The sequence below is a fragment of the Giraffa tippelskirchi genome, chromosome 2 (assembly GCF_054371585.1).
Source record: "Giraffa tippelskirchi isolate mGirTip1 chromosome 2, T2T-mGirTip1v1.2.pri, whole genome shotgun sequence".
Lineage (NCBI taxonomy): Eukaryota > Metazoa > Chordata > Mammalia > Artiodactyla > Giraffidae > Giraffa > Giraffa tippelskirchi.
This window is the reverse complement of record NC_137276.1, coordinates 211,490,931-212,644,363: the sequence shown is the minus strand read 5'-3', so window position 1 is coordinate 212,644,363 and position 1,153,433 is coordinate 211,490,931. Positions and strand designations below refer to the sequence as shown.

The following is a 1,153,433-nucleotide window of genomic DNA, read 5'->3' as shown; positions in this document are numbered from 1 at the left end:
GGGTCTCCCATTGACCTCCTGGGTTGAAGCCTTCTGTCTGACACAAGCACGCCAACCTGGTATTATTACCATAGTTTTCATGGAGAAAAACTCAGCATATCACAGACTTACAATATATTCATTCTCTTCCATGTATTAACAATAACTTGTTTTATACTTTAAAGAAAAAAAAAAAGGCTTTTGAAGGAACTACATTTGGAGTACTATGATTTATCTTTCTTCCTTCTCAATGGTTTGTTAGGATTGAAAGGAACTGTAGTTATCTAGTATACAACATATCTTACCCCTTTTTTCTTTGCTTGGGTTCCTTTAAATCTTGTCTAAATCAATTGGAATTTACTAAAATCCTATGCTCTAAATACAGTGGCTGGGATAAATAAATGCCTGACCATGAAGAAACAATTTTCCTAGTTTCCTAGGGCCATAACAAATTGCCACCAACTTGGTGTCTTAAACCACAGAAGTTTATTCTCTCATAGCTCAAGAGCACAGAAGTCTGAAATCACATTATGGCAGGTTGCTTCCTTCCAAGTCTCCAAGACAAACTGTCCCATCCTCTGTTAAAAGATAAACTGAAGCTTATTAAATTTTAATAAGTTTATTTGAGCAAAAAATCTATTTCAATCAGGCAATGCCAAACTAGAAATAAATAGGAGCTCTCCACCAACAGGAACTAGGGGCAAGACTTTTATAGTGAAGTCACAAAAGCAACACAGGGAAATTATTTGATTGACTACAGCTTAAGTGGCTGCCTTATTTGGGAAAGCACAGTTACCCTTTGCAACAGGCTGTCTTTAGGTTTTGATTTCTTAGCTTCAAGCCATTTACAGGCTTGTTTTGTTGCTTATCTGGATTACTAAGACAGAACTATCTCAGCCTAATGAAGGTAGGTAAAAAAAGCCTCCTTGTTTAATGTAATACCTCTCTTCTAAGATTTGTTGATTGCAAGCAATCTTCAGCATTCTACCCCAGTATTCTTGGTGTTTCCCTGGTATCTCAGATGGTAAAGAGTCTGCCTGCAATGCTGGAGACCAGAGTTCGATCCCTGGGTTGGGAAGATCCCCTGAAGAAGGGAATGGCTACTCATTCCAGTATTCTTGCCTGGAGAATAGTCCATGTTGTAAAGAGACAAACACAACTTTCACTTTGAGCTTCCCAGGTGGCACCAGTGGAAAAGAACCATCTGCTGGTGCAGGAAATATAAAAGATGGAGGTTCTATCCCTGAGTCAGGAAGATCCCCTGGAGGAGGGCATGTCAACCCACTCCAATATTCTTGCCTGAAGAATCCCATGGACAGAGAGGCCTGGCAGGCTACAGTCCATAGGGTCCCAAAGAGTCAGACATGACTGAAGCAACTTAGCACATGCACAGCTTGTAGATGCACCAGTCTAACCTCTATCTCCATCTTTGTATGGCTTTCTTCTCTATATATGTGTCTCCACATGGCCTTCTTATAAGAATACCAGTCATTGGATTTAAGGTCCATTTTAATCCCATATGATCTCTTCATAACTTATTATATCAGCAAATACCCTATTTCCAAAGATGGTCACATTCTGAAGCTCCAGGTGGACCTGCATTTTGGGGGCGCACCACACAACTAATATGTAATGTAAGTATGCATTAATATAGATGATGTGGTTTATTGTACACCTAAGATCAGAAATTAATGAAATTACATTCTTCTTCTTCACTGTCCCCTTGTTTAATCTATAAAGTGACATTTTATAAGTCTCAGTTCAGTTCAGTTGCTCAGTCGACTTTTCATCCAAGGAGTAAACATCTTTTAATTTCATGGCTGCAGTCACCATCTGCAGTGATTTTGGAGCCCCAAAAAATAAAGTCTCTCACTGTTTCCACTGTTTCCCCATCTATTTGCCATGAAGTGATGAGACCAGATGCCATGATCTTAGTTTTCTGAATGTTGAGTCTAGGAAATGTTTACTGCATACTTTGTTTATAAGAAGCACTCAGTGGATCTAATCACATGCAGTTTATTGTTGGGAGTTTTTAATTGTTCAAAAGCCAATATTTCTGTTAATCAATTCAGAAAATGCTGACTCTTTATCATCTGACAGGATGCTATGTGATCTAATACATTTGTTTTTCATGAATAGCTACTCTGTTTTCCTTTATAATCCATATTGGAAACTGAGAAGTTACCAAGATTATAAAACAGAGGTAGATAAATATGATTTGTCTTATTTTTTAAATGTACTTATTTACTTTGAAAGAAATCCCAGTTTCAATAAACAGGTGCTTTTGGGGGTGGATTCTTATTGTCTTATTTTTATAACCCATATTTCTTTCAAAGTCTTATTCATAGGGACAGATAATATCATTTTAAACACTCATTTAAACAGGATAAATCTAAGATAACTGCTGAGGTAAGTAGCTTTGTTTTATGCTAATCTTCAGTCGATTTCTGGACATCAACAAAGTAATGAAGCATTGCAACAGATTGACTTGTAATTTTTCTAGTCTCCATAGTAATTCAGTTCAATTTAATTATTCTGTCACATTTCCCTCATGTATGTATAATATGTCATATTAACAGAGCTTTAACTCTAAAACTACAATGTTTTAGGAGTTTTAATCCTTTAAAATAATTTCTGTTTTCAAAGTGCTATTTATACAATAATCTGAAAGATCTGTTATTAAGTCATTTTAGAATACTCTAATTAAGTATTTCCAATAGAGCTGATTATCACTTAAATTCTAGACCCATTGTGAGTTGAAAATCAACCTATTCACTTACCATTCTGAATGAATAGGAAATTATTATAATAGCATTTCTAATGAACTTGAGATTGAGGAAAAATTGATTATCTAGGCCAAGACTTTTCCATGTTCAAATATATTTTCATAATTGTTCAGCACAATCGTTTAGCAATTAGACATGATAGCAATATTTGCTAGCTAAAGGGTCATATGTCCCTATTTGCTTTTGCCAGTACTGGTAGATAACTGATATTCCTAAGTAATCAGTAGTCATGCTTCTAGTTTCATTCTAAAAAAAAAAAAAAAAAATTCCTAATTTGGACAATAAATTAAATACCCATCTAGTGAAATTTAAGTTTTCTTTACCCATAAATATGAAGCTTAATTATATGTCAAGAATGATTCTCTTCACATCTGGAGACGTGAATCCAGAATGAATTCTGTTTACCAATAAGAAGCTTAAGGATCAGTTTGTGGTAAATTTCATATTCATCCGTTTCTGAACGGATGACTGCGCAGATTCCAAACTAGTCACATGTGTAAAACTGAAGACACATGCATTTTATCCAACTAAAATTTCAATTTAATTCGGTAGGTATGTTAACTCTTCATAGTATTTTTGTAAGAATAACTATTGTCTATTGATATTATGAACAAGAAAAGCTACATTATAAATAACGTGTATTTTTTAAAATGTTCTAAGCATCTCTCAAATTCATGCACTACTACCAGTTCAGTCTGAGTCACCATAATTTTATCTGGACTATTGGACATGTTACTAGTTTCTGGACATCCACGGTGAACCTCCTCAGTTGTGTCCTTTCTGTTTCCATCAGTTTGATAATTTCACAATGAAATCCAATGGCATTGTACTTCTCTACTGCTCACACCATGACTCTTATATCATTACTCTTCATAATGAGCAGTTAATTTTTTGTCGTCCCCAAATCCCACCAGATTTCATTCTTACTGACTTTCCATCTTTGTGTGCCACACTATTCCTGCTACCTGCTGTCCACCCTCCAGGCTTCCTGCAGATCCTTGAGATGTCATCCAGTGTTTTGCCTTCCTTCTTGTACATGCTTTTCTCTTTGCCTAAATGTACATCCACCCAACACCTGTTTAATCACTTTCAACTTATTGCTTATGTTATTGCTTTTATCCGGATACAATTCAATCCCTAAGAGAAGAACTTTCAAACTAGGTCAGCGCTGAAACAGTACTGTATGATCTAGAGACTCATTTACCTTCCTCTTTTTGGTAACTGTGCCAAGCAAAGCTTACTCAGTGGACCTGAATCTATAGGAAGACACCAAGACATTGGCTGATGTTGATGTATCTTGTAACAATGATGTGCCATGGCATAAGGACCTGGTATTCCCATCTCTTGGGCCTTGGGATGCTATGTCTTAGCCTGGGGATTCCTTGACCTGTGTCTGGTGTCTAGGTGTTCCCGTTCCTCTTGGGCTATAGTATGCAACCAGCAGGTGGGATTTGTTCTCATATCTCAGCAGTGCACCCAGACTGGTTTCCTCTCTACTAAAGCCTCAGTCAGGATACATACAGAAAATCCTCTTTTGGCACAGGCTATGGAATAATGGAATAATTGGTTTCCCCAGTGGTGCAATGGTAAAGAATCTGCCTGCCTATACAGGAAACTAGGAGCCGTGGGTTCCATCCCTGTGTCAGGAAGATCCTCTGAAGTAGGAAATGGCAACCCCCTCCAGTATTCTTGCCTGAAAACCTCCATGGACTGGGGAGCCTGACATGGATATAGTCCAAGGGGTCGCAAACATCAGACATGACTGAGCACACAATGAGCTGAGATTAACTCAATGAGTTAGGTGATGTAATAGTTATTTGTGGATGAGATGACATTTCAGTGTCTCTCAAGTTATCCTACAATGACAGTGATAAATTATATGCTTCTTGCAGGACAAAGGACAGGCTTAAGGGTTTGCTGATATGAACCCTTTCTAATAAACTGATGCTACATAGATCATTTAAATTATGTAATTTATCAATTAGAGCTATAAAGGACGAGAGATGATGCAATATTTGTCTTCATTTCAGAGAGTGACAAAGAAATGAATGAGAAGGTTAACGAATTAACGGAAGACAGTTAAAAGAAAGGAGATGAGGGCAGCTTCTATTTAAATACCATCACATCCTAACCTCCATAGAAACATTTTGCATGAATTCTCCAATTTAATTAAGTATATTCTATAGTAAGCCCTCAACGGATATTTTTGGATGTATGCATCAATAAATAATACAGCATTTTAGGGATAAAGTATTATTCAGTTCAGTTCAGTTCATTAGAGCCGCTCAGTTGTGTCTGACTCTTTCCGACCCCATGAGCTGCAGCGTGCCAGGCCTCTCTGTCGATCACCAGCTCCTGGAGTTTACCCAAACTCATGTCCATTGAGTCAGTGATGCCATCCAACCATCTCATCCTCTGTCGTCCCCTTTTCCTGCCCTGAATCTTTACCAGCATCAGGGTCTTTTCAAATGAGTCAGCTCTTCGTATCAGGTGGCCAAAGTATTGGAGCTTCAGCTTCAACATCAGTCCTTCCAATGAACACCCAGGACTGATCTCCTTTAGGATGGACTGGTTGGATCTCCTTGAAGTCGAAGGGACTCTCAAGAGTCTTCTCTTACAACACAGTTCAAAAGCATGAATTCTTCGGTGCATAGCTTTCTTTACAGTCCAACTCTCATATTCATACATGACTACTAGAAAAACCATAGCCTTGACTAGATGGACCTTTGTGGACAAAGTAATGTCTCTGCTTTTTAATATGCTCTCTAGGTTGGTCAAAACTTTCCTTCCAAGGAGTAACTGTTTTTTAATTTCATGGCTTCAGTCACCTTTAGTAGTGATTATGGACCCCCAAAAAATAGTCAACCACTGTTTCCACTATTTCCCCAACTATTTGCCATGAAGTGATGAGACAAGATGCCATGATCTTTGTTTTCTGAATGTTGAGCTTTAAGCCAACTTTTTCACTCTCCTCTTTCATTTTCAACAAACGGCTTTTTAGTTCTTCTTCACTTTCTGCCATAAGGGTGGTGTCATCTGCATATCTGAGGTTATTGATATTTCTCCCGGCAATCTTGATTCCAGCTTGTGCTTCATCCAGCCTAGCGTTTCTCATGATGTACTCTGCATATAAGTTCAATAAGCAGGGTGACAATATACAGCCTTGACGTACTCCTTTTCCTATTTGGAACCAGTCTGTTGTTCCATGTCCAGTTCTAACTGTTGCTTCCTGACCTGCATACAGATTTCTCAGGAGGCAGGTCAGGTGGTCTGGTATTCCCATCTCTTTCAGAATTTTCCACAGTTTATTGTGATCCACACAGTCAAAGGCTTTGGCATAGTCAATAAAGCAGAAATAGATGTTTTCCTGGAATTCTCTTGCTTTTCCTATGATCCAACAGATGTTAGAAATTTGATCTCTGGTTTCTCTGCCTTCCTAAAACTAGCTTGAACGTATGGAAGTTCTCAGTTCATGTACTGCTGAAGTGGTAGTTTGAGCATTCTTTGACATTGCCTTTCTTTGGGGTTGGAATGAAAACTAACCTTTTCCAGTCTTGTGGCCACTGCTGAGTTTTCCAAATTTGCTGGCATATTGAGAGCAGCACTTTAACAGCATCATATTTTAGGTTTTGGAATAGCTCAGCTAGAATTCCATCACCTCCATTAGCTTTGTTCATAGTGATGCTTCCCAAGGCCCAGTTGACTTTTCACTCCAAGATGTCTGGCTCTAGATGAGTGATCACACCTTTGTGATTATCGAGGTCATTAACATCTTTTTTGTACAGTTTCTGAGTATTCTTTCCACCTCTTACTATCTTCTGTTTCTGTTAGGTCCATACCGTTTCTGTCCTTTATTGTGTCCATCTTTGCATAAAATGTTCCTTTGTTATCTCTAATTTTCTTGAAGATATCTCTAGTCTTTCCCATTCTCTTGTTTTCCTCTATTTCTTTGCACTGTTCACTTAAGAAGGGTTCCTCATCTCTCCTTGCTATTCTTTGGAACTCTGCATTCAGATGAGTATAGCTTTCTTTTTTCTCCTTTGCTTTTGCTTCTCTTCTTTTCTCAGCTATTTATAAGGCCTCCTATCACAACCATTCTGCCTTTATGCATTTATTTTTCTTGGAAACACTTGGAGACACTTTGTACAAGTGTCAATACAAACACCCCAAACATATAAAAAGAAGTTAAAATTCCTTAATAACCGGAGAATTAAAACCACAGAAAAAATGCTGTAACCTATTTACAGCATATTTAAATATAATAATTAAAATTCTATAAATTGTTGATAAAGGAGAGCCCTACAAATTTGCATATAACTGGAGAGTAACATATGCTTGTTCCTCCACAGTTATAAACCATTTGCCAATATTATTATAAACTTGATTTATCATGTTTAAAGCAATATTTATTTTGGACAAATTTATTCTTGGTTAACAAGTGGCTTAGCATTATATTTAGGAATTAGGGCTGATTTCAGCCTGAGTAATTTTTCCTGGTTAAAGCCACTGAAGGAATTTTTATAGATGATGAAGTGGATTCAAGAAAGTGGAAAAATGATGAACTAAGCTAGCATAGTGTAATGCAGTTAAATATAATCAAGAAATTGAAATTGTCTTTCAACAAATCCACTTGGCCATCTCTCAGTCTGTCTCATACATAGAATATTTTTGGTTTCCAATAACATTCTTTCCCCCTCCATTTGGTCAATTTTTCACTTAATTGTGTATTCATCTTTAGGTCCTATGTGCTAGTTTAGTTAAATGAAAACACACACATATCACCATAATGTGGTGCTGGAGAATACTCATGAGAGTCCCTTGGACTGCAAGGAGATCAAATCAGTCAATCCTAAAGGAAATCAATCCTGACTATTCATTGGAAGGACTGATGCTAAAGCTGAAGCTCCAATACTTTGACCATGTGATGCGAAGAGCCAACTCATTGGAAATGACTCTGATGCTGGGAAAGATTGAAGGCAAAAGCAGAATGGGGTGGCAGAGGATGCGATAGTTAGATAACATCACCAACCCAATGAATATGAATTTGAGCAAACTCTGGGAGGTAGTGAAGGACAGGGGAGCCTAGCATGCTGCAGTCCATGGGGTCTCAAAGAGTCAGACACACGACTTGGCCACTGAACAACAATCACCATCTAGACTCTTACCAGTGTCTTTGAATTCTCGATTCCCAAGAAGAGGCTATGTAGAAGATGCTGTTGTGTCACAACCATACTTCTCAAGAACTAACATTTCAGAGCATCCCAGCTCTGCTAGAATTTTTTTTTTTTTTTTTTGCATGAGGTGCAAGAGTTGGTTATCCATGCCTGTGTGTACTGCAAGCTGACTATGTTGAGCAATTAACATACCCCATGGGGCAGCCCTCAGAAAACACCAAAGAGAGTTTGTGCATAAAGATCGAACTCATTTGTCCCTCATGCTAGGGAATGATACTTTTGTTCTATACTATCCCCTAAGTTTCTATAGTAGGATCAATCTCTAGTTGCCCCAGATGGTAACTTGCCTAATAATATATCACTGTTGTCATCCTGCCCTGCCCTTCCTCCCTTATCCATTCTTACTAGTGTTTCCTACGATTATCTTCCAAATAAAATGAAGTAGTTACTCTTGAATTCTTGTCTCAGGGCCTGTTTGTGTAAAACAAAACTAAGATCAATACAGTCTCTATTTAAACAAGTTGATCTCTGTGTGGATTTTTTTTTTTTTGCTGAGGTATTATACCTTTTTTGATGATAAAAAGAATATAATTTACGTTCTTGATTCATGGCCAGTGAAGGGATGTGCTACCAAGTAGAATGTGTATATATAAGTTTCTGGGCCCTACCATGTATAATGGCACGAAATTGACAGATATTTCATCTGAACTGATTTACCAGTATCATATTTGGATATTTGTAATACGTTTGCTTACCAGATCCCTGAAATGATGTTAAAGTTGAAGACAATTTTGTATACACTGTCTACTAAGAAATAACTAGACAGCACAATTTGTGGTTATATCATTTTTTATTGCTTATAATGTTGCTTTGTCTATGGTAACAGTGGTAATAAGGCAAGTAACTTCCCAAATATGACTGTTACTTTCTTTTTTTTTTCTTAATGAACAAGCTCCAAGTTGTTTGCTTGTTTCTTTTGGCTTGGCTCTCATACTCAGTAAGGTAAAAAATAAAGATTCAAGCCCATTTGAATATGTTTGTGACATTTTTAATCCCATTATCAGAATCATCTTAGGTTGCCCCATTGTGAAGTTGATATCATCTCAAACCACAATCTTGAGCCATCTGGAGAGCCTCGAGGAAACTATGTTTCTTAGTATGATTTATCATTTCTGCTTTTCCTCAGGTAAGGGCATAGAACAAACAAGTAAGATGACAAAGAAGACTCAGAGAGGTAAACAGATGAACATCTGGTGTTTGGTACAGATTTATCTGCACTTAAAATAGAATTTGGGCTATGAATTTGATGCATCTTCAAAGGAGATAACAATTTTTGTTTTATATAGTTTTTAAATAAACTTGTGAACTCAGTCAGAAGACAAGTAAAAAGAATGTAAGTTGTTTCCTAGACTACAGAACCAGTTGATCTATGTTTCTTTTGAGATCTTATAGTCATTTCCTTTTATTTATACTCAGTCTACATATCTTATAATTCTCACAACACTGGTACAGAAATTGCTTCTTTTAGCATGAGACCACAGTATCACTTCAGAAGAAACTTTGAATTGATCTCTGCAAAGCCCTTAGAAGGATATCCTTGGTTAGAAATATGTTTAGTAAGCAGAATCCAGGATCTATGAGCCATGGTCCTCTGGAAAATGTCTCATTAGCTGTATAAGTCCTTGGGCTTATAAATGAAGACTTTCCATAATTTAAACACACTCAGCTGGAAGAAAACTGCAGGAAAAGGGCTAGGTCGAAGGATTTCATGAATAACTCAATGGAACAGCATTTTGAGTTGATTTGGGGAAAACTTAAAAGAAAAAAAAACATGTAATAAAGCCTGCCATGATACTTTCATATTTTTTTAATCCCCTATCTTCGGTAGCCAGTTTTGTGCCAGGAGGGAGCAGGAGGGTGGGGGGAAACAGTGTCACATTGTATATGCACTCTCTTCTCCATCATAAAGGAGCTGCCAATAATAAATTTTCAAAATTAGCCAAAAATGATAAAGGGAAAAGTGTTAGTGCATTGAAATTTACTACTGTTTAGAGATAATGATAAACACCACAGTAGAAAATTGGACAGGGATTTCTATGCTTCCACTATAAGTGAGTGAAAGGTTTAAAATAATCTCTTTACATAATAGTATGTAGTTATTAGAAAGAATAAAACAGCTTTATGTACTGATACAGAATATATTTAAATATTTCAGAATAAATTTAATTCGAGTCTATAAAGCAAATACACTTAATCATGATATAGAGCAGCCCCACCGACCATGTATTTTCACTTTTCTAGGAATGTCTATCCTGATACCAAAAATCTTTCAAATTCATAAAATACATTTCTTCATTAAGTTACAACATTGAGCACTGTCACTGAACTCATCAAACTGCAATAAAAAGGGAAAAGAAAAACCTCTTATCTGTTTAAGCTATGACAAATTTAAAGGATGTAAATATCTGAAACTTTTAGTAATTAAATTTGATTCTTTATTATGTCACTTTTCTCCCCTGCATTGAAACACAGACATGAATGCACAGAGAAGTACTACATAGATTTTGACTTGCATTACTCTGATATCCTTTATTGTTCTGGTTTACTTAACAGGAGACTGCCCTGAATATTTATTCCCCAGATTGCACTGATAAGCATTGATATTTAGTTAAGAAGGGCGTTTTAAAGTAAGTTGTTAAGGGAAAAACAAATTATGTATATTAATGTATATATGTGGAATCTAGAAAAATGGTACAGGCGAGTCTATTTGCAGGGCAGGAATAGAGAATGGACATATAGACACAGAGGGGGATGGGAGGGTGGGATGTATTGGGACAGTAGTATTGATATATATACACTACCATGTGTAAAATATATAGCTAGTGGGAAGCTGCTGTATAGTACAGGGAGCTCAGTTCTGTGCTCCGTGTTGCCCTAGATGGGAGGCATGGAAGGGAGTTGGAGAGAGGTTCAAGAGCAAGTGGATATGTGTATATATGGCTTATTTGCTTTCTTGTACAGCAAGAACTAACAGAATATTGTAAGGCAACTCTACCTCAAGTTTTTAAAAAAGTAACATCGTTATGTGCAATATTCAGTGATATGTAACTTTTGTATAAAAAGTCAACAATTTTCAGTTCAGTGAACAAGAGATATCAGAATACTACATGGCATAATCAGAAAATAAACAGCAGCATGGGCCAAACCACTGCCATTCATTGCATTTTCATGTATTTAGAGGTATAATACATAATCTCACTTTCCTAACTTTGCAACTGAAATCACGTCTTTCTATTCTTACACTGTTAGAGAGAAAAGATTGTTTTACAAATCTACAGCTAACGCAACTCCTATAGTTTTTATTTTCCCTTAAAAACAAAAGGAACTAATTGTTCAAAATCCTTCAAATATCAAAATACTGAGATTTATTTCTAAAGTCCAGACTGGATTCTGAATGCTGCTTAACATATAGAAACACATTTCTCTGAATCCAGCTGCTTGCTTGAAAGGAAGAAAGCATCCTATGACTTTTTAACTGGTTCTTACAAGAATTCATTCTCTTTTAAAGGTCAAATGCCTGTGAGCACCTTGGTTTCAGGTCAATATGTTTTTCTCTGGACAGTATAAAGGGCAAAGGGCTAGCTGAAATGAGTAGCTGTCTTTTATTCCCAGCTGTGATGTGGATATGTGCTGATTGGAAAACAAAGACTGCAGAAGCTGAGCTAATTTTTCTCATTCAAGACCTGCTGTTGAGATGGCATCTGGCCCTTATCATTCCAATACTGGATAGCCATAATCTGGTTAGGAAATTCACAGTAGCTATTGAATTATAACTCTCTGGTGAAGCAAAATTGAGTAAGATCATATCTGAGATTCGGATACTTTGAGATGTGTATTGTAGGTATCTTTTTTTATTTAAAATATCAAACTGTTTAAAAAGTGTCAAAGATTGTGGCCAATTCTGAATACAAAACACAAAATGAATGGAAATTATTTTCCCTTATCCAAGTACTACCAGGCCTGACCCTGCTTAGCTTCCGAGATCAGACAAGATCTGGAGCATTCAGGGTGATATGGATGTAGACTGGGAATTATTTTCTATTTCATTTTAAAAGAAAGATGACATAAAACAAATCTAGAATAGTACATTTGTACCTCAACTCAAGAAAGATCAAGAATATACACAAATATTCAGATAATTTTCTAGAAATGCATATTCATTAAGCATTAGTTGCCCGACTGTGGAAAAATGTGATAAAAGGGCATATTTCCTTTAGAAAATTCATATCCTTTTTTAATAATTTTTGTTCTAAGTAATCATGAGTTCATGGTTCCTTAACTAGCTCTATTTCAGGATATGTAAGATTAGTATAAATATAATTTCAACCAAGAAAACTTTATTAAACTTTCATGTTATATCTATTTAGGAGTACTCAAAATAAAGAATCCTTAAAAGAAAATTTAATAAACAAAATCAAAGAAAATAGGATTTTCTGACTTTTATATTTCATTTTGTGATGTGACTGAGAGGCACAAAAATGGGTAATCAAGAGCTGTTGTTGTTTTATAATTGCTAAGTCATGTCTGACTCTTTGAGCTTCATGGTTATAACCTGCCAGGCTCCTCTATCCATGGGATACCCCAGGCAAGATTTCTGGAGTGAGTTACCATCTCCTTCTCTAAGGGATCTTCCCAACCCAGGGATGGAACCCTAGTCTCCTACATTGTAGATGGATTCTTTACCAGTGAGCCACCATGGAAGCCCCAATCAAGGTATACCAGTGTACATTTTCAGAAAAAAAAAAAAAAAGAATGAATTTACCATACTTGGCTAATGCATTAAAACTAAAACACACCTAAATCAATGTTCATCTCATCTGCTGTCATCTTATATTTGAAAATCAGGCTTGAAATTAAATATTTATAGATCTTTTTTAAAGTTTTGAGAACATTTTTTTAAAAAACAGTCATTAGTTTTCAATTTTAGTGAAGGCTTAGTATGTCTCCCACTTGTGAAATTATATGTCTTAAATGTAATATATATTTTATGTATTTAAAGAAAGTCGCTCAAATAACTTTGCTTGAATAAGAGAAATAGTTAGAGCGTGTAGTTTATTTATCTTTTGAAGTTAGAGAACAAAGTGCAGTTCAAAGATGGAACTTTCCAAGAAGTCAAAATACTTTTCTTTTTTTAAAGAATATGTATTTATTTGGCTGCACAGGGTCTTAATTATGGCACCTGTAATATTTGTGTGACACATGGGACCTTTTTTTAGTTGGGTCATGCAACTCTTAGTTGAGGCATGTGGGACCTAGTTCCCTAAGATCTAGTTTCAAGGAAGGAACCCTGGCCCCCTGCACTGGGAGTATGGAATCTTAGCCACTAGACCACCAAGGAAGCCCCTAAAATACATTTCTTAACATAGAATGTTGCAGAAATGCAATTCAAATAATTTGTTATTTTATTTATTTGACTGTATATATGGATAAGCTTTTCACATCAAGATGAATCTCTTGACACTAAGCATTTTTAATTGTTTTGGTCAAAAATGAAATTTCACTGGATCAATATAAACTTATGCCAGAGGCAAATCCTATTATCTCAGGAAATCATGGAAATTTCTGGAGAGCAGATTCTCTTGGTGCCTATGTGTGTGTGCGTGCTCAGTCTGACTTTTCACTACCCTAAGAACAGCAGTCCTCCAGGCTCCTTAGAACTTTTATTTTAAAAAGTGCTTTGAAAACCCATAAGATAAGCAAGGAATAAGTAGTTTCTTATTTCTATGAGCATAAAACACTTTTCTCCCCATGAGGACATCTTATTAACACTATATGGTTTTGACATTTAATGAAGCACTTTAGTTACTGAAGCTTACAGTATGTGAGAAAATATCTCTTCTTTGTCTCCTTATCATACTACATACATTCCAGACTCTAATACCCTGTTTAGACTCCTCTCCCCTTGATTTATCTCTATTTGAACTACATTCCAACTTGACTGTAACTTGCATATACCCTTAAATTTAAGCTACATAATAAAAATGTTCCTTATAGACTCATAAGCTAGAAAGAGCAATTTAGTCAGTTCAATGTACAAAGAGTAAGATGAAATTCTTTCTTTTTTAAATGTATGTGTTGTGTTCTGATGATGATTGTTTTTTAATAGAAGTTCTTTTCTACAGTGAGAACTTCTGAAATTTCTTAGAATTTTTACTGACTTGTTCAGTATGTGCTCAGTCACTTAGTTGTTCAACTAAGTTTGACTAAGTTGTTCGACTTAGTTGATTGTTCAATTCTTTGCGTCTCATGAACTGTAGCCCACCAGGCTTCTCTATCATGGAATTTTCCAGGCAAGAATACTGGAGTGGGTTGCCATTTCCTTTTCCAAACCTGTTCAGTATAGCATTTGTCAAATCTTAAAGCAGAATAAAAATAAAATGATACTCTATTATTGAACATACTTTGTAGTAGCTAAATAATCATTTATGAAATGAAATCAAGCCTAAAAAATAGTCATATAATGTAAGTGCTGAAATATAGCTTTGAGATTATCTAAATGCATGTGCTTATTTTACAAATGAGTTGTGTATGTGAGGCCCAGAAAACTTAGTAGGCTTAACCTTATACAGTAACAGATGTATTTTATTCTACATAAAATATATGTCAGGTATTTTTGAAATGTTCATTAGTGATGTTTAGTTACTACTGTTACTATAAACTGTTTGAATTTAAGATTAATATTTATATCATAATATCATTATTTAGTGAAATGGGTAGATAAGGGCAATAAGGATGAAGATACACTTTTACCATGCCTTATTGTCTTTTCCCTCTTATGAAATGATATTTTTATAGTACTATAATAATCTACCTTTCACAAAGCTTCATGGCCATATGAGAAACCTAAAAGGCTTTCTGTGTTCCTGACAAGGTAGCAATTTAGTATCACAGTAGATCTGTAAAGGGAGAGGACTGAATAGGGAAAGAAATGAGGAGGTGGAAGAGTCACAAAGTGGGAGAATCTGGCTCCCTGGGAAGCAGATTCACTGTGCTGAAAGGATGACGGCCTGAGCAAATCTTTCCCCACATATGCTGACATGATGACGCGCCTTATTTCATGCTCCATTGAGAGAGAATGCGGGAGTTCAGCATTAATGTTCATTGTCACTTTCCTCTCTCCTGCTGATATGAGAGCCTTCATTACTGGATGTAAATGCACTGCAGCATGCAAAGTAATATTCTGTGGGTCGTATTTTCCTCTGTCGTTATCTAGCCTCTAAAATGGGTGCACTGTTTTGCTACACAAGTTCATTTCTGTATTCCATGCTTCAAACCACGGCTGTCAATTGGCAGTAAAAATGTGCAAAATGACTTCCTTTAGATTCAAATGCTATAGATCAGCCAAGGTTTGCTGATATTAATGCATAAAGTTTTTGCATTGAGAAGCATAGTATAGTACAAAGAACAAGGTCAAAATATAGGTCCGGGTGCAAGCCCTGTGGCTCACTAATTATTGTACCTTTGGAAAGCAATGTTCCTTGTCCCAAGTTTTTCATCTCTAAATTATGACAATAGTGTCTCTTCTGAAGAATTATTGTAAGGAATAGAAATAAGGATTGTTAAAGGCTTTTACAGTACCATATGGTAGTTATAACTAGAGAAGTTCTTACAGATTTATCAGTTAGGGTTTATTCAGAGAGACGGAACTGATATGAATGGTATAGAATCATGGACTCATTACAAGGATTAAACCTTAATAGTTGTAAGAACAGATACAGACGTCTATGAAATTGCAGTGATAACCCTAAGATTAGGAACCTTTATTGTTTATTGCCAGACTATTAATTTGTTTTTTGATAAAAAGCTGAGGTTTTTTTTTTGCCTTGTTACTCAAATTTTATCTCAGTCTTATATTTTAATATTTATAATTGATAGAAAGTTACCCTGAAGTTCCTGAATTTCTGGTCCTACTTTTATTGGAGGACATTTTTCCATCAGTCTATTCCTTTTTGCACATCTCATGGGTGAGACACTGACTCCTTACTTTCTCAAAGACATCTAAATAACTAACAACCTTTGAAGAAGATATAGTGTCCTCCCTCGAAAGCAAAGTGTAGATATGCTTATTGTCCAAACTGAAGCTGAAGTTTCTTGTAGAGCAGGGACAATTACATTTATTTTCTATCATAAAATATTTGTGTTTCCTAAGCTCAGAATTCCTCTACTGTAATGCAACCCATTGAATGTGCAGATGCCATCTGGCCCTCTTCCCAGAAGTGTATGAACTTTGAGCTTAAGAAACTAGCACAAAATCTAACTACTATTACTTCCGTAATTTTGACCCATAAGTCTCATGTCTTCTACCAAGAGTCACCCATGAAATCATGGCAGGCTAACTATAATAGCTTGCAAGTAGTATATAACTTCAGACTCCTGAGAGTTCTTAATATGTCTGTGTTATTTCTGCATGCAAGCGGGACTTTTTTTTTTTTAGTGAGCTCATCTCTTATGCATTCAATTGCCAGATTTAGCCAATGAAAACAAAGCACTTTACTAATACTTCACTTCTCAATTTCTTGGCATGAAGTATGCTCAGTAAATTATTGCCTTTTAAATTGTCACCAGTATCAAACGATTCACAGTGGATTATGCACTTTCTATCACCTAATAAGTTCCTCACTATACTCTATCTAGCTCCTAAATCCATGTTGCATATTGGCTTTATTTTTGTTTTGATTTTATGTTTGTTGTTACATCAGAAATCTATCTCCCTGAGCCACAGAATTAGTTCTCATCTCACCATCCATTTTCCATCTACCGGAAAGGCTTAAAATATAAATTACTAATGAAGATCTTTATTATTGTGTTTTTACCCTATTTTAAATGTCACTTTAGTGGGATTATAAAAAGGGAGAGATGATGAACACCTACATTTTTCATAAAGCCTTGTCATGATTTTTTAATTCCATTAAAACTTCTCTCTTCTCTTTCTCTTACAAAAATATTCTGATATAGGATTCTTGGCTAAACTAGCACTGCTGAAAAGAAAGAAGGAAGATTTCTAATGTACACAGATTTTATAGTTTAAAGCAATTTTTCAACAGAAACTTTAGATTAAACTCTATAGATAATTCTGAACTCTTTCAACTTCATAACAAACAACTCAGTATCAAATAAACTTTGGTATTTGCATGGTTTACTGATGTCTTTGGTTACTTGAAATTGTTTATTTTCAACTAGGGATTCACATTATTTCATTTTTCATTTAGTTCTACATATTTCATTCATTAAAAGTTAATTGTCATTCCATAATTTATTTTAATTGCAAATTCAAATTCTGTACTGAATGAAACAATTAATGGAATGACTTCAAATAGTCCAAGCTCTCCCCAATATAAATACCGTTGTAAAATGAAAATAGACAAAGCAAAACTTTTTAGTATTGACTGTAAGACTATAAGTATTAAATAAGAAATAAAAATATAAACTTAGGCCCCAATCACTGTTTTGTTTAGGGCCAGCAACCTGTAAGGGCTTCCCTTGTGGCTCAGTGGTAAAAGAATCTTCCTGCAATGCAGGAGACTCGGGTTCGATCCCTGGGTCAGGAAGATCCCCTGGAGAAGAAAATGGCAACCCTCTCCAGTATTCTTGCCTGGAAACCCCATTGACAGAGGAGTTTGGTGGGCGGCAGTCCATGGGGTTGCAAAAGAGTCAGACACAACTAAGTGACTAAACAGCAACAACAATAACCTATACTCTTCATTTCCTATCTGTCATGATGAGTCTTCTCTGATCCACACCACAAATGCATAATCCCTCTTTCTGCTTCTTTCAAATTTTGTACTGTGGAGGGGTGCAAATTTTCAGTCTGGCAAACTTTACTATTATCAAACACCTGCGCACTTGGTTTTGGCTCTCTCATTTCTAGACTTCCTCCTAGAGAGTCATCCTATGCCCTTTGCTTTAGGATTTTTCTGCCTGTGTAATAAATATTTTGATCATACCAAACTAAGGCTAGACTAGGGTCAGGGGCGTTGACATCTGGAAAGAGAGTTTCCCCACACTCCAGTGAGGTTTCTATGACACTGATAAATATAAAACTTATAATGAATCATGTTTATACTGTCATATATGGATGGATGTATATATACACATATATGTGTATTTTAACATTTTCAAGAAATTTTGTTCATTTCATAAACAGCTAAGTTGTGATAATCTATTTATTTTGTGAAGCAAAACTGCTTTATTTCCTCAAGTGGATTCTTTAAAGTGGAGAAATAAGTACTAGTTAGTTTCACTCAATTAAAGTAGAGGAATATAGACTTATTAGCTGCATTATATTTGTAACTTTAAAATAGATAAAAGGGCAGAATAGTCACTTATACTTTAAAAATTGTTTAAGTATAAATCTTATATTTTAAGATATCTGTCAATAATATTTGATTTTCTAAAACTGGAGTACTGACTTGCTAAATTTTTCATTATGAGCTTGATTAAGAAATACTCTTGTTCTTTGTATATAAATTATCTCACAAGGCTAGTTATCATTACCAATCAATTATTCTACTTGCATTAAACTTCTAGGTCATGTATCAATCTTCTTTACCCACAAAGAAAAGCAACTCTCTGAATAGTGGTTGAATTTATGGCACGTCCACCGTTGTACAGCTACAGGATTTCTTTCTTCCCACTGTCAAAATCTTAGACCCTTACAGCTAAAATTAAACACTTAATATTCTCTGGCCAACTTTCCCTTTATAATTCTTCCTAGTGAAGGCAAAACTAAGAAACTAATTCCCCATTAAAGTGAGAGTATGTATCTTCCACACTTTTACACATTCTTCATCACCTGCCAGACTCACTCTAGGATTTTTTACTTTTTATTGTTCATTATTTAAGAGTGAGGCATATCATCACAGAAACAACTTACAGTGTGTTAGAACATCTTATCTCACACTTTTACTCTGGAAATTGTTTCAAATAAATAAAGCTAGCAGTATCCTCTGACGTTTCGGTGGACCTCCTGTTATAGGCCCTTTCCAAGGGCCACGTCGCAGAGAAGGACCAGAGCAGAGGTTTCCTTATCCTCCAGTTTTCTTTCTAGTTCCCACCTCCAAGAACTGGATATGTGGAAGTATATTCTTTCTTAAGGGTCCACGCAAAGGCCCACATCCCAGGACACACCTCATAGCTGAGAAGTTTATGGGTACAGCATTAAGTGTGCCTGTCTTTTACAGTTGCAGAGCTCTCACTGGTTCCAAGACTTCAAACAACTGCACGTCTCTTGACAGCTTTTCTTCCTTGCTTTTCTCCCTATAAGGTCTGGCTGACCTGCACATTTTCTCCTGAATGTACTGGCTCCTTAGATTTCTATAAGCTAAACTCGACCCCTCCCCTTGCTACTGAGGCATTAGAGAATGATTCAAGGAGATATTTTTAGAGCCAGAAAAGGTAAAGGTATATCTTAATTCCATTCTTGCAAAATATGGGCTGTGTAAACTTTGCTCTGTTATCTTATCCATAAAAATGGGAAAAAAATTGTAAACTTAAGCCTAAGGATTGGTGTGAGAACTGGATGAACTTAATATCTTTAAAGTACTTGTTCGGTTGCTAAGTCATCTCTAAGTCTTTGCGACCCCATGGACTGTAGCACACCAGTCTTCGCTGTCATTCACTATATCCCAGAGTTTGCTCAAATTCATGTTCATTGAGTCGGTAATGCTATCTAACCACCTCACCCTCTGCTGCCCACTTCTCTTTTTCCTTCAATCTTTCCCAGCACCAGGGTCTTTTCCAATGGGTTGGCTCTTTACATCAGGTGGCCAAAGTATTAGAGCTTCAGCTTCAGCAACAGTCCTTAAAGAAATGCTGAGGCTCGAACGTAACTTTGTATAAGTTTGAGTATATGTTAAAATTCCTAGAAAATAAATAATTCTTACAGTTTCTCCTTATAACTAATAATTCCAACTTGACACCAATATTACCTCTTTTCTGTAATTTGTATATTATGAAAATGTTTCTTCTTTACCCTGTAGTATAACCTAGTTAGTTGTCCGTCTTCAGAATTATAAATTCAGTAGAGCATAGTTTATTTAGGCTGAAATTATTCTGACTAAAATTGCAGAGAATGTTTGTTATTAGTTGGTAAAAATTAAAACATAAGGGAAAGAAGAGTATAACAAAGAATTAATTAAGGAAATATAGTTTTTCTAACTTACATTGCAAAAAGTCATTAAGAAACAAATGGCTTTGTGTCATCAGTTCAAATAAAGAAATCCCCTCATGGATTATTTTATTTACTGAGCTTTTAAATGTATTCAGAAGTCTCATCTGTATTGTATACCTCATGAACTTCTCACTCTCTTGACATTATGATAGGTCTTTTGACAGTTTCAGGCACATTTTTTAAAAAGACAACTGCCACTTCTATATTTAGTCCTGAACTGTCTTCTTAAGACTACTTCAACACTGTTTTTACTTGGAATTATGTTATGTCTCCCACAGTAAGGAAAACGTGTAATTTTTATGTGATTTTAAAATCAATTAAGTTAATATTCACAGTATCAATATATGTATTTTAGAATAGTTTTATTTATTTCTTATTCATTCAGCAAACATTATTGTGCATATTATGTACCAGATTTTGTGCTACGTCACGGGGATATGAAGAAGATTGAATGTGTCTCTGATTTCAGAGAGTGAATGACCTCATAAGCAAGAGAAATAAAAAACATAAAACTAATTGAATATGAATTAGTGTGACTCAGATTGTAATAAAGATCTATGCAAATACCTTGAAGGAGTATGTTTATATAGGGACATTGAGTATGCCATTACTCAAAAAGTGGCACTTGAGCAGAAATTTGTCTAATTTTCATTTTCTGATAATTTATTTTTTACATATATTCCACAATTTTAAAAAACCAATGGCAAACCATTCTAAAATAGTCTATTTAAAAAATAAGATCAATGGCTTTCTTTATAAGCTTATACTCTTAAGTGAAGAAATCATTGTAATCAATAAGATCTTCATCTTAGGCTTGTGTAACTGGAAGTGCTAAAATCCTGGGCTCTCACCTTCTTAACCACTTTCCAAGAAAAGAAAGCACATTTATTGGATTTTTTTCCCTCCCTGTCAGCAAATGCATAATGAGTCTTCATTATGCTTCCTCTGGCCTTCAAACCTCTGATTCAGCTCTTGCTGCTTCTGTCTTCTCTGCTTCATGCTCTCACCCACTGTCTAGCATAGAATGAAAGTCATCAGCACCTCTTCCTAGAGTTTAGACCCTATGTGCACATCATCATATAGGGAATGCTAACTTTCTGTCTTCATCTGTAGGTCTTTTTTCCCGCCACCTGAAGTTAAATTAGGTTTCCCAGATGAAGGATATTGGATTGGACCTATACACAAACTCACAGCTACACTGTGCAGAAGTGGTGTATAGGTTAGCCATACTATACTCTGAAGTGTCTATGAAATGAATTTCTCTCCCTTGCCTACAGTGGTATAAGAGGCTCAAACTCAGAAACCATGTCTTTTCTATGTTCATTTTCCTTGCTGCATTTCTACATATTCCATACCTAGAGAGTAGCAAACAACAATTAACACTAACTCATATTCAGGGATGACCATGACAGTGCTCCATATATCCTTAGGAAGTAGTTGAACTTTCTAAAGTTATTTTCTTAGTGAATCCAGTTATCTATATATAAATTGATTTTAAATAGTCTTTAAAAAGCTGGTGTAAAACTCCACATTCTAAAAATGAAGATCATGGCATCCAGTTCCATCACTTCATGGCAAATAGATGGCGAAAACAATGGAAACACTGACAGACTTTGTTTCCTTGGGCTCCAAAATCACTGCAGATGATGACCACAGCCATGAAATTAAAAGATGTTTGCTCCTTGAAGGAAGAGCTATGAAAAACCTAAACAGCATATTAAAAAGCAGAGACATTATTTTTCCAACAAAGGTCCATATAGTCAAAGCTATGGTTTTTCTGATAGTCATGTATGGATGTGAGAGTTGGACCATAAAGAAAGCTGAACACCGAAGAATTGCTGCTTTTGAACTGCGGTGTTGAAAACTCTTGAGAGTCCCTTGGACTGCAAGGAAATCAGAGCAGTCCATCCTAAAGCAAATCAACCCTGAACACTCATTGGAAGCACTGATGCTGAAGCTGAAGCTCCAGTCTTTGGCCACCTTATGCAAAGAACCGACTCATTGTAAGACACCCTGATGCTGGGAAAGATTGAAAGTGGGAAGAGATGGGACGACAGAGGATGAGATGGTTGGATGGCATCACCGATGCAATGGACATGAGTTTGAGTAGGCTCTAGGAGTTGGTGATGGATAGGGAAGCCTTGCGTGCTGCAGTTCATGGGATTGCAAAGAGTTGGACACGGCTGAGCAACTGAACTGACTGAACTGATGGAATCAAATTCCTCAATATACTTTATATACTTTCAAACATATTCAAAGCTATATTGCTAAATTTTGGTTAATATAAGTTTGAATTCCTTCAAAACAGATTAAGCATTGTCATCACTCATTACCTAAACACAATGGCAATCCTATGCTAGGAGGAGGAGTTCTTTTTTTTAAGAATATACCATAGTTCTGGCTAAATTGAATAATATTAAGAGTTGTGCTCTATTTTGAATGTGTATTTATAGTTTTAATGACATGCTTACTAAGGTTTCACAAGTATTTCTTTATCCACATATTATTTTGTGTTTATTAAATCTCAGAAGTTGGCAACCGTAATCTTGGAAAGGCTATCAGAGTGTTGTAGTGATAAAATTGTGGAACTTTATAATACCCAGAGATAAGTCTATGGTTATTATTTTAATAGCAAACTAGAGGTATTTTAAAAAGTTGATTTCACTCAGCACTTTAAGTTCCCTTACACATTATTTCTGGAGAAATATTCAGTGATTAATTCTTGCTCAGTCCTTTAGAAAGAAAATTGTTAACTTTATTTCCTGACAAGCAATACAAGTGAAATATAAGTATTCTCGATAAAAATTAGGATGGGATCTAAAGTCTAACAAATATACACACAGCAGACAGAATTGTTCAGTAATTGCACATTTCGAACTGTAATTTGCTCAGCATCTCTTTTTTAAACTCATAAATCATATGCAAAAGTTCAAACTCAATATTTTATTTGTATATCTGGAATCCATAAGGCAACAAGGTACAGTATTTGTCTGTATTTCTAATATAGCTTAGTTTTTTAAATAATTTCACTTCATTTTTACATGAGACAAAATTTTTTTGGAAGAGTCACAATTATGGCACCCACATGCATAGCGTCTCTGCTGTTGTGGGTGTAGAGCTGACAAACACTCAGCAAACAGATGGCTAACCCTCTGAATGACATTATTCATGTTAAACAAAACGGCTTTTTGATGATCATAATGTAGCACCTGCTCTGGTGTTCTTCTTCTAGGGGCAGAGGAAATATGGGATTTGGTGAGACTGTCAAATGCAATATCAGGCTTATGTTTGCTGATGGCCTTATAAGAAAGGAAATTGCCAATCAATTAGGAACAACTTCTCATCTCATGATACTCATCACAAAGCTGGAATAAAATTTAATTTGTCAAATGATGCATATATATTTGTTGATATCAGTAAACAAAAGGATATTCTCTACATGTTACTAAACCTTCAGGAAACTTTTCCCAAAATGTACTAAAAAGTTAAGCTAAATCCATTACTACTATAATTTTAAATGAAAACAAATACATATCACAATATTCAATTTTACCATTATCCACTTGGTAGTACTAATTTTCCAATCTTATTTCAAATATCTCTTATCATAATATTTCACCGTTTGTACTACATGGTTATTTTATGAATCTAAATTACTCATCACGAATACACCCTTTCAATTGGATTATTTTACCCTCTGCATTTCTGATAAGTCCTTTCAATTTACAACAACTGTCTCCAATGAAATGTAGAACCATTTACTCAGAATTCATTACCAGTGATGAGTGAAATAAAGTGGGTTCCCCCCAAGGTTTTACTTCTCTCCATTAATTGATGCTTATTCTGTTAGCATGTTCTGTTAGCATATTTATTTCTGCTAGCTGTGCTGTGCTTAGTCGCTCAGTCGTGTCAGACTCTTTGTGACCCCATGGACTGTAGCCCGCCAGGCTCCTCTGTCCATGGGGATTCTCCAGGCAAGAATACTGGAGTGGGCTGCCATGCCCTCCTCCAGGAGATCTTCCCAACCCAGAGATCGAACCCAGGTCTCCTGCACTGCAGGTGGATTCTTTACCATCTGAGCCACCAGGGAAATCCCATTTTCACGGTTAACTTTCCCAAATTCTTTAATCACTGTAGGTCTGTTCCCTGGCTATTGCTGCCAGTCCTTACTATTACTCAGATATATTGGTGAACATACTTGCTGCTCCATCACGACCAATAATACATTTGAAGGAAGAAATGTCCCCAAAGATTTTGTCCCATATCACCAAAAGCTAAGTATACAGACATTGTATTTGATGCACTTGTCTACTTCAATAAACCAAAGTATTTATGAACAATTAGCGTAAAATATATGTTTGCTATATTTTGTTAGTAATGCAAAATTTATTTCATAGTATCTTTTCCAGATGAGAAGTATCCATTGAGTTTAGAAAGGTATTTGATTATGTATATGTTTCTACTTTTACACCTAGACTTCATAGAAACATTTTAAGGCATATTTTGATCTGTTATATATATAAATCAATGTCAGAATGAAAAACAAACTTTTAGTACTGAAAGTTACAGAAGTTATTCACTTTAATACCAACTGTACATATCTTTAAACTTAATGCCTAAAACACAGACAAATTCTTAAATATATGTTTGCCTGCCTTGCAAAAAACAAATAAATATATGTTACTCTCACAGTCCAAATGCCTGAGAAAATGGAGGGTGAGACATTCACAGACCAGCTAAGAGGGTTAACCTATTTGTGATTGTGTGGCAAGTTGAGAAAATGTTGGCTATCGCTGAAGTTATACTGACATTCTTTATCTCCTTCCTTGTCAATTTCCTTTGGAAATTGATTTTTCAGTGCCATTTCTATGCAGAACATAAAATAATTGCCAACCTACCTTAAAGGTAATTTCCTAAAAGTTTATCTTTTAATTTAGAATATTATACAAACCGTAATAGTAGTAATGTGGTAGAAATATTAATAATATCTTAAAACACAAGATTTGAGATGGCAGTATTGATAGCATCTACTGTAGGTAAAAAGATAAAAGTTAACATGAGTGTGTTGTCTTTATAAGTAAAAGACTGATGGCTATATAGTATTATAAGAAATAAAGAAGAAATAAGTACTATATTGACAGATGCAAAAATTTCATAAAAATTTTAAGTCAGATAAGTTAGAAATTATTTTGACATTTTATATCTATATCTCAGCTACATTTATAATCAAATTTATTTAGTTATATTTTGATTATGTTTCTTGATAAGTCAGATTCACTGCCATTGACCCCAGCTCCCTATCTAGAGAATAAACGTATTTCTCTATTCAGGTAACAAAGTTTTACTCTTAATAATATGGAAACAACCTCAAATGAAAATCGCTATAGTTTGTGATTAACTGCATCTGCCTTAAGTCCAATTTGGCTAATACATGTGAAAGCTATGCTCAAAGCAATAACATAATATTTTTGAAACTTTCAAGCCACATTTTTCCGTGTTGGCCAGTATTTTCTGAAAATAATTTTGACCTACCTTAGAGTTCTTTTTAAGGCACATCTTTGACTTGCACCATTTTATTTGCATTTTATTTAGCTCTGTTCTGGTTTGAGACGCTAGATTCCATTAAGAGTTGCCAGTCCTATCTCTTTTTAGATTGATTATCAAAGCACAAAGATCTGCCTTTAATTTCCAATGCTGAAGAGAACATAATTTAAATTTTTGTAAGAATGTCAAACGTTGCCTAAAGGAAAGGAGAGAAAAAAGCATTATCTTGAAAATATGGGCATGAGATTCTTTAAAATAGGATATTTCAAAAAAAGTGAGTCATTTTTATTTAGAAAGTACTCTTTGCTAATATCAGTCTAATACCATGGTAACCAGACACATATGTGACTGTAGTTCTCAGAGATCCGACTTCTAATATTTTTGTGCTCTGGAAATATCTCAATCCATTTTCATACTCAGAGGGGTCATGTTGCTCAGTAAGATCTATGTAGCAAGTATTCACTGTTTTTGTTTCTGGAGAGTAGCAGCTTTCCTAAATTAATTTCATCCTTCACCTTCCATTAGCCTTATTGTTGTTTAGTCGCTAAGTCATATCCAATTCTTTTGTGACCCCATGGACTTTAGCCCACCAGGCTCCTCTGTCCATGGGGTTTCCCAGGCAAGAATACTGGAGTGGGTTGCCATTTCCTTCTCAAGGGTCCTGCGTCAGGGGTTGAACCTGCTTTGGCAGATAGATTCTTTACTACTGAATCATCAGGGAAGCCCATAGCCTACTCATAAGCAAAACATTTACCTCTTAAAATATATTGGGATTTTCACTCTTCAAGTCTTGAAGTTCAGTGCCTAAAATATTTCAAGTTGTGTTTGTTTATTCCTCTTCTTTTATCTTATTTGTTTAGTTTAGATGTCACATAATATCAAGCCAAGATTATTAAAAATAAACACACTCTATTAGATTACTTGGACATTTATGTTTATTTACAGTATTTCAGACTACATTTTAAACTTTTTATTGTGTAAACAAATGTATTAGAAGCAGTATAAACTACTTTCTCAAAGTCCAAATACATGACATCTGCTCTAGCTCTTTCCTCCACTAATTGTGCAATTGTATTTAAATCTGTCAAGTGAATCTGGAGTGATTGACTATTTGAATCTCCTGCTATTAATTATACCTCTATATCATTAATATTTATAACATTTATTTTAATGTAAGCATATCTTATTAACAAGAGAGAAAACTTACAAAAATATATTTTATATCTTTGCCTCTAATCTTTCTATTTATAATTCTTCACTTTTCTATTATTTTATTGATTTGTCACTTTTCAGTAAAGGATCCAAAAGTTTCATCTATTAATCTTTGTGTTAGCCACATATTACACTTACCTAGTTAGTAAAAGTATTCACCCATTTATTTAAAATCCAGAATATTTAATGTTACTAAATGTCTTAAATTGAAATTTTGATATTTCAATGAATTTTAGAATAAGACCTTTACCATCCCAGGTGGCCCTAGTGGTAAAGAATCCACCTGCCAGTGCAGGAGATGCAAGAGATGTGGATTTGATCCCTGGGTCAGTGAGATCCCCTGGAAGAGGAAATGGCACCCTACTCTAGTACTCTTGCCTGGAAAATTCCATGGACAGAGATGCCTGGTGGGCTACACTCCATGGGACCTCAAAGAGTTGGACACGATTGAGAACATGCCAGAAAATCTAGCATTTGCCTTCATTACTTGTCTTCATTACTTGTAAGATATTATTACATATCTTGTGTATCTAGTCTCTCTTTCAAATGTCTCTCTATTCTGTTCAACATTCTATATTTTTACAGCTACAATTATAGTTCAATAATAACCATCTTCCTCTTGAGCTGCAAAAATAGTTCCTGAATTGTCATCCTCACTTCCTTTCTTGCTGCTTCATTCCAATTAATTCCCTATATAACATTCAGAGGAGCTTCCCCGGTGGCTCAGCCATAAAGAATCTGCCTGTAACGTGGGAGACTTGCAGATAACACAGGTTCGATTCCTGGGTTGGGAAGATCCCCTGGAGGAGGAAATGGCAAGCCATTTCAATATTCAGAATGATTGAATAAAGCAAAACAAAGCAAAACGAAATAAAAAAGAAATGCATGAGCTGGGTCAGATCAATGGCCTGTTAGGAGTTAATGGTTTAATGGTTTCTCTTTTCTTCAGAACCCTACATTATATATCCCTAACAATGTCTTAACTCTCTTCTTGAGCTACTCAGCCCAAATCCATAATCACTACACTACAACTCTGCTCTAATTGATAATCAGTCCATGTGATTTTACTTCTTTTTGCAGTACACTGGCTTGATTTTTATTATGTTTTAGTTTCTCAACTTGGGTAAGATTTCAAGTCTCAGCACCTTGGTGGATGGTATAACATTGTAGTTGTGGAACCAGACCACCTACAACCTAATATCAATTCAACCTTTCATCATCAGAATGGCAACTCTGTATCGCATTTTCTTCATTATAAAATGTAGCTAGTAATATCCCCAACCTCAAAGATTTGTCACAAGGAATAAATAAGTTCATACATGTAAAGCACTATAAAGGCTGTTTAGCATGTTTTAAGCAGTTAAGTCAGTTATTAGAGCTTTATCTTAAAATGTCCTTGATGAAACCATTCAGTTCAGTTCAGTTCAGTCGCTCAGTCGTGTCCGACTCTTTGCGACCCCATGAATTGCAGCACGCCAGCCCTCTCTGTTCATCACCAACTCCCGGAGTCTATCCAAACTCATGTCCATCGAGTCGGTGATGCCATCCAACCATCTCATCCTCTGTTGTCCCCTTCTCCTCCTGCCCCCAGTCCTACCCAGCATTAGGGTCTTTTCCAATGAGTCAACTCTTCTCATGAGGTGGCCAAAGTATTGGAGTTTCAGCTTCAACATCAGACCTTCCAATGAACACCCAGGATTGATCTCCTTTAGGAGGGATTGATTGGATCTCCTTGCAGTCCAAGGGACTCTCAAGAGTCTTCTCCAACATCACAGTTCAAAAGCATCAATTCTGCGGCGCTCAGCTTTCTTCACCATCCAACTCTCACATCCGTACATGACCACTGGAAAAACCATAGCCTTGACTATACGGACTTTTATTGGCAAAGTAATGTCTCTGCTTTTAAATATGCTCTCTAGGTTGGCCATAACCTTCCTTCCAAGGAGTAAGCATCTTTTAATTTCATGGTGCAGTCACCATCAGCAGGGATTTTGGAGCCAAAAAAATAAAGTCTGACACTGTTTCCACTGTTTCCCTATCTATTTCCCATGAAGTGATGGGACCAGATGCCATGATCTTAGTTTTCTGAACGTTGAGCTTTAAGCCAACTTTTTCACTCTCCTCTTTCACCTTCATCAAGAGGCTCTTTAGTTCTTCTTCACTTTCTGCCATAAGGGTGGTTTCATCTGCATATCTGAGGTTATTGATATTTCTCCTGGCAATATTGATTCCTGCTTGTGCTTCTTCCAGCCCGGGGTTTCTCATGATGTACTCTGTATATAAGTTAAATAAGCAGGGTGACAATATACAGCCTTGACGGACTCCTTTTCCTATTTGGAACCAGTCTGTTGTTCCATGTCCAGTTCTAACTGTTGCTTCCTGACCTGCATACAGGTTTCACAAGAGACAGGTCAAATGGTCTGGTATTCCCATCTCTTTCAGAATTTTCCACAATTTACTGTGATCCACACCGTCAAAGGCCTTGGCATAGTCAATAAAGCAGAAATAGATGTTTTTCTGGAACTCTCTTGCTTTTCCGATGATCCAGTGGATGTTGGCAATTTGATCTCTGGTTCCTCTGCCTTTTCTAAAACCAGCTTGAACATCTGGAAGTTCACAGTTCATGTATTGCTGAAGCCTGGCTTGGAGAATTTTGAGCATTACTTTACTAGCATGTGAGATGAGTGCAATTGTGTGGTAGTTTGAGCATTCTTTGGCATTGTCTTTCTTTGGGATTGGAAAGAAAACTGACCTTTTCCAGTCCTGTGGCCACTGCAGAGTTTTCCAAATTTGCTGGTATATCAAGTGCAGCACTTTCACAGGATCATCTTTCAGGATTTGAAATAGCTCAGCTGGAATTCCATCACCTCCACTAGCTTTGTTCGTAGTGATCGTTTCTAAGGCCCACTTGACTTCACATTCCAGGATGTCTGGCTCTAGGTGAGTGATCACACCATCATGATTATCTGGGTCGTGAAGATCTTTTTTGTACAGTTCTTCTGTGTATTCTTGCCACCTCTTCTTAATATCTTCTGCTTCTGTTGGGTCCATACCATTTCTGTCCTTTATCAAGCCTATCTTTGCATGAAATGTTCCTTTGGTATCTCTAATTTTCTTGAAGAGATCTCTAGTCTTTCCCATTCTGTTTTTTTCCTCTATTTCTTTGCATTGATCACTGAGGAAGGCTTTCTTATAGCTCCTTGTTCTTCTTTGGAACTCTGCATTCAGATGGGAATATCTTTCCTTTCCTCCTTTGCTTTTCACTTCTCTTCTCTTCCTAGCTATCTGTAAGGCCTCCTCAGACAGCCATTTTGCTTTTTTGCATTTCTTTTCCATGGGGATGGTCTTTATCCCTGTCTCCTGTACAATGTCACAAACCTCTGTCCATAGTTTATCAGGCACTCTGTCTATCAGATCTAGTCCCTTAAATCTATTTGTCACTTTTACTGTATACTCATAAGGGATTTGATCCAGGTCATACCTGAATGGACTAGTGGTTTTCCCTACTTTCTTCAGTTTGAGTCTGAATTTGACAATAAGCAGTTCATGATCTGAGCCACAGTCAGCTCCTGGTCTTGTTTTTCCTGACTGTATAGAGCTTCTCCATCTTTGGCTGCAAAGAATATAATCAATCTGATTTCGGTGTTGACCATCTGGTGATGTCCATGTGTAGCGTCTTCTCTTGTGTTGTTGGAAGAGGGTGTTTGCTATTACCAGTGCGTTCTCTTGGCAAAACTCTATTAGCCTTTGCCCTGCTTCATTCTGTACTCCAAGGCCAAATTTGCCTGTTACTCCAGCTGTTTCTTGACTTCCTACTTTTGCATTCCAGTCCCCTATAATGAAAAGGACATCTTTTTGGGGTGTTAGTTCTAAAAGGTCTTGTAGGTCTTCATAGAAATGTTCAACTTCACCTTCTTCGGCGTTACTGGTCGGGGCATAGACTTGGATTACCGTGATATTGAATGGTTTGCCTTGGGAACGAACAGAGATCATTCTATCGTTTTTGAGATTGCATCCAAGTACTGCATTTTGGACTCTTTTGTTGACCACGATGGCTACTACATTTCTTCTAAGGTATTCTTGCCCACAATAGTAGAAATAATGGTCATCTGAGTTAAATTCACCCATTCCAGTCCATCTTAGTTTGCTGATTCCTAGAATTTCGACGTTCACTCTTGCCATCTCCTCTTTGACCACTTCCAATTTGCCTTGATTCATGGACCTAACATTCCAGGTTCCTATGCAATATTGCTCTTTACAGCATCGGACTTTGCGTCTATCACCAGTCACATCCACAGTTGGGTATCGTTTTTGCTTTGGCTCCATCCCATCATTCTTTCTGCAGTTATTTCTCCACTGATCTCCAGTAGCATATTGGGCACTTACGGACCTGGGGAGTTCATCTTTCAGTGTCCTATCTTTTTGCCTTTTCATACTGTTCATGGGGTTCTCAAGGCAAGAATACTGAAGTGGTTTGCCATGCCCTTCTCCAGTGGACCACAATCTGTCAGACCTCTCCACCATGACCCACCCGTCTTGGGTGGCCCCACACGTCATGGCTTAGTTTCATTGAGATAGACAAGGCTGTGGCCTGTGTGATCAGATTAGCTAGTTTTCTGTAATTTTAGTTTCAGTGTGTCTGCCCTCTGATGCCCTCTTGCAATACTTACCCTCTTACCTGGGTTTCTCTTACCTTGGACCTGGGGTATTTCTTCACGGCTGCTCCAGCAAAATGCAGCTGTTGCTCCTTACATTACAGAGAGGCGGCTGCGACGGCTCTGCGCAGAAGCATGGCCGAGAGGAGCTAGGCCGGCCGGGGGCCGGAAGCCGGGGGCGGTGGCCCACAGGGGCTAGGCCTGGCCGGGGCCCGGGGGCCGGGCGGCCGAGAGGAGTTACCCCAGGCCCAAGGAGCAGGGGCTGCGTGAGCACAGGAGGGCCGAGAGAAGTTACTCCACATTCAAGGTCAGGAGGGGCCGTCGTGGGTAGATACCCCTTGTCCAAGACGAAACCATTAGTAATTAATAAAATAATAGCAATAATGTAAGTATAGCTAATTCTTCAGTAATTCTTGATAAGATTCAGTCCTCTCTAATTTAGATTCTTTATGGTAGTCTCTATTACAAAATCGTGATTTAAAAAAATCACATTAATATCTTAAATATATATTTATTGACTTATGTGTGTATAATCTACACAGTCCAGTAAACTCTAATATCCAGGAAAGTAAGTACTACATCTGTTTTATCACTGTAAACTAGCTCCTACAAGCAAAATGGAGACCAATAAATATTTTTGGATGAATGAACATTACTGATAGAATTGCATTTCTTTAAGCAACCAAGTAATCAAGCTTCTGAGACTCAAGGGAGAATTCCAAACATGATAAGAAAGGATACTCACAAACCTAATAGGAGTAGCTGAAGAAGACAGTTTGGCAGATGACTTTAGTAACAATTGGGCTTTCAGACAAGATAGCAATAAGCAGATTCAATGACAGGTTCCAATTGGAATGCTGTTGGATGAGTCGAGGTAGTATGTAGCCTCCAGGTAGAGGCATCTGCCAGTCATCTGTGTGGATATCTGATCATTTGAGCTCTTTGGTTCTAGGTCAGGTAAAGCACTCACAACAAGGAATGAGATATAGGCAACCAGATAGGAATTAGTATACCAAGTGGAAATTTTGTCATAAAAAGTGCAATAAAAGCTTATAGCCAGCAACATAATGTGATGATAGCACAATGCTGACGAAGGTGATTAAAGGACTCTGTTTCTTCAAATAGTCATTGGATTTTTTTTAACCTTTGATTTCCCTTATGTCCTCATTAAGGGATATTTATTTAGGGAAACTTTGGAGGGTTATAAACTATACTAGGCACACTGGAAAGCAAATTAGACAAACCTTCCTTCTAAAATGAATGAAGCTACATTTAATGTGTATTCTGTACAATGATTTCATTGCGTTCTGCTTTGTCTTTTTCTCACTCCACTTAAACCCTTGTAGCATTTTTTTCTTTTCTCTGCCTCCTCTGCCAAGCAGCTGATATTTGAATTTAAAAACAGCTGTCTACATCAGTCTTTCATGGTATATATTGATTAAAAAAATAAATTTCTAAGTACAAAAATTCATGACATTATTCAGTTTATGAGCTAATTCAAGATTTGTTTGTCATGATGTAGCTGTTTCCATTCCTATGCAAATTCTGCTTTGTTCTTAGTATTGACATTTTCCCCCATTTCACAGTAGGCAGAATTAAAACACAGACTATAACATTATAAATAAACTCCCATTGTATCAATGCAAAAGCTCAAGCTATCCTAATTATGACTATTAACATAATTAAACTACAAACAAATGCCAAGGCTGTTGTTAGTTTATGTGGTATGTCAATCATTTCAAATTATTTTTCTTTCTTTGGATTCTCTGTTTTCACATCTCTAAAGTGAGAAAAGTTATACAGAAATATTTGAAAGCTTCTGTGAGTTACCCACATTGCCTATGATACATTAAAGATGAAATTTTAAGTAATTAAGCTAACATTTGACATTCATTTTCTTCACACATTTGAAAATAATTTTGGAAGCTAGAATAACTATTTTATGCATCTGACCAAAATTGAATGTTTATTCCTTTTATATTGGAGTCACCTATGTAGTTAAGGAGGAATGGAAATATTTTAGAGTCAGTTCATTGTATTTGATGTGAATGAGAAGTTGCTGTCAAAATAATTCATATCTAAATGAAAAAAATTATTGCACATTTGCAACTAGCCAACAGCACTGGATTTATGAAGAAATACTGTACATTCTTTGGGCATATTCTTATTTTCAAACTTTTAAACAAATCAGAATATGCCATTTTGATAAGATTATAGCTCCCTCATCTCTGAATGCATTCAGTCATATCATTAATGCATATTAAATTAGTATTAACCTTGTCTCCACTACACACAACTTTATAAAGAATGATATTCCTATCTGTCAACTAACTACACCAATAAACTTCACCACAGTGACATAATTAATAGACCATAATATTTAAGAAGGTGACATTTCTTATTTTTTTAGAACTCTCAACTTAGAATTTGAAAAGAAGAATAAGTTATGGATATCAAGGTTTTAATCTAGAGTAGTATCTAGTTGGCAGTTAACTGAAATAGCTTTCTTTCCCTTAACAGCAATGAAATAGAAAGGACTAATTACCCCTTTTATAGGTGCAGTTGGAAACTAAAACTCTAGAGACAGTATGAACCATAAACCACTGATATAGGCTATTTCACCATCTGCACCTCAAAACTATAACTACCAACTCAACAAACAAACAAAAACTAAATCATGCTAAATATATTATTCCAAGTTTTAAAATTGTTTATTAACATTCTGTGGTGACACTGAGCGGTTAAAACAGATATTCATTTAAAAAAAATCAGATTTTCAATTCATTTGTATTTTTACATAAGAGGAACCTTCATAACTAGACACTTAATAAGTCAAAAATATGTTTTAGATCTTTTTAAAAATTATTTTAAGATTCTTTATTTTTATTACTTTTTCTAAGAACATTTACTTTAGCTGAAAAAAAAATTGTCTCCTCCAAAATCTGACCATTTAGAATGCTTTAAAAATTATGATTCAGTACCATCTTCAAAGCAGAAACCGAACATGATAGTCAAAAGTGCATTGTGCTGAGAGACTTACTATCTTCAATCAAGACAGTTTGAAATATATCCATGGACACAGGAATAAATATGATGAAATAGTTCTAGAATGTAATATTAATGTGCTTAGAATGATTTCAGATATGATATGTAAAATCACTTCCATTATGGACCTAAGTTTTCAAAACTAACCTTTAAAAAACCTGAGTCAAGTTAAAAATACATTTTCTTCTATTTAGCTTCAGTTAGAAGAGTTTAAAATAAGATTAGGATTAAGGATATGGTCTGTGAGATTCTAAAATATCTTAAATAATTCATTTTAAATTTCATATTGGTGTGATACGCTTCTGAAAAAAATTTAATAAGAAGGGTTCCTTTATAATCTGAAGCTACTTTTTTTCAGAATCTGCTCATAATTTTGAAAATTACCCAAAAGTTAATTTTTTAAACTAGCCATTCTACAAAATTCCTAGAAAATCCCTCCTCCATACTCTTTCAAACATAGAAATATATTCATTCATCATTCAGCAGTAATAGCCTGGCTTATAGTCAACTGAAATGAAATTATTTGTGGTTTAACTCCTTAGACTCTGAAAATTATCTTCTATCTTCTGAATATATATATCAATATATATGATGAAAAAATTTGCTATAAACCTTAAACATTGTGCATAACATTGTGTATGTGCTCAGTCATTTAGTCATGTCTGACTCTTTGTGACCCCATAGACTGTAGCCTACCAGACTCCTCTGTCCATGTGATTTTCCAGGCAAGAATGCAAGAGTAGGTTGTCATTTCCTACTCCAGGGAATCTTCATGACACAGGGATCGAACCATAGTCTCTTGCATCTCCTGCGTTGGCAGGCAGATTCTTTACCATTGAGCAACCCGAGGAATCAACTGTACTTTAATAAAAAATACCAAGCACCATTTCTTATAGAAACAAATCTGGCTATTAAAAACCATATATATTCGGTACAGTAATATGGATGGATCACAGTGTTTGGAACTGAAAAAATAAGTTAGAAATCACCCATGAAATTTACACACAACTAAGAAGTTCCCTTTATAACTTCCTTTTAGTATTTTTACTGTTTCTGTTTCAACAGCAAAATAGAGAATTCACAACATTTTGCCACATCATATTTCATTTTCAGACACCTCCAATCCTCATATATGTATTTGTCATAAGGATTGAATTTTTCTCCTTCTGTCTCTTTCTATTTGCCACTCAATAGTATCACTGTATTTAAAAACATTTATAATTCATGAAATATAATTTTTCCACACTGTAGGTTTTTTTTGTATTGGAATATGACCATTAAATTTTTACTTTCCATCCCACTTCCCACCTGAATTCTTCACAATAACCAGTCAATATTTCACCTGTTGGGCTTAAACACTCAATCAGTTCAGTTCAGTTCAGTCACTCACTAGTGTCCGACCCTTTGTGACCCCATGGACTGCAGCATGTTAGGCTTCCCTGTCCATCACCAACTCCCAGAGCTTGCTCAACCTCATGTCCATTGAGTCGGTGATGCCATCCAACCATCTCATCCTCTGTTGTTCCCTTCTCCTCCTGCCTTCAATCTTTCCCAGCATCAGGGGCTTTTCAAATGAGTCAGTTCTTTGCATCAGGTGGCCAGAGTATTAGAATTTCAGCTTCAGCATCAGCCCTTGCAATGAATATTCAAGGTTGACTTGCTTTAGGATGGACTGCTTTGATTTCCTTGCAGTCCAAGGGACTCTCAAGAATCTTCTCAAACACAACAGTCAAAAGCATCAATTCTTTGGTGTTCAGCTTTCTTTATAGTCCAACTCTCACACCCATACACAACTACTGGAAAAACCATAGCATTTACTAGATGGACTTTGTTGGCAAAGTGATGTCTCTGCTTTTTAATATGCTCTCTGGGTTGGTCATAGCTTTTCTTCCAAGGTGGCTGCAGTCACCATCTGCGGTGATAAACACTCAATATTTTCTACAAATTCATCAGTCAGAGTACTTATCTTTAAATGTGTTTTATTTGGTTAATCTGCTGTTAAAACTATTCCATTTATATAAACTATTCTAACTATGGCAGAGTTCTGGTTGCAGTACTTTTATTAGTACTGCTGAATACTGCTTTAAGTATTATCGTATTGCTGACCTAAGTGGCTTGCTGCTGCTGCTGCTGCTAAGTCGCTTCAGTCGTGTCCGACTCTGTGCGACCCCATAGACGGCAGCCCACCAGGCTCCGCCGTCCCTGGGATTCTCCAGGCAAGAAAACTGGAGTGGGTTGCCATTTCCTTCTCCAGTGCATGAAAGGGAAAAGTGACCAAGTGAAATCGCTCAGTCATGTCCGACTCTTAGCGACCCCATGGACTATAGTCTACGAGGCTCCTCTGTCCATGGGATTTTCCAGGCAAGAGTACTGGAGTGGGGTGCCATTGCCTTCTCCGTAAGTGAGCTTAGTTTTATGCAAAATAAGTAATACTTTTAAAAATAATATTTTCTGTTTAGCTATATCTATGTCTCACTTTTACTTTTCTCTTGGTATTATTTGAAGTGCCATATTTTCTACTTTTACAATTATTCATGTTAAATTTTATAATGTAGTTTTTAGCACTATTTTTTTCTAAAACACTGATTATGCCAACTTATACTTTTCTATCCCTCCCACATTGATGTTATGTTTGAATTTGACAAGCATGCCAACAATATCCCTCTTCTATCATTAATTTAAACACTGTTTACAAGAACAAAGTTGAGGACAGAGACCGGTAACTTAAGGCTTAAAGCTACCAAAAAGAATCATTAATAGGCACTGTTTTCTCATTGCCACAGTAAAGAAACACTTCTCTGATTTAAATTATCCATAGTTCTCCTTTTGAACATGCACAGTTTATGAAAAATTTGAACAAATGCCTTTCTTTTTGTAAAAAAATGTGCTTAATATATATCTTTTATTTTTCTTTATCACTATGTTTTAAAGCAATGACAGTAGTTGGATTTTCTTTTTTACTTCATTCTCATAATTTTTTTCTATAAATGGAGCATTTTAACCATTTACATTTATTGTTGACACTTTTATTTGGATTTATTTTTCTTCTGTCTTATACTTTCTATTCGTTCTTTTATGTTTTCCTTGCTTTTCTATTTTTCTGTTTTTAATTTAATCTTGGTTTGTGTTTTCTCTTTACCTTTTTTTTTTTAATTGCAGAACAATTGTATTACAATGCTCTATTGGTTTCTGCCATACAACAATGTGAACTAGCCATAAGTATACATATGTTCCCTTTTTCTTGAACCTCCCTCCAACTCCCTACCCCTCCCCATCCCTCTAGATTGTCACAGAGCACAGGGTTGAGCTCTATGTGTTATACTGAAACTTCCCACTAGCTACCTATTTTACATATGGTAGCATATATATGTCAGGGCTACTCGCAATTTGTCCCACCTTCTCCTGTCTGAAATGTTCATACACAGTTTTTTATACCTCTCTCTGTACCAATCAACTTCTTAAATCATAGGCTTATTGACACATAGAAAATGGCCCCACAGTTCAGTGTACTTTTGGTTGAAGTCACACAAATCTGAATACCCGTTGGAAGGACTGATGCTGAAGCTGAAGCTCCAGTATTTTGGTCATCTAATGCGAACAGCCGACTCATTGGAAAAGTCCCTAATGCTGAGAAAGATTGAGGGCAGGAGGAGAAGAGAGCATCAAAGGATGAGATAACTGGATGGCATCACTGATGCAATGGATGTGAACTTGGGCAAACTCTGGGAGACGGTGAGAGACAGGGAGGCCTGGCATGCTGCAGTCAGAGACAACTTGGCGACTGAACAACAACAACATAAATCTGACCAAAAATTAAGCAAAAATAAATAAAACTATTTAAAGGATAGCGAAATGTTTTATGGACTTTTATTCAAGACCTCAAGATAAAATGAGAACTAGGTCTTATGGGAAGAGAGGGGGTCATTATACTTTTTGTTTGGCTCATCTCTGCGTATTTCCTTCTTTCTTCTCAATCCGCCTCCTACACGACAACACAAAATATAAAATGTATATATTTCAGTGTAGTTTCTAAAAAATAATTTTCTTTCACTAATTCCAAGTTTCAAATTCCCAGAAAACAATCTACAACTCACTTTGAGAGCCAATAATTAAATTGAACTGTACTGAACTGAATTAAACTGTTAACATTGAATTAAAGGAAACAGTTTCCAGAAAAAATAATTATTAGCTCAGACTTATTCAATCTCTCTCCCCTAAATCAATAATAAATAACCTATACAAGTACTAGCACTTAATAACCACATTTTAATTAAGTGAATGGTGGATACTCTGAAAGTTAAAAAAGGGGAGAATCTCTTAAAATGTTTGAAAATGAAATTGAAAAAATAGATGGTTAAATGGTTTAGTAAAGTCTGCTGTTTAGTGTGTATACATATATTTTTCGTCTATTAAAATGCCCAAATATTGATATCAGAATCCAACTATCTGTTGTACAACCAAAAACCATTTCAGTTCAGTTCAGTTCAGTTGCTCAACTGTGTCCAACTCTTTGCAACTCCATGAACTGCAGCATGCCAGGCCACCCTGTCTATCACCAACTCCCAGAGCCCACCCAAACCCATGTCCATTGAGTCAGTGATGCCATCCAACCATCTCATCCTCTGTCGCCCCCTTCTCCTCTTGCCCTCAATCTTTCCCAGCATCAGGGTCTTTTCCAATGAGTCAGCTCTTCACATTAGGTGGTCAAAGCATTGGAGTTTCAGCTTCAACATCAGTCATACCAATGAACACCCAGGACTGATCTCCTGTAGGATGGACTGGTTGGATCTCCTCGCAGTCCAAGGGACTCTCAAGAGTCTTCTCCAACACCTCAGTTCAAAAGCATCAATTCTTCTGCACTCAGCTTTCTTCATCGTTCAACTCTCACATCCATACATGACTACTGGAAAAACCATAGCCTTTACTAGATGGACCTTTGTTGGTAAAGGTATGCCAACAAATAATATGCTGTCTAGGTTGATCATAACTTTCCTTCCAAGGAGTAAGCATCTTAATTTCATGAAGCTCACCAATTCCTGACCAGCTATTTCTAAATATAGAAACTTCGCCATTGATTCACTCTTCTATCACTTCAGACTGCTTAGGTGGTGTCCAATACTATTCTATCATCCAGTTCAGTTCAGTCACTCAGTCATGGCTGACTCTTTGTGACCCCATGGACTGCAGCATACCAGGCTTCCCTGTCCATCACCAACTTGCAGAGTCCTCCCAAACCCATGTCCTTTGAGTCGGTGATGCCATCCCACCATCTTGTCATCTGTCATCCACTTCTCCTCTTGCCTTCTATCTTTCCCAGCATCAGGTCTTTTCTAATGAGTCAGCTCTTCTCATCAGGTGGCCAAACTAATGGAGTTTCAGCTTCAGCATCAGTCCTTCCAGCGAATATTGAGGACTGATTTCCTTTAGGATTGACTGGATGGATCTCCTGGCAGTCCAAGGGATTCTCAAGAGTCTTCCCCAACACCACAGTTTGAAAGCACCAATTCTTCAGCTCTCAGCTTTATGATCCAACTCTCACATCTATACATGACTACTAGAAAAACCATAGCTTTGACTAGATGGACCTTGGTTGGCAAAGTAATGTCTCTGCTTTATAATATGCCATCTAGGTTAGTCATAGATTTTCTTCTAAGGAACAAGCATCTTTTAATTTCATGGCTGCAGTCACTACCTGCAGTGATTTTGGAGCCCAAGAAAATAGTCTCTCACTGTTTCCCTTGTTTCCCTAATATGTCTGTATTAATTAGGATATCAAGACTTTTTCTTCTGTAAGTGACAGAACCTAACTCAAACTTGAAATCCATTGGCATAGTCAGATAGAAACTGAAAGAAGAATGGCTTAGAAAAAGTGAGACACAGATGCTCAAAGAATATCCTCAGCAAAATATCTTTCATTACATTTTAGATTTATTGATTTCACGAGCAGATATCTCTTCTCATCCAGGAGCAAAAATAACCATAAAAGCACCCCACACTTGTATTCTACCAGTTTGCTATCTTTGATGTACAGATGTCTCTCTTTTCTGATTTCATTAGCTAAAATTATGTAACTGAATTTGTTTGGCTTTGTGAAAATCATGCCTTCCTGAAGTTACCTTTGCAGTTAGCACAGTTTAAAAATGCCTAGCTGACTGTACATAACTCTGTGGGGGTCACCAAAAAGAACAGTTATGTTCTGTACACCAGAAAAAGGATACTGGTGGGGGTATTACAGATATAATTTTCCATAAAAAACTGGTATGCTTCTGTGGAAAAGGCAAAGGATAGCTTTACCTTTTGATACCTTGGTCTGTGAAACAGTCTTTTTGGTTAATATTCAAATCTATTCTAACTTTGCTTTAATGCTTCATACTGTACACCATCTGATCAATTTAAACATGCCCAAGTCAAGTGGGTCTTAGGAAGCATCACTATGAACAAGCTAGTGGAGGTGATGGAATTCCAGTTGCACTATTTCAAATCCTAAAAGATGATGCTGTCAAAGTGCTGCACTCAATATGCCAGCAAATTTGGAAAACTCAGCAGTGGCCACAGGACTGGAAAACATCAGTTTTCATTCCAATCCCAAAGAAAGGCAATGCCAAAGGATATTCAAACTACTGCCCAATTGCACTCATTTCACATACTAGCAAAGTAATGCTCCAAATTCTCCAAGCCATGCTTCAACATATGTGAACCATGAACTTCCAGCTGTTCAAGCTGGATTTAGAAGAGGCAGAGGAACCAGGGATCAAATTGCCAATATCTGCTGATCATCGAAAAAGCAAGAGCATTCCAAAAAAACAACTACTTCTGCTTTCTTGACTATGCCAAAGCCTTTGACTATGTGGATCACAACAGACTGTGGAAAATTCTTCAAGAGATGGGAATACCAGACCACCTGACCTGTCTCCTGAGAAATCTGTGTGCAGGTCAAGAAGCAACAATGAGAACCGGACATGGAACAACAGACTGGTTGCAAATTGGGAAAGGAGTACATCAAGGCTGTATATTGTCACCCCACTTATTTAACTTCTATGCTGAGTACATCATGTGAAATATGGGGTTGAATGAAGCACAAGCTGGAATCAAGATTGCCAGGAGAAGAATCAATAACTTCAGATACACAGATGACAACATCCTTATGGCAGAAAGCGAAAAAGAACTAAAAAGTCTGTTGATGAAAGTGAAAGAGTAGAGTGAAAAGGTTTGCTTGAAACTCAACACTTAAAACATGAAGATCATGGCATCTGGTCCCATCTCTTCCATCTCTTCATGGCAAATAGATTGAGAAACAATGGAAACAGTGACAGACTTTACTTTCTTAGGCTCCAAAATCACTGCAAGTGGTGACTGAAGCCATGAAATTAAAAAATGATTGCTCCTTGGAAGAAAAGCTATGACCCACCTAGGCAGCATATTATAAAGCAGAGATGTTACTTTGCCAACAAAGGTCCACCTAGTCAAAGCTATGGTTTTTCCAGTAGTCATATATGGATGTGAGAGTTGGACTATAAAGAAAGCTGAGCACCAAAGGACTGATGCTTTTGACTGGGTGTTTTAGAGTATGTTTTGGAAAGATAGGAGGTGGTGTTTAGAGAGTGAATGCATCTGTTGGTTGTTGGTTTGAGAAAGAGTTGTATTCAATGCCTAGGCCAGTGTAAGAACTGGGTACAGACTCTTGGGGAATAGAAATCAAGATCATTGGAGTAAAAGTCAAGACACTGAGAGTCCAAGTGACTTGAAATATCACTGACAACTGATGTGAATATATAAGATAGGAACTGTAACAGTAGTAGTTAGGAGATGGCAGTGACTCAGGTAAAAAAATCTTCAAGAAAATTATGGGATATGTTTGTGGATGGAGAAGAGGAGTAACTAGAAATTGGGGCCTTAACTACAAGAGGAGTTTTGGCTTGTACAGTCTGGTGACCTGAAATCCAAAACAAAAGGAAAGTGGAAAGGCCTATATGCACAGCAAAGAGACAAGGACTTGTCTTCCTCTTCAAGGCCTAAGGTATTGAGAACACAGGAGAAAAATGCCCCATTTAAAAGGCCTTGAAGGGAAGTAGTGTTCTCAGCAGAGACAAGATTCTCATAGTGCAAAATGTGAAGTAGTCATATACCACAATATGCATGTAATTATTATTTGCATTTTTGAAATACCTAGCTTTTGGAATAATCTGTTCATTTTGGATAGTTTTGATACACTTCAGAAGAGTGAAAAACCTATTTTTACAGAGTAATGCCAAGTCAAACAGAACAAAGGAGTAACGTAGGCATTAGTATCTAAGCTTATGAAAATATCTTTTTGTAATATGTTTTGACATTTTTGAAAAATAAATTGCCCATGAGTCATTAATCAACTGTTCTCCTCTAATTAAGAAATTCAAAAAAAAAGTAACTGAACAAACAGCAGGGAATAGAAATGAAATCTCACATACACCCATCCTTAGTCATTTGTGGGGTGGTGGGGTGGGAATAAATTAGAACGTTTATGAAATTTTAGATTTGGATATGAACTTGCAACACATGAACTTATATCACCATGCTTTCATATTGGGGTAGTCAAAACTCAGTTACGTATTTCCCCCTTTTGATTTCACCAATGAATATAGTTTGTTGAAAATTCAGAATAATCTCTATCACTTTCTTTTTATGTCTAGTCAACATATTTACAGTAATTTTTCAGAAATAATTAACTCTCTTTGGTCACATTGACAAGTGGAATTAAATAAAAATATAATGCATGTAGTAAATACCAATGTGTAGGGAAATAGAGGTCTTTATAAATTAATGTCAGGGCTTCCCAGGTGGCTCTAGTGGTAAAGAATCCTCCTGCCAATGCAGGAGATACAAGAGATGCAGGTTTGATCCCTGGGCTGGGAAGATCCCCTGGAGTAGGAAGTGACAACCCACTCCAGTATTCTTAGGAAGTGGCAACCAACTCCAGTATTCTCACCTGGAAAATTCCATGGACAGAGGAGCCTTACCAGCTACAAGTCCATGTGGCCGCAAAGAGGCAGATGCAACTGAGCACATATAATGTTAGGAGAATCACTTTGGCTGTCATGTTTATCTAATAAAACTAAAAAATAGCTATTTAGCAATATATTCAGCAAATAAGTTTGATTCTTCATTTTCCTACCCAGATATCCGCTTCTTCTAAATAAGACTTTTTTTAGGTTAAATAAGATAATTCTGCAGGACATTGACATACAACTCTTTCCTTTAGAGTAAGCACTTAGTGACCCATATAACCATCTCAAAATTTCTTAAATAAGCTTGCTGTAAAACAATAGATAAATAATGGTCTTGTGCATTAGTCTTGCAGAAAGGTTATGTTGTAGATGAACCAAATTAGAATTTAAAAAATATAAAATATAATAGCTTCTGTATGATCATAAAAGGAGGGTAGTATCTACCTATACAGAAAACTGAACCAACCAATCTGAGAGTCTTTGAAATTATAAATGTTGTTCCCATCTATGCACTTTTGTTCCCTCAGCACTTTTGTCAGGTTTTAGCATTGACATTTCTGACTCAGAGTTATTTAGTTATAATTCTTGCTTTCCGTAATAAGTAAACACAAGAATACAACAACTCCCTAAACACTCAAATTAATTCATAGTTATTCAAAGTCATTGTGTAAGGATGCCTCTGTTGAATGTTTCTTGTAGATTTTAATTTTTTTTTTCAGAACAATCCAATATGAGATCAATTCAACAATTACATACTGAGTATAAATTTTATTCAAGTCACTGAATACAGCAGAGTAGCAAAAGTTCTATGAAAACATACTCCTGCCATAAAAAAGCTGATAACCCCTGCCAGGAGATAAGAAATTTTGAAGTGTGATTCCTACATCAGAATCCCATATTATTTATCTGTGTTTTAATTACTTGGTAACTTTCATATACGTTTCACTCATTTTTCATCCTAGAATTTTGAGGGAAGGAGCATTGTTTGTTTCTTCTGCCACATTTAGAACTTATATCTTGCATACAAAGTGGTGAATATTTGCCTTAGGAATAGTTCTATATATGTTTCAATGAATGAATCATAATACAGTTTGATTTCCCCCAAGGAGCACATTGAGACTTTTCAGGTAACTCCGTGGGTAAAGAATCTGCCTGCAATGCAGGAGATCTGGGTTCATTCCTTGGGTCAGGAAGATTCCCTGGAGGAGGGCACAACAACCCACTCTAGCATTCTTGCCTGGAGAATCAGATGGACAGAGGAGCCTGGTGGCCTACAGTCCATGGGGTCGCAAAGAGTCAGACACACTGAAGCCACTGAACATGCACAGCATGCAGCAAGGAGCCTATTATGAGATAAAGGTAACACACAGGATTTATTGACATTTTTAGGATTAACACTTATGGAAGGAAATGGGCAGAAAGCAGGAGTAAGCAGGGGTAGGAGTTGCTCTGTGATACAATCTCAATGAAGAGCTCCAGTTGATTTACAAGGAACTCTTTTAAAATGGCTTGCATTTGGAGAAATGGTGCTGGCATTCATATCCACTTGTTAATCAGTCATTGATTCAGGATGCAGGGAATGGAGTGTGCCCTTGGGTGAGTCCCTGCTCCTCAGATAAAGCAATCCTTAAAGCTGGATGACATTTGAGGGCTGTCTGCAGTCCCATCCCCAGAAGTTGAAACAAAGAAAACCCTAAACGGGGCTCCAGGTGGTACAGATCAGCACCTACCAGAGATGAATAAAATATAGGTTCATCATGTCTTTAGCTTGCTAACAGATACACAAAGTGTTAAGGAGAGACAAAGGAAAGAAAGATAATATATGGATAGAAATATTAAGAAAGGGTTCATGGAGCCTTTTTTCACTTGAGCTATCTGTATACTTTACACTTGAGATGCCTGTCGAATGACAAATACGAATACAATGGGTACACGTGTGCATGCTCAGTCGTTCAGTAATGTCCAGCGTCCAACTCTTTGCAACTCTGTGGACTGTAGTCCACCAGGCTCCTCTGGCCATGGGATTTTCTAAGCAAGAATAATGGAGTAGGTTGACATTTCTTCCTCCAAGGAATCTTCCTGACCCAGGAACTGAACCCATGTCTCCTGCATCTCTTCATCTCCTGCATTGTCAAGCAGATTCTTTACCACTGAGCCACGTGGGAAGCACAGAGAAAAGTTTTTGATTAAGTAATTATCATGAGCAAAGGTGCAAAAGTGGGAATGACAAGGAAAAATTTAAAAAACAGTTTAATTTGGTTGAAGTATTAAAAGATAGAGGAAATTAATTGGAATTTCAAATCCATTCATCCCTTTTTTTTTAAAGTGGTTCCATTATTTTAATGGAATAGCAGTTTTATTGTACTTGTTTCCTTACAGTAGTTTGAAGTCAATAGATCATAAATAGTAAATAAATTCCACATAATTGGGAATCAGAATAAATTAGGTGTTAGAGAATATTTGTGCCATTAGTAGAATAGCAACATCAGAACCAAGGTGCTGGTTCACATTTTTCAAAGATCACACTTTCACCTGAGGTTACAACTCCTTCCAACTCTAATCAGAGTTCTGGGAACTGTTGGATCCACTGGGAGCAGAACTGAGCCAAGACTTCATTAATAATACAGTCAGTCCATACTAAGCCAGATTCTGCTAAGAGTTTGACTCCTAGACCTAACTGTTCTAAAAACTGCTATGCCTCCCTTGCTACAATGGGCTCCTTCTCACTCACAATTTTAATTTTTTCTTCAATCTCCATTTTTATCTGAAATTCTTTACCCCTTTCAAGCTTTCGATAGCTTCCTGATTTCTTATATCATTATTCCTTGTTTCCTGAGGTCCATATAATTTGGTAACATCTTTGGCAGTATCTTCTCAGCTGAAATGGATGTTGGTCAAAAAATATCTTCTAGGCTAAAAGAAGCAGGTAGGTGGGAGAGATTAAAATGACATCTCTCTTTCAGCATAGGCAGCCTCATTTAAAGAATTTCCTGATAGTTTTATTAATGGGACTTCTTCACCATTTTCTAAATGTACCTTTCTTTCTCTCCACTGTGCCTTCTAAGCTACTTTGAAACCACAGAACAAACCCAAATTAGCCCTATCCTGTTTCTTACAAGACATTGAGTTATTTTTTGCAGACAACAGAACAAAACTGTAAATCATACAGCTGAAGTACATACAGAGAGGAGAAAAATGACTCTAAATAACACCCAGAACCAAAGCCACCCGATCCCCCAAAAGAACCAAAGGACTGGGGCAAAATCTAAACCTGAATGCAAGAAATATTTCAGAAAAAAGGGTTCACTATCCAAGAAGATCTGGTGCTAAAGCCCCTTTATCCTACCTAACCATAAATGGCTAAATTCAAAAGCCCTTTAGTCAAAACCTGCCCCATCAGTGCTTCACCACACCAACTCCCCCTCCGTAACTCAACTCTCCTTCCCTAACTCAGATATATTTGGCCGAACCCCACATGGTGAGTTAGACTGAGCGCCTTGCCTTCTGTCTCTTGCTTGTTGACCTTGGGATAAAGCTCTTTCCTTTCTCCAAAGTCAGGGCCATGGTATTGGCTTCTGTGCACCTTGGGCTGCAAGTCCTTGCCTTAAAACATTTCCTCTCCTGAAAGCTTTTCACCTGTTGGCTTCTTCTCCCTCTTCATTTAATTATTATTACTATTATTTTTTATTTTTTAGCCCCACCTCATGGTATGTGGGATCTAGTTTCCCAACCAGGAATCGAACCCGTGCCCCTTGCATTGGAAGGCAGAGTCTTAACCCCTGGACCTCCAGGGAAGTCCCCTCTCCCTCTTAATTTACCTAATTTTTCATTCCATTCAAACTTCAACCTTGATGGAGCTTCATTTGAGTACTTTACCTTTTATTTTAGCATTGTATTTCCTTTTTATATAGTTGAGAACACTACACAGAAACTAATTGCACTTATCTTTATTTAATGAGTTTTTACTTATTATATTTAAAAGAATTGTGACCAAAGGAGTGCAGCATCATATAAACACACTTTTACAGCAATATCTAAAATAACATCTTATTGTCTAATGTTATTATACAAACCTGTGAATTACAATTTTGCTCTGAGCTGAATTCATACTTTAATTATGGTCTGAGCTAGAGAAAATCAGCCACTCGCACACCCAGGCCCACACCCTTCTGCTGAAAGGAACTTAAGGCCTCCATGGTCAAGGCTATACCATAAGAGACAGCGCACGATTGTGTGTACTTGCTAATCTCTAAGATGTTACAAAGAATTTAACTTCTACATTTGGATCAAGGATCGTCTATGTGATGGTGGCTGTATCACAGAATACATCATCACGGACATTCATGTGTGATAAGATGGTTGCAAAGTATAAATCTGAAGGATTCAGATCTACCAGGTGATATAAGGCTCTGATGCCTGAAAGTGTTGGCTGCTAAGTCATATCTGACCTTTGTGATCCCACGCACTGTGGCCCACCAGGCTACTTTGTCCATACAGATTCTCTAGGCAAGAATACTAGAGCGAGTTGCCATTCCCTTCTCCAGGAGATCTTCCTGATCCAGGGATCAAATCTGGTAAATTCTTTACCATCTGAGCCAACAGGGAAGCCCCCTGATGACTGAAACATGGAAGTAAAGGAGGAAAAGAAATCTCCCCAGTAGAAAAACATGAAAATGACATCAACATTAACAGAAATTGAGCTGAATTTGTTGTTGACTTGTTTGAGTAAGCTCTGGCAGTTGGTGATGGACAGGGAAGCCAAGCGTGCTGCAGTCCATGGGGTCACAAAGAGTTCAGGGAAGCCAAGCGTGCTGCAGTCCATGGGGTCACAAAGAGTTGGACACGACTGAGAGACTGAATTGAACTGAACTGAGCTGTGTGCACTAGACTATCACCTTTAATTTTTGCTGTACAGAAAATGCACCTTCTGTTCATGCTTAAGTTCCCTACACATGCTATCATTGCCCAGATTGCACATATTCTTTTTCACTGGCTAAGTTCCCAAGAAAGTCATGGGCAGGCCCTGTTCCACTCTGTCCCTATTTACTAATCTTGGCTTGGACCTACTCTTTTGGTCTGGTTATGATGTCCTAGTGTTCACTTTTTAGGTGATTGATTGACTGTCTTCTTTAACAGACTATCAGACATGCTGAAGATGTGGAGGTCATCCCAGTGCATCCCAGATGGGAGGTCATCCCAGTGCAGGTCTTTGAAGGCAACAAGTTTAGGACCCTGATGACTCTGGTGAGCACTCTCATGAGACAGCTTGCTGCAATGAATACCAAACTCATTGAGGATAATAAAATTATGTTTGCTATTGTATCACCAGAGGCTACAACAATGCCTTGGTGATCATAGATGTCAAAGGAGGCAGTAATGGAATGATAAAATTTGAGGCTGAATAAAAACAAAAAGATACGTTCATTGTGGAATAAGCTGAGCTTGAAAATGAAGCAAATCATCATTTTGGAATTGTTTAGCAAGCCTTGTGGAAATACAGGTCTGTAGCTAAGTGAAAGGTTCTTAACAGATATCCACATCTGTAGGACATATGCATAGTCACTCGGTGAGACAGGGAACATGTGTGAACTGCAGAAGCAGAAAATAGGGTGAAGGATAAACTGCTAAGATCCATATTATGGGTTTGTTCACAATAAGTATCCTGGTCTTTGATTTTCTTATACTATGGTTTTGCCTGTTTATGTTTCTTTTCTTTTATCTATATTTTAAAAATTATATATTATGTATAATGGGCTTCCCTGGTTGTTCAGTGGTAAAGAATCTACCTGAAATGCAGGAGACATGAGTTTAATCCCTGGGTTGGAAAGATCCCCCAGAGAAGGAAATGCCAACCCACTCCAGTTTTTGCCTGGAGAATCCCATGGACAGAAGAGCCTGGCAGGCTACAGTCCACAGGGTCGCAAAAGGCTCAGAGACAATTTAGCAACTAATCGATGACAACAATTATATATAACAGGTCATATGATTTGCTGTATTTCTGGGATAAGGCAAGATAAACAAAACACAAGTGTAGAAAACAGGACTGACTAGTCACTGGGTAACAGAAGGACTAAGATTGGATCAAGACAGGAGGAAGCAAGTTTCAAAAAGCAGGAACCACAGGGACACCTGAGAAAAAGCAGTGGAGAGAAAAAGCAAAGGATTTTATCTTTGGTGTCAGTATGACTGTGGAGAGCAGCCTTAGTGCACTGGTCAGGGTTGGGTCAAGGCAATGAGACAGAATGGAGCTATTCTGAGACAAAAGACTGGCAGCAATTGTGCGTTTGTACTGACCACACTGTGGAACTGAATTCAAGTTTTCTAAATTTGTCCAGACTAGAAGCATGTTTGATCCTGAACTGTGGGCAAAGCTGAGCCGGTGGGCAAGGGTCAAGTGATTAAAGAAAGCATACCAGGAGCTAAAGCTAAAGAATTTAATTTGTGGTCCTGGTCTCCCCAGGAAACAGTTCTGTTTTCTATCTGTAGCAAACTGACTATTACCTTCACTCCTGGTAGCTACTTTGATACACAGCGTAAATCTAACAAATCTATTGAAAATATAACTCAAAGAACATGTACTCTTGATGTAGAGTTGGCTCTGTGACCTCAAAGTCCTGTCAGTGCCCTGAAAGGGAGCCCTTTTCTGGCAAGTTGCCTTTTCTGGTTCGTTTAAAATGTTCATTTTCTTTATCAAGATTTGTGTGCTTGTCTGGTCATGAATTTAATGACTTGACCTCTTTCATGAATCTGGCTCTGATAATCACTTCAGTCATACATAAGTGTTTTTCTTTCTTCATTAAATGCCTTTGTCTGTAAATTATGTATATTTTCTTTTCATTGTGGGGAATGCAGGCATAATGTATATTCAACCAAGTATCTCTATATAACTTAGACTTTTGGTAGTCAAAGAAGCCCATAGTAAGTTGTGTGATGACAGTGTCTTAATTTTTGTTCTTTGAAAAGTAATTCTTAAAAGAAGTGATTTTATGCTAAGGGTTTATTTGAAAGGGAATCCAGGCTGAAGCTGAAACTCCAAAACTTTGGCCATCTGATGTGAACAGCCGACTCATTGAAAAAGACTCTTGATACTGGAAAAGATTGAAGGCAGAAGGAGAAGGGGATGACAGAGGATGAGATGTTTGGATGGCATCACCGACTCAATGGACATGAGTTTGAGCAAGCTCCAGGAGACGGTGAAGCCTGAGGAAGCCTGACGTGCTGCTGTCTAAGGGATCACAAAGAGTCAGACACAATTTACCAACTGAATAGCAACAGCCAGAAGCACGGTGAGAGAGTAGGAATGTGAGACGGATAAGGGGGGATAACTGATAACAACAACAACAAAAAGATAGACTAGTGACCATTATATACACATTAAAAGCTACTGTAGGAACTAGACTTCAATGCCAATGAGCAACTGTTGAAAATATTTCAGAAGTGTGCCCATGACTAAGTTCGGTTGGTTATTTACCAACATTCCTCCTTGTAGTTTGAAGGTTGTTTCTGCAATCATTAGCCCACCGGCACTTCTGAACTGTCCTACAGACAGGTTGATCTTGCTCATGTAGCCATTGAAAACTATCAAACAGATAAAGGCACATAATATAGAAAGGCATTATATACAGTGTGACTCCATCCAAGTGGCAATTATCATCTAGGGGGAACTAACTAAGGGAATTGGAGTGAAGCACCAAGCACATCTTAGGGTCATCCTGCAGTCTATGCCTCGTACAATTTAAACGTTAAATACCCTTCACCCCTCACTAATTCTTCAGGGTAATCAATGCTCATGATTCCTAAGAAAATAAGATCTACCACATAAGAGTTACTAAAACTAGAGTTTAAACTGACAGAATAAATTCTAAGAAAATAACTAGTATTCATTATCTTCCTTCTACCACTTCTTTTATAGTTTCTTCATATTTACCTAGCACTTTTGTTCATCTAGATCGTTTGACTAGTGAGATTATATAGATCTTGGACTTAAGATGTAATAGAAAGGACTGTGTTTATGTTAATATATCCTTGTCAGATCCTGGCTGCTATACCTTCCTGTTCACCATTATTCCTGGGCATAGAGACATCATGAGATACACAAATAAATACCTTATAGGTATTACATACAAACTTCTGTAATTCCATTATGTAACAGTACTGCCAGTTCCCTGTGATAGTCAAGGTCAAAAATCACAGGTATGATAGTAATATTTATCTAAACTTTTAAACTACAACTCCAGCTGGCCAACAGGGAAAGAACACAGTGATCAGGGGCTGTCAGTTAAACTCTATGTTAAATGGAAGTATTACTACATTATCTGATGGAAATTTTCATGCATGCATGCATGCACGCTAATTTGCTTCAGTCATGTCCTAGGCTTTGCGACCCTTTGGACTATAGCCCACCAGGCTCCTCTGTCCATGGGATTCTCCAGGCAAGAATATTGGAGTGGGTTGCCATGCCTTCCTCCAGGGGATCCTCCATCCAGCCATCTCATCCTCTGTCATCCCCTTCTCCTCCTGCCCCTAATCCTTCCCAGCATCAGGGTCTTTTCCAAAGAAAATAGCGTATAATCTACTAAATCCATACTTTGGTGCATTACCTTCTCAGCACTTCTTCTCTGCCCTTGGCATAAGCTCTGCAGCCAGAGAAAGCTCTCAAGTAGAGACACATTTTCATAAAGTAGGAAGCCATGGGTGTATATAGTAGCTGTCCTGCAAAGCTAACAGGGCTAAAGAATTCAAGGCAGATGCTGGCTGCTATATATTGATAGTTAAATATTAAGACTACAACTGGTGTGTATGTTTATGTTTCTTCTCTTGGGACATGAAGTATCTGACAGTATTGTAAATGATGTCTACATAATTTATAATACGATGGTAGTGAGGTATATTGAGGAGAATGGTAAGTGGTACATCCAATGACCAGAACTCTCTGGTTCTGAGGGCAGGGAGAGGAGCCCTGGAGGAGGGGATAGAAGTAAGTGAGGTTGGAGAGACCTCTGAAGTCCTGATATTGAGTCCACATATACTGCAACTGGTTATGGGTTTCCTTGTGAGATAAGGAGTCTCTTGTCAGGAATTCAGTGAATATAGTTTTTGTTTACTCTTGGAGTTAATGGTTAGGAAGAAATCATTCTTTGGAATTTGATTCTGGGTCACTGACTTGGTGCCCAAATGAGTTTCAACTGTTCAATGCAAGGGTCTATGATCATTGAATAACAATATAATATTTACAATATTTTTAAAGAAAATTTGAAGTTGTTATGTACAAAGAACTAGGTTATATATACAGAAAGAAAGAGAAGGTCAAAATTGACCCTTGAGTAACCCATTAGAACATTGTTTTACAGTGGTAATTACCTAACATTCCCTAATACAACTTGAGTCTACTGAAGATTATTTCTCTTTATTAACAACGTGATCATAATCTCCATTATAAGCTTGATACATAAATAAAACTAAATTCTAATTATTCAATCCCAGTAGCTATTGGAAACTCTTAACAAGAAGAGGTAGAAACGTAATTTGTATTTAACATGTATAAATCAGACTAAAAAAGAACTAAATTTTCACGATTATCTCTTTCTAAATTGATTTTGCTCTATCTTTCTCTTACCCCAATCTCTCTCTCTACTTTGGCAGGTTTGCCTGTGCCTTCAATTTTGGACCTATAATCTCCTGACCACTTCTAATCCTTAATACTGAAAAGTAGTCCAGTTGATGTTTATGGTATCCTCATGACAGATAAACAAGAATTGAGGATTATTTTATATTTATAAATCCTACTATAAATTGCCTATCATAAAACATTATTTCAATCATATCTAATATTTACGCTTTTGTATTTTAGGTGATTTTAGCTACTTGCAGAGTAAACTAGTTCTAATACATATATTTTCTGAAGCTTTCAAATGCAATTTATAAAGTAACAGTTTTTTTCATCTCTGGTAATTGCATTAGGTTGTTGTAGTTTTACTTTTATAATTCTGAATGTATGTTATCTCTTATCAGGGAATATAATAGTTGATATTAGTTGTCCCAATCTAGATAATAATAATATGAGCTTTTCAAATTGGTATCAACACACAGGTTAGTGAACAACTCAACATTCTAAGAAAGCTACATTGAATATTTTTTAATTGCCAAGTACAGTTAATTAATTTTTAAAGTATATTCTAGAATATAAATTATATTTCATATTGCCTCTTAAAAAACTCTCAGCATTTATGTGATAAGCAAGTTGAAAGAAACATTTTCCCAAAAAAATTCATTAATGTTGAAACTCTTTTATAATTTTTAAATTTATCAGCATTATTGCATAGTATTTATGGAACACTTCTTATATGATACCAGGTCTTTACCCTTCCTGATAGCCTTGCCCTTTTCCAAGAATTTAACAATTTCTCCCTCAAACATATGTGCTTGCCTATGTCTTGACTTTGGACTCTGTGATTTGGTTTAGCCAGTGGGATATTAGTACATATGACACAACCAGGGGCTTAATGTATTAGACTTGTTCTCTTTTTTTCCCTGCCAGACACCTGAAGAAGAACCACTTTGGTGAGCTCTGGCTAAATGCTTGAATCAGCCCAGCTGAGATCTGAAGGACTGCTCTAGTCAATTCAGAGAGGCTTAAGGGGAAAAAGTTATTTTTTATTGCCACTGAGGTTTTGTAGCTCTTTGTATTATAGCAACAGCTATCTGATACAGATGCATACAGTTTGTGGCCTGCAATGATTCATACTGAAGTGGTTACAATTATATGAACAAATACAATACTATTTGATTATGACACTAAGTCAGTATATAAAGAGTACTAGAAAGCAAATATATGGAAAAACAAACACAGATTGTCTTCAGCATTGTGATCAGATACTTGATATTATGAATACATTTATATACATAAGACCAAGTATGAGTTCTTCCAGATGTTCAAGGTGGATTTAGACGGGGCAGAGGAACCAGAGATCAAATTGCCAACATCCGTTGGATCATAGAAAAAGAGAGTTCCAGAAAAACATCTACTTCTGTTTCATTGACTACTGTAAAGCTTTTGACTCTGTGAATCACAACAAATTGTGTAAGATTCTTAAAGAGATGGGAATTCCAGACCACCTTACGTGCCTCCTGAGAAATCTGTACACAGGTCAAGAAACAACAGTTAGAACCAGACATGAAACAATGGACTGGTTCCAAATTGGGAAAAGAGTACATCAAGGCTGTATATTGTCACCCTGCTTATTTAACTTATATGCAGAGTACATCATGTGAAATGCCAGGCTGGATGAAGCACAAGCTGGAATCAAGATTGTTGGGAGAAATATCAATAACCTCAGATATACAGATGATACCATCCTTACAGCAGAAAGCCAAGAGCAACTAAAGGGCTTCTTGATGAAAGTGAAAAAGTTGGCTTAAAACTCAACATTCAAAAAACAAAGATCATGACATCCAGTCTCATCACCTCATGGCAAATAGATGGGGAAACAATGGAAACAGAGACAGACTTTATTTTCTTGGGCTCCAAAATTACTGTAGATGGTGACTACAGCCATGAAATTAAAAGACATTTGCTCCCTGGAAGAAAAGATATGACAAACCTAGACAGCCTGTTAGAAAGCAGAGACATTACTTTGCCAACAAAGGTCCGTCTAGTCAATGCTATGGTTTTTCCAGTAGTCATGTAAGGATGCGAGAGTTGGACTGTCAAGAAAGCTGAGTACCAAAGAATTATGCTTTGGAACTGTGGTGTTGGAGAAGACTCTTGAGAGTCCCTTGGACTGCAAGGAGATCCAACCAGTCCATCATAAAGGAAATCAGTCCTGAATATTCATTGGAAGGACTGATGCTGAAGCTGAAACACCAATACTTTGGCCACCTGATGCAAAGAACTGACTCAATGGAAAAGACCCTGATGTTGGGCAAGATTAAAGGCAGGAGAAGGGGATGACAGAGGATGAGATGGTTGGATGGCATCACCAACTCGATGGACATGAGTTTGAGCAAGCTCCAGGAGTTGGTGATGGACAGGGAAGCCTGGTGTGCTTCATGGGGTCACAAAGGGTCAAACATGACTGAGTTACTGAACTGAACTGGCACATTTATAAATCCAAGAATGGTTGTTCTTAACTAGTTATTTGGCGTTTTAGTACATTTAGAGAAGTAATACGAAAATTTAGTGTGGTAAAATAATCATAGGGATTTCTGCAGAGTCTGCCGGTTGCCCTCCCAATCTTCATTCTCCTCTCTTTCTCATACAAAGTGAAAGTGTTAGTTGCTCAGTGGCGTCTAACTCTTGGTGACCCCATGGACTATAGCTCACCTGGTTTCACTGTCCATGGAATTCTCCAGGTAAGGGTAGCCATTCCCTCCTCCAGGGGATCTTCCAACCCAGGTGTCAAGCCCAGTTCTCCTGCATTGCAAACAGATTCTTCACTGTCTGAGCCACTGGGGAAGTAAAGCAAAGATCGAATCACCCAGCCACACTTGCAGCTTGTTGTGGCCATATAACCTAGAACCTGATTAATGAAATGTAACATAAACAAATGTAATGTAAACAAAAAGCCAATGTTCCTTGACTTTCAGGAAGCTCTTTAAAGAAAGCCTACTCAGTTGAAAATGGAACATTTCTGTCGTTTCCGCCACCCACTTGTATTAAGGTGTGGACCTGATATCCTGGTAGCCTGCTTGGAGCATGAGTTGACCTGATGGTGGATATTATGGTGATAGCATAGAAAAATACAAGAATCCTGACTCCTTTCAAAGGCAGACAGCCCTTTAACTTCTACCTCTGGTATTTTTGTTTTAAGAGTGTTTCAATCATTATTTTGAACTTTTTAGTATTTTGAGTATTCATAGAGGCTATCCCTAAAATGTCATGAAATGCAGGTGAACATATTCCTGAAAATAAATATAAGATGCTAAACAGTGTTTAATTCATATTTTAACTCCCAAGGCATCTAAAAGAGGGTTTGTTTTTTTTTCCCTAGTGTCAGTAGTTAGGACATAATGCCTCTAGCTTCCCTACCTGCACCTTCTGTAGCACTTCTGAATCTGCTAATGGTATGCTTCATCTGCATTCTTCCTATTAATTCTGTCAGTCAGGAGGGATCTGAAATATTCATTCATTCACACAGGGAATATTCATTATTTATAAAATTTCACTATGTCACATACTCCAGGTCTGTATCCTTTGGGCAATGTTGAAAACTTAAAGTTAAAAAAAAAAAAATGAATATCAAATATTGGAGTTCTTGATGTTCAGAACATATCATGTAAAAATTTGACATCTTCAACAAAAATGTTTCAACATTATTACTACTCTTCTGTATCTCTTAGATAAGTATTCTTTTATTAAAAATGAAAGTTCAGATCACTGAATTGATACATGAATTTTGTTTCATAAATGTCAAGACTGAACCAAACCACCAACTTTATAATTCTTAAAGGCATTTATAAATATTCATGTGAAAATAAAAACAAAAGGAATAAAAATTCATCCTTTTTAAGACCAAATAGGGCAATTCCCATTATTGACTAGGACTTAAACTGTTTATCTCATCAGCATCCCTCCTCACCCTTACATCCTCCCTCAGTGATTGTGGCTATTTGCCAGCCTCAGTTAAAAATACATATGTATATTCTTCATAATTCCTGCCTTATTATTGTTGAGGAAGTAAGCATCTCTTTCTATTCCACTCCACGTGCAAAACCTTCTCTTTGTACCTTAATACTTATTTTTAGATGATTTTGTATTGTTTACGATTTGACATTTGTGTTTCATTTTTAGTTCATTTTCATATATTGTTTGAAGTATAGAGGATTTTTTTTCCCCCTATGGATATCTGGTTGCTCTACCATGATTGTTAAAGTGACTATCCTAACTCCACTGAATTACTTATATACCTCTTTTTTAAAATCAATTCATGTTAATTCACATTTTCACCTTTAAGCTTGATACTAGATAACAGCATTTGATATTAGCTATAGACAGAGGGAGTTACCTTCTCTTCCTGGTTGGCTGAAAATTTTTAGAAAGAATGGATGTTAGATTTTGTCAATTAAAAAAAAAAGAGAGACAAAGTATTCAAATAGACATTTCACCAGAGAATGTATAATGGATGATGCAAAAGTCTATGAAAAGGTGCTGAACATCACTGACCATTAAAAATTTTTCTTGAATCTGTAGAGAAAGTCAGGATGAATTTACACTTTAAAATTATTGAATCTCCAGACCCATGAACATGGTATATCTCTCTGTTTAAGTCTTCTTTAGTTTCTCTAAACTATATCATGTGATCTATATCGGTTCTCAGGGAACAGGTGTTTCACTTAATTTTTTCTGTTTCATCCCTAAATATTTTATACTTTATCCTATTAAAAATGCAAGGTAAAACTTCTTTCAGTTACTGCTATACACCTATTAGAACGGCTTAAAATAAAAAGGCCAATCATACCAAATATCTTTGTGAGAATGAGGAACTGGGACTCTCATACACTGCTGTTGAAAATGTAAAGGGATAAAGCCACTTTGTAAAACAGTATGGTAGCTTCTTAAGTGGTTAAATATACATCTCAACTTATGAGTCATCCCTTTTTTAAAATATTTTTTTGATGCGGACCATTTTTTTAAAAGTATTTATTGAATTTGTTAACTATATTGCTTTTGTTTCATATTTTGCTTTTTTTGGCCTCGAGGCATGTTGGATCTTAGCTCTCCAGCTAGGGACTGAACCCACACCCCCTGCATTAGAAGGTGAAGTCTTAACCACTGGGCCTGCAGGCAAGTCCCAGGAGCAATCTCTTCTATTCCTAGGCATTTACTCAAGGGAAATAAAAGCACATGCTTATAAAATGACTTATAAACAGATGTTGTGAGAAGCCTTATTTGTAGTCATCAAAACTGTAAACCACACTAATGTCCATCAATAGATCAATGGATAATCATCCACATATTACAAGTAGAAACAAGGGAACTTTAAATCATTCATCTCAGCCTTCAGGTTTTGGGAGAAATAAGATGGACTCTCCAAGTAAAGCTGAAGCATCACCATCTAGTTGAATTGTTTTTCTTCCTAAGTGAAGGCAAAAAGGTATTGGCTAGCTTCATCAACTAGAGAATGTACAACATATATCAATTAGAGTAAAAAAATTACTTCCAGTGGGAATGTGTGTGTGTTAGTCGCTCAGTCGTGTCTTCCTCTTAGCGACCCCATGGACTGTAGCTCTCCAGGTTCTTTCCTTCATGGGATTTTTCAAGCAAGAATACTGGAGTGGGTTGCTGTTTCCTTCTCCAGGAGATCTTCCCAGCCCAGGGATCGAACCTGGGTCACCCACATTGCAGGCACACTCTGAGCCACCAGGGAAGCTCTAGTGGAAATAGATATAATTAATTTATGAGAATTAGGAATAACACTGTTAAGGGATAACAATGCTGTTCATTGCTCAGAGGTCCTGGCAAAACTTTACCCTCAGTACTTAGGTTTTCAAATCACCTATAAAATGCAAGTGTTAATGTGGCTAGTACAAGGGACAAGGAGGCCTTCAGTCTTGTAATCTTCCATTATATCCTTTATGCCTTGTAGTGTTTCTTTCCTTACAGGGTATTGATTAGTAAATGGACAGAGGTTTTGAGGAGTATGCTTTAATCTTGATTGGAGGTGCATTGTGAATTTTGCCAACAACAGTTGGAGATTCTGCCCATAAGAAAGGTGGTAGCTGATTCAATAAGGACAAATGATCAGTGTTTCCAGAATTGGCTCTAGCAGCTACTGTCAGAGTTGGAACAAACAAAAGATGTCAAAGTGTCATTTAATACACCTGGCTGTTTACTTTGATGATTACTGTCAATTTCTAGGTTATTTTCCTCTTTTGGGAGAAAAAATATTCTAGCACAATACTTCTCTTACAACTTTCAACCTAGTAAGTGGACAAGAACACAGGAAATAAGGAGAAAAAGGTGTCTCTCTCAAAGTGTCTAAACAAAATGAAAAGTTCTGAGACAGAATCCTCTAGAGGTTCATTAAAGAGTCTCTACTATCTGAACGGTTTTAGTACTAGGAAGCAGGGTCTGTTTTCAGTAGTGGGGTTGAGCACCAACAATGTAGCTCTGTTGCCAATTAGGACTGAAAGAGATTTGTCTCCAATCCAGAGAGATGTTTTTGCAAACCAGTTAAGAAGGAGGACTGGGAAGAGCCCTGTAATTCCTCAAATCCTGTCATTGAGAATTAGGAGTTTGCTGGACAGGCTGGTTTGGGGTCTGAAGGCACTTAAAGTGCTTATGTGTAACAGTCTCTTTGCCAATGACCTGGCTCCTTGTAATAACAGCAGAAACTAGGCGGACTTGGTTTCATTTAGGAGGCTTCATTTGCTGAAGCTGAAGATTAAGAATTTTGATGATCTCTCTTGGAGATGACTCAGGTAGAGCATGAGAGAGTTGATTTGCCAGAGTAACCACATCTGGAGTGGACATAGTTTCTCATTCCTTCCTGGTCCTTTTTTACTAGAAAGGAAAAGTCTAACTTCAACATACAGTTGAAAGCTAGTTGGGTGGAACCAACATCTGATGGAAGACCAGAATTGGAAAAAAAAAAAACAATCAACTGTTCATAGTAGTAGTTAATGGTAGGTTCAGCAGATTTTCTTGTTCAAGTCTAAATTTTCTTCCAATCAACAGGCATTAAAAAAGCCCTAGGGGAAAAAAAAAAAAAGCCCTAGGAATTGCTTGCTGAAGCTGCCTAATGATTGTTGATTGATCATTTGATAAACTAGTAGGCTGGTTTCCAAGTTGTAATTCTAGATACCTTTCAGGATTTTCCCAAGTAATAGTTTTCATTCAATGCTGGTGCTTATTTTCACTGAGAAGCAAGTGAATAAGCTGATATAAGTCAGAGAAACAATGTCTGAATGACTATATTAAATTACTCAGCAAACGTGAGGAATTTCTTAGTTATTTTGGAAAAATCTTTGACTATGGCTCACAGTTCAGCTTTAGTCCAGGGGGTCTAAGAAATGAAGGGTTTAGCCTCTGGGTCCTCAGAACTTTAATTTTGAAGGAACAGGTTCTGATAAGTTTAGAGGAAAAGGGAATGAGGAAAGTTTCAGAGAAAGTAGGAAGCTCTCTGGGAGCATTAGTGTGGTGAGCTTGAGGGTACTGGGGTGGTATAGAAAGAATAGAGGAAGATGACACCTGAGATCAAGAAACACAGGAAGAAGAGCTCAAGGTCTCAGGGGCCATTTTGTTTTGCTTAAATGTGTTTTGTTGGGTTTTTTTTTTTGTCCCAATCTTAAAATCTTATTTTGAAGAAAGGCAATTTCTGGTTCCTGATAATGTTGGGGAATTTCAAAATGGAAATAAGCATTACACTCACTTCTGGAAAGTTTTGAGCTGTTTTAGTGCAATTTGGTTTTAAGGAAATTAAGTTTGGAGATTTCACAAGTTCCTCATAGTGGCCACTAATATTCTAAATTGCCTTTAGTCAGGCATGTTTGTTTTAGTTAGAAATATTCATGAGGAAGGACCTCAGTTTTTAAACATAAAATAAACCATAGTCATTGTGAAGGGAGCACCCTCAAAATACTTAGATAACTGAGATCCCAGTTTCTAGAGGTCTTTTCTTCTAGACAAAGAACAATTTTCAAACAGCCTACAGGACAAATGGCTTAATTCAAAGAGCTTGCAAGCTGAACCCAGCCTATCTAATTGAGACAGTTTGGTCTCGGAAGAGCCCAGCCAAAGATCTTTTTTTTTTGTTTTCCAATCAGTGTCTAAAAGACAGCTTTCCAAAGGAGTAGCTAAAGGCTAAAAACCGGGCAGGATTTCAGAGAAACAATACTTGTTCAAAAAGGAATGGGTCAAGACTAGACAGCTTCAGGAGAAGCAACCCTTGTTCTGAATGGAATAGGCTAGAGGCAAACCAGTTTCAGAGAAACAGTGTGATTTTGAAATCAGACTGAACAGCCAAATGAGTACTCGCAGACAGAATAAGGCCTTAACCAGAAAGGTAAAATCTTAAATGGATCCCCAGTAAAATTTGGAGAGGTTTAAATGTAAGGAATGCAAGAATTTGGATCCAAGAGGAGGATGTACCTTCAAACAGCAAGCTCAGTGAGAAAAAAGCAGTGAGTGACAATGGTCTCAATCGTGAATACTGGACTTTTCTGCTCACCAGCCCCCAAGTTGTGAGAGGTCCCTGTACGGGCCTCCAAAACATCGAGCCAGAACAATATATAACCAGATATTTACCCAGCAATGATGGATTTATCTGGAATCAGTAGAGAATTGCACAGGTCTTCCCTCGGTGGCTTAGTAGTTAAGAATCTGCCTGCTAACAAAGAACTCGTGGGTTCCATCCCTGGGTCAGGAAGGTGCCGTGGAGAAAGAAATGAGTTGGACATAACTTACTAAATTTAAAAATATAAATGACTTTATTTCTAGTAGTAAAAGAGATCATCGGTAGTCTACAGAATGATCTAGCAATGTAAGTAGACAAAATGTCATCATTGGCTAATCCTAGTCAAGTTTTTGTGAAGCAAGGGGCTGGATAACTGTGCATTTATTACTTTGGGTTTTTTTTTTTTTTTCAAACTAACTGTCAATGAGACTGACTGGTTGCTGCTCCGACGGTCACTGGACAAAGTAGGGAAAAAAATAAATGAAGTCAGCGATTTTAATTCCAAGGTCAAGGGCTACATGAAGACCTGAAAACTTATGTGTGTGCCCTGGAAAGAGACTCTTACCTTTGATTGACACGGGACTGAGAATATTGAAAACCTAGGCCAGAATTCCTTCCTGCCAATGGATGAATTTCAATGTGAATTAAATTCCCAGCCTCATAGTGCCTACTGTGAATGTGATGGCATTAATTTGTAAAGAATGGGATCTTATAAGCTGGAGAGGGGATCTGTGGGAAGATCCCAATAAATATGGAGATATCAAGCCCCTAAATTCTGATGAATCTTATTTGCCATGGAATAGGCCTGCCCATTCCCAGCGGAAGGAGACTCCACACATCCTGAGTGGAGTGCCTCTCCACCTTGACTGAAAAGATGAGCTCTGCATTCCCTGAGGAAATTGTAGTGACCTCCCAGAAGTAGTTGTTATGCAAGATGATGCAGATTGTCCTCAGGATTCAGCTCCCCTCCCCCAGCTTTCTTTGCTTCTAGGCCTATAATTATACTCAAGACTCAGCAGGCCCCTAAAAGTGCAGAACAAATTGTACCCCATAAGGAAGTACACTAGCACTTCAATAAAACTTCTCCAGTTTTCTAATTTACACCAACAGAAGTTTGACAAACACATCTGAGAATGGAAGAGTGTAGGATAATGGAAAAATATAGTTGGACCAGGCTGGATTTTTGATATAGGCTCTCTAAGAATCAGTTCAGTCACTCAGTCATGTCCGACTCTCTGTGACCCCATGGACTGCAGCCCAGAGCTTGCTCAAACTCATGTCCATTGAGTCGGTGATGCCATCCAAATATCTCATTCTCTGTTGTCCCCTTCTCCTCCTGCCTTCAATCTTTCCCAGGATCAGGGTCTTTTGCAACGAGTCAGTTCTTCGCATCAGGTGGCCAAAATGTTAGAGCTTCAGCTTCAGCTTCAGTGCCAGTCCTTCCAATGAATATTCAGGACTGATTTCCTTTAGGATTGACTGGTTTGATCTCTTTGCAGTCCAAGGGGCTCTCAAGAGTCTTCTACAATGCCACAGTTCAAAATTGTCAATTCTTCAGCACTCAGCTTTATTTATGGCATATTCTACATTTAACACTGCAACTTGGAGAGTTACAAATAACTAACAGGTTGCTTGCCTAAAACGTATATCATTGACAGGTGGTCCATTATGAGTGAGTTAGAAATGGTTCAGAGACAGTGATCACCTCATGGGCATTATTCTGATTGGTTGGTGTTGAGGAGAGTGGCAGTCAGCATCATCAACCTTCTGGTTTCAACCAGTCTGGGTCCACTTGCTTGTGGTCAGCATATCATTATTTTTTTCCACCTAGTAGGGCTTCCCAGCTGGTGCTAGTGGTAAAAAAAAAAACCAACCTGCCAATGCAGGCGATGGAAAAGTTGTGGGTTCAATCCCTGAGTTTGGAAGATCCCTGGAGAAGGAAATGGCAATCCACTCCAGTATTCTTCCCTGGAAAATCCCATGGACAGGGGAGCCTGGTGGGCTACAGTCCATAGGGAGGCAGAGTCAGACATGACTGAGCAACTGAGTACAGTGAGGGTTTCAATAGCCTCAAAACAGCTCAAAGATATTGTTATGTATATCCTTTGAGGGGAACCAGGACCTAGACCCAAGGCTGCATTGTTGCTTCTTGACTGTTCTTTCCTTGTCTTTGCATCTCTTCCCTTCCCTAATTAGCAGCTGTTTCTCAGGAAAGGTCTTGATTAAATTTCCTGTAATCAAGAAATGGGGAACACATAAAGGTTTTGTGTCTCAGAGCCTCACAAGGACCTGCTCAGTTTCAGGACCTGTCTTGATTTAATATAGGAGAAGTGATTCAAAGGCTTAGCAGAATTGGGATTTTAGAATAGATCTGTCATTTAAAAACTACTCACCCACGCTGGGAAGGTCCAGAGACACAACTTTCATCACAAGAATGAGGAATACATTTGTAAGCCCTGTGACACTCTTTGCTATAGAATAGACCTTATAGTGATTGGGCACAGTGGTCACTGAATTGGAAAAGCTAAATTCAAAGTGATGATCAAGCCTAAATGATCCTAGAGTGGTAGGGACCAAATGTCAGCATCAACCATCAAATGTAAGGTGAGTGTGATTCCTATCAATGGACCACAGGATGAAAGCAGTAATTAGCATTGTCTGATTCATAGAGACATATAAAACTGGCTAGTTGATCTGGAGTTCTAGAAGCAAAACAGAAAATCTATTAAAATATTACTTGATCTGTAAAAGCAGAAAAGCTCTAGAACAAAGTGAACAGAAATCTGAGAGCTAAGTTGCTTCAGTCATATTCGACTCTTTGTGGCCTTATAGATTATAGCCTGCTGACCTCCTCTGTCCATGGAATTCTCCAGGCAAGAATCTGGAGTGGGTTGCCATGATTTCCTCCAGGGAATATTCCTGACCCAGGGATCAAACCCACATTTCTTATATCTCCTTCATTGGCAGGCGTGTTCTTTACCACTAGTGCCACCTCTAAGCTGAATTAAAAACAGATTTCTGAGCCAGTTTACAGACCCAGAATATCTGAGTGAAGAGAAGGTTGAGTACCCTTGAGGAGTGTCCCTGGTACCTTACTAAAAATGTATCATTCATCTTTCTCCAAGTCTTACTCAGGGATCTATGAGCTTTGCCAGGATAATTGTGCTCTGGGGAGAAGGAAATCATCAGACTTTGGAGGAAAGTGGCTCTGAACTAGCCCCAATACCAGAAAACCCAAAACATCACTTGTCTTTCAGTCAGAGAAGGGATTTATGGAAGTCTGATGGCCAATGGAGTTTTAGTTTAAGTCTATCTCATAGTGGGCCAAGTGTATCTCTCAACCTATCTTGTGGTTATTTCCTCAGTTCTGAAATGCATAACTGGATTAGATATACTCATAAAATAGCTTTGTTCCCTGACCCATGAACTGAGGGCTCTTATGGTTGAAAAGGCCAAGTGAAAGCTGCTGTAACTGTCTCTATCTAGGAAACTAATAAGCCAAAAGTAATTCTGAAGGGCTTGCAAAGAATATTGCCACCATCAAGAGCTTAAAGTATGCAAGGGTGGTGATTCCTACCTTATCCCCACTAGATTTGCTTATGCAGCCTCTGCAAAAGACAGAGATGGATCTTGGAAAATAACCATAGATCATCACAACCTTAACCGGGTTGTGACTCCAAATGCAGCTGCTGTACCAGATGGTGCTAGAAGTAAAGAATCCACATGCTAATGCAGGAGACATAAGAGATTCAGGTTCGATCCCTGGATTGGGAAGATCCCCTGGAGAAGGAAATGGCACCCCACTCCACTACTTTTGCTAGAAGAATCCCATGGACAGAGGGGACTGGTGTGCTACAGTCCATGGGGTTGCAAATTGTAGGACATGACTAAGCATCTAAGCAAAAATTGTACCAGAAATGGTTTCACTGCTTGAGGAAATTAATGCATTCCCCTGTTCCTGAACTGCAGCTATGGACCTGGAAAGTTTTTTCTCCATACATGTCAGTAGGATCATCGGAAGCAGTTTGTTTGTAGCTGGCAAGGCCAGCAATACACTTTCCCTGTCCTAACTCAAGAATCTATCAGCTCTCCAACTCCATGCCATAATTTAGTTTCTAGAGATCATGCTCGTTTCCCTTCCACAAGGTATCATGTTAGCTTATTAGATTGATGACGTTATGCTGATTAGACCTGGTGAAAAGGAAGTAGCAACTACTCTAGGCTTACTGGTAAGAGTGAGAGAGTCAATTCCTAGGCAGGTTGATAAGGAGTTCAGGGTAGTGGAAGAGGAGAAAGGGGTCTGGGGCTCTCAAGGAGGAGATAAGGGTCTGGAATTCTCAAGGAGGAGGAAAGGACAAACATCTTTTTTTTTTTCTTTTTCTTTACATTCCTTAGTCTTAGTCACATAAAATGTTTTTTTTGGAACTGCTGATTACACAACAAACAACTCAGTTTAAACTCTGTACTAAGGATTATATAACAACAATGTATCCTGCCTGAGGACAGTTTCTCCTTCCTGACAACCTTCTGGCTAATCCTGTTATCTTAAAATGTAAATTATGGGTGTGGGTCTAGTAAGATCTTGACAACCTTGAGATGTTCTTTTGATTTATTATAGCAACTAATTAAAAAATTATATAACTTCCTTGATTACGCTAGCAAGGCGGGCGCTCTCCATTCCCCTTCTGATGTCTATGTCAGAAGATTTCTGTGTCCCTTTTCATACTTTAACAAAACTCTGCTACACAAAAGCTCTTGAGTAATCAAGCCTGGTCCCTGGTCTCGAAGCTAAATCTTCTTCGAGGTCACAAATCCAACACTGTTCACCGCGAGCTATCAAGAGACTTGCCTGACAGAGTATGGGCAAAAATATGACAAAAAGTCAGGATAAGTTGTTGTATCTGGCCCCTCCTATAACCAGAAAAAAGCAACAACACCTAGGGACCTCTCTTGAATTTGGAGGCAGCATATTCCTCACTTGGGTGTGTTACTTTGGTCTACTCACTGAGTAATCCCCAAAGCTACCAGTTTTGAGTGAGGCCCAGAATAAGGGAAGAGTTCTCAACAGACTTAGGCTACCATGCAAGCTGCATAACTGCTTGGTCCATATGATCTAGCAGATCCAATTGTATTTGAAGTGGCAGTGGCAGAGAAGGATGCTGTTTAGAGAGTTTTGCAGGTCTATAGGGATATACCCTGGAGAAGGAAGTGGCAACCCACCCCAGTATTCTTGCCTGGAGGACTTCATAGACAGAGCAGCCTGGTGGGCTTCAGTCCATGGGGTCACAAAGAGTCAGACACGACTGATCAACTAACACAGACATAAACATAGGGATATAGGGGGATCTCATTGCAGGTCCTCAAGATTTTGGAGCAAAGCCCTGCTATCCTCTGTGAATTATTCTCCTTTCGACAAAGAGCTGTTGGCCTGTCATGAGCTATTGAGCAATAGTAGAGACTAGACGTTCAACCATGGACTGCCATGTTGCCTGATAGCTGCCTATCATGAAATGGTTATAATCTGACCCACCAAACTATAAAGTTAGACATGAACAGCAACACTGCATCTTTGAATGGAAATAAACATGATCAGATTTGAGCCAGCTTTGAAGGCACAAGTAAGTCACATGAAAAAGTGGCCCAAATGCTCATGGTTCCCACTTCCACTACAGTTTTCTCTCTCCCAGCCCACACTTTTGACTCTGGAAAAATTTCCTAAGATTGGTTAAAAATCTTTGGGGCCTGATTTATAGATGTTTCTCCATGATAGACAGGCACCACCTTAAAGTAGACAACTTCAGCATTACAATCCTTTTCTGAGACAATCATGAATGACAGTGGTGAAGGGAAATCCTCCCAGTGGACAGAACTTTGAATGGTTCACCAGATTTTTCACTCTTCATGGAAGGGGAAATGGCCAATCATGAGGTTATATACTGATTCACGAGCTGTGGCCAATGTTTGGCTGGATGGTCAAGGATTTGGAAGGAACATGATTGGCTAATTGGTGACAAGGAAATGTAAAGAAGGAGTATGTTGTTGGTAGACATCTCTGAATGCACCAACATATTCCATTTGAATGATCATCAAAGAGAGCATTTCAATCATCAAGTGGATAGAATGATCCATTCTGTGGATATCAGTCAACACTTTTCTTCAGCCATCCCTATCATTGGCCAATGGACTCAGGAACAAAATGGCCATGATGTCAGGGATGGAGATTATGCATGCATTTAGCATCATGGACTTCTATTCACTAAAGACAACCTGTATTCAGTCACCATTGAGTGTCCAGTCTGCCAGCAGAAAAAGCCAAAACTGAGTCCTCGATATTGGCACCATTCCTTGGGGTGGTCATCTAGCAGGTTGATCATGGTCATGGCAGATTGATCACATTTGTCAGCTTCTATCTAGGAACAGGCAGTGTCTGATTCTGATTGAAACAGACACTTACTCTGGATACAAATTTGCTTTCCTTGCAGGCAATGCCTCTGCCAAAACTCTCATCTGTGGACTTTCAAAATGCCTTATCCACCATCCTGATATTTTACACAGTGTTGCTTCTGAGTAAGGAATTCACTTCACAGCAGAAAAAATATATCAATGGGATCATAATCATGAAATTCACTGTTTTCCATGATAGAATGGTAGAATGGCTTTTTGAAAACTTGGTTACAATACCAGCTAGGTGGAAATACTTTGCAAAACTGAGGTGAGGTTCTCCAGAGTCTACATATGCTCTGAATCACCATCCAGTATATGGTATTCTTTTATCCACATCCAGAATTAATGGATCCAGAAATCAAGAAATGAGAGTGACACCGTTTACTTTCACCCCTAGAGGCATACACTCACAAAATTTTTGCTCCCTGTTACCATGACCTTATGCTCTGCTGTCCTAGAGGTTTTAGTTCTAAAAGAAGAAATACCTTCATTAGGAGATACATCAATGTTTCCCTTAAACTGAAAGTTAAGATTTGCTTGACCAGTTTGGGTTCCTCAGGCCTCAAGTCAACAGGAAAAAAAGGGAGATAATGTATTGTCTCGGGCAATTGGTCCTGACAATCAAGGGGAAACTGGACTACTACTCTACAGTGGAGGTAAGGAAGAATACATCTGGAATATAAATTTCTTAGAGCATCAAATAGTAATACCATGTTTTGTGAGTATGGCCAGTGGAAAACTACAGTCCAGTCCAAGCAGGACTACTAATGGCTCTGACTCACCATGAATTCAGAAATAATGGTGTGGGTCACCCTACCAGGTAAAGAACCATCACCAGCTGAGGTGCTTGCTGAAAGCAGAGGGAATACAGCATGGGTAATAGAAGAAGACAGTATAAATACCAGCTTTGACGACACAACCAGTTACAGAAATAAGGACCTCTTCATTATGCTATGACTATGTTGGATGGTGTATATGTGTGTTTGTGTGTGTAGAAAATAACTTTTTTTTCATACTTCTCTTATTCCCTTACTATGTGATATGAGAGGTGCTGATTTTATATTATAGTATTTAAGTATTGTCAAATCTACATCATAGTATTTAAGTTATGGGATATCAAGAGAAGTAAACATCATTCAAGAAATTTACCTTTTCCTCTGGGGAAAGAGTTAGTGCATTTTTAAATTATGTGCAGCATAGCTATATCATATTAGGTAAAATTATGACTTAGTCATTATCTTTCTTTGGAGATTAAGTATGGCTTAAGGAGATGTTTATGGGTGCTGTATTGACAAGAGGTGGACTTATGGTAACTAAATTGGGTCACCTTGACTGGGCCCCCAGGGTGCCCAGACATTTGGTCAAATATTATTCTCGGTGTGTCTGTGAAGCTGTTTTTAGGTGAGATTAACATTTGAATTAGTTGATGGAGTAAAGTGATTGTCCTCCTTAATATAGATGAACATTATCCAATCTTAAGAAGACCTGAATAGAACAAAAAGATTGATCTTCCAGAGAGTAAAAGAATCTCTCCATGCCTTACTGCCCTCAAGCTGGGACATTGCTTTTTTCCTATCTTTTGACTCAAGCTGAAATATCAGTTCTTCCTAGATCTTGAGTTTACCAACCTTTGGACTTTAAATACACTGCCCGCCCTCCTGTTTTTCACCTTGCATACAGCAGACCTTGAGACTTGCAGGCCTCCATAATCACATGAGCAAATTTCTTATATTCTCTTTCTCTCTCTTCTATTTGCTCTGTTTTTCTGGAGAACTCTGACCAATACAGAGGAGGCTATAGTTATTGTTTTCCTTCTAATCATTCCAGTTTTTTCATCGAAGTTTGTAGACTTTTCTTCTCTCCTTCTAGTGAGAACTGCATAAGACATTATATCAATTAAGCTCTATATGCTAAAATATTTACAGGGATTTCATGGCTATCCCTTAACTATAAGTTAAAGGGTTTAGCTGAATCATATGAATATGCCAAAATACAATCATTTATAAAACTAGAAATCTCAGATCTTCTTTGTAAAGAGTCCTAGTTACTTTTCCAAATGTGGTGAATCATTCTGACTATAAATGTGGACTTGGCAAATGATTACCAGAATTAATATCTTCACTTCTCTTTGGCCTCAGAGATCTTTAAATTTTACTAGAATTGACTGAATGGGAACTGAAGCTGTACTGAAACTTGTAAAGGCAAATATGATGTCAAGGGAACTTCATAGAAAGGAGCCTATGGCTCCCAAGTGGCTCAAAGGGGAAAGAATTTGCCTACCATATAGGAGACACAGGAGACACAGGTTCGATTCCAGGGTAGGGAAGATCCCCTGGAGGAGGGCATGGGAACCCACTCCAATATTCTTACCTGGAGAATCCCATGGACAGAGAAGCCTGCCAGGCTACAGTCCTTAGAATATCAAAGAGTTGGACACGACTGGGCGACTAAGCAGGAGCATTCCTTGCTTTCCCCAACTCCTGCTGCCCTCTATCCTTGACTGTGAACAATACACACTAACTTTCAGTCTCTTTATTGTCCTGGTCCATATTTTAAGTAACTCTCAGAAAGAATTCATTTGGTCTTTTGTCAAAAACTAAGTGCTCCTGTGATTTGGTATTATACAGCTGCTGTGAGAATGAAGCATTATCTCCCATTTGTGAAGCTATCCCATCCTTCACTCTATCAGCTGTTGCAAATGTCTGATGAAATCCTGAGCTTATTGTCAAATGTAAAAACGTTTCTAAGCTCTCAAATTTCTTTCTATACATTTCCTGGGCCATGTGTAGGTTTAAATGACTCAATTTCCTATTCATCATATTTTTAAGCACTAAAAATATAACCCAGTTGACTGGAGTTGGAAACAAGAATGAACCATTTTAAGAGGATGTTTTTCCCTTCTACATCAAAGTATATGGTTATACTTCATGCTTTAAAAAAGAAAGTAAGACCTAGAAGTTGACCATTGACTAACAGAAGTTTGGGTAAAAAATTAACTGTCAACAAAATATCTCTAAATATTGATAATGATAGGATTAAAAAAAATTTTAAAAAACCTAGTGCTCTTTTTTCTACATCATTCCATGACTAGTTCCACCCAGAACTTCAAAAAAGTGAAATTTCATATGTATATAAATTTGTATGTATATGTATATATACACACACACATAATATATACACTGGATTGAAACTTTAGTTGGCAAGATGATCACTAAAAATTCATGTTTCTGTTGTCATTTTATAGATTTACTTGCACTTAAGGTGCTATAATGTGCTTCCCAGGTGGCTTAGCTGGTAAAGAACCTGCTTGCAATGCTGGAGACCTGAGTTCGTTCCCTGGGTTGGGAAGATCCCCTGGAGAAGGGAAAGCCTACCCACTCAGTATTCTTGCCTGGAGAATTCCACGGACTGTATAGTCCGTGGGGTTGCAGAGTAGGACATGACTGAGCAACTTTCACTTTCTAACTTCTTTCTTTCTAAAGTGCCATAATAAACCATATCTTTTGACAGAATTTATAATAATCCCTTGACAAAGTGGATTGTCAAGCACTATTTATCTGTTTTATATATTCCAGTTGACCCAACATTTTTAATTAATGTGATAAAATTTGCCAATAACCTTGAACTAAGATAAATATGTCACTGTGTTTATTTTCACCAGATATTTCTCAAGCAGCCACAGTGTATTTAGAAGGCAGGAAAATGCCATTCTGTTTGAGATATAACATTAAACCTGACACTATATAGTGCTGGATTCTCAGCAATGTTATTCAATGGTGGCAATTCAAATTATCACAGCAATGAAAATTGTCATACAAAACTAGTAGGTGTTCTAAGAGCGGCTGATAAAGTACTGCCTGTCAGCATGTACTCAAGTCATATATTGTTAACTTTATTAATAGAACTTATAGAAGCCTTCTCAGTATTGACCTCTGCAGGTGACAGTCACTGTTTTATTTTCTGTCTTTTTATTAGACAGGATATACTCCATTTGGACAAACAGTGGTAGAAATACTTGTAGAACAAAATGACAAAAGGGAAATAACCTCATGTTTTAAATTAGTGTGACCTTTAAAAAATATTTTAAATGCCCAGCTCACTGAAGAGTTGTCCTTTGTCATTACCCAAGGTCCTAGTGTGATGTGACAATTAAGCTTATTAACAAAATTAATAGTAGGTTATACACTAGGGGAAAAGAATAATTTTATGTAGTTTACATTGGGTAGATTAAGACTAACTATAAATTCTTTTTATATCACATGTACACAGATGTTTTATAAAGTTAATTGAAATGGCATACATAATTTCCAGGCAATAAACCTTCACATCTTTGTAGTAAAGCAATATTAATGTATCAGCCTCTTGTGCCAGGGATAAGAAGCCAAAAAGAAAATAAGAAAGCAATGATTTCTAGAAAGGCAATCAATATGTGTCCACATTTACTCAATTGTTATCTAAAACAGGATAGGTTCAAAATCTATTAGTGGCTGGAGTTATTGCATCGCAGTCCTCCTTTTTTCTTAAGTATCAAGTATTCACAAAATATCTGTCTTTCATGGTAGCCTCCACCCTCCCCCCCGACACACAGGCAAAACCTAAAATGTGCTAGAATGGACACAGTTAAGAAATCCAGTCAGTTCTGAAGGGCCTATTAGAGATGACAGAACTCTGATTTTGATTTCTCTCAGACTCTAGTTCTCTTTAAAAAGAATCACACATGTTGTTTTTTAATACCGCAGGGAACAAAAAAAAAGTCAGAATTTAATGAACACATCAACCAAGCAGCATTTTGTTTTTGAATCAGATGGAAGAGCTGTGCCACTAATGAAAATTACAAAAGTGTTGACTGATTCGTTTTTGTCATAAACACATTGTGGCATTAGCAGAAAGGTTAACAGGAAAGAAACTGCTATAAGATGATGTTCACTATCCTATCATAAGATTACAAATGATTGTTCTCTGGGAGCAGACAGCAATCAGTCAGTGGAAAATTATGTGACTATTATGAATGATTCTCAATGGTACTTTTAAGCTTAAGGCCTAAGATAATGAAAATGTTTCCTAGGATTAACAAGCCTCGCTAAGGTGAACTTTACAAAATGAAAAGTGGAAGAAAAGCAGATGAATTATCTCCCTGAAGAAAGATACATCCTCACTAAGATTAAAGAGGTTAGGAATTTAAAACACTTACAGTGATATTTACTATTTTGCTTTCAGGCAGTTCAGTCTCTCAGTCGTGTCTGACTCTTTGAGACCCAATGAATTGCAGCACGCCAGGCCTCTCTGTCCATCACCAACTCCCAGAGTCTACCCAAACTCATGTCCATCGAGTCGGTGATGCCATCCAACCATCTCATCCTCTGTCGTCCCCTTCTCCTCCCGCCCCCAATCCTACCCAGCATTAGGGTCTTTTCCAATGAGTCAACCCTTCGCATGAGGTGCACAAAGTATAGGAGTTTCAGCTTCAACATCAGACCTTCCAATGAACACCCAGGATTGATTTCTTTTAGGATGGATTGATTAGATCTCCTTGCAGTCCAAGGGACTCTCAAGAGTCTTCTCCAACACCACAGTTCAAAAGCATCAATTCTGCGGCACTCAGCTTTCTTCACTGTCCAAATCTCACATCCATACATGACCACTGGAAAAACCATAACCTTGACTAGACGGACTTTTGTTGGCAAAGTAAGGTCTCTGCTTTTAAATATGCTGTCTAGGTTGGTCATAAACTTCCTTCCAAGGAGTAAGCGTCTTTTAATTTCATGGCTGCAGTCACCATCAGCAGTGATTCTGGAGCCCAAAAAAATAAAGTCTGACACTGTTTCCACTGTTTCCCCATCTATTTCCCATGAAGTGATGGGACCGGATGCCATGACCTTAGTTTTCTGAACGTTGAGCTTTAAGCCAACTTTTTCACTCTCCTCCTTCACCTTCATCAAGAGGCTCTTTAGTTCTTCTTCACTTTCTGCCATAAGGGTGGTGTCATCCGCATATCTGAGGTTATTGATATTTCTCCCGGCAATCTTGATTCCAGCTTGTGTTTCTTCCAGCCCAGCATTTCTCATGATGTACTCTGCATATAAGTTAAATAAGCAGGGTGACAATATACAGCCTTGACGGACTCCTTTTCCTATTTGGAACCAGTCTGCTGTTCCATGTCCAGTTCTAACTGTTGCTTCCTGACCTGCAAACAGGTTTCTCAAGAGACAGGTCAGATGGTCTGGTATTCCCATCTCTTGAAGAATTTTCCACAGTTTATTGTGATCCACACAGTCAAAGGCTTTGGCATAGTCAATAAAGAAGAAATAGATGTTTTTCTGGAACTCTCTTGCTTTTTCGATGATCCAGCGGATATTGGCAATTTGATCTCTGGTTCCTCTGCCTTTTCTAAAACCAGCTTGAACATCTGGAAGTTCATGGTTCACGTATTGCTGAAGCCTGGCTTGGAGAATTTTGAGCATTACTTTACTAGCATGTGAGATGAGTGCAATTGTGTGGTAGTTTGAGCATTCTTTGGGATCGGAATGAAAACTGACCTTTTCCAGTCCTGTGGCCACTGCTGAGGTTTCCAGATTTGCTGGCATATCGAGTGCAGCACTTTCACAGCATCACCTTTGAGGATTTGAAATAGCTCAACTGGAATTCCATCACCTCCACTAGCTTTGTTCGTAGTGATGCTTTCTAAGGCCCACTTGACTTCACATTCCAGGATGTCTGGCTCTAGGTGAGTGATCACACCATCGTGATTATCTGGGTCATGAAGATCTTTTTTGTACAGTTCTTCTGTGTATTCTTGCCACCTCTTCTTAATATCTTCTGCTTCTGTTAGGTCCATAACATTTCTGTCCTTTGTTCCTTTGGTATCTGTAATTTTCTTGAAGAGATCTCTAGTCTTTCCCAATCTGTTGTTTTTCTCTATTTCTTTGCACTGATCACTGAGGAAGGCTTTCTTATCTCTCCTTGCTATTCTTTGGAACTCTGCATTCAGATGGGAATATCTTTCCTTTTCTCCTTTGCTTTTCACTTCTCTTCTCTTCCCAGCTATCTGTAAGGCCTCCTCGGACAGCCATTTTGCTTTTTTGCATTTCTTTTCCATGGGGATTGTCTTGATCCCTGTCTCCTGTACAATGTCACAAACCTCTGTCCATAGTTCATCAGGCACTCTGTCTATCAGATCTAGTTTCTTAAATCTATTTGTCACTTCTACTGTATACTCATAAGGGATTTGACCTCGGTCATACCTGAACGGTCTAGTGGTTTTCCCTACTTTCTTCAATTTAAGTCTGAATTTGGCAATAAGCAGTTCATGACTCAAAAACAATAGAATGATCTCTGTTTGTTTCCAAGGCAAACCATTCAATATCACAGTAATCCAAATCTATGCCCTGACCAGTAATGCCAAAGAAGCTGAAGTTGAATGGTTCTATGAAGACCTACAAGACCTCCTAGAATTAACACCCAAAAAAGTTGTCCTTTTCATTATAGGGGACTGGAATGCAAAAGTAGGAAGTCAAGAAACACCTGGTCTAACAGGCAAATTTGGCCTTGGAGTACAGAATGAAGCAGGGCAAAGGCTAATAGAGTTTTGCCAAGAGAACACACTGATAATAGCAAACACCCTATTCCAACAACACAAGGGAAGACTCTACAAGTGGACGTCACCAGATGGTCAACATTGAAATCAGATTGATTATATTCTTTGCAGCCAAAGATGGAGAAGCTCTATACAGTCAGCAAAAACAAGACTGGGAGCAGACTGTGGCTCAGATAATGAACTGCTTATTGCCAAATTCAGACCCATAAAAGAAAGACAAGATAGGTAGATAGATAGATAAATAATAGACAAATAGATGTCTACACATACATACATACATATATTTGAGTTTTTCTTTAACTTTTGTAGTTTTCCTAAAATTTTAGATATTGTGCATATAAATGCATTGAATACACATAAGTACAAGAGCTTTATAAATGAAAATATTTAATCCTAATTGTTACCAATTGTTACCAATGAGACCTAAGCCATCTCATATTGGAAATATAATTAGCCTACTCCTGAGTACACTGTATTTTTTGCTAATTCTGATAGAGTTCTCTTAGCACTGACAGTCCTAAAAGAATTTCTGTTTTAGCTTGTTCTTCTAATCTCTTTATAATATACTGGAGATTTAAGGAGATTTTAATACCTTAGTTTTCTTGATTATCTGGACCCCAGATTGCATAAAGTACTCACTTCCTTCATGAAAAGCCAGTTTCTTATTTATCTTTATTTTTTTATTGGGTCCTTTTTGGATCCTCATATTTTATATTCCCATGATACTTTGTTCTCTAGGCTTATGTTAAAAACTCTGTAAATAAAACATCAAAATGTAATGGCGCCACTATAAATTGCTTCCATGGTGGCTCAGTAGTGAAGAATCCGCCTGCAGTGCAGGAGCCACAGGAGACATGTGTTCCATCCCTGGGTCAAGAAGACCCCATGGGAGAGGGCATGGCAACCCACTCCAGCATTCTTGTCTGGAGAATCCCAAGGACAGAGGAGCCTAGTGGGCTACAGTCCATAGGGGCACAAAGAGATGGACATGACTGAAGTGTCTTAGCATGCTTGCAGCACCATTAAAAATTATTTGTGCTATGTACTAAATGTGAAAAAGTGAAAGTGTTAGCTGCTCAGTCCTGTCTGACTCTTTGCGACCCCATGGAATGTAGCCTGCCAGGCTCCTCTGTCCATGGGATTCTCTAGGCAAGACTAAAAGAGTGGGTAGCCATTTTCTTCTCCAGGGGATCTTCCCAACCTAGTCACATGTAACACCACTAAAATTTATTTCTCTTGTGTGCTAAATGTGCTATCAGTCAAAAAACTCAACTTTGAAACTGATGAATAGTGATTTAAATATGCAAATATTCAATAGTTTCAAATGAGAAGACAGAAAAATATCATATAGTGCAAGCATCATCTACCAATAACTGGATATTAAAATGTCATCATTGAGAAATGCCAATTTAAGTATTAAAAAAGTATAAATTTTCAACCCGGTAAAATAGAGAACATAATCTACATTTAGATTCAAAGAATGAAGAGAAGAAATTGTACACCATTCTCATTTGTAATAAGTTCTTTGGCTGAATTGTTTAACTTTCTCAAGTAAAATCAAGGAAAAACCTATTTTTATTATAAATTTGTCAGCAAAGTTGAATCAATTTTAATACCATGACTGATTCATTAAACTGAAGATTTTAACATAACTTAGACATGAGTTTTAAGAAATCTACATAGCTGTCTTGCTTATTTGGGGGGAAAAAAGATCTGAAATTTAGTGTTTGCTCAGTATTATTTTTGATGAAAAATATCTGTTAGACAGTTATTTCAAAGATAAACAGAATTTTTATCAAATTATTTTTCTTGAAATAGTTTCTGTTAATAGATGTTGAGCTTAACTCTTCCTTTATGTCTGATACTCCCCTAAAATATGTTTATCTACACTGCCTCCTGAGAAATTGGTATGCAGGTTAAGAAGCAACAGTTAGAACCAGACAGGTTCCAAATTGGGAAAGGAGTACATTAAGGCTGTATATTGTCACCTTGCTTATTTAACTTATAGCAGAGTACATCATGCAAAATGCCAGGATGAATGAAGCACAAGCTGGAATCAAGATTGCCAGGAGAAATATCAATAACCTCAGATACGCAGATGACACCATCCTTATGGCAGAAAGCCAGGAGAAACTAACGGACCTCTTGATGAAAGTAAAAGAAGGGAGTAAAAAAGTTGGCTTAAAACTCAACATTCAGAAAACTAAGATCATGGCATCCGGTCCCATCAATTCATGGAAACAGTGACAGACCTTTATTTTCTTGGGCTCCAAAATCACTGCAGATAGTGATTGCAGCCATGAAATTAAAAGACGCTTGCTCCTTGGAAGAAAAGCGATGACCAACCTAGACAGCATATTAAAAAGTGGAGGCATTACTTTGCCAACAAAGGTCCATCTAGTCAAAGCTATGGTTTTTCCTGTTTGTGTCTTTTATGGGCTTCTCTGATGGCTCCGATGATAAAGAATCTGCCTTTAGGAGGTTCTTCATAATTTATGATTCTCCTGAATCTGAAATACAAGAGACCTGGGTTTGATTCCTGGATTGGGAAGATCCCCTGGAGAAGTGAATGGCAACCCATTTCAGAATTCTTGCCTGGACAATTCCATGGACGGAGAATACTGATAGGCCTTGGGGTCTCAAAGAGTTGGACACAACTGAGCAACCAACACTTTCACTTTTTGTCCTTTATATAGAGTCATCACAGACACAGCTGTGTAAAATATTAAAGAAGATGAACTCTTTCCAATTGTACTTGGGTAAATTTCTTATCATAAGCATAGTCATATTATTAATAATGCTTATCCTTACATGCATCAAAGACTAAAAGAAACGTAATGGTTAAGAAAATGTGATAGTATCCTCTAGTGATAATCCCTATGTTCTGATACATACACATACATCTCTCAGGAACAAGGGTATACAGTTCAAAATAATGTTGACTCTGAATACAAGAAAGTCTTTTGTTGCTTTTACATCTGTAATCCACTGAACACACTCAGACTTGAATAAGCTGGCTTAGAAGAAGGTTTTTTGTTCAACACAGAGATCAGATTCTGAACATGGCTTTAGAATATTCTTAAAACTAATACAACTGTAGTCAATGGCTGAAAGAACCATTGCTGTAATAAAGTAATAACAAGAACACCAGTATAGTACACATGCTAATGAGTGCAGTTGTTTTTAATTCCGTAATTTTTTTTTCTTTTTTAGAAACTCCATCCAGATTGGTGTATCTACTGTGAATCAATGAGGCATAGCTAAATTTCTGGAATTCTCAGGGAGAGAGATGGTTTGGGTAATGAACTATAAAAGTATATATAATTGAGCTATTGGCAGTATGTAATGTTTTAGCATAATGTAGAAGTCCTTGTTGTGCTACAGGTAAATGGGAAGATTCTTTTCCGTGTATAGGCAGTGAAAATTTGACTATCCAAATTGTAGACAATAAAACAGCTTTTCTTTCTTTTACTTTTTTTTTGTTTGTTTTTGAGCCAAATGTCAGGAGCTGAAAGAACTGAAAATAAATGTATTAAAGACAAAAAGAGTAGCAGTGGAAATTATATATGGCCACTACAGCAAAGATACTGGTAATAGGAAGAAGTCAGTAATTAAAAACCAAAAACAGAAAGAGAAAATTTGCTGTCCACTTAATCCAGGAAAACCTAAGACATTTGATAACTTGGATTTTATTGACGGTACAAGATGGCTCAACCAATCGACCTGGAAGGTAGGAACTCTAGAAATACTTGTGAGCAAAATTCTATATACCCTAACTAAAGTTTGATTAAGCACTAAAGAGTGGATACTTTGTTTTTCATATATAACATTTATCTGCTATTGACATCTGAATATGAAGCAATTTTTTCATTGCTTTCAAAAAATACTGTAATTTGTTAAACTATATTGTTTGCTAGTAGATTAGTGTAGCTACTAGTAAGGAAAATATATATTTATATTAAACATATATTCAGTGCATTGTGACACTATCCTCCTGTAACCAAGTCTTTCTAGGGAAAAGGAGCCTGAGTATCATTGTGGGTGGAAAATGTTAGAAAATACATGGAATTTTTTTCTACTCTAAACGGAAACATGGATTCTCCCAGACCTTATCAGTCTGGGTTTTGATGGAATAATGACATGGAAACAAAAATTTTCACTTGGACTCACACTATTCCTGAAACCACTGTGCCCTTGGTCGCTATGGATCACCACACCAGCCTCCTACCTGTCTCTGAACAATTTATGTCAGTATAGTTGTTTTCCTTCCTGCATAGTTGATTCTATTAGAACTTCTCTAGTCGATCAGACACATTTGTAGAAATCTCGACCTTAACATGCAGTCCCTCTCACAAAGTTCCTGGATTCCCTTAAAAAGAGGACATTGACCTTGCATGATGTCAAATATCCCTTAATGGTAACCATGGCTGCTAAGAATCTTTAAAAATGTCAAAGAATATGGGTCCAGGGTAGGTAGGTAAGAGTTAAAGTGCTACAACCTCTGATTCAACAAAAATACACTTCTGTGTGTTTATATTGGGCTTCCCCAGTAGCTCGGACAGTAAAGAATGTATCTGCAATGCAAGAGACCCAGGTTTGATCCCTGGGTCTGGGAGATCCCCTGGAGAAGGGAACGGCTACCCATTCCAGTAATCTTGCCTGGAGAATTCCATGGACAGAGGAGACTGCTGGGCTACAGTCCGTAAGGTCACAAAGAATCAGACACCACTGAGCGACTAACACACACACACACACACACACATGTTTATATTGATTCTTTCATTATTTTTGTAGCTTTAGTGAGTCTTGACTGAGAAGAATAATGTTAGTTTCTTACAAAACCCTTTAAAAAATTCCCCTAAATAGAGGTAAAATTATACCTGAAAAAACACTTTGTTTCTTGCAGTAATTGTAATTTCACCAATTCAATTCTGGATGCTAATATAGAAACAAAAGATAATTGATAATTTTGTAGAATATTTTTGTTTTGATTGGAGATATATGGGACTGGATAAAAATCCTGGAATTCTTTAGCTCTGTGTTAAAGGTTCTTTTTTGGCTTAGATGAGTCAGACAGGCAGAATCCAAGTAAAATTGAACTTTAGAGCTGACTTTCCATCTTAATCTTTCTATGGCACTAACATTGACTATCTTCAATTACCTGAAGCACTCTCCTTTGGTTTCTATGTCATAGCTGACTCTATTTTTTTTTCTTCTAAGTTTTAAATTCTTTCATTCTCTTTCCTTTGCTCATTTTCCTTTGACTGTTTATGAAGTGTTGTGTTATTCAAGGTTTTATACTTGCTTTCTTCATTATTCTTTACACAAATAATCTCAGTAGGCTCAAACACATAGTCTTTACCTGCCCCTTACATATTTAAGAACAAATATCTATGTAGGATAATTTCAAGAGCTTCATTTAAAAATATTCAATAGCTTCTTTACCACACATGGGTGTCTCAACCCCTTCTCAAAATCAAATGTTCAAAAGTCAACCCATTATCTTTTTTTCTATATTTCATAACATACACTCCCACTTCAGAAGGACAAAGTTTGAATTCTAACTTTGCTTCTTAAGGAGCTCTCTATGCTTTCAAATCTTTCTCTGTAACATCAGGAAAATGATACCTGTATCAGAGCACTGTTTGAAATGAAACCATATTTTGCGTGAATCAGAATTGAGATTCAATAGTCACTACTATTACTATTAGTAGTAATACTGTTAGTAATGTTAATAAGGCCTCAAATCCACCCAGATATAGTAGCAGAATTATGTTCTTATGGATTCTTTCAGTGTCCCAACATAAGTCTCTCATAAGATATTGACATACAGCTTGTTGTTGTTGTTTGGGGTGCTAAGTCATGTCTGACTTTTTGCAACCCTGTGGACTGTAGCCCACCAGACCTCTATTTCCATGGGATTTCCCAGGCAAGAATACTGCATTGGGTTGCCATTTCCTTCTCCAGGGGATCTTCCCAACACAGGGACTGAATTTGCATCTCTGGCATTGGCAGGCACCACTGAGCCACCTGGAAAGCTGGGACATACCACTTACTGGAGATCAATAGAAATAAAGGATTAAAGTATGTCTGGTTGTTATAAACATATAAATGATATTTAAACTACTAATTAGAGAGAGGATATAAATATAAAAGAAAATATTGCCTTGTGTATCATGTGAGATATTTTATTATCTGATCTCATCCAATTCACCCCTCTAAGTTTCATGTCTTCCTATAAATGCCAGGAGCTTTCTCTGATTAACAGAACCAAAATTCAATATTTTGGTGTAAACACTCCATATGATTTATGATGCTTTCTTTGTCATGAAATGCCTTCTAAAATCCTCTTTCACGGCACTTTATAGCACTATATTATATATTTATTTACCTATGCTTACAGCTGCTAGATGGTGAGCTCCTTGAGTATGAGAAATGTATGTTTTTCACCAGTGTAATTTCAGACTCTTAGTACAATACCTGGCACAAAAATTATAATCAATTAATGCCTGTTGAGAATTTTTTCCCTTTATTTTCTGCGTCAGTAATTTATGGCCAGAGACTTCTTACATGGTATAAATAGATCTTGTTCTCAAAACAATTTACTAGATGTATAATGATTTAGATGCTACACTAAAGGTGATATATAAAGAGGGACTAGGGAACAGAAATCTTAAAATTAAAAAAAAAAAAAAGCAGGCCTCCTTTCATTATTTGTATATTTCTTGAGGTGAAAAAGAATATCTTTCGGGACTGCATTCTAAAAGTATAAAAAGACATGGAGGAGACAATTGTATAATTATCCAGTAACCTCTATGGCAAAGTAGACAAATTAAATAGAAAAAAGAAAGTTTTAAAATGATTTATGTATGGAATCTTAGTGCTTAAAATATATAATTAATGTTAAGCATAGGCATAAAAAATATTTAATATTACTTTGTATCAGCAAATTGTTTACTGAATGCTCCTTGAAAACTATTTATGTAAAATCAGTATTTAACACATGAATAAAATAAAATTTATGTGAGTAGCAATAAAAATCAATAGTAACTTATTGTGCAAAGGTCAGTAACCTTTACTAGCACAAGTAAAATACATCTTAATCATAATCAAGCTAATAGAATATATTCCTGATCTATTCATTTATTTTTCTTTGTAAGAACTGTGATATTTTGCCTTTTGCTTCAAGTGGTTTCATATTTATTTAGTACTGCACAAATAATTATGTAGAGAAGGTATTCTTCTGTTTCAAAAACCACACTGTGAGAACTACAAATGCTGGGCAAAAGTTACATGTTTTAAGAATCTGCTTAAAAGCATTGGAAGAATTTCTAAGACTACCAGGGTTTGAGGGGGAGAAAAAACAAACTCTCAGGGAGAAGACAGTCCCCTGGATATCAGACCAATATTCTTCTTAGTTCTCCATTTTACGTTGTTTGCCACTCTCAACACTATGGATAACAGGGTAAGAAGCTGAAGAGAAATATTGGAAGACTAATAGAACCGGACAGATGAAAATTGCAGCTTAGGATCTACCAAGGATGAAGGACTCTGTAAGTAATACAGACTTTCAACTGTGCATAAACCCTAGGAGTAAGTTGAACAGAGTATAGATTAATAACCACAAGAAGTAAAGTTCAGATAAATATTTGATATATAACCTCAATCTAACTGGCAGACTAAACCAAAACAATCCTCTATGAAGGAAAATATTATATTAGGTATATTAAGTATTAAAATATATATCTGCAATTTTTTAATCAAAAAGGTCTCTTATTCAGCTGAAAAATAATAAAGTAAGTATAAGAACTGGCCTGAAGCAATAAAAAAGAAAACTTGGAATATGAACTGTTCTATGAGGCTCATATGTTGAAGTCATTTTTATAGACACATTAAAATAACTTAAGTGTATGCGCAAGGAAATAACATAAACCTGGTGAATTTTGACAGGCAAATGGAAACTTTAAAAAAATCAAATGAAAGTAGTTCTCTGCTGAAAAATAAAATAAGTAAACTTTAAAAATTCATGGATAATTTTAACAGACAACAAAGTTTAAAAGAAATATGAAGTTTAAAATGGAACGGATAAAAATCTCTAGAAGAAGGATAAAAATAAAGAAAAAGCATACAAGGTACACGGAAAATAGTGAAAGCTTCTAACATTAGTCATTGAACTCCCAAAAGGAGAAAAAAGAGAGAATGGGGCAAAAGCAATGTAGAAAAGGAAATGAGAAAAACTGTCTCAAAACTGATAAAAGACACCAAGCCAAAGTTTTAACAGGCAACTAAATTTCAAAGCAAACAAATATGAATGAGCATAACATATACATATATTACTGCTGAAAATCAGAGAAAATACATTAAAATGCAGAGCAAAAATGCTCATTACCCAAAATGAGAAAAGTCAGTCACAATTAGATTGAAAACTAAGACCTCACAAAGAAAAGGAGAAAGAAAGAAAGAAAAGAAGAGAGGGAGGAGATGAAGTGAAAGAAATAAAGAAGAAGCCATGTAAGTGTTGAAAAATATCTTCCAGCACTGAGATTTAAAAAAAATTGAGACCCTAGGGTTATATGTCTAGTGAAAATAAACTTTCAAAATAAAGATGAAACCTAGTTATATTTTACAAGGAAAAACTGAAATAAGTGCTCAGCAGAGGCTCACAATAAAGAAAATAGTACAGTGAATCCTCCCAGCAGAAGAATAGTATCCCAGTGAGAAGTCCGTGCGGTACAGGCATCCATGCATTGCCTAAGGTCTTTATGTGAACATGCGAAGTACCCAACTTCATTAGTGATCAAAGTCATGTGAATTAAAATCACAAAAACACAACTGGATACTATTATATGCACAAGAGCTAAATTTATATACAAAAAGTTACATACAAAAGCCATGTATATAACTGTTTATATAGAGAAGCATACACAGATAGATAGCTAGCTAGCTAAATAGATGATAATACAGACATACAGTGCATTAGCAGTGATATGGAACAAAATATTAACTTTCAAAAGCTGCTTGTAAAAGAAAACATTCTTACAAACTATTGTGGCAGTATCTAACAAACCCAAACATACTGTAAGACATATAATTGTGCCCAGTACTAATACTTGCATATAATTACAAAAACCACATGTAAAACATGTTCAGTACATTTTATTCATAATGGCTTCAAACTAGAAACAAGTTAAATGTTTATCCAAAAGTAAGTTATATTGATGAACCATTTAGTGCTGCATGAAAAATATAGGCAAATCACACACAGAAAACATAACACTAAACAAATCAGAGATGAATAAAGAATATTATTCTATCTCATATATATATATATAAGGTTCAAAGGAAGCAATAGTAATCTGTGGTGACAAAATTTAGGAGTGTGGTTACTTCTAGGAGGAAGGTTAGGAGTAGCTGGTACAGGTATTAGGTATTGGTAGGAAACTTAGTGATCTGAATAATGATTATAAGACTTTTCACATTTTGAAAATTTATAAGGAAGTACATTGTTATTGTTTTAGCCTTTCTTTATGTGTTTTACTCTTTAGTGAAAAGAATAATAAAATAATTATAGGTTTTATAGAAGAAGCCTCTGGTTTGTAACTGCCCTAAATATGTTACTTCTAAATTAAAATGAATATTCATTTCTTTTTAAAAAAACATGTAATAAGTTTAATGTTTCCTTCATCAGTCAGGCATGCTTTCCAAAGTTAAGATAACACTTTACCTGTATAATGAGGCTAAATTTTTTTCCCTACTCTAAACCTGAGTAGGAATGGGATATATTCTATGCTGATAGTCTACCAAAATGAATTACAGCTCATAGAATTTTGAGAACACTAGTTAAATTAAAACAATAGTATGTTTTAAAAAATATATAATCACATACATTACCAAAACTTATTAGACTGGGGTCTCAAGAAAGGATGAGAAACATTTCATCTCTAAAAAAAGGAAAAAATCAATTCAGACTCTTTCAGTTCTGGTTAAGTGAAATCAAAAGGGTAAATTCATTTGGAAACTATCACTCTCTCTTCAGCAAATGGTGCAGCAAAAAACAAAACAAACATAAAAAATTAAAAGAAACGAAAAGAAACCCTAACCTTTGGTTAAGGAGTTAAAAAGAGTCAATTCATAACATCAATGTAACAACTATTAATAAAATATATATCATGTGCAGCAGGACATAATGGCTTGGCTTGTGTCATGTGAGGCCGTGTGAATTCCAGGCTGCTTTGGAAGCCCCCAAAAGACATTGGGAGCACAGGGCAGAATAAGATTTCTTTAGATACAAAGAATAAAGCTATTTTAAGAGTGTTCGCATTTTAGTTGTACTTTAAGAAGAGAGTAGGTTTTATACAGGAAAAATACAAAGGCATTCACTCTGAACAAAATGGCTCAACACATCCTTTTAAATGAACAAAAATCATTAATTTTCTAAACTTTGCATTATGATACTTGCTTATTACTATTTAGAAAGGAATTTGTATGCTAAAATGATGCCATTATTTTTGTTATTTATAACAGCAAATAGTTCCATATATGAGTTGTACATATACTAAATATTAGTCATAAATCTTGGTGAATAGATAAAAAGAAAGAATCAGGTAAAATCTAAGTAAATATTCAAACTTGGAAGTACCTCCTTTTTGTTAAAATTCTTCATTCAATGGTAAATCTTAGATTATTTATAAACACTGGTAGCCACAACTTATACCAAATTAGCAACGTAATGTATTAGTTAAGATGATGTTACCTGTTGCAACAAATCAAATGCAGTTGACCCTTGAACAACAAGGGTTTTAACTAGGTGGGTCCACACACATGCAGAATTTTTTCAATAAATATGTACTACAATCAACTGTAGTTTACTATAGTTACTACATGATCCACAGTTTGTTGAACCTGAGGATGTGGAACACAGAGAGGTCTAACTATAAAGTTATACACTAATTTTCAACTACCCAGGAGTTGGTGTTCTTCACCACCATGTTATTCAAAGAGAGAGAAAGAGTCTTCAAACATGTTGACCTCTTTTTTCTTCCCCTCAGAGAAAATTCAAAATGCTGGTTCTTTTTTAATTGGTGGGTTCTCGTTAAATTGTGTGTGGGGGTGTTTCTTTTGCATTGTTTTCAGGGGGTAAGGAGGGACATAGACTGCTTTTGTATTTATCTCCATCTTCAGGGTGTGACTTCCAAAACTTCTCCATTATCACTGCTACCAAGCTTACTAAGAAAAATAACCTTAGAAGGTCATGCATAGAAGGTTTTGATGGGCCTTCGTTTGAAGTGGCATTGTTTAAGCTCCAATACTGATGTGAAGATCTGACACTTTTGAAAAGACCCTGATGTTGGGAAAGACTGAAGGCAAAAGAAGAGAGCCACAGAGGATAAGATGGTTAGACAGCATTACTGACTCGATACATGTGAATTTGAGCAAATTCCAGGAAATAGTAGAGAACAGGGGAGCCTGGCATACTGAAATACATGGGGTAACAAAGAGTCAGACATGATTCAGCAAACAACAGCAAAAAATGGTACTATAACTCTCTCTCCATTGATGCCAGTTCAGTTACATGGCCACATCTCACTGAAAAGATAGTTGGGAAATGTAGTATAACTGTGTGCCCTTAGCAAGGATAAGGAAGATTAGTAATTACTTAGCCCATTTACATGATAATGAATTAGATTTATGCACTCTCTTGAGCAGATATGTCAAGTGTCTAGAGTTGTCATAAGCAATGTGCTAGGTACATAAAATACGCAAAACAAGTATCAGTCATAATGCTGTCTATCTAATAGCTTATAACTTGAAGAAGAAACTATATGAAAAATGAAAAGAAAAAATATTGTAAAATATAATTTAGAATTTTCAATTAAATTTAAAATGATTAGGATTTTACATGTTCAAAGAAAGAAAACCAGTTTGTTGAGACTGTTTTATAGTAATACTCAACAAGATGTGCTCAAGATCAATAGGGGTAGACATATTAAAAAAACACTGCTGTTTAGTTTAAGATAAAAGACCAATTAGATGAAGAGACTTTGAATGCTATTCTGAGGTATATAAAATTGTCCCTTAAAGCAAGGAAAACATAAATGTTATCAAGCTGTGTGTGCTTGGGCTAAGTGCATTTGACTCTTCAAGAGCCCCATAGACTGGTTAGGCCCCTCTATCCATGGGATTTCCCAGGCAAGAATACTGGAGTGGGTTGTCATTTCCTTCTCCAGGTAATCTTCCTGCCCCAGGGATCAAACTCATGTCTCTTGCATCTCCTACATTGACATTCGTATTCTTTACCACTGTATCACCTGGGAAGCAGTAAACAGGTTCAACAAAGTTTACAATTTAGAACATATTAAGAAATAGAAGTTCCTATAGCCTTAATGTTTCAGTTCAGTTCAGTTGCTCATTCATGTCTGACTCTTTGTAACCCTGTGGAGTGCAGCACACCTGGCCTCCTTGTCCATCATCGACTCCTGGAGTTTACTCAAGCTCATGTCCATTGAGTCGGTGATGCCATCCAACCATCTCATCCTCTGTCATCCCCTTCTCCTTCCAGCTTCAATCTTTCCCAGCATCAGGGTCTTTTCCAATGAGTCAGTTCTTCGCATCAGGTGACCAAGTATTGGAATTTCAGCTTCAGCATCAGTCATTCCAGTGAATATTCAGGACTGATTTCCTTTAGGATGGACTGGTTTGCTCTCCTTACAGTCTAAGGGACTCTCAAGAGTCTTCTCCAACACCACAGTTCAAAAGCATCAATTCTTTGGTGCTCGGCTTTCTTTATAGTCCAACTCTCACATCCATATGTGAGTACTGGAAAAACAATAGCTTTGACTAGATGGACCTTTCTTGGCAAAGTAATGTCTCTGCTTTTTAATATGCTGTCTAGGTTGGTCATAACTTTTTTCCCAAGGAGCAAGCGTCTTTTAATTTCATGGCTGTAGTCACCAGATGCAGTGATTTTGGAGCCCCCAAAATAAAGTCTGTCACTGTTTCCCCATCTATTTGGCATGATGTATATGTATTAATATACAAAATAAAGATGATTTGGCAGTCCATTTTTAAATACATCATCAATATTGACCTGTGTCCAGCTTGAAAAGTACTAACTGCTTTTCAAGGATAAATGATCACAGAGCCAGAAAAATAAGAAAAGTGGTAGTGGTAGGTTAAATACAACCCAGTAGAAAGCACTGTCAAACAGAACTTAAGTTTGTATTACCATAAGCTTCAAAAAGCAATCAAGAGATTGATTATTTCATTGAATTTCAAAACACAAGGCTTAAATGAATGCAAATCTACAGTGAAGTATCATCTCATACCTGTCAGAATGGCTGTTATCGAAATGACAAATAATTAGTATAAGTGAGGATATGGTGGAATAAGAACCTCCATACACTGTTGGTGGGGTTGTAAATTGGTACAGTATTGCTGTATTAAACGGTATGGAAGTTCCTGAAAACAAAATAAACTACCATATGATCCAACAATTCCACTTCTAGGTGGTCACCTAAGAAAATGAAACAAGAAATCAAAAACGTATATGCACCCTTATGCACATTCGAGCATTAGTTAGGATAGCCAAGACGTGGAAGCAACCTATGTGTCTATGAATAGATGAATGGGTGAGGAGGAGTATGTCTAGTCACAATTTAATATTAGCCATAAAAAAGAATGATATCTTGCCATTTAGGATAATATGGGTGGACCTAGAGTGAAATAAGCCATGGTAAATAATCATTTATCATGTTATTTCACTTGTATGTGAAATATAAAGACAAAACAAGTGAAAGTGTTAGTCCATCAGTCGTGTCCAACTCTTTGTGACCCCATAGACCGTAGACCACCAAGCTCCTCTGTCCATGGAATTCTCCAGGTAAGAATACTTGAGTGGGTGGCCATTTCCTTCTCCAGGTTAGCTTCCCAAAACAAAAACCAAATGAACAAACAAAACAAAAACATAAATGGACACACAGATTCAGTGAACAAACAGGTGGTTCCAAAGGATTTAGGGGTGGTGGAATTAGGGAAACAGATAAGGGAGATTAAGAGGTATATATTTCCAGTTACAAAGTCAAAGAGTCATGGGGCTGAAATGTACAGCATGGGAAATGGAGCCAACAATATTATAAAAATAAATAAATAAGCAAAAAATATATAAATAAAGTAACAGCTGTCTCAAAATGTAAACAGTTGTGAATATGCTTTGGCATATTTTTGGAGGCAGAATATGTGATTTGAATCAAATTATTCCTGTCCTTGCTTAATTAGTACCCAGCAAATTGTTGTTGTTTTTTTTTTGAGACCCAACTCATTCCTTAAATTGAACACCACTAATTGATACACCAATCCATACTTTGTATTTAGTCATAACACATTAAATCTACAAAACACATTGAAAATGCTTCTGTTCAGCTTGACAACACATAATTTTTATATCATTCACCACAGATAAGTGAATTTTTAAGGCATCAGTCTGTAACAACCCGAGGTGTTTTTATTATATATGAAATATATTTCAAGGTGTGAAAGACATAGTAATATATTCCACCTGTGTTTTCTCCTATCATTTGCTGTTCCTTCAAAGATCATTCTGTTGCATCTATCATTTAAAATGCAACATCTAAAACTCTATAAACACAGTGATTCTAATCCTATCGTGTCAGAATAGGACATTGAATTTACAGTTAAGTCAGTTCAGACAAAAACCTGGAAAGTAAGAAAAATATAAGAAATAATAGTGAAGGATCATGTAAATGTGAGGGAGACATCTTAAGAGTTCCTCACAATGTACATACTGAAAGCTGCTATGATGGTAGAAAACAATCTGCAGAATCTGTGATTCTGCAGAATGTCTCACCATACCTTCTGTACACTGAATTTCAACCTAAGAATATTTTAATGAATATTATATTTTATTTTGGTTATCACTCAAAAAGACCAAGATGATTATGCCACCTATGAGGAATTCTAAATATGGATTTATGATCTGACAGCTATTGACTGTTGATTCTCACTCTCACAGGAGAACATAAATATTCTTTAAATACTGAACATAATAAAAGTTAACAAAAACAATTTGTAAACTGATATTAGGGGAAACATCACATGAGACCATCACCTGAGATGTGTCAGGTGATTAAAACTTTGGAAATGGCATATTCTCAGTCAGTTCAGTTGCTCAGTCGTGTCAGACGCTTTGTGACCCCATGGACTACAACACATCAGGTTCCCTATCCATCACCAACTCCCAGAGTTTACTCAAACTCATGCCTATCGAGTTGGTGATGCCATCCAACCATCTCATCTTCTGTCATCCCCTTCTCCTCCTGCCTTCAATCTTTCCCAGCAGCAGGGTCTTTTCCAATGAGTCAGCTCTTCGCATCAGGTGGCCAAAGTATTGGAGTTTCAGTTTCAGCATCAGTCCTTCCAAAGAATATTCAAGAGTGGTTTCCTTTAGGATGGACTGACTGGATCTCCTTGCAGTCCAAGGGACTCTCAAGAGTCTTCTCCAACACCACAGTTCAAAAGCATCAATTCTTCAGCACTCAGATTTCTTCATGGTCCAGCTCTCATATCCATACATCACTACTGGAAAAACCATAGCTTTGACTTGATGGAGTTTGTTGGCAAAGTAATGTCTCTGCTTTTTAATATGCTATCCAGGTTGGTCATAGCTTTTCTTCCAAGGAGCAGGTATCTTTTAATTTCATGACTGCAGTCACCATCTGCAGTGATTTGGGGGCCCCCAAAAATAAAGTCTCTCACTGTTTCCATTGTTTCCCCGTCTGTTTGCCATGAAGTGATGGGACAAGATGCTATGATCTTAGTTTTCTGAATGTTGAGCTTTAAGCCGACTTTTTCACTCTCCTCTTTCACTTTCATCAAGAGGCTCATTAGTTCTTCTTCACTTTCTGCCTTAAGGGTGGTATCATCTGCATATCTGAGGTTATTGATATTTCTCCTGGCAATTTTGATTCCAGCTTGTGCTTCATCCAGCCCACATTTTGCTTGATGTATTCTGCATATAAGTTAAATAAGCAGGGTGACAATATACAGCCCTGACGTACTCCTTTCCCAATTTGGAGCCAGTCTGTTGTTCCACATCCAGTTCTAGCTGTTGCTTCTTGACCTGTGTATAGATCTCTCATGAGGCAGGTCAGGTGGTTGGTTTCCCATCTCTTTAAAAATCTTCCACTTGAGGCATATTCTAGGCCCCAAGATTTACACACTACCTCTAAATAAGGCAATCAGATCGGGCTGATCATACCAAGGGATATTCCTTAGAGCTAAAATAAAATCTGGGAAGATAATAAGTAAGTTTGTGTCACAACAAGAGTAAATTCATCCACTTCACTTCATTTCTTGAAATATTACCCTTTAGATCATGCAGTTATTTCTAAGAAAGAAATGGCATTACTTAGTTCATATTATCAATAATGGACGTTAATATTTCCTTAATAATTTGAACTCATTATTGACTATCATGTCAATTTATACCAGCTGAATTGAACCATTATATGTCCTTTGATGAATAATTAATACTCTAAAATCTTTCTTTCTCATTTTACACTAAAAATTACTTCAAACTATTAGAGAGATCATTTAAACATTACATATCTTTAAAATGATACAGTATTTGAAACTTGGCACATAATATATCTATTATATTCAGTATAAAGTCATACATTTTTATGATTTACAACTAATTATAAAATAACTACCATTGTGCCCTTAAAAATGAGTCACACCATAAAGAAACTAAAGACAAAGAGCAGATCCAATATATTTTTTCTTTGAAATAGCATGAAGTTACACACCAGGCTCATGATTATAAAATTTTGCTGAATCGAAAAGAAAGATTCCCTCTGGACTAAAAATTTTAATCTTTTAAATCTTCTGATTTCTGAGCATCAGACTTATCATACACATGAAAGTTTATTTTCATTTATTTTAATATTTTCTTAATTAAAACTATGAATAGTCAAATCAGTGTATTTTGAATCACAAATAGACACCAAAAATATCAAAATATGAGAACTCCATAATGAGATTTATAATTTGGCAATAATTTTAAGTTTTTAAGGACAAATCATAAGAAAGTCATTAGAATAAAGTATACCCTCTAGTTATAGTTTAAAGCTGGCCAGAATAATGCACAGTTGTGAGAAAAGTTGACAATGTTCCTATCATTCAGAGCTTTTGGTTAGAATAAAAATAGGAATGCATTAATGCTTAAGGCTTTCCAGAGAAACGCTGTTGTTAGCACCATGTATATTCCTGCCAAGACTCGGGTGGTGTGAGTCATCATTTGTAATGACTGATGCATCACTTTAGCAGTAACATATCATCCAGCCTCAAGTGGAAGCACTGAAGTCCTTGGCAGTGATAAACCATGTTTCTGTATAGAATACTGTGAAGTTGGGAGGTGTGAGTCAGACAATAAGAACAGACCTCCTCACTGTTAGAATACTATTCTTTATGACATAGGACTTTTAGATTTTATAGACTAACACTCAATTCAAAGAAACACTTTTTAAGGATTTATTATTATCCTACTTATGTAAATACACACAGACACACACACAAACTAGTCAAAGAGCAGTCTGGTAACAGAAAAGAAATTAATCGAATACCACTAATCGTTTCTGTTCTGTTGTTGTTGTTCAATTACTCAGTCATGTCCAACTCTTTGAGACCCCACGGACTGCAGCACTCCAGGCTTCCCTGTCCTTCACCATCTCCCAGAACTTGCTCAAATTCGTGTCCATTAAGTCGGTGATGCCATCCAATCACCTTGTCCTCTGTTGTCCCCTTCTCCTCCTGCCTTCAATCTTTCCCAGCATCAGGGTCTTTTCCAGTGAGTCAGCTCTTCGCATCAGGTGGCCAAAGTATTGGAGCTTCAGCTTCAGCATCAGTCTTTTCAATGAATATTCAGGGGTGATTTCCTTTACAATTGACTGGTTTGATCTCCTTGCAGTCCAAGGGACTTTCAAGAGTCTTCTCCAAAATCACCATTCAAAAGCATCAATTCTTCAACACTCAGCCTTCTTTATGGTCCAAATCTTATATCCATACATGACTACTGGAAAAACCATAGCTTTGACTATATGGACCTTTGCCAACAAAGTAATGTCTCTGCTTTTTAATATGTTTTCTACATTTGTCATAGCTTTTCTTCCAAGGAACAAGTGTCTTTTAATTTTGTGGTTGCAGTCACCATCCACATTGATTTTGGAGCCCAAAATCCCTTCTAGAAGTTCAAAAGCTTTATAAATCCATTTTGTTTTTCTTTACAACTTGTAATTATGAGAAAAATAGCATGAAAAATGACATATAAAAGGATAAATGCACTGTTTTAGTATATCACAGTTTGTCATAAGCATTTTAATTTTGCTTGAGGTTTTGTGGCAAATTAACAATAGCCTCTGCAGATAAGGCAGATGATAGCTACTTGAAGTTCTTCTCAGAGATGATGAATAATACTTTTTTCAGTTTAATGTAAATATTATTAAAAATTATTTGTTTTATGCATGTGTTAATATTTTAAAATCTGAGAGGAGTTTATAAAGATATCAATAACAAAATCTTTTAAACTGTAAATAATTTTGGATTCCAAATAAAGCATTATACAAAATTAAGACAAATACCAGGAAAAAAGTAGTCTAAGAATATATTGTCTGTGGGTTTCAGCTGAGTCAGAATGGGAAGATTTTATTAAATACTGGCATTCTTCAACACTTATTCCAAAAGCAAATACAACTTGATATTTGTCTTATGGTATTAGTTGTCTTTGGTGAGAAACAAGCTACACACACACACACACACACACACACACACAAAACCAATAAGAAGTTTGGGGTTAGTAAAAACTATAGTTTAATATTCAGTTCTAGAGGATATGTATGCTTAATTTCTTCATAGGGATTTTAGATACATTTACTGACTTTATCCTCATAAATAACTGTATGAAAGAGAAATTAAATCCCTTGATAAATTTTTGAATTATATGAAGCTGGGAGAATTTAGAGTAGACAGGAATGGATTCTAAACTCTTCATAAAGTTACTAAATAATTGACTTAAAACAGAGACAGTCATTTCAAGAGAAGATCCCAAATTATTATTCAAAAATGGCTTCAGACTAGAAATTAGCACATTTCATACAGGATGTAAGATATTTGGTAAGTGCCCATGAGTGAATCCCTTCACCTATTTTATTCTTCAGTTGTCTGCTGTGGATGCTGTACATACTACTCTCCTCCTTTCTTCTCATGTGGCTTGAGGTCACCAGTTCTTCAATTTTCCTGTGGATCAGCATCACCTACAAGACTTAAAAGACTGATTGCCATTTTCACATTCAGAGATTCTGATTCAGTATGACCAGGGTGGGCCCATATTTCAGCAAGTTCTCAGATGTAAATGATGCCCTTAGATAAGCAACCACCTTTGAGAGCCATGTCCTTAGAATAATGATTCAAACTCCATGTAGGATAGAAATTAAAAAGGAAATCAGTGGGGGAGGGAGTATTTAAAAGTGAAATGTTTGATACAGTTCCTATTGGCCAAAGATAGAATAATTTGAACAACAAAATAAATTAGTAGTTTTTTTTATAACCCATTGTATAAAATAAATATGAAGGTATCTGCAACAATATGGATGATTGTATAAGTAAATAATTGAAAGAAAAGAGACAAATCTGTAGAATTTCAAATATTTTATGTAGATACTCCCTCCTTGAGGACATGGAGCATAATTCCCCATCCTAAAATGTGCGTTGTACAAAGTGACTTCCTTCCAAAGAGGATAGTGTGAAGAGAGAAGTTCTATGGTGGAAAAGCCTCCCAAAACTATCTCGGTCAAGCAATCAATGATAACATCATGTCAACACAATGTTGACAGTATGTATCCTTGATATAAAATGTGATGAAAAATCACTTTACCTCTGTGATCTTCCTCTCAAAATTCCATAAACCAATTCTAATCATAAGAAAAAATAGGAAAAATTCCAGTTGAGGATATTCTAAACACTAACTGAGTCCTCAAAGTTGTCCAGGTCAACGTGTCATTCAAACAAGAAAAGTCTAAGAAATTGTTAATAGTCAAGTTGGACTTCAGGAGAAATGAAGGATAAAGGTACATGTGGAATCTTCAATAAAATTTTGGAGTTCCAAAAAGACAACAGGTAAAAACTAAGGCAATCTGAGTAAAATATAGATTTTAATTAATAATAGTGTAATGCTCATGATCAGTCATGTCCAACTCCTTGGGACCCCTGACAGGTCCCTAGGAGCCTGTCAGGACTGTAGCCTGATAGATTCCTCTCTCCATGGAATTGTCCAAGCAAGAATACTGGAGAGGGTTGCCATTTCCTACTCCAGGGGATCTTCCCTAACCGGGGATTGAACCTGAATCTCTTGAGTCTCCTGCATTGGCAGGCAGATTCTTTACCATTGCACCACCTGGGAAGCCCTACAACATGACCAAGATTAATTAATTAATTACTTATGTTAATTAATTGTGACAAATGAAGCAAGGCAAAAGCTAATAGTTTTGCCAAAAGAACGCACTGTTAATAGCAAACACCCTCTTCCAACAACACAAGAGCAACTCTACACATGGACAACACCAGATGATCAATTCTGAAATCAGACTGATTATATTCGTTGCAGCCAAAGATGGGGAAGCTCTATACAGTCAGCAAAAACAAGAATGGGAGCCGACTGTGGCTCTGAACTCATTGTAAAATGCAGATTTAAATTGAAGAAAGTAAGGAAAACCACTAAGCCATTCAGAATGACCTAAATCAAATCCCTTACAATTACACAGTGGAAGTGACAAACAGATTCAAGGGGTTAGGTCAGATAGAGTGCCTGAAGGATTATGGTACAGGGTGCAGTGATGAAAACCATCCCCAAGAAAAGGAAAGGCAAAATGGTTGTCTGAGGAGGTCTTACAAATTGCTGAGAAAACAAAAGAAGTGAAAGGCAAAGGAGAAAAGGAAATATATACCCTTCTGAATGCCAAGTTCCAAAGAATAGCAAGGAGAAATAAGAAAGACTTTTTGAGTGAACAGTGCAAAGAAATAAAGGAAAGCAACATAATGGGAATCTCTAGAGATTGCTTTAAGAAAATTAGAGATACCAAGGGAACATTTCATGCAAAGATAGGCACAATAAAGGACAGAAATGGTGTGGCCCTAACAGAAGCAGAAGATATTAAGAAGAGGTGGCAAGAATACACAGAAGAACTATACAAAAAAGATCTTCATGACCCAGATAACCACAATGGTATGATCACTCACTTAGAGCCAGACATCCTGGAATGCATAGTCAAGTGGGCCTTAGGAAGCATCACTACAAACAAAGCTAGTGGAGGTGATGGAATTCCAGCTACCTCAAATCCTAAAAGATGATACTGTGAAAGTGCTGCACTCAATATGCCAGCAAATTTGGAAAACTCAGCAGTGGCCATAGGACTGGAAAAGGTCAGTTTTCATCCCAATCTCAAAGAAGGGCACTGCCAAGGAATGTTCAAACTACCACACAATTTCACTCATTTCACATGCTAGCAAAGTAAATCTCAAAATCTGTCAAGCTAGCTTTAACAGGATGTGAACCGAGAAGTTCCATATGTACTGACTGCATTTAGAGAAGGCAGAGGAACCAGAGATCAAATTGCCAACTACAATTGGATCATAGAAAAAGCAAGAGAATTCCAGAAAAACATCTGCTTCATTGCAAACAGTAAAGTTTTTGACTCTGTGGATCACAACAAACTGTGGAAAATTCTTAAAGTGATGGAAATACCAGGCCACCTGACCTGTCTCCTGAGAAAGCTGTATGCAGGTCAAGAAGCAACAGTTAGAACCGGACAATGAACAACAGACTGGTTCCAAACTGGGAAAGGAGTGTGTAAAGGCTGTATATTGTCACCCTGCTTTTTTAACTTATATCAGGAAACATTATGTGAAAACAAGTCTGGATGAAGCACAAGATGGAATCAAGATTGCTGGGAGAAGTATCAATAAACTCAGATATGTAGATGATACCACTTTTATGGCAGAAAACAAAGAGGAACTAAAGAGCTTCTTGATGAAGGAGAAAGATAAGATTTACAAAGCTGGCTTCAAATTCAACATTCAAAAAACAAAGATCATTTCATCTGGTCCCATCATTTCACAGCATATAGATGAAGAAACAATGGAAACAGTGACAGACTTTATTTTCCTGGGCTACAAAATCACTGCAAACAGTGACTGCAGTCATGAAATTAAAAGATGCTTGATCCTTGAAAGAAAAGCTATGACAAACCTAGACAGCATATTCAAAAGTAGAGGCATTACTTTGCCGACAAAGTTTCGTATGGTCAAAGCTATGGTTTTTCTAGTAGTCACGTATGGATGTGAGATTTGGACCATAAAGAAGGCTGAACATCAAAGAATTGATGCTTTTGAACTGTGGTGTGGGAGAAGACTCTTGAGAGTGCCTCGGACTGTCAATCCTTTTTTTTTTTTTTAATTAGTTTATTTATCTATTTTTTACTTTACAATTTGTATTGTTTTTGCCATACATTGACATGAATCCACCATGGGTGTACATGTGTTCCCCTTCCAGATCCCCCTCCCATCTCCCTCCCCATCCCATAACTCTGGGTCATCCCGGTGCACCAGCCCCGAGCACCCTGTATCATGCATCGAACCTGGACTGGCGATTTGTTTCACATATGATAATTTACATGCTTCAGTGGCATTCTCCCATATCATCCCGCCTTCACTCTCTCCCATAGAGTCCATAATGCTGTTCTATACATTTGTGTCTCTTTTGCTGTCTCACATACAGGGTTATCTTTACCGATTTACTAAATTCCATATATATGTGTTAGTATACTGTATTGGTGTTTTTATTTCTGGCTTACTTCACTCTGTATAATAGGCTCCAGTTTCATCCACCTCATTAGAACTGATTCGAATCTATTCTTTTTAATGGCTGAATAATATTTCATTGTGTATATGGACCACAGCTTCCTTATCCATTCATCTGCTAATGGGCATCTAAGCTGCTTCCATGTCCTGGCTATTGTAAACAGTGCTGCGATGAACATTGGGGTACATGTGTCTCTTTCAATTCTGGTTTCCTCAGTGTGTATGCCCAGCAGTGGGATTGCTGGGTCATATGGCAGTTCTATTTCCAGTTTTTTGAGGAATCTCCACACTGTTCTCCATAGTGGCTGTACTAGTTTGCATTCCCACCAACAGTGTAAGAGAGTTCCCTTTTCTCCACACCCTCTCCAGCATTTATTGCTTGTAGACTTTTGGATAGCAGCTATTCTGACGGGCGTGAAATGGTACCTCATTGTGGTTTTGATTTGCATTTCTCTGATAATGAGTGATGTTGAGCATCTTTTCATGTGTTTGTTAGCCATCTGTATGTCTTCTTTGGAGAAATGTCTGTTTAGTTCTTTGGCCCACTTTTTGATTGGGTCGTTTATTTTTCTGAAATTGAACTACAGGAGTTGCTTGTATATTTTTGAGATTAATTCTTTGTCTGTTGCTTCGTTTGCTATTATTTTCTTCCATTCTGAAGGCTGTCTTTTCACCTTGCTTATATTTTCCTTTGTTGTGCAAAAGCTTTTAATTTCAATTAGGTCCCATTTGTTTATTTTTGCTTTTATTTCTAATATTCTGGGAGGTGGGTCATAGAGGATCCTGCTGTGGTTTATGTCGGAGAGTGTTTTGCCTATGTTTTCCTCTAGGAGTTTTATAGTTTCTGGTCTTACGTTTAGATCATTAATCCATTTTGATTTTATTTTTGTGTATGGTGTTAGAAAGTGTTCTAGTTTCATTCTTTTACAAGTGGTTGACCAGTTTTCCCAGCACCACTTGTTAAAGTGATTGTCTTTTCTCCATTGTATATTCTTGCCTCCTTTGTCGAAGATAAAGTGTCTGTAGGTGTGTGGATTTATCTCTGGGCTTTGAACATAGATGCAAAAATCCTTAACAAAATCCTAGCAAACAGAATCCAACAACATATTAACAAGTTTATACATCATGACTAAGTGGGCTTTATCCTAGGGATGCAAGGATTCTTCAATATCCTCAAATCAATCAATGTAATACACCACATTAACAAATTGAAAAATAAAAACCATATGATTATTTCAATAGATGCAGAGAAAGCCATTGACAAAATTCAACATCGATTTATGATAAAAACCCTCCAAAAAGCAGGAATAGAAGGAACATACTCAACATAATAAAAGCTATATATGACTAACCCACAGTAAACATTATCCTAAATGGCGAAAAACTGAAAGCATTTCCCCTAAAGTCAGGAACAAGACAAGGGTGCCCACTCTCACCACTACTATTCAACATAGTTTTGGAAGTTTTGGCCACAGCAATCAGAGCAGAAAAAGAAATAAAAGGAATCCAGATTGGAAAAGAAGAAGTAAAACAGACTGTCAATCCTAAAGGAAATGAATTCTGTCAGTCAAACCAGTCAATTCTAAACGAAATCAACCCTAATATACATTGGAAAGACTGATACTGAATCCGAAGCTCCAATACTTTGGCCACCTGATGTAAGGAACTGACTTACTGGAAAAGACCCTGATGCTGGGAAAGATAGAAGGCAGGAGGAGAAGGGGATGACAGAGGATGAGATCGTTGGATGGTTTCACTGACTCAATGAACATGAGTTTGAGCAAGGTCTGGGAGATGGTAAAGGACAGGGAAGCCTGGCATGCTGGAGTCCATGGGGTCACAAAGAGTCAGACATGACTGAGCAACTGAGCAACAACAACAAATTGGACCACAGTAATGTTAACATACAAACAATAGGGGAAACTGGATGTGGGGGTATATGTAAATCTGTACTATCTTCATAACTTCATAAATCTAAAAATATTTTTCAATAAAAAATGCATTACAAAAAACAAGTAGTGAGGATGGAAATGGTTTAGAAATGGGGAGACTGGGGAAAATGGCCTATTTTGTCTGTAGCCATTCTGGTTTTTATAGAAACAAAGTTTCCAGCCAGACACACAAGCATATACACATACACACACAGAAGAGAGAAAGAGGAAGTCTGGAGAGACGAGGAGAGAGAGAGGTGAAGTGAGTCTCACTGTACTATTTTAGTGGGTTTTTAACAGTTTTTTTTCCCAGTAACTATTTTCCTTTCAGTTAGGCATTCAGACTTTCCCTATTGAGTTCATACATTTTAAAGAAACTGATGCCCCCGTGGCACAAGGAGTGAGGCGTGTGGCTGGAATCTAAGATAATTAGCTGAATTTCATCATTGGAGCCACAGATATTGACAGGCATAGGTTCTAATTCAGAAAAATATCTGAACAAGATTAGTACTGAAAGCTTCTGGGGGAAAAAGTCTACTGAACATATGACAGATAGACATGAAATCTGGAAGGACTATTGCAAATTTCCCAACATTAAAGAATTCAACTTTTGGATAAAGCTACTGAAAAAGGGAAGGAAGAAAGAAAGAAAATGGGAGTGAAAAGAGGGAGAGAGGGAGAGATTGGAGGAGGATGGAAGATGAAAAGAAAGATGAGAGAGAGAGAGGAAGGGAAGAAACAAGGGAGAGAGTGAGAAGGGAAGGGCAAGCAATGGGAATAATAGTAATAATAGGTCATTGATAATATTATTGAATGGCTTAAATGAAACCAACCCAGAAACCTTTCTAACTTCAGACTTTACAGATACCTAGACTAATAAATTTACTTTATAGTTGAAATAAATTCGAGTTAGAATTTCTATTTCTTGTGACTGGAAACATTAAAATTGATTTAAAAAGTGAAAATATATTCTATAAACATAGATCAGTTTAATATACTTTAATATACATACAATAATTTGAAATATATTTTTAAGGAACAAATGATGCAGCATTTAGCTCATCTCGGTGACATACACATTAAATTTCACCTGTACTAAAGTATGGAAATATGCTTGTTATGAAAATTTTGTGACTAGTAATAGATTTTATTTTCTTTACTGCAAATATAAGTATGTATATGCATATATATATGTAGTATTTCTTATTATTATTATCCTTAATTTTTAGGAAACAAAATTTATGCTTTTTCATTGACCTGCTAGCCACTTAACTATATTATTTTGGTAAAATTCAGGTTCATTTTAAATACTGTGATAATATTCTTAAAATTAATTACATAATTTATAAAATAATGACCAAATCATTCACCAAATTATTTTGTAAAAATAACCAACCTATATTTAAAAAGAGGACATATTTTATAAGCAGCATCAGAATACAGAAACCAAGGAAAAACTCATTATTAAAAAAAAAAATGGCAAGATCATCATAGCAGAAGATTCAGCTGTGTGCCTAAAATGATATACTGAATGATTTTAAATTTTCCTTTGTGAGAAAACATCCCCTTAAAAGGTATTATTAACTTAGGATATTTCAAGAAGGCCTGATATGAGTTGGGGACCTGGGAGAAAGGAGCACTGATGCAAATCAGTCCCTGAAGACAATGGATTTAATTAAACTTCAGGTAAAAATGTCCCTTAACTAAAGTGCAAGCAGAGTTAAGTGAAATCAAAGTAAAAGCTGCTGAAATAAACACTCATGTTCATGCAGGATACTGCTAAGGATGTTTCTCTGAAAATAATTGGAAGTATAAAATGACTATGAGTCCCTAGGATTGTGTGAAAATGTATACCTTGCACACACTTTTGGTGGAGAGCAGGAAACAGTGGCAATCCTGAATGCACCTCCCTCTTCAGTATAAGGTTTCGAATCCAGAGTTGAGGCTCTCCCATCTGCTTTTGTTGTTCTTGGTGCTCTGGGAGCCATATCTGTTTCTTTCATCAGAAGAGCTAGGCACAGTTTATCAGTGGCTGGCACAGAGATCTATGTCATGATTTAGAAGGTTCTGATGTTCTAGAGAATTCTGTCTCTCCTCATTGAGTTCACCTTTGGACTGCAGAAAACCAAAATGATAAAGCCATTCATTTTTCACTTCATTTTCTTGCTTCAGTTCAGATTCCAGCATCCCATAAGTAGAGTCTGACACCTCTGGCAAGCACTTCAGGCATTTTGTAATGTGGACAAAGGTGCGACAATGTGTTTCTTAGAAAAACACTGGCTTTGCCTGTCACCTTCTTACGTTTTCTGAACAGACACCAATACCAGAATACAAAGGCTTAACACAGTATCCCACTCAACAATCTCAAAGAGTGTAAAAAATTATAATGAAAACTTATTTTGGCTATTTTGATCATGACAATTTATGCAGTCAAGAAATTTAGGGCACTTAAATTTAATCCTCTCACCAAAAATGTTATGAATAGCAAGGCTTGATCAATTACTTACCACTTGACCTTGAAGTCTTAATTATCAAATTCTTTAGTGTCAGTTCTGAGAATGATGAAGTTTTACCATTCATTTATCAATTCCACGATTTTTTACAAAACAAATCATAACTTTGTTTACTATTTTATTGATTTACATGTTCTTTGTTACATATATAGATTATATACTATCTATTTTGGGGATATTAAATATATCACTTAGATATAACAAATGGCTACAAAGGAATGGTCATGTATTTCAGTTGAAGTAGTTCCATTTGTCATGATAGTAAGCTTTAGACTCCATTGGCTTGATGGAATCCTTAAAAATTCTTTTTTTAGTAAATTTTTTAAAATACTAAAATTGATGGTTAATTTTTAGAAGTAGGCAAATGCAAAAAGAAATGACAAAAGCCACTTCGTTAATATGTTGTAACAACCCTCAGCAAATTACAATGGCAACTGTGAGTCAAACTAAAGGGAATCTGTTAACTACTGAAATGTTCAAGCCTTGTACAGAATATTCTAGTTTTGTTAATACTATGCATAAAATAGATGACTAATGAGAACCTACTGAATAGCAGAGGGAACTCTACCCTATGCTCTGTGGGGGCCTAAATGGGAAGGAAATCCAAAAGAGAGGGAATATATGTATACATAGAGTTGATTCACTTTGCTGTACAGCAGAAACTAACACAATGTCATAAAGGAACTAGTCTCCAATAAAAATTAAACAAATAAATAAATATATGTGGGCAATCTATTCAGAATGGGGTCAAGCTTAGAAGGACTCAATTGGTTGAGGGTCTTCAAGTTGTTGTAACTAGTATGCACTTGGATTTTTTTTCATTTAGATTGTGCATTTATTTGAATAGCTTAAGACAACATTCAGGCAATGAACAGAGTGTGTGCCTTTAAGGCTAATGGATTCATTTTTCTTTAGAAGGAAAATCTAAAACCTCCCTAGAAGCTACCCTTGGCATCTCCATTATTTAGATCATAAAACAGTGCAGACTCTGAGCTGGCCATGATCACACTGACCTGTGAGCCCCATTTACTCTTCTTTCATGACCAGGAGTTGCTCCTTCTGCCCTGGCCTCAGATGGAGAGACCTGGCAGTTTTCTGACCTTGCTTCCTTGAAGGACAGCCTGTCTTTGTCTGCTGTGAAATATAACTGCATTACTTTAACTCTTTCTGCTCTCTGTCATATGCAATATGACCCATGCTAATAAGTGGCAGTTTTAGTATTGATTTCCCCTCCTTGTGGATTTCATTCTGCCTATGTCAGATATAGATTAAAAATTGCTATATATGTTGAACTTACCTAGTAACTAACACCACAAATAGATTTCAGTATATAAAAGTAACTTACATGACTTTAAGAAAGAATAGATGCTTCCAATTTAGGCTTAGCTCTATCATCCAACTCTTGACTCATGAGTACATTGTGAATACACAGCAAACACATCTGAATTTTCCTTGAAAATGGTATTGAGAAAATTGTCCAAGAAATGCCATGTGTTTCATGGTCCATGAGTGCCCTCCACAGGGTGCAATGCAGACAGTTTATTTTAGTGTTGTGTCTGTTTAATTTTCTTGAGTGTTCTGTCTCGGATCATTTCTGTATTAGAGAAAATTCATAAAGGCTTGAAAAGAAATTAAATTCCTTGATCTAATTTAGTGAAGGTTTAATCATTTAAGTTAGGAAGCAAAATGTCAATGCCAGCCTAACCCTCACTCTCACTGTACATCATTCTGCTGCATCCAATTGCTTGATAAGGAGCTTCTGAAAAACGCTATTTTGCTTCTTAAACAACAGGTAATGGATTTTTAATAGTTTTTTTTTTTTTTCAGCTGTTCCTTCTGTAGGAAATTGAGTTACGAGTGTCGATGTTGGCAATTACTCTTGTACTCCACAGCATTTGTTTGGAACTACTACTTAATAAATTTACTACAGCATTTATATTCTTTTAGACTATTCCTTCCAAGCCCCTTGCATAAATTCCTCAACAAATAGAGAGACCTCCTGACTCTTTCAAGGGAATATTGTGAAAGAATTTAAACAAGGGAGAGCAAAGATTCAGCTACATTCACATTCACTCATTTTGCACAGTAATAATTTGATATGGATAGAAACAAATCATTGTATATTGCTTGAATAAATAGAAGGAATATGCAAAGCCCACATTAAAGAGTAATTCCTTTTGAAATTATCCTCCTTCAAGTAAGTTCTGGAGAAAGTAAACGAAGATAAACTTCAGGTGAACCAAACAATGAGAACTCAACATCAATGTTTTGATCAAAATGGCTCTCTCAAAATAACACTGAAAACGCATTGTCATTTTAGGAATAGATGCAGAACAATGACACCCGTGTGTTGTGCTTGGTTGCTGAGTTGTGTCTGACTCTTTGCCACCCCATGGACTGCAGCCCTCCAGGCACCTCTGTCCATGGAGATTCTCCAGGCAAGAATACTAGAGTGGATTGTCATGCCCTTCTCTAGGAATGATACCCATATTCCCCTAAATATTAAAGGAAAGGAAGGCTTGTTAATAAAACAAGGGCTGGGTTTACATGACATGTTAAACATTAGACAGCCCAGGACAGCTCTTCTCTTTGCAGCATAGTCCCTGGTCTGACCAGTCATGAGTACTGACAATGCTGAGGTTCTTGCAGGCCCAGGTTTATCCCTGAGGCCTTAACTAGAGATGTTCCTTTCACAGCTAAAGCCACAAATGTCACACAAAGTCTTGGAGTGAGATGAGCAATATACCCCCTTCTTTGGTAAAACATAGCAAACATACACCCGCACAAATGGGTTTAATGTTGAAGATTATTTCTTAGCCATAAATTTAATTTTCTCATTATAAGGACAAAGACAAAAATAAGAAGGCTGACTGATGAACTGAACTCTGCTATGACAAGTATACCATTTAGAACGCCTTCAAATTACCTTTAGAATTATGTGCTTTAGTTGATTCCATGACTGCCAGAATCGATATGTAAATTAATTTTAAGAAATTTGAGGAGGTTAGTTGATTTCCATAAGTATTTTTAAAAGAAGACAGCACATTTATAAGCTATATGGGCCCAGGTTTCTCCCGTCTCACAGCTACATCATCTATAAGAGATGGCTTTCAAGGTTACAACAACGGGAAAGACAAGCCTGAGGGCACATTGCAAATTGATTTTTAAGAACAAGAACTGGAGGTGGCTTACCTCACCTCTGCCCATAAACTACCAACCAAAACTCAGCCAGTTACCTCTCACTCTGACTGCAGACAGGTGTAGGAAGGATGATGATCTAGTAAGTGTTTTTCTGTGTCTGCAAAAGAAACAAACAGTATGATGACTATGTAATCTTGTCCCTGTCCCACTTTCCTGTACAGGATAAATAACTAAGAACAATCTAAGCACATTGCTTTCATGTTGGGCCAGTTTATCTATTAATAGTATTATATAAATCATTGCTGTTTTCCTTAACACATTCATATTTGTTAAATTGCTCAATATTTCATAATGCAAGATCTTAAGTTTAACAAATGATTACATTTCCTTTGTCTTCCTATTCCAAAATGCTTTATCTAATAGGCCAATGTGTTTTGAGGTATTTCTAAAGATGCATGCTTTCAAATTGTGGTGGTGGAGAAGACTCTTGAGAGCCCCTTGAGCTGCAAGGAGATCAAACCAGTCAATCGTAAAGGGAATCAATCCTGAATGTTCATTGAAAAGAATAATGCTGAAGCTGATGCTCCAATATTTGGCCATCTGATGGGAAGAGCCAACTCATTGGAAAAGACACAGATGCTGGGAAAGATTGAAGGCCAAAGAAGAAGGGGCCGGCAGAGGATGAAATGGTTAGATAGCATCGCTGATTCAATGGATGTGAATTTAAGCAGACTCTGGGAGATAGTGGAGGACAAAGGACCCCAGTGTGCTACAGTCCATGGGGTCTCAGAATCAGACACAACCTAATGACTGAACAAGAACAACTAAAGAAGCAAAGCTTTGGGATAATATTGGGTTGAACAAAAAGTTTGTTTGGGTTTTTCCATAAGATCTTTTAAAATATTAATGTTCCATTTGGGATACTTCACTTATTTAGGTCAAAGAGTTACGAAGAAGGCCTTATTGCACTTACTGGAATATTAAACCCAATTTGACAATAATGTGATAAAGTGAAAGAAATCCTAGTCAATTTAATAGAAAAATCATCATCAGAGAGAATTCTATTAGCTTTGAGCTTTGCAGCAAAGCATGTTTATTGCTTGATTAAGTATTAATATGATTAGAGGTCATGCTCTTTGTTAAAATCCCATTAGAAACACACAGTGGAGTAAAAAACATTCAACATCAGCATTATTTGTAATACATTTAGGACGATGGGACTAACAGCTGAAAAATGAAAACTTGAGTTTAGTTGCATATAGAAGCCATAGATCAGACACTATTATAGTGCAGTACTGTCAAAATGCGATTTCATATACAAGAGATAAGGAAGGAGGAGTTTCATTCTTCTGACAGTCTAGACAGGGCAAAACCATATATCAAGCCTAAGTAGATCAAATGGCAGTTAAAGTAAGTACATGTGTCTATATTAACTAATCAGCAGGTTATGATTATACAGGCTAATTAGGTAGGCTGAATTGTAGCCTATCACAAACTGGTGATTAAATGGTAATAAGGAAAATCTGGCTCTGGATCTGAACCCGGCTCTGTTAATGTGAATGCAGATTAATGACTGAGGTCCTTGTTACCCCATTTCTCCATGTATAACAGCTTGGCATGCTGTAGTCCATGGGGTCTCAAAGAGTCAGACGTGACTTAGGGACTGAACAATACAACACCAATATAATCCCTGCCTGGGCCTGATAGCTTTAGGATATTTTTAATAAAGAGTTCCACTGAATATGAATGAAGGTTCAAATGAAGAATATGGAAAAAATCAATAATAAATGTACAAAAAACATAAAGACTGCTTGTCTCTGGTGTCACTAACATTTCTGATAAAGACCAAAATATAAATATATCAACATTGAATTGTTAGTTAAAAATATGTCATGCAATTAAGAGCTATGCTGACAAATAAGGCCAGTTTCTTGCTTAGTATTTATGCTGTAGAGGTACTTAGAGATCCTTTTCAATTGCTATTGATAAAAATGTCTCTAAACTATATTGTGAGTAGGTAATTTATTTTCATAAACTTTTCTACTTGAACAATCATCATTTGAATTCCTTTCTGAGGAATTTTTCTCCTGGTATCTTAATTTGATGGCATGCATTTTCTGACAAGATAGCAGGAATCAGGATTATAGACTATTAACTCTCTAAACTTCTTTATTTATTTTTGCCCATTGTGACTTAATGTTAAGACATTCAGAAGGCTAAATCACACACAATTTAAAGTCAGACACCTCTTAAAACATGGTAGGTCTTTTTCTCTTTTTTTAATCTTTAGAGGCAAAAATAATGCCTTCTTTTTTAGTTGTATTATGGATCTAATGAATATGAATGGAATTGGAATGATATTGTTACTTGAGAAATAAGATAAAACATCACTACAGGTGTTTCCACAAGTAAGAATCTGGGAATAAATGAACAAGATAGACTTCTATGTTAAAACAAGATCTAATTCAATTAAAATTGATACCTCCTTCTGAATAGCACAAGGGAACACACGGGAATTGGGTATCACACATACATCATACAGGAGTCGTTTATCTTATACCTTTAACATGCTACTCTTTCAAAGATGGTCTATGACTTCATAAAGGATCTGACTGACCGTGCTAAAGATCACTTGCTTATGTGTATCCGTAACATAGGCATCCACTGTGAAAATTTCTCCACAAACCCAGCATTTATGTGTGAACTATACACACCATGAACTGATGACAACAGGGTATTTGTTGCTCTTGGTTTCCAGGGAAACAGCACTTTATAGGATCCCCACTTATGCTGCTCCATACGAAGCTGCCTTAGAATTGCCTTCAAAGAGCCCTTGTCTCCATCTGTGAGCTCGAGGTAAAGTGCTGTGATGGCAGCTGCTAATGAGCTGACTCGCCTCCATCAGGGCAGCCTTGAATTTATTTCTGCTGTCCCCCAGGGAACTGTCAACCAGGAATATGAGTGAGACGAGAAGAAATGATTGCCCCTTCCCAGGAGCATGGCAGTCTCTCAAACACACAGGCTAATTTGATAGTTACAACAAAAAATGGGGAAAAGAAATCCATGTACATTTGCTGGTACTGCAATATCAGCTAAGTGTTTGCTTCCTAACTTTTCCAGGGGCAGCTTCACCCTGCCAAGCTCACTGCATGTGCCCGTGACTCTTCATTTTGTCAACTGATCTTGCTCTTAATTGCAGATTTCACATAGTGTCCCCTTTCTGCAGGCCTGTGTCCCCATGCTCCTAACCTGCAACAGATGACAAAGAATTTTAACAGAAGCTACTGGTAACATAAAAACATATGTTTGAGATGACTACTTAAAAAATGGTTTTGATCTAGTAGAATCTATTAACTGGACACGCAACAGAGTGTTAATGGTGGGGGTCCTCTGTTCACATGGTTCCACTCCAGGGCCATGACTGTGAACCAGAGACACAGGATGTTAGGCTACAAAGGCTTGATTCTGAGAGATAATTAGATAAATTCTGCTGAGATTGGAGCAAATTTGTGTGAGTGATAGCATGTTTCTGGCTGAATTTTTTTCAGGACTGTTATATTCCATTTGGAGTTACTTAAAAATAATGTAAGTGGAGGAAAATAAGATTCTTACTAAAGACATCCTATTAGAGGAAGCATTGTGTGAGGAAAAAAATTGATAAAAGTAAGACTGCCGACTAAATTTACAGAAGGTGAAACAATTGGTATCTGTTGAATTGGACCCTCATTTACACATCAGCTATCCCTCCTTTAGCTGAACTTACTGTCTCTTATAGAACAATACATAATCTAGGTGGCTAGGCCTTACACGACTCAATTAGGAGAAAATGATGGCAAGATTTAGATTATTTAGGCTTGTAGAACAATTCATTTCTTCGGGAAACCTTGAAGAAGGCAGCAGAGACTATTAATAGGATATAAGATTATCTTTAGGTTCAGAAAGCTATTATAATAAAATTATGCTAAGAAGAGAATATTTATTTCCTATATAACTAAATGTAATCCTTATGACAGCATACCTAGGGATTGTAGCTGATAGAAATAGAAGCAGCCAGGGGAATGTATCTGAAAGTCGGGTTGGGTTTAAAGGTGAATGAAAAAATATCCCTAACAAAAGTGATCGTATAGATGTAAAACAAGAAAGCCACCTGTGAAGAGAGAAAAAAATGCTCCAACTCATGCCATTTTTTACTTTTCTCCCTTCCAAAATTTTTTTTTTTTCAAATACCAGTGTATCATTGAAAGAATAAATTACAGATTTTCCTTAAAAGAAGATATAAAGAAATGCAATGATACCACGACTGAGGATCTGACAAAGATGGCAGAATCAAGGATGGCTTCCAAAAGACCTAGAGGGGTGGGATGGCGGAGAGGCTCAAGAGGGAGGGGATATATGTATACGTACGGCTGATTCATGTTGTATGGCAGATACCAACACAGCATTGTAAAACAATTATCCTGCAATTAAAGATTTTAAAAAAATAAATTTAAAAAAGAAAGAAAAGAATTAAGGCTAATGCCCTAATGAGAGGTTCTTTCCAGAGAAACAGAATAGGATATTTATATATATACATTTACAGAGAAAGAGAGAAATTTGGCCTCCCTGGTAGCTCAGTGGTAAAGAACTTGCATGCCAATTCAGGAGACATGGACTTAATCCCTGGGTCAGGAAAATCCCCTGGAGAAGGAAATGACAACCCACTCCAGTGTTCTTGCCTGTGAAATACCATGGACAGAGGAGATTGGCAGGCTACAGGCTCAGTTCAGTTCAGTCGCTCAGTCGTGTCCGACTCTCTGCGACCCCATGAATTGCAGCACGCCAGGCCTCTCTGTCCATCACCAACTCCTGGAGTCTACCCAAACCCATGTTCATCGAGTCGGTGATGCCATCCAACCATCTCATCCTCTGTCGTCCCCTTCTCCTCCCGCCCCCAATCCTACCCAGCATTAGGGTCTTTTCCAATGAGTCAACCCTTCGCATGAGGTGGCCAAAGTATTGGAGCTTCAGCTTCAACATCAGACCTTCCAATGAACACCCAGGATTGATCTCTTTTAGGATGGATTGATTGGATCTCCTTGCAGTCCAAGGGACTCTCAAGAGTCTTCTCCAACACCACAGTTCAAAAGCATCAATTCTGCGGCGCTCAGCTTTCTTCACCGTCCAACTCTCACATCCATACATGACCACTGGAAAAACCATAGCCTTGACTAGACGGACTTTTGTTGGCAAAGTAATGTCTCTGCTTTTAAATATGCTATCTAGGTTGGCCATAACCTTCCTTCCAAGGAGTAAGCGTCTTTTAATTTCATGGCTGCAGTCACCATCAGCAGTGATTCTGGAGCCCAAAAAAGTAAAGTCTGACACTATGGGGTCGCAAAAGAGTGGAACACAACTTAATGACTAAATAACAACAATGGAGAGGTTTACTACTCAGAATTGGCTTGTGGAGGCTAAGAAGTCCAGAAAGCTTGCTGTCTACAAGCTGGAGACCCAGGAAAACCTGTGGTGTCATTTCGGTCCTATTCCAAAGATTTGAGAACCAGGGAGGTTGATGGTGCAAATCTCAGTTCAAGGTCAGGAAAAGACACACATCCCAGTTTGTGCAGGCAGGCAGGAAGCAAAAGGGACTAATTACTCCCTCCTTTGACTTTTTGTTCTATTCATGCCCTCAAAGGCCTGGTTGATGCCCATCCACACTGAGGAGAACACCAAATCAAATAACAATCTCATCTGAGAATACCTTCACTCATATACTGAGAAATAATGTTTTATGCTGGCATCCAGTGGCAGTATAACATTAACACATAAAACTAACCATCACCCGGAGGAAGATATAAGAAGTTGCTCTGTCTTTCTAAAATAAAAGATACAGGTAAAATAAACTGTGGAGAAATTTAAATAAATTGTGGAGGCATTTTGACCTCCATGAAGACTATTATATAATTACTTGTCATAATATTCAATATACTTAATCAACAACTACTATCTTTACTTTTTTCCATTTCTTTATCAAAGATGCTTATTTTTCTAGACACATAATTACTTCTGCCTCAATATGGCACGCCTTTTTCCTCCTTCTTATCTGAATCTTTTTCTTCTATATAGTTGTACTTTCCTTCAACCATGTATATAGTCTTGGAGGAAATCAGTCAAGTGTCTATTGACCCAACTTCTCTAAAAGAAAGTAAGTAAACAATGTGTTTCTAATGTGTTTGTAAATGAATCAGAAATCACGCTCCTTAGTGAAGTCTTTCCGGAGAAGATCACTCAGGAGTCTTCTCTGATTGCTCTGCAAAGAGGAAGATAACGTTGCCAACGTTGCACAGAAGTGTAACTTGGCACCATGAGAAATTTTAGCCACCATATTAGCTACTGATTGAATGTTTCCCATTTAGCAACTTTCTACTAAGATAATTCTATCTAGGGATATCTGTTCCATGCAGCTATTATTCTCAGAAGTGCTAGAAGAGTTGAACTGGTCAACTATATCATACTCCAAAAAAGATGTGACTAGGGAATTTGTTTAAGAGTAAACTACCCCTACTGTTATTTATATAAATATATAAATAAACATATATATATATATATATATGTTTGTATCTACACTGAAATGTCAATAAAGATAAATATGTCAAAGATAACTTTTGAACCATTGTTAGTATCCAAAGAAATTAGAGCTAAAGGAAAGCAAATGAGATAAAGTTAATGAGATCTAAAAAAAAAAAGAAAATTAAGAGCAATATGACATTAAGAATAACACACAGTAAATAGCTCTATCTATAGAAATTACCCTTTGTGCTTGTTTGCTTGTTCAGTTGTTTTCTGAAAATGCCTATATTCAAAGGCAGCTAAGTTTCTAAAAACTAGGAGTGAGTCTAGATTTTTAACTGTGTGGATCACAACAAACCATCAGCAGAAAGGGGAATGGTGGAAGCAATGACAGATTTTATTTTCCTGGACTCCAAAATCACCGCAGACAGTGACTGCAGCCGTGAAATTCAAAGATGCTTGTTCCTTGGAAGGAAAGCTATGAAAAACCTAGGCAGCATATTAAAAAGCAGAGATATCACTTTGCCCACAAAGACCTCACAAAGGTCCATGTAGTCAAAGCTATGGTTTTTCCAGTAGTCATATACAGATATGAGAGTTGGAGCATAAACAAAGTTGAGCACCAAAGAATTGATGCTTTCAAATTGCAGTGCTGGAGAAGACTCTTAAGGGTCCCTTGGACTACAAGGAGATCAAACCAGTCAATCCTAAAGGAAATCAGTCCTGAATATTCATTAGAAGGATTGTTGTTCAAATGGAAGCTCCAATATTTTGGCCACCAGATGCAAAGAGCCAACTCATTGGAAAATTCTCTGATGCTGGGAAAGATTGAAGGCAAAAGGAGAAGGGGATGGCAGAGGATGAGATGATTAGATAGCATCACTGAATCAGTGGGCATGAATCTGAGCAAACTTCGGGAGATAGTGGAGAACAGAGGAGTGTGGCATGCTGTAATCCATGGGGTTGCTAAGAGTAGGCCATGACTTAGCAACTGAACAACAACAACAACTAGCTTTTTAATATTCTTTTATTTTCCTGAGGAGTGAAACAATCAATTTTACGATACTATGGCAAAAAAATATCCTCAGTGATCAAATATTGCTAGTAGTTATGAAAGTCTTATCTGTAACCTCTCAAGCTGGTTAGCATAGTCATGGGTATGACAGGATGACGTCCTTTTCCTCTGGAGATTACTGGGATCCCAGTGGTCTGACTCTTTTCTGTCTGTTCTCCAGATCAAGGTCTTCATTTTGCCATTGTCTCAACTGTTTCTAGGCGGAGGCCCTGAGATCTAAATCTAACCTGAAGACTCTTTCCTATGCTCTTTGATCCAGCAGACAAAAATTTAAAAAATTGAGAACTTTTCTATGAAAGCTCAGTAGTTTCCAGCTAATTTTAAAATAATCCAAGAAGGTATAGCAAAAGTGAATCTCTCTGGAGATGAGGACCTCTTTATGCCAAAGCTCTACTTATTAATTCAACAAAACACCATCAGTACCTGTTATCTAGTACCTGACCCAGTTCAGCAATTGGAGAACCCTGAATGGCTTCTTTAGGCGTTTCAACTTTGGACTCTTAAATATCTTGATCCTTTTTCTTGAGCTTGTAGATAAACAATTTTCACTTTTTAAAAATTGTGTATATCTGGACTGTTGTACAGAAGGGCATGGCAACCCACTCCAGTATTCTTGCCTGGAGAATCCCCATGGACAGAGGAGCCTGCAGGTTACAGTCCATGGGGTCGCACAGAGTCAAATACAATTGAGCGACTAACACACACACGGGTGATTGTACATTTTATTTTATCCCCTAAATTGTGCTTAGTTCTCTAAAGATTTAAGGTAAGCTTGGTACGTATTCAGGAAAGCACCTAAAAGTGTTACTAGGCAAGCAACTGTAATACATTAGTGATATGACAGAATATTGTTTGGATTTGTACTTTGAGAAAACTGATTTCTAATACACAAAATAGCTGAAATGAAAACTTGGGGATTAAAGTGCAAGTGTTAGTGTCTCTGTTGTGCTCGACTCTTTGCGGCACCATGGAGCCTGCCAGGCTCCTCTGTCCATGGAAGTCTCCAGGCCAGAATATTGGAGTGGGTTATTATTTCCTTCTCCAGGGGATCTATTTGAACCAAGGATCAAACCCGGGTCTCCTACCTTGCAGGCAGATTATTTGCCATCTGAACCACCAGGGAAGTCTATGGGGATTAAAGGAAAATAGTAAAATCGGAGCTGGAGAAAATAAAGAAATCAATCACCAAAAACCGAAAAAAAGTTTTTAGTTTGCTTTAAATCTGTGTTAAAAGTGACTTTTTAAAATTTTTCATTTTTCAGAGAATAAAAAAATGAATGCATCTATCTAAATTACTGAAAAATATATATCTTTAAATGTTAAAAAGATCAAATGTTTCCACAAATGCACATGTTTCTATAATGTTTAGTCCTTTCAGAGCAAAAGACTTGTAGAAAGTCAAAATAGCAATAGAAAATTAGTGCTTATGGGGGGTTGCCCTCCTGTCTCTCTCCTGGCTCTCTGGTTTCTCTCTGTCCTCACACAGTTTTCCTGAGAGAAAAAAGAAGCAAATTGTCTCAGGTCTCTTCCTAGAGCACTAATCCTATCATGAGGGCCCACTCTCATAATCTGATTACTTCCCAAAGGCCCCATTTCCAAATACCATTACAATGGTATTTGGTATTAAGGGATTCCGTATATGAATTTTGGGGGAGATACAAGCATGCAGTCCAAAACACTGGGTCAAAGGGTATTTACATTTTACATTTTAATAGTTACTGTGAAATTACCTTCTTAAAGTATTATGTTGATTTCTACATCCATCAACAGTAGAATAAGGGATATGTTTTACTAATATTTTTTTTATGACACGATCTCAACTCTTTTAAATATTTATCTCAAGATCTCAACTCAACGCTTATACTGACCACCAAAACTAATACTTCTCATTAGTTGTACCATCAGGGCACAACATGCTTGTCTTTCTCAGGACTTACTATGGTTGCAATATACATTTATTTCTGAGATCCATTTGATTATGTTTCTTCATCCGACTCCTGTGCTGTGTTATACTCAATCATGTCTGACTCTTTGCAATCCCATGGACTGAAGCCGGTAAGGCTTCTATGTCCCTGGGATTTCCCAGGCAAGAATACTTGAGTAAGTCGCCATTTCATTCCTCCAGGGGATCTTCCTGACCCAGGGATCAAACCCACGTCTCCTGTAGCTCCTGCATTGTCAGGTGGATTCTTTATCTCTGAACCACCTGGGAAGCCCCATCTGACTCCTAAGCTTCATAAACATGTAGGAGGATTTTTCCTTGCTTTTTTCCACCTTCACTGTTGAATCCCAGGACTTAACAGATAACTGGGGACACAGTAGGTATTCAACAAACATTTGCTTAATGAATTCTCTTTGGTGAATAATAAATATCTTGCTCATTCCTTAATTATTGCTAATGCTGCACTGCTTTGCCTCCAGTTATCATTCTGGATCTTTTCTACTTTTTCTGTACTTAACTTTATATGGACTCTTTACATAAAAAACAGCCAAAATAGTTGTCTCAATTTATTTTAGAAATTAGGTAAGATATAAATTCGGCAAATAATAATCAATAAATTGTCAATGCATTTGGCAAATTCCAACATGCACAGAAAAGCAAATATTTATCTTATTGTAGATACTGTGCTATCAATGAAGTCTGATATTTATTACATTTTAGGAACTAATTCACTGTTGATATGTATTGGACTCAGAGTTGTTTTCTTTCCTTATTTTTAAATCTAAGGCTTTTTTTACCCATTCTTTGATTTTGTACTTGGTTGAACAAGGTTTTCCATTTATCACTATCAAATATTACCTTATTTGATTCACTTTATAGATCCCAACAAGTCAAAATATTTTTGGAACTTCATGATGAATTCAAACTCTAGGATCCAGAGTGCCATAGCCTCCTGAAAGAAACCATTCTACATGAATTTTAGGGCTTTTCCTGTCAGTTTGAATAGGAGGTCTAAATAAAGTTGAACATATGGCCATGGTACTACTTAGGTATCTTTTTCATGATTTTATCATCTCTTTTCTTTGTATAACAAACATCCTAAAGAAAAGTGAAAGTGAAAGTATTAATCGCTCAGTCATGTCGGACTCTTTGCAACCCTATGGACTATAGCCCGCCAGGCCCATCTGTCCACGGAATTCTCCAGCAAGAATACTGGAGTAGGTAGCCATTCCCTTCTCCAGGGAATCTTCCCAACCCAAGATTGAACCCTGGTCTCCTGCATTGCAGGCAGATTCTATTCTCCCATTTTTCATCCCCCTCTTTATTTGACTGAGTAAAGGAAATGTATCTTAAGCATGCATGCATGTCTGGCAATATATATTTTAACAATAATTTGTACATTGTTGATCAAAAATGTATTCATTCAACCATTTAAAAAGTATACATTGGATTCCTACTCTGACTTATAAACTGTGCTTCCTTTTTTGATGTTTGAACATAAATAAGACACAGGATTGGAGAATGGGAGTTCACAGTTCTAGCAAGGTGGCAGGCATGTGAAGCATCATGAAACAATGAAAAATGCAATTGTAGCGATGAGCAAAGAATATGTGTCAAATGTTAAATTGAGTTGAAATAATCCTGTCTTCCCACCTCCTCAATTATTTTTAGGCCTGAATTCCTAGAATAGCAAATGATAATATGAGATCCATAAGCAATCAGTCAGCTTCTACTGCACCCTCCCCTGAGCTCTTCATAGATCTCTCCTTGCCCAAAGAGAGGTTTTCAATGTTATTAATCATATTACATTATGTATATCATACCATATCACATCATCAGTATTTGGGAAGACAGTGAATGTTCTACATGTTCTCATTGTAATCTTACTTCAGCTAAAATGAACTCTTCTTGTCCAGACCTTGGAAATGTGTAGAATTCTCCAAGGCATTTATAAGAACATTTTATTAAACTCTTTTTTATAAACCACAGTTTTACAGCAAAATCTAGGAATTTATCACAAAAATCAAGTTATTGCATTCTCAGTTGCTCAGTCATGTCCTACTCTTGTGACCTCGTGGATTGCAGCCTGCCAGGCTCCTCTGTCCATACCATTTCCCAGACATTTCCTTCTCCAGGGGAATCTTCCTGATCCAGACAGAGATCAAACCTGTGTTTATTGTGTCTCCTGCATTGGCAGGCAGATTCTTTACCTCTGAGCCACCGGGGAAGAACAATCAAGTTATTGAAAAATAGATACATGCTGTGAGCTCTTCTTGCATAAGATGTTGAAGGAGGAAATGATGGTGGTATATCAAGATAGTTTTTGAATAAATATTTTTTAAGCATCTCCCATGTATTTGTAACAGTGCCATATAACACAAAAATAAGAGCTCTTGCCCACGGAAAATAAAGTATAAACATAGATCTATATATTCATTCATTTATTTAGCAAGCATTTATGGAATGTCTAATATACATTAGGCATTAAACTGAGTTCTGGATAAACAATAACACATGTTCTTTTTTTTTAAACTTCAATCAAATATAAGTGGAACAGAGGAAATAGACCCCAAAGCCCAATAACACTATGCTTTACATGTTGAAGCAGAAATATGTACAGGGTTTTATAGAAATGGAAGAAGCACGCAGCCTGTCTGCAGCACCAAGTTAAGGTGGAGGTCTGAGATTTCAGAAAAGTTATCTCAAGGTGACTTTGAGCTGAGTTTTAAAAATTGGAATCTTTAGTCCTGCTAACAGTTGTTGAAAGGGCATTCCGTGAAGAGGGGCAACGAGATCGATGTCAAACAAGGGAGAAAATCCTAGAATCAAGAGGATCAATTTAGGGAAGTAAAACAAGAATTCTAGAAAAATATCATGTTGCCTGAACTAGGACAAGAGATAGAGGAATAGAAAGGAAGGAAGAGATTCAAAATGTTTCTAGATGTTTTGGTGAAGGATGAATGTGAGAAACTGTTAGTCACTCAGTCGTGTTCAACTCTTTGTGACTCCATAAGCAATAGCTCTCCAGGTTCCTCTGTCCGTGGGATTCTCCAGGCAAGAAAAGTGGGATGGGTTGCCATTCCCTTCTCCAGGAGATCTTCCTGACCCACGGATTGAACTCAGGTCTCCTGCACTGTAGGCAGATTCTTCACTGGCTGAGCCACCAGGGTGTGAGAGAGGAAGAAGTTTGAAGGATAACGCCCACATTTTCAGGTTGACTGTTTGGGTGGATGGTGATGCCCAAACAGAATTTCCAGCCCAGTATGGTAACTGGTTGAAATTCAGCAAACATTATGGTCCCCTTAGCTCTGAGAATGACTAGTGAGACTAGACGTAGATGAACACCCTCAACATGTGACCACAAAACTTAGAGAATGCAAGAAGCGAGAAGCCTGCTACATTTCTTCAAATGCATGTTACATATTTTCACTTCCTAAGAATCATGTGGTGTAGGAAAATTTAGAAAAAAACCCCATGGAGAATTTAGACACAAAAAATAATTCTGACTTAGTAAATATCATGCCATAATAAATCTTTCAGAGAAGAAACATTGTTGGTACTTTCTCTCTTATTGAATTCATATGGGTAAGATAGACATGTGTGTAGTAGAATCAGTTAAGATTTTTTTCAACCATAATTAAGTCTAAAGTTGTTCTGTCTTAAGAGAGTTACATAGTTTTAAATCTTAGAAAAATTCATTATAATAGTCTGCAATTATGACCTTAAAATATTAAATAGAATATTTTATTATAATAAAATACATCCTAATAGGTGCTTCACTATAATGAGATTAGTTGGTAATTTTTTCCCTGATGGAGAAATTAAGAAATACACCTTATATCTTGTAAGCATCCAATATAAAATATTATAACCCTAAAGAAGTCCACAATCAAGCTCATAATCTCCTGCACTGTTCCCCACACATTTAATCCCCATTAACCAAGATTAAAAACCCTGGCACCATCCTTAATTACTGTTCAGTTAGGATTTAGGAGAAAATGTTTCTCTGAAAGAGGATGAGTTAGGATTAGGAAAGGCTGACCAAGGCTTGATGAAGATAGGGTACAGGAGTTCTGGCAGGAAGTCTACACATGTTGACACATTCTACACCAAGTTGGAGGAGGCAAATTAGCACTAAAGTAAGCAACATTTGATCAACAACAATCTAGATACAGGAGGTCAGAGCATGGTAGTCAATCAGCTAGACAGGCCGTTGGAAGATCAAAAGTACATAGGTAGGGAGTTCCTAGAAAAAAGATGCTGGGTGAGTGAAAGGCTGAGCGTGTAGTCAGGTATCAGAAAAGTCAAAGGAAGCAAAGAGCAGAGTGAGGTCAGAGGGTCTGCAACCAGATCAGCAGGAGAATGAGGGAATTTGACAAGCGGGACGTCTGCACCAGTCGGGATCAAATGCAACCAGCAATCTTGCTGCTCTGCTATTTGTAAATTACAGAATATTTCAGACTTTTAACGTCTGGTTTTTCAAGATGGAAAAAAATGAAAGCCCATAAAGCTAAATGATGAAAGCAAGTAGGTTTAGAACATTAGTCAACAGGCTCTACTATTTAGACTCCTCTCAGGATTATGCTGCTGCTGCTGCTAAGTCGCTTCAGTCGTGTCCGACTCTGTGCGACCCCATAGACAGCAGCCCACCAGGCTCCGCCGTCCCTGGGATTCTCCAGGCAAGAATACTGGAGTGGGTTGCCATTTCCTTCTCCAGTGCATGAAAGGGAAACGTGAAAGTGAAGTCGCTCAGTCGTGTCCGACTCTTAGCGACCCCATGGACTGTAGCCTACCAGGCTCCTCCGTCTATGGGATTTTCTAGGCAGAAGTACTGGAGTGGGGTGACATTGCCTTCTCCCGCAAAGAGAAGAGCATAAAGAAAAAATTGCTATAATGCATCCTGAAATAAAGTGAGAAAAACTTTATAATCTGAATATACATGAGCATATACATTATAATTTGAATTCAGATTTTAGTTACATGGCAATAGCTATAGACCATAAACGTTGTATGAAGACTGGAGAAATAAGACTACAGGCTAAACTTACATCTCCTCACACCTTGACATATTTGCGTATACCATTCACTGGAGCAGAAAACGCAAATATGTGCATGACATTCCTCACTGTTTCTAACAATGAGGATCCAAAAGGAGACCTCACTGCACAAAGCACAGAGGGAAAAACAGTCTGGTCACATAAACAAAGCTGCCTATTGCTTTCTGTCCAATGAACCAAAGTTTAAGAGAACTTTACCCCAGAATACACACAGAAAAGAGCAGGTCTCACATAAACTTGGTATTTGCTATAGAGTATCTGAATATAAGAAGGCTCAATTTGCTTTTCATTTGTTGTTTGACTTAAATAGGCACTTTGACAGAACAGGTTTCCAAGTGGTTCAGTGGTAAAGGATCCACCTGACAATGCAGGAGATGCAGGTGACTTGGGTTCAATCCCTGGGTCGGGAAGATCTCTTGGAGATAGAAATGGCAACTCGCTCCAGTATTCTTGCCTAGAGAATTCCATGAACAGAGGAGCCTGGCAGGCTACAGTCCATGAGTTCTCATAGAGTTGGACGCACTGAGTGACTAACACTTTTACTTCAACCTTCTCCTTTGCCTTTTTGGCAGCAAACAAGCAATCTATTTGACTAAATATTATAACATAATACTTCCTAAATATTACAACACAATATACCCTAAATACTATGACACAATATTTCCTAAATAATAAAGAGCAATATTTCCTAATCTTATAACACAGTGGTTAAACCTGATAGTAATTCCTTGATCCTAATTCCTATTTATTTCACTATCTGTATTCTCAACCAATAATTTACTCCAGCATTTATTTCCCCTTCTCTCTTATTCTATTCTATCAACATATCTCCATTACTCTGATGAAAAAACACTTTTTAATAAAGCATTGACCTGTTCTTAATTACTTAGCTCCACGATATTTTCCCCAGCTCTCTTGACCTATTTTGAGAGTTTGACTTCAGAGAATCCCTCAATCTGTGCTTCTGGTTAATTGATCTCTTCTCTCCTATGCATATCTAAGATGATCATTTTTCATATTTCATTACGGCTACTCTTTCTCTAACTATTAAGTCCAGATTAACCCATATTTTAGCTTTTAGTTCCTTATTTCCTTTTTTCCCTTTCACTCAAAAAATGTATCCTCTCCTGATTAAGTTAGCAATTCTAAATATAACTATTAAATCTATACTGACAGTCTAACACTTCTCTGCAGCTCTGCCCTGCATTCTGAAAAGAATCATTATACTTAATCAATGAAACACATTTTAACATATCTAAAACTGAACAGATTTTTCTGCCTTTTATTCTCAGTACAAATCTACTTCCTCTTCCTTTTGTTTCATGTCCTCTGGACTTAAATTCTCTTAACTGGTTCTCATCTCCTACCCCTTCTGTTGTTGTTATTTAGTTGCTAAGTTTTATCTGACTCTTTTGGGACCTCCTCTGTCCATGGGATTTCCCAGGCAAGAATACTGGAGTGGGTTGCCATTTCTTTCTCTAGAGAATCTTCCTAACCCAGGGACAGACCCTGCATCTCTTGCGGCTCCTGCATTGCCAGGCGGATTCTTTACCACTGATTCTTTCCCACCTGTGAAGCCCATCCCTTCTGAGACCACGTTTAATCAACCCAAATCCATATTGTTTCCTATTTCTAAGTCACTTCTCTTTTTTTTGTGGTTCAGTTCCTCAATCGTGTCTGACTCTTTGCGACCCCATGAACTGCAGCATTCCAGGCTTCCCTGTCCTTCATCATCTCCTGGAGCTTGCTCAAACTCATGTGCATCAATTTGGTGATGCCATCCAACCATCTCATCCTCTGTCATCCCCTTCACCTGCTGCCTTCAATCTTCCCCAGCATCAGGGTCATTTTTGATGAGTCAGCTCTTTGCATCAGGTGGCCAAAATATTGGAGTTTCAGCTTCAGCATCAGTCCTTCCAATGAATATTCAGGACTGATTTCCTTTAGGATGGACTGGTTGGACCTCCTTGCAGTCCAAGGGGCTCTCAAGAGTCTTCTCCAACACCGAAGTTAAAAGCATCAATTCTTTGGTGCCCAGCCTTCTTTATGGTCCAACTCTCACTTCTCCTTTAGTCTTTTATTTTTTATATCCATAGCCACTGTCCTGATTAAGGCTCATAGCATCTCAAGTTTGTTCTATGAAACAGATTCCTCAAATATCTTCTCTTACTCAAGTTTCTCCTCCTATGAATCCATCTTGTAAGCAGATAATTGTCCTAAACACTGCTTTGATCATGCCACACATCTGATTCCAACATTTTGGATCAAATGAAAGCATCTCAACCTAGAATTCAAAATCACATACAGTATATCCCTAATGTATCTTTCTAGATTCCTCCAACTGCTCCTCTCTTGCCCTACTCACCAAAACAGACAGCCTTGAACATTGACTGGCATCTGTCTAAATCTGGACCATCTGGATCTCTGAGTCATCCCATGTTTTAACATTCTCACAGCTTATTTGATGTTTTCTAAAATTTCAAGACCAAGTTCAAACTCTAACCCCTGTTTATGGACTATCTTGGTTTACACCAACTCATGATGATCTCCTAAATTCTGTATATACAACAAACATCCAGACTATTATTCACATAAAGTTATGCAATATATTCTACTTTGACATGTATATTGTGACTCAACAACTCCATTTCAATTCTTTGCTTCAGAGGACATGTCTCGTATTTCTATGCCAGTCATTCACTGTTAATTCATATTAAAGACAGTAAGATATTTATTGCTTTTTAAATTTTTAAATAAGATCACAATATTAATGAAACATAATAATTAACTTCATTTTCTCTCTTCAATATGTTTATGTTACATGTATGCATATAACACATTATTTAATTGTGGGTATTTCTTTCTTTCAATTTTATTGGAAAAATATTTCTTTATCTCCATTTTTGCCCCTGTATATGCACATTCTTAAAGAGATGGGAAAACCAGACCACATGACTTGTATCCTGAGAAACCTGTATGTAGGTCAAGAAACAACAGTTAGAATGGTACATGGAACAACAGACTGGTTCAAAATTGGGAAAGGAGTACGTCAAGGCTGTATATTGTCACCCTGCTTATTTAACTTATATGCAGAGTATATGATGCAAAATGCATGGCTGGATGAATCACAAGCTGAAATCAACATTGCCTGGGAAAATATTAACAACCTCAGATGTGCAGATAATACCACTCTAATGGCACAAAACCAAGAGAAGCCAATGAGCCTCTTGATGAAGATAGAAGAGTGAAAAAACTGACTTGAAACTCAACATTCAAAAAACTAAGACCATGACATCTGGTCCCATCTCTTCATTACAAATAGATGGGGAAAAGTGGAAATAGTGACAGATTTTCTTTACTTGGGTTCCAAAATCACTGTGGAGAGTGACTGTGGTCATGATGTTAAAATACACGTGCTCCCTTTAAGGAAAGCTATGACAAACCTAGTTAAGAGTATTAAAAGGCAGAGATATCACTTTGCCAACAAAGGTCTGTATAGTCAGATATGATTTTTCCACTAGTCATGTGTGGATTTGAGAGCTGGACAACAAAGAAAGCTGAGCACCGAAGTATCGATATCTTCAAATAGTGGTGCTGGAGAAGACTCTTCATAGTCCCTTGGACAGCAAGATCAAACCAGTCCATCCTAAAGGAAATCACTCCTGAATATTCATTGGAAGAACTGATGCTGAAGCTCCAAAACTTTGGCCACCTGATGAAAACCGTCAACTCATTGGAAAAGACCCTAATGCTGGGAAGGATTGAGGGCCGGAGAAGAAGGGAGTGACAGAGGATGAGATTGTTTTATGGCACCATCGACAAAATCAGCCTGAGTTTAAGCAAACTTTGGGAGACAGTGAAGTACAGGAAAGCCTGGCATGCTGCAGTCTTTGGGATCACAAGAATCAGACACAACTTAGAGACTGAACAAGAACAACAAATGTGCACATTGACACATACATATTTACCCTCTAACCTCTCCGAAATTTAGATAAACACTGACATTTTGTACCTTAATTTCTTTCCTATTAAGCTGGTGATTATATTATTACCTGCCTTTACTGTCTCATTTTTGGGTATAAACATGAATATGTACTGTGTTATTAATGTATACTATGTGTTTATAAATATTAATACATCACAGCTCTTCTAAGGAAAGTTAGTCTACGCAATTAAATTGTTATCACCATTATTATTTGACATTATGAGGAGTAAAAACCTTTAAAACTGTAGATAACAGGACCTATCTAAGCAAAACTACTGTTTAATTCCATAAATATTTTCTTCTTTATGTGCATTTTCTCCCTGAATGTACATCTCAAAGACTAGTACAATTAGCTTGATGGAAGTGCCAGCTTAAGTGCTCACAGTTTTCAAATTTGTCTGATAAATGATATTAACTGTAACAAATTTATTTTTCTTCCTTTAGAACATTTCACATCACAATCCAAACTTGCCAAGTTGAACCCGTTTTACATCGTCAGTATTTATTACAAGTACACGCAGGATTGATATAGAGCAGTAGTGCCCTCTAGTGGCCACTTTCATATCTTACGCTGCATATATTTGTGTTTCCTTAAATAATGCTAACCGCTTTTGGACTGTTTTTCATAAGTTTTCTAGTGAAGCGTGTCACAAATTATACTGGATACACATTTTTTCAAATTGTCTCTCGGAGACTATATCAAAGCATATGCAAACATTAATTTAATGATTTTTCAAGGATTTAATTTTTTTTAATGTTGAAATTAAATCTATAGAACATTTCTGACAACTTTTCACCTAAATCAGCTTCAATTTATTGCCAAATATGACTATAAATTCAATATATGTGTGAAACATTGAGGCAGTTGGTACAAAGCATTTTTTTATGTATTTTTTCTGTAATAAATTTTAGCGTAAAATGGCTAAGAGAACCATTTGGAAAAGAAACATCCTGATAATAAATCCAAATAGATAACATCCCATTACTAAGCTGCCCAGAATACATAAGGTTGTTCAAATAATAATTCTCTTCCACTGACTTCCATACCTAGGAAAATTAGCAAACGTCTATTTTCAGTTTGGAGAAGGCAATGGCACCCCACTCCAGTACTCTTGCCTGGAAAATCCCATGGATGGAGGAGCCTGGTAGGCTGCAGTCCATGGGGTCGCTACGAGTCGGACACGACTGAGTGACTTCACATTCACTTTTCACTTCCATGCATTGGAGAAGGAAATGGCAACCCACTCCAGTGTTCTTGCCTGGAGAATCCCAGGGACGGCGGAGCCTGGTGGGCTGCCGTCTTATGGGGTCGCACAGAGTCGGACACGACTGAAGCGACATAGCAGCAGCAGCAGCATTTTCAGTTTAATTCAATTAAATAAATAATTATCAATTCCAAGCACTGTTTGTTGCTGATACACTACTAGTGAAGACACGCTAATAAATGTGCTGCAGTCACAAACAGCATTTCCCCAGCACTCGTTTTATTGATATAATATTCCATAGGCCTTCCCTGGTGCCCAGTGGTTGGACTTCACGCTTCCACTGCAGGGGGTGCGGGTTCAATCCCTAGTCCAGGAAATAAGATCCCACATTTGGCACAGGACATGGTCAATAAATAAGTAAGTAAGTATTCCATAGTTATTTCATTAGGTTCTTGGATATCAACAATCTTCCCACTGAACCAATAAAACAATTAGATGAAGAAAGGTCAAAATGTGTCCAGGTGCATTTTGATTACAAGGAGCAGCACCCAGGTAGGCATTCAGCATTTAAATCTTTGAATACCTGTCAACTTGTGGGATGTTTTAAAATGCATAATTTATAAACACATGTGCACATCCACTTTAATCAAAAATGTGAAAAATAATTCCATAAGAAGTAAGATGTTTAAAGCTTCCATGGCAGGTCTATAATTTTGAGAATATATTATACAAAACTATGCTGCTCTCATTAACTCCTCAATTATTTTTCAAAAATGGAGTTGTTAAACACTTTATTACCGTGGACTTCGTTTGCTAATGCCTTCAAACTGCAGAAGTGGCTACAAGTGATTTTCATGAAATAATTGAGATTTCATTTGTGCTCGATATCTCTCATTTGACTCCAGATCATCTCGACCCTTCTCAGCCTTGCTCTGAGTGCTGGCCGACTGACATATATGCACTACAGAAGTAGTCATCTGGGACTTCTCTGGTGCTCCAGTGGTTAAGACTATGTGTTCCCAATGCAGCAGGCCAGGGTTCAATCCCTGGTCAGGAAACTAGAGCTCGCATGCTGCAACTAAGACCCAGCTCAGACAAATTAAGAAAGAGGAAGAAGAAAGAAAGAAAAAAAGAAGTGGGTCTTCTGGTTTTCTTGTGCCTCCCAGGAGATGAACAAAGGGAAGGAAGAATTCACTGCCCAGCCTCCCTTCCTCTGAGGCTTTGCTTTTTCTCTTTTCTGTCTTTCTCTTGTTCCCTCCACCGACATTCACAACTCCTGTCCAGTTATCTCTCTGCAAGGCCTTCTCTGCCTAATGCTGCTGCTTCTCATTGCTGCATACTCGCTTTGCCAAGAGCATTGGTATAGACTGAACTGTGCCCCCAAATTCATATGTTGAAGCCCTAACCCCCAGCACCTTATAAAGTGACTGTATTTGGAGCAATAGTCATTAAGAGGTGGTTAAATTAAAATAAGGCCCTAATCCAGTCTGCCTGAAGGCCTTCAAAGAAGAGGACATTAGCCCGGACAAGAAGTCATGGTCAACTAGGAGAAGCCTTCCTCAGGCAATGAGAAAGCAGGCATCTGCAAGTCAAGGGGAAACCCTCAGGGAAAACCACGCCAACCAGCACCTTGAGCTTGGACTTCCATCCTCCAGAGCTGGGAGAAGATAAATTTCTGTTGTTTAAGCCTCCAAGTCTGCGGCATTTTGTTATGGCAACCCTGGCAAACTAATACCTGAAAACTTCCTTACAGCCTGATCACAGCTTTACAAAGAATCTGCTTGTTACATTGTCTTGAATACCCGGTAGTCCTGGGTCTTTCTGTTTTTGTATTTTTAAGTTAATGGACGTGATAGTTTCCTAGAATAGTTTGGGTGACTAGCTGAATTGAGATATCAACAGGACTTTACTCCTTCTGAGAGTACTAGGAGAAAATTCATCCTCACCTCTTCCTGTTTCTATTGCTCCAGAGGTTCTTTAGGGTACATGACTCCAATCTCTGTGTCCGTTTTCACATAACAATCTCTTCTATGTCTTCCCTCCCCTTCTTGTCCAAGCATATTTGTTATTGTATTGAGGACCTATTCGTAATCATCCAAGGTATTCTTATTTCAAGGTTCTTAAATTAATCACATCTGCAAAGACCTTTTTTCCTAAGAAAGGTCACACTTAGAGGCTCCATACAAAATTTCTTCTGGAGGAATACCACTCAACTTACTACAGATAGGAAAATAAATCTAAAAACGAACTTAATATCGTCTCATCTGATTTATTATATTCAGTGAAGAATCTCTCTTGAGAAGAATAATAAAGAAGTATCATTATTAGAAAACATAAGATCCCATCGAATTAATATAGAAGTATAAGTTACTACAACATCCATACATGATTTTAACTCAAAATAATGCAAGAGTACTTAAGCATAGAAAAATGTTAACTAAGAGAATGTTAATGATTGAAATATATATTTAACACATTTTAGCAATTAAATAAGGAACCATAATTATTTAAAAACAGCATCCTGTTGACTCATTCACAGAGTGTTTTTATACCTACTATTTCCAAGACCATACCTTTTCAAAAAAAAAAGAGTAATGGTTCTTAAGACTCTGTGTTATGAATCATAAAATAACAAGAATTAATTTTAGAAGATGATTTAATATAAGCATTTATTTTACACATGAGAAAATCAAATCTTTATTCATAAAGCTTTTTCATCTAGGCATGGGTTTCGTACTCAAATTCCTCACCACACATCAACAATTTCACATTAGCTATATTATGGTTTTTTGTTTGTTTTCTCGTTTTAGTTTTTTTGGGGTTTTTTTGTTTGTTTGTTTTTTCTTGATCGGCTGGCAAATAGAGAACACTCTAATTGAACTATTTCTTCTCTCTGAAAATTGATAAAGTTTAAAGAGATGTCACAAAGGATCGGACACAACTGAGTGACTGAACTGAACTGAACTGAAAGAGACATATATAAACACACAGGTCAAAATTGAACTATTAAAGCTGTAGTTGGTCAATTATGGTCAGAGAAATGTATGCTTAGGTAGTTTTCATACTTTTATTATTTTGCAAGAAATCATTTCTCTCTACGGACTTGTGGTCTTGAGGAGTCTTATCAAGTTTTCAAATATCATGTGGTTAAGAAAGATTGTTTCAAATCCTGATCGTAGTGTTTAATGAACCCATTGTGCACCAATTAGAAGTTCATAAAAATCTGTTCCTACAGTGTTCATGACAAAAATATAACTATAAAGCATTTTTGTTTACCTCCATTTCCTCTTTCTCTATAGTATTGAGTAGACAAAAAAAAAAAATTCATTCAAATGTTAAGGAAAATCCTAAATGTATTTTTGGCCAACCAATATTATGCCCAACTTATTTCCCTCTGTTTTTCCAAAAGGGGTATAAAAAGAATGTTGCTCTCTAAACTCTGAGATATTAATTTCACGTGAGATTTGATGATGCTTTAACATTTCAATCAGACAAAATCTTTCACATCACAATTGTCTTAAATAGATTCGGCAGTTCGTGAAGAAAAATACTATTACTCCATGGTTATACAATTATAGTACAAGTTCTTCAAATAAAACTGTTTTGTCGATTTAAAAGCTTCTTTTGAAGAAAATAAACTTCAGGGAGTCATTCTAAAATGTTACAGAATTAAGATATTTTTATTTTACTTGTATATGTTCCCTAAACATTTCCCTCCTCCCCAGGAAAAGGAGACTCCAGCACTAAGTCAGATTTATTCCTGGTGCCTCAAGAAAAGACCAGGCAAAAAGAAAAAAGTCAAAAGAAATCAAAGCATTTGCTCTTGGGAGGCAGGCATTCCCTCTTTGGTTTATATTTGATTTATACACAGATTCAGACATTTCTATTACATTCATATTCATCAAAATGCCTGCTGAAAACTGACACAAACATTGAATATGGCTTGTGTATTTCCACAGGCGACTGCAATCCACATCAGGCACTTGCTTGGTGCAGTTATTTTTCATCTTGGTGTAACTCAAGGCTAGGTAGGAAGATGCCATATGGTGATGGAGTCATTAAACTCTTCCCCCATGGACATGTGAGTTAACTTCATTCCAGATTCTTTATTTACAAAGAAATATGTACGCTTAAGGAATTATTACTAAAGATTCAAAAATATAAGTATCTCTGTGTGCAATCATCTCTGTAGTAACAGTGCTAGCTGCCATATTTAGTATCAAAAGTAAGATGGTGCGGACAACCATGAAGTCACTGATGTCTTGAAAAGTCAAGGGTGTGGAAAGCATGAATCAAACAGGATGTCTTTCTTTTTCTCATTATTTAGTATAGTGAACTTTGCAATGCAAAGGTACAGAAGATATTTAAGAAGGAATTATAAAATGAGATGTACTGGATATGTACAGATTTCACATCAAAGCTAAGTGTATCTGGCTTTTCCTCATCATAAAAAAGGAAATTCCAGGCAGAAAAATTGCAGTTTTACCTTAATTGTGAAACTCAGAGGATAAACACAATTCACAAAAGTTGTAAGAGAATGGGTACACCAGGTCAGTGACTTCTGCATTGCTCCATCTTGCCCTGCTGAGACTCTGCAACAAGTTTCCTGTTTTTCTTCCCAATAATGTCTGCTACTAGTTGTAGATACATCATTGTTTTCCAACTTTCTAATCAAAGTTTATGATTTCCTTCTTTTTGCTCCCACTATCTGTAAGTCACTAGTAAATAAAGATATGCCCTGAAATAATTTGTGCTTGTGTATTTCTAAGTGCGTCTTTGTTTTCCTACCCCTTAGCATGATGCCTAACACTCATTAGTGCTCAATATATTTTGAATTGCTAGTAAATCTAGCATGAAAAACCATAGAATTTTGCTTTTATCCAAAAGCTATGTGTGCATCCTCAGTCGCTTCAGTCATGTCCAACTCTTTGCAACCAAATGGATTGTAACCTGCCAGGCTCCTCCATCCATGGGGTTCTCCAGGCAAGAATACTGGAGTGAGTTGCCATGCCCTCCTGCAGGGCAATCTTCCCGACCTAGGGATCAAACCCGTGTCTCTTATATCTCCTGCATTGGCTGGCCCATAAGCAATTTTTGCACCTTGGGCAAGTAACTCATTCTCTCTAGAGAGAGCTCTTAATCAACACAGTTCATTATTTTAATCAGAACTAAAATTTTATGGGTCTAATAGAATCAGAAGAGCCCCACAATTAAAAATGTAAAGCAGTAGTCTTAGAATTTTAAATGAAATAGAATCTTGGTCTTTGGAAAATGTATTGAAGATTGAGAAAATAAGATTTGTCTTTGAAACCCCAGAGAAAATCTATATCCTTAACATGGGTGCTTAAAATCAAAAGCCTAGTGATCATCATAACTAGCAGCTAGACATGCATTAGTTAGCAGCACAGCGAAGGCTAATTGGTTTGGGAAAATAATATTTGATTATAACTGCCAAGTGCATATGATGCATCATGATGAGTGAAATAAGCCTAGTGCACGCTCTCTTCCCACTGTTCAGCTGTAGTTATTAGTGACTGCCTACCTCCCTGCCTCCAGCAACATCAGTGTCTCTAGAGCTCCTGAACCCATTTGCTTTCTGTTCACTGCCTGCCACTCTGCCTGCAGCTGTATTAATACATCCCAGAAGAATTTGTTCCCATCAATTACGGTAGATGTTGTAGCCACTGTTCTGTGACACATCTACACTACTGGTAGCAGACAAAAAAATAATAAAACAAATAAAATAAAAACAGACTCAACTCATGAGTAAGTGCAATTAAGATGCTGAGGTATGAGAATAAGAGAAAAATAAAAGGTGTTTCTACTTTGCAAGATGAATTGATACCTAAGATGTTGCTAGACACAGTATAAGAATGATTTCTGAAATGATCAATGCACTTGGGATTAAATTTTTAGAGCAAGACTAAACCATAAGAAAGAAAGGTGTATCACCCTGGAGAGCCAGACTAATTATTTCGAGTCCTTAATTATGAGTCTCCTGAGTTTTATACTTAGAAGGTTAATTTTTCTCTTAGGAATTTCTTGTTAAACTTGTATTTCTACTACCAGAAATTATTTGTTAAATAAGAAATGCCATGACTGATCAGCACTGTGTTGATCAACATTATGGTGTTGCTAAGATTTGAATAATAGTCCTAGAAATAAAAAAAGAACACTTTAATACATTTTTATTATTGTAATTACTTATGACTTTTATGGACTCATAGAATTTTAAGGGCAGAAGAAAATCTGGATGTCATGCAACTACATCAATTCATTAATGAAGAAACATAAATACTTTACCAGGGTTCTAGGGGAAATTAGACCTAATGATAATAGTCTATTAATACTATAACCAGCTCATTGCTCCCTGAATACCCGCAGTCTCCTTGACTTTTATCTACTTTTTTTGACTTACAAGTTTCCAATATCTCATCAGCTCTACTTATTCATTTTTTATTATTTGTCCCGTTCTTCCCATTACAATGGATTCACTAAGAGAACAGGTTCCTTTGTCTATTTTGTTCGTTAACGTGTCTAAAATAGCTAGCGTAGCATTAATGCACAGTAAGGACTGAAATAATGCATGCTGAATAAATAATAAAGGGATGGGATAATTTATGGGGAAAAAGTCCTCTATGGAAGTAAGGGAGGAAATAGGAGAAAATACTCTCAGGCACGTAAGTGGAAAGACACTTTCTATAAATAACAATCAAAGAATGAGTTTATACATGGGTAAAGTGGCTACAGATGAGGGTCTTCACATTTAATATAAAAACCATTAATTTTTTTTCCTAGCCCCATATTGTTTTATTCCAAATGAAGTAACCGGACAAGAATATCAGTTAAAAGTGAGAGTTGAAACATCATGGAATACAACTCTTGAAGAGACTGTGAAGAATTAAAATAGCCAGTGAAAAAAATAAGGAAAGAAACTCCCCAGGGAGTGGATCCCTTTAAGAAGCACTGGGAAGATGGACAGTGAATATAGTGTCTACACTTTGAATGACTCTTCAATATTCTTGTATATGAAAACAACCCTTCCTGGGTAGTTGTAGGGAAGACAGACAGTCAGTGGTGACAAAGATTCAGGGCTCTCCTGGCCTCATGTTGCAGAGATGAAAGAATGCAGATGCTCTAATGAAAACGATTGATGTGATCTTGACACCAAGGGTCAAAGGAAATCTGCAGTAGATGGAAGAGAGCAATGATAGCTGCAAAGGTGGAAGGTTGTGTTCAGGGGGCAGGATGTTGAAATGTGAAATAAGAAGTGCAAGAGTCAAGATTAAAATGACATAGCTCAAACAAGGTGACCATAGGCCCCAGCCAACACGATTTTTTGTATTTGTTTCTTCCTGGTCCTTTATTCTTCATCCCACAAAAGCTTCTTGCCTTCTAGCCCATTTTGCAATTCTCTGAATGGAGACTGGGTGCTTCATGAAGAGTTAAAAAGTGTTTGTATTACCTAAGCTGTCTTTAATACTTTTGAAACAATTTATGCAAAATTTACAGAATGGTCCTATTTATAACATTAAATATATTCCTTTTTATCTTGACTAATGCCCTTTTGTCTCTGTCAATATTTCTCTTTGTCATTTCTTCACTTTTTTATCAAGATATAATTGAATATAACATTATATTAGCTTCAGTAGTACAATATAATGATGTGATATATGTACACAGTATGAAACACTCATTGCAGTAAATCTAGTTAACATTAACTGCTGCCACACATAATTATAATTTTTCTTCTTTTGATGAGAACATTTACAATCCACTCAACTTTTTCATTTGACAGATACAGAGTTTTTAAAAATGTGCTCTTTTACACAGGTAACATTGGGCAAGTCTTTTGTTCTTAAACTTCAATTTCCCAGTTTTTAAAATATTGGTAATTCCTCATAGAGTTTCTGTATAAATGAAATGAAATAATCTATTTTAGTAGTGCTCCTGGAACAAAATAAGACTTCACTGTTACTCTGTAACATTTACTACTACTCAAGCAGCAGTTTAAAAATTATGTTCCAACTCTAGAATAAAACGGCTTCTCTGGGGACTTCTTTCAGATATTTAAAGAGGAAAAAATATAAATATACAAACTTCCCAAGTACTTTTGCAAGAACTTCCGGAGTTCTGAAAAGTTATGAGACTGACATGATTTTAAGATCAATATCTGAATATATGTGACAGGAAAGGAAAACTACAGATTTATCTCATAAAAATATCATCAACTATGGTACAACAATATACAAAAAGGATGATAAATTATGACAAAGTCTGGTTTATTTCAGGAATTCAGGAGAAGTTAATATTTATAAATAAATTAATATTATTCAGTGTTAATAGAATAAAGTAGAGAATCTATTTTGTTGTTGTTCAGTCACTCAGTCTTGTGTGACTTTGCAACCCCACGGACTGCAGCATGCCAGGCTTCCCTGTCCTTCACTTCATCCCAGTCCATGGGATCGCCAAAAGTCGGACATGACCGAGTGAGTGAACTGAACTGAACTGAACTGAACTGATAGGACCAGAGGCCATGATCTTAATTTTTTGATTGTTGAGTTTTAAGAAAATTTATGTAATTATTTTAATAGATGCTGAAAACCATTTGACAAAATTCTGTACTCAATCATGATTAAAAACAAACAAAATAGCTTAGCAAAGTAAGAATAATGTGGAGTTTCTTTAACCCGAGAAATTGTATCTACAAAAGACATGTAGCTAAGATTGTACTTGATGAATTTTTCCCATTGACTTTAAGAATGAAAAATAGAATGTCCACTATAATCCCTTTTTATTCTACGTTATATTGAAGGTTTTAGAGTTAAAATATGAAAAGAAAAAATAAAGATTCAAATAAGGAGAAAGTAAAGCTGTCACTATTTGGAGATTAACAGATTCTGTGCACAGAAAATCGAGTAATTTACCAAATGTACTGGATACAAGTCAATATGAAAATATCAATTCTATTGATCTTGTTCACCAGCCACAAATACATGGAAACTGAAATTTTGAAAGATACAAATTATAATAGGAACAACATACAATGCAAATTATACACAATTTTAATGAAATATATATAAGAACTCTATATTAAAACATAAATAAATAAGATAAAATAGATTTAAGTCAGTTTATTGAAACACTCAATATCATAAAGGTGTCAATTCCTCCTCATCTGATATGCAACTAAAAATCTTTTATGTAATAAGAGGAAAATGGCAATCTGATTCGAAAATGTATCAAGTGATGCAAAGGACTGAAAATAAGCAAGGTAATCTTGAAGGATAAGAACGAAAACAGAAACATGCACACTCATAGATATTTTATAAACTTAAGCCAGTTAATTAAGACTGCATGATGAAGCCGTTGTTGACTGCGTGATGATTGTGTGCTAAGTCACTTCTGTCATGTCCAACTTTTGAGACTCCATGGACTATAGCCTGCTAAGCTCCTCTGTCCATGGGATTCTCCTGGCAAGTGTACTTAAGTGGGTTGCCATGCCCTCCTCCAGGGGATCTTCCAGATCCAAGGATCGAAACAGCATGTCTTATGTCTCCTACATTAGCCGGGGGATTCTTTACCACTAGGGCCACCTGGATAGATAATTATGGTAGAAAATAGATAATGGAAACAAAAATATAGAATACAGAAAAAGAATAACACATACAGGATCACCTTATTTATGTCAAGTGGCCTGCAATATAATGAGGAAAGGTAATTCTTTTCAGTAAATAGCGTTCAGTCAATTGGAAATACAATTGGAAATACAATTGGAAAAAATTATATCTTAATTCATGTATATACATCACATTAGACATAAAAGTATACCTGATGATTTGCATATCTAAATATATAAAGTGTATGAATCAATCAATCAATTAATATAAATGTTTTTCTTCATGATAAAGATAGGCTTAAAGTTGGAAGCAGGTTTGTAACCTGTTTTCTCTGTTTATTGGTAACTCTTGAGAAATGAGATAGTCTGATCAAACCCCTTGCAATTATGTCAGTAAACAGATATACTAGTAAAGACATTGCAAAACCTCTCAAGTTAAATCCAAAACAGAGCATGTCTGAATGCAAGAGATGAAGAGCATTTGAAGAGTAAACCTGACAATCTTGGGCCCCCTCCTGACAAAGCCTACTGATGTTTTATCTACTGCTTGTACTCTCTGAATCATTAGACATTTGATACTGGGTAGATTTTTTTTTTTAATTATAGTCTATCTGGTATGACAACTTAACCTTTATTGTAGACAATGATTTCTTAGCTCACCAAGTAGCTAAGAAGAGATAAGTGCACTGTGTATAGAGCAATAATCTGCAACCTTATGCAATGATATGGGTAAATATTACAAAGATAACTTTTTGAGAAAAAAGAAAGGGTGAGGAGAGATATAAAGTCATACATACTGTAATTCCAACTATATAAAGTTCTAAATCAAGGATTAGTTGAAAAGCCTAGTTAATCTTTGGGCTTAGAAGTCAGAATATTGTTCATCTCTGATGATTAGTTACTGGATGTGAACACAAGAGAAGCTTCTAGGATGCTGGTAACATTTCTTCTGTTGGATTCTGGTTACATAGGTGTGGTCACCTCCAGAAAATTTATTGATGTATATATAATGATTTGTGCATTTTTACGGTGAGGTATATATGTTCTGGTTCAATTTTTTAAAAAGATTAAAAAATAAGATCTAGAGAAATGAAATGGATTGTTAAGAAACACACATTTGCTTTAAGAAAACAGGCTGAAATAATATTCAGGTCTTATCCTACCTTTTTAATAATGAATAAATATGAAGAACACAAATATGCAAAATTCACAAGTCTTTAAAGAAAGTTTGTATTTCAACTTTCTAATAATGTTGATGGGCTTGCCAACAATAACCAAAAAAAAAAAAATGTATGCTATATAAATACCGCTACAAGAGAAAAAATTATGTAGCACACCTTAAAAGACTTGCCCAGGGTCACAAAAATACCATGAGGTAGCAAATGTTAAAACAAAACCTCTGATGTTAGAACCAAAGGGCTGAATCATAAGCAGTTGCTAAACATCATAGTACAATCGACTTTAGTTGAGAAATAGCCCAAGGTACAGAGAACCTAACTGCTAACTGTTCCAAAAAGTAATAAATAGCAGTGACAAGTAAAGACTGCCTATGCTTTGCTCGGCTTGAAAATCACATCTTGTTTGAAATCTAGGATACTTTCGGCAAAATAAAAGAAGCAAAGAAAAAGTATAGAGAATAAATATTCTTTTTAAAAATTATAAAATGTTTAAAATAAAATATCAATATATTTGGTAGGGAATGTAGAAATTTTATGTAACAACTCAATGAGGAAAAATTAGGAATTTCAATGAGTAAAACCTACCTGGGAACTAGAGTCACTAATGGTACCACCCATAGCTACTTGGAAAGAATGAACTTTTGCTATTCAAGGCCCAAGACTTACAAAAAGATATAGAAGCACTTTAGGATAAGTAAATTAGAAATGAGAAACAAGGCCTTTAAGTTGCATTTAGAAAAGAATGACTCCCTATAGAAAAAAATACTGCATCTTGAGATGTCAAATTGGAAAAGAGTTAAGTGCTCACTCTTGAATGAAAACAAATGTAATTCATAAAATTCCATGTCAGATTTTAAGTATTTCTGATGTTAAAATGGTGGATTTGAGAATGCTTGCTCTATGTATTCATTCAGAATTTGGACTTCATGAAGATAGTAAGAGAAATGAGAAATAAGTATATTGAAGCACAAAAAATTTAAAGAATCTTCATTCTGGAGTGTTAAAAAACATCTCCAAATAAGATACTTTCCTCAGAGTTTGAAATTATACTATTTGCCCTAGGCACACTCCAACCAAAATTACAATTACCAAAAAAAGAAGAAATATTAAATTGAATAAAATTAGGAAATCTGATTTGCAAATGTCCTCTTTCTTTAGGTAGGTTGTCTATTTGTTTTGCTAATATTGTTTTGTTTTGTTTCTGTGAAGAACTATTTTGTTTGATGCAGTCCCATTTGTTCATCTTTTACTTTTATTTCCCTTATCTGAAGAGACATATCCAGAAAGACGTTGCTAAAATCCATGCCAAAGAGCATTCTGGTTATATTTTCTTCTAGAGGCTTTATGCTTTCAGGTCTTAAGATTCAAGTCTTTAATCCATTTTGAGTGTGTGTGTGAGGGGCTTGAGGGGAATGGTGTGAGAAATGGGTCTAGTTTCATTCTTTTGCCTGTGGCCTTCCAGTTTTCCCAACACCACTTACCTTTCTTAATGATGTTCTTTGTTATTTACAAATTATATCTGATAAGGGTTTAATGTCCAGTATATAAAAAGAACTCATAAAGTTCAACCACAAAAAACCAAACAACTTAATTGAAAAATGGAGAGAGGAGACTAGTAGACATTTTCCCAAAGAATATGTACAGTTAGAATAACTATTAGCTGGCTACTATCAATAGCCATTGTTGGAGAGAAAAGGAAACACTTTTGGTGGGAATGTAAATTGGTGAAGCTACTATGAAAAACAATATAGAGATTCTTTAAAAACCTAGGGATAGAACTATCATATGATTCAGCTGAACTTCCCTGGTAGCTCAGCTGGTAGAGAAGCTGCCTGCAATACAGAAGACCTGGTTCAATTCCTGGGTTGGGAAGATCCCCTGGAGAAGGGATAGGCTACCCACTCTAGTATTCATGGGATTCCCTGGGGGCTCAGATGATAAAAGAATATACCTGCAATATGGAAGACCTGGGTTCAATCCCTGGGTTGGGAAGATCCCCTGGGGGAGGGCATAACAACACACTCCAGTATTCTTGCCTGGAGAATTCCCATGAACAGAGGTGCCTGGCAGGCTACAGACAATGAGGTCACAAAGAGTCGGACACGACTGAGCAACTAAGCACAGCACAGTACATGATTCAGCTATTCCACTTCTGGATATTTATCCTAAGAATAAAAAAAAAAAAAAACTGATTTAAAAAGATGTATGCACCCTTATGCTGATCACAGCATTATTTACAATAGCCAAGATATGGAAAAAACTTAAGTGTCCATGGACAGATGAATGAATAAAAAAGACATCTTCATGAATTTCACATCTTTGACTTTTCAATGCATCAGTGACTTCCATGGTTGTCCACACAGTCTTGGCTTTGATACTAAAGATAGCATCTATCACTGTTACTACACAGATGATTGCAAGCAAAGTTCTTTGTATTTTCGAAGTTTTAGTAGTAAATCCTTGAATGAAATACTTTTTACTTAGACATTTAAAAAAAGGTGAAATCTTGCCATTTGGGACAATACTGACAGAATTTGAAAATATTATGCTAAATGAAATGCCACATGGAAAAAGACAAATACCATACGATTTCACTCATTCGTGGAATAGAAAAAATAAAGATATAAATGAACAAATTAAACCAAAACAAAACAAACACATGAGGAATAGAGTAGGGATTATCAGAGTAAAATAATTGTGGAGGGGTGAAACGGGTAAACGGGGTCAACTGTTTGGTGATGGATGGAAACTGAACTTCCGGTGATGAGCATGCTGTAGTGTATACAGAAGTCAAAATATAACATTGTACATGTGAAACATAGAATGTTATAAACCAGTGTTGCCTTAATAGAAAAATTATGAGAAAAATAATGCTTTCTAAGAATATATGCTTATTTGAAAAGACATTCAAGATACACTATTCTTAGTAGTGTAAGAATACTGATTTAAATTCATAGTTTCTGCAATCAATTTCATAAGGGTGTAATCAAAATCACTGATCAAATTGGATAACTGTTAGTTAAATTCAGTTTATCAGTTATTTATATTACATAAATAATAAAAGTGAATAAAACAAATAGAAGTAACATAATTTCAGTTTTCACAACAATAAATGTTTATACATGAAATTATTGAAATCATAGCTGTCACAGATAAAATTATAATACTAATATAATTTCCAAAACAAGGAGAACTAAAAAAACAATTAGTTGTATAAGACAGAAGGTTTTCATATTCAAATATATCTGAAGAAAAACGTGTTTAATTTATGAAACAAATAATTTCTCAGCACTTGCTTTCATGTTTTACTTTTTTCTCCCCACTGCATCTGATTAAATATATTAAGATTAATTGCTACTGAAACCAAATCTGCCTTGTAGCTATAAAGCCTTGAAATAGGCACTTGATTAAATGATATACGTATTGCTTTGTCTGCCTGTATTGCTATACAAAGTTTGAGAAAGGTTGTTTTAAGTTAAAATAAGAGAAAAGGGGGTTTCCCAGGTGATGCTAGTGGTAGAGAATCCATCTGCCAATTCAGGAGATGCAAGAGATGTGGGTTCAATTCCTGGGTCGGGAAGATCCCCTAGAGTAGGAAGTGGCAACTCACTCCAGTATTCTAGCCTGGAAAAATTCCATGGACAGAGGCGCTTGTGGGTTACAGTCCATGGGGTCGCAAAGAGTCAAACACATTTAAGCACTTGTCACCAGCAGCATCAGGAGAAAAAAAGTAAAAAATAATTAAGGGATAATAAGACTAAACCATACATAGGGCTGGAAAAAAAATGCCAATGATTATGACTTGAGTTTTTATCTCAAGATAAAAGTATTTATTTTCTGATCTATCTTTCTTAGTTCTGCTTTTGACAACCTGATAATTTGAGTACAAAGTTTATTTGACAACACTCCCTACCTCTGACATCAAGCATGAATCAGCAAAATGTCACAGCAAAATGTCACATCAAGGAGCAACATAGATTATTCTACAAATGAGCATTATGTGTAACTTAATAAACCATATATTTCTTCTTTGATTTATTAGAATAAAACAGATTATACATAACATCTGGGTAACCTAGTGAATTTGATTAGGGACTTTATATACTTTATTTTACCTCATAAGTTTAAATTTATGCTATCAAACCAAGTATTGTGTAAATGAGCAAAAAGAAGCTCAGAACAGTCAAGAAAACAGACTAAAGTCATCTGACTGATGATCAAACAAGAGAAGAACTATAAACAGTACGACTTTATACTTAAGAAAGCAAAGTCTCAGAAAGTTTCAGTAACCTTCTAGTGGCCATAATTATCAAATGGCAGAGCCCAGATTCAAATCCTGGTGTGTCATCTGATCCTAGAATTCACTACAGTTGGCCCTCAGTATCCACAGATTCTACAAACTTGGATTCAGTCAACTGCAAATGGTGTACCATGTTTAGGTTTTGTGGCTGGTTAAATCCAAAGATACAAAGGGCCAACTATGAGACTTGAATATCAGCTGATTTTGGTATCTGAGGAGGTTCCTGGAACCAGTCCCCAGTGAATTACCCAGGAACAATTGTATAACAATCGTTACCCTGTGCTTCCCCCCATTACAGGTCTCTTGGGATTGTGTTATATGAATACAGGCAGGTTCATTGCAGCATATTTACAATAGTCAGGGCATGGAAGAAACTTAAATGTACATCAACAGAGGAACAGATAAAGAAAATGTAGTACATATGTGCAATGAAATATCCGTTGTTGTTGTTTTAATTTCTAAGTCATGTCTGACTCTTTGCAACCCCAAAGACTTCAGCCCACCAGGCTTCTCTGTCCATGGGATTTCCAGGCAATAATACTGGAATGGGTTGCCATTTCCTTCTTCAGGGGAACTTCCCAACCCAGGGACCCAACCTGCATCTCCTGTGTCTCCTGCACTGGCAGGCAGATTCTTTACCACTACGCCACCAGAGAAGCCAATAGAATATTACTCAGCCATTAAAAAGAGAAATATAATGGTATTTGCAGCAAAATGGATAGACCTAGAGATTGTCATACTGAGTGAAGTCCATCAGACAGGGAAAGAAAAATATCATATGATATAACTTATATATAGAATCTTCAAAAAAAGGGTACAAATAAACTTATCTAGAAAATAGAAATAGAGTTACAGATTTAAAAATAAACATATGGTTACCAATGGTTAAGGGGAGAAGATCGACAAATTGGAATATTGGGATTGACATATACACATTGCTATACATAAAATAGATAACTAATAAGGACCCACTGTATAGCACAGGGAACTCTACTCAATATTCTCAAGTAAGTTCAGTCACTCAGTTGTGTCCAACTCTTTGCAACCCCATGCACTGCAGCACACCAGGCTTCTCTGTCCATCATCAACTCCTGGAACTTGCTCAAACTCATGTCCATTGAGTCCAGTGATGCCATCCAACCATCTCATCCTCTGTCGCCTCTTCTCCTGACTTCAATCTGTCCCAGTATCAGGGCCTTTTCCAATGAGTCAGTCAGTTCTTCTCATCAGGTGGCCAAAGTATTGGAACTTCAGCTTCAGCATCAGTTTTTCCAATCAATATTCAGGACTGATTTCATTTAGGATTGACTGGTTTGATCTCCTTGCAGACCAAGGGACAATCAAGAGTCTTCTCCAACTGCTGCTGCTAAGTTGCTTCAGTAGTGTCCGACTCTGTGCGACCCCGTAGACGGCAGCCCACCAGGCTCCACCGTCCCTGGGATTCTCCAGGCAAGAATACTGGAGCGGGTTGCCATTTCCTTCTCCAGTGCATGAAAGGGAAAAGTGAAAGTGAAGTCGCTCAGTCGTGTCCAACTCTTAGCGACACCATGGACTGTAGCCTACCAGGCTCCTCCGTCCATAGGATTTTCCAGGCAAGAGTACTGGAGTGGGGTGCCATTGCCTTCTCCGTTCTTCTCCAACACTACAGTTCAAAAGCATCAGTTCTTTGGCACTCAACATTCTTTATGGTCCAACTCTCAAATCCATACAGGATTACTGGAAAAACTATAGCTTTGACAATTCGAGCATTTGTTGGCAAAGTAATGTCTCTTCTTTATAATATGCTGTCGTTAACTTGTCATAGTTTTTCTTCCAAGGAGCAAGTATCTTTTAATTTCATAGCTACAGTCACCATCTGTAGTGATTTTGGAGCCAAAGAAAACAAAGTCTGTTTCCATTGTTTCCCCATCTATTTGCCATGAAGTGATGGGATCGGATGCCGTGTGGGAAAGAATTTTAAAAAATAATAGATATATGTATATGTATAACTGAATCATTTTGTTGTACACCTGAAACTAACACAATATTATTAATCATCTATGAAAGTGAAAGTGAAAGTGAAGTCGCTCAGTCGTGTCCAACTCTTTGCGACCCCGTGGACTGTAGCCTACCAGGCTCCTCTCTCCATGGGATTCTCCAGGTAAGAATACTGGAGTGGGTTGCCATTTCCTTCTCCAGGGGATCTTCCCGACCCAGGGATCGAACCCGGGTCTCCCGCATTGCAGGCAGATTCTTTACCCACTGAGCTATCTACACTTCAATATAAAATATTTTTTTAAAAAAAATTTGATATTAAGACTATTATATATTCCCATTTGAATGCAGAGTTCCAAAGAACAGCAAGGAGAGATAAGAAAGCCTTCCTCAGTGATCAATGCAAAGAAATAGAGGAAAACAACAGAAAGAGAAAGACTAGAGGTTTCTTCAAGAAAATTAGAGATACCAAGGGAATATTTCATGCAAATATGGGCTTGACAAGGACAGAAATGGTAGGGACCTAACAGAAGCAGAAGATATTAAGAAGAGGTGGCAAGAATACACAGAACTGTACAAAAAAGATCTTCATGACCCAGATAATCATGATGGTGTGATCACTCACCTAGAGCCAGACATCCTGGAATGTGAAGACAAGTGGGCCTTAGAAAGCATCACTACGAACAAAGCTTGTGGAGGTGATGGAATTCCAGTTGAGCTACTTCAAATCCTGAAAGATGATCCTGTGAAAGTGCTGCACTAAATACGCCAGCAAATCTGGAAAACTCAGCAGTGGTCACAGGACTGGAAAAGGTCAGTTTTCATTCCAATCCCAAAGAAAGGCAATGCCAAAGAATGCTCAAACTACCGCACAATTGTACTCATCTCACACGCTACTAAAGTAATGCTCAAAATTCTCCAAGCCAGCCTTCAGCTATACGTGAACCGTGAACTTCCAGATGTTCAAACTGGTTTTAGAAAAGGCAGAGGAACCAGAGATCAAATTGCCAACATCCAATGGAACATCAAAAAAACAAGAGAGTTCCAGAAAAACATCTATTTCTGCTTTATTGACCATGCCAAACCCTTTGACTGTGTGGATCACGATAAACTGTGGAAAATTCTGAAAGAGATGGGAATACCAGACCACCTGACCCCCCTCTTGAGAAACCTGTATGCAGGTCAGGAAGCAACAGTTAGAACAGGACATGGAACAACAGACTGGTTCCAAATAGGAAAAGGAGTATGTCAAAGCCCTATATTGTCACCCCGCTTATTTAACTTATATGCAGAGTACATCATGAGAAATGCTGGGCTGGAAGAAGCAGAAGCTGGAATCAAGATTGCCAGGAGAAATATCAATAACCTCAGATATGCAGATGACACCACCCTTATGGCAGAATCTGAAGAGGAACTAAAGAACCTCTTGATGAAAGGGAAAGAGGAGAGTGAAAAAGTTGCCTTAAAAGCTCAACATTCAGAAAACTAAGATCATGGCATCCAGTCCCATCACTTCATGGGAAATAGACAGGGAAACAGTGGAAACAGTGTCAGACTTTATTTTGGGGGGCTCCAAAATCACTGCAGATGGTGATTGCAGCCATGAAATTAAAAGACGCTTACTCCTTGGAAGGAAGGTTATGACCAACCTAAACAGCATATTAAAAGGCAGAGACATTACTTTGCCAACAAAGGTCCGTCTAGTCAAGGCTATGGTTTTTCCAGTGGTCATGTATGGATGTGAGAGTTGGACGGTGAAGAAAGCTGAGCGCCGAAGAATTGAAGCTTTTGAACTGTGGTGTTGGAGAAGGAGATCTAACCAGTCCATCCTAAAGGAGATCAATCCTGGGTGTTCATTGGAAGGACTGATGTTGAAGCTGAAACTCCAATACTTTGGTCACCTCATGTGAAAAGTTGACTCACTGGGAAAGACCCTGATCCTGGGAAGTATTGGGGGCAGGATGAGAAGGGGTCGACAGAGGATGAGATGGCTGGATGGCATCACCGACTCGATGGACATGGGTTTGGGTGGACTCCGGGAGTTGGTGATGGACAGGGAGGCCTGGCATGCTGCAGTCCATAGGGTGGCAAAGAGTCGGACACGACTGAGCGACTGAACTGAACTGATTTAGACAATTAGATTCTATTAATGGGACTACTCATGACACATATGTTTAATCTGAATAAGTCATGTTTCCTTTTGTTCCTTCATTATGCTCTCTTGTTGATGAGTCAGTCATTTTAGGAATAATGACTGAATAAGTAACCTCCACCAACACTTAGTAATATAGCAAGAGCACATGAAAATGAAGCAAGAGTTAGTAGTCTTTATCTTGCGCGCTTGCTTTGAATTTCAGTGTTAATGAAGCAGAGTCATGAATTTAAATCCCATTTGAGTCCCATAAATTTTCTAGACTTGATACCTACATATTGCCCTCTCAAATCCAAGCTAGTCATTTCTTTCTATCAAATAAAGAAGGCTGATCACAAGGGAGGCAAGATAAGAACTTACAGTTGAACCTTCATCATCACATTGGCAAAACAACTAAAGTCCATCCAGTGATGTCCAGTCAATTCATATTTACTTAAAAACTATACTTGTAGATGTTGGTAAAATTCAATCCCACTCTAAGAACATATCACATATTCCTTTGAACTTTTGTGTGTGAATAGTTGATATGACATAACCTGAGCTAATTAGTCTATAGAAAGCTTACTAAAATCTTCCAGAGGGTCTACTGTAAAAAGCCATGATCAACTTAAAGCATCACTCAAAAGAGAGTCAGAAAGACATGTAAACACCCGTAGATGAACTGGACTGAGAAGTTCCTCGGGATGTGAGAATGCCAGTGTTAAAAGCTGCAATGTCCGGCACTGACTGGGAGAGCTGGCCACCATATTATTATGATAAGCATTAGAAAAAATTGGAGAATTTTTTAAATTAATCAATTTATTTTAATTGGAGGATAAGGAGAGATTTAATGTGAAATAATTCAGAGAGAAAGTTGATGCTGTATTAGTTTTTTCTGGCTGCCACAACAAAATACCACAGACTGAGCGACTTAACAGAAATGTATTTTCTCACAGGTCTGGAGACTGGAGGCCTGTGATGAAGGAGTTGGAAAGTTTATTTCTGTCTTGGACCTTTTTTTGCTTGCAGATGAGTCTCCTCTCCCTGTGTCTTCCCCTGGTCATATATGCACCCCTGTGCATTGCTGTCTACCTTGTGTTCAAATTTCTTCTCATAAGGACACCAGTCATACTGGATTAGGCCCCAACCTAAAACCAGTCAATCCCAAAGGAAATAAGTCCTTCATTGGAAGGACTGATGCCGAAGCTGAAACTCCAGTACTTTAGCCACATGATGCAAAGAACTGACTCCTTGGAAAAGACCCTAGTGCTGGGAAAGATTGAAGGCAGGAGGAGAAGGGGACGACAGAGGATGAGACGTTTGGATGGCATCACCGACTCGACGGACATGAGTATGAGCAAGTTCTGGGAGTGCTACTTATAGGGAAGCCTGGTGTGCTACAGGCCATGGGGTCACAAAGAGTCAGACATGACTGAGCAATGGAACTAAAGGCCTCATCCTAACTTAATCATCTGTTTAAAAACTCTATCTCCAAATACAGTCACATTCTGAGGCAATCAGGTAAGAATTTCAATACATAAATTTAGAGGGAACACAAGTCAACTTTCATGCAAAGATGGGCACAATAAAGGACAGAAATAGCAAGGATCTAGAAGAAGCATAAGAGATTAAGAAGAGGTGGCAAGAATATAGGGAAGAACTATACAAAAAAGGTCTTAATGGCCTGGATAACCATGATGGTATGGTCACTCAACTAGAGCCAGACACTTAGGAGTGTGAAGTCAAGAGGGCCTTAGCAAGCATAACTACAAACAAAGATAGGGGAGGTGATAGAATTCCTAAGAGATGATGCTGTTGAAGTGCTGCACTCATTATGCCAGAAAATTTGGAAAACTCAGCTGTGATCACAGGACTGGAAAATGTCAGTTTTCTTTCCAATCCCAAAGAAAGGCAATGATAGAGAATGTTCAGACAACCATACAATAGAGCTCATTTCACATGCTAGCAAGGGAATGCTCAAAATCCGTCAAGCCAGGCTTTAGCAGTACATAAACTGAGAACTTCCAGATGTTCAAGAGGATTTTAAAAAGACACAGGAACCAGAGATCAAATTGCCAACATCTGTTGTATCATAGCTAAAGCAAGAGAATTCCAGAAAAACATCTATTTCTGCTTCTTTAAATGTGCTAAAGCCTTTGACTGTGTAGATCACAACAAACTGTGGAAAATTCTTAAAGAAATGGGAATGTCAGATCACCTTACCGCTCTCCTGAGAAACCTGTATGCAAGTCAAGAAGCAACAGTTAAAAATGGACATGGAAAAATGGACTGTTTCCAAATTGTGAAAGGAGTATGTCAAGGCTGTATATTGTCACTCTGCTTATTTAATGTACATGCAGAGTATATCATGCGAAATATCAGGCTGGATGAATCACAAGTCTATGGTATCACAAGAGTTGGACATGACTGAGAGACTAAACAAAGCAATGCCCTGACCAGCCCTTGGACTGAGGTCTTTCAGAGTTCTTGTTAAGATAGGCAAATCAATATTATTATTATCTATCCATTAGCCAAGCACTCTGTTACTTTTAGCTCAATGTCCTGCTTGACATGTTTATAAATGGCCTACTGTAAATGACGAAGAAAGCATTCTTCTGGTTGTGATTTTAGTGCCGCGATGCTTACTGTAGACCTTACAAACTCACAACACAGCGAAATTCCTTGAACACAATAAATGCTCAATAAATACTTGTTGATTTAATGACAAATGACAGTAATAGTTTTGCTTTGGTCTAAAATAAGTTGGGTTTTTAAGCTTGAAAAGTTTTCCTGTAATTTTTTCTGTCCCTCCCATTACTGAAACAAGCACTGCAAAAATCACTTATCTGTTTATTTTGATGTTATAGTTTTTTATCCCTTTCAAGAATATTTCTCTCCCACAAAGATTTGAAATATATGTTTCTACCACATATCCAAAAATAGTTTTATATGGAGAAAAATCTGGGATTTCAGTTTGATGTCATAAAATAATGCATGTTAAAAATGTGGGCTGTATGTATCTTCTCTTGTCAAGAAGTATTTATAAACGCCACCTAGAAGGACATCATTTCTCAGGATGTTCTAAAGCCCTAACTCAGCTATTTAATGGCAAAGAATACTAAGAAATACGATTCAGATAAAATAGTTTTATGGCATATAATTCTTTTTTCATGTATAATTTCTTAATGCTGTGTGAATGTTCCTATAATTCAGACTTACATATAATACATCAAACACTTTTTTGGCTTCTTTGCAACACAGTAAAATACAATTCTCATTAATACTTAACTTACTATAACCTGCATCACCAAGCCTTTTGTAATTAATGTAGCATTTCTACAGTTCTGTCAATAAAATTAAATCTTATATTTAATAGATGTAGATAAGGATCATAATTTTATTGAGGAAATAAAATCTGTACAAAGTCCAAAAGTGGTATTAAAAAAAAACCCAAAAGTTCAAGCTATTACAAACTGTAAGTCAAAGCAATTGCTCCCTTGATTTTAGTATATCCACTTAATCTTAAAAATTATAGCACTTGCTGATAGTGATTGATAAAGATAGCAGTTTTCAGCCTAATAACACTGCTATTATTATTCAAAATAATTTATGATTTATTTATTATCCATTTATTCAAAACCAATGGAAGAAAAATCAGCATTTTTTTTAAATCAACCTCCCTTTTCCCCTTCATTTTGAAGTTATTGGGAGAAAAATTATATTTTAAGTGTAAAAATATTGATTTTAATTCACTATTTTTACTTTTGGTTCACAACAGCTGGACTATTACATGAGTCTGTACAGAAAGATTAGTCATTTTTAATTTGATTTGAATCATTTATAAATGCCAGTTCCAAGTTTTTATTTCTATTTACACAAACATTAAAAATTTCCAAACCTGGAACTTCCCTCATCCTTGACCTTTCTAGAGTTTGGCTAATTAGCTCTTCTTAGCTTCTCTGCAAAATTCTTTTTGTTGATCATGATAGCCAGTTCACATATCATATTCTTAAAAAAAATATATTGTTATTGTTGTTCAGTCACTCAGTCATGTCTGACTGTTTGCAACTCCATGGACTGCAGAATGCCAGGCTTCCCTGTCCTTCACTATCTCCTGGAGTTTGCTCAAACTCATGATAAAGAAAAAACTATATTTTTCTTTATATTGTTGCCTACTTACTTATCCATGTAACTCTGTTGATATATGGATAGATGGATAGATGATAGATAGATGGTTTATGTATTGCTTATAGATATATGAATATCATATTTCTCTCTATATATGATGTATACTGAAGCATATGACATTTTATATATTTCATAATACACACAGGGTTATAGTGGACTTAAGAACTGCCCATTTGAAGATAAAAAGTCTGAGCACACTGAATAACTCAGTGATCATAGGCGTATAACCTCTGTTTAATGCCATTTAACTGTACCAGTATACTCAACCACATACCAATGAGACTTGGACCAAGAAAGAGCAAATTCTTAACAGCAACCTAGTTGGAATAGTCAAGAAAAAGTAGGTAGTAAATCATATCAATAAAATCAACTTTCTTGTTCATTAATAAAAAATACATTAACAAGAAGTTTGCCATAATTTACAAAAAAAAAAAAAAATGCTTACTCAGTAATTTGTTATAATATGTAGTCACCTGGGCTTCCCAGGTAGTGTTAGTGGTAAAGAACCCATCTGCCAATGCAAGAGACATAAAGGACAGGGGTTTGATCCCTGGGTCACGAAGATCCCCTGGAGAAGAAAATGACAACCACTGCAATATTCTTGCCTGGAGAATCCCATGGACAGAGGAGCCTGGTGGGCTCTAGTCCATGGGGCCACAAAGAGTCAGACACATCTGAAGTGACTTAGCACTCAGGAAAGCACACACTTACAGTCACTAAGATGGAAGAGAAAAATTAGAAATGGATAGTTTCACGATATGTAATCGGTGTTATAATCATTTGCATAATCAATTTTATTTTCTTTATTAAAAACAGTAGTTGTCTTACCCAATTCCCTGGAGCTACTATAGGACTCTTCTCTAAAGATAGATTAATTCAAAATATTTATGTGAAGAAAAGATAGCCTAAAGAAGAATTAAAATACACACACACATATCCATTTATAAGAAATACCAAAAAATGTGGTGAAATGAATAAAAGATTATTGTAAAAAACAAAAAAAGGCATAGTTGTGTCTGTATCGATACAGCCTACAGACTCTATCAAAAAATGTAAGGACAAATCTAAGGCTCATAATCACAAAATGCACATCTTATAAAATAACATTCTGCTAACCATCCTGAGCTGAATTTTCAAATAAGCCATCCTTTGCTCTCAAATAAGCTTGCCCTTTTCTCTCACCCCACCAGGCCGACCACAGTGATTGTGTTTTCCTGTTGACTCCCATCATGTTACTGGATGTAATTCTCCTGTCTGGTTTCTTTTTATTTTTCCCACATGTGGCTACATTGGAAAACCCTCCTTGGCTTCTGCCTTGCAGAGAGAGACCTCAAAAATCTGGAGCTGACAACTTGCATCAATATCTCTGGCATGTGAGCAAGCAGACTTTTCACATTCAAAGTGATTTTGCTTTTTAAATAACTAACTTTGGTTGCAAAAGTCCCAATGAAGATTACCCTTGTTTTCAAATATATGCATATGCATTATTTGTAGGACATTTGTTTGAGATGCTGTATCTATACCATATGCATATTCATGAGTGTATGCTTATCTCTACACTGTATGTTTGCTAACTTGGGCAAATATTACTTGGTTCTTAAGAACCATGAAAAATATGACCTTATGTTGCTTTGCTTTTGAAACCTACAGTCTGAGAAAACTGCAGTCACCACAGGAATTACAAAGACAGCGATTTAGAGCAGTCACTTTTATCTGGTGGTACAAATTGTTAACAACAACAACAAAAAAACCTGAAATAGTCAAGAGAGTGGTGACTAAGTAGGAGAATGGTTTATCTAGCACAATAGCAGCATAGATATTATAGATAGAAAAAAAAAGTATAATAAATTCATAAACATGATATAAAATCACAAGTAGAATACTAAATGCTTCCTTTTTTTTAGTATGAAAAACAGTCTGGTTTTGTTTGTTTGTTTGTTTGTTTTTTAGGAGATACTGTGTGATCTTGATCCCAGGTAGCTCAGTGGTAAAGAATCTGCCTGCCAAGGCAGGAGACACAGGAGATGCGATCCCTGGGTTCAATCCCTGGGTTGGGGATGACTACCTGCTCCAGTATTCTTGCTTAGAGAATCCCATGGACAGAGGAACCTGGCAAGCTAGAGTCCATGGGGTTTCAAAGAGTCAGATACAACTGAGAACTGAGCACAGATGCACGTGTATACTTGATACAGTTCTACCAAACTTCAGACTATTGAAACCAACATTTCTGCCCTTGACATTGAAGAAAGCTGAGTTCCATCTGTTAGTTCATTCTGTCATGTGTTCCATGGTGTCTGGATAACTTCTTTTGTAAATATATCAATCATTCCTGGGTAAGAGAGATTTAAGAAGTCAAAAACAACGATGCTAACATTTACAAACTTTGTGACTTCTCTACTTCCAGACTGATCTTTTTAAGATCCAAAGAAAATCATTCTGTGGGTACTTAGCACTAAAATAGCTATGGTGAAAAAGCCTTTTCTTACATATTTCAAGTTTTTGACACTGCATTTTGAGCCTCTGGCTTTGTTTTTAACAATGTTGTGTATTCAGTATATGATTATTTACCCTTTGTATCTCCCATTCATTTAGACTTCTTTTCCTCTCTTCCTAATGCCTACATACAATATAGTTTATCACTATCAGTAACTGCATCCAAAATAAATAAATAAATAAATAAAAAATAAAGAATTAAGTGAAATGTATGTGAAATCACAGAGTAGGTCTTGTCAATATTAATTTGTCTACAAATGAATTTTTAGAGTTTAAGCTATTCTTATTTTGCTTGTTTTATACATATTGATCATCTTCTAGAGTATCACAGACAGAAAACAGGTCAGTGCAGTTTTAGCATAGAAGCACTATATAATAATATGGAAATTTGTAGTTCTTAGCCACTGTCTTCAATATTATTAAAATTTTATAAGAAAAAGGAAACTTTTAAAATAGCATTGCAATTTTTGTTTTGCATATGAGAAGGAACTATATGGCATCAAGTACTTGGATCTGCAATTGTAAAAAAAAATAGCTAAAGATGACCTGAAGTCCCAAAGAAAAGTTGGAGGAGAATGAAAGAAATAGAAAGTGAGTAATATGGGTGCTTTAGTATCACTTTTCTTTGGGAAGATATCCCCTACTAATCCTCATTTGTCCCACAAAGTAGGTGTGTTCACTTGAAAATTTAATAAAACACTCAACTACCCTTCTACTTCTGCTTTAGTGACTACGCCAAAGCCTTTGACTGTGTGTATCACAAAAAACTGTGGAAAATTCTTCAAGAGATGGGAATACCAGACCAACCAGTCCTGCCTCCTGAGAAATCTGTATGCAGGTCAATAAGCAATAGTTAGAACTGGACATGGAACAACAGACTGGTTCCAAATCAGGAAAGGAGTACATCAAGGCTATATATTGTCACCCTGCTTATTTAACTTCTATGCAGAGTACATCGTCTGAAATGCTGGGCTGGATGAAACACAAGCAGGAATCAAGAATCAATAACCTCAGATACGCAGATGACACCATCCTTACAGCAGAAAGCGAAGAGGAACTAAAGAGCCTCTTGATGAAAGTGAAAGAGGAGAATGAAAAAGCTGGCTTAAAACTCAACATTCAAAAAACTAAGATCATGGCATCTAGTCCTATCACTTCATGCCAAATAGACAGGGAAACAATGGAAACAGAGATTTTATATTTTCGGGCCCCCAAATCACTGCAGATGGTGACTGCAGCCATGACATTAAAAGACACTAGCTCCTTGGAAGAAAAGCTATGCCCAAGCTAGACAGCATGTTAAAAAGCAGAGACATTACTTTGCCAACAAAGTCCATCTAGTCAAAGCTATGGTTTTTCCAGTAGTCATGTATGGATGTGAGAGTTGGACTATAAAGAAAGCTGAGAGCCGAAGAATTGATGCTTTTGAACTGTGGTGTTGGAGAAGACTCTTGAGAGTCCCTTGAACTGCATGCAGGGAGACTGCAAGAAACCAGTCAATCCTAAAGGAAATCAGTCCTAAATACTCATTGAAAGGACTGATGCTGAAGCTGAAACTCCAATACTTTTGCCACCTGATGCAAAGGACTGACTCATTGAAAAAGACCCTGATGCTGGGAAAGATTGAAGGCAGGGGGAGAAGGGGACAACAGAGGATGAGATGGTTGGATGGCATCACTGACTCAATGGACATGAGCTTGAGCAAGCTCCAGGTGTTGGTGCTGGACAGGGAAGCCTGACATGCTGTAGTCCATAGGGTCGCAAAGAGTTGGACACGACTGAGAGACTGAACTGAACTGAATCCTTCCTTTGTCTCAGACCCAAGTAAATAACAAAAGATGATACATTTCAGACAACTTTCCAAATTATCAAAAGCTAATAATGATTCTAGTTCTATTTTAGTTCAGTTCAGTATCAGTTCAGTCACTCAGTCGTATCCGACTTTTTGCGACCCCATGAATTGCAGCACGCCAGGCCTCTCTGTCCATCACCAACTCCCAGAGTCTACCCAAACCCATGTGCATCGAGTCAGTGATGCCATCCAACCATCTCATCCTCTGTCATCCCCTTCTCCTCCTGCCCCCAATCCTACCCAGCATTAGGGTCTTTTCCAATGAGTCAACTCTTCGCATGAGGTGGCCAAAGTATTGGAGTTTCAGCTTCAACATCAGTCCTTCTATTTTAGCTTTAATGGTAATTGAGAAAATTCAGAATCATTTTACTTACTATAATATGAAAAATAAAGTTATCTTTAATAAAGATAGAGAGCTATATTGTGTTTGCAGAGATAGTATACAGTACTGAGTCTGAGGCCTATGGCTGAGATAAGACTACTTAAAATTTCACTGCATACTTTGTTGCCATTCCCACGGGATTACAGAACAGTTTATAGGAGACTCTAAATTAATTTTGCCAGTTAATAGCATTAAATTCCCACCAAAATATATTATAACCTGTGGCTTTTGCACTGTATACATTCTCCCTTCCTTGCATCATAGTTTTAATTATTACAAAGAAGATTATAATCATAATTTAGGGGCTTTCCTGGTGGCTTAGTTGGTAAAAAATCGCCAGCAATGCAGGAGACCTGGGTCCAATCCCTGGGTTGGGAACATTCCCTGGAAGAGGAAATGGCAGTCCACTCGAGTATTCTTGCCTGGAAAATCCCATGGACAGAGGAGCCTAGTGGGCTCCAGTCAAAAAAATACCCAGATGGATTTACATGATGATTTACTTCAAGAATCTAAGATATTGACAAACTTTTAACAAGCTAAGCATAGAATTTAATATATGTATCCCTGACTAATAACAAGTATTAATAATTTATCCAAGTGATTCTTTTTTATGCTTAAAATGCTGTTTCAAGGCCAAGGCAGGCAAACTGAATTCCAGGGAAATTCCAGAAGTTAAGGTATCAAATTATACAGGAAATCATTTATCGTAATCTCTCAATATCTGAGGTTAAATTTAGGCATTCAAACACTGAAGAAGGAATTAGCCTCCATCTTTCATTACAAACATTTATTTGCACCCAAAGGAAGTCTATAATCATCTCTACCCTCTTCCCACCTCTAAACAGTATTCCAGGTAGTCGACAAATAAAAGAAAACTGATGGAAATGCAGCTGTAGTGAAGGCTACTTTCATTCGTTTCAGGGGGACCCAGGAACCACAGATTTCAACAACCAACTGCTGTTGCTTTTTCCTCTGGCATTTCTGTTAAAGCATGTGATTTTCTATTTTATATACATGCAAATGTTATTAGCACCAGAATGATTTCTTTTCCATTCAGAGGAAGTCATAACTTAAGACCATGACTGAATACTCTATATTTTGTTTTGCTTTTCCAAACTGAAAGCTACTACCAGAACACATTTATTGAACCTAACAGGGTGCAGCTTTTTCAGTGAAAGGTAGAATTACATATGGTACCACACGGAGGTCTTGAGAGGCTAAATTAAAAGCCAGGGAACTAAGTACACATACAAAGTATACACAGTACAGTTACTCATTTATTGTAAATGAAATAGAATGAAACACTGAGTGTGGGTAAAGGAAACAATTACCTGCTTATGAAGTAGTCCTTATATTTTTCAAGCTTTGCCTCGTTTCTCAATTTGCAACTTAAATATGCCTTACAAACATATATAATGAAAAGTTCTTAGAAATAATTGACGAAGCAGATAAAAAATACACAAAACTCTCAATGGTTACTTTTTTGTTAGCAGGGCTATGTGTTTCCTGGCTTGTTCTGCTTTGTATTTGCACCAAAACTTAAAGGTTCCAGAGATCTTTTGGAAAAAAGCCAGTAAGTGATGTTGCAGCCAGTGAGCAAGAGAAATATCTCCTTCATTAACCAGCAATTACGTAGCAATTATATATCAATCTGAAGTGGCTGTTGTATTTCCATAATGAAAATAGAGCAGTGCTCTAGAAAATAGAGCAGTGGTTTATTTTTTCCAGCTCTATTAAGGTATGATTGATAAATAAAAATCGTATCTATTTAGGCCGTATAGTGTGATGTTTCAGAATTTTGTTACAGTGTATAATGTGATGGTTAAATATACTTTTCCATTGTGAAATGATTACCACAATCAAGCTAACACATCCTTTAACTCAAGGGTTCGCATCCTCCAGGATCTAATGCCTAATGATCTGAGGTGCAACTGATGTTATAACAGCAGAAATACGCCATGCAATAAGTGCAATGCACTTGAATCATCTTGAAATTATCCACCCCACCCCCAGTCCGCAGAAAAATTGTCTTCCACGAAACCAGTTTCTTTTGCCAAAAACCTTGGGAGCTGCTGCATTAACTCTCATAATTTACGTGTGTGTGTGTATGTATGTGTGTAGTGAAAATAATTGAGATTTACACTTCTAACAAACTTCAAGCATATGCAATACTGTATGTGTAACTATAATCACCATGCTGACTATTGTATCCCTAGAATTTATTCATCTTATAACTGAAAATTTGACCAACCTCTCTTAATCTCTCCCACCACCCAGCCCTTCACACCCACCATTCTAATCTATGATTCTAGGTTTCACTTTTTTACATGCTATACATAAATGAGATACTAGAGAGTCTTTCTTTCTCTGATTTATTTCACTTAGCATAAAGTCCTCCAGCTTCATCCATGTTGTCGCAAACAGCAAGATTTCCTTTTTTGATGTTTGAATACTATTCCATTGTGTGTATATAACACCACAAAATTGCTAACAGTGCTCAACATCACTAATCATCAAGGAAATACAAAACAAAACCACAATGAACTATCACTTCACACCTCTTTTGATGGCTAGCATCAGGAAGACAAGGTGCAACAAATGTTAGCAAGGGGGTGGAGAAGAGGGAATATAGATTGGTACCGCCATCATGAGAAACGATACAGAAACCACAGAAATATTGTCTAATCCAGCATTCCACTTCTAGGTGTATATCTGAAGAAAATGGGATCTGTATGTTGAAGGGTTATCTACACTCCCATGTTCATTGTAGCGTTATTCACAGTAGTCAAGATATGGAAACAACCTAAGTGTTGCTTCCATGAATGGATAAAGCAATTGTGTATTTTGCCTGTGAGTGTGATGCCCTGGAAAGAACACAGAGGAAAAAGCAATTGCACTAAGTCTACACCATCCACTGAAAGGAGTCTCTTTTTTTCCCTTATTTGTAAATGAGTGGGTTGGAACAGAGAACATCAGTTATCCACATAAGCTTTCTAACTCTCTAAAGAGCTAAGAATGAAAATAAAATCTCTATGGTGTAACCATTCTGAAAGTAGAAATCTGTAGAATTCATTTGAATTACTCAAGTGTATATTATATAATTTTGTTATTTTATGTAAATATGGTCTCATTGTAACTTGAGCAATTGACTGGAACTTTCCAGTGAAATTCTCAACAGTTCTTTTTTTTTTTTAATGTCTAGATCAGCTTTATTCATAATCACTAAACACTGGAACCAACATAATGTCCTTCAATCAAATGTGATATCCATAAAACGGGATACTACTAAAAAATATTCCACTGATAGTAAAGTTAATAATATTGATGGATATTAATTACATCACAGTAATTTAAAGAAGCAAGACTCAAAGATCAAATAGGCTAAAATTCTAGCAGAGGAAATTCTTGCAAGGCAAAGTTTTGTACACAAAACATTTACATGATCTCCAGGGGCAGCAAAAGGGGAAGTCTCACCAGTTCTTTTTCTTTTTTCCTCCTTCCCCATCATCTCTCTCTCTCCTGTATCTTTCTCTTCTGTTTCAACAAAATTAAAATTAGAGAAACTCTGGATTCTGAAATACTTGCCTTTTTTCTGGGATTATGCAAACATAATATTCCTTTTCTTTTTATTCCCTTCTGTTCTTAATTTCACTTATTAGTAGGATTCACAAGGCAAAACTGTGAGATAATATCCTTATCATATTCTTATTAATCAAGGTTTATTACTTGGCAGATTCATATTTGTTCTCACACATTTTAGCTCCATGATAGGTAAGTGTGTGTGTGTGTGTGTATGTGTGTGTGCTAAGTCACTTCAGTTGTGTCCAACTCTTTGCGACCCCATGGACTGTAGCCCGCCAGGCTCCTCTGTCCATGGGATTCTCCAGACAAGAATACTGAAGTGGGTTGCCATGCCCTTCACCAGTGGATCTTCCTGACCCTGGGATCTAACTTGTGTCTCTTGCATCTCCTGCATTGGTAGGCAAGTTCTTAACCACTGACACCATCTGGGAAACTCGACAGGTAAGTAGGGATTTGTTTTTCCTTAATCTGAGATTTCAAGCTTTGATGTTCAGGCAAGAGTTTCTCTAAGTGAAAGGTGTTTCTATAATCTTTTTTTTTTTCTTGCTTGCACTTCTTACGTTAATTTTCCTTAGACCAAGTTCAAGTTCTCAACATCTTAAAAGAGAATTTTTAAGTATGTTTTATCAAAATGTTTCAAAAGTTTTTTTTTTCTTTAATAATATGTGAGACGACATTCAAAGACTATGGCATTCTTTCCTCTTATTTGGCCATTTACGAACACAATAATTACTTGATTGTGTCCAGTACTAATTTTCCTCACAAAATTGATTCCCTTCTGGGTATAACATACCCACTCAAGTAGGAGACCTGCATTAGATATGTCATGGTTAAAACAGCAATTCTAACTAGAGATTGTGAGACTATATCACACTCTCTTTCATAGAGCAAAGGTTTGTAGAAACACACTATTAGAATTTATTGTATTAATAATTTACCACATTGTGTTTTATATTGCTATTGTACATAATCATGAATAAAATTTTAATGCAATTTTTAATTTTCTTTCAAGACTTCATTTCTCAAAAGCCCAATAAACTGCAGCATTCTATGACCTTGAGTGCTGGTTAATTTTGTCTCTTTTTACGATGGAAATGTATTTTGTTTGTACTATCAAAGCTGTAATAACATCTAAATTATGATTCTTTCACTATCATTGAATGTGTACAGCTGCATTAGAAGGAATACATTTGAGTCATATCAGAATTATGAACAAAATAGAGTAAGATATAATGACTCAAAAAGACAACATTTAGAAATTTAATATATTTGATCAAGGCAATTTTGCATGAGGTTAATAACATTTTGTTTTTGTAAATAATTAAAACAAAGATATAGAAAGAAATTTCTTTTCCAAGAGCAGAAGGTTATACCTCTTCTATAATACACAGAAGTGAATTACAGTCAACTGCAATTGTTGTTGTTATTGTTATTCACTCACTAAGTTGTCTGACTCTTTGCAACCCCAGGGACTGCAGCATGCCAGGCTCCCCTGTCCTTCACCATCTCCCAGAACTTGCTCAAACCCATGTCCATTGAGTTGGTGATGCCATCCAACCGTCTCATCCTCTATTGTCCCCTTCTCCTACCTTCAATCTTTCCCAGCATCAGGATCTTTCCAATGAGTTGGTTCTTTGCATCAGGTGATCAAAAGATTACAGCTTCAGCATCAGTCCTTCCAGTGAATATTCAGGACTGATTTCCTTTAGGATTGACTGATTTGATACCCTTAACTGTTCAAGGGATTCTCAAGAGTCTTCTCCAGCACCACAGTTCAAAAGCACTGATATGCATACATGACAACTGGAAAAACCATAGCTTTAACAATATGAACCTCTGTTGGCAAAGAAATGTCTGTTTTTTAATATGCTGTCTGGACTTGTCATAGCTTTTCTTCCAAGGGCATGCATCTTTCACCTTTGGCTGAAGTCACCATCCACAGTGATTCTGGAGCCTAAGGAAATAAAGTCTGTCCCAGATTCTTTATTACATTATTGATAGCATAAAGAAATATAATTGATTTTTAAAATTTGGCATTCTGTCAAAGAAGAAAATTTTAAAAATCAATTATATTTCTTTATGTTATCAATAATGTAATTTTTTAAATCCACATATAAAAGACATCAAACAGAATTCTCAAAAATCAATTTAGCCTATTGAGAGAGTCAATTTCTAGGCAGGTCGATAAGAAGTCCTAGGGTCCCCAAGGAGAGAGGGGTCTGGAGTTCTCGAGGAGGAGATAGGGGTTTGGAATTCTCAAGGAGGAGGAAAGGACAAACGTTTTTTTCTCCCTCTACATTCCTTAGTCACATAGAAGGTTTTTTTCTTTAAGCCTTGAACTGAGGTTTACACAACAAACAACTCAGTTTAAACTCTGTATTAGGGATTATATAGCAACAATGTATCCTACTTGAGGACAGTTTCTCCTTCCTGAAAACCTTCTGACTAATCTTGATATTTTAACATGTATATTATGGGAGTGGGTCTGGTAGGATCTTTCTATTGTTAAATTCTAATCCTGTTATCCTAAAATGTAAATTGTGGGAGTGGGTGGGTCTGATACAATTTTCACAGACTTGAGATGTTCTTTTGATTTATTGTAATGACTAATTAAAAAAATATATAACTCCCTTGCTAATACTAGCAAGGGGGGCACTCTCCATCCCCCTTCTGATGTCTGTGTCAGAAGCTTTCTGTCCCTTTTCTTACTTTAATAAAACTCTACTACACAAAAGCTCTTGAGTAGTCAAGCCTGGTCCCCAGTCCGAAGCTAAATCTTCTTTGGAGATCATGAACCGGACATCATTCACCATAAGCTAATCACTATTGTATGTAATATCCCCAAACTTAAATTTAGAAAACATCTCTAAGATAATTTTTGAAAACCTAAATAGCTGGAGATCTTTACAGATTAGAAAAATCAATATGTTTAGTCGTTAATTCTCCCCTGATTGATTGATATATTCAAAAACAATTCTCAACGGAATTCCAGCAATTTTTAAATAGAAATTGGTGAGCTGATTATAAAGCTTACATACAAGTTTAAAAGACCAAAAACATTCAAAACAGAACAATGTATTGGCAGGATTTACACTATTTGACATATATATTTTCTTTAAAACTATATTAATTAAGAGATGAGATATTAGCTTAAGATAGACATATAGATGGACTTCTCTGGTAGCTCAGCTGGTAAAGAATCCACCTGCAATGCAGGAGACCCTGGTTTGATTCCTGGCTCAGGAAGATAGCCTGGAGATGGGATAGAATAACCATTCCAGTATTCTTAGTCTTCCTTGGTGACCCAGATGGTAAAGAATCTACCTGCAGTGTGGGAGACCTGGGTTCACTCCCTGGGTTGGGAAGATCCCCTGGAAAAGGAAATGGCAACCCACTCCAATATTCTTGCCTGGAGAATCTCACGGACAGAGGAGCCTGGTGGGCTACAGTCCATGGGGTCGAAAAGACTCAGACACGACTGAGTGACTTCACTCACTCATAGATATTATAGAGATGGCATTCAGAAATCATCCTTAATCCTTTCTTTGGCTATGAAATGCATATCTTTTGTAGTACGATGTCAATTGTGAGGCTTCCTATTCTCAGAGACAAGCCCACTTCTCACTTGTTTAGCTGCTGTCACACATCAGAAATTTCCTTAATGGAAATATTTTGTCCAAGCACTTTGCAAAAACAGTCCCACCTTTTCTGAGTTCTTCTCTGACATTTATTAAAAGATATCTGGCTACCAGTATTCAACTTCATCTCTTCAAGGACTGGTTGAGATTTTTATTTTGAAACCTCAAAGTTCTAACACAGCTCTGGCCCAGTGTGCATTCTTGAATCAAATGTCTAAAATTTTCTCAACCTGAACAGGGATGCCAAAAGTAGACTTTAATAGGCCTTCTCAGTGGTGCCACTTTCACTTTTTTTGGAGAATGCTCAAGCACTCGAATCCTCCTATTCTTTTTTCCTCCCACATGCGCAGATTCCAATGTGTTGTGCTCATTCAGCTGTGTCTGACTCTGCAACCCCATGAACTGTAAACTACCAGGTTCCTCTGTCCACGGGATTTTTCAGGTAAGAGTACTGGAGTGAGTTGCCATTTCCTCCTCCAGGGAAACTTCCTGACCCAGGGATCAAACCCACATCTCCTGGGTCTCCTGCATTGGCAAGCAGATTCTTTACCACTCAGCCACCTTGGAAGTCCACAAGATTCCAATAGCCATTTCCAAATGGTGTCTGAATTAGTGCTAAGTGCTAAGTCGCTTCAGTCGTGTCTGACTCTGTGCGACCCCATAGACGGCAGCCCACCAGGCTCCCCCGTCCCTGGGATTCTCCAGGCAAGAACACTGGAGTGGGTTGCCATTTCCTTCTCCAATGCATGAAAGTGAAAAATGAAAGTGAAGTCGCTCAGTCGTGTCCGACTCTTAACGACCCCATGGACTGTAGCCCGCTAGGCTCCTCCGTCCATGGGATTTTCCAGGCAAGAGTACTGGAGTGGGGTGCCGTTGTCTGAATTAGACAAATGACAAAAAAACGAGTGGAGGAATGACTTTATCTCAATCCTCCTTATCCTGTCATCCTAATCCAATTACTTTAATAATAGTCTTAAAGCTATTGAAAAAGTGATGTGTTAATCACTCAATCCTCTCTGGCTCTTTGTGACCCTCTGGACTGTGGCCTGCAGGCTCCTCTGTCCATGGGATTCTCCAGGCAAGAATCCTGGAGTGATCTGCCATTCCCTTCTCCAGAAGGCTATTGAAAAATAGGCTTATTTGCTTCTGTTCAGTGAATTAAAAAAGATGTAGCAGCACTGACTATACATCAATTAAACTTCTGGCCTTGGTCTCAAAGCAGTATTCTCTCCCAGCCTGGGCTAAATCATTTCTAATATAGGATATTACTGACAATGTAAGGCCATACTAACAATAGAAGTGGCCCCTTCCCTAGAATTAAACATTATAATTTCTGGCCTATCAAACTGATTTGGTTGTTCAAAGTTTGTCCAAGTGTTCAGCCTACAAAATGTTAAACCAAAAAAAAAAAAAAAAAAGGTTATATCAATTATTACCCATCCATTGATAAGGATTCTGTCATCTTTCATTGGTTTTAACCCTCTGGCATTAAAGTTTTCCCCTGCTTCTTTAATGACCTATCATTGCTAGAAACAGAAGGCATAATCTTGTTGCCTGTTTAGGATCAAGTCCTTCTTATCAGAATTGAAAGCCTGCTTCTTTTCAGCCCAAACATTTTACCTTTTTCACTGAAGATGTTTTGTTACTTCAGGATTTTAAACTCTTGCATTATTAATGACTAATGTAAGATTGTTACTTTCAAAAAATAAAACGATGCTAAGCATTGTTTTGTAGTCTGAAACCTTCAGGCCAAGATAATCACACAGAGAAAGTGAAGCCGTTTCCTGTACCTAGGAAATCCTATGCCACCTAAGGTTCTTAATCAGCACCCATTCCAAATTAAGTGGAGGCAGAGAAAGCTGCTTATGTGTGCCTGTTCTGAGGCAGAACTTTATTTCTCCCAGGTGAACTGGGGTAAGTGAGAAATATGTGTCTCCAAGAGTGGCCTAGTTGAGCAGAAAACTCTCAAACAGTCTAAGGTTGACAATCATTCACATCCTAACTTTCATTCTTCATGTGTAAGTCTGTATGGAAAATCATTGTGATAGTAGATCCCATGGTTTGAGGCCCTTGGTATAAACACTGTACTCAGCAAGTTCCATGTAGGTTTTCCAATGCCTTCAGCAATCCTGTGATACAGTTATATTTCTCTGTACATTTCACAGTGAGGAAACTGAGGCTTAAATGAGTTAGGTGCTTTCTGAGAAGGTCACACAGTAAGGAATTCAGAACAAATTCATATGCAAATCTGCCTGATTTCAGAGCCCACTTTCTTAATCACAATCTTATATATTTTCTAAATGTGATGGACTATAATACGGAAATTTTTATTTTGAATCTTGATTGCCAAATTCAGGCTACTTAAACATCTTACTGTGTGGAGCAATATATCTTACATGGAAGAATGTTATTATTATTATTTTTTAATTAACCGCTCACAACTTAAAAAGCAAAAAAAAATCTCTGAAAAATTTTCGTTAATTTGCAAATGTGTGTATCAAAGATAGTATGTTTATTCCAGGAATAAACTTTGCTGACTCTTATAAGCATCAGTAGCATTACTTAATTAAATGATGCATTTATGATTTAAATTCATGAACAATGTTCAACTCTAATTAACAATTTTAATCAGCACTGTAGTAAGAATCTTGCTAAATATTTGTACTGTTTCCCCCATGAATTTTTTTTTAAATGAGTTATCTTAATTTTCTGATTTTGTATATATTAGAATGTAGGCAACTAGATAGCTGCCTTCAGTTCCATTACTAAATTCCTTCTAAAACAAAACTGTCCAGTTTAAATGTCTTAAACACTGAGATGTATAACTGGCAACAATAAATGGACTTTATGTGCTGTATATGTTTTATTAAAGTGAATTCTAAATGACATAATTTTAATTGTTACATTTAAAGCCCTATTTGACTAATGATTTCTAAGATAAAAATAAATTTGCCTAAGTAGTTGTTCAATGAAACTGTGAGGCTGCACAATCATTCTATTTTTAGGTTTGGAAATAAATGCTGAAGTTCTAAGAAATCTTCTAGAGGAGAAAGTTAATCCCTGAATGCCCTGTAAATATTTTACTGACTAGTTAAATTTCCTTCTTGTGAGCTCTTTAAAGTTATCTATCAAATAATTCTGTATTATCTGTTCAAAAAGTAATTTCAGTCATTTCATCTCTTTGAAGAAAAATAATTATTTAACTTTTCTAATTAAAGGATTGCTTCCCATGTTAATTATACTCATTCAGTTTTATTCAAGAAATTCATTTTACTTTAAATAATTTGCAAAGGGATTGGTTTACTCATTTTAGTAATCTATAAGTAGTTAGAACTTAATGCTTCTGAGAAATCAAATCAAATCGTGTCTAAATTGTTATTGAAAACTACACAAGGAGAGATATTGTATTTTTACTACCCTTTGGTCCTGATTTCACCCTCTCAATTGTTAAAATTAGTAACTATTATTTGTTATCCCTTTTCTCCTAAAATATTTTATACAGTTAAACAACTATACTTCTTTCTGCAAAACTCACTGATTTTCATTATTAATACTGGACATAAAGCCAGAGTCTCTTGCTGAGGAATTTAAGCACAAGACTAAAAGATGAGCAGCTATTCCTTTGCAACCAGAAAATGTTCAAAAGTTAATTTTTTATAAATGAATCATTTCAAGGTCTGGGATGCTTAATAAGGATTTAGAAACCAAAGTTCTGATTTATCTGGTGAGTAGAGGTCATGACTTCACCAGATCAATTATTTCCTAACAGCAGATCAGATACATTTTTCATGTAACTCAAATGTTGATGAGGAAGTATCTAGAACTTATCTAATAGCTTTGCATGAAGTGCTACAATTACATGACTCTATTGACAATAACGGAGCTTTAATTAAACCATTAAAATGTATTGCACATGCTCCTAAGAATAATTCCAATTGGAGGATAAAAATCTTATCAGGATAAAGTATTAATACATAAACAAGGAGAAAAATGGTACATTCAATATCTAACCAGTTTTTCTGGAAAATGGTTTTCAAAATGCCCAGATTTCAAATTAGAATCTACTTAACAAGTATGAGCATCCTCTTTGGAACTTTGTCAGGAAAATTTGAGTTCTTTATATGACATTGTCTCCATTATAGAATAAATGGAGACAATATTTATTCAAATATTCCAATATTAAATTTCCAATACTCACATCTCTACCTTTGATAATTAAGTCCAAGGAACTAAGGATAAGTATGAGAATGTTTACTGTTGATTTACAGCATCAATTTTGTATTGAAATTGTTATTAATTAGTTCACATTTATTTTTATTCTTATTCAATAATACAGCCTTCAAAATCAAGACATCCTATTGAATCTTTTCTTAATTTTATAAAAATTTTTTAATTGGAGAAAAATTATTTTACAATGTTGTGCTGGTTTCTGCCAGAAAAAAATGTGACTCAGTCATAATTATATACATATATATATCCTCCCTCTTGAGTCTCCCTTCCCTCCCCCCACCATCCCACCCCTCCAAGTCATCAGTTAGCACACATAAGTTTGAAAAGTAGAAATAAGTTGCTTAAGCTATTCTCTACTTACAACTCAAAGACACACACACACACACACACACACACACACACACGGAAGGTGCATATTATGCAACATTAAGATTCAATGGGATGGAGAGGAACCTACTGAATCTTAATGTTACATAATACATGCCTTCCGTGTGTGTGTGTATATGTATGTGCATGTCTTTGAGTTGTAAGTAGAGAATAACCTAAACAAGTTATTTCTACTCCTCAAACCTATGTTTGCTAATTTCAACAAACCACGCTGAGGAAATTGCAAACCTGAAGAATACTGTTGTATGGGGTTTGTGTGTGTGTGTGTGCGTTCAGTCTCTCGGTCATGTCCAACTCTTTGCAACCCTATGAATTGTAGCTTGCCAGGCTTCTACGAATGTATGGGGTAAGGCTCAACTAAGTCTCTAACACTTGCAGCATCTATACATTTGTATTAATGCTGTTACATTAATATTAGCTCAGTTATTGCCAGCTGATCTCTCTCCGAGAGCCCAAAGTAGGAGGTAGTTTTTCCATCCTGCAGCGGCTTCCAGGAAGTCTAGAGGGAACTTTTTTCCTCAAGTAAAATTGTAACAAGTGTTTTTTAATTCAATTGCATCCATTGGAAGCAAAAAAATCACAATGAGAGGATAAAATCACAAGTAGGAAAGTAATTGCTTTGTGCATGCCTCGTGTGTGAACCTTGACACTGGATTGACAGTAATGATTTCCTCTAAATTCACCGGAGTCAAAGCTTATATCCAGTAATTCTGTTTTCATCTTGAAGTGCTATATGAAAACTGAAACTTTTCCTCCAGGGGAGTATTCAAAACAGAGTCAAAGAAAAAAGCAAAAGTAAGTTTAATAACAAGTAATGTATGCTTGTGTCTAGAAAAGCGCAAGCTCTGCTATTAAGACTTTTTGTAATTGCAGAAAAGAACCGTTGTAAGAAAGGCAAACCAGATCCTAGGTAAGCATAGAGGACTCTTCTATACTGGAAATGCAAGTTAGTTTGAAGACTTAAGTGCTGCACATGGGGAAACCAAGATTTATCCCTCCTACTAAGAATATTGGGCTTCCCTGGTGGATCAGATGGTAAAGAATCTACCTGAAGTGCAGGGGACCTGGGTTCCATCCCTGGGTTGGGAAGATCCCCTGGAGAAGAAAATGGCTACCCACTCCAGCATTCTTGCCTGGATAATCCCATGGACAGAGGAACCTGGTGGGTTACAGTCCATGGGGTTGAAAAGAGTCGGACACAACTAAGCAACTAACAATTTCAATAAGAACTTTGAATTTCATTTTGGGTAGTTTACATTTAAAGATATATACATGTGCAGTTTTTACAATATCATAACTTATTATCTTATAAAAGAGATGTGGAAGATAAATCTATGACCAATCCCCTAAAATTCCTGAGAAGGAAATGACAACCCACTCTAGTATTCTTGCCTGGAATATGCAAAGGACAGAGGAGCCTGGCGGGCTGTAGTTTAGGGGGTCAAAAAGAATCAGACACGACTGAGCGACTGAGCACAATCCCCTAAGATATTGATAAAAATGGACATCTAATTCAGTAGGGTTTTTTGTGAACTGCTTGAAGTTAAAATAATTCATAACAATTGGTAACCTGACAGTAGTTTTTGGCACATTAGTTCATCTTACCGGTTTCATGTTCTTTATGGAATTTTATTAAGAAATGCCCCTTTATGTAGGTAGGTCCAAACTCCCAGGGAACTAAAAAACTGTATTATAATAAAGTTCTTAACAAAATCACTGCATCAGAAGTGAAAAAGATGCACTCAGTGCTTTTGTTTTTGTTTTTTTAAAGTAGGTCAATCTGTATAAACTTGATGGAACATTGCATTGTAATGTGGTGCCAGTGATGAATCGTAGATTAGCTTGAAATGAATAGAATAAAAATTTATAATTTATAATGAATATCACATATAACTATAGAACTGATTATCCAGGTTCAAATTTTAGAATGTCTCCCTGGCTTTGTTACTGTTTACCACATACACATGGACTAAATATTTATATTCCAGGCCCATATTTAACTGAGTTTCACCTGACAGATGTAATAACTTCCAGTATTTTATATGAAAAGGCTGGAATTTATATATACACATGACAATCGAACCCCTGAGGCTCATGCCAGAGGATGCCAGGAGAATACTGACATTTAAGGCTGCCGTGGATTTTTTTCCCAGCAGAAGGAGCATTTAAGTGGGTCATGGCCCAAAGGTATTGAACGTCTTCCCTTGCTGACAGCTATTTACCAGAGCACAGTCAAGTAAAGGAAGAGGATTAAGGAGCTCCAATTGATCAGAAAATAGCATTCAAAGTTGAAACCTGTCTCTACTCCCAGAACTCAGCTTTTGAAAATCTTTCAGTGAAACTATTGTCAAGCGATGGCATAATCACAGAATGAAGTAAGAAGATTTAAAATTCTTAAGCAGACAAAAATGCATTGAGAGTCTCAGTTTTAAGGACTCACAGGAAATAGCCAAGTGAAACTGAATCCTTTCAAACTATAACAAAAGTTTTCAGAAGAAAATATATCCTCCCACTCCACAATCCCAGATGGAGGAGAATGCTAGAAAAATATAGGAAATAATGGAATATGCATTTTATTTAATTTGAAGTAATTCACATAAGCAGTAAAATAATGAAGTTAAGATTATATTTATTAATTTGAAATGAATATGCATTGTACATAAAAGAATGTAAAAAGTGTATTGAATGCACTATGTTCTGGGCTGTTTATTTCTTTGGAGCTTCCATTCAACCAATTTCTACCACAAGTTGAAAATGAAAGAGGTAAGCAAAATGCAAGTGATGTAAACCTGAAAAGTATCAGTTTTAGGAAAAAACTGGGCTGAATCATAAAAATGATATATATATTTTAGTTGTATTTTCTAAGGATTATTATTTCATTTTACGTGGATTTGTCTTTGTTTTGGAAGAGAAGATTGGTGAGTTTCCTGGGTCATCTCAGAGTGAAGACATTTCTAACTGAAGCCTATAAAATGAGCCGAGAGTCATTCAAGGATGACTCTTATGAAGGACTGGACATTCATCATTGCTCAGATATTCACAACTTCAAAAGTCTGGTTTAAAAAATGAAATGACAATAATAAGTGAGAGTCACTGCATGCTGTCACGTACCATAGCTGTGTGTTAGTCACTCCATCATGTCCGCCTCTTTGTGACCCCATGGACTGTAGCCCACCAGGCTTCTCTGTCCACAGAATTCTCCAGGCAAGCATACAGGAGTGGGTTGCCATTTCTTACTCCAGAGGATCTTCTTGACCCAAGAATTGAACCCGGGTCCCCTACATTGTAGGCAGATTCTTTACCATCTAAGCCACCAGAGAAGCCCTAAACACTTTATGTGAATTACCTCAATTACAGTCACGAAGTCTTAGGGAAGGGAATTCAGTGAGCATTTCCATCTTATGAAGGAGGAAACTGAAGTAAATAAAAGTTCAATAATTTGACCAAAGTCCCACAGTTAGTAAGTGGTAATATTAAGAACTGAACTCAAGAATGTTAATTCTTGTTTACACATTAAAGTACTGGTAGAAGTTGCAGTGATCTTGCAGTCAGAAGACATACATACATGTAGCTCTTTGACAATTCACCCCAACTCAGAGCCATTTTTCTTCAGTGAAATTGTAACAGAGCAGGACGCTGTGGAGTCTTCCTGAGACAGACCCCTCCCCCACATCCTCTGTTTTAACTTCTCTCTGAAGTACCTAGCTAAGAGTATCTGATGCACATTTCCTGAGTTGTTTTACAGATGCTGAAACCACCACCAAATGGAAGACATTAACTGCCTGATGACCAAGAGCACTTACCCTCTTCCCCGAGGCCTGCTGAAGTCTAAGGATTGATAAAGATTAACCCTTAGACTTCACCCTGTTATCTCACTATCAACCAATCAGAGAATTGTGCATGAGTGGATCACATACCCTGGGACTCCCTTTCCTCACCTAATCTCTAAGAATGCTTTGCTGAAACCCATTGAAGAATTTGAGTTTTGGAGAATTCGAGTTTTTAGGTTGGACTCCTTGCTTGGTGCCTTACAATAATAAGTGTTGCACTTTCCTTCACAACAACCTGGTGTCAGTAGATTGGTTTTACTTCATCTGGGAGAGAGGACCTAGGTTTTGGCTTATTAAAAAAATGGATTAGCAGTCCCCATCTCACAGCATTACTGTGTGCATGGAATAGAATTCAAAATATGAAAGGTTGGTTTTTTGTGTGAACTGTTAAATTTTGTATTGTATATAGAAATTCTATTTTTCATATAAAACTACATCTTCAAAAACTCCTGGAATAATGTCATAATTCATTGGATAAATAGTAGCCTCTTCCCTTCCTTTCATCAAATAAAAGAACAAAAAGACCAGCAAATTTTCTCAGTGTGGCCTTAGGTCAGAAAAGCAAATTATGTTCATATATTTTAATTTCTCAAAAATCTATTCTTCATTTACCAACTAGTCTCATATAACTCATGTATACCAAAAGCATAATTATCAGACATATTTTGAGAGTCATTCTTGTTTCAAAAAAAGAATAAGACATGCTAATATATTGTAAAATATCAGGCCACTTTCAAATCATTGATAGAAATGTTTTATGTTAATATGTAGTAGTTAATTTTTTTGGTTACTAAACCTAACAGCAGAAACAGTAAAGAATAGCTTATCTAAGCAATAGTTTTGACATTACAAATAAAAGTTGTAAAACAACTGCAAATATAATGGATTCTGGGCCTCTGAATATCAGAATGAGGCTACCTTGCAACATGACTTAAAATTATATAAGTACCTCATGTTGTTATTATAAGGCATATACTAACAAAAATTTTTGATCATATTCTATGCTTCCATTTTTTATATCTTTTCAAAAACCAGCTGTTAGGTAGTTAGAATAGGAGACAGGAGTCCAGAATGGTGGTGGTTAAAAGACAAAGAAGGGAAAAGACTGTGAAAAATAGAACAAAGGAAGGTCCAAGGACCTGAGTGAGAACCTCAGGTGAAACTAACAGCCCTCCTGGCTAGCCCAATTTACATAGGGTAGGCTCAGGGGGAGGAGAAAAAACATAAAAAGAGGAGCCAAAATTTGGCCTCTGGCCTCTCTTCTCTTTGCATCTTTTGGGCCGGCCCGCCCTCCTGCCTCAAGGATGTATTTTCCTTTCCTTGCCAAATAAAACTGAGCTGTAACACTGGTCTGTCTGTCGCTTCAAATTTTTGCTGTGGTGAGACAAAACCGATGAAATTACGAACTCCCTCAACATATCTGGTGCCATGACTCGGATTTAACCTGGCTGAAACAACCTCAGCTCGGCCCTGGTGAGGCAGAGGCCAAGCACAGCAGAAGCCCAACTCCCCCAAAGCTCCCCTAGTAGAAGCCGAACATGAAGAAAACCCAGAGCAGTGGAAGTGAGAAGAAGCTGAGCGTGCTGGAAACCGGGACAGCAAAAACAAACTCGGTAGAAAGCTCATACGGCTCAGGCTCAGATTCCAGGAGACCTCTGGTTAAGGTAGGAGGTCCTAACGCCTATGGCAGGAAGGACATACAATTAGCAAAATTTTAATTCCTTTACAATCTCTTGTTTCTTTGAACCGTCTGCAAACAGGCAAGCAGCAGTGGGTACAACTGAGGGACTCTGTCAGGGGCTACTCTTCAGTGTCTCACAAAGGCTCCACTATCTCCCGTGCCCTAGTAGCTGTTGCCCAAGTGGGTGAAGGTTCTTCTGTCTTTAATCTTCTTTGTGCCAAGGATCAGGCCAATGAAAACTGTGAGCACAGGTCAGGCATTTAGCAGTTTTTCCGGCAAGTTATGAAAGGGGCTCCTTGGCACATTTTTCCCACTGCTTTTTCCTCCCGTCCTTCAGCTCTTCTCTCCGTCTTGCCACTGCTTACAAAGTACTGGGCAGGTCATCATCTTTTCATTTCTGAAAGTTGTGGTTGAAACCGTTTACCTAAGATTGGGACTCAAACCCACATGGCAGGGACTCTGTGCTATGCTTAGTCACTCAGTCATATCTGACTAGGACTTGAACCCAGCCAAAACCCATGGTGCCTGGTTTCAGGACCTAATGAAGCTCAGGTTCTTGCTGTTTCATTGCAAAAAGAATTCAGTGAGAGACACAGCAATAGGAAAGAGGTGGATTTGTTTGGATTTAGAGAGAAGCACAGTCCACAGGGTATGGGCCATCTCAGAGGGTAAGTGCAGCAGCCATGGAATGTGGTGCGGTTAGTTTTTGCAAGCTGAGTGATTTCAATTGCTAATGAGTGGGAGGATCATTCCAACAATTGAGGAACCACTCACTCCTTGATCTTTTGACAGTGTCTTGGAAATGTCATGGCACCTCTGGGTGTGTTATTTAGCTTGCAGATTGAGGATAAAGGTTTAGTTGAATTTCACTTGTCTGCCATCTTGGATCCATATGATTTTAACTGGTTTATGTTATGTTCTCAGGCTATATCATTCTTTTAAAAGATGTGCCCTGCACCCTTTGTTCCTGTTCCACGATCTTTTCCTGAGCCCCGTCTGGGCCCACAATGTTGCCTCTACAATATTCTGGAAGGACAACCAGAAAATAGTTGCCCTTGGCAGGGAAATACTGTAAAATATCCAATCTCTCTAGATATTCAGGCCTTCATCTTCCATGTTTTCTACAACATGTGCAACAACAGCATCTCTCAATGAACCCTCTAGGGTGGGTGACAGGCACACAATGCCTGCTAGAAGTCCATCTGTGGGTGGCATCCCTTCAAGGGCAATTGGCTTCCAGAGATAATGTTTGCCACTTTGGTAGTTATACCTGCAGGCCGTTTGGGTCCAAACCCTTACCAACCTTCTCCTAAAGTTATAAACATACCCCAAGATCAAATCTCCACCCCACTTTTATGGAACATCTGGTTTGTTGCCTCTTATCAATTTGTTCTTAAGCCACTTACTAACTCCTACAACCAAGACCCTGCCCCTTTGTAGGCAACATTACTCCATCTCGCTTATTATTAAAATACTCTTAATTCCCCTAACAGGACCAGATAGTCAACTTCTTTGTCATTACTTGTGTTATTACCTAAAGTGGGTCTATGACAATGAGATGTTTACCATTGGAGACACCCTAACCTGCTTTTATGGAGGACTAGGGGAGGAAATCAGTGACATACATTCCCTCAGTGTAATAAGAGGATAAGGCTTATGGCTATTTCACCAGGTTTCCAGTCTCAGGGCATAGGCTTGGATTGCTTTACATCATGGTATCTATTCCTATCTGCAGTGGACAAACCAGCAATGAGTTAAGATTACAACCCCTTAATCCTACCCAGCACTGGTCATGCTGGAGACCTTGGGGATGCCCAACTCCAGCCCGGGGGGTCCCAGGAGGTCAACCTGCTTCGACCTGCCTAGGGATCTGGTCCTCAGAATGTTGTCATGCCTCAATTGGCTTGAGGATCTGCCAGTGCAGGGGTTCCAAGGGGTCGATATGCCTCAAGCTGCCCAGGGATCCAATTCTCGGGAGGCTGACCTGCCTCGACCTGCCTGGGGATTCGATCTCCAGGAGACTGTTATGCCTTAGGTTGCCTGGGGATCTGCATCCTGACCTGGGGATGCCTGGCTCTCAGGTTTCAACAGTACTGGGTAAGATAAACTTCAAAAAGTCTCACCCCCTAAGGAAGTCTACCCATGGAAATAGAAGGAAGCCTATTAGTTGTGGGATTATGCCCTGTCCCAGCAATAACTCACGAGTCCAATGAGAAACACATTGCCTTTCTGGAAAGTCTAAAAGAGGCGCTCCAAAGTTTCCAAATCTGGACTTATACTCTTATGAGGGACAGGTGATTTTAAAGGACAAATTCATGTCCCAATGTGCATTAGACATCAGGATAAAGTTAACAACAACTATAGCAACAGGACCCTGCTGCCTCTTTAAATGAGATGGTCCAGACAGCCATCAATACCTTTCATAACAGAGAACAGGAGAAGGAAGACAAGGCCCAGGAAAGGGAGAAAAGGAAAGAGATAAGGCATGCCCAGATGCTGGCCACCCTCCAGGGAAGCCCTATGGCAAACCCCGAGTCCTTAAAAGAAAAGGCATGAGGCAAATGCCTAATGTGTAGACAGGTGGGACATTAGGCCAAAGAGTGTCCAAACCGTGACGTATCTCCTAAAATGGCTTGTTACAAATACCATCAGTTGGGACATTGGGCGGCACTCTGCCCTGGGGGCTCAAGAGCCTCAAGATCAAGCACCAAGACTTCCCTCATGATGGTTCAGCAGGACAGACGCAGCACACTCCAGCCAGCCCACCTGTCACAGATAACCATCATGGGGCTGGAGCCAAGGGTATACAACTGGATATGGCAGGTAGGCTGAGAATTTCTCGGTTGACACAGGGAATACCTACTCTGTCCTGACTCCAGAGACTTCTTCTCCCAAACCTGTTCCATTTTGGGTGCTACAGGTAAAACAATTACAGAAAGATTCACCCAAGCACTTCTTTGTTGCTGAGATGGACAAATATTTCCCCACCAGTTTCTGGTGATCCCTGAGTATCCTACTCCCTTATTGGGAAAGGATATACTCACTTAACTGGGGACCACCCTTGTGATGGGAAGCTTTTCAGCCCCTAGAACCCTACAGCTTCTGGTTACTACTGAGGAACCCATTACACCCTCTCCAATAGGGAAAGACCAAAAACTGTGGGAGGACAAAATTAACCCCCCAGGTGTGGCACCAGAGGAATCCTGGATAAGCCCACCAAGCTGAACTGGTCGTCCTTGTTCTCCAAGATCCCACTCGGTTTCCAAACCAGAAAAAATATCCCCCAGAAGAGAAGCTCAGGAAGGACTACAGCCTCTAATAAATAAATTCCTTGCCTGTGGGCTATTGATCCCCACCAATTTGCCATGCAACACCCTGATCCTCCCTGTAAAGAAAAAGGACAGGACCTGGTGAATGGTTCAATATCTCTGGATCATAAATGAAACTGCAGTCCCCCTCCATCCCACAGCACATTACAATCCCTATGTAATGTTGGGAGAAATCCTGCCCAGTGCCAAGTAGTTTACGGTCCTGGATCTCAAAGATTCATTTTTTAGCATACCACTGGCTAAAGAATCCAAATATCTTTTTGCCTTGGAGTGGGAGTCTCTAGGAGAAAAACACCAACAGATGACTTGGACAGTATTACCTCAGGGGTTCAGAAAGAGCCCCTACCTGTTTGGGCAGGCTCTTAGCCGGGATCTCCTAAATCAGGACCTGGGACCTAATGGGAAAATATTACAATATGTAGATGACCTACTCTACTAATCTACTTTCTAGATGAGAAAAATGCCCAACAATGTGCAACTCAGGTTCTAAACTTTTTGGCAGAAAAGTGAAAGTCGTTTCCGACTCTTTGTGACTCCTCTTTTTGGCAGAGAGGAGATATAAAGTCTCCTGTGCTAAGGCACAGATGATCGAGACAAAAGTCACTTACCTGGGAGTTCAGATTACACATGGGTCCAGGAGGCTGTCCTCTGATCGAATACAAGGAATCCTCCAGTTACCCTCCCGCACGACTCGAAAACAATTGTGAGATTTCCTAGGGCTAACTGGGTATTGTAGAATCAGGATACCCAACTATGGTCTAATTGCCCAGCCGTTATATGAAAGCTTGAAGGGACGGGATGATTCAATCCCACTGATGTGGGGAACTTCTCAAAAGAAGGCAGAGGCTACACTAAAACAAGCCTTAACTCAAGCACCTGCCTTGAGGTTGCCAGACCCAGAAAAAGCATTCCAACTTTATGTCCATGAAAAGGAAGGAATAGCCTTGGGAGTGTTAACTCAAAGGTTGGGACCTGAGCCCCAGACTGTAGCTTACTTATCCAGGAGGCTTGACCTAATTACCTGAGTCTGTCCTCCCTGCCTTCGAAATCTTGCATCTATTGCAATCCTGATAGAAGATCCTTTAAAACTCTCTCTTGGGGGCAGACTAACTATTTTTACCAGCTACCAAATGAAACAACTCCTGAATGGGAGAAGCCATTTATCGATGTCTGATCAAAGGATCCTCAGATATCAAGTAGTGCTGTTGGAAAATCCAGGCCTGACTATATCTCCTCATGAGATTCTTAACACAGCTACCCTCCTGTCTACCCCCGAAGGCTCTCTCCCCTTTCACTCTTGCCTGGAAACTTTGGACCACCAGACAAAACCCCTAGAGGGATTGTCAGAAGATCCTCTGAATGATCTTGAAGAAATTTGGTACACTGATGGAAGCAGCTTTGTCTTGGGTGGAAAAGAAGAGCCAGATATGCAGTAGTCTCCAATTTTGAGACCATAGAGGCTAAACCTTTGCCACCAGGTACTTCAGCCCAATTAGCTGGAGTCATAGTCCTGACTTGAGCTTTAGAGATGGGAAAAGGAAAAAGAGTAGCCATTTACACTGACACCAGGTGCCTTTTTCTAGTGTTACATGCACACGCTGCTATTTGGAAAGAAAGAGGCCACTTGACCACCCAAGGATCCCCAATCAAATATGATGATCAAATCCTTAGGATCTTGGAGGCAGTCCATCTGCCTGCTGAGGTTTCAGTTTCCCATTTTAAAAGACACTGAAAAGGGAGCACGGAAGTGGCATGAGGAAACCAATCAGTCAATCAGGCAGCTAAGAGAGCAGCATTACAGAACAAAGTCCTAATAGGGATTGCCACTTTGGTTCCACAGACTAATTTGCCAGAAACTCCTTCATATACTGAAGGTGAGACTCTTAAATCTAAGAGTGAGGGCTTTCAAGAAGATCATATGCGGTGGTTCCAAATGGAGGGACTCCTTTTTCTGCCTGGGAACCTCCAATGGAAGTTGGTTAACTCCTTACATGCTGCCACTCATTTAGGGGAGAAGGCCCTCCAAAGATTGCTAGAAAGGTCCTTCAGAGGAACAGGCTTCCAAATGACTATGAGGCAAGTGGTCTCCTCTTGTCCCACTAACCAATTAAACAACCCCCATGGAGCTCGAAGACCCCAGCTGGCCCAGCCCATCCAATGGCATGAGACCTACCCAGAAGAGGACTGGCAGATGGACTTTACCCAGATGCCAGTTTCTCAAGGGTATAAATACCATGATAGATACATTCACAGAATGGATTGAAGGCTTTCCCACCCAGACTGAGAAGGCTGAGGAGATGGTAAGAAAACTGCTCCATGAAATCATTCTGAGATTTGATCTGCCCAGGTCATTACAAAATGACAATGGGACAACATTTACTTCTAAGGTCACCCAAGGAGTCTCTAAAGCATTGGGTATTGCTTATTATCGCCATTGTGCCTGAAGGCCTCAGTCTTCAGGAAAAGTAGAAAGAACCAACCAATTCTTAAAATCAGCAATAAAAAAGATAACCCAGGAGACCTCCCTGGGATGGAAGGAGGCTTTACCAATAGCTTTCCTCTGTATGTGTTTTTGCCCGTAGGGAACAAGTTGGTCTTAGTCCTTATGAGATACTATATGGGAGACTTTTTGTTTATGTCAATGACCTCTTCCTAGATCCAGAGGTTCAGACCCTCCAGTCTTATACCATGGCCATTGGGCAATTCCAATAAGATATACACTTGTGGGATGTCAACCAGGACCCAAAAGATTCTAAAGAGCCACCACTATATGCTCCAGGGACTCAAGTTCTAATTAAAGTCTGGAAAGTTGGGTCCCCAAAGGGACTCCAGCCCACATGGAAGGGCCCCTACCCTGTAATACTTTCTACCCCCATAGCAGTCAAGGTACTAGGACATGACTCCTGGATTCACTACTCACGAGTCAAGCCATGGAAGAAAACAGAAGAGGACATTCAGTACACCTGTGAGCCCCTGGGAGCTCTCAGATACCCATTCAGAACTACAAATGAGTGTCATTATAATGAACACCCTCAAAATTAAGTTTCTGGGGATAAGATTTCTCAGGATAGCTCTAAAGAGGCAACACAGCTTGGCAGGGTTTGTACTCCAAAATAGACAGGAGATAGATCTCCTGATCCCTGAACAAGGAGGGACTTGAGCCATCTTGAATGAGATGTGTTGTTCTGGGTAAATATTTCCAGCTAAGTTAAAGACAGTCTCACAGTTCTCAAGAAAATCTTCAGATCCTACAGGATCTCAAAGAAAGAGCTGGAGAGTTTTCAGGTGGCCACGATCTCTCTTTGGGGTATTCTTCTCCTGGCAAGGGGGAGTTTGGAGTTGGCTAATACCCCCAACTAATCCTTGATATCACCATATTGATGCTGATTATGATTGCTCCATGTATTGTCAATTGTCTAACCCATTTTGCCTCTGCCCAAGGTCAACAAGCTACAACATGCAGTGCCAGTTCAACAAGGATATATAAAACTACAGCTGAACATAGAAAATATCCCTCACCCTTCGATGGACACTGCTATAAGGACTCTGAGGCTTAAGATTAGCAAGAGGGGGAGGCCCAATGCCCCTTGCTGTCCCAGTTCAGCAGGAAGTAGCCAGAGAGACCTCAATGCCCCTATTCCCAAAGAATTGGGTCTCCCATCTCTTGAGGGAGGAATGTTAGGTAGTTAGAATAGGAAAAATGAGTACAGAATGGCAGTGGCCAGAAGACAAAGAAGGGAAAAGACTGTGAAAATAGAATAAAGGAAGGTCCAAGGACCAGAGTGAGAACCTCAGGGGAAACTAACAGCCCTCCTGGCTAGCCCAATTTACATAGGGTAGGCTCAGTGGGAGGAGAAAAAACATATGAAAAGATGAGCCAAAATTGGGCCTCTGGCCTCTCTCCTCTTCGCATCCTTTGGGCCGGCCTGCCCTCATGCTTCGAGGATGTATTTTCCTTTGCTTGCCAAATAAAACTGAGCTGTACCACTGGTCTGCCCATTGCTTCAAATTTTTGCTGTGGCAAGACAGAACTGGGGAAATTACACACTTCCCCAACATAGCCAAACAAAAAGAAACAGACTTTACTGATTCCTCAAAATGCATTGTGTATCTTCTCAATGGGTTGCCTCTATCACTTTATTTAATCAGCAAACAGCCCTATGCAGCAGGTGTTATTATTACATTCATGTTGAAGGTGGTAGAAATGTGGCAGGAAGATTTCCTGATCCCCCAAGCTCCCAAAGCTTGTATTAAATAAACATGGCTGTGCAATGAGGAAATCTAGACTCAGAATTCTTAATGACGCTTCTGTAGTAAAATGTATTGCAGTCTAACACCAATCTATGACATCACAATGTCAAAATCCATTTTTCAGACACATAGGCCAGTATTCTCAAAGCATACTAAGAGAACCAAAAGTATGTGGGCCATCTAGGGAGACTATATTAAAAAGCATTTTCTTGAGGACTTTCCTGATGGTCCAATGGCTAAGACTCCATCTCCCAATTCAGGGGGCCAGATTCAGTCCCTGGTCAAGGAACTAAATCCCACATGCCTCAACTAAAAGATCCTACAGGTTACAATGAAGCTCAAAGAGCCTAGTTTTAGTGCTGCAACTAAAACCTGGCACAACTCAATAAATAAACAAATCTTTTTTAAAAAGCACCTTTTTGGATTCGCTAGGGCAAATGAAATCAGAATGCTTGGTGATGGGTCTGAAAATAAATTTTTTTTAGTCTAACTTTAACAAAATCCCCAAATGATTCTCAAACCCATGATATTTGAACAACTCTATGTGCTTTTAAAATAGGATACAATCTGTGTTCTCAGCCCCTAAAACATACACAGTAGGTAAACTCAATAAATATGTTAAACCAAATAAACAATGTGTGTCAACAAATCCTTTCCTTTACAAACCAATAATAAATAAAAGCAAACATATTTGCCATAATAGATGCCCTCATGCATATATGTTAAATCAAACCCGCCTTCTTGGCTTCTTTCTTCTCTCATTTTGCTTCACCTATTCCACCACCAGGTCAATCACTCCTGCACACTGCTCTAGGATTGATGAAATACAAAGGTGAAAGACTTTGGAATTATTTAAATATAAATAACTGCTTTGAAAAACAAAATAGAAATCTGCTGTGGGGAGATGTCCAAAGCACCAAATTTAGTATTGTTAGAATTAAACACAGACAAGGAAAATATAAATATTCTCATTTTTAAAGATAGAAATATTACAATTTTCACTGTCAACTTTCTGAAACAGCTGCGTCTTTTATGTCATTTTCTTTTAATTTTTGCAATAATTTCCAAAGTTGCCTTTACGTGGACAAGTAAGGGGTATCCCAGATGGCACTAGTGGTAAAAAACACGCCTGCCAATGCAGGAAGCCCAAGAGACACACGTTCAATCCCTGGGTTGAGAAGATCCCCTGGAGGAGGGCATGGCAACCCACTCCAGTATTCTTGCCTAGAGAATCCCATGAACAAAGGAGCCTGGCAGGCTATAGTCCATAGGGTCCCGAAAAGTTGGACAGGATTGAAGTGACTTAGCATACACATACAACTAAGAGTCCCAATACAAAACATCATGTGACCCTGGGTGGTATCTTCAGGCATCTGTGACAAAAGAATAGTGTTCTTTCCCACAACATTAGATATTTATGTGTTTTTTTAATATATGAATGTTTATTAGTTTATACTGAAATGATCATTAGAGAAGGCCACACATCTATGGTTATCTGTAACTTTCCCTAAAAGTGTTTGGGTTAATCACATGTTAGTAGTTGTGTGAAGACAAGATATATAAATTTGAAACACAAACCTTGGAGAAGCTGTTTCCCTAGATTGAGTTTGAACACCAAAGATGATTCTGCTTGTGCCTAGATGGTATTGATTACTGATGGTCTCTGCCCTACCATCAGTAATGGGCATGAAGATTTTCCTTTTTGGACTGTAGGTATAAAATAGTTGTCTTAGACTATTCAGGCTGCTGTAAATAACAAAAGACCATAGTCTGAGGTGTTGGGGATGGTGCTTAAAAATAACAGAAATTTATCATTTATTTCTCACAGTTCTGAAGACTAGAAAGTTCAAGATCAAGGCCCCTGCAGATTGTGTCTGGGGAGAGTCCCTTCCAGTTCAGCAGTGGCTGTCTTCTCTCTGTCTTTACATGGCAGAAGGGGGTGGAGGAAATTTCTGATGTCATTTTACAAGGGCAACTCATCCTATTCCTAAGGGCTCTACACTTATGACCTAATCACTTTCCAAAGGCCCCACCTCCAAATACTATCATGATAAGAAATAAGCTTCAACATATGAATTTTGAGTGGGCACAAACATTCAGTCTACAGCTCTAAGTTGTTTAAACCAGATTATTCTCTTGCAATTTCCTATTAAACTGCTGTTAGTGGCTATCAGCTGCTATTTATAAGTTCTTGACTTAAGCTGTGAAATATAATGTTAAAGAGCTGCTCCCCTTGAGGCCAGATTTGATGGTAAGAGCAGCAAATAATGTTCAGAAGGAATTTGGCAAGGGAGAAGGGACCCATGGCTAAATTGAGTCTCCCCATTTCCAACAGAAACTTCTGAATTTTACTTTAGAAAGACAGTAGTCTTGCAATTTTTCTCCCTCTAGATTTAGTATCTCCCTTCGTCTCTTCTCTTATTCTGTTTCCTCATGTCTTGTTTTTCTACACTTATTTAATTAAAGTTAGCTTGATGGTTTTTTCTTCATTGTATATAAATGAAGGCTTCTACATTGGCTCAGTGGTAAAGTATCTGCCTGCAATGCGGGAGACTTGGAAGATGAAGTTTCAATCTCTGGATTGGGAAGATCCCCTGGAGGAAGAAATGGCAATCCACACAAACAAAATGTCCCTGGATAGTCTTCGGGGGTGAGGAATACACAAGGCCAACATATTTGAACTTAATTGTTACCATCCTACAGAGTTACCTGCTTTCTCTAACCTGTTCAATAACTTTTATCATAATATCTTATGATGACTATATTTATCATATCCAGAGCTGATTTGTTTAGGCTACATAGAATTTATAAATTAGAAACATGCTAAATGGATTCTACTTTTGCACTTATTTTATTCTGTGCACTATCTGTGCACAGAACACTATCTGTGTGAACCCCACAATGAAACAGTCCTAAAAAAAATTGTTTTTGGCAAGGTCACATGGCTTGTGGGAACTTAACTCCTCAACTAGGGATTGAACCCAGTCCCCTTGCAGTGGAAGTGCATTGTCCTAACCACTGGACCATTGCTGATGGACAGGAAAGCCTGGAGTGCTTCAGTCCATGGGATTGAAAAAAGTCAGACACAACTGAGCCACTGAACTGAACTGAACCACTGGACCACCAGGGAATTCCCACAATAAACTTTTTGATAAATAATTTGATTTTAACTGAGAAAGAATTACCATTGACTACCTGCATAGGAAAATAGACCATAATATTTAAACTTTTTGCCCAACTAGCTAAAAAACTGAGAGAGCCTCATCAGCTGTCCCAAACTCGCTTTAATAAGAAACATGATTTTCAAGGTTGTGGGGCTTTGACCTTGTATGATGGAGGTTAATTTTCTCTCCTAAGGATGCCTACAGAAATTATGTGTCATTAAAGAAAATCTGGGCTTCCCTGGTGGCTCAGCAGTAAAGAATCTGCTTGCAATGCAGAAGACCTGGGTTTGATCCCCAGGTCGGGAAGATCCCCTGGAGGAGGACAAGGCAACCCACTCAGTGCTCTTGTCTAGAGAATTCCATGGACAGAGGAGGCTGGCAGGCTGCAGTCCATAGGGTCACACGGAGTTGGACATGACTGGAGTGACTAAGCAGCAGCAATAGCTAAGGAAGCCTAGCACTGATGATCACGAATAATTTCTCTAAAAGCACAAATAATTAATAGCTTAATTTCCATTTTAGAATATAAGTTTGAAAAAGTGAATGAAAAATACATATGAGGAGAAAAATACAAAAAAAAAGCATTTGTTTGGTTCACATAAATAGTCATTTGGAGCCAGAATATTTTACTGCTTAGAGTAGATAATCTGCTCAGATAACTATAATGGTGTCATCACTCACCTAGAGCCAGACATCCTGGAATGCAAAGTCAAGTGGGCCTTAGAAAGCATCATTACAAACAAAGCTAGTGGAAGTGATAAAATTCCAATTGAGCTATTTCAAATCCTAAAAGATGATGCTGTGAAAGTGCTGCACTCAAAATGCCAGCAAATTTGGAAAACTCAGCAATGGCCACAGTCCTGGAAAAGTCAGTTTTCATTCCAATCCCAAAGAAAGATAATACCAAAGAATGTTTAAACTACCTCACAATTGCACTCATCTCACATGCTAGCAAAGTAATGCTCAAAATTCTCCAAGCCGGGCTCCAACAGTGAACCGAGAACTTCCAGATGTTCAAACTGGAGTTAGAAAAGGCAGAGGAGCCAGAGATCAAATTGCCAACATCCACTGGATCACAGAAAAAGCAAGAGAGTTCCAGAAAAACAGCTGCTTTTTCTTTATTGACTACACCAAAGCTTTTGACTATGTGGATCACAACAAAATGGAAAATTTTTCAAGAGATGGGAATACCAGACCACCTTACCTGCCTCATAAGAAATCTGTTTGCAGCTCAAGAAGCAACAGTTAGAACTGGACAGGGAACAACAGAGCTAGTTCCAAATTGGAAAAGGAATATATCAAGGCTGTGTATTGTCACCATGCTTATTTAACTTATATGTGGAGTACATCATGTGAAATGCTGGGTTGGATGAATCAAGATTCCCGGGAGAAATATCAGTAACCTCAGATATGCAGATGACACCACCCTTATGGCAGAAAGTGAAGAGGAACTGAGGAGCCTCTTGATGAAAGTGAAAGAGGAGAGTGAAAAAGTTGGCTTAAAGCTCAACATTCAGAAAACTAAGATCATGGCATCCAGTCTCATCCCTTCACGGCAAATAGATGAGGAAACAATGGAAACAGTGACAAGATTTATTTTCTTGGGCTCCAAAATCACTGTGGATGGTGACTGCAGCCATGAAATCAAAAGGTGCTTGCTCCTTTGAAGAAAAGCTATAACTAACATAGACAGCATATTAAAAAGCAGAGACATTACTTTGTTGACAAAGGCCTATCTAGTCAAAGCTATGGTTTTTCCAGTAGTGATGTATGGATATGAGAGTTGGACCATAAAGAAAGCTGAATGCCAAGGAATTGATGCTTTTGAACTGTGAGGTTGGAGAAGAAGATTCTTGAGAACACCTTGGACTGCAAGGAGATCAAAACAGTCAATCCTAAAGGAAATTAGTCCTTAATATTTATTGGAAGGACTGATGCTGAAGCTGAAACTCCAATGTTGTAGTTGGCCACCTGATGTGAAGAACTGACTCATTGGAAAAGACCCTGATGCTGGGAAAGACTGAAGGCAGAAGGAGTAGGGGATGACAGAGGATGAAATGGTTGGATGACATCACCGACTCGATGGACATGAGTTTGAGCAAGCTCCAGGAGTTGGTGATGGACAGGAAAGCCTGGCATGCTGCAGTATATGGGGTCACAAAGAGATAGACACAACTGAATGACTGAACTGAACTGAGATAATCTGCTAGCAAATGCATTAAGTGTGTCCACACGAGCAGCTAATGAGTAGCAAATTAGGAAAAATATCAGTCTTTGGAAACAGCTGTATTTGATGGAGAGATCAAAGAAGTGGAAATATTTTTTTTAATGAAATTAATGATAATAACACTCAGGATAGTTATGAAAGAACATTCAATCATGTTAAAATTTAAACTGTATCATTTGGAAAGATAGGAATTTAATAACAGAAAAGATGATCATAGTGAAATAAGGATACAAGAAGAGGGAAAAAATGAATAAGAGATTGGGTTAAACTAAGGAAGAACTGACTCATCAGAGAAGGGAATTTAATAAAATCGAGGTATCCTAAAGCAGGCAAGTTTTATCATCTTAATTTTCTTCCAGAATCTCCTACATGTCCAATTGTTCACAGAGTTCATCTTAACTCTTGCTTTTGGGCAGTGCTTTGATCATTTTGCAACATTAAAATAATTATCTTTTATGCAGAGAAAAAAATGTATTATTATCAATCACTATGTTATACTGATTTCTTTTCTAATGAGATCTTTAAAGAATGGAAGGAAAGCTATCATAATAAACATTCATATGAACTAACTAACTAACATTCATATGAATAGGTCATGACAAAAATTTAATGAAGCACTATTTGAAGTTTTAAAATATACAACTATTCAAAATACATGAATACTGTCTAATTGTTTAAAAGGTTGAGGTGTTTTTTTTAATTATTTAATTTCAAATTTTGAAAATTATCACATTTGAAAATATGTCCAGGATTCTTGTATACAACAGATCCATGAATTTGACAAGGAAATAGAGGTTTCAGTACTTATAATCTCAATGCTTTCTCCTTTCAGGTTACACAGATCCTTTGTATTGATCCTCATAGAAAGATACATTGTTGGGCTGCACCCCACAGGCCTACAAGATCTGCAGTTGCCCAGCTTTAAGACTGAAGAAAGAACCCAGAGACAACAGATATCAGTGGTTTAATGGAGAGAGGATCTTACATGTCTGAATCAAGGACCAGGAGTCGGACAGGGCAGGACATCAAGGTGGCAGTCTTAGCTGGGGTGGAGGCATAGGGTGAGGAGGGGATGAATTAACAGTTAATGGGGAACTGATTGGTATCAGGTGGACTCATTAGTTACCACAGAAACCAGTAGAGGGTCGTAGCCCTCAGCACTACTTTGATTAAAAACAATCACTATTTCTGCCTTGCAAATCAAATCATCTATACCATTTTTCTAGATATTTGTTTTTCTCTTCCTGATTTACTTCACTCTGTATGATAGTCTCCAGGTCCATCCAGTTCAGTTCAGTTCAGTTCAGTCGCTCAGTCGTGTCCGACTCTTTGCGACCCCATGAATTGCAGCACGCCAGGCCTCTCTGTCCATTACCAACTCCCGGAGTCCACCCAAACCCATGTCCATCAAGTCGGTGATGCCATCCAACCATCTCACCCTCTGTCGTCCCCTTCTCCTCCTGCCCCCAATCCTACCCAGCATTAGGGTCTTTTCCAATGAGTCAACCCTTAGCATGAGGTGGCCAAAGTATTGGAGTTTCAGCTTCAACATCAGACCTTTCAATGAACACCCAGGATTGATCTCTTTTAGGGTGGATTGATTGGATCTCCTTGCAGTCCAAGGGACTCTCAAGAGTCTTCTACAACACCACAGTTCAAAAGCATCAATTCTTCGGCGCTCAGCTTTCTTCACCGTCCAACTCTGACATCCATACATGACCACTGGAAAAACCATAGCCTTGACTAGATGGACTTTTGTTGGCAAAGTAATGTCTCTGCTTTTGAATATGCTATCTAGGTTGGCCATAACCTTCCTTCCAAGGAGTAAGCGTCTTTTCTTTTAATTTCATGGCTGCAATCACCATCAGCAGTGATTTTGGAGCCCAAAAAAATAAAGTCTGACACTGTTTCCACTGTTTCCCCATCTATTTCCCATGAAGTGATGGGACCAGATGCCATGATCTTAGTTTTCTGAACGTTGAGCTTTAAGCCAACTTTTTCACTCTCCTCTTTCACCTTCATCAAGAGGCTCTTTAGTTCTTCACTTTCTGCCATAAGGGTGGTGTCATCGGCGTATCTGAGGTTATTGATATTTCTCCCGGCAATCTTGATTCCATCCATATCTCTACAAATGACCCGACTTTTTAATGGCTGAATAATATTCTATTGTATATATGTACCACAGCTTCTTTATTCATTCCTCTGTTGACAGACATTTAGGATGCCCTGACTGCTGTAAACAGTACAGTGGAAAGTAACACAACATTATACTCCAATAGAAATTAATAATAAAAAAGAACCATCAGTAGCTGGGGCTTGGAGCAAGTATGTACCAAGGTCAGTCATCTGTGTAACAAATAGGTGAGGCGGGCCCTGGTCAAATGGGGATGTACAGAGAGCAACAGAACAGCCATCTTGGTGGCCTGACCATACATATGTCACTGCAGTTTTTCCAAATAAATTCACATAGGTAAGATTTGTCTATAGGGATTCCCTGATGGCTCAGTGATAAAGAATCTTCCTGCCAATACTGGAGATGTAGGTTCGACCCCTAGGTCAGGAAGATCCCCTGGAGAAGGAAATGGCAACCCACTTCAGTATTCTTGTCTGGGAAATCCCATGGACAGAGGAGCCTGGTGGGCTACAGACCATGGGGTCACAAAGGGTCAGACACGACTGAGCACACGCCTATAAGATTTGAACATAACTTTCCCTGAGCACTTTGTCTCCGAATCCAGCAACGCCATGCTCTTTAACTATAGGACATCATGGTAACTCCCCACCTGCTTCACAACAATCACACATGAAAATATTCTATGCTCTTTAGGTCATTATCTCAGACCTCTACTCTCTGTTCTCCAGTGATTTCTAGCTTTGCATAAACTTCTCTGAACTGGGTTGTACTGCTACCTGCTCAGAAAACTTTGCACTTAAAGGAGATTTGAAGATGATAGCCAGTCTCTCTCCATGCTATAACAGGCTATAATTTTCTGCTTCTAAATCTAACCAGTCTGTTCTTGTCCACCTATAAATACAGTGTAATATATACCTCTCCTTCACCTGTCTTCCGGTTACTGACTTTGATCATGATACTTTTATAACTCATCTTTCAAAATCTTATTTCTCTAAGAAAAGGTGATGAATGCTATTTGCAATGGAAAACCCAGTAAGTGTGAAATTTCTCAACTATATATTTTATAGTTTGATGACTCCAGAACTTAAATGTTTTTTAATAAAATTAAAAACTTATTCACTCTTCTTACCTGAAATTCTTCCAAAACTTTATTATACATATTGAAAAAAGACTCCTTCAAAGAAAGCAAGCAAGCAAGGACGCTCAATCGTATCCAACTCTTAGCGACCCCATGGACTGCAGCCTACTAGGCTCCTCCGTCCATGGGATTTTCCAGGCAAGAGTACTGGAGTGGGTTGCCATTGCCTTCTCCATATCAAAGAAAGAAGACCGCTGAAAAATAGATATCCCTGCCTTATATGATTAGCCAACTGTTCCTTTGTTGACTATTTGTGGGTACATTTTTTAAACCCTTAGAACTAAAGTTCTCCATCAACAATATGATCACAGAAATCATTCTTTCCTTTCAGAGACATTAGCAGAATTACATTAATTTCTAAATGTAATGAACTATCTAAATGCAAAGCATTATAACAAACAAACAAAACAAAAGGCCATTTGCCATGGGTAAATTTGTCAAAGCAAATACAGAGATGAATATGTGTAAATCTCAAATGGCCAGCAGTAATTCCTGAGGAGCACAGAGAGATTTTATCTGAAAGTGGATATAAAGGGAGAATTGACTTTTTAGAGCAGATTATTTTCAACATTGTTTAACCCTAAGAAAAAAGATTTATAAGAAAGAATGCAGAGCACAGATTAATTAAAAGATTTCAAAGAAAACCATATGGATTAAAGGGCTTCATGACTTTAAAAAAGAACAAATGAATGATCTATAACATTCTGCAATAAAACATTCTTTTGTGATGACTTGAAGTTGTTAATTAAATCTAGTTCAGTGTTCTCATAGTGAAATTTCAACTTCCTTTAAATGGTGGCTGCAAAAAGAAACCTAAGTTGATGTGTATCCACAACTGACACACAAATTTTCTGCTTTAGATTTATTTTCTAGGCCAACACTTACAGTGCATTAGTTTTCAAAACCACACCACTCAAATTTACACATGCATGCACACACAAAAATGCATTCATGCATACACATATATTTTGGATATAATTAGAGTAGTTTTTTCTGTTAATCTCCCTACTGTGACTCAGAACCAGTTTTACAATGTTAGTAGTAATTTATAGTATGCAGTGCCAAGGTGGTTCAGTGGTAAAGAATCCACCTGCTCTGCAGGCATCTCAGGAGATGCAGGTTCGATCCCTGAGTCAGAAAGATTCACTGGAAGAGGAATCCACACCAGTATTCTTGCCTGGAGAATCTCATGGACAGAGGAGCTTGGCAGACTACAGTCTATAGGTCACAAAGAGTCAGACACGACTGAAGCAACTTCACATTCACGCAGTGAAACAAAAGCCCTTGAAAAAGACCACATAAAGCACTACATAAATGTAAAGCAATATTTATAGTTGTTACTTAACCACTTTTATACCTTTTGGCTTACCACATGCTGATATAAAGGATGATCCGAACAGTCATTGGTAATTATATTCATCTTCCCTTGAATAATTATCATTTTACCAAAGAAAGTGGAATGAAATGATGGACAGATATTTTGAAGTATTCAGGATGAGAGAAAAGTTAATTATGAAACTCCTACAAAACTGCAGAACAAATAATTAAAGTTTTCATGAAAATGTACAGAGATAATGCCAGTGCCTGAAAGGTATATCTGAATATACTTGGCTTTTACCAAAATCAGAGGTGACTACCTTTGGGGAGATAGGCTAAATCTTTGTTATTTTTAAGAGAAATGATGTGACAGAAATTCCAAGACATTAATCAAAGAGTTTCTCCTACTTCTTTATTTCCAACACTAGCGTGTAGAACATGTTAATAACGTCAAACCAGCTTCATTCCACTATTCCTGAAACCTGTTCTTTTTTCAGAGGATTAGGCCACTCCTCCCCATCATCTGGGCCACTGGACAGTTCTGAGATTAAAAGGACAGATGCTCTTGGCAGTGGTAAGATCAGGCAATGTCTCCATTGCCCCAGGGAAAGCAAGTCTCATTAACAGCACACTTGCTGTTTAATATTAACATTAAAAGAGTAAATTTGTATGCTTTCTGAACTGAGATTTTTTTACCAGTTTATTTAGCTCAGTTCGTAAAGAATACACCTGTAATGCAGAAGACCCCAGTTCAATTCCTGGGTTAGGAAGATCTGCTGGAGAAGGGATAGGCTACCCACTCCAGTATTCTTGGGTTTCCCGTGTAGCTCAACTGGTAAAGAATCCAGTTGAGACCTGGGTTTGATCCTTGGGTTGGGAAGATCCCCTGGAGAAGGGAACAGCTACTCACTCCAGTATTCTGGACTGGAGAATTCCATGGACTATAGAGTCCATGGGGTAGCAAAGAGTACAATACAACTGAACAACTTTCACTTTCACTTATTTTAAGTTTTACGTGTTCCATTTTTTTGCAAATAAGAACTTCATCTAAGACGGAAATCTTTGTGTAACTTAATAAAAATAGTTGCCATAAATAATTACTCCCAATTTTTCAAAGGAAAAAATTATATATTGATTGATGAGTATAAAAGAGAATTTGACTATTTCCCATATTTAAGATATCCTTATGCATCAATTTCCTAGACTGCCATAACAAAGTACCACAAAATAGGGGGCTTAAATGAATAGAAATGTAATCTCTTCCTATTCTGAAGGCTAGAAGTCCAAAATCAAAGTATCAGCCAGGCTGTTTGTTGTTTAGTCACTCAAGCGTGTCCGTCTCTTCTGTGACCCCGTGGACTATAGCCCACCAGTCTCCTCCATCCGTGTACTCTTTGCAACTCCATGGTTATAGCTCACCAGACTCCTCTATCCGTGGGATTTCCGGCAAGAAGCCTGGAGTGGGTTGTCATTTCCTTTTCCAAGGGATCTTCCCAACACAGGGATCGAACCCACTCACCTGCATTGACAGGCTGGTTCTTTATTACTGAGCCACCAGGGAAGCCCCCAGCCAGGCTGTACTCTCTCCAAAACCTCTCAGGGAGGATCTCTTCTTGCTTCTTCCAGTTTCTGAGTGCCTCTGACATTCCTTGGTTTGCAGCAGCATAACTCCTATCTTTTTCTTTTTCTGCACATCACACTTTTCCTGTGTCTTAGAGTCTTCGTATCTCCATCTTTACTATAAAGACACCAGTCATATTGGATTAGGGGTCTACCCCACTCCAGTGTGATCTCATTATAACTTTATTGTTTACATTTGAGATGAGCCTATTTCTAAATAAGGTCATAGTCCGAGGAAACAGGGGTTATGACTCCATATAATTTAAGAGATGGCCCGATTCAAGCCATAGCATGACACAAAACTAAGCTTATGTAATTTTTATAAGGTTACTAAATATTAGATAATTAGACCAGAACATTGCTGAAGGAATAGTTTTTCCAACTAATAAGAGAATTCAGAGAAGTCTTAGCAGAGGAGAAAAGTCTTGGAATATGCCTTAAAGAATAAGTAGGAGGGCTCTAGGAAGAAAGAAGAGTAGAGGAGAGGATAATTCTAGAGTAAGAGAATACTTTATAATATGGAACAAGGTAATGGAAAAACAAAATATATTCAGGAAATTACAAATTTTTCAGAATTAAAATTTCAGATAAGTGTCAGGAGCTGAAGATTGAGATAAGTATAAGAACACTTTATTAGAATTCTTTGAATATATTCCAAATTTTTAAAATTTTATTTCCTAAAAGAAAGGGGAAGTTGTTAAACACACTTCGAATAATGGAAATATAGGTTCCCTTTGTGTTGTAAGAACCCAGTTTTGTGGAAGTGCCAAGGGATAACTGGAAAGCATGTTTATCAAATGTTCAGAAAATATATTCTGACAATATTGTAGGCATCCAGTAGATATTGTTAATCATGTAGATAAAGCCTGTACTTTCTAAAGAGGAAGAACTTAATTTATATAGAAATTACAATGGCTAATATATATATATATATGTGTGTGTGTGTGTATATATATATATATGTCAGTTCAGTTTCAGTTCAGTAATTCAGTTGTGTCCGTCTTTTTGCGAGGCCATGGGCTATAGTACGCCAGGCCTCCCTGTCCATCACCAACTCCTGGAGCTTGCTCAAACTCATGTCCATCGAGTCAGTAATGCCATCCAGCCATCTCACTCTCTGTTGTCCCCTTCTTCTCCTGCCATCTATCTTTCCCAGCATCAGGGTCTTTTCCAGTGAGTCAGTTCTTCGCATTAGGCAGCCAAAGTATTGGAGTTTCAGTTTCAGCATTAGTCCTTCCAATGAATATTCAGGACTGATTTCCTTTATTTTTTATTTTTATTTTTTTATTAATTTATTTATTTTAGTTGGGGGCTAATTACTTTACAATATTGCAGTGGTTTTTGCCATACATTGACATGAATCAGCCATGGGTTTACATGTGCTCCCCATCCTGAACCCCTCTCCCACCTCCCTCCCCATCCCATCCCTCTGGGTCATCCCATTGCCCCAGCCCTGAGCATTTGTCTCATACATCGAACCTGGAATGGCGTTCTGTTTCACATATGATAATATATGTGTTTCAATGCTATTCTCTCAGATCGTCCCACCCTCACCTTCTCCCACAGAGTCCATAAGACTGTTCTATGCATCTGTGTCTCTTTTTCTGATTTCCTTTAGGATGGTCTGATTTGATCTCCTTGCAGTTCAAGGGACTCTCAAGAGTCTTCTCCAACACCACAGTTCAAAAACACCAATTCATCAGCACTCAGCTTTCTTTATAGTCCAACTTTGAGATCCATACATGACTATTGGAAAAACCATAGCTTTGACTAGACAGACCTTTGTCAGCAAAGTAATGTCTCTGCTTTCATATATACACAAAAGGCTAATCTTTAAATAAATTAATTATTCAAGTTACCCAACAATGCCTTATAGAATGAACATTTAAGTATATTTTGGAAATTTTTCTTATTAAAAAAAGCAGGAAAGACGTGCACAATAATTAAAAACAAAATTTTAACTGCTATTCAGGATAGTGGTTTGAATTGAGCTGTTTACTCTCCTTAAATATTGTCTTTGGAAGGAAAAAACATAAAGAAATGAGGGGAAAATGCTGAATCCTTTATTTGAAAGGCATGTAATCATAAGAGAGAACTATAAAAAATGTTTACATGATATTGCAAATATGAGATTATATTGAGGAACATGTCAACCGGACTGAAATTTAGCCTGTCCAGAGGAAGTCTGTCTGGAGGGGAAGCACACTGAATCTCTATCATAATCTGAGTCAGGCCCGGATAAAGCAGTTAAGATCCTAAGCTAGGCCAGCTCTTGGGGGCATTTTCAGCCCGGATATAACACATACTTCTGTTCTATAAATTGATGCAGCAGGGTATACAACCCTTTGTCTCTCTTTACTGGGCATCTCCTCAGCAAAGAAAGGAAACCACCCGGACAATTTTCTTCTAAACACATTAATAACAAATCAAAGAATGGCGTGGCTGCTTTGAGTCTTATAGACTGCTTTGAGATGGATTGACCTGCAGTAAGACTGCGTATGATAAACAAACCTGTCTCTAAGGACACATGGAACTCAGTTTCCTGAAAAGTGTCACATATGTTACATAACTTATAAGAATCAAATGGGGATGTTTCAAGACCAAAAGAACTCTTTTTTGTGTAAGCAATGTACTTGCCTGCATTATTAGAGACTTCATATACTAATGTGGATCATTTCTTCTGATGCAGCAGGAAAGAATGGCAGAAGCTGCACTGGTGACACTGACCCCACCCTGCTTTACCTGTGCCTTGGACCTTGAAATGATTAGGAAACCACAAAACTAGGTTAGAACACCACTGTGTGTGTGCGAGGCTGATGTTGAAAGTCCAATAATGTGCTATGTCACCAGCATACAGAGCAGCAGATTGTGACAATTGTGATCACCCTTCATTTGAACTGTATGGCATAAGTGAAATGTGGATACTGTCAGAGATGGCTCTTATTAAGGCACACCAGTTGAACAAGCCAAAAAGTGCCCAGGTGTGTTTGACCTATTACAGCAGAGATGAATGGATCAATCCACTTAGAATTCAGTCTTCCTTTCAGGTTATCATCAGTATATTTCCTATTCACCAAATTATAACTAGACCTATGATCAAGTAACAGAAAGTTGACCAAAGGAGAAAATAATTTCCTTTTCTGTTTTTACTAGAACTAAATGTTTTTAACAGAGACTCATAACTCCTCTATAAGAGAAAATATCTAAACTAAAAATATCAAAATAATATGGAACTTCCTTCAAGGAAAAGAAGTCACTAATTATTGTATATGATACTACTCACTAGCATGGATACACATCTAATAGGTAGCTTACCTCATAGCCACAAATTTTACTGCCTTCTTAAAAAAAATTGCCAAGAACTGCAGCTTTGATAACTATGGCTGACACTAATACTGTGTAAAGTTGATTGGGGCTAAGGCTCATCAGTCAGTGATGATAAATACAACAGGATGATTCATGAGATGAAAACACATCCATACACACATGCATATTTTTAATTACTTGGAGCCATGCTCAGTGAACTAAAACTATATCTAAAATCAAGAAATGATTTGAGCAGAAAAATCATATCTGTCTTTAAAATTCTTAATGAATGTGAGTGAGAGACATCAAGAGATTCAATGATAGTAGAGTATGCTGGATGATTTTAGAAAGAAAACTAGATGAAGCTACTAATACAAGGCAAGTGATCCCTACTTAACAAAACTAGATTTGAAACTTGGTTCATCTAAGCAGGACCTCAGAAAGGTCACGCAAGTCATTCAAAAGCAAAACAGAAGATTGTTAGAGCTGAAGACTCGATACAAACTTCCTACTACAAGATATTAAAGAAAATATTTTAAGTAAAAAATAAGATTGAAAGCTCACTCTCCTTGACCGGTAACAGTGGTCTTGAAAAGACACATGAGACATATTAAAGGTCAGTATCAAGCTGACTAGCTTATTTTTTCTCTTTTTTTATGAAAGGCCAGACACATTTTTTAAATTTATTTCTGCTGTCCTGGGTCTTAGTTGCAGCATGTGGCCTGTTCATTGCTGCCGCAGGCTTTCTCTACTTGGTGACGAGCAGGAACTACTCTCTAGTTGCCGTGTGCAGGCTTCTCATTGGAGTGGCTTCTCTTGTTGCAGAGTACAGACTTTAGGGCACACAGACGCAGTAGTTGAGGCCACAGGATTAGTTTCCCCAAGACATGTCGGATCTTAGTTCCTGGCAAAACCATCTTGCTTGCATTGGCAGGTGGATTCTTAACCACTGGATGACCAGGGACATCCCAAGTTGACTTACCTTTAAGAAAGGATCCAAGACAGGTCACACAACATGTATAATGACAGCTAGTGGAGGTCTTAAATCACTCTGCATTTGGGGCACATGTATGCTGATTAGCGAAAAGGCTGAATGAGTGGGCACCCCCTCAGCTCAGGGAGGTTGTCAGCCCAGGAATCCCTTCCAGCCTTATATCTTTCTAATCATATAGTTTCTTTGGGCTGTCCAGTGTGGTTGCATCTCATCCATTACTAGTTATTCAGTGCTTACAGATTCTCAGGAAGAATCTTGCTAACACACAAGACAGGCCCTGAATTGGCACAGAGTATATTCTGCAAAGTTTTCCACTGTTTATTTGATCCTGTGAATGTTCCTTAAGTTGGTGTTGCAAGAGGCATTTTACCAGAGGAAATATCACAGATCCAATAGTAATTCTTTCTTTCTGGAGATATATTTCACCGTCATTTTCGATTGGATTAAATGAAGGAGAAAATTTTGAGACAATTAAAAACTGTTTTCAGATGAGCAACATTTGTACCAAATTGAAAAGTTCAAAGAAGTATGCTGAATACTGAAGATATATAAATTAAGGACATAAAAGACCAACTGAAGATACTGGGCATCAGAGGAAAAGTCTATGTTTGCGTGTATGTTTACACATGAATATTTATTAAGTAGTAAATATTATGCATGTGAAAATTTAAAATTTTAAGAAGCATGGTTACTAAATATAGAAGCTTTCTTATATGTGAATTGGAATTTCTCAAAAAAATTACATAGGGGCTTCCCTGGCAGTCCAGTGGTTAAGACTTCATCTTCCAATGCAAGGGGGTACAGATTAGGGTGTTAAGATGCCACATGCCTCCTGGTCAGAAAACCAAGACATAAAACAGAAGCAATATTGTAACAAATCCAATACAGGCTCTAAAAAAAAAAAAAAAAAGAGTTACAAATAGGAAGAAAAGGGAATAATTAAATAAATATTAATAATAGAAGAACACTTTCCTGATTTAAAGAACGATTTGAGCAAATGCATTTATTAGGCCAACTTCATAATAAAATGTAAATCCCCAGACACATTTTAGTGAAACTTTTTTAATTTTAAAGATCTGGCAGGAGAGGACATAACAAAGTTATCATGGAAGAAGCACATTTGCAGCAAATAGCGCTTTGGTCTTGAACATTACCAAAATCTGCTCCTGGATAAGACAAAGGAGTTAAACCAAGAGCGATAGAACCCTACATCTATGACATTTTCTTGAGAGAAAATAAGCCAGTGAATGGAAATGCGATGGGACAGCCTTTGGTGAAATAGAGCAGCAGCTCTATTCTGCTCTGCTCTGGAAGTAAACTTGTAATAAATGGCTGTGACTAAAGTCTTCCACCAGCTGTGACTACAACAAAACAGTTTTTGTTCACATGGAGTCAACAAAAAGGAGGGTCTGCTTGCATCAAAGCAGCTGCTTAATGATATAAAAAGGTAAGAATTTTCTTTTGAATCTTTAGCATACTGACTTCATTTTCTTAAATATAACAGCAAGTGAGTTGAGGAATGTGGAAAATAGGTAGGTCAAAGGTTAGACTAACCGTGATGCTTTGTTGAGGGCTGCATACTTCAACACCCTCCTCAAAATTGGGGTTCTGTTAGCAAAGAAGAAGGGAGGCAGAATTTTGGTTGTGCATCTAACACTGTATGCCATAGACAGAGGCAGATGAGCAAATGGTAGCCAGGGTGTTGAATCCATTCTCAGAGGACCACTGCCATGCATACCTTACCTGTTAACTTGACTCTTAAAGCCAATCACTTTCTCTGTAAGAACCTACTAACCAACAAGCAAAACTGTTACAATGAAAGGGATTCCAATGACAGATTTTATCACAAATAGGATAAATAAACTCTAAATAGGAGGAATTTACCCTAAACCAGGCATGGTGGAGGATGGGAATGGGAAGGGAGACTTTTCTTTCTTTACTCTTCTATTTCATTACAGTTAATTAAAAAACAAAAATTGTTCATTTAATGCCTGTGGTAAAAAGAATTCATATTATGACAATGTGAGTAAGCTAGGAAGAATTGAAATATATTATAATTATACTATTAGCATAACTGGTGAACCAGTTGGCAACACATTTTCCCACCTCTTTAGTTTTCAATTTTTTTTTTTTTTTTTAGCTGTGCTCTTATATCCCCAACCAGGGATCATAACTGGGCACACAGCAGTGAAAATGTGAAGCCCTAACCACTGGACCTCCAAGGAATTCCCTATTTTTCAAATTTTATCATTGAAAATATGCAATTTTATAATGATGGGAATCTTTGGAAAGCAGGAAAGAATATAAGCTGAGTTCAACAGAATTAAATAATGGAATGCATTTTATTGAGATGGCCAATCTATCAGAAAGGATACTTTAGTAAAACCGTGAAGTGGGAAGTTTTCTAATCATTGAGCAGATGTCACTGAATTCAATTCCTCATTGAGCCTCTCACTACACATCACAACATTGCACAGAAGAGCATGTAAATGTGACCAGATTATCTTACTCCAGAATCTGCCATTTACTAGCTAAGTGACAATACAAGAGTGAGTTAACTTGTCTAGTCTTTGGTATCCTCCTCCATTTAAAGGGAATATTATTATTTCCTACCTTATAGAATACATATGCACATTAAATGAAGTTATATCTGTAAAGTGTAAGTATTTAGGGTATCTGTCACATATTTATATGTGTGTATATTTATACAGACATAGATTTAAATATATACTTAGTGGCTAAATAAGAGTTTATGAAATAAAGTAAATGTATGTCCTTGGAGATGGAAAGGAAAACAAAGACATCATTATAGAAAAAGGTATGCAGAGTTAAAAAAGGTTTCTTGAAAATATTTAGGGAGGGAATAATTATATGAATACAAAGAGATACTTTGTTAACATTTATCACATTCATAGCATTGAGCTTGTGCAGAGCCAAAAATCAGTGTTAATGTCTTTCTCTTTCCCACAAAATAATGTATTTTTGTTTCATTCAGGTTTTTGACACCAAGCCTGCTTGAAGGTCAGAATACCAGTATATCTGATCAAAATTTCGAAGAGAAAGATGTACAAGTATATTTGGAAGATATTTTTAAACATTTTTTCTTTCCTGAATGTGATGTAAGGTATAATATTATTAAGGTCTTGGTGGTTCAGATGGTAAAGAATCTGCCTACAATGCAGGAAACACAGGATCGATCTCTTGATCAGGAAGATCCCCTGGAGAAGGGAATGGTTACCCACTCCAGTATTCTTTCCTGGAGAATACCATGGACAGAGGAGGCTGGTAGGTAACAGTCCATAGGGTTGCACAGAGTCAGACACAACTGAGCGACTGACACTTTCATTTTTTTCAATATTATCACAGCATTTGAAACTTTGAGAAGTTCTTATCTGCATATATATATTGGGTGGTGGTTTATTCGCTAAGTAGTGTCTGACTCTTGCAAGCCCATGGACTGTAGCTCACCAGGTTCCTCTGTCCACAGGATTTTCCAGGCAAGAATACTGGAGCAGGTTGCCATTTCCTTCTCCAGGGGATCTTCCTGACCCAGGGATTGAACCTTGGTCTTCTGCACTGAAGGCAGATTCTTTACCAACTGAGCTACCAGGGAATTTGTGTATAGATACATATATTTATATTTAAACTTCTTAAATAGTTTATATATGTAACTACATAAGTAGTCACTAAATATTGAGATATTACTTATGATTTGCATGCCATGGAAGACAATGACAGAAACAGACACACTGCAGGAGAAACCAAAAGAGCCATAGTTTCTCCAACAATAGAGATATTTTAGGTTACTGGTGGAAACTGTTTGCTCAATGAAGATTTACATTATGGGACTTCTTTTCTTTCTATCTCTTGATTTTTAAGTTATTCTTAAAAAGTATAAGAAATATTGCAACCTAGGCAGACTTTCTTTAAGTTTCATTCAAAGGCAAGACAGCAGAGAAGTTTTGAAAACCTACTATCCATAATTTTAAATTCAAATTTGACTGTGGGTTCCTACAAGGCAGATTTGCTGATTGCAGAAAAACATGGATGGCCAATCAATATGGAGGCAAATTTCAATAAGAATACTTTTCTGCTAGCAGGCAGTTACTTTACTAGTTTCCTTGAAGAGATCATAGTGTCAGCATTCCAATGATGTCTTCCTTTATTTTGGCTTCTTTGTGAACAGATACTATTCTGTATTGTATTAGTCATACATTGCTAGGGAACTCTTTGCACTGAAAATCTCTGGCATCTTACTTTTTCAACATTCTATTCAGTCTCCTTTGTTTAGTTTTTTCATCCTTTCTACTGCTGTATTTACATCAAGAAAACATAAACACCACACAACTTAGTAAACTGCCCTTGCTTTTCAGCCTCTTTTCTAGCTGTTGTATTCCCAGCCCTTTTTGAACCATCAGCTTATAGCTTGTAACTTTTCACAAAGCATAATTCATTCATGTGTATGGTCTTTTTTGCCCTACTGCTCCTTTTGTCTGTTCTGTTTTGAATCTGTGGAGTTGGCATTGCTTAGCTCTGATTCTGAATTAAACCTATCAGGGACTTGCTTACTTTGTGCTTCTTATTTTAAGCAAAACAGCAGCATAGATTTTATGAATCAAAGGATTAATGAGCCCTCTGTCATTTTTCAAGAATGCCTCTGTGAATCACTTTTCTAACTTTAACCGGCACTGGGAAATTACTACATGTAAATAAACTCTCAGAAATGTCAGAGCAAGAGTGTAGTATAAAGGAATGTCTGTATGGTGTCTCCACAATATTTGGCTGGGCTGAGAGCTTTGTTAGACCACTGGGAGACGTCTGGGCACAGGAGGTTAAGCAAGATGTTCAGGATGTGAAAAGGAGTATGAAGGAGCTGGAGAATAGAATTTTCTTTCAAGTGAGCAGAGGTTATAAGCTTTGGAAATTATTGTTGAGCTAAATGGAAGCCTAAAGGATAAATACAAGGTCTCAGATAACATTTTGAGTCTATTGGTGAACATTTAAATTATTTTCTTTGGAAGTAGAAAATAAAATGGCTTTTCATTTGAGAACTTACGGAGGAACTCTCTATAAAAATATTTAGGCAAACTCTTGACACCTAGTTGAAATGATTTTTTCTTTAACTAAAGCAACTTTCCATTTTGGTTCGTGCTGTGATAAGTCTTCTGTTAAGGAGGATGAAGATGAAGATGAGGTTGACATGAAACATCACTAAGTGGTCTTAATGTCCCTGGCATTGTGCTAAACACACTGAGCTATAAACTGTTAATATAAGGGAAGACTTACTTTTATAGATAATCAGTATTTTTATTTTAAAGAGATATGTATTAGTGAGGATTCTACTAAGGAAGAAAAATCACTGAAAAAATAAGAAATTCATTTGGGGGATTAGATTCTTCACAATTATGAAAAAACCCACCAAAGGAAAGATCAGGAAATGTATGGCTGGAGGATGAGAGAAAAGTCACTAACAAAGAATCACAGACAAGAGTTGGTGAAATCTACAGAAGACTGTTTGGAGAAGGAAATGGCAACCCACACCAGTATTCTTGCCTGGAGAATTCCATGGACGGAGGGGCCTGGTGGTCTATGGTCCACAGGGTCGCAAAGAGTCAGACATGACTGAGCAACTAACATACACATAGAAGACTGTTGCCTCTGCATTTGGAAGTGGACAGACTATAGATCCACTGGGTTGCACCTAAAATGAGAAAAACTGAATAAGAACCCATGAGGACAAACCAAAATCCACGAGGATTAAACTAAAATCTGTACTTTCATTCATTGCTTTCCTTATTGTCTCTAATGCAACAAGTAGCTTTGAATGACCTGCAGAAGAAGCTGGGGCCCTTCACCTTGGCACTGCATAGGAGCCTGGCCAACAACTTAAAGAACCAGAGGGAGCTCTGTTCTGGCTGCCCATGCTGAGATGAGCAAGCCAATCAGCAGCAATGTGAGACCCACAGTAATTCCTGGATCCTTTGCACCAATCTCCTATTAATAGCTTACTAGCTGCTTTTTCATACCCACCTTCCAAATCTCACTCATTTCTTTGGTGGCCACCCTAACCTATGTCAACTTCAAAAATGTAAAATGTGAGAGTTTTGAGTTAAGTTTTATTTGGAACAAAATGAAAACAATAGACTGAGAGGCAGCATTTCAGATAGCTCTGAGAAACTGCTCCAAAGAGGTCAGGGAAAGGTCAGTATTTACGTGACTTTGGTGAAGGGAGAGTACACACAATCAAGCACGTATTCTTTGCAGAAGGTTTCTGCTAATCTCATGAGGTTACTGCTAATCATGAGGCTCAGATGTCACCTTAAAGGAATTTAGTGCTTTTCTAGATATGAGGAGATGCAAGAGTTGGTCTCATAAAATCAGCTCCTAAAAATATCTAACTACTTGAAGACTTGTCCTACCAGTTTTTCCCAGATCACAGAGTGCCTTATTTCTGCTCTCCACTCTGAACTCTCATGGAGTGTTGAAGGTTGGGGGGTGTTGAAGGCCAACAGGGGCAGCAACACATGATTTAATCCTTGGAAAAATAGACAGCAAGTGCCAATTTGTAGCTGACACCCAGAACAATACAAAGAAAGACACTTGAAACATCATGCTAATTTACATAAATGGACATGTAAAACCATTGAATTTGTTGTTTAAACCTAGATTAGTTGAATCTATTTCCTGTATTTGGTGTTTACTGGTTCTAATACCTCAGGCTACTCAAATATTCAGTGTCTCAGTTTCCACATCCCTCAAGTGGGAATAACAGTAGCACTTTACCCACAGTGTTATTATAAGAAGCAAATAAGTAAATACATGTAAAGTTCCTAGAATGACACACAGCCTAGTAAATGACCATTAAATATAAGTAATTACATGTTGATGAACTATGGACAGAGGTTCGTGACATTGTACAGGAGACAGGGATCAAGAAAATCCCCATGGAAAAGAAATGCAAAAAAGCAAAACGGCTGTCTGAGGAGGCCTTACAGATAGCTGGGAAGAGAAGAGAAGAGAAAAGCAAAGGAGAAAAGGAAAGATATTCCCATCTGAATGCAGAGTTCCAAAGAATAGCAAGGAGAGATAAGAAAGCCTTCCTCAGTGATCAGTGCAAAGAAATAGAGGAAAACAACAGATTGGGAAAGACTAGAGATTTCTTGAAGAAAATTAGAGATACCAAAGGAACATTTCATGCAAAGATAGGCTCGATAAAGGACAGAAATGGTATGGACCTAACAGAAGCAGGAAATATTAAGAAGAGGTGGCAAGAATACACAGAAGAACTGTACAAAAAGATCTTCACCACCCAGATAATCACTATGGTGTGATCACTCACCTAGAGCCAGACACCCTGGAATGTGAAGTCAAGTGGGCCTTAGAAAGCATCACTACGAACAAAGCTAGTGGAGGTGATGGAATTCCAGTTGAGCTATTTCAAATCCTCAAAGGTGATGCTGTGAAAGTGCTGCACTCGATATGCCATCAAATTTGGAAAACTCAGCAGTGGCCACAGGACTGGAAGAGGTCAGTTTTCATTCCAATCCCAAAGAAAGGCAATGCGAAAGAATGCTCAAACTACCGCACAATTGCACTCATCTCACATGCTAGTAAAGTAATGCTCAAAATTCCCCAAGCCAGGCTTCAGCAATATGTGAACCGTGAACTTCCAGATGTTCAAGCTGGTTTTAGAAAAGGCAGAGGAACCAGAGATCAAATTGCCAATATCCGCTGGATCATCGAAAAAGCAAGAGAGTTCCAGAAAAACATCTATTTCTGCTTTATTGACTATGCCAATGCCTTTGACTGTGTGGATCACAATGAACTGTGGAAAATTCTGAAAGAGATGGGAATACCAGACCATCTGACCTGTCTTTTGAGAAACCTGTATGCAGGTCAGGAAGCAACAGTTAGAACTGGACATGGAACAACAGACTGGTTCCAAATAGGAAAAGGAGTACGTCAAGGCTGCATATTGTCATCCTGCTTATTTAACTTCTATGCAGAGTACATCATGAGAAACGCTGGGTTGGAAGAAACAGAAGCTGGAATCAATTTTGCCGGGAGAAGTATCAATAACCTCAGATATGTGGATGACACCAGCCTTATGGCAGAAAGTGAAGAAGAACTAAAGAGCCTCTTGATGAAGGTGAAAGAGGAGAGTGAAAAAGTTGGCTTAAAGCTCAACGTTCAGAAAACTAAGATCATGACATCTGGTCCCATCACTTCATGGGAAATAGACAGGGAAACAGTGGAAACAGTGTCAGACTTTATTTTTTTGGGCTCCAAAATCACTGCTGATGGTGATTGCAGCCATGAAATTAAAAGACGTTTACTCCTTGGAAGGAAGGTTATGGCCAACCTAGATAGCATATTTAAAAGCAGAGACATTACTTTGCCAACAAAAGTCTGTCTAGTCAAGGCTATGGTTTTTCCAGTGGTCATGTATGGATGTGAGAGTTGGACGGTGAAGAAAGCTGAGCGCCGAAGAATTGATGCTTTTGAAGTGTGGTGTTGGAGAAGACTCTTTTTTTGTTTGTTTGTTTGTTTTGTTTGTTTGTTTGTTTGTTTTTTGAGAAGACTCTTGAGAGTCCCTTGGACTGCAAGGAGATCCAATCAATCCATCCTAAAAGAGATCAACCCTGGGTGTTCATTGGAAGGTCTGATGTTGAAGCTGAAACTCCAATACTTTGGGCACCTCATGCGAAGGGTTGACTCATTGGAAAAGACCCTAATGCTGGGTAGGATTGGTAGCGGGAAAAGAAGGGAATGACAGAGGATGAGATGGTTGGATGGCATAACCAACTCAATGGACATGGGTTTGGGTAGACTCTGGGAGTTGGTGATGGACAGAGAGGCCTGGCGTGCTGCAGTTCATGGGGTCGCAAAGAGTCGGACACGACTGAGCGACTGAACTGAACTGAACTGAACTGAATTACATGTTATTTTGTTTAATCTCTTTTTACTCTATTTTCAAAATAGTCTCCTGAAATGGTGTCTTGGGATCTATTCTGAAATAACATCCTTCTTCTCTAGTTAGAGCATACTGTGATTTTTAAAAACCAAAATATGATAAAATATCAAGACTCCAAGAGTTTTATTTTCTATTTATTGTCTGTTAGGGTTAATACATTGCTTTCAGCCCTCTGCTTGAAGGCAGAAACACCAAAAGTGTAAGAAGACTTTTGCTCTAAGCTGGCATTGTAATTTGCAGTGGACATAGCCAAGGGGATGTGTCAATGACAGTTTTTCTTAGGGCATTGAATGTTGAACTTAAAACAGATGATGAAATCTACTTACAATCTCCCTGAGACTTAATCCGTTATCATTTCAGGCAAAATTTGATATCAGAAAAATGCTACTCAGACCTTAAACAAAGGAGCAAACTATTCCATAATAGATTAAGGATAAATACATTCATTGGCATGAGAGAACTATCCCCAAAAAAAAGGATGGAAATTGCACATTATCTTTTTTCTTTATTGAAACTGTGTAACTATCTTCCAAAAATATGCTGACCTCTAGCATGCCTAAATTAAAACACTGGGTAGAATCTTATTAAAACTGTAAGAAAGGAAACATTGTTATCTGACCAGGCATAACAATATCTGGTATCAAAGGAGAAATTTTTTGAAGTTTTCCTTTAACAGACAATTATTATATCCATTGTATTGATGAGGAAACCAATGGTCAGGGAAATTAGGTAAAATCTACTTACATCTTTACAATTAGTAACAAGAGGCCAAGATCTGAACTCAAAGTCAGTGTTTTTTAATAAAGCAATGCCTTTGGTTCACAATCAGCAGGGAACATTGAAAACTGTGGCCAAGGTCTTAGAATATAAAATTACAGATTCTTCTATGCTAGACCAAGAGCTGATTTGAAATGTTTATTATATTGCACATTTTTATATCATTGCAGGTCACATTAATTCTTTATTAATGCTGTTTCTCAAGATTAGTATTTATTAGTATGTATTTTCTCAATGTTTGCAATTATTAGTAGGTAGTGTTCCCCAGTAATACTCAATACTCTATTAGTCCCAAGTCAGATATTTAAAATAACAGTTAAAAAGAGAATTTCTGAGTTTCTCCCTAAGCTTATTCTTTGAAAAGTCTGTACTTTCAGAACTTTTATGTGCATATAAGTCATCTGGGAATCTTGTTAAAATAGAGATTCTCGGTAAATTATTCAGGTAAGATTCTGCATTTCTAACAAGCTTCCAGTTGATGTTCAGAGACTTAAATTTGAATGGTAAAGGTATAACCTCTTCACGTCCTCTCTAGATAACTCATGGGGGAGAAAGAAAGCCCACACACCAGGAAACTCTTTGATTATATATTGCTGGGACTGACTGCAGTGATGTCTCTAATGACACTAAGCCCCAGGATCACATTTACATGGTGAATCCCACTGGGAGTATCTTCCCACTGCCCAAGCCTGGCCATGCTATTTGTACTTAACAGAAAATCAGAGATCAAAAGCCTGTTTTACACAGCAGCAAGATCAAGTGTGCTTGCTATATGTTACACATCTTAATCCAGTATGGTGTCATAAAGAATAACAGTATCACTAAATCAAATTGCTAATTGTTTGAGGTAGTATATGAGTTTTACTATGTGTAAGGTAGTGACAGTGATTGATCTGATTCTTACCACAACCCATGAATTTTTATTATGCCTCTTAAATGTTGAAGAGCAAATTCACTTGAGTCTGTATTCTCTCCAACTACAAAGAAACTTCTGGTTACCTAATAAAGAAATAATGAAAGGAAAGATTATGGCAAAGCTTGATCATAGAGTTAAGGGTTAAATGTTTGTGTTTCTCCCAAATTCCTCTAAATTCATATGTGTACCTCCAAAATTCATAGGTTGAAACCTCAGCTCCAAAAGGTGGGGGTCTTTGAGAGATGATTAGGTCATAAGGTGAAGCCCTCATCAATGAGTTAAATGATCTTAATAAAGAGACCCAAGATTGCTCTCTTGTCTTTTCTTCCATGTGAGGATACAATGAGAAAATGCCCATCTGCAACCAGAAGGGAACCTTCACCATAATTTGATCATGCTGACACCCTGATCTCAAACTTCATCCTCAGTTCAGTTCAGTCACATCTGACTCTTTGCAACCCCATGGACTGCAGCACGCCAGGTTTCCCTGACCATCACCATCTCTTGGAGCTTTCTCAAATTCATGTCCATCGAGTTGGTGATGCCATCCAACCATCTTATCCTCTGTCATCCCCTTCTCCTCCTGCCTTCAATCTTTCCCAGCCTCAGGGTCTTTTCCAATGAGTCAGTTCTTTGCATCAGGTGGCCAAAGTATTGGAGCTTCAGCTTCAGCCTCAGTCCCTCCAATGAATATTCAGGACTGATTTCCTTTAGGATTGACTGGTCTGATCTCCTTGCTGTCCAGGAACCATCAAAAATAAATTTCTATTGTTTATAAGTCACCCAGTCTATGGTATTCTGTTGTTAGCATACTGAAATAAACAAATGGTGACTTTAGCAATGCTGCTTAAGGTTACTCTTACCACAGACTCAATGATGTTAGAGCTGGTTAACTTCATCTCATCCAAAATATTTGTTGTATAAATGCAGAACCTGAAACTTGAATAGTTCAGTTAAGTTGTTTAAGATAATGTTATTAGCAAAATCAAGAAAGGGATTTTAGAGTTTTAGCTCCTAGTCTGGTGTTTAGGGAAGAATGAATTTTTATTTGGATATACCCACCTCCACTATGGGCTCCAAAGAATTGATGCTTTTGAACTGTGGTGTTGGAGAAGACTCTTGAGAGTCCCTTGGACTGCAAGGAGATCCAACTAGTCCATCCTAAAGGAAATCAGTCCTGAATATTCATTGGAAGGACTGATGCTGAAGCTGAAACTCCAACACTTTGGCCACCTGATGCAAAGAACTGACTCAATGGAAAAGACCCTGATGCTGGGAAAGATTGAAGGTGGGAGGAGAAGGGGACGACAGAGGATGAGATAGTTGGATGGCATCACCGAATCAATGGACATGAGTTTGAGTAAACTCTGGGAGTTTGTGATGGACAGGGAGGCCTGGTGTGCAGCAGTCCATAGGGTCGAAAAAAGTTGGACACGACTGAGCGAATGAACTGACTGACTGACTGACCCCCACTGTTACTATTAGATTAGTCAGGATAAGCCAAGCTATGCTGCATTAGAAAATGACTCAGGTCTCAGTGGCACACAACAACATCCCTTTCTTGCCCATATTGCATGCCCACAGTTGGTCAGCTGTGACTCTGATTCATGTTATTTTCATTTTGTGGCCCATGTTGATAGAGCAGTCCTATCTGAGAGGTTGCTTTTCTCATTGCACAGAGGAAAATAATGATTTTTTCCACTCACATATCATTAGTCCAAAACAATCATAACATGACTGCATGTATTTTCTATTTGCAGAGAGGAACATAGCAAGGGTCATGGTCACTCTTGATGTCAATGGAGTAGAGAAGGGTATTTTCCTTTTAAGTTAGTGTAAGGGCTTCCCTGGTAGCTCAGACAATAAAGAATCCACCTGCAATGTGGGAGGCCTGGGTTCGATCCATGGGTCAGGAAGATTCCCTGGAGGAGGAAATGGCAATCCATTCCAGTATTCTTGCCAAGGAAATCCCATAGACAGAGAAACCTGGTGGGCCATACTCCATGGGGTCAGAAAGAGTCAGAAATGACTGAGCGACTGCTTTCAATACTTTCAGAGTAGTATAAATAGTATTTTTTAAATTACACAGTTTTCTACAATTACAAATGTTGTGAATTCTGTTGCTTTAGCATAGATCTAGTGTTTATAGCATATATTCAATAAACAGCCCATAATTGGTCCATTTTCTTCCCGTGGTGGTTCCAATTTCAATGATGTTTTCTAGCAGAGATTGGTCCAGTTTATTCTGAAGAACTGAAATGAGAGTATCCTCTTTTGTGAACTAAATATATATGTATTGTAATTATCAAGGCAGTTTTGTTTGCTTGGTATCAGCAAAAGGCAACATCTATGGGAACTTCCAAGCGCAAGAAGGTTGACTCAAGCTTAAGTTTTTAGCCAAACATCTGATGTATACAGGTGGATAATTCACTCTCACAAAGATGTGACCACTGTTATTTCTACTTATGTGCCTATAACATCATCAGGAGTCTAACTCACTGGCTACAAAATAACACCCTCATTCCAGCTGGCCACTGCAGACAAAAATGAGAAGATGCAAAAAGGACCACAGGACACTTTTCAGAAGAGGGACAACTCCATCATGCCTAATCCACAGAAGCAGGGTACCCCTTAGACTCTTTTGGATATTGTCTGCCAGTTAGTACCAAATATTAAAGAAGTCGATGGATGAAATGAAGCCAGAGGGGAGAGTGTGTTTGGGAAAGATGGAGAGAAGGTATCATTTCTTTTGTGTTAATTGGTTATGACTGAGGGGGAAAATAAATAACACCTTTAGTTATCATTTGTCTGAAGAAAGAGACCAGGATGCAAAGTGACTGTTTTTCTTAAATCACTAGGCAAGTTCAGTTTCTTCCAACAGCTCTGCAAAGGGAAGATCATCTCTTCAATTTCTTTTAATGGATTACTTGTGAAATAAATAAAGCACTTTTAGCAATTATATTTCAATATGCTTATGTGTGTGTGAATATATGCGTCTGTTCTTGCAGGAATATGTATGGATTCTGAGTAGGTGTGTGTATGTGTGCACGTTTATGTTTAGGTGCATGTGTGTATTGCTTATGAGTGTGGCTGTCCATGTGAGTCTGTGTACATGTTCATGCTTACATATGTGTAGGCTACCAGTCTGACTGATCCTCTAAAGCTGTTTATGATGACAACTTCTCATTATTTTTATAACATGATCCATTCACACTAAGCAACAATAGTTTCTGACAATCTCTTTGAATCATTGCACTGAATAGTGTATTTTCTAGATCAGAAACATCTAGATACAGACATATGAGAAGGTTGAGTCTGTTTTTATCATAGGGTTGCTGAGTTCAAATTACATTGTGAACATAGCAAAACTTGTTTGACACAGATGCTACTTAAGTAATCATTGAAGTAAAATGCTTCCAAAAATAGTTTGTGTTTTTTTTTTTTAAAGTAGTCCTGCTATTGAAAGGAAATGTAGCTATTTCAACTGCATTGTGTGCTTTAATTGAACATTTTAATTATGTAGCCATGTTTGGGAATCTCTTCCCAGGTGGCACTAGTTGTAAAGAACCCACACGCCAATGCAGGAGACATAAGAGATACGAGTTCGATCCCTGAGTCAGGAAGATCCCCTGGAGAAGGGAATGGCAACCCACTCCAGTCTTCTTACCTGGAGAATCCCATGAACAGAGGAGCATGGCAGGCTACAGTCCATAGGGTTGCAAAGAGTTGAACACAACTGAGGCAATTTAGCATTTAGCACTGAAACATCTCTTCTTTTATTTCTTTTTTCTAAATGAAATAGAGTTGATTTAAAATGTTGTGCCAGTCTCTGCTGTAAAGCAAAGTGACTAGGTTATACACATATGTACATTCTTTTTTATATGTTTTTCTATTATGGTTTATCATGGGATACTGAGTATAGTTCCCTGTGCTATACGTTGCTGCTGCTGCTGCTAAGTCGCTTCAGTCATGTCCAACTCTGTGAGACCCCAGAGATGGCAACCCACCAGGCTCCCCCGTTCCTGGAATTCTCCAGGCAAGAACACTGAAATGGGTTGCCATTTCGGATCTTGTTATTTATCCATTCTATATGTAACAGTTTGTATCTACCAATCCCAAACTTCCAGTCCATCTCTCTTTATCTCCTCTCCTCATTGGCAACCACAAGTCTGTTCTGTATGTCTATGAGTCTGTTTTTGCTTTGTAGATAGATTAATTTGTGCCATATTTTAGATTCCACATGTAAATGATCTTGTATGGTGTTTGTCTTTCCTTTCCTGACTTACTTCACTTCGTATGATAATTTGTAGTTGCATCCATGTTGGTGCAATTGGTGTTATTTCATTCTTTTTATGACTGAGTAGTATTCCATTGTATATATGTATTAATACCACATCTTTTTTATCCATTCATCTGTCAATGTCAATGGACATTTAGGTTACTTCCATACTTTGGCTATTGTGAACAGTACTGCTATGAACATAGAGGTGCATGTATTTTTTTGAATTATAGTTTTGTCCAGGTATATTTCCAGGAATGTGATTGCTGGATTATATAGTAATTCTATTTATAGTTTTCTAAAGAACCTCCACTGTTCCCCGTAATGGCTGTATCAATTTACATTCCTACCAACAGTGTAGGAGGATTCCCTTTTCTCCACACCCTCTCCAGCATTTATTTGTAGACATTTTGAGGATGGCCATTCTGACTAGTGTGAGGTGATAATTCATTGTCATCTTAATTTGTATTTCTCTAATAATTAGTGAGGTTGAGCATCTTTCCATGTGTCTACTAACTATCCGAAGCAATGTCTCTATTTATTTTTTATCTTTAGAGACCTCAGTTGGGCCTGTCATTGCACCTGCTTACTTGCTCTGGCAGAACTTTCTATACAAGGGAGACAATAGTAGGATTATGTAAAGTGTTGGAATGGTTCATTTTTGCCTTCTTATCTTCACAAAGTAGAGACTTTCTGATTGAATTTTTAATAACATATTTTTGGTGAAAAGGGGTAAAAAAAATTTAAAGTAGAATGGCCAAATAAATGGTGATTAAAACTTACATGTCCAAAATCTTGAAACAATTTTTTGAGGCATTTTATGTAAATTTGGCATAAATATTACAAACATTGTGACTTTTTGATTACAATTTATTCTATATCCGCTCACTTCAAGCTGCTACATCACACAAAAACATTAATTTTACAATTATCAAAATTTAAATTGATATGATCATTTTATCATTATCATCAAAGAGATAGAAAGTTGACTGGCCTGACTTATTTCAAATTAATCTAGTGTGAGCAGACTTTGCCTTCAGAATTAATGTCTTAAAACTTCATTAAGGCAACATAAAGATCATTGAAAATGTGTCCACAATAGATAAGTACATTCAAGGTATCAGCAGGATACAAATGTGTATATTCTTGAATGAATAAGCTTATTATATCCAATAGCAAGAGATAAAGTCAAAAGCTCTGGGTATTTTAAAGTAAAAAATAAGAACACATTTTTAAAATGCTTTAGAGTATGCTGCAAATAGCTTGTGACTTTATCAAAGAATTTCACATTGTGGCTAAATATTAGAACTTCACAAACTAAAATATCATTCCCACTTTGTTAATAGTATAGATAAATCTATACTGTTAGGAATCAAACCAGGGTCTCCTGCAATGCAAGTGGATTCTTTCCCAATTGAGCTATCAAGGAAGCCCATAGATAAATGAGAGAGACTCAATCATACATGTCCACTGTTTAAAAGATATTTAGGATGATCTGAGTTTCAATTTAGGATATCCTGGAAAATTAACAGTTAAAATGGAGTATAAATACTGCAAAATCATAAGAATTAGAAAAACTTTTAAAGAAACTAAGGAAAAATAGATAAGATATTTTAATTAATATTCTAATGGCAGTGTATTAAGTTGAGAACAAATACATTCCTACACTGGAATAATTACTCATGGAAAAGAAAAATGTTATCAAAATATCATAATTACAGAATTTCTACTTTTACATAAACAAAGAAGCACTTTCTAAAGATGTTTTTAAAATCTTTTAAAAGTATATCATGAATTAAATTGAAATTCCTCATAAAACTCACAGTAACAGTTTACTGCATAGTGAGATAAAGAAGTAATAAGTTGATTAAATAACACACATGTTTGTTTTCCTCTCTATATTAGCGCAGACACAAAGGACCAGGGCATGTGACTGGCTCTGCCATTCACAAGTATTAAGAGCTTCGAAGACCACTACTTTTCCTCATTTTTCTAGCCTTCGGAAAAAAGGAGAAAATTCTAGCAAGTATCTATAAAGAGATGATCCAGAAATTGCACATGTAACCTTCTCTCATACCCCACTCTCCTGAAATTAATCACATGGCCACATCTAAACTGAAAGGGCTGTTGCTCGTGGCTCACAGGGAAAACTCAGGGAGTTCTGTGACTAAAGGGATGAAGAAAAATGAAAACAGGGAAAGAGTGATCTCCACTACAGTTTAGTTTGCATAACCTTTTTCTTATTTTAATGCAATCTCTCCAATGACCTAATGTAAGAAATCTTAGTTAATATATATGTATCCTGCTTAATTCCTGATGCCTAGCTAACTTTGCCAAACCAATGCCTCTATCATTGATTTCGTATCTTAAAATTGTGGCTTAAGATCAAAGCTACATTCCTGGTTACTGCAAGTTATTTTATTTTTAATGTATATAATCCCCTCTTAGCAGTAGCGGCAAGAAATATTCATTAAACACACAATTCTGGATACAATACATTATTTAAGCAAAAACTGCATACCTGGCCGCTTTTATCTAGAAACTGACAGTCGATAAAAAAGAAGTAAACAAAATTCATATAAAGAAGCTATGCATTGATATTTACTGGGATTCCCTGGTGGCTCAGAGATAAAGAATCTGCCTGCAATGCACGTGTTTACTAGTCACGTGTTCGAGTAGATCCCCTGGAGGAGGATATGGCAACTCACTCCAGAATTCTTGCCTGGAGAATCCCACGGACAGAGGAGCTTGGTGGGCTACAGTCCATGGAGTTGCAAAGAGTCTGACACGCATGCATTACACTTACTTAGTAATCCCTATATGCGAGACAGAATAAGAGACACAGATGCATAGAACAATTTTATGGACTCTGAGGGAGAAGGTGAGGGTGGGACGTTCTGGGAGAATAGCATTGAAACATGTATATTATCATATGTGAAACAGAACACCATTCCATGTTCGATGCATGAGACAAGGGCTCAGGGCCGGGGCAATGGGATGACCCAGAGGGATGGGATGGGGAGGGAGGTGGGTGGGGGGTCCAGGAAGGGGAACACATGTAAACCCATGGCTGATTCATGTCAATGTATGGCAAAAACTATTACAATATTGTAAAGTAATTAGCCCCCAACTAAAATAAATAAATTTATAAAAAAAAAATTGCCAAAAGAATTTCTTTGGGTGTCATCTAAAAAGGCATAGTCATAAAAATGAAGTGCAGAATTTTACATGGGAGGTTGAGGTCTGGATCAAGGTGGAAAACTTTAGTTTTCTTAAGTAGATGATTTCTTAGTTGGATCTTCATTCTTTTAGTTAGGAAAGAAAAGAATATGAGCTTTCTGGAACTGTTTTAATGACAAGACAGTGAAAACTGCTTTAGCAAGTTGATGTGGAAAACTTGTTCTATAGAAAAAGTAATGCTTGATAGAAAACTTTAGTGATGATAGCAGGGCAATTAGATGAAAAGGAACCGAGAAAATTTGACAAGTAGGCTGACTCCGTTTCAATATCAAAAAATATTTTGACCTCCAGGAACTAACGTGATTAAAGTTAAAAAGTAACATGGTGAGATGATAAAACCAGCCCGAGCTACAGATGTGACCATCACAACAATAAAAAATCATGGGTTGTGAATTGGTTAGGATTCTGAGTACATAGGGGGTTTCTTTGAAAATGACCTAAACTAGCTGTTTATAGGGAGGAACATGCTGATATTTTTTCAAAGCTCCCTACTAACCAACTAAAATGCTATAAAAAGTGTGGCAACCCCTACTAGGAAAAACCAATCTCTCCCAGCCTAGTATATTTTTCTTTCCTGAAACACAGGTCTATTTTTGAATGCTGTCATGAATAGAGTTCTCTTTCGAAACAGTTAAGTGCTATGCAGTTCAGTATGTCCTGGTATAATACCTTTGATTTAAAAGTTTCATAATCCACTTTACAGACAAAAGTAGATTAGGGAGATAAGCTTGGTGTGAGTGACTTTCATATAGCAAGGTAAGAAGCTACATGCAGAGCAGGAACAAAGGATGAAGAACTTCAACGCACAATTTGCATTAGCAAAGGAAAAGTAAATAGGGTTTCACTGTCCTCAGACAAGAGAAGGATAAAAGAGAATCAGCAGTGAGAATGAAAGGTCACTGGGAGAGATGAAGGAAAAGAGCTTAAGAAAATGTTTGAAAAGACATTGTCTCACATGGATAATTTTTTGGTGAATCTCTGAAAGAAATTTGGGAAACAGACTTTTAACGTGAAGGGACATAAATCATACACTATCCTTTGGAAGGCATCATAAAAGTCATAAACTCAGGAAATTTTAGAAATAAGACTGATTTTAAAGTCAATAACTGTTCTCCAGATAGGAAAACTAAAGCTCAAAAAGAGGTTTAGTGAAAGGCCCCAGGTTGCATGGTAAGGGTCTATGTCTATACATAAAGGTGAGCCTACTGTCTACAACACTAGTGCATTTTCCACAACCTCACACCCCCTTCTTTGAATGGAAAATACATTTTTTAGCAATTTAAAGAATGCAGTTTTACAATTCGTCCACTGTATGGGAAAACTATTGGAAAAAGTCTAAGAGAACTAAGCAAACCAAATAGATACTTGCAGCCATGCAAATATACCTCAGAAGGAAAGAAGGGAGAAGGGAAGAGACTAATTTATAAAACGTTGTCCAAAAATCTGACTCTAGCAGTTTCAACCAAAGGAAAGTCTTCTACAGTTTTGTTGTTGTTATTCAGTTGCTGAATCACGTCCAACTCTTTACAACCCCACAGACTGCAGCATGCCAGGTTTCTCTGTCTTTCACTATCTCCTGGAGTTTGCTCAAGTTCATGTCCATTGATATGGTGATGCTATCTAACCATCTCACCCTCTGCTGCCCTCTTCCTTTTTGCCTTCAATCTTTCCCAGCATCAGGGTCTTTTTCCAATGAGTCAGCTCTTCACATCACATGGACAAAGTATTGGAGCTTCAGCTTTAGCAACAGGCTTTCCAATAAGTATTCAGGACTGATTTCCTTCAGGATTGACTGGTTTGATCTCCTTACAGTCCAAGGAACTCTCAAGAGTCTTCTTGAGCACCACAATTTGAAAGCATCAATTCTTCAGTGCTCAGGCTTCTTCTACAGTACTACTTATTAAAAAATGTTAATAAGAAAATAAGTTCAAGATAGTAATAAATCAACAATAAGATAATAAAACATAGAGGTGGTTAAAAGAGAAAGATTATTTAAAAAAAACTTTAATCTGAATCAACAGCATTATACAAACTATCAATAAATTAGAAACAGCAGAACAGAAAGCATAGAATTGAACATCATATATAATTAAAATATATGAGAGACTTACAGATAAGGTAATAATTAGGAGAAATGCATAAATATAAAGAAATTACTAAGATAATACAACCAAAATAATTGGGCTCTAACCCCCAGTAAGATATCCAATAAATTGAACAACACAAACATTTTCAAAATTTCAGTAGAAGAAGATTAATTTTTAGATGAAGTGGAAACTGGAAAAGGTACACAATATTCCAAGAAAATTCAATTCATAATAATCACTGCCAACTTATTTCCTATTGAGATTCAAGCATGAAAAAAGAATTCTCTAGGCAATTAAGCAGATGTAAAGCATGTCACATACAAAAGTAAGATATAGAATTAGTTTTAGACATGTTCCAGCTTTGTTCTGTGTCAAAAAGACAATATTAGAAAAATATTTTCAGAATTCCCAGAAAAAAATAAACTTGTTATTTACCCATGCATATGACCCCTAGAAAAGTATCACTCAGGTATGAAAGAAAGAGGAAGTTTTCTCACATATAAATAAACTCAGGGAATATAGAATCCATCAGCCCTAAAAATAACACACACACAATAAAACCTGGCAAATGATGATGGACATCCAATCAAAGATGAATGGAATGGTAATAAAAGAGAACTAGTTCAATAATTGTTTCCAGAGACTAGTGGACGAATATCTACAAGCTTCTGAGGGAAGGATGGTATGGTTCCACACTTTCACATTCAGTCAAATTTTTCTTCAAGTGTCAAAACTATAAAAAACATTGCCTAGTGAACAAATGTCTGTGATTACAGTATCTAAAGATGTTCATTGACAAAAATATTTAAGGACCTAAATCCCATCTTTTTTCACCCCAGAGATAGTTATCAAAGTCCTCAGATAGTGCACAAAGAAAGATTACTCTACCCTTACAACATCTAAAATAAAAAGAGGCTCATTAATTAAGTTTTAGAATAATGTGTCAAAATTGTATGAAAAGTCAAAAAAATAAAAAGTAAGGAAGACAAATACACCAGCTAGAAGACAAGCAAATGTGTATTTCATACAGCTCTGTTGCCTTTGAACCATGAATCATAAAAGTCATCGAAGTGTTAATTTACTGACAACATTGGATTATTTTAACACATTTTCAGAGAAAAAAAATCATCTGTAGAATCTCCAAAAGTATTACTGGTGAGCAATATTGCTCTTCTTATTTTATATTAGCTTTTTTTTTAATTTAATATTCATTGAAGAAATTTTTCCAGTAACAGACCAGTCACAGGAATTTTGCATATTTAAAGGTGAAAGTTATTGAGACTTTCTCACATCTTGTTGAATAGTGGAAAAAGTGTTTTATAAATGATCAGGGCCTTAATCTTCAAAAACTCGTTGTAATTACTACAGCTACTTACACAGTCGGAGTATAAAATCACATTTAGCAAAAGAATGGACTATATTATGTAACATGATTCTTAACCCTCTGGTCGTTTTGCTTCAGTAATATTAACAGGAGTTTATAGATTCAATTTTCTTGGTTTTTTGTTTTGTTTTGTTTTTTCTTAACCTTTCATTCATTATAGGCTTAAACGATTGCAATTTCACTCAGGAGTTCAATATTGAACTCTTCAAAAGTTCAATATTGGCTCTACTTACTACATTTTTCACTATCTTCAAGTCTCTTCCCACTTCATTTTTCACTTAACTGAAATGTGTCATTCCCATCACTGAAGTGGTCACAATTTTGTTTTCCTCATTGAAAACTTCATTAAGAATATTAATGATGCTTATTTTCCCAGACCTATATATTCTCTTCATTAACCATGCCAGATATTTGTTCCTACTTATTTGTTTCTACTTTATCCAGATCATTTTAGCATATATGGTTACATTTTAACATATGTTTAAAATATATGTTTTACCTATAAATATTCAATGATTTGAGTTAAATGGGGTCAGTTGTTTCTATGACTTCTACATTTCTCAAAGTAAAAAGTCTTAGGCATAAAGATTTTTAAAATTTAGTTGTTATTAAATAAGATGAAACTAATATAACAGAGACTTCAATCATATGCTTCCCCTTTCATTATACATATATATATGCTCTGATTAGTTGCTCAGTAGTATCCAGCTCTTTGCAACCCCATGGACTGTAGCCAGTCAGGTTTCTCTGACCATGGGTATTCTCCAAGCAGGAATATTGTAATGGATTGCCATGCCCTCCTCCAGGAGATCTTCCCAACCCAGGGATTGACTCTGCAAGCAGATTCTTTACCACCGGAGCCACCAGGGAAGCCCAAGAGTACAGGATTGGGTAGCCTATCCCTTTTCCAGGGGAACTTCCTGACCCAGGAATCAAACTAGCGTCTCCTCCTTTGTAGGCAGGTTCTTTACCAGCTGAATTACCTTGGAAGCCCATATGTGTGTGTGTGTGTGTGTGTGTGTGTGTGTGTGTGTGTGTGTGTGTGTGTGTGTGTGTGTGTATGTATATATAAACATATATATAAACTCCCTCCAGTATTATGCCTAAAAAATTCCATGGCCAGAGGTGCCTGGTGAGCTGTAGTTCTTGGGGTCACAAAGAGTCAAACATGACTGAGTGTGCACACACACACACACACACACACACATATATTGTGTGCATACTCAGTTGTGTTTGACTCTTTATGGACTGCAGCCCAACAGGTTCTTCTGTCCATGGGATTTTCTCCAGGCAAGAATACTGAAGTGGGTTGTCATTTCCTCCTCCATGGGATCTTCCCAACCTAGGAATGGAACCCACATCTCCTGCATTGACAGGCAGATTCTTTACCACTGAGCCACCTGGGAAGACCATACTTATATTAGAATAATGCAAAAAACTATTAATTCATGTGTTCCAATCATCTAATTTTGTCAAGTTAACACAGTTCATTAATTTATTTCAAAAATTTTAAGGGAATCAACACAATTAAAATACAGCTGAAGTCCCCTTGGTTGGTATTCCATTCCCACACTATCCAATCCCGTTCTTAGCTAGAAATAATCATTATATTGAATTTTTAATTTATCATTCATATGCAAACTTTCATTACATGTGACTACATTCCTAAACAAATTATTTTCTTTTTTAACTTTAGAAAAGTTTGGCACTGCATATATTCTTCTGCAACTTCTTTCTTGTTTTTATTGAAATATAATTTGACATACAATGATATATTAGTTTCAGGTATGCCACATAGTAGCTGACTTCTAGTTCACAGTCTCTAGTCTCATGTCATAAGATGATTAATATGAGTTCAATCTTCTTAAATTTGATAAGGCTTGTTTTGTGGTCTAGAATTTGATCTATCCTGGAGAATGTTCCACATCACTTGAAAAGAATGTGTATTCAGCAACGTTTGAAAGGATGTTCTATCTGTCTGTCTATCTGCTGGTGGACATGTCTAGATCTTGGGGTTTAACTGGTTTATTTATGTAAAAAGTCTGTTGATTATTTCCAAACTGTTACATAAAGCTCCAGTTTGTATACTTATACCTTGTGTATAATATTTTATCATGTAAAAAGTACAATTCATTTCCCTATTGATGGAAAAGTTTTCTCTCTACTCTGTGAGGCTCAAGGTAGTTTCATGACGAATATTGTCGTATTTTCTCATTATCTGCATGTGTTAGAGTTTATCTAAGGGGTATAATTATAAGATGAACTTGGGAGTCAAATTCTATGTGTATATTTAGTTTTGACAGATACTACCAAATTGCTCTTCAATATGATTATTTTAATTTTCTTTCTCACAATTAATGGTTGCCACTGCTTAGCAATACTAAGGATGTTAAATGTTGCTAGTATATTTGAGGTCAATTTTTTATTTTAATTGGAATTCTATAATTATTACTGAAGTTGACCATCTACTAAAATTGACTGCCTGTAGACATTTGTGTTTTTGTGTTTTATTTCTTTATAATTTGTTAAGATTTGTGCTTTTGTTAATTGCCTGGTGTTTGTCTTTTAAATGTTATTTAGCAGAAATTCTCCATGAGTTCTTGAAAATATTTTCTCAGTTGGAAACTATAAGGATCCTTCCCACATGTACTCTCATTCATCTCTGCAAACTGAAAGCAATTTTTCATGAATGTTCTATACACACACAGGGTGAGCTGAAAGTAGGAGAGTTAAAGCCCCAGAAACTACTTTCTGCCAGTGAGCAAGGCTATTTGGTTAATAAACATCCCTGCTTCCTTGCCCACTAATTGGGGTAATCCTGAGGACTTTTCTCTCTGTTTCACACAGCCCACGGCAGAATTATGTTCCTGAGCCTACGATGGTTTCTGGCTTGATTATATAGTTTTATTGCCATTATTGTTCCCCACTTTTCACTTCCCAGCTCCTCTCATGGACTTTGTTTGGATTACCTTCCAAATAAATTTGAGAAACTCATACAAAAATCTTAGCCTCAGTTCTGTTCTGTTGTAGCCAAATAAAAACATACACAGTAAAAAATGAAGAAAAAAAAAAAGGAAAAATCTACTTTGTGTTTTGTTTTTAGTTTCGTTGTTTGTCTTCTGTTTAAAATCCAGTTTGTGTTATTATTGGCTAAATTTATCAATATTCTTCCTAGTTCTCATTTTTAATAAAATGACAGTTTTATTTTTTTTTTAATCTCCCTTAGTATCCTACTTCAGGAAAACATCTTTCTACATTTACTTCAAAGATTTTTTTCTGTAGTTTTTTGTTTATTTATCCACCTGGAATTTATTTTCTTATGATGTGAGATAAAGATCTAATTTTATATCCCTGGAAGAATAACCTGATGATCCAGCATTATTTATGAAATAGCATTCTTCTTCACATATTAGTAAGACTATCCTTTTGACATATGAAATTTCCATATATGAATCAAGTTGCTTATGAATTCCTTATTCTGTTCCACTGAGATATTTTTTCACTCTTGGGCCAATATCACTCACTCTTTATTATAACTGTGTAATGAGTTTTGTTATCTGATATAGCAAGTTCTGGGCTTCTCTGGTAGCTTGGGGGACTTCCGTGTGGCTCAGATGGTAAAGAGTTTATCTGCAATGCAGGAGACCTGAGTTTGATCCCTGGGTAGGGAAGATTCCTTGGAGAAGCAAATGACAACCCACTCCAGTATTCTTGCCAGGAAAATCCCATGGATGGAGGAGCCTAGCAGGTTACAGTCTATAGGATCACAAGGAGTGGGACATGACTGAGCAACTTCACTTTCTTTCTTTCTTGTAGCTCAGCTGGTAAAGAATTCACATGCAATGCAGGAGACTCCGGTTCGATTCCTGAGTTGGGAAGTTCCCCTGGAGAAAGGATTGGCTACCTACCCCAGTATTCTTGGATTTCCCTGGTGGCTCAGATAGTAAAGAATACTGACCTGCATTCAGTCCCTGGGTTTGGAAGACCCCCTGGAGGAGGGCATGGCTACCCACTTCAGTATTCTTTCCTGGAGAAGTCTATGGATAGAGGAGCCTGGCAGGCTGCAGTCCATGGGGTCGCAAAGAGTCAGACGTGCCCGAGCAACTAAGCTCAGCACAGCATGACAAATTCCATTTTATTTTAGTAACTTTTTCAGTTTCAAGACATATAATTTGTCCTTTTTCACATTAACCTGTTCATCTTCTTTCAGTCTGTCCTTCATAAATCAACGTCTTTTTAAAGAAAAGCTATTCTTCCACTCATTTATTTGAACATAATAAGCATAGTCACTTAAAGCATATAATTTGAGGGAAAATTATAATATAAATGCTGATTTCATTTCTGAACATAAGTATATAATTGTTGATCTTATGTTTAATATATTATTGTGCCATGTGGAAGATGGTGCATGAACTAATTTTGCTATCTTTCTCTTCCCTTATATAAATTCAAAAGAAAATTCTACTCGATTTTCTGAAAGCAATTGCCTATGCAACAGCTACAATGAAGAAAAGTCATTTATCTCCATCTCCTTGACTCCCCAAATTCAAGGGGACCCACTCAAGTCTCCCATTGTATAGGAGGGTCTCACCTGTCATTAGAATCATGTCCTAGAACATGATGAAGATGAAGCTCTCCCAACTCCATCCATGGTTTCTCTCATTTCATGTGTATTTTAAAGTGATTAAGAATACTTAGTATGAACTCAGTTAAATAAAAAACTATAAATATATTCCATGAGGTACCTTTATTTATTTATATTCCACTTTTTACTAGCAAGGCTTTCAGAGAGCAACATGTGGTTCTTTTTGTTCAAGAGTAAAGAAGAAGAAACAAATAAGTTATTGCTTATTTGAGCCAATATAATATGCCACACTTTCAGCACATTAACCCTGGACCTAGTACTTCGTTGCGTCTGACCAATTTTACTTGCCAGAACAAGAGACAAATTGGCTTACTTCAGAACAAGTTTGGTTTTATTTATTAATTTTAATTCTAAATTAATTGTTATTAAAAGTGTGGAAGGCCTTATGATGAAGTGTACTTTTATTATCAGAGAACAGTCTTGGTTTTCACGTAACCATCGTCATGAGTGTGGTTATCTCAACCTGTCCTGTCATTACTGTTGGGATATTTAAAATAATAAAGTTCAAGGCAAGTGAGTAATGTCTTCCCCACCCAGAATACTTCCCTAAGAAAGAAACAAATGCTTATTTCCTCCCACAGCAGTTACTCTCGTTCACTGATAAACTACATGAGGACATTAAAATGTTGGCATGTGACGCCTTGTTTATGTGGACTTTCCTTTACGTTAGATCAATACTCCCTTACATTGCATAACTTTAGATGGGTGACATAATGAAGATTGCAAAATTTGTGATTGTTTCATCTCTAACTCTTTGTGACCCCCATGGACTGTAGCCCACCAGGCTCCTCTGTCTTTGGAATTCTCCAGGCAAGAATACTAGAGTGGGTTGCCGTTCCCTTCTCCAGGGAATTTTCTCCACCCAGGGATTGAATCCGGGCCTCCTGCATTGCAGGAGGATTCTTTACCATCTGAGCCAACAGCTGCTGCTGCTGCTGCTGCTAAGTCGCTTCCGTCGTGTATGACTCTGTGCGACCCCATAGACGGCAGCCCACCAGGCTCCCCTGTCCATGGGATTTTCCAGGCAAGAGTACTGGAGTGGAGTATCATCACCTTCTCCACTGAGCCAACAGGGAAGCTCCCAATAAGATATATCTATATATATCTTTATATATAGCTATATATATATATATATATATATATATTCTCTCAATATATATTCTCAATATATATATTGAGAGAGAGAGAGAAAGAGAAAGAAAGTGGGATAGAGAGAGGGTAGGATGAGAGATGTAAGTGTTAATATATATGTCAGGCTATATATATATATATATATATATATATATATAAATAAAAAAATATATAAATATATATATATATATCTGTAGTTAAAAGTTATCTTTAGAATGTCTAAACCTACATAAAACAGGAAAAATACCTTAATAATGACCTGAGTCAGAGGGTAGAAGGTTGATCTGTTAGGGACTTACTACAAATATCATGTGTGTGCCAAATGACTAATTTGACTATCATGAATTTCACATTTCTTCTACCAGCTCTCAAAATGATAAAGTTTCATTTTTGTTTACAACATGCAGTTAATTTCACTCACATTGACACTGACCTGCTCGGGTGATTAACATTTACGACTCTAAACATCTCTGTACTCACTAATATCTTCTTAAAGATTAACTTCTTAAAGATTAAAGCTAGTTAATGTATAGAGACGTAATACTGCTAAAGGGACATACACACTCATTTACACTGACTAGTAAGACTAACGTAGATTTGTTGTTTGACAAAACTTCTTTGAAAACTGGAGAGCTTCCGCTCTTCAATTGCTCTTCAAAGCTTCTGTGCTCTTCCAGGGTCCTTAGAGAAGCAAACCTTCAAAAACCAAAAATGGTGTCAAACCGAAGTGTACCGTCAAGGTGCCATTCTCTCAGCACCTGTGAAGTCATGTTGGCAGTTCTCTTTGTCATATTGGTGGCGCTCTGTGCTGGATTAATTGCAGTATCCTGGCTGTCAATCCAGGGATCAGAAAAAGGTAAGTTACATAGGTTGGCTACAGAAAGTGCTCACAGGTAAATATATACACTTCAGTCTCCAGAATCCTGCCAGCATATTGTATCCATTGCTGTGATTGATTTCCCGGCAAGGTATTTATATTGCATTCAGATGCTTCACCTTAGTTCACATCATAGAAATTTTTTAAGTTGGTGTATAATTTTGAATTTAATTCAGAATTTGAATATGAGGCAAAGTATTTAAAATTAAAAAGTGATTAGATTCTCAGTTTCAACATGTAACACAGTAGGTTCATAGTCTGTTCTAATAGAATTTAAATCATAAACACATTCAAACCTTGTTGACTATAGAAGTGGCTAAATAGGCCAATTTAAAGAAAAATATTGCTTATTTCTAGAGAATTGTATCTTCATTCTTATTAGTACATCAATTTTAATTAGAACAATATAAGGGAATCTTGGTATAATTGTGGATTTATAAACATCTCAAGATGCCTGGGAGAAGGCAATGGCAACCCACTCCAGTGTTCTTGCCTAGAGAATCCCAGGGACAGGGGAGCCTGGTGGGCTGCCATCTATGGGGTCCCACAGAGTCGGACACAACTGAAGCTACTTAGCAGCAGCAGCAGCAAGATGCCTGAGTAGCAATTTGTGATTAACAGAAAAAAACAAATAAATAAATAAGAAAAAGAAACTTTTCTTTAGAGCTAAATGACTTGTGTTGTGAAAGTCACCCAGTCATGTCCAACACTTTGTGACCCCATGGACTCCCATCAGTCTCCTCTGCCCATGGAGTTCTCCAGGGAAGAATACTGGAGTGGGTAGCCATTCCCTTCTCCAGGGGATCTTCCTCACCCAGGGATCAAATCCAGATCTCCTGCATTTCAGGCAGATTCTTTACCATCTGAGCCACCCAGGAAGTCCAAATTACCTGTACCAACTGCTTTTAAAAGCTCTACAATGTATTCTCTTGTTACAACAAACCCATGAGTTAGTTGCTATTGTTAGGCTCATTTTACAAGTGAAAAACCAGAGGCAGAATTTAGGTAAATTGTTTCAATTTGCAGCATTGCCAGGTAGTCCAAACTAGATAATTTAACTAGAGAATGTGCACTCTACCATTCATTCATTTATATGATTTCTTTTTTTTAATGTTAGCATAGCAAAAAACCTGAATATTGGATTTATCTTGTCTGAGAAAATTTTCACATTTTTATAAAATGATGAATTATATGGTATAATAATTCCTTCAGAACCGTTTAATGGTAGTGATTTTGGTTTTACTGAGAAAATTCTCAAACTTTGAGTTAGTTCTTTTCCCTTAGCAAATAAGTTGAAATTAGAAATAATAAATATGATTTATAGTTTTAAAAAAGAATTCCAATATAATCCCTGGTTTATATTACTACTATAGCTATACACAAAGAGAAGGAAGGCTTGTGCATTTAAAATTAAATAAATTTTAGAAGTTCACTGAGACTTTTAGAAAAGTGACCACTTTGGTCTTAAATGCCCTGTGAATACCTTCAAGGACATGTAATCATTTGGAAGTCCATTGGAATGTTTGATACTCAATAAAAACACGAAAGTTAGTTTTTTACCAGGAAAATAAAAAAATAAATACTTTTAAAAGTTAGTGTGATTTAATCGTGAACAACTGAATATAAGAAGAGATTTGAAATAAAGCTATAACACTACACCACAGGACATAAGACACACTTTCAATACATACTTTAATATTTGTTTTTGTTCTTCAGTCGCTAAGCCTGTTGAACTCTTTGAGACCCCATGGACTGCAGCATGCCAGGCTTCCCTGTCCTCCACTGTCTCCAGAATTTGCTCAAGTTCATGTCCATTGATTCGGTGATGCTATCTAACCATCTCATCCTCTGCTGCCCTCTTCTCATTTTGCCTTCAATCTTTACTTTATTTTACACTTACTTTAATGTATTTCATACTATACACTTTAATATACTTAACACTTTTATTGGAAATCGTTTAGATTCCAAAAAGTTGTAAAAATTGGAGAATTATTTTATAACATTCATACAAGTTCCCCTAATGTCAGTATCTAGTATATACATAGTACCACTATCACAACCAATAAATTAATAAAATTGTTACAATAATATTAAATAAACTAAACACTGTATTCAAATTTCACCAGTTTTTTCATTAATGTCTTTTCTTGTTCAGGATTCAGTACAGATTCCTACACTGTATTTAGTTTCCATGTTTCCTCAGTCTCTGGCAATCCATGACAGTTCCTCAGTCTTTCCTTGTCTTTTAAATACATAAATCTAAATATTATTTTGAGTGTTGTTTAAAATATTAATTCTGAAGTTTCTTCTGAACTAGGAGATTTGTGTCAATATATACAATATGGGAGACCTGGGTTCGATCCCTGGGTCGGGAAGATCCCCTGGAGAAGGGAATGGCATTCTTGCCTGGAGAATCCCCATGGACAGAGGAGACTTCTAGGCTACAGTTGACATGAGGTCGCAACGAGTCAGACATGACTGAGCAACTAAGCACAGCACAGCATAACAGATCTTGAGGTTTGAAGTCAGTCAACCCTTTGTCCAAATTCCATATCTGTCACTTTTATAACACTGACAATTTTTCTTAGTGAGTCTAAGTCCCAATTTATCCAGCTGGAAAAAAAAAAAAAAGAAATAGCATCTTCTCATATCAGGTCAATGCATCATTATTAGCACATTTATTAATGGTCTCATCATTGTACGAGCTTCATCTGAAGCAATTCGTTTTGAACATACATTCAAGGGAAATAATCACAGAATAGTATTGTATTGGACTTAATGGCATATTTTATTTCCCATGTCCCTACCCAATTTGTCAGCTTTTTTCTTACATGTTTTTCATATTGAGATAATTATATTTCCTGCAGCATTCTCAATAACTTCCCCAATAATGACAGTCCCCATCTAATGGCAAAAGGTTATACATGTCAAATTTATAATTATTAGAATGAAAGAAGTAGTTTCAAAGCTATGCTTCAAAGTAATGCACACACAGAAATCCTCACAGCAATCCACATGTAGAAAACCAGCTGTGTCCCTTGATGCTAGGTGTTCAAGAAGTATCTGAAAGCAACTACAAAACTTTTAATGGTGCCTTTCTCACCATGTTTCCCTGAATCAGTTCTCATAATTGGTGGAAGTTGATCATTCCTGTATCTTCCAACAGGAATCTCAATAACAAACAAAAACAAAACAAAACTTGGAAGCTTGCAGAGTTGGTTAGATTTCAAAGAAAAGAAAAAAATATATATAACGGGACAGAGACAAAGTTTTAATTTTCAATCTTTTAAAACAACTAGATGGCTAAGAAAAAAATGAAAAGATAAAAGCAGCTGATGATGAAACAGGAAGACTGAAAAGAAAAAGCAAGAACTCCAGAGTCAACACATTAACCAAGAACTTTACTTCTGTGTCTTAACCAGAATGTGCATGTTTTCTTACTCATCATCACATTTTCAGTGTTTTGTTTCTTATAAATTCATCTAGATGCAGCATTTGGAAAAAGTCATGAAGCCAGAGGGACATTAAAAATAACATCTGGAGCTACTTATAATTCTCATTTGCAAGACAAACTCTCAATGGACTTCAAAGTTCTTGCTTTTGACATTCAGCAAATGGTAGGAGATTTTTTTCTCTTTCTCTCTTTAACTATGTTAAAATTTCATAACATAATTTCACTAACTACTTGCTAAAGATACGTATATCTTGAAAGTGAAAGTGAAAATCACTCAGTCGTGTCCGACTGTTTGCGACCTCATGGACTGTAGCCTGCCAGGCTCCTCTGTCCATGGAATTCTCCAGGCGAGAATACTGGAGTGGGTAGCTGTTCCCTTCTCCAGGAATCTTCCCAACCCAGGGATCGAACCCAGGTCTCCCGCGTTGCAAGCAGATTCTTTACCGTCTGAGCCATCAGGGAAGCCCACATAAATTTTATTCTCTTTGAAAAAAATCAGCCAATAAATATAATTGCTCAGGATACTTAAATATACGAAATGTATCATCACACAGAAAGAAAGTACCCCAAAATAGTTCTAAGAAGAATATAAAAATTATTTTGTTTAAATTTGTTCAATATTTTACTTAATATAATATTAAATTTAATATGCCTTTTAACTTTCTTTCAGATAGATGATATCTTTCAATCAAGTAATCTGAAAAATGAATATAAAAACTCAAGAGTTTTACGATTTGAGTGAGTATAGCTCAAAATTTTTATATAGATAGAAAGCACAGAATCACAACATAATAATCTCTTTGCTAGTATTTGTAAAAAGAGCATCACAATTTTTAGGAGGAAATGAAATATTTTAAAGTTTCAACATTTTCTGGGAAGGTTGAGAAAAGTGGCACAGTATAGACTTTTATATTTGTAGAAAATAACAATGCTAGATAATTGATACCATATTAACATATTTCCTTCACAGTGAGTTCAAAATCAGGAGATGCGAGTTTGATCCCTGAGTGGGAAAGATTCCATGGAGGAGGAAATGGCAACCCACTCCAGTATTCTTTCTGGGATAATTCCATGCACAGGGGAGCCTGACAGGCTACAGTCCACAAGGCTGCAAACAGTCAGACATGACTGAGCACGCACACAATCTATCTCAGATCAGAAACAGTTAAACCGGAGAGTCTACCACCAGGGATACTTGTTACATGGTTTTCACAAGAGTCCTGACATTTGTAAAACAGTCCTTTGGTTCACAGGGACCAAACAGAGAGGTCAAGTCAAAGAAAAAGAGATTATATTTAGAAGAACAACGACAGAAGGTCAAATTAGTTAATGGGCAGAGGAAAATATTAGTCCTTGCCATTTCTTGTTGGAACAAAATGAACAAAAGCACAAAGCTTTATTTTACCAAATGAACAAACAAACAAAAAAGGCTATTTCTCACCTACTTATCTATTTATCTTTATCATTCTTTATCCCAGATAGCATATTCATGATATCTTGGTCTCAGTAGCCAGTCAACTCCACCCCATCTACTGTCTTCATTCCTGTCCACAACACAGAGGCTTTGACTCCTGTTTTCCAGGGTTTATGATCTCTGATAACCTCCTTCCTAACCTAATTTCAGGGCTAGAAGGAGACATGTGGACTCTCAGGAAAGATTTATTAGTGTTTTTGTTTGTGTATTTTACTCAAAATGTTGTTTTAAAATATTTATTCAGTATTTATTCTGTGTAGGTAAAGCCATGAATTCAAGACTTTATTTCACTTTAAGTTAATTATCTATTTTAGAGTGAAGTGAAGTCGCTCAGTCGTGTCCGACTCTTTGCAACCCCATGGACTGTAGCCTACTAGGCTTCTCCGTCCATGGGATTTTCCAGGCAAGAATACTGGAGTGGGTTGCCATTTCCTTCTCCAGGAGATCTTCCCGACCCAGGGATTGAACCCGGGTATCCCGCACTGCTTTACCATCTGAGCCACCAGGGAAGTCCCATTTTAGAGTAAGTGGAACCAATTTCTCTTTTCCAGTTTTAGAGAGGACTGAGTGTGGAGATCTGCATTAAAGGTTCAATTAAAATTTAATTCTTAAAGGTTTAGCCCAGATTCCCCTGGAGAAGAGACTGGCTACCCACTCCAGTGTTCTTGCCTGGAGAATTCCATGGACAAAGGAGCCTAGAAGGCTAAGTCCATGGGGTCACAAAAAGTTAGACAGGACTGGGCGACTATCACTTTCAAGGAGTGGGATCCCATGTTCTTCCTCACCTTCATAAGGCTCTGCCCAGTGAAATCCATGCTAAGCACAGTGTGTAGTGCAGAGTTTATTAGGATAGTTTCCCTGATGGAACTATTTGTTTTCTCTTGCTTACAACTTGCTGGATAACTTTGTTTTTACTCAACTGGGAAAATTTGCTGAATACAGACTTTTATATAAGGTCTGGTAGTTTATCAAAACCCTAGCATTTTCTCTGATATTTATTAAGTAACCTTACATTTCTCTAGATAGCAAAATCACTATATTTGAAACTGTAAATTATTTGGGCTAAGGAATTATTTCTTTCCCTTCCTTTAAACTACCTAGGAGACCAATATATTGCCTAAAGCTTGATACATATTTTATAACAATTCTCAAATAATATACTTCATCAGTATAGAGAAACTTTCACCTACTTGTAGCTGAACTACTTTTAAATCAGAAGTGAGTTTTTAAAAGATGCAGCGCAAGGAATTTCATGAAAATGTCTGTAAGATAAATTACAGGTAGGTGCTTTGGGAGACTGAGAAGGAAAGGATAAGGAAAGAAATTTAGAAGCAGGAAAGAAAGTAACAAGCAAACATTTAGGTTTAATTTCACTAATATGGTATAAAATGACATATTCCACTTACAGAAAAAAGTGGAAGTGTTAGTCGCTCAGTCATGTCCGACTCTTTGCTACCCCATGGAGTGTAGCCCACCAGGCTCCTCTGTCCATGGGATTCTCCAGGCAAGAATACTGCAGTGAGTTGCCATGCCCTTCACCAGAGGACCTTCCCAACCCAGAGATTGAACCTGTGTCTTCTTCATCACGGGCAGATTCTTTACCACCTGAGCCATCAGAGAAGCCTATAGAAATAGGTAGCAGACTCTTAATTGCTTTTATAAATTATTTTTACTTTAAACTGATTAATAAAATCAAGAAACAAATAACTGACTTCTCAACAGTAGCCATATCAACTCTGAAAAATGCATCTAAAAATCCTTTAAAGTGCCTATTTCAATTTTTGCTACTGATTTTAATGAAACACACACTCTGCGCATGTGTATATGGTCAAATTATAGCACTCAGAATACTACACTTAGTCATTAACCTATCTCTTCTTTCTTTTAAAAATATTATTTAATGTCAACTCCTTCCTCCTCCATTGTTTTATGTACATATGTGTGTATGTGTGTGTGTGTTGAGCTACTCTGCAGGACAAGCAAATGGTCTGCCCATGTCTGGGAAGCCTTTTATTACTCTGCTTTGTGGAAAATGCTTTGACTCAAAGAGCATTTAAGAGTTGATTCTTTTAATAAAGTGCTATTTACCCTTTGTAGCAATAGGAAGCTTATTTTGCCCTTTGAGCACAGGTAAGTCATCAAGTTAGGAAAGGAAAGACTTTCGTTTACTCAGCAACCCTAGAGGTTATCAATATCATTAAGGAAAATAAGAGATAAGAAACATTTGATTTATTGCACACAGGCTTTCTGTATAATGATAGGATTTATCTTTTTTTTAAAAAAAAAGGATGAACTCAGATATTCCACTGAAAAAGGGCTTTGAAATGAAAATGGTCATTGTTTCCTTTTTTTGTCTCCTAAAGAAAGAATTCTCATTTTCTTAATAAATAAATTCAATCTCACAGCTGTGATAGAGATGATTACTAAACCACATAACAGCTTTAACTTTCTTATTAGGTAAAGCATACATGTTTATTATGGTTTCCCTGATTTCTACTGTATATCGCTCTTATCTCAACATTTATACTGAATAAGAAACAAATTTTAAAGAATGCAACAGTATGTAGATATAGAATATGTAACTCCTGTCCTTGCAAATGAATTATTAAATGCAATGTATAATTAACAACCAAAAAAACACATCTTTCATACAAAGATGTTTTATGCCTGAGGATAAACTAATCCAGTTACTTTCAACTCAGTGAAAGAAAATTCCAGATTTGTATGCTCTCTGCCAAAATTACCTTACCTCTTCTACTCCCTAATTCAAATAAAATAAAAGAAAGTGGTAAGTGAAATTAAATCTGTGAAAGTTACATAAAGAGAAAAAATTTGTTTTAAACAGAATTAAAACTATATGCTGGGCAACCAAGGATGAGTTAGCAATGATAATTGAAGACAGAGAAACCAATGGACATTGTTCACTCTCACTTTATTTTAACCATATTTAACTCTATTCATTTAAGAAGTTTGGGGGTAAAGATTGGTAAGGAAACAAGGAAAAGGAGAAGGAAGAAGAGGAGGAAAAGACGGAGAAAGAGTGAGAAGGAAAAGAAAAAGATGAGCTATTGGAGGAGGAGGAGAGGAGGGAGAGAAGGAGAGAAAGAGAGGAAGGAAGATTCTATTTCTCAAAAGTGTGGAGGCAATAAACTATCCACTCGCCATCCCAATTCTAACCAACCATTTCCCCCATCTCTTTGGATATAAAGTTCTGGTAACAATGCAAGATAATAAAAACCTGGACCTGCATCTAGGCAAATGTATTATACTGTCTTCCCTATTGAGAAATAGTTCATAACGGTGTTAATAGTAGTGCAGGGGGGTGAGGAATAAGAACTGTATTAAAACACATCTGGGACACAGAGTAGCTGGCTTTTATTCCTCTATCTGGTACTAGCAAGCTGTATAACTCTAGGCACAATTACCTATATGACTCTAAGTTTCAATCTCCTTATTGCTAAAATTACAGTGTTGGCCAACATCAGGTGAAAAATACTAGAGTCATTTTCCTTTACTCAAGCTTCTGTTTAAATAAATATAGCATGAAATCTGATAGTTATATGCCTGTTAGGATTTTTAAAATAGCAATTAACAGAACACATGACTAAAAGTACCCTAAACAAAAGTGATTATCATCCGACATCACAAGAAATCTGTAGGTTTCAGAAGAGGTTAATTCAGTGATTCAGTAATACAATGATTGTGACATGATAAAAAATGTACATGTTTTCAATCTTTTATTATGCTATCTGTAGCTTGACAATCATAACTTGCCTCATGGTTCCAAATAGATGCAACAATTCCAGCAATCACATGTAGATATAATAATAATCAACAACAGAGTAGCAGTCCACTCTGAGCCTTTATTACATTAAATATGGAAACGTTTCCTAGAAGTTTCCGATCAACTGATAGGAACTCATATTCCATTGGCCAGGGCCTAATCACATGCTCATGAATAAAACTATTATTGACATGAGCAATGGTTGCAGAAGTAATGTGAAAATGGAGCATTATTCTCAAATAAAAAGAGAGACTGACCAGCATGGAAAAATTCACAAGTGTGGAGGGGTATGTAAAAACAGTGTCTGTGATGAAATCTACTTTTATCACAGATAGCAAGAGATTACATATGTGGGTGAATTTGGGACATTGTTACTTAGTAAATAGTTACTAAGGAGCTTTACCATTTAGAAGATTTGGATAATTCGATTTAATCAAATGATCGGAAAGTTAAACATTCTAACATATTAAAATTCTATACTTAATAGAGGTGAAATGTGCAATTATTGATCAGCCTGTTCACATCAATCATGAAAACCTAGCTACATACAAAGGAATTACTTCTAAACTGTGAACTTGAATAGTAACACAGAAACTAAAAAGGAATATCCTACTGAGGGGAAATAGTGATCTACTGTGATCTTTCAGGGACATTTTGATCCTGTATTTAGTCTTGGAGAGGAAAAAAAAAAATTACATATATATATATATATTGTAGGCTCTACCAAGACATATATACATACAGATACATAAAGAACCTTCAGGAGTTGATGAAGCCCTTCAAGAAACTAATTAACTGACATATATGAATGTAAATGCCTAAATTTCAGAAATAGCAAACATATCATGCAAAATTTGGTTCTCTTTAGTTTTTCTTTTTTTTTTCAAAAAAACTTCATTTTCTTTAATGTATATTTATTTATTTTTGGTTGCACTTTGGTTTTACTTATTTTATTTATTATTTTTGTTATTTGATTACCATTTATTTTACTATTTGTTATATTAATATTATTATTTGTCATTTTTAATTAGCTATATTTAATCTTTTTATTTATTTTATTAATTTATTATTTTTGTTGCATTTTGATTTTATTTATTTTTGGTTATGGCATGCAGGCTTCTCGTTTTGGTGGCTTCTTGTTGTGGCGCTCACTCTATGCTTGCCGGCTTCCGTAGGTGAAGTGCATGGGTCTTAGTTGCCCTGCAACAGGTAGACTCTTCCCAGACCAGAAATCGAACCTGAGCCACATGCCTGCGTTAGCAGGCATTTTCTTATTCATTGTGCCACCAGAGAAGTCTGTTAGTCTGCCTCTTAAGGGTCCAAGTAAACCCTGAGCAGCCCTAGCTTACTGAAGGGTACAGAATGAAGACCAGAGCTAGAGTGCGTTTTCCAAACAGTTGTATTCTAAAAGCACATTGCTCCTGCTCATTCACTTCAGTCGTGACCAACTCTTTTGCGACCCTATGGACTGTTTTCCATCAGGCTCCTCTGTCCAGGGGATTCTCCAGGCAAGAATACTGAGTGGGCTGCCATGCCCTCCTCCAGGGTATCTTCCTGACCCAGCGATAGAACCCGAGGCTCCTGCATTGCAAGCGGATTCTGGACCACTGAGCGACCAGGGAAGCCCTTAAAAGCATAGTAGCCAAGTAGAAACATAGATCAAAGAGCAAAAATCTCTGTGTATTTCCACTGGACCAAATATGTATTCATTTTTTGATTCTTTAAACTGTAAACAAATTACCAGTGAGGAAAACTTTAAAAATGCAGGTTTCAGAGAAGGAGATATAAAAGAGATGATGACTTGGGTCATGTAATTGAACTCTAACATCATGGTCAGAGATGAATAGACAATATAATCCCAACTCTTGACAGTGAGACAATATAGCCCACAACTTCCCAGTAACCCACTTACGCTTGTTTTCTTTCTGCTCTTTGAAGTCAGGACATATTTCAATATTTTATATTAAGAATGAAGAAGAAAAAGTAGATATAATTTATTAACAGTTGCTATAAGCTTGCCATCAGGCCCTCGTGAACTACATAGAAAAAATTTTTTTTTCTGAAATAAGTGTAACTACTTTAGACTTCTTCCTACTTAGAAGTCATCTGTGAAAATAAAAAATCCAATTACAAATCCTCATTTTTTCAAACAGTACAATAGGAATAAATGTCATGATATCATGTGATTTTGTTTGACACAAGTGATTGTGGCTTGGCCTAGGAATTAGTGTGCTAATGTGGAACTGAGAAAAATTGGGTTCTGATTCTGGATGTATCTTGTGCTCTTGTAGAAACAGTCACTCGTTTAAGTTCTCTTTCTTCCACCTGTGAAATAAAGATAACACTTGACATGACCTTCCTTGTACAAGTGTGATAGGATTAACAAGGTGATGACTGTGGAGAACCAAACACAAATCATTCGAAGAGGGCTGAGTTTTTTTTCCCTTATGTCACTTTTTGCTTTGCAGAAATGGCAGCATTATAGTCATATTTGACCTTCTTTTTGCCCAGTGGGTGTCAGATAAAAATGTAAAAGAAGAACTGATTCAAGGCATTGAAGCAAATAAATCCAGCCAACTGGTCACTTTCCACATTGACTTGAACAGCATTGATATCACAGGTATCTGTGAACCTTATTTGATACTTTGAATCCATAAGCCATGAAATTAAAATTCTATGTACCAAAGGAGCAGTGGGATCACCCTGGACTTTTAGGAACCTGTCTTATTGCATGAGTAGCACATTTACATAAAGATAGTGAAATATGGAGAAAACATATTAGAAAAACAAATGCCAGTGAGAAAATCTTTGTAAAATATCAAATACGAAAGAAGTTCTGAAAATATTGGCATGCATAAATGTTTGTGGGTCTAATCACATTTTTGACATTGGCCAAGCACAACACTGATTTTCCAGGAACCTTCCATCTGAAAGTGACACATTACTTTCTGATAGTCATATTGTTGTTGTTTAGTCACCAAGTCATGTCTGACTCTTGCATCTGCATGGATTGACTGTAGCCCACCTGGTTGCTCTGTCTATGGAATTTTCCAGGCAAGAGTATTGGCCTCTAAATAGCTGTGTTATTTAAGGCAATTTACCAAATTTTTCTGTATGTTCGTTATCTCATCTGTAAAATGGGAATAGTAAAGATACTATGTAGTAGGATTGGTTTCAGGGGTAAATGTGTTGATAGAAAAAACACTTGTTCTAGCTAATAATAGTTAATACTATTTTTCAGCTCATTTGAATTAGACAAAAAAGCACACTCTGCTCCAGCAGGTGTGCCAGAGGGGACCAAACAATCAGTAGAGGAAGCACTTAAGAACTTGAGTTGTCTTCTCACTGAACAGGCACAGCAGGATAAAGCAGGAAACTGAATAAAAGTAAACTGTGCTTGATGAGCCCTTGCTGTAAAGAAAAGTAGCTAGAGGTCTGCAATTTTGTATCTACTATTACAAAATCAATGAAACAAAGCACTCATGTCTTTATATATTTGCTTAAGAGCAAATCGACACTGACTTATGCTGAAATAAAACTATTTGAACTGGCAATAGATTACTTAGAGTGTGCATTTATTCCAGTTGAAGTGGATATTTATATATTGATGAGCTTTCTAACATCCAAAAATTTCTGAATTCAAAAATATATTTAGCTGAAGGTTTACAGAGAAGAGATTGTGGATACAGATGGGCCTGGTATTTCATTTTAATATTTATTTGCATCATGTCACTTTTCAAATTTGTTACATTTTAAAATTGGTTAATAATCTCACAAACATCTTAGATTTTTAAACAATAAACTGTCAAGCCAAACACAATGAAAAATTAAGATATTATCTTCTTTAAGAAAAAATCTTATAAAACTGATTTTATCTTCTTCATTAATAATCTACTACATCTTTATGAAACTGTTGCAGGTCTTTTACAAAGAAGACAATGCTGTAATGAAGAAATAATGCAATAAATCATCTAGTTAGTAGAAGAAGACCTACCTCTTAGCCCACTTACTATAAATATTATTTTGAATAAAAACAAATTCATTAGATCAGGGCTTTTCAGAAGATATTCTTTGGTTTCCTCTATTTTTAACATAGCTGTGATTGTGTCTTTAAAAATATTAAACATGTTAAAAGGTGAAGAAAATAGCTATTTTTATCTTTTAAGTGAAAATCACTTTATGCTTAAACAGTTCTTAGTTCTCAATAGATATTATCATGTGCCAGATTATTTTGGCATCCATTTGTTTCATGCAAAACTATTGATTCTAGGTTCCACAAGATTAGGGGTGTTAGATTATCTCTCTTAAATATAAATTATTCTATGTAACTATGATGAATAAGTAGATATCCTTCTTAAATGGGTAAAATAAGTGAAATGTTCTGCATATGTAAATTTTATAGAGAGACTATATAAAGATTCTGAAAATTCATTGAATGTATCATAATCAAATAGTAATTAAATAAATAGGAACTTTCAGGGTAAGAAAAGCTGAAATGGAAACTCTAGATCAGATGCCCTTTGAATAACTATTTGAACTGCACTCAGTGGTTTGTAATACTCTAAGCACTATATTCAAACCAACTTTATTCCAGCGTCTTTGGAGAATTTCTCTACTATAAGTCCTGCAACAACGTCAGGTTAGTACTTAATGACATTTTAAAATATATAACTTGGTGACCATAAAACTTTAAGACGTTAAGCAAGGATTCTATTTTTTTCTGGTGACTCTTTCTAAACGAGGTGTTTGGTCTTCATTTAAAAATGTAAAAAGTATACATTTGGCCTGGAATAATGTAGTTCATAATATCCAGGATTCATAATGCTTAGGTATATATGCAAGGAGATGCATTTCAAATTGCAATCATCCTTTCATATTTGAAACTCTATATACATATGTATGCATATATGATGTGTGTGAATATATGTGTGTGTGATCTCAAAATATGACTCTGATTATGCAGCCTTGGAAATGAAGCCCTAACATTGCTAAGATCACTATGAATGAGGGAAAGGAATTTTAAAGATAATGAAATGATAACTTTCAAAATGTATTGTACTGTTTGGAAAGGGCAATCTAATGTTTAATATTAACTTTGCTCTATTCCAGCATTTTCTTCACTCTCTCTTTTTAACTACAATTGGTCACTACTGCTCATAAAATTGAAGATTTCACTTTGTCTTATCAAGATCATACTGATTATCAAAAGAGAGCTTTGAGAAATTATCATTTTAAAATTAATCTGAGTTATTTTAAAATGTAAAATCATTCTGTTGTAGAAATCTTATTCAAATTGAAATCAAAAGATCTGAACACTAATCCTGTCTCTGCCAACTATCAGAATTACTGAGCATTTCACCTTCTGAAAATCTGTTTCCCATAAATTGTGAATAATAAAAGTTTTCTAAAAATGTTAGAAGTCATACCAAACATCAAATTCATAACCAAGTGATTTTTAAAGTATAAATTGTTATAAAACTATAACCATGTTACTTTTGATATCACTTGAACACTTCTGTAATATTTAAAAAATCTATTTGAAGAATCTACTACTAGGTACTATATTTTACAAACATTATCTCATTTAATTCTCAGAATGATTCTGTAGAAAGATAATACTTTTTCTACTTAAAAATAAGTAATAAAGTGCTCAGAGTCACACAGTTTAAATTTATCAAAGTTGGGAATTAAAAGTAATTCTCTGGACTCCAAGGCCAGTAGTTTAAGCATATCTCAAGCTCCTATTTCAAATAGCATCAGATTAATCTAGAAAATTTATGTCTACAGCCATTATGAAATAAGTGAATTCTTACATTAGTTAATTATTATTGAAAAAATCTTTTTTCCTTAAAAAAGTGAACACATCTAAAACCCTCTGCTATACAACTCTAAAAATCAATAAAAAACATAAAAGATTTGTTTTTTAGATCCAGATACAAATGATATATTAAGTTAATGAACATTAGTAATTCATAGTAATTTAAAAAACTCTCACATAAAATATTAAGCAGGAGGAATTCCCAATAATCTGTTTAAAAATGTAATTTTTATTTATGTTATTTATTTTTACAGAAAAGCTAACAACCAGCATTCCTCTGGCAACCCCAGGTCAGTTTTAATAATACAATTTCTCTTGTTTTTTAAAAAGTTTTTGTTATGTTTCATTTTGGACTTCTGAGAATTATCTGATAAACAGCAGTTAACAATACCGTTATTATAGATAAGAAGAATAAAGCATGAAAGTTTATAGTTAGCCTAAATTTTTACCAAAAGCCAACAACATATTTGAGGTTAATTAATGCCTGTATTATCTAATCTCACTCCAGTCCTCCATCTATTAGAATCATGGTTATTATCTATTGCTAAGCGTGCCAAGAGTAGGATCAAAATGTTTTCCAGAAAGGATATAGGTTTCATCAGGTGTGAGGGGCTTTTTGTCTCTAATTATTCTCTCTGAATACAAGTGACTCATACTTGCTCTCTCCTTTTAACATGGTATAGTTGCCAAATTAGTACCAAAGTTGCCTTGGATTCATTCATTCAGCAATTTTTCATTAAGTGACTGCTTTATACCAACACATGTCATGTATCTGTTTTTAAATTTTTATTAGAGTACAGTTGCTTTAAATGTTGTGTTAGTTTCTACTGTACTACAAAATGAATCACTTAAACATATACAAGTATACCCTTTTTTCAGATTTCCTTCCTATTTAGGTCACCACAGAACAATGAGTAGGTGACTAGAGCATTGAGTAGAACGGTAGTTCCCTGTGTTATTTGGCAGGTTCTCATTTGTTATCTTTTTTATACATAATCGTGTATCTATTTCAATCCCAATCTCCCAATTCATCCTACCCACCTTCTGCTCTCAGTTTGTTAAGTTTGTTAACAAACTTAAGCCTGTTCTCTACATCTGTGTCTCTATTTCCGCTTTGCCAATACATCCATCTGTACCATTTTTCTAGATTTCACAAGTAAGCAATATTGTATAATATTTGTTTTTCTCTTCCTGATTTACTTCATTCTGTATGACAGTCTCTAGGTCTGTCCAAGTTATTGCAAATGGCCCTATTTCATTCCTATTTATGGTTGAGCAATATTCCATCATATATAGGTACCACATCCTCTTTATCCATTCCTCTGTTGATGGACATTTAGGTTGCTTCCATGTCCCGGCTATTGTAAACAGTGCTGCAATGAGTACTGGGTGCATGCACCTTTTTGAATTATAGTTCTCTCTGGTCGTACCCAGGAGTGGGACTGCTGGGTCATGTGGTAGCTCTGTTTTCAGTTTTTTGCAGAACCTCTATTCTGTTCTCTAGAGAGGCTGTACCAGTTTACAATCCCACCAACAGTGTGAGAGGGTTTCCTTTTCTCCATACCCTCTCCAACATTTGTTGTTTGTAGAGTTTTTGATGATGGCCATTCTGAGCAGTATGAGGAGATGCTTCATTATAGTTTTGCTTTGCATTTCTCTAGTAATTAGTGATGTTGAGCATTTTTGCATGTGCTTTTTAGCCATCTGTATGTCTTCTTTGCAAAAATGTCTATTTAGGTCTCCCACCCATTTTTTAATTGGGTTGTTCTTTTGATATTGAGCTACGGGAGCTGTTTGCATATTGTGGAGATTAATCCCTTGTCAGTTCCTTTGTTTGCAAATATTTTCTCCTATTCTGAGCGTTGTCTTTTCTTTTTGTTTATGGTTCCCTTTGCTGTGCAAAGCCTTTTAAGTTTAATTAGGTCCCATCATTTATTTTTATTTTCCTTACTCTTAAGAGGTGGGTCAAAAAATATCTTGTTGGGATTCATGCCAAAGAGTATTCTGCCTATGTTTTCCTCTAAGAGTTCTACAGTGTCTGGTCTTACATTTAGGTCTTTGCTCCACTTTGAGCTTATTTTTAAGTTTTGTGTATGGTTGGTATGTGTCTTTAATGTCATAATTTTTCCAGATTCTTAATAATTGTCTACTTTGCTTTTGTCTATCTGCTGGTTAACCAAAATGTCTTCTCTAGTCCTAACTTAATCTTCATGTTGAACAGTCTGTGTACCTAATCTCTTTAGGTAAACTCCATACAGGCAATATTGTATAACTCTTCAGCTCCTAAAATAATACTGCTATTTTCATGTTATTAAAATATATATCAAATATTATATAATACAAGGAGAGAACATTTGTGAAATTGTAAGTGGTCTCTAGGTAAGACTCAGCAATTCCTAGATAAAACAGTGGGTGTGAAGTATGAAAAGCAGAGTGATATGTGAATGATGTATCAAAATACTTTATGAAACAAATCATCCTACCTCTAAACCCATAGAGGGGTCTTATGGTAGGACAAGCCTGCCTGGGGTTGTATTTTGGTGTTGTCCAGAGTGCAGCACAACACCATGAAAAACAGAACTGTTCTTCAGCCCACTGTCCCTTATGCAATGCAGAAAACTATTTACAGCATCTAAAATCACCTTTCAACACACTCTCAAAAAGTGATTTTAGGATGGATAATGACCAATTCATTTAATCTAAAATTAAACTAAATAGCTTTAATATATTTTAAGAAACATTTTTATAACTTTAAAATTCAGCAACAAATACCAAACTTAGTGCTGTGTTTTCTGTTTATCTGTTCATTGATTCACTGAGTGATTCATACAACCCACAGTTATTGAGGACCTCTTAGGTGTATAAAACGCCCTAAGAGAAATATGTGGAAAGACATAGAAGGAAAAAAAGTGTTAGAGCAAAAAATCTTTGGACTTAAAACAAATTTTCCTTCTTACTCTGTTGAAGACAAGCCCACCAAAAATATGAAAAGTGACTGAACAATATGCCCAGTTTCTTGCAGCACTTTTGGTCCTATCCAAAATGCCCATAAGACATTTGCCCACACCAAAATGGTCCCTGATAATTTGGTCCTGTCCAAAATTATTTGGAGGGCTTCCCTGGTGGTCCAGAGGTTAAGAATCTGCCTACCAATGCAGGGGGCATGGGTTCAATCCCTGGTCCAGGAAGATTCCACATGCTGCAAGGCAATTAAGCCAATGCACCACAACTACTGAGCCCTTGTGCCCTAGAGCCCACTTGCTCTGCAACAAGAGAAGCCACCACACTGCAAGTGTAGAGACGCTCATGCTCACTGCAACTAGAGAAGGCCCACACGCAGCGACAGAAACCCAGCTCAGCCAAAATAAATTAAAAACAAAAAAGCAAAACAACAACAAAACCCAAATCGTTTGAATGGAACAGATATGCTCTTGGACACTTTTTGTGGTTGTTATTTAGTGGCTCATTTGTGTTTGACTCTTTTGTGACCCCTTTTATTGTAGTCCTCCAAGGATCCTCTGTCCATGAATTCTTGAGAGAGGAGCAAATTTTAAGTACCTTTTGGAATAGATCAAGTGTTTTAAGAACCAAATGTCTTATGGACCAAAATATCCCACAGACCAAATGTATTATGACATTTTACGTGCTATGTACACACACACTTAGTTGCTCAGTCGTGTCGACTATTTATGACCCCACGGACTGTAACCAGCCAGGCTCCTCTGTCCATGGGATTTTCCAGGCAAGAATACTGAAGGGGTACCCATTCCCTTCTCCAGAGATCCTCCTGACCCAGGGGTCAAACTCAGGTCTCATGATTGTAGGTGGATTCTTTACCTTCTGAACGACCAGGGAAGCTGGGCAAGATCAAACGTTGGCTAACAGCCCAGCTTCTGGCAAAAGGATATTGTGAGAGGGGAACACAGAGCGTGAGGGTAATATTTGACGAGCACTTGTCTTTCCTAGAGAGTGGAGCAGAAATCTTTCTAACCTGTAAACTGTAAGAATGGAATCAGTACATATTTATTTCTATCTTTCACATTTTACATGAGCATTTGATAAGCATAATGAAGACCAAAAAGTAACATACAATTTTCAAACATTGAAAGCGTGTAGGTGAATCCACCTTAACTATTTCTACCAATTACTGTCACATAATGTTTGGTAAGCCACCTAGTCTTCTTGAACTTTGTATTTATTATCTGAAAGACAAAGATTTAAATATATGTCTTAAAGAGCAGTCATGAAGACAGGAAATAATACAGATATCAATTCATGACTGGCATAAAGGAGGGACACAACCAGAAAAAAAAGCAAGTTGTATACTTTTTAAAAAAGATCTTTCAAAAACTAGAGTAAGGTTTAAACAAGATTGTTGTATTCAGTAGTGCCCGTTTTAATCTGACCATTTCTTTGGCACCCAAAACTCCATTTCCAAAGCTTTCCTGTTATTGGAGACTATTGAATTATTTTACTCAATCCTGAAAGAATTCTCATATTGTAAGTAGGTGGTAAAATATCACATTCCCTCTTTTACTGGATCCATGAGTCCCCAGTCACTATTCATTCCCATTCATTCCTCTCATACAGCAAGATACTATAGATTTATAGAGGGAAACGAGGCAATTAAACTTGAAAACCACAGTTTCCAAGCAGTAATTTATTATGAATATGACTTTCAGGGATGTTAAGTTTATTCTTATTTTTATATGCCTGGAAGATAGAGTTTGAGAAAAATCAACAAATGCATGCACCATATACCTGGCATTAGTACTATTATAAATTCTGCCAAAGAGAATTTTTATTTGATAGGGGGTACAAAGTCCATGAGGATTATGTTCTATTGTTCAACTGCCTTTGTTGCCAATTACCGTAAAGTTTTACTAACCCATTTGGAACAGTAAAGGGAGAGATGGGAACTAAGGTTGTATTACACCGATTGATTTCTAGCTGTTACAGTGTGCCCAAGAGGGGCTCTTTCAGGCAATTGTTCATATGCTTGAAGGGTTTCTAGAATACAGCTTGTTCTAGTCTTTTGTTGCTTACTGGGCAGGCAATGATTGCAGAAAAACAAGATTCACGATCTTGGGCTTTCTCAGTCTCAACAAAATGCAATTTTCTGTAGTTCCACCACATGGAGGGGTTTGAGGATGGAGAGAAAAGAACTGGCTGAATTTAGGGAAGAATGTGAAATTGGTTCAAGAGAATTTAAGGCAGAATGATAATCTTCAATTGAATTGATTGTCCTAGGACTCAGACACAGGCACTGCAACCAACACAAAATGTCTTTTGACTTCAGGTATTTGTTTTCTCTGCATCTGAGAAAATAACATACGTATACTGCTAAGCACTCTCCTCTAGTTTAGGACACTCCTACACACATAATAACAGAACTATTAAAGTATTTTCCCACTTTGATTTCATTTGAATTGAACAGCCACAGTCTTGCTAAAATGATTAAATTTGTTCTTTCAAAGTAGAGGAGAATTTCTGTAAAGTGATATCTCCCAAACACAGTACAGTGAAATGAACTTGGTCTCTTAAAGCAGGCATCATGCATTCAGATTCTGATTTCATTACTAAGTAAGCTATTAAATCTTGTGTTTAATTTGTCTCATATTTGGTCACCAAGGGTTATTACACCTATTTTTAGGGAAAATAAAAATCTAAGATTTCCCAAATCTGATTTTCAAATTACTGTCTTGTATGTAACACTTCTTATAACTGGTTTGGAAGAAAACAAATAATGGATTTCAGTCTTTTTCTGCTCCACAATGCTTAGTCCAGAGTCTGCACAAAATAGACACGAAAGATTCCTCACCTCAAGTCACTGGACAGTGTTATGACTGTGGATCATCCTGAAGTAATCACATTTGAGTGTATACTGAATCCTTCATGATACAAATATAAATAGACGATAAAGCCTTCCATTTGCAGAATTACAAATAATACTAATTTATGGTGGGTTTTCACATTATGCTAAAAATTAATATCCTGAAGATAAGATGTCATGTAAATATAAAAAATATGCTAATCTTTTTTCCAGTCAAGAAAACAGCAACTAATATTTAGACAATTTGAACAGATTTTAATAAACAGAATCAATTATTATTTTTGTGCACATTTCCTTAAATAGAAATCCTTAACTGTTTTGTTAAATATTCCTCATGAGAATCACAGTAGAGATTCCCTAGAAAAGGAGAAGTACTAAAGTAAAAACTAACGGATGAAATGGCAAACTAAATAGTCCAGTCAAAGAACTCTAGTTTTAGGAACGGAAGGTTACTTTAAAAACTGGCATCTGGCTGATTTCTGTAACAGTTAATGTTTTAATCAATGGTTTTGTTGGAAATGGACATCATACCTGTGTATGTAAGGAGATGAGAGGGAGACAGAACACTAGGTAAAAATAAAATCTGATAAAATCCTAAAACATACTTCCTTTAGAAAGTAAAGAATATATATATTCATAAATAATAAATAAAGAATATATTCATATTTTCTATATTGGCTTTAAATTAGAGGAATTTCTCTTTATTCATGGACCAAGACAGATGAAGAGTGTTTGTACAACAGAATATGGAGATATCGAAAGTACCATCTAAACAAGAGTATAATATTTCCACCTTCAAATCAAAATATTTCAAATATTTCAAAATATTTCAAATCAAAATATTTCAGAGTCATTTTCTAATTCCACCAGCTGTTTCTCTGATAATCCCTGTTGTGACTAATGACCACTGGTATTTCATGGCCACTCCAAAGTGTATCTACCATTCTGAGCATCCTTTTATCCACCTCCCTCTGGCCAGGAGCATATCTGGCCACTAAAGCTCATCAATTCGACTTGTAAAATAGCAATTGGAATATGTCCCCATCTCCCCTGCTAGTGCAAGAGTTCCAACTCTCATCAACTTTTACCTTGAATGTTGAAATGGTTTCTCAGTTGGTCTGCTCTCTTCACATGATTCTCCACTTGGTAGCAGAATTGTCTTTATGAAACATGAACTGATCATATCACATATATATGCTAAAATTTTCAATACAATTATTTTAAAAAATATTTTAATATGTTAAAATTATTTTTAAAATGTCCCCCAGAATTTGTCACTAAACTCCCTTCCTGCCATAGTTTCAATAAATATCCCAACATCTAGATAAGTTAGACGCCTCTGTTTTCCCTATAATAATGTGTTCTTATCATATCACCATCTATACATTTCACATACCTCTCTTCCTTGTGCATTTCTAAGCATATTTCAAATTTTAGTTTGTATGAAGATGTTTTCAATCCCAGACTCAGAAGGAAGATAATCCATGGCATAGCCCAGTCTTTGATATTCCCATATCACCTTTTTCTACCTCATAAACAAAATTTGTTACCCAATGAATCAGTTGCCCACTAAACTCCAAACTCCATAAGAATAGTCTCTGCCTTACTCATCCTATTATTTCTATCCCTTAAAAAGCCGTGATGCAAATAAATAGCAAATAAATATTTGTAAAGTGAATGAATAATCATTAAAGAGATCAGAAGTTTCAAGTGGTGTCTCTTGGCAGTGTGGTTTTGAAGTTCAATCTATAAATTTCAATAAGCAATAGACATATGAAACATCAGTAAGTGAAGTTTCCATACAAAGCAATAGATCAGACAAAATTATAATGAACCTAGTTAAATGCCCAAATCTATTCTTATAAATGCTGAATACCTAGAACTCCTTCAACCACTGTTAAAAAGAGACAGAGTTACTACAATGATGTCCTTTTTCTCATTTATTTTTTATCAAGCATTGTTTGAATACTACCAACATGACACCTCTTATGGATTAGGGGCTCAATAATTAAGAACTTTCTTGATGAATATCTCATATATGCCATAATATTCATACAAGTTTATTTAATATCTTTTTAATTTATTTCTTCTCTTAAATGTGAGTATTTTGGAACTTGGAAATGATTCAGCTTTATCCTGTCCTATTTTAGATGTTAGGTGGTCCATGAATTACCCAATGGCTTATATCTATTTTAATTACAATTATAAAAGACCAATTTAGTTGCATATATACCCAGCAACTCTGTCTATAATGTTCTTAATTAAGCATTACCTTAGCAGATTTATTAATAGAAGCACTTTTCCCGATTTATTTCTTGGAGCCTAAGAGAAATTTCAGAATCAAATATATTTTTAAAACCCAGCAGATGGCAGTACAATGCTGGCTTTAAGATTAAGAACAATAACGGAAAAAAAATGCTATTGAGCTTAAAGATTTTCCAAAAACTGTCATTGTTATCCTACTCATAAACAAACATATTCAAATTCTCACATTGCTCAGAAAATTAAAGACACATGTGGTTATCCAGTGGGCATATATTTTTAGGATTGCACCTAAAATTTCCAAGTCAATTTCTAGAAGCAAAATGCATTTCCCAGTCCATCTCTATATTTAGCAATGTGGAAAGAAGCAGGTGAAGGACAGGACAGGCTGAGAGGTGCAAATTGATCAGATTCTGGTCAGAGTATGACATGGAATCCTTCAGGGGCATGTTTGCACCTTTCCCCCTAAGAAACTCTGACCCAAGAAGCAAGGAGATATTGAACAGAAGATAACCATTGGGTTTTCGTGTTCAATGTACTGTGGATTTTAAGTTTCATTTTACTATAAAATAGCTTTTATTGACAAATTTTGTTCTGCAGGATGCAAACCTTAACTTCAACCACTATATTTTCAAGTGATAAGTTTATAAGAAAATGAAGTGGCTACTAGATACTGTAGATGATGAGATACACGTTTTAGCAAATTGCCCTCCATTGCACGTAACAATCCTAGGAGATGTAAATATTTGGGACTAAAGTCCAAACTGTAGTACTCATTTATCAAGATTAAAAATCAACAAAGTAGGGGCTTCCCTGATGGCTCAGTGGTAAAGAATCTGCCTGCCAATCCAGGAGATGTGGGTTTAAGTCGCTGATCCAGGAAGATCCAACATGCCTCAGAGCAACTAGGCCCATTCCCCACAGATACTGAGCCTGTGCTCTAGAGCCTGGGAGCCGGAACTACTGAAGTCCACGTGCCCTAAAGCCCATTCTCCCTCCACAACAAGAAAAGCCACCACAATGAGAAGCCTGCACACTGCAACTAGAGAGTAGCCACACTTGCCGCAACTAGAGAAAGCCCATGCAGCAAAAAAGACCCAGCACACACAACTAAAAGCAAATGAATAAATAGACAATCTTTTTAAAAAATCAACAAAGTAAGCATCATATTTAATATCTATGAAGAAATATGTATCAATCATATTTAATATCTATGAAGAAATACGTATCATTTCTTCAAAATTTAAAGCTCAAAGATCAATTCATTAAATGAAATATTTTTTTTTTGAAATTGCAATAATCATAAGTAAGCATATACTTACTTGGGCTTCCCTTGTGGATCAGCTGGTAAAGAATCCGCCTGTAATGCGAGAGTCCTGGGTTCGATCCCTGGGTTGGGAAGATTCCCTGAAGAAGGGAAAGGCTACCCACTCTGGTATGCTGGTCTGGAGAATTCCATGGACTGTATAGTCCATGGGTCTGCAGAGTCAGACACGACTGAGCGACTTTCACTTTCAAGTATATACTTACCTAAATGACAAAGAATACATAATAAATTTCTAAACACTATACATATCTCATTGGTTGGAAACTAAATTTATTATGTGGGAAACCTTTAAATTCAATCTTTTTTTTTTTTAAAGGAAATATCTCAGTAGAGTGCCCACCTGATTCAAGGCTGTGTGCTGATTCTCTAAAGTGCATAGCAATTGATTTATTTTGTGATGGAGAATTAAACTGTCCAGATGGCTCCGATGAAGACAATAAAACTTGTGGTAAGTGATTAACTTCCATCCTCCCTTCTTTTCCACCCTCCCTCACTGTGTCCACACACACACACACTCCCCTCAGGTACCAGAAATTAATGGAGATTGAGATATATCCTTAGTCATGTTTATGATGTAAGACAAAAATCTAAAACTAATCATATTAATATTCTTAAACTTTATCTTGTTACGTTAAACCTATTAGTTAAACAGAATTCCATTTGACAAGTATAGAAAGAATGCTGTGGTTAACAGTATCTGAGAGAAGAAAGTGACCTTATATTTCATCCGTTATTAAACTGCTACGAACTGTTATGAATTTGAATGCTTTTCACCATCATATCATAATATTGATTACTTTATTTTTGCCATTTTAACAGTCTTTAACTCAGGAACATCACTCCTGAATTCAAATTGTTGCCTTTATTCAACTTTTGGCAAAGAAACAAAAGATAGGTAAAAAGTGTACTTGAGTTGTAGTTCTGTGAGTAAAGGAAATCAGTTGAGAATAAGATCTTCATGTCTGTTAAACTAAATATCTGTTTTGTTTTGTTTTTTGTAAATACTGGCATTTGTTTAGAGTGCTAATAGTTTTTTTAAATCACCATTATTATTGTTAGTTAACACTTAAGTAGCACTTACTAAATGCTGAACATAGCTGTAATTTAAACATGAAATTTAAATATGTAATTTAAACATATTTCTTCTTTGGCTTATTTCTTCATTTTATTGCCTGGGTAATGTACACATGAAAGATTGGCACATAAATGTATATACGATTGATAAGTAATGTGAAGAACTATTTGAACAATTCTAACCTATAATTTGTTCTTGAAAAATTAAACAGCAGGAATTGAGCAATTTTTTGGTATAGTTTATAATCAGTTTAAAAATTGACCGTGAGTGCAATTAGTTCCTGAAATGTGTAAAGGCTTTAGTTAAAATTTACTTCACTTTACATATTATACTTTGCTCTTCTTTTTGATGTTAATTGAAGACAAATGCCCCAGAACCAACTGAAGTTTTAAAAATTACCTATCCACTCAGGATATACTTGAAAAGACAGGCAGTTGGTCTGTTTCCCAGAACCAACTCAAAAACCAGCAACTTGACTAAAGTGTCTTCAACTAAGCACTCCTAGTTCAAATGTTCTTGGATAAAATTCAAACTTCAAAGTTTAACTGCATACTTTGAAGTACACTCAAAGCATACGGGAAGAAAGTACAGGCTACAGAATATTTTTTAATCTATTTTATATAACTAAATTACTCAAAGAAGAAGAAAGCAATGTCTTTGTTTGCTATGGTTTTCAGGCAGTTTTCAAAGCCTTTTCAGTGGGAATGTGATACAAGTGTGCCATCATGAGGTAACAGAGGTTATGTTCCCCCGATTTATATTTCAAAAATTATGTGTATCAAAGTGAGCCACATACCTTTAAGTCTATATGACAATGATCACTAGCTTTAAATGGGGAGAAATATCTAAGATATATAATCACAAAATGAACCGCACCTATTATGTGCTCTCCACTGTTACAGTTTATAATTTTCATAACAAATTAGTATCCATGCATATCAAATAATAACTATAGAAATACACTGTATGTGGCAATTTGTCCTGAAGTCAGTTATAAGGCCATAAATTATGTTTCTGAGTCACTCTAAACTCATGACATGAACTTCAGTATTAGAACTGAATTCTCTAATTATGATTATGTGTTTGCATTAAATACATAATCAAACTGCATTATTATTTTTCAATATCACGAAGGTTTTGTGTCAGTTGAAACTGACTATCAATTCACCATCCAAGTCACTAACTTTCTGAAGCCTATAGATCCTTGTTTGTCATTTTTCTTGATTTTCTTTATTATTTGCACTTTTAAGTTAGCATTGTATCTATTTTTTTTTTTTGCAAAAACAATTTAAAGTCTTTGTGGAATAAAGAAGAGAAAAAAATCAATCAACTACTCTATAGTTATCCAGGATTTATAGTCATATAGGTTGTTTTATTCATTATTTGGCTTCCCTGGTGGCTCAAATGGTAAAGAATCCACCCACAATGTGGAAGACCCCAGGTTTGTATACTTGGTCAGATGCCTGGGCTGGGAAGATCCCTTGGAAGAGGAAATGGCAACCCACTCCTATATTCTTGCCTGGAGAGTTCCATTGCCAGAGGAGCCTAGCAGGGCACAGTCCATGGGGTCACAAAGCGTCAGCCATGACTTAGCGACTAACATTTTCACTCTCACGCTTTCATTCATTACTTAATCATAAATGATTGTGAGTACTTCACCTCAGCACCACCTCAAACTTGAGCTCGAATTGTTGCACAATTTCTAGAAGAAAACCCTGTCCATCAATTTACACTCACTGAAAGATGATTTTAAGAGAACTATCTGTGTGAAACTGACCTATGCTCTCTCTTCTCTCCCTTATTCCTCCAGCTGTGAGCTCTAATTTTAGTCGGTGTTATTAATAGAGTAGTATTAATGTTAACTTCCTAAACAGCTTCCTTTTTAGGCTTTAGTTATTTAGGTTTCACAACTTATAGCTGACGATAGCAGAACCAAGATTTCTTTAAATTGTTTTTTGTTCTGATGAGGATTACATCAGCAAGAAAGTTCACTTTTTAGCTGACCTATGAGAAGTGCTGATCCACACCCTTTAGGCCAATGTTTAAGCCTATTTGGAAGCTGGCAAGTGTCTCCACAGGTTGTCTGTCTCATACGTACATGCAAAATAGACTTGGGCAGATGGGCAGAGATCATGTTTGATTTATGTGTGTGTGTGTGTGTGTGTGTGTGTGTGTATGTGTATGATAGTCACTCAGTCATGTCCAACCCTTTACTACCCTATGGACTGTAGCCCACCAGGCTTCTCTGTCCCTGGAATTCTCCTGGAAAGAATAATACTGGAGTGGGTTGCCGTGCCCTTTTCCAGTTTGATGTATACTCCTGGAGAATTCAGTGTACTGAGCAAACACACTACTAAAAAATAATGAGCCAGCAGAGGGAGCTCTCAGCAGGTCCTAAGAACACACCTATATGAATCCCATTCCATTATAGTCAATTCTGGATAGTTCAATAGAATGGCTGATAGTATAATATTGGACAGGTTCATTTATCTCCCACTGAGAGTTTTTCTCCTAGCACCACACTAAAAAGCACTTTGTAGCCTAAAAAATTATAATCCTGAATACTTAGTAATCGTAGTCAGCTATGGCTGGGTTATATCTGTTTTTCCAGAAGTATGCCCTGCTTCATGTCTTATGTAACGTTCAGCTCAATTCAGTCACTCTGTTATGTCCGACTCTGCGACTCCATGGACTGCAGTATACCAGGCTTCTCTGTCCATCACCAACTCCCGGAGCTTGCTCAAACTCACGTCCTTCAAATCAGTGGTGCCATCCAACCATCTCATCCTCTGTCGTCCCCTTCTCCTGCCTTCAATCTTTCCCAGCATCAGGGTTCTTTCTAAGGAGTCAGTTCTTCGCATCAGGTGGCCAAAGTATTGGGGCTTCAGCTTCCGCATCAGTCCTTCCAATGAGTATTCCTGACTGATTTCCTTTAGGATTGACTGGTTTGATCTACTTGCAGTCCAAGTGACTCTCGAGAGTCTTCTCCAACACCACAGTTCGAAAGCATCAATTCTTTGGCGCTCAGCTTTCTTTATAGTCCAACTTTCTCATCCATACATGACTACTGGAAAAACCATAGCTTTGACTAGACGGACCTTTGTTGGCAAAATAATATCTCTGTTTTTTTAAGATGCTGTCTATGTTTGTCATAGCTGTTATAAGTAGTTCAGTACTATTGTAACTTTACTTTAAATGCCTTCAGGAATGTTCTTCTTAATCTTTTCTCAAATGCGTGAATTCCCAAAGTCCCTTTACAGCATAAATTGGTCTGTAGATTATCCATTTCCACTAAAACTCAGCAACTTCATAGAAAACTGAACACACAAACTGATCATGTTCTTAAGGGCAAACTAAATATTATGAAAGAGGAGAGTAAAAGAGCTGGCTTAAAACTCAGCATTCAAAAAATGAAGATCGTGGCATTTGGTCCCATCACTTCATGGCAAATAGATGGGGAAACAATGAAAACAGTGACAGACTTTATTTTCTTGGGCTCCAAAATCGCTATGGGCAGTGACTACAGACATGAACTTCAAAGGTGCTTGCTCCTTGGAAGAAAGCTGTGACAAATCTAAACAACATATTAAAAAAACATCACTTTGCTGACAAAGGTCCATCTAGTCAAAGCTATAGTTTTTCCAATAGTCATGTATGGATGTGAGAGTTGGACCCTAAAGAAGGCTGAGCACTGAAGAATTAATACTTTTGAACTGTGATGTTAGAGAAGACTCTTGAGAGCCCCTTGGACTGAAAGGAGATCAAACCAGTCAATTCTAAAGGAAATCAGTCCTGAATATTCATTGGAAGGACTGATGCTGAAGCTGAAACTCTAATACTTTGGCCACCTGATGCGAAGAACTGACTCATTGGAAAAGACCCTGATGCTGGGAAAGGTTGAAAGTGGGAGGAGAAGGGGATGACAGAGGATGAGATGGTTGGATGGCATCACCAACTCAATGGACATGAGTTTGAGCAAGCTCTAGGAGATAGTAAAGGACAGGGAAGGCCGTTGTGCTGCAGTCCCTGGGGTTGCAAAGAGTCAGATACGACTTAGTGACTGAACAACAACAAAAAATATTATGATAAATAATCTTAACAATATAAGGCAATTACAATTTATCACTGACACTATAATTCAAGAAAGATGGCAAGAGGCTGTGCTCTGAAGCATTCTGGGTTCCAGTGCCTCCACCATACCTTCTGAGCCAAGTTCTCCCCTGGATTCTTTGCAACCCGCTGACAGAAAATGGAAGAATGTTACAGAAGATCTTTTTAGAAATCATATCTGGAAATAAATACGATCACTTCCACCATAGTTTATTAACCAGACTATGTCATGTGACCCATTTGGAGATATGCAATCTAGTTATGCACCTAGAAAGGAACTGAGTAAAGGTATGGCAAACATGCAACCATCTTTGCCAACAGGGACATAATTCAGTTTTTTTTTTGAAATTTATTAATCCTGTTGTGGAGCACAAAGCTGTTGATACCTTTCCCCACAACTATGTAGTGAGTGGACGAGGATTACTAAAATGTTATCATCTTTGCAAATAGGATTTATGCATTCTAAAACTGGTCTTGTTTTGTTCCCTATTTTACTCCATATTTTTTTTTCTTTTTATTTCTCCTGTTTGTTGTGAAGTGCTATTGCAAATGTGATCTATATTCTAATTTTAAAAATACTGGATTGATGAAATTCTTTTAATTTCATTTCATCTTTCATTTATAATTTCTCTCTCTCTCTCACACACACACACACACACATCTGCTTTTCAACTCAAAGAGATATTTGAGTGATATCATTGTGATAGCTTTATATATTGTGGTATTAGATAATATTAGGTATTAGGTAAGACTGCCTGGCTTTGAATCGTTGCTTATAAGCTGGGAGAACTTATGCTAGTTACTTAACCCTCTGTACCTCAGTTTTCCCACCTAAAACATCATAAGGTTGTGGTGAAGAGAACACTATTAATACTTATATAGTGACCTTAGGGCAAGGCCAGTAAATAAGAAATATTGCACCAATGCTAGCAGCTGTGTTTTATTGCTGGTAGGATTGATTGCTCTTCCTCACTGAGTGCCTAAGTATTATAGTTTAAATATAAACTATTTACAATAGCAGTGGATTTTCATGCTTTGCCAATAATCTTGGAGTCCACATGTTTCTTTACAAACTGTGATTAAAAGGCTCCATATATCATTTAAAATACAAGCAGATATTATTCTTACTTTTATGATCAATGAAGCTAAGGGATTAATGGTCTCATTTCTTTGGTGTGTTTATAATAGACAGCTTTGAATGAACAAGGGAGTTATTCTACAACTAGAAAATTGTTTACTTCTGCCTTAAAAAGTCATATTTTCACCATTTACTTTCAAATCATATAAATTAGCCTTAATTGTCCTTTTTGTTCCAGTAAGTATAACATACCAATTGAGTCAGTTCTGTCAACAAATCACGGATTTTTCCCTTTTATTTCCTGAAATCTATGATATTAGATTATTATCTTTTCTGTTCTTAATTTGTTCTTTTTTTATTTCTTTTGTCACCTGCTGGGAACTAGGCTACAACAATCCCATGCATAATCCAGTACAATTAACTCCTAGGCCATGGTTCTTAACAGACTTTGAATCTTAAAATGTATCTACCTTTTTTTATGCCTTTACCTTATATGCCTTTAAAACATATATGCCCAAAGTAGTAAAAAGTCAACCAAAATGCAAGATTTTTACCTAGATTTCCATGTGCTGTTCAATTTATTTTGTTCATGTAAAATATTTCATGTCACATAATATTTATTGTAGTTTATAACTTGATGGCATTTTTGTATAATGTTAGGATGGGCCTTTTCATCTATCAATTTAGGATTAGCTTATGCTAGCACTCAGATTGTAAGAGCAGCAAGCTGATTTTGATAAATTTCCTTGATTTCCCTGCCCTCCGTCAACACGTCTGGCATATGAGGAGTTAACAACATGCCAAGAGATAAAGGACACATTTCAGAAGTCTTTATTTTAGAATATAATATCAGTAGAACTAAGTATACAGAAAATAACCTAAGAAAAACATTAATTTTATTTTCAATACATATGATACATAGCAAGTATAAAATGAAAAGCTGTTAATTCATAACTCCTGGTTCATGCTTTCAAAAAGGCTTACTCTAATTGGAAATGATTCATATGAAAACTAAGATCAGTAGTAATGCATGACATTAAAGAGAATGGCTTCCAAGGTGGTACAATGGTAAAGAGTCCGCCTGCCAATGCAGGAGACGCAAATGACATGGGTTTTATTCCTGGGTTGGGAAGATCCCCTGAAATAGGAAACAGCAACACACTCCAATATTCTTGCCTGGAGAATTCCACGGACAGCAGAGCCTGCTGGGCTAGGTCCATAGGGTTGCAAAGTGTAGGACACAACTGAGCACTGAACACTCTGACACTCATACTTAAACTCTTTGACTTGACATAAATATATTCATGCTGCAAGAATTAAAAGAGGAAAGTGAGTTGTCATAGGAAGGAAAAACACATTCAGAGATGCTGAATGAAAATACTGAACTAGATCATGAGTCCATATAAAAGGAGCAAAAATGAAGTCTAGAAGTTGTGTGCAGTAGATTGAATGGAAAGTTTTCTTCAAGCCAATTGCACCACATGTTTCATTTGCCTGGTCATATTCTGACCATATTCAGGAAGATAAATCACTTAGTACACACAGTTGAAACTCACTCTAGCTCCAACTTAGTGGGGAAAAAAAACCAAAGAACACAGTAGTTATTTGTTTAAATTGAAAGTTTATAATTCAAATATATTTGTTTCTTTTACAAATATGAAAGACTATACTAAAATGCAACTTAGTTACTGGTATTTAGAAATAAAATGCTTTCCTCCTAGTCAAGGCTATGGTTTTTCCAGTGGTCATGTATGGATGTGAGAGTTGGACTGTAAAGAAAGCTGAGCGCAGAAGAATTGATGCTTTCGAACTGTGGTGTTGGAGAAGACTCTTGAGAGTCCCTTGGACTGCAAGGAGATCCAACCAGTCCATCCTAAAGGAGATCAGTCCTGGGTGTTCATTGGAAGGTCTGATGTTGAAGCTGAAACTCCAATACTTTGGCCACCTGATGCAAAGAGCTGACTCATTGGAAATTCACGTTGAGAAATGACCCTAATGCTGGGAAGGATTGGGGGCAGGAGGAGAAGGGGACGACAGAGGATGAGATGGTTGAATGGCATCACTGACTCGATGGACATGGGTTTAGGTGGACTCCGGGTGTGGGTGATGGACAGGAGGCCTGGAGTGCTGCAGTTCATGGGGTCGCAAAGAGTCGGACACGACTAAGCAATTGAACTGAACTGAACTGTTTTTATGGACTCTATGATGGGTTCTGTAAAAGTATTTGAAAATAAGTAACAGATTTAAAACATGGAATTTGATCTACTTCCACTCGATCATTTTGGTTTTGTGAAATAGACTGCTGTAGATTTAGTCATGAGTGTTCTATGAAGATTCACTAGCCGATTTGAATCCCATTTCATTTGAGAAATGCTTCCAAGATGGTTTTTGTCTGACATTAATTTCCTCTTTTTCACAGCCACAGCTTGTGATGGAAGATTTTTGTTGACTGGATCTTCTGGATCCTTTGAGGCTCCCCATTATCCCAAGCCTTCTAATAATACAAGCACTGTTTGTCGGTGGATTATACGGTAATAAACCACCTTTTATTCCATGTACTTAAGTCAAAAAGTCTTTCTCTAATGCAGGGTGTCTTAGCATCTTTAGTAATGCATTCATTTTCTGGACAATTGTTTCCATTAGCTACAAAGCAAAGCCTTCCCATCTGATATACTGTCCAAGAAGTTTCTCTCTCATTCTTAACCTTTTAAAAAGGAATTTTGCTCTATGAATGGGGCCATCTTATTGGGCTCTGTAGCAAGTTTTTTTCTTTTCTCCCCCATATGGTTGTCACAAATCAAGTGCTACCAAAATGAACAGCACACCTGTGTATCTGTATATCACACGAAACCATATTTCCTTCAGCTGCATCCTGACTGCAGAATAGTTCCTTTCTCATTACACTTGTATCTGTATGAAATCGCCTATGCTGTGATTTGGTCATGCAGATCAAGATCTGGGACACACTCTATACTCATCCTCTTTGTTGTATCTTGAATAACACTTAGTTCACTTACTATATATTTGACCTCCAAGTCTTTATTCAGTTGATGAATGCAATCATTATGATAATCAAAATAATCAAACTGCTGTTAGCTGGACTACCGTAATATATGCCTAAGCATTTTTCACAGAGGAGTAATGTTTCTCCCAGATATTCCAAGAGAAGTATCATTTGTACTCAAATAAATGTAAGCAATACTGAAATAAGCTCATTGCAATCTTTTAAAGTGCAAGACTTCTCATAGTCTTAGATAAGTTAAGAGGCAAGCAAATCTCCCCCCAAATACACAGTTGACCTTGAACAACAGAAGGCTTAGAGGTGCCAAAATCCTGTGCAGTCAAAATCTGTGTATAACATTATAGTTGGCCCTCTGTTCTGTAGTTCCCTATAGTTTGTGTAGTGTTGTAGTATGCACTTTTTGAAAAAAAAAAAATCCGCAGATAAGTGGACCCACACTCTTCAAGCCAGTATTGTTCAAGAGTCAACTGTATATTTCCTATTAAGCCACTGAAATTTCCCCCGCACAGAATATTCAACACACATGCTCTGTGGAATTCACATTGAGAAATGAATTCTAGTTAGATCATTTCTCTTAACAGCTGGAAGGGATTTTGGTTTCCCAATCTGACCTACCATATATTTATTTTAATCATTGTGATGACTCAATAGAAAACGGGGAATCGATATAACAACTGATCAAACAAGGTTGAAAGACAGAGCCTCGGGTTCTTGCCAAACAAGTGATAGGAAATGGCCCCATAAATACTCACAAGAGTTGTTTTCCTGTGTAGACATATTCCAGAGAGGACATGAGGTATGAAGGGAATATTGTTCTAAACATATTTACTTGGCATTATTCAGGGAACAAAGAACATGCTGTTCTGTTTAAATTTCTGTTTTGGAGCTCAGCCCCATGTAAGTTATGTGATATTACTGGAAGCACACTTTCTTCTTTTTAGTGCTCTAAACAACATGTTGTTGCTGTTGTTTAGTCGCTAAGTTGTGTCCAATTCTTGCTACCCCATGGACCATAGCCCACTAGGCTCCTTTGTCTATGGTATTTCCTAGGCAAGACTACTTGAATAGGTTGTCATTTCCTTCTCCAGAGAATCTTTCTGACCCAGGGAGCAAACTTGTGTCTCCTGCATGGGCAGGCGGATTCTTTACCACTGAGCCACCTGGGAAGTATCTAAACAACACACTGCTTGGGTGCAAAAGATAAGATTTTGCATATTAAAAATGACACTTCTAAGTAATTCTCAAGTGAAAAAATTTTTTAATTTAATATTTATTTAAAAAATATTAGGACATCATTTCTGATAATCACATTTAAAAAGAAGATTTATAAATGGCTATTAGTACTGTTTTTAATACAATGAAAAAATATCCCATTATTTACCTAAAATGTCAGCAGAGAATCTTAGAAAAATCTTTAATTACTTCCTTTAAAAAGGGAAATAAAATGAATTCTAACTGATCTATGATGCACTCCTAACTGCACAATGATTTCTTCATGAAATCTTTGTAACTTTATTAATACTAAATAATAATAATTTAATTTTTATGTAATTAATATTTAATCATCTTCCACTTCTTAGTAAAGCTATGTCAAGTCTTCAGGGAAGACTTATAAGGAGACCACAATAAAAAATATTATTTTTGCTGTAATAGTAATATTATGTATGCATAATCACATTATGTTAATTAAAGATTTGTATGGTCTGTTCTTTTTACTTCCTTTCAATCACTTAATTTTTAAAACTATTTTAAGAAATCAACCATTAATTAGGGATGATTTTTAAAACTCACAAAATCTAAAATATTACTCTAAGTAAATACTGTACTGCATCATAAAATTATTATTTAAAAGTATGTAAATTTTCTAAGTGTATTTTCATCTCAAAACTGATTATTACATTAGATGGTGGTTTGTTTTTCCTAATGGCGATCAAGTGAAGTGAAGTGAAGTCGCTCAGTCGTGTCCAACTCTTTGTGATCCCGTGGGCTGTAGCCCACCAGGCTCTTCCATCCATGGAATTTTCTAGGCAAGAGTACTGGAGCAGGTTGCCATTTCCTTCTCCAGGGGATCTTCCAGGCCCAGGGATCAAACCCAGGTCTCCCACATTGCGGGCAGATACTTTACCGTCTGAGCCATGGTGATCAAAGTAGGGTATAAAAGCAATAATGTTTCTTACAAGCTTGGAGACGCAGTAGCCAGTAGAGAAATGGTTACGACACAGTTAAACAATATTTTGGAATTATATTAAGGCCACGTGTAGCAGAGTGTCAGTGATGAAGGATGTGAGTGCTGAAGACAGTCTATATGGCTTGAAACCTGGCCTTCTCACATTCAACATCTACGATCTCGGGCAAATGACTAAATCTCTTAGATTCAAAATTTCTACGTCTATAGAGGTCAGGGCCTCTAACTACAGGGGTCGAAGCCATCATGAAATGTAAAACACTTAGTGCTCTATTAGGTGCTCAGTAAAAGTGGGCTCTAAAAAGAGTAGCTATTGATACAAAAATGTAAAATATAAAAATGACATTTAGAAAAGTACCCTTTCCCTTAAAAAATCGTAAGGTAGCCATGGCTAAAATTACCAATTAATCTCACCTTTATAAATGCTTGTGTTTTATTGCAAGTAAGTTGGCTTTTCTGAATCAGAAATAGAACACAGCATGCACTCATTTCTCTCCTCCACCTTCTTATCTATTTTGAAAAAGTAAAGGGCTTCTGAGCACAAAGTTTCTTAGGGAGCTTTTCTTGATCCCTTAGTTTCAAGGCTTAAAAACAACATCAATTGTTTAAAAAAAGAATCACTATTTTCTTGCCTGGAGACACCAAAACGTTCATTAAAAGAACAGAAATCACTCCTGAGGGGGCTGCTTATTTCTTCTTCCTCTGTCTTCTTTGATGTTGGATTCCCTAAAGGTCTCATTTGTAGGCTCACTTCCCCCAATCCCTGAAGAGGCCTTTAGGAGGTGGAATTCTTCTAAACAGCTGCCACCACCTGATTTGTTCTTCTCTCAGTCTGGGCTGGGAAGATCTCATGCTCCCTCATATTGATCTCCTCCCACCTCTGTCAACCTCCTGTGGTCACTAAATACATCTGAGGCTAGCCCAAGAGTGCAGCATCCTCTCTATCTGCCTATCTTCCTCCAGTGGTCCTCACACCTGGAGCATATATAAATACACATCCCCTAATCCACTCCAGAACCACTGAATCTATAGCCACAGTTGAAGTCCACATGTCAGTATTTAAAAAAATAAACAAGCTGCCAGTGCTCTACCCTCACTTTCCAGGCGGTAAACACTGGTCAGATCCAAAAAGCTAGATTTCTGTTTAGATGTCTTTTAATCCTGCACTGCTGGTCATGGCCATTTCAGTGCTGTCAAGCCCACTCTTTGAAGACAAAACTCTAGTCCTGCCTCCAGCGCATCATCAGGAATCTTATACAATGAGGTAGTGCCCCAACTTGACGTTTTCCTACCATGAAATTCAGAGTTTCAAAATTAAATATATTTGTGATGAATGTCCCCAATTTCTCAACTGACCGATTTATTACTGATAACTTACCAAAAATCTGAACTTGCCATGCCCCTGGCCAGGAATGCTGGTTCAGTCAGGAGCCTCCACAGTCAGCCTCTAAGTCAAATGTCTTTTCAGTTTCCTTATCCTTGGAGATTAGCCATCTCCCTATTATCAGCCCTTTCAGTAGTTAGCCAGCTTTAACATTATCACCCATGCTTTGCTCTACTGTTCAGCTTCCTCCTTTGTGAAGAGTTCAGGGAAACATTGTTCCGCCAAAACACTAAAGAATTATTCACATTTCTGATCCCACACTTCAGTGAAACAATGTAATTATACATAGACGTTGCCCTAGACACATTTCCTCAATCTGAAAATTAAAATTTGAACACTTTCCCCACAGAGCATTCAGCATAATGTAGATCAGCCGTTGGCAGTTTGATTATTGTGATCATCATAACAACTGAACCATTCAGACAAATCAAGAGTTTAGAGATAAATATATAGGAACTGATTCAAATTTTATTCAAGACTTAACAAAAAGGATGTATATAAAGGCTGTTCCCAACTTTTAACGTGACATGAATAAATCACACTATAGGAGATTTTCATACAGATGAGAAAGGAAATGTTCTATAGTCAAGAACGACTCACCTTTGTTCAGGCACAGATGTATCAATTTAACAATGAAGTGTGAACCAAAAGATATTTATGAAAATTCCAGAACTCAGTTTAGAAGTTGCATACCCTGGGTGAGTGCAAAGCCAAGAACAGCTGCAAGAAATGAACAAGAAGATTAAGTTCATTTTACCCTCCATCAGCATTTCCCCCAACACAACACAGCTCAACACAGGTCTTAACTCACTACTTCTTCCCTGGAAGGAAAGAGAAGGGTGGAACATGCATCCAGTGTTGCAGCTTTTCCAAGAGTTTCCAAAGGAACTAGTTTCTGTTCTCATTTGTAAAACTAATGGGCTTGGTATTGTTAGAATGCCTAAGAGATACTGAGAACAAATAGGAGTGAGTGCAGCTTGCTATGACCAGCAGGACTTGATACAATTGGGAAAAGATGAACAAATCAAGGCTTCTCCCTAAAGGTAGAAAGAAAGAAGTGTAGGAAGTTCCCAACATTCTAGCTGTTTCAACAACTTCCCCTGCAACTGGTATGTACCTTGCATGAATGGGAAGCTGATGAACCAGCACAATTTGGATGACCTGGTGGCTGCAGAGAATAAGAGATAGTGGGGTGACTTGCTGTGGTAGGAAGAGAAAACTTGCAGCCCACATTACAGACACCAGAGAGAACAAAAAACAGAAACCACCGAAGGAGAAACCTGCCAGCCTCTTGTTATTGTTCTTCAGTAACTCAGCTGTATCTGACTCTTTGCGTCCCCAGGGACTGCAGCACCCCAGGCTTCCCTGTCCTTCACCATCTCCTGAAGCTTGCTCAGACTCATGTCCATTGAGTCAGTGATGCCATCCAACCATCTCATCCTCTGTCATCCCCTTCTCTTCCTGCTTTCCATCTTCCCCACATCAGGGCCTTTTCCAATGAGTCAGCTTTCCGCATGAGGTGGCCAAAATATTGGAGCTTCAGCTTCATCATCAGTCCTTCCAATGAATACTAAGGGTTGATTTCCTTTAGGATTGACTGGCTTGATCTCCTTGCAATGCAAGGGACTTTCAAGAGTCTTCTCCAACACAACGGTTTAAAAGTATCAATTCTTCAGCACTCAGCTTTCTTTAGGGTCCAACTCTCATATCCATACAAGACCACAGGTAAAACCATAGCTTTGACTATACGGACCTCTGTTGGCAGAGTCATGTCTTTGCTTTCTAATACCCTGTATAGGCTTGTCATAGCTTTTCTTCCAAGGAGCAAGCGTCTTTTAATTTCATGGCTGCAGTCACTGTCTGCAGTTATTTTAGAGCCCAAGAAAATAAAATCTGTCACTGTTTCCATTGTTTCCCCATCTATTTGCCATGAATTGATGGGATTGGATGCCATGATCTTAACTTTTTGAATGTTGAGTTTCAAGAGTTTTAAGCCAGCTTTTTCACTCTCCTCTTTCACATTCATCAAGAGGTTCTTTAGTTCCTCTTTGTTTTCTGCCATAAGGGTGGTGTCATCTGTATATCTGAGATTATTGATTCTCCCAGCAATCTTGATTCCAGCATGTGCTTCATCCAGCCCTGCTTTTCACTTGATGTACTCTGCATATAAGTTAAATAAACAGGGTGACAATATACAGACTTGATATTCCTTTCCCAGTTTGGAACCAGTTTGTTGTTTCATGTTCAGTTCTAACTGTTGCTTCTTGACCTACAAACTGGTTTCTCAGGAGGCAGATAAGGTGCTCTGGTATTCCTATCTCTTTAAGAATTTTCCACAGTTTATTGTGAGCCACACAGACAAAGGCTTAGCATAGTCAATGAAGCAGAAGTAGATGTTTTTCTGGAATTCTCTTGCATTTTCTGTGATCCAACAGATGTTGACAATTTGATCTCTGGTTCCTCTGCCTTTTCTAAATCCACTTTGTATATCTGGAAGTTCTAAGTTCACTCACTGTTGAAGCTTGCCTTGGTGGATTTTGAGCATGACCTAGCTAGCATGTGAAATGAGTACAATTATGCAGTAGTTTGAGCATTCTATGGCATTGCCCTTCTCTGGTACTGTGAGCCTCTAATTGCTTTGGAATAGTCAATGGATCTCAGAAAATCAAAAAGGAAATTAGAAAATATCTTGAGGCAAATGAAAACAAGCAAAAAAAAAAAAAAAAACCAAACCTTATTGGAACAGAGAAAAAGCAGTGCAAAGTGGGTTAACCTAGAAGAAAGGGATAAATGCCTTGAACCATATGATCTACTAAGATTGCATCATCAAGAAATACAAAGATCTCAGCAGACCAACTACTATTAAGAAGACTGAATCAGTAACAAAAGACCACCCAACAAAATACTGTAACCCAATGGTTTTACTGGTAAATTCTACCAAATATTTAAAGATGAGTTAATACTAATCTTTCTCAAATTATTCCATAACTTAGAAAAGAAGGAGTGTTTACTTTCATACCAAAGCCATATAAAGTCACCCGAAGAAAAGAAAACTCCAGTCCAAGACCTCTGACAAATATTAACATAAATTCACAAACCCTTGAGCAAAATACTAGCAAACCAAACGCAGTGGCAAATTAAAAGAATCATACACCATCACTAAGTGAGGTTCATCTCTGGAATGCAAGGATGTTTCAATATATAAAAATCAGTCAATTTGATACACCATTATTAACAGATTGAAAGATAAAAATCACAGGATACTCTCAATAGATGCAGATAAAGTTCTTGACAAAATTCAATAGTCTTTCATGATAAAAAAATAAACACTCAACAAACTGGGAAAAGAAGAAAATTACCTAAATAGAATAAAGGCCATACAAGAAAAAGTCCAGATTGATATCATACTAACTGATGAAAAAGTAAAGACTTTTCCTCTAAGATCAGGAATAAAACAAGGATGCCCCCCTCACCACTTTTATTCAAGATAGTACTGGAAGTTCTAGGCAAAACAATTAAGCAAGAAAAAAATGCAGTGTATCCAAATAAGAAAGGAAGAAGTAAAAATATCTGTTCACAGATGACAGGATCTTATATATAGAAAACTATAAATTTCACCAAAAAAAAGAGAAAAAATGTTAAGAGTAATAAAATAATTAAGAAAAGTTACAGGATACAAAAATTCATATAAGAAAGATCACTTGTGTTTCTATACACTAATCATGCAAAAAGAAAATCAAGAAAACAATCCCATTTACAATAGCAGTGAAAAGAATAAAGTAGAATACTTACAAATAAACTTAATCAAGGTGATAAATGATTTATACAGTGAAAATAATTAAACATTGCTGATGTAATTTAAAGAAAAATAAATGGAAAGGCATCTCACATGTATGAATTGGAAGATAATGTTGTTAAAATATAATAATGTAATATAATAATGTCCATACTACTGAAATTGATCTACAAGTTTATCACAATCCCTATCAACATCCCAATGACAAAAAAAAAAAAAAAAAGAATCCTAAAATTCACATTGAATCACAAAGGACCCAAAATAGCTAAAACAATTTTGAGAAAGAGAACAAAGCCTCACATGTCTTGATTTCAAACTATATTACAAAGCTACAGTAATCAGTAAATATAGTTCTAGCATAAAAATAGACATATAGACCAATGAAGCAGAACAGAGAAGAGAAATAACCCACACATCTGTGATCAAATTATCTTTAACAAAGATGGCAAAACTACACAATGGGGAAACAGTTGTCTCTTCAACAAATGGTGTTGATAAAACTAAATATTCTGATGCAGAACAAAATTTGCCTTTATCTTACACCATACACAAAACCAACTCAAAATTAATTAAAGGTTTAAACATAAGACCTGAAATTATAAATCTCATAGGAGAAAATATGGAAGGAAAACTTCATAGCTTTGGTCTTCACAATGATTTCCTGAATTTGTAAACAAAAGCACAGGCAACAAAAGCAAAAATTAACAAGTGGCAGTACATCTCATTAAAAACCTTCCATACAGTAAAGGAAACAGTAGTATGAAAAGGCAACCTAAGGAATGGAAGAAAATGTTTGCACACCATTTTCTAATAAGGAGTTAATATCCAAAATATATGAGGAACTCCTTCAAAGCTCAATAGCAAAATAAACTAAATAAACATTGGGCAAAGGTCTCAATAGATATTTCTTTTTTGAAAAAGACATACTAATGGCCAACAGGCATTGCTCAACATCGATAATCATCATGGAAATGCAAATCAAAATAATAATGATCATTATCAAAAAAAAATCAGAACATTATAAATATTGGTGAGGATGTGGAAAAACTGGAACACTTGTATGCTGTTAATCGGAATGTAAAATGGTATAGTCATTATAGAAAGCAGTATATGAAATTTCCCTAAAGACATAAAAATACAACTACTATATGATCTAGCAATCTGATTTCTCTGAGTATTTATTCAAAAGAATTGAAATCAAGATCTTTAAAAGATACACACTGCCATGTTCATTATAGCATTATTCACAATAGCCAAAAGGTAGAAACAGCCTAAATGTTTATTGACAGATAAACGGATAAAGAAACTATGGTTTCACTATATATACAATGGAATATTATTCAGTCATTAAAAGAGGGAAATCCTATCTTTACAGCAGAAGAAAAACCTGTGATAACATGGTTGCACCTTAAGGACATTATACTAAGTGAAATAAACCAGTCACAGAAGGACAAATCTTGCATGATTTCACATACATGAAGTATCTAAAGCACTCAAAATCATAGACACAAAAAGTAGAACAGTGGAAACAGTGGGGAGTTACTGATCAATGGATATAGAGTTTCAGTCATGCAAATTAAAAGAGTTCCAGAGAGCTGAAGTACAATATTGTGTTACAAATACCATTCTTTACATTTAAATATTTGTTGAGTGTCCATTTCAAGTTATATATTTTTATCACAATTGGGATAATACATTCACATTTGAGAATGCATTGAGTTGTGCCAACTGTTAAATGTGTAATAATCTATTTTTTTTTGCTTTTAATTTAGTGTAAACCAAGGACTTTCCATTCAACTGAACTTTGATAATTTTAATATATATTATGCAGATGTATTAAATATTTATGAAGGAATGGGTTCAAGCAAGATTTTAAGAGGTAAGTTAAAACAAATACACAGTCCACTATCAAAATGAAAATATGTGCAAAATTTATGGAGTAGTGTTGTGCTTTCACTTTGATTTTGAGCTGAATATGAATTTGTACTTTGTTTCTAAAAGGAAAAACTGAACTTCATTACAAAAATGAATAATTTAGTGCTCTGTTTAATCAATCTTCTTAGTAATAAAAGAGATACTATTTCACATGATCCTCTTCACGTGGAATTTTGCTCTACCCTGTGTTACTCTTCATTAAGCAAAATTCAAACAAACCCTAAAATGACTATTTTTCTTCAACATTTGATATTTTTTTTCTCTTTTTAATATGCACTCTGCTTCTCAGGCTGTTGCAGGACTATTACTACTAAACTGGATAACACAATGACTAGATCAGGATGTAAGCTCTTTAAATGGATGGTGTGGATGGTATTGTTATTGTGCAACCATTTGTCATTGTGGACATAGATATCAGTGGGAGCTGAGAAAAAGCAGGGAAAGCACTAATAATATATGTGTGGCTAGGACCCCACTTCATACCATCTGGTCCCCAAATGCGTAGACCTATTCATGGTAGCCAAAAAATAGGAGTGAAAATAAAATAGGAATGAAGGAGGAAATAAAATAAGGATGAATGTGGCGTGAAATAACTAGTTTTCCTCACACTTTTGAGAAATAATCAAGAGCAGAGCTAAAGTGAGGTTACAAGTGGTATCTTTTATTAAAGTTTAAATAATAGTTGCATATATTCGTAGTGCAAAGTCATTTCAGTCTTGTCTGACTCTACGATCCTATGGACTGTAGCCCGCCAGCTACAAATTCCATGGAATTCTCCAGGCAAGAATGCTGGAGTGGGTTGCCATGCCCTCCTCCAAGGTATCTTCCTGACTCAGGGATTGAATCTGTGTTTCCTGCAGCTCCTGCACTGCAGGTGGATTCTTTACAGCTGAGCCACCAGGGAAGCCAAGCTGTGTATATATATATATGTAATTTGGGATTTCAAATTGCAATTATGAGTAATGAAAAGTAGATCCTATCTAATACATGCTTTGATTGACTTATTGATCTGAGAAATATTTGAGCATATAATAATAACACATACTTTTTATGGGGTGCTTTCAATATGGCACTCAACATACTGAGTGATCTGTGTGGATATCTTATCTAACATTTTTAATAAATCTGCAAAATATGCATTACAGGAGAAGAAAGTGAGGTCCAAAAAGTTAAATGACCACAAGTTCACAAAGGTAGTTAGTGTTGGAGATAGAAATCAGACCAAAACACTCTTGACTTCAAACACAGTGCATTAATTCATTGTGCTTTAAAAGTTCCAAGTACAAATATAATAATGAGTATACATAAAACAGATGAACTCATGGTAAGTCACATTTGGCTTAAATAAATGGGCCAGTCATTTCATAATCTACTTATTTCTGTAGTTGATAAATCAAGTTCATTCAAATTATGTCAACCTAAATATTTACATAGCTGAACAAATAAGCCAGCTCATATAAATTTCTCCAAGGGCTAATGTGATGTTAATAATAAAATTTAGCATACTTTGATCCCTGGAAATACTCAAAGTAGTGTTATCATTAACGTAACTCAAAAAAATGCTCCTGTAAACCATATTATGTAGATGTTGTTACAATCTTTATTTTATGTGTGGTAAAAACTAAATTCATAGAGGTTAACTGGCCAAAAGTGGTAGGTGAAATTACCCTCATGCTCTCTTCTCTTCAGCTACAATTTGCCTGAATGCTATTTTTACTTATTTTCACATGCTTAGATCATCAGAAATATGTAACAAAATCTTAGAGTCATTAGATATAGCGATATGAATAAAGCATAAATAATTATCACAAATATCCAATAAGAAAACTAAATATCCAAATAGAAAATAGAAAAAAAAAAGAAAATTAATTTAAATTATAATAAATAGGTAGTTGTTTAGTTTTTAGGGTGTTTTTGAAATATGAAAATATTATAAGTTTTTTAAATTAAATATATTAATTTAACTTGAAAAATACGAGAAATGGCATTGTTATTAAAATTACATTTTAAATTTTAAAATAATACCTTTTTTAAAGATAGGTAAAACTATCTTATCTCTAGATTCTAGCACATGCCTGATATATTGCAAAAATTTAGTATTTATTAATCTAAATTCAAATCAACAGGTTTATATATTATGGTATTATAGTAGTTAATAAATGGAGCTCAATAACATTTCTTACAGTTTCAAAGATATTTTGTTTTTTAAATATGCTGCTGCTGCTGCTAAGTCACTTCAGTCATGACCAACTCTGTGCGACCCCATAGACAGCAGCCCACCAGGCTCCCCCGTCCCTGGGATTCTCCAGGCAAGAACACTGGAGTGGGTTGCCATTTCCTTCTCCAACGCATGAAAGTGAAAAGTGAAAGTGAAGTCGCTCAGTCGTGTCCAACCCCTAGCGACCCCATGGACTGCAGCCTACTAGGCTCATCCATCCATGGAATTTCCCAGGCAAGAGTACTGGACTGGGCTGCCATTGCCTTCTCCGAAATATGCTGATACTTTCGTCTATTTTCTAAATATTTCAGTAAGTTTCTTTCTGTGAGAGATATATACAAATTTACTTTTATTAAATTACAATTCAAAATAAAGATAATTACCTTTATCACATGGAAATAAACAGATATTTTAATTAAATCAATGAAAATCAGATTATATAAAGAAATTATAAGAAAATACAAGTTTCCAGTACCATAAAATAGCTGTTGCATACTTGATTAGGAATATGTCAGTATAAACAAATTTTAAAGGCATTTTCAGTCATTTTTATATAAAGTCATGATGTATAAGTTCTCTTATGAAAAGTTTCAGAGGAAGATGGGCATTTCATAAAGACAGACGATATAGAGAGCAGTAGGAAGTATTTGGAAATACTTATTTCCAAGTAAGTATGGGAATGAGAGTAAATTAGAGTAAGTTAACAGAATAGTTCAAAAATTTTTTCTGTAAGTTGTAGTTATAAAGGTACAATATTCAATTCAGTAGTGTTAATTGTTATCAGTGCTGGGTATTGAAATGGTTCAGTTCAGTTCAGTTGCTCAGTCATGTCTGACTCTTTGCAACCCCATGGACTGCAGCATGTCAGGCCTCCCTGTCCATCACCAACTCCCAGAGTTTACTCAAACTCAGGTCCATTGAGTTGGTGATGCCATCTAACCATCTCATCCTCTGTCGTCCCCTTCTCCTCCTGCCTTCAACCTTTCCCAGCATCAGAGTCCTTTCAAATGAGTCAGTTCTTTGCATCAGGTGGCCAAAGTATTGGAATTTCAGCTTCAACATCAGTCCTTCCAATGAACACTCAGGACTGATCTCCTTTAAGATGAACTGTTTGGATCTCATTGCAGTCCAAGGGACTCTCAAGAGTCTTCTCCAATACCAAAGTTCAAAAGCATCAATTCTTCAGTGCTCAGCTTTCTTTATAGTCCAACTCTGACATCCATACATGACTACTGGAAAAACCATAGCCTTGACTAGATGGACCTGGTTGGCAAAGTAATGCCTCTGCTTTTTAATTAGCTGTCTCAGTTCAGTTCAGTTCTGTCGCTGAGTCGTGTCGACTCTCTGCGACCCCATGAATCACAGCACGCCAGGCCTCCCTGTCCATCACCAACTCTCGGAGTCCACCCAAACCCATGTCCATCGAGTCGGTGATGCCATCCAACCATCTCATCCTCTATTGTCCCCTTCTCCTCCTGCCCTCAGTCCTTCCCAGCATTAGGGTCTTTTCCAATGAGTCAACTCTTCACATGAAGTGGCCAAAGTATTGGAGTTTCAGCTTCAACATCAGTCCTTCCAATGAACAACCAGGACTGATCTCCTTTAGGATGGGTTGGTCATAACTTTCCTTCCAAGGAGAAAGTATCTTTTAATTTCATGCCTGCACTCACCATCTACAGTGATTTTGCAACACCCCAAAATAAAGTATGTCACTGTTTCCACTGTTTCCCCATTTTTGCCATGAAGTGATGCGAACAGATGCTATGATTTTAGTTTTCTGAATGCTGAGCTTTAAGCCAACTTTTTCAGTCTCCTCTTCCAATTTCTTCAAGAGGCTCTTTATTTCCTCTTCACTTTCTGTCATAAGGGTGGTGTCATCTGCATATCTGAGGTTATTCATATTTCTGCTGGCAATCTTGATTCCAGCTTGTGTTTCCTCCAGCCCAGAGTTTCTCATGAGGTACTCTGCATATAAGTTAAATAAGCAGGGAGACAGTATACAGCCTTGACATACTCCTTTTCCTATTTGGAATCAGACTGTTGTTTCATGTCCAGTTGCTTCCTGATCCACATACAGATTTCTCAAGAGGCAGATGTGGTGGTCTGGTTTTCGCATCTCTTTCAGAATTTTCCACAGTTTGCTGTGATCCACACAAAGACATTGGCATAGTCAATAAAGCGGAAATAAATGTTTTTCTGCAAATCTCCTGCTTTTTCAACGCTCCAGCAGATGTTGGCAATTTGATCTCTGGTTCTTCTTCCTTTTCTAAAACCAGCTTGAATATCTGGAAACTCACAGTTCACATATTTTTGAAGCCTGGGATGGAGAATTTTGAGCATTACTTTACTAGCGTGTGAGATGAGTGTAATTGTGAGGTAGTTTGAGCATTCTTTGGCATTGTCTTTCTTTGGGATTGGGATGAAAACTGACCGTTTCCAGTCCTGTGGCCACTGCTGAGTTTTCCAAATTTGCTGGCATATTGAGTGCAACACTTTCACAGCATCATCTTTGAGGATTTGAAATGGCTCAACTGGAATTCCATCACCTCCACTAGCTTTGTTCATAGTGTTACTTCCTAAGGGCCACTTGACGTCACTTTCCAGGATGTCTGGCTCTAGGTGAGGAATCACACCATCATGATCATCTGGGTCATGAAGATCTTTTTTGTATAGTTCTTCTGTGTATTCTTGCCACCTCTTAATATATTCTGCTTCTGTTAGGTCCATACTATTTCTGTCCTTTATCGAGCCCATCTTTGCATGAAATGTTCCCTTGGTATCTCTAATTTTCTTGAAGAGATCTCTAGTCTTTCCCATTCTATTGTTTTCCTCTATTTCTTTGCACTCATCATTGAGGAAGGCTTTCTTATCTCTCCTTGCTGTTCTTTGGAACTCTGCATTGAGATGGGAATATCTTTCCTTTTCTGCTTTGCTTTTCACTTCCCATCTTTTCACAGCTATCTGTAAGGCCTCCTCAGACAGCCATTTTGCTTTTTTGCATTTCTTTTTCTTGGGGGTGCTCTTGATCCCTGTCTCCTGTACAATGTCACGAACCTCTGTCCATAGTTCATCAGGCACTCTGTCTATCATATCTAGTCCCTTAAATCTATTTCTCACTTCCACTGTATAATTATAAGGGATTTGATTTAGGTCATACGTGAATGGTCTAGTGGTTTTCTCTACTTTCTTCAAATTAAGTCTGAATTTGGCAATAAGGAGTTCATGATCTGAGCCACAGTCAGCTCCCAGTCTTGATTCTGCTGAGTGTATAGAGCTTCTCCGTCTTTGGCTGCAAAGAATGTAATCAATCTGGTTTTGGTGTTGACCATGTGGTGATGTCCATGTGTAGAGTCTTCTCTTGTGTTGTTGGAAGAGGGTGTTTGCTATGATCAGTGCATTCTCTTAGCAAAACTCTATTAGCCTTTGCCCTGCTTCATTCTGTACTCCAAGGCCAAATGTGCCTGTTACTCTAGGTGTTTGTTGACTTCCAACTTTTACTTTGCTGTCCCCTATAATGAAAATTATAGAAGATAATAAATAATCTGTTAATATTTTATTCAAAAATACATATATATATATTTATGAATCTGCCAAGAAAGACAACAAAAACAGCCTGTATGAGAATGCTGAAAGTAATTTCAAGTTGCCACCCTCAGAAATTCATTTTTTCTGTGTGTGTACTTATTACTCTTTTCTTTATATCCTAAATGCGTAGCTGCTATTCCATTCCCAAAGGACTGTTAGACCAAAGGACTGTTATTATCATATCCTTAGTATTGGAGGTTATAGTTTAAGACCATGTTTTTAAAACTAAATCAAACAAAAGTGGACACAGGTATAGCTGAAGATATGTGATAAACATAATGGATGTTCTTGAGGTTCGTCTTGAATTGTCAACTTGTCCTATGACAAAAACAATCACATTGTGGTGTGTGTGTATTAGTCACTCAGTCATGTCCAACTCTTTGAAATCCCATGGACATTAGCCTGCCAGGCTACTCTGTCCATGGGATTTCCCAGGCAAGAATATTGGAGTGCGCTGCCATTTCCTTCTCAGGATATCTTCCTGACTCAGGGATCAAACCCACGTCTATTACATTTACAGGCAGATTCTTTACTACTGAGCCACGAGCGAAGTCCCTACTGAACCAATACGCACAGTCAGATCCTACCAGAAGTCATTTTCCCCAAAAACTCTATTGCCATAGAAAAGAAAGCAACAAAGATAGGTGGATACGTTTGAAGCAAAATTTCTTAAATATTCACATCCTTTAAGCAACTAGACATTTATGAACTACAAAAAGTTGCAATATGAGAACCGTTGGATTGTGTATGTGTTAGCTGCTCAACCATTTCCAGTTCTTTGCAACCCCATGGACTCTAGACCATCAGGCTCCTCTGCCCATGGAATTCTCCAGGCGAGAATAATGGAGTGGTTTGCCATTCCCTTCTCCAGGGGATCTTCCCTACCAAGGGATTGAACCTAGTCTCCCACATTGCAGGCAGATTCATTACCATCTGAGCTACCAGAGAAGCCCAACCATTTAGACTACACAGTTACATATGCTAGTAGAAGGAATCCAAATAACCAATGTAATTCTTCATGAGAAAATACTGAAAGAATGACATACGACTTTATTGGGAAAAAGAGTAAGATATTAGTGAAAGCTTATCCGTGGCTTTCTTTCCATTAGATTTTACTGAAATTGTCATGCATGTATCACATTTTTCCCTAATTTCTACACAATAAGCACAGAATTTTTCAGTAGTTTTGAAAGTATTTTTCTTTGAAACTCATAAGTAACAGCGATGCTTTGTCTTCAACTTGCAAGTATAATAACTTTCATAAACTTGAATCTGATACCCAGTTCAAACTGTCACAATAAAATTTAAGCTACTGTTTCCTACCCTATTTTATTACTCCCACTAAGAAACTTTTTAGATGTTTTTTACCCCTAGCTGCTCACCCATGAAATTTTAATATTTCAGATATTGTCTAAACTTGTTACTGGTTGGGGCATAGGCTTGGATTATCATGATATTGAATGGTTTGCCTCGGAAACAAACAGAGATCATTCTGTCGTTTTTGAGATTGCATCCAAGTACTGCATTTCAGACTCTTTTGTTGACCATGATGGCTACTCTATTTCTTCTAAGGGATTCCTGCCCACAGTAGTAGATATAATGGTCATCTGAGTTAAATTCACCCATTCCAGTCCATCTTAGTTTGCTGATTTCTGGAATGTCAATGTTCACTCTTGCCATCTCCTGTTTGACCACTTCCAATTTGCCTTGATTCATGGACCTAACATTCCAGGTTCCTATGCAATATTGCTCTTTACAGCATCCGACCTTGCTTCTATCACCAGTCACATCCACAGCTGGGTATCGTTTTTGCTTTGGCTCCATCCCTTCATTCTTTCTGGAGTTATTTCTCCACTGATCTCCAGTAGAATATTGGGTGCCTACCGACCTGGGGAGTTCCTCTTTCAGTATCCTATCATTTTGCCTTTTCATACTGTTCATGGGGTTCTCAAGGCAAGAATACTGAAGTGGTTTGCCATTCCCATCTCCAGTGGACCACATTCTGTCAGACCTCTCCACCATGACCTGTCCGTCTTGGGTGGCCCCACAATGCATGGCTTAGTTTCATTGAGTTAGACAAGGCTGTGGTCTGTGTGATCAGATTGGCTAGTTTTCTGTGATTATGGTTTCAGTGTGTCTGCCCTCTGATGCCCTCTTGCAACACCTACCATCTTACTTGGGTTTCTCTTACCTTAGACGTGGGTTATCTCTTCATGGCTGCTCCAGCAAAACGCAGACCCTGCTCCTTATCTTGGATGAGGGGAATCTCCTCACAGTCGCCCCTCCTGACGTTGAATGTGAAGTAGCTCCTCTCGGCCCTCCTGTGCCCACGCAGCCGCCGCTCCTTGGACGTAGGGTTGCTCCTCTCGGCCACCATCCCTGACCTCGTACGTGGGTTAGCTCATCTCGGCCACCGCCCCTGACCTTGGAGGTGGGGTAGCTTTCATTCCAATCCCAAAGAAAGGCAATGCCAAAGAATGCTCAAACTACCGCACAATTGCACTCATCTCACACGCTAGTAAAGAAATGCTCAAAATTCTCCAAGTTAAGCTTCAGCAATATGTGAACTGTGAACTTCCAGATGTTCAAGCTGGTTGTAGAAAAGGCAGAGGAACCCGAGATCAAATTGCTAACATCCGATGAATCATTGAAAAAGCAAGAGAGTTCCATAAAAACATCTATTTCTGCTTTATTGACTATGCCAAAGCATTGACTATGTGGATCACAATAAACTGTGGAAAATTCTTCAAGAGATGGGAATACCAGACCACCTGACCTGACTCTTGAGAAACCTGTATGCAGGTCAGGAAGCAACAGTTAGAACTGGACATGGAACAACAGACTGGTTCCAAATAGGAAAAGGAGTACATCAAGGCTGTATATTGTCACCCTGCTTATTTAACTTATATGCAGAGTACATCATGAGAAATGCTGGGCTGGAAGAAGCACAAGCAGGAATCAAGATTGCCAGAAGAAATATCAATAACCTCAGATATGCAGATGACACCACCCTTATGGCAGAAAGTAAAGAGGAACTAAAGAACCTCTTGATGAAAGTGAAAGAGGAGAGTGAAAAAGTTGCCTTAAAGCTCAACATTCAGAACACTAAGATCATGACATCTGGTACCATCACTTCACGGGAAACAGATGGGGAAACAGTGGAAACAGTGTCAGACTTTATTTTGGGGGGCTCCAAAATCACTGCATATGGTGATTGCAGCTATGAAATTAAAAGACATTTACTCCTTGGAGGGAAAGTTATGACCAATCTAGATAACATATTAAAAAGCAGAGACATTATTTTGCCAACAAAGTCCGTCTAGTCAAGGCTATGGTTTCTCCAGTAGTCATATATGGATGTGAGAGTTGGACAGTGAAGAAAGCTGAATGCCGAAGAATTGATGCTTTTAAACTGTGGTGTTGGAGAAGACTCTTGAGAGTCCCTTGGACTGCAAGGAGATCAAACAGTCCATCCTAAAGGAGATCATTCCTGGGTGTTTATTGGAAGGATTGATGTTGAAGCTGAAACTTCAATACTTCAGCCACCTCATGCGAAGAGTTGACTCACTGGAAAAGACCCTGATGCTGGGAAGGATTGGGGGCAGGAGGAGAAGGGGACGACAGAGGATGAGATGGCTGGATGGCATCACCGACTCAATGGACATGAGTTTGGGTAAACTCTGGGAGTTGGTGATGGACAGGAGGCCTGGCATGCTGCGGTTCATAGAGTCGCAAAGAGGTGGACATGACTGAGCGACTGAACTGTACTGTATGTTATCTGAGAATTTTTCTTCTGCCCCTGAGAAAAATTTTACTATTTATAATTTTTTACTATCTAAGAGGCAATATCACCCCCTTTGAGAATGTATGTGCTAAAAACAAATTTTTATAAAAAGAAAATATTATATAACAATGCTTTTTAAAAAATCATAATGTGAGTACTTATTTCTCAAGCACTATATAAATTCATGAGAATCAAAGATTTAGAAAGGTAATATCTTTTGTAGCTAGAGTTAAGATAGAAAAGTGACTAGATCAATATGGGCTTTCCTGGTGGCTCAGACAGTAAAGAATCTGCCTGCAATGCGGCAGACCTGGATTCGATCCCTGAGTTGGGAATATCCCCTGGAGGAGGGCATGGCAACCCACTCCAGTATTCTTGCCTGGAGAATCCCATGGACAGAGGAGCTGGCGGGCTATAGTCCATGGGGTTGCAAAGAGTTGGACACGACTGAGTGGCTAAGCACAGCACACAAGATCAATATAGAATTCCATAGAAACAATACTTAATTTGCCTAGGGTTTTTTGAGGTCCTACAGTTATGTAAGTAAAGAGACAAACAGATAGCTTTATTTCTATTATTTTGATGAAGTTTAGCCCCTGTTAGTATAGCATGGGAAATACTGATAGTATTAAAGTCATTTTTTGTTTCATAACTTTTTAGCTTATGTACTTCTAATTTGAAACATTATTATAATAGAACAAGGGACACTTTATTTCAAATAAATTAATTTTAGGACTAATGCTTTCAGTTAACCTTAGGATTAGATAAAAAGACTGATAGATCAATAGAATGATGATTGAATAGATGAATGATGACCACATCAATAGATAAGTGAATTTGTACATATGTACAAATAAAATTCTTTTTTTTTTTTTTTTAGATTCTATCTGGTCAAATAATCCTGGCATAATTAGGATTTTTTCCAATCAAGTTACTGCCACTTTTCTTATAGAATCTGATGAAAGTGATTATATCGGCTTCAAAGTAACATACACTACATTTAACAGCAAAGAGCTTAATAGTAAGTACTGTTTATCCCTTAGCCTTTGAATCTTCAGGTGCTTTAATGCTATAATGGAATTTTAAAAGCAACAGAACCTAATATTTTAGAAAAGGATCATTATCTGTTTCATTATTCCAGTTCTTCAATGAATATCTCTTACATATACCTTTCTCCACTTGATACTTGGAAAGAAATGAGAAATTAGAAACTCACTCACATCCTTCAAAACAATTAAATAACCAATTTGAAAAAATATATAAATCAATAGAAAAATTATGTTAAACTTTTATATACTGCAAGTATTCAAAGATTAAAAATTAGCATAAAACTAATTCTGGGAATGTTCCACATCAATTCAATTTTGACCAGAGTATTAAATTTAGTAAATAAATAGGGGGAGAAAAAATGGGGACAAAGTGTATGCAGGTAAGTCAACAGAGGTAAGTTATAAAATTTAAAGTACAATAAGAACAAAAGGCTTGTCTTGGCTAAAGCCCTAATGTGGCATAAGAAACATATTAACACTGTTGGCAACAAAAGCTGTTTTTTTTTTTTTTTAACTAGATCAAATTAAACAGCCAGCATTAATTTTAAAAAATGATTCTGTGCATGCCAATTGATTATAAACTGTATGAGTATATATTATTTTCAATTCAATCTATTTTAATTAGTCATATTGTTGACTCAATTTGAAGCACATTTTGAATTTACAGATTATGAGAAAATCAACTGTAATTTTGAAGATGGCTTCTGTTTCTGGATCCAGGATCTAAATGACGACAATGAGTGGCAAAGGACTCAGGGAAGCACCTTTCCTCCATCTACTGGACCAACTTTTGACCACACTTTTGGCAATGAGTCAGGTATAATTCATATTTAATTCAGAAACCAAGAAAAAATTGTGGCATCTTATTCCACAGTTCAAATTGAGCAGTATTAAATGCAAGACCTCTTTTCTTCAGATTTTCTTTTTTTATTTTTTGATCATGGACTAATAAAATAAATTTAACTGAAAATAGTATCAAATAGGCAAGTAAAGTTATTTCAAGAATATATTTTTTACCTTATATATTCACAAAATGCTGAAAAGAACACAGAGGCCACTAGAGACAAAGAGACTTGGGTTGTTGCCTTAGATTTGCCACTTATTATTAACTAAGTGGACTCGTGGGAGGTAATTAACTTTTCTGAACTTTGGTCTGCTATGCCTTAATTTCATTTTCTCACTGTTCACTGCTAGTGTATAGAAATCCAGTTGATTGTGTATATTGACCTTGTGCATTGCAGCTTTGCTGAAATTAGTTTTTTAAGACTTTTCAATAGATCCATATCATACCATCAGATAATGAGGCAGGTTTACTTCTGATAAGCCTTCTTAGACTGTTCAGACTGCTATAACTGAATTCTACAGATTGGTTTTCTTAAACAATCAGTATTTATTTTTCCCAATTCTGAAGACAGGAAGTCCGAGTCAGGGTGGGGTGCCAGGATGGTGTGGTTCTGATGAGAGCCCTCCTTTTGGTTGACAGACACCAGCCTTCTTACTATATCCTCACGTAGCAGAGAGACAAGATCACTTATACCATCATGAGGGCTCCACCTTCATGAAGTGATTACCCTCCAAATGACCCATCTCTACTCTCGTCACATTGGAGTTTAGGGTTTCAGCATATTGAGGGCAGGAGGGAGACCACCATTCAGACCATAAGAGAAAAACTATGGAAGATCTGATTCTAAAGCATGGTCCTAGAGGATGAGATGGTTGGATGGCATCACTGACTCAATGGACATGAGTTTGGGTAAACTCCGGGAGTTGGTGATGGACAGGGAGGCCTGGCGTGCTGCAGTCCATGAGGTTGCAAAGAATTGGACATGACTGAGCAATTGAACTGAACTGAACTGAAGGAAAAGGTGGTGTTTTGTAAGTATATTTGTCACATAAGTGAGATGTTAGAACTGGATTTCAGGTGGAAACATTAACATTAAGATAATAAATTGACTGAGAAGATCAGAAATTATTGGGGATTATTAGGGGATAAGGAACTTGTAGTGAAAAGACCAACCACATAAACCTTGGATGCATGTATTCATAATATTTGTTATTGTTTTTCAGTTGCTAAGTTGTGTCTGACTCCTTTCAACCTTATGGTCTGCGGCACACCAGCCTTCCCTGTCCTTCACTGTCTCCCAGAGTTTGCTGAGCTTCATGTCCATTGAGTGGCTATCTAACCATCTCATTCTCTGTCACCCCCTTCTCCTTTTGCCTTTATTTTTCCCCAGCGTCAGGGTCTTTTTCCAATGAGTCAGCTCTTCACATCAGGTGGCCAAAGTATTGGAACTTCAACTTCAGCATCAGTCTTTCCAATGAATATTCAGGGTTGATTTCATTTAGGATCGACTGGTTTGATCTCCTTTCTGTCCAAGAGACTCTAAAGAGTCCTCCATCACCACAATCTAAAAGCCTCAATTTTTCGGCGCTCAGCTTTCTTTATCGTCCAACTCTCACATCCATACATGATGCAAAAAACCATAGCTTTGACTAGATGGACTTTGTAGGCAAAGTTATGTCTCTACTTTTTAATATGCTGTCACAGTTTGTCATAGCTTTCCTTCCAAGGAGCAAGTGTCTTTTAATTTCATGACTGTAGTCACTGTCCTCAGTGATTTTCAAGCCCAGGACAACAAAATATGCCACTGCTTCCACTTTTATTCCTGCTATTTGCCATGAAGTGATGGAACTGGATGCCATGATCTTAATAATTTTTTGACTGTTGAGCTTTAAGCCAGTTTTTCACTTTCTTTAGCCCTCTTTAACCCTTTAACCCTCATCAAGAAGTTTGGTAGTTCCTCTTCACTTTCTGCCATTAGTGTGATATTGTCTGACTATCTGAGGTTATTGATATTTCTCCCAGGAGTTTGATTTCAGCTTGTGATTCATTCAGTCCAGCATTTCAGTGACTTACTCTGCATATAAGTTAAATAAGCAAGGTGACAATATACAGCTTTGTCATACTCCTTTCCCAATTTTGAACCAATCTGTTGTTCCATCTCCTAACTGTTGCTTCTTGACCTGCATACAGGTTTCTCTGGAGATAGGTAAGGTGGTCTGGTATTCCCGTCACTTTAAGAATTTGCCACATTTTGTTGTGATCCGTGCAGTCAAAGGCTTTAGCATTGTCAATGAAGCAGAAGTAGTTCAGTTCAGTTCAGTCGCTCAGTCGTGTCCGACTCTTTGCGACCCCATTAATCGCAGCACGCCAGACCTCCCTGTACATCACCAACTCCCGGAATCCACAAAAACCCATGTCAATCGAGTCGGTGATGCCATCCAACCATCTCATCCTCTGTCATCCCCTTCTCCTCCTGCCCCCAATCCTTCCCAGGATTAGGGTCTTTCCCAATGAGTCAACTCTTCGCATGAGGTGGCCAAAGTATTGGAGTTTCAGCTTCAACATCAGTTCTTCCAATGAACACCCAGGACTGATCTCCTTTAGGATGGACTGGTTGAATCTCCTTGCGATCCAAGGGACTCTCAAGAGTCTTCTCCAACACCACAGTTCAAAAGCATCAATTCTTCGGTGCTCAGCTTTCTTCACCGTCCAACTCTCACATCCATAGTAGTAGTAGATCTAACTACAAATCTAGATGTAATATGGATCTTACAAAGTAAAGTGAAAGTTAAAGTTGCTCAGTCATGTCCAACTCTTTTCCACCCCATCAACTCCATGGAATTCTCCAGGCCAGAATACTGGTGTGGGTAGCCTTTCCCTTCTCCAGGGAATCTTTCCCAACCCAGGGATAGAACCCAGGTCTCCACATTGCAAGTGGATTCTTTACCAGCTGAGCCAACAGGGAAGCTCAAGAATACTGGAGTGGGTAGCCTATCCCTTCTCCAGCAGAGCTTCCAGACCCAGGAATCGAATTGGGGTCTCCTGCATTGTAGGTAGATTCAGTTTAAAAAAGCAATGCAGGTGCATTGCTTTTGATCTTACCAGCTGAGCGCCCAGGGAAGCTGTTTAAAAAATAAAGAAAATTACAAAGAGGACAGAATAGAAGTTCATGCTTTTAGATGATTTTCTTAGACAAAATCAATCCTATAATACATTTTATTGTTGAGAATTCAATGCAATTCAAAAAACACATATTAAACGTTTCTTTTAACTAAACATGGTTCTAGATATTGAGGGCATGGATCACACATCATAATTTCTACAAAGCCTTTCTGGAACTCCCAAGTTAAAATCTTCCTTTCCATTAGCTTTAAAGCACCTCTTTTATTTTTCCTATCACATGACCTTATATCTGCTTACTTGTTTGTTTCTTTTCATCACAATGTTCTCTTCAGGAACAAGAACCTTGTCTTTTTCATTTTTGAAATGCTAGTGCATTTTCAGCGCCAGACTATAACTAAAATGTGAAATTATTTTTAATTAATGAGTGAATGTCTACAGTTTTGACTCAATAAGTCATTTTATAATAAGTGATTGACTACATGAAATTGTTTATAACATAAAAATAGCCTGAGCACATGTGCATTGTAATTTAATGTTCCCTGGTGACTCAGACAGTAAATAATCGACCTGCAATGCAGGAGACCTGGGTTTGATCCCTGGGTTGGGAAGATGCCCTGGAGGAGGGCATGGCAACCCATTCCAGTATTCTTGCCTGGAGAATCCCCATGACAGAGGAGCCTGGCAGGCTACAATCCATGGGGTCGCAAAGAGTCGGACATGACTGAGCAACTAAGTATAGCAGCACATATTACCTAGATCAATATCCATGCTTTTATAACCTGAAAATTAACTAGCTAGTGATCTAATGTCAATTGCAAATTACACCTAGTAAGAGTACACCTTTTTTTATAGTAGAAATGTATCTGAATAATCCTAGTTCCTTAGAAAATGCAGCCCAGGATAACAAAATACAGTTCACACAAGTTACAGTTCATGAAGTATTTCTTAACAAGGATGTGACGACTGTCGATCTATTTCTCTAAGAAATAATTGAAACTCCCACTCGATATATTCATTCCCTCCTTTATTTAAGAAATATTTTTTGAGTCCAGGCCCTATTCAAGACCTCTGGATGTATCTGTGAATAAAAGAAACCAGATTTTCTTCTTTTATGAAACACATTTTATAGCAAGAAAAACAAAATAAGCACTATGCATCACAAATCATTACATTTTGGGCATCTGTTTAATGTTAATGAGTACTTAGGGGAAAATACAGAGCTTGGTAAGGCCAGTGGGGAGGGCAGATGTTGAGGTGCTTGTGCAAATTAAAATACAGTCATCAGGTTGGGTCTCATTGAAACAATAAGTGACAGTTGAATCAAAACTTTAAGGGACATACAGATTACTCCAGGCATAGGAAACATACAGAGTAAAGGCTCTAAAGGACGCATGCCTGACCTGCATGAAAGAAAGCCAAGAAACCAGCATTGCTGAAACAGAATCAATAGGGCCAGTGGGGTTCAGATAATAATGAGTCTTCCATGGGTCTGCCCTTTTCCCTGGTGAAGTGAGGAGCCATTGACGTTTAAATGCGGGAATGAGAAGATTCACTTTGATTGGTAGAATGGTTTATGGAAGGGCAAGGGGGTTGTCAAGGAGACCAGTGAAAAGTTATCTCTTAATCCAGAAAAGAGGCCATGGGACTCACATGTGGTGATATGAGGTCAGATTCTGGATATAATCTAAAAGTAAAGTTAACAGGATCCTGCTAAATTAGTTACCAATGTGACCCTATGGATAAAAAAAAAAAAAAAAAAGTGCCCTGCATATATGGCCAATCTCATTAGATTTACATGCTTAAATCTAAAAGTTATGACATGCATCATCTTATGCATAATTATTCTCCTTTGAGTCAGTGATTTCCCACAGCTTGGTCCTCTAGGGGTAAATTAGTAATCTGCACAGCTGAAGACTAACCCCCAAGTGATAATCACCCCCAACTCTCTAGAGAATCCTGACCTAAAACAGTCAAATAATTTGACCATTTTTTTTTCCCTTAACTATAATAAAAAAAAAAAACTCTCTCACACTTGGACAAGAGTAGTTAGAGAGAAGTACAGAAAGCACCTATATCTATTGACTCTGACAGATCGATTTTATGTAGTTGAAATCTTTGATGTTCAAATTATCATTTTCTCCTTTTATGTCATCATAATAAGAGAGAAAAATCATTCCACTGATATTTGAAGGCTCTAAGTACATTAGAGGAGAAAAATGATTTCAGCTTGCCAACAGATTAAATCACAAAAGAAATAAGATGAAACTGACCAAAGTGAGACAGGTTGAATGTCAGGTGGAGGTTTTAAATAGTCGGGTTGGAAATGCAGTCTCAGGAGAAGATTGTGAAGCAGGAGTTATTTAAAATGAGATGAGTCAGAGCAGTTCAGAGCCCACCAGAGGCAGCAGTGTAATGAGAACGGATGAGAGGCCTTAATAGGTCCTTCCCAAGTCTCATACCGGTGATTTCATAATCTAGCAGTCTTTCCCCTCCAAGGGGTATTTTTCTTCCAGCTTGCTTTTTTATGTGTCAGACATCCTGCCTCTGAGATGGAAGGGAATTAAATCTCCCCTGCTGTTCCTCTTATCCATGCAGGATTTTTTTGTTCTTTACTTTCACTTTAAATGACAGGTAGGCCTAAATGAAGCAGATAAACTTTGAATTAGCATTGCTTTAGGAAAGAACATCTAAGCCCCTTAACTCTCTGAGTCTTTCTGAAGAAGTTTCTCCTGGTGGAGCACCTACTTTGAAATCTCTGTATTGTCAATGCTCCGTTTCTCTGTTCTTCTTAGAAACAAAGGGAACTGGTAGAGACATTGTGCTGATACAAGGAAGCACCTTGGGGTGCTCAGCAGAGACCCATTTGTCCAGAACATTCAAGGATATGAGATGAGTAACATAAAAATTTCAGAAATGGAAGAGTCACAAAAGAGCTAGAAGAGATGAATAAAGTATTTTTTTGTTGGCCTTTCTCAATGAAATCACTATCATTCCAACACTTGGGGGCTAGCTAACACTGTATAGTAGTAAGGATCATTAAAACAGAGACCCTGAAGTCATAGCTAGGTTTAATTTGAGCTCTGCCATTTGAATCTACTCTGTTAGATGACTCGTCAGCATCAATAATCTCATCATCTATCTCCGTTTCCTCATCTGGAAAGTGAGTTGATGATAATAGAAACTGACTTTGGAGGAATACTATGAGTGTTAAATTAATATGTTTTTTAAAATCTTAGGAAAATGCCTGACATATGAAAAATGCTTTATACATATTAGATATCATAACTATTCTCTTTTCATGCCACAGAAATATTCAACAGGAACAAATTAGCTGTGGTACTCTTCTAAATATTATGCCAGAGAGGAAAATAGTTATGGATTCAAAAGTATTTTAAGTCTTTGGGATATCTGCATTTTATTTAGCTTATAAACCTATTCTAAATTAAGAGTAATTTTAATATTTCAAAGTAATGTCCTTATTTCCTTATCTTTCCTGTGATGTTGAATTTCAGAAAATAATGTTGCTCTTTAATATTGAGAGAATCTGGCTGAATTTGCACCATTCTCAATCTAAAACTTTTGATATTTATCTACCAGATTCAGTTAATTTTATAGGCACCCACAAAGTCACAAAGTGATTTTCAGAATAGTATTTCCTTCTTGAGAGGGACCTCCAGGTTTCCAGAAAGTTCTACTCTCTCTGAAATCTCTGCTGTCTCTACGTCAACATCCAACACTACTTCTCTTTAGTTGGACAGTTTGGGGTGAGAGATTAGATTCAGTTCATGAAGAAATAAGCGGAAAAAAGGGATAGATGGAAGTTGTAAGAGAAACCTAATGGCTCACAAAAACTCACAGAATGCTTACATTGCAAATTTTGAAACTGACTCTTGAGGGTAATTCCAAGAACTCTCAAAGATATTTTAAAAGAATTATCGTTTAACCTATAATTCCCCATAGGGTTGTGGAAAATATCTATTTGATCATTTCAGTTGTGTAGTACTTTAATAAATTTTAAAATAAAAAGCCTGTCAAATTAATGTAGCATGAATATATTAAACAATATTTAGCTAATCCTCACAGAGAATTAAGAAAATGTACCAAGTGTCTTTCTTTTATCCAAACTTCTCACAAGTTTTTAACATCACACATGAATATAAATATAATCAGTTCAGTTCAGTTCAGTTCAGTCGCTCAGTCATGTCCGACTCTGCGACCCCATGAACGACAGCGCGCCAGGCCTCCCTGTCCATCACCAACTCCCGGAGTCCACCCAAACCCATGTCCATCGAGTCGGTGATGCCATCCAGCCATATCATCCTCTGTCGTCCCCTTCTCCTCCTGCCCCCAATCCTTTCCAGCATCAGGGTCTTTTCCAATGAGTCAGCTCTTTGCATGAGTTGGCCAAAGTATTGGAGTTTCAGCTTCAACATCAGTCCTTCCAATGAACACTCAGGACTGATCTCCTTTAGGATGGACTGGTTGGATCTCCTTGCAGTCCAAGGGACTCTCAAGAGTCTTCTCCAACACCACAGTTCAAAAGCATCAATTTTTCGGCACTCAGCTTTCTTTATAGTCTAACTCTCACATCCATACATAACTACTGGAAAAACCATAGCCTTGACTAGACGGACCTTTGTTGATCAAGTAATGTCTCTGCTTTTTAATATGCTATCTAGGTTGGTCATAACTTCCCTTCCAAGGAGTAAGTATCTTTTAATATCATGGCTGCAGTCACCATCTGCAGTGATTTGGAGCCCAGAAAAATAAAATCAGCCACTGTTTCCACTGTTTCCCCATCTACCTGCCATGAAGTGATGGGACCAGATGCCATGATCTTACTGTTCTGAATGTTGAGCTTTAAGCTAACTTTTTTACTCTCCACTTTCACTTTCATCAAGAGGCTCTTTAGTTCTTCACTTTCTGCCATAAGGGTGGTGTCATCTGCATATCTAAGGTTATTCATATTTCTCCCGGCAATCTTGATTCCAGCTTGTGCTTCTTCCAGCCCAGCGTTTCTCATGATGTGCTCTGCATATAAGTTAAATAAGCAGGGTGACAATATACAGCCTTGACGTACTCCTTTTCCTATTTGGAACCAGTTTGTTGTTCCATGTCCAGTTCTAACTGTTGCTTCCTGACCTGCATACAGGTTTCTCAAGAGGCAGGTCAGGTTGTCTGGTATTCCCATTTCTTTCAGAATTTTCCACAGTTTATTGTGATCCAAACAGTCAAAGGCTTTGGCATAGTCAATAAAGCAGAAATAGATGTTTTTCTGGTACTCTCTTGCTTTTTCAATGATCCAGCAGATGTTAGCAATTTGATCTCTGGTTCCTCTGCTTTTTCTAAAACCAGCTTGAATATCTGGAAGTTCACGGTTCACGTATTGCTAAAGCCTGGCTTGGAGAATTTTAAGCATTACTTTACTAGCGTGTGACATGAGTGCAATTGTGCGGTAGTTTGAGCATTCTTTGGCACTGCCTTTCTTTGGGATTGGAATGAAAACTGACTGTTTCCAGTCCTGTGGCCACTGCTGAGTTTTCCAGATTTGCTGGCATATCGAGTGCAGCACTTTCACAGCGTCATCTTTCAGGATTTGAAATAGCTCAACTGGAATTCCATCACCTTCACTAGCTTCGTTCATAGTGATGCTTTCTGAGGCCCACTTGACTTCACATTCCAGGATGTCTGGCTCTAGGTGAGTGATAACACCATCGTCATTATCTGGGTCATGAAGAACATTTTTGTACAGTTCTTCTGTGTATTCTTGCCACCTCTTCTTAATATCTTCTGCTTCTGTTAGGTCCATACCATTTCTGTCCTTTATTGAGCCCTTCTTTGCATGAAATGTTCCCTTGGTATCTCTAATTTGCTTGAAAAGATCTCTAGTCTTTCCCATTTTATTGTTTTCCTCTTTTTCTTTGCATTGATCACTGAAGAAAGCTTTCTTGTCTCTCCTTGCTTTTCTTTGGAACTCTGCATTCAAATTGGTATATCTTTCCTTTTCTCCTTTGCTTTTCACTTCCCGTCTTTTCACATCTATTTGTAAGGCCTCCTCAGACAGCCATTTTGCTTTTTTGCATTTCTTTTTCTTGGGGATGGTCTTGATTTCTGTCTCCTGTACAGTGTCACGAACCTCCATCCATAGTTCATCAGGTATTCTGTCTATCAGATCTAGTCCCTTAAATCTATTTCTTACTTCCACTGTATAGTCATAAGGGATTTGATTTAGGTCATACCTGAATGGTCTAGTGGTTTTCTCCACTTTCTTCAGTTTCAGTCTGAATACATGATGGAATACTCTAAGTGACATCAGAGAAGTACAAGTGTAACTAAGACTTCAAGAGTCACATCTAGTTTGGAAGACCAAGAAGGATTTTCTGAAGATGTTAATTTGACTTAAATGACTCCCAAAATTAGTGACAGGTACAATTGTAAGGGAAACTCCAGTAGAAGAAAGTGAACTTTCCCTTCGAATTTGTATTTAAGTACTTGTCTTAAGTGAGTTAGTCCATCAGCGTATCTAAATATCTTCATGGTCCAATTGTCTATAAAGGAGTGAATATTCAAAACACCTAATAAATTGGAACTAAAGTGGTATTTGCTCAAAATAATAAGATGAAACAGTCACATGAACTCTTAGTAACTTGGATTTTGTTATATCTTTAGTGATGTTCCAGTTCAAGGCTATTGGGAAATCCAAAGTTGAGAAGTGACTTTCTAAAATACCAATTGATTATGGAAGTTGCCTTCTGGCTTCTAGTATAGCTCCTTTCCATTCTACCTAAACATGTTTCTTTATATTTTCATTTTAAAGTTGTGCTTTCCTGTTTATGAATTATATAGAAGGAAAGCACAACTGTCATTTCACACCAAAAAAAGTTGCTAATATTTAAGTGAAGCAAAATATTTTTGTTGTTTTTTTTACAGGATTTTACATTTCCACCCCAACTGGACCAGGAGGGAGACGAGAAAGAGTAGGACTTTTAACTCTCCCTTTAGATCCCACTCCCGAACAAGCCTGCCTTAGTTTCTGGTATGTTATAGATACATGTTAAGTAACATCTTATTTAATGAGTGATGTTGCTTTTCTTGCATTACCAGGCTCAAATTTTACTAAGATGTTGCAGCAGGTTTTAATGCATTAGTCATTACTTTTCCAATTCATAAAGTAACAAATACTGAAAACTTTCTTTTCTCTAGCAGCTTCCTCACCCAAGAGAAAAGAGGTATTTGAGTGAAGGATTTAGAAGAACTCTAATATATCAACATATATGTGAATATATACATATATATGTATTTTCTAATGTTGTAGGAATTGATTAATTTTTGCTTGTTTCTAAATTAGGTATTATATGTATGGTGAAAATGTTTACAAATTAAGTATTAATATCAGTAGTGACCAAAACATGGAGAAGACAATTTTCCAAAAAGAAGGAAATTATGGACAAAATTGGAACTATGGACAAGTAACATTAAATGAAACAGTGGAATTTAAGGTGAGCAAAACACTTTATAACCATGTATTTGTATTATAAAATGGTGATACAATTATAGTTTATGGTGATATGTGAAAAACAGTTTACTTTCTGGGTATAGCTAAGTCGTTTTCTCTACTTTTCTGATCTTCCTCTTTTTTTTTTTTAATATTTGAGTGCCTCTATTTTCAATTATTCACTGACATTAAAAACCACTTACTGAGGAACAATTTACTACATGGAAGTACTACTTATAATGAGCCATAAAATTCATAGAAAACTCAAAGGATATTTCAGCTTTCTTCAGCAACTTTCTTTCACAAGCCAACCATGTATTCCTATTCCACTGCCTGACTAGGTTTTCCAACTTTTCAAGAACTCCACCTGAATGACCCCTACACTTTTCTAGGGAATCATCTTTTCCTGTTAGAACATCTACACCCACCCGTATCCACACATGCTGCCCCATTCTGACTTAATTGCCATATATTTCCTCTAGAGACAAGTTCTATGAGCTGTATCACTGAGAAGTCTCTGATCATTTATTTCACTTTAGGGTGAATTAATTTTTCACATAACAGCTTAATGTGTTCTCTCCCAAGGGTGTTTGCAATTAAAATACAGGATCATATAAGCTAATAGCTTGACCAAATTAACAATGTTTTAATTAGGTAATTTCAGATACAAGAGTATAAATTTCAGAAGATGTATGATTGGACAGACATTGTCATCAGTGAAGATTCAGTGCTTTTCTGTGACTTGATAAAAAGCAGACAATAATCAATGACCCTCATTTGTATTCCTCCCAGCTTTCTTTTTTTTTTTTTCTATCTTTTACTTATCCTCTTTCTTCTGATTCTATAATTCTGTAAAGTTTTCTTTTCCACCTTCATTTTCTGACAATTCAAGGAAGGGTAAAGGAAAATGGAACATGAAGGAACAAAAAGACGGCAGAAGCAGGAAGATAGGCATTGCAGTAACCAAATCTTGGGCAACTCATGGAGGGTCTTAAAAGTCACAAAACTGCATCCACTTTTTCATCGGGCGGAGTGAGAGGACTGAGTTCTATAAATGTTTACACCTTGGCTTTGCCACTTCAGTTACAAAATTTTGAAGAAGTTACTTTAGTCTCTTTGACATTCAGCTTCTGTGTATCTGAAAGGAAAAGATAATTCTTACATGGAGTACTGTCCACCATGAAGTAGGTAGAATGAATGAACAAATGAGTGAATAGATGACTGTAAATTCAATTTAATTAGTGTTGGAAAAATTGAATAAGATAATGTATACAATGCACCTTGCATAGCATTTAACACATCAGGTATTCAGTTTATTTCTTTCCTTTCCCAGACAGGAGAGGATCCAACAAAGTCCAGTCAAAAATACCCACTGTTCTTAAGAACCTAATATGTTTCATCTGAACAGTGGACCTTTCTCCCAGGTCTGTGTCTGTGTCCTCTGGTCATCACCTTTGTAATACATCTCACACAAACTTCCCAGGTCAATTATGACCAGTACCAGCAGGCATTCCCCACTCCAGGGGATCATCCCAGCCCAGGAATCTAACTCTCTTGTGTCTCCTGCGTTGGCAGATTCTTTACCACTAGAGCCACTATCTGGCTCTGAATAACTGTATCATATTCATATTTTCTCTTGTTTTCTTCTTCTCTCTTTTAAATTACCTAATCAATGTGTCTTTTCAGGGTTTTTTGCTCTAGGGGTTTCCCTGATAGCTTAGTTGGTAAAGAATCCACCTGCAGTGCAGGAGACCCTGGTTCGATTCCTGGGTTGGAAAGATCCCCTGGAGAAGAGAAAGGCTACCCACTCCAGTTTCTGGCCTGGAAAATTCCATGGAGTGTATAGTCCAAGAGGTTGCAAAGAGTTGGACATGACAGAGCAGCTTTCACTCTCTTCAGGGTTGTATGCTCTAAGAAGGCAGACAGCCATCTGGATTTTTAATAATGTTGTGGAAAGAACCTAGAATAAGGTTGCTGTCCCTGCAAGATGATGTGTATATGTGACAGAGTACAATGGAGCATGACAATATCATGAAAGAAAGAGCTAGAGACATAGAGAAACTGTGACGATGTTGCCTAACACAGAAAGAAGACGGTAGCAAAAATTTAGACCACTGTGAACGCATAGTTACAGAGCTCGGCTCAGCTGAAGGACCTTGAAAAGCAATATTTCACTGTGTGATAACTTGTCCACATTTACTTGGACATGACAGTATTGATTTTCCAGAGAATACTGGGACACAAGAAGAATCAATCAGAAGAGATTAAAGTGGAATCATTTTATGTACCTCTCTGAATTACAGGTTGCTTTCTATGGGTTTAAAAACCAGTACCTGAGTGATATAGCATTGGATGACATTAGCCTAACATATGGGATTTGCAATGTGAGTGTCTATCCAGAACCAACTTTAGTCCCAACTCTTCCGCCAGAACTTCCCAGTAAGTAACCTTAACATGTGTTTTCCCTAATTAGGTTATTAGTATTTCCAGGTAGATCTCTCTCTGACTTATTTTTTTATTATCTTGCCATAGTGCTGTCTTTTCACTGAAAATCAGAAACTTTAAGATATAGGTAAAATGGAAACTAGTAAAATATCACACATTAAATATAGATCACCAATGAAATCATGCTGTGCATCATGTTATACTTCATGTTTATGCTAATTTTAGTACATTTTCATTTTTTAAAATAATTTAAGTGTTGATTGCCATTTTGTTTTCAATTTAATACAAACTAATGCTAGGTGTGGGGCTTCCCAAGTGGCCTTAGTGGTAAAAAAGAAATCTGCCAATGCAGGAGAAATAAGAGATTCAGATTCGATCCCTAGTCAGAAAGATCCCCTGGAGGAGGGCATGGCAACTCACTCCAGTATTCTTGCCTAGAGAATCCCATAGAGAGAGGACCCTGGTGGGCTATAGTCCATAGGGTCACACAGAGTCAGGCATGACTGAAGCGACTTAGCATGCACACAATGCTAGGTGCATGTATGGATTATACATAAATTCTTCAATATCGGAAACAGTCATTCAAATTTTATAACGATTGCATGCAAAGCACTTCATAAAAAAATGTAAGTTATATCAATAACCACTATTACATGAAAGAATAATCCATATAATATTAATTTATAAATTAATAAATACAAAAAGCAACATATAACTATGTGCCCCTAAAATTAATAAATGAGAGACTTAAGTGGTAGAAGACTTTGGAGAAGAGAGTGTGAGCTGGAAAAGGCTTCAAGGAAGCATTAACATCAAGCAACAGCATGACACAAAAAAATTGAAACAAAAGAAGGAAAATACCAAGTGTGCCTGTATGCGTGCATGCTCAGTCATTTCCATATAATAATATTGCCCCCAAAATTGTTTTCTTGACACCAAACTCTGAATCTAAATCACCTTTGCTTCACTGTTATCTGGTTCTTAATATTGCATATATAGATCATCAATAAATACTGTTAGGTATAAACTAAAGCCTCTCTCTATCTTTCTCTTTCTCAGCTGTTTGTTCCTTTTGGTAACAAAAACATTTCTGCCTAACAAAACTTCAATACCAAAAATGAAGCTTGCAAATGATGGTGGGGCTAGTGATAGAGAAAATATCAATCTGAAATCAATAATTTGGGCTTCACAACATTGTTTAAAAATAATTGTCTCACTTGATTTTGTAAAGGCATCTCACACCCTCCTGGTCTATTATATAGTTTTTTTTATGCAAAAATATTACAATCATTAAAATCATTGCTGATTTAATATATATTTGCTATGGATACCAAATATTACCAACATCTTGCTATTTTGATACTGCAATCATGTAAAAAACAGACTGTCTTCACAATCTTTTCTGTTAGCTTGTTTCTCTATTCCTCAATAAGTTGTCAAGAAAAAAACTTTTGTAGGTGAAAGTAACATAGTTTCATAGAATTGATATTTTAAAAGTAGCCAAATTTCATCACCATACAAAATAGAAAATTTGAGATAACTTTGAGATAACTTTCATCTATAAAATCATATGTATATAACTAAAACTTGAAATTTTTTCATATTAAAACTTTATCTGTTTAATGAACAGTCCACTTAATCTATTTCAACGTGAAAGAGAAAAATATAGTACCTCAATGTCAAGGAAGCATGATATACCTGCATATTTTCACCATACTGAAATTATAACAGTAGAATAACTCATCTGATTTCAAAATATAGACTTTAAATTTTCCCAGAGTGTCTTTGTTCCAGTTTCCAAATGGTTCACTTCAGGGCAATATTTAGCACAGCAAAAAATGTTAATTACCATCAAATGCACTCTGAGCAATTTCATTCTAATGCCATTTGCAACTGGTTCAGTGAAATTCTTACTTGAGCAGAGCTTTTCTGGTTCCAGATCAGTGATTTGTTTAAGCAGAAACAAAAGGAAACCATGGCTGACTGCCTAATAGTCTTTTCTTTGGCTCTTAGAGAGCATTTAAATAAGAAAATATTGCCAGTCGAGTAACTGACTAGCTAGGCCATTTTTCTCTGTTGTTTCTAAGGATTCAGGTTGTGCCTTGTTTAGGGAAATATAAGTTCAGTTTTCCAAACTGCAAGGATTCTTCCTTTTTTTTCTTTTTATTTTAATCACTTGCTGCTACATCAGCTCTATCATTAGTGCCCTGTGACATTGGCATAAGTAATTTAAATAGGGGGACTATATTGAGAACACTTTAAAAAAGGAAACATTCCATTACGCAAATATAATGCCAACTTGCAACACAATCAGAATGATTCATCACAAGTCCTTACTAAATAGTATGCGTGCATGCGTGCTATGTCACTTCAGTCCGGTCCCAATCTTTGTGCTCCTATGACTGTAGCCTGCCAGGCTCCTCTGTCTAAAGGATGCTCCTCTGTCTATGGGTTCTCCTTGCAAGAATACTAGAGTAGACTGCCATTTCTTTCTCCAGGGGATTTTCCTCAACCCAGGGATGGAACCCGCAGCTCTTGTGTCCCCTGCCTTAGCAGACGGGTTCTTTACCACCAGTGCCACCTGGGAAGCCCACTAAATAGTATAGATACATACAAAAAGAAATTTACATTTTAGCCCCTGGCTTATTTCTAGACTCTTAAAACTAATTAAAAAAAAAGAAGCAGCAGCAGCAGCTAGTTTTAACTATTGTAAAACAGTTACACAGTTTTTGCTGCAGTTTTGCTCTATTTGGACATTATTAAGCCATTTTCCATTTCCAAAGACAAAATAAAAGTTAATTTGGAAAGTTTCATGGGCTTGATATTATACTTAGAGCTAAATAATCTTTGACTCTTGTTATTAATGTAGAATGAACTAGTACCTATTCAATTATTTTATAATTGATGGTCATGTAGAGCTGCTTGCCTTTTATATCATTAGTATGATTCAATATTCAAACTCGGCAAATTCCAAATTAATTGCACTCATATGCTCCTATATCAGTGTGTTTTTGACGATTCTATTGTTTTATTCTTTTACCTTCCAAACAGCCTATTTATTAAATCTATTATTGGCTAGATTGCTATTAACTATAAATAAAATGAAAGTCATTGGGAATAAAAATTGACCTTTATTGCCCCAAATATAATAAAAATATTTATATCATGACTGGTCACTATAACTTGTGAATGGAAATAAAAATTTTGACAAACTGAACCTCAAATTTTCTTTTTATATAGCAACCTAATCTTTTAAAATGTTGTCTGTAATATTGTAGGACTTATGCATTACTATGATTATAAGAAAATTCCTAATTTTGAAAATTAGCCCCTTTGAACATATTCAAATATCAACGTGAGTAGTATTTCTTAAATTGCACCTTATTTCCCTCACAAAGAAGTAGCAATCAGAAACCTACTTTTATCACCCGTATTTCTTGCTTGAAATATCTTGTCAGAAATAACTTTAATTCGAGCCCTTTTATTGTAAGTGAAGGCCTGACTCTCCTTCTTACCACCATACAGTAAATGCCTCCACATTGACACATATCTCATTTATGTCAGAGGTTTAAGTATGGATTAAAAATGACGTGCCTCAAGGAAAATATCCATCCCTGACAACCACTTTGCGAAATACTATACATTGTTTACATATTGCGTGCAGTGAGGATCCCTACTGGCATAAGAAGAACTTAATCAGAAAACAAATCTTTGAGAGAACAGCTCCAAGAAAAAGAAAAATGGGAGAGTTTAACAACCGTAACTGAATAGTGTTCCCCATATCAAGAAGCTATTTGACTCTCATTCTCTGGGTGGAGATGGCTTATTAAATGACACAGCAGGACCGTGATCTCCAGAATTACATTTCATGAGTCTTTGGCTCCTCCATTAAGAAGCACATGCTACATCTCTGCTACAGCAACATTACTATTAAAATCAACTGTGTCATCATGTTTAGAATGGCTGAAAGTGCTTTTACCAATTTCTTACAGTCATTTGTAAACCAGGAGTAACTGATATCCATCTTATAAAGCCAATGAACAGAGATACTTACTAATCAGTTATATGATATAAAATTATATTTGAAATGTATTTCAAAAAGTAGTTCTTAAGTATTTTATTATTTTAAAAGTACTTTAAAGTGTTGAGTTTTCCAAGATTACTATTCAGAAAAGTGCTAAGTCAACTGCCTGCCCTGACAGACTTAACGATACACTTAACAACACTTTAGTTCTGATCGTGTGTTTAAGTCCTATGTACTCATCTACATATAATGTACTCTCAAGTGTTTAGAGAGGTGAACAAATAATGCATTCTCCAAAATTTTGACTATTTACTGTATGAGGAGTATACAATTTAGAAATTTTCCTGTTCCTTGAAGAGAAAATGAGAATGATGTTTAAACAACAGCATCCCTAGTCGCCACACTGTGTGTGGCTAAACTTATAAAGTAGGAAGAGCTGGCTTCTCCACCCCCTCTGCCTCCCCCACCAATCTTTCTTCAATCTGCAGTGTTACTTTTGTCCTTGTAGTTACATTCTCCTTTCCCATCAGTTTCCTAGATGATTGAAGGAAGAATTTCAAGGCACTTAAAATTACAGAAAATTAGAGGCATTGTATGTGGGGAAGAGTTGAAGGGTTGTAGTGGATCCCTTTTCAGGAATCTTTGCAAGACAAAGAGTCACACAATCAAGGAGAAGATTTGCTTCCAAGGGACAGCTGCCTGGGAGCTCGATGTTTCTTCAGCCTTTCCCAGTGGAGAAACTGCCCTAGTTCTGAATTACCACTTTCTTTGGTTCCAATGTCTTCTTCAGTACCTTGTATACTCTGCTTTCTTCCTTTTAGACCTGTCCATCACTGACTTTACTTTTTAGAGATCTCATCCACCTTCCCCTCTGTCACCTACCCATCCTTGTCACCTACCCATCAAGTATGTATCACCTACCCACCAAGTGCCATTTACTGAGATGCAGTCTAAACCCTGCCTAGGGCTTGGACCAGGTGGTTAAAATGATTCCATTGAATCAACCCAATAGGAGACGGTGACATACTGTGAGGTGAGCTTGAGGTTAACTGAGTTGAAGCCTTGACACTAACTGAATGTGCAAAGCATTAGCAAGTAATGGAATACCTCCAAAGTCTGGATTGCCCATTTAAAACCGAAATAGTCATAGTAATCACCTATTTCACAGAGGTGCATTGAAAATCAGTACTGAATGTGCCAAGCATTTTTTCACAAATTATTTCTGATTTTTACAACAACCTTGAAAATCTCTAATATATGTCTAGTTTATATATGAGAAGACCCAGTCTCAAAAAGATGAAAAACTGACTCAGACTCAGAGAAACAGTTTTACTCCATCAGCTACAACACATCTTCCTTTTTCACACCATGTTCTCTCTCCAGATGAGACAATGTGCATGGACATTTTGCAAACAATGAGCTTTTAGAAAGATTTTATTATTCCTGCTGAATTCATTTGTTTCTGAATAAGCCAGTCCCAGGAGTTCATATAAGTTAGACCAAGTCCTATCACCTTACAGAACAGGATATATTGGCAATGATACTAGTTTGAGCCACAGTAACTATCTCTGTCCCATTGTGCATATCACAAAACCCAAATCAAAGAACATTATTACCTACAAGCTTGAAAAATGCACATAAATTGGAAGGATTCACATAAACAAGGCAGATGACATGTGAAAGAGGGATTAAACAAGAGAGTCTGATAGAAGGCACTGCTGTAGATGTAGAGACATTTAATTTTCTCTTCTCTAATCTGATTTCTATGTTATTGGGAGTAAGTATACCATTATCAGGCTCCCCTGGTTGCTCAGCTGGTAAAGAATCTGCCTGCAACGCAGGAGACTCCGATTGGATTCCTGGGTCAGGAAGATCCACTGGAGAAGGGATGGGCTACCCACTCCGGTATTCTTCCTCTTCCCTGGTGGCTCAGACAGTAAAGAATCTGCCTGCAATGTTGGGAGACCTAGGTTCAATCCCTGGGTTGGGAATATCCCCTGGAGGTGGTCACAGCAACCCACACCAGTATTCTTGCCTGAAGAATCCCCATGAACAGAGGAGCCTGGCAAGCTACTGTTCATGGGGTTGCAAAGAGTCGGACATGACTGAGTGACTAAGGACACACAGCCATATCATTATCATCTGCTTTAATAATAGGAAAATATATACTTATCTTGATTCTCTATATCCTTCTATTTACATTACTTTTATCCTTTTGATCTTAAATATAATATGATATTAAAAAGTAAGAACTGGAATACTTAAAGTAGCTGAGGAATTTTTACATTAGTTTAGAATGTTCTTCTAATAAGCAAGATAAATAAATATGAAGTAGGTTACGAATTTCAAAAAGTTAGTTTACCTACTTGAAGCATCATACTCTTAACTGGAAGACTGGTGCTATGTTATTTCTTATAAATTTGTGTTTAGTTCAGTGCCAACTTCACTCCTAGACCATCTAGGGTAACTATTTAGAAAGCAGCATTTTGTTTGTCTCCCTTTCTTGACCATCAAATACCTCAATACAGTATACAGAATGGTGAAGCTTCTTCTCTACTAAAGAAAAGTAGGGAAAAAAGAAGAAAAAACAAGAAATGATAGGATTAGTTATTTACTAGTCCTTCTCATAAGAGAGAGGCATATACTGTATCTGTTCCATTACAAAGATTCATCTATTTTTTCTAAAGCAAGGAGCTGATACTTTATTTCATGAAGACTACCCGTAAAAGATGCTTGTCAAAATTGTTTTCTTGTCCAGATAATTTTGGAAAATGCAGAACACTATTATGCCTTCTTGGGGAATCACAAAGAGCATAAAAATATATAAGGGTTTGAGAAATTCTTCAGTAAAGAGACCTGTTAGCCTATATTTTTCTCTTACACAAGCTCTAAAATGTATCTGCCAAAACCAGTATTCCAAGAAATAAAATTGGAAATTTGCTGGCATATAGTATTACAACTCTGAAATAAATATTATGTTACTAATGATTTTTCATTGCTTTCCTTTTCAGCGGACTGTGGAGGACCTCATGAACTGTGGGAGCCAAATACAACATTCACATCTATAAACTTCCCAAACAACTACCCTAATCAGGCTTTCTGTGAGTCATTTCTTTTCCAGATCATGGAAAACAAATGTATATATCAAAGTTAGATTCTCCCCTTGACACAGCAAACTAGATTATAAATTTGCTATATCTGGATACAACTACTACATCTATGAGATCACTTAATATAATGAGAACAGTAACAAGGATTAATTGCTAACTTTTTTAGCATTTATTTTATGCCAGTCACTTCACTAGTGCTTAATATAACTTATTTAAGTCAGTTCTTACAATAATTCTTTAAAACAGGTGATATTATGATAATTCTTCTATTTAAAAGTTTAAAAAAATAAGTAAAAGAGGTAGTTGCCTTATTCCAGATAGCAGTCTCCTTGATTATGCATATATTGTTTATCTTGTGTATAACAAGTTTGAATTCCATAGTATAAGATCAGTGGAAAGTACATAAAGCAAAGAGCCAGTTGTGACACCCACATCTTTTTTTTTTTCCAATGTTAGATACTATTTATTTATACATACTTTAACAAATGTAAAAGGTGAACAAAATTATTCTGTTTACTCAGATATTACCATTTGTGTTACTTTTCCTTCTTTCTTGGCATTCCAGGGTCCCCTCTGCTATCATTTTTTTTCCTTGTGAACTTCCTTTAACATTTCTTTTAAAGCAGGTCTACTGGCAATGAATTCTCTTAGTTTTCTTTATTCTGAAAATGGTTTTATTTCCTTTTCATTGTTGAAGGATACATTTGCTGATTAAAGGATTCTGGGTTGATAGTTTTCTGTTTTGTTTTCAAAGCACTTTATAAATAGTGGTTCACTATTTCTGGCCTCCACAATTTCTTTTTTTTTCTCTTAATTTATTATCCTTTTGATTTTGTATTGGAATATAGCCAATTAGCAATGTTGTGATAGTTTCAGGTAGACAGCAAAGGGACTCATCCATATATATACATATCTTTTATAACTACAGATTAAAGAGAACAAAACAGGCAGTGGTTAGAATCCCAATATAAAGTGGAAGTATTGGTCGCTCAGTCATGTCTGACTCTTTGAAACCCCATGGACTATACAGCCCCACCAGACTCCTCTCCCGATGGAATTCTCCGAGAATACTGGAGTGGGTTGCCATTCCCTTCTCCAGGAGATCTTCCCCACCCAGGGATCAAGCCCAGGCCTCCTGCATTTAAGGCAGATTCTTTACCACCTGAGCCACCAGGGAAGCAGTCCCAATACATCCCAATATAAAGGACGAACTAATATGAAGGATATTGAAAAATTCTAAGTCTAGAGAGAAGAGGCTTGTATGATAAAACCAGACAAAGCTTAAGGCTTATATCTAGGTCATTAGTCCTAAATAAAGAAGCTCATTAGACCTGCACAGAGATTGTTTGTGTTAAAGATGAAGATTCCATGGCCCATCCTCCAAAGATTCCACACTAGTATTTTGAGAAACAGACGTGTTCTTCTCCTGCCTTCCATGGCCTCTGATAGCACCACCAACCTAAATGGAAAATTCTACCAGTGAAAAAAATACCCCAATGACAGTGAAAAATGCGTTATTAGAAAATGTCAATGTTTCTTCCTTCAAGTGATCCAGAGATCATATCATTTTGATAGGATAATAGAGTCACTATTATAGGGAGATATCTGATTAAAAAAATAAACAACCATTAATCTAATTTGACTTGTATGGGGAACCAGAGATTATCATCTCTACTTAGCATAGAAAATATCTTTTAAACATTTGTACAAAGTAATAATGTAAAAATATGATTTGTACATTATCATGTGTACAAAGTAATGATATAAAAGTATCCAAAGATAAGTGGAACATTGAAAGAACAATTTGGAGACATTTATTAAATTTATTAACTTATTCAAGAAATCTTTTTTGAGTGCTTTAGTTGTTAGGTACTGAAGTAAGTAAAGAAGAAACAAACAATTCAGTCTAGATAAGGATTCAGATAAGTTGTCAGGCATCACACAATGTCTAAGGTCCTGTTTGCAATAAGGGCAAAGACAGGAGGCTGTGCAGGAACATAAGAAGTATTTAACATCCAAAAGTTCAGAAGTAGAAGACCTTGATTTTTTTCTTGAATCTTCAAGCAAAATTAAGTAATGATAACAAATGAAAATGAAATGTGAAGTTATTTCACACCATGTTAAGCAGTTTGAATTTTATTCTGAGAGCACTGAGGAGACTTTCAATGGCTTACAGGAAAATAGTGATAAAATTAAGTTTGCATTTTGTATTGCAATCCATGGGGTTGCATACAGTTGGACACAACATAATGACCGAACAACAACAAATTCTATTGCAGGATCAGAGATAGGTTGTAAGGGAGTAATTAGCCTCACAAATTAGGAGATGAAAAATAACATTGACTTGAACTCGGATAGTGGCATTGGAGACTGCGAAGGCAATGGGATTCCAGGGATATAGGAGCTGGTATTGGCAGCCTTGGTAATTGGTTGGATATGGGAGGAGAGACGTCAAGGAAGATGAGGAGGCTTCTGGTGTAGAAAACTGTGAGTGGATGATTAGTGGTACTATTAACTGAAATAGGAAGAATGAAAAAAGGAATTGTTTGGGGAAAGAGATCACTGTGTGTTCCCTTTATTACTTGTTGAGTTTGAGATACTTACATTTATACACAGTAAATATTTGGATAAATGGATCTACTTCTCAAAAAAATGTAGAAGATAAGAACTTAGAGGTCATTACTATGTCAGTGAAATGACTTCCTTAAGAGTGAATGAGAAATTTGTGTAGAATGAAGAAAAATTCTGGAGCAAAATCTAAAGACTAAATTACTTAAGGAATCAATAAAAAACAAGGGGTGTTTATTGACACTAAGGCTGGTGATGGTGGTTTAGTCACTAAGTCATGTCCAATTCTTTTGGGACCCCATGGACTATAGCTCCCTAGGCTCCTCTGTCCATGGGATTTCCCAGGCAAGAATATTGGAGTGAGTTGCAATTCCCTTCTCCAGGGGGTCTTCCCAACTCTGGGATTGAACCCACGTCTCCTGCTTTGGCAGGCAGTTTCTTTACCGCTGTGCCACCAGGGATTCCTGATACTAAGACTATAAATATTTTTTTGTTTTGTTTCAAAAGGAGCTGCCATCATATGACATATATAAGTAATGGCAACAATTATTTAAAGAAATATTAAAGTTTAGTTGCCCTACAAATTACATTTTAATTACCTCATTTCCTCTACATTTAATCTTGGAAATAAAATAAATGGAAGTAGAATATTCATATCTTTTGATGTTCATATATTTTAGATTGTAGGAGTAAAAGGTTATTTGCAAGCTTTGATGAAAGTATTTCATTTATATGAATAAAATAAATTCAATTAGAGTAAATGATCTCAAATTTACTTGAAATTTTACTATAAGTATTCTAGAAGAGATGAAATATTTCTTCACACAGACAAATAGTTTGGAATATTAGGTTTTATAAAATGAAGAAGAGATTTTTGAAAGTGATTTGAAATTCTCAGAAGATTGAAGAGAAATCAAAAGAAGTATGTTTAAAATAACTTTATTATTTATTACTTTTAAGGTGTTTGGAATTTAAATGCACAAAAGGGAAAAAATATTCAGCTTCACTTTCAAGAATTTGACCTGGAAAATATTGCAGATGTAGTTGAAATCAGAGATGGTGAAGGAGATGATTCCTTGTTCTTAGGTAAGTCTCCAGTTTATTGTGAAAGTTGTATGGCTCAAGACAGACTGATGGAGAGAGAAAATGAAAGTGAAAGTTGTTCAGCTGTGTCCGACTCTTTGCCACCCCATGGACTGTAGCCTGCTAGGCTCCTCTGTTCATGGAATTCTCCAGGCAAGAATACTGGAGTGGATAGCTGCTCCCTTCTCCAGGGGATCTTCCCAACACAGAGATCGAACCCAGGTCTCCCGTATTGCAGGCGGCTTCTTTACCAGCTGAGCTACCAAGGAAGCCCATGGAAAGAGAATTTCCCAATAAATGTAGTCACTTTTTTACAAAGAGCAAAGTGAAAACACCACAGTAGAATAACACATCAAATTGTATGTGGCATTTCCAATATAGGGAGTGTTCACAACGATGACAGAAAAATATTCTTGAGAATTCTTGGAAAACCAGGATTCACAGTTTTGAGTCAGCAGGTCCTAGTGATACTATAATAAGCATTATACTTTAGAGTCTAAATGCCAAGAATATCCATTATGCAGTTTTCTATTCTATGCATTATGTATACATTGTATGCACAAAGATAACTATTATAATACATTTTACTTCATTTCAAACTGAAAGATCAATTATGTTTATTATGCAAAATGTTAAAATGATATTTACTTTGTGTTTCACTATTACTTTGATTGTGTCTCTAGTACTAGCTGCTTCTATATAAATATCTGAGAATGAGTCAAAAATTGATCAAATTGATTCTTCCCAATCATTTATTGATCATTAATTTTTAATAGACATGGAGGGAAAGTGTACTATTCGAGAAGAAGTTATTATACCTAGATCATAAATACCTTTTAACATAATAAAGTTCTACAAAATAGAATGACTAATATTAAGCAACTACCAACTTTTAAGAAAGTAGTGTCTCTTGATAAGGCATGCATTAAACTATGAAAATACATGAAATGTCAACTGGAATGCAAAAACAGCACACTTTTCAGAAGTGTTTTATCTAACTGTGCTTTGTGCGTTGTGCTCAGTCATGTCTGACTCTTAAAAGCCTTGTGGGAGAAGAGAGCCACACACAAAAGAAATAACAATGAAAGTCTCGGTAGACTACGGTGCCTTGTACCAGCAAGAACTGAGGAACTTCAAGTTTGATTTTCAATACAGTTATCAATGCATTTTGAGTAGTTTTTCCATTTTCACTTTATGTTGTCTTTCTAATAAAAATTTCTGTTCTCATGATCTAAGAATAATCAGTTTTTATCATTTCACCTCTTAGTATTTCCATCAATCATTGAAAAGTAAATAAGAATTCCAAAAGGATCTCATAATCATTGTTTTCAAATTTATCAGCACGAAACTCTTTTGATACAGAATCACTTTCAAGTATTCCAATATATAAAATATTTAACACAATGAATGTATTTTTAAATTAACTGAAGCCAGTACTTTTAAATAGGGCTTCCTTTGTGGCTCAGCTAGCTGGTAAAGAATCTGCCTGCAATGCGGGAGACCTGGGTTCGACCCCTGTGTTTGGAATATCCCCTGGAGAAGGGAAAGGTTACCAAGAGGATTTTATTGTTTATGAAGCCCTGTAGCCCTAGGGATTAGAGGGGGAAAAATTGAATACCACCATTTAGGTCTACATTATCTGTCTCTAATATATCTTTCAGATAAGGTTAGTGATTCAATTTATAAAAAAATATCAAATGAATTTAAACAAAAATTTATTAAAAAGGCAATTGATTTATTAAGATAAAAATTTAGACTAAATTTATTGAGACGAAAATTGTAAAAATTTATTTATAATCTCCATTGTTTTATAAAGGTCTTTAAAAGGAGGCAAATAATATTCTGGGGTAGCATGAGCTTTGAATAATACTGGTGCTAAGTCAGACAATATTATGAGTAATTTCATCATTAAATTCTAGAGCTGCAGAAACCTTAAGTAATACTGGAAAAGATCAACAGAGAAGTTGGCTTTCTTAGAAGCAGTGTCTAGCATATAAGAGAATGTACATGTTTACCTATGTGTGGGTGCTTCTTGAGCAAGCCACGCTGAATGTTGCATATGTCTGGGAGACAGAATTAAGAAAAAGGATACATTTCCTTCTAGAGTCAAATGATTGTCTCACTGATTATCCCATTTTCTTTGGGAGCAGCTGTGTACACAGGCCCTGGTCCAGTAAAGGATGTGTTCTCAACCACCAACCGAATGACTGTACTTTTTATCACTGATAATGTGTTGGTAAAACGGGGATTTAAAGCAAATTTCACTACTGGCTATGGCTTGGGGATTCCAGGTAAGCAGGTGTGGGATTACATGCTGCCTTATAAGTTTTGGAGCCAAACAATAGAAACAGCCAGAATTTAATTTCAATGTTTGCATTCTAGCACATTCGTTCATTTTTTCTCATCTTAAAGGAGAATTTCTTCCTTCCTTTACACCTGATCAACCACTAGGTGATTATGCTTAAAGCAGGGACTCCACACAGGTTTTTCAGCAGACCTATTCGCGCTTCTCTGCTATGTAAGGAGTTGTGCATCTTGTACACTGAAGAGGGCCATTTTAAACTGTAAAGGGAGGCTTCTTGGCACTGTGAGGAAGGAGCATTGTCCATCACGTTCCTTTTGCCAAGAACATTTTCAGAGAACAGCAGGAAAACAAGCAAATGAGCTGTTTGAATGCCAACAACATCCAATTAAAAAATTAACATCAACTTCTTGGAGACAGACAGTGTGAAAAGGCACAGCCATGAAGGCAGAAGGAATTTGATGCTAATATTTGCTGGAATGCACAATCTTTTTGGTGGCTCAGATGGTAGAGTCTGCCTTCAACACAGGAAACCTGGGTTCGATCCCTGTGTGGGGAAGATCCCCGGGAGAAGGGAATGGCAACCCACTCCGGTATTCTTGCCTGGAGAATCCCATGGACAGAGGAGCCTGGCAGGCTACAGTCCATGGGGTCTCCTAGAGTCGGACACAACTGAGCAGCAAACACTTTCACTTCACACTTTTTACAACCTTGTTACCCTATATTTTTTTATTACATCCATAACATAATCAGCAGGAAAAACAAAATTGTGACCTGCCTGCTCATCATGGAGAGATGTAGATATAGTTATTGATGTAGATACAGATACAGATATTTCATTCATATATGTGAGATTTAACTCTGCATTCAGTGGTCTAAAGAGAATTTTTATGGCTTGCTGCTCCCCCTGAACTATGATTTTTTAAAATACCTCTGCCCCACCACTTAGTGGTTCTCTAGGTGGAAGTATGTCAGGAAGACAGAATACACATGGCTTCCTACATCTGTATTTCCCTTCCACAGGAAATTGTGGTCAGTAGGTATTTAATTAGAATGTCTAGAAACGATGTAGGATTGTAGTATTGATCATCATCTGGCCTATTCTCTAATACTAGAATCATCTGTACAAATATCTGTTCCTCTACTCACAACTTAGACCTCATCCTAGAAAGTTGTGTGCTTTGAACATTACTGCAAATGTGAAAAATGACCTATAGCTTATCTATCCTCTGGCCCTGAATATGTCATAACAATTGTTACTGTCCAAGCTACTCAGATGGGAGTAAATGATAGCTTAGAAAATGATGCTATTCTTCTGGAATTTGTGATTGGTATTAGATATACCTACTTAGGATTTATAAGCAACACTGACATGAATCAACCAAAAAATCCGCTAGTGAAGTAAATAAACAAAACATCAATTAGGGAAGTAAACAAACAAAAACATTAAGGCCTATGAAAGAATATGCAGCACCAAAGAAAAGGAATAAAGACTTTAGAGCAACTGAAAATTAGAATGTATCTTAAAAAAGAGTACATGAAAAAAGAGAAACATATAGCAAGTAATATGATTTACAATGATTTTAATTTATAAAGAAAATTATTTATTTTAAATTATATTTATAATTATCTTTCAAAATAGCAAAACAGAAAATATATTGATGTGAAAATCTAAATAGATGTTTGTGTAAATATAATGTGTAAGACATATAGAGAGAGTGATATCGATAGATATGATATATACAAAATCAGAAACTAACTTAGGAGATAATTAAATCACTGCTTTGGAAAGTAGTAATCAAGGCAATTTTGAGACCACCTGTTTTGAATTAAGTCACTTTTCTATCCCTATGACCTATTCTCTTCTTTGAGAAGAGGAATTTCTTGTTGAAACTCTACCACAGCCAAATTATTATTTCTGACTCCATCAGAGGTTTTTGGTAATGATGTGAACTGCACAGATTTTTGGTCAATCATACACCTATTCAAACACTCTGACACCAAAATACCACATTCTCACAAAAACACTGCACAAAAGCATGATCAAGAGTCAAAAATGATAGGTAAAATGATGGAAATATGTGGAAGTCTCTGATGTGCATACAGGAAAAACATCAACCCACAAATTGAAAGTAATAGTCATTCCCAAAGGAAGAGAGCCAATTAAAATTAACACTGAAAGTTATAATAGGAAAATACAATATAATTTCTAGATCTGATTTAAGTGTCTGAAAAATCATGAAATATGATTGCTTACTGTAAAAATTTATAAGTAGGAATCAGTGTTAGAACATTTCATATTAAAATTTTAAATTTTTAAAGGAAAGTTTTCATAAAATTTTAAAGGAGAATAAGCAGAATCAGTTTTTAAAGATGTTATAAACCAGTTCAGCTTTATATTTTAGTCATTTCATGATGAATATTTTAAAACAGTGGAGTGATATTTCTAAGTTTTCAAGGAGAAACTTCTGCAATAAAGAAAATGTATGACATCAGTATCATTTGTATTTGAATGAAATACAATTATGTGCTTGGTTCTCTATTTTAAAATAAAGCAAGAAAATACCTAATAGTTACTCTCTTGGAGAGGTGGGCTTCCCAACTTTTTTCCAAAGATGTCATGGAAGGAACTTTTGAGAAGTACTATATGCTTTTTAAATTTATTCTAGTTATATTTATTTGTTATTACAATAAAAATCATTTTTCAATGCTTATTTCCAGTGAGTATAAAACACAAAATAAACTAAAAACTTGTAGCATATTATATTAAGTGCAAATTGAGTTATTATCTGTTTAATATTGTCCCATGTCTATTCACCAAATTAAAATGAACCAGTTTTTTCTACTTTCTTTTTTTTATTGAAGTATAGTTGATTTACAATATTGTGTTATTTTCACATATACAGTGGAGTGATTCATTTATATGTTACATATATTATATATATTCCTTTTCAGATTCTTTTCTCTTATAGGTTATTACAAAATATTGAGCACAGTCTCCTGTTCTGTACAGTAGGTCCTTGTTGATTTTCTATTTCATGCATAGTAGTGTTCATGTTAATCTTAACCTCCTAATTTATCCCTCTCTCTATCCCACTTTCCCCTTTGATAACAGTAAGTTTAATTTCTATGTCTGTGAGTCTCTTTCTGTTTTGTAAATAAGTTCATTTGTATTCTTTTTATTTTTTTTAATTTTTATTAAGTTTTTTTTTAGAGTATAGTTGATTTACAGTGTTGGATCAGTTACATAGAAAATAATAAAGACACTATCAGAAAATAATAGAGCTCATCAATGAATTTGATTAAGTTCCAAGATACACAATTAATACACAGAAATCTTTTGCATTCTTATAAACTAACAACAAAAGATCAGAAAGAGAAATTAAGGAACCAATCCCATTTACCATCTTACCATTGCACCAGAAAGGATAAAATATGTATCATTATTTTAGAGTCCACGTAGAAGTAATGTCATATGATACTGGTCTTTCTCTGACTGAAAATTACTACATTTTTAAAGAAATGAAGATGAATTGTAAAACCAATTGAACTAATGAGATTGAGAAAAACTAATAGCTGTAACCAATAAGGGAGTGAATTTATCCAAAAAAGTAATTATTGACCATCTCCCATCTGCAAAAATGAAAACATCTTGAAACAAAATTTTGAAGAAATAGTAGGTCTTTAAGCCATATTCTAAACTGTAAAGGAAAAGAGAGGAAAGAATTATAAAGAGAATAGGTTGGGGAAAGGAAGGCAGCAACATCTCTTTCATCAAAAATATTACAGTTGCTGGCTTTATTTGAGTCTTCTAATAAAGTAAATACATTAGGACTTTGAAAAATATTACAAGCAATTTCTAGTCAAGATAAAAGCCAAAAGAACCTCTATGGCTTACAACACAAAATAGATAGGAGATTTATGGCCTAGGTATAGTTTTTATTTGTTTGCCCTTTCAAAAGATTTCAGTTACTATGATAATGTTATTTAGGCAATAAATCATTTAGAGAAAATTGCCTGGATTGAAGCTAAAATGGAGTCTTCCATGACCATCACTCTGTGTTGACTATGTTGAGAATGTGGTCTCACATTCTTCTTGGCCAGGGACGTATGCTGCTAGGGACTAGAAAATGGAGTGACTGAGTTATTATCAACATACTGTTCTCCCAGAGGGATTGTTTTTTTTTTTTTATATTGATCTCATATTCCTTTATTTGAAGCACTTATTTTCAGTTTCAGTATGTTCAGTATTTTATACACGAATAATTAATTTTCATTTCTAAAACTACGCTCTCAGAAAAACACTATGCTTATTGTACAGTGGGGAACACATGTAAACCCATGGCTGATTCATGTCAATGTATGGCAAAAACCACTACTTAATTACTTAATTTACTAATTACTGTAAAGTAATTAGCCCCCAACTAAAATAAATAAATTTATTTTAAAAAAATTAAAAAAAAAAAAGATTCTACTCAGAGGGATTGTTTTACACCAAAAGGTTGAAAAGCAATTACAGACACAGTGAATTGGCAGGGGCAGATAATCACACTGGTAGTGCAAGGAGAGATTAGGCACACACATCTTTATACTGATGTCTTGCTTTGCTGGTCATTTTAGGAAAAAAGGAGCAAAGGAATATCATAAATATGCAGCATGAATGTGTTTCATTTATCTTCTAAGATATTTTAGGTACACCTTCCAAAGCACTTAATTGACATGTAAAACTATTGTACAACATACAACATATTTTTTTGTATCTCCTTTCTTTATCTTAGTTTTCACATTTTATTTACATTAAACTAGAATATAAGAAATAGGATTTATTAAGATCACTCTCCTCTGAATGTCCCCTCATTGCTCTTTTCTGAATCTCAGAGTCTTAATCTGGAACTCAATAGTGCTTATCTGGCAACTGTGGAAGTGGCAACTGATTACACTTAGGGGTTCAGCGCCCTCCCCAGATTGAGTGGCATGTGCCTTAGAGATCAGTTCAGTTCCATTTAAAACCAGGCATATGTTGACAAATGAGGCAGGGCTATTGGAGACTTCACAGAAAGGAGAAGGAAAAATTGAGTTCTTAACAATATTTCTTTTTGTCTCTCTCACTATGGGCATAAAATGATCAGAAATAGACTCCAGAGGCCACAGAGAGTTAAACTTTTGGATTAAATTCTTGAAGTCGACTTGTTGCATGCTGCAAAGAATCAGAATCCAGTTTATGTACATAAAGGGAAATTTTGAAACAATTTATTTGAATTTCTCAGAATTTGTCATTTATTTTCAGTTCAGCAGCAATAGATTATTTTTTCCCATTCAGCATTTTTTTTTATTCCAACAAACTCATCTTATGAAGATAAGATAATTTTTCTATGTTCATTTGGTATAACACTAACAGCCTTGGCTAGAGCAGAAAAATGAACTACAATTTTCAGATATTTGCACATGCTTTCATTCATATTTTTATTTAGTTATTTAAATTTTAGTTCAATGGACACATGCTTTTTGAATTAAATATAGCCTGGCTATACCAGTAAAAGAGTAAAATTATTAATAAATTATCAATGATTAAATTATTGGCATTTCAAACTCATTTTTACCTAATGACTTTAAAAATCTATGAAAACAAAATAATGGGATAGTTTAAAAATAACTAGTGGTGACTAACATTCTGTAAGTATATTAAGATATTTGATTATGGATACAAAATTAGGCTGTCAGCTTTTAAAATAAATATTATATATATTAAAATATAGTTTTAAAATAGAAGATATAAATTCTACACATGTATACCTAGCTTTAAGTATTCCTGCTTTCTAAACTCGATACTGGAAAGATTAAAATATAAAGTCAGTTAAAACATTGAGGCTTGCCTGTAGAATAAGTAGCTGTCTTTGCCCATTTGTTGTCTCACTAATCTGGTTTAGAAATATGTGTTTGTGAAATAAATTGATAATTGCATTTACAAGAACCTTCCTAATAGTATTATACTTGATATATGTAACCTACGCTCAGTGGATAAACATTTGTAGAAGCAACTATCCCAATCACGCCTTTATTTAAAGTATTTTTTATTAAAGTAACTTAAATTTGGGCAGAAAAAATATAGGCTTTATCAAAGTTTAAAATAACAGATACAAATACCTCCAATTATTGCTGTGAGATACCTGGAGGAAAGCATTAGGTAGGATTTCTTGCATTATCTGGAGAAGAAAATAGCACAACCAGCACATAGAAGTTATCAATGAAAAGGATGACCTCTAAGTGTTACTACTTTTACTATTAAGGATAAAATTTATTCTGCATTCGGTGTATTCATATTGGCACAGTAAATACATTCAATTTTTTTAAAAATGATTCTCATAATATACCTAAGACATAAGCAGTATTTATCCCACTTATATCAAAGAAACTGAGTTTCTAAAAGATGAATTTATTTATCAAAGGTCAAAAATAAGTAAAAAGAAAATGTTTAAATTGAAGGTCAAATCAGTCACATGATTCCAGAGCTTATGTTTTAACCTGCACCCAAAATCAAACAAGTAGATTTTATCTTCATAATTCATAGAATTGATTTTTATTTTTCAAGTCAGTAGTTATCATCAGCCAATCAACTGTCTATTTTTTAAATGTATTTTTTGAAATCATACTTTTAGTGATTTCTTCATATTGTGTTTATTACTAATGTTCATGCTGATTTTTGAGGCATATCCACTTATCTAATACAAATTAATTCACTTAACATTTAATGAATATCTACTAATTTCCTACTTTGTTCCAGTCATTTTGTCAAGTCCTAGGCATATAAAAATGAAGAAGCAAGGCATATAGATATTACAGCTAGTAAGTTACAGATTCAATTTAATGAATGGACCCAATGAGAGCATTAATAGAAAAAGCTTTACTTTTACCCATCTTTGTTGTTGCTCAGTTACTCAGTCACGTCCAATCCTTTGTGATCCCTTGAAGCAGCACACCAGTCTTTCTTGTCCTTTTCTATCTCCCAGAGTTTGCTCAAACTCATGTCCACTGAGTCAGTGATATCTTCCAACCATCTCATCCTTTGCCGTCCCCTTCTCCTCCTGCCTTCAATCTTTCCAAGCATCAGGGTCTTTTCCAATGACTTAGCTTTTTGCATCAGGTGGCCAAAGTATTGGAGCTTCAGGATCAGTCCTTCTGATGACTATTCAGGGTTGATTTCCTTTAGGATTGACTGGTTTGATCTCCTTGCTGTGTCCAAGGGACTCTCAAGAGTCTTCTCCAGTACCTCAGTTTGAAAGCATCAGTTCTTCTGCACTCAGCCTTCTTTACGGTCCAGCCTTTCATCTGTACATGACTACTGGAAAAACCATAGCTTTGACTATACAGACATTTGCCAGCAAAATAATGCCTCAGCTTTTTAATACACTGTCTAGGTTTGTCATAGCTTTTCTTCCAAGGAACAAACATCTTTTAATTTCATGGCTGCAGTCACTATCTGCAGTGATTTTGGAGCCCAAGAAAAGCCTCTTCATACCCAACTGCTATTTCCTTTCTCAGAAAATCCAGATTCCATGTGGCCCAATGGAGATTCTAATATCAGGATGTAGCTACTCCTTCCAAGCCACAATCAGAAAACAACTCAAGGGTAGCAAACCCCTCTTTTCCAGTGAGATGAGGGCTCCCCCAGAGCAAAACTCTATAAGAATAAACAAACATTTCCAGGAAACATAGTTATCACTCCCTTTAAACAATGAATATTTCAAGTAGACATCTTTTGCACAACTCAAATTCTGGAAGCAACCACCATATGTACTCTGATCCTCTCTTGCCCAGCCTCTTCATTGTCCTTCTGTTTTTTCATGTCCAAGCACATTCCCAATAACTCCAGCCCTGCTTTCCCCGTTTCCTTTCAAATTACTGCTATTGCAGTTTCCATTTCTTTAGATGACTTTTTCCCACCTGACCATGCTTTCATTAAACTATTTCCAGCTTGGTCCAACTTTGATTCCACCAAAAGACAGCTTCCACATTTCTGTGTAAGAAAGGTTTGGAGGTATCATTTAGATGGTAAAACCAAGAGATCGCTCTATACTTGTGAACATTCCGGTGGTTGTTACTTGTACATTCACATTCATTGGGTTGGAAGAATTTATAAGATTCACAGAGACAGTGTGGGATGGTATGTCCAAAATCTCTCACACGTCACTTGGAACTGCCTTGCCCTCTGCTGCAAAGGAGATGCTTAAGGTTTTGTTCTTATTCTAACTAAACCACGTCTCTAGCTTTGACAGGACTATTGCAAAAGCATTTGGAACATTTGTTTTGTCATGTTCAATATCAAAGTCAGCTTAACCAAGGACTGTGGCAAAGAATGGATGTTTAAAGGGACAGAAACGGGATGGGTACTCCAGAATGGTCTATTTGTCATTTCATTATCCTATACAATACATATTTTTTCCCTCCATAGAACCCTGCAAGGAAGACAATTTTCAGTGTAAGAATGGGGAGTGTATTACGCTGGTGAATCTCTGTGATGGTTTTCCACACTGTAAGGATGGCTCAGATGAAGCACATTGTGGTACGTTTTATTTTTAGGAAAAAACTTGGATCGTCTTAATTTCTACATTTGGATTCTACAAATACAAAAGGAAGAGTATGACTATATTTATTAGGACATATCTTGGCACTTATGGGTTATGATTTCCTGGTGATTTTAGTGCCTCTGCCACCATTCTGGTTACAAGAAATGCTAACACGCGAACTTGTTTCTGTTTAAAGTTGACTACACTTAATACCTTTAAGTCCGCGTGCATTAAGTTGCTTCAGTCATGTATGACTCTGTGTGACCCTATGGACTTCCAAGCTCCTGTGTCCATGTGATTTCCGAGGCGAGAATCCTGGAGTGGGTTGCCATTTGCTTCTCCAGGTGATCTTCCTGACCCACAGATCTAACTCGCACCTCTTAGGTCTCCTGCATTGGCAGGCAGGCTCTTTACCACTAGCGCCACCTGGGAAGCCCAGCTTTAGGTCTAGGACAATGCATTTTCAGGTAAAAAGCATAAAATACCTCAGAAGGACAGCAGCCCATGCCAGCCACTCTAGCCACTGCTTTACTCTTATACTTTGTACCTTGCCTACACACAGAGGCCCCTTCATGCTCATTTATAACTGACTTTCTTAGACTTGTGCTTGCATTCTTGATTCTTCAGTATCTAATTCTCCTCCTGCCTTGAGTCTCCTGTCCAGCCCCTCTCCAGCTCTCTGTTACATTAGGAATAATGACTACTTTTACTCTGTCCTACTTTTATTTCAAAAAAAGAAAAAAAAATATTAAAAGCTATTTATGATGTGCATGTGCTGTAACAGAGTGCTGTAAAATGATCTTAACATAATTGGAATTAACTCTGTTTCACTGAAAACTGAGGCTTGGAGGAGTTAAGTAGTTGCAAAAGATCACACATCTAGTAAGGCTTAGGGCTATGTTTTCAACCCAAATCTGTCTAATTCTATAGGCAATACCTTTATTTTTTTTATCATCAGAAAAAATGATAAACTAACAATCACTTACAGAATTATTGTATGGTATTTGCGGGTAAAACGAGGAGGGGTGATATTTTATCTGTTTGATAAACTAACTCTCTTAGCCCAGTCTCCCATCTAGCCGCTAATGGCCTTAACGCTCTGTCCTAAATGGTTGTAAATTGAAGGGAGGATGACAGAAACCAAACAGCAGAAAAATAAGGTCAAAGAAAATACCTTCTGGAGAGAAAAGTAAGAAAAAAAAATTGTTTAAAGTTGTTCTTGAATTTGTTTTCCTTTTTTTAGTAACTATGCTTACAAGGTAAGCTCTTCAAAATAGCTTTATTTTCTGTTTATGTGCTGTACTGATATGCAATGAACTTACATATCTCTGCTAGTTCCATCTTTATAATCACATGAAAAAGCAAAATTCATACTACCAAACTTACCATTTTCAGCTTAAGACTTCCAGCATGTTCTTAAGAAAAATCATACACTATCAATCTCTAAATGTTAAGAACATCACATGTTTAGCTGAAGAGTCCAACATTTGCTTATTGGCTTGGGTCACAGTGACCCTGTGTATGATCTCATCTTTTTAGTGCGTCTCTTCAATGGCACGACAGACAGCAGTGGTTTGGTGCAGTTCAGGATTCAAAGCATATGGCATGTAGTCTGTGCCGAGAACTGGACAACCCAGATCGCAGATGATGTATGTCAGCTGCTGGGACTCGGGTAAGTAATTCCACTCAGCTCTCAAATTATTCTCAAGCTTTTTTATGGGTTTCAAATTGGGTTTATTAAGAAATTTAAAATTTGCTGAAAGTCATGAATTTAGAAAATACATATGCTCAAAAGGAAGAAAACATAAATCTTGTTTAACCCCATTCTCAAAAAGACAAACACAGTTAACAATCTTTCAAGAAATATTACATATATATGAGTAAACAGAAATAGTATATCATCAGTTCGGTTCAGTTCAGTCACTGAGTTGTGTCCTACTCTGCGACCCCATGAATTGCAGCACGCCAGACCTCCCTGTACATCACCAAGTCCCAGAGTTTACCCAAACCATGTCCATCGAGTCAGGGATGCCATCCAGCCATCTCATCCTCTGTCGTCCCCTTCTCCTCCTGCCCCCAATCCTTCCCAGCATCAGGGTCTCTCCCAATGAGTCAACTCTTCGCATGAGGTGGCCAAAATATTGGAGTTTCAGCTTCAATATCAGTCCTTCCAGTGAACACCCAGGACTGATCTCCTTTAGGATGGACTGGTTGGATCTCCTTGCAGTCCAAGGGACTCTCAAGAGTCTTATCCAACACCAGAGTTCAAAAGGATCAATTCTTCAGCTCTCAGCTTACTTCACACTCCAACTCTCACATTCATACATGACTACTGGAAAAATCATAGCCTTGACTAGATGGACCTTTGTTGGCAAAGTAATGCCTCTGCTTTTTAATATGCTGTCTAGGTTGGTCATAACTTTCCTTCCAAGGAGTAAGTGTCTTTTATTTTCATGGCTGCAATCCCCATCTGCAGTGATTTTGGAGCCCCCCAAAATAAAGTCTGACACTGTTTCCACTGTTTACCCATCTATTTGTCATGAAGTGATGGGACCAGATGCCATGATCTTAGTTTTCTGAATGTTGAGCTTTAAGCCAACTTTTTCACTCTCCTCCTTCACTTGCATCAAGAGGCTTTTTAGTTCTTCTTCACTTTCTGCCATAAGGATGGTGTCATCTGCATATCTGAGGTTACTGATATTTCTCCCGGCAATCTTGATTCCAGCTTGTGCTTCCTCCAGCCCAGAGTTTCTCATGATGTACTCTGCATATAAGTTAAATAAGTAGGGTGACAATATACAGCCTTGACATGCTCCTTTTCCTATTTGGAACCAGTCTGTTGTTCCATGTCCAGTTCTAACTGTTATTTCCTGACCTACATACAGGTTTCTCAAGAGGCAGGTGAGTGGGTCTGGTATTCCCATCTCTCAGAATTTTCCAGAGTTTGCTGTGATCCACACAAAGACATTGGCATAGTCAATAAAGCTGAAATAAATGTTTTTCTGCAACTCTCTTGCTTTTTCAGTGCTCCAGCAGATGTTGGCAATTTGATCTCTGATTCTTCTGCCTTTTCTAAAACCAGCTTGAATATCTGGAAACTCACAGTTCACATATTGTTGAAGCCTGGGATGGAGAATTTTGAGCATTACTTTACTAGCATGTGAGATGAGTGCAATTGTGTGGTAGTTTGAACATTCTTTGGCATTGTCTTTCTTTGGGATTGGGATGAAAACTGACCGTTTCCAGTCCTGTGGCCACTGCTGAGTTTTCCAAATCTGTTGGCATATTGAGTGCAGCACTTTCACAGCATCATCTTTCAGGATTTGAAATAGCTCAACTGGAATTCCATCACCTCCACTAGTTTTGTTCGTAGTGATGCTTTCTAAGGCCCACTTGACTTCACATTCCAGGATGTCTGGCTCTAGGTGAGTGATCACATCATCGTGATTATCTGTGTCATGAAGATCTTTTTTGTACAGTTCTTCTGTTTATTCTTGCCACCTCTTCTCAATACCTCCTGATTCTGTTAGGTCCATACCATTTCTGTCCTTTATCGAGCCCATCTTTGCATGAAATGTTCCCTTGGTATCTCTAATTTTCTTGAAGAGATCTCTAGTCTTTCCCATTTTGTTGTTTTCCTCTATTTCTTTGCATTGATCACTGAGGAAGGCTTTCTTATCTCTTGTTGCTATTCTTTGGAACTCTGCATTCAGATGGGAATATCTTTCCTTTTCTTTTCTCCTTCGCTTTTCACTTCTCTTCTTTTCACATAGTATATCATAATATCATGCAAAATACCATATTATAAGCTGTTTTGTAACCAATTTACACATGAACATTTCTCATGTCATTAAACATTTTCTATATATTGTCTTCTTTAAGAAAAGGAAATATTCCATTTTATGCTCTATTATAATGTATATAACTAATTACATGGGTAATGGAGAGAAGATGCTTTTGCTGTGTCTTCCTGACCCATTCATGACAGTTCTTTTGGAAAATCTGAAGAAGTATTATTGTCATGAGAAAGAAAATGTGCAGAATTGCAAGACTTAATTAAAGTAATAATTCCATATTAATGACTCAAAAAATTACTATCAATTCAGTTCAGTCACTCAGACGTGTCCGACTCTTTGCAACCCCATGGACTGCAGCACACCTGGCTTCCCTGTCCTTCACCATCTCCTCGAGTTTGCTCAAACTCATGTCCACTGAGTCGGTGGGGTGTTGGTCATGGGGAATAATGTTTTTTGATGAAAAATCAACAAAACACTGAAATGGATAGTTGTATATCCTCACTTCAAGTAAAGCACTGGATAAGTGGCACTGACTCCAGATTCCTACTTCAACATTGCTTTTAGTTCAATAGTGAGTCCATGCAGGTGAGGCCCTAGGAAGTTATTTGCTTCCACACAGTTCACTTCAGTCGTTCAGTCATGTCTGACTCTTTGGGACCCTGTGGACTGCAGCACACCAGGTCTCCCTGTCCATCACCAAGTCCCAGAGTTATTCAAACCCGTGTCCACTGAGTCAGTGATGCCATCCAACCATCTCATCCTCTGTTATCCCCTTCTCCTCCTGCCCTCAATCTTTCCCAGCATCAGGGTCTTTTCCAATGAGTCAGATCTTCGCATCAGGTGGCCAGTGTATTGGAGTTTCAGCTTCAATATCAGTCCTTCCAAATAACACCCAGGACTGAACCTCCTTTAGGATGGACTGGTTGGATCTCCTTGCAGTCCAAGGGACTCTCAAAAGTCTTCTCCAACACCACAGTTCAAAAGCATCAATTCTTTGGCGCTCAGCTTTCTTTATAGTCCAACTCTCACATCCATACATGACCACTGGAAAAACCATAGCTTTGACTAGATGGACCTTTGTTGGCAAAGTAATGTCTCTGCTTTTTAACACACTGTCTAGATTGGTCATAACTTTTCTTCCAAGGAGCAAGCGTCTTTTAGTTTCATGGCTGCAATCACCATCTGCAGTGATTTTGGAGCCCCCAAAATAGAGTCTCTCACTGTTTCCATTGTTTCCCCATCTATTTGGCATGAAGTGATGGGAATGGATGCCATAATCTTAGTTTTCTGAACGTTGAGCTTTAAGCCAACTTTTTCACTCTCTTCTTTCACTTTCTTCAAGAGGCTCTTTAGTTCTTTTTGACTTTCTGCCATAAGGGTGATGTCATCTGCATATCTGAGGTTATTGATATTTCTCCCGGCAATCTTGATTCCAGCTTGTGCTTCCTCCAGCCCAGAGTTTCTCACGATGTACTCTGCATATAAGTTAAATAAGCAGGGTGACAATATACAGCCTTGACGTACTTCTTTTCCTATTTGGAACCAGTCTGTTGTTCCATGTCCAGTTCTAACTGTTGCTTCTTGACCTGCATACAGATTTCTCAGGAGGCAGGTGATGTGGTCTGGTATTCCCATCTCTTTAAGAATTTTCCACAGTTGCTTCCACTACTCAATTTGATAGTCATGCTGAGGAGCTGTTTTATAGACTCAGGAACTTAGTACAGTTTAGGCTAAGGAGATTGGCTCCTTGACCTTGTGACCACAATTGATGAATCTAAATGCTCTGGATGATTGGGCTTTTACTGTACAGGAACTTGTGTTCCAGTTTACTGTCTTAGTAAAACTATATGAGTATCAACACAGGTGTTCTTTCCCCTGTGGTGTGTGAACCTTTGCTAAACTGTCTCCTTAAAGAGACAATGTTGAGGTTAAGGTGAAGCCTTTACAAAGATCAAAGTAATCAAGATCTTCTTTGGAAAAAATATTTTTAATGATTTGAGTAAAATATATTGAGTGATAGCATAAAGCTGACTCAAGTGGCATGCAAGTGCATACTGGAAAGGAAACATTTATCTTCATTATTTTTTCAAACAGTTGCTAATATAAATACATTAATTTGATTACTCACAGATTAGAAGTTTATGCATTGGCAATGATAATGTGTCTGATATTTGGATGAATAAGACATAGTTTTTGCTTTAAATGCTTATGTGGTGGAGACAGACACAAAAATAGAGAATTACAATATAATGTGATAAATACAATGTCCTGTAGGAGAACCTCTACTCAATTTGAGCATGTCAGGGAAAACTTTCTAGAAAGTGGCCTGAGCTCTGTAGATGACGGCCAATTCCACATAACTGTATACTATCTATTTACAAGTTTTTCCCTCCAGCCAGATTTTACTCTCTAGTTCACTGACCTCATTTCTAATGAATCACAGTCACAATCACAGACAGGAACATAGAACTAGATATTTTTTAGTGTGTGTAAAGCAAGTAGTACACCCCACTGCCTTCAACACAATGTTTTTCATGAAGGTCAGACACTTGGCTCTCTTCAGAAATGAGTCAGGTAATCTCTGCAAAGACTTTAATCTTTGGACCAGCACTTAACTAGTCTCCCTAGTGCTCTAGTAATTGAAAGAAAGTTACAGCCTTAATGAGAATTTGTCTAGATTGGTGCATGCTAACGAAAGAAAACTTAGTGAGTTTAAAATGATGTGTTTGGTACAGAGGAAAGTAATGTAAGAGTCAATTTATTGAAAAGGCACTGTAGCCTCTCAAGATTATTTACACAGTTAGGGTACAAAATGCAATTCCCCACAGATTCTAGTAAATTATATAAGGCAGATTTCATCAGCTTTCCTATTTTTAATGAAATATTTTCATTCCCCACCATTGATAGCTGCACGAGTAAAAAGAACTTTGAATAACATTTTCATGTCTCTGATCAAAGTATGAAAGAAAACATTTTAGACTGATGTAAGAATAAATGTTAAAGAAATATTGAGTAGTGATTTTTAAAATATTTCCTAGGAAACCACACTACTCTGTTATTAACCCAATAAATGAACGATGCAGTTGATGTGCTCTGTTAAGGCATTAAAATCAAGAAGTCATCAGGTCTGTAAAGCTCTATAAAATTTAGGAAATGCTAACATTTTAAAAATAGAATTAGCTATATGTATCCCCCTGAGGAACTGATATTAATTTTTAAATCCCATCGTAGTCTTGTGCTAGATAACTTCAGTTCAAATATCAAAAACATCAAATTGACCCTCTCATTCTGAAACTCAAAATAAGAAATAGAATTACTTCAATGTTCTTCCATTTCAGAGATGTTTTGAAAATGTTGGGAGGTGAGTGGTAAATATTTTTTTAAATTAACATTTCACATACATAGAGCATAATAATTTCCTGTGTAAGCACTAGAGCAAATTCATATTCACAATTTAGCACTAAAAATAGGTTCATAGAAAATGGAAAATAGAATCTGTGTCTCCCATTAGTTTAAGTAATTGGTAGACAAATAATACTCCTGTTCTTGTACATATTTTCTGTCACTATCCCCAAATTTTCAACTATGAAGGCAAAACCTTAACACAAAAAAGATTAGATATAGGAATTAGTAGAAAAAGGGTAACTGCTACCTCAAATTTAAATGATTTTTTTATTTGCTAAGTTTATACAAAAATAATAAATAATATTTTCTGTTATTTTAAAATTTTAATTTATGAGTTCAACATGAAAGAAAATTTTAATTTTATTCTTAGCTATGTTCCTTGGGTAGAATGGTTGAGGCAGTGGGCTAGTTGGGTAGGAGGAGCTGTGAGCAAGACGGTGAAAAAAAATTTTATTTTAGTTGGTTTAACTGACCAAGCTAAAAAGCTCATCATTTGCCTGAATTGCAATTTGTAGCTCTGATTTTTTTTCCTGTTTTAGAATGAGAAATACATTAATTAAAAATAAGCAAAGAGAAAATAATAGCAAACTATAATAATTTATAACTTCCTAAGATTAATTTGTAATAGGTATGTCATCTCACTAAGATGTAGAAAACACAGTGGTAGGTAATTATATCTGCTATGGGCAGGGGCATGAAAACAAGTATACCATCGAATTGTAATCCAAGAGCTGGATCAGCAGTTCCCAAACCTGGTGATACAATAAAATCACCCAGTCATGCTCCCAGACATTCAGATTCAAGGTGGTCTAGGTCAGCGGTTCCCAGTGTTTCATTTTAAAATCAAATTAGTAACTGAATCACTTTTCTCTACAGCAGAAATTATCCACTATAATTCAATAAAGTAAATTTTAAGAAAGACAAATATTATATGGTATCACTTATATGTGAAAACTAAAAAGATGATACACATGATCATATTTACAAAACAGAAACAGATTCACAAACTCTGAAAACAAACTTACGGTTACCAAAGGGGAAAGGTTGAAGGGAGGGATAAAGTAGGAGTTTGGGATTAACATATACACACTACTATATGTAAAATAAATAATCAACAAGGATGTACAATATATCACAGGGATCTCTACTCAATATTCTGTAATAACCTACATGGCAGGAGAATCTGAAAAAGAATGAGTATACGTGTAAAACTGAATCACTTTGCTGTATATCTGAAACTAACACAGCATTGCGAATCAACTAATCAACTATACCTCAATATAAAATAAAAATTAAACTAAAAAATAAAGTTAAAAAAGAATTAGCAGCATCTGTAACAACCGCCTGGGATGCATGTATACAAATTTATATTCTGGAGCCCCACCTCAGACCCACTCATCTGAAAGTATAGAGCAGAGCCCAACAATCTGTATTTGAATAAGCCCTTAAGGTGATTCTGAGGCTCGCTATAGTTTGAGAATCACTATCAAAGTGTAGTTGTCTTTAACCTTCTTCTATGTGTCATGGACATTTTTGGCAGTCTGGTGGAACTTACCAACCTCTTCTTCAGTTCAGTTCAGTTCAGTCGCTCAGTCATATCCGACTCTGCGATCCCATGAACCGCAGCACGCCAGGCCTCCCTGTCCATTACCAACTCCCTGAGTCCACCCAAACCCATGTCCATTGAGTCGGTGATACCATCCAACCATCTCATCCTCTGTCGTCCCCTTCTTCTCCTGCCCTCAATCTTTCCCAGCATCAGGGTCTTTTCCAATGAGTCAACACTTCGCATGAGATGGCCAAAGTATTGGACTTTCAGCTTCAACATCAGTCCTTCCAATGAACAACCAGGACTGATCTCCTTTAGGAAACCTCTTCTTAGGTGCATATTTTTAAGTTGCAAAAGAGTAAAATGCACATAATTTTGAAGGAAATTCATTTCATTGCAAAAGTTATCAAAGTGTTAAAACTATGATATTATATATTTCTTTTTTAAGAGAGTAAATAAGATATGTTGATGATTCTAATGACTGCTGTGCTATCAAAGATGAGCATAAGTGATACTTTTAGAAGTATGCAGTAAAATATGAAGATATGTGTAATTTGTCTTGATTACAAAATTATAGGTGCTACTAATAATATTGTGGTTAGTCACCTACATTTGTAGCAGAACTAAAGACTGTGTTTCAATTACAAGTTAGTAAAAATAAAGATGTCATTATTTCTCCTCCAACTATAAACTGGCTACATGTTACCATGAATTGCTAGGGGCTCCATAGAACTCAGGCAGGAATTTTGGCTAGAGTAAGAGCCAGAGGTCTTGGTTCTTTCAAGAACACTGGATGATTCTCCTACTACAGGAAAGTAGTCCTGTCATATCAAAAGAAGCCGTGAAATGTTGTATATTTGTTTCAGTAGAAAACATAGAAATTATACAAAACATCTCTGAAGTTTGGCAGTTTTATTTCATCTGGTATTAAAAACAAAGTTAAAAATAATTAAACATTTTTTCTCCTACTAAGAGCATGTGTGCTAACCCTTGTGGACTGTAGCCTGCCAGGCTCCTCTGTCCATGGAATTCTCCAGGCAAGTATTCTGTTGTGGGTTGCCGTGTCCTGCTCCAGGGGATCTTCCCGACACAGGGATCAAACCCTCTTCTCTTACTTCTTACGCATTGACAGGTGTGTTCTTTACTACTAGCCCCACCTCGGAAGCCCAACAGGCAGGTTTAGCTTCCCTATGTGCAGGTCAGCTCTGGCTTAATCCAGGGGATTCCTCACCTTTTCATTCTGACACTAGCCTATTTTAACTTCTCTGGAAAACTTTTTTGCCCTGTAGATCAAAACAAAATTAGAGAGTTTTAAAAGACCACCAAAAGCAGGACATCATTAAAATGTTTTTTTTTTTTAAAGAAAAAAATTCACGGCTAAGATTTCAACAAACACAGGTTGGTATTATTGCTTGTTTGGGAAAAATTCATTCCTGATGTATGCTAATAAGTATTTGAAAACATATTATTGGAAAATAAAGGATTCTTTTATAAGAAATCACTTATTTTTATAAATTCAATTTAGGGATCAAACTCTTTGCTGTCTTTAACTTTTATTCTGACTTAAACTTGAATGGGTATTTTGCAACCCAGAAATTTATGTGGCAAGGAAATTACTGAGAATATAATTATATATATAAAGAGATAAAATTTCTCCTGGTCAATTGTGAATCATTTACCAATAAATTTTCTGTGACTTAGCTGTCTAGTCTGTGAAAGCCTGTTACAGAGTTGGGATTTTTCATTTGGTTTTTGTTGCTGTTTCTGCTTTTTTAATGGAAGGCTTTTTTTCTTCACTTAAAGATTGTTACATAAAAATAACAAATATTATAGTTTTCCCCAAACCAAAATATCTTTCACCATTCCCTTAAATCTTGTTGTTGGGGAGAGGGAGGGCGGCATCTATATTCTAAAATAGAAACAGATAAAGGCCGGAGAAAACTATCATTCCCTTAATGAATAACGAAAGTTTTCTTGTTCATTCTGTTGTTGTTGTTTAGTCAGTCATAAGTCATGTCCAACTCTTTTGTGACGCCACAGACTAGCCCACCAAGGCTCGTCTGACCGTGGGATTTCTCAGGCAAAAATACTGGAGCGGGCTGCCATTTCCTTCTCCAGGGATCTTCTCTTCCCAGGGATGGAACTTGCATTTCCTTCATTGGCAGGCGGGTTCTTTACCACTTAGCCACCAGAGAAACTCCTTGTTCATTCAGCCTCCCTCCTAAAAATTATTTCCGAATGATCAACCTGTAAACAATGTGGTATATTTTTTGAGGTCAAGGACAATTTTGGATTAAATTGATGAAATCAAATGGAATAATATACTCTCTTCCTCCTTTCCTTTAATTACACCTTCCTTTTTCTCTTATTTTCTTTCTTCCTTATTTTTTTGCTTTCATCCTCACTTCCTTATTCCACTCCGGTTTTCATCTCTATTTCCTTCCATTCTCTCTTCTTTTCTTTACACTCTTATCTTTTCAAAAGAAACTGCATTGATTTTTAACAGAGTATAAATGGTAAAGTTAATAGACTAGTAGAGTAAATAAAGTCTAAAGAAAGAAGGAACCAAATCTATACAATATACAGGGTCAGTAAAATTACTAATATATGTGTTTTAGATTTCCTGGAAACCCATGCCAAAAAGAAAACATTAAAAGTTGCATAATTTTAATTACGAGATAAGTTAAATAATACCAGTTCCATAGGAAGACATTTCTTCTGAACCCTCAATTCTAAAGGAAATTTTGCACGTATGACCTTAAAATGTAGTAAGGCATTAAAAAGCATGCACTAAGAAAATCTTATAGTAAACATGGAGGTGTATATTGTATACCTCTTATTCAAAGATAAATAAACTGCAATGACTGAGAAAACAATGTTACAATTGAATCAAGAATATAATACAAAGGATTAAGATCATTTTATCCAAGATGCTGTCCACAGAGGTCCCATCTCCCATGATCGAAGTATCACTTCTCTCAGCCATGTTTTTAGTTTTTGGTAGGAGAGACCAGGAGTTTGTTTCTTTGTAAATACCATTAATATGTAGAGAGTGGCTACCAGACTAACCTTATCAATTTCTCTCTGGCTCTTAATACAGTAGCTTGTACAAAGGGGTAAATGGATCAGGGGAAGGAAATTTTTTCTATTGGTATTTTTTTTTCCTTTTGTGTGTCATGAAATTTTGAGTTGAGATCAGAAAATCTAAAATTAATTAAGCTTACCTGTTTTCTAAGAGCTAACATATGGCTGGGTAACCCTAGGTGAGTTGCTATATATGTGTTAAATGAATAAGCCATTTTAGTTACAATGTGTCCAGTTCAGTCATGGTGTTTATGGACTTGCCCACTTGTCCCCACTCTCCTAGTGGGATGCTTTGCCATCCATTGCCTCAAATTCCTTTCATTCACCATTTCCCTGCCTATTAAAATGCTCTCTCCTACCTTCTGTCCTGCCAAATCAATCCCCCTCTTTCCCTCCAATCGAAAGGGAAGGCCCATTCTTCTCCTAAACCATTTTCAGACTAATCCCATCTGGTTCCATTCATTACTTAAACCTTTTGGGTTGTGAAATGAGCTACAGTGCCTGACTGCAGCATTTGCAACATTTGTTATTATTCTTTGCAGCTTTAGTGAGTGGAAAGCTTAAACATCTCTACCTAAGCTCCAGCTTCAGGGAGGAATTCTTATCACAGCACACACAGTCTAAGGAGGGAGACAAAAGAGAGGAAACCTACAAGGGGCCTGAGAAGAGAGGCAAAAGATTTAATACTGTGCAAGAGGCTTTGGGATAGGCTTCTTTTTCTCTCTAGAATTCCTCTCTGGGTGTATTTTTATACTCCATATATGACTTCAAAAATAATAATAGTGCACTTATATGCTTCTTTTCTTGCAGAGAATAAGGTTCCCCTGAAGCCAGGGGAGCCCTTTGAGGGTGCACAAACGTATAAAAATGGTAATAAAAACTTAGAAATAGGCAGTCAGGAGGCATTACCATGTCATCAAGGTAATGCTATATGGATGCATTTTTATGTGACACCAAACTGCAGATTTCAAACAGTTATGCAAATATGCACAGAGTTATCTAAATCTGCAGAGCTGGGACCTTTTCAGAATTAAAAAGAAATGCAAACTCCAGTTGTAATCTTGACAGAATGCCTCTCTAACAGTGAACAACTAGTTTTCTTGCAAAGAGGAAACTGAGTCAAGGATTACCACAGTTACATGCTTTAATTAAAGAACTGAATACAATATATTCTCAACAGTTCAATTTCTCAGTTCTGAGATTTTGTTTCTATAAACTAAATAGTGACTTAACATATGATTTCCAACCTTTTATTTTGCCTAGAATATTTTAAATGTATCCTTATCATCTCCATCATTTTCTAAAATAAGAAATAGTTTATCATAAACTTCCTCTGCTGCTTATATTTTGTTTACTGTGAATACCAATTGGAAGAGATTGTGTTTGGTTTGAAAAGGTGAGTTCAGCTTGGCAGGGTTTGAAATGCAGATACTCTCTCTCAAATTAAATTCTAACTTTTAATATACAGCACTGATGCCTGGAAATGTTTGTATGAACCACTGGGCTCTAAACACCACCCTTAGGTTGCTGATATCAGTATATACAGTAAATATTTATTATGTGAGTACTTTAGAAGTTTTTTCCAAAATAATGTTTTACCCAGTTGTTTTGAGTAACCCAAAACAATGTACATGCACCATTAACTGCAGTTTTTTTTTTCTCATATAAAGTTTGAGGTTGCAAATTTAGAATACAAGCTTTATGTGTGTCATTTTGTCCACATACATACATAATCTATTTTTCTCAGCCAGCTAGTGAAAACATAACTACGGAACAGTACTTGAGAATCCCAGGTAGAACATTCAGCATTTACTAAATATTCTTTATCCTTAAAGCTTTGCCTCTAGTCTCCCTTTCTTCTAGAAAAGGCTTGTGTTAAAAATGTAACTGAAAATCCCACCACAGTGCAGTGCCAGTAGTAGGTGTGTGATAAACAGATATTAAATTAAAAACTGATTCATAAATAATTTTCAATATTTTTTTCAATTTCACTTTGCTTAGATTTTGCTTTGAATTTCCACAGAAATTAATACATCTCCTCAGGATCTATCTTTAAAAAACAACTAAGCAATAGACTAAAAACAGCCAGAGACAAAGGAAGCCTTAAATCCACAACCTCAATGTATATTTTTAATGAATAACTCTTCTAAATGTTCCCCCATGTAGTCACAAGTGTTGTCAAATGAAAAAACTAAACCAATTTAATAACAAGTTGATGTCCTTTATTCAAGGGGAAGGATTTCCCCCAGTGGCTCAGTGATAACCAATCCGCCTGCAATGCAAGAGACACAAGATACGTGGGTTCAATCCGTGGGTCAGGAAGATCCTCTGGAGAAGGAAATGGCAACCCACCCCAGTATTCTTGCCTGGAGAATCCCATGAACAGAGGAGCCCGGCAGGCTACAGGCCATGGGGTTTCAAAGAGTCAGACATGACTGAGCACACACATACACTTGCATTCAAGAAAAAATAGCCCATGGATTGGAGGGGACAATGTCTCACAATCAGTGGAGCGCTATTACTGAGGGATATGGGGCAAGAATGAGTTTTATAGAATGTTAGAAGAGGCAAGGGAGAAACAGGGTACCACTGGCTAAAAGGCCAAGGCTTTCCTTATAGGCTTACAGGCTACCAGGTCCTATTTTCTAGGGTAAGGTGAGCCAGCTAAGGCAGAAGGTGAAGAAGATCTAAAGAGCCTCTTGGTGAAAGTGAAAGAAAAGAATGAAAAAGTTGGCTTAAAGCTCAACATTCAGAAAACTAAGATCATGGCATCTGGTCCCATCACTTCAAAACAGATAGATGGGGAAACAGTGGAAACAGTGGCTGACTTTATTTTTTGGGCTCCAAAATCACTGCAGATGGTGACTGCAGCCATGGAATTAAAAGATGCTTACTCCTTAGTAGGAAAGTTATGACTAACCTAGATAGCATATTAAAAAGCAGAGACATTACTTTAACAACAAAGGTCCATCTAGTCAAGGCTATGGTTTTTCCAGTGGTCATGTATAGATGTGAGAGTTAGACTATAAAGAAAACTGAGCACAGAAGAATTGATGCTTTTGAACTGTAGTGTTGGAGAAGACTCTTGAGAGTCCCTTGGACTACAAGGAGATCCAACCAGTCCATCCTAAAGGAGATCAGTCCTGGGTGTTCATTGGAAGGACTGATGTTGAAGCTGAAACTCCAATATTTTGGCCACCTGCTGTGAAGAGCTGACTCATTGGAAAAGACCCTGATGCTGGGAAAGATTGAGGGCAGGAGGAGAAGGGGATGACAGAGGATGAGATGGTTGGATGGCATCACCGACTCAATGAACATGGGTTTGGGTGGACTCCAGAAGTTGGGGCTGGACTCCAGAAGTTGGTGATGGACAGGGAGGCCTGGCGTGCTGCAGGCCACGGGGTCGCAAAGAGTCGGACACGACTGAGCCACTGAACTGAACTGAGCCAGCTAAACCTGAGTTGGAGGATTATGACTGGTGTTACATTTTCTTGAGAGTGAAGCACTTCCTGTAAGCTAGGCTGACTTAGATTTAGATTTGTGACATGGACCAGGCCCCTGGGTGAAGTTCATTTTGTGGATCTTGATTTATGAATTAATTTATCAGTGCCTTAAACAGATTGCTTAGGTCCACCCATTTTGTCACAAATGGCAACATTTTATTCTTTTGTATCCATTCCTCTGTTGATGGGCACATAGGTTGCTTCCATAGTTTGGTTATTATAAATAATACTGCTGTGAACACTGAGGTCCATGTATCTTCTTAAGTGAGTGTTTTCCTTTTCTTTGGATGTCTTTATTCCTGTTTTCTTCTCTGAGTTATAACAACTATATTTTATATGTCTTTAAAAAAGATAATTATTTTTCCCACATGAAAGGAATATATTTAACTTTAGCAATAATAGTAATAAGACTCATTTTCCCTTCAGTAAATCCATTTTAGATTTTATTAAAGGACTGGTCATTGATTCGTGTGCTTCAGTTACTTTCATCTGTTTATAAAATGAAAGTGCAAGTGCTAAGTTCTGGGACATTACATAAGAGTTTCATTGTTCCAGCTTTCTGTTCAGTGGATGAAAGCTGCTAGACACTTTCAGTGTCTTTAAGGTATTGTCTGACCTGAAAGAGAGAGGAAGCACCCTCTCCTTAGTTCTTTTCATCTCACTGATCGTAACAGCCGTGAGTCTTCCTTGGAAACTCCTCTGCGTACAGAGGTAGGAAATGTTCAGCATTGACAATCGTCTGGGGAAGACACTGGACCGTCCTTTGAAGAGGCAGTGGGCGGGTAACGATATTCCAAGAGAAGAACTGCATCATCTCCGTGCCAGACAGGAGAGGAGAGCAGGCACCAGGATGTCTCTAGCCTAAAGGCATGGTTTACATGAAGATTGAAATCTAGAATAAATAAGAGGCAGGAAAAAGATTAAAAACAGAAGCTAAAAGTTTCCAGCCTAAGCCTAGGAAAAAGTGGATAATTAAAAGAAATCTTCCATGAAGGCTCACAGTTGACAGAATGACTGTAACCGGCTTTCAAGGATAAGAAAGGCCAGTAACTTAATGTCTTTTGTCACATAGAGGTGTGTAGCCCATTCTGGTTCACTGGTTGACACTCAGAGGTCCAGGCTACATATTCCCTCTTTTAGAACAATCACATAGCTTCTGACTTTAAATTAAGATAGTTATTAACAGGCTTTGCATTGAATAAAATATCAAGAACAAAGCGACAAAAGTAAACACGGAAGATCTCCTTTTTCTACGTTGTTCTTAGACAATGTACATTTCTTAAAAGGTGAATTACACTCAACAGGAAACAAAGTTTAATGAATTATGGTGCAGCAATTCTGTGACGTTGTCATTATAATTGACCATTATGGAAATTGCTGGACAGCATAGAAAAAGTCAAATGACAAACTCAGACACTCAAGTGATGTATGCACTGATCTTAACTCTGTTAAATAATATATATGAGCAGGCAAACAAGAACTAGAAGTATTATGCAAACATTAAAATGACATTTTATGTCATTGTGAGTAATTCTTCTACTGATCTGTACCATCTTTTATACATTGAAACACTTGAAGTTTAATATTAAAATGTTAATCTCTTTGTCAGAAATTTTACAGTTTATTTCAATGTCTACTGCGTTAAATAACTACTAGTTTAATTGATGGTTTTTTGTTTGTGTTTTTATTTTGTTTGTGGGTTTTTTCCTAGGACTGGAAACTCGTCCACGCCAACCTTTTCTACTGGAGGTGGACCGTTTGTAAAATTAAACACAGCACCTAATGGCAGCTTAATACTAACACCAAGGTAGGTTACAAAATGTGTTCTTTGACTAGATGTACATGGACCAAATAATAGATTTCAAAGCCAGTCAGATTTTGAAGCCATCACATACTGGCCATATAATTTTGAAAGGTATTTAACTTTTTGTTAGTCAGGTAATCTCAAACAGTATCTAATTCATCCTATTGGATAACATTACCTAATCCATACATATGGTAAGATGGTCAAATGAAGTATTGTAGTATAACTAAATAGCACACAGAGATTCAAAAAAATCCTTTTATCCCTATTCTTGGATTTAAAAAAAGTAAATCCCATAGAAATAAATTGTGAGAGTTGAGATAAATAGGTATATGTTGATCAGACTAAAAAGAGTGATGCCATTATTTGTCATCAAAAGAGAAGAAAGAAAAAAAACAGTCATGGTATCCTTTTTCCTAGCAAGTGTGTACATGCTAAGTTGCTTCAGTTGTGTCCAACTCTTTGTGATCCTATGGACTGTAGCCTACCAGGTTCCTCTGCCCATGGGATTTTCCAAGCAAGCATACTGGAGTGGATTTCCATGCCCTCCTCCAGGGGATCTTCCCCACCCAGGGATTGAAACCTTGTCTCTGGCATCTCCTGCATCGGCAGGAGAATTCCTTACCAGAGCAACATTGGAAGCCCCTTGCTAGCAAATAGAACATGGATATTAAATGAAGGAATCCACACTCTAAGTTGTGCCTGCATTTCTCTTTTACTCTTTAAAATTAGATTTGCTTTTACTCATGTTTTAAAAAGCAGCATCTTTCCTGTATTCAAATATCTGTTTTAGCTTAGATTATGTCATTTCTTCTGTTCGGGCATTAATGATAACTTCAGTTGAAATTAGCTTCAAATTTTACAGCTCCATTAAAGGTCAGCTTGGGGGTGGGTGGAGAAAGTAACTTTAAGAAAAGACTATAACTACAAGAATTTAAGATATTATTGCTGGTGTATTAGGTTGTAGTTTTTGGTTTAACGTATTAGATGGTGAAAAGTGAAATTATATAATTATTCAGCTATTCATGAAAAGTTGCCATTTCTGTAAGTTCAACCAGTAAAACAAATTGTTAAAGGAGTATTTTTAGTACCAAAGTACTTTGCAATTGAATATTTTATGTGAATGCTTGCAGAGCCTTAGCTGATATTATTAGTCTCATCGGGGGTGAAGCAAAGAATCTGTAAGATCTCCTTTCATAGATTTCCTTTTTATAAGGCATGTCTAAATTTACATTACCATTACAGATGTTGAGCAGCTTGTATGTTGAGAATGTCTCTCATTTATATTTTACAGACATTTAAGGATGAGTTAGGAAAAAAGGGAAAAGTATTAAATATTTTCATATTAATTATATGCATGCTTAAAATAAGAACTAGGTTATTCCATGCTTATCAACAAAACGCCAATATCATTGTACTTTGATGTCTCTGTTGTATGTAGGTTTGTGTTATTTGAAAGAGATAACGTTTATAGACACAGATACTTGAAACTTTCAGCACATCAATAAGTCAGGACATTCTTAATCTCTTTCTTGATTAGCCACATATACTGGGTTGACAAGAAATCAGATATATTTGCACTTAATTTATTTATGTATTTATTTATTTTTTGAAGAGACAAGTTTATTGCCTCATGTAATGTGGTATTTCAAAAATAATCTTTCACTAGTGATCATAATGAAAAAATAAGAAAAGCAAGAAGATATCAAGGAGGATGATTCTTCTAACTATGGAGAACCATAGTACCAGCAACTTGACCTGATATAACTGGAAATGTATAATTATGCTACTTCCAATACTGGGCTTCCTTTTTCTTTGTCTGGTAGTCCTAGACATAAGCAAATTTTGATTTTATACATGTTGGTTGAGAATGTGTTCTAGATACAGGATGTAGAGTGCTTACCAACACTTTGCCACTCAGTCACTCAATCATGTCCAACTCTTTGCGACCCATGGACGATAGCCTGCCAGGCTCCCCTGTCCAGGCAAGAATAGAATTTTCCAGCCAAGAGTACTGGAGTGGTTGCTATTTTCTACTCCAGGGAATCTTCCTGACCCAGGGATCAAACCTGCATCTTCTGCGTCTCATGCATTGAATGCCTATCATGTGACCAACTCTATGGTATAAACATTTCAATGCTACAGAGGGTATTTCCAGTTCATATAAAAGCTCTGTGACTTAGGTAGTACTGCTCCACTCTAAGGTTGAGGAAACAAGCCTGGTATTGATAAATGATTTGGACACATTCACAAAGCTGGAGGCAACATGAGATTTTAAGCCTTCCACTTTCCACTCCACCCTACTATATTGTGAATGCTCCAAGGCAGCATATTACTTTAAATAGCAGTTCTGGAAAGGAAAAAGAAAGAAAAAGGGCTAGTGTTGTTGGGTGAATATAGGGAGAGAATTTAGTTCACTTTGTCAACACAGTAGATACAGACGTCCATTTGTATCCCAATGTGGCCCCACTGGGCTAGGAGTAAGACACAGCATCATGGCATTGCCTAGTTCTGACTCCAGGACTGAAGACCAGAACAGTTGTTCTATTTTTCTCTAATCTCTCTAAATGTACCTGAACAAATGGACTCACTGCTCACTCTGCCTGGAAGTGAAGCCTCTTACCGCTCTATTCTGAGACTATATGTGTGCTTGTATATGAAAAGTTTGATTAAGCAAAACACATGAAGAATGAGGTGCTAAGCTCACTTTAATTTTCTGGTTATCTGTTAAGTTAGCCAAAAACTTTTCTGTGCTTGCTGAGAAGAAATCCATCCATTTTACACAGACAACATAACATTAAGCATTGCTTAACACATAAGAATGAGGAAACCATTTTGAATATCAGTTTTCATTGATGAGTGTGGTAGATGTGGTAAGTTTGGATGAAACGGGACATTGTCTTGGAAAATATCCTAAAAACTGCTTATCTCCTAACCCTAGGTGGATAACAGAAGGAGAGTTAACTGAGGCTTCTTCTTTGGGGAATGATAACTGCATACTGATACATCTATAGAAAGTGAAATTCGCCCAGTTGTGTCCGACTCTTTGCGACCCCATGGACTATACCGTCCATGGAATTCTCTAGGCCAGAATACTAGAGTGGGTAGCATTTTCCTTCTCCAGGGGATCTCCCAACCCAGGGATAGAACCCAGGTCTCCCTCACTGCAGGCGGATTCTTTACCAATTGAGCTATCAGGAAAGCCATATAGATACATCTGTCTCTAGATGATATACCTACATGCATGTTGCGTATTAATAAAATGCACATTTCCTTATATTTCAATTGAATATGTCTACTCTAAAGAATTTGTCCATTAGACAACATAAATGTCTGTGATCAAATACTTATCATGTATGTTCCAGAAACACTGAATTGCTTTGATTGTGCTTATTATCTCACGTGGATCTTGGGTCATGTTTTGTGGTTTTTGGTTTGTTCTTTCCTAAAATTTCAAGCATCTAAACAACGTGCACAAGAGATGTTGTTAAATATTTAAATATAAACTGTTAAAATTGTATGTATATGTGTGTTTTAATATAAGCGATAGCTACATAGCTGCATCAGGAAAAAGTGTTGGCAGGCTCTTTAATTCCTTGTATTATACTGATCTCTAGTGGTTGGAAAGTATAACATTTTAAAACAATTTTAATTTTTCTTTAAAAGAGAATTCTTGGCTTTGAAAAACGTCGGTGTCCAAATATTTAAACAGGTAGTGAGTTTTTAATTATTTATGCCTGCACTTTATGTGACTGTTTACATGTCTGTCTCCTTTGAAAGTAGCACCTATGATTTATTCATCATTGGATTCCCTGAACAAGTACATAGCCTCACACACAGTGTTGGGCACCGAGGCATATTCTGTATTATGGAATGATGCAATCCAACATTGAGTCACAGAAACGAACAGTAGGCATGGTTTATGGAATACTCATTCTGTATAATGTACAATAATAATTCCATTGCAAATATTTCTTTATTTCTCACAAAACTCCAATAAGGTACTATGCCCCAATTAATGTATGTTAAAACTGAGCCTCAGGGATATTGAGCAACTTACCTAAAATCACATACATTGCAGAGTTAAAGGTTCAAACTCAGCTTTATTTGACTTTCAATTAAAGATTCTCTGCTGTGCATTTCAGCCTCCCTACATTTTGAGTATGACATATTTAAAAGCCCATTTGACTAAAGAGAAAAAATAATAATACATAATACTATGTTTTGTTTGAAATGTTATGTGCACCAATTTTTAAATATAGTTGCTCTTCTATTACAGCCAACAGTGCTTAGAGGATTCACTGATTCTGCTACACTGTAACCACAAATGTAAGTAAATATTTCCTCTTGCTCTCCTTCAAGCCTTCAGTTTAACATCCTGGAGTCGCTGTCACCTTAAATTATTTTGTAGTGGCCCATTCAATTTTCAGGATCAGAAGAAATTCACCAAAATTAACTAGAGGCTCTTTCTTCAATTATCTTAATAGCATGTGGGAAAAAACTGGTGACTGGAGAAGTTAGCCCGAAGATTGTCGGAGGAAATGAGTCCAGAGAAGGAGCCTGGCCTTGGGTCGTTGCTCTGTATTTCGACGATCAACAGGTCTGCGGAGCTTCTCTGGTGAGCAGGGATTGGCTGGTGTCCGCCGCCCACTGCGTGTACGGGTGAGTGTGACGTCACTTCCCCAACGAGGTGACCCTGGCAGACCCTGTGCATCCCATTTCAGACAGCCTCCCCAGATCCTCCCAGCAGGGAGATGGTCCCACTGTTTATAACACTGTAAACTGTCCAGTAATTTTCCCATGAAAGTCATGTATAAAAATAAATACAATTAAAATTCATTTTCATTAGATTCTTACATCAAGTATTATGTTTCCCACATACATAAAAATGGAAATTTTCACCTATTCGTGAGGTAAGCATTTTTAAAAGTATAAAATGAGCTTTTACTATATAACTTGTGCTGGTTATCAGTCATTTAGGACATACTTATTGTCAGTAAGTCATCAGTGTCAAAAGAAAGCATGTATAAATAGACCTCAAATTACAAATTAAAAAGTGTGCTCTTTGAAATTCATATCTAAGCACCTCGCTGCGAATTAGCATAAAAAGGTTTCTTTAGTTCTCAAGTCAGATCTGTATTGATGCTAGTGCTGCTGTTTAATCACTTCAGTCATCTCCCACTCTGTGCGACTCTATGGACTGCAGCCCACCAGGCTCCTCTGTCCATGGGATTTTCCAGACAAGAATTCTGGAGCAGGTTGCCATGCCCTCCTCCAGGGAATCTTCCCAACCCAGGGACCGAACCCAGGTCTCCAGCACTGCAGGCAGATTCTTGACCACTAAGCCACCAGGGAAGCCTGTTTTGATGCCAACTGTAACTAAAACTTCTTGCCTGGAGAATCCCAGGGATGGGGGAGCCTGGTGGGCTGCCATCTATGAGGTTGCACACAGTCAGACACGACTGAAATGACTTAGTAGCAGCAGCAGCAGTAACTAAACTTAGAACTAAGATCAACCATGTCTAATGCTCTTCTTATAGTATGATTTGACAAAGTACATGGGAAATTTTAGGATTTATCTTCTCCCTCTACAGCAGCCGTCCTTAGAGCAGTGCCACAGGAGAAATGAGAGTGGATGGAGGAGGTAGAAAATAAACATCAATATTCCTGGGTCCAAGAACTTGTTAATTTCTTCAGCTGCCTGAAAGATGTCACCTCTTTATGTAATTCTACTCCAACATTGCTGAATTAGGTCAGAAAAAGGTAGCTTCCTCATAGGTTCATGAGCCCTGACAAGGGTGATTTCCTGCCCCTGATTGAGAAAAAGAGGCCTCCAGGAAATGACCTTAGCTGTGAGGGTTAGAATGAGCCTCAAACATCCAGAATCTCGGAGTGAAAAAGTGCCGTGTGCAGAATGGGAGAGGCAACTGTCGTTAATCAGGTTAAAAGAGTAACTTTGTACAAACACAGACACTGAAAGTTCTTGGATGAATGGAGATAAACTAACCAAAAAGGCTGTCAAAATTGTTTGGGAGACAGGGAGGGCCAGGGAGAATGAGTATTAATGAATTGAGCCTATGCTGAAATACCCATCATACCAGAATGAGAGCAAACTCACACTGAGAATGCTGGGAGCCTGGAAGTGAGGACCCTGGTTTGTAGTTTGGCCAATTACCTGGGCTTCACAAGGACCCTCCAAGGGGGTCTGTCTGCTTCTAAAGTTCTCAGAGTCTGTGCATTCCCACTCCCTGCTAAACATGACTTCAACCTTTACCTACACATACTCTATGTGTTGGGCATGTCACCAACGGGTAACCTATATCCTAACTATGTTACAGGTAAAAGGTATCTTTAGCTAGAAATTCAATGTTTTCTGCTGCACCATAGGTAGGTCTTAGTAAGAGACCAACCGCCTGTATTAACGTCAGATTTGGTAAATTCGTCCATTCGATGTTCTTGCAGAACATATATTTTCTAAATGTCAACCAGGCTTGCAGTGACATTAATGACATCTTTCAATTATCCACTTTACAGATGTACTTATTATGGGTTAAGGGTACCAATAGCATCCTTTCAAACCATGAATACATGAAGGAAATGGAAAAACATTTTCATCTAATATAAACACATGTTCAGTCATACAGGACATAAAATGGCTTTTCACACAGTTTTAAATCTGAACAAAGGCAAGCAAATGTAGGCTGTAATAGAATTGTGATGGTTCAGACTTTTCCTCAGCAACCTTGCATTGTATTCACTCTCCTTACCCCTCAGTGGTATTATATCTCATTCTTTTTCAGTTGCCAGGAGTTTTCTTGCTTTCTTATTTAAAGACAAGGAAGATTGACTTCAAATCACAGAATAGGATTTTGATCCTACTTATAGTACTGACTGAAGGGTACTTATGGTACTTATGGGTACTGACTAAAGGGGAAGCCCCCTTGTGGCTCAGATGGTAAAGAGTCTGCCTGCAATGCTAGGAAACCCAGGTTCAATCCCTGGGTTGGGAAGATCCCCTGGAAAAGGAAATGGCAACCCACCCCAGTAATCTTGCCTGGAAAATCCCATGGATGTAGGAGCCTGGCAGGTACAGTTCATGGACTTGCAAAGAGTTAGACAGAACTGAGCGACTTCACTTTCCCTTTCACTTTTTCATGGCACTATCTTTGTGTGACTTCGAATCTGTGGGTTTCAGGATCTCATCTGTAGAGTGTCCACAGAATATCTACCTCGTAGGGTGATTGCCAGGGCAAAATTAAGATGCTGCAATGCTTTTGTGAATTAGAGAAATGTGCAATAAAATTTTTGTTGTTCCTGTTCAGGAAATGTCCATGGAAGAAGACTCTAAGTCTTACCCATGAGATATTCAGCATATATATTTTCTAATTTTTTTATATTGATATAATTTCAGACATGCCCCCAAATTGCAAATAATAGTATAGAGAACTCCTGTGTACCTTCACTGACATTTACCATTTGTTTACATTTTGTGCTATGAGAACTTTCTCATCATTCTTTCATTCCCTCCAATTTGGAGAAATATTTGTTTTCTAAATAATTTGACAATGGGTTAGACATGTGCCTCTTTACACTGTGTTCTTTGTTATTTTTTTTTTAAACTAAGAACAAAGATATTTTCCTACGTAATCACAGAAAATCATGGAAATTAACATGCATGCAATACAATTATCTAATTAATTAATACAGTATATATTTACTTTTGTCAATTGTCCCAAATATGTTTTTTGCAACATTTGTAGCTTGTATGTTTTCCACCCAAGAACCAATTAAGGATAATGCATTCAATTTGGTTGCTATGCCTCTTTCATCTTTAATCTAAAATAGTCTTTCTGTCAGCCTTACTATCTTTGTCTTTCTCAGACTTTTTTTTTCTTGTCTTTGATATCTTTTTAATACAAGCAAGTTATATTATAGAAAGTCCTTATATCTGGGGAAACCCTTCAAGCTTGCTCCCTGTTGGTCTTTATACATCACCATTCTTTGAGAACTTCCTTACTTTCTGGCAAAATAAAATGTTCCAGGTTCATCTTGTACTTTCCCTGCCCTTGCCCTCAAATTAAGCTTTCTATAAGAAACCCCAAATTCATTCAGCAATTTTAGGTCCTTCTACATTTAAAGAAATAATATCGTCCACAGCCCTACAGCTGCTGGTATGCCCTGATGCTAGGCCTTCTCAGTGGGCATAGCTCTGTACTCTCACAGCTCTATAAATATGAACTCAAAACGGAACAATTCAAATAAAACACAATAGAATGCATCTTAGTCTTTTCTCCTTTCATATTTGTAACTCATCTCCAATTATGAGAAAGCTTATTTATGCTGTCCACAAAATATGTATGGATTTGCTCAAGCTTAGAATGGAAAAGTAGTTTGGAAACTGTAAACCATAGCACCATCTAAAGCAACCGGAGTTTAATATTGCTTTCATTTTTTCCCACTGACATATAGCAAAATGCCTAATCTTAAGTGTCCAATTTGATGAGTTTTGAAAATGCATATGCCTGTGTGAACCACACTCTAATCAAGACATAAAACATTTCCACCACCTGGAAATTCCTCCCTTACACCTTTGCACTCATCACCATCCTTGAAGTAGGCCCCAGAAGGGACCACTGTTCAGTCTGGGTGGGTCACTCATTTATAAATTTACAGTATGGATCACATCTATTGAAAAGACATCTATCCATGATGAAATTCCTGGAGGAGGAAATGCAACCCACTCCAATAGTTTTGCTGGGAAAATCCCATGAACAGAGGAGCCTGGTAGGCTATAGTCAGTGGGGTTGCAAAGAGTCGGACACGATTGAGTGATTGAGCACAATGATGAAATTATCATTGACAAGCCTCTTGTCGGTCTTCCATTCTTTAATTTGCTCTTCAGGGAAGATCACATGGGCCATATGGATTACCTCATTTCTTATTAAAACAATTTCTTGAAACAGGTGTTAACATTTCTGAAATAGATGATTTCATAACCAGGTGTTTTGGGGTATGACAAGAAATACACACTACTATTTATACTTTATTTAGTGCTAAATTAATTTAACTTATACTGCTAATAAAACTCTGAAAACCAACTTTTTAAACAGTATTGACTACAGTGAGCAATAGTCATTCAGTCGTGTCCGACTTTTTGTGACCCCATGGACTGGAGCCTGCCAGGCTCCTCTATCCATGGAAACCTCCTGGCAAGAATACTGCAGTGGGTTGCCATTTCCTTCTTCAGAGGAACTTCCCAACCCAGGGATTGAACTCAGGTCTCCTGGATTGCAGGTAGATTGTTTACCATCTGAGCCACCAACATTAATTAATTAATTGCTACTGCAATTAAAGTTTAAAATTTGGATTCTTTGTAATGTCTCAAACATATCAGATAGATCTGGGACACAGAATCTATCCAAATATAATATTTTAAAAATTATTTCATTTCTACTTAAACTCAATCTAAAAAAATATTGTGGGTTTAGTTTCTCTATCTACCTATTCTTATGGTTTTAGGAGCTCAGCTAATAATAAATTATCTCCTTCATGTTGCAGAAATCCCGTAACACTTTTTCAAGATTTTAGTAATTTTTACAGATCAAAAAAAGGAAGAGCATTTTCCTAGGCCAGTAGACATTTCAAGATTAGTGAATTATTAGGTTTTGGTTATGGCATGGATCTTGATTCCTTTTCTAAGTGATACCAATTTCCAATCTGGTGTCATCTACTTAAAATTAAAGTCACCTTTGGCCCATATTATATAACTCATTTCCTTAATATTATTCTATCAGCACTACTTTTAATAACATACTTTTATAAACAGGTAACATTATTAGTCCACTCAAATTTTTATTTCCTAAATGTTTCAGCATCTGATCTCTGAAGCTACTTCTACTTTGAGAACCAATACTTCATCTTGGATGGCATTGCTGTGTGCTCTCTTCCCTTATTTATTTTGTGTAATCACGTGTGCTGATATGGCTTGATCTGCAACTCCTCTGTCTACGTGGCTGATATGTGTAACCACTGGTTGTGCTCAGTCTTTCTGACTCCCAGACTGTATCTTGTTTTTCATATATTCCTTCAGTCAGTGAGCACTTACCTTATTTTTTGTTCTGCTTTTGGCTTCACTGAGTCTTCACTGAGGTGTGCGGGTTCTCTATTGTGGCCCACAGGCTTAGTTTTGGGCTCCTAGTTCCCTGACCAGGGGTGTAACTTGCATCCCCTGCATTGGAAGGAAGATTCTTAACCACTGGAAGAAGTTCACTTCACTAGGGAAGTCCCAGTGAATACTTGCCTTGTGCCAAGCACTGTTCTAAGTTTTAGGGATAACAATGCTCTATAGACCAACAAAGTTTTTGCCCAAACGATGCTTATATTACAGACTAGGGCAGAAAACAGAAACACTGAGAAGCCTTGCTACCACTGTTAATCAGGAAGTGATTGACAGTGAGGTAGGAACAAGATATGAGATGTAAGCAAGACCGGATCCTAGGCCCTGGTGAGAACTCAGTTAGCTGTGATAAGTGGGATATGAGACCATTTGGAAGGCGGAAGAGTGACCTTGTCTTAGTCAGGTATCTGTGTAGAGATTCCACTGCTGAGGGGAGCAAGGGTAAAGTTGGGGGAATCAGAAAGAAACAATGGTGGCTCTAAGATTATGTTGGAGGAAGCTGGACAAATGTCTGGATCTTAGTATGTTCAGATGCTGAGAGTCATCTAAAGTTGCCAGTGATCTCAGAAAGTGAAGAGGGACTGAAGAACTTCTTGATAAGGGTGAAAGAGGAGAGTGAAAAAGCTGGCTTGAAACTCAACATTAAAAAAAGCTAAGATCATGGCATCCAGTCCCATCACTTCATGGTAAATGAAAAGGGTAAAAGTAGAAGCAGTGACAGATTTTATTTTCTTGGGCTTCAAAATCACTGCGGATGGTGACTGCCGCCACAAAATTAAAAGATGCTTGCTCCTTGGAGAGAAAGCCAAGACAAACCTAGACAGCATTTTAAAATGCAGAGACATCACTCTTGAGAGTCCCTTGGGCTGCAAAGAGATCAAACCAGTCAGTCCTAAAGGAAGTCAACTGTGAATATTCATTGGAAGGACTGATGCTGAAACTGAAACTCCAGTAGTTTGGCCACCTGATGGGAAGAGTCGACTCATTAGAAAAGACCCTGATGCCGAGAAAGAATGAAGGCAAAAGGAAATGTGGGCAGCAGAGGATGAGATGGTTGGATAGCATCACCGACTTAATGAATATGAATTTGAGCAGACTCTGGAAGTAGTGAAGTTCAGGGGAACCTAGCGTGCTGCAGTTAAAGGGGTCAAAAAGAGAGTCAGACACGACTTAGTGGCCAAACTACAACAACAGGTAGGTAAGGAGAAGAATAAAGGGTTTGTCTTTAAGCAATGAGTGTTGATATCATTTATTGAGATGATGAAAATGAGAAGAAACAGGATTGGAAAGAGAATAAAAGTTCCGATGTTTTGTGTATTAAATTTGAAACTTCCTTCCAGAATCCAGGCTTCCCAGGTGGCACTAGTGGTAAAGAGCCTGCCTGCCAATGCAAGAGACTCAAGAGACATGGGTATTTCTGGTATTTAAAGTCATAGCATTGGATAAGGTCATCATTGAAACTAATGTTAATGAAGAAAAGAAGCAGAAAGCAGAAAGCAAATTCTAGAGTATTCGAATATCTACATTTTTGAGAAGAAAAGAGCTGGGGAAGAGAAACTGAGGAAGAGCAGAGAGTGAAATGAGAGGAAAATCACAAATCTGTGGATAGTACTGGGAATCAAGTGAGGAAAGGCGCTCAAAGATGATTTCTTAAGTTTCCAGAGATAGTCCTTGTTGTTGTTCAGTTGCTAAGTCATGTCTGACTCTTTGCGATATAGCCTACCAGGCTCCTCTGTGCATGGGATTCTCCAGGCAAGAATACTGGAAGGGGTTGCTATTTCCTTCTCCAGGGGATCTTGCTGACCCAGGGACTGAACCCACGTCTTCTGCATTGCAGGCATCTTCTTTAACACAGAGCCACCTGGGAAGCCCAGAAGTAATCCACCAGGTCAAATAGTGCTGAGGATTGTTTGGCTTAGTCTTGGTTCCCTGTACTTATTTCTCTTTCACGCTTAAACACATAGTTGCCTAACTGTATTTTAAAAACATACTTCTACTTAACAGATGAAATAAAAATTCCCATATGTATGAAATGCTTTCCTGTTCATGAGAAAGGATAATAATGGAACACATCCTTCCTGTTAACCCTCCTTTACAATATATCTGCCTTTTTACACACTTGGGCTTTTTTTCTTTGAGTTTCTTTATGGACTCATGGCCCTTTATTAACAATGTATTTTGTTAACTAGAATAATTGTTGTGATTACTATATGATGCTCAAATTGTTAAAGCTAGCCAGTGTTATCTCATTTAATCTGGCTCCTTTGTTCTTTTAAAATTACCTCTGATACTCTTGAAAACTTTCTTGCTCTCTGACAACAATAGCACATTTCAGTGGCATTCTAAGTCTTTCTTGCCTTTGAAAATTGAAGTTGGCTATTGCATTAGGAATTCTTTTCCATTCATGGAGAATGATAATAGAGACTAAAAGTTCTGTAAACATATGGGTTGGCAGTGGGCAAACTTGCTGAGGTTGCTTTATGCCACCATTAGTAATGGGAGAATATATAAAAAAAATTCAGTTTATAGTAAGGGTTCCCATTGATCTTTTTTTTCCTTTTAGCATATTGTGTTGCTCTGTGATAATTATCTTATCATATTTACTTCCTACCACAATGAAAATCCCATTTACAGATGGCTATTCTTTTTTTTTTTAAGGATCTTTACAGGTCAGATGACTATTTATATTTGCTTTTGAACATGTTGAGTGGCATATTGGATGTTAGTTCCCCAACCAGGGATGGAACCCATGCTCCCTTCGGGGAAATGCAGATCCCTAACCACTGGATCACGAGGGATGTCCCCTGGACATTCTTATGCTTACATTAGTGAAGTTATTTACATCCCAGGACAGAGCAACACAGAGTGGGCAGCATCTATGGAGCACCTACTCTATGCCGTGAGGTGCACAGTCTTGGAAGTTGCAGAAGTCAGGAACACACATCTTTCTACTTCATCGCAACCTGTGCTTTTCTTTCCCTCGCTACTGAGAAAAACACTTTGCTTGAACAGAGCAGGCAAAGGTGAAATGTAGCAGAAGTTCAGCCCACTTTCCCTAACTAAAAATACTCTGTTTCTGCCATCCTTAGCCTCTGCTGGATTGGGTCTGCCTATCCAGTGTGGTTATATACTGTTCCCATCCCAACCTGTCTCCTGTTCTATAGCTTTTCCTTGCTCTATGAGATTACAGATGCTTTGAAACAAAAATATTTTTGAAACATAACAAGTCCCCTTTCTTCATCTGTAGTGATTTCTCTGAAGACTTTCTTCCCCCATCTCTTGGCTCTGGATGAATGGAAAAGCTAGGAAGGATTTGTATTGCTCAATATACCAATAGTTAATTACGAAGTACGGATTCTTGAGTCCTGTGCCAACCTTATAAATTAGAATTTCTAGAGATAGAATCTAGGAATCTGAATTTTTAGCAAATTTCTCCGTTGATTCATAAGATTTAATTACCCTTGGCTATGACTTCCGTATTCTCAAGTCTTTGTGCTCAGAGAAAAGGATGTAGTCATTTTAGTGTGCCTGTGCCAGTGTGGGGCTCATGCTGGGGGAAGTTAATTACATAGACATGGAAAGTTATGCAGAAAGGACATGAGAGAGAAGTGCAAATGACACATGTTGGAGGGATATTTCTTATTCACAGCGTTGCTTACAGATGATGGAAAAATAAAAACATGGAAGAGAGGCTCTATTCATTGTAGCACAATAATAATTTCAGAAATCATTTAAGAATTATGTCAGAATAACATTGCTGTAAGCCACATTAGACCAGAATATTAAAACATGCATGTTTAATCTTAATAGTTTGTTGTTTGTGTTGATTTTCTATTTGAAATACCAAAATAATGAGAGAAAATGATGATTACTAAACTTTGCATCACCTACCAGTTCTCTCATATCAGTGTTATTTCAATAGCTCTGAGTACAGTACATACAAAAGAGAAAATTTGGGAATGTAGCTACTAAACTGCATTTTATCCAGGCTGCATTGTTTTATCGATTTAAATTGATAGCAAGTAAATTGAATATACCACTGAGAACTTTTAAGTATTTTTTCTGAATATAAAATATGTAGAAACACTTAAGGAGACAATCATTTTTTTAAGTAAATGTACTCAACTTCAAAATGAAATCTATAAAATGGGGTCATACTTCCTTTGAGCAAATGTTAATAATTATTATTGAAATGTTATACCATTAATATAGTGTTATTAGTATAATTAGTATACCAATTAAACCAATTAATAAACAATTTATTATTCATAATAAAATCAATAATTTATTAATTAATAATTTATTAAATAAATAACTTACTTGTTTCAGTATTTGTAAGTGATTTTATTATGATTTATTTAATTATAAATAATAAATTTAATAATTTATTAATAATAGATGAACAAAAGTAATAATGATTTATCATTATTAAATAATACTAACTATAAGTGATTAGTATTATTTATAATTTAATATATAAGTAGTAATATAAATACTAATATAACACATTGGTTATATAAACTATAGTGCAAGATATAACATATACAAATAAATACAATTAAATGCAAAGTAGGAAAATAGTGTGGCAATTTTAAGATGCATTTTTTGTAAATATCAAGTAAATATATAAATTGAATGCTGAGTAAAAATACATACAACTTTTTCAGAGGAGTAATTGCCCATTACTTAAGAGGCATATGCAAAGTAATGAATAAATAGTAAAAACATAACAGATGGACTTGAAATAACTTCATGCCCTTTACATATTTACATATATTTGTAGGTGACTTGGATTCTAATATTTGAAATACCATGTTAAACTAGGCATTTGTTTTTTTTTTTGTTTTTATTTATTTATTTATTTATTTTTTTAATAAATTTATTTATTTTAGTTGGGGGCTAATTACTTTACAATATTGTAATAGTTTTTGCCATACATTGACATGAATCAGCCATGGGTTTACATGTGTTCCCCTTCCTGGACCCCCCACCCACCTCCCTCCCCATCCCATCCCTCTGGGTCATCCCATTGCCCCGGCCCTGAGCCCTTGTCTCATGCTAGGCATTTGTGACCACAGAGAACTGAATGACTAGTTCTGCTATATTGCAGTTATTGGAATTTTCACTTCATTGTGAATATGGCTCAGTTGGCTTAATACCAGTTTTCCAATGGTAATTTATTGGCACAAAGATGTTGCTGGCCAACAGCACATTGAAGAATTTCTGTACACTTTCAAATTATAACACAATCTCCAATTTAATCTGCCTATAATACAAATGTTATCCTTTACCAGTTCATTATCAGTAGTCAATGTTGTGTATGAAAAGTTATGAGTTCATTATGTGTGGAAATTGCTCAAGTTCATGTATTACCTTTTAAATATAATAGGTTTTCGGAGAAGGCAATGGCACCCCACTCCAGTACTCTTGCCTGGAGAATCCCATGGATGGAGGAGCCTGGTAGGCTACAGTCCATGGGGTCGCTAACAGTTGGACACGACTGAGCGACTTCACTTTCACTTTTCCCTTTCATGCACTGGAGAAGGAAATGGCAACCCACTCCAGTATTCTTGCCTGGAGAATCCCAGGGACGGCAGAGCCCAGTGGGCTGCCGTCTATGGGGTCGCACAGAGTCGGACACGACTGAAGCGACTTAGCAGCAGCAGCAGCAGCAGCATAATAGGTTTTATTGCTTATGTGACCTCTGTGAATTCGGTGATCCCCTAAACAGGAGGAGCTGCTGAACCTCCTTTCTCTGTTACCGTAGCTACTGTGGTTACTGGAAGAAGCCCTGTACCAAGAGGCGGTCTCCACACTAGAAGGTGATCTATAGCAGTGGTTCTCAAACCTTACCATCAACAAGGAGATTTAATTTAAAAATGAATATTTAAAAATGCCTCTCTCCATCCCAGACTCATTAAATCAGAGATAGGGAAAGGAAAGCAGTGTTATTTAAAAGTGCAACAGGTGATTCTAATGGGAAACATAAGTTGAAAACCACAGTCTAGTTCAGTTTAGCCACTCAGTCGTGTCCAACTCTTTGTGACCCCATGGACTGCAGCACGCCAGGCTTCCCTGTCCATCACCAACTTCCAGATCTTGCTCAAACTCATGTCCATCGAATCGGTGATGCCATCCAATCATCTCATCCTCTGTCGTCCCTTCTCCCTCTGCCTTCAATCTTTCCCAGCATCAGGATCTTTTCCAAGGAGCCAGTTCTTCGCATCAGGTGGCCAAAGTATTGGAGCTTCAGCCTCAGTCCTTCCAATGAATATTCAGGGTTGATTTCCTTTAGGATTGAGGGGTTTTATCTACTTGCTCTCCATGGGATTCTTAAGAGTCTTCTCCAACACCACAGTTCAAAAGCATCAATTCTTCAGCGGTCAGCTTTCTTTATGGTCCAAATCTCACATCCACACATGATTACTAGAAAAACTATAGCTTTGATTACAGGGATGTTTTTCGGTAAAGTAATGTCTCTGCTTTTTAATATGCTGTCTATGTTGGTCATAACTTTTCTTGCAAGGAACAAGCTTCTCTTAATTTCATGGCTGCAGTCACCATCTGCAGTGATTTTGAAGCCCCCCCAAAAATAAAGTCTCTCACTGTTTCCATTGTTTCTCCATCTATTTGCTGTGAAGTGATGGGACTTGATGACATAATCTTAGCTTTTTGAATGTTGAGTTTTAAGCCAGCTTTTTCACTCTCCTCTTTCACTTTCATCAAGAGCCTCTTCAGTTCCTCTTCACCTTCTGCCATAAGGGTGGTGTCATCTGAATATCTGAGGTTATTATTTCTCCCAGCAACCTGGATTCCAGCTTGTGCTTCATCTAGTCCAGCATTTCACATGATGTACTCTATATATAAGTTAAATAAGCAGGGTGATAATATACAGCCTTGATGTACTCCTTCCCCAATTTGGAAATTAGAAGGAAATATTTTTAAAGAAGAATTCCTCAGAAGTGCAAGATTACTTGAGAATAGGAACAAGTGGTTCTGAAATATCTACTGTGAAGTTCTCTAGAAAGTAACTGTGGTGGATGAGAAATTTCTTATTCTTCCTTCTTCATAATCTTTAGGAGAAATTTAGAGCCGTCTAAGTGGAAAGCGGTGCTAGGCCTGCATATGGCATCAAATCTGACTTCTCCTCAAATAGAAACTAGGTTGATTGACCAAATTGTCATAAATCCACACTACAATAAACGGAGAAAGGACAGTGACATCGCCATGATGCATCTTGAATTGAAAGTGAATTATACAGGTAAGAGAAATCACCTTTAGTCTTCTTATTTGACTGGATTAATTGAAAATTAGATTTGAAATATTATCAGTACCAGTGCATTAATAGTCCATAAAAGTTGGATAATTTGTTATAGAAATCATAATTTAAATGGAATTGGGGAATGGAGAGAAACATATTAAATTACCTTCATCAAGGGGCTTAAATCCAGCTTTCTAGAAAATTGACCAGTAAAATAAAACTCTCAGATCCCTGTATAACAGTCAACTCCATGGAGCAACCCAGAGAAAATAGGTCATACTCTACTCCACGCCACCTCTCTTTCTCATCGAAAAGAAAGGTAGGTTCACCTGCTATAAATTCTGGAATAGGAGAAAGTGAGATGACCATGTGTTCAAAGAGCAAAGTGAGTGAGAATGGCTATCCATGTGTGTGTGTGTCTGTGCTCAGTCATGTCCAACTCTTTGTGACCCCATGGACTGTAGCCCATCAGACTCCTGTGTCCATGGAATTTTCCAGGCAAGAATACTAGATTAGGTTGCCATTTCCTCCTCCAGGGGATCTTCCCAACTCAGGGGTCAAACCCATGTCTCTTGTGTCTCTTGCACTGGCAGGTACATTCTTTACCACTGTGCCACCATTCATAAAGAGAGTCAGTAATATTAATGAAATGGCAGTTGGAGGATGTCCTCCAAATATGTAAATAAGGTGCAAGAAATCACCTGAGAGTGTAAACCTTATCCTGAAGGGCTCTGCTCAGCTCCAACCTTTACTCTGAAGACTTCCCAGTCCCCAGTCAGGAGAAAGTGTTGGCATTCCTGTGCTTCTAAGGAATTTGGTCTCCATGTGTAGGAGTGTGTGTTAGTTGCTCAGTTGTATATAACTCTTTGTGACCCCATGGACTTTAGCCTGCAGGCTCTTCTGTCCATGGGATTCTCCAGGCAAGAATATTGGAGTGGGTTGTCATTTCCTACTCCAGGGGATCTTCCCCACAGGTCTCCTGTATTACAGTGGATTATTTACCATCTGAGCCACCAGGGGAGCCCCCACATGTAGGAGAGCACTTCTAAAGGCACATGCTTGCTGCAGTTGGTTGTATTAGCCTATCCTTTTATTTACTTTTGCTTCCCTGGTGGCTCAGACGGCAAAGCGTCTGCCTGCAATGCTAGAGACCTGGGTTTGATCCCTGAGTTGGGAAGATCCCCTGGAGGAGGAAATGGCAACCCACTCCAGTACTCTTGCCTGGAAAATCCCATGGATGGAGGAGTCTGGTAGGCTACAGTCCATGGGGTCGCAAAGAGTTGAACACGACTGAGTGACTTCACTTGATTTACTTTTGTGTCTGCCCTGGATTTTACATGTCTTGGATGCTGAATAAATGTTAGGAGGCTTGCAAATTGTTGGAGAAGGGCTTAAAAAGTCAGCAACCTATGCTAATGCCTCCGTAAGTACCCTGTAAAGCAATTGCTTAAAACCTTTTTTGATGTGGGGATAATTGGGGGAAAGAAAAAAAACCCCACAGAACATTTGCCCAAATTTCTCTTAACTAACCCTGAAAAAACAGCCTTACCAAGATTTTCACAGAACTGGCACCACATTCTATTAAGTACCATGATGATTTAAAAATCAAATGTATATGACTAATTCCAGAACTAAGATGTGTACATTTCAGCAGAGTAATTGAGACAATGTGGAGGATCCTAAAAGGCCACCAGTGGTACCTAATCCACTTTCGAAGAAGTGCTTCTCTACAATGCTTCTTTCCCTTAAGATCGACGTCTAAAACATGTCCAAGCAGGATAAAATGAAAACACAAGTTTTTTTAGATGAAATATTGAAAAGGATTGATTTTTAAAACTTTTGGAAATGCATGTGTTTGTTCTTGTTTTGTTTTCTTTCATATTTCCAGATTTTATCCAGCCTATTTGTTTACCAGAAGAAAATCAAGTTTTTTCCCCAGGAAGAATTTGTTCTATTGCTGGCTGGGGGACACTTGTATATCAAGGTAAATTGTCAGACTCAAAAGAAAATATAAAAAGCTTGCTAGTACTCTACCCTGTGACTATTTTTAAAAGACTCATATTATAACACTTTTCTGCAATGTCTCTTAAAAGCGCTGTCAGACATATTCATATGTTCTGTATTTGTATAGTCAAAAATTTTATTTCCAAATTGGATGTGCCATATTATAAAACTATAACTATTATAGGAGAGAAATCCAAGCATCCTCCAAGCTTAATATCTAATTTTAATATTAATATTACAAACTATCTGATGAAAAGATATACTCACTGAAGTGAATACAGCCAAAAGTTACAAAAATGCATCTTTGTAAAGCATATGGATGAAGTCTAATCAGAAGCCAAATTATTTTTTTCTTTTCAATTAATTTTTTTATTGAAGGATAATTGCTTTACAGAATTTTGTTGTTTTCTGTCAAACCTCAACATGAATCAACCATAATTATACATATATCCCCTCCCTTCTGAACCTCCCTCCCATCTCCCTCCCCATCCCACCCCTCTAGGTTGATACAGAGCCCCTGTTTGAGTTTCCTGAGCCATACAGCAAATTTCCCTTGGCTATCTATTTTACATATGGTTATGTAAGTTTCCATGTTACTCTTTCCATACATCTCACCCTCTCCTCTCCTCTTCCCATGTCCATAAGTCTATTTTCTATATCTATTTCTCCATTGCTGCCCTGTAAATAAGTTCTTCAGTACCATTCTTCTAGATTCCACATATATGTGTTAGAATACGATATTTATCTTTCTCTTTCTGACTCCCTTCACTCTGTATAATAGGTTCTAGGTTCCTCCACCTCATCAGAACTGACTCAAATGTGTTCCTTTTTATGGCTGAGTAATACTCCATTGTGTATATGTACCACAACTTCTTTATCCGTTCATCTGTAGATGGACATTTAGGTTGCTTCCATGTTCTAGCTATTGTGAATAGTGCTGCAATGAACAATGGGATACATGTGTCTTTTTCAATTTTGTTTTCCTCAGCATATATGCCTAGGAGTGGGATTGCTGGGTCATACGGTGGTTTTATTCCTAGTTTTGTAAGGAATCTCCATACCATCTTCCATAGTGGCTGTATCACTTTACATTCCCACCAACATTGCAATAGTGTTCCCTTTTTCCACACCCTCTCCAGCATTTATTGTTTGTAGACTTTTTGATGATGGCCATTCTGACCAGTGTGAGGTGATATCTCATTGTAGTTTTGATTTGCATTTCTCTAATAATGAGTGATGTTGAGCATTTTTTCATGTGTTTGTTAGCCATCTGTATGTCTTCTTTGGAAAAGTGTCTATTTAGGTCTTTTCCCCACTTTTTGATTGGGTTATTTGTTTTTCTGGCATTGAGTTGTATGAGCTGCTTGTATATTTTGGAAATTAATCCTTTGTCAGTTGTTTCCTTTGCTATCATTTTCTCCCATTCTGAGGGTTGTCTTTTCACCTTGCTTATAGTTTCCTTTGCTGCGCAAAAACTTTTAAATTTAATCAGGTCCCACTTGTTTACTTTTGTTTTTATTTCTGTTACTCAAGGAGGTGGGTCATAGAGGATCTTACTTTGATTTATGTCATTAAGTGTTCTGCCTATGTTTTTCTCTAAGAGTTTTATAGTTTCTGGTCTTACATTTAGGTCATTAATCCATTTTCAGCTTATCTTTGTGTATGGTGTTAGAAAGTGTTCTAATTTCATTCTTTTACATGTAGCTGTCCAGTTTTCCCAGCACCATTTATTGAATATGCTGTCTTTGCCCCATTGTATATTCTTGCCACCTTTGTCAAAAATAAGATACCGATGGTACATGGGTGTATTTCTGGGCTTTCTATCTTGAGAAGACAAGTTATTAACTACTACTTTTCCCAAAGCAATGAAAGTATTTGTATTAATCATAGAAATTATATGATTTATATTACATAAATTATCATATAAATGTTTACATGATAAATCATATAAATTAATCATATAAATGTAAAGATGAGAAGGAAATCCTTTTCAACATGCTGATTGCACGTACTGACAAGACTCAGATATGGCATGAATGTTACACTGAAGACTATAAATTAATAAACCATTGGCTCACTAGCATTTTTTGATAACATGCTTTCCAAACAAAGAAAACATGCCCATTTTAAAAATAATCAAGCATTTAAAAATAAAAAGCATTCTAGTACTTCATACCCCGTAAACGTAATTGCAAGTTTCATTGGTTTCAAAATTCCTCATGGGAGTTAACCCCATGTAGGATAATTTGACCACTTGTTCATAGCTAAGCAAAAAGTTAAGGAACTATTGTCGGGTGGAAAAACCTGGTCTTTAGAATCACAACAGGTCATTGCCATCTTATGTAAAAATCCTAATTGCATTTAAGATGAAAAGGCATAAAATCTTGTGGAGAGGAGCAGGTCCCCAAAGCAAAAGATACACAGCTAAAATATCCTTACTTCTTGTAGGAGAGAGTATAAAATGTGAGTCAAATCATTGCCTGATGGTTCCAACAAAGGTTCTCCACTGCAATTACGTTATGTGGCTGAAATGCTTTGCTTCTGCTGCCCGGAAAGTATATTGAAGTCAAAGACTGTTTATTATTCTATTTCCTCCATTTGAAAAATGTCATGACTTATTAACTTTGAAATCTGAAGAGTAAAAATGATTCTTAGATATTTTTTCTATCAGACTTCAAGCTAAAAGACATTTATGACTACAATGTACTCTTCAAAAACAAATTATCTACTAACAAAATTTAAGACTCGTTATTGCATAAGAAATTATTTTTTTAAGAGTTGAGTAAACTTGTTCACATTTGCTTATTGTTACTAAAGATATGCATTTAATTGACTTAAGAAAAGACTCTGGGAGTGGTATGGAGCCAAGAAAAAAAATCTGCATCTGAGATCAATTTCACTTAGAAATAAACAAATCATATTTAAATACTTCCTGGGTGAAGGCAATTTTAATGAATTTTATGAACTTTGTCTTAGGGTTTCCAACTATTTCTAAAATCCCAGTTTTTCCCCTTTGAGTATATTACACTAATTAATTTTCTAAGAAGATTATGAACATATTGCTTACAAAGAAAAGAAATATTAGTTGATTAAATCAAGGCAACTAGTAAAATTAAAATAACTTCACCAACATTTTTGTGTGGATTTTTTTGTGTGTGAACATGTATATTTTCAATTGTCCTCTTGATAACTCATGCTGATAAATACTAACTGTAAGACCACTGCTCAAATTTTTTTAACTTTTTTAAAAGTTTTGTCATATAGCCAACCAATTTTTTTATTCCTTGACAAGCAGCAAAATTGTCTTTGATTTTTATCATAAAACTAAGTCTAACAGGCCATACTCAATCTTCATAGAATAAATGACAGTAAGATGCTGAAAATTCTCCTCCATCTTAACCTCTATAATTCACTTTTTAAAGTTCATTGTCAAACCTTAAAAGTCATCCAGCCTCTGAAGTCACTGGCACCAGTTGGAATCAGTTCCCAACTTCATGTTCACTGTCATACTGATGCCTTGAAATCGACCATGGTTGGAGTGTTTATAACAGGCAACAGGCACATTGACAGACCATTCATATTGGGGCTTTGTCTTCATTTCTTGAAAACCAGTTATTGAACACTGACAAACACACCACTGGGTTATTTACACATTGCTTTGCACCTAAATCACTCACACACAAACACACACACACACGCACACACACACACATGCATGTTTGTTTCTAATCTTTTAGTGTGGCGATGAAACTTAACTGGAAATGAGGTCACACACATTTTTGCAACAACACAGGCTATCACATGCTCTGGCTGATTTTCAACTTTCTGCCTCTCTTGAGAAACCAAATAGAATTGCTAATTATTGGAAAGTGCTTATCATGTACCTTTTCTAGGGTACTAGACACCTGTTTTTTTCACATCCCTCTTGGGATCGGTGTTTCAGTAAACAAAGATTCATGCTTTCAGTGGATGAGTCATTTTGTAAAAAGCATGGAAGGATGGAAGTATGCTCTGCTACTCAATGCCTCCTTTCTCTTTGCCTGCACGTGGATGACAAGCTGATTGCCCTGAAACCAGGGCACAGTTCCTCTGAGCTTTGTCTCCTGCTCAGTTTGCACCTGCTTGCTCACAAAGGAGCTGAATACCATCATAAGGGAGCACCTATTCAGGTGGCAGATGAAAAGCACTTCTGGATTTCTGAGCCTTTGCTAATTTTCATGAATGAAGGTCTTTGTGTTGGTGGGCTTTTTTCCCCATGAACCATGCGGTCACCACTTGAAATTACTGAAAATACCCAAAGACTGTCTAGTCCAATCGACCATCCCTGCTAACCCTTGGGAACTAAAGGAAGTGCTTTACTGTCACTCATTTGGCAAAATCCGCAGATGGGCTTTATTATGTGCTTTAAAGTACAAGGTTTAGCATTTAGTTTCATTATATATGCACACAGTACTCAGTAATGAGAGGGAACTGTTGAAATAAAAAAGACTGATGGTGGCTCATTCACTGATGTATGTTGATCACTTCTGACTGGCTGGCTGCATTATCCATCTCCAACAGGTTCTACGGCAGACATACTGCAAGAAGCTGACGTTCCCCTTCTATCAAATGAGAAATGTCAACAACAGATGCTGGAATATAACATTACAGAAAATATGGTGTGTGCAGGCTATGAAGCAGGAGGGGTAGATTCTTGTCAGGTAAATATGTAAAACTGCTCACCCTCAATTTCCAGAAAGCACTGCTACATGATGAGTTCATCATTCAATATGACCAGAGAGTACAGAATTCACCAGGATCTTAAGTATTTCTTCTTTTACAAAACTGTGACTTTTCACTTTTATTTGTGGCTTATCTGAATAGTCCTCCAGGGTGGACCTGAGCATTAGAAACAAAGCTAATTTTACCAACAAGAGTTACAAATCAGATGTCTTTAAAGGCTAGGCATAAAATAAGAATGTGTCCAACTGCCAAGTAAGAGTGGGCCTATAGGGGTGGGTGGGCTGGAGAGGTACACCTTCACTAGAAGAATTTACTTTCAAATTACCAATTCTTCAAAAAAAAAAAAAAGCCCTCGTACAAACAAAACAGATCTGTAGGCCAATTTGGCCTATACATCTCCCATTCTCAACCCTTATTCAGAGTCTGGTCCACGTATCCAGTCACCCAAAATAATTTCTGGATGAAAACCAACCTGGAGAGCATGCAAGGTATTTGAAGTATCACTAGCTTTTGACTTGTGTGACTTTCAGAGAAAACTCTTACCCACAAAATAACCCTCATGGAAAATAAAATCATCTTACCACCAAGAAATAATGTAGCCATCTATCAGTTCAGTGAAATCTACATACACTCAACAAATAAAAAGTAAATTCTGCTAGATTTTAGAATGTAATTAATTTTCAGGTACAACATGAAATAACCATGAGAGCATGGATTCTATGCTCAAACTACTTATCCCACCCTTGCTTTAATAGTTACCAGTGAGAGAGGGCAAGTCACATAGGCATGATTAAATTGAGTTTTAAAAGAGGTAACACATGTAAGGCACTAAGTAGGCACTCAAAAAGAGTAAAAATTTTTACTGTAAGACTGTAAATAAATTTTGTGGCATGTTTTCTATACTTGAAAATTAACAAAATATTAATGCATTAACATCCCCTGGATTAGATTAAGTCTGATAACAGGATTGTGAGGGTTTGTCATGTCTGACTCTTTGTGACCCCATGGACTGTAGCCTACCAGGCTCCTCTGTCCATGGAATTCTCCAGGCAAGAATACTGGAGTGGGTAGACATTCCCTTCTCCAGGGGATCTTCCCAACCCAGGGATCAAACCCAGTTCTCCTGCATTGCAAGAGGATTCTTTACTATCTGAGCCACCAACGAAGCCCATGTTTTCTATATTTGAAAATTAGTAAAATATTAATGTATTAACATCTACTGGGTTAGATTAAACATGATAGCAAGATTGAGCCAATGAATAATTCACAAATGTGAATGTAGCAATTTATCCAGTGCGGAAATGGCTTCACTTTGTTAAGGTGTAAATAACTTGTTATATACATGAACATGTGTTAATACATATGTCCTAATAATCCGACTGGATGCAAGACTTTCTTAGACACTTAAGCTGGTAGATCCGTAAGTGTTCTCTAGTTGAGTCCATGTCTCATGTCCTCTGAAATGTTCAGCTTAGTTTTACATGTATTCAGCTTTGATGAACACTTGCACATCCAAGACAAATAGGATTGCATTCTTGTTTAAAATTTATCTCTGATATCTACTTCCCTTTAAAATAAAAAGTGTGCTAAAGGTAAGATATATTGCCACTTAGAGGGAAATTTATATAATTATTGTTTAGAAGGGAAATCAGCAGTACACCTTCAATTAGAGTTAATGGGGGTTGTGTAGCGGACCCCCTCACACATGAGGTAGAAAGTATGACTGCTGATGCTATCGATGCTCGGGCTTAATTACGCCAGTAACTCATGCCAGATCTCTGAAATCTGTTTGGCTCTGGTTTCTAGAGAGTCAAGTATGTTATTCATTAGCAAGTAAGAAAACTCCCACACAAGACAATTCTTTGTAACATAATATTGTCATGATTGAGGAATTGATAGTCTGGAGATTACATGATTTTCTTTTTTTAAGATACTATTTATTCAAGTGAACAGATTTTGTTAAAAGTGGGATCACATTCTCGTTAAAGCCATTTGACCTATACTAAGAGAGTTACATGATTTTCTTTGTTCAACTTTAATATTGTGTTAAACAGGAGGATTGATTTAACAAAGATACATCATTTTAAATTATGCCTATGTTATTATTGGTGCATCACTTAAGTTGTTATAGTTTTCCCCTCTAGTGGAAAAGAATTTGTCTTATTAGTCATTCACACGTTCTTGAATATCTTCCAGTTTCCCAAAGGCTTGTGCTTGCTAGACAGTTGTTTGGATTTTACGGCACCATGATTAGCTGTCAAAATCCCTGTAAAACCGAGTGAATGACACGCAAAGAGCAAACCCATTCTGCCAACTATTCTGAGTCTTATTCTATAAACTGGTTTCCAAAGTGTGGCCTCCAATCCAGATTAGCATCGCCCGAATACTTGTTATAGGTGCACATTCTTAGCCCTGCTAGAGAGCCACTGAGTCAGAAACTCTAGAGGTGGAGGTCGAGCAACGCATGCGTGAGCAAGCCCCCCAGTGATTCTGACGCAACCCAAGGTTTAAGAACCACTACCCTAAACAAAAATAGTCTCCAACCCTCATACTCAGATTCTCAGTCATAGAAGTTAGTGATTTTTGTTTTTCTTTACAAATATAGCATCTCAGTGGAAACAAAGTTTAGATTAATCCTTCATGTTCTGAAAGTGAAATTGAAAGTCACTCAGTCGTGCCCAGCTCTTTGCGATCCCATGGACTATACAGTTCATGGAATTCTCCAGGCCAGAATACTGGAGTGGGTAGCTTTTCCCTTCTCCAGGGGATCGTCTCAACTCGGGGATCAAACCCAGGTCTCCCGCATTACAGGTGGATTCTTTACCAGCTGAACCACAAGGGAAGCCCTTATGTTCTGAAACTTCACTCATATTTTTGAAGTAGTTACACACCTCAGAGATAGTGGAAAAAGATAATAACTTCATTGAATAAATCGGAAAATAAAAGCAAAGAGAAATTACACAGTGGAACTGACATGGTGTAGTTCGATGATGGGAAGGAATAGACCCAGACGTTGGTCTCAGCCAGATGGACCACCCAGCTGTTTGGCCTCAAGCCTGCTGGTGGATTCTTCAAATAATTGCAAATGAGCCAGTCTGTGATGGGAAATTTAAAATCCTTGTTCATGTAATCAGCATCTGGATTCTACCATCTATGAAAAAATTATTTCGAAAATATGAAGAAAACCAAATGAGTCCTTTTGAAAATACCCGAAGAGTGGAAGTTTATTTTTATTAATTTCTAAAACACATATCACTTAGAGTCAGTATTTATTCTTATCTTGAATTGACACTGTTCCATAAATATTTCTGAACCTATATTATAGACTAAGGGTTGAGGATGTAGAAGTGTTAATCAAATCATAAGCTCTGCCTTCAAACAACTTGAGCGCATTTGTCACATCTAGAAAAGAAGTTAACCAGTTGTTGCCAATATGACTTATGCTCCTCTGCACCCAGGAGAGAAAGGGTGATTTTCTAAATACATTTTTTCCCCTTAAATGTAGGCTTCAGAGGTAATCAAGAATCAGGCAAAAAAAATCTCAGGATAATTTTTTAAATAAGCTTGTGTGAAATATTCTATTGTACCAGTGATTTCAACCACAGTATACAGGGCTTTACCTTCCTTCATAAATATAAAAAAGGAAAGATTAATTAAAATAGATTTCACAATGTGGGAAAATATTTGTCAATTCTCTGTCATTAAATAATGGTACTATACATTTGCATTATATTCCTTTGCATTACACAGGAACAATCATGTGTAAATAAACTATGTAAATAACTACGAATTGCTACAATTAATATTTATGAAAATTAAAGACATTTCATCAATTAAAATCTCAGATGAAAACACGTGTACCTGTCACTAGAAATTATATTATAAATGTGCCTATTTCCATTGAAATATTATTTTTTCAAATCTGATTATACTTGTCTAATACCAAAAAACTAATGCTACTCAAGAGAACTAAAATCAATTTTATGTGTGAGTTCTTAGTCATCCTAAAGCACATAATGTGGAATGACTGTCTTTCCACAAAGTTCCTCATAATACTTAGGATAAACTAATATCCCCTTTAATAAAAAGATTAGCTTTTAACATATATTTTGATTGGGATGATCTCAGAGTGTGCCTTAGAAAGTTTCTTTGTTGTTTAGTCCCTAAGTCATGTCCAATTGTTTGAGACCCCATGGAATGTAGCCCACCAGACTCCTCTGTCCATGGGATTTCCCAGGAAAGTTTCTTGGTACCCATTAAAATGCCATAATTAAAGTAAGGGAATGCTTGCTATAAAAGTGAATCATAAAAAATTACACACAAATTTTTAGTTATCATAGTTTCTGTGCCCTTACTGACCAGCTAAAGGTTCTCATTCCTGATCTAGTGTGACAATGAGACTATTCATAGATGACTTGCAATGAAACCATATTTTTGATCTTCAGTTTTGGATTTATTTGCTAAACAATTATATACATATTTATATCAATTGACCACACATCGATGATTTTCTTTGGCAATTTACTGTTTAGGGGGATTCAGGCGGACCACTGATGTGCCAAGAAAACAACAGATGGTTCCTGGCTGGTGTGACGTCATTTGGATACCAATGCGCACTGCCTAATCGCCCTGGGGTGTACGCCCGGGTCCCAAGGTTCACAGAGTGGATACAAAGTTTTCTACATTAGAGTGTTTCCAAAAGTAAAGATGAAAATCAGGCAGTTTTCCCATTTCACTTTAAGAAGCATGGAAATTGAGAGTTTAAAAAAAAAAAAACATTTATAAAATTCTTGATTCTTACCTAAGCCACTGAAATGCTACAGAGAAAAAAAAAAGCAAAAACTAATCTTTACAATACAAAGTAACTGTAAAATAATAAATTCTGATTTTATTGTAAACAGTTATTCTTTCACAGACATCATTATTTCCTTTGTTCTTAATCATTATTTTTATCGTATTCTCTTATTTAAAGAAATGTTATTTTAAAGTGTGTAATATAATGTTTAAGCAAAATTAGGAAAAGAAGTGAAATAAACTTTTACACAAAGTATGGTATTGTTTGAAATAGATTGCTATAAGTTATCTAATTCCAGGATAGGTCACTATTATCAGCATCTCAATCATCTTGCTATTTTTCTATTCAAATGCATTTTCAATCCATCTTGAGCACATCCCTAATATTTTCCCCATAATAAAATATATTTATTGTAAGCTCATGTCACAAGCCTAGACTAAACTGATTGTACAATCCTCTCAAATAAGCTAAACAGCAAGCTAGCACAAGTCTATATATTGCCCTTGCATCAAAATAAAAGCTAAACTAATTAACATTATCATTCTCTCATCAGATCATTTTTACTTGGATGGTTATACCACAGTCCATTTATTTCAAGCTGGCATTTTTTGGGTTTCCAAAAAGTTATCAGTCATATCAAAGAGATACAAGTATTACAAACGTGGGTTTTCTCTGACAGATATGTTTATAGTGGGTATTTCTAACATGTCCAAAGCTTATTTAGACACTGCTGAATCGCCCATTACCAGGCCAAAAATGTAGAATAAATGAATTTGTTCCACAGCTTTAATCTCTTGGATCACTTCCAAAGTACAAACTTCAATTTATCTTACCCCACAAAATCTACTGATTTATTCAGAAAGAAAAAATTTACACAAATTAATACAAACACACACACACACACATACACACACATTCTTACATGGATCTATATGGTCCAAAGTAACAGAAAAGTTTCAAGCAATTGAAAGAAGTGATCCATCAGTTCATACCAGTTTTATGGAAGAAAGGAGACTTGGACTAGATCTGAGTGAATAGTTGTTACTGATGGACTAAAAAGGCAGTGGAGACCACCATGAAGGTGGGAGTGACCCTGAAAGTTCAGAGAGAAGGGACAGTAGACAATCAGGAACTGTCCTAGTAAGAGGTGTTCTCTCTGGGCAATGGTCAGAGAAAGGGAAAACAATGTCATAACAAGAAGGTATGGCCAGATGATTGAGGACTACAAACTCATGGAATTTATTATGAGAACAAAAATTGGGAGTCCTTGAACACACTATTCGTTTTAAGACCTTTCCAGTGACCTGTTCCTAATAGAAAGGATGAAGTGATTAGGAGCATCAGGGGTAGAGTGTGTTATTTTATTCCCCAAATATTGTTCCACAAATGTTTCACCTGCATTTCAAAACACTTATTAGAAGTATGTTCTGAAAATTACAACAGATATACCACGGACTCCTTTTTATTTTTCAAAGCTCAGCTTTAGAAACCCTTAGGATAGTCACACTTTACCATCTTCTATTAAGAGAGAAGTTCCTTATCCCATCCCTAGGAACTTATGGGTTTAGTAATTGATACCAGAAGTGTAATCCAGGTCTGGAACAAGATAAAAAGCAAAACCAAGTCCCTTCCCCATTGCTTTGCCTCTCCCTCCCTGCAGCTGTTGTAGCTGTGGGTGGCACAGACATTGGGTAAAGCCCAGTCTCCCTCCATCCAGTCCTGACTAAAGGAAGTAATGCATAGTGGGAGCTTAGAGGAAAGAGGTGGGTCTCAGCAGCTGATCTCCTATTCTGCCCAGAAAGAGGGGTCTCCAAGAAAGGAAAGAGGAGTGTTAAATGTGGGCAGCTGTAAGCTTAGAAGGCAGCTGCCCATTTCCTCAGTCTCTAAGCGGCTGAAAACGGACCACAGATCACTAATTTCTATTTTGTCTCTTAATTTTACCAACCAACTGGAGTTGTGAATTCCCACAGTGAAAGCACTTTCATTAACTAATAGAAAAGATGAGGTTTAGAACACCCTGCAACTGCAACTTCCATTCTTACCACACTTAAACAGTCATTTGTTTCCATTCATTATTGCAAGAACATCTGTACTTTGTTCATATAAGAGATTTAGACAGCACCAATGATCATTCTTCAGAAACAAGAACTTTTTATTTGGTTAAAAGGAGCACAGAGACATTTGAAGACCATATAGTTACATCTCTCTCTTGAGGAAGGAGCCACAAGCGTTGAAGAAACTAGAAGACAGTACAGAGCCACCCCCATTTATTCTCCCAGCCAAACCCTGGACAGGGAACACATGATCACTGATGCCTACAAACACATTTTTACACGATTTCAGTTTCTTTCCTCGTGGAAATGTCAGCGTGCTGTGCTTAACTCCACACTCACGGTGACCACTCAACTAGTCCCAACTCTTAAACCCCTTTATATGCTGATGGAGGCTAAACAGAGCCAGGAAAGTCCTTAATCAAACTCTGCAGGAGTTTGCCTCCAGAGTCAACACCAGAACTATCTTTGCTTTGCTGGCAAGAGAGGGACTGATTTCAGAACACTCGGAGAGCTACTTGTGGTTACATAGGCAACATGTGAAGACATTATCTTGATTGTGTATGCCACATTTTTTGTTCTAGATTGAGTACATCATTGTTTATACAACTATTTAACAAAATTATTACAAAATCTGTTGAACTTTAAATTCAAAATAATTGTAAGGCACATGTCTTGCACAATTGAAATTAGACAATTCTTGCCTCTAAGTAAAATATTTGAGTAGATACCACGGTTAATGAAATAACTTCTTATTTCTGAAGACATTTCCTAAACTTCCTCTGACCCAAAGCAGAGAAACTAAAAGATGAGCCATTTCTAGAAAATGAAACTTTTTCTATGGTAATAGATTTATGTGTGTGTAAATTCAGTTGACAACAGTGATACATTTCTTTAATCAAAACAGCATGTATTGAAAAATGAGACATCATAAAAATAAATACTAGAACAGTCCATTCTATCAAACACTCATGTAAAGGGAAAATATTTTGCACACTGTAAATTTCAATGCAATTTACATTACATTAACTAGATTACAACTTATGAAAGGTGAAAGAGACAAAGATAACTGCTTCTAATGCACACACTGCTCTGATGTGTTCACAGCCATTTTATCTGCATCTTATCCATCCCATTGACTTGAAGGTTGGGTGCATCCTTTAGCAAAATAAGCATGTCTCACTCCATGATTAGCACAGCATTACTTTGTAAATGAGATAATGGACATATAAAAATTATTTTAGTATTTGCCTCAAGGGGGAGCTTACAGTTCATCTTGAACATCCTTTGAGATTTCAAGCCATTCCAAGCTAATGTTCTGATGCCATTCCTTAAACAGATCCAGAATTTTAAAACTCTATTTTCTTTCCTGGAGCCAAGTCAATGGATTATTATACTTCCATGCCACTTTCTTTCCTGGTGCTTTTTGAAATCCACAGTGTGGACTGGTTTGGGCTAGTTTTTGTTCTTCCTTTACTGAAAAACAGAACAAGAAGTAAATTCAATGTCTGAGACTTCTCATCAAGCTAGGCATGTCTTGGTCCAAATGGAGCTTTGTCAGACTTATTATAAAAGTATCTTTCTCCTCTCATCAGCAGATTTTTTCATTCCTACAAAAAATTCTGGATTATTCCAGTATGTGAAGAAGGTAAGCAGTTGATATAATGAAAAAAAAATCTCTCTCTGACCCTTCATATTTTAGAATTCAGACACATACACATACACAAATATGTTTAACCCAGTTTCAAAATGTTTACTGTAATCACCAATAAATCTTCATTTTCTTTGATCAATGATTTTCATAATTTTGCTTTTTGAATAATCTGCCATTAACATACGATGTACTTTAATGTCAAATCATCAAAATAGTGCTTTTGTCCTACATATAAAACTGTCCTATCCCCTCTACCCATAACTTTTTTTCTGTTCTATAGCTAAGTCATTTAATTCCCCAAAGCTTAATTTTGCTATAGTCTCTGAAACAAAGGCAGTTCAAGGCAGATTCAGGCCTGGGAGAGTTCCTCTAGCTCTCAGGCTGACCTGCACTCCACCCTGTCCCTCAAGCTGTGATGTCTTCTAAAGTGAAAAGTGAAAGTGTTAGTCATTCAGTCGTGTCCAACTCTTGGCAACCCCATGGAATGTAGCCCACCAGGCTCCTCTGTCCATGGAGTTCTCCAGGCAAGAATACTGAAGTGGGTAGCCATTCCCTTCTCCAGGGGATGTCTTCTAAGTTTTTCCATAAAATGGCCACTTCTAAGACTCCTGCAAAAGTGACTGTTTCTGAGTTTCTCTCTTACTGAGTTGAAGAAAAGTCAGCCTCTTCAAGATACTTATCAAGATCTAGACTCCTTTTGATCCAGTTTCCTGGGAATGAGCCCTCACCTAGATCACTAACCCCTGGTGGTTCCTGTTCATTTTCTTCTGCACTTCCTTGCTCCTACAGATGCTCCCTTCAACAGCATCTGCCTCCACTCCACTCCCCAGGCATTCCTCCTACCCCATCAAGTTCAATCTCTGTCTACAAGACACTGTGTTGCTGAATTCCTTCAAAGAAAGAAATAGTCTTTCTAAACAAGCCTGAGCCATGTAATTTCATAATATTACTTAATTGACTTCAATTTAACTGTAAATTTGTTGCTAAGACGTGATTGTATCTAAATGATACATTTTGGAGATGTGCATCCAAATAAGTAAGATCAACACATCCTACCTAGGAAGTTATCTTACATGAATGGAAAATAAGCCAAGCAAAGCTGATGAAAAACATGAAATTCTCCTAAATGGTTAAAACAAAAGGGCGGTTAAGTTATTAATGTGACTTTGGGGTACCATTTGTGTTTATTTGATTTAAGAGTTATCATGGGTTAAGGAAATAAGACTTCTTATTTTGAACATGGCATGGAATGACAGAAGCCATCATGTGTACCCAACTGGAATTTAAACTTTCTGCAAGGCACTCAGATGACAATGGATTGGAGTCTTTGATGACATTTTTCCTTGCTTTCCTGGAAGAAAGGAAAATGGGAGGACCTAAGAGAGAATGAATTAAGCACTAATAGCTAATTCTGGTGTCTGGAGATGGCTTATGTTTGAGTGAGTATATTTTCTCACTCTGAGAAATATGTTTGAGTGAGTATATTTCCTCACCCTTGAGAATTTCCAACATGAGAAAACTCCAAGGTCTTCAAAGTATAAAAACCTGGAAGACATGAGAATGAGCAGAGTCTCCACAATAATACACTATTTTGGAAGAAGGAAAGCAAACTTCAGAGAAAACTCAGTTACTGACACTTTGGTAATTTTACTTTTAGAAATGAGGAGATCTACATAATTTTTCTCCAATCCTTGTTCACAGTGATTAGCTATTTACAGCTCTTCATTAACAGTTTAGCTGGGTTATGGGGGAATTTATATCAAATCCTCCCTCTGCTTCATTGTTTTTCATAGTGATAAATTATCTTTTCATCTATAGTCTTAGGAATAAAGGGTAAAAATCAGATATATACTATAGTTTTTATTCTGTATAAAATATTGAAACACACACACACACACACACACACACACATATATATATATAAACTGAGTATACAAAATATAGTATTAATTTGCCAGGCTTTATTTATCATTATTCAAAAATGTCTTCTTTAAACAGTCAATATATCAGAGCTTGGACTCTTTAAAAAAATTTTTTGTATATCATTTAGAGTTTATATCTATTTTTTTTTTTCTGGAGCTTTTTAACTCAGTAAATTCTTTAGGGTTCATGAAAAAGAAAATGAAATTAAAAGAAAAAATTACTTATCTGCATTTCCTTCCCTGTTAGAAACATTCTATCATTTTTTATTTAAAACACTGACAAAAATATCTAGTTTATTCTAACAAGCATGCACTAATTTAAATCCACATCTTTTTTTTCTTTGATACATACTTATATTTCACATATTAATGTTTTAGTTTAACTGTCAAACTGACACCTATAAAAAAATTTCACCTGTAATTCAAGGGTATGAGTAAACAGATATAAAAGAATACTCTCAAGAATCTTGATGTTAAGATATATCACTTTATTTCAAGATGCCTACTAAAAAGTGACTCATTTTATCATTGTTTCTATACTTAGATCCTTTGGAAATAAAACAGAAGGCCGTTTTTGCAAAAGGTACTACAAAGTTCACATACAAAAATCAAGTCTGGCATACAACTTGAGGTCAAGATTAAAAGGTTTAGCATTACTGCTTGTACTTAATATGAAGAGACAGTACAGTATAGTTGCATATGTTGTAGGCTTATAAACATTCACATTTCAGATCCATCACACACATTAGCCATGAGACCCAAGGCAAACTGTGTGACCCATTTAAGCAACCATCTTCCCAACTGAAAAAGAAAAAACAGAAGGACACCTACTTCATATGGCCTGTGAAGATGAAATGAGATAATTCATAATCCTATAATCAAGGTATATGTTATTAGATTTGCATTTGTATTGAAAGAATGAGAATCGCAATTTTCTTAATGCAACTTAAAAACATAATATTTTAAAGAGTTCTGAAAATGTGTTTAAAGTTTTCCAAGTTGTCTCTCCATGTATGAATTATTTACCTTTTATGCAGCATCTGGAAACAGCAGGTTCCAAAAGCAACCAGGATCAGTAAGAGCAAAGGGATTGTTGGTATAACAACATAGATTAGATTGGGAATTATTCCTACAAAAGTAAAACAGTCTTAATGTAAACAGATAGTTGAAGCAGGATTCTGACATTATGTTTATATAAAAGCTTTCCAAAAAATTAAGGCAAAATAGAATTATTATCAATAAGCAGATTCCAAGTAAGGTCTTCTCAAAATACTGAATAATCTAATGAAGTAATATATTTATGTTTGGTTAGAAGTTAAAAACAAAATCATGCTGCATGGTTGCCATGCTCCAGTTAAATGTCCATATTTCCAAAACTATTATTAAATTTGCAATTCAGATAGGGACTGGCTTTCATAACATATTAATAATCTTAGTTATCTCACTTCATTAATCCTACTCAGTTATTACTTTGAAAACAAGCACTGATTATTAAAGAATAATCATGATTAAAGTAATTGTTGATTTATTGGATATGTAATTATCCTAACTAATAAGCTCAGTGCTGTGAGGACATGCATAACTCTCTGGGATTAAGCCAAAATATGTAAATATTAACTGATGATAGAGTCATAACCTAGAGACACAAGACTCCAGAGGCATAAATATTTGATCTTAATTAAATTCTAAGATGAATCATTTTTTAATCCTGTTCTATCACACTAGATAATGTTAGGTATTCTTGGAAAAATAAAAATCTGCTACACAGAACCCCCATATAGCTTGCAATGACTTTATTAAACAATTTTTCAATGTCATAAAAGGGAAAATATTCCTAATATAATTATTTACTGATCTGTTTGATTAGATTTACATGGTCTGAATGGTTTTAATTTCAGCCGACTGAAAGTGGAAAACACTAGGTTTAACATCACATCCATACAAGAAAAGCAAATTAGAAAGCTATGCACTGAGCTAGCAAATTGAAAGCCATTATCTTAGTCTAAATGCGTGCATGCTCCGTCACTCAGTCGTGTCTGACTCTCTGCAACTCCATGAATTGTAGTCCACCAGGCTCCTCTCTCCATGGAATTTTCCAGGTAAGAATACTGGCTTGGGTTGCCATTTCCTCTGCCAGAGGATCTTCCCAACCCAGGGATCGAACCCACATCTCCTGTGTCTCCTGCACTGACAGGTGGATTCTTTACCAACTGCACCATGCTAAAACAGGCCCCTAACTGATACTAGGAGCAGTTTTTGACTAAAAAGAGATTTGCATTGGGATTGTGTTTTGTGTCTCTTGCAGACAGTCGTATGCCGTAGGCGCTAAGTTGAAAGCTCATTGTATGTGTCTACTACCCAATCTGCTATTCGGTCATGTCACTTGGTAGCTTGAAATCGGCCAGGGTGGCGGTTTTCCATACCACAGAAAACTCAAAGGCTACAAATTGGACTTTTTAAATCCCAGCTTACCCGTCAATCCCTAAACATTTACCAGTTCCCTACTCTTTACAGGCTACTGAACGTGCCGATTTACATCATAACACCTACAAACTGGGGAAGATCCTTATGAATCCACATTTTAACATGGAATACTTAATTTAGTACTAGATACAGAAAACAAAATTTCTATTCAAAAACTAGCTTAGGGGACTTCCCTGGAGGTCCAATGGTTAGGACTCTGTGCTTCCACTGAAAGGGGCGTGGGTTCGATCCCTGGTTGGTGAACTAAGATCTCACAATCCGCACTGTGAGACCAAAAAAGAACACCCACAAAAGCTAGCTTAGCATCATTTTTCCAATGCAATTCTAAAATAAATTTCCATACGCCTATATTTAGTGCACTTTTTCACTAAGCAACAAGAAAATTGGGGCCAACATGAAGCAAAAGTGCATTGAGAGAGTAGCATTGACATATATTCACTACCATGTGTCAAATACATAGCTAGTGAGAGGCTATTGTGTAGCTGTGCAATGATCTCAAGGTGGAGCTCAAGAGGGAGGGGGCTATATACATGCACACTCATAGCTGATTCACATTGTTGTACAGCAGAAACCAACACAACATTGTCAAGCAACTATCCTCCAATCAAAAAAAAATTAAGTACATTTTCTTCTCTTTATAGGTGAGTTAAAGACATACGAACTAATTACCTGCCTCAGTAACAACTACATTTTGATGAGTGTCTCCAGGTTGGTTGGTAAAATACGTCTTTTCTACAGGAGCTGTTGGATTAATCTCTGTAAATAATAAGTACAGTTATCATGTATAATGATAAATAAGACAAATGCAAATGTAGATGAAAATAAAAGCTTATTACAAAACAAAATAAACATTGATTTCTAAACAACTTCCAGCTAATTCTATTTTGAATTTAAATTTATATGAAATGATTTAACAATAAAGTCAGCATTTAATTGTCTCTGAATGAAAGATCTGCATGGTAACTCTTTGCAACTTGGATCCACTGGGTGAATTCCTGTAACCCCAGACTGCATTTAACAATCCAGAGCATCTGTGCTGATGATAACCTATTACAGGTAATAATGACAAAAGAGGTACAAAAGTAGGCAAGATAGGCAAGAATTGGAGAGCATAAGAAAGTGAGGCACTAGCTGTGAATAAAGACCAACAAAGATGATTTCTACACTACTGTTGTTTAGTTGTTAAGTCATGTCTGACTCTTTTGCAACCTCATGGACTATAAGCCTGCCAGGCTCCTCTGTCACTGGGATTTCCCCAGAAAGAATACTGGAGTTGGTTGCCATTTCCTTCTCCAGGGGATAATCCCGACCCTGGGGCTGGCAGGTGGATTCTTTACCGCTGAGCCACGAGGGAAGTCTTCTATACTATTATCGTGTATAATTTAGATTTCTCCTCACAACAAAAAACAGCAGATAACTGCATATGGCCAGTATCCAGAATTGATGATTCAAATAAAAATGTTCTAAAGCACATTTCTGTTCCCTACAAATAATGCCATCCTTAGATTTCCTTCTCAATAGTATCTATATCTTTAAAAATTTTCATAAATTAAGGCTTGCAAATTGTTTCTTTCCCTGGTTTTTCTGAGGCAAGATTTTTTTCAATTGCCACACACTTGAAAAATACTGATTTTTTTTTTTTATAATGATGTGGTAATGCTCTCTTGTCTAATTCCTTTTCCTAGGGCACTATTGTAAAGAATCCACCTGCAACGTGAGAGACCTGGGTTCAATCCCTGGATTGAGCTGGAGGAGAGCATGGCAACCCACTCCAGTATTCTTGCCTGGAGAATCCCCATGAACAGAGGAGCCTGGCAGGCTACAGTCCATGGGGTTGCAAAGAGTTGGACATGACTGAGCAACTAAGCATAAGAATTGGTTGAATTAATAGTTCAGAGAAATTAAATAGAATTACTAAGAAATAACCTGTAAATTTGTTTTCATTTGTTCCAAAAATATAACTCTGTTTATTTTTCTCAATTAATGGAAAAGAAAAAACACATGCAGCATCTTACATCAGTTTCAGAATATTAAATCACTTCAATGTAATGTTTACTATTCTAATTTGGTCACATAGTCTCTATTCATCAGAAACTTAATCATACACCATCTTATAAGAATATTTACTACTCTTTTAAACACACTTACCCTGACACTTTGCCTCCTCTAGTCTTCAGTCCTACCCTATACTCATTCATCTACAGAATTTAGGCACTCTTTGCATCTAGTGCTCAACTGGTATTTGCTGAACAAATAATACAGATATTATGGAATTTATCATTATAGAACTGGTTATTTTTAAAATAGTTCAAAAGTTTTAATGCAATTGCTGATTAAGTGACAAAATTTTAGAAATACAATTTCATATATACTGTTTTTAATGTCTAGGAACAAGAGTGCTTAATGTAATTTTAATAAATATAAAAATTGGATTCAACATTCAGAAAACTGGCTTAAAACTCAACATTCAAAAAACTAAGATCATGGCATGCAGTCCCATCACTTCATGGCAAATAGATGGGGAAAAAAATGGAAACAGTGACAGAATTTATTTTGGGGGGCTCCAAAATCACTGCAGATGGTGACTGCAGCCATGAAATTAAAAGACGCTTACTCCTTAGAAGAAAAGCTATGACGAACCTAGACAGCATATTAAAAAGCAGAGCCATTACTTTGCCAACAAAGGTCTGTCTAGTCCAAGCTATGGTTTTTCCAGTAGTTATGTATGAATGTGAGAGTTGGACTATAAAGAAAGCTGAGCATCAAAGAATTGATGTTTTTGAACTGTGTTACTGGAGAAGACTCTTGAGAGTCCCTTGGACTGCAAGGAGATCCAACCTGCCAATTCTAAAGGAAATAATTCCTGAATATTCATTGGAAGGACTGATGCTGAAGCTGAAATTTCAATACTTTGGCTACCTGATGCAAAGAACTGACTCATTGGAAAAGACCCTGATGCTGGGAAAGATTGAAGGCAGCAGGAGAAGAGGATGACAGAGGATGAGATGGTTGGATGACCTCACTGAATCGATGGACATGAGTTTGAGCAAGCTCCAGGAGTTGGTGATGGACAGGGAGGCCTGGCGTGCTGCAGTCCATGGGGTTGCAAAGAGTCAGAAACGACTGAGCCATGGAACTGAACTGAACTGAAAAATTGGATTCAGAAGCATCCCCTTAATAATGTCTCTGGATAACACTGATAGACCCAGAGAATAAACATGCACCTCACAGGACAATAACAAAAAATGGTGGAGAAGAAAGTGAGAAAATTTAGAAGTGAATTATTCAGTTTCTGTATAACTAGGTTAATTTCTTTTTACCGCTTTTGGATATCAGTAGTCATGCTCTTGTGGTACTGGAGAAGACTCTTGAGAGTCCCTTGGACTGCAAGGAGATCAAACCAGTTAATCCTAAAGGAAATCAACCCTGAACATACATTGGAAGGACTGATGCTGAAGTTGAAGCTCCAAACCTGATAAGAAGAGCTGACTCACTGGAAAAGACCCTGATGCTGGGAAAGATTGAATGCAAAAGGAGAAGGGGGAGACAAATGATGAGATGGTTGGATGGCATCATCGACTCAATGGACATGAGTTTGAGCAAACTCTGGGAGATAGTGAAGGATAAGGAAGCCTGGCATGCTGCAGTTCATGGGGTCACAAAGATTCAGACATGACTTAGCAACCAAACAACAAGTCATGCTAAGTTCAAGTCACATAGTACTTGGAGAATAAAGTTCAAAATATTGTTACAATTTGTATATTAGTTTCACTGCTTGCTCCTCCAATCCCTACACCACTAAAAAGCTAACTACTCACCACCAAAATAGCACTGAATATACAAACAAGGAATTTAATCAAGCAAGCATCCTTCATAAATAAGACACTAAGCTCAAGGAAAGAAGATCAGTTACATGTGTGTGTGTGTGTGTGTGTGTGTGTGTGTGTGTGTGTGCGTTAGTCACTCAGTCACGTCCAACTCTTTAGCGATCCCATGGACTGTAGCCCACCAGGCTCCTCTGTCCATGGGATTCTCCAGGCAAGAATACTGGAGTGGGTTGCCATGCCCTTCTTTACCGCTGAGCCACGAGGGAAGCCCTCTCCATCAGTTACATATAAGGTAAATAAAATGAAAATAAAGTAAAATAAAGTACAGATATTCTAAGTACATTAATAAGACCAACCATGGAAGTGTTCAGGGGCTTCAAAAACAGTAAGTACATAAAATAATCTTGCTCAAAAGCTATACATATTTGAAGATTTAGGTAGAATATAGAAGATAAAGGAAAAAATAATTTTATGTCTAAAATGCTGTTCCGTAAGTAATATAAACTTAGACTACCTAATACAAAACAAGATTCAGAGGTAATAGTGTCCTGAATAAGGTGGTAAGTGTGATCCAAGATAAAATAGTATACAAGGGTTGGCTAAAAGTTTAAAGAAAGAAGATAATATTGTATTAAGAATATACTGTAATATATTTTGTTTCATTTAACAGTTTCAAGCACTTAGTGTCACTAAGTTAAAATGTCAGAGAATTTCAACTTCATATTTTTCTAAGAAAAAAAATCTAGACAAAGAACCTAAATCCAAAACAGATTTTATTTTTCAAAGGCTTCTAAGAGGGTAATGATGGATTTAACCACTGAGAGGTTTAAAGAATAAACTCACCAGGGATAAAGAAAGAAGGCTAATATACTCAAGTGCAGAATAAATATAAGAGAAGGGTAAATCTAATCCAAGTAATCCCTTGTGCTTTACAGTCTTATGAGTAAAGAAGTATAATTTCAAGAGAATAATGGAAATAGCAGCACTTGATTATAATTGCCTACCATGAACATATGCTTTGAGGTCAAGGAGACAGCCCTTGGAAGAGTTCAAATGAAACTTCCAAACACTGAGAGGAGAAAAACAGCAAAAAGACCTCAAAGCCTAAGTGTCTAAGTTGTCTTTCTTAGATTATTAAAAAGATGAGTTTACATAGTTCTGATTAGTCTCTCTTTTGGTCAAATTTCAATTCAGTTCAGCTGTCCTATTCAAAGTAATTCAAGTTTATCATTTCAGTAGGAAACCATACTACCATAGCTCAGGTCAGAGCTATCTCTCCATGTGCTGTATAGGGTAAGAAAGTTGGAGACTTCAAACAGAAGGAAACTGAGGGGGCATATTCCATAGACTGAGGACCACAGCAAAAACATGGCACATGCTCCTACTTTTCTGCACCAGGGTTCTCTGACATTCTGATTTTCACTGAGGAGTACAAACCAAATATCATGCCATAATATGATAAGTTAATATCCCAGAGGAATGGTGCTTGGTTCCCTTAAATATACCAGAAAATCTTCTAAAAAACTATTAATCACATGTGTAAACTCATAGGTGCGCTTTGGTGACTTACCTACTTCACACACAGTATACTAAACGCTTAGTGTTAGTGTTAGTCACTCAGTCGTGTCCGACTCTTTGTGATCCCATGGACTGTAGCCCACCAGGCTCCTCTGTCTATGGGATTCTCCAGGCAAGAATACTGGAGTGGATTGCCATTCCCTTCTCCAATGTTTGTAAATAGATATTTATTCTTCATAAAACCTGCTTACAAAAACACAATTTGGCCTTAATATTAGAAATAATTGCTTTCTCTTAAAGACCCCTCTCTGGATATTCAGATATTCCCTTCTATTTAACTCACTGGGCCGTTGTTTGCTTTATAGCTTAGTGTGCTTCAATACTCTGTCATCAAACTGCAAAGTAATTTTGTGTTTCAGTGCAGAAAAACAAAAAGAACCCAGGTAGCGTAGGTTAAAGATGAAAAACATAAGCCAATACACATATACAATCTGCTCCTACTGATTTGCAATGCTTCCTACCTGGTTCATACTTGCAGATGTAATTGTGCTTCATGTTGCACCTGTCATCATTCCACTGGTAAAGGTAGGGGCCCCCAAGGCCAGGGTTGGCTGTTGGCTGATGATACATCACAACACACTTCTCACTTCCACAGGAAGGTTCATCACTGTACCAGTTTCTGCAAGGACAGAGTACCAGGGACACTTCTCAGTGACTTCACCTGTTCTACTCCTACCTCTACTCTACAGGTAACAGACATCTCCCCCCATTCTTTGCCCTCTGAGTCCACCCAGAGACCTCTGCCTCCTCAGGATCCCCGCTCACCGGTACTGGGAACTGCTTCCATCTGACCACTGGTAGAGATCTGGGCAGGCACCGGATGTTTGCCCCTGGCCATTTCTCCAAAGCCCTATCCAGAAATCACTATCGGAAATTCCTATTCCTGGCTTTGTCAGGTTCTGCAACATGCTTTCTATTAACTTCTGTTCTGCTTCATTCTCCAGGCTCAGAAGGGCTCCCCCTTCGCTCTCACAAGCCAGCCGTGCCTCCTGAAAGCTCACGCGGCTGGACAGCTCATGGAAGTAGGCCATCTTGTAGCAGAGATGCTTGAAATCAGCAAAACATACTTTTTGGCCTGAAAAAAGAAAAAATGTCCATATACTGATTATCTGAACTATCTTCATAATGCTCCTTACTACACGTTAAAATGAAAGAACCAATCAAACAGAAAGATTCTACCAAGAACGTTTCTCCCACTGAACCACTGCATAAAGTCTAGATAATATTCTAGATTCCTACTTCAGTCTACTAAAGCTAATTGATTCCGTAACAAATTAGTAACCCAAACTTTTCAAAATAGGGAAAAAGAAAGTATAAATGGATCAGTCATGTCCAAATCTTTGCAACCCCATGGACTGCAATGCACCAGACTCCTCTGTCCACGGAATTCTCCGGGTAAGAATACTGCAGTTGGTTGCCTTTCCCTTCTGAGCCAAGGGATCTTCCTGACCAGGGGATCGAACCCGGATCTCCCACCTTGCAGGCAGATTCTTTACCATCTGAGCCACCAGGGAAGCAGTACACCAAGGAAATTTTTGTAAAGAGAAGTCATAATTCTTCTGGCTTACCTTTTGTAAACTGATAGCTAAAGCAAGTGAAAGTAGATAAAGAAATGTCAAGTATACACAGTAAAGGAAGCTAAAAGGTCAAAATTATGAAATAAGAATCATAATTCACAAAGGAATTAATAAAAACTGAAGTAAAAAAGCAATTTTTACATAAAGCATCATGAAGTGAATACATTTAAATAATTTAAATTTAAATAAAGTGGCAAATATAAACTGTAAATATTTGTTTTTCTTGTATATATCTGAGAGCAAATATATTATAATTCAAAGTTAATAGAAGTCAGTATAAAGGTAAGGGTAATAATAAACAATTTATTAATATAGTGTGGTATTAGAAGTGACAGGTAAACCTTCTAAGAGTACTCTAGGATACTCAGAATTTGTAACAGAAATTTAAAATGCAAATTTTCACTTGTATTTTAAAGGTTTTTATAAGTTACAACACTCATTTCAAACATCTATGCTGATATCTATGAATGATTTTAAAAGTCACTATATAGAGAATATAAATTCATGTCAAGATATTAGATTGAACCACAAATGAAGTTGAAGATAATTCTCAAGAGTTCTTAATGAAATATCACCTTTTATCAAGGTGCTTCATTGCTGTGACATCACTAACAACATCTGTGAAGACTTAAATACACAGGCAACAAAAGTTTGACTTAAAAGGCCTCTCAAAATTGAATTTCACATACCTCTACATATAGATCAGAATGAATACTCCTAATTACTTAGTGACAGAACTACAAATATGAATGATCACGGTGCACCATAAAAAAGCCATCTAAATAACAGGAATAGTGTCCAGGAACAAAATTCCTATTGTTCTGTTGTTTACACCTGCTTCTTTTTATCGCCAAGTAAGTATGCCAAGGTTATAGACACAGTCTCCGCGATGGTCATGCTGCTTTGTTTTGTTTTTCATTAGCGTCCATGATTCACCTCACATCTTTGCTATCAACTTTAAAAACCGCCATGGCTCTGTCATTATTTCTTATCCCCAGCCTGCTGTCCACAGTCTCCACCTCCCTTTCAGTCTCTCATTTCAGCTTGAGGTTTGCCCTTGGAAAATAAGCTAGTATTTTACGTAAAATTAAGGCAAGTTACTTTATACCAAGAAATCAAGACATAGCTTTACTGCTTACAATTCTTATTCTTCTTGGGATTGAAGGCTTTATTCACTGTGTATTTAATTTTGTAGCTGATCAAGAAAATCTGTCAGTATTAGAGGGCTATTATAACACTGTTTCTAGCCAGTGTTATAATATTTAAAATAAAGCATTCAAGCTTTATACTCTTAATTACAGTACATCACACTGAGCCAGTGTTGGTATCACATCCATTCTCCCCCAGAATCAGCAATTAATGACTTCTGATGACACTTAGAGGCAGGAGGGAAGGAATCAGTGGAAGGCCATTAACCTCACACCAGTGTTTGAGTGATAGGCATTAAGTATCTTGATACAAGCTGAGAACAGCCAACTAACAACATAGAAGTTCCAGCAATGCAAGCAAGACAGCCAGTTGTCCTCTCTGTCTCATTAACTGTGATCTGGACTCAGGAGTAACGCACTGAATAATAAGAACAAATTAAGAGACTGTCCCGACTAACTGTTAATGAAAAATAACATGTTCATATGAATGACTACAGGAAACTGGAATTAAAGAGACACCAAAAGGACAAATCATCCTGAAATAAATAATCTGGGGGAGATGACCATGGAAGTCCCAATGGTTGATCCTAATACAATTTTTTTTTAATTTCTAATTTATTATTAGGGTTTGTGATGATGTCAATATTCAAAATGGTTGTTCCTGGCAATACTTTAGTAATGCCATTAAGCCTAGTGATTTTTAGGCTTGTATTTTTAAAGCAAGCTCTATTTCCATTTTCATTTCTACATCTTTTACATACTTCTAAATCTCAAAATATATCTGAGCTGCATTCCCTTGAGCTTTCGATTTGTTCAATTTTCCACCCAAGAACTCTCAGACTTCAATTTGATCCCAGCACTTTTGAAATATTAACTTGTCCAATGAGATTGTTTGGCAAGATAACAGAAAGAAACCAAATTAAAAAAAGAAAAAGATTAGCCAGAAATTTTAATGAGTTAAAAATTATTTATGTAACAAAGCCAGCAGCAGTAGTTCAGAGGATATGCCTGTACACTTTATAAGCTAAAAGTCTCTGTTCATTATCTTTGACATACTGAAAAATAAATGCAGAGATTTATTATTTATGATGAGAATACAAGAAAAATGATGAAATTTTATTTATAAAATTAAAATAGCACCTCTAATTAAATGCATAAGAGAGCTTTAAGTGTCTTGCAGAAATTCCTAATACCATACTAGGTATTAGAAATGTCAACCTGTAGATAAACATTTGTCTGTACAGAAATAATAATAATAAAGGAAAAATCTAGAGAGAGGGATTATATATAAAATAGTTAAGAACTAATACTCTAGGAGCCCTGGACAATAGTCAGCCTTTGCACTCTCTGTGCCAGGTACCATTTCTTTGGCAGTGGATGATGGAATGGTTCAGGATCCTGGAAGACAGGGTGTAGATTGTGGTGGCTGCATATCAGGGGGACTCTTAGAGAATGAGGGCAATGATCAATTACCAATTACAGATAGATGTTAACTGCAAAGTGTATTAATTGAATATCAGCTGTGTCTACACATTTTAAAACTGAAGTTACTAGCAGTTCAGCTTTACTAAGGCAGTTTTGAGGAAATTATTAGCTATACTGCACACTTTTATGGTATTTATATATAAAATCAGTTAAAGCTGACACTGAATTTCTTCACATCCAATTCTATTTTACTATCGATTTCCACCTTATTCAGCAAATTTGGTCCAAGTTGGAGCAAAATCAGCAGAAGCAACAGCTACTGAAGCGCTCACCACCATTTCAGCTGACCACACTTGGCTGTAAGAGCAGTGGAACTTTCAACAGCTGGGAAACAAATGTTGCCCTAATTCCCAGAAAAGTTCCATTAATATGGGTCTTCTGGAAGCAACTTTCCCACTTCTCTGAAGGCGAATCTTAGGGAGCCATTACGACTATATCCCTTCTCATTCTGTGAGATCACATGGAGAATTTCCTTTTCTCTTGCTTTTAAATATTCAGAATAAATCCTCCGTTGACTTTTTTGAACAACGGGAAGCTAGTTTTCCACCTACTACATCTAACTCCATCTACTACATCTAATCTTCCACCTATTATCCTCCCACCTGTAAAATAATCAGATAACCACCTAGCAGTTTTTATTACACTAAGGCTAGCTTGATAATAATTTACTAAAAGTTACCTAACATCTGTGGTGGGAAATCTCCCTTTATTGTTGGCTTATTTACAAAAGAGAAAGACTTTTTACCTAGGAGTCAACAACTCTTGGTTTCATACATACATTCATACATGCACACACACACACACACACACATACACACATACTCATATACAACTATATAGATACATATGCACTTTAATTCAGCAATAATTTTTAGTATTGCCTGCTAAAATAATCATTCCTCTCATTATCATAGCCAAGATTCTACTATTTCCACAAATAGGTAATTCTGTCTTTTTTCTTCACCATAAAAATTCCTGTAGAGCTAAATATTGGCAGAGTCTTAAATGTTTTTAGTAACAATGTAAAAGCAAGACCAACTCATAAAGTCATGGCAAGAAGGTTTTTTCTTCCTGCATGGAAAGGATCTATGATTTGGTTTGAGGGTGTGTGTGTTAAGTCGCTTCAGTCCTGTCCAACTCTGTGTGACCCTATGGACTGAAGCCTGCCAGGTTCCTCTGTCCATGGGATTCTCCATGGACAAGAATACTGGAGTGGATTGCCATGCTCTCCTCTGGGGGATATTTCTCACCCAGGAATCGAAAGCCGTGTCTCTTACATTTTCTGCAATAGCTGGTGGGTTCTTTACCATTAGAGCTACCTAGGAAGTCTATGATTTGGTTGGGTTTTGCTTATATTTATTAAATTTCTGAAAGTTGAGTCCTCAGTTATGAAAGTAATAACATTTTTTCTTACACTTCACACTATAATCATATGTTATCAACATTAAATAAGTATTGAATTTTATCATATTTTTCAATAAAAACATGGAAGACATACTATGAATTCCAGTTGTTCAATTATGATCTACCTTTAGTTGCAAGGAAAAAAAACAGTTGTGCAAAAGAGCACCTACATGATAAATCTTCCCCAAGTCAGACTAACTGGACTTTGGACATTTCACTAGAATACCATAAACCAAATTGCTTTTCATGGTTCTTTTTTACTGTACTCAAAATCAAAGGGATAAATATGCTGAAACTATAACATACAATGTGACATGACTTCCAATCATAATGCCCAAACTTTGAAACTAAAAAGGAAAGCTATCGATTACTTGTTCTGCTTTTACTGTTCAATATTGCATCGTCTTAAGACTTTTTCATTATAACAATGTTTTGCTATAATAAACTTTACTTTTGCAACAGATTTTGTAATGTAATTAATTGCATAGTGCACTATTAAGATCGTGCTGGAATCCGTCTTCCTATACTGACAAACAGCCAAAACTATAGTCTTGACCATTGGTTGAATAATGGTGGCATCTGAAAATCCTAACTCTCCACCTGGGAAACACAAGTCTTCTGAGAAGGGGATGAAATTTATTTCATTAACCCAGTATTTAAAATAAGATCTAAATAATAAATGTAAACCAAGTAATCATGTGAGTGAAGAATTCAAACATTAAATCACTAAGAGTTGACTTCAATCACTAAGAGCTTTATTTGAACTGTGGGAATATTAGGGTCATTATTTAAAACTTTCCTGGCCTCAGTTTTCTTACCTAAAAAGTAAGAGTAGCTTGACAATTTAAAGAAATAATGACAATAGCCTGAGATTTATCAATGCCTAAGTGTGTAAACCCTCACAGCTAGCACAATCCATTATTGTTTTTCAGTCGCTAAGTCTTGTCCAACTCTTTGTGACTACATGGATTGCAGCATGCCAGGCCTCCCTGTCCTTCACTATCTCCTGGAGTTTGCTCAAACTCATGTCCATAGAGCCGGTGATGTCATCCAACCATCTCATCTTCTGTTGTCCCCTTCTCTTCCTGCCTTCAATCTTTCCCAACCTCAGGGTCTTCTCCAGTGAGTTAGTTCTTCACATCAGGTGGCCAAAGTACTGGAGCTTCAGCTTCAGCATGAGTCCTTCCAGGACTGATTTCCTTTAGGATTGACTGGTTTGATCTCCTTGTAGTCCAAGGGGCTCTCAAGAGTCTTCTCCAGGCCTTTGGGTAAATTAGGAAAGAGGATCTCTCCTGGTGACATAGGCTGCTCTCCTGTAGGTGGCTTCAGTGATAGCCGGGGAGCCTGAATTGCTGAGTGTCCTCTCAAAGCTTCTGGGCAGAGCCTGTGTCCATGACATGACCTGCACTATTGTGTTTGAACCCCTTTAACCCTACAGCAATGGCACCCCACTCCAGTACTCTTGCCTGGAAAATCCCATGGATGGAGGAGCCTGGTAGGCTACAGTCCATGGGATCGCTAAGAGTCGGACACGACTGAGCGACTTCACTTTCACTTTTCCCTTTCATGCACTGGAGAAGGAAATGGCAATCCACTCCAGTATTCTTGCCTGGAGGATGGCGGAGCCTGATGGGCTGCCGTCTATGGGGTCGCACAGAGTCGGACACGACTGAAGCGACTTAGCAGCAGCAGCAGCAGCAGCAACCCTACAGCTGGGATGCTGGGAAAGATTGAAGGCAAAAGGAGAAGGGGACGGCAGAAGATGAGATGGTTATAGAGCATCACCAATTCAATGGACATGAATTTGAGCAAACTCCGGGAGATAGTGGAGGACAGAGGAACCTGGCGTGCTGCAGTCAGGGGGCACAAACAGTCGGACACCACTTAGCAACTGAACAACATCAACAACCCCACAGCAAACCTGTGGTGTGGATGCTCTCATCCCATCTTAACAATGAAGCAAGGGAGACACAGAAAAATTAAATCATTTGCCAAATTCACACAGCTCATAAATGGTTAAGGGTTTGGAACCAGGCAGTTTGGCTCCACAGTTCATACACGACCCCAAATTTCTAGCCTGCCTCCTTGGAAGTCTCAAGTATATTTTTCTAAGGTGAAAAATTTCATGAATAAAGGGACTGATTCATATATACACAATTAGTATAACCTATGCTATCATGTTTAGCATTGGCTTGTGATTGGTTACTGGATGGCTAACACATGCTTGGGGTTGTACATGGAGAGTTTCCCTCTAAGCAGAATGCAGAATTTCTTTTAGTTAACATTTAGACATAGGTTTCCTCTTGCAACATCTATCTCAGATTTTCAGACCCCATATCACCTTAATGATTTTTAAGTCTAGACCTATTTTCCAAACAAAACAAACAAGATCCAACCTGAACATCTCCCCAACAACAAGGAGTATAACTTTAGTCAAATTGTCAGGCTATGTTCTATCATCAGCGATACGTTAAAACATGAAAGAAACAATCCCTTCTGGTAGTTGTGTCCATCACTGACCTGTGTGCTAAGCATCTAACACAAAAGACAGAGAGTTGGAAAAGGTCAACATTGCTAATGAGACCATGAGCTGAATTTCCACTTTGAACATCTTTATATAATACTGTCCCTTTTTAATGTTAATGTAACAGATATTACCATCTTCCAGTAAAAGAATTATGAAAATAAAACCATAAAATAATGAAAAACGGCAGGTAAGGATTAATGACTATGATGAATGTGTAGTTTATTAAGTGACTGGTAATAAGATTAATTCATTCCTTTCTTGCCCAAGAGATACTTAAAGTAATTGCATCTTTGAAAACTGCACTGTCATCACTTTATGCTTTTGATGATGTCATGGAGTAGTACCACAAGCTGGAATACTCTCAGCAGTTTTTTGCAATTAAAAAAAAAAATCTTGTATGTCCCGTGCTATTAATCTATGGGCTACTAGTCACCACCTATGATTTTGCAATATTCTGTGGCATTTGGATAATCAAAATGGAAGTCTCTAAATTGCCCAGTCTTCTAAATAAAATGTTTGCAAATTTCAATAATTTCAAGGGAAATATTAAAGTGTTCTGCAGAAATGTGGAGGTACCCTGAAACACACCTAATGCACTTTGCAGTATAAACAGGTTGATGGCACTGCTGGGTGCACTTAAAAAGAGAAAGTAAACACACACACATTACTTCAAAACACTTTAAAAGCTTAAGAATATCCATGGGCTCTTCAGATATATTCTCCCATCTTAGAGACATGAATTTTGAATTCTTTTTCATATGTACGCATATACCCCCAAAGTAAAATCCTCTTACCTTTGTCGTAAAGAAGATGTCATTACTCTCCAGTCACTTCACAAATTTAAATGACTGCACCCCTAGATATATCCTCTACACAAGGGATCCCCCACCTGCCTGATGGTCTGAGGTGCAGCTGATGTAATGATAACAGAAATAAAGTGCACAATAAATGCAATGGGCTTGAATCATCCCAAAACCATCCTCACACCTCTTGTTCCATGGAAAAACTGTCTTCCACTAAATCAGTCTCTGGTACCAAAAAGGTTGGGACCATTGCTACACATCTGTGTATAGCAACAAATCAGTACTGGTCTAAGATCTTAAATTCCCAAATTAGAATCAAAAATTCACTAAATACTCTGTGATCACTATCCTCACAGTTATATATTTTTATTGCATATTCATACATCAAAATAAGCATAGCCAGGAACTTATAAACATACTTTTCTATTACTGCGAGATGCTATGAAATCTTATGGGGCAGGTTAAGATAATGTTTCACAAGCTCATTCTTGTTAAAATGTTTTCACTTCATTTATAAATAATGCTCTCAACTTTTAAAAAGGTGGTGTATGTAACAGTATTGGAAAGTATCTTATTGAATAAAGTTATGAGATTTTATCTTTTTTCCCCTAGGATAAATAGCTATTTTGGTACATTATATGGAAATTTTAATGGTTGTAATGATCTTCAATAACTAAAAAATGCATTCCATATATTGTAAGTATGTTCTTAATAATGGCCCTAAAAAGCTTGTTTCAGCTGACAGACAGTTGAATAGAATTTTGGTAAATGTTCCCTAGCGGCATGAAAAAGTTGATGCACCTTTCAAAGCTTTACAGCATCCAGGGAGACATTAGACCTAATATTTCTGAAATATCAGGCTTTAGACTGCTCTGTTCTCATGCCATTATGGCTGATATATACATTTTAAAAAATCAGTCTTCAGAGGATAAAATTACAAGTCAGTTGTAATGGTTAGATTTCAATGTGAGTTTGTATGGCAAAAGACAAATTATTCATAAGAAAAACATAACTAGGTAATTATTTTACTATCAAGTAAACATCATCATTTATGTTAAATCGAATAAATCATGTTCACTTAATTAGAAATTTTCCAGATGTCACCTACAAGACGTCTATAAATACTTACTAGAAAAACACAGCAAAAGCTTTGTAACCATTTATTCAATAATAGAACACAACATAAACTTTTCATTAGTGGTTTTCTCAAGGTCTGCTTTATGTATTCTTCTTCTTTTGCAAATTTTAAGGGATGAAACAAGAATATACCTAATGGAGACCATTTACGTCAGTGAAGTTTTTCCATGTGTTTAAGAAACACCTTAAGCTCAGAGCCTGATCTCCGCTGTTCATTCATTTGCATGAATAATTCTGACAGAGACAAAGGCAGTCAGATGCTTAATTCACACATTCAGATGAGTTTGTATGCTGGACTTTTCTTTGAAGCTAACATCAGCAGGAGGTATCCAAAGCTAGGGCTTTTGTAACCATATTTGATTCTGCAATGTTTTCATTTTATATTTAAATAGCAACAGCCTGAAAAAAAATGTAAGCAACATGTATTTCCAAGTGACCTTTCACACAATGTATTTAATTCCAGTATCTCCAGAGGGCCAAAAAGTTAGTGGAGAGTGATTGATACCCAGACATTGAAGGATTGTATTCAGAAGATGCAGAACATCACATTGCTGAGGGGAATATCAGTAACAATTAAGCTTAATAGGCCAATTTCTAAAGGTCTGGCTTCACTACTGATTAAGTCGCTGTCATCTGTCATCTACCTCTAGTGACAACTGTTATACAGACGCACAGAATGTGAAAAGGAATCTGTGCTTTCTACATTAAAAAAAAAAAATACACACTTAAAACACAACCCACATACCTTCAACAAATATCTATTGCAACACTATAATTAGCATCACAAGAAATTTCAATAAGGGTAGCTATGCTCAACTTTCCTGTAAGGCCCCATTCATTCATCTTAGGCTTTCGAGAATCTTTGCTTTTTTTTTTTTTTAAAGACCTTTCCCAAAAGTAAGGGAGAGTGAATGTGGTATGAATTGCTCGACAACAGGACGGTAAAAGTGGTCGAAGAAAAAAAAATCAAAGCATAGGCCGGGAAGCTTGCCAATTCCGATCCGTTTCCCGGGCATAGACTCGACCGACCTAATTGGGCACCTACTGTGTGCGCGTACAGACCTGCATTGATGATCATGCACACCTCAACCCAACTCAAGCCGATTTCGTGTTCTGAGAAGTCCCCAACTTGCAACAAGGTGTGTTAAGGAGAGATCTCCCAAGACGCCCAGTGGCCTGGTCTTTGTCAGCCCTCCTGAGAACAAAGGCTGAGCACCCCGGGGTCGGTGAGCCACCTACAGCGAAAAGGTCTGGTCTCAGAAATCATCTGCGTGAACCCCGTGCGGGCGGGCGGGCGGGGACTGGAGTCGAGCCAGGCCAACAGGGGGTGGCAATTTCTGTAGCGGCTCTTTAGTCTCTGGGCTCCGTCTGCCTCCGCGGTACCCCACCCCTTTTACAGGTACCAGCCCTGAGGCCAACTCTTTTCTAAAGAAAGTCGAAACGAGTCCTAGAAAACGCTGTACTGCCCAGGATGAAGCAGAGCTCGCTTCGCAGCTACTAAACCAGGCACTCCCAAAAGAACGTAAACTTTTCTGGGTGTTTAGGGAGGGACGGGGAGAAAGCAGCATACAATCAATTTCCCCCTGCCATCTCCGGCCCCCTACCTACCCAGCACCGGTTTCCAACCCCTGGGAGAGCCTCTACCCCTGGACAAGCCGGACCTCGCCTGCGCGCCCCGCGGTCCCCTCTCCCGGCTTGAGCGCCCGGCGGGCGGCCCCGGACTCACCGCTGACCACCCGGCGGCAGAAGGCTCCGTGGCCGCAGAGCAGCGCGGCGCCCAGCAGCAGCGTTACCACGCGGCTCATCGCGGCGCGGCGGCAGGTGTGGCGTGGAGCGAAGGTGGCCTCTGCCCGCCTGGCGGCCCGGGCTCTAACTCCGCAGCCTCCCTGCCTCCCCACTGGAGGCCCTACTCCAGCCGCCCGAGCCCGGCTGCCCGGCCCCCTGCGAGCATCGCCTCCGGCCGGACCTGGAGCCGGGCGCGCTGCTACCGCGCGCGAGTGTGCGGGGTTGGAGCGCACGACCCTGCGGGTGCGCGTCTCCAGAGAGACACCCGAAGTTAGGGGGTCCCGTGTCTGTCCCAGAAAAGAAGCAGGAGCCCCGGTGTGGACCCCGCCGCCCCCTTGGCTCCTCTCCTTGGCCTCTGGCCAGAAAGGAGCTGAGCCCGTGCGCCCAGGTCGTGGCTCCTACAGACGCAGCAGCAGCTCTGCGCTGGAGGCGTCGTCTTATATACCCACGTCCCCGAGGTTCCAGCCCCTCGCTAGTAATAATTTTTAACTACTTCGTCTCTCCTGCCCTGCGGAGCATCCTTGGCCCCTCCCCTAAAAACAGGAGCCACTTTGAAAACAGTCCAGTCAGCAGCCCCACCTCCTCGCGCTCTCCTCTTTCCATTCGCTAGCAGACTCGGTACTCATTTGTGTAAAATGAGACAGCTTTGCTATTAAACTCTGGCAAAAGTTGGATCCATTTGATTTTCTCAAAGATTAATGTCCACGGGGATGCCAAGTTGTGGGGCCTTTCTCCCTCTCTCTCTCTCTTTTTTTTTTTTTGTGCTAAATTGCTTGATCTTATGTATTGCTAGATGCAGGGCGCTAGCCACTATTTAAGATGGATTGGTAGAGTGGGAGCCAAAGTCTATTCGGTGAATTATACTGTTTGGCAGGTTTTTCCCCACCTCAGTTCTGCAAGGAGATTACTTCCAAGCAGGGTTGTTTGACTAAATTGCCACAGGAGTAAATTGAAGAGAATATTTGAAACACGGTTTTCCCAACTGATTTCCATCTCAATATTTGTAGCTCTGGAGAAAACCATCAACACAAAATAAATGTTCTGAATACTTGGGAATTTCCTGGACATAAAGGTATGTATTTCTTTGCAATCATCTATCAGAGAGATATGATGCTGGAGAAGACTCTTAAGAGTCCCTTGAACTGCAAGGAGATCAAACCAGCCAATCCTAAAGGAAATCAGTCCTGAATATTCATTGGAAGGACTCATGCTGAAGCTTCAATACTTTGGCCACCTGATGGGAAGAACTGACTCATTGGAAAAGACCCTGATGCCGGGAATGATTGAGAGTAGGAGGAAAAGGGGAAGACAGAGGATGAGATGGTTGGATGGCATCATTGACTCAATGGACATGAGTTTGAGCAGACGCTGGGGAGCTGTAAAGGACAGTGAAGCCTGGCTTGCTGCAGTCAGTGGGGTGGTAAAGAGTCAGACACAACTGAGCGACTGAACAACAACAAATCAGTCAGGTATGGTTAACAAAAGAATTAAACCATACTACAACCTGCAAAGGAACTTTTCCATTACCTGATTTGTTCTTTGCTGTAACAGTCCACTCAAGGATGCTAAATTTTCCTGGAATAGTGAAAAGAAGTGCATGAGAGTTTCATCTTTATCTGGTCCATAATAGGAACCCTGAGGATGGTCTCATAGTGGGCTTCAGTAGAACTGATATTTTGATATGAGAGTTTCATCTTTATCTGGTCCATGATAGGAACCCTGAGGATGGTCTCATAGTGGGCTTCAGTAGAACTGATATTTTGCCATTATGTTCCTTTAAATGCACCAGGATTTGTTAAATAAAATCCTCTGGTTTTAGTTATTTTAAAATTCTTTGGCTCTTATAGCACCTCCCTGTATTTGGTTTTCATAAGCCACGAGTACACTCAACACTTGTTGGACTGTTTTCATAGGGAAAAAATCATTCTACAGTAAAGATAGATCTTACAGAATAAGACATTTTAAGACAGAACAAGACTTGGAAGGATCTTATGGATTATTAAGTCCACCATACTCAAGTAGAATTCCAAACTGATTATAACATCTATTATTTTATTTTCCTTATGGAACCATTAGAAATACTAATTTATTCCAGGATCAGGGCAATTAATAAATCATGTAAAGAATATGGATTTTTCACCACTACCTACAGATCCAAAAGAAAGAGTTGTTTCTAGGATTTTGAATGGAAAATGGAAAACATAAGTCCTCAAAGCCATGGAGGAACATATAGCTCAGCCTGTAAACTATGTCAAAGAATGTCCCTGGGTGTGGCTGTGTCAGAAAGTTGCTCTAGGGGTTCTAGAGAGGGCACTTTTTTGGGTTTCAGACAGTGGACTTCAGGTTAGGTCCTCACATGAAGGAAAGAAACCTAAAGGGCATTGGGGGGTATCTTTAATAAGGGCACTAGTTGCTTTCATGAGAGTTCTACTGCCCAAAGGCCCAATCTCCCGATACTATCATATTGAGAGGTAGAATTTCAACATGTGAATTTGGTTGGGGGGCAGGGCTGGGGATACAAACAGTCATTTCATTGTAATGGGCTACAAAGGAGATTTGTTACATTTAAAATTATTACAACTTTATATGAATATATTTGAAATGTCATTGAAATTCAATGGTAACTAATTTATTCATTCTATTACACTTTAAAGGTAGTAAATGATTCTCCTGAGGACTATCAATATCATTGGTAGGACATAATAACATAAATAAATAACATAAATATTTGACAGTGAAAAAATAAAGCTATTACAATATAACCACATCAGCAGTAGGCACAAACTGTTATTTTATTTCTTTTCTTTTCTAAATAATAGTTATCGGTCACTTCCAGGAAGAGACCATTGAATCCAAGGTTTTCCTTCCAATTCTTCAGAGGTGACACCTTGGCATCTGTTCAGGCCTATAACTGGTTCAAATGCAAGGATGAGCATTTGGTCAAATTCTCCCCAGATTTACTTGTTCTTTTCAAACCATGTCTGTGCTATGGAATACATGACCTGCCTCATTCAAGAGCCAGTTTTACTCTCCCTCATAATTCTAGGATAAGCCTTAAATTTAACAGGGTTGTCTTATGAGCTTCAGTGTACATAAAGCTGAAATTTAATGAAGAATTATGTGTGTGCATGCTCCATAGTGTTCAACTCTTTGCAATCCCATGGACTGTAGCCCGCCAGGTTTCTCTGTCCATGGGATTCGCCAGGCAATAATTCTGGAGTGGGTTGCCATACCCTCCTCCAGGGGATCTTCCCAACCCAGGGACTGAGCCCACATCTCTTACATCTCCTGCATTGGCAGGTGCCACTAGTGCCACCTGTGGAATAAAACCTGCCTTCCTATCATTTAAAGTTTAAATTCAGGAACTATTGAGTCTGTTACACATTTTAACCATTCAGGTGATGAGTTAATGTTTATGGAACTCAATTACTAGAATTATATGTTATCAGATCTGAAGATTCATATGAATTTATATGAATATGTAATTAAATATCAACTCAGTAGATTGAAATTTCCTTTTACTGCCTCTTTATTAATTGAAAGCAATACATTCAGTTTCACTGTTACCACTTTATCATGGACCAATACTTTTTACTCTAATCTTTGCTGAAATACTAAATCTGATCTCAATATCAGTTCAGTTCAGTTCAGTCGCTCAGTCGTGTCTGACTCTTTGCGACCCCATGAATTGCAGCACACCAGGCCTCCCTGTCCATCACGAACTCCCAGAGCTTACCCAAACCCATTTCCATTGAGTCAGTGATGCCATCCAACTATCTCATCCTCTGTCACCCCCTTCTCCTCCTGCCCCCAATCCTTCCCAGCATCAGGGTCTTTTCCAATGAGTCACACTTCGCATGAGGTGGCCAAAGTATTGGAGTTTCAGCTTCAACATCAGACCTTCCAATGAACACCCAGGACTGATCTCCTTTAGGCTGGACTGGTTGGATCTCCTTGCAGTCCAAGGGACTCTCAAGAGTCTTCTCTGACACCACAGTTCAAAAGCATCAATTCTTCAGTGCTCAGCTTTCTTTATGGTCCAACTCTCACATCCATACATGACTACTGGAAAAACAATAGCTTGACTATACAGACCTTTGTCGGCAAAGTAATGTCTCTGCTTTTTAATATGCTGTCTAGGTTGGTCATAACTTTTCTTCCAAGGAACTAGTGTCTTTTAATTTCATGGCTGCAGTCACCATCTGCAGTGATTTTGGACCCCAAGAAAATAAAGTCTGCTACTGTTTCCATTGTTTTCCTATCTATTTGCCATGAAGTGATGGGACTGGATGTCATGATCTTAGTTTTTTGAATGTTGAGTTTTAAGCCAGCTTTTTCACTTTCCTCTTTCACTTTCCTCAAGAGACTCTTCAGTTCCTCTTGCTTTCTGTCATAAGGGTGGTATCATCTGCATATATGAGGTTATTGATATTTCTCCCAGCAATCTTGATTCCAGCTTGGCATTTCCCATGTGTACTCTGCATATAAGTTAAGTAAGGAGCTGAGTGACAATATACAGCCTTGACGTACCCCTTTCCAGATTTGGAACCAGTCCATTGTTCCATGTCCAGTTCTAATTGTTGCTTCTTGACCTGCATACAGATTTCTCAGGAGGCAGGTCAGGTGGTCTGGTATTCCCATCTCTTGAAGAATTTTCCACAGTTCGTTGTGATCCACACAGTCAAAGGCTTTGGTGTAGTCAATAAAGCAGAAGTAGATGTTTTTCTGGAACTCTCTTGCTTTTTTGATGATTCAGCAGATGTTGACAACTTGATCTCTGGTTCCTCTGACTTATCTAAATCTAGCTTGAACATCTGGAAATCCTCGATTCATGTACTGTTGAAGCCTGGCTTGGAGAATTTTGAGCATTACTTTGCTAGTGTGTGAGATGAGTGCAATTGTGCGGTAGTTTGAGCATTCTTTGGCATTGCCTTTCTTTGGGATTGGAATGAAAACTGACCTTTTCCAGTCCTGTGGCCACTGCTGAGTTTTCCAGATTTGCTGGCATATTGAATGCAGCACTTTAACAGCATCATCTTTTAGGAGTTTAAATAGCTCAACTGGAATTCGATCACCTCCACTAGCTTTGTTAGTAGTGATGCTTCCTAAGGCCCACTTGTCTTTGCACTCCAGGATGTCTGGCTCTACATCTGGCTCCAGGATGTCTTCTCTTTTTACCTTCATCTTTCCCAGCATCAGGGACTTTTCCAATGAGTCAGCTTTTTGTATCAGTTGACCAAAATACTGGAGTTTCACCTTCAGCATCTGTCCTTCCAACAAGTATTCAGGGTTGATTTCCCTGAAGATTGACTGGTCTGGTCTTCTTGCCATCCAAGGGATTCTCAGGAGTCTTTTCCATCACTGCAGTTCAAAGGCATCAGTTCTTTGGTGCTCCACCTTCTTTATGGTCCAACTCTCACAACCGTACGTGACCACTGGGAAGACCATAGCCTCGACTATACGGACCTTTGTTGGCAGAGTAATGTCTCTGCTTTTCAACATGCTGTCTAGGTTTGTCATTGCTTTCCTGCCAAGAAGCAATCGTCTTCTGATTTCATGGCTGCAGTCACGATCCGCAGTGATTTTAGAGCCCACGTAGGGAAGTCTGTCACTGCTTCCACATTTTCCCCTTCTATTTGTCATGAAGTAATGGGGCCAGATTTGGCCACACTATTTTTCCAAATGTATACAGATGCAAGTTTAATTTTTAAGTATCAATAAAATCATAGAACTCTTTTACCCACATATTTTTACCAATATTTACTGAAAGAACAATTGTTATTATGTGGGGTCATGGAATAATATGTTTAGTAAAATTACAGCATCATAGTCATAGAGGTAGAGAATCACTAAAGCATAAAACATTACCTCTAAAGTTCCTTTCAGCTTTACAATCCTTTCTCTCTAAAGTTAGGAAAGTCTAGCACTTCTCTTTCTGTTTCCCTCCCTCCTTCACTCTTTCTTTCTGTAAAAAAGAGCCAGTGTCAATTTACAATGAGTGGAAACACCCCACAATTTGATTTCCAAGTTAATCAGAAAATAGGAGTCCTGGAAAATTTTCCTATGATCCTTTGAGTAACAGGTAGATATGCTGCAGATGCCACATAAATGGAAAATCCAAACAAAGCAAAATAAAAGTGAGTGCCAGGTTGAGTGAAATAAAATGCAATTAATAGACTATAAAATTATAAATAAATATTTAATGAACTCAGATTTTTTTCTATAAAAGTGTTCCATTTTATTCAAAAGGAAATTGTATCAGGAAGAGAAATAGCTAAAGACCCAGAAAACATAAAAGATGCCTTTGTTGTATTCACAAATATTCAGTGTTTTCCCAAATATATCAAGTGACTAGAAAACAATGGTGTCAGAGCAGCCATAATAGCAATAAACCGAGATATGTGGAATGACATATAAAGTTAGAGAGAATGTGGGGGGAAAACAAAGGTTTTAGGACCAAAAGAAAAAATCAATCTAAATTTCCTGCTGGAGGTACATCTGTCACTGCGATATTTGCTCATACACTATTTCTAAGGGGAAAGGCTTATGTGCAAAGTGCATGTTTATACTGCAGCACAGCAAAATGGAAATTGTAGGAAAAACAAGGAACACACTGTCAGGTAACTCGTAGTTACTGGCATCCATAAAAGTCTCCTTGTCCTCTAGACCATGCTTTTTAAAACATACATACAAGTTATCATTTATCTGTGTGTGTGTGCTCAGTTGCTACAGTTGTGTCTGACTCTTTGCGACACAGTAGACCATAGCTCTCCAGGCTCCTCTGTCCTCGGGATTCTCCAGGCAAGAATACTGAAGTGGGTTGCCATGCCCTTCTTCAGGGGATCTTCCCCACCCAGCGGTCGACCTGCATCTCCTGTATTGCAGGAGGATTCTTTACCACTGAGCCACCAGGAAAGCCCCATTTATCTGTAAAAAGGTCTAAATATTCTGCATTGTAAAGAAACCCTTTGAAAATAAACCTGAACAGAAAGGGGGCGGGTGGGGGGGGGACAGAAAAAGTAAGTACATTTCTATGGTGAAATCTTTTATAACAGAAAAAATAAACTGACCATATTACACAAGGAATTGATGCTACAATATTTCTCTCCAAAGAGTGGACACATAAGAGTCATAAGACAGCCTTTATTTTCCAGCATTTTCAAGATCAGAGACAAGTTAAGGATAGTTAGAATGTTTGGGATGGACATGTACACATTGCTTTGTTTAAAATGGATAACCAACAAGGACCTAGTTTATAACACAGGGAACTCTACTCAATATTATACAACAACCAATTGGGGAAAAATTTTTTAAAGAATAGATAGATGTATACATATAACTGAATCAGTTTGTTGTGCGCCTGAAACTACCACAACGTTGTTAATCAACTATACTCCAATACAAAGTAAAAAGTTAAAAAACAAAGAACAGAGAGGCAAGAAATCAGCATGAATCTATGAGCTAAGTATCTCCTATCTTTTCCAACACTTAAGGGTCATTTAATTGGGTGCTAAACAATTGAAAAAAATAGTTTAGATTTTTAAATATTTGTGAAGTCAATACAACAGTTGCAAAAAGGTATAACGTTCTTAATACAAACTGGGATGATCATTGTGGAGTCTGGTTCATCCTCATTGGAGCTCATTAGCAGGTAACCTAATGACTTTAAAAAAATACATATTGAGAATAAAATGGGGAACAGAGGTAGTAGGTCTGGATGTCTTCATCCCCAAGTCATTTCCCAACACACCTGCATCAACCCCTCCCTAAAGAGATAACTTCACGTGGCTTACTCTAACACATTGAGGGCGGCTAGAATGCTGGGGAGGAGAAGGCAATGGCACCCCACTCCAGTACTCTTGCCTGGAAAAATCCCATGGACAGAGGAGCCTGGTGGGCTGCAGTCCATGGGGTCGCTAAGAGTCGGACACCACTGAGCGACTTCACTTTCACTTTTCCCTTTCATGCACTGGAGAAGGAAATGGCAACCCACTCCAGTGTTCTTGCCTGGAGAATCCCAGGGATGGCGGAGCCTGGTGGGCTGCCGTCTATGGGGTCGCACAGAGTCGGGCACGCTGGGGTCTTCTTCCAGACTCAACGTTGATTTCTCTAATTCGACTTAGTAGTTCATGGGGCTAAGAAGCTCTTTATGATGACCATAAGGGAAGTGAGGACACTGTTCTCCTTTTCTGCTTAGACCTGCAGAAAGATTTCCCTTGTCACACAATCTAAGTTTACCCCTTGTTTATCTCTCTCCCAGTTTTTCCAGTGCAGCATCTGTTACTCATTTAACAAACATTTAAGGAGCACATGTTGTACATTTTTTCTGTTAAAATTGGGGGTATATCTGTTTAGTTGTTTAATGCTTGCCTGTCCCTCTTAGGTTATAAATTCTGGGCTGGTTTTATTTTCCATCAGTAGGTGCCTGATAATTATTTTTCAGATAAATAAGTGAAAGGATGAATGAATCTCTGCATTAAACTTTTTACCTTCATCTGAAGCCAATTTTGGCACTTCTCCCTTTTCCTTTTCTGCTCACAGCAATGAGGGTAGTGGGGATGGGAGGGACCTCGCATGTAGCATCTAGCACAGAAAGGACAGTCTCTTTCCCTCCATCCTTACTTCATCACCTGGCAGGGATGAAAAGAGGCTTCAGCAATTCTGAAGAACTCTTCAAAACCTTTTTTTCCTTGACTGATATTGACAGGTCTTAGACCTGCAAATGGAGAGAGATTTTTCAAGAGTAATTCACCTCACTTGCATTCAAGAATCCTAGTTTAAACCTTTCTTCCTAATCTGCAGAAATCATGGTCACACACATTTTAGATAGATATTTTTTGTGAAAGAGTGAACATGAATCTAAAATTCCAATCTACATTCCTTGATGATAATGTTAGAGGCTCTAAATTTTGTTTTTCTATCTCCACACAGCTCCACATGCCCATCAGTAACATCTTCCATGAATATGGTATCCACACATTTCAATTTGCCTGTCAAAGTTCTGCTTTGCCCAGAACAATGCCTGTCCACACCTTGATGGTTGATTATCATTTTCTATATGAAGTTATTTTTTAATTTCCAGGAAAAAAAATAGTTTCTTGCTCTGATTTTTTAAAAATATTATACTATATTTTTTTCTCCAATACTTGGGCACATTATATCACTTTATGTAGACACATCAATTTCCTTTAGGGTAGATTCCTTGTCATTCATATCCTGCAGTGCCTAGGAATTCATAGTGTTGACTTCAATAAAGTGTTCTCAAAATCCTACAAATAGCAATTACAGAATAAAATTTACCCTATCTGAAGGTTAATATAAAATTTTCAGTTCAGTTCAGTTCAGTCGCTCAGTCATGTCCGACTCTTTGTGACCCCATGAATCGCAGTACATCAGGCCTCCCTGTCCATCATCAACTCCCGGAGTTTACCCAAACCCATGTCCATCGAGTCGGTGATGCCATTCAACCATCTCATCCTCTTTCATCCCCTTCTCCTCCTGCCCCCAATCCTTCCCAGCATTAGGGTCTTTTCCGATGAGTCAACTCTTCACATGAGGTGGCCAAAGTATTGGAGTTTCAGCTTCAACATCAGTCCTTCCAATGATCACCCAGGACTGATCTCCTTTAGGATGGACTGGTTGGATCTCCTTGCAGTCCAAGGGACTCTCAAGAGTCTTCTCCAACACCACAGTTCAAAAGCATCAATTCTTCGGTGCTCAGCTTTCTTTATAATCCAACTCTCACATCCATACATGACCACTGGAAAAACCATAGCCTTGACTAGACGGACCTTTGTTGGCAAAGTAATGTCTCTGCTTTTCAATATGCTGTCTAGGTTGGTCATAACTTTCCTTCCAAGGAGTAAGCGTCTTTTAATTTCATGGCTAAATCACCATCTGCAGTTATTTTGGAGCCCAGAAAAATAAAGTCAGCCACTGTTTCCACTGTTTCCCCATCTATTTGCCATGAAGTGATGGGACCAGATGCCATGATGTTAGTTTTCTGAATGTTGAGCTTTAAGCCAACTTTTTCACTCTCCTCTTTCACTTTCATCTAGAGGCTCTTTAGTTCTTCTTCACTTTCTGCTATAAGGATGGTATCATCTGCATATCTGAGGTTATCGATATTTCTCCTGGCAATCTTGATTCCAGCTTGTGCTTCCTCCAGCCCAGCATTTCTCATGATGTACTCTGCATATAAGTAAAATAAGTAGGGTGACAATATACAGCAAAAACAAGACCGGGAACTGACACTGGCTCAGATCATGAACTCCTTATTGCCAAATTCAGACTGAAATTTAAGAAAGTGGAGAAAACCACTAGACCATCCAGGTATGACCTAAATCAAATCGCTTATGACTATACAGTGGAAGTGAGAAATAGATTTAAGGGACTAGATCTGATAGACAAAGTGACTGATGAACTATGGATGGAGGTTCGTGACATTGCACAGGAGAAAGGAATCAAAATCATCCCCAAGAAAAAGAAATGTAAAAAATCAAAATGGCTGTCTGAGGAAGACTTACAAATAGCTGTGAAAAGAACGGAAGTGAAAAGCAAAGGAGAAAAGTAAACATATACCCATTTGAATGCAGAGTTCCAAAGAATAGCAAGGAGAGATAAGAAAGTCTTCCTCAGCGATCAATGCAAAGAAATAGAGGAAAACAATAGAATGGGAAAGACTAGAGATCTCTTCAAGAAAATTAGAGATACCAAGGGAACATTTCATGCAAAGATGGGCTCAATAAAGGACAGAAATGGTAGGGACCTAACAGAAGCAGAAGATATTAAGAAGAGGTAGCAAGAATACACAGAAGAACTGTACAAAAAAGATCTTCACGACACAGATAATCACGATGGTGTGATCACTCACCTAATGCCAGACATCCTGGAATGTGAAGTCAAGCGGGCCTTAGGAAGCATCACTACGAACAAAGCTAGTGGAGGTGATGGAATTCCAGTTGAGCTATTTCAAATCCTGAAAGATGATGCTCTGAAAGTGCTGCACTCAATATGCCAGCAAATTTGGAAAACTCAGCAGTGGCCACAGGACTGGAAAAGGTCAGTTTTCATTTCAATCCCAAAGAAAGGCAATGCCAAATAATGCTCAAACTACCACACAATTGCACTCATCTCACATGCTAGTAAAGTAATGCTCAAAATTCTCCAAGCCAGGCTTCAGCAATATGTGAACCATGAACTTCCAGATGTTCAAGCTGGTTTCAGAAAAGGCAGAGGAACCAGAGATCAAATTGCCAACATCCGCTGGATCATTGAAAAAGCAAGAGAGTTCCAGAAAAACATCTATTTCTGCTTTATTGACTATGCCAAAGCCTTTGACTGTGTGGATCACAATATAAAATTTTACTGTCTGTATATATTCTTATATAATTGCTTCTTTACCAAAATTATGCTTAATGTTTTAGGATGACTGTGATTATTTTTTCATGACTATCTTTCCTTACATTTTCCTATTTAGTATTTTAATCTACCACATTTATCCTTTCATATTCTATTTTTTACCTTTGAGTATAAGATGCTGAGGATATCTTATAAATGCAAATAGAAAATGTGCATTTATTGTCAAATTTTTATCAAATTGCTGCAAACGTTTAGAATTCTGAAAGTACCTACTCTTTTGCTGAGTACCACAATGGCAATTTCTAGTGTGGTGGTAAGGTAAAAATCTCAAAGAAATAGAAAGCACCTAAACCAAGTAACCATAATAACCATTCTTCCTTCCAAATAAACCTTAGAAACACTTTGTGAAACACTTGGGATTTACAAAACACATTTTGAAATTCAGAGTTTCAATCAATAAATAGCTATCATATGCTGAGCTAAGGGTCAAAATGTTATGAATCTACCAAAAGCAATCAAAACTCAAGTAGATGAAATAGGCTTTTGAGATTTAGAAAAAATGGATGGTTAACTCATTTAATAACCAGCAGATGGGGAACACATGTACACCCATGGCTGATTCATGTCAATGTATGGCAAAACCACTACAATATTGTAAAGTAATTAGCCTCCAATTAAAATTAATAAATTAAAAAAAAATAACCAGCAGAGGATGCAAGTAAAACTGGATATTCTAAATCTATATGATTTCAAGGGGAAAACCATTCAAAACATTTTTGAACACTAAAAAATTTCAAAATTTTCCCTGGATTTATAAAAATTAAAAAGAAATACTATCTAGCTAAATATGAGCTATTTGTCTGTCTTTTCGTCTCACCTTTAATGCTCTAGTTTCCAATTGCTCTTTTAGGTTGTCATGGCAACAAAATGCTATTTTCAATATGTTTTGGTAGAAAACCTGTGTAGAACACCTAATTTAGTATAAGTGGAGTACATTAAGTGGGTTGCACGTATGACAGATCTTTTAACTTTTCACAGAATTATTTGATCATATTATTTCTGATGAGTATGGTTTCTTAAACTTTTTATGACATAAAATAACTTTTACAGTTCATTGACAATGCTAGGAATAACTTCAGTGCAGATGTACCTATAGCCAATCCAAACAGCTGCCTCGTATTGAGGCTTTTGCTTCCCCCAAACCCAATACTTCCAATTATCCTCTACACAAGCAACACATTGTTTGTCTGAAATATAGATTTCTCATATATTCATTATTTTAATTTCTTAATTTGCTTCCACTATTAATATAAATATACTTGTAGATAACAAGACAAATATCAGAAGGAAAATGTATGGATGATGCCACCACCAAAAGCTCCTGTTACACACACACACACACACACACACACACACACAAAGGTTTTCACATATGTTACTTCTCCGAAGTTTTCAATTACATTCTAGCTGGTAGAATAAAATTTGAATTCCTTTGTCCTGCATCCAAAGCCCTCCAAAATTTGATCCTCTTTACCTTTCTAGATTTATTTCCACTTCCTACTTTCATACATCAGCCAGTACCACCAACCAAGTGACTGACAGTCTGTCTTCATGTTTTCTCACCTCAATGCACACTGCTCCAATTTTCCACACCTTTTCATGCTTGTCTCTTTCACCATGCCTATCAGTAACTTTCCTCTTTTCTCAAAAGAAAAATAAAAGAGCCACTCAGGTAACTCTCTTACCTTTCCCAGATGGAAAAATCTTATTTTGTCCTTGAATAGAGTCCACCCTGTGGAATGCTTCAGATTATCAATTTTCACAAGTTACTTAGATGCTTGCTTACATGCAAGTATTTTACCTTCCCAACTGGAAGATAAGTTCATTCAGAAACAGAACTATGTTTGGTGTGTCTTTTTTCCAACCCAACAACAATTTTGTCTATTTTACTTAAGGTGAAAGAGGAGAGTGAAAAAGCTGACTTAAACTCAACTTTCAAAAACAAAGGTCATGGCATCCGGTCCCATCACTTCATGGCAAATATATGGGGAAAAAATGGAAACAGTGGCAGACTTTATTTTCTTGGGCTCCAAAATCACAGTGTACAGTGACTGCAGCAATGAAATTAAAAGATTCTTGCTCTTTGGAAGAAACGCTATAACAAACGTAGACATCATATTAAAAAGCAAAGACATCATTTTCCCCAGCAAGGGTCCTTATGGTCAAAACTATGGTTTTTCCAGTAGTCACATACAGATCTGAGAGTTGGACCATAAAGAAGGCTCAGCACCAAAGAATTCATGCTTTCAAACTGTGCTGCTGAAGAAAACTCTTGAGAGCCCTGTGGACAGCAAGGCGATCAAACCAGTCAATCCTAAAGGAAATTCATTGGCAGGACTGATGCTGAAGTTCCAATACTTTGGCCCCCTTATGCAAAGAGCCGGTTCATTGGAAAAGACCCTGATCCTGGGAAAGTTGGAAGGCAGGAGGAGAAGGTGGTAACAGAGGATGAGATGGTTGGATGATATCACTGACTCAATGGACATGAGTTTGAGCAAACTCTGGGAGATGGTGAAAGACAGGGAAGCCTGGCATGCGGAAGTCTATGGGCTGGCAAAGAGTCGGACTGAACAACAACTTAAAAGAAGAGCATTCAGAGTAGAAGTGGTATTCCAGATCCTTCCTGACTTCCAGTGATGCACTCTAATAACTCACTTTGCAGCCATACGTCAGACATATGGGAACACTTTTGGGGAGCAAAGGTGAAGGAATGTATTGTTTCCTCCCTCTTTTAATTGTATTCTCTTCTTTTATCCCAGATATTGCATGATTGCTACAAACAACCACTTCATGAGTTACCTACCTAAGAGGTCCTTAGCATACACCCATAATGTACACAAGGAAAGCTGGAAAAATGGGTTAAGAGCTAGGAAGCAATACCAGAAACATGGGTGCTTCTTTTCTGTTTAACTACCAGTCAGGCAGTTAAGCCCGGTTTCTTGACAAGATATTCTACACTCTTGTGTCGCTTTCCTTCACACCTCAGGAAGTCATCTGATAGCCTTTCAGAAATGTGATCCTCTAAGCAAGGAACCTCCTTGCAGAGAATTGTCTATATTCATCTTGCTGACATCCACCTTTCGCTCACAGGGCAGCTCTGACAGCAATCAAAGTAAAAGTAGAGCATCTGAATGAGGATATATTAGTTTTCACACAAAGCAGCTTATTGTCGTTAAAAGTTAAAAAAAAAATAAGATATGACTTGTTTTCTTGCACTTGTGTTAATGCATACAGTTAACCAAGAGCCTTGGGCATGGAAATTTTCTTTATCTTAGCATTGTTAAAAGTTAAGCTTTATTGATTGATTCTATGAATAATACAATTTGGAATATCACCCATTGATATATCACTAAAGAATTCAAATGTCATACATTCTGTGCTATGTTTTTTTTGAAAGTTGTAGTCAGTCTATAGACAGTATTTTATTGACTTAAACATTTAAGCCTTGATAGTTTATTTTAAGTCATAGTGTAAAGCAATAAATAATACAATCTTGCATATGAAATCTTTTCATTGGCACTTCAGAAGAGCAGAAAAGGAAATGCATAAAGCCTTAGCAGAAGGAGCCTAAAAATTATAAATTAAAGACACAATATCAAGTAAAAGAAAATTTATACATATATTCAATATATTCCAAAATATTTGGCTTGGTATTATAGCAAAATATTAGCTGGGCTGTAAAAACTAAACTCAGGCCTTCATACCATATAATGTTATGGAGACTATGAGTTTCATAGGAGAAGAATAACAATAATGATAAAATCAGTTTATAGTTACATTGAGAACAGGAACTATTCTGAAAGATTTATATATGTCAATACATTGCATCCTCACAAAAGTCATGATATTCCTGTTATCCCATTTACTTTTTTTAAAGATTTTTTTGACGTGGGCCATTTTTAAAGTCTTAATTGTATCTTGTTGCAATATTGCTTCTTTTATTAAATGTTTTAGCTTTGTGCCCGAGAAGCATGTGAGATCTTAGCTCCCCAGGCAGGAATCGAACAAGTACCCCTTGCATTGGAAGGTGAAGTCTTAATCACTGGACCACCAGGGAAGTTCCCGCATTTCTCAAGCTAAAGAAAATGAAGTACAAGGATGTTAAGCAACTTGCCCAAGGCTACACTTGGCTGAAAGATGAGAGCTGGAATCTGAACCCGGGAGTCAGACTCTAGAATCTTGGCTCTAAACACAACACCAAACCACCTCTCAAGGGTAAGCCCTCCTGAGTGATAGACACAGAAAGACTGGAGCCTCCACTAGCTTCTGTTTCCCAAGACAGACTTTTTATCCGTTTCATATACCTAATCCTCCATCCATCACACAGCCATCCACCAACTCTAGTTAAAAAGTAGGCCAATGTTTCCCAAAGATGATCTATATGGTTTTAGGTGGAATAGTTTTAAAATTTTAATAGCTATACATTAACTTCATGTGTATTAAGAAATCAACATAATTAGCACATCAACAACACGATCATACAGATATGAACTAGACTGAATAGTGAATAATTTAGATCATTTTAAAGAAAAAATATTAACCAAATAATAGGACAAATGGGGCAGAAATATTGAAGATGGCATGTGACCAATGGATATTTGCTAAACACTGACCTCAGTGGTGCTTTTTTCTGAGAGTTAAATTTCCAGATAACCAGCCCTGGAGTGTCTCAACTAACCTAAGGCAGAATTATTCTAGTTGCGTCTCCTTTGCCACCATTTTTCTTTGATTGAAATATAATTGCTTTACAACATCATGTTAGTTTCTGCTGCAGAACAAAGTGCAGCCGCGATATGTGTACATATACCCCCTCCCTCCTGAACCCCCCCCCCACCCCTATCGCAGCCCTCTAGGTCATCACAGAGCATCCTGTCACAACCGCCCAGGGTCACCGAGTATTCATATGCGTTTTTCAATTGTGGTCTTCCCAAATAGAAGCCTATCTAGCACCCACTGAGACTCATGTCTCTTTTATTCTCAGAACACCTAGCCAGGCCCCTCTGTAGAGGCCCCAGGAGCAAAAATAAGGCTTCCCAGGCAGCTAAGTGGTAAAAAAAATCTATCTGCCAATGCAGGAGATATGGGTTCAATCCCTGGATCAGGAAGATGCCCTGGAGAAGGAAATGACAACGCACACCAGTATTCTTGCCTGAGAAATCCCATGGCCAGAGGAGCCTGGTGGGCTACAGCCCATGGGGTCGCAAAGAGTCAGCCACTGAGTGCGCACACACACACACACATACTCACACACACACAAGCAGCAAACAAGGGTATATACATGAATAGAGATGGAAAGGAAAAGGAACTGTGATTCCTGGAAGAACAAAAAGGGAACTTACACTGTGCTGACTAGTGTTCAAAGCACTGTACCAACTAGCTAGTCTACTCTTCCAAATAACTGATCTGAAGACATCACTGTCCCTCTTTTTCAGAAAAGGACACCAGAGTCCACAAAGCCTCTTTGATTCTGAAGCTGGAGGATTTCTACTGTACTGTGCAATAGAGGCTGAAGAAGAGAAACAATACAGAGAGAGTGAAATGAAGCTGAAAGAGACCTTGAAATGATATATTTCACATCTTTTTAATAGATTAAAAATTAAAGTAAGGCAGAGCCAAATGGCCATGCACCCAGACCTACAACATGGATATTCAAAGGGCCAGTTCAATGCTCTTTCTAGCACCCTTTTCGGAAAGGCACTGGGTATTGGCTGGAAGGTAGAGAAAATGTTTGGCTGAAGAAGATGCTTAAATTAAGTCAAATGGAAGGAAGCTCTGCTGTGCCAAGTCACAGAGTTAGTACACGCCCAGTGGCCAGCAGCCATGGAGACAATTTCTGCTGAATAGGTTATAAAACAAATAGGCTACTGCAGGGAACTCTCCAAGCACTGTCATTTCATGATGCTGGAACCAAAAATACTGAGCATGTTAGTGGACTGGCAAGGAGAGGAGCTGACAGTTACCTTGTCAAAATCTTTATTAGAAGTACCATTACTTTATTGCAACATTGATTAGTACTTTTTTTAAATTTAAAAAGCTGAGTAAATTTGCTTCTTCAAAGACAAACTACAACAGACATTCTCTCCAGTGAACCATAATATCACCAACTAAAGGGCAATTTTTGTCTTTATAGCCCCATATTGTCTTGCCCATGATTGCAGGTATAGTTTTGTTGAATTGAAGCAAAAACATTATAAAGGTTGAAACACCTGTGCAGGAATAAATGAAGATCCTCTAAGTGTAAGAGAAAGAAAAATCAGAAAACAAAAAAGTATTTGTATCTCTAGTAGTTTGTGTTTATCTTCTTTTAGAGCTATCTTTTGAGAAAGTCATTATCATAAAAATAATTTTGACCAATTATGACACATATTATGTTAAAATAATAACTCTACTACTCAATGATTCATAGTCATCTTTTACCTTCTCCTTTGGTATTTTAATACATCATGCTGCTATTAAGAGGCACATTAGCCCACCTTGTGACTCCAACAGTCCTCTAACCAAACTTTTTATTTATAAAATGATACTAGATATAAATTTTCTGTTACGTTAACTCCTTTGCATTTGTATTTACCTCCACTTTGTCTTTCTTTTAACATTTTATAATAAATTCTAAAGCCATATTATATGGAGTCAATGAGCATTAGAGGTAATAAACTCCAAGTAATCATAAGCCTAAATACTTAAAATTCCTTTTAGTTTTTATTTCCCTTTCTTTTGTTTAGTGATCACAGAAAGGTAGAGCTATTTAAAAGGCCACAACTTCCCAAGGAATTAATAATGCTAATTTTGTAATCTTGAAGTGCATGATTTTCTCATTGAAAACAACCTTTTCAAGGCAATACAAAACAACTATCAGAGGCATACCATTTGAGTGGCTTTTGTTTTGCTGTTTTTGTGTGGTTCTACTTCCCAGCTTTTTTTACTACAAGGATTTTTCTAGCAAAGCCAGATCTTGTGTAGCACTAGGACTGTGAAGACCCTGAATGGCACTGAGAAAATTGCCCAAAGAAACAAATGAGGGTATTGTAAAAGGTAATAGCTTCAACTTAGGGTAAGTTCAGAAACTTTTTCCCGCTAAATTCCATAAGTACGTTTTATTTGGCTATATTGCACTTAAGCATTTGACACAGATTGTACTATTTGTTTTTAGTCACTAAGTCATATCTGACTCTTTTGCAACTGGGATTTTCCAGGCAAGAATACTGATATTGAAGTGGGTAGCCATTTCCTTCTCCAGGGGATCTTTCCAACCCAGGGATCAAATCTGCATCTCCTGCATTGACAGATGAATTCTTTACCCCTGAGCCACAGGGAAGCCCTATAGATGGTTCTAGTTTCACAAACATTTACTCCCCACTTGTACCTTCCGCAGAAGGAGTAAAAATCCCATTTAATTGATTTCAATTTGGGTCATGTGACTTACTTTGGCCAACAATGTGAGAGAATGTGACATAAGCCACTATGCATAATAATTCCATTCAGTCATATCCAACTCTTTGCAGCCCTATGGACTATGACCCACCAGGCTCCTCTGTCCATGAGATTTTCCAGGCAGAAATACTGGAGTGGGTTGCCATTTCCTACTCCAGGGGATCTTCCTGACCCAGGTATCGAACCCATGTCTCTTATGTCTCCTGCATTAGCAGGTGGGTTCTTTACCACTAGTGCCACTGTGAGGCCCGACATAAGCCATATCAAAGCAAAAACCTAAGATGTGCTTGGGTGATTTATCTTGTTCTTTCACACTCTAGATCTTTCCAGAAAACCTCTCCCTAGCAGAAACTGCTTCTTCACTCTGGATCACAGGATAACAAATATCTGGCACCAACCAGATCCACAGGGACAGCCTAGAGCAAAGCCTCCGCAGCCTCCACACACAGGACCATTTTTAAAGATTAATTGTATGTCATTGTAAGTTACCGGCATGCTTCAATTCATTGTTATGTACCATCAGTACAGCAAAAAGAAACAAATACAGAAATTGATACCAGAAATGGGATGCCTGAAGGAAAATGTAAAATTAATGACATTGGCTTTAGAGCCAGATGTGGGTAGAAACTTACATTTTTAGAGGTTAGTCTACTATTCCACCTCTGGATATTGCTTGGGGATGGAGGAGGGGCAGCTATGATGTTGAGACTACCACACAATTTTGAACTTCACGTATGATGACATAAAACCATAAAACTTTGAGGGAAGGAAGGGGTCTTCACTGGCATAGGGATGAATATATTTTATGGGTGGAACAAAGGAAAGCTGGGCTTCCCTGGTGGTCCAGTTGTTAATCCACCTGCCAATGCGGAGGACATGGTTCGATCCTTGGTCCAGGAAGAACCCACATGGTACAGGACAACTAAGCCCATGTGCCACAACTACTGAACACACTCTAGAGCACATACCACACAGTAAGAAAAGCCACTGCACTGAGAACCCTGCACACTGCACCTAGGGAGTAGCCCCCACTACTCAACTAGAGAACGCTCACACACAGCAATGAAGACCTAGCACAGCCAGAAAGAAAGAAAAACAAAGTCAATATTTGTCTTTCAAAGAACAAATTATACATTGCAAAATTATACCACAAATATTCATTCTCCCTACCCACGTTGCTGGAGAAGTACATATTTTCACACTGTTGATGTTTGCCTTGACCACAGGACGATGACAAACAACCTACTCAGACTGAGGCTTTGAAGCTGCTTATGTGTTTTGGTTTGGCCTTGTAGCTCTTCTTTTCTGTCATGAGAAGAATATGTTCTGGTTAGCTTGCATCTCAGAATGGCAGATATATTGAACACATCAAAACACACCTAGAGTCTCAAAAAGAGATGCCTCAGCCCTCTACAAGACCTGTGAGCAGAAATAAACGCTTTTTGATGCAAGTCATAAAAATATTCATGTTATATGACATATCACAGGAAATGCTAGTATACAGTTTCAAAATAATGTGTCTGTAATCTATACACATGAGAAAACAGTGATATTTCACCTGATCTTGTGTTCTTCCATTTTCCTATATTTTATATGTGTATTTTTTGTAGTTTTATTTGTAGTTCTGTGTCACCATACTACAAAAGTACACTTTTGTTGGTGTCTGATGTTTTCACCCGTACTTCCCCAGGACATCCAAGGCACTTAGAAGATTTCATAAATTGTTGGGCTCGTGAGGTCAACCAGATAGACTTTATAGAGGATTTGTCTTTTTATAATAAATTAGGGAAGTGTTACATTAGCCACTACTTTAATTTGGTGAGTTAAATACACGACAACACAACTTTTGTACTGCATCTAATAGTAACCTAATTTATAACCTATATACGTTTATAACAATGATTTAGTTGAAATAAGCCATCTTCTGTTTTACAATAATCCTAAATCTCATTATTTAAAACTAAAGAGAAAAAACTTTTGAGAAACCAACCAATTTAAAGAAAGAAGTACATTAGGGTAGATTATTAGGGTTTTAGGATTTAAGAGTTCTCTTCTAGCTGCTGGCAGAATTAACAAGAGAATTAAGTTGGCTTGTGAACACCTTCTCGTGCCAAAGTAGACATCAGGGAACTGACAACACAGCTGGGATGCTTAGATTATGTGTATGACAACCCCACAAGGGACTGCCAACCAGATGCCCACAGAAACGCCAGCATTCCTTGTGCAGCGTAGACATGAAACTAACGATGCGTTCCATGATGTAGCCATTGAGAGAAAACCATCTGTTGGTTTATTCACCCACCATTTTGTCGCTACAGATGAGCATTAAGGAAAAAACATGGCATGAAAAGCAATTTACATAGGGAGGTTTGTGGTGTGTAGACACGCCCTAATGACTATACGCACCCATAAATTTGCAACTGTCCATCCACAGCGCTGTCTTATGTTACACTATCTACATAAATTATGCTTGTGACTCCAGCAGGTTGCAAAATTAAACTGTTGGCTGCAGTAAGTAAGCCATCAGATTAATTAATTTATTACTATAAAATCTTGATGTGAGATGTACGAAGCCTTGAGAAAAGTCAGATTAAAAAGCTGACTTTTTAAAAACTGTAAACAAATAGCATTGCCACACTGAAAGGTTGGGTTTGTTCCTATCAAATAAAAAGATGCAAAACTGAAAAATTAGCAGTCCCAAAAATAGCCAACGCAGTATTCTGAGTGCTTGTGTAGTAGTAATACTCGTAATAGAGACTTCAACATAAAAGTCTCGGTCTTTTAGAAAGCTTAAAGTTTTTATCACAAACCACTATTTTCATTCAGATATTGTCACTCACAGTCTTTTGCTTTACAGATATATATAGCATTGTGGAGAAACAAATATTCTAGTTAACCTACACTATAAGCAAGTGAATAATAACATTTTATAAATAATTCAAATTTAGAAAATGTTTTTATACAATTTTACAGGCATACCTGAGATTGCAGCTTTGGTTCCAGACCACCACTATAGAGCAAATATCACAGTAAAGTGAGTTACATGAATCTTTTTTCTAATGTATATAAAAATTATATTTACACTACACTATTAAGTGTTCAAGAGCATTATGTCTCAAAAATCAATGTACATATGGTAATTAAAAATTATTTTGTTGCTAAAAACTGCTAACCATTGCCGGAGCCTTCAGCAAGTCCATCAAATGGCGGTGATCACAGATCACTATAACAAATATAATAACAAAAAAAATTTGAAATATTGTGAGAATTACCAAAATGTGACATAGACATGCAATGAACAAATGCTGTTGGAAAAATCATGATAGACTTAACACAGTGTTGCTACAAAGCTTCAATTTGTAAAACAAAAAGACAAACAAAAAATCCCACAACATCTGGGAAGCACAAAGATGGTATGCCTGTATGGTTGATTCAATTAACCACCTAGTGTGTTAGCTACTATTATCTCCATTTAACCAGGAGGATCCTGAGACAGGGAGAGGGGCATGACCCTGTCCTCCTTCCCCATCATAGAGCTGGGAATTGGAAGAATTTAGACTTGAACCTAGATTTTTCTAAATCCAAATCAAGTTGAATTTCTGATAAGGGAACAGATTGTTTTTATTTACTAGTTAAATTAACATGTTTTCTCTCTTCATATGAGTATTACATTAACAAAAGTTAAATACCCACTACATAAAACAAGTATACTTAAACAATAATATTTAACAGTATTTTTAATGTAAATGTCAGACACAGGAAATCTTGACAAGTTTCATATTAAGAACCTTGATTCCACAGCAAAATTCTTTTACATTTACCACCATTAGAAATGTTCACGTTATTTAGGTCACTTATTTTCCCCAAAATCTGTTTGACAAGAAGATGCAGATAAATACAAATTGAAAGAAGTGATGCTTTCAAATTGTGCTGTGGAAAAGACTCTTGAGAGTCCCACGGACTGAAAGGAGATCAAAGTAATTAATCCTAAAGGAAATCAACCCTGAATATTCATTGGAAGGACTGATGCTGAAGGACCAACACTTTGGCCAGCTGATGCGAAGAGCCAACTCATTGGTAAAAACTCTGACGCTAAGAAAAATTGAAGGCAAAGGGAATAGGGGATGGCAGGGGATGAGATGGATAGGTAGCAACACCAACTCAATGACATGAATTTTAACAAACTCTGAGGTATAGTGAGGGACAGAGCAGCCTAGAGTGCTGAAGTCCATGGGGTCTCAAAGAGTCAGACAGAACTTAGCAACTGAACAACAACAACAACAAAAATCTAAGATTTTAGGAGCTTGCTGTATACAAAGGATGAACCTTTGCTCTGGGATATAACTATTATTTGTTTTTTTTACTCTTGCCCCAGAATTTTTTTTTTAATTTTACTGCTTTAAAATAGACTTTAAACAACTACTTAAAATAAATGGATCCATACATTTATTTTATTACAAATGACACAGGAAACATGAAAATTTACAGAGGACTATAATAAAAAAATCAATTTATACAAAAAACAAGATATTATAGCTTCACTTCAATGAATATTGCTAAGAGACAGGAAGAGTATCTTCTATTTAGGATAGAAAAAGCAAATCATTTCCTTTTAATCAAAACTCATTTTCTCTATAACTTAAAATAATGAAATCCATCCCTTGGAACTGGGGGAAATAAGCAATCCATCTTCCCAAGCATGAAGGGGAAGAACCCTTGTGAAAATGATGTAGCTCAGGTTTTCCCCAAACTTGGCAGCCCTCACACTCATTAAAAGACATACATACAAGGCAGCAGAGTTTGCTCTTGGCTCCTGTCCCATTTCACTTTTAGATCCCTCCTCTCTCCTCTCTTCCTGCCTTTTCTTCTGATGTGCTAGATTCCCTTGCTAACAGTATTATGCGTCCAGATGGACTTTATTGTCTGTGTGTATTAATTTATTTTATATGGGTCTTGAAGATAAATACCCCTAAAATCTGAAGAATTATTATCTTAAGACAGTTACAGTGTGCTTGTGTGTTAATTTTGAGTATATGAAAGTAAAAGTGATAGCTGCTTAGTTGTACCCAACTCTTGGTTACCCCTGGACTGTAGCCTGCCAGGCTTCTCTGTCCATGGAATTCTCCAGGCAAGAGTACTGGAGAGGGTTGCCATTGCTTTCTCCAGGGGATCTTCCCAACCCAGGGATCAAACCGGGGTCTCCTGCATTGCAGGCAGATTCTTTACAGCCTGAGCCACCAGGGAAGCCCAATTTTGAGTATACAATCAATTTATGTTTGTCATTAACTTGAAATGAAGGATACATAAAGTGTCATCTTGCTTCAATTGCTTTCGCAGTTTTCCTGGTTTCCACTCATCCCACCAAAAGAAAGTCACTGTATCAGTCTCATGTGTTCTTTCAGGTATATTTTAAGCATATGCAAGAAAAAAATATACAGTCTATCTTCTTCCCTACTAAAATGGAATAATCTACAAATATTTATGTTGGCTTTTTTTTAAGTTTACAGTATATTCTGAAGATTTTGCATTCAACTACATATGAAATCTTTCTTTTAAATTGTTAAAATATATTTCATTTATATTCACAACATAGGAAGGCCTGGATGTCTTCAAATAGTTTAAATAGTGAATAAAATAATAATCAGAGAAACGCAGCTCAAAACTACAATTAGGTATCATATCACATCAGTCAAAATGGCTATCATCAAAAAGTCTACAAATAATAAACGCTGGAGAGAGCCTGGAGAAAAGAGTACCCTCCTAAACTACTGGTAGGAATGTAAATTGGCAAAGTCACTATGGAAAACAGAATAAAAGTTTCTTAAAAAACTGAAAATGGAGTTACCATGTGATCCAACAATCCTACTCCTGGGTATATATTTGGAAAAGATGAAAGCTCATTCAAAAAGTTACACGCACTTCAATATTCACAGTGGTAATATCTGCAATACTCAAAACATGGACTCTACCTAAGTGTCTGTCAACAAGCAAATGGATAAAGAACATGTGGCATACACATACACACACACACACACACACATACACACACACAATGGAATATCACTCAGCCATAAAAAATAATGAAATAATGCCATTTGCAGTAATATGGATAGACTTATAGATCATCACACTAAGTGAAGTAAGTCAGACAAAGACAAATAATATTTCACTTATATGTGGGATCTAAAAAAAAATTAAACAAATAGGGGACTTTGCTGATCATCCAGTGGCTAAGACTCCAAGCTTCTAATGCAGGGGGCCCAGATTCCATCCTTGGATGGGGAGGTAGATTCTGCAGGCCACAACTAAACATCCTGCATGCTGCAGCTAGGACCCACTGCAGATAAATAAATGTTTTTAAAAATTATACAGATGTATTTATTTACAAAACAGGAATACTCAGACATAGTATGATGACCAAAGGTGGGGGGAGGTATAAATTGGGAGTAGGGTTAACAGATGCATATTACCATAAATAAAACAGATAAGAAACAAGGATTTACTGTATAGCACAGGGAATTACATCTTGTAATAGACTATAATGGAATAAAATTTAAATATATATATACCCTCATATAACTGAATCACTATGCTGTATACCAGAAAGTCAATATAATTAAATATAATATATTAAACATATATTAAAATATGTTAAAAATATATAATATATATAAAAATATATTAAATATAATATAACATAATTAAATAAAAAATACTTCAACTAAAAAAAGATTAAAACCTAATCAAGTTACATAATTCATTTAACAGAACTTTTTCCACTGGTGGGCAAATTGAGTCTATAAGGTAACACCTACAAGTAGTAAGCAATTTCCCTTAAATATAAGACTAAACACATTAGATACACAATCAGTAGTAAACAAAAGACCTAGTTATTTTTTCTTAAGAAAGACAACATTTTAAGTGAACATATGTATGTTTAACTTAAATGAAATATATCACCTTTTAATAATTGAACACTTAAGACTATTACATAGATAACTATTTTATGTAATATAACTATTTATGTAATACCACAAATCATGAAATGAGTGTGTGTGTAGGGGTGTATAAAACTTTCCAAATATAGTAGAAAAATCAACTCTGTAATGTAAAGAATACTAAACTGCACTTCTATCCAAGCCTTTTTAAATGTAAAATTTAGGAAATAAAACATTCATTCAGAAGAGTAAACAAATCAGAAATGTCCAATCCACACATTTTCACAAAGTGAACATACCTGTGTAATCAACATCCTAATAAAGAAATGGAAGATTTACCAGCACCCTCAAGATTTATCCTGAGCTACCCTGGTGGCTCAGACAGTCAAGAGTCTGCCTGCAATGCAGGAGACCCGGGTTCAATCCCTGGGTTGGGAAGATCTCCTAGAGAAGGAAATGGCAACCTGCTCCAGTGTTCTTGCCTGGAGAATTTTATGGACAGAAGAACCTAGAGAGCCCCAGTCCATGGGGTCTCAAAGAGTTGGACATGACTGAGTGACTAACACCTCACTTCAAGATTTGTCCATATGGAAAAAAAAAAACAAAACAGGCAGAAGTACTGCATAGACTTAAAAAAAAAAAGGAGAACAATTGCCTTTTATGAGAAGTTGAAGAAAAACCATTAAAACTCTAAAAATATTAACTCCAATACCTCACTTTCTCTCTCTCTCTTCATTTATATATATAGGGGGTCTATAACTTCCTACACTCTCAGTTTTTATACAATGCTGAAAACATAGTTGATGTTTGAAATCCAAGGAATGTGCAGGTTTGAAGAATAGGGCATATTTAGGAAGGGGAAAAAAAAAAAAAAGCCCAAGTTCTCAATCCTAAGGGAATATAACAAACTCCCTGCTAATTTGTGTCTAGGATTTAAATCTCAGAGATTAGATCCAAAATGGAGAGCCAGGAAGTGCCGGAAACAGTGGGCAATTACAGCAACTACTTGTTAATTATAGCAATTGACAATATGGAGGGCAAACCATGACTGAGCATTTTGCCATGACAGAAACTATCCTAGGCACTTTAGAGGATTATTTCATTTAATCTTCATATCAACTTTATGAGATCAGAATAATTATTATCTCTATTTTAAAGATGAGCAAAGGTAGAGAGGGACTGAAGTGATTAAAAAAAAATAATTTAGAAGGGATCATCCAGCTTGGAAGTGTTGGAGGCAGGATTTTATAGCCAGTCAGTCTGATTTCCAGCACAGCAGTGGCTCAGAGCAAGTCTCTAACAGAAGTCTGAGGTATGGAAGAGTTAGCTTGGCAAGAAATAGTGAGCATGTGAGGGACCTCAGTCAATCAAACAGCAGTGGACAATAGGGCTCCAGGCACAGGAGCTCAGAAAACTGGGGTTCAACTCAGTAGTCAGAGTCCCAAGGAGATTAGCATGGTCAGTGTTGGGGTCCTCATCAGTCTTTCCACTGTGACTCCCTGACAGTAGTTTAGAGGGTCTCCAAAATTGAGGCGATTTTCCTCCAGCAGCTGGAATTCTCTCAGTCAGCCTCTAAAGCTGGCCTCTTGGTAATGATATGCTTCTTTCAGTTTTATGATCCTTTCCACAGAGGTATCATTAAGTTCAGTTCAGTTCAGTTCAGTTGTGTCCGACTCTTTGCAACCCCATGAACCAATCACAGATACATTTTTGTTGAGAATTCCTTGACTTCTTGTATCAAAAATATACCTATGTTAATATGTATTTTATACTTCAATGCCTTTACAAGAACAGTATTCTTTTATGATCATAGAATCTGATGTGGATTCATTTAATCTTTTAGTCATGCCATCTGCCACTGGTGAGTGCAATGGAGAACTGATAGAAAAATGGCAGAAGCACAACTACTGAGAACTGCCTCAACCTGTAAATTCTAACTGCAGAGGAAGCTGGGGAGCAGAGTGGGACACATGGCGTTTGGTGGACCCCATGTGCCCACCACAAACAGCTTACTCTTTCAGGAGTTAGACATTCCTGTTGCCTTTGTTTTGTTCTGGATTATTGATTTTGGCAATCTAATTGGTCCATTTTGAGTCTCAAATTTCATTGGCCATGTCTCCTGGGAGGCCTCCAAGTCCCTTGTACAACTGTATTTCTGGTAGGGAATGCTGTGATATCCCAATGTGCATATGATCCTCTTTAAAAATGAAAAATATTAATATAGTTAGACTTCACCTTGAAACTCAATAAAAAAATTCTTATGGTTTTCTCTTGGTGCCAGTGACTGCACTTTACAGATATTGCAGATAAAACATCCTAGAAAATATACTAATTGAGCTCTTTGGACCAATAGCTTTTGTTTCTAAATTGCCATGACTTTTACTGATTATCACTCTTCAATTTCTGATCATTTTTCCCACTTATGTGATTAAAAACATTCTAGTCACTGGCGCTTTCCACTTTGTAATAGTTTTGCTATTCAATTCCTCTTCAAATGAAATATTATGACAGTTTCATATCAATAATATAGAACTTTACTGGCAGTGAGGTTCTTTGTATCCCTGTATTTAAGGCATTCCTAGAAGTTTTCCCTTGCCTGGTTGTACTCAAAATTCACTGTCTGACTCCATTTCCAAAGCTGAATAATAACAATGTGTGTGCACACATGCTCAGTCATATCTGACTCTTTGCAACCCCTTGGACTGCAGCCCAACAGGTTACTCTGTCCTTGGGACATTCCAGACAAGAATACTGGAGTGGGTTGCCATTTCCTACTCCAGAGCATCTTCCCTACTCAGGAATCAAACCCATGTCTTCTGTGTCTCCTGCATTGCAGACAGATTCTTTACTGCTGAGCCACCACAGAAGCCCTGAAAAAGCCATGGCTTTTGTTCAGTCACTAAGTCATGTTTGACTCTTTGTGACCCCATGAACTGCAGAATGCCAGGCTTCCTTTTCCTTCACTGTCTTCCAGAGTTTGCTCAAACTCATGTCCATTGAGTTGGTGATGCCATCCAACCACCTCATCCTCTGTCCCCCAATTCTCCTCCTGCCATCAATCTTTCCCAGCATCAGGGTATTTTCCCATGAGTCAGCTCTGTATCAGGTAGCCAAAGTATTGCAGCTTCAGCCTCAGTCCTTCTGATGACTATTCAGGACTGATTTCCTTTAGGATTGGCTGGTTTTATCTCCTTGCTCTCCAGGGGACTCCCAAGAGTCTTCTCCAGCACCACAATTCAAAAGAATCATAGGGTAAGAGGGTTAGCTCCATCACCTGAGCACAAGGGACTCTCAAGAGTCTTTTCCAGCACCACAATTTGAAAGCATCATAGGGGAGGAGGGTTAGTGCCACCCCAACTGAGCAAGTTTATTTTGGAATCATAGGAGTTTCCTACTGGAGGTGACTCAGAGAACAATAGTTTTGCTTATGTTGGTAGAAATTAAAGGATATAAGCCTGAGCTCTCTCTTCCACCCATGAATTACCTAACATGAGCCTAAGTGTGGAGGGAGTAATAAGGCAAGATGCTGCCAGATCATGGAGAGCAATCTCAAGCCACAGCATTTTACCAAAATTACGCTTCAAGTTTTAGGATGACCACTGATATTTTATCATGACTATCTTTGCTTATATTTTTCTGCTTAGTATTTTAATCTACCACTTTTATCCTTTTGGATTCTACTTTTTACCTCTTATTGTTCATGTGTTGATAATTCTACTTTCTTGTTATTTCCATACTCCTCTTTTTTAAAAGTATCAACCAAACGATACCATCATAGCAGGGGCAGGTGGGAGGTTGATCCATGCTGTGAATCAAGGCTATTAGGTGGCTATCTCATTGTGATACTGGCCAAAGTTCAAATGCTGTCTGCACTGAGCTAGCCCAAGAGGGATTCCTCTAGCAATAACGATGCTCAAAAGAGTGCCTGGCAAATTTTAGATGCTCAAAAATTATGTGCGTAGTCAATGACTGTTTTCCCTATGTCATCCTTGTTTGGATTTCATAACTATAAAATTAATCTATAGTGAGATTAAATTGGTGGTGGTGGTTTAGTTGCTAAGTCATGTGAGACTCTTGTAATACCATGGACTGTATCTTTGCCAGGCTCCTCTGTCCATGGGAGTTTTCAGGCAAGATTCCTGGAGTGGGTTGCCATTTCCTTCTCCAGGGGATCTTCCCGATCCAGGGATCAAACCCAGGTCTCCTGCATTGCTGGCAGATTATTTAGCACTGATCCACCAGGGAAGTTACTGAAATTAAATTATCCCCCTTTGATTTACAAATAAAGAACTGAGGGAAAGACGGGTTTAGTAACCTGAGAACAATAAGTGATCCATTGAGTCCGGCTTAGAATTTCTGTAAATATCAAGTAACCTGATTGAAACAATGTCAATTAATGATTACTATAGGCAAACCATTTTGCTAGATGCTACTGAGACAGATAATTAAGACATTCTTCCTTATGCATAGTAAGTTTACAGTCTAACTGGTAAAATATAGAAACTGAAGCACAGAATGAAATAAGCACTACTTAGCCTTAAAGAAGCAGAAAGTCCAGAGGAAGATGTGACTCATTATGATGAATAGACCTGGTGAAGCTTTAAAAATGAGGTGACTTAATATTCCCTTAATGGATAAGACTTTAAAAGGTAAAGAAGGGAGAATGCTGGGCTAATGCAATAATACAAGTCATAATTCAAACCACTGTAAGCTGAAAGAAACTGGATATGGGGAGAAAATAGATGGTGATAAAGTTAACATTACAAATTTATTAGATTCCATGGACAGAGAAAAAAATAATTTCAGAGACCGTAGCCTCATTGAAAATTTTGAGGCAAGACTTGTCATAGCTCCCCATATATATTTTAGAATTTCTAGCTTGAACCCTTCCAGTAGAGGAAGAATAAACTAGCTGAGATACCAAGAATCCCTCTCCTAACTTTCTCAATCTAGTTCACTGTTGAGAGTGGTGGGAATACTGCCCCTTCCTGAACACTGACAATTGTTGAATAAACTCATTTTGACCTAACCCATTGACTGGGCTTTTCTTCTTCCAGTGTCTCAATTTTATAGATAAAAATCCTTATATTGGCATAGTTAATTGAAATCTCCATTGGCCTATGCTAATGGCCTTTAAGATGCATACCCAAAATTAGAACAGATGCCCCCAGGTTCTTAGCCTCTGGCCTTGTTTACCCCACCCATGTTCTAATTTATACTTAGTCTCATCTCATCTCCCTTCACACCCAAGCCTATCCCCAGCATTTTCATTTCTTTTATCCTCCTATTAATTTCTTCTACCTCAAAGTTTAGTCCACCAAATGACTGGTACTATGCTATCTAAATCCTGCTGGTTGCAATGACAAAGAAGCATTCTTTGTGTGCCAATATAGGCAAAAATGAGAATTGGAGAATAATAGCATTTGTTGTTTGATTGGTATATACTAAATAAGATAAAATGATCCATTGTCCCTTTGGACATTTTGTCTGAATTCTAGATCAGAAAGGATTGCTTTCTATCTCCTTAGAAATTATACCCATTTTGGTCAGGCTAATAATCTTTTCAAAAACAATAAGCAGTCTGTACTGATACAAGCCTTACAGATACTAAATGCTGAAAATGTACAAACAGCCAACTAAACCAGCAAGGCTGGCTAAATTATAAGAGTGTATCAAAAGATGTACCTTCTATCAGAACATCAATCACAATTCCAGTAACACATACCAAAAGAAGAATTTATCTATCAGAAATTGGACCCAGGTAATTTGCTTGACATCACCTAACAACTTAGAAAACAAACAAATCATTGCACTCTGTTAGTGTTTCCTGAATGATGAAAGCAATCAATATAAGTGATTGCTCTTTAAATGAGAACTCCATCACTTCTTCCAAATAATGTGATGGTCTTTGGCTTTTTGCTTTCATCTTAGTTTGTATGTCTAGCTAAGATAAACAAGGTATTTACACATGCCAGTGCAGGATAATTAGCAATTTCCCTCTGGAGACAAATATTTTAAAATATGATACTGTCATAGGAGAATCTCAAAATATAACTTATGTATAAAGAATAAAAGAGACAAATGAAAACTATTCTCATTTTAAGAGAATATTTATAGAAATATTTCTATAAATTTGTTTCTAGATTGTTTCTTTTTAAAATCCAAAATATTTCTCTCAGTATATTTTGATAATTTACTATTTTGGCTATAATTTATGTTGCTCTAAATTTATTTTGAACATGATTATTTAGTTGTGGCTTTCTGAATTCTTTCAGTTTAATGCATATTTCAATGTAAACATGCAGACTCATTAAATAATAACAAAGTGTAAATGCCTGTTGGCACTGTTTTAAGTCTAAATTTACAGACTTTAACAATAAAAATTCTTCTTTATATTTAGGTTTCAAAGTAATTTTAAATTTGTCAAGATTGTCATGATCAAAAGCAGCCTTTTCAAGATGTGATGTATTGCTCAATACTCATATCTAAAACCAAAAAGACTCTCCTATTGATCTATTGACTTCTGAGGGCAATTACGGTGGTTTCAGACTTTAAAATTGCTATTAACTACAATATTGTTTGGGCAGTGGTAAAGCCATGCTATTAGTTAACGTTCAGACTGATATTGATTGGCTTTTTTCGACAATAAATATAAACTTACTAGACATTAATGTTCAACTATTTCTTTTCTGACAGTTATGGAACTAGCAAAAAGAGATTCAAAACGTGTGTTGCATGACCAAACCCATACCTGTGCCACAATTAATTACGGCTTTATTTATGCCCATATAGCACTCTGTATAGGCCTTGAATAGAACATTTACTACCTAGTATTTATTGTTTACTTTGTACATAAATTCTAAGTTCTTTAAAATGCCAGGGTCCTACTTACTTCGAAGGCTTTCATATATTCATCATGGAATAAATATTTTCAAATGAATGCACTTATGATAGACAAATTCTAATCAGCAACAGTAAGTCTAGAGAGAAGTATCCAATAAAATTTTGAGTGAAAATTGAAATGTCCTGGATCAATGCTACTTAATACAGGAGCCACCACCACATATGACTGTTATATACAATATGTGGCTACTACCATTTAATTTTAAATTTTATTTTTCTTTGAAATTAAATTGAAATATAAAGAGACATATTGTGGTTATTGTACTGGACAGCATATTTCTAGATGTTCTTTAAGGAATAAACTTTATCTATACTTTTGAAAGATTGCCAATTTTCTTCCAAAAATGTCAGGAAATCAGAAAGCTAAAATGGGAATTCAACTAAAGATTAACCTACCATTAATGAGATGTCATAGTGAAGTCTGTATTGATGAAGACCAAAAAAAACTCAAAATTTTAAATAAAGAGTGAGAAGATATCCCACAACCAGATCTAAAGACTCAAAAACTGTTGCCTTTTGTTGCCATGTCTATTTACTGAGCACCAAAGGAAAATTGAACTGAAGCAGATGAACAAAGAAAAAGGAAATTAAATGTACAAGAGGGTGATGACCAATAGAATTGGCTATTTAAAAAGCAGTGAGTGTGATCAGAGTTCATCCTTCTTGAAACATGCAGGCCTCAGACATGAATTTTCAGAATGTAATAGGCAAATTCACAATGTGCCAAGACCACATGCTGTGCCACCAAATTTCCCCAGAACTATTATGACTCTGACATTAACCTACCCTTTGGACTCATTTTTTAGCCACTGATTGCTTTTAATTTGACTTGCTTTCCTCCAACTTAAGTAATTCATTTGTTTAATGGTTATTGGGTATCACCTTACAGGCTGTTTAGTGTCACAGACACTGGGTTACAGATCTGAACAAAGAAAAAAAAAAAATCCCTGCTTCCTAGAGCTTACTGTAGGGGAATAAAAAAAATGAACAAATGACACAATTGAAATATGCTAGTGGATGACAAGTGCTATGGAACAAAACCAAGCAAGAATAAGGTGTGTGTGACAAACAGATTCAAGGGATTAGATCTGATAGACAGAGTGCCTGAAGAACTATGGACAGAGGTTCATGCCATTGTACAGGAGACAATGATCAATACCATCCTCAAGAAAAAGAAATGCAAAAAGGCAAAATGGTTGTCTGAGGAGGCCTTACAAATAGCTGAGAAAAGAAGAGAAGCTAAAGGCAAAGGAGAAAAGGAAAGATATACCCATTTGAATACGGAGTTCCAAAGAATAGCAAGGAGAGATAAAAAAAAAAAGCCTTCCTCAGTAATCAGTGCAAAGAACTAGAGGAAAACAATACAATGGGAAAGACTAGAGATCTCTTCAAGAAAATTAGAGATACCAAGGGAACATGTCATACAAAGATGGGCAAAATAAAGGACAGAAATGGTATGGACCTAACAGAAGCAAAAGATATTAGGAAGAGGTGGCAATAAAACAGAGAAGAACTATACAAAAAAGATCTTCACGACCCAGATAACCATGATGGTGTGATCACCCACCAAGAGCCAGACATCCTGGAATGCAAAGTCAAGTGGGCCTTAGGAGGCAACCCTGTGAACAAAGCTAGTGGAGGTCATGGAATTCCAATTGAGCTATTTCAAATCATGAAAGATGATGCTGTGAAAGTGCTGAATTCAATATACCAGCAAATCTGTAAAACTCAGCAGTGGCCACAGGACTGGAAAAGTTCAGTTTTCATTGCAACCCAAAGAAAGGCAATGCCAAAGAATGCTCAAACCACCACACAACTGCACTCATCTCACACACTAGCAAAGTAATTCTCAAAATTCTTCAAGTGAGGCTTAAAAAGTACATGAACCATGAATTTCCAGCAACTCAAGATAGATTTAGAAAAGGCAGAAGAATCAAGATCAAATTGCCAACATTTGTTGGACCATCGAAAAAGCAAGAGAGTTCCAGAAAAACATCTATTGCTTTATTGACTACATCAAAGCCTTTGACTGTGTGGATCATCATAAAGTGTGGGAAATTCTTAAAGAGATAGGAATATCAGACCACTTGATCTGCCTCCTGAGAAATCTGTATGCAGGTCAAGAAGCAATAGTTAGAACAGAACATGGAACAACAGACTGGTTCCAAATCTGGAAAGGAGTACATCAAGGCTGCATAGTGTCACCCCGCTTATTTAACTAAAATACAGAGTACATCATGCAAAATGCTGGGCTGGATGAAGCACAAGCTGGAATCAAGATTGTCGGGAGAAATATCAATAATCTCAGATATGCAGATGACACCACCCTTATGGCAGGAAGTGAAGAGAAACTGAAGAGCCTCTTGATGAAAGTGAAGGAGGAGAGTAAAAAAGCCGGCTTAAAGCTAAACATTCAAAAAACAAAGATCATCGCATCTGGTCCCATCACTTCATGGCAAATAGATGGGGAAACAATGGAAACAGTGACACTTTCTTTTCTTGGGCTCCAGAAACACTGCAGATGGTGACTGCAGCCATGAAATTAAAAGACACTTGTTCCTTGGGAGAAAAGCTATGACCAACCTGGACAGCATATTAAAAAGCAGAAACATTACTTTGCCAACAAAGGTCCGTCTAGTCAAGGCTATGGTTTTTCCAGTGGTCATGTATGGATGTAAGAGTTGGACTGTGAAGTAAGCTGAGCGCTGAAGAATTGATGCTTTTGGACTGTTGGAGAAGACAGAGAAGGCAATGGCACCCCACTCCAGTACTCTTGCCTGGAAAATCCCATGGACGGAGAAGCCTGGTGGGCTGCAGTCCATGGGATCGCTAAGAGTCGGACATGACTGAGCGACTTCACTTTCACTTTTCACTTTCAAGCATTGGAGAAGGAAATGGCAACCCACTCCAGTGTTCTTGCCTAGAGAATCCCAGGGACGGCGGAGCCTGGTGGGCTGCCGTCTATGGGGTTGCACAGAGTCAGACACGATTGATGCGACTTAGCAGCGGCAGCAGCAGTTGGAGAAGACTGTTGCGAGTCCTTTGAACCACAAGGAGATCAAACCAGTCAATCCTAAAGGAAATCAGTCCTGAGTATTCATTGGAAGGACTGATGCCGAAGCTGAAACTCCAATACTTTGGCCAACCGATAGGAAGAACTGACATTGGAAAAGACCCTAATGCTGAGAAAGATTGAAGGCAGGAGGAAAAGGGGACGACAGAGGATGAGATGGTTGGATGGCGTCACTGACTCAATGGACATGATTTTGAATAAACTCTGGGAGTTGGTGCTGGACAGGGAAGCCTGGTGTGTTGCGGTCCATGGTGTTGCAAAGAGTCGGACATGACTAAGTGAGTGAACTGAATTGTGGTATGTGGGAAAATTAAGAAACTTTTAGACAACAGTTAACAATGCTGTATTATGTGCTTGAAAGTTGCTAAGCAAGTAGATCTTAGTTCTCAGAACAAGAAAAAGTTTTGTAACCACATGAAGTGATGTATGTTAACTTGCTGTGATAATCATTTTGCTATATATATATATAGTATACCTTTATACAATGTTATATGTCAATTATATCTCAATAAAACTGTGGGGTTACTCAGAGAGGACAGAAAACTTGTCTTGTGCTTTATCTTATTCTTCTACCCCATCTGCTTGTTGAGCTTCTAGAAAGTTCAGAATTATACATTACTAATGGACTCTACTATTTGGACCTACCATCTGTAGCCTGAAGAAATTATTTTTTTTGTACATAAATTTTAAAAACAACCAAGTGACACCTATTAAGTAAACCAAATCTTTGCTAGAAAGTTTAAGTGTCACTAGAATTAGGCAACTCCATTTTCTCAATGACAATCTTAATTCAGGAGTGTTTTGTTAAGATGTAAACAGAGTTGAGCAGATTGTTCTCTTTCCAGAGGTTACAGTCAAATGGTGACCACAGAAAAAATAATTTCCAAGAGTTGCTTTGTTTGATCCATTAGGGAAGGAGGGAAAGAAAATATTTTAATAGTTCTATATATTGATAGTTTGTTAAAAGGAAAGCCTGTCTCTGCTATTATGTAACGCTGTCCAAACCCTATGCTTCATGTCCTAAAATTCAATCAGGGATGCTGAGTGTTTTCTCAGGTACTGTGTCTCAGGAGAAGGCAATGGCACCCCACTCCAGTACTCTTGCCTGCAAAATCCCATGGACGGAGGAGCCTGGTAGGCTGCAGTCCATCGGGTCGCTAAGAGTCGGACACGACTGAGCGACTTCACTTTCACTTTTCACTTTCATGCACTGGAGAAGGCAATGGCAACCCACTCCAGTGTTCTTGCCAGGAGAATCCCAGGGATGGGGGAGCCTGATGGGCTGCCGTCTATGGGGTCGCACAGAGTTGGACGTGACTGAAGCGACTCAGCAGCAGCAGCAACATCAGTGTCTCAGATAGAAATAATAAACTGCAATGGGGAAAAAAAAATGGCCTGTGTTTTACATTAAAAAATAAACTAAATATCATGGAATGGCAGAATCTGACCTTTAATGTGCCTGCAATATGTCTGGAAGTATGAGTATTACTGCCATAATTTTTAGTTACCTATTCCCCAGATAACTGTAGTATTCATTTTAAAATAGTCTTATATGACCTTGGTATGATTTAGAATCAAGAATCCATAATGATGTCTTAATAGTTTCCAGTAAGATTTCAGCTCCTATGAGTTTCTTTTCTATTTCCATAGCCACAACATTTTTTAAAGTACACAGAATCTTAATTGGTAAGCTGCAGAGGTCCCTTGAGATTTTTTTGTCCTAAAGTTTTAAAAATTTCTAAACAGAATACAAAAAAAGGGGCAAAGTTTAATTTTTCTTTTTTTTTTAAGTGAGCTGATATTTTTTTAGGATTCTTTTTTCAGTCACTGACTTCTCCCTTAGATACCACTCTGGGTGTTAGGAGCTCAGTCGTGTCTGACTTCTTGCAACCCCATGGACTGTAGCCCACCAGGCTCCTGTATCCATGGAGTTCTACAGGCAAAAGTATTAGAGTGGGTTGCCATTCTCTTCTCCAGGGGATCTTGCCAACCCAGGAATTGAACCTGGGTCTCCTGCATTATAGGCAGATTCTTTACTAACTGAACTACCAGGGAAGTCCAAGAGTATTAAAAATGCATAATAGTGTAATCTGAAAATATATATATATATATGTATAACCGAATCAATTTGTACCATTAAAATTAACACAAAATTGTAAATAAACTATACCTCAATAAAAATGTGTAATAGTAGACTTTGATTAATCTGTTACTTTTAATTTAAACATTTCTATTGAGTTCATTTCTCAAATCCTATAGTGACTTTTGAGTGAAAATAAGGTATCAAATAACACCATGTTAGGGTATTTTGGCATAAATTGCATGCAAGTACTACCCTAAGATTTATATCAATTGTCTTCAAGATGGTACTTCTCTATGAGTCTATCTATGAGGATAAGAATGAGGTCCAAAAAATTAATATTTCATAAGTATGAATCATAGTCATACCTTTGCTTTAGCTGATGATACCCAGGTTGTCTAAACTACCAGTCCGTCTTTAACTGAAGTTATATCAACTTACTGGCTAAACTTGATATATCATGCTGAGCAGAGCACAGTAATGCATGCCTTTCATTAATATAAAATTAGTTATGTATTATTTCTAAATACTAGTTATGATCAAAACCTTCCAAAATATGTGATAGATGAAAATAGTGTTTTTAATTTTCATTGGAATATAGATTTACAACATTGTGTTAGTCTCTGCTGTACAGCAAAGTGAATCAGTTACACATATACATATGTCTACTCTTTTTTAGATATTTTTCTATGTATAGGTCATTACAAAGTATTGAGAAGAGTTCACTGTACTATATAGTAGGTCCTTATTAGTTATCTATTTTATATATGGTACTGTGTGTATGTCAATCCCAATCTCCCAATTTATTCCTACTCCAGCCCTTGCTTTCCCCTGGTAACCATAAGTTTGTTTTCTACATCTGTGACTCTATTTGTTTTGTAAATAATTTCATTTGTACTATTTTTTTAGATTCCACATATAAGTGATATTATATGATATTTGTCTTAGTGAGAGAAAGTAATTTAAAAAAAAACCTTAAATGAAAAACTTGGGAATGATAGAGTTTTAAGAAGCCACGTAAAGACCCCAAATTAATATAATCAAAAAACTCTGTAATTTCACTTATAATAAGATATACAATGATATCTAGAAATGAAACTTGAAATTATAAATCATAACAAACATTTTGTCAATTTAAATGCAACTTGGAAGAGTGAAATTTTAAAGCAAACTGTATGATTGCTTTTATGTATATGTACATTTTTACTTGTAAATTATTTGGCGGTCACTTGAGAATAGTGCAGAATTTCATTCAAAAGTTGAAAAGAAAGATATATCAGCTATCTCAGTTGACTTTTCCCTCATATGTCAAAAGCTAATGGATACACAAATGGCTCTTAAATTTTGTTTCTGTCCTCACTCTTTCCCTTATGATCACAAAAATAAATCAGCAAGGATCCTCTAAGACTTAAGTGAAACAAAATTCTGGTGAACCAGAAGATCACCAAATAATATAAGAGAATAATTCTGTTAGTTTCTAAATGGCTTTGATCTGCACATCCAAAACCCACTGTATTTCAAACTCAGAGTTTAATGACTAGATTAATCTTTACCATCTAGAGTATTATTTTTGATTTATGTTGGCTGACATTCTCTAACAATGATTTTTCAAGATGAACTTTTCTTTTAAATTATTCAAGTTCATCACTGACATTGAATGATCAGCTAGTTTCAGCAGATGTAGACACATGCAGAGTATTTATTGTCTATGTCAAATTGTGCAGGATATTATACTTTTAAGGGCCAAGATGAACGAAAATGAAAATCTGGTCTTGTTTTGTTGAAAACAAAAAGGTTACTCTTCTACTACCCTCAGTCTATTTTATCAAAGGTGAGATTTATATAAAATTACTAAGAAACATAAAGTATTCAATTAAGATTAAGAACTAATTCTGTGGTTGTGTGTTTTCCATTTTCTATTTACATCATCAGTAAATCATTTTAACTTGGATTGTATTAAATAAAACTATTTCATAATCTAAACTTCAACTTTCTCAGGATTTATTACAATAAAAAGTAATTTTTAAAATAACTTTTTAACAATTAAAAGCTTTTTAACAATTAAAAACAATTAACAACAATTGTTTATAAAATATAAACTTCAACATGTGCTTCTGCCTTTCTCTCCTATATCAGAAAGGAGGTGGGAGAAACTATTTGGAAATGATGTGACTGACAAGGGATTAATTAATTCACAAAATATGCAAACAGTTTATACAGCTCAATATCAAAAAATAAACAAGCAAATCAAAAAATGGTAAGGAGACCTGAATGGCCAGTTCTCAAAGAAGACATACAGATGGCCAAAAGGTATATAAAAAGAGTCTCAATATAGCTAATAGAGAAATACAAATCAAAACTATAATGAAATTATCACTTCACACTGGTCAGAATGTCCATCATCAAAAAGCCTACAAATAATAAATTCTGGAGAGGGTGTGGAGAAAAGAGAAACCTCTTACATTCTTGGTGGGAATGTACATTGGTGCAGCCACTATGTAGAACCATACAGATGTATGCGTAAACTAAAGATGTATGCGTAAACTAAAGAGCTATCATATGATCCTACAGTCCCACTCTTGGGCAAATGTCAACAGAAAACCACAATTTGAAAAGATATATGCACCCCAATGTTTACTGAAGCACTATTTATAATAGCCAAGATATGGAAGTGACCTAAAAGTCCATCAACAGATGAATGGATAAAGAATGGTGTGTGCATGCTAAGTCATTTCAGTCGTGTCTGACTCTTTATTGCCCTGTGGACTGCAGTCTGCCAGGCTCCTCTGTCCATGGGATTCTCCATGCAAGAAAACTGGAGTGGGTTGCCATGCCCTCCTTCAGGTGATCTTCCCAACCCAGGGATTGAACCTAAGTCTCTTGTGTCTCATGTATTGGAGGTGGTTTTATACCACTAGCACCACCTGGGAAGCCACAAAGAATGGTATATATACACAATAGAATATTACTCAGCCATAAAAAGAATGAAATAATGCCATTTGCAGCAACAAAGATGGACCTAAACATTATCACATTAAGTAAGCCAGAGAAAAACAAATACCATGTCTCTTATATATGGATAAAAGAAAAAAAACACAAATGAAGTTATTTTCAAAACTGAAAGAGACTCACAGATGTAAGAAGACAAGAATATGAGTACCAAAGGGGAAAAGGTGGGGCAGGGAGAGGAATAAATTAGGAGGCTGGGATTAACTTACATACATTACTATATATAAAATAGGTAACCTACAAGGACCTACCATATAACAAATGGAACTATACTCAATAATATATAATTATTATAAGAGAAAATATGTATATATATATATACATACACATACACATGCATATATAAATACATATAACTGAATCACTGTGTTATACAACTGAAACTTACTTGATGTTGTAAATCAACTTCAAAAATTTTTTAAAAAGAAGGCACACATACAATCTAAGAAAATAATTTTATAAAAAGACTCTTAAATGTAAAAACTTGGGAATGGGCGTTATCTTTACATTCCAAATGGTTTTATGCATTTAAAGGATGGAGTTTTTAGAATATGGATTAAGTCAAATAATTTATTATATTAGATGTTCACTGTTGAATTAGAAATTGTTCCTGTCCTAGTTTAATATGTTAAAGAAAGAAAACACTTTTCAAAATAAGTGCCTATGAAATGCCTGGTTGCTCAGATCCTCATTCAAGGAACTTCACTAAGTCAGCTAATCTTCTGGCCTTCACACTAAAAGACTTTTTGTTATTCAATTAGCACCAAATTCATAAGTAACATACTATATAGTTCACTTTGATGTTCCTTGTGTGTCTGTGTGCAAAGTCACTTCACTCATGTCTGACTTTGTGCACCCCTATGAACTGCAGCCTGCCAGACTCCTCTGTCCATGGGATTCTCAAGGCAAGAACACTGAAGTGGGTTGCCATTTCCTTCTCAAGTTTTGTCATAGTCAGATATTATTCAGATATTAAAAATATTCTGTCTTCGTTTGCTAGGGCTGCTTTAAATTATCACATAGTAAGTGACTGAAAGCAATAGACGTTTATTCTCTCACAGTTCTGAAGACTAGAATTCTGAAACCAAACTTTTGGCAGGGCCACATTTGTGCTGAAGGTTCTGGGGAAGAAGTTGTCCTTGCTTCTTCCTAGCTTCTGGTAATGCCTGGACATCCCTAGAATTCTTGACTTGCAGCAGCATCATTCCAAGCACTTCCTCTGTCTTTGCATGGTCTTCTCCTTGCCTGTGTGTGTGTTTGTGTTCTCCTCTTGTAAGAATACTAGTCATTGGATTTAGAGCCCACCTCAAGATAGGCTCAGATCGTAAAGAATCTGCCTTCAATACAGGAGACCCAGGTTCAATCCCTGGGTTGGGAAGATCCCCTAGAGAAGGGAATGGCAACCTGCTCCAGTATTCTTGCCTGCGAAATCCCTAGGACAGGTAAGCCTGGCAGGCTAGAGTCCATGGGGTCTCAAAGGGTGGGGCACGACTGAGTGACTAACATTTTCGGTTTCACTTTTAAGATCCTTAATTAAATCTACAAAGACTTTTCAAACACAATCGTATTTACAGATAATAGGAGCTAGAATTTGAACACATCTTTTTGGATTACAATTCAGTGGACTGAAGTCTCTAAGCAGTTAGACTGAAAAATTGACTCCATTCAATCCCTTTTGTATTCCAAGAATTGCTAAGATTTTGCCAAATATATCAAATGTCTAAGGTATGTGGAAGAGTATCTCTGAAAGAGATGGGAATACCAGACCACCTAACCTGACTCTTGAGATACCTGTATGCAGGTCAGGAAACAACAGTTAGAACTGGACATCGAACAACAGACTGGTTCCAAATAGGTAAAGGAGTACATCAAGGCTGTATATTGTCATCCTGCTTATTTAACTTATATGCAGAGAACATCATGAGAAACGCTGGGCTGGATGAAGCACAAGCTGGAATCAAGATTGCTGGAAGAAATATCAATAACCTCAGATATGCAGATGACACCACCCTTAGGGCAGAAAGTGAAGAGGAACTAAAGAGCCTCTTGATGAAAGTGAAAGAGGAGAGTGAAAAAGCTGACTTAAAGCTCAACATTCAGAAAACTAAGATCACAGCATCCGGTCTCATCACTTCATGGGGAAACAGTGGAAACAGTGGCTGACTTTATTTTTTGGGGCTCCAAAATCACTGCAGATGGTAATTGCAGCCATGAAATTAAAAGACGCTTACTCCTTGGAAGGAAAGTTATGACCAACCTAGATAGCATATTAAAAAGCAGAGGCATTACTTTGTCAGCAAATGTCCATCTAGTCAAAGCTATGGTTGTGCCAGTAGTCATGTATAGATGTGAGAGTGGACTGTAAAGAAAGCTGAGTGCTGAAGAATTGATGCTTTTGAACTGTGGTGTTGGACAAGACTCTTGAGAGTCCCTTGGACTGCAAGGAGATCCAACCAGTTCATCTTAACGGAAATCAGTGCTGAATATTCATTGGAAGGACTGATGCTGAAGCTGAAACTCCAATACTGTGGCTACATGATGCGAAGAACTGACTCACTGGAAAAGACCCTGATGCTGGGAAAGATTGAAGGCAGGAGGAGAAGGGAACAACAGAGGATGAGATGGTTGGATGGCATCACCAACTCAATGGACATGAGTTTGAGTAAACTCCGGGAGTTGTTGATGGACGGGGAGACCTGGTATGCTGCAGTCTGTGTGGTTGCAAAGAGTCAGACACGACTGAGTCACTGAACTGAACTGAACTGAAGGTATGTGAGAAATGAGATGGGGCCTATAAAGAGGAAAACTAGTTATCTTTATTTATAATTACTTCTTATATTCATCTTACTCTCTGAAATTAATTGTATATGTAATAAGATTAAAAGTACCCTCAATAATTAACGTACATTCTTCAAGAAAAAAAACAAAAAGAGCAGGTAGAAACATTCTGTATTAAGGTTAGTACGTTGAAATAAGCAGCTTACTTAGAAGTTCAATTTAATAGACTATTGAATTAATTTATATCCTAATTTTATATATTTGTTGGTATAATTCTTTAGATACAATTATATCTACCACTTTTCATTATATGAATTTTATTGTCTTAATGGTATTAGAACTATGAATATTGAAAAGACTTTTTTTAAAGCTCTGAATCAACACTAAGCCAAAATCTCTGATGGCTAAAATCCAAAAAGCTGGCAGTGAAAAAGCGAAAAATGCTAGCACAAATGCAGAGCAAGAGGAACCGTTGTTCATTGCTGGTGGGAACACAAAATTGTATAGCCACTTTGCAAGACAGTTTGGCATGTTCTTACATGCATTTTATCATAAGATCCAGCAATAGAGCTCCTACATACTTATCTAAATAAACTCAAAATTTATATCCACACAAAAATCTGCATATGAGCTATAGAACTTTCTTTATAATGGTTCCAAACTGGAATCTACCAAGATGTCCTTTAAAAGTGAATGGGTATACATATGTTTACTGTTCGTGGAGTTTTCAAGGCAAGAATACTGGAGTGGTTTGCGATTCCCTTCTCCAGTGGACCACATTTTGTCAGAACTCTGTCCATGGGGTCCTAAAGTCAAACATGACGTAGCAACTGGAGAACAACAATCCATACGTTTGTATACCAAGGGGGTAGAGGGGGATGGGATGAATTGGGAGATTGGGGTTGACAAATATACATATTGATACTATGTATAAAATAGCTACTGAGAACCTACTGTATAGCACAGGAAACTACTCAGTCTTTGGGGTGACCTAAATGGGAAGGAAATCAAAAAGAGTTTATATATATAATATAACTATATATATATAACTAATTCACTTTGTTATACAATAGAAACTAACACAACATTGTAAAGCAACTATACTCTAATAAATTTTTTTTTAAAGTGAACGGGTTAAACTGTGATACATCAATACAATGGTAAATTATTCAGCAATAAGAAGAAACAAGCTATCAAGTCATGAGAAGATATGGAGGAAACGTAAAAGGATATTGCTGATAGAGAAATTTGAAAAGGCTATACACTATGATTCCAAACACATGACATTGTAGAAAACGCAAATCTGTTGATAGTAAGGAAAAAAAAAAAAAAAATCAGTGATTACCAGAGAAGGTTCAGGAAGGAGGGAATGGATGAATATGTAGAGTACAGGGGATTTAAGGCAACAAACTTATGTTGCATAATACTAGAATGGTGAATACATAACATTATACATTTGTCAAAAACATATTGTGACAACCTAGGGGGTGAGATGAGTGGGAGGCGGGAGGGAGGTTCATGAGGTAGGAGATTTACATATACCTATGGCTGACTCAAGCCGATACATGGCAGAAACCAACACAATATGCAAAGCAATTATCCTCCAATAACATACATTTAAATAAAAAAAAAAAGAGAAAAACATAGAACTACAAACCCAGAGTGAACCCTAATGTAAACAATGGAATTTAGTTAATAACACATTGATATTGGTTCATCGGTTGTAAGAAATGTACTACAATCATCAAGATGCTCAAGTGAGAAACTGTGGAAAGAGGAAGTAAAGGCAAAAGAAATACTCTGTATTCAATTTTCTGAAAATCTAAAACTGTTTTAAAAATTAGAGTTTATTAATAAAAAATGTCATGTTTTTTTTTAATCCTAAATCAAGTTTGATTGAAAAAATGCAGCCCTTGAGAATGATGTAGGATTACCCTCCTGACCCAAGCTGCCTGGTTTATGAGCAATCATTATATTTTCTTCTTTTGTATATTTTTGGGAGCTCTGTTAGACAATGATATCTAAAAGCCAGAAGATAAATCTGTATTTGAGAACTAAATCTCCAAATGTAAACTTATTAGCATTTTAGATTTTCTATCCACCAGGAAATTACTTAATCAATTTATTTTAATTCTTTGGCCTGTAGGATCTCTCTCACTATCTTTAAAATGGCATTAGACAGGTGCTTAAATTTTTATTTTTTTTAAAAAAATGTCATTTCCAATTGATTTTATAATATTTTGGATTCAAGGACAAGTGTATGCGTTAAATGACAATGCCGATACTCTAATACGCGCATTATTTTTCATTTCCTCTACCTCTTTGAGCATCCATTGGGGCAGAGCTAGCTAATGCCACAGAATGTGTCTTCTCCCTTTTGGGGATATTATTATAGCCCTTATTATATTATTATATTATATTATTATAGCCCTTATTAGAAGGTTTCCATGTTCGTGAAATAATATGTAACACTAACATGAGGAGCGTAGGATGACTCCCAGATATGCTCCTCATGTTAATGTTATCTATTATTTTACAGACTACAATATCGTTAAGTAATTAGCCTCCAATTAAAATAAATATTTTTTTTTTGAAAAGTATGTTGTTTATCCTTCTAAAATACTACCACAAACAGCAAAATTTTTTGAGTGCAAAACATCAAGAAAATCTGCTCTTTGAGAGCCTGGAGATTTTTTTGTATGGCAACAATTATGTCAAACAACAAGGTCAGATCACATTAACCAAATTTATTATGATTTCAATGAAGCTGTACTATTTTAAATAGCTGTAATAGTGCCTTCTGTTTTTAAAGTTCTATAAAGTTCATGGTAGACTTTGAGATACTAAAGGGGAAAATAAACAATTTCAATAAACTATTTGCACTATTTTAACCTTGTTGCCACATTTGCATTATCTTCTGTAAAATGAAGCATATAATCTTGCTTTGATTTCCCATTTCACCACGATTAATAGAATGCAAAGCTTCCATAAAGTATTATATCTACCTAGGGAATATAGGAGTTCTTTGTGTAATGTACTATGTTGCATCTAACTGGAAGTCTAATTAATGTAGATGGTAGAGGAATGTATGTGCTTTCAATTGTCTGTTATTTGCTGACCTGTAGATAAATTTCAGTTTGCTATTTTCCAATAAATAATAAATTCCACTAATAACAATAGCTTTTCATTAACTAAATGTCCTGTGATTGTCAGCTCAACTGTGTGTCTCTCTCCTTAATGGGGACTTAAAATGCTTAGGTAAGTTTAAATCATCATGAAATATTTATTTGGTTGCATTTGCAAATTATATAGTACTCGTGTGAGTAACTGTAAAGTAGACAAAGCTATGTTTGCTTTTCCTTCCTCCCATCTGATGGTCCTTTGACTAGGTGCTTTTGGCCTTCATTGCCATTTTCTTGGCTTCCTTGGGACTTGTATGGTGGCAATTCTGTATGGCATTCAGTGTGCTATAAATTTGGGTGTTTTTCCAAGACTTGTTGGCAAGAACATGAGCTCTCAGCAAGCACCAGTGACCCTAGGGTGTAGGCTTCTGCAGCCTTCAACAATATAGACCTAGTTGTGCTTAGCAGGCATGATTATAAAGGAGGCAATGATTATAAAGGAAAAAAAAAACCCAGTTTACAGGAAAATATTGGTGTTAGGGTTAAATAGAAACAAATGCACTTCCCTAATGAAGCTACTTTTTATGTTGTATTGATCTATCTTTGAGACAAAGGAATGAACTCTGGAGGGGCTAAATTTGGATTCTTATTATTTGTTCATAAGCTCAACAATCACCATGCCACATGGTCTCACTTTGCTTCTAAATAGTCTTAGTATATATGAGAAAGTAGTCTTCCTATGGATGCAGACTTATCAGGCTTACATAATTTCTTGGAAAGAGGTAGTAGAGACAACTTTGTGCCCACGACTAAAGATGTCTGCTTATGAGAGGTGGCCAGAGCCTACCAGGCTCCTCTGTCTATGGAATTTTCCAGGCAAGAACACTGAAGTAGGTAACCATTTGCTTCTCCAGGGGATCTTCCTGACCCAGGGATGGAACCCAGGTCTCCTGCATTGTCTTAGATTCTTCACCATCTGAGACACCAGGGGAGCCCATTTGAAAAAGAAAGGAACCTCAAGTAAGACCTTTGATGGGGGGTTCTAATATGGCACATTTTAAACTTTGCAAAAAAAAAAAAAAAAAACAAACACATCTTTTTCCCAAACACCATTTGTTTAGAGAGGAGGTAATATTCACAGGTGGGCCATGGTCATAATCCAAATATAGTAGATTCACAGTGCCAAAATCAACTTGTCCCAGTAGGTTCCAGTTCATTTTCAAGATTCAGGTTAGGATGATTGGTAGCAACTGCTATCCAGGCAAAAACAATACTGAGATGGTATCCTCAGATACCACTGAGTCCCTGTTACATTCCTCAGCAAAAGATACTGGGTTTTAGAAACATAAATTGGCCTGAGATAACTGCTCAGGAAGATGGAAATTTGCTTGTGTTTTTAACTTGGTTTGATTAAGGCAAATGCTACGGTAATCTATGTCTTATTAAGTCTTTGGTCTCTTTAAAAAGTCAACCATGTGATAAACCATACCAATATTTTCTTAGGTCAGCTTCCAAAGACAACAGAAATAAAAGCAAAACTAAACAGATGCGATCTAATCAAACACACAAGCTTTTGTACCACAAAGGAAACCACAGACAAAAGGAAAAGACAACCTACAGAATGGGAGAAATATCTGCAAACAATGAGAACAAGGGATTCATTTCCAAAATACACAAATAACTCACACAACTCAACAACAACAACAAAGAAGACATATAGATGGCCAATAGGCACATGAAAAAATGCTCAACATCATTAATTATTAGAGAAATACAGATCAAAACTATAATGAGATACCACTTCACACCTGTCAGAATGGCCAGCATTAAAAAGTCTAAAAATAACAAATGCTGAAGAGTGTGGTGAAAAGGTAATCCTTCTACACTGTTGGTGAGAATGTATGTTGGTGCAACTACTATGGAAAACAGTATAGAGGTTTTGCAAAAACTAAAAATAGAGTTGCCATATGATCTGCAATCTCACTCCTGGGTATATATCCAGACAAAGTGAAAGTGAAAGTCACTCAGTCATGTCTGACTCTTTGTGACCCCACGGACTATAGGCCAGAATACTAGAGTGGGTAGACTATCCCTTCTCCAGCGGATCTTCCCGACCCAGGAATCGAACAGGAGTCTGCTGCATTGCAGATGGATTCTTTACCAACTGAGCTATCAGGGAAGCTATATAATTCAAAAAGCTACATGCATCCCTATGTTCATAGCAGCACTATTCACAATAGCCAAGACAGGGAAACAACTTAGATGTCCAGCAACAGATGAGTGGATAGAGAAGATGTTGTACACATGTACAGTGGAATTCTATTCAGCCATAAAAAAGAATGAAACTAGAGATTATTATACTAAGTGAAGTAATTCAGAAAGCCAAAGACAAATACCATATGATATCACTTAGATGTTGAATCTAAAATATGACACAAATGGACTTATCTAAGAAACAGACTTGTGGTTGCCAAGGGGAAGGGGTTGGGGGAAGGAAGGAGTGGGAGTTTGGGGTTGGTAGATACAAAACAAGTACCTATAGGATGTATAAACAACCATGTCCTACAGTATAGTACAGGGAGCTATATTCACTATGTAGTTATATTTTAAATATTTTAATTTAAAAAATTAAAATGTATATGTATGTACATATACATACATATACATTTTAATATTTTTCTCCATCATGTTTTATCCCAAGATATTGAATATAGTTCCCTGTGCTATGCAGCAAATATATGTATGTATATATATAATCACTTTGCTGTATGGCAGAAATTGACACAATGTTGTACATTAACTATATTAATACTAATTAAATTCATCCAATCATCTCTCCTCTGTTCCTAACCTTGTTGAGGTCATCATGACCATCATCATCCAGTGGAACAACTACCTTATTTCTTGCAAATCTTATATAGACTTTTCACACCATACTGAGGATACTTCTAAAATATAATCATCCCAATCCTCTGCTTAAAATCAGTCAGTAAGTAAAGCCTCAGTTCTTTCAAAACCTTCCCAGACACACATTCTTTCACTTGTCCTTTTATATTCTGTTCAACTATACTGAATACATCTTACATATGCTAGTGTTCTTTTGTGTCTAAACTTTTGCGCAATATTATGCAAACTAAAATACTGCTCCAACACCTCTACTTCTTCCTTTACCTGACTATTTCTATTAATCTTTTAGAGTTCTAATTATATAGGCTTTCTTCAGGAAGATTTCTCTGACATCTAAATACCAGTCTAGGTGTTCTTTCTAAGTTTAATTTAAAGTCAAACATGTCAAAGTTGGTTTTGAGACTATAGAAGCCACTGTGTAACTGATTCCACTCCAGACAGACACAGCCCAGCTCTCTAGGCATTAAGAACATCTCCAATTGAGACTCAGAGAAAGACAGAGAAGAAGGCTTTGGATTTTTCACTCACAACAGATGGCAGAAATTTGGATTTCAATTTGTTGGCCACTGGACTTCAATTTGCAAAAGGAATATTTTAATATTAATTTTCCCATAAAATCGGTGAGGCAGACATATTCAGCTTTTTATATCCCTATGTTGCTAACATTTTGTTAGTGAACTATGAACATTTTTCTTGAAACATCCTTATGCTATATTTATTGAAATATAAAGAAACTTCTGATGCAACTAAGTTTAGGTAATTAAAAGAATGAATTTTCAGTGTTTGTTGCATAGTGATCATGGATTCATTGCACCAGTCAAACAATATTAAGAGTCTTTTTTTCCCCAGAAAGATACTCACAGACACAGGGGCTGGGATCAGGGGAGTGACCTCATGAAAGTGGCAGCTGGAGAATCAGATGTAGCTAATTTGAGGGCTATATCCAGGGGGCTGCCCAGGTTTGGTGATAGTGGTAAAGAACCCACCTGCCAATGCAGGAGATGCAAGAGACATGGGTTCCTTCCCTGGGTCGGGAAGATCACCTGGAGGAGGGCTTGGCAACCCGCTTCAGAATTCCTGCCTGGAGAATCCCATGGACAGAGGAGCCTGGTGGGCTACAGCCCATAGGGTCACACAGAGTCAGACACGACTGAAGCGACTTAGTACAAATGCAGGAGAGCTATATCCACACATGACAGACAAGATAATTTTGGCACAGTGGATCCACCATCTCTAGATAATACTTAACCTATATACAATATATCTTCTCTAAGAGAAGAGTATTTGAATAAAAAATACTGTCTTCTTTCAAAGTTTAACAGAGAATAAAGCTTTGGGAAATATTAAGAGAAAATGACTGCTTCCGTCTTTGTGGAATTTCATTTTAAAGTGTAATATTCCCAGACTCTCTCCATGCCCTTTACTCTCTCTGTCCAATGGGAGGTGCAGTGACTTTTCTAATAGGTAAATGTGATGAGGCTATAATGGGCTTGCTCAGCCTTTTTTACCCCCTCTCAAGAGCTGCTTTTTGCCTGTAGAATGGAGACTTTCTCTGTTTCTACAGTAAGAGTTTGACTCAATGGCTAAGAGCCTTCTTCTGGTCTTGTTTGTCATAACTGAATAGGTGAAGTGAAGTGAAGCCGCTCAGTCGTGTCTGACTCTTTGTGACCCCATGGACTGTAGCCTACCAGGCTCCTCTGTCCATGGGATTTTCCAGGCAAGAGTACTGGAGTGGGTTGCCATTTCTTTCTCCAGGGGATCTTCCCAACCCAGGGATCAAACCTGGGTCTCCCGCTAATTCTGGTTTTCATTTTCCAGGCCCATTGGTGATTATCTTCAGCTATATACTTTAACTTCTAGTAGCATTTCCTGGTGACTCAGTGATAATGAATTCGTCTGCAATGCAGGACACACGGAGATGGTGGTTCAGTCCCTGGATTGGGAAGATCCCCTAGAGGAAGAAATGGCAACCCACCCCAGTAATCTTGCCTGGAAAATCTTATGGGCAGAGGAGCCTTGCAGGTTGCAGTCCATGAGGTCTCAGAAAACTTGGATATGAGTGAATGAAACTGTTTATGTTCTCTGTACTCTTTTTTTTCTTTTTTGGATTTATCACTTTTTTAGGTCCCACTGAGGAAAAAAGAAAACACTGTTTGGTACCCTCAAATATCCTAACAACCTGTGCTCAGTCTAGCATCTTCAAACATATCTAACAGTTGTGTTTTAATTGGAGTAGTTATGAATCATTCTCCTCAAATGTATGAATATTACTAATACTACCAAAAATAAGAACAGGAATCATACCTCACATATCATTATCTCTCTGGGTAATGTTTTTCTGATGAATGTCTCATTTTAAAATCCAAATTTCAAATAATGTACATTTTTCTCCATATAATACTGATCAGCTGATGTTTAAACAAGGTAGCTTATAACTCTGTCTCCAAAACTCAACAACAAGATTATATTAATGTGTGGAGAAAGTTTTGGATTATAATCCAGATATGATTAAGAGGACAGCTTCAGAATTATGTATAGACACTTTGAGGAGGATGCCAAGTATTAACATTGGGCAAGTATGTCTGAGATATCACTGCAGTCGAAGGAGGTATCAAGGCCTGGTGGATCACAAAGATGACAGAAGAGACACTCTTGAAAGTGACAGTGGTACGATGAAGAGCTACTATTCTTAAAACAGTTTCTTGGTTCTTTCTGAAACATAATCACCAGAAGAGTAGAAAGTCCATTTTGCAGTTTTTCATTCTCATTTATTGACCACATCCCCTGAAGCTATGAAAAAGCACTCATGGCCAGGAAAATCATCACTCCTAAAAGTGTTCTTACAAAACTGTCTCCTCCTTTGATATTCACCTGATGTTGTTGCTTTTTCATCCATTTTGCTGTTGTTGTTTATTCCCCAGGTTCTTTTTTAGCTATGGGCAGCCACATGATCTCTACCCAGCCAACGAAATATAAACCGAAGCCTGTGTGGCAGTGTTTGTGGGAAATCTTTTATTATTTTTATATAAGTTTCCATCCATAACCATATGGTTGGCCTTCTCCACCCATTTTGCCCATTTTCACGTCCCTTTATCACCAAAAAGGATATTTTCAACCATTCAACTTATTTTTTAGTTTTGTTCAAGTTTCAGCTTTGCTTGGTGGGAAAACATTCATTATGTAACATTTTCCAATTGTTTTATTATTTTTGACTGCTTTTAAAGATAAATTTATTTAATGTCAGGCATTTACCATGTAGTAAATATAGTAGTTTTGACTCTATAAAATTTACATGTTAATTCATATAAAGCAACTCTTAAATATCTGAACATAAAATGATATGCTAAGCATTTCATATCTGTACATACATGTGTGTTACATGCATATACATATTTGTGTCCTCACTCAGTCATGTCCAACTTATGGTTTTTCCCATTTTAAAAAAATGGAGCCAGTATTAAGCTCCTCTTTAGCACTGTCACCCAAAACATCTGATTTTCAGAAATAAATTGGTGTTAAAATGCTGTACCTTCTAGAAAACATTTCCCAAATCACACAATATTAGTACACACATACACACACACACACATACACACACACACACACATAGAGTGCTATTTAAAATATACTTGCTAGTTGGAGCAACATGCATAAGTTCTCAATTGCTTTCAGTTCCCAATATGATTGCTTTAGAATAAATTATAGAATTTAGACAAAAATAATCACTTTCATGAACACTATTGGTAAAATTGAATTATTAGAATAAGATGCAAACAAGCTACTTTTTTTATTTTTTATTTTTTTTTCTTTTTCTTCTCTCCATGTCTCCCCATTCACAATACAGACCAGGTAAAGGGCCTGCCTGGGCTGAGGTGTATATGGGGTGGGTTTACTCTGCCTCCTCTTTCTATACAGTCAGTGTAAGTACACAGCCTGTGGTAAGCATCGGGAGGCCCAAGCTACTTTAACAATAGTGCATTTAGAGAACTATATTCAATATCCTGTGATAAATCACAATGGAAAAAATATGAGAAAGAATGTATATAAATGTAAAACTGAATCACTTTGCTGTAGATCAGAGTTAACACTGTAAATCAAGTATATTTCAATAGTTTTTTAAAGCTAAAATAAACAGAGAAGTGACAAAACAATGGTTCATTTTCATTTAGGGATTTAGATATCAGAATCTTAAAATTCAGATACTGTTAAAAACTGGAGATTGGCATTGACACACATACACTATTGATTCTAAGGAATAAAATAGATAACCATGAGAACATACTGTATAGCATGGGGAACTCTACTTAATGCGTTGTGGTGACCGTTCAGGGAAGGAAGTCCTTAAGGTGGGCATATATGTATATGTATGGTGATTCATGTTTTTTGTACAGTAGAAACAACACTGGAAAGCAACTATACCCCCACAATTTTTTTTAAATTAGTTATTACTTCCATGTGATTATTAGAAAAAATAGACCCCAAAAATGTAAAGATAATTTCCTGTACAATTCAGAAATGTAACATAAACAAGTTTATAGAATTATTTAGATATTCAAAATACAGAGATACATATGCTAAACTGTTAAACATTTAATTAATTATTGGAAAAACTTGGTCAAGTGATATACTATACCCCCCCAAAATTCTAATGACCCAGAGGGATGGGATGGGGAGGGAGGTGGGAGGGGGGTCCAGGAAGGGGAACACATGTAAACCCATGGCTGATTCATGTCAATGTATGGCAAAAACTACTACAATATTGTAAAGTAATTAGCCCCCAACTAAAATAAATAAATTTATTAAAAATATATATATAAAAAAATAAAATAAAATAAAAATTCTAATAAAAAAAATGAACCACCTCAAGAATTTGTGAAGTACTTCATTTCCCTGTCTTCAAAATACTACTACACCTTGTGGTTTTCCACACCTTTCTGGATACTTTTAATAAACCTCCCATAGGGAATGAGCAGGAAGAGTCATGGGACTTCCCTGGAGGTTCAGTGGTTATGACTCCATGCTTCAAATGCAGGGGGCATAGGTTTGATTGTTAAATAGGGAACTAAGATCCCACATACCACGTGGGAAAAAAATAAAGAGCCTTAAACTCAGTGTTCTCATTAGGCTACTTTTCTTCTCACATTATTCATGTATGCTGACTACTTCCTCCACTGGGAGGTCCCTCAGTTACCTTTTATATTCTGATTACTCTAAATCTATAATCTCTAGCCCTTACCCCTTTTAAAAATAACTCCACATATTCAGCTTATGAACATTTCCATTAGATGTCCAACAATTCAGTGTTTTCTAAATAAGCCCTCCTATATTCTCTAGCTCGGTAAATACTCCACCATCTGCCATGATATACAAAGAAGAGTGAACTTTACTCAGGTCTCACTGAAACTCACATGTAATCATCAAATTTCATTGGCAGCATTTCAATAATACTACTTAAATCCATCCAGTTCTCTCCACTCTGTTCCTAACCTTGCTGAAGTTGTCATAATCTGGACCATCATCATCCACTGGACCAACTTCCTCTTTTCTTGATCTTAAATAGGTATTCACCCTATACTGAAGACACTTCTAAAATATAATCAAGCCAATCCTTGCTTAAAATCAGTCAATAAGGACTTCCCTGGTGGTCCAGTGGTTAAGAATCTATCTGCCAATGCAGGGGACACGGGTTCAATCCCCAATCTGGGAAGATCCCACATGCTGCAGAGCAACAAAGCCTGTGAGCTACAACTATTGAGATGCACTCTAGAGCCTGGGAGTCACAACTACTGAAGTCCATGCTCCTAGAGTCCATGTTCTGCAGAAAGAGAAGCCAACACCATGAGAAGCCCAAGTACCACAATTAGAGAGTAGGCTTAGCTTGCCACAAATAGAGAAAAGCCTGAGTAGCACCCAGGGCAGCCAATAAAGAAATAAAAACAAATTTTAAAAATCACTCAATAAGTAAAACTGAAGTTCTTTAAATACCTTTTCAGACACACCTTTTATCACATGCCCTTTCATAGTCTAGTCAACCATACTGAATGTTTCCTACATACACGCTATTTTGCATCTAAACCTTTGCCGAAGATTACACAAGCTGAAATTTTGCTCCAGTACCACTACTTGTTCCTTTACCTGACTACTTCTCTTATTCTTTTATAGTTTTACTTAGATAGGTTTTTTTCAGGAAGATTTCTCTCACATTGAAACATTACACTGCTGCTAAGTCACTCCAGTCGTGTCCAACTCTGTGTGACCCCACAGACGGCAGCCCACCAGGCTCCGCCATCCCTGGGATTCTCCAGGCAAGAATACTGGAGTGGGTTGCCATTTCCTTCTCCAGTGCATGAAAGGGAAAAGTGAAAGTGAAGTCGCTCAGTCGTGTCTGACTCTTTGCAATCCCATGGACTGCAGCCTACCAGCCTCCTCTGTCCATGGGATTTTCCAGGCAACAGTACTGGAGTGGGGTGCCATTGCGCTAATACCTACTAATACCTAACACTTACCCCTCTTCATCACTTACTACTTTGAACTGTAGTGGACTAATACTGGTATGAACCTTTCACTAGTTACAAACATTATTTCAGGGACCTTGTCCTTTTTATATTCCCAGTGTTTGGTACAGATCTGAGCAAATAGTAAGTGCTCAACCTATATTTCTTAAAATTATTGAAGACTAACAGGAAAGTAATATCACAGCCAGAAACAGGGACACTGACAATGGAAGTTGACTTAGGGACTGAAAATTTCTTCTGTTTAGGAATATATTGAGATTAAAGCAACACTGGGATCCCTAAGGGAAAAGTTTTGGTAGAGATTTGGCAATATAGAATTGAGCTTACAGGTGTAGGTTTTACCGCACGAATTTTGGTGAAAACTGAAGTGGTAAAAGCAAACTAGGTTCTGAACATAAAGGAAAAGCAACAAATCTTTGGAAGAAATTATGAAGGAATTTAAATGATTCCTTTTATTGTTTTGTGTAGAAATCAATATTTCATTTGGCTTTCTGTTAATAGGGTGGAGGTAGTAGGAGATTTGTTTGCTTTGCTGGCTAGCTTCATAAATCAGCTGATATAAAGTACATTGTTTATTATCAGCCTTTACTTTTCCTCAGAATAATAAAGTACAAAAAAAATCCAAAGATATTTTGGTTACTATTACAAAGATACTTTAATAACTATTCTGTTATTACAAAAGAGTCAACAGTATATATTTGACACATAAAAAGAATATCTTTAAGATGATAGAGAATTTTATGAATTTCCATTAAGGGATCCTTGCTAAAATTGATGCAGTTGGTCACAAGGGAATGAGGAAATTATTAAATAAGAAGAAAGTGTTTGTGATAAGAGTCATAAAACTATGTTTGTATGATACAAAGTTTAATCGACAGATGTTTAGAATAACATTGATTTTTTTCAATTTTAGTTTCACACTGTTTTCAGGAAATGGGCAGAAACTGAGTGAAGATATTTATATTTCTCTAAACATTCCATTTTCCCAAATGGTTTCATATTGATTTTGTGAAAGCTTCTGCCCTCCTTCAAAATAATATTTGTCAGTTACATATGCCAGTCACCACTCACAGTTAACTGTAACCCAGCAATACTATAGGAAATGGAAATAAACGTTTCCAGATGAAGACATATTTGAAAATCTTCCATATCAATAAAAGAGTAAATTTTTCCTAGTATTTGGAAATGCTGTCATTTTTAATTCATTTTAATAAAGGTTTTATGTTGAAAATTTTACAATAATAGCACAAGTTGTTTGAAATAGAGCTTGTAATAAACCATGTTATAAGGGAAAATAATTTGAGTTGATTAGAAAATCTCTAGATTAGGAATAACAGGCAGGATATTTTTGCTATTATTTTCCATAGTGGTTGTACTAACTTATAAATCCCAACAGCAAAACAAAAAGGTTTCCTTTCCTAACAATCCACACCAATCTTTTGGTCTTTCATAGTGATATCAGTATTCATCAGTGATATCTATCTTTCATTACATATCAATGATATCTAATGTAAGCCAGTATTTAGGTTTTTCTTCAATTTTTTATTTAATTCATGCTTTTTTTAAAACTTTACTTCAGTAAGCTTAAAAATCTTATCGCAAATTTCTACTATACAAGATGTTAATGAGTTACAATATGTAGTACAGAAGTAATTCTAACTTTAGAGTAAAATAACTTTAAAGTGATCCTCTATTATAAAATAACTGAACATGCCTTATGATTCTTGAAGTTCACCCTTTCTTATAAGTTTTTAAAACTTGTAAGGGCAACATAATGTCTTAAAAACAGGATTAAATTTTCTAAAGGTAGGGTCAGTAGACTTAATTTTATTAAAATAGATTTTAAATAACTTTATTTACATACATAAAATCTTATTGACCATGTCCAAAAGTAAAATTACTAAATCCCAAGGACAGTGGAGCCTGGTGGGCTGCTGTCTGTGGGGTCACACAGAGTCGGACACGACTGCAACGACTTAAGTTGAAGCAATGCAAACAAAAATACAGACTACTGCCTATTTATTTTTAATTGAAGGATAACTGCTTTACAATATTGTGTTGGTTTCTGCCCTAGTCAAAATGAATCAGTCATGGGTATACATATGTCCCCTCCCTCTTGAACCTCTCTCCTACCTCACATCCCATCTGCCTTACCTAAGTTGTCACAGAGTACCGGTTTGAGCTTTAAGTCATATAGCAAATTCCCATTCAGTTCAGCCGCTCAGTCCCGCCTGACTGTGCAACCTTATGTACCGCAGCATCTCAGGCTTCCCTGTCCATCACCTACTCCAGGAGCCTACTCGAACTCAAGTCCATCCAGTCAGTGATGCCATCCAACCATTTCATCCTCCGTCGTCCCCTTCTCCTCCCGCCTTCGATCTTTCCCAGGATCAGGGTCTTTTCCAGTAAGTCAGTTCTTCACATCAGGTGGCCAAAATATTAGAGTTTCAGCTTCAGCATCAGTCCTTCCAATGAATATACAGGACTGATTTCCATTGGCTATCTATTTTACGTATGTTACTACAGCTTCTTTTTATACAAGACTTTGAGAATTCAGTTCCTTGAGAATTCAGCAGTAGAAACATCAAGATTTATTTGCATCATGATTTTTGCAAAGTTTACATTTCTTTTTTTTTTAATCTCTTAAAAACATTCAGGTTAAATATAGGGGTGATCAATTATGCAAATACATTGGTTTCTTGATCTTTTTAAATTAGGTTATATAAATATAAAAAAGGTGTTCTGCTTGAAACCATAATAAAGATGGAAATTTACATCTTTAATGTGAAACCTATGCTTGGGTGTTTTTTTTTGCTATTGATTTGAAGAGAGCTGAGTGCCAAAGAATTGATGCTTTTGAATTGTGGTGTTGGAGAAGACTCTTGAGAGTACCTTGGACTGCAAGGAGATCCAATCAATCCATCTTAAAAGAGATCAATCCTGTCTGTTCATTGGAAGGTCTGATGTTGAAGCTGAAACTCCAATACTTTGGCCACCTCATGTGAAGGGTTGATTCATTTGAAAAGACCCTGATGCTGGGTAGGATTGGGGGCAGGAGGAGAAGGGGACGACAGAGGATGAGATGGTTGGATGGCATCACCGACTTGATGGACATGGGTTTGGGTAGACTCTGGGAGTTGGTGATGGACAGAGAGGCCTGGCGTGCTGCAATTCATGGGGTCGCAAAGAGTCGGACACGACTGAGTGACTAAACTGAACTGAACTGAGTTTTTGCTGTCTTAATATTCATTTTGGGTCAAATGTAAGCACACATATTTCTTTTTTAACTGAGATGAGATTATTTCCTTTTTTGTTCATGATACCTGTAAAATATGTAAACTCTTGCTCATATGTATAATAAGTCAGAAACTGAAAAATGTTTATTGCTGTCTTGTGAATGGCTGGCTACCCTTCTTCACATAAGTCCAGAACTTACCTAGAAGCAGATCAGTAATATTATATTGAGTCTGATCAGACTATGTTTCCTCTCTCAAAGCCACGTTTCCAACCCAAGTAGAAGAGTCAGAGAAAAGACTCTCACCTGACACGTACTTGTGTTAAAGGCAAGGACACTAATGTTCAATGTTAATCAGTTCTCCCAGGTAGTTTCAGTAACACTTGACATTCACCTTTTCTCAAATCTTGCCTTTTTCTCAGTCAAACATAAGCAGCAGTAAAAACATCAAGATTTATTGGCATCATGAATTTTGAAAAGTTTATATTTCTTTTTTTAATCTCTTAAAAACTTTAAGTTTTAACAATACAGTATTGTTGACCACAGATAGTCTATAGTTTTGTTGACTATAGTTGACTATAGATTTGATGTTGTTCAGCAGATCTCTAGAACTTACTCATCTTGCATAATTGAGACTTTATGCCTGTTGATTAATATCTCTCCATTTCCTGCTTCCCCTACCTCCTGGCAACCATAATTCTACTCTGATTCTATGAGTTTAACTATTTTCAGTTCAGTTCAGGTGCTCAGTCATGTCTGACTCTTTGCGACCCCATGGACTGTAGCACGCCAGGCCTCCCCGTCCATCACCAACTCCTGGAGTTTACTCAAACTCATGCCCATTGAGTTGGTGATGCCATCCAACCATCTCATCCTCTGTCTCCCCCTTCTCCTCCCAGCTTCAATCTTTCCCAGTATCAGGGTCTTTTCAAATGAGTCAGCTCTTTGCATCAGGTGGCCAAAGTATTGGAGTTTCAGCTTCAACATCAGTCCTTCCAATGAATATTCAGGACTGATCTCCTTTAGGATGGACTGGTTGGATCTCCTTGCAATCCAAGGGACTTTCAAGAGTCTTCTCCAACACCACAGTTCAAAAGCATCAATTCTTCAGTGCTCAGCTTTCTTTATAGTCCAACTCCCACATCCATACATGACTACTGGAAAAACCATAGCCTTGACTAGACAGACCTTTGTTGGCAAAGTAACATCTCTGCTTTTTAATATGCTCTCTAGGTTGGTCATAACTTTTCTCCCAAGGAGTAAGCGTCTTTTAATTTCATGGCTGCAATCACCATCTGTAGTGATTTTGGAGCCCAAAAAAATAAAGTCTGCTACTGTTAACTATTTTAGATACATCATATAAGTAAAATCATGCAGTATTTCTTTTCTTTTATTTCACTTAGGAACTCTTACAACTTAGAAAACTAACAGAGCTACACTTTAGTAGGCATTTCACTGAGGAAAACATGCAAATGGCCAATAGGTATATGGAAAGAAGCTAAATCTTATTAGTCAGAGAAGTATGAATCAAAACTACAATAAAATAGCATTCACACCTGTTCCTACGGCTGTTACCGGTTTTCCTGAAAGTGGAAGAACCTTGCCACTTAAGGTCAAAACATTTCCCCAAGGCCTTGCAGAGACTTGGCAACTGATTCACATGATGAAAAGTGTTTTCTAAGTAGTCTTGTTTCAGAGCCATTTGTCATCTTCAAGGAACTCTGCAAAATCTGGCCTTTTTTAAAAAATGTCTTCCCACAATTTACCTGTCAGAGCTCTGCCACTACTAAGACAATAAATTTCTGTAGTATGAAGTCATTTATGGCCCCTTAGTGCAGGCTCCAGTTTCTAACTCACTCTTGAGGGATAACAAAATAAAACTAACAATTTAATCAAGTTAACACTTTTATACTATCATCCAGAGCTCTATTTTATCTCTGAGTTTTCAAATGAGCACTCTCAGAAGAAAACAGGGTGTTATGACTGTTTGAATTTTTTTTTCTTTTACTATAGAGGCAAATCTTTTATGGAGCCAGTATTGATGGGCTACTATCAGTACAGATGCAACTACAGATTCTTCAAAACAGGCCTTGCTTCCAGTTAAGATAAAAATGAAGTAAATCGTAGCATGCTAATATCAGGCAACTCTCTTTAGCAGAAAAATTCTTGAATTTCACTGTCATAAGTCTTATAACTGGTACAACATAATTATTGGTAAACCCTGATCATTCACTAATCTGAATATAAAACCCATCATTTATCAGTTTATTACATGAAATCTCTTTAGCCTTTTGTGACTTGATGTAACACAGCAGTTAAAAGCAGAGCTTTCTCAATTTCTTCTACTGTATCTTTTCCTAACATTTCACTGTCTATAATTTTACAACCGCCGTTAAACAGGTTGTCACCAACAGCATGACTTTTCCTTTTCTGAGAAATAAGTTCTCTCTCTGCTACTAAATAGCATGCTTCCAGAGACTTTTCTTTAAAGAAAAGCTTTACTCTATTTTGAGATTTCAATAACCATTTAAACTAATCAGCGCCTTTACTTATCAAATGAATGGGATTTGTAGGTATCTCTTCAATTTTGCAGATGCCATTGATAGATTTGCATTTTACACAAAATGCAATGAAATAAGCCAGTCTGGATGACCAGTCAACAAGCACTCTATTGATGAGTAGCTTTTGTCATAAAGGATTTGCGTTGTACCCCTTGTTGCACTAGTGCAGTGACATGACTCATGAGATTATATGTACACCGAAAACTAGAATCTTCCTCTCTCATCTTTAAAATCACCACACTGGATCACCAGATGTATTTGTAAAATACAAAATCTGATAAAATATAAGACAGGCATAATAAGTGAATGAGAAAAAAATCACGAAATACATAAGAAAACTTTATAATTAATAATAGTCGAATTTACATAATCTAAGTCTTAAAATTGTTTAAAAAAAAAGAAAGAAGAAAGAAACTATAGGCCCAAGGAGGAGCCACTTAACCCCAGGGCAGAAAAATAGCCTGACAAAATGTGATTTCCAGGTTTTTGAGTGGGAAACGCCAGCTCTTGGTTGGCTCTAGGTTCTTTCGCACTGGAAACTGCTGTTAGTTTAAGCTGCAGTTTCCCATCTGTTTGGAACCTTCCCCAGATTCCACGCTGAGAATTGTTGATGGTTATTAGCTGGAGTGGGATTGGGTCTGACTTAAAAATGGACTGGCTCTAAGAATGGAATAAGTCCGGTTTAAAAGTAAGACTGGATATGATTTAGACTGAACTACATCCAGTCAGGGACTTCCCAGGTGGCGCTAGAAGTAAACAACCCACCTGTAATGCAAGAGACATAAGAGACAAGGGTTCATTCCCTGGATTGGGAAGATCCCTTGAAGGGGGTCATGGCAACCCACTCTAGTATTCTTCCCTGGAGAATCTCATGGACAGAGGAGCCCGGAGAGCTACAGTCCATGGGGTCACACAGAGTCTGACACAACTGAAGGGACGTAGCACACATGCATCCAGTGAGAGGCCCTAGATGAGCAAGATTTTGTTTAAATGGGAACCTTTATATCCAGGAAGTGCGCAACCTTCCTAGTGGTGGTTTAGTTGCTAGCTTGAGTCCTGTCCAACTCTGCGCAACCCCTTGACTATAGCTCACCAGGCTCCTCTGTCCATGGGAATTTCCACGCAAGAATTCTGGAGTGGGTTGACATTCCCTTCTCCACGGGATATTCCTGACACAGGGATCAAACCCCATCTGCTACACACGTGCTTATTTTATGTCTGAGAACTGTGAGAAGTTGTTCAGTTCAGTCACTCAGTCATCTTCGACTCTTTGCAACTCCATGGACTGCAGCATGCCAGGCTTCCCTGTCCATCACCAACTCCCAGAGCTTACTCAAACTCATGTCCATTGAGTCAGGGATGCCATCCAATCATCTCATCCATTGTCATCGCCATCTCCTCCTGCCTTCAATCTTTCCCAGCATCAGGATCTTTCCCAGTGAGTCAGTTCTTCACATCAGGTGGCCAAAGTATTGGAGTTTCAGCTTCAACATCAGTCCTTGCAATGAACATTCAGGACTGATTTCCTTTAGGATGGACTGGTTAGATCTCCTTGCAATCCAAGAGAATCTCAAGAGTCTTATCCAACACCACAGTTCAAAAGCATCAATTCTTCGGCACTCAGCTTTCTTTATAGCCCAACTCTCACATCCATACATGACCGCTGGAAAAACCATAGCTTTAACTAGATGGAACTTTGTTGGCAAAGTAATGTCTCTGCTTTTAAATATCATCTCTAGGTTGGTCATTGCTTTTCTTCAAAGGAGCAAGTGTCTTTTAATTTCATGGCTGCAGTCACCATCTGCAGTGATTTTGGAGCCCAAAAAAATAAAGTCTGACACTGTTTCCACTGTTTCCCCATCTATTTGCCATGAAGTGATGGGACCAGATGCCATGATCTTAGTTTTTAGAATGCTGAGTTTTAAGCCAGCTTTTTCACTCTTCTCTTTCACTTTCATCAAGGGGCTCTTCAGTTTCTCTTCACTTTCTGCCAAAAGGGTGGTGTCATCTGCATATCTGAAGTTATTGATATTTCTCCTGGCAATCTTGATTCCAGCTTGTGCTTCATCCAGCCTGGCATTTTGCATGATGTACACTGCATATAAGTTAAATAAGCAGGGTGACAATATACAGCCTAGGCGTACTCCTTTCCCAATTTGGAACCAGTCTGTTGTTCCATGTTCAGCTCTACCTGTTGCTTCTTGACCTGCATACAGATTTCTCAGGAGACAAGTAAGGTGGTCTGGTATTCCTATCTGTTGAAGAATTTTCCATAGTTTGTTGCTAACCACACAGTCAAAGGCTTTGGCATAGTCAATAAAGCAGAAGTAGATGTTTTTCTGGAACTCTCTTGCTTTTTCAATAGTCCTACGGATGTTGGCAATTTGATGTCTGGTTCCTCTGGGTTTTCCAAATGCAGCTTGAACATCTGGAAGTTCACAGTTCATGTTGAAGCCTGGCTTCAAGAATTCAGAGCATTACTTTGCTAGTGTGTGAGATGAGTGCAATTGTGCAGTAGTTTGATCATTCTTTGGCATTTCCTTTCTTTGGGATTGGAATGAAAACTGACCTTTTCCAGTCCTGTGTGAGAAGTTGTAGATATTTACAAAAATGACATTATCCCAGTAAGCTTGGTTTGTGTCCTGAGAGCTTAGCTTGGTAGCTGTCAGATTGGAGACTCAAAATAATTGACAAGTAGAAATGTAAGTTGCATCCCATTTGCAGCAGACATGGCTAGAGCAGTTGAACTCCATTTGCAGCAAGGGACATACCAACTGTTGTCAGCCCTCAAAGGAAATTACTATGGCCATTATGGGGACTATTCCAAATAGGTAAGATTTGAGAAATGCACTTAAAATCAAGAGCTTCTAAACCAAACAAACAGAACACAAATAAATAGGACAGTGTACCTATTTTAATTAGTACGCAGAAACTTCCAAAATGCATCATGGAATGATTTCAAAATGCAAATAAAAAGTTAAAATGATAAAGGATACCTAAAAACAAGCTAATAATTATTTGAGGAATTAGAAACTGTTTATCTTGCAAATCTCTGCATTTCACAGAAATTCAAAGTTCACCCACACCCCCACACACACACCACACTTCTCTTTTTCTTTTTCCCCTGGCCATCTATCAAACCTTACCTGTTTTTCTCATAATGCTTGAAAAGATTAAGACAAAGAAAACAGGATTGTCCTGCACTTAACTTGTGCTTTTGTGATGTAGATTTCCCAAACCTATCTTTTCTAGAACCTAACAACAATTCTTTGAAACGCAAACTTTGGGGAGAAGAAAAAAAAGAGGAATTTAGAAATTGGGCTAATAAGAAATCTTACAATCTCTACAAATATTAACTATAATTAATGTCTGTCTGTCCATATGTTGAAATGTGTCCATATATGGATATTGTAGATGTGCAACGTTTTTCTATTTCCAGATGGTATTGCCAAAATTGATTTGTAAAAAAAAAATAATAACTCTATTTAGTAGGTTTGAGGAACTAAAGAGACTCTTGATGAGAGTGAAAGAGGAGGGTAAAAAATCTGGCTTGAAACTCTACATTCAAAAAACTAAGATCATGGCATTCAGTCCCATCACTTCATGACAAATAGATGGGGGGAAATTGTGTTGGTTGCTCAGTCATGTCTGACTCTTTGCAACCCCATGGACTGTAGCCTTCCAGGCTCCTCTGTCTGTGGAATTTCTCAGGCAAGAATACTGGAGTGGGTTGCCATTTCCTTCTCCAGGGGATCTTCCTGACCCAGGGATTGAACCCACATGTCCTGCATTGCAGGTAGATGCTTTACTGTCCAAGATTTTATTTTCTTGGGCTCCAAAATCACTGTAGACAGTGACCGCAGCCATGAAAGTAAGACACTTGTTCCTTGAAAGAAAAGCTATGAGAAACCTAGATAGCATATTAAAAAGCAGAGGGATCACTTTGCTATGGTCTATATAGCAAAAGCTATGGTTTTTCAAGTAGTCATGTATGGATATGAGAACTAGAACATAAACAAGGCTGAGCGCTAAAGGAAGAATTGATGCTTTCAAATTGTGTTTCTGGAGAACACTCTTGAGAGTCCCTTGGACAGCAAGGAGATCAAAGCAGTCAATCTTAAAGGAAATCAACCCTGAATATTCACTGGAAGAACTGTTGCTGAAGCTAAAGCTCCAATGCTTTGGCCACTTGATGACCTTAATGCTGGGAAAGATTGAAGGCAAAGAAGAGGGTGGCAGAGGATGAGATGGTTAGATACTATCACCAACTCAGTGTACATGAATTTGAGTAAACTCCAAGAAACAGCAGAGGATAGAGGAGCCTGGCATGCTACGGTCCATGGGGTCACAAAGAGTTGGACAGGATTTAGTAACTGAACAACAACAAAGTTGGTTTGAAGGCAAGCTCTTAAATGATTGAATCATTCTAAAGTTCTCAGAAATATAACAGGAATCAGCCCAAATGCTTTTCAAGTTCATGTGTTCCTGGATAATCTTCAGTAATCTAAGTTCATTGATTTAATTAAAACAGACACATCTTTTAATTTATCAACATTAAATATAATGCAGATAAACTTTACTTGTGTTTACTAGCCAAATTTATGTTATCTCTGTTGTGATATTTGTCATTAAATAACAACAACTTACAATGATGACTGATTTTGTCTACCATCTCATGAAGTTTCATGGATAATCTAAAATTATTCAGAGCAAATGATGTACACATAAGTGGGATAAGAGTGGAATTTTTCACAACAAAAATATTCAATGGTATGTGTACTCCAAAACAGCTTTCAAAACTTTTGGTTACAAAATTTATTTACCATAGTAACTAGTTCATTCTAGTTACTAAGTTAAATCATATGATAGAAATTTATTAAATATGTAGATCATTTCCAAGTAAAATATAGTGAAATATTGATTACTAATCATAGGTTTAATTGCTTTGGGTTACCTGTTGCAAAGAAAATAAAGATAAATTTGGGTCTATTAGTAAACATTCTGAGTAATATTGAATGACTGTACTGTGAAGAAGCATGATTCTAGAGATTAACAAAGTTGCCAGTCAAAAAATTCTCTTAGAACACAAGGTTCACAGTTGCTACATCTTAGTTTTCACTAGACATTAAAGTTTCTAAGATTTAAAAATTCTAGTATATGTATTACAGCTACTAGAAATAAGATAAACAACTCTGCATACAAGAAAAGCAACATGTCTTTTTTTGGCTAAGAAAAAAAACCAAGAACCAGGAGTAGGGGTGCTGCACAAACTGCCAAGCTAGGGCAACCTCTGAGGCTATGAGAAGGAAGGGGCCATGAATAGCCTATAAGAACAAGAAGGGTGATCGGGACTGTACTAGTTAGACGCTGCTCATGGGATCAATGTTTGATTTTGAAACAAGTGGAAGTTTAAGAGAGAATCCATAAAAATTTAAGGAACTGTGTCAGGGTATCAAAGCCATTGTACGTGCTCTTGAAAGGAAAATTCCAAACAAAAGCACCAAGACCACAGTTCTGTATCTCACTTCCCTGGGAAGCAAAGCTGGGCCTCTTCCACTCCTCAGTGCCCTCTCAGACATGTCATTTCCCCACTATACTCAGCTCATGGTGGATGAAGGTAAGCCGCTGATGGGAAAGCTTCCTCTCACTTGCTGCTGCTAAGTCGCTTCAGTCGTGTCCGACTCTGTGCGACCCCATAGACGGCAGCCCACCAGGCTCCGCTGTCCCTGGGATTCTCCAGGCAAGAATACTGGAGTGGGTTGCCATTTCATTCTCCAGTGCATGAAAGTGAAAAGTGAAAGTAAAGTCGCTCAGTCGTGTCCGACTCTTAGCGACCCCATGGACTGCAGCCCACCAGGCTCCTCCCTCCATGGGATTTTCCAGGCAAGAGTACTGGAGTGGGGTGCCATTGCCTTCTCTTGTTAAAGGAAATGAGAGTAATTTTATCTGAACTAAAACTTTATTATTTCACAATAGGAAGGAAGTAAATAAAGGACAAGCTACGGACAAAAAGTTGGGAGGAAAGAAAAAGATGGAATCAATCTTGTAATCAAGCTGGCTAAAACTGAATTGTTATTGTGGGAGTTTTAAGAATGAGCTTTAATATCAATTGTGTACTTACGTAAAGTAACTTAATTTTCTTTCATCTGCTAAAAGAATAAAACTTTATTGGATTACTGGCCTGCTCTTGGCAAGAGATTATGAAAGATTTTCTTGTGGCATATTTGGATGAGTTTCATTATGAAGCTGACATTCAGTTATGTAAAATCACTGAGCAAGTCACTTGGCTTAAAAGGGTGGGGAGGGAGGTGGAGGCGGTTCACGATGGAGGGGACACATATATACATATGGCCGATTCATACTGATGTATAGCAAAAAAAATCACAATATTGTAAAGTAATTATTCTCCAATTAAAGTAAATTAATTTTTTTAAAAAATACTGTGACTCCTTCAGTGGGGGCTTTGCTTGGTTTGAGTCTTGGGGACCATGACTCCAAAGTGCATTCTAAACATTGGGCATTATTCTCCTTATAGTGTCTCTAGTGTACTGTATTCATTAAAAAGCTTCAAATGCATGTTGTCAGCTGCTAACTATCAAACAAATGGTCTCCTCAAGACTGGAATATCAGAAAAGCAAAGAGAATGACCAACTAAAGGATTATGAACCTGAAACTTTGACCGGTGAATGTCACATGGAATCAGGAGAAATGTCATGCTCTGTGATGCAGCAACAAAAACCAACAAACTGAGAAAACTACTCAGTGGTAGCTAACAATGGTCTTACTGCCTTAAATTTCTCACATGTCCCAGGCTGATATTTTGATCAAAAGGAAGATTTTTTTAAAAAGAAAATAGATTAAAAAAAATACATTTGAATCGGTTCTACTGAGATGGATGAAACTGGAGCCCATTATACAGAGTGAAGTAAGCCAGAAAGAAAAACAACAATACAGTATACTAATGCATATATATGGAATTTGAAAGATGGTAACGACAACCCTATATGCAAGACAGAATAAGAGACACAGATGCATGGAACAATTTTATGGACTCTGAGGGAGAAGGTGAGGGTGGGACGTTCTGGGAGAATAGCATTGAAACATGTATATTATCATATGTGAAACAGAACACCATTCCATGTTCGATGCATGTGACAAGGGCTCAGGGCCGGGGCAATGGGATGATCCAGAAGGATGGGATGGGGAGGGAGGTGGGTGGGGGGTCCAGGAAGGGGAACATATGTAAACCCATGGCTGATTCATGTCAATGTATGGCAAAAACTATTACAATATTGTAAAGTAATTAGCCCCCAACTAAAATAAATAAATTTATTAAAAAAAAAAAAAAAAAGAAAATAGAAACTGTAGACCCAGGAGGAACCACCTGCCCCCAGGATGGCAAACCAAGACTTAATTGAAGTTTCAACCTCTCCTCAGAGTGGAGGTCAGCATTAGTGACACAACCTTGCCTGCAACAATCCTATCTTCCATTAATAATCTTCTTGTCCTGCCTTGTTTTAATAAAAGCCTTAAATTTTGTCAATTCCTCAGAAAATCTTTCTGTTTACTAAATGGGTTGCTGCCCAATTCATGAATAATTGAATAAAGACAACTAAGCCTTTACAATTACTCAGCTGAATTTTTTTAAACATAATATTTCTAACATAAAGTGATGGAGGGGGAGTTAGGTGATAAGTCATGAGGCAAAAAATTCCTTCTTTAGAATGTCCTTCCAATTTTCTGTTATACCCAAAAGTTAACTTCTTTTAGTCAGTCTGCAGTACATAAGGGTAGACTTCGTGAAGTAATTTGTGAATGATAGGCTGTCATCAATTCATCACCTGCATGCAATTCAGTGCTCACCAATCATTAACAGTCTTTCAGTCTTGCATCGAAAGAATGAGACTAGATTAAAGGAGAATGGTCCTACTGTGCACTGACATATGGGACAGAAAGACCACTAATAAATTTGATCATGTCCATCACCATGAGCACTGATATCACATGATGTGTTCAATTCTTATGGTTTTTTTTCAATCTCACTTTATTGTGTAATCCCAAAGCTCTGTGGAATCCCAGTTAAGAATCAAAGATGTCAGTTGTTATTTAAAAACAAACACACATTTATAAACCTGAAATTTCTGGATTTATGGAGTACATCTACACTGAGGAATGAAAGTTAGTCACATTAGCAAGTATAGATACTGAGTCTCCATAATTCAGTGGCTCCCCTAAATGGCTTGTAAATTATGGGGGCCTTGCTCAGACTCTCCAAAATATCTAATTATACCTTATTTGGGAAAGAGCATTTAAGAAGCTGCCTCTGATGTTTTGAGGATCCAAGATAACAGTGTGGCGTCTAGTACTGCTTCATTCTTCCATACATTCTTACTCAAAACTAACCTTTACTGATGATTGAGATTTACATATTCTTTGAGTCAGACTGACAACTTATTCATTTGTGATAACGTAAAAGAAAATAAAGTTTTGTTCTTGTTAAATTTGAAGTGCCTTTTAAAACAGCCATGTCAAGATATCAAATAGGGAATCAAATATGGATTAGCAAGGCTGGAGTTGTAGTTTAAGACAGAGTTATATACACTTATATTCAGGCTCTAAATATATATGTGTATATTTATGAACATGAGTATGAATGAAATAATATAGGGGAGTGAAGTCCAAGAATAAGACTGCAGTTATTATAATATTTTACAGATGAAATAAAAGGAAGAACAAATCAAAATAAACTTAAATGTAGTCACCAGTAAGAAAGCTTATGATTGTTGTTGTTCAGTCACTCAGTTGTGTGTGACTCTTTGCAACCCCATGGACTGCAGCACACCAGGCTTCGCTATCTTTCACTATCTCCTGGAGTTTGCTCACACTCACGTCCATTGAGTTGATAATACCATCCAACCATCTCATCCTCTGTTGCCCCTTTTTCCTCTTGCCCTTAATCTTTTCCATCTTCAGGGTCTTCTCCAATGAGTTGGCTCATCACATCAGGTGGCCAAAGTATTGGAGCTTCAGTTTCAGCATCAGTCCTTCCAGTGAATATTCAGGGTCGATTTCCTTTAGGATTGACTGGTTTGATCTCCTTGCCATCTAAGGACTCTCAAGAGTCTTCTATATCACCACAGTTCAAAAACATCAATTCTTCAGTGCTCAGTGAAAATATGAAGTTTAGGATATCATCATAAAATCCAACAGAAAAATGTGCTTCAAAAAGGAGAAAACAGTCACAATTTAACTAATTATGAAAAGCACCAAGAAAGAGGAATATGATAGATTTAGAAACATAGGGAATCCTGAAAAGCAGTCTCAGCGTAGTGTTGAGATCACTCCACTGATTTGAGGCTCTATGTTAAGGAAATGGAGACAAAACTTTAAGTCAAGGAGGTATCTTTGAGATATAAAAGTTCAGTTCAGTTCAGTCACTCAGTCATGTCCGACTCATTGTGACCCCATGGACTCATTGCGACCCATGGACTGCAGCACACCAGGCTTCCCTGTCCATCACCAACTCCTGGAGCTTGCTCAAACTCCTAAAGTATAAGAGAGTAAATGAAATTCCTAGGCTGACGGAAATGAAACAAAGGGAGAAACCAAGGGTGTTGGGGTAGCAATTGTTCCTAGGAAGTTCCCATTTTTTAAGGCAATGAACTCCCTTAGGTGTTTCAGTGAGTCTGGTTCTTGTTATCTTGCAACTGAATAAACCTGAATGATACAAGCCACCATTGGGATTATTTGGAAGTTGGAGACACATTGAGAAAAGAGAAGCTACTTCCAGCAGTTCTCCAAACAAAAGCGAATCAACCAAGGAGAAATCTTATGAGTATTTGCCAATCTGAAATGATAATGGGGTCTTGACATTTTCTGTGACAAACAATTGGTTCCCACTTAGCCACAACTCTCTAGAAACAAATGGCTGCCCAGATGGGCCTAAGGAATTTGCACCCTTACCCCTGGGCTTTAGAAGTCTTGGTGAGAAGTCCCTGTCCCCAGTTTGCCCCGAAGGATGGTAACTCACCCCTGCCCCCAATGTACTGAAAATCAGAATCCAAATTGGGATTTACAAAACTTTTTTTATTTGGGGATTTACAAAGTTTCTCTCCCCCAGTATAGTATTTGATATTAGGCAGTGCACAGCCCTGATGACTTAGAACTTGGAGTCAGATTCAGTTCAATTTAAAACAAATAAATAGTTGTTTTTGTTTGTTTGTTTGTTTGTTTTCAACTTCGTATCTTATACTGTGGTATAGCAACCCATTCCAGTATGTTTGCCTGGGAAATCCCATAGACAGAGGAGCCTGGCAGGCTATAGTCTATGCGGTCACAAAGAGTCAGGTACAACTTAGCGACTAAACAACAATAGCCAATTAACAATGTTGTGATAGTTTCAGGTGGACAGCAAAGGAACTCAGCCAAACATACATGCATCTATTCTCCAAGGGATGGGAGCTTGGGGGAGACTAAATAGCTTTTTTTTTTGTTTAGTTTCATCAATTCATACACTTGGACATTGTGGAGAAAATTCATACCAAATACATATTTGTTAAACCAATGCCTAGATGAGACATCGTAAAATTAAATATGTGTTTATTCCTAAGTCTCTTTTAATTCCTCGAAATGTGTTTTTATAAACAATAAGAATTCTAATTTGATTTTTCCCAATTTCTCAGTCCGAATTTTACTTAGTTTTATACTGACCATCTATATATGTTCTGTGTTTCAAAAATAAAAATGTCTGGTCCAAGATAGCAGTATAAAGATCTTGAACTCATTATCTTCCAAAGACATATTGGCTCTAAACTTACAGATAGAATACTTCCTCCTGAAAAAGAACTGAGGGTTGATGGAACAGCTTTTGCACAAAAGACGCTAAAGGGACCACTTACAGATTGTTAGCAGAGATGGAGACCTGGTATTCACAAAAACCCCATCCTCTGACACAGCAGGCTGCAATAGGGAGGGATATCACTGGGTGGTTTGAATGCAGACTTACCTGTCTGGGCTCAAAAATCAAGCAAGCGAATGAAAACTACACCCCCTCCCACCAAAAAAATAAAACAAACCCAGCAGCTTAAAGTCACCTAGACTATATATGTGGCTTCATTGGTGGCTCAGATGGTACAGAATCCACCTGCATGAGGGAGACCTCGGTTCAGTCTCTGGGTTGGGAAGATTCCCTGGAGGAGGGCATGGAAGCCCACTCCAGTATTCTTGCCTGGAGAAATGCTATGGACAGAGAAGCCTTCTGGGCTGCAGTCCATGGGGTCACAAAGAGTCGGACTTGACTGGGCAACTAAGCACAGAATAAATATGAAGGAAATCCACTTACTAGCACCTGGCAAATGAGCAGGGAACTGCTAGAACTGGTTTGGTGGCACCAGAGCATTTTTTTATGCCCCGCCCCTCCACCTTGGCTTTCCTTGTGTCTCAGATGGTAAGGAGTTCAGCTGTGAAGAAGGAGACCCGGGTTCAATCCCTGGGTTGGGAAGATACACTGGAGAAGAGAATGGCAAACCATTGCAGTATTCTTGCCTGGAGAATCCCTGTGAACAGAGAAGCCTGGTGGGCTACAGCACAAGCAGTCGCAAAGAGACACAACTGAGCAACTAACACATAACATCTTGATAGCTTAGGTAGAGACAGAGTCCAGTCACTCTAGCTGGCCTGCCAAGCACGCCCACCCAAGCACACATATAGTTCATCAATTCAGTTCAGTCACTCAGTCATGTCTGACTCTGCAGCCCCATGGACTGCAGCACGCCAGGCTTCCCTGTCCATCACCAACTCTTGAGTTTACTCAAACTCATGTCCATTGAGTCGGTGATGCCATCCAACCATCTCATTCTCTGTCATCCCCTTCTCCTCCTGCCTTCAATCTTTCCCAGTATCACAGGCTTTTCAAATGAGTCAGTTCTTTGAATCAGGTGGCCAAAGTATTGGAGTTTCAGCTTTAACATCAGTCCTTCCAAAGAATGTTCAGGACAGATTTCCTTTAGGATTGACTGGTTTGATCTCCTTGCAGCCCAAGGGACTCTCAAGAGTCTTCTCCAACACCACAGCTCAAATGCATCAATTCTTCAGCATTCAGCTTTCTTTATAGTCCAACTCTCACATCCATACATGACAACTGGAAAAACCGTAGCTCTGACTAGATGGACCTCTGTTGACAAAATAATGTCTCTGCTTTTTAATATGCTACCTAGCTTGGTCATAGCTTTTCTTCCAAGGAGCAAGTATCTTTTAATTTCACGGCTACAGTCAGAATCTGCAGTGATTTTGGAACCCCCAAAAATAAAGTCAGTCATTGTTTCCACTGTTTCCCCATCTATGTGCCGTGAAGTGGTGGGACCAGATGCCATGAACTTAGTTTTCTGAATGTTGAGCTTTAAGCCAACTTTTTCACTCTCCTCTTCCAATTGCATCAAGAGGCTCTTTAGTTCTTCTTCGCTTTCTGCTATAAGGGTGGTGTCATCTGCATACCTGAGATTATTGATATTTCTCCTGGCAATCTTGATTCCAGCTTGTGCTTCCTCCAGCCCAGATTTTCTCATGATGTACTTTGCATATAAGTTAAATAAGCAGGGTGACACTATGCAGCCTTGACGTACTCCTTTCCTGATTTGGAACCAGTCTGTTGTTCCATGTCCAGTTTGTTGCTTCCTCATCTGCATACAAATAATTCATCAGGTAAATGAAAATCAAAACCATAATGAGATGTCACTTCCCACCTGTCAGAATGGCTGTCATTAAAGAGATGAGAACTATGATGATGGTGTGAAAGAAAAGGGAACTTTCATGCACTGTTGATGGGAATACAAATTGGTGCAGCCACTACAGAAAACCGTAGGGAGTTTCTTCAAAAAAATCAAAAATACAACTACCATATGATTCAACAATTCTACTTCTGAGTATTTATCTGAATAAAAGAGAAGCACCATTCAGAAAGATATATATACACCCTTATGCTCATTGTCACATTATTTATAATAGTCAGGATATAGAGGCCTTAAGCGCTTCCCTAATAGCTCATTTGGTAAGGAATCCGCTGGCAATGCAGGAGATCCCACTTCAATTCCTGGGTCGGGAAGATCCGCCTGAGAAGGGCTAGACTACCCACTCCAGTGCTCTTGGGCTTCCCTTGTGGCTCAGCTGGTAAAGAATCAGCCTGGAATGTGGGAGACCTGGGTTCAATCCCTGGGTTGGGAAGATCACCTAGAGAAGGGAACAGCTACCCACTCCAGTATTCTGGCCTGGAGAATTTCATGAACTGTATATTCCACAGGGTCACAAAGAGTTGGACATGACTGAGCAATTTTCACTTTCATAGAAGCCTTATGAGTATGAAGGACAGGGAAGCCTGCTGTGCTGCAGTCCATGGGGTTGCAAAGAGTTGGACATGACTTAGCAATTGAACAACAACAGGATATGGAAGCAACCTTCATGTCCACTGATAGATTAAAAAAATGATGTAGTAAATAGGTGGTGCTAGTGGTAAAGATCCACCTGCCCATGTAGGAGACGTAAGAAATGTGGGTTTGATCCCTGGGTCAGGAAGATCCCCGGGAGGAGGGACATGGCAACCCACTTCAGTATTCTTGCCTGGAGAATCCTATGGAGAGGAGCTTCGAAGGCTACAGTCCGAAGTGTCAGAAAGAGTTGGAAATGACTGAAGTAACTTAGTTCAGTTCAGTTGCTCGGTTGTGTCCGAATATTTGCAGCCCCAAGGACTGCAGCACGCCAGGCTTCCAGGTCCATCACCAGTTCCCAGAGCTTGTTCAAACTCACATCCATCAAATTGGTGATGCCATCCAACCATCTCATCCTCTGTGACCCGCTTATCCTCTTACGGTCAGTCTTTCTCAGGATCAGGGTTTTTTTTCCAACGAATTGGCTCTTTTCATCAGACGGCCAAAGCATTGGATCTTCAGTTTCAGTATCAGTCCTTCCAATGAATATTCAGGGTTAATTTCCTTTAGGATTGACTGGTTTGATCTCCTTACAGTCCAAGGAACTCTCAAGAGTCTTCTCCAACACCACAGTTCAAATGCATCAATTCTTCGGCGCTCAGCTTTATGATGCAACTTTCACATCCATACATGACTACTGGAAAAACCATAGCCTTGACTAGATGGACCTTTGTCGTCAAAGTAATGTCTCTGCTTTGTAATATGCTGTCTAGGCTGGTCAGGGCTTCCCTGAGAGCTCAGTTGGTAAAGAATCTGCCTGCAATGCAGGAGGCCTGGGTTTGATCCCTGAGTTGGGAAGATCCCCTAGAGAAGGGAATGGCTACCCATTCCAGTATTCTCACCTGGAGAATTCCATGGACTGTATAGTACATGGGGTAGCAAAGAGTCAGACATGACTGAGTGACTTTCACTTTCACTAGGCTGGTCATAGCTTTTCTTTCAAGGAGCAAGCGTCTTTTAATTTCATGGCTACAGTCACCATCTGCAGTGATTTTGGAACCGGAGAAAATAAATTCTGTCATTGCTTCATTGTTTCCCCATCTATTTGCCATGAAGTGATGGGACCAGATGCCATGATCTTAGTTTTCTGAATGCTGAGTTTTAAGCTAGCTTTTTCACTCTCCTCTTTCACCTTCATCAAGAGGCTCTTTAGTTCTTTTTCCCTTTCTGCCATAAGGTGGTATCAAGTGCATATGAGGTTATTTATATTTCTCCCTGCAATCTTGATTTCAGCTTATGCTTCATCCAACCTGGCATTTCACATGACATACTCTGCATATAAGTTAAATAAGCAGGGTGACAATATGCTTCCTTGACAAACTCCTCTCCCAATTTGGAACCATTTTGTTGTTCCATATCCAGTTCTAACTGTTTCTTCTTGACCTGGATACATATTTCTCAGGAGGCAGGTAATGAGGTCTGCCACTTGGCACACATGCAAACATATTATACAATGGTATATCTTTTAGCCATAAACAAGAATAAAATCTTGCCATTCACAACAATATGGATGGACCTAGAGGGTTGTCTGGTAAATGAAATAAGTCAGACAGAAAGCCAATTACCATGTGATTTCACTTTTGTGGTACATAAGTGAAAAAAACAAGTGAACAAAAACAGAAACAGACTCATAAAACAAACAGGTGGTTTCCAGAGGGAGTAGGGGCAGGAGACGGGCAAAATAAGTGAAGGGGATTAAGAGATGCAAACTTCCAGTTATAAAAGTCACAGGGATATAATGTACAATATAGGTAATCTAATCAGTAATATTATAATAATTATGTATGATAACAGATAGTAACTAGACTTACTGTGGTCATGTCATGTAGAAAAATACTGAATCACTATGTTGTACACCTGAAGCTAATATAACGTTGTAAATAAATTATACTTCAATTACAAAAAGTAAAGCATCGATATTTCAAATTTATGTTTTTGTTCAGCTGCTAAGTTGTGTCCAACTCTGTGACCCCATGGACTGTAGAATCATGTCAGGCTCCTCTGTCCTATATATTTGCAAAAGAAATCTTCAATCACTATAATTTGTTACATTTGGAGAACACTCATCCAGTTACTTTTTAAAATCAACATCCTTCCCTTAAAATCAAACAGTTTTTGAGGTTTCCTTATGTGATACGTTTTAGCAAAACATAAGAAAAAAGTATGTACAACTGTAGATAATATATTATTATAAAGTGTAGTTGAAATTTAAATATGAATAAATAACACAGTTAAATATCATTTGACCCTCAGATGAAAACAGTAGCTTTGGCAAAGTAAGCCTCTAATGTTAGGTTTCAAGAGATTCTTGTCAGCTCATGGGAAATGTATTTCTTTGTATAAAATAGAAATAGGCTTTCTAAAAGCTAAGACTTAATTGTTGTAAAAGAAAATTCACATTCACATAACAAAAATCACAATATCAAAATAAGTCGGTTTTTAGTTTGTTGGTTTTTCCAATGCCTGGATTGGGAAGATCCCAAGGAGAAGGAAATGGCAACCCACTCCAGTATTCTTGCCCGGGAAATCCCATGGACAATGGAGCCTGGAAGGCTACAGTCCATGAGGGCGCACAGAGTTGGACATGACTGAGCAACTAAGCACACACATATGAAATGTTGAATACAGTTTTCCTGGCCTACTCTGTAGCCACCCCCCTATTTAGATAACACATAAACCATTAGAGACACACCTTTCCTAAAGGACTTCCCTTTGTTATATCAGTGTGCATAGAATTATGACATTTTATGTGTACAAAAATTATTCTTATCAGCGAATGCAGGGAATAGAGAGAAAAGCATTGCTTTCTTCTTTCTGTGGCCTAAGAAGCTTGAATCATTAGTGCTTTTTTATTGCAAGTAATAAAAGCTCAATCTAACTTAGAGGGGGGAAAAATGGAAAGAAATAAAGTGAGGATGTCTTGGATATCAAAGGCAGTTATCAGAGTTGGCTTCAAGAACTAGAATCTCCATCTCTGTAGCTCTCTCCCTCCTTCCCTCTTTCTAGATATTTTACATCTTTTTTACTTTTCTGTACTGAGACAACACAATAGAAGATAGTTATGCCACAGTTTCTAATTGGTAAAATTTATCCACAGGTTTATCCTGAATTATAGCTGAAATCCCTTGGATCCAGTTTTCAATTCCTCGGAAAGAAAAGGACATGACTTGACATTGTTTGGGTCAACCCCTGGTCCAATCTCCTATAATCACAAGATAATAAGATCATAGGAACATAGCTATAATATAAACAGATATTTTAGGAAGCACCTCAAAAAGCTTCATGGACAATTAAGGAAAAAGGTGGAAAGCATTCTCAGAGAGAGACAGACCCCAAAATATATCCGTTCAAAATAAGTTTAAAGTGTATTTAGAAAACAATATGACAGGTTATCCTCTTTTTTAAAAGCCTTTGGAAACTGCTTTTATATTTATATTTATTTATGACAATTTCATCTTTTTTGCACTTAAGTGTTAGTAGCTCAGTCATGTCCAAGTCTATGACCCCATAGACTGTAGCCCACCAGGTTCCTCTGTCCATGGGATTGCCCAAGCAAGAATACTGGAGTGGGCTGCCATCCCTTTCTCCAGGGAGCTTTCTGACCCAGGGATCGAATCCGAGTCTCCTGCACTGCAGGCAGATTCTTTACCATCTGAGCCGTCAGGAAAACCCTGCACTTAGATTATGTCTAATAAAGGTATTCATCCCTCAGAACAGTAGTTGTTGTTGTTGTTCACTCACCAAGTCATGCCCAACTCTTTGCAAACCATGGACTGAAGCATGCCAGGCCTCCCTGTCCTTCACCATCTCCCAGAGTTTGCCTGAGTTCATTTCCATTGAATTGGAGATGCCATCCAACTATCTCACCCTCTGTTACCCTCTCCTCCTTCTGTAGTAGCAGGAAGATAGCCCCTTGGTTTATCTCCAAATACCTTGGCTCAAACTAACATTGTGATACACACGTGGACAGAGAAGGTAGGAGGCAAGGTAGAACCCACAATACTTCAACTTGACTAGGTCCAAGAACAAAATGAAAATAGGATGACCAAGGATATTGCTGTGTATTAAATAGAGGATAACGGAGCCCTAGGAATGACTAACATACTTGCTTTTAATTTGGAATCAGTTTATACAAAATTGATTAAAAGGGTGTGAATTTCCATTTTCTACTTAGGCTTTTCATGAGTCTATTTTTTACTAGGCTCTATTAAAATGTAGAACATTAACCATGGAAAACAAGGTATACTTGAAACAGAAAATTCAGAACCAATAGATTATTAATGAAACTCAACCACTCTGTGTCCCTTGAGAACTTCTTACCACTGTAGACAAAGCACAGGCCTTGGAGCTTGTTAAACTCAGGCTTGAATCCTGACATCTGCCCTCACATTATCCTTTGAGACAGCCATGGGTAACATTCTTAAATTATGTGAATCCCAGGTTCTTTCTTCACCATGAATTTCAAAAGGAGTGTTCAAAGTGATATCCATATAGATTAAAGTTGATAACCACATGTTGCTAAGAGGAATGTAAAATGGTGAAACTACTTTAGAAAACAGTCTGGCACATTAATCCACAGATCAAATATTGACTTAACGTAAGACCCAGTATTTTCACTCCTATGATATACACCCAACAGAGCTGAAAACATACTTCTACAAAAAAATGTATATCTGAATGGTCACAGCACTATTAATAGTCAAAAATGGAAATAACCCATATATCCATCAGCAGATAAGTAACAATATGATATTCACACAATGGCATATTATTCAACAATAAAAAGGAATAAGGTGTCAATACTTGGGTGAGCCTTGATGATATTACCCTAAGTGAAAGAAGCCAGTCACAAAAAATATGTTGTATTATATGATTCTATTTATATGAAATGTTCAGATTAGGCAGATCTATAGACAGAATATAGATTAGTGGTTGCCTAGGTCTGGGGGCGGAGAAGTCAATGGCACCCCACTCCAGTACTCTTGCCTGGAAAATCCTAGGGATGGTGGAGCCTGGTGGGCTGCCGTCTATGGGATCGCACAGAGGCAGACACGACTGAAGTGACTTAGCAGCAGCAGGTCTGGGGGAGGGGAATGGAAAGTGACAAATAATAGGTACAGGGTTTCTTTTTGATGTGATGAAATGTCCTAAAATTACATTGTGTAACCTTTGCCAACAAAGAAAAGGTTCATATCATCAAGGCTTTGGTCTTCCAGTAGTCAAGTATGGATGTGAGAGCTGGACAATAAAGAAGACAGAGCACTGAGGAACTGATGTTTTTGAACTGTGGTGCTGCAGAAGACTCCTGCGAGTCCCTTGGACTGTAAGGAGATCAAACCAGTCAATCCTAAAGGAAATCAACCGTGAATACTCCTTGGAAGGACTGCTGCTGAAGCTGAAGTCACCTGATTCAAATTTGTGACTCATTGGAAAAGACCCTGACGCTGGGAAAGATTAAAGGCAAAAGGAGAAGAGGGTAACAGAGGATAAGATGGTTAGATGGCATCACCAATCCAATGGACATGAACTTTTGGGCAAACTCTGGGAGATGGTGAGGGACAGGGAAGCCTGCAGTGCTGCAGTCCACGGGGTCACAAAGAGTTGAACACAACTGAACAACTAAACAACAACAATGTGCATAACTCTGACTACACTAAAAAAATATTAAATGGAATACTTTAAATGAGTAAGTTTAAAGTTTAAACAAATCATATTTCAGTAAAATTCTTCTAAAAGGTGATAATGTATGAAATACATCAATTTATAATTTATTCATGCCAGGATAAACTTTACACATAAACTTTTCCTTCATATTTCTAATTATATCACTCCACCCTGGCTTAGCATAAAAAGGAATATAGCAAATAATACTCTAAGTACTATTTAGATGTTTTAAATAATGTTAGTAATATTAACTAATAATATCATTCATAAAAATAGCTATGAATTATATTATGTACTAGGCACAGGGCTAAGCATTTGTATTTATTAATTAAATATTCTTAATAATTGCATGAGAGGTAAGCACTCTTAATTCATTTTACATATAAGCTGGGGCTCAGAAAGTATTGATTAACTGCCCCCAAATTATACTTCTGTTAAATAGTAAAGTGGATAAACCCAATGCTAGCTGATTCCAGAAGTCAAACTCTTAAACAACAGGCAGCCTCCCTTTCAGTGACCTGATGGGTGTGTATATGTAACTGGTTTTAGGATATTTCATTTAATCATACATTTACAAATTCCCCTCCCCATCTTTCAGGGGAATTATATAAGCTACACAGAACAATATTGTTTCTTTCTGTACATTTTCAGTACCTTCAGAGAATATTAATTCTTCTGAGTTACATATTGTAGTGATGTGTATACTCTTGATTACTGATTGATTTGTACAAATCAGTTCCACATCAAGAGGCTCAACAGCACCCCTTCACACAGATAATAATGAAGTCTAATCACATATCCTTAACAGAATTTCCTTGACCACCACTGGGTAACCACTGCGATCCTGAGAGAAGCAGGATGCCTCAGCAACACTGGCAGATAGTGTGGGTGTGCTCGGTTGCTCAGTGGTATCTGACTCTTTGCGACCCCTGGACTGTAGCCCACCAGGCTCCTCTGTCTATGAGATTCTCCAGGCAAGAATACTGACGTGCATTGCCATGCCCTCCTCCAGTGTGTATCCAATATCAGCCCACGTTTATGACATTGACAAACATGTTACTGATATATTATTAATAGTTGAAAATGCATTTATTATGTTAGTTTAGAACACAGACCCAGTCATGCAGATCCCTGTTAAAATCAAGCAGAAGGGAGGCTGCCAAGCATTCAGAATATTTTTTTCAGGTATTTTGATTCATTTGTAAAATATGTATCACTTTCTGATATTGCTAGTGTAAAGAGTTCACTTTTAGTGCTCTCATAGGTCCTTTGTGAGGTAGAAGGAAAAGGAGAGTAGAGGGGAAAAAAAATGTTAGCATCACACCTAATTGATCCCTACGTAATAACAGGAACAGGAGAGTCAAGATAAAATGATTCCCCCAAATTATTCTTAGGTTAAACTTAAGGATGTTATTGCCCTGACTCTAGTCTGGTAGGAACAAAAGGGCAAAGGCAAGTTTCTGCCAATCTGGATTCAGTTCAGTTCAGTCTCTCAGTCGTGTCCGACTCTTTGTGACCCCATGAACTGCAGCACACCAGGCCTCCCTGTCTATCACCAACTCCCAGAGATTACTCAAACTCATGTCCATTGAGTTGGTGATGCCATCCAACCATCTCATCCTCTGTCGTCCCCTTCTTCTCCTGCCTTCAATCTTTCCCAGCATCAGGGTCTTTTCAAATGAGTCAGCTCTTAGCATCAGGTGGCCAAAGTGTTGGAGTTTCAATCCAATCCGGATTAGCCCACTGAAAAATTTTGAAGTAACTAGCTTGGATCTGTTTACAAGTCTGGAACCATAAACCAAGAAGTAAAGTTGAATCCTTTCAGAATTGTGAGAACAACAGCAGAAATGACTTCAAGGTAGTATTCTGAAAGCCCAAGTAATTAAGACAGGAATCAATGAACAGAGGCAAAAGCCCAGGCAAAAGCCCAGACTCTAGCCCTTAGGACTAGAGTCAGGAAATGGGCTAAAATGGGTCAAATTTTTTTCTGTAGAAAAAATTAGAGGGCAAAGCAGAAGCCTGGCTTAGACTTATGCCAAGAAACTGGGTGTTCCTGTACAACCTCAAAACAAATGGGGGTTTTTAACTCAAGACCTTGAGTTTGTTGAGGTTTCAACTGTTCAAAAGCAATTATCTGTGTGTTTATTTAAAGGCAATCAGCTGTCCTTTTAACAATATTCAATCTTATCAACAGAAGGCATGGTTTTGGAAGACTGGCAAGAAGTGAGACAAGCTTCCAGAAGATGTTATTGGCCCCAAGCTGGTATAATTCCATAGTAAACTAATACAGTTGGAGAAGGAAATAGCAACACACTCCAGTACTCTTGCCTGGAGAATCTCACTGACAGAGGAGCCTGGCAGGCTACCGTCCATAGGGTCACAAAGAGTCAGATACTACTGGAGCAACTTAGCACACACAAACTAATACAGTATGTGTCTTAAATACATACTATGTTTTGTTACTGAAACTCAAAAGTAACAAAAATAATTAAGATAACCACAATACTTCCTAACACACCTTACAAAACTATAAGTATGATAAATTCATGATAATTTGAAATTAAAGCTCATGAAATTTTTGTATATGAAAGAAGAAAAAAAACATGAAAGATTAAACAAACTGCCTCTAAGCATAAAGTAGCACCTATATTTACGATCACTATCTTCTCACGTTACTAAAACAGATATTTTGAAGAAAATACTGTAGTGAATACATTATCCAACATCCCCATGAAAATAATGTGTATCCAGGATATAGGTGTAAAATTTATGTCACAAAAAGTAATTTGAATTACATTATAGATTATTGACTTGTGGCCTTACAGTATACTCTTATCTAGAAGATCTCTAAACTATTTACCAACCGTAAGCCTGATGACCAAGAAATCAGTTCACTTCAGTTCAGTCACTCGGTTGTGTCCGACTCTTTGCGACCCCATAAACCGCAGCATGCCAGGCCTCTTTGTCCATCACCAACTCCTGGAGTTTACTCAAACTCATGTCCATTGAGTCAGTGATGCCATCCAACCATCTCATCCTCTGTCATCCCCTTCTCCTCCTGCCTTCGATCTTTCCCAGCATCAGGGTCTTTTCAAAGGAGTCAGCTCTTTGTATCAGGTGGCCAAAGTATTGGAGTTTCAGTTTCAACATCAGTCCTTCCAATGAACACCCAGGACTGATCTCCTTTAGGAAGGACTGGTTGGATCTCCTTGCAGTCCAAGGGACTCTCAAGAGTCTTCTCCAACACCACAGTTCAAAAGCATCAATTCTTTGGCACTCAGCTTTCTTTATAGTCCAACACTCACATCCATACATGACTACTGGAAAAACCATAGCCTTGACTAGATGGACCTTTGTTGGCAAAGTAATGTCTCTGCTTTCTAATATGCTATATAGATTAGTCATAACTTTCCTTCCAAGGAGTAAGCATCTTTTAATTTCATGGCTGCATTCACCATCTGCAGTGATTTTGGAGCCCAAAAAAATAAAGTCTGCCACTGTTTCCACTATTTCCCCATCTATTTGCCATGAAGTGATGGGACCGGTTGCTACGATCTTAGTTTTCTGAATGTTGAGCTTTAAGCCAACGTTTTCACTCTCCTCTTTCACTTTCATCAAGAGGCGCTTTAGTTCTTCACTTTCTGCCATAAAAGTGGTGTCATCCGCATATCTGAGGTTACTGATATTTCTCCCAGCAATCTTGATTCCAGCTTGTGCTTCATCCAGCCCAACGTTTCTCGTGATATACTTTGCATATAAGTTAAATAAGCAGGGTGACAATATACAGCCTTGACGTACTCCTTTCCCTATTTGGAACCAGTCTGTTTTTCCGTGTCCAGTTCTAACTGTTGCTTCCTGACCTGCATACAGGTTTCTTAAGAGTAAGGTCAGGTGGTCTGGTATTCCCATCTCTTTTAGAATTTTCCACAGAGGGTAGACAGACTGAAACCACAATCACAGACAACTAGCCAATCTGATCACATGGACCACAGCCTTGTCTAACTCAGTGAAACTAAGCCATGCCGTGTGGGGCCACCCAAGATGGATGGGTCATGGTGGAGAAGTCTGACAGAATGTGGTCCACTGGAGAAGAGAATGGCAAACCACTTCAGTATTCTTGCCTTGAGAACCCCATGAACAGTATGAAAAGACAAAAAGATAGGACACTGATGACCAAGACTTATCCCTAGACAAGTTTTCAAGGTTTACATCTATTCTTTGAATTGAATAAGGAATGAAAGTATTAAAGCATCATACTAGTCTCTTGTTGAAAGTAAATGTTTTTTCATTTGGACCCAAGTAAGTAGCTTTTTCAAAGATGAGCAAATTTGTTTATAAAGTGAGATCCTAAATCAATTGAGTAACCTCAATTAACTTTTCCTAAAAGTGTATTATAAATAATTTACTGTTGATGCGACACTAAACCAGTTGAATAAACAATTCACTTATATTGTAAATTAGATAATTGATCCAATATTAAGTAAGTTTTAAAATCAGAAAAACTTTGGTAATTATTTGTTTTTTAGTTGCTAAGTCATGTTCGACCCTTTGAGACCCCATGGACCAGGCAAGCTTAGTTAAATTAAATCTATGGAAACAAGTTACTGACTATATTGGTATCATTTTGTTAATGTATGTTGGCACATTTTCTGACTTTATGAGGCATCCATGCATTGGCTAAGCATTTCAGTTTTGAGTCAAATATAATTCTTTTTGTGAAGTAGGTTAATATGAAATTGTCATGAATTCCATTGAGATAAGGTCAAAAATAGGATTTTGAAAATTCCAGAGTGTCAAGAATTATGCTGAAACACATACAAGAAAAACAAAAAAAGCAAATGATAAACATCTGCATTGTAGAAAAATCTTATGAAGAAAGAAGGATTTAGATGTGTCTCACCTTTCCAAGTTCTTCACTGCTTCAAAGTTTTAGACAATTTACACAAACTTTTTCAACCTTATTCAGCAGAAAAATAGGTTTAATAACACCTGCCTTGTTGGGTTGCTAAGAGGATTTACAATAATATGTATAAACCCCTTAGTGTGGCACTTAGCACACAATGAAAGCTATAGAGATTTGCTCTTGCTAGTATTTGTGTGATCATCATGCTGTGAACTCATGATCAGAAATTATATTTTTCATTTAAATTTGTTCTCTTAATCCAATTTTAATATATTTTGTTTTTAACACATAAATTCTCTTATTTTACCTAGTAAGGATGTACTGAATGTTTTCCCAATTTTAACTATTGCTTCTGGGCTTGACACAAAACAGCCTTTCTTTCAACTATTTAGTATACTTCAATACCCTTTTATCCTATGTACCATCTAATGTTAACATGCACCTATTTTAATAATACTTTTACATATATTAGTTATAGTTTCCCATTAATTAGAAATAAGTTTGGTTCCATCCTCCCAACACTGTGTTATACTCAATGGAGACAAAGGAAACAGTGTCTATAATTTTGGAACTTGGAGTCTAGCTTGGGATACACATGTCAACATGATGTGCTATTGAGACTGTCAGGATGCCAAGATACTGTATTAGAGTTACAGTTACAGCTTTTTTAAATGATATTAACTAAGTGACAGCTGAAAATAAAGTTACTTTAAAAAATGTTCTAGGAACAAGTTAGAAAGATGAAGCTGAAAATCCTGAGATACCATAAAAAGACAGAAAAATTCTGCAATCTGCTTAATGTGAAATGAACTCAGAAAGGAATAAACAGGAAAAAATGCTTGTTCCTCAAACTCAATGGATGCCACCTTATGGCTTAGTTCCAGATGTTAGAGTGGTAAGGATTGTCTCTAGCTTCCTGTTGAGAAGTTAATGCCCTTTGATGAATAGTTTCCAGCACCCCTAATGGATACATATCTTATTTGACTTAGTGGAATCCAACTCTTAACTTCATTCCCCAAACCTATTTCTCCTACTGTGTTTGTGAATTATTACCCATTACACAGTTCAAGACTCTCTAGAATTAACTGATTCTTTCTAATCATTTCCTCATAACCTATAATTCAGTTCAGTTCAGTCGCTCAGTTGTGTCTGACTCTTTGCGACCCCATGAATCGCAGCACACCAGGTCTCCCTGTCCATCACCAACTCCCAGAGTTTACCCAAACCCATGTCCATCGAGTCGGTGATGCCATCCAACCATCTCATCCTCTGTCGTCCCCTTCTCCTCCTGCCCCCAATCCTTCCCAGCATTAGGGTCTTTTCCAATGAGTCAACTCTTTGCATGAGGCGGCCAAAGTATTGGAGTTTCAGCTTCAACATCAGTCCTTCCAATGAATCTGTAATTAAGATGGTTTTATTTTCTTTCTGCAATGAATGTTGCATCCATTTCCCTCCTTTTGCCTTCCTTGTGTTGCTTCTTATGGGTCACACCCTCATCAAATCTTGACCACCTTTCTAATTGTTATCCCTGCTTCCAAACTTTCTTCTCCTTCCCTCCTTTATCTTGCCCAAGAGCAATTTCCCTATATCACAACACTTACCATAGCATTCCTTCATTTCAGAAAATCCTTTTTGGATCCCAATGACCAATAAAGATTAATCTACTTAGACTTGTTTTAAAAACAGTTATTTCAAGCCCACTTTTCTGCAATCTTTAATAATCTTAAGAATAATTTTCTTGATTGCAAAAACAAGAGATGGCATCAGATAAAGAAGTCTCAAATCAAAAAAAAAAAAAATGCAAGCTATATTGAAGGAATTATATTTGCCAGCACAAAGGAGATGATGGTCCACTCTATTATATCTATATTAGAAAAAGGGTAAATAATTAAAGTTTATGTACAAATTTTAATCTCCTGTTGACAGAAATAATTTAGCTCTAATATATAGGCATACACAATGACCATGAAATTCTGCTCTTATGTCTTAACATTCTAGTGTCTGATTTTGTGAGAATATAACTGATAGACTATCTTATGTACTTGTCAGGAAGCATTTAACAGGAGGCTTCCTGTGTGCTGTTTTCCGTCTTGCATAAATCCTCTGTTCCTTATTAGCTCCTGAATCCAGGTGCTAGAGTAGCCCGCAAGCGGTTCCCAGGAATAATAGGAATTTATGCATTGCTTTCGTATGGAAAGTAGCCTTTCCACATTGTGAAAAGTAACCATTTACAACTCTCTTCCCTTCTGATATGGAAAGTAACTATTTACAACCCCCTCTCTTTGAGATTGATTCTAGCCTCATGTCTTTCTGGGTGATTTGTAAGATTTTTGATTCTTATCTCTACTGAGAAAAAGCTATCTTGTAAGACAGTATATATATGCCCACAATATGTTGAATAAACACCTTTGTTCCATCAGAACACTGGTCCCCACGTCTTTCTTCATTTCTGTCTCTCTCTCTCCTTTAGGCTGCTTCCATGGATCACAGGTGTCTGCTGTGTCTACTTACTTGTCTGGGTTTTCAAGACCTCTTCGAGAGGGTGCCCTGAGCCTACGTAGATGGTGCTAACTCTTTGTCCTAAAGTTATATTGACATTCTGTGTAAACCAGGGAATATCAGCCTCTTTTCTTCCTTCTTTCTTTTACTTTCTTATTGTCGACTCTGTACCACCAGGTTCCAGTCCATTAAAGGACCCCAACAGTACTTACCATAATGATGGTCCACAGCAGCTGACCTCACACCCTCCAAATACTCTTGTTCCTCTCATTTCAATCCTTGATCTTCTCTTTATACACTCCTTTCTAGGTGTGCTATTCATGGACCTACCCACCAGAGCAAGACCCAGTTTTACCCACACCCAACCCCTCCCACCAGGAAGTTTCCACAAGCCACTTTTCCTCATCTATCAGAGAAAAGACAGGATGAAAACCACAATTACATAAAACTAACCAAACTGATCACATGGATCAAAACCTTATCCAACTCAATAAAACTATAAGCCATGCCATGTAGGGCCGCCCAAGATGGATGGGTCACGGTGGAGAGCTCTGACAAAACGTGGTCCACCGGAGAAAGGAATGGCAAACCACTTCAGTATTCTTGCCTTGAGAACCCCATGAACAGTATGAAAAGGCAAAAAGATAGGACACTAAAACATGAACTCCCCAGTTGGTAGGTGCCCAATTTGCTATTGGAGAAGAGCAAAGAAATAGCTGCAGAAAGAATGAAGAGGCTGAGCCAAAGCTGAAACAATGTGCAGCTATGGATGTGTCTGGTAGTGAGACTAAAGGCTGATGCTATAAAGAACAATATTTCTTAGGAACGTGGAACATTAGGTCCATGAATCAAGGTAAACTGGAAGTGGTCAAACAGGAAATGGCAAGAGTGAACACTGACATTTTAGGAACCAGTGAACTAAAATGGACTGAAATGGGCAGATTTAATTCAGATGACCATTATATCTATTACTGTGAGTAAGGATCCCTTAGAAGAAAAGAAGTAGCCCTCATAGTCAACAAAAGAGTCTGAAATGCAGTGCTTGTGTGCAATCTCAAAAACGACAGAATGATCTCTGTTCGTTTCCAAGGCAAACCATTCAATATCACAGTAATTCAAGTCTATGTCCCAACCACTAATGTTGAAGAAGCTGAAGTTGAACAGTTCTATGAAGACCTACAAAATCTTCCAGAACTAACACCAAAAAAAGATGTCTTCTTCATCAGGGACAGAACTTCAAATGTAGGAAGTCAAGAGACACATGGAGTAACAGGAAAGTTTTGCCTTGGAGTACAAAATGAAGCAGGGCAAAGGCTAACTGAGTTTTGCCAAGAGAGTGCACTGGTCATAACAAACAGCCTCTTCCAAAAATACAAGAGACAACTCTACACATGGACATCACCAGGTGATCAATACTGAAATGAGATTGATGATATTCTTTGCAGTTGAAGATGGAGAAGCTCTATATGGTCAGCAAAAACAAGACCGGGAGATGACTGTGGCTCAGATCAAGAACTTCTTATTGTGAAATTCATACTTAAATTCAAGAAAGTATGGGAAAGCACTATGCCACTAAGCTATGACCTAAATCAAATCCATTACAATTATATAGTGAAAGTGACAAATAGATTTGAGGGATTAGATCTGATAGACAGAGTGTCTGAAGAACTATGGACGGAGGTTTGTCACATTGTACAGGAGGCAGTGATCAAAACCCTCCCCAAGATAAAGAAATGCAAAAAGGCAAAATGGCTGTCTGAAGTGGCCTTACAAATAGCTGAGAAAAGAAGAGAAGCTAAAGGCAAAAGAGAAAAGGAAATATATAAGCATCTGAATGCAAAGTTCCAAAGCTTAGCAAGGAAAGATAAGAAAGCCTTTCTCAGTGAACAATGCAAAGAAACAGAAGAAAACAATAGAATGGGAAAGGCTAGAAATCTCTTCAAGAAAATTAGAGATACCAAGGGAACATTTCATGCAAAGATGGGCTCAATAAAAGACAGAAATGGTATGGACCTAACAGAAACAGAAGATATTAAGAGGTGGCAAGAATACACAGAAGAGTTGTACAAAAAAAGATCTTAATGACCCAGATAACCACAATGGTATGATCAGTCACCTAAGCCAAACATCAAATGGGCCTGAGGAAGCATCACTAAGCACAAAGCTAGTGGAAGTGATGGAATTCCAGTTGAGCTATTTCTATCCTAAAAAATGATGCTGTGAAAGTGCTGCACTCAATATGCCAGCAATTCAGCAGTGGCCACAGATCTGGAAAAGGTCAGTTTTCATTCTAATCTCAAAGAAAGGCAATGCCAAAGAATGTTCAAACAACTGCACAATTTCACTCATCTTACACCCTAGCAAAGTAATGTGCAAAATTCACCAGGCAGGGCTTCAACAGTACCTGAACTGAGAACTTCCACATATTCAAGCTGGATTTAGAAAAGACAGAGGAACCAGAGATCAAATTGCCAATATCCATTGGATCATAGAAAAAGCAAGAGATTTCCAGAAAAACATCTACTTCTCCTTCATTGACTATGCTAAAGCCTTTGACTATGTGGATCACAACAAACTGGAAAATTCTTCAAGAGATGGGAATACTAGACCACCTTGCTTGCCTCCTGAGAAATCTGTATGCAGGTCAAGAGCAACAGTTAGAACCAGACATGGAACAGACTGGTTCCAAATTGGGAAAGGAGTACATCAAGGCTGTATTTTGTCACCCTGCTTATTTAACTTATATGCTGAGTACATCATAAGAAATGCCAGGCTGGATGAATCACAAGCTGGAATCAAGATTGCTGGGAGAAATATCAATAACCTCAGATATGCAGATGACACCACCCATGTGGCAGAAAGTAAAGAGGAACTGAGGAGTCTCTTGATGAAAGTGAAAGAGGAGAGTGAAAAAGTTGGCTTAAAACTCAACATTCAAAACACTAAGATCATGGCATCTAGTCCCATCATATTCACATTTCCCATCACATTCATAGCAAATAGATAGGGAAACAATGGAAACAGTGAGAGATTTCATTTTCTTGGGCTCCAAAATTACTGCAGATTGTGAATCCAGATGTGAAATTAAAAGACATTTGCCCCTTGGAAGAAAAGTTATGATAAACATAGACAATATATTAAAAAGCAAGGACACCACTTTGCCAACAAAGGTCCCCATAGTCAAACCTATGGTTTTTCCAGTAGTCATGTATGGATTGGAGAGTTTGACCATAAGGAAGGCTGAACGTCAAAGAATTGATGCTGTTGAATTGTGGTGTTGGAGAAGACTCTTGAGAGTCCCTTAGACTGAAAGGAAATCAAACCTGTCAATCCTAAAGGAAATCAGTCCTGAATATTCATTAGAAGGACTGATGCTGAGGCTCCAATACTTTGGCCACCTGATGTGAAGAGTTGACTCATCAGTAAAGACCCTGATGCTGAGAAAGATTGAAGCCAGGAGGAGAAGGGGATGACAGAGGACAAGATCGTTGGATGGCATCACTGACTCAATGGACATGAGTTTGAGCAAGGTGCAGTGTTGGTGACGGACAGGGAAGACTGGCATGCTGCAGTTCATGGGGTTGCAAAGAGTCAGACATGACTGAGCACTGAACAACAACAAAGGTGAGCTCATTATCATGAGTTTAAATATAACCCACATTCTGTTATTTCCCAATTTTTTATTTATGCTCAGACTCTTCTGAGTTCAAAATACATGTATTCAACTATCTACTAGACATTTCTGTATGGAAATCTTGAAACATTTAACAAAATTAACATATTCAAAACTGATCTTTGGATTCCCACCACCACTATCAAGATGCTATTTCTCCCACTACCACTTTGACATCTTCTTCAGCTTTTTTATTTTGAACAAGTCAAGGTCTTTCATGCCTTAATCATCTTTCACACGTCTATAGAGCACTGTCAGCTAGTCTCTGATTCTTTCTTAAAATTCAAGGTCAGTTTCAATGGCACCTTCTCAAAGACTATTCAACATAATGGCGTAGCTTCTTCTCTGAATGTCTCTATCTCAGTCCTCTGTTTTACAGAATTGTCTTTACACAAGTTTTAAATATTTTATTTCATCAGTTGCTTTTTATCTATCTCCTTTATTCAATTATAAATTCTGTGATGGCAAGGACTATACCTTTCCTGTTCAATAATCTAGCTCCAGGGTCTTGCAGGTATATAGTAGTATCTCTGAAAACATTTGCTAAATGAATAAATAGATGCAAAAAAAAAAGCACTGAATGATGATGTAAAATATCACAGTAAGTGAGAAATGTCCTTACCAACTACTTTCAAATTGCATCTGTACTGCATATAGGAAACCTCAACAAAAAAGTCACATTACAAAGTAAATAACTGTCTTAACAAACAGTAACTTTTCATACAATGTTCACTTTGGTTTAACTGCTTTATAGATATTAACTACTTAATCCTCTTTCAAACTCATGGGGTAGCATCTAACATCACACACACACTACAAATAAAGAAATGGGGCGGGGGGTGGGGGTAAGTCTGTGTCTTGCCCAGAGTCACAGAGTTAAAAATAGAAAATCCAGGATTGGAGTGCAGGCAGTCTAGCTACAGAGTCTGCCGTCTAGCCCAGCCACAAGAGCTATGCCAAAATGCTTCTAACATCTAGGTATATCTTAGTTTTGTTGTTTTAACTTTTAATTGGAAGATAATTGGTTTACAATGTTGTGTTGGTTTCTGCTGTACAACAATGTAAAATCAGCTACAAGTATACATATATCCCCTTCCTCTCGAGCCTCCCTCACACCCTCTCATCCCCCATTTCACTCCTCTAAGTCCTCACAGCATACCACGTTGAGCTCCCTGTATTACACAGCAACTTCCCACTAGCTATCTATTTTACACATGGCAGTGTATATATGTTAATGCTACTTTCGCAGCTTGTCCCACCCTCTCCTTCCACAGCTGTGTCCATGAGTCCATTCTTTATATCTGCATCTCTATTCCTTCCTGCAAATAAGTTCATCAGTACCATTTTTCTAGATTCCATATATATGTGTGTTAATATATGATACTCGCTTTTCTCATTGACTTACTTCATTCTGTATGACAGATTCTAGGTTCATCCACCTGACTAAAACTGACTCAATTTCATTGTCTTTTTTTTAAATGTAGCTCCATTTGAAAAAAAAGAGAAAATAGTGAGACGTGCAAGTAAGCCCTCAGGACTTTATCTGTGGTATAAAATAAAGTAGAATTGTATTTCTGTCCAGGCCTAACAAACTCTGTCAGGTGAGAACGTGGGTATATTTTTCCCCTCATTGACTTGAGTGGAACCTGTTTGGTCCAGTCCTTTCTAATTAGAAAAAGCCATTTCATGATTTAACATTTTTGCACAATCATACATTCCTCCATTAGTTATGTCCAAAAGCCCTGTCAGCAAAAATTGTATCTTCCAGAAATGACAAGAAAAGCTTATAAACTTGGCCTTACATATGAAAGTTAATGGCCAAGAGCAACTGTGCTTCCTAATCCAATGCAGTCTTGAAAGAATTCTAGAATTATTGATACCATAAAATTCATTTAATTAGAACTTTAGCATTAAGATTTGAAGAAAACTAGTAGATATTCAATCCAATTCTTGGAATATCACTTTACCTAGTATAAAAAACTTAATGCCAAGAAATAATTCCTTTGTACTTACATATAATTATATTTACATATAATTTTCAAGCCCAATTACCATATTTAGTGTTACACTGTGTGGTTAAGAATTTTCTTGTCAAAATGTGAATGAAAATAAACCACTCTTCTTATCAAATACTTATCAAATACATCCTGTATATGCATTAATAAAATTTTGTTTAGAATACTACAGATGGTTAGAATATTCTGTTTGAAATTATTTAGGCATTCTATTTTATAAGCGATTGATGTTTTCCTTCATAATTTCTACTTTGTCAGGGACAAAGAGCAGTATTGTAAGCATTTTATAAGTCAAGAAAAGTAGGGCTAATCATGTACATTTCAATTTTCTTTCAGTTATATAAGTGTAAATTTAAAGCCTTAACTTAGGTCTAAAAAGGATACCATCATGGTATAAAGTTCACCATTGTCCCCCACATTATAGTGGTCCCCAACCTTTTTGGCCCCAGGGACCAGTTTCATGAAGACATTTTTCCATGGACTCTGGGGATGCTTTCAGGATGATTCAAGTGCATTATGCTTCACTTCAGATCATCAGGCACTAGACCCTGACTGGGCACTCCTGCGAAGTGGCATATAATATATCCTGAGAATGGGCTTCCCAGATAGCACCAGTAGTAAAGAATCCACCTGCCAATGAAGGGGATGCAAGAGACATGGGTTCCATCTCTGGGTCAGGAAGATTGCCTGGAAGAGGAAACGGTAACCCACTCCAGTATTCTTGCCTGGAGAATCCCCATGGACAGAGGAGTCTGGTGGGCTACAGTCCATGGGGCCACAAAGAGTCAAATGCCATGGAGCTCACACACAAACATATCCTGAGAAAATTACCATTAATGGGAAATGTGGTATTAGATGTATTTATACTTTCTAATTCTCTTTTGTCAAGAAAATTGTTTCTACCAGAAGAATGCCAGTGCAGAGTTATGAGTATAGATCAGTGTACTGAGAGTATCACTGGAGCGGCAACACAGTTGTGTAAGTTATAGTAAGTCCCCAACATGAGCAAACCTTGTAAGGATAATACTATCAAAACCTTTCCTGTTACATTGGGCATTAGAGTTTGACTATATTAATCACTTGGGATTCACTCAGTCCACTATCACTCTATAATAATGCTTGAAATCATTAGAAAATTATGAAAACAAAAATATGAATTGAAAATTACCAAACCAATTAATAGAATGAGAACTTTCAGAGTTTACTATTTGGGGTAGACAATCCTTGAAAAATGTCCTCCTCTTGAGTGTACACAGGACCTTTAACCTGCTTGTAAAGAACAGACCATGGCAAAGGTGATGGGATATCACTCCTGTGATTATGTTATCTTGTCTGGCAAAGATGAAGGGATTTGGCAGATATAATACTACTGCTAAGTCGCTTCAGTCATGTCTGACTCTGTGCGACCCCAGAGACGGCAGCCCATCAGGTTCCCCCGTCCCTGGGATTCTCCAGGCAAGAACACTGGAGTGGGTTGCCATTTCCTTCTCCAATGCATGAAAGTGAAAAGTGAAGTCTCTCAGTCATGTCCGACTCTTTGCGACCCCATGGACTGCAGCCTACCAGGCTCCTCCGTCCATGGGATTTTCCAGGCAAGAGTACTGGAGTGGGGTGCCATTGCCTTCTCTTGCAGATATAATGAAGGTCCCTAATCAACTGAACTTAAGTTAGTCAAGGGGAAAAGAAGAAATTATCAGTGGAACTGTATAAACAAGTAAGCTTTATTAACAACCAGTCTAGAGGTTTCATGAACTTCCCTGGTAGTTCAGATGGTAAAGAATCTGCTGCAATGTGGGAGACCTGGGTTCGGTCTCTGGGTCAGGAAGATCCCCTGGAAAAGGGAATGGCAACCCACTCCAGTATTCTTGCCTGGAGAATTCCATGGACAGAAGAGCCTGGCAACCTCTTCTTAATCCATGGGGCCACAAAGAGTCGGGCATGACTGATCAACTAACACTTTGACTTCTTTTTTCTAGAGGTTTGAAGTCAAAGAGACACTCTGGTGTTGAAGAAGCAACCCACCATGTTGTGAACTGCCTGTGGAGAGGGGTAGCTGCTAGGAGATGAGAACCTCAGTCTTACAACTATAAGGAATTCAATCCCGTCAACATTAAGCTTGTGAGAGGACCATAAGCTCTAGATGAGAAGCCAGCCCAAGATGACATCTTGATTTTAGCCTTGTGAGACTAAGCAGAGGACCCTGCTGATTAGTGCTTAGACTTCAGACATGCAAAACAGTGACATGGTAACTGGGTATGTTTTAAGTCATGAAAGGTGTAGTTCTTAGGCAGCATAGAAAATATACCAGGAGATAGGGCTTCCGGAATGGGGGAGGAAGTACATCTGAAAATCTTCTCCTCCATAAAAGCAATAAAAACACTAAAGAAGATTTTCAAAATCAACTTTCAGAACTTAAAAAAAAAAAAAAAAGGCATACCAATCTGAGTATTGTCTACTCTAGGAAAACTGCTGAATCTCCTTAAGAACAGTCATGTTGGGTGTCCCTGATAGCTCAGTGGTAAAGAATCTGCCTGCCAACGCAGGAGACACAGGTTTGATCCAAGGGTTGGGATGATCCCACATGCCACGAAGCAACCAAGCCCAGGTGCCAGGACTACTGAGCCTGTACTCTAGAGGCCAGGAGCTGCAACTACTGAAGCTTGTGCACCCTAGAGGCTATACTCCACAACAGGAGAAGCCACTGCAATGAGAAGCCCACATACCCCAAGACAAAAGCCTGAGCAACAATGAAGACCTAGCACAGCTAAAACTAAATAAATGTTTTTTTAAAAGAGAATAATCATGTTTTAACCTACATTAATCCCATCACCTTCTCGCCATTTCTGCAATGGCCTTGAATAATTGGCCTTATAACTAACATTACTATGAAAATTGCAAGACAAGCAATCACCAGCTGGAAAAAAAAAAAAACAAAACAGGTTTTGAACTGTTTTGAACTGAAATGCCCCATGCCCAGAGAATGGTCATTATTTGACCTACATAATTACTCCCTGAAAATCTACACTCATAGGACTTGCCTTTATTTAACCCGGTTGAGAACTCTCTCATGGCAAACAACTTTTCTCTTATGTTTATTTTTGTCAGGATAAAAAGAAAATCAGTTGCAATTGTCTAACACCACACCTGCTTAAGGCAGGAATAACAATGGAAGCAAATAAGAAGCTTAAAATCGGTTCTTTCTGTTTAGTCATTCGGTCATGACTCTTTGCAACCCTGTCCATGGGATTCTCCAGACAAGAATACTGGAGGGGGTTGCCATTTCCTTCTCCAGGGGATCTTCCTAACCCAGGGATTGAGCCCACATCACCTGTGTCTCCTGCACTGCAGGTAGATTCTTTACCTGCTGAGCTATTGGGGAAGCCCAAAATGGGGGATAGAGGGAGGATTTAAAAGGAAAAGCTGTGGAATGAGATGCCTTTAAGGAAATTTTAAAAACTAACATATTCCTGGGAATGTAAAAGGTCTTGAAAACAGGGTGAGGCTGAGTAAAGGCCTGAGAGCCCCTTATTCTCCCATCTGTAACTCACCTCCAGGATTTCCACAAGCAGGAAAGGACCACTAAGATAAGCAATAACTGCTGGAGCAATTGAAGGTGTGTCCCAGCACACCCAGAGTTCTTAGAAAAGCATGAGAGATTTAGACTTTTAAGGCAAATTTGATCCAATCATCAACCGGCCACTAAGCTAACTGGGCAGAGAAATCAGTGGCCACACCAAAAATATAGGCCAGCAGCAACAACTAAAGGAGAGAGCATGGGGGTGAGGTGTGATTTTCAGAGATATCACATTTAAAATGTCTAATTTCCAGACAAATTTCAAGACATTCCAAAAAAAAAAAAATCAGGTTGCATGGCTATACACAGGGGAAACAAATCAGAATCTGTTCCTGAAACCCAGATATTGAACTAAGATTTTAAAGTAGTTAAATATAAATGTTAAAATATGTTAAAAGAAGTAAAGGAAACCATGTCTAAAGAACAAAGAAAAATATGAGAATGAAAGAGACAGTAACTAAATAGAAATTACTTTTGAAAAGAACCAAATAGTAATTCTAGAGCTGAAAAAAAAATCAAAAGTTTGCAAGAGAAAATAAAGATTAGAACAGAAATAAATGAAAAGGGGATGGGGGGTCGGGGGGTGCGGGCAATAGAAACAATTAAAACCGAAAGTTGTCCTTTGAATTACTTGGTTCCAGAACTGACACTTCCTGGCTTCAAAACCAGCTATGAACCTAAGTAACCAAGACAATGTGGTTCTGATATAAGAATAGATACATATAATCAATAGGAAAGAAAAATCAAGAAAAATGGCAAAAAATTTTAGCTAAACAAGAAAGTGAGATCACTAAAACAGGAATGAATACAGAAGACATTACTGTCTACCTTACAGAAATAAAGATTAAGGGAATATTATGCTCAATCTTGTCAGCAAATTAAATAACTTGATAAAATTGACAAATATTTAGAAAAACAAAGTATTAAAACTGTCTGAATTAACCTATTATAAGACACTAAATTAGTAATCAAAAAATTCTCACAAAGACAGGCGTTGATGGCCTCACTGATAAATCCTGTTAAACACTGAAATTAGTAACAATTGCTCACCAACTCTTTAAAAAATGTTGAGACAGAACTCTTCCCAACTTACTTCATGAGACCAGTCTTTCTAGAATTCCAATACTAGTCAAAGACATCTTTAAGAAAACTACTCATATCCCTTATAGATATAGACACAAATTCTCAAAATACTAGAAAACTGAATCCAGCAATATATAAAATTTAAAAAAATGATCAAGTGAGATTTATTCTAAGAATGCAAATCAAAATAATATCTTCTTAACACAATGGGGAGATAGTCTTTTCAAAATGGTGCTTGGGCAACTGGATATACAGAGTTTCCCAAACTTACATCATATAAAAAGTTAGCAAAACAGACCGTAGAGCTAAATGTAAGACCCGAACTATAGAACTCTTAAAAATATGTGTCTTTGTGATCTTGGATTAATGTTTCTTAAACATGACACAAAAGCATTCACACAGGTAAACTGGACTTAAATATTAAAAAGTACAAAGATTCAATGGCATCATCAATAAAGTGAAAAGAAAACCCATCAAATTAGGAAATATTTGCAATTCATATATCTTATAAGGAATCAGTATTCAGAATATATAAAGAACTCACAGTAAAAAGACAAACAACCAAATTTTGAAATGGACAAATGATTTATATAGACGTTTCATCAAAGACAGCACACAAATGGCCAATAAGATGAAAAGAGCTTTACCATAGGTCATTCAGTTCAGTTCAGTCGCTCAGTCGTGTCCGACTCTTTGTGACCCCATGAACCTCAGCACGCCAGGCCTCCCCGTCCATCATCAACTCCCTGAGTCTACCCAAACCCATGTCCATTGAGTCGGTGATGCCATCCAACCATCTCATCCTCTGTCGTCCCCTTCTCCTCCTGCCCCCAATCTTTTCCAGCATTAGGGTCTTTTCCAACGAGTCAACTCCTCACATGAGGTGGCCAAAGTATTGGAGTTTCAGCTTCAACATCAGTCCTTCCAATGAACACCCAGGACTGATCTCCTTTAGGATGGACTGGTTGGATCTCCTTGTAGTCCAAGGGACTCTCAAGAGTCTTCTCCAATACCACAGTTCAACAGCATCAATTCTTCAGCTCCCAGCTTTCTTCACCGTCCAACTCTCACATTCATACATGATCACCGGAAAAACCATAGCCTTGACTAGACAGACCTTTGTTGGCAAAGTAATGTCTCTGCTTTTAGGGAAATGCAAATCACAATTGTAATGAGATACTATTTTGCCACACCAGAATGGCTAAAATAAAAAGACAATTACTAGTGTTGACACCTCCAGATCTGGAGAATAAATGCTTGAATTGAAATCAAGTGTTGCCATGCACTAACCAAGACCTCAGATTAGTGGTTTAGGATCCTTTAAGCCTCAGTTCTTACTGGAAAAAATGTTAGTAATAATCTACTTACAGACTTGTTTTAAGGTTAATTCAAATAATAAGTATCAAAAGAAAAAACAGACAGACAAAAAAGTTTTAAAGTGGTAGAAGCATATAAGGGGGCTTCCCGGGTGGCTTAGATGGTAAAGAATCTGCCTGTAGTGTTAGAGACCCAGGTTCAACCCTGGGTCAGGAAGACCCCCCTGAGAAGGGAATGGCAACCCATTCCAGTATTCTTGCCTGGAGAATTCTGTGGACAGAGAAGCCTGGTGGGCTACAGTCCATGGGATTGCTAAGAGTCAGACACACAGAAGTATATAAAATACTTTAAAAGTTGTAATCAAAACACCTCACAAAAAATCTTATTTCCTCTCAAAAAAAGAAACACAAAACATGAAAGCAGAAATGAGAATGGTAACATAGCTGTTTATTAAAAAAAAAAACAACTATAAGAATTCTAATATTGATCTGGTCTTACCTGTATACAACTACATTTGAAAAGCTGATAAAAATGAATTACCAAACTGACTCTGGAATGACAAAAACAAGTTGTTTTACTAGAGAGGAAACTGAGGGAAAAATAAAAAACTAAAACATTTTGAAAAGGAACAATCTACTCCTTCCACCTTCCCCCTCCCCTCCCCAGCACCACCCCCGAACAAAAAAAATCCAAAATTCCAATGCCTAAATCTTTTCATAGGCACACTTTAGCAAACTTTCATGGATCAGGAAACTCCATTGCTATTTAAACCACTCAAAACATAAGATGGGAAATTCTTTATAGTACCAGCACAGAATTAATTCCAACAGGACTAGCACAATGAAAGAGATCTACACAATCTTATCAATAAATAATGATACAAATTCCTAAATGAAATTATAGAATTCAGTAACACCAAGTGAGGTCATTTGGTGAATATCAGGATAAAATATTTGAGTGTCTGTCAATACAACTTAGCATACTACTAATTTGGAGGAAAAGACCTCTTAGGAGACAGACCTAGGCTACCCTTATAGTATACAGAGCTACAAACCTCAGAGTTAGCATCATATTTAATGAAGCATTATAAACATTGTATGGTAGGCAGAATTCTAAGATGGTTAAGATTTCTGCTTCCTTAATGTACATATCTCACATAATTCTCTTTCACTGAATGTGGGCAGAACCTGTATATATAACATCATGGGATGTCATTCCCCAATTTTTTTATTATATACCAAAGGGATTTTTCCCAAATAATTCAGGTTACCCATCAGTTGATTCTGAGCTCACAGAAAGATTATTCAAGTGGGCTTGTCCTGATCATGTGAGTCCTTTAACAGCACTTTCCTGAAAAAGAATACATCTGAAGTGTGAGAGGCTAGATGGTGAGTGAGGGGATCCAAGCAGAAACTGTGGGCTGCCCTTAGCAGCTGGAAGCTGCCACCAGCTAACAACCAGAAAGAGGGAAACAGGAGTCCTCCATCCTGTACCACCAAAAACTGATTTCTACCAACAATCATGTGAGCTAAAGAGGACTTCAAGTTCCAGAAATGATGTAGCTAATAACTAATAACTTCTTCACAGTATTGTAAAACTCTAAGCGGACAATCCAGCTAAGCTGTGTCCGTGTTTCTGATCCACAGAAACTGTAAAACGACTTTTTGTTGCTTCAAGCCCTAAGTCTGTGATAATTTGTAATACAAAACAAAACCAATACACATTTTTCATTCAAGTTAACAAAAATTTCCAACTTGACTCCCAACTTAATATTCCTCTTGAGATAGTGTGGTAGTAGTATTATCTGAAAAAATGGTCACTATAGTCATTTTAATCCCACATACCCTTCCAGGATTTTATCATTCCTTCATCACAAGGTGATTTTTCCTGTCCTTGAAAACTTGGTAGATTTGTGACTCTTCTGATGAATATCACAGAAGTGACACTGTATGAATTCTGAGGTTAGGTTCTTGGCTTTCACCAAGTTCTCTCCCTCTTGGGCCATTTCTTGGAAGCCAGCCATCATGTTGAAAAGAGCCCTACTTTCCAGGCTTCCCTGCCAACCCCTACTGCCCAAACTTCAGATTCGTGAGCAAAGTAAGTATTGCTTTTTAAAATTTTTTAAAAGCAGCAATAGATACCAGAATAAACAAAAATTTAAAATTTTTAAAGATTGAAAGGAGGCAAAGTTACATGTGAAATGGTGAATTACATTATAACAAAACATCTAAATGAGTCAACCAAAAAAATACAAAGTACCTCAAGTGGGCTTTGTGGTTGTTAATTTTATGTGTCAAGAGGTAATAGGTGCATTCCTGGTGGCATGATAAAGAACATGCCTGCCAATGCAGAGATATAAGAGAGGTTCAATCCCTGGGTTGGGAAGATCCCCTGGAGGAGGGCATGGCAACCCAATCCAATATTCTTGCCTGGAGAATCTCATGGACAGAGGAGCCTGGCAGGCTACAGTCCACAGGGTCACAAAGAACTGGACACAACTGAAGCGAGTTAGCATGCAAGTGCGCGTGCACACACACACACACACACACACACACACATACACATGCACACCTGGTGGCTCAGCAGTATTCTCCTGCAATGCAGGAGATGCAGGTTCCATCCCTGGGTAGGAAGATCCCCTGGAGAAGGAAATGGCAACCCACTCCAGTATCCTTGCCTGGGAAATCCCATGGACGGAGGAGACTGGAAGGCTGTAGTCCATGGGGTCACAAAGAGTTGGACGCGACTGAGCACAAGCACAACAAATCTGAAACCAGATCATCTAATTCCAAAGCCTTTGCTTCTAACCACCAAGGACACAAAACTAAAGTGACCACAGCAGCCAAAAGAGCCAGACTTTTCGAGTTGTCTAGAGAGCAAAAGCACAGAATGAAGAGTATTACTGGCTATCAGCTTCCTGACTTTTGACTGTGGTCTAGATCCGACTTCTACTGCAGTCATATTTAAGTGCCACAGCATTGTGTGTGTGTGTGTGTGTGTGTGTGTGTGTTTGCTTCAGATTGAATTCCTGGCTTCATGCTTGCAATCAGAGTATCTTAATTAAATCTCTCCTGTAGATTTTAATTTACTTGCCATCTGGAATGCAGGAGCAGCTCAGAGACTTTTAACTTAATTGGGGTACAAGCCCTTTTGTTTGGCCCCCGTGCTGTTTGGCAGCCCTGGTCCTGTTGCCTCTTGCCTGGGACAAGCTTCCCTTCAGACTGCAGTCAGCAAAATGAGATGGCAGGCAAAGTGCTGATGCCTAAGCCACTGCAACCCAGAACCACTTAATTAATATACAGGTTTAATGCATCTGGTAATTAAAATTTAATTCTTTAAAGATATACAATAGGAACAAGTCCTTCTGCAAGCATTTATTCCATTGTGCTGCTAAGACTAAAGTTGAAAGGGGAATTAAAATGGGGTTACTCCTCCTTTTTAAGCATTAATCACATGCCGATCAGTAAAATAATTGCATGTGCCTTGCCCTGGCTGATTGATCACCATTCTTGCCAAGTTTTGAGCCTTCTCTTTTAGAGACAGCGCTCTTTTATCAGAGAAAACCTGTGAATACAGAGAAGCCCCTATAAAAATGGTTTATCATTGAAGTATAAATGATATTTCAAGAAATTTAAGCTATCCTCCCTCTAAAAAGGAAGCGAAACACTCAGCATGAGGCTCTAAGTTAGGCAATGAACTAGATTCCAAATCATATTTTTATCCCCCTGAGACTCTTAGGTTTAAGTAATTTACTGAAAGAGCTCGTAATATATCCCATTTGGATTTAAAAGAAAACCCACTACCTATTTAGTAAGGAAATATACAGCCTAATGGAATTTGGGTTCCTAGCTATATCCTGCTTAGAACAAAACAAAACAAAATGTTTCCCTGTCAAGCAAATTTGAGAAATATGCCCTTTCATGTTCACTCTCCAGGAGAGACACAATTCACATTAGCATTATAAAGTTCTGAAAAAATCCTGCAGTATAACTAAGAAGAATAAAATATCTTACTTTGTTCAATCTATTATTGCCAAGCCATCGAACCCTTAAAAAGTGACACCTTTTATAAGATCCTGCAGGGAGGGGTAGTATTCCAACAAATATGTCTGGACAAACACATGATTTGTCCTTCCCAAACTTTGACATTTGTTCATTTAGTAAATCTATGAAAGAAAAAATACTTTAGTTGCCTCATAATAATTCACCTATTCAGTATTTACTTATGTGTACCAAAAGTCATATACAAAAATTTTTATTGCAGCCTTATTTTTTTACTGGAGTATCACTGCTTTGCAACTCCATGGACTGCAGCCCACCAGTCTCCTCTGTCCATAGAATTCTCCAGGCAAGAATACTGGAGTGGGTTGCCATTTCCTCCTCCAGGCAATCTTCCTGACCCAGGGATAGAACCAGTGTCTCCTGCATTGCAGGCAGATTCTTAACCCTCTGAGCCATTGAGTAAGCTCCAATGGCTGCTTTACAATGTTGTGTCATTTTATGCTGTACAAAGTTAATCAGCTATACACACACATACACACGTATATATATCCCTCTTTTGCCTCCGTCTCTCATCCCACCCATCTTGGTCTCCACAGGGCACCAAGCTCAACTCCCTGTGCTATAAAGCAGGTTTCCACTAGCTATCTATTTTATGTGTAGTAGTGTATATACTATTTTTAATGGCCCCAAATCATAAACCCTCCAGTATCCTTCAACAGTAGAATGGATCAATGTATGTGGTATAGGCAGTCAGTGAAATAGCAATGAAAATGAATCACTGATACACATGACAATAAATCACATGAACATAATATTGAGTTAAAGATATGAAAATATGAAACATATAGTATGCAATTTTATAAAAGTTCAAAATCAGATGTTCTGGGTTGAATTGTGCCCCTGACTTCCCTTCATAATGTTGAAGTCCAAACCCCCAGTACCTCATAATGTGACTTTGTCAATAGAGTCATAGCAGATGTAATTAAAATGAAGTCATGTTGGAGTAGCCTAGGCCCCTAATCCAACAGGACTAGTGTCCTATAAAGGGATTCCTAGATGGCGCGGGGGTAAAGAATCCACCTGCCAATGCAAGAGACACAAGACATGTAAGTTTGATTCCTGTGTTAGGAAGGCCCCTGGAATAGGAAATGGTAACCCACTCCAGTATGCTTGCCTGGAGAATCCCATGGACAAAGAAGTCTGGTGGACTCCAGTCAATGGGGTCACAAAGAGTCAGACACGACTGAGCACACATATGGCCAAACCCTTATAAAAGGGGAAATTTAGACACAGAGACATACACGGTGGGGGATGCCAGAGATTGGGGTGATGCGTCTACAAGCCAAAGATTGCTGGCAAACAACCAGAAGCCAGGGGAGAAGCATGGGCACATTCTCCCTCACCACCTTCACAAGGAACCCACATCGCAACTTGATCTTGAACTTCTAGCCTCCTGAACTATGAGAAAATATGTTTCCATTGTTTAAACCACCCAGTCTGTGGTACTTTGTTATGGTAGCCCCAGCAAACTAATACAACAGGCAGATCCAATCCATGGCACTGGAAGTCGGGAGAGCCAGGTTGCAGAGAGGATACTAGTGACTCAAAGAGGATGAGGAAGATGGTGGTGGTGCGCTTCTGGGGAGCTGACAATATCTTCCTCTGGTGACACATGATTGTCATTTCATTAAAGTGCAATCTTTAGGATTTGTGCTCTTTCCAGTTGTGAACTATGTCTTAATAAATATGCTTTTTTCAAGAAATATTTACCAGTGAACACAGTCAATAATTTCTGAGGGAGAGGAAGGGTTCAGGTCAAATGCAGGGGAAGCATACTCAGTCTTGGGGGTTTGGGAGCTGCAACGGATATGATTCCTGGAGGAATCAAATGACCGGAAGCTGGGACTGGAAGAATGAGTACCAGTGTAAGATGAAGGAGTGCAAAACATGCTCCAGTCAGAGCAAACAGCTTGTCAAAGAAGAGGGGAATATGTAAAAGCAAAAATAGGTAGGAGAGAGCTCAACTCACGGGAGGAACTAGAAGTTTCACTGGCTAGAGCCAATGGAAGGAGAGAGCCAGTGGAGAAACAAGCAACAGCTGCAAAATGGAAGGCTTTGGGAGAAGCCCTGAAGCTTTGGAGACCATCTTAACCAGAAGTCAGAGAGCTAAGTATTGTTTCTTCAAATATTAAAATGAAACTTAACTGATATAAATTGATGAAAATATGCCCTCCCTTTGGCCAGCTGGCATTGAACTCTGCAAATTCCAGAAAATAATTCTCAGTTCCAGTTAATCATAGGGTTCACACATTATAAAAAGAATATGGACCAAAGATGGGATGTGTTTTATACTTTTGAAAAGGAGCAACCAACTCTCACCTAGAAAATAATGTTGAGGTCAGTACGAGACCTTGTCCTCCAACCTACTAGCAGGTGGCCATGTGTGGACCTCTCCAGATGTTCATTTCCCCACCCGTGAACTACAGAAAAGACAAACTCCTTTCTCCTAGGGTTGCTGAAATGATTAAATGAGATAAACAAAATAGCTGTATTAATTCCCTATTGTTACCATAACAGATTACCACAAGTTAACTGCCTAAACAAAGGCCAAGATTTTTTAATCTTACAGGTGTGAAGGTACAAAGTCTGAAGAGGGTCTCCCGGGTTAAAAGTAGGGTATCGGCAGGTATGTTCTCCTTCCTGGAGATCTAGGGAAGAATGCTTTACCTTGCCTGGCTTCTAGGAGCTGTCCACGTTCCCTTGCTCATGATGTCCTACTTCCAGCTTCAGAGGCAGCGATGGCAAGACAAGTCCTCCTCACTTCACCGTGTCTCTAGTCTTCTGCCTGCAGTGGGTGAAGATGCTCCTTTTTTTAAAGACTTGTGTGATTAGATTGGGCCTACCTGAATAATCTCAGTCACATGAGCAAAGCCTCATTTAACATTGAAAGCAACAGATTCGCAGGTTTCAAGAAGTATGACATGGACTTCATGGGGTCCATATGTCTATCAAAATATTGAACAGAATGCCCAAATAAAGAAAGCTCTCAAAAATTATCTTATTTTTAAATGTTTTAATGTTTTTATTTTTTCCAGTTTTATTGCAACATAAATGATATACAACACTGTGTAAGTCCTTTATTTAAACAATCAAGTCAGTGTTAATAATCAAGTCAGGGATAACAATCAAGTCATTGATATGGAAAAGTTTGGTTGCTGTTGTTTAGTCACCAAGTTGTGTCCAATTCTTGGTGCCATGGACTGTAGCCTGTCAGGCTCCTCTGTCCATGAGATTTTTCCAGGCATGAATACTGGAGTGGGTTGCCTTTTCCTTCTCCAGAGGATCTTCCCAACCCTGGGATCGAACCCAGGTCTCCTGCATTGCAGGCAGATTCTTTACCACTGAGCCACCAGGGAAGCCCCCATGCCAAAATTCCTCCAATAATATTTGAAGTTATCCTGCAAAACTAAGGGTTTTCAATATCTGATGAGGCTTTTTTTGAAAATAAAATATCAGTGCATGGAGAAACTTAAAATGTGGTGGAGGGGAACAAACTAGTTCCTGTAATAAATCATCACCATTTCCAACCTTAAATGCCAGTCCTGTATAGGAGAGGACAGCACCACCCCCAACACCAACAAAGGATTATCCAGCATAAAACACCAATAGTGCCATGGGTGAGAAACTGTGGTGTAGAACAATGATACTTTCAGAGCATGTTTAAATGCAAATGTTTGACAGGGAATTAACTGGCATATATGAGTAGCAGCCTCCCTTACTTCTACTCACTAGATGCCAGTAATACTCTCACCACATCCCCTGCCCTCACCCCCAGTTGAGACAAACAAAACTACCTGCAGTCATTGCCAAATGTCCCTGGGGGTCAAAACTGCCTGCACTTGAGAACCACTGCTCTGAACTATAATATATAAACTTTCCAGTTAATGGAGTGACATTTCAGAAACAGCACTGAAAACAAAAGCCAGAACACACTGCCAAAATGTTTGTAAAAAATGAACCTGCTTGTGATATATGATACATTTCATGTGCCTAGATGCATAGCACACTAATAAAATTGAAAAGTAGGTATGTATTCTGATGCTTGCTTTTCTTAAAATGTCATTTTCTCAGCAATATTGCCTGAGCATGTAGGTGAAGGGAATAGAAAATGTAAATGGAAGATGCAGGTGCAAAGTAACACAAGAGAGCCTGTCTTCTAATTAAGTCTTTTGAATAATCTGTACTCCTGTCTTAGATTGAACGAAGCAACACTAATAAGGAATTTTTTATAAGCAGTTCCTTCTGTTGCCCCTTTTAAAGTTTCAGGCAGATGCTAAAAGGGGCCATCTTCATGAAACTGTAGAGGTTAGATAAAGAAAGTATGAGTGATTGAACGGTATTCAAGACTGAAAGAAAGAAAATGTCCCCCACAAAATCTATTGTACGTCAGACTCTGAATGATTTCCTCTTTCATGAAATGAAGTACTTGTCTTCCATTTTTCACTCCCACCACTCAAACAGCTTAGTTCTAGTATCTCTAGAAGTTCCACTAATGAGGAACATCTGAATTTTCAAAAGAAAACAAAACACTTGGAGTCTTACATGACTGAAATAAATCCTCAAATAAAACACGCTATCTGCTGTGCGGTGCTTAGTCACTCAGTCGTGTCCAGCTCTTTGCGACTCCATGGATCACAGCCCGCCAGGCTCCTCTGTCCATGTGGATGCTCCAGGTGAGAATACTGAAGTGGGTTGCCATGCCCTCCTCCAGGAAACACACTATAAAACCACTTTAATGTTTCTACTAATTGTCCAATTTATTGTTGGCTTTTCTTTTTTTACGTACCTCTTTTCTGGAATAGATTTATTTTTAGTTTTCCAATCCACTACAAGATACAATAATTATATGCACTTGTTTTGGCCATATGATCTTTAAAAATGATAAAACCAGGAAGTTAGAGTTAATAAAATAATTTTATTAACTTTATGTCTAAATTCGATATACAAAATAGTATATATACTATGACTATTTGGTAAATATCAAATTGGGCAGAGTAAAATAAGACATTCTGAAACTTAGCAAAACAGTGTTACTATAAACCAATTCTCCAGTACTAGGTCTAGCCAATATAATACACAGCTATAAAAGACCTGTATATACATTGGACTTTATCCAGTAATTACTGCAGATGATGAGATAGTTTGGAATATGACACTTTTTATTCACATGTTATGACCCAAACGAGAACATCTGCCCAAATGCATTATGGGCAGGCCATCTGCTGTTTGTCTGACAACCTGCCTGAAAAAACAGAAATAAAGTCTTCATACATATATGTATAAATGGAATTTTAATAGAATATATCTACAATGTTACTAGTGAACTGCATAATAAATGTATCATTGCATTGTTCAATTTAACATTTGTTATTGTCATCATTATTATTAGTCTATGTAATTTCATTGTTTTTTTTGACCACAAAGAAAGATTTTTTTTTCTCAACAGTTCCCCAATGCATAATGGCAGGTAAGCAAGACAGACTGCAGTGAGAAAGATCCTCTCAACTGGATAATTAATATGCAGACCATAAACACTGTGACAGATTGCACTTTCAAAAATAACTGCAACTATCTTCCAGCTCACATACCCTTGCTTTTACAATATGACCTTGGTGCTCCTCCAACTGAGAGATGGCGCCTATGTCAACTCCCCTTGAATGTGCACAGGTGTGTGACTAACTTGTAACCAACAGACGGATGTGGCGGCAGTAATGGGAGTGGCACTATATGGTTTCTAAGGTGGCTTCCGCCCTGTTCACTAAAACAGTTGCTCTTGGAACCTTGAACTTGCATGTAAACTGCTCTGGTTGTGAGGAAATCAGACACTCAAAGAGGTCAAGGATAGACACACCTGTTGGCTGACCTAGATTTTGGGTTCTGCCAGCCCAGGGGCAATGTGTGAGTGAACAAGTTTTCGTGTGATACTAGGCCCTAGGCATCAAGTGAAACCCCTCTCCCAGCTGAGATGTGTCATCCCCATTGTGCCTTCTAGAAATTTCTGACCCACAGAAGCCATGATCACATGAAAGCTTGTTTTACACCACAGTGTTTTTGCTGGTTTGTTTCAAAGCAATAGTCACTGGAACAAATGGGCTAACCACAAGCAAACATATTTTATTATGATGTTCATATTAAATTTATCAAGAGCAACACACAACAAACCCAAGAGTAGTATTAAATTTTACTGATACTATATTGACCCAGAATGTAGACTTTACCAGTCATATAACTGCCAATTTTTATTTTATTAAAATTATTTTAATGAGTAATAAAAATGTTAAACCCTCAGTCTGTAGGCCAATGCTAATTTTTAATTGCAGTTATGTTTTTTTTTTTCTCTCTTAGATGAGTTAATTGAAAATAAGTTGCCTTTTAGAGTGTCTTTTTACTTGGACAAAGTTTTCATCAGATCTTCTAGATAGAGTGAATCACCGCGGTTCCCTCCAAGAGTCCAAGGTCACAAGAAATATGTTAGGGCCACATTTCAACAGAGAACCTCCCCGTTATTCTCTGAGAATCTAACACTACTGACAGTTCAACAGTAGTAACACTTGGCCTCTAACCTGGCTGTAAAAGTATTCCATGTTCATAATGCCTTTAAAGTACTCAGTTCCAGTATTTCCTTTTAGTGGACTGATGACCCCAAATCTCTAAAGCTATTTAGTATACATGGCTTGAGTCTGGCATTGCGTAGCAATTTAAGCTGGGCTCAAAAGGACTACAATTGAATTAGTAGCTGCCTCTAAGACTGAAATACTGAAGCTTAAAGCTCCATCTGAAAGAACAATTCTAATCAAGATCATCTTTTCCATGACTGCCTTCCCAGTGCTGATAACCTGAGTGAAAGCTGACTGCAGAAAACTACTTACTAACTTCCTGACTGAAGTGTCCCGTGATTTAGCTAACCTCAGTGGTCTTATAGTTTGCCACAAGTTTTCTCTGAAACCTCAAAGAGCTTCCCTTGTATTTTATCATATTTAAACAAAGTATTTCTAAAGGAGATCTGAAGAGTGGATAGTATTACCTCTGAGTGAAGTGAAGTGTTAGTTGCTCAGTTGTGTCTGACTCTTTGCCACCGCATGAACTGCAACCCACCAGTCTCCCCTGCCCATGGGGTTTCCCAGGTAAGAATACTGGTGTGGGTAGCCATTTCCTTCTCTAGGCGATCTTCCCCACCCAGGGATCTAACTTGGGTCTCTTTCATTGCAAGTAGATTCTTTACTGCCTGAGTCACCAGGGAAGCCCAGTATTACTCTAGTTGAAGGCAAAAGTTTGCAGCATCTGTGGGAAAGAATGCTTTCTCTTCTGACTCACGTTTCACGGTGTAGGAAGTTTAACTTAGAATAACACGCCCAGTCTCTTGTCCCATCCTATCATTCCCTCCTCTCCAGGGGGGAATATGGAAGAAACTTTGTTGGGGCTGGGATCAGGGGTAGTCAATGTACCCATAAGGTGCATAAATTCTGAGTCTCTCCTGCTATTGTATTTACAAAGGCAAGTTCTCCTAAGGGAAGACTGGAGACTTGGCAAACTTCGGGAACTGTGAGTGGATAAGTCTGACTTATTAGCCTGACTCTTGTATCAGTGATATTTTATTCCTTCCAATCTGACTTTATTCTCTTATTTGATTCCAAATTCTGGTAGGGAACAGGGGTATTATAAATAGTCCCCTCTACTGTCAACAGGATGAATAAATATGTCAGTCTAATTCTCTGTTACAGGAAAATTCACAGGACAAGTTTGCCGGATTCTCTCAATTCCCTCATTCCCCAGTATTAATTCACATTCAGATCACAGCTATGCCATATATGGTGATGTCTGTGTGCCTGCCCACCATTATCATTTAAGTCTGCTTATTACATCTTTCCCAAATATAATCTCTGCATATCTCCATCACAACATCTCTTATACAGACTTGACTTTTTCTCCCACCAGCTTCAAGCAATTAGAGAGCAGTGAATACATCATTTTCATTTGTGTGGGCCCCCATATTTAATACAAAGTACTAAACATAGAAGGCATACTATAAACACATATTAGTTAATTTTAGATATGAAGTATGTGGTAGGTAGAATTCTAAAGAGATCTCCCCAAGTTCCCTGTCTCCTGGTTATTCATTCTAATACTAACCTAACCATTAGTAGGAATGAACTTTGTAGAGGGAATTAAGGTTACTAATCAGCTCAGTTTAAAACAGAGAGATGAGCATGGATTTACCCAGTTGGATCCAATAAAGATGCACGAGCCCTTCAAAGAGAGCAGAAGAGTCAGAGATATATAGCAGAAGAGGGAGAGAAAAGAGATATTGAAGCAAAAGGGAGGTCAAAGAAGTCTGAAGTGTGAGAATGGCTCAACCTGCTACTGTGGGTTGAAGATGGAGGAAGGTAGCCATGAGCCAAAGAATTTGGCAGCTCATAGAAGCTGAGAACCGACCCCAGTCAGCAGCCAACAAGGAAATGACAGCCTCACTTTTGCAGTCATGTGGAACAGAATTCTGCCAAACTCTAAATAAGTTTGGGAGAAACTTACCCCCAGAACCTCCAGAAAGGAAGTCACCCTGTTGACACCTTGATTTCGGCCTTTTGAAAGCCAAAGTAAAGAACCAGCTGAGCCAAGTGTGCCTGGACTTCCAGTATACTGAACTATTAGATAATAAGTGGGTGGGGCTTTTTTAAGCTGCTAATTGGTGGTAATTTGTTACAGCAGTGATAGAAAACCTATACAGAGAGTATTTACTAGGATAATAATTAATCAGTTCTGTGTAGGCTGCTACACTCAAGGGAACACTTAACAAGATAAATGTAGAAATCTCCAAGGAATGTTTAAGACCATGATATAGATCCAAATTGGGGCTTATCATTCTTGCTGATGGCAGTGGCTATTTACCCTCTTAATTTCTTATCAGAAGAGGAGTCTCATAATTATTGTAGCAACTTGAAAATGAATATGTTTATGTGTTAGGCAGAATTCTAAGACTGTCCCCAAGATCTCTGCCCTGCCGTGTACATATTCTCTCCTCTTGGATGCAGGTGGGACCTGTGAGCATTATAGTAAAGTTGTTCTGCTGATTCTGTTGAGGCCTGTAAGATCCATCATAGAAGACTGGAGTGGGGTTTTCCTGTGAGTTTCGACGAAAGAAGCTGTCATGTTTTGAAAGGGCTCCATGGCTAGGACCTGAGGGAGGGCTTCGTGAACTGACAACAACCACTAATCTGTGGCCAACAATTAAATAGGGATTTCACGACTGCAAGGCACAGAATTCTCCCAATAATCGCAGTGAGCTTGAAAAAGAACTCCAAACCCCAAACGATAATCCAGCTCTGGCCTACGTGTTGATTTCAGTCTGATGAGACCCTGAGGAGAAAACTTAACTTGAGCAGTGCTCAGACTCCCTAACTCAGAACTGAGTGATAATAAATAGGTATATTTTAAGTCATGAAGTTTATGGAGGTAATTCATTATGCAGCAATATAAAACTAATGTAAATCTACTCATTTAATCCAAGCCTACCATTTTGTAAACAGTGTTATACAGGGTGATTACCCTACAAAGGCAAAAGTGCTGCTAAATTATAGAGTTGTCCGGGTATTATACAATTGTCACCTTGTCAAATGGATTATTCATGTATTCCAGATAATTCTACAACTGATTTTATCAAACTTCATCAAAATATTTGCTCTGATATTGATAAGTTACACATACAGGTTCACATACATAGACACACCCACACACAATTACATACCATATTGTCTCATCCTAGGGAGCCACCTTCCTATCAAAGGATAACTTACTTGTTGGAGAGCCACTTTAGATACTTAGTGGTATTAACTTCTACAGGACAGTTGCAATTCTGCTCCAGGAACTTTAAATTTTTGACTGTGTGTAACTGAATTGATAATCTCACTAAGATGTAAATTCCATAATATAAGTTTGCCAATTTAGAAGAATCTGTAGGATTAAAACAGCTCAGGACAGTTAAAAGACTAGAGCTTAGGTGTTGTCCATAAGCAAAAGGAGCCTGTTCATGTAGACAGATCCATAAGGCTCTTTTGCTTAAAAAAAATCAACTTTCCCGTAAACGTTTGATAGATAAGTCTCTGAGCACTGTAATGTCTATTGGTTTGAACACTGGTGCCACAAGAGGAACTGTGTGTGCTTATCAAGGGCAGTCCTCCATTAGTGTTCAGGCTTTGGAGTCTATGTGAGGGCCATCCACTTACTGAAAGACTCCTCTTCCCGAGAATGACCATGACAGTCAATTTTGCCAGATGGAATAACAAACAAAGACGAGAGAACAATTCATCTGAAAAAAAGCACTACTTTCCTTTTCTTGTTTTTCCCTTCAAATGTCTTTAAAGCTGAATCCAAAATCTGACTCTCATGGCTATGTTTTACTTTAACAAATCAGGAAGAAATTAAACAGGACAGGGAAATGAATGCAAACAGAATGTTTAAGGGAAAAAAAAAAAAATTCTGTAATTAGAAAGCAGGAAGCCCAGTTATTAAGGGCAAAACTACTCACTCCAAGCAGAAGAGCCTGCTTTTAAAATAAACTGGTGTCTTTATTCCATGATTAACAGGTGGGAAAAGGGGCTCCAACTGAACTTGTTTCCTTTGACCGCCAAGATTTTGAGCTAAGATTTAAACTGGAGTATATTTGAAATGCATTTCCATTTGAATGTTAATCATAAGTGGAAAAACAAACCTATTTCTGGATTAATAGAAAGTTTCCCAATGTCAGCAACTAAACTGCTTAATTGTATGGAGTTTTAAGATGTAATGAAATGTGTACACAGTATAAAGTAATACTTGCTGGACAAGGAAGGAATGGTGAGAAAGGAAATTCACATAAATATGAATATTTTGAGGCTGGCTTATATAGCCTCACACCCCATAAATGACTCAATATGAGATGAACTGTACCCATTTTCCAATTAAAGAATACTTGAATGCATGTGCATAAGTACAATAAACTTCTGTAAAATCTATAAATTCCCCACAAAAAATCTCCCAACTTTTTAATTAAATTTTATTCTATTATTTCTCTTAAATCTTAGAAGAAAATATTTACCTACATATATAAAAATTATATTAAGTAGCAGTACTACATTCCCTAAGAAATCTGAAAAGAAGTGTTATTTCACAATTTTATTGTGCAATAATCTTTGACAAAGTTAGCTTTTTAAGGTACTTATGCTTCTCATGAGTTTTTTAACTATGATTCTAGAGACATAAAGTTTATCTTTGTTGGAAGTTTTGGTTGCTTATGAAACAAACGTATTCATTCTCAAATATTAAAATCTCTACCAAAAAAAGTAGTGCCAATGTGTGTCACAGATTTGGGAATGTTCTGATGAGATACTTGAAATTAGCACAAATCATCACTATTATGATCATCATGTTGCAAACTATTATATATAGAATGAATAAACAACAAGATCCTACTACACAGCACAAGGAACTATATTCAATATCCTGTAATAAACCATAATGGAAAAGAATATGAAAAACTATATATATATATACATATACACACACGTATAAAACTGAATCACTTTGCTGTGCACCAGAAACTAACACAACATTTTAAATCAACTATACCTCAATTGAAAATAAAATAGAATCATCATCACATGATAACAGATGTGATAGAGTCACCTCTTCATGATGGAGTTGCTTCAGGAAACTACTTTTCTTGTGTGACCTTCTCCCACAAAATATTGGGCTGGCCAAAATGTTCCTTTGGGTTTTTCCATAAGATGTTACGGGGGGGGGGGGGGGGGGGGATGAATGAACTTTTTTGGCCAAACTGATACTTAACCAGAAGACCCCAAAAGATTTCCCTTTGTGTCAATGTTCAGAAATGGGATCTAGACCTATCCCTAAACCAATCATTGGCAAAACAAGATCCCTGCTGGTTTAAATCAATCATGCCTCATCATCTGAGGCCTACTTCCCTGAGCATGTGCTCACCAATATAATACTGAAAATAAACTGGTTTTGGGACAGGGAGAAATGACTTCATCTATCGTGAAGGGAGAATAGACTGGATAGGACTGGTATTAGCAAACTCATGTGTTTTTGTGTTGTATATATGGCTCCTTTTCACACAAAAACAGCACAATTAAGTAGATATGACAGGACCATATGGATATGTATGGTGTGTGAGTGTGCTCGGTCATGTCTGACTCTTTGCAACCCAATGGACTGTAGCCCACTTGGATCCTTTGTTCACGGGATGTTCCAGGCAAGAATACTGGAGTGGATTGCCATTTCCTCCTCCAGGGAATCTTCCTGATCCAGGGATCAAACTCTTGCATCTCCTACACTGGCAGGTGGATTTTACCACTACTGCCACCTGGGAAGCCCTATGGATATGATACCTAAACTATTTCTTGCCTGGCCCTCCAAAGAAAAAGTTAGCCAGTTCCCCAGATCAGGTAATCAACAGTGTCATCAATAATTTATAGGACAAAGACAAAAAAGTTCTAGGACTACCTACTGTAATTATGCTAAGGACAAAATTGAAAGGATTGTCTATAAACTACCTACAGAAAGAAAGAAAACTTACTGCTTTAAAATCTTTTTAGTCTGCAGATTTAACCAGCTCTTACCTATTGAGAAATGAGGATTGGGAATGAAATTGGAATAAAGAAAAACTAGAAAACAGGTAGCACAGCCTGCACTTGGAGAGGGCAGGGGTGCTCTGTCAAGGATGTGGAAGACTCCAATTCCAAAATGACCAAGTTTCCCAGAGAAAAACGTGTTGAGTCTGCAGTGTAGGCTATACCTCTTCTCTGTACCCTTGTAAGCAAACCAAAACATTACTCCAAGTGTATTCTCCCAGGGAATTTTAAAGCTCAAATACAGGAGTAAGAAGAACTCAAATAAACATTAAAACCTGTCTAGCAATGATTGCCCTAGAGGATAGTAACATATTTGAAACATATTAAAATTGTTTTCCAATGGTCAGAACATAAAGCTCCTTTCCCTTCGCCAAGTAGAATACATAAGGTCAAGAAGGGGGAAGCTGAAAGGATCAGAAAAGGACTGGGAAAAACGGTGAGTCACTTTTCTCCCTCTTCCAAGATCCCCAAACACAAGCAATTGGAGAGGAAGAGATAGACATTTCAGGTTTGATCAAAATGACATGAGTCAGAAATGCTTTAAAAAAGAAAAAAAAAAAAAAAAGCCAATGAGCTGCAAATAATTCTGATAGAGCCTATAAAACAAGAGAATTCCAAAACATTCTTCTTCACAATATTTGACAGAAGAGGATAATAAGAGAAAAGCTTAGGTTAACTGCTTCTTCTGATATAAAAGAGATCAGAGATGTAAGCAAATGATATACAGGTCCAGTGAACTAATGAAACTCCATTGCCATCTTTTTAACTTTTCCTGACATGACCAGGATTCTTTTCTCAATGTGCACAATCACTTTGACTCATACAGAGCCAATTCTGAGGATTGGGTTAGAGGCATGAGAGAGTTGGTGCACACATGGGTGTATGTGTGCGTGGATGTATCAATCTCTTCAAATCATCATGATGTAAAAGAAATATTAACCATCATCTGGCTTCTTTGATCAATAAACATTCTCAAACCAGATTCTCAGGCTCAAAACTGCAAGCTTCTGAGATTCCTTATGAAGTCTTAGAAACACAATGACATATTTCACAAAACTTGGCCAAACTCCAGGCTTTGTTACTTGAACACATCAACTCTGAATGAAAAAGGCTTATTGCCTCCTTATAACAATTCCCCTCTATTCTGTGCTGCAGAACCAAGCCTTAAGAAAAACCAACTTTTGGATATCTGTCACTCAATTGTTTTTTTCACACGCAGGTTTAAGATGATCTCGACATCGTATAAATGCTGCTTGCTAATCAACAGTATTATGGAAGTGTTCTGTTTCATTGAGATAAGTATTTTCCTTTACCCAAAAAATGTATTCATAGTAAATAAAAGTAATTTTTAAAAAGATGAAAATCACTTTTCTAAGATTTTGTTACTGTAAAGAATAACTGAATTTAAATGAAGTCAGTCATTTATAATTAGCTTTCAAATAATTTATCTTGAAAGTTTCAGTTATATTTTCATTTAAAAAATAGTCTTTTGAACCTTTATTTATTAATGTGATTCAGTGTAATCTTTCTTTAAGGCTTTTTATCTTTTCTATTACAGAATTCCTCTTTCTAAGTTTGTTTGCCCTGCCACCCTAAATTCAATAATGCTAAGAAATAAAAATCAAAACATCATATACTGGAGGGAAAAAAAGTTACATTTCTTCCTAACCTCCAGAAAAGGAAGAGGTGAGAAGAAAATTAAGCATTTTAAATTATACAACCTGTTGCATATATTTCAAACGTGCTCTCTAGCAAAGAGTTAAGAAAGCTTGTCATGTGACGGCGTAATGTCGGTGGGATCCCTGTGGTCTATGGGTGAATGTAAATCATTTTAAGATAAGCACTTACTGAAGTTGCTTTATCTGAGGGGGACTAGGAATCATTGCAAGGGACACAGACACAGTTTCAAAGTGGTACAACTTCCATGTAAACATGGCCTTAAGGTTACTTGTGAATGTGAACTAAAGACTGATAACTGGAAGAAACTACACTAGTTCTTCTAACAGTGGAACAAAATTCTTCTATTGTTTTACATTAATATAATATTCTACATAGCATTTCAATTCATTAAGCTAAGAGGTTTACAGAAAAAAATTTCTGTAACTGAGGCTGTGCGATTAAATATTTATCAAATATAAAGAAATATCTTCTCAGATATCCAATAAATCTGGTGTGATTCCTTTTACTATAAATAATCACATGAAATTATGTAACCATCAGTTCATTTATAAAGTGTTTTTCCCTAGGGTTTACTAGTAGTCAATCAATTCTAATCTCTGAAAGAGAACAAAAATATGAAATAGAAAAATGAGTAAATTAATTGGAAAATCAGAATTGCTGAATTCTCTTGATTTAGTGGAATCTTAACTATAGCTCAGTTATATTTCTCCTGTTCTGTAGTATAGTTATACTTGGTATCCAAAATCTCAGGAATTTCAATATTTGAGCAACCCTAACATAGAAATACATGAAGCACTTAAGTATTCTGCAACCATCTAATGCAAACTAGATCCTGGCCAATCAGCCAGCTGTGTTTGCCACATACTGATCTAGGCTTTCAGCCAGCTATCGTCTGCATATATTTGTCAGAAAATCGTATAACACCTGATGATTCTCCTAGCAGATCTGCATACACATTTAATAAGAAAAGACCATTGAACACCAGAGAACTACAGGCTTGGAAATCTTTAGCATAGGAAATGGATGGTGGAAAGTTGAGAAGGAAAAGAAGGAAGTGGACATTTGATGGCCTCACTGTATAACATGACCTAGGTGGACTGACCATGAGCTGGAGTCTGGTATTTAATCTTTCAAGGCCAGAAACTGGGACTTAATACTGCACCCAGAAATAAGTGATAAAATCACTCTAGCTAAATTCTTATCAAAAATTATGTATAACTAAAAATATCAATTTATTCATTTGTAGTAGAGAGTATGTCTTCTGAAGTCCAACTTCCTCCAATATTTTTAGCCAAATGATTAGATCAGTAGGTGATCACTGGCACAGAATTAAGGCAAAGCCCAAAGAGTGACATCATGAATATTTTACTGGAGCCATGATGAGGTCTAAAATATATATAAATATACATACAGAAAAAAAAACTACTTTGTTCATGAATAAACTGATCATGTCTCTCTTCAAATATCATGTCTCTCATCTTGGACATGGCTTAATCTGAAAGTTCAAAATTTTCTTCCCTTCAAGGACCTTCTCTGTACAAGCCCATCTATTTTTCCCTTAATTACATTTTTCTAAGTAGGTCCAGAGAATATGATTTCTATTCTCAATAGGTTTTTGTTTTATTCTAAATAAAGCAAAAACGTTAAATACTTTGGAGACATCTTCTCATAACCCTCATTATTCATTCTCCATTATATGGTGTGATCAAAATATAAGGTTGAAGAATTCAAGTTTTAAGCAAAACTCAGGTCAATTCACAGTAGATCAATAATATCAATACCTGGGAAACTGCCATAAGTCTCCACGTGGCTAGTCAAAGTCAATGTAGTTTTTGAAATGCTTCTTTATCCTTATTCTCAGTGCTTGTTTCTGGCTTAGATTTCTCCTGATGATTTAAAAACACAGAAATTTCCCCCAACATCACATTAACATTTTCATTTTTTTTCAACTGTTTCTCAAGGGGAATCTCCTTCAATTCTATCACCACCATACCCTGGAAGTGAAAAGTGAAAAGTGTTAGTCCCTCAGTCGTATCCGACTCTTTGTGACCCCATGGACTCGTGTCCATGGAATTCTCCAGGCAAAAATACTGGAGTGGGTAGCCTTTCCCTTCTCCAAGGTATATTCCTGACTCAGGGATTGAATCCAGGTCTCCTGCACTGCAGGCAGATTCTTTACCATCTGAGCTACCAAATAAGCTCTGGTGACCTACAAATCTCTATTTCAAGCACTAACTTCTTTCAGCATTTAAAAATGTCTAGATCACATGGATCACACTGTTATGCCCAACTTTCAATCTCCAACATAAATTCATCATCTTCCCACACTATTAAATTTTCCACATTATTAAAGGACAACAAGAATAAGAATTACAGTCCTCTCTTGGTGTCTGCAAGAGGATTGGTTCCAGGACCTGTGTTAATACAAAAATCTGCATATACTCAACTCTCAGAGTGAGTCCTCCCTCCACAACCACAGGTTCTGCATCACATATTCAACCAACCTCAGATCCTGTACGGAGTCTGCAGTCCACAGTTGGTTGAATCATGAATGCAGAATCCACAGATGCAGAAGGCCAACTCTATATTTATTTAAAAAAAAAAAAAAAAGGAAATTCCAGGTATGAGTGTGAGCTTTAGAAAGGTTATATTTTGCCACGTATAAAATTATTAGCATATAGAAAGGGAAATATTCCTGAGTTTCCCACTGCCCCCTCTATATACATTATAGGACTTTTACACTTTGGGGAGTATCAAGTTTACCCTCCCATTTTGTAACAAAGTGATTGAGGTTTAAAGAGGTTAAATAAATTATCCAAAAGTCAAGGAGCTAATTATCCATGTCTCCAAATTCTTCCATTCCTTTTTAAACTCTCCATTTACCCTCAGATGCTAGAAGAGTTTTCTGAGACAATGGACTCCAAAAAGATACCCTCTTCCTAGAAATCTAGCCATTTTTATTAAATTCCTCTGGGAAGCCAGGGGAAAGGGAGATAGTTACTAATACTTTATGTGAATTTAAGTGGCAGAAGATGGAAGAGTCCAATGAGATAAAGAGTGGGAAAGAGATTTGGGACAAATAATTCAATTAGATAATTGAGCCCTTTTTGGCACCATAATCCATGGGATAGCTCTTCATTTCTCCCAAGTATTGAGAGTCATTAAACATTGGTATAGTTTCCTAGCCTCATCCTCACCTCTTTTCCTATCAATTCCTGACATTCAAGTATATTATTTTTAAAAATTTTAGGTAATAAATAATACTAACAGAAAACACTACATAGTATGTACAGCAAACATTAAATGTATAGCCTGGAATACACATGAAAATTTCTTAGATGTTTTTGGCTACAAAACTCATTGGCATTATCTCTAACCATTGATGATTTATTTAGCTTTCCAAATGGGCCTACAAAACCTCAGGCTACAAGAATATAGTTCCTAGCTTTCCCAGAATTCCACTGCACACAGGAAATCTTGAATGCAGCCAAGAGGTTTTGGTCATTGGCTCAGGTTCTGCTTTCAGATCACTTGGGCTGTGAACTTTCATGTCTCAAGTTCCAATAGTAAATTTTATATTTTACATAATTTTACATAACTCCATGATATCACCCGAAAGAAAAATAGCTGTATCACTTTCACTGATAATTGCTATTTGTTTTCTCATTTTGTTTCTCTTTTGGAGAGGTGGGGAGGGAAATGGAATTAATTTCCCCTTCTATAGATTCTCCAAAGGCTCTTCACCCTATTCCGTCAGTCCTGCATTGGTGACCTTCTTTATATCCTGTCCCTATGTCATAGTCTTATTATGCTTTTAATTTCCAGAGAGAATAAAAATTCCTACCTGCACTAGTGACTATCAGGTTAAACTATAATTGTGTAAGAGATAACTGTCAAATGACTGTAAAAGACATAGTTTTTATGTGGGTATAAACACATGCACATATACACAGATTCACATGTTATTCATAGGTTTGTACACACACACACAAACACACACACACACACACACACACACACCAGGCTGATTACAGAATCGTTATCTTCCATAAAATAACCATAAAGAAAAGAAAATAAATGATTACAGAAACCATTTGTTAACTTTTTCACTTCTACTGCAACTGCACTTAAATCCACCCATGCCTTATATCTGCAATTGAGAGCCCTGCTCAAAGAAATGAGGCATCAGCTCCTACTTGATATATTCCTAAGTCTTGGCTGAGAGCATTTCATCAGGGATGAATTGCACCTAATGCAATCACCAGAATTAAAGCAGTTAAGAGAATGCAGCTCCCTGCCAAGAAACTATGCCATATTGTGCTCTTGTTCGCTTGCTATTCCAGAAAGTATGTAACTAGTACTAATAAGTCACTGGCTGCAGTTCCAGAAAGAGCAGCAGGAACAAAAATGCTGACCTCGGTACATTTGTCCTCACTCTACAATCCATGAAATTCTCACTGATTGATCTACAAGGCAATGTATTCATCTATTCCATTACTGTTCTCTCCAAGAGCCTTTTAGGAACTTGCTAAATCAATGTAATTTTGTAAATAAAATGAATCTCCATCAATATGACTATAAATATGACAACAGAAAAAGATGTCATATTTTAACTAACCAAAAAATGTGGAGGGAGGGTAATTCTAACATGATGATCCAATTTTACTTCAGGAAAATAATGTAATTACCATAAGCACAATAAGGTATTACATTAATTCAAGTTTATTTAAAACTTTTTATGGTTCCAGATTTTAAATTAAAGATGACTCCAAAAATTTCCCTAATTTGGACATCTGTAATTAGATTCTAAACATATATTTATAGATATGAAAAAAATTAATTAGTATTTTTCAGTGGAAAATAGAATAAGAGGCACTTCTTTCAATTGTTTATAATTCTGGAACTATTATATACAAGAAAAGATAATTTAGAATATAAGTTGTTGTGTATATGGGAAATTAATCTATTTTAATAATGAATTTTTGTAACAAAATGCTTTTTCATAAGAAAGGCAAAATCGATCCTGACAATCTATTTTTTATTTATGTGTAAGTTTTCAGAAAAAAATTATTTTTTTAGAGTTTTTCTACTTAAATTCCCAGAGACAAATTGAGTTTTTAAGATTTTTTTAATCAAAGAAATGTTCTTACTGTAGATAAATATAAAAATATACACTATGTATCTTTATACATGTGTGTATAATAGAGCTAGGTGTGCATACACACAGTTCATAATGGTAAAGAAATGACTACCTGAATGAATTATTTCTCCTAGAAAGGCCAGTTCTTCCAGGTATACAAGGAAGGAACACACACACATCTATATATTATTGCTATCATTTTAAATAAAATATGCTTACATTTTTCAGGCAAGGGCAGCATTTATTTCAGAGGTGGATGATGACTTTATTTCAGAAGGTTATCAATGAACCACTTTAGATTTACAAAGTTAGTCCCAGGGTCTAGTACACAACAAAGGTTGAAGTAAAACCGTCCTGAAGAATAAAAATTTGGGAGTTTGAGAAAGGTAATTTGACAGAAGTGACAAAGAAAGATCTTGAGGATTTAGGGAATTAATAGAGAAAGGCACCTGTTGAAAACTGCTCTAAGTAGGGAAACATGAGAAAATATAAGATTTTTAATATACTCAGGTTGAAATTGTTGGCATGTTGTAATTCTCACCCATTATCCTGAATCTTTCATTTAAAAAATGCTAGGATGTCCCTGGTGATTCATTGGTTAAGAATCTGTCTTCCAGTGCAGGGGTTGTGGGTTCAACCCCTGATCAGGGAACTAAGATCCCACATGCCATAGAGCAACTAACCCACAAACTCTGGAGACCATGTGCCACAACTAGTGAGAAGCCTGAACACTGCAATAATGAGTCGGCATGCCACAGCCAAGACCCAATGCAGCCAAATAAAAAAGAATAATTTTTTAAAATGTGAATATTATGCTAGTTTTTATTGATTTCTTTGTAGAAGAGGCATTATGTAGAAAAAGTTGGGTAGAGAAAAAAAGAGCAGTTGCAGAAGTAATGACAGATAAATAAATAAGAATACAGTAAGAGAAGGAATTCAGAATTAGAGGAGTCTGAATAACATAAAATGCCTTGAAAATTCTCAGAAATAATAAAGAGCATGCTGGTTTCACACTATACATGAGCGGTGGGTTTAAGCTATTTTACGCGAATATTAGAGAAAGATTTGGGGCCAGCCAGGATACCCAAACATCTGTCATTCATCTTTAGTACTAGGTAGGGATATTAAGCACAAAATATTACTGTGTTATAAAAACTGATAATTTAATGTAATACAAATTGTAAAAAGAGATGAGCATTTTCTGTACCTCACAGTAAGGAGCATGTAGACTTCAAATTAAGCATTTCTAATTGGATTATCACACTGAGAGAGATTATACAAAGTGCCTGTTTCAGCTTTGGCTACTGTAACAAAGAACTGTGGACTGGCTGGCTTAAACCACGGACATGTATTTCTCACAGCTCTGGAGGTTAGGAACTCAAGATTAGGGTAGCAGAATGGTCTGGTTCTGGTGAGGGCTTTCTTCTGCCTTGAGATACATGGCTGTCTTCCTGCTGTGTCCTCACCTGGCAGAGGGAGAGGAAGCAAGCTCACTGATATCTCTTATAAAGATGTCAACTCCATCATAAGGGCTTCACTATCAGGCCCTCTTCTAAATCTAATTGTTTCTCAAAGGTTCTGCTTCCAAATCACCAGGGTCTAGGGCTTCAACACATGAATTTGGGAAAGACGTGATTTAGTCAATTGCAGTGCCTAATGACAAAAAAATATTTATAGATTATATATATATATACATACATATATATATGTATACTTACATATATGTATACACACACACACATACGTATATAGACATATTTATACATATAGGGCTTCCCAACCCTTTGGATTGTAGCCCGCCAGGCTTCTCTGTCCATGAGATTCTCCAGGCAGGAATACTGGAATGTGTTGCCATTTCTTCTTCCAGGGGATCTTCCTGACTCAGGGATTGAACCCAGGTCTCCTGCATCTCCTGCATTGCAGGTAGATTGTTCTACCGCTGAGCCATGGGGAAAGCCCCATATACAGTGCACTCGGATGGTATTTACCCTTCTTTCTGAGTCAACTGAGCAATGGTGCTCAACTATTTTCAATAAAATATTGAGACTTCCCAGAAAATCAAAGATAATTACTCAGTAAGAATAGAAGTGAATCCTAATTTCAGATCAAAATATTTTAATATGGTGTTTTCAATTCATTTTTTCCCATAACATTAGAAACTTAAGATTAGATTGTATTTTTGTGAGTAAAGGTAATAAACAAAGAAAATATGCTTTAAGGCAGTGATGGTATTTAGAAACACTTTCTCATCCATTAATTCAATCAGCATATACTTATTGAATGCCAACCATGTCTTGAATACTATATGGGGCACAAGGAAGACAAAAATAAATGAGTCTTACTTGTTCTCAAATATCTGATCCTAAGTCAGTAAGAGAATCGGCTCTAACAAAGCTGCATGATGTCTCATGATAGAGGTAGATTGGACTGCTATGACTTCTCAGAGATGATTGCAATTCAGAAAAGGATTCAGAAAATGAAAATCCCAATGTAAGAGAAGGAACTGGCTAGATAAAGGAGTAAGATACAAATGGACAGAATTCAGTAGGAACATGACAGTCTACCCGTTGGAGAGGGAAGACAGTTGGGGAGAAAGCTGGGGTCACTCCTTGCTTCCACAAAAGCAACTCTGTTTTTGTCTGTTTTTTGAGCTTACCTAACACTATACGTCAGTGAAGTTTCATGAAGATAAAAAAGATTAAGAGTTTGTAGTAAGGAACTGTTAGGAGTTAGGAAATAGCCAAAACTGAGAGGGTATGTATAGAACTGGCAGAAGATTAAATTAACAGGATTGGTGAAGAACAAATTATAAACTTGATTAACTGAGAACTTAAGTATAATGGGATGAGATAGAACTTTCCTCTTATATAAAGATAAAAGACTCTAATCAGAACTGGCACCATCACATCTCGGTAGAAAAAAAGAGAGAGAGAGTGAGCCATTCACTTGATACTAGGTATGATCTTACAATATAAGCACAGGTGGGATGTGTCAAGAAAAAGCAAAATTCAAATTATTCACAATAATGATAAACTCTATTGTTCCAAACTTTGATCAGTGTTATGTGGTAGCCTGGATGGGAACGGGAGGTTTGGGGGGGAATGGATACATGTGTATGGCTGAGTCCCTTCGCTGTTCACCTGAAAATATCACATCATTGTTAAGCGGCTATACCCCAATAGAGAATAAAAAGTTCAAAAGAAAAAAAATCTACTGCTCTAAACAAGATCAAAGCCAAGCTAGTAAGAAAAAACACATTTTTCTTAACTTAGTTTTTCTCCCATATGAACCTTCTCCTTGATGCGATATGTCCACATCTTAGGTAAACTGATAAAGGCTAAAACTCTCTCGAGGAAGACAGAATTGGAAATAATGCCACTTCCCACCTCCAAGAGACTGAATGTTTGTGTCTCCTCAAAATTCTTGTGTTGAAATCCTAACCCACAGTATGATGGTATTAGAAGGTGGGGCCTTTGGGAGGTGATTAGGTCATGAGGGGAGAGCCTCTTGAACGGGATTAACACTGTTACAAAAGACTCCAGAGAGCTCTCTTGCTCACTTCTGACATGTGCTGCTGTTGTTGTTAAGTCCCTAAGTTGTGCCTGATTCTTTGTAACCCCAGGGACTGTAACCCTCCAGGCTCCTCTGTCTATGGAATTTCCCAGGCAAGATTACTGGAGTGGGTAGTCATTTCCTTCTCCAGGGGATCTTCCCAACCCCGGGGGGACATGGCAAAAAGATGTCATCTATGAAACAGGAAGCAGGCTTTTACCATATACTGAATCTGTAGGTACCATGGTCTTGGGTTTCCCAACCTTCAGAACTATAAAAAATAAATTTGTTTGTAAGCAGTCCAGGGGATTGCAAAGAGTCACACATGACTCAGTGACTGAACAACAACAAGCTATCCAACCTAAAGTGCTCTTTTTGTAATAGCAACCTGAAAGGACTAAGATACCATCCAAGACCTCTTATAGCTTGATCAGAGAATAACTCCACTAACATTTGACTGAATCTTAAAGTGTCATCCAAGTTTGCAAGACTTGGATGGAATCTCTCTCTCTTTTCAGAGAGGTGAACTACCTTGAGGGAGGGAATAAGAATCCCAGCTCTTATGTATCATTTAAAGGGATAACTGATGAGGGAAAGAAAGGTAAAAGAGACTATTGGTCTTAGTCTTAAAAAGTTTTCACTTTCATCCTACAGAAGACTACTCAGTCTTTACCATGTCGGTCTCTGTTCCTCAGCTCACACACTAACATTCTGAGAGCAATGTGGCCCTTTGGTTGCAGGATCTATATGACCTGTGTTATAGTCCGGTGTGTTTATTTTGAAGGAAATGAGCAAGGCAAGATGGCCTAAGGAAGTAATGATAGACTCAGAGGTACAGCTACAGCAGTGGGATGTCAGCTTCACAAACCACCTCCACCCTTCACTGGGTGGATTATAAAGTGAAATCACCACTGTTCATCGACAGTATCCAAGAGATCCATAAGATGACAGTGGAAAAAGAGCTGAAGATCAACCAGACTGGAGACACAAGACCACTTACTAGGCTCTTGCTGTCATCTATACAAAAAAATGAAAAACTGCTAGGAGGTGTATCCAGTAATGATGTAGGACCTGTAGAGCTATGACTTTCATCATTCTTGAAACAGAATCTAAGATAATTTTTACAATGAAAATGATAGAAAGATCAAATATTAAATATTTGAATTATAGGATGAAATAATTGAATAAGTTGTTACTGAAGGTAAATTTTCCCTGTGTGATAATTCAACTATTTACCCGAACCCAACATAGTAACATTTTCAACATTCTAATTTATTGCTACGTTAAATAAAAGTTATAAATTGTAATGCATAGTAAAGTTATAACAATAGATTTATATTGGCATGATTCAAATAATTTGTAATACTATTTATCCATGAAACAAATGCTGCTACCTCATTATTTTCAGATCTTGTTATGGACTGAATGTCTGTGCTCTCCCAAAATTCATATATTGAAGCCCTCACCCTCAGTGTACTGGCATTTGAAAATGGGACCTTGGGAGGTATCTAGGTCAGGAGGGCAGGGCCTTGGTCTGATATCAGTGCCCTTACAAGAAGAGACGCAACAGAACTGACCCCAGCGTATGAGCATACTGTGAGAAGGTGGATACATGAGCCACCATCAGAGCTCGACCATGCTGGCACCCTCATCTCAGATTTCTGCCTCCATAACTGTGAGAAAATGAATTTTTATAATGTAAAGCACTCAGTCTATGCAATTTTGTTATGGTAGCCCAAGCCAGCTAAGATTTGTTAACAAAATAAACAGGAATACAGACATGGCAGACCAAAAACAACAAGGAACAAACTCTTCAAAGTGTTTCAATATTTGAAAGATTCAACAAGTATGTAAATAATTGGGATAAATAACACTCTTCTTTGGGAACCAAGCTGCCTTGGGAGCCAAGTCATTTTTATCTAGCCAAATAATATAAAAAGTATTTGTCAAACTGGAGTGTCAAGATAATATCATATATCTTTTTACAGTTTGATCTTGACTTGCCTAACTAATTTGAAGGATAGATTTTTTTTTCAGACAGATTGGTTAATGCCTGTTACCAACAGCCAACACAGTATGGTTCCTTATGCTACATTCCACTGAATGTTGAATGAATGAACGATTTCATTTTTACTTGAAGGTAGACTGTAAGTCCCCATGATTCATTCTTGTCACCCCTCAGCTCCTGGACTAACTTTCTAAAATGTTTTCAAGCACACAGATTCACTTTACACCCTCTTTAAAGTACAGAAACACCTCCAGCTGTTATAATGTCCGTTTCATTAGTTAAAAGCTGTTTTAGTATGCACAGGGTTGGAGAGAAGATGCCATTAATCTTACTAGCAACCTGTGTAGATGACAGTGAGCACGAGGGATAATAATAAAGACAATAACTAACATTTATTGAACACTTCCTATGTGTCAGGCATGGCATTAAGAATTCTATAATAATCTAATTTAATTGGTAAAATAACCCTCTGTCAAAGATACTCTTATTATTACCACTTTATAAACAAGGAAATTAAAGTTAAAGGAATTTAATATCTGGGTTATTTAGCATCCATCATAGACATAATCACAAAAAAGGAAACCAGGGGCAATGGCATGATCCAGAAGGATGGGATGGGGAGGGAGGTGGGTGGGGGGGTCCAGGAGGGGGAACACATGTAAACCCATGGCTGATTCATGTCAATGTATGGCAAAAACTATTGCAATGTTGTGAAGTGATTGGCCCCCAACTAAAATAAATAAATTTATAAAAAAAAAAAAAAAAAAGGAAACCAAAGCTAGGAAAAAAAAACAGATTAAGAGAGACACCAATTTGCTCTCTTTTCTATCTCCTTGCTGCAATGAAAATCTGTGTGTAGAAAGAAACTCCTTGGCTTTCCAAAATATATTTGTTAAAGAGACTTCTGCCATAAAAATACAGGCTCTATTAGGATCACACACACACATACATACACATATACACAATACTAGAGCTTCATTTATCACCCAACATGATATATATAATTTTAGCCTTGCAACCACCAGGCATTCATCAGTCACATTCCAGGAACATCACACCATTCCATTCCTGTATCATCAGAAATGTATCCAAATATGATTTCCCCAAAGATATGGCCCACAGGGAGAGTTTGATGAATGTCCTCTTGCAGAGGATCTTTAATAGATTTTTACTTCTGCCTAAGCTACTTAAGTTGAGGCTCTGCTGAAGGTAAGGCAATGCCAGATGACCTGTTAGGGTCCTTTCCAAGTCTCAGGCTCTATTACAGAGATGCTAATATTCTGAGGAACTCAAGAACCTTCACCATCTATTATAGCTATTATTCAAATTCATGGAATTTCCTCTGGTGCTGTTGCATAACATTTGCTTTTTTAATACACTACATTATTCAATTCACTTCCATTTTTCTCCAGTCCACCCCCAGCTTTCTGAATATGCTGCCAGAAGGAATAACTCTTGCAAATTAATAAGACTTGTCATAGAAAATGTCAATCTAGTATTGGAATAACAGAGCAATAAACCAAAAGCAATTCCATAAAGTAATGGTGCATGTCTAAAAAAACAAATCTGTCCTTTGTCAGGTTTGTAGTGAGTTTTGATAAGTGATCTAATTTTGTTAAACTAAAAATGATTTTTATTAATATGTTTTATGCAGTAGAATTTTATTAAAATAAACTCACCATTATTTTCTTTTTATAATTCAGAAAACTCTCCTTTTTATAGAAATTAGTGTTATAGAATATATAGCAATTAACAGTGAAGAAAATCCAGTAAGATATAAAACAAGTTTGTTTAATAAATACATTTCAAATATCTTAGTATATATCTCACATGGCTAAATTTGGCAACCCATGGAAGAAGTAAACAACATAAAACTACTAAACAGGGTCTAAATTATCTAAATAGATAAAAAAATAAATATATTTTAATTCAAATTTACAGGGCTTGAAGAATTATACAGTTTTATAAGTCTGCAGTGAATTGCATAGTGTTATCATTACTAAGGATTAAAAACATTAAGATAACTTTACAAATGTGTATTATGGAAATGTTGTATGCATATAAGTACATACATACGTATATATGTATATTCATGAGATTTTATGTGAGATTTTATTTTGATATTTTAATTGCACATATTATTGATCGATCCTCTTAGGAAATACCAGATTCTTCATACCTTATACCCCCTTCACAATAGCTCTCATTTCCTACTAAAATAGTACATATACAATTATACTTTGTATGTTAATTATTTATTGCCTAACTCCCATAAGAATATATGACCATGCAGGATGGGATCTTCTTTTAAAACTCTTTTATTATATGAAATTTTAAACGTACACCAAAGTAGGCAAAATTGTATAATGTAGCCCTAAGTATTCATTACCAACTTCAACTATTATCAACTCATGGCTATCTTTTTACATCTATACCCATATATTCTACATATACTCTGGATTATTTTGAAATAAATCTTGGACTACATATCATTTTATCTGTAAACAGTTTAGAATGTACCTCTATAGTATACTCTGTAAAATATGTAATTACATATTAAGATATGTAATTACATATTTTACAGAGTGTCTTATAGATACTAAAAAAAATTTACAGTAATAATTCCATCAATTAATCAGTGTTCTAAATTCACTTGTATCACTTATTTTTTCAAATGTTTGAATGAAGACCAAATAAGTATCATCATATATTATATATATATATATATATATGAATCTGAGATATACAGTAATTATAGAGCTATGCTTACTACTAGGCGAGGCACAGAAAACTTGATCCAACACAAAGGAGCTGGGTTCTGTGGGACAAGATCTTCAGAATAGGTGATAAAGAATAATCACAGACCATTTGTTGAAACATGGAGGATTTACTCTTGTGCAGGAATATACAACAGCCCCTTGGAAGATTGTCACATAATCAAAGGCAGGGATAGGGTGGTGACAAGCATCATAAGGAAAACCAATTTGTCTTTGGCTTGTTGGTTCACAGAAGGACTGAGTAGAGGCAAGTTGCCGATTCCAGTTCCCTTTACTGAGTACAGATAGTGCAGCTGAGTCACAAACTGCAGACCGTCACAAAGTTCGCTGTTACGCTGTTCTGCTGATTCTAACAAATTTTCTAAGAAGTCTTGGCCCTACCTGCACAATAACTTACAACCTCTTCCATCTTCCTGACTGGATCCTGTAGAGTGTTAATCTCTCAATGTGACTCCATGGACCACCAGGCTCCTCTGTCCATGGAATTCTCGAGGCAAGAATACTGGAGTGGGTTGCCAGTCCCTTCTCCAGGGAATCTTCCAAACCCAGGGATCAAACCAAGGTCTCCTGCATTGCAGGCAGATTCTTTACAATCTGAACCACTAGGAAAGCCTGCTTCATGTAGAAGGCAAGTCCTTTAGCTTGAACTCAATGTTCGGAGAGATTTTCTTTGTTAATATTGAAATTGCTTGATTCGTCTCTTACATCTTTTACAAGTTTCCATTCTTCTCCATACAAAATAGACAAACTGCCAATAAGCACATAAAAAGATGCCTAGTATCATAGGTCATTAAGGAAGTGTAAGTCAAAACCATAATGAGATACCACTTCACACCCATCAGGATAGCTATAATCAAAAAGACAGTAACAAGTGCTTAGAAGGATATGGAAACATTGGAACCCCCTTATATTGCTGGTAGGAATGGTGCAGCCACTTTGGAAAATATTTTGGTAGTTCTTCAAAATATTGTACATGGAGTTACCATATGACCCAGCAATTTCATTCTTGATTATATATCCAAGAAAATGGAAAACACATGTACACAATTGTTCATAGCAGTATTATTCACAATAACCAAAAAGGGAAAACAGCTTAATGCCTACCAGCTGGTAACAGGTAAACAAAATGTGATTGATCCATACAATGGAATATTATTTGGCCATCAAAAAGAATGAATAGATAGATGCATGAGTACATACATTGATGTATCTTGAGAATATTAAGCTAAGTGAAATAAGCCAGGCACAAAAAGTTACATATTGTATAATTTCTTTTAAATGAATGTACAGAATAGGCAAATCCGTGGAGATAGAAAGTAGATTAGAGTTTGTCAGGGGCTATGGGAAGGGGAGCTGGGAGTGACAGCTGATGAGTAAAAGTTTTCTTTGGGGTGGGAGAGTGATGAAAATGTGCTAGAATTAGAAAGTGATGATGGTTGCTCAAGTTTATAAATATGTTAAAAAAAAACACTCAATTGTCCACCTAAAAGAGTAAGTTTTATGCTATGCAAATCATATCTCAAATTTTAAAAGTACATAAAGCTAAAATGATTACACCAGTGCTATATTAGTATAATTTGAAGCAACAATAAATTAGATTCCAACATAATTTGTAAAGATTTAACATACCATAAAGGAAGCATGTGTGTTTGTAAGACTATACATCTTCATAGGGAAATACACAGAAATGTTAACAAACATTGTGTCTAGGTGGTAGAATTATCAGTTCCTTCAGTTCAGTTCAGTTGCTCAGTCGTGTCTGACTCTTTGCGACCCCATGGACTGTAGCATGCCAGGCTTCCCTGTCCATAACCAACCCCCAGAGCTAGCGCAAATTCATGTCCATCAATTCGGTGATGCCATCCAAACATCTCATCCTCTGTCGTCCCCTTCTCCTCCTGCCTTCAATCTTTCCCAGCATCAGGATCTTTTCAAATGAGTCAGTTCTTCACTTCAGGTGGCCAAAATATTGGATCTTCAACATCAGTCCTCCCAATGAATATTCAGGACTGATTTCCTTTAGGATTCACTGGTTTGATCTCCTTGCAGTCCAAGGGACTCTCAAGAGTCTTCTCCAACACCACACTTCAAACGCATCAATTCTTCAGTGCTCAGTTTTCTTTATGGCCCAACTCCCACATCCATATATGACTATTGGAAAAACCATAGCTTTGACTACACAGACCTTTGTCAGCAAAGTAATGTCTCTGCTCTTTAATATGTTGTCTAGGTTTGTCATAGCTTTTCTTCCCAGGAGCAAGCATCATTTAATTTCATGGTAGGATTTTAGGTGAATTTTATTTTTTCTTCTTTATACCTTCTAAATCTTCTACAATGAGTCAGAACAAAAATAAACATATTTTTTAAAAACAAAAATTCCCATCTGTAAATATGCATATACTGATAGATTTGGTAGGTGTCCCACAGGCCTCTTTAGGCTCTCTTCATTTTTCTTCATGGTTTTTTCTTTTCTTCTACAGAGACTGGAAAATCTCAATGACTTATCTTCAAATTCACTGATTCTTTTTCCTGCCTGCTCATCTCTGTTTTTAAAAATCTCTAGTGAACTTTTCTTTTGATTATTATACCTTTCAAGTCCCAATTTTCTATTTGGTTCTTCCTTTTTATAATTTTTCTCTCTTTGTTGATAACCTCTATAGAGTGGTTTTCTTTCTTTTCTTTCTTTCCTTATTTCCTCCACACAGTTATCTTAGTTTTTTTTTTCAGTTTGTTGTCTATGATTTCCTTTAGTTCTTTGAGCATACTTCAGCTAGTTGCTTTAAAGTCTGTCTCTAATAAGTCCAATGTCACAATTTCCTCAAAGACCATCTCTTTTAAAAATTTTACTTTTAATTGGAGGATAAAGCATTGTAAAGCATTGCTTACAATTTTGTGTTGGTTTCTGCTGTACAACAATGTGAATCAGCTATAAGTATACGTATATCCCCTCCCTGTTGAGCCTCCCTCCCACTCCTTCTTTACTGCCTGCAAATGGGCCTTATTTATCTGTTCTTGAAGTGATGTCAGCAACATGGCAACATGGTATGTTCCTTCTTTTCATTCTTCCTTTTAAATTAATGAATTAGACATACAATCACTAACAAAACAGCTTGGTAAGTCCTAGGACCTTACACTAAGGGACTTAGAAGTCCTGCCCACCAGTGCAGCTGATAAAAGATAGAAAAAACCTCTGTACAGGCTGAAGAACCAGGAGAGTCAACAAAATAGCCTAGGCCCTGACTGTTAGGCAAAAACCGGATGAGTCCTGACCCAGGCAGAGGGATTATATTGGAAAAGAGGCAGGTAAGCATAGCAAACCATGTTAAAAAGACTGTGCTCAGAAGGAATTCCATCCATGAGCCTCTGAGAGTACCACCACTGGGGATCCTCCTAACAGATCCCCCAACCCACTGAGTGCTAAGCCCACACCTCCCCTCAACTCTCTTTTTGCACGCTGCTCAGTATATCTGTGAGAGCAAGCTCTGGTAGATGGGGAGTACTTGGAAAACAGGCAGCAGTCAGTAAGCAATGAGGAAACCACAAACACGAAGTACAAACCACCTCCTCAAAAACAAAAGAGAGGTTTCCAGCCTGATGAATTATAAGAACCAGAAAAGATATAAAGGTTTAAGAATTTAGTCATAAGCAATAGTACAAAGAGTAGAGTAGGTTCACCTTCACAAACACAGAGGCAAAAACTCAGGTAATAACAATACCATAGAATAAACCTTCTGCTGAAGGCAAGGAGCACAGAGTTAAAGAGGAAGCTGCTATTTCAACTGTGACAGCAACAGTAAATAATTACAAAGAGTATGAAAAACCAAGGAAGTATGGCATCACAAAAAGAAAATAATAATTCAGCAGGAATCAAATCTAAAGACATGGAATATTGTGATTTAACTGATAAAGAATTTTAAATTGCACTTATGAAGAAGTGCAATAAGTTACTTAAAAAACTCAGAAAGGCAATTCAATGAAATCAGGAATAAAGTACATGAACAAAATGAGCTCTTTTCCAAAGATCCTGAAATTATAATAAAGAACCAAACAGAAATTTTGGTTTGGTTGCAGCTGAAGAATTTATGAAGGAGACGAAGAATGCAATAGAGAGCATCTGTAGCTATTTCTGCTTTATTGACTATGCCAAAGCCTTTGACTGTGTGGATCACAATAAACTGTGGAAAATACTGAAAGAGATGGGAACACCAGACCACCTGACCTGCCTCTTGAGAAACCTGTATGCAGGTCAGGAAGCAACAGTTAGAACTGGACATGGAACAACAGACTGGTTCCAAAGAGGAAAAGGAGTACATCAAGGCTGTATATTGTCACCCTGCTTATTTAATTTATATGCAGAGTACATCATGAGAAATGCTGGGCTGGAAGAAACACAAGCTGGAATCAAGATTGCCGGGAGAAAAGTCAATAACCTCAGATATGCAGATGACACCACCCTTATGGCAGAAAGTGAAGAAGAACTTAAGAGCCTCTTGATGAAAGTGAAACAGGAGAGTGAAAAAGTTGGTTTAAAGCTCAACATTCAGAAAAATAAGATCACGGCATCAGGTCCCATCACTTCATGGCAAATAGATGAGGAAACAGTGGAAACAGTGACAGACTTTATTTTGGGGGGCTCCAAAATCACCGCAGATGGAAACAGCAGCCATGAAACTAAAAGATGCTTACTCCTTGTAAGAAAAGCTATGACCAACCTAGACAGCATATTAAAAAGCAGAGACATTACTTTGCCAACAAAGGTCCGTCTAGTCAAGGCTATGGTTTTTCCAGTGGTCATGTATGGATGTGAGAGTTGGACTATAAAGAAAGCTGAGCACCAAAGAATTGATGCTTTTGAAGTGTGGTGTTGGAGAAGACTCTTGAGAGTCCCTTGGACTGCAAGGAGATCCAACCAGTGAATCCTAAAGGAAATCAGTCCAGAATATTCATTGGTTGGAAGGACTGATGTTGAAGCTGAAACTCCAATACTTTGGCCACCTGATGAGAAGAACTGACTCATTAGAAAAGACCCAACTTTTTCACTCTCCTCTTTCACTTTCATCAAGAGGCTCTTTAGTTCTTCTTTGCTTTCTGCCATAAGGGTAGTATCATCTGCATATTTGAGGTTATTGATATTTCTCCCGGCAATCTTGATTCCAGCTTGTGCTTCATCCAGCCCCAAATTTTGCATGATGTACTCTACATGTAAGTTAAATAAGCAGGGTGACAATATACAGCCTTAATGTACTTCTTTTCCTATTTGGAGCCAGTCTGTTGTTCCATGTCCGGTTCTAACTGTTGCTTCCTTACCTGCATACAGATTTCTCAGGAGGCAGATCAGGTGGTCTGGTGTTCCCATCTCTTTCAGAATTTTCCAAAGTTTGTTGTGATCCACACAGTCAAAGTCTTTGGCATAGGCAATAAACCAGAAGTAGATGTTTTTCTGGAACTCTCTTGCTTTTTTGATGATCCAACGGATGTTGGCAATTTGTTCTCTGGTTCCTCTGCCTTTTCTAAATCCAGATGGAACATCTGGAATTTCATGGATCACGTATTGCTGAAGCCTGTCTTTGAGAATTTTGAGCATTACTTTGCTAGGGTTTAGACCCCACTCCAGTGCTCTTGCCTGGAAAATCCCATGGACGGAGGAGCCTGGTAGGCTGCAGTCCATGGGGTCGCTAAGAGTCGGACATGACTGAGCGACTTCACTTTCACTTTACCCTTTCATGCACTGGAGAAGGAAATGGCAACCCACTCCAGTGTTCTTGCCTGGAGAATCCCAGGGACGGGGGAGCCTGGTGGGCTGCCGTCTCTGGTGTTGCACAGAGTCGGACACGACTGAAGCAGCAGCAGCAGATGAGTGCAGTTGTGTGGTAGTTTGAACATTCTTTGGCACTGGAAAGATGGTACGATAAAGTACAGAAATGGCAAGGACCTAACAGAAGCAGAGATTAGAAGAGGTGGCAAGAATACACAGTAGAACTATACACAAAAAATTTCAATGAACCAGATAACCAAGATGGTATGGTCACTCACCTAGAGCAAACATCCTGGAGTGTAAAATCAAGTGCGCCTTAGGAAGCATTACTATGAACAAAGCTAGTGGAGGTGATGGAATTCCAGTTGAGCTACTTAAAATCCTAAAAGAAGCTGCTGCTAAAGTGCTGAACTCAGTATGCCAGCAAATTTGGGCAACTCAGCAGTGGTCAAAGGAATAGAAAAGGTAAGTTCTCATTCCAATCCCAAAGAAGGGTAATGCCTAAGAATGTTCAAACTACGGTACAATTGTGCTCATTTCAGATGCTAGCAAGGTAATGCTCAAAATCCTTCAAGACTCGCTTCAAAATTACATAAACCAAGAGCTTCCAGAAGTGCCAGCTGGATTTATAAAAGTCAGAGGAATCAGAGATCAAATTGCGAACATCCATTGGATCATAGAAAAAGCAAAGCAATAATAAAAAAAAAAATCTGCTTCCATTGACTATGCTAAAGCCCTTGACTGTGTGGATCAGAAAAAACTGTGGAAAATTCTTAAAGAGATAGGAATACCAGACCACCTTACCTGTCTCCAGAGAAACCTGTATGCTGGACAAGAAGCAACAGTTAGAACCAGACATGGAACAACAGATTGGTTCAAAATTGGGAAAGGAGTATGTCAAGGCTATATATTGTCACCCTGCTAATGCAACTTATATACAGTGTACTTCATGTGAAATGCTGGGCTGGATGACTCACAAGCTCAAATCAACGTTGAAGGGAGAAATATCAACAACCTCACATATGCAGATGACACCACTATAAAGAGGACAGTGAAAAAATCTGGCTTAAAACAACATTCAAAAAACTAAGATCATGGCATCTGGTCCCATCACTTCATGGAAAAAGTGGAAACAGTGGCAGATTTAATTTTCTTGGGCTCCAAAATCACTGCAGATGGTGACTGCAGCCATGAAATTAAAAGACACTTGCTGCTCGGACACGACTGAAGCGAATTAGCAGCAGAAGCAGCAGCAGCAGCTGCTTGGAAGAAAAGATATGACAAAACTAGACAGCGTATTAAAAAGCAGAGACATTATTTTGCCAACGAAGGTCCATCTAGTCAAAGTTATGGGAAAATTGAACCATAAAAAAGACTGAGTGCTGAAGAACTGATGCTTTTGAACTGTGGTGTTGGAGAGGACTCTTGAGAGTCCCTTGGACTGCAAGGAGATCCAACCAGTCAATCCTAAAGCAAATCAACCCTGAATATTTGTTGGAAGGACTGATACTGAAGCTGAAGCTCCAATACTTTGGCTACCTGATCCAAAGAGCCAACTCATTGGAAAAGACCCTGATGCTGGGAGAGATTGAAGGCAGGAGGAGAAGGGGATGACAGATGATGAGATGGTTGGATGGCATTACAAACTCAATGGACATGACTTTGAGCAAAATCTGGGAGATAGTGAAGGACAGGGAGGCCTGGTGTGTTCCAGTCCATAGGGTCACAAAGAGTCAGACATTACTGAGTGACTGAACTACAATAACCGGAACTATAAGATTTTTACTTAACAGGTCCCAGGTAACACAGTGGTAAAGAATCTGCCTGCCAGTGCAGGAGACACATGTTCAATGCCTGTGTCAGGAAGATCCCCTGGAGAAGGAAATGGCAACTGGCTCCAGTATTCTTGCCTGGAAAATTCCATGGACAGAGGAGCCTGGTGGGCTACCATCCATGGGGTTATAAACAGTTGGACATGAGTGATCATGCAGGGACCTTGCCTACCAACCTTAATCTGTATTTACTTTCTCCCATGATGAAGGCGATAGGTCTCAAAAAAAACAAAAACTTTTTTTCACCATATTATTGGGATAGATTCCTAGAAGTAGGATAGCTAGGTCAAAGGGTGAACATATATGTAGTTTTACTGTGTTAGTTGCTCAGTCATGTCCGACTCATTGTAACCCCATGCACTGCAGTCCGCCAGGCTCCTCTGTCCATGGGATTCCCCAGGCAAGAATACTGGGGTGGGTTGCCATTCCATTCTCCAGGGGATCTTCCTGATCCCAGGTCTCCCTCATTGCAGGCAGATTCTTTACCATCTTGGCCACCAAGGAAGACCTGAAAGTGAAAGTGAAAGTCGCTCAGTCGTGTCCAACTCTTTGCGACACCGTGAACTATACAGTCCATGGAATTTTCCAGGCCAGAATGCTGGAATGGGTAGCCTTTCCCTTCTCCAGGGGATCTTCCCAACCCAGGGATCGAACCAAGGTCTCCTGCACTGCAGGCGATTCTTTACCATCTGAGCCACACAGGAAGCCTAAGAATACTGGAGTGGGTAGCCTATCCCTTCTCCAGCAGATATTCCTGACCCAGGAATCAAATCATGGTCTCCTGCATTGCAGGCAGGTTCTTTTCCAACTGAGCTATCGGGGAAGCCCAAGAAACAGTCAATTTATTGGAGTGGGTAGCCTTTCCCTTCTCCAGGGGACCTCTCCAACCCAGGGATTGAAACCAGACCTCCCACATTGCAGATAGATTCTTTACCAGCTGAGCCACAAGGGAAGCCCAAGGAAGACTTAGGTATTGTCAAACCTCCCTTCATAGAGATTGAACCAGTTTGCATTCCTATTACAAATATACAAGTGTGTCTTTTTTCCCATTGACATACCAAAAGGATATATTGTCAAACATCTGGACTTTGTCAAACTAATCACTGAGAAATAGTATCCTGTGTAGTCTTTTTTTTTTTAATGAAAAACATCTTTTTCTTAACTTTTTATTTTATATTGGACTATAGCCAATTAACAACATTGTGATAGTTTCACGTACATAGTACAGCAACTCAGCCATACATGTACATGTATCCATTTTCCCCAAAATTCCCCTCCCCAGGCTGCCATGTAACATTGAGCAGAGATCCTTGTGCTATAGAGTAGGTCCTTGTTTGTTATCCACTTTAGATTTTAGCAGTGCCTATTGATCTATTGTCTATTGTCTATACTGATCTCAAATTCCCTATCTCTTCCTCTTACCCTTCCCCCAGGTAACCAAAGTTTGTTCTCTAAGTCCATGAGTCTGTTCCTGTTTTGTAAATAAGCTCATGTATGCCATTTCTTTTTAGATTCTACATATAGGGGATATCATATGATATTTCTCTTTCTCTGTTTGACTTACTTCACTCAGTATGACAATCTGTAGGTCCCTTGGTACCCACAGAATTGCACCTCGGTACAGAATGAACAGCCTTGGACTCAGTCTTCGCAGCATCAAAACAGTGAGGTTCCACCACCCCCACTGCCCCGTTTCTGTGGGAGGCTGTAATTGGCTTGTTTGAATAATGTTATAGGTTGGCAGGGAACTGAAACCTCTACTTAGGGATAGGCAGAAATGGCACCTGGTCTGCTTTATGAGAGGCTTGTTTGACTAGGAAACCTCATGCAACAGGAGCAGAGGGGTAGTCATGGGGGAATTGCAGTTAGGGCGAATGAGTTCCTGAAATGTCAAGTTGGCAAACAATACTCAACTTTAAGGTATTACTGTAAATACCTTAAACTTAAGGTATTTAAACTATAGTATCCAGTGAGGGTGGTTGCCTGGAGGAAAAGCACATTTGAAAAAGTTCCTGAAGGAGCTCTTTAATTCATCTTTTGCTCAAGTCCACCCTGCCCATGACACATCCACCTAAGCAGTCTTATGCATGAAAGACTTTATCTGATGCTTTGCAGGTGTCATAGGTGTCTGAAATCTTCAACATGGAAAACCAATTGCATATCTTAATAATCTCATACAGAAACCAAAATAAATATCCAAATAGGCTTGTGAAAATTGCACATATGCAGACTGATGATTAAATGAACATATAACTGTGAGACAGAATGCATTGCTTTATATCAAATGTAAATATAAAATGAATAATAATATCACTTTAAACTGACAGACACCTTAAACGTGGTAAATGATTAAGCCTCTAATGGAATCATCACTGTGGAAGATGACAAGAAATGTACATTTATTTGATGAATGCATTTTGTAAATATCCAGCCATTAGCTTTAATAGTGTTTTATTTCTAATCTACACATATCATGTCTTTTGTAAACCACCCTCATTCCTAGGTAAGACAATTTTCAGTGGTGGTCAAATCTTTGGTGATATTACTTCTACATCCACACTGACACTGACATTCTCTGGCACTGACAAAGCCTGTTAAAATGCTCCCTTAAAATGAGCAGAAATGTGTTGATGGGGTTTTTTGATAGTTTTGAGTTGCTGAACTTTAGCACACTTTTAATTAGCCATTCATGCTCACAGAGGATTTCTTCCAGAAAATAGTGCAACAATTTGCTAACTTTCTGTTTAAACTGCTCAAATTAATTATCTGCCTTTGGTAGAAAACTCATATTTTACAAGAATTTAATGTAGTATATGGACCTTGTCCAGTGGCTGTTAAGAAAGTATATAATTTAAAAAGATCTTTAAAGAAATGTGTATGCATTTGTAGTTTTGAATGCATCTCATCTTACATATGGTATATTGTTTGAAGATTTTTAATAAAACAAATTCAACAAAAGATGGAAAAATAGGATCATTTCAGCAGAACTAGTTTATGCATTCAGAACCCCATAATTATTTTATACATCATAAAATTAAATTCTTCATGAATGGAGGTTAAAAAATAATTATTTTTAGAAAATTTAAGATGACAATTGTTCTTTAAGGGCTATACAGTTCACTTGCTATAATACAACCATTCTTTATTTAACTTAGATAAACAGATTGATTGATAAATAGAGTATTTGCTAAGTGGGCGATACAGATGATAAAAATCTACATTCATGGAAATTACAGTTTTGAGGATGATAGGCAAGGACAATAAATGTGAAAAAATGTTAACTATTGACTAGCACTATGCAATTATTAAAATTAAACAATAATGTTAAAAGGTGTGCTAGTTTAGATTATGTGGTCAGGAAGATCTGAAAAACGGCATTTAATCTTAATTCTGACTCTTGGACAACAAGGAGATCAAACCAGTCAATCTTAAAGGAAATCAACCCTGAATATTTATTGGGAGGATTGATGATGAAGCTGAAACTCCAATACTTTGGCAACCTGATGCAAAGAGAACTGAATGACAATTGGTTGTTTATTATGTAATCTTTCCTGCACTCCAAGGAAATGTGAAATGAACTCTGTTTTTGTCGGTGGTAACTGCACTGATGTGTGAGTGCATTTGGAAAGCACATTCAATTTGAATACAAAATTTTAGTTTTTTCTACATATAATAGGACAAAAATGGATGAATAGTTAAACAGAGAAGCCTAGGACTAAAGTAGATGAATAGTTAAGAGAGAAGGTTCTTACATTATAAGGATATTCACAGACGTCTTGTCCTATACTGGTCAAACCAGGTAAATCAGAAACATAATTAGCTACGGACAGGGTAGGAAAATATTTAAATATTTGTTTACATGTAGATGGGCTTCCCTGGTGACTCAGACAGTAAAGAATCCACCTGCAATGCAGGAGACCCAGGTTTGACCCCTGGGTTGGGAAGATCCCCTGGAGAAGGGAAGGGCTACCCACTCCAGTATTTTTGCCTGGAGATTTCCATGGACAGAGGAGCCTGGCGGGCTACAGTCTATGAGGTCTCAAAGAGTTGGACATGAATGAGCAACTAACACACCACACATACATGTAGATATACAGATACACACACATATTTTTAAACAAGAAGGTACAAAAATAAACAAGTTCATTATGGTTTGCAATAATGTCTTCTATGAGTCATTTTGACACATTGTGAGAAAAGGAGACAAGTTTAAGCTAAAGTTGGAGACATAAAAAAGGTAAAACTGGCTCCCTCTCATTTCAGTTCACAGATCCATGAGCCTGATTGAAAATGAAAAGAGGACAGACAAAAGGGCAGACAAATGGTCACAAGAAATGAATAAACCCAACCAATATTATTAGTATTTTCCATCTCATACACAGGGTAAGGGCTTCTCACATGACATAAGTGATAAAGAATCTGCCTGCTGATGCTGGAGACAAAAGAGATGCAAGTTCCATCCTTGGGTTGGGAAGATCCCCTGGAGGAGGAAATGGCAAGCCACTCCAGTATTCTTGTTTCGGAAATTCCATGTACAGAGGAGCCTCGCGGGCTACAGTCCATGGAGTCGCAAAGAGTTGGACATGACTGAGCATGCACATACTAGACACTAGACATAGGGCAAGTCTGTTTCTGACACAAGCAAGGGATATAACCTCATACTAGACATAACTCCACAACTTATACTTCTAATAATACCATCAGCATAATGTTAAACAACTCTTATTTTCAGAGGCCTACAAGTATAGATTTTTTCTCTTGTTCCAGTGGTTTTAGGACTATTCAAGAGCTGCTAGAGAATATTTTTCACCTGGTCACTAAGGAAAAAAAAACAAAATGCTACAACCACTATCTTAGGACTTTCAAACTTCTGGATCTCACTGCCAATCATACTAGTTAATTTTAGCAGATTCTGGTGTATTTAGCCATTTTCTATAGAAATATTAATTCTTTGAGGAAAAATCCTTACACATTCAGAATCAGGAGGTTTGGATCCTATTTCCAGGGCTGCCACAGTTAAACTGGATGACCCTAAATATCTCATTTTCATAACTCTAAAATAAGAGCATGGGGTTTATCAGATGATTCTTGAGGTTGCTTCTAATGTTCTTTCTAATTTTATAAGCTACATAAATTCCTATTTTTTTCCCATCACTACTTGATGTTCTCTTTCTTCACTGTTATTACACAACCCTCCCTAACCCCCTACTCTGAGGTCTGGCAGTTTTTATAAGGTATCTTCTTAATTTAAACCAACTCCATTTCACATTCCAAAGTTTAGACCTGTGTTCCTTGTGCTTGACCTTGACATTCTGAAGTCTTCCCCACTACCTCTCCAAACAGCCAACATTACCCTTCTTCTTAGGGTACATGCCTGGGTCATTTTATTAGCAACCCCTTTCGTGGTCATACCCATGTAGCTGTGAACACCACACTACAGGGGGTCGGTAGTTTGGACTGGAAATAGGAAGCTGACTCCTGAATCAGCTTCCAAACAGTTTGATAGCCTCATGGGGTAAGCAAGCAGGGGGTTACCTCAACCATATGTGGGTCCTTACCTACCACCCCAGAGCCCACCCTTGGGATCTGGAACAGAAAGCAGATCAACAGTCAGCTGGGGACTGGGCAGGGCAAGGGTGGGAGGAAGGCATTACAGAGGACTTGAGGAAACGTGGGGAGTGATGGATATGTTTATTATTTTGAAAGTGGTGATGCTATGATGAATGTGAGCCTATGTCAAAGTTTATCAAATTGTATACATTAAACATATGCCACGTACACTTCAGTAAGACTTTTTTAATAGGCATAGGATTTAAAAAATAAAAGCATAAAAAATATGAGAGAGATTGAGTGATTGATTGATTGATCTAGAAGTTAAAATTGACTGACTTGAGAGTGGTTAGTGAAGCAGGCTAAGCTGACTCTCCCATCTTGCTTAGAGAACCAGGTTGCTCCAAGGTAATAAGGGAGATAATGCCTGTGGGACAGGCACAAATTTGAGGTGGAAAATGTATGTGAAGGCATCCTGAAAACTGTAGGGGTAAAAGTACCAATATAGTAAAGAGTGCCTATTTTTTTAGATGCTGAACATACAACTGCATTTTATTTAACTGTGTTAAAGAACACTTAACATGAGATCTATCTTATCAGATTTTAAGTGCAAAATACATCATGGTTGACTATAGATACAATGTTGCACAGCAGACATCTAGAGTTTATTCATTTTGCATAACTGAAACTTTATATACGGTGATTAGTAAGTCCCCATTTCAGCCTTCCTTAGCCCTGGCACCCATTATTCCACTCTTCCACTGTATAAATTTGACTAATTTAGAGAGCTCCTATAAGCAGAATCATGCAGTATTTGTCCTTCTGTGATTGGCTTTTTTCATTTAGCATGTCTTAAAGATTTATCTGAAGTATAGTTAACTGTCCTTTCTGTCCTTTTAAGACAGAAAAGTTATGAGAGGAAGCACACAATTAATGACTGAGTAGTGGCAGAGACGAGTGCTGGGGGAATGCAGAATATGCTCTTCTGTGATTGAGTGGGCCTCGAAGCCGGCTTCATTCCTTGCTGAGTTACTTAATTTAAAAAAAAAAAAAAAAACTTGTCAGTCCCATATGGGCACAGTGTCAAGTTAACTACATGAAATATAAGACCTATTTAAGTTGTATTTGTTAATATCTTAGAAACATTCCAGTATTAGTGTGATCACTTTATACTTTTACTGGAAGAGTAATTTATGATCAGAAAAATGGCAGACAAAACTAATTCATAACAGAAATTCATGACTTTTAGAATAAAGTCTTGATAATAAGATTTCTGACAAATATTTAAGGACATAAATTAGCATTTTTGAGGAGAGACTAGTGATTGAAAAGTGTCATCTGTCTTATTACCCGCAACCTTTGAGTTATTTGCATTAATCTCATTGAAACTACCAACCCATTAAGGATAGGATGTTTGTCTCACTTCTGCATCTCCCAGAACACCCTAAAGCTTTGAATGAGCTGATATGCAATAAATATTTATTGACTAGACTAGGATAGATGCCCTCTTATCTAAAACAATTCATGTCAATTAATAAAAACTTTTAGTTAAAGCTGTAAGTCATTAACATAGAATATGCATTGCTTCAAAGATTGTATTTTTTTCATGTAATAGTTCTATTTTTAATTTTTTAGTTAATTTATTTTTTACTGAAGGATAATTACTTTACAGAATATTGCTGTTTTCTGTCAAACCTCAACATGGATCAGCCATAAGTATACATATATTCCCTCCCTTTTGAAGCCCCTTCCCGTCTCCCTCCCCATCCCACCCCTCTAGGTTGATACAGAGCCCCTGTTTGAGTTTCCTGAGCCATACAGCAAATTCCCATTGGCTATCTATCAGAAAGATAAATACCGTATTCTAACACACATATATGAAATCTAGAAAAATGGTTTTGAAAAATTTACTTAACAGGGCAACAATGGAGAAACAGACATAGAGAATAGATTTTTGGACATGGGGAGAGGGAGGAGAGGGTGAGATGTATGCAAAGAATAACATGGAAACTTACATTACCAAACACTGTATTTTAATAAAGAACGTCTGCCTGCAATGCAGGGCACCCAGGTTCAATTCCTGGGTGGGAAGATCGCCTGGAGAAGGGAATGGCAACCCACTCCAGCATTCTTTCCTGGAGAATTCTATGGACAGAGGAGCCTGGCCGGCTACAGTCCATGGGGTTGAAAAGAGCTGGACACAACTGAGTGAGTAACACACACACATACAAGCACACATTAATTCCCTGTTTCTTAAGTGTATACACAAGGTCATGTTCCCTGTTGTTGCTTATGTATACCACCATAACACAGAAGAGGGCATGGCAAACCATGCCAGTATTTTTGCCTGGAGAATCCCCATGGACAGAGGAGCCTGATGGACTACAGTCCATACAGTCATAAAGAGTCAGACACGACTAAAGTGACTTGGCATGCTAGCACTGTAACACATATGGTATATGATTTTCAGATAATAAGGAGAATGTGTGCATGCATGCTAAGTCACCTCAGTTGTGTCTGACTCTTTGCAACTCTCAGGACTGTAGCTCACCAGGTTCCTCTGTCCATAGAATTCTACAGGCAAGATTACTGAAGTGAATTGCCATGCCCTCCTCCAGGGCATCTTCCCCACCCAGCAATCGAACCCACGTCTCTTAAGTCTCCTGCATTGGTAGGTGGGTTCTTTACCACTAGTACCACCTGGGAAGCCCTATACAAATAAAACACTTAAAAAATAAATAAAATATAATATACTGGGACAAAAATATAGTTACTTTATAGACATGAATGTAGATTGATTTCCTTGAAATTAATTTAAGTGGTACTAGAAATAAATAATTGATGAATCACTTACCAGTGGACTGAAGGAATATTATGAATTATTGCATACTTCACAAAAGCAAAGGTATTTAAAAAAATTCCATGCCACTTCATGATTAAAGTTTCTAAGCCAGACTACACAGCTTAAAGAAATAATACCAACCTGTCCTTTTGTAGTGGTTGAGAAAACTGATACCATAACAGGTGACATGAAATAATAGGGAAGTTAGCTCTTCTATAAGGAAAATCTGTATCATTAAATACTAGTAGGCTCTCCACGGGGGTAGTCAACAACATCATCTTTATGGATTAGGGCCCATACATTGTCATTGTTATTGTTGTTCAATCACTAAGTCATGTTGAACTCTGCAACCCCATGGACTACAGCACACCAGGCTCCTCTGTCCTTCACTATCTCCCAGAGTTTCCTCAAATTCAAGTCCATAGAGTCGATGATACTATCTATCTCATCAGCTAACAAAAAGAATAACTGAAAAAATACATGTAACATCTCAATGAATGCATAAAGTTAGTTGAAGTTGCAAAATTAAAGCAGAAATGCAAATTGAATTTGCTTCAGCTCACCTGCCTCCATCTCTAGGTGTTTTGAATTTAGCATGAAAAGATCTATAGTCTAAGATGTGAAAGTCTCTTTCCACATATAGGAATCTTTTGTGAGCTACTATAAAGATTCTCCATGAACTAGTTATGCCCTGTTGCGCCAATTCCTTCACTTGATGTATCTTGCAGACATGGAGAGGGTAGGTGAGTGGAATCTTGATACTGGTTTGTAATTCTAATTTCTAGCACGTTACACTTGAACACCCACTAGCATGGCGGCTGTCCCAGCTCGAATCTAAGTGAGATGCAGACTTTACTTGGATGTCTCTAGAGAACTGATGAAGCAGGAAAAGAGTATTCTAAGGGGGCTTCTGCAAAAGAATAAATCCTGTTGAAGGAAAGAGCCAAGCACAATGAGCCTACCTCAATAAGGAAAAGCAATGAAAATCAAAATCTTTGGACACTGGAAGAGTGTGAGTATCTCAAGCACACTGAAGTCTCTTACTTGGACTTGTCCCACGTTCTCATGTACTATGACTCATGATATGTATTTCCAAAATGAGGAATTTTCAATTATTCCAAATATCAGTGAGCAAACAACAGTGATTCCCCACCACCATTCTAAAGCATGTTACAAAAAGACAACTTACAATTTTGTGTTGTGTTGTGAAGACTCCAATCTTTAGTGATGGTGCCTGGCAAGCCTCAGTTCTAGCTTTTGGCTGGGATGGGTAGGATGGCCTTGTCCCTCTCTCCCCAAATGGCTTCTTCCCATCATGTCAGCTGGGTCCCAAAAAGGAGCCTTCCAAGAAGTAAAAGCAGAAATTGAGGACTTCTTAAGGCACAGCCTCAGACTCTATACAACACCCCTTCTGCTGCATTCTGTTGGTAAAAACAAGTCACAGAACCAACTTAGGATCAAGGGGAAGGGAACAGAATAACTTTCAATGGAAAGCATGACAAAGAATTCATGTTTGTCTTCACTGTACCATGATATGTGATCAGTTGCTTCAGTTGTGTCCGACTCTTTGTGACGCTATGGACTGTAGCCTGCCAGGCTCCTCTGTCCATAGGATTATCCAGGCAAGAATACTGGAGTGGGTTGCCATGCCCTCCTCGGGGTATCTTCCTGACCCAGGGGTCAAACTCATGTCTCTTGTGTCTCCTGCATTGGCAGGTGGGTTCTTTACCACTATAAGACTCTCCCCAGAGACTCCTGGAAATATTTGAAGAGCACTTTATATAAGGTCAATGACTTACATTAGAAAGAGGAAGGAAATGTCAGTAAACTGGATTATTAGTGTTAAAATACAAACCTATCTAAAGCCTGGAAAAATTCAAATGGAGCAAAGTTACCTGTAACATACCTTTATGGTCAGTTGATTTATCCAAACTACGCAAATAAAGTATGCATAACACCCCAAGCACCCACTGTGTATGTCTCAGTGCCCATCCTCAGCACCATACTCTCAGCCCAGTCAACAAAGCACCTGTCACTTTTTTCCTTGCTGACTCTGAGGCTACTATGGTTTTTACCTCCCTCCTTTCAAACACTGTCTTAAGAGAGTGCATAAACTCTGTTCCTCCTGGCTGAGTGAAAAAACCATCGTGAGTATTGAAAGGGTTCTATTCCTCTTACCTCTTATTTCCTGGATTTTGAGCTCTTTCCAGTCACTCTATTTTGGTTCACCCAGGAAAAGAAAGTTCATTTCATCCTTCCCCTTCTTGGTTTCATGCCTTCTCTATCAGTCAGAGTCCTTATTGCATGCAACAGAACAAAGCTCTTGTTGACATAATATATATATATATATACTGATGTATATATACACATATACGAGCATCCTTGGTGGCTCAGGGGTAAAGAATCTGCCTGCCAATGCAGGAGATGGGGGTTGGATCTTCTGGGTCAGAGGAAATGGCAACCCACTCCAGTATTCTTGCCTGGAAAATCCCATGGTATTGCAAAGAGTTGCAATATGACTGAGTGACTAAACAACAATTTATATATATATATATATAAGGAAACACAAGCTGGAATCAAGATTGCCGGGAGAAATATCAATAACCTCAGATATGCGGATGATACCACCCTTATGGCAGAAAGTGAAGAAGAACTAAAGAGCCTCTTGATGAAAGTGAAAGAGGAGAGTGAAAAAGTTGGCTTAAAGCTCAACGTTCAGAAAACTAAGATCTGGCATCTGGTCGCATCACTTCATGGGAAATAGATGGGGAAACAGTGGAAACAGTGAGAGACTTTATGTTTTTGGGCTCCAGAATCACTGCAGGTGGTGACTGTAGCCATGAAATTAAAAGACCCTTACTCCTTGGAAGGAAGGTTATGGCCAACCTAGATAGCATGTTTAAAAGCAGAGACATTACTTTGCCAACAAAAGTCCGTCTAGTCAAGGCTATGGTTTTTCCAGTGGTCATGTATGGATGTGAGAGTTGGACGGTGAAGAAAGCTGAGCGCCGCAGAATTGATGCATTTGAGCTGTGGTGTTGGAGAAGACTCTTGAGAGTCCCTTGGACTGCAAGGAGATCCAATCAATCCATCCTAAAAGAAATCAATCCTGGGTGTTCATCGGAAGGACTGACGTTGAAGCTGAAACTCCAATACTTTGGCCACCTCATGCGAAGAGCTGACTCATTGGAAAAGACCCTGATGCTGGGTGGGATTGGGGGCAGGAGGAGAAGGGGACGACAGAGGATGAGATGGTTGGATGGCATCACCAACTTGATGGACATGGGTCTGGGTAGACTCCAGGAGTTGGTGATGGACAGAGAGGCCTGGTGTGCTGCAATTCATGGGGTCACAAAGAGTCAGACACAACTGAGCAACTGAACTGAACTGATATATATATATATATACACATACATATATATATATATACATACATATATACATATATATATATATACACATACACATATTTTTGCCACTTGAACATCTAGAAAAATTTACTGAATCTCTAGAAAGTTAGGGAAAAAAAACAGGTATGGAAAAAGATAAGAATAAAAGATGTGAAGCAGCATTCAGAACCCTAGCCTAAGTCATGCCAAAAAGTCAGTTCCTTAAAATCTTAATGCTAGTCTTGGATACTTGATGTCATTCCTGTATCACTACCACATATGCTCTTGGGAACTTGATTTTGTTGCTACCGCTGCTGTAGCTCACGACTACCAAGTGGAATCTCCACTCCCTTTGCTTGCTTGAATCATTAATTATCCATGTGATCCCATGGCGCCTGCATCTGATAGTCTAACCCTACATTATCTATACCTATTCTAACTGGAAGAAAGGCTACACACTTATTTTCAGATTCTGTTAAGTGAGGAAGTGACAGTTGTCTACCATGACTCATGAGGTGAGCAATCCCCAGTAAAGAGAATTGAGATGAATAAAACCAATCATCAGCTGGTGAATAAAACCAAAATAATTAATATAATCCATTCCTTGAACCGTATAGTATCCATATACAACTTTCTTAAATTTTTTAAGGTTTAAAAAAGTGCTTCTACACAATTAATGCCTTAACTATCACCTATATGCTGGAAGCACCTATAGCCCTTATTTAAGGAGGGACAATCCAAATTTTAATAAATGTTTTGCTTTAAGTCCTAGATCTCTTGCAACTTTAGGTCTGCTATGATCCATTTCAATGTTCTGTGACATGTGTACTAAACTGTAAACTGACAACCACCAAACTACCTGATATAAAAGAATATATACCAAAATATATAAAAGAGAGTTCCAGAAAAACATCTATTTCTGCTTTATTGACTATGCCAAAGCCTTTGACTGTGTGGATCACAACAAACTGTGGAAAATTCTGAAAGAGATGGGAATACCAGACCATCTGACCTGCCTCTTGAGAAACCTGTATGCAGGTCAGGAAGCAACAGTTAGAACTGGACATGGAAAAACAGACTGGTTCCAAATAGGAAAAGGAGTACATCAAGGCTGTATATTATCACCCTGCTTATTTAACTTATATGCAGAGTACATCATGAGAAATGCTGGGCTGGAGGAAGCACAGGCTGGAATCAAGATTGCTGGGAGAAATATCAATAACCTCAGATATGCAGATGACACTACCCTTACGGCAGAAAGTGAAGAAGAACTTAAGAGCCTCTTGATGAAAGTGAAAGAGGAGAGTGAAAAAGTTGGCTTAAAACTCAACATGCAGAAAACTAAGATCATGGCATCCGGTCCCATCAATTCATGGCAAATAGATGGGGAAACAGTGGAAACAGTGGCTGACTTTATTTTGGGGGGCTCCAAAATCACTGCAGGTGGTGATTGCAGCCATGAAATTAAAAGACGCTTACTCCTTGGAAGGAAGGTTATGACCAACCTAGACAGCATATTAAAAAGCAGAGACATTACTTTGCCAACAAAGGTCCGTCTAGTCAAGGCTATGGTTTTTCCGTGGTCATGTATGGATGTGAGAGTTGGACTATAAAGAAAGCTGAGCACCAAAGAATTGATGCTTTTGAACTGTGGTGTTGGAGAAGACTCTTGAGAGTCCCTTGGACTGCAAGGAGATCCAACCAGTCCATCCTAAAGGAGATTAGTCCTGGGTGATCATTGGAAGGACTGATGTTGAAGCTGAAACTCCAATACTTTGGCCACCTGATGCGAAGAGCTGACTCATTGTAAAAGACCGTGATGCTGGGAAAGATTGACGGTGAGAAGCCAAGGGGACGATAGAGGATGAGATGGTTGGGTGGCATCACTGACTCTTGGACATGAGTTTGAGTAAACTCCAGGAGCTGGTGATGGACAGGGAGGCCTGGCATGCTGCAGTCCATGGGGTCACAAAGAGTTGGGACATGACTGAGTGACTCAACTGAACTGAACTGAACCTGACATAAAAGGAAATAGAGAAAATACACATGTATTGATTGTCCAAAAAAGCTTGCTGAGATTTTTCATTACATCTTATGGAAAATGCAAACAAATGCCTTGGCCAACTATATATATATATATACATATATATATATATGTATATATATATATATATACACACACATACATACACACAAACATACACATACACTCATACACACACTAATATGGCAAAGAAGAAATTGTGGGAGAAAACTATAATCCTATCTCTATAGCTATTCATAAATTTTTTTTTATTTTTGTGACTCCTTGCCTTTTTCTCCCTTCTATAATTTTTTCCCAGCAGCTAGCTGGTCAGTTTTCCAGTAGAGGAACCGAATTCTAATTTCTAAAGGGCCCCGTTGGAACAGCATTAAATTTAGACCACTTGCCAAGGCAGTACTCTAGAGCCGCCAAGATATCTGTTGAGTTCTATTTAGAGACTTCTCATTCTTTAAAGTACATCATCTATGTTACTGCCTTTGATGGTCAAGATAAATCATTATAGCCTGCATCATAGCCCTCATTTTCAATGGATAATTTCAGTAGTTTGAGGAATCCAAAATGGTGAGGCAGCAGTTTTATCTTCTAATTTAACATAAGGGACACTTGCTGTGTCCTTTAGTAGAAACATTTCTCCCCTGAGTACAAACACCTTTGCACTAGTATAGTGCTTTAAGGACAGAAAAGGAAATATTTCCAGCCATAATCAGATGTTATTGAGAACATGTGACACCCAGTTCCATCCACTAGTTCCTCAATACATGAGCAATACAACACTCTGTGTTAGTTGGTGGTTAAGAGTATCAATAGGGAGCTTCCCTGGTGGCTCAGTGGTAAAGAACCCACCTGCCAAGCAGGAGACACTGGTTTGATATCTGGGTCAGGATGATCCCCTGGAGAAGGAAATGGTAACCACTCCAGTATTCTTTCCTGGGAAATCATGGACAGAGGAGCCTGGAGGACTGCAGTCCATAAGTCACAGAGAGTTGGATGTGATTTAGTGACTAAACAGCAGCAGCAGCAAGAGTATCAGTGTGCCCTAGAGGACAATATCCTAAATACACAATTGTGATTTCTTAGCAAACATGATAATTATTTGACCATCCCCCTATCCTGAAAGGTCAACAGCCACAGGGGCCCCCAATCTCCGGGCCATAGACTTGTACCTCCAGTCAGATCAGCAGCCACATTAGATTAGAAATAAAATAAAGTCCACAATAAATGTAATGGGCTTGAATCATCCCCAACCACTCCCCCATCCTTGGGTCTATGGAAAAATTGTCTTCCATGAAACTGGTCCCTGGTGCAAAAAAGTCAGAGACAGCTAAAGAAGATCATGGAGTATGTGGCAAAATTTGTGAATCTGATGGGCAACTGCTCACTAAATTGAGTTCCTCGGTCAGGAGCAAGACTGGGTGGATACTTCATGATGTTGTAAAAGGAAATCAGTAAGTTCATGATTTTGCAAATGCATGAAAAGCAGGGCAAGGAAATCCCAGAGCAGAATAACTTCTACACAGTGGTGGTGGCTTAGTCGCTAAGTCATGTCTGACTCATTGCAACCCCATGGACTGTAGCCTGCCAGGTTCCTCTGTCCATGGGATTTTCTAGGCAAGAATACTGGAGTGGGTAGCCATTTCCTTCTCCTGGGGATTTTCCAAACCAAGAGATCGAACTCATGTTTCCTGCATTGCAGGTGGATTCTTTACCAACTGAACCACCAGAAGTAGAATTGTCTAAAATAATCAACCTGCAATTATATTTCTACTTTAGGGTCATATTTTCCACATACTTATCAATAGTTTTATCCGCTAAGGGCCTTCTGACGAGCTTTCATGTAGAAGCAAATAGTCTTACATCCAAACACATATTTATTATACATTGTACTTGTTTTTTCATTCTTCTTTTAATTTCCTTAACTTCACCACCAAATATTAGCCATGGCCTAGTAAGCAATATAGCTACTCAGCTCAAGAAATTTTTTGTAGTCTGGGCCATTTGGACAAATTGGGCTTCCCTAGTGGCTCAGGTGCAATGCAGGAGACCTGCAGGTTCAATCCTTGGGTTGGAAAGATCCCCTGGAGGAGGGCACGACAACCCACTTCAGCATTCTTGCCTGGAGAAGTCCATGGACAGAGGAGCCTGGTGGGCTACAGTCCATGAGGTCACAAAGAGTTGGACACAGCTGAACGACTAAGCACAACACACCACAGCACTCCAGGTTCTGCCCCTTGGAAAGATTTTCATTTTCCTTCAAAGCAAACCCTGCAGTCAGCTATGATATTGCAACAATACATTTCCATCATGCTAGGCCCACTTTTCCTAGCAACTCTTCATGAGGCTAAAAGATGCAAGCTGAGGGAAGGACAGCATTGTGGCAAAATAGAAATATCCAAGCCACCTGCACGATTATTTTTTTCAGAATCCTGTTTATAACACAAAGTTTATAAGTCTCTTTTATTTTCTGGGATTTGCCTTTACCCTCTGTCACACATGTGTCTTTTCAAAATGAAAACAGAATACATCTGATATTTTCTGCTTTGGGAGTAGAGGAAAAAGGGTCAGCAAGACTGAGAGTTGCATATCAGTAGCTAGGTGCTCTATTTATTTGCCCCCATTAAAAGACCACATCTGGAAACTGCAGCTGCTACAGGAGTAACCATCCAATTAAGCTTCTGGCAATTCACTATCATTCTCCAAGTTCATATCCAGCCCCTGTAAGCATAGGCAAGCTAGCAGATAAAAAGCAAATGTGAAGAACTCATTACCCCTGTTCCTTTCGAAACTGAAAATGGCACTGATATTTGTATTTCCCTTAGATATACTATTTATTAGGGAGATGGAGCTCCGGAGGTTTCCACTTAGTCCTTTTTAGCATAATAGCTCTTGTTCTCTAGGGCAGGAAATAGAAGAGTGGATTCTGCCTATCGTTAAGCATCTCTTTTACTTCTACACTTGAGTGCAGAACAATAACCACACGGCAGCATCAAGGTCCCACAGGGCCTGGCATATGGCATATGAACAAAGACCCCATTTATTTTCTGACTCTCAGGGCATTCTGGGTCCCCAGGAATTATAATGAACACAGATCTAGTAACAACAACAAAACAAAAAACTTCTGAAGTCTTGGAATAGCCCTTTTCCTTGTGCCAACCAAGAACCTTTGAGCTACTTGGTAACTGACCACAGACCCTTGAAAAGATTAGGAGTCAGAAACTCTGTTAGTACTTTGCCATTATAAGAGGTTGTATTTTCAAAGACACTATTTTTCATTCATGGGTTCTGGGTGTGTGAACTGACTTAAGTGTGGAAACTGGACATGGATCTATGAGTGTCAAAAGATGAATCAAATCAGCTTTCTGTTCACCAGATCTGGAAATTTTCCATTTATACAAATCAAACATGAACTTTGGAGGTTTCCCATCCATTTTAGTCCTAGGGTCTCATGATTAATTTGGCAATACCAAAAATCCCAGCTGGACTAATCACTGTTATCATCAGGGAGGCTTTGTAGACTATTACAATAACTGCAACTGCAACTGCAACTGTAACCATATCATAGGCTTAACTATCCATAGCTGCTCCATGTGAGGAATCATGATCCAGCGATGTAAAGAACAAGGGCTACAGAGTAGCCTAGACATTAGATATGGCTAGGTGGAAATGCTACCTTGCATCCTGTTACCTCCACCGAAGTCAGAGAAACCACTTCATGGCAATGTTTCCACTGTTTCTGGCTTAGAGAGAACAACTGTAAAAATGATCTTCAAGCACGATTCTTAGTCACCCAATGCCTTGGTGAAAGAAGTATATACTAGGCCTTCTTATGGGACATAATTTGGGGATGAGTGGACAGGTTACATATTAATCCTTCCTTCAACATCCCCATCTTTATAAGTCGTTAAATTTTCTGTATTAATTCTCACATTGTGTATGTGTGTGTGTGTGTGCGTGTGTGTGCATGCATTCAGTTGAGTCTGACTCTGTCACACCATGGACTGTAGCCCACGAAGCCCCTCTGTCCACAGGATTTCCCAGGCAAGAACACTGGAGTGTGTTGCCATTTCCTCATCCAGGATACCTTCCTGAAGCTGTTTCTTGCAGCTCCATCATTGGCAGATGGATTCTTTACCAGCTGAGCCACCAGGGAAGCCCCCAATTATCACATTATAATCACCTAAATAATTTTTAAGTATCAACACCTGGGTCCTAATCCTGGACATTCAATGTGATTGATCTGAGTCTGCTTGAGCATTGGTATTTTCCAAGCATTCCAAGGGATTCTAAAATAGAGCCAAAATCCAGAACCACTGCTACCATTTCCCTATGGATGTATAGCCTGAAAGCACTCTTGCTAGTGAGTTCCATAGCGATCAGGATTCTTAAATCAAGCAATAGACTCCAACTCAGATTTAAGCAATGATATATAGTGAAATGATGATCAAGTACCTCACAGGATTGCAGGGAACACTTTAGAAAACATGGCTTGGAAAAAGACACAAAGAATAAGGCAGGCATCAGGCAGGATTAGCGTAAAATCCTGGTTTGTACATCACAGCTTACTCTATAACAACAGCGAGTCACAAGAGTTGGAGGTTGCTACTGTCCTACTTTCTGTAGCCCTGGTTCTTTATATCACTGGATCATGATTCCTCACGTGGAACAACTATTACTAGTTAAGCCTATGACATGTTCAAATCAAAAGTCGAACTCAGATTGTTTTAACATCCTTTAATTTCATAGTGGGCTTTCCGGGTGGCTCAGTGGTAAAGAATCCACCTGTAATGCAGGAGACATACGTTTGATCCCTGGCTCAAGAAGATCCCCTGGAGAAGGCAATGGCAACCCATTCTAGTATTCTTGCCTGGGAAATCCCATGGACAGAGGAGCCTGTGGACTACAGTCCATGGGTTCACAAAAGAGTTGGACATAACTGAGTGACTAAACAACAACAATTTCATACTGCCTCCAATGAGAGACTAGGATATTTTATACTCTGAAACTATTTTTTAAATAGACAAAATGTCAAAATCTTTTTGTTGTTTTAGTATCCCAATTTGTATAAAGCTTATAGCTTAAAAAGTGTCACACTTTCTCTTGTCTTTCCTTCTTACAGCCATACATTGAAATAAATCCTATTGTTTCTATTTTATAAAAGAAGAGGCTACAAACAAATGAAACTGTCTCCAGTCTGGTTTCTCTTACTCCAAAAGGGACACTCGTACCATTAAATTAAAATACTTTTTCATCTATTCCATACTTGGTCCTTTATAATGAAATTTTTAAAGACAAAATAATCTATCTTCAGTTTGGATTCAAGTGGAGGGCTTAGTGTTATTGCTATCTTCATGCCAAAATAAAACTTTAGGATGAAAAGCAGAAATTTATGCCAAGGAAATTAATACTGTTACTTTCAGTTCCAATTCTTACTTTAAGTTTTATAGTATCCCATTTACTAAAGTTGTCCCTTCCTGCACTAAATAGTTTCTACTCAGCCGAGAAATCCAGAAAGTGTTTCTATCAGCAAAATGTTCATTAGCCCCTTTAAATGCTAAAGTGATGTAGCTGATGGCAGTGGGCATTGATATTAAGTTCCATCCTTTCCAATTAAAATATTATATTCCTCTTCCTGGTCATTCTTTGAGACCCTAGCTGATCTCTGTGTTCATTTTTATGACCAGTCCTACTTGTCTAAAAACTATGAAATCAATAAATGAGCTAGACAATTATAAAGAGCAGTAGACATCTCATTAGAATTTCAGACTACACCTTGCCCATTTCTAGTGAGTTTTTTTAAAAAAACACCCATTTTTAAAGATACCATTAATTGCCTTAAAACCTTTTCAAAATTGAGCAAAAGAACACATTCTAAATAAACCAGAATAAAAATAAGCTTCCATTTGCACTGTTATTCATGTGGATGATGGAATAGTAGATGTCATCTACTTCCCTCTAAATCCACCTCATGACACTGATGTAGCGAACAAATATACTTCATCTCTTGTACTGTTAAAATCTAGCCAGAACTTACAAACATTCAGTGCACAGTGCACTATTCAAACTGTGAAAACTACATCTAGAAAACAACCAGGTAAAGGAATATCAAGCAGAATCCTGAAATTATTTAAAAAAAAAAAATTGTTGGGCATTTCTTTGGTGATTGACAAGGATAAAAACCCAGAAATTGGAAAGAACAATCTCCTAGTGAGAACTACAAATTGGCACTTGCCATCTACCTCTATAAGGATTAAATTATGTTCTGATTTTCAACACCTTCTGAAAGGAGTTCAGAAAAGAGGGCACTCTTCTCTGAACTTCTCAGAAATGAAGCACTGTGTACTCGGAGAAACAGGCAGAACAGGTCTTCAGATAGTTAGATATTTTCAGGAGCCGATTTTATGAATCCAACCCTTTTATCTCCTCATATCTAGAAAAGCACTAAAAACTCTTCACGGTGACATATGCTTCTCAAGATTAGCAATAACCTTCATGAGACTAGCAGAAACCTGCAAAAAAATAGGTACTTGATTGCCTGTATTCCCCCTTCACCAAAATCACATTATACTGACCTTCTCCTCTGTCCTTTTGGAGCACTATCTCAGAGCTATCTTAAATGTTGTCTCCTTGGCTATAGTCCTCATTTTGCCCCAAGTAAAACTTAACTCACAACTTTCATTTTGTGCATCTTTTTAAGTTGACAGTTTTGGGAAGGTCTGTAGGATTGAAGGGAAGTTTTACCCTAAGGGTATAGAGTAGGGAGATGAGAGCTGACATAAAATGCAAGTTGCAAAGCAGCTATACAACTACTGTGATATTGAGCTTACACTCAAATATTCCTTTATCCTGGCAAGATCTGCTAAATTATGTAATATTCACCACTATTAATACTTGGACCTGAGTAATCAACAGTTACTCATTTTCAATTGGAAATGTTCTCTTTAAATTTTCCTTCTTTTTATTCTTATTAAGTTTTGGACAACTTCATCTGCTTTAGGTACATACTTTTCAAAACCGATTTGGACCATGACCAACTGAATATAGACTTCATTATGAAAATCAAATGTGGATTTCTCTCATTTTTCAAAGACTACCACACAGTAATCTCATTAATGCTCCTAACCCTGGATAAGAAACTTTCTTATGTATGCACACCATAAAAAATCAGCAGAAAATCTGTGGTAAATGGAAATAGACAGTGGTGTTGAAAAATGTAGCTATTGGCTTCATTTCTTATCTTTCTGTTTTTCAGTATTGACATATTTTCAATTGTTACAGTGATGCATTTCAAATGCAGGTCAACCATCCTTTTTAACCATCAAAATATTCAAGTATCTACCTTCCAGATCTTTGGGTATTAAGAGGAAATCTCTACGTTTAGTACTGAAAAAATTCTAAAACTGACTACAGGCTAGGAATAAAAAATAGAAAAAAAATAGATGGAGGGTGAAAATTAAGACATCATGAAGATTCTCATTTAAAAAAAACAACACTTTAAAACTAGAACAAAAACTGTAATGTTTTAAATCTACATGAGAAATACATCTCTAGTTTATCTCTAGTCCAATATCCTCAATTTACTGCTGAGTAAAGCATTCATTAACTTGCCTGAAATTTCAAAAATTGGAATAAAAATCTTAAGACCACTATTTCTATATAAGATGGAATTCACAAGACAAAGAAGTTTCTCAAATATAGTATATAGGTATTGTCACAAATTATTTGTATGTGTATTCAGCAGGCTTAGGAAAAATCTTAATAAAGTCCTGGTTAATCTTTCCAGTTTTTTTCCATCTTACTTTTTAGTGTTTATCAAATCAATATATGCATGAGATGAAAACATTAAATGATTTATACCCTAGTCCTACTTATTCAGCTCCATCCTTCCAAAGGCAACATATTAAAACTGCTCTCATTTGTATTTTAAGAATCATTGTATCTCTAAATAATTTACTTACACTTATATTTATTTATCAACATCAGGCATTATATATGAAATTACTATTACACAAGACAACACTCCAGCTATTATACCAACCATACACCCCCACCCACTACCTTCTGTTCCCTATGCCAGCCTCCTGGTACAGTTATATTTCAACTTTTAGTTATATTTATATTTATGTTCTATTATATTTATGTTTCTCTTTTGTTTACTCTACCAACTGCAAGCAGTATATTCCATTTCCATACTTACAAAGATATGATCACCCCTGTTCATCCCCTCCCTTTTGTTTGCCCTCCACCTTCAGTTTTTTTTCTTGTCTATACTTTAACTTTCTAAAGTATTAAGGATGATAATGTGTCCTTCCACCACTTTGTTGATATGTTGACTCAATGTATTGGGTATGAGAAAAACAGCATTCATATTATTCAGGCTACATAAACATTTTTCACTTAAGTTTACATAGAATAGGATTACTGTCCTCTTCTACATCATTATTTTTCTTTCCTTTTCCTGGAATCTCTAAAGGTCTTTACTGTTTTTTTGTATTCTCTGCCTTTGATATGCCCTTAGGTTTATCCTTAGTCTGGCATACTACTGAAGCTGTGCAATGCATGTTTCCATTTGGTTACCTTCTAGAGTTCTCCATTCTCCTATCTCAATCACTCGAAACCTTCTGTAGTCCTGCTTCATTGAAATCTTCTGGGGATTTTCTGTCATTGCTCTTCAGAGCTATATCTAAATGAAAGTCCTAGATCATATGCATTCTTTCTTAATTTACTCCCTCACTTTACTTAAGCACATCCTCAAGTACCAATCAAAGAAAGGATATGGAGAATTAAGTTTTCTGATGAAAATATTTTCCCATTAGAACTTAGCAATTATTGTTTATCTTCCAAAGCCAGCATCACTAGTAAGAGTTATAATTTCAATTGATTTTGACCTCTTATTGGGTGACTTTTTGAAAGATTTAGGATTATCTCTTTATCTTTCTTTTTAAAAATTTCACAGTGATATATCCAGTTAGTTCTTTTTATTTTTCCAGCATGTTTGGCATTTGTAGGCCTTAAAGAAATAGAAACATATGTCATATCTTAGTCTCAAGAATTATAATATAATATACATTGTCTTTAATATATTATAGGCTGCTTTAATTTTCTCTGGATTTTTAAACTCTTGAGTTGATATTGTATATCATTCATCTTTCTTTTCATGTTTCCTATCCCATGTTTTTTTATTCTTCCTGTGATAGACATTCTTCATTTAATTTAAAGCTTTTTATGTGCGCATTTGCACACAGTTCTTACGTCAGGGATATAATATCCTTTCAGTGTTCTGAAGTTCTTAACTACATTCTTTTTTTAGGTTATCTTCTATTGCCTGAAATATTTTTATTTCCCTTTGGATGATTCTTGAGTTTTATCATCAACACACAATCAGTGTGTCCTAGGAAGACAAGAGTCATATTATCTTCCCTAGTTTTTACCACTCAGCTTATTTCATTTCTGTAGAAAATAAGTCACTGTCAGTTTCTGCTTTTGTTCTGTCCTTGTTTTGTGTTTTCATTGTTGTTTTCCTTTTCTTGCCAGGATAAAACACCAAGCTTCTAGCTACTCTATGCTCCAGTGTAAGTGAAGTAAACTATCACATTTATAGGCACACAGGAGCTATAATTAGCCTGTTTACACTGATCGTGTCATTAGCTAACGTTTAATGTTTATATAAGTAGTTGAGTATTTCATTACGACTGACTTAAAACCCATGCCATTCATTAATGTTACAATCCCTTAGTCTGCAACCTTCTTTCACTGTAGATCTTTTCATAAATAGTTACACTGTAAACTTCCTGTACTCTGGCTCAACGAGATAAACTCGTTCATCTGATTTCTATTTGCAGTAAATGTGTTGAACTACCCTGACAGCCGGAGAAGGCAATGGCACCCCACTCCAGTACTCTTGCCTGGAAAATCCCATGGATGGAGGAGCCTGGTAGGCTATAGTCCATGGGGTCGCTAAGAGTCGGACATGACTGAGCGACTTCACTTTCACTTTTCCCTTTCATGCACTGGAGAAGGAAATGGCAACCCACTCCAGCATTCTTGCCTGGAGAATCCCAGAAAAGGCGGAGCATGGTGGGCTGCCGTCTTTGGGGTCGCACAGAGTCGGACACGACTGAAGCGACTTAGCAGCAGCAGCAGCAACCCTGACAGCCATCCCCCATCCTCTCCATTGCTATAAGTTTAAAAGTGTCATATATTTATCATAATTTTAACAGAATCTCAGAAAAAAAAAGTATATTCCACATAGGCTCAATATCCAGCCTCAAAGTAGAAATTAAAAATTATTTAATAATCTAGAACAAATTATAGTTTGATAGAGAAGGGGCAAATTACAAATACAACATACTCATGGGCTATATAATAAAATAAAATACAATATACAATTCTAATGGTGCTTTTATATTTCAGATGCTGTGACAAATACAACTGGTTGGAGAGAAGTTTATAATACAAATTATTCCATAACTAGCATAATTTAGAGTGGACTCCCACGTGGTGCAATAATAAAGAATCTGCCTGCCAATGTAGGAGACACAAGAGACATGAGTTCCATCCCTGGGTGTGGAAGATACCCTGGAGGAGGAAGTGGCAACCCACTCCAGTATTCTTGCCTGGAAAATCCCCTGGACAGAGGAGCCTGGTGTATAACAGTACATAGGGTCGCAAAGAGTCGGACACCACTGAGCATGCACAGCTGCATGCAGCATAATTTAAAACAACATCAAGTGTGAGAAAAGTATTCTCTGCTCACTTTCAAAAATATGAACAGAAGAGAAAATGAACTTCTAAGAAACTTTTAAAGTTTACAAATTTAACTAGAATATTAAGAATCTGATGAAACTAGAAGTATCTATGTGTTTAAAAGTGATAGAAGGAAATGGAAGACATTAATGAAACTAAGGAGATAGAGGATAACAAGGAAAAGAATTTGCTGAAAGTTAAGACTAAAATGAACAAATTAATTGAAAAGAGAACATCAAATCATCCATCTGCTGGAGTATGGATCCAGCAGGTGATGGTGAGACAAGACTGGTAACATAAATTAGGACCACACTGTGGAAGACAGTGCTTCTCAAACTGTAGTATGTGAGAAACCAGGGGAAATGCAGCAATTTTGCCAGATGTTCACATAGTCCCTGGACAATATTCCTGGAGTATCAGCATAAGCAACTTACTGATAAGGATTTAAGACATTATTGAGATATAATGACGTATAATAACAATCATAGAAAAGTTTAAGAATTATCACTATAGTTTTACATTAAAAAACAGACAATAAAGATCTCAGGAGTGGTATGATCAGAAGGGAGCTTTAGTTCAGCTAATCCGGAATCAGGATAAAAGATGGAGTAAAATGGCATAAATTGACATTCTGGGACCCTGTAGGAGGCTATACCTAGCCCAAACTAGAAATATAAAAGCTCAAGTAGAACAGTACATTATGGATGGGAACATAAAATGTAAAAACAAATTCATTACAGATACTGACTATCAAATTTGGTGTATAACTACACTTGGAAACTCAGGAAAAAGTCTGAATAATCCATAAGATATAATGGTGCTACTGTGGTATGACAGCAAGATGTTTGTAATATTTGGTTTGGTTTAGAGCTCATATTGCATGCAAATTTAACATTATCATTTCTTGTACTTATAAAAATTATAATGGAAAAATGAATGAAAGGATCCTTGGGAAAATACTCTGTGTTAGCAGAAAGGAGTGGATATTTTTTGTGATTAAGATGAACCCATTAATGGTTTACCAATTAACCTCAGAATTAGCAACTTTGAATGCTGTAGGGGGAGTATTACTAGATGGACACATATAGAAGTGAGAGCACAGCCCAGCAGCAGATGCTTAGGGTATAGCTTAAGGTGAGAAGGATGGTGTAATGGGGAGATTAGCCCTTCCCTAGGCCTGTAGCAAGGAGCTGGCTAGAAGACCATAGTAATAAATCAGAGTGCTAAAGGAAACTGAACAAACCTATGAGGTAAAATAGCATATGAAATTACAGTATTTACATATAAAGAGAAACGAATAATGCTTCATTACAGTAATCCATAAATTTAAATCACCTCTGAGAGTTTACTCATTCCCGACACTTATTTTATCTTGAGTATCACTTGTATTAGAGAGAAATTCATATTTATTCAATACCTGAGACGCCATTTGATTAAGACTCACATTGGATAATTACTTAGCTTGAAAATTAATGCCAATGGGATTCAAAGGAATAAATCTTGAAATAAGAATCAGCAGATCTATCTTTTTTCTAATCTTCTAATAAGCTGTGATTTTTGACAAAGTAGATATTTACATTCATTTATTCCTTTACTAGGGCTTCACTGTAGCTCAGGCCTAAAGAATCTTCCTGCAATGCAGGAGAGCTGGGTTCGATTCCCGGGTTGGGGAGATCCCCTGGAGAAGTGAATGGCAACCCACTCCAGTATTATTGTCTAGAGAACTCCATGGATGGAGGAGCCTGGCAGACTACAGCCCATGGGGTCACAAAGAATCAGACACGACTGAGTAACTAAGCACTCACAGTCATTTACTAATTAACTGAATGCCTACTTCCTCTGATCCAAATTCTAAAAGTTTGTGATACATCACTAAAGACAAATATTCCTGCTCTCATAGAGATTGTATTCTTGCAGAAGAATACAGAAATAAAAAGTGAATATAAGTCAGTTCAGTTCAGTTCAGTTCAGTCACTCAGTCGTGTCCGGCTCTTTGCGACCCCATGAATCGTAGCACACCAGGCCTCCCTGTCCATCACCAACTCCCGGAGTTTGCCCAAACTCATGTCATTCGAGTCGGTGATGCCATCCAGCCATCTCATCCTCTGTCATCCCCTTCTCCTCCTGCCCCCAATCTTTCCCAGTTCAGGGTCTTTTCCAGTGAGTCAACTCGTCGCATGAGGTGGCCAAAGTATTGGAGCTTCAGCTTCAACATCAGTCCTTCCAATGATCACCTAGGACTGATCTCCTTTAGGATGGACTGGTTGGATCTCCTTGCAGTCCAAGGGACTCTCAAGAGTCTTCTCCAACACCACAGTTCACAAGCATCAATTCTTCAGCACTCAGCTTCTTCACAGTCCAACTTTCACATCCATCCATGACTACTGGAAAAACCATAGCCTTGACTAGATGGACCTTTGTTGGCAAAATAATGTCTCTGCTTTTTAATATGCTCTCTAGGTTGGTCATAACTTTCCTTCCAAGGAGTAAGGGTCTTTTAATTTCATGGCTACAGTCACCACCTGCAGTGATTCTGGAGCCCAAAAACATAAAGTCTCTCACTGTTTCCACTGTTTCCCCATCTATTTCCCATAAAGTGATGGGTCCATATGCCATGATCTTAGTTTTCTGAATGTTGAACTTTAAGCCAACTTTTTCAGTCTCCTCTCTCACTTTCATCAAAAGGCTTTTTAGTTCCTCTTCACTTTCTGCCATAAGGGTGGTGTCATCTGCATATCTGAGGTTATTGATATTTCTCCCAGCAATCTTGATTCCAGCTTGTGCTTCCTCCAGCCCAGCATTTCTCCTGATGTACTCTGCATATAAGTTACATAAGCAGGGTGACAATATACAGCCTTGACGGACTCCTTTTCCTATTTGGAACCAGTCTGTTGTTCCATGTCTAGTTCTAACTGTTGCTTCCTGATCTGCATACAGGTTTCTCAAGAGGCACGTCAGATGGTCTGGTATTCCCATCTCTTTTAGAATTTTCCAGAGTTTATTGTGATCCACACAGTCAAAGGCTTTGGCATAATCAATAAAGCAGAAATAGATGTTTTTCTGGAACTCTCTTGCTTTTTTGATGATCCAGCGGATGTTGGCAATTTGATCTCTGGTTCCTCTGCCTTTTTTAAAACCAGCTTGAACATCTGGAAGTTCACGGTTCACGTATTGCTGAAGCCTGGCTTGGAGAATTTTGAGCATTACTTTACTAGCGTGTGAGATGAGTGCAATTGTGTGGTAGTTTGAGCATTCTTTCGCATTGCCTTTCTTTGGGATTGGAATGAAAACTGACCTTTTCCGGTCCTGTGGCCACTGCTGAGTTTTCCAGATTTGCTGGCATATCGAGTGCAGCACTTTCACAGCATAATCTTTCAGGATTTGAAATAGCTCAACTGGAATTCCATCACCTCCTCTAGCTTTGTTCGTAGTGGTGCTTTCTAAGGCCCACTTGACTTCACATTCCAGGATGTCTGGCTCTAGGTGAGGGATCACACCATCATGATCATCTGTGTCGTGATGATCTTTTGTGTACAGTTCTTCCGTGTATTCTTGCCACCTCTTCTTAATATCTTCTGCTTCTGTTAGGTCCATACCATTTCTGTCCTTTATCGAGCCCATCTTTGCATGAAATTTTCCCTTAGTAACTCTGATTTTCTTGAAGAGATCTCTAGTCTTTCCCATTTTGTTGTTTTCCTCTATTTCTTTGCATCAATTGCTGAGGAAGGCTTTCTTATCTCTCCTTGCTATTCTTTGGAACTCTACATGCAAATGGGAATATCTTTCCTTTTCTCCTTTGCTTTTTGCTTCTCTTTTCACAGCTATTTGTAAGCTCTTCAGACAGCCATTTTGCTTTTTTGCATTTCTTTTCCATGGGGATTGTCTTGATCCCTGTCTCCTGTACAATGTCACGAACCTCCGTCCATAGTTCATCAGGTACTCTGTCTATCATAATATATAAGTAAATTTGGTGCATTAGACCATGATAAGTGCTGTAGGAAAAGCTTCACAGTAGAGCAAAGAAAATAGTGAATGCCAGAGCTGAGGGAATAAGTGTCAGTGTTTAGAATGGTTGAGATAGGTCTCATTTCAAATACAACATCTCAGCAGAAACTTGAAGAAGTTAGTCATGAGGATATCCAGAAGGTGTGTGTGTCTGTGGTGAGTACGTTTGGGTGGGGGGGGGGGGAAGATGGTATTAGAAAGCGTAAAACAAAAGAGATGTCCAGACCCAGTCAGGGTAGCTAAAGAAAGCAGATCTTGACGTTGTAGGCAGCTGTATTTATGCACACCATAAGAGAACTTCCTAACAGCTCCATCAATTCAAATACATAATTGTTTTTTCATCACTGGAAGTTGGATGGTGATCTGTCAGAGATACTGTGAAAGGATACTTGCCTACTTGTAGGACATGAACCTTAAAAAGCAAAAACCTTAAAAAGCTCTGCATCAGGGCATGGAGTATAGAATGATACATGGTGCCTTTCTGCATCAGGAAGCATGTGATTGATTCAGCTTTAAGTCCTGCACATAAAAAATAACAGTAAACAACCACAAAAAATATCAAAGCGAGTGATGTAGTTCAAAGGTAGTACGATCACTCTTAGTTAGAGTGAACCAAGGAAAGCTTGATTAGGAAAAGGGAATTTTAAGTGAATCTTAGGGTGGAATTGGCCATGCATGGTTAGAAAATACAAGAGTTCCCATCACAAAGAAACAAATATACATGAGTTGCGATGAGCAGGTGCAACCTGTTTGGGGGCTATAGATAAACCCATCTGGCAAACTCTACTGAGGACAGGGACCTGACTGAGACCTGGCAGGTTATAAATGGGGAGCTCAAAATTGGGTCAGATTTTGTTGGACTTTATCTTGAAGTACGGACCTGAGGGAAGAATTAGTTCACGAAAAATATTTGGACAGATGTGTCCACTGACATTAGAGAAACTGTGAGAGAAGACTGAATATATATAAAGGGGTCCATCAAGGTTTAGTCAGAGAAACAACAATATTCCAGGGATTTTAACCAGTAAGGAATAAAATACAATGGATTAGTTATTTATAAAAATTCTTGGTGGGATGAGGAGGCAGATGGGAGGGGGGTTCAGGATGGGGAACACATGTAAACCCAGGGCTGATTCATGTCAATGTATGACAAAAACCACTACAATATTGTAAAGTAATTATCCCCCAACTAAAATAAATAAATTTATTTAAAAAAAAATTCTTGGAAGGGCCGCAGGAGTGACGATGAAAAAAAAAGGAAAGGGATAAACTCTCCGGCTGACTTCTGACTTTCAAAGTATTGAACATTGCAGAAATTGGAGGTAACCTAAACCTATGCTGCGAGCTGCTTATAGCACCCAAGAGAGTGATTCACAGAGGGACAACTAGAGGCCACTGAAAACATCCCATCTATCAAAGCCTACACAACAGCCTACTGCAGATAAAGGAGCAATGGTATGGCTTCAGGTTCATTTCTGCCTTTCAAGTCTCACACTAGTGTCTCTAAATGTTGAAAGCTAAACCTTGCTGGTAAAGGATGCAGCATGAAATTAAAAGACACTTGCTCCTTGGAAGGACAGCTATGACAAACCTGGATAGCATATTAAAAAGCAGAGAAATCATTTTGCTGACAAAGGTCCACATAGTCAAAGCTATGGTTTTTCCAGTAGTCATGTATGGATGTGAGAGATGGACCATAAAGAAGGCTGAGTGCTGAAGAATTGATGTTTTTGAATTTTGGTGCTGAAAAAGACACTTGAGAATTCCTTGGACTGCAAGGAGATCAAACCAGCCAATCCTAAAGGAAATCTACCCTGAATATTCATTGGAAGGACTGATGCTGAAGCTGAAGCTCCAATTCTTTGGCCACCTGATGTGAAGAGCTGACTCACTGGAAAAGACCCTGATGCTGGGAAAGATTAAAGGCAAAATGAGAAGTGGGCAGCAGAAGATGAGATGGTTAGAATCACCTACTCAACGGACATGAATCTGAGCAAATTCCAGGAGATAGTGGAGGACAGAGGAGCCTGGCATGCTATATTCCACGGAGTTTCAAAGAGTCAGTGAAAACCTAGTGACTGAACAGCAACAACAAAGGATGCAGGGGCTTCCCTGGTGGCTCAGTGGTAAAGAATTTGCCTGCCAATGCAGAAGACACAGGTTCAACTCCTGGGTCAGGAATATCTCCTAGAGAAGGAAATGACAACCCACTCCAGTATTCTTATCTGGGAAATCCCATGGACAGAGGAGTCTGGTGGGCTGCAGTCCATGGGATAGCAAATGAGTCAGACATGACTTAACAACTAAACAATAACAACACAAGGATGCAGTCACTAGACTTCTAGATCCTTTGCCCGGAAGAAAGCATAGAAGGGTGTATAAATGAAGGCTTGTTAAAAATGCATACACTTACACCCAGCCTCTGGTCTCTGCAGTGGCATCAACTCTCCATTCTTTCTTAAAGGCTCCTCAAATCTTTCTTCTCTTCTCTTGCCCCACAATCAACAGTATTTTTAATCTAGATTGAATAGACATTCTTCCTGAATAGTTCATGACTCATCAGGAAGATTTCCATATTCTTTCTTGTACAGGAGTAGATTAATTTTTCTCTGCATTCTTTTCTTTCCTTAGGCAATAAACACAGAAAACCCTAATAATAGAATGTGGAAGAAAAAGGGGAGGGAGGAAATTTTCAATACTATTTCAGAAAATTTATCCCACCACAAGCTAAGGATCTTTTCCTTTTCCTCTGCAAGCACTTAAATCAATTAGGCAAGAGAAAATTTTTAAAAATTTTAAAAGGAGAAAACACAATATATTCATCTATTTTTATCTCATCTACTAGAGTAGATATAGCAGTGTCTCAATATGTACATTATTATTGCGTACATATTCTTCAGCTCAGTTCAGTTCAGTCACTCAGTCGTGTCTGACTCTGCAACCCCGTGGACTGCAACACACCAGGCTTCTCTGTCCATCACCAACTCTTGGAGTTTACTCAAACTCATGTCCATCAAGTTGGTGATGCCATCCAACCATCTCATCCTCTGTCGCCTCCTTCTCCTCCCGCTTTCAATCTTTCCCAGGATCAGGGTCTTTTCCAATGAGTCGGTTCTTTGCATCAGGTGGCCAAAATATTGGAGTTTCAGCTTCAGCATCAGTCCTTCCAATGAATATTCAGGACTGATTTCCTTTACAATGGACTGGTTGGATCTCCTTGCATCCAAGAGACTCAAGAGTCTTCTCCAACATCACAGTTCAAAAGCATCAATTCTTCGGTGCTCAGCTTTCTTTATAGTCCAACTCTCACATTCATATGTGACTACTGGAAAAACCATAGCTTTGACTAGACGGACTTTTGTTGGCAAAGTAATGTCTCTGCTTTATAATGTGCTGTCTAGGTTGGTAATAACTTTTATTCCAAGGGGCAAGTGTCTTTTAATTTCATGGCTACAGTAACCATCTGAAGTGATTTTGGAGCCCCCCAAAATCAAGTCTCTCACTGTTTCCATTATTTTCCCATCTATTTGCCATGAAGTGATGGGACCAGATGCCATGATCTTATTTGCCTGAATGTTGAGTTTTAAGCCAATGTTTTCACTCTCCTCTTTCACTTTCATCATGAGGCTCTTCAGTTTTTCTTCATTTTCTGCCATACATATTCTTACAGTATCTTAAAAAGAAATTCATATAAAGGCTACTTAATGTTTCTCAGAATAGCAAATGCAAGCAAGTCAGAACAGTCTAACTGAGAAATTCTTAAACAGCACTCCAACACTGAAATGACCACTGCTTAAAATCTGAGTTATTAAGCTTTGCTTATGGGCAAGAGACTTGTGGCTAAGTCAGAAGTAATTTAGCAATTATTCCTCATTATTTTAATGGCATGCATACAGCCAGTTAAGATTTCTTGCCAGGGATGATTCCAGAAAGGCTGACTGGCAAATGAGAGCTTTCTCATCACTCAATCATTTGGAGAACAGCTGTTTTCTATATAATCAATTCTATCAGCCATTATGATAGTCAATAGCTCAACGATCCATTGAGCAGTAATCAGATTCATTTGTCTCAGGCACTGAAATAAAGTGGGGTTTTTTCAACATTTCTGTTCATACATTAGTTTAATTCCATGCCTAAGTGACACAAAATTAAAATTTTGTCATAAGAAAATAAAATGAGCTTCTATTCAAAGCTAAACATATGAAATTTATGTTTAATTCTTTATTCTTTAAAAATAGAGGTTATTGATAAATTGCATCATGATAAATTTAATTTACATATAATCTGCAGATGATATAGTATATGATGTGTTACATGAGTGAACTGAATAATCAAATAAAATGACTAATTACTGATAAACACACCATATATTGGGAGTGTCTGGATTTGAGAGGTAAAGCAAGTAACACAAATCCTCAGAGAGAGTCACTCTTTATCCTCAGATGCTTTTTCTACCTAAAAAATACAGACTTAGAAAGGAATGAGTTGAAATCTCAATGTGAATATTATACTTTTTAATTCAGGCAAATAATGCTGGTTGAATAATTAGAACTGATGTGGTAAAAAGATAAAGCAAACAATGAAAAACATTTAATGGTTTAAGGTGAATAGTTTAAAGGAGATAAAAATCATAGACTCTTGCTGAAAGTTTAAGTGAATTTAGTATAATCATAGGAAGTACAGAAAGGCTTCATGCCATGCCATATACTACTGATGCAGAAGATGGATAATGATTAAAGATAATCATTCAAGAAGACTGCAATTGATGCATTTATTAAAGAAAAACTGTAATCTGCTGCTGCTGCTAAGTCGCTTCAGTCGTGTCCAACTCTGTGCGATCCCATAGATGGCAGCCCACCAGGCTCCTCTGTTCCTGGGATTTTCCAGGCAAGAATACTGGAGTGGGTTGCCATTTCCTTCTCCAGTGTATGAAAGTGAAAAGTGAAACTGAAGTCGCTCAGTTGTGTCCGACTCTGTGCCACCCCATGGACTGTGCCTACCAGGCTCCTCTGTCCATGGGATTTTCCAGGCAAGAGTACTGGGGTGGGTTGCCATTGCCTTCTCCCACTGTAATCTGAAACCAATTCAAAATGCAACCAGATTGACCTGCTCCTGAATTTTTTATTCACCTTCTGGATATCATTTTTTAAACTGGTTGTTTGGCATTGCTCTCAGATTTTCATCTAAATTTTACTTAAAAATTTTACTAAATTTTACTAACCTTGTATTCCAGATCAAAGTCACTAATGTTTTTGTCTACATCAAAAAAATTTCCCAATGCTGTGGTGTTAATGATAGATACTTCAATACAAACAGAGACTAAAAAAAGTCACAGTAAATGAGATAAATGTTACAAATCTGCACTGAAATGGTTTGTAGTATTTCCCCTCCGCGAAGAAATTTCTTGTCTAGTGCAATTTTTCCTGAAGAGGTTATATACTGAAAAGAAGTTTCCCAAAGGCTTAGCCTTTATATATCAACATATATAATTTAATAATAAATGAGACACCAAAATATATGGAGATATTAACATTTTTCAAATGACATTATAATGAACTCTAATATAACACAGTTTAAAATTAAGAGAACTCTGAACATAAAAACAAAACTTTTGTATAGGTGTATTTGCAGGAGAGAAGGGGATAACAAAGGATGAGATGGTTGGATGGCATCACTGACTTGATGGACACGAGTTTGAGCAACCTCTGGGAGTTGGTGATGGACAGGGAAGCGTGGTGTGCTGCAGTAACAGGGTCTCAAAGAGTCAGACACAACTGAGCGACTGAACTGATTTGGTGTAACAGGATTCCCTGGTGGGTCAGATGGTAAAGAATCTGCCTACAATGCAGGGATGTGGCTTCTATCCTTTGGTCAGGAAAATCCCCTGGAGAAGGGAATGGTTACCCACTCCACTATTCTTTCCTGGAGAATTCCATGGATGGAGGAGCCTGTCCACAGGCTACATCCCATGGATTGCAAAGACTTGTTCATGAGTGAGCGACAAACACATTTATTTGGTGTAAGAAATCCTCGATCTTCAGAGAGGTGGCAGGCTGTGACTCTTTTGACATGCAGCAGTTGGAATTCCATTTGCAAATCTACATTCATGAAACTATCTGCACAATCACTAAAGACTATTTTACCCTATGCATGGATTTTTTATTCCTTCCCAAATTTACTTTAGGTAAACATTTCTTAGTCTCTTAAGAAAATACCTACAGAATCGTTACTATGCATATACCAAATTCCAGTTTGGTGTTGGAGAAGACTCTTGAGAGTCTCTTGGATTGCAAAGAGATCAAACCAGTCAATCCTAAAGGAAATCAACCCTGTATATTCATTGGAAGAACTGATGCTGAAGCTGAAGCTCCAATACTTTGGCCACCTGATGTGAAGAGCTGACTCACTGGAAAAGACTCTGATGCTGGGAAGGGTGGAAGGCAAAAAGAGAAACGGGTGGCAGAAGATAAGATAGATAGTATCACCGACTCAATGGACATGAATTTGAGCAAACTCTGAGAGATAGTGGAGAACAGAAGAGCCAGGCGTACTGCAGTCCTTGGGGTTGCAAAGAGTTAGACACAACTTAGCAACTGAACAACAAAAATGAATAATACACAGCAAATTGGGACCACCCTCTATTCTCACTGAAAATAGCTTTATTTTCAGTGTTTTAAATTTATTCTCACTGAAATAGCTTACCACTGTCAAATTTCATGTTATTAAATTTCCACATTTAGCAAAACTTATAATAATCTTTCATTTTTTTAATTTATTTTAATTGGAGGGTAATTGCTTTAGAATGTTGTGTTGGTTTCTACCATACAACAAGGTAAATCAGCCATAAATATACATATATCCCCTCCCTCTTGAGCTTCCTTCACACCTCCTCATCCCATCCCTCTAGTTGTCACAGAGCACTGGGCTGAGGTCCCTGTGTTATACAGCAACTTCCCACTATCTGTTTTACACAAGGCAGTGTATATATATATCAGTGCTACTTTCTCAATTCATCCCACCATTTACTTCCCCAACTGTGTCTACAATTCCATTCTCTACCTCTGCATCTCTATTTCTGCCCTGCAAATATGTTCATCAGTACCATTTTTCTAAATAATTTATATATATATATATATATGCATTACCATATAATATTTGTTTTTCTCTTTCTGACTTACTTCACTCTGGATAAACAGGCTCTAGGTAAATACACCTCAATAAAACTGACTCAAATTCAGTCCTTTTCATGGCTCAGTAATATTCCATTGACTATATATATACCACAACTTCATTATCCATTAATCTGTCAATGGACATCTATGTTGCTTCTATATCCTAGCTATTGTAAATACTGCTGCAATTAACATTGGGGTACGTGTGTCATTTTGAATTATATTTTTCTCAAGGTATGTGCCAAGTAGTGGGATTGCTGGGTCATAAGGTAGTTTTCTTCCTAGGTTTTTAAAAGGAATCTCCATATTTTTCTCCATAGTGGTTGTATCAATTTACATTCCCATCAACACTGCAAGAGGGTTCCCTTTTCTCCACATTGTCTCCAGCATTTATTCTTTGGAGATTTTTTGATGATGGCTGTCCTGACTGGTGTGAGATGATACCTCATAGTAATTTTAAGTTAAATATCTCTAATAATGAGTGATGTTGAGCATCTCTTTATGTGTTTGTTGGCTATCTGTATGTCTTCCTTAGAGAAATGTATGTTTAGGTCTCCCATTCATTTCTTGACTTGTTATTGTTATTCAGTCATTCAGTAATGTCCAACTCTTCACAATCTATGCCAGGCTTCCCTGTCCTTCACTGTCCCGGAGTTTGGACAAACTCATGTCCATTGGGTTAGTGATGCCATCCAACCATCTCATTCTCCCTTCTCCCCTTGCCTTCAATCTTTCCTAGCACCAAGGTCTTTTCCAGTGAGTCGGCTCTTCCTATCAGGTAGCCAAAGTATTGGAGATTCAGCCTCAGCATCATTCCTTCCAATGGATATTCAAGGCTGTTTTCCTTTAGGATTGCCTGCTTTGACCTCCTTGCAGTCCGAGTCACTCTCAAAAGTCTTCTCTAGCACCACAATTTCAAAGCAACAATTCTTCAGTGCTCAGCCTTCATATGGTCCAACTCTCACATCCATACATGACTATTAGAAAAACTAGAGTCTTGACTATATGGACCTTTGTAGGCAAAGTGATGTCTCTGCTTTTTAATATGTTCTCTAGGTCTGTCATAGCTTTTCTTCCAAGGAGCAATTGTCTTTTAATTTCAGACCTGTGCTCACCATTTGCAGTGATTTTGGAGCCCAAGAAAATAAGACTGTCAGTGTTTCCAGTGTTTTCTCCATCTACATGCCATGAAGTGATGGGACCAGATGCCATGATCCTCATGTTTTGAATGCTGAGTTTTAAGCCAGGTTTTCACTCTCCTCTTTCACTTTCATCAAGAGGCTCTTTAGTTCTCCTTCCTTTTCTGCCATTAGGGTGGTGTCTTCTGCATATCTGAATGTACTGATATTTCTCCTGACAATCTTGATTCCACCTTGTGATTCATCCAACCTGGCATTTCTGCACGTAAGTTAAATATGAAAAGGGTGACAATATACAGCCTTGACGTACTTCATTCCCAATTTGGAACCAGTCCATTGTTCCATGTCCAGTTCTCACTGTTGCTTCTTAACCTGCATACAGGTTTCTCAGGATGAAGATAAGGTGGTCTGTTATTCCCATCTCTTGAAGAATTCTCTACAGTTTGTTGCGAGCCACATGTCAAAGGCTTTAGTGTAGTCAATGAAGCAGAAGTAGACATTTTTCTGGAATTCCCTTGATTTTCTACAATCCAACAGATGTTGGCAATTTGATCTCTGGTTCCTCTGCCTTCTAAATCCAGTTTGTACATCTGGAAGTTTTCAGTTCATGTACTGTTGAAGCCTAGCTTAAAGGATTTTGGGCATTATCTTGCTAGCATATGAAATGAACACAATTGTGCAGTAGCTTGAACATTCCTTGGCATTGCCTTTCTTTGGGATTGGGATGAAAACTGATCTTTTCCAGTCATGTGGCCACTGCTGAGTTTTCCAAATTTGCTGGCATATTGAGTGTAGCACTTTCACAGCATCATCTTTCAGGATTTGAAATAGTTCAACTGCAATTCCACCACCTCCACTAGCTTTGTTCATAGTGTTGTTTCCTAAGGCCCACTTCATTTCACACTCCAGGATGTCTGGCTCTAGGTGAGAGATCACAGCATCATGGTTGTCCATGTTATTAAAACCTTTTTTGGACAGTTCTTCAGTATATTCTTGCCACCTTTTCTTAATATCTTTTGCTTCCATTAGGTCCACACCATTTCTGTCCATTGTGCCCATCTTTGCATGAAAAGTTCCCTTGGTATCTCTAAATTTTTTAAGAGATCTCTAGTCATTCTCATTCTGTTGCTTTCCTCTATTTCTTTGTATTGTTCACTTAAGAAGGCTTTGGAGACATTTATTGATTGGGTTGGGTTGTTTGTTTTTCTAATATGGAGCTGCATGAGCTGCTTATATGTTTTGGAGATTAACCCTTTGTCAGTTGCTTCATTTGAAATTATTTTCTCCCATTATGAGGGGTGTCTTTTCACCTCATTTATAGTTCCCTTTCCTGTGCAAAAACTTTTAAGTTTAATTAGGTCCCATTTGCTTATTTTTGTTTCCTAAAGCTTTTCTCCTTAATCCCTACCTGAAATTTGAAGCTCTTCTTTAGATAATGTCAAACTTTTAAAAAATAAAAAAGACTGAGAGTGGGAGAAGTTTCATCCATGTAACTGCCATTCCTATCCTAAAAAAAATATTTCTTAAAATTTCAAATGTTTCCTTTCCAGATGAACTGTGTGTCATTTAATGTTTGTCACTAGGCACACCATGACAGAAATTACATTGAAGAGCTTCTAACTGATCAGAAGTCTTTAAAGTTGCTTTTCAATCACCATTACAAGTTTTTTTCTTTCTTTTTTTTTTTTGCTAATTTACGATTACTATTTTGAGAACTAGAAACTTTAAGGTCTGCTAGTAGCTCAATACTCAACACACAGTTCTGTAGTTTAAACTATTTTAAAAATATATTTGTATAAACAGGAAAAAGCTTAAAGAACTTGGTTTTAAAAACCCATAATAAACTTTTTCCCACCCGTTGACTATCAGAGTAGAAACATTAACTGAGACAAAAGTAAGCCTTGTATTTGAAGAGGGTCGTGACATATGTAATATGCATTGGTGAAAATAAAACTTACATTGGATGTTTATTATATAAAATATAGTCATGTATAATTTGCTACTAAATGAAATAGCAATGTATATTCCAAAAATAAGGTCTCTTTTCACTTTACGTGGCAAGAAATATAACCACATGACAGTCTATGGAACAGAGAAGAGTCACCAAGTGCCATTAAGACAGGGAGTTACTAAAGAGTTCTGATCCTGAAATGAAATAAATACATTTTTAGAAAGATCACTCAGACAACCATGTAGAGGATAAAACTGAAGCAGTGAGCAAAGAAGCAGAGAGACTGATTAAGGAACTATAGTCACCGTCCTGAATAGGATGTTCAGGGCTGAACTAAAACAGAAATGAGCAAGAGGTGTTAACAACTGGAAAGAAAAACAATTATTCAGGAAAAATCCACAGGTCTTTAATAATTTATTACTGAGTAGGGGGGGGCTTCCCCAGTGTCTCCACAGTAAAGAATTTGCCTACAATTCAGGAGATGTAGGAGATGCGAGTTTGATCCCCGGGTTGTGAAGATGTCCTGGGGCAGGGCATGGCAACCCACTCCAGTATCCTTGCCTGGAGAATCCCATGGACAGAGGAGCCTGGTGGGCTACAGTCCATGGGGTCACAAAAAGTCAGACACAGCTGAAGTGACTGAGCACGCATGCATGCATGCACTGAGGAGAGGAAAACGGTTCAAATAATGACTGTAGTTTTGCTACTTTTAAACAATAAATATTAACATCATTTACTAAACTGAGAAACACAGAAAGAGAACATAATCAAAGTGAAGAAAAAAGGTTCTATTTTGGACATATCCTCCAAGTTGCCACAATTAGAGTTTAAAGAGAGGGAGTGTTTTAGGGGTAATTGGGTACAAATGGTAGTTGAGGTCACATCTCTTGGGTTGGGAGACAGTTCTCCATGAATCTTTCATATTTTTGCATATCTTAGAAGCAGATGCACTGATGGCCTTTGCTCTGGACTATGTTTTCAATGATGTTTGTGTAGCTAATAACCTTAGAAGACAGACTTAATGTCTCCCTCCCGGCACAGGGAGTTTTCATTCCTATCCAGTAAAGAAAAGATAATGTCTTCCTACGGGGCAGAGATCAGGCAGACTTAATAGCCCATTACAAAATATTTGGCTTCTCTAAGTTCAGGATTCCTTCTATAATGCCATTCACAGAGTGGCCTTCTTTGTGTCAACCTATAGGAACCAGAGCTCAGAGAACAATGCAAATTCTAATTCTCTGATCACTACCATGTTGTGAATAAAATTATCCCATGTCTCTGACCCAAGAGTTGAATGAAACTGTGGTAGATGAACCAGTGATTAAAGTAAAACCTCAGGCCCTTAATAGTTCTTGACGTCTAGACAATTTTAACATTTAAGGGTTAAAAGAAATTGCCTCATGATATTGAAAAGGGCCAGCCAACTAGGCAGAAAGAAACAGGAGCTTTCTTTCCAGAGAGAAGAGAATTTTCAACAAGGAAATTTTCAACAACGCAGAGATGTCAAGTAAGATGAAGACTTCAAAAGGTCAGTTCAATTTGGTAAAATCAACAAGAACACTATCAAGGTGAGATAGGGTGCAAGAACAGCAACCAGTGGACTGAGGGATAAAGTTTAAGGAAGGCTATAGTGAGAGCAGATTGAAACAGCTATTTAAAGGAGTTTGTTCTTGACATAAATTGTACCAATGTTTTCTTATGTCAGTCTCCCAGAGAAATAGAAATAAAAGCAAAAAAAACAAATGGAACCAAATCAAATCTACAAGCCTTTGCTCAGCAAAGGAAACCATAAACAAAACAAAAATACAATCTATGAACTGGGAGAAAATATTTGCAAATGACCAACTGACAAAGGCTTAATTTCCAAAATACACAAAAAGCTTGTACAATTCAAAAACAAAAATCAAAAAACACAATTTAAAAATGGGAAAAATACCTAAATAGACATTTCCAAAGAAGACATACAGATGGCCAAAAGACACATGAAAAGATGCTCAGCATCACTAGTTAACAGAGAAATACAAATCAAAACTACAACGAAATATCACCTCATAACAGTTAGAATGGTCATCATTTAAAAGTTCACAAATAATTAACGTTGGAGAGGGTGTGGAGAAAGGGAATCCACTTGTACTCTTGGTGGGAATGCAAATTGGTGCAGTCATACGGAAAACAGTAGGAAGGTGCCTCAAAAAAGTAAAAACAGAGTTGCCATATGACCCAACAATCCCACTCCTGGGCATACACCCAGACAAAACTACAATTTGAAGAGATATATGCACCCCTATGTTCACAGCAACACTACACACAATAGCCAAGACATGGAAGCACCTAAATGTCCACTGACAGATGAATGGATAAAGAAAATCTGGTACATACATACAATGGAACATTACTCATTCATATAAAAGAATGAAATAATGCCATTTTGCAGCAACATAGATGGACCTAGAGATTATCATACTAAAGAAGTAAGTTAGAAAGAGAAAGACAAATACCATATGATATCACTTATATGAAATTTAAAATATGACACAAAAGAACCTATCTAAGAAACAAAAAACAGACTCACAGACATAGAGAACAGACTTGTAGTTGCCAAGGGGGAGAGAAAGTGACAGAAGGAAGGACTGATAGCTTGAGATTAGCAAACTAGTATATGTGCATGCATGCCAAGTCACTTCAGTCATGTCTGACTCTTTGTGACCCCATGGAGTGTAGCCCACCAGGCTCCTCTGTCCATGGGATTCTCCAGGCAAGAATACCAGAGTGGGTTGACATGCCCTCTTCCAGGGGATCTTCCCAATCCAGGGATTGAACTCATGTCTTCTGCAATGAGGTACATTCTTTACAGTCTGAGCCACCAGGGAAGCCCCCCCATGTGCACATCTGTGTCCAAATGTCCCCTTTATATAAGGATATGACTCATAATGCATTCAGATTCATCCTTATGACCTCATCCTAACTTGACTACATCTACAAAGACCCTACTTTCCAAAAATATCACATTATGAGGTACTGGGGGTAGGACTTCAACATATCTTTTGAGGGGGACACGATTCAACCCATAATAAAATTTATACTCATCTTTCAAACAGAAGTCTTCTCCCACTGACTCTGATCTCTGTCTACATTGCTTAAAAGTGACACCAACATGTGTTGAGGTAAGTGGCTACAAGGAGCCCCTAATGCTGTCTGACATGAAGCAGAGCTCACTAAGTATCTTCCATGCCTCTGTATTTTTTGAATGGGGCTGCCATAACAAATAACCACAGATTAGGTTAAACAACAGAAACAATAGACTTAAACAATAGAATTTTACTTCTTGGACTTGATCTAAAGTCGGAGATCAAGGTGTCAGCAGATGTGGTTTCTCCTGAGGCCTCTCCTTGGCTCGCAGGTGGCCACCCTCTGCTGCCTCTGCACACAGTCATCACTCTATGCATTCATGGCCCTGGTATCTGTAGGTCCAAATTTCCTCTTCTTTTAAGGATACCAGTCAGATTGGATTAGAACAGAAAGTGAAGTGAAAATGTTTGTCGCTCAGTCATGTCTGACTCTTTGCGACCCCATGGACTGTAGCCCACCAGGGTCCTCTGTCCATGGAGTTCTAGGGCCCACCCTAAGTTACCTCTTTAAATATTCTATCTCTAAATAAGGTTACATTCCGAAGTACTGGGGGTTAGGGCTTCAACGTATGACTTTGAAGGAGGCATAATTCAGTCCATGGGACTTCCCAGGTGGCTCAGTGGCAAAGAAGAAAAAAGCGAAAATGTGTGAATCACTCAGTAGTACCTGACTCTTTGTGATGCCATGAACTGTCGCTCACCAGGCTCCTCTGTACACGGAATTCTACAGGCAAGAATACGGGAGTGGGTTGCCATTCTTTTCTCCAAGGATCTTCCCAACCCAGGGGCTGAACCTGGGTCTCCTCTATTGCAGTCAGATTCTTTAATGTCTGAGCCACAAATCTGCCTGCAATGCAGGAGACGCCAGTCAATCCCTGAGTCGGGAAGATCCCCTGGAGAAGGAAATGGCAACCTACTCCAGTATTCTTGCCTGGGAAATCCCATGGACAGAGAAGCCTGGTGGGCTACAGTCGATGAGGTAGCAAAAGGATTGAACATGACTTAGCAGCTTAAAAACAACGACAACAAATTCAGCTCAAATGGGCCCCTAAGTTATACTTCCCAGGAAAATGTGGTAACAAGAATCCAAGCATATTTCTGTTTGGATGATAGCTGGGACTTTCTTCCTCTCCCTACCTGATTTTCTCTACCTTCATTCTAAGGTCCATTTCACAAAGTTGTTATGAGATCTCTAATTCATGGTGAAAGTACAATGGCCTCTCTCACTAGTTACCAGTTCCTAGAAAAGGTCCTTAAAACTTACAGCATCATTAAAAAAAATAATCATACAGACACAAAACATTCCAATGTGAATTAAACAACAGTCAGACTTTCCCTTATTGTGGTCTAAAAATTAAACACAAAACTATGTAACCAAGAGAAAGAAAACTGCAAGAGCCCTTCTTAGAACTGAACAATTTCTGGCTTGAAAACCTTAGTTTACAGGAAAAGAAATGTTGCATATTTATGAAATTAGATTGGAAATCAAGTACATAATTTCTAGCTTTTTACTAACGTAAAATAAAATATATGACCTTATATTTCACAAAAAATGTGATTTAGCGGCATAAATCATGAGTTGAGGGCATCAAAAAAGAAATTCCAAGTTTCCAAGTTAATTTAACTCTAACTCAGTTTTAGAGTCAGCAATCAATACTAAAATCCTCCATAACCTCCCCAACAAAATTTGCTAATGATTTATATATTGGGTGATCATTGAAATGCAACAAATATTTGCCTTTCAAATTTTCTGATGAGGTAGCTGAATTGGATTAGGTTGCTTATGTTAAATAGCAATAGCAATGAATCATTATCAACTGTGAGCTTCTTTCTCAAATGTGCCATCACAGTATTCATGTTAAAAAAAAAAATGTAATGCATTTCTTAATACCCTAAAACAATTATTCAAATTTTACTTGAACTTTTCTTGCCAAGAAAAAAGAAAGTGCCTTAGTGTCTTGTTTTCTGTCAAATTTGTCTCCAGTATTGTATTCAGCGAGTACCTCTGTATAATAGGCACTGGTTTTGCTATAACTCTGATATTTTCCTCCTAAACTTGAAAAAAAAATTTAACGTAATGTTTGTCCACCTGGTTCTTTACTCGGGCTTCATTAGCAACTTGATTATAGTCTCAAGGAGTGCAATGCTTTGGTCAAAATTCATCACTTCTTCTTAAATAACACTTTACTCATCATCTTATCAGGAAACAAATAACACTACTGACACTAAATTTCAAGTCTCCGAATATCTGTGGCATTCTCCACTCTCAAATATCTTTGTGCATTAGTACTAGTCGAAGAGCTCCATGTCTTTTGTACATTCATTTATTCATTAAATTTATCCAATTATCATACAATTTTTAGAGTGTGTTATGAGCCAAGTATTCTATTAGAGCTTAAAGATACGAAGATGAAAGAGAAAATGTATGCCGTCAGGTGGTTTTCAATACCCCATAATACCTGTTCCAATGCAGAACTGACAACTGTGGACTAAATCAGAAAGAGGTATGATTTACTACAAGGAGAATCTGGGTGTGTATGCGTATGTATTTTTGCCCTTGTGTTCGAAGAGCAAGATATGGTAAGATAACCATGATATTATTAGTGGGTACAAGCATCAATTTTTTCCATGAAGCCTACTCATAAAAGCTGTCCCTTGACAGCTTATAATGGTGGTATAGCAACCACCATTTTCAAGAGCCTGAGCTGTATTGGATTCACAAATGACTTAATCCACCCAACACAGAACAATGGGATAACTGCTATCACCATACATACAAATCATTTGAAGCTATGATTCCATTTGTGTTAATAGAAATATTCTTGTTTACTCTCACTGAATTGACTTAATTATAAACAACTGAAACATTAATGAGGAAGATACTCATTGCATGTTTAATTTGGATTCGTTTTTGTCAATTTTACCAAAAACTATCAAATCTTTGTTAAGCATTGTATTAGGAACTGGGAATAAATTAAAAAGTAAAAACTGACAGAGGGCCAGCATCCTTGGAGCGTGGAGAGATAGGGATTATTTAAGTATAACACAATGTAAATTATAACTGTGATAAGTGCTGGCAAAGTAAGACACTTAGAGGAATCTTTGACCCAGAGCAGGAGGCCCGTGAAGGATTCTTTGAAAAAGTGAAGACTGATCCTATAGTCTCAGTGAGGAGAAATATGTTACGAAGAACTGCTTGAATGTAACAGGTAGAGATGATCCAGAAAGAGGCAATGAGCTTTAATGAGAAGCAGCCAATCACACTGAGGAATAGTGTGGATGAACAACAGAAAGTAAGAGTGAGAAAGGTAAAAAAAGAAGAATGGGTTGCAGAAAAGGAGCATGGATGCCAGGCTATGCTTGTACCAGGGGGTCATGTTCAAAACGTTGGTCTCTAGCCTACAAGCAATGGAAACCCATTAAGATATTTTTTTAACTAGGTATTTCATTGAGGTATGATTGACATACAAAAATCTGTATAATGTAATAATGAGTTTAGAGATAACTATATAGCCATGTTCGTAACATTGTACAACAGGTGGTGATCAAAACCATCCCCAAGAAAAAGAAATGCAAAAAGGCAAAATGAGAAGGCCTTTTCTGAGGAGGCCTTACACTCAGCAGTGGACACAGGACTGGAAAAGGTCAGTTTTCATTCTGATCCCAAAAAAAGGCAAGGCCAAAGAATGTTCCAACTATCGCACAACTGCACTCATCTCACACGCTAGCAAAGAAACGCTAAAAATTCTCCTAGCTAGGCTTCAACTGTATGCAAACCGAGAACTTCCAGATGTTCAAACTGGATTTAAAAAAGGCAGAGTAACCAGAGATCAAATTGCCAACATCTGTTGGATCGTAGAAAAAGCAAGAGAGTTCCAGAAAATCATCTACTTCTGTTTCATTGACTACACTAAAGCCTTTGATTGCGTGGATCACAACAAACTGTGGAGAATTCTTCAAGAGATGGGAATAACAGACCACCTTACCTGCCTCCTGAGAAATCTGTATGCAGGTCAAGAAGCAACAGTTAGGACTGGACATGGAACAAACAATTGGTTCCAAACTGGGAAAGGAGTATGTCAGAGGATGAGATGGTTGGATGGCATCACCAACTTGATGAACATGAGTTTGAGCAAGCTCTGGGAGTTGGTGATGGACACGGAAGCAAAGAGTTGGACATGACTGAACAACTGAACTGATACATCCATGAAACCATCACCACATTCAACACCATGCATATACCACGTGCAAAAGATTCCTCCTGACTTCTTTACTCATGGAGTTTTTTTGTGATAGGAACACTTAACATAAGATCTATCTCTTAGCAAATTTTAAGTATAAAACACAGTACTGCTAACTATAAGCTATATGCTGTACAATCTATCTCCAGAACTTGCATAACTTAAACCCTGTACCCTTTCACCAAGATTCCTCCTCCCCCTTTAACTGTTTCAGATTCCTCATATAAATGAAATCATGTAGTTACTTGTTCTTCTGTAAATGACTTATTTCACTTACCATAAGATCCTCCAGGATCATCTATGTTGTCACAAACAGCAGGGTTTTCAGAAATGTCTTCTTCAAGTGTTTTTCAAAATAATATCATTTATATGATTCCTTGATCATATAAACAAATAATTCTCTGAATACTTACAAATCTCAAATCTCCTGAATATATTTTTATGTCACACTTATATTTAACCACCCCAAATCTAAAATCATCATAACATTTTAATTTGCTTGAAAGTGGTTGTGGTTACTGTTCTTTTTCCTCAGATAGTGTGAACCTGGGTGAGATTCTTGCAAATACACCTATTTTTACCCCAAGGGCACATGATTGATTCTCTCTTAATTATTTATCACAGAGAAAAATCTGTATACAAATAGGGACAGTCTATTTTAAATTAATTAATGTCTTACTGTTTGTTTTCAATGTATCTTCAGTAAATAGATGGAAGGAAAGCGTGGCGGTAAAATGTGGCATTGTGCTCACTGAATCCTAATTACAAAGCTTGTTTTCCTACTGATACATCCAGCCGGCCAGTGCTTACAGCCATTTTCTCTGAACATTTTGAGAGGGTAACAGGCAAGAAGGCCAGGGGTCTCCAAACAGAGGAAATAGGCTGCAAGAGTCAGACATTTTTTATCTCTCTCTTAAGTGGCAGGAGGAAACAAACTACTAGTGTTATACTTTTTCCCCTTCGCTATACAAATTAAAAAGAGGTTTCTTTTAAAATTCTGTGTTGCCGGGACAACACCTGGTTCCACCTCAACTTTTCTCAAAACTTGAGTTAACCAAAGCGGTTTTTCTTACAGAAATGTTTGTCTTAAGCTATGTTCGTGAACTATGTATTTACCCTAGACTCTGTTTTCAAGTAGGTTCTGCCTAAGACTCAGAACCTGACTTGACAAACCCGTATGTTTCACTCACACAGATGCTCTCTTAAGCTATGTTAATGAGATACTGTATTTGCTTGGAAACCTGCCTTTCTTCAAGATTCATGTCAATTTTGTGGGTGAGGGGCCTGGTGCCAGTTTCTGAGTTTTGAGACATTTCCTTTCTCTAATTAATAGAATGCTAGTGGCACCCCACTACAGTACTCTTGCCTGGAAAATCCCATGGACCGAGGAGCCTGGTCGGCTGCAGTCCATGGGGTCGCGGAAGAGTCGGACACGACTGAGCGACTTCACTTTCGCTTTTCACTTTCGTACATTGGAGAAGGAAACGGCAACCCACTTCAGTATTCTTGCCTGGAGATTCCCAGGGACGGGGAAGCCTGGTGGGCTGACGTCTATGGGGTCGCACAGAGTCGGACACGACTGAAGCGACTTAGCAGCAGCAGCAGCAGCAGCATCAGCAGTACCTATATAACAAATAGCTAAAGACTAGCAGAGGGGCACTCTTTCTGCCCCCTTCTGATGTCTATGTCAGAAGATTTCTCTATCTCTTTTACACTTTAATAAAACTTTATTACACAAAAGCTCTGATTGATCAAGCCTCGTCACTGGCCCAGGATTGAATTCTCCTTCGGTGGCCGAGAAACCCAGCATCTTGTACGGCTCAGCAACAACCTTTCAACTTCACCCTGAACTCTGAATCTACCAGCAGCTCCTCTATATTGATTTTGTTACTTTGCTCCTCAGGGATTCATGAATGTTAAACACAGCTGGATTGTCAGCAAATGTCTAATCTGGAAACCATCTCTATCATCCCTCTTGTAAACTTTTTGAATCTATGTTAATTCCATCTTCAGTTCTTTGATGTGATGTTTTAGTTCAGCCATTTTTTTTGAACTTTCACCAAACCAGCCATACATATCCTGCTGTTTTTGTAACTTTTTTTTTTTTAGTTTTTCTGACACTGTAATTCCCTACATCATAAAGTAGTTTTGTTTTCCTCAAAAATCAGATGAAATGATAGTTTTCTGTAAGGGATACTTTGTTTCTTTTTTCTTACTCTGGGGGAGGATTTTCCTTTTAGAGTATACTTTTTCTGACTCAAAATTAACATACCGACCCTCAAATTCTGATCAGAGTGTGGGCTGCTGCCTATTAACGTTCCAACTTTGTGCTAGTTTTCCCCTACTATTCAAAAGTAAAGCTTTCCTATAAAACCTTTCACAAGCTGAGATGGTGGGAAAGGAAGGAACAATTACCTTTGGACACATTTTGCTAATGGATGCACAGAATAAATCAAGCTAAAGCACAAATGCTTACAGACAGTTTTTAAAGCCATGGTGGCCTGCTGTAGAGAAGCTGAGTGTAGTTCCCAGGGAAGCCGCTTGGTGGCGCCATTCTTGCTGCTCAGGGTGTGCACCGCTTCTCTAAGGGCTGGTTGCAAAACAAATATTGAATAATACTTTTGCTATTCTCCTTTTGCCATAAAGGCAAAAATCCTCTTAAAGGTTCTTTCAGTTAGTGAAAAGAGGTACTAATGTAGGTCTTTCATAAAAGCAAAATGGGATAAAGCAAACTTTTGAAAAGCATGGTATGCCTGTATTTGATAAGTCAGTCAGTAAGTTCATACTCTTATCATTTTTATGATCCGGTGATTTTTCATTTTTTTTTAATATTCTTCCTGTTTTTCCTGGTGCTCCAATACTAACTTAACTTGCTTTGTCTTCTGTCAACACTCAATCCAGGGACTATGTCAATCACAAACAACACATTGTCACATGGCCTGTGGTTTCATGAATCTACCACCCGTGACTTCTTTTAATCATTCTTTTCTGCTAAACATGGTATTTTCATCACTTTCATTGTTTCAGATATCTATCTTGTATGAACACTGAGGAACAATAAAATAGAATCACCATTATCCTGGGTCTTGACAAGTTTTGACATAGTTAGCATGGTTCAGTGTCCCATTCAAAACTGACTGCTTTTAAGTGTTTGTGTCTTCACTGATGCCTACTCTGCATTCATTTCTATCGAAATTATCATTGCTTCCCCCAACACAGTTGTCTTTTGTTGGTGCTCCCTCTGTTTTCATCTCATTCACTTCCACAACTTCAGTTGTTTGAGCTAAAGATCTCATTATAATTTCAAGACCCATACACAGCAGCTCTAAATAATTTTGCTATCTTGAGAGCTTGACTCTCTTTAAGAAACAGAAGTCTACTGTACTGACACTAACAATGACTATCTCCATGAGAAATACTTCATCCATTTCTTTTCTTTCATCTATTATTCATTTACCATCTTCAGCTAAACCACCCAACAGTGCTGCTTTGTTACTTCCCTATAAAGCATAAACTTGAGTTGTTTTCTTTCTTGCATTCTGACTTTCGTGTATTTGTACTGTTAGTATTTCCTATGAATTTTACTGAAGAAATTACCATCAGAATCGTTATGAATTTTCTTTAGTATGAAACTCAGTTATGCAAAATGTTTACCTGTTTACTACCTTGTTTTTTAATCACATGACATTGAAGTAGATAAACTATGAACTGCCTTCAGATATCCACCCTTCAGATGAGTCCCAGGAACCCAGACACAGACAAACAGTTTGACTCTGTTTCTCCATTAACAAATAGTTTAGTCACCTTCAGTAGTGAACACACTATCCTGCTTTCTCTTTTTGGTAAGAGGGGTAAGATTTGCTTTGTATGTTCTGTGATTCGGTGGTACTTAGGTCTTCAGATCGGCATTCCTTCCTGCTTTGGGTTAGTCTGTATTCATACTCGCGGTGATTCAGCCAGCAGCAGAATCCTTCTATGAGGTGAATTCAGTTATCACGTATTAGCTGGTGGACTGCCATGGTGATCTGATGGCAGGTGAGCTAGTCTCCAGGTTTCTGGAGCATCACTGACCCTATATCAAAATATTTGATTATTCTAAAATTTTAAATCGTCACCATGGTTACAGAAAGAGAGAACTGAAAGGTGACAATGGGCACCAAGAGATCAATTAGGAGACTGCCACATCAAAGAAATAATGGGGCCCTGAGAAGGCCAAATAGGGAAAGGAGTACATCAAAGCTGTATACTGTCATCTTGCTCATTTAAGTTACATGCACAGTATATCATGAGAAACACTGGGCTGGATGAAGCACAAGCTGGAATCAAGATTGCCAGGAGAAATATCAATAACCTCAGATATGCAAATGACACCACAATTATGGCAGAAAGAGAAGAAGAACTAAGGAGCCTCTTGATGAAAGTGAAAGAGGAAAGTGAAAAAGTTGGCTTAAAGCTCAACATTCAGAAAACTAAGATCATGGCATCTGGTCCCATCACTTCATGGCGGATAGATAGGGAAACAGTGGAATCAGTGACAGACTTTATTTTGGGGGGCTCCAAAACCACTGCAGATGGTGACTGCAGCCATGAAATTCAAAGACGCTTGCTCTTTGGAAGAAAAGTTATGACCAACCTAGACAGCATATTAAAAAGCAGAGACATTACTTTGCCAACAAAGGTCCATCTAGTCAAAGCTATGGTATTTCCAGTAGTCATGTATGAATGTGAGAGTTGGACTATAAAGAAAGCTGAGTGCCAAAGAATTGATGCTTTTGAACTGTGGTGTTGGAGAAGACTGTTGAGAGTCCCTTGAACTGCAAGGAGATCCAACCAGTGAATCCTGAAAGAAATCAGTCCTGAATATTCATTGGAAGGACTGATGCTGAAGCTGAAGTACCAATACTTTGGCTACCTGATGGAAAAAACTGACTCATTGGAAAAGACCCTGATGCTGGGAAAGATTGAAGGTGAGAGGAGAAGGGGATGACAGAGGATGAGATGGTTGGATAGCATCACTGACTCAATGGACATGAGTTGAAACTCTGGGAGTTGGTGATGGACAGGGAGGCCTGGCATGCTGCAGTCCATGGGGTTGCAAAGAGTCGGACATGACTGAGCGACTGAACTGAACTAGAAGGCCATGTTTGAAACAGGAAAGGAGAAATGTGGACATATTTAAGAAATACTAAGAATGTAAAAGGCAATGGATTGATGAATGGAATATGGGGCATAGGGAAGAAAGAAGTGTCAAGGGTGAATCCTGGGGTTCTGATTTATGTTATAGGATAGAGAGTGCCATTCACTGAGAGAAAGTATTGGGAAAAGACTAGGTTTTGCAAGTTGGGAATGAGCAATAAAGTATAAGATCATGAGTTTGAGTATTGGAGTAATTGGAGGGAAGTTTAGAGGATACAAATGAGAAAGCTGACATCTGCATAAAGGTTCTGGAGATGATTTGAGATGATCAGATATGTCAATCTGCTCATGTTTTCATAACAAAATATCACAAGGACAGATTGGGAGCTTAAATAACAGACATTTATTTTATCAGTGTTATGGCAGCTAGAAATCCATGATCAAGGCTTCTGCAAATTTATTTTCTGCTGCGAGCCTTCTTCATGGAGTGTAAATGGCCTCCATCTTGAGTGCATGCATCAGTTGCTCAATTGTGTATGACTCTTTGTGACCCCACAGACTGTAAATGCCAGGCTCTGTCCATGGGACAGAATACCGGAGTGGGTTGCCATTTTCCTTCTCCAGGGGTCTTCCCCATGCAGGGATCAAACCCATGTCTCCTGTGTCTTATGCATTGCAGGTAGATTCTTTACTTGCTGAGCCATCAGGGAAGCCCACGGCCTCCATCTTACTGTGTGCTTATGGAACCTCTCTCCTGTACATAGGGAGATAGAAAAACAGAGAGAGAGAAAGACAAAGAGAGTTCTTTGGTGTCTTTTCTTATAAGAACACTATGAGATCCTATCTGGATCTTATTTAACCTTAATTATTTCCTTAAAGGCCCCATCTCCAAATATGGCCACACTCGAGGTTAGAATTTCAACAAAAGTAATGCAATTGCTCTACAAAGCAATCTCTTACTGTCTGCACAATTCCTTATGTGCTCTTTATATGTGTCACTCTACTTTCAAATGAAGTCAAGGAAAATTTGTCCAAAATTAATATTAAGAAATAGATGTGCTTAGTCGCTCAGTTGTGTCCAACCTTTGCAACCCCGTGGACTATAGCCCGCCAGGCTCTTCTGTCCATGGGGACTCTTCAGGCAAGAACACTGGAGTAGGTTGCCATGCCTTCCTCCAGGGGATCTTCCCAACCCAAGGGTTGAACCCAGGTCTCCTGCATTGCAGGGAGATTCTTTATGCCTGCAAAGTGGGAGACCCCGATTTGATTCCTGGGCCTGGAAGATCCCCTGGAGAAAGGATAGGTTACCCACTCCAGTATTCCTGGGCTTCCCTGGTGGCTCAGCTGGTAAAGAGTCCACCTGCAATGAGGAGACCTGGGGTTCGATCACTGGGTTGGGAAGATCCCCTGGAGAAGGGAACAGCTACCCACTCTAGTATTCTGGCCCCCGTAATATTAACCTAACAAAGAAATAGATAGATGTAGACAAATGGATTTTCTATTTTTCTCCAGAAACATGCTGCTATTGACTTGCCTTTGTAAGACTACTTGAGGGTCCTGATATATAGTCAATGACCACATGGAAGTTCAGCTCGGAAATAGTAATCTCATTTGCAGTGAGGTAAAAGTTGCTCAGTCGTGTCCGACTCTGCAACCCCATGGATTATACAGTCCGCGGAATTCCCCAGGCCAGAATACTGGTGTGGGTAGACTTTTTGCAGTGAAGTCACTGTAAAATTTTGGTCCTTCCAGCCATCACAAATTAATCAGTGTCAGATCAGGTCAGCATTTTTATGAAAACCAAACAAAACTATTTTGGCTACTTATGGCATTGGCAATTCTATAGGCAACACAATGTCTTCTGAGATCCTTGCAGAACTGTACCGTCAGCATTTCAATAAACAGTACTTAGGTTAGCATTGCCAATGTCGATGATGTAAAGATTCTACACTTGTTTGGCAAAAGAAAAAATATCTCCCCTTTGATATTTGCCAAATTTTGTATCATATTATTACATCTTTCCTTTCCCACTATATTTAGCTGTTTGTCATAGCTTTCATTCCCTTTCCTGAACTTTTGGGCGGAACTGTTCTGATGTAACTTATACAGTTAACTGTTACAGTTAACTCCTTCAGGGGGAGTCTCCTTTTGCATTCACCATCTATAGACTGTCACTTCTGTATCATTATATATAATCCATAAAGAGCTTGGGCTTGAAAACTGCTGTATCAACCATGAAAATGAATACCTACCTTGAATAGATTGTAGTGTAACTAGTGAGAAGTTTAATATACTCTGCAATATTTTTATGTTTCCTCAATGTATGAAAATCTATTCAGACATGGGCTAAAGAAAAATAAGCATTATTTGTGAGGGTCTAAAACCCTGATTCCCTTTAGCTTAAATTTGTCTTCCAGAGCAGATAGGCTGAAAATCATGCTCACAAAATCAAAAGCAACAAATTTAATTCATGTTTCAAGAGCATCTCTCAAAATATTGGCCAGAGTTGTTTCCCTCATTCCAGACAATGGTGGCAAAACGTCTAATATGAAAGACAATAGCTGGGCTAAATGGGAAAGATGAATCAATGCTAGTCAGAACATGTCAATATTTTTGCATGGAAGCACACAAAGATAATCTGTTTTAAACCTGGTCCACCCTTCCTAGCAAGTCTTTTTTTTTTTTAACTTGGTAAATTGAGGTTCTTAATATATATGGTAAAGATCTCTAACAAAAACTCAGATCCAGTCAGCATTTCTAACAAAGTACAAACATAGTTTCAATAAAGAAACTGTCCAAGTATTTTATATACTGAAAGAGAGATCAGCCTATAAAATGCAATACTGTGAATTAAAAAGCACTAACCTAGCAATCAGAATCCTTGGATTCAAGACCTAGCACTTCCACTAACCAGCTGTGGACTGGGCACATTTCACCTATATGGAACTTAGTTTTCTCATCTATAAAACGAAGAAAGTGGAAAAATTCCTTAAGGGATTTTCTAGAACACCCAATAAAATGAATCATGAGTATTGCAGAAAGCAAAGAAGAACTAAAGAGCCTCTTGATGAAAGTGAAAGAGGAGAGTGAAAAAGTTGACATAAAACTCAACATTCTGAAAACTAAAGTCATGGCATCCAGTCCCATCACTTCATGGCAAATAGATGGGGAAACAGTGGAAACAGTGAGACACTTTATTTTGGGGGGCTCCAAAATCACTGCAAATGGTGACTACAGCCATGAAATTAAAAAATGCTTGCTCCTTGGAAGAAAAATTATGACCAACCTAGACAGCTTATTAAAAAGCAGAGACATTACTTTGCCAACAAAGGTCCATCTAGTCAAAGCTATGGTTTTTCCAGTAGTCATGTATGGATGTAAGAGTTGGACTATAAAGAAAGCTGAGTGCCAAAGAATTGATGCTTTTGAACTGTGGTGTTGGAGAAGACTGTTGAGAGTCCCTTGAACTGCAAGGAGATCCAACCAGTCAATCCTGACAGAAATCAGTCCTGAACATTCACCGAAAGGATGGATGCTGAAGCTGAAAGTCCAATACTTTGGCCATGTGATGTGAAGAACCAACTCATTGGAAAAGACCCTGATGCTGGGAAAGATTGAAGGCTGGAGGAGAAGGGGATGACAGAGGATGAGATGTTTGGATGGCATCACTGACGCAATGGACATGAGTTTAAGTAGGCTCCGGGAGCTGATGATGGACAGAGAAGCCTGGCATGCTGCAGTCCATGGGGTTGCAAAGAGTTGGACATGACTGTGACTGAACTGATTAGAAAAAATAACTTAAATGCATACCCTACTGATGATCACTATCCTTATATGGGTAAATGAAGATTAGTCTTTGGTACACACAAATACCAAGATTTCTGCTGATCTATTTCACAATGAACTACTGGTAAAGCTCATTTTATTCCTGAGAGCAATTTAAACACTCAAAATAGAATCCTTACTACCAATCAAATTTCTAGAGAAGCTGAGAATGACAGCATAGTTAAAGAGTTTTTTCCTACCTTTAGAATCATATTCAACTCTTGATCATATCTGTATCAGAAAGTGTTTAAAGTGTTAGTCGCTCAGTCGTGTCCGACTCTTTGCGACTCCATGGACTTGGGCCTGCCAGGCTCCTCTGTGGGATTCTCCAAGCAAGAATATTGGAGTGGGTTGTCATTTCCCTCTCCAGGGGATCTTCCTGACTTAGGGATCAAACCTGGTCTCCTGCATTGCGGGCAGATTCTTCACTGTCTGAGCTCCCAGGGAAGTCCCATCTATTTAAGACACTCTGTAGTTTATACTTAGACTCTCAAGTACATGTTTCATGCATATTAGATTCTAGTTTATTTTCCTGACCACTGATTATCATTATAAGTTATTTTCAAAATTAAGAAACATTTGAAAATAACAAAATGGCTTTTCTTAACTTATTGACACAGGAGATTCTTTTAGGCCCCAGTAGTTAGGGTTATGCTAAATAATTTATTTTCTTCATCAACAGCAAACCTTTTATCATTCTATCTTTCTGCTTAGACCATTAAATATTTAAGAAACTGTTAACAGGGAGTGTTTACTAAATCTCTAAACCTCACTAAATCACTAAAGCAAGAGTAGCCAAACATTTCTTAAAATCTCTGCCAGATTTATAATTTGCAAAGTCATGCTAAAGCATTTTGGTTGGCAATTTCATTAAAGTCCTAAAATACTCTGCTATTGCACTTTTAAAATCTAGCATGACAGCTTTTAGTTTCGAATAATTTGACATTGCCCCTCCATGACATCTTTAATAATAGCACGAGCAAATTAGATAGGAACACAAAGATGAAACCTTCTGACAGAGTCTGGAATCTATGTCATCTATAAATGTCCAATACCTAATCTATTGTATAGGAGAAAAAGACAAAGCTGTACCTAAGCCCTTAGGCAAATCTTAAGTTGAAAGCAAGTTAAGCTCATGGATATCATTTTAATTCTGACACTTTCGTTATCATTAATAAATGAATTTTTTTTCCCTCCAGCTTCACGTACTTTTTTTCTGCTTTCATAACATGTCTCTACTTGATCAACTCTATGACACTTCTAGGATAACATAATAAGCACTTGCAACTCCAGGTCTCCAAGAAAAATGGGAGTAATAGGGAAGCGAAGCTGGCCCTGTCTTCTGCTCTTCATCTTGCCCATCTCTCCTGCCCTCCTGAGCCCACTCTTGATTCTTTCTTTCCATGATGTATCTCTGCCTTCCGGCTTCAACCTCTCTGTCTTATTCCCCAAATGTCCTTTAGATCTTCAACTCTTCCAAGTAATTTGAGGTCTAAAGCTAAAGTATTGGCTGCAGTCACCATATCAAATTGTCGCAGATATCTTCAGTCTGAAATGTTGGTGTTTTGTGGTTAATGTAATAGTCACTCAAAATTCAAGGTTGAAATTCAGAATGTATATGTATTTAAAATTATTCTTTACAAAAATAGAATGTTTTGTTAAATAGGGAAAAAATGAACAAATCTAAACTCACAGATCTCAACATCTCTTCTCAAGCCCACTCCCCATGTAAATCTCTGCCCCTCCCACTGCAACGCTTCCCTCCCACACACGCATACACACTCCTTCACAGAAAATGGCACTGTCATCTATAAAAATAGGGGCAACCTGAAAGTTGAGAGTTAGGTTTTATTTGGTGGGAATGCAGGTGAACCCAGAAGAGCTGACTCTGAGGAGGCAGGGAAGGAGCCAGGCTATATACAAGTCTGCAGCAAGGGGCAGGTAATCTGAATATTAAAAGTCAACTTAATTAAAAGAAAACTAAATACCTCAAGTGAAGAAATTTAGTGATCTTCTATGCATGAAAAGGTACATGTGTCCGGGCTTGTTGAAATCATTTCTTTCATATACATCTAGCTATCTGCGTCCAATCCTGCTTTCTTGTTCACATATTAACTCCTTGTTTACCGTATGAGAGGCAAATGTGGCAGATGGCCACCTCTCACATCCCCCAGCTCCTCAATGCTTACTTGGGAGGAAGTAGCTGATGACTTCCAAATATCTGGCTTTGTTTTCACCTGGGCTCAGAAGTTTGCATTTGGAAAAGGCTTGTTTACTGGTAGAGTGTAGAGCAGAAAATATTTCATTTCACAGCACTAATATCTACTTAGCTGCTCAAACATGGAAGTCATTCTTGGTTCTACTTAGTCTAACATCCAACTTTTCTGCAAGGCTTGTCTTTTCTACCCTTCCAATATATTTGGGATCTATCTGCTTTACACATCTTCATTGCTACTAGGTTTATCCAATCCACCATCACCACTGCCCTTAACAACTCACTGCTTCTAAATGCGTTCCCTGAGCCTACTGTGCTCCTTCCACTTCACAACAGCCAGGGTAAGGTTTTTAAAACAGAAATAGTGTCTTGCTTAAACATGTTTAAATGTTACATCCTGTAATTCAGATAAAACCCAGACTCCTTGTCAAGGCCCCCAGGATCATATGAATCCAAATACTTGATGAACCTGCATCCAGTCTCATTTCACAACCCTTTATTCATTATGCTTAGACTACCTCGACCTCATTTCAGTTTGGGTTTTTTGTTATTTGTTGGCTTTTTTGTCTTTTTTCCCCGTGAAAGTTGTGTTTTGTTTTCTTATTTTTAACACAGCCTCTCACACCTCAAAGGAAATGCCCCTCCATGGATGCTTTTCCTAAAGATCTCACCTATGCAGGTTTCCAACACTTCCTCTCTCACCCCATCCACTGATCTTCATCACATGTGCTTTCATTACCTTCAAAGAATTTATCATCCTATCTATAAATATGTAGCTATTTGGTTGCTTAACTCTTAATTGACTGTCCCTTCATTAAGCTGTTAGCTCCATGAAGGCAACTTGATCAACTCTGTGACACTCCTGGGATAATGTAATAAGCATCTGAAACTCCAGGTCCCTATTGCAGCCCCTCATCTCTGTTGTATCACCTGTGTATCTCTATTGGATCACCTGTGTATCTCTCAGTGTTGATTCCTAGGAAGGGCTCAACAAATATGGTTAGGTGTGTGAATTACATTGGTGTTATGGGCTAAACTATGTCTCCTCAAAATTCATATGTTGAAGTCCTAACTCCTAGTACCTCAGAGTGTAACCATGTTAGCAGATAAGTTCTCTAAGAAGGCAACCAAGTCAAAAAAAAAGCCAGTAGGGTGGGTACTAATCCAATCTGACTGGTATTCTTAGAAGAGGAAATTGAACACAAAAAAAGAGAAACCAGAGATGTATGCACACAGAGAAAGGCCCATATGAGGATACAGCAAGAAGGGGGCCATCTGCAAGCCACAGAGAGAGGCCTCAGAAGAAATCAAATGATCTAACACCTTAATATTGGACTTATAGCCTCCAGAACTGTAAGAAAATTAATTTCCATTGTTTAAGCCATCCAGTCTGTGATATTTTGTTATAGCAACCCTAGCAAACTATACAAGTGGAAATTAAAATGCAAAGATAAAAATAAATCACATTGTATGAAAATAGTCATATTTTATTTGAATTTATAATTATAATAGGATGTAGTGTGAACTGCAGTTCTGTTCATTATCTAGTCAATCTGGTTAATAAAGACAGATAAATTCTATAATTTTCCACTTGGATTTGGCAAACTTCTAAAATTTTCCAAAACAATTTGTCAAACACTTCCTTTTATCTGCATAAATGACAACTTTGACTAATATTATGTTTCTAGAAGATGCTTTGGAGAAGGCAATGGCAATCCACTCCGGTACTCTTACCTGGAAAATCCCATGGACAGAGGAGCCTGGTAGGCTGCAGTCCATGGGGTCGCTAAGAGTTGGACACGACTGAGCTACTTCGCTTTCACTTTTCACTTTCATGCATTGGAGAAGGAAATGGCAATCCACTCCAGTGTTCTTGCCTGGAGAATCCCAGGGATGGGGGAGCCTAGTGGGCTGCCGTCTATGGGGTCGCACAGAGTCGGACACGACGGAAGCGACTTAGCAGCAGCATCAGAAGATGCTTGCTTCTTGGAAGGAAAGCTATGCCAAACCTAGATAGTGTATTAAAAAGCAAAAACCCAAAGGCCATAGAGTCAAAGCTATGGTCTTCCCAGTAGTCACGTATGGATGTGAGAGTTGGGCTGTAAAGAAGGCTGAGCACTGAAGAATCGATGCTTTCAAATTGTGGTACTGGGGAAGACTCTTGAGAGTCTCTGGGACGACAAGGAGATCAAACCAGTCAATTCTAAAGGAAATCAACCCTGAATACTCATTGGAAGGACTGATGCTGTTGAAGCTTCAATAATTTGGGCATCTGATGCCAAGAGCCGACTCACTGGAAAGACACTGATGCTGGCAAAGATTGAAGGCAAAAGGAGAAGAGGGTGGCAGAGGATGAGATGGTTGGATAGCATCACCGATTCAATGGGCATGAACTTGGGCAAACTCCAGGAGATAGTGAAGGACGGGGAGACCTGGTGTGCTATAGCCCATGGGGTCTCAAAGAGTCAGATATGACTTAGTAACTGACCAAAAGCAAGAACATATTTAGGTCAGCTGTATCTGTTCAGTTGTTGATAAGATTATTCAAGAGTATCACCACCAGTCATTACCAAAGCTAAAGCTTACAGTCTGCTCTGTTGACGTTGCATAGACTATGCAAGAGCAGTGTAGTCATAAAAATTCTTCCCAAACAGAAAATAGTAATTTTATATAGTTCTATAACTGTGTTCATCTCAACTTTCAAATTTGAAATGAATTAATATTTAAAAGCAGAGACATTACTTTGCCAACAAAAGTCCGTCTAGTCAAGGCTATGGTTTTTCCAGTGGTCATGTATGGATGTGAGAGTTGGACAGTGAAGAAAGCTGAGCGCTGAAGAATTGATGCTTTTGAACTGTGGTGTTGGAGAAGACTCTTGAGAGTCCCTTGGACTGCAAGGAGATCCAATCAATCCATCCTAAAGGAGATCAATCCTGGGTGTTCATTGGAAGGACTGATGTTGAAGCTGAAATTCCAATACTTTGGCCCCCTCACACGAAGAGTTGACTCATTGGAAAAGACCCTAATGCTGGGTAGGATTGGGGGCAGGAGGAGAAGGGGATGACAGAGGATGAGATGGTTGGATGGCATCCCTGACTCGATGGACTTGGGTTTGGGTAGACTCCGGGAGTTGGTGATGGACAGAGAGGCCTGGCGTGCTGCAATTCATGGGGTCACAAAGAGTCAGACACGACTGAGCGACTGAACTGAACTGAATAATAATCAAATATTCTTTGAGCTCATCTGAAAATCATTATAAACCAATTTTTTGCAAACTTTTGAAGTCCTGAACATTGAAACAAATCTAGTATGTCTCTATAGATCTAAAACTGTGTATGGAGAGGGGACTTCCCTGGTGGTCTGGTGGTTAAGAATCCACCATCCAATGCAGGCGACTTGGATTCGATCCCTGCTTTGGGGAACTAAGATCCCATATGCCTGGGGCCCATGCTCTGCAACTAGAGAAGCCCCCACTAGAGAAAGCCACATGTCACAGCAAAGACACAGCACAGCCAAAAATTAAAAAACAAACAAACAATAAACTGCATGTTGCATTTCTGCCCCTCAACCTCACTACTTTAAAGATGGATGTCAAGGAGAGGTGTTACATATGGTAACTACTGTAAATACAAAATGAATACAAAAAAAAGATTTTCAGTCTACAGCATCATCAATATGTCTGTATAGTTCTGATGCCTATAATTACTCCTCATTTGAAAGCATTATTCTATCACTTTGCATGCCATTCATTTTGAAGTTCAAATTATAAAGAGTTTGTCATAGATTTAATATGTCTATATTGAAATCTTGCCATTTTTTACACATAGTTTAATGGATATCAGAATTTTTGTTTCTCTTTTTCATTTGGCATTACATTTTTCAGTTCTTGTTATCTACCACTCTTAAGTATAGGATTTTTCTAAATTCATGAATATGAAGACAATATATCAAGCAAGATACAGCTATAAAAGGTCATAGATCTTCATCTTTATACCTACTTCCACTGTCTCTCTCTCTCTTTCTCTCTCTCTTCTACCCAAATTACCTCATCAGGAATTATTTCACTTTACAAAGGAAAAATATTTTGAAATTTACAGAATCCTTTATTATCTTAACAAAAATTTCAGAATTGCATAAATGCCAAGAAACATATTCAAGTTCATCCATAATTTCTACTTCTTCTATTTGGAATTTCAGGAAAAAAATTTAAACTCCATTATCATTAACAGAATCAATTCCTCCTTTTTTCTCAAGAAAACAGCTTTACGTTTGGCCTCTTTCACCTAATTACACAGGTACCCATGTCAACTCCTTCCTCCATGAACAGCCTCATACAACTAAATGCAGCTAACCCCTGGACTCCTCACAAGCATGGAACATAGTAGGCATTCATCAATGGGTTAGAGGAAAAAGTGTGATGTTTTCCTGCAGACTGTGGAGACACAGCACAACCAATAGGATGAAAGAGCTGGTGGCTATTTTCCCAAGAGAGGAGGTTAGAGTTATAGAGTCCATGTCACTTCTTTTTTTAAATGGCTTTCTGTCCTCAGTACTCAATTGTGTTGCCTCATAACTTTTTGCCATCCTCACCTCCACCAAATCGCTTTAAGTCAAACCTGGTGGCACGATGTCTAAGTTGGTAGCTTTTCTCCAAGATACTTTCTATTTCAGCTTCCTTTGAAAGGAGATCAAAGATCTCTTAGCAGACATAATAACTCAGCTTAATTCTAGTCAAAATGAGACCAGAAGGGTCACAATATGTGGCACTCTAGCTTTGCTCGGTTTTGATGATTTTATATTTACTGCAATGTGAATGCAGGGGGAGCCAGTGGTGTATTCCTCCCTACTATCATTGATATCTCCTGCCCAAGCAAAAATGACTCAAGCAATCTAAAGTAATGGTGTCCGTGTGTGCTAAGTCGCTTCAGTCACGTCCAACTCTTTTCAACCCTATGGACTGTAGTCTGCCAGGCTCCTCTGTCCAAGGGATTCTCCAGGAAGGATACTGGAGTGGGTTGCCATGCCCTCCCTCTTCCAGAGAATCTTCCCAACCCAGGGACTGAACCCTTGTCTCTCATGTGACCTGCACTGGCAGGCGGGTTCTTTACCACTGAGCCACCTGGGAAACCCCAAAGTAAAAATATTAGCATATAAACTTAGAAACCATAGAAAGGAGCATAACATATTTTAATAATAGAAAATATTCTATTTTTAATATAAAAACACACACTCAAACTTTGAGTGGGGAAGAGGACACCATATTCAAAGCTGTGGTCACCACACCCTGTACTTTCATTTTACATTAAATAATCTCTCTCACAAGTATCACTGCCAGGCCTCCTATATATCAACTATCACTATGGCATCAAAGCAGTGTAGTTAATCTAATTAGACAATATTCAATTACCTCTGTTAGGGAAAAAAGATACACTTTCTCTTTTTGCCAGAGTCATTACTGATTAAGTGGAGGAGGGTTAGAAAGAGCATCAAGAAGCCCAGATTTTCAGGCTTCTTGAGCCAAGATTAAAGTAGAGTTTGGGCAAAAAGTTAATTCTTGCATTTCCTCTAGGTGGTAGATTAAGCACTTAAGCAAATCATGAAGTTCAGAGAATTGCTTATATTCCGGCGGGGGGGTAGGGGGAGGAATCACTCTCCGTGCTGAAGTGCAAGTTAACCCTAAATTTATAAAGACACTCTCTGAGCTGTAGATTAGTGTAGAAAGATGAAATTTGGAGACATGAGAATTAGCTCAGCTCTTGGAACCTTGCCCTTAAAGAACAGGAATCTGCTCTAACAATAAATGAAGGCAAGAATTAATCACTGCAGTGATAGCAATTATGGAGTGATGTTCCCAAGAGACAAAAAACAAAAAAAAGGTTATCTTGTGAGACCTAAACTAAGAAAATCAAGACATCATGAACAAAGGACACATTCATTTTTGAGCAATATACAGGTAAAATTAATCAGAATTTTAGAATACAGTCTCAACAAAGGCTGCCTAAATAATATTCGCATTTGGATTTTTAAGCCTTGTGTGCATGCTAAGTCATTCAGTCGTGTCTGACTCTTTGCGACCCTGTGGACTGTAGCCTGCCAGACTCCTTCTGTCCATGGGATTCTCCAGGCAAGAATACTGGAGTGGGTTGCCATGCCTTCCTCCAGGGGATCTTTCCAATTCACAGATTGAACCAGTGTCTCTTTCAGGCAGGTTCTTTACCAGTAGGGCCACCTAGAAAGCCTTTTTAAGCCTTAATCATGCCCCAAGGGAACTCCTGATTTCTAACCTCAATAGTAGGTACCTTTCCCTCTACTAATGATTTACATTTCAGTAAACAGTTTTACCAGGTCTTCTCAAGTGGTGTTAGTGGTAAAGAACTAGCCTGCCAATGTAAGAGATGTAAGAGACGCGGATTCAAACCCTAGGTCAGAAAAGTCATCTGGAGGAGGGCACAGCAACCCACTCCAGTATTCTTGCCTGGAGAATCCCATGGACAGAGGAGACTGGCTTCTTCTAAAGGCTCTAGGAGGGAAGCTTTCCTTGCCACTTTCTAGCTCTGGTGACTCCAAGCAGTCCTCAGCTTTTGGCAGTTTGACTCCAATATCTGCTTCCAGCCTTCTTCTCTGTGTCTCTGTCTTCTCTTCTGTCTGCTGTATGCACTTTATACTGGATTCAGGGCCACACATTTAATCCAAAGTAATCTTATCTCATGATTCTTAACTTATGTACATGTGCAAAGACTCTTTTTCTAAATAAGGTCATAGTCACAGGTTCTAGGACACAGGCATATCTTTTTGGAGATCACCATTCAACTCAGTACACCAAAGGTTTTTCATTTTTAGGCCTTTGTAAGTCTTTTTATTTTATTTTATTTTTTTTGACTGAAGTAGAGTTGATTTACAATATTATATTACCTTCAGGAGTATAGTATAGTGATTCAGTATTTTACAGATTATACTTCATTAAAATTTACCACAAGATAATAGCTATAATTCTCTGTGCTACACAATATAACCTGTTGCTTGTCTCTTTTACACATAATAGTTTGTATCTCTTAATCCCATACCCCTATTTTCCTCATCCCACCTTCCATCTCCCCTTTGGTAATCACTAGTTTGTTTTCTATGTCTGTGAGTCTGTTCCTGTTTTACATCTATAATCACTTGCATTATTTTTTAGATTACACACATAACTGATATCATAAAGTACCTTTCTCTGTCTGACTTATTTAATTAACAGTAATATTTTCTGTGTCCATCCATGTTGATACAAACAGCAGAATGTCATTCTTTTTATGGCTGAGTAATATTCCACTGTATATATAATACATACCACATCTTCTTTATCCTTTCATCTCTTGATGAACATTTGGCCTTTGTAATTCTTGTTTCCTCTGCTTGGAGAATGTTCCTCTGGATATTTTGATTTGTCATCCAGGTCTCAGCTTCCCAGGTGGCACCTGGTACAGAATCTGCCTGCCAGTGCAGGAGGTACAAAAGACACTGGTTCAATCCCTGGGTCAGGAGGATCCTCTGCATAAGGAAATGGCAACCTGCTCTAGTATTCTTGCCATGGAGAATTCCACGGACAGAGGAGCCTGGTGGGTTATAGTCCATGGGGTCACAAAGAGTTGGACATGATTGAGCAACTGAATCCAGCAGTTTTCGGTCAGCTCAGATGTTATACACTATCTTTACTCAGTTCTTCCCTGTCCATCCTACCCAAAACTGCTTCTCTTCATTGTTTTTTTTCCCCAATTACCATATTTATTCTTATCACAACATTCATCTAAATCTGGGGGGTTTGTCCTTTTTATTTACTTCTTATTTTCACTCTCTCACTCTCAAACAAAATCTCCATAAGGGCACAAAATCTGTCTGTTTTACTTATTGCCAAGTCCCTGACATCTAGCTCAGTGCCCAGCATGTTATAGCTGCTCAGTAAATATTTATCAAATACATAAATACAGACTTTACAACAATTTTATGAAGTAAGATGAAATTAGCCATCTGAGGAGTTAACTTGGAAACAGGCTAAATAAGAAAAAATTTGAATTAAGAGAACCAGCACACGTTTCAAACATGAATGAGTTATTACTGATATAATAAAAGGTTACCTAATCAACTATTTATTATTTATATAAAGAATTAAAAAGTATTTCCCCCCTCTGTCTGTAGAAAAAAGATAATCTATTGAAATCCAGAAAGTGCAAAGCCCTAAAACAGGAAAATAATAACATGTTTCTAGAATGAGATAGATTGCTTTTCTAAGAATCACAGTGTGTAAGGACTGGGTACATAACTTCTGGAGCCCACAGCAAAATGAAAATACAGGGTCACTTGTTACAAGGGCAGGTGAATGCATCATAAGGATACTAAAAAAATAAAGCTTTTCCTTTTTCTGCAGTTTCCCTATCAATCATCGTGGTGTTTTTTAATTTATTATTTAATGTTTTTCTAAGTGAAGAAATATTGCTCTTTACAGCACTGGACTTTACTTCCACCACCAGTCATGTCCAAACTGAGTGTTGTTTTCACTTTGACTCCGTCTCTTCATTCTTTCAGGAGTGATTTCTCCACTCTTCTCCAGTAGCATATTGGACACTGACCAACCTGGGGAGTTCATCTTTCAGTGTCCTATTTTTGCCTTTTTATACTATTCATGAGGTTCTCAAGGAAAGAATACTGGAGGTAAATTAGGTCAAACAGGAGATGGCAAGAGTGAACACTGACATTTTAGGAAATCAGTGAACTGTAATGGACTGGAATGGGTGAATTTAATTCAGATGACCATTAAATCTACTACTATGTGCAAGAAACCCTTAGAAGAAATGGAGTAGCCCTCATAGTCAACAAGAGTCCCAAATGCAGTATTTGGGCGCAATCCCAAAAATGCCAGAACTATCTCTGTTCATTTTCAAGGCAAACCATTCAATATCACAATAATCCAAGTCTATGCCCCAACCAGTAATGCTGAAAAAGCTGAAATTGAACAATTCTATGAGACCTTCTAGAACTAACACCCAAAAAAGATGTCTTTTTCATCAAAGAGGACTGGAATGCAAAAGTAGGAAGTCAAGAGACACCTGGAATCAAAGGCAAATTTGGCCTTGGAGTACAAAATGAAGCAAGGCAAAGGCTAACCAAATTTTGTCAAGAGAACCCATTGGTCATAGCAAACACCCTCTCCCAGGAACACAAGAGAAGACTCTACATATGAATATCACTGGATGGTCAATACTGAAATCAGATTCATTACATTCTTTGCAGCCAAAGATGGAGAAGCTTTATATGGTCAGCAAAAATAAGATTGGGAGCGGACTGTAGCTCAGATAATGAACTCCTTATTGCCAAACTCAGACTTAAATTGAAGAAAGTAGGGAAAACCACTAGACCACTCAGGTATGAGCTAAATCAAGTCCCTTACGATTATACAGTAGAAGTGACAAATAGATTCAAGGACTTAGATCTGATAGACAGAGCGCCTGAAGAACTATGGATGGAGGTTCGTGACATTGTACAGGAGGCAGTAATCAAGACCACCCCCAAGAAAAAAAAATGCAAAAAGGCAAAATGGTTGTCTGAGGAGGCCTTACAAAGAGCTGTCAAAAGAAGGGAAGCTAAGGGCAAAGGAGAAAAGGGAAGATATACCCATTTGAATGCAGAGTTCCAAAGAATAGCAAGGAGAGATGAGAAAGACTTCCTCAGTGATCAATGCAAAGAAATAGAGGAAAACAATAGAATGGGAAAGACTAAAGATTAATTACTTCAAGAAAATTAGAGATACCAAGGGAATATTTCATGGAAAGATGGGCACAATAAAGGACAGAAATGGTATGGACTTAACAGAAACAGAAGATATTAAGAAAAGATGGCAAAAATAGACAGAAGAACTATACAAAAAAGATCTTCATGATTCAGGTAACTATGATGGTATGATCACTCACCCAGAGCCAGATATCCTGGAATGAGAAGTCAAATGGGCCTTAGAAAGCATCACTATGAAAAAAGCTAGTGGAGGTGATGGAATTCCAGTTGAGCTATTTCAAATCCTGAAAGATGATGCTGTGAAAGTGCTGCACTCAATATGCTAGCACATTTGGAAAACTCAGTAGTGGCCACAGGACTGGAAAAGGTCAGTTTTCATTCCAACCCCAAAGAATGACAATGCCAAAGAATGTTCAAACTACCACACAATTGCATTCATCTCACACGCTAGCAAAGTAATGCTCAAAATTCTCCTAGCTAGGCTTCAACAGTATGTGAACCAAGAACTTCCAGATGTTCAAGCTGGATTTAGAAAAGGCAGAGGAACCAGAGATCAAATTTCCAACTTCCTTTGGGTCACTGAAAAAGCAAGAGAGAGTTCCAGAAAAACATCTAATCCTGCTCTATTGACTATTCCAAAGCCTTTGACTGTGTAGATCACAACAAACTCTGGAAAATTCTTGAAGAAGGAATACCAGACCACCTTACCTGCCTCCTAAGAAATCTGTATGCAGGTCAAGAAGCAACAGTTAGAACCAGACATGCGACAGCAGGCTGGTTCCAAACTGGGAAAGGAGTACATCAAGGCTGTATATTGTCACCCTGCTTGTTTAACTTATATGCAGAGTACATTATGTGAAATGCTGGGCTGGCATTAAGCTGGAAGCTCAAGCTGGAATTAAGATTGCAGGGAGAAATATCAATAACGTCAGATACGCAGATGACAGCACAATTATGGCAGTAAGCAAAAAAGAACTAAACAGCCCCTTGATGAAAGTGAAAGAGGGGAGTGAAAAATCTGGCTTAAAACTCAACATTCAGAAAACTAAGATCAGGGCATCCAGTCCCATCACTTCATGGCAAATAGATAGGGAAACAATGGAAACAGTGACAGACTTTATTTTCTTGGGCTCCCAAATCACTGCAGATGGTTACTGCAGCCATGAAATTAAAAGACGCTTGCTCCTTGGAAGAAAAGCTATGACCAACCTAGACAGCATATTAAAAAGCAGAGACATTAGTTTTCCAACAAAGATCCATCTAGTCAAGGCTATGGTTTTTCCATTGATCATGTATGGATGTGAGAGTTGGACCATAAAGAAAGTTGAGTGCCAAAGAATTGATGCTTTTGATCTATAGTGTTGGAGATGACCCTTGAGAGTCCCTTGGACTACAAGGAGATCCAACCAGTCCATCGTAAAGGAGATCAGTCCTGAATATTCATTGGAAGGATGGATACTGAAGCTGAGGTACCAATACTTTGGCCACCTGATGCAAAGAACCAGCTCATTGGAAAAGACCCTGATGTTGGGAAGGATTGAAGGCAGGTGGAGAAGGGGATGACAGAGGATGAGATGGTTGGGTGGCATCACCAATCAATCCCCTGCACGAGTTTGAGTAGGCTCCAGGAATTGGTGATGGACAGGGAAGCCTGTTGTGCTGCAGTTCATGGGGTTGCAGAGTCTGACACGACTGAGCGACTAAAGTGAACTGAACTAAGTGAAGAAAAATTGATATTTTTAATTACTAGTATGGCTTTTACTGTTTATCTTGATATTGCACAATGTTAGTTTTTAGTGAAATTATAAGAGCATTTAACTTGTATGCTAAATCATCAACATCATACAAATTGGTTTGGGAGCTCATATACTCATGTGTATTCATTCATACTAGAAAAGTGGAAACAGCACAAAAGTGACTCAACCATTTTTATTTCACTTCTTAATACATGCAGATTTTACCTACAGTTTCTACTTCTGGCTACTGATGAGTGAAAAAAAGATTGAAAGGAAAGGGAATTACAGGTTTCTCTTTCTTTAACCTTTTATGTCATCTTTTCATGAAAAACTGTTGGCTAAATAGAGGAGTAGCATGAGTAAGAAGGAACATAACAGGGTTCTGTGGTCATTTGTGTTTGTCTTCTTTCTGCTCTTTAAGCAAGTTCTGGCTAGAACAAAAAGCATGGCCTCTTGGGCTGTCAGCACCCTGTTTCCTCAGTGCAGCTAACAAGCTCTGAGTCTCTTTGAAGTCCCATTCACTAAAGTCCACTGGCATTCTATGCTTATGGAGCATCCTGAACACAACGTGAGGATGGAGTGTCAAGAAATAGCAGACACACATACCGCGTGTATCTCTTCTGCTCACAGACATGTTCCATTGTCCCATCAGACTTCACTTAAAAAGCACAACTGCAAAGATAACATCATTGAGAATTTCAAGACTGCAGTAACAGAGCATTAACCAAGGATGGGTCCCTTTTAAGTGTGGGCTCTTTGTGACTACACAGATCAAGCGACTCTGAACTCAGTCCTGCAATGAATAGTCTGGTTCTTCTAGGCCAACCTGCTCCTACAGTGGGCCTGGATTCATCTGGCAATCATCTCAGTGACCTAATCATTAAAAGAATTTAACCAGCTTCTCCTGCTCTAAACCTATGAGGCAATCTTATAACTGTAATTTGCCATCTCATATAGATATTTCTCCAAGTCACAAAGAGCAATTTAAATTACCCACTATAGTTTAACATTGTCATTTTGCTGTATGCATACGAGTATTGTGAATTTAGTTAAGAAATAAAATGGCCAGAATCTGGTCATCTGCATTTCCACATCCAAGCCATCACCCTAGATCCTTATCTCCATTATTTCACCTTGTACTCCAGAGAATTTTTCTCTTAAAATATTTTACATGGAAGTTTAGTAATATCAAATGATATTAGTAATGCGATAAGAAGCTCATTTTAAACCAAATGCTTAACTTATTGGTAGACTATTGGATATATGGAATAAAGGAAAGATCACCCATATATGGTTTAGATTGCCTGGATTAATTCCCAGATCTTCTTCATACTGGCTGGGTAACAATGGCAAGTTTTATAACTCCTCCAATTCTTCAAATTCCTCATTGGCAAAATGAGAATTTTAGAGTAAATAATCCCTCATATTCCACTCTTATTTAGAATTCTATGATTCCTCAGTACCAAACAAACACACACAAAAATACACAAAGAAACTAACACAAAAAAAAGATGTGCCATAGTTTTGAGGCATGTAATACCTTCTACAGATCCTGTGGTCCCAAACATAAGGCCATATCAGTCAAGTGGGGTAAGAGTGTTTTCACAGGAAGGTAGATAGAAGAGAGCCATTCATCCAAGACCTGATTAATATATGTGTACTCATATGTATGCCATGCTCTGAAAATTCTTTTTGGGGAAAAAAGTAAATATTACTTCCTGAATGAAAACCGAAATCTTTAAAATAGAAAATATTCCCAGATGCTTTTCAACAGGGATGTCTGTGGATGTTTTAAAAACTTTAGATGGGATTTTAAGTGTATACTTGTCCCTCAAACCTATAGTACACCATCTATTGGCTTCTGTGATAGTCTGTCTAACATTATGGGCAAGAATGAAAAGAAGCAATATTTTTTTACTTCTCTAAAGTCTAAGAGTTCCTTTTTTAATGTTCAACTTCCCACATTACATTGTCCAAATCTAAACCACATTAGGTAGCTTTCTCTCACAAATTATTGCTAACCTGTAGTGAGTAGATTTTACATTGCCTCCCTTTGACATGTAAAAATACACATGTAAGATCATAAAATTTGCTACTAAAGTAGACTTAACTGAGCCCTTCCTCTGACACTCAGTAATGAATCATAAACCAAGTCATTTAACTTGTGTGAGGCTTAGCTTATTAATTTTTTAAAGAAAAAAGACTGGACTAGATGACTCAGTTATTTTAATTTATTCTATTGAGTCTATTCTAAAATTCTAAGAATTTTTGCAAACTAAGGTCCATATAGTCAAAGCTATGGTTTTTCCAGCAGTCATACAATGATGTAAGAGTTGGACCATAAGGAAGACTGAATGCCAAAGAATTGATGCTTTCAAACTGTGGTGCTGAAGAAGACTCTTGAGAGTCCCTTGGATAGCAAGGAGATCAAACTGGTCAATCCTAAAGGAAATCAACTCTGAATATTCATTGGAAGACTGATGCTGAAGCTGAAGCTCCAATACTTTGGCCACTTGATGAAAAGAGTCAACTCATTGGAAAAAACCCTGATGCTGAGAACGATTGAGGGTAAGAGGAGAAGGGGGTGACAGAGGATGAGATGGTTGGATGGCATCACTGACTCAATGGACGTGAGTTTCAGCAAACTCCAAGAGATAGTGAAGGACAGGGAAGTCTGGTGTGCTGCAGTTCATGGAGTCACAAAGACTCGGACACAACTTAGCGACTGAACAACAAGAAGAATCTATAGCTACTAATTTATATTTTCTGCCATTTTGAATTTTTAAATTTTTATTTATTTACTTATTTTTGGCTGTGCTGGGTCTTCACTGCTGCACAGGCTTTCTCTAGTTGCATTAAGCAGGGCCTACTCTCTAGTTGCAGTGCACGGGCTTCTCATTGCAGTGGCTTCTCTTGTTGCAGAGCATGAGCTCCAGGACACAGGGTTTTCAGTAGTTGTGGTTCCCAGGCTCTAGAGTACAGGCTCAACCGTTGTGACACAAAGGCTTAGTGGCTCCACGGCTTGTGGGATCTTCCAAGATCAGGGATTGAACCCATATCTTCAGCATTAGCAGGCAGATTCTTTTTCACAGAGCCACCAGGGAAGCCCTCATTTTGAATTTGTGATTAATAATTTATTCTTAAATTACATTCAGATTCTTATGTTAAAAAAATACACTTGCATGACTTGAACTTGGATCTTAAATAAAATATAACCCAAGTTTATACATATTTCAGTACATAATAAGATAATACTTTAACAAATAGGATTTCATTTCCAAAATAACAACTGATATTGGTTAAGTGCTTTACATTAAGGTATTTATATTTTGAAAGATGGTAACGATAACCCTATACGCGAGACAGAATAAGAGACACAGATGCATAGAACAACAATTTTATGGACTCTGAGGGAGAAGGTGAGGGTGGGACGTTCTGGGAGAATAGCACTGAAACATGTATATTATCATATGTGAAACAGAACACCATTCCATGTTCGATGCATGAGACAAGGGCTCGGGGCCGGGGCAATGGGATGACCCAGAGGGATGGGATGGGGAGGGAGGTGGGTGGGGGGTCCAGGAAGGGGAACACATGTAAACCGATGGCTGATTCATGTCAATGTATGGCAAAAACTATTACAATATTGTAAAGTAATTAGCCCCCAAACAAAAAAAAAAATAATAAAAATAAATAAATAAATAAATAAGGTATTTATATATTTTAAATACTCAAAAGTTATTTCCATTGTACAGGTGAGAAAAGTGAGGCTTAGAGAGGTTAAGTAATTTACCCAAGGCCCCAAAGCCAATGATTGATAGAGTCAGGATTCCAACACCATCCCTCTCTCTCTGCATATGCCACCCTTGCATTTGAGTCAAGATTATGCCTCCTATATCTCTATGACAGTCAAAAACAACAACAAATGAATAAAATGACTTTCTAACCACAGGTCAAATAAAATTAATGCAAGCATGCAGATTTTTAGCCTAGAAGGCAAAAGTATATATATATATATATATATTTTAAGCCTGCAGTCATCAGTTTTTTCTTTAAATAAATGTGGGGAGAGGAAGAAATCACAGTTAAAGCAAGCTGAAGAGCACCTGAAACTCAAATCATATGACAAGAGTGGTTGTAAAGCTTATTTCTTTATTTCCTGCTTTCAATTGGATCTAAAACATGTATTACTAAGTTTAGTAGGCAATTTATTACTAATATAATAAAAAGAAGAGAAAAAGTGAGAAAATAAAGAGAAATCATTCATTAAGTGTTCTCTACTTAAAGTATATCATGTCCTTTCTATACCACTGGTAACAACAAAAGAAAGCTGTAGTTGGAGTAACAGGTTCTGTGGCGAACATTCAAGATACATTAAACTAAATAAAATTAATTAATAAAATGATATGAAATTTGATTGCCTATAACAGTCTTTTATGGAAAAAATAATAATAGCCTGAAACTTAGGAGAAGTAGTGTGAAATATGTCTGTAAACCATTAGGAAGCCTGTTGTTATGAAACTGAAATGCTGATGTAGCCCTGGGATCAGCAAATATATGATCTTATTGCAGATATCAAAGGTTCACAGCAATTCAACAGGAAATTAATTAGTATCACCTCAACATAAATCTCAACAGTATTAGCTAAAATGCCAATTTTGTATTCACTTTTCATTAAAGCCAAAAATACTAATTAAAATTGATTTTTGCCTGTGCTTTGGTAAACGGCTGCCAGTTATTGGCTTTCAGTTGTAATGCAGACCTTTACTTAAATTAATTTTGTATGTTGTCTCCTTCCTTTTTATAAAGATAATAAAGTGTGAAAGGATAGGCGATGAGGGTGCAGAAAAGGGCAGTTCACATGCAGGAGGAAGAGTAAAGCATGAAGAATTCTGGGGCTTTTGCTAACACTAGCATGACCATGGAGAAGGCAATGGCACCCCACTCCAGTACTTTTGCCTGGAAAATCCCATGGACGGAGGAGCCTAGTAGGCTACAGTCCATGGGGTCGCTAAGAGTCGGACACGACTGAGCGACTTCACTTTCACTTTACCCTTTCATGCACTGGAGAAGGAAATGGCAACCCACTCCAGTATTCTTGCCTGGAGAATCCCAGGGACGGCGGAGCCTGGTGGGCTGCCGTCTATGGGGTCGCACAGAGTCGGACACGACTGAAGCGACTTAGCAGCATGACCATGCTTCTTTATGAGCTATTTGTAAATATGTTATTTCATAGGCAAAAATAAATAGGGCTCCTTAACATATAAGTGATAAGAATTCATTCTTATAAGTTGGTTGAATAATTAACATGTTGCTTTTTAAAGAATTTTCTGAGTAAAGTCATATCCTTATTTTTGTAATGTAATCCATCTGTGGCTTCCCAGGGGTCCCTAATGGTGAAGAATCCACCAGCCAATGCAGGAGATGCAAGAGATGCAAGTTCCACCCCTGGACTGGGAAGATCCTCTGGAGTAAGAAATGGCACCCCACTCTAATATTCTTGCCTGGAAAGTTCCATAGGCAGAGGAGCCTGGTGGGCTACAGTCCATGGGGCCACAAAGAGTCAGACATGAGAAACTGAGCACATCTATTTGTAAAAATAAACAAACAACAACAAGAAACATGACCATGAACTTGGCCCATGTTTGGAGGATCATTTGGAACCAATCAAGAGTAATTTAAGTCTCCATATCTCTTTCATTAGTGCTAAATAGAAAAAGTACAAAACATAAATCACTTAAACATTAATCAACAAAGGCTTTAAATGTTCTTTTAACTTTTTAATTAATAAAAACAATTGATACAGTGCCAGTGTTGAGTTTTGGGGGCATCAGGATGGGATATATGAGTAGGAGGGGTTGGGTTTTTCCAATAAGTAACAAGGTTTAGTGAGTCACTTATAGTCAGGTTCTCTGAGGAGCTACAACTTAGAACCAGAAGCCACAAGGGCAAATCAAGTTCAGAGTTCTAGAGTGGCATGGACACAGAATAAAAAGTAGTCCATTATTTCTGGATTTAGATCAAGTGTATGGGAAATATATATAAAGGAGATCTGAAATAAGAACACCAGTTTCAAGAGTCTAAGAATCAATAAGCATAGGCAATAATCCATCTTAATTACTATTTTTGGATTTCATGAAAAGTGATTACAAAATTAAGATTGAACCTTAAAATCTTATATTAAATACTAAGATTCCTAAGAGGTAGGAATGAGAAAGGAGCAAAATGTGTTCATGGTGCACAGATTCAGGGACCTTCATCGAACCTGTGTCATTTTCTATAGGACTCTGGGAACTTGGGACCTTTAATCCTTACCCCTGCTTTCACCCCTAACTATTACAACTACAGATTTATACTTTCTATTCCATTCTCACACAAAAGCAAAACATATATCTTCTTAAGATGTTACGAGGATAGAAATTTTAATAAACACATATACTGTGAGTTAATAAATAATAGCTGTAAATCTCTCAGGTTCATTTTCAATGTGTTTACACAAGGGATAATTATTTAGTATGCCCTTGACATTAGGGCAGCATAAATCCCAACCATTATGAATGCCCCAAATCAGAATTATCACTACACCAAATAGATGCCATCCTAAAATAGGATAAAATATGACTTAATATTTCAGTTTGGACCATGAATTTACAAAAAGGAAGTCATTTGGGGCTCTCCATAGACTTACCGAGGGGCAAGTCTTAAGATCTCTTTATGTAAATATATTTTGCTCACATAGCTAGGATCATAATTTAGATTCTGATTTCTAAGCATGTCCCTTGGACAGTAAGGAAATCATACCAGCCAATCCTAAAGGAAATCAACCCTGAATATTCATTGGAAGGACTGATACTGAAGCTGAAGCTCCAATACTTTGGCCACCTGAGGTGTAAAGCCGACTTATTGGAAAAGACCCTGATGCTGGGAAACTGAGGGCAGGAGGAGAAGGGGATGACAGAGGATGAGATGGTTGGATGGCATCATCAACACAGTAGACATGTGTTTGAGCAAACTCGGGGAGATACTGAAGGATAAGGAAGCCTGGTATGCTGCAGTCCATGGGGTTTCAAAGAGTGGGACACAACTGAGTGACTAACACACACACACACACACAATATTCCATTGTATGCAGACTTTAAGCTGTATATTATTTTAAATGAGACATCTTTGAACTAACCTTGTATGTAATGGTCTTAATTCTTTTTTTCTATCTTGAGTTCTTTTCAGAATGTTCTTATCGTCCCTTCTGTAAATATATTCTTGTTGTCTCTATCTCACCACTTCATTAGAAGTGGAGAGTTATGTGAAAGAACTTTGATAACTGCAAAATAAAAATGGGTTATCACTCACAGATTTACCCTGTTCTGAGTAAGCAACTATGTTCTGATCATTCCCCAAGCCATGGTGATTTGTTCCCCGTGGTCTGAGCTTATAGGACTTATACCTAGTGCCATCTCACCACAAATAAATCTACACATTGATTAGTAAAGTTGAAAAACTGCTTTATCACAGGATACTACAGGAGGGATCAATTGTTAACATCACATGAAGAAATTAAGAAAGTGAAGACAGAGAAGTAACAGGTATACCTGTGAAAAATGATTATTTTTGAATCATGGATATTAATAAATCAGTGGGTCATGAAATCAATCATTTGGTTATGATCATCATTGTAAAATATGAAATAGGATAAATAGGAAGAAAAATAGAAAAATAAAACTGTGTTGCTCATAGTAAGAGGAAGTACAAGTGTATGTTTGCATGGGGTATGTGTTCTATTTAATGCTTATTTCTGTTGGTGAAAGAAAGTGAAAGTGAAAGTCGCTCAGTCATGTCCGGCTTTTGCAACCCCATGGACTTTTGCAACGCCATTCTCCAGGTCAGAATACTGGAGTGGGTAGCCTTTCCCTTTCCCTTCTCCAGGGGATTTTCCCAACCCAGGGATCAAACCCAGGTCTCCCACATTGCAGGCAGATGCTTTACCAGCTGAGCCACAAGGGAAGCCCATTTCTGTTGGTGGGTGATGGCCAAAAGCCAATTTGCCAAAATGTGATTTCAGTTTGGGTTCTCTTCTGGCTTCTTCCTTGAACACTGATGTGGTTTAAAAAAGCAAATACTATACATATACTTCTCTAATCTCTACAAAAGTATTTATGGAATTTCCTAAGAGATGACTTAGATCAACCTAATTCACTATTTTCTGTGTCTGCATATTACATCCTAGTATGCATGTCGGATTGTTTGACTGTTCACCTATTTGGGTTGTTTACTTGTGATTAAGAATCCTGTCAAAGTCATCCTTAACATGTCCTTACCTACTGAGACTTTATTTGGGCTGGTAGTTCAGTCGGTAAAGAGTCTGCCTGCAGTGCAGGAGACCTGGCTTCGATCCCTGGGTCAGGAAGATACCCTGGAGAAAGAAATGGCAAACCACTTCAGTATCCTTGCCTAGAAAATCCCATGGATAGAGAAGCCTGGTGGGCTGCAGTCCACGGGATCACAAAGAGTCGGGCACGACTCAGCGACTAACACACACACACTCACAAATGGGAATGCATGTCACAGGGTTTACAAACTGACATCTGGAGTGATACTATAACATCCTTTTATCTTGTTCTAGACTTGCTTTACTTCTGGCTTGAAGTTTTTTAATCTTTGCTGAAATGGTTTATTACCTTTCCTTCAGAATCTGGGTGTACCAGTCTGGATTCTTGGTTATATGCCAAGATAAATAAACTTGTGTAACAAATCAATAATATCTGGTTAGAAAGTACATCAGTCACTAACACAACTGAGAGAAAACTGGAATCCAAGACTCAGAACAAGGGAAGCATGTGTCCAAGTCTCACCATGGTACAGTTTAATGAGAAGCTATCTCAGGTGGCACTAGTGGTAAAGAACCCGCTTACCAATGCAATGCAGGAGACATAAGCAGCATGGGTTCAATTCCTGGGTCAGGAAGATCCCCTGCAGAAGGGCAGGGAAACGCACTCCAGTATTCTTGCCTGGAAAATCCCATGGACAGAGGAGCCTGGAAGGCTACAGTCCATGAGGTCGCAAAGAGTCGGACACAACTGAAGCAACTTAGCATGCACTCATGGGATGTCACAGTATCCACCAGAATTAGTATTTAACACTGAGACTTAAAACTCTTTAACTGTCTATGAGTCTGCATCCCTCCCCCAAAGATTTCAAAGCCAAAGTAGAGAACCCACTTGTATGAGCCTACAACACAGGCCACCTCACTGATTCCAGGGATCAGTCAAAAGGACTTTATGTCCCACCCAGTTCTCTATAAAGTAAGCAAAGTGAGCCTCCTACTCATTTTCTGATGCCTTTCAAATGTGTTAGAGTTCACAGCTTGCACTACCCAGGATCTATTTACAAGCTTATCATATTTACCATTCCAAAGCAAAAATTTTAATGATACAATTAAATTTTCCTGGCATAGTCACAAAAGGATCTCCTCCTTCCAAAACCTCATGAGTTACTTCATCTAGATTATCATTATCCTCTCTATAGTTTTTCACTGCTTTATGTGGATATTCTATAATCAGTGAAATAAATTGTAAATTTTACCATAACCAACTCCCTTAAATTAGAATAGAAAAAGAAAATGACCAGAAGAAATTTAAAACTAGTTCAACTAACTAAAATATTCAAAACACAATGACCCATAAAATATAAGCACTATATTCCCTTTCCCTTAAAACAGTGCCTCTGCTAATTAAGATTCTTTACTTAGTAAGATATCTCAAACTTCTACTCCCAACGGAAGAGAATGTTTATAGATCATCTTCAGTGTGGTAACAACTCCCAAATTGCAGAACCTTGGAAAAACAAACATGTATTTCTTCATTAAGTTACATGAAAGTGGCAAGTCATATGTGGGTAGGCACCAGGATGAAGATCTGTTTCATGTCTCTTCTTTCTTAGATCCAGGCTGGAGGAGAAATCATCCAGTCCTTCCCTGATCCATTCACTCTCCTCTCTCCTCAATCCACCAACGCTTCCCTCCCCAATCTCCAATTAAGCTTTCACCCTTATCTCTCAAATGAAAATACTTCTGTTAAGCAGGAACAGCACTACAGTGAGATAAATGGGGCAATAAAATTTGTACCTTGTGTCAGGTACAAAATGCAAGAGGCAATAAAAATTCATCTATGAAGAGAAATAATTTTCAGGGAATATTTCAAAGTCAAAATTAATGCCAAAGGTCACAGTGAAATAATTGAATGTTTAGAAGACAGGCTCAGTATTGTTGATATTTCCTTTTGCCTCAGTCTCCAGTATGGCTTAGCATGGTACTGTTATAATTCTTTAATTTTCTAAACTTTGAATATTGCATTCCCTTTGGATTTTGCATTAATTTTTTATTTTCGTAACATTGTGTATTAAGATATCATTTAATTGCACTAAAATACTGAGATTTTTGGCAACCAATGCAAATGCCTCACTTGGCTTACCCTAGTCCTGGCCCTGTTATTAAAATTACCAGTGACACAAATAAGACTGAAACTAGTGACTCAGTTCTCAGGTCTCATCTTATTTGACCTGTGAGCAGCATTTGATATGGCCAATCACTGTCTTCTTTAAATAAATTCTACATATAACTTCTAGGACACAAGTCTCTCAGATCTTCTCCCATCTCATTGGGCACTCTCTTTGTGTCCTTTGCTCATTCACCCACACTCTTTTAACATTAGAGGGCCTAGGTTTCCATTCTTGGATCTTTTCTCTTCATTTTTTTCTAGTCACCCCCCCAAGGTATCTAGTTGAGTTCTATAGCTTTAAAAATCACTTTTAGTTTAAAAATTCAAATTTATATGTCTGTCATCTTGGTCTATTCCAGCTGCTTTAGCAAAATTCCAGAGACTGGGTGGGTTACAAATGACAGAATTTTATTTCTCACAGTTCTGGAGGCTAGAAGATCTGAAGTCAGGATGTCAGCATGGCAGGGTTCTGGAGAAGGCCCTCAATCAAGTTGCACATGGCTGACTTCTCACTGCGTCATCATATGGTGGGAGGGGCTAGATGACCCCCTGGAGTCCCTTTCATAAGAGCCAATCATAAGGGTTTTTATAATCCCAACCATAAGGGTTCTACCCTCTTGCTCTAAGTACCTCCCAGAGGTCCTGCCTCTTAATGCCATCCCACTGGAGGTTATGGTTTTAGCATATGAAATAGGGGGCACAAGTATTCAGACCATTGTGCCCTGAGGTTCAAACTAGCATATCCAACTGCCTCTTGGTCACCATCTTGTTCCCCTGCCTGTTTGCTTTCAGATTCATTCCCTGCCTTCTCCTGTTTCCTTCCTTTTTGGCTTCCAGACCCTTTCAGCTACTGGATGGCACTGGCAGAAGCCTGGAGGGCAGAAGTAAAATAAAAGCTGGACTGTTTCTACCCCCTCACTCAGTTTCCTGTGGGAGCTCAAGCAACAAGTGCTACTACTTCCCTGTCTGCTCCAGTTGGAGCTTCTTCATCCACTGGGAAGCTCCCATCTTGGCTCTATATCCATGATGGCTCCAATTTTTTTCCAAGTTTTACTGAGAAATAATTGACATATACCACTGTATAGGTTTAAGTATACAGCATGATGATTTGATTTAAATATAATGTAAAATGATTACCATCAGTTACACCTTCTTCTCAGACAGATATAGTGAGGAAAAAGAGAAAAAAAGGAAAACAAATTCACCTTGTGATAAGAACCCATAGGATTTTCTCTCACAACAATTTTCCTATAAATCATAATTTTTGACTCTGGAAATGTCCACTCTCTTTAGAGGTTCCTCCAGCCCAAAGAGTGGTAGCTATTTTCTGATGTGGCTAATCTCAGGTCAAAACCTCTAATTATTGTCTTTCTTTTATTCCACAAATTCAAACCATCAAGAAAATTATCTAGCTTTACCCTAAAAATGTATCCAGAGTGTGATTATCTCTCGCTATCTTCCACTACTACCAACCTGTTTTAAGACACAGTTGCCTCTCATCTTAATCATTGTGCTTTTAGCCTCCTAACTTCATTCTATTTTCCACCTAGTGTATTCATTATATATCAGCCACAGTGGTCATTTTAAAATAAAACTTGGATCATGTCACACTTCATAAAATGATCTGTTTCCCACCTCACTTAAAAGATGGCCTGCAATGCCCAAAATGATCTGCTGCCTGTATTTCTAGGGCCACCTCATTCACTATGTATCAGCTACTCTTACCACCTTGAAATTCAGGCCACTGCTTTTATAGTCCTTACATTTCTTCTTCCTTATACTTGAAATTTTTCCCCCTAGATATTTTTATGATGTACATCCTCTCTTCCATCAGGCTTCCATTCAAACTAACATCCAACATTGTTACAATGTCCCATCCTCTGACCTCCTCGATTTCCCTTGAGCTTTTTTTTCTGTATAGCATACACCAGAATTTGATGTATTTACATGCTAATTTGTTTATCATTAGTCTCTCCTCTTCATGTTAGCTCAAAAGGACAGGAACTTGTTCTTTCTTTCATTTTTAGTATTTAGAAAGATGACTGACACAGAATTGACCCTCAGTAGCTATTTTTGAATGAATTAATTAAAAACAGGCACATGTTATACCACCCCAATTAAGATAACCTCTTTCCAGTTCCAACCAATATAATGTAATCAATATAGTAAAACTATGTGTTGGAATCCTGAGTCAAATTTTGAAGATGCAATGATAACTTTTCAAAGTCCTGCTATCTTGCACTCAGTGGAATAAAAGAAATAAGAAAAACAATTTTTCAGATAACTAATTACATACCAGGTGTCAGGGTACATTGATTTGCTCCAGTAAGGAGACCACATTTGAAACAGCAGCTGTGACTGAAGTAACCACCTGTCATTTTCTGGAACTCACCTATCTTTAGCACCAGCCATATTGTAAAGATAAATGAGGATGAAGTAGAAATCAACTGCCCACATCTTTTGATTGTGACACTAACCTTTGCTCTTCCACAGGGGTGCACTATTGCTTGGGTCAAAATTCTATTTATCAGCTAACTCTCCATAAGGGCCTACATCACCTGGCAGTCTGCAGTGGCACTGTGAACTCCTAGAGATTAGTTTGCACTCACAGGCACTGTCAACTAATCATGAATGTGACACAGTCGTGATGGCGAGTGGAAAGAGGATAATTTAGAGAATCCTAGAATGAAGAGTCTCACCTATGTGTTTGTTTTTCCTCAAAGGTACTTTAAACTCCCTTCACTTGTAGATACTGGTTCAATGGATTGATTCATTTGATGATGAGGAAGAGGGATGTACATTCTCTAAAAACTGATTCATCAGGCCTCAGTTCAAATCAAGCAGCATCTTAATGGACTTCCTTTCTATCTAACACGGGATGCAGGCAAGCCATTCTGACACCACACTAATTTTGTTCCCCATGTTTTCTGTAATGGAAAAGTGAGACTCCCTGTCCTCTCCAGAACTCAACTATCAAGGAATCAGTTTCACCTCCAAAATCTCGCTATGTGCCCAGTCTACAGGGAGCAACCTCTAACACCCCTTTCCAAAGTAATAGCATTTTTTACTCACAAATTTATTTTTTTCAAGGTCTTGGTAAAATATATTCTGAGCCACATTAGATCATGTTAGATAAATTCACCCCATCACCTTAGTCTCCTGAAGTCTTTGAACTACTTCTCCATTAGTATCAAGAAGTTTCTGGCATCTCTCCTTCATTAAATATGGGCCATCATTAAGTACAAGTTTCAATTTGTATTTGAAAACTGACCAAGCAAACAATTAAAATAATTCTCAAAAAATATATAAATAAATAAACAAAATAATTCTGAGTAAAAATGAGGAAAGTTACCTTAGTAAAGAATCTTCCAGAGATTAAAAACTTATGACATCTCTCGGCACAAAGAGGATAACTTTTTCAGGAAGGCTTGCATTGGTTGGCATGACTGACTTAACAGAGACAGCAATTTAAGATTTGCAAAGTGCTTCACATCATTGGCACTCAATAAGCCAGAAAATCTGGAAAATTCAGCAGTGGCCACAGGACGGGAAAAGGTCAGTTTTCATTCCAGTCCCAAACAAAGGCAATGCCAAATTATACTCAAACTACTGCACAATTGCACTCATCTCACATGCTAGCAAAGTAATGCTCAAAATTCTCCAAGTTAGGCTTCAAAAATACATGAACCATGAACTTCCAGCCATCTAAGTTGGATTTAGAAAAGGCAGAAGAACCAGAGATCAAATTGCAAACATCTGTTGGATCATCAAAAAAGCAAGACAGTTCCAGAAAAACATCTAGTTCTGCTTTATTGACTATACCAAAGCCGTTGACCATGTGGATCACAACAAACTGTTGAAAATTCTTCAAGAGATAGGAATACCAGACTACATTACCTGCCTCCTTGAAATCTGTATGCAGGTCAAGAAGCAATAGTTAGAACTGAACATAGAACAACAAACTGGTTCTAAATCGGGAAATGAGTACATCAAGGCTGTATAGTGCCACCCTGCTTATTTAACTTATATGCAAAGCACATCATGTGAAACATCAGGCTAGACGAAGCACAAGCTGGAATCAAGATTGCTGGGAGAAATATCAATAACCTCAGATAGGCAGCTGACACCACCCTTATGGCAGAAAGCGAAAAAGAACTAAAGAGCCTCTTGATAAAAGTGAAAGAGGAGAGTGAAAAAGTTAGCTTAAAACTCCACATTCAGAAAATTAAGATCATGGCATCTGGTCCCATCACTTCATGGCAAATAGATGGGGAAACAATGGAAACAGTGACAGGCTTTCTTCTGGAGGGCTCCAAAATCACTGCAGATGGTTACTGCAGCCAAGAAATTCAAAGACACTCGCTTCTTGGAAGAAAAGCTATGACCAACCTAGAGAGCATAATAAAAAGCAGAGACATTACTTTCCCAACAAAGGTCTGTCTAGTCAAAGCTATGGTTTTTCCAGTAACCATGTATGGATGTGAGAGTTGGGTTATAAAGAAAGCTGAGTGCCAAAGAACTGATGCTTTTGAATTGTGGTGGTGGAGAAGACTCTTGAGAGTGCCATGGACTGCAAGGAGATCCAACCAGTCCATCCTAAAGGAAATCAGTCCTGAATATTCATTGGAAGGACTGATGCTGAAGCTGAATTTTTAATACTTTGGCCACCTGATGTGAAAAACCAACTCACTGGAAAAGACCCTGCTGCTGGGAAATACTGAAGGCAGGAGAAGAAGGGGACGACAGAGGATGAGATGGTTGGATGGCATCACAATGCGATGGACATGAGTTTGAGTAGGCTCGAGGAGTTGGTGATGGACAAAGAAGCCTGATGTGCTGCAGTCCATGGGGTCGCAAAGAGTCAGACATGACTGAGCGACTGAACCAAACTTAACTCACATTATCATAGATATTTCTATCCCAATTCTCAGTTTCCAGACCTTTTTCTAAGCGATATCATGGACCAAAAAGTCAGCTGATATAGTAATTTAGTAACTAATTGGATCAAAGTATACATTTGGGTCCTGATTAACTCAGCCCTATGGCTTCAAAAGGTTAGTGAATCTTTGGAAAAGTCATAGAAGATCAGTGCCTTGAGCTGAGAATCTAGGCACTTAAAATTGTCATTCAACCTCTCTGCCCCGTCCAGTACTGTTAAAAAAAAAAGCCACCCAACCTCACAGTCCTTGATTTTTTTTTACCTATCCTATTTTTCTAAGGCAAGAGACACTATATTTTCGAAAGATTTGCTTTCAAAGGATACTTTAATATAATTGACTACAGGTAAAATTTAATTTAGTTTAAATAACTATATCACTAATGCATATAATGAATTTCCAGATTATTTTTTTGAGAATCTTAAAAATATTCTCACTGCCTTTAGTCCCTACTATGTTATATTCCATCTATTTCCACTCCTGGTAATAATTTCTGTATTCTTGGTTACAAACAAGATCTTATTCTGGGGAGTGGGCAAGATAGCAGAGTAGGAGGACCCTGGGCTCAACCTGTCCCATGGGCCCACCAAAACTACAGCTATTTACAGAGCAACTATCAATGAGCATGACAAGACTAGCAGGAGAGATTTTTCACAGCTAAAAATATAAAGAAAGAACCACATGAGAGGGGTAGGAGGGGCAGGGAAACAGTATAGTCAAGACCCACACACCAGGATAGGTGACCCACAAACAGGAGAATAGTCGAAACTGCAAAGCTTCTTCCCAAGGAGCGAGAGGTCTAAGCCCTACACTGGACTCCTTAGTCCATGGATCCTGCACCGGGAAGACAAGTCCCCAGAATGTTTGACTTTGAGGGCCAGCAGAGCTTGCATATGGGAAAGCCAGAGGGCAACAGGAAACAAAGACTCCACTCTCAAAGGGCTTCCTTGGTGGCTCAAACAGTAAAGAATCTGCCTGCAATGTGAGAGACCAGATTTTAATCCCTGGATTGGGAAGATCCCCTAGAGAAGAGAATGGCAACGCCTAGTGGCTCCTCATACAGTCCATTGGGTTGCAAAGAGTTGGATATGACTGAGTGACTAACATACATGCTCAAAGGGCACAGGCAAAATCTTACACCCTCTGAGACCTAGCATCGAGGGAGTAATTTAATAAAAGCCTGAATCAGACCAACTTGCTAATCTTGAAGAGCCTCTCAGAGAAGCAACAGGTCAGTGGGACTCCCCTTGAAGACACAGATGCTAGAGGCAGCTGTTTTGGGGAGAATGTACTATCATAAAGACACTGGCACTGGCAAACATCATGTTGGAATTCTCGCTCTAGCTTATTAGTACTGGGACCCAGCCCTGCCCACCAAGCTGGTTTGCCCAGTATAAGACCTCACAAGCAAAGCCGCCAGTTCTGTGGGGACCTAGCAACATCCACAGGCAGGCTGAAACCAACATGAGAACTCCCAAGCCCCCAGCTGTGCCCAGAATGGAGTGTATTACTGGGGTCTGTAGGGCAACTCCAACATAAGGCCACTTCTCCAAGATGGAGAAATGTAAACAATCTACTGAATACATACAAATAGATACAAAGAATTAGGCAAAATGAGGTTGCAAAGGAATATGCTTCAAACAAAGGAAAAAGATAAAACTCTAGAAGAACTAAGCAAACTGCACAAAACTATCTACCTAATACAGAGATCAAGGTAATGATCTTAAAGACGTTTAGTGAACTTAGGGGAAGAATGGATGATCAGGGTGAGAAGCTTTACAAAGAGTTAGAAATATAAAGAGGAACTGAATAGAGCTGAATAACTCAGTAACTAAGTGAAAAATTAACTAGAAGAATTCCACAGTACATTAGATGATACAAAGGAATGGTTCAGGGAACTAGAAGACACAGTAGTAGAAATTCACCCAAGCCAAGAAAAAAGAAAACAGAGATCAAAAAATTAGGACACTTTGAGACCTCTGAAACAATATCAAGCATAGTAAAGTTCACATTTTGGGGGTATCAGAAGGGGAAGAGAGAGAGAAAGGGACAGAGAACATATTTGAAGATATAATAGCTGAAAACTTTCCTAACCTGGGGAAGGAAACAGACATCCAGTCCCAGGAAAACATAGAGTATCAAAAAATATCACCCCAAAAAGATCCACATCAAGACACATTGTAATTAAAATGGTAAAGTTTAAAGATAAAGAGAGAATATTAAAGACAGCAAGAGAAAAGCAAACAGTTATATACAGAAGAACACCCATAGACTGTCAGATAAATTTTCAGCAGAAACTTTGCTGACCGGAAAAGAGTGGCACAATATAATAAAAATGATGAAAGAAAAGAAAAAAAAATAACACAGCCAAGAATACTCTAATCAAAAAAGTTCTCTTTGAAAGATAAATAGAGTTTTATAGAAAAGTTAAGAGCTCAGCACCACTAAATTAGCTTTACAAGAAATGTTTGAGGGACTTCTCTAAATGAAAAAGAAAAGGCTAAAACTAAAAATCTGACAATTGTAGGAGGAAAAAATCACATTCGTAAAGGCAAATATACAGTAAAGATAAGAGTTCAAGCACTTATTAAGCTAGTAGGAAAACAATAAAAAGGTAAAACATAAAAGATGCAAAATATGTTGTCAAAAATATTAAATTGGAGGGAGTAAAAGTGCAGAGCTGTTAGAATCAATTTAGATTTAAAAGATTATCAATTTAATTATATACATATATGTTTATTTCTCCTGGTAACCACAAACCAAAAATCTGTAATAGATATACAAAAAAGAGAAAGGAATCCAAACATAACATTAAAGATAATAATCAAATCACAAGGGAAGAGAGCAAAAGAAGGTGAAAGGAATGAAAAAGAACTACAGAAACAATGAATAAAATAGCAATAAGTATCTGTCAAATAATTAAATATAAATGGACTAAATGCTCCAATCAAAGAAATAGAATGGCTGCTGCTAAGCTGCTAAGTCGCTTCAGTCGTGTCTGACTCTGTGCGACCCCGTAGATGGCAGCCCACCAGGCTCCCCCATCCCTGGGACTCTCCAGGCAAGAACACTGGACTGGGTTGCCATTGCCTTCTCCAATGCATGAAAGTGAAAAGTGAAAGGGAAGTCGCTCAGTCATGTCTGACTCTTCGCGACCCCATGGACTGCAGCCCACCAGGCTCCTCCGTCCATGGGACTCTCCAAGCAAGAGTACTGGAGTGGGGTGCCATTGCCAAATGGATACAAAAACAAGACCCATCTATATGCTGGCTACAAGAGACTCACTTCATATCTAAAGACGCAAATAGATTGAGTGAAGGGATGGAAAAAAGTATTCCAAGCAAATGTAAACAGAAAGCTAGAGTAACAATACTTGTAAATGAAAGTGAAAGTTGCTCAGCCACTGAGTCAGTCTAACTCTTTGCGACCCTACGGACTGTAACCGGCCAGGCTCCTCTGTCCATGGAATTCTCCATGCAAAAATACTGGAGTGGGTAGCCATTCCCTTCTCCAAGGGATTTTCCCAACCCAGGGATCAAAATAGCCTTTAAAATAAAAGCTGTAAGAAGAGACAAAGAAGGATATAACATAATGAGAAAGGGAACAATACGGCAATAAGATATAACAATTATATCCACATATCTATATATACATATATGTACGTGCATGCTCAGTTGCTTTAGTCATGTCTCTTTGCGACCCTATGAACTGTAGCCCACCAGACTCTGCCCATGGGATTCTCCAGGCAAGAATACTGGAGTGGGTTGTCACGCCCTCCTCCAGAGGATCATTTCGACCCAGGGATCGAACCCGCATTTCCTGTGTCTCCTGCATTGCAGGTGGATTCTTTACCACTGAGCCACCAGGGAAGCCCTAATATGTATACACATGTGCACACACACACACACACACATACACACACATATATATATATTCTTACATATGGCCCCAACATAGAACACCTAAACATGGAGAGCAAGTATTAACAAATATAAAAAAAAGAAAATGACAGTAACACAATAATAGTAGGAAACTTCAATACCTTATTTTTATCAATGGACAGATCATCCAGATATAATATCAGTATGGAAACACTAGCTTTAGAGAATACATTACAGCAGAGGAAGTTTAGAGATACGTATAGAATGTTTCATTCAAAAGCAGTGGAATAGGCATTCTTTTCAAGTGCACACAGAACATTATACAGGATATATATCACATGCAAGACAACAAAACAAGTCTCAATAAAATTGAGAAGATTGAAATCATATCAGCATATTTTCCAATCAGAATGCTATGAGAGGAGTAAACAATAATAATGAGAAAACTGCAAAAACAACCCCACAAACATGTGGAGGCTAAATATTATGCTACCAGCCAACCAATGGGTCATTGAGGAAATAAAAGAAGAAATAAAAAAATAACTGGAGACAAATGAAAACAGAAACAGTGATCCAAAATCCGTGGGATGTACAAAAGTGGTTCTAAGAGGGAAGTTTATAGTGATACAAGCCTACCTCTGGAAACAAGAAAAGTTTCAAATAAACACTTTAACCTTATACTTAAAGGAACCAGAAAAAGAAGAAGAAACAAAACCCCAAATTGGTAGAAGGAAAGAAATAATGAAGATCAGAGCAAAAATAAATGAAACAGAGACTTTAAAAAGGGTGGGGGGAGAATTAATGAAACTAAGAGCTGGTTTTTTGGAATGATAAACAAACTGATAAATGTTTAGACAGACTCATCAAGAAAAAAACTCTCTCATTGAGAGAATTCAAATGAAATAAGATGAAAAGAAGTTAAATATGATGCCAAGGAAGTACAAAGAATCATAAAAGGCTAATATGAACAACAATATGCCAATAAAATGGACAGCCTAGAAGAAATGGATAAATTCCCAGAAATGTGAAATCTCCCAAAATTAATCAAGAAGAAATGGAATTACCAGTTAATTACAGACCAATTGTCAGTAATGAAATTGAGTTAGTAACTAAAAAAACTTCCAGTGAACAAAAGTCTAGGACCAGATGACTTCAAAGTTTAAAAGTACCAAACATTTAAAGGAGGAATTAATCCCTATCCTTCTCAACCTATTCCAAAAATTTGAAGAAAGGATGCTTCTAAATTCAATCTATGAGGCAGGTATGATACCAAAACCAAAGACAATACAAAAAAAGAATATTATAAGCCAATATCCCTGATGAACATAGATGCAAAAATTCTCAACAAAGTATCCGCAAACTGAATTAAACAATACATTAAAAGGATCATACATTGTGATCAAGTAAGATTTATATCAGGGATACAAGTATGATTCAGTATCCACAAATCAGTGTGATACTCCACATCAACAAATTGAAGATTAAAAATCATATGATTATCTCAATAGATGCAGAAAAAAGCTTTTGACAAGATTCAACATCCATTTATCATAAAAACTCTCAACAAAGTGGGTATAAAGGGAATATGCCCTAATATAATAAAGCCACATATGATAAGCCTACAGAAAACATCATAGTCAATGATGAAAATCTGAATGCATTTCCATTTAGCTTAAGAATAAGACAAGCATGCTCACTCCGGTATTTTTTTTTAACATAGTATTGGAAGTCCTAATCACAGAAATCAGACAAGAAAAAGAGATAAAATGCATGAAAATTAGAAAGAAAGAAGTAAAACTGTCACTATTGGAAATTACATTATACTGCATATAGAAAATGCTGAAGTCTACCCAAAAACTCTTAAAACTAATAAATGAAATCAGTGAATTTGAAGGATTCAAAATTAGTATACACAAATCTGTCACATTTCTTTACACTAACAGCAAACTATCACAAAGAGAAATTAAGAAAACAATCCCATTTACAATCACATCAAAAAGAATAATATACCTAGTAATGAACCTACTAAGGTGGTAAAAGACCTGTACTACAAGAACTATAAGACACTCATGAAGGAAAATTGAAGACAACATAAATAAATGGAAACATATACTGTGTTCATGGATTAAAAGAATTAACATTGCAAAAATTAAAATACTACCCAAAACAATCTATAGATTCAATGCAAACCCTATCAAAATAACCAATGGCATTTGTCACAGAACTAGAACATATATACTGAAATTTGTATGAACACACCAAAGACCCTGAAAAGCCAAAACAATCTTGAGGAAGAAGAACAAGCTTGATGTATTACATTCCCTGATTTCAAACTATACTATATAGCTATAGTAATCAAGATGGTATGATACTGACATAAAAACAGACACACAGATCAGTGGTACAGAAAAGAGCTCAGAAATGAACCCACACTTACATGATCAATTGATCTGTGACATGGGGGTGGCAAGAATACAAAATGAGGAAAAGACAGATTCCTCAGTAAGTGGTGCTGGGTTACCTAGATAGCTTCATGCATAGAAATCAAACAGGACTAGTTTCTCACAACATATACAAAAATAAATTTAAAATGTATTAAAGACTTAAATGTAAAACCTGAAACCATAAAACTCCTAGAAGAAAACATAATGCCCTTTGACATTAGCTTTAGCAATATTTTTTTGGATCTGTCACTGAAGACAAAGGAAATAAAAGTAAAAATAAACAAATGGGACATCAAACTCAAAAGTTTTTTGCACAGCTACTGAAATTATTTTGCAGCCTACTGAATGAGAGAAGACATTTACAAACAATATAGCTGACAGGGGGTTAACATTCAAAATAAACAAAGAATTCATACAACGCAACATGAAAAAAAAACCCAACAACCTGATTAAAAAATAAGCAGAGGGTTGGAACAGACATTTTCCCAAAGAAGACATAGAGAAGGCCAAGACACATGAAAAGATGCTCAGCACCACTAATCATCAGAGAAATGCAAATCAAAACCACAATAAAATATCACCTCACACTTGTCTCAATGGCTATTATCAAAAAGACAACAAACAACAACTGTTGGCATGTGGAGAAAGAGACTTCTCGTACCCTTTGGTGGGAATGTAAATTGGTGCATTTGGTATGGAAAACAGTATGGGAGTTCATCAAAAAATATGTATATATAACTACTTTCTAATACAGAAATTGTACTTCTGGTTATTTTTCCAAAGGAAATGAAAACACTAATTTGAAAAAATATATGAACCTGATGTTCACTGCAGCATTATTCAAAATAGCCAAGACAAAAAAGCAACCTAAGTGCCTATCAATAGAGGAAGGGGTAAAGAGGATGTGGTATACATATGCAATTGAATGTTACTCAGTCATTAAAAAAAAAAGAATGAAATCTTGCCATTGGTAGTAAAATGGATGAATCTACAGGGCATTATGCTAAGTGAGTCAGACAGACAAAGACAAATACCACATGATTTCACTTATATATGAAGTCTAAAAAACACATGAACAAACATAACAAAACAAAAATGGTCTCAGATACGGAGAATAAACAGGTGGTTGCCAGAGGGAAGGCGTGTGGAGAAATGAGAGAAACAAGTGATGGAGATTAAGAGGTACAAACTTCCAGTTACAAAATAAATGGGTCATGAGTTGAAATGTACACTGAAGGGAATATAGTCAGTAGTTATGTATTATTTTTGTATGGTGACAGATAGTATCTAGACTTACTGTGGTGATCATTGCATAATGCATAGAAATACTGAATCACCATGTTGTATACCAAGAACTAACAGTGTTGTAGGTCAAATGTACTTTAAAAAACAAACAAACTCATAGAAATAGAATCAAATTTGTGGTTATGAAAGGTTATGGGGTAGGGAGAGGGTAAATGGGATGAACGTGATCAAAAGGTACAAACTTCCAGTTATAAGAAATGTTGAAAGAGGAATGTGTCCCATTATGGGAAGTAGAATGTATTTGAGATTCCCCTCTACTACATGGGAAGAGTTCAAATTCAAGATAACCATAAATAAACAGATACAAAGACCTAACTAGATTTACATATACATAAAATATCTTATCTTTATCTATAATAATACATACAAAATCTCCTTGAATTGTTGCCTTTCTTCTTATGAAAGCAAGCAATGGTTATTGCTATCATAATTAAAATTCCAAAATATTTGTGTATTAATTCACATCTCTACATTCAGTGGGCTTCCCCGGTAGTTCAAATGGTAAAGAACCTGCCTGCAATGAAAGAGACCCAGGTTTGATCCCTGGGTGGGGAAGATCTCCTGAAGAAGGAAACAGCAACCCACTCTAGTATCTTTGCCAGGAGAATCCCATGGATGGAGGAGCGTGGTGGATTACAGTCCATGGGGTCTCAAAGAGTTGGACACGACTGAGATACTAACACTCTCACTTTCACTACATTCAGTGAAACTCATTTTTCAGTTTCTAAAAAGTTTAAAACATACGCAGATGGCTTAATCTGCCTTCACTGCAGATTCAACAAAGTGAAACATGTTGATAAATAAAGTATCTGGTGACAACACAGTATGGTTGTAAGACCATAATTTAAGGTAGAAATTCCTACCACCTGCTCCCTAGTAACTTGGTTGAACACATGCCTACAATCAGACAAGTTTATGAATTATTACCACTCATTTTATATATTTAAAGTTGAGATGCCTATAAATCTATATCTTTAGGAGAGATGCTATTGATTTATTTACACCCAACTGAAAGTGATATCTCATTCCATTTCTTTTGATGTGAAAGAAAGTAAAGAGGCCATAAGAATGCTTTAAAAGGTTTAAAAAAGTGAGAAAGGAAATAAGGCATAATGAAGAACATTACATGCTTAGCCTGCTTAATTTTTTATGTCAGGTTCTAAATCAGACCAGAACCAAAAAATGAGAAAAGACTGAATTTATAAATTTGCATTTCATTTTTTATTTTATCAAAAGAATATATGTTAGCTATTTATCTTAGGTGATAAAGTATATATCTTTAAACTGGGCTGAGCTAAATCAATAACTTTGAAATCATTTATTCAACAATAGGGTAAGTCCCCTACATATGAACCTTCAAGCTGCAAACTTTCAAAAATGTGAACATGTGTTGGCATGTCCAATCACGTAAGTTAGTTCTCATGTTTTTCACACATTGTAATGTGCATGCATGCTCTACAATTGGTTGTGATTTTGTGTACTTTACTGCACAGTACTGTATAGAGTACAGTAGTACAGTGTCTTTATTTCAACCCCAGGGTGTCCAGAAGCAACTGCAAAAGAAGTAAAGATATAGCTGATACTGCTAAGAAGCACCAGCTATTATAATGTACTACTGTACTTTTCAAGGTACTTTACTATAAGATTAAAAATGTTTTCTTTATTTTTTGTTTTCATGCATTATTTCTGTGAAAAGTATTATAAACCTATTATAGTACAGTACTATATAGCCAACTGTGTTAGTTGGGTGTCTATGCTAATTTTGTTGGGCTTACAAAAAAACCGGACTTATGAACTTGCTCTTGGAGAGGAACTTGTTCACATGTAGGGACTACTGTATTCAACAAATACTTATTGGGCATATATTATGCAGTGGTAACTGTCCAGGCACTGAGTATAAAACAGTTAAGACAAAACTAGTTCTTAATCTTATGAAGCTTCTATGTAAAAAGAGACAATAAACAAGTTATATAGATAATAGAACTAGGCAGATGATATACAGATAGATAGATAGGAGAGGTGAATAGACAGCTATGAGGAGACTGGAAATAAGATGCTGTGATGGAGAATAACAGATACGAGAGGTAGCTAATTTACTTGACATAAACAAAAATTTTCCTACAGATAGAAAACATCTAAGACCTGAAATATGAAATTTCTTCCATTTTTGTATTTTTATTAAAATGGATTAGAGGAACTAAAATGCCACTGGGGTCACATAAAGGTACAGAATAGAGGATCAAGCTAAGAAAGAAAAAGGTAGTGGTTAGTATTAAAAGGCACCATACTTTAAGTGTTTGCTTTCCAACCCTCAAGATGAAATTCTCGTTGTCTAAGTTATCTAACATATGTAAATCATGCCAAATGTTAAGTAACTTGCATGAGATTCTTCTCTGTAACTATAGAGCAACAATATCATCATTAATAACAATTTGTATTTGTTTTCTTTCAATGATGTTCAAGTTATTTGGGTTTACATCAATTTAATTTAATCACTGCTATAAGAAAACTAATGAAAAGGGATGTTACTTCTGGAAAGAATTATTTAAAGGTATTACTTGCTTTCTACTTGAGTTTCCTTTGTTGAAACAGAATTAAAAGAGATAAATGTTGTGAGGCTCAATTTTAAACCACATACACTTCAAGAACTGAAATTTTGAAATTTGTCAAAAAATTAATGATTGTGCTTAACCTTTTGAAGATAAAATATCTGCAGGCTCCTTGCAGTTAGCAACCCCTCTCTTCCACGACACCTTGCACATAGTCGGTATTCAATAAATGCTTACGTAAGACTGATTTAAAAGGAATCAAATGGATTCCATTTATATAAAACATCCTTTGATTCCTTTTAATCAGTGTCACACAAAAGAAGAAACAATTTTGGTGTGTGAAGAAAGCCAAGGAGTACTTTTTCAGAATGTTAATGCACACAATGGAGGGAAGTCACATTTGTTATAACCCTGCCATAAAGTGGAACTGTAATCACACATCTGTTCCATCTGCCATCAATTAGTTTGATGAAAACAGGCTAACAGTGTGGTAGTGATCAGCAGGAAAGATTAAATTCACTTCAGTTTTAATTACAAATCTTTGCCCTTAAAGTTTTATTGGCTTGAAAGAACTCCTACTGTTCCCTTGTTTCTCCTCCACAGCTGATGTGCATTTTATTATTACTTCACTTTGAAATTATTAATGCATTTTATTTGGTATTTATTTCTAACTACAGACTTTATCCACAAATGTTACTGTTATGTCCATATGCCAGAACAAGCATAACTAAGACTATTCACATCTTACTAAGTACAAATGATCTTTAGTAGCAAACGTGGCATCCATTATATGCAGAGAATGCTGAGGTTAATATATTTGTCACTCAGATTGTTTCATTCATTGACTAATTCATTTATTCATTCATTCAACAAATATTAATCTAGTGCTTATTATGTTCCAGGCACTAATACAGGTGACATATTTTATTTTCTTGGGTTCCAAAATCACTGTGGACAGGGACTGAAGCCATGAAATCAAAAGATGCTTCATCCTTAGAAGTTATGACAAACCTAAACAGTATTAAAAAGCAGAGGCATCACTGCAGACAAAAGTCCATATAGTCAAAGCTACGGTGGCATCACTGACTCAATGAATATGAGTTTGAGCAAACTCAGGGAGATAGTGAAGGACACGGAAACCTCACGGGGTCACAAAGATCATGACCAGATCATGGGGTCACAAAGAGTCAGTGACTGAACAACAACAAAAACAACAACTGGTTTTTCCAGTAGTCATGTACAGATGTGAGAGTTGGACCATTAAGAAGACTGAATGGTGAAGAACTGATGCTTTTGAATTGTGGTGCTGAAGAAGATGCTTGAGAGTCCCTTGGACAGCAAGGAGATCAAACCAGTCGATCATAAAGGAAATCAACCCAGAATATTCATTGAAAGGACTGATGCTGAAGATGAAGCTCCAATTCTTTGGCCACCTGATGCAAAGAACTGACTCAATGGAAAAGACCCTGATGCTGGGAAAGATCAAAGGCAAAAGAAGAGATGGTGGTGGCAGAGAATTAAATGGTTAGATACATCACTAATTCAACAGACATGAATCTGCACAAACTCTGGGAGATAGTGAAGGACAGGGGAGCCTGGTATGCTATAATCCATGAGGCTGCAAAGAGTTGAACATGACAGCGACTGAACAACAACAAATAGGTGCTTAAGATACGTAAGTGAACAACAACAAAAAAAGAAACAGAAACTTCCGACCTCACAGAACCAATATTATAGTAGCTGGATTTAAAACCATAACAAATGGTCTGAATTGTGTCCCCTAAAAGTCATATGTTGAAGTTCTAATCTTCAGTACCTCAGATCTAACTGTATTGGGGGAAAAGATCTTTAAAGAGGTCATTAAATTAAAATGAGGTCTTTAGAGTAGGCCTTAATTCAATATGACTGGTGCCCTTATAAACAGAAGAAATTTGGACACAGACTTGCATAAAGAGGAAAGACTATGTGAGGACTAAGGGAGAAGACAGCTATCTACAAATAAGGAGAGAGGCCTCAAAATGAAATCAACTCTGTCAACCACTTGATCTCAGGCTTCTAGCCTCCAGACTGTGTGAAAATAAATTTCTCTTGTTTAAGACATTCATTCTGTAGTATTTTTTACAACAGTCCTAGCAAGCTAATACGGCAATAAACAAAACAAAGCTTAAAGAAATAAGTTATATCATTTAGAAAGGAATACAATCTTTAAAAAAAAAAGAGCAATAAAACAGAACTGTGAAGTAGAGGGAGCCTTCATTTACTTCTCTCTCTGAGAAAGTCACTATGAAGTGTGCATACTCACCAATTCTACAAAAATAAGATCACAGCCAGAAGGGTTCTTGGTAAGGGAAAAGAAATCCTTTCATAAATTCTTACCAGTTATGTTTCTGCTATCATTCTCCCCTTGTCAATAGCCATATAGCAAAATCTGAGGCTTATGAGTATGTTTTACAGCATCAAAAGTTTCTTGCATGCAAGCTAAGTCACTTCGGTCGTATCCAACTCTTTGCAAACCCCATGGACCATAGCCCACCAGGTTCCTCTGTCCATCGGACTTTCCAGGCAAGAATACTGTAGTGGCTTGCCATTTTCTCCTCCAGGGGATATTCCTGACCCAGGGATAGAATCCACATCTACTTACGTCTTCTGCATTAGCAGGCGAGTTCTTTACCACTGGTGCCACCTATGCTTAATATGTCAAGGTTAAGCTAGCTGAGTAACCAGTTTTGGACCAAACTGATATTTTAACTTCTTATTTGATAAAATTATTTAGAAAACACATAAATGTCTACTTTTAAATATTATATTTTTACTGTGCTTTGAGTCCAAAACTCCATATTTCTAAACTTGATATAGCAGAAATTACAGATAACATAGACACTTCAAAAACTGTGAGAAGTTTTTTCCCTTTAATTTTAAAAGTAAAAGCAGAAATTTTCTTGTGGGTAGAGTCTTTTGGGCTCTGGGAAATAACACTGCTGTGCAGACTTAGTCAAGCGAGTGTAAGCCACAGGATAGATACATCCACTGTTCCTGAGGTTAGACCAGACATTAGCCAAGTAATGCAAATACATATAGTTCAGTCTTATGAAATATTCTATTTAAAATGTAAAATTCTCTGGGTCACTGAGTGATTACCAGTGCAGAAGTATGTCTTGGAAAAAAATACACAACTCCATCAACTTCTATGAGTTAGCCAGAACAATCTCATGACATTACCTCTCTGCAGAGATGTTTCCAGGAGCATGACTTTCAATAAAACAGAACTTCCAAAGACTGGCAAAATGCTTCATGATATCACCAAAGAATGAGGTAAGGAGTGATTCAGTGGATTTGGCCACTGTCACTCCCCTCCACCCCCACCACATGGAGATGCACTTCACCAGTTCCCGAAAAGAGTTTCCCATAGATTTGCTCTCTTCAGAATTGCCTCTTTTCAATTAGGCATGGAAGCAAAGGAACCAAATCTCCTTTTTGATGGCATCCTCGGATTTGTGCACCAATCAAGCAGAATTTCATTCTTCTCAATTTTTATGTGCCTTCCTTGTACAGTCCTAAGTAAACCAGTTTAGAAACTTTAATTCATCTGAACTTCTAAGTCTCAGAAAATGCATCAAGACTCAAGAACTGTGCCTGCCCCCACTTTTTCTCTATTATCATGCCCACAGTTCTATCCGCCAGAGTATAAAATTCACAGTCAAAGGAAGGAGAGGATACCAGTTGTCTCTAGGCAAACAAATTAAGTCATGTCTTTATTATTGTGGTAAGAAATATCTCCAAAATATACGCAAAGCTTTAGATTTTTACTTTTTTCATTTGCAACTAATTTAATTGGGAAAAAATAAAGTAAGGAGATAAATGGAAATGCAGCAAAAAAGTCACATAAAAGTCTCTGGCCAACAATTTCAGCATAATGAACAAATACATATTTGAACATTGTAGGACAGCCAAAGTTATTCTCACAGGAGGAAAAAAAAAAGCTGTCTCCTGCCTTCTCTTTTACCATAACTAATCACTAGTTTTTCATGCTTTTGGAAACTAGATATTTTGTGCCCTTTCAACTCCTTTCCAAGACATGTTTATATTACACAGCAATTCTTTCCAGGAAAGTCATGTGTATACTGCTTTATTGCTCCTCACAGCCTCTGTATGAAAAAGAGCAATGGAACATAAAAATATTTATATTTTGTATATCAAGAATATCAATGTTATATAAGGGGTAAAGGTAATTCCTGCTTTAAACCCTACATCTTCCAACTCCCGCCCACCACTGTAATTAGTCAAGAAGGGACAACAAGGATTTCCCTGGTGGTCCAGTGGCTAAGACTCTGTAGTCCCAATGCAGGGGGGTTGGGTTCAATCCCTGGTCAGGGAACTAGATCCCACATCCCGCAACTAAGACCCAGAGCATCCAAATAAATACATATTTTTATTAAAAAAAAAAAAAAAGTAAGAGACAACAAGCTAGAGCATATCTGCCAAAGATGGTCTGGGGGACAAGTTCAGAAGAGTGTCAGATGCTGGCCTGCCCCAGCCAGCTGTGTCTCTATAGACAAGAGTTAGACCAGATGCGTAGCCAAGAACTCTACATATCTTGACACTTGGCTGCTCTTCATTCCTGATTAGGCTCATGGCTCCACACACTGGCAGCCTCCTTCTTAGCCATGCTCAGCTCTGTCCTGACCCACGCTTTTCCCATCCCTGCCTGCTACTATCTTAGCTGGGCGTCCTGCATCCTGTAGATTACCAGCTGGAGCTGGCAGACAACTGGCCACCCAGTTGTTCACAGTAGGTTGGCCTCTGCACTACCTCCCCATGCGAACAGCTCCAGCTGGGGAATCTCTTTGTAGCAAGCCAGCCCCCCCACTCTTCTATCCACAGCTGGTCCCAGCCAGTTTCTGCAGCTAAGCAATCAGGCTCACTTCTGTCCTGATGTAGGCCAACCCCAAGGATACTAGTAAAGTGGCTAGCAGTGCTCCTTGCCATTCCAGAGCTCGCCATGGCCCATTCTTGTGCTAAATGGCTATCAAAGGACTTCCCCCATGGTCCAGTGGTTAAGATTCTGCACTTTCAATGCAGGGAGTGTGAGTTCAATCCCTGGTCAGGGAACTGAGGTCCCACATGCTGCATGGTGCAGCCAAAAATAAGTAGTTGTCAAATAACTACTGTAAACTTTTAATTAGGCATTTAGACAATAGACATTAAGACCTTAATATGTGCCTTCCTCCCTCTTTCATCAGTCTTGCCTTCCTAGGCTTGTAGTCACTCACTCAGTCATATCCAACTCTTATCAAGCCCATGGCCAGTAGTCTGCCAGGCTCCTCCGTCCATGGGATTCCCTAGGCAAGAATACTGGAATGGGATGCCATTTCCTACTCCAGAGGATCTTCCCAACTCAGGGATCCAACCCATGTCTCTTGCATCTCATGCACTGGCAGGTGGATTCTTTACCACTGAGCCACCTGAGAAGTTTAGAAAAATCATTGAACTTGTAATAAATAAATCAGGTTCAAAGGGAACCTGAGCGATTAACCTCACAGAACCTCTGTTCTGAGGTTCTGAAAAAGATCATGTTTATTAGAGAGCTTAGAACAATACACAACACCTAAGAGCGTCTCCATACAAGTTAACGAAAATTTGGATTGAACTGAATATAGAAAAGCACTTCTAGGCAAAAATAATTAACCAATAAGTAAAATGATGCCTTTGAATTGTGGTGCTGGAGAAGACTCTTGATTCCCTTGGGCTTCAAGAAGATCAAATCAGTCAATCCGTAAGGAAATCACCCTAAATATTCATTGGAAGGATTGATGCTGAAGCTGACGCTCCAATACTTTGGCCAAATGATGCAAAGAGCCCACTCACTGGAAAAGACCTGTAGATTACCTGTAGATGCTGGGAAAGATTGAGGGCAGGAGGAGAAAGGGGCAACAGAGAATGAGAGGGTTGGATGTCATCACCGAATCAATGGACATGAGTTTGAGCAAACTCCGGGAAATAATGAAGGACAGGGAACCTGGCGTGCTGCAGTCCATGGGGTCGCAAAGAGTCAGACACGACTTAGTGACTGAACAACAATATCAGCCATTCTCCCGCTATTTACCATTCACAAAGGGGGGCTTTGTATTCTCTACTCTGAGGTCTTGGGGAAAGCACAGAGACTTAGTATACACCCTCTAAACAGCTCTATTACTCGAGCTATCAATTCTGTCCCTCTAAAATCCAGTCATTAAACTAAGCTATATAAAATGCATAATAAGCAACTTTTAGTTGACATTATTGGGGATCAAGGTGGAAAAATATATAGATGCTTCATTTAACATACAATCTAGAATCTGGGGCCCCTTCCATCTAGAATAACCTGATTTACTTTACTCCAATGGGTCAAGAAGAGTAAGCCTCAAGTTATTGCTTCTCATCCTAAAGGAAAATGGCCACTAGACAAGGTGAACTAGATTTGGAATAAAAAAAAAAAAAAAAGGTGGTCAACAGAGCAAATGAGTGGTGCCATAAAACTTAATTTTTGATGCATATGCCTGGGGCTCCACCCTCCCTTTGGGTACTCAGTAATGTCTGACTCTTTGTAACCTCATGGACTGTAGCCCGCTAGGTTCCTCTGTCCTTGGGATTATCCCGGCAAGGACATTGAAGTAGGTTGCCATTTCCTCCTCCAAGGGATATTCCCAACCCAGCAATTGAACCCACATCTCCTGTGGCTCCTGCATTGGCAAGTGGATTCTTTACTACTGAGCCAGCTGGGAAGCCCGTATGCCTGGGGTATTGGAACCAAAATGAGGAATCTCTTGACCATCACTTAGTTCTATGGATAACACATTCTTCTGGCATTCCTCTTATCTCTCTGGCTGCTGCTTTTCAGTCTCATTTGCTCAAACGTCCCCCTCTGGTTGTTCTCTAAATATCAGGGTATTCCTGAGTTCAGTACTCTTGTCTCTTCTAACTACATTCAGACATAATCAATGTAATCTAAGGCCACAGTATTAAATGCCTCCTATATGCTGACAAGATGGAGAAGATGGTTAGATAGCACCACTGACTCAATGGATTTGAATCTGAGCAAACTCTGGAAGATAGTGGAGGACAGAGAAGCCTGGTATGCTGCAGTCCATGAGGTTGCAAACAGTTGGACAGAACTTAGCAACTGAACAACAACAATATATGCTGACAAACTCCAAACATGTCTCTAGCCCACCTCTTGACATCCCACCAGAGGTCTATGGTGGAGAACTCTGTATTTCAAAAATTAAATCCAAAACAGTGCCATGAATTCCTCACCCCTCCTCCAGTTCACTTCTTCAATCTTCCTCATTTCATTAAAATGCACCTTCTTTCACTCAAATGCTCAGCCAAAAAATCTAGGAGTCAGTCTTGATTCTACCTTCCTTTCCACGTCTCACAGCCAATTCATGAATAAATTTTATCAATTCTATCTTTAAAATATTTTCCAAGTCTGACTGCATCCCATTACTTCCAGTGCTACCAACCTGGACTATGTTGTCATGATTTCATACCCAAATTATTTCAATAACATGCCAACTCATCTGATCCCTCTTTGGCCTCTTATAGTCTATTTTTTACACAGTAGGCAAGATGAGATTTTAAAACAAACGTCATATCAAGTTTATGCTCAAAATCCTAAAATGTTTTCCCTTTACATTTATAATATACATGACATTTTAAGCTCCAGTACCTTTGACCACATTTCTGCCTAAAACCTTATCTCAGATGTCTGTATTACTCATTTAATTCAAGATTATGACCAAATGTCACCATATTAGAGAGGTATTTTTTTTAAAATCACTATTTAAGCTAGCTTTCCTTCACCATTCACTATTTATCTTGCTTCATTGTTTTTTTGTGTTGACTTATGTTTTATATTTATTGATGTGCTTGTGCTAAGTCACTTCAGTCATGTCTGACTCTGTCACCCCATGGGCTGTAGCCTGCTAGGTTCCTCTGTCCATGGGATTCTCTAGGCAAGAATACTGCAGTGGGCATTCCCTTCTTCAGGGGATCTTCCTGACCCAGGGATCCAACCCTCACCTCTCATGTCTCCTGCGTTGGCAGGCAGGTGCTTTACCACTAGCACCATCTAGTGTATTTATTGATATTTACTATTTATTTATGATCTGCCTCCTCCACTAGAATGTAAATTCCATGAGGCCAACAACTTTGTCCATCTTATTCACTGCTGTGTTTCCAACATTTAAAATAGTGTAAGGCACTCAACAAATATTTGCTTATTGAATGATGTCTACTCCAGCTGCCATGACAAAACACATAGACTGGGTGGCTTAAATCAAAAATAATAATAATAATGTTTTATCACAGTTTTGAAGGCTAGAAGCTCAAAATCAAGATTCCAGCTGATTTGGTTTTGGTGAGAGCTCTATTCCTGGCTTGTATACAGCTGCTTTCTAGCTATGCCTCATGTGACTTTTCCTTGGTATGTACACAGGGTTGAGGGAGACTTTAGGGTGTCTCGTCTTATAAATATACAAATCCTATCAGATCTAGGCCTCATCCTCATGACCTCATTTAACTTTACTTCCTTAAGGACCCATATCCAAAAATAGCCACGTGGGAGATTATTACTTCGATATAATGAATTTTGTGAGGATATAAATATTCAGTTCATAACAAATGAAGTAAAAACAATTAACTTTGAAGAAGAAACTAATGTTCCAACCTAAGAGCAACTGAAGAGTATAAAGAATAAAATACAATTTTTTAAAAAATCTCTCAGAATAAGAAAGGTAAAAATAAAAAGATAGGGGGCTTGGTTTCATGCCTTATCATAAATTACTTATGTAAATGATAGATGGTGATTAAAGATAAAAATTTAGGTAGACTATGTTTGACATATGTATTAGGATACACATGTAATTTGAAAGCACTTAAAGAGATGAAAAAATTTAACTAGTGCTTGTAGCTGTCAGTCCGTCATATTGTCAGCACTTTTTTTTTAATCTCCTCTTTATTCCTTTAACTAGTTTCTTGACATAGTTTTTGCTTAGCAAACTTGGGAGCTTCCTAGGTGAGATCTGAGATTGTCCCTTTTCTGAGAGCAAGGAAAGAGGAGGATCACCTCCAGATTGTCAGGAGTTTTAATAAGCAAGGGAGCATACATACAAGACTTGTCTCAGGCAGCATCAAGACAAGTAGATCTCAGCCTCCACTGGCCAGAATCTAAAAAGCTTATACGGAGGCCTTAACTAGGTTCAATAATGGAATCAGTCCAGATGGTCTCAACAACAAATTACTTTCCCAAAGCTGTGTGCTTGAAGTGGCTCATAGGATGGGAGTGAATGGTGGGCTGAATGTACAGTCAAAGGACAAGTGAGAGGCTGAGGAGCCTCCAGTTGACCGGGTCTGCTCCTGGGTCACATTCTCTTGATGACCTCTTTCAACATATAGAATACAATTTTTCAAATTGATGTTATTAAAGGGATGCAAAACATATTCTAAATGATCAAAAACCCACAGTTATTTCTTAAATACTCCACAACTTTATCAGTCTGTTTGAGCCATGTAAACAATTTCAAAACTGCTTCTTGAGAGGGGAAAAAGGAATGATGAACTTAAACAGCAAGTACCCCAGAAGCCCAAAAAGAGAAATGCAAAAAGACAAGATGGTTGTCTGAGGAGAACCCACAAATAGCTGAGAAAAGAGAAGCGAAAGGCAAAAAAGAAAAGGAAAGATATACCCACCTGAATGCAGAGTTTCAAAGAACAGCAAGGAGAGATAAGAAAGCCTTCCTCGGTGATCAAAGCAAAGAAATAGAGGAAAACAATAGAATTGGAAAAACTAAAGATCTCTTCAAAAAAATTAAGAGATTCCAAGGGAATATTTCGTGCAAACATGGGCACAATAAAGGACAGGAAATGTATGGACCTAACAGAAGCAGAAGATATTAAGAAGAGGTGGCAAGAATACACAGATGAACTATACAAAAAAGAACTTCATGACCCAGATAACCACAATGCTATGATCACTCACTCACCTCAAGCCAGACATCCTGGAGTGTGAGTCAAGTGGGCCTTAGGAAGCATCACTATGAACAAAGCTAGTGGAGGTGATGGAATTCCAGTTGAGCTATTTCAAATCCTAAAATATGATGCTGTGAAAGTGCTACAGTCAATATGCCAGCAAATTTGGAAAACTCAGCAGTGGCCACAGGACTGGAAAAGGCCCATTTTCATTCCAATCCCAAAGAATGGCAATGCCAAGGAACGTTCAAACTATTGCACACTTGCACTCATCTCACACTCTGCCAAAGTAATGGTCAAAATTCTCCAAGTTAGCTCTCAACAGTATGTGAACCGAGAACTTCCAGATGTTCAAGCTGGATTTAGAAAAAGCAGAGAAACCAGAGGTCAAATTGCCAACATCCATCAGATCATAGAAAAGCAAGAGCATTCAAGAAAAACATCTATTCCTGCTTCACTGACTATGCTAAAGCCTTTGACTGTGTGGATCACAACAAACTGTGGATTATTCTTCAAGAGATGGGAATACCAGACCACCTGACCTCCTCCTCAGAAATTTGTATTCAGGTCAAGAAGCAACCGTTAGAACCATACATGGAACAATGTACTGGTTCCAAATTGGGAAAGGAGTACATCAAGGCTGTATACCATCACCCTGCTTATTTAACTTACATGCAGCGTACATCATGAGAAATGCCAGGCTGGATGAAGCACAAACTGGAATCAAGATTGCTGGGAGAAATATCAATAATGTCAGATAGGCAGATGACACCACCCTTATGGCAGAAAGCAAAGAGGAACTAAAGAGCCTCTTGTTGAAAGTGAAAGAGGAGAATGAAAATCTGTCTTAAAACCCATCATTCAAAAAGCAAAGATCATGGCATCTGGTCCCATCACTGCATGGAAAATAGATGGGGAAAAAATGGAAATAGTGACAGACTTTATTTCTTGGGGTCCAAAATCATTGCAGATGGTGACTGTAGCTGTGAAAGTAAAAGATGTTTGTTCCTTGGAAGAAAAACTATGACAAACCTAGACAGCATATTAAAAAGGAGAGACATTACCAACAAAGGTCCATCTAGTCAAAGCTATGGTTTTTCCAGTAGTCATGTATGGATATGAGAGTTGGACCATAAAGAAAGCTGAGCATCGACAAATTGATGCTTTTGAACTGTGGTGTTGGAGAAGACTGTTGAGAGTCCCTTGGACTGCAAGGAGATCCAACCAGTCCATCCTAAGGGAAATCAGTCCTGAATATTCATTGGAAGGATTGGTATTGAAGCTAAAACTCCAGTACTTTGGCCACCTGATGTGAAGAAGTGACTCCTTGAAAAAGAGTCTCACACTGGGAAAGATTGAAGGCAGGAGGAGAAGGAGATGACAGAGGATGTGATGGTTGGATGGCATCACCGAATGATGGACATGAATTTGAGCAAGCTCTAGGAGTTGGTGATGGACAGGGAAGCCTGGTGTGCTGCCGTCCATGGGGTTGCAAAGAATAGGACACAATTGAGCGACTGAACTGAACTGAACTGTGTCTCACTTGAGGGCAGCATGCTCAACACTGACTAACAGCCCACAGTGTGATCTGGGTTGAGAGCTCTGTTCAATAGGATTAACCTGAGCTGGTTGTTGACTAATTGAGGTCAGCACATCTCTCTTGGAGAGGTGGAAGATGAGATGGTCAAAGGGAAATCCAGGCAGAATGATGAAGAGAAATAACAGGAGAGACAGAAGACTGTTTAGGGAGGTTGTTGGTCAGATTTCCATTTGTAAAACAATGGCTTCCTGACAAGCACCACAATTCCACCACTTGCATATTATTTCTTTTCACCTAACTTGGGGAACTGATAAGGTTGTTTCAACGATTACCCATTTTCATTAAGTAAGCTTCCTAGAAATTACACATTTCAACACACAATGCTTTCAAAGTTTGCAAAATACACCTCCTTACCAGCTTAGTCTTGTTGTCAGGAAAGAGAACAAATGACCATTTAATCAGCTCTCAATAATATATTGTTAAGGCTGAATGTTACCAGTTATCATGTTACCATATTACTAGTAACCATGGTAAATGTTCAGCATTGTTGTCACAGGAAATGTGACACTGGGGATGAGAGTATTTCCTCTGAGGAAGTAACCAACTAGCTTGTGCCCACAGAGCCTGGATATATTATACATTTTGAGCAAACTCCTTTGTCTCCATCCCTGAAGGCGGCGCTAGTGGTAAAGAACATGCCCGCCAATGCAGGAGACATAAGAGATGCGGGTTTCAATCAAAAAATGGGCCAAAGAATTAAACAGACATTTCTCCAAAGAAGAAATACAGATGGCTAACAAACACATGAAAAGATGCTCAACATCACTCATTATTAGAGAAATGCAAATCAAAACCACAATGAGGTATCATTTCACACCAGTCAGAATGGCTGCTATCCAAAAGTCTACAAGCAATAAATGCTGGAGAGGGTGTGGAGAAAAGGGAACCCTCCTACACTGTTGGTGGGAATGCAAACTAGTACAGCCACTATGGAGAACAGTGTGGAGATTCCTTAAAAAACTGGGAATAGAACTGCCATATGACCCAGCAATCCCACTGCTGGGCATACACACCGAGGAAACCAGAATTGAAAGAGACGAGTGTACCCCAATGTTCATCACAGCACTGTTTACAATAGCCAGGACATGGAAGCAACCTAGATGTCCATCAGCAGACGAATGGATAAGGAAGCTGTGGTACATATACACAATGGAATATTACTCAGCCATTAAAAAAAATACATTTGAATCGGTTCTACTGAGATGGATGAAACTGGAGCGCATTATACAGAGTGAAGTAAGCCAGAAAGAAAAACAACAATACAGTATACTAATGCATATATATGGAATTTGAAAGATGGTAACGATAACCCTATATGCGAGACAGAATAAGAGACACAGATGCATAGAACAATTTTATGGACTCTGAGGGAGAAGGTGAGGGTGGGACGTTCTGGGAGAATAGCATTGAAACATGTATATTATCATATGTGAAACAGAACACCATTCCATGTTCGATGCATGAGACAAGGGCTCAGGGCCGGGGCAATGGGATGACCCAGAGGGATGGGATGGGGAGGGAGGTGGGTGGGGGGTCCAGGAAGGGAAACACATGTAAACCCATGGCTGATTCATGTCAATGTATGGCAAAAACTATTACAATATTGTAAAGTAATTAGCCCCCAACTAAAATAAATAAATTTATAAAAAAAAAAAAAAAAAGAGATGCGGGTTTGATCCCTGGGATGGGAAGATCCCCTGGAGAAGAGCATGGCAACCCACTACAGTATTCTTGCCTGGAGAATCCCATGCCTGGAGACAGAGGAGCCTGGTGGGCTATAGACCACAGGGTCACAGTCAGACATGACTGAATCTATTTAACACGCACACCAAAAGCCAGTGAGATGGAGATTCAGTCCCAGGAAGTTTTCATTCCAGTCCTATTATTAAGAAGCAGAAGATTGGTATCCACGATGTTTGTGTATCACTTGGCACTGTTTGGGTAGTAAAGAATAAAGGCAACAGAAGACTACTCATTCAACCTCTCTCAATAACTTAGTGTCTTAAAAATTCCATCAAGGTAGGCATAAATCATCCCTAATTTTTACAAGGACCTAAACCTGGAGTACTAAGGAGTTCTGAGAGAGTAGCAAGAGCAGTTCAAGCAATGACTGTGGAGAGCTGACAACTGTCAGCACTTGGAGAAATTCTTAGTGATGACCACACTCGAACTGCTTTTGAATGACCAGCACAGACAACTAGAGCCAAGTTGCACCCTAAATAATCTCTTAGTTTGTGTTCCCTCAGAGCAGACACTGAAACAAGGAATTGATAAAAACAGTTTGTTTGAGAGGTGATCCCAAGACACACACTTAACAGAAGTGAGAATGTAAGCTAGGGAAGGAAGGAAGCCAGTACATTATTGATCAGGTTACTTCTGCAGGAAAATCACTGAGAAAAAAATAAAACAAATTACATAAGAAATCTCAAAACTAATTAGATTCCCACAGTAGTGGTTTGGGATGTACAGTCTTTGACTCCCTGAGATACTAACTAGAACTCCCAACAAGCTTTTACACTGATATTATATCCTGAATACCACGTTCAATATGCTATTTTTCATTCATTCATGCATTCATTTATTCATTCTTTCATCCATTTATTAAACAACCACATTTCCACCACAGCCACACTTGTAGATGTAATTAAGGTTGCACAATGACTCAAGTGGACAATTTTTATTTATAAGTCCTGTAGCATGGCAACCCACTAGTATTCTTCTCTCTCTTTTGGATGTTTTTTTCATAGTAACTAACCTTTAGGAGTTCTCACAGGAGGAGAAAAAAAATAATAATGTAGGATGTTTTGTGACAAGAGTACACAGAACTGAAATTTACAAGACTTCTCCTGGGAACTTCCCTGGCAGTCCAGTGGTTAGGACTTCACCTTCCAATGCAGGGGATACTAGTTCAATCCTTTGTCTGGGAGCTAAGATCCCACATTCTTCACAAGCAAAATAACAAAACATAAAACAGAAGCATTGTAACAAATTCAGTAAAGACTTTAAAAATGGTCCATACAAAAAAATCTTTTAAAAAATAAATAAAACAAAATAAAAGACCTCTGTTTTATTTCTAATACTTCTTCTTAATAATTAGTAAACTTGGACCAGTCAGTTAAGCTTCTTTAGGCTTCAGTTTCCTCAAACGTACAATTACCTGCTCAGACTATGACAGTTAAGTTAGCCTATAATCCTATGTGCATTAATAAAGGTGATACGGAGAGCATTAAGATTATTTGAAGAGATATTCTTTAACATGTTTCAGCAGACAAGGGATAGATCATAGGAATGCATTGTAAAGATTAATCTAGGGTATCATTTGGACAGAGAGAAAGTCAGAGGTTATTGGAAGAATCTAAGGTGAAAGGAGGGCCTGACATGAAGAAGGTCAGTAGAAATTAAAAGATAGAGGGAAATGATGTATTTATTAAAGGAAAAATGTTTGTGATGACAAATGAGACCAAAGGAGCAGAAGTCACGATGTCATTGAACTCAGGAATCTGAGAGATGTTAACGCCGCTGGCTGAATGTCCAGACACTCACAGCACCAGCATCCCAATGCCCAGCCACCTATCCTTCTTGACCTGTCAGTATCCTCTAAGTTTTCACTATGTCAAAACAGAGGAGATGCAAGATGGATAAACTTCAAATAGAGAATTAAATGTACTTGTCACATTAAAAGACATCATTTTGCTTCAACTTAATTACAATATTAAATGTACACCTAAAATGATGTCCATCTCCTAGTAGGCATTCAGTATTGCTGAGTGAACTGAGCCCATTTGTCTTCTCTGAATAAGAAACAGGAATACCATGAGAAGCCTTGTAGAACATTCATGTAGAGTAGAATAGTAACCTGCAACATGCTCTGTCTATAAAATCTGTAAAATCTTCCTTGGCAACTTGCTTTACTGAAATGTCATTGTCTTTTGTACCATCACAGCTTCAGAGAAAGAAAAAAAAAAAAATATATATATATATATATATTCCTATTACCTGAGCTTTAAAACTCTCTGACGCGTACTAAAAATGTAGATGAGTTATTCATAGCAAGACTGTAAAGACTAAACTTCTGCTTGAGAAAATGAAAACAGCAGAGTCTTTTAAAAATAAAAATATTGCCTTTCAGAAAGAGTTGTAGCAGACTTGAACTATTTGGGACAAGTTTTTCTCTTTTTATCGGTGGAAGAAGAAAGTTTTTAGTAAAAGAAAATAATAACTATGCAAACTTATATTTTTATATCCCCCTCCCCAAAAAAACAGTTGGAAGAAAACATCCCTTTCCATAACCTGTGTCTTCAAAACCCAAGCTCCCAATTTTATTTTTAAGTACACATTTATGCTTTCTTTTCTTGCCTGGCTGTCTGCTCAGACTGCAGTAGTGATTACAGCCAACTAACTACTATATTTATTCCTAAAAGAAACACTGGGGGAAACAGAAGTGTTATTTTACATTAGTTTTTCAAAAAAAAAATTCTATTTGCTTCTGACTTAATATTTAACATGATCATTAAATATTTGGACAAAAATATATAATTTATTTTGTCCTGTTTACTTATCCTATCACGCATTTGCCATAGTACAGAGTGAATATGGAAATTGGTAGCATTACATCCAACATAGATAACAAATCTGAACATTCTCTCTAAATATTTTTCCATACTCAAAGTCCTAGTGACTTAAAAAGGCACTTTGGTTGAAACATTCACATAAATGTTCAGAAGTCATTATACCTTCTAAGAACATTAGAAAGTGGTCCTTGTTGATACTTATATTGTCAAAGAACTTTTGCTTCCTGAAAGCTAGACTAAATTGTATGTTTTTCATTTCATCTTGCTTAAATAAACAGAGCTGTCAAGATTTGATGGATATTTCTTAATGATGGTACTAAAAAGCTTAAGTGGAAGCATTTGAAAATCTCAAAAATTTTAGGCTTCCCTTTAAAAGCAAGTTTATTTTTAAGCATCTTGTTTCTGTCTCCCTCAATAGCTGGTATTTCAGTGCTTTGTTTTTTTCAGTTATAACCCACGAATGATTCACATTATTTTAAAAAATAAAAACCTTACCTGGGGGAGAAAGAGAGCACAAATTACCTTTGTGCAAAAGTGGACTCCTGATCAAATAAAAACAACTTTGTAAAAGAAGGTGTAGAAGGCTGGAATTTTGAGAAGGAATCAGTGGAACTCCCAAAAAGAATTTAAATATGGGACACAGATGAAGAAGCAAATAAGTTGCAGTGATAATTTGTCAAGATCTTTACCAGATGAATCTTCTCCAGTTACTTGTGGGAATATCTGGCCCACCAGGTGAATTCCCTGAGTTAAACCACTTTTCTTTTTAACAATTCTAACAATGAACAGTCCAAGTTTTGTCCATAGGGGAATGCGAACGTGGAAGTGGTTTCAAAATAATGTAGATCATGTCTGCATGTCTGGCTGGACTTATTTGCCCCACGTGCATTCCTTCAAGTCTAACTGACTGTGACTTCAATGGTGTTCTTTTGAATGGTAAGCCACACAACTATTCCAATATATTGTGAACTTCTATTAGGTTGTACACCATTAAGAGTAAATCTGGACTCTTTACATTATAGGTTATTTTTCATATTCTTCTCATTTTTTGCTTTATTATATAACTGAATTATACATAGCATTTCTTAAATAAAATGTGATTTTGTATAACTTATGAGTAAGGGCCCAATTAATTATGCTCACTGGGCATATAGTAATTATTCTTCAACTCCTAGATTTGTGCTTTCAGGGGGGAGAAGTGCATCTCTTTGCTTTATTTTTAGTTTATTTTAAAATTAAATATCTGTTAAGCACAAATTCAAAGTGAGGGAGACTAGAGGAAAATCAAGCATATAGTCCAACTCCTACATTTTTAGCTATACAGTTTAAAACACATAAATAAATGGCCATTGGACCTAAGCTGAATGGAACTGTATTCATGCAGAGAACCATGAACAGAGTTTGGACTTAACTGTCTATTATGGAAAAAGTATGAGAAGGTAATGCTTCAGAAAAACAAAAATCAGAAAATCAATGTACCAAATAGTGTGATGATATTTTTTTCTCTTTTACTAATCACAAAATTCTATGCAAAGAGTATGTCTGAAACCCAATATTATCTTAAAGTGAATATATCTGAAACCCAATATTGTTTTAAAGTGGGTTTATTTCAAAAGCATCAGTAATTGGAGTGTATTTTGGGGACATTTTATCTATTTTAATGAAACTTTTCCAAGAGTAACCAGACTAGGCTAATTTTGAGTCATTTATCTGGAACCAATATGCCAACAGAGTAACATAAAATAAAATGTGATTTAGCCATCCCTATCATTATAAAAATTGGAACAATTTACACAGGGGAAATTGTAAGACTTAAATAGTAAACGTTCCCCAACTTAATGTGTTACAATACCTCTAGCAAAGCATTTTTCACTGGAACAATAACTCCCTGTGACTCTTTCCCTCATTTTCTTCAAAACAAATGCACTTACTTAAAGCTACACAGTGTAATAATAGATGTGTGCATGGATTTTAAATTCATGAAATTACCATTAAAACTCAAGAAATTATCCCACTATTCTCTGATCAGTTTTCAACTGTTCTGAACTCTGTATTAGGATATTTCTTGAACCAATACTGATTCAAAATATATTCACTGACACAACTCTGATGTGGAAAATATAGACTCCCTGACTATCTAACATCTCTAGTTAAGTTCTATGGTTGATGCCACCATATCTTTTGTATAAACTGAAAAACCTTCAAGGAAGTATTTCACCAATACAACTTCTGCTACATGGTTAACTTATTTGCTGTATCTTGTTTGAGGAGAACAAATACTGGGCTCAGTTTAAGGAGTTTCTGGGTTCTCTTAGGGACTGTGGAATCCCTTAGGTTAATCTAGACACTGTATGCAATCACAAATGCCAACATTTTCTCACATCTGTATTTCTGAAACATTAATTACAATGCATGCACCTAATCAAAACTGGAAGTTATTCCTGCAGATTTGAATTCAAAGTGTTTATGAAAATCAGTACAAATACCAGGGTGCGGAGGCTTCCCAGGTGGCATGGTGGTAAAGAATCTGCCTACCCATGCAGGAGACACAAGAGAAGCAGGTTCAGTCCCTTAGTCAGGAAGATCCCCTGGAGGAAGAAATGGCAACCCAACCCAGTATTCTTGGCCTGGAAAATTCCATGGACCCAGGAGCCAGGGAGGCTACAGTTCATGGGGTTGCAAACAGCTGGACTCAACTGAGCGACTAAGTATGCACGCACAGATAGTGAGCTATCAGTATGGTGAGGACCTATATTCCTAGTACATTATTCTCTGTCTGGCTTATTAGTGAAAGCGAAAGTCACTCAGTCATGTCTGATTCTTTGTGACCCCATGGACTATACATTCCATGGAATTCTCCAGGCCAGAATACTGGAGTGAGTAGCCTTTCCCTTCTCCAGGGGATCTTCCCAACCCAGGGATCCAACCCAGGTCTCCCGCATTGCAGACAGATTCTTTACCAACTGAGCTATCAGGGAAGCTGGCTCATAATTAAGTGGCACATAATTAAGTATACAGCAAATACCTACTGGAAAATATATGAAAAAATATTTCATTGGTAAAAATACATTACTTTCCATAACAGATGACATATTTGAATTGTCAGCACTTTGAAAAGTCATTCAAAAAGGCTGCAAGGAAGCCTCAGCCAATCTCTAGATCAGCACACTTCTCCAGTCTGTGATGCCTGACAATGACTGTTTAACTTGATATTTTAGACAACTACTTCATACTTTTCCATTTTTTTTCTTGAGTTTTTTTCCCAATTTTCCCAGATTTCACTTTGAAAATCTACTACATATACAATATTTGCTATAGAAATTTCTTGAATATTTTGACTTTTCAATCCCCATATATCAACACAAAGTATTTGTGTTTAATGATTCCACTGAGCCCCTATTTAGGGAGAAAAGGCTCTTTGTCATACACTGATAGGTCCACAGTTGCATCTGTAACTTTAAGCCAAGAATTGCTAGTCGATGGCCACTTTTGAAGTGTCAGACCGAAGGCACTAAGCTTGCTTAAGTGCTTCACAGGGCTGCCAAATTGCATAAGGATGGCAGAGTGGACACGGTGGGGGGGCGGGGACATTATAATTCTTCCACCAGTTTCCTGGTAGTGAAGTTTTAAGTACCGGAAAGAGTTACCATGAATGTGTATAAAACCATTTTAGGAAATATTTCTCACTAGAAAGATAACCCTTGGCGAGATGGTCTAAAGGGTAATCTTATCATTTTAGCCTAAAACACCACTAGTTCTGATTCTAAGATAAGAATGGAAAGAATATTCTAAACAACAATGATGATTTTATCATCGTTAGCACTGAGTGACTATATGGAATCTACGTGTCAGTATAGCTATGACTGAATTGCTTCTGTGTGTTCGGTGCTTCTGAGTACGCTGTGGTTGTTCACTCGCTCAGTCATGTCCAACTCTTTGTGACCCCATGGGCTGCAGCAAGCCAGGCTTCCCAGTCCTTCACCATCTCCAGGAGTTTGCTCAAAGTCACGTCCATTGCATGGGTGATGCCATCCAACCATCTCATTCTCTGTCGCCCCATTCTTCTCCTGCCTTCGATCTTTCCCAGCATCAGGGTCTTTTCCAATGGGTCAGCTCTTCACATCAAGTGGCCAAAGTTTTAGAGCTTTAGCTTCCGCATCAGTCCTTCCAATGAATATCCAGGGTTGATTTCCTTTAGAATTGACTGGTTTGATCTCCTTGCAGTCCAAGGGATTCTCAAGAGTCTTCTCCAGCACCACAGAGGTGTAAAACAAGCAACAGAGGTGGCAGTAACGTATGTGAGGAGGCCTGTGCTCATTCCCATCTGGGCAGAGGCATGTGCTGAGGGAGCTGCATGTTTCCTACAATGAATATGGATCCTGTCGGCTCCTAAAAGAGCCCAGGCCTTCAAACAAGGGCCAGTCAAGCTATTCATGGTGCTTCAGAAAGATGAGATATAACTTACATAAAGGTGCTTATGATCTAGAGGAATGTCTGTTCCTTTGTTCTTTCCTGAATCCAGTGCTGTCTCCAGATAACTTTAACACAGATCTTTTTAGATCTGTGGGTTATAACCAACTCACAGAAATCTCTAAAGAAGGCTATTTAAAATTGCCTTTTAAATATTCATTACCAGTATGGAGTGAAATTTGGAGCCTTTATTTCATTTTAATTTTATAGGCTGTATACAAAGGAGAATTTTTCTTTCTTTCTAAATTTTTATTGGAGTATAGTTGATTTACAATGCTTTGTTAGTTTCAGGTGTACAGCAAAGTGAATCGGTTATACCTATACATATATCCACTCTTTTTTCAGATTCTTTTCTCACATATGTCATTATAGAATATTGAGTACAGTTCTCTGTGCTACACAGTAGGTTCTTATTAGTTATCTATCTTACATATTGTAATGTTGATATCAATTGCAATCTCCCAATTTATTCCTCCCTCCCTTATCCCCTGCTAACTATAAGTTTGTTTTCTACATCTTTTATAGCACTTACTATATGCTAGGCACAGTTCTAACATATCTCATAAACACTGCCTCCTTTAATGATTGTAATGACCCCAGGAGTTAGGTAATACTATTGCTTTCCCTACTTTACAAATAAAGAAACTGAGGCAAGGAGAGTGAATGTACAACTTGCCCAAGTCATGCTGCAAGGAAATGGCAGGGGTAAAATCCAGCTGATCCGCCCCAAGAGTAAATGCTTTGCTCATTTACTTTATGAGCCCCAGGCTCATAAATGCTTTGCTACACCTATCCTAGCTGATTGCTTTTAAGATTAATGGCACTTGCACCTGAATTTGAATCCATACTCTGCCACTGGTCAACTATTTGACAAATTATTTGCTTCCTCTCTCTGTAAAATGGGAATAACATGGCCTACTCAAATGAAAAGGACTGAAGTAAAGCTAAATTCAGCCTACTCTCTGGCACCTAGAAGGCATAACCACAACTGAGTGTTGCTAGTTTTATCACATCATTGCCAAAGGTGTTGGCAGGATATTTTCATACAAATAGAAATTGTATCAACTACTATGTTTAGGACATCTAATATAGTTTCAATAATTCATTATTTCATTTAATCTTTGCAAAAAAAAATGTTACAAGGAAAAGATGCTTCCTCTTTCACATAATTAAAAACATATGTTGCCAAAATTGAGTAATAAAGTTGAGAACTCATATCTATATACTGGAAAAGTTTGTGTGATTTTTTGAAAAGAAGAAGAAAATGAATTGGAAGCCAGTGAAGTGACTGCTTCTGTATGTGTGAGTAAATGGATTTTAAAATAAACAAAAGATGAATTTATAAGCTGTAAAGACTTAATTGTCCTCATTTGACCTGATCTGTTCCATTTAATTCAAATGATCTTATATTTGATTACCTAAAAGCCACTGGTATATATTTCAGGTACATCAACAAACATAATATAACACCATTCTATTTTAATCTTCCCAAGAGTATTTCTGCTGTAACTGATTTTTTTCAAAATCCTTGAGGAAGATTTACTGTAGAAGAAGTAGAGTATGCTAATACATATTGATTTAGACCTTTGACACCACTCAAACAGTTGAAGCTAAAACCTTCTTCTTTTAAAAGCCTATTTACATATTGTTCTTGACTACAAGAGCATATTGTCTGTTCCAGTATCCATTAAACATGCTAAGTAATTAAAAATATAGTCAACTGTCTCCTTAAGCTAGCAAACCTATAAGGAAATAGAAGAAAATTTACTAACCTGTCTTTTCTCAGGACAATAAAGCTTTGATTAGGTTTGGCTATCAAAAATTTTTATTTATCAATTATTTTTCTAAGAAATAGGGAGACAAATTAAATATTTCTTTTAGCCAGTAAACTGTGTACTCTTTCATAAGACAAAATTAAAGAAAATTTCCCTGTATTTTGAGTTATATACAGAATAACTGCGATCCATCCCTTCAATATACTATTGAATGAACATGTGTTATTAAATGAACATGTATTATTAAATGAAATAATATATGTAAAGTGCCTAACAGTCTTGTCATCACTTAGAAATCAATCAATATTGGCTTTCATTTTTAATACTATGCTTTCGATGGCTAATATATTATTTTTCTGAAGTCTTTATGATGTACCAGTGTAAACAGTATAAAAAGTCTTTAATTTGGAAAATAAGAAGTAAAACTCTCACTGTTTGCAGATGACATGATCCTCTACATAGAAAACCCTAAAGACTGCACCAGAAAATTACTAGAGCTAATTAATGAATACAGTAAAGTTGCAGGATATAAAATTAACACACAGAAATCCCTTGCATTCCTATACACTAACAATGAGAAAACAGAAAGAGAAATTAAGGAAACAATTCTATTCACTATTGCAACAAAAAGAATAAAATACTTAGGAATAAATCGACCTAAAGAAACAAAAGACCTATATATAGAAAACCATAAAACACTGATGAAGGAAATTAAAAATGACACAAAAAGATGGAGAAATATACTATGTTCATGGATCAGAAGAATCAACATAGTGAAAATGAATATACTACCCAAAGCAATCTATAAATTCGATGCAATCCCTATCAAGCTACCAACGGTATTTTTCAGAGAATTAGGACAGATAATTTCACAATTTGTATGGAATTACAAAAAACCTCAAATAGCCAAAGCAATCTTGAGAAAGAAGAATGGAACTGGAGGAATCAACCTGCCTGACTTCAGGCTATACTACACAGCAACAGTCATCAAGACAGTATGGTACTGGCACAAAGACAGAAACATAGATCAATGGAACAAAATAGAAAGCCCAGAGATAAATCCATGCACCTATGGACACCTTATCTTTGACAAAGGAGGCAAGAATATACAATGGAGAAAAGACAATCTCTTTAACAAGTGGTGCTGGGAAAACTGGTCAACCACTTGTGAAAGAATTAAACTAGAACACTTTCTAACACCATACACAAAAATAAACTCAAAATGGATTAAAGATGTAAATGTAAGACCAGAAACCATAAAACTCCTAGAGGAAAATATAGGCAAAACACTCTCTGACATAAATCACAGTAGGATCCTCTATGACTGATCTCCCAGAGTAATGGAAATAAAAGCAAAAATAAACAAAGTGAAAAGTGAAAGTGAAGTCGCTCAGTCGTGTCCGACTCTTTGCAACCCCATGGACTGTAGCCCCACAGGCTCCTCAGTCCATGGGATTTTCCAGGCTTGAATATTGGAGTGGGTTGCTATTTCCTTCTCCAGGGGATCTTCCCGACCCTGGGATTGAACCCGGGTCTCCCACATTGTAGGCAGATGCTTTACCGTCTGAGCTACCAGGGACCTAATTAAACTTAAAAGCTTTTGCACAATGAAGAAAACTATAAGCAAGGTGAAAAGATAGCCTTCAAAATGGGAGAAAATAATAGCAAACGAAACAACTGACAAAGAATTAATCTCAAAAATATGCAAGCAGCTCCTACAGCTCAATCCCAGAAAAATAAGTGACCCAATCAAAAAATGGGCCAAAGTATTAAAAAGACATTTCTCCAAAGAAGACATACAAATGGCTAACAAACACATGAAAAGATGCTCAACATCACTTATTATCAGAGAAATGCAAATCAAAACCACAGTGAGGTGCCATCTCATGCCAGTCAGAATGGCTGCTATCAAAAAGGCTACAAACAATAAATTCTGGAAAGGGTGCAGAGAAAAAGGAACCCTATTACACTGTTAGTGGGAATGCAAACTAGTACAGCCACTATGGAGAACAGTGTGGAGATTCCTTAAAATCTGGAAATAGAACTGCCATATGACCCAGCGATCCCACTGCTGGACATATACATCAAGGAAACCAGAATTGAAAGAGACACATGTACCCCAATGTTCATCACAGCACTGCTTACAATAGCCAGGACATGGAAGCAACCTAGATGTCCATTGACAGACAAATGGATAAGGAAGCTGTGGTACATATACACAATGTAATATTACTCAGCTATTAAAAAGAATGCATTTGAATCAGTTCTAATGAGGTGGATGAAACTGGAGCCTATTATACAGAGCGAATTAAGTCAGAAAGAAAAACACCAATACAGTATATTAACACATATATATGGAATTTAGAAAGATGGTAACAATGACCCTATATGCGAGACAGAAAAAGAGACACAGATGTAAAGAACAGACTGTTGGACTCTGTGGGAGAAGGCGAGGGTGGGAAGATTTGGGAGAACAGCATTGAAACATGTATATTAATATATGTGAAATAGATCACCAGTCCAGGTTTGGTGCATGAGGCAGGGTGCTCAGGGCTGGTGCACTGGGATGACCTGAGAGATGGGATGGGGAGGGAAATGAGAGGGAGAGTCAGGATGGGGAACACATGTACACCCATGGCTGTTCCATGTGAATGTATGGCAAAACCACCACAATATTGTAAAGTAATTAGCCTCCAATTAAAATAAAAATTAAAAAAGAAAAAAAAAGAAGTCTTTAATTTAGGTGAAAGGGGTCTTTACTAAGAGGCTTGTCATTGCATGTATCTGCTATTTGAAAAAACTTGGTATGCACTGAACAGCAATCTGCCAACATTAACGTAGAAAAGAGATATGCATCAGAAACTAGATAAAGCTGATGAAGGTAAACACCCAGGGCTTTTGATTTTAACAGCACTCTGTCCCCTACCAAAGAGAGTGCATTGTACTGAAAATAGCCTCCCAAAATTCACGTGTTGAAAGCTTAACTCCCACTGTGATGGTATTAGGAGGTCATTAGGGCATGAGGGTGTTTCCCTCATGAATGAGATTGGTGCCCTTATAAAAGAGACTCCAGAGAGTTTGGTCTCTAGCCCTCTTTCTGCTATGTTAGAATACAATATGGAGATGGCTGCCTGTATTTTGAAAAAGGGTCTTACCAGAACTTAACTATATGAATACCCTGATCTTGGACTTCCAACTTCCAGAACAGCAAGAAATAAATTTACGCTGTTTATGTCAGCCACCAAGTCTATGGTACTTTGTTAATAGAAGTTCAAAATAAGCCTGAGTGTACTGATCCTAAAAACCTTGTGTCTTTGATCCCCAGAAGGCCTATCTATTATCAGTATATATTTCAATGGCCCCTATAAAAAGCTTACAGTGGAAGAGAGGATGTCTTCCACCCTACAAGGGTGTCTATCTGGGCCTGAGTGTTGGAGTCAGGTGAAGGAAGAAGTCACACTTTCCTTGGGGGCTAAGGTACACATGATAAATTCATGGAGAACCTAGTTCAAGGTCATTTGCAGATCAGAACTTCATGTATTTCACATGTCTCAGAACAGCTATCTTACTATTCAAAGTCAGCATGTGAGGAAAAGGCTTAAAAATTGAAAGCAAAAATTTTTAAAATTAAGAAAGAAATAAGTATAAAATGTATAACAAAGTTAAAGAGAAAATGGGCTTCCAAGGTGGTGCCAATAGTAAAGAACCCTCCTGCCAATTCAGGAGTGTAACAGACTCAGGTTTGATCGCTGGGTCGAAAGAACCCTGGAGGAGGGCATGGGAACCCACTCCAGTATTCTTACCTGGAGAATCCCATGGTCAGAGGAGTCTGGCTGGCTATGGTCCATAGGGTCACAGAGAGTCGGGCATGACTAAAGAGGCTTAGCACTAAGAAAATCCTGACAGAAATTAGAACTAAGTTCTTCTTGACATCTTTAAGACTGGGATTTCATCTGTTAGGAGTCATTTCTATCTTTGCTTTAGCAGTAGCATGAAAAAATAATCTTTAAGGAAAAATAAAGAGCTAAGGTTGATATTAACTTTAAATCATTTAATTCATATAATTTGACAAGTCTCAAAAACAAGTAGGCAGAATCATAAACTGATGTGTTATTATGTTGTTGTTGTACAGTCACTAACTCATGTCTGAATCTTTGCAACCCTGTGGACTGCAGCACACCAGGCTCCTCTGTCCTCCACTATCTCCTGGAGTTTGCTCAAATTCATGCCCACTGAGTCAGTGATACTATCTAACCATCTCATCCTCTGCTGCCACCTTCTCCTTTTGCCTTCAATCTGTCCCAGCATCAGGATCTTCTCCAGTGAGTCAGTGCTTCACATCAGGTGACCAAAGTGTTGGAGCTTCAGCTTTAGCAACAGTCCTTCAAATGAATATTCATGGTTGCTTTCCTTTAGGATTGATTGGTTTGATCTCCTTGCTGTCCAAGAGACTCTAAAGAGTATTCTCCAGCACCACAGTTCTAAAGCATCAATTCTTTGGTTCTCAGCCTTTTTTGTGGGCCATCTCATACATCTGTACATGACTACTGGAAAAACCATAGCTTTGACTATATGGACATTTGTTGGCAAAGTGGTATCTCTGCTTTTTAATACATTGTCTAGGTTTATCATAGCTTTCCTTCCAAGGAGCAAGCATCTTTTAATTTCATGGCTGCAATAACTATCTGCAGTGATTTTGGAGTACAAAAAAAAAGAAAATCTGTCACTGCTTCCACTTTTTCCCCTTCTATTTGCCATGAAGTGATGGAAACAGATGCCATGGTCTTTGTTTTCTAATGTGTTATTATACTATGGACTGGTATTCAGTCTATACTGAATAGACTATATTCAGATATTTTCTATAAAAGTGACCTATTTTTAAATTATTAAATTTGCTTTTGCTTTGCTTTTGCAAATAAATAACAATAGACTGAATCACTTTGCTGTACACTAGAAACTAACAAAACATTATAAATCAACTATACTTCAATAAAAATTAAAATCTTAAAGAGAGGATTGCGGAAAATAATCAATGGGAAGGTGAGGCCAATTTCATGGCATAAATTTTCTCCCTTCTCTACCTAGGCTTTTCTAACAACTCATGAAGAACCAACATATCAGAGTGTAATATATCCTCCACAGTCCACAACAGGGGTACTAAATGTATTTGCTGGCAGTAGAGACATGTGTCTGTTCAACAGTCCCCAAATAATCCTTAGCATGATGGATCTGAATAGGCCATTATAGCTTTAACTGGTAAATGAGGCATGTCATTACACTGTACTTATAACAAAAAGAAAGACATCCTTATGGACCATTTGCCTAGAGCCTCAAGGGCTCTTTAAATACACCCCCCGGAAAGTCTGTCTTGTAGGCAGCAAGGCCAATAGAACTGAATCCTGGCACATTATCAAACTGTATCAAAATTCCCTGATGTGGATGGCCCTTGTTCTCATATATCCTGCCTCCATTGACTGAAAACGCCCTCTTGGTTTCAATTTATAGTCAAATCATTTGACTGTTTAATTTTACTCTGCCCTACCTTACCCTGTATTTGTTCCATGGTCTGTGGTAACAGTACCTATACTTCTACCATCACCCCCTCGCCCCCACCGCTTCCATGCTAGATAGTTGCCCATGCCCAGGGCTTCCAAATAGCCTCTTGCTTCCTGTCTGGGTTCTGAATCTAATTAATAATTAACTGAATTATTAATGTTTTAGCTCATTTGGGTGTTTCCTCTTTAAAAACCAAAGCAAAGAGACAGAGTATGCTAAACTAATCTTTAGGATCAGGTTGCAGTCTATTTTTCAGGAAGTTCAAACTTGAAAGCTGAAACCTACCTCAGGAAAGAAAAGAAAAAAAAAGCTGTTCTGAGAGCAAGGTTTGGATTTTGAACTTTCACCCTTGTTGTTTTTGATAATTAATATGAGTATGTGTCACGGTGCTGTCAGCAGAACCACATTTCCTTTTCTTGCCCATGAGACCTCTTTCATAATTCATTACCAATGTGGGGAAGCTAAGGAAGCCCTTTCTCTATAGAATGAGGAGAAAGACTTTATAGAAAATCAAATGAACCTTTTTCTTATTCCCCAAGGAAGCTTTTAACATTCACAAGAGAGAAAGAACTAATGTGTTTTTCATATTTGAATGTACCATGACAAAAATATAGATAAAAAAAGGGAATTCCTGGAATAAGAGACACAAATGGGAGCAGCAATAAGTAGCTAATGAGATATCTGGCTCAGTTAAGTAGTTACCAAAGTTCATGCAGGACATAGGGAAACCAAAAAAGACAAGCAGAAGAGCACGCTGCACCCCAAAATATCTTAAGACTAAAACTCTATTAGAGTTTTATTATAGTCACATATTTTTTACAGGCCAAGGTTCAAGGCTATGAGATTTCTTCCATACAGTCAGCAAATGTCTAGTACATTTCAACTCGTTGGTGTGTTTAGGAAGATCCTAAGACAGAGAATGTTAAAATAAGACTCAGTATCAGCTATGACTAAGTGTGCATGGGTGCTAAATCATTTCAGTCATGTCTGACTCTTTGTGACCCTATGGACTGTAGCCTGGCAGGCTCCTTTGTCCATGGGATTATCCAAGCAAGAGTACTGGAGTGGGTTGCCTTGCCCTCCTCTAGGGGATCCGCCTGACTCAGGAATCAAACCCGTGTCTCTTACGTCTCCTGTACTGGCAAGAGTGTTCTTTACCACTAGTGCCACCTGGGAAGTCTATGACTAAGGCCCTAATTCAAAAATATAAATAAATTTAATATTATAAATCAACTACAGTTTAATAAAATACACACACACATATATAATTACCATCATATTCCAAACAGAGTTGCTAGTCCACAAAAATATAACTATATTTGAAAAGGACACAGTCAAACTCAGTTTTTGCAGCTTTTATTTTAGCACCAACTTTGTGTTTTAAGAAGTTGAAACTAGGTATTTGAAAGAGATAATTTCTTTTGAAAAAAACTTTTGAAAAATCCAAATGACTGCTTCTTTCTCCACTGCTATGAAGAAGAGGCTGTGTTTCTCTCCTCCACCCGAGCATGATGAAAAAAATTCCAAAGGTCCATCTGGAGAAGCTAATACATGTCCCAGGTAGAAATCAACTATCCATGTCCAGAGACTTCAGAGGAGAGAACCCTGGCTGAGGAAAGGTCTACAAAGTTTCTACAACCCGTCATTTTCCATCTGCCCAGCCCAAAGAATGCTGATGGCAAGACAAACCAAGAAAAACCTTCCCTGCTCCCTTCCTTTGCATGATCCTGGTGGAAGCAGGAACACACACAGTAAGAAAAGGGAGGAGAGAGAGAGACTGTTGTGGGAGAAGGCGCCACCTCCTCGTGCAGGTTCTGAGCTCAGCATGTCTGGAGAAGGGAAGAAGCTTTGACTTACAACACAACCATTTCATTACTACACACATCCAGACATACCAATGATAGAAACGAAGTTATTTGGAAGATGAAAGAGACCTGAGATTTTCTCCAGGGAGAGCAGAATAACTAGTCCCAGAGGGTGTTCTTACATTTTCTATGCAGGAAAGAAAGGACTACAGAAGATCTACATAACAGAGTTGGTAGGAAAATATCTGCAGCTTTCAAGACAGAAAACTTACACTGATTCTCACTATGCCTTTTCCCAAGCATTACTAAGAGTGGACATACAGAGACAAAAATAGAGGCTGAGAGACAAGAGAGGCAGGGAAAGACAGAGAAGAAAGAAGAGAGGAGAGGGAAGAAATGGAATATTTCTTTTTATTTTATATATTTTATTTTTATATTAAATAAATGTTAATATATACTATTTTCAGCTTCAGCATCAGTCCTTCCAATGAGTACTCAGGGCTGATTTCCTTTAAGATTGACTGGTTCGTCCCACACAATTGCACTCATCTCACACGCTTACAAAGTAATGCTCAAAATTCTCCAAGAAAGACTTCAATAGTACCTGAACTGAGAACTTCCAGATGTTCAAGCTGGATTTAGAAAAGGCAGAGGAACTAGAGATTAAATTGCCAACATCCACTGGATCACAGAAAACTCAAGAGAGGTCCAGAAAAATATCAACTTCTTTATTGACTATGCCAAAGCCTTTGATTGTGTGGATCACAACAAACTGTGGAAAATTCTGAAAGAGATGGGAATACCAGACCACCTTACCTGTCTCCTGAGAAACTTGTATGTAGGTCAAGAAGCAAGAGTTAGAACTGGACATGGAACAACAGACTGGTTCCAAATTGGGAAAGGAGTACATCAAGGCTGTATATTGTCACTCTACTTATTTAACTTATATGCAGAGTTGCTGCTGCTGCTGCTGCTAAGTCGCTCTCGTGTCCGACTCTGTGTGACCCCATAGATGGCAGCCCACTAGGCTCCCGCATCCCTGGGATTCTCCAGGCAAGACCACTGGAGTGGGTTGCCATTTCCTTCTCCAATGCATGAGAATGAAAAGTGCAAGTGAAGTCGCTCAGTCGTGTCCGACTCTTCGCAACCCCATGGACTGCAGCCCACCAGGCTCTTCCATCCATGGGATTTTCCAGGCAAGAGTACTGGAGTGGGGTGCCATTGCTTTCTTTGTATATGCAGAGTACATCCGGTGAAATGCCAGGCTGGATGAAGCACAAGCTGGAATCAAGATTGCAGGGAGAAATATCAAAAACCTCAGAGATGCAGACGACACCACCCTTATGGCAGAAAGTGAAGAAAAGCTTCTTGATGAAAGTGAAAGAGCAGAGTGAAAAAGCTGGCTTAAAACCCAACATTCAAAAAATGAAGATCATGGCATCTGGTCCCATCACTTCATGACTTCATGGCAAATATATAGGGAAACAATGGAAACAGTGACAGACTTTCTTTTCTTGGGCTCTAAAATCACTGCAGATGGTGACTGCAGCCATGAAATTAAAAGATGCTTGCTCCTTGGAAGAAAAGGTATGACCAACCTATACAGCATATTAAAAAGCAGAGACATTACTTTGCCAACAAAGGTCCGTCTGGTCAAAGCTATGGTTTTTACAGTAGTCATGTGTGGATGTGAGAGTTGAACTATAAAGAAAGCTGAGCGCCGAAGAATTGATGCTTTTGGACTGTGGTGTCGGAGAAGACTGTTGAGAGTCCCTTGAACTACAAGGAGATCAAACCAGTCAATCCTAAAGGATATCAGTCCTGACTATTCATTGGAAGGACTGATGCTGAGGCTGGAACTCCAATAATTTGGCCACCTGATATGAAGAACTGACTCATTGGAAAAGACCCTGATGCTGGGAAAGATTGAAGGCAGGAGGAGAAGGGGACGACAGAGGATGAGATGGTTGGATGGCATCACTGACTCAATGGACATGAGTTTGAGCAGGCTCCGGGAGTTGGTGATGGACAGAGAAGCCTGTGCTGCAGTCCGTAGGGTCACAAAGAGTCAGAAACAACTGAGTGACTGAACTGAACTGATACAACAGCATCATGTGCAGGGCTTCTTAAAATAGATGGCTACTGCCCATCCCCTAGAACATCTAATTCCCTTAAGGTAGGGCCCAGCAATTTGCATTCCTGACAAGTTCCCAGGAAATGCCAATCTGCTGGTCTAGGAGCACACTTTGAGCACCGCTGCCCTAAAAGCCCTGTCACATGTGCAGAAGAAAGCATGTAAAAGAATGTTTCAGCACTGTTTGTAGTTAAGAATCATAAAGACCTGAAAGGTACTTCACAGAAGAATGACTAAATACATTGTCTTCTTCCTACAATGGAATTCTCTATAGCTTTTAAAAGGAACTATCCATAAACATCAAATGGATAAACCTCACAAAACATAATGTTGAGGACTCAAAATAATAGGGCCCATCCTTTGATCTTAGTGGTAAGATTAAATATAGAAATGGCACATACAACACAGACAGATGAGAAAGAAAAGACATAGGGCCCTCAGGAAAAACAATGCATTTCAGGAGAAATTTTACTATATGACATATATTAAATATTAAAATATGAATAAATAATTGTTTTTTAAAAGATTGACTAGTTTGATCTCCTTGCTGTCCAAGGGACTCTCAAGAGTCTTTGCCAACACCACAGTTCAAAGGCATCAATTTTTCTGATGCTGAAGCTGAAGCACCAATATTTTGGTCACCTGATGCGAACAGCCGATTCATTGGAAAAGACGCTGATGCTGGGAAAGATTGAATACAGAAGGAGAAAAAGACATCAGAGGATGAGATGGCTGGATGGCATCACCGATGTAATGCACATGAACTTAGGAAAACTCCAGGAGATGGTGAGGTACAGGGAGGCCTGTCGTGCTGCAGTCCAAGGGGTCCCAAAGAGTTGGACACAACTGGCTGACTGAAGAAGAAGAACAACATAATAGCATTTTGTATATTATATTTGGGCTTCCCTGGTGTCTCAGATGGTGAAGAATATGCCTGCAATGCAGGAGACCAAGGTTCAATCCCTGAGTTGGGAAGATCCCCTGGAGAAGGGGATGGCTACCCACTCCAGTATTCTCGCCTGGAGAATTCCATGGATAGAGGAGTCCATGGGGTTGCAAAGAATCAGACATGACTGAGTGACTAACACTTTCATTTTCATATTATATTTCTATGTGTATTAAGTACATTGTATACACACATATATAATGGTTTGGCTACAATTAAAATCAACTATGGGTAACAATGGCATTTCATGAAGAGTTTTAGGAGGCCTGAAACTTCCCAAAGTCTTATGTACTGATTGTTATTCTCCTCAGCAAGGACCATAAGGGAGCTACAAAGAGCTCTGTAGGAGACAAGGATCTTATTAAATTTTAATCTGCACTCTTTCTCTTGTTATGTTTACCAAGAAGAATCAAGAAGTTTCCAGAAATGTTTATATGTTTACCCCCCCCAACACACACACACACGTTCTTCAATTCTTTCATGAATGGAACCTTAACAAGCTTGTTGAATACACACTGTTTAGTCCATGGCACCTATTTGTTTTTGCAAAATGGAATGAATTTACTACAAGCTGTAAATAACCTCAAAAGCCTTGAATTAATTGACACATCATGGGTCCCTCTGTTAGCTAATAAGAGTTTGGCTCTCAATGCAGGATGGTACAAAATAAAATGAACTCAAGGAGATTCAAATCCAAACACATAGCACTACTTGTTTTGTGTTTTGTTACATTAAATTATGACATAAAAATTATTTTATAAATAGTCAAATGTTATTTTGAAATTCTAATATAAATCTTGTTAAGTATTAAATATCTGGTTATGTGTTCCTCAGAGTTTTAGAGCATTTGAAATAAACATGGTCTGTGTGTACATATGTGGGGGTAGGAAGGAACTCCTTGAGTGCTCCTAGTCTATTAGATAAAACCATAGCATTTTAGAGTTGGGAGAAACTTAATGTGCTTTTTATCAACACTTCATTTGACAGATGAGGCCCAAACAGAAATGAGTGATTTCATCAAATTTCCACCAAAAGGCCCTAGGAGAGCCAAGAAAGATTTTCAGGTTAGTGATTTTCCTATCAGTTCAGTTCAGTCTCTCAGTCGTGTCCGACTCTTTGCGACCCCATGAACCACAGCATGCCAGGCCTCCTTGTCCGTCACCAACTCCCTGAGTCCACCCAAACCCATGTCCATCGAGTCGGTGATGCCATCCAGCCATCTCATCCTCTATCGTCCCCTTCTCCTCCTGCCCTCAATCAGAGCATGCTATGTCTAATCTTTGCTTCTATTTTACTCTTGGATATAAAACCAACGACCTTAGTTTCCAAGTTCTTTAAAACAGTCAAACAGAAATAGTATTTGTAACATAGAAACTCAAAGACTGATAATCTCATCCATGCTATTTTATTCTCAGAGTCTTCCTTTTCTTAATTTCAATAGGGTTCAGCAAGTATTACTCTTCTCCTGTATATTTACATGTAAGTGCTCCAACGTGTATTTGGTGTTGAACCTTTACATAGCATGGTTTAAAACTTTCCATAGGAAATAACAGCCAACATGCCAACTAGTTATATCCAGGTAGATGGCACAGGCTTAGCAGACCTGGAAGCCTGGGCAGTCAGTGGAATTTGAATGTCACATTGTATCAACAAATTTAGCAAGATCCATGACTTCCTGCATGTGAGTTATTCCTAAAACACCAAATGTTCCACTTTTCTCATGACTTCACACACCAAGAGGATTCAGGTAAGGCAAAACTTAATGCTTTTTACAACTGCTAGAAATTTTCATCCTCTACATTGTGCCAATAATACTGTTTTATAATTATATTTTACATAGTGCTTTTTTAGGGATTTGGAGGTAGATAAATGACTTCCTTTGAGGCCAGATGCCTTGTATTCACATCAAAGGGTTTGCCCCAATACATTACTCCCTCTGCAAGTTATGTCTTTCTCAGAGTCAAGAAGCAGGGGACGAGTTATAAGTATAATGTCAGATGGCTTATGATTTGTTTTAATAACTAGCAGTGGGATGCTTGTTATTCACATTAAATACATAATAGACAAAGCAGGTGGTGCAGTTTTTGTTCCTGATAGATCATAAGAGACTGAAAAACAATGATGTTGTATTCTATAGTATGTTTCCCTTCAAGCTCTCTCTCCAGAATCAAAGAAAATTTGTGTTACTGGGATTTAAAATATTGCATGGGTAGCTCTTTGCGTTTTTATTAAGTCAGTGGTAGAAGAAAACCGATTATGAATACATATCACTTTTTAAATGTTCTCCCTTGGCAAGGGTCTGGATGGATGCTCTGGTTACCTAGGAGATGAAGACAAAATGAAAATTGATTGATTTATCAAATTGATTGTGAGCTGAGCTTCCAGTGGCAGCTGTGTGTGCTGCACACGAAATGTAGCTGCTTGGAAATGATTTTTTCTTTTAATTTGGCACATCAGTAATAATGCCACATAGATTACTAGGTAGAATAAAGTGGCTATATTTTATTAGAAAATGCAGTATTGAATGATTATCCTAATGATTACAGTTGGGAAAGATATTTTTTCAAAGTAACTATAGCCTGGATGTTTGTTTTAATGTGTCACTAAAAATGCATTGGTGACAGTAGAATTCTATATGTAGTGGGAGCCCTTCTGGCTGGCTTCCTTTTCAATAGTAATAAACATGCCTTCTGTTAGCTGAGATTAGGCTAGTGGGAATGAAATTTAATGGATCTTACTGTAAAAGCAGCTATAACCTCCACCCCTTCTATTCCTCTATTCCTCATGCAATTTTTCTATACAATTAGGCAGAACAAGCTACAGATATAAAGAAGTTTCATTTTCTGAGCTCTCCTAACTTCTCAAAGAGATTGCTCTCTCTCTTTAAAAGAGCATTTCTCTCCCTCCAACTTTGCCATTTTGTGATGTCCTCTTATTTCCTACAGTCCTCTACCAAAACCCACTATTAAAATTGCTATGTCCAGTGTCTAAGAATGGTCAGAGTCTTGCTCTTATACAATAATCCAGATGGGAATAACATGCAAATTATATTAGGCTATAATAGTTTAAAGTGTTGTTCCTCTAAAAGTTATTTTCCTTGTGTTGGAGATAGAGCCTTAAACCAAAAGAAAGGACCTCAGTGTGGAAGGTGTCCTCTCTTGGAAGATAAATGATCATAGGAACCTTCCTTTCACTCCTCAATTCACACCCCACGGTCCCCATAAAATTGCAATATGTGAGCCAGAACAATTTATCTCAGGAACTAATTGGCTACTGGACCAAAAAAAAGGATAAACAACTGGAATTTTCCCTCTCTCACTGTAGAAATGCCATTCTCCCATGACCATGTGATTCTGTGAGAACTTCCAGTAAATGCAGACCATTGCCAGGTTTGCTACTAATTGGTGAAAATGAATGGGTAAACAGCAAATCCCAGATGACATGAGTGGTGGGGTTGAGGAGCAGATAACTAAAGGTTGGAAAAGGCAATTGTCCATAAAGTAATGCTCCTAGTATAATGAAGAAAGAGTCCTAAAAGGGCAATAAAATAAAACACTGGGTTTAAGGAAAGATAAATAAAAATTACTGATGGAAATAAAAGAAGAGTCAAAAATGTAGTACTACCCACATTTCCAGATAGGAAGCATTTATATTGTAAATATATCAGCTTTATCAAAATTAATCTATAAGTGCATAGATTATTTATATATAATTTAATGCAATCCTGATCGAAATCCAAATGAGAGTTTTTCTTTGGAACTAGATTATAGGATTCAATTTCATCTCAAAATTTGTGAAAACAAAGATTAATAATAAAATTTCTCTACTAGATATTATATTATAAAGTTATAATAAATAGTGCAATATTACTGTTAAACTTGACAACTTAGTAATAGAAACCACAGACTCCATATATGTACGGATCTAATTAAGGATGTAGTAAATGAGAGTTGAAGTATTTCATATTAGTGAAAAATCAACATGAAAGGAGATAAATTAGATATCCTGAGCAGAAATATTTATATTCATATTTTCACCATGTTCAGTTCAGTTCAGTTCAGTCGCTCAGTCGTGTCCGACTCTTTGCGACCCCATGAATTGCAGCACGCCAGGCCTCTCTGTCCATCACGACTTCCCAGAGTCCACCCAAACCCATGTCCATCGAGTCAGTTATGCCATCCAACCATCTCATCCTCTGTCGTCCCTTTCTCCTCCCACCCCCAATCCTACCCAGATATCCTGGAATGCAAAGTCAAGTGGGCCTTAGCAAGCATCACTGTGAACAAAGCTAGTGGAGGTGATGGAATTCCAGTTGAGCTATTTCAAATCCTGAAAGATGATGCTGTGAAATTGCTGCACTCGATATGCCAGCAAATCTGGAAAACTCAGCAGTGGCCACAGGACTGGAAAAGGTCAGTTTTCATTCCAATCCCAAAGAAAGGCAATGCCAAAGAATGCTCAAACTACTGCACAATTGCACTCATCTCACACTCTAGCAAAGTAATGTTCAAAATTCTCCAAGCCAGGCTTCAACAGTACATGAACTGTGAAATTCCAGATGTTCAAGCTGGATTTAGAAAAGGCAGAGGAACCAGAGATCAAAATGCCAATATCTGTTGGATCAATGAGAAAGCAAGAGTGCCCCAGTAAAGCATCTACTTCTGCTTCATTGACTACACCAAAGCCTTTGTCTGTGTGAATCACAACAAACTGTGGAAAATTCTTCAAGAGATGGGAACACCAGACCACCTTGCCAGCCTCCTGAGAAATTTGTATGCCGGTCAAGAAGCAACAGTTAGAACTGGACATGGAATAAGAGACATGTTCCAAATTGGGAAAGGAATACATCAAGGCTGTATATTGTGACCCTGCTTATTTAACTTATATGCAGAGTACATCATGCGAAATGCCAGGCTGAATGAAGCAAAGCTGGACTCAAGATTGCAGGGAGAAATATCAATAACCTCAGATATGCAGATAACACCACCCTTATGGCAGAAAGCAGAGAACTAAAGAGCCTCTTGTTGAAAGTGAAAGAGGAGAGTGAAAAAGTTGGCTTAAAACTCCACATTCAGAAAACTAAAAAAAGAAAGAAAGAAAAGAAAACTAAGATCATGGCTTCTGGTCCCAATACTTCATGGCAAATAGATAGATGGGGGAAACAATGGAAACAGTGAGAGATTTTATTGTGGAGGGCCCCAAAATCACAGCAGATGGTGACTGCAGCCATGAAATTAAAAGTTGCTTGCTCCTTGGAAGAAAAGCTATGACCAACCTAGACAACATATTAAAAAGCAGAGACATTACTTTGGTGACAAAAGTCTGTCCAGTCAAAGCTATGGTTTTTCCAGTAGTCATGTATGGATGTGAGAGTTGGACCATAAAGAAAGCTGAGCACCGAAGAATTGATGATTTTGGACTGTGGTGTTGGAGAAGACTCTTGAGAGTCCCTTCGACTGTAAGGAGATCCAACCAGTCCATCCTAGAAAAAAATCAGTTCTGATTATTCATTGGAAGGACTGATGCTGAAGCTGAACCTCCAATATTTTGACCATCTGATGCAAAGAACTGTCTCCTTGGAAAAGACCTTGATGCTGGGAAAGATTGAAGGCAGGAGAAGAAGGGAACAACAGAGGATGAGATGGTTGGATGGCATCACCGATTCAATGGACATGAGTTTAAGCAGGCTCTGGGAGTTGATGATGGACAGAGAAGACTGGCTTGCTGCAGTCCATGGGGTCTCAAAGAGTCGGACATGACTGAGCAACTGAACTGAACTGACATCAAACCAAAAACTTTCTGCACAGCCTAGGAAACCAAATAAAAATGCAACAATAGAATGAGGAAAAATTATATATCCTGAGCAGAAATATTTATATTCATACTTCTACCATGATATCAAAATAAATCAGAATCAAGTACAAATGGTATTGATTTTTGCAAGTCACATAACCACTTTTTCAAAATATATATGGAACTCATATGCAACATAATACAAAAAGTAATAATAACCTGATTAAAAACTGGGCTGAGGAACTCAATGGTCATTTCTCTGACGAAGATATATGGTCAATAGTTATCTAATAACATCACTAATCATCAGGGAAATGCAAATCAAAACTATCACCTCACACTAGTTAGGACATCTACTATCAAAAAAATGGATCACAAATATTCATGAAGATATGGAGGAAAGAGAACCCTTGTGCACAACTGACAGAAATGCAAACTGGTACAGCCACTATGGAAAGAGTACGGAAGGTCCTCAAAAAATTAATGTGAAAACTACCTTATGATCCAACAATCCCACTTCTGGGAATATATCTAAAGGAGACAAAATCATTTCTCAAAGAAGTATCTGTATTCCCATGTTCATTGCAGCATTATTTACAATAAATCAAGATATGGAAACAACCTAAGCGTGCATCACTGGATGAATGGATAAATAATATGTGATGTATGGATAGATACAGATATAAATATAGACATAAAGATATTTAGCAATTGTCCATAAAGCAATATTCTGATAGAATGAGAAAAGATTGCTAAAAAGGAAATAAAATAAAATGCTGGGTTTAAGGAAAGAAAAGTATAAGATTTTTGTAAATACATATACATACATATAATTCAGCTGTAAAAAAGAAAAAAGTGTTGCCATTTGTGACATCATGCATAAAACTCAACAGCATCATTCTAAGTACAGTAAGTCAGACAGAGAAATACTATTATTGTATGATATCATTTACATGTGAAAACAAAATAAAGGCAGGAAAGTTAGACAAAGGGTAAAAATATTCAATTATATAAGATGAATAAGTTCTGAAAATCTAATTTACAGCATGGTGACCGTAGTTAATAGTACTATACACTTTAAATTTGCCAAGAGGTGGTAACGATAACCCTATATGTGAGACAGAATAAGAGACACAGATGCATAGAACAATTTTGTGGACTCTGAGGGAGAAGGTGAGGGTGGGACGTTCTGGGAGAATAGCATTGAAACATGTATATTATCATATGTGAAACGGAACACCATTCCATGTTCGATGTATGAGACAAGGGCTCAGGGCCGGGGCAATGGGATGACCTGGAGGGATGGGATGGGGAGGGAGGTGGGTGGGGGGTCCAGGAAGGGGAACACATGTAAACCCATGGCTGATTCATGTCAATGTATGGCAAAAACTATTACAATATTGTAAAGTAATTAGCCCCCAACTAAAATAAATAAATTTATAAAAAAAAAATAAAATAAAATTTGCTAAGAGGGTAGATCTTAAGCATTTGGCAAAAAAAGGGTAATCATGAGTTGATGTCTCAATCAAATTTCTTTCATTGTGGGAATCACTTCACAGTGTATATACATATGTATAAAATTATGACACTGTACATGTTGACCATGTTATAATTTTATTCATCAGTTATACATTGATAAAGCTAGAAAAGAAAAAGAAAACACATACAAAATGACTAACCAAGAATATTCATATGCAAAAGGCAAATAATAAACTGGAAATATTTTATATTTTTGATAAAGGGGTAATGTCATTTGTACATAGAGATCTTATAAAGTATTTTTTTTAATTCCAATAAAAAGTGAACAAATAAACCAGCATTTCATAAAATATGAAATACAAATGGGCATTTAATATGTGAAATGTCAATCAGTAGTAAGGAAATGCAAATTAAGCAACAATTGAGATATTATGTTTTGTCTACTCAATTAACTGAGATGAAAAATCAATGACAAAATGCAGTCTGGGTGAAGACATAGGGAAATGAGTTATCTCAGGCACTGCAAAAGTGGTACAAACAAGTACAGTAAATCTGGAGGAAACTTTGTAATATTAAACTAAAACTTTAAATATGTTTACCCCCTAAATGGGCTTCCCAGGTGACTCAGATGGTAAAGAATTCGCCTACAGTGTGGCAGATCCTGATTCAATCCCTAGGTCAAGACGATCCCCTGGAGAAGGAAATGGCAACCTACTCCAGTATTCTTGCCAGAAGAATCCCACAGACAGAGGAGCCTGGCAGGCTATAGTCTGTGGGGTTGCAGAGAGTCGAACATCACTGAAACCATTTAGCATGCACACATAGTACGTCCACGCAATGTAGTATCACAAAGCCACTATAAAAGTTAATACTGATTTTATGGTTATAGCCACAGAAAAATATTTATTAACATATTTGAGGTTAAAAAATTAAGCAAGTTAAGTGGCAATTTTTTACAGACATAGAAAAAACAATTCAAAAATTCATATGGAGCCATTAAGGATAGCAAATAGTCAAATCAATCTTGAGAATAAAGAACAAAGCTGGAGGCATCACATATCTTGATTTCAAAATGTATTACAAAGCTATGGTAATCAGAAAAGTATGATAACAGCATAATGGCAGACATATAGTCAATGAAACAGAATAGAGAACCCTAAAATAAACCTGTGCCTCTAAGATCAACTGACTGTCAATAAAGATGCGAAAAATTCACAATGGGGAAAGGATAGTCCCTTCAACAAACAGTGTTGGAAAGGGTGAGGAGAACTAAGAGAGTAGCATTGGTGTATATACATTACCAAGTGTAAAACAAATAGAAGGAGCTCATCTAGGTGCACTGGGGTGATGTACAGGGGTAGGATGCAGAGGGGTGAGAGAAATACTTAAGAGGGAGGAGACATATGTATACATATAGCTGAATCATGACACTGTACAAGAGAAACTAACACAATATTATAAAGCAATTATACTCCAATTAAAAACAAATTTAAAAAAAAGAATATCCATAATCAAAAGAATGAAATTAGATCCTTCTTTTGCACCACACAAAAATAACCTCAAAATAGATTAAAGACCTAAACATAAAACCTGGAACTATAAAATTCCTAGACTAAAACATGGGTGAAAAGCTTCATGATGGTGGTCTTGGCAATGACTTCTTGGGTGTGACATCAAAAAGCACAGGAAACAGAAGCAAAAACAGACAAACAGGATTACATCAAACTAAAAAGCTTCTGTTCAGCAAAGAAAACAGTCAACACAATGAAAGACAATCTATGGAACGGGAGAAATACCTGCAAACCCTGTATCTGATAAGAGGTTAATATCAAAATACACAGATGGAACTCCTACATTTCAATAGTAAAAACACAAGTAACCCAATTTAAAACTGGACAAAGGCATTCAGTAGACATTTCCCCAAATAAGATATACACATGGCAAGTAAGTATTTGAAAAAATGCTCAACATCACTAACCATCAGTAAAATGCAAACCAAAACCACCATGAAATATTACCTCACACTTGTTAGAATAGTTATCAAAAAAAAAAAAAAAGGCAGCAAATGTTAATAAGGATGTGGAGAAACTGGAACCTTGTTAGTGGGAGTGCAAAATGGTACAGCCACTGTGGAAAACAGCATGGCAGTTTCTCCAAAAACTGAAAATGGAACTATCACACGATCCAGCATTCTCACTTCTGGGTATTTATATAAAAGAACTGAAATCATGATCTCAAGAGCTATTAACATTTCCATGTTCACTGCAGCATTGCAGTAGCCATTGATCTGGAAATAATCCAAACGTCTATCAGTGGATGAACAGATAAAGAAACTGTGGTATATACCTACAATGGAATATTTGTTGTTGTTGTTTAGTTACTAACTCATGTCCAAATCTTTTGTGTCCACCAGATTCCTCTGCCCATGGGATTTCCCAGGCAAAAGTACTGGCATGGGTTGCCAATTCCTTCTCCAGGAGATCATCCTGATCCAGAGATTGAACATCTCCTGCATAGAGGCAGATTCTTTACTGCTGAGCCACCAGGGAAGCCCAATGGAATATTATTCACCCTTAAAAAAGAAGGAAATCCTGCAATACACAACAGTGATGAAGCTCGTAGACATGATGCTAAGGGAAATAAGCCAGTACATAAGAACACCATGTGATTCCACTTCAATGACATATCTAAAGTATTCAGACTCATAGAATCAGAGAGTAGAATGGTGGGTTCCAGATGCAGAGGGTAGAAGGAAATGGGAAATGCCAATCAATGGGCATAAACCTCCAGAGATCTGCTGTAAACACTGTGCCTACAGTTAACAATACTGTATTGTACACTTAAATATTTGTTAAGAGAACTGATCTCAGGTTAAGTGTTCTTATAATTTTTAAAATGATAAAATTAAACTTTAAAAAATTTAAATAAAAAGAAAATACTTGAAAAATAAGGTAGATTAGAAAAAATATATGTTATAAATTTATACAAGTATATATATACTTGAGGGTACATAGGTGAAAGGATATTATTACTACATTTAAGTCAAAATTGGTATAAAAATATATGTGATGGTGTATGCTTTACATGTAAATACTAAGTGGTTAGATTGTGGATGGCTTTCATCTTTTTAATCCTTTAGCTTTGTTTTAAAATATTTTTAAAAGAATGAATATTTTTATAATCAGAAAAGTAATTAATAAAATTTTCCTATAAATAATATCATTCCTTAGTGGGATAAAAAATGAGGTTATATTTTAGTCTAAATATTACATTCCATTGGCTGTGTATCTATTTAGGCTTAAAAGTTCAGAAACTTTATATTGCTCATGCCACAAACTTAGTCCTTCTCAACCAAATTGTTTGCTTTCTTCAAAAAATCTTCGTTTATGGAAAACCCTTTTAATACTTTTAAAGAAAAATTTATAAATACTTACATATCTCAAATAAGATTTTCAGTAGAGGATCAGAGCAGCCTAGACTGTATGATTCCCACCTCTCACAAAGTGATTCAGAGATACAGCTCTTCTTGTAGTGAGTAAACGGTGCCAGCAAACACCCACAAACTTTCAATAAACTTGAGTTAAAAAAAAAAGTGGTCTGCTTTTCTCCACACCCTCTCCAGCATTTATTGCTTGTAGACTTTTGGATAGCAGCCATTCTGACTGGTGTGAAATGATACCTCATTGTGGTTTTGATTTGCATTTCTCTAATAATGAGTGATGTTGAGCATCTTTTCATGTGTTTGTTAGCCATCTGTATGTCTTCTTTGGAGAAATGTCTGTTTAGTTCTTTGGCCCATTTTTTGATTGGGTCGTTTATTTTTTGGGAATTCAGCTGCAGAAGTTGCTTGTATATTTTTGATATTAATTGTTTGTCTGTTGCTTCATTTGCTATTATTTTCTCCCATTCTGAAGGCTGTCTTTTCACCTTGTTTATAGTTTCCTTTGTTGTGCAAAAGCTTTTAATTTTAATTAGGTCCCATTTGTTTATTTTTGCTTTTATTTCCAATATTCTGGGAGGTGGGTCATGGAGGATCCTGCTGTGATTTATGTCGGAGAGTGTTTTGCCTATGTTTTCCTCTAGGAGTTTTATTGTTTCTGGTCTTACGTTTAGATCTTTAATCCATTTTGAGTTTATTTTTGTGTACGGTGTTAGGAAGTGTTCTAGTTTCATTCTTTTACAAGTGGTTGACCAGTTTTCCCAGCACCACTTGTTAAAGAGATTGTCTTTTCTCCATTGTATATTCTTGCCTCCTTTGTCGAAGATAAGGTGTCCATATGTGCGTGGGTTTATCTCTGGGCTTTCTATTTTGTTCCATTGATCTATATTTCTGTCCTTGTGCCAGTACCATACTGTCTTGATGACTGTGGCTTTGTAGTAGAGCCTGAAGTCAGGCAGGTTGATTCCTCCAGTTCCATTCTTCTTCCTCAAGATTGCTTTGGCTATTCGAGGTTTCTTATATTTCCATACAAATTGTGAGATGATTTGTTCTAGTTCTGTGAAAAATACCATTGGTAGCTTGATAGGGATTGCATTGAATCTGTAGATTGCTTTGGGTAGAATACTCATTTTCACTATATTAATTCTTCCAATCCATGAACACGGTATATTTCTCCATCTGTTTGTGTCCTCTTTGATTTCTTTCATCAGTGGGAATGCAAACTAGTACAGCCACTATGGAGAACAGTGTGGAGATTCCTTAAAAAACTGGGAATAGAACTGCCATATGACCCAGCAATTCCACTGCTGGGCATATACACCAAGGAAACCAGAATTGAAAGAGACGCGTGTACCCCAATGTTCATCGCAGCACTGTTTACAATAGCCAGGACATGGAAGCAACCTAGATGTCCATCAGCAGACGAATGGATAAGGAAGCTGTGGTACATATACACAATGGAATATTACTCAGCCATTAAAAAAAATACATTTGAATCGGTTCTACTGAGATGGATGAAACTGGAGCCCATTATACAGAGTGAAGTAAGCCAGAAAGAAAAACAACAATACAGTATACTAATGCATATATATGGAATTTGAAAGATGGTAACGATAACCCTATATGCGAGACAGAATAAGAGACACAGATGCATGGAACAATTTTATGGACTCTGAGGGAGAAGGTGAGGGTGGGACGTTCTGGGAGAATAGCATTGAAACATGTATATTATCATATGTGAAACAGAACACCATTCCATGTTCGATGCATGTGACAAGGGCTCAGGGCCGGGGCAATGGGATGATCCAGAAGGATGGGATGGGGAGGGAGGTGGGTGGGGGGTCCAGGAAGGGGAACACATGTAAACCCATGGCTGATTCATGTCAATGTATGGCAAAAACTATTACAATATTGTAAAGTAATTAGCCCCCAACTAAAATAAATAAATTTATTAAAAAAAAAAAAAAGTGGTCTGTTTAGAGTATGTTAGATACTCAAGAAGTGAATTCTCATTTACTTCTCCCTCCGATGTGATGTGGTACTACTAACAAGTCTTTCTAAAGACAGTAAAAAGTTCCTTCATATCACCCAGCCTGAGAGGTATGCCATTGTCAAATATGCAGAATTAGAAACATCTCTACAAAGACTAATAATAAAAAGACCTTTAAGAAATACTTGAGCTTGTGTCACATGTTTTTGTAATTTGACTTTTACATTTTCCTTTAATTTTCTTTTTTCATAGTTAGTTCTTATGCTAGTAAATAATAGAACCATTATAGATTATTTTATTAATCTGCCATTCTTTTAGCCTTCCCTAATATTCCTCTACCTGGTATTAAAAAAATACATTGTAAATAGATAAGTTGCTTAGCCACTGATAAAAAAAAAGGTGTTTAGTATGAGGTAAAGCCACATACTAAACCTGTAGCTCTGAATTACGTCCATGAGTCTCTCTCTACTTAGCTATCACATGTGCTTTTCTCAGACTCATGGCATTGTGCAGATACAATTTGTAAATGTTTGATTTATTGTTTTTCCTTCCTTTTCCCCAAAGCTCAGTTGACTATTATTTCTGTTGGCTCCTCGAGGTGCCTTGGGACAACTGATATTTGCCAGACTTAACCTGAGCCCCACAAGTTACAAGAGCTTGGAGACCTCAGCTGTCACTTCTGTTTCCATGGAAACTCAAATCAGATTGCCAAAAATGAGGTTAGTCACTTAAAAATCATATTATTTTTAAAGAAACAAATACTGCCCCCCACCACCATATAATTTGAAACAGTGTTTTGTTGAAAGACATTTTCTTGTTTTTAAGGATTAAATACCTGTTGCCATGGTAGCAGATTAATAAACTACAAAGATAGAGCTGAGCTCTAAAAGCTCCTACTGACAACACCTACACCCTCTGAGCCCATTGTGCTCAGGAAGCCACCTGCAGTGTGGGGCTCTAAAGATGGTTTCTTAAATAATAATAAAGAACTACTTTGTTTCTATACATATATGTTTCCCACAAATGGAACACATTGATTAAATAGTGATAGGAGGATTTTTATAATAATGACAATAACAATAAGTACTTATAATTAACTGTCTACAGTGGGACCAAAAATGTTCAGGGTGGTTGTTGTTGTTTAGTCACTTAGTCGTGTCCGACTCTTTGTGACTGTAGGCTCCCAGGCTCCCCTGTCCATGGGATTTCCCAGGCAAGAATACTGGAGTGGCTTGCCATTTCCTTCTCCACGGGATCTTCCCAACCAAATCTCCAGTCCTCACTATTATTAACTCCATTTTCTCATGGAAGTTTTCGCAGGTATGGACAAGGGAGCCATGATTCTAACTCAGTCTGTCCTGCTTTGGGGCCAGGGTTTGTCTCTTATTCTTTTCAAAGTGCAGCAGGGAACAGGAACAGAATATTTAACTCCTGCCCTCACTGCCAACACAAGGTGTATGCCCACATAGTCATACCACACAATGCATGTGGGTGACTCAATGCAGATAGAGTGAATGAGGTAAGGGCAAATTGGACTTCATTTTTTAATGCTTAATATTTTTAGTGTTTTTAGTGTTTAAGCACTGTTAGCTCCTTCTCCAATAAGATCATATAAAGAATGTCTAGGTGCCCCTGAAGCCCAAACATGGATCCTAATCTCATAAGCCTACAACATTTTGATGGAGTTCAATGTGATATTGCTTCCCGCTTTACACCTCACCTTCTCACCACCAACTATAACCTAGCATATAAACTAAACAATATCTAGAGTATAGGCTTTATATATAACATAGGTGTGCTGATTTAAATGAAATAATAACTTCTTTGAAATTCTTAATCAAATAATGAAAGTATTGGTCAATTTCTGATTGTAGCAAGAACTGAACAGATACATTATTTTACCCTGAAATAATATTTTTCTGGTTTACTTGAGAGTGTACACTTCTACTGTGCCATCAAAGGCAAAGGTGACCACACGTTGTTCAGAAAATTAGATAGGGACAGTCAAGCTCATTATATCTTACTTGAAATTAATTCTGTCAGAGTTAAAAATAAACCCCCAAAAGCTCTGTGGACATACTTAGTAGAAATTGGATCCATCTCAACATAAAACAGCTGTCTTCCACATTTTTTCTCAGGCAAAATGTAGATGGAAACCTGATATAGCAGATTTTGTCTCCAGGCAAAATGAAATGGATGATTTTAATGTCAGTACAGGAAAAAAGGATGGGGCAGTTCCCCAAAGAGCAACTCGGTGCTCACTTTTAATTTATGTCAATATGTTTCTATTGAAGTAGGAAAGGAAACCATGGAAGAGGACATTTTTGGAGGAGCAGAGTTGCGGCATTACTGACATCACAATCACACACTATTTAACCTTGAACTATTTGGATTCTTTGCAGTACTGCTAAGGTTATTTCTAAATTAAAGAGCTTAGAAAGCACGGCATCAAAGGCCTAAGTGATATTTAATTTGAAGATACAATTACAGTGTTTCCTAAAATCATAGGGACCTCTCCAAAGACCAAACACTCTGAAAACCAATTCAAAACCTTGTTTCTCAAGGAAAAAGTGACTTTTCCAAATATATATATACATATATATGTATATATATCTTGCCATTTGTAACTTATTACTGCCAACAAGCTGGCCCATCAATTTTCAGATCTTTAGAAGTGATACTTAGAAATTTCCAAACCTCTGTGCTCATCCATGATGTTAATCACCACAGTAATCCAAATGAAACTACAATAAACCAAAAATCTGTAGCAATCAAGGAAAATGTATTCCAAATGGGTAAGCAAAAAAAAATCCAAACTTTAATTACACTTGCCAAGGTATAAATTATAACTAAGAAAGTAAGACCAGCCTACACCAGAAAGGGAAGATAAACCCTAGATTAACCCCAAACTATAGGGTTATAGATAAACCCTAAACTATATTTATTTACCCACAAATTCCAGTTGAGCAGAAAAACAATCATTAAACAGAGATCCCTGTACTTACAATAAATATTATCTTAAAAAATGTCAAGAATTCCCTCAAATACACTTCCAAAGCGAGAAAAGTTTCTCCCTCTTCTACTCCTCTTCTGTCTACAGCAGGTAATAGTCACCCAAAATGTCCATGACCTAACCCTTGGAACCTATGGATATGTTACGTTACATGGCAAAAGGTACTAAGCAGATGTAATTTTAATCTTTAAATTAAAAAGATTACCCTGAATTTTCTCAGCCATCTCAATCTAATCTCACAAGCTCTACAAAGTAGAGAAGTTCTCCAGCTGGAAGGAGATGAAGAAGGCAAATGAGAATCCAAGCATGAGGATTCAATAGACTGTTGGTGTTTCTGAGATCCATCTCTTGCTATTTCTGGCAGATGCAAAAGAGCAGAGGGTAAAGAATAAAGGGGAAGAAAAAGGTGAGCCAAGTTCTTTAACCTCCTCAAACTTTAGTTGCCTCAGCTATAAATTGGAGAGAAAGTCAGTTTCCTGACAGGTTGAGGAATGAATAAAGGGTTTAATAAATATAAAAACATGTAGAAAATGCTTAATCCATCTCAGTCTCCTCTTCTACAGTCTCTTTTAACACTTTCTGGAGGTTGCAATCCCAAGTTCAAGAAACACTATTTCAACCACTCCATCCCTAGGTAGCTGCACAAAGCAATGAAAGTTTATAGGACAAACTTGATCAAAGTGATTTAAATCTTCCTGGAAAGCATTTCCAAGGACTTTCCCATGGAAGTCAGGCCTGAGGTCACATAAGAACTGATAATGATTCTCAACAACTCAGATAAAAGAAGAGAATATTTTTATAATTTCAAGTTTATATCAATCTTCTCACAGTCTGAATGACAAAAATAACTTTTGAAATAATTTTAATAAATTATAAAAACAGAATATCTCCAAAAAAAGAGCATAAAAAGCAAAAGGAGTAACTAAGGACAAGAGTCGTAAGAACTGAACAAACATAGATAATCTACCTAATTCTAGTGCAGAAAATTGCAGTGTAGAATGTATGCTGCCAATATTATAGCTGAAGAGATGGTAGGAAACAATTACCAATAACTTTTGTAAGTAAACTGGTTGAACTGGCTGAATTGATTATTAGATAAATTGATTAATGGCAGAAGTGATTCTCAGAGATCAGCCAGATTCTCAGATTCTCGGCCAGCATCTCACTGGTACACGAAAGATGATCACTACATATTTGTTGAATAAATGGTGAATACTGGTATCATATTTGGCCTTAAATTTATCTTTAAAATTCCTGGAATCATAGGTTATTATGCCAAAAATAAAAAGAATCAATTATCTACCCACCTCTTTCCCAAACTTCTAACCAAAAGTATTTGTTGCAGTTGTTGTTTAGTTGCTAAATTGTGTCCAACTCTTTTTCATGACCCCATGAACTATAGTCCACTAGTCTCCTCTGTCCATGAGATTTCCCAGGCCAGAATACTGGAGTGGGTAGCCGTTTCTTCTCCAGGGAATCTTCCTGACCCAGGGATTGAACTTGCCTTTCCTATATTGGTGGGCAGATTCTTAACCACCAGAAAATAGAAACTTAAAAAAAAACACACTAAGTAAAATTTTACTTTTAATCTATTGGTTTTACAGTTTTAGCAAGTTAACAAAATCCGTCTCTCACAGAAATTTAGATGATAAAATATAACATAGTATCTCTGAAAATATAACTCATTACATTGAGAATCATTCATGACTCAAAATTATTTTAAAATTTGTGTGCAATTGCTCAGTCATGTCAGACTCTTTGTGACCCCACAGACTGTAGCCCACCAAGTTTCTCTTTTCATGGGATTTTTTTAGGCAAGAATACTGGAGCAGATTGCCATTTTTTCCTCCAGAAAAATGTGTACTAGACTTTCACATGAGAGTCATTCAGTGGTGTCCGACTCTTTGCAGCCACATGGACTATACAGTCCATGGAATTCTGCAGGCCAGAATACTGGAGTGGGTAGCCTTTCCCTTCTCCAGGGGATCTTCCCAACCCAGGAATCGAACTGGGGTCTCCTGCATTGCAGGCAAATTCTTTACCAACTGAGCTATCAGGGAAGCACAGATCAAATAGCCAAAATTCTTGTTGACTTGATCATTTAGGGTTCTAATAAAGAGTGTAAATATTGAGGGCCCTTTGTGTCCCTTGAATTTATTAGTGACTGACTATGCCTGCATGCTAAGTCATTTATGTCATGCCCTACTCTTTGCGACCTCATAGACTACAGCCCACCAGGCCCCTCTGTCCATGGACTTTTCCAGGCAAGAATACTGGAGTGGGTTTCCAAGCCCTCCTCCAGGGGATCTTCCCAACCCAGGGACTGAAAGCACGTCTCCTATGCCTCCTGTATTAGCAGGTGGGTTCTTTACCACCAGTGCCACCTGGGAAGACCACACTTCAGCATAAGAATCACAGATTTTTAGCTGTTCTAGCAAGGGAGTCATGTGAGTGTGGGAAGAGTTGACCTCACTGAGGAAATGGCACTAGCCCTCAAAAGTTGGGAGTTTCCCAGTAAGCAGTGAAGGAGGAGCACTCTTGGCAAAATATTTCATAAGGATCACTGGATTCAAGTCCTCGAGGTCAGGAAAACTAGAGTGGGTTTGAGGAACTGAAAAGTGTTCAGTATGCCAAGAATGTGATGTATGAAGGGAAAAAAAAAATTACAGTGTAGTAATGAAAATCTGTAGGAGGAGTCAGCCACTGCGAGGCTTTGTCAGATATTTGTAAACAATTAGATTTCCTTTCCCGAAGTATAGAAGAAAAACCTACGTTTGGATTATGTATTTCTTCTAAATTTTTCTTTTAGTTTATATTTATATTTTAATGACCTTATTGTTTCTTTATTTTTAAGAATGTGTTTAAATTTTTAAGAATAATAACAATGTCTACCACCTATTAACGTACATTCTTTATTAAGTAATGTAAAGAAAATGTCACTGGCCTTTCTAAATGCAAGTTCAAATGACTGTCTTGAACAATTAATAGAATAGATCTCTCTATATTAAAAGGATAGTTTAGCTGCCTCAGCAGTAATGTATCTTCTCTATAAAATCATTTGATATTTGGCAATACCTATTCTCCTGATGTAATTATTTCTCTACATTTATTGACTCATTAACAAGCCTTTCAATAGTGATTAAAGATGTTTTGTTTTGCAAGGAATTATCTCTTTTGATGTATCCTTTACCAAAATAATCTTCAAACATCTAACATACAATATAAGATAACTCCAATTTCAAGACTATAACCAATGCTCATAAAGACAATTTTATCAAAAAGCACTTTTTAGAATATTTTCTTCTCCAGCAAATGGCCCAAGTGGAAGAATTTGGTACTACTTCAATAAATTGTATTTATACTAAAAAGTCTATAGACCAGACAGGCATTCAGCCTACTTGAATCCCTACTAATCAGATTATTTACCATAAATGTCATTTTGGTTCACATATCTGTTTGTTGTTATTGTTGTTGTTTTATAACATTATTTTTCAAAGACTTTAGGAAAATTCAAAATGGTATGAGATGGGTAGGAAAGTATAAGCAGGCATAATGAGAAATAAAAATGAGAACAAGGTACATCCATTGCTGGGAGAATCTCACTGTGGGACGGAGGAACAGACAGGCCATTCCTATTTCTCATTACATATATTAAAAGTGGATTTTATATTAATCTACCCTATGTATATTTTCCCAACCCATCCCTTAACTTATATCTCCAGGGCTAGATATTGTTGAGAAGAAAAGAGGAAGAAGGAGAAGAGGCTGGGAATAAAGAGAAGAGTTTCACTAATTCCTTTGTCCAGGATGTATTTTAGTAACTTAGTAAGAAGTTTGTGTATTTCCTGGGACAGAATCCTTAGAAGATCCCTAATAATGAGATCTGGAGCTCCTGGATAAGTACCAATAATGCCACTGGGCAGGCATATCTTGGTCTGAACGGACTAACATTCCAGAAAAAGCCTTCTTCTCTTTAAGTGAGAGACATTATTCACTACATCACTTATGAAATGGATGGTAGCATACACACCTACTTTATGACAGGAAATGTTGAGGTTTGGCAGAATTCGTATCTTCTGCTTCTTTTAGGAAAATACTGAGGAATAAGACAGAGGAGAAAGATAGATAGATGGAAATTAAAATTTGGCTTTATTTTTATAAGCTTTTTGGAAAATGTGGATTTACTTCTGTAATCAAAAGGCTTATTATCTTCCCTCCTCCCACACTACCACCACCCATAAGACACATAAATCCTTTATACTTGAGGAAGTCCAGCAGAGAAAATTTTGAATCTGAAGAACAGATGCACTTATCCAAAACTGGTCACTCACTCTGGCCTAGGGCAATGTGAGAAGGAAAAGCAAATTAATCCCAGGGTACAATAGAGAAAACAGACCCAGATGCCACCTATCAATTAAGAAACTCACTTCATCTCATGTATTGAAATGAACAGCAGGTGGGGCAAGAGGCCAAAGTGGTTTTCGTCTTTTTTTTTTTTTGCCTGCATGCTCAGTGGGGTCTGACTCTTCGCGACCCCATGGACTATAACCCGCCAGGCTCCCCTGTCCATGGGATTTTCCAGGCAAAGAATACAGGAGCGGGTTGCCATTTCCTCCTCCAGGGGATCTTCCTGACCCAGGAATTGAACCTGTGTCTACTGCATCTCCTCCATTGGCAGGCAGTATTCTAGCAAAATTCTCTCCACATAAAAACATGCAGCAAATGGAAAGAAGGTTAAACTCATTTGAGGCCTAAACAGTATATCCCAAGAATTCTCCAGATGTTAAAAATTAAGGAACCATAAGATTGTGTCCACTTTCAGTTCAGTTCAGTTGCTCAGTCGTGTTTGACTCTGTGACCCCATGGACTGCAGCATGCCAGGCTTCCCTGTCCATCACCAACTCCCAGAGCTTGCTCAAACTCATGTCCACTGAGTCAGTGATGCTATCCAACCATCTCATCCTCTGTCATCCCCTTCTCCTACTGCCTTCAATCTTTCCCAGCATCAAGGTCTTTTCCAAGGAGTCAGTTCTTGGCATCAGGTGGCCAAAGTATTGGAGTTTCAGCTTCGCATCTGTCCTTCCAGTGAATAGTCAGGACTGATTTTCTTTAGGATTGACTGGTTTGATCCCCTCGTGTCTACTTTAGGACATCAAAATTCATAATCAAGATTTGATTTATATTAATTCCCCAAAGAACTCTCCTAGGTATTGTACATCATTATTTAAAACATTAGCCCCCAACTAAAATAAATAAATTTATTAAAAAAAAAAAAAAATTGTACTGTATCTCCAGGATTCAGGAAAAAGGAAGGAAAAGCCTCTTTTGTACTTTTTCTAACTTGCTCACAAAACAATGATGTATTTAAATAGTTCATATTAATTTTCTCATCATAAAATTTATATTCACTAGGAGAAAAAAAAAACTAGAATTTCATCAAAAAGTAAAATGTAACATAAGCCAAAATTTATTTCCTAATAAAAACATAATTCAGCATTTAAGCTGATGAGTCACTAGTTCTCTAGCTGCTTGTGGATTTATTTCATATAACATTTTCATATAAATAGCTGGCATTTTGAATGGTACTCATAATGCAATCTTAGCATACCTTCTCCTCTTTACTTCACATTTTCCAGTGTGAGTAAAAGTTGCTCAATTGTGTCTGACTCTTTTCAACCCTTTGGACTATATAGTCCATGGAATTCTCCAGGTCAGAATACTGGAGTGAGTAAGCTGTTCCCTTCTCCAGAGGATCTTTCCAACCCAGGTCTCCCACACTGCAGGCGGATTCTTTACCATCTGAGCCACCAGGGATGCCCTTCCATCTATTCACTATTCTCTCCTTGAATGTGAAAAATATAAATTTATAAAATTTAAGATGTCAAATAAGTATTGACTATTTAATTTCAAGAACTTCTCGTTCAATCCCTGGGTCAGGAAGATCCCCTGGAGGAAGGCATGGCAACCCACTCCAGTATTCATGCTGGTAAATGCCATTGACAGAGGAGCCTGGTGGGCTACAGTCTATGGGGTCACAAACAGTCAGACACAAATTAGTAACCGAGTACATTTACTGTTTTCAACCTATGAATTGGAAGGTTTCAGGGGAACAACAGCTTAATTTAATCATGTTGAGCAAAAGAATCAATTGCCACTTTTGAAAGAGGCAACTTAAACAGATACCCTAGGTGTTCACATTCCTGGACTTCATCATTTTCTGGACAGTTACAAAAACACCGTTGATGGCTCTTGGCAAGCTATGCACTCTGGAGCATAAAGAACCTTTATTTTTAAAGGTCTTTTGATTTCTAAAGTTGAAAGAAATTCCAGTAACAATCACTGAGTTCTGAAATGACACAAGCAACAGGTGCATGGAAATCATCAGTGAGAATAAGATAACGATTTCTTCTTCCATCTAAGACAAAAGCCCTAAGTGATGAGAAATTCTAAATGAACTCCGCTCTGATCTCATTAGCTACCATTTGGTAAATGTTTATTGGGTATCACAAGAGGAAGAAGAAAGGGAATTCAAAGCTGACAATGCATAGGTCTTCCTTCATTAAAAAAAAAAAAATAGTGGCTCAGTCATGTCTGACTCTTTATGACCCCATGGACTGTAGCACTCCAGGCTCCTCTGTCTATGGAATTCTCCAGGTAAGAATACTGGAGTGGGTAGCCATTCGCATTAGGTTTACCCTAATTTTGTTGGAGGTAAATGCGATAAATAACAGTATCATAGAAATGGTACTCCACAACAGGCACCAATAATGTGTTTTGTGTTGTATCTCTGATTTTTTTTAACAAAGCTTGGAAGGGTACTTAGAAAACTAGTTATCTGGAGAAAGGACTGGCTCCCAAATGTGAGCCATCCTCTAGAATGAGAGGATGGTTAGGGGATTAGGGGTTGATTAGGCTTGTGGTATTAGTTGGCTGACAACAGAGATTCCAATAAGAACACATGATTTAATTATAATGGTTGAGATAGACATGATATCATAAAACTCCTAGAAGAGAACATAGGCAAGACATTATCTTATATAAACTGTATCAATGTTTTCTTAGATCAGTCTACCAAGGCAAGAGAAACAAAAGCAAAAATAGGGTGTTCCCTGGTTGCCTAATGGTTAGGATTCCAGACTTTCACTGCCACAGCCCAGGTTCAGTCTCAGGTTGGGGAACTGATGCCGGAGTCCAGCTCCAGCAGGTCCAGGGGTTCCCTCAGGATGGACAGCGTCGGCGATGCGAATGAGAAGACACAGCGAGCGGCATTTCCAAGTGTCTCCCAAGAGTCTTCCACTTTATTGTTTTTTAAGACAGCTTTTATACTTTTTGTGGTACATAGAAACAAATGTAAAGTATAGAGTCATACCAATTCAGCTTAGTGGGCATACCAATTTCGCTTAATGGGCATATGAATTCAGCTTAATGGGCCTATCAATTCAGCTTAATAGGCCAGCAGTTTTGACCTTCATCGAAACTGTTTGCATGTTTTTAGTTACAAAAGGCCTCATTCTGTTTACATCATCTTCCGGCCTGGGGGCTTGCTAACATCTTGTGACTCTCCATTGATAAGGGTTGATCAGTCAGAACACTTTTGTATCAGGCACAGCAGGAAAGAATTCATCAATAGAAAGTTTCAAGGTAAAACCTGTTTTCAGTAATTTACTCTACGCCTTGAGCTTAACAGAAAAGAATGTGGTCCCAAAAAGTCATAGAACAGCAAGCTGAAGGTCAGCTCTAAGTAAGAATCATCAGTTAAATCAACAGTTGTCTTATTATTTGTATTAAAGCTAAACTTCTATTTATATAAATCCCTAACTATTATGCTTTCATTATATAGGCTAAATATGTTAAGAGTAAAAACATAGGGAGTAAATATTGATTAAGTAACAGTTCCACAAAGCACTATTTTTTGTATTTCCTAACAAGCCTTTTTTCCTGCCAAGGGTTTTGTGCCCATAGGGGCTTTCTGTGTGGAGGCTTTCAATGCCGCTTTATTATTAAGGAATAGTCATGCACATTAGCTCCAAAGGCACAGGTACATTTATTAAACAAACCAATATGTTAGCAAAAGGAATTTAGATCAGCATACTCTATATCCCAGATAATTTTATTTAGGGTGCTACCGTTCAGGGGCCTTGTTGATATGAGGTTTCAGAATGATCTTTTTTAGAAGGGAATCAGGAAAAGCCTTTTACCTAAGTCATAGAAAATAAGAAGAGGTTTATTATAGTAAACATCAGAAAGACAGATATCTTTAAGGTGAGCGCTGAGGCAGCCTTCCGAGAATCCCTGAGGCCTGAGAAGTCTTGCTCAAATCAGTCCTTTTGGGGATCTCGTGAGCTGGCTCCCGGCAAACTGAGATTCTGCAAGCCACACAGTGTGGCCAAAATAAATAAATAACTAAAAGCAAAAATAAACAAATGGGACCTTGTCAAACTTATAAGCTTTTGTACAGCAATGTGTTAGTTACTCAGTCACATCCAACTCTTTGTGACCCAATGGACTATAGCCCACCAGACTCCTATGTCCATAGAATTCTCTAGGCAAGAATACTGGTGTGGGTTGCCATTTCCTTCTCCAGGGGATCTTCCCAACCCAGGGATTGAACCCGGGTCTCCTGCATTGCAGGCAGATTGTTTACTGTCTGAGCCACCAGGGAAGCCCTTTGTACAGCAAAGGAAACCATAAACAAAACAAAAAGACAATCTGTGGACTGGGAGAAAATATTTGCAAATGATATGACCAACAAGGGCTTAATTTCTAAAGCATAAAACAGTTCAAACAACTGAACAGCAACAACAACAACAAAAAAAACACCCAATAAGAAAGAAATGGGCAGAAGATTTAAATAGACATTTCTCCAAAGAAGACACACAGATGGCTAATAGGCATATGGAAAGATGCTCAACATCACTAATTATATGAAAAATGCAAATCAAAACTACAGTGGGGTACCAGCTCACACCAGTCAGAATGGCCGTCATTTAAAAGTCTACAAACAAAAAATGCTAGAGAGGATGTGGAGAAAAGGAAACCCTCCTACAGTGTTTGGAATATAAGAGAAGCCAGTACATAGAACAATAAGGAGGTTCCTTAAAAAATCAAAATTATTAATAGAGTCCCCATATGATCCTGAAATCCCACTTGTGAGCATATACCCAGACAAAACTGTAATTTGAAAAGATAGATATATCCCAATATTCATAGAAGCACTGTTTACAATAGGCAAGACATAGGAACAGCCTAAATTTCCATCAACAAATGAACGGATAAAGATGTGGTGTGTCTGTATCACATAGATGAATGGTATATATGATGGAATATTACTCAGTCATAAAAAAGAATGAAATAATGCCATTTGCAGCAACATGGAGGGATCTAGAGATTATCATAGTAAGCAAAGTACATCAGGAAGAGAAAGAAATAGACCATATTCTATCATCTGTAGAATCTAAAATATGACACAAAAAAACTTATCTGTGAAACAGAAACACTCAGAGACACAGAGAACAGACCTGTAGCTGCCAAGGGGGAGCAGGGTGGGGGAGAGCTGGATTGGAAGTTTGGGATTAGCAGATGCAAACTATTCTATATATGTATAACTGAATAACTTTGCTATACACCAGAAACTAACACAACATTATAAATCAACTATGCTTCAGTATAATAAATTTAAAAAGAAAACAAATATAATCATTGAGGCACAGAGCCAACACAAATGATCTAATCTTAGAAGCAGGAGCATATACAGGTAAATATACAGGGAAAGCCAGACAGTATCAAGTAATACAGGAGAGGTGACGCTAAACAGTGCAAGGAGACGGGCAGGCAGAATGTGGGCCACTGCACAATGCACAGCTATCAAGATCCTAAACCATGTGTGGGATTCAGGGCACCTGATCTTCCTTGAGAAACAGGCAATAGAAGACAGGTCTCAGACCTTGAACGACCGCCCTGTCTGTGCCCCTGAAGGCCGATTCCTGGAAATGGCACTTGAAGCTAGAACCAGATAAGAACATAGGGTTTCTAAGTCTAAAAGAAGAAACAATTAGGATAATCTAATCTTTAATAAAAGGAAATTATAGGTAAAATTATTATCCACCTCTCAGTTTGGAGCCAGGACCAAATGCAAACAGAAGCACATCAATTCCAGCTACCTTTCATGCAAAGGAGGAAGAAACCATGTACCAAGTATGATGTATAACATTTGAGTTTTGTACAAAGCCATTCAACATACACAGAAGAGATAGAGGATCATGGAAAAAGAAATTATTAACACCAAACTATTAACATCAAAAAAGGCATGAATGGCCAGGAACTGGATAAACCCCTGGCTTTAAGTAGCAGAGGAGACTGAATGGAAAAAGCTATGGGCAACTGTCGATGCTGGAAAGAAAACACATGTTCCCAAGGGACCTGAACAAAAAGATAGGATGGCCTCTAAAGCATCTGGGACAAAGTCCAGTGTGGGGGAAGGGGCTCCAAGCAATTTCACACCAAGTGATTTTCCAGCACCAGTTGGGTGTCAGACATGCTAAGTCGCTTCAGTCATGTCTGACTCTGTGACTCTGTGGACTGTAGCCCACCAGGCTCCTCTGTCCATAGGATTCTCTAGGCAAGAATACTGGAGTGGGTAGCCATTTTATTCTCCAGGGGATCTTCCAGACCGAGGGATCTAACCTGGGTCTCCTGCATTGCAGGCGGATTCTTTACTACCTGAGCCACCAGGGAAGCCCCAGTTCTGACACAATCCACCCAGAGAGAGCATCAGATTCCACAGGTATTGGCGTCAGTCCCACAAGACTGCTCACTGCCTGCCTTCAGATGCCAGTCATCATTCCAGGTTACCACCTGTGCTTTTGGCCACCTATAGATTAGAGGTTCCCACCACCCCTTGCTGAGGTGTGATTAATTTGTGAGTAGTTCACAGAATTTAGGAAACTACTTACCAGATGACTAGTTCATTACAAAGTGTATATTAAAGGATATAAATCAACAGCCAAAGAGGCACATAGGGCAAATGTAGGAAGGGGCACATGGCTTCTATATTCTCTGATCACACCACACTCCCCTAATCTTCACATATTCTCCAACCTGGAAACCCTCCAAACTCCATCCTTTGGGGTTTCTATGAAATTCCAAATATTTCAGAAACTCTTATGCCAGAAATTGGGCCAAGGACCAAATGTACATTTCTTATAATCACAAGGTCACTCATACCTCATGACGGAGAAGTTTATCCATGAATGTTGCCTTATGTTGATATTGGAGCATAGGCAGATTTTTAGGAAAATTTCTGCAACTATTCAGGACAAGCATCGTTTTCACATAGACATTGGTCCATTCATGGGTTCTGAATGGACCTAGATTGAACTATGGAGTTAAATGATCATCTAATTTGTGTCAGGCAACAAGGTAGGCATTGGTCCTTGAATAGTCCTTGAGTATTTGAATATTGATTGATTAACTGACTGATTGACCCTGGACCACTAGAAATATGTTTAAGAAAGACTCCAGTTTCAGGAAGAATGAAGACTATCTTTGTATTTCTTTAATTCCAACCATACATCTCCTATTGAAAGGAGAAGTATGTGCAGAAATAGTAATAATATTGTTCATGGGTAGAACACACTTTGAAGAACACAGTGGAGGCTACTGGGCTCATTCAGTTCAGCAAATTTTAGAGCCTGAAATTAATCCAAGAGTCCTTAGCTGCGTAAGAAAACCCAGGCTCCTAGGAAGAAACTAAAGAGAAATTAAGGTCAAAAATGTAAACACACCCTAAGGCTAGAATTAAGATACTCCATGAAAAAGAGGATATTATAGAGTGTGCCAAGAAGAAAAAGACTTTTATTCTTTTTTAGTACAGAAAAGTAAAAGGATAAGATTCACTTTTGGAACTTAGGTTTGTAGTCCCTAAAAATATACTCCCGTATATTGTTAACAAATGCACTTATATTGTTAACAAGTCCTAGTTCAACTCTTTGGCACAAGAACCTCAATAGCTGGAGAAATGAAACTTCCATGATTAAAAGAAGCTATAATTATTTGCCAGCCACATGAAGAAACATATTTTCACTGCTGAGGGCAAACAGACTTCTTTGGGACTTTCTGTATCATCAGACACTAGAGCAAATGGAAATCATGGATATCAGCAGCAACAGAAGCCCAGGCAGGAGTCACTCCAAGGAATTACTAAAAATGAACTAACTGCCTAAGGACTCACCCTACTTTAGGCCCTTTTCTCCTCTCACTGAAGTGCATTACCCTGACTCTACGAAAGATGATAGGAAAAGTGTGTGAGAAAATCCTGGAGCTATGGATAAAACAATGAACAAGCAAAGCAACCAGTTCAGATGCTAACATCCAGCCCTGTACTTCTGGATTATAATCCACATCTTCAGTACTTTCCCTGTAGTTGAGGTGACCTGAGAAATAAGAGCTAGACAAGTGAGGACTCAACCAACCTTCCATCAGAGTACATCAATTGAAAAGCTTTTTTAAACTTTAAGAAATATTAAGAGGTAAATAGTCTTTCTTTCTTCCTGCCTCTGTTAACCAGATCTTGTGCACTCCTTCAAATTCCTCCTCTTAGTGATATCCACTGTGGCCCTAATTTGCAACTGTATTTCTACAATCTCTGCCAAGATGAAACAACACTTTCTTCAGGGGACCTAAAGAAAGTTTAATTCAGACGAGTCATGAGCCTAAATATATTGTCTGAAACCAGGAATGCTAATTCTCCATCATTTCTTATCAAATCAGAGCCTGATAGATAATGACAGATATGCAGATATGAATCCCATAAAGCCCATAAAATATTAAAATGTGTAAGAAATCATATTTTAATAATGATGTATATAAGAGCTAGGAATTCCAATATTTCCCAGTTTTATGTTGCTAAAATCAGTCTCCTAAATTTTTTTCTTAAGTCTGTGCTTCCTTTGATAGCCATTTATGTGTGTGCCCAGTGTTTAACTGTCTGTTAATAAAATAATTAAGTATTTTTAAATTTGAGATGTCTTGGTCATATAACAATTAATTTTTCTTTTTGTAACAAGGTGACCCTGGATCTTTCATGTATCCATGCTTTTTTTTCCCCTTTACTAATTTTCATTTTGTTCCTTTTCAATGTGATGTTCCTTTCACGACACAATGCTAGGCATTGAGATACAATGGTGAATAAGATGTGGACCCCGTGCTCAAGAAACTCAAAATCTAGCAGAAGAAAGTGATGTGCAACTATGTAAAGTTAAGAATTAAAACAATTACACCATAAAGGTATAAACAATTTACAACAGAAGCCCAAAGGAAATAGCCATTTGCTATAATGGAGGAGAGAATGACAGAGGTGAATTTGAAGACTGAATAATCTGTCAATAAATATTAAAATAATCATAATGATGATGATAGAAGAAGAAAGAGTAGGGAAGAAGAGGAGGGGGAAAGGGAGAGGGAGAAGAAGAAAAAGAAGACGAGGAAGAAGAGAGGAAGCAAAGTAAAAGCACATACAGCAAAACAGAAAGATGTGGCTGGACCACATCTTGTGTGAAGAGATGAGATCGAGGTGAGACCAGATGGACCCGAGCACATGGTGAATGCTGAATTGGAAACTAGTGAGCTTGATTAAAGTGAAAAGTGAAAGTCTCTCCATTGTGTCCAGCTCTTTGCAACCCCATGGACTGTATAGTCCATGGAATTCTCCAGGCCAGAGTACTGCAGTGGGTAGCCCTTCCCTTCTCCAGGGGTTCTTCCCAACCCAGGGACTGAACCCAGGTCTCACACATTGCAGCCAGACTCTTTACCAGCTTAGCCACCAGGGAAGCCCAAGAATACTGGAGTGGGTAGCTTATCCCTTCTCCAGCAGATCTTCCTGACCCAGGAATCGAACCTGGGTCTCCTGCTTTGCAGGCGGATTCTCTACCAGCTGAGCTACCAGGGAAGCCCAAGTGAGCTTGATATTTGTCAGCAAACTGTTGGAAGGCTTTGGAGATTTGTAAGGTAGAGAATAACAGGATGCCCCATCTTATGTTTTAGGAAGAAACTTTATGACTGGAGACTGGGTGTGCATGTTTTGAGGAGGAAAGGGATCTACACAAAATTATTGCTAAGTTAGGACAATGTAAATGGTAAATTTATAGTTTTAGAGATGTCATGTAGATAAACTTTCACAGATGAAATTAAAATGTATATTTAATTATTCTATGAATATTGTTTTCTGAAGTATGAGTCTAAATGAGGCAGACATTTTCAAACTGTTGTTTACTGATTGTTTCCAGATGTTCTTGGCTTTTTATCTTATTTGCCTACATGTAACAAAGGAAAGTGCTAAACAAGACCAGGGGAAAATCAGCAGTTGTGGACCTAACATATCTGTAGCACCATATTTCATGTTTCAACGTAGATCCAGGGAATCAGAAATAGATCACACAACACAGAAGTTCTCTAAGACATCCAGACAGACACTGATTATGTTAAATATATCACAAATGAAGCAGCAATGTTTATAGATGTTCAAACTTGGTTAAACCAGGAATTCTTTGTCTGGAAAATAATCCTTAACCTGGTAGAAACAAAGACTTCAAAACAAACCTTTTTAAACAAACACTGAAACAGACTAGAACTAATTCTCACATAAAAGAAAATATTATCCACAAATAAGTGTACCCACTTACTCTGAAAAAGAAAAATATTCCCCTCTATAATATAGCTACCAAGTCACTTCCCTTGAATTCCCTAATAAATCAAACTATTGACTTTTATTTTTTAAACTAAAATAAATTTGCTTTGCTTTGGGCATTTTCATGTACACATTTTAAGTATGTATGTGTGCATGCTTGTGTCTGTGTGTATATTCCTTCTATAGCTAGTCTTTCTGCACTTTTAATTTCCTTTTATTCTGCTTGCATAAATGTCATGGCTTTTTTCAGGTCATTCACATGTAAAACATGAAACACATGTCCCTATCATTCTCTAAATGTAATGGATTTGATACATAAAAGACAATCTTTTAATTTTATTCCAACTTCAAAGGTAGCTTTTCTCTCTTAAAGAAATTTCAAAACATGAATGTTATGTTAATTTGTACAATCTCTGATTTAACAAGTCTCTTGATTAAATACTTTCACAGTCAAAGATGAATAACAGGGTGTGATTATGCACTCTGAATGCATTTTCCCATAACTGTGTATGTTTGTGATTTTTTAGCAAGTTGTTTCTATGGATGGGAGAATCAAAGCTATTAAAAGATTAAATATAAAGTGATTTCACTTTAGCCAACTGCTCTTTATTTTTCTAGTGCTTTTCTCTAAGTATTAATGCAAAAGGTCATGAAGGAGTGAAATGAAAGTAGGGACAGAAGAGAGATGTAGCAAGGGGGGCGCACCTTCAGCTGTATTTTAGAGAGAAGCCATACAAAGATCCGGCTTCCCTGGTGGCTCAGATGGTAAAGAATCTGCCTGCAATGCAGGAGACCTGGGTTCGATCCCTGTGTTGGGAAGATCCCCTGGAGGAGGGCATGGAAACCCACTCCAGTATTCTTGCCTGTAGAATCCTATGGACAGAGAAGCCTGGCAGGCTACAGTCCATGGGGTCACAAACAGTCAAACACAACTGAGTGACTTTCACTTTCATACAAGATGCAGAAGCCAAAGGCAGAGAAGAAAGAGAAGAAAGAGGAGAAAGAGGTCTTTTTCTGGTCTCAGAAAGATGATGACTATGATGGTACCAACTTCTGGGATTTTCCCTGTCCAACAGTTTTCTTTGGAAATATCAGTAAGCTTTATTTGACAAATAGATTAGCAACTTAGAATTGGTTTTTATCCAACTCAATGTTAGGACATAATTTCTGAAGTAAATAGCCAGGGATGCCTGCAGTGGCACCTCTGCCATATATGACAGAATAAAAGGATGAATGAAGGAAACACTTTTGTTAACACTTTTGAGGAAAAGAATGAGTTAAGAATGAGTTGACTACTTTTCCAGGAAGGAAGTGTTACTTCTTAACAATTCTCACTAGATTTATTGACTAAACGTTATGTTTGTGATAATGTAATTTATTTTCTCAAAGCCGTTTCTGTATTTCAAGGAAAGAAAATACTATTTTATAAACTGGGCATCTCTCCAGTTTTTCTGAAAGTTTCCTTTTAATGGTCACATCTGGCAATTACATAGGTCCCGTGCCCAGGTATTAATATTATGCATAATTACTCACAGATGGCCAATAGCCACCCCGCCCCAGACAGCACAGACAAATACCCTGGGTCAGCTTTCCCATCTGCAAGAAACTTCTATAACACAACTCTAGAGAATCCATGTTTCAGGATCACTGCCCAAATCCACTTTCAGTTACTGAGAAAACTGCTTTCACATCAAAAATGGGAATAAATTAAAACTCTGACTTCTTATCCAGCATAATGAAATAGAATTGATTATATTCTCAGTTCTTCATATTGGAGTACAAAAGTTCAATTTATAAGGAAAAAAATTTGCTATTTAGCTACTTATGTGCCTCAAAGGACAAAATAAATAAATAAACCCAAAGATTTTAGGATAAGCTTAGGTTACAACTTTGAGAAAGGATAAACACTCTTGATTCTCATTTTTGAGAAAAGTACAGAGAAACTGCAAGTTATTTCTGCTTTCCCATGCCCTTAAAAATAGAACCCTATACACTTACTTACCCACTGATCTCTGAAGTAATCCAGCCCCACAGTGGGAGGACCCTGAATTTACTGGTGTGGTTTGATCTACCCAGGACCAGGAAACTTCCTAGAAACTTCTATTCATGGAATTGAATTTGTCTTAATTCCAATTCTTTTTAACATCTCCAGCTCTTTTGATGTGGTCACATTAAAGACTGAAGAAGAAACAATGAAAACTTTAGGGGAAGCAAACACTAGGCTCTTTTCTCTTCTTCAAATAAGTCCATTCATTGTTGTCTATTCTTTTCATAAGTTCTCATACACTGAGAATTTATCACCCAAAGTTTGTTTATATTTGAGAAGCACTGTTACCATCCATTTGTCTTCCTTTAACAAAAAACCATAGTAGCAATATAATCCCATCCCTAAGACATATTTTAAAGATTTGTTAAGAGGTGTGTTTGTAGCCTCTTCACTGGAGATGGCTCTCAGGAATTAGAAATCTCAGTTTAAGGACTGTGATGAGTTAGTAAATCAGACTTCTCTTTGCTCAGAAGCAAGCATAAGGATCAGCTGGGGATAGGTAAGTTAAATGATACTCTATCCCTAGACACTACTTCATTTACTGATCTTGTTTGAATACTTGCCCACAACATTGTCCCTGGACACCTCTGAAAGGATTTTAAATAAGGATGTTTTTCCTTGAGCCATCTGGCAGCTTCCTGGAAAGCAACAGTGCAAGATGTCCCTATTCAGAGATTGATTAGATTCACAGAGGAACCTTTCAAACCTGGTCATTTACAACAAGGTGCTCACTGCGGCCAAACTTGCTTTTAGGTAGCTCTAGCTGAACTGATACCAATACAGGCAATCGGCACTTAAAAGTTAATGAGCTCAATTCACAGACGTAAAGAAGCGGTAAAAGTACAGGCGATAATAACATTGAACTCGTAGGCAAAAGAACGTCCCAAAAGGTGAACATTCAGATACAGGGTTCTGTTTACTCAGTGAGCATTTATGGAGCACCCACTGTGTAGCAGACATTCCTAGGTACTGAGATTCCAGCAGTGGCAGAGACACAGGCTTTGCACCCCAGAAGCTTATAGATCTTGTAATGGAGAGACCCATATAAACAAAAATATTGCGGTTTAGTTTGAAGGTTATTGAAATAATACATAAGTAAAACATGAAATATGAAGTTCTGAACTAATCCCAGTGGGAAACTCAGCAAAAAGGAGAGTACAAACAAGAGACATACACAAATACTATTTTTTGCAGACTAACTAGATGCAGGAGGTGTGGAGAGAAAAGCATCAAGTTTGGGGAACATTGCAGAGAGCAGGAAGAATACAGCAAAGAGAAGGCTGGAGGAGAGATACAGACTGAGGAGTCATTCAGTGCATCAGAAAGGGTTAAAGTCATGCAAAGAGGAACTAGTGTGTTACCCTATAAGGAAAAGAAAAGACAAAGGACACATTCTGAACCACACCAAGTTTTAGGGGATAACAGAATAAGAGCATCTGGTGAAGGAGACTGAAAAGCAACAGTTGGTGAGAAAGGCAACCAAAATACAGTGGCCATGGGTATGCCAAAAACAAAGTTTCAAAACAGGGAGCAGTCATTTGTATCAAATGTCTCAGAAAAGTTAAGATGGAGACTGAAAAATATTTCCGGGATTTGAATATTAAGAAAATGTTACTGGACTTGGCCAGAAAAGTCAAGAAAGCCTTGAAATCAGTATCACAGGCTGGGCATTTCAATGTTTGAGGAGCCATTAATCATCTAACATAACCTTAACTGGAGAACTTAACAAATCACATGGCTGAGAAACTGGAATATCGGTTTATCTAGTGATTAGTTTCAGCTTTTACATAGAAAAATTCAGGCGAGCTGTGAGAGACACTGTCTTGTCAACTTGCCCATTATATTCTAAATCCAATAATTTAGATACCACCAGTGCTGCTGTGCGGAGTCTTGGGAAGGCTCTGTGGCCAGCATTAACCCTTTGTTGTATCATAGTCTAGGGTGTCCCCTGAGGGGAAGGACTAGGGCTCTGGGTTGGAGAGGATGAAGTAGAGAGGATGTAGTAGCTTTTTTCAACCAACAATGTAGAAACATATTGATATTTTACCAACCTATAAGGTTATATCAGTATGTATATAGTGATTATCAACCCTCAGACAACTAATAAACAAAGTTGATCACACAGATAATTTCAACTTGAAATTGTTAGCTTTTTAATCCTAAAGTAGTAAGTGGTAACATATTTTTTTCAGTTTACTTGTGTATCCTATATGCAATTTATACACACTGAATATATTTTGCATTCTTTCAGAACACAACATGGTTTAGACAATGAACAATCTAAAACAGGTAGAAGATCAGCCTTTGTGACCCTACATTTCATTCAGGGAAATAAATTGGGTATAGCTAAAACAACTGGCAATAATTACTAACATCTAAGCAATAGTATTGCTTCCTGACCTGCATACAGGTTTCTCAAGAGACAGGTCAGGTGGTCTGGTATTCCCATCTCTTGAAGAATTTTCCACAGTTTATTGTGATCCACACAGTCAAAGGCTTTGGCATAGTCAATAAAGCAGAAATAGATGTTTTTTCTGTAACTCTCTTGCTTTTTCAATGATCCAGCAGAGGTTGGCAATTCGATCTCTGGTTCCTCTGCCTTTTCTAAAACCAGCTTGAACATCTGGAAGTTCACGGTTCACGTATTGCTGAAGCCAGGCTTGGAGAATTTTGAGCGTTATTTTACTAGCGTGTGAGATGAGTGCAATTGTGCGGTAGTTTGAGCAATCTTTGGCATTGCCTTTCTTTGGGATTGGAATGAAAACTGACCTTTTCCAGTCCTGTGGCCACTGCTGAGTTTTCCAAATTTGCTGGCATATCGAGTGCAGCACTTTCACAGCATTATCTTTTAGGATTCGAATTCCATCACCTCCAGTAGCTTTGTTTGTAGTGATGCTTCCTAAGGCCCACTTGACTTCACATTCCAGGACGTCTGGCTCTAGGTGAGTAATCACACCATCATGATTAACTGGGTCATGAAGATCTTTTTTGTACAGTTCTTCTGTGTATTCTTGCCACCTCTTCTTAATATCTTCTGCTTCTGTCAGGTCCGTAACATTTCTGTCCTTTACTGAGCCCACCTTTGCATGAAATGTTCCCTTAGTATCTCTAAGTTTCTTGAAGAGATCTCTAGCCTTTCCCATTCTATTGTTTTCCTCTATATCTTTGCATTAACCGCTGAGAAAGGCTTTCTTATCTCTTCTTGCTATTCTTTAGAACTCTGCATTCAAATGGGTATATCTTTCCTTTTCTCCTTTGCTTTTCACTTCTCTTCTATTCACAGCTATTTGTAAGGCCTCCTCAGACAGTCATTTTGCTTTTTTGCATTTCTGTTTCCTGGGGATGGTCTTGATCCCTATCTCCTGTACAATGTCACGAACCTCTGTCCATAGTTCATCAGGCACTCTATCAGATCTCATCACTCTGCTTATTTAACTTATATGCAGAGTACATGATGAGAAATGCTAGGCTGGAGGAAGCACAAGCTGGAATCAAGATTGCCAGGAGAAATATCAATAACCTCAGATATGTAGACGACCCCACTCTTATGGCAGAAAGTGAAGAAAAACTAAAGACCCTCCTGATGAAAGTGAAAGAGGAGAGTGGAAAAAGTTGGCTTAAAGCTCAACTTCAGAAAACTTAGATCATGGCATCTGGTCCCATCACTTCATGGCAAATAGATGGGGAAACAGTAGAAACAGTGGCTGACTTTATTTTGGGGGGCTCCAAAATCACTGCAGATGGTGATTCCAGCCATGAAATTAAAAGACGCTTACTCCTTGGAAGGAAGGTTACGACCAACCTAGGCAGCATATTAAAAAGCAGAAACATAACTTTGCCAACAAAGGTCCCTCTGGTCAAGGCTATGGTTTTTCCAGTGGTCATGTATGGATGTGAGAGTTGGACTATAAAGAAAGATGAGCACCAAAGAATTGATGCTTTTGAACTGTGGTGTTGGAGAAGACTCTTGAGAGTCCCTTGGACTGCAAGGAGATCCAACCAGTCCATCCTAAAGGAGATCAGTCCTGGGTTTTCACTGGAAGGACTGATGTTGAAGCTGAAACTCTAATACTTTGGCCACCTGATGTGAAGAACTGAGTCATTTGAAAAGACACTGATGCTGGGAAAGATTGAGGGCAGGAGGAGAAGGGGACGACAGAGGATGAGATGGTTGGATGGCATCATTGACTCAATGGACATGAGTTTGGGTGGGCTCCGGTAGTTGGTGTTGGACAGGGAGGCCTGGCATGCTGCGGCTCATGGGGTCACAAAGAGTTGGACATGACTGAGCGACTGAACTGAACTGACTGAAGCAATAGTGTGACAATGCTGGACTCTCTTGGTGGTGCAATGGATAAGAATCTACCTGCCAATGAAGGGGATATAGGTTTGATCCCTGGTCCAGGAAGATTCCACACGCAATGAGGCAACTAAACCCATAAGCCACAACTACTGAAGCCCTCAGGTCGAGAGCCCATGCTCTGCAACAAGAGAAGCCTTCTCACCCTGCCACAACTAGAGAAAGCCGGCACACAGCCGAAACTAAATTAAAAAAAAAGTGTGATGATGAGAAAAAAAATTAATATAAATCCCAGTAGGGCCAAGCTCAAGGGAGTGATCAGGATGGCATAATGTTGTTTAAAGAAGACTTTCAGAGGTGAGGCTTGTACTGAAAAATAGGGTATTAGTAGAAATACTTTCTTTGTAAATATAGCTGAAACTCTATTTCCTCTACAGTCACATTTATCACAAAGTAAACAGAAGTGAAACTGTAAAGTCAGTTGCTAGAATCAAACAAGCCCTTGACTCAACAGACCAGAATCCCAGGGCTTTCTCTATGCTACTTTACGGTGAGACCCTGGAGAAGGCATCTACCTTTCTTAGTTTTTGTTCTCAACTGGCTTTTAATGTAAAAGGACTCTTCAGATTATGTTTTCCAATATCTCCTCCAGTTCCCGTGAATCTGATCTATCAGTTCTCAGATTCTTGTTCTTCCCCTCTGGTTGAAGAACAAGGCCAGCATTAGCACCAAGTGATTTGTATGTTTGAATCACCGAAGAGTAGATTAAAATGAAGAATTACCTGCAAGGATCTGAGAAGAGCATCATGAAGAGCAGAGATGCCAGATATACACATTCAACCCTGCTACATCATCCAACACAGGACGGGCTTCTCTGCCAACTCTTCACCCCATAATTATCTGTTCCCTTATTGTCTCCTCACTGTTCAGCAATCATGATGTCAGTGCTGATATCATTGAAGTTTTTGATAATACTGTAGAACACAGCCATTATTATCTTTTAAAGGGCAGTAATTCCATTTTAATTTCTTGAAAATTCTAACTATGATTATACCAAATATACTGGTTATAACACGGAATCACCTTTTTTAAATTGAAACTACTGTGTTAAAATTACATCTGAGGCTGTCCAAAATGTAGGAAAATAATTTTCCCTCTTTCCTGATAAGGCCTATTTACTTTCTCTAAATGATAAATATAAATGCCAACTGACTCAGACCATGGACTGTTAACTTTTGGCAAGTAAAAGAGGAAAATACGGTAATTTTCTATGAGTGAGTTAAACATATTCTTTACAATAACAGACTTTTTCCTTGATTATAATAAATACTGTAGTCTATGACTCTTCACTTTTTTCTTTTTTATTTACCTCATCTTTATATGGTAAAAGAGAATTCTCTCAAGTTAATACTCATGATCAAACTCCATGACTTTCATCAAAACTCAAGAGTATAGAATCTCCTGAGGATCTTTTCTGAATTTCAAATGGCTTGTTGTTTTAGAAAAGGGATTTCCTTAAACTATGTTCTCACATTGTCAAATATATATGTAGACATTGAGGAATGCTGAGGAAAGGATAAGACCAAAAACTTAGTGAACCAAGTAAAGTTAATTAGGAAATCTCAAAGATAACATGCATTTTCCACTTGAACCAAAGGTTCATCATTGTTCTATTTTTTTTTTCACATAAATTGGCCCTGATTACTTCTGAGGGTACCATCAGAAATGTACAGGAGGCTGTCATCTCAAAAGACATCTCTTGTAAATTATGTACCTTCCCCTTGCTTTTTAAAAAATCTTCCTGATTCTTTATTTCCTCTTAGTGAGGGTGATTGCATCCTTAACATAGAAGGAGCAAGTGTTTTTGTCTTTGTGGGCAAGAAAGAAAGAGGAAGTTGAAAAGACTCAAGGGGAGAAAAACCATCCATGGAACAGAGTAGTGTGAGCCAAAAATGACAAGGAATTCAGGCTAAATGCCCCAATCTTGCACCAAAAACAGAAGGAACACACTGAATCACTCTGGGCCAAGAAAGGACCTTCAGGGTTGGCACTCAAAGATCCATATGTAGTTCCCCTATATTCAGAGAGTGGATTGAATTTTTCAGCTTATAGTCAAAGGCTCAGTGCTAAGTAAACCTGCCATTGTTGTACTGCTGGTCCTTTGTATTTATTTCCAGCAAGTGTAGACAGAAATAGCACCCTAGACTCTTATTTTCTCACTAACCTCCACTGAGAAAATCTGAATTTTGGCTTTACAATTGTCCCTATTTGTATCCCTTTGGCTCTTGACACTGGGTGTTTATTCCTACCAACAGTCTGATGGAAACAGATGAGCATCTGAATTTTGATACTTTTTGCAAGCTGGCTCTGCACATAGACACTGAACAAATGCTTTTGAAGATAATATTATTGGAAGACTAAAATTTTTAAAAGTAGAAGGATACCAGGATGTATTAACAGGGGTGCAACTTGCCAGGAGGCAGGAAGCAACCTTCCACTTCTTGGCAAGGGCCACAACCTAATAGAATACTATGTCCGGTGTTTGTCTCTGCAGTTTAAAATGAATATGAAGAAATCTGAGATAGAGGACAGCAAAAAAAAGTAAAATACACTGAGGGAAAAAAAATGAAAAGCAGTTATTTGGAGAAAAGATTAAAGACACCAGGGTTGTTTAACCTGGAAAAGAAAAGCCTAGGGGGAGATTTAAATGAGAAATGTCATAGTAAGTAAAAAATCAGCAAAATTATTCTACATCTTGATCGAGGAAATAATGAGAGGAAACATACTAAAATCAGAGTGAGGGCAAGAGAGCTTGGCTGGACATAAGAAAGAAACTCTTGGCCTTGACGTTGGAAGTCTGGAGTATACTGTCAAAAAAGTTTTGAAATTTCTTGGAAACATCTATAACAATCTGTACTAATTGATGAAGGCATCTTTCTGCCACAAGAAAAATATTTAAATTGGATAACTTCTTAAAAATCTCAGTCTTGAAGCATACTTAAATGAATTTATCTACCTAAAAAGCAAGGTCAGATCAAAATTCCCAGGCCCAAAATATTTTGTTCATAAACTATTTATATTTCTGACACCTCGAAGTTTTATCTGATTAGATTTAAGAAGCCTGGTGTTTGTGCTCAATTTTTTTAATCATTCTATAATGTATTTTTGTCTCTTTTCTAGCATCAGAGTCTCTTCACAGTAATTAGGATCCTTTAGGGCTCTAAGGTTATTGAAAAGAAGACAAAGACATTGTGGTTTATAGCATATGAGTCATCCAAATTGACTTTCTGGTCAAGGCTTATATTAAAAAGGTAAAAAATAAAACCATCTTCCATTTCTATAACTCATGATCCCTTTCCAGATGAGTTTCCTTCACCACATTAATAACAGCTTACTCCAGGCAGTTTCCTAAGGCCTGAATGAACAAAATGTGGAGGAGAAAAAAAGAGAGATAAAGTTAAGAAAGAAGTAAGAATAAAATCTGGCACCCAGCATGTGTGCTCAGGCATGTCCGACTCTTTGCAACCCCATGGACTATAGCCTGCCAGGCTCCTCTTTCCATGGAATTTTCTAGGCAAGAATACTAGAGTGAGCTGCCATTTCCTTCTCCAGGGGAGAGAGGATAAAAGAAGAAGAGTAAGAAGTTTGAACTTTATCTTGATAAAGTGGAGGGAACACTGAAAAGATTTTATGTAGAAAATCTATCTAAACCAATGTTTATTTTATTGAAATCATTCTGAAAGTGCAGAGAATGGAATAGAGTGAGATGAGACCAGAGGTGAGATATAATGATGACTTAAACAGGGTGCTGGCAATCAAGGTGGAACATGTCAAGTAGTTCCAAAGATATTTACAGGGCACAGTGTTTAATTAGATGAAATACAGGGTTGGCAAATGACAAAAAAAATCAAGGACAATTCTCAGGTATCTGATTTAAATAAAGGTTGGAAGGACAGAGGTGCTTCTTTTTCAGCTCAGACAGCCCAAGGCTGAAAGCTCCAAGAGTACATATGAGATTTCCTGGCAGTTATGCGAACTCCTCAAAATCTTTTTCTTTCTGGATCAAAGGCATTGGCATTCAGTTAAACAAATAGTTGTATTGCCTTTAACATATTTCTGAAGCTTTGCTGAGATATCCTTATTCAGTCCTCAAAAGTCACTTGACAAATGTCATGCCTGACAAATGCCCCATAAATTTTTTGACAAATGAAGTGCTAGAAACACCAAACCATGCAAGTCTAGAATCCAAACACCCTGACTTGCTTCACAGCACTTTGAATTTTTGTAAAAATTCTATTCCCAAAACTCAAGTGATTTTTTCCCCCTAAAATACATCATTTCCAAGAGCAAATCAAAACTTCAACTACTCTAAATCTTATGTGCAATAGCAAATCCACTCATTATATGATTTTCAGGTTTATTTGAAAACTCTAAGATAAGCGGCTCTGGTGATTTCTGCATCAGCACTCCCCTGATGACTGTATAAGAGTCGTCATGCAGAGTTTTAATTGAATCTGCCTAACACTCTCCTGGAGATTAAAGGTAAGTGTTTCCAAGAGGAAAGAAAGTAATAGAACAGAAGAGCTTAAAGCCAGGTTGTAAGATTTCAAGAGAAGGGAACAGAACAATTGTATAGCACTTACACCTATGACAATAATAGCACAAACTCTACTAAAGAAACAATTGAATGTTTCCAGGGTTTGTTTTCAGGGAAACTATCTCAGAGATGGACAATAGGAGGTCAAGAGTAGCCATTTATTCATCCAATGAATGTCATCTACAATCATAAAATGAATCCAGAAATACTATTATTTAATCCCATGACTTGAGGCAGGTGAGTTTATTTAAGGGAAAGAAAAGAAAGCATAATTTATTTTTAAACTGGCCATTTTGATTCAACTGGTCAAGGTGATAGACTGAAAATTTCTTAGAAGAGAATTGCTCTTTTGTATAAAATTTCTTAATGATATGTTTTATTTATGGCCATTTCAGAGTAAATGAAATGAAAACAAACATCTTTTATTCATAATTCTTAATAAAAAGTTTTTCTTCAAACATATATAAAATATTTAACTTGCAACTGAAAAGCCAAGGATGTGACACAATTAGGCTGCACTTCCAGAATATATATGCTTTTACACTTCTTACCCAGGCAATTTAATCTGGAAGACTTATTGAGCCCATGTATTATCCAGCATGACTCTGCAGCTTTCTAGAAATTGGGTCCTAAAGTCAGTTAAATTACATCTGGGAACTGGGAATCCATTTCCCTCCAGAAATTATTCAAAAAAAAAAAAAGAAGCAAAGTGTAGATTGTTGTAAGAAGCTTCATGTCTCTCGCATGTCAATGTTGTAACCACCATTAACACTGTACTTGGGGTTTATAAGACTGGTGAAATCAGTTCCCAGTCAGAAAAAGAAAGCTGAAAGTTATTCAAGTTCTTACATAATAAGACATTTTAAGTCCATATTCAAATTTAGCATTCCATAGACTTATATATACCCCATGAAGCTGTTCTCAATCACACAATAGTAATCTAATAATCTATGAATTATTTGTCTATATTCACACTGAGTAATACATTCCCAAACTGAGAAATGCTTTCCACAGTCTTTACTAAACACATACTCAGCACCTCCCATGTGAGGGGAAGGGACCACAGGGTGAAAGCAATAGTGAGCTAGAGTCCATATTTCCAATTTGCATTAGGTTGATTCCTATGTTATGCCCCTAATTTAGCAGGCTAAGGAGAACTCTAAAAGTTTCCAGCCAGCAATGAAGCAACTGCATGGAGTGCCATTATTATTGTATAAAAACAGAAGTTTCTAAAACAGTCTAAAAATCTGATTTCATATTCATCTTTGGCCAGTACAGGTCAACCAGCTAACTCTCAATTAGTTCACCACATACAGAATAAGGTTTATAAAAAAAAAAATCATTAAATCTCTATTTCTAAGAAGCTGGTCAACATGCCCACCACTTACACCCCACTAGCCACTGTCAGATCGATGTCAACAGAGAAAATGAAACATGTTTCTCAGCAAAAATGAATTTGGGGGCAGGGAGGGGAGGTAACAAACAACTACATAATGGTTATATAAACATGTAACTCTAAACTTCTGTTCTTTCTAACCTTGTAAAAGTGGAGTATACTTGTATCTCAAAAGGAAACCACAGGAACAATATGACCCTTGGTAAGGGTGGCTTAGTTGCTCAGTCGTGTAGAATTCTGCAAGTCTGTAAAGGGTAGCCCGCCAGGCTCTTCTGTCCATGGGATTCTCCAGGCAAGAATACTGGAGTAGGTTGCCATTCCCTTTCCAGAGGATCTTCCCGACTGAGGGATTGAACCCAGGTCTCCTGCATTGCAGGTGGATTCTTGACCAACTGAGCAACTAGGGAAGCCAATATAATCCTTAAGAGCATGCTATTCTGCATTAACATCCATTCAAGATTAATTTCCACACCAGGACAAATAAACATTCATATAAAAGAGAAAATTCCACAGTTCTCACATCAAGGATTGACAGTCTCAACTGGACAATACAACTGGCCTAAGAAAGGGCCCTTTTAAAAGAATCACTTTAAAAAGTTACTTTGAAAAGTGAAAATTGATTTAACTAACTACTCAGTTTCTCTACCTCATATCAAATAGTGTCAGGTCCTTACACACAAATATGGCTACAGCTTAAAAGAAAAAATTTTTCACAGGCTCATTTTTTGTTTCATTCTGCAGCTTCCTTATAGTATAAAGGAAGAAATAAAAATTTGTCCTCTGTAGACATACCTTCTTTATGCTTCACATTATTACTCCTTGTAGATTTTATAGATATTGTGTTTTTTACAAATTAAAGGTTTGTGGCAACTCTGCTTCAAGTAAGTCTATTGGCACAATTTTTCCAACATTATTTGCTCACTTTGTGTCTCTGAATCACATTTGGGTAATTCTTGCAATATTTCAAATCCTCCACCAGCAAAAGATTAAACTAATTGAAGATTTAGATAATGGTTAGCATTTTTTAACAATAAGCAATCTTTTAATTAAGACAGGCACTTTTTTTAGACATAATGCTACTGTATACTTAATAGACTACAGTATAGTGTATACAGAACTTTACCATATACTCATAAACCAAAAATTTGTATGATTTGCTTTATCACAATATTCACTTTATTGTGGTAATCTAAAACCATTTCTTAGAGAAGGAAATGGCAACCCAGTCTGGTATTCTTGCCTTGAAAATCCCATGAGCAGAGAAGCCTGGCAGGCTACAGTCCATGGGGTTGCAAAAGAGTTGGACACAAATTAGTGACTCAACAGCAACAAGAATAACCATTTCTTACATGCTAAGGCACAGTCATCAGTAAGTCTGACATCCAGATCTCATAATCCAACCAAAAAAATGAAGTTCAGAAGCTAAGGCTCCGATGATGAGGTTATGATAACATATACTTCTACTGTCAGTGATCTCCAAACACCACAATAGTGTCTTTCTTTAAGCCTAATGTACAGTTTTAGCAGAACTGGGATCCTAACACCAAACCACCCTTGAATATTTCCTCATCTATCATACTAAGCATCTCATGCAATTATTTTTCCAGTTGGAAACTTGAACAGAGACTGGGGATGTCTATTACTGGCATAACGCTAGGTAACAAAAAACATAGGTCAGCTGTACCCTTTAGGTAACTTTGGTTGAGATGATAAAGAGTCAGTATAACTGATATGATAGACTGAGTGGCTTATATACAACAGAAATTTATTTCTCACTTTTCTGAAAACTGGGAAGTCCAGGATCAAGATGCCAACAGATTCAGTGTCTTGTGAGAGCTCACTTCATGGTTCATAGACAGCTGTTATCTTGCGTTGTCCTCACATGGAAGAAGATATGAGGGAACTCTCTGGGGTCTATTTTAGAAAGACACTAATCCCATTTATAAGGGCTCCCTCCTCATGAACTGATCAGATTCCAAAGGCCCCACTTTCACAATACCATTGGAGATTAGGTTTCAATCCACAAATTTCGGTCAGGGGTACAACATTGTCTATAACATAGTTACATATCATTTTAATTACACAGGTAAATCATGACTTAACATTATAACATTCAAATATTTCAGATAAGATAAAAATTCTCTGAGTAACACTCTCTTATCACTGAACAGAGATAACCCCTATTCTTGTAGCTCCCGCACTCACCCTATTCCAATCCTTCCACCTCAGTGTTATGAAGAAGCGCAGATCAACTAACCAAAAAATGAGAAATCATCTGGAAAACTGAGGAGTCTCAGCCGACATCCAGGAACAACTGCTATACATCTGAGTGAAGACAACTTGGACCCTCCAGCCACAATGGAGCCTTCAGGTAACTACAGATTAAATGATACCAGGTGATGATAAGAACTTCCCAGATTTCCAACCTACAGATAACAAGAATTAACAATACACTGCTTTAAGTAATCAGGTTTCAGACTTCTTTATTACACAGCCACAGATAACTAAAATGAATCCTTTTTCTATTAGGCTAGTTCTTACTCCTTTTTAGAATGTTGTTTTAACTTTTTCTTCTGAAATACTCCTTTTTAGATGTCACAAATATTTTTTCCTAGCCTGTCAGTTGTGTCAGTGTTCATCAAGAAAAATACAACCAGTAAGAAATATCTATTAACAGGGTTAATGCAAGGAATTGGCTTATGCAATTGTAGAGGTGGCCTAGGTAAGTTCAAAACCATAGGACAGGCCACTTCAAATGAACAGAAGCTGCAGTCCATGGGACAGGATTTCCTCTTCTTCAAGGAAACCTTAATTCTACTCTTAAGGGCTTCCAACATATTAAATCAGGCCCATCTACATAATCTAAAATAATCTCCTTTACCTAAAGTCAACTAACTATGGATTTTAATAGCATCTTCAAAATTCCTTCACAGCAACACCTAGATTAATGTTAGAATAAATAATGGAAACTGTAGCTAATCCAAGTGGACATGTAAAATTGACCATCACATTTGCTTTAAACTTACATGATGCCTTTAGTCAAAATTAAGTTTTTTATTCTGGTGTAATCAAATGTGTCAAACTTCTAACTTATGTTTTCTGTGATCATGTTTAAAAACAACTTTTGGGGTCTGGGTCAAGATAATGGGTTAGGAGATCCTGAGCTCACTTCCTTCCATGGGCATACAAAAATTACAGCTACTTAAAGAGCAACTTGGACTTCCCTGGTGGCTCAGACAGTAAAGCGTCTGCCTACAATGTGGGAGACCTGGGTTTGATCCCTGGGTCGGGAAGACCCCCTGGAGAAGGAAACGGCAACCCACTCCAGTACTCTTGCCTGGAAAATCTCATGGACAGAGGAGACTAGTAGGCTCCAGTCCATGGGGTCACAAAGAGTAGGACACGACTGAGTGACTTCACTTCACTTCACTTGTGGGGTTCCCTAGTGGCTTAGATGGTAAAGAATCTACTTGCAATGCAGGAGACCCAGGTTCAGTCCCTGGTTTGGGAAGATCCCCTAGAGAAGGGACTGGAAACCCACTCCAGTATTCTTGCCTGGAGAATTCTACGGACAGAGGAACCTGGTGGGCTACAGTCCATGGGGTTGCAAAGAGTCAGACACGACTGACCAACTAACAACACACACACAACACAACAAAGAGCAACTGTCTCTGAGAGCAACCTGAAAACTAGCAGAAAAGATTTTCTACAGCTAGAAATATAAAGAAAGAGCCACAGTGAAGTGGGTAGGAAGAATGGCGATGTGGTTTAGTCAGGATCCACAACCTCAGCACAGTGATGCACAAATGAGAGGAAAAATCACAACCAGGGAGTTCCTCCTCCAGAAGCAGGGAATCCAATCCTCATATCAGGCTTCCCAGCCCACTGGGAAAACAAGCCCTCAAAATATCTGTCTTTGAAAACCAGCAGGGTTTACATTCAGGATACCCAAAGAGTTGTAGGAAACCTAGGCTCTACTCCTAAAGGGTGCATTAAAAAAACTCACTCACTCTGAATCACTATTTGCAGATGACAAGATACTTTAAATAGAAAATCTTAAGTGAAAAAAAGTGTTAGTCGCTCAGTTATGTCTGACTCTTTGCAAACCCATGGACTGTAGCCCACCAGGCTCCTCTGCCCATGGAATTCTCCAGGCAAGAATATTGGAGTGTGGTGCCATTCCCTTCTCCAGGGGAATCTTTCCTTAAATTCTTCACACACACAAAAATTAAAACTAATAAATAAATTCACGAAGTTGCAAGAGACAAGATTTATATAGAGAAATCTGTTGTTTTTCTGTACACTAATAATAAACTGTGAAAGAGAAAGTAAAAAAAAAAAAATCCTATTTAAAATTGCATCAAAAAGAACAAAATACCTAGGAATAAATTTAAGCAAGGAAGTGAAAGATCTATACTCTGAAAACTATAAAACACTGATGAGGAAAATTGAAGATGATATAAAGAAATGGAAAGATGCCCCATGGTCTTGGATTGAAAGAATTAATACTGTAAAAGTGGCTATACTCCCCAAATCCACTTACAGATTTAATGTGATCCCTATCCAAATACCCATGACATTTTTCTCACAATTAGAACAAATAGTCCTAATATCCATATATAACTACAAAAGACCCCAAACTGCCAAAGCAATCTTGAGAAAAAAGAACAAAGCTGGGATATCATGCTCCTTGACTTCAAACTAAACTAAAAAGTTACTGACAAAGGTTAATTTACAAAATATATAAGCAGTACATACAACTCAGTATCAAAAAAAAAATCCAACAACAAAAAATGGTCAGAAGATCTGAATAGACATTTTTCCAAATAAAATACAGATGGCCAACAGGCACATGAAAATATGTTCGACATTTCTAATAATCAGAGAAATTCAAACAAAAAGAAATATATCACCTCACACCTGTCAGAATGGCTCTCATCAAACAAATAAATGTTGGCAAGAATGTAGAGGAAAGGGAGTATAAGCTGATGTATCCATCATGGAAGACAATATGGAGGTTCCTCAAAAAACTAAAAATAGAACTACCACATGTTCCAGCAATTCTACCACTGCATATATATCTAAAGAAAATGAAAACACTGATTAAAAAGATAAAGGTACCCCAATGTTCATAGCAACAGCATTATTTACAATTGCCAAGATACAGAAGCAATATAAGTGTCCATCAATGAATGAGTAAAGAAGATGTGGTGTGGTATGGTGCATGTGCGTGTATACGAAATGGAATACTATTCAGCCATAAAAGAATGAAATATTGCCATCTGCAAAAATGGATAGGCTATATGCTATAAGGATATATACTGTACAGGACACGGAATGTAGTCAATATTATATAATAACTATAAATGGAGAATGGGGCTTCCCAGATGACTCAGTGGTAAAGAATCCGCCTGCCAATACAGGATACATAAAAGACACGAGTTTGATCCCTGCGTCTGGGAAGATCCCCTGGAGGAGGAAATGGCAACCCACTCCAGTATTCTTGCCTGAGAAATTCCATAGACAGGGGAACCTGAAGGGCTATAGTCCATGGGGTTGCAGAGTGGGCACAATTGAGGGACTGAGCACTGGGCACATGTAAATGGAGAATAACTTTTAAAAATTGTAAATCACTGCATTGTACACCAATACCTTATTTAATATGTGCATCAACTATACTTAAATTTAAAAAAAAATTCAAATGGATAAAGAAGACGTCACACACACACACACACACACACACACAGTGGAATTCTACTCAGCAATAAAAAAGAATGACATTTTTCTATTTGCAACAACATGATGTACCTGGAGGATACTGTGCTTAGTGAAATAACTCAGACAAAGAAAGGCAAATACTATGGGTTGGCCAAAACATCCATTCATTATTTTTTTCTATAAGAGGGCTCTAGTATAGCACTTTGCTGTCTTTAACTTCATTCAAAAGAGTTTTGTAAGATTGTGACATAAAATCAGCATGAATTTCAAAAAAATCAAAATTTTTGAATTTTTGTGTAGCCATTTTAGTATTGAAGATAAATGAAAGAAGCAACATTTTGGCATATTATGCTTTATTATTTCAAGAAGGGTAAAAATACAACTGAACAGCAAAAAATAAAAAGATCTGTGCAATGTATGAAGAAGGTGCTGAGACTGATCAAACGTGTCAATAGTTTCATGATGGAGACTTTTCGCTGGGCAACATTTCATGGTCAAATAGACCAGCTGAAATTGATAGTGATCAAATCAAGACATTAATTGAGAGCAATCACATGACACCACATAGGAAATAGCTGACATACTCAAAGTATCCAAATCAAGCACTGAAAAATCATTAATAATTTGCACCAGCTTGGTTATGTTAATCACTTTGATATTTGGGTACCACAGGAGTTAAGCTGAAAAAAACTTTCTTGACCATATTTCCACATGCAATTCTCTACTTAGACATGATGAAAGGGTTCTGTTTTTAAAGCACATTGTGACAAGCAATGAAAAGCGGATATTGTACAATAATGTGGAACTTAAGAGATCATGCAGCAAGTGAAATGAAACACCATCAACCACACCAAAGGCCAGTCTTCAACCAAAGAAGGTGACGTTGTGTATATAGTGGGATTGAAAGGGAGTCCTCTATTTTGTGCTCCTTCCAGAAAACCAAATGATTGACCCCAGCAAGTACTACTCCTAATTAGACCAACTGAAAGCAACACTCGATGAAAAGCATCCAGAATTCGTCAACAGAAAAGGCATAATCTTCCATCAGGACAAGGCAAAACTGAATTTTTTTTTTTATGACCAGGCAGAACTGTTACAACTTGGCTAGGAAGTTTTAAATCATCCACCATATTCACCAGACACTGTACCTCTGCATTTCCATTTATTTCAGTCTTTACAAAATTCTCTTAATGGAAAAATTTTCCATTCCCTGGAAGACTGTAAAAGGCACCTGGAACAGTTCTTTGCTCAAAAAGATAAAAGTTTTTGGCAGGATGGAATTATGAAATTGCCTGGAAAATGGCAGAAGGTAGTGAAATAAAACAGTGAACACATTCGTTGCTCAATAAAATTCTTGATGAAAATGAAAAATGTGTCTTAAAAACTGAAGCAACATTTTGGCCAACCCAATATGGCTCAAAACTCTCCAAATGAGGCTTCAATAGTATGTGAACTGAGACCTTCCAGATGTTCAAGCTGGATTTAGAAAACGCAGAGGAACCAGAGATTAAATTGCCAATATCCCCTGGATCACAGAAAAAGCAAGAGAGTTCCAAAAAAACATCTACTTTTGCTGTATTGACTATGCCAAAGCTTTTGACTGTGTGGATCACAATAAACTGTGGAAAATCCTGAAAAGATGGGAATACCAGACCACCTTACCTGCCTCCTGAGAAACCTGTATGCAGGTCAGGAAGCAACAGTTAGAACTGGACATGGAACAATGGAGTGGTTTCAAATTGGGAAAGAAGAACGTCAAGGCTGTATATTGTCACTCTGCTTATTTAACTTATATGCAGAGCACATCAGGTGAAATGCCAGGCTGGATGAAGCACAAGCTGGAATCAAGATCTCCAGAAGTATCAATAACCTCAGATATGCAAATGACACCATACTTATGGCAGAAAGCAAAAAGGAACAAAAAGCCTCTTGATGAAAGTGAAAGAGGGGAGTGAAAACGCTGGCTTAAAAACTCAGGATTCAAAAAACTAAGATCATGGCATCTGGTCCCATCACTTCACGGCAAATAGGTGGGGAAACAATGGTAACAATGACACACTTTCTTTTCTTGGGCTCCAGAATCACTGCAGGTGGTGACTGTAGCTACGAAATTAAAAGACATTTGCTACTTGGAAGAAAAGGCAACCAACCTAGACAGCATATTAAAAAGCAGAGACATTACTTTGCCAACAAAGGCCCATCTAGTCAAACTATGGATGGATGTGAGAGTTGGACCATAAAGAAGGCTGAGCGCCAAAGAATTGATGCTTTTGAACCGTGGTATTGGAGAAGACTCTTGAGAATCCCTTGGACTGCAAGGAGATCCAACCAGTCCATCCTAAAGGAAATCAGTCCTGAATATTCACTGGAAGGACTGATGCTGAAGCTGAAGCTCCAGTACTTTGGCCACCTAACTCATTGGAAAAGACCCTGATGCTGGGAAAGATTGAAGGCAGGAGCAGAAGGGGATGACAGAGGATGAGATGGTTGGATGGCATCACCAACTCGATGTACATGAGTTTATGCAAGCTCTGAGAGTTGGTGATGGACCTGGAGGCCTGGCGTGCTGCAGTCCATAGGGGTCACAAAGAGTTGGACATGATTGAGCAACTGAACTGAACTGAATATATTAATATGATTCCACTTACATGTGGAATCTATAATACAAAATAAATGAACAAACAAAACAAAACAGAAACTAATGCATAGATACAGAAAAGAAACTGGTGATAGCCAGAGGGCAAGGGGTGGGGAAAGGATGAAACAAATAAAGCACATTAGAGGCACAAACTTCCAGTCATATAATAAATGTCATGGGGATTAATATAAAGCATAAGAAATATATTCAACAATATTATAATAATTTTGGTGATAAGATGGTTACTTGATTTATCATGGCGATCATTCCATAATGAATATAAATATCGAACCACTATGTTGTACACCTGAAGTCAATATCGCATGCCAACTATGTTTCAATAAAAAATAATGAAAAATTTAAAACAATTTCTTTCCCCCATGTTTCTAAACAATTCTATTTTTATGATCCCTGTGGTTTTGTTTGCTCTTAGAATTACTATTAGATACTCTATCTACCTGGGCTTTCCTGATGGCACAGTGGTAAAGAATCTGCCTGCCAATGCAGGAAATGCTAGAGATGTGGGTTCGATCCCTGGGTCGGGAAGATCCCTTGGAGTAGGAAATGGCAACCCACTCCAGTATTCTTGTTTGGAAAATTCCATGGACAGAGGAGCCTGGCAGGCCACAGTCCATGGGGTTGCAAAGAATTGGACATGACTGAGCAACTGAGCACGCACACACACACTCTACCTACCTGCATTCTTTAATGACTAGTGTACGGTAGGAAAACTCACCTCTCCCCTAAAATGGATAGTCAGATGTTCTAATACGATGTTCTAACACAATTTTTCAAAAAATTAACTTTTGATACATTCATTTGAAACACCATGTTGCTTGTAAGTAAGGGTTTCATAGGAACATCATATTTCTGTTTTTTATGTTTTACTAAGGCACTTGACTAATATTTCCTTCACATTGTGAACCAAAGTCTGTTCATTGATTAGAAAGACAGGATAGCTGTACCATCCTGAGGATTTAGAGGACTTGATGTCCTGCTCCTTAATTTATGTGTGCATGTGTGTTAAACATTATCAACTAGCTTTTTGGCTTCTATAGAATAGTTTGCTGAAAAGGTGTTATTGCTATGTGACACTATTCCAGGCATTAAAATAGGCCCTGAGAAGGAAACCTGAGGCGAGTTGAGCCGCCGGAGTTTTTCCTTTTAAAATCTGCAATTAGGTCTGAGAATACATGAGTCTGCCTTGTTTTTAAAACTAAAGGGACATAAGGTCTTGAAAGTTATGGCATGGCCATATTTTACCAAGTTGACTGAGTGTAAGAAAAATAAGACTAACAACTGAGATGAATGAAGCAAGGTACATAAAGATTCAGAGGTCAGCAATGGCAAGCAATTTATGTTGGCTTTGTATTTCCCTATTCTAGACCCTACAAAGACCTATCTTTATTCTAGACTTGGAATCCCATGAAAAAATCTCTTAAACCCTTATTAAGCTTTTTTTATATAAGTAGCATGAATATATTTCTAATACCATAGATGCCCTTATCTTATCCAAAACGGAAGCTTGTTGGTTTATTAAAAGGGCTCACAAGAGAGAAGCTTACTAGATACAAACATTTAGCAAGTCTCATAATCTGACAGTGTGCTTTACAGCAAGAATGAAGAGTTTCTATTAATATAATAAGTTGCTTAATCAGAGATTATTTAAGAGTTCTACTCTACTCACAACAGATAATTCAATTTTCTTTGGTAACAACAACATGCTGCATATTATTTTTTAAATTTTTGTGTATATGAGACATATCCCCAAGAAAATGTACAAAACAATTCTAACAGCTTCATAAAAGGCACATATGTAACCTGCACTCAGGTCAAAAAACGAAACATTAGCAGAAACACAGGAGCCTCCATAATGTTCCTTCCCAACAACTATGACCCTCTGTTTCCCCAAATCAAACACTATACTCTCTAGTAGCATTATAAGTGGGCCTGTTGACACACTTTATGTAAATAGAATCTCAAACTATTATTTTGTCTTATTTATTTTCCCTAGTACAATGTGTTATTAATCCACTGTAACTTGTTAAAGTGGGTCATTCATTTTCTTTGCTGTATCGTACTTGTTTGCATGAATATAACTGAATTTACATGTCCATTCATTGTTGATGGAAATGAGGTTGTTTCTAGGCTTTTGGCTACTACAAATAAAAAGCTGAGGTATATATTTCTGTAACACCTTTTGATGAAAATAGAGATGAGATGCAGTTGGATTTTTATCCAGGAGTGAAATCTTTGGGTCATTACTGGGTATGCTCAGCTTTGGTAAATAATGTCAAGCTGCAAAATCACCTACATAACTTTCTGGGCTCAGTGATATGTGAAAATTCAGAGTATCTTGTTCAAAAATGATTAAGAACCTCAAGACAGAAACAACAGAACATTAAAACAAGTGCAGGGCCCTCTGTGACAACACACCTCATTCACTCACAAGACTGGTTCTGCCAAACTCTTTCCCAAAGTGGTTGCACCAATTTTTATACTCCAGAGTTTTTCATGTCATTGCTAAAGTTGCTTTGGTCGTGTCCAACTCTTTGTGACTCCATGGACCATAGCCCTCCAAGCTTCTCTGTTGATGGGATTCTCCAGGCAAGAATACTGGAGTGGGTTGCCATTTCCAATCCAGGGAATCTTCTTGACCCAGGGATTGAACACGCATCTCTTGAGTCTCCTGCATTGGCAGGTGGGGTTCTTTATCACTAGCACCACCTGGGAAGCCTCTTCATGTCATTGGATTCATGGAATTGTGAGCCTTGTAACTGGGCTGAACACTTTATGGTTATAAGAGCTAGCCCCAGAATTCTAGCTCAGGAAAAAAAAAAAAAAATGTGGGAAAACACTTTGTTTAATAAAGCTCACATGGAAAAGGGAGAGGAGGAAAAACCAAGGCAATCAAAATGAACACTAGACTTTATTCATGAGATAATATGAGAAATGTATTTCCCTCTGAACTGAGTAGGAGAGGTGAGAGGTAAGATGCAGAGAAGGGAAAGAAGAAAGAAAAGGTGGTGAAAACAAAATTAGTTTGGATGGTGAAAAATGCCCATTGTCAGACTTTTGTTAATAAGAGCTTGTAATTTTCTATGTTAATTTGTTTGCATTTCTAGATTGTAAGCATTTCTCCCTTTTTCCCACCAATAAATTTTCCTAATGGTGTGAGGATAGTTTCTTTGTAGATATTGATAAGGAATAATATGCCTCATTTAAACAATGCCTCCGTGGAAACAAAAAGATACCACAGTAACAAAAATCTAGCAGAAGCTGCTGCTCCTGCTACTGCTAAGTCGTTTCAGTCATGTCCGACTCTGTGTGACCCCATAGACGGCAGCCCACCAGGCTCCCCGGTCCCTGAATTTCTCTGGGCAAGAACACTGGAGTGGGTTGCTATTTCCTTCTCCAATGCATGAAAATGAAAAGTGAAAGTGAAGTCGCTCAGCCCTGTCCGACTCTTAGCGACCCCATGGACTGCAGCCTACCAGGCTCCTCTGTCCATGGGATTCTCCAGGCAAGAGTACTGGAGTGGGTTGCCATTGCCTCCTCCAGCAGAAGCAGTAACTGGAATCATGAATGCCCACAAGTCCACATGCCCTTGGGAAATTCATGAAGCGCTTAGACCATCATAAAGCATAAAATGTGGATTTCTGCTGATTTTACTTAAAAGCAGGATCCACAAGCACTGCATACATGAAGTCATTATTTCCATATCAATTGACGGCGATCACGCATACTGCATTGGTTCGTCTCTGAATCAATGTAATATGATACGAAAACATTGTCTTCTTGTCAAAATAGAACAGCAATTATCTTTAATACTCAAGGGTTCCAGTATACCAGTAGACACTGGAACAGCCTGTGGAAGGAAGTAACAGCACTTCTGCACAGACATGGCAAAACCCATTGGAGAGAATATGGTAACTAGTAGGATGAGATGGTGTCAATAATAAGCATCATTTTGATCAAGGGGACTGAAGCAGGTTGGGGTGGGGTTGGGGGGTTCGTTCCATGTAGCGAGTAACCAAATTTGATGAAAAGCAGGCCAGTAATAGGTGTGTGTGGATTGGGGGTAGGAGTGGCGGGAAGTAGGGAGATAGGACGAATTTTTTCCGAGGCAGGTTCCTCAGTAGCAAGTTAGAGCAGAGGTCACTAGAACACAAGTTATACAAATTCTAGGAGCTTAAGAAGCTGCAAGTAACACTTTTTCTGGTGTTGTAAGTTATTTCTGTTTATACTTCCCAGCCAGAATTTTGACCTCTGTAAAGCACATCAAGGAAGTGTGCCTTATTTCATTTATCTTGATACGGCATGTGTGTGGCATGTGTTAGTCGCTCAGTGGTGTCCAAGTCTTTGTTGGACATGTACTGTAGCCCACCAGGCTCCTTAGTCCACGGAATTTTCCAGACAAGAACACTGGAGTGGGTAGCCATTCCCTTCTCCAGGGGATCTTCCCAACCCAGAGATCAAACTGGGTCTCCTGTATTGCAGGTAGAATTCTTTACCATCTGAGCCACCGGAGAAGCCCTATCTTGGTATCCTTGGGCTTTAGCATAGCATTTGGCATACATCCGGCACTTAATAATGATTGTTAATTATCTGACATATGAATTAAATAAGGTGACAAGCTTTTATTTAAAAAAACACAGAAATTTTTTCCACCAATGAAAGTTATCTGAAAAGCTTACCAAGTGAAAAAGTTATCCCAAAGCCAAAATCATAATTTATAAAGAACCAAGGATATAAAAAAAAAAAGAAATCTAAGTTCCACTGGTTAAAGAGATGAATGTCTATCCAATGTGAAAATTAGCAAAACCACAGGAATATAAAATGTATAACTGAGGAGACATTGTATTTTCCTGAGAAAACAATGAGAAGGGATTAGACGGAACTCTAACTATGCCCTTGGGCAAATAATTTAATCCGTAATAATCACAAACCTGGATCACGCTTATTGTGCGCTTTTGTTGCCTGTGCCCAGGACACTAAACACTCTGGAGAGAAGACAGAGATCTATTCAGACTCGGCACACTGTGAATTATTGCAGTCTAACATCAAACAAGCCTACTGTATTCAGCAATCCCCTAATCATGATCAGGTCTGCTCCTCTCAGTGGCTAGTTCAAACCCGCTTTTCTCTGCTCTCTCCCTCCTTCTGAAAGATTGTTGCTATGAGCCATGAATGACACCATTCTTGGCCTCTGGAGGAGAGTAATTCAATCCAGGGCCAGTGACAAGGCTTGATTGCTCAGAGCTTTTGTTCAATAAAGTTTTATTAAAGTATAAAAGAGATAGATAAAGCTTCTGTCCACAGAATTCTCCAGGCCAGAATACTGGAGTGGGTAGCCTTTCCCTTCTCCAGGGGATCTTCCCAATGTAGGGATCGAACTCAGGTCTCCTGCACTGCAGCCAGATTGTTTACCATATGAGCCACCAGGGAAGACCTGGTGTACATGCAAATGTATAGCCTAACTTTAAAACAAAGACTTTCTTTTGACTTCTACTGAAGAAGTTCATCTTCTCAGTACTATGAAATTTCTCTGAACTACCAAATTTTTCAGTGAGCTCAGCTCAGTAGCTTTTTTTCTTTACCCACCTTCAGTTCAGTTCAGTTCAGTTCAGTTCAGTCGCTCAGTCGTGTCCGACTCTTTGCGACCCCATGAGCTGCAGCACACCAGGCCTCCCATGAGCTGCAGCACGCCAGGCCTCCCTGTCCAACACCAACTACCGGAGCACATCCAAACTCATGTCCATTGAGTCAATGATGCCATCCAACCATCTCATCCTCTGTCGTCCCCTTCTCCTCCTGCCCTCAATCTTTCCCAGCATCTGGGTCTTTTCAAATGAGTCAGCTCTTCGCATCAGGTGGCCAAAGTATTAGTGTTTCAGCTTCAGCATCAGTCCTTCCAATGAACACCCAGGACTGATCTCCTTTAGGATGGACTGGTTGGATCTCCTTGCAGTCCAAGGGACTCTCAAGAGTATTCTCCAATACCACACTTCAAAAGCATCAATTCTTCGGCACTCAGCTTTCTTTAAGTCCAACTCTCACATCCATACATGACTACTGGAAAAACCATAGCCTTGACTAGATGGACCTTTGTCGGCAAAGTAATGTCTCTGCTTTTTAATATGCTGTCTAAGCTGGTCATAACTTATCTTCAAAGGAGTAAGCGTCTCTTAATTTCATGGCTGCAATCACCGTCTGCAGTGATTTTGGAGCCCAAAAACATAAAGTTTCTCACTGTTTCCACTGTTTCCCCATCTATTTGCCATGAAGTGATGGGACCAGATGCCATGATCTTAGTTTTCTGAGTGTTGAGCTTTAAGTCAACTTTTTCACTCTCCTCTTTCACTTTTATCAAGAGGCTTCTTGGTTCCTCTTCATCTTCTGCCATAAGGGTGGTGTCATCTGCATATCTGAGGTTATTGATATTTCTCCCAGCAATCTTGATTCCAGCTTGTGTTTCTTCCAGTCCAGCATTTCTCATGATGTACTCTGCATATAAGTTAAATAAGCAGGGTGACAATATACAGCCTTGACGTATTCCTTTTCCTATTTGGAACCAGTCTAGTGTTCCATGTCCGGTTCTAACTGTTGCTTCCTGACCTGCATACAGGTTTCTCAAGAGGCAGGTCAGATGGTCTGGTATTCCCATCTCTTTCAGAATTTTCCACAGTTTATTGTGATCCACACAGTCAAAGGCTTTGGTATACCCACCTTACAGTATCTTTTTAACCCCTTGAAAAGGATTTAAAGGTTTTCTCTTTAAACCCTTTAAATCTTTTAAACACACCTTCCATACTTCATCATTTTTGATAAATGATTTATTCTGCCAAACCAAAATCATTAAGGTCATCTTGCTAGTTTCTTTTAAATCTTTGCACCTTACAACTCATCAGTCACCAAGTCCTGTCAACTCTTCCCTGACACTGACTTTTGGATGTGTCCCTTGTTCTCATTGCCCAAATCCCTAACCATTTATGTTTGGGATTCTGATATTGCCTACTAGCTAGTTACATTAGCTAGGAAATGCTGCATCAATAGATGATCCCAAATCTTGATGGCTAACAGGAAGAGAGTTTATTTCAAGATTAAGATGTAGGTTGCTGGAGACTCTGCTTCGTGCTTCTTCACCCCAAGATTCTAGGTGATGAAGCCGCCCTCTAAAAATTTGCCAGTCTCACAGTAAAAAGAAAAGAGATGATGGCAAACCAGAAGGCAGTTCTTGAAGCTTCTGCTTGGAAATGGCTCTCACCACTTTTTAATGCTTCCATGCAGCACATGTCCTCTGTCTTCATGCTCTGCTCACCATCTGCCACCTCACCCAACCAGCAGTCCCACTGAAGAGCCTACATATTCCTCAGCATCCTCAGAAGATATTTCCTTGTGTACATTGAGACACTACAGATCCCCTCCAATAATTCTTCCCTAATATTGTCCATACTACACTCCTTAGAGATTTATCAAATCAGTATATAGTGCTCGTATAGGTGGCTAGTTTGCACATTAAATTGCATCTAATTTCTCCAACTATATTGTGTACATTTTGTGATCAAGAATACATCTTAATAATTGTCATTTAAATGTGTGATTTTTGCCTATTTCCAAATAATCAGGAAAGTCTCTGATATAAAATAATTTGTAATTTAAGGCAGACCATGGGATAGTCATGCTTCTAATTAGAGTGAGCTTGGTGGGGAGTGTAGAGGAAACACAGGGTGATAAAAGGTAAATGTAGTTATGAGTGCTGGTTCTGAAGACAGACTACCCAGGTGCAAATCTATGGCTCCATAACTTACAAACAGGGTAACCATTAGCAAGTTACTTCATGTTTTTTGCTACATTATCTCCTATTGGAGCAGTGTATTAATATGATTATACCATTTGATTGTTTCAATGAAAAAATAAGTAAATACATAAAAAGTGATGAAAAAATTGACTAGTACATATTAAGCCCTCAATAAAGATCAGGCGTTTTTGTTGCTACTGTTGGTGGGCAGCCTACAGTCTCAAAAGAGATTTATTATTAATATTTTCTGCTCTCATGACTATTAAGAATAAAGTATACAAGAAAACTCATATTTTCTGGTGGTACTTGCAAATCTGATGTCAGGAAATACTACTAAAATATTCCAAATACTTAAAATATTTCTTTTGTCCCTCACAGCACTGAAGGCTGCCCAAGATTCGTTCAGGATGTTAATAATATTCATTGGTTGGCATAACTTCTCATCTCTCGGCTTCCAAATCTTAAAACAGTATTTAAATTACAAAGCTATTTTAAATATGGAAGTTATTTGTTTTAGAAAACAAAATAAAAAAATATATGTGTGTATAAACGTTTTTATGCTAATCAAAGCGGAAAATGGGATATCTGGGATGGTAAGAGAAAACAAAAAGAAAAGATCATATAAATTTTGCAATTCAATATTATAGAAGATAGAGGTAATACAGAGATATTTATCAAGAAAATATTACAACAATAAAAATTAAAAGTGGTCAAATAATATCTTCTCTTTTAATTTATTTATTTTTATTAAAGGATAATTGCTTTACAATGTTGTGTTGGTTTCTGCCATACATCAATATGAATCAGTCATAGGTACATATATGTTCCCTCCCTTTTGAATCTCCCTCCCACACCATCCCACCTCTCTACATTGTCACAGAGCACCAGGTTTGAGCTCTCTGTGTCATACAGCAAATTCCTACAAGCTATCCATTTTACATATGATAATATATATGTTTCAGTGCTACTCTCTCAATTTATTCTACCCTCTCCTTCCCTACTGTGTCGACAAGTCTGTTCTCTATGTCTGTGTCTCCACTGTTGCTCTTCAAATATGTTCATCATAACCATCTTTCTAGATTCCATATATATGTGCTAATATATGATATTTGTTTTTCTCTTTCTGACTTACTTCACTCTGTATAATAGGTTCTAGGTTCATCCACCTCATTAGAACTAATGCAAGTGTGTTCCTTTTTATGGCTGAGAAATATTCCATTCTATATATGTACCACAACTTCTTTATCCATTCGTCTGTCGATGGGCGTCTAGGTTGCTTCTACGTCCTAACTATCACAAATATGCTGCAATGAACATTGGGGCACACGTGTCTTTTTCAGTTATGGTTTTCTCAGGGCAGTGGGATTGCCCAGTAGTGGGATTTTGGGGTCACAGTAGTTTTATTCCTAGTTTAAGGAATCATATACTGTTCTCCGTAGTGGCTATACTAATTTAAATTCCTACCAATAGCTCAAAAGGGTTCCCTTTTCTCCACACCCTCTTCAGCATTTATTGCTTGTAGATTTTTGTTGATGGCCATTGTGAAAAAGTGGTCAAATAATATATTCTTTTTTGAAGTTATAAAAGCAAAAGGTAACACACTTTGAGACACTCTAAGGAAAGAAAGAGTCAAATTCTTCAACTAGTGGTGCTGGGACAACTGAACAGCTACATGTTAAAAAATGAAATTAGAACATTTTCTAACACCATATAAAAAAACAAACTTGAAATGGATCAAAGGCCTAAATGTAATGCCAGACACTATAAAACTCTTAGAGGAAAACATAGGCAGAACACACTTTTTGACACAAATCACAGTTTTGATCCACCTCCTAGAGTAATGAAAGTAAAAACAAAAATAAACAAATAAGATCTAATTAAACTTCAAAGCTTCTGCACAACAAAGGAAACCATAAACAAAATGAAAAGACAACCTACAGAATGGGAGAAAATATTTGCAAACAAAGCAACTGACAAGGGATTTATCTCTAAAATATACAAAAAACTCATGCAGCTCTATGTCAAAAAAACAATATAATCAAAAAATGGGCCATGCCAGGGCAGCATATCTAAACACATTTTTCCGAAGAATACCTACAGATGGTCAAAAAGATGCTCAACTTCACTATTACTGAAAGCAAAGCAAAACTACACCTCACACCAATCAGAATGGCCATCATCAAAAAGTCTACAAACAATAAGTGCTGGGGGATATAGGGAAAGGGAACTGTCCTACACTGTTGGTGAAAGTGAAGTGAAACTGAAAGTTGCTCAGTTGTTTCCAACTCTTTGAGACTCCGACTATACAGTCCATGGAATTCTCCAAACTAGAATACTGCAGTGGGTAGCCTTTCCCTTCTTCAGGGAAAGGGATCGAACCCAGGTCTCCCGCAGTGTAGGCAGATTCTTTGCCAGCTCAGCCACCAGGTGGGAATGTAAATTAGTACAACCACTATGGAGAACAGTATGAAAGTTCCTTAAAAAACTAAAAATAAAACTACCATATGATCTAGCAATCCTACTACTAGGCATATATTCAGAGAAAACTAATTCGAAAAGATATATGAACCCCAATGTTCATAGAAGCACTATTTACAATAGACAAGACACAGAAGCAACCTAAATCTCCATCAACAGATGAATGGATAAAGAAGATGTAGTACTTATATATAGTGGAATATTACTCAGCCATAAAAACACAAAATAATGCTATTTTCAGCAACATGAATGGACCTAGAGATTAGCATAGCTAAGTGAAGTAGATCACACAGAGAAAAAAAAATCATATGATATCACTTACACGTGGAATCTAAAAAATGATCAAATGAACTTATTTACAAAACAGAAATAGAGTCACAAATGTAGCGAACAAGCTTATAATTACTAAGGGGGGAAAAGAGGGGCATAATTTGGGAACTTGGGATTGACAAATACATACTACTATATATAAAACAGATAACTAATAAGGACCTATTGTATAGCATAGGGAACTGTACTCAATACTCTGTAATGACCTATATGGGAAAAGAATCTTAAAAAGGGTTCTGTGCTTAATCACTCAGTCTTGTCCAACTCTGTGACCCCATGGACTGTAACCTACCAGGCTCCTCTGTCCATGGGGATTCTCCAGACAAAAATACTGGAGTGGGTTGCCAAGCCCTCTTCCAGGAGATCTTCCCAATCCAAGGATCGAACCCAGGTCTCCCACATTGCAGGCCAATTCTTTACTAACCAAGCCACCAGGGAAGTCCTAAAAAGAGTAGATACATGTATATATTTCTTGAAAACACATAAAAAAGAAAGAAAAGTAAAAAAATGACACTTTGATATGCTCTAAGAAAAAAAAATCAAATTCTTGCAATAACTTGACTATAAAGTGAGAAAGAATACAAGGATTATGGTTGAGAATAAAAGTTTAAAATCTGTTTGAAAACCACCTCTACTGACAATCTGAAAGAATCAGAGGACAAGGCCTGGAAGTGGAGGCAAAGGGGTAGGGAGAGAGAAAGACAGAGAAGGAGAGAAGAATGAATGAATTGGATATTAACAAAATAGTTCCCCACTATCATTTACCAAATTCTGTTTGGTGCTTATATATCTCTAACTCCATAATTTTGTGGTACATTTCCATCCATGTATTCTATTTTATTTTACTTATTTGTACTTTTCTATAAGAAAATAACTTTTCAAATACATGATTAAAATGGTAAATTTGTAAGTTCAAGTGTAATCCAGTTTAGAAATGATGAATTCTTAGTGAGAGTATTTGTATCATGAAAGTATACAATTGCAAAGACATTAGTTTGATACACAAAAATATCCTATGCCTGTTTCTGCAATATATTAATACATCCATTTACCAAAAAAAAAAAAAAACCAATGTGGCTTCTGTAGTGGATTTCCATTTGGAAGAACTAAGCTATTCCTGAATAAATCTGTTGGCTTTCTATTAAAGGGTATGTTTCCTTCCAGCAAACCATTAGTTCACCAGTGTTTGATGTTAGAAACAGTTCCTTAGTGAAAAACTGTACCATCATTGGCTTTCATCTTTTAAGTGGATTTCTAGTGACTATGATACATATATGGGATCCAGGTTGGAATCTATCATTAATGCAATCTTAGTATGGAAATTGAGACAGATTTATTCTCTCTAATCCTTTCTTAGAATATATCATAATATAGGTTTGAAAATATAACTCAGCACAGTAACTGTAACATTTACAGTTCAGAAAAATAAACAGGTCCCTCTGTCCTTTACCCTCCCCATCCTCAAATATTCCTCCTCTCACTGTTATTCCACAGACTTTTGGTGGCTTCCACAGCCATGGAAATGGACAGGAGCACATTTCTGGAAACATGACTATCCTTTCATTACCCTCCTACTCAACAGTGTTATACAGTTCAGCTTTTTTTATAACTTGAATTGCAAAAACCTTTATGTTGGTAAAGCTAAAGCTGACTAGCTAGGTCTCCATCACATTATGCTTCACTTGCAGGTTCTCTTTCCCTGTTTGTTGTTGTTGTTGTTGTTAATGATTCCTTTCCACTCTGACTGCTTAAAGTAACTCACTTGTTAGTTAAAGCTCTATCAGGCACTTGGCGTTTTTCCTCTTTGAAACACTCCCTAACACTCCTCTTCTTTGTAAGCATTCTTCATTCCAGAAGAGGAGGTCCCAGGATAGCAACCCCAGAGACCACCAGAGCCCATCTCCAGGACTCCTGACACCAGCCTTGATGGTTTTGAAATGTTCCATTAGAAGAGAAGAATGCAGACCCAACAACTGCCCCATCCTCATCAAGAATCTTATTTTGAGGACTTTCCTGGTGGTCCAGTGGTTAAGACTCCACACTCCCACTGCAGGGATGCAACCAAAATAAAGAAATCAAAACAAACAAACAAACAAAAAAGAACCATATTTTGAGCTAACACTGTAAGTTTTACTTACTGAACCCTTTCAGGAAGGACAGTCTTGATGGCACTAGCCTGCTGTGGACTCCTTTGCCTGGGAGAGAAATAAAGCTACTCTTTTCTTTCTTACCCAAAGCTAGCTCCATGATTTTGATTCAGTGCTAGTGTACAGAGATGGAGATTTCAGCAGCAGTATTAAAGGCCACAAATCACTCCTCCAACTTTAGCTCCGTTATCCAATTTGCATTTCTTCTCTAGTCTATTTGCTGAATGCGCCGTGCTCATCACTTCTTCATGTCTACACAGGCTGTTCTTCCTAGTACACCCTCCCTTTCTCTCTGTATCTGAACCTTACCTGCACTCTTGGAGTCCGCTCAAAGCCCCTTTCTGCGTGTAGCCATCCCCAGGGTCTTGAACTGTGTTGACCTCTCTTCTTCAGAACCCTTTTAATCCTGGAGTGTGCACTCACTCATCAGCATTAGTAATCTATACCTTTTGTGGTTAAGAATGTTGTCATGTGTATTAGTCTTGGGACTCCAGGGAGATTATAAATATATTGTTATATGTTTTATATGTTGCGGTTTATTCTTCTTTTCATAATGTGCAATAAATTACAATACAGGGCTAGCACAAGTATTTGCAAAGAATACATGTTTGATAAATATGAACACTAACTTGGCTTCTCTGGTGGTTCAGTGGTAAAGAATCTGCCAGCCAATGCAGGAGATGCAGGAGATGTGAGTTTGATCCCTGGGTTGGGAAGATCCCCTGGAGAAGGAAATGGCAACCCACTCCAGCACTCTTGCCTGGGGAATTCCATGGACAAGAGGAGCCTGGGGGATTGCAGTCCATGGGGTCGGTACAGCTTAGCAACTAAACAATTATTGCAAAATCTTTAAAGAGTTGAAAGGTGAGAATCCTAAATTCAAACTCTAAGTACATTCTCAGTGGCCACCATGCTATTAAACCATTTTGACCCCTTTTCAATCTATTTAATATAATGTAATGAAGAATCTTCAAATACTTTTGCTTGAATCATCTATCTAAACTATTTCTACTAATAACTAGCTAAATTTTACCCCATCAAAGTGAGACTCACAAAAAAAGAGAATTTCTATTCTGTACTTTGGGCAGACAGAAGAGCAGCTACATATTTCATTTATCCTTTTAGTTGTTTTTTCATTCACTTAATAACTACTTAGTAGAAGCCTGCTATATACAAAGGATAAACTTGCAGAGGACCAGAATGCTACCATTCTAAGATCCATTTCTTTATGCCTTGAAAATTTTCTAATCTTCACAAATCCTCTATTCAATGCAAATACACCACAGGGAAGAAACATTTTGAACCACTGTTAGGTAACACCTTTACCAGAATCACTTGATCACCTTCTGGGTGCAAGAATGGTGCCTGGAAAAACAGAGAAAGTACTAAAAGAAGTGGTACTTGGTAATGCCAACCCTCACCTATAACTGGTCTAGAAAATAACCAAATCTTCTTCTATAGAACTGAGCAGGGATGTGTTCAACTCTCCCCCATTTCCTCTATTTTCTTGGCACCAATCTTCATATTTTCTTCTCTTTGGGACACAGAAATTTTTCTACCTGGGACAGATCTTAGAAGGAAAGGCAGTTTCCAAAATAGCCCCAAGCAAACACAATCATTATCTTGTCCTTTACAAATGAAGTCATTCTACTGGTGGGGGGTGGGGGGTGGGGGGCGGCGTAGGGGCGAGGGAGGGAGAAGAAGGGAGACCTCTAACTTCTTTGTTAGTCACAGTAACTTATTTAAACATTTGGTCATTTAAAGTAAACAATGCATTTTGAGACCCCAAGCAAGTATAGTTCCTTTGTCGAACCTAAAATGAAAACGATTTCTTTTTTCATTTCACAAAGGAAAGGCTAAATGTCTACAAAATGCCAATACAAATATCAGAGCCTGTTATGCTTAATTAGTTGGCCTAATATGAATGATCAGGTCAGGGAACGTCTGTAAACTTGCTGTTTTGTTTTTTTTTTTGCGAACTTGCTTTTTAAGATTTTCATCGGTAGCTTTCAGAACCGAGCTATGCAGTTTTGCTGCCCTCTTGAGGAGAGTCGAGTCATTACGTCTACTAATTGGACTCATCAGTATTCCCAGTGAATTATGTTTATTGAAACTGATTAACTGATTATATTAATCAAGTCACAAATTAAAATAACAATTATTGCAATACAAAATGTCTTATAAAAATCTCAAAGAACTATTGATAAATAATCACTGTAATATTAAACTTCCAAATTAAAAATGCAAGTTATTGTGTCTATTATTTGCCCTTTATGGACAATTAACATGGAAAAATCATCTACTCAAAGGCATTCAGAAAGATGTTACCTAACTATAGTCCTGGATTCCCTATATAAAGTGCACTAAATAAAATAACTCAAGTAAGAAATCTTTCAAATTCATTATAGATAAATTTATTCCTTTATTTGCAGGTGAATTTGAAATTTGTGGATATTCTGCAGGAATCATTGCTGTTTCCACAATTTAAATTTATCTCCCAGTTCCCAACAACAGAAGCAAATCACATAATCAGTAGTTCCCAGTTTATTTATTCAAACAGGATTTATTCAGAGCCTTCTATGAGCTTCTTCTGAATTATGCCAAAAGTCGGTTGAGAAACTGATGAATTATTTCTTTTCTGCCATCCTATGATTCTCCCTCTGATGCTTCAAGTGTGTGACCAAATTTACACACAGCACAAAAGTCAGCTATCAGAATACTGGCCTCGGTGCATTCATCCTCACCCCTTTTCCACCTGAACAACCAAGCCATTAATACGTATTAAGAACTCCCATCCTGCGGTGTAAAAGTTCTAAAATTTTAAACTGAGGAACTGGGAGTCAACTTTGATTTTCTGCCACAGTCACTGCTCAGGACACATGTGCTAAACTGTGCCAAGTAACCACAGAAGGTCACATGAGGTGGGCTTCACCGAGGTCACCCCTTTTGAGAGATGGATAAAACAGAGCACCTGGACTCTCCTCAGCACTTTCCTCTTACTTTCACCCAGGTAAAAGGGAGAAAGATACTCTGGTACCTAGTGCCACCTCTCTTCAGCTTGGTTGCCCAAATATCCCAACAATACACTCTTTATTTCAGCATCCCAGTGTTTTAGGATTCATACTATTATTTTTTTATAATTCTTGCCCCTAAATTATCTTAACCCTGAGTCCCTAACATAGCTATAACCTGCTTGCTAAAATGACATCAAATGGTATTAACTAATTCAGACTATGGGCATCATGAAGTGAAAATGGATGAATGTCTGTCTTCTTATGTAGCATTTCAACAAAGCCAAATAAGAAAGATCTTCATGGCAATATACTAGAATGATAGAGTACACCTAGTTGATTTTACAGGATGGATATCATGGTGTATAACTGGGACACCCAAAAGAGCATCACATTCCATAAGTTTTCCTTTACTGTGGAATGAGTCCAAATAATCAACATTGATTTTACCTAGAAAAAAAGAAAATTTTGAATTTACATCAAGATAATTTTGTAAGGCACTGAAGGTTTATTACTAACCACAGTTTGATTAATTTAGACAGCTTCTGCACACCCAACGCTCCAACCTTGTCCAGATCAACATTACCTCTTGCCTAGATTTGAACCACAAATTCCTACTGGTCTCCCTGACTCTTAGCATTTACCTGTTTCAACATGTGCTTACTGCTGCCAGAATGACTGCATCAGGATACGCCAACTGCCCTTGGAACCTCTGTTAAAGACACATCTCTTACCTTTACACTCCTCAGGCATGAATCAAAATATGACTTCCTCTGTCTCTCAAAATCCACAATATGCAAGCATCCCTTGACACCCTTCTCCTCTTCCAAAGAAAGGGGGAAGAGGGACAGCATACCAACAACACTCTCCGAAGAATTCCTGGCTTAATAAACAAGCCCTGAAATCCCAAAGCTTAACACAACATATGCTTTTCTTTCACACATGTCACTGCTCAGTGAGAGAGAAAGTGGGATAAAGGCTCTGTTCCATCTAGTCTTTCAGGGACCCAGCTTCCTTCCATTTAGTACTCCTTCATTACCCCTGCAATGTCAGGTGGATTCTTTACCACTAGCACCACCTGGGAAGCCCTTATGGCTCAGACAATAAAGAATCTGCTTGTAATGCAGGAGACCCAGGTTCAATCCCTGGGTCAGGATGATCCCCTGGAAGAGGAAATGGCAACCCACTCCAGTATTCTTGCTTGGGAAATCCCATGAACAGAGGAGCCTGGCAGGCTACAGTCCATGGGGATGCAGAGTCAGACATGACTGAGCAACTAACGCTTTCACTTCAGTTTCATTCCCCCAAGATTCACAATCCCATTCCAGATCCTCTGCCTCCCACCTTCCAAGAAGCAAAGAAAGCAAGCATGGAGGACTATGTCTGAGGCCCAGCCTGTAAGGGGCACATATCACTTCTGCTAAACACACCCTTCCTATGACATTTAATTTTATATGTAACTTTCAGGGTACTTTTAGATGAGATTGACATTTAAATCAACGAACTTTGAGAAAAGCAGTCTCTCCTCCATAATGTGGGTGGTCCAAATCCAATCAGTTGAAGATATGAATAGAATAAAAGGAGCAGTCTCTCTCAGCAAGAGAGAATTCTCCAGTCTACTGCGTTCAGACTTCATCTGTGCCATCACTTCTCCTATGCCTCCAGCCTGCAAATCCTCAATGCAAATTTTGGACTCAGCAGCCTCCATAAACATGTGAGCCAATTCCTCATAATAAATCTCTTTATATGCATAAACATATACAGACACATACACAAAACACACACACAGACACACAACACACACACACACACACACACACACACATCCTGGTAGTTCTGCTTCTCTGGAGAACCCTAACTAATATATCTTCTTGGCCAGAATGCAGGTCCCTAACTGCAAAGGAGCTTGGAAGTGTAGCTTGGTAGTGTGCCCAGGAGGAAGAGAAGAGACACAAATAGTGAGCAGCAGCACTTTCTAAAACAAACATCTGATCATATAACTTCCCTGTAATAAGGAACACTTCCTATTGCCTTGGAACAATGTCCAAACTCAGCAAGTCAGAGTTCTCCAAATTCTTATCTTGTTCTGCATTTCCAGTTGAGCCTCTGACCGGCTGCCACTACACACTCTGATGAATTTCACCTGATGGGTCTCACTCTCTGTTGACTCTAAGTCTTTCTCATACATTATTAATGACAATGGCTAACACTTATTGAGCACTTACCATCTGTCAGGTACTGTACCCCTCAAATCAAATACATTTCTTATTTAATTCTTACAACAACCCTGTCAGGTATTATTACAAATACTTTACAGATGGAAAAAGCATAACACAGAGAACTTGGTAATTCAACCAAGGTCAAACAGCAAGAAAATGTGAAAAAGGATTCAAATTCCTCATCCAACTCGAAAACCTCCTTCATCTTCAGTTTCTCTTTACCATAATCTACCTCTTCATCTGTGTAACACCTTATTATCCTTAGACTATCAACTGAATTCTCTTCCTTCAGGAGATTTTTATAACTCCATAGCCTTTATCAGGTCTACCTACTAAAGTTTTAAGGGACCTTTTATTACCCCTATGATTGCACATGTATTACAATTACTTGTATAGATGTCCATCAACTCCTTTAGAAATTAGGTTCAAGATGGCAGAACTATACATACACACACACCAGGAAAAGATGACAAAATATTTCATTTACAATATTAACAAAAAGATATGTAGTGTACTCAGTTCAGTTCAGTTCAGTTCAGTCGCTCAGTCCTGTCCAACTCTTTGCGACCCCATGAATCGCAGCACGCCAGGCCTCCCTGTCCATCACCAACTCCCGGAGTTTACCCAAACTCATCTCCATTGAGTCGGTGATGCCATTCAACCATCTCATCCTCTTTTGTGCCCTTCTCCTCCTGCCCTCAATCCTTCCCAGCATAAGGGTCTTTTCCAATGAGTCAACTCTTCACATGAGGTGGCCAAAGTATTGGAGTTTCAGCCTCAACATCAGTCCTTCCAATAAACACCCAGGACTGATCTCCTTTAGGATGGACTGGTTGGATCTTCTTGCAGTCCAAGGGACTCTCAAGAGTCTTCTCCAACACCACAGTTCAAAAGCATCAATTTGCGCTTTATTGACTATGCCAAAGCCTTTGACTGTGTGGATCACAATAAACTGTGGAAAATTCTGAAAGAGATGGGAATACCAGAACATCTGACCTGCCTCTTGAGAAACCTGTATGCAGGTCAGGAAGCAACAGTTAGAACTGGACATGGAACAACAGACTGGTTCCAAATAGGAAAAGGAGTACGTCAAGGCTGTATATTGTCACCCTGCTTATTTAACTTATATGTAGAGTACATCATGAGAAAGGCTGGGCTGGAAGAAACACAAGCTGGAATCAAGATTGCCGGGAGAAATATCAATAACCTCAGATATGCAGATGACACCACCCTTATAGCAGAAAGCGAAGAAGAACTAAAGAGCCTCTTGATAAAAGTGAAAGAGGAAAGTGAAAAAGTTGGCTTAAAGCTCAACGTTCAGAAAACTAAGATCATGGCATCTGGTCCCATCACTTCATGGGAAACAGATGGGGAAACAGTGGAAACAGTGTCAGACTTTATTTTTGGGGGCTCCAAAATCACTGTTGATGGTGACTGCAGCCATGAAATTAAAAGACGCTTACTCCTTGGAAGGAAGGTTATGACCAACCTAGAGAGCATATTTAAAAGCAGAGACATTACTTTGCCAACAAAGGTCCGTCTAGTCAAGGCTATGGTTTTTCCAGTGGTCATGTATGGATGTGAGATTCGGACGGTGAAGTAAGCTGAGTACTGAAGAATTGATGTAGTGTACTAAATATCTCTTATTTGCCCCTTCCGATCCACCCTTTACCCTTTGTCTTTGTCAGTTCAAGCTGTTATAACAGCACCATAAATTGGGTGGCTTATTGATAATAGGAATCTATTTCTCACAGTTCTGGAGGCTGGAAGGCAGAGATGCTGGTGGCAGGTGGTCAGATTTTAGAGAGAGCTCTCTTCTGGGCTGCAGACTGATGATTCTTGTTATCCTCACATGGCAGAAGCAGGGATAAAGGACTCCCTAGGATCCCTTTTATTAATATATGACCACTAATCCCTTACAAAATCTACCCCCATGATTACATTTTAAAGGCTCCACATCCTAATACCATCACACTGGGAGTTAGGATTTCAACATAAGAATCTAGGGAAGACACAAACATTCAGTTCACTGCATTCTAGCCCTGGCCCCCCAAATTTATGTCCTTCTCACATTCCATCCCAATAACCCAAAAGTCTTATTAATAACTCATTCCAGCATCAAGTCCAAAAGTCCAAAGTCTTATCTAAAAATCATCTAAATCAGATAGGAGTGAGACTCATACTGAAGCAAAATTCCTCTCCAGTTGTGAACCAATGAAATCCTGTGCTTCTAAAATACAACGGTAGGAAAGGCACAGGACAGACATTCTCATTTCAAATGGGAGAAAAAGGAAAGAATGAAGGAGTGATGCAAGTTCAAAACCTAGCAAGGCAAACTGCCTGAGATCTTAAGACTCCAGAATAATCCTTTTTGGCTCCATATTCTGCCTTTCACCCCCACTAGGTGATCCCACCCTCTGGGCCCACTGGAGTGTCACTATCACCCTACAGTTCAGCAGGGCATTGCCCATGCTAAATTTCTCTCTGCAGTGGGTACCACTCTGTCAGGATGAGGGTCGTACCTCCAGGACTCCACTGAGTTTGAAATCAAGGTTGATATAATCCTGTCCCCAGAGCCCAAGAATTCTGGGCCTGTGTTAGGAGTGGCAACCCTGATGATCTTCTGAATTGCTTTCAGGGTTCTTCTTCCCGTGTCTAGAGGAACAGTCATAGCTTTATGGGCCCGTCCTATAGGATCTAAGAAGTCTGACCGACTTCCCTCATTTTGTTCCATTTTCTCTGCTTCCTTTAGTCCCAGCTGGCAGTTTTTCTCCTGGTATAATCCTAATCTCTATTTTTGCTTTTTGTTGAGATGGTAGATCAACTCCATGGTTCACATCCCTTAAGTGTTTTCTTCCAAACACATGCTCTTATCTTTTGTAATTTGGATAGGCTACTGCTGCTGCTGCTGCTGCTAAGTCGCATCAGTCGTGTCCGACTCTGTGCGATCATTGAGCATACAGGAACCAGAGGCTCTGGTTCCTGTATGCTCAATGATTTTATCTTCAGAGCATTTCTATCTCCTCACATTTTACTATAAGCAGTCAGGAGGAACCAGGCTTCTTCTTCAACATTTTTATAGAAATATCTCCAGCTAAATATCCAGTTTCATCACTGGCAAGTTCTACTTTCCACAATGAAGAAATTCCACAAATTTTTGCCACTTTATAACAAGGATCACCTTTCCTCTATTTTCCAATAACATATTCCTCATCTCTATCTGAGACCTCATTAAAGTGGCCTATACTTTGCATTTTACACAAACATTCTCTTCATGAGTAATTAGGTATTCTCTAAGAAGAAAGAAGCTTTCTCTACAGCTCTCTTTCTTCTGAGTTCTTATCAGAATCACCTTTAAATGTCTATTTACAACAATCCCCATTTCTTCTAGCACACATCTCAAAACTCTTCCAGCCTCTACCCATTATCCAGTTTCAATCAAATTTTTAGGTATCTATTACAGCAGCATTCCCACTTCCTGCTACCAATTTCTGTCTTAGTCCAGGCTTTCATAGCAAAGTACCATAGACTGGGGTGGTTTATAACAGCATAAATTTATTTCTTATAGTTCTAGAGGCTGGAAGTCTACTAAGATCAGAGTGCCAGTATGGTTGGGTTCTGGTGAGGACCCTTTCCTAGGTTACATACCGCCAACTTTTCGTTGTATCATCTCATGGTGGAAAGAGTGTGAAAGAGATCTCAGAGTCCATTTTGTAAAGGCACTAATAATATTTTGAGGGCTTCATCCTCATGAACTAATTATCTCCAAAAGTATCTACTTCCTAATACTGTCACATTCAGGATTAGGATTTCAATACATGAGTGGGGGCACAAATATTCAGTTCATTGTACACTTTTCTACTCTTCTCTGCATCTAAGGAGGCTAACATTTGTGGGCCATGTCAATGGTCTCCCTCGCCCTCTGCTTCTGTTGGGTTTCCCAATAGGAAGACATGGAAGGTAACCACATGGTAAGTGAAGAGCAAGGTCGAGGTATCTCCTCCTTCATTTGTCTCTGTCCTTCTATGGATGTCCACAGTTCTTGAACACCAGTCTTCTCCTATAAGTGTTCCTTCCAATATCTGGTCACCCTTCCTTCCCACTCTTGCTATTCTCTTCTGTCAATAATTTGGGGATGTTTCACTGTCCATTGTTGAGTTTTTTTTTATCCCTTTCCCACACCTTTAAAAAAAATAGCCCATTCATTAAACTCTCCTTCATTACTTCATTTGAGTATTTGCTGTCTATTTCTTGCCAGGACCCCGATTAATACACACAGCAGAAAACTTAATAAGAAATGTGCAAAATTTGTATTAAGAAGCTTTAAAATACTAGTAATGGACACAAAATAGGCATAAAAATATAAGTGTAAAAGCATAAAATGCTTTCCTTGAACAGGATAACTCCGCCTAATAAAGGTGTAAATCTCCATTAAATAATCCATAATCTTAAGTTGATTCTAGTAAAAATACTAGCAATACTTATAACTAAAGAAGTCAATCTTAAAGTTTATATTAAAATTATAATAAGTAAAAATACAAAGGAAAATTCTGAAAAAAAAAGAGTAATATGGAAGAATCAGCCCTATTGGTTACATGAAAGTGTTAGTCTCTCAGTCATGTCCAACTCTTTTGCAACCCCATGGACTATAGCCCTCTAGCTCCTCAGTCCATGGAATTCTCCAGGTAAAATACTGGAGTAGGTTGCCATTTCCTTCTCCAGGGGATCTTCTTGACCCAAGGATAGAACTCGGGTCTCCTCCATTGCAGGCAGATTATTTACCATCTGAGCCACCTATAAAGTAAGTTATAAAGCTACAATATCAAGAATAACACAGTTCCTATCCAAGAATTGATTTAAAAATTCATTGAAATAAAAAAGAAAGTCCAAACATATGTCAGAACTTTAGTATGTCATAAAATGTTTCAAATCAGTTGAAAAAGATAAATTGGAATTTAATTGAGTGGCTTCTACTCAGACTTACGTTTCCATTTAGACACACTAAAATATTTCACTAAATCTACCACAAAACCCATTCTCAACAAACACCCTCCCTTTTATTCACTGTCTCTTTATTTGCCCCTAGGAAGAAGCTCTCCTTCTCATCTATGTTTTTATCCCAAAAAGCCACCACTGGGATCTTGATTCATTCAAAGACCCTCCCAGAATTTCTTCTATTTTTTTACATTTTTTTTTCTGGCTGCACTTCCCAACTTACAGAATCCTTGTTCACCAACTGGGGATTGAACCCTTGGCTTTGGCAGTAAAAGCACAGAGCCCTAACCAGTGGACCACCAGAGAATTCCCTTTCTCTCAGCATTTCTAATAGTTCCTATCTCTTCTCATGCCAACATGCTCAGGCCTCTGGTCTTGTATGTACCTTCAACCCATCCCACAGGTATATTCTAGATTCATTTTCCTGCCTTTATCAAAACTTCATTGTTCTTTTTTGAAATATAATAGGTACTTCTTGCTTTAACATTCAAGTGGTTCAAAATACGACACTTAAGAAAATGGTCAAGCTAAGTGTTCTTAATGGTCCTCTATAGGTATGTCACTAGTGATTAAAGTATTACTGGGTTCTAGGTTTATAAGGTCAAAGACCAGCAGCACAGTGTATAAGTCAAGATTCAAACAGGAATTAGAAACCACTTTACATATTTAAACCAGAGGGAACTGTGTGTAGGAAATTGATAGTGCCAATGAGGCAAAAGCCGAGAAGGCCAATAGGGTTGGTAAAGCAATCTAATGACACCAGCAAGCTAGAGGAACCAAAGGAAGAGGTAGTGTTATAGGATCCCCAGGGCTTGGTCACCCAGGAAAACTTGGAACCAGGGCAAGCATCATCACAGAAAGCAGGGACCACAGAGGAGATGCAGGAGCTGCCGGAAATCCCACCCACGGCAAAGAGATAGAGGAGACATGTCGCATTTCCCAGTGTATTTCCATCCTCTCATACTCTAGTCTCTTATCTTGCCTTCTTTCTGTAGCCTAACTTTTGTCCTGCAGCCTTGACCTCCGGACTGCTCCCCTGGTCTGGACTTGGCTCAGGTGGCCCTCACATCCCAGCATCTCCAATGCTTCCTTCCACTCCACATTCCAGCCCACCTTCACAGCACCAGCAGCTCAGTTCTCAGGACTTTGCTTGAGTGGGGTTTCTGACACTTGCAAATGAGACAGTCCTGATCCAATTTATTAATATAGATGCAGACTGTCATCTGTTCATAAATCTTACATTTCATGCCTAAGAATAATGATTTTCTTTTCTTTTACTTTCTCATTTTCTATTCATTTTCATCATCAGTAATATCAGTTGACATTCTTTTCGGAGTTATTGTTCACAAAGAAATGCTGTTTTAATATTTCATCAGGCATTATGTTCATAAGGACAAGTAGAAATAATACAACCCCTGTGAATTAGAAATGCTGCACAATCTTCTGTTGTTGTCTAGGCACTCAGTCATGTCCGACTCTTTGTGACCCTATGGACTGTAGCCCGCCAGTCTCTTCTGTCCATGGAATTTCCCAGGCAAAAATTCCTCCTCCAGGGGATCTTTCTGACCCAAGTACCAAACCTGCAACTCCTACACTGCAGGAGAATTCTTTACCACTGAGCCACCTGGGTTGTAAAGCAGCAGAGATGACTCACAACATCAGAAACACATTTGGCCCAGGAACTGCTAATGAACATACAGCACAGTGGTAGTTCAAGAAGTTTTAAAAATGAAATGAGAGACTTGAAAATGAGGAGTGTAGTGACCTGCCATCGGAAATTGACACCAAACCATTGGGAGCCATCATCGAAGTTGATCCTCTTACAACTACATGGGAAGCTGCCAAAGAACACAACATCGACCATCCCACAGTTGTTCAGCATTTGAAGCAAACTGGAAAGGTGGAAAACCTTGATAAGTGGTTTTCTCATGAGATAACTGAAAATAAAAATAAAAATTATAATTCTGAAGTGTCTTAGTCTCTTATTCTATGCAACAACAGCAAATCATATCCCGAATGGATTGTGACATGCCACGAAAAGTGATTTTACATGACTACCAGTGACAACCAGCTCAGTAGTTGGACTGAGAAGAAGCTCCAAAGCACTTCCCAAAGCCAAATGTGCACCAAAAACAGGTCATGGTTACTGTTTGGTGCTCTGCTACCTGTCTGATCCACTACAGCTTTCTGAATCCTGGCGAAACCATTACATCTGAGAAGTATGCTCAGCAAATCAATGAGATGAACTGAAAACTGCAATGTCTTCAGCCAGTATTGGTCAACAGAAACAGCTTAATTCTTCTCCATGACAACACCCGACCTCACGTCACACGACCAACCCTTCAAAAGTTAAATGAATGGGTTACAAAGTTTTGCCTCATTCGCCATATTCATTTGATCTCTTGCTGACCAACTACCACTTCTTCAAGCATCTTGACAATTTTATGCAGGAAAAATGCTTCCATAACCAGAAAATGCTTTCCAAGAATTCCTCAAATCCTGAAGCACAGACTTTTATGCTACAGGAATAAACAAACTTATTTCCTGTTGGCAAAATGTGTTGGTCATAATGGTTCCTATTTTGATTAATAAAGATGTGTTCAGGTCTAATTATAATGATTTAAAATTTACAGTCCGAAACCACTATTACTTTTTTATAACTTTAATAGTTAGACTGAAAATTGTCAGCTTGTTTTTTGTTCAAATTCCTACTAGAACTGGCAGAGGCAGATAGCAGGTGGAAGTTGACGTTACCTAAGACAGAAAATGAGTGAAGTATAAATTTATGCAACTGGTCAAAATACATGTCTTTTGTTTTTGACAACATGCTGAAGGGATAAGTACTATATATAAGTATTATACACCAGTAACTATAACTTTATAGTTATAGTACCATATATAAGTATTATACACCAGTAACTCTAACTTTAGTGCCAGAAAAGCTAGCAGACTGTAATAAATTACTGAATATACAGAGAGAGATGTATACACGTACACACAGGTACAGGCATACCTCAGATGCAGGTCTGGTACCAGACCACCACAATAAAGAGAATATCCCAATAAAATGTGTCATGCAAGAAGGTTTTTGGTTTCCCAATGTATAGAAAAGTTACGTTTACACTATATGGTAGTCTATTAAGTGTGCAATAGCATTATGTCTAAAACACAATGTACCTACTTTAGGTAAAAAATACTTCATGGCTAAAAAATGCCAACCATCATCTGAGCCTTTGATAAGTTGTAATCTTTTTGCTGGAAGAGGGTCTTGCCTCAATGCTGATGGCTGCTGACTGACCAGGATGGTGGTGGCTGAGGGCTGGGGTAACTGGCAATTTCTTAAAATAAGACAATGATGAAATTCGCCATGTTGATTGACTTTTCCTTTCACAAATGATTTCTCTGTAGGCATGCAGTGCTATTTAATAGCATTTTATCCACAGTAGAATTTCTTTCAAAATTAAAGTCCTCTCAAACCCTACATCTGCTTTATCAACTAAGTTCATGTAAATCCTAAATTCTTTGTTGTCATTTCAACAACTTCACAGCATCTTCATCAGGACTAGATTCCATCTCAAAAAACTACTGTCTTTACTCATCCATAAGAAGCAACTCTTCATCCATTAAAGTTTTATCCCAAGATTGGAGAAATTCAGTCACATCTTCAGGCTCTGCTTCTTATTCTAGTCCCCTTGCTATTTCTACCACATCTGCAGTTGTTTGAAATAGTGAACTCCTCAAAGTCATCCAGGAGGGCTGGAATCAACTTCTTCCTGACTCCTGTCAATGTTGATATCGTGACCTCTCCCCCTGAATCATGAGTGTTCTTAATGATATCTAGAATGGTGAATTCTTTCCAGAAGGTCTTTAATTTACTTTGCCCAGATCCATCAGAGGGATCACTATACGGCAGCTATAGAACTACAAAATGTATTTCTTGAATAATAAGACGTGAAAGTCAAAATTACTCCTCAGTCCATGGGCTGCAGAATGGATGTTGTGTTAGCAGGCATGAAAACAACATTAATCTCATTATATATGTCTATCAGAGCTCTTGGGTAACCAGGTGCATTGTCAATGAGCAGCAATATTTTGAAAGAAATCTCTTTTTCTAAGCAATAGGTCTCGACAGTGGGCTTGAAATATATCAGTAATCCATGTTATAAGCAGATATACTGTCACCTAGACTCTATTGTTTCATGTATAGATCACAAGCAGAGTAGCTTTAGCATAATTCTTAAGAGTCTAGAATTTGCAGAATAGTAAATGAGTACTGGCTTCAATTTAGAGTCACCAGCTGCATTATCCCTTATCAAGAGAGTCAACCTATCCTTTTAAGCTTTGAACCCAGGCATAGACTTTCTCTCAAGCTATGAATGTCCTAGACAGCATCTTTTTCCAATATAAGGCTGTTTCTTCTAAAAATACTGACAATATATTGTGGGCAAATCTGAGCCCACAAGTCACATATGCAAGAGACAGAATTTTATTTTTCTGGAATTCAGCTCATTATCTATTTCAAGCTCTCATTCAAAAACTAAACCTCACTCAATACAAGGCCCTGCAGCCACCCCCAATCACCTTCCCTCCACTGGAGTGAGGAGGAGACTAATGCAGGATCAGTAACAGTGCCCCAAGTAGCCACAGCAGAGCCTGAAATGAAAGGAAAACTAGGTAATGTGCTGGAGATGTGGAGTTGTCATCCATCAACACAAACTTTCTTTGAGATGCATGTTGTTATCTGGTTCAAGGTTATTAATCTACTTAAGTTTCTGGCAGGTCATCTGGCCTCATTTTCAAGACCCTTCAAAATTGGCCCTTATTCCATCACTCTCATGCCCAGGCCAAGTTTCTCAGAAAATACTGATCTGCAATCCCACAGCATCTGGGGCTTCAGACCAATTATTAGCATTGTCTGAGACACGTTACCACTTCTGTCTTGCTCTTACATTCAGAGAAGTTGTTCAACTCCTCTGCATGACACAAAAAGATAGGCAAGAACCCTGGGAGGTTGACCGAGGCCCGTTTTCTTGGACACATCACACCACAAATTTTACACTTGATGTGTAATTTCAGAAGATGTCCAGTCCTTGACAGTCCATCTTACTTTCCCAGGTTCCACCTGGAAATGGAGGCACAGGTCCTAAGGGTGCTGATTTTAACAACCAACTCTCCAGGGTAGGATGAAAGAGCATTTGTCAGTTTCCAGAAAGGAACACTCTCACTGGGTCTGATATCAAGTTATCTGTGTGATACCAACAAGCTCACACCTCTCCTAAAAATGTGACAACTGGCTCTCAGAAGTGGAGACAAGGGAGACCCAGCACACTACAGCACAGGTCTCCTCGATTTCAGAGCCCTCAATACTATCCATCTAGTCAAAGCTATGGTTTTTCCAGTACTCATGGATGGATGTGAGAGTTGGACCATAAAGAAGGCTGAGAACCAAAGAACTGATGCTTTCCAATAGTGGTGCTAGAGAAGACTATTGAGAGTCCCTTGGACAGTAAGCAGATCAAACCAGTCAATCCCAAAGGAAGTCAACCCTGAATATTCATTGGAAGGACTGATGCTGAAGCTCCAGATGCTGAAGCTCCAATACTTTGGTCACCTGATGCAAAGAGCCAACTCACTGGAAGAGACACTATGAAAGATTGAGGGCAGGAGGAGAATGGGATGACAGAGGATGAGATGGTTGGATGGCATCACTGACTAAATGAACACGAGTTTGAGCAAACTCTAGGAGATAGTGAAGGACAGGGAAGCCTGGGGTGTTGCAGTCCATGGGGTCACAAAGAGTTGGATGCAACTTAGTGACTAAACAATAATCCTATCTGAGATCTTTGTCATTTGGAGGTTGAGGGCAAGGAAGGCAAAAAAGCAAGTGCTAGTCTCCAGTTTTCGGTGACAGCCTCATATCTAATCCCTTGTTTGCCTTCTCACTCTCTTTCTTCTCCAGCCAAGAAAATGAGGAGCAGAAAACAACCCTTTATCTAATTTTCCAAATCCATTGACTACTGGAAACAGAAATAGATTAGCCAAGAACGTACCTATTTTGTAATCTAATTTATCTGTTTGTTCCTTCCCTACAGCAATGTAGACAGAATGTCTAACTGTTGAAATGGAGGAAACTGGATTTAGGAAATCTTTAAAAAGAAAAAAAAGTATCAATTTAAATCTCAATATATATTATTCCACCATGCAGTCAAAATAATCTCCAAAAGATAAGTGAAATAATAATCTCTTACTTAATAACTTATCATTTACTTGATCATGTAGACCTTAAACAGACTACCAGATATTTCTCCAACAAAGGGGGCTTTTATCAAGATCAGCAGAGAATTGCAATTTGGGATCTAGGGCCACGGTGAGCCACAGGCAAGTATTCATGTGGCAAGGGAACTTTTAAAGAGGAGAAAAGAAAGCTGGGAGGGCTATGTGTGTGCGTGTGCTCAGCTGTGTCTGACCCTTCGAGAACCCGTGGACTGTAGCTTGCCAGGCTCCTCTGTCTATGGAATTTTCCAGGCAAGAATACTAGAGTGGGTTGCCATTTTCTACTCTAGGGGATCTTCCTGACCAAGGGATCAAACCTGTGTCTCTTGCGTCTCCTGTATTGGCAGGCAGATTCTTTAACACTGGTGCCACGTGGGAAGCCTGGGAGGGCTATGATATACAAATAATCCATGGTTTTTCATTGGCTAAATCCTTGTCAGGGAAAAAGAGAAGTCTTTTTTCATTCTATTGGGCTCTGCTATCATCACAGGCAGGAGAACTCCCTCTTCTGCTCTCTCAACTCTATTTAATCAAGGTTTCTGTTTAGTAATCTTTTTCATGTGACACAGATTTATAGGATGCTATTACAAGCTCATTAAGTGTCTGGGTCTGTGAGGTACTAAATATATAAAGATGGGTATTCCTGGTTAATCTTGAGTTCACAAAATCTCACAGTCTGTGGAGTATTAATTTTAAATATATAAGATATACATATTATTATAAGTTATATATATAAATATAAAAACTATATGCATACCAACATAATAAATACATATACACACTATTTTATACACACATACGCATAGTGTATATAAACTTAGGCATTAAAACAAAATCAAAAAAATATAAGAAAAAAGAAAAGAAAATGATTTATTGTAAAAATCACCTTTACAGAGGGGTAGGAGAGAGTTTTGTGCTCAGGAAGAGACTTTTAGATGTTGGCAATATTCTATTTCTTGACCTGAGTGGTACTTACATTGAGGTTCCTTGATTGGTACTATATATTTACAGTTTCATGTTCTTTTTACTATCTTATTTTCCTATTTTAAATGCCCCCCTAGTGGTTTTGCTAGTTGACTATGTCAAGAATTTCTCTCTTCATAGCTTGTATTTTCAGTCCTAAGTATTAATCATTTTCTAGGTTTCCCAGCAAGTTGAATTTTTAATATTCCTGAGGGTGGTTGTTTAGAGACAGTATCTTTTGAGTTTTTATCTCCTAAGAACTATATACATTTAGCCCTTATTTTCTTTTCTTAACAGAATGGATATGTTCTATCCTTCTCACCAATAGGATGCTAAATTAATTTGTGCTGGGATCAGTTTTCAAGATGGCCCAGGCTTGAACAAAAAGGTACTTTCTTGTGGATGAATTTTCAAAAACTCTAGGGTATGTGAAATGACCAGTACACTGAAGACAGGCAATGGTCCTGCTTTTCGGGAGGATGAGGCCTGGGGCTGGAACGTTGACTCAGATCTGTGAATACAGGAAGCTTGGACCAGCAAGAACCATCAGTGACACCAAGAATCAGGCACCACCTGGGAAGCTGAGGATATTCCATAAATTAAAGGGAGAAACCGAAGGAAAATCGGTTCAAATTTCTTAAGGTCTCTGACCAGAGAGCACTGTCTACACGTTCAAATGGATCACAGCGGTTTAGAATCACTATTAGCTGATACTCAGCTACTTACCAGTAATGTGCAACTCACTCCACCTCTGAGCTTGCTGCCTCACCAGTAAAAAAGGGAACAATGACAGCAACTACTTCGGAGAACTTTAACATAGAACCGATCATGAATGTTGAGCACTTGGTACGTATAAGGGTACAGGATTACAGCAATATATTCATTTCAACAGAATTACACAGTAAAACAATTTGGATGTTAGATTTATTTTGTTGGCATTTTACTGTGGAAACCCCCTAGAACACAATACTGTATTTATTACCCATGGGCAGACATTTTGTGTATACCTTAAGGTTGTCTAATACTAAAAGAAACAAGGAATTACAACTGATTGGCAGATTCCATCTAGAACATACCATCTGCAATATTTATGTCAAGAAAAATAATTAAGCATAAAAAATGTTATCTTTAAATTGCTCTGAGTGCACCCTCCAACATATATTTCTAAAAATCCACAGAAATTCTCAAGCCCCATGTGCAGAAGACATAGGGAACTTTCATCTTTTATTATTCTGCCTGGGCTTTCAGGTCTCATGCCTTCAGCAAAGCTTTTAAAATAACCTCTCATAAAAAGCTTCACAACTCACAAGGACAGTAGAGAAGTCACAGGGCCATCAATTAAGTGACAAGAACTAAGTCTCAGAAATCTTCTTTCAGTCCTTGAGCTAGACTAACTTCTCTCTAACTCTCAACAATTGGTGTATCCAGACTCCATGAATTTTGCTACCTCATTTTCCAAAATAATAGTTGAGGTAAATTGTAAAACTCCTGATACTTCATCCCTGACTCATATGCTCTCACCTAGGAAGCCGCCCAAGGCATGCTCCAGTCCTCACTGAAGTGAAAGTGAAAGTAAAGTCGCTCAGTCGTGTCCGAGTCTTTGCGACCCCATGGCGACCCCATGGACTGTAGCCTACCCGGCTCCGCAGTCCACAGAACTTTCCAGGCAAGAGTACTGCGGTGGGTTGCCATTTCCTTCTCCAGGGGATCTTCCTGACCCAGGGATAGAACTCGGGTCTCCCACATTGCAGGAAGACGCTTTACCGTCTGAGCCACCAGGGAAGCCCATCCAGTCCTCACTATCACCAAACAAATAGGAATTTGATTCCCTTCACTATACCTCCTTTTCTGTCCTCCTTGATCTGTTCAAACTACACTCACACTCCTCCCATCCAGCCCCTGAGCATTAGTTCCAGGGATTCCATATCTTCACACAGTATTTCAAATTTCATGTGATTCCAGTGCTAGGAAATGGTGGAAGGACTTCACTGGTAGTCCAGTGGCTAAGACTTCAGGCTCCCAATGCAGGGGGTCCAGTTTGATCCCTGGTTGGGGAACTAGATCCCACATGAGTCCACAGGCTGTAACTAAAGATCCTGCATGCCACAAATAAGACCCAGCTCAGTCAAATGAACAAATGAATATAAACAGTAGAAAAAGAAAACAGCAGGACTCTCCTCCAATTACTGCCACAGTCCGATGACCCCCTTCCCCATTTATTTACCTTATTAATAAACTAAATAATCCCCCCAATTTAAAAAAAATTCCTTACTTACTCCCCCTCTTCACCCCTCAGTCCTAACTCGTTTCTCCTCACTCAGTTGCCCACCAGAAGGAACCTAGACTTCCTCAGCACTCATATCACACCACCATTTGTTTATTTATCCTTATCCCAATACATCTGTTTAATGTTTCTTGTTTAGTGTTAATGCTTTTTTTGGTTAATAATCCCATAAGATATTTTGAGGCCCATGGGGCAGGATCTTGTCTGCCTAGTCCACTGCTTTGTACCAGCACCTAGCCCAGTGCCTGACACATAGGGTGTCAAAAACAGGGAAGGGTCTAAAATGTAATCCTACTTGAAAGTCACTAAGTTGGTTAGCACAATTTCATTGATGCTGATAGAAGACATGAGACTCTGGGTCAGAAATGAAGAACAGTTTACTAATTACAACAGCAGTAGCCAGAACATTGGCACTTTTGCCCCAGTTCCCTGAGCTGACCCAAGTCCTATAGGGTGACAGCAAAAGGGTCAAATGATAGCTGCACACACAGCTGGGTTGTGGTACAAGACATGAACCCTGAGTGTAGAGAATCCAAGAAGTGTTACAATGACAGTAAGAATGTCTGTCCTTCACTCCAGAGGGAGACACGATGTCTACTTTCCAAGGCCATTCCCTATATGAACATTCATGGAAGGATACTCTGGGACGAAGGGCAGTCAGTGCCTCTCTTGTAAGACGTGCAGGAACACAAGATACCCATGAAAAATTCACTGCCAACAAGTAGAGGATCAGAAAATATTTGTTGACTGAATAAATAAACAAACTAGAGCATCAATTGAGCATTCATGGTGGAATTAAAAATGCAAAATAAAAAATAAATAAGTAAAATAAATTTTTAAAAAATAATAAAATAAAATAAGAAGTCTCCTTTTTTCATTTCCAAAGCCTCTTCCTTACCCAGTGGTTGGTAAAGATTAACAACCAATCCTTGGTTTTGTAGTATTTCTCAATTTTACTGGAAAAAACATTTCCACCATGACCAACTACAAGTTACTGACATCATTGAATGCAAGTTGTTAGAGATACCTAGCAACACACCATCATCTGGTATTTCCACCATATAAATACAGAACTGGAAGTGGTCAAACAGGAGATGGCAAGAGTGAACGTTGACATTCTAGGAATCAGCGAACTAAGATGGACTGGAATGGGTGAATTTAAATCAGATGACCATTATATCTACTACTGTGGGCAAGAATCCCTTAGAAGAAATGGAGTAGCCATCATGGTCAACAAAAGAGTCCAAAATGCAGTACTTGGATGCAATCTCAAAAACGACAGAATTATCTCTGTTCGCTTCCAAGGCAAACCATTCAATATCACGGTAATCCAAGTCTATGCCCCGACCAGTAACGCCGAAGAAGCTGAAGTTGAACGATTCTATGAAGACCTACAAGACCTTCTAGAACTAACACCCAAAAAAGATGTCCTTTTCATTATAGGGGACTGGAATGCAAAAGTAGGAAGTCAAGAAACACCTGGCGTAACAGGCAGGTTTGGCCTTGGAGTACAGAATGAAGCAGGGCAAAGGCTAATAGAGTTTTGCCACGAGAACACACTGGTAATAGCAAACACCCTATTCCAACAACACAAGAGAAGACTCTACACGTGGACATCACCAGATGGTCAACACCGAAATCAGATGGATTATATTCTTTGCAGCCAAAGATGGAGAAGCTCTATACAGTCAGCAAAAACAAGACCGGGAGCAGACTGTGGCTCAGATCATGAACTGCTTATTGCCAAATTCAGACTTAAATTGAAGAAAGTAGGGAAAACCACTAGACCATTCAGGTATGACCTAGATCAAATCCCTTATGAGTATACAGTGGAAGTGACAAATAGATTTAAGGGACTAGACCTGATAGACAGAATGCCTGATGAACTATGGACAGAGGTTCGCGACATTGTACAGGAGACAGGGATCAAGAAAATCCCCATGGAAAAGAAATGCAAAAAAGCAAAATGGCTGTCTGAGGAGGCCTTACAGATAGCTGGGAAGAGAAGAGAAGCGAAAAGCAAAGGAGAAAAGGAAAGCTATTCTCATCTGAATGCAGAGTTCCAAAGAATAGCAAGGAGAGATAAGAAAGCCTTCCTCAGCGATCAGTGCAAACAAATAGAGGAAAACAACAGATTGGGAAAGACTAGAGACCTCTTCAAGAAAATTAGAGATACCAAAGGAACATTTCATGCAAAGATAGGCTCGATAAAGGACAGAAATGGTATGGACCTAACAGAAGCAGAAGATATTAAGAAGAGGTGGCAAGAATACACAGAAGAACTGTACAAAAAAGATCTTCACAACACAGATAATCACGATGGTGTGATCACTCACCTAGAGCCAGACATCCTGGAATGTGAAGTCAAGTGGGCCTTAGAAAGCATCACTACGAACAAAGCTAGTGGAGGTGATGGAATTCCAGTTGAGCTATTTCAAATCCTCAAAGGTGATGCTGTGAAAGTGCTGCACTCGATATGCCAGCAAATATGGAAAACTCAGCAGTGGCCACAGGACTGGAAGAGGTCAGTCTTCGTTCCAATCCCAAAGAAAGGCAATGCCAAAGAATGCTCAAACTACCGCACAATTGCACTCATCTCACATGCTAGTAAAGTAATGCTCAAAATTCTCCAAGCCAGGCTTCAGCAATACGTGAACCGTGAACTTCCAGATGTTCAAGCTGGTTTTAGAAAAGGCAGAGGAACCAGAGATCAAATTGCCAATATCCGCTGGATCTTCGAAAAAGCCAGAGAGTTCCAGAAAAACATCTATTTCTGCTTTATTTACTATGCCAAAGCCTTTGACTGTGTGGATCACAATAAACTGGGGAAAATTCTGAAAGAGATGGGAATACCAGACCATCTGACCTGTCTCTTGAGAAACCTGTATGCAGGTCAGGAAGCAACAGTTAGAACTGGACATGGAACAACAGACTGGTTCCAAATAGGAAAAGGAGTACGTCAAGGCTGTATATTGTCATCCTGCTTATTTAACTTATATGCAGAGTACATCATGAGAAACGCTGGGCTGGAAGAAACACAAGCTGGAATCAAGATTGCCGGGAGAAGTATCAATAACCTCAGATACGCGGATGACACCACCCTTATGGCAGAAAGTGAAGAAGAACTAAAGAGCCTCTTGATGAAGGTGAAGGAGGAGAGTGAAAAAGTTGGCTTAAAGCTCAACGTTCAGAAAACTAAGATCATGGCATCTGGTCACATCACTCCATGGGAAATAGATGGGGAAACAGTGGAAACAGTGTCAGACTTTACTTTTTTGGGCTCCAGAATCACTGCTGATAGTGACTGCAGCCATGAAATTAAGAGACACTTACTACTTGGAAGGAAGGTTGTGGCCAACCTAGATAGCATGTTTAAAAGCAGAGACATTACTTTGCCAACAAAAGTCCATCTAGTCAAGACTATGGTTTTTCCAGTGGTCATGTATGGATGTGAGAGTTGGACGGTGAAGAAAGCTGAGCGCCGCAGAATTGATGCTTTTGAACTGTGGTGTTGGAGAAGACTCTTGAGAGTTTCTTGGACTGCAAGGAGATCCAATCAATCCATCCTAAAAGAGATCAGTCCTGGGTGTTCATTGGAAGGTCTGATGTTGAAGCTGAAGCTCCAATACTTTGGCCACCTCATGCGAAGTGTTGACTCATTGGAAAAGACCCTAATGCTGGGTAGGACTGGGGGCGGGAGGAGAAGGGGACAACAGAGGATGAGATGGTTGGATGGCATCACCGACTCGACGAACATGGGTTTGGGTAGACTCCGGGAGTTGGTGATGGACAGAGAGGCCTGGCGTGCTGCAATTCATGGGGTCGCAGAGAGTCGGACACGACTGAGCGACTGAACTGAACTGAAATACAGAACACATAAACACCTCAACAGACGATTTTACTAGTATTAGTGATGAAATAAAATTGTATAAAATAATTATGGAGTGATGAATTTTGAGGATAATATTACCTTTGTTGTTGTTTAGTTGCTAAGCTGGGTCTCACTCCTTCTGACCCCATGGATTGCAGTACACCAGGCTTCCCTGTCCTTCACTATCTCCCAGAGTTTGCTCCAATTCATATCCATTGAGTCAGTATGCTATCCAACTATCTCGTCCTCTGCCACCCACTTCTCCTTTTGCCTTCAATCCTTCCCAGCATCAGGGTCTTTTCAAATGAGTTGGCTCTTCACATCAGGTGGCGAAAGGATTGGAGCTTCAGTTTCATCATCAGTCCCTCCAATGAATATTCAGGACTGATTTCCTTTAGGATTGACTGGTTTGATCTCTTGCTGTCCAAGGGACCCTCAAGAGTCTTCTCCAGCACTACAATTCAAAAGCATCAGTTCTTGGGTGCTCAGCCTTCTTTATGGTTCAACTCTTAAAAACACCCATACATGACTAATGGAAAAACCATAGCTTTGACTATACCGACCTTTGTTAGCAAAGTGATATCTCTGGTTTTCAGTATGCTAAGTTTGTCATAGCTTTCCTTCCAAGGAGCAAGTGTCTTTTAATTTCATGGCTGCAGTCAAATAATTGAAAATGTAACACTTGGCTCTTGTGAGTGGGCATGACTGAGCTCCAGTATACCACAGCCCGTACCGTTGTTCTCTCCTATCTGTCCATGTCTTTGATGTCACTCTGGCTTCTCCAGGCCTTTTATGGACCTTATTTCCAGATCTTCTATTTCTCCCAATCCAGGCTCCTCATCCTGCTCCTCAAGGCTGAGCTCAGCCACACTTCCTCTACCACCCCCACCTGGCCCTATTCCCAAAAACTTTCATGTCTGTACCTCACCACACCCAGCCCCTCTCCCACCAACACACACCATGCCAGCCCATAGAAGCCTCCCCCACTGCCTCTGAGGAGGGGTCCAGAGATCCCACACAGCTTCCCTCAGCAATCAAGACTACAGCTGAGGAGGTCGGTCCTGAACTCCCAAGTCATAATTTCCAAGGCATTTTCTCACAGAATCATTGTCACAACATTTTGTTAGGCTCTTTTGGTGTTATATTTTAAGTACCTCATGTATTCTAACAGGGATTTATAAGCAAATCATGTGTTGATCTTACAACAAAGATGCATTTAGACTTCCAAACTTAGAAGGGAACTTTGGAAACATATTCAAATAGAAGACTACTTGATACATATTTATATACTTTTGATTTATAGAACTATGTCCACTAGAGGGCAGCAAACTTTTTTATATATGAATAACATTAACTCAATGCAGAAATTGAAAGCAAACCTGTATTATTCCTTGCTAAATAGAAAACCATTAGGTCCTAGACAGTTTAATGTGGCAATAAATAACTAGGAGACTTTATTTCTTAAGACAAAAAAAAATCATGAATGCATGAATATTCCTATTTACTTTTGAGAATTTCAACATTATGAAGAAATACCTTAAGGCTCAAATTTTATTTTTTACTTCAAAGCCTCAAACCAGTAGTCCACTTTATTCTCATATTTTTGCTCTCCATGATATCAGTTACCTGCAGTCAACTGTGGTCTGAAAATATTAAATGGAAAGTTACAGAAAAAAAAAAAAAAAAACAAGTCATAAGTGTTAAATGGCAGTCATTCTGAGCAGCACAGTGAAATCTCTCACCATCCCGCACAGGATGTGAGTCATCCCTTTGTCCAGGTATCCACACTGTATACACTACCTGACCATTGCTGTTTGTTGTTTAGCCACTCCCTCATGTCCAACTCTTCTGCAATCCCATGGACTGTAGCCCACCAGGCTGTGGAATTCTCCAAGCAAGAATAGTGGAGCAGGTTGTCATTTTCTCTTCCAGGAGATCTTCCCAACACAGGGAGTGAACCTGCATTTCTGTGTCTCCTGCAATGGCAGGCAGATTCTTTACCAATGAGGCATGGAGAAGCCCTACCAGCCCATTAGAAGAGGAAAAAACATAGTGTACATATACCTGATTTGGTACTATCCACAGTTTCAGGCATCCACTGGAGGTCTTGGATATCCCATGGATAAGGTGGGACTACAGTATTAACTTTCTCAGTAGTTGAATCTCAAGCTGGTTACTCACGGATCCATTCAACTTTTTTTTTTTTTTTTTTGCACACATCTCACACTGAAAACACTGTTAGCAATCACCACTTCTGAGGCATAACTTGAGGAATACAAAAATGATTGCCAGTCTGTATTAGTCAGAGCTCTCCAAAGAAACAGAAACAACAGAAATCACATATGTGTGTAAAGAAATTTTTTTTAATGAACTGGCTCATGCAATTATGGAGGCTGGAAGTCTGATACTTTTAGGGCAGGCTGGCAGGCTGGAAATTCAGGCAGGAGTTGATGCTGCAGAATTTCTACTCTAGGAAACCTCAGGTTTTGCTCTTAAGCCCTTCAACTGACTGGGTGAGGCCCATCTACATTATCAAACCTAATGTCTTTTATATAAAAGAAGCTATTCACCACATCTACAAATTGCCTTCACAACAACACCTAGTTTTGAGTTTAGTCAAGTAACTGGTTAGAATAGACTAGCAAAGTTGACCAATAAAACTAACCATCATATTGCTCCAAAACATTTCCCCTATCCAAGTGCCATGTTCTAAAATGCCATCCTTGGAAAATCATGCTTTGAGTCATGGATTTCTCCTCTCAGATATCATCTTCTAAAATGCATAAATCCTTGGTAGATTAATACACCTACTTAGACATTAATGGGCCTCTGCCAGATTGTCACATATGTTTATCCAGACAGAAGAAAGTCTGTGGCATTCCAAAAGCACTGAGCAGCAGGAGGTTCTGCTATGCTAAAAGGGAAGCTGCAATCTACCATCAACAACCACCAGTATCCTAATTTTACACACAATTTTCCCTCCCCAAAAGAGCTGGTATTTTTGCTATGTTGTAAGAAACTACATTTTGTTGTTTTTAGAAATTGCACCCATCTTGTAACCCAGCAACTAAACAACTACATCATGATGCTTCACTCTCTCTTGTTCACGGTGCTATCCAAGTTTCAGTTTAAAATGCTTTGCTTATTGTACTTCAATAAAAAGATTCACAAAAAGAATGGATAAGCTGACTCCAGTGATAAAGAAACAAGAGACGAACCCAAAATGGGAAACATTCCACTAAAAAGGGAAGAGTGTGTTCTTTAGAACTATCAATATAAAGCACAGAAACTTAAACGCAAAGATTGAAGGACACAAAAGAGATATTACAAGTAAAGTCCATACATCCCCCTAAACTAGACACTGTACCAGGGAGGAAAAAAAACTGCTATGAAGGACAGTGGTCAATTCACATACTGGAACATAGCCAGCGAATTGAATAGAGGTTAGGGTTATTTTGCTTTCGTCTTTAGTTTGATGACTATGTTATGATTATTTGGGAGAATATCATTCTTAAGAGGAAACTGGGTTCAGAAAAAAAATGAACAATCCACATTATGTAAAGAAAGAGCAAGAGACAAAGGGAATGGAACAAAATGTAGGTGAACCAGCGTGAGGGGCATACAGCTGTTCTTTGTGCTGTTTTTACAACAGTTATTTCTTGAAATTAGTTCCAAATAAAAACATTTTTTAAAGTTTATCAGAATTAGCTATGCTCCTTTATAAGAAATTCACTCACGTGCCTTAAAGTGATAGTAACACTGCTTTGAGAAATCAACTCATCAGGACTCTTTCTAGCTCACATCTCATCACAGTCCAGAATGAATGGTGATGAGTTGGGGGGCTTCTTCCTATGCCCAAGAGTCGGGGACCAGGACCCTTTCCATCAGAGACCCTATCCTCTTTTGCTCCCTAAAGTCCTTTCCAAGCAGCCGGGGAATAAAGGAGGAACACACATGGAGGTTTCTCTGTGTACTAGCCTTGAAACGGTCCCATCACTCCTGCTCACTTGTCACTGCCCAGAACACTCACCTGGCAACAAATACCTGCAAGGGAGTCTAGAAAATGTAGGTCCTCTGGGGGATCAGGAAGAAGATAATACAGGTGTTGGGGAATACTTAGCATCTGCCGAAATTAGTATCTTATTTTGTAGAGATTTGGGGGCACAACTGATAAAAAAAAGAAAAGCAGAGAGAAGAAATGCTCCCTTCTGAGAAAAGCAAGCACAGAAAATTACCTTGCAATCAGAAAACAAATCTTGAGATCAAAACCATGTCACTCTCTCAGACCCTTTCTCTTCATGGAGGACAAATAGTCAAGATGGTAGAGTAGAGTTGAAACTGGAGGGAACTTAATACCATAAACTGAGTTTTAAGTTTTAAGAACTAAGTTTTAAGAAACAGCCACAGATGTTATTCTATATGTGCACCACAGTATTAACAACAGAAATACAGGGCCATGATGCCTGTGAAAGCTAAGAGGAAGCTCAGGGATGATGCACAAGCCTGGGATGGGTTTCTCAGTGTGGAGAATTTACTCCTCCCATCTGCCTGTCCATCCCCCTCTCCCACATCCTTCTCCTTTCAGGAAATTTCCAATTGTGTCTCTTTCATAAAATCTCTGCTCCAGCTCACATTCATTTCTTTCAAATTGTCTCTTACTGCCTCTCCAGCTAATATGAAGTGTTTTAGACTGTGACAATTCTTTCTCTGTGTTTAGAATAATTTATTCAAGATTCAGGAAAATATAGGTGGTCTCTATTCTGTATACCTTACACCTAGTTCAGTGTTGGACCCATAAAAAGGGATGAATAAATATGTCACTTGATTTGCTTCCATTTCTGGTATTGGGTAAGAGAGGTATCTCCTTAGCATGCACAGATCTTAGCTGGGAATAGGGAATGTACAAGTTCTCCTCCAGCATATTCTTAAACAAGGACTGAGTATGTGCTTAGTTGCTCGGTCATGTCTGACTCTTTGTGATCCTACAGACTGTAGTCCACCAGGCTCCTCTGTCCACGGAATTTTTTAGGCAAGAATACTGGAGTGGGTTGCCATTTCCTTCTGCAGGGGATCTTCCCAACCCAGGGATCAAACCTGATCTCTTAGGTATCCTGCATTGGCAGGTGGGTTCTTTATCACTAACACCACCTGAGAATCCCCAAAACAAGACAGTCACATTTAATAAGTGATTGAGACAAGTCACACTTAATAAATGATCAAGTCACACTTAATAAGTGATCTCTTTGAATAAAGTGCAAAAGACATTCTTTTTAATCACATTCACTTTTCCCCCCTTAAACGCCTCAGAAAGACCTTGGTGATCTCTAGAAAAGATGGGTATGGTCTAGGATCCCAGGCTAGAAATGAGCATGCGAAAGCCAGAAGTCGGGACAAAGGACTGATTTCTAGATTTTCCCCTTCTGGGCCCCCAGTGCAGACAGCTGTTTTGGCAGTGTCTTCCTCGTCCAGTCATCTACAACATGTGAAGCAAGCTTTAACTCAAGGACTTTGTGACGATAAAATGTTAATTTAAATGGAAAGGATCTGTGTTGTAAAATTTTTTAAATGACAACATTTTACTATATAGTTTACTACTAATAATACTAATATAATCATAATGATATACTGAATACAAATAACAAATGGCATACAAAGAATTCTAAAATTAATTTCCAATATTTTTCTCAACATGTCTTGGAAGAAAATCCTCAGTCAAGGATGATCAAGAGAATCATTGCTAATGGGATTCAATCCAGGTCCAAGTCCTCTTGTCTCCTGCTTATCCAATTTTTACATCCCTTTGGTTGAGAGCCACACACTGTTGGTGGTTGTACAGGTGTGCACCACAAGTAACTTCCTTCTAGCAGAATTGTTACTCTTACTGTCTGCTCATGGGCTTGCTCAACGTTCCATTTAGTATCTGCTCTTAACAGTTATACTGTCAATGTGGGTATTTTCACTGCTCTCCCCTATATGTACACAAGGCCTTCCTTCTGCCACTTGTTTCTGTTTTAATCAGTCCCTGCCCCATGGGCAGCACCCACTTCGGGTATACTCCATGTTCAGGTGATGGAGAGGGCTCTATTTTCTTCATATCTGAAGAGAAAGAAAAGCTACTTAATGAGAGCAGAGTTGAAAAGACATCCCCTCCAGGGAAGTAACAGGGATGCCATGCTTACTGCCCCTGAAATAGGATCAAATTTCAACCCAGAAGTTTCAGTTCAAGAGTATTTAACTCTATCATGCTCAGTATCAGACAGGCAACATTAGCATATGTTATAATTTTCAATATTTCTATGGGCAATCTAGTAAAGTATCAGGGAAAAAAATTACTTTCTGAGTGTGTCCTATGTGTGTGTGCTCAGTTGTGTCGGACCCTCTGCAACTCCATCAACAGTAGCCCACCAGGCTCCTCTGTCTATGGAATTTTCCAGGCAAGAATACTGGAGTGGGCTGCCATTTCCTACCCCAGGGTATCTTCCTAACCAAGGGGTCGATGTGTCTTCTACATTGGCAGGAGGATTCTTAAATAATCCATAGATTTTCATTGGCGAAGTTCTTGGCAGGAAAAAGGAGAAGTCTTTCTTCTTCCTGTTGAGCTCTGCTATCATCGCAGGACTTGAGAGCTCCACATTCTGGTCTCCCAAATCTATTTAATTAAGGTTTCTATTTATTAATTGTTTAAATTTACAATATCAAGAATTTTTCAAGAGATATACACAGGTTTTGACTATGGTGCATGCTAAGTCGCTTCAGTCATTCCGGCTCTTTGCAACCCTATGGACTGTGGCCTGCCAGGTTCCTCTGTCCATGGGATTTTCCAGACAAGCACACTGGAATGGGTTGCCATTTCCTACTCCAGGGGATCTTCTGAACCAGGGATCAAATCCACGTCTCTTAAGTCTCATGCATTGGCAGGCAGGTTCTTTACCACTAGTGCCACCTGGGAAGCCCCTTGACTATGGTAAATGAGTTTAAATTATGCTTTAAATAATATATTTCATGATGAGAATCACATTGCATAATGAGCTATAATTACAATTCATCATTCAAATAAAGAAATTTAGCTCCTTTGATACCACCTAATCAAGATCAATACTGCATTTCTCACTGGCTTTATTTTCACTGTTGTCAAAAATGACAAATGCAATAGTACATGCATTCAAGAATTTAGCAAATGTGCAGTCAGAAATTTGTCTCAGAGTTAAGTTTTATGAGTCATTTTGATCAAGGGTTCCTGTACTTTTAAAAGTCTATTTTAAGTTTCTAACACAATCATGGTGTGCTACTATCAGATGTGATCCACTGTGATGGTCAGAGTTGTCCAAAGAAATAGAATCAATCAGTTCAGTTCAGTTCAGACCCTCAGTCGTGTCCAGCTCTTTGCGATCTCATGGACTGCAGCATGCCAGGCATCCCTGTTCATCACCAACTCCCGAAGTTTACTCAAATTCATGTCCCTTGAGTCAGTGATGCCATCCAGCCATCTCATCCTCTGTTGTCCCCTTCTCTTCCTGCCTTCAATCTTTCCCAGCATCAGGGTCTTTTCAAATGAGTCAGTTCTTCACATCAGGTGGCCAAAGTATTGGAGTTTCAGCTTCAGCATCCATCCTTCCAATGAATATTAAGGACTGATTTCCTTTAGGATGGACTGGTTGGATCTCCTTGCAGTCCAAGGGATTCTCAAGAGTCTCCTCCAGCACCATAGTTCAAAGGCATCAATTCTTTGGCGCTCAGCTTTTATAGCCCAACTCTCACATCCATACATGCCTACTGGCAAAACCATAGCTTTGATTAGACAGACCTTTGTTGGCAAAGTAATGTCTCTGCTTTTTAACATGCTATCTAGGTTGGTCATAACTTTCCTTCCAAGGAGCAAGCATCTTTTAATTTCATGGCTGCAATCACCATCTGCAGTGATTTTGGAACACAAAAAAAATAAATTCTGCCACTGTTTCCTCATCTATTTGCCATGAAGTGATGGGACTGGATGCCATGATCTTAGTTGTCTGACTGTTGAGTTTTAAGCCAACTTTTTCACTCTCCTCTTTCACCTTCATCAAGAGGCTTTTTAGTTCTTCTTTGCTTTCTGCCATAAGGGTGGTGTCATCTGCATATCTGAGGTGATTGATATTTCTCCCAGCAATCTTGATTCAAGTATGTGCTTCATCCAGTCCAGCATTTCTCATGATGTACTCTGCATATAAATTAAATAAGCAGGGTGACAATATACAGCCTTGATGTACTCCTTTCCCAATTTGGAACTAGTCTGTTGTTCCATGTTCAATTCTAACTGTTGCTTCTTGACCTGCATACAGATTTCTCAGGAGGCAGGTCAGGTGGTCTGCTATTTCCATCTCTTTAAGAATTTTCCACAGTTTGTTGTGATCCACACAGTCAAAGGCTTTGGCATGGTCAATAAAGCAGAAGTAAATGTTTTTTCTGGAACTCTCTTGCTTTTTCAATGATCCAACGGATGTTGGCGATTTGATACATGTACATATTAAGAGGGGCTTTTCAGATGGCACTGGTGGTAAAGAACCTGCCTGTCAATGCCAGAGACGTCAAAGATGAGGGTTCAATCCCTCAATTAGGAAGATCTCCTGGAGGAGGGCACAGCAACCCACTAAAATATTCTTGCCTGTAGAACTGCATGAACAGAGGATCCTGGTGGGCTACAGTCCACAGGGTTACAAAAAGTCAGACACCACTGGAGTGATTTAGCACACGTGCATGCATATATAAGGAGACCTATCTAAGAAATTGGCTCGGATGACTATGCAGGCTAAAACTCCCAAGATCTGCAGTCAGCATACAGCATAAGTTCCAGCCTGAATCGAGGCAGCATTCAGAATCAGGAAAAGTCAATATTTCAATTTTTGTCTGAAAGCAGAAAAGGACCAGTGTCCCAGTCCAAAGCTATCAGGCAGGAGCTCCCTCTTACTCCACTGTGTTGTTCTAGTTCAGTCTTACTTGGCGGAGGCCCAGCCACCTTAGGAAGTCTACTGATTCAAATGTAATCTCATCCAGACAACCCGGAGTAATGACTGGCCAAATGTCTGGGCACCCCAGTGACCAAACCAAGTTAACACAGAGAAATAACTATCACATCCAAATATACAAAACATTTGTGAAAGATATAAGACAGATATAAGACAAACACAATAGTGGTAAACACTAAAATGATATATGATCAAGTACTAGTTTGAATGATAATGCCTATAATTCCTATGGAACTTTAGAAAGGGAGTAATTCCTGATTAATTTCATAATAAATGTGTCTTCATTTGTTTACAGGTGATTAAGGGGCTTTCTCCTTGGTGGCTCAGATGGTAAAGAATCTGCCTGCAATGCAGGAGATCTGGGTTCGATCCCTGGGTTGGGAAGAGCCCCTGGAGAAGGCTCTCCACTGGAGTGGCTATCGACTCCAGCATTCTTGCCTAGAAAATCCCATGGACAGAGGAGCCTGGCAGGCTACAGTCCATGGGGTTGCAAAGAGTTGGACACGACTGAGTAACTGAGAAACTAAGCAGACGTGCAGGTGATTAAGTCCAAAGAACTAAAGGGTAAATAAGGGTTGATTGTTCAAAAAATAAAAAAGTTTAAAATGACTTTAAAAATGAGGAAAAAAACAAAACTCAAGCACAGCCATAAGGGAGAAAAATACAGGACTGCTTCAGCATTTTTCCTATATCAATCTTGATTCCATTTTATACCTCCATGTGAAAGATTGCTTCAGCTGAGAGAAAATGGCTTTTGATGCCACATTTTCCCAAAACACCTGCTGGTTTTAAAGTTTCAGCAAATAATTTGACCTGCTGAGAATTCTTAGGTTATAATTTTTATATTCATAGCTTCTCAGAAAATTGTAGAGGTTTTCTGCAGAAGGGGGGAAAGCAAGTGAGCCAAGCAAAATGATCTCTGAAAGTAATGGATATTATTCACTGCTTTCATGTGCTACCCACTATCCACCAGATTCTATCCTGTCACAGGGAGTACAATATTTTAGTGGAAGAGATACAAAGAATTATGTCACATCCAGTTATTTCTCCAAAGATTGGGCAATGACAGGTAAGCAATTCTATTTGCCGACCTTAAGAACAGTTTTTATTGGAAACTAATATAAATTATTCTGAAAAAGTTAATGATATCTCTTTTAATCAAGATATCAATCCCAAACAGTGTCAGAGTCACTTAAGTGTCTATAGCTGAAAACCTATCACCTTTCTTCAACTTATGCTTTAGTAGATCAACTCTCCAATCTGACATAACCAGTTTTCTAGCAAAACTCAATAGCTGAAAGAAGGCCCCTTTGCAACAACGAGAATGACAAAAATCTATTCCATGTTTCTTGATTCTTCTAGCTGTATTATGACAATAATTTTCTAGGTGGTCACTTTTTGCTGGGATCAGAAAGGTTGAAGCAGTGATGTCTCTTGAAATTTTCTTATCATTCTAGAACAGCCTTTCTCAGCTACTGAAGATGAGACATGAGCAGATGGAAGTGAGCATTCCTATCCCCCATGACCAAAACTTGTTATATGGAGATTGTGGGGTTCCAGCGGCCCAAGATGAAGAGCTGGCAGCTCTGATGTTGAGAGAGTTGAAGGATCTGGTACTGGGAGAATGAGCCATAGAACACAGAACTGTGGAACACCACACAAATGGAAGGAACTACAGACTTTAAGAGAGGTCCCAGGAGGAAACACAAGTAGACTAGGTAGGATACTTATACCTTAGTGGACATCATCCAAACAAAACCAGGCATTGAACTGGAGAATTACTCCTCAATAGAGACCAGCAAGAACAAAGAAGGAAGCCAAACAGCAGAAGGCTCTCTCCACAGTGCATTAAACAATTCAGTTTTCTGTCAGAACAAACATTTTCTCCTGGGGAGAAGGAGGGAAAGAGAAGATCTTAGGAGAGGCGGGGAGAAAGAATCCTGATTGGGAGTTTAAATTCTGAACTGAAGGAATATTTCATTCTACCATTTGCCTTAAAGATGAATCACAAAGACTAAAGCAATCACAAAGAAACTTTTTTTAAACCAGAAGAAGCTGAGTTACCTCTAATAGGCAACATAACTGTTTTCTACCACACTCATCCTCCCACTAGCAGCAGAATTGGGATATCCAGAGCTAGATAAGATCAATTACAGCAAAGTTTTAAAAAGCAAGTTATTTAGTACAGATTTGTATGGCAGTGTAAACTTTAACCCCAAAAGGCAGAAATGAGTAAGATGTAGTTCACATCTCTTCATGAGGAAAAATTTTGTAAGAACATGGTATGATAAATGTAAAAATGGAGATAAATATAAGCACAAAGTTAGCACAAAGGAGAGAATGATAAAATACATATGGAAGCTAGGAGGAGGAGGAGAAGAAAAGTCTTCCTAGAAAAGAAAACTTATGTTGGGTTCTAGAGGATAAATATGAGTTCCTCCTGCATTGGGGAGAGTCCCCTACAGGTAAAAAGAACAATAAGTCAAACACAGAAGAGTGGAAGGGTTAAGTGCTCAGTTTAGTCTTAAACAGAGCATAATAGAGACAGAAATATTCAGACAGAATTCCATTCTCTGGCTATTAAATGTTATAGCCTAGAGGATAGAAACTACCTTTGTTTCAAGTTGTGAAGACTATTTTTCAAGAGAAAATATTTAAGCTTCATTTAAACTTATAATAAAATATTTGCTACATTCCCTGGGCTGTACAATAATATATCCTTATAGCTTATTTAATTTACACATAGTAGTTTGTATCTCTTAATCCCTTACCCCTATCTTGCCCCTCCCTCCTTCCTTCTCCCCTACTGGTAACCACTACTTTGGTCTCAATCTATGTGAATCTGTCTCTGTTCTGTTCAATTTATTTCTTTATTCTTCAGATACCACACACAAGTGATAACATACAGTATTTGTCTTTCTCTGTATGACTTACTTTACTAGGCATAATACTTTCCAGGCCCATCTACATTGGTGCAAATGGTAAAATTTCATTCTTTCTTATGGCTGAGAATTCCATTGTGTGTACCTCTACCTACACATAGGCTTCGCAGGTGACACAGTGATAAAGAATCCACCTACCAATGCAGGAGAAGCAAGAGACATGGATTTGATCCCTGAATTGGGAAGATCCCCTGGAGTAGGAATTGACAATCCACTCTACTGTTCTTGCTTAGAAAACTCCATGGACAAAAGAGCCTAGCAGGCTGCAGTCCATGGGGTCACAGAGTTGGACATGACTGAGCGAGTGAGAATGCATGCACATACATACACATATGACACATATTCTTCATTCATCTGCTGATAAACACTTAGGGTGACTCCGTATCTTGGCTGTAAATAATGCTGTTATGAACATTAGAGTACACATATCTTTTTTTAAGTGATTTCATTTTCTTTGGATATATACTCAGGCGTGAAATTGCTGGATCACATAGTCTTAAGAGTCTCTTGGACTGCAAGGAGATCCAACCAGTCCATCCTACAGGACATCAGTCCTGAATGTTCATGGAAAAACTGATGCTGAAGATGAAACTCCAATACTTGGCCACCTGATGCAAAGAACTGACTCATTTGAAAAGACCTTGATGCTGGGAAAGTTTGAAGGTGGGGAAGAAGGGGACAACAGAGGATGAGATGGTTGGATGGCATCACTGGCTCAATAGACATGAGTTTGAATAAACTTCAGGAGTTGGTGATGGAAAGGGAGGCCTGGCATGCTGCAGTCTATGGGGTCGCAAAGAGTTGGACACGACTGAATGACTGAACTGAACTGAACTGATAGTAGTTCTATTTTTAGTTCTTTAAGGTACCTCCATACTGTTTTCCATAGTAACTACACCAATATACATTCCCACCAACAGAGTACGAGCATTCTTGTCTTCACATCATTTCCAACATTTGTTATTAATATTTGCAGATTTTTCTGATGATAACCATTCTGACAGGTGTGAGGTCATACCTCATTGTAGCTTTGATTTGCATTTCTCTAATAATTAGTGATACTGAACATCCTTTGATGTGCCTGTTAGCCATCTGTATGTCTTCATTGGAAAAATGTCTACTCAAGTCTTCTGCCTTTTTTTCAATTGGATTGTTTGGGTTTTTGTTTTTTGTTTTTTTTTGAGTTTGAGCTGTCTGTATACTTTGGATATTAACTCCTCATTGGCCACATTATTTCAAATATTTTCTGCTATTTCAGAGGTTATCTTTTCATCTTATCTATTAATTCCTTTCCTGTGTAAAAACTTTTAAGCTTAACTAGGTCCCATTTGTTTATTTTTACTTTTATTTCTTTCACCTTTGAAGACAAATCCAACAAAATATTGCTCCAATTTATGTCAGAGAGTGTTCCACCTATGTTCTCTTTTAGTTTTATGGTTTTAGGTCTTACGTTTAGGTCTTTAAACCATTTTGAGGACTTCCCTAGCGGTCCAGTGGTTAAGAATTAACATGCTAATGAAGGAAACAGGAATTTGATCCCTGGTCCTGGAAAATTCCACATGCTGCAGGGCAGCTAAGACCATGCACTGCAACTATTGAGTGTGCTCTAGGGCTCGCAAGCCATAACTACTGAAACCCGCTCGCTCTACAGTCCATGCTCCACAACAAGAAAAGCCACCGCCATAAGAAGCCCCTGCACGACAAATAGAGAGGAGCCCCTGCTCTCTGAACTGGAGAAAGTCAGCATGCAGCAACAAAGACCCAGCACAGCCAAGGATTAATTAATTTTTAAAAAGATGTTTTGAGTTTATTTTTGTGCACAGTGTGAGAAAATGTTCTAATCTCATTGTTTTATATGTAACTATACAGCTTTCCCAGCACTACTTGCTGAAGAGACTGCATTTTTTCCATCACATATTCTTGGCTTCTTTGTCATAGATTAAATGACTGTAGGTGCATGAATTTATTTGGGGGCTTTCTATTTTGATAGTAATTGCATTAAATCTGTATATTATTTTGGGTAATATGGCCATTTTAACAACGCTGTTTCTCCCAAGCCAAGAGCATGGGGTATCTTTCCACTGTTTTGAGTCATCTCCTTCTCTCAATTTCCTTTATCTATGTTTTATAGCTTTCAGCGTATTGGTCTCTCACCCCCTTGGTTAAATTTATTCCTAGATATTTTTTTATGTTTTTTTTTTTAACTTTCTCTTCATGATATTTAATTATCAGTGTATATTAATTTTATATCCTGCAGCCTTGCTGAATTTATTAGTTCTAATAGCTTTCGGGTGGAGACTATAGAGTTCTCTATATAGAGTATCATGCCATCTGAAAATAGTGACAGTTTTACCTCTTCCCTTCCAATTTGGATACCTTGTATTTCTTTTTCTTGTTTGCAGTGGCTAGGACTTCTTGTGCTAATTTTAAAAGAAGTGGTGAGAGTAGATAACCTTGTCTTTATTTTGGAGGAAAACCTTTCAGTTTTCACTATGGAGTGTAATGTTAGCTGTGGGTTTGTCATAAATGGCGTTTATTATGTTGAGATATGTTCTCTCTAAATCAACTTTGATGAGAGCTTTTATCATGAACGGATGTTGAATTTTGTCAAATGCTTTTTTCTCCATCTACTGAAATTATCGGGTGATTTTTATCCATCTTTTTGTCAATGTGGTGTACATTAATTGATTTGTAGATATTGAACCATCCTTGTATCCCTAGAATAAGTCCCACTTGATCATGTTTTTGTATAATGTTGAATTCAATTTGTTAATACTAATACTTTGCTGAAGATTTTTCCCTCTATACTCATTAGAGATATTGGCTTGCAGTTTGCCTTTCTGTGGTATGTTTGTCTCGTTCTGGTATCAGGGTAATAGTGGCCTGGTAGAATGAATTTGAGAGTATTCCTCCTCTTCAATTTTTTGGGATCTTTTGAGAAGGATAACACTTCTCTTTATATGTTTGGTAGAATTCCCATGGGAAACACTCCAATCCTGGACTTTCGACTGCTGAGAATTTTTTAATAAATTAAATTTCAGCCTCTTGAGAAATCTGTATGCAAGTCAGGAAGCAACAGTTAGAACTGGACATGGAACAACAGACTGGTTCCAAATAGGAAAAGGAGTACATCAAGGCTGTATATTGTTACCCTGCTTATTTAACTTATATGCAGAGTACATCATGAGAAACGCTGGGCTAGAAGAAGCACAAGCTGGGATCAAGATTGCCGGGAGAAATATCAATCACCTCAGATATGCAGATGACACCACCCTTGTGGCAGAAAGCAAAGAAGAACTAAAGGGCCTCTTGATGAAAGTGAACAAGGAGAGTGAAAAAGTTGGCTTAAAGCTCAACATTCAGAAAACTAAGATCATGGCATCCGGTCCCATCACTTCATGGCAAATAGATGAGGATACAGTGGCTAACTTTATTTTTGGGGGCTCCAAAATCACTGCAGATGGTGATTCCAGCCATGAAATTAAAAGACACTTACTCCTTGGAAGGAAAGTTATGACCAACCCAGATAGCATATTAAAAAGCAGAGACATTACTTTGCCAACAAAGGTCCGTCTAGTCAAGGCTATGGTTTTTCCAGTGGTCATGTATGGATGTGAGAGTTGGACTATAAAGAAAGCTGAGTACAGAAGAATTGAGGCTTTTGAACTGTGGTGTTGGAGAAGACTCTTGAGAGTGCCTTGGACTGCAAGGAGATCCAACCAGTCCATCGTAAAGGAGATCAGTGCTGAGTCTTCACTGGAAGGACTGATGCTGAAGCTGAAACTCCAATACTCTGGCCACCTGATGTGAAGAACTGACTCATTTGAAAAGACCCTGATGCTGGGAAAGATTGAGGGCAGGAGGAGAAGGGGACGATAGAGGATGAGACGGTTGGATGGCATCACCGACTCAATGGACATGGGTTTGGGTGGAGTCAGGGAGTTGGTGATGGACAGGGAGGCCTGGCATGCTGCGGTTCATGGGGTCGCAAAGAGTCGGACACGACTGAGCAACTGAACTGAACTGATTAGTGATTAGCCTGTTCATTTTGTCTATTTCTTCCCAATTCAGTCTTGGAAGACTTATGTTTCTAGGAATTTATTCATCTAGGTTGTCCAATTTTTTGGCATATATCTGTTTGTAGTATTCCCTTCTGTTTTTTGTATCTCTGTGATATTGGTTATTTCTTCTCCTTCATTTCTTATTTTATTTGGGTCCTTTCTTCTTGATGAGACCTGGCTAAAGGTTTATCAATTTCGTTTATTTAAAAAAAAAAAACAGCTTTTGCTTTCATTGATCTTTCTATTTTTCTCTTGGTCTCTAAATTATTTATTTTCTCTTTGATCTTTATTATTTCCTTCTTTCTGCTGAATTTGGTTCTTGATTGTTCTTGTTTTTCTAATTTCTTTACTTGACAGGTTAGGTTGTTTATCTAAGTTTTTTTCTTGTTGCTTGAGGTAGGCCTGTTTTGTCATAAACTTCCCTTTTACAACTGCTTTTGCTGTGTCTCATAAATTTTGGAAAGTTGTGTTTTTATTTTCATTTGTCTCAAGGTATTTTCTGATTTCCACTTTGACCCACTGGTTCTTAAGCAGCATGTGGTTTAGCCTCCATGTATTTGTTTTTCCAATTTTTCTTCCTGTGATTGATTTCTAGCTTTATACTGGTTATAGGAAACCAGTCAGTTTTGTGCAGTTTCAATCTCCTTCTCTTACTGAGTTCAAGCTTGTAATGCTTACCACACAACAAGCTAATAAATCAACAGATAAGCTGTTGGAGCAAGGAATAGCAACTTTATTTGGAAAACCAGCAAATTAAAAAGAGGTGGGTTTGCGCTTCAAAGAAATATCTTGCTTGAGTTAGAATTCACGTTTCTTTTATATTAAAAGGGGAGAGAGTTGTCAAGCATTTCCTGGTTCCAATCAGGCTCTGGAGGGGATGTGTTCATTTTGCCTCCCTCAGTCATTTACAGGGCCTGGCCAGGATGTTTCCTGTGAGCTAAAAACTGGTATTTTAGCTTAACGCTCATTACCTGGGAGGCAGGTTTCCCAGAAGTGAGCCATTATGTATAAATTAAGTTTTATAGGCAACATCCCTTTAGTGATTATCTAGTAATAGAATATAAAGGTTCTTCCCTATAACACTTCCTCTGCCTTGTTTGAAATGTAAGCATGCATGTGCATGCTCTTCATGAGCAGAGTCTAGTTTTCTAACAGCATCACTATCATTCCCACTGGTTTTCAAACTAGCAAAGGGGACTCATCCTCCAGGAACTGGATCCCAGGGCTGGGGCAATCAATATGTGGTTCAAACCACTCACTCTCAGGGAGGATCTCCAAGCCTGTGTTATCCCCCTTCCTCCCAGGGGCACAGATGCTTTTCTTCCCTTCCTACATAATTCCATGTGGATGTATCTTCAGAGCTGGTTGTATAAGAGTCTTTCCAACAGTCTTCAGTTTGTTTGCAGTGAGGATTGCTCCACATGCAGATGTATTTTTGATGTGTTCAGTGGGGGGAGGTGAACTCCACATCCTCCTACTCTGCCATCTTGATCTCTACTCAACTGTGCTTTTATTGTTATATCTTTCAGATGAATTCAAAGGTAAGGCTGAAGGTAGAGAATGAGAGCAAATGGTAGGAAGGGGAAAAAAATTTTAAGTAGACAATAGGGCAAAGGGGAGAAAGGAAAAATTTTTAAGAAAAAAAAAAAAGCTTAAAAATAAAATCTTGATTTCTTAGGAAAAGATGCACTTTTATACCATGGCCAAGATTGTGGGCACAAGTTTCATAGATACAAGGTAAGGACCTGAGGGATTCTAGGAAGGCCCACTTGCCCAGATACGCTTCATCTACTTGCCAGAGCATCCAGGATGCTCTACTGAAAATTCATAGCCTTAAATTTCAAAGATTTATTGACCATGGCTAAACCTTTGTCAAAGTGCCAGTACACTGTGAGGAGTAATGTTGAGATATTATCAAAGAATAGCTTTCAGCAGCATTTCCCAACAGGTGTTTGATGCATGAGAAAGGAATTCCATGCTTAAATGGAAAAGGTTGAAAAGCACTAAATATTATTTTTCTTTCTTATTGAGTCACAATATGTATTAGCATATGAAAAGCTGTGGAAAGAGCTACATGTAGGAAAAAAAATCTTAAACTTTTTAAAACTTAGCAATTCTAAAACTCAACTGACATTGAGATTCTTCTGGCAGCTATGAGGGTTAATAACAACAGCTGGCTGAATGTAAGACATCAAAAGTGAAACAAAAAAAGATTGGGGCCAAAAAGCAGTGCTCAGATGATGAAGAAAGTGCTGATAGGGAGTATGGACTCCTCCTAAGGACAGACTGAGTATATTCAACCCTCTTTCTTGGATGCAAGCATCTGCTGGATACAATTCATTTGGTAGACAGCTTTCATTTTGTTGGTGATAGGTGGTCAGTCCTTGCAGAATCATTTCCCTTAGGGTGTATTTTAAGATACATCACTGTTATCTAAAGATAAGACAAGAGACAGTCATATCAAGTCAAGACATTGTCTTCTGCCTCATTTGATGTCCTTTATATAAAGCACCACATTGAAAAAGTTTTTCAGAACTTAGTGCTAAAAACAATTTTGCCTTCCCTAAGGAACTGAGATGCTTCCTCCTTCCCAAAAAAGACTCTTAAGCCTTTCTATTTGCTTTGATCACCAGCAAACCCAAAGCCAAATGTCAGAGCAAATCTAACAGCCACATGGCTAGAATGTTTGGGATCTTCTTCCTGTTCTTATTGATGTCTCCTCTACTCATGACTCTCTCCTTCTCATTTCCTATTAGTTTATTGTCTCTGCTTGTTATAAACCACCACAGGCCAATTTGGGAATATAAGAGGGGACAGGTGAGAAGATGGAAACATAAAGAGAGACAAACAGAAATGACCAGCTCCTGTAAGATCTATATGGAACACAACACCAGTACCTTACATGGAGTCTGGAATATTGTTAATGCCTAATTCCTTTTAATATTTTTAAGTGAAAAAGTATTCCCAGATGATATTTGCCCCACCAAGATATTCAGGAAGATGTGTTTCTTGCTGAAAGATATATCAAGGATACTGAGCATGGGTTAGGCTGCCAACTCCCACTAGTGCTTGGGTTGAAGGAATTCTACTAAGGGTGGACTAAGAAGTAACTCTGGAGTGGCAGTGAGAACATGCCAGGAATAAGCCAGAGAACCTGGCAGGTAATGTCCATGACAGATTCCCCTATGGATCTGCAGAGGGGTTAGAGTGAGTTCACTTCTTCTGCTGAAAACAGGGGGATCTGCAAATAAGAGGTTAGCATAAAGCATGATTTACAGGGGAGTAGACACCCACACACAGACACACACACACACACACAGAGCTAGTATGTCTGGGTGAGGGCATAAACTTGGAGGAAAAACCTCATATTGTCTATTCAGAATGCATTTTGTAAAAAAGAGAAATTGCAGAACAAGCATTTGTGTTCCAAAGGGCTCAAAAACATGTCACCATACAGTTGACTGGTCATATTATAGGAACCACATTTGGACACAGCTCCTGAAAAACAATGCCAACTTTATTATCCGATAATAAGCTAAACCAAAGATATTTTAATGTATAACTTGAGGTTAAAACGCCTCCCCCATCACTCCTGAGAGATTAGAAGGCACAGAGTAAGAATACAAGAATCTATAGAGTTGGTGAAGCTTTGACAAGGAGTGCTGATTCTGAATATGGTTTCACAAAGGCACAATTACAGCCTGGTCTGACGGGCTCCCATCTGCGGTACCTTGTAGGGTAACCATTCCGAGGAACCAATCGGAGAGGAGGTAGTGGTAGCACTAGTTCTTGTATAATTTTCCCAGGGGAAACTATACTGATTATTCATTCCAACAACACAGAGAGATTTCCACGTCCTGCCACTACACCTAGGTGTGTGTGTGTATGTGCTCAGTCGTGTCTGACTCTTTGAGACCCCATGGACTGTAGCCCTCCAGGCTCTTCTGTCCATGGGATTTCCCAAGAAAGAACACTTGCATGGATTGCCAGTTCCTTCTGCACTGGCTCAAACCAGGGATTGAACCCATGTCTCCTGCCTTGCAGGAAGATTCTTTACCACTGAGCTACCTGAGAAGTCTACAACTGAGGGTATATGAAGTTAAATAAAACATGGACCCTGCCCTAAAGATGTGAGTTAAGTGTCCCAAAATTGTGACTTTTTCTCTTATAAGTTGACCTTTAGTCTCCTTCAAAATCCTTGCTCTTCAGAGACAGGGAGAAGGTGATGTATGCAGCTGAAAGGAGTGCTGTTCTTGTAATGAGTATGCTTGCTCTGGGCTCCTTATTTCTCTTGCACTTGCTCTGAAAGCCAAACTGAAGAGCCCCAGCAGCCCATCATGATATAGAAGCATATACCACTGACTATGTGTGAAAGTCACCCAGTTGTACCACTGCTGATAATTCTGTGCTATTTGGAGCTAATCAGAGAATGGGAGTAAGAGAAGGAAGGAGAATGCTTACCTTCCAAAATAGGAATTTTTCAAAGGAACTTCTGGCTCTCTAGGGCATTAGGTCTCATCTGCCTCTCATGTTGTCCTATTTCTCTTCTCCTATTGAGAACTAAATTTCATTTAGTTCTATCCTCGCCATCTTTGTTTCTTTATCTCCCATCCACTCCTCTGCTCACTGCCCTCCTCACTCCACCAAAACCATCTCACTAACATCAGATTGCCTCCATGTCAAGAAATCTGAAGAACAATTTCCAGTCCTGTTACCTGAGCTCTCGGTAACACTCAACACATCTAGCCACGTCATCCTCTTAAAACCCTCGTGTTCCTTGACCTATAATAATGCCGGGTGGGATGAGCTACAAGCTGGAATCAAGATTGCCAGGAGAAATATCAACAACCTCAGATATGCAGATGATACCACTCTAATGGCAGAAAGTGAAGAGGAACTAAAGAGCCTCTTGATGAGGGTAAAGGAGAAGAGTGAAAAAGACATCTTAAAACCCAGCATTCGAAAAACTAAGATCATGGCATCTGGTCCCATCACTTTATGGCAAATAGAAGGGGAAAAGGTGGAAGCAGTGACAGATTTTCTCTTCTTGGGTTCTAAAATCTCTATGGATGGTGACGGCAGCCATGAAATTAGAAAGACAATTGCTTCTTGGCAGGAAAGCTGTGACAAATCTAGACAGTGTGTTAAAAAGCAAAGACATCACTTTGCCAACAAAGGTCCACATAGTCAAGGCTATGGTCTTTCCATTTTTCATGTATGGACATGTGAGCTGGACCATAAAAAAGGCAGAGCACCAAAGAATTGATGCTTTCTGGCCGTGGTGCTGGAGAAGATTCTTAGAGTCCCTTGGACTGCAAGGAGATCAACCAGTCAATCTTAAAGGAAATCAACCCTGAATACTCTTTGGAAGAACTGACACTGAAGCTTCAATACTTTGGCCACCTGATGCTAACAGCTGACTCATTAGAAAAGACTCTGATGCTGGGAAAGATTGAAGGCAGAAGGAGAAGAAGGCATCAGAGGATGAGATGGTTGGATGGCATCACCGATTCAATAGACATGAACTTGGGCAAACTCCAGGAGATGGTAAGGAACAGGGAAGCCTGGACTGCTGCAGTCCATGGGATCTCGGAGAGTCAGACATGACTTGGCGACTGAACAACAGCCACTCCTAGAACGTGCTTCTCATTCTCATCTCTTGGTACTTTGTCCATCTATACCTGACAATTCTACATGGGATTTCCTCAGGAAAATATTCCAGGTACTCTTCAACTCCACATTCCATTCTCACACAGGGCCAGGAGATGAATGGGAATGGCACCCACTGGAGCTTTGCATCCTGCATGGATTTACAAGAGGATGAGTTCATGCACCCTTATAGCTTCAACTAGCACCTCTTTGCCAATAACTCCAACTTTGTGTTTCTAGCTGAGAGCTTCTTTTTTTAATACAGACCCACATGCCTACAGCTTATACAACATCGCTGTATGTTTATTTTACAGATAACTCATTACGTAGTGGGCCTCCCTGGTGGCCCAGTGGTAAAGAATCTGCCTGCCAATGCAGGAGATGTGGGTTTGATCTCTGGGTTAAAAAGATCCCCTGGAGAAGGAAATGGCAACCCACTACAGTATTCTTGCCTGGGAAATCCCATGGACAGAGGAGCCTGGCAGGCTACAGTCCATGAGGTCGCAGAAGAATCGGACATGACTAAGCATCTAAACAACAAAATTACTTAATATATTCAAAACTGAACTTGAGACCCACTATTCCTGCAGTGTGCTATCTCAGAGACGGAAACTTAGGAGCTTTCGTTGATACTTTGGTCTCCACTACTTCTCATATCCAATCACCAACTAAAGGCTTCCAATTCCATCTTCAAAACACATCTTGAATCACATCCACTTCTCTTTACCCCAAAGCCATCACCAAAGGCCAAGTCTCCAAATGAACCCTCACCTGGACTAGGATGACATCTTTTTAAATTATCTTCATGAATTACTTCCTGCTTTCCACTAGTCCATTCTTCACATGACAGCCAGAGTATGATTTTGTAAGTGTGAAAATAATCATGAGTTCCATACAGTCAAGATTTCAAATGGACAGAGATGTAACATCTTTTAGGGCTCTGAAAATGAACTTATTTTTAAAGTCACAAATGTACTTAGAAGTAGAAAGCTGAATCTTGGAAAACCAAGGTGCATGACATCATTTGAGTTAAATACTCCAATTCAACCAACCAACCACTACAAGATTCCCCTCAGGATTCTCCAAACTGTCTTCCTTCCACTTGAGGATGATCCATGATCCTGTGATGACTACATCTTATCCTAGCCTTGGGAGAATGAGGCATAAGGTAACTTTTCCATAATCATCCTTTATCCTTAGGGACCTCTGTTGAAACTGACCTCATCTTGACTGACCCCACCAATGCTGTCCTCTGTTCTTCCACAGCTTCTAAAAACTAAGTCTTTTACATATATCAACTCATTTAATTCACAACGCCTTGGATCTGTCATCTCTTAGCACTTTGTGCTCCCTTATCTGCCTCAGAAAACCAAGGGCTTTTGTGGCTTTTTCCACATCATACTGCATGTGCTTTCTGAACTCTTTCAGTCTACCCTTAAGCCAGTTCAGCCCAACATCTCACTAATCACTGCCCTTCTGTCACTCCAGTTCTATGGTGGGCATGAGACTTCTCTCTGACCATTGTAGCAACCCCACGCTACTCCCAGGAAAGCAAGATATGGGCTCCCTCTGCTCTCAGATTCACGAGATAGGTTTGACATTCCTGTAATTCCCCCAACACTACTCTCATCAAAGTCTAAAACTTGAGAGAAGGGTGTCTCAACCCTTTCTTAGAAATCCACACCAGCTGTTAACTCTCTTGCTCCCTCATCTCAATTCTGAAGCTCCACTCACCTGCCAAAAGTGTTTAAAGAACTTCTCTGTATGTCAGAGGAATCTGGCCTGAATCTTCTCTCTTATTTGTGAATAAATTTTATATATTATTTCTTCAGGCTCTGACAAAGAGTATATAGAATTTACTGATGATGATGATCCTACTTTGGAGAGATTCATAAAAACTTTTCTGACTCAAGAATTAGGCTTTTCATTGAAAACTTAGGCTTTCATCTATACCTCAATAAAGATGAAAAGAATAAAACTTAGGCTTTTTAAGAGTCTTATCTGCTATGGGCTTCAAATAATCAACTGACTTCTTTTTCTAGACTGAATCTGTTCTTCCTCTTAGCTAACGGATGCCACTGCCTGAGGTGAAGACTGTGGAATACTGAGGGGGAAAAAAACGTGAGAAAGGAAAAAAAAAAAATGTCAGTTTTTAAAAACCTCCAACTTTTATCCTGAAATAAATGCATTCATGCCCTCTTGAAACTCTGTGTCTCTCTTCTTAATTGGGAGGTAATTAAGTTTAGGATATACAATGTGTTGATTTGATACCTTTATATATTGCATTATGATTACCGTCATAGCATTAGCTAACAGTTCCACCACATCACATAACTATTTCACTTTATGGTGAAAGTATTTAAGGTCTAGTCTCTTAGCAATTTTGTAAGTTTATAATATAGTATTGACTATAATCACTGTGCTGTGCAATAGATCTCCAGGACTTACTTATCTACTAATTTCTTTTTTTATTTTGGCTGTGCTGGGTCTTTGTTATGGGGCATGTGCTTTTTTTTTGCAGTGAACAGGCTTCTCTTGTTGCAGTGCCTGTGGCATGTGGGATCTTAGTTCCCCAATCAGGGATCAAACCTGCGTCCCCTGCACTGGAAGGTGGATCCTTAACCACTGGACCAACAAAGAAGTCCTACCTACTAGTTTCAAGTTTTTACCCTCAGACAACATCTCCCCAATTCTCCCACACCCCCAACCCCTGATAACCACCATTCTACCCTGTTTTTATGAGTTCAGCTTTTTAAAGGAACTTTAATTGATGTGTAACTTACATACAGAAGAGCAAACAAAAGCAAACAAATCATGAAGGTACAGCTTGATGAACTTTCACCAAGAAAACATATACCCTTGTGACAGCAACAGATCAGGAAGTAAAACATAACTAGACCAGGTACTGTGTATCCCACCTATACCCTCAAACAACCTACAGTCCATAGGATCACAAAGAGTCAGACACAACTGAGTGACTAATTATACCCTCAAAAAGAAACTACCATCCTGACTTCCACCACTAGCCACTAACTTTCCCAGTTTTTGGACTTTAATGGAATCACACATTGCATTTGTGCTTGGCTTCCTTCCCTCAAAATTGTATACATGACATTCATTCTACAGTTTTGCACATGGCAGTAGCTTATTCATTGGCATTGCCTTATAAATTTTAATTGCATGACTACATCACAATTTATTCATCCACTCTAGGCTGGTGAATGTTTTGGCTGTGCCCAGTTTACAGGACTATTGTGAACAAGTAGATAAGAACATTCATATACATACTTTTTGGTGTACATACTATATACATTTCTTTTGCTATACACTAGCAATAGTATTACTAATTCATAGGCTTACACATTTAGCTATATAATAGATGTTGCCAATTTTTTTAAATGGTTGCACCAATTTAATTCTCATTAATAACAGCTGAGAATTCCAACTGTTCTGTATTTTCACCCATACTTAGAATTGGCAGTCTTTTTAATTATAGCTGTTCTCATGAGTATACGGCAATATTGTGTTAAAATTTGCATTTCCCTGAGGACTTAGGCAACTTTTCATGTGACTGCTTTCCATTTGTTTTGTCCACCCTGGTAACTGAAAATTCTACTAAAATTTCACAGAGTAGAAATTTCAAAGGGGCAGTTAAAAAAAAAGAGAAAGGAAAAAAGGAAGCTAGGAAGACAGAAGAATTTTAGATTGGTCATTGTATATGATCCCCATTTCTCTTGGAATACAGCATAAATATAAACTATTTAGTTCTGCATGAACTAGCTTCTACTTGCCTTGCCAGGTGTGCCATATACTTCTCTCCGCTCTTTCTCATGGTCTACTTGTTGACAGCTCAGCTCAGATACACCAAGTTCTCTCCAGATCTAGGGCCTTTGCTCATACTTGACTGCTGTACCCTCTTGTTATACTTTTGTCTCAATTTCTAACCACCTCCCCTCACTTATCTTCCCATTAGGTCTTAGCTAAAATATGATTTCTTCAAAGAACTAGCTGTAATCACCACCTTTTAAGCTCCAATAGACAATTCTTTTCATTTATGTTATTCATAATGGAGGTAAATGCTATTTAACATACAGATCTCCTACACTCTAAGCCCTATGAAGAAAGAGACTCTATCTGTCATGTTCATGGCAGGATTATTAGCCATAGTACAGTATTCAGTTCATGAGAAGCCCTTAGTAATCCTGTTTTATTTTGTTTTGCTTAACTCAGTAACCTCCCAGTCTAAGTTTCTTCCTTGCCTTTAACAGGGTTTCTTCCTTAGAAGTTGATGTCAGCAGAGTCTCTACCTTAACTTGGTGGTTCTCTCTGCCTACCCTCTATCCAAAGGCAAATCCATCTATTTACATGGATTTAACTAGCTACATGCTATGACTTAAAAATATATTTCTTTCATGCTATGACTTAAAAATACATTTCTGACACGCTTATAACAAGCTTCAGATTTGTATATCTAATAGCCTCCTAAGCATTTCCAACTAGATATTACCCAGATACTTCAAACTCAACATGTTCCAACCAAGCTCATCTTTTCCCTACTCCCCCACTCTCACCCCCACCTGTTCCTCCTACTCTTAACTTTTACAATCTCAGTTAATGGTGCCATCATCCACCTAGTTTCCTAAAGCAGAAATCTAGTAGTCATGCTAAACTCCTCTCTACCCACACATTTTCATTCACTATCTGATTATTCCTCCCGCATCATTCTATAATCTTCTTCCCATTCCTACTACTACTGCCTAATCAGGTTTCCATTCTTTCTTACCTTGACTACTGACATAGCCTCCTAATAACTCATTTTATCTCAATTTTGCCTTCCTTTGAAGTTTCCCCCACATAGAAGCCAGAACGACATACCTAAAATTCAATTTGACTATGGAGTTTCTGTGCTTAAAGCTCTTTAAAGGCTTTCCTCAGCCTGTTATTCAGTTAACAGACTAGGCCATCTAGAAGTTGACTCTTTTATTTACTTCCTCACGTCTACCTTCTATAATCACCAACTTTCAATCACTATCAAACAGAGACATTGCCTTCATCTTTAGCTTCCGTCATGCTGTCCTCAAGCCTGAAACGTCACTCAGTTCTTACCCGTCCTTCAAGATTAGATTCTGGGAACATTTCTTCCAGGAAGCCCAAAGCTCTGTTTTGAACTGAGTTCACCCTGCTCTCCCACATCCCCCCACCACCCTCGGCAAACCTCTCATTACCACATAACCTCTCATTACCACATAACTACCTATTCATAGACAGTCTCTCCCACTAAACCATCAAATCCTTGAGAACTGGCCCAAAATAATATTTGTTTTTGTGCCCCAGGATGTAGTGGACAGCCTGGCACACGTTAGGTATCTAAAAATTGCTATGGCACTGTAATTTTTGTGATCACTTTGAATCTCTGTGGCAGAACCCTTTATCTATTTTTATCCTGTCTTTTATTCTGCTGAATTCCAATTTTATTCCCGGTGACTATGTGCCCAACTCAATGATGACTTTTCTTAACTTCCCTTGCTAAGACAGAAGACCAATGCAATATAAGAATTCAACGCTGGCCCCTGGAAACTGCTTTAAAAGAGGTTTACTCAATTGGGGAAAAGATGTTTTTGTCTTTTATTCATCCCCTCCTTTTGCCTGAAATATGTTCACAATGTCTAGAGTTCCAGGAGACATCATGTGTCCTTGAAGACGCAAATTCATGCTGTAAAGATAGGAGTCTGGTAACTGAACGACCACAGAGCTTTCATACAAGCCTAGGACAGCATTGTTTTAGACTTCTGTTACATGTAAGACTATGGTCCATACTTTGTTTAGCCTATCTGTGTCTTTGTTACTAGAAGCTGAATGTAATAGTGGCTACTAGTTCTGAATAAAAGTTTCTTCTTAGAGTAATATCATATGATATCCCTTATATGTGGAATCTAAAAAGAAATGATACAAATGAACTTACTTACAAAGCAGGAACAAACTCACAGACTTCAAGAAGGAGCTTATGGTTGCAGGGGTAGAGGGGGAAAAGGGCGGGGAGAACGGATAGTTAGGGAGTTTGGAATGGACATATATAGACTGCTGTGTTAAAAATAGAGAACCAACAAGGACCTACTGTATAGCATATGGAACCCTGCTCAATGTTATGTGGCAGCCAGGATGGGAGGGGAATTTGGGGGAGAATTGATACGTGTATATGTATGACTGAGTCCCTTCCCTGTTCACCTGAAACTAACACAACATCATTTGTTAATCGGCTATACTCCTATACAAAATAAAGTTTTTTTTTTAAAGTTTCTTCTTTAATGATGCAACTGAAAACTAAAATTGATCATAAAAAAATGCTTAATTGGGACCATCTAGGATGAATACACTTCTAGTTTTAAAGGTATTGCTCTATTCAGCTTCATCCAAAAACTCGTGGGCTGGGTGATTTTTAATAGTTAGTGAGCTACTTTGTTTTTCCAACTGTTATTTAACTTGGTGACTTGACACTTTAGTAGAGTTGGAGTTTCTGAGGTAATTACATGAGTAACTTTTATAGTATTCTTATTCACAGCTAGTAACTATTATGGGGGTTTCATAGTGCCTAGTTAAGAAATAAGGACAGAGTAATTAGAGTTCTTTCAAGGATTTATAACCAAGAAAGTATTAATAAACTATCATGTATTTACAAGTATCTATGTGTATGCACAGATATAAATTTTTATGTAGATAGCAAATATAAATTAATACTTTTTCACTTAGTCTCTCCATTTACCCAGTATAAAGTAAAACAACAACACATATATACACACACACACAAATTTCAAATAGACATTGGATTCTGGTCTCTGACTTAACAAGTATCATACCCTGTGTTTCTAATGACTTAATCATTTGTTAATCTTGTTCCCACTCAGAGTGACTACAGGCCATTTTTACACCATATTGCCTCTCTTTAAACTCTACTTGGAGGCTACCTAGGCACTTGGCAGCACATGACCTCTCCTCCAGGCATTTAATGCTAACTTTTCAACAATCATCAAGGCCCATTTTCTGAGAGGCTCTGACCCGCTTAAAGTCGGTATCACCAGCTGTTTCTATGTCACTGGAGCTCTCCCCAACCCAGGAGATGGTCAATGTGCAATGATTTCTGCACATACTCACTCCCTCCTGAGCCATTTAAAGTCCATGTAAGATAAAGCCTCGATTCAGCCTTGTTTTGTTTTTAAGGATAAATGATAGGATTTGAGATCAGATATTTTTAGACTGTAAACACCATATCTGACTCTGCTGTATTGTACTTAATAGGTACACACATGACTTCAATAACAAGCAGGCTGTCCAAGGTTAATTCATTCACTGACTTAACTAGTATTGAGTGTCTGCTATGTGATTAGCACTGCACTAGGTCACAAATACTATACCGAGCAAAAGCAGGTATTGTATCTAATTCCATGTTGTGGGGAAGACAGGTATTATGCAAACAATCACAGAAATGAGTTTATAATTGCAAGCTGAGATTAGTGCTAGAAGGAAAAGAATATGGTTCTATGAGTCTGCTAATCATAGATTAGCTTGTTTCAGACCAAGCACCCTAGCAAATAAACTAGAAAAATGGAATTTTTAAAATCCATATGAATATGTCATAAAGCTACTGAGGCTATGGAGGCTCATGGGGCTAAAATCCAAGAGAGGAGGGAAGTTCATGGAGTGAACCTGACAGTCAGAGTAACTCTTCCTCTTATGGAATTTGCTAATTCTCAGTGGAGGATCAGAAGGTGAGCAGAGCTTCCTATAGTCTCATGGGGCTGGGGAACAAAAGTTGAAGTTTAGGGCCCACAAAGAAAGGGAGGCCTTGATCAACTCCACAGCTTTCCATTGAGAAAGGACTGCACTTACAAACTCCCTTCTCCATGACTCACTCATGATGCACCTCCAACCAGGACTCCAGACAGTCATGGCTCTTCCACTAGTGGATGGCTCAACATTTCAGTCTGGCTGTATCTGAGCCAATGATTCTTCTGCTTATAAAGGTGCTTATAAAGGTCTTTTATTAAATTGTACTTGTGAACATAGCAGTACTAGGAAGAAATTCTGCTTTCATTCTATCCATGCTGCTCTCTGGACATACTTTGTAATGACACCTTTGGTAAGATTCATCAGTTACTTCCTTTTTGCCCATTTACCCAGTGGCATGAACAAACTTAAATGACCAAGAGGCAGTCTAAACTTCAGGTTAAATGAAATGATTGCTATATCCCAGGTGGAAACATCCCACTATTCAATACTATAATACTCAAACTAAGTCCAGAAGAATGGAGATGGGAGGTAAAACATTTTTAATTAGGCTAATAGGTACAATAGGAAGAATACCTACTCTCATTTCCATCCTATTGCCTCCAAACCAATATATTCAATATATAGGAGAAATACTAATACTAATAATAAATAATAACAAAATTATTATTTAAGAAAAGTATTTATTAAAATTAATATAATAATAAATGACAAATTAATCATTGGCTAAAAAGGATATTATTGTAAGACTGTTCACTACTCAAAAGGTATTGTATCTCATCTATACTGTATTCAAGGCTCCAGCTAGACCATGAATGTTTCTGGGACCTGATACCTCAGATCACTTAACCACCATTTGCCCCACTTCTTTCACTATAAAATAAACTTCCTTGGTCACAGGAAGGTGGACTAGAATACCATAACAGTTTATAAAAACAGTTAGTCTATGAACAGTGATACTAAAAGAAAAAAGTTGAGAGGAAAGGCAAATTAAAATTTAAAGTGTCACAGCCCCCTCCATGATGGAAGGCAGCTAGCTTGCCTCCCCAGGTTATGATACGACACTGCAAGCTAAAGGCTGGTAACCATTGCTGGGAAGTACAGCCAGGTCAGAGTTTTGAGGAGTCCATGTTTTAATACCTATCACCATATGTGCTTTGATCAACATTAAGTAGGCTTTGGAAAGAGGCTGGGCAGTGTAAATGGAGTGAAGTCATCTTGTTTCCCTGATAATTAAAAGCCTATCCACAGTGACCTCTTGGTGGTCATTCACATAGGACAAATTCAGTCACACTTTGGAACCTCATTAAAATAGGTTCAGTCATACATGTCTCCTCTCAAACTCTTTGTGGTCAGTCTTACAATTTTGTTTCTTTTAGGTCCCTGACAATATGATTATATCATTAGCACTCCCCATTGATCAATATAGACACTTAGCTTCAGGCTTTCTACTAACAAAGTGAACAAGAAGATAAATTGTTTGATTTATGTCCACTAGGAGAATTTTCTGTGTCCACTGGCCTGTAGGGCCACTCCTAAGGGAGGAAGTTATAGTGATCTACTCCTTGTTGGTGCAAATGTGTGCAGTACAGTTCAGTTGCTTAGTTGTGTCTGACTCTTTGCAACCCCATGGACTGCAGCACGCCAGGCCTCCCTGTCCATCACAAACTCCCAGAGCTTACTCAAACTCATGTCCATTGAGTCGGTGATTCCATCCAACCATCTCATCCTCTGTCGGCCCCTTCTCCTCCTGCCCTCAATCTTTCCCAGCATCAGGGTTATTTCCAATGAGTCAACTCTTCGCATCGTGTGCCCAAAGTATTGGAGCTTCAGATTCAGCATCAGTCTTTCCAATGAACACCCAGGACTGATTTCCTTTAGGATGGACTGGTTGGATCTCCTTGCAGTCCAAGGGACTCTCAAGAGTCTTCTCCAACATCACAGTTCAAAAGCATCAATTCTTTGGCATTCAGCTTTCTTTAAAGTCCAACTCTCACATCCATACATGACTACTGGAAAAACCATAGCTTTGACTAGATGGACCTTTGTTGGCAAAGGAATGTCTCTGCTTTTAAATATGCTCTCTAGGTTGGTCATAACTTTTCTTCCAAAGAGTAAGCGTCTTTTAATTTCATGGCTGCCGTCATCATCTGCAGTGATTTTGGAGCCCAAAAAATTAGTCTTTCACTGTTTCCACTGTTTCCCCATCTACTTGCCATGAAGTGATGGGACCAGATGCCATGATCTTAGTTTTCTGAATGTTGTGTTTTAAACCAACTTTTTCACTTTCATCAAGAGGCTCTTTAGTTCTTCTTCACTTTCTGCCATAAGGGTGGTTGCATCTGCATATCTGAGGTGATTGATATTTCTCCCAGCAATCTTGATCCCAGTATGTGCTTCATCCAGCCCAGCGTTTCTCATGATGTACTCTGCATGTAAGTTAAACAAGCAGGGTGACAATACATAGCCTTGAGGTACTCCTTTCTCGATTTGGAACCAGTCTCTTGTTCCATGTCCAGTCCTATCTGTTGCTTCTTGACCTGCATATAGATTTCTCAGGAGCCAGGTCAGGTGATCTGGTATTCCCATCTCTTTAAGACCTATTTTTAACCAGATTCAAATGCTTTCTTCTTTAGTCAGTTGATTTGAAGTAATTTTCCCATGAGAGTGGAGTGCAGTACAGCAGGAGGAGGCAAGATGAGAGTTAAAACTACTTATGCAACTTATTTCTCATCCTTTGCACCTGGATTAGACTTCATCCTGAATATATTACTTTCACTTCCTAACAGAGGACTTTGGGCCATGTCTAACATCAGTGTTGGTTTCAAATTCTTCACTGCTTACTGTGTAATCTTCTGTTCATCTTATTGGTAAAGAAATAATCCAAACTGGCTCAACATCATGCTTCTGATCTCCTCCTACCATTATCACCTTGGCTCACCTGACTCCAGCTACTCTCTTCCTCCATCAAGCCAGTCCTGTTCATGACCTCTGCTCTTCTTATTATTTCCACCTAGAATATTCTTGCTCTGGAAATGCACAAGCCATTTCAACACCTACTTCAGGCCATGAATCAAAAAGTACTTCTTGGTGACACATTCCCTGACAACACTTTTTAAAAATTAAACCCTGGGACTTCCCTGGTGGTGCAGGGATTAAGACTCTGAGCTTCCAATTCAGGGACTCAAATTTGATTCCTGGTCAGGGAACTAAGATTACATATGCTGTGCAGCTAAAAATAATTTTAATAAATATTTTAAAATGAATCAATAAAATCCATTTTTTTAAAAAAATTAAAATTTAAAAAAGTTCCCCACCCTGGTAATCTTAATTTATCCTGATTTATTTTTCTCCTTACACAGATCACCTTCTAATATACTGTGTGTTTCAATGTATTTGCTTATCCTCTGTTTTTCTCTATCAGACTACCAGTTACACGAGGGAATTTTCATCTGCTTAGTTTATTGCTATGTCTCCAGTGCCTGGAAAACTGTGAACATATGGGATATTCAATAAATATTTTAATGAAAGAACAAGTGAATGAATCTTACCCCTCAAAGTCCTAACAAATTTTAAATTTTGTTTGAGAGTATTCCAACGAATTGAAAACAAACAGTATTGTTATAAGCAAATATGTCTGATTTTATTCATTCATATGTACTTATTATAAGAAACTCCCCCCTGCCCCATTAATTTTCTCCTCTTTTCCCCCCTACAGTCTTCCAATCTACATATATTATAAAAATTCTGTGTGAGGAGAAATCAGTTCAGATTGTGCTATTTCCCTAACATCTGCTGGTTTTGAGAATAATAATGCCACTGGTTGTTTCTGATACAAACACAGTGTAAGGCTTTGTGTCTTACAAGTCAACCGAGCAAGCAAACAATGAGAATTACTCCTAGCTTGAAGAGGCACAGTGAATCCAGAATCTCAATGAATGTCCCCATCATGCTAAAATCAACATGATCTAAAATCATCAGTTCCCCTTTGACCTTACTTCCTCAGAATCTACACACAAACACACACACACATGCATACAATTTTGATGTAAAGTAACAAAGTTATTTTTTTGTGGGAATTCTCTCATCTCAGAGTTTTCGTTTTTAAACTGTTTCCCAGAGTATGCTGGGATGTGACAGCAGTTAAACCTTTGGAACAGAGTGAGGGGTAACGACAGGATTGAAGAAGAACTGGCTTCCCTCAGCCAGGTAAATCCTTTAGACAGGCCTCATAAAGGACTCATTAAGGGTCTTGAAGTAGAAAGGAAAGTATATCATCAGAGAAAAAAGGAGGGCTGCTTCTCTGGGAGCCTCATAGGCCATGTTAAAGACTTAGAATTTTGCTCTGAATGAGATGGAAAGCCATCTGAGGGTCTCTGAAAAGTTCATCCGTGATACTCTGCTGGGAACAGACTGAACGGGAACCAAAGCTAGAGCAGGGAGATCAGTCAAGAGGCTATGACAATAATGCAGAACAGACAGAACAGTAATCTGAATTGAGATCGCAGTAAAGGACCGACTATATAGGAGTGGAGAGAGTTTTTGAAAGCAGGGCCAACAAGATTTGTTGCCAGATCAGATGTGGGTTGGGACAGAGAGGAGTCAAGAGTGACTCTGAGGTTTATGTCCTGAGCAACTGGAGGAATGGAATCATCACTAACTGAGGAAAAGTCAAGAAGAAAAGCAAACTTGAAGTTAGCAGCATGAAGTGAAGGGGAAAATTAGGAGTTCAGTGATGGATGTGTTAATGGTCAATGAATGGGTCATATGAATCTGGCATTCAAGGGCAAGGTATAGGCTGCAGGTGGAAATTTCCAAGTCTTCAGCATATAGATGATATTGAAAATCATGGACTGGATGAGATCAATGGAATGCGCACCAACAGAAAAGATTTCCAAGCTGCTCTGGAAGGCAATACGGCAACTCCTCAAAGATTAAACATTAGGGTTATTCTGCGTGCATGCTCGGTTGCTTAGTCGTGTCCAGCTCTTTGCGACACTATGGACTGTAGCCCATCAAGCTTCTCTATCCATGGGATTCTCCAGGCAAGAATGCTGGAGTGGGTTGCTATGCCCTCCTCCAGGGGATCTTCCTGACCTATGGATGGAACCCACCTCTTCTGCATTGCAGGCGGATTCCTTACCCACTGAGCCACCTGGAAAGCTAGAGTTACCCTGTAACCTAGCAAATTCACTGTTAGGTATATACCCAAGAGAAATGAAAACATGCATATAAAATATTGGATAACATGGGAGTAAAGGCACTGACCCTCCTGCAGTTGAAAAATTGAAGTATAACTTTATTATCAGTCCTCCATATCCATGGTTCTACATCCTCAGATTCAACCAAACATGAATTAGGCATTACTGTAGTACCCATTTATTGAAAAAAAAATTCACATATAAGTGGACATGTGCAGTTCAAACCTGTGATATTCAAAGGTCAACTGTGTATCAATGATCATAGCAGGAGTATGCGTAAGAGTCAAAAAGTGGACACAACTCAACTATCAACTGATAATGGGTAAAGTGTGGTATATCCACACAATGGAATGTAATTTGGAAATCAAAAGGAATGAAGTATATGATACAATGTGCACGAACCTTGAAAACATTATGCTAGTGAAAGAAGCCAGTCACAAAGGACCACATATTGTATGAGTCCATTTATATGAAAGTATAAATTTTCATACAACCGGAGCAAGCAAATTTGTAGAGGCAGTGGCTGCCTAGGGTTGGGAATGGGGGGATGTAAAGCTAAGTAGATGGTAAAAAATAAGGGACATGGGGTTTCTTTTGAGGGCAATGATAGTGTTCTAAAATTGATTATGGTAAGCACAGAACAATTTTTTAAATATACTCAAAGCCATTGAATTGTGCACTTCAAATGGTTGAATTGTATCCTGTGTGAATTATAGCTCAGTAATACTATCCAAAAAATAAAATAAAGAAGGAAAGAAAAGAAAAGAAAGAAACAGAGGAGAGTTCCAAGGTTTGAATCCTGAGGCCATCAGAATTTGGGGGATTTAAGAGCCTTTTTAGAGAGGCTTCCCTGGGACCTGAGATGGTAAAGAACCTACCTGCCAGTGCAGGAGACATAATAGATGTGGGTTTGATCCCTGGATTGGGAAGCTCCCCTAGAGGAGGGCTTTGGCAACCCACTCCAGTATTCTTGCCTGGAGAATCCCGTGGACAGAGGAGCTGGTGTGCCACAGCCCATGGGGTCACAAACAGCTGGATACAACTGAGCAAGTGAACATGTACGCACAACATTCATTAGACACTGACATCCAGGAGGAAGCTTAGAGTAGGGAGTTAGAGGTGTGCATTTGGAGATAAGGAGAAAGGTCTGGCTTGAAAAATAAATCTGAAAGCCCTTAGCATATAGATAGTATTTTAAACCATTGTATTGGGTAAGATCACCTAGAAAGTGAGTGTAGAAAATGTAGAGATCTGAGGCTGAGTCCAGGGCATGCCAACATTAGAGGCTGGGGATATATAGAGGAACCAGGGCACAGGGCACTGAGCAAAGGATCCTGAAAAGGAGGCGCCAAAAAAGTAAGAAGAGCCAAGAATACAGTGCCCTAAAAGTCAACTGAAGAAAATATTTAAGGGAAGAGTGATCATCTGTCAAATCCTGACAAGAGCTCAAGTGAGATGAAAAGTAAGAGCAAACACTGGTGTTAGCCATGTGAAACTTAATGGAAATTTTACCAGAGCTGTTTTGTAGGAGTCATGAGATTGAATACCTGATTAGAAAATAGGAGATGAGCAAACTGTAGATAACAAGTAGATAGAAGATTTGCTTTTCACAGAAGCAGGAAAAAATGACCAGTAACTAAAGTGAAATAGAGTCCGGAATTTTTTTTTCTTCCTATACTGGAAGAAACAGTAGCATTTTATAAGTTTCTTGAAAATGAACAGGCAACAGAGAAAACAGAAGAGAGAAGGCAACTGCTGATGTGCAGTCCTTAAACACATCACAGGGGATGGGAACTGGTGAGCCAGTGGAAGGGACTGGCCGTAGCTAAGTCTGTGGCAAGTTCACCTGTAGTGAGGAAAGAGAATATATGGACACAGAGTATGCAGCTGGGTGGATGTGATGCACACAACTGTCCTGGTGGCTTTTATTATCCCAGCAAAACAGGAAACAAGGTCTCAGCAGAGAGTAAGGATGGGGGAGGAAACATGAAGGAGAGAAAAGAAAGAAGAAAACAGACTTTGGGCAATGGCAAGTGGAGAACTAGAGACATGCAGTATTGTTGTCAGTTATTAAGTGACCATTTGTGGTTAATATTGAGTTAAAAGTGAGGCCAGTCATCACGGTGGTGTTTTTCTCCAGACCTGTTCAACCATACGATGGTAGGTCCTAATAAATGAGAATTGGCTTCAACCAGCATTGAGATTAATAAAAGAGTAAAATGCTCACAATTTTGTAAAGAAAGATGAGATTTTATAGAGTCTGATTATAGTACCTCTATAGGAACAAAACAGACTGAAAGGAAATGTTTATATTAGGTATGATTTTACAGGCAATTTTAACTTTTTCTGTATTCTTTGAATTTCTTTGTATTCTTTGAATTTCAAAACTCACTCAATCTACTTTATTTTTTTTTAATAAATTTATTTATTTTAGTTGGGGGCTAATTACTTTACAATATTGTAGTGGTTTTTGCCATACATTGACATGAATCAGCCATGGGTTTACATGTGTTCCCCATTCTGAACCCCCCTCCCACCTCCCTCCCCATCCCATCCCTCTGGGTCATCCCATTGCCCCAGCCCTGAGCATTTGTCTCATGTATCGAACATGATCAATCTACTTTAAATAAGCTAATATTTGGGACCATCCCATGTAAGCAAAGGCAGGAAGCAGGGCCAGGTCTCACAAGAAATTTAAACCTGAAAGCAATAAAATAAGACAATCATTGTTTCTGATCCTGATCTTATTCTCAATGAGCACAAGCATCTTATGGTTCCTTCTGGGACTCTGACTCATTCCCTTGATTTCCTCTGCTTGTGGAACAATGCACAGGACCCGTGTGGGTGCTTTTGTCTCAGCCCGTAGTTTCAGAGACCACCATCACCTGACTGAGTCTTTGTCTTCTTCAGATACACAGGAGGCAAATTGATTGGCTCAACTTGAATCAAGGCTCCTTGTTTGGTTCAGTCAGCTAGAACCGGGAATAAGAAGTCAGCTGGTCAAAATATGATGACCAGCCAACCCCTTTCTTCCAAATGTCAGGAACAGAGGTAACTCCAGTGAATCAGGCCAAGCAAGACTCCAAATATATCTCTAAGAAGACACATGGGACTTCACCAATATCTTTAAAATAAATACTTCTGAAGAAGAGACCAAAAGTAGATAATGAAATATTAAAAATTTCATGACTCAGGTGGTAAAGAATCTGCCTGCAATGCCAGGAGACCCAGGTTCGATCCTTGGGTCAGGAAGATCCTCTGGAGAAGGATATGGCCACCCACTCCAGTAGCCTTACCTGGAGAATCCCATGGACAGAGGAGCCTGGTGGGCTACAGTCCATGGGGTCACAAAGAGTCAGACACAAGTGAAAGACTTTCACTTTCAAACACTTGTAAAGAAGAGATCAAAGGAGAGCATGAAATATTAAAAATCTAGTCTCTTTTTGTTAAATATTTCTTCTCTGTTTCAGGTAGGTTTTTCATCATTGTAATGTGTAAAAAGCTTCTATGGGTGCCTATTAGTACAGGGCACCATGTCCTTCACAGCACAAAATGAGCCTGACAGGCATAAAATCATATTTAACAGTAAAATTTAACTTTTAAAGAAAACATTGAGAACTTGCAATATATTCCTTAACTATAAAATGAAATTGTTGATAACATAGAACATTCTGAAGATTCCTTGCCTTCATCTTTGTTTTCCTGCAGTTATTAAATTTAAATCAGAGGTGAAAACAAAATAAAGCTGAGAGTTTATTTGTGGCATTCTAGTCTAAGGTTATTTTTAGTTGCGTGAATTGTACATGATACATGCTTTTGCACATAAAATTCAAGTAAATACAGAATAAAACAGAGACAAAGAAAAGGCTCCTTTGTTTCCCTCTCTCACTCCTAAGTATCCCCTTTGCAGAGGAAAACACTGGTAACAGTTTAGGCTGTACACTTTCAACTGTTTTTCTAGGTTAGTTTTATTACTATCTTGTTCTTGAGGCTTTGCTTTTTCATTTTTAAACTTGCCTTTCTTTCTTTATGCTGATGACTTCCTGTCAATATTCCTGGTAAGTTATATACCCCAGTGGCCTTGCATCCAGGTTCTATAAAGACATTTTTAATAATACCCCAGTGATCTAATCTCTTAAGGCTCTCATATTGCACCTGTTTTTTTTAAAAGCAGACATTTTACAAACTGGTGAAGCAATCATTTAGAAACATACATCTCTGAAGCCATAATAGTTTTATAATTTGTTCTGCCTCACAAACAACCACAGTCAGCCTTCCAAGAGGACAATCCTTTAAGCCAAATCTCTAACATTAAAGCTGCTTATGGCTATTTCAGATAATGGGAGCTGTCCAGTGTGTGATGTGTTCTGTCTACTCCATTTAGGGAGGATCTGTTGCACCAATAATGGACTTGAAAATGAGCTCTGCACTAGAAATCCAGCAGTGAATAACAGAAATAAGTGAGCTTACAAAATTTGTTGGAAATTTTTTTCTGAACGTCAGAGAACATATTAAGCACAACAGTAAATGTGCATTTTTAATAGTACATCACATTTTTAGAAGACTCTGACGTAAAGCTTATTACACATCCCTTTCAAAACGAAAAAAACAAACAGGTTAAAGAGACTTCAGTCAAAACCCACTTTGTAGATTTGTCTAAATTTCTGGAATAATAAATTAGATGTAGTAAAAGAAAAAAATCTCTGGATTTTGCCCCCCAAAAAGAAAATATGCCCTTTGTGGACTTTGTTATGAGTCATATTTGTATAGAAACACACATTATCACTTGGTTATGTCATCTTGAATAGGAATGAGAATTTGTCTCTCAGTTTCCTTATTTTTAAACTGGTAATAATATTGTCTATTTTATAAGTATGATACAATGTATATATAGCAGAGGCTTTGCCATGAGCCTGGTCCACCACTGATTCCAATTCCAACTGCTAGTGGATAATTCCCATGCTGATGGCAAAACTCTACCCCAAGTATCTGTCTTATCTTTCAACTTCTCTGTCTCAGGACTTGTTCTGAAGAAGTAAAAATTTTCATCTTTCTGAGAACATTCCAGAAACATGGAGGCAATTAACAACCAGAGGGGCAACCCTCAACCACTAAGGAATGGGAGTCAGTGGACAAATGCCTTCTATTTTTGTTTCTTTTCTGTTTCTGAAGGGACATGTTACACAGTTCTTTCAAGGGTCCCCAGTGGAAATGAGTACCAGTTGCCCACAGCAAAACTGTCTCAATAATGGACCCTTAATTGGCTTCCTGGAATCATCTCTCTAATAGATTACCTTCTCCCAAATGCTTATCTCAGACTCCACTTCGAGGAAAAAACAAACTAAAGGGCTTTTAACAGTGCAAGTACAAAATATGTGGTTGGTACATGATGGTTCCCATCCCTGCCTCTCTTCATAAATGCCATTCCCTCTACTGATGAATCAGATTTCCAGTCCTTATCAAGGACTTACTCTTGCAAAATAATGTGCTAGATACAACTATCCAATATGGTAACCACTAGTGACACACGGCTATGGAGGACTTGAAATGTGGCTAATCCAAATTAAGAGGTGCTGACAGTGTAAGCCATATAACAGATTTTGAAAACTGAGAACAAAAAAGAATATAAACTGCCTTATTAATAATTGCATATTGGCTAGTTGAAATCACAGTATTTTACATTTATTGTTGTTGTTCAGTCACTAAGCTGTGTCTGACTCTGCAACCCCATGGACTGCAGCACACCAGGCTCCTCTGTTCTCCACCATCTTCTGGAGTTTGCTCAAACTCATGTCCATTGAGTCTGTGATGTTATCTAACCATCTCATCCTGCTACCCCCTTCTCCTTTTGCCCTCCTTCTTTCCCAGCATCAGGGTCTTTTCCAGTGAGTTGGCTCTTCACATCAGATGGCCAAAGGACTGGAACTTCAGCTTCAACATCAATTTTTCCAACAAATATTCAGGGTTGACTTCCTTTAGAATTGACTGGTTTGATCTCCTTGCAAGCCAAGGGACTCTCAAGAGTCTCCAAAAGTATTTTACATACATTGAGTTAAATACTTCAAATGTATTACTAACATAAACTTCACTTGTTTTTTTTTTACTTTTTATAACGTGGCTACTAAAATTTTTTAATTACATTAGAAATTCAGCCTAGCTGAATCAGCAAAATGTATAAAGGCATGAAACCTATCAAAGCAATAAGTACTCCTACTGTTTCCTTAGTTTCCTTTTCATCACAGTTCTTATCATTAAGAAACTTTCAGGCTAAGTGAATGAAATCTTTCACTTATTTCCCAGTGTCTGGAACATAGTAAGTTCTCCATGTTTCCTTCTGCACAAACGAATTAGAGATTTTATTACAGGAAGAAATAAATGGTGAATTTTATAAAATAGGTTGGTGTCAGATTATACAGGATGTTAGTGCAATTTATCTCAAAGGCAATATAACATTCTTGAAGGTTTTGATACTACTTATTAGAAAGATTCATGTGGAATCAGTATGTAAGATGCAAAAGTGGAAGTGAGACCACAGCCTCGCTGGCAGGCTATTGCAAAATGCTGAGTTTACCAATAGAAAGTGGTAGCCATGGCAATGGAAGAAAATCAGATCATAAGATAAAATTAAGAAAATGCTAGAAACTGATTGGTTCTGGGTAGAGAAAGAAGAGAGGAAGGGAAGTTATGTCTTCACTGCAGCATGAAATTCATTAAAAATCCATGTTCTGTAATTACTATTGTTATGAAAAAAAAAAGTTGCCCTAAGAACTTTCCCTCACTATTCAAAAGTATTTTCTAACTCAGGACAAGAAAAATGACTGCAAAACAGCAGAAAAGGATGTCATATTCTTTATTCCTAATTTCAAAAGCAATGTTCCAAGAAAACAAAGACACTATAAAAGCACTTTCAGAAAGAGACTACATCCTTCCTCTCCACTCAAGCTTCCATGCCCAGAAGATAAGAGCCTTTTGATTAGGATGAAAAGAAGTCATGAGGGAGAAGCAAAGGGGTTAAATGCACGTGCAAGGAGGGCTGGAACTTGATCTGCTTTCCCAGATGTGTAGCTGGGGGAGACAGAAGGATAAAGAAAAATATGGTGTTCTAGATCTACCACTTCAGTTCGGTATTGAAGCTTCAGGGCAGAAGTGATGGTGTGGGTCTCTCTACACCATAATGACATCAAGCCAACAGTTAGACACGGCTGGGTGTGACATAAGGGAACAATGAGGCTCTGATCCTACCTTAAACTCACCACTGAGAAGTGGACAAATAAACTTTCCCCACTTCCCCAAGCAGGGCTCAGATGTCAGTTGAAGGAGACAGCTGAGGGCCAAAGGGGCTTATATTTGTAAACCAAATGCCAGTGTGAATCATGAAACTGAGGTTTTTTATAAACGCAGAGATTTCAGAAGAGTGACAAATATTATGACCACCAGAGAGCAGATCCTCTCTCTCCCTGACTTCCCATCTCAACCCCAATCCTGTCATTATCACATACAAGCCTGGAACAGGAGGGCTACCCTAAAGAGAAGGAAAGAAGGTAAAATCCAGAACTGACACAATTTTAAGCTTGACTGAAAAGGTATGACAAAGACTGAGTTCACCTGGAAATGACTAGATATAGTTTTACAGCATCAGGAAAAATAAGGCATACAATAGAAACTAAATGGGAAAATAAAATGTTACCTGCTTTGAAAATATGATTTCAAGGTTCACAAAAATTATACTTACAGCAGGTATAATGCAATTTACTACATTCTTAAGAGGATTAAGAACTCTCTTTGGGAAACTATAACATATATTATTTTAAAAAAACATAATAAACGACCGACTGAAATGCTTCGATGCTAAATTGACATTTAAGTGAACTTCTATTTTCCTCCTGCCTGGGCTTCGCTCTGAGGCATGGTCTGACTGTAATTTAGTGCTGGTTTGATCAGTAAGGTGATAAGGGTTACTAATCAATATTCTTTAGGACAGGGTATTCCAAAGATTTCCAGTCCATTCTTGGATCAGTTAAAGTCTAAAGGGCTCCCATAAAATGCACTGAAGGTATGAAGATGACTTGATAGTTAAGATAAACTCTAGAGCAGTGGCTCTTTACGGAGAAGATGGACGAGAGACAGCAGGTGGTTGGTTGGGGTGGGATACGGTGTACAGGGAGTGGGGGGTTACTCCCCATGGGACAGCTGGCAATGTCTAGAGATAGTTCTGGTTGTCATAACTGAAGGTGGTGCCATGAGCATCGAGAGGGTAGAGTCCAGAGATGCTGCTAAACATCCTACAATGCACAGACAGTCCCCACAGCAACCAGTGGTCAAAAAAAAAAAAAAGCCATGGCTGAGAGACCTGCTCGAGAGCTGAAGTCTACCCACGTTGAGGATCCTGGCAGCCTCATGAAGCTGACTAATCACTTTGAAGGGCTAACAGAAAAAAAAAAAAAACTGTTCATGGGATCATTTGTTCTGGGAGGAGCTTGGAGAAAATCTCCAGAATTGTGACAAAAAATACCTTTTCTTTTAAAAAACAGGCTCCTCATGATGATAACAATACTAAAATTCACGTAAACTTAGTTCTAGCTATAGTTTAGAGCAAGAAAGATATAGATAACCATCTACTCATCTGACTATTTTGGATTCTATATTCTGAGTATTTAAATACAAAGATCAGGGGAGAGGCGGAAAAGAAAGGAAGAAGTCCGTAAGTGAAAGTGAAAGTCGCTCAGTCGTGTCCGACTCTTAGTGACCCCATGGACTATACAGTCCATGGAATTCTCCAGGCCAAAATACTGGAGTGGGTAGCCTTTTCCTTCTCCAGGGGATCTGCCCAACCCAAGGATCGAACCCAGGTCTCCTGCATTGCGAGTAGATTCTTTACCAGCTGAGCCACCAGGGAAGCCCAAAGTCTATAAGAGAAGCTCAATATTATTTCTATTGTACTGGGAAACAAATCAATAGGTCATTTAGTAATATTAGCTTTGAAAAATATAAACTTCAAAATTGTAAATGGCCATTCAATTGTTTTAAGAAATATTTTACCTTCTAAATAAAAATATAAGTACAGACTGTCTTTAAATATTTTCCTCCTTTAATTATAGAATCAATTAATCAATAAATAGTCATCTCCCTCTTAATTTCAGTAATCTGTTCTTGACTAGTTCTGTGAAAAATACTTCACTTTTGTGACCTTAATTACCAAAATTTTAAATGGAAAAATTATAATGTATATGTCAACTACAAACCCATGGCCAGTTTTCTAAAACTCAGTAAAACAATCTTAAATAATTAACGAACTCTCACATTAGGACACATAATGCTTGAAACATTACTTCCCAATAAACAACAAATCAACACAGCTAATAATTTAGCAACATGTTAAACATCACCTCTCCGAAGACTCAAGAGATTTTCAAAATATCAACATGCGAGTCTGATGTTGTGGCTGAAATAACTCAAAAACACTCCTAAACATTGTTTCATTGGAAATATTTTGTTGATTTTTCATTTCACTGACAACCAACAGTATTTTTCATATACTTACTGGAGGGCTACAGTCCAAAGGGCTGCAAAGAGTCAGACACAACTGCAGTGACTTAGCTCGCACATGGGGTACTTGCACACCTTCCTCTGTTAAACTCTGTTCAAGTTCGTTAGCTGTTTCTTTTATTTAATTGTATGTATTTGCAAAGAGTCCAACACAACTGAAACAACTTATTTTTTGCTACTGAAATATGAGTTGCTCATATATTCTAGGTGCAAGTCCTTTGTCAAACGTATGCACTGTGAATATTTTTCTCCAGTTTATAGTTTGCTTTTCATGTTGCTTTTAAGTGTTTTTCAAAGAGCAGACGCTTTTAATTTTAATGAATCCAATTGTTTAGCTTTTACTTTCATGGTTAGTGTTATCTGTAAGAAATTTCTACCTACCTCTAGGTCACAAAGATATCCTCATGCTTCTTTCTTCTAGAAGTTTCGTATAAATATGCACTAGAATGTCTAAAAATAAAGACTGACAACACCTAATGTAGGTACAAATATGGAGCAACCATATCTTTCATAAATTGCTGCTAAGAATGCAAAATGGTACAAGCATTTTGGAAAACTGCTTGGTAGGTTCTTAAGCTGTTAAACATATACCTACTCTACAACCCAGCAACTCTAGGTACTTACTCAAGAGAAGTAAAAATATGTCCATCAGAAGTTTATACAAAAATACTTAGTGGCCATATTCATAATAAAACTAGAAGCCACAAATGTTCAACAAGAGGTAGCAAACAAGTTTTAGCGTATTCATACAGTGATAAACGAACTACAGCTGCAAACGATAACACAGATGAATCTAAAAAAATGATGAGCAAAAGAAGCCAGACACAAAAGAGTTTATACTTTATGGTTCCATTATATAAATTACAAAACAGGTAAAATTAATTGATCCTAATATTGATATAAATTAGAATACTGATTGCCTTGGGGTAGGGAGAAAGATAGGAGATTGAACACGAAGGGGTATAAGGAAATTTTCCAAGGTGATGGAAATATTTTATATTTCGACAATGGAGTGGATTACATGGGTGTGTTGACTTGTTATTGAATTACATACTTGAAATGTGTGCATTTCACCACATGTAAATTACACCTCAAAAATATACATATTACATTTTAGAACTACAAGTATAAATTTTTCCTACAGCTAGGATAGGTACACTTTATAACTTATTAAAAGTCATAGGCATTCTACTAGAAAAATATTAAACTAGGAGAAATCCTGTTGGGGAGTGCCTGAATTTCTTGTATGTCTGAGAAGATCTGTCTTCATCTGTGCCCTTTTAGATGTAAGTAGAGAGTCAGATTATGTGCTGAAGGTTGTTTCTCTCTAGATTACATTTTATCTCAGTGGGAATTCCCAACAGTGGGGCTATGTTCTCTCACTATGTTTGACCCATACTACTGGGCAAGTGACAAGAATGAATTCAATCTCTACTTAAAGATGTAGACATAAAATACAGAATAACAAGATTTTCTTTATAAAAATAAAGTAAATGTAACCCACTCCATCCTTTCAAGGACCAGAGCAAGTATGTACTTGATCAGAGACCAAGATCTGCTAAGACTCCAGCTCAGTCTTAATAGTACAGAAGAGACTACATCACTGAGGGTAAAGCATTAACAAAACCTCTTGCCCTTTATGAACAAACTTGACCCTGGCTAACTTTACAGTACTGTTTCCCTAGAAACCTGAAAAAAGCAGAACCAAAGTGGTGTTACTAGACAGTATTTACGATAAAACATGACAAATTGCATCTGGCAAGAGAGAAACTACATATAAACTGCAAAAACCTGATGGGAAACTGAAGTTTGGGGCTCCCTGTATGGGATGACTCTTATAACTAGGAAATCCCCTTGCAGGAACTCCAGAATTTATGCCTCAAATGTTGTTGTAATAGATAGTGGTTCCTATTTGAGATATGACACTTTCATATCAGGACCACATGCATGTCTCATCTCCTTTCACCTGAACTGTCAACTTGGAAGCCAGAGATCAGTCCCCTGACAGATGTGAGGACAGCTGCAAGAGTCTTACTGAAGAGGGATACCCAACAATGTCTTTCTATTTTTGTTTCCCTCTCAGATATATACATAAGTAGTTCCTCTTTAGTTTATACGTACTGGAGACTTCCCTCGTGGTCCAGTGGCTAAGACTCCACGCTTCCAATGCGGGGGACCAGGTTTGATCCCTGGTGGGGGAACTGGATCCCACATGCAACTGCGAGTTCTCATTTCACAACTGACAGAATCTGCATGCTGCAACTAAACACAAAAGATCCTGCATGCTGCAAGGAAGATCAAAGATCCTGCAGGCCGCAACTAACACTTGGCACAGTCAAATAAACAAATAAATGTGGTGGTTTAGTCGCTCAATCATGACTGACTCTTTGTGACCCCATGAGCTGTAGCCCATCGGGTTCCTCTGTCCATGGGGATTCTTCAGGCAAGAATACTGGAGTGGGTTGCCATGTTCTCTTCCGGGGGATCTTCCTGACCCAGGGCTCAAACCAAGGTCTCCCACATTTCAAGCAGATTCTTTACTGTCTGAGCTACCAGGGAAGCCCAAATACATAATTTTTTTTTTTAAATAAAGCTTATGTGTAACAAAGATGAAAATATAATCATATAATCTCTCCTTTACATCTGGTTAACTGTGCCTAGTTATTAAATAGCATAAATCAAAAGCAAAGGGTAAAATACCATTAACAGAAGTTGCTAAGCAAATAGCAGACAGAAACACAGAATGGAATGAAAATCCCCAAACCATTCTAAAGCAGAAAGAAAAAATTAAGGATATTTATACTTAAAAGTACTAGATACAAACTTTAATACACTAAGAATAGCTCCTGAACAGTTTCCCATGACCATATGAATTAATCTACATGTTAAGTCTATCAGAAATCAGTATATGACTATCAGTCACTAACTTTTCTTGAGCTTGCTATATAAACTTTTTTCCTATATAAACTTTTAATGAACCCAACATGAAAGGTAAGTCAATTAACATAAAATTATGATCCACCATAGGGAGATTAAGACTCATCCTGAGTACACACGAATTTGTCATTTCAACTTTAATTATGAAAATAGCATCTTCTCTTACTGAATTCTAGGTAAAAAGCCTACACCCTCATTTGGCAACTAACATTACCATTTGCACATACTGAATGACTCTGTAAAAAAAATTTTGTAAAGTTCAATATATCAATGACTAGATGATACAGCTGCAGGGCTTTTGTTTTGCTTCATTTTTGAAGACAAAAACACTATGGCTTTCCAGATGATTAAACTGAACTATTTAATAATCTGCAATTCTAATTTATTTTCTAGGCATACATGCAAATTTTACCAATACCCTGTAGCAACGTACTTAAGCTGCCACAAGTTGATCAACACATTCTAGCCTGGGTGTTTAAAAAGGATCTTGTGTAGAGATGGAGGAAAAATAGGCAAAAAACTCACCCAATTCCTTAACCCTATAATCTTCAACAGAGAGTGTATGTCTGAGTTGACAAGAAATAAACAATATGACCAAATTGCCTACATTGGTGTCACTCCTTTATGGAAACAGAAAAAAGCCTCTCTCAAATCATGCCTGAGAGTAGACTCCATGTGGGCCCACTGCAGAAATGACAGGATTGACCACCTCTATTCAATTAGAAGTGTCTAAAAGACTAAAAAATTCCACTAGTTATAGTGAATTTGAAAGCTAATAAGCACCTGCTCTGTGATAACAGTGTGCTAGATAGATGATTCAGTGATTATTTGTTTGTACCTTTACTGTCAATTCCTCAAGGATATGCATGAGCTGTCTCTTAATCTCTTTACTCTAAGTTTTGCCTGGTATATAATAAACTTAAAAAATGAGTAAGTAGACAAATGGTTGAATGAGTAACAGAATGGTGGCCAATTAGTCTCAGCAACCACTGAAGATACTGCTACTATATCAATTAGGATGTTTTCAACTACAATCAACAAGTAACAGAATCAGTTCAGTTCAGTCACTCAGTCGTGTCCGACTCTGCGACCCCATGAACCGCAGCACGCCAGGCCTCCCTGTCCATCACCATCTCCCGGAATTTACCCAAACTCATGTCCATCGAGTCGGTGATGCCATCCAGCCATCTCAAGTAACAGAATAGCAGACCAAATATGGATTAAATGAAGTGGACATTATTATCTCATTTAAAAAAGAAAGTGAATCCAAGGTTGGTGCAGTGATTCAATTATGTCATGTGGGTTCTTTCTATCCTTCCACTCTTCCCACCTCAATTTGTTAGCAATGTCTGCCTTCGTGGTCACAAGATGGTGGCTAAAGCTTCAAGATCACACCAACACAAGAGTAAAGAATAGCCAAAGCAAAAAGGAAGTGGGCAAGCAGTTTTTTTTTTTTATTTCCAAAGGTTTTTCCATTCTGCTACATTTTTGCTTACCTCTCACTTGCCAAGACTGATATTGCTTGCTGTTGTTCAGTTGCTAAGTCATACTCCACTCTTTGTGACCCCATTGACTGCAGCATGCCAGGCTTCCCTATCCTTCACCATCTCCCAGAGTTTGTTCAAACTCATGTCCATTGAGTCAATGATGCCATCCAACCATCTCATCCTCTGTCGCCTGCTTCTCCTCTTGCCCTCAATCTTTCCCAGCATCAAGGTCTTTTATAATGAGTCAGCTCTTCGCACTAGGTGGCCAAAGGACTGGAGCTTCAGCTTCAGCATCAGTCCTTCCAATGAACACCTAGGACTGATCTCCTTTAGGATAGACTGGTTGGATCTCCTTGCAGTCCAAGGGACTCTCAAGAGTCTTCTCTAACACTGAAATTTGAAAGCATCAATTCTTCAGCACTCAGCCTTCTTTAAGGTCCAGCTCTCACATTCGTATGTGACTACTGGAAAAACCATAGCTTTGACTATACAGACCTTTCTCAGCAAAGTGATGTCTCTGCTTTTTAATACACTGTCTAGAGTTGTCATAAGACAATATGAAGAATAATGCAACTTCCATAACTGGCATAGAAGAGCTCTCTACGGTTAGAGAACAGAGAACAAAGATGCATCCTCCCTGCTCTCCAACCAAATGAACAAAATAAGGATCCTGTATTCATGGAAGAAGAGGAAATAGCTATAACCCACAGTATTTGCACAGCTCATTAACAGTATAATATACAGAAAAGTCACCACGCTCTCAAATCACTCATTCATTTATTCATTCAACAAATATTTGGCAGGCACTAGTCTCTGTCCCATGACTTCCCTGGTAGCTCAGTGGTAAAGAACCCACCTGTCAATGTAAGAGATGCAGTTAGATCCCTGGGTCAGGAAGATCCCCTGGAGAAGGAATTTCTTCTTGTATTCTTGCCTGGGAAATCCCATGGACAGAGAAGCCTGGAAGGTTATGGTCCATGGGGTCACAAAAGAGTTGGATATGACTGAGTGATTAAACAACAACATTCTGTCCCTGAGATACATGAAAGAACAAAATATGACTTACAAATCTCATGAAATTTACATGCTAGGGACAAAGATCGACAATGCACAATAAGTATTATAAATAAGACAATGCATCACGTGTATACGTATTTTGTATATATACAAAAGTAATGGGTTTTTGTTTTTCAAGATTGAGGTAAGGTGGGACTGAGTTGGGGCTCTAAATAGATTAATCACTGAAGAACTCCTGAGGGAGTGATAATGATTAAATAGCAGGTCAGACTGTTGCCTTTCTGGCCCACCCTAACTTTTCAGATGGCATCAAGATAGCTGCCACTAAAATAAAAGAACATGTCAGAGGAAGAACAAGAAAGCAAAAACTAAAGTACTAGGTAGAATATATCCAGAAAAAAAAATTGGGGTTGTGCTTACAAACATATTGGAAGCAAACAAACTGCAGGCTTACTAAGACTGAGGAAACTATGTTGGTAAAGAATCTATGAGCCTGAGAACCAAAGAGTCTTAAAACAATCTATAGGTCTAGAAACAGCTGCAAAATACATACAGCCCCTAAAGGGAACATATTCCCACCACCCACTTCAGATGTGGCCAAGAAGATTAGTAGACGAGGAAGATTCTTCCAGAGAGTAGGATAGGGGACCACAGAGAGCAATGGGTAAGAATTCCCTCCCAAAGAGCAGAAACAGGATGCAATGAAGGAACTTCCTCCACTGCCAGAGCAGAGGGCTTTGAGACCGCTGCCCTGCAGGTCTCCATCAGTGCTGTGGGCCAATGACTGCTGTGTCTCTCATTCTGCTCTTATCTGAACAGGGGTTTTAATTTCCTGGTCCACTCTGATCTACCCGAGTTACATTTGGACCTGAGTGGAAAGACTGAATGTCACTCAGAAATCTTTGGATTTAAGCTGGATACAGTAACTGAGTGGAACTTTGAGTCATCTGCCTTGGGACAGAGGTGAGTGTGCTCTGTATTTCTTGCATGGAAAAAGGATGAATTTAAGAACGATACATGCAAAAACTGGGCAGTCAGAGCTGCAGGCTATGAGAGAGATAGCTAGCTGCCCACCAATATTCATCCACCCCTTATTTCTGCCACATAATTAGGTGACATTCTCAGTTTCCCTTGCAGACTGATGTAACCATGTGACTAAAATCTCAGCTATGATACATGTTGTTGTTGAGTCACTAAGTCATGTCCGACTCTTTTGTGACCCCATGGACTATAGCCCACTAGGCTTCTCTATCCATGGGATTTCCCAGGCAACAATACCGGAGTGGGTTGCCATTCCCTTCTCCAGGGAATCTTCGATCTCCCAGGATCGAACCTGAGTCTCCTGCATTGGCAAGTGGGTACTGCTGAGCCACCAGGGAAGCCCTATGATACATGAGCAGCTGTGATATGTGCCTGACTCTTCGAAACTCCAGCCTTTAAGAGAGGTCTGCCTTGTCCACATGTTGCTCTCTCCATCGGTTGACACCTGAACAAGCCTTGACCTGATGACAAGGTTCTAGAGGATAAAAGCATCACAAGATGACAAGATGGGAGAATCTGGATCCCTGAATTGCCATGTGGAACAGAGTTACTACCAACCAGGTGTGTGTCACTCAGTCGTGTCCAACTCTTTTTCAACCCCATGGACTGCAGCTCTCCAGGCTCCTTTGTCCACGGGATTTCCCAGGCAAGAATACTGGAATGGGTTGCCATTTCCTTCTCCAAGGGATCTTCCTGAATAAGGGATCAAAGCTGGGTCTCTAGCATTGCAGGCAGATTCTTTGCCATCTGAGCCACCAGGGAAGCCCAACCTGGTATAACCTCAGTTATTCTATTACGAAGAAATAACCTTCTTATTCATGAAGTCACTGATTTTCTAAGTCTGTTTTCACGGCAACACAGTCTAACACAGAAACATAACTCCCTAGCTAATGTAGAAATTATCTTATATACATATATGTGTATATATATATATATCTTCTACGTAGCAAAAAAGCACATAATACATTCTAGAAAACTTTTGTCTTAATTTGTTTGGCTGCTATTACAGAATGCCTTAGACTAAGGGGCTTATAAACAGCATAAATTTATTTCTCATAGTTCTGGAGGCTGGAAGTCCAAGACTGAGGTGCTGGCAGATTCAGTGCCCAGGTGAGATGCTACTTCCTGGTTCATAGATAGCCACCTTGTCACTGAGTTCTCATGACCCAGGAGAGGAAGGGAGCTCACGGAGGCCTCTTTTATAAGAATACTAACCCTATTCATGAGGGTTCTACCCTCCAAATCCCATCACATTGGTGGTTAGGATTTCAACATAAGAATCTGGGGAGAACATTCAGTCTATTGCAGCTTTCTTTCAAAACAGCTAAAAATTTTAAAGCTTTAAAAACTATTATTTTCCAGCTATTTTAAAAAAAACTGTGGTAGAACTACTTATTTCCTACAGATTATAGATAAGTGAATCATTACTATACTTAGCATGTAAAATTTAGTGGAATAATGATAAAAAAGCACAGAAAAATATAGGCCAATGTTGTACTTAGACATTTTTATAGTGCTACAGCAATTAAAATGAAAATATATTCCAATGCCATTAAAAACTCCATTCCAAAAGCAATTACTTAATGCCTTTCTCTTTCATCAGGTGGGAAATTTCTCAAGAGTAGGGACTCTGTTGCTTCCTACTATATAACTAATACCCAGAACAGTTTCAAAAAATATAATGAACATTTAATAAGAAATTGTTAAATGAATAAATGAATGAAAAAAAGTATTTTAAATATTGAATTAGTTTTAACTTTTGTGGAAAAGTACCATATTTAGTAGAAACTCAAAAAACAAAAAAGTTGTATTCTTTTTCACCATTAATGCTATCATCTCCCATCAACAAATCTCTCTGAATTAAAGAAAATCCTAAAAAATTTAAAATACCCTATCTAGCTTGACAGACACACTAATAGTTAACTCAGAAATATGTCAGGATTTCAATTTCTAGCTTGAGTATTCCACACTAGACATCTGATATTTATACAATGAAACATAAAAATAAACCTCTGGTAAAATATTATGAAATAGACTTCTAACTTTGACATCAACTCCAAACTTTCCTTTTATCACTCTGAATCTAACAGCAGGAATTGTGCATATTACTAAAAACTGGATTTGACCCACAGTGGGAAAAAAAAAAAATCAATAGCTTAGTAGTTAACTCCCAGTCTCCTCCCAGCAACGTCAATGTTGAATTTATCCACAGACGGGAAATAGGTTTGGTTTGTCTGCTTGCAACAATAGGACAATGGATCAGCAGACAGCTTACCCATAATGTCAGCATTACTGAAACTATAGGTGGTAAATCCCTTTAATGCAAGTATTTGTAGCCCAAATTTTCAAAGGGATGCTGCTCTAAGCTTAAGAGGACCCATAATTTTAAGAGTGATATTTTCTTCAAAGTTAAGAATTCCAATGGAGAAGCACTAAACTCTGTCAAGAATCCTATAAAAATTAGACTTTTAGAAAATAGATCAACAATACTGAAATAAGCCTACCATACTATTCGAGTGTCAAGCAAAAAGAATTCTAAAGGAAATAGTCAAGTTTTTCTTTTTTGTTTACTAAAAATGAGAAATAGTTTAAATATCTTATCTCAAATTATTTAAGCCAGTATTGAATCTAAGGCTGAAAATTTAATTTTTAATACATGATTCATTCAGTCAACAGATTTATTCAAGAAATATGTACTGAGTACTAGGAAAGAGATTGTTTATTGCCTAGTCTAACATCCATTGTCCCTACTTGAAAAAATATAGTGTTAGTCTCTCAGTCGTGTCCAACTCTTTGCAACCCCATGGACCATAGCCTGCCAGGCTCCTCTGTCCATGGGATCTTCCAGGCCAGAATACTAGCCATTCCCTTCTCCAGGGGATCTTTGCAACCTAGGGACCAAACCTGGGTCTTCTGCATTAGCAGGCAGATTCTTTACCTCCTGAGCCACTAGGGAAGCCCACTGTCCCTATTTAGAAGTCTTGATTTTTAGCTGAGTGCCTGGATGTTGGAATAAAGATCTAATCCCAAGTCTCCCTTTCATCCTGGCTCTTACCACTGGAAGGGTGGGAGGTAACCAGAAATGTTATGTAGCAGCTTCTGAGAAATATCCTTAAAAAGCAGCTGGTATATATTCTTTGCTCTGTCTTCTCATCTTTCTCCACCTTGCTGTTTAAAATGTGTCTCTAATGAAAAAGGCTCTCCCTTGCACAAAATGATGAGCCCACATCCTAGGGATGATAGACTAGAAAGCTAGAATCCACATTCATTCCTGAGGACTTGTAGGTCACAGCCACCACATCCATCCTAGACTGTCCATCTTCAGACTTTAATGCAAGAGAGAAAAATAAAGTCCTATCTTTTAAAGTTACTTGTGTTGGGGGTTTTTATATTACTGCAGTGAACCTAATCCTAACTGACACAAGCTAAACCTGTAAGGTAAGTACTGAAATAAGAGATGACTGAAGCGGATTTCCTTGCAAACAGCCAGCTTAAGTTCTAGGAATCGATACTGAAGTATAAAGAATACTGAAGTGAATTATGACTGTTTTTGCCTGTTTGTTCTATTTTCAAACCAACTCCCTTCTTCTGGTAACAACAACCACTTTTCTTCAAAGAAGTTTCTCTCTCGTATTATGAGATCAGATTTTCATACCTGTAGCCCCATTCCTCAGCCAATCTATTTTGGGGAGAGGGGTGAAGGGGAAAGGTGGGAATGTAATCCAAGCCTGGCCAATTAAGTACCAGTCAGTAAAATTGACTCAGAAATGAGCCAATTAAACTCGGCCATTTAGAATCCTGCTGTGTTAACGACCATCACTACAAAATGTTGCACAACAAAACAACTCAGGACTCAGTGCTTACAACAACAAGCATCCAACACAGATCTGTAGGTCTTCTGGGCCTCCCTAGCTTTAAGCTGCTGACCGGACGCAGGTTTGCTCCACGTCTCTCATCCTCCTTGGACTGGCAACAACCTGAGTGAAATTCTCTTACTGATATATGGCTGAGGCACAAGTCAAGCTAAATCACACAAGCACATTTAAGGTCTCTACTCATGTCATTCAGATAAATATTCCACTGGGGTGGGGAAATATATTCTGCCCACTATAGTGAACTATGAGGTCACATAGATGGAGGATATGACAAAGTGGAAATGATAATGCACATAATCGATGTGTCAATTATGCACTCATCTGGAGTTGCTGACACCTCTAGGGTCATGGTGGTCTTAAGAGGCGCTAAGCCTGGGGTTGCATGTGCCAATCTTCCAAGCTAAAAGGATGAAGCATGTCTCCAATGGCAGAGAATCACTTAACACATGGAGAGAAACAAGATAGCCAAAGTAAGAGATGAGTGGATAGATACACAAAGCATACTGAATCCTTTACGTTAAAAGAGGACCATGCCAGCAAAAATACCAAGAATAGCAATAACATGAACAAGTGTTGTGACGATTCAGAAAAGTGAGAAGATCAGAAAAATTTTTTGTAGCAGACGTTCATTGGAATGACAAGTAAGGGTCATCTTCACCAGACTGGACATAAAAATGATTTTCACAAAAGCAAATTATGCAATCTCTAGCAGTCATTGTTGGCTTGTACACCTAATTTCTTTGCCTTGCCTTCTGTTACAGAGGTTGTAACTACTCACTACTACTCAACTACTGTACTGTAGTGTACTGTAGTGTACTGTACTGTAACTACTCAACTACTCACTTCCCTAGAATCCATTGTTGCAATATAAGTTCTGCTGGGATCTCTCAGGAAAACTGTTTCTTCCTTACAAAAATGAAAAGGCAGCTTTCCCTCCCACTACTCCCTACATCTTCCATTTCTATCTTCTTGCCTGGAAGACAATATGTTGCCTAACTGCAAGGCAGTCATTCTGCTCTTAAGAGGGAAAGCCAGAATAGACGCAGAGGGGCTGGTCCTGAGATAATGAACCAGCAGTTGGTTCTTTTGAACTTCTTTGGCTGAACAAATAAAACCTTACCCTGATTCAGATACTGTTACTCAGATTTTCTGTTACTTGCATCTGAAAGGATTCCTAAACTGATTTAAGCCTAAAATCAAGGTAATACCTGTTTTAGGTCAAGAACCAATTATACAACTGATCTTTGTATTGATATGTCCCCTTACAGTTTATAACACATTTTTGCACTCCTTACTCAGTTACTAAATTAGTAAGGATTTCAGTTAAAAGATAAAATCCTTGACTATTCAAGTAAATAAGTTAGACTTTATTAAATGAGACAGTAAACTGGAAAGCCTGATGTAACTGTCTAAACACTAAATAGATTTATGTATTACTGTTACAAGAAAGGCAAGAAGCCATGACAAGTTTTAAGAAGGGGAGTTCATCTGTGTTTATTTAATAATGGACTGTGAAAGATAGGTTGAAAAAAACAAGACTGGAAGCAAAGAGACCTGGGAAGAAGCTCTTATAGATGAAGGATCCACTGACAAAATAACAAGCAATCCTAGCCAGAATGGAGTAAGGAGTACCAGAATAGCTCTGCAAAGTTAGAAAACAGGAAAAAATATATGAAATACTTATTTTCAGATGCTGAAACATAGGCAGAGCAAAAATGTGATCTCAGAAAGAAAGGAAACAACTGAGGTAGGCTTACAATTGCCCTGGTTTTATGCCTGGAGACACTTTCAAACCAAAGTCCACTTAAGGATATCCCAGCAAAGCTGGGATGAAAAGACAAAAATTGAGTTTGGGGAGTACGAGATGCCTAGAATTTGCAATTAGGAGTGCAGAAAGTAAGAACTGCACAGAGAAACAGTTTCAGAATATGCTTTAAACCTTCACTTGAATACTTCACTTGAATATACTGTTCATGTACAGAGTAGAAGCTCTGAAAGGCTGGGCAAAAATTAATCACCAGGGGAAAAAGATTACCTGGGAACTACAATCTGAACAAATAGATCCAAGAGAAATAGATTCAAGGGATTAGATCTGATAGACAGAGTGCCTGATGAACTATGGACAGAGGTTTGTGACATTCTACAGGAGACAGAGATCAAACCATCCCGAAGGAAAAGAAATTCAAAAAGGCAAAATGGCTGTCTGAGGAGGCCTTACAAATAGCTGTGAAAAGAGGAGAAGCGAAAAGCAAAGGAGAAAAGGAAAGATATACCCATTTGAATGCAGAGTTCCAAAGAACAGCAAGGAGAGATAAGAAAGCCTTCCTCAGTGATCAGTGCGAAGAATAGAGGAAAACAATACAATGGAAAACACTAGAGATCTCTTCAAGAACATTAGAGATACCAAGGGAACATTTCATGCCAAGCTGGGCTCAATAAAGGTCAGAAATGGTATGGACCTAACAGAAGCAGAAGATATTAAGAAGAGGTGGCAAGAATACACAGAAGAACTATACAAAAAAGATCTTCATGACTCAGATAATCACGATGATGTGATCACTCACCTAGAGCCAGACATCCTGGAATGTGAAGTCAAGTGGGCCTTAGGAAGCATCACTATGAACAAAGCTAGTGGAAGTGATGGAATTCCAGTTGAGCTATTTCAAATCCTAAAAGATGATGCTGTGAATGTGCTGCACTCAATATACCAGCAAATTTGGAAAACTCAGCAGTGGCCATGGGACTGGAAAAGTTAGCTTTCATTCCAGTCCCAAAGAAAAGCAACGCCAAAGAATGCTCAAACTACTGCACAATTGCTCCCATCTCACATGCTAGTCAAGTAATGCTCAAAATTCTCCAAGCCAGGCTTCAACAGTACGTGAACCATGAAATTCCAGATGTTCAAGCTGGTTTTAGAAAGGGCAAAGGAACCAGAGATCAAATTGCCAACATCCGTTGGATTATCGAAAAAGCAAGAGTTCCAGAAAAACATCTATTTCTGCTTTATTGACTATGCCAAAGCCTTTGACTGTGTGCTACTGCTAAGTCACCTCAGTCGTGTCCGACTCTGTGCGACCCCATAGACGGCAGCCCACCAGGCTCCGCCATCCCTGGAATTCTCCAGGCAAGAACACTGGAGTGGGTTGCCATTTCCTTCTCCAATGCATGAAAGTGAAAAGTGGAAATGAAGTCGCTCAGTCATGTCTGACTCTTAGCGACCCCATGGACTGCAGCCTACCAGGCTCCTCCATCCATGGGATTTTCCAGGCAAGAGTACAGGAGTGGGGTGCCATTGCCTTCTCTGTTTGACTGTGTGGATCACAATAAACTGTGGAAAATTCTGAAAGAGATGGGAATACCAGACCACCTGACCGGCCTCTTGAGAAACCTGTATGCAGGTCAGGAAGAACAGTTAGAACATGGAACAACTGACTGGTTCCAAATAGGAAAAGGAGTACGTCAAGGCTGTACATTGTCACCCTGCTTATTTAACTTACATGCGGAGTACATCATGAGAAACACTGGGCTGGATGAAGCACAAGCTGGAATCAAGATTGCCAAGAGAAATATCAATAACCTCAGATATGCAGATGACACCACCTTATGGCAGAATGCGAAGAAGAACTAAAGAGCCTCTTGATGAAAGTGAAAGAGGAGAGTGAAAAAGTTGGTTTAAAACTCAACATTCAGGAAACTAAGATCATGGCATCTGGTCCCATCACTTCATGGCAAACAGATGGGGAAACAATGGAAACAGTGACAGATTTTACTTTTTTGGGCTCCAAAATCACTGCAGATGAGACTACAGCCATGAAATTAAAAGACACTCCTTGGAAGAAAAGTTTGACCAACCTAGGCAGCATATTAAAAAGCAGAGACATTACTTCGCCAACAAAGGTCCATCTAGTCAAGGCTGTTTTTCCAGTAGTCATGTATGGATATGAGAGGTGGACTTTATAGTACAGCTATAAAAAAAGTTGAGTGCCAAAGAATTGATGCTTTTGAACTGTGGCGTTGAAGAAGTCTCTTGAGAGTCCCTTGGACTGCAAGGAAATCCAACCAGTCCATCCTAAAGGAAATCAGTCCTGAATATTCATTGAAAGGAAATCAGTCCTGAATATTCATTGAAAGGACTGATGCTGAAGCTAAAACTCCCAAACTTTGGCCACCTGATGGGAAGAACTGACTCATTTGAAAAGACCCTGATGCTGGGAAAGATTGAAGGCAGGAGGAGAAGGGGACGACAGAGGATGAGATGGTTGGATGGCATCACTCAATGGACATGAGTTTGAGTAAACTCCGGGAGTTGGTGATGGACAGGGAAGCCTGGCGTGCTGCAGTCCATGGGGGCGCAAAGAGTTGGACATGACCGAGCGACTGCACTGAACTGATCTTAACCAACAATCTGAACAACTACTGGAACTCATAGGAAAGTAATCATTTGAGTTTTATACAACTAGAGGATAGAAACTTTACTGGAAGACCTGTGACATACAATAGAAAGCTTAAGCCGCTCCTTAAGGAGAGGACGAGAAATTCTTATAACAAAAGGATAGTCTAGATGATCACAAAGTTTAATAATCTACTAGAATAACAACCTCCCAAAACAAAGCCCAATATTCTTTCAAAACCTGGATATTCAATGTATTCATTTTATAATGCGGTCATAACAAATTAACTCAAATTTAATGGCTTAAAATAATACCATTTACTATCTCTAAATTCCATAGGTAAGAAGTCCAAGTACAACGGAATTCTAATCCTCCATTTGGAACCTCACAAGGCTAAAATCAAAACATCAGACAGGTATTGGATTGAACATCCAAATCCATTCAGTTTTTTGGCTGAATTCAGTTCCTTGAAGTTTTAGGACTAAAGTTCCATTTCCCTGCTGGCTGTCTGCTAGGGTCCAGTATTTTTTTTTTTAATTGGAGGATAATTACTTTACAACATCTTTAGTTTCTGCCATACAACAATGTGAATCAGCCATAAATAGACATTTATTCCTCTCCCGCTTGAGCTTCCCTCCCATCCCCATCCCACCCTGCATCCCACCCCCCTAGGTCATCCCAGAGCACAGGGCTGAATGGATAAACAAATTGTGGAATATTATTCAGCAACAAAAAAGGAACTCCTATGACAAAACAGCACCATGAATCGCAAAAACATGCTGAATGAAGGCAATCACAAAAGAATACATACCATTTATTTCCATGTATATAAAGTTCTGAGCAGGCAAACCATATCTTTAGAGACATAAATTAGATCAGATGGGGGAGGGGGGTTGACTGAGAAGGGGCATAGAGAATTTTGAGGTTGTGGAAATGTTCTATATCATGATTGGGGTGATGGACATGCTATTGTGTACATTTGGCAAAACTCAGGGACTGTACTTTTAAAATGGAAGTTTTATTTCTATAAGTTAAACCCCTAAGTGTAGACTTTTAAAAATAATTTTAAAATAAAAAACAAGGTAAAAGTTTTAAGGAGAGGTAGATAGGCCAAATGCTATAGAGAGAGAACACCAAGAAACGAAAATAACTTCGATACAAGAAAATCGTTACTGATTTTAGAAAACACTTCATTGAAAAAAATGAGTAGAACCCAAGATGTAAGACATTTCAGTCGTATTTACATAAAATGTGAAATTCAACTAGGTAACACAAAGACTTTTCTATTTCAATCTGTTGTTGTTGTTCAGTCAGCTAAGTTATGGTTCACTCAACTTGAGAACCCATGGACTTCAGCCCACTGGGCTCCTCTGTCCATGGGATTTCCCAGGCAAGAATACCAGAGTGGGTTGCCAGGGATCCAACCCAGGGATCCAGCCCGTGGCTGCTGCATAGGCAGGCAGATTCTTTACCACTGAACCACCTGGGAGGCCTTTCTGTTTCTATTAGTGCTTCTCAAATTCTCATGTGTACAGTAATCACCTCGGGGTTTTGTGAAAAGCAGGTTCAGATTCAGGATGTCTTGGGTGAGACTTTATATTCTAAGTTTCTAACAAGATCAGTCAGTTCAGTTGCTCAGTCGTGTCTGACTCTGCGACTCCATAGACTGCAGCATGCCAGGCTGTCCTGTCCATCACCAACTCTCCCAGCTTGCTCAAACTCATGTCCATCCAGTCGGTGATGTCATCCAACCATCTCATCCTCTGTAGTCCCCTTCTCCTCCTTCTAACAAGATACCAAGCCAATATTGCTGACTCACTTCCTATACTTCAAGTAGCAAAAACACAGATCACTTTTCTGGGGCACTGATGGTTTACATTAAGTGCCAGTTTGGTCTAAAAGTTCCTAAATTCTACGGAATCCATTCCTACCACCAGTCACCTGTAGACTGAGAACCCAGTCCCGTCTGTGTAAACAGTACAAGTGTTTATGATGTTCTGGAAAATAACAGCTAACCCCTGTGATCAAGTTCCCACCTCTGTTTCTAACCAATAGATAATCTGGGTTAGTCATTTTTAGGAGGCAAAATAAGAACTCTTCCGGTTTCTCTTCTCTAAGCTGTTGTGAGTCTTACAACAGAAAATGTAAGTCAAAGTGTTATATGAATCATAACCTTAAAAGAAAGAATGTCAAACAGAAACCAAAGTGGGCAAAAGAGATCTTGAGTACCTCAGTTTTTTAAAGGGGCGGAACCTACATTAAGAGGTGGGGCTCCGGGATTATCCTCGTGGGCGTGTTAGGAATGCGCCATTTTACAGGGGAGGGGCGCCCCATTTCAACTACAATCTTAAAAAATAAAGCTTCTGGAATTGAAATTACCCCTAAATGACGAAAAGTTGAAACACAAACTTTTCTCCCATTAAACTCGTCCACCGGCACCTAACTCAAAGTTCAGCGATACTATTTTGCCTCGGTCTAGAGATTTCACCCAAAGTTCTCCCCGCGTATCTCTGGCCGTGTCCCCCAGCCTCGTCACTTTGCGGCCCACGCGGCCCCCGCCCGGAGGCAGTAGTTTCCCCTACGCTAAAGGGGGAGGTGATAACGGACTTCTCTATCTACTTGCCTCGAGGAGGGGCGTGTGAGGAGCCACCTTCCACCGAACGGTGAGAGACCCGGGCCAGGAGACGCGGGATCAGGAGGAAATCCGAGCCGAGGCCGCGGCGTCGGTGCAGCCGGGGAGCTGCGGCGGTTGGCGACCGCCAATAGAGCGCGCGGCTTCGCTCTCCGTGCCGCCCCACCGTTCTCCCCTCAGAGCCTCGGAAGGATGGCACCGGCGGGAGGGGGCGGGGCCCTCGGGAGGGGGCGGGGCCCGCGCGGGCTGGCCGCTCGGCTGCGGCCGGAAACAATAGTGAGGAGCCCGAGCCGCGCGGATCGGCGGCGGCTGCGGCGGCGCGCGAACCCGGACGGTAAAGCTCCCGCTCCCCCCTCCCGCGCCCTGGTCCCCGACCCCGCGGTCCCGCCGCCTTCGCCCTCTGAGCCCCGGGGCCCCCGTCTCTGTTGCTCGCGGGGCGCCCCGACGGACGGTGGGGGAGAAGAACGCGGCATCCTGAGGGGCGGGCGCGCGCCCCCAAACGCCCGAGGCCGGGCGGGAACCAGGCTCCCGAAGCGCTGAGTCCGGACGGACCGGCTGCTGGGGCTCTCGAACGCCTTCTCCCCAGGTGGGAGGAAGCCCCGGGGCGAGGGGACGCGACGCTCCCGCCGGCCGGGCTCTCTAGGACCACCCCTCCGGCAACCCGGCCGGGCTTGGCCATCCCGGCTCCTCCGGCCGTGCCCGAGCCGCTCCGATGAGCCGCTGCCCGACCTTCCGTGCGGATGCCGGGGACGCGGCCGGACCCCCTCCCTAGTGTTCACTTTTTCCACGTGCATTTTGCCTGCCGCGGACCTGAAATAGTAGACCTCGCTACGCCGAGCTAGCGAGACCCATTTAAGGTTCCCACAATGAAGTAAGGAGCGCGGTGTCCCGAGCGCGTCGCTCGTCCTCCCTTAAACAGCGTTAAGTAGGTTGACAGACCCCGGTAGCTGAACAGGCCGCGCTGCTAAGCGCTTTCTGCGCCTGGTCGGGGATGGAAGCGGTCTAGAATACCAGAAAATTGCTCTTCATCAGCTCCCCTCAACTAAATACAACACAGGATCAAAAAAGGCGCTTGGGCATAGTGTCACTTGCGGCTGGACTTACAAGATTTACTAGCTTTGTGTCCTTGCACAGTAAAAGTATTAGTGTGGCGATGCTTGTTTCGTGAGGCTGTTGCCTTAGATAAACGGAAAAGCATCCTTCTCTTTCCTAGAAGTTCCTACTATTGCCGTGATGACAAGTTCTTGAAATTGTGTAACTTTGTTTTTCTGTTTCTTAATAGGGGCACTATGAACGAAGAGGAGCAGTTTGTAAACATTGATTTGAATGATGACAACATCTGCAGTGTTTGTAAACTGGGAACAGACAAAGAAACACTCTCCTTCTGCCACGTTTGTTTTGAGCTAAATATTGACGGTAAGGACACAGGATAGATTCCTTTTATGCTGTGAACTTTACAGAACTACTTAATGCTGAACTCTAGTTATAACGTAAAACTAAAGTTTCTTGAACGATTGTAAATTGTGTCAAGTGGAAATCTGTTAAAGATAAGGGTTTCTGGAAATGAAACTGAAGGTAGCACAGCTATGAATTTAAGAGAAACTTTTTTTTTTTGACTCCCATAGTATTAACTCAGTTTTACTAATATAAAAATGAAAAATGAGTATTGACTGCTAAACTTTTCCGTTTTGAGAGCTTATTGAGTTGTCAGATTTTAACAGACCTGTGTGTTTTGTTTTGTTTTAATATTAAGAACTAACATAACCAAACATTTACATTGATAGGCAAATATAATTTTGTTGTTTTGGCCATACCATGCCAGTACTTAATTGAGGTGAGCTATAATTTTTTCTCCAGTGCTCTTATTATCTGAAACACATTTTTAAATTTTTAGATAACTTTTCAGTGATCACACACACCTTTAATAATTTTTAAACTAAAAAGGCTTAATTTCTCAGTAGTATCTCTAACAGTACCCAAATGAGTTCTCCAAATACTTTTTTTTAAATCTCTATTATTAAAGTATTTAGGTTGATGCACAGCCAATGTGTCTGTGGGTATCAGTAGTTTGCCTCCAAGAAACATGTGGGGTATGTTTCCTTAATCTTGATGTTACCTTGATAAATTCTGATTTTTTTAAATATTTATGTCACACAAAAAAGTATCTTAATATTCTGATAATAAGTTTGCCTGCCATTTGAATTTTGAATTGTAACATACTAGTAGAGAGATTTTGTTAGACCTTTAGATTAATTTTTATTCTTTACTGGTGCTGTTTATTAAGTAGGAGATAACAAATGTTTTTTCCATTTGAAAAAAATTGATTATCTACCTTGAGATTCCTCTTAAGACTTGTTTTTCAGAAATTGTTGTAGGCACCAAATTAATATATTTAGATACTCTGTAGTAAAAGTCAAAATTATAACTATAAATAGACTATTAAAAGCATGAGTTAATTATATGACATTCATTTTCCATTTAAGATATTGGTTGTGACAGTTTTGCCATTGTACTCTCAGAAGTGTAGTTGCTAAAAATGATAATCTGTGGAAGAACATGGATTTCCTGTGGATTGCATAAAATGCATAAAACAGTATTGGTTCTGTATATTCTTTTTCATTGTAAATTTTGGTTCTAGACGGACAGAGACATTGGAAATGACTCAGCCCAAAGTTGTGTTTACGTTGAAGAAAACTGACAACCAGGTAGTGGGACTGTTGAGGGCTGCTCTAGTGGTGATGGCAAGCTTTTGTTTCGTGCCAGGCCCTGCACTAAGCACCTTATGTGGATTATGTTATTCAACTCAAAATCGCTCTGTGATGGCTACTATTATCCATTTTAAAGTTGATGGAGCCTAACCTTCAAGACCTAGAAACTGCACTTTGAAGTTGCTCAGCAATGAATGACAGTGCTTGACTATGGAAGCCTGGCAATCTAGTTCTAGTATATGTCCTTTTGATTCCATTGATCTACTGTCAATAGTTACTTTAGTTGATGGGATAACATCAGGAACCTATTTTCCTGAATCCTAATTGCTGTCCTTGATATTTGGCCAGCCAACTTTTCCTAGCCAGTGTTTCCTGCTATATTACCATTAGTGGTGTTCATGCTGTGATAAGATTTTTCTGAAGAAACCTAAACTTTCATATTTACTTTTCTAGTTTTTTTTTTTAATGCCTGTTACCTGATTTTTCATCACTGTATAGAGAATATACAGATATTTCTCAGATACCATCCTTATAAATATTTTATCTCTGACAAATCTTATCTCAGTGTATAAGCTTGTCATAAGCCCTACATTGTTGAAATACAGTTATCTTTAACTTAAAAGACAAAAATAATTCTCAATTTGAATTAGAACTGTTTTCCTTTATGTTCTACATACACTCAAGGTTTTATATTTTTAAATGCCAATTAAACTTTCCTAGGGAAAATTACTTTAGAATTAAATTTTCTTCTCAACTTATCTTAAGTCAATTCCTAAGTCTCACAAATATACATTTCATATTTAACACAGTGATGAGCTTCTGCATTATAACCATTTTAATATATTTTTTTTTAATCTTAGAAATCTTTGGGGAAAAGAAGGAAAATGAGAACCCTGAATGCCACAAAATTTCAATTTTTATATCAGTATACAGGTTTTTTAAAAGTCAATGAAAAAAAAGGTGAAACAAGTTATATTCTTTGTTTATGTCAGTAAACTTTTTAAAATGTTGTTGAACATTTTCGTCCCCTACCAAATTCTAAGCACAGTACCAATGAATAAATGTTAGATAAGTAAGTGGGACTTTAAAAAGTATGACATTTAACTTTCCTACTTTTGGTATAACCTTTCTGTAGTGTGGTAATGTTGCCCTCACTTGGTTTCTTAACTTTCTAACTGCCAAGTTTGCTCTAAAGCCTTCTATTCTTTCACCTAAGAGTCTAGTTAAAAATTTTCTTGGAATTTTTTGAGTCCACAGATTGATAGTAAACAAAAATATTAATATCTTACACCTTCTGGATTGTAGCTTATGTCAAATCAAAACTAGACTAATCAAATGTTGCTTGCATAAAATCAAAATTAAGCTAATCAGATTTTTTAAACTGCATACATATATTTATAAAATGAAAGAAGAAAGAAATAAAATTAATCTTGTAGGAAAGATTTCATATTCTGAGCATGGCTCTAAGTTGCCTTTTTTCTGTGTCTTTGCAGTACTTACAAAGAAATGAGTACCAACATTTTATATACTTTCACCAGAGGTGATATACTTCAAGAACCTAAGAAATACACTTTAAGGAAATCGATTTGGGCAAGGGGTGGGAGGGACACATAATTCACCATTGGAATTACTTGTCTACATCTAGGAGTAGGAGAAAGATGCATAAATTTCTTAATACTTATGACCTGTCCTTGGCGTCAAGACACTATCTATATTTTATGCATGTATAATCAAATACACTAATGTGCATCGTAGTTCATGGTACTCAAATTCTTCTAAAGTTCTTTACTGACTACCATTCCCTAGGCTATGAAGGCTGGGAAGAAGGTGGCCCAGGGTAGTCAGGAGCCAGTCATGAAACTCAGCTATAATATAGCACAGTCAGAAATGAAACTAAAGGTGGAGGATGGGGGAAATCCAGGGCTACAGTCTGTTACTTCATAGTATCAGTTTTCATTTTGTGTCAAAATACTGTGCGAATAATTAGTATTTTTGTGTATTTATGTGTTAGTCATTCAGTTGTGTCTAACTCTATATGACCCCATGGACTGTAACCCGCCAGGCTCCTCTGTCTATGGGATTCTCCAGGCAAGAATACTGGAGTGGGTAGCTATTCCCTTCTCCAGGTCTTCATCCCAACCAAGGATCAAACCCAGGTCTCCTGAATTCCAGTCAGACTTTTTACTGTCCGAGCCTCCAGGGAAACCCTTAGTATTTTTACCTTCCTCCTCTAATAGCTGGCTTCCTTATTATTCAGTAAAGAGGAGCTTTTTATAAGACAGAGATCAATTCCTCTTATGCCAAAGTTTTCAGTGTGAGTTGATCTTGCTAGTTGATCAGGTAAGCATTTCAAATAATTACTAGTCCATCCTAGACTGTAAAATCCATCTCAGACTTCATTCTCCCCTAATTGGTTGCACCTTCTGGGAACTTTTTTAGAAACAGACCCAAATTCAGATCCTTAGTAATCTTTCCAGCAAGAAGTCTGTAGATGTTTTCTCTTAGTTAAGGCACTGGTAAACCCAGTGCTCACTTTTAATCTCATTTTTCCTTGATTCTGTGAGTCTCCGACCAAAACGTTGTTCCTATGGCCAGTAGTCAGGGAGCAGTTTGAATCTCATATTAAATCCCTGATTTAGCTTGGAAGTCAGGACTGATTATTAACTACTCAAAGCTTGTCAACAGCTCTTCCCTTTGTCTTGCTTCTAACACGTCAGCATCTTTCCACTTGAGTAAAGGCCCACCACTTTACTTGTGATAGGGAGGCTGTATGTTGCTAACTCCATCTGGCATTAACCTCTTTCTCTTGCTTCGCATAGTGACAAACATCATGCCTTGCTATTAGCTAAAAGAGCACTTTTAAATATAAAGCCTGATGTGACTTTTGAATTTAGGTTAGCTATCTTTATACTTAGAAGTACAGATGAAGAATTAATTTTTTAACTGCCTTTTAATGTCACTTTAAATAAATTTGAACACTTTTAAAATGGCTCTAACAGTAAAACCTCTATTTGGACAGGAGTTAGGAGGGGTGGAAGTGAAATTGTAGGTTTAGTTGGTGATAACTTTATAGAATATTTCTTTAAAAAGATAAAGCTAGGCTAGCCACATCTAGTGAGCTAACAAGCCATATCTGAGGAGCCAGGTTCCAGATTCTTTTCCCTAATTTTATGATGGCCTCGTTTTAGTTACTCCCAACTTTTTCTCTTTTTAACTTCAAACTTTCTAATTCTAAAGTTTAGGATGAATTTAAAATTGAGATCATACACGAATTTTGGTTGGAAAGATATACCCATTAGAAATTAGGTCTGGCTGTATGTAATAGAAAATCCAAATAATAATGATGAAATAATATGGAATGGATATTTACATATCTCATAGTAAAAAAAGTTGAATCTGGAATCTGTATGGTAGCTCCATGATCAGAAAGACTCAAGCTGCTTCCGTTTTACTAATCCACTTTCTTTAACACATATTTGCCATCATCAGTCATCTCATGAGCCAGGATGGCTGCTGGAACTCCAGCCATTGCTTCCTTATTCTCAGACAGAATAGAAGGGGCATCTGACAAAAGGTGCATGGTAGCCTTCTCTCCTGAATCTATAAAGGAGCTTTTCCTAAAGTCCTCCTTAACAATTCGTTATATGTGTTATATGTTCCACTGCCTTTTCAAGAGAAGCTGCTCCAAATAAAGTCAGTATTTTACAAAGAAAGGGACAAAAGTGTCCACCTAACAAGATCAACCATAAAGAGGCCTTTCTAGTAACTGAAGGTTACCATGTTAAAAGCAAACTATTTGAGCTACAACTAAGACCAACAAGTAAAGCTCCGGTGATTCTTCTAAGCCAGGAGTTTGAAATGGAATGGATTTTTACAAAGGAAGCATTGTATTTTGAGGCTAGGCATACAGCCAGATCTCATGTGAACTTCTTGCAAAAAAGCTAAGAGAATTTTCAAGTATCTGACCCATCTCAGGACATAAAATATAATGGTTAATGCTACTGCTCATTATACATATGTTAGATACTATAAACTTAGGAAAACTCCCTGCTTCCTCCCAGCCTCTCTTCTTGATAGATTAACATGGTAATTCCATCTTCCTCACACCTTTCCAGTTCAGTTCAGTTGCTCAGTCATGTCTGACTCTTTGCGACCTCATGGACCACAGCATGCCAGGCCTCCTTGTCCATCACCAACTCCCGGAGTTTACTCAAACTCATGTCCATTGAGTCGGTGATGCCATCCAACCATCTCATCCTCTGTCATCCCCTTCTCCTCCCACCTTCAATCTTTCCCAGCATCAGGGTCTTTTGAAATGAGTCAGCTCTTTGCATCAGGTGCCAGAAGTATTGGGAGTTTCAGCATCAGTCCTTTCAATGAATATTCAGGACTGATTTCCTTTCGGGTGGACAGGTTGTATCTCCTTGCAGTCCAAGGGACTCTCAAGAGTCTTCTTCAACACCACAGTTCAAAAACATCAATTCTTCGGCACTCAGCTTTCTTTATAGTCCAACTCGCACATCCATACATGACTACTGGAAAAACCATAGCTTTGACTAGACAGACCTTTTTGTTGGCAAAGTAATGTCTCTGCTTTTTAATATGCTGTCTAGGTTGCTCATAACTTCTCTTCCAAAGAGTAAGCGTCTTTTAATTTCATGGCTGTAGTCATCATCTGCAGTGATTTTGGAGCCCAAAAAAGTAAAATCTGTCACTGTTTCCATTGTTTCCCCATCTATTTGCCATGAAGTGATAGGACCACATGCCATGATCTTAGTTTTCTGAATGTTGAGTTTTAAACCAACTTTTTCACTCTCCTCTTTCACTTTCATCAAGAGGCTCTTTAGTTCCTTTTCACTTTCTGCCCTAAGGGTGGTGTTATCTGCATATCTGAGGTTATTGATGTTTCTCCTGGCAATCTTGATTCCAGCTTGTGCTTCATCCAGCCCAGTGTTTCTCATGATGTACTCTGCATATAAGTTAAATAAGCAGGGTAACAATATGCAGCCTTGATGTACTCCTTTTCCTATTTGGAACTAGTCTGTTGTTCCATGTCCAGGTCTAACTGTTGCTTCCTGACCTGCATACAGATTTCTCAAGAGGCAGGTCAGCTGGTCTGGTATTCCCATCTCTTTCAGAATTTTCCACAGTTTATTGTGGTTCACACAGTCAAAGGCTTTGGCATAGTCAATAAAGCAGAAATAGATGTTTTTTTGGAACTCTTGCTTTTTCAATGATCCACCAGATGTCGGCAATTTGATCTCTGGTTCCTCTGCCTTTTCTAAATCCAGCTTGAACATCTGCAAGTTCACAGTTCATGTAGTGTTGAAGCCCGGCTTGGAGAATTTTGAGCATTACTTTGCTAGTGTGTGAGATGAGTGCAATTGTGCAGTAGTTTGAGTATTCTTTGGCGTTACTTTCCTTTGGGATTGGAATGAAAACTGATCTTTTCCAGTCCTGTGACCACTTCTCAATTTTCCAAATTTGCTGGTGTATTGAGTGCAGCACTTTCACAGCATCATCTTTGAGGATTTGAAATAGCTCAACTGAAATTCCATCACCTCCGCTAGCTTTGTTCATAGTGATGCTTCCTAAGGCCCACTTGACTTCACATTCCAGGATGTCTGGCTCTAGGTGAGTGATCACACCATCGTGATTATCTGGGTCGTGAAGATCTTTTTTGTACAGTTCTTCTGTGTATTCTTGCCACCTCTTCTTAATATCTTCTGCTTCTGTTAGGTCCATACCATTTCTGTCCTTTATTGAGCCCATCTTTGCATGAAATGTTGCCTTGGTTTCTCTAACTTTCTGTCACTTTTCAGGGAAGATTGCTTTTCTACAGCTGGGTGCATGTGCCACGGCTCCCCTTCTGCTCCATGTGGGCGCTGGACTCAGACCTGGCCTTGAGTTTTGACTCTGCCACTTAGTAGTTGGGTTTTCTTGGCAAGATACCTAAGTTCATTGTGTCATACTGGTTCTCAAATGTTACCAGTAAGAGCAATTTTGTGTTTTTATTTCTTAAGCTTGAAATTATTGTGCCAGAATCTAATTCAGAAGGCTGAACTCCAGTTGTTGCCGTTTGTTCCAACAATACTTGGCAATATAAGCAGAGTGCTCAGATTTATTTGTTTGCTCTTGATGCTCAGAATGAAGCTGCAGTGTTTCTCCCCACCCCTAAACTACACATCTGTATATGCAACTAATCGTAGACATCCTCACCTGTATAGCCCATAAGTACTTCACACTGCATGTCTAACGGTAAAGTATTATCCTATAATAGGTATATTTCTTTTCAAAATGAATGAATAATTAAATAAGCAAATTCCCCCTCCATCCCTGCAATAAAAAACGTTGGGGTTGGAAGTGAACTACGGAAAAGGTGAAGACATACCTGCCTGGCTGAAATACTTGAGAGGTGGTGCCACAGTAAGAACCTCCCCGCCCTAGTTTTTAAAAAGTTGTAAGTACTTCTCAAAGCAGTCTTCCCTGCCCCGCAGCAACACTGTCAACCCCCATATTCTTTTCCTCGTAGCACCCTTTTCTTCATGGCACTTGCTATAATTTGTTGCTGTAACTATTGGTTCATTTCTTTGTTTCTTTGTGTTCTCCCTCCTACATTTCTAGCTCCATAAGGACTTGAGTTTGAGCCTCCTTTATTTACTAGTATATGCTTAGCAGTAGCATGAGGATTGGTCAGAAGTTATGAATGAGTAATTTGATTGATGAGTGAATTAGCCTAAAGGAGACTGTAGAGGACTGTCTTTTTTTTCTGTTTTTCCCTTAATCTTGCTCACAGTGAAACTCTTCTGCTATTTTTCTGCCCTTCCACAGAATTGTCTGAGATCTCTCTAGAGTCTCCTAAAAGCTTTGTGACTCTTACTTACAGAACTTTGTATTATATTCAAAAGAAAAATGTAGCAAATAATATTAACAGTGATATCTGGGTTTGTTTTTTTTTTTCAATCAGGAGGATAGAAAACAGTATTTTTTCTCCACAGAGCAAGAAGTCTTAAACAAGACTGTGTTTAGAGGGGGAGTTTCTACATTCATTTACATGCTACAACTCTTATTATTCTGAACACCTCAGCAGAGTGATGTTTGCTCATGATGATGACCCCTTCAAGGTGTTTGATGATCTGGAGTGCTTGTTAAGTCTGTGATAAAAGTATGCTCTTTAAATCAGTGACTTAAAGTTGAAAACAAAGAAATAGTATACTATCCAGCATATCTTATTATAGAAACATCATGATTATAAATAAAGCATTTGTTATAATAGGTAGAAATGACATTCTAATTCAAATTCATAATTCATTTCCACCCAGTGTGTTGGCAGAGATGAAAAGAAATGTTTTATGAGTTATCCAGAAGCAAATTAAATCTAGATTGGAAATCTTTTAATTGTTAGGTCAAAATTATCTATTCTCAGTAAAGGAATACACTTTTCATGATTGAAATAATTTTAAAATAACTGTTACTAGAAAGCTGATAAAGAGAAATCAGCTGCCCAGAAATAAAGGGTAATTTTTCTATTGCATACAAAATAATACTGCCTGTGAAGAAAGAAGACAAAGATAAATTTCTCTACTCAGGAAGAAATGAAATAATCACTCTCTAGTTGGGAGAAGCTAGTCCAACTGTCAAATAGGGATTTACACTTTTAGGTAAGTGACTTATCTAAATAATAGGTATTTATCTATTCTATTCTGTGTTTCACATGCATTATTTCATTCTTAATACAGATATATGAGATAGGTGCTAGGTTATCCCAATTGGATAAATGAAGAAGGTAAGGAGAGAGTCTGGGACGCTAACCTAGAATCACACAGCTTGGAAGTCCAAACCTGATCCCAGAAGTCCAAGTGCCTAAATCATTGCTTCCAACGAAAATTACATGAACTCTTAAGAAATCTCAGAGATACTAAGTAACTTCTAGGCAAAATTACGGATGAATTACACCAATGTGAATGTTCAAGCAAGGAACAAAATTTGGGTTCCGAGAAGTGCTTGCTTTTTAAAAGCTATTTCTACTTGTGATGCTGTTTGATTAATACACATTTGGTGGAATATCCACAAGTAGACATTTTTCATGACCTAAGAGAGTAGGATGATACAGTCTCCATATAGGTTGTAATCTAAATAGTCTGTCAAGAAAATGTAGTCTTCGCAGCTCATAGATTAGATCATCACAGAAGAGGGAAAGACTGGGGAGAAGAGACACACACATGACAGGCTTGTTGCCCAGAAGACACAAGGAGGCTGAGCTGTAGACTGACATCTGCTACAGAATCACACAGGTGTCAGCTCCTCATGAGGCAGTGTTCTGACACTGCTCTCCATCCTTCCAGCCATTCAAGTGACAGAGGCTAGCATACTTAGCCTGATTCTTCCTCTCAAGAGGGAATAGGTTCTGAGTAAGTGGAGGCAGACAGTACAAACTAAGTGAAATTATCAGCATCAGTCCTAGAATTGCACGCTATCTCCTTTTTGTTCATTCGCCTTGGTAGGTGAGCCTAGAATACTTCCTAGAAAGAGAAGAAGCAGGAGGTAAGACAGCGTAACTTTATATAGCACTTTAGATGTTCAAAGGTACTTTTGCAGCATCTTAAATTTAATTTCTACCTTGTAAAGAATAGTAACACTAATTATGAATTTCAAATAAGGTGTTAACATGGAAAATGTAACAACTAATTGAAATCCAAGTGGCTAAGTAACACTGCAGAATTATCAAAATGTCACTTATAGTTCTAGTTAGAGTGAATTTAAATCATTCTAATCCAGTTTGGCACACCATCTATTAGGATTTTGATGAGGGGAATAAGCCCATTAAATACTGAGCCTTGGATTTATAGTTTGTAATAAGGGAAAACAGAGTCTGTTTACAAATAATTTTAAACTATCTATTTCAGTTAGCTTTTTGGCATTACTGTCTCAACTATATAACAGCAAGACAAAATAATGGTTTGTGGCACCCATGAAAATCTGAATCTCAGAGTCAAAGCTATGTTCATAAAGATTTTTATACACATTCATTCAGTAAATATTAATTAAGCAACTGCTGTGTGCCAGCAGTTGTTCAGTAGCTAAGGATAATACAGTTAACAAGAATAAGTTATATGGTATATTAGAAGGCAATATAGAGTCATTTGCCTTTTATGAAGAATAAATTCAGTCACTGGTATATTTTTCCATGTATTACCTTATTTAAAATTCACACTTAGTGTTCATTTCCTACATGAAATGGAGATTAAATTTAATAGTTAAAGCGCCTTCCAACCACCAGAGTCTATTCAAATATACTTGAATGACATCTTCAATATCTAAAACTCACAATAACTGGTGAAATAATATCTGCCATGAATTTAGTGAATGATAATCGCTAGTCTGTTGTGAAAACAGAGTTCACACACAGAGGAAGTCTGGTGGTATTAAAGTATTCTTCATAACCTTGACCATGTTACTTTGACTCATTGGAATAACTTCAGTATGTCAACAGTCAATTCAGTTCAGTGTCAGTCAACATTTTGGCTGTATTTATACTTCAAAGTAGAACAAATACAGTATAATAATTCCTATGTAATGTATAAGACAGTTCTTAAGAAAACTTAGTTTTTGATTACCAGTGTATTTACTAACCAAATGAAATAGCAGCCATAAGTATCTGAGGAAAGAAATTAAAATATCACAATTCTCAGTCGAGACTAATTAAAGCGTAATTTAATTTCATGTTTCTTACACCCTGTCTCTCTTTTCGACCACCCACTCTTCATTTATTCTTGCCTTCATTTGTTTTATCGTATACTGACACATCATCTTGCATACTTAAAGTTATCTTCTCCGTAACCTGACCGATTGACCGAAAAGATGATTAGAATGGCAGAAATGCTCCTGTCTCCCATATTTATAAGAAAAAAAATCAAGGGAGAAAGCTTTCCTCTCTGTCCCTTAAGCTATAGTTCTCGCAGGAGCAGTGTCCATTCAGTGTCTCCTCTGTCCCTCCTCCCCACTTCCTCCTCAGTGCCCCTGTAATTGGCCTCCTCTTTTGCTTTCACCAGTGACTTCCTAGTTGTCAACACAATAAATAGTTTCATGTCCTTGCCATTTTCAAAATCTGACATTTAACCTTTCCCTCTTTTTTGAAACATTCAGCTCCCTGGGTTCTCTGTTAAAATAGGTCTGGCCTCATTTCTGCCCTCTTCTCTTCTTTAGTTCATTACCTATTGCAGATCCCTGAAATACGACTGTTTCATTGAATTCTGTCCTTGTTTTTCTTTTTTTCTCATATTTCACTATCTGTTTCTTTCACTGCATGAGCTTCAGCTATACCTTTGTAAGCTAATGGGACTCCATAAACATATCATAGGCCAATTTTCTTTTAAGTGCCAGACCTATGTATCCAACCACCTTCTGGGCCTCTCCAATTAGATATTCTACAGGTGTCTTAGACACTAAAAGACACTTGCTCCTTGGCAGAAAAGCAATGACAGACCTAGACAGTGTATTATAAAGCAGAAACGTTACTTTGCCTACAGAGGTCCTTACAGTCAAAGCTATGGTTTTTCCAGTAGTCATGTATGGATATGAGAGTTGGACTATAAAGAAAGCTGAGTGCCAAAGAATTGATGCTTTTGAACTGTGGTGGTTGAGAAGATTCTTGAGAGTCCCTTGTTCAGCAAGGAGATCCAACCAGTCCATCCTAAAGGAAATCAACCCTGAATATTCAAGGGAAGGACTGATGAAGCTAAAGCTCCAGTGCTTTGGCCTCCTGATGCGAAGAGCCAACTCACTGGTAAAGACCCTGATGCTGGAAAAGACTGAGGGCAGGTAGAGAAGAGGGCGACAGAAGATGAGATGGTTGGATGGCATCACTGACTCAATGGACATGAGTTTGAACAAACTCCGGGAGATGGGTGAAGGACAGGGAATCCTGATATATGACAGTCCATGGGATGGCAAAGAGTTGGACATGACTGAGTGACTGAACAACAACGCAAGTATCTTGAATTTAAGTTTCTCAGACTAAATTTATCTCCTTATTTCCATATACACATGCATTTTTTATTTCCTTCATCTTTAGTTCACTTGGAATTCCAGGCCCAATACCCCAGAGGTTATGTTTCAATAGATGTACAGTTAGGTCTCAGAATTTATTTTAACAGGAATCCCAGCTGACTCTAACGCAGGTGGTCTCGGGACCAAACTTTAAAAAACTGCCCTTAGTGAATGAATGGTTCCAGTTTCTTCAGGACTTTCCATGTAAAGTTGTGCAGTTGAGGTGATGGGTTGTGGCTGAAATCTTACCTAAGCTCTGCATTTCAAGCTGTATCCCTTTATTCCTGGTTACAATACCACCTCAAGACCCACTTAGTCAGGTTTATAAAGTTGATCCCCGTCACTCCCCCACACCCCTAGTTCTCTCGGTATCACCAGAAGGGTCTTTAAAGTGCTAATCTGATATGCCATTAATTTTCTTAGAACTCCTCACTGATTCCTTACCATTTTCTTCTGGTTAGACTGTTAACTCCCTAACATGATATATGAGACATTTCATGACCAGGTATCTGCTTAACTGGCTACCTTCATTACCCCTTCAAAGGCACTCTACAAGCCAATCATCCATGCCCACTGTCTCTCCCTTCCTCTAGTTTCCTCCATTTCTTTCTCACTTCCATACTTTGTTTATTTAGTTCCCTGTGTCTTAAACACCACTGACTTCGCCTTCCTCCTAGTATGCAACTGCCTAACTTTTGGAGTATGGGTATTGATATTAAATAGAGATGTTAAATTACACTGTTGCCAGTGTTCACAGGGCCACTTCAAGGATCACAAAAAGATAATAAGTGTAGGAGCTCTTTGGTAAATATATCAGCAGCATGTGGTGCAGCTGTTCATGTTGATTTAAATTGAAATATAGAAGTGTTTTATTTTCATCTCATCTGAAAAGATGAAAGTCAACTGAAAAGATTACTCTGACTCATTTGTGTATTGAACAACTCTTCCATTGCCAAAATAATTCAGTGTTTTACATACATTGAAGTTTGACTTTATCCTCAATTTTGGCTGCACTGGGTCTTAGCTGCTTCGTGCAAACTCTTAGTTGCAACATGTGGGCTCTAGTTTCCTGATCAGGGGTAGAACCTGGGCTCCCTGCATTGGGAGTGCAGAGTCTTAGCCCCTGGACCAACGGGGAAGTCCCCTGAGTTTACCTTTTTATGATTTGGTTTTCAGTAGATTTTTCTGCTCTAGCCACTGTAATTTCCCTCATGTAGCAGCTGCCCTGGTGGCTCAGTGGTAAAAGAATCTGCCTGCCAAGCAGAAGACATGGGTTCAGTCCCTGGGAAGATCCCCTGAAGAAGGAAATGGCAACCCACTCCAGTATTCTTGCCTGGGAAATGCCCTGGACAGAGGAGCCTGGCCGGATACTGTCCATAGGGTCACAAAGACTTGGACAAGACTGAGCAACTAAACAGCAACAACCAAAGCAACTGCCCAGCTAATCCTTTCCCCAGTTTCTTTCAGCAATACGAATTGTGTTCACACTTCAGTGCCTTTTTCCCTCAGTGCCTTTGAAGTCTTTGGGTATCCAACAAGGATTTCCAGATAAAACTATGTAGTGGTTATAATCTGATTTTAGAGGAGGGGAATCTTTGATTTGAAGATTGTCCTTTTCTAGATACATTGTTAGCCTAAGGAAATTTTCAATCTTAAAATGATTCAGAAAATTGGGATATTTGAGGACTATGTATCTTTTATCATTCCAGTATTATAATTTTTGGTTTTACTTAGTTCGTTGGAACATACAGTATATAACTTAAAACCTAATTTGTCTTGCACCAAGACACACTATTTTCTTTCCCAAACCAAAATATTTCTTTATAGGCTTTTTAAAAAATGTTTTAAATTTTCACTATTTAAATGAAGAAAGATTTTCTTTCTCTCATTGAAATGAAATTTCTCTCTTTTCATCTCTTTTTATTTTCATTGAAAAAGCAAACTATTACAGAAAAATCAAAATACAGGCAGCAAAAAGAATTTCAAGATTTATAATCCCAAATATCTACCAATAATCTCTTAATATTTTTGATGTGTTTTACAAATTATTTTCTGCAGTAGAGTATACATGGTAAATTGTATTTAAAAATGAAATCAGGCTATATATGCCATTTATAACTGGTCTTTTAATTTAATATATCAGAAACATCTTTTTCATATAAATGCATAAAAAAGGTTACACTGCAGTGGACTGTAATTTTTATAACTTTGTTTCATCATGGAACAATTTTATTGGACACTAGCTCTCCAAACCCTTTCTGCAAATTAAAGTTCCTTTTACTCTAGAAATGCTGTGATTCAATTATAGTGCATAGTCACAATCTTTATTTTTTAGCATTTTTCAGTATGATTCATCAATTATTGCCTTTTTGAAAAATCTTTAGTTTTTTTAATCAAGTGGTTAATGAGTTGTAGTGATTGTTTCCCATCAGTTTTAATTTTTACAATTTACTACCTATAGTAGTAATTGAATTATAAATGACTTCAAATTCACTTGCTAGTAAATCTCTATTAGATGCTGCTGTAAAGCATTATATAAGGAATAGTCAACTAGAATATCAGGAACAGTGATTCAGATATATGCAAAGAAGTTAAGATTCAAAACAGATGTTTTATAAATAGCTGCAGGACAGCTTTTGTTTTTCTTATTTGTAAGAAAATAAATCAGGCAAAACCTTAACTAGGCAGATGGCAGTTCAGGAGATAAAGGGCAGAGTTCACATGACTATCACATTTCTTACTTTTGAACCCATAAATTTCCTTTGTCATAATGGTTTATCCTCATTCATCCAAGTTATTATGAATGCCTTTTTTCCAGACTTATCTTTTGTTTAGGTAATATGTATCTTTTTAACTTTGCCTATTTGGGGGAAAGTTTTACTTAGAAAAACAGATTAAGTAGAGGGTTACTTAGGTCAACTGGTTATTTACTACAAGTTTTTATAACTTTTAAGTCTTTGTGCCACTTAACAATTATAGTCTAAACATAGTATTTTTAATGTGCTAGAAAAGCAGTTTTAGCTTTTTATATTCTGTGCTACTGTGAGCTTAGTATCCTAAAGATGGATAACTTCTTTTCGTATTCTTTTTCCAAATACACTTGTACTTCATCAGTTATCTATGGACAAGCTACCCTGTCCAATTTGGTAACCTAGCCACAATGTAGTGATTTAAATTTTAAAATTAAAACCTTAGTTCCTTGCTCATGCTCGCTACATTTCACATGCTTGGTAGCCACATAAGGCTAGTGGCTATCGTATTGTATATAGCACAGAATGAGAACACGTCCACTATCAGAGAGTTCTATTGGACCTTTCTCGTTAAAATAGGTAACTAAATTTGAGGGCAGAATTGAGTGTGGATTGTTATTTTTTGTACCCGGTTAGTAATAAACAGTTGTTATGTAGGTGTGTTTCTCCAGTTTCCCAACTGTTATGATGAAAAAGTAAAATTCACTGAGAAAGGTTTTCTTTTTGATAAATTATTTGCAGTTTATACATCCATCAATACAAGAATTCAGTTCTACTGTGGCTTCCTTGGGTATTTGAGGTTGAGGTTTATCTTTTAACATCAACCTTCTGAACTCTTTGCTGATTGAAATTTGCCCTTATAATTTGTTTATCGGATTAAGCTGCATTGACTAACTGCTTAATCCTCCTCTTCACACACACAAAAACCTTTGGCATAAACATCTCCTAAACTGAAATATGCTGTCCACAGACCACCTGTTTGTATATCTTTCTTTAAGGCAATGATTCTTAAAATTTGGAAAAGCAAGTTCCTGAGCCCATCTGTGTATTGGCTTAGTACAGTTTCCAATAATTCCATCTGTTTCCAATGCAGAGATAAGCAATTCCCTATTCCTTTAAACAGTATGTTGTGTATTTGAACATGACAGACTCTTAAGTGATGTGAGGGGGAGGGGAATGGAGCACTGTTAACCACAGAACCCACTGAGGCACAGAGGACAACTGATAAAATTTTCCAAGAGGTAGAAGCCTGTCCTGTTGCGGATTAAGGAACTAGGTGCCCCAACTATTCATCCTCACCATCCCACCTTCAGGCTAATCTGCCTTTTGTTAGTAAGAGTGTAGACAGTCTGAGCGTCCTCCCACCGCATGCCTGTGACTGGCAGTAGATCTAAAGGTGATCCCTCTTCTTGAATCATGGCTTGGCTGCTGCTTGATCATCAGATGCAGAGGAGCCTAGTCACTTGGGGTGTCCAACCATTACTGGGACAGCCATTACCTACGCAGAAGCAATCCAGACCTACGTCATTACAGAGTCTCGGTGTAGTGTGAGAGTCACTAACCAGCATGGCTGTGCTTGCTGCTGGATAAGTCACAAGTACCTGCACACTCCCAAAGGGAAAGATAAGGACCATTGAAGAGCACTTGCCCAATTTTCAGACAGTAGCTGCTTCTCATTACTAGCCATTTGCTGTCAGATCTTCTGATTTTGTTTTTAAGGGAAACCAAGAAATCGAAAACTGTAAGTGAATCTAAATTTTTTAAAAACATTTATAGGCTAAACAGAACTTGCTACAGTATAGATCCAGACTTCAGGCTGTGGGCATGCCACCTCTACTTCCAGAAAAGTGAAAAGTGTTAGTCACTCAGTCATATCTGACTCTTTGCGACCCCATGGACTGTAGCCTGCCAGGTTCCTCTGTCCATGGAATTCTCCAGACAAGAATACTGGAGTGGGTAGCCATTCCCTTTTCCAGGGAGTCTTCCTGACCCAGGGATCAAACCTGGGTCTCCTGAATTGCAGGCAAATTCTTTACCACCTCAGCCATCAGGGAAGCCCAAACTTTTCCTCTGTTCCTTTTTTCAGAAATGGGTACTTTGTCCTCAGAAACAAAGGCATAATAGCTCCTTCCTTTCCTTCTTAGTTCAATAGAGTTTAGCTCTTTGCTCCCATCTTTACAATTAACACTTACTGAAAAAGTGAAAACAGTGACAGACTTTATTTTCTCGGGCTCCACAATCACTGCGGACAGTGACTGCCACCGTGAATTAAAGACACTTGCTCCTTGGAAGAAAAGCTATGACAAACCTAGACAGTGTATTGAAAACCAGAGACATCACTTTGCTGACAAAGGTCTATATAGTCAAAGCTATGATTTTTCCAGTAGTCATGTATGGATGTGAGAGTTGAACCATGAAGAAAGCTGAGCGCCGAAGAATTGATGCTTTCGAATTGCAATGCTGGAGAACACTCTCCAGAGTCCCTTGGACTACAAAGAGATCAAACCAGTCAATCGTAAAGGGAAAGCATTGCAAGAATGAAGCGCCAATACTTTGGCCACCTGATGAGAAGAGCTGACTCATTGGAAAAGACCTTGTAAAGGGAAAGCATTGCAAGAATGAGGCTCCAATACTTTGGCCACCTGATGTGAAGAGCTGACTCATTGGAAAAGACCTTGATGCTGGAAAAGATTTGAGGGCAAGAGGAGAAATGGTTCGATGGCATCACTGACTCAATGGACATGAGTTTGAGCAAGGAGATAGTGAAGGACAAGGAAGCCTGGTGTGCTGCAGTTCATGGGGTCTCAAATAGTCGGACATGACTGAACAACAAAGATGTACATAAACATGGCTTAATATGGGCAACACATAAACATGTAGGTGCTTGTTCTCCCATTCCTAGCAACCAGGATAAGATCATCATAAAAAGAAAACACCTTAACTCTTGGAAAATTCTTTATGCTGGGCAAATGTGAGCCTCCATAAAAAAAGATTTTGAAGCAGTACTGTGAATTGTTGCACAAATGTTGGTTATGTCTGGAGGCAGTGTGCTTAAAATTTCTTCATAGCTTGCTAACCTGGAACTTGAATCATAACTAAATTTTCTTGCCTTACTTTAAAATTAAGAAAGAACACACAAACCCACCATTTGGAAAAACAATACTGCCAGTTCTCTAATTTTTTTTTTTTTGAGGCTATAGTAAAAGTTGAAATGCTTACTCCCTGAGAGCTTTCCAGTGTCCTGCTGATATGATAACAGGTATTACAGCTTTACATCCAACAGTTAGTTGTATTATATTTACTCAACCTATGGAATACCAAATTATATGAAGCCAGTCCTTTGACTGAGAAATGAAATATAGCAGTCACATTCAGAAGGAAGACTAATTGACAGAGAATAAATATGCATATGGCAGTCAGATGATTATGATTCGAGAACCTGTGAAAATAAGAAGGGATGTAACATCAGTGTAGTCGGCTGAGAGATGGTACTGTTTGATAGGACCAGCTGGGGGACCAGCAGGAAAAAATTGCTTTGCTTATCTAATTACCACCAAATCATAAATAAGATCTTCAAGAGGCTAAAAGGGAAAAGCAGAAGGTGATGGGACATGTCGTAGAACTTAAGTGTTTGGGGTTCTGTGGCTGTTTTTTAGTGCCATTTGGAGTATCATCTTGTGAGAGGACAAACTTACTACAATAAGCATATTAAATATATGCATGGAAACATCTTTATTTTAAAAGGGTGACAATGATAGGCAAATGAGAAGATCTACGAGAAGATTTGAGTGGCTTTTGCCCTTTTATAGCTTTAACCAAGTTTTCTTAAAGCAAATTGATCCTAGAAAAGAATTTAAAGAATAGAAATGGGGATAGCATGGCAGATGGGTTAGTGGGAGGGTTTTCAAAGTATGTGAGAATGGTATAACAAAATCAGAAATGAAAGTGGGGAAAGACATTATAAAGAAAACTATTGAATAAAAACAGCTTAATTTTTTAAAATACCACTGTTAGTACAGAAATGTCCACCTAAATAAATTTCCAAAATATTAGCAATTATGGTTTCCAAGTAAGGTCTTGGTTCTCTACTAATCAGGAACTCAAGACCCAAAGTTACATAGCCATCTGTGTGATATGTTTTAAAGTTTTCCTAATACTTGGGGTGTCAGTTATATTGGTCCTCAGAAGTTTTGTTAGAAAGTTGTAGGACAGTTTTTGTGGAACTGGTTTGGAAATTACTTGTAACTCAGTTTCTGAAAAGTACCAACTCATTTAATTGCATTTAGATTCATTTCCTTTCAAAAGCTGCTGAAGAAACAAATTAGTGCTCAGAGCTGTTAACACTTGTAAATGCAATTTAAACTTATAAAGTCAATTGGAAAACTCACTGGGATCTCTGATAATAGCAGTGGTTGTTTCTCTTATATTAATTCAAACTGATGAGGTGGAAAAAACAAAATCACTTCAGGAATTTATAAAATGACACATATATTGTTGATACAGATTGAGTGGGCTACTCACATTCTTTTCTAGTAAAAAAGTGTATGAAGTGTCAGTATATTAAATTTTCTGAATTGGGTATTTTAAACTATGTTTACAAGACAAGTATTTTCAAATTAAACTTTAAAATTGATTCAGTTTTTAAATTTTTAGTGAGCTAAAGAAGGTATAACTACAGATCTGGATGAATGAGCTACAGTTTACATAAAACAGCCTTGTATATTCACAGTATGTATAAAAAAATAAGTATGTAATAAAAATAAGTAATTGAGTAGAAGTTCCTGATTTTATTTGGCAGATTGAATGATGCCACTGGAATATCTCTATATATCAGTGCCACTCATCAGTTCTTGGGATTAATGTCATATTAAACCAAACACAGGAGTAACTTCACTGGAAGATGCCTTTAATTAACTTCTGTCTGTGTGTGTGTTCGCTCAGTCATATCCAACTCTTTGTAACCACATGGACTATAACCCACCAGGCTTCTCTGTCCATGGGATTTCCCAGGCAAGCATACTGGAGCAGGTTGCCATTTCCTCCTCCAGAGGATCTTCCCAACCCAGGAATTGAACTTGGGTCTCCTGCATTGGCAGGCGAATTCTTTACCACTGTGCCACCTAGGAAGCCCAGTTAACTTCTGAGAGCCTGCAAAGCTGCACAGCCTAGTTACTTTGCGGGTGGGCAAAACTTCATTGCAGTAGACCTCAAATAATAATTGGTAATAAGTTTTAGGTTTGCTTTTTAAATACAATTTTCCTTTGTTCATGTAATGACTTTTCTTTGAGTACTCGCTATGTGCCAGGCACTATGATAATAAGGATGTACATAAAACAGATGGTGCTCTTTCTCACAGAATTTACCTCTAGCAGGAGATAAAGGCCAGTGAAGAAGCAATTTTAAAATCTGATGCCATTAGCTCAGATGTAACTGGTTAGAAAAGGCTTCTTAGAGGAAGGAAGAACTAGAGAGGGGATGGTGATGAAGACCCAGATAATGTAGTGGGAGTGGTAATGGAATGAAGGAAGATTTAATATGCTAGATTTTAGGGGGAAGAAGTCTATTAAGATGGACAGTACAACATCTGGGATGGGGCCAAGGAGGAACTGTCAAAGAGGACACCCAGATTTCTTCCTTGAGCAGTTGGGTGTGCCAGACTCAGGAGGAGGATTGGGTGTGAGTGTAAGAATGGAGGAAGAGGCAGGGTGACATCTAAGTAGAAATATTCCCACATTCAGAACTCTTCCTGTCATGACATTTTTTTGTCTTTTATAGGGGATTTTTCACCTGAGTGTCTGAATCTGAAATTTACTTCACATTTACGTATTTTCACAGTAAATTGAATATTGTTGTTTTCTGACTTGTTTTTCATCTCAGCTGATTACCAGTATGCATATAATTATGTGTTTACTGGGCTCCAAACATTCATTTGGGTGGGGATTTAAGTAAAAGTTAAAAAATTATTTCTGAAGAACAAAAAGTTATACGTGAATTACTAAAGAAAGAGTGGATTAAAAAAATCATTAACTTTAAAAGCTCACATTATTCTTCAAATAAACATTTATTATATTGACTTGTTATTAAAGCTCTGGGGCACATCGGGAAATTTGTTGTTTCATATTTGTATATTTTTTTAATACAACTTCTGAACATTCCAAACAAATTTTTTAAAACCCCCAAAAACCTAGCAGCAAAGAATAGTGACTTTCTTTTGGCTTCCCAGGTGGCACCAGTGGTAAAGAACCCACCTGCCAATGCCAGAGACATGGGTTCGATCCCTGGGTCAGGAAGCTCCCCAGGAGGAGAGCATGGCAACCCACTCCAGTATTCTTGCCTGAAGAATCCCATGGACAGAGCAGCCTGACAGGCTATGGTCCTTGGGGTCACAAAGAGGCAGACACGACTGAAACACACAAACACACATAGCCTAGTTTAGAATCCTTTTTATACATAGAAGGATTTCCTCTCATATATAGTAAAGGAGAAATATAATTTACAATGTTTAGATTCAGCTAAAACATTGCTACATAGATTAGTGCTGTGGCAATGGACTGAGTGAGAATGAGACCATTTACGGTTTCAGGGATTGGCCAGCTATCTGTTGGCAGTGAGCCCAAGAGAGTAAGAAAGCTCTTTAATGAATTTTCCAAAGTTAGCAAAATAAGCGAGCTTCAGGTTCTCTCTGCCTCTCAATCAGTATTAGAATCAAACAGCAGAATGGAGCTATTTCTTATTTTATCTGTAATTGATACTACCTTCCTTTTTGTCTTATTTATGATATTAAAACATACATAATATTATAAAGTACTTTTAATATTTTTATTCTAATCAAGATCTGTGCATTTCCTTTTTATGTTAATTTACCAGGTTTCGAAGGCATACGCAGTGTTGTCAAATAGAGCTTTGAAGTTTTGTGCTTGAATATTTTAATTTTGCAGGAAATTTGACCTAACCAGACAATAACTGGTAAAAAGTATATACACACACAGGCACAGGCACCACAAGGGTAAATAAAATGTGTATGCAGTTGTTTTAAGTTTGGTTTTTGCACTCAGTGGAAGAAATAAGACTGAGATAGTTGAGTTTACTTGGTGAGAGCGGGTGCTCATGTCTGCTTAATTAGACTGGTAGTATTTAGGAGGGGTACCCCCATAGCTTACTTGTGAGGGAACTGACAGCCCAGTTACTACTGGTTTTGGTAGGACCCACCATTGGCTGATGTGATGATGTTGTTTTAGAACAAGTTAGTATTTGTGAGTATTTTGCACCTGATTTAATACTGTTAAAATACAAATACATCACTATCTTAGTATTAGCAGAGTTTCCAATTCAGTGAATAAAATTATTACAACTTCAGTTTTTAAAACAAGGGATGAGTACAGAATGTAATTTTTTCTGATAAGTAGTTAAAACTTCTTTTTTAAGCTAACACCTGAGTGGCTCTCAACTTCCTGTTTTCAAAGCTAAGCAATTTAGACTGCTTAATTCTTGCAGGCATTAATTTTCCATTCCACATCCCATGTTCACCTTCAATATAAAAGCACTGCTGTTTTATTTTAAATGGTTTGAACTTAAAAAAAAGTATCAATGTATTCTATATTTCAAAGTATGTTGTATACTTGAAAATGTATTCTGTTTTAAAAAACAGTAGAGATCGCATACTTGAGCTCTACTAAAAAGTTGGAAATGTAAATGTGTAATATTTTCCATAATTTGTGGTATGTAATGAACATTTGTGAGTTGAAGAATTATATTGGCTATTGTATCTTGGTAGATTGAATTTGTTGCTCTGTGAATAAGAATTGTGTGTAGTGCATTTCTTCTAGAGATAAAATTATCTTGACAAAGCTTTAGTAAGTATTAAACGTGAAAACATTTTAGATGTTTTTATTTTCTTACTTGAAAAAATCTAAACAGTTCATTGACTTTTTGAGGCTTTTATTAATGTATATGTTTCTGATTCTGGTTTATCTTTCCCCAGTAAAAATATAACTATTAATTTAAAATCATGATTTACTGTGTTTGTTAGGGAAGAAATTGTGAAGCATTTCTCTTATTAAACCTATAATAAAAATTTTTACAAATGTGTAACTTCAGGAGAGCTAGTGAAGAAAGCTTTATAATGTACAGGTCAAGATTCTGTAAATATAAATTGCTGGTTCAGTGGTATTTTTTAATATTATGCAATAACATGCCTCTGGACTGAGGTTGAAATTGAATCATTAAGTCCTTAAGAAAGGCTTTGCTATTGATAAGAATTTAATATTTCTGCTATTCAGAATTGATTGAATATATAGTTAAACTGAAGCATAAATTATTAGGCTATATCATTATTGTAATATTTACATGTATGTTATTAATACTAATATTCTTTAGCATTTTTCCACTAATTTGGAAATTAATCGTGACTCGGTATTTTACTAAGATTTGTATTTTTTAATGCAGCTTATAAAAAACAAAATTGTGTCAAGTCTTACTTCTTTTTTTTTTAGGAATACCAAAATCTGATCTCTTGCACACCAAATCATTAAGGGGCCATAAAGACTGCTTTGAAAAATATCATTTGATTGCAAACCAGGATTGTCCTCGATCTAAGCTTTCAAAAAGTACTTATGAAGAAGTTAAAACCATTTTGAGTAAGAAGATAAATTGGATTGTACAATATGCACAAAATAAGGATCTGGATTCAGACTCCGAATGTTCTAAAAATCCCCAGCATCACCTGTTTAACTTCAGGCATAAGCCAGATAAAAAGTTACTCCCACAGTTGGACTCTCAAGTACCAAAGTATTCTGCAAAGTGGATAGAAGGAAATGCAGGTGGCCTCTCAAACTGTACACAACAAATGTTGGAACAGAGGGAGAACACAAACTTTGGACTTGCTGTGTTACAAGATTCGGGTACCACTTTATGCCACAATAGTGTACTGTGGCCTCATAGTCACACCCGGGAACAGAAAAAGGAAAAGACAGTCTCTGGCCCAGAGGCTCATGTCCAGACCCAGCATCCACATTACAGCAGAGAGGAATGTAAGTATAGGGGAAGGGGGTAAAGATTGAAGTTTTGTTGGTTCTTTTTTATTTTTTTAATGTTTTATATATGTGATGTGTCAAGAATTTTGCTGTGGAATTACAGATTTGGTTAATTCAGCATTGACAGGTTCACCCTAGCAAAAGTGCCATCATTTCTTTGGAATATTCCTTAGTATGTCCTAAAACCACTGGAATTCTACAGTCCCATCATTTGTTTTGCCATTTTAAATTAGTAACAGAATGGAATCAACAGATTGGGAATTAGAAAGTTCAAGGTTCATGTAGTTTAGAAGTAGAGCCTCCACCATTGACAAACACACACTGTCATGTTGCTAATCCCTACAAGACTAAGTGGGGCTGGTATTTCAAAAGCAGAAATCTGACATTTTACCAAAGGCTAAAGGTAATGTGTGCACCAGGAAAAAGTGACTCATTCCGTCTGCATCTATTTCTTCAAAAACGCACAGAAGCGAAGGTAATTTTAATTAACTTAGAATCAGGTGATCTTAGGGCTAGAAGGGCCCTTGGGTACATTTTTATATAACTCCTTGATTCTACATCTGAGTTATCTACAGTTGTATACGTAGACGGTGCTCCCCCAGTGGCTAGGTGGTGAAGAGTCTCCTGCAAACTCAGGAGACAAAGCTTCGGTTCCTGTGGTGGGAAGATCCCCTAGAGTAGGAAATGGCAACCTACTCCAGTATTCTTGGCTGGAGAATTCCATGGACAGAGGAGCCTGGTGGGTTGCAGTCTACCAGGTCATAAAAGAGTCAGACACAACTTAGCGACTTAACAACAACATATAGCTAGATAAATTGATTTTCATACTGTTGCCGTAGTACGTTAGTCTTTTTCAAGCTACACATCATGAAGCATGTAGCGCTTTATCAAAGTCAGCTCAATGGGTAGTAACTAGCCCTTTTTATTTTTTTGTTTTTTTTTTTCTAGCCCTTTTTAAAAACTGAAACAGCATGAGAAACATCAGAACCCATTGGACCTAATGCTAAGAATTTTTCAGTGAACCTTTAATTTCAGGTGGAGATAGACTGGTTGTGAAATAGACTGGTTATGGATTGTAGGCTGAATTTGAAAACCCAGCACTTTAGGAGTTAATGAATGAATCCTAGGGTCCTGTTAAATGTCATGTTCAGAAATAAATGCAGATACTTTTTTTTAAATAGGATGTTGTGTTGATAGCATCGATAACTTATCTTCCCAGGTTGTCATGGTAGTAATGAATGTATTTTCATGTTTCAGTGAATTCGATGACTCTTGGTGAGGTAAAGCGACTGAATGCAGAGCTCCAACAGCAAATACAGGGTAAAGACTCACGTCAGTACTTGTTACATGTGCCAGTTTTGATACAGAAAATCTCTTAGAGTTTCCAGAGCAAAAAGAATTTTTCTTAGTCTTCTCTGTGAACTAACTGCTGGTGAAGTATATTCTTCTTTTTCTGGTGAAAACAGAGACTACAACTTAATCTCTTACTAACATGTTTTTTACTACCTACTATTTTGCAAGGCACTGCACAGGTGTGCTCCTTAGCAGATTTTTAAGGCAGGTGGTATCGGCCCCGTTTTGTTTTTTTTTTTAACTATTATTAACTCTTCCAAACACAAAAGTAATCAGAATAGTGTAGTGAAACCCTCTTTCCCAATTTCAGCTAGCTAATTTTCCTTCTTCTCTACTTGCACCCATTTTCCTTCCCCAGCCCCCACCTCCAGCATGGATTATTTTCGAACAAATTCCAGACAATATTTTGGTTTGTTGTCCATAAATGTAGTAGTTTAGAATTTTCTCTAAAAGATAACATTCTTTTTTAGGCAATCACAACCTCATCTTTTTAAAAAAAGAACAGTAGTTTGTTAACATCATTCAAGCAGGATGCTAATACAGTTAACAGTGTTCAAATTCCCCAATTGTCTTTTTTTCTTTTTCCCCTACAATTAATTCCCATTTAGGTGAGGAAACTGCACTTCAGAAACCTTAAGTTGCTTACAATTGCTTTAGTTGCTTACAGAGATCTTGCATTCAGTAAGCAACAGATTAAGGATTCTAATTCCCATCCTTTTAATTCCAAAGGTAGTGGTCTTTCTTGACCACACAGCCTCTCAGGATAATAAAATAATAATAGCAACTTACATTTATCAAGTACTTATCCTGTGACAAATACTTTACAAGTATGATCTTATTTAATCCTCACAGTAACCCTGTGAGGTGCTTACTTTCATTATCGAGGTTATTCCATAAGAGGAAATTAAAACATAGTTTAAGTTACTTGCCTGAGACGCATAAGAGTCAGAACAAAAATTCAAAAATTCAGGTAGTCTGACTCCAAAGCCTCTTAGAGGAGGTTCCAGACCTGGGTACTAACAGGCACTTTACTGTCCATAAATCATATTAGAAATTCATTGAACCTGTTTATTCCATGTAAGGAAAGGATCTCAGAGGTGATTGTAACTGCCATCTCTGCTGTGCATCTGGGTCATTGCTTAGGACTTGCAAGTTTCATTTAATGGAGAAGGACACCATATTCCAGTTGGCTATGCAAAGTGTACAACTTCTAGGATGATCAAAACTCAGCTGTTTCCTTGGTTTCAAACTACTTTCATTACAAACACTTGCCCAATGCATTCATTTCAGCTTAAGTACTTGAAATATAAATCACAGATTAGCTTTCTGTGTATTAAAAATAGAATTACTTTTTAAATCTTTACAGAAGTTTTTGAAGAGTTAGCCCACCAAGTGCAAGAGAAAGATTCTTTAGCCTCAGAGCTCCATGTCCGCCACGTTGCCATCGAACAGCTTCTCAAGAACTATTCCAAGTTACCATGTCTGCAGATGGGCCGAACAGGATTGAAGTCACACCTGCCCATAAACAACTGAACTCAACTTACACTTACTTCCCCTGCTCTGCCATTTTTTGGTCTGCTGGGCATGTTCACTTTGAAGAAGTTGAAGAAAGTTATGGTCAATTATTTTATGGTCATTAAATTTGCAAAGATTAAGGCAATATTCAACATCTTTGCCAAATAAAGCAGACCATTACACTCTAGTCTTCTAGGGTTAATCATTTTGATTCATTTGGGGAATCTGTTTTCCCATAATTACTAAACAGCCCTCCCTAATTTATACCACATGTGACTACTTAAATATACTGTTACAGTGTAATTTTATTAAACATGTTTTAATGTAATTCACCTGTCAAAACAACAGAAGTTAACTAAGTTCTTATATTAGTCTAAATTACTAAAGATAACATTTAAGAGGGAAATGGAATTCATAATATCACCTCTTATTTATTGAGCAATATTTTAATATGAAAATTTTATATATAAAAATGCTATTTTAGGTACCTTTTCATTCTCTTTATAAATGTGTATTTGAATGGCTCTGTATATTATAGTTACACTTCGTGTGTGAATATGTTACCCATATTTCACATCACTGCATTTTATTCTCTTAATAATGTTTTTACAGCTGTTATCTTGTTTTCCAAAGATAAATGTATTTTGGAATAGAAATCTATCTAGTTGAACTTTTGACTTTAACTCTTATGAAAGAGGAGTTAATAACTTTTTAAAGCAAGTATACAGGAAAATAAAAGACATTATTTTTTTCTAACAAAAGCAATTATGAGTTCAGGAAGAAAATACTAATCTAGTTTTTGTATGTCAGCTCATCTCTATAGAAGTAAAAGCCTATTGTAGTCAGTATTACTTTCAATAATGACTTTGATGTGTTAGAATTTGGACAAGAGTTTAAGTCGAGCCTCACTTCCAAGTCAAATGTAGTATCTATCTTCAAATTTAATATGCCGTGAAACTGTTGTCCTGTCTTTGAAAAAAATTAAAATCATTTTGTGTGCTAGATAAAAGTTCAAGAATTTTTCAACTGTCCAAATTCTGTTAACATCATTGAAAGTCGTGCCCAAAGAAAGCATTTTCTAAATTTTAGAATCTAAAGGAAAAGAGAAGATTGCTTGTGACAGAAAAGTATAAGTCTAATTAAAAAAAAATAAGCTCCTTTTTAAGAAGATATTCTTGTTAGTTGCTTCTCATGTTTCCAAGAGTTCTGAACAAATAGGTTGTCTCAAACAGATAAGTTTTCAAACCATATAGTATAGTAAAAGCCATAACCAATGCAGATTTAAAATGGGCTCTAAATTCTGTTTTCTGCTGGTACTTAGAATGTATTTATGAGACAGGATCCTTTGCATGAAAGCATCAACAGAAAAGCCCATTAACTTGGCAATTTCATACATAAAGATACGAATAACTTCTGCCTTAAATTTGGCAGCCTGCCCTGGCTTGGGTCAGATTTTAGTCTTGAACACAAAGAGTATTTGACCAAGCAAAGAAACGCCTCCATCTAGTAGAAAACCAGTTTTTCGCATGCTAAAATATAAAACGTGTTAAATTTGCCTGAGGATACTAGTTGATATGTTACTGATTTTTGTCTTGTTTTCTTTGAAATATGACATAACTGCTTTTTGGAGGGAGCTTTTGAAAGACGCTTTCCATTTCTCTCGATTCTTTGAGTCATCCAAACTGAATTTAAAATCCAAGGAGTGGGGAATGAATGCATTGCCTTAGTTTTGATAAGCTTTAAATTGAATGTGTGCAATATCAAAAATCCCTATAAATTGTCAGTTGAATAGAGATGTTTCCTGATGCCAGTAAGTATCTCAGTGCTTCACTGTTATGGACAGATGTTCAAATTTGACTTTACTCTCTTTTTTTGGCATAATTCATTAAGGATGTTACCAGCCAGTGTGCTTGCACACATTTGTGCTTCTATTTAGATCACTTAGGGACAGTCAAAAACTGGGGATGTGTTGCCTTTGATAGAAGCAATAGCTTGTTTCCAGAACAGCAGGCATATGGTACCGTCCTGAATACAACAGTGTTATCCAAAGAAAGTGTTTGCTATTTCTGGCAAATATGTAGCTTTACTACTGAGTTTGGCACCATTAGATGGGATCATACAGGTACCAAGGTCTTATTTGGAGACTCTGATTTACTCCATTTAGATATCTATACGTAAGCTCTTCAAAGGCATGGTGCTCTTAAAAAATATCTGTGGTGCTGGTACTCACACTAGTACTTGATTTGGATGGATATTCTAGTTTAAAAATTTTTTTGACAAAAGTATTTTGCACAGCAGTTTATCCAAATATTTGGTAAATTTATTTTATATTACTATGTTAGTTTTCTCGAATATGCAGTTATTCTATATGCTAAAGTAAGGATAAGGGATAGAGTTGAGCTCTACCTTCAGAGAACATGAAATACTGCAAATATTGGTTACCATACTTGGCCATTTTTCGGCAGAGTTGTTAGTACTTTTTGAGGATGTTTAGAAGAAAATCTCACCTATACTTTTAGTTTCAAAAATGGCAAAAAAGAGATTGCCAGTCAGCCATTACTGATATTTTAATAGCTTGTACGATTAAAGAGAGTGAAATAAGACTAATATTTTTTCACTTTAGATTTCATAATTAGGCAAGTTGAATTAAGTTTAAAAAATTAGCTTGAAGTTGAAAGTGATTTTGACAACACAAGATTGTTCTCTTTAAAGATTTAAAATGCTGTCAGCCTTTTTATTAAGCTAAAAATCTGTTTACCTTGTGATTATTATCCTTTGATCCTAGTATTTAGTCTTTTGAAAGGCATGCACTTTCAAACCAGACCAATAATAGATGATGCATGCAGGCAGCCAGATAGTGTTCCATTCCATTATGTAGCTTCTTACAGTGTTGGAGCAAAGAAATGTTTTTAGTTTTTCAAATTATATGTTCATTTCACCACAGAGTGCCCATTTTTATATACATTTGAGGATTATTTTTAAATAAGTTCATGGTGGGAAGTGATTTCAGAAATATAGTCAAAATATATTGTTGGCATCTTGACAAGCATCTTGAGATTTCTCGGGTTTTTTATTTTACTGTACTGTTTACCACTGCAAAATGGGTTAGAGTTCATTCTTTTTTGTTTATCTATTTTTTTACCTTGGTGTTTAAGCTGTTGAGGCTTTCATTCAGTTTTTGCTCTGTGTGTGTGTATGTGTGTTTTAATTAATTTTGGGGGATAGATGTGTGTGTGTTAATGTTTACAAATTTTGGCTTTATTTTGTTTTAGAAGAAATCTTCTATGTGTTATTAATGTTGTAAAATGTAATACAAAATGTATATGCTCAGAACTTAAGTAGGAGCTTTTAAAGAATAAATTATTTGTGTAACTCAGTAAGCAGTTCAGGCTAGTGACCATAAAATTAGGTTACGTGACATAAAAACTTCAAATGGTACAGTGTAAAGTTCTTGAAGTGTTATTTTCATGCCGAAGTAAGATGTTTGAGTACTTTTAAAGTACTTAATAAAAAAAGTTTAGTACTCTACAAAAATTTTTTAAGTATCTTTTGTTCAAATGTGGCTGTAAAACAAAGATAATTGATTTCAGTGTTCAATTGTGTTTTTAAGTTTAGCATTGGCCAAATAATAAGGTAATGAAGCCCTGGTGCAAGTAAATGTATCTTGGAGAAGGGCTGTAATACTGTGCTTGGAGTAACAAGGTTCTGTCCAGCGTCTTGGTATTTTTATCCACTTCATCCTTTCATAACTGCCCTTATTAATAATGTAACCTAACCTATTAAGCAACTTGATCACCTTGCTATGAACCATATCATAGCAAGTCTCTAAAATTGAGATATCTTTAACACCTAGTTTGTAACATACACTTTTCATCCTCTTTTTCAGTTTAAAAGAATCCAGATTAGTAATGCATTTTAGTGATGTTGAATTAGTCCACAATTTTAACCTTACCAAATTAAAACATTCAAAAATTATGCAAGTGAGTATTACCCTCCACCTTCCCTTCAAAAAGTGTTACTTGGAGCTTCCCTCAACTGCACCAAAAAAAGAATTTTAGTAAATGTGTTTCTTCTTTCAAACATATAAAATGTTTATTTCCATCCTACTGCCGCCAAAAGAGGCATTTTAGAAAGTGTTCAGTAGTGACTTATGTTAAATGCTATTCATACTTTTACAATTTGGGTGTGTGTGTTAATCTTGCTTTAAATTTGAGCAGAAATTCATACAAAATTGTCTAAGACTTTTGAGAAAAGAAAATGAAGCTGCCGTGATGAAAACCAAGTTGGTTTCAAAAAAGTTTACTTAGACATTACTTGGCTGTTATACTTTCCTTTTAAAACTGCAATAATTTATATATTTCTATTGCTCTGCTTTGGAACTGTAACTATATATGCTTGTCTACTATTTTTAATTTTAAAACAATAAAATAAATATTTTATTATCTGTTAGCTTCAGTGGCTATTTTTAAGTGTCCGTATATTTTCTCTAAATTATTGACCAAGTGAAAAGTTTCATTTTCAGGTATAGGAAGTCTGTACTTAAGAATGGTTATTTAACAGTTTCTTAATTCTTTGTGAGAATCTTTCTTTGATAATATTTCCTCTGCCCCAAGAGTTCAGAAGCAGAAAAGAAGATTCTTGTGGCTTTCTAGATGCCTGTGCAACTTTTTAAGGTTTTAAGCGTGTTAAGTTTTAATAAGTGTATACACTTTCAAATCTCTTCATTCTCCATTTCCTTTCCAGTGTTCTGATCTCTGTCACCATACTTTGCATTTGCCTGCCTTAGAACTTTACATAAATGTTATTCTACAGGATGTACTTGTTTGCCTCTGACTTTTTTTCACTCAACTGGCTGCTTTAAAACTCATCTGTGTTAGTGCAAGGATCAGTAGTTCATTCCCTCTTTTTTAGCTGACTAGTCTTCTATTGTATGTATCATAGTTTGTTTATCCATTCATCCTGTTGATAGACATTGACTTGTTCCAGTTTAGGGTTCTATAAATAAAGCTGTTGTGAATATTTTTAAATTGGCTTTTAAAAGGATACTAAAGTAGAAATTAAAGTATTCAAGATTACTTGTGGTTAGCACTATGAATATTTTTCAAATTACCATTTTTCCCACAAACAGTTTTTAAAGTAATTTATATACCTGTGGTATTAATTTAAACTTAGGAAACAGTTGTTCAGGAGATCAGAGGTAGATTATAAAATAATGGGTATTTGAGAACTTAAACATGAAGTTCTCTTCAAAGTCTAAGACCACTGTGTTTTCCAGAAAAGGCAATGAAGACCATAAGAGTCTGGTTTGGAGAAAGTACTGGAAAAAACACCAAACCACAAGCGAAGCTGTTCTCCTGTTTAGCTTTAAACTATTCTGTGACATTAAGGGAAATTCATCACGTAAACTTTTTTAAGTTTGAGTTCACTGAGCTAGAGCAAACAGTTGGTAAAATGTAAGCCTACTGCTGCTTAATCTTTTTTGTTCTTGCCCAAGTTCTGAGCCTTCTTAAGAATTTTCAAATTATTTGTAAAATCATTTGTTCACCCTCGTTATTAAATGTCATTAAAGAACCCAGAATTTTTTACAGGTGTTTTAGAGACTGACAGGTAGCAGTGAGTATGTTCAGTCCTCCACGAATAAAAAAGGGGAGCTGCCAGCAGAACAACACCTTTTACATCGTTTATATATAGGTGTTCTAAATTATTTGTTAAAAGGCTTTTAAAAGTTTTATCTTTGGAGTCTGATCTAGATGATGTCTTAGATCCCCTCTGTCCTAAGTTCCACACAACTTGCAAATAAACATCAGTGGATTTTACTTTTTCAGGGGAAGAGGGGAGGGGCATGTGCTCTGCATCTGAATCCCATTCTGCTGCTCAAATAGCACAGACCACTTTTACCTGTGGAAGCAAAAATTTCTCCCACCTTCCCTTGCATCTGGGCCACTCCACTTAGTTGGTGAAGCAAAGAAATGATATACAAGGATGAGAACAGCAGTGACTAACCAGCAACACGGAAAACATCTGGTGTCTCATACCCAGTGGGGGCAACACATAAGCTCCTGGCATCTGGGCTTGAGTAGCCATTGTTAGAGGATTTGACTTTGAACCTAGTAGCAGAGTAATCACCTTTGTTGCTGCCTAGTTTCCAAGTTTCCTGGACAATCTCTGCCCATTGAATCAATTCCTTTTCAGCCTAAATCAACCAATCGCCTTCTCTGGCTTGCAACTGAGAACCCTGTTATGCCTCACTTCAATGCTCTCCCACTCTGACATCTTTCAAAATTGGTTTCTGAAAGTGAACCGCTGAGAACCACCCCTTATCTAAGCTGCCCCTCAGGACCACATGGTCTGTCTTTTGGGTCAGCTGCAACTGATGGGAAGGTTCTGAAGAGAAACCTTTTGGTAACATAGATTTCTGTTTTCCTGTTAAAAGTGTTGATTGTTCACAGGTGGGGTGACTTTGGAGCGCTTCTCTCTCCTCAGTAATTCTCCAGCATGAATTACTGGAAGTGCTCACGTTTGTATCTACCAGGATCTTGGAGGAAGTGATATGAGACGATGCTAATCATAACTTTAGCTCTGGGCTTGACCTGTGTTCTCTCAGGTCATATTGAATGGCCCCAGCTCAGTAAGCATATGTTGAATGAAGGACTGAATGATGAGACTCCAAAGGTACACCAAGACTGCATATTCTCCATATCAATTGTCGTCATTGTTGCACAGTTGTGTCCAACTCCTTGCATGGACTGCAGTCCACCAGGCTTCCCTGTCCTTCACTATCTCCCAGAGTTTGCTCAAACTCAAGTCTATTGAGTCCGCAATGCCCTCCAACCACCTCATCCTCTGTCATCCCCTTCTCCTGCCCTCAATCTTTCCCAGCATCAGGGTCTCTTCCAATGACAGTAGCTACAGGAAAAATAAATGCCTAAGGCCATCATCCAGTGACTGAATACTGTACATTCTCTCCACATACCCCACTCTCCACAGCATCTCTGTGACTCCATTTCAAGGCTTTGATGACTCACAGTTAGGTTCTGTCTCTATTCCCCCTCTAAACCAGTAAGTTCTCTAACTTAGAGCTTCATGAAACAGATGTCAAGTGGCTGCACCTCCAGGGTTTCTCAATGACTAGGTCGGGGTGGGACCCAAAAACTTCATCTAATGAATTCCCAGGTGATGCTGATCCTGCTGATCTACGTGGTATTTTGCAAACCACTGCTCCAAAATCATCCACTGCCCAAGTTTACTTCACAAAAGATACATTACTACTTTCCTCCTCAGATGTTTCTAGATTACTACTGCTTAGAGAATAAAAATCAGTCCTCACAGCTCAGCATTAGAAGCCTTCATCACCTGGCTCCCACCTGTTTTCCATTTTAATTATTTCATCAAATTGAGATTGTGTTCCAGGAACTCAACAAACCCTATAGGCTTAGAGTCTTAAGAGATATAAAAGCCAGCCAACAAGGCTTCATCGGCTAACTGAAATAGAGTCTGCCTGGAGGCTAAGGACTGAAAAAGGTTCACTGGATTTAGCCACCAGGATTTCAATAAGAACAGTTTTGCTGGACCTATGGGAGCAAAAGTAGATCATAATGAAGTGTAGGTGGGGAGGTAGGATAGTGGATTTGGGGTATGAGCTCTTAAAGAGTCTAACCATAAAGTTGAAGTCACGATGGTGGGTCCAAGGTTTTGTTTCATGTTGGGAAGTGGTGGGGTTGGCCAAAAATTTTGTTAGGAATGTTACAGGAAAAACCTGAAAGAACTTTTTGGGCAACCCAATACTTAAGCATAAATACTGAGAAGACAGATCTTCTGGAAGAGCTAAGACAAAGAGGCAGCAATAATCAAAGGAGTAGAGTAGTAATGAAGAGGTGAAACAGTGCAGAACACCTAGACCGAATTGTCTTCGAGGAGGTCTAGGATCATCTCAGGCTTTGACATTGGAGAGAAGTTAAAACCACAAATGAACGCATTTGAGGGAGATTCATTGGAGAGTAAGTTGAAAAAGGCCCTACCTGGCTGTTTCCATTTTCTGTGAGAGAAAAGGAAAAGATGGTGGGGACAGAAGCTCGAGGGAAGTGGTGATGTGCTAAATAGCTGCTTCTGAAGGAATGAGAAATGTCTCACTACAAAGGAAGGGTTGCCACACTGTTTAGATGAAGTGATTGGCACCCATGACTCACCACTGATTGAATTTCTCTAAATTTGCCTTCAGATTTTGTTACTGTAAATACAGAGGAGTACTTTTGCAATTGGAGTAAACTGAGAGCACTACTGAAAATAGAATCTGAAACTCAAATTTGTGTCTCAAAAATTCACAAAACATCACCCAATAGATACAGTTTCAAGTGTGGGGAGAATGAGAAATTTGAAAAGCTCTAAGCAATATTTTTCACTTGTCCTCTCAGTAGTTGGTGCTACAGTCAAGGTCCTAAGGCTGTTTTGAAGGACAAGCCCTTACAGGTCAGTTGGTATCAAGCTTCAGCACAGGGAAGTGGGGAAATTTGAACCTAGATAAAAGGAGGTTGTTGAGAGGCCATCAACCTCCTCACAGAATGTGGAAGAAAGCCAAGGCATAGCTAAACACCGAGTTTCAGATCTGTAACTTCAAAGGAAAGGAAAGGAGATGTAAAAGGAAAAAGGCTCTTCTGGGGGAAAGAGCCAAGTGAAACGAAAGTGATGAAGGCAAAAGAGGAAGTTGAAATGAGCAAGGCCATTGCTGAACTGAAATTCGGGAACTTGGGGCCTAACCCATCGCTGCCGCTCCTGGGCTCCACTTCACCTCTCTTAGCCGCTGTTATCTTGCCTGTCAAAAGTGGACTTGAACTTGGTGATCCTCGGGGGAACTTCCAGCTCTCACATTCTGTAAGGATAATGAGTTTTAAGAAGCCTGTGATGGACAGTTTCCTCAGCCTCTGCATGAACAGGAGAGCTGAGCTGAAAGGACATAAGAAATGTGGTTTCATTTAGAAGAAACCGTGAGGTACTTTTACAGCAAGATATTTCTATGATCATCTGTAACAAAAGAGGTAGGATGCAAGAATGAGCATGGCTCATAAACAACCCTACAATTCCCTACGTGCTGTTTATAGAAAGGAAAAAAGGACTGTAAGTCTTGACACCTCATTACTTTCCTACTTTCTTTTATCAGGGGAAAATATTTGGGGAGACTTCTCTCACACTATCAAAAGCTGGGTCACCCACAGTACAGCTCCTAAAGACTGGCTCAGGCTCTTCCACCTGTGCTTGGAAAATGAAAAACTGTAAAGGCTGTGCACAAAGCTGTTTGGTAGGACATGATCTTTTCAATCAATAAAACTGTCCTTTATTTTGAGATTACATCTTTTCTATTATGGGAATAGAAAATTTTCTTCATGAAGTGATAACAGTAGATGGTAGGTTTTCATTTTTATTTGTTTGGATTTGAGTCCTTACTTGGTAAATATTAAAACCACAGTCTTATGTTGGTTCATGATTCAGGGTTCTCCAAATAAACAAAACCAATAAGGATAGGTAGATAGACAGGTAGGTGGGTAGACAGATAGGTAGGTGAAAGTGTTAGTCATGTCCGACTCTGCGATCCCATGGACTATAGCTTCCCAGCCTCCTCTGTCCATAGAATTTCCCAGGTAAGAATACTGGAGTAGGTAGCCATTCCCTTCTATGGGGGATCTTCCCGACCCAGGGATTGAACCTAGACAGACAGATAGATAGACAAACAAGACAGATGGGCTGGGGAAGGGGTTGAATGATTTAAGGGAATTGGCTTACACAATTGTGGGTGCTACAGGCTGGAAATTCATGTTGCAGCCTTGGACCTGAAAGCAGTCTGGAGGCAGAATCCCTTCCCTCTCAAGGAAACTTAGTCTTTTCTCTTAAGGCCTTCAACTTATTGGATGAGGCCCACCCACATTATGGAGATTATCCAGCATGCTGCTGCCACTGCTGCTAAGTTACTTCAGTCATGTCCGACTCTGTGCGACCCCAAAGACGGCAGCCCACCAGGCTCCCCCATCCCTGGGATTCTCCAGGCAAGAACACTGGAGTGGGTTGCCGTTTCCTTCACCAATGCATGAAAGTGAAAAGTGAAAGTCAAGTTGCTCCGTCGTGTCTGACTCCCAGAGACTCCGTGGACTGCAGCCTACCAGACTCCTCCATCCATGGGATTCTTCAGGCAAGAGTTTTGGAGTGGGGTGCCATCGCCCTCTCCATTATCGAGCATAATCTGCTTTATACAGTCTACTGATTTAAATATTAGTCACATCGAAAAAATATTTTCACAGCAACATCTCAACTGGCTTTGACCAAACAACTAGGCACCAAAGCCTAGGCCAGTTGACACATAAAATTAACCATCACAGTTGGTTACTATTTTTATTTTAATATTCCATGAATCTAGTAAGTCTGGAAATCAAAGATCTGGCATAGTCTAGTTGGGGTCTGCTGTCATAGGAGACCACAAAATATGTGGCACTAAAGGGGTCTCATGGCTTTTCTTTGATTTGCCCTTTTTTTATGAGAATGTTTTCTTCGAAAAAAAAAAATAATCGTTTAAGAACAACTAAGCCGCAACATATATGAAAGTTGAGCTGCTTCTGCCCTGTGTGAAAGACCGTGGAGATTATCCAACACAGCATGCTTCACATCCTTCTCCACATCCTTCTCAGTTACTATCTGCCCCTAGTCCACCAAAACTGCCACCATGAGCCCCCGAAGCAGTTCTGAGTGACCTACAGGCTTGGGGATCTACAAAGTACTCATTAGAAACTGATCTGGTCTCACCCACATAAAATGGCCTAAATTGCTTAAGAAACTTCTAAACCTACAGTCATTAGCCACAGATGCAAAGACTGGACCCCAAACCTCTTGATTCCATTTCCAGAGCTCCTGTGACATGATATCACCTCTGCCTGAGCTCCTAGCTTTTATTTCAATTATGCAAGATCTTCTGTTTGAGGGAATTATAGGATATTTCTCCACACTCTGAGGGATCACAGAAACAGCCAGGAAAGGAAAACAGAGGGCAAAGAAAAGGTGGGGCAAGTTTTCCCTGCTAAGAAAAACAGGGTTTAGTCTGAACCAGGACAACTGCTAGTGAATCCTGAGGGCACCTTATCTGCCCCTATTCTGGAAGGCAACCAGAATGGGCTACAAAGACAGTTCCCATCAGAACCTAAAACAGCAAGTGCCTTTCTTATACCAAAAAGCCAGTTTTAACAGCAGTCAGTCCTAGGAAATGTCAAAGCTTATAAATGCCCATTGCTTTTCTTAGAAAATAAAGGGAAACACTCCGCTGCTCCTGACTGATTCTTCAAAGCAGAGGCAATAAAGTCATATATTATCATAGTCATATATACAAGGAACTGTGCAGAGTGTCGCGGGGATTTCCTCTGTCAACAGAAGGAAATGGTAATAGTGTGTAAAAGCCCCAAATATATTATATTACATTATGTTATATCTCTTCTGCAGAAATTACGTATGTCTGTACCATACCCTAGAACCAGTGAGAAGAAGGCTAACAGAGGGGGTCCCAGCAAAATGTGTTATTATCAAGCCTGATTCCATTCTCATATGGAGGTGCATTTGAAATGGAAACCTAGTTAGCTACAATGAAACTTTGAACAAGATCTCAAACTGTTAGTTAAATAGCCCTCTTTTTCCAGTAGTCATGTATGGATGTGCGAGTTGGACTGTGAAGAAAGCTGAGCACCGAAGAATTGATGCTTTTGAACTGTGGTGTTGGAGAAGACTCTTGAGAGTCCCTTGGACTGCAAGGAGATCCAACCAGTCCATCCTAAAGGAGATAAGTCCTGGGTGTTCATTGGAAGGACTGATGTTGAAGCTGAAACTCCAATACTTTGTCCACCTCATGCAAAGAGTTGACTCATTGGAAAAGACTCTGATGCTAGGAAGGATTGGGGGCAGGAGGAGAAGGGGACGACAGAGGATGAGATGGCTGGATGGCATCACCAACTCGACAGACATGAGTTTGGGTAAACTCCAGGAGTTGGTGATGGACAGGGAGACTTGGCGTGCTGCAATTCATGGGGTCAAAAAGAGTCGGACATGACTGAGCGACTGAACAGAACTGAACTTCTTAGTCAGTAACTTAATGCTCATTAGAAGTAAAAGGAGGACCTATCTAATTACCCACTGCTTGAGACTGTTGGAAGGCAAGAATTTGTGTCTGCTGTAGCCTGCTGCTTGGCCACATGTCTCAGTGTGCTGAGTTTTGATCAGTCAACTTAGATAAAACCTCATTACTTGAGATGCTAGAAATAGCGCCAGCAAAATGACCTAAGAAAGGGCAGTAAGTTTGTGTTGTCCCTTTTCCTTTCCTTCTGGAGCAATTCAGTCCAAGAGCTATTAGGTGGGACAAACAAGGGTGGTATCCAAACGAGGGGATGGGGCAGAGGGTGCTGCTGATGGGGAGTGTTAGACTTGAAGTAGGTTCTTACGTAGGTTGTCAGACTGCCAGAAGGATAAGGAAGGCACCCATGGGGGTGTTAGGAGAGATAAAGGCCTGGATATGGGGGCTTAGAGCCTCGGTGCGTTAAAGAGGCCATCTGCAGAGGAAAGAGTGGCAATGGAAAATCATAACACACACAGAGATTGATCAGACAGGTAAATATATTAAGGATAATGGGAGCCTGGTTTCTCATTCCTGAAGGAGTTACTAGTTAGAAAGGGAGAAAACTAGAACGAACCCTGTGGATCTGACTGAAATTGAAGATAATGAGGTAAACTCATCATTTTCAAATAGGTAGATATGTAAATACATAGATGCATACACATAGACACACCTGTGTTTGTTCACTAAGAAGATCTGAGAGAGTGACCTCAGACAAAAGCAATGGGTACATCTAGAATTCAAGTGTTAGTCTCTAAAATCTGCTACTGCTACTGCTGCTAAGTCGCTTCAGTCGTGTCTGACTCTGTGCGACCCCACAGACGGCAGCCCACCAGGCTCCGCCATCCCTGGGATTCTCCAGGCAAGAATACTGGAGTGGGTTGCCATTTCCTTCTCCAGTGCATGAAAGGGAAAAGTGAAAGTGAAGTCGCTCAGTCGTGTCCGACTCTTAGCGACCCCATGGACCATAGCCTACCAGGCTCCTCCGTCCATGGGATTTTCCAAGCAAGAGTACTGGAGTGGGGTGCCATTGCCTTCTCTGTCTCTAAAATCATTCTCCACTAAATCAGCACCCCTTTGGGGAAATGACTGATTTTGGAGCTGAGACAGGATATAGGGAAAGAGCAAATTAGCCAAGATGGAATATTCAGGCTCTCTCACCCCACATTTTGTAACAGCTGCAATCACTTACAGCACCGCGCATGTGCGTCACGAGGTACTCGCTTGGCCACGGGTTTTTGTGTGCTGTAAGCATATGTGACCTCCACCCAGAAAGCTGCGGGAATTACTGCCGCATCATGGCTGTGTCTGTTGGATCAGCCACTAGAGGAGAGAATATAGCGTGAATACCGCTCTGGCTGCTGCAGTCAGCCGGGAGGGAAGATGGTTACGGCTGCTGTGTCAGCCAGGAAAGAATAAACGTGTCTGCAGTTCTCATGGCTCCTCACGTGGTCTTCCGGCCTTCCGGCCTCTTAGCTCATGCCTTGCCTACCCTGGGTTCAGCGAACGGTGCCGACAGTATCAACAGCAAGACAACTGGCCTTGTGAACAGGATGAAGAGCAAAACACAAGGAAAGAAGAAGGTGGGCTTTTTTGCCCCCAAAAAGGTCTCAAAAAATGATATGGACATGTCAAAAAAACACAGAAGCTATGTTGAAGAGGATCCACTGACCAGATAAGAGACAATTTAAGAATCAAAATAATTAGTGAATCAGTTGAGTAAAATTTGAAAATATGTGTCCATACTGTTTCTTAAAAATGAGTTGAATGGAGCGTTTGTCATGAGAGATGACAGAGTTACTGATGCCAAAAATTTGACCTCTGTGCACCAGTGCCAAATCAAATCTTGGAGACAGTTGTGAGTGACATAGAAAGAATAGCTTTATTGCTTTACCAAGCAGAGTGGGACATTGAGGGCTCAAGCCTCAAAAACTGTGTGTCCCGACCTGGGAGGATTTGGGGAGGAGTTTTATAGCAATGATTCAAGGGCAGGGTTGCTGATAACATTAGAGAGTGTGCAGAGCCTTCACTCATTTAATCTGCTCTAGGATAATCTCTTAATGAGCTTCTCTGGTTCCTTCTGGCCTCTCCAGAATGAATACTGCTGACTCCATTTGCTGGGGGTTTTAGTTCTATAAATAGCTCAAATATATTATTATGTGTATCTCTTGAAGTAGAACCAGGACCCCAAGGCTACACTATTGTTTCTTAGCTCCTCCTCCCTTGTCTGCCCTCCCTTCCCTGATTAGCAGCTGTTTGAATCTGCCCTTCAGGACTCAAGGAAGGTCATGGTGGCTGAAATTTTTTCCCCAGAAAAAAGGAATGGGGGACATAGAAAGTCTGCCATGCCCTCGAGCCCCACAGAGTCCTGCTCAGTTTCATGACCTCATCTCAAATTTATCTCCCCCCAAATAATTATTATATACAAAGAAGAAAAAGTTTAAGTCTCTACCTTAATCAAGTGATAAAGCCATATCAGGAATTAGGATAAAGATAGGAATGAGCATGAGACTGCTATTTTTCATAACAAAGTATAATTGATTTTTAAAATAATATAAATGTGTAACCGTGATAAAAAATATTACATTGGAAAAATTTTAACAGAAGTTCTTATCTGCTATTCTTAGGTCTTATTCACTAGAATAAGACCTAAGAAAGCCAGAAAATAAACAACAAATATCATAAATAAAGATGATTCAATGATAACATAGTATTTGAAACCAAAAAAAAAAACAAACCATGAAACAGTTTTTACAAAGCAAAATATCATTTAATGGCTCTTAAGACAAACAGGAGATGACAACAGTGAACTCTGACATTCTAGGAATCAGTGAACTAAGATGGACTGGAATGGGTGAATTTAACTCAGATGACCATTATATATACTATTGTGGGCAGGCATCCCTTAGAAGAAATGGAGTAGCCGTCATAGTCAACAAACGAGTCCGAAATGCAGTACTTGGAAGCAATCTCAAAAACGACAGAATGATCTCTGTTCGTTTCCAAGGTAAACCATTCAGTATCACGGTAATTCAAGTCTATGCCCCGACCAGTAACATCGAAGAAGCTGAAGTTGAACAGTTCTGTGAAGACCTACAAGACCTTCTAGAACTAACACCGAAAAAAGATGTCCTTTCATTATAGGGGACTGGAATGCAAAAGTAGGAAGTCAAGAAACACCTGGAATAACAGGCAAATTTGGCCTTGGAGTACAGAATGAAGCAGGGCAAAGGCTAATAGAGTTCTGCCAAGAGAACGCACTGGTCATAGCAAACACCCTCTTCCAACAACACAAGAGAAGACTCTACACATGGACATCACCAGATGGTCAACACCAAAATCAGATGGATTATATTCTTTGCAACCAAAGATGGAGAAGCTCTATACAGTCAGCAAAAACAAGACTGGGAGCTGACTGTGGATCAGATCATGAACTCCTTATTGCCAAATTCAGACTAAAATTGAAGAAAATGGAGAAAACCACTAGATCATTCAGGTATGACCTAAATCAAATCCCTTATGACTATACAGTAGAAGTGAGAAATAGATTTAAAGGACTAGATCTGATAGAATACCTGATGAATTATGGATGGAGGTTCGTGACATTGTACAGGAGACAGGAATCAAGACTATCCCCAAGAAAAAGAAATGCAAAAAAGCAAAATGGCTGTCTGAGGAGGCCTTACAAATAGCTGTGAAAAGATGGGAAGTGAAAAGCAAAGGAGAAAAGGCAAGATATACCCATTTGAATGCAGAGTTCCAAAGAATAGCAAGGAGGATAAGAAAGCCTTCCTCAGTGACCATTGCAAAGAAATAGAGGAAAACAATAGAATAGGAAAGACTAGAGATCTCTTCAACAAAATTAGAGATACTAAGGGAACTTTTCATGCAAAGATAGACACAACAAAGGACAGAATGGTACGGACCTAACATAAGCAGAAGATATTAAGAAGAGGTGGCTGTAATACAGTATACTAATACATATATATGGAATTTTAAAGATGGTAACGATAACCCTATATGCGAGACAGAATAAGAGACACAGATGCATAGAACAATTTTATGGACTCTGAGGGAGAAGGTGAGGGTGGGACGTTCTGGGAGAATAGCATTGAAACATGTATATTATCATATGTGAAACAGAACACCATTCCATGTTCAATGCATGAGACAAGGGCTCAGGGCCGGGGCAATGGGATGACCCAGAGGGATGGGATGGGGAGGGAGGTGGGTGGGGGGTCCAGGAAGGGGAACACATGTAAACCCATGGCTGATTCATGTCAATGTATGGCAAAAACTATTACAATATTGTAAAGTAATTAGCCCCCAACTAAAATAAATAAATTTATTAAAAATAAAAAAATAAAAAAAAAAGAAGAGGTGGCAAGAATATACAGAAGAACTATAGAAAAACAGATACTCATGACCCAGATAATCACGATGGTGTGATCACTCACGTAGAGTCAGACATCCTAGAATGCAAAGTCAAGTGGGCTTTAGGAAGCATCACTATGAACAAAGCTAGTGGAGGTGATGGAATTTCAGTTGAACTATTTCAAATCCTAAAAGATGATGCTGTGAACGTGCTGCATTCAATATGTCAGCAAATTTGGAAAACTCAGCAGTGGCCACAGGACTGGAAAAGGTCAGTTTTCATTCTAATCCCAAAGAAAGGCAATGCCAAAGAATGCTCAAACTACCGCACAATTGCACTCATCTCACACGCTAGCAAAGTAATGCTCAAAATTCTCCAAGTCAGGCTTCAACAGTATGTGAACCATGAACTTCCAGATGTTCAAGCTGGATTTAGAAAAGGCATAGGAACCAGAGATCAAATTGCCAACATCTGTTGGATCACTGAAAAAGTGAGAAAGTTCCAGAATAACATCTGCTTCATTGACTACAATAAAGCCTTTGACTGTGTGGATCACCACAAACTGTGGAAAATTCTGAAAGAGATGGGAATACCAGACCACTTGATCTGCCTCCTGAGAAACCTGTATGGGGGTCAGGAAGCAACAGTTAGAACTGGACATGGAACAACAGACTGGTTCCAAATAGGAAAAGGAGTACGTCAAGGCTGTATATTGTCACCCTGCTTATTTAACTTCTATGCAGAGTACATCATGAGAAACGCTGGGCTGGATGAAGCACAAGCTGGAATCAAGATTGCTGGGAGAAACACCAATAACCTTAGATAGGCAGATAACACCACCCATATGGCAGAAAGTGAAGAGGAACTATAGAGCCTCTTGATGAAAGTGAGAGAGGAGAGTGAAAAAGTTGGCTTAAAACTCAACATTCAGAAAATTAAGATCATGGCATCTGGTCCCATCATTTCATGGCAAATAGAGGAAACAGTGGAAACAGTGACAGGCTTTACTTTTTTGGGCTCCAAAATCACTGCAGATGGTGACTGCAGCCATGAAATTAAAAGACACTTACTCCTTGGAAGAAAAGTTATGACCAACCTAGACAGCGCATTAAAAAGCAGAGACGTTACTTTGCCTACAAAGGTCCGTATAGTCAAAGCTATGGTTTTTCCAGTAGTCATGTATGGATGTGAGAGTTGGACTGTAAAGAAAACTGAGCACTGAAGATTTGATGCTTTTGAACTGTGGTGTATGAGAAGACTCTTGAGAGTCCCTTGGACAGCAAGTATATCCAACCAGTCCATCCTAAAGGAAATCAGTCCTGAATATTCATTGGAAGGACGGATGCTGAAGCTGAAACTCCAGTACTTTGGCCACCTGATGTGAAGACCTGACTCATTTGAAAAGACCCTGATGCTGGGAAAGATTGAAGGCAGGAAGAGAAGGGGACAACAGATGAGATGGTTGGATGGCATCACCCACTCAATGGACATGAGTTTGAGTAAACTCCAGCAGTTGGTGATGGACAAGGAAGCCTGGCATGCTGCAGTCCATGGCATCGCAAAGAATCAGACATGACTGAGCAACTGAACTGAGCTGAACTGAACTACTGTGTACAAGTACTGTTGTAAACATTATATATATATATATATATATATATATATACACACAGTCATTATTAATCCTTGTAACACTATGAACTAAATATAAAGATTGGGAAATGGGGCCCCAGAGAAGTCAGACAACGTACCCCAATGTTATAAGACTAGTAGGTGGCAGAATTAAGATCTTAACCCAGTTACCAATTTCAGCCTCAAAATCAGCAAAGTTTTCTGCTACTTTCTTACCTCCATTTCCTTATAGGGATATTTGGTTGCCCAAAGGACTTGTATGATGAGCGAGATGAAATAAAATGGTAAGCCAGAAACACATACAGATACATACTTTACAACAATATCACTGCAGAGCAGAAAATCTGCAATAAATATATATCTATATGGAAACAAATGAAACTTCACTCCCCACCTATTTCCCCACCGCCCCCACCCTGAGAACTTATCTAGAGGCAAAAGGCAAAACAATAGGACTTCTAGAAAATAAAATAGACAAATATTCAGGAACTCAAGGTAGGAGAGACTTCTTAAAGTGTCTGCCTGCAATGCGGGAGACCTGGGTTCGATCCCTGGGTTGAGAAGATCCCCTGGAGAAGGAAATGGCAACCCACTCCAATACTGTTGCCTGGAAAATTCCACGTACAGAGGTGCCTGGTAGGCTACAGTCAAGCGGATCGCAAAGAGTCCATCAGGACTGAGTAACTTCATTTCAAAACCTGAAGATGCCCTAAGGCCAAGGACTATATCTCCTTGTCTTTGTATCCTAATCCTTTACACAGAAAAGATGGTTAGATAGCATCATGGACTCAATGGAGAGATAGTGGAGGACAGGCGAGTCTGGTATGCTGCACTACACAGGGTATCAAAGTGACTGCACAACAACAACCCTCGCACAGGGACATTTAGCAGATGCTCATTAAATTAATTTTGAGGGAGTGAGTTGAAGTTAAGAATATACTCTTTCCAAATTTTTATGGCCATTAACTCTGGCCAGAGCAGTAGATAATTTTAATGAGTAGAGTTTTATTTTAGTGATAATCTTGCTTATCTGATTTCCTAACCCTGCAAATTTCCTGCAGTTGCACATCCAGTTCACTGATCAACTATCAAACCGAAGGATAGCTTGTCATTACATCTGCAGTGAGTCAGTTGCCTGGGGAAAAGTACATGTCACACATTTACATTTTGGCCTCAAGGTAAAAGGACTTTTTTGTTTTCTGAACAGTGCAACAGTCTTGAAGACTAAAATAGTACATTTGATGCTGACTCTGGTCAGTGATGAAAACCTAGTATCACTTACAAAACTGTACGTTTTTTTTGGGAGGCATGTTCCCGGGCTTGGGCTGGTATTTCTGACTATCATTAGTGCTGATGAACTGCCAAGTTCCTAAATCACACACAGATGACTTAAACAAACAGAGCATGTAACAAGCTATTCAGCGAAAATGTTTCTTTGAAGATTTTAACTGCTAACTGTGTCACTGGTGACCTTAAAACTTCTACTTGAAGAAAAATTCTAATATTTATATGAAAGGTTGTTCTGGGGCAGAGTGGTAAGAGTGATGGCTAAGGAGAGGTTACTTAGGAGTCATCTACAATAGTCTAGATGAAAGGAGACAAAGCCACTTTGAAGTACCGTGTTGTTCTACTATATGAAGTCCAGCCTGCCATACCCAGAGACACACACGCATACACACACGCGCGCACACACACTCACTCTTTCAGTGTCTGTGTTTACCAGCACATTTGAACCTACAGTTTATGTTCTTTTCTGGGTAGCAGTAGCATAAAAGAAAGAACACTAGACTAAAAATCAGGTTATCTGAGCAGAGGAACTTGGAATAAATGATAATGACAAATAATAATCACAAAAATGAATACAATAATTACTAAATATTTACATATATTAAATGAATTATTCCTCTTAATCAACCCAAGAGGAGGGGACTTTTACTTTACAGGTGAGAAACAGGCACAGCAAGGTTGAGTTGACCACACCCCAAGTTTGTGCATGGTAGAGCTGGGAATTGAGATCACACATTCTGGTTGTGTCTGGGCTTATAGCCACCAGCTCCAACAGTACTCAATTCTAGTTTCTATTTAGAAAACGTACCGCCTCATCACTTACGATTTTTCCCATTTGTTTGGGTTTCTAAGCATCAGGAGATTTGTCTCCAAGCAGCCTTCATCTTAAAGAGTATCTATATGAGAGGAGAAATTACACAAATAGTTATGTGATATTAATTAAACAGACTGCAACACAGATGATCTTTTCATTTAAAAAGTAGGAGACAACTAATAAAAGATGCTGTTTCTTCAACTATCTTTCTCATGCCTATTCATAAACTTATCTTTAGGTCATAAAAACTCCCATTTTGTAACAGGCACATAAACAAAGACCTCCTGTAATTCAGTGATTCCATACTCCATCAGCTCGTGCATTGGCTTTAATCCCACAAAGTGAAAGTAAAACACATTGAAATCACTGTGGATTTAACCCTTCTGTTACCCAAAAGTGCTTTCACTGGAAAACCTCTAGAAGCACTATTCAACTCACTCATAACTCTGGTAGTATAGCATCACCTGATATGAACAGCACCAGTTAAGTGCTGTTAGTAATTAAATTAAACCACATGAGAGCATTTGAGTGTGCTAGGTGAGAGAGGTCCCTAGAAGGTCTGTGAGTGCTGAAATGTCAAGCAACCTTATCTCAGCAAAAATGTCTGATCAACTCTCTTTGCCTCATAATTTCCCAACTCCATTTTCACCAAGATTAAACGTTAGGACTTTATTTCTTGACCCAGAGTGGGAACGTATCTGACTGCAGCTGTTTCTCAGTCTGCCAGTTTCATGGGACAGTGAAGTAGACTGCATTGTGTTATAAAACCACAACCGGGCAGTAAATTACAAGGAGGAAAAAAAAAAACAAATTTTGCTGAGCACGGTCGGGTTTTTTGTTTGTTTGTTTGCTTGTTTTTAAAGTGGATGAATCTCGTTTAACTCAGTCTGAATGAGCGAATAATAAAACGTTTTTTAGAAATGTGTTACCACACTTCATCTTTATTTTGTTTTTAGTTTAGCAACAGAAGCAATCTTTGAAACAAACAGTTTCCACATGGGTGAAGGTAAGCTGAGAAGATGCCAGTGTTCTGCTAGCAGTTTTGACAGTTACCAAGTAACACTGTCTCAGGAACTCTTAGAATTTTGCTTTTGAAACTGTGGACAAACACACAGGGGAGAGAATCAGACTTAAATATTCCAGCCTTCTCAGCTGTCTTTGAACTGAGGAAGGTTAGCAGCAGCACCTTTTGCTCATGGAGATCAAAAGTTTTAGGAAGAGTCAATGGGGAAAGAAGGAGACAGTGCAATGTCATAAAACAGACAAAAACCAGTCTCTGTGCCAAAGAGTGTAAAGACTATGGGGGCTTGGGCGGAGTTGTGGTGAATGGTAGTTCCTGGGGAGGCTGAGAGTATTGGGCCTCCCATCAAACCTCTTTCTAATTTTTCAAACCACTTCCACCCCAAGAGCTGGAGCAAAATTGGACAAAAGAAGGCCACAGCAACTTTCTACCAAAGAGTAAAGCACAAAACTCGGTAGTTTCTCTGCTTGTTTCAATATCCCTGCTTCCTTCAATAATGACACAAGCAATCACCAAAGGGTCCTTATTAAATACTATGTGTATTACACTATAAAAGCAAAAAAAAAAAACCAAAAACCTCATACATGAATGCTCTCCACCTATTCACAGCAACCCCCCATTATTCAAAACAACATTAAGGGAAGAAAATTGAAGTGACATTATCATGCATCATAGGATGGAAATTAATGGTTTTATTCACTAGAGAATCTGGGGTTCTAAGAATTTGCTGTCCTTCCCAAGCCCACAAACTTTCAAAAGTTCTGTTGTAGCAATTTTGAGAACAGAGAGAGGTTCAAGGTCAAAACTGCCCCCCAGCAGTTTGCACAGAGGAGCTCTGAATCTTTGGGAACTTCCTTTTTTAACAAGGTCTCAGATGGTAAAGAATTGGGAGGACTAAACTTTACACCTTATTTTGTTAAGTCAAGTTAAAATGTTTCCTTAATAAAGTCATACAATTCTTAAATCTTACATAGTTTCTTTAGAAATAGATTCCCTTCCACCATCTGGAGAGTTAGCAATGTTGTCTACATAACAAATGACCATCAGCAAAAATCTTCATCAGAAGACAACAGACTCTTACTAGAAGTTCAAGAGGTCTGTGAGTTTTGAAGATGATTCACCTGCAATTATACTGAGAAAACTAACTAGCTCTTGCTTGAGAGGATTCTGTAAAACAAGGCTTTTTCAAGGATCTTAAAAAAAAAAAGTGGAGAAAAAAAAGAAACCAATATATGGGGGTGGTGAGGACAGAAATTATGCTCCTTAATAAAAATATTAAAGAGCAGTCTGCTCACTACAACAAATAGAACCACGTAGTCAAAACAGTTATGTCTTGGAATGGGAGAAAGTGCCTGATAGAAAAAATAAGAGCATATAGAAACACTTACTGCTCTCAAACATTTTTTAGGCCACCTCTTAAATCCTTACACAGTAGTCCCCCCTTACACATGGTTTTGCTTTGCATGATCTCAGTTACCCATGGTCAGCTGCAGTCCAAAAATATTAAATGGAAAATTCCAGAAATAAGTAATGTATAAGTTTTAAGTAATAGGTTCCTTCTGAGTGGCATGATAAGCTGTCATGTGGTCTTGCTCCTTTCCACCAGGGATGTGAATCACTGGGTTATCGCAATGATTGTCACAATATCACAGTGCTTGTATTCAAGTAACCCTTGTTTACTTAATAATGGTCCCAACATGAAAGAGAAATGATGCTAGGAATTTTGATATGCCAAAGGGAAGCCATGAAGGCTTCCTTTAAGTGAAAAGGTGAAAGCTCTCAACTTAAAGAAAGGAAAAAATTGTATGCTGAGGTTGCCTATAGAATGAAAGAATGTATGCCTAAGGCCTATGGAAAGAAAGAATCTTCTATTCGTGAAATTATGAAGAAGGAAAAAGAAATTTGTGCTGTTGTTCTGCTGTTGTATTTCAAAGTGCAGAAGTTAGGGCCACAGTGCATGAGAAATGGTTAGTTAAGGTGGAAAAGGCATTGAATTTGTACAATAATATATTTGGAGAGAGAAGGGCCACATTCATGTAACTTTTATTATAGTATATTATATATCAGTTTTCTATTTTTTATTAGTTATTATTGTTACTCCCTTACTGTGCCTAATTTATAAATTAAACTTTATCATAGATATGTATTGTTATATAGGAAAAAACATGGGTTTCCCAGGTGGCGTTAGTGATAAAGAATCCGCCTGCAAATGCAGGAGGTGCAAGAGATGAGAATTTGATCCCTGGATTGGGAAAACCCCATGGAGTAGGAAATGGCAACCCACTCCACTATTCTTGCGTGGAAAATGCCATGAGCAGAAAAGCCTGGTGGGCTACAATCCGTGGGGCCGCAGAGAGTCGGACATGACTGAGTGACTGAGCACATGCACACATACATAAGAAAAAACGTAGTACACGCAGAGTTCCCTACCGTCCGTAATTTTAGGCATCCACTAGGAATCTTGGAATGTATCTCCCACAGATAAGGTAGGACTACTGTATCTTAATATGGTAGCCCTGGAAAGACCTATAGAGACTCTTCCAGTCTGCTTGACAAACTTAGAAGGAAAAAATTGAGGCCATTCTGGGAAGCTTATCTACCACTTCCGGAGATAGTCCTCAGGTTCACCTCCCTGTGTGAAATCTGTCTTAACTCCCCAGGTAGAGAGAGGGACTCTTTTTCTATGTTCTCAGAGCCCTGCTTTCTGTTGCTACCATTTAGCACGTGTCACAACCACATCATTATTTCTTTACATGTCTATGAGCACCAGTTGATAAGAAGGGATGAACTAGTAATCATGTCTGTTTGTGTGTTAATATCCTCTGTGCTTGCATGAAAAGATGATCAACATCACTAATTATTAGGGAAACACAAGTCAAAATCACAATGAAACATCATCTCACTCATGTTAGAATAGCTATTATCAAAATGGCAAGAAACAACAAGTGTTGTACACTGTTGGTAGGAATGTAAACTGGTCCTGTCATGATGGAAAACAGTATGGAGGTTCCTCAAAAAATTAAAAATAGAATATGATCCATCTATTTCACTTCTGGGTATTTATGCAAAGAAAACAAAAACACTAATTTGAAAAAATATATGCACCCCTACATTCATCAAAGCATTATTTACAATAGCCAAAATATGGAAACAACGTAAGTGTCCATTAATGGATGAATGAATAAAGAAGATGTGGTATATAAATACAATAGAATATTATTCAGCCATTAAAAAGAATAAAACTTGTCATCTCATCTGTGACAACATGGATGGACCTTAAAGGTATTATGTTAAGTGAAGTAAGTCAGATGGAGAAAGACAAACACCATATGATTTCACTCATGCATTAAATATAATCATAATAAATAAATGAACAAACCAGACAAACCAAAAACAAACATATTGATACAAAGAACTGAGCAGTGGTTACCAGAGGGGAAAGGTGGGGGAAAGGTGATGAGCAAAGGAGGTCAGCTGCAGGATGATGGATGGAAACTAAATTTTTGGCAGGGAACATGTAGTACTCATGAAATTTATATAATGCTATAAACCAATGTTACCTCAGTAAAAAGAAAATACCTTAAAAAAAAAGGATCCTCTGTGCTTAGCAATGTCTGACTCAATAAATGGGTATTAACTAACTGATTGCTCAATTCAGTGACAAATTAATAAATTAATGCATAAGGAAAATAAGGCCCACATTTGTTAACCAGCTACTTCATATCACACAGCTGTGTGTATGTGAGTCGCTCAGTGCTGTCTGCCTCTTACAACTCCATGGACTATATAGCCTGCCAGGCTCCTCTGTCCATGAGATTCTCCAGACAAGAATACTGGAGTGGGTTGCCATTTACTTCTCCAGAGGATCTTCCTGACCCAAGAATCGAACCAGCAACTCCTGCATTGCAGACAGATTCTTTACTATATGAGCCACCAGAGAAGCCCCTTTGTATCAAATTACATCTCCTCAAAGGCCTTTAAAAATTTTTGAATACATAATCCAGCAAAGGGTTTTATTGTAACAAGAAAGAAATTCCATAATAAAGCTTGGTAAAAACCTTAGCTCATAAACCAAATGTGTGCCAAAGTTAGATATTTTCTTTTTTTAATATTTAAACAATAACATCATGCTAGAAGAGAATCTGAAGCTCCACAGTCAATGCCAAAAACAGTTTGGTTCCATTTTTCAACATAATTGTAGCTCAGTTTGTCTGGGGGATCTAATGCTGTGCTGGGAACAAGGACACCAAGATGGATGGGACAGATACTGGCTCCCAAGGAGTTTACCGTTTAATGGAAAACATAGAGGTCCTTCAGTTTTTTTAAAATGAATATAATTTCCTCAAAAAAAATGTAGCTTAAAAAAATAAGTAAAAGGAAAAAGATGTAGTAAAGGAGGAAAACAGAATCCACTCGAATCTCTGGGGAGCTCTCTTTCTTGGTGGAGGGCTCTTGTATTCAATCAGCAGGGTGCTTCTTTCTCAGAGTTATTCACTGCTCCACTGCAGGTGACAGACTCACAGAGTTCTTAACATTCTTTCTTGGGCCATCATAGTCCACATACACTGAAGGACAAGCCAACCCTTCACCACTCTGTTCCAAGGAGACAAAAACCCATGCCATAACAACATGGAGAGAAAAAAGGGTCAGGAAAGTTAGCTCTAACACCAACCTTCTGCTCTACCATCTATACCTGCATCATCAACTCCCCCCGCCCCACCACCACCTCACTCAGTCTTTCCCTGGCATTTGTTTTCTCTTCCAGAAATGGCTAGAATCTTTGCATGGCCAAGGTTAGGACCAATGCCATGGACATGTGACCTGGCCACTCAGAAGAGCCCCATATTTGCTCTCTGCTCTGCTGTTGCCACCTTGATAGTCTACATAACTTTTTATCAAAGGATCCCTCATTTTCATCTTGCACTGGATCCCACAAATTATATTCTTGTGCCCCTAGTACCATTCTTTTGAAATGGTACTAGGACTGTAACAGAGAAGAATAAACTTGATTCCCAATAGCCTAAAATAAACATGATAGCCCATTCTCAAGGCTCTGCTCCCAGGCTTGACCTTTAAAGTATAATAAAAAGCTGCAGAACAGAAAATATTAGTTTTATAGGAACATTGTGACAGACCTATACAAACAGCTGCAATAGCAAAGGGTTCCAGGGCCAGGAAGCCTGTAACAACTAGCCATACATGCTCCTCCTCACCTTTTGGTATAAAAGAAGCCTGAATTCTAACTTGGGTCAGATGGTTCTTTGGGATACTAGTCTGATATATTCTCCATCTGCTGGCTTTTTGAATAAAGTCTCTGTTCTTTCCCCCAATACTTCTTCTCTCAAATTTATTGGCCTGTCATGTGGCAAGCAGCACAAGGTTGGACTCCATAACACGACCACACGGGTTCCTTGTCAGCACAGCACATGACCCACATGTGGTATATGGCCACCCACGCTGCATCACAACAAATTTTTACTGACGTCTGAACAGTGACTGGCCTTCAAGTGCTACTGTCTTTTCTCTGGGAGTTAAGCACTAGAGTAAAAGGATTTGTTTTAGATTCCTTCACAGGTTCAAGGGAGCAGTAATTCCCAAACAATGCCCATCAGGAAGGTTGGTCTTCTCATCAGTCACAGCCCACTGACACGCTGGCACAATCTAAACTGTTTCTGAATCTCTCCACCATGCTCTTGGGTAAACAGATCAGGGCTAACTGGACCAAAGTACCACAGGCTTAATTATGTTGCTACCCTGTGATTGATGCTTTTGAACTATGGTGTTGGAGGAGACTCCTTGGACTGCAAGGAGATCCAACCAGTCAATCCTAAAGGAGATCAATTCTGAATATTCATTGGAAGGACTGATGGTGAAACTCCAATACTCTGGCCACATGATGCAAAGAACTGACTCATTGGAAAAGACCCTGATGCTGGGAAAAATTGAAGGCAGGAGGAGAAGGGAATGACAGAGGATGAGGTGCTTGGATGGCATCACCGACTTGACAGACATGAGTTTGAGCAAGCTCCAGGAGTTAGTGATGGACAGGGAAGCCTGGCGTGCTGCAGTCCATGGGGTCACAAAGACTCAGACATGACTGAGCAACTGAACTGACTGATTGACCCTGTGACTACACTCACACAATTACTATAGCTTATTACAATGGGTCTAAAAATCTAGTACCTGAAACTGAGGTATCAGCATCACCTGGGAATTTGTTAGAAATATACAATCTCAGACAAATTGAGTCAAATTTGGGGGTGAGGGACAGGAACTTGAGTTTAAGAAATCCATCCAGGTGATCCTGATGGCATTAGGAACCGGTGAGCCATTAGAAATGGAAGAAATAATATCTTCTGGTTGCAAATACACAGCATCGATATGAAAAATGTTCTCCACCATTCCACTTAAAGGAAAGTTACACTATTTTATTCATTCATCTACTTTAATCATAACTGCTTTTATGCTTATGCTAAATACATTCATGTGTGTATGTGTAAGCCCCTCAGGCACTACATTGGATATAAAGATAATGGTCTGTGTCATGAAAGACCTTATAATCTAATGCAGAGGAAGACAAGAGGCAAATTCATAAATATAAATAACTCTGCCCAGAATGCTGGATGAGAAATTCAAGAAAGTGCAGCATGCATTTGGCCAAGGCAGAAATTACATAGTATGTTGGGGCAGGGTTAGGGAAAATTTAATGAATGCACAGTGTAGCTAGAATTTTGACATGTAGTAAATGGGAAAGAGAACATTCCAGGCACATGAAGAGCAAAAAGAAAAGAGGTGAAAAAGAAGAGAGTGCATTTCAAGCATGCCTGTGTGCTCAGTCGCTCAGTTGTGTCTGACTCTGCGACCCCACGGACTGTAGCCCACCATGCTCCTCTGCTCGTGGAATTCTCCAGACAAGAATACTGGAGTGGGTTGCCACTTCCTCTTCCAGGAGATCTTCCCAACCTAAGGACTGAACCCACATCTCTTGCCTCTCCTGTACTGGCAGGTGAATTCTTGACCACTGAGCCACCTGGGAAGTTTAGAGTTTATTTTGAGATGATCATCTAACTCCATTTCATTAGAGTGTAGAATCTATGAAAATGATTAATCTGAGAAAGCAAAACAAAATACTAGAGTAGGGTCAGCTTTTGGAGGGAAGGTCCTGAGAGCAAGGCAGAGTTCTGGCTTCTGATGAGTGAAAACAGTGTCCCGAGGCCTATAATAGAGGCAAGTAGAACCAGCTTCTCAAGTTCTCCTCCATCTCAGCCACATCTCCACCTGGGATGACCGGCAAAGCGCTTAAGCTCCTTAAGACACTGTTTTGACAAAGAGAAAGCATACTTGTCCTATTTCACAGGAAAAAATGGGATGAGCAGAAATGAGTCGAAGTCATTTGGAGACAGAGCTACGTTCCTGGACCCACCGCTGGGGAGACTAGATATTTCTTCATGGCTCTTGTGGCCAGTGCACAGGATTTGTAAGTCACCTTTTTTATTCTTTCACATCAGATTCCTTCCTGGGGAACGAGGACTTTTTTTTTTTAAGTCAAGAGTAATTTGTAGTTTGGAAAGTATCCTGGACAAGGCTATGTTTAAGCCTCCGCTTTTAGACACCAGGCTTCCAGCTCATCTGTCCCCACTCCCATCTCCTGCGTAGTGCTGTGGATGGACTAATGGGTAGCCATGGGCCTCTTTAAATCCAGGGACGAGAGACATCGGTGACAACATGATGGGTTCTGAGGCAAGGGAGGACTGTCATTTGTTAACTACCTTGCTAGCTGTTTCTGTCTGTTTCATTACACTCACTCTTCCAGACTTTTCTAAGCCTAGGCAAAGAACTGTGGGCAAATTATAAAAAGGCAAACAGTCAGTTTATATATATATATATATATATACTTAAAAAATCCTCTTTTGAGTGTTAGTTCTTGTGGGCAAAGAGCATCTATGGTTAATTTTGAATAACAGTTGAATGATATAAAGTCATTTGCTGCTTTGAGGGCCTCGGGAGCAATACTAAAATAGCTGAGGGAATGTAAATTACTACTATTTCTCTGAACAGCAAGTTGGCAATGCCCATCAAAACTTAAGTGTACAGTTGTGTCCAACTCTCTGTGATCCCATGGACTACAGCCTGCCAGGCTCCTCTGTCCATGGAGATTCTTCAGACAAGAATACTGGAGTGAGTTGCCATTCCCTTCTCCAGGGACCGAACCTGGGTCTCCCACATGGGAGGCAGATTCTTTACCATCTGAGCCACCAGGGAAGCCCTATCAAAACTTAAAGTGCATGCAAAATGTGAGTCAAAATTATATTTCAAGGGCTTTATCTTACAGGTATACTCAAATAAGCAAATTGGCTCTGTACAAGATTGTCCATAAAATATTGTTTGTATTAATATTTTTTAAAAAAGCATTAGAAACAACCAAAATGACCATAAATAAGGAACTGGCTAACTAAAGTATAGCCATAAATACTTGTTAATCAGAGCAAAGAATGGGAGAAATGCTTTATGTACTGATATGGAGAAAGCTCTAATATACAAAGGTTTTGACAAATGTGTTAGCACACTGTGCTCAGTATATTACTATAAAAAAATTTTTAAGGAATTTCTATATATTTATCTATACAAAAAATATGGGAACAAAAGAAATAACATTGGCAACTATAAGGAAAGAAAAAGACGTGAGATGGGAAAGAATTTCCATTTCATAACCTTTAGTTCCTTTTGAGTTTAAGGTGAAAGTGTGAAAGTCACTTAGTCATGTCTGACTCTTTGCGACTCCATGGACTGTTTTCCAGACCAGTATACTGGAATGGGCAGCTGTTCCCTTCTCCAGGGGATCTTCCCAACCCAGGGATCAAAACCCAGGTCTCCCACATCGCAGGCAGATTCTTTACCATTTGAGCCACCAGTGAAGCTCTTTTGAGTTTAGACCTGTGTTATCAATTAAGAAAATAAGTGAAGTAAAATAAGAATTCTAAATAGATTTTTTAAAATGACTAAACTATTAACCTGAAAAAATTCTAATTTTTCTTAAGATAATCATTCTAAAAGACTATCAATTTTGAAGCTCTTTTTATTCTAGAAACTCAGTGAAACTTCTCCACTCTAAAAATAACATATATATATATCCTGCTAAGGAAAACAGGATGAACCAATTATCCTTCTTTGCCCTTACCCCAAACAGTCAAGGCCAAAGAAATGAGCCAGTGAGGAAAAAGTCATTAGAATAGCTATCATGAAAAATATGTGAAAGTGTTAAAGAGGAAGATTCATTAGGCCAAGTATTTATTTTGATGTCCCTCGTTTCAGAAAAAGATGTCATTGGACTTCACAAATTATAAGCCACACAAAAATGCAAGGTCCATAAGAATAAACCAGTTGTTCAGTACAAATTAGCCAGTCACTCCCTCAATGCATACACAGAGTTTGCTAATGAAACCAGAGAAAGCCCTTGCATGTGACGTCATAAAGAAAAACACCATGCCAAGTAATGAGTAACTGACCCAACAATAGCCTTCCAGCAGTAAATATAAGTTCACAGTGCTGCTATTTATAATATCTTTAAACATAGGCAGAAGCCACAATCACAAAATATAGCTGAGTATAAGCCATGGTACAAAGGACCAAAAACCAATGAAATCTAGATAAGCAACCCTGCCATAACCCATTGAACTTAAGGGTGGATTTCGCTCATCAGAGGAAAGGAAGGACTGCATATTTTTAAAGTTGTCCTCCATAAATCTCTCTCTCCTCAGCAGACTTTTGCATCATACTGAGTGGCTGGGAATTTAATGTTATACTTCTTGACAAGTGCCTGGGGACATTCTCAGGTGCTGCTTTAGGACAGAATGATGGGTTTTAATCATCAACAATGTAAGCACTGAACTAACATCTTTTAACATAAGCTGAAGAGTGTTTCCATCCCCTTTAAAAGTAGAAGATCTAGCTACTTCTGTGAGTTGATAAGAAGGTCAAGATTTGCCTTAAGAACATTTTAGGCCCATTCCAACATATGCACCAATAGAGGACTGATGCTTAAAACTTGACTGAAGTTCAATATTTTTGCCTGAAAAAGAGAAATACATGTATAATCAAAAGTTCATCTTATAGTACTGATGAATCTATTTGCAGAGCAGCAACGGAGACACAGACATAGAGAACAGACTTACGGACACAGTTGGGGAAGGAGGCGTGGGGAGACAAACTGAGAGAATATCATGGAAACATATATTACCATATGTAAAATAGATAGCCAGTGGGAATTTGCTGTATCACACAGGGAGCTCACACTGGTGCTCTGTGACAACCTAGAGGGATGGGATGGGGTGGGAGGTGGGCAAGAGGCTCAGGATGGAGGGGACATATGTATACCTATGTATGATTCATACTGATGTTTGGCAGAAACCAACACAATATTGTAAAGCAATCATCCTCCAATTAAAAATAAATCAATTTTCAAAAAAAGTTCATTGTAGTCATTTTGTAAAGCCAGAGATGCATTGAGAGAACATTTGAGTAAATGGCTTCATGGTATAAGACCAAAAATGAACAAATTACAAAGTGTACATCTGGATAACCTGTAAATCAGTTGACTTACATGCATGTAAGCAAAAGCCAGTTGAATGTTAGAGGATGCTTAAATAAGAAAGCTGATTTGGCTATATTTTATTTGAAGTTTATTCTTTTTGGCAGTGTATATCAGTGTATTTGGCAGTTAGAATAAGTTTTAGCCTTGTTTAACAGGAAAACCAAACTAACAATGACTGAAATAAGAGAATTTTATTTCTCTGTACATAAAAGATGTCTAAAGATAGGCAGTTCGGGGCTGGTACAGTGGTTCAGTAGTCAAGGGACCAAGGTTCCTCAACCACCCTTGGCCTCCTAGGATGGTTTTCATTTGCAAGGTCACCTGCATGGTCCAAGATGGTGGCTGAAACTTCTGCCAACATGCCCAAGTATGTAGAAGGAGGGGGAAAAAGTGAGTGTTAGGGAAATATAATTAAAAACAAAATTTTCCCAACCCAGAAATCATCTCCATAAAGGAAGTAGAGAAAGAAAACACTTTTATTCTTGAATATATATTACATCAGAATGTGATGTCATAAAAAAAAAAAAAGAAATACTGTCATTTGCACCAAGATGGATAAACCTAGAAGTAAATCAGAAAGAGAAAAATAAATACCAAATGATATCACTTATATGTGGAAACTAAAAGCAAAAAGGACACAAGTTAACTTATTTCCAAAACAAAGAGACTCACAGACATAAAAAACAAACTTATGGTTACCAAAGGAGCAAGGGGAGTGGGGAAAGGGATAATTTAGGAGGTTGGGATTAACATATACATACTACTATGTATAAACTAGATTACCAACATGGACCTACTGTATAACACTAGGAACTATATTCAATATTTTATAATAACATACAAGGGAAAGGAATTTTTAAAAGCACCTATATATATATATATATATATATATATGTATAACTGAATAATTATATATGTATATGAATATGTATAACTGAGTCTCTGTGCTGTACACCTGAAACTTACACAATAATGTAAATAAACTATACTTCAATTAAAAAAAAATTTTTTTTAAAGAATGTGATGACCAACACAGGCAATTTGAAAAGAGATTTTAAAAATCAGAGAGATGGGGACTTCCCTGGTAGTCCAGTGCTAAGACTCACACTTCCAATGTAGAGGCCTGGATTTGATCCCTGTTTGGAGAGCTAGATCCCACATGCTGCAACGAAAGTCCCACCTGCAACTAAGGCCCAGCACAGCCAAATAAATAAATATATAAAAATAAATAGCAAAAAATCAACAGAGAGAAATCCCACCTCTCACCCACATAGCCAAGCAGATAAGACCCATTTCCTATAGGTTCTCAAGATAAACAATAACTAATCCTTAAGTCAGAAGACTTGGCTGCACTATTGCACATAGTTCATCCTACATTTACCTGGGTATTGAGATGCTCATGTTATATGGAGATGCCTATGTTAGATACTTGGGTTTATGCAAAAGAAAAACTTCTCATATCTTTGTGTTAGAAGCTTGGAGCAAGATCAGCTAGAGTTGGGCTCCTGTACTCCTGCTGAAACTTGGAGATAGAAAGCTATCTTCCTTGTATGTTTACATGGAAAAAAGATGGTTTCCGAGCTCCTGAGAAATGCATTCCTGGATCAGAAAGTTGACAAAATGCTTATCTAGTGCACAAAAACATTCATTCATTTCAATAAGAGAAAGTACTTCCCTTTCCACTTACAATTCCCAAAGCAAGTGCTCTAAGAAAAAAGAGAGGGAGGGAAATCTCTTCCTTAATTTTCAACAAGGAGAATTAAGCCTCTGACTTTTAACTTGTATTTGTCCTTACATGTGTCAACAGGCTTTAAGGGGTGGTCTCATTTACAATAGAAAAAAATATATAAAATACTTAGAAATTATCTTAACAAGAAATGAACAAAAACTGAAGGTAGGAAATTTTAAAACACTCTGAAGGACACAAAAGAAAAACTGATCAAAAGGAAAGGCATACTTCTATTTAACCTGAAAAAAAAAATCGATGTCATATAAACGCCAATTACCCATATGCTTTTTAACCCTTGTAATACAATAAATAATGACTTAAAAAAAAAACAGATAACACTGTGCTGTGCTCAGTCACTCAGTGTCCCATTCTTTGTGAACCCATGGACTGTAGCCTGCCAGGCTCATTTGTCTGCGGGATTTTCCCTGTAAGAATACTGGAGTGGGTTGCCATTTCCTTCTCCAGGGGATCTCTCTAACCCAGGGATCAAACTGATGTTTCCTACAGCTCTTGCATTGGCAGGCAGATTCTTTACCACTGAGCCACCTGGGAAGCCTAGATAACACTGTAGTTCATTTAAAAATATTAACTAGGCAAAATCAACAAGGAAAACTAACAATGAAGAGAAATACAGGAGGACTGATTCATGTTGAAATATATTGGTTTTGTTGTTCATTTGCTCAGTCATGTCCAACTCTTTGCAACCCCATGGACTACAGCACTCCAGGTTTCCCTGTCCTTCACCATCTCCCGGACTTTGCTCAAACTTATGTCCATTGAGTCGGTGACCCATCCAACCATCTCGTCCACTGTCGTTCCCTTCTCCTCCTGCCTTCAATCTTTGCCAGCATCAGGGTCTTTTCCAATGAATCAGCTCTTCACATCAGGTGGCCAAAGGATTGGAACTTCAGCTTCAATATCAGTCCTTCCAATGATTATTCAGGGTTGATTTCCTTTAGGATTGACTGGTTTGATCTCCTTGCAGTCCAAGGGATTCTCAAGAGCCTTCTCCAACACCACAATTCAAAAGCATCAATTCTTCAGCCCTCAGCCTTCTTTATGGTCCAACTCTCATATCCATACATGACTACTGGAAAAATCATAGCTTTGGCAATACAGACCTTTGTTGTCAAAGTAATGTCTCTGCTTTTTAATACGCTAAGTTTGTCATAGCTTTTCTTCCAAGGAGCAAGTATCTTTTAATTTCATGGCTGCAGTCACTGTCCACAGTGATTTTGGAGCCCAAGAAAATAAAATCTGTCACATTTTCCCTTGTTTCCCCATTTATTTGCCATGAAGCGATGGGACCAGAACCCACGATCATCGCTTTTGAATGTTGAATTTTAAGCCAGTTATTTTATTCTCCTCTTTCTCTTTCATCAAAAGACTCTTTAGTTCCTCTTCACTTTCTGCCATAAGGGTGGCATATTATCTGCATATCTGAGGTTATTGATATATCTCCTGGCAATCCTGATTTCAGCTTGTGCTTCATCCAGTCCAGCATTTTGCATGATGTTCTCTGCATATAAGTTAAATAAGCAGGGTAAAAATATACAGTACTCCTTTCCCAATTTGGAACCAGTCTGTTGTTCTTATGCCCAGTTCTAACTGTTGCTTCTTGACCTGCATACAGGTTTCTCAGGAGGCAGGTAAGGTAGTCTGGTATCTCTTTAAGAATTTTCCACATTTTTTTGTGATCCACACGGTCAAAGGCTTTATCGTAGTCAATGAAGCAAAAGGAGATGTTTATTTCCGGAATTCTCTTGCTTTTTCTATGATCTAACGGATGTTGGCAATTTGATCTCCAGTTCCTCTGCCTTTTCAAAATTCAGCTTGTACATCTGGAAGTTCTCGGTTCACAAAGAGTTGAAGCCTAGCTTGAAGGATTTTGAGCATCACCTTGCTACTGCTGCTAAGCCGCTTCAGTCATGTCGGACTCTGTGCGACCCCAGAGATGGCAGCCCACCAGGCTCCCCCGTCGCTGGGATTCTCCAGGCAAGAACACTGGAGTGAGTTGCCATTTCCTTCTCCAATGCATGAAAGTGAAAAGTGAACGTAAAGTCGCTCAGTCGTGTCCGACTCTTAGCGACCCCATGGACTGCAGCCCGCCAGGCTCCTCCGTCCATGGGATTCTCCAGGCAAGAGTACTGGAGTGGGTTGCCAGTGCCTTCTAGTGTGTGAAATGAGAGCAGTTGTGCAGTATTTTGAACTTTCTTTGGCATTGCTCTTCTTTGGGATCGGAATGAAAACTGACCTTTTCTAGTTCTGTGGCCGCTATTGAGTTTTCCAAATTTCCTGGCATATTGAGTGCAGCACTTTCACAGCATCATCTTTCAGGATTTGAAATAGCTCAACTGGAATTCCATCACCTCCACTAGCTTTGTTCGTAGTGATGCTTTCTAAGGCCCACTTCACTTCACATTCCAGGATGTCTGGCTCTAGGTGAGTGATCACACCATCGTGGTTATCTGGGTCGTGAAGATCTTTTTTGTACAGTTCTTCTGTGTATTCTTGCCACCTCTTCTTGATATCTCCTGCTTCTGTTAAGTCCATACCATTTTTGTCCTTTATTGAGCCCATCTTCGAATGAAATGTTCCCTTGGTATCTCTAATTTTTTTGAAGAGATCTCTAGTCTTTCCCATTGTTGTTTTCCTCTGAAGCTAAGTTGCTTCAGTCGTGTCCAACTCTTTGCAACCCAATGGAGTGTTGCAATGGAGCCTGCCAGGCTCCTCTGTCCAGGGGATTCTCCAGGCAAGAATACTGGAGTGGGTTGCCAGGCCCTCCCCCAGGGGATCTTCCCTACTCAGGGATCGAACCCATGCCTTTTATGCCTCCTGCATTGGCAGGTGGGTTCTTTACCACTAGGGCCACCTGGGAAGCTGGAATATATTATAAAGCCTTAACAGTTACCGTGGTGTTGTCTGACTCATGAATAAATAGACTGAGTCACAGAATGGAATGTCTAAAAATAGGTAAAAATACATGAGAGGATTAAAGATGACAATTCACATCAATACAGAAAAGATAAGCAATTTAATTTACACTGGTGGGAGAACTGGGGAACCATTTGGGAAAAAAATAGAACTCAAATCTTACAACGTACACTAGAAAAAATCTTAATAAAAATTTTTATAGAAAGAAGGCTGTGAGTGTATTAGAAGAAAACGAGAAAAGATCTTTCTATGACTCCCAACATGCAGAAGTCTTAAAAGAAGACTGATAATTTCTACATAACCAACTATATAATCAAAGCTTATGTGTGACAAAACAAAACAGATAATCAAAACCAAAAATCTTAATAAGCAAAATCAAAAGACAATGACAAATTGGTTAAGTATTTGAAATTTACTGTAGACAAAGGCCTAACATTTGTAAATAAAGTATATTTCAACAGATAAGAAAAAAAAAACAATAAAAATGGATAAGGATGTGCGTGTGTTCGTGCTAAGTAGCGTCAGTACTGTCTGACTCTTTGCGACCCCGTGGACTGTAGCCTGCCAGGATCTTGTGTTTATGGGGATTCTCCAGGCAAGAATACTGGAGTGGGTTGCCATGCCCTCCTCCAGGGTATTTTCCCAACCCCAGGATCAAACCTACATCTCCTGCATTTTAGGCGGATTCTTTACCAATGAGTCATGGGGGAAGCCCCAGATAAAGGGTATGGATAGACAATTCACCAAAAAGAAATTATAAATGTGTCTCAAATATCTGGAAAAGATGTGTAATCTCCCTTGTGACGTAAAGAATACAGATCAGAACTACCTGTCATTTTTACTTGTCAGATGAATAAGAAGCCAGAAGTTTGATAATATACTGTGTTAATTAAAGTGCAGGAAAATGGACACTCTCATGAATTGCTGGGGGCACTATAACTTATCACAACTCCTAATGGAATACTGGACAACATCTACAAGAATAACAAATTCCTATTATATTCTTGCAATTAGAAATTCCAGTTTTAACATTTTATTCTACAGAAATACCTACATGTATGTAAAATGGTGTACATACACAGCTTCTCACTGAAGCATTTTTTGTAATAGCAAAAACTTGGAAACAATCCAATAAAATATTTTGTAACTAGAAAATGAATGAGGAAGTTATTTATGTACTATCATATAATTATCTGCAAAATATATTAATATGAAAAAAGATGTCAAACAGTTTATATAATATGCTACCTGCCGTATATATTAAAAGAGCAGAAAATAACATTTGTACTTAATTATTAATAAAGCTAATTTCCACGTGTCTCCATCTTCCTCTCTCCCTCCTCGGTTTCTTCCCCCTTCCCCCATAAAACATAATAAACATTTCAGTATTAATTTAAAAAATGTGGTTACCCTACTGGAAAGAGGGTGCCAGCTAGGAAAGGTAATGATGGATGGGAACGATACTGCTCAGAGTAGATTTTCATAGGTATTTTCAACTAAGAAGACTCATTACTATTTTAAGTAATAATTTAAATTTTTTAAAAAGAAACCTCTATTAAGCATATGCAAATCAGGGCTTGGCTTCCCAGGTGGCACTAGTGGACAGCTTGTTGCCCGAGAGGTGTGAGGTTTAGAGGGCTGGATGCCATACCCGGATTCTGTCCCATCCCTCTTTATCACTTTGCATTCATTCTTCAAGACTGAGCATCTCCCCACAGAGCATAGGCTAGAGGGGAGGTCCTGACAACCCACTCCAGTATTCTTGCCTGGAAAACCCTGTGGACAGAGGAGCCTGGCAGGCTACAGTCATGGGGTCCCAAAGAGCTGGATACGACGTAGCGACTGAACAACAACTTGGAAGCATACTGTCTGGGTTTGGATGTTCTTGCTATTGGCTGGGAGTGCGACCTTGGGCAGGTGCCTCATGTTCCCATGTATAAAATGGATTTGACCATCTTCATTCAGTGCCTCATGCTCCTATTTGTAAAATGAGTTTGATTGTAACTCCACTGTCTTGGGTTTCCCTGGTGGCTCAGATGGTGAAGAATCTGCATGCAATGCAGGAGACTCAGCTTCAATCCCTGGGTCAGGAAGATCCCCTGGAGAAGGGAATGGCTACCCACTCCAGAGTTCTTGCCAGGAAAATCCCATGGACAGAGGAGCCTGGTGGGCTACATTTGCGAGCCTGGGGTCGCAAAGAGTCAAACACAACTGAACAACTATCACAGATAAAATAAGAAGGAGCATAAATGAGGCCCTGTTGGAAAGCAGCTCAGCATTTACAAAGTTCTGGCAACTGACCGAATTATTACATTTGGTAGAAGAGAGCCTTGTAAGAACTGAGCTTCCACAGCCTCTTACCTCATTTATAATTTAGGTGTTTTATTACAGAACTTGCCTGGATTACTAGAGCCGATCATCTTTCCATACAATTTTTTTTATACTCAAGTTTTTAAGTCAATGCAAAGTTTCATTCGAAAAATGTGAGACTGAGCAGAGAGCAAACAGGATGGTTGATGTAGCTTAATTAAAGAAAGTCACCCAGAAACAAATCTTCTCTGTTTTAGGATGCATTTGAGGAGTCTGCATTTGTTAAATAACAAGAGGAAATTTTCCCACATGGGGAGAGTGAAGGGCTCGGAAGTGTGGGGAGAAAAAGCTTTTGTTTTTCTTTTTTTAAAGACTTTTTTAAGATGGGCCATTTTTAAAGTCTTTATGGAATTTGTTACAATATTGTTTCTGTTGTTTATGTTATAGCTTTTCCGCTGGGAGGCATTTGGGATCTAAGCTCTTTGACCAGGGATCGAACCAGCAGCCCAGGCACTGGAAGGGGAAGTTTTAACCACTGGACCACCAGAGAAGTCCCAAAGCTTCTGTTTTTCAAGCAAGGTTTTCTAGTTCAAGGAAACATCAGGGAGTGGGGCTGTCACTTGGAAGGAAATGAGTCTTTTTATACAAAGAATCCAGAGCCTCTGGGAAAGGTTTCAATAGTCCAACTTGGCTCCGGAGTCTTGACATTAAGAAAACTCTGGATCAACTAGGGTGGTCCTGGAGACAGTAACCTGGAAGGAAGGGCCGTCTGGCTGAGGGCCTGGGGTCTGTGAAGGAACTGGACAAAGCTGATGGAGATGGGGAAAGCGCTGGTTTCAGTACAGTGTGCAGCTGACCAGTCTGGCCTCAACAGTTGTGTTTGGAAAGCAAATGCTTAAGCCTGTAAGTAAGCATCAAGAGAACGTTGTCAACCAACGGAATCATCAGTCTCTGCTAAGTGTTTGGAAATTCTGGTGTTTACAAATACAACCAACCTGGTTGGAGTCCTTAAACAACTGAGTTCTTAAGAAGGAGGTTCTAGACCTGTTATTTTTTCAAAGGCAAATGGGGATAGGATGGAAAGCCTGGGAGTTTGGGATTAGCAGACGCTGGATAAACAAAGTCCTACTGTATAGCACAGGGAACTATATTGTGATAAACCTGTGATATCCTGTGATAAACTACAATGGAAAAGGATATGAAAAAGAACATATGAATGTATAACTGAATCACTTTGCTGTACCGCAGAAATTAACACAATATTGTAAATCAACTATACTACAATTTTTTTAAAAAATGACAAATGGGTACTAGGGACATTAATTGAGCAAATAGGATGCAGTCATCTGCCCCTAGTTTTGAGGCAATGATGCACATTTGGAAACATCCCATGTGAACTTATGAAACTTTATTTTTCACATCAGCTCACTCACTCATATCACTCACTCAGCTGACTGTCGTTCTTTGTTTCCCAGGTTATGAGAAAGGCTCAAACTCAAATGCCTTCAGGAAAGAAACAACTGTCATATAACAAGGAATGTGTGTGACCATGGCAAACTGAAGGGTACATCTTGTACCCAAGGGAATCCAATTCAATGGTATTTAAAAATATGAGCTAAGACAAAGGAAAAATATCATAAGCCTGTAGGTTGAAGTCAGCACCTCAACTGTCACTTGGATACTGCACAATTTCAGTATAGCTGGAACCTGTCCTGATTTATTCCTATCTATTTCTGCTTTCACAAGGTGACTGACAAAATGTGGTCCACTGGAGAAGGGAATGGCAAACTTCAGTATTCTTGCCTTGAGAACCCCATAAACATTATGAAAAGGCAAAAAGATAGGACACTGAAAGATGAACTCCCCAGGTCGGTAGGTGCCCAATATCCTACTGGAGATCAGTGGAGAAATAACTACAGAAAGAATGAAGAGATGGAGTCAAAGAAAAAACAACATCCAGTTGTGGATGTGACTGGAGATAGAAGCAAGGTCCAATGCTCTAAAAAACAATATTGCATAGGAACCTGGAATGTTAGGCCCATGAATCAAGGCAAATTAGAAGTGGTCAAACAGGAGATGGCAAGAGTGAACATCGACATTTAAGGAATCAGTGAACTAAAATGGACTGGAATGGGTGAATTTAACTCAGATGACCATTATATCTGCTACTGTGGGCAGGAATCCCTTAGAAGAAATGGAGTAGCCATCATAGTCAACAAAAGAGTCTGAAATGCAGTACTTGGATGCAATCTCAAAAACAACAGAATTATCTCTGTTGGTTTCCAAGGCAAACCATTCAATATCACGGTAATCCAACTCTACGCCCCGACCAGTAATGCTGAAGAAGCTGAAGTTGAACGGTTCTATGAAGGTTCTAAGACCTTTTAGAACTAACACCCCAAAAAGATGTCCTTTTCATTATAGGGGACTGGAATGCAAAAGTAGGAAGTCAAGAAACATCTGCAGTAACAAGCAAATTTGCCCTTGGAGTACAGAAATGAATCAGGGCAAAGGCTAATAGAGTTCTGCCAAGAGAATGCACTGGTCATAGCAAACATCCTCTTGCAACAACACAAGAGAAGACTGTACACATGGACATCACCAGATGGCCAAAAGCGAAATCAGATAGATTATATTCTTTGCAGCCAAAGATGGAGAAGCTCTATACAGTCTGCAAAAACAAGACCAGGAGCTGACTGTCGCTCACATCATGCCCAAATTCAGACTTAAATTGAAGAAATTAGGGAAAAACCACTAGACCATTCAGGTATGACCTAAATCAAATCCCTACAATTATACAGTGGAAGTGAGAAATAGATTTAAGGGTCTAGATCTGATAGAAAGAGTGCCTGATGAACTATTGATGGAGGTTCACGACATTGTACAGGAGACAGGGAATCAAGACCATCCCCATGGGAAAGAAATGCAAAAAAGCAAAATGGCTATATGAGGAGGCCTTACAAATAGTTGTGAAAAGAAGAGAAGCAAAAAGCAAAGGAGAAAAGGAAAGATATACCCATTTGAATGCAGAGTTCCAAAGAATATCAAGGAGAGATAAGAAAGCCTTCCTCGGTGATCAGTGCAAAGAAATAGAGGAAACAATAGAATGGAAAAGACTAGAGATCTCTTCAAGAAAATTAGAGATAACAAGGAACATTTCATGCAAAGACGGGCTCAATAAAGTACAGAAATGGTAGGGACCTAACAGAAGCAGAAGACATTAAGAAGAGGTGGCAAGGATACACAGAAGAACTGTACAAAAACAGATCTTCATGACTCAGATAATCATGATGATGTGATCATTCACCTAGAGCCAGACATCCTAGAATGTGAAGTGTGCCTTAGGAAGCATCCCTACGAACAAGCTAGTTGAGGTGATGGGATTCCAGTTGAACTATTTCAAATCCTAAAAGATAATGCTGTGAAAGTGCCCCAGACAATATGCCAGCAAATTTGGAAAACTCAGCAGTGGCCACAGGACTGGAAAGGTCAGTTTTCATTCCAATCCCAAAGAAAGGCAATGCCAAAGAATGCTCAAACTACTGCACAATTGCACTCATCTCATACGCTAGTAAAGTAATGCTCAAAATTCTCCAAGACAGGCTTCAGCAATACAAGAACCGTGAACTTCCAGATGTTCAAGCTGATTTTAGAAAGGGCAGAGGAACCAGAGATCAAATTGCCAACATCTGATGGATCATCGAAAAAGCAAGAGAGTTCCAGAAAAACATCTATTTCTGCTTTATTGACTATGCCAAAGCCTTTGACTATGGGGATCACAATAAACTGTGGAAAATTCTGTAAGAGATGAGAATGCCAGACCACTTGACCTGTCTCTTGAGAAATCTGTATGCAGGTCAGGAAGCAACAGTTAGAACTGGACATGGAACAACTGACTCGTTCCAAATAGGGAAAGAAGTATGTCAAGGCTGTATATTGTCACCCTGCTTATTTAACTTCTATGCAGAGTACATCATGAGAAATGCTGGGCTGGATGAAGCACAAGCTGGAATCAAGTTTGCTGGGAGAAATATCAATAACCTCAGAGATGCAGATGACCCACTCTTATGGTAGAGAGTGAAGAAGAACTCAAGAACATCCTGATGAAAGTCAAAGAGGAGAATGAAAACGTTGGCTTAAAGTTCAACATTCAGAAAACTAAGATCATGGCATCTGGTCCCATCACTTCATGCAAAGAGATGGCGAAACAGTGGAAACTGTGGCTAACTTTATTTTGGGGGGCTCCAAAATCACTGCAGATGGTGATTCCAGCCAAGAAATTAAAATATGCTTACTCCTTGGAAGAAAAGTTATGGCCAACCTTAATAGCATATTAAAAAGCAGAGACATTACTTTGCCAAGGGTCCATCTAGTCAAGACTATGGTTTTTCCAGTAGTCATGTATGGATGTGAGAGTTGGAGTATAAAGAAAGCTGAGTGCTGAAGCATTGATGCTTTTGAACTGTGGTGTTGGAGAAGACTCTCGAGAGCCCCTTGAACTGCAAGTATATCCAACCAGTCCTTCCTAACGGAAATCAGTCTTGAATATTCATTGGAAGGACTGAGGCTGAAACTGAAACTCCAATACTTTGGCCACCTGATGGGAAGAGCTGGCTTTCTGAAAAGACCCTGATGCTGGGAAGATTGAAGGCAGGAGGAGAAGGGGATGACAGAGGTTGAGATAGTTGGATGGCATTACTGACTCAATGGACATGAGTCAGAGAAAGCTCCAGGATTTGGTGACAGACAGGGAAGCCTGGCATTCTGCCGTCCATGGGGCCGCAAAGAGTCAGACACGACTGAGAGACTGAACTGAACTGAATTCAGCCTCAGCTCTAGGTCCTAAAGACCCAGAGATAAGTAAGACAAATCCTCAGTGAGGTTCCAAATTGCATTTGGGACCCCCTCTCAATTTGGGACTCTCAACATAATTGGTTCAGATTCCTATCTCCTGTCCCCTCATTCATCAGAGACACTTCTTTATAACATTGCTGGACAAACACATTTTTACCTTCCTTAAAGGTTTTTGTGTAATGTCTATAAGACTCATTTCTTCTATCATACTAGAAAGCTGTTCATACCTTTATCAGCTCTTGCCTACCCACATCTCACCCTCTTTGTTCTTCCACTTCAGTCCCTGAACACCTACAAAGCCTGGCTTACATCTCTGACTGCGGCTTGTGCACTATGCCCCCAGCAGAGTTCCTGGCACACTATTTGCTTTTCATGTGCTTAATGATTTCTACTGAGTTGTGTTGGCCTGGAATTCTGCTTAACGTTCCTGATCTTTCTCTTTGTGAGTCCCCTGATATGGTTCTTTGGACGTAAACCCAAGGTTCAGAGATCCTGCCTGCTCTTTGGTTTGGCATGACATTTTGATTTTGCTTTTCCTTTCTGTAAGCGGAGTACCCTGTACTGTTCTCTCCCCCATAAACAAATGTTTCTACACTAAGATACAGTTTCTTTTCTGCACTTTCAGCTCCTCAGGCTTGTAGGTTTTTTCCTAGTTCTTTTCATTTTGTCCCATCTTCTTGTTACTTATCATTCCCCTGATACTTTTGGAAGTAGATTTCTGTAGAGCTTCTCTTAGAAAGGTGAGAAATTTCGAGTGTAAAAGTGAATAGTAGAAGAGAAGAGAAGGAACTCATGCACTAGAGACTTCATCTTTAGAAAGAACTCAATCCCCATCAACCATTAAAAATTATCAATAGAAAGATTTTGGCTGCAGAACAGAAGTCCTTCCTATATCTAACTTATTTGCCCCACTCTGTTCCCCTATTTTTAGTCTTCAAATTATGTTTTTCTTTCATCAGAGAAAATATCCATTTATGCAATAGGTCATTTTTAGCCACTTAATTCTTATGTGAGAAGTAGCTCTCAATTTTCTCTAAACATTTATTTCTTACACAATTTCCACTCTGAGCTTTCATTTTAATTAGCGAAATTCATCCTCGTTCCTGCAGCCATAGGACCATTCCAACCACCTGTACATTCGGCTTAGCTAATACAAGCACTTCTTTTCCTTCTCACTCATTTCTTTCTCACTAGATTCTCAAAGGGCACAGTGTTTATGGCTCACCAGACAACACTGCCTTTAGGAATAACATTTTAAAAGTATAAATAACCTAATTTGTTGTTGTTTAGTTGCTTAGTCATTTCCAACTTAGTGACCCCATAGGCTGTCCATGGTATTTTCCAGACAAGAATACTGGAGTGGGTTGCCATTTCCTTCTCCAAAATAACCTAATAAAACTCCATACACTTCTTTTTTTGACTTTTTATTTTGTCTTGGGGTATAGCCAATTACGAATGTTGTGACAGTTTCAGGTGAACAGTGAAGGGACTCAGCCAAACATATAAATGTATCCATTCTCCCCCTAAACTCCCCTCCCATCCAAGCTGCCACATACACTGAGCAGAGTTCCATGTGCTATACAGTAGATCCTATCCATTTTAAATATAGCAGCAAAACACCATATACTCCTGAATCTGTTTTCTAAATACATATTAAACTTTAGGAGTGAAGAAGAAAAGTCAAACTCCAACTTATTCCCACTCATTTTGATTTCACATACTTTTCCTTTGCTGAAATTCTAGCATTAAAACACTTTGTAAATATGGGATGAAGGGCACTCTCAGAGGCTAGTCAGCTTTGTCGTTCATGCTTTTGACCTGATTACTAAATTATGCCTGCAATAATAGTCTATTTTGATTACCTCAAAATGAAACACTTAAAATCACAATTCATTTTGTTACTAAGTGAATATGAGTAGTATATAAATATGAATAGCACTGGAAGCCCAGGCAATTCCAATTTTTCCCAAATCATCATCCACCCCACCCCAAGTCCATTGTTGAACATACTTTCCACAGCCATTATTCTGTGATGATTTGGTTCCAAGGCTGAGGGGAAACTCTATTCAACCCTTCTTGGAGGAATGCTACCACGTGAATTCCCAAGGGAAACACTTTTAGAGTTCCAGTTTGGACTGTAGCAGGTGCGTCCACATTGCCATAGCTAATAAAATTCAACTCTGCTCTGACATCAAGAAGAAAGGCGTGAAAAGATGGGTTAGTGTAGGGACTTCTCTGGTGGCCCAGTGACTAACGTGGGTTAGTGCTGGCAGTAGGGCTAGGAAAGGGGGAAGTGGCAGGCATGAGGAGGACTGGGTATGAGTGACCACAGGATTTGGTCAGTTGGCTCAATAGAATAAGGAAGTTCCTGACGTCAGGGAGAATAGGGAACTCCAAGACAGCTGCAAAACAGGAAGTATACATGAAGGATGTTTATAGAGTACATATTCATAAGCAAGAGAATGTGCCTCTATCTGATCATAAATAGTTATTATGAAATACCATGGGGCTTTTCTAAGGAGAAAACTGCAACCACCTGCTATAGCCAGAAATTCTTATAGGCCTGGCATTGTGGGAATTTGCCTGGCTTTTTGTGGCTGCCATCCAAAACTGGTGACCACAAAGTCAAAGCTAAATATAAGCTAAAATTAAATTACTTCCCTTCTTTGTTTTTGTAGGTCTGCTGAATGAGGACATTTTAGCAGGGATTTTATATTCATTAGGAGAATGGAAAGTCACAGCAAGTCAATCATAGTCATAATGAAAATCCCAAGACAATCCTGAACATTTTCCACAATCCCCTATATTCAGTTGGGATAAAATACAGGATCTCTAATGACATAACAATACTATGTCTTCAGTCGCTCAATCGTATCTGACTCCGTGTGATCCCGTGAACTGTAGCCCGCCAGGCTCCTCTGTCCATGGGATTTTCCAGGAAAGAATGCTGGAGCAGGTTGCCTTTTCCTACTCCAGAACATAATAATACTATAAATAGATGTAAATGCACTTTAGCTCTCGATGATATTGATGGTAGAAATGTATGAGTCGTGTTCAGTAGCTTCCAAAGAGCAATATCTAAATTTCTATCTACAAAAACAGACTTTTCAGGATTAAACTTCAAGCTCTTTTAACTTTTTTCATATCTATATGAAAACTATTTCTCTAGTAATAACCAAGAAAAAACACAAGTGTTTTCAAAGGGAAAAGACTCATGATCAACACTCACAAAAATGGAGAGTGAGGGAATTTGTTAAGTGTGGACGTGTTCGAAGATTTAACAGAGGACTATTTAGAAAAGAATAGAGTCAGTAATTCTAAATCTTTGTTAAACTCCTACCTACAATCCACAGTTACACTTTGCTTCACGGGGAGCTCCAGTACTTTGGCTACCTGATGCAAAGAGCTGACTCATTGGAAAAGACCCCGATGCTGGGAAAGATTGAAGGCAAAAGGAAAAGAGTGCAGCAGAGGATATGAAGGTTAGATAGTATCACCAACTCAATGGACATGAGTTTGAGCAAACTCCAGGAAATAGAGAAGGACAGGGAAGCCAGGCATGCTGCAGCCCACTGGGTGGCAAAGAATTGGACATGACTTAGCAACTAAACAACAGCAATAATGGTTCATCCTCCAGAAGCATGCAACCCTTCCCACCAATTGTTACAGTTCTTTGTATCTGGTGCCAGTTTAAGAATAGATGCAGGCATATAGCAAAACCAAGGTTGTTTCCAGCACAGCCAGTGATTTTCTGTGAACAATCTCAGGCAAGTTTAACTCTCTTCATATGAACCATAACATATTCAACAGCGCCAACCAGTTCCTCCTACTGTGGGTGAGCTCTCATGATAAAAAAGGAGGAAGAGAAAATTAAATTTTGAGCATATTATCAAGGAGAAATATTCCCATAGGTTGTAGCTATTTCAAAGTGCCACATAGAACAATTACCAATAACATTTGTCTAGTAAAAGAAAACTTTCGCAAAGACATCACTTATTAGACCCTTCCACCATTTACTTGCCATATTTTTGCAAATCAGGTGAATCTTCTAGTCCTCTATGATATGGCCCATGAGGGAGTCTAAGATGCATTTCTTTGAAATAGTTAAAAAAATTTATCCATCTACAAAATACAAACATGCCCGCAAACAATCACAAAAGAGGGTGGTATATTAAGTGGGAAGTTGAGGATTCTTCAGATACACAATAAACACTCAATGTAAACTAATAGAGGAGGGTTAGGGAGACTTTCCTCAAGGTGAACAGGAGTGTGAGATCCTAAAGGACCAGAAAGAAGGGACTGGACTCTTCTTTGACTGAAGGCTTTGGGAAGAGAGGACAAGTGCAGGGCATATTCTAGGTACCAAAAGAAATGGATGCAGCATCAATGTTAGAGAGAAACATGGACAAGGGGGAAAAGCAGGAGAGATGGTACTTACCATCATAGTTACCTTCCCAGTCATAGTTTTTCCAAACAGGATGGAAATGCCAAAGATGTGGTTGGGGAAATAAGGGAAGACCAGATTTGGCAGGGCTAGACCTATTATCAGGAGAAGGCAAATGGCACCCCACTCCAGTACTCTTGCCTGGAGAATCCCAGGGATGGGGGAGCCTGGTGGGCTGCCATCTATGGGGTTGCACAGAGTCAGACACGACTGAAGCAATTTAGCAGCAGCAGCAGCAGACCTATTATCAGTTTTTTTACAAGAATTTTATTTTCCTCAGGGGGAAACAAATGAAGCCACTTTAAAACTTACAGCTTCTGAACCTTCCTCCCACCTCCCACCCCATCCCACCCCTCTAGAACACCAGGTTTGAGTTCCTAGCATCATACGGCAAAGAGAGAAGGGACACATGTATGCCTATGGCTGATTCATAACTGATGTATGGCCGAAACCAACACAATATTGTAAAGCAATTATCCTCCAATTAAAAGTAAATAAAAATTTTTAAAAACTTACAGCTTCTGGAACTAACAAAAAGAACTGCATCTCAGGAATATCACTTCAATTGCACTGGAGATTAGCATTAGTCCAGGAGAAAGGTAGTAGTGAGTGTTAGACCAGAAAAGTGGTACCTTGACAGTAGAGATAGAAACAAACCAATGGAACTGAGATGCATTTAAGAAGCAGAGTCAGAAGAACATGGTGAGGACGGGGCTGTGAGATTGAAGGAAGAGGGAATTAGGTTGGGGATACAGGGAGATACAGGGGACAAGAAATAGAGATATAGGATAAGAGTGGTTATTTAGGAGATTGACAGTGAGAGGGAAGTCAGGTGTGCAGAGAGAAAGGAGGGTGTTGACAGAGATCATATTTAAATACACTGAGTATCCTCTGAGATGTTGCCTTCAAGGACCCAGACAAGATTTCCAGGATGGACCTTAGAAGAACGATACCAGCAGAGAGATATGATTCATGGATTGTGCTTAGTCGCTCAGTCATGTCCAACTCTTTGCGATCCCATGGACTGTATCCCTCCAGGCCTCTGTCCATGTAGGTTCTCCAGGCAAGAATAATGGAGTGGGCTGCCATGCTCTCTTCCAGGGGACCTTCCAGATTCAGGGATCAAACCCAGGTCTCCCGCATTATAGGTGGATTTTTTATCGTCTGAGCCACCACTAATGGGTTAGATTTGATCATTTTGCTGAAAGAGCTCTTAAAAGATTGGACCTTGAATTAAGTAAAAAGTAGGCCCTTCCCAGTCATAGTTTTTTCTATTTGGATTTTTTTTTAAGTATAGGGGTGTGTGTGTGTGTGTTCTGATGGGAATTTTGTATTGCCAAGACTTTATACAGCCAGAAAATAAATTACATTGCAAAATTTTTGTAATTCTAATGCTATTCAAGAGGGATACCTTTACTTGAAATATTAAACACAATATTGTCTAATAAGTATTTGCCTAGGACTTGCTCAACTTGAAAATAAATACAAAAAGAAATATGTAGGTTAATTACTGTACCAACCAAAATAATGTTTTCCCTTTATTGTATCTGAGGCATCAGAATATGGGTTAGAATTCAAGGAAAGATTTTATCTTCTCTGTTCATTCAGACTTTTCTTCAGGATCCTAAATGCACCATTTTATCTTTTTCCTTACTGGCATTTGCTATTGTAATATTCCTCTTCCTTTCTTTTTCCCACCTTCCCTCACAATCTCTCTCACTCAAAAAAAAAAAAAAAAAAAGCCTTTTCAGCATGCTAAGGGGTGTTGTTTGTGGTGTGGAGCTGTCAAGAATGAACAGTTTTTCTAAAATAGACTATTTTCTGTGCAACTAGACTGGATACCCCCTCCACTGGACACTGACCTGTCTCTTAACAAGTTCCAGGCTAAAAACCAAGCATTTTTTAGACATCTTTCCAGGACAAATGAAATGGAAAATAAAAGGACAACTTGAGACCCTTCAGAGGTACAAATAGAGAGAAAGGAGATGGAATATATTTCCACCATTCCCAAAGGAACCTCCTCGTAGACCTTATATACAAAATTGAATTCTTCCACAGAAGCATGTGAACTAGACAGCAGTTAGAGCTGATGAGGCAATCGAATTGAAAGAGGGTTTTTTTTTCCCCTCTCTGTCTAGGGTACATGTTTCTACTTTCTTGGGAGCCTTTCATTTTCTAAATACATTGCAACATACCCCATTTAAGTGCAACCTCACGTCAACTTCCCTCAGCCAGTTGCCACAAATGGTCCAGTGCCATCCAAGACGAAGTGAAGCCCAATGGAGAAGTCAGACAGGAAAGAGCAGTCATCTGAAGGGGAAAGTTTCTCTTGTAAAGTTTACAAAAATATGTGACAATGTAATCACATTGTCAGAGCCCCTCCCTGGAAGGAGCCTGTGCTAGTGAAGCCTCTGAAGCTTAAGCTTTACAATAATCTTCCTTTTCCTCACATGTGTAACAGGGATAATACTGATCAAGCTTCTTGAAAGGATTGAGTGGCAAAGATTCACAAAAACACTTTGAAAATGAAAGGCTCCTGGGAAAGTAAACACATGTACCCTTGACACAGAAACTTAGTGGAAGATTTGCCCGCAAACCTATCATCTCAGTGAATATAAAAATCAATCTCTTCTGGTTTACTTCCACCAGTGCTTGCTTACTTTTCCTTTTATCCTAACTTTTACATAGAATTCTGGTATCTCTTTCCTCCACTTGGCTTATATTTTGTTCATTTTCCCCGGTTTCATTTCCTGCGTTTTCTGTTCCTTTTTTTTTTTTAACCCCCTTGAGCCCCTTCCCTCCCCCACTCAACTCGCAACTTCTGTGTTCTGTGTCCACTGATGTGACCACCGGGGCTTCCCTGGTGGCTCAGCAGTAAAGAATCCGCCTGCAATTCTCCTGCCTGCAGAAGATGCGGGCTGGATCCCTAGGTTGGGAAGATCGCCTGGAGGAGGGCATGGCAACTCACTCCAGTATTCTTGCCTGGAGAATTCCATGGACAGAGGAGCCTGGTGGGCTACAGTCCATAGGGTCGCAAAGAGTCGGACACGACTGAGTGACTTAGCATGCATGCATGCACAGCTGCGGGTAGCCACAGAGCTGCTCCCATAGCTTTTCCTAAGCTGCTTTCCATATCTTTAAAACCCACAGATGTGAGGATAGCCATCAATCCAGGAGAGACAGGCAAGCCACGTGGTGCTTCACTCTCACATGGGGTTTCAGGGTGACCCTGTCTGATCACCAGGTTCAACTTATGAAATACAACCTCTGATGAAATTCATGGCAGGCAAACTCCCTGCTCAGCATGGGGCAACAGGTGATGGATGGGCCGGTGATGATAGATAGCTCCTCTCTCACCCTCAGTCCATGAATTCTGGTTCAGGAGATTCCCCTAGCAGAGGCTGGATTGTCCCAGAGATAAAAGCATTCAGTCAGGAGCTGGGTTCTGGGCTTATTGCTTGCTTAGGGCTAGCTCCTGCCCTCATTACTCAGTAAAGCAAATTACTGCTGATGCTATAATGTTTTAGTCATTCCAGTGGTTTTTAAATTAAACAGACAGCTTGGCATATGGATCAAGATTCTAAGCATTGTAAAAAAAAAAAAAAAAAATCTCTTCTACAGTATGGACAAAACACAGAATTAAAGTAAAAGCAAGATTTATATATAGAAGCTTAATAATCCTCCTTGTCATCTGTTCATTCTTTGGGGGAAATAATCTTAATCCTGCATAGTTGATTTTTTTAAAACTACATGACCCTTTTTTAGTATTAGGAAATGAATCTGAAATCTGAATATGAAAAAAAAGTTGGGTGACTTTAACATGCCTGCTAACCTTGTCTCATTAATCCTTATGGTGCTTCTGAAAGATGTATGGAATGTATTTTTATCTCTATTTCATGGAATGTGGAACTAAGATATCCCAAAGCTCTTTAACATACTTAAGATCACACAGGCTCAGTAATAAAGTCAGAAATAAAAGCCAGCTTTTCTAACAAGAAAAGCTCTGACAATTAATCAGAAACACAGCAAGTCTGCTCTTTGATGACTAGAAATTTCATCTGAAGCCAGATGATGAGGTGAGAAGAATGACATTGCCACAACTGGTGATTACATTATTTCTTTGGCAGACGGTCAGTCCCCAAACTGGTAACATAACATGTAGACCCTGCTTAGACTTGGTACATCACAGCAAAGATAATGACTCCCAAAAATTCTTATAAAGAAAATCTTATTCTACTTCATTTATTTCATTTGTAAAATTTAGGAGTCATTCCTGTGGGAAACAGAAATCCACAGACCCCAGTGGAAACAGAAGTTTCAATGAATAGCTCAAGATTTGGTAAGAAGACAGTCAAGTATCTGGGAAATCGGACTCTGTCACTTCCTAGAGCTTCTGTCTCCTTGCTCTGGAACTAACACTTGTTGTTGTTTAGTCACTCAGTCGAGTCTGACTCTTTGTTACCCCCATAGACTGTAGCCCGCCAGGCACCTCTGTCCATGTGTTTTCCCAGGCAAGAATACTGGATTGATTGGGTTGCGATTTCCTCCTTCAGGGGATCCTCCTGACCCAGGGATCAAACCCATGTCTTCTGCATTGCAACAGGATTCTTCACCGCTGAGCCACCAGGGAAGCCCCGGAACCAACACTGCGAAGTAGAAATAATTATACTACATGGAACAGATGTGACAAAAATCACCCTTTGTATCCCCTGTGCTTGGCCTGATGAGCAGGTATTTAATACATAATTATTGAATATGAAGGGGATGGAATATTTATTCAATAAATAATCAATTATATTCAAATGGGGCTATCACTCTGACCAACACATTTCCACCTGCAGATGATACTGATGTGCCTGGAGTTCTTTCCAATGCCTAACACGTTTCTAACCAAGAGAGTTCTTCCAACTAACTTCAACAAAAAGAATTTCCCATCTATATAAATACCAAGGTTTTACATTTGTGACTATCATCACATTGCTTTAATTGAACTGATAACCACTAATTCAGTGGTTTTCCAACTGTATTTAGTATAATAATCACCTGGGAACATGTTATATGTGGATTCTCAGGTCTCCAGCAATTTTGGTTCAGATGGGAGGGCAGAACTCAGCATTTAAACAAGAACCTCAGAGGGTTTTGATACAGATATTCCAAGGACCACTCTTAGAGAGAGAAAAAAAAAAAGTCTATATATTGGCCCTATCCCAGAAATAAAGAAATGGAGATTCAGAAAACATTCTTGCCCAAGGCAACTCACTCATTCCATCATTCAGTCACTTGACAAATACCTACTATGAGTATAGATGATCAGACCCTTCTGATTTGTGCAAAACTGAAACCTAGTCTGGTCCTCAATCCATTATTACTTCTAATCTTGCAGCCAGATGTTATGGAAATTTCAAACAATACACCAGACTGGCTGGAGTGAACTCAGGAAAGGCTTCGTGAAGCAGTCAGAATTTGGACAGAATCCCAGCCATCAAAACTCAGAGAAAGGAACTGGGCCAGCAAAGATATTAAGAGTAAGTGGCATGTGTCCAGCACCTCACCTTGCCCTCTGAGGACCAGGTGAGTGAGGCAGAGAAAGTGCAAGGGTGATACAGCTCAGGAACCCCACTTGGCATATTTCAGGAGACCTCAAAGCATTACCTCGTGAATCTCCTGGGCAGTTCTCACTGCTACACCCAAGTCTGTTGGGATTCCCACTGGAACAGGAGAATGCCACCAGCAGTGGGCCCAGCCTTCCATACCCAAGTACTCTTGAGTCTCCAGTGTCAACCTTCTTCTAAGCACCTCCCTTCCCTCAGGCTTTTCAGCAGAAAGAACCTCTTCCTCACAAACAACTTATTGATGTACAAAAACAGGGAATATGATAGAAAGGGCTGCATGCAAAAATCAAACAAGAAGTATAAATATGACCTGGGATAATTCCTCAGGATCCAGGGACTTCAGAAGGAAGAAGAGAAATACTCATCAAGATGCAGAAGCATGGGTGCTTTCTCTGGGCACTTTGGTTCTCAGCCTGGGCTGCATGTTAGAATCACCTACGGAACTTTTGAAAACACATCAAGGCCTTGGCATCCCCATGATCACTGGAATCAGGAGTTCTACGGTAGAGTCCAGACATCAGTACATCCTGAAATCTCACTGGGTGTTTCTAGCACGCACCCAAGAGGCTGTGAACCACTGATCTAATAAAGCAGAGCTTGAGAAAAACCAATACAATGTAAGCATGTTGGAGCCAATGAGGTGAGATTCAAGTGGCTGTAAATAAATAGAGTGATTACAACCTGGGACTAAGAGGTCTGGAACAAAGGCATAAGTAATCCAAGGAGTATGGGCTTCCCAGGTGGCTCAGTGGTAAAGAATCCACCTGCCAATGCAGGAGACACAGGTTCAATCCATGGGCTGGGAAGATCCTCAGAGAAGGCAACAGCAACCCACTCTAGTATTCTTACTTGGGAAATCTCATGGACAGAATAGCCTGGTGGGCTACAGGCCATAGCATCACAAAAAGTCAGACACAACTTAGTGACTAAACAACAACAAATCCAAGGAGTGCAGGTTATAGGTGTGAGGCAGTCAGTCTGAGAGCAGCACTTAGATCTTGCCTGTGGAGGACCTGAGTGGTAAGCAACATGTGCCAGGCTAGAGAAGTTTGACTTTAAAAATAGATCAACGAATCTATTAATATTACTATCTCCACTTGTCAAATAACACAACTGAATCATGCACAGGTAAAACTGCCCAAAGCTCTTATTACAGCAATTGTCCAAAAATAAATGATTACCAAATCAAACTGATTTTGATACACGCTGTAGAATATATTTGATTGAATTATAGGACATCACCATTTTTTTAGGTTATAAATAGTTGAAAACAGGAAATTTCATATGGCTTAGCCTGATACATTCCCATCCAATCTTGTCTCTAGGTCATTTCTTATTCACATATTTATACAGAAAGTCTAATTGTATCTTGGCCTGGAAGTCCTCTGTGCATGAATGCTCAGTCACTCAGTCGTGTCCGACTCTTTGAGACCCCATGGACTGTAGCCTGCCAGGCTCCTCTGTCCATAAAATTTTCCAGGCAAGAATACTGGAGTGGGTTGTCATGCCCTTTTCCAGGGGATCTTCCTGATCCAGGGATTGAACCCCAGTCTCTTGCATCTCTTGCACTGCAGGCAGATTCTTTACCATTGCACCACCTGGGAAAACCGATAGTCCTCCAAAGCCTTCTGAATACTAATTTCATCATACCAGAATTGTCTATATTCATATATCAACTTGTCTTTCTATTTGTCTCATATCAGCAATTGGTTCTACGTGATAAAGACTATAAACCAAGAGAAGAGTAAATAAATGACTCTCCCTGATAATAAAATCAGGCTAATAAACTTTTTATAAGGCTATCAACCTCTGCAGGAAGAAGTGAAGTTGACCAGGCAGCTTCCAGTTTTCCATCAGAACAAGGGCAAAGCTTGCAGCCAAGAAACAGAAATGAAGTCTGTGAACTTAATCTCTAATAAAATCATTAATAAAATCAAAGAAGAAGAGGAACTTTTCTCCCCATAGAATGTTCTGGGTATCATGATATCCTAGAAGAAACTTTCCTGGCTCTAACATCTAAGTAAGGCTAGACTAAGGAAAGTTTAATATGATTGTCATTGTACTAATCTTATATGCCATCACAGGGTCCCATTTTTTATTTAGTCTCACTCAAAGATTGCTTTGAGTAAGCTCCATGAGGCCAAGACCCCCTCTGTATTTTTTTATTTGACCCCTGACTTTTTAATTTTTATTTTTAATTAGACGATGATTACTTTACAATATTGTGATGGTTTCTGTCATACATCAACATGAATTGGCCACAGGTATGACCATCTTTGTCTTATTCAGCTCTTGATCACAAGTGCCTGGCTCAGAATGTGATGTGACATGGAGGTGGATACATATTTTGAAAAGAATATGTTTATAAAAGGACTGGGCTTCCCAGGTCGCTCAAGGGTTAAGAACCTACCTGACAATGCAGGAGACATGGGTTTCATCTTTGGGTCAGGAAGGTCCCCTAAAGAAGGAAATGACAAACCACTTCAGTATTCTTGCCTGAAAAATCACATGGACAGAGGAGCCTGGCGGGCTACAGTCCATGGAGTCACAAAAGAGTCAGACACAACTTAGCAACTAAACAACAACAACAACAGTTTATAAAGGCAGGAGTTGTTTTATTAATAGTCACAATACAAACAATGCTGGTTTTCTAATCCCAACTTGCTGGTAACTGGCTGTGTGATATTGGACAAGTCATTTAAATTCTTTGGGCCTCCCTTTTCCTTTTGAGTAAAAGAGGGACTTGGGATGGAATCTGTCTTCCCCTCTGTAATTCCAGTGCACAGAAGAGAGGGTATTGGGCCTAGACTTGTGCACAGCATGGTTATTTCTGCACTGCACTCTTTCCTGGGTCTGTTCATCAGTCCTCTCTACACTTACCCAAGAGCATGGCAGAGAAGGGCAGGGAGTACAAAATCATGAACCAAATTACAAAGAATTCTCAGGAGGCTTCTTGGGGTATCTGAGTTTGACCACAGGAAACTGTACAACAGCAAGGCTCACAGGGACAAAGCCTTGTATGCAGAAGTTTGATTCGGCGCATTGTCGATTCAATTTAGGAGTAATTTCTCAATCATATTTCTATCCATGAGGTCTACATTTTCGTTGCAGTTCAGTGAAGATTCTATTCCTTCTCTTTTTAAAAACAATTGAAAATTTGCCATGAAAAGCCAGTTTCTCCCCAGTGGAAGGAGACCAGATAATAGCATTGTCTTAGCAAGGTCAGACTTTGAAAGCTCTCTGTCCTTAAGAGAAGATACATTCCTGCAAGAGGTAAATGGCACGTGTTCGAAGGTTCCACTCCATCCTGAAGGAGGGAAGGTGACCCCAAATACCACCACTTTTAATCCTCAATTTCCCAACCTCTTCATATTCCTTGTTATGAGGTTATATATTGTATCAAAAGGACTACACTCTTAAGTCTGAGAGAAAGAGGGAAAGGGGAAAAAAACACAGAGAAAAAAAGATCTGGCAGTCTCCATATCTACTCAGCTCATAGAAAAAGGGGCCATGAACTCCAGATACACATTCCTATATATATATCTGGGCTTCTCTGGTGGCTCAGTTGGTAAAGAGTCCACCTGCAATGCAGGAGACCCTGGTTCGATCCCTGGGTGGGGAAGATCTCCTGGAGAAAGAATGGCAACCCACTCCAGTACTCTTGCTTGGAGAATCCCATGGACAGAGGAGCCCGGCAGGTTACAGTCCATGGGGCCACAAAGAGTCGGACACAACTTAGCGACTACACAACAACAAAGATTTTGTGCATCGGATCAGGAAATCAGGTGGAACTCAGATGGGTAATTCTTCTGCTCTCTGTGGCATTGGCTGAGTTGGCTCAGGAAGTATGCCTGGGGGATAGGTTGAGTGGAGGGTCCAATGTGTCTTCATGCACATGTCTGGCACCTAGGCAGGGATGGCCTGGCAGGCTGGGCTCAGCTGGGGCCACTGGCCAGAGCACCTCTGCTGGCCTCTCCAGCACAGTGGTCTCAAGTAGTTAGACTTACATGGCTTAGTGCTCTTGGAGCAAGTTTTATAAAAAAAAAACCCAGGAGATGGAACCTGCCAGGTTCTTAAGGGCTGGCTAGGCAATATCATCTCCACCATTTTCTCCTGGTCAGAGCAATCACTGACACACACATTTTCAAGCTAAAGAAATACCGACAACCCATGCCCACCCCTGCCCCATCTGCTCATCAATCTCTTCTTGAAAGAAGAGTCAAAGAACTCAGAGTCATGTTTAACATGCCATTTCTGGCCAGGTCCCCCCAAGGTAACACTTCCTGAAGCACTCACACCTGCAGTTGTATGAGTCAACATAGGCTGCTGAGACCTAGAAAAAAGTATAGGACACCTGCCAGAAAAAGAGGGAACACTGAACAAGAGAGAACACTGAAGCCAATGCCAGGATTGAGATGTGTGCATGTGAAGAGAAAGAGGCTGCAGTGTGATCACTCATCATTGGCTTATGACACTCATGCTGGAGACAGGAGCCCCTCTGATGAGAGAGGACAAGCAGAGCTGGGCATAGATGATTAAGACAGGTAAGTGGACGACAGAGGATGAGATGATTGGATGGCATCACTGACTTGATGGACATGAGTTTGAGCAAGCTCTGAGAGTTGAGGATGGATAGGGAAGCCTGGCGTGCTGCAGTCCAGGGGGTAGCCAAGAGTCAGACACGTCTGAGTGATGGAATTGAACTGAACCGAAGTGTGATACTATGAAATGCCAATTATATTGTCCTCTGATCCCACTGGTGAGGAAATTGGGGTCACAATTCTTTTCAGGAAATGAGAGCTCTGAAAAATGGGAAGACTGTATAAAATAGGAGTTAACAATCTTCAATCTTTGCTGTTGTTTTTTCTTTTAATAATGAGAACTTTCTTACTTGGGAATTTAAGCATGATCTAGGGAAACTTTAACAACTTTTACATACTTTTTCCCTTCTGTGTGTAGGGGATGTGTGTGAGTCCCCCCCCCCCCGCCCCCCCAAACTGCCCCTTAAGACCAGGTGAAGTGATGTGAAGTGAAAGTCACTCAGTCATGTCCAACTCGTTGTGACCCCATGGATTCCATGGAATTCTCCAGGCCAGAATACTGGAGTGAGTAGCCTTTCACCTTCTCCAGGGGACCTTCCCAACCCAAGGATCAAACCCAGGTCTCCCGTATTGCGGGCAGATTCTTTACCAGCTGAGCCACAAGGGTTAAGATCAGGTACTCATTCCCTATCCACTGGAAGTGTTGGTGGCTGATCCAAGATTCTCAGCTGAGTTCTTCCCTAGGAAACACTCTGTTCTGAAAAGAGCCACCATGTTCAATGAGCATCCCCCATCTAACCACAGGTCCTTCTCATGAGTTCACTGATACCTTCTTGATGGCTACATTATATTTCAACCCTTCCTTCTTCAATCTTACCTCCTCTCCTCCATAAGAATTGAACTCAAGCACACTCCCCAATTCAATCTGGGGCATGGCTCAAATGGTGAAGAAACTGCCTGCAATGCATGTGACCCAGGTTCAATCCCTCAGTGGGGAAGATCCCCTGGAGAAGGGAACAGCAACCCACTCCCGTATTCTTGTCCATGGGGTCATAAAGAGTCAGACACGACTGAATGATTCTCACTCTCCCTAATAAGTTTCCACACACAAAGCTCCATCTCAGAACTTGTTCCCTGGGAAACTCAACCATAAATAGATTGCAATCAGGGTAGCAACAATGATGAAAGGAGGCTCTGTGTAATTTGGAAGCCCTGGGTGTGGCCAGGTGAGACAACCAACCATGCAGGGCATTTGCCAGTTACCCTGCCCCCATCAGGAAAGCCTCAGAACGGCAACCACATAACCAAGGGAAAGAGCTCTGAATGCTTCCTGAGGGTGAACCTTGTTCTCTAATCCACTCAGCTGCATGCTGGCAAGCTGGCTCTCTGGGAGGAAAAGAGCCCTGATTTCTAGCCTTTGCTGATGTCCATGTGTAAGTACTCCAATCCTGGGTGATTTCAAACCATGGACTGTTTAACAACTGGGCTCATCAAATTCCTAAATGTTTCACAATCAGCTCTCGGGACCAGTAAGAGGCAACTCCAGTGCATCACTGCATGTGAGCAGACTGTCCTGTTCAGACCTGCTTGGACCAGCCGTGAGCACCAAACTCACAGCAAATCCCGTATGGGCCTGTCAGTGGCCTGGGCTCGTGGTGGCATGAGAAGCAGAAAAAGGTCAGAGTGATTAAGCAAAGCAGTCAGTTGCTCTCTGGGTGAATCTGAATGCAAAGGATATACAGAATATGAGCAGCGGACCCCAGGGAGTAAAGCTAAGAAGGCAGCTATAGGGGCACCACAGGGGCCAGGAAGTGGTGGGAACTATGAGCAAGCCTTTGATAGTGAGAGATAACCCAGCGAGGCCAAGCACAGAAACTGAAAGACACTCCAGGCGATGCATGATGCAAAGACAGGAAGAGTAGCTGAGCTGAGTTGCTTCAGTGTGGGACTCTCCTGTGAGCCCATGGACTGCAGCCCGCCAGGCTCCTCTGTCCATGAGATTTCCCAGGCAAGAATACTGGAGTGGGTTGCCATGCCCTCCTCAAGGGAATCTTTCTAGTCCAGGGATCAAACCTGTGTTTCTTAAGTCTCCTGCATTGGCAGGCAGATTTTTTACCACTAGCACCACGTGGGAAGCACATGTATCTTTACAATCAGCCCCGATACTTGAAGTAATCAGAGAAAATCGCTCTTGCCTTCAAAGACACTAGTTTATTAATCCCAGGTCACCATCTGAGCCGAACAGCCACAAGGCGTAAACAAATTTAGAGTGTGTGCAAAGGTTATTGACATCATTGGAAGCAATCCAAAATAAAGACAGCAGAATCCCTGTGACAACAAGGGAAAGACAAAGACAAAGCCATTTTCTTCTGAGGGTCTAAATATCCATCTAGGCGGCATGATTAAGTCACTCCTTTGCCTGCTAGTGAAGGGAAAGACTGTGAGCAACTTGACTACCATTCCTTATTCATTCAACAACTAAATAATAAGTGTCTATTCTCAGAGCCACACACTGAGTGGGACTCTGGGGAGATGCAATGATAACAGAAACAGATGTATTCTCCACCACAGAGCTGGTACTCTAGTGGGGGAGATAAATATTTGATCAAAAGATGTCCATAGAAAACATAAAACCCAAGTGTGCCACATGGAAAGAAGCAGAGACATGGGGTTCCATGAGATTCACAGTGGGCTGGAGGTGATTTTACTTAGTAGATCAAAGGAGAAGTCCCTAAGAAGGGATCTGAACAATGTGCTCAAGTGAGAGAGGAGGAAAGAGTATTGAAAACCAGGAACAATGTGTACAAAAGCAGGTGCAAAGGGAACAGGGGGACCAATACACCTTTGGATTCAAAGCAGGGTCTTGACCAGCATTGCCTGGGAACTGGTTAGAAATGCAGAATCTCAAATTTCACCCCAGGTCTACTTAACTAGAACCTGATTTTAACAAGATCTCCAAGCAATGTATACACATTTTAAAATTTGAGAGGCTGAAAGAAGACCAGTGTGGCTAGACCTAAGGAACAGGGAGGCAGGCATGGTGTGAGCCCAGGCTGGACAGGCAGCGAGAGTCCAATGCTCAGAGTTTCATCAGCCCCGTTTAGAACTTTGGCTTTATTCTGAAAGTCCTGGCAAGTCATGAAGTGTTTTAAGTATGCACATGATGGGGGGAGGGGCAGGAGGGAACCTAGCAGCAATATAGAAACTTTATTAGACAGGAGTGGAATTAAATGTGATTTGCAATTGGAAGCTGACTACTATGATCCAAGTTGGAGAATATGGAAGTTTGGACTCCAGAAATGGAAGTAGAGTTGGAAAGAAGGGAATGGATCTGGAAAAATATCACGAAATAAAGTCAAGACATGATGATGGTTTAGATTTGGGGAGGAGGGTGGTGATAAGCTATAGGATGCTTTCAGACTCACAAAAATGATTTTCATGGTCTTTGTTGATTTTTACTGTCCTATTCACAGCACTAGGCTTCCCTGGTGGCTCAGTGGTAAAGAATTCGCCTGCCAATGCAGGAGATGCAGGTTTGATCCCTAATCTGAGAAGATCCTCTAGAGAAGGAAACGGCCACCCACTCCAGTATTCTTGCCTGGAAAACCCCATGAAGAGGGGAGCCTGGGAGGCTACAGTCCATAGAGTTGCAGAGTTGACTTAGTGACTGAACAACAACAATTCACAAGACCAACAGTTATGCCTAATAACTGTTGCAGGTGCCCAATATTTACTGAACAAAGGAATGATTGAAGAGAATGGAAAGTTTGAGGTATAGTTTTAGGGAGAAGAACATGAGTTTGGCTTCAGAATTGTTGTTGAGGACTGTTGTGGGTTGGCTTGTGTCTCTGCCAAAAGATATTTTGAAATCCTAACTTCGGGACCTGTGAATGTGACCCTGTTTGAAAACAGAGTCTTTGAAGATGCAATAATGAGGTCATATTGGATTAGGGAGGGCCCTAAATTTAATGATTGGCATCCATGGTAGAAGACGGAGACACGCAGATACCCCATGGGGGATTAGTCATGTGAAGATGGAGGTAGAAGATTGAAGTGCTGTGTCTGCAAGCTGTGAATGCTGACTGCCAGCAACCACCAGAACTCAGAAGACAGGGGCTTGGAACAGATTCTCCCTCAAAGCTTCCAGAAGAAATCAACCCTGCTGAGAGCTTGACTTCAGATTTCCAGCCTTCTGATCCACGAGGGAATACATTTCTGTTGCCTTAAGCCGCCCAGTTTGTGACATTTTGTTATGGCAGCCCTAAGAAACTAACACAGGAGTGCTTTTCTGATATCCAACAAGAAATCTTTATGGGGTTTGAAATTTGGATCTGAAACTAAGCAATTACCCTAAGGAAGACTCTTACCTAGAACGTGCAATTATTAAGATAAACACCTCTGATAATTCCCTTTTTAACCATTGTGGCCTAGGAAATACGAGTACTCAACTTTGTCGAAAAGTACAGTCTATGAGGGACTTGCCTGATGGCTCAGATGGTAATGAATCTGCCTGCAATGCAGGGGACATGGGTTCATACCCTAGGTTGGGAAGAGCTCCTGGAGGAGGGCATGGCAACCCACTCCAGTATTCTTGCTTGGAGAATCCCCACAGACAGAGGAGCCCAGCAGGCTACAGTCCTCGGGGTCGCAAAGAGTCAGACATGACTGAGCAAATAACACACACACACACACAGTCTATGAGATCCTAAGTAACTCTTTGTTGAGAAAAGACGAATATAAAAGAAAAGGAAATGTTACGAAGAAAACAAGAGATAGTAGAGAGCATTGAGAAAGTTGTTTTATGGGAGTGCTCTGACTTCTGCTTCAAGGGACAGAAGATTTTCTTGTGTTTGAGTTTTGTGTGTTACCTAACTACTTGGCTGCCCAGCAGTCTCCTGGAGATTTTCTCTAGTTCAGTTATCACTTTTTAAGATGGATTAGAGATAACCTTTCTGGGCTTTTCGTATGATGTGAACACCATTATCAATTCCCTGTAAGATTCTAAAGGTCATCCTCATTTATCACAGGCCAGTCTACATCCCAGGTTTCAGAGATCAAACTGTTGCAACAGGCTCATCATCGATACTGTCTAACACTGCCTCCAGGGTAACTGAGCCTTGAGCCCAGAAAAGACTAACTGGCTGAGGACTTGAACTGCTCAGAAACGAATATCTCATTGTTCAGTCTCCCCAGGTTTCTCTGGGTTTCTGTGCGTGATGGGTAGCCACTTTCTCCTCCAGTGCTGACTGAGAGGGGTTATGCTAGGCTGGCCTTAAAGAGCGCTTGGCTTGAGCAGGATTATGAATTAATATGAGCCACTGAAGAGCAAGGAAAAACAAAGATGGTTCACATCTAGATGGTTTCAAATGATTTGTGCTTTAAGAGCTCACATCTAGTTTGGTTGTCCAGGACTGGAAACTGTATCTTCCTAGATAAAATGTATAGGTGGTGCTAAGGGCTTCAAGTGCATCCTCCTAATGTAGCCAAACTCACTGAATGCAGCTATACCTGATAAGTAATTACTATATGAAACTCTATCTAGAGCCCCCTGTTGGAATTCCTGGAACATACAGATCTGATGCCCAAATTAGAGGCCTCTCCTTTCTGGCCCTATTTCTACCCACCTGCTGAGCAAGCAGAAGTAACATTTCCACAGATCTAAGCCAAATCAAACAGAAATCCTGAGCAATACACAGGGATGGACTTGTGTGGTGGACAGCTCCAGGTGGTCAGGAGAAATAGTCAAGGACTCTCTGGACAGACCTCTCTCTCCTGCTAAATTCTTACCTCTCTCTTGGGCTTCTCTCACCATCAACTGATTAAGTAAATTTCTGTGCCACATGGATCCTCTCTGCAGGCCTGGGCATGAACCGAAACCTTATTTTTCCCTTCCCCTGGTTAGGGCAAAGGAAGATGAATATTTCTAAAAAGAACTTTAACAACAACAAAAAGTAAAATAAAAGAAAGTGCAGGGCTTCCCTGATGACTCAGTGGTAAGGAATCTGCCTGTCAATGCAGGAGACACAAGTTCAATCCTTGGTCCAGGAAGATCCCACATGGTGAGGAGCAACTAAGCCCATGCGCCACACTACTGAGCCTGTGTTCTAGAGACTGGAGCCACAACTACTGAGCCCACATGCCACAGTCACTGAAGCCTGTGTACCCTGGAGCCTGTGCTCTGCAACAAGAGAAGCCACCGCAATAAGAAGCCCACACACCTACACGCTACAACTAGAGAAAAGTTCATGTAGCAGCAAGCACCCAGCACAGCCAAAATTAAATAAATAATTTTTTAAAAAGTGCAGAAAGCAAGAGTAAATGTTCGAATTATATATCACTGCCTAAATTGCCCAAGGATCAGGGAGCAGACTGATATGAATTCCTAGGAAGCAGCTGTGGCTCACTGCTCACTTGGCTGGCATATAGCTCAGGTGGTGTCCCTGCCCTGCTCTCTCCCTACCCTAGTGCCTGCTCCTGGACCCCTGCTAGCCACGGGTTGTCTCCTGTAGACTCACTAATGCATGACTTTCAAGCAGATGGGAATGGAGAGAAGAAAGTCTTTTAATAATTTGATGTCTTCTCTGATAAGTATTAAGTATCAGCAAGCCAATTAAGGGAGTAAGTGAGAGTTTGGGGAGTTGGAAGCCAACCTGGAAACTGGGCGACGCTTTGACCTTCCTTCTTGTCCTCTTTATAGGGTTGGGTTGTTGCAGTCAGTCTTCTCCTTGTCTCTTTAGATCTGGAGTGGGAGGTAAAATGGAGGGAGAACCTCAAGCAGACTCTCCCCAGGCAGTGAAAGCATGGGTCCCTGCCTTCCAGATAATGTAGACCCTTATTTGGGAGAAGATGAAGTGGCCAGATTCTTTAGCCAGGAACAGTGGTTCTGTCTTTGAAAATTTTGCCTGGTGGCAGTTCCTCAGCTCAGTTGATCTGCACTGGGGAATAAATGTGAAGCTGTGAGAACTGAGGGTATGAAGATAACAAAAGTGTAGTAAAGACAAATAGTTTTAGCTACTCCCCACCTATCTCCTGCACACAGTGTCCATGATGATTTAAGAGAAAAACAGCAGCAGAAGGGAGAGGGGGAGAATTAAGGGAGATAGAGGGGTGAGAAAAGAAGGAAGAGAAGCAAAAACAGAGGAAAGAGGAGAAGAAAGGATAAGAGAAGAAAGAGAGATAGAAAGGAGGGAGGTAGGGCTTCCCTGGTGGCTCAGTGGTAAAGAATCTGCCTGCTGATGCAGGAGACACAGGTTTGATCCCTGGTCTGGGAAGAGTCCACATGCTGCAGAGCAACTAAGCCCATGTGCTACAACTACTGTGATTTAGAGCCAGCGAGCTGCATCTACGGAGCCTGCCTGCCCTAGAGCACATGCTCCACAACAAGAGAAGCCACTGCAATGAGAAGTCCACACACCACAGCTAGGGTAGCACCCCCGCTTGCAGCAACTAGAGAAAGCCCTTACACATCAATGAAGACCTAGCAAAGACATAAATAACTAAACAAAAATTATTTAAAAAAGAAGAAGGGAGGGAGGTAGAAGAGCGTGAGGTGGTTGAAGAGAAATGTACTGAGACTTTATAATTCTAATTATAAACAATTCTGAACCCCTACCAGGCTTCCCCAGATCTTGGATCTCCTGCTCCGCAGGAGAGGTCTCTAATGATCATCCCCCGGTGTAGCTTTCACCTGACCCAATCCCACTGGCAGAGAAAAGAAATTAGTTATCCACAGACTCTCTTCTAATGTGTCTCAGAATTAACTGTCTCCTAGTCCAGGGCCTGGTGACCAAGTAAGAGGAGTTGTACTCCATAGCTGCCTGCTGGCTAAGATTCTTTTGCTACTAAACAAACCCCGGATTTGGTATCATTTGCTTTCTACCAAATATTTTGATCCAGCTGTGGTTTTGTCTGACTCTTCTTGTTTCTGACTGATTGTTTTCCTAATACTCCAGCTCCTTCTTCTAAACCTGCCATTACCAACTTCAAAACAGAGAAACAGTCTATCCTTCCCCTATCCATAAGATGCTAATGTTAACTGCCTTACTGTCTTGGTTCTCAAAAATATAAACAGAATCCTCAACAAAATTATATTGGGTTGGCCAAAAAGTTCATTTGAAATTTTCCATAACATCTTATGAACTTTTGGGACAACCCAATAATAAACCAAATTCAACAATACATTAAAAGATTAAACACCATGACCAAGTGAGATTTATTCCAGGGCTGCAGGGATGGTTCAACTTTGAAAATCAACAGACCTACTCTATAGCACAAGGAATTCTACTCGATACTCTGTAATGACCTATATGGGAAAAGAATCTTTAAAAAACTGAATATATATATGTATATGTATATATACACACACATATATGTATGTGTGTGTGTGTGTGTGTGTGTATATATATATATATGTGTATATATATATATATATATATATGTGTATATATATATATATATATATATATATATATATGAGCTTCCCTGGTGGCTCAGATAGTAAAGAGCCTGCCTGCAATGCAGGAGACCTGGATTCCGTCCCTGGGTCAGGAAGATCTCCTGGAGAAGGAAATGGCGACCTGCTCCAGTATTCTTGCCTTGAGAATTCCACAGACAGAAGAGCCTGGAGAGCCCCAGTCCATGGGGTCACAAAGTATCGGACATGACTGGGGGACTAACACTTCAATTTATATATATATATATATGTATATATATATACACACACACACACACATATATATATCTGATTCACTTTGCTGTACACCTGAAACTAACATAACATTGTAAATAAACTATACTCCAATAAAATATTTTTAAAAAAGAAAATGAATACACCACATTAACAGAATAGAGAAGAAAAAAACCACACGATCATCTCAGTTGATACAGAAAAGGCATTTGACAAAATTCAACATCCTTTCACGATAAAAAAACACTCAACACATGAGGAATGGGAGGAAATTACCTCAAAATAATACAGGCCATATATGAAATACCCACACAATATTGTCAAGTTAAAAAATAAAAAATAAACTAATTAAAAAAAAAAAGAAATACCCACATCTAACATCATACTCAATAGTGAAAAACTGGAAGATTTCCCTCTAAGATGAGGAACAAGGCAAGGATGCTCACTCTCACAACTTTTATTTAACATAGCACTGGAAGTCCTAGCCACAGCAATTAGGCCAAAGAAAAGAAGTAAATGTCATCTAATTTGAAAAGGAAGAAGTAAAATCATCTGTTTCCAATGACATATTCTTATACATAGAAAATCCTAAAGATTCTACAAAGAAAAACCTGTTAAAACTAATAAATGAAGTTAGCAAAGTAAATTTTTAAAAATCAAATTTACAATAGCATCAAAACAATTAAATATTTTGGAATAAACTTAACCAAGGAAGTGAAAGACGTGTACACTGTAGACTAGAAAACATTGCTGAAAGAAATCAAGAAGATACAAATTAGTGGAAAGCATTCCATGTTCACTAATTGGAAGACTTAATATTTTTTAAATGTCCATACTATCCAAAGTGATCTCTAATTTAATGGAATCCCTATCAAAATCCCAATGACATCTTTTGTATAAATAGAAAAAAAAATGTAAAATTTATTTGGAACCTCAAATGACTCCAAACAGCCAAACAATCCTGAGAAAGAAATCCTGAGGCCCTACCCAGCATTTCCTGATTTCAAAACATATTACAAATCAAAACAGTATGGTGTGTGCATGCACGCTCAGTCGCTTCAGTTGTGTTCAACTCTGTGCAGCCTATGGACTGTAGCCCTCCAGGCTCCTCTGTCCATGGGATTCTCCAGGCAAGAATACTGGAGGGGGCTGCCATGCTCTCCTTCAGGGGATCTTCCCGACCTAGGGAACGAATCTGTGTCTCTTACATCTCCTGCATTGGCAAGTGGGTTCTTTAGCACTAGCACTAACTGGGAAGCCCAAACAGTAAAGTACTGACATTAAAATAGATGTATCCACCAATGAACAGAATAGAGAACCCAGAAATAAATCCTCAAGTGTAAGGTCAAATGATCTTCAACAAGGGCCCCAAATCTACACAGTAGAGAAAGGATAGTCATGGTATTGAAAATACTGGATACCTATCTGCAGAAGAGTGAAGCTGAATCCTTACCTTAAATGTAGACAAGAATAAACTTAAAATGGATTAAGGACCTAAACATAAGACTTGAAATTTTAAAATTACTAAAAGAAAACATAGAGAAACATTTCATGATATTGGATTGGGCAATTATTTCTTGAATATGACAGCAAAAGCATAGGCAGCAAAACCAAAAATATATACAAATGGAAGTACATCAAACTTAAAAACTTCTGCACAGCAAAGGAAACAATCAACAGAGTAAAAAGGCAATCTGCAGATGGGAGAAAATAGTTGCAAACCATATATTTGACAACCATAATATATAAAAAAGTACTGTAACACAACAACAAAAAAATAAACCTGATTTTTTAAATGAGAAAAGAATTTGAATTTTCTCAAAGAAGATAAACAAATTGCCAAAAGCATATGAAAAAATACTCAAGGTCACTGATTGGCATATAAGTAATCATAGAAATGCAAGTCACAATGAGATATCACCTCATGCTGCTGCTGCTGCTGCTAAGTCGCTTCAGTCATGTTCGACTCTGTGCGACCCCATGGACGGCAGCTCACCAGGCTCTGCAGTCCCTAGGATTCTCCAGGCAAGAATACTGGAGTGGGTTGCCATTTCCTTGTCCAGTACATGAAAGGGAAAAGTGAAAGTGAAGTCGCTCAGTCGTGTCCGACTCTTAGCGACCCCATGGACTGTAGCCTACCAGGCTCCTCAATCCATGGGATTTTCCAGGCAAGAGTACTGGAGTGGGGTGCCATTGCCTTCTCCTATCACCTCATACCTACCCACTAACCAAAAAAAAAAAAAAAATAGAGAAAGAAAGAAAAAAAGAAAAGAACAAGCAAGGATGTGGAGAAATTGCAACCTCTGTACATGGGGTTGGTGGAAATATAAAATGGTGTAACTACTGTGGAAAACAGTATGGAGTTTCCTCAAAAAATTAAAAATAGAATTACCATATGATCCAGCAATCCCACCTCTTGTTATATATCCAACAGGATCACAAAGAGATACTTGCATACCCAAGTTCATTGCAGCATTAAACACAATGGCCACAAAGTAGAAGCAACCTAAATGTCCACAAACAAATGAAAGGATAAAGAAAAAATATGTATATATACACACATACAATGGCATGCTAGTCTTAAAAAAGAAGGAAATCTTGTGATACACAGCACGGATGAACCCTGAGGACACTATGCTAAGTGAAATAAGTTAGTCACAAAAAAAGACAATACTGCATGATTTCATTTATGTGAGATATCTCATATAGTCAAACTTGAAACAGAAAATAGAATGTCATCACCAGGAGCTGGCAAAGAGGGAAATGAATACTTGTTCAATAGGTAGAGTTTTAGTTTTGTAAGATGAAATAGTTCCAGAGATCTACTGTACAAAATGTGCACATAGTTAATCACTACAGTATTATATACTAAAAAACGGCTAAGATAGTGATTTTACCTTGTGTTCTTCACCACAATTTTAAAAAATGGGAAACCCAAGTGTCCAATAACAAATGAATGGATAAACAAATTGTGATATATACATACAAGGGATTCAACCATAAAAAGGAACAGCGTATAGGCTACAACCTGGATGAAACTTGAAAACATTACGGTAAGTAAAAGAAGCTGGATAAAAAAAGTTATATATTGTATAATTCTATTTATAGAATATATGCAGAATAGGTTAATTCATAGAGACAGAAAGCAAAAACAATACCCAACTGTGGATGTGACTGGTGATAGACGCAAAGTCCAATGCTGTAAAGAGCAATATTGCATAGGAACCTGGAATGTTAGGTCCATGAATCAAGGCAAACTGGAAGTGGTCAAACAGGAGATGGCAAGAGTGAACGTTGACATTCTAGGAATCAGCGAACTAAGATGGACTGGAATGGGTGAATTTAACTCAGATGACCATTATATCTACTACTGTGGGCAAGAATCCCTTAGAAGAAATGGAGTAGCCATCATGGTCAACAAAAGAGTCCGAAATGCAGTACTTGGATGCAATCTCAAAAATGATAGAATGATCTCTGTTCGTTTCCAAGGCAAACCATTCAATATCACGGTAATCCAAGTCTATGCCCCGACCAGTAACGCCGAAGAAGCTGAAGTTGAACAGTTCTATGAAGACCTACAAGACCTTCTAGAACTAACACCCAAAAAAGATGTCCTTTTCATTATAGGGGACTGGAATGCAAAAGTAGGAAGTCAAGAAACACCTGGCGTAACAGGCAAGTTTGGCCTTGGAGTACAGAATGAAGCAGGGCAAAGGCTGATAGAGTTTTGCCACGAGAACGCACTGGTAATAGCAAACAACCTATTCCAACAACACAAGAGAAGACTCTACACGTGGACATCACCAGATGGTCAACACCGAAATCAGATTGATTATATTCTTTGCAGCCAAAGATGGAGAAGCTCTATACAGTCAGCAAAAACAAGACCAGGAGCAGACTGTGGCTCAGATCATGAACTGCTTATTGCCAAATTCAGACTTAAATTGAAGAAAGTAGGGAAAACCACTAGACCATTCAGGTATGACCTAGATCAAATCCCTTATGAGTATACAGTGGAAGTGAAAAATAGATTTAAGGGACTAGACCTGATAGACAGAGTGCCTGATGAACTATGGACAGAGGTTCGTGACATTGTACAGGAGACAGGGAGCAAGAAAATCCCCATGGAAAAGAAATGCAAAAAAGCAAAATGGCTGTCTGAGGAGGCCTTACAGATAGCTGGGAAGAGAAGAGAAGCGAAAAGCAAAGGAGAAAAGGAAAGATATTCTCATCTGAATGCGGAGTTCCAAAGAATAGCAAGGAGAGATAAGAAAGCCTTCCTCAGCGATCAGTGCAAACAAATAGAGGAAAACAACAGATTGGGAAAGACTAGAGACCTCTTCAAGAAAATTAGAGATACCAAAGGAACAGTTCATGCAAAGATAGGCTCGATAAAGGACAGAAATGGTATGGACCTAACAGAAGCAGAAGATATTAAGAAGAGGTGGCAAGAATACACAGAAGAACTGTACAAAAAAGATCTTCACGACCCAGATAATCACGATGGTGTGATCACTCACCTAGAGCCAGACATCCTGGAATGTGAAGTCAAGTGGGCCTTAGAAAGCATCACTATGAACAAAGCTAGTGGAGGTGATGGAATTCCAGTTGAGCTATTTCAAATCCTCAAAGGTGATGCTGTGAAAGTGCTACACTCGATATGCCAGCAAATTTGGAAAACTCAGCAGTGGCCACAGGACTGGAAAAGGTCAGTTTTCATTCCAATCCCAAAGAAAGGCAATGCCAAAGAATGCTCAAACTACCGCACAATTGCACTCATCTCACATGCTAGCAAAGTAATGCTCAAAATTCTCCAAGCCAGGCTTCAGCAATACGTGAACCGTGAACTTCCAGATGTTCAAGCTGGTTTTAGAAAAGGCAGAGGAACCAGAGATCAAATTGCCAATATCCGCTGGATCATCGAAAAAGCAAGAGAGTTCCAGAAAAACATCTATTTCTGCTTTATTGACTATGCCAAAGCCTTTGACTGTGTGGATCACAATAAACTGTGGAAAATTCTGAAAGAGATGGGAATACCAGACCGTCTGACCTGTCTCTTGAGAAACCTGTATGCAGGTCAGGAAGCAACAGTTCGAACTGGACATGGAACAACAGACTGGTTCCAAATAGGAAAAGGAGTACGTCAAGGCTGTATATTGTCACCTTGCTTATTTAACTTATATGCAGAGTACATCATGAGAAACGCTGGGCTGGAAGAAACACAAGCTGGAATCAAGATTGCCGGGAGAAATATCAATAACCTCAGATATGCAGATGACACCACCCTTATGGCAGAGAGTGAAGAAGAACTAAAGAGCCTCTTGATGAAGGTGAAGGAGGAGAGTGAAAAAGTTGGCTTAAAGCTCAACGTTCAGAAAACTAAGATCATGGCATCTGGTCCCATCACTTCATGGGAAATAGATGGGGAAACAGTGGAAACAGTGTCAGACTTTACGTTTTTGGGCTCCAGAATCACTGCTGATGGTGACTGCAGCCATGAAATTAAAAGACGCTTACTCATTGGAAGGAAGGTTATGGCCAACCTAGATAGCATGTTTAAAAGCAGAGACATTACTTTGCCAACAAAAGTCCGTCTAGTCAAGGCTATGGTTTTTCCAGTGGTCATGTATGGATGTGAGAGTTGGACGGTGAAGAAGGCTGAGCGCCGCAGAATTGATGCTTTTGAACTGTGGTGTTGGAAAAGACTCTTGAGAGTCCCTTGGACTGCAAGGAGATCCAATCAATCCATCCTGAAGGAGATCAATCCTGGGTGTTCATTGGAAGGTTTGATGTTGAAGCTGAAGCTCCAATACTTTGGCCACCTCATGCGAAGGGTTGACTCATTGGAAAAGACCCTAATGCTGGGTAGGATTGGGGGCGGGAGGAGAAGGGGACGACAGAGGATGAGATGGTTGGATGGCATCACCGACTCGATGAACATGGGTTTGGGTAGACTCCGGGAGTTGGTGATGGACAGAGAGGCCTGGCGTGCTGCGATTCATGGGGTCGCAGAGAGTCGGACACGACTGAGCGACTGAACTGAACTGAACTGAACTGAACTGAAAGCAAATCAGTGGTTGCTAGGGGATAGGAGAAAGGGGAGAATGGAAAATAACTGCTTAGTGGATAAGTGGGTTTTTTTGAGGCTGTAGAAAATATTTTAGAACTAGTTATAGGTTGTGGCTGCACAATACTGTGAATATACTAAATGTCATTTAATTATTTGCTATAAAACAGTGAATTTTATGTTATGTGAATTTCACTTCAAAAAATTAAAGCATTAAATATTATGTTTAACATTAAATATACATATATTTTGGGCTTCCCAGGAGGTGCTAGTGGTAAAGAACCCACTTGCCAATGCAGGAGATGTAAGAGACGCAGGTTTGATCCCCTGGAGGAGGAAATGGCAACCCGTTCCAGTATTCTCGCCTGGAGAATCCTGTGGACAGAGGAGCCTGGCGGGGTACAGTCCATATGGTCACAAAGAGATGGACACGACGGAAGCACTTTAGCACACACATACATACATTTTATGTTGTTGTTCAGTCCCTAAGTAGTGTCCAACTGTTTGTGACCCCATGGTAACACTCCAGGGTCCTCTGTCCTCCACTATCTCCCAGAATTTGCTCAAATTCATGTTCATTGAGGCAGTGATAATATCTCAACATCTCATCCCCTTCTGCCTGCGTCTCCTTTTGTCTTCAGTCTTTCCCAGCATCAGGGTCTTTTCCAATGAGTCGAATCTTGGCATAAAGTGGACAAAGTATTGGAGTTTCAGCTTTAGCAATAGTCCTTCCAATGATTATTCAGAGTTGATTTCCTTTAGGATTGACTAGCTTGATCTCCTTTTAGTCCAAGGAACTCTCAAGAGTCTTCTCCAGCAACACAACTCAAAAGCATCAATGGGCTTCCCTGGTGGCTCAGACAGTAAAGAATCTGCCTGCAATCAGGAGACTGAGGTTCAGTCCCTGGGTTGGGAAGATTCCCTGGAGAAGGAAATGGCAACCCACTCTAGTATTCTTGCCTGGAGAATTCTATGGACAGAGGATACTGGGGGGGCTACAGTCCATGGGTAGCAAAGTTGGACAGGACTGAGGGACTACTTTCACTTTCAACCTTCTATATGGTCCAACTCTCACATCTGTACATGACTACTGGAAAAGCCATAGCTTTGACTATACAGACCTTTGTTAGCAAGGTGATATCTCTGCTTTTTAATATACTGTCTAGGTTTGTCATGCCTTTTCTTCCAAGGAGCAAGAGTTTGAATTTCATGGCTGCCGTCACTGTCCACAGTGATTTTGGAACCCAAGAAAATAAAATCTGTCACTGTTTCCACTTTTTCCCCTTCTATTTGCCATGAAGCAATGGGACTGGAGGCCATGATCTTAGTTTTATCTGTGTGTGTATGTGTGTGTATATATATATATATATATTTGTGTATGTACTCACATGTATATACATTCATACGCAGAACTCTTGGATCAGCAATCTCTTACTATCCAACTAGATTAAATAAGATACTGGGATCACCCAGTATAAATCTCTCAATTTTAAATCCCATTACCTTGCATGCAATCAAACTTTTACCTCATTTCATACTAAGAGAATGAGGTGTCCTCCTCATTTGAAGATAACTCCTCAAATCCCTCCATTCTTTCTTCCAAGCCCTCACTCTTCCAACTTTTCCTTTTCTCTTAAATATTCAATCCCTTCCTTTCTATTCTTTTCTCCTCTTTAGCCTATAAATAGTCCCAAGTCTCTTCCACCGTAAAAAAAATATTTTACTAACCTCCTACCGCTCCCTATAATTTGCCACCTTCCATTCTCTGCCAAGTTTCTCAAAGAGCAGTCAGCAGTCACTTTCTGCTACAATTTGCCTCCCCAAGATCAACAACTCTGTAATGTCAAATCTAAAGAATATTTAAGTCTTTAAAAATGACTCCTTTGATTTCTTTCCATTTTTCCTTTGTTGATACTATCTCCATCTACTTTTTCTGTTTTTTTAAGTGAAAGCAGATTTATCTAGAAAGATACACACTCCATAGAGTGTAGGCTGTCACAGAAGGCAAAAGAGGCGGCCTGTCTTCATCTTCTCTTAAAATATTCTTGTTCCCAAGGGCCCATTTCCAGCCTACTCATGCTGCACACTCATGTGTAATTTCAATCACTCTTGTGGTTTTAACCACCACCTATATATACGACGATGATGAGTTTCTCATCTACACCTTTGACTGAGACTTCTCTCAAAGCTTCAGAAACATGCACTCAATATCTTACTCACCATTTCCACTTGGACATCCCATGGAAACCTCAGACTCAGCATGTCTAAAGTAACACATCAACTCTCACGGTGCTGTCTCCTTCTATAGCACCAACAGCCACCCAATTGGCTAAGCCAAAAATCTGGAATTTGCCTTTGAACCTTTAAAATTCCTCATTCCACTCTCTCCTTTAAATGTATGCTAGAAATTAACCCAGTTCTGCTAATTACACCTCATATTTCTCAGAATTGTAGATTAGATGATGAGATCATGTCACTCCCTGCTTAAAATTCTCTAACGGCTTTTCACTGCACTTGGCATAAAATGGAAATTCCAAGACCCCACATAATCTGCCCTCCCTCCTCTCTCACATCTGCCACAGCTTGGCCCCTCTTACTGGGCTGTTGCCACATTGCATCTCTTTGTGTTCTTCAAATACTCGAGTTCATTCATATCTCCAGGTTGTGTGATTTGAGGTTTCCTCTTCCTGGAAATGTTTCCTGCCATTTCTCTGAGTGAAGCACTCTTTTCTTATAGCTACTCAACACAAAATCCATCTCTGAGCACTCTAATCCTGCTCCACCACCATCACCGGACCCCCTCCTGCCCCGCCCACAACAAGCAGACCCTTGCAGACACATCATCACTTTTATTATCTTCACAGCACTCATCACTATTTGAATCATCTGATTTGTGAATTTCCTTATCTTCTCCTTTACTACAGACTAAGCACTTATCAATTTGGAAATATTACGTTTAACTTGTTTTGGGCCCACCTCCCCTACTAAAATTTAAATTTTATGAGAGCTGAGATCTTGTGTGTATATATATATATATATATATATATATATTACTATATAGCCAACTCCAGTCTCCCTTCTGACAGGTCATGAATTCCTCTCTCACCCTCCAGGCCCAATACTGCTGATAAATGCCTGGTCCTGACTGAAATATGACAAAGTGAGAAAAAGACAAAAACACTCTCCATTCAGCTTCTGAGCAGTCTGAAGCACCCAGTTTCTGAGTGGAGCTAAAAGTATCTTGGCCCTCCCAAGAGTGGCACCATGTTCACATAAATGCTCCGTGATTCAACATTTACTGGGCACCTTCTATGTGCCTCACGGCATATTAAGGGTTGTGTGGGTGACCCTGGTGAATTGAGCACTATCTCTGCCTCCAGGAGCTCGTACTTTTATCAAGGAAGACACACAAACAACCGTAACAGATTATCTGAGACAATTCTGATTGTTGGATCACATGTCCTGGTTTGTGGTTCAGAATATTTTGATTTTGCAACCCCAAACTGAACATGATAAATACTTGTCAACAGTATTTGCTCTTTTGGGAGCATATAAGAAGCAACTAACTCTGCCGGTAGAATCAGGGGAAATTACACAACAGATCAGTTAGTTGAATCTTGATGTAACTATGGGATTTTTCTAACTGGAGAAGATGGAGAACAGCATTCAAAGCAAAGTGAAAATTTTGAGCAATGTTCAGAAGCGAGTGTGATCAAGTACTAGAGAAGAGAAAGGGAGAAAAAAACCCCACTAAAGTGAACACTGCAGAATGATGAGAGCTTGGTGGTTGACAGCATTGAATGTCGTGGTGAAGAATGTTCATTCCCCACCCCCTCCACCAATTCACTGGTTCCCCTCACCTGAGCTATACTGGCTATGTCAGAATTACCTGGGAAACTTGTTTAAAATCTATATTCCTGGGAGTCAGACCTGGATAATCTGATTCAGACCACTTGGAATTCAGACCATCTGGACTGTTTCTGAGAAACTCGGATGATGAGCTCAGGTTGGGAACCTTGAGGTGGAGACTAGAGGAAGCCCTTCTCAGTCTTGCTCCACAGGCCATTACCAAGATCTAAAACTGGTTGGTTCAGCTTTGGAGAGTTCCCTAACAGGACAGGAAGCAGATTGGTTACCCCATATCCAATGAGAGTGGACTCTGTCTAGTCCTCCTGCTCTGCCCATCACTCGATGTCCATTGGGCTTCTGGCCCAGGTCCAGGGACTCGCTTTGTCTCAGTGTGCACATCTGCAATCCAGTTTTCCTCTAGACTTGTGGCTTCTATAAGAGCCCCGAGTTACTTGGTTGGGGTAGCTGCCTCATGTTTGCACTTCTGCCTTGTAGGGCTGGACATTAGTGAAGGTCTGACTCCAAAGCAAAGAGAATCTCAGACACTTGTCCTCATCAGACTCATCAAAGTTGTTGGCAAATGAAGGTTTCAACAGGAGGATGACATAACTGGGTCTATATTTTAGGAAGATGGGTTACAAAAAATAGGGGGAAACAGAAGACTGAAGTAGTAGTTTAATGGGAAAGACAGTGAAGAACTGTGCAAATAATGCCTGAGAAAATGAAGACAGGGGACTGAGAACTTGGTCACAGATTAGAGGCAGAGAGAATAAAAGTAGAGATGATGTCAAGGTTTTTAGTTTCATAAAACTATGTTTTCGCTGCATTAGCAATTTGCTTCTAAATCATTTGTTACTTATTTTTTAATCTCACTCAAAGTTTTCATTGCATGGGGAAGCACCATTATTAAATGATGTCACAGTGTGTTGCAGCCCATTTATTTTAAAAAAAAAGCACTGAAACTACTGCCGTTTTGAAAGTCTTCCTACTGGTTGGAACTAATTTTCTCTATCACAAATATCAAAAGTGCCTGGAAATGTATAAGGCAATCATTTTCAACCCCCAGAAGTAATGCTATTATTCTGAACCCAAAGTAATCCACTTGAGATGTTATTTTAGAAAAATAAAAAAAAGCATCAATAGTTTATCATAGAGAGGAAACTCTGGATTCAAAACTGCTAATCTGAAAATTTTTTAAATTAGTGGCAGGCTACTCATCTTTTTGTTTCCATTTTTTTTTTTCACATGAGTATTTAGCTTTACTTAACAATTTTACTTGGAGAAGGCAATGGCACCCCACTCCAGTACTCTTGCCTGGAAAATCCCATGGACAGAGGAGCCTGGTAGGCTGCAGTTCATGGGGTCACTAAGAGCTGGACACAACTGAGCGACTTCACTTTCACTTTTCCCTTTCATGCACTGGAGAAGGAAATGGCAATCCACTCCAGTATTCTTGCCTGGAGAATCCCAGGGACAGCGGAGCCTGGTGGGCTGCCGTCTATGGGGTCGCACAGAGTCGGACACGACTGAAGCGACTTAGCAGCAGCAGCAGCAGCAACAATTTTACTTCTGACTAATTTGAACATATGTGCATTGCTTTAGTGTTTGGCTCAGAGAGAATTTTTCTGGTAAAAATAATTCAAAACCAAGTTTTGTTTTTGGAATGTTTATTTCTCATGAGATTCTGAGAGATGTGCATAGATTCAAAGGGTAACTTATTATTTAGATTTACTCTTGGGCTTTAAAGGTGTCATTCAACATTAGAGCAACTGTGCTAAAATAACACTCTAATATTCAAAGGGGCTTCCCTGGTGGCTCAGATGGTAAAGAATCTGCCTGCAATGCAGGAGACCTAGGTTCGACCCCCGGGTTGGGAAGATCTGCTGGAGAAGGGAATGACTACCCACTCCAGTACTCTTGCCTGGAGAATCCCATGGACAGAGGAGCCTGGCGGGCTACAGTCCAAAGGGTCACACAGAGTCGGACACAACTGAGCGACTAACAATCAATATTCAAATGCTGTCCAGTCGCCATATCTTGATTTCTTGAAAGATGATAGCTGCCTCCTTTCCTCTGCTTGAAGTTGCCAAGTTAGAACCAATAGTGAAATTTAGCAATAAACCTGCCCATGTAGGACTCTTCATTCTTGATTTGGCTAGTGTCCAGCTCTAAATCAGAATATAGCAAAACTCTCAATTTTTATGTGTGAAGAAACCAAACTCAAAAGCTAAGTCCACAAACTCCCACCACATAGATGTGCCACCCTGGCTTGTTGGCCACAACCCCTGGAGAAGCCACCATGGACCTGCATGCTAAATCAGCTCTTCCTTTAACCAGAATTTTATTCTTTCCTGGCTTTCTTCTTTCAGCCTAATAATGGAGCAATTTGCAAAACTCCACTTCTGTTCCACAAATACCTTCCTACCATGGAGTGAGCTTTAATAACACACACTGTAGAAATTATTTCCCTCCTTGATGAGTTCATCTTGACCTTCTCTGTTCAGGAAGGAGAAACAACCCCTCCTCCCAAGGAGCAGATGAATAATTGCTTACAAGTAAGAAGAATGCTCCCGGGCAGGAGGAAGGGAGTTGCCAGCTCCTTCCTTGGTATCACATCCCATGCCAAGTAACAGTTGGTAGTCTGCCTCGTGATTTTCCACACTCCAGATTCAGTGGGGGTGACACCCTTCTTCATTAAGATAAACCAGAGAAAAGAGCAGCAGGTGTGGTGTAATTCGCTGAGACTGGACTCCAGACAAAGAAGCAAAAAACCCCTACACCTGCATGTAAGGACAAAGCTTTACCATAGCAGGAATCTGGGATTGAAAGCCAAGTTTGGAATTGCCTTAAGTCAAGTTGCAAAGAAAATCAGCACAGGCTAGGACTTGACAGCTCCCTTCTTTGGCTCCTTCCCAGCTGACGCTTAAGAGCAGAGATGGCGTGACCTGAACCCAGAGTTCTCGGGAAATTCAAGAAGAGGAGATCCTATGGAGCAAGACTAAACCCTAGGTATCTTCTTCACAATGCTTTCGCTTTCAGCAAGCTTCTGTTTGTGGGTGAGTGGAACAAATCCAGTTACTCTGTCCCCTTGAAGAATGGGGAGAGGATATGGAAAAGAGCCAGCAGCCACATCCTGACAAGAAAGAAAGTGAAGTCGCTCAGTCGTGTCCCACTTTTTGCGACCCCACGGACTGTAGACTACCAGGCTCCTCAGTCCATGGGGATTTTTCCAGGCGAGAATACTGGAGCGGGTTGCCATTTCCTTCTCCAGGGGGTCTTCCCAACCCAAGGATCGAACTCGGGTCTCCTGCATTGCGGGCAGACACTTTACCATCTGAGCCACCAGGGAAGCCCACATCCTGACATCCTGACAAAAGCCACATCACACTTTCAGTCCTTCCAGCAGGGGCAAAAGTTGGCTCCACATTACAGGTCTTGTAACTGAAGCTTGGACATGTTCCATCACTAGTCATCCATCAAATGACTAATAAAGGGCAGGGCCTGAATCTGTTGTTGTTGTTTTTGGCTGTGCTGGGTCTTTGTTGTGGTGCCCAGGCGCCTCTACTTGTGGTGTGGGCTTAGTTGCCCCAGGACTGCATATGGGAATCTTAGTTCCCTGACCAAGCATCAACCATGCATTGGAAGGTGGATTCTTTTTTTTTTTTTTTTTAAGATTTACTTTACTTATTTATATATTTAATTTATTTTCTTTTTTGACTGCGCTGGGTCTTCACTGCCGTGCACAGGCTTTCTCTAGTTGTGGCGAGCAGGGGCTGCTCTTCATTGTAGTGCACAGGCTTCTCATTGCAATGGCTCCTCTTGTTGCAGGCACGTGGGCTTCAGTAGTTGCAATTCCCAGGCTCGAGAGCACAGGCTCAATAGTTGTGGCACATGGGCTTAGCTGCTCCCTGGCACATGAAATCTTCCTGGATCAAGGATCGAACCCATGTCTCCTGAATTGGCAGGGTGGATTCTTTACCACTGAACCTCCAGGGGAGCTCATGGAAGGTAGATTCTTCACCACTGGACCACCAGGGAAGTCCCCAGAGCCTGAATTTGAACCCAGCATGGCCAAACTTACTACCCGGAGTTTGTCCTTTGTCCTCATGATTCCCAAATGCCGGTCCCTGGACTGATGCTAGCCCAGCTACTCAGAAGCCCCACCTGGGCAGCATTGTCAAAATGCCTAGACCATATACAGGCTCTAAAAAGTCTAATTCAATAGATCTGGAATGAGACCTGGGAAACTGTGTTCTTAAAATTTTACCTTGACATTCTTTTGCAGCCAGACTTGGGAATTACTGCAGTATATATTCTTCCAAGCCTTTTTTCCAGCAGTTAATTGATTTTGTGGAAATCTTAGCTCATCTCCCAAATCAAAGTATAATACATCCATCACTCATAGGGAATGTATCTGATGTTTCTTTGAACCATGAAATATATTTTCAAAATACTTATAATTCCAGTGCTCCACTGGAAAATGTCCTTGAGCTATTACATGCTTCCTTATGTTCAGAGAATGAGGGTGCATCCTTGGGATGAATGTGTAACCTACAATTGTCTTCCTGCAAAACTCAGTCATTTCCTGAGGGTTCAAGATTTTCCTTACTTCTGGGTGGCTCAGAATGCAGGGCTACCGGTGCTCAGGACCAACTTCCCAACTCTTAAGACCCTTCTGATTTACTGTACCTCCAGGGCTTTCTTTGTGTTAGACACAGGCTATGCATCTGTTTCGCTAATTTTCTACAGTGCACTTTTTCCTAAGACAATTTTAATTTCAAATTCCTGCTAAAGACCCTGATGAGCCCCTCTCGAGACCTGAGGAGAAGCTTTTTATATCCTTATGCCTTCCAGCTGAGGTTCTTTGTGCCCCTAGGTCCAGATCTCCAAAGCTTATTTCTCCTTCTTACTCACCCTTTTCTGTGAAAGAATCCATAGCTAGACCGAAGGAGGATTTAGAAAACTGTGATCTAGGGGCCAAATCTAGCCTGGCACTTGTTTTTGTAAATAGCATATTACTGGAACACAACCAGGCCCATTCATCTGCTTGTCTGTGGCTGCTTTCATGCTACAGTGGCAAAACTGGGTAGCCAGAGACCACATGGCCTGCACAGCCAGGAGCATTTAGTTTCTGGCCCTTTATAGAAAAAGTTTGCTGATCCATGGACAAAAGGAACATTTCTAGTGAAAACATTTATAAATTTTCCTGCAACAGAGAAATACCATATATACTTCTAGGATCACTCAAAAACATATATGCTGTGAGGATTTTGTCCTTTGCCTATTTTTCTTTAGTTTTAATCCTTTTTTTACAGCATAATACTTGTTGTTCAGTTGCTCAGTCGTGCCTGATTCTTTGCAACCCCATGGACGGCAGCACACCAGGCTTCCCTGTCCTTCACTATCTCCCAGAGCTTGCTCAAACTCATGTTCATTGAGTCGGTGATGCCACCCAACCATCTCATCCTCTGTCATCCTCTTCTCCTCTTGCCCTCAATAATATACGTATTCCATTTGAATCAGTTCTAATGAGGTGGATGAAACTGGAGCCCATTATACAGAGTGAAGTAAGCCAGAAAGAAAAACACCAATACAGTATACTAACGCATATATATGGAATTTAGAAGGATGATAACAATAACCCTATATGTGAGACAGAAAAAGAGACACAGATGGATAAAACAGTCTTTTGGACTCTGTGGGAGAAGGCAAGGGTGGGATGATCTGAGAGAATAGCATTGAAACATGTATATCATCATATGTGAAACAGAACGCCAGTCCAGGTTTGATGCATGAGACAAATGCTCAGGGCTGGGGCAATGGGATGACCCAGAGGGATGGGATGGGGAGGGAGATGGGAGGGGGGTTCAGGATGGGGAACACATGTAAACCCATGGCTGATTCATGTCAATGTACGGCAAAAACCACTACAATATTGTAAAGTAATTAGCCTCCAACTAAAATAAATAAATTAATTAAAAAGTAAAAAAATAAAAACAATAATATATGTATTCTTTTTTTTTTTAATCACATGTTCAGGTTTCACTAGATTATTAATGAGGCAAAATTAGGGTGTAAAAATGATGGACAGTCTTTTCAATAAAAGCCATTTTTTAATATATGATGAGGCACCTATTTATATATGTAAGGGGAAGTACTGTGGAGAAGATTATTTGAATCTCTGTTCATTTGTCATAATTCTCTCTTCTTAACCTTTCCCCCATCTGCTAAAATGAACCCAAATTTCATCAATTTGTAATGTGTATTGCTGCTAACAAAAGGAATCAATATTTTCTTTTAATTTTCCCTATGCCATCGTGATAATTGGTGATGGTACAAAGTATATATCTAATAAAATATCAACCCAGGAAAGAAAATCTTAGAAAAAAGTCTCATTGCTTTCTATGAAAATAAGAAATAACATGCCTTTAAAAATCTCATTAGTCTTTTCAAATATCACTAAAGTCACTAAAGAAAATCTTCCAGATTTGATATTTAATGATTGTCAAAAAGCAACTGACTTGTACCTGAAATCTGCACCTCGTCTTTAATTAGGCTCACTTTGCCTGCCAAGTTATTGACATTTAAAAGTACCAGTACGCCCTCTTGTGGCACATTGCAGTTACTGTTCTTTTCTACCACTAATTTAGCAGTTGTGTGCGTGTGTTAGTCACTCGGTCCTGTCTGATGCTTTGTGACCCCATGGACTGTAGTCCACAAAGCTCCTCTGTCCATGGAAATCTCCAAGCAAGAATACTGGAGTGGGTAGCCATTCCTTTCTCCAGGGGATCTTCCCGACCTAGGAATTGAACCAGGGTCTCCTGCATTGCAGGCGGCTTCTTTAGCAGCCGAGTCACCAGGGAAGTACTGGTGGGACCAGCTCCCCGTAATGTCTCCCCTGGACTGCTTGGGATACTTTTGTTTTTTAATATACAAGCCCATCACTTACTAGTTTAACTGGGATCCCTTGAGCAAACTACTGTAATGTTCTCAGCCTTAATTTCTTACCAGTATAATGGAGAGACTAATAATGGCACTTTCATATAGCTGTCATGAGGATTCAATACAAGAATGAATGTTAAGGTGCCTAGCCCAAGCTGGCAGCAGAAGAGATTAACCTGTGTTACAGCCAGCACTGCTGTGAGGTTTCCAAACATACCCTAACACTGGGATTTCTTAATATTGCCCCCTCTCCTTTTGCCACTCCCACTTTCCAAGTGTATTCTTAATCTGTTTTATTAAATTTTTTGTTTGTTCATATTTGCTTTTGCTTCCTGTGTGGCAATGGAAAAGCTAGCCTTAAAAGTGTGGGCTCTTGTTTCTGAAGCCTGGATTTCAATTGACTTCTTATTTCTCTAACACAGGAAGACTGACGTTTAGGGCCACTACCCAGAAATGTAAATAGTGGAATATTTCTGTGTTACACGGCTATGAATCCCTGGACATGCTTTTTATTGGAGAGCTGAGAGAGACCTTCTGATGATTAAAAAGTATGAAGAGCAATAGAGGAAGGACTCGTGTGTGTGTGTGTGTGTGCGCTCAGTCAGTCTGACTCTTTGTGAAGGCATAGCCTGCCAGGCTCCTCTGTCCATGGGGTTTCCTAGGCAAGAATACTGGAGTGGGTTGCCATTTCCTCCTCCAGGGGATCTTCCCAACCCAGGGATCAAATCCATGTCTCCTACGTCTCCTGCTTGGCAGGTGGATTCTTTACCACTAGCGCCACCTGAGAAGCCCGAGGAAGTCTTTACTGTTTGTTTTTTCAGTGGTCAGATGATTCTTAGGCATTGATCTGGAAGTTTCTGATGCAGGTCAGGCAATTCCCACGTCATGGATCACTTTAGAAGAAAAGTAAACAATGACTGCGGTACAACACCACTGGATGGAACAGATGGTCCAACTATTGAGGGTATTTTTTTTTTGTCCACAGCTTCATCAAACGTTAAAAGTGAATTTCTAGGTCAACTCCAGCTGAAAAGTACTTATTTTAGAACCCAATTTTTTGTTTCCCTAGCAATGCTCTGACATCATGTCAAGGTTCTTACACTCAAAAATAGGGTCTAAAAAGGAGTCTTGATTCTTTTTGTATGGTTTATATTTGCAGGTGTTTCAATGTCTTTATTAGATGTAGTAAGAGTAAAACATGCTAGAGAGAGAGAGATGATTCTAAACAGACTACTCCAGATAATATTTAATAAATAAGTTTTTAACTATACCCATGTTGGTATCCATGACTGTTGCCTGTTACCTAGGAATTAAATGTTGAGTTGCAAGGTATCATCACTATAGTAACTGGAAGTCACTGGAATGTTGAAAATGTGGGAAGATGTTAAATTTAGATCAAAGTAAGTATTTGTCACATTATCAATCCTATTCCTGCAGGAGCTAATTTTCTTCAACTGATCTTCCTTATATATCACATGAGAGCCCCCCCTCTCTCTTTTGTGCCAATTCTCAAAATCATTCAAATTAGCAAAAAAAAATATGTTTTTTTGGTTTTCAGAAATAATTGTTTTGTTGTTTTTTCAAACCATAACTAAACCATTGTTGTTGTTGCTTAGTCCCTAAGTCATGTCTGACTCTTCTCAACCCCATAGACTGCATCACACCAGGCTTCCCTATCCTTCACCATCTCCCAGAGCTTGCTCAAACTCATGTCCGTTGAGTCGATGATGCCATCCGACCATTCATGTTCCAATGCTATTTCACTTTCACTGAATGATAAACATTACAAATGTCTTGTGTTTCCTGGACACACACTTTTAAGTAGCCTTTTTTTTTAAACCTCAGAAATGCCCCATCTGACCTGCCTTGTGACTGTTCACAGTGGATCATTCAAAGCTGGCATGCTGTAGGATTTTAGTGCTTTCTGTGGCATTAACTTCCCTACGCGCAAACAAACAGCCTTCAAACTACCCAGATGAGATCAAACAGTTACTGGCATTTATATTTTCCTAGGCATCAGAAAAAAAAAGTCAATCCCACAAAATTAAGTGCCTTTAGGAGAAAAACAAAAAGACATGTGGATGTCTCACATCAAAGGCAGAAATATTTTCCGTCTCTTGTTTAGTGTTCCCAAACTCCAGGCAGTCTCTTTTTCATTTTTTTTCCTTTTTCTCTATTTCCTTTCTCTCCTGCATCTGAATTATAATTAGGAAGCTGGAGGATAGAGTTGACCTTCACTTGCACTCATCTTCAGTAATAAAGTCTAATGGAGGACTTTTCTGCTTCTTGACAAATGATCAATGCTGCTTCTTCAGAGGTCCCGACACACATTTGTGGGATGTTGGCCACGGGCTCCCCATTGGAAACCTCTGAAGGGGGACTGTGCTCCAAGCAGTGCGAACACATGTGTTGCTAGTCACCTGTCTTGCTTTGTCCATGGCCCACTGTTGTCTAAAAATAACGAATGCTCGTGACCCAACTCTTTACTGAAACTTTCTGGAGAAGTTGACCTCCTTGGATTGTATCCCTGGAAGAGCCAAGGGAAGGACTGTATTTCGCCTTCAACCAGACCCACCGGTAGAGCAGCTCCTCCCATAGGTCTGGACTGAGAAGAGGATGAGCCGTGCTCTGAATCAGTGAGACCAGCTGGATAGACTTCATATCAAAATACACTCCTTCTCCTCTGTCCCAAAGCTCGAGGAGAACAAGGTACCGTTCATTCCCCAAAGAAACAATCCTACTAGTAACTAGTGCTGACACAGAGTCCAGCGGATGTCCAGAGGTGCGATATTTATTATGCCTGACGGTGCTTACAGAGTCTGTCTTCAGTGGGAGCATGGGAACCCCTTCCTCTGCAGTCTCTTTTCTCTCTCCATGGCCCCAACGATGCCCACCCCATTCCAGGGCTGCTGGCTCCATCTGGGGAGTGAGTAGGTAGTGAGATTCCTTGAGGTTATCATGATCGTTTTTCCTATACAACTCAACCTCTGTTACACGCTTTCTCCCTCATAAGGAGAGGCTTATCATTTCAGCATCTTCTGATGAGACCATTCAAATAAACCCTTCTTTTAATGTGTTTAATGTGCTTAACATTTTCTTTCCCTTGAATCCTTACTACAAGTTCCCTTCATCAGAAGTAAAGAAGGAAGAAAAAAATTTTAATTATGTCTATATATGTGCTAAGCCACTTCAGTCGTGTTGACTCTTTGCAACCCCATGGACTGTTGTCTGCCAGGCTCCTCTGTACACGGAATTTTCCAGGCAAGAATAATGGAGTGGGTTGCTGTTTCCTTCTCCAGGGGATCTTCCTGGCCCAGGGGCTGAACCTGCATCTCCTATGTCTCCTACATTGCAGGCAGATTCTTTACCACTGAACTGCCGGGGAAGCCCCCACGTACATATACAGATAGATAGATATAGATATATCTATTTAAGAGGTCCAAACATAACTTAGTGTCTTCTTTGAACCAAGAATGGTAGTAGGTCATGGGAGTATAGAAATGAATAATTCATAGGCAAAATTTCAGTGTCTACGAATTCAGAAATTAACTAGAGATGAGGTGGTGGTGATGAGCTTACCAAGTGGCTCAGTGGTAAAGAATCTGCCTGCCAATTCAAGAGATGCGGGTTCAATTCCTGGGTTGAGCAGATCCCCTAGAGAAGGAAATGGCAGCCCATCCAGTATTCTTGCCTGGAGAATCCCATGGACAGAGGAACCTGGGGGCCTACAGTCCATGGGGTTGCAAAGAGCAGCAGCAGCAAGTGGGGGAGGTAAACAGACATATAAAAAGTTCATGGTAATGCAGTCCTTTAAGAACTTGCATCTAGAAATGAATAAAGTTTTGGTTAGCTCTGAAGGAAGTACCATTCCCTGGGAGAGCCTGAGAGGACGTTGTTGGTCTAGGGTGGATGGGCCTTAGTCACAAGGAGGCTAGCTGCAGGGCTCAGGGTAGGGTGGGAGGGTTGGGGGCGGGGGGTAGGGACATGTCCCACAGTTAGTGCTGACTCACTAGTGGGCAAAGCCAGGCCTTGGCATAGCTGGCTGCCGGGCTGGGGATCCTGGAGCTGGTGTCAGCCTAATGGCGAATGAGGCCAGATCCCAGGGCAGCTGGCTGTGGGACCCAAGGTATCCTGAAGTTGCTGTCAGCTTGCTGGGGGATGGGGTTGGGGCCCAAGGATAGGGTTCCAGGGCTGTGCTCACCCCCTGGTGGATGAGGCTAGGTCCTGGACTGGCTAACGTCCAGGGCTAGGTCTTCAGGTGGTCTGCTGGTGGGTGGGGCTATGTCCCCAGTTCAGCTACTGCTTGACCTGGGGTGTCAAAAGACTGGCGTCAAGTCGCCAGTGGGCAGGGCTGGGTCCTAGCACCAATAAGCTGGAGGGAGAATTGTAAAATGCTACTTGCCAGCACCAGTATCTCATGGTAAAACAAGCCCCCTAAAATGGCCGCTGCCAGAGTCTGTGTTGCCCGTCTGTGTCATGGGGTTGAGTCTAAATTGCCTCCCTCCTTTCCAGAAGGCTCTCCAAGATCAGAAAGTGGGTCTGACCCTTTCAATGTCTCCCCTGGGTCTTCAAGTGTGTGTGATTTTGTGTGCACCCTTTATAAGTGGGGTTATCTATTTCCCATAGCCCTGTGGCTCTCCTGAAGGTAAGCCCCACTGGCCTTCAAAGCCAAATGTTCTGAGGGCTTATCTTCCCTGTGCAGGATACCTGGACCGAGGAGCCCAAGGTGGGTCTCCGATATCTCACACCTTAGGAAGAACCTCTGCAATTATAATTAGCAACCTGTTTGTGGGTTGCTTACCTGGAGGTGTGAGTCTTGACTGTACCACACCTCCACCCCTCCTACCTGTCTTGTTGTGCTTCCTCCTTTATATCTTTGGGCTTCCCTGGTGGCTCAGATGGTAAAGAATCTGCCTGCAAGGCAGGAGACCCAGGTTTGATCCTTGGGTTGGGAAGATCCCTGGAGAAGGGAATGGCAACCCAAACCAGTATTCCTGCCTGGAGAATTCCATGGACAGAGGAGCCTGGCAGGCTACACAGTCCATGGGGTTGCAAAGAGTCAAACATGACTGCACGACTAACACTTTCACTTTTCACTTTTATATCTTTAGCTGTAGATAATCTTCTCTAGCTAGTTTTCAAGTCATCCTCATCAACAATTGCTCTGTATATAGTTGTAATTCTGAAGTGCTCATGGGAGGAGGTAAGCTTGGGGTCTTCCCAACCCAGGGATGGAACTCGAGTCTCTTGCATCTCCTGCATTGGTAGGCAGGTTCTTTACCACTAGCATCACCTGGGAAGCCCTCTGAGCTACCATACCCCAACACAAAATAAAAAGTTTAAAGTTTGAAAAAAAAAAAAAAGAATTCTCCCTTAACTGTGATGTTTCCTCTTGGTAAATTTCCATCCACTGAGCCCCACCCTACTTCTTGGCTACAAATTCCCATTTTTCCTTATTGGGTTGATTGGAGTTGAGCCCAATTTCTCTCCCCTACTATAAAACCCCTTTGTAATGGTTTCTATACTGTTTGTGATATTCCCCCTGAATAAAGTCTGCCTTAGCATTCTTTAACAAGTGTCATGAATAATTTTCTTTTTAATAGACTTCAACATACGAATTTTGGAGCGCAGGGACTCAATCCAGCTGATAATATAGGGCTTTGAAAGTTTTGAGAAGATACAGTAAGGAAGTTCCAGGGAAGAGTTTCTCCTGAGAGAGACAAAGAGAGAAAGAGGGAGGGAGGGAGAGGAGATTCTTGGTTTTCTTAGAGCTCTGGAAGAGGGCATGGATTGGCTAGGACCACCTCAAGCTCTGTGCTGGGGAGTAAGGAGAAAAGAATGAAAAAAGTAGTTGGCATCCTGTAGGGTAACACTTCTGTGTGGTTTAGGAAAAATAAACCTCAGGAAAACACAAAATCAGACAATACTCTGACATTTAGCCCTAGGTATATCATGGCAATTGAAATGCCCACTACTATTCCATCACCAAAGAACCATGTTTATAATTACTACCAGTTATTGATTGCCTCGGAGAAGGCAATGGCAACCCACTCCTGTACTCTTGCCTGGAGAATCCCAGGGACTGGGGAGCCTGGTGGGCTGCTGTCTATGGGGTCGCACAGAGTCGGACATGACTGAAGTGACTTAGCAGCAGCAGCAGCATTGATTGCCTACTAGTTCAGTCCAACAGAGACATTAAGGGCCCTAGGGTCAGACAACCTTGCATTTGAGTCCCAGCTGTATCACTTACCATGAGACTTTGAAAAATTCAACTTCTAGGCACCTCATCTTCTCTTCTGGAAACTTTGAATAATGACTGCGTCTTCCTCAGATGGCTCTAGTTAGGATTATATGAGATATGATTTAGTGTTAATATAGTCAGGGACTATAATATAAAAGTCCCTGAATTTTTTATATTTTATCTTTTTTATTTTGGGGGGAACACAATTCAGCCCCTAAAAATACCCAAAATAATTAAAATCAGTGTCTCAAAGAGACATCTGTATACCCATGTTCATAGCAGCATTATTGACAATAGCCTAAAGGTGGAGGCAACTCAAGAGTCCATCAAAAAATAAACAGATAAAACGGGATATATGTATCAGTTTAGTCACTCTGTCGCATCTGATTCTTTGTGACTCCATGGACTGCAGGACACCAGGCTTCCCTGTCCGTCACCAACTCTCAGAGCTTGCTCAAACTCATGTCCATTGAGTCAATGATGCCATCTGACCATTCATGTCTATATCAGTGCTATTTTGCTTTCACTGAATGATAAACATTACAAATGTCTTATTCTCTGTTATCTCCTTCTCCTCCTGCCTTCAATCTCTCCCAGCATCAGGGTCTTTTCTAAGGAGTCAGTTCTTCGCATCAGGTGGCCAAAGTATTGAAGCTTCAGCTTCAGCATCAGTCCTTCCAATGAATATTCAGGACTGATATACTTTAGGATTGACTGGCTTGTTCGCCTTGCAGTCCAAGGGACTCTCAAGAGTCTTCTCATACACCACAGTTCAAAAGCATCAATTCTTCAGCACTCAGCTTTCTTTACGGTCCGACTTTCACGTCCATACATAACTACTGGAAAAAACCATAGCTTTGACAATATGAACTTTGTCAGCAAAGTAATGTCTCTGCTTTTTAATATGCTATCTAGGTTTGCCATAGCTTTTCTTCCAAGGAGCAAGCATCTTTAATTTCATGGCTGCAGTCACTATCTGCAGTGATTTTGGAGCCCAAGAAAAGAAAGCATCTCACTGTTTCCATTGTTCCCCCATCTATTTGCCATGAAGTGATGGGACCAGATGCCATGATCTTAGTTTTTTGAATGTTGAATTTTAAGCCAGCTTTTTCACTCTCTTCTTTCACATTCATCAAGAGGCTCTTTAGTTCATCTTCACTTTCTGCCATAAGGGTAGTGTCATCTGCATATCTGAGGTCATTGATATTTCTCCTGGCACTCTTGATTTCAGCTTGAGCTTCATCCAGCCTGACATTTCGCATGATATACTCTGCATATTAAGTTAAATAAGCAGGGTGACAATATACAGCCTTGACGTACTCCTTTCCCAATTGAAACCAGTCCCTTGTTCCATGTCTGATTCTAAATGTTGTTTCTTGACCTGAATACAGGTTTCTCAGGAGGCAGGTCAGGTGGTCTGGTATTCCCATCTCTGGAAGAATTTTCCACAGTTTGTCATGATCCACATAGTCAAAGGCTTTGGTGTAGTCAATAAAGCAGAAGTAGATGTTTTTTTGGACTCTCTTGCTTTTTTGATGATCCAACAGATGTTAGCAATTTGATCTCTAAGTCCTCTGGCTTTTCTAAATCCAGCTTGAACATCTGGGAGTTCTCAGTTCACATACTGTTGAAGCCTGGCTTGGAGAATTTTGAGCATTCCTTTGCTAGCATGTGAGATGAGTGCAATTGTGTAGCAGTCTGAACATTCTTTAGCATTGCCTTTCTTTGGGATTGGTATGAAAACTGACCTTTTCCAGTCATGTGGCCACTGCTGAGTTTTCCAAATTTGCTGGCATATTGAGTGCAGCACTTTCACAGCATCATCTTTTAGGATTTGAAATAGCTCAACTGGAATTTCATCACCTCCACTAGCTTTGCTTGTAGTGATGCTTGCTAAGGGCTACCTGACTTCACATTCCAGGATGTCTGGCTCTAGGTGAGTGATCACACCATCGTGATTATCTGGGTCATGAAGATCTTTTTTGTATATTTCCTCTGTGTATTTTTGCCACCTCTTCTTAATATCTTCTCCTTCTCTTAGGTCCATACCATTTCTGTCCTTTATTGTGCCCATTTTTGTATGAAATATTCCCTCAGTATCTCGAATTTTCTTGAACAGATCTCTAGTCTTCCCCATTCTATTGTTTTCCTCTATTTCTTTGCTTTGATCACTCAGGAAGGCTTTCTTATTTCTCCTTTCTATTCTTTGGAACTCTGCATTCAGATGGGTATATCTTTCCTTTTCTCCTTTGCCTTTAGCTTCTCTTCTTTTCTCAGCTATTTGTAAGCCCTCCTCAGACAACCATTTTGCCTTTTTGCATTTCTTTTTCTTGGGGATGGTCTTGATCACTGCCTTCCTGCACAAAGTCATAAACCTCCTTCCATAGTTCTTCAGGCACTCTGTCTATCAGATCTAATCCCTTGAATCTATTTTTCACTTCCACTGTATAATCATAAGGGATTTCTCACTTCCTCTGTATAATCCCTTGAATCTATTTCTCACTTCCACTGTATAATTGTATATATATACACACACACACATTGGAATATTATTCAGACTTAAAAATGAAATAAATATTGATGTGTGCTATGACAAGGATTAACCTTGGGTATATTATGCTAAATGGATTAAAAACAGTCACAAAAAGACAAATACTGTATGATCCTACTTATATAAGTCACCTATAAAATTCATAGAAACTGAAACTACAAGGGTTGTTGCAACTATAACCCAATTTAAAAAAAAAAAAAAGAAATACAGGGTGCTTGCCAGGGGCTGAGAGGAGAGAGGAATGGGGTGTTAGTGTTCAATGGGTATGGAAGTTCAGTTTCGCAAGATGAAATAATTTGGGAGTTTAGATGCACAACAATGTGAATGTACTTAACACTATTGAAGTGCACACCTAAAAATGGTTAAGATGAAAAATTTTATGTTTTGTATCTTTTAAATAAATTTTAAAGTTAAAAATTACATAGCTGTATACACATGTTATACCATTGTTAATTTCCTTGCTTTGATCATGTACTATGTTTATGTAAGATGCAACCATTTAGGCACACTAGGTGAATGGAACAGGGGGTCTCCATGTATGGTCTTTGGAATTTCCTGTGAATCTATAATTACTTCAAAGCAAAAAGGTTTTAAAATTTATATTCTTGTGTTAAAACAATTAAGGAAGTTAGAGATTGTCAATTAAATCTCTTGTACCAGGATAACAGAACTTTACGGAGACAGAGATTAAACTGTTTAACCTCAGCCTGCCCATGGGGGCAACTTTAATCAGAAAGAAGCTCACAAACTGGAACCCAATTGGACCAAGTAACCCATGTAATTACTGACCTGGACTCTTGGGCCCCTGAATCAACAGAAATCGATAAGAGGCCAGACAAGAATTTCAGGCAAAGTGTTATCAGAACTCGTGCTACAGCACGAGGGGAATGAAAACAAGAATCAAGACACCCAAGCTCACTATTTTATCTATTTTTAATCTCCTACAAAAATCCTGTGAGGAAACAATAAATGCTGGAGAGAGTGTGGAGAGAAGGGAACCCTCCTACATTGCTGGGGGAATGTGAATTGGTACAGCCACTGTGAAGAATACTATGGAGCTTCGTTAAAAATCTAAAATTAGACCCAACAATCCCACTCCTGAGCACATATCCAGAGAAAAACATGATCCGAAAGGATACTTGAACCCCAACATTCATTGCAATACTGTTTATACTAGCCAAGACATGGAAGCAACCTCAATGTCCATTGACAGAGGAATGGATAAAAAAGATGTTGTACATGTATACAGTGGAATATTACTCAGCCAGTAAAAAGAAGGAAATAATGCCATTTGCAGCAACATGGATGGACCTATAGATTGTCATACTGAGTGAAGTAAGTCAGACAGAGAAGGAGAAATATTGTATGACATCCCTTATATGTGTAATCTAAAAAGAAATTGATTCAAATAAATTTTCAAACCAGAAAGAGACTCACAGACTTAGAGAATGAACTTATGGTTGCCTGGGGGAAGGATGGGGGTGGAGGGATAGTTAGGGAGCTTGGGATGGACAAGTACACACTGTATATTTAAAATGGAGAAGCAACAAGGACCTACTGTATAGCACATGGAAATCTGCTCAATGTTATGTGGCAACCTGGATGGGAGGGTGTTGGGTGGGGAATGGATACATGTATATGTATGGCTGAATCCCTTCAGCATTCACCTGCAACTATCACAACATTGTTTGTTAATTGGCTATTGTTTGTTAATCAGTACAAAATAAAAAGCTAAAATGTAAAAAAAAAAAATTCCGTGAGGTACATATCATCAGCCCCCCTCCAACTGTCTCCTAGCATCCCACATACCCCAGGTATCACTGAAGATAATTTACATGAAATTCATGAGAGCTCTACTCCCCAAAACTGATGGAAGCAGTAGCTTCAAAATCACTTCCTTCTTCTCCTCTTTGGATGGTGCAATTATCCTGTACATAGCTGTTCTCCCGGCACAGTTCCTATGACAACGGCTCTCTCAGATATTTTTCTGCCCATCCATATTACTTATGGTTCTTCTTGTTACCAAAGAAAATCATCAAATAAAGCCTTATGTCAAGGGTTTTGTTAACGGGAAGTCTTTTGTTAATGAGGACTCTCAGAAAAGAGCTATGATGCTCCATCAACCGAGGCGACAAATTGCTTTAAGCTGTTTCTGTTTAAATGTTATAAAGCCCCGTACACACTCACTCTCTCCAGCACAATAATTGGGAACATGTACAATTAGATGTCATAGTTACTAGTACAATGCAAAGCAAAGAGTTTCATTCTGATTGATCTCTTTTAAAAAATCTTTTTCTCGTGATGTTTCTTTCATTTTAATTGCCTGTTGCAATTTGCTTTACAATACCACAGTATGTAAACATTTGGAACTTTGTGTACACAATTCAACTCTAATCTACACCCCAGGGATCAATGAACATATGAAGTGGCCTGATACAATAAACACCCTAAGAACTGGCCAGGTAGCGTTCAAAAGTATTTTTGTCAAAAAAAAAAAAAGGTGAAATTGTTAGTTGCTTAGTTGCACTGACTCTTTGTGACTCCTGGGACTGTAGCCTACAAGGCTCTGCCCATGGAATTCTCCAGGCAAGAATACTGGAGTGGGTTGCCATTTCCTCTTCCAGGGGATCTTCCTGACCCAGGGATCCAACCCAGGCCTCCTGCATGGCAGGCAGATTCCTTACTGTCTGAGCCACCAGAAAAGCCCATATCAACACTAAAAGCTTTATTATTTAGTGTGTTAGAAAGACTTTCTAATTGGTGAAATCAGTGGAGTTTAAGACCTGACCACCCCCTCCATTTGAACACACTTGTCTTCATCTTGGGGAGAGTCATTCATGAAGATCCTGGTCATTGTCTCAAGGGTTGAAACAGAAAATATTAGAAGTAAACAGAGGCTATACAATTGTTTTATGCCTGCTTGCTATCCAATATTTGTTTACTTAGCACGATATGGTCTGAAATGAGTAACTGACAAGGCCCTACTGTATAGCACACAGAACTCTGCTCAACGTTATGTGGCAGCCTGGATGGGAAGAGAGTTGGGGGAGAATGGATACACACATATATATGGTTGAGTCCCTTCACTATTTACCTGAAACTATAACAACATTGTTTGTCAATTGGCTATGGTGGTGGTTTAGTTGCTAAGCTATGTCCAACTCTTGCGACCCCATGGACTGTAGCTTGCCAGGCTCCTCTGTCCATGGGACTCTCCAGGCAAGAATACTGGAATGGGTTGCCATTTCCTTCTCCAGGGGATCTTCTCGACCCAGGAATCAAACCCAGGTCTCCTGCATCGCAGGCAGATTCTTTAACAACTGAGCTATGAGGGAAGCCCAGTCTTCATATAATTGGCTACACCCCAATACAAAATAAAAAGTTAAAAAAAAAAAAGAATAATATGGTCTGAAATATACTTTTGCTATAGCTATCTGATAGAAAGGTGGTAAGTGATATTCCCTCTAACTACTGGAGAGCTCTGATAAAGTTCAAAATTACCTGACATTCGTGCAATGAAAAGTAACCGGGACTAAGTTGGTTCAAATTCTCATACTCCATTCTTCAACACACAGCTCATAATAATCTGTATACTTCAATTTCCCCTGCCAGACTGGCATTTGTTTTCATTGACAGGCTCATTGATCTTTAAGAAAGTGCAGTCTACTGTCAGAATATTATCTTCAGGCGACATAGAAATGCTCTAGTGTCCATAACCACCATTTAGATACTGAGTCATGAATCCTCATACTAATTCCCAGACACTTTGTTTTCCCTTTTAAGACTATTTTTAGAGCAGTTTTTGTTCATATCAAAATTGAATGAAAGGCACTGTGATTTCCCATTATCCTCTGTCCTCAATACATGCACAGCCTCCCCCACTATCAACATTCCCCCCAGCAGTGGTACATTTGCTACAACTGGTGAACCTACACTGACAGATCATTATCACACATAGTCCGCAAGTTGACTCTAGGGTTCATTCTTGGTTTTATACATTCTATGGGTTTTGACAAACATATAATTATATGTATCCATCATGATAGCATCATACAGAGTAGTTTCAATGACCTAAAAGTCTTCTGTGTTACACCTGTTTATGCTTCCCTCCCACTGCCAACTCCCTGGAACCACTGATCTTTTAATAAATGATATACATTTATCTCCCCTCTCCCTACTATCTCCCTAAACAGCCCTCCCATCTGAGCTCCCAAATCCACTTGCAAGTACTTGTATTACAATACATCTGACATTGTTTCTGTTATTTTCACTAAGACGCCCCAAGACTGTGAGTTTTTAAGTAAGGCTTTTTCATTCATATGTATCAGCTTTACTCCCAGTAGAGGGTCTGGCATGTGGTAGGAATGCAATAACTGCTTGGTGAGTGAGTGAGAAAGTGACTCCTGGAAGTTAACACTTATTCCCTTTATGGTTTTGGAATCACTCCTCTACCAGCAGCACTTGTGATTTCCCAAATGAAGCTTTACATGCCTGAGAGTCTAACATGATTGGTCACCACAGGAAAAGCTTGATTTCCCTCCAATTCACTCTCTAAGGCTTTTACTCTGTGGCAGGGTTAAAATGCAGATCAAATATAAGAAGTAAAGAAACAAAGTGCCTTTAACAATTCTATGAAGTACAGAAAGCAAATTGTAAAGTCTCAACATTTCATCATAGTGTCCTGACATGGAAAGTCCATGTGGCTGTTTGGTAAGGCAGTGCCGGGCTTTCTTCATCTCAACTTATAGACACCTTTTGAGGCAGAGAATGGATATCAAGAAAACCAATGGCTGGAGTGCCTAGTATTGTTAGGCCAGTGGTAGATGGACAAAATGGCCAGAAGGGTTCCTCATTGCATAAATACACTTGGAAAACATCCTTTAGGAAAGAATGTCAGGAACATTCTGGAAGGTTTATGTCTGAACTATGTCAGAGACTGGAAAAAACAAAGGTTGGAAACCACTGCTTTTGATTTTAGACCATGCAACCCCAAGTACAGAACTGCTTGACCTAATTTCTGATTCCACAAACAGCTTTGGGGAAATCGTCATTACTTCACCCTAGCCTTCCCAGAACAAGAACCAAACATCCCTGAGGACGCCGAGTGACACCACCACCCCACCACCAAGCTGGCACTGGCAAAGAGGTAGGCTATTTGCAGAGAGCACGCCGCCTCTGCTGTGAGTGGGCAGTGAAGTACCAGAGAGATGCGTGCTGCCTGCCTGGAGACAGGGTTGCTAGGTACCTCTGAAGTAGTGAGACCAAGAGGTGTGCATTATTTCCCCCACACTTCTGATTTTACACAGTGACAGTGGTAGCCTGGAAACAACAGGACAGAATAGTGCCTGTGATGTCAGAAATAATGGCCAGCCAAGTGCCCTATGGGGCAGAAGGAGCCGGGTTGAAGCTTTTATCAAGAGCAGGAGAAAAAACGTAATGAGATTTGGTTTCACCATAATTGCTTAAGCAGCCTGGGTGAGAACTAATTATGAGTTCTTCTGGCTCCAGAGAAACCCCACCTCTTCCTTCTCCAGGATGGTACTAAAATATCAGCATTGCATCATCAGAAATCACTCCCATTGGCGGCCTTTCTTAAGGAAAGCCGTGTGCGCTGTTTCTCTGAAAGCCACTGGAAATTGAATAGACCAGGAATTTATATCTTTCCAAGGCAAATAAAATATTCCTGGCACTTCCTTGTCACTTGAAAGCTCCTAGAGTGCTTGCCTATTATTATGTCATAGAGGAAGTATTGTTTCTAAAATGTGGGAGTGATGAAATGCTCCCACAAAATGAAATGAAGGGACAAGTTATAGGCCCTACGTCACTACAACAGCCCTGCCACTGTGAGACTCAGGGTTAAGTCCTGGGTTTCAGAACCAAGCTGTTCAATGGTGATATTTGGGGGCTCTCACTGGGCTCTAACGGACTTCCCTGGTGGCTCAGTCAGTAAAGAATCTGCTTGCAATGCAGGAGACCAGGGTTCAATTCCTGGGTAGGGGAGATCCTTTGGAGAAGGGAATAGCAACCCACTCCAGTATTCTTGCCTAGGAAATCCCATGGACAGAGGAGCCTGAGGGGCTACAGTCCATGGAGTAACAAGAGTTGGGCATGAATTAACGACTAAAACAACAACTGGGCTCTAATGGCCCTAAAGAGTAAAGGACTTTTGCTCAGAAAGTTGGTCACTTAATTCTCAAAAGAGCAGAGGTAACACTGAAAATCAACTTGTGTTCATCCAGGTTAATAGTCCAGTTTGCAAAAGTAGATGCAAACAAAGTAATAATGCTATAAAGTGATTGTTTGGAATCTGTGAGCTCTGAGAATGAGGCAAGTAGATATACAGAAGTAAAAAGAACATGAGTTCAAATCCTAGGTTCAATCTGGGTCTAAACCCTAACCCTAATGCTTACTAGCTATACATAAGTTATTTGCCTTGTTGGAATGTCAGATTCAACCGAGAAAAGAGGTAAAAGTATCAGTTCCTATGTAAGCATGAGAAATAATATGTAAAGTGTCTGCACTGCACTTACACAGAATGTACACAATAAATGGTAGCACGGGTCACAATTCTCTCTCTCTTGATGAGAAAGCCTAAGCTGAGTGCTTCATACACAGGTGGCACTGTGGGGGTGACAAAGACACACCAAGTATGACTTCTCTTCTGAACCGTCACAATGTAGCTAGTTGGGAGGCAGAAGGGGTGTGAGGACTGAAACAAGCAACAGCAAAACAACACTATAGAATTAGAAACTACAGATCTTCCCCAGCTTAGGATGGGGCTAAGTCCCAATAAACCCTGGGAAACCCTGTATAAATGGGAAACATCCTAAGTCAAAAATCCATCTAACACACCTAGCCTACTGAACATCCTAGCTTAGACTAGGCTTCCTTAACCGTGTTCAGAACACATCAGTCTAGAGTTGGGCAAAATCATCTCACACGAAAACTGTTTTATAATACAGTGCTGAGTATCTCAGGGGCTTTATTGAATACGGTACTGAAAGTGAAAAACAATAGTTGGAAGGTTACTAAATGGTTCTCTGTGTGTCGGCTGTTTATCTTTGTGGCCACGTGGCTGACTGGGAGCTGTGGCTTGCTGTGGCTGCCTGGCATCATGAGAGAGTATTGCACTACGTATGGATGGCTCAGGAAAAGATTCAAAGGAGTGTTTCTAGTGAATCAGTATCACTTTCACACTACTGTAAAGTCAAAAAAATCTAAGTTGAAATCACAGTAAATCAGGGACCGTCTGTCAATGGTACAGCACAAATTTGAAGCAGGGGAGAAGCTCAGGGGAAAGGAAGAACGATGCAAGTAGAGTGATAACTTCAATCACTTGAACAGAAAAGCAAACCCAGGTGGGATTTTCCCACCACTAAGGTTCACACAGAAGCGAAACTGCAGATTTAACAAAAACAGAAGGGCAATCCACTGAGAAGAGGCTCATTTAAGCACCCAAAGGATATCTGAGCAAAAGTCAACTTTGGCTGCTTATTCACCAAGGCATCATTCTCAAACAAGACTGGAGCCCTTTGGAAGCTCTAAGCATGGACCTTGACTGGGCTCACCTGTGGTAGACAGGAGACTGAGTAACCAACTTTATTCTACAAGAAGAGTTAGGAAATGAGGAGCAAAAATAAATCATCCAACTCCATAAAAAGTCCAAACTGAAATACAAGTTTAACATGTGGTACTTTATAAAATTAAATGGCTGATTGTACCCATGACTCTGCTGTTCTCCCTTGTCATATATATATACCTTTAAATATGTATTAGAGTTATGCCTAACCCCATAAAAATGGATAAACAATACACAGCACTTTAGTTTCTATAAACCTTAGTAGTTTGAATCTGAACCCCCAAGGAAAATCCAGTCTTTATGCTTGACCACTCCTTTATTGGGAAAAGAGGAAGAAAACACAGTAGCATTGATTGTGCATTTAAGTCACACTCAGGCTTACTATTGTGTACAGATTTGCCTAAATACCATGTGAACGTGAATATAAATGATATTCTCTCCAAAAACTATTACACAGACGTAAAAATGGTTACCTTATATTGGGTTAGCCAAAAAGTTCATCTGGGTTTTTTCCATAAGTTGCAGAAAAATCCTAATGAACTTGTTGGCCAACCCAATATTCAAATCTTTACAAAGTTAATTATCCTGATTCAATCTCAATAGCAGAAGTTTAAAATGCTTACTGAAGTCAGCTAATGAAGTTGGTAAAAAAGGAGGCAAAAATATTTTATACAGAATTGAAGTTATTCCTTGAGATAGGAATTGTAAATTATAACAGTTGGATGACATTGCAAATAATCATTTTAAAAATCAACTTTAAAAAGTAGTATAGTAACTGATTAGTTTAGAAAGATAATAAATGTAGATCTGCTGGTATAAACTGAATGTTTACATAGGTAGGAGCTTTGAGAATCAACATATTCATGAGGATAGAACTCTTATGAATGGGAATAGTGTCCTCACCAAACATCAAATCTTCCAGCACCTTGATCTTGGACTTCCCAGTCTCCATAACTGTGAGAAATGAATGTTGGTTGTTGAAGTCGCTCAGTCCGTGGTATTTTTGTTATATCAGCCTGAATAGATTAAGACAACTCATATGTGAAATAAACCAACTGTGGAGTAAATACAACCCACTGAATATATTCATTTGTTTTTTATACTTTTCAGAAACCCTATTAAGACATGGTAAAGAATTTTTTAAGACATCAAATCACAAGGACAAAGAATGGGGAAACACACAACAGCATCAAAATTTGAAAGTCTGGAAGGTTAATGAAAGATCACTAAATGCGCCAGTTCCAAGAGTACTGGGTCCCAAAATGATCATACAAAAGCTGAGAGGCATTGATTACACATGAGTTGGGAATTTGTGCACTGGGCAGCTATGGAAGTGGGATTAAAAGTAGAGAAAAAAATCAGTATCAGAGTCTCAAACCCTTATTCACCCCCAACAAAACCTAGAAGTTTCTTTTTGGAAAACCTAAAACTGGGCTCTGGGAGAGTTGGAGAACTGCAATACCAAGCAGTAAGTTAAAAATATGTGGATATTGGCATTTTGGAACAAAAATCCTCCTTGTCCCTACTCCTCTTTTTTACCTGGCTCTCAGAGTGCTAGCATTCAAGCCTGAGCCTCTCAGAAAGCAGTTCAAAACTCTTTCTCTAATGAATCCAGCCCAATTCACTACCAAAAAAAAAAAAAATTCAAAGGGAAAGCCTAGACCTGCATTGTCCAATATAGCAGCCATTAGCCACTTGTAGTGATTTACAGTAAAATGCAGTCGTGTTGTGATCAACTCTTTACAACCCCATGGACAGAGGAACCTGGTGGGCTACGGTCCATGGGGATTCTCCAGGCAAGAATACTGGAGAGGGTTGTCATGCCCTTCTCCAGGGGATCTTCCCAACCCAGGGATTGAACCCAGGTCTCCTACACTGCAGGCAGATTCTTTACCATCTGAGACCCCAGGCCCAAGAATACTGGAGTGTGTAGCCAATCCCTTCTCCAGAGGATCTTCCCTTCTCCAGAGGATCTTCCTGACCCAAGAGTTGAACAGGGGTCTCCTGCATGGCAGGCATATTCTTTATCAGCTGAGATACCAGGGAAGCCAGTAAATTACATAAAATTAAAGCATCATTTCCTCAGTGATCAACAGATGTATGGCTATTGGTTATAAGACAGACAACATGCCCATAATCACATAAAGTTATATTAGCACTGGTCTTGACAAATCTTCATACAGCAGAGTCAACAGTCTCCACCCTCACACGCTGTGTGCCATGCTCTCAACTATGTGCAAACATGAAGGATCGCCAGATGTCTAAGACATCTTTTAACACACACACACACAAAGAGAACTGAGTTACAGTTTAAGTAAACTGGAAGAACCAAAGAAAATACACAGAGAAGAAACATATTATATTTGATATCTTCATGGAGGTAAAGTTCAGTTCAGTTCAGTTCAGTTGCTTAGTCATGTCCGATTCTTTGCGACCCCATGAACTGCAGCATGTCAGGCCTCCCCGTCCATCACCAACTCCCAGAGTTTGTCGGGAGCTGCGATAGGTATTACTGACAAAATGGAGGCACGGCCCCAACCCCCTCTCCTCATCCCACAGGCACGGTCCCGGGATGAAGGAGTTAGGTCTTGTGATTCTGACTTGTCCTTTCCTTCCTCCGGTTGAGTTGGCTGGAAAGAATGTTATAATCCATAACGTTAACTATTGACATTTGTTCAAGGATCTTTACAAAGAATGCTCCAGGATGAGCACATAGGCTGCAGCTTGAGACCATAGGAAACATTGTTATCTGAAACCTGCCTGTAAGGGGGATGTTTATGGCAAAAGAAGTTTGCTGAGTTTAGGGGTTAGGAATAATTAAGAATAGTTAGAAGCTAAAAGTTTAAGGTATGTTGTAGTGTTGGCATATTTTACTATAGCTTATGGAAACTAGGTATTTTAGAGATACTAATAGCTAAAAGCCTTTTTAGGAGATGATGAGCTTAAGTTACAAGGGGATAACAGGATTTAGAGAGATAAGAAATAAACTGAGGAATGTGATATACAGCCCAGAGACAAACTTGAGTTACAATGTTATCACAAGGACACTTAAGAGGGAACTCTGAAGAACAACAATGATTTATGGAGACAGTAAATATGGGTGAGGGGAAACTGAAGATGTCATACCTCTGACCTAATGCATAAAAGAAAACCTGATGCTTAAAATAAACATGCAGCCTAGTGCTTTGAGTGAGAGGCTGCATCATTTTCTCCCCCGACGCCGTCCATCCTGAGGGAACCCCTGGACCAGCTGGAGCAGGACTCCGGCAGGAGTTTACCCAAACTCACATCCATTGAGTCAGCGATGCCATCCAGCCATCTCATCCTCTGTCATCCCCTTCTCCTCCTGCCCCCAATGTTTCCCAGCATCAGGGTCTTCTCAAACGAGTCAGCTCTTTGCATCAGGTGGCCAAAGTATTGGAGTTTCAGCTTCCACATCAGTCCTTCCAATGAACACTCAGGACTGATCTCCTTTAGGATGGACTGGTTGGATCTCCTTGCAGTCCAAGGGACTCTCAAGAGTCTTCTCCAACACCACAGTTCAAAAGCATCATATTTTCGGCACTCAGCTTTCTTTATAGTCGAACTCTCACATCCATACATGACTACTGGAAAAACCATAGCCTTGATTAGACAGATCTTTGTTGGCAAAGTAATGTCTCTGCTTTTCAATGTGCTGTCTAGGTTGGTCATAACTTTTCTTCCAAGGAGTAAGTGTCTTTTAACTTCATGGCTGCAATCACCATCTGCAGTGATTTTGGAGCCCAAAAAAATAAAGTCAGCCACTGTTTCCCCATCTGTCATGAAGTGATGGGACCGGATGTCATGATCTTAGTTTTCTGAATGTTGAGCTTTAAGCCAACTTTTTCACTCTCCTCTTTCACTTTATCAAGAGGCTCTTTAGTTCTGCTTCACTTTCTGCCATAAGGGTGGTGTCATCTGCATATCTGAGATTATTGATATTTCTCCCAGCAATCTTGATTCCAGTTTGTGCTTCTTCCAGCCCAGCGTTTCTCATGATGTACTGGGTGACAATATACAGCCTTGACATACTCCTTTTCCTATTTGGAACCAGTTTGTTGTTCCACGTCCAGTTCTAACTGTTGCTTACTGACCTGCATACAGGTAAGAGGCAGGTCAGATGGTCTGGTATTCCCTTCTCTTTCAGAATTTTCCACAGTTTATGGTGATCCACACAGTCAAAGGCTTTGGCATAGTCAATAAAGCAGAAATAGATGTTTTTCTGGAACTCTCTTGCTTTTTCGATGGTCCAGCGGATGTTGACAATTTGATCTCTGGTTCCTCTGCCTTTTCTAAAATCAGCTTGAACATCTGGAAATTCACGGTTCATGTATTGCTGAAGCCTGGCTTGGAGAATTTTGAGCATTACTTTACTAGTGTGTGAGGTAAGGTAGTTTGTTGTAAAAAAAAAAAAAAAATCAATACATACAAATAGAAGATATTAGATATTTTTAAAAGTACAGTGATAGAGTACTTTGCTGGTGGTATAGTGGATAAGAATCCACCTGCCAATGGAGGGGACACAGGTTCGATCCCTGGTCCAGGGAGGATTCCACCTGCCTCAGAGCAACTAAGTATATAAGCCACAACTACTTAAGTCTGCATGCTCTGAGGCCCATGAGACACAACTAGTCAGCCTAAGTGCTGCAACCACTGAAGCCCTTGTGCCTAGAGCCTGTGCCCTACAACAAGAGAAGCCCATGCACCACAACTAGAGGGTAGTCCCCACTCTCCACAACTAGAGTAAGCCCGCTCAGCAACAAAGACCCAGCACAACCAAAAAATATAATAAATATTTTAAAAAATTCAATGACATAAATTACAAACTTGACAGACATGTTATAGAAGATAAAACTGGAGAAACTGCTCAGAAAGCAGACTGGAAAATAGCAAATAATCAGAAAAGGAGAGGATAATTTAAGTTCAACATTCAAATAAAAGGAGCTCCCAAGAAACCAAACAGAGAAAATGAGGGGAAATAATTACTTAAGAAGCATTTCAAGTGAATTTCCCAGAGTGGAATGACCTAAGTATCCAGACTGAAAGAGAATCCAGAATACCCAGACAGTGGCTGAAAATAAACCACACCAAAGTCACCTCACCATGAAATCTTAAAATACTGAGACAGAGGCAAGCCTCGGGTGGAGGCAGGGGGTTGGTCACCTAAAAGCATAGAGATTCTGAATAGTTTCACATTTTTCAGCAGTACACTACAGGTGCAAGAGCAGTGCCATAAAAAATCTGAAGGAAAATATTTCTCAACACAGATGTGTATATCCAGTCAATATATCAATTAAGCGTGAGGGAAGAATAAAGGCATTTTCAGACATCCGAGGTATCCGTTTTTTTTTACATCACCTGCACCCTCTCTCAGATAGCCACTTACAAGCTGTGCTCCCTTAAAGTCAGTGGATAAATTTTGTTTTAAGAAAAGGAAGCCGTGAGACCATACAGAGGGGGAGAAGTGGAGGGAATCAGAGAAGCCTGGTCATAAGCAATTCAATGATCACAGGCATGTGAAGACTCTAACAGTCTTTTCAGATCAGGGCAGGTTAGCATGCCTCAGGAACAAATGCTTCAGGGATATACATCACAATACTGGACGTGTCTGACACATCAAGAGATTTAAGCAATTGGCAGAACATTTCTATTAAGAATGCATAGGAAACTATTGTTTTTTTTCAATTAAAGGATAACTTTTTAATCCAGAGAAAATACAATTGTGAATCAGAGAAACGATCATGCTTATATAAGTCACTGTATTCTATAAAGCATAGCTGTGAATAATATTTACATCATCATCATAATGCAGTAATTTTGCTCTGTCACAAATTATGAAATAACTATACTAGACAGATGGGAAGCAAAAAAGAATGGATGTACTGGGGTGGGGTTAAAGTATAAGGACTAAAGAAAACTCATCTTCCAAAATGAGATATGCTAATATTAATTTGTTGTTGTTATAATGTTATAGTGTTAGTTGCTCAGTCATGTCTGACTCTTTGTGATCCCATGGAATGTAGCCTGCCAGGTTCCTCTGCCCATGGTATTTCCCAGGCAAGAACACTGGAGTGGGTTGCCATTTCCTTCTCTAAGAGATCTTCCCAACCCAGGAATCAAACCCAAGTCTCCTGCATTGGCAGGTGGATTCTTTACCACTGAGCCACCTGGGAAGCCCATTAATATTAATATATAATAACTAAAAAAAAAAAAAATCAAGAATGGAGACATTAGTATATAACTTGGAAAAAATAAGATCATATACTTAAGGGGAAAAACAGAACAAAACAAATAAAAGATTTTATGACGTCCCTGGTGGTCCAGTGGCTGAGACTCAGCATTTCCAATGTAAGGGGTCCAGATTTGATCCCTAGTTAGGGAACTAGATCTCACATGCTGCAACTAAGCCAAAATAAATAACTAATCAGGACTTCCCTGGTGGTCCAGTGGTTAAGACTGCATTTTTACTGCAGGGGCGCAAGTTCGATCCCTAGTTGGGGAACCAAGATGCCACATGTCGTATGATGTAGAAAAGGAAAAAAAAAAAAGATGTATTGAAAGTGGTTGCTTCTGGGTATTGAGGCTCATGAAGGGCTGTCCCAAAGCTTGCTAAAGTGGCATACTGATTATTCTGAATTAAAGTTACTTAAGAAACAACTGGTGGGAAATAAGATATAAAAAGCCACTCTGACTCCCCTCTGTCCTGCTGAAAATGAGAAATAAATCTCTCATGTAAAGAAATCCTCCCAATAACAGGAGGATAGAAAGTATCCTTATCGCAAGAGTTAGGGAATTCAAGGCTAAGAAAGCTGTGTAAGTAAATTTTGTTACTTTTTTCATTAGCTTGCTACCCCAAATACAAGCTCTTTTGTTTTGTTAAATCTTCACAAGCAATTGTGTCTTTGTCTAAAACAAAACTAACAGAAGAGGAAGATGAACAAGAATTAACTACATGAAACTGAGTGTCCTAAGGAATATGATTATAATGTTTTATAATTTTTTTCACTTGAAACATTGCTAATTTTCAAAAGATGTTTTGTTTCTCCAGATTTAAGAAAAACTTCTCCTTTATCTAACTTAGAGCATATTTGTTCTCTTTTAACAACTTAGAGCAGTTTGATAAATTTTATCTTTGTAAGCAGAATAGAAATGTTGATCATTTTTCTCCCTGACTGATCCCTCTGGAACTCAGAAAACTCACAGTGATTATTCTTAATTTGCATGGCAATACAGTTGTTTAAATAAGTTCAATAAGAATCTACTCTTCTTGTAAAAGGACACAATTGGAAACATTGATTTTATTGCCAAGGTTTTAGCTGGAATTTCATATTTGAGAATGAACATAGATTCAGATATGACCAGACAGCTTTGAGGAACTAAGATTGACTTTATGGAGCCAATTAAGTCTCTTGGAAAATCAGCCTGGTACCTTGCTTACAGGTTTCCCAGAAACCTTACCAGGTCCGTAAGGAAGATCGGTTCCTCGGCAAGCCCAGGAATCTCAGGATATTTTGGGGACCTCAAGAAGAAAGGCATTCACTCAAATCTATCAATATTGCAGGTGATATCTGATGGCAAGTGTTTGACTTGGCTTCTTAGCCCTGAGAGGCTATTAAAAGTTTGCTCTGGGACTTCCTTGGTGGTCCATTGGTTGGGAATCTGCCTGCCAATGCAGGGAACGTGGTTTTGATCCCTGGTCTGGGTAGATTCCACGTGCTGAGGGGCAGCTGAGCCCATGTGCCACAACTACTAAGCCTATGTGCAAAAGCTACTGAAGCCCTTGTACCTAGAGCCTGTATCCCACAACAAGAGAAGCCACCGCAATGAGAAGCCCACGCACCACAACTAGAGGGTAGCCCCTGCTTGCCATGAGGCAAGAAAGCCTGTGCACAGCAAAAACAGACCCAGGGCAGACTCCCACAAAATAACTGATTTTTTTAAAACGTTTGATCTGAAGATTCCTTATGAAAAGTTCCAGCAAAACAGATTTTTTAAAACCTGTATAGTAATCACTGTTCTTGCAGAATTCATATAAATAACCATGTCAAATGTATTAAATCTAGACTTATTTTGCAAACAAATAGTAACCACTGTTCTTGGCGAATTCATATAAATAACCACGTCAAATGTATTAAATCTAGACTTATTTTGCAAATAAATTAGTCTTAAAGGCTATCTTTGGTAAAAGTATAAGTGATTTTAGAGAGAAAAATTATGTTTCCGTGGAAGATATCAGATTCTAGTTTTACTAATTGTCTTCAAGATTTTGTTTTCTACCTATTAACTGGATGGAATCTTTAATTCTTCTGGTATCCTTCAATATCTGGATACAACTCTTGAAACAGGTTTCAAATTTTTCCTCCCATCCTTTTGACTTGGGATGATTGCCTAAGATTGTCTTTTTTTCCTGAAGCCCTGCAGATCGAAGCTAGATAACTTGATATAAACTTCAAAGAAATCACAGAAATTGCTCATATTTTTAAGCAATCTTCGTCATGCCTGTTGTGCAGGCTGCTCAGAAAGTTTTCCTGAATGCTCGATAAGATCATCAGAGACATTTCAAACTGCAAAAGATGCTTCAACTTTTGACATCTAGAAATCTCCTTGACTAGCTGCCTCCTGGGCTCAGAAACTGACTTATAGTTGGCTCCAATCTCCAATTATTAACCTCTGTTTTTCTTTGTTTCCATAGATACATCTCTTCTCAAATACCCAATTACTTGTGCAATGTAGGCCTGACTTTGGGAGCCCACCTGTATCATCATCTCCTGAAACGACTTCAACTAAACTGACCTATGCTCAGGACTAAGAACCTGATTCAATGAAATGATAGAACAATCCATCAGCTCAGCTTTTAATATGTGAAACTTCCAGGGAAGTCTTAGAGGAGAAAACTGTGGGGGCTCAAGGCAAGCTACCCTCAAAGATACCAAATGACATATCAATTATTTCAAATTAAAGTCACTTGAGAAACAACTGGCAAAAAAAAAAAAAAGTGATATTAGAACACTCTGACCCTCCTCTTTCCCCCTGAAAGTGAGAAAGAAATCTCCCATGTAAAGGTACCTTCTATATACCAAGGAGGATAGAAAACATCCTCAACACCAAAAGTTAGGGAATTCAAGACGAAGAAAGTTATATAAACAAACTTTGTTACTTCTTCATTTGTCTGCTACCCCAAGCACAATACCCGTTGTTTCGTTAAATCTTCACAAATAATTGTTTCCTCTGTGTAAAGATGATATATAAACAGTCTGCTTTGATCACTTTGGGGATCCTATTTCTATGAGACCTTCACACCTATGAATTAATTTTTTTTCTTCTGGTTAATCTGTCTTGTGTCAATTTAATTATTAGAGCAGCCAAAAGACCTCAAGAAGGTTAACAGGGAAAACTTCCCCTCCCATGGGTAAAGAGAAGTAGATTAGAGAAACTAAATTTTTCTTTGCACATTCCTGTTGAGTTAGTTTACTCTGTAAAGTATGTGCAGCTATAACTTTCATTTTTTAAAAAAATGAGGAGAAAAGGGTACAAGGGAAAAAAAGCCAAAGTTGCATGCCAGTGATAGAATCATACACAAATTCCTTCCACCCCCAGTGTTTTCTCTTCTAAGCCTACCCTAGGTTTTCTGTTTTATGTCACAATTCCTGCCTCCAAATCCTTCTACTCAATTTCCCTATGACCCCTCTCACATCTTACCTGCTTGTATTTCTTGCTAAGAATTATGAATCTAGTACTTTTAAACAGTTCTATATACTCAATCTACATCTCTAATTATGACAAAGTTTTTGAGAACTGAAAGCATGTCTTGTTCTTCTTTGAAAACCTAACACCTGATTCTATTCTTGCAATGGTGTGGAGACACGTAAATATTTCTTAGTAATTATTTTTTGAACATATATTAAGTGATAGAGTCACTTTATACATGTCATCTAATTTCATGCTAGAACAACTCTGCAAGGGGGGGGTTAATAATTGTCATTTTACAGATGAAGTGGGAAAAAGAGGAATGGCAATAAAAATTTCACCACAACTCTTGAGTGTGAGAAATATCACATTTCTTCAGATTAAACTGCTTAAAGAAAGTAGCTATCACCTGGGTAGGAAATTCTATTTCAGTCATTTCTGGACTCCCTTCCTCCACTCCTATTTCCAGGTGATGCAAAGGCTGGGGGTGGGGACTGTCTTCTGCAAGCTGAAATACTGAAAGACGGCCGTGATCCCCAATGATAGGCTCTCAGTCCAGGACACCTGGATAATCTTGACCCAGAGTTCCTATCATCTCCATTCCCAAGGCGGTGGCTCCTAGAGACCTTCCTCCCTAGAGTCTGCTAGGAACCCACTCACTGGGAGTTAACAAGTAGGGCAGGGGTGGGTTACCTCTTTTGAAAACCACCCAAATCTATTTCCTCCTGCTGTTTCAAGGAACTACTGCCAGTAGTCAGTTCTCTTTCCATTCCCAGCACCCCTCAAAATGCCATTATCTTTCTTCTCTTCCACTCTAGGTGATGGGGCATAATCCCCTCAATGATTATACTTTTCCAATCCCACTCCCCCCTACCTCCCACCCCCCACCCAAAGAAATACACACAAAGAATGAAGCAAGCCTCTGGCAACATCTGCTTTCCATCAGCAACCCAAGGCCCCTGGGGCAAAGGAACACAATGGCTTGGCTACTTTCTTGGAATGGGAAGGGGATAAAAAAAAACCCTTAGCAGTGAAAACAAAGTGCAATATATTTTTGTTTTGTAGAGAAAAACAAATCCTGCCTCCAATAGAAACACACACATACATCTATAATATGAACATAGAAAAGTATTTATACAATTATATCTCTAACATACACAGTCGAATGAATGCCTGTGTGAAAAGGAGATTTTCACTGGAAAAGCAGTAGCTTTTATTAGAAGGACCTGTCTTGTCCTCTAGTCTCCTACTATTGCTTTTCAACCACATTCCAAACCCAAGGAAAGAACATGTTTATAAAATTGCAAAGGTCAAGGCCAGTAATGGAAATTGATTTTACATGCTCAATGTAGTGTTTTTAAAACCATGGAACCATCTAAGGAAAAAGAAAAAAATCTATTTAATTACTTGACAGTCTTTTGTAGGCCATTAAAAAGGCTCTGCAATTGTCTACCTTTCCTGAACCAACTTAACATAAATCCCTCCCATTAAAAAAGTACTTCTTAGAAATTATAGAGAATGTGTCCTTCTGAAGAGGTGAAAACTCCAGAGGATGAACTCAAACCAAGAATAATGATTCCTACATTGAAGACAAGCTGCTTCCTTTAAATGTTTTTAATGGGGCAGAAATTTTCACTGGAAGCTCCTGCCCAATACCTGAGTAGCTGATCCCTTTGAACTTGGTATTTTTCTCCCTTCATTCTCTGTTTGATGAGATGATGAGGAAGAAATCAATAGCCTTTGCTAAAGGAGCAATTATGGTGCATTTTTGCCTTGATTCTTTTTGAACTTTAGTCTATTTGATGCACACTAAAAATCTTTTCTCCATTTTTCAAAGCAAATTCATGATCAATTGAAAAATGATTTTGCTATGATTAACAATGGACTGCTTTTTAAATTCTTACCACTTGAGATAGAAAATAAAGAATAAAGTGATTATGTAAATTAGATTTAAGGAGCTGTGTCTCTGAATAATTACTTGGCTATACAAGCAAGTGTGCCTTCCTTGAGAGGTCAGTGCTCAAATGAGTCTCCTGGGACAACTATCCTCCAGGTAGGGAGGCTGCAAGTCCTTCTAAAGATCACTATGTTCATTAGATCATTAATTTAAGTAATTCCACTTAATTAAAGTTCTTGCATAAGTGTGTAGTCGAGCACTATTGTCTAGAGTTTTAGTAGTCTTTCTATAAAGTCATAATTAATTAATTATCCATTAACTATATAGCATCTATTCTTGGACAGTAACTTGGAAACCATGATTAATGGTTTGTGCTACCACTGCTGGTTTGAAACAAATTATATTTCAGATTGATATACAGTGTCCTCTCCCCATACTAACAAGACTTCACTGTATCATAAATGTTATTTTAAGGCAGGTACTCATCTAAGACTGGGCTTCCCAGGTGGTGCAGTGATAAAGAATCCACATGCCAATGAAGGAGATGCGAGTTCAGTCTCTGTGTTAGGAAGATCCCCTGGAGAAGGAAATGGCAACTCACTCCAGTATTCTTGCCTAGAAAATCCCATGGACAGAGGAGCCTGGTGGGCTACAGTCCATAGGGCTGCAAAGAGTTGGACACGACTTAGCAACTGAGCATGCATTCATCTAGGATGACTGCTACTATCTTGTCTAAGTGAAATTTACCTTTCACCTGATTCCTTCCCTTGCAGCCCAATTCAGTGAGAGTTGCTTGCTCCAGCTGGTCCTAAACCTGCAAGAGAGTTGCCATTTTTCTTCTTTCAGACTGATTTCCAGGTGCTTTTTTTTTTAATAAACTTCAATAAATTCTATTTTTCTTTTGAAATTCATTTATTTGTTCCTATGAGACCCACCTCAGATGACTGACTATGACCTTCCATAAGGTTTTGAATTACTAGGTTTTTAAGTTTTCTTTTCCATCTATGGTAGGCTAATAAATGAGAACACAAAATATATCCATGCCCTAATCCCTGCAACCTGTAAATGCTACCTTATTTGGAAGAGAATCTGATGTACTTAAATTAAGGATTTTGAGATAGGAGATTGTCCTAAATCATCTGGGTGAATCCTCAGTGCTGTCACAGGTGTGTAACTGAGCAGGGGACAGACCCCTCTTTCAGACCCCTCTGTCAGAGCTTCTCACTGAAGTACCAAGATAACAGTATCTGGTGCACATTTCCTGAATTATCTTACAGATGCTAAAACTCCCAGCACATAAAATACATTAACTACTTAATGACCATGAGCACACAGGTCCTTATTGGGGCCTAAGGGTTGATAATGTTAATCCCTGTGACATTGTCTTATTACCTTGCCATCAACCAGTCAGATGATGAAGCATGAGCTAGTCATATACCCTGTAACTCCCCTCTCACCTGGCCTTTAAAGGGCTTTCCTGAAATGCATCGGGGAGTTTGGGCTTTTTGAGCACTAGCTGTCCTGGACTCTTTGCTGGGTGCCCTGCAATAAATGCTGTACTTTCCTTCACCATAACCCAGTGTTAGTATATTGGTTTCACTGTACATGAGTGAGCAGATCCAAGTTTGGTTGCTAACCCGTGCCCTTACAAGAGAGAAAGCAGAGGGAGATTCAATATATATACAAAGGACAAGACAATATGAAGACAGAGATTTGAAGAGGATGATGGCCTTAAACATCGGAGTGATCCAGCCACAAGCCAAGGAATGCCAGAAGTTATCAGAAGCTGGAAGAGAAAAGGAATCTATTCTCCCCTACAAGCTCTGGAGTGAGGATAGCCCTGCCTAAACCTTGATTTCAGGCTACTGATATTTATTTCGGACTGCTGGCCTCCAGAACTGAGAGGAAATAAATTTCTGTGTGTGGCATTACAGAGCCATAGGAAACTAACATACTATCCAATTCTTTACCTTAATTCTCTAACACTTGGCCATCTATATAGTGCCAAGAAGTCATAAAAAAACAAATAGAGAAGGACTCACAAAAGCCCATGAATACTCTCAGGAACAAAGAAGTAATCAGTATCTTTAATTACCAAAAAGTCAAGGTAGAGATCTTAGTGCCTATCGGATTAAGCAATTAGGAAGTAACCACAAGAAGAATAGTTTCAATATGGCGGTAGTGGTGGCAATCCATATCCAGTATCTAGTAGATTGAAAAGTGAATTGGAAGTCAGAAAGATTAAATTAATAAGAATATAACCAGTTTTCAAAAATCATGTTTGTACAAAACTGATGCTTTAGGCACAGAACCTAGGGCCCACAGAGATATTTTAATTTTTTTCAAACGTAATGAAAAAAATTAACCTTTAGGTAAAATAAAGTGTTTTAATATATATTAATATACTTGTCTTTATATAAATACAATTGTAAAATATGAATGTAAAAATCACTTTGTATAAAGGAGGAGAGAGCCCATAAAAAGCAAAAATGCATGGAATTTATAAAAGTCATTATGTAGTCCTGCCTAGGAGGAGCAAGAGAAATATTAAAGAAAAGAAATCTAAGAAAAAAGAAAAATATTAAAGACATCAACTTGAGACTTCCCTGGCAGTCCAGTAATTAAGATTCCACACTTCTGCTGGGGGCACAGGTTTGATCCTTGGTCAGGGAACTAAGACCCCACATGCCATACAGTATGGCCAGTAATAATACTAATAAAGGCACCAACTAAAGAATGTTGCTAATCACCCAGTTCTACAAGAATTAAGTCATTAGCTACTGTAGTTGCTGACCTTCAAAACACTCTGAAAGAAATTCAGGACACAGGTCATGAATGAAGCCCTCTGTGCTCTGGGAAAACTGAGAGAACAGATCTTCTGCTAGTTAGACATTTTCAGGAGAAAATGTTATGAACCCCAATTCTTACATCTTCCTATACTTAGAAAAGCACTAAAATCATTAACAGAGATAATATGTTCCTTGTGACTGAGATGTGTGTTTAATTGCACGTACTCCTTTTCCAAAATCACATACACACTGATCTACCTCTTTATCTCTCTGAAAAAATTCCTCAGAGTTATCTGAGAGGCTGTCTTCTGTTCTATAGTCCTCAGTAAGTCCCCAAATAAAATTGAAATTCACAACTCACTGCATTAAAATATATATATATATATATATAAAATTGAAGTATAGTTGATTTACAAAGTTGCATTAGTGTCAGGTGTACAGCACAGTAACTTAGTTTATATATATATACATGTATAAATATATTTTTTTTCTTCGATTCTTTTTCCCTATAGGTTACTAGAAAATATGGAGTATATTTTCCTTGCTATATAGTAGGTCCTTGTTGGTTATCTGCGCAGCGGCTACGCAGCACTGGAGTGGTTGTGTGGAGATACTCCACGTCCAAGGGCAGAGAAGCCCCAGCAAGATGGTAGGCACTGGAGCGGCGGCTGCGCAGCACTAGAGCGACTTTGAGGAAATATCCATGTCCAAGGGCAAAGGAGAAGCCCCAGCAAGACTGTAGGAGGGGTGAAACCACCTTTAGAATCAAACCCCATACCTGCCAGAGACGCTTAGAGGGCTCAAACATACCTGTGCACACCAGGACCCAGAGACCCCACAGAGACTGAGACAGAACTGTGTTTGGGTGTCTCCTGAGGAGGTTCGGGTCAGCAGCGGACTGCTGCGGGGGCAGGAGCTCTGGGTGCAGCAGACCTGGGTATGGCATAAGCCCTCTTGGAGGTCACCATTAACCCACATAGAGCCGCCAGAACTTACACAGGACTGGAGAAACAGACTCTGGGAGGGCACAAACAGAACCTGTGTGCATCAGGACCCAGAAGAAAGGAGCAGTGACACCACAAGAGACTGACCCAGACTTGCCCATGAGTGTCCAGGAGTCTCTGGCAGAGGCATGGGTCGGCGGTGGCCTGCTGCACCTGGGTTGGGGGCACTGAGTGTAGCAGTGCATGCATGGGACCTTTTGAAGGAGGTCACCATTATCTTCATTACCTCTACCATAGTTTGGCCTCAGGTCAAACACCGGGAGGGAACACAGCCCAACCCATCAGCAGAAAATTGGATTAAAGATTTACTGAGAATAGCCCCACCCATCAGAATAAGACCCAGTTTGCCCCTCAGTCAGTCTCTCCCATCAGGAAGCTTCCATAAGCCTCTTATCCTTCTCCATCAGAGAGCATACAGACTGAAAACCATAATCACAGAAAACTAACCAGTCTGATCACATGCACCCAGCCTTGTCTAACTCAATGAAACTATGAGCCATGCCGTGTAAGGCCACCCAAGACGGATGGGTCATGGTGGAGAGTTCTGACAAAACATGGTCCACTGGAGAAGGGAATCGCAAACCACTTCAGTACTCTTGCCTTGAGAACCCCATGAACAGTATGGAAAGGCAAAAAGATAGGGCACTGGAAGATCAACTCCTCAGGTCTGTAGGTGCCCAATATGCTACTAGAGATCAGTGGAGAAATAACTCCAGAAAAAATGAAGAGACAGAGCCAAAGCAAAATCAACACCCAGCTGTGGATGTGACTGGTGATGGAAGTAAAGTCCGATGCTGTAAAGAGCAATACTGCACAGGAATCTGGAATGTTAGGTCCATGAATCAAGGCAAACTGGAAGTGGTCAAACAGGAGATGGCAAGAGTGAACACTGACATTTTAGGAAACAGTGAACTAAAATGGACTGGAATGGGTGAATTTAACTCAGATGACCATTATATCTACTACTGTGGGCAAGAATCCCTTAGAAGAAATAGAGTAGCCATCATAGTCAACAAAAGAATCTGAAATGCAGTACTTGGATGCAATCTCAAAAACAACAGAATGATCTCTGTTCATTTCCAAGGCAAACCATTCAATATCACAGTAATCCAAGTCTATGCCCCAACCAGTAATGCTGAAAAAGCTGAACTTGAACGGTTCTATGAAGACCTATAAGACCTTCTAGAACTAATACCCAAAAAGAGGTCCTTTCCATTATAGGGGACTGGAATGCAAAAGTAAGAAGTCAAGAAATACTGGAGTAACAGGCAAATGTGGCCTTGGAGTACAGAATGAAGCAGGGCAAAGGCTAACAGAATTTTGCCAAGAGAATGTGCTGGTCATAGCAAACACCCTCTTCCAACAACACAAGAGAAGACTCTACACATGGCTATCACCAGATGGTCAATACTGAAGTCAGACTGATTATATTCTCTGCAGCCAAAGATGGAGAAGCTCTATACAGTCAGCAAAAACAAGACCAGGAGCTGACTGTGGTTCAGATCATGAACTCATAATTGCCAAATTCAGACTTAAATTGAAGAAAGTAGGGAAAACCACTAGATCATTCAGGTATGACCTAAATCAAATCCTTTATGACTATACAGTGGAAGTGACAAATATATTCAAGGGATTAGATCTGATACAGTGCCTGAAGAACTATGGACGGAAGTTGGTGACATTGTACAGGAGGCAGTGATCAAGACAGTCCCCAAGAAAAAGAAATGCAAAAAGGCAGAATGGTTGTCTGAGGAGGCCTTACAAATAGCTCTGAAAAGAAGAGAAGCGAAAGGCAAAGGAGAAAAGGAAAGATATAACCATTTGAATGCAGAGTTCCAAAGAACAGCAAGGAGAGAGATAAGAAAGCCTTCCTGAGTGATCAATGCAAAGAAATAGAGGAAAACAATAGAATGGGAAAGACTAGAGATCTCTTCAAAAAAATCAGAGATATCAAGAGAACTTTTCATTCAAAGAAGAGCACAATAAAGGACAGAAATTGTATGGACCTAAGAGAAGCAGAAGATATTAAGAAGAGGTGGCAAGAATACACAGACAAACTATACAAAAAAGATATTCATGACCCAGATAATCACGATGATGATTACCTAGAGCCAGACATCCTGGAGTACGAAGTCAAGTGGGCCTTACGGAGCATCACTACGAACAAAGTTAGTGGAGGTGATGGAACTCCAGTTGAGCTATTTCGAATCCTAAAAGATGATGCTGTGAAAGTGCTGCATTCAATATGCCAGCAAATAAGGAAAACAGCAGTGGCCACGGGACTGGAAAAGGTCAGTTTTCATTCCAATCCCAAAGAAAGGCAATGCCAAAGAATGCTCAAATGACTGCACAAGTGCACTCATCTCATACGGCTAGCAAAGTAATGCTCAAAATTCTCCAAGCCAGGCTTCAACAGTACGTGAACCGTAAAATTCCAGATGTTCAAGCTGGATTTAGAAAAGGCAGAGGAACCAGAGATCAAGTTGCCAACACCCATTGGATAATTGAAAAAGCAAGACAGTTCCAGAAAAACATCTACTTCTGCTTTATTGACTATGCCAAAGCCTTTGACTGTGTGGATCACAACAAACTGAGGAAAATTCTTCAGGAGATGGGAATACCAGACCACTTGACCTGCCTCCTAAGAAATCTGTATGCAGGTCAAGAAGCAACATTTAGAACTGGACATGGAACAACAGACTGGTTCCAAATAGGAAAAGGAGTACGTCAAGGCTGTATATTGTCACCCTGTTTATTTAACTTATATGCAGAGTACATCATGAGAAATGCTGGGCTGGAAGAAACACAAGCTGGAATCAAGATTGCCTGGAGAAATATCAATAACCTCAGATATGCAGATGACACCACCCTTACGGCAGAAAGCGAAGAACTAAAGAGCCTCTTGATGAAAGTGAAAGAGGAGAGTGAAAAAGTTGACGTAAAACTCAACATTCAGAAAACTAAGATCCCGGCATCTGGTCCCATCACTTCATGGCAAATAGATGGAGAAACAGTGGAAACAGTGACAGACTTTATTTTGGGGGGCTCCAAAATCACTGCAGATGGTGACTGCAGCCATGAAATTAAAAGACGCTTGCTCCTTAGAAGAAAAGTTATGATCAACCTAGAGAGCTTATTAAAAAGCAGAGACATTACTTTGCCACATTACTTTGCCAACAAAGGTCCATCTAGTCAAAACTATGGTTTTCCCAGTAGTCATGTATGGATGTGAGAGTTGGACTATAAAGAAAGCTGAGTGCTAAAGAGTTGATGCTTTTGAACTGTGGTGTTGGAGAAGACTCTTGAGAGTCCCTGTGACTGCAAGGAGATCAAACCAGTCCATCCTAAAGGAAATCAGTCCCAAATATTCATTGGAAGGACTGATGCTGAAGCTGAAACTCCAATATTTTAGCCACCTGATGGGAAGAACTGACTCATTAGAAAAGATCCTGATGCTAAGAAAGATCGAAGGCGGGAGGAAAAGGGGACAACAGAGGATGAGATGGTTGCATAGCATCACCGACTCAATTGACATGAGTTTGAGTAAACTCCAGGAGTTGGTGATGGACAGGGAGGCCTGGCATGCTGCACACATGGCGTCACAAAGAGTTGGACATGACTGAGTAACTGAAATGAACTGAGCTGTTGGTTATCTATTTTATATGTAGTAGTATGTATATATTAACCACACTCTCCTAATTTATTGCTCTTCCACTGCTTTCTCCTTTGGTACATATAAGTTTGTTTTACATGTCTGTGGGTCTATTTATGTTTTGTAAATAATTTCATGTGTATCTCTTTTTTTTTTAATTTCAGATATAATTGTGCACATTTATTTCAGTCAATAAATCAGAGATCTTGACTAAACTAGCATAAATTTATAGTCAAACTAAGAGAGCAAAAAACCTAGAAGAATAGAAGATTGTGATGAGGGAATGGGATGTGAGAGTTCTAAGTTTTCAGAAATAGAAAAGGGTCTCACAGATGATGAGAAGCTCTGGGATATTGTAGTGAAAGGTGGAAGAAAGGTAGTATAGGAAACAAGTGTGGGAGAGGAGCAAGTAGGGGTATGAGACTAAGAGATTAAAAACTACTATACTATGTAAAAAAAAAAAAAAATGGGGCTTCTTTGGTGGCTCAGAGGGTAAAGCGTCTGCTTGCAATGCAGGAGACTTGGGTTCGATCCCTGGGTGGAGACGATCCCCTGGAGCAGGAAATGGCAACCCACTCCAGTATTCTTGCCTGGAAAACCCCATGGACAGAGAAGCCTGTTGGGCTACAGTCCCTGGACAGACAGAAAATGAACTCATGGTTGCTGGAGGGAACGCATAGTTAGGGATTTGGGGGAGGTCATGAACACACTGCTATATTTAAAATGGATAACCAACAAAGATCTACTGAACAGCACATGGAACTCTGCTCAATGTTATGTGGTAGCCTGGATGGGAGGGGGTTTGGGGTAGAATGGATACATGTATATGTCTGGCCAAATCCCTTTGTTGTTCACTTGAAACTACCACATCATTGTTAATCAGCTACACCCCAATACAAAATAAAAAGGTTAAAGTTACAAAAAAATAATAAGCAATGAGGATATATTGCAAAGGGAAATATAGTAATTATTTTATTAATTTTGAATGGAGTATTATCTACAAAAATATTGAATCACTTTGTCATTCACCTGAAACTAATACTGTAAATCAACTATACTTCAACTAAAAATAAACATAAAATATTTTGTTAAGCAAAAAAATGAAAGGTTTTAGAACAGTGAATATAATGTCTTACCAGTCTATTTCTAAAAACAAGTAATTTATAAATATGCATGAATATTCATATATATATACATATGATTATATTCTCATAAAATATTTCTGGAAGAATATTCAAAATTTGGTGATAATAATTGCTTCCAGAGAGGGGTACTGGAATACTGAAAGACATGGGGAGAAGATAATTTTCATTTGTCACTTTTTGATGAGTAGCCACTTGTAGAGTCCTCATTAATCATGGAAGTGACCTGATTACTTGAGGCAGGGTAGTGGGGGTTAGAGTTGTGCATCATATCAGATAACTCAAAGAGAGGGGGCTTTTTGGATATGACTGGGGAGTTGAGGTTTGAAAGTTACAAACCTTGGGTCCAGGTCAATATCACCCACTATTTCAGAGACGCGAATGAAGAGAAGATGGCTAGCATCTTTAAGGAAAGCTCCCTGAGAGGTGATGACTCAAGGAAAAGCCAAGTTTACATTAGGACAAGAACACAGCGAGTTCTGAGAAGAGACTGAGGATTCTGTGGAAATGGAATAAGATTTCAGGAGAGCAATAGAAAGGGTTGTGAGAGAGGTCATCAGTGGGAAGCAACGAGAAGATGACTCAGAGGAAGAAAACAAAACAAAACACAGAGCATAAAGGAGAAGAAAATTTGAAAGCAATGCCTGATGTGCCTGAATTCTAGACTGAGGGCAACAGCCATGAGAGGCATGAAAGAAATTAGCAGTTCACAAGGTTCTACAGTTTCATCAATGTCAGTATGGGCAAGAGCCCCAAGTGACTCAACAGTGTTAGCTGGTGACCCAGTCTATAAGTGCTGCAACTGGCACTGGCTAGAACCCATGTGCTCTCAACTCTCAGGTGATGGCATTTATTCAACAGGCTCTCTACACAGTGCCCCTGATAGAAATTCAGTAAGAAATGGTTTCTGTGCAGTCACAAAACTCAACCCTAAGTAGTAATGGCCACCCACATGGGGCCCTTTCCCTCAACTGCATCATCAACCTGAAATTTCACTTTCTGACCTATTTTTCCAACATCCAATCAGTCCCTATAACTGAATTTATATGTGGAATTTAAAAAACAAAACTCCTAGAAACCACAGAGGAGACTGGTGGTTGCCAGGGGTGGAGGTTGGGGGTGCAAATGGGTGAAGCTGGTCAAAGACACAAACTTCCAGTTATAGGATGAATAAGTTCTGGGAATCTAACGTCCAGCATGGCTAGAGTTAACAATACCACATTGTATACATGCAAGTTGCTAAGAGAACTTAACAGTTCTTACCACATTAAAAAAAAAGGGGGGGGGGTAGCTATGTGAGATGACAGATATATTCACTAATCTTATTAACAAACATGGTAATAATTACACAATATATATGTCTATCAAATCATCCTTTATCTACCTTAAACTTACACATGCTACATGTCAATTATATCTTAAGAGTGAAGTTAAAGTCACTCAGTCGTGCCACTCTTTGCGAACCCATGGACTATACAGTCCATGGAATTCTCCAGGCCACAATACTGGAGTGAGTAACTGTTTCCTTCTCCAGGGGATCTTCCCAACCCAGGGATCGAACCCAGGTCTCCCACATTGCACACGGATTCTTTACCAGCTGAAGCACCAGGGAAGCAGCTCTGTCTTAACAGAGCTAGGAGGAAAAGTCACTGGACATGATTTAAAAACAAACAAACAAACAACAACAACAACAAACAGATACCTAAGACACACCTCCCAATCTGATTGAATTATTCTAAGATAGCGATCTCTTAAACTTCCCCAGGCAATTCTATGTATAGCCAAGGTTGAGGGCTAATTTACTTCAACATCTTTGTAAAGATAAAAAACTAAGGGAGATTATCCAAGGTCTGCCATCTGGAAAGTGAAAGCAGGGTAGGAAACCCAGTCTCCTGGCTCTGAGTCTAGTACTCATCCCCCTCGCATCAAGTTGCTTTGACTCATGATTCCGTCCTCTCTCTCAGTTTCCCTGGCTCTTTACCCAACCTTGAGGCAAAAATTAAAAATACCAAAATGTGACCAGAATGACCACATTCTTCACATGGATCCACATGTCCAGCTCCCACCACCTGCGGAAGCCCACACCTCTACTTCTGTGCCACGGCGTGCTGTCGCTGTGCATTGCTCAAGAACGTTGATGAAAGGTGCCGGTTGGCCCACACTACACATTCAAGCGATCTAACCTCAGTGTGTGCTCATTTTGCTTGGCCATTCTTACTCCCCTCTTTTTGTTCCTTGTCAGGCCAGCTACAGAGGCTGCTCCAAATCTTTTCACTTGCCTTAGATCTGTATCCCCTCATAGATTAAACCATCTGATATTAATGTTATCTATCCCCCTAGTCTCTCCTTTGCCTGAAACCATCTCTATATTTTCATCTGTTCTCTTTTCATGTCTAACTTTTGCCTATGATTAGATTTAACCTCCTTCCCCTCCCCTTTCTTTCCCTCTGATACATATTCTGTCTTCCTCTCTTTCTCCAGTCAAGCATTTCTTCTCTATTGCCTCTTTCCTTTCAGCCTAATAACTTAGGAGTTTTCCTCATCTTTAAAGCAATGCTTCCCTTACAATTACAGCTGCATTAAAGCTACCATCACACCCCAATTTTTCTTTCTCTGTTTAACTTTTCTATTAGATGGTTTAAAGTCACTCTTAGTGTTTCTACCTCTTCCCTGTAATGTGACTTCCAACATTTAACTGCTGAAACCATGCTCTTATTTACATATGCTGGATTATTTGTCAAAATTAAGCCTCATTTATTGTCCTTGCACTAAGGAGCACTCTCTTACTTTGAAACTTTCTTTCCCCTTTTTTTCATTGCATCGCAGAACTGCATTCTCAATAATTTTATTTTTGCTCCCTCTCTCTCCCTTTCTTTCTCTCTGCTTCTGTCTCTTCTGGCTCTCAATTTTATGACCTCATCTCAGTACCTCAGGCTGTACCCATGGACTAGCAATACTGCTGCATCCTGAGAGCTGGTCAGATGTATAGCATTTCGGGCCCCACTTTAGACCTACCGAGTCAGAGTCTGTAGTTCAATAACATGCCCAGGTGATTCGTATACATGGTAAAGCTTCAGAAGCATTGCTCTACGTTTCTGCCCTTGGCCTTTCTCTCTAACCTTTGTTCACTCTATTCTTGATATGATACCAAACTCCAAGTAACCATTCTAAACAAAAATCCCGCAATTTATTCCTCTGACCATGAGTTCCTTCCATCCTTTACACCATGCCCCCATTTTCAGAGCTTTCGAACATCCGCTATGAGCTTTTAATGGACAATGTATTATGTTCAAAGGAAGTCTTCATCTCTTCTCTGTTCTTTCTTCCTTATAACAATTAATGACTACTCTCCTAGGCACCTGAGGTTATAATTTTTTATTGCTGTTATTTCTGATTCCGTTTTCTCTGCAACTGACCTTCACACAATAAAGCATATAATCATAATTGGTTCCATCCCTTAAACATCTTTTGCATTCCTATTACTTAAAACACATAGAATGATAGAAAGATAATCACTTATGGTGAGTTATGAGCCAGGTATTCTTCTAAGAGCTTTACAAATATAAACTCATTTAAACTTGCCCTTGTTAGACAATAGTATCTAATTATCTTATCATCTTATAGACTCTGGTCATTTTTCACTTAGATCTCTGCTGCTTACTTCCCACCTACTTACCTCCACACTCTCTTCAGTCACGGACCATATGATGAAAATCCTCACTAACCTTTGTGTATTGTATAAAGTAAAGTTTACAGGGTAAGTCCATAAGATTATCTTATTTAACCCTCTTGAGAAAAATAGAAACGAAAAACTATGAACAAGGTGTTTATATTTCCATTTTACAAACAAGTAAAATGGGATTCTAAGTATTTATATGATTTGTTCAAAACCAACAGCTGCCTTCTTACACTTATCCTGTGCAGCTGTCTCTTCCTGAAATACAGACAGCGCCTCCTCTTAACAAACAAAATGAAATAATGTTGATGTCTTCTAACCCTCTACAGAATGATGCAACCCACCTTTCCAATTTTAACTCCCCCATACCCTATTCTACAATTACTCACTATTCCCAGAATGTTCCGGTGCTTTCCCGATCCTGGTTTTGTTCACACTCTTCCCACTGAGACACGTTGGGACCAGGCACCCTTTGCTGCAGTGCTGCAATGCTTGCATCTGGACACACCTCTCCTTCAGCAACAAAATTTAAAGAAACTGTATGGGACTGAAAATAACTGCATGCATGCCCAGTTGGTGCAAATTCTGGACAAAAGATACAAAGAGACCAAAAACTCAACTGCCACTTCTAAAAAGCCTGGGGCAAAAACTGAGTGTCAGGAGCAAAAGAAGGGTACCGTGCATGGCCCCTGCACTCAGCACCACCAGTGAAGTGAAAGTCAAAGTTGCTCAGTCGTGCCCAACTGTTTGGGATCCCATGGACTGTAGCCTGCCAGGGTCTTCTGTCCATGGGATTCTCCAGGCAAGAATACTGGAGTCGGTAGTCATTTCCTTCTCCAGGGGATCTTCCCAACCCAGGGACTGAACCCAGGTCTCCCACACTGCAAGTATATTCTTTATCATCTGAGTCAGGGAAGCCCCTCGACACCACCAGAGGGAAGAGAAAACCCCCTGAGCTACTCCTCCGGCCTGAACCCTGGACACACCCCTACCCTCACCCCATGGAAGGAATGAGCTCAGCCCCCTCTGTGGGCGAGTGAGCAAGGGAACTCCTTGTTTGTTCTTGCTCCCACCTGCTGCAGCAGGGGCCTCAGTAAAGCCTGAATTTCTTGTCTGGCCTCTAGTCAATTTCTATTGATTGAGAAAGACCAAGAACCCTAGTCATTTTCTCCACCACCTGCAATATCCTTCTTCCCATCACCATCCTAGAAAGTGGTCCCCAACACTCAAGGCCCTACTCAAAAGGCCTTAACACTAAGAAACTCATTCCCTCTCACCTAAGACAGGCCAAATCAGTGCACGCTTCTCCTCTTTTACCAAATCATTTAGAGCACAGTAAATCAGAGCATTGCTTCTGGAGTCTGAGCCCTTGGGTTCCAGGCCTGGCTGTGCCGTTTACCACCTATGGGTCTTGGACTTCAATTCCTATCAGTGAAGTGAGAAGGATAATAGTACCCAGCTCTTCCGGTTATGATGAAACACCAGGCATAGGACTAGACGCAGAGATACAGCAATGACCCAACTGATCAGCTTTCTGCAGCTGTGAAGCTTCATTTACAGGGGCAAATAAAAATAAATGAGTAAAAATAAATGTTGATATATAACTACCACCAGCAAAGTCCATTAACAGTTCTCAGGAAATAAAAATATGATCTAGATAATAAAATAGTCTAACCTTTTTCTTCCTTGGTGCTAGTCTTGGTGCTTGCTCATACAGTGCTGTACACAGAGGCCTTACACGTGACCCTTCAGACCAGAGTTCTTGGTGAGAAACAGCTGCACCAACACCTCATACTGTGTGCCGAAGCCACACACAACACAGCAATTCAAGATGGCGGCAGTGGGCTGTTAGCTGAGCCCAGCACTAGAATCCAGAGCCGGAGCAGCACAGCTATGCCTCTCTCGCGAGAACTCCGCCCCCTCCCCTCCCAGCTGACAGGGATCCCTACAAAGCAAGCCCTGCCCCCTGATCCCTATAAAGCAAACAAGGAGCTTGTTTGCCCTAAAGCAGGCTCCCACCTCTCCGTTTTCTAATCAGAGAACAAAGCTTTCCTTTCCTTTTGAGCCAAATTTGTTCTATTGGCTGGAACTCCTGACACCTGGCAGAAGGACCCTTCTTGGAGACTAACTCAGAAGGGTCCATAACATACTGTCTTAGCTAATTACCTATTCAAAGGCCCCCTAAAGAGGTGGAAAAGATCAGTTTTCATTCCAATCCCAAAGAAAGGCAATGCCAAAGAATGTTCATACCACCACACAATTGCACTCATCTCACACGCTAGCAAAGTAATGCCTGAAATTCTCCAAGCTAGGGTTCAACAGTATGTGAACCCTGAACTTCCAGATGTTCAAGCTGGATTTAGAAAAGGCAGTGGAACCAGAGATCAAATTGCCAACATCTGGTGGATCATAGAAAAAGCAAGAGAGTTCCAGAAAAATATCTACTTCTGTTTCACTGACTACGCTAAAGCCTTTGACCATGTGGACCCCAACAAACTGTGGAAAATTCTTCAAGAGATGAGAATACCAGACAACCATATCTGCCTCCTGAGAAATCTGTATGCAGGTCAAGAAGCAACAGCTAGAACTGGACATGGAACAACAGACTGGTTCCAAATTGGGAAAGGAATATATCAAGGCTGTATATTGTCAATTGTCACCCTGCTTATTTAACTTATATGCAGAGTACCCCATGCAAAATGCCATACTGGATGAAGCTCAAGCTGAAATCAAGAGTGCCAGGAGAAATATCAATAACCTCAGACATGCAGATACCACCACCCTTATGGCAGAAAGCAAAGAAGAACTAAAAAGCCTCTTGAAGAAGGTGAAAGAGGAGAGTGAAAAAGCTGGCTTAAAACTCAACATTCAAAAAACGAAAATCATGGCATCTGGTCCCATCACTTCATGGCAAATAGATGGGGAAACAATAGAAACAGTGACAGACTTTGTTTTGGGGGGCTACAAAATCACTGCAGCTGGTGACTGCAGCCATGAAATTAAAAGATGCTTGCTCCTTGGAAGAAAAAATATGACCAACCTAGACAGTATATTAAAAAGCAGAGACATTACTTTGTCAGCAAAGGTCCATCTAGTCAAAGCTATGGTTTTTCCAGTAGTCATGTATGGATATGAGAGTTGGACCATAAAGAAGGCTGAGCACCAAAGAACTGATCCTTTGGAACTCTGGTGTTGGAGAAGACTCTTGAGAGTCCCTTGGACTGCAAGGAGATCAAACCAGTCAATCCTAAAGGAAATCAACCCTGAATATTCATTGCAAGGACTGATGCTGAAGCTGAAACTCCAATAATTTGGCCACCTGATGCGAAGGGCTCACTCATTGGAAAAGACCCTGATGCTGGGAAAGATTGAAGGCAGGAGAAGAAGGGGACAACAGAGGATGAGATGGTTGGATGGCATCACTGACTTAATGAACAAGCTCCGGGAGATGGTGAAGGATGGGGAAGCCTGCTGTGCTGCAGTCTACGGGGTTGCAAAGAGTTGGACACGACTGAGAGACTGAACTGAACTGATATTGTCTTTTGGACAGTAGAACTAGCCCTCCATAACCACGGGTTCCACATTTATGGATTCAACCAACCATGGATAAAAAATATTTGAAAAAAATGCCAAAAAGTTCCCAAAAGCAAAACTTGAGTTTGCTGTGCCAGAAACTATTTACATAGCATTTGCTTTGTATTAGGTATTATAAGTAATCTAGAGATGATTTAAAGAATAGGGAAAAGTAAAGTATTATATGCAAATAGGTATACCATTTTATATAACGGATTTGAGCATCTGCAAATTTTGGTATTGGTCCTGGAACCAGTCCCAGAAATGTGCTCTGCCTAGGAATTTTAGGGCACTGAAACCATCCTGTATAATAGTGTAATAATGGATACACTTGCCAAAACCACAAGCAAACCCTATTGTAAGACAGGAACTTTGGGTGATAATGTGTCATTGTAGGTTCACTGATTGCCACAGATGTACCACTTTTGTGGGGGATGTTGATACTAGGGGAGGCTGGGAGTATATGGAGAATCTGTATACTTTCCAGTCAATTTTTCTGTGAACTTAAAACTTCTCTAAAAAAATAGTGTTTAAAAAGTAAATAATAAAGTGGATTAAAAGGAAAAACTATTAAAATATTTCATGTAGTCATAATGTATCTCCTTTAAGTATGTTTCATAAAAATACTTCTTTCCTTTTGTGGATTCTCTGGCTAGATTTGCCTTGTGTTCTTTTATTTCTTGACCATGAGCAGATTACACATGATTATGGCAGTAAGTTAACTGAGAGGCAGGCAGGCAGAGGACTTAATCACTCAGTCTTTGAAGTGGGACAATTTGACCATATGAATTTGGATCTTTGTGACACCTCTGCATTTCCGTCTCCTTATTTGGAAAGTTGGAATAACAATCATTGCTACAGGGTTGTTTTGAGGAGGAGTTTAAAGTACTATGCACATATTGTATGCTAAATAAATATTAACATAGTGGACTATTATTGATTCTGGCTGTTCATAATCCAGTCCAAGTTTGTTAAGCACATCCCTATTTCCCTTCAGGGAAATACCTCTGCCAATCTCAGGCCACATAGTTTTGTTGATGCTGGCCCCACCCCAACTCCAGGTGGTACAATCTACATGGTCCAGATCCAATCAGCTCATCATATTCCCCAGGCCAGGCCAATTCATTTAGAAATGGGCAAGCAACGCAACTCAGGCTGAGAATATAGTAAGACTTTTGCTGAAACTTCTGGACAGAGTCAGTCACTCTATTCTAGAGGCCTAAAGGCTGAGAAAATGTAAGGTCTTGGGGCTGCTTAGCCCCCTTCTTTGTTGTTTGTTTGATTGTAAACAAGAGAAATTTATTTCTTGAGAAGTCCAAGATCAACGCCGATAGATTCAGAGTCTGGTGAGAGCCCACATTCTGGTTTGTAGATGGTCATGTTCCTGCTGTGTCTTCACATGGCAGAGAGAGAAAGCAATCACCCTTCTCAGGTCTATTCTTCTAAGGGCACTAATCTCATTCATAAGGGCCCTACCCTCATGACCTAATTACCTCCCAAAGGCCCCACCTCCAAATTCCATCACACTGGGGATTCAGGCTTCAACATCTGATTTGGAGCAAACATAAACATTCAGTCCATAGTAAGGAACCACCAATGGTTTGTGAGACATTTGATAAGATCATTTCAAATAACATCCTGGGGTATATTTTATTTCAAAGAATTTATTACCAAGGACAGCCTTTGGAAGAACAAGAGCATAAAGCAAATTTTGGAGACTAAAAATATCATTTATATTTCTGGTTTAAAGTATTCTAATTTTAATTAGTAGAAAAAACCTATACTCATGCCTATTTTACTAATTTGTTGTAATTTCAGTTAGGTTGAGAGTCATCATGCACTCTTTGAAAAAAATTATTAAATAATAATAGAAAGTGAAAGTTGCTCAGTTATGCCTGACTCTTTAGCGACCCCCTGGACTGTAGCTTCCCAGGAAGAATTCCTTGTCCTTGGAATTCTCCAGGGAAGAATATTGGAGTAGGTAGCCATTCCCTTCTCCAGGGGATCTTCCTGACCCAGAATGGAAACTGCATCTCTTGCATCTCCTGCATTGCAGGCAGGTTCTTTACCATCTGAGTCACCAGGGAAGCCCTTATTTAAATAATATTAAATAAGTTTAACATAGTAATAAAACCTAACAGCTCTGTAGTCAGCCTAGTCAGATTCCTGGTTCTGCCATTTAGTGTCTGTATTTGGGCACATTACTAAACCTCTCAAAATCTTAAGTTTCCTCATCTATAAAGTGGGGAAAACTATAGCACCTTTCTCTTTGGTAGTTGTGAAGATTAAAAGTGGTAATGTTAGTGCTGTTGGGCTTCCCTGGTAGCTCAGCTGGTAAAGAATCCATCTGGAGTGCAGGAGACCCCGATACGATTCCTGAGTCAGGAAGATCCCCTGGAGAAGGGCATGGCAATCCACTCCAGTATTCTTACCTGGAGAATCCCCATGGACAGAGCCTGGCAGGCTGCAGTCCATAGGGTCACAAAGAGTCCTGCAGCCCTTTTAACATCACAAGAAGAGAAGATATCTAAGAATTGTGTCAGAGAGAGGAGCAGAGAGCCTGGGCAATAGAAAATGGACCTAAGGACACCGAAAGTCCCAGTGCCTTTCGTCACATGATCAAATAACCTCCCCTTTTCACTTCAGCCAATGTTGAGTTTTCTGTCCAAGGCAAGAAAGGAGCCGCAACTGAGTCAGCTCTTATTACTGATGAAAATCTTATCGAAAAGGTGATGTACATCAAGGTTAAAGAACATAATTGAGAAATAATGCTTTAATTACTCAAAATTGTGCCAACCTGGCAATTACTATTGCAGTCTGCATATTACTTCAGAAAAACAGAAAGGAACTTCCTCAACCTGATAAGAGACATATATGAAAATCCTATAGCTAGTGTTATATAAATGGTGAAAGACTGAACACATCCCTCCTAAGATGGGGAACAAGGCAAAGATGTCCACTCCCACCATTGCACTGAAGGCTCTAAGATAATAAAGGAATAAAAACAAACAGACTGGAAAGAAAGAAACAAGTCATTTTACTTACAAATAACTCCATCCTTCAGCCAGGTGAAAGGGAAATGGGATGGGGTGGAAGTGTTGTAAGTGAAGTATATGATGAGCAGAGAGAAAAATCTAATTTACTAAATAAATTAATACAGTAGTAAACTTACTGATAAATAAAAAGAAATATACTATGACACAGAAGATATTTTATAAATATTTGATGCTTATTAATTATGATTTAACACAGCAAAGAGTAATATCAGTTTTCAGAAGCTCCAGAAAATGCACTAATCTGGGAATCTGCTGACCTAAAATTTTAATACTGGGTATATCACTTATCTGACCTTAGGCAGGTCACTTTACCCCTCTGGATCAGAGCCTCGATATTTTCAAAAGGAGGTTACTCCATGAAAAAGAAAGAAATAATGGCATTTGGAGCAACATGGATGGACCTGGAGATTACCATGCTAAGTAAAGTAAGTCAGACAAAGATAAATGTCATATGATATTGCTTATGTGTGGACTCTTTACAAAAATGGTACAAACAAATTTATTTACAAAACAGAAGCAGACTCACAGACTTAGAGAAAGAACTTATGGCTACCAGAGGGGAAAGGTAGGGAATGAGGAATAGCTTGGGAGTTAGCGATTGACATGTACACACTGCCATATTTAAAATGCATAACCAACAAGGACCTAATATATAGCACAGGGAACTCTGCTCACATTCTTTAATAACCAAAATGGGAAAGGAATTTGAAAAAGAATAGATGTATGTGTGACTGAATTGCTTTGCTGTACACTTGAAACTAACACATTACTGTTACTCAACTATACTTCAATATAAAATAAAAATTCTTTTATAAAGAAAGCTACTAAAGGAAATGATTTCTAAGAGCCTTTTTCTAGATCTATACTAAAATTTCTATTTAAGCCTTTCTGTGTCTTTGAGTTATTTCCATTCATATCTTCTCCATAGGCTCCAATTCCTTGTAACTTACATATTTTTATTGTAGAATATTACTCTGGAGATTGTTATGGTTGTGTTCAAGGAACCAGAGGCCATGAAATGGTTTTCCCTTTCACCACCTAGAAACAGTAAAGAAGACATTTAGCATGTTGTCATCATTGATTATGGGTCCTATTTTTTCTTTTTTCTGCAGTCCTCCATCTTTGACACATTACATGCCTGAAATACCACTGTTATTTCTCTTTACTGACTTCTAGAGAAAGCTAGAGTATTGGAGGATACATGAGTGAACCAAAAAATTTCAAGATTCTAAATAACAATAACTAGTTCAATTCACCAACTGATTTTCTCTAGCTATATCTGAAAAGCTTCCTCTGATATTTTTTAAAATATTTATTTATTTGGCTGTGCTGGGTCTTAATTGGGGCACATAGGGTCTTTTAGTGGCCTCATGCAAACTCTTGGTTGTGGCATGTGGGATCTAGTTCCCTGACCAGGGATCGAACCCAGGCCCCCTGAATTGGGAGTTCAGAGTCTTTCCCAGTGGACTAGTCTTAGCCACTAGTCCTTCCCTCTGGTATTTCTGATCTTTGACTTACTAGAAGAGTTACTGTACCTATTAGGATCTTAGTTCAAAAAGAGCCCTATTTAGGTTCTCTCTTTTTACTGTATTAATAAAAAGCCAGAATTTTAAAAAGATATGCAACATGAGCAAAATTTTTCAAAGTCTTAAAAAATACTTTGTCTTTTTGCTGTGTTAGAACGAGGTACCCCCTATCTTATTCTACCCTAGGCAGTTCCCGGATGGCAGGTCCCATATAGGGCTCCACCATTTCATAAAGTTTTGTGCTTAGTTGCTCAGTCATATCCGGCTCTTTGTGATGTCATGGACAATAGTCCATCAGGCTCCTCTGTCCATGGAATTCTCCAGGCAAGAATACTGGAGTGGGTTGCCATTCCCTTTTCCAGGGGATCTTTCCCACCCAGGGATTGAACCCAGGTCTCTTGCACTGAAGGTGGATTCTTTACCATCTGAGCCACCAGTGAAGTCCATGTAGATTTTAAGAGAAGTGAAGTCTCTCTTCTGAAGATCATACTCCTGGGTTCATGACCTTTAGAAATTTTCCTTCCTGTTCCATTCACTATATCCCAGAAAAGAACTTTTGGTCCAAAAGCCCTGCTAATCTTTAAAAAAAAAAAAAATATATATATATATATATATATATGTATGTATGTATGTACACACACATATATATGTATTTATTTATTGTGGCTGCCAGGTGTCTTAGATACTGCACGTGGGATCTAGTTCCCTGACCAAGGATTGAACCCCCTGCACTGGGAATATAGAGACTTAGGTACTGGACCACCAGGGAAGTCCCAAATTGCTAAGCTTTACTACTATGTGTGAGGCTATTCTGAGATACAAACTTCATATAGTTAAGGAAAATTCCAGATGCAGTCTCGTGGTATACAATTAGCTTAGCACAGTTTTAAAGAATTAGACTTAAACCTTGGGACAGTCTTAACCATAGCTCTAAACAGAATCTAAACTCCCTCCTTCAAACCCTTCATACCTCCTGGCATGGGCTTTGATCCAGGTCTCTTCCTTTAGTTTTAAATAGAAGTGAAACCACTAATGACCAATGAAGTTGCCAACTTGGCTTGTGTCTCCTAAATATCCCCCTTGGGAAACCTTGACCAGTGTGTCCTAATCTCCTTTTAGCTGAGCCTCCACACCAATATGCAACTCTGTTATTCTGTTTGCTTCCCTTATCTGTTGTTTTTATATTTCTTCCCATCCTTGATCTTTCCTAAGGCACTTAACTTGCATTGTACTCTCTTAGATTTCCCTCTGAACCCTTAAACTTTGTCTTTCACAGACTTTTAAACTCTGGCCCCAATTTTAACCTACAGACTGTAAAACCCTTCACCCTTGAAGAGATGTGTGAATTTTGTCAACTTCAAATGGTCCACTTCGAATCTCTTACTATGTGGTAATAAAACTGGAAATAAATAAGTAAACAGTAATTTATACACAAATTCTCAAACATGTTCGCTTCTTCCTGTTGAAAAGTTTCCAAATTCAGATGTTTTTTAAATAGTGTGAAATATCACTGTCCCCTTAATAGGCAGAACAAATAAATGTCTTTAGCTTCGCTCTATCTTAGATGGAAGCAACGTAGAGAAATGTATAAAATGACAGTCTATAGAGAAATGTATAAAATGAAAATGATAGTGAGTAAATTTTTTAAAAAAGCTCAAATTGTTATTCCTGTCATGTTGATCTCATCTGGTCTCTATGAGAATGGATATCTGATATATTTGAGGTGTTGCTGGAGTCTGCATTGATCACTGTACACTAAGTTTCTAAATAATTCTGGCAGTGTTTTAGTGTATTTGGAATTCACAAAGGTTATTTCATTAAAAAAGAATACAAGCTGACATCTGTGAGTGCTATCTCACACTTGAGTAAAAATAAAGTCAGCTGCTGCCTGGCTGCAGGAGAACTTGTACATGACACTTTCAAATACTTGGCTTAAAATGAAGGAGTGTGCTGGCCAACAAAAAGCAAAAGAGTGTGGAAAGCAGTGGGGTGATGAAACTGGGTAAGAGCAAGATATTTTCAGTCCAACTCTTTTATTTTATAGTCTAAGACTATAAAAGCTACAAACTGGAAAGCTATACTAAACCATTTACCATTGAATTCTACATGATTCTGCAATAAGTGTCATAATCTTTCCTTAAGAAAAAATTGTTAGCTGTACATTTCAGACAAAGAACCCACAATGCTAATGTAACAGTAACAGTATTCTATTTAGTAGACTTAACACATTTTACTATTCAGATTTACATCCCCCTCCTTGTGTAATAGTGATCTTTTAATAATTATCTTAATATCTATACTTGATGTCTCCATTGCCTCAAATTTCATTTACTTTCTTTGGTAGGTGTAGGGGAGCTGTGGCAAGGCTTTATGTTTCTCTGCATCATCTCTCTCTCTTTCCATTTCTGCTTCCTTTGTCTTCTTTCTATTTTGATATTTATCCTTATTTATTTATTACTTATTTAGATGTGCTGGGACTTAGTTGTGGCATTCTGGATATTTTAGTTTTGCATGTGAACTCTTAATTGTGGCAAGCGGGATCTAGTTCCCTGAGCAGGGATTGAACTCAGGCCCCCTGCACTGGGAAAGTGGAGTCTTAGCCTCTGGACCACCAGGCAAGTCCCTTCTTTGTCTTTTTGATCCTTTTGTCTTTTTGCCATTTCACTTTCTACTCAGCCATTCCCTTTTCCATGATCCACTATCCTCCTTTGGAAAGCATCTCTCCAAATCTACTGCTCCCATAAGAACCTCTGACTTAAAGCAGAGCAGGGAGTAGAAATGACTGAAGGTACAGAGCAAAAGATTTCCCTGTAGCTCAAAAAGTAAAGGCTCTGCCTGCAATGCAGGAGACCAGGGTTCAATCCCTGGGTTGGGGAAATCCTTTGAAGAAGGGAATGGCAATCCACTCCAGTATTCTTGCCTGGAGGATCTCATAAATAGAGAAGCCTGGTGGGTTACAGTCTGTGGGGTCACAAAGAGTCAGACATGACTGAGTGACTAACACACATACACACAGAGCAAAAGATAGAGGATTATATTGCCGAACAATATAGTGAATAAATTATAAATAAATATTAGAAAAAACTCAGCATGTGGGGTATTTTAAATGACAACAGACTGAATTTTTTCAATATGACAATAGCATGAGAAACAAAGAAAAAGAAAAAGAAGTAGGTCCTCTCTAGATAAAAAAGATTCATGAGTCAGTGCATTCAAATGCAATGTTTGAGACAACAGAACATTTTAATATGAACTGGATGTTTGACAATATTCAAATGATATTAAAGAATTATTATTAATTTTGTTAGATGTCAAAATTGCATTGTCTTTTTAAAAGTGCTAAGGTTTACAAAATGTCCATATTTTTAGAGATGCTTTTTTGAAGTATATGTAATCGAAATGACAGCATTTCTGAGGTTTGTTTTCAAATACTCAGCAAAGAGAGAAAACAGATTGAGTATCTGATTTTGATAACTGTTAAATCTTGATGGATAGGGAACTTTGTTGTTCTAGTCTCTTTTGTACGTGTTTAAATTTCATGCAATTTTTTAATCTAAATGTAAAAACTAACATATTCCTGTTCCTAGAACTTCTCATTAATCCTGAATCTTAGAGATTTTCATTGGAGTTTTTTCTCCATTTAAGAACTAGCTCAATAGATTTTGTGGTTGCCTTGATTTCTTCCTGGAATCTAGCTCTTAATCTCCTGGCTACATCCAAACTTGAAATGTGCGTTTATTTCCCAGCTAGGACAATTTGGAGTATTGTGGGTTAATAATGCTGTGCTCAGAGAGCCTGATATTCATGAACAAAATGGTCTGTCCAGGTGTTTTCCTATTTGTCCTATAACTTCATTGATTTTTCTCTTTCTCTATAGGCAAAATTCATCCTTCTCCCTTTGCTGTCATAGTACTTTTAAAGTACATATATTGGAGCATTAAAATAGTGTGTTATTATTTTACTTGTCTGTCTTCTCCCAAAAAAGTATAACCTCCTTGAAGACAGCAGCCGTGATGGTTAATTTTATGTGGCCACTTGACTGGGCCTCCAAATGACCGATGATTTGATTAAAAGTTATTCTGGGTATTTCTGTGAGGGTGTTTTTGAATGAGATTAACATTTAAATCAGTAGACTGAGCAAACAGACTATCTTCCATAATGTGGGTGGGCTTTATTTAATCAGTTCAAGACCAGAATGGAACAAAAATGTTGACCCTCCCCTAAGTCACAGAGAATTCCGGCCTTTGAACTGCAACATCAGCTTTTTTCTGCCTTTAGACTCAAATTGAATATTTGGAGACTTATTGGGTCTCCAGTCTGCTAACCATGGAACTAGAAATACAGTTGGGGCTCCAGCTTGCTGACTCATTCCAAAAGATCTTGGGACCTCTCTGTCTCCATGATTGCATGAGCCAGTTCCTTAGAATAAATCTTTATTTACACACACACACACACACACACACACACACACACACACACACACACACACATATACTCCCTATTGGTTACGATCCTGTGAAGAACTCTGACTAATACAGAGACCATAAATCATGTATTTCTAAGCGCCCAGAACTGTTACAGTGCCGAACAAAGAGATGCTTCTTTTAAAGGTTTGCTGAATGACTTGGCATTTTTTTTCCTTGTTCTTTCTTTTTTGGCCATGCCATGCTACCTGCAGGATCCTGGTTCTCCCACCAGGGATTGAACCTGGACCCTCATCAGTGAAAGCATGGAATCCCAACCACTGGACAGCCAGGGAATTCCCTGAATTGGTATTTTAAAACAGTGCTTTTATTGTCTCCTAACTGTAAGACTTAGATTTGACTATTTATTTATTTTTGGAAAAAAAAAAAAAGTTGGGCCCTATATTGGAATGACAAAAAGTGAATCCCTAGCTTCTTAGAAACTGCAACTGAAAAGTTAGTCAACTAGAAAGAGAAGGAAACTACTGAAGTAGACCAGAATTTAACTACTTTCCATGTCTTATTGATTCATTCTTTAAATTTGGTCACATCCATTTTCTATCAAACTGGGTCTGAATTTTCTCATCACGGACCAAGAATCTGGCTCCTTCTCATTGTGTCTCCCTGGCCTTTCATCCTTCTCATCTTTTTAGCAATTACAGGTAAATCTTCCTAATAAATTGCTTTTACCTCATCCTAAAATTTTCAGCAGGTATCCATTATCTATTGATATATCCGTTACTCTAGTATTCAAAGTTGCTCACCATCTGATTCCACTCTACCTTTTCAGGCTTGTCTGTCATTATTAAACTCTCAATCAAATCCTCTGCCCTTCCTCTCTACACACTGAACTAAATTTACTCCAGCTCTCAGAATGCCTTCCCTTTACACTTATCCCAGTCCAAATTCTGGAATTAGAAAACCTCTGTTTCAGTCTTTTTCAGTACCACCATGTTGTGTGGCATGGGGCAATTGTCAAATACCTTCTCTGGAACTCACTTTCCTTTCAGTTCAGTTCAGTTCAATCACTCAGTCGTGTCCAACTCTTTGCAACCCCATGAACTGCAACACGCCAGGCCTCCCTGTCCATCACCAGCTCCCTGAGTCTACCCAAACCCATGTCCATCGAGTTGATGATGCCATCCAACCATCTCATCCTCCGTCGTCCCCTTCTCCTCCTGCCCTCAATCTTTCCCAGCATCAGGGTCTTTTCAAAGGAGTCTGCTCTTCGCCTCAGGTGGCCCAAGTATTGGAGTTTCAGCTTCAACATCACTCCTTCCAATGAACACCCAGGACTGATTTCCTTCAGGATGGACTGGATGGATCTCCTTGCAGTCCAAGGGACTCTCAAGAGTCTTCTCCAACACCACAGTTCAAAAGCATCAATTTTTCGGCGCTCAGCTTTCTTTATAGTCCAAATCTCACATCCATACATGACCACTGGAAAAACCATAGCCTTGACTAGACGGACTTTTGTTGGCAAAGTAATGTCTCTGCTTTTCAATATGCTGTCTAGGTTGGTCATAACTTTCCTGCCAAGGAGTAAGCGTCTTTTAATTTCATGGCTGCAATCACCATCTGCAGTGATTTTGGAGCCCCCAAAAATAAAGTCAGCCACTATTTCCACTGTTTCCCCATCTATTTGCCATGAAGTGATGGGACTGGACACCATGATCTTAGTTGTCTGAACGTTGAGCTTTAAGCCAACTTTTTCACTATCCTCTTTCACTTTCATCAAGAGGCTCTTTAGTTCCTCTTCACTTTCTGCCATAAAGGTGGTGTCATCTGCATATCTGAGGTTATTGATATTTCTCCTGGCAGTCTTGATTCCAGCTTGAGCTTCCTCCAGCCCAGCGTTTCTCATGATGTACTCTGCATATAAGTTTAATAAGCAGGGTGACAATATACAGCCTTGACGTACTCCTTTTCCTATTTGGAACCAGTCTGTTGTTCCACGTCCAGTTCTAAATGTTGTTTCCTGACCTGCATACAGATTTCTCAAGAGGCAGTTCAGGTGGTCTGGTATTTCCATCTCTTGAAGAATTTTCCTCAGTTTATTGTTATCTACACAGTCAAAGGCTTTGGCATAGACAACAAAGTAGAAATAGATGTTTTTCTGGAACTCTCTTGCTTTTTCGATGATCCATCGGATGTTGGCAATTTCATCTCTGGTTCCTCTGCCTTTTCTAAAACCAGCTTGAACATGTGGAAGTTCATGGTTCACATATTGTGAAGCCTGGCTTGGAGAATTTTAAGCATTACTTTACTAGCATGTAAGAAGAGTGCAATTGTGCAGTAGTTTGAGCACTATTTGGCATTGCTTTTCTTTGGGACTGGAATGAAAACTGAACTTTTCCAGTCCTGTGGCCACTGCTGAGTTTTCCAAATTTGCTGGCATAATGAGTGCAGCACTTTCACAGCATCATCTTTCAGGATTTGAAATAGCTCAACTGGAATTCCATCACCTCCACTAGCTTTGTTCATACTGATGCTTCCTAAGGCCCACTTGACTTCACATTCCAGGATGTCTGGCTCTGGGTGAGTGATCACACCATCATGATTACCTGGGTCGTGAAGATCTTTTTTTGTACAGTTCTTCTGTGTATTCTTGCCACCTCTTCTTAATATCTTCTGCTTCTCTTAGGTCCATACAATTTCTGTCCTTTATTGAGCCCATCGTTGCATAAAATGTTCCCTTGGTACCTCTAATTTTCTGGAAGAGATCTCTAGTCTTTCCCATTCTATTGTTTTCCTCTATTTCTTTGCATTGATCGCTGAGAAAGGCTTTCTTATCTCTCCTTGCTATTCTTTGGAATTCTGCATTCAAATGGGAATATCTTTGCTTTTCACTTCCCATCTTTTCACAGCTATTTGTAAGGCTTCCTCAGACAGCCATTTTGCTTTTTTGCATTTCTTTTTCTTGGGGATGGTCTTGATCCCTGTCTCCTGTACAATGTCACGGACCTTCATCCATAGTTTTTCAGGCATTCTGTCTATGAGATCTAGTCCTTTAAATCTATTTCTCACTTCTACTGTATAGTCATAAGGGATTTGATTTAGGTCATACCTGAATGGTCTAGTGGTTTTCCCCACTTTCTTCAATTTCAGTCTGAATTTGGCAATAAGGAGTTTATGATCTGAGTCACAGTCAGCTCCTGGTCTTGTTTTTGCTGACTGTATAGAGCTTCTCCATCTTTGGCTGCAAAGAATATAATCAATTTGATTTCAGTGTCGCCATCTGGTGAAGTCCATGTGTAGAGTTTTCTCTTGTGTTGTTGGAAGAGGGTGTTTGCTATGACCAGTGCATTCTCTTGGCAGAACTCTATTAGCCTTTGCCCTGCTTCATTCTGTACTCCAAGGCCAAATTTGCCTGTTATTCCAGGTGTTTCTTGACTTCCTACTTTTGCATTCCAGTCCCCTATAATGAAAAGGACATCTTTTTTGGGTGTTAGTTACAGAAGGTCTTGTAGGTCTTCATAGAACTGTTCAACTTCAGCTTCTTCGGCATTGCTGGTCGGGGCATAGACTTGAATCACCGTGATATTGAATGGTTTGCCTTGGAAACGAACAGTGATCATTCTGTCGTTTTTGAGATTGCATCCAAGTACTGCATTTCAGACTCTTTTGTTGACTATGATGGCTACTCCATTTCTTCTAAGGGATTCCTGCCCACAGTAGTAGATATAATGGTCATCTGAGTTAAATTCACCCATTCCAGTCCATCTTAGTTCACTGATTTCTAGAATGTCGATGTTCACTCTTGGCATCTCCTGTTTGACCACTTCCAATTTGCCTTGATTCATGGACCTAACACTCCAGGTTCCTATGCAATATTGCTCTTTACAGCATCAAATCTTGTTTCTATCACCAGTCCCATTCACAACCGGATGTTGTTTTTGTTTTGGCTCCATCCCTTCATTATTTCGGACTTCCCTGGTGGCTCAGAGGTTAAAGTGTCTGCCTCCAATGCGGGAGACCTGGGTTCGATCCCTGGGTCGGGAAGATCCCCTGGAGAAGGAAATGGCAAACCACTCCAGTATTCTTGCCTGGAGAATCCCATGGACGGAGGAGCCTGGCAGGCTACAGTCCACGGGGTCGCAAAGAGTCGGACACGACTGGGCGACTTTCCTTTCCCTTTTCCCTTCATTATTTCTGTAGTTATTTCTCCACTGATCTCTAGCAGCATGTTGGGCACCTTCTGACCTGGGGAGTTCATCTTTCAGTGTCCTATCTTTTTGCCTTTTCATACTGTTCATGGGGTTCTCAAGGCAAGAATATTGAAGTGGTTTGCCATGCCCTTCTCCAGTGGACCACATTCTGTCAGACCTCTCCACCATGACCTGTCCGTCTTGGGTGGCCCCACACGGCATGTCTTAGTTTCACTGAGTTAGACAAGGCTGTGGTCCATGTGATCAAGTTGTCCGTGACTGTAGCTTCAGCCTGTCTGCCCCCTCATCCCCTCTCTCAGTGCCTACCATCTTACCTGGGCTTCTCTTACCTTGGACGCGGGGTCTCTCTTCACGGCTGCTCCAACAAAGTGCAGCCCCCGCCCCTTAACCTGCGACGCGCGGCAGCTCCTCTTGGCTGCCGCCACTAACCTCGGGCACGGGGTAGCTCCTCTCAGCCCCGGCCCCTGACCTCCGGCCCACGATAGCTCTTCTCGGCCGCCCACGCTCAGTGCTCCATATGATATACAACAAGAGGATCCTGAATTCGTTCACCATTAAAGAAAAGTTATGGTTTCTTTCCCTTTCAGGACAGATCAGTCATTAATTCAACAAACAATTCTTGAGTATCTCTTATGAGTAATAAATACGTCTTTCATGAAGCCAGCCTGAACACCCCCACCCCATCCTTGACAGCTGGATTTGCTGACTCAAGTGAATGCACTTACTCTCTAGGCCATTCATTTGACATATATTGCTTTTACACCTTATCTTAAATATAGCATTAGCTCCTTAATAGCAAGAATTTATGCTCCTGCATATCTTTGACAAATGAAGTTCTCAAACTCTGAAGAGTATAACCCAAGACACCTGTTTAAAATACTGATTACCAAGCCTCCTATCCACCTCTTTCCAATTCTGGCTTCCCAGGTGGCTAGGGGATAAAGAATCTGCCTGCCAATGCAGGAGATTTGGGTTCAATTCGTGGGTTGGGAAGATCCCCTGGAGGAGGGAATGGCAACCCACTCCAGTATTCCTGCCTGGAAAATCCCACGGACAGAGGAGCCCAGGAGCCTGGGTTATAGTCCGTAGGGTCGCAAAGAGTCAGACATGACTCAGCACACACACAATTGATAATCTACATTGCAATAAGTGGCCCCCCTCCCTATCCCATGATTCTAATGCAGGTAGTCCAGGGAGCACATCTTGACAAAATAACTGTTCCATTGCATCCAGCACATTTTGTTTGTGCTTGGTTTCAAATAAATATTTTTTGAAAAATCTGTTTTAATTCAGAAGGGTAGATATATGTGCAGTGACACAGATCTAAACCAGGAAATGGCTCAGGAAGAAGGGGAAACTAAAATATTCTGCCCATATTATTAAAAATATTACCCAAGAGGAAAGGAAAGAAGAAAATCCATAGGAAACCAAAGAGATTGCACCAGGTGCTGTCTGGTGGATCAGCTACATGTAAAAAAGATAGTCACTGCAACCCTCAACAGTGGTGAAGGGAAGGTTAACTGTCAGAATACGCTGATAACTTCTCAAGCAGCTGTTTAGCGAAGTCCAGAGAAAATGTTCAAATCTTTGCTCAGCTGCAGCTGGCAACAGACAGCAAAATCTTGAAGTTCCATTTTGTGCTCATTCTTTGCTCCAAGCAAAGCAACCTTAACTAAGAATAAACAAAAGAAACATCACAGAGGAGGGGGATGGGATGGTTAGGAGTTAAGCAAAAGAAGAAATGGGAATGTTAAAGGGATTCATATCTCTAATTATAGAGTCATTTATAGATTGAGAGTGCACTGTCAATCATCTTGAGGGAATATTTAAGACAAGTATCAAGAATTTGCAAATGAGGGACTTCTCTGGTGATTCAGTGCTTAAGAGTCTGTCTGATAATGCAGGGGGCACAGGTTCGATCCCTGGCCCCAGAATTAGGATCCCATTTGCACGAGACAACTGAGTCTGGGCACCACAACTACTGAGCATGTGCCTAGAGTCTGTGCTCCACAACAAGAGAAGCCACCACAACGAGAAGCCAGTGTACCACAAGAAAAAGTCTGCACACAGTAACAAAGAGCCCCTTGTGCCACAATGAAGACAGTGCAGCCAAAAATAAATAAAATAAAAAATTTAAAAAAAGAATTTGCAAATGAGAGACATCCTGATTTTAAAAGAAGGAAAAAAGTGAATTCTGAAAACTACAGACTTGAGCTCTTTCAAGATTTTAGAACAGATTATTAAAAAGCTTGTCAGCTCTTAGAAACGGAAGAGAATAAAAATTTTGAGCTAGTTCAGGTACACCAAGGACATGAACGCCAAGCTCCTTGTTTCCTTTTATGATAGATGGGGAGATGCTAGAGAAGTTGCCACTAATGATTTCAGCAAGGCATTTGACAAACTAATGATATTCTCATGAATAAGATTTTTTTTATGTTGTTCTATCAGTAGGCCAATTCAGAGTTACTTGACTAATTTTTCTCAGAGATGATTAATGGAGTGGTCTCTGGGGCTGTTTAGTGATTTTCATTAATACAACAAGTATGTATTGAACATTTTACCATGTGCCAGGAACTGCTGTAGGAAGTGGGAATCCAATGGTAAATAAATCAAAGTCCTTGATCTCAAAGGACGTGGCCGAGCAAGGGAGAAAACAGAGAAGTTAATGGTTATATTCTTTTGTCAGGTACTGGTGAGAGCAAGGAAAAAAAAAAAAGCAGGTTAAAGAGAAAAATAGAGTAAGGGGAGGTTTCTTTTAAAGACTGATTAGAGAAGCTAATAGGATATGGTGATAACAGATCTTTCACTGAGAGACCCGGACTAAGTTATAGAATGAGTTGTGTAATTATCTGAGGAGGAATATTCCAGGTAACAGGACAGCAAGGATACGAGCCATGAGATAGAAGCATGCTTAGCCAAGAGGCCCTCAGATAAACAGAATGATGATTCCCCAAATAGGTCCATGTCTTAACTCCCAGAACCTGTAAATTTGCTATGTTGTTGTTGTTCACTCACTAAGTCATGTCCCATTCTTTGTGACCCCACGGACTGTCACCCGCCAGGTTCCTCTGTCCATGGAATTTCCCAAGCAATAATACTGGAATGGGTTGCCATTCCTTCTCTAGAGGATCTTCCCAACCCAGGGATCAAAACTGCATCTGCTGCATTGCAGGCAGATTCTTTACTATTGAGCCACTGGGGTGAATTTGCTATATTATATGGCAAAGGAACATTGCAGATGGAATTAAAGTTTGAGATCCTAAAATAGATTATCTTGGATTATCCAGGTGAGTCCCACATAATTATGTACTTTACCACTGAGCCACTTGGGCAGCATCTCCCCACCACCACCCCCCACCATCTAATTACGCGAGTCCTTCCTTAAAAGCAGAAAACTTCCTCTGGCTGCAGCAAGAGAGATTTGGCAGAAAAGGAAACCAGAGAGATTCCTAGTGTGAGAATACAACCACACAATGTTGCTGGCTCTGAGATGTAAGGTCCCCTGAGTGAGGAGAGAGGCCTTAGGGAGTTAACAGCAGCCCTTAGTTGTCAGCCAGCAAGAAAACAGAACCTCAGTCCTACAAACATCAAGCCCAAGTCTCTGCCAACAACCAGTAAAACCAGCTGAACCAACCCAATTTCTGACCTGCAAAATTGTGAAATAATAAATTTGTATTGTTTTAAGCTGCTAAATTTGTGGCCTTTTGGGCCATAAGCAGCAATAGAAAACTCATAGACCACAGCAATGGATTGAAATGATGGGGGAGGACTTCCCTGGTGGTATAGTGGATGGGAATTTGCCTGCCAATGCAGAGGACACAGGTTCAATCCCTAGTCCAGGGAGAGTCCACATGCTGTGGAGCTGCTAAGGCCCTGCGCCACGACTACCTGAGCCCACACACTGTACGGTCCTCAGGTCACAACTAATAAGCCCCTGTGCCATAACTACTGAAGCTGGTGCACCTAGAGTTCGTGCTCCACAACAAGAGAAGCCACCAAAATGAGAACAATGAGGAGTAGTCCCCACTCACTGCAACTAGAGAAAGCCCAAACAAAACAAAAGACCTAGCAAACCAAAATAAAAAAAAAAAAAGAATTACATAGTTCAAAAAGAAAAAAAAAAGAAAAGAAATGAGGGGGGAATGTAATAGGAGATGAAGTAAGAGTTAAAAAGCACTGGAAGAAGGTAAACATGAGGGCAGCTCCTGTGGGCCTTGTAGACCATTGTAAGCCCTTTGTCTTTTACTGTGGGTGAAATGAGGAGTCAGAAGTGGACTGGGGCAGGCATAACATAATCAAACTTATGTTGTAAAAGGATCACTTTGAACTATCCTGTATAGGAATCCAGTTAGATGGATACTGTAGTAGTTGACACAACAGTATAAACTTGGGGAAATTGTAAGAGAGAGAAGACTTCACAGTCTGGGTACATTAGGCTGAAGTATATAAAATTGCCATTTGAGTGGCTCAAAAAGAGTAGACAATCAAAGAATGAATCAAGAAGATTGGCTCATAGAAGTGGCAACCCATTCTAGTATTCTTGTCTGAAAAATTCCATGGACAGAGGAGCCTCGTGGGCTATAGTTCAAAGGGTCACAAAGAGTCAGACATGACCAAGCATGCAGGCACGCACACATGGTGTATGGCATGCCTGGGAGAGAGGAATCGCTGTTGATTCCAAAACCACTGGCCTGAGGCAAGGATAGAAGTGTAGTACTGAGATGACTAACAATGCAGGAGGAGCAAGTCTAGAGGGGGGTTGGGGACTGGAGGCAGAGCAGAGTTCATCCTGGAACATATATGTGAAAGGCCAATCAGACTCCAAGTGCAGATGTTCGTTGAACTGTTACATGCAAAAGTCTAGAGTTCAGACTATCTGGAGCTGGAATTATTCATTAGGGAGTTCTCTCACATCAACGGTGTCCAAAGTCTTAAGATGATGAGTCCAAATGCCATGGAAAAGAGTGCAAAGAGAGAAGAATGGTACTTCTGGCTTGGAAAGTCAAAGTGAAAGTCGCTCAGTTATGTATCCTACTTGTGACCCCACGGACTGGGGCCTGCCAGGCTCCTCTGTCCATGGGATTCTCCAGGCCAGAATACTGGAGTGGGTTGCCATTCCCTTCTCCAGGGGATCTTCCTGACTAAGGGACTGAACCCAAGTCTCCCACATTGCAGGCAGATCCTTTACCATCTGAGCCACCAGGGAAGCCCCCTTTTTGAAACTCTCTCCAAGATGGTATTTTTTTAATTTATAAATACAAATATAAGAATAACCCCAGAAATTAAAATATTTTTAAAATATTTAGTTACATGTTTAATGAATTCCCTGTCTTAGAAAATAAGAAAATTGAATAAAACCCGTACTATCACAGAAAACCCCAAATAAACAGTCATCACTTAATTTTAGTTAGGTCTTCTAAATTAAACACAGAACAAAGAGTTGAAAAAGCCCAGTGAAATCAGCATAAGCCACACACCCATATCAAAAGCCTAGTAAATTATATTACCCTGTTGCTCTGAGGCATTTTAACATCCTCAAATTATGTCCATTTTTACATACCATGCTAAATACCTGGTAAGGGGTATTGTTTTTCAATTCATTTTTGGTACCTAAGCACTATGAGAATTCAGTGTTTACATGTCTGCAAAAAAAAAAAAAAACACCAGAAAATTACCAACCCAGCAACTTGGTTCTACTCTTTGTTTTCTTCCACACATACTGCGACCATTGTGTCAGTTGTTAGTCATGATATGGGTCATAGCTAGTTTACTCTCACCAACTTTCCTTCTGAAAACAAAAAAAAAACTATTTGTGAGCATTTTGGGCTGGTATTTGTTGTTGTTTAGTCACTAAGTCATATCTGACCCTTTTGCAACTCCATGGACTGTAGCCCGCCAGGCTCTTCTGTCCATTGGATTTTCCAGGCAAGAATACTAGAGTGCATTGCCATTTCTTTCTCTGGGGTATCTTCTTGACACAGGGATCAAACCTGCATTTTTTGCTTGGCAGGCAGATTCTTTACCACTGAGCCTCCTGGAAAGCCCTTAGGCTAGTATTTTGTTGTTCAGTTGCTCAGTCATGTTCAACTCTTCACAATCTCATGAACTGCAACACATCAGGCTTCCCTGTCCTTCACCATCTCCCTGAGCTTGTTCAGACTCCTGTCCATTGAGTCGGTGATGCCATCCAACCATCTTGTCCTCTGTTGTCCCCTTCTCCTCCTGCTTTCAGTCTTTCCCAGCATCAGTGTCTTTTCTAATGAGTCGACTTTTTGCACCAGGTGGCCAAAGTATTGGAGCTTCAGCTTCAGCTAGGCTAGCCTTCATACTAGGCTAGTGTAAAAACACTTAAAAAAAAAAAACCTCAACTCTGTCATAAATCTTTCACTTTGTATCATGACTCTCTCATTTTCTGTCTTATTCTCTCTCTCAGAGATAAAGCTTTTATTTATACATATGTTATATAGGTATCTTGGAGAAGGCAATGGCACCCCACTCCAGTACTCTTGCCTGGAAAATCCCATGGATGGAGGAGCCTGGTGGGCTGCAGTCCATGGGGTCGCTTAGAGTCGGACACGACTGAGCAACTTCACTTTCACTTTTCACTTTCATGCATTGGAGAAGGAAATGGCAACCCACTCCAGTATTCTTGCCTGGAGAATCCCAGGGACGGTGGAGAAGGAAATGGCAACCCACTCCAGTATTCTTGCCTGGAGAATCCAAGGGACGGTGGAGCCTGCTGGGCTGCCATCTATGGGGTCGCACAGAGTCGGACACGACTGAGGTGACTTAGCATATAGGTATCTATCTATAAGTATTACAAATATACAACTAAATATATATCTGTGTGTATATACATATGTTTGTGTACTATACATAAAACTTTTTGTATCACAAAGAGTTGTTGCAATCTTCCTACAAGATATTAGTTTGGGGAAAAAGTAATTGCAGTTTCGGACCATGAATTTTAAATCGTTATAACTAGGCTCAAACACGTCTTTATTAATCAAAATCAGAACCATTATAATCAACACATTTTTGCCAATGAGAAATAAGTTTGTTCATTCCTGTAGCATAAAAATTCATGCTTCGGGATTCAGTGAATGCTTGGAAAGCATTTTCTGCCTCTTGCTGGTTGTGGAAGCATTTTCCCTGCAAAAGGTTGTCAAGATGCTTGAAAAAGTGGTAGTTTGTTGGCAAAAGGTCAGGTGAATATGGTGGATGAGGCAAAACTTCATAGCCCAACTCATTCAGCTTTTGAAGCGTTGGTTGTGCCACGTGCGATCAGGCATTGTTGTGGAGAACTGGGCCTTTTCTTGACCAATGCCGGCTGCAGGCACTGCAGTTTTCGGTGCAACTCATCCATTTGCTGAGCATACTTCTCAGATGTAATGGTTTTGCTGGGATTCAGAAAGTTAGAGTGGATTGCACAGGCAGCAGACCACGGGAACAGTGACCATGACCTTTTTTTGGGAACAAGTTTGGCTTTGGGAAGTGTTTTGGAGCTTCTCCATCCAACCATTGAGCTGGTCATCACCAGTTGTCGTATACAATCCACTTTCCATCGCGTATCACAATCCAATTGAGAAATAGTTCATTGTCGTTGCACAGAATAAGAGAAGATAACCCTTCAAACTGACAATTATTTTTTTTAAATTTGGAGTCAGCTCATGAGGTACCCACTTATCGAGCTTTTTCACCTTTTCAATTTGCTTCAAATGCCAAATGACCATAGAATGGTTGACACTGAGTTCTTCGGTAACTTTTCATGTAGTTGTACGAGGATCCCTCTCAATTCATAGTTATCAAATTCCTGTGGCCAGTCATTGCATTCCTCATCTTCAAGGCTCTCATCTCCTTTGCAAACTTCTTGAATCACTACTGCACTGTTCGTTCATTAGCAGTTCCTGGGCCAAATGGTTGTTTATGTTGCAAGTTGTCTCTGCTATTTTATGACTCATTTTGAACTTGAATTTAAATAAATCGCTTGAATTTGCTTTTTGTCTAACATCATTTTTATAGTCTAAAATAAACACAAAATGAGCATCAAGTAATGTCATTAGCAAAAAAAAAGAGCGAGAAATGAGCATTAAAATGATATATAACATAACCACATTTAACAATATATTCCAATATCAAACGGCAAAGTTCAACAATGCAAACTGCAATTACTTTTGCAACAACCTAATAGAAAAAAGCCTGACCTGTTGCAATTATCTAAAGTACCTAAAGTACTCCTATAAACACAATTACAAAATATTTTCACCAACCACATCACAAACTATTAATGTACTAACTTTAGCTCCATGTTTTGAGCTTCTCCTGGGCTGGGTGAGGAATGGGAACATGCTCCTCATGGTAACATCTCATGGGATCATCTGCTGACAAAGCAGATTTTAAAAGTTCACCCATAATTATTCTAATTAAGCCATCAAGTGTCAGGACATGCTGCATGAATTTGACTAATTCTAGCTATCTCTGTGGTGCAACTGATGTTGCTGCATCAGAGGAGTGACTCTGACTGGGGAACAATTTCTTTATGCTTATGGCCTTTCCTCCTCCACCTACCTGAACTGAAAAAGTAGTAAGGAAGGTTTGCAATGTTGCCTTCCAAGTCTGTGAAGCTTCCTTTTAGATGGGGGCCCACACCCTTTTATATACCTATATCACTATTGCCTATATACTTTTTGTGGAACTTTATAATACAACTTGTAATATGTCCAGTTCCAGTTCAGTCACTCAGTCGGGTCCGACTCTTTGCAACCCCATGAACCGCAGCACGCCAGGCCTCCCTGTCCATCACCAACTCCCTGAGTCCACCCAAACCCATGTCCATCGAGTCGGTGATGCCATCCAACCATCTCATCCTCTGTCGTCCCCTTCTCCTCCTGCCCTCAATCTTTCCCAGCATCAGGGTCTTTTCAAATGAGTCAGCTCTTCGCATCAGGTGGCCAAAATATTGGAGTTTCAGCTTCAACATCAGTTCTTTCAATGAACACCCAGGACTGATCTCCTTTAGGATGGACTGGTTGGATCTCCTTGCAGTCCAAGGGACTCTCAAGAGTCTTCTCCAAAACCACAGTTCAAAAGCATCAATTTTTCTGTGCTCAGCTTTCTTGATAGTCCAACTCTCACATTCATACATGACTACTGGAAAAACCATAGCCTTGACTAGATGGGCCTTTGTTGGCAAAGTAATGTCTCTACTTTTTAATATGCTATCTGGGTGGGTCATAACTTTTCTTCCAAGGAGTAAGCGTCTTTTAACTTCATGGCTGCAATCACCATCTGCAGTGATTTTGGAGCCCCCCAAAAATACAGTCAGCCACTGTTTCCACTGTTTTCCCATCTATTTGCCATGAAGTGATTGGACCAGATGCCATGATCTTAGTTTTCTGAATGTTGAGCTTTAAGCCAACTTTTTCACTATCCTCTTTCACTTGCATCAAGAGGCTCTTTAGTTCTTCTTCACTTTCTGCCATAAAGGTGGTGTCATCTGCATATCTGAGGTTATTGATATTTCTCCCGGCAGTCTTGATTCCAGCTTGTGCTTCCTCCAGCCCAGCGTTTCTCATGATGTACTCTGCATATAAGTTAACGTGTAACATGTCAGGTGAATTGTTTACATCTCTCTCTTCCAGTAGATTGTGAGCAACTCATTTGCTCATCTTTAGATCCTCTTGAATGGACACAGGGTCCTGTCCCCAGTACTCTAGCATAGATATGTTACATCACTAAGCAGCCTCGAGCACCTAAAGACCAACATCCGATCCTCTCTCCCTCACCCCCACCCATCCCCATCACCACACAACCGACTGAAAAGAACAAAGAAAAATAAAAACAAGGGGATTCGTTTTCTTATTAAAAGCATGCTTTATGGTGTTCACTAAGGGAATTCATATTTTTAAACCTACTGAGGAAATACTACTGAATGAAGGTAGTTGTGATAGTTAATCTTATGTGTTAAATTGGTCAGACTGTGGTGTCCAGTCGTTTGGTCAAACACTAGCCTAGATATTGCTGTGACTGGTATTTTGTAGATGTTGATTTAACATTTATAATCAGGAGTTCAAGAAAAGATTACCCTCAATAACATGAAAGTGAAAGGGAAGTTGCTCAGGTGTGTCCGACTCTTTGTGACCCCATGGACTATGGCTTACCAGGCTCCTCCATCCATGGGATTTCCCAGGCAAGAGTACTGGAGTGGGTTGCCATTTCCTTCTCCAGAGTATCTTCCCCACCCAGGGATCGAACCCAGTTCTCCCGCATTGAAAGCAAGACGCTTTACTGTCTGAGCCACCAGGGAAGTCAATAACATGGGTGGCCCTCAATTATTTGAAGGTCTTCAGGGCAAATAAATGAGATTTACCAGAGTAGAAGGACTATTACTCCTTCCTCAACAGGTTAACATAAAAATTCCTTCTATGGACTCTGGACGCAAGACAGGAGCTCTCTTTTGTGTTTCCTGCTGGCCTGACATACAGATTTCAGACTTGCCAGCTCCCACAATCACATGAGCCAATTCCTTTAAATTAATCTCTTTTGCCATATATGTATTCTTTTGGTTCTGTTTCTCTGGAGACCCCTGACTAACACAATTTTGTTTCTAAACAGTTCTTTCTTTCACAATATTTCTGAATGTTTTGCTTAATGAATATATCTATATTCCTACTTTTGTTATATTGAATAGGGGTAGGAGTTTAAATACTGCTTACTAATAGTAAATTCTGCTCGTGTGAAGAACATGAGAGTATTGTGCCAGGAATCCAACAACACCAGCCCCTCTCCTGGCAAGCAGGGAAATCTTATACCAGAAGTTTCCAGTATGAAGCTCTATTTGAGTCCAGAGTGTGCAGCCTACCTAAATATTATGTCCTACAGATTTTCTTATGGAGAAGGAAATGGCAATCCACTCCAGTATTCTAGCCTGGAGAATCCCATGAACAGAGGAGCCTGGCGGGCTACTGTTCATGGGGTCACAAAGGGTCGGACACGACTGAGTGACTAAGCACACAGATTTTCTTAAGTTAGTTCGTATGAACTGACAAATCCTAAGCAATTTCCATGTGCTTCCCTAGTGGCTCAGTGGTAAAGAATCCACCTGCAATGGAGGAGATGTGGGTTGGATCCCTGAGTTGGGAAGATCCCCTGGAGAAGGAAATGGCAGGAATCCAGGATGCTTGCTTGGGATATCCCATGGACAGAGGAGCCTGGTGGGCTGCAGTCCATAGGCTCACAAAAGAGTGGGACACATATTAAGCAGCTAAACAATAACACAGCCACCAACTTCTAACAAACTGAGAAGCTTGATCAAAACCTTTTCTTCCAAAAAAGATAGGCCATATTTGGGACAGGGAGGAGGGTTTTAAGAGTTAATGCAACTCAAAATAAGATGTTGATTTGCCCAGTTTCCATTGCCTCATTCATCAAGAGAGTTTGTGTTGTGACTCTTGGAAGTCAGTTTTATTGCATGATGTAATGGAGAAAATAATGAAGATTACAAATTTTCTTTATGCTTATGTTGTTTTAAACTACTGCCAGTTTATGGATATTTAAGAAGTTGAAGCAAAGAAAGCAGATTTAGTTTCTTTTAATTCATCCAAGTGGTTAGGTCCTGGAAATTTTTGAAGTAATATGTTGAAGTGTTTTCAGAATTAAAAAGTCTTAAATCCCACTTGGTAGACCTCCAAAGGTCCTCAAAGGCTGCACACTTTCCCCTAATGTTATATAACAGAACTCTCTCTGTCCACTTTAAAAGTTTTGTATTCAGATCCAAATTTGAAATGTGAATTGAGAAGAGGGTACCTGAGACTGTTCTGCTTTCAATGCTGAATTTCTCTGAGCTCAAAGGAATAACAGATTTGAAATTTTGGTGATTGTTGAGTCATGGTCTCTGTGACTTTATGTGTGTGATTGTAGAACCCTTGCCCTAGGCTCATTTAGGTGGCTCATTCTCAAAGGAAAGAGCTTGTGCTAAAAGAAAACTACATCTATTAATACATGATTTAGTTAACATTTAGAGTGAACTGAGAAAAGAAATCAACTGTGAAAGGGAAAAATCATATGAATGGGTAATTGTTTGTATTAGCTCTGCTCCCCTGTTCCAGCCTCCTAGAGTAGGGACCTGCATTGAGACCAATTCTTTTGGGCTTGTGTGATTCTGAATTAAGAGGAAAGAACTGAGGGAGAAAGATCTGAAGCACACAGCCAGGACTGAAGAAGAGTAGGGTGTTTTGAAAAAGAGGCACACAAGCAGTTACTTTGAGTGAGAACGGTTGATGAGAGAGAAGTATTTAAGATGGTTTGTTAATTACCTGCTTCCCAGTTTCAAGGCTATGAGAATTTTTTGGATTTTGATATTGGGTTTCAGGTATTCCTGTGTGCTTTGAATATAGTAGTGCTCTAAGACTGGACCATATAGGTCACAGATTTACAAAAAACATCAAAATACTAATCTTGAGCTATAGAAATTTCTGGACGAGTTCTGAGTAGTGTTTGTCACTGTCTAGCTATTTTATTAAGTTGTAGAGAGAAAAGGCTTCATCAGTAAAATAACCTCAATCAGATAGTTAAGAGATTAGAATGAAAACACCTTTGTATCTCCTAGAATAGACTAGGGTGTGAATTTAAGTATCCTCTTTAAATTGACCAGTGAGTAGCTTCAGGTAGAACACTATACTTTATACAAACACACACACACACACAAACACAGTTTTATTGTACTGGTTTGGGAATTGCATATTTTTTTACTGCTAAAAAATTAGCACTTTGAATTGCAAATAGGCTATACTCACCATCAGTAATGCAAACTTAAAATATTCATTGAACTGGGCTGAGAACATGCTCCCAGGCCTAGCAGGCAGTGAAATAGCTGGTCAACATATAACTTGAACAATAAGTTCTTGAGTAATTTGCATTATGTTTTGGCTAGAAACAGTGAAAGCTAGCTTTCAGTTAAAAGAAAAAAGTAGAAATATCTTGCATTTTTCTGGCCTCTTTAATGTATTAAAGTGCTTTCCCAAACCAATACCATGGCGCCAATAAGAAACATTAGAAAGATGGGGTTTTTTTCCCCAGAAAGTTAATGTACACTTTTCACATGTGTATTTGCTCAAATATTAAACTTTGCATGTGGAAGTCCTTGACTAGAAGTGTCTGGGAAACAGAAAGCTTGGACTCTCAAGGTTTCATTCAGATAATATCCCTGGAGACCCTCTTTTGTGCAACAAAGACCCTGTACTCAGTGTGCAGTTGGGACACAAAGGTCAGCAGGCAGCAGTCCCTGCTCTGAGGGAGCTACCCGCCGCTCAGGGAGAGGCCCAACTAGGACCTTGAAACAAACTGAAATGTCACCAGGAGGCTGCACAGCTGACATGCCCCTAATTATCAAACCAATGAAGAAGTTCTGTCCACAAAAGCAACGTCTGCCTTCCGTCTGATCTGTGTAGACGCCCCCTACTCGCACCCCCTACCCCCGCCCCCCGAGCCCGGGGTCTAGAGAGCTGGGCCTCTACAGAGCAGGGCCTAAAACTCGCCCTCTCCGCCAAGGGGTGTCAGCGCTCAGGGCGACAAGGAGACACGAGAGGGGGACGCAGAGGCCCCAGCAGCAGAGGGGAAGTGGCCCAGGAGACCCCCGAAGGGGCTGCAGCAGGTGGGTCGGGCTGGCGAGGGTCCGCTAGACCCTCAGTGCCATTCTTTCCGGAACGGGGAAGCCGGCGGCGTTGTTGCCCTTGCTTTCGGACTGGAGGGTCTGCCCCGCGCGTGATACGACTGAGGGTGCTTCGCCGCCCGCGCCGCGAGGCCGGCGCTTCGGGGGCGTGGCCTAGGCTAAGCCCCGCCTCGGGCTCCTCCCCCTAGGAATGAGAGCCAGTCCTGAGCGGCGCCATCCCTTTCCCCGGGTCATCGCCCCGCCCCTCTTCCGGCCCGCGAGCCCCCAGCGCGTCGCTTCTGGGCCGCGTTCACTAGCTCTCGCGCGCTAGCCAGCCCGCCCTCTCAGCGCGCGCTTGGCAGCCCGACGACGCGGGAGCCTCACAAGCCGGACGAGGCTTGCAGCGCTCATTACCACCGAGCGCCGGTCCGCTAAGGCGGTACGTTCGGTTCCCAGCCCGGGAACTGTCGGGGTCGCCGAATCTGTGGCCCCAGAGCGGAGGAGGCGGCGGTGAGGGGAGTGGGCCGGGAGGGGGCGGACATGGCGGGGCTGAGGGCAGCGGGAGGAGGGTGGTCCGGGAGCCCTGGAGGCCACGTCGAAGGCTCGCGGGCGGGCAGTGCGTGGGGGAGCCGCGAGGAGTGCGAGGTCGAACAGGATTGCATCGGCTCCGGCTCGGCGCGAAGGAAGGGCTGGGGACTGAAGGGGGCGGTCCTCGAGGGTTTCCGCGAGACCCTCAGGGGCATCGCGACGGCGGAGACGCCGCCTAGAGGCTCCTGCCACGTTTCCACAGCGCGTTACCTTCCGCTCGGGGTGGGCGACAGCCTTCCTTGCGCGGCCGTGGGTTTTCTGGAGTCGGAGACCCGGCTTGCTGTCTGGTGGATGGAGGGAGGTCGCGTTGAGGGCAGTCGAGTTCTCGAACCCGGGCCTCCGAAGGTTGGAACCTGTCCGGGGGCGGCGGACCCTGCGCCACTGTTCGCGGGGGGAGGAAGGGAACGGGGCTCGGGGCCCTGCCCCCTTAACTCGGGAAAAACCGCGATTGCAGAAGTTGGACGCGCTTGCGGGCGGTTGTTCCAGGAGTGGGTGGAAACGTGGGGTGCCCCCTCACCTAGCGCTCCTCAAGAGCCCCGCGCCGGTGCCGGGCCGCGGGCTGCCGGGGCTTGAAAAGCCCAACTCCCGGCGTCGCGGGAATCCTGCATCTCGGGGCCGAAGCACGCTTTGTGCCGCCGCGGGGCTGGTCCGGGGCTCCTCACCCAGCCCCCGCGGCTGGGATTCCCTCAACCTTGGGAAAGTCTGTCTGGAAAAATACTTGTTTCTAGAAATGGGCACGACTCGCCTCTCGTTACGAGGGAGGGAAAAGTACAAAGTTATAAACTCCTGGCAGGCGGGGCTGGGTTTTCATTGGGGTTGGGAGCCGAGGAGACTGGGGAACAAAGTAGAACTTGAGGAGCAGCCGCGGTGACTGCGTCCCTAGATGACGTCACCGTGCGAGATTTAAAATGGGAGCTTTTCGCTCCGAGTGTGGGTGGAGGGTTTGCGACCCCTTACTCGAGATACTTCCTGTGTACCTCGGGTCTTCTTGGCCCTGCTGGGGTCTGCTTCCTGACTTTATAACTCTCCCCTCTGGGGGCTACCCTTCGGATCCTCCTGGACTACTGACCCGTGAGGGTGGGTTAAATTGTCAGCGATTCAGGCACCATTCCTTCAAAAGTGAAAAAAAATAATAATAATTCCATATGACTCATCTTGTGTTACAACCCAAAGCCACCACTAAGTGGTTCTTTCCTTCCTTTCTTCCTTTTATTTTCTGATGTGAAACAGAGGGCCGGGGCGGGGGAGGGGGGGCGGGAAAGGAAAACAAAACCCCAAACTCAGATATGTAGAGCATAGCTGGCAAATTGAATGAATGAGGAAAATGAGTTAGTTGGGGATGGAGTATATTTCTTTAGCGTGATTCCTTGTTTTCTTTGGTGGGGTGGAGGCTGATGTAGTTCCATCAGCAAGTTTCATCCCAAAGCATATATTAAATTGCAGTGGGTTTTCTTTTCCATCATAACGTGATGAAGTATAAATATAGTTTTATACGTGGAAATGGCTGACGTTTTTTTCAACAGGAGCCTGCACAACAGTTGCAGAGGGCTGGGGTTGTGTGCTGCTGGCCATAGAAGAAACCCATTGTAGGGTTCCAGGAGGAAGATTTGGGTGTCTTCCCATCTGGGATCAGGGTAGCTATGGCTGCCAGCGTACTTCTCAAATACCATACAGGATTTATTTCACACTGACATCCCTTGTTTGAATTTGCACAAGGAAGAAAGGAATCATATTATGAAGACAGACTTTAAGAGGAGGTTTGGGAAAAGAAAAAGGAAGCTAACAGAATCAGCTTTAGTTTTTAAATCTGAAAGAACTATAGGCTAGGTTAGTCAGTTTTTACACCAAACATAGCAGGGGCTGTATGTCTTTAATAATTGGCTCTGAAAAGGTGGTGTTGCTTAGTAAATTCAGCATCTGATAACTCCAAGTTACTTACAGCAGCCAAATGAATGAGCTCATCGGGTAAAGACAGAATATACATTGAAACAATCCCAGTACAAGATATCCAGTACAAGGTTTTTGCTTTTATGGATTAATCAATGATAAATCAGATCTGACATTTAAAAAGAATCCTTCTTGAGGCAGTTCCAAAATGCAGCTGAATCTCTAATTATTCCTTTTAGTTTGATTTTCTATGAATGACCCTGAATTTCCACTTTGTTAAATATGCTTTGATAGAGCTGGGTTTTTTGGTCATATTTACCTAAAGGTAAATATGTCTCTGGTCCTGAAAGAATGCTTACAGAAGCTCAATAGTGGATCTTTTTTTGTGTGTATGACCGGTTTGTTGAAATATAGTTCACACACTGTATAATCCACACATTTAAAATATACAGTTCACTGGTATTAGTAAATTCACTAAATTGTACAACCATCACCACAGTCAATTTTGGGACATTTTCATCATTTCAAAAGGCAGTCTTACACTCACTGACATCATTCCTTCTTCCCCATTCTCCTACCCCTAGGCCACTAATCTATTTCCTATTTATATAGATTTGCTTATTCTGGACATTTCATATAATTAGTGTTATACAGTATTTGGTCTTTTGGCTTCTTTGCCTTAGCATAATGTATTCAAGTTTCATACATGTTGTAGCACCTATCAGTTTGTCATTTCTGTTGCTGAATAATATTCCACATTTTATTTATGCATATATCAGTTGCTCCGCATTTAGTTTGTTTCTGCTTTTTGGTTATTATGAATAATGTTGCTGTGGACATTTGTGTACAAGTTTTTATGTGAACATATGGCTTCATTTTTTTGGGTATAGAGCTAGGAGTAGAATTGCTGGGTCATATGGTAGCCATATATATATATGACCTTTGTAGGAACTGCCAAACTGTTTTCTATATTGGCTCTACAATACTGGATTTTAAAGGGGACTTTTTTATGTTTTAAAGTACAAGTTATTTCTTTGAATTTTAAACTTGAATTATTGTAGGTAAATATTTATGCATGTAGTAAAAGCTATATAGTGGTATCATTGTAGTGCTTCTCTTTGAGTGATAGCTCTGATTTTTATTTTAGCTAACAGGAGCAACTTGGTGTGCTCTGTTTAGTGAACTCCTTACAAAGGTGATAAAATTCTTAAGCAGTATTTTATAATAAGGTCTTTATGGCATAAATTAGTGACTGTTCCCTGCTCCAGATATCAGCCAATGAAACACAAGTAAAATTGGGAGGAGGAAAGGGGGCTATAAAGAAGGTATATGTCACAGAGCTTTATCTTCAAATTTTGATGTTTCAGTTTTTTGAGAAAAACTGCTTTATCTTTGCAGGGGAAAATGAAGAACGAAATTGCTGCTGTAGTCTTCTTTTTCACAAGACTAGTTCGAAAACATGATAAATTGAAAAAAGAAGCAGTCGAGAGGTTTGCTGAGAAATTGACCCTAATACTTCAAGAAAAATATAAAAATCACTGGTATCCGGAAAAACCATCAAAAGGACAAGCCTACAGGTAAAGGATTAGCTTGGACATTTGGATTGGACTGAGTGAAGAGGATGATCATCAGCTCCTCAAATAAGTGCCAGGCCAGAGGAGTGATGGTATCCTGTCCATGTCTGCATCATACCCAGCTCAGGAGTGGCTCAGATTTATTTTTTCCTTATTCACTTTAAAATACAAGCATTTATTGTTGGGACTCCTACTGCCTGGACTTGGGAGGCCAATCTGTAGAGTCCTGGGAATTAGTCTTGTGGTCATAGTGTGACTCCTGAGTGTTTTTCGTTGTGTATCACAGGTAGTTGAGGATTTTCACAATTGTAGAGGACCCCTAAAACTATCACTTAGAAAAGGGCGTGGTAAGAGTTGAGAGAAATGAGTTCCTTGTATCTAAAAGTAAATTACATGTGACATATTAAAAGTTTTCTGGCAAATGAGAAATAAGATTATTAGACACCTGGTATGTTCTTGACATAGGAATAATTTCATTTGTATTGTGCATAATTCATTGTAGTAGAAGCCAGTGTAACCATTTTATAGATGAAGGTAACTTACCTATGATTCGCAAATGGTAAATACTAGCTCTGGAATTTGAATTCAGGTCTAACTCACCCTAAATTATTAGGAGCTTTCTGTTATACCACAGTCTGACCACTGCCTTGTCTCTGAGCATGAAGGCAGTTCTCACTCCCAGCTGTCTTTTGTACTCCAGTTTATAAGTTCCATCTACAGTTTAAAGAAGAGCAGACTCCTATAAAACATGTCCTGGCATGTTCTCTCTTTAGTATTTATGTGGCTACTTGGGAACCTGAGTTGAGAATGTTCTGCTAAACTGAGCTGCCAAACTGTGTCCCATTTGTGGATGTGACCAAAAAAATAAAAGTGGAACAGTTGTGACTGTCATGAATACAGAAATTCTTTTATTTATGCACATTGCTGCCCCTAAAGTCAGCACTTCACAGTGAAAAGAATTTTCTTTCAGTCACTGAGCTCTTGTCAAGTATATGACTATTCACAGAGTGTGCAAAGGAGGTGAAAATATGACTTGTTTAGTTTTCATTTGTGAAGAGCGAGGTAAACATGTGATCTGTTGAAAAGAATCAAAGTAACTGATATATTTCTCTCTCATTTTTATCCAAAGAGGTTTCCTAGTATACTAGAAAATGTGGTGAGTGAAAGTAGAAATGTGGATGTAATTCAAGTTATTATTTTTTATCCTCTCACTTGATTCTCTTAATTTTTTCCTGCACATCTTCATTTCTGATAAAGTGAACAGCTTTTGTGAATTAGAGCTCTTGAGGCTTTTTACACTGATGTAATTGACATTGGACTAAGGCTTTTGGTAGTGCCAAGCCACCGTACTGTTACTGAAAAAGGAGACACTGTCAAGTAAATGCTTAAAGATCAGACAGTGTACAATTTCATTTCCATTAATTTCAAAAAATTGAGGAAAAAAGTTAGCCAAACAGGATTAAGTTGGCATGTAATCAGAACTATCATTATTGAGTCATTTTGAAGCCATCTTTGAAGTAGAAAACTATTAGAGTTAATAGTGGGTTGTTTCTTTTATAAAAATGAGTAGACTATAGAATTAACCAAAGTTATTAGACTCTTTATAGAGTAGGTTGGAAGTGTTCTTTTTCTTCTAAAGTTTTTATAAATTAGTATGTTTCTCTGCAACATATACAAATAAGGGCAATTTGGCAACATTACCAAGATCTGTAAAAATATTCATAGTCTTTGAAAAGTGAGTCTCTTAAAATCTATTCTAGAAGCATAATCAGAAATGCAGACAAATATGTATGAATATGGATATTTCTTACACTTTATAATTGCAAAAAATTGGAAAGCACTACACTGTCAAGTAAATGATAGACTATTTTTATGCAACTTTTAAAATCTTGTTTTTGAAGAATGGTTAATGGGTGAGTAGTCACAGTATCTAGAGTGAAAAAAAAATAGCATAGAAATATGTATGGTATGCAAATTTTGTTGAAACAGAGTCTCTAAGCCTCTATATTTACATATTTTCTTTTTAAGCTTAGAGCCTACATCTTCACTGTATGTTAAAAAACACATACACATAAACATGTAAGATCTATCTCCTTACCCTTAACTGATTTTGATCCTGGGCACATGGGACTTTGAATCAACCTACACAACATTAGAATCTATAACATAAGACCATCTCACAGAAAAGAACAAAGATTTTCTTACATGTTTTAAACTAATTTTTTTTTTTTTTTAATTTTTACTCTGAATTTGCTAAATTGTTAATGGTGATGTTACGGTAAGTGTAGGCATAATTGGGTTGTTTAATAAAATGAACTTTGGCATCTGGTCTGGATCTGAACCCTGCATTCACTACTTTCTTGCCAGGTAATGTTGGGCAAGTTACTCAAACTCTCTCTGCCTCCTTTCTTTCTTGCAATGGAGAAAGTAGTATTTAACTCACAGGATCAATGTGAAAATTTGAAGAGTTAATATAGACATACTTTGCTTTATTGTACTTTGCTTTATTTCATATCACAGACATTGTGGTTTTTATAAATTGAAGGTTTGTGCAAGCATGTGTTGAGCAAGTCTATCAGCGCCACATTTGCAATTACATTTCCTCACTTTGTGCTTCTGTCACATTTTGGTAATTCTTACAATATTTCATACTTATTCGTTATTATATTTGTTTTGGTGATCTGTAATCAGTGATCTTTGATGTTACTATTACAGAGACTCGAAGGCTCAGGTGATGGTTAGCATTGTTTAGCATAAAGCTATGTATATTGTTTTTTAGATGTAATGCTATTGCACACTTAATAGACTGCAGTGTAGTGTAAGTATAACTTTTATATACACTGAGAAATCAAAAATTTGTGTGACTGGCTTTATTGTGATACTTGCTTTATTGCTCTGGTCTTTAACCAACCTGCAATGTCCGAGGTATGGCCATACATGCAAAGTATTTAGAAAACTCTTCCATTGCATGGTAAACCTTCAAAAAGGGTTATTATTATTACTTAGAAATATATATTAGCTATTATCTAATGAGAACTTTTTCACTGTTTTAAATGAAAATGGAAATTGACTAAATATAAACAGCATATTATTCTCTTGCTATTATAGTATTATAGTAGTATTATCAATATTTGTCAATTAACTTATATTTTCTATATTTTAAAGCTTTGGGTCTGAAGAAGTAAAATGATTTAATCTAAATTCACCCTGTAAATTGTGGGCTTCTCTGGTGGCTCAGACAGTAAAGAATTTGCCTGCAATGCAGGAGACCCAGGTTCAATTCCTGGGACAGGAAGACCCCCTGGAGAAGGGAATGGCTACCCACTCCAGTATTTTTGCCTGAAGAATCTCTTGGACAGAGGAACCTGGGGGCTGCAGTCCATGAGGATCACAAAGAGCTGGACATGACTCAGAGACTTAACACTTTTACTTTCACACTTTCACTCTATAAATCAGGATTAGTACGAAAACCTGGATTCTCTTGGTTCATTTCTTAGCTGTAGGCAGTAAATACTTTCATTGTAACTAAAAATTTCTCTATGTAAGCAGGATACTTATTTTAACAGGTATTTTTGCATTCATACTGAGAGCCATCTTTGAGCATTCTGTTAGGTAGCTGTGGTTGGTATTTCTTAGGTTAAAAGAAAAAATGGGACAGATGGGAATTCCCTGGTAGTCCAGTGGTTAGGACTCTGCTTTTACTGCTGTGGACCCAGGTTTGATCCCTGGTCAGGGAACTAAGATCCTGTAAACTGTGTGCTGGAACAGTCTTTATTGGTTTAGAATTTTTTCACTTTTTTGCTAACTAAAAAATAAGAAAACCCTCGATTAACACAACTTAAATAAGCCAGTAACACTTTTGGATTATATTTTACTCTTAATACATGATATACTTGGTTCTGTGTCCTTGACTGATTTGGTATTTAGAGAACAGTTGTAGGTAAGGCAAAGGATACCCTTCTTAAGCAAAGTAACGACAGAGCAAAACTTGTCACAAGAATTTCTGAATATTGTTGAAAACATTAATTGAGGTCTTTTTGTTAGCTGGAGATTTTGTTATATAGGAATTTGGCTAATTTTTTGCATTCAAAGTTCTAAGTAATTTCATGCAACTTTCATACTCCTTGCTTGTTGAAGTACATGTGAGGTTGAGTAGTTACTATCTGAAATGAAGTAGAGCCAGTTCTACTGATTTCCCTGTGCTCATGCAGATGCCCTCTTCTTTCTACCAGGCTGGGTAGCGTTGATGTTGCTGCTGCCTCTTTGCCTTTAGTTCAGATTTGTTATCTATTTAGGATAGGTATTCCTGAGTTCTTTACCAGGGTTTTATTTTTTTTAATTCATGTTGGCAAATACTAGTATATATAACTTAGTTTCTGATTTAAATTTATTTAAAGCTATTAACATTACTCCACTTTTTTGTAGATGCATTCGTGTCAATAAGTTTCAGAGAGTTGATCCTGATGTCCTGAAAGCCTGTGAGAACAGCTGCATCTTGTACAGTGACCTGGGCTTGCCAAAGGAACTCACTCTATGGGTGGACCCATGTGAGGTATGCTGTAGGTGAGTTCTTGAGTTTGGCAGCTGAACTGATTACCATTGCTGGAACTGATTTTTATGAAATTCTCTCAGGTACTGCCTGTACACGTATCTTAATGGCCAGGAGCTGGTGGTTTGGCTTTCTCAGATGTGAATTTTGTAAACTATTCTTCTTGGAGGTGATAGTAAAAGACTGGTTACACTCCTGTTTTACAACTAAAGAAACTTAAGAATTGATAGAGCAGGGTTTTTTTTGAAGAGCTTTACCAAGTTTATTGTAGAATTTAGATACCTTGACTCCCTGTAGGTCAGTTATTACCTTCTTGCATTGATGGTGCCCTTGTCTTTCCCCTCTTCAAACTAGGAAAGTTGCTAATCCCAAATAATACTGGATAATTACTTTTGGTTGGTCTCTGTTTCTGTTTGTTTCTACTGTTGCCTCTCTCCCCACTTTTTGGCTTTTAAGTGGCTGAGTGACATTTTCGTGGTGTTATTTTCCTAATGGAAATCATTTCTTGTTTCCTAATGAGCAGAATTGTAAAAGGTAGATAGGTTAGGTATGAAATTGAACTTCATTCACTCTAAAAGCATTCATTGTGGACCAGGCATTCTTAGTTGCGGAAATGAAAGTGACATTATTCTTTCAGATATTTCAAAGTGTAATAAGAGAGAAGAAAGAAGAAGCAGATAACAACACATTGAGATTTATGCTATAATAGAAATACGTACAAGATGCACTGGTTCATGGCACAAAGGAGAAAGTTACTGCCTCATGGAAGACTATAGTCAGCCCTTGGTATATCAGTGAAGGATTAGTTCCAGGACACTCCTCACCACACACACGCCAGAACTAAGATGCCCGGATGCCCAAGTCCCTTGTATAAAATAGTGCAGTATTTGCATATAACCTATGTATAACCTCCCATTTACTTTAAATCATCTCTAGATTACTTATAATACCTAATACAATGTAAATGCTATGTTAAGTAGTTGCCTTAAATTGAAAAAGTTCAAGTTTTTCCTTTATGAACTTTCTGGATTTTTTTCCCCCCAAATATTTTTGGTTTGTGGTGGGCTGAATGCACAGATGCAGAACCCATGGATACAGAGGACTGATTTTATCAAGTAGGTGATACTTGAGCTGAGTGGGGAAGGATGAGTTGCAATTGACTAGATGACAAGGTAGGAAAGATGTTTCCAGGCAGGAGGAACAGGATGAACAGATGCATGAAACCCTCTGCCAGTGATTTCCTACAGCTGTTCCTTTAGGGTTTTCTCTTTGGTTTAGAGGTACAGTTCACTCATTGATTGTAGTAGAGGTGCTTTTGATGTAACCCTAATATGTTCTAAAGGTGGTCATAGGCTGTGACTTGATCTCCATCAATGAAAGTAGTGATGAAGACATGCTGGATAAATACATGGTTATTCTGCAACAATTTTCTGTACCACCTGGAGCTGCTTGATATAAGCTGGTGTCCTATGTAAGCTTATTGCGTTGGGAAATGAGGGGCAGGTAGATTCTCCAGTACTTATTTCTCATTAAAAGGAATAGCAGCAGTTTTTGGTCTGAGAAGGTCAGACATTTTTTAGAGTCTGGGACTAAGGAAGGACTTACCTCAGGCCAGGGTCAGACTTTGTTTTGTAGACTTGGCCCACTGGATCCCTGCAGAAGACTTTTCAGTATACAAGAAATAGCTATCACAAAGTTAACTATATTGAAATACTTACTTTTTCAAGGCCTACACTTTGATCCTGATTTACTCTTACTTCATGCACGGTTCTTTAAGTCAGTCGTGTAGTTTTTTAAGCCCATAAAGACTTACATGACATTTGAAGGGGGATTGTTCAAAATACAATCAGATCATCAGAAAAGCAAGAGAGTATCAGAAAAACATCTATTTCTGCTTTATCGACTATGCTAAAGCCTTTGACTGTGTGGATTACAATAAACTGTGGAAAATTCTGAAGGAGATAGGAATACCAGACCACGTGACCTGCCTCTTGAGAAACCTGTATGCAGGTCAGGAAGCAACAGTTAGAACTGGACATGGAACAACAGACTGGTTCCAAATAGGAAAAGGAGTACGTCAAGGCTTTATATTGTCACCCTGCTTATTTAACTTACATGCAGAGTACATCATGAGAAACGCTGGGCTGGAGGAAGCACAAGCTGGAATCAAGATTGCCGGGAGAAATATCAATAACCTCAGATATGCAGATGACACCACCCTTATGGCAGAAAGTGAAGCAGAACTAAAGAGCCTCTTGATGAAAGTGAAAGAGGAGAGTGAAAAAGTTGGCTTAAAACTCAACATTCAGAAAACTAAGATCATGGCATCTGGTCCAATCACTTCATGGCAGATAGATGGGGAAAACAGTGGAAACAGTGACAGACTTTATTTTTCTGGGCTCCAAAATCCCTGCAGATGGTGACTGCAGCCATGAAATTAAAAGATGCTTACTCCTTGGAAGGAAAGTTATGACCAACCTAGACAGCATATTAAAAAGCAGAGACATTTGCCAACAAAGGTCTGTCTAGTCAAGGCTATGGTTTTTCCAGTGGTCATGTATGGATGTGAGAGTTGGACTATAAAGAAAGCTGAGTGCAGAAGAATTGATCCTTTTGAACTGTGGTGTTGGAGAAGACTCTTCAGAGTCCCTTGGACTGCAAGGAGATCCAACCAGTGCATCCTAAAGGAGATCAGTCCTGGGTGTTCATTGGAAGGACTGATGTTGAAGCTGAAACTCTAATACTTTTGCCACCTGATGTGAAGAGCTGACTCATTGGAAAAGACCCTGATGCTGGGAAAGATTGAGGGCAGGAGGAGAAGAGGACGACAGAGGATGAGATGGTTGGATGGCATCACCGACTCAATGGACATGGGTTTGGGTGGACTCAGGAAGTTGGTGATGAACAGGGAGGCCTGGCGTGTTGTGATTCATGGGGTCACAAAGAGTCAGATACAACTGAGCGACTGAACTGAACTGTTCAAAATACAGTTGACTTTCCATATCTGAGGGTTCCATATCCACGCATTCAACCAACTTTAGTTCAAAAATATTTGAGGGGAAAAAATTAAAGGTAAGTTCTAAAAAGCAAAACTTGAATTTGCCATGCTATGCAACTATTTACGTAGCATTTACATAATATTCAAAGTATTTGCATAATATTCACATTGTATTAGATATGAAGTAATAATTTAAAGTGTATGGGAGCGTGTGGGCAGGTTGTATGCAAATACCTTGCCATTTTATTCAAGGTACAATACTTGGGCAGCCATAGATTTTGGCATTGGGAGAGGAGGGCAAGGGGATGGTCCTGGAACCAGTCCCCCAGGGTACTGTTGTCATAAATCTACAAAAAAAAGTAACAGTCTAACATAGAAGTGGGAACAAAAAAGCAAGAGTTGAGCCAAATATATTATCACACTGTCAAATAAGGAATATTTAATACAACAGTCTTAAATCATTAGGGGAAAGTTTCTGTATCCAAGGATGTTTAAGAAGTTGGCGAATTACATGAACATTTTGAACATATTTATTTGAAATGCTTAAACCATATCTTGATACCTGAAGATTAGAGCTTTAGTTATGTGGACATTCTGTTTTACTTAAGTGAATACTTCATTATTGGATAATACCAGATAATGAAAAATTACTGAGCTTTCATCTTGCTAGTGTAAGAAAATCCTTGCATTCAGTAGCCTTCTATATGATCAAAATTTTGCCCAAAATTAACTATGATGTGAGTTTTTTCACAGTTAATAGAAATTATCTTCAGAATGTTCAAGTGATGATAGAAATCCCAGGGGAAATAAAGTGTTAGTAATTGGGTAGAGATGATTGCTATAAATTAATACAGGAAATTGAGATATTTATTACTGCTTTTGAATCCAAACTGGGGATATTCTGAAAATTAAAACTGATAACAGCAGTTACATAGTTGAATAAATAATCTGAGTCATTAAAAATAATAAATCATTGTATACTAAAGGCTATGGTTGTAAAAAAATATTTGAAATATACTCAGAACATTCTTCATAGAATTATTCCATCAGGATAGATACTAGAAGAATGCAAAAGCATTCCATAGTTAGAAAGGTTATCACTTCATGAAATACTTCAGATTATACTGAATAGAAAACAGATCTTTCCTATAAGGAGAAATCCTGCAAATAGCTAGCATGTTATTCTCTAGTCAGTAGTGTACACTTCTTTTTTGTTTGTAATTTCTGTAATCCTTTCTTTTCCTGATAAAGAACATTAGATACTATTGATATTTTTCAAATTAACTCAGTTGGTCTTAATGTTTTAGCAGTGTGTTTAAATTTTAAATTGGAAAGTTTAAAAGTTGTCCCTTACTAATTCTGAGGAATTAACTTCATGTTCTAATATTACAGTAATATAGTAAGCTGCTTCACTTACCCTGAAGAGAGCTCATGCCAAAAGACTACCAAGGGAAAAATGCAAAACCTAATTGAGCCCAAGTGTCAAGAAATTTGAGTTAATAAAGCTGATCCTTCAGTCATTTAGATGTCTGCCCTTGGTTTAGGTTACTGTTTCTACTGAGGCAGCGTTTTTTCTCAGATTTCTTGCCTGTTTTGCCTGAGTTGAAATTGTAGTTCATGAATTCTGTGTTGTGAAGAACTCACCCAATTGTTTGGGCATTTTCTACTAAGAAGAATCACCAGTTGAAGAACCACCACTATCCGAGTATTTCCAGCTTCCTCATCCCGCAGATAAGAAACTAAGGCCTGGAGAGATTGAGTAACTTGTACCTGGTCACTTAGTACACGGCAGAGCAGAACCAAAAACATGTCTAGTGCTCTTTCCACTATCCTATAGCAGTTTATGAGATAGACTGAAAAAGAATAGGAAAAGAGAATTATATACTGAAAAGAGAATTATATACTGTATTTAGATTGCATTTATGGCCCCATTCAGCCCATGAAAATGGAAGATAGCACAGCTGAAAGAAATAGAACTTACTGATGAGACTACTTGATTGCCATTTAAACTTTCATAGACTTTGTTGTAATTAGGCCTTTTACTTAATTGTAAATATCCTGATTCAGAAATAATTTGAGATGAGTTATCTTGAAATGAAATTAATTGACATCATAGTTAACCTTATTTTTCTATTGAAGTCATTCTTATATTTTGTAAGCTTGGAATCATTTGTTTAATTATATGTTGTGTAAGACTGCTTAACAGTTCATTTCCTTTGTCCTAACACTTCCTAGAAATTGTTTCATAATGTTTATGATGTGTAATTTATTTGAATGGATTTGTGGGTTTCTCCTCTGTCCTCTCAATGAAAACTCCTAGTTTTACTGTGTATTATGCTATTTTCCCCTCATAGCAGAATTTTTTTTTTTTCTAGTAACCAATAGCCAAAGTTAGATATCCTGACAGTTAAGATCAAGGCTTTAAAAATGTTTTAGAAGGATAAAAAACACTGCTTAATTTAAAAGAAGTGAACATTTATCATAGGAATCTCTGTGAAATCAGCAGTGTAGCTCAAGAAAAATCCTTTTATTTTCCTCAACAGTAGCTGTATTTTCTTTTTCTCTTTACCTCAACAGTAGCCTCAGTTCTCATTTTTGTCAGTGTAGATACAGGAAACACAGGCCCCTTTTTTAATTTAATTGCAGTAAAAGTAAATCCCATAGGAAATATCTAGTTGATTTTTGACTTGAATTACTATGATCTACAATATAAGGGTCAATTAAAAATTCATTAGAAAGTTTTACTGTATTAATGTAAATGGCCAGTACATTAATGTATGGCCAATTTCAGTGGTGCATACAAAAATGTAATCAATGAATTTCTCTTTGACATTTTAAACAACTATCTTTTTAGGAGGCAGTAGAAAAGAAAATCAGAAAAGAGAATGAATGAGGTCACTTTTTTGGTACGTTAATAGACTGGAAAACGGTGGCCTGCCTGTTGGCATGGAGCTCGGTTAACATACTATATATGTAGAATCAAGTTCTGGGAGGCTTCCTTCTTGGCCCAGGACTGGTGGCGTGTCCAGACCTGTCCAGTTGTTTTTATGGACATTTGTTGCTTTGTTGATGTAACTTCAGGGTTTCTAAGTTTTTTGTTTTTGGATTTTTTTATTGTTAGGTATGGAGAGAAAAATAATGCATTCATTGTTGCCAGCTTTGAAAATGAGGATGAGAACAAGGATGAGATTTCCAAGAAAGTTACCAGGGCCCTTGATAAGGTTACCTCTGATTATCATTCAGGATCCTCTTCTTCAGATGAAGAAACATGTAAGGAAGTGGAAGTGAAACCGAATTCTGTGGCTGCGACCCCCAGCCCTGTGTACCAGGTAACCATGAAGTGGCTCCATATTGAAGGTCCTGAGCAGGGCTTGCAAGGTCATCCTGGGTAGTCCTGCTCATATTGCCCAGGGTTTCTGACTTGAGATTTTAGATCACAGTTCTTGCCTTTCCACACTAAGGGGAAGCTGTTTCATCTGAGATGAGAATAGGCATCCTGAGTCATTTCATCAAAGGTCTGCTTTACTATTCAATAAGTAGGATAAATATATTTCAAAAAGAATAGGAAAAGTCATGGAAATAAAACATTCCTGATGTTTTAAAATCCTTAGTGCTTTCAGAAACAGCCACTTTTTTTTTTCTTTTTCTTTTTTTGTAGCCTTTAACACTTCCAATTTGTAACTTCAGGTTTAACTTTTATGTTCCTCCCTCCCTGTGGTTAAAGAGAAACCTCAATAAATTTTTCTTTAGTTAATTTTTCATTCAAGCCAAAACAATATCTTTCTTTGCCTTAACATTTAAAGAATCATATAGCAAGCACGAGGGCTTCCCCTGCTGGTTCAGTTGGTAAAGAATCTGCCTGCAATGCAGGAGACACGGATTCGATCCCTGGGTTGGGAATATCCCCTGGAAAATGGAATGGCCACCCATTCCAGTATTCTTGCCTAGAGAATTATATGGACAGAGGAGCCTGGCAGGCTACTGTCTATGTGGTCACAAAGAGTGGGACACAACTGAGCAACTAACACATAGCAGTCATGTGTGTATTTTGTTCATTTATTACTTATACCCCACATACCAAAGAACAGTTAATGCATTATAATTTGAAAAATTCTTAACAATAGTACTTTTCAACAGGAAATGTATTTTCAAGTGTAAAAAAAACATCTTTTGAGTTGAGCCTTATTCTGTACATGTACTTTTTCTGATTTTGAGTCTATTTTTAAATATACCTGTTTTTATTAAGTTGGCCTTAATTAGACATAATTAAACATAACAGGTTTCTGGAAGGGTTTGATTTGGCCTAAAATGAGAATTTAGACCTTAATGAGTAAGAAATCAGAGTATCATGAGTATTAGAAACTGAACCTTTAAAAAATTAACTTGAAACAATATGTGCGTAACTTCAGTTGTGTCTGACTCTGCAGACCTATGAACTGTAGCCCACCAGGCTCCTCTGTCCATGGGATTCTCCGGGCAAGAATATTGGAGAGGTTGCCATGCCCTTTTTCAGGGACTCTTCCCAACCCAGGGATTGTATCTACATCCCTTAACATCTTCTACATTGGCAGACAGATTCTTTACCACTAGCATCACCTGGAAAGCCAGAGTCTTAACAGTGACGTGTCCTCCTCTTCCCCAACCACCAGTCCTGTGCCCTTGCATGAAGGTGTTCATTACCAGTTATTTTTGTATCCTTCCCAAGAGAGTCCCTATATACATAAGTAAACATAATATTTGTATTTCAGGGATCATTTTAAGACCATTGACAAAATATTTTGGGCTGTTTTTCCCTCTGTATGATGCATTATGTACTACAAGTTACCATTGTTAAATTACCTACAATTCATTGAGATATGTGGTAATTTTATCTCAGAATTTTATTTGTTGTTACTCAGTAAAGCAAGAATATGAATCCCAGATTGAACTTATTGCTTCTAATTTTTACAAGTAAATTGACCTTTAAGTTTTAGATTTTCTTTTAAAATTAAATTGTATTTGTTTTCCCCCTTGTTGAAAGACTACTGAGATAAAATTCTAACAGAAAAGCATAGAAATTGAAGTGTCTTGTATGTGCTTTTAAAATAAAACAATTCTTCTTGACATTACATTCACTTACAAAACATTTCATAATGGAGAAGCATAGTTCAGCTCTTAACAGTCATTATGTAGAAAGTTGGAGCAGATGGTCCACTTTAAGATCTTTTTTACCTGTCCATTTTTTCATCTTGAATCGGGCTTTACTAAGAATAACCTTAAAAAAAGAGGTTATCAAAGTACAAACAAAATAATTTCTAGCTTGGGGGTCTTTGTTCTCTGATAGGAGTCTGTGTTTTCTGAAAGGAACCTCCAAAAATAATTCTCTGCTAAGAATGAAGATTACGTAATTTCTCCCCAAATTGGTCTACAGATTCACCTTGCTATCAAAATCCCAAAGGGCTTTTTTCTAGATAAAATTCAAAGAAAGAATCAAGTCAGAGATCTCACACAAATATCAAGTCATTATGTTTATCAAGACAGTGTGTTAATGGTTTGTTGTTGTTTAGTTGCTAAGTCATGTTGGACTCTTTTGTGACCCCATGGACTATAGTCCGCCAGGCTCCACTGTTCATGGGATTTCCCAAGCAAGAATAGTGGAATGGGTTGTGATTTCCTTCTCCAGGGCATCTTCCCAACCCAGGAATCGAACCTGCCTCTCCTACATTGGCAGGCGAATTCTTTACCACTGAACCACTAGGGAATCCCTGTGGTAATGGTTTAAAGATACACAAATATATTACTGGAACAGACAGTAGACTCCTATATGTACAAAAATTTTTTTAATAAGTGCCAAAGCAATTCAGTGAAAATCTATAAGAACTGGTACTGAAACAATTGGATAAAATCCATTTATTTTTTAAAAAGTGACCCTAACTGCTACCTGATACCATACATAAAAAAAAAAAAACAAAAACTAATTTTAAATGGGTCACAGGCCTAAACATAAATGCTAAATATCTGACACTTAGAAGAAAACATAGGGAGATACCTTTATTATTTAGGATAGGCAAAGATTTCTTCCAAAAACATTAATAAATTTGACCTCATCAAAATTAAATGTCTGCCCATCAAAAGAAACCATAAAGAAAATGAATAGGCAGAAGTATAGGCTGGAACAAAATATTCTCAATACATATATTTGTCAAAGGACTTGTTTTCAGAATATACTTTAAAAATCAGTCCTATAAAACAACAATAAAAGACAAATGATCCAAATAACAACAGTGGGTATAAGATGTGAAAAAACACTTGTACAAAAGAAGTTGTATAAATGGCCAGTAAGCAAATGAAAAAGGTGCTCAACCTTATTTGTTATCAGGTAATTGTAAATTTAAGCTACAGTGAAACACTACTTTCAGAATGGCTAAAATTAAAACATCTGACAGTAGCGAGTGCTGACAAGGATGTGAAGCAGCTGGATTGATAAACTGTTGATGGAAGTGTAAAATGGTACAACCACTTGGAAAACTGTTTGGCACTTAAATTTGCGTCTGCCCTATAACCCAACAGTTCCACTCCTAAGTATTTAACAAGAGAAATGAAAAGAACCATATCTACAAAGCCTCTTACTAGAATGTTTATAACAGCTTTTTTTATATAACAGTAAAAAAAAATACATCCATTAACAAGTGAATGGAGGAAGATAGTCATATATTCATTCATACAGTAGGATAATAGCAATAAAACAGATGTCATAATAGACACAGTATGGAAGGACCTAAAAAACATTCTGTTGAGCAAAAGAAGTTTGCCAGGGAGGTCCAGGGGTTAAGGACTCTTGTTTTCACTGCCAAGGGCACAGGTTTGATTCCTGGTCGGGAAACTAAGATCCCACAAGTCATGTGTTAGAGCCCCAAAAAAAGAATATTGCTAGACACAAAAGAATATATACCTTCCATTTATATGATGTTCACAAACAGGGAAAACTCAATCTGTGATAGAAATTTGAACAGTGGTTGCTTAAGGGAACCACTGTTCCAGAATTGTGTCTGCTTTCTGAGTTTTAAAAGCTTACCAAGACCCCAACGTAGAAAGAAATGAAAACATTCCACTTCGCTGTTGGTTTGTAGTATACACCAGTTATTAGTTGGAACTCGTAATAAATTTTTTCATTTCCCCATTATTGTAGGTAATCAAGAATTAACTGTGCATGCTAAGGTTATTCACTGCAGCATTGTTTTGTTTGCTTTTGCGCATTGTTTTTTTAATAGTAAAAAACTGAAAGCAGCCAGAATGTCCTATCAACAAGATACCACTTAATTTAGTTATGGCATAGTCATTGTATTACTGTCTAGCTGTAGATTTATGAAAAAAGTCATCATATATTGATATGAATGTCTCTGATATGTATTATTAAGTGCAGAAGCAGTATGCAGAATTGTGGATATTTAGTGTGTATATAGATGTACACACAAGTATATTCATAGAATATCTCTAAAGGTAATCAAAAAATTGATTAGTGTCTGCTGTCTCTGAGAGGGTAGCTGGTAATCAGATAAAGAGAGACTTTTTTCCCACTATATACAACTTTGTGCCTTTTGAATCTCTGTCCTGAGTGTAGTGCTGATACACAGAATATAAGTTTTTTAATCCCTATGCTAAGAGCAGATTAGAAATCAGAGAACTCTGAAACTCATAGTCACAGGGCAGAGTATTCTGAGCAGAGAGGTCCAAAACTGCTGAAAACATTTTGCATAATGTGAACTTGATGTCCCACTTGACTTACATGTCCCACTTGACTTACAGGGTAATCTAAGACTTGTTCCAAAATGCTAAACTGGCTACATTAGAATCACCTGCAGAGTGTCATCAAAATACCTGGCCTCTCTCCCTAAAATTTTGTTAATATTGTTCAGTAGAACAGGACTAGGGCATGACGTTTTTGTGTTTAAAAGCTTCATAGGTGACTCTTTAGCCAGCTTTGGACACCAGTGGTCTAAAACATGTGTCCTTACAGGCCTCTACCCATTCTTTGTTTTCATCTTTTCTGGTTGATATAGCCAGAAAACACCTGGTTTTTGAGGGGTGTGTTTGAGTTTATTAATTTTCGTTCATTTGAAAAACTGATCACTTATTATATTTGAAGTTTTTAACATATTTAGACTTGATTGTAGGGAATGTCCCTTAGAGCTACTCTTTGGGTTGTGGGTGAGTGAGTTTGTTTTTTATTAATTTACCATTTTCTTTTCCTTACAGATTTCAGAATTGATATTCCCACCTCTTCCAATGTGGCACCCATTGCCCAGAAAAAAGCCAATAATGTATCGAGGGAATGGCAATCAAAGTCACTACCCTCCTCCCATTCCATTTGGTTATCCAAATCAAGGACGAAAGAATAAACCATATCGCCCAGTTCCAGTAACATGGGTACCTCCTCCTGGAATGCATTGTGACCGCAATCACTGGATTAATCCTCACATGTTAGCACCTCACTAGCTGCTTTTGTCTGTTGGTGTCGTGTTGAGAGAAGGTAGAATAAGCCTGACTACACATTAAAAGTTCATACTTAAAGTAGTAAAGTTAGATGGGCTAAACCATCAAACTTATTTTTATAGAGAAGTTATTAAGAATAATCTTTTCTTAAAAAATATATGCACTTTAGATACATTGATATAGTTTGAGAAACTTTATAAAGTTAGTCAAGTGCCTGAGTTTTTAATATTGAACTTGAGTATTTATATATTGTGCATCAGCTCTGTTGCTTATGAGGATACTGTAGGAGGGGATGATCTGTTCTAGCACCTTTGAGCATTTACTTTATGGAAAGTATGTAAGTTATTTATACACATGGAAATCTATTTTATGTCGTTGTTTAGAAGAATTGCATAAAATCATGTAGTTGCAAATAAAAAGTAGTTTGAGGCATGACAATGTGTGCTTCTGTTCTGTGCATAGACAGGGAAGAAGAGCGAAAGGGATATCTCACTGAAGTGTGTAATTAAATATTTAGCAAAGAAAAAGCAATGTAGCAATTTCCATTTTTCTTTAAAAAATTAATTTTTTATTAACCATAACTTTCCCAAAGGCTATAGTAGCAAGTGATTCATATAAAAAGTCTAAAATTTGTTAGTAGTAGCTAATTGAAAGTATAAATATAGTGAAACATCTTTCAGTCATCAAAGTCACTACACATAGGATTTTCTTAGCCTAGAATTTGGCCTGTACAAATAAGACATCTGACTTATATCCCTAGTGCCATTGCATAAAGCAGAAATGTTCTTGTAGATGCTCTAAACTCTGCCTTGTGCTTTTTTTCTTCAACATGTTAAAGTCTTTATTAGTGGTCTAAAATAAAGTCAAACAGTACAGTACTTCAGATTTTTCAGTGGTCCTTCATATTTATACCACTGTAGTGGCATCAGTCTCGTAAGTGTACTTGAACTACAAAAACAAAAAGAGATACAAGAATTTGGATTTAAAAAAAAAAAAATTGGATTTTTTTTTCCTGAAGGTATATTTTAAAAAACTAACATCATTACACTTTCTCATTATCCACATCTTTAAATTTCTAGTCCTAAATTATTTGATCAGAAAAATCACCACTTGCTAATAAACATTGGATGTCCTTGGCTATTCCAGACATTCCTGTTGCCTGGTGATAAATTCTGTTGAGTATAGACTACCAGAAAAGTGCACAAATCATAAAGATACATAGCTCTCAGGGTATGTGGAATTCAAAATGTCTGCAATCTCAACAGAAAATTTAAATTTTAAACCTTAGAGACTTCTGGTTTTAATGTTACTGTACTCTTTAATAGTGTTAGTTAATTGCTGAGTTGTGTCCAACTCTTGGCGACACCATGGACTGTAGCCTGCCAGGCTCCTCAATCCATAGAATGCTCCAGACGAGAATACTGGAATGGGTTGCCATGCCCTTCTCCAGGGTATCTCAGACCCAGGGACTGAACCCAGGTCTTCTGCATTGCAGGCAGGTTTTTTTATTGTCTGAGCCACCAGGGAAGTCCACACTTGAATAAGCCATATGCAATTTTTTACATACTTCTAAACCATAGTATCTACTTTTTATTTCTGAAATATATAGTGAATGCTTATTCAAACATTGATAATTAAGGAGCAGAAAGAAAATGCAGGCAGGAATGAGAGTAGTGCAAAGAAGAGTGTCTCCAGAAGGCAGAGATTCTGAAAATCATGAGCAAGTGCCAATAGTGACAAATTATAAAATGGCTGACGATTACTGACCACTTGCTTTTTGGTAGACACTTCATAAGAGTTTATATATATATATATATATATATATATATATATATATATATATACACACACACACACATATATATAAACTATTTAATCCTAAAAGAATCACATAAGGTGATTTTTAGTGTAAAGTGAAGAAGAAAACCCTTTTGATGAGGGTGAAAAAGGAGACTGAAAAAGCTGGCTTGAAACTCAACATTAAAAAGATTAGCATGGCATCCATTCCCATCGCTTCATGGCAAGTAGAAGACAAAGTGGAAGCAGTGACAAGGTTTATTTTCTTGGGCTCCAAAAGCACTGCAGATGGTGACTGCAACCATATCATCAAGACACTTGCTCCTTGGAAGAAAAGCTATGACAAACCTAGACAGCATATTAAAAAAGCAGGGACATCACTTTACTGACAAAGGTCTGTGGCGTCAAAGCTATGGTTTTTCCTGTGTATGACATGTAGTACATGACGTGTGGATGTGAGAGTTGGACCGTAAAGAAAGCTGAGTGCTGACAATGGTTTCGAATTGTGCTGGAGAAGATGGGTCCCTTGAACAGCACAGAGATCAAACCAGTCAGTTCTAAAGTAAATCAACCCTGAATATTCATTAGAAGCATTGAAGCTGAAGCTCCAATCATTTGGCTGATCCAGTCTTCACCTGATGTGAAGAGCCAGCTCATTGGCAAAGACCCTGATGCTGGGCAAGATTGAAGGCTTAGAAGGGGGCGGCGGAGGATGAGATTGTTAGAGAGATTGTCACCGACTCAATGGATATGAATTTGAGCAAACTGGGAGATGGTGGAGGACAGAGGAGCCTGATATACTACAGTCCATGGGGTTGTAGAGTCGGACACAATTTAGCTACTGAACAACACAACAATATTCAAACATGAGTATATTTCCCTGGGGGTAACTGGCCTCACAGGAGATTAAGTTTGAAAATAAATTTTTTTATTGTTAATTTCCTTAGAGATCTTAGACAGTTTGGGTGATAATGGCAGATTTGTGGACAATGCGTAAAGGTGGCAAGTTTCAGGTATTTTTATCATGGAGTTGGTAGGTAGCATTTGTTCTCTTAGTTTGCTCATTTTGAGGTTATTACCATGTTGGGAAATCAAGCATAACAGCTATACTGTTGAGGGAAGTATTTTTGTTCTATATCTAGTAGCTATACCTTTCTTTCCACATTAGATTACTATAAAATCTCCCAAAATTTCTTATTCATTACTGTTGACAATTAAATGGCAGGTCTTAGGGAAAATGCTAATTTTTAATTTGACTGCATGTTAGATGTATTACCTGTAGAAGATTCTGCCTTTATTGACTATCCACCTCATACCTTGTTCCAAAATTTATTTAAAGCAAAAGAAAACTCATAAGTATAGGTTTTCCAAGCCATTCCTAATGAAATAAAAGTATCAGAAGCTGCATCTTAAATTCAGTTTGGTAAATATGCACTTCATAGTATGTAAAGCTTTTTAACTAGTAATGAGGACTCTAAGAGCCATAACGTCTCAGTCTGTCTCCTTCAGACTCCAGGACTGCTCTATGAAGACAATATCACTGCATAATTTCAGCTTGAAAACATTTATGAGGCGGTTTCAGGAAGGAGCAGTTTGTGAATGAATGATGATAATCTGTTTTAATTGTCTTTTATTTTACATTCATAGCCATAGCTGCAAAGCTCACAAATTTGGAGGTTAAACTTGGACATGAAATACTAAAAAATACAAACTCTTTTGGTAAGTTCTATTACATCAATACCAAAGTGCTTATTTCTGGGTTTTTAGTTTATCTATGGCTTCAAATTAAGGTAATGAAGCATTTATATTGGCTTCTACTCAGCTATCACCATTAAAGTGATTTTATTTGATGATTGGGAAGAGGAAAAAAACTTAAAAACACTTATATGCATTTACCTTGCTAGAGTAATCACTCTATCCATCTTACAGATAATAATAAACAATAAATTACCTATCAAAAGACAAACAGTTAAAGGACAAACTTCAAAGAGGAAGAGATTTTCCACAAAATGTTTAAAAGAAAAATTAGTATTCTTAAGACACAAATATTTAGCAGAGTCAAATAAACAAAGAAATACAAATGACTAAGAAAATAACAGATGTGCTAATAACACACTAAGGACAAAGAAAATTTAAGTTGAAGGCAGGAAATACAAGTTTTCACCCAACAAATTGACACTGAAAAGAAATTTTAATGCATACATCCTTTTGCCCAGTAATTCAAATTCTATATATAAGATAACCTATAGAAATACTTCCACAAATGTATAAAAATTAATGTACAATGGATGTGGACTTTTATTATATTTATAATAAGACTGTAATTCATTTTACTGTGTAAGAGTAAGAGGTCAATAAAAGAATGATCTGTATCCAGTGATGTGGAAAGATGTCCACCATATTATGTAAGGGGTAAAAATGGTGCAAAAAGTGAGGATAATAGTAGAACTTAATAGGTTTATTATCATGGAATGAAATAAGATGATTAATATAAGACACTCCAATACATGGCAAATATCCAGTGCTCAATAAATTTTATTATGTTTACATAAGATGTATGAAGGGTGAAAACAGATATAAAAAGTGAGGACAATAAAACCTACCTAGATTTATCACAGGATAATGTTCACCATTATAGTTCATACATATGCATACATGTATAAAGCATTTCATCTAGGAAAATGTAATTCCATTTGACAGGTACTTAAGTGCTTTCCATTTGATGATAAACTTATATGTGTAGTATTATCCTCATCTTACACACTAGAAGACAATCTTAAGAGTATTCAAGTTAAGCCAGGTGACCTAAACTAGCAGGGCTTCAAACCAGGACAGTATGACTCCAGCACACATGCTTTTAAGAGCAAGATAGAGAGGTGGAAAGAGGCGAAACTGTTTATAATAGTTACCCTTAAACTGTTAATAATAGTGTGTAAGCATTATTATTATTTTTGCTTCTTTGTTTTCAGTTCAGTTCAGTTCAGTCGCTCAGTCGTGTCTGACTCTTTGCGACCCCATGAATTTCAGCACGCCAAGCCTCTCTGTCCATCACCAAATACTGGAGTCTACCCAAACCCATGTCCATCAAGTCGGTGATGCCATCCAACCATCTCATTGTCTGTCGTCCCCTTCTCCTCCTGCCCCCAATCCTACCCAGCATTAGGGTCTTTTCCAATGAGTCAACTCTTTGCATGAGGTGGCCAAAGTATTGGAGTTTCAGCTTCAACATCAGTCCTTCCAATGAACACCCAGGATTGATCTCCTTTAGGATGGATTGATTGGATCTCCTTGCAGTCCAAGGGACTCTCAAGAGTCTTCTCCAACACCACAGCTCAAAAGCATCAATTCTGCGGCACTCAGCTTTCTTCACCATCCAACTCTCACATCCATACATGACCACTGGAAAAACCATAGCCTTGACTAGATGGACTTCTGTTGGCAAAGTAATGTCTCTGCTTTTCAATATGCTATCTAGGTTGGCCATAACCTTCCTTCCAAGGAGTAAGCGTCTTTTAATTTCATGGCTGCAATCACCATCAGCAGTGATTTTGGAGCCCAAAAAAATAAAGTCTGACACTGTTTCCACTGTTTCCCCATCTATTTCCTATGAAGTGATGGGACCAGATGCCATGATCTTAGTTTTCTGAACGTTGAGCTTTAAGCCAACTTTGTTTGTTTTAGAAAGCAACAAAATAGAAGGTGGTGGTTTAGTCACTAGGTTGTGTCTGACTCTTGCAACTGCATGGACGGTATAGCCTGCCAGGCTCCTCTGTCCATGGGATTTTCCAGGCAAGAAAACTGGAGTGGGTTGACATTTCCTTCTCCAGGGCATCTTCCCGATCCAGGGGTTGAACCCAGGTCTCCTGCACTGAAGGCAGATTCTTTACCGACTGAAGTGAAGTGAAGTGAAAGTCGCTCAGTAGTGTCTGACTCTTTGCAACCCCATGGACTATACAGTCCCTGGAATTCTCTAGGCCAGAATACTGGAATAGGTAGCCTTTTCCCTTCTCTGGGGTATCTTCCTAACCCAGGCAGATTCTTTACCAGCTGAGCCACAAGGGAAGCCCAAGAATACTGGAGTGGGTAGCCTATCCCTTCTCCAATGGATCTTCCCGACCCAGAAATCGAACCAGGCAGGGTCTCCTGCATTGCAGGCGGATTGTTTACCAACTGAGCTATCAGGGAAGCCCCTTACCGACTGATACCGAATAATACTATGGCTATGGTATTATTCTCTTAATTTAGACTGGATTTCAATGAAAAAGAAAAATCACTTTATCAAAATTATTGGCCACAAGAGGGCATCAGATGTTCTTTTTCCAACTTCCAAAGTAAAGGTTGTAACTGTAAATAATCTCCCTTCTCCAAGGAAAAGTATTCGTGGGTATAGTTTAAATCACTGTTTTTCCTAGACATCTACATACAGAAATTGCTACTTGTAATGGAGAATGTTAAGTATGCCAAAGTTATTATATACATTGCTTTACTGGAATCATTTTTGTTAATTAAAAAAAAATGTATAGTTCATTTAGGAAAATAAAAGTACCTAAAGGCACAAAGAAAGAGATCATCAAAATTAACTATAATCTTTCCAGCTGAGATAACTATTTTATCTAGTAAACTATTTTATCTAGTAGCTGAGTTAATATTTTAGTGGATGGGGATATTTAAAAGAGGGAGCTTTTACTTTATAGACTTCTGTTTTGTTATTATGAAATATACTCATTTTATGGTCTCACAATTTGAAAATGTGGAACATTTTCTTATGTCATTGATTTTTTTCCCTAAAACATGATTTTTTTTTATTTTAAAATACTTTATTCAATAATTAATATCGCTGTGGAAAGCCAGCTTCCTCCTTCTCACTGCCATCTCCTAGGGTAAAAAGTATGAAGTATGTTATCTTTGCTTGCATTGCCAACTACCCGACTGAGCTCACTGCAAAAGGGAGGGGAGCTGAGGTTGAAACAAACTAGAAATTTCAAATCCATCTCTAGATAGACAGACAATAGATCATTAGATAGATAGACAAGTATATAGAAAGGTTGATAGATAGATAGACAAATGAATAGATATAACAGAGAGAACTTCCCCTGCTGCAGGCTTTGTGAATCATGCCCTCTGCTGGAGCCCCACAGCTTTGGTTTAAGGATGTATGATCAATACTACATGATTATACTGAGTGAACCAAGAACTTGTTCATCAGTGATGCTCTCGCTAATGGAGAAGATGCTCAAAGTGTATGCTCAGCAGTCTCTCAGAGGCGAGAACCTTTTGTGATCTGTTTGTGATTTATTTATTTATTTATTTTAGTTGGGAGCTAATTACTTTACAATATTGTAGTGGTTTTTGCCATACATTCACATGAATCAGCCATGGGTTTACATGTGTTCCCCATCCTGAACCCCCCTCCCACCTCCCTCTCCATCCCATCCCTCTGAGTCATCCCATTGCCCCAGCCCTGAGCATTTGTCTCATGCATCGAACCTGGAATGGCGTTCTGTTTCACATATGATAATATACATGTTTCAATGCTGTTCTCTCAGAACGTCCCACCCTCACCTTCTCCCTCAGAGTCCATAAGACTGTTCTATGCACCTGTGTCTCTTATTCTGTCTTGCATATAGGGTTATCATTACCATCTTTCAAATTCCATATATATGCATTAGTATACTGTATTGATGTTTTTCTTTCTGGCTTACTTCATTCTGTATAATGGGCTCCAGTTTCATCCATCTCAATAGAACTGATTTGAATGTATTCTTTTTAATGGCTGAGTAATATTCCATTGTGTATATGTACCACAGCTTCCTTATCCATTCATCTGATGATGGACATCTAGGCTGCTTCCATGTCCTGGCTATTGTAAACAGTGCTGCGATGAACATTGGGGTACACGTGTCTCTTTCAATCCTGGTTTCCTCGGTGTGTATGCCCAGCAGTGGGATTGCTGGGTCATATGGCAGTTCTATTCCCAGTTTTTTAAGGAATCTCCACACTGTTCTCCATAGTGGCTGTACTAGTTTGCATTCCCACCAGCAGTGTAAGAGGGTTCCCTTTTCTCCACACCCTCTCCAGCATTTATTGCTTGTAGACTTTTGGATAGCAGCCATTCTGAGTGGCGTGAAATGGTACCTCGTTGTGGTTTTGATTTGCATTTCTCTAATAATGAGTGATGTTGAGCACTTTTCATGTGTAAAACATGATTTTTAATATTTTCATGGTATTCATATTTATGTACCTTAATTGATTTAACCAGTCTTTATCATTAGCTATTAAGCTACTGATCTCTTTAGAAATTTTTTTTTAGCCACATTATTTAAATATATATCTCCTTTGTTGGAGGTGGCTGGGGGGAGGGAGGTACTCCTTTGAAGTCCAGAAATAAATGAGCAAATTGGTTTTAGAGCTGCTAGTTTAATTTCGGAGAAGGCAATGGCACCCCACTCCAGTACTCTTGCCTGGAAACTCCCATGGACGGAGAAGCCTGGTAGGCTGCAGTCCATGGGGTCGCTAAGAGTCGGACACGACTGAGCGACTTCACTTTCACTTTTCCCTTTCATGCACTGGAGAAGGAAATGGCAACCCACTCCAGTATTCTTGCCTGGAGAATCCCAGGGACGGCGGAGCCTGGTGGGCTGCCATCTATGGGGTCGCACAGGGTCGGACACGACTGAAGCGACTTAGCAGCAGCAGCAGCAGTTTAATTTACGTACAGAAAGTCTATAGATGATAAATTTCTTAGAGTCAAGCTAATAAGCTGTAAAATTTCAACAGAAAAATAGGACTGTTTCACTAAATTCAATTTAAAAAAAAGCTTTGTTTTTGAGTCTTATTGATCATTCATCAAACACATATAAAGACATGAAATAAAATTTACTGATTAAAAATAAAAGTATTTACCCATGGCTGATTCATGTCAATGTATGGCAAAAACCACTACAATATTGTAAAGTAATTAGCCCCCAACTAAAATAAATAAATTTATTAAAAATAAATAAATAAATAAATAAAAAGAGAGAGCCTTGCAAGTGGGGTCTTCCAGGGAACCACCAGACAAGTCAAATAATTCTCTGGGAATTAGGCTTTGAAGGAGCTCCAATACTGTTTGGCCCCTTCTGGTGGCTACTAGGCTGCTGGTTTTTCACCATGATTGTGGGCAGTCAATTTCCAAGGCTACTACCTCTACCTGTTTTAGTAATAAAGTTTTATTGGAACCTAAAAAAAAAAAATAAAAGTATTTAAAATTTATACTTTGTCTAAAGTGACTGCAACATGACAAATGTAAACTTAAATTTTTTCACCTGAGTTAAAGTGAAATCTGATTACTTCATGTTTCCTAATATTGCCAATGTTAATAGAGACCATATTTAAAATCAGGTATTGATAGCTAAACATCAAATTATTTCGTAAATAATTCTGAAAAGACCGCTTGTGGATGCTCGATAGTCACTGTGAAATCTGGAAAGGAATACACAAAAAACTAAAATGCAAGCTCTCTTACAGGGATTTGGCATGCAGATTTACTGTAAAATTACCCTCCCTAGCATGATTAGGATTGCCAATCAAAAAGTTTAGGTGGGAAACCATTACAAATGATCTATCCATTAAACATTTTAAATGTTTAAAATGTATCTATATACAGTCAGTCGACTAATATCAGGACTTCCCTGGTGGTCCAATGGTTGAGAATCTGCCTTGCAATTCAGGGGAAGAGGATTTGATCCCTGTTTGGGGAACTAAGATCTCATGTGCATGCCACAATTAAACCGGTGCACAATTAGAAAAGCCCACACAGCCAAAAAAATAGAATTAGGAGACCTGAATTTCATTTCTATTTGTTTTGGTAAATCAAACCTTTCTGAATCTTGATATTTTCATAAAATGATGTTTGTTGTTTGGTTACTAAGTCGTGTCCAATTCCTTGTGACTCCATGGACTGTAGCCCACCAGGCTCCTCTGCCCATGGAATTTTCCAGGCAAGAATACTGGAGCGAGTTGGCACGTCCTATTCCAGGGGATCTTCTGGACCCAGGGATTGAACCTGAGTCTCCTGCATTGTCAGGTGGTTTCTTTACCGCTGAGCCACCAGGGAAGCCCTCATAAAACGATACTGAACTAGATAACATAGCCCAAGGGTATCTTGGGGGTTGTTTGGCTTTTACCAAATTTAACTGCTATGTGAATTTTCTTCACTTAACTATATTACAAATCTTTTGCCCATAATATTGTGAAAATTAAAATGCTACAAAATCACACACAAAAATCAAACCTACAAAAACATGTGTTCAAGTTCTATTGGCTACTATACAGTGTCTTGGATGTAACAGATTGTATCTTTAAGTTGGCAAGGCAGAGATTACATTTCCTTTACATTACAATTACATTACATTACATTCCTTTAATTACAATTCCTCCTGTAATTACTTTGTGTTCTCTTGTTTCTGTGAACATATAAATCATCTTCCCCCTTATCAGATCAAAAGCCAGGTGGAGACTGAATGCTGGAGGACTGATTGTCCAAAAGGTCTCAAATCAGTGGCACAGTAGTCCTCTGCATGGTGTCCCTTTCCACGGTTTCACTTACTTGCAGTCAACCGTGGTCCAAACATTTTTCCCTTTAATATTACTGTTATGAATAAACAATTCATAAGTTTTAAACTACACAGTGTTCTGGGCAGTGTGATGAAATATTGCGCCGTGCTGTTCGTCCTGCCTGGCATGTGAGGCATCCTTTTGTCCCATGTACCCCACCTGCTAGTCACTTAGTGACCCTCTCAGTCATCAGATGGACATTTGTGTCCCGGTAACCTCTTATGTTACTTAATAATGGCTCTAAAGTGCAAGTGTAGTGATGCTGGTAATTGTAACATGCCCAAGAAAAGCCATAAAGTGCTTCCTTTAAGTGAAAACGTAGAACTTTACTTAATAAGAAGAAAAATGCTGACGTTGTTAACATCTACAGGAAGAATAAATCTTTCATCCGTAAATTGTGAAGAAGGAAAAAAGAAATCTGTGCCTGTTTTGCTATCACACTTCAAACTGCCAAGTTATAGCCACTGAGAGGGGCAGGTATTTAATTAAATGGAAAAGGCATTAAGATTTTTGAGAGAGATTACATTCACATAAATTTTATTATAGCACATTGTTATAATTGTTCTACTTTATTATTAGTTATGTTATTAATCTCTTACTGTGCCTATTTATAAATGAAACAGTAACAGAGGTATGTATGTGTAGGAAAAACACAGTAACCATAGGGTTCAGTATTATCTGCCGATTCAGGTGTCCACGGGGGGGACTTGGACTGTATGCCCCAGGGGTAAGGGAGAACTACTGGATCTTCACCATCACAGTCTCCTTTCAGAATTGCAAGGTCACTCTACTGCTCTCCAGAAATGTTCTCAACTGTTGACAGTTCTGGGACTCCATGAGGAAAAATGTCCTACTTAGCAACATAAAAAGAACACAGTGCCAGTAGCCAGTGTGACAGTTGACCTAACATGTGACCAACACATCTTTTTCAAGTGCAAGATAACTCATTTTCACCATTAGTAGTTTGTGCTGATTCCATAAAACTGCTCTGGGCAAAAACTCCAGAAACTTGAAGAAACCAAGGATAAATGATGAAGAAATATACCGTGATGGGTACATTTGTGGCAATGAATTGATATGAACATAGTCAGAACTGCTCCAATTATTATCAACAAAGTTGGAGTGCATGTGCTTAATTGCTCAGTGGTGTCCAACTCTTTGTGATACCATGGTCTGTAGCCCGCCAGGTTCCTCTGTCCCTGGTTTTTCCCAGGCAAGAATACTGGAGTGGGTTGCTATTTCCTACTCCATCAACAAAGTTTAACTGAGAATCTACTATGCACTGATCATTTAGATGTAAACATGATCTGTCTTTGAGAAATGTGACATCTGCTTACAGAGAGAAGACAGACAGGTGAAGACAGGGGACCCTCAGTTTCCTCGGAGGGTACAATCTCAAGAAGGAAAAAATTAGGAGGAGAGCTTAGAAAGGATTGGGATTACTCGGTCAGAAAAGGATAAAACCATATGCAGAATGGAAGAAAAAGGGTAACCTGGTAAAAGGGGAAAAAAAGTGCATTTCATATCACAAAGGGCTATTTTTTATAATGTTTAGAGCTCCAGCTCAGACGGTAAAGAATCTGCCTGCAATGTGGGAGACCTGGGTTCCATCCCTGGGTTGAGAAGATCCTCTGGAGAAGGGAATGGCAACCCACTCCAGTATTCTTGCCTGGAGAACTCCATGCAATACACACAATACACACAATACACACACCAAATAAGCAGAATTGTAATATAAAAGAAACATGGGCAAAGCATATGAACATAGTTCTCAAAACCACAAATGGATTTAAACATAGGAAAAGACGCTCAATCAACCAAACAGAAACAGAAATTTAAGCCATGACAAAATTTTCTTCTCAGAGATCAGGAAAGATAAAAAATGTTGGAGAAGAGTATTGGTGAGGAGGACCTGGAGGGAGAGAAGTTAAGCACTCTTATCCATTGCAAGCATAAGCTGCTACATTTATTTAAAAAAAAATACTGTAATAACAGCTTATCAAAATAGGCTTTATTCAGTACTTCTCCCTTCTAGAAGTTTAAAGATATATTTGCACATATGAAAACTTATATGTATACAAATACTACTTAAAATTTTACTCATTGTATTAAAAAGATAGGATCAACTTAAGTGGCCAATTGGAGACTGGTTAAGTAAGTTACAGTGTAGCACTCTGAAGTAATATTACACAGTTATAAAAATAAGTAAGATTGTTTTAGATAGATATATAAATGACAGATGATAGATAAGTAGATGTAGGATGCTCTGAGAGGATTTGTTAAATTCAAAAAATAAGTGTATAAAACATTATTAAAAAAAACACACATGTGGGGCTTCCTTGGTGATTCAGTGGTGAAGATCAGCCTGCAATGCAGGAGACCTGGGTTTGATCCCTGGGTTGGGAAGATACCCTGGAGAAGGGAATGGCAACACACTCCAGTATTCTTGCCTAAAGAATTTCAGGGACAGAGAAGCCTGGCAGGCTTTGGTCCATGGGGTTGGAAAAAGTCGGACACAACTGAGCAACTGAACACACGATATATATGTACATATATGCAAGCGTAAGCATAGAGTAAATGTTGCAGTGGAGAGCTAGCTGTGAAAGTTCAAAGGTAGGCAGAGTGTGGACTTTAGATGTTGTCCAGGAAAGCTTTCAAGCAAGGCAGTGCACTGAAGTGTTTTAAGAAGATTAACTTTGAATCGGAGAGTTTTAATCAGCTTTTGTCTAAACAAAGGTAACTACAGAGAAATGGTCATCTACTTGCTTCTAATATCAGATTATTTCTATCTAAAGCAGTCAAAATTCATTGGAAAGACTTATGCTGAAGCTCCAATATTTTGGCCACCTGATGCAAAGAGCCAACTCATTAGAAAAGACTCTGATGCTGGGAAAGATCGAGGGCAAGAGCAGGGGGAAGACGGAGGATGAGATGGTTGGATGGCATCACCAACTCGATGGACATGAGTTTGAGCAACCTCCAGGAGTTGGTGAAGGACAGGGAAGCCTGGCGTGCTGCAGTCCACGGGGTTGCAAAGAGTCAGACATGACTGAGTGACTGAGCAACAATCACCTCTTCAGGCCTTCCTGAGGTTAGATGCTTCCAGTTCTCTCCAAGCAAGTAGTAAATGAATGGAAAAGCATATTTCTTTTTATAAAAGCAACAGAACTGAAACAAATCATATAAGCACGCTTTCATTGAATACTTAATTTTAGTCAGCTCTGGTACCAGATGCTAAACAGGCCAGGCATAACACATTCATGGTCGAAACCGCATCTGCTCTCTCAGGACTATCTGGGGTCCCGTTTCTGTGTGTGTTAGCCTCCTCCCTCTCCCCTTCTTCAATCAAAATTTCCTAATTTCATCTCTTCCCTCAGTCCTCTTACCACCTAGCCACCCTCACCCCAACCTGCCAGAGTATGACCTCACCTTTACTTCCTGGAGAAAAGTGAAATCTAATTATAATTCCATCCACAGTCAAAATCCTATTAAATCTGCTCCCAACCTCACTGACCTTTCCCCTCAATCTCAGGAGAAGACGTCCTATTTGATCTCGTCAACTCAATCCTACCCACATTCCGTTTTGACCCCTTTCTCTTTCCAGACTCCTTTTCCTCAGCCTCACAAAGTAGCTAACCTCTACCCCACTCTAGTTACTGTTTCCTCTGCCTTCCTCCTTCCCTTCATGGCCAAGAATATTGAAAGAATAGGCTAATATAGCCTTCAAATTGCATCTTATGAATCAGACATCTCAAGAGCTGGTGGGGATATCATGGGAAGACAAACAAGAATTGTTTCGACGCTGTAGGATTTAGTCTGAGAAGGGCATGTTTTGAATGTTACCTATGTTTCTAGATCCTCCTCAGCTCTCATCCGTGCTTCAACCCACAGAACTAAGGGTTGGGACAACCATTCCACCAGAACGGGTCCGTCATCATGAATGACTTCATTCCCAGAATGGTTTCTGTTTCAGTCTGTTGTGCTCCAGAGGGCTGACTCGGGTCCTCTTCTCATCCCACACAACTCTCTCCTGAGTGATTTCACCTTTTTTTTTTTTTGGCAAATTTAATGTACACCTTTGGCTTAAAAAGTCCAGAACTTCACTTTTCCACCTTACCAGGTTCCTCAAATTGTGCTTTGCATTCACAAAAAGAAGCTTGTGAAATAATCTAGTTTAGTTGTATAAGAAACAACTGAACAGTACTTTCACTTAAATCCCACAACGTAACTTGCCCTAACAACCCACCGTTTTAATACTTGTGCTCTGAAATACCTCAAAGAATGGGGGAGACTCTAGAAATGCAAATCAAATTACATATAACCAAAAAATCAGAAACAACTTCTAGGTCCAAAAGTGGGGAAAAAATGAATTATAGAAGATCATCTTAATGAAACATTATGCAGCTATTAAAATGGATATATATATATATGTATAAATACTTTTAACAACAGGTAAGATATACAAATATTTTACAATATCAAGTAGAAGAAAGAAATCAAATAGAGGATGTTCACTTTAAAAATAATAGGGATATTAAATATACTAGAAGAGAAATAGAACAGAAAGGTCCTTGGTAGTGACATCATTTAGGTGAAATTACTTTCAACTCATTTACTGTTGTTACAATGCTATCTTAATAAGGAAGGAGTTTTTCAAAATATTCCACCATTCAAGTTAGATGAAATCAAATTTAGAAGGTGTAATGAGTTAAACTTCTTTTGGAACTGACACTTCTTCACTACTTTCCATACTGGTAAATATTCCTACGTAACACATGGGACAACCCCATGCGTTATAGTTGTACTGGTACATGTTCTAGACTTTTAGGAATAACCTAAACATAAAGGAAATTTAATTATATGTAAATATATTGGTGTTGCTTTTCATTGAACAGTGTCAGAAAAAGTGAACACAGACATTTCCTTTCTTCACGCAGAGTACTACATCACCATGACTCCATACACGTCAAAGGCAGGGTAATGACAGATCTTGCTGTCCAAACTGAGACATTTTCTAGAGCAAAACATCTTTTGCTGTTTGTATTTACAGTGAGATAACAGGCAAAGACAGAACTGTCTTGGGGAAAGGGATACAGTCACCCAATCCCATAAGATATGAGGCAAATACTGCTATTACAACACAGTAATAATCATAATAATGACAGTAATCAATGCTTACAGAGCACTGATGTGCTAGCCTTAATCATTCTCAGAAAAATTCCACAAAGTTGGTCCTATTATCCTCATTGTAGTGTTAAGGAAAAGGAGAACACAGGTAAAGTGTTTTGTCTAAGGTTACCTAGATAGAACCAGGCAAGTTGTCTTCCAAACTCACTTTATAGTGTTACCGTGTCTGAAGGCCTCACCCCCACCCCTTGCTATGCTGACTGCCTGTAATACCAAAATAAAATGTGTTCAATCAATAGATCCCTGTTGGGTACTTTTCTCTCCTACTAAAGCAGCAATCCCCTAAAAAATAAAAATCCAAAATTGAGGAACAGAAACTCTTCAAAATACCAGAAAAACCTTCTCAACAGGAACAGAAAGATGGCTTGAAACAGCTCTTCCCAAGTTTGCAGGAATACTAGCTCTTTACTGGCTGACAGCGTTGGACTCACACAATATCAAACTTTTCACACATACTTTTTTTTCCCCCTTCATTTTCTTACTAGTTCCATAAGGGAAGTGCCTGGTTTGGTCACTCATCGTCCCCTACATCACTTCCTGAGTAACCTCCAAAGTTTTCACACACATGATCTCCATTTTCTGCCCACCCTTCACACTCTATAGCCACATATCCATGTATCCATCCAACACTTCATTAATACACATAATAAACTTCTCAAACTCAACATGTTCAAATTGAACTCCTTAGCTTAACTTTCAAACATTCAAAGAGTCAGGGCTCCAATCTCTACCTTTATTATTTCTCTATTTATTCTTGTGTCTTTAAAATCTGTCTTCATGCTTATGACTGCCACATTTTTATCTCTGGCCCTGAGTTTTCTATTCAGGTCCAGGTTCAGGATTCACTTGCCTACTATCATCCTGCATAGATTCCAATGAATTCTAATAGAAACAGGACTTAAAGTCTTCATTTCCCACTCAATATCCCCTCATACCCCTATGGCCAATCCATTTACTATTAGTTCTTTAAAATAAGTATTCAAAATACACACATGTATCTCTATAAGTGTAAAGTATTTCTAGAAGGATAAATAAGAAACTGATCATATTTCTCATTACATGCTCTTATACCTTATGAATTTTATACCCCATGAATGAACTATCTATTTAAAAAGTAACAAAAAATTCTGTTATGTTTCTTAAAGGAAACTGAGGACAGAAACTGAAAAACATGAATGAGAAGGTAATTTACATTTCACTCTATATCATGTGCACTATCTATCTGAAACATTAAAAAAAAAAAAGCTGTTCACTTCACAAAAAAACTGTATCAGCAACTTGAAATTCAGAACTTTAAAAATCTATTTCCCTGGAAAAATAGTTTCACCTTGTCAGCAAGATTCATAAGAAGACAATCCATAATCATTTCATCAATGACTCTTTCACTTGACAAGCAGATGTGAGGTTAATAGTGTATTATGGTCATTCCATCTTTGAAATAAAGATAGTATACTCCCGGGGTAAGAATGGGGGAGACTGAAAACTATGAAATAACTATATTGGCATAGTTACTTAGGTGCTGATATTTTTTACCATACCACTGACAACTAAGGAAAAAAGGAAAACTTTCTGGTAATGTATTCCGTCCAACTTTCACTATTTTATTAGTTCTGCTTTCCAACCATCACTAGTTACAGATTGAATTGTGTGCCCCCAAATTCCTATGTTGCAGTTCTAATCTACAGTACCTGAGAATGTGACCTTATTTGATAATAGGGTGGTTGAAGATACAATTAGTTAAAATAAGGTCGTAAGGGTGAGTCTTCATCCAATATGACTGGTGTCCTTATAAAAAGGGAAAATTAGGACACAGTGACAGACACACAGAGGGATGGTAACCTGAAGTGACATAGAGAGAAGACAGCCAAGGAGAAGTCCAAGGAGAGAGGACTTCCCTCACAACAATCAGAAGGAACCAACCTTCTCCACCAAAAAAAACTATTAGAACTAAGAAATAAACCCACTAAAGTTTTAGGATACAAGATTAATGTAGAGAATTTTATTGTTTTTCTATACACTAACAATGAACTATCAAAAAGAGAATTTAAGAAAAAGAATCCCATCTACAACTGTATCAAAAAGAATAAAACACCTGGAAATAAACTTAACCAAGGAGATGAAAGACCTATACTCTGAAACTATAAGACAATGATGAAAGAAACTGAAAACACAATTAAATAAAAATAAATTCTGTGTTCATGAATTGGAGAAATATTGTTAAAATGTCCATATTACCCAAGACAATCTATCAATGCAACACAATCCCTATCAAAATACCCATGACATTTAAAAAAATTTATTTTTTAATTGAAGGATAATTTCACACATGACTTTTTTTTTTACAGAACTAGAACAAAAATCTTATAACTTATTTGGAACTACAAAAGATCCCCAATAGCCAAAACAAGCTTGAAGGAAAAGAACAAACCTGTATAAATCATGTTCACTGACTTCAGACTATACTACAAAGCTATTGTAATCAAAACAATATGGTACTAGCACAAAAATAGATAAATGGAACAGGATAGAACGCCCAGAATAAGCCCACACACCTATGGCCAATTAATCTATGACAAAGGCAGCAAGAACACACAATGGAGAAAAGACAGTCTCTTCAGTAAGTGGTGTTGGGAAAACTGGACTGCTACATGTAAAAGAATGAAATGAGAACATTTTCTCATACCATACAGAAAAACTAAACTAAAAATGAATTAGAGACCTAAATATAAGACCAGAAACCATTAAACTCCTAAAAGAAAGCACAGGGAGAACACTCTTTGAAACACATTGTAATATTTTGTTGGATCTATTTCCTAACACAAAGGAAACAAAAGCAAAAACGAACAAACGGGACTTAATTAAATTGAAAAGCTTTTGCACAGCAAAGGAAACTGTTGACAAAAGAAAAAGACATCTTACTAAAAGAGAGAAATGTGCAAAGAATAAGATGGGTAAGGGTTTAATATCCAACATATATAAAATGTTCATGCAACTCAACATCAAAAAGACAAACAAGCTGATTAAAAAATGGGCAGGCAATGGGAATTTGGTGTATGACTCAGGGAACACAAACAGGGGCTAACAACCTAGAGGGGTGGGGTGGGGAGGGAGATGGGAGGATGGTTCAAGAGGGAGGGGACATACATTTACTTATGGCTGATTCATGTTGATGTTTGGCAGAAGCCCACAAAATTTTGTAAACCAATTATTTTTCAATTAAAAATAAATAATTTTTAAAAAATGGTCAGAAAACCTGAAGAGATACTTTTTCAAAGACATATGAATGGCCAAAATATACACATGATATGATGGTCATCACTAATTATCAAAAATGCAAATCAAAACCACAATATTACCTCACACCTGTCAGAATGGCTATCACTGAAAAGTCTTACAAATTAATGTTGGTGAGGATGTGGAGAAGAGGGAACCCTTGTATACTGTTGATGGGAATGTAAATTGATACAGCTACTATTGAAAATATTTAGCTACTATGGAAAAGGCTGTATATTGTTACGCTGCTTATTTAACTTATATGCAGAGTACATCATATGAAACACCGGGATCGATGAAGCACGAGCTGGAATTAAGACTGCCGGGAGAAATATCAATAATCTCAGATGTGCAGATGACACCATCTTTATGGCAGAAAGCAAAGAGGAACTAAAGAGCCTCTTGAGGAAAGTGAAAGAGTGAAAAAGCTACCTTAAAACTCAACATTCAAAAAACGAAAATCATGGTCCCATCACTTCATGGTGAATAGATGGGGAAAAAATGGAAACAGTGAGAGACTTTATTTTCTTGGGCTCCAAAATCATTGCAGATGATGACTGCAGCCAAGAAATTAGACACTTGCTCCTTGGAAGAAAAGCTATGACAAACCTAGACAGCATATTAAAAAGCAGAGACATTACTTTGCCAACAAAGGTCCATCTAGTCAAAGCTATGGTTTTTCCAGTAGTCACGTATGGAAGTGAGAGTTGGACTATAAAGAAAGCTGAGCTCTGAAGAATTGATGCTTTTGAATTGTTGTGTTGGAGAAGACTCTTGAGAGTCCCCTGGACTGCAAGAAGATCAGTCAATTCTAAAGGAAATCAACCCTGAATATTCATTGCAAGGACTGATGCTGAAGATGAAGCTCCAATACTTTGGCCACCTGATGCAAAGAACTGACTCTTTGGAAAAGACCCTGATGCTGGGAAAGATTGAAGGCAGGAGGCGAAGGGGACAACAGAGGATGAGATGATTGGACGGCATCACCAACTCAATGGACATGAGTTTAAGCAAGCTCTGGGACTTAGTGATGGACAGGGAAGCCTGGCATGCTGCAGTCCACGGGGTCGCAAAGAGTCAGACACAAGTGAGTGACTGAACTGACGGACTGATTATGGAAAATAGTATGGAAGTTCTTCAAAAACTAAAAATAGAATTGCCATATGATCCAACAATTCCATTCCTGGGTATACAGTCAAACAAAATGAAAACACAAATTTGAAAAGAAAAGTGTACTGTAATGTTCATAACAGCACTATTACAATAGTCAAGACATGGAAGCAACACAAGTGCCCATCAACAGATGATTAAGATGTGGAGAAGGAAACGGCAACCTGCTCCAGTGTTCTTGTCTGGGAAATCCCATGAACAGAGGATCCTGGTGGGCTACAGACTATGGGGTCACAAAGAGTGGGACATGACTAAACCACCACCATATATATCTATATCCATATATATATAATGTCATATATTTATATATATAAAATCTCACATATATATATAACGGGATACTGCTCATCCATCAAAAAGAATGAAATTCTGCCATTTGCAGCAATGTGGATGGACCTGGAGAATATTATACTTGGTGAATTAAGTCAGAGAAAGACAAATACTGTATGATATCACTTGCATATGGAATCAAAAACTAATACAAGTGAATATATATGCAAAACAGAAAAAGACTGACAAATACAGAACTTGTGGTTATCAGCAGAGAGAGGGGGAAGAGAGGGGTATGGGATTGAGAGGTACCAACTATTATGTATAAAATAAGCTTACAAGTATTTATCATCCAACACATGGATACACAGCCATTGTTTTATAATAACTTTGAGTGGAGTATAATCTATAATAGAATATTGAATCACAGTGCTGTACGCCTGAAATCAATATTGTAAATCCACTAACTATACTTCAACAAATTTTTTTGGGAAAGGAACCAATCCTACCATCACCTTGCTCTCAGACCTTCAGCCTCCAGAACTGTGAGACAGTAACTTTCTGTTTTTTAAGTCACCCAAGTTGTGGTATTTTGTTGTGGCAGCCCCAGCAAACTAATACAACTATACACAGAATTAATTATGAATGTCCAGTCTGTTCGGGAGACTAATCATTTTAAGACTTGAAAACAACTGACATAATGTCATTAAAAAATTTTTTTTCATTAAAAATTAAACCTTCTAAGATATGGTGCTCTATTTACCTAAGTAGGTTTCCCTAAATTCTGAAATATTATTTTGATATTCAAATTAGGCCATGATAACTAAGCATTTAAGTTTTTTGGCCTTGCTGAAGGTGGACTCAAATATTTCTGAAAGTTCATGAAGCTCAAGAAAAAACATTCTACCACAAGTGACGTAGCATGGACACCAGTCATCTGCAGAGTTTTGCAAACGATTCAGAAGTTCCCAAGTTTGGGTGATTATTGAAAATAACCTGGAAGAGACACAGACCCACTGACCTTGCCTGAACCTACTCAGAATCTCTGAGGAGGGTTTTAGAAATGTATTTCTCCAATGCTTCTCCACTGCTCGAGGTTTGTATATTAACTAGGTTGTTTCTGTGTTGGCTCTTATTGAGTCAGTTCACCTAGTCTTTATTTGCACAAGTTATCTTTTCAAGCCCTACGCAGAACTTTCCATCACCACACGTACTCACTCACCCTTTTTCTCCTGATATTGTCTTCTTGGAAGAAATCAGGCCAATTGTCTTACAGAACACATGACACGTGCCCATAACGTCCCTTCCAAAAATGTATTCAGCATTTACTAAGCAATATGCAAATTAGTTAGGAACTGGGGATAAAGGTCAGTCAAACTCATCAAGAAGCTATATTGAGCACGCTGAACAATTAGAATGCAAAAGGTTCTGTGCCATAAAGACCCACACTGGCAATGTTGAGGGTCCTGCACCCCTAGTTTAGCTTGAGTTGAGGGGCAGGGGTGTGAATATGAAAAATGATTCCAAGGAGAGAGAGTGTGGAGTGACACGTGCAGGCAAATATGCACTGGGCAGATCAACAAGGCTGGGTTCCTTTCTGGTTGAGGAAATAGTACGTTCACAAAGTTATGAGATCTTGCCCCTTATTTCTGGAGTATGGCTATCACAGAGATGCACCAAGAAGTGTACAAAAAATAAACCACAGAGAAATGGAATGGTCATCAGAGACCTTCTATATCAGGTTAAGATGATCTGGTTTACATTTCAATACAATCAGATTTACACTTTAAGACAACCAATCCGCTAGGACCAGAGACAACAAATGACTTACGGAACGACAAAGTCAAGATGACCACGGCTTTTAGCACTTTCTTGGCAGCTAACATCAGATGTCACCTCTGTAATTTCCTGTGTCTTCTTCTCACCTCCTCTCATTCCCCATTAGTTATAATTTCCAACCTCAGCACTTAAACAAGAAGCATACTGATCAAGAACCTAGTCCTTGGTTAACTGGACTAAAATTTATTTCTCAGTGCTTCATTAACTCTGGAAATTTTATTTTCTCTGTAGTTATCTTAGGATGACATTTTTTTCCCCTGTAAATAGTTTAAAAATTTAGAAAAATCATTTAAGTAGAAAAATAACAAATCCTGTATGATTTATACATCAGAAATACCAGCAAGAAAAACAGCTGAATTTCTAGCACTGGCTTCCTGATCTTTTTCGGCTGCCTTTACCACATTTAGAAATTATATTTGTTTATGCCTTAGAGCTGAACCATTTTTATTTAACAACAAATTATTTCATGCTCAAATCTGAGACAAAATTTTGTCTCAATTTAAACAGTTTTGCCATTTGGCACTTAATTATCCAGCAGTATGATCTGGCCTTCAGAAATGCATGATTAAAACATGATCTAAAGGAAAAGCATTAAATTATACGTAGTAGTTTCACCAAGCCTATATTATTGTAATCTTGATGCTTTGAAAATCTGTGCCTCGCTATCAGCATCCCAGTAAACAGGGACAAATGTAAAGAATTTTCATCATTATATCAATTTTATTTCTTTAAAATCTTCCAACATCCCCTGTGATGTAGGTATTTTTATCCCCGTTTTAAACACCAGGCAACTGAAGTGAAGTAAAGCATCTAGTAATAAGTGGTACTCAGATATGTCTGACTCCAAAGTCTATGCTCTTCTTTTAATGTGAGTAGAAAGCTTCACATTAGTATAAACCACTGATTCTCAATTAGGGGTGGTTTTGTTCCACCCCAGTGACTATTTGGCAACACTGGAGACATTTTTGGTTGTCACCTCTTGGCAGGGAGGGCAGGAGCTATGGGCACTTTGTAGGTAAAGGTCAGCAATGACGCTAAACATTGGCGATGTACACAGTCCCCCGCAACCAAGAATCATCCATCCCCAAATGTTAAAAGAGCTACGGTTGAGAAATTATAGTAAAAACAAAGTATTTCTCAAAATATCTTCTTACAAAAGCATTACTACCTCATTTTTTTTTTTCTGAAATCACTGTTTAGAGTCAATGAAAATAGCTTTAAAGCATAACTAGATGTATGTGTATTTAGTACATATATGCATGAACATTTTTTCTTTTTGGCCATACCATGGGGCATGCGGGATTTTAGTTCCCCAGCCAGGGACTGAACCCCAACCCCCTTGCATGGGAAGCATGGAGTCTTACCACTGGGCCAGGAGGGAAGTCACTGTACACACATTTTTAATGTATCTGAAAACTCTTGAGTTTAGACTGTAATTGTGACACGATCCTCCACGGAACTTTGGAGGCTTCAACCCCCAAAACACTGTTATACACTGTCATATAGATGCACAGGACTGGAGAAATTTTCACTGGTAAGTTTTCCCTGATGTGTGATTGTTCTGATCTTTATTTAATAAAAGATGCAGGGGGTGTGGGGTGGGGGAAGAAACCCTGGCTAAGGAAAGCAGGGAGAACAGTATATTGACATGTTATAAAGTAGACTTTTTTTTTTTTTAAATAAGAGGACCAATGAAGCCACACCATGAGGCAAAAAATTGCTTTCTTGATTTTATTTTCAAAGTACACAAGGTCACAAAACCAGAGCAAGTTTTTGGCTTTTTTGAAACCAAACTTTGTTCTTACAAATTTCAAAATCTGCACCATTGGATATTTAAGCCAGAAACTTGAAATACAAAAAAATCATTTTTGAAACTGACACTCGTAGTTCTCAACTTGCATATGTGAAGTGTCAAAATATCTCTTCTCAGTAGTACAAGTGTATTTGTCACAAAAATTCAGTTAGGGATGAGAATAAGAGAATCAGTGAATTGAGGTTCTCTCAACACTTGTGTCATAAAATAAATTAGTAGAAAACAGAGTTCTTTGGAGCTTTTAGTGTTTGAGGTCTAAACCAAACTCAACTGACATTTACCACACTCTGAAATCACAAACTTGGGTATTTTGCAAAACTAGATTTTAATTAACAGTGAGAAGCCAAAACAACAAATGTGTGTTGGTGTACCTTTCATAAGACAAACAGAACCACAATTCACCAATTTATATATTGTTCTTTCCTATTTCTATTAGGTAGAATTTGTGCTCAGTTATGAACCATTTTAGTGTCAAATGAGTAAAAAAGGTCTAACTACAGAACACGTTGCCCTTATTGCAAGAATATCCAAAGGCATTTGAAACATTAAAACTTGCCCAGAACATTTATACTACTAAACACAGAAATATTATAAAGATATATATATACACATATATATATATATGTCATAAGCCACTAAAAAGTTAAAATTGTGCCAACATTTTCTACAAACTACTCCTTACATGACACATCAAAGCATTAACCACAAAAAATACGAGTTTTTTTCTTTGCACACTGGAATAAGGCCATCTGAAAGCCCTAAAAACTATGGAGATGAAAAAAGATTAGAAAAAAACTTTAAACGTTTATATAACTTCAAATTTACATGCTGCACGCACAGAGAAAGACAGAGAATAGTTAAGAAGCCATACATTACAGGACTGGGTATCCAACTTCATGCAATGAATTCTTTTCATATTTAATCAAACTGTCTTATATGCCCCTTCACCTGCTACAAATTTCCAGAACTCAATCCTAAAAATCATCTTTTTAATAAGAACCAGGTGTTCACACCAATAATCTAATTGTGTTTCTTGAATTAACCTCCCCCTAAGACATACTCAGTCTGTGTTTCCATTGTAACAACTCTAAATTAAAAGGTTATCTGCCTGGAATAACTGGCCAGCTTAATCAATATTGTTTCTGTTTTTGATCTCCAAACAGGGAAATATTAGTAAGGTTGCCATATGAAAACAAACACCTGTAATCTACATATTCAAAACACAGAATTATAACCTCTATATTTCTTTTAAAGCTACCCCAACTAACTCAAAAAGACGGTGTCAATTCTCTTAGGTACAAAGTGGAATGGAACAGCTTTGCGTTGATGGTTCACTGCTGTCCTTGACTGACAGTTTCAAAATGCTTGAATAATAATCTTTTGTTGACTTGCTTGATGATTACCAACAGTAATTCTAGAACAAATATTTGATCTCTAGTTCAGTGGAAACTATCAGTCAGAATTATTTCGGAAGTTATCAGTACTATCTGACTTTTGGATTCACTGAAATTTACGAGTAGCTGGAGATACAAACTCAAAACTGAGTTCTGTCCTCTAAACTCAACCACATATAACAGGTCTCTTGAGGTCATGACAGCGACCTTTTTTCCAGAGCTTGTTTCTCAGGCTGTAGGTGGTAATGGACCTGAATTGGAAGGAAGCATTCTGGAAGAGACTCTACAGCCAAATCCTAGATTAACTGCGAAGTCTAAGGGAGGAGAAAACAATGGGGGGCTTCCCAGATGGCACTGGCAGTAAAGAATCCGCATGCCAGTGCAGGGGAGACGCAAGAGATGTGGATTCGATCCCTGGATAGGGAAGATCCCCTGCAAATGGCAACCACTCCAGTATTCTTGCCTGAAAAGCCCTTTCAGAAGAGATTCTACAGCCAAATCCCAGATTAACTACGAAGTCTAAGGTAAGGAAAGCCTTACATATGTCCACTTTTTGTAGTGATTTCTACTTATACTGATAGCATATTCTTCATTACAAAACTGGGAATAGGAAGGACCAAAATTCTTATTAGTAATGTCGTGCTCGGTTATTTACTTCTATAATACCTTATACATTTTATTCATATAAAACAGATCAGAGATCTGATATTCAAAAATAGTTATTATTATAAAATCAGAAACACAGTCAAAGAGTGTAGGGGATGTTGACATTTTAAAAACTTTATATAAGTAACACAATCAGTTACCTTGTATCCAAAAAGAACAGGAAGAGGCAAGACTGAAGGTATGAGGATAGATAGGTATCACAGTGATGCACTTTTAGGAACAGTACCTTCACCTCTAAGCACCTTTCGGGTGATAGCTAGCTCATAGGCACCAGAAATTCATAATAAAACTAAATTACCCAAAAGGCACAGATGAAAATGTTAACATAAGTACAAAAGCAACATTATGTAACGTTAAAAACCTATGTTAAAAATGCTTCTAAATATGTAAAACTATACACGAATCCATTACACATTCAGCTTTAATTTGCCATTAAAAATGTATACAATACTCTGCCTAATCATAAATACATGCCAACATTAATGTATAATGTAGCATTTACCACCACAGCACCCAAAGAGATGAACAGAAACCAACTCCCTACTAAAATCTAGGGAAAAGGTTTTAGAGCTAGTGAAATAATTTATTGCAGAACTTATTACTATAAAGAAACTGTTGGCTCATTCTACTAAATCCACACTCCCTCACAATCTTAAGGGAAATACAATAAATTCACTTTCATCTACTAAAACAGTATTTAACACATTTGGCAGTAGGAGTATTTTTCTAATTCCTTTTCCTTTCATTTCTCTTTTTTTTTAAAAAAAAAAGATTAAGTCACTTCCACAAAACTGAGACAAACTTTTCCAAGCTCAACTTGATTTTCTGAAACTACACAAGACATGTTGGCCATACAATAGCAACTGTACATCCTCCCAAGTCTGAAATACAGAATTGACAGAGGACACTTACTAGTTTAAAACGTAGTTCATCATTCTAAGTCTATGAAGAAAATATCCTCCAGGAACTGCATTCAAGAGGGTAAATTTCAGATTACCTTTCTAGAACATATAATATGCAACAGCATCACAAACACAAAAAACCAAACCAGGAAAACAAAAAATTATTCAATTTAGAACCAATAATTTAGAGAATGACAACCTGTAATTGCCAAACAATAAACGAGTTATAATTTTTTTTCTTATTAGGAAAATATCACCTAAAGCGCAGGGCCAGCATTTACTTAGGAACCGCAAAATACTCTACATCTTTGATAGCAGGTCACTGTTTTGCAGACCACCACAGGCCTTGGGACACTGGTACATTAATCAACAAAATCCATCCTCACTATTGCACCACTAGTGTCATCACTGTATACAGGTAACAGCAAATTTTCTAAATGAATCAGATAAATGCTCCTTTAATTTAGCATACCAAAGAGCCTACTATGTCCCTGCCACCCACAGCAATCTATCCATTAAATACTTAAGAAGTCATTTCATATCCAAGGCTTATGAATTACACGGAACTAGGTGATTTCTAGAACACTGTAGTGTTTTCTACTTATTAGAGACATTTTAAACACACAGCTTTCAAAGAAGTGAAAACAAGAACAAACATAAATGCATGTAAGTAAGTATTTTTGCCACGAATCTTTACCAATTTTGAGGGGGTTAGGGGAACACTATCGGGTCACATAAATTAGGCGGGAAAAAAGCAATCTAAAAACAACGGCAGAAATTTCAGATGATTCAAGTATCAACTTGGTGTGCACGAAAGTTCACCAATTTCCTTCTTCACCTCTGATTTCATATTCAAAGTGCCACATCTGACTTAAGTATTGATATTCAGAAACCTATAAAGTCAAGCTCTTAAAGGAAATATTTAGATAGTGAATCTGTCCTCAGAACTTCAGTGCCTTTACTATTCCAATATAACCAAACAAAACTTTTTGATGTGTTATTCTTACAGTTTTTGGTTAGCTTTTTTTTTTTCCACGTATTTTGAGGCTGGTAGCAAAATGTACAGGTGTTCATATTTCCAGAGGAGAGCATGGGTGAAGGGCACAGAGGCTCTACACTATAGACCCGTCCTTGCTCTGCGCTGGAATCATCACAGGCACCGCCCCCATCCTACTGAGATTAGGGGCAGCGACCTTAGCGGGTGGGAGTGTTGGACTCTGAGGAGCGCGGTCCAAGTCTTCGCTTGGCACTTGGTTGTACTGAGTCTTGGAATATCCTTCCATGTTGGACGGGGACATGGATCCCAGGGATGAGTGATTGCTGCCGATGTAGCTTCTGGCAGTGGACGTACGGCTCTTGGGAGGAGGCACGTCTTCTCTAGAAAGCGAAGATCCCAAAGAACGTTTCTAAAAAATCTTACACTATGTGAGCTGTGAATCATGGGTAGGGATGAGGGAAGAGCCGCTATTTAAGCATCAAGTGTGTAAAAGTGCGAGTGATACACAGAAAACAAGCACAGGAAGGCACAATGTCATCAACTGTGTGTTTGGCCCAAGTTTATCAATACAGAGTTTCTATCTTCACACACAATGAAATGTGGTTTTTACAAAAATGCATGACTATAATGTTGTCTCACAAAGAACAAACTTCAAATATTTTCATATTCTAGTATCACTGATCTAGATAACCTGGTTATAGTCATGTAATAAACCAACAGATAATTCAACCAAAAAAAAAGAACAAGATAAAATATCCTTTTTATTATGAAAGCTACTCATCTAAGACTTTAGCTGAAAACTTAGCAAATTTAAGTTTGCAAAAACTGAGAAGGAGGCATAAGAATTTTCATAATAAGCACCGACACAGAATATATATCCGAGTTATTTCTGGTACACTTCAAAAAGAAAAGTGCCAGACCCCACCCCAGACTCGGCAAATGTCAATTTTCTGGGCGTTACTTTGGTCATACGTTGTTATTTTTACAAGTTCTATAATTCAATGTTATAATTCTCTTCTAGTTAAGATCTACTGGTTTAGAATATTTAAAAAAAATTAAATCACATTACCAATAGATCTATTAACTAGCTACGTCACTAGATACAATCAGACCTTTAAAAAACAAACTAACCAACCTTAACATCTTCATTTTTTGAAACCTTCATGCCTGTACTTTATTGGGAGAAGGCAGACAGTCTTGAGATAAGCATTCGGCAGTGGTTCTTAAAGTAGGGCCCAAAGTAGGGGAGAGGTTAGTTGGCTCCACACACTTGAAGTAAGTATTAAATACTTTCAAATGTGTTAAGGGGAAAAGCTACAGCTTTCATTCAGTTCTCCTGCAGCCAAATGCTTCAGATGGTTAAGAGAGCTAATGCTTTAATGATGTAATAAATTCAGTATATCAGTCAACTCCCGTGTCACTTAATTACCTGATATCATGGTGAACTTCCTTTTCGTATTTTTCTTCTCTGCGCTTTTTATGACAGCAAAAGACAATAAGGGCAATAAGCACGAGCGCAAGCAAAGTTCCTATCACAGCTCCTGCAATTGTCCCAGCTCTATTTGAAGCTAGAATAAGATGTCAACAAGAAAATAATTAACAGAAAAAACAACATAAAACAAAAATACTTTTTATCTAGCCATATTGAAGGTAATGATACACAATAAAAGATTGATTTCATTGCATATATTAACTTTAAGAGACAAATTAGCTAGCTTTTTCTGGTCAGGGGAAAATCTACTAAATGAACTTTCTTCTGAACTGTATAATCTATTTCAAGGATAAAAACAATAAAATCACTCTGAAGGATTTTACTATTCACAGCTATCTAGGTTGGCATAAGAATGTTCTAAATAATTTGTCCTTAGTCACATGCATCGGAGAAGGCAATGGCACCCCACTCCAGTGCTCTTGCCTAGAAAATCCCATGGATGGAGGAGCCTGGTGGGCTACAGTCCATGGGATCGCGAAGAGTCGGAGACGACTGAGCGACTTCCCTTTCACTTTTCACTTTCCTGCACTGGAGAAGGAAATGGCAACCCACTCCAGTATTCTTGCCTGGAGAATCCCAGGGACGGCGGAGCCTAGTGGACTGCCATCTATGGGGTCGCACAGAGTCGGACACGACTGAGGCGACTTAGCAGCAGCAGCAGTCACATGCATGCTAAATCACTTCAGTCGTGTCCACCTCTTTGTGACCCCATGGACTATGGACCGCCAGGCTCCTCTGTCCATGGGATTCTCCAGGCAAGAATACTGGAGGACAATGGTTGCCATGCCCTCCTCCAGTGGATCTTCCTGACCCAAGGATCGAACCTGCATCTCATGCATTGGCAGGCGGATTTTTTTTTTTACCACTAGAGCCACCAGGGAAGCCTTACTTACACTGGCTAAATATAGTACAAAAATTAACTTGGCAACTCTTGCCTCCATAATGGTGCTACAATAATGAAGGTTTTATTAATAAAATGTAGTACTTTTTTCCCTTCCATGTCTTAGAAAAGCGAGTAACCAAGCCAGAGTGCTTTGCTCAAAGGCAGCATCCCACTGCCCATCACACATACTTGCTGATGAAACCAAAGGTGACTGCGTAAACATCACGAAACAACCTCATCAGAGCAGAGAGAAGATGCTTACGAGGAACGACATCCAGGCGCAGCAGGCACTGATCAGAGCCCACTCTGTTTCTGACCGTACAGCTGTATGTCCCGGAGTATTCGGCAGTGGCATTTTTCACAGATATAACAGGTGATGTCATTTCTATGGGAGGAAAGAGGGGGCAAGGAGGCAAAACCCACTTTTATAATAACAGACTGCTGAGTTTCTAGTAATACAGATAAAAGTGAGACAAACTGAAGCGAGACGCAGAACAAACACAACAAGACACATGCACGTCTCCCGAATGCAAACCATCACGCCTCCAGCTCATTCATGTCAGAGCCAAAGTAATCATGAACCCTTCAGTCAGGCACAAAGTCTCTGGTGAAACAGAGCACACTGATTATAAAAAATACTCCATGGCACAAAAGCTCTTAGGTGCAGCAGCAAGATCTTCAAAATATATCTCATCCCCCCAGACAGAAGAGACAGAAAAGCAGAAGGGGTCCCACTGTTCAGCCTCTTTTTCTGAAAAAAGACACAGAGGTGGACAGAGATCTTACGGAGGACCGGGGGTGGAAGGGGATTAATCAGTTTGAATAGATTAATTATAACACACAGATGAGCGATCAGACTTAACCAGTTTGAATCACTGTGGTTAGTGTCACACAGCTATTTTGTTTTTACAGACATGCCACGTGTAAATAACCATATCTTCAACCTGAGTCCAGCCAAAACACTCAAGATCCATATCTCCTTGTAGCTTAGCCACTAATTTATGATAATGAAGTTTCCATCAATATTATTGTTAATTAAAAATATACACCAAAGAAATCAATTATAATATCCTAAGCAGTTATAAAATATCTCTTTACTTATACTACATGACACAAAGTTGTCATTATAAAACACTAAATCCCTTAGAATCCTGATTGCTCTGTCTAGGAAAGGGAAGGCTTTGGGGATTAAAAAATCTACACATACGTGCACAAATCCTACTAGGCTTAAGTTCAAATCAATGGCACAGAATCAAGCTGTATAATCAGCAGTACCTGGTAACCATGAGGTGGGCAGTTTCTGTGAGTCGGACAACTTCTGCCATTCATATCGTAGTGGGAGTGAACCTTCTTTTGGTTCACATTTGAGTTTAAAGTCATTTCCAATTTCTTCTGATCCATCAACATAACATCTTGTACCTGAAGGCTTAACTAAGAAAAGACATTAAGTTATAAGTTTATACAGGAAAATGGAATGTATGTTTCTAATGATGATTTAAACAAATACAGCATGTCGCAAGCCGCTAAATGAGAGCAGCGGTCCTGGGTTCGGAGTAGACAAGACTGAAAGACTCAAACAGGTTGCCAATGCCAGTTTCCTTAGCTGCGTCCAGCACAGAACAGGCAAGAATGAGCTCAGGCAAGCAGCCATTGTGTAAGAGGCCAGGCAGCAGCTCAGGGGTGGCTCTGTGCCCTTCCATTCCACGGGGCACATCTGAAAGAAGCAAGAATGATGTGGGCTGGGCTACTTCAGACCCAAGGACGCTTCCCCTCCATTCCTATGCTTCTACTTGGACTTTGACACGCAGCATAGTTTTCCGGGAGTATGCAGTCCTCTTGGAGTGTGTGTGCACTGTCACATCCTTCTCTTAGCCCACAATCAGGGGGTTTATGCTGATAAAAGGGAAAATCCACATAAGAGCAGCAAGGGCCAATTACATTCCATAGTTATAGCAATCCAAGCCCACCCAGACAGCAGTGTTATAAAAAGGCAGTTCTGAGGTTATACTCCTGGACTCTTCAGGGTACTGTTTAGAGCAGCTAATAGCTCCATTAAAGGTCATACGCTCTTGCTGAACTGCATAATCGCTATAGGTTGGTTCTGCTTCTCTGTGAGTCATATAAATGGAAGACACAGTATGCACTTTTGCTTCTTTTATTCATCATAAGGCTTCTGTTACTGTTTTTCAGTTGCTCAGTCGTGTCTAACTCTTTGTGACCCCATGGAGTGCAGCACACCAGGTTCCTCTGTTGTTCATTATCTCCGGAGTTTGCTCAACTTCATGTCCATTGAGTCAGTGATGCTATCTAACCATCTTAGACTGTGTCTCCCCCTTCTCCTCCTGTCCTCAATCTTTCCCAGCATCAGAGTCTTTTCCAGTGAGTCTGCTCTTTACATCAGGTGGCTAAAGTATTAAGAGCTTCAGCTTCAGCATCAGTCCTTCCAATGGAGTCAGGGTTGACCTCCTTTAGGATTGACCGGTTTCATCTCCTTGCTGTCCAGGGGACTCTCAAAGAGTCTTCTCCAGCACCACAATTTGAAAGCATCAATTCTTTGGTGCTCAGCCTTCTTTATGGTCCAACTCTCACATCCGTACATGACTACTGGAAAAACCACAGCTTTGACTAGGTGGACCTTTGTCAGCATAGTGTCTCTGCTTTTTAATATGCTGTCTAGGTTTGTCATAACTTTCCCTCCAAGGAGCAACTGTCTTAATTTCCTGGCTGCTGCCACCATCCGCTGTGATTTTGGAGCCCAAGAAAATAAAATCTGCCACTGCTTCCACTTTTTCCCTTTCTATTTGACATGAAGTGATGGAACTGGATGCCATGATCTTAGTTTTTTGGCATGTTGAGTTTTAAACTAGCTTTTTCACTCTCTTTCACCCTCATCAAGAGGCTCTTTAGTTCCTCTTCACTTTGAGATTGATCCAATTGATCCATGTTGTTGTATATATATCATTTATCTGTTCTTTCTTATTGTTGAGTTGGATCCCATTGGCTGTAACATAAATCTGCTTGTTCATTCAGATATCGATGAACACTGTTTCCTGTCTAGGGGCTAGTATCAAAGCCCAGTTAGACCAGGAGCAGGTGTGTAGTCGGCGGGAATGAGATGGACTGGTGAGGAGGCACTGTGAAAGTGATGGCATGTCACTGGACAAGGGAGCAAGAGAGTCTGAAGGTTCGAAGAAGAGTCTTCAAGAGCAGAGACCAGTTCTGAATCTGATGCCGTTTCTGCGGCAGGATTAGAAGTGGGGATTAAACTAGAGACAAGGACAACCCAACAACTTGGGTCCCCCCAGTACAGGAGAAGCATTGCACATGGCTCTGGGGGCAACAGTGAGGAGACAGCTGTAGGCTAGAGTTTACCAACGCTCCACACCCTTGGGAGAGCAACCTTCCTATAGACCCTCGACCTGACTATCTGCAGCCATTCTCCCAGTCTGATAAATAGCAGGACTGCTTTTTTCTTTTTTTAGTCTTTCAAGTCCTGGTTAGTCTTTTTTCACTACTAAGAATAAATGTGAATGGGTTTTACAGTTTTGCACTGTCATAAACAATGCTGCTTGTTAAGTGGAGGTATAGGTTTTCCTTTTTCACATCAGGTTAGTGAATGTTTAACTCTATAAGAACTGTTTTCCAAATCTGGCCGACAGGGTCTGTCATACCCAGTGGGGCCTCTTTAACTAAGAGTGTTGATCATGGTCTCACTTCACACATTTCTCGATAATTCTAAAATTTAATTGGATTTCTCCCCTTTGTCTGTTACAACTTACACTTTTTAATAAGGATCAACAGATGCATTTAACTGCGTTGTTGATTTTCCTAAGCAAATCTGTTTCTTTTTCACATCTATCAGTCGCCCTGGACACTACATCACTTGGACTTTTGAATCAGTTTTGCACAATTATTTCATCCTTTGAGTCTTCAACGAAATGAGTCCTGTTCTCCATTTTTTCAAACTACCAATAGATCCCTTATTACACAGATGAGCAGTAAGTGAGATATTGAAGCAATGCTTTGGACATCAAGCATCTATTGGTAATACAGCATTCTAACCCTAAACTTTTTTTCTACTGAAAATGTCCCCCTCCCAAACATATCTAATAAAGGGCAGTTATTTACAGCGGCTGCTCAGGAAGTCAGGGTCCCACTGAGTTTGAGATTTCAAGATACTCCATCCCCAACAGAACAAGCTTTTACCAACACTAGTTCTGAGTGTCGCTCAGGAGTGCAGGTGGGCTAAGTTGCTCAGTCGTGTCCAACTCTGTGCAACCCCACAGACTGCTGCCCACCAGGCTCCTCTGTCCATGGGATTCTCCAGGCAGGAAGGCTGGAATGAGTTGCCATATCCTCCTCCAGGGGATCTTCCCAACCCAAGGACTGAACTGGAGTCTCTTATGTCTCCTGTGTTGGCAGGCAGGCTTTTTACCACTAGCGACACCTGGGAAACCCTCCCCCCCCAGCGACACCTGGGAAACCCCGCCTAGGGGTGGCTACCTGCTTTCCAAAGGGAGGAGAAAGGGCAAGTCTTAATTTTACCCATCCCAGTATAGGGAAGATTAACTTTTAATCCATGGCACCTTGCTGGACTGAAGGATAAAACCAGAAAGGGAACAAAGATCAACTTTTATCATCTAACATTTCTTTGGTCTGGGGCTCCAGGATACTCAGCCATTGTCCTCAGCACATCTGTCACCATGTTCAGTGACAAAACCAATAAACAATCCTTCTCAGTTAAAGATCTATGACTTTCACCTTGCACTTGGTTGGCATCCCACCAATTTAGTAATGCTGTGTTCCAGCTATGTGTTATATCATCACCCCTCCAAGCTAGGGGCCCACTACCTCAGACCACAGAAAATACTCTAAACTCTATTTGGGACAGAATATACTTTTATCATCATGTCATCCATCCAGGAATAGTATTTTTGCTTGGTTCAAAATACCTTGACTTCTGGTGAAATCCATGCATAGATGCTAAAAATCAATAGGCAAAAAGTTTGAGGAGAAAGGATATTTGCATAGTCTCAAAGTGGCTCCCCCACTGGGACTATTTTTTTTTTTTAAGTTTTCAAACTTTTATCTTATATACAAAGAGCTACTATTTTTTGTTATTATTGTTGAAGCTTTCAAACTTTTATTTTATATAAAAAGGGCTAGTTTTTGTTTTGTTTTTTGAGGTTTTCAAACTTTTATTTTATATACAAACAGCTAGTACTGGGGGTTTGGGGGAGTATTTTTCAATCCTGGGAGTCCCTGCTGGCTCAGATGGTAAAGCATCTGCCCGCAATGCGGAAGACCCAGGTTCGATCCCCGGGTTGGGAAGATCCCCTGGAGAAGGAAATGGCAACCCACTCCAGTACTCTTGCCTAGAAAATTCCATGGATGGAGGAGCCTGGTGAGCTACAGTTCATGGGGTCGCAAAGAGTCGACACGACTGAGCGATTTCACTTTCACTTTTCAATCCCAGAGGGAAAATTAGTAATTTTACAATGGAGAAATCTATCAGATAAAATTTAAACCAAGTGATCATGGTTAAACAATAAGACAGAACAACATGTGCTCCTTGACATTAACTTGAGGAGACTAAAGGGGACATCAATTCAGCATGGACCTTCGACTTGACCGGGGAACAAAAGGGCATTAATGGGAAGCTGTAAAATTCAATTTAGGCCCATAGTTAGAAGTATAGCTTCAACACTAATTTCTTGGTTTTAGCAGTTGTATTATGATTTTGCAAAATGTTACCATTAGGAAAAATTAGGTAATGGGTACACTCTCATGAACTTTCTGCTAGTTTTGCAGCCTGTCTGTGAAACTAAAATTATTTCAGAATAAAAAGTGAAAAAAAAAAACAAATAAATCCCAGTGTTGACTGCATCCCTGCACATGCCCTTCTCATGGTGTGGGTGCAAGTCTGAGTACACCATATACACCAAAATAGCCAAGTCTATTTACACCAAAAGGTCCCAGTAACAGGTTTTTCTGGAGTTCCCAGGGAAGGTGCTGGCAGCGAGCAGGCACCATACTAACCCTTGTCATCATCACCCCTGTCCAGCTTCTTTCTTGAGTTGCATCCATATGTACAGTTGGCGCATCTGAAAGAGCAGGGCAGGCCCTAGCAACAGGGCATGGGATAGCAACATGCCACCACCCCACACCCAGGCAGCTAACGGTCATCTCTGTTTGTGTCTGTACAGCACCCACGGCTCTGAACAAGCTTTCTTTTTTTTTGTTTTTAATTGTTTTTTGGCTGTGCCATGTGGATCTTAGTTCCCCAACTAGAGATCGAAGCTGCGACCCTTGCATTGGGGGCTCGGAGTCTTAATCACTGGACCACCGGGGAAGTCCACGAACAAGTTTTCATTACTATGGGGACACCATGGTGGCATCTACAGATTTCAGACAAGCAAATCGAAGTATCAGGCCGAGCCTCTGACAGAGAAGCAATCAAAAGCTCCACTGGACAGTCTGGTCTCTATAAGGCATTTTGTTTAACCTTTCCTCCAGACTGCCTAAACAGTATTTTCAGGAAAAAAGCAAACAAGTTTCTATCCAGCTCTCACTTTCAGGAGAAACTTCTGGTGTTTTCTGCCACAGTGGTCATGACTCATCAGAAAACATGGAGAGAGAAATTCTCCTCTGGCTCTGAGACAATCTCACCAGGTCAGAGGTCATCCTCATGGTCAGAGGTCATCCCAGCTTCCCCCTTCAGCCACCACTATACCCTCTCTCCCCTCACCCCTCATTCAGTCTCTCCTTCCCACCCTGGTTTGACACCAGGGCTTGCTTGGCCGTGGTGATCCCACACAGAGCTAACAAAGGCAGTTACAGTGTCAGTGTTTTCCACCCATCTAGGCTGAGGAAGATGTCAGAGGTGTGAGGTTTAACGTAAAAGGCCATCCCTCCTGCCAGACAGTCATGGCTGCTGCCTCAGGTGTGCCTGGCCAGAGTCTATGACAGCCCCTACGAGCTCTTCCTCTGTCTCACGCATACACACACACACATACACAGAGATATACAGAGTGTCTGTCCACACCTCTTTTGGGAATATGTGCCAATCATATTCCTCCCAGTGTACCTGCGCCCATCAAACAGGGACTCCACAGTAAATAATCCTGACAAATATGTACAATCTGCTTGGTACATCATGAACCAGTTAAAATTCCATATATATCCTAACTCAATGATTCCTGGAAAGCAGTGACTGTAGCCCGCCAGGCTCCTCTGTCCATGGAATTCTCCAGGCAAGAATACTGGAGTGGGTAGCCATGCCCTTCTCTAGGGGATCTTCCTCACCCAGGGATCAAACCCATGTCTCCTGCACTGCAGGCAGATTCTTTACCATCTGAAATCACCAGGGAAGCCCCAAAGAAGATACACTCAGGGTTATAATTTCAGGTATGCCACGGTCTAGGATAAGAGTTCAGACAAGTTATTAAACTTTTACCAGCTTCCACATTTATAAAAAAGAAAGGCAACCCCATGTTTGCTGAATGTACGCACAAAAGGCTAGAATTTCCAATGTTACCATATTGCCTTTCCCGGTTCCTTGTTCAGGTTCACTTGCTTTCATACCATCGACATATTCAGAATAAGTTCCACTCAGCATGGAGTGCCTCTTACCAGGATGCCCTTGACAATGCTGCCAGAAGACTGCCTTATCAACCACGACAACCCTGGGAGTTGTCGCTGGGATGCACAAAAATTAGTCTCTATCTGCTCTGAGTGAGTCTGGAACCCGACACACTTAACCCCTGCTCAGTTCTCTAAATTAAAAGGAACAAAGGGTAGAAGTTGATGTGAGGGAGACTTGTACAGATGAGTTATTTCCAGGGATATGGAAGACAATTTCAGCAGTCAGCATTTCCTATATAAATTGGGTCCCCAAGTGTCCCCCAAACCTGACACTTTAGGTCACAGGGGAATTTACTGTCATAGAATACTGCCAGACTGTTGAGATTCTCTACATGGCAGCTCATTGTACTTTCGGGCAAAGTTACCACAGCAAGATTTTAGAAGTATTTGTGAGCAATACCTTTCAGAGTTTCTCAGTTTGCAGGGGGTTTAAGAGTGCTTGTGCATGACCACAGAATCTAGAGAAGGATAATCAACTTTTCAGTCTTTGATGTTTACAGAGCAGTTTATACTTATTCTCCTTCTTAACTGTCCTGGAGAGCCACGTCCTAGTGGCCATCTGTCTAATCTCCTTACTTTTAAGGATGAAAAAATAGTGATGCTCAGGGAGGTTAAAGGACTGTCCGAGGTCTAATGCCTTACCCCAATTCAATATTCCAGCTACCATATTCCATCGCCTCTAAATACTCCAATTATTCATCATAGAAATCTCATTTATTCCTTGGGACATGCAGTTTGATAAAGCTTAAAGCACACATCACAATTTTGAGCTAAATGAGACTGCATAGAGATTTAATGATAATTATTTTTATGTTTTGAAAATGCAGGCTGAGGCCCAGGAAATGAAGAGGTTCTATTTAATTCCCAGGGCAAACCTGAGAACAAGGCAAAAAGTTTGGATCCCCTACCCCTGCCTTAGGGTTCGTCTCCCATGTCACAGAACTCCTTCATTTACTTTCAAATGTTTTCATGAACTTCACAAAGAAGCTGTTCACTTATTTTTTTCTATCCCCCCAAAAAACTGCCAGTTTTATGTTTTATGCTATTTGAGGACAGTATGTCAAATATTTAAACTTACTACTCTAGAATTCTAAGTTTTGTCTCACGTAAATGCTGCTACTACAGTACTGTGATCCCTTACCCTGTTAATAAGTAACACTGATACAAATAACTTACCAAGAACTGTCAGCTGAATCTTCTTATTTCCAACACCAGGAGCTTTTTTCACTTTGCACTGGTATGTGCCAATATCTGACAACTGTAAATTTGTCACATTTATTGAAGCATCACCAGATTTGAGATCGTTACTTGTAAAATGCACTCGTCCTTTCAGATCTTGATAGTAGTCATCATAAATTTTATCTCCGGAATATAAAATAATCTGAAAGAAAGCCAAAATAAGACAATGAGAAAACAAGCAAGCAAGCAAACTGCCTGTCTTGTTAAAGGAGTTTTGGATACACCACAGTACTGTAGGATCCAAAAAAAAAAAAAAAAGAACACAATATCCTGAGGAATCTACAGTTACTCAAACCACAGGTTTAAGAAAACGGAAGGAGGATGTGAGGGCGATCTGTTTGCAACATCTGTCAGTCCACTGATCGCCAAGGCTGATTCAACTAATCTGGCTGGCTAGGTGGGTGTCCCCGTCCCCCTTCACCACTCCAGGCATGCCCCTCCCAAAGCTGCGCACTTGGTGGGAGATGAAGAGCATCCCTGATGGAGGAGGCTCGGCCTTCAGTCAAGGGTATAACGGGCAGCTGTGCTCTCCTACGAGAATCTCCAAACGAGCTCTCAAGAAAACGGTAAGAGGTCAATATGATCCTTAAGTATGGTCACACGCTGTCATTACAGATGGGGAAACCAAGACCCGACATGATTAAATAATACAGCCCTCTAAGAAAGCCCTTTGGTGAGACCCACAAGAGCATGGATTTGTGAATTCTTATACACTCTGTTTCTCAGCTGCCTCAGAGAAAGAAGTATGCCAATCAACTGTATAAAATCAGGTTATCAACCACCACCACTACTCCCCAAAAAGGGCTTATGATAATTTATTTACCTGTGGAGCTTAAGAACAACAACAACAAAGACATTTTTTATCTTAATATACTAAGCTGGGGGCACTTGAAGTTTCCAGGCTCTGAGAGACAAAATCATACACCTGTTAAGATGTGTGTGCCCAGCCTGGTTAACAGGATCTTCCAATTAATCTTCTGTGACTAAAAGCAAAGACCTTCTAACCTCACTGAATTTTCTGAACCACTGTTGTAGGATTTGATTCATTTTTAACTATCACTAAAATGAATTTAATGTACTTTATACTTTTTATTCACTCATGAAGTCCTTCATTCTGGCCATCTGAGACTCAAGGGCCAAAGAACAACAGCACCAAGCTCAAAATAATAATCAGAAAACTATAGCCTACATCCTGCAGACCATTTATCTGATATGTTCACTATGAACAGTAAGATCAGAATCGGCACTATGTGTAGGAATTTCTCCAGAGCACAGACTTGGGTGTTCTTTCATCACCTCCTCTACCATGTTGACCCCACTCTTAATTCACTAAAGATCTTTTGCTTACATATTAAGAGTCAGCACCGAGGAAGCACTCAATATCAGCTTGCTAAGTAAATAAGAGCAGTTGAAGGGTCCACAGCTTACTTGCTCTGTAAACACAGGCCACCACTTTATCTGCTCCAACTCTGCCCACATCCACCTGTCAACAGCAGTACTGAGAACTCCTCAAGTGTATCTTCCTCGGTATTAACCTATGGACTCTCTTGTTGTGAAAAGCCAGGAAGTTCAACCCATGATACTTTGAATCGTTCATTTTGCCACACACACGCCTTTCTAGGAGTGCATGCTCAGTCCCTAAGTTGTGTCTGACTCTTTGCAAACCCATGAACCATAGCCCGCCAGCATCCTCTGTCCGTGGGATTTCTCAGTCAAGAATATTGGAGCGGATTGCCATTTACTTCTCCAGGGGATCTTCCTGATCTGAGGATCAAACTGGAGTCTCCTGCATTAGCAGGCAGATTCTTTACCACTGAGCCACCTGGAAGACCAGCCTTTCAAGGAGAGCCTGACAAATGTGTCTTCACTGTCAGTTATTTTTGTAAACTAACTTGATCATGTTCTCATGAAAACAATTTTATAAACAGTAGCTAAGAAATGAGGAAGTAACATTTACCAGGCAATTTTGATTCCTCTTTACAGCCCAATGGGGATGGAGGCATGATCCACATTTAACCTTTTAACCCTGCGGAAGGCAGCGGCTGTCACAGACCAACTCTCTCAGTCAAACAGCTGCGATGCAAACCAGATCCACCCAGTCTGGCATTGCAGGCTGCCTGCATGAACATTTCTATATGACTTGTAGACTCAGAAAACACTAATGCACACAGTATTTTCAGAAAATTCTTATCACAACTCTGAGAGGCAGGTGTACCTGTTCCTAGTTTACATATGAGGAAACAGAGGCTTATGAAATATGGGAGGCAGTACATGATACTGCAAAAGATAATCCAGACGGGGTCGGGGCGGTGAGTGGGGGAGTAGTCGGAAAGATCTGGGCTCAAAACCCCCGCTGTGTCTGTTGCCAGCTACGTGACCCTGGGCATGTTCCTTCAAATTCCTGGGCCTCCTTTTCCTCCTCCTCACATGTATAATGATCTTCATTCTGGGGTGTTGTTTTAAGACTTAAGTAAGTATATATAATTAAAGTATATAAAACCCTGTCCAGCCCAGCACACGGTAAGTGCACAAGTACATCATAACTGCTGATTAAAGAGATCACACAGGGAATGAGGAGGGAAATTTCTTCAGCCCAGGCCCCATTGCACTGCCTGCTAGCTTAAAAATATTACAAGAAGGATTTAGCAAGCATTATAATACAGCTGTAATCCTATGCATGCATCCTCCTCTGCATCAATCTCTCCCTAACCCTTCTTTCTTTTGGTCTTTTTACTGTGCTTTAGGTTAGAGGCTAGGTGTCTTAACCCAGAAATGGACACTTCAGCCCAGCACCCACTATCACATTTGTCTCTCAGGTCCTGTGGACAGTGAGGCTGGGCCTCCCACTTAACCCAGAAGTCCTTGGATTCTCCTTCCCTGAATGGAAACACAAGGCTGCAGGACACACTGGCCTTTTTGGTCTCAAGAGGCACCTTGTCACAGGGCTTCACCCACAAGTCTTAAGCCAGGATCTGTGCACTTCATTCACGCATCTTAACCATGGAACCAGAGTCCTGGATTCTAAAGGAGGTGGGCGCTTCACTGGCAAAGGAATGAGGGGTGCGCAGGGGCTCAGGCAGAAGCCTGAGTTCAGGGTGTTGGCACTGTCATGGAAAGAGGGGAGGGATGAAGAGCAAGATGGGAGGAAGACAGGGTATCTGGGCTGAGTAGACACGAGGAGCTGGGCTCAATTTCTTTTCCTTCAGGGCAGAGAGGGAAGTTCTCATATCAGAATCAGGGTAGAGATATATCCTTGGAAGGAGTGGCCCCAACCATTTACAACTTGGGAAAGCACCTTAATTTTTTCCTTCACAAATACATCACGGGCACACTACTTGTACAGTTAATTACCTAATTGCACTGATTCAGCCACTAACTACATGGATAACCCCTTCTTTAATATGGACCACAAGTAAAAATTTCCCTTCCAAATATATATATATATATATATAGTACAACATTACTCCAAATATTTGAACTTCTTTTTCTCTCCCTGGTTTAATAGTATTTGTTAACATTGATTTATTTTTTTAAGTATGTAAGACAAAGCTAATATGAAGCATTCTAAATGAAGTGAAATATTATGGTACCATTAAAAGGCAAAGAGTGATACATGTATTTGCAGATGGGGCTGAAATCGCGCACCACAGGGTTAACGGAAACTGGTGACTAACAGAAACTCTTGAGCTTGTCTTACAGAATAGCATACAAGAGAACAGCTTATAAAAACCCCGCCACTTGTATCCTGCCTTCACTGACCAAGTGTGCCTTAATTATTTAAAAATGCCTCTGATTATGGGTCACAGAGTAATGGGGTTTCCTACATTAGGTCCCCGTTAAGGTGTAACTAGAAAAAATTCTGTAACAATACAGTCATCCCTTGGTAACCATGGGGTGGGGGGGTGGTTCTAGGACCTCCTCTCCCTTTCCCTCTCCCTTCCTCAGATGTCAAAATCCACAGATCCTCAGCTCCCTCAAATAAGATGGCATACATATGTTGTTGTTGTTGTTGTTTAGTCACTAAAGTCGTATTCAATTCTTCTGCGACCCCAAGGACTGTAGCCCACCAAGCTCCTCTGTCCATGGGATTTCCCAGGCAAGAATACTGGAGCAGGCGTTGCCATTTCTCCAGGGGATCTTCCTGAGCCAGGGATTGAACCTGTGTTTCCTGCATTAGCAGGCGGATTCTTTCCCACTGAGCCACCAGGGAAGCCTGACGTACTTATGAGATGGTAAAGTATATGCATCCTCCTATGTCCTTTATCTAGATGACCTATAATGGCGTCCCCGACATGTCATGCACATCCCTGCGGACTAAAATGCCTGCTCCGTACACATCTCCCATGCCCCCAGGCCACACACACTTCCAAGGCCAGATTTTCAGAACATTCTCAAGCTCTTCTTCTTTGCAGCCTTCTCTAAGTCTGGTGACCTTTCCTTCCTCTGAAATCTGAGGTCACTTATCCATTATCCCATATACTTTATCCAGATTACCTTTATCTAGAATACCTAATACAATGTAAGTGCTATGTAAATTGTTGCTGGCATGTGAGAAGTTCAAGTTTTGCTGTCTGGAATATTCTAGACTTTTTTTTTCCTGAATGTTTTCAATCCATGATTGGTTAAATCCACCAATAGAGAACTCACAGATCTGGAGGGCCAACTGCTATTTTGTTTTTTAAGGCATTCAACATAGAGGATATTTAACTTGCAAAAATATGGAAAATAGACTGTAATTATATGTACCTTCACTCCTCTGTTAGACTTGACCCTTATACTGGTAATGGAATCCTTGTGTGAAACTTGGAAATTCAGTTCTATCTAACCTTCCACAATGTCCAGTTTACCCGGCGCTCCCTGACATGTCACATACTTCCCTGCAGACTAACATGCCTGCTCCGTACATGCCTCCCATGGCCCCTGGGCCACACACACACTTCCAAGGCCAGATTTTCAGAACATTCTAAAGCTCCCCTTCTTCCTTGCAGCCCTCTGTAGTAAGTCTGGTGAACTTTCCTTCCTCTGAAATCTGAGGTCACTTATCCACTTCACTCCATTACATCAGGGTGCTTACTTTCCAAGCATCTGCCTTTCTCCCCCACACTGCAAGCCGGGGAAGTCTCAGGCTTTCTTCACAGCTCCCCATGCCCCCCCACCTACGGTATCAACACAGTGACAGGCACCAAACACAGGTTCCCCCAACATCTGCCGAGTGAGCAGCACTTACCACTTGATCCACCTTCTGATTATCGGCTGGTGACAGCAGCCACTCGATGTCCAGCGGCCCCTGGTCTTCAGGACCGAGGGTAAATTTGCATGGCAAATAAGCAGTTTCCCCTTTGGCCTTTTCAATCATCTGTTCAGGAGTAGTGATACTCAAACCTCTGGTGAAATCTAGAAGATGAAACGCACATGGACTGAGCATCTGCTCTCAGGCTCGCAGCACACGCAGGACACCTCGACTGTTCAGAGGGACCACAGGATGTGGGGGCAACTGGACTTTACTGGGGACCAGAGTAATGAAATTCCAACTCAGTTGGTCCCATTCTGTGTGCGCCTTTGTAGAAATAGAAATACTAATACCCATCCTATTCAATACAATTTCGATTCAGAGCACTGGAAACTTCCCAATATTATTTGGAATAACAGCCTTCTCACGTGAGTTGGAAGAACCCAACAGAGGATTTTTATTATCCAGGCAGATGTTTAAAACTGAACCTGGCTAGAGTCTCTGAAAGGTCAGTACATCAGTCTAATTCAAGGCCACATTAATTCATGCTTGCCATGGTGCCAGAAACACACTTGGAATTCCCATCACTGGGCACATGCTGATGAATTTTGACACATTTTGTGTCAAGGCTTCTGTAATTTTAAACTTTTATTAAATTTGATTTTGTGACTTTTATTGAATGCTTAAAATATTTCTAAGCAATAAATTTTGATGACAATTCAAAAGGAGAAGAAACATTGTCAATATGTATAGTTTTAAACATACCAAAAGGTTGACCTCAATATTATCTTTAAGACATTTCTTACTTTATCTCTTCCTATTTCCCTTCTGAAAAAGTCAAAGTTATTAAATAATTTTAAAAAGACATCTTAAAATTCTATAACTTATTTTCAAATTTGTATCCTATGAAACTTCCACTTAGATTACTAAGAGAATTAATGCTGAATAGCAATATTGAAAAACTCTCTAAAAGCAAAAATAGATGTCCAGAGCTCCAAACAAAAATTCCAACAGAGTTTCTGCTGACCAATTTTGTGAGATGGTTTAAACTCAGTACAATCCCATAAAAATTGAAAAAAAGTCTCCTCCTTGTGGTTAATGACTTACTGTAAGAAAACTAGTATCTATTACATGCATAAAAGATGGAACAAACTATGAATATAATGATGCTCTTTCTTACCTATAAGGAAAAAAAAAAATCCAGTTTAATTAATTCACACATAAAAATAGGTCTGTTCACTATTTATGCCTTATAGTAAGACTGCAGTTTGAACAGCCAACAACTTAACATAAAATGTAAACTCAGTCTATAAATGAACTATCACACAAAACTTAATTTTTTTCTTACTATTTACACTAGAAAAGTTTGCGCAGCACCAGTCTGTCAGTGTTATGTTTTCCTTGTGATAACCCAACATTTTGTTATGTGTAAAGTCAAATGTGTAATGAAAGTTTCAAATGTACACACTGGTTTCTGTTCAGCAGCTCTATCCCTTTGACCTCTGCATCATCCAACCCTGACTTTCAGGGCTGAATGATGACCTGGAAGGGGCCCCAAGCGCTAAAATGATGATACATGGGGCCTGCCTCTCTCCCCTCTACCCCCCTCTCCCCAGTCACACTGTAAAAATAAACACAGAGCAAAATTAAAAGTAAATCCAGTCCTAATTCTCCATAATGATGATTTCATTGCTGGTTTTCAAATGATACATTTCAATAGAACAGACCAAAATGAAGAATTGTATTATTAGCCATTATATGATCCTTCCTATTAGCCCTTACAAGAGGCTTAATACACACGGATTATCAGCTGTAATAAAATGTTAGTAAGGCTGAAGCCAATAGATTTGAGAATGAAAGAAAAGTCAAGTTACATTCAAGACCATTTATGTTCATGCACCATCCTAAGCTTTTATCACATTTAAGTGCACTTATCAAACAGCAAATTAAAACTGGACACGTGGTTTCCCTGGTAGCTCAGGGGTAAAGAATCTGCCTGCCAGTGCAGGAGACATGTGCTTGATCCTTGGTCTGGGAAGATCCCACACACTGCAGGGCAACTAAGTCCGTGTGCCACAACTACTGAGCCTGTGCTCAGAGTCCTGGAGCCGCAACTACTGAGCTCATGTGCCCTAGAACCTGTGCTCCGCAACAGGAGAAACCACCGCGAGAAGCCAGTATACCACAACCAGAGAGTAGCCCCCTGCTCGCTGCAACTAGAAAAATACCACGAAGCAACAGAGATCCAGCACAGCCAAAAATAATTAAAAAAAAAAAAAAAAGTGGACACAGACTCTCTGCACAACCTCCCCTAAATGAGAGGCTGGCCTTGCTTTTGGCCAATAGACTGCGGTCTGAGTACTGCTGAGCCTCCCGCGGCCAGGTTTCAAGAGGTGTTGCTGCCCCCACTCTGGCCCACTAGGACCCCTGCCAGCTGCCATCATGTGCACGACATAAGACAGAACTGAGGTGTGAGCACAACAGCTGCAAGCGCCCAACACACAGCCACCCTGGAATGTAGGCCCAGCCTCACACCAGCCACCTGCAGCCCCAGGACTGAGCCTGGACAGGAGCGTGAACTAACACATGATTGTTGTTTTAAAGCCTCTCAAGTTTGGGTTGGTTTGTTAAACAGCAAATATTAATGATACACCATCCAAAATCTCTGATTCAACCCAAATGAACTACTTACCATCCCCCAAAGTCCATACTACCCCAATCTCTGTTTCATGTACACATTTCTAGTTTAGATGGTATGATTTGACAGTTATGTGTATAATTACAGCTAATTCTCCTGATTAATATTCAATTCTCTGAATGAATACTTTCTATCATTTCTAATAACTCAGTTCCAGTTCTGCTTCATTCACCTAAGGCATTCTGCTATCTTTTCAGCCTGCAATGATTTTTCTTTCTGTCTTCCTGGAATGCTCACAGTACTTTACTTTCTGGTAGCTGTATTATCACTCATTCGGCACTCAGTGTATACTATCTTTTTATTTTCCCTTTTATAAACTTTACTGTGAAATTGACTCAGGCTCCATGGTTTTTGTCTCATCTTCCAGACATCAGTGAGCTTATCCTCCCATATCACCTTGTATTTTTAAGAGAATTTTTTAAATGTATACCCTGATTCACCATTAGCTCCATCAGGGTTCGGAGAAATTGTGGCTTTTATCTCCTGCTGGGTTCCTTGCACATTAGTAGAAAATAACTGGTGACTGGATTGTAAGTTTGATCAGTTTTAGGAATGTTGAAAAAGAGCATTAATTTGTCAGAAGGTCCTGCTATTTGAAGATCTCCTATCCACAGCTACTACAACTGTTGCCTGCATCTAACTGGTCTGGGAATGAATACCATACAAATAATGTAAGATAGAGAATTCCATTTCAAATGAATCAAGACAGCTCAAAACTATGGAGGCAAAATATCTAAGAATGAAATTTGCTATAGAAAAAATAATTCAAACCTCCTAGTTACTCTGTGCTTCAAGTTTTTACTTTATAAAAATCAAATTGAAAAGAGGCATCACTGAGACATCTAAATTGAGTAAAAGTTCCAATCCTCCTAATTCATGTTCTCAGCACTGACACTACCATCATTAGAATGAAATGTAACTTTGTTTTCATGATAGTGTCATCTATTCTTCCTTGTTTGATACATAAAATTACTTCTCTTTCAAAGAGTATCTTAGAAAAAGTTACATGTGTATAAAAGTGATTTGGATAGACAATTGTTAGCAGTTATTTTTTACAACAGAGATTTTAAGAAAGGTGAGTTTTATAATGAGATTTCCTTAATATGTATACTGCTATAAGAAATTTTAAACAGACTTTTAAAGACTTGCAGTACTTCTTTTTCCAAAAATGTTTAAAACATTCAACTGCTCTTCATTGTGTTGCACTAGAAAGGAATTAAAATCTCAGGATGGTACAAAACAGTTATTGGGTTTCCTAGCAACTGTGAAGGGGCCTCTCGGCATGGAGGCATAGTTTTTCAATATTGATGCATGCATCAGTCACAAACTGTAGAAGACAAAGGCAGACACTTGGTCTCACATCGTGTCTCTGGGTATTCTTAATACTGCCCAATTCTCTTTATGCAGCACATGAGGGACAGTTTAACTTGTAAACTACTTTCAAGTTCAAACATGATCTCTAAACTAAATCATGTAACAAACCTTCTTACAATTTTACTCAACCTTATACTCAGAATGTGATGAAATATGTAGCACATGATCAACCGTAAGTGTTTGCAGAGTCTTGTTAGTAAGTGCTCAGTACTGGATTATGTAAATAAACTAGCTGAGTCATGTCCCTTTTTGGCAGTGACTGAAATAACATCTCCCGGTTTTCTGCTTGCTTTTTCTATCTCCAAATTCCAAATTTCTGCCGTGCAGTGAGCAGGCTGAGCTCAGATTCCGTAACGTGTTCAGGCCTCTATTATCTCTCCCACAGGCTAAGCCTGAGGTCTTCCCTGCACCCACTGTACTTCATTCTAACCATCTCCATACTTCACCCAGAGTGTTCACCATGCATTGTTTTTAAATTTTATCACTGCCTGGTCTGAAAACCTCTGGTAGGTCCACACAAGCTCAGACACCTTTATTCTCCTCAGCACCCTTTATGACTGGGCGCCTCTCCACCTTTAGCTGCTCAGTACTCCCACTCCCCATGTGTACCTCAGCAGTGAGCACCCACACACTTTACAATACTGCCTTCCCTGCTCAAGCCCATCTTTTAGGGCAATTATGTTAGTTTGGTCTCAGGCCAGGCTCTTCCCAGAAAGCGTTCTTTGTGCCCAAATAAGGGCTTCCCTAGTTGACTCAGTGATAAAGAATCCACCTGCGATGCAGGTTCGATCCCTGAGTTGGGAAGATCCCCTGGAGAAGGGAATGGCAACCTACAGTCTTCTTGCCTGGAGAATTCCATGGACAGAGAAGCGGGCTACGGTCCTTGTGATCACAAAGTCAAACATGACTGAGCAACTAAACAACAAGAGACTGAATCCAAAAACAGCAATCCAACAACTGACAATCCAATGCAGAGTCATACATGACCAAAGCTCCTTAGCATGCACGCACTGCCTCAGAAGGACGCTCAGTCAAGAAGCAGGGTAAGTGTGAGCCCTGTTTTACTGAGGCTGCTTCTTTACTGAGAGTCCTTTTACTGCACTGTGTGCATGCTAGGGCGCTTCAGTCAGTTGTGTCTGACTCTGTGCAACCAGAAGGACCACAGACCCCCAGGCTCTTCTGTCCAGGCAAGAATACTAGAGTGGGTTGCCATGCCCTCCTCCAGGGGATCTTCCAGACCCAGGGATCAAACCCGCATCTTTTATGACTCCTGCACTGGCAGGTGGGTTCTTTACCACTAGCGCCACTTGGGAAGCGCTCTTTTGCAGAGAAGTCAATTCTGAGTCCAGGTTGGAACTGTTTCTTTGACTTGCTTTTGTTATTATAATCATACAGAATGGCCTGCCCCTGAGACTCCTGCCCCTCCGCCTGCCTGTACACTAGAGTGCCTTTGTTCAGAACTCTGTCTACCTGCCCGATGGCAGGAAGGAAGAAATTAACACATTCCCTGCCTGAGGCTTACTATTCTAGGGGATGTTTCCAAGATTAATGGCCTTTTTACTTTGCTTTCTCACACCCCACCCCCCACCCTGTCTCTGATCTATAAAAGAACCTGGTATCCACACCCCGTTAAGATGGTTATTTTGGGGCGCTAGCCTGCCATCCTCTCAGTCAGCCAGCTCCCTGAATAAAGTCTTCTTTGCCTCAACTCTTCGTCTCTTGGATTCATTGGCCTGTCATAAGGTGAGCAGAGCGAACCTGGACTTGGTAACACTTCCTACCCCACACACAATTGACTTAGAAGCCAAAGCTTCTTGATTATCATTGATTTCCTTTAGCAGAGCAAAATTTCTAGTGCTCAGCTTAAAAATAAGGAAAAGAAAAACTACGGCCCAAGTATGTATTTCCTTTGTGTAAGAGGAAGGAAACAGAATTTACCCGAATGAAAGGTATTCCATTTCAAAACAGTGAAGAAAAATTAACAAGGTGCAGCTAAAAGTAGGTGAAAATAAGTTAAGGTCTTTTTCTATCAAAGATGGAATCACAACAGTGAAGGCACCCTGGTCAGGGGCCAATCATCAAAGGAAATCAAATAAACCAGAGGCAGCACCGAAGGGGTAAGATGAATTAAGTGCATACACACTGTGGAGCACCTGTGTTTGCACACATTTCCCTTGTCTGCAAGGCCCACCTTCTCCCATTGAAAGCACCTGGCAGCCATTCAGCACCCCTCACCTGTGGCCTCCTCCCCCGGACGCCCACAGGCAGTGTTAATTGCTTCCTGCTCACAATTACACAACCTGCACCTCTACTGCACATAGTTGTTTACCTGTTCCCACCCTTCACTGAGGGCTTCTTCAAAGGCTCAGGGGTATAAAGAATCCATCTGCCAATCCAGGAGACTCATGAGGCATAGATTCCACCCCTGGGTCAGGAAGATTCCCCTGGAGGAGGAAGTGACTACCCACTCCGGTATTCTTGCCTGGGAAGTCACATGGACAGAGGGGCCTGGCAGGCTACAGTCTCTGGAGTCACAAAAAGAGTCAGACACGACTGAGCACACACGCACACACTTAAGCACACACGCACACACTTAAGCACACACTTTCAGTTGCTTAACGGGGTCCCAGGGTTTCATCTCTGGAGGGCATGTTCAAGCCTTATTCAACACACCCTAGACCTGCCTCAGAAGAAACTGCGTAGCTCAAGCGGAGAGTGGGAGTTCCCGGCAGAGTGAAGGTGAAGGAGCTGTTTGAAAGAGGAATGCTGATGGGAGAAAAGATCATGAAACCTTCTGGGAAAGTCATGGGAAGGAGGGCCATGGGAAAACTGTGTATCTAATGGAGTAAAGGGACAGGGAAGCCACTGGGAATGCATGGAGCTCAGAGGGAGCTGAGCAAGCCTGGCTGTATGCTAACAGGAGCAAAGATGGATGTTTATTACTTTAATATTCACATCACAAGAAGTAGTAGCAAATGTGATAAGAAATTAACATGGATTCAACTGTATAGTCACATTGCGTGTAAGGCACTTCAGTTGTATCTGACTCTTTGTGACCCCATGGACTGTAGCCTGCCAGGCTCCTCTGTCCATGGGATTTTCCAGGTAAGAATACTGGAGTGGGTTGCCATGTCCTCCTCCAGGAGATCTTCCTCACCCAGGGATCTCTTACATCTCCTGCATTGACAGGTGGGTTCTTTACCACTAGCGCCACTTGGGAAGCCCGTAAATTCATGTTAACATGAAAGAAATGTGACATTGAAACTTTAATTTGTGAATATTCTAAAATCACAACCCTGCGGCTCAGCCAGTGAAGAGCAATTTGGGAAACCTGTGTTCCGTCATTGGGTTGGGAAGATCCCCTGGAGAAGGGAAAGGCAACCCACTCCAGTATTCTGGCCTAGAGAATTGCATGGACTGTACAGTCCATGGGGTTGAAAAGAGTCGGACACGACTGATTGACTTTCACTTCACTAAAATCACAACTAGGGATGAAGAAAAAGTTGCTTGCCTATCTTGCAACTACCTCCAGAACAACATGAAGCAAAACGAGAAAAATGTTATACACTTATGCATGTTTTCTCAAAATATCTGGAGTCATTCCAAAGATATTAACAAAAAAGAGAACCTAGGAATAAAAATAAGAGTAATTTAACTTCATTTTCCAAAGGTCTGGCATAATTCTTTGGTGGCTTGAAAAGGGGTATGTTATGATAATCTTAATGTCAATTTTTATAAAGAATTTATTTGATATTGACTTTTGTGAGAAATATCAAAGAATGTCATAAAGGTTACTATTTTAAATAGAGAAGATATTCAGTTGTATTGCTGAGTTCAGAATATGGAATTCAGGAACCTTACATAAAAACACAGAAACACTCAAAAATGATTCATTAGGGCAATGTTAAAAAATAAACTGGGAAAATCAGGAAGTGGTATGTTTAAGAAGTTGATTGGGACCAGTATAATTTTGTGTATGTCTGATAACAAATACTACAAATCAGATGCCTGGGTTAGCAAGCAACTCACTGGGATGCTTTAAATCCTGTTTTAAATACTGCAAAAATGCAACTGCCAAGCTATTTAGACCGTTTCCTTGACCCTAAATCTAATCTGCCAATTTCCTTCTCACCAGGGAGCTGCTTTGGGATTAGCAATGTTAAAAGTCACCTAAATACTAAGTGTTTCATTTTAGGAAAGAAAAAGAAAAACTTAATATATGTTAAGGGTAGTTAACTACTCCAACTAGGCCTTTAAACATTGCTCAGGAAGAGAAAAAAAACACTAGAGGGCAGAAATCGCCCTCTGTGCTGCCTAGTGTGTGCATGGGTTAGTCACTCAGTCATGTCCAACTCTCCATGATTCCATGGACTGTAGCCCACCAGGCTCCTCTGTCCATGGAATTATAGTTAATTCCCATGTGTTACTCAGTACAGTATGCTAATATGTACTGTTGAGCTAAGAAAATAATACTTAGAGTCAGATAAGTTAATAACAATGAGAAACAACATTAGGTATACTTATTTGCTTTTCTATGCTGTGTTTTTAAAACCAACTCTCAGCTCCCCACCCTCAACGAGTGATCAAAAAGCAAGTGCCCAGAAAATAAACTGAGATGGAAACAGGGAAACCATCACCTTAACCATAAATAGTAATGAGCGGTGACTAAGTACCTATTAAGTGCCAGGGTTAGTCGCTCAGTCGTTTCTCACTCTTTACAACCCCATGGACTGTAGCCCACCAAGCTCCTTTGTCCATGGAATTTTCCAGGCAAGAATACTGGAGTGGGTAACCATTCCCTTCTCCAGGGGATCTTCCTGACCCAGGGATTGAACCCGGGTCTCCTGCACTGCAGGCAGATTCTTTCCTGTCTGAGCCACCATGGGTGTTAGATTATGTGCCAGGCACTTTTCAAAATACTTTATACACATTAACTCCTTCAAGTCTCATAACAACTCTGAGGGTGTTACTACTATTATCTCAATTTTACAGTGATGAAAAAGAGACGATGAGAGGGACCTAAGCTACTAAGTGAGCAAAATACAAATCGATGCAGAGTGGCTCCCAAGCCACACTCACCCTGCAAGTAGAAGTCCATGAGTCAACACATGGACTTCAGAAATTTCCTTTTAAAAATCACTACAAAATAATACAGTGAGTACATTATTAGACGCCCCCTTCCAGTCACTGTGGTGGAAGAAGGTTTGGAATTTTCGCTATTCCCCTCCTGTACTAGATTTCCAAGAAGACAGCATTTTAGGTAGCACGTAGTTCAGGAGTATGGGTTGACCGGTTTTTAAAACAAGAGATAAACCAGACTAGGATCCATTGTAAGGTTTGTCACAAAAAAAGCTCTATCACTTTGGACATGTTGTTTCTCCAGGGCTCAAACATAAATTAAGGGTGTTAAACTAAATTATCTCTTTCAGATCTAAATAAGTCCTAAGTTTAGACCATCAATCAAGCAAGCAACCAACAAGAAGCCTTCCCCCAACACCCCATCCCCTCCCCTGCCTGCACAACTCAAAGCCAGTAGTGACAGTTGTCTGGGCTTACCTCACAGCAAGTGCAGACATTTCTGAAATATGAGCAGGCTAAATTGTGCCAGCAGTTCTGCCTACAAGTAGCATGGGCTCTGAAGTCAGAGCTGCACTATAATTCAAACCGAGGTTACCAAATGCTTGCATGCGTGCGTACTTAGTCACTCAGTCGTGTCCAACTCTTTGTGACCCCATGGACTGTAGCTCACTAGACTCCTCTGTCCAAGGGATGTTCCAGGCAAGAATACTAGAGTAGGTTGCCATTTCCTACTCCAGGAGATCTTCGTGACCCAGGGATCAAACCCAGGTCTCCTGCACTGGCAGGCGGATTCTTTAGCACTCATGCCATCTGGGAAGCCCTACCAAATGCTTAGGCAGGGCAAGTTTCTAGTCTTTTAAGTATTAATGTTTTCTACTGTAAAGTGAGCATTAGCAGTAAGAATGCTTACTTCCACATAGAGATTAAATACAATAATGCATGTAAAGCTCTTAGGTATCATCCCTTCGATAAACAGTATCCAGTATGACAACTCGCTGTTGTCTTCCAAACCCGTCATTCCTACTAGGAAATGAACTCGTGTAGTGTTGGGAAGGTGTCTTTTAATCTTTTATCCCTCACACTGAGCAGCACCTTAGATATAGAACTCAAAATCTGTTATGCAAATAAAGGGCATTGACTTGTATGTACTTGATCTGGAGATCAGAACGTCATTGGCGACCTAAACCAAATCTGATTTTTTTTTTTAATTAAAGACTCCAGTTGGGGAGGGATCTTTCCAACTACAGAAGTTGAGTATGCGAGCAGAGACAGAAATGACTGCTATTTTGAGGAACACGGCTCTTAAGAGTAGGAGAAAAATAGCAGTGTGATCTGTCATCAAGGAAAGGTTGTTTTGAAGTGAGAAATGCAGAGCATGTTTATTATAAAGTGAGAAGGAAAGGGGAATGGGAGGTTAAATACACAGAACAGTCAGAGACTGAAGGAAACAATGACACCTAGAAAAAGGGGATTTAAGACAATTTTAAATAAGATTCGAGGGAAGGACATTTCTTCTGCTGTAACAAAGGAGAGACATGGAGTATTTACCTAGAATAGAAGAGGCAGAAAAAAATATGGATAGAGAATTCCAAAAAACAGCTACTTCTGCTTCATTGACTATGAAAGCCTTTCACTGTGTGGATCACAACAAACTGAGGAAAATTCTTCAAAAGATGGGAATACCAGACCACCTGACCTGCCTCCTGAGAAATCTGTGTGTAGGTCAAAAAGAAACAGTTAGAACCGGACATGGAACAACGGACTAGTTCAAACTGGGAAAGGAGTACGTCAAGGCTGTACATTGTCACCCTGCTTATTTAACTCACATGAAGAGTACATTATGAGAAACGCTGGGCTGGATGAAGCACAAGCTGGAATCAAGATTGCTGGGAGAAATATCAATAACCTCAGACATGCAGATGACACCACCCTTATGGCAGAAAGTGAAAAAGAACTAAAGAGCCTCTTGATAAAGTTGAAGAGGAGAGTGAAAAAGTTGGCTTAAAACTCAACATTCAGAAAACTAAGATCATGGCATCCAGTCTCATCACTTCACAGCAAATAGATGGGGAAACAATGGAAACAGTTACAGACTATTTTTTTGGACTCCAAAATCACTGCAGGTGGCGACTGCAGCCATTAAATTAAAAGATGCTTGCTCCTTGGAAGAAAAGCTATGACAAACCTAGACAGCATATTAAATAGAAGAGACATTACTTTGCCAATAAAGGTCCATAGTCAAGGCTATGGTTTTTCCAGTAGTCATGTGTGGATGTGAGAGTTGGATCATAAAGAAAGCTGAGCACCGAAGAATTGATGCTTTTGAATTGTGGGGTTGGAAAAGACTCTTGAGAGTCCCCTGAACTGCAAGGAGATCCAACCAGTCCATCCTAAAGGAAATTAGTCCTGAATATTCATTGGAAGGACTGATGCTGAAGGTCCAATACTTTGGCCACCTGATGTGAAGAACTGACTCACTGGAAAAGATCCTGATACTGGGAAAGATTGAAGGCAGGAAGAGAAGGGGACAAGAGAGGAGGATGAGATGGTTGGATGGCATCATTGACTGGATGGACATGAGTTTGAGCAGACTCTGGGAATTGGGGATGGACAGGGAGGCCTGGCGTGCTGCAGTCCATAGGGTCGCAAAGAGCTGGACACAACTGAGTGACTGAACTAAGAGAGGTTTTCGGAGACTGGTTCAAATCTTTAATATGTGAAGAGGAATGGGAGAAGAGTCGAAAGACTGCAGAATGGTACCATGAGTCCAACAGAGATGAGCTGATAGCTGATGAAGAGGAGCAAAGACATTTATCATACTAGTTTTTGGTATGATAAATACCATTTATCATATAATTTTTCTAGTTTTATATCATAACATCGTATCATTTTTTTCTAGTTTATATATATTTGAAATTTGCCACAATAAAAGTGTTTAGAAAATAAAACTACAATGATGTGGCACGACACACTCACCAGAACAAAATGAAAAAAGGCTGTGATTCGGAGCAAGTTTTATCTGTATAGAAGGGAGTGTCAACTGGTACAATTAATTTTGGAAAACATTTGGTAGCATCACCTAAAGCTAAACAGATGTGTAATCAAGACCCCAGAAATGCCACTCATAGTTATCACGTGCACTAAAACACGTGGCTGAGAACGTAGCCACATTTTTCACAAGAGCAGAAAACTAGAGGAAAAACATGTCCATCAACAGTAGAATGGGTAAATCAATTGTGGTACAGTCACATGACAGAATACCATATGGCAAAGCAAATGACTGAACTAGAGCTATGCAACAGAAACAATTGTACAAACGTGATAGGAAGCCAAGTTTAGGCAGAAAAACATACACTGTATAATTCTGTATATATAGTGTCAACGCCAATCTATGCCGTTAGAAATCAGAAGACAGTGACAGAAATGACTGCAGGGGGCATGAGGGGACTTTTGATGGTGGGTTATGTTCTATCTCTTGACCTGGATGATAATTGTATAGATGTGTCTACTTTGGGCTAATGCTCTCTCACTGGTAAATAATGCTCTAAACCGCGTGCTTTTTGGGCTTCCCTGGTGGCTCAGACAGTAAAGAATCTGCCAGCAAAGTGGGAGACCTGAGTTCAATCCTTGGGTTGGGAAGATCCCCTGGAGGAGGGCATGGCAACCCACTCCAATATTCTTGCCTGCAGAATCCCCATGGACAGAAGAGACTGGCGGGCTACAGTTCATAGGGTCATGAAGAGTCAGACACGACTGAGTGACTAAGCACAACACAGCACGCTTTTCTACAGGTGAAAGGTTTATTTTAAAATGAATTTAAAAAGGTGAAGGGGTTAAAGCAGGAAACTTATCTTTATTTTGTCTTTGTTAAAAAACATGATGTTCTGGGAATTCCCTGGTGGTCTAGTGGTTAGGCGAGCTTGCTGCCACTCCTGGTCAGGGAACTAAAACCCAATAAACCCCGCTGCCTGCGGGTTCCACCCCATATATTTCTGATGCTTTTTAAAAATGTACTTTAAAAAAAACTGTAGCCAAAAGGACAATAAGAACAGTGGGCTGAAGGGCTGGCATACAAGGTGAAAGGGGAAATGGTTTGGAGAAGCCAGTGGGTCCTCAAGAGAATAATCAGAAAACCATATGGTTTTTACATCACATAGCACATCTGCCCTAATCTGTACCTGTTTTTCTTTATTTATTCATTTACTTATCTACTTATTTATGGTTTCATTTATTTATTTTATTCAGGATTAAATGCCAGTCACCCTCCTCCAGACTGAAGCTTGCCCATAGTATTAGAATGACATCTTCCTCCTGTCTCCAAAAGAACCTACTGCCATACCTAACCCACATGTACATATTATTTATTCCCCCAAACTTCTTCCACAGCGATTGAGGTCCTATATGAGAAATTGAATATGTAACTTATAAATCAGGAGCAGTTAAAGCACAAAGTACAATGTAAAACCAAATGGGGGAGTTAGGAATGTGAACACACAGATTGTATTTGTTGAACTGGATTGTGACCCCCTCCTTCCTCCTCTCTTCATGGGCACACAGACAGACTCATCTAAGGAAAGAATTCAAATTTCATTTCTTGATTAAAATTAAGTCTCAGCCTTTTCCAATCTATGTAGTATACTACTTTCCTCATGTTCTCTAATACAGAGATGCTAATTTCAGAATTCTCTGGCAAAACAAATGCAAATTGGGTATTTTGCATTATGGGTAAAGGAGATCTGTTGCCATGGTGAATATTTTCATCACCTTCAGAGAATAGTATGTATCGCTCCATTTTAAGAGATCTGCCTTTGCCTCCTTGCTCAAAAAAACCTCAGGCTCTCTTTTCTTCCTTTAATTAACACGAAAGAGGAAAAAGTGAGTACTTGGCCAAAACAACAACAAAAAACTCAGGTGAAGTGTCTTAGAGAGATCACAGAAAATAAAAAAGCAAAGAGATTATAGTAAAATAAACAAATAAACTGATCTAATGAAAAACCGTGAAGTTAATAAAGAAAAGGTTACCAAAAAAAAAAAAATTCCTGTTGTAAGTATATTTAACTTGACTGCCTCAATCTTGGCATGATTTCCTTTCTAATATCCCCAAATGAATTCAAATTTCCCCAGCAACCATCACCAGGGACCACTTTATCCTTACTTTTGATATTTCCATAAATGCATTTATTTTCCTCATAGGCAAGCTAAAAATATTATTTTTCCCCTATGTTTGGTTTTTTGCCTTATACCTAAAATACAAATGCATATACCTATCAAATAAAGACAGTTTTATAATTCTCTGATGATTTTAAGAAACTAAGTAAGAAGTGAGACTTTTATTTAACTTGTTGCCAACAGGAATATTATGTGATACAAATATTTTAGATAAAATCTCATGACAGCAATTCCCAAGGCACTTCCTACTGAGAAAGCTGTTCTGATGGCACACCACACCCATGCTATTTTAGTAGCATGCTCCGAAACTAAATATAGTGGAAGGTGACTAGAATTGAAACTCCAGGTTCTAGACCTGTGTTAATTAGTGTGGTAGCCACATTCGGCTACTGAGAATATGAAATGTGGCTAGTACAAACTGAGACGTGCTGCAGGTAAAATATGGACCAGATTTTGAAGACTTAGTATGAAAAAAAATGTTATTGATGTTCAGTTTGACCACATATGGAATTAATATTTTGTATATACTGGGTTAAACAAAATTATATTTAAATTAATTTCAACCTTTTCCTTTTCACTTTTAAACGTGACTACCAGAACATTTTAAATGACATATGTGGCTTGCATTATGTTTCTACTAGGACAGCACTGTCTGGACCGATGCCATAATTTATTGGACTTAGGCCTTGGCTTTATGACTTAATTCCTGTTGAAAAAAAAAAAAAGTGTCCCTCCTACTCATAGGCTGTCAAGAGACTGGATTCAAATGAGATGTGTGTGAAATTGTCTTTAAAAACACAGTAAGATACTCTTCTATCCCCGCGTCACCAGTTCATTCTATAAGTCTCAGATTTCACGTTGTACAACCAAGTAGGTCAAAGAGTCTTCTCAATTCTTACCGTAGAACTATCCAGGGCACAAAACACTTTAAAGTTTTTGTCTGGTTCATTAAAGAAAACCCCCTTGGGAATCGCCTAGTATTCAAGAGTTCAAAGCACTCTTCACTGGGGAGTCTGAGAGGCTGAGGAGGGTCAATTCAAATCACTCTAACAATTCAACAAAGATTTGGTGCAGCACCTTTGATTTCACTGCATCTGCATATTCCTTGAGATTCCTTGAGAGCATTTTTATCGGTGTTTCTTCCTTCGGAGAAACCTATAAAACTCACATATTACATACAGTGACACTATGGGGAAGTGAAAAGGGAAACGTATTGAGTTCTGTTGCTTCTTCTCAAAATCTAAACACAGTTTTATTGATATTTTTTAGAAATAAATGAAACAAAGTTATTCCCACTCCAATCTGTAAAGTACCTTTGAAAGAATGGAAGTGATCTAATAGTCTCTAAAGAAAAGTGCATTGTCTCAGCATGTAAACACGGGTTAATGTGACTATTAATCCTTTTTCTCACCAACTATCAAAGGACAAACCAAACTATGTCCCCGATCTCACACTCACCCTAAAAATAGGTTGTTACTGTCCCTTATCCTACCTTGTCTTGTTCAACAGAGCAATCATCTTTTCTTCTACTGGAATCCTGCCAATTAAAATGAACTGCAAATACTGCTGAGTCAAGCAAAGGCCTTTAAGGCTTAAACTTCAACTGGCTAACTCATTATTAGAAACCAGAAAGGGTGAGTCCATGAGGGGAGGGAAAGCCTACAAGCAGTGGAAAAGGACTAAAGAGATAAAATGTCCCTTTAAGTCACCATCTTGCCACTCAATGCAGAAACATTTTCAACTTCCTGCCCATTTTCTTTCGTGTGGAGACAGTAATGGAGTCAACAAACTGAACAAATTACAAAGAACACTGATAATAGGTTCCCAAGAGATCACCAAACCAGGAACTACCAGCGTCCTGCATAGATCACTGTGCCAAGGTGAGTGCCCCACCCCTCCCCTCACTCTCTGCCATTTGTAATTTCGGCCCCACTGAAGAAATTAGGTAGAAGATAAAGAAGCCAAAGCTACAGAAGGTGACTGCTCTTTACTTCCACTTAGCATCACACTCTTAACAATCTAATTTCAAAACCAATCCAACAATTATTCTACAACATTAGATTTATTTTCTTTAGAAATGCAAGGTACTTCCATGGTGGTACAGTGGGTAGGACTCCGTGCTCCCAATGCAAGGGGCCTGGGTTCGATCCCAGGCTAGGGAACTAGATCAGTATGCATGCGACAACGAAGAGCTCTGGAGACACAAATAAGACTTGGCAAAGCCAAAATAAATAAATTAATGAATATTTTAATAAATCATTTAAAAAGCAAGATAGATGAAAGTAAGATAAAGCCATAAGCTCCTTTTAGTTAACTTTTAATTATTTTTCAGGCTACCTAAATAATTAACTACTTTGTGCTGTGTGCTTAGTCGCTCAGTCGTGTCCGACTCTTTGTGACCCCATGGACTTTAGCCCGCCAGGTCCTCTGTCCATGGGGATTCTCCAGGCAAGAATACTGGAGTGGGTTGCCCTGCCCTCCTCCAGGAGATCCTCCCAACCCAGAGACTGAACCCCGGTCTCTGGCATTGCAGGGAGATTCTTAACTGTCTGAGCCACCAGCGAAGCCTGTTACTTACTTTAATAATTATCAAATTAAACGTCACATCCATTACTTGCTGGCCACCAAATGAAGCAGGGTGAAGGAACAGTTAGGGAGTTCAGGAAGGTCTGTACACACTGCTATATTCAAAGTGGAGAGCCAATAAGGACCCATTCATTGTACAGCAGATGGAACTCTACTCAAAGCTCCGTGCCAGCCTGGATGGAAGGAGGTGTGGGGGAGAATGCATACATGTACATGTATGGCTGAGCCCCTTTGCTGTTCACCTGAAACTACCACAACATTGTTAACTGGCTCCACCCCAATACAATATAAAAAGTTTGAAAAAAACAAAAGCTCCTAGTCTCAACTCTTGCCTTGACTTAATTACTTACGCTTGAGTATGATAGGCGAAAAGAGGAACTGAAGGGAGGAGGAGAACAGGCTACAAGCAGAGGATTACGATGCGACTGGAGTAGTCATACACATTCACCCCAGCACTGCACACGTGGCAGAACTGACACACACAGCGAGCCTGGGCAGGACACTGGGCCCAGCCCTGCTCACCTCTTCAAATGATATACCTATTCTTGATCTTCAAATGCTCTTGTCCCTGCTCCAGGTCTCTTCTGAAGCCAACAAGCAGAAATTCCTGCCTGGTCCATCTTTTCCCATTTAGTCACTCCATGAGAAACCACTTATAAAGCTATTTCAACCATCTTAAGAGATGGCAGTACTCTGAACTATGAGTGGTGGCTGGAGGGAGACAAGTGACCTAGAAACATGGGTGTAAGTTGGGGAGACAATAGGAAAAGTCAAGTAAGGCGCCTAGATTTCTGCCTGGGCAGTCTGGTGGCTGGAAATGCCATTTAATGTGCGAGAGAACAGTGGTGTGGAGACAGGTTCAATTGATTGGTGGTGCCTGTGTGAAGTGTAAGCAACGCTGTTGAGTGAGTGGTTTGACGTTATGGGCAAAGCTTTGGGTGAGTGAGACCAGAAACAAACTGGAGGCTGTAGGGACAGAAATGGTAACTGAAGCCAGAAACTGACATTTAAGCAGATGCAGGGAAGTGGAGCCACGAAGGACAATGAGGGATGACTCAAGGAGAAAAGAGCTTAGTCAATAGAGCCATTCTCCATGACCAGTTTAAGAGGCTGACAGTGAGACATGTCCACTGTGTGATGCAGCCACAGCGGTCACTGCAGTTTCACAGGAATAGAGGGGAGTGAAAATGAGATTGTACGGGAACGAACATGAAGGAAGTCACTGGAGGCAGCAAATGCAGCAAACTCCTTCAAGAGATCTGATGGAGAAGAGAGAGACAGGGGAGGGCTTAAGGAGGGATATAACAGATGTAAGGGTTGAAGGCATTTCAGGGAGGATATTTAAGCTTCCTTAAAGTGGATGGGAATCCCTACACAAGAGACGAACGAGATGGGAAGCCAAAGGGTTCAGAGTCCTGAAGTGAGTGTCAAGAGGAATACACTGTTTAAAGGAAGAATAATCATGTGAACAAGGTTCCAAGTGGGGGTGGTTGGAAGTGAGAGTTCTAGATAAACAAAAAACACCTACTGGATAGAACACGGAACTATATTGTAATAACCTAGAATGGAAAAGAATATGAAAAAATGTATGTGTATGTGTGTATATATATACACACACACACTGAGTCACTTTGCTATATTCCTGAAATACTGTAAGTCATCTAAACTTCATTAAACACACACATACAAGGTAGAGCTCTTATCTGGTTTCTACACTCTCCACGGAGTCTGCTACTGTCCCCTGAAATTAAGGCCACATGTGCAACATGCACTGTATGTTGTTGTTTTTACTTTTTTGTGTTTGTCTTTTGGTGGCAAGTGGGATATTAAAAGGGCTTCCCAGGTGGTTCAGTGGTAAAAGAATCTGCCTGCCAATGCAGGAGACACCGGTTTGATCCCTGGGTTGGGAAGATCCCCTGGAGGAAGAAATGGCAACCCACTCCAGTATTCTTGCCTGGAGAATGCCCATAGACAGAGGTGCCTGGCGGGCTACGGTGCATGGGGTCACAAAGAGTCAGACATGACTGAGCATGCACACACACACACGGGATCTTAGCTCCCCAACCAGGGATCAAACCCTTGCTACTCGGCAACAGAAGCACGGAGTCTTAACCACTGGACTGCCAGCTAAGTCCCAGCAACACGCGCTGTCAAACCAACTACAAGTGCAAAGTACATCTCTAAGTACATTCTCTACTTACCTGTGTCCACTCTTCAATGTACTAAAATCTAGCTTTACTCTCAGTATAGGAACAGTCCTCTCTCTGGAATCAATAACTTACCAAATGTTCTCAACAATTTCCTAATGTAAGACCCACTGGTCTCATTTTTTCATCAGTTTCTGGGACACCCTCATCCTCTAGTTCTCCAACATTCCCATCACTGCTTCCCGTCCCCAGCTCCTCACTTCCCGCCATCTAGTAAGAGGCTGATGTTCCCTAGCTTCACGTTTCACCTTCTCTTCAAGTCCTACCTGCTTTTCCTGGTTAACCTGACACAGATGCCAACTATTAGCAGTGATTCTCAATTCTGTACCACCCATCTCTGCCTCTCTCCTGAGATCCAGTCCTTTGTTGGAATCTTCCCACTGGATTTTTTTCACCTCCATTCCCCTCAGGCATCCACCACAAATATGACTGGTCCAAAGCTCAGTCATCTAAGATTTGCTTCTTTTTTCTTGATTCCCTGTAGATTAGTGACATCACTACTCACTCAAGAGAGAAGCCTTACTCCTTCCCTCCAGCTTTTTCTTGCCCACTCATTCAACCAGATACTGGGCTCCACTGCATCTCCCTCAGAACAACTTTTCAGATGAAAGAGGGGGCCCAGAACCACTCCTGCTGTATTTCCAGGGACTGCACATGTCCAGGTCATCCCAGATGGATTCCTGCCTTGGAGCTGTGGTTCTCCCTGCCTCCAGATCTACTGTGGAGCTCTACACTTTTGAAGAGAATCACTGTCAGTGTATAGCCTGTCTTCTTTAACACCTCCACAAGCTTCTTAGTGCCACTCCTGGGTGGCAGGGGGCAAGACAACACTTTATTTGACAGACAGCGATCCTCCCCTAAGCTCTCCACACAGTCTCCAGGCCTTTGCCCAAAGTGCAGTCAGCAATGATATCACATGGAACCTGTTAACATGCAAAACCTCAAGCTCCACCCCACATGTCCCCTCTGACTCAGGTGAACATCAAAAGAAGGGCTAGTTAGATGCCTTATATGCCCTGAACGCCTCAGCTCCCAAGGCAAGTTAAGTTTCCTTCCAGATCTCTATCTGCTGGGAATGCTCCATCATCTTGCATTTTGCTCATCTTGCAAAATCCTATACAACTGTCAGGGCATCCAGCGCAGCCACAGTACGCAGCAGGCCATAAATATTTGAATGACTGGACCATTTAATCAGTTAATTAATGCTAAGTTCAGCTGAGGACCTGCAGAGTCTCAGGTACTCAAGCGCATGCAAAGTGGAAGGCTGAATGTTGAAGGCAGTTGGAAACAGTGGCCCAGAAATCAAAGGAGAGGTGAGCTGGCAACATTTTAAAGTCCCCAGTGACTATTTTGAGAATGCAGTGATGGACAGATGAAGTCGCCCAGGTTTCAGATGGAGACTGAGAAGATGGTTATGGGCCAAATCATGGGGGAGGGTGACATTTAAGGGACATAGTGAAGAAGGCAGAGAAGGGCAGGGGAACACAATGGGGAGGAACCAAAACAGATGTCATGGAACACCAAAGAAATGGATGGATTTGGCATGTGACTATTGATACCTTTGACAATTGAAGTAGGGGGGTGAGACCAGGAGAGAATGAGAGATGTAGCTGATGACAGCTGTACCAGATCCTTAAGTCTAATGGCAGAGGCTGAAAATGTCTGGTCGTTCAACATTTGCTGAACACTTGCTATCTGCTAGGCACCACAAGCTAACACTGGGACTGTAACAGTGAACAGCAACACAGATAAGGCCCACGACCCAGTGCAGTGAGATATACTGGGTAATTTTATGGAAACCCCACAACAGATAGGGTAAGGAGCCAATGCTGGGTGGCTTGCCTTGGAGGAAAAGCAACTTTTGCTCTGGTATAATGGGGACTTTTGGTGGTGGTATAATGGCAGGAATGTACTTAAGAGACAGGCATATGGAGGGAATAAAGTTTACATCTAATAATCTTTTTTTTCTTCTAAGTAAAGGAAAATACTCCTGGTAAAGCAAAGCAATAAGTATTCTTGACACATAAACCAACTGAGGCTCACAGAGAACAGGGTCCTCTGTCACTGAAGGGCTAACAAGTAGTCTGGAGACCAGAATCATTGGCCAGTACTTTACTCTCACGCAGACCGATACTGTGAAAAGCAGCAGCACCTCAAATTTTTAACACTGCCATCCCTAGTTGACAACAATGCCGCTAGGTCATGCACCATATACGCTTGCAACACCAGTCCAAGCCCTGGATCCTCGTGTTCTTAGAGTGTCCGAAAATATTTGACTAAGATTATGAAATTATTAATAAAAGGCTACTAATAAAAGGCTTCAGTACCTGGCATGTGGTCAAACCAACAAGTTCTTAATAAATGACAGATAACCAGTGACATTAATTTAGGGTGTCGATCAGAGGTAATCAAAGAAGAAAATGATAGCACAGTGATAAAAGCAGGGATTCAGGAGGAAATTTATGATCTTGGCAAGTATGGTTATACAACCACATTGTGCCTCAGTTTCTCCATTTGTGCAGCTGGGATCATTACAATACATATCCTCCAGGGCTGCAAGGTACATTAAATAAATGTATGTAAAGCCCTTACAACAGTGCCTGACATTGAATAACTGCAAAATCAAGCCTTACTTTCACTATTACTGCTATTACTCTATTACTACTGCAATTAACTACTAGTGGTACGGCTTGCTACTAGGAAAGCAATGAAAAGTGTTCCACCAGCAACCAGAGTACACCACAAAACTCTGCAACCCACACAGAGGCAACTCTAGAGGAAGATCTACTAATGGCTCATTTTTAATGTCAGCCTCCACCTTATGTTGCCAACTGTAAAACAGATTCCAATTGTGTTACCACTCAAACTGAGTTCATGGCAATAAATTTCTTAGGTGTCAAGAAGTAGCTGAAGAAATACTCAAAGCCATATATCAATTACAGTTTTTGAGTTGTTGCTTAAGCAGGAAAACTGAAGTAAAACTAGTTTAGTTGAAGACAGCAGTCCTTTAAAGAGATGTACACTTGTACCATAGTGTGCAGTTTACATGCAGCAGGACTCTATACCTATCAAAATATCCTGGGTTTAGATTGTGCCTACCAAAGTGAGGCATCCAGAAAAAATGAAATTATCCTGATATGGGGGTTGGGGGGAGGGGAGGGAGACTCCTCTATAAAGTTTATATTCCTCCACTTCTCTCCTTTAGATGTAGCCTAAAACATTTTCCTCCTTTTTTTCCACAAAGATCACAATGTTCTCAACTTCTTCGGTGTAGTCCTTGACCAAAACAAGGTGAAAACCTATCACCTAAAATGGTTACTGATCTTTCACCTTTTCCGGAAGCTATACTTTGGATATTTCAGCCATGTCGAAATGACAAGCGTTAAAAAGGTGGAGGTAATGCTATATAGACTCAGATTGAAAATTAGACTTGTTAATAGATTGTTGATCCCATGAGTAATGCTCACAGCTGTGGCATCCAACAATGGAATTAACATTTCAACAGGAAGCAGAGAGCCATCCCAACACAACGGGCCATTCCATCCAGCTTCAGAGCGCTTTAAAATTATCCTTCCGGGGCTACACAAAGTGTGCGTCCTAGGGTCCCACCGATGGATGTTTTGTTGTGGGTGGTTTACTGAAATCTTTTGGTTCTACAATGCGACAAGTGCTTACTTTGACATAACAGGATCAGTAGGCCAAAGAACGGACATGGAAACAAATCCGTTTTTTAAAACTATCAAATGACCACGTCTTTTGTCCACATTATTTTAAAAGCCCTTTCCCCCTCCCTTGACAAAGGCTCAGTCGAACATGTACTTGGCGGATCCTTTCGGAATTACCTCGTACAAGTCACCCTATCTTATCATCAACATGAATCAAAACATAAACTCAAGGTTACTAATTTCTCCTTTGCACTCGGCCCGACGACTGCTGAAATCAATATTGCATTTTTTTCAGGAACCTACTTCCGATTTTCCACGGTTTACTTCGCCGAGCTACCGTCTAGTTGCACAGCTCGAGCTCGCCTTTTCCCGGAGACCGCGAATGCTCAGCCTACAGATCGCTCTGCGCCTCTTTCCTAGATGTAGACTGGACGATCAGAGGCGCTGAGCAGCTCAGTGTACATTTAATCATGGCGTTTGTAATTCGGTCTTCTAGCTAGGGCAGCTCGACACCTGAAAACCCGCTGATGCCCAAGGCTTTTGAAATCGAGTAACCCTGGATGGACACGGCACAGCAGCCAACAAGGGAAAGGGCGAGAGCAAATAAAGCAAAGCCTGCACCGGCAGCTAAGAATAGTCCGAGAGAAGCGCCAGGCGCACCCAGTACGCCGCGCCCACCCGCCCGCGCCCGGGGCGCCCCTCCACCGCCACCGCCCCCTCTTCCCGGAGCTCGGTCCCCCCACCCCAACTCCATTGCCCGCCCCCCTACCATCGGGCACCCCATGTCCCCGCCTGGCTCCTCTCCCAGCGATCCCACCTACGCGGCTCGCGCGTCGGGTCCTGCAAAACCACCCGGGCGCAATTCGGCGAGCACCGCCACCGCCGGCCGCAGCGCCCCCAAATCGCCCCCTCCCCCACGCCTCATTGTTCCCGGGTGGCCGCAGGCAGCGAGCGCCCGAGGGCTGGCCAGGCGAGGAGGACCCGAGGGACAGAACCGCCCCCCCGACTCACCCGCCACTCCGCACAGGAGCACGAAGCGCAGCAGAAGCGCCATGGTGGCAGCCCGGCCGTGGGAGACGACGGCAGGCAGGCGGCTCTCACCCCGGGGTCTCAGTCTCCCGGCTCCTCGCGCGCTCCCGACTGGCTGGCGGCGGCCGCACCTCGCAGCCCGGTCCCACCCCGCCCTCGCTCGGCAGGTGAAACACGTCACTTCCGGTAGTAGCAAAGCTCTGGCGGCCCGCGCCATCCTCGTCGGGTGCGTGGGGTTGCTATGGCAACCCGGAGCCCCGGGAACCCTCCCGGGAAAGCAGTCCTGCCCCCGGGAGCTCGGGCGTTGATGTGCTCCAGCAGCCACGCGCCCCAAGCCGGAGCCCGCATCCCCGCCTCCATGCCTTCAGTTAAATCGGGTTGGTGCACGTGGGTCGGACCAGCCCGTCTTCTCCCCAGAAGACTGAAACTGCTGTCGCACCCTTGCTTTAAAGGCAAGGCACGAGACAACCCTCGCCCACCTGACCCCCGACGCAAAAGGGCTGCTAAAGCAATCGACTCAGTTTGCGCTTAACCCCACCCTTGAGGGAGAAGGGGTGAGAGCCTCCAGCCACGCCTCCTACCTCTGGAGATTTGCTGCTGAGGTGGGCTCTCCCACCTAAGGATCCCTGTGCGGGCTTGTGTGTTAGAATGTGTGCTTAGACGCTTCAGTCCTGTCCGACTCTTTGCGGCCCTGTGGACTGCAGCCCGCCAAGCTCCTCTGTCCGTGGGATTGTCCAGGCAGAATTCTGGGGTGGGTTACCATCTCCTCCCGCAGGGGATCTTCCCGACCCAGGGATCGAACTTGCGTCTCTTATGTTTCCTGCGTTGGCAGGCGCGTTCTTTACCACTAGTGAAGTGAAGTCGCTCAGTCGTGTCCGACTCTTTGCGACCCCATGGACTGTAGCCTGCCAGGCTCCTCCATCCATGGGATTTTCCAGGCAAGCACACTGGAGTGGGTTGCCATTTCCTTCGCCAGGGGATCTTCCCGACACAGGGATCGAACCCTTGTCTCCCGCATCGCAGGCAGACTCTTTACCGGCTGAGCCACCAGGGAAGCTTTACCACTAGCGCCACCTCGATGGAGGAAGCCAACTGGGCAGCCCCCGGGGAATTTGCTCCCATCTGGTAGAGTTCTTTGGGCTGTTGTACTAGAAGGCTAGAGGCTTTTCCGCTTTTTCAATAATGACGGAGCTAATTTGGGAAATACCGGCGACTGGGCTTCCTCCCTTGTATTTAAAAGTTATTCCAGCCCTGAAATTGGCCAAGGACCAGTGAGTTTGAAAAATGGGGATGAGTAGGGATGGCTAAAGGCTTGGGGTTGGTGAAGAGGGCTGTGATTGGGAGACCTGGGAATGAGATCTTGAATCTCCAGACTCTCCCTGTCAGCCCTGCGATGTCGCTTCTGCCTCCATGGGCTGTCCATACTTGTTCTTTCGTCATTTTGCTGCTTGTCCTTGGTTGGTCTTTGCCGATAATGTTTATTTATAACTGAAAGTGACAATCTTAGTTACTCAGTTGTGTCTGACTGTGTGACCCCATGGACTGTAGCCCCTATGGCTTCTCTGTCCGTGGAATTCTCCAGGAAAGTATATTGGAGTGGATTGCCATTCTCTTCTCCAGGGGATCTTCCCAACCCAGGGATTGAACCTGGATCTTCTGCACTACAGGCAGATTTTTACTGTCTGAGACACCAGGGCTAACTACTGAGAGACTTTGATGTTCCCAGCGGTTCCTTATCAGGAGTGGATTAGAGGAGAAAAGCAGTGGGTGAGTTCTTGGGCTCTGGAATGGGGCAATAACTGGGCAAGTAACTTAGAAATAGCACCTACCTCATGGGGCTTTCCTGGTGACTGGGTTGGTAAAGAATCTGCCTGCAATGTGGGAGGCCCAGGTTCAATCCCTGGATCTGGAAGATTTCCGTGGAGAAGGGAATGGCAACCCACTCCAGTGTTCTTGCCTGGAGAATTCCATGGACAGAGGAGCATGGTGGGTTACAGTCCATGGGGTCACAAAGAGTCAGACATGACAGAGTGACTAACACTTTCACAGGTAGCTATGAAAATTAAATGAGATAATTCACAAAAGAATGCTTGGCATGGTGCCTGACACATAGTAAGTGCTCATCAAAGTGGAAGCTAATAAGAAGTGATGGAAAAGTCTTGTTATTTATCGAACCAGTAAAGAAAGTGAAACAGTTATCAGGAAGGCCAAAATTGCCCCCCACCCTGGCTGCACATTAAAATTATCTGGAGAACTTTTATAAAATACAAATATCTGAAATCCAAGTCCAGCAATCCTGGCTTAACTTGTCTTCAGTGGAATCTTGGCTGATTTAAGAAGAGTCCAGAGTAACTGCTAAGGACTTCCTATTAGTTGAGGAAACAAGAATTCTACTGGATGTAACTGAAGGTGATGGTGATAGGTTAGTCTCTAAGTTGTTTCCCACTCTTGTGACCTCATGGACTATAGCCTGCCAGGCCCCTCTGTCCATGGGATTTCCCAGGCAAGAAGACTGGAGTGGGTTGCTGTTTTCTTCTCCAGGGAATCTTCCTGATCTAAGGATTGAACCCATGTCTCCTACATCGCAGGATTCATTACCACTGAGCCACCAGGGAAGCCCATAATTGAAGGTACTGTATAAAATATTTGGAAGTTGAATTTTTATATACCACATTATACTTTAGCATGCACTCTGGTGGCACAGATGGTGAAGAATCTGCCTGCAATTTGGGAGACCCGGTTCCATCCCTGGGTTGGAAAGATCCCCTGGAGAAGGAAACAGCAACCCACTCCAGCAACTGACACTTCACTTCACATTATACTCTATGAAATGAGAAAAAAATTGTGACGTGTTAATCCCTCAGTCGTGTCCGACTCTTTGCAACCCCATGGACTATAGACCTCCAGGCTCCTCTGTCCAAGGGATTCTCCAGGCAAGAATTCTGGGAGTGGGTTACCATGTGCTCCCCCAGGGCATCTTCCCAACCCAGGGATCGAACCCATCTCTCTTATGTCACCTGCATTGGCAGGCAGGTTCTTTACCACTACACCACCTGGATGGAGGAAGCCAACTGGGCAGCCCCAGGGATGGAAGCAGGATCTCCCCCATTGCAGGCAGATTCTTTACCATCTGAGCCACCAGGGAAGTATTCAAGTTTCAGACTATTTATGAGGACTCTTCTAGTGAATCACTTCCAAGCAGCACACATTTGTTATAAAGTTGTTGTTAATACCTTGAGTGTCTCCTTCCATGGTAATCAAACCCACTCTCCGGGGTCATCTCAGTCACTTACTAAAGGAGATCTTTAAAAATTACCCCAAAGTATTTTCATCTTAATCTCTTTTATTCTGGTACTTTGTTGTACAATCCTTGCTTTTTGCCTCCTTCTGTGGTAGGCATTTTAATTCCTATCAATCACTTCTCTTTCCTGAATATTCCTAGAAGGCGAAAAGGTACATCACTCGTCTTTTATACTCTGGGGAGCATAGCCCACAGTAGGTTCCCTAGGATTTGTTGAATTGATTCATATATTAATTAGTATATTGACTATATTAATAGAGTATGTAAATATCCATACAGTAACTCACAAATCATTCCATCTTATTATAGCTTTTAGAATGTACTTCTAAAAGATAAATCTCACTAAATTAACATTTTCTTCTTTAGATTACTGAACATAGATTTTTCCAAATGAATCATCTCTAAAGGGCTTGCCAGGTGATACTAGTGGTAGAGAGGGCCTTCCAGGTGGCATTCAAGGTAAAGAACCCACCTTCTGCAGGAGACGTAAGAGAGAGATGAGGGTTAGATCCCTGGGTCAGGAAGATCCCCTGGATTAGGGAATGGCTACCCATTCCAGTATTCTTGCCTGGAAAATTCCATGGACAGAGGAGCCTGGCAAACTACAGTCCATGGGGCCACAAAGAGTCAGACACAACTGAGCACACACACTCGAGTATATCTAAGAATTAAATAACTTTGAAATGAGCAGTTTATCCTACTTAGTGAAATATTTTTCTTTTAGAAATTACATTAAAACTGGCGAAAAAGGGAAAAAAGTTATTTGAAGTCATCTTTAGACTTTGGTTTACTAGTACATTATTTCATATGAACAGTAGCTGAAATTATGCAATAATCTGAAACTTATTAATGACACCTTAAAAACCTTTATTGTTACTGTGTGCTTGGAAATTATGTCTCCTAGAATGGGCAGTGAGATAATCTCATTAATTCTGGAACATGCAAATTATGGATTGTTTGGTATCCTCAAACTAAGCTTACAAATAACACACAGCTGTTAAATGAATTGCCCTTTCTTAGTAAGGGACCAAGCACTCACAGACAAGTGTTGGTTGGAAAGGAAAGGTTGCTTTATTCAGGAGATTGGCAACCTGGGGAGAAGGCAGACTTGTATCCACCTCCCAAGATTCTGCTCAACCATGAAAACTTTTAAAGGGAGAAAAAGGAAGCTAACTGTAGTTAATCATCTGGGGAGGAGATCAGTCTTTGTTGGGCTTCCCTGGTGGCTCAGACGATAATGAATCAGCCTGCAGTGCAGGAGACCCAGATTCGATCCCGGGGTCAGAGAGATCCCTGGAGAAGGAAATGGCAACCCACTGTAGTAGTCTCGCTTGGAGAATTCCATGGACAGTAGAGTCTGGTGGGCTACAGTCTTTAGGGTTGAAAAGAGTAGGACAAAATTTAGTGACTAAACAACAACAGTAACAGGTTGGTAATTAGAAATCTTGTTCTCAGCCGTGTTACCATCCTCCACCTTCATGGACGCCTTAGTTCCTGCAGAAGAACTCAAAGATATTTATGTATCCTTTGAGGAGGCCCCAGGACTCTGCCCCATAGCTGCACTATTATTTCATATATATATTTCTCCCGGCAATCTTGATTCCAGCTTGTGCTTCATCCAGCCCTGCATTTTGCATGATGTACTCTGCATATAGGGATTCCCTGCTGGCTCAAACGATAAAGCATCTGCCCGCAATGCGGGAGGCCCGGGTTCGATCCCCGGGTCAGGAAGATCCCCTGGAGAAGGAAATGGCAACCCACTCCAGTACTCTTGCCTAGAAAATTCCATGGATGGAGGATCCTGGAGGGCTACAGTCCATGGGGTCGCAAAGAGTCGGACACGATTGAGCGACTTCACTTTCACTCTGCATGTAAGTTCAATTAGCAGGGTGAGAATATATACAGCCTTAATGTACTCCTTTTCCAATTTGAAACCAGTCTGTTGTTCCTCCAGCTCTAACTGTTGCTTTTTGACCTGCATACAGATTTCTCAGGAGGCAGGTTAGGTGGTGTGGTATTCCCATCACTTTAAGAATTTTCCACAGTTTGTTGTGATCCACACAGTCAAAGGCTTTGGTGTAATCAGTAAAGAGAAGTAGATGTTTTTCTGGAACTCTCCTGCTTTTTCAATGATCCAGTGGATGTTGGCAATTTGATCCCTGGTTCCTCTGCCTTTTCTAAATCCAGCTTGAACATCTGGAAGTTCACGGTTGACATACTGTTGAAGCCTGGCTTGGAGAATTTTGAGCATGACTTTGCTAATGTGTGAGATAAGTGCAATTGTGTGGTAGTTTGAGCATTCTTTGGCATTGCCTTTCTTTGGAATTGGAATGAAAACTGACCTTTTCCAGTCCTGTGGCCAATGCTGAGTTTTCCAAATTTTCTGGCATATTGAGTGCAGCACTTTCACAGCATCATCTTTTAAGATTTGAAATAGATCAACTGGAATTCCATCACCTCCACTAACTTTGTTCATAGTGATGTTTCCTAAGGCCGACTTGACTTCTCATTCCACGATGTCTGGCTCTAGGTGAGTGATCACACCATAGTCATTATCTGGGTCATGAAGATCTTTTTTGTATAGTTCTTCTGTGTATTCTTGCCACCTGTTCATAATATCTTCTGCTTCTGTTAGGTCCCTACCATTTCTGTCCTTAATTGTGCCCATTTTTGCATGGAAAGTTCCCTTGGTATCTCTGATTTTCTTGAAGAGATCTCTAGTCTTTCCCATTCTATTGTTTTCCAGTATTTCTTTGCACTAATCACTGAGGAAGACTTTCTTATCTGTCCTTGCTATTCTTTGGAACTCTGCATTCAGTTGGAAATGTTTTTCCTTTTCTCCTTTGCCTTTAGCTTCTCATCTTTTCTCAGCTATTTCTAAGGCCTCCCAGACAACCATTTTGCCTTTCTGTATTTCTTTTTCTTGGGGAAGGATGGTCTTGATCACTATCTCCTGTACAATGTCACGATCCTCCGTCCATAGTTCTTCAGGCACTCTGTCTATCAGATTTAATCCCTTGAATCTATTTGTTACTTCCACTGTAGAATCATAAGGGATTTGATTTAGGTTATATCTGAATGATATAGTGGTTTTCCCTACTTTCTTCAATTTAAGTCTGAATTTGGCAATAAGGAGTTCATGATGTAAGCCACAGTCAGCTCCCAGTCTTGTTTTTGCTGACTGTATAGAGCTTCTCCATCTTTGGCTGCAAAGAATATAATCAGTCTGATTTCAGCATTGACCATCTGGTGATGTCCATGTGTAGAGTCTTCTCTTGTGTTGTGGGAAGAGGGTGTTTGCTATGACCAGAGTGTTCCCTTGGCAAAACTCTTTGCCCTGCTTCATTTTGTACTCCAAGGCCAAATTTGCCTGTTACTCCAGGTATCTCTTGGCATCTCTGCCCCTATGGTATCTCTGCCCTTATGCCAGAAAGCAAAGAAGAACTAAAGAACCACTTGATAACACTGAAAGAGGAGAGTGTAAAAGTTGATTTAAAGCTCAACATTCAGAAACTAAAATTATGGCATCTGGTACCACCACTTCATGGCAAATAGACGAAGACACAATGGAAACAGTGACAGATTTTATTTTTCCGGGGTCCAAAATCACTGCAGATGGTGATGGCAGCCATGAAATTAAAAGATGCTTGCTCCTTGGAAGAAAAGCTATGACCAACCTAGATAGCATATTAAAAAGCAGAGACATTACTTTGCCAACAAAGGTCTGTCTAGTCAAAGCTATGGTTTTTCCAGTAGTCATGTATGGGCATGAGGGTTGGACCATAAAGAAAGCTGAGCGCTGAAGAATTGATGCTTTTGAACTGTGGTGTTGGAGAAGACTCTTGAGAGTCCTTCGGACAACAAGGAGATCCAACCAGTCCATCCTAAAGGAAATCAGTCCTGAATATTCATTGGAAGGACTGATGCTGAAGCTGAAGCTCCAATACTTTGGCCATCTGATGTGAAGAGCTGACTTATTAGAAAAGACCCTGATGCTGGGAAAGATTGAAGGCAGGAGGATAAGGGGACAACAGAGGATGAGATGGTTGGATGGCATCACCAGCTCAATGGACATGAGTTTGAGTAAACTCTGGGAGTTGGTGATGGACAGGGAAGCCTGGCGTGCTGCAGTCCACGGGATCGCAAAGAGTCGGACACAACTGAGTCACTGAACTGAAGTGATATATATATATATATATATATACACACATAATTTTATTTATTTATTTTTTTGGCCATGCTGGGTCCTCATTTCAGTGTGAGGGCTACTCACTGCAAAGTAGCACAGGCTCTTGGGCATGCAGCCTCAGTAGTTGTGGCTTGAGGGCTTAGTTGCTTAGAGGCATGTGGAATCTTCCCAGATAGGGATTGAACTCATGTCTCCTGCATTGGTGGGTGGATTCTTTACCACTAAGCCACCAGGAAAGCCCTACACTATTGTTTCTTGATTGGTCCTCCTTTGTCTCTGCATTCCCTCACTCTTCTTTCTTTCAAAGAATATTTATTTATTTATTTGGCTGGATCTTTTGTTGCAGCACATAGGATCTTCTAGTGTCGACATGAAAACTCTTGTGGCATACAGACTCCTTAGTTATGGCATGTGGGTTCAAATTCCCTAATCGGGGATTGACCCCATGCCCCGTGTTGGGAGCTTGAAGTCTTAGCCAGGGAAGTCCCTCCCTCACTTTTCTAATTGACAACTGTTTGAATCTGCCTTTTGGACTTCAGGGAAGGTCAAGGAAAGTGAATAATGCCTATTTCCTACAAACAGAGAATGGGGACACAGAAAGTATTTGTACCCAGGAGAACGCCACAGAGTTCTGTTTGGTTTCAAAACTATTTGAAGCTTCACTTGGACCACTGCTGGCTTAGAATTCAACTTCCTTGAGTGCAGTCTGTAAACTTTCATCATCTGCTTTTCAGTTTCTAAAATGTTGTTATTGTTAACTTCTGTCCTTTTTACCTTTGTCCTTATGCTGGAGGCCTTTTTAAAAGTTCCATTTACTATAATTTATTGAGATTTTCTTTGGGAGGAGTAGAGGCCAATGCATGTTTAATTCTCCTTCTTTATTCAAAAATCTGCCCTCAGTTGGGACAAAATATCCTCATGTATATTGAAAATGTTAAGGCCTGAGGAGAATTGACATCTTTACTCTTCTCCAGTAATACAAGGATCTTAGACTGGTTTAACTCCTACCAAATCCCTCTCCTAATTTATTGTAATCCGTTGTTTTTGTTCTGTCTACCTTATAATTATATATTGCCAATTTTTTTGTTGTTGTTACATAGCACTGTTAATTAGATTTGTCATGTGGAAAGGGAATGTTGCCTGCCATTCCAGTAAACAAAGAATTTTGCCTACCATTCCAGTTCTGCAAGGATCAAGCCATCAACAACTGCAACTACCCTCCTCCTCCACCCCACCCAGCCCCCACCAGTGTACACCTGGAGGGCAGTTCAGGATGGAGAAAAACAGGAAGCATTCTGTGCTTTCGCTATAGGCCCTGGATAGTAAAGAAGCATATCAAACGTAATTTCAGTGAGGCTAGGCTCTTGCATCTTCTCATATATCAGTTCAGTTCAGCCACTCACTTGTGCCCAACTGTTTGTGACCCCATGGACTTCAGCTCACCAGGCCTCCCTGTGCATCACCAACTCCCGGAGTTTACTCAAACTCATGTCCGTTGAGTCGGCAATGCCATCCAACCATCTCATCCTCTGTCGTCCCCTTTTCCACCTGCCCTCAATCTTTCCCAGCATCAGGGTCTTTTCTAATGAGTCAGCTCTTTACATCAGGTGGCCAAAGTATTGGAGCTTCAGCTTCAGCATCAGTCCTTCCAATGAATATTCAGGACTGATTTCGTTTAGGATGGACTGGTTGGATCTCCTTGCAGCCCAAGGGACTCTCAAGAGTCTTCTCCAACACCACAGTTCAAAAGCATCAATTCTTCAGCCCTCAGCTTTCTTTATAGTCCAACTCTCACATCCATACATGACCACTGGAAAAACCATAGCCTTGACTAGATGGACCTTTGTTGGCAAAGTAGTGTCTCTGCTTTTTAATATGCTATCTAGATTGGTCATAACTTCTCTTCCAATAAGCAAGCATCTTTTAATTTCACGGCTGCAGTCACTATCTGCAGTGATTTTGGAGCCCCCAAAAATAAAGTCTGTCACTGTTTCCACATCTATTTGCCATAAAGTGATGGAACTGGATACCATGATCTTAGTTTTCTGAATGTTGAGTTTTAAGCCAACTTTTTCACTCTTCTCTTTTACTTTCATTAAGAGGCTCTTTAGTTCTTTGCTTTCTGCCATAAGGGTGGTGTCATCTGCATATCTGAGGTTATTGATATTTCTTCCACATATAGCAAAGCACTAAAATTACTAACTTGAAATGTCTGGTTTTTTTGTTACTAGTAGTAATATTTTGATGTTTGACTACATGTATTCTTTTTCCTTTTTCAACAGAAAATTGCTATATAATGTATATCCTAGCTTTCCCCTTACTTCCTTGGAGCAGTTCCCTGTAACTATCTGAGAGGCTGCTTCCCAGGCTATAGTCCTCAGTATGGTCCACAAATAACACCTCACTCACAACTTTCAGGTTCTACATTTTTCTTTAGTCAACAGTCCTCACATTCTTCCTCATTTTTTCTTTTATCTCAAACCACTTCTTTTCCTTCTTCCAGAAGTATGTCCTTTACAAATTCCTTTAGTGATGAAACTTTATTTATTGAGAAATGATTTCTGTTTGTCTAAAAATATGTCTTTATTTTGCCTTCCTTCTTAAAAAGTAGAGTTCTTGGTATAGAATTTGGGTCTTGTCAGTCTGTTCTGTCAGTGCTTTCAAAATTCTGTTCCACTGTATTCTGTCCTCCTTTGCTGCTGGAATGAAGTTAATCTAATGATCTTTGTAGTTAATCTGGCTGTTTTTAAGATCTTCTCTTTAATTTGTTAATTTCATTACAATGTGTCTAGTTAGGAGTTTCTGTTTATTTATCCAGACAAGGATTTCCTGAACCTGAATTACTGTCATCCTTCAATTCTGGAAAATTCTCAGTATTCAAAATTTTGTTGAATATTGCTTTCCCCATATTCTTTTATCATCCTCTGAGATATTAGTTAGATGTATGTATGTTACACCTCCTCATTTGAACTTTTGAACTTTGACTCTCTTTTATTTTTCAAGTATTTGGTATTCTTAGCTAAATCTCAGGTAATTTTTTCAAATTTGTCTTTGAGTTAACAACTTTGCTCTTCAATTGTGTTGAGTCTTCTATTCAGTTCTCTGAATGGATTTTAATTTCAACTACATTTTTCATTTATAGACATTTAATCTTTTTTCCTATTTGTTTAGTTTCTTATTCCTTACTCATACTTCCAAACACCTCTCCTATTTCTCTTAGTATATTAAATATAGATTAGGTGTACAGTAATTACTTTATTTGAAATCTGTGTGTCTCATCTTTTTCTTTGTTGTTTATACAGGTTCTTGATTATTTTAGGCTTCTTTTTTCATGTTCTATGATTATTTCTTATTGTTGGCTTCTTATTTGTGGAACTTTGTGTGAATCATCTGAAGGATTTTTAAATACCTTGCTTGAGAGAGAATTTGTATTAGCTTCTTTTGGGATCTTAGGGGCACTACCAATCCAAGAAAACTTAAAAAATAATATTTTGCAATAGGTTTATCAGACAGCAAAGTTAATGTAAATTAGGGTCAGAAACCAGCATGAGGAAGAGCTTGAAGTTATAAATTCTCAATAAGACTCATCACTCATATCACTTCAATAGCCCTTTTAGATAAAATAACAACCCTGTGCTCTCTAGATTAGCTGTGTAGAGAAATCAAACCATGTCTTCCTTTATTGATTGCCCTCCAGATGTTTTCATTTAGCTGGCTCCATTCAGTTTGTTGAATCACTTGAAAAACATTATATTCAGTTGTTTTTTGAGACTCTCCAGTGCCTGGGTAGAATAAATAAATCTTTTCAATGATTTTCAATGATTTTCTCAGCAATTTTTCTTTAAAATATCTAAGTTAATGCATTTCTAAGGCCTCATGCTAACTTTCACAGGCCCTGGGTATTTTTGCCTCCATGAACCCCTCCCACCAATAAAAAAAATTTACATTATTTTTTATGGCTGTGTTGATATAGAGACAAATTTAACCCAGACTAGATCATTTTAAAAGAACTGAAAACATTTTCACAGGCCCTGGATAAGTTTACTCTGGGCCTTGGTTCTCTCTCCCTCCCTTTCTTCACCGCTAAGATAAGCTGTTCTGAAGATACCAATAATATTAAAAATTTTCTTTGAAAGGAAAGAAGAGGAGTCAACTTACAGACTTCCTTCTCATCTCTGTCTTTATGTTACTTCTTTTGCCAAAAGTTTCTATTCTCGTGGTTTCTTCATCTACAGTTCCTTTTCTCTACTTTTTCTCTTGTGCCACAACAACACATAAGGTATTGATTTTCCCTGTACTAAAGAAAGAGATAGGGGCTTCCCAGGAGGCACTAGTGGTAAAGAACCTGCCTGCCAGTGCAGGAGACATAAGATACATGGTTCAAGCCCTGGGTCGGGAAGATCCCCTGGAGAAGGAAATGGCAATCCACTGAGATAAGACATTTACCTAGAGGGAAAGTTTATGGCCTTTTTTTTTTTTTAAATTCTTCCTTCATCTTCATGTTCTTTTTTTTTTTTAAGGTGTTTTTTAAATGTGGACCATTTTCTTGGAGTCTTTACTGAAGTTGTTACAATATCGGTTTGTGTTATGTTTCATTTTTTTTGACCGTGAGGCATGTGGGATCTTAGCTTCCTGACCAGGGATCAAAGACTCACACCCCCTGCATTGGAAAGTGAAGTCTTAACCTTCGGACAACCAGGGAAGTCCCCATCTCCATGTTCTATAGTTTATATTTTGGTTTTGAGGTATATTTGTTTGCTTCAGTGAACAACAAACAAACAAAAACTACAGGACTGGCAGAATAAACCAGGAGTTTATATCCTCTTCTGGGAATTTTACCCTGCCTTAGGTGGTGACCTTTAAAAAGAAATGTAAACTTTGTGAACTCTATCGTAACTCTCAGGAATGAATTATAGTGGCTGGTGTTTTGAGAAGAGATGACCTCATGTTTGCAGAGTGCTCTGGGCATTTTAGATCAAAGATGCTGCATTTACCCAGCATTAAACCCATTTAATTTATACTCAGATTATAAATGTGTTGTAGAAGTAGTTAGAGCCTCAAATACTTTATATTTTGCTGGTTTCTTTCTGGCTGGAGACAGCTTTCTGTCTGATAGGTAATAACAATGCTTTACATTTATAGGCTGTACGGCATCTTTCATCCAAGGAGTTCAAAGAGCTCAGCAATTATGACTCATTGTTTCTTAAAATGTCTCACAATGCTTGAGACTGCACTCATTGAAGTAAATTGGTTATAGGTAAAGACATTTGCGTCATGGAGGCATGATAGGGTTAACATAGCATACCAGAGATAGAATTCAGAAGTTCTCCTCTCTTCCCTGGTGGCTCAGAATCTGTCTACAATGCAGGAGACCCAGATTCAACCCCTGGGTTGAACTTTCCCTGCTGTAGGCTCCAGGAGGGCAGGAAACACGCCTGGTTTCCTTACTAATGTAGCCCCAGCACCAATTTTTGTGCTTGGTGCTAAATATGGGCTCAACATATATTTGTTTATTGAATTAATTTGAATTTCAGGAATTTGAACAGAATTCTTTCAGAATTTGAACAGAAAGAAAATGGTGACATTCTAAGTCATTATTCTAATTTATCTGAATGGGAAAATATATAGATTGTTTTAATAACTTAATTCAAACTGAAGCCATTAAAATTCTGATAAGATGACCAGAGGCAAATCAGGAAAATGGTGAAAGGGGAAAACGCATAAAAACTGTGATTAAGAGGAGCTATCACAACAACACAACATTTCTCTCTGGTCTTTGGAAATCTGAGATTAGATGAGAAAGCCAGGAGATTATTTCTGTAGCAGGAGTCCCCACTTGAACCCAAGAACTGGTCTCCTCTCTGTATTTCCCTTTGTCTCTGTGGCCTCCGGTCATCTTGTCATTTTCATTTGATCCATCAAGAGGGGTTCACTATAGAGCAAGACTGAAACACAAGAAGCATTCAAGCCATCTGTTCCCTGGCCTTATTGTAGGACTCACATCAGAGCTTGGGGGGTTGTTGCCAGCAAAACCTGCAGAGGTACTGACCAGCTGAGTGACACAGTGTGGGCAGGAATCTGTCTACATGGTGACCATTTTGTAACATATGGAAATATCGAATCACTACACTGTGCACCTGAAACTTACTTAGTATTTTAGGTCAATTATATGTGTGTGCACAGTCGCTCAGTTGCATCTGGCTCTTTGTGACCCCATGGACTGTAACCCACCAGGCTCCTCTATCCATGAAATTTTCCAGGCAATATACTGGACTGCGCTGCCATGCCTTTCTCCGTGGAATCTTCCCAACCCAGGGATCGAACCCACATCTCTTGCATCTCCTGCACTGGCAGGCAGATTCTTTACCACTGCACCACCTGGGAAGTCTACAGGTCAATTATACTTCAATGAAAAAATGATTTTGGGACTTGCCTGGTGGTCAGTGGTTAAGAATACACCTGCCGATGCAGGGGACATGGGTTCCGCCTATGTTCTGGGAAGATTCCACACACCATGGGGCAACTAAGCCCACATGCCATAACTACTGAGCCCTCACACCCTAGAGCCTGTGCTCCACAACAAGAGAAGCGGCTGCAATGAGGAGCCCTTGCACCGCAACTAGAGAAATCACATGCACAGCAATGAAGACTCAGTGGGCCCCCCCAAAAAAAGTAAAAATAAATTTAAAAAAATTATTATATACCTAAAAGAGGCTTCCCTGATAGCTCAGATGGTAAAGAAATCCACCTGCAATGTGGGAGACCTGGATTCCATCCCTGGGTTGGGAAGATCCCCTGGAGAAGGGAACGGCTATCCACTCCAGTATTCTGGCCTGGAGAATTCCACAGACTCTGTAGTCTCCGGGGTCGCAAAGAGTCAGACACGATTGAGCAACTTTCACTGTCATATACCTAAAAAGAAAAAAATTTCTTCTGAAATCGAGTGGTTTGTGTGTGCGTGGTGGGGGTGTTTCTACTGCCTTTTGTTTTAAACAAGCCTTGTCATGATCCTGTATTTTGGAAAGATGCAGTACCAAGGATAGATATGAAGAAAGTAGGGAGAAACAAAGGAAGGAAATCATTGAAATTATTGTCATAGTCACAGAAAAGCCTGCTGGAGTCTGCACTCAAGTTGTGGTGGTGAGCGAGGTTTGGGACACATTTCAGGGAAAGGCCTATCAGGAGGTGAACCTGTGAGGAACAGGAAACAAGACAGCCATCTCAGGTTTCTAGGTTTGGACAATCAGTGGATAAAGTGCTATTAACTAAACGGGGAATAGAGGAAAGGCAGGTTCAGTGCAGTGTAAATGTTAGGTTTTTGGCACCTCGTGGACTTCTAAATGGAAGTGCCAGAAAGAGAGACGACCTGGCTGGAGATCCAGATTTTGGAACCTAGATTACACTCCTTTGAGGAACTAGTTTGTTTTTTATAGTGGTTAAAAATCCCATAGCAGCTCTGCTCATTTCCCCCAGAAAGCCCACACCCATTTAGACTATTATGTTCCTGATAGAGCAGATGAAATGTCATTCATCAGAATGCTTCTATGGGGACTTGAATTTACAAGGCCAAACCAGGACCCCCTGTAAAGCAACTTCTCTAGCTCAGATATAGAATTGGGAGTGAGAATTTTATGTTTGTTAGTCGCTCAGTCATGTCCAACTCTTTGTGACCCCATGGAATGTAGCTGTCCAGGCTCCTCTATCCATGGAATTCTTCAAGCAAGAATATTGGAGTGGATAGCTGTTCCCTTCTCCAGGGGATCTTCCTGACCCTGGGATCAAACCTGGGTCTCCTGCATTGCAGGAAGATTCTTTAGTGTCTGAGCCACCAGGGAAGAGAAGACTTCTATACCAAACCTTATTCTCTTCCCCAGGGATAATGGAGCATACAGTGTTTAAGGGCAAGTCACATATATTATGACGTAGACTAGTATTGCTTGTAGTTTTAGGGAGAGAGGACTATATTTGCATTTAAAGAAGTGAGGGGGAGAATTGGTAGATTATTCAGGTGGGGATAAGTGATCTAACATGGCTAGATTCTTGTGGGATTGCTGTGGAAAGTTGGAGTGAAGGACCCTGGTTAGAGTTAAATGACTAGCAGGAGTGGTGAATCAGGAAGAATACAAAGCCAGGGACCACAGATTCTGGGCAGCTTTGGAAACTTTGTTGAGTTTGGGACAATAAGAATTGCAATATTGTGATACACATTTACATGTATATGGGGCTTCCCAGGTGGTGCTAGTGGTAAAGAGCCCGCCTGCCAATGCAGAAAACACAAGAGACTGGGTTTCAATCCCTGGGTCAGGGAAGATCCCCTGGAGGAGGGCATGGCAACCCACTCCAGTATTCTTGTCTAGAGAATCCAATGGACAGAGGAGCCTGGTGGGCTACAGTCCATGGGGTCGCAAAGAGTCAGACGCGACTGAATCGACTTAGCATGCATGCATATATGTATATATCATTCAAATGATCAGAATATATAACTCATATAGATTTGCTCTTTGTCCACAGTACCTGACTCAGCTCCCAAAACTCTCAAAATTTTCCTTAGCAATAAGAGCAATGGGAGAATCTTTTGTTATAAGATTTGATTTCTTGCTCTCAGTTCCTGAAAATGCTTCAAAGGCATAAATGTGGCATGAGTGTCTTGATTTTCATAACAAGCAACTTTGTACCACCTTTGGGTTTATGTTAATGAGGTGACTTATGGAAATCCCCTAAAGATGAGGGCTGGTTGCCAGGGAAACTAACCATGAATAGAGGGTTGGAACTTTCAGTTCCATCCCCTGATTTCTGGGATGAGGAGAGGAGTTGTAGGTAGAATCAGTCACCAGTGGCCAATGATGTAATCAGTGCTTATGTGATAAAGCCTCCATAAAAATCTGAAAGAATTCTTGGTGAAACAAAACTCTTTCATGTGCCATCGTGCCAGGCCCCAAACTCTATGGACAGAAGCTCCTTTGTTTAGGACTTCACCCTCTATCTCTTCATCTGTCTGTAAATTTGTATTCTTTAATATCCTTTTGTAGTAAACTGATAATCTAGTGGGTTTCCTGAGTTCTGGGAGCCACATTAGCAAATTAATCAAACCTAAGGAGGATGGCGGAGAAGGCAATGGCACCTCACTCCAGTACTCTTGCCTGGAAAATCCCATGGACGGAGGAGCCTAGTAGGCTGCAGTCTATGGGGTCACTAGGGGTCGGACACGACTGAGCGGCTTCACTTTCACTTTTCACTTTCATGCATTGGAGAAGGAAATGGCAGCCCACTCCAGTATTCTTGCCTGGAGAATCCCAGGGACGGGGGAGCCCGGTGGGCTGCCGTCTATGGGGTCGCACAGAGTCGGACACGACTGAAGCGACTTAGCAGCAGCAGCAAGGAGGATGGTGTGGGAACCTCTGCTTTATAGTCAGTTGGTCAGAAGTATAGGTGACAACATGAGTTTGTGACTGGCATCTGCAGGCTACTCTAGCAAATTAATTAAACCCATCATGGAGGTGGTTGGAACCTCCAATCTATAGCCAGTTAGAAGCACAGGTGATAATAAGAGCTTTCAACTAGCCTCTGAAGGGGGGGTGTATGTGTTGGGGGAAGTAGGGACTCTCCCTGAAGGACTGAGCTCTTAACCTGTGGAATCTGATGCACTATCCAGGTAAACAGTGTCAGAATTGAGTTGAATTGTAGGATACCCAAATGGTATCAGAGAATTGCCTGGGTAGCAGAGACACTAGAGATTCGGGTTCGCTTCCTGGGTCAGGAGGATCCTCTGGAGAAGGAAATGACCACCCACTCCAGTATTCTTGCCTAGATAGTCCCATGGACAGAGGAGCCTGACTGGGTACTGTCCATGGGGTTACAAAGAGTCAGACATGGCTGAGCGGCTGAGCATCCACACACACATACAAGCGCATTGGAGTTGGGGAACAGAACCTTTATCAGCCACCCATTCTGCTAATCAGTAGTGAAGAAGAGAAGAAAGGTGATGTGGAGAGGGCCCAGGGGCAGTGGGGATGGGCAGGGAAAGGCTATTCTTCGGATAACCAGGTGACTCTCTGGCTAAGACAGCCATTCATAGGTATATTGGATATTTCTAGTTTGGGATTGCTAGTACTGAGAACAAATTATCCCAACTTACAACTCAAGCTCTGAAGACCTAGGAAATGTGCCCTAGGAGGAACTTTACTATTTTGAAGATGAGCCTGCTGTCAAGGTGATCTCACTTGTCCCTACTTTTATGGGCTTAAAAGTAAGCTAAGCATCCTTGATTCAAAAGCACTTGAAAGATTTAAGAAGTCCTTCGTATTTATTTCACGCGCTTCCCAAATGGCTCAGATGGTAAACAATCTGCCTGTAATGCAGGAGACCCAGGTTTGATCCCTGGGTCAGGAAGATCTCCTGGAAAAGGGAATGGCTACCCACTCCAGTACTCTTGCCTGGATAATTCAATGGATAGAGGAGCCTGGTGGGCTACAGTCCATGGGGTCGCAAAGACTCAGACACTACTGAGTGACTAACACTCTTGTTTTTTTAAAAAAAGTATTCTTGTCATTGCTGACAATTGTGATTTTACTTTTTTTTTGGCTGCTCTGGGTGTTCATTGCTGTGCATGAACTTTCTCTGGTTGTGGTGCTCAGGCTTCTTATTGTGGAGGCTTCTTTTGTTGTGGAGAGTGGGCTCTCGGGGATCTTTGGGCTTCCATAGTTGAAGCACTTGGGCTCAGTAGTTGTGGCATGTGGACTCCATTGCACCAAGGCATGTGGAATCTTCCCACACCAGGGATCAAACCTGTGTCCCCTGCATTGACAGGCAGATTCTTATCCACTGTACTGCCAGGGAAGTTCTGTGATTTCACTTTCATATTAAATCTTATTGTATATAAAAATAAACTGGCTGATTTTAGGGTGTTTTTTGTTTGTTTTTTCTATTTTCCTGGTGCTGCTGTTGCTAAAGCTAGGAAGGAATATATGGAGAATCAGTGAAAGAAGGTTAATTTTTGTTGTGAGTCAGACAAACAAGAGATGCTGGGTGGGGAGAGAGGTGGCAGTTGATCCTTTGTTGAAACGTAACACAACTGAGGAAAGGACATTTAAACATATTTAATATGCACTTATTTTCAAAGTATTTAGGTAGCTCCAATTTATAGCTTATAGTGTGGTGCTATTTTCAATAGAGATTACGTACTCTCTGCTTGACCAAGTAGAAATGTGTTTGGCGCATATGTTGGATGGACTCTGTTAACATGATAGGATTTTCCCAAACTGACCTATAGGTGTCCTAGGTAATACCTATGTTGAGTTCTTTAAACACATTATTATGTGTTTCCTACTTGCTTGCTTAAGAAAATAAATGGATTTCTGGTGAATGTCTCAGCGTATCCCATGTGACTCTCAATAAATAGCTGTTGGTTTCCTGACATTCTTTTTCTGCAGATGCTCTTTCACGCACTAAAATTGCTTAATGGACAGGAGAAGAATCAAATGGACAAACATTGGCAACTCACATGGAAACTCAGATGACAACTCAAAGAGGATAATCAGGTTTGGTCTGCAGAACTGCAAAATACCATCTGCCAGAAGACACGCCTGCAGATTCCAGGGGCCAACTTCTTAGAATGCTACTAAGACTCCTATTAATTTCTTAGGAAGCATGAGAGCCAAGTAACAGCAGCAAGAAGGAGGAGTCTCAAGTCAAAGAAACAAATAAACCAAAGTAGGCTGTAATCTTCAAAGGAATGAGAGAATAAGCACTTAGCCTCCTGATACCCTAGGTCAGCTCCCTTTACACTCCTTTCATTTTTATCCTCAGGCCCCAGAGGATTGCTGAGATTTTTTAAAGTAGTGATGCAATGCATAGAAGCCTAAAATATGAGGAAGAGTAATGTATTTTCCCATAAGTTACCTTGTGTGGTATGGAACGTGGTGAGGTTGAATAGGAAGTAGGGTGTAATGTAACCACTTCAGGAAGGATGAGGGAGACACAGATAGGCTTCCTAAGATGGATATAGGACTAGGCCCATTAACAGGCCTTCTGATTTTAGTATTGATTGGCTGGAGTATAGATGACCCAAATGACAGCCATAATGGATTAGCTATATGGGAAACAAAAGGGTAGTGGTTTGATTTAGATTGACCCTGAGGTACAGATTTGAGTATGGGTTTTTATTGAGAAGGTCACAGGACACACAAGAAGGGAAATGGGGAAGTGAGACAACCATGGGAGAAAGCCAATAGAAGGTATGTTGATGAGCAGATTGGCTCTGTGAATTATGAGTTAATCCTGATGGAAGATCCTAGAAGACACAGAGAGTAGGTCTTGGAGTTGTCCCATATGATGTGTGAGGAGCCGGGGCACTTATTCACGAGTTCTCATCTGTCAATGGCTCAAGGCTGTTCCTGGAGACAGTAACTCCCCAACATTTCCCATCTGCCCTTTTGGGGCCTAGCACACTCCGTACCTGGAGAAGTCCTTAGGCAGTCAGTCAGCCATTGGTTCTTACCCATAGGAAATAGAAAGTGAAAGTGAAAGTTGCTCAGTCGTGTCCTACTCTTGGCAGCCCCCATGGACTATGCAGTCCATAGAATTCTCCAGGACAGAATACTGGAGTGGGTAACCTTTCCCTTTTCCAGGGTATCTTCCCAACCCAGGGATCGAACCCAGGTCTTCTGCATTGCAGGCAGATTCTTTACCAGCTGAGCCACAGGGGAAGCACAAGGATACTGGAGTGGGTAGCCTATCCCTTCTCCAGCGGGTCTTCCTGACCCAGGAATTGAACCGGAGTCTCCCGTGTTGCAGGCAGATTCTTTACTAACTGAGCTAGGAAATATGGGGACAGTAAATGTAGGATATATATAGACCAGCCACCTACAGTATCTGTTACATGGCTCTTAAGTTTTTTTGGCAATTATCCATCACTTGGGAGAATTTGATTCAGAGTCATAGATCCTTTCACTAGAAAAAAATAATCAGTGCATATATATATATATACACATGATTTTGTATTCAATTTATTGGGATTGCAAAGTTCTACTTCAAGTGCCAAAGAAGCTCTATCTTTGAGGGTCTATGCTGATCTATAGAAAGATTTCATCTTGTTTCAGCCTGCTGAAAAGTGAATACAGAGTGAGTGGGGCCAGCTAGAGGATTATCTGTCTTGGAAAGTCTTATGGGAGAAAGCATCCATAGTTTTATTGAAACGCCATGTTCTAGATGGATGAATGGAGGGCATTATTAGAGGGATTCAGAGATGTGAAGTGGGAAGACCCATGTGTTCTTGTAGCAGGAGGCACAACTAAGATACTGTAAAAGTGTGGTCCCAGAGAGATACCTAGTGACTGCAGAGTAATGTTGCTATAGAGTGAATGTTTGTGTGGCCCACAAAGTCACTTGTTGAAACCCCAACCCCTAATATGATAGTATTTGAAGGTGTGGCCTTTGGGAGATGATTAGGTCATGGGGGTTAAGCCCTCATGAATGGAATTAATGTCCTTGTAATAAAAGACCACAGAGATCTACTTCACTCCTTCTACCATGTGAGGACACAGCTAGAAGAAGGCATCACTGAACTAGGAAACGGGTCCTCTCCAGACACTGAATTTTCTGGTACCTGAAACTTGGACTTCCCAGCCTCTAGAGCTATAAGATATACATATTTGTTGTTTAAGCCTTTTAGTCTGTGAGTGCAGACCAAACAGACCAAGGTGAGTCTCTTCCCTAGGGGGTGAATTTTGAGTCTTGGTTTGATTTTAGTAAGACCATCTGAAATTCCTATAGGAACAGCACAATCACCTATTTTATTTTACAGTTTGTTTGTTGAGTGGATAACGCGACTATATAGCTCCAACTTCAGTAACTGTGTGTGTGTGTGTGTGTGTTAGTCACTCAGTCGTGTCCGACTCTTTGTGACCCCACGAACTGTAGCCCTCCAGGCTTCTCTGTCCATGGGATTTTCCAGGCAAGAATACTGGAGTAGATTGATATTCCCTTCTCCAGTGGATCTTCCTGACCCAGGGATTGAACATGGGTCTCCTACATTGCAGGCAGATTCTTTACCATTTGAGTTACAGTAGTTGTCAGTAACTATGCATGCATGCTAAATCACTTCAGTCTAGTTTTTAAAAGGTTATAAAAATAAAAATCATGATTTATGCCCTGACTGCTAGTCATCTCTAATTTCTCTGGAAGCAGTAACCATTATCAGTTTCAAGCATGATAGTATTGGTAGTTTCTCAGTACCTAGGAAAAATGAACCATTATTGAAACAATATCCACAGTTGCCATGGTGTTATCATGACTTTGGAGCAGAGGCCACACAACAAAACCAGTAGATATAGCCCTCCTTGCCCACTCTAGGTTAAGAAGAAGGCTTTTGGGTTTACTGGTGAGGTTTAGGGCATGACATAGACCTGGCACATGTATTATGCATGCTTTCTCTCACTGTGGTGGATCAGGGGTCACTATACATCTCTTGTCGCTGGGTTACATCTTAAGAAATGTGTGGTGACCCCCTGGTTGGGAAGTAGTACACAGTTCCGTGGTTCTGATATACCTTGTGGGACTAGACCATCAGCAATCTGGTTCACTGCCGAGATACAGACTTTCTCTTAAACAGATGCTGGTCAGTGTAGACATCATAAAACAACTCTTGAAGGTATAAGAATTCTGTGTCTTTGTTTTCCAAGAGGATCTGCTGATCCAAAGGAAAGTAAAAGGTGGCAACGTGTTGGACCTACATCAGTGGTCCCCAACCTTTTTGGCACCAGGATTGGTTTCACAGAAGACATTTTTTCCATAGACCGTGGCAGGGGTGATGGTTTGGGGATGATTCAAGCACATTACACTTATTGTGTATTTTATTCTATTATGATTACATCAGCTCCAGCTCATATCATCAGGCACTAGATCCCAGCGATTGGGGACCCCTGACCTGTGGTTTCCATGTGGTGCCTCAGTAACTGGAGATGAGTCGTGGGGAATGGGAACTCTGGTTTATGGGTCAGAAGCTCCAGTTTGGGACTGCCAAGAATATGAGTAGGGCTTCCCTGGTGCCTCAAATGGTAAAGGATCTGCCTGCAATGCAGGAGACCTGGGTTTTATCCCTGGGTTGGGAAGATCCCCTGGAGAAAGGAATGGCAACCCACTCGAGTATTCTTGCTTGGAGAATTCCATGGACAGAGGAACCTGGTGGGTTACAGTCCATGGGTCACAAAGAATCGGACACAACTGAGCGACTAACACTTTCACAAATATAGATGTTTTAGAAATTAAGCTAGAATACCCTGTGGTTATTCCTATTTCTTAACTAATTTAAGTAGATGAATTATGGCCCAAAGAAGAAGACAGAGGTGGAGGAACAATTGCCCATGATTTAGCTTCTCAATAATTCTCCTGTACTTGTGGTTCCTGAGAGTCTGATTTAACCACAGCCCAACTTCCCCTATGTAACACCTTCAAGTCTCTAAGGCTAACCTGATTGCCAAGGAGTTTTGGCCTTTGGTTTGGCCACACTTCACAGCTTGCGTGATCTTAGTTCCCTGACCAGGGATTGAACCCTGAACCTGTGTCCTCGGCAGTGAAAACATCAAGTCCTAGCCACTGGACTGGCAGGGAATTCCCTGGCCTTTGATTCTGAGTGTATGTGTGTTTGTAACAAGTCTGATGGTTAAGTTTGGCCTGAGTCATTTAGGGAGAAATATGCACACAGGAATGAAAAGACAGATTATGACCCGTGTTAGTTCAGGTCCTTCAAGAATCAGGCCTCAAATCAGGGTTAGAAGTGCATGGAATTTCTTGGAGAAAATGCCTGTGAGGGAGAATGAAGAGAAATGGAACAGAGGAAGCTGAGAGAAGCCTCAGACAACTACACTGATCTGATTCCTGTGAAGGAGAGAGGGAAGGAAGGAAGGAAAGGTGGGTGGAAAGAGTCTTGGACTGCAGTGGGGTTCAAAAACTTTTGGCCAAGCCAGTGGGAAGTCCTCAAGAGAAAGTCACCAGGTGAGGAAGGAGCCTACTTTATTTCCCTACCACACGGGGCCATTGACTGGGAGCAGCTCATGGGCAGCCTGACCTGGGAACTCACATGGTGTTGAATTCAGCTCACAGCACCTGGGAGTGTCCCCTAGATACCATGTAGACAGGGCTGTTTTTACAATTTTGAAAATATATGTAGTAAATTTGTGTAGGAGTTTGGAGTATTTCAGGATGGTGGGGAGGAGAGGTGACTCATCCAGGGAATAACTTCAGCCCAAACAACTGACATCTATATTGATAGCTTCCCTGGTAGCTCAGATGGTAAAGAATCTGCCTGCAATGCGAGAGACTGGGGTTTGATCTCTGGGTCGGAAAGATCCCCTGGAGAATGAAATGGCAACCCACTCTAGTGTTCTTGCCTGGACAATCCCGTGAACAGAGGAGCCTGGTGGGCTACAGTCCATGGGGTCGCACAGAGTTGGACACGACTGAGTGACTAACGCTCATATATACACATGCACCGAAGACTTGCTAAGCTCTATGTGTACATCAAATCATGCAATATTTGCCATAACATTATGAAGTGCTATTTTAGACAGGACTGTTCCAGTTGGACATGATGGAACTAAAATTAACTCGGGTGAAAAAAAAAAAAGAACTTCTAGAAATTTATCCGCTCACCTAAGCAGGTTGTCTCAGATATGGGATTAGAGGGAGGCAAGTGAGGTAGGTGTAAAAACAGTAGGATCCTGTTTTTATTGAAAAAGTCAATATTCTTTTCCATCAGGAATTTTTTATATAAATTTTATTCTTAAAAATATTATTTAAAATACTGGTTTTTAACATTTATTTTTAATTGAAGGATAATTGCTCTACAATATTGTGTTGGTTTTGCTCTACATCAACATGAATCAGCCATAGATATACATGTGTCCCCTCACTCTTGAACCTCCCTCCCAACCTCCCATCCCATCCCACTCCTCTAGGTCGTCACAGATCACCACTGGTGTGAGCTCCCTGTGTCATACAGCCAGTTCCCACTGGCTATCTGTTTTACATATGGTAATGTATATGTCTCCATGCTACCCTCTCGTTTGTCTTACCCTCTCCTTTCTCCTACCGTATCCACAAGTCTCTTCGCTATGTCTGCATCTCTACTGATGCCCTGCAAATGTGTTCATCAGTATCATCTTTCTAGATTTCATATGTATGCATAAATATATAATATTTGTTTTCCTCTTTCTGACTTACTTCACTCTGTATAATAAGCTCTAGTTTCATCCACCTCATTTTCGAACTGACTCAAATGTTTCTCTTTATGGTTGAGTAACATTCCATTATATACATGTATAACAGCTTCTTTATCCATTCGTCTGTCGATGGACATCTAGGTTGCTTCCATGTCCTAGCTGTTGTGAGAAGTGCTTCAGTGAACACTGGGGTACATATGTCTCTTTCAATTATGGTTTTCTCAGGATATATGCCCAGTAGTCAGGTTGCTGGGTTATAGGATAGTTTTATTCCTAGCATTTTAAGGAATCTCCATATTGTCCTCCACAGTGGCTGTAGCAATTTACATTCCCATCAAGAATACAAGAGGGTTCCCTTTCTCCACACCCTCTCCAGCATTTATTGTGTGTAGATTTTTTTGATGATGGCCATTCTGATCAGTGTGAGGTGATAACTTATTGTAGTTTTGATTTGCATGAAATTCTGGTTTTTTGGTTACTGAGTTTTGTTTGCATCCTCTTCAACTTTTGCTCCAGAGGTGAGTGCCTCACTTGCCTCACCCTAGTCCCGACGTGATTCAGGCATGGCTGAATCCAGAGGTTCAGATAACACATCATGACTTAGCTATATTGTTTGGCTCTGCTTTTTCTCAGTTTGGCTTTATTTTAGGTAGGCACTTTCTATTTGTGGCTTTTAGCACTCATAAGTTCAGAGGGAGAGATATCCTCTTATATCTTTGAGAGGACTCTGCTTGAATCCATCTGAAACCTAGCACATTCTGGAAGAATTTTGAATTGTAGCTGCTGCTGCTGCTAAGTCATTTCAGTCATGTCCAACTCTGTGTGACCCTATAGACGGCAGCCCACATACTCCAATCCAGGAAGTCATTTAATTTCTGGACTTTTATTGCCTTCTTGGAAATTCGAATCTTTTTTTAAAATCACGTTTTTAGCTTACAAAATTGTTCTCACTGGAAGGCAAAACCAGTTTTAACTAACTTCATATATTTACTAGGAGAGAAAACCAAAATATCTTTCATTGAGGTAGCTTTTTATGAAATAATATTTCTCTCTTTGTGCAATAATGATGTATCAAGGATCTTTTTGTTAACTGAAGAAAGCAAGGTACAAAACTGTCTATCATATACCATTATTTGTGTGAAATGTATATGCGTGTGTATATGCATATGATCATTATTTCTGAAAAAGTATAGAAAAACACTGATGATAGGTATCATTTCTGAGGAGGATAGCTAGGTGGCTGGGAGACCATGGGAGAAAAACTAAGTTTTCATTGTATACTGTGTAGTATCTTTTGAATTTTGAACTGTGTGTATACATTACCTATTCAGAAAATAAACTTTAAAAATACCCTTTATTCCCCTCAATAAGTATGTGATGGATATTATTATATACATTAGTAATAAATTAGGGAGCTGGACAGACAAGTTTTCTGTGCTCCTGGAGTAGATTACCAGGCCAGTAGATTACCAGTAGATTTGGTAGGAAATGCAATTATAAGATCCCTTGAGTGTAATATAGTCAAAACAGCATGGTTATGTCTTACTGTTCAGTCTTCATTTTTTCACTCCTAACTTCTTTTACCCAAAATGAGACCCATGCAGAAGTATACACCCAGGGATGCTAGAGTTTTTATAAAATATGCCTGAGATTAAAGAAACTAACAGAAAACCAGTATTAGTTGATAATGGCAGTCTGTCCCGAGTAGTAAATGGAAAGTATATTTCTTTATTGACCCCTACCCCTAGCAATAAATATAGGTTGTTTTGTCAATAATATTAAAGGCTGTATGAGTCTTTAATAAACACTGGTACCTAGAATTCCTGGAGTACCTGGGTGTTGAGGCTTCCCTAGTGGCTCAGACAATAAAGAATCTGCTTGCAATGCAGGAGACCCAGGTTTGATCCCTGGGTCAGGAAGATCCCCCGGAGAAGGAAATAGCAACCCACTCCAGTATTCTTGCCTGGAGAATTCCATGGACAGAGGAGCCTAGTGGGCTACAGTCCATGGGGTCGCAAAGAGTTGGACAGAACTAAGCAACTAACACTGGGTGTTGGGTCAAAGAGGAGGTATACCAATTTCACAAAGCCTCATGTTCTAGGGACCAAAGAGTTAAGAGGACCTCAGGTTACCATGGTGGGAGGTGATTCTCTAGCTACGTGGGAGCATAACTGCCTCCATAAATTTGTAGGGTCCCTCCTTACTGCTCTGGAAAAGGAAATGGCAACCCACTCCAGTATTCTTGCCTGGAGAAACCCAGGGACAGAGGAGCCTCATGGGCTGCCGTCTATGGGGTCACACAGAGTCGGACACGACTGACACGACTTAGCAGCAGCAGCAGCAGCTCCTTACTGCTCTAGGAGGCAGTTGGTGGTCATGACAGCAATAGCAGAGCTAGGTGAGGTGATGGCAATGCTTGCTTCCTCAGCTAGGAGACCTTGAGAAGCACTGGATAAAACAGTGACTCAGTGATAATGAGCAGAATTACCTCCTGTTTACTTCCATACTATACTCTATTAGGTCCAGTTTCTGGCATTCAAAGCTTCAATTACAGAATCTACTCAATGAATGTTATCAATTCCTGGAGGAGCTTAAGGGCAAATGGTAATTGACTTCTATGAACATGGTAATAGCAACACAATTTTAAGAATCTATACCTAATTAGGTCAAAATTGGGCTTCCCTGGTGGCTTAGTGGTTAAAGAATCCACCTGCCAAGGCTGGAGACATGGGTTTGATCCCTGGATTGGGAAGATCCCCTGGAGAAGGAAATGGCTATCCACTCCAGGATTCTTGCCTGGAGAATTCCATGGGCAGAGGGTCCTAGTGGGCCACAGTTCACGGGGTAGCAAAGAGTCAGATATGACTTAGCGACTAAACAACAACAAACAACATAAAGGTCAAAATCTGTCATGCTACCAAAATCAGTGTCAGAAGCTGATGGGGGGATATATGGATGTGCAGGAACCACAGGACCAGATGAAAATTCCATTACCAAAGGTAAGAGAAGGTGCTGTCATGCTGCCAGGTCACCCATCAAATAAAGAACTGCTCAGCTGCTGTGTGGCTAGATTGGTTTCTTCTGGTAATTTCTTCCCTGGACCACTTCCCTTATAAGCCTTTCTACCTTCATCTGCATTTTTTTTTTTTTTTTTTAATATCATAGACTTTGCTAATCTGAACACAATTGCTGTTAGGTTGATTATTCAAGTCTATCTGGACTTGTTAGATGAAGTATATTTAATTTCAGTGTTTCCTCCACTTATGGTTTTAAATCACCATAGGTTATTCTCCAACATCTATGTGACTGTATCAGAGAACTTCAGACACAGAGAAAAGCCAAGAGATCCATCCATCTTACTCATTTTGCTTATGTGGATGCTTAGGTTTGGACAAAAAGAGGTATTAACTTATTCCTATTCAAAGGAAAATTATTTTGCTAAAATTAGTTGACAGTTTGGAAAAATACATTTAGTTAATTCCCTTTACAGAAATATACGCAAATGGATTAAAGAAGTAGGAGAAAAATCGGGTTTTCCTTGGCAATCCAGTGGTTAAGAATCCACCTTGAGAGGAGCCCGCGGCTCCCCGAGGGCGGCCGCAGTCCTCAGACCCTTCTGAGGCGCGAGGCGGGCGATTCGTGGTCCGAGGGCTCCTCGGGCCGCCGGGAAGAGAGCAGGCTGGAGGGCAGCGAGGAGGACTGGGCCGTATGGGTGAGGGCCTGGCTGGGCCTCCTCCCTGGGCAGGTGCAGGAGGAGCAGGCGCCCGGCCCGAAGATGCCAGGAGGCTCCGCGGGCATCCCCAGAGCCAGCCCTGTCCGGGCGTCAAGCAAAGGCACTGGGGCCCCATCCCGCCTACGCCCAGGGTGGAAGACCCCGGTCGCGATGATAGTCTCGAGGGAGCAGCAGTGGAGTCACCATGCTGCCTCTGAACACCAGCAGGGGCCAGGAAAGGGAGGAGGTGCAGACCAGGCCTCCACAGAGACGAGCTGGGTTTTTGCTTCACCTTCTACATGGATTCGAACGACTCCGAGTTTGACTCGCAACCTTCTCCTGGAAGTTCGAGAGCTGGCTCGAAGTACACCTCCCCTTCGAAGCCTCGTGCAAAGTATCAGGAGATCCAGGCCTGGGAGTGTCCCCTGTGCGGTCTCAACGTTCTCTACATCTCCTGAAACCTGAGGTCCCCCCGGCCTCCCGCTCCAGGCCACCCGCATGCCCCCCTATCATGCATGCTGGGCTACTGTCATGTGAAACCCCCAATATGGCGGCTTCAATGAATCCAACTTGCTGTCTCTCCCAAGGCTGTGGTCTGTGTGTGAAACTCCCAGGGCTGGGGCGGTGCAGCTCTGTGGAGTTGGGCAGCCAGGGTCCTTTGACCTTGGTGCTCTGTGCCACGTGCCTGGAGGAGGCTCACCCCCTACACTCAGTCCAGCTTCTGGTTCCAGGGAAAGTAGGGGGATGAGAAGAGGGGAAGACATGCTTCAGTCCTTCAAAGGGCGACTCCTACAAGAAGCCCAGATCACTGTTCCTCACCTCTGGTTGGCCAGAGCGGGTCACATGGCGACATACAGTTGTAACGGATGCTGGGAAGTGTAGTCCCTAGCTCGGCAATCCTGTGTCACCTAATAGCTGCCATCACTAGAGGAAAGTTGTGTCTGTACTTAGTGCAACTCCGCGACCCCGTGGACTGTAGCCCACCAGGCTCCTCTGTCCTTGGGTTTTTCCAGGCAACAATAGTAGAGTGGGCTGCCATCCCCTTCTCCAGGGGATCTTCCCGACCCAGGGATTGGACCTGCATCTCTTGTGTCTCCTGCATTGCAGGCAGATTCTTTACCCACTGAGCCATCAGGGAAGCCCTTTTATAGCAAAGGAGAATGGCTACGGTTTCTACCACTGACGAGATCTGTTATGTTTCATGTTTATGTTGATCTGTTATGATTTATCCCCAGCCACCAGGCTGTGCTGAATCCAGGAGTGAATAAAGTTATTCTTTAGTTCTGTAAAAAAAAAAAAAAAGAATCCACCTTGAAATTCAAGGGACACCAGTTCAATGCTTGGTCCAAGAAGATCCCTCATGCCGAGGAAGAGCTAAGCCTGTGCGCCACATCTACTGAGCACGTGCTCCAGAGCCCACGAGCTGCAACTACTGAAGCCCGAGCACCCAGAACCCATGCTCTGCAACAAAAGTAGCCACCTCAAAGAGAAGCCGGTGCACTGCGACAAAGAGTAGGCCCCGTTCGCCACAACCAGAGAAAAGCCTGCTGGCAGCAATGAAGACAGAGCACAGCCCCAAATAAAATAAATAAACAAATATTTTAAAAAGTGAAAAAAAGAATATATACATATATATATGTTTGTGTGATTGGGTGTGTGTACACATGCATGTTATAGACTAGAGAAGATCTCTACTATCTGTGGTAAATTTTTTGAAATATCAATACGGAAAAGTGCACAGATCATAAGCGTGCTGGTTAAATTTGCACTGAGTGAGCAGTTCTGTGTAATGACATAAAACCGAAGGAAGGAAACATAAGGGCAATATTGATAAGGTTGACAGCACAAATAATTTAAAACATCTGTATGTCAAAAAAATGTCAAAATTATCAGAGAAAATGATAAACTGGGAAAAAGTTTGCAAATATATGACAAGGATAATTACTTTAATTTTTTTTTCAGAGTAAAAATATCATTGTGAAACTTAAATACCTCAAATAAAATGCAATTAAATATATGAAAAAGAAAAAAAGAGAGACCCCTCTTTAATAACTAAAGAAATTGGCAGTACTGAAAAACATATAACACTCCATGATGAAAGGTGCTGGAAATAGACATTTCTTATAAGAGTATACAAGCACTTTCAGGTAAATGTGTAGTGAAAGGTAGTGGTGGTTGGCTGTGTGCAATTTGCAGTACGTGGAACCAAAACATGTACAGATACTTGAGCTTAAAAATTTTACTTCTAGAAATTTGCTTGGAGTTAATAATAGTAAAATATAAGTAATAATTTTAAATGTCTAAAAATAGGGATTGGTTAAACAGAAGAGCTATATGATATGATCTTCTTCAGTCATTAAAAAAAATCACAGAGAATTCCCTGGTGGTTCAAAGGTTAGGGCTCTGCGCTTTCACTGCTGAGGGCCTGGGTTCGATCCCTGGTCAGGGAATGAATATCCCCACAAGCTTCGCAGAGTGGCCAATAAATCAATAAGTAACTATAAAATATCACAAAAGGATATTGAATAACATGAAAAAATTTGCAATATAATAAGTGAAGACATCAAACTGTAAAACTGAATGTATACTCAGAACTCAGTTTTTTAAATAAATTATGTACACATATACATATGCTGAAAAAAATACTAGTAGATATTACATCAAAATGTGGAGTGGTTTATATCAGAATTTGAAAATGTGGATGATTTTAAGTTTTCTCTGTGCTCCTCTATATTTTCCAGATATTCAGTAGAGAGCATTAATTTTGTAATCAGAAAAAATATTATAGGTAATAAAAATAATTTTAAAGTGTTTTATAGTGTGATTGTATAATGTCAATATCCTAGGCAGTAAAGATTCCCATTTGTGTGCGAGATGTGCACCAGAAGAAATAAAAACACTGACTCATTTTTTTCTTTTTCTAAGTGTTAAGAAATTTCCTACTCATGTTTAAAGATGTACATGTTATGATTGCCTCTCCGTGGTGAAATCCAGGATCCTAACAAGCATTCTACATACATGGGGATTAATCAACAATAACCATTAATAAACAACCACGGTATTAGTTTTGACAAACCATAAAGAGACTCTCCAAGAACACTAACTAGATAAAACATTGAATTACCAAATGTATCCAATTACTATGATAATATCTCAGAATTGTTTGAAGGGTTTCCCTAAATCTGTTGTTTAGTCACTAAGTCATGTCCAACTCTTTTGCAACCCCATGGACTCACGGGCCTCACCCGGCTCCTCTGTCCATGGGATTCTCCAAGCCAGAATACTGGAGCGGGTAGCCATTTCCTTCTCCAGGGGACCTTCCTGACCTAGGGATCGAACCCATGTCTCCCACATTGTAGGCAAATTCATTCCCCTGAGCCGCCTGGGAAGTCCTTCCCTCAATTACAAAAATATAAATATTAAGCTTTTACTGACTTGCCAAATGAGATTATCTGCCAAATTTATGCCCTGGAAGATATTATACAAATATTTTCTTCCTTTTCTTATGCAAAAATGTTACCACTCTCTCCTTGTATCAGTAGAGATGGAGGTATTTCATTGTGCCTTTTGAATACTAGGAGGACATGAGTGATGCCCAGAAGAAAGGTAAAAAGAAGAGTTTCGTTTAACACCAGCTTCTGAGTGAAACCATTTCCATCAGGAGCCCAAGGATCTTAAAGGGAGAGATAAATACTTTAATCCTTGCCCCCCACCCCCCATCCTGAGTTTTCTCCCTGAGGTTTGATTTCAGGTAGATTCATAGATTTGGATGAGGGTGGGCCCAACCAGGGCCCAAGTGCAAATAATGCAGCAGGGCCTCCGAAATAAGACGTGGGAACAAGGAGCTGCCTCGGACACTAAACCGACAGAAGTAGGGCATCTGAGGGGCTCGCCCCATTGACTGTCCTGAGCCGGCTCTTCTGGGGCCTTCTGCTCCTTAAGTTGCTGTTATTGTGAATGGAAGAGCTGACGTCTTGAACTCTCACTGGAGATTCTGGCCTCTGAAGGAATGCCTGCCCTTGAGGACCTACTGAGAATGCCAAAGGGCTCTGTGCTAGCAGCTCTAACTCAAGGAATCTCAACTTGGGTGTTCTGGACAGAAACTCTGATGATGGGAGCAATTCTCACTCCCTTGCAGTAATAAACTCTTAGAACTGGTCAAGAGTCACTGCTGCCCTGGGTCCCGCACTGGAGAGGGCCACACATGTCACAAAAATATCCACAAAAATTTTGTAAAAGAACACATGGGTACCTGCTATGGACGGCATATTTGTGTCCTCCAAAATTCATATGCTGAAACCCTAGCCCCCAGTGTGATGGTATGTAGCATCAGATCTTTGTGGGACTTCCTAGGTGGCTCAGTGGTAAAGAATCCACCTGCCAGTGCAGGAGCTGCAGGAGACTTGGGTTCGATCCTTGGGTTGGGAAGATCCCATGGAGGAGGAAATGGCAACCCACTCCAGTATTCTTGCCTGGAGAATCCCATGGACAGAGGATCCTGGCAGGCAACAGTCCATGGGGTCACAAAATGTCAGACACCACTGAAGCAACTAAGTACACACATGCATGTACTTTGGGAAGCACTGGGGTTAAATTGGGTCCTGAGAGTGCTGCCTACTGAACTAGGGTGAACTGCCTACTGAACCTACTAAACTAGGTTCATTTTTGACATGCAGCAAGCCAAAACACTGAGATGCCAAAAGTGAAATGAAACTGTTCGTTGCTTAGCTGTGTCCAGCTCTTTGCGATTCCATGGATTGTAGAACACCAGGCTCCTCTGTCCATGGAATTCTCTAGGCAAGAAGACTGGATTAGGTAGCCATTCCCTTCTCCAGGGGATCTTCCAGACCCAAGGATCAAACCCCGGTCTCCTGCACTGCAGGCAGATTCTTTACTGTCTGAGCCACCAGAGATGCCAACGTTTGCAACCAAAAAAGGATTTATCCTCAAGGCAGCCAAACCCAAATGAGCGGACAGGAGAGCAAGTCTCAGATCCACTTCCTTCAAGGCAAGGAGCTTGAGGTATTTTTGGGGTAAAAAATATTGAGGCAGGGGCCTTCCCTGGTGGTCCAGTGGCTAAGACTCCGCGTTCTTAATGCAGTGGGCTGGAGTTTGATCCCACGTACTGCAACAAAGACCCGATACAGCCAAATAAATAAATAAATAAATAAAAGAAAACGATCAGTTTTAGAAAAATAGTGAAGCAGGGCTATCTGCGGCCTGGGGAGCATGGGGGCATGGGGAAAGGTGATTGGAACAGGTGTGGCAATTGTTATTCTGCGCAGGTGTAACTAAGCTACAGGCCTGAGGACGTTAAAAAAGGAGGCGTTCACCATCACCTGTGGGTGGAGCTCTAGTCCCCTGACGTCACGAGGTCACGGAGCAGACACTCGCGCATGCCCAGTTGGAGGGTTGGTCGTCCTATCCCGTCTCAACCAGCTCAGTTCCAACTAGACACAGCTGACTTCAGATTCCTGCAAAATAACTCGGGCAAGCATAGTATTGTTTCAGCTACCTGCCTCTTGGAGGATGTACAAGTGTCAAAATGACCTTGATGCGTAAAGGCAGGGGAAATGGCAATGGGATGAATGCCCTTATAAAAACAAGAGGAGAAATTAATGTCTGTGCATGCACCAAGGAAGACTAGGTGAGGACCTAAATGTGCTGGCACCCTCAGCTAAGATTTCCAGCCTCTAGAATGGGGAGAAATACACGTTTGTTGTTCATACCTGCCCAATTTGAGATACGCTGGTGTAGCAGCCTGAACTGCCCAAGACAGCATCTTTATCATTATCATGGGCATGAGGTTCCATGAGGTCCGTGACGCTAAATTCACTCTGGTGGCTGACTTCGTTCAGGCTCCAGGGAGATACTTCTCCTGCCTCCTCTCCTTGAAACTGAAGACCGCCTGTGGTCAAACTGAAGACTTGAGGCCTGCTTCTGTCAGTGTCGGGAAAACACCCTGCCTTACGGTGTGAGGAGGAGTCCAGAACAGGAATGCCAGGTAAGAGACAGGACAGATTCTCAGGTCCTTCCCTTCACATTGTGTGAATGCAGTAGATCTTTGCTTAATGCACGTGTCAATTTCCAGTTACTGGGGAGCTTCTGCTTTCTTGCTTCTGTTCATGTTCCCATTTGGTGTTCATGTGGTATTTGGAAGAGTGGCAAGTGAGGTTGAAGAATTCGTGTTACTCATACCAGTGCATACATATGTCTGGACATACTGACATGGGATAATGATTCCTTATGTTGGCAACTTCACAGACAGTGAATGCTAGAATTAGGCTTAGTTTCAGTACAGTTCAGTTCAGTTGCTCAGCCGTGTCCGACTCTTTGCGACCCCATGGACTGTAGCACGCCAGGCTTCCCTGTCCATAACAACCCCGGGAGCTTGTGCAAACTCATGTCCATCGAGTTGGTGATGCCATCCAACCATCTCATCCTCTGTCTTCCCTTTTTCCTCCTGCCTTCAATCTTTCCCAGCATCAGGGTCTTTTCCAGTGAGTCAGTTCTTCACATCAAGTGGTAAAAGTATTGTAGTTTCAACTTCAGCATCTGTCCTTCCAGTGAATATTCAGTACTTATTTCCTTTAGGATTGACTGGTTGGATTTCCTTGCAGTTCAAGGGAGTCTTCTCCAACCCCACAGTTCAAAAGCATCAATTCTTCGGCGCTCAGCTTCCTTTATAGTCCAACTTCACATCCATACATGACTACTGGAAAAACCATAGCCTTGACTAGATGGACCTTTATTGGCAATGTAATGTCTCTGCTTTTTAATATGCTGTCTAGATTTGTCATAGCTTTTCTTCCAAGGAGCAAGCGTCTTTTAATTTCATGACTAGTCACCATCTGCAGTGATTTTGGAGGCCCCCCAAAAAAAAGTCTGTCATGGTTTCCATTGTTTCCCCATCTACTTGCCGTGAAGTGATGGGACCGGATGCCATGATCTTGGTTTTCTGAATGTTGAGTTTTAAGCCAACTTTTTCACTCTCCTCTTTCACTTTCATCAAGAGGCTCTTTAGTTCTTCTAAGGGTGGTATCATCTGTGCATCTGAGATAATTGATATTTCTCCCAGCAATCTTGATTCCAGCTTGTGCTTCATCCAGCCTGGCATTTCACATGATGCACTCCGCATATAAGTTAAATAAGCAGGGTGACAACATACAGGCTTGACGTACTCCTTTCCCGATATCGAACTAGTCTGTTGTTGTTCCATGTTCAGTTCTAACTGTTGTTTCTTGACCTGCATACAGATTTATCAGGAGGCAGGTAAGGTGGTCTGGTATTCCCATCTCTTTAAGAATTTTCCACAGTTTGTTGTGATCCACACAGTCAAAGGCTTTGACGTAGTCAATAAAGCAAAAGTAGATGTTTTTCTGGAACTCTCTTGCTTTTTCGATGATTCAGCGAATGTTGGCAATGTGACCTCTGGTTCCTCTGCCTTTTTGAAATCCAGCTTGAACATCTGGAAGTTCACGGTTCACGTATTGCTGAAGCCTGGCTTGGAGAATTTTGAGCATTACTTTGCTAGCATGTGAGAGGAGTGCAATTGTGCTTTAGTTTGAACATTCTTTGGCATTGCTTTTCTTTGGGATTGGAATGAAAACTGACCTTTTCCAGTCCTGTGGCCACTGCTGAGTTTTCCAAATTTGCTGACATAATGAGTGCTGCACTTTCATAGCATCATCTTTTAGGATTTGAAGTAGCTCAAGTGGAATTCCATCACCTCCACTAGCTTTGTTCGTAGTGATGCTTCCTAAGGCCCACTTGACTTCACATTCCAGAATGTCTGGCTCTAGGTGAGTGATCACACCATGGTGGTTATCTGGGTCATGAAGATCTTTTTTGTATAGTTCTTCTGTGTATTCTTGCCACCTCTTAATATCTTCTGCTTCTGTTAGGTCCATAGTTTAAAACAGTGAATTGGTTTAAAATGCTTAGTTTAAAACAATGAATACAATGTAATTAAATTTCCAAACAGTAAATAAAAATTCCGTATTTAAAAATCATTTTAATTTAAAATTGTGATATTGTTTAATTCTAATTTGTATTTTACCTTTAGCTTCAACCTATCTTTGATTTTTTTTTATATTTGAATACTTTAAAAAATATAGAATTTTTTATTATTTGATTTTTTTACCTTTAATTTAATTTCCATATTTTGATGGGAGTACTTATCCAATCTTCTACACTTTGTATTTTCATCATCACATTTTGAACACTTTGAATATAGTTACATTTAAAAAATTTTGAGATCATTACTGCCAGTTGTCCATAAATTATGAGAATATCTTGATTATGACATCAAAATGTTTGATTTGACTGCAATAAGGATGAGAAAATTGAATGACATAAGTAGTAATGTATAAATTAAATATGCCTCTATTTTATTAGTGGTTCAGACACTGAGCAGAGTCTTAGGAGTACCATTATTTCTCCTCTTCCCCTGGCTTCTTGTATGCATAGAAAAAAAATAGAATAAGGATGAAATTATCAATAATTGCAAACAAGTTCAGTTTTGCCCTTCATTAACCAGAGGTTTCATATCATGTTGATTTTAAGTGTTTGATTTACCAGTTATTCTGTCAGTTCTCCACTTTCCTTATTTACATTCCTCTTTCCAAAATGAATACTGTGGCATAGAAAGGAAGCTTAGTGTGGGAAATTCAAATAACACCTTTAGGATGCATTTATGTTGTGCAAGCAAAAGGAAGTATGTTCTGTTATATATTGGTCATCTCTTTGTATATTATTTTTCTTGGCACTCTTGGAACCCAGTATAATCCGCAGCTGCATAAATCTGTTGACAACATTTCTGGTGGAAATGTAATGTGTGAGGCTTTGATAGAAAATGTGCAAGGTATATTCAGAACTTTATAAATAACAAGATAGCAACTGGTTAACTAACTTACGTCAAGTTTTGGTCAGGCTTTCCGTGTTTCGCTGCAAGACAGACTTTTAGTCTGTTGCTAAAACATCCCCTAATGTACTTGTTATAAAATGCTTTTCTTGGATGTCATTTCTGTAAACAGTCAACTTTTTATAAAGATTATAGTTCTGTTCTGACCCTCTTGGGAAAAAAAAGAGTTCCTATATGTATCAGCACTAGTAAGATTTTCACATACATTGTCTCATTTAATTCTCATTGTGGATGGTACTATTACAAACACCAATTTTATAGAAAACCAAAGCCAAAGAGATAGTAACTTGCATAGATCCCACAGCTAGTAAATTGTGGATGTGAGAGACAAACCCAGACAAACATTCCCAAACTTTCACTTTTGAGGATGAACTTAGGCCCTGGGGTCGCCTTGCTTTGTTTCCAGTCCTGTGTCCACCAGTTACTAATTGTGTAACTTATAGGAAAGTCACTGTCAACTTCAGTTTTGTTGTCTGCAGAATAGGAATAGTAATAGTATTAACATTGTAGTATCGCTGTAATAGCTAAGAGAGACAATATAACTGAAGATCTTGATAAAATGTCTGGTAAAATGTAAGCTCTCAAATGTTAGTTGTAACTATATCATAAACTACTAAATCATGGTACCTAAAAAATGCTTATGTTCATTGATTTAGTAATTCTACATTTTTAGAATCTTTTCTGAGAGATAATCAGCAATAGATATGCAGACAAATTTGTGTCCTAGGCTGTTTCTTGAACTTCTGTAAGAATCAGATTTTAGAAAAAATTTAACTGTGTAACAGGAGGGAAATCATGAAATAAATGAATTGTGTATGCTTGGCAATTAGCAGACATAAAAATGTTTCAAAAATGTTTAGTCACATGGGGAATAGTTTATTAGATATATGAAATAGATGAATAAAGGGAAATGCAAACCCATAGATACTGCATTATCTCAATTTAAAACCATTTGTTAATTAAAGCAGGAAGTGTTTTATTTATTTTTTAAATCGAAGTACAGTTAATTTGCAATATTGTGTTTCTGATGTACAGCAAAGTGATTCATTTGTACATCTATATTCTTTTTCATATTCTTTTTCTTTATTGTTTATTACAACATATTGAATATAATTCCTTGTGCAATACAGTAGGCCCTTGTTGTTTATTTATTTTATATGAACTAGTTTGTATCTGCTAATCCCAAACTCCTAATTTATCCCCCCGTCTCCCCCTTGGTAACTATAATTTGTTTTCTTTGTCGGTAAGTCTATTTCTGTTTTCTAAATAAGTTTGTATCATATTTTAGATTCCACATATAAGTGATATGGTATTTGTCTTTCTCTGACCTACTTCATTTAGTATGATAATCTGTAAGTCCATCCATGTTGCTGCAAATGGTATTATTTCATTCTTTTTTATGGCTGAGTAGTATTCCATTGTGTATATAAATCACATCTTATTTTATCCATTCATCTCTTGATGGACATTTAAGTTTCCTTCATGTCTTGGATATTGTAAATAATGCTTCCATAAACATTGGACACATGTATCATTTTGAATTAGAGTTTTCTCTGGATATATGCCCAGGAGGGGGATTGCTAGCTCAAAAGGTAACTTGAAGTAGGAAGTATTAATTGAGTGCCACGTATGTGTGAGTGTTGGGAGCTGCCATAGGCATTACTGACAAAATGGAGGCACAGCCCCAACCTCCTCTCCTCATCCCGCAGGCATGGTCTAGGGATGAAGGAGTTAGGTCTTGTGATTCTGACTTGTCCTTTCCTTCCTCTGGTTGAGTTGGCTGGAAAGAATGTTATAATCCATAAAGTTAACTATTGACATTTGTTCAAGGATCTTTACAAAGAATGCTCCAGGATGAGCACATAGGCTGCAGCTTGAGACCATGGGAAACATTGTTATCTGAAACCCGCCTGTAAGGGGAATGTTTATGGCAAAACAAGTTTGCTGAGTTTAGGGGTTAGGAATAATTAAGAATAGTTAGAAGCTAAAAGTTTAAGGTATGTTGTAGTGTTGGCATATTTTACTATAGCTTATGGAAACTAAGAATTTTAGAGATACTAATAGCTAAAAGCCTTTTTAGGAGATGATGAGCTTAAGTTACTAGGGGATAGCAGGATTTAAAGAGATAAAAAATAAACTGAGGAATATAATATACAGCCCAGAGACAAACTTGAGTTACAATGTTATCACAAGGACACTTAAGAGGGAACTCTGAAGAACAATGATTTATGGAGACAGTAAATATGGGTGAGGGGAAACTGAAGATTCATACCTCTGACCTAATGCTTTTGTAAAAGTAGAAAAGAAAACCTGATGCTTAAAATAAACATGCATCCTAGTGCTTTGAGCGAGAGACTGCATCATTTTCTTCGCCGAGATGCAGTCCAAATGAGTGAGAGGCTGCATCATTCGCCGACCCCGTTCATCCCTTCAGGGCGATTCCCTGGCTGCCGGAGCTGGACTCCGGCATGTGGGCACTGTTCTGGGCACAGGAGATACAGTAGTGAGCAGATTGTCACTTTCTATCTCCAGGAGGACATTCATCATAGTGGATTATATACACAATGAGAAACCAGAAGAAAATGCTTATTTATAGGGCCTACCACTGTGTATTGGAATATAAACTGTCATGATTGTTTACATCTTTTTCTTACATCTTAAAGCATTTCTATATGTTTACATTTTTACACTGTATACATTTTTTAAAGAATAACCATGTGTTGCTTTTATAGTCAATATGGCAATAAAATGGATGTAACAAAAAAATTTCAGTAATTACATGCATGTTATGAAAAATCTTTTGAATACTTGTTGCTTTTTGAAAAATCATTCTTTATTCATTCACATTTTGAGATATTGAAAAATACAAAGAGGAAAATCACAAACACAAATATTCCCATTTACATTAAATCACTAAACACATTATATATGCTTCTAGTATTTTATGTTACTGTTAAAAATTACTCAATTATTATAAAATCAACATATACATATTACAAAGAATTTATGTAATGCAGAAAAGTATGAAAGTGAAAAAAATCATCAAGTTCTGGCATTAAGAAATATCACAGTAGTAAACCTCACTTATGGAGAAGGAAATGGCAACCCACTCCAGTATGCTTCCTTGGGAAATCCCATGGACAGAGGAACCTGGCAAGCTACAATGGGGTTGTAGAGAGTTGGACATAACTTTGTGATTAAACAACAACAAATCTCACTTAAAACATTTTGCAGTTAAAGTAAGAAAGAAGACTAAAATATAAACTTCTCTCCAAATGAGATTGTATAATCCTATTTCTAAATACGATTTAATTCAAATATACAATGTAAGAAAAGTGAAACTAAAGGAATTGTTGAGATTCAAAATCAGGACATTGTTGACAAGTTGAAATTATAATGCAGTAATCACAGTTCAGGCTTACAAAACTGGAGTTGGGCAGCCACTGAAGATCTGGTCTGGGTCATGTCTCTGCACCACTGAAAAGTTGAACTTTCTTTGAACCATACTAGACCCAAGGACACCGCCAGGCATATTCAGAACATCTGTCAGCTGCAACTTTATGGTTTCAAGGTCTCCCTTGTAACTATGCAACCGTTTAGACCCCAACCAATCCTTACTTAAAAGCATCCTTTCTTCTTGCCAGCTTCAATTATTATTCTTGATAAACAACTCATGTAATGAACTATAACCTTGGGATTTTTGCCTTTGTAAGTCTCCTCCATTTTGGAGTCAGGCTGAAAACAAGTGCTTCTTAAATTTGTGTCTCCTGGGCTGCAGTCCTAACAAATCCCAACTAAATACCTTTTTATTTCAATGAAGTCTCTAAGTTGTTGGTTAAAAACAGTTCTACACTACAAGAGAGAATATTTTCTAAAAAGTTCTTTTTAGGTTAACAAGGAATCCGTGAAAAATCCAAGGAAGTTGGAGTCTTGTTAATTTTGTAATAAAATCTTTACATCTTACATGTTTGCTCAGAGGCTTCAGTCGTGCCCAACTCTTTGCGACCCTATGGATGGTAGCCCGCCAGGCTCCTCTCTCCATGGGGTTTTCCAGGCAAGAATATTGGAGTGGGTTGCCATTTTCTTCTCCAGGGGATCTTTCCAATCCAGGGATCAAACCCACATCTCCTAAGTCTCCTGCATTGGCAGATGGGTTCTTTACCACTACCGCTGAAAGGTTGTTTGCTGAATCACGAAAAGACGTCGGGATTCTTGGCCTCCAGAGGAGAAGAATTCAATCCGGGGCCAGAGACAAGGCTTGATTGCTCAGAGCCTTTGTGTAATAAAGTTTTATTAAAGTATAAAGGAGACAGAGAAAGCTTCTGACATAGGAATCAGAAGGGGGCAGAAAGAGTACCTCCTTGCTAGTGTTAGCAATGGAGTTATATACTCTAAGATAACAGGATTAGACAGAAGGTTTAATCCAGAGACTGTCCTCAGGCCGGATACATTATTGTTATAATCCTTGTACAGACAGACCTACTCCCATAATTTACATTTTGAGATAACAGAATTAGCCAGAAAGTTTAATCCAGAGACTATCCTCAGGCGGGATACGTTATTGTTATATAATCCTAAGGAATGTAGGAGAAGGGGACGACAGAGGATGAGATGGTTGGATGGCATTACTAACTCGATGGACATGGGTTTGGGTAAACTCCGAGAGTTGGTGATGGACAGGGAGGCCTGGTGTGCTGCGATTCATGGGGTCGCAAAGAGTCGAACACGACTGAGCAACTGAACTGAACTGAACTGAAGGAATGTAGAGAGAAAAGAGGGAAAAAGAAAGTTTGTCCTTTCTTCCTCCTTGAGAATTTCAGAACCCTCTCTCCTTGGGGACCCCTAGACTTCTTATCAACCTGCCTAGGAAATGACTCTCTCACTGCCACATGGGAAACCCCTTTGCATCTTGAAAAGTGAAAGTGAAAATGTTCAGCTATGTCTGACTCTTTGCGACCCCATGGACTGTAGCCCACCAGGCTCCTCAGTCCATGGGATTCTCCAGGCAAGAATACTGGAGTGGGTTGCTATTTTCTTCTCCAGGGGATCTTCCCAACCCAGGGATCGAATCTGGGTCTCCTGCATTGCAGGCAGATGTTTTACCCTCTGAGCCACCAGGAAAGTCTTTGCATCTTAGCTGATAGTGATTAATCCTGCTATTGGCCTTAAAAAAAAGAAAAGAGTCAGAAAAATGAATTTTTTCAAGAAGAACAGAGTAATATCATTTTGAGACAAGCAAACTGTGGCAAACCATAGGCGGGTCTGGAGAACAGAGGAGCGGGACTTGCTTTTACAGAGGAACAGAAGAAACTCGGGAGACTGGTGGCTATTCACTGGCCGCAGGTGAGGGGCAGCTTACTCTTGCTGGGTCAGGAAGTGTTTTTTCCTGTTGGGATCTGTAATCTGGGGTGACTGATATGCATGAGAGCACCCCGTTCAGGGTTTCTCAGCTTCATTTTATTTTTTATTTTTATTTTTAAAAGATGTTTATTTATTTATGACTGTGCTGGGTATTCATTGCTATGCACTGGCTTTCTCTAGTTGTGGCTAGCGGGGACCGCTCTCCTGTTGCGGTCTATGGGCTTCTCATTGCTGTGGCTTCTCTTGTTGTGGAACATGGACTCTAGAGCACAGGCTTAGTCATTGTGGCACACAGGCTTAGTTGCTTCATGGCCTGTGGGATCTTCCTGCACCAGGGATCGAACCTGTGTCCTCAGCATTGGCCCGTGGATTCTTAACCACTGGACCACCAGTGAAACCCCTCTTCATTTTACGTGAGGTTTCCTTTATTTATTTTCATGCTGCTGAGAAAGATCAAGGACCTTACCGCTCCTGCGCTTTGTCCCAATCTTGTTTGTTATTTACACTGTTATTATTGCTGTTGTTCTTATAGTTTATACATTGTATGATTTTTAACATATATTTTTCCAGTCTGTAGGGTCATTCCTCCATTTTCACAGTTAATATTCACTGTCAGTTTTTTCACCACGATTTTTGTTTCTGAATTTTTTGCTTTAATCTCTTAACCCGCTGAATTTTATTTTTTCTTACCAAGTTCTTTTAATTGATCTTGCTTTGCCTTGTGGTTTTCTTTTATGAAAATATCTGATTGTTACTTTTATTCTTGAATAACATCTTGTCAGATTGTTCTTAGGTTACCCTGTGTATTATCCTTGGGTCATACTCTGTTTCCCTTTTGGAGGATTATTTTAATTATCTATTGCTGTGCAACAAATTACTTGAAATTTGAGCCATTTACAGCAAGTCTTATTATTAGACAGCATTTCTGAGGATCAGGAGCCTGGGGGAGACTGAGCTGTATGGTTTTGATGCAGGATCTCTCAGAATGCATTCAAGCTGTGGGTCAGGGCAGCGGGCATCTCAAGGGTTTTCTGGACCTACAAGGTCTCCTTCCAAGATGACTCTCAGGTGTTTGTTGTTAGAAGACTCTTCCTTTCTGGGTGGTTCCTCATTGACTTGGCCTTTGCATACCAGCTGGCTTACTCCAAAATGAGTCATCGGAGAGAGAGTGTGAGTGAAACCAGGGCACCAGCTGAAGTGCGTTTTGTCACCTAACCTTGGAAGTGACACATCACCGCATCTGCCAGGTTCTATTGGTCACAATGACCAACCTTGTTAAATTGAGGGAGTGGACCACACAGAGGTGTGAAGACCAGGAGATGAGGATTGTCGAAGGTCTTCTTGGAGGCTCACTACTACTGCTGTTTTCCTTCTGGCATTGAGTGTTATCTTGGAGAAGTCAGAAGACAGTCTAAATTCTCTTCCTTCCTAGTACTTTACCTATAAAACCTAGAATGCTTGTTGATGGCTCAGATGGTAAAGAATCTGCCTGCAGTGCGGGAAACCTGGGTTTGATCCCTGGGTTGGGAAGATCCCCTGGAGGAGGGCATGGCAACCCACTCCAGTATTCTTGCCTGGAGAATTCTATGGACAGAGGAGCATGGTGGGCTACAATGCATGGGGTCGCAGAGAGTCCAACACGACTGAGAGACTAACACTTTCACTTGCAAAACCTAGATGCCTGAAAAATTCATTTGTCTGTGAGTTGAATGTTCTCTGTCAGATTTTCTTTGGAGATGATATTTGTTCTGCAGATTCAGTTTTTGGCTCATTGAAGGGATATTTCTTGAATTATACCTTTGAATAAACTGTTCCTTGCACTTTTAGATTCTCTTCTTTAAGAACATCACTTATACTTTATCTTCCATATCTATTAGCTCCTCTCTAGTCACCTCTATCTTTGGCTTTTTCATTCGGCTTTCACTGTAATGATCTGTTTTAGTAATGTAACTTTTACCTGTGTTTCTTACCCCTTGCCATTTATTGTCAGTTCATTAGCTGTAACTTAATATTGTTTTGGTTCTAATTTTTTTCCTTTAGGACTGCAATATTTCTTTCTTTTCAAAATATCATTCTGTTATTTTGCCATATTACCTGAAGGTTCTTAATTTATTCATTTTATATTTTAATTAAACTGTTTTATAATTTAATTGTAAGACATTTTCTTATTTATATTCAGTTCAGTTCAGTTGCTCAGTCGTGTCCAAGTCTTTGCAACCCCACGGACTGCAGCACGCCAGGCCTCCCTGTTCATCACCAACTCCCGGAGTTTACTCAAACTCATGTCCTTTGTGTCAGTGATGCCATCCAACCATCTCATCCTCTGTCGTCCCCTTCTCCTCCTGCCTTCAATCTTTCCTAACCTCAGGGTCTTTTCAAATGAGTCAGTTCTTTGCATCAGGTGGCCAAAATATTGGAGTTTCAGCTTCAGCATCAGTCAGTCCTTCCTGTGAACATTCAGGACTGATTTCCTTTAGGATTGACTGGTTGGATCTCCTTGCAGTCCAAGGGACTCTCAAGAGTCTTCTCTAACACTGCAGTTCAAAAGCATCAATTCTTCGGCACTCAGCCTTCTTTATAGTCCAACTCTCACATCCATACATGACTACTGGAAAAACCATAGCCTCGACTAGATGGACCTTTGTTGGCAAAGTAATATCTCTGCTTTTTAGTAAGCTGTCTAGGTTGGTCATAACTTTTCTTCCAAGGAATAAGCATCTTTTAATTTCATGGCTGCAGTTACCATCTGCAGTGATTTTGGAGCCCCCCCAAAATAAAGTCTGTCTTTATTTCCACTGTTTCCCCCATCTATTTGCCTTGAAGTGATGGGACCAGATGCTGTGATCTTAGTTTTCTGAATGTTGAGTTTTAAGCCAACTTTTTCATTCTCCTCTTTCACATTCATCAAGAGGCTCTTTAGTTCTTCTTCACTTTCTGCCATAAGGGTGGTGTCATCTACATATCTGAAGTTATTGATATTTCTCTAATCTTGATTCCAGCTTGTACTTCATCCATTCCAGCATTTCTCATGATGTACTCTGCATATAAGTTAAGTAAGCAGGGTGACAATATATACAGTCTTATTTAAACTATGAAGTTCTAAATATCTCCCTATATGATTTGGTCAGACAAATAAAAGTGAGGGGATATAGAAATACTATTAAATAATTCATTGTAACATTCAATTCTCTCATGTCTGAAGCACTACAAATAAGTGATTTATTTCTCAGCTCTTGTGAACATGAGGAAATGGATAATGCTTAAATAACTATGTGGCCCTACCAGTTCTGGGCTATTAGTAAGAGCCCAGAGAAGACAACCTAAGTTCAGGTTTAGTAAACAGAATTGACGATAATGTCTAGCACCTTTTTGTCCCTAAAATTATATAATCATTGATTCTTCTTATAACAAACTCCTAGAGATTATCTGAATTCTTTCATTGGAATTTTGCCATATTAAATATTGTATAAAATAAGTAAACTTTCAGGAGGAAGAAGTGTGGGGTATCATTTTGATTCCTAGAGCTTGTAGATATAATTGATTTGTCCTTTGTCTATTTTGTCCATTCACAATTTTATGGAAATCAAAGTTGGCAAAATATTTCAAAACATCTGAAATAGCTATTCCCACTGACTCTCTTATTGACAGAGAAGGCAATGGCAACCCACTCCAGTACTCTTGCCTGGGAACTCCCATGGACAGAGAAGCCTGGTAGGCTGCAGTCCATGGGGTTGCGAAGAGTCGGACAAGACTGAGCGACTTCACTTTCACTTTTCACTCTCATGCATTGGAGAAGGAAATGGCAACCCACTCCAGTGTTCTTGCCTGGAGAATCCCAGGGACGGAGGAGCCTGGTAGGCTGCTGTCTATGGGGTCTCACAGAGTCGGACCTGACTGACGCGAAGCAGCAGCAGCAGCAGCAGCAGCTCCTATTGGTAATTTCTAAAATATATTTCCAGAATTGTTTTATATATATAAACCCAAATATATAAAAGTGTTTGTACATACAAGTAAATGAGGACATACTACATTTTTTGTACCTACTTTTTTTTTTAATTAGTTTATTTTCTATTTTTTAACTTTGCAATATTGTATTTGTTTTGCCATACATTGACATGAATCCACCATGGGTGTACATGTTTTCCCCCTCCAGAACCCCCCTTCTACTTCCCTCCCCATCCCATCCCTCCAGGTCATCCCTGTGCACCAGCCCCGAGCACCTTGTATCATGCATTGAACCTGGACTGGCGATTCGTTTCACATATGATAATTTACATACTTCCATGCCATTCCCCCATATCATCCCACCCTCGCCCTCTCCCATAGAGTCCATAATACTGTTCTATTTATCTGTGTCTCTTTTGATGTCTCACATACAGGGTTATCTTTACCGATTGACTAAATACCATATATATGTGCTAGTATACTGTATTGGTGTTTTTATTTCTGGCTTACTTCACTCTGTATAATAGGCTCCAGTTTCATCCACCTCATTAGAACTGATTCGAATGTATTCTTTTAAATGGCTGAGTAATATTCCATTGTGTATATGAACCACAGCTTCCTTATCCATTCCTCTGCTGATGGGCATCTAGGTTGCTTCCATGTCCTGGCTATTACAAACAGTGCTGTGATGAACATTGGAGTACACGTGTCTCTTTCAAGTCTGGTTTCCTCGCTGTATATGCCCAGCAGTGGGATTGCTGGGTCATATGGCATTTCTATTCCCAGTTTTTTGAGGAATCTCCACATTGTTCTCCATAGTGGCTATATAGTTTGCATTCCCACCAACAGTGTAAGAGGGTTCCCTTTTCTCCACACCCTCTCCAGCATTTATTGCTTGTAGTCTTTTGGATAGCAGCCATTCTGACGGGCATGAAATGGTACCTCACTGTGGTTTTGATTTGCATTTCTCTAATAATGAGTGATGTTGAGCATGTTTTCATGTGTTTGTTAGCCATCTGTATGTCTTCTTTGGAGAAGTGTCTGTTTAGTTCTTTGGCCCATTTTTTGATTGGGTCGTTTATTTTTCTGGAATTGAGCTGCAGGAGTTGCTTGTATATTTTTGAGATTAATTGTTTGTCCGTTGCTTCGTTTGCTATTATTTTCTCCCATTCTGAAGGCTGTCTTTTCACCTTGCTTATATTTTCCTTTGTTGTGCAAAAGCTTTTAATTTTAATTAGGTCCCATTTGTTTATTTTTGCTTTTATTTCTAATATTCTGGGAGGTGGGTCATAGAGGATCCTGCTGTGGTTTATGTCGGAGAGTGTTTTGCCTATGTTTTCTTCTAGGAGTTTTATAGTTTCTGGTCTTACATTTAGATCTTTAATCCATTTTGAGTTTATTTTTGTGTACGGTGTGAGAAAGTGTTCTAGTTTCATTCTTTTACAAGTGGTTGACCAGTTTTCCCAGCACCATTTGTTAAAGAGATTGTCTTTTCTCCATTGTATATTCTTGTCTCCTTTGTCAAAGATAAGGTGTCCATAGGTGCATGGATTTATCTCTGGGCTTTCTATTTTGATCCGTTGATGTATGTTTCTGTCCTTGTGCCAGTACCATACTGTCTTGATGACTGTGGCTTTGTAGTAGAGCCTGAAGTCAGGCAGGTTGATTCCTCCAGTTCCATTCTTCTTTCTCAAGATAGCTTTGGCTATTTGAAGTTTTTTGTATTTCCATACAAATTGTGAAATTATTTGTTCTAGTTCTCTGAAGAATACTGTTGGTAGCTTGATAGGGATTGCATTGAATCTATGGATTGCTTTGGGTAGTATACTCATTTTCACTATATTGATTCTTCCGATCCATGAACACAGTATATTTCTCCATCTATTTGTGTCCTCTTTGATTTCTTTCACCAGTGTTTTATAGTTTTCTATATATAGGTCTTTTGTTTCTTTAGGTAGATATATTCCTAAGTATTTTATTCTTTTCATTGCGATGGTGAATGGAATTGTTTCCTTCATTTCTCTTTCTGTTTTCTCATTGTTAGTGTATAGAAATGCAAGGGATTTCTGTGTGTTAATTTTATATCCTGCAACTTTACTATATTCATTGATTAACTCTAGTATGTACCTACTTTTTGAACTTACAGATATTAGAAATCTTTTTGTATCAGAACATAGAGACTTAATTCAGTTAAAAAGCCTCCATGATTTAGTTACCTTGTTCTCTTCATATTAATATTTATTTCCTCTTATGCATATATAAGTACTGCTGCAGTTAGCATCTTTGTTTATATAGCTATGTGTGTACATATGAGAGTGTGTCTATAGGACAAATTCACAGGAGGAATTCATAAAATTATTCATGTAGGATAAATATGATCTACCAGGAGTCTTTGTAAGAAATACTTCCATATGTTTGTGTTTTTTGAGCCTAGGCAACTCAAATTTTAGAAGAACTTATCATATTTGGGGTCTTCCTTAAGAATGGCTGAAAACCTCTGAAAACTGTGAGGTTTTCTCTTCTTTTATGTGATAATTTTAATTGGTACTTTAAAAAAGAAACAAATTATTATTGTACTGGAGTTATGTAGTTAATGAACTAGGAACAGTTTATGAAGTCCCCTTCATACTTGGTTCACCCCAGGAGTGAGTCATATCTGGGTCTTTGTAGAAGGCTGTTTCTGAGTATAGCACAGTGTCTGCTCTTCATGTTGTTCTAGGCTAGTCTAGGCCAGGTCCTAAAGTGAGGGGCTGTGTATAAAGACTAAGTTCAAGATGGGCAGAGCTATTTATTGCATATAATATGAGAGTGGCATCTTCCCCTTGCTTCTTACCAATATTGACAGTATCAGTATATTGCTGAAATCATTCTATAGACTGCTTTTGTCCTCCCAAATTTCCTATGTTGAAATACGAACCCTCAATATGATGGTATGAGGAGGTGAGTCCTCTTCTTAGAAGAGATTAGGTCATGAGGGATCTCTCATTAGATCTTTTCATGAATGAGATTAAGAGTAATAAATGCCCTTATAAAAAGGACCTCAGGTGTTCCCTGTAGCTTTCTCTATGAGAGGACACAGTGAGAAGATAACTCACTAGGAAGCAGGCTCTCAGCAGACACCAAATCTATGAGCGCTTTGATTTTGGGCTTCCCAGCCTCCAGAACTATGAGAAATAAATGTGTGTTGTTCATAAATGACCCAGTGTGTGGTATTCTGTTATAGTAGCCCCAACAGATTAAAACAGTTTAAAATAAGCACTCAATAAATGTTAACTAACTGGTTTATATACGTTCAGTTCAGTTCAGTTGCTCAGTTGTGTCTGACTCTTTGCAACCCCATGGACCACAGCTCACCAGGCCTCCCTGTCCATCACCAACTCCTGGAGTTTACCCAAACTCATGTCCATTGAGTTGGTGATGCCATCCAACCATCTCACCCTCTGTCTTCCCCTTTTCCTCCTGCCCTCAATCTTTCCCAGCATCAGGGTCTTTTCAAATAAGTCAGCTTTTTGCATCAGGTGGCCAAAGTACTGGAGTTTCAACTTCAACATCAATCCTTCCAATGAACACTCAGGACCTATCTCCTTTAGGATGGACTGGTTGGCTCTCCTTGCAGTCCCAGGGACTCTCAAGAGTCTTCTCCAACACCACAGTTCAAAAGCATCAATTCTACAATGCTCAGCTTTCTATATACATTATGTCGTGTCATTACCACAACTTTATCAGGTAAGGGCTATTAAAATTCCCATTTGATAAATATACAAAGATTTGTCAGTATTAATATACCTATTAAATGGCAAAGTTGTAATTTGAAATTAGGCCATCTGACTTCAAAGAATAGAGAAAGGAGATGTTGCCTTTTCCAGCAGACACCGGCTGCCAAACAGCATACCTCTGCAAGTTCAACAGCAGTGGCAGCAAACTCAGCAAACATTGGCATCACAGTTGCTACTCAGCAGATTGGAAGTGACCAGAGTCATTTCTAATAACTACAGTGAGTTGACGTAGGAGAGAGAAAAAAATGATGCTAAGAACTAAACCAAGTTGATCACGGAAAATAGTCTCTAGTCCCTTCTAGAACAATTCTGGAGGAATAGGAGAAACTGCAGCTCCTCGATGATACATAAGGAACAGATATGGGGAAATACCTAGGCTATCCCATGAACTGTAGCCTGCCAGGCTCCTCCTTCCATGGGATTCTCTAGGCAAGAATACTGGAGTGGGTTGCCATTTCCTTCTCCAGAGGATCTTCCTGACCCAGGAATTGAACCCATGTCTCCCACATTGCAGGCTGACGCTTTACCGACCAAGCTATGCAGGAAGCTCCTCTCTTTGCCCATAGTTTACCCTGGATCTGGCTCATTTTATTGTAAATACATGTACAGGTATATTGTTCTGGATACATATGAGAACCAAGATAGCTAGACCATGTATGACCCCAAAGGTGTTGACTGTCAACACTTTCTCAGTGGGGTGTTGGAAAAACCTGTAATTGAAAGTGAGATAAACAGTTCTGTACTTGTTCTCTCAATTGTTCTGGCTCTGATTCACCTGCTAATCCTTTCAAAATTCTTATTCCAGTCTTTATCCTAGGCTGTATCATAGGGGTTCATGCCAGGTTGGGAACTTCCCGCTATCAGGCTAAATACAGAAACTGTATACAGTCTACAACTGTGCAAAGTTCAGTTGGCAACACTCAGACGTTTCACCTACATTATGCTGTTGGTTCTAGATATTTCTGTTTGCTGCACTCAGCTCTGACTACGTGTTATGACTCTCCTTTTTCCACTCTGCAAAATGGCTTTCTTTTTGCTTGCACTGCTATTTGTTTTATTGATGGCCTGCTTTTGGAGGAAGTTCCGGGTGGAGTATTTTATGAGAACTCTCATTGTATAGAAGCAATTTACTTTGGTTGTTTGGGGCATTACTCAATGCTTTGCCTTATTCCCATCCCTACCCTATTATTTACAATGATCACATAGCCTGAAGCAAGAAATACATTTGCATATGAAGAACAAATTGTGAATCATGAAGATTTGGAGTCTGCTCTAGATTCCAGGCTGGCTCAGCTGGTAAAGAATCTGCCCACAATGCGGGGAGATGCAGGTTTGATCCCTGGGTGGGGAAGATTCCCTGAAGAAGGTAATGGCAACCCACTCCAGTATTCTTGTCTGGATAATTTCATGGAAAGAGGGTTCTGGCGGGTTACAGTCCATGGGGTCGCAAAGAGTTGGACATGACTGAGTGACTAATGCTTTCACTTTCACTTTAGATTCCGGGCTAGACCTTGTTCTTCTAGACTGTGTGACTGTGGGCAAGATACTTAACCTCTCTGATCCTCAGTTTTCTTGACTGTTAAATGATACCTGGCAACAATTCTAAAAGGCTCTCTTTCCTATTTATTTTGCATGTTTTAAAAGCTTATGAGGAGACAGTTCTATATGTTATATTTTGAAAGATCTTTTTTTATTTGGGGAAAGTAATTTGGGGAGCTAACGTTTTTACTTGTGGTTGTGAGAAAACTTTAACTTCTCTATCCCAGAAAATGGCCTCACAGATAACTCTGAGGAACTGTTCCAAGGAGCTAAGGGAGGAGCCAGAATATTTAGGTGTTTCTGCTGAAACAAAACAAAACAAAAATAATGTGTATTCGAACATCAAATAACTACAGCTGATCACAAAAGACAAACATCTCAAGTTAATGATTTTCATGCATTTCTGTGTAGAGGAAGATTCAAGAGCCTGGGTTCATTGAAGTTATTTCTTAGACAGGCACCTTGACTATCGAGGGCCAATATCCTATTTTTCTCCAACCTGAACTGCCTTCAGGGTGCACAGTCCAGCCGATATCACTTGTTGTTTACTGGAATGGCAGGAAACATTTTTTTCTTTTGTCCACATCCCCAAATGAAACTCCATACCCATTGAAAAATAACTCTCCATCCTCCCCTCCCTTGGCAACCACCAGTCAGATATCTGTAAGAGCAGATATTTTGAGAAGGAAAACAGAACGGTGCCTCTGTAGCTTGTGGCAGGCATTGCACCTGTGCTTCAGGTCTGTGTCATTTCTCAGCTGTCCCACTGGTTAATCCAGCTTCTCTGAATCGACCTCACAGAGGAATACCTGCTTTAACCAGAGCTCGGGGCTCTAGGGGCAGCCCCATTTCCTCCTGCTATTTTTGAGAAATCAGCTTTAGTCTTGATACCCTGTTTTTAAGTTTTGCTCAGCCTCTGTCTCTTCCTTTCAAACCTTGAATTTCAGGCTAGGGACTTCAGCTGGCTTGACATTCCCCTGCCAATGTCAGTTCAGTTTCCATCCCACCAGCAATTTATCACTCTGCAACCAACCTTGTTTCCTCCAGTCCAAATACTTACCTTGAGCACTCTAGATCACTGTGGACAGTAACTGCAGCCATAAAATTAAAAGATGCTTCCCCTTGGAAGGAAAGCTATGACAAACCTAGACGGTGTATTAAAAAGCAAAGACGTCACTTTGTGACAAAGGTCCATGTAGTCAAAGCTGTGGTTTTTCCAGTAGTCACGTATGGATGTGAGAGTTGTAAAATAAAGAAGGTTGAGCACCGAAGAATTGACATGATTTGTGGTGCTGGAGAAGACTCTTGAGAGTCCCTTGGACTGCAGGGAGATCCCATAGAAGATCAATCCTGAATATTCATTGGAAAGACTGATGCTGAAGCTGTAGCTCCAATACTTTGGCCACCTGCTGCAAGGAGTGACTCATTGGAAAAGACCCTGATGCTGGGAAAGATTGAAGGTGGGAGGAGAAGGGGGCATTGACAGAGGATGAAATGGTTAGGTAGTATCACCAGCTCAATAGACATGAATTTGAGCAAACTCCAGGAGACGATGGAGGTCAGAGGAAGATGGCATGCAGTGGTCCACAGAGTCACAGAGAGTTTGACACAACGTAACAACTGAACAACAACAAGGGAATTAAGCTCCAACATGCTGACAGACCACCAAGCCCATGCTCAGCAATGAAAGATTCCTCCTGATGCAGTGAAGATCCTGTGTGCCTCAATTAAGACCCAGTGCTGCCAAAATAAATTTAAAAAATGATACGTAAATTGAAGAGAGTAAATTAGGTAATCTCAAAGATATTTTGCCGTGCTAAACTTGTTACTCTCCTCTGAGTTCCCTGGTTGTCTAGCGGTTAGGATTCAGGGAACTGAAATCCCTCAAGCTGTGCTACAGGGCAAAAAAAAAGTTGTTACTGGCCAGTTAAGACCAATAAATCCTAAGGTAAGAGGCTAGATAAGATTCTCCTTTAGAAATCCTCTCTCATATAGGTATTAGTCATCTTTTGTTGTTGTTGTTCAGTCACTCAGTCTTGTCTGACTCTTTGCAGCTCCATGAACTGTGGCATGTCAGGCTTCCTTGTTCTTCACCATCTGCAGAGTTTGCTCAAACTCATGTCCATTGAATTGGTGATGCCATTCAACCATCTTGTCCTCTGTCATCTCCTTCTCCTCTTGCCTTCAATCTCTCCCAGCATCAGGGTCTTTTCCAATGAATTGGCTCTTATCAGGAGGCCAAAGTGTTGGAGCTTCAGCTTGAGCATCAGTTCAGTTCTGTTCAGTTGCTCAGTCTTGTTTGACTCTTTGCAACCGCATAGACTGCAGCACACCAGGCTTTCCTGTCCATCACCCACTCCCAGAGCTTGCTCAAATTCATGTCCATCAAGTCAGTGATTCCATCCAACCATCTCATCCTCTGTCTTCCCCTTCTCCTCCTGCCTTCAATCTTTCCCGGCATCAGAGTCTTTCCCAAAGAGTCAGTTCTTCCCATCAGGTGGCCAAATTATTGGAGCTTCAGCTTCAGCATTACTCCTTTCAATGAGTATTCAGGACTGATTTCCTTTAGGATTGACTGGTTGGATCTCCTTGCAGTCCAAGGGACTGTCAAGAGTCTTCTCCAACACCACAGTTCAAAAGCATCGGTTCTTCAGCGCTCAGCTTGGTTTATGGTCCAACTCTGACATCCATACATGACTACTGGAAAAACCATAGCTTTGACTATAAGGACATTTGTTGGTAAGGTGAGGTCTCTGCTTTTTAACATGCTGTCTAGGTTTGTCATAGCCTTTCTTCCAAGGAACAAGTATCTTTCAATTTCATGGCTGCAGTCACTATCTTCAGTGATTTTGGAGCCCCCCCCCAAATAAAGTCTGTCACTGTTTCCATTGTTTCCCCATCTATTTGCCATGAAGTGATGGGACTGGATGCCATGATCTTCGTTTTTTGAATGTTGAGTCTTAAGCCAGCTTTTTCACTCTCCTCTTTCAGCTTCATCAAGAGGCTGTTAAGTTCCTCTTCACTTTCTACCATAAGGGTGGTATCATCTGTGTATCTGAGGTTATTGATATATCTCCTGGCAATTTTGATTCCAGCTTGTACTTAATCCAGCCTGGCATTTTGCATGATGTACTCTGCATATAAGTTAAATACAGCCTTGACGTACTCCTTTTGCAATTAGGAACCAGTTAATTGTTCCATGTCCTGTTCTCATTGTTGCTTCTTGACCTGCATACAGGTTTCTCAGGATGCAGAAGTCTGTTATTCCCATCTCTTTAAGAATTTTCCACAGTTTGTTGTGATCCACACAGTAAAAGGCTTTAGTGTAGTCAGTGAAGCAGAAGTAGATATTTTTCTTGAATTCTCTTGCTTTTTTGATGATCCAGTGGATGTTGGCAATTTGATCACTGGTTCCTCTGCCTTTTCTAAACTGAGCTTGAACATCTGGAAGTTCTTGGTTCACCTACTGTTGAAGCCTGGCTTGAAGGATTTTGAGCATGACCTTGCTAGCATGTGAAATGAATGCAGTTGTGTAGTAGTTCAAACTTTTTCTTTGACATTGCCCTTCGTAGGGATTGGAATGAAAACTGACCTTTTCCGGTCCTTGGCTACTGCTGAGTTTTCCAAATTTGCTGGCATATTGAGTGCAGTATTTTAACAGCATCATCTTTTAGGATTTGAAAAAGCTCAACTGGAATTCCATCACCTCCACTAGCTTTGTTCATAGTGATGCTTCCTGAGGTCCACTTGACAAACGTGGTCCACTGGAGAAGGGAAGGGCAAACCACTTCAGCATTCTTGCCTTGAGAACCCCACGAACAGTCGCATTTTGGTGTAAGCACAAATGCTGAAAGCATTATGTTTGCTTTGAAAGTTCAGTTAATGGTCAGTAAAGCTTCACCGAATTCAGGAGAAAAGATAATCTGTTACTACAAAGAATTTCATATCCTGAATATAATCCTGAAAAAATTGGTGATCTCCTAGGGGCCTTTGGATGGAGTTTTTAATGTTTTCTTTGCATAAAATAGTTTTTGACTCACTTGAATACAGCTTTAGCCCAAGTGACTGCAAATAGTTTGCTATTTGCTATGGAGATTTGCATTTCAAACCTAATCAGTATTAAATAATAGCTGGTGTATTTCATTGTGTATTGTGTGTATTTCATTATTGTGTAAACTCAGGAAAACAAGCTGAGAGGCCAAGAGAGCTCATTTGAATTCTAGCAGAAAAGAAGGTGGCTTATGAAAAAGGTCTCTTAATGGGCAAGTGACTCATTTCTTCCCACAGGGAAGATGATCACGTGACTGCTAGGCTTTCTAAGGAAGTAAAAACAAAATGTGGAGAGAATCATTATATTATTTCCAATATTGATTCTATACTTAAGGTGAAAGCACTTCTTAAATCTTTAGCTTTCACTTCTCCATTACTGGATGGTTACTTTTCAGGATTTTTAATAGTTCGAAGTTATTAATTCAATTCAGACTTGATTGTAACTCTAATTTGGTGTTTTTTTTAACCCTAGCACATTAGAGTCATCAAAGGAAAAGAAAAATATTAATGCTATTTTCCCACCCTAGAGAGTTAGTATAATTGGTTTGGAGTGTGGCTTGGTCATTAGCATTTTTTGATAGTTCCCAGGTCGTTCTCCTGAGTTGAAGCTTGGGAACCACTTTTCTAATTTACGTTCTGAACATACCTTTCTTCTAAAAAAATAAAGACCTCATTGACTTTCCCAGTATCAATGCTGTGGTCTCAATTTTTGATTGCACACATCTATTATTAAAAAAAAAATTAAAACACACACAAAGTACCTGTGTGTATATATACTACTTTATTAATATATTATCTTTATCACAAAACGGAAAAGCAGACATTTATGAAAGTACGTTTGTCTCAGTTACTCAGTCTAGTCCAACTCTTTGCTACCCCAGGGACTGTAGGTTGCCAGGCTCCTCTGTCCATGGGTTTTCCCAAACAAAAATATTGGAGTGAGGTGCCATTTCCTACTCCAGGGGATCTTCCTGACCCAGGGATTGAACACCCATCTCTTGGCTCTCCTGCGCTGGCAGGTGGATTCTTTACCACTCGTGCCATTTGGGAAGCCCTTATGAAATTATGAATAATAATAATAAATATATCTTCCTATACTCCTTTAAGTCACCCAGTTTTGGAAACCATTGTTCCACAGGATAAAGTCCAAATTCCTTATCATGGAATTAAAGGTTTTATCCAAGCAGAATTTTCTCTCTCTTTTATCGTTGTTGTATACCAGTGGTTCCCCAACCTTTTTAACACCACGGACCTGATTTGTGGGAGACAATTTTTCCATGGGCCCTGGAGGAAGGGTAGTTTCAGGATGATTCAAATGCATTACATTTATTGCGCACTTTATTTTTATTATTGTTGCATTGTTATGTATCATGAAATAATTATACAGCTCAGCATAATGCAGAATATCATGAAATAATTATATAGCTCACCATAATGCAGAATCAGCTCATCAGGCATTAGATTCTCATAAGGAACATGCAACCTAGATCCCTTGCCTGCGCACTTACAGTAGGGTTGGTGCTCCAATGAGAATCTAGTGCTGCCCCTGATCTGACAGGAGGTGGAGCTCAGGCGGTAATGCAAGTGATGGGGAGCAGCTGTAAATGCAGATGAAGCTTTGCTTGCTCACCTGCTGCTCACTTCCTGCTGTGTGGTCCAGTTTCTAACAGGCCACAGACCTGTACCTGTCCATGGCCCCCAGGGGTTGGCCACCCCTGTTCTGTACCATACTGTCTTACTTTATTAATTGATTGATCTATTTCCAGCTGTCTTAGGTCCACTTCCCTGGGAAGTAGATCCTGAGATGGTGATGTGTGTGAAGAATGTTCATCGGGAAGTGAAGGAAGTAGGATTGGGCAGAAAATGGAGAAGATGCAGCCACAACAAAGAGTTCTGCATCTAGGTTGCCCCTCAGGGTCACCCCACCTTGAAGCAAGGGGTTTAGGCTTCACATTCCCACCCTCTGTCCAACATTAAGTGGTTCTCTCTGTTGGGCTGCCCAGGGAAACATGATTCCTTTTGAGAGAAAATCCCAGAAAGCCATCACCTACTGCCCTGCCACCTGTTGAAGGGAATGAATGCCTCCAGCCTAGACGGCATTTGGCATGCTCACTATAGCATTCACGGCATTCATGCCTTAACGCACTTGTTCCTTACCCTGGAATATTTTACCTTCCATCTCTGCACATAGAAACTTATCATTTCCTGGAGGCTCAACTCAAAATGCCACCGCTTCCTTGAAGTTTCTTTATCCTGATCCAGGATCCAGGAAGATCCCACATGTTGCAGAGCGACTAAGCCCGTGCATTAGTGTGTGCTCCGCTGCTGCTGCTAAGTCGCTTCAGTCGTGTCTGACTCTGTGCAACCCCATAGACAGCAGCCCACCAGGCTCCGCCATCCCTGGGATTCTCCAGGCAGGAACACCAGAGAGGGTGCTCAGTTATGTCTAATTCTTTGCGACCCCATGGACTGTAGCCTACCAGGCTCCTCTGTCCATGGGATTTTTCAGGCAAGAATGCTGAAGTGAGTTGCCATTTCCTTATTCAGGGGATCTTCCAGACCCAGGAATCGAACCCAGATCTCTTGTGTCTCCCGCGATGGCAGGTTGACTCTTTACCACAGCACCACCTGGGAAGCCACTGAATACTGGGTTTTAGGGACTTTACTTGGGTAAGTACTTAACTTTTCTGAGTGTGACTGTAGCTATTGAGACCTCTACAAGCATCTGTATAGGATGTTGTAAGAATTAATTGAAAAACTGACCCAACTGATGGTACTATGACATTTTCTTTCTAGCTTTTACTTTCTCACCTCCAGATTTCTGTAGCTTACTTAAATGATTTAAATGACAAAATAATTTGGATGCTGTAATGGTTTTTCATGTTAGTTTATTCAGTTAAAAATCCTACTGTGTATTCTAAGGTAATGTTTCAACTTTTATGAAAAATTGATTTTTTTCGGCTTTATAAAAATCTGATAATATTAACAGAGTAATATGTTTTTGTACAACAATTTTATGGTGGTATAAGTTACATAACAATGAATTTTTGAAGTAATATTAATTAGGAAAATAAACTCTTGTCATATATGTACACACATGCACATATAGGCATTGGTTTTTAAAAATTTATTGGTTCATGAAATTTTAAAATGTGCACATAATATATACTCTATATATTATCTAATATGTATATCAGATATATATATTGCTCATATATATTAACGTGTAATATATATGCTAATATTATATATGTTCATTAACTTCTTTTATAAAGATCAATTATTTGTTGAGTACTTACAGCAACTATAATATAGAAAACTTTTAGATTTATACTTTTAGAGAAGCAAAGATAGATGAAATGAGATCCCTACTGTGATGGAACTTAACATTGTTTAACTGATGAAAAAGTAAGCAAAAGTATTTTAGATAACATTAAAAATGTTTATTTATTTGGCTGGGCCAGGTCTTAGTTGTGGCATGAGGGATTTAGTTTCCTGACCAGAGATCAAACTTGTGCCCCCTGCATTGGGAGGGCAGAGTCTTAGCCACTTGACCACCAAGGAAATCCCAAATAACATTTCTTTTTTTCAAAGACATCTGTAGGACATAGTTTAGATCATTTATGTAATTGTTACTGACATTTCTGAACATACCATAGAATTTCACTGGTCTGATGATGTTCTCTCAAAGGATGGATAGGATTGTTTTTTATTTACTTTTTTAAAAAAAATTTACTTATTTTTAAATTGATTAATTTGTTTTTGGCTGCACTGTGTCTTTGTTGCTGTGCGGGACTTTCTCTAGTTACGGCAAGTGGGAAACTGGAGAAAGCCCGGCACAGCAATGAAGACACAGCGCAGTCAAAAATTAATTAATTAATTAAAAATAATTAAATGAAAAATAATCCTACTCTCTAGTTGAGGTGCTCAAGCTTCTCATTGCAGTGACTTCTTTTGTTGCAGAGCACAGGCTTTAGGGTGTGAGGGCTCAGTTGCCCCATGGCATGTGGGATTTTCCAGGAACAGAGATTGAACCTGTGTCCCCTGCATTGGCAGGCGGATTCTTAACCACTAGACCACCAGGGAGGTTCCAGATAGGATTTAGAAAGTCTGTAAACGCCCTGATGAGTACAGACCTAATCTGGTATAACTTTATACCTCACATACTGCTTAGTATATACTTAGGCGCTCAGTTTAAAAAAAAAAAGTAACACACATGATTTAAATAAACGCTGAGTGTATAAATTGGATAGTTGGAGACGAATGGGGAAGGAAGTAAATGGAGATTATTTTCCAGGCTGGTAGTAAAGGTGGAAGGAAACCACAGAGGTGACAGAGTTCAAGTCACACGGGGACGTCAGAATGAAATATTTGGTGGAAGTGGAGCACTCTGACAGGAGCAGAATGAGCCAGAGTTTCAGCAACAGAAGGGAGGTTGGGGAGAGTTTGGTAGACCTTCAGTAATACATGGGCTTCCCTGGTGGCTCAGACAGTAAAGAATCTGCCCACAATGCGGGAGATCTGGGTTTGATCCCTGGATCAGGAAGATCCCTCGGAGAAGGGAATGGCTACCCACTCCAGTATTTTTGCTTGGAGAATTCCATGGACAGAGGAGCCTGATGGGCTACTGTCCATGGGGTCACAAAGATTCTCCCGTGTGAAACAGGAGACTTTGTAAGGTCATGCTAAGGAAACAGATCTGAGCAAGCTGGCGTTCAAGACACAGGATTTATTTTCTTAAGTCTGAGTTCCTCAGTCCGACTTACATTCTTAAATTTCTCAAGTCTCTTTTATTCCTTAATCTCCTTGTTTTCCTGTTCCTCTGACATTCCCACGTGGTCACTATTCATGCTTGCAAATCCCCCCAGCTGGAATTAATCTTCCCATATTCTTAAGGCTCTTCATTTAATCCGTGGTTATAGCTCTTGTTTGTTTGCTTTTGGAGGAAAGTGTCTCAGGCACCAGACTGCATGTGTATAGAGAGCACAGATCACATTAGGTTCACCTTTGTACCCACCTCCTTCCAGCACTCAGTACAGATGAGTATTGAATGGAGATTATTTGAAACAGCGATTTCTTATTATAAGCTAGTGAAAATGCTGAATGCTGTTTCCTCTTGTAAACTGACATTAATACATATTACAAATAGGCCCAACATAAAAAGGTGCTTAATGAATGGTAAAAGGCAGCAAATGTCATATAAATTCCTCTGTTTAAAGAATTATTTCTACCTGAATCACAAGGTGTTTCTGATCCAACTAACAAAAGTAGTTATGTCAGTTCTTAGAAATGTTTGACAGGGGTAAAAAAAGAATTATGACAAAGGTCAGTTAATTAGGAGAAACCTTCTCTTACTGAAAGAACATTTTTACAAATAGTAATAAATAAAGGTCTTGCCAACTAAATTTTATGACCTTTATGGGTTGGTTGTATTAAAGAGAAGCAATATTGTAAATTGACTGTAATTTAATTTAAGAAGTATTTTTTTATAACGATAAACAAATAGAAGGAATGGACATAATAATCATACTTGACTTCCTGTTGTAGGAAAGTCATGTTGTCAGCTGTTTGGGATTCAGGGATGGACTTTATTCCACTGTTTGATAAATGCTATCAACACTTTACAAGACAGAAACTTTCTATGAAACCAGTATTTTTATTGCCGAGTTCATAGTTGGTTTCGAATGTCTGACTGTTTTGTGCTACACTGATTACTAAGTGTACTTTCATGTTAGGGATAGAGAGAGTCACCAGAATGGAGGCCAAGAAAAACATAAACCTGGGCTATTCATTAATGAATAACCATCAGGAGCTATTCATGAAGGAATAACACAATGAACAATAATCTACTTATTTGGAAAAATGTTTGTTGATCATTCCCAGAGGACCCAGGCTGAGTGACTATGTCATTCATACTTTTTAAATTCCCTTTGGTAAATATGCAGCTGCAGGGCCTGCCCCCTGGTGAGCTCCAGGGAAGAGAGTGCAAATAGTATTCTCTAAGTAGATTATTGTTCCAGAGTTGGGGAAGGGCTTCCCTGGTAGCTCAGAAGATAAAGAATCTGCCTGCACTGTGGGAGACCTGGGTTTGATCCCTGGGTCGGGAAGGCCCCCTGGAGAAGGAAATGACAACCCACTCCAATATTCTTGCCTGGGAAAGTCCCATGGACAGAAGAGCCTGGCTGGCTACAGTCCACGGGGTCTCAAAGCATCGGACATGACTGAGCGACTAACACTCAGTAGAGTTGGGGAACATGGCAGCCCTGCCCACCATAGAAAGTGTTCTGTAGTGATTCCTAACCAAAGGAAGTACTTAGTCTAGGGACTTCCCTGGTGGCCCAGTGGCTAAGACTTTGTGCTCCCCAATGCAGGGGGCTTGGGTTGGATCCTTGGTCAGGGAACTAGATTCCACATGCCTGGCATGCATGCTGCAACAAGGATCTGGCATGCCACAGAGAAGGTCCCATGTGTTGCAGTTGATACTGGGGGCAGCCAACAAATGAATAAATAGTAAAAAAGAAAACAAAGCCCATCCCCCACCGAAGGTATAACGTTAGTCTAAACACTGTGGCCCTCAAGTAAACGTGAGTGTCCAATTAGCCATCCCAGACACTTAGAGAAATGTGTCTCCCCAGGAAAGTGAATTAAAAAAAATTAATTCCTCATACAACCACTTTTGAGTATGTTTCCCGATGGAAATACCAGGGACAAGTTCAAAATCAATATGACGTTTAGAAAATTATTTCTGACTATGGTGCTCCCCTTCTTCACACACTGCCCTCCTCCACTCTGTCATCCCTGGGGTGCGGAGCTGTGCTTTTGTTTAAGAGGCATTAGTGAGTCATAATAGCTATTTTTAATACACAGACATGTGAGAAAGCTGTTTGGTAGAGGATTTGCTTGCCAGAAATTGGATTCGTGAAAGTCCAGGCTTCCAGCCAGATTCTGGGGTGGGTTAGAAATGGGGACTAGACAGAAAAGCTTGTAGGCTTTTTAGACTAGAACAGAGAGACTACAGATGGAAAATTAGGGCTTAATTTGAGTAGTAATTTAGAATAGGTGTTGATTTAGGAAGATCTAAAAGATATAGAATTAATGGAAAGGTTAATGATGGGCCTCTTGAAATAAAGGAATGATGACAGTTTATGGAATACCTGTAGCTCCTGATCATTATATATTTTAGCACCTAGGTGCTAAAAAGTGGTAGCTAAAAATAAATAGCAGCACATTTTTAAAATAGTAGATTTCTTCCCTTTTTTGAATTTCTAACCTTATTTCATGAACATGAACCGAATTTTAATGTACTAATTTTTACACTAAGCAAAGCAGAGAGACCATGAATTTTTCAATTTATGGGTAGAGAAGTACTTATTGAGACTGGAGAATTATTATTTGTGTGCTTATTTAATGTATTTATTTGTATGTTGCATGCCTTGTTCCACAGATAATTTAGACAGAAATGATAGATAATTTAGGACAATACCACACGGATGTAAAATTCCCTCACCCTCCCACCTCAGGTAATAGAACCCATTTGGGAAACTAGGGTAACCCTGCAAGTCCCTTTGCATATAAATAGATGTTATAAGACTCATGCATTAAGTCAGTCAGTACTTTTCAGCCATAAAAAACCACTCAGGCCCTCACTCATTATTTATTTACTTGATTTTAGACATAATTATATAATGCACTTGGTTATCTGGGTTTATGTAGACCACAAGAGACTGGAGTGGTTCCTCGCTGCACATTTCCTTGGCATTAGCAATTATACAAAGGGCTTTCACATCCATTATTAGCTGCTTGAGGCAGACACAGCAATAACATCAAGAAGTGGCAGTGGACTGCCCGACAGCCCCAAGAAGACAGAACAATTCTAAGCAGTCAGCACATCAACCACAAGAGTACACTAGTCTGCTGCCATGATGGGAGTTTGGGAGGGAAGGCATGCATCACCCTTCCCAGGAGGGATCATCACCATAGTCCAGACTCAGAACCCCAGATGAACACAGAGGTCGTCCCAGCCAGCCTCCCAGTCAGCACACGGCTCACCTTTGCAGTTTTCCTCTCTGATCGTTAGACAGCTTCTGTCAATGTGTTGCCACTGATGAGATTCTCTCAGTTGACAGGGAATATTTTGATGACTAATTTTGTGTGTCCGCTTGGCTGGGCTACGGTGCCCAGCTATGTCGTCAAACGTAATTTTAGATGTTTCTGTCAGGGTGTTTGTGGATAAATTAACATTTAAATTGGTGGACTCTGAGTAAAGCAGATTGCTTTCCATAATTTGGGAGTGGGCCTCATCTAATCAGTTGAAGGCTTGACTAGAAAAGACTGACTTCTCCTGAGAAAGAGGGAATTCCACAGGGAACAGCTTTGAGATGTGAACTACATCAATGACTCCTTTCTGAGCCTCTAGCCTGCTGCCCTACCCTGCAGATTTTGAACTTGCCTGCCTCCATAATCATGTGAACCCACTGTTAAAATAAATCATTTTATGCCTGTCTATCTATCTATCTCATATTGGTTTTGTTTCTTTGGAGAATCTTCAATGCAAAATTCCTTTTGAGATTATGACATAATACATTGTGTAGCTTTGATTGTGTCATTACTTTGTTAAAAATCCTTGGTGGGAAATGTTCTTTGTGGCATTGTTTATAATTGCAATAATTAACCTAAATATACATCAGTAGTGAATCAGTTCAGTTCAGTCGCTCAGTCGTGTCCAACTCTTTGCGACCCCATGAATTGCAGCACGCCAGGCCTCTCTGTCCATCACCAACTCCCGGAGTCTTCCCAAACCCATGTCCATTGAGTCAGTGATGCCAACCAACCATCTCATCCTCTGTCGTCCCCTTCTCCTCCTGCCCCCAATCCTTCCCAGCATTAGGGTCTTTTCCAATGAGTCAACTCTTCGCATGAGGTGGCCAAAGTATTGGAGTTTCAGCTTCAACATCAGTCCTTCCAATGAACATATTCCACACACTAATATATTGTGATTCTGTAGAAAATTACTGAGATAGAGCTACATCCATGTGTAGTGACATAAACATATGTTTAAGATATATTGTTAGTGAAAAGCTATAAATTGCAGTGAAGTACATATGGTTCCATTAATATGGAAGTTAAAGCCATATATGGTATAGTCCTATAGGAAAATGGTAAATTAAAAAAGCGAACACTGCTAACACTTACTGAGGGCTTCCTACGTGCATGCCTCATATATTCAGGTAGCTTCCCATGTATTACTTCTTGTCATTCATTCAATTCAACAAATATTTATTACATGCTGTGTTAAGTGAGAGGCATTCAACAGTAAATGAGATCAGTTAAGATGATCGATCCTTAACCTGGGGTGATTTTGCCCCCCAGGGGACATTTAGCCATGTCTGGAAACATATTTTGTTGTTGTCACAAGAGCGTATGTATAGGGGGGTTGCTACTGGCATCCCGTGAATGGAAGTCAGTGATGCTGCTCATATATTACAATGCACAGGACAACTCCCACAGCAAAGCATTATTCAACCTAGAAAGTCAGTAGTGCAGAGTCTGAGAAATCTTGAACTAGACAAAACCCCTGCCTTCATGGATTTGGCAATAATTTATTTAATTCTCACAACACCTGGATGAGGAAGGTACTATTATTCTCTGTTATTATAGATGAGGAACCGGAGCCACAAAATGGTTAAGATACAAGCTAAATTGTTCATGGGTGTGTCTGGGAATTGGGTTTGGGGGTGAACTTTCACTTTGCACATACTATATCTTGTAGTTTTAATAGTAAACTTGTTTTACTTTTAAAATTATTTTTCTAACTAAAATTTGAGTTCAAGGGGATTTTTAAATGATTTAAAAGGGACTTTTAGGGACTTCCCTGGTGGTCTAGTGGTTAGGGCTCCACATTTCCACTGAAGGTAGTATATGTTTGATCCTTAGTGAGGGAATTAAGATCCCCCATGCCTTGTGTGGCCAAAAAAAAAAAAAACCCGGGGGGGGGATGGATTTTTAAATCACTCCCAATTGTCTGTTTAAAACAATCTAGGATCCTCAACTTCGCTGTCTGGCTCCTCTGTGATCTGCTTGCATCTGCTTTTCCAACTCACTTGCTTGCCACCTCACACAGTCCACATTCCAACGGCAGTTGGCTGATGACTCTTTTGGGAGGTCTGTACATTGGGCTTCCCCAGTGGCTCAGAGGTAAAGAATCTGCCTGCCATGCAGGAGACACAGGAGATGTGGGTTCAAGCCCTGGGTGGGGAAGATCCCCTGGAGGAGGAAATGGCAACCCACTCCAGTATTCTTGCCTGGAGAATCCCATGGACAGAGGAGTCTGACAGTTAGGTTTGAAAAGAGTCTGACACCACTGAGCACGCACATACATTGGCTTGCTCATCTTGATATTACCTGTGAAACTAAATTGCAGTTTGCACATAAATTGTGAACCAAAGTGAACTGCAAAGGTGAGTTTCTTTCATATTGAATCAAAATCTTCTTCCCTAGAACTTCCTGGTTCTCTGCCCTTGGTATTTATGATTTATATCTAAGACATATTCACAATGCAACAGAACTGACATTTAAGTATTTACCTTCTCTAAGTTTTCTCTTTGTAAGTGAAGCCTCTCTAGTTCTTTCAATCATTTCCCTGACTGGACCTTATTTCAAGACCATTTACCATCCTAGCTGCTCTAGAATGTTCTCAGTCAGTTCAGTTCAGTCGCACAGTCGTGTCCAACTCTTTGCGACTCCATGGGCTTCAGCATGCCAGGCTTCTCTTTCCTTCACCAACTCCCGGATCTTACTCAAACTCATGTCCATTGAGTCAGTTATGCCATCCAACCATCTCATCCTCTATTGTCCCTTTCATCTCTTGCCTTTAATCATTCCCAGCATCAGGGTCTTTTCCAATGAGTCAGCTCTTCACATCAGGTGGCCAAAGTATTATCAGCTTCAGCATCAGTTCTTCCAATGAATATTCAGGACTGATTTCCTTTAGGATTGACTGGTTGGATCTCCTTGCAGTCCAAGAGACTCTGAAGAGTCTTCTCCAACACCACAGTTCAAAAGCATCAATTCTTCAGCGCTCAGTTTTCTTTATGATCCAACTCTCACATCCATACATGACTACTGGAAAAACCATAACTTTGACTAGACAGACCTTTGTCAGCAAAGTAATGTCTCTGCTTTTTAACATGCTGCCTAGGTTGGTCATAACTTCCCTGGTGGCTCAGACAGTAAAGCATCTGCCTACAATGCGGGAGACCTGGGTTCAATCCCTGGGTCAGGAAGATCTCCTGGAAGAGTATTCTTGCCTGGAAAATCCCATGGACGGAGAAGCCTGGTAGGCTACAGTCCATGGGGTCGCAAAGAGTTGGACACAACTGAGCGGCTTCACTTTCACTTTTCTTCCAAGGAGCAAGCATCTTTTAATTTCATGTCTGCAGTCACCATCTACAGTGATTTTGGAGCCCAAAAAAACAAAGTCTGTCACTGTTTCCATTGTTTCCCCATCTATTTGCTATGAAGTGATGGGACCGGATGCTATGATCTTAGTTCTCTGAATGTTGAGTTTTAAGCCAACTTTCTCACTCTCCTCTTTCACTTTAATCAAGAGGTTCTTCTTCACTTTTAGCCATAAAGGTGGTGTCATCTGCATATCTGAGGTTATTGATATTTCTCCCAGAAATCTTGATTCCAGCTTGTGCATTCCAGTCCAGCATTTCACATGATGTACTCTGCATATAAGTTAAATAAGCAGGGTGACAATATATAGCCTTGATGTACTCCTTACTCAACTTGGAACCAGTCTGTTGTTCCATGTCCAATTCTAACTGTTGCTTCCTGACCTGCATACAGATTTCTCAAGAAGCAGGTCAGGTGGTCTGATATTCCCATCTCTTTCAGAATTTTCCACAGTTTGTTGTGATCCACACAGTCAAAGGCTTTGGTGTAGTCAATAAAGCAGAGGTAGATGTTTTTCTAGAACTCTCTTCAGGACTGGGAAACAGGCTCTTGGAGGGCACAAACAAAACCTTGTGTGCACCAGGACCCAGAAGAATGGAGCAGTGACCCCACAAGAGATTGACACAGACTTGCCCGTGAGTGTCCTGGAGTCTCTGGTAGAGGCGTGGGTCGGCGGTGGCCTACTGCAGGGTCCAGGGCACCGAGTGCAGCAGTGTATACAAGGGACCTTTTGAAGAAGGTCACCATTATTTTCATTACCTCCACCATAGTTTGGCCTCAAGTCAAACAACAGGGAGGGAACACAGCCTCGCCCATCAACAGAAAATCAGATTAAAGATTTACTGAGCGTGGCCCAGCTTATCAGAACAAGACCCAGTTTCCCTCTCAGTCAGTTTCTCCCCTTAGGAAGCTTCCATAAGCCTCTTATCCTTACCTATTAGAGGGCAGACAAAATGAAAACCACAATCACAGAAAACTAACCAAACTGATCACATGGACCACAGCCTTGTCTAGAATGTTCTACTTTGCTGATATCCACCCTAAAGTGGTACATCAGAGTTCAAGGGTGAAATGAGTAGTTAGAAAGCAAACAATCTCTTGTTGCTTATTTTTTCCTGAACTTTGTGTTCATTGAACTCACTTACTTGGTAGTTGTGTCACACACCATTGAGTCATAGCTCACCATGATAATAAGAGGTGTTTATCACAGGTTGAGTCATCAATAAAGCATTAAATCATACTCAGCACACTCTACTGAAGAAGGCAGGGAAATATTTAATGCAATTTATATTTTTATATGGGCTTCCCAGATGGCACCAGTGGTAAAGAATCCACCTGCCAATGCAGGAGACACACACGAAATGTGGATTCAATCCCTGGGTTGGGAAGATCCCCTGGAGAGGGGCATGGCAACCCACTCCAGTATTCTTGCCTGAAGAATCCTATGGACAGAGGAACCTGGCAGGCTATAGTCCATAGGGTCTCAAAGAGACACGACTGAAGCGACTTAGCATGCACACGCACCATGTATCTTTAGGCACAAAATTCAATTTGAAATGAAAAATGGTAATTTATGTGTAGGTATAAGGAAATCAACCCTGAATATTCATTGGAAAGACTTATGCTGAAGCTGAAGCTTTAATACTTTGGCCACCTGATGAGAAGAGCCAATTCATTGGAAAAGACTCTGATGCTGGGAGAGAGTGAAGGCAGAAGGAGAAGGGGATGACAGAAGAGGAGGTGGTTGGATGACCTCACTGATGCAATGGACATGAGTTTGAGCAAGCTCTGGGAGACTGTGAAGGACAGGGAAGCCTGGCATGCTGCAGTTCGTGGGGTCGCAAAGAGTTGGACACGACTAAGCGACTGAACAACAACAATATGTAGACAAGCGGGAATCTAAGACAGATATTCCGAAAGCATGTCACAAAATTGTATTACTTACTATATGATGACGATCATAAACTGAGGTAGGATGACTGTATATTGAAAGATTAATCTATATGTTGAAATTTGAGAACTAGTATAAAATGATTGCTATGTGAAAATAGAAGTCAAAGCAGTTTTTATCCTGAGCAAGACTATATTTCTTTAAGTCTTGGAGACTGACTTTTAATTTCTGAAAGCCATCTGAAAATAGAGTGGATTTGGAGGGAGGGTAAAGAGATAAGAGCTCTTGATGGGAAAACAAAGCCACAATAGGAAAATTTCTTTTGTCTCTTGCTCCTCTACCAAATACATATTAATTGACCTTTCTCACTGTCATCCCCAATTTAATGTTTAAATATTGTAAATATGCAAGACACACCTGAAAAAAATTTGACCTCTTGCTCCAGTGTAATTTCAATTCTCAGTTCCTGTGAACCTGGGAGTTCTCTTTTCTATTTTCTTTCTCAGGGATAAGGCTTAAAATGAGCTTTCAATACATGCGCATGACCAGTGTAAGATTTATACAGAGAAGAAATTACAAGTAAATAGGGTTGCTAGATAGTCCAGCTTTGCCTGATTTATAAATAAATCTCAAATTTTTACTAGTTCTCTTCATTCAGCCAGCTTGTTTCCTACACAGATTCCTCCTTGACCTGGCAATTGGAATCTTTTTTCCCTTTTTTCCTGTTACTTCTCACTACGCCTATTTCAAAGGGCTACCACAGAGAGCTTGTGGTTGCTTTACTTTCAGTCCAGCTGGTCTTACCCAGAGTGGTCGTCTTAAGTAAACAGTTTCTTATAAATTTGCTGACTTTTTTTTGTGTGTGAATGCTAGATTTTGTTCGTTTGATATCTCCCATACCCCATTGACTCTCTAATCATTCCTCCTGTAATGAATCACACAGTTTCAGTAGGCTTTACAGATTTATTTCCCCAACGTTTACAGAAATAATTTGTTCATAATTGAGTATGATGTGATGAAAAGAGAACCACATGTTATATTAAGAAACCTTGGTTATTCTTAATGTGTCCCCTGTCCCCCACCCAAGTGACTTCACCTCCCATGTTTGCATTACCAACAAAATGAAGGAATAGGATTACATCAGTTGTTCTCAACTCTGGGTACATATTAGAAACATCTGGGGAGCTTGAAAAATGCTACTTGTATATGCCAGATAAGCTGAATCAGATTACACTTGAGATGACACCTAGGCATTGGTATTAATACTATATTAAATGCTCAACCAGCTTTAGAAGTCACTGGATGACCGATTTTCATGGATCTTTCCATCTTTATGATTCCCTTATTCTTATACTTACTGACTTGGACTCCTTCTCTTACCTAATCTTTATAGGTGGTAAAGGAGGAGGGCTTTCTTGATTTGATTAGTTAATGGCTACAGATGTGAGCTATGCAGTCTTTATGTGACATTTTAACCATACTGAATAGAGAAAAATAAGTACAGTAGAGAGAAGAGTTTATGTCCCAAATGTCTTAAATTTTTTTTTTTTATGTCTATTTATTTGGCTGCACTGGTCTTAGCTGAGGGAGACAGTATCTTCACTACAGCATGTGGGATCTAGTTCCCCAGCCAGGAATTGAACCCAAGCTCTCTGCATTGGGAGGTTTTCTTTAAAAGGTTAATTTCTGGTTCCATGATTTTTTTAAAATGTCTCCTATATGCTAAATGTGCAGTTAAGGTGTCTTCCACAGTGTCTTTACTGAGGGAAATAGTCAAGAAGTCATTCACAGAGGTAGGCATGAGCTTCAGTGGTGCCAAGGGAAGTGCCACCTGTCCCAAACTGGAGCACAGAGAGACTTTCCTACAGTCCTGTGCCTGAAACTGTAACTACAGGTGTCTAGAGGAAAAGAAGGTGGACATTGGAAGACAGGATGACAGAGAAGCTGTGATGTCCTCTAAGAAGTACAAGGAGTTCAACGTTCTGTGGGCAATGTGGCATGATGAGGGTAGAGAGGTTATGGGGGAGGATGCTGTGAAGACCGTATTTGAACTTTATCCATGTAATTATTTCTCCTCACTTCCCTAGAGGTTAATGCGCTCACTCAGCTTCTCTCCACCACTGTGATACTAATGAGATGTTTTCAGAAATTCTCATCATTCTGTTTAAAGAAACTGAAACGAAAGTAAATTCTATACGTAAGAAAATAATTCAAAACATGCTTATAGCAAATTCCTGGTTTGATTCAACTCTTACTCACTGTGTTAGATTTTTAAATTTTTAAATTCATTCTTCTTTGGCCTAATAACAGTACTGTCCAGAGTTTATCTCCTTATCTTAAATAATAATCCCTTAATTCTTGTTCTAGTAACTATTTGGCTAAATAGCGGTTTTTCTTCACCAAAATCTTTCTTGTAAGTAGAATCAGGGTGCTTTCCTACACACATGTATTTCAGCCTAGGCTAAATAACCCTTAATCAGGTACACCTGACACAAACACACCATTGTAAATCCACTATACTCCAATAAAAATTAAAAAAAATAACCCTTAGAATTCTTTCGCCATCATACTGTAATTTATCTCCCCCTTTTCCTATCCTCTTCATTGGAAACAGTAAATCTTCTATGAACTTTTCCATCATCACTCATTAAGCTCATATTGATTTCTGCCTCCCCTAAATTTGTGCTACTTGAATTATGTTTAATTTTTAAATCAAAGTGCCCTAATTTATTTTGTATTAGATTTTTATTAATTTTGACTACTTAAATGATAGTAATATAAATAGTGATTAGGATATTGGCCCACATTAGCCAAGAGAATCTTAAAAATTAGAGAAATAGAAATTTCTATCACTAGCTGTTATCATGTATCAAAATGCTCTATAAATAAACTTATACTAGTGTTAGAAATGGCTTAAATCAGTGCAGTAGGATTAACAGCCCATAATTATGTCTAAGCATATTCAAGTGTTTAGAAAAGATGATAATTCAAATTTAGTGTAGATCAGTTCAGTTCAGTTCAGTCGTTCAGTCGTGTCTGACTCTTTGCGACCCCATGAATTGCAGCACACTAGGCCTCTCTGTCCATCACCAACTCCCGGAGTCTACCCAAACCTGTGTCCATCGAGTCGGTGATGCCATCCAACCATCTCATCCTCTGTCGTCCCCTTCTCCTGCCCCCAATCCTTCCCAGCATTAGGGTCTTTTCCAATGAGTCAACTCTTCTCATGAGGTGGCCAAACTATTGGAGTTTCAGCTTCAAACTCAGTCCTTCCAGTGAACACCCAGGACTGATCTCTTTTAGGATGGATTGATTGGATCTCCTTGCAGTCCAAGGGACTCTCAAGAGTCTTCTCCAACACCACAGTTCAAAAGCATCAATTCTGCGGTGCTCAGCTTTCTTCACCGTCCAACTCTCACATCCATACATGACCACTGGAAAAACCATAGCCTTGACTAGACGGACTTTTGTTGGCAAAGTAATGTCTCCGCTTTTAAACATGCTATCTAGGTTGGCCATAACCTTCCTTCCAAGGAGTAAGCGTCTTTTAATTTCATGGCTGCAATCACCATCAGCAGTGATTTTGGAGCCCCCAAAAATAAAGTCTGACACTGTTTCCACTGTTTGCCCATCTATTTCCAATTAAGTGGTGGGACCAGATGCCATGATCTTAGTTTTCTGAACGTTGAGCTTTAAGCCAACTTTTTCACTCTCCTCTTTCACTTTCATCAAGAGGCTCTTTACTTCTTCTTCACTTTCTGCCATAAGGGTGTTGTCATCTGCATATCTGAGGTTATTGATATTTCTCCCGGCAATCTTGATTCCAGCTTGCGTTTCTTCCAGCCCAGCATTTCTCATGATGTACTCTGCATAGAAGTTAAATAAGCAGGGTGACAATATACCACCTTGACGTACTCCTTTTCCTATTTGGAACCAGTCTGTTGTTCCATGTCCAGTTCTAACTGTTGCTTCCTGACCTGCATACAGGTTTCTCAAGAGACAGGTAAGATGGTCTGGTATTCCCATCTCTTTCAGAATTTTCCACAGTTTATTGTGATCCACACAGTCAAAGGCTTTGGCATAGTCAATAAAGCAGAAATAGATGTTTTTCTGGAACTCTCTTGCTTTTTCGATGATCCAGCAGATATTGACAATTTGATCTCTGGTTCCTCTGCCTTTTCTAAAACCAGCTTGAACATCTGGAAGTTCACGGTTCACGTATTGCTGAAGCCTGGCTTAGAGAATTTTGAGCATTACTTTACTAGCATGTGAGATGAGTGCAATTGTGCGGTAGTTTGAGCATTCTTTGGCATTGCCTTTCTTTGGGATTGAAACGAAAACTGACCTTTTCCAGTCCTGTGGCCACTGCTGAGTTTTCCAAATTTGCTGGCATATCAAGTGCAGCACTTTCACAGTGTCACCTTTGAGGATTTGAAATAGCTCAACTGGAGTTCCATCACCTCCACTAGCTTTGTTCGTAGTGATGCTTTCTAAGGCCCACTTGATCAGTGGATTGGTGTATAAAAGGTCTTTGACAGATCTTGGACTGGTATCTAAAACATTTTGACAAACCCAATCTTCTTTCCGAATTAAACAAAAAAAGCAGAAGAAAGTAAACATACCAGTAAGAAGCCCAAACCATCAGTGTAGTAGGAAAAGATGTAAATTTCTTTGACATTAAAATTTTATGTGTGTATGTATATGCAGTATACCAAAACCAGCATCATTTTAATGAAAGATTTAAAAGTCTTTGTAACAAAAAACAAAGAACCCGATCATCATTACCAGTTCTCCTAGTTGAGAAGTACTGACCCATGTAATTAGACATGAGAAAATAAGAAGGGGTATGAGTATTTGAAAGAAGGAGACAGAATTATCATCATTGACAGATGATTATACTATATTAAAGACAATTAAAATTATTAGAAACAATGAGATAGATTAGTAAAGTGATTAGTTTCATATACACAAAAAATATTCATATCAATAGTTTTTTCCTTTATTTCCTCTATATCAACCAAAAGATTGGTTAGATAATGTAATGGAGCAAAGTTACCAACTGCTGTAGCAACTTAAGAAGGAAAGATACCTAGAGATAAAATTAACAAGACGTGAGCAGAAGCTAGGTGAAGAAAAGTTAATACTTGGGAGATTTAACTGAAAAAGACCGGAAGAAATACTCTGACTTTTTGAGTTGGGTGTGATATCAAAGGCATGTTCAAAATCAGTTAAGATGATTATTTAACTGTCTTCTGAGGAAGGCAAGTTTTGGTAACTGGAGGGCCATTTGTTTGCCTGAATGTCAGAACAAGTTTGAAGAAGCAAGTGGAGGAGAAAAACTGGATTGCTTGTAAGCCACTCCCTATTTCAGCCCCAGATAAAGTTAATAATAAGAACAGACCTGTCTACTAAGGATTTTTCAGTAGGGTGTGTTTTGCAAAACCTGTTCTCCATCTTTCCTCTGAAAACTCCACTTATGTTTTCCTGTTCACTAAGGTTTTTTGCATGAGGAGATTTCTTAAGAGCATCAGAGACATGCTGAGTTCATGTATTCTGGTAGTAGGAAGCATGGGATAAGTATGAAAACAATCATGTGGATACTGTGCTATCTCCCCCTCCCCCCATCCCCAGCTTGTAAAATTAGAGGACATCTCGGACTTCCCTGGTGGTCTAGTGGTTAGGGCTCTGAGAGGGCACAGATTTGATCCCTGACCGGGGAACTAAGAACTTGCAAGGACTGAGATGTGGCAAAATAAATAAAATTAGGGGACATCTGAAATCTAGTTTATCTTGAAAAAATGTTTGTAATATTTTTGACAAATTCCAATAACATATGTAATAAGAATTTAGTTAGGAAGAGACAAATCAAAAAATAAAAGGGCAGGGATTTCCCTGGTGGCTAAGACTGAGAGCTCCTAATGCAGGGGGCCTGGATTTGGTCCCTGGTCAGGGAATCAGAGTGGCTCAGATGGGAAGGAATCTGCCTGCCATGCTGGAGACCCAGGTTCAATCCCTAGGTCCAGAAGATCCCCTGGAGAAGGGAATGGTAACCCACTCCAGTATTCTTGCCTGGAGAATTCCATGGACAGAGGAGCCTGGGGGGCTATAGTCCATGGGGTCACAAAGAGTCAGACACAACTGAGCGACTAACACACACACACACACACACACACACACAAGCAGGAACTAGATCCCATGTGCCACAACTAAGAGTTCACATGCCTCAACTAAGACCTGGTGCAGCCAAACAAATAAATAGGTGTTAAAAATAAAAAGGCAAAGGCAATTAAAAAAACACAAGATACAAGCAGTCAATAAGTATAAGAAATCATGTTACTAATAACCAAAATGAAGCTCATCCTGAGTAACACAGATATAAATTATTACCTATCAGATTGAAAATACCTATTTTTCATCCACTTGAACATGACCTTCAAATGATAACAATTGTGAGAAAAAGAGATACTATATGTTGATGTTGGGATATCAGTCAGTTCAGTTGCTCAGTTGTGTCTGACTCTTTGCGACCCCATGAATCGCAGCATGCCAGGCCTCCCTGTCCATCACCAACTCCCGGAGTTTACCCAAACACATGTCCATCGAGTCGGTGATGCCATCCAACCATCTCATCCTCCATTGTCCCCTTCTCATCCTGCCCCCAATCCTTCCCAGCATTAGGGTCTTTTCCAATGAGTCAACTCTTCGCATGAGGTGGCCAAAGTATTGGAGTTTCAGCTTCAACATCAGCCCTTCCAGTGAACACGCAGGACTGATCTCCCCTAGGATGGACTGGTTGGATCTTCTTGCAGTCCAAGGGACTCTCAAGAGTCTTCTCCAACACCACAGTTCAAAAGCATCAATTCTTCGGCTCTTCACCGTCTAACTCTCACATCCATACATGACTACTGAAAAAACCATAGCCTTGACTAGACGGACCTTTGTTGGCAAAGTCATGTTGGGATATGAATTGGTACTATTTTTCTACAGGGTAATTTATAATTTTATTTTAAAACCAGCATAATAAAGCATTATCTTTGATCCATTGATCATAATTCGGAGAATTTACACTAAAATGTAACTAGACACATGCACAAAATTGTTGGGAAGATCCCCTGGAGGAGGGCATGGCAGCCCACTCCAATATATTTGCCTGGAGAATCCCAGGGATGGAGGAGCCTGGTGGGCTACAGTCCATGGGGTCACAAAGAGTCAAACACAATTGAGGTGACTTAGCATACACGCACACACAAAAATGTACGCAAAAGGATATTCATTGTAAAACTATTTAAAAAGTTGTAAAGAATTCATACAATCAACCACAGGGTATTTGTTAAATGACTTATGCCATTATGTTGTGTTGGTTAGTCCCTAAGTCCTGTCTGACTCTGTGGGACCCCATGGACTATTTGTAACATGCTGGGTTCCTCTCTTCTTCACTATCTCCCAGAGTGTGCTTGAATTCATGTCTGTTGAGTGGGTGGTGCTATCTAACCACCTCATCCTCCACCACTCTTTTCCCCTTTTGTCTTCAATCTTTACCAGCATCAGGATCTTTTCCAGTGAGTTGGCTCATCATATCAGGTAGTCAAAGTATTACACACCATAGAAAAGAATATTATGTACCCATCAATAATGATGTGGTAGATGTTTATTTACTGACTTGGTGAGATTTTCTATGACCATTTGCCAAGTAAAAAAGGCAGTTTATATAACAAAATGTAATTTATGATATCATTTGGCTAAGCAAGATTTCTCTATTGTCTGTAACAATCCATGTATGTGTGTGTCTACAAACACTCAGACATATTCTACATATTTACATGTCTAGAAGGTGGAATTTTTACTTTCTAAGCTTCTCTGTTTTCTGTTTTTTAATGAAGTAAATGTTATTAACTTCTATGATGATAAAGATTTATATCCCCATCAGATCTTTTTGTATTTCCCTATTCCCTGAATGGGGGTGGGGGGCTTCCCAGGTGGCTAGTGATAAAGAACCTGCCTGCCAATGCAGGAGACATGAGAGACATGGGTTCGATCCCTGGGTTGGGAAGATCCCTTGGAGGAGGGCATGGCAACCCACTCCAGTATCCTTGCCTGGAGAATCCCATGGACAGAGGAGCCTGGCGGGCTGCAGTCCATAGGGTTGCAAAGAGTCAGACACAATGAAGAGACTTAGCAGGCTGGCCTTGAACAATATTTGTTTTATTTTCCTACTTCACTCTAGTGTGTATTTTTAAATGCTATTCATTTAAAGTGAAACCACAGCTTCTCTCTCTCTCCCTCAGGGAGCTACATTTTTCCTTGTATTTTTTGGCATGAAAGAGCTGGAAGGAGGGTGGATCAGTGTCTTCTTCCCAGCCCCAGTGGTGTCTATAGGTAAGAACATTGCTCTCTTGGAATTTGTTCCAACACAGTCACCCTAGGCAATTCTCCTGAATCAAAAACTTTCTCAGTGTGTGTGTGTTTGTGTTAGAGGAGCCAGTAGAATAATAAATGAAGCTCTGGACGAGAGCTCCTGGGAATGTACGCATATACGCTTTCAGACATAAGACCTGAAACCACGCCAGTACATAGGCTACATGGACAATCAGATCACTTTTCTTGCAACTTTTCTATCTATTTTACAAACCAAACCAGTATTTGCAGATACTCTTGCATTTAAATCCAAATAAGATACCATTTAGGGTATCTTTCAATGTGCCTGTTGAAAAGACCAAACAAAAGCTGTTGGGAATACGGGTATTGAGAAAGACAGGGCACTTGAGTCAAATAAGCCAGTCCTCCAGCCGTATAATTTGATGTTTTAAATGTTAACACATCATTTCACCAGCAAAGAAATTATGGGGTATCCCAGACAGAGAAATCGCTCAAATCTTAAATGTAGGATACAGAGAGAGGACAGAATCTTAGCAGTGGAATATTTTAGCAACGTCTGGGTCTTTTGAGGTACTTTAAGTGTATGTGCAGTAGAATTTACACTATAGAAAAATGTAACTTGCCGTATTTGTTCTTTTGTGCAAACTTGTGCGTCATCATCTAGTCACTCAGTCATGTCCAACTTTTTTCGACCCCATGGTCTGCCAAGCTCCTCTGTCCATGAATGAATGAATGAAGTCGCTCAGTTGTGTCCGACTCTTTGCGACCCCATGGATTGTAGCCCATGGAATTTTCCAGGCAAGAGTACTGAAGTGGGTTGCCATTTCCTTCTCCAGGGGACCTTCCTGACCCAGGGAGGTCAGACCCTGACCCAGGGTCTCCCACATTGCAGGCAGAGGCTTTACCTCTCAGCCACCAGGGAATCCCATAAACTTGTGCCGATGAGGATTAAAAAAATTGCGTTTGCTCCAATGTGTGTTCCTTTGTCACTGTGTTCCAATGTCACTGTTTTTAGTGACATTAACCTTGAAGTGCTAGGATTCTCACCTATGTTCCTGATGTGCTAGTAAGTGATTGGGCTAAAATTTTATTTTAAAAAAGCTGGTAAGGAATCCGCCTGCAATGTAGGAGACCCCAGTTCGATTTCTAAGTTTGGAAGATCCCCTGGAGAAGGCATAGACCACCCACTCCAGTATTCTTGGGCTTCCCTTGTGGCTCCAATGGTAAAGAATCCACCTACAATGCAGGAGACCTGGGTTTGATCCCTGGGTTGGGAAGATCCCCTGGAGGGAGGGCATGGCAACCCGCTCCAGTGTTCTTGCCTGGAGAATCCCGATGGACAGAGGAACCTGGCGGGCTACAGTCCATGGGGTGGCAAAGAGTCAGATATGACTGAGCAACTAAGCGCAGCACAGCACAGAAAAATAGCTAATAAAGTACCTGAGTTGGCCCAGCAGATCATGTAGTTCACCATATTGACTGGCTACTAGGTCCAGAGTATGTTTTCTAGAGAGGGAGTTATGGGGGAGGCAGGGATGGAAAATGATACATTTCCTTTATTTATGCCTTTTACTCTCACTAAGAAAAATGCTGGTTACTGCAAAAGTGTCCAGATATTTTAATATTTTTCTGTGAGTTTTATATTATCATTTATGTACTGCCCATTTCCTAGAGAGGAAGGAAAGGCTAGAACTGAATGATAAGCTAGACAATGGGAGTGGTTAGTGGGCCAGAGTGTCTTTGTTTTGCGTTTCTAGCATTTGCTTACCCCTGAGGAGGTCACGGTATGAGGCATGCAAGTAGGGCAAAGGATTCACTATTCAGCACTTAAATCAGCAAGTCACCAGAACTGGCATCACTGTGGCAGCTGTGGGGAAACTCCAGAGGATCTTTGGTGAATGAGGTGAGCCAGACCTCCCGCTTGCTTCCAGCTGGGGGATGTTTTGTCTTCTCTCCGAGGGCTACTCAGATGACTTTTATGATGCTCCCAGACCATCCCAGTTTTCATCAGGACTCTTGCTGACTGCCACTAGCTAAGCTTATTTCATTATTATTTGTCAAAGGTTAACTGAGAGAAGGAATAGCCAAGAACTAAGAAAATAGGCATAAAATGAAAGGGGAAAAAATTTTGAATAGGTACAGTTGGTGGCCTAACCAGGAATGAAAATGGTTCCAGAGTGAGATAAAAGGAATAAAAATAGGAACACAATTTGGTAAACAGATCAAGGCTCTTGAGCCCATTATGTTTTTAAAATTGAGAGTGATAAACATATTGAATGTCCTTTATGCTAAGGACCTTGTCCCAAAGGATAGAATTTGGGTTCTCAAGGAGGGACCTCTCTGGCTTTAAAGTCTCTCTCAGTCTTTTTCACCAGTGTCAGGAGAAGCATGCATCAAAAGTTGATAGTACTGTCATTCCTGACATGGCAGTAGTAAAGTTAGAGCCTGCTGACTAGAGCAGTTCAGTCCCAGAGGGCTCTGATCTTCTCGTAAAGCAGCTGGCATTGCCTGAAAGGGAGGTATTGTTGGTAGGTAAGCCATCGTTCTACGGGCTGGGACTCAGCCAGCATCTCATATGACAAACAGGCTGCTGCTCCACTTCTGTTTGCCCGGACAGAAATGACTGCACACATTTCAGGGCCAATGTAAAAACTTGGCCTTTTGCATTGTATGTGATGTATTAACTTGCTCTCAGGATTGAGATATTCTAAATTGCTAGATATGACGACAGTATCCAACTTAAACAAAACAAAAACAAAACCAGTTAAAAGCTCAATTGACCAAGAGGTTAATTATGACTTCTGTAAAGTGACCATCAGTTTGTTTTTTTTTTTCCATTGGCATATAATTGCTTTACAATGTTTTCTGTTGTACAAAACATGAATCAGCTATATGTATACATGTATCCCCTCCCTTTGAATTCTCCCTCCCCACAATCTCACCTCTCTAGGTTGTCACGGGGCACTGAGCTGAGCTCCCCATGATACACAGCAGCTTCCCACTAGCTATCGGTTTTACATGTGGTAGTGTATGTACGTCAATGCTACCCTCCCAATTTATCCCACCCTTGGACACGACTGAAGTGACTAAGCAAGCAAGCTCCTTCCCCTACTGTGTCCAAATGTCCATTCTCTATGTCATTTGCATTCCTTCCCTGAAAATAGGTTCATCTGTGCCATTTTTCTAGATTCCATATATATGCTTTAATATGCCATATTTGAGCTTCCCTGATGACTCAGTGGTAAAGAACTGCCTGCCAATGCAGGAGATGCAGGTTAGATTCCTGGCTTGGAAGATCCCCTGGAGAAGGAAATGGCAACCCACTCCAGTATTCTTGCCTGGGAAATGCCACGGACAGGGGAGCCTGGCAGGCTCTAGTCCATGGAGTTGCAAAATAGTCGGACACGACTGAGTGACTAAAACAACAATATTTGTTTTTATCTTTCTGACTCCACTTTTTTTTTTTTTTGGCAGGGGTTGGTAGAAAGATTTGGGGTGTTGCCAAAGGAAAAGGAGTTTCATACTTCAGTAAATATTTCCTTTACTTCCTTTCACGAGGCAGTTGTGACTTAGTGGGACACATGCTAGCTTAAGCTTCAAGACACTTGAATAGTAGTAACCGTGCTACTTTGGACAGATCATTTAATCTCCCTGAGCTCCTGTTATTCATTTATAAAATGAGGATAACAATACTTCCACTTACTACTGCACAATGTGGTTAACATGATTAAATGAGATATTATATGGAAGCATTTATCAGCTGCAAGGTGTGACCCTGGTGTGAGGTCTGTAGGGGTCGTTTTGTTTTCCTTGGAGCAGATGCTGGTGTTGGGGTACTGGGGGAGTAGGGGAGACCCCACACCAGTTCTCTCTCATCAACCCAGGTCCGAGAGGCTGGAAGGAGAAACAAGGGTCAGTCTTTAGTAGGCAGCTCCCATTTCTTCATTAAAATGCACAGAGAAATAATTTTCAGGCTTTTCCCCTCCATGCAGTAAGAGTCCTTTCCTTTAAATGTTAGAGAAGCTCATTAACTACCCAGGCTTGTCTCCAATTGCTGCTTGATCTAAACAGACCTGTGTGTCCCAGAACAGTAGTTACTAGTGACTTGAAGTTATTGAACTCTTGAGATGTGGCTGCTCAAAACTCTGTGGGGATAATAACCCCCCCCAAAGTGAAATATCTTGTTAATATTTTTAACATTGATTACATGTTTTAATGTTAATATTCTAGATATAATCAGTTAAATAAAATATATTAAAATACATTTATGTTTCTTTTGACTTTTAAAATGTGGCTGCTATAAATTTTATAATTCCATGTATGGCTCACTTTGTATTTCTGTTGGCTAACACTGCTGCAGATGGACAGAGGGGAAGGACAGACCTGAGTCCTGATGGCTTTATTTACGTGCCTCTTGTGTTTCTCAGTGTCTGTGTGCCCTGTGTGGGGCTCTCTTTCCTTGTCAGTCCAGTTCTTAGGGCAGCTAGTTCTTTTGAGAAGAACATGAAGAATTCAAAGACCAATAGGAAGACTATTCCATCACATGGTACAGCAGAGGCACCCAGTATGCATTCATTCATTCATTTAATCTTGCATTTAATTAAAATAGAGAAATTTGGTAAGTTCATATTTTGAAAATTCACTCTAATGAATTCTGTAAAAGGAGAGATACCATGACTGGATTTTGTTCTGTCCTGTGTCCAAGTCATTTATTAGAATCTTATCTATAGAAGCATATTTACCTGCATTTCTTATCTCCCTTATGAATATCTAGATGCTTTGACATCACGGAATGTGTTTTATATACCTTGCTTTGTAACTAACAGTTGCAACAGCTAGTGTTGTTGAATATTAGGGGTAAAATAAGTTATATAATGAGTCTGTTACTTTATCTTCCTGACCACAATGATAATTGGAACCTAAAATGCTGTAT

General features: G+C 38.6%; 6 protein-coding genes and 1 non-coding gene across 39 annotated transcripts; 3 read left to right on the top strand and 4 right to left on the bottom strand.

Annotated features, from left to right (window-relative positions):
- Positions 1 to 223,229: 223,229 nt before the first annotated feature.
- On the top strand, positions 223,230 to 358,332 carry TMPRSS15 (transmembrane serine protease 15). 2 transcript variants are annotated; one of them, XM_081572669.1, is made up of 26 exons: positions 223,230 to 223,374; positions 226,882 to 227,012; positions 227,520 to 227,587; positions 234,576 to 234,727; positions 236,702 to 236,746; positions 238,180 to 238,215; positions 247,664 to 247,795; positions 256,030 to 256,141; positions 265,770 to 265,876; positions 276,400 to 276,540; positions 277,236 to 277,385; positions 287,466 to 287,571; positions 287,884 to 288,034; positions 290,334 to 290,469; positions 297,511 to 297,600; positions 301,138 to 301,263; positions 303,411 to 303,551; positions 312,012 to 312,122; positions 313,666 to 313,798; positions 329,176 to 329,271; positions 333,548 to 333,597; positions 333,756 to 333,930; positions 346,525 to 346,706; positions 348,595 to 348,690; positions 353,271 to 353,410; positions 357,965 to 358,332. In XM_081572669.1, the coding sequence occupies exons 1-26, from the start codon at positions 223,230 to 223,232 to the stop codon at positions 358,118 to 358,120; spliced, it is 3,108 nt and encodes a 1,035-aa protein (XP_081428795.1). In that variant the 3' UTR covers positions 358,121 to 358,332. The 2 variants fall into 2 exon arrangements, with proteins under 2 accessions (XP_081428795.1, XP_081428796.1); XM_081572670.1 differs by lacking the exon at positions 236,702 to 236,746.
- Positions 358,333 to 360,355: 2,023 nt separating this feature from the next.
- CHODL (chondrolectin) lies at positions 360,356 to 953,929 on the bottom strand. 15 transcript variants are annotated; one of them, XM_081572705.1, is made up of 10 exons: positions 799,587 to 799,785; positions 587,927 to 588,065; positions 533,790 to 533,907; positions 532,801 to 532,952; positions 490,517 to 490,634; positions 372,509 to 372,818; positions 372,205 to 372,362; positions 367,008 to 367,094; positions 364,881 to 364,983; positions 360,356 to 361,754 (listed from the first exon to the last, which is right to left on the bottom strand). In XM_081572705.1, exons 6-10 carry the CDS (start codon positions 372,772 to 372,774, stop codon positions 361,670 to 361,672), a joined length of 699 nt encoding a protein of 232 aa, XP_081428831.1. In that variant the 5' UTR covers positions 372,775 to 372,818; positions 490,517 to 490,634; positions 532,801 to 532,952; positions 533,790 to 533,907; positions 587,927 to 588,065; positions 799,587 to 799,785; the 3' UTR covers positions 360,356 to 361,669. The 15 variants fall into 15 exon arrangements, with proteins under 15 accessions (XP_081428831.1, XP_081428826.1, XP_081428827.1 ...); XM_081572700.1 differs by lacking the exons at positions 490,517 to 490,634; positions 587,927 to 588,065 and adding exons at positions 599,275 to 599,418; positions 600,413 to 600,507 and having other exon boundaries at positions 799,591 to 799,785; XM_081572701.1 differs by lacking the exons at positions 533,790 to 533,907; positions 587,927 to 588,065 and adding exons at positions 599,275 to 599,418; positions 600,413 to 600,507 and having other exon boundaries at positions 799,591 to 799,785.
- LOC145540052 (small nucleolar RNA SNORA51) lies at positions 437,091 to 437,226 on the bottom strand. Its single transcript, XR_014078178.1, has one exon. It is a non-coding gene; the product is annotated as a small nucleolar RNA SNORA51 (small nucleolar RNA).
- On the bottom strand, positions 791,255 to 821,371 carry LOC145539156 (uncharacterized). The gene is made up of 2 exons (XM_081572708.1): positions 813,174 to 821,371; positions 791,255 to 806,446 (listed from the first exon to the last, which is right to left on the bottom strand). Exon 2 carries the CDS (start codon positions 800,276 to 800,278, stop codon positions 799,583 to 799,585), a length of 696 nt encoding a protein of 231 aa, XP_081428834.1. The 5' UTR covers positions 800,279 to 806,446; positions 813,174 to 821,371; the 3' UTR covers positions 791,255 to 799,582.
- C2H21orf91 (chromosome 2 C21orf91 homolog) lies at positions 799,529 to 828,193 on the top strand. 12 transcript variants are annotated; one of them, XM_081572691.1, is made up of 5 exons: positions 799,529 to 799,630; positions 800,882 to 801,015; positions 824,599 to 825,135; positions 826,396 to 826,458; positions 827,861 to 828,193. In XM_081572691.1, the coding sequence occupies exons 2-5, from the start codon at positions 800,889 to 800,891 to the stop codon at positions 828,022 to 828,024; spliced, it is 891 nt and encodes a 296-aa protein (XP_081428817.1). In that variant the 5' UTR covers positions 799,529 to 799,630; positions 800,882 to 800,888; the 3' UTR covers positions 828,025 to 828,193. The 12 variants fall into 12 exon arrangements, with proteins under 12 accessions (XP_081428817.1, XP_081428810.1, XP_081428818.1 ...); XM_081572684.1 differs by having other exon boundaries at positions 826,396 to 826,470; positions 827,858 to 828,193; XM_081572692.1 differs by having other exon boundaries at positions 799,565 to 799,630; positions 827,858 to 828,193.
- A 28,864-nt stretch (positions 953,930 to 982,793) lies between the features above and the next one.
- On the top strand, positions 982,794 to 1,008,633 carry BTG3 (BTG anti-proliferation factor 3). Of its 5 annotated transcripts, XM_081572676.1 has the most exons (7): positions 982,794 to 982,937; positions 986,372 to 986,550; positions 990,973 to 991,110; positions 997,216 to 997,423; positions 1,002,330 to 1,002,553; positions 1,006,011 to 1,006,082; positions 1,007,333 to 1,008,633. In XM_081572676.1, exons 2-6 carry the CDS (start codon positions 986,378 to 986,380, stop codon positions 1,006,042 to 1,006,044), a joined length of 777 nt encoding a protein of 258 aa, XP_081428802.1. In that variant the 5' UTR covers positions 982,794 to 982,937; positions 986,372 to 986,377; the 3' UTR covers positions 1,006,045 to 1,006,082; positions 1,007,333 to 1,008,633. The 5 variants fall into 5 exon arrangements, with proteins under 5 accessions (XP_081428802.1, XP_081428803.1, XP_081428804.1 ...); XM_081572679.1 differs by lacking the exon at positions 1,007,333 to 1,008,633 and having other exon boundaries at positions 982,845 to 982,937; positions 1,006,011 to 1,006,171; XM_081572677.1 differs by lacking the exons at positions 1,006,011 to 1,006,082; positions 1,007,333 to 1,008,633 and having other exon boundaries at positions 1,002,330 to 1,002,998.
- Positions 1,002,327 to 1,071,102, bottom strand: CXADR (CXADR cell adhesion molecule). Of its 3 annotated transcripts, none has more exons than XM_081572674.1 (7): positions 1,070,747 to 1,071,098; positions 1,046,955 to 1,047,121; positions 1,041,665 to 1,041,869; positions 1,034,120 to 1,034,275; positions 1,033,107 to 1,033,229; positions 1,031,899 to 1,032,037; positions 1,002,327 to 1,003,514 (listed from the first exon to the last, which is right to left on the bottom strand). In XM_081572674.1, exons 1-7 carry the CDS (start codon positions 1,070,979 to 1,070,981, stop codon positions 1,003,430 to 1,003,432), a joined length of 1,110 nt encoding a protein of 369 aa, XP_081428800.1. In that variant the 5' UTR covers positions 1,070,982 to 1,071,098; the 3' UTR covers positions 1,002,327 to 1,003,429. The 3 variants fall into 3 exon arrangements, with proteins under 3 accessions (XP_081428800.1, XP_081428799.1, XP_081428798.1); XM_081572673.1 differs by lacking the exon at positions 1,002,327 to 1,003,514 and adding an exon at positions 1,026,415 to 1,030,849 and having other exon boundaries at positions 1,070,747 to 1,071,102; XM_081572672.1 differs by lacking the exon at positions 1,002,327 to 1,003,514 and adding an exon at positions 1,026,415 to 1,030,902.
- Positions 1,071,103 to 1,153,433: the final 82,331 nt, after the last annotated feature.

Excerpts from the sequence above, each read along its gene's own strand:
- LOC145539156 (XM_081572708.1), bottom strand. The coding sequence starts at position 800,278 with ATGGCCAAGCCCGGCCGGGTTGCCGGAGGGGTGGTCCTAGAGAGCCCG.
- C2H21orf91 (XM_081572680.1), top strand. Across the intron at positions 825,136-826,395 it reads ACATTACAGCAGAGAGGAAT|TGAATTCGATGACTCTTGGT; the intron begins GTAAGTATAGGG and ends TTCATGTTTCAG. Across the intron at positions 826,471-827,857 it reads AATACAGGGTAAAGACTCAC|AAGTTTTTGAAGAGTTAGCC; the intron begins GTCAGTACTTGT and ends AAATCTTTACAG.
- BTG3 (XM_081572675.1), top strand. The coding sequence starts at position 983,378 with ATGGAGGGAGGTCGCGTTGAGGGCAGTCGAGTTCTCGAACCCGGGCCT. Across the intron at positions 991,111-997,215 it reads CCATGTGAGGTATGCTGTAG|GTATGGAGAGAAAAATAATG; the intron begins GTGAGTTCTTGA and ends TTTTATTGTTAG. Across the intron at positions 997,424-1,002,329 it reads CCCCCAGCCCTGTGTACCAG|ATTTCAGAATTGATATTCCC; the intron begins GTAACCATGAAG and ends TTTTCCTTACAG.
- TMPRSS15 (XM_081572669.1), top strand. The coding sequence starts at position 223,230 with ATGGTGTCAAACCGAAGTGTACCGTCAAGGTGCCATTCTCTCAGCACC. Across the intron at positions 329,272-333,547 it reads AGCTTAATACTAACACCAAG|CCAACAGTGCTTAGAGGATT; the intron begins GTAGGTTACAAA and ends CTTCTATTACAG. Across the intron at positions 333,598-333,755 it reads GCTACACTGTAACCACAAAT|CATGTGGGAAAAAACTGGTG; the intron begins GTAAGTAAATAT and ends TTATCTTAATAG.
- CXADR (XM_081572672.1), bottom strand. The coding sequence starts at position 1,070,981 with ATGGCGCGGGCCGCCAGAGCTTTGCTACTACCGGAAGTGACGTGTTTC. Across the intron at positions 1,034,276-1,041,664 it reads GATTCAGCTGACAGTTCTTG|TTAAGCCTTCAGGTACAAGA; the intron begins GTAAGTTATTTG and ends GTCTTTTCTTAG. Across the intron at positions 1,032,038-1,033,106 it reads GCGCCTGGATGTCGTTCCTC|CTTCAAATAGAGCTGGGACA; the intron begins GTAAGCATCTTC and ends ATCTTATTCTAG.
- CHODL (XM_081572693.1), bottom strand. The coding sequence starts at position 383,629 with ATGAGCCGCGTGGTAACGCTGCTGCTGGGCGCCGCGCTGCTCTGCGGC. Across the intron at positions 372,819-383,550 it reads CTGCCGCCGGGTGGTCAGCG|GCCAAAAAGTATGTTTTGCT; the intron begins GTGAGTCCGGGG and ends TTCTTTTTTCAG. Across the intron at positions 361,755-364,880 it reads TTCCAGATGCTGCATAAAAG|TAAAGGAAGAACAAAAACTA; the intron begins GTAAATAATTCA and ends TCTGTTTTTCAG.